At 41.2% G+C, this 942,206-nt stretch overlaps 2 protein-coding genes across 3 annotated transcripts in view; one reads left to right on the forward strand and one right to left on the reverse strand.

Moving 5' to 3' along the window:
* The first annotated feature begins 13,558 nt into the window (after positions 1–13,558).
* ESR1 (estrogen receptor 1) lies at positions 13,559–536,152 on the forward strand. 2 transcript variants are annotated; one of them, XM_073627828.1, is made up of 9 exons: positions 13,559–13,725; positions 161,752–162,267; positions 328,456–328,646; positions 361,620–361,736; positions 433,767–434,093; positions 497,120–497,258; positions 509,469–509,602; positions 517,721–517,904; positions 525,477–536,152. In XM_073627828.1, the coding sequence occupies exons 2-9, from the start codon at positions 161,837–161,839 to the stop codon at positions 525,703–525,705; spliced, it is 1,752 nt and encodes a 583-aa protein (XP_073483929.1). In that variant the 5' UTR covers positions 13,559–13,725; positions 161,752–161,836; the 3' UTR covers positions 525,706–536,152. The 2 variants fall into 2 exon arrangements, with proteins under 2 accessions (XP_073483929.1, XP_073483930.1); XM_073627829.1 differs by lacking the exons at positions 13,559–13,725; positions 161,752–162,267 and adding an exon at positions 320,851–320,975.
* A 24,185-nt stretch (positions 536,153–560,337) lies between these two features.
* Positions 560,338–942,206, reverse strand: part of SYNE1 (spectrin repeat containing nuclear envelope protein 1) — a 513,156-nt gene continuing 131,287 nt past the window's right edge. The window contains 130 exon segments of the mRNA XM_073627830.1: positions 560,338–561,257; positions 570,690–570,748; positions 571,553–571,645; positions 574,415–574,627; positions 576,104–576,232; positions 580,004–580,204; positions 582,547–582,758; positions 583,950–584,076; positions 588,665–588,807; positions 591,287–591,355; positions 594,432–594,756; positions 595,627–595,818; positions 597,884–598,021; positions 598,512–598,694; positions 608,940–609,090; positions 613,529–613,716; positions 620,013–620,175; positions 630,647–630,813; positions 633,158–633,316; positions 640,249–640,404; positions 640,529–640,654; positions 644,616–644,810; positions 647,072–647,306; positions 649,674–649,768; positions 651,622–651,769; positions 658,292–658,446; positions 659,611–659,757; positions 661,507–661,689; positions 663,153–663,357; positions 666,558–666,691; positions 667,297–667,467; positions 670,785–670,940; positions 673,379–673,534; positions 675,998–676,174; positions 678,600–678,749; positions 680,084–680,266; positions 683,605–683,737; positions 684,772–684,968; positions 686,439–686,570; positions 691,911–692,084; positions 693,842–694,042; positions 699,711–699,830; positions 707,972–708,073; positions 711,588–711,797; positions 714,011–714,166; positions 716,358–716,489; positions 717,080–717,236; positions 718,083–718,189; positions 720,855–720,986; positions 726,676–726,867; positions 730,358–730,531; positions 732,199–732,393; positions 735,146–735,307; positions 736,369–736,536; positions 742,159–742,299; positions 745,374–745,568; positions 751,078–751,221; positions 752,161–752,343; positions 753,119–753,241; positions 753,524–753,709; positions 756,453–756,590; positions 757,463–757,645; positions 760,567–760,719; positions 762,368–762,523; positions 768,610–768,775; positions 770,757–771,022; positions 771,219–771,437; positions 773,840–773,984; positions 774,287–774,624; positions 777,337–779,497; positions 783,227–783,492; positions 785,772–785,948; positions 790,464–790,589; positions 790,751–790,897; positions 792,458–792,634; positions 795,243–795,410; positions 796,463–796,572; positions 796,575–796,614; positions 797,474–797,800; positions 798,332–798,502; positions 798,807–798,962; positions 799,470–799,787; positions 802,077–802,241; positions 802,727–802,870; positions 805,129–805,282; positions 805,384–805,556; positions 807,437–807,601; positions 811,919–812,074; positions 812,636–812,779; positions 814,313–814,495; positions 815,458–815,635; positions 817,136–817,272; positions 822,269–822,625; positions 825,505–825,669; positions 829,069–829,378; positions 829,865–830,037; positions 830,872–831,163; positions 832,565–832,720; positions 840,155–840,360; positions 842,196–842,308; positions 846,600–846,807; positions 848,393–848,596; positions 853,123–853,224; positions 855,019–855,201; positions 863,783–863,941; positions 866,414–866,564; positions 867,520–867,699; positions 869,680–870,308; positions 871,204–871,357; positions 871,514–871,677; positions 877,468–877,591; positions 877,823–878,010; positions 883,277–883,375; positions 883,820–884,047; positions 884,596–884,746; positions 891,264–891,424; positions 894,455–894,595; positions 895,770–895,946; positions 896,939–897,106; positions 898,687–898,851; positions 903,766–903,874; positions 908,256–908,464; positions 911,540–911,698; positions 915,454–915,588; positions 921,565–921,729; positions 929,393–929,551; positions 933,108–933,281; positions 934,143–934,286; positions 935,979–936,131; positions 939,134–939,298. Coding sequence (XP_073483931.1) covers positions 561,017–561,257; positions 570,690–570,748; positions 571,553–571,645; positions 574,415–574,627; positions 576,104–576,232; positions 580,004–580,204; positions 582,547–582,758; positions 583,950–584,076; positions 588,665–588,807; positions 591,287–591,355; positions 594,432–594,756; positions 595,627–595,818; positions 597,884–598,021; positions 598,512–598,694; positions 608,940–609,090; positions 613,529–613,716; positions 620,013–620,175; positions 630,647–630,813; positions 633,158–633,316; positions 640,249–640,404; positions 640,529–640,654; positions 644,616–644,810; positions 647,072–647,306; positions 649,674–649,768; positions 651,622–651,769; positions 658,292–658,446; positions 659,611–659,757; positions 661,507–661,689; positions 663,153–663,357; positions 666,558–666,691; positions 667,297–667,467; positions 670,785–670,940; positions 673,379–673,534; positions 675,998–676,174; positions 678,600–678,749; positions 680,084–680,266; positions 683,605–683,737; positions 684,772–684,968; positions 686,439–686,570; positions 691,911–692,084; positions 693,842–694,042; positions 699,711–699,830; positions 707,972–708,073; positions 711,588–711,797; positions 714,011–714,166; positions 716,358–716,489; positions 717,080–717,236; positions 718,083–718,189; positions 720,855–720,986; positions 726,676–726,867; positions 730,358–730,531; positions 732,199–732,393; positions 735,146–735,307; positions 736,369–736,536; positions 742,159–742,299; positions 745,374–745,568; positions 751,078–751,221; positions 752,161–752,343; positions 753,119–753,241; positions 753,524–753,709; positions 756,453–756,590; positions 757,463–757,645; positions 760,567–760,719; positions 762,368–762,523; positions 768,610–768,775; positions 770,757–771,022; positions 771,219–771,437; positions 773,840–773,984; positions 774,287–774,624; positions 777,337–779,497; positions 783,227–783,492; positions 785,772–785,948; positions 790,464–790,589; positions 790,751–790,897; positions 792,458–792,634; positions 795,243–795,410; positions 796,463–796,572; positions 796,575–796,614; positions 797,474–797,800; positions 798,332–798,502; positions 798,807–798,962; positions 799,470–799,787; positions 802,077–802,241; positions 802,727–802,870; positions 805,129–805,282; positions 805,384–805,556; positions 807,437–807,601; positions 811,919–812,074; positions 812,636–812,779; positions 814,313–814,495; positions 815,458–815,635; positions 817,136–817,272; positions 822,269–822,625; positions 825,505–825,669; positions 829,069–829,378; positions 829,865–830,037; positions 830,872–831,163; positions 832,565–832,720; positions 840,155–840,360; positions 842,196–842,308; positions 846,600–846,807; positions 848,393–848,596; positions 853,123–853,224; positions 855,019–855,201; positions 863,783–863,941; positions 866,414–866,564; positions 867,520–867,699; positions 869,680–870,308; positions 871,204–871,357; positions 871,514–871,677; positions 877,468–877,591; positions 877,823–878,010; positions 883,277–883,375; positions 883,820–884,047; positions 884,596–884,746; positions 891,264–891,424; positions 894,455–894,595; positions 895,770–895,946; positions 896,939–897,106; positions 898,687–898,851; positions 903,766–903,874; positions 908,256–908,464; positions 911,540–911,698; positions 915,454–915,588; positions 921,565–921,729; positions 929,393–929,551; positions 933,108–933,281; positions 934,143–934,286; positions 935,979–936,131; positions 939,134–939,298 — 24,528 coding nt within the window. The 3' untranslated portion in view covers positions 560,338–561,016.

Consider the following 942,206-nt stretch of genomic DNA (forward strand, 5'->3'; position numbering starts at 1 on the left):
AAATCACCGTGATTGTTGTATCCATTATATAACCCATGAGTATCAGGTATCTACCTTCTGGGTCTTTAATTTCTGATGATAAGGTGAATGGTGTGGATCGGTGAAATGCAATTAGAGTTCCCCTTTGCTTGGTACAGGCAGAAGCCGTGTAAATTTGTTGATAAAAAGGAGAAATATATTTTGGAGTAGAATCTTTGGTGAAGTGTGTTTCTTGGAGGCATACTATGTGAGCCTTCTTGTTATGGAAAGTACGGAAGGCTTTGGTCCTTTTTTGAGGGACATTTATTCCCTGAACATTCAGGGAAAGTATATTCAGTGGTGCCATGGCAATAGATCAAATAGTTTTGACTTACTTTTTGTTATGCAGTGCTGACTGCGCAGATCAACCTGTGTGGACTGAAGAGATGAATAGATAGAAAAGAAACCAGTGAATTCTGGAGTAAAGAGTAAACAAAAAACATATGAGATTAGATGATACATTGTATAAATTATTTTTTGCAAGTAATCACAATTTACCCGTGAAAGAGAATAAATATCTCTCTCAGGGGAATAAGTGCCTTCGTCACACTCCCACATAATATGGTTGGGAGAATGAGGAGGGCTAATGGGGGTACACGGATCTTCCGCTTACAGGAGAGAAGTGCTATGTCAAAAGACATCAAAATGATGTTTCATTAATTGGAGTGCAGAATATAGTTTTTGTTGAAATTATTTATTCCAGGGTGGTTGTATATGGTTAGTCTTGCCCTAGGCTAAATAATTCAGTTAGAAAGGTACTGTTAATAACTTTGGTATTGATGAAGATAGTTTGAATTATTTTGGGATTTTAACCCTTTTAGAGTAAACAATTACATATTTTATTCATATGTAACTGTTTAGATATGTTAACTCATAAAATTGAGGTTGTATTGCTTCAGATTAGAATAAACAAAAACATAATTCTAGGAACTAGTTAGGTAATAATATATTTGTTTTAAGAAAAGAAAGAAAAAGCTTCCATTACTTCTGGATTATTGAACATATTTGTCCTAAAAAGTAATAAATCTATTGTTATTACCTGATAATATATAACTGAACAAGAATTTCCTTATTTCACTTATATATTCTAAGGCTATATGAATCAGAAGTAATAAGAAATATAACTGGAATGTAACATGATACCACACAGTGTGTGACTATCAGAATGCAGTTACATTCAGTTATAAATATAGGTTTTTTATAGAGAACCATCTCTTAGTATAATAAATGAAGAGATATCAGGAATTAGGATGTCAGTCCATTGAATCTTCTTGGTCCATGGATGATGTGGCATAACGGCCTCTTTTGTGAGAATGATGATTCCCATTTTGTTCTGAAATTTTCTGGGTGCTGCCTGAAGGTGAAGATGACGCCATTCTTCTGCATGTGGGAGTGCTGCTGCTTGTGGGTTCTGTCAGATTTAATTTTAAAAGGGTTTGTTGTAGTTCATCTGCTGATCTGCTTCTGTAAATTGTACCTTGGTAGTTAAATCTGACTGAAAAGGGGAAGCCCCATTGATACATAATGTTGTGGCGTTGCAGTTCCATTAGTTGGGGTTTCATGGATCGTCTTTTAGTAATAGTAAGTTGGGATAGGTCAGCAAAAATTTGATAATTGTGTCCTTGAAAATTAAGTTCTTTTTTTTCTCTTGCAGCAATTAGTATTTGTTCTTTCGTTCTGTAATAATGAAATTTTGTGATTATATCACGTGGGGGTCCATCTTTCTTTTTGGCTGTGAGGGCTCTGTGTACTCTGTCCAGTTCTAAACGTTCAATAGGGATATCTGGCTTTAGTTCTTGTAATAGAGCAGTAATAGTAGACTGCAGGTCTGTCACAGTTTCAGGTATTCCCCTTATGCGCAAGTTTGAACGTCTGGCTCTATTTTCGTAATCTTCGAGCTTAGTTTGAAGTATTAAATTCTCTTTTTTTAATTGTTCCAATTCTGTTATATTTTCTTGGGTTGTAATTTCAATTTCATCCATTTTTATTTCTAAGGCTGCGGTGCGGTTTCCCAGCTCTCTTATTTCTTTGGTTAGGCTTTTTGTTATTTGGTCTGAGGTTTGTTTTAAAGCCTTATGAAGCATCTTTTCAAATTGTAATAATATTACTGGGGATACTGAGGAGGCTTGTGGAGAAGTTTGTGAGAGGATTTGTTCTGTATCTGACTCAAATGGAGAGTCTTGCTGTGACATTTTCTGTCTGTGAGAGCGCCCTGATGCTGTATCTTGTGAGGTGACTGGAGCTGCTTCAGCTGCAGTGAGTGCCTGTGAGCTCTTTGTGAGGTGATTTTTATTTCTGCCACGGTTTCCTCCCAGTACCATATTTCCTGCCCAAACTTTCACAGTTTGTTCCCTGGGGCAAAAAGGTTCAAATGGATACCTTTTGAGCCTGCAGGCTCCGCTTTGTCCTTCTCTTCTCTCCTCAGCGGTGTGGAGCTCTAACAATGCATGTCTGCTCTGCTAGGCTCCGCCTCCTGCCCCTCAAAAATCCTTTTTCCAAAAGGGCCACCATTTTTTAAAACTCTGTTGCAGATGACCTTACCAGTAACACACTTTCTTCCTGAGGTGACAACTCACACTTACTGCACTGTATTTATGGAGAAGCAGTGTTGTCATCTTAGGATAGTAAATGGTTTAGGAGTGCGAAACACCTCCCCCCTTCTAATCTCCATAAAATCAGTGGGTGTTTTTAGTCCACAAATAGAACTAGGCAGAGATGATATCATTGTTTAGGATAACACTGCAGAGTGTACTACGACTTATTGAATTTCTGCTGGGACTAGTAGTTTATTGCACTTATCAAACAGATATTAAAAATTATTTCAATTGTATATTTAACAGATCAACATGGCACAAAGAAGTTTATCATTGGGGTTTACATATACCTCAATGCAGCCATATTCCCCATAAAGTTTCACATTTGGAAGCTTGGTGCTGATTTCATAAAAAGATTAATATTCACCACAATCGTTTTTATAAAGGGGGAGTTCCCTGTGTGATGCAGTTGCTGGATCCAACTTCTATTACAGCTATTATGTAAAAAAAAAAATACAAAAAAAGCTATTTTATGTAGCTCTTTTAGAGGGTAGTTATAATATATGTTAATTATAGTAAGTATTGTTGTGTTGCTATAGTTATTGTTGTGAGAGCGTAACAATACAAATCAATGTGAACGTATGACTTTTCATAACTGATGCCCTTTAAAAAAATGCCCACCAGTGTTCCTCTAGCATTAAAATCACCATTGTAATGTGTGCTCCTATGGGGAGTGAAAAAGTAAAAAATGACTGTTGAAACAAGACAGAGAGGTGGACACACATATTGTTGGGTTATAGAAATGACAAATATTATTTTGTAGCACTGACCCAATATATCCAAAAAAGGTTGGTGGAGTTATTTTAAAGATTCATGAAATACCTATTAATGAACTGACATGCTAGATGGAATGGTAAGACATACACTATATTGCCAAAAGTATTGGGACACCCCTCCAAATCATTGGTTTCGAATGTTCCAATCACCTCCATGGCCACAGATGTATAAAATCAAGCACCTAGGCATGCAGACTACATTTATAAAAGTTTGGGTCACTCTCAGGTGCTCAATGAATTCATGTGTGGTACCCTGATAGGTTGCCACCTGTGCAATAAGTCCATCTGTGAAGTTTCCTTGCTACTAAATATTTCACGGTCAACTGTTAGTGGTATTATAGTGGGGTCAGCGCATGCTGAAGCTCAGAGTGCGCAGAAGTCGCCAACTGTCTGCAGAGACAATAGCTACGGACCTCAAAACTTTGTGTGACCTTCAGATTAGCACAACAGTGCGTAAAAAGCTTCATGGAATGGGTTTCCATGGTCGAGCAGCTGCATCCAAGCCTTAAATCACCAAGTGCAATGCAAAGCGTTGGATGCAGTAGTGTAAAGCACGCCACCACTGGACACTCCAGAGCAGTGGAGATGTGTTCTCTGGAGTGAGGAATCACGCTTCTCTGTTTGGCAATCCGATTGATGTGTCTGGGTTTGGTGGTCGCTAGGAGAACGGTACTTACCTGACTGCATTGTGCCAAGTGTAAAGTTTGGCGGAGTGGGGATTATAGTGTGATGTTGTTTTTCAAGGTTTGGGCTTGGCCCCTTAGTTCCAGTGAAGGCATCAGCATACCAAGACATTTTGGACAATTTTATGCACCCAACTTTCTGGGAACAGTTTGGGGATGGCCCCTTCCTGTTCCAACATGACTGCGCACCAGTGCACAAAGCAAGGTCCATAAACACATGAATGAGTGAGTTTGGGGTGGAGGAACTTGACTGGCCTGCACCTCAACCCGATAGAATACCTTTGGGTTGAATTAGAGCGGAGACTGCAAGCCAGGCCTTCTCGTCCAACATCAGTGCCTGACCTCACAAATGTGCTTCTGGAAGAAGGGTCAAACATTCCCATAGATACCCTCCTAAACCTTGTGAACTGCCTTCCCAGAAGAGTTGAAGCTGTTATAGCTGCAAAGGGTGGAACAACTCAATATTGAACCCTACAGACTAAGACTGGGATACCAATAAAGTTAATGTGCGTGTAAAGGGCGGTTTCCCAATACTTTCGGAAATATAGCGCATATACATACCTCTCAACATAACAGCTACAAGACACCATATTTTCTGAGTCACTGACCTGGAACATGTCAGGAAAGCCAGAGTAAATTCAGGAGTACTTTTTTGCATACTGGTTCCAGGTAAATGACACAAACTGGCTGATTTACTAAGGGGGTAAAGTGTGTTTAATTTGCTAATTACATTTTTATTTTTGCAGTAGAATTTTTACTTGGTTACGTTATTTCTGGTTCCCCTGGCAGTTGGGCTCTTCAACATGTTTGGGTTATGGGTGGGCCCTTTGTTCTCATGTGCATGCTTTACTCCTTAACCACTTGCCGCCCGTCCTATTACCAAATGACGGCGGCAAAGTGGTTTGATATTCCTGACCGGATGTCATATGACGTGATCAGGAATATCGAGCCGCTGCGCGCCCCCGGGGGCGTGCATCGCGGCGATCGTTGTTGCGGGGTGTCAGTCTGGCACCCTGCAACACTGATCTAGGTAAAGTGTCTCTGACAGAGACTCTTTACCACGTGATCAGCCGTGTCCAATCACGGCTGATCACGATGTAAATAGAAAGAGCCGGTGATCGGCTTTTCCTCACTCGCGTCTGACAGACGCGAGTAGAGGAGAGACGATCAGCTGCTCTCCTGACAGAGGGGTCTGTGCTGATTGTTTATCAGCACAGCCCCCCGCGGATTCCGCCCAGGACCACCAGGGAGGCCGCCCAGGACCACCAGGGAAGCCAGCCACACTGGACAACCAGGTATGCCCCTAGACCCCCAGGGAAATACCACTATGTGCCCAGGCAGCTGCCAATCTGTGCCCAGGCAGCTGCCAATCAGTGCCCACTCCAATGCCTACCACTGCCAGTGCCACCAGGGATGCCCATCAGTGCCTCATATCAGTGCCGCGTATCAGTGCCCATCAGTGCCACGTATCAGTGCCCAGCAGTGCCGCCTATCATTGCCCAGCAGTGCCGCCTATCAGTGCCACCCTATCAGTGCCCAGCAGTGCCCAGCAGTGCCTCCTTTCAGTGCCCATCAGTGTCGCCTATCAGTGCCCATCAGTGCCAACCAGTGCCACCCATAAGTGCCCATCAGTGCCGCCTATCAATGCCCATCAGTGCTGCATATCAGTGCCACCCATCAGTGCTGCCTACCAGTGCCCATCAGTGCCACATTTCAGTGCCCATCGTCAGTGACCGTCAGTGCCCGCTCATTGGTGCCACCTCATCGGTGCCGCCGTATCAGTGCCTGTCAGTGCCGCCTTATCAGTGCCCATAAGTGAAAGAGAAAACTTACTTATTTATAAATTTTTTTAACAGAAACAAAAGCAAAACTTTTATTTTTTCCAAAATTTTCGGTCTTTTTTTATTTGTTTAGCAAAAAATAAAAACCGCAGAGGTGATCAAATACCACCAAAAGAAAGCTCTATTTGTGGGAACAAAATTATAAAAATTTAGTTTGTGTACATTGTTGTATGACCGCGCAATTGTCATTCAAACTGCGAGAGCGCTGAAAGCTGAAAATTGGTCTGGACAGGAAGGTGTCTAAGTGCCCTGTATTGAAGTGGTTAATTGACATTAAAGCATGAGGGTCATCAACACAACCAGGTAACTAGCATGCACAGAACAAAAAATAACAATGGCCTTCATAAGATACAATAGTGTACAACAGTGTCACAATACAATACTGTCAGAGAGCTACAACCAGTCAGACAGGGAAGATGAGTGGCTTCAGGGAACCAGTCTTAAAGCGGGGGTCCACCTATCTATCGTTTTTTTTTTTTTAGTTCATTCACAAACTTTTCTTCTCAGCATTACATACTCACATATTGTGTGTAATATGTCCGCCTGTGTCAGATTTCGTCGGAAAGAATAACTTATATTATTCACTGCAGGCGGTTTCCATCTTCATTGTGGGCATTTGAAGCCCACAAGCATTTATTTCCTGGATGTGGTGAATGCTGTGCTCCCAGCATTCACCGCTCGTTCCCGCACATGCTCAGTGGCATCCTGGGAAGCCTGAGACTAGCTCCCAGGAGTCTGGGAGAGGCTAGAAACACGCCTACTCCCACGGGAGGAGAACCAGGAAGTGCAAAGAAGAATAGAAAAATTAAAGGTAATTACGGCGATTTAAATTTTTTTAAACGGCATGTCAGCATCTAGGCAAGGAAGAGAATACATACAGATATTGTTCAAAATTTGGGTGGAACTCCGCTTTAAAGAGAGGAAACCTGAAGATGCAAGGAATAAGGTATTACTGTTCATTCCTATCTCCCATAGACAAAACAAGCGTTTACCCTGGCATTAAGGGGAAGCCCTACTGCAAGGATAATCTTTCTGCTTTCTAGAGTTTGGCTTTAGCATCCATCTCTAGTGACATCTTTTGTTTGTTGTTTTTGTATAGAGAGGGAAATTATAAAAATCTATCTCTTTCGTTGTTTTTTCATTTTGTCTGTGATTCCATTGGGGTGATTTCTAACCCCAAGGAAATATAACAGGGCAGTGAGTGATGCAGCCTGCCTTCAGTGAATAGGGGCATATAGAGGCAACAGAACAAAAGTCTTCTGACAACTGGTTTCCTGTTCTTTTCTAGCTTTGAGGTTTATAAAAGTTTATGAGCTAATCTAAAAGCATTTTAATATTCGATCTTGGTGGTATAGAAATGCAATAACTAGATACATAAGGACCATCTGCTTTCGATTTATCTTTTATAGCAGATACAATAACCAGCATCTAAAATGTTATACCAATCCATTGTAGTAGTTCTTAGTTTTATTCAGTAAGATGTTGGAAACCGAAAACAGTCAAAATGAAACAATCTGCAAAGTATTCCAACTGGTTTTCAATAACTGTAAAATTCTTTAGGAACTGTGAATTCCAATTTGTTTCTTCTTTCAGACACTGCCCTCGATTTTTAGCAAATTGACAAGTTAAATGGACCCACTTTTTTTCCCCCAGAACAGATGCAATTGTTACAGTGGTAACATTAAATTATTTTACAAAAGCTCTAGTAAAAGGCTATTTGGTTTTTCCTTTGTTATTTATGTTTTAACTGTTTTCAATCAATTTCAAAATACGAGCTCCCAATATAAGACCCGAGCACAGATATCCACAGATTTCTACAATGAGCCATGAGGCTAATGCAGTCTTTAGTTAAATGCTTTGTTGATAACTAATAAAGAGGGCCTGTTATTAATATTCCAGTGATTCAGTTGGGTTCAGAAATATCAAATTAATTTTTCGTTTGAGTAAAAATGTCTCATGCTTGTCATGAATAAAAAAAGAAAATTGCTGTCAGCTATGCTGGTTTCTGCTTGCTAAAAGCATTGTGAGTAATTCAAATCCTTAAAGAAGAACATTGCAAAAAGAATGAGATGATAATAGGTATAGATTGCAACATGACTATTCTGCTCAAAAAAACCCTTTCCTCCAAGATATGTCTTTTACAGTGTACACAGTCCCAGCCCATTCCTGGTGTCTGTAAGTTGGTGAGAGTAGAGCCAGGATGATGTGAGTCCTGGTATGCCAGGATCCACCCAATGGCCAAAGAATAGGGATGCGAACGTGAAAAAAGCATTAGGGAAGATGGCTGCGGCAAGGGACAGCAAAAGAAAGTTCTGAACTGTCTGCACTACTGTAGGGTAAGAAAACAGGTAAGTCTGCCATAACGTGCATGTATGACTTGCATACTTATATATTACGGCAAGAGCAGCCAACGCTACAGTTTTGCTTTAAAGCCAGCACAAAGTCTATTGTTCTCAATTAGTATGTGGAATAGGAGGTTCAGCAGAAAGTACAGCCTGGCTATGTAATGACTACCATGCACAGCTGCACCAGATTTTGCACTCTCCAGTATTAGTAAATCAACCCCAATGTGATTAGATTAGACTATGCACACACAAGGTGCATACAGAGGGCATTCCGGCATATCCTCCAGGAACGATAGGGGAGAGGACTGGCTGTAAATTTATAGTGGTTGAATTTTAAGATGGTTGAATACCAGCATTGTAATTACCTGAATTTGGCTTAGTATCAACCACTTGAAGTCCCAGTACAGCAGAGTTATACTGGGAGAGGAAGAAGCAACAAGCAAAGAGGAGTTTTTGCTATAAAATTATATTTTAAGCAATAGTCAGCATGGATTCACAAGGCAGAATTACGTTTTGCCAAAGCATTTGACACAGTTTCCCACATGCGGCTAATCTGTAAATGAAAGTCTCTGGACTGCGTTTCAACAGAGAAAAGATATACTCGAGCACAGGTATATTTTTTCTCTGTTGAAACGCAGCTGGGGCCATGTAACCATTGGACTTGGTATTTGTTTTTTAAATAGAAATTTGCAGAGGCAGCCAGACAAGTGAACAGAGTGTGGAGTTTACAAGTGACTCTTCAATTTAAACCCCGAGCTTATTTGCCAAACACGAGAGTGAATGGCAACGGCATCTGGTGAAGCTGTTTCTTAAGGGGGTGATCTCCCATTTATCACTGTGCTGGAGGAATTGGTGTTAATTCACATTAATATTTTGCACATCTCAAAGAGGACTGTTTTTCATATGTGTTGAATTGCAAGATGTTTTCACTATTTATTTATGGACATTGACACATTATTTTTGGACACTTATTGATTATTTTTGGACACTATTTAATTATTGTTCAATCATTTTTTCTTGAGTGCTAATGTGGAAATATCAAAAGTTGATATTGTATTATCTAAGTAGCAGCACTTATTATTTATATTTTTGGTCCCACAAGCACAGTGCGCAGTCATTTAATTATGTATAAATATATATAGTAGGTGGTCCATATAGTGAACTTGGTGGAGAGTTATACATTTTCAGGTCATTACAAAGGACAAGTGGGCACTCCTTACGCTTGGAGGAAAAGAGATTTAACCTTCACATACGGAAAAGCTTCTTCACAGTAAGAACTGTGAAAATGTGGAATAGACTCCCGCAGGGACTAATTCTGGCCAACTGAGTAGATTGTTTTAAAAAAGCCAATGCACAAAGTATATCTAGATATTATTTTTAGAGGTGATAAATCCAGAGGAGTTGATTCAGGGAATATCCGATTGCCTCCTGGGGGATCAGGAAGGTATTTTTTTCCCCCCACTGAAGCAAATTAGTTAATGCTTGATTGTTTTTTTTTTTTTTTTTTTTGCCTTTCTCTGGATCAAATGTTTACATATAATAGTGCCTATGGAGGTTTTCATTTCATTTTTTTATTGGTTGAACTAGATGGACTAGTGTCTTTTTACAACTTTGTAACAACTCATAATTTATCGAAGAACAGGCTGATAGAGAGGTGAAGAAAGAGTAGAGTGATAGAGAGAATAGCTCATCAGTGTGCTGATTCCCCTTTCACTGTCAAGTCACAGACTAGGGAAGGAACAATTGTTATTTACCTGCGGCAGAGAAAAAATGTGTGTCCTGCCATACCAAACATGGCTGTATTGTGTGTCAGAGCTATGTTGTCTCAGAATTGGATAGACAGAAATACAAATCCTTTGGCAGTTAACATAGTTCATCTGTGTATTAAGATGTTTACCTGGAGTTCAGCTTTAAAGTCACATCATTATTCTATATATCTGCAACATCTACAGTATATACTGATTTTAAATCTCGTGAGTTTGTATTGTTTAGCTTGCCTGCAGAATCTTTTAACTCCTTAAAGTGTTACTAAACCCAGAACCTGCATTCACTATATCTGGTCTCACACAGTACACAGAATATGGAAATACAATAGTTTTAGCAAATATAAACTGATAAATTAATTTTTTTCATCAGCTGTATATAGCAATTAGAGCAATCTTGTGGCTTGTATCAGTGTGTGCAGATTGTAGGAGGAGTTTTCATTTCTCCCACGATTGTCCCATCAGGTTTCAAGACCCCTGACCCTGTGTCTGGACATGTCTGGACAGTGCTGATTGGCCCTGTGCCGATCACATGCACCCTCCTAAGAAAAAAAACTCTTGAGCAATACACACCAAACTGAAAACTCCATAGACTGTAAATATCAGGTTATATTTTGGAGTCTGTAGAAGAAGGGGAGGATCAGAGAAGACAGGATCAAACAGCCTTTTTACACAATGCGCAGGATTAACCCCTTAGGTTCCACACTAAGGGGTATAACAAGCATGCTTTACTATCATATAAAGACTGATTTTACTGTTGTGGGTTTAGTAACACTTTAATCATTCACGGGGAGTGGCTTCTTTATTGTTAACATTATTAAAATGTGGAACACTGTTCCATATTTTAATAAGCCCCGTCCACAGACTACATTTCCGGCCATGACACATTTGTGGGGAAGAGACCCTTGGGGGGGGGGGGGGAGAATTACAGGTGGTAGGGTGTTAGCAAGGCAGCAGTAGGGTGCCAGGTGTGATGAGGATGACAGGAGGTAGGGTGTTAGCAAGGTGGCATTGGGGTACCAGGTGTGATGAGGATGACAGGGGTAGAGTGTCATCAAGGTTGCAGTGAGGTGCCAGGTATGATGAACATGAGGATGAGGATGACAGGGGGTAGAGTGTTAGCAAGGTTGCAGTGGGGGGGCCAGGTGTGATGAAGATAAGGATGAGGATGACAGGAGGTAGGTTGTTAGCAAGGTGGCATTGGGGTGCCAGGTGTGATGAGGATGACAGGGGTAGAGTGTTATCAAGGTTGCAGTGAGGTGCCAGGTATGATGAACATGAGGATGAGGATGACAGGGGGTAGAGTGTTAGCAAGGTTGCAGTGGGGGGCCAGGTGTGATGAAGATAAGGATGAGGATGACAGGAGGTAGGGTGTTAGCAAGGTGGCATTGGGGTGCCAGGTGTGATGAGGATGACAGGAGGTAGGGTGTTAGCAAGGTGGCATTGGGGTGCCAGGTGTGATGAGGATGACAGGGGGTAGTGTGTTAGGAAGGTTGCCAGGTGTGATGAACATGAGAATGAGGATGACAGGGGGTAGGGTGTTAACAAGGTTGCAGTGGGGTACCAGATGTAATGAGGATGACAGGGGGTAGGTTGTTAGTTAGGGTGCCAGGTGTGATGAGGATAAGGATGATAGGGGGGAGGATGTTAGCAAGTTTGCAGTGGGGTACCAGGTGTGATGAGGATAACAGGGGGTAGGTTGTTAGCGAGGTTGCAGTGGGATGCTAGGTGTGATGAACACTAGGATGAGGATGACAGGGGATAGGGTGTTAACAAGGTTGCAGTGTGGTACCAGATGTAATGAGGATGACAGGGGGTAGGTTGTTAGTTAGGGTGCCAGGTGTGATGAGGATAAGGATGATAGGGGGGAGGATGTTAGCAAGTTTGCAGTGGGGTACCAGGTGTGATGAGGATAACAGGGGGTAGGTTGTTAGTGAGATTGCAGTGGGATGCTAGGTGTGATGAACATTAGGATGAGGATGACAGGGGATAGGGTGTTAGCAAGGTTGCAGTGGGGTCCCGGGTGGGAGAAGGATGAGGATGACAGGGGGTAGTGTGTTAAAAAGGTTGCAGTGGATTGCCAGGTGGGATGAGGATGAGGATGACAGGGGGTAGTGTGTTAGCAAGGTGGTAATAAGGTGTCAGGTGGTAGGAGGATGAGGATGACAGGGGATGGGTAATGTGTTAGCGAGGTGGCAGTGGGGTGCCAATTGGGATGAGGATGACAGGGGAGAAAGAGGAAAGAAGGATCACAAATATGAAAAAAGACAACATAACACATTTTTGGCACAATCTGTATTTTTTAGGAATTTAGAAATTGGGAAATAAATAGATTTTTTACAGTTTAGAAATATCTATTCCCTCATATGCACGTCTGCAGGCTGTAGCTGATGCTTGGAGAGGTTAAAAAAAAAGTGCAGTAGCATGTACAGTGGTGTTATCTTGTTTATGGGAATCACTTCTCTTTTGAAATCCACTACAACCTGTGTCCTCATGCTGTTACAGAAGGCAGAGCATCCATCAATCAAGATGTGACATCCCATCCACTGTGTTCTTTTTTCGTTATTGGGCATGGAGGAGGAGGGAGGGACTAGACTGTCATTCAGGATCTGTATACACTTCCAAATGTGTGATCTCAATACCCTGTGACCTGAACAGCTCAACTAAAACAGGAAATATTCTCTACAGCAATAGAGACAAAACTGAGCTTGTGCAGCAGGACAACTCTGACCGCGACTTATCTGGACTTGTCCAGAGTGACCCTGTAGGGGGGAGAATCTGTGCAGACAGGATCAAAGAGCCTTTTCACACAATGCAGAGGATTAATCACTAAAGTTCCACATTGAGTATAACAAGCATGCAATTCTGCATACACAGACAGATTTTACTGTTGTGGGTTTAGTAACACTTTAAGGCTGGCCATACATTACACAATTTTCTTTTACAATTCCCCTTTAAATTGACCAAAATCATATAATATGAGGTCAAATCTAAACACTTTCGGTTTGTATGAAATCAGGCAGGCCCTTGCATTACATAGCTGAAGGTAAATCTAAAGAAAATTGAACAAGAAAACTGTATAATGTATGGCCAGCTTAACACTATCTCCTAGCAGCCCTATAATTGGGCTATAAAGGAGGCAGCACAGCTTCTGTATCATTTAGCCACTATAATTGGTGCTCCTATCGGTCACATGATCCGCTGGCCCCTGTTCAGAAGCCTTGACAAAGTGCTGTTGGTGACAGCTTAGCAAGTGCATTTTGCACGCTCTCAGCACACAACCTCCTGCCGCTGTTGACACATACTGTATGTGCGGTGGCGTGGCAGTAAAGCCCACCTTTCCTGTTGCTACACATATGCGTTATGCAGTCAGCAAGAGGTTAAAAATATTTATTGCTTGCTATGTAAGTATGATTATTTCATATATGCGTGATGTGACACATTTGCTACTCCTCCTTATTTATTTTCCCATAACTCACATATCAAATCACACACACACACACACACATACACACACACACACCTCTCAGCTGACTGTCTCCTCTGTCTGGCTCATACCAAGGAGTCCTTATTTTCTCCCTGTGACATCAGCCTGTTGCTGTGGGAATGGCAGATATTTCATAAGCAGAGAATAAAAGCAGAAGAAGAAGAACAAAGGCGTATTAATGGAGAGACTTAGAATGTACCCTCTAATAACACAGACAGGTAATCTTAAATTATATGATAGTTAATGTTTGCATTAATGTTTCTCTCCTAAAACAGAATGCTCAAATTAAGGACACGGCTACCTAAAGATAAAGTGTTGCAATATTTAAAAATACCCTCATACCAAGAACAGTTTATTTTGTGTGATACTTTAGGCATAAGTTTTTTTTTTTTCCTTGTCAAAATATTTTATTATAGAGTTCAGTATAGAAGTAACATTATACAAGTAACATATTGTAGTAATAATACAGCCTCGTAGAAGATGTTCAATTACATTTACATAAATATTCTAATAATATATCCTTAAAAGATAGTAATGTCAAGAACAACCTAAAATAGTGTTGATAATACATAAGAAGATTCAAGGTAATGTGTATTCATATAAAAGTAATAGTCATTATTAAGTTTTTTTTTTTCATACGAAAAAAACTACGTTTTACGCTCACTAAATGCAATTATTTAGTGTCTGTTTATATTATTTACCTTAATTTTAATATTTAGTGATCAAAAATATGCTTAAATCTAATATTCACATTTGCTTTCTGAAAGATTAGGAGGAAGATGTTAATATTTTCCTAATCAGAACTATTCAAAATACTGCCTAATGCATTCTTCATGTATAGCTCTGCATCTGGTCTGTAGTTTTATTAGTATGTGCTGTGCTGTCTTCTCGGCTAATAGTTTAATTTATAAATGTTTGTGTTTGTTTAAGTAGTACAGAATGTTCATTCAGCTACAATAAAGTGGACGTTTACTTTGCAAAGTGCATGTTCACTGAACTTAGTAAAAAAAGATGAAGTTGCAATCACTTTGAATATTCATTTATGTACAAGGGAAATACAGAAGATTGTTTTCTTGCACGTCTGGATGATTGCAGTGAACACAGCTATACATTATTTGCAAAGCTCAGTGAAAATTCAATTTGCAAAGTACAGAATAGTCACTATTTTACTAAATTTATGCCTATGGGCCTGATTTATTTACAAAAAATTGCTCAAGAGCAAATGTGTGAAAAAGTACTGCAGTCATGTGCATATTGATGGTATGCACGAGCGGGCACACGTTTGTGCACTCAAAGAATGCAAACTACTTTACTTATCTGCTAAAGAGTGTAGTTTTGATAAATATGTTAGGTGCAATAGCTGCTTGCATTTTGCATTGGACATTCTCTATGTTTTGGTTTATATGCATGCAGAGAGGAATGTATGTGTTTGCATACATCTATTTGTAGTCAGAGACTTCGAGTGAGAAAGTGATACTCCTAAGCACCAAGGCCTGAGGTGTGCCTTGGCCTGACCGGTCAGTATGCCTGAAAAGAGGGCATACCCTGAATGTAAGAAAAAGTAATATGAGTATGTATGAAGATTGGGGGAAACGGGTGGGTGGGAACCCAGAAACGCAGACGAGCCCTGGCCTGACAGAGGAGGAGGATTAAATAGCCTTGTCAGACGCCTCCCACAAATACAGGCTAGCCTCCGGCTAGCCTTTACACTTGTAGTCAAAGTCTTTGAGTGAGAAAGTGATACTCCTAAGCACCAAGGCCTGAGGTGTGCATTGGCCTGACTGGTCAGTATACCTGAAAAGAGACACAAATTTAGGTGAAGAAAGGAAGGTAACAATCCATCAAGTGGAGTAGCGCGTGCCTGGATGGCAACAGTATATATCCGATAAGTGTCCGCTATGACAGAAGAAACCCCCCCGACTCCTGACTTGGTGATGAGACAGAACCCCCTATAGAACCTGCAAAGCTACCCAGAGCACAACTAAATGTCCCGTGAACGATTGGACAGTGCCTGAAGCCCGAGACGACCCAGACATGAGAATGAACTGCTTGTGAAAGAGAGGATGCGTGGAGGAAGGGGAGCAATGGCTGTCCCGAGGAGCCCCTGCAAAATGATAGCCGCGAAGATCGTAACTTCAACCGGACACCAGTGAAGTGCTCAGTGAAACCCCCCCAAGCCCTGGCCTACTGGTACGGGGAAGTGCGAGGGTGAGTGCCAAAGGACAACTGGCAGGAGTTCAAAATGCTAAATACCTGAAGGATGTGATGGAGTAGGTGGATGAGGCCCATGCACTATGGCAATAAGCATTGACAACATGAAAAATCATGCCAGGCACAGAGTACTTGTCCCACCTGATTCGATATGGTCATGCTTCAGCCTGTGACCTGGCAACCGAGTCTGAATCCTGAACCTAGGAAGGAGGGCCAGACTCCACCCTGGGGAAATAAGTCCCATGGCATGAAACAGTCATACCCAAAGTGACTGAAACCCCCCTACCTGGAACCGGCTGGGGAACAGAAAAGATGACTGGACTGAAGTCCCTGAGCAGTCTTCCAGGCCACATCCTAGACAAGAGATCAGGGCCGAGAGTGGAATCCAGAATCATGACAACGTTTGCCCAAACCTGCCACTTAAGGACCAACAAGGGGATGATGAATGCCAATGCAGCCCAACCTGAGAACATGAACAAGAGAAATGACAGACAGCAAGACATGAGAACAACAACGCCCCTCTGTGCCTACCTAAGTGTGAGAACATGAGCAGAAATGTCAAGACCACTGCGCATGAATGAACCTGATGACGGACCCCCCCCCCCCGTGTAAGTAGTGAGTGAGCCCGAGTAACCTGCCGCGCAAAGACAGGTAATTAACTGAAAACTCAGGGCTGGTGTACCCACGGACCATGGTGGGTAATCGTACAGGTGTGGTGAATGAACGTGCATTATATGATGTATGTTATACGGGCGAGAAGATTGCAGTCAACAATCATTAACAAATGAAACCTCCCTCAGCCCGTATGGATCTGTAGATGTGACAGATCCTGACATGTGAACCCTAGCTACCTGACGCAGGTACAAACATGAACAAAACGATGAGACATGTGACAAACAACGAAGATGAAACAGCTACCGGAGTATATGCCGTGACTGAACAACAATGCCCCTCTGAGAAATGCTGAGGCTGAACACTGAAGCAGAAACGTTGTGACAGAAATCTTGGGGCAGAAACACAAGGACAACAATGCTATGACAGAAAATGCTATGACAGAAATGCTGAACTAAATGCTGAGACAGAAAACGTGATGAAAGAAAAACCTGGGGCAGAAATGCCATGACAGAAAATGCTGGGGTAGAAAATGCTCTGACAGAACGCAGAGGCAGAAACGCGATGACAGAAATCCTGGGGCGGAAATGCTGAGGCAGAAATGCCATGACCGAAACGCAATGACAGAAACGCTGAGACTGAAATACTGATGGCAGAAATGAAAGACAGAATCCTGGGGCAGAAACGCTATGACGGAAATGCCGAGACAGAAAAAATTGAGACTGAACGCTGAGCCAGCAATGCTGGGGCAGAACACTATGAAAAATGCCATGACCGAATAAAGAAAAATGCCATGACAGAAATCCTGGGGCAGAGAAGCCATGACAGAAATCCTGAGCCAGAAACGCTATGACAGAAATCCTGGTCAAAAATGCTATGACAGAACCCTGGGGCAGACCCACTATGATAGAAATGCCGAGACTGTATGCCGAGACAGAAATGCCTGGGCAGAAGGCTATGACAGAAAAGCTAGGGCAGAACGCTGAGACGGAAATGCTAGGGCAGAACGCTGAGACGGAAATGCTAGGGCAGAACGTTGAGACGGAAATGCTAGGGCAGAACGGTGAGACGGAAATGCTGAACGCTTATGACAGCAATGCTAGGGCAGAACTCAGAGAGAAATGCTGAACGCTATGACAGAAATGCTGGGCAGAATGTTAAGCCAGAAATGCTGAACGCTATGACAGAAATGCTGAACGCTATGAGAGAAATGCAGAACGCTATGACAGAAATGCAGAACGCTTATGACCGCAATGCTGGGCAGACTGCTATGACAGAAATGCTAAACGCTATGACAGAAATGCTGGGCAGAATGCTATGACAGAAATGCTGAACGCTATGACAGATGTTGAACGCTACGACAAAAATGCTGAACGCTACGACAAAAATGCTAAACGCTATGACAGAAATACTGGGCAGAACGTTTCAGACAGAAATGATGAACGCTACGACAAATGCTGAACGCTACGACAGAAACACAGAACGCTACGACAGAAATGCTGAATGCTATGACAGAAAAGCTAAGCGCTACGACAGAAAAGCTAAGCGCTACGACAGAACTGCTGAACGCTACAACAGAACTGCTGAACGCTACGACAGAACTGCTGAACGCTACGACAGAACTTCAGAACTCTACGACAGAACTGCTGGGGCAGAAACACCATGACAGAAATAATAGGGCCAAACGCCATGACAGAAATGCTGGGGCAGAATGCAACAACAGAAATGCTGAGGCAGGAAAAGCTATGACAGAAAAAATGCCATGACAGAAAAACAAGCGCTGAGACTAAATGCCTGAACAGAAACGCTATGACAGAAAACCTGTGCCGAAATGCCACGATATGAACACTTGTGACTGAAGCGGTGGATGCCCGGGAGGCGTGCGGGGATCCCCCCACATGATGCCCCTCGTGAATACCAGGAGGTGAGCGGTCGAGTAAGCACCCCCCGCCATGAGAACTGGGAGACATGCGGGCATCCCCTCCACGATGCATGGCGTGGTACCAGGGAGGTGAACTGGCGGGCGAGTGGCAAGTGGGTGGGTGGAGGATGGACGTATGGACGGATGCACCCCCTCCCCCTGGCATGAGAGGCGGGAGAAGTGGGCGGGCAGCACCCCGGACAGATGGGGCTGTGGGGAAAGTGGGTGCTTGGAGGATGGATGACCGGACAGACAGCCCCCCTCCCCCATGGCGTGAGTGGTGGGAGAAGTGGGCGGTCGCCCCTGCCCCCTGGCGCTGTCCGGAACAGAGGGATAAAAGGAAGAAGCGAGCGGTGGCCCCCCTGACTATGCGGGATTGTGCCCAGCTATGGAGATGGATGGATGGATTGATGGATAGATGGCCCCCCCATGGGAGCCGGGAGAAGCCGGCGGGCAGGCAGCATGCTGACCAGATGGAGCATGGATGATGGATGGACCCCCCCGCTCCCCCCGGCATGAGCGCCGGGAGAAGCGGTCGGCCCCTACAGCTCTGGCAGGCACCTGGATGAAAGGTAGAAGCGGGCGGCAGCTACGTTAATGGACGGATGCGCCCCCCTGCACAAGCGCCCGGAGAAGCAGGCGGCCCCGACAGCTCCAGCAGGCACCTGGATGAGAGATGAAGGGAGAGGCGGGCGGCGGCGGAGGTAATGTACGGACGCCCCCCTGCTTCCCCCCTGCACGAGCGCTGGGAGAAGCAGGCGGGCAGCCGAGGGGAAGGAAGGAGGGTGGGTGGAGGACGAATGGATGGACGGCCCCCCTCCCTTCCCCCGGCATAATCGCCAGGAGAAGCGGGCGGGCTGCACCTGACTAGCTGCAGCCGAGGGGAAGGAGAGTGGGTGGAGGATGGAAGGATGGATGGCCCCCCATGGCGACGTATGCAGTGGAGCAGGCAGCTGGCTGGACATCCCCCCCTCAACACCCGGAGAAGCGGGCGGGCAGCTCCCCCCTGGAGCAAGCTGGTAAGGGGAGAGAGGAGCTGGCTAGCAAACGGCTCCCTCTTGGAGCTGAATTACATAGGGAGAGGAGTCGGTGGGCGGGCGATCACCCCCCTTGCTGAAACACCGGGAGAAGCGGGGACCCGTAAATGTGGGTGCCGAGGTGGGACCAGGTGGGTGGACAGGCGAACTCCCCGGTGAGCACCAAGAGAGGCACCGCCACCATCTTGCACCCGACCTGGAAGTGACGTGTAGGCCCCACCCCCTACTGAACCCAGAAATGCCAACGAGCCCTGGCCTGACAGAGGAGGAGGCTTAAATAGCCCTCTCAGACTCCTCCTACAAATACAGGCTAGCCTCTGGCTAGCCTTTACACGTGTCTTCTCCAACTGGTCCAGAAGGAACACAGCCTAATGCCCTGTACACACGGTCGGACATTGATTGGACATTCCGACAACAAAATCCATGGATTATTTCCGACGGATGTTTGCTCAAACTTGTCTTGCATACACACGGTCACACAAAGTTGTCGGAAAATCCGATCATTCTAACGCAGTGACGTAAAACACGTACGTCGGGACTATAAATGGGGCAGTAGCCAATAGCTTTCGTCTCTTAATTTATTCTGAGCATGCGTGGCACTTTGTGCGTCGGATTTGTGTACACACGATCGGAATTTCTGACAACGGATTTTGTTGTCGGAAAATTTTATAGCAAGCTCTCAAACTTTGTGTGTGTCGGAAATTCCAATGGAAAATGTGTGATGGAGCCCACACACGGTCGGAATTTCCGACAACAAGGTCCTATCACACATTTTCCGTCGGAAAATCCAACCGTGTGTACAGGACATAACATGTTCTTTTGTTAAAGTGTATCTCTAGACAAAACTATTTTTTTTGTTTTGGTTGGAGTGGGTGATTTAGACCCTCTGTCAAGTTTTTTCAACTGGAGACATTACCCCTTCTGTTTATACTGATGTCTTTTATCACCAAGAAAGAAAGGGAGAGGAAATCCAAAGTTTTAGAGTTGTCCCCAGAGGAAGAGGAGGGGGAACTCTTCCAATGGGCATACCCATTCCAGGGAAAACAATTCCCCTTGCTTTGGGATATTTTCTGTAACCTTGCTGTTGCACTTCTGGGACAAAGAATGAAGAGACCTTTTCCTGATATTATACATAGAGCAAAAAAATAAAAAAATAATAAATAAACTGGCAGAGGTTAAGATCTAAGATCTTATTTCTGTATAGTGTGCATCTGGGATATTCTACCCACAGCTGAAAGACATTCACTTAAAAGTGAAGTTAAAGTGCACCTTCTAAGTTGTTATTGGTTCACGTTGCTCCCAATGGGTTTCATTCACAAAGCAGTATCTGACCACATCTGAGTATACGGTAAGAAACCTAAAAGTTTTTTGACATTCACTAAAAAAACTACTAAAATACCAGGAGTTATTTTATGAAGGAGTGGCAGCCGCTAGCGTCCTTAACAACCAGTAACTATCATGGTTGTTAGGGAGCGGGTGGCTGCTGCATCCCTAACAAACGATGAGTCTTATATGTTGATGGGGACAAGGGCCTCTTCCCCACAACCCTGGCCGGTGTTTGTGGGGATCTGCTGGCGGGGGGTTATCGGAATCTTGAAGCCCAACAAGCGGGTCCCCAGAACTTGCCCCCAGAACTTGCCTCCCCCTATGTAAATGAGTATGGGGTACTATGTACCCCTACTCATTCACAAAAAAAGGTGTTGCGTAAAAAAAAAAAAAAGAAAAGGTAGACAGTTTTTGAAAACTCCTTTATTAAAAAAAAAAAAAAAGTCCCTCGGAGTAGACCCATTGTCAATCACAATACCCGTCACCACTGCCAACCTTAAAAAAGAAAAATAGAGGTCCACTCCCACCATTGTGATTGAAGATGGATCTACATCAGGGGGACTTTTTTTTAATTTTTGTTTTTCAAATAAAGGACTTGTCAAAAACTGCTTACTGTCTGTTTTTACACTACACTTTTTTTTTTTGTAAAATCTTTATTCAACAACATTTTAGTAGAAAACTACATACATTTTAGAAATGCGAAATAAAACACATATAAAACTTGTCCAAATACCAGCTAGTGCAAATAAATATATCGGACCCACAGTGGCAGCACAACCATTAATCTATAATAAACACCCTGAGTCAGGATGAACATGTGGCAGTATGCTGGCCTAAACCAGCCACAGCCCCATTCGAAGTGCTAAGTGATCAGGAGAGCCAACGTGTGAGCACCTTCCTGCCAACAGTCCGGACAGAGGGGGGTAATATACCTCCAACAACCTCGTCCGTCCCGCCATACCCAGGAAGGGCACATTCCCCATACCCTCCACCAACCAGAGGCGGAAAATAAAAAGGACCACCCCGGTGTGGAGGGACTGCTCTCCCCTTTGCTACCTGGCGCCACCTGTGTCCGAGTAGTGCAACATCTAGCATCTTATGACAACAGCCTGGTAACTGGTAGCCAGTATGCAGTCAAAAAAGTAAAAATAGAAAGGAAGAGAAAGAGAGGTAAAGGTTAAAATCAAGGGAGAACAGGTAGGAAAGGATGTGGGGGAGGGGAAAGGGTAGGAGGGAAGGGGGAATGGTGTGGAGCATACCTCATAGTCTGAGAAGGTCTTGTAGATCTGCGCCGAGCGAGTTCCGCCAAAGACAGGTTATCTTTATAGTAGGTATCTATGAAAAATGTCTATCGATGGGCCTTATTACTTTTGTCCAGGCGGGATCTCAGGGTTGGTTCTGCTAATTCTAGTAGAGCCAGATCTAGGCTCGAGGGTATGAGATTCGGGTCAAACATAAAGTCTCTCCACGGTCCCCATATGACTTCAAAACGTTCCAACTTTCCTTTACAGGATGCTATCCAATGTTCAGCTTCTCTAATATCATTGACTTTTTTAATCCAGTCTTCCCTAGAAGGGACCCTGGATTGTTTCCAATAAATTGGGAGGAGGCGTCTAGGTGTGGTAGAACGCTTTTTCTGTATCTGCTAATCGGCATCTGAGGGACATGCAGGAGGAAGTAGGCTGGAATCAAAGGAACATCTAAGTCTAAAATTTCTTTTATTAGAGATTTGATATCTGCCCAGTATGGCTTTATCAAAGGACACTCCCACCAAATGTGAAGGAGTGTACCTCTCTGTCCACATTTCCTCCAGCATTGATCCGATACCGAAGGGTAGATACGAGCTAAATCGGCTGGTACCCTGTACCAGCGTCACAAAAGCTTGTAATTTGTTTCTTGGGTTCTAGATTCAATAGAGCTCGAGTGAGTGAGCTGATAGAGGTGTGTTAGCTGGGACGTGGAGAAGTCAAGTTGTAGGTCTCTCTCCCATGCCCGTATATAGGCCGGTCTAAGATTGTCAGTAGTGACACTTAATAAGCGATACATTTCAGATATCAAATGTGGAATTGGGTCTTCCTCTACAAAAAGTTGTTCGAAGGGAGTAAGAGTGGAGATGTCTCTTATAGATTGTCCATGGATTTCAAAAAAGTGATGGAGCTGTCTATACCGCCAGAAGTTCATTTTGGAGCCCCTGTGTCTATTCTGTAGGGATTCAAAACTCATCAGCCTACCATTGCTCATCAATTTCCCACAGCTGGCGTTACCGTCATCCACCCAAGGGCCGAAAAAGGCCATTTGCTCACCTGGCAAGAACCAAAGAAATCCCCCTAATGGGGCTAGCGGGGACATGGGTGGAGATAAGTTTAAGATCGAATTCAATTTGTCCCAAGTGGAGAGAGCATGTCTCGTCAGTGGGGATGTTGAGTCTGACAGCCCGCGATATTCACGTGGCAGCCAGGGAGCAAAGGCCAAATTCCTGCCAGCTAGCCATTTCTCGAGAGAGACCCATATTTTGGACTGGGTGTGGAAGCGCCAGTTGAGGATCCTCTGAAGAGCAATTGCTTTATGATATTTCAATATATCTGGGATCCCTAGTCCACCCGCTAGTTTTGAGCGTTTCATTGTCCCCATGGCTATTCTAGGGTTCCGCGCATTCCACACAAATCCCGTTAAAGTGCTATTAATCTGGGAAAAGAATGTGATAGGTAAGGGGATTGGTATCATTTGAAGAAAAAAGAGTATGCGGGGCAGAATATTCATTTTTATTATGTTAATACGGCCCATCCATGTGAACGCAGTCTTAGTCCAGAGGGAAAGATCTTTTTTAATTGTAATAAGTAAGGGGGGAAAATTTGCGGCATAGAGGGTATTAAAACTGTCTGTCAATTGAATCCCTTGGTACCGAATGGAGGATTTGGCCCAGGTGAAGGGAAAGGAGGCTTGTAAGTTGCTTGTCAGAGCAGGGGTTAAGTGAATAGGTACAATTTCAGATTTGGAATAATTAATTTTGAAATTTGAAAGTGATCCGAATAGTTTCAGTTCCTTCATCAGGACTGGCAATGATATCAGGGGTTCTGAGAGGTGGAATAACACGTCATCAGCGTAGGTGGATAGTTTGTGTTCAGTGTTTCCTACTCGCAAACCCCTTATGTCTGCATTCGCTCTAACCGTGCATAGCAATGGTTCAAGAACTAGAGCGAAGAGAAGGGGCGATAGGGGGCACCCCTGTCTCGTGCCATTCCGAATCAGAAATCTAGAGGAGAGCACTCCGTTCACCTTGACCTGCGCACAGGGAGTAGAGTAAAGAGCCAAAATAGAGGTCAACATGCGCATTTTCAGCCCTAGAGCCTCCAACACCGCTTTGAAGTTACGACCAGTCAACCCGGTCGAAAGCCTTTTCAGCATCTGTGGAAAGGATAATGTAAGGTTTGGGATCAGGACTGGTACGGGCCCAATGAATAAGTTGTATGGCCCTAATGGAATTGTCTCTCGCTTCCCTCCCTTTAATAAACCCAGTTTGGTCAGGATGAACTATATTGGGCAGGGAATTCCCGAGCCTGTTCGCTAAAATCTTGGCTAGTATCTTAACGTCAACGTTGAGGAGGGAAATAGGGCGGTAGCTTTGGGGAAGCGTCGGATCTTTACCCACTTTTGGTAACACTGTAATGTGTGCCAAAAGTGCCCCTGAGGGTATGGGAGTCCCTTCTGCTATGGAATTAAAGTAAATGCACATGTGGGGTATAAGGGGGGGTAGAAAGGTTTTGTAGTATAACCCTGTATAGCCATCCGGTCCCGGGCTCTTCCCTGTGGGAAGGGATTTCACTATCAGTTCGATCTCCCCAGGGGAAATCAGAAGTTCAAGGTCAGTACATTGATCTGCACTCAATGCTGGAACGCCAGCTGCGGCTAAATAGTCTCGAATGGCAGTGGACCTGGATTGTTGGGTATCTAAAGGGCAGTCAGGATGTAAATTATAAAGGCGCGCGTAATAATCTTGAAACCCTGAGGCAATTTTGGAGGACCGAATCGAGACTTCGCCAGAAGAGGAACAAAGTTTTTGTATGTAAGCCTGCGCGTGCTTCTTGCGAATAGCTCTAGCAAGCATACGACCACACTTGTTGCCGTGTTCATAATATTTGTGCGATAAGTGTCTGGCTTGTTTGCGAGTCTGCCGATCAAGCAGGCGTAAAAACAAGTCTCTTAAGTCAGTTAACCTCCGCAATGCCCCAGGGCCCCCATTTTGTTTATGTTTGAGTTCAGCATCCTGTAGGGCGGCCAGCACCCTATCAAAGTCCGCCTGAAGCATCTTTTTAAGTTTAGCCCCCTGGGATATTAACTCTCCTCTGACTACTGCTTTGTGGCCCTCCCACACTATGCCCATGCTGATATCATCCGCTACATTTTCATTGAAATAATTTGTGATGGTCTCTGATACTTTGGCAACTGCCGCTGTATCATCCAACAAGTTTTCATTCAGTCTCCACGTCCAGGCTCCACGGGAACTGGAAGGGAGTGTTAGGGTCACCCCCACTGGTGCGTGATCGGATAGTGTAATGTTCCCAATGAACGCGGATTGCACGAGCTCTAGTGTGGAGCGGTCCACATAGACTTGATCTATGCGAGTGTATACATCATGGACTGCCGAGTGATAGCTGAAGTCTCTCTCCTTTGGATGGAGGACCCTCCAGCTATCAAGTAGCAAGTGAGATTGAAAAGACTTTCGGAAGTGTTTTAAGAAAGCATAAGAATGTGAATGACTAGAGCTGGAGGTGTCCAGCAGAGGGTCCGGGCTAACATTGAAGTCCCCTCCTAAGATGACAAAGCCTTCCTTAAAGTCTGCTAGTAGGTCGAGAGCACTGTCAATAAAAGTAATTTGGTTAGAGTTGGGCGCATAGATCGAGGCGAGTGTATATTTTCGTCCCGCTATGACACCTTTCAGAAATACATAACGGCCTAGTGGATCTATTTTGCTATCCGAAAGCTGGAAGGGGCAATTCCTGTGAATCGCAATCGTATTGCCTTTAGATTTGGACGTGGGGGAGGTGCTGTGGAACCATTGGTTGAATAAATGGGTAGGTAATCTAGGCAAGGAATGATGGGTAAAATGGGTTTCCTGTATGAAAACCACGTGAGCTTTTAGTTTCTTAAGTTCCCACCAAAGTTTGTTTCTTTTCCCGGGGGAGCAAAGGCCTCTTATGTTATAAGATATTACCTTAAGAGTAGACATGCCAGAGTAGATGGTAGGAAGAATGTCGAATAGTCTCACTCGCCCGGCGCAGCATCTGAAATCTTGGATTGCTCCTAGGAAAGAAGGAAGGGGGAGGACAGAGAGGGGGGGGGGGAGAAAAGTGAATGGAAAAAAGGACAAAGAAAATGAACTGTTAAAGTAACATAAACATTGCGACAAAGCATTAGCAGAGTCCGTAAACAGTACATCTGTAGGTGGGAGGTCTCCCTCGAAAAGAGGAAGGGGGCCTCAGACCTTACCTAGTGCCCCAAATAGGGACTGTACCCAATATAGGGTGGCCTACGTGGGGGAACGTGAGCCTAAGCACAGGGCGGAGAAAGGGGGCCCCATCTCCAAACACCGCATCTTAAAAGGTGTTAGGGGTTGGGAAGGGGGATACGCGACTGTAGTAAATTCGGAAGTTCACATTTTCCCACCCACTACCAAGGCAGAAAAAAAAATATATAAAGAAAAAAATTTTTTTCTTTTCTTTCTTTTTTTCCCTTTTCTCCCCTCCCTTTTGATTATTAGTCGTGTCTCTTGAGTGGTCTGCAATCACAACCAACCGGATTTCAGAGACCAAAATAAGGCCAACATTGAAAGGTCTAGATTCCAATAAGGCCATACTCATAGTACCGTCTGAAAAAAAAAAAAAGGGGAAAAAAATCTTTCCTCTCCCCGGTCAGTGTGGCATAAGGGGGCAGTCGGTTTTTCGTATCTTAACAACAGGGAATGTCCATGATCACTGTATGAGTCCGGAGGGACTACCTCTTCAATCACGGGTAGTGGAGGGGCCAGGAGGGGGGTCTTGATTCTGACGCTGTCTGTCCCTTCTACGGTTCCTACGGGTAGCAGTTGACCATTGTGGGGGGACATGGATCCCAGAAATGACAGATAAATTTCTCCAATCCGGGAAGTCCACTGGGTCTAGGCCAAGGGAGGACAGAAACTGTGGGAGATCATCTTTGCTACGCAGCGTGACTTGTCTTCCATCTTTAGTCGCCTGTAGGAAAAAAGGAAAACCCCAGCGGTATGATAGGCCAGCTTCCTGGATCGCCGTCAAGAGGGGCTTTAGAGCTCTGCGCTGCATAAGAGTGCATCTGGATATGTTTTGATAAAAGAATAAACGTGCACCATCAAAATCGTAGAAGGGTTTGTTGCGCATTTTTTGCATGATGCTGTCCTTTAGGGTGAATTTATGGAGTTTGCAGATTATGTCTCTGGGGTTGTCCACCTCCTGAGAGGGGGGTCTTAGTGCCCTGTGAGCTCGATCAATTTCTATAGGAGTCGAGGCAGGTAGGCCCAATATGTCTCTGAAAATATCAGTCAGCGTGGGGATTATATCCCTCGGGGCTGTGGCTTCTGGGAAACCCCGAATCCTAATGTTCGCTCTTCTGCTGCGATTTTCTGCATCATCTAGCTGACATAATATGGCTTCAATCTGCTGGTCTTACTGCTGACATTTAGATTGCAGTAGAGCAATAGTGGGGAGAACCTCCTCCAGCTTCTCTTCTAAAGATTCTACCCTGTTACCCAGGTGGGAAGTGTCAGCCTTTAGTTGAGCAATGTCCTCTGTGAAAGCTTTCTCTACCCTGCTTGTAAATCATTCAAGGTCCTCTTTAGTGGGTAAAGACATAATATGGCGCCTGATATCCTCATCACAGAGGTAGTCAGATACTTCAGAGCGGCCATCAAACGAGGCAGGGGAAGCACAGGGGGCCGAATTACTCACCGACCCTGGGGATGGCACCAGAGATGCTGCTGAGGCTGAAGCTGTCCCCTTCAGGGTCCGGGCTGTGGCTGCTGCTGGCTGGGAGGATTTTGTGGCTTTCTGGGCCTTCCCGGTCGGCGCCATCTTGGAGGCTTCACGGCCTTGTCCTCGGGCCCCAGAGAAGTAAGAATCCAGCTGCCCCTGCCGCGATCTGTCGGTCCTGGTCGGTTGGGAGCACTGTCGTGAGCGTTGTGACATGGGGGGATCTTATAAAAGTGAGTATCCCCCTATTCAATGCTGATTGTGTACGGCGGTGTAGCGGAGCTGAGGCAAAGCACGTCCTCACTCCTCCATGTCCAGGACACGCCCCCACTACACTTTTTTTTTAATGGTGACTATGTACCCAGTACTCGTTTACATGGGGGGGCCGGGATCTGGGGGCCCCCTTGTTAAAGCGGGATTCCAGATTCGGATAAGCCCCCCGCCCACAGACCCCCACAACCCTGGCTGGTGGAAGAGACCCTTGTCCCCATGATGCCCCCTGCCTCAAAGAAACCCCCCATGTTGAGGGCATGTGGCCTGGTGTGGTGCAGGAGGCTGCTCGCTCGTCCCCTCCCTTACCTGACCTGCCAGGCCGCATGCTTGGATAAGCGTCTGGTATAGATTTTAGGGTGGACCCTACGCCATAAAAAAAAAATTTGGCTTGGGGGTTTCCCTCAAAATCCATACCAGGCCCTTCGGGGGAGGGGCCCACGCTGCTTTTTTTTCTTATTTTCTAATTGCCAGCAATCCTTTTTTTACATTCAGCTGAGGACTCATCAGTTGTTAAGGATGAGGCGGCCACCTGCTCCTTAACAACCATGTTGTTAATTGGTGGTTAAGGATGCTGGCGGCTGCCGGTTCATTAAACATCGCATGCCGGGACCACTACTTATTTATTGCATGCATTTTTTTTCTTTTTGTGAAATTACATTTACTCCTATTTTATGCGGTATTTATCAAGTGTTTATGCTTTATACTGCATAAAGCAATAGGTATTTGACATTTTCAGGATTAAATGCGGTATTTGGGAAAACACCTAAATAACGCATACAATCTGGTGAATGGAGCCCCATATGAGATAATACTTCTACCCCAGTTTTTTCACTCACTTTTTTAATAAATGATCAGGTTCAAAATTATACAGCGGGGAAAATAATTATTTGATCCCCTGCAGATTTTGTAAGTTTGCCCACTTACAAAGAATTGAAGGGTCTATAATATTTATCATAGGTGTATTTGAAATTATAGAGATAGAATACCAAACAAAAATCCAGAAAAAAAACATATGGTACAAATGTTATGAATTAGTTGCAGTTCAGTAAGTCAAATAAGTGATCCCCTACCAACCAGCAATAATTCTGGCTCCCACAGACTGGCTACGGTATTTGCTCATGTGGTACACAGATTAGTCCTGTCAATTTAGAAGTTGCTCCTAACGACAGCTCATTATGTGTATAAAACGACACCTGTCCACAGCAGTCACACATGAGTTGATTTTTTAAAAATAAATAGACTGTGCACTTTGCAAGTGCAGTTGCACTAATTTTGCCCAAAGTTTAGTGCATCTAGTGAAGCTCTGGTGATTTCCATCACCCAATCATGTGCAATCACAGATGCTGTTTTTGATTTCTCTTGCACCTGATTGGGTATGCTTTACAGAGTAAAGTTTTACCACATTCACTAAGGAGAAAATGAGTGCAACTGCAAAGTGCACAGTCTATTTGCCTTTAGTGTGCTATGGCTATAATTAAACCCTTGTTTATCATTTATGTTCTTTTAAAATAACAATAGTTTACATAAATGAAAGTGAGATTGAATCATAAAAAGTAAATGACCACAAATGGCTTATTTCACTAAGTTGGGAGACCTTGGGGTTTATTTACTAAAGCTGGCGAATGCTAAATCAGGCTCACTTCTGCAGAGAAACCAATCAGCTTCCAGGTTTTATTGCCAAAGCTTAATTGAACAAGTTGAAGTTAGAAGCTGATTGGCCACCATGCACAGCTGCATCAGTTTCTGAGTGCATCAGTTTTAGTAAATCAACCCCACTGCATGATTTACAGTGATTTAGCTGCTGTAGTATATCTAACACCCAGAGCAGATAATTTTTTAACACCCCAACAATACATCAAAAATGATCATTAGTAATAATCATTAAATTAAACATCATGCATGTTGGGGGCAGGAGCAAATATCGATCTGTGAAGGGAACACAGCAACAGCATTTTTAAGACCCCTTTCACACTGGGACCGCGGCCATGTTATCACTAAAGCATTGCACTTTAGCGCTGTTTAAGCAGCACTTTTCGGCCGCTATCGGGGCGTTTTCAATCCTACAGGAGGGGTTAAAAACACCCGTCTTGCGGCGCTTCGGAAGCACTTTTCAGGTGCTTCAGAAGCACTGCCCATTCATTCCAATGGTCAGGGCATTTTGGGAGCGCTCAATACAGCTCTCTCAAACCGCCCCAAAGATGCTGCAGGACTTTTCAGGATGTCCCGCAAGCGCATCGCCCTAGTGTGAAAAGTCACACTTGCATGAATGGGAGGTGGTTTTCAGGTGCTTAGCAGAGGCTATTTCCAGCACTAAAGCACCTGAAAACCGCTCCAGTGTGAAGGGGATCTAAAGGCTAAATCCACCTTTTACAAAAAAAAAAAAAATGCACAAAAGCACATACAGTATATTTGCAGGAAAAAAAATGTTCATCTTTCCACTTGTGTTCCATTGAGAACTTCAATCTGTCTGCCACTGTGGCAGACAGGACTTGTAGTTTATTAATTCACAGATCTATGTTGGGGCTTTTTCAAGTGAAATAAATACACATTACTGTTGATTTTTAAATTAAAATCTGGCTGGTGTAGATCCCGTTAAACAAGTAGATTTGTGAAAGTGTGATTGTAGTCGTATTAGTGCACTTACAACAGAAACAATTGAGTACTGTCCGTGATACTTTTTTTATTTGCACTAACATACAATTTTTCAGGACAAGCTTGGTGGTGTGGATCCTGTTGAAGAAGTTCACTTGTGAAAATAATTAAAGCATTTGCTTGTAGTCACTTCAATATTTTTTGGGGCTTTTTAAGCTAAAAAAGAAATATACTCTATATTTCAATCTGTTTTCAGTCTATTTATTAGGGTTATTTTAAAAGAGTTACAAACATATACCATTTGCACATTGAAAAATATAATTATGACTGTAAAATTCTGCTTTATCTCCAGTGTACATTCTAGTTCATTATAGAAAGCAATCCTAAAGACATAGACTGACATGCTATTCTGTCTTCCAATTATGATCACATACAAAAAATAGAGGGAAAGAAAAAAAAGACATGCACATAAGCATATCATAAGCATATCATCTTTTCAGTAAAGGAAGCTGTCCTGTTGAAAAAGCAAACAGTGAAAGTGTTTAGATACTGTGTAGTTTTTCCAGCAAAATAAATACACTTGAATGTTGATTTATTGACTAAAATAGTGTGCCTGTAATTAATACAATATTTTGGGGGATTTTTTTAAGTGACCTTAATTCCCTCCAGTGTTGATTTATGGATAAATAGCAGCCTAGTGTCTATCAAGCTCAAAATGTTGCCTAGTAGTAGTTCTTAAATTCTGTGCATGGGATCACTGCAATATTTTGCTGTAATTTTTCAGTGAAATAAAAGCATTTCTAAGTAGATATTTATATTAAAATCTGTCTGGTGTCTGATTTGTTCAAAATTTGGCCTGTAAAATGTGCCTGAATATGGTTTTATTAAGCCTGCGATATTTTTGGCTTATTTATGGCTTTTTTTTTATTTGCATGTCAAAGCAAAATATAACGTTGACATTAAAATTCAGCTTTGTCTCATGTGTATTACATTATAACCTTATTTCTTTGAAAATGGCAAGATATAACACTGCTTCTAATTGGTATTCAATTAGAAATCTTCTGTTTCTTTATACAAAGCAGTTCTAGGGATATAGAATGACATGCCATTCTGTTTTCCAATTACGATAATATAAATAAAAAGAAAATGCATACCTAAATAGGACAAAAAATTCTGCATAAAAGAAAGAAAGAAAAAAGAGATACAAGAGAATAACGACGGATTCATTCCTCTAGGGCCCACAAATCCAGTGATGAGTATCCAATGCTAATGTTGATTTCTTCAATAAAAGCTGTCTGGTTTCTGTTAAAGTAGGCAAAACATTTTTTTTTTTTTTTTTTTTTTTACATTTTGAATAGAGTAAGTGAGGGTCATAACCCCTGTCAGTTTATTTTTCTTGCCATCTATGTGCCATTGGGGAAATTTCCCTTCACTTCCTGTCACATAGCCAAAACAGAAAATCTCGGCAAATGAAGGGAATCTAAAAACCAAAGAAAACCGAACTGGATGCTCCAAAAAAAAAAAAAAAAAAAATATATATATATATATATATATATATATATATATATATATATATATATATATATATATATATATATATATAGTCCAGTGGGTCGAAACGTGTCGGCTTTGCTAGTCCAGCGCTTCACATTGCACTTGAAACTCTTTGACCTGTGATCACATTTTATCTGTACACATCTCCAAGATGTTTGTACTGTTTTTTAAATAAATCCATACTTTTGACCTACACCGTGCAGAGGCATTTTTTCTTTTTATGACCCCCATGTTTGAACATCCAGTGGATGGGATCATTGTATGCATTGCCAGGATATTCGGTGATCTGCATTTGAGTTCCCGTTCCCTACAGCTAAGCTTGGCTGACTCACTGCCGCTGGCAGGTGGGTCCACAGTTTCTGGTAAGAGTATTCATCCCTTACCCCAGATGGAGGATGCACTATCCTGGGTGATCTGACATCAACCTTGGTTCTCTATTTGCTTTTGGTTCCAGACTTTTATCCCTTTCTTATCAGCTTGGCTTACAGTGTGGACTATTCAGCAGATCACATTGGGGTCTTTGAACTTTTTCTCCTAATTACTATATTTTGTTGCACATATGCGTTCGTGTTGTCTTTTGGATTCAGTTTGCACATAATTGTTTGCACTTATGCACTTTATTAATGAGTCACTCTTTATATACTATTGCTGTTTATGAGTTATTGTTGACTTCTATATGCAGTCTACCTTTCATATTGTTTTTTTGCTTTAGTCTTTATGCACTCAGTATGTCATAACAAACACTTTATACCTGTCATACAGATATACAATTTTTTGGTTACCTAGCGCTGCACTTTCTTTTCAATGTGTTTATTAAAGTTTTCACAATTACATAGCTAAAAGTGCTTTTAGTCATATACTGTCATACAGTGATGCACAAAAATGGAAAATCGTTCAACTATAAACTCATAATATAGTAAACAAACAATCTGAGGTGAAAAATGTAATTATTTGCGAATCTTAGGATAAGGTGTGTCATTCCCCCCGCCCAAACAACCCATTTGGGATCAAGCTGCGTTCGGGAGGAAGACGACACAACCCATCCCTGAACCTCTTTCAAGATGTCTATCTGATATATTCAATTATGAAGAAAAAACAAAAATGGATGTGTTGATCACTGCCACGTTACATCCGCATGTCTAGGAACAGTGAAACAAGCATTTATCATTAAAGTTAGTAAAAATATTTCCTGAGTATGCTCTGAGCCTGAAGGTAAATAACACAGCTCAAGGAGGCAGGCTTAATACCCAGGATATTGTAAGAGTGAAGAGATAATTACACCCACTAGGTTATCAGAAAAAACAATGAGTAGCCTAACCTCGAACACCCTCAGGAAATTGTGGAAGAGGCTTTGTAGGATGCGTTCCTAGGTTAAGTAGTGGATCTCACCAGACTGTGAGCTCGAGAAGAAAGTGTGAGATGAAAGGAATGAAGAGTAGAAAAGTAGGAAGAAAGAGGAATGGAGAAATAGAAAAGTTAAGAGGTAGGGTTCCTTCTCCCTCCTCGCCAACCCCTAGGACCCCCACTCTTTTAAACATGCCTATAGATCACCTGGGTCTACAAACGTAGGTGGCCCAAGGTTCCCAAATGGACTCAAATTTTGCTTCAGCGTCCTTTAGGGAGCTAACCATTTTTTCTTGAGCCATTATCCAAAAGTCTTTTCTCTTGACTGCAGATAAAGATACGCTAGTCTGTTTCCATGCCTTAGCAATGGTTAATTTAGTGCCTAAGAAGATGAAGAAGATCAGTGATTGCGTAGCTTTGGAGACATTAGGTACACGGCCATTTAATAGGGCAATGGAGGGGTCTTTTGGAATTTGTCAACCCGTGACCTTGCGGATCATATAAAAGACGTTATTCCAAAATCCCCTGATGTTCGGGCATTCCCACCAGGTGTGTATCATGGAACCATATAGATTGCAACCTCTAAAACACAAGGGTGAGGAGGAGGGGAACATTGTGGCTAATCTCGCTGGAACCAGGTACCATCTGGTTATGAGTTTGAGATTTGCTTCAATCAAGACTATGTTACTTATGTTCCTATAGAACCGAAAGACATTGTTATGCCAGGTGTCTATGCTCCAGTTAATCTGGGTTTCTTTCTCCCAGGACAACATATATGGAAGTTTGGAATCGTCCGAGGCCAGTGACAGGTAAATTACAGATATGCCCCCCTCTGCTCTGTGGCTTGGCCACACCATTGTCCGTAAGCTGTTATGGGCGGAGGTAATGGTTTGTTGCGCCACTGCGCGTTTAAGAAGTGGAAGATTTGTAAAAAAATTTTTCAGAATCGGGCATCTCAAGCTTGCTCTTACAGAAGCTAAGCGAAAGTGGGCCCCCAGGGTGTTAAATGTTGTCCAATGCGGTATAGTCCTTTATTTAACCACCAGCGGAAGGCTGTGATGTTCATGCCCTGTGGGAATTTGGGGTTGTGAAAAATATGTGCTAGCGGTGTCATCTCCGATGTCAGCGTGGGGTGTTATTTTAGGTTGTCCCACAGGGAGATGGAATTAGAGAGTATGGGGGACATAATAGGAGGGCGATCCTTTGCAGGGCACCTTAGAAGGAAGTCTAATGTATGAGTTGGAACGGCTTGCCTCTCAATCTGCACCCAATCAGGTTGTTCTACACGTACATAGATAATTGACAATTGTGCTAATCTAGCCGCATGGTAATACCACAGGAGGTTTGGGGCCCCCAACCCTCCCCGCATCCTAGGTCTATACAGTACCCGTATTTTGGGCAGGGTCCACTGTCTAGTCAAGGGTGTCAGTTTGGCTGCGAGCATGGGGCCCATCCTGTCTCGTTGATGATAAAATTTAGCTCTGCTCCATCTTAAATGCTTTTCAGCTTTTGATGTGAGGGCTTGGTTAAGGGATAGTCGCGCGGCATCCAAGTCTGCTACAGGAACCAGTTTGGGATCTCGTTTATGTAGGTTGCGCAAACTGTAAAAATCTTTTTCTAACTTTTCTATATCAATAGCGCGTTCCTTTTTCACCCGGGTAGAAATTTGGATCAATTTACCCCTTATCGTAGCCTTGTGTGCTGCCCAAAGGGTCTCCACCGAGACCCCCTCTGTTGTGTTCAGCAGGAAGTATTCCTCGATAGCTTTCTCGATTTCAGCTGCCCTCGCTGGGTCACTGAGTAAGGATTCATTCAGTCTCCAATGTAGGAGTGAGGGGCGGTTGGAGCTTCTTCTAAGGGTTAGAAATACTATGGAGTGGTCAGACCATACCGTATCTCTTATAAAGGATTTGATCAAATCTGGGGTTTTGGATGTAGAGACAAATATGTGGTCTATTCTAGCATAAGACTGGTGTGGGTGGGAGAAGTGCGTATAGTCCCTCTTAGTGGGGTTAAGTTCTCTCCAGGCATCAGCTAGATCATAATGATGTAGTAACTTAGCAATTTTAAAGCTTCTCCTGGGTGGGCGAATGAGCTGTGTTCCCGGCAGCCTGGTTTTGTCCAGAGCTTGGTCTAGGGCAGTATTGGAATCACTCCCATAAATGACTGTCCCGCCCAATAAGGATCCTAGAGTTTTGAATATTGTCTGAAAATAGGTAGCTTGTCCCTGATTGGGTGCATAATATGAGGTGATTGAATAAAGGTGGTCGTCTATCCTGCCCTTAATAAGGATATATCTACCCTCCGGATCTCTATGTTCCAGTTGTGTTATAAACCTACAATTTTTAGATATCAGAATGGCTACTCCCCTGGTCTTGTCCTCAGCATTTGCTAGGAAAAACAAGAGGAATTTTGCATGGAGAAAGGATGGATTATACCGCCTTGGCAAATTAGTCTGCTGGAGGAGGACTATGTCAATTTTGTGAGAATGCATGGATTGCAAGATTTACCTGCGTTTAACCGGGGAGTTCATCCCCTGCACATTGTGAGAAACAAAACGCAGGGGAGGAGAGGGCGTGAAGGTGTCAGCCATCGAGCAGAGATGAATGGCCCGCAATTGTTGTCCCGTCACCTACCTCAGGAATGTCCATCGTTCTGGTCCCTTGTTCAATCCAGTATGGCTTATGTTCCCAGTCAGTATCAGTCTCAATAGGCGGTTCCCGGATGCTGGCAGGGCGGGAAGAAGAAAAAGAGAAAAGGTTAGAAAAAGAAAAGAGAAAAAGAATAGGCAAGAGAAGGATGGGTGAACCCTCTAGGGGTTCTACTGGGCTTGAACAGCTTCCTAACTCGCTGTCCAAACAAAATGCAGTGGAGTCAGTCTCCACTAGAGAGACCGAAGTCCCACCAAATGGACTCAGGAAATCCAGAGCCATAGGGTAGGTGGAGTGCACAAGCTTAACACCCCGGCCAAGGCACACCAAAACAATCATAAAACTTTCGAACTAATTACCACAAACTTAAAGTCCGACCATGACTGGTCCGAAGTGACATAGAGGGAGCGTTGTACTAGCTAAATATTAAGTGCGGGGGTATATATAATGCACGGAAGTCCTTGCATCAGTTGCAAAGCGGGTCTGGGGGAAAGTCTCCAGAAAGGACCTGACTGGAGGGTAACCTACTTATAGACCTTGAGATAGTAAATTGGAGCAGTCTTGCATACTTTAGTTCTTAGTAGAACAGAGCGCGCTCCATGCAGTCTTGCGGAAATGAAAAATATTCAAGTACAAAATTAACTTGCGATACTGACACCTAACGTGGTACAGGGAGTAACAACCAAAATATAACACTGCAAACGCGTAATTTTGTTCTCACAGGAGGTGCTATGAAAATGCGTTGCTCAACTGAGGAATGTCCAAATCCTTGGTTGGTTTGGAAAGAAGAGTAGAGACCGTATAGACCTCATTCTGCGTAAGGGGGGTCATCCTTCCTTGGAGCGCTTGAAGTTGGAGTTGTTCCACACCGGTGAGAAGGGGCTGGAAGGAGTTTGGCATTTCGTGGCTTCCGGTTGGGAGTTCAGTGGGGTTTGTGGAGGGCAAAGGATATTAGTCGCAGTCCCAATAAAATTTTTTCTCCTTCCTGTAGATTGGTGAAGGAGTATGTTCTAGATTTGAAGGTGAATTTGAGAGTGAATGGAAAATTCCACCAATATTTTATCTCCTTCTGTGAGAGGACCGTGAGTAGGGGTTTTAATGCCCTTCTCCTCTGGATTGTCGATGGTGATATGTCAGCAAAAATTTGGATTGGATGGGTCTTAAAAAGGAGAGGTGTTTGCTTGTGGGATCTTTTCATGATCTCCTCCTTCAATGTGGCTTCACCACAGCATCTTTGGGGGCTCCATCCTAGGGCCCTGTGAGCTCTGTCAAGTTCTAGTTTATGAGGTGGAATGTCCGGGATGAGGCCTTTAATGAAGTCCTGAAAGGCTGCCATGACGTCTGTGACGGACTCCGGGAGCCCCCTCAAACTGAAATTATACCTTCGAGATCTGTTCTCAAGATCTTCGATTTTGCACAGCGCAGTGTCCAGTTGTTCTTGTGTAACTTGAATGTTGGCATCATTTTGATTGGCCCTGGCTACTGTGGTGTCTAACTTGTTTTCAATGGCTTCTATGCGATCACCAAGGTTTTGGAAAACAGCCTTAATGTCCCCTGTGATCTTAGCAGCTATTGTGGTCAGCCCCCTGTCTAGTAATTCAGACAGTTTGTTAAAGAGATCCGCTGTGTTTATGAGGGAGTCTGAGCTGGCTTGTGTGAGGTGATGCGGGGGGGGGGGGCGAATAGGTCTCAGCCCGTCTCAGGGGGGATATCAGGTAATCCTCCTTTGTGTGGCTGATGAGGGATTCCGTGGAAGCAAGAGAGGGTGTTGTGGCTGGTCAGGTACTCACTGTGTGTCCCGGGGGGGTTTATGGAGGGTCGTGGGCCTGCAGCCCTGTGTCTTCTTCCTCCATGTCAGTACAGGAGTGTGCTGCGGCCGCCATCTTGGTTCGGGATCGGGCTGAACTGAGGCCTGAGATTCCTTTTGGCCAAGCCCCGGGGCATGGAGAGGTTCTCAGGCGGTTCCCCCAGCTGCTGGTGCAGTCCTGAGCTGATTCGCTGGCCGAAGTCGGTGGCTCTGCGTGCCGTTAGGCCGGGGTGTCACAGAGCTCCAGGCTCAAGCGGCCATCTTGGAGTCCTCTGTGCGTGCGCTTTCCCTATCGCTGCTCTTTATACACTTACTAATACAAAGCATACATACAATTAAGCACAAAAGTGCAGCATTTATAAACTACATGCATATGATATGAGTGTTATACAGTGCTAGCATAAAAAATATGAAGGGAATCCCTTGGGGACCCCTGTGTCACCAGAACTAAAGTGTCCCCATTGGAAGATTTCCCCTCTGTTACATTTCTGGGGACAACCCCAAATTTGGGATATTCTTTTACTTTAACTTTCAATGAAAATGGCTATAAATAATAAAAAAAGGGGTTTTAAAAAATATAAAAATGAAGGAGCGTTATCATCGTTTAAATGTTACAAAGAATATAACAGAATATGTAAAAAGGAAATCAAGGATGCAATAATTCAAAAATTCTTCAAATTTATTAATAGTAAAAAGGTCAGGTCTGAGCATGTAGGCCCTGCTAAATAATCTAGAGTGGGTGACTGTGGACAAAGAGAAGGCAAATTTATTAAATACTTTCTTCAGCTCTGTGTATACAAAGGAGCATGGGGGAGCTCATATCCATAATGGGGGTGGTATTGACACAGCCCCGAATGATCCACAATGGCTCAAAAGTGATATGGTCCAGAAATATTTAGACAGAATAAAGGTGGATAGAGCACCTGGACCAGATGGCATCCACCCAAGGATCCTAAAAGAATTGAGCATTGTCATTTTAAGGCCATTTTTTCTAATATTTAGGGACTCGTTAATGACTGGAATGGTACCACTGGATTGGCGTAGGGCCAATGTGGTGCCCGTATTTAAAAAGGGATCAAAGTCTTTACCAAGTAACTAAAGACCTGTTAGTTTAACTTTTATAGTCAGGAAGACACTGGAGAGTTTAATTTCCCTGGCGGTGTGATTATGTCAGATTTTTGCGTCTCAAAGCGGTACAATTGTTTTGCATAGAAATTTGGCGTTTTATATTGTAGGCCTGTAATTCTTAGCAATAACACACTTAAATCTGTCCAAACAAGAGTCTAGTAGACATCCCGGGTACGATAAAGTTTGAAATGCAAAATCGTAAATTATAATATAATAAATAACTATAAATAATTAAAAAAAAAATAATATAATAATAATAAAATTAATTTCCTCACGATTCACTATCGCTCAATTCTGCAAGTGTTCTAATTTACTACTGCTGTTTTCTAGCTGGTCTAAAACCACTTTTGACGTAAAGGGACACTTTTTAGTTGCTATGGACAATATCAAGTTCCCAGTCAGAAAGAACAGTATTTATTATATAAAACTGCATGCAGGGCATTGGACAAACCACTAGGGACAAAAAGGATGTGAAATGATTTCATACAGTAATGTAATCTGTAAGATTACAGTGTACTGTATGTGTTATGAGTTTTCTATTTTTTTAATTTGCCGCCAGGCTCCACCCCTGTGAGTCACGATGCTTGCAGGGAACGTAGCCCGACACACAGAGGCATTAGGCAGAGGACACAGCCCACACACACAGCGGGGGGGACATCGCAGGATCCTGGGGACAAGGTAAGCACCAGGATCCTGCAATGCAATCCCGAGTGTGGCTCGGGGGTTACCGCTAATGGTACTGAAATTTAACGAGCCACACTTGGGACAACCGCCAGGGAGGTTAATAAAAGACCACATAGACAAGTTCTTGCTGGAAAAAAAATATTTTAAGTACTAGACAGCATGGATACATGAAAGACAGAAATTGTCAAACAAACCTGATTTATTTTTGTGAGGAGGTAAGTAAAACCTTGGACAGAGGGGTGGCTGTGGACATGGTATACTTGGATTTTGCAAAAGCATTTGACACAGTTCCCCACACATGTCTAATGTGTAAGGTAAAGTCTACAGGCTTGGATAGATCAATTTGTAAATGGATAGAAAACTGGCTAAAAGACAGAATTCAGAGAGTAGTGGTTAATGACTCTTATAGGGCGTACACACGGTCGGACTTTGTTCGGACATTCCGACAACAAAATCCATGGATTTTTTCCGACGGATGTTGGCTCAAACTTGTCTTGCATACACACGGTCACACAAAGTTGTCGGAAAATCCGATCGTTCTGAACGCGGTGACGTAAAACACGTACGTCGGGACTATAAACAGGGCAGTGGCCAATAGCTTTCATCTCTTTATTTATTCTGAGCATGCGTGGCACTTTGTCCGTCGGATTTGTGTACACACGATCGGAATTTCCGACAACGGATTTTGTTGTCGGAAAATTTTATTTCCTGCTCTCAAACTTTGTGTGTCGGAAAATCCGATGGAAAATGTCCGATGGAGCCCACACACGGTCGGAATTTCCGACAACACGCTCCGATCGGACATTTTCCATCGGAAAATCCGACCGTGTGTACGGGGCATTACTCTGAATGGTCTAAGGTTATCAGTGGTGCACTCCTAGGTTCAGTGTTGAGACCCTTACATTTTAATACCTTTATAAATGATATAGGGTCTGGGATTAAAAGTAACATTTCTGTTTTTGCAGATGACACTAAGCTATGCAGTGGAATAACGTCCTTACAGGATGTCTTCAATTTACAAGCTGACCTCAATGCACTGTCTAATTGGGCAACTAAGTGGCAAAGGTTTAATGTTGATAAATGTAAAGTTATGCACTTGGGGGCTAAAAATACGCATGCATCATACATATTAGGGGGAGTACAACTGGGGGAATCAATGGTGGAGAAGGACCTGGGGGTTTTGGTAGAGCATAAGCTTAATAATAGCATGCAATGCCAAGCTGCAGTTTCCAGAGCGAGCAAAGTCCTTTCTTGTATTAAGAGAGGTATGGACTTCAGATAGAGAGAGATATCATTTTGCCCCTGTTCAAATCATTAGTAAGACCCCATCTGGAATATGCAGTTCAGTTTTGGGCACCAGTTCTTAAAAAGGATATCGGGGAACTGGAGAAAGTGAAGACAAGGGCAACCAAACTAATAAGAGGCATGGAGGAGCTCATCTATGAGGAAAGATTAGAGCAACTGAATCTATTCCCTCTTAAGAAGAGGTGATTAAAGAGGGATATGATCAACATGTACAAATACATAAGTGGTCCAAATAGTGAACTTAGTGTTGAGTTATTCACTTTAAGGTCATCACAGAGAACAAGGGAACACTCTTTATGTCTAGAGGAAAAAAGATTTAATCTCCAAATACGGAAAGGTTTCTTCACAGTAAGAGCTGTGAAAATGTTAAATAGACTCCCTCCCGAGGTGGTTCTGGCAAGCTCAGTAGATTGCTTTAAAAAAGGCCTGGATTATTTCCTAAATGTACAGAATATAACTGGGTACTAACATTTATAGGTAAAGTTGATCCAGGGAAAATCCGATTGCCTCTCGGGGGATCAGGAAGGAATTTTTTCCCCTACTGTAGCAAATTGGAGGATGCTTTGCTGGGGTTTTTTGCCTTCCTCTGGATCAACTGTGGGTATAGGTTTGTGGATATGGGATTGTATTATTATTATTTTTTTTATTTCGACTTTTTTTCAACCTGACCAACTATGTAACTATGTAACACCACTACTATGGACTGATCATAGCGCAGTTATTACATTACTAGCTTCCCTGTTTCCAAAATCAAAGGACGTGCCCTGTTTGCACACCCTGCCCACAGCACAGATATTTAAATATCCATAAAAAATATGATACATATAGTGACATAGTAGGTGAGGTCGAAAAAAGTCACAAGTTCATCAAGTCTAACCTATGTGTATGATTATATGTCAGTATTGCCTTGTATATCCCTGTATGTTGTGGTCGTTCAGTGCTTAACCCCCCTGGTGGTATTCCCGAGTGTGGCTCGGGGTGAGATTTCAGTACCATTAGCGATAACCCTGAGCCACACTAGGGATCGCATCGCTGGATCCTGGAAGAGGTTACTTAACTTGTCCCCAGGATCCCGCGATGTACTCCCACTGTGTATGGCGGCTGGATCTTCCGCATCTTCCGCCCGATGCATTGTGTGCCCTGGCTTCCGTTCCCTGCGAGCGTCGCGACGCAGGGGGTGGAGCCAGTGGTAAATTCAAAATGTATAAAACACAAACACACTGATACATTGTAATCCTATTGGATTACATTACTAAACAATTTAAAATTGACCTTCGTTTGCCCCCCAGTGCTTTATCCAGTGCCCCTGCCTGCAGTTTTACTGTACTTTCTGTCTGGAAACTGCAGAACGACCATGGCATCAAAAAAGCGCGCCTCTACTTCAAAAGCAGCATATGACCTGCTGGAAAACAGCGACAGCGATACAGAATCGCTTGCAGAAGTGAATGATAGGGATTTGTGGGGAAGTTCGTCATCAGGCACGGAAAGCGATTTCAGCGATGATCCTGCAACTGTGCCTAGTAATGTGCAGACTTGGTGCTCAATTGACTGCGGTACGGAGCACGAAGATCCCCCAAGATTCTCGTTTACCGAAGCACCCGGTATCAAAAGTGGAGTTTGAAGATGACAACCTCTTGGGATACCTCCAACTCTTTTTGACTGATGAGGTTATACAAAAAATTGTTACGGAGACAAATCGGTACCAGGAGCAACAAGCTGCTATACCTCAGAGGTTTTTAAGGAGCAGAAAGTGGGAACCAGTGACCAAAGAGGACATGGAAGTTTCTGGGCCTAATTATTCTTCTGGGAGTGGTGGGAAAACCCCTGCAGAAGGGGTACTGGACAACCAACAAATTACTAGCCACTCCTTTTTTTGGCATCGTCATGTCTGAGTACAAATTTTCTCTCATAATTAAATATCTGCACTTCTCATCCAGCTCCAAAACCGAAAAAGATTTGGGAGGTATATCAAATTATTCAGAAAAATTTCCAGCAGACCTATGTACCAGATAGAGACGTCAGTATCGCCGAAAGTCTAATGGCCTACAAAGGAAGACTCAGCTGAATACAGTATATCGCGTCTAAGAGAGCACAATTTGGCATAAAATAATTCATGCTCTGTGAATCCAGCACTGGTTACATATGGAATTCAGTCCTTTACACAAATTCAACAAAAGATTCAGTAATTATGGAATGGCAACCGCTTCCGTTTTTACTTTGATTGAGCCATTGCTGAATCAGGCCTACTGTGCAACCACAGATAATTTTTACACTTCTCGGGAACTCTCGGAGTTCCTTCTACAGCACAAGATGGATGCATATGGGACTGTTAGAGCTAACCGACGTGACATGCCGCCAACCTTTGGCAATAAAAAGCTCAAGGCAGGAGAAATAGTTGCCTGGCAGAAAGGCAAAATTATGGTACTGAGATGGCGCGACAAAAAAGGTGTGTGCCTAATGAGTACCATTCACAACACCTCTACTGTCATGGTACACACAAAAGGTGGAAAAGACGTAATGAAACCACAAGTCGTAACGGACTACAACAACACCATGGGAGGTGTTGACAGAGCTGACCAGGCCATGACTTTTTATCCTGCTATGCGAAAGCAACAACAAAAAAATTACAAAAAAATCTTCAGGCATCTTCTTGAACAGTGCCTATGGAATGCGTTCATTCTTCTAAAAAAAAAGAGTGACAGGCCTGTGGTTCATGGGGACTTTGGAAAGTTGCCAAACTTATATTTCTCAAGCACCAAACACCAACCACTGTAAATAGATCTGGACGTCGTGCTGCTGGCGTTGTGAACCCGGAATGCCTGACTGGTCACCACTTTATGGACCACATTCCACCAACGGAAAAGAAGTCAGAAAAGAAACCCAGTTCTACTGTCCTGACTGTGATGCTGGACTTTGTGCTGTACCATGCTTTAAAATTTTCCATACGGAAAAGAAGTCAGAAAAGAAACCCAGTTCTACTGTCCTGACTGTGACGTTGGACTTTGTGCTGTACCATGCTTTAAAATGTTCCATACCCGGGACGTTTACTGAAGCAATATGACTACTAATATTGCACTCTTGTTTGGCCAAGAAAAATGTCAGAGTTTTTGATTATATTATTTACTAAAATTTATTGAATAAAAAGTATTATTACTATTATATTATTATTTGTTATTATTTATAGTTATTTATTATATTATAATTTAAGATTTTGTGTTTCAAACTTTATCATACCCAGGATGTCTACTAGACTCTTGTTTGGACAGATTTCAGTGAGTTATTCCTAAGAATTACAGGCCTATAATATAAAACGCCAAATTTCCATGCAAAATAATGGTACCGCTTTCAGCACCTAAAATCTGAAATAATCATACCGCCAGGGAGGTTAATAGTTTCTTGAAACTATCAATGCCTCTCGCTGAGACCACTGCCTGTGGAAGGGAATTCCACATCCTTGCCGCTCTTATGCCCCGTACACACGGTCGGATTTTCCGATGGAAAATGTGTGATAGGACATTGTTGTAGGAAATTCCGACCGTGTGTAGGCTCCATCACACATTTTCCATCGGATTTTCTGACACACAAAGTTTGAGAGCAGGCTATAAAATTTTCTGACAACAAAATCCATTGTCGGAATTTCCGATTGTGTGTACACAAATCCGACGCACAAAGTGCCACGCATGCTCAGAATTAAAAAAAAGAGATGAAAGCTATTGGCTACTGCCCTGTTTATAGTCCCGACGTACGTGTTTTATGTCACCGCGTTCAGAATGATCAGATTTTCCGACAACTTTATGTGACCGTGTGTATGCAAGACAAGTTTGAGCCAACATCCGTCGGAAAAAATCCTAGGATTTTGTTGTCGGAATGTCCGATCAATGTCCGACCGTGTGTACGGGGCATTACAGTAAAGAACCCTCTATGTAGTTTAAGGTTAAACCTCTTTTCTTCTCATTTTCATGAGTGGCCATGAGTCTTGTTAAAATCCCTTCTGCAAAAAAGTTGTATCCCTATTGTGGGGTCACCAGTACGGTATTTGTAAATTGAGATCATATCCCCTCTCAAGCGTCTCTTCTCCAGAGAGAAGTTCAGTGCTCGCAACCTTTCCTCATAACTAATATCCTCCAGACCCTTAATTAGCTTTGTTGCCCTTCTTTGTACTCGTTCCATTTCCAGCACATCCTTCCTGAGGACTGGTGCCCAGAACTGGACAGATACCTTTAATACCATGCTTGAGATTTCCCCTTTTACACTCTGGGAGGTGCCGCAGCTTCTGTATCAGGATTGCCTCTCAACTTAAGAATGAAAAGCATATTCTTCACCAGAAACTTGATACGGATTTCCACACTCACTATGCCTCAATCCTACCCTACTCCAGCTAACAAGCTTCTCTTAGAGAAGGCTTGCATAGAATTTGCTCTGTTCCTGACAGAGTAAGCGGAAAAATAGTTTTGCAGATCAAAACACAAGTATTTCAATAAAGCTAATAAAACGCACACATCAACATGGGGACAAGTTGCTTTGGGGAAGGGTGGCAGAGCCTGCCAGGCTGCATGCTTGGATAAGGGTCTGGTATGGATTTTTAGGGGGGGCGGACCAACGCCATTTTTTCAAGAATTTTTTTTAATCTATTTATACATTTTGGCCAGGGGTTCCCCTTAAATTCCCCTTTTTATTGCCAGCATTGTTTTTTTTTTTTTAATTTCAATCAGCTGTCAGCAGGGAAGCCTGTTGACTCATCCATTGTTATGGAAGCCACGGCCGGTTTCCCGGCCTGTATCTTAACGGCCAGCTATTTACTGTGCCCTGACTGGGCAAAGCTTTGCCAAATCAGGGCTTAGAATGCACTGTGCAGCACGCAGTGCAATGTGGTGGGCGAGCATCCCGCCGAGCACCTGGCAAATCCTAGTGTTCACCCACCCAGCACAGCCAGGCGAACCTTTGCTCAACTCGAACTGTTCGCCCAACTCTAATCATCATGATGATTTTTCTTCTTCTGGGTTTATTATTACTCAGTTGTATACTTGTATTTCTTTTCTGCGATGTAACCTTTGCTTTTTCATTGTTGTTCAAATTAACAAATTAATACAAATTTTGAATCAGAAAAATAATAAAGATTTGAGTTTAAAACATTTATTTGATATTAATTATGTATTTTTCCTTCGTATATTGAAAGCTGTTTTTGTGACCAGCAGCAGAGACTAGAAGCTCCTCCCAAAGATTTTTCCAGCAGATGGGCTGGGAAATATCTGGGTCAGGAGATAGCTGTATATCGATTATAAAAATAAGTACTCAGATTTTTTTTTTTATGAAAATAAATATAGTGCCATCATCCATATACATAAATAGAAGGGACAATGAAAATTAAATGAAAATTAAACAGTGTTTAGAGTCACTAAAAAAGACAGTCGCTTCCAGCGCTAAGGGGTTTTCTAAAGTGAAGAGCAATCATATCCCAAGACTGGGTGAATCCTGCCTTCATCAGATAGTTACATAGTTAGTAAGGTTGAATAAAGACACCAGTCTATCCTGAGTGAGCGTGGGTGCGTGTCCACAATTATCCCTATTTATATAAGGTACCCATATAGTGCTGTCAATTTACGCAGTGCTCCACACATACATTGCACACTCACATCAGTCCCTACCCTCAAGGAGCCCACAATCCAAGGTCCCCAACTCATATTCATATACTAGGGCCAATTTTGGACAGAAACCAATTAACCTACCAGCATGTCTTTGGGGTGTAGGAGGAAACCCACGCAGGCACAGGGAGAACATGCAAACTCCAGGCAGGTAGTGTTGTGGTTGGGATTCAAACCAGCGACCCTGTTTACTGCTAGGCGAGAGTGCTACCCACTACACCATTGTGCCACCCTAATGATGGGGTGATCCGATGCAAACTACAAAAAAGACAAAAATGGAAGGCGCGCACATCCCCTTCCTCTGAGGAAACGCATCAGGTTATACCCAGTGATGGTGTATAGCACATGATTCTACACTGTGATTTTATGGCTTATAGGAGTTGCTGTTTGTGAGTACCCACCTTTTATGAATTGTATCATTTGTTAAATGTCATTGGTAATGCACTAGGTGTGTGTGCCTTCCATTTTTAGTGTTTAGAATCACTTTAAGTTCCCTCTTCACCTATGGCTGCAGGGAAATAGATCCAGCCATTTGTGATAAGTGTGCCCGACAAAGTTTGTTTTGCTGAATGTTCACTGAGAGCTTCAAAAAATCTGCAAACTGTGAAGACAGCGCCCAAATCCTATTGAAGTTGATGGGAGCATGAGTAGCTGGGAACTTCCATGGAGGAAATGCACAAATGCAAACATTTTTTTCTACTGTTTAGCTGGGAGCATGTCTTATAATGTGGCCTAAAGGGCAAAATAAAAACACACAAATCTTGCTTGTGGAATGCCTTGGGGTAGTAACTTGCTTAGGAAATGCCCTAAACCTGCATGTGAAATGGTGAATCTGTAGCATGTACTCCCACAAACATGACACTTAAAAAAAAACAACCACTGCTAAATTACAATTTATCCCTTGCTTGCAAACAAAGCTTCCCTTGTTTGTAAACAAATTGTTAGAAAATCCCGGGGGAAACCACTGACCAAATACAGTCATGACCATATATGGTCAATGATGTCAGCCAGGGAGGGGAGAGCAAGGAATTGGCTTTTGCAACAGGAGTAGTGGTGGGAGAGGATACTCGTGGCATGGATGTCATGTCCACAGGTTGTCGAAGCTTCGCTCATCGTCACAGATGATGAATCTACATGTTGCTGGACAACATGATTGACAATGGATTTACATCAGTGGACCAATTTTTTTAAACTTTTTTTAACCACTTGCCTACCACTGCACGCAGCTGTACGTCAGCACAATGGCAGCGGCGGGCAAATGGGTGTACCTGTACGTCCCCTTTAATTGGTGGGGCTAGCGCATGCGCGCGCCGCGTACAACGTGCCCGTGGGTCCCACGGACTCGATGTCCGCCGGGGGCCTGCGATCGTGTCACAGAGCCGCAGAACGGGGAGATGCCCCGTAAACAAGGCATTTCCCCGTTCTGCCTAGTGACATGACAGAGATCACTGCTCTCTGTCATTGGGAGCAGTGATTGCTGTCATATCAGTAGTAGCCCACCCCCCCACAGTTAGAATCACTCCCTAGGACACACTTAACCCCTTGATCGCCCCCTAGTGTTTAACCCCTTCCCTGCCAGTGTCATTTACACAGTAATCAGTGCATTTTTATAGCACTGATCGCTGTATAAATGACAATGGTCCCAAAATAGTGTCAAAAGTGTCCGATGTGTCCTCCATAATGTTGACGTCATGATAAAGATCACAGATCATGTGCTGAGAGGTCGGATGGCCTTGGAGACAGAACAGTGGGCCGTGAGTGTGATTCCCTTGGACTGGAAATACCATCACAAAGCATCATTGTGGAACCGATTACATTCACGAGATCAGGGCCTACTGCCAACATCATTCGTACCAGGGCCAGGCTGACAGATACCTTCTGTCGCCCATCGGTACCACTAAGCTGAGGTTGTGGGGATCCCTGTAATTTCCCTGTGCCATTTTTGACTGCTGTAATAGCGGTCAATGGGATCTGGTAAGCACATCTGATATACCACCTTGGGTGTGAGGAACCACAGAAGATTTTTCCCACTGCACCTTCATTTTTGTTGTGGCCCTTTCTGGCACTTTTTCTTGATTTATCACGGACTTTTTCTTTGGTTTTGGACTATGCATTTATTTATTTTGGACTCTATACACATTTATTTTCAATATTTGTCTTTAATTAATTAATTTTGGGGTATTAGAGTATAATATTGTTTATACTCACTTTGTACTATTAGCCTTGATTATTTTATTAATTTATTTCACAGGTTCATAATATGTTTTAGCGCCGCATCTCTTTTGTATTATCAAAGATCACAGATCGCCACCGTTACTAATAAAAAAAAGTTAATAATAAAAATGCCATAAAACTATCCCCTATTTTGTAGATGCTATAACTTTTTCGCAAACCAAACAATATACGCTTATTGCTTTTTTTTTTACCAAAAATATATAGAAGAATACAAAAAGTAAAAATATTGCTTTTTTTTCAAAATTGTCAATTTTTTTTTTATTGCGCAAAAAATAAAAACCGCAGAGGTGATCAAATACCACCAAAAGAAAGCTTTATTTGTGGGAAAAAAAGGACGTCAATGTTGTTTTGGTGTAACATCGCACTGCCGCGCAATTGTCAGTTAAATCGACGCAGTGCCGAATCGCAAAAAGTGCTCTGGTCAGGAAGGGGGTAAAATCTTCCAGGGCTGCAAGCGGTTAATAAAGTTCTTTTTCAACAGTGTCTATGTGTTTATTTACTTTTTCAATTTTTTGGCCACTGGGCCTGGGATGTTTTGATAAAGACCCTTTGGCAAGGTATCCTCCCAATATTGAGGGCATGTGGCCTGGTATAATTTGAGAGGGGGGGGGTACACACTCACAGTCCCTCCCTTTCCTGGCCAGCCATATTGCGTGCTTGTATAAGGGTCTGTTGGATTTTAGGAAGAACCCCTTGCCTTTTTTATTTTTGTTTTTTATTGCCCAGGGTCCCCCTCAAAATCCATACCATCCAAATCCAGACCCTTAACAAGGATTTTGTGGTCTGGTATTGATTTTTAGGGGGACTTTAAGTGTGTTTTTTTCTTTTTTTTTTTTTTTTTTTTTTTTTAGGGGGACCTCAAGCTGTTTTTGGTCTGGGGTCCCACTTAAAATCCCTACCAGACCCTTATAAGGGTCTGATATGGATTTTGAGGGGAACCTCACTCCAAAAACAATAAAAAACAGCATGATGTCGCCTAAAAAAACACTTAAGGCCCCCCTCAAAGTCTATACCCGACCAAGTGCATCCCCAACTTACCTCATTAGACCCATGACCATCAGGTCTATCACTATGTTTCACCCTGCTCACATGTCAAGTTACTTTCCTAACCTTCCTTTTATTTAAGCTCTTTCCCATCAGCATTGAAAATGGCTAGAATTGGTTTTCCAAATTCACTCCCCACTTTGCAAAGGGTTTGATGAATGGCCCACGACCCAAACCCAAGCACACTCCAGTCCTATGCCAATATTGTTCTGCTGTCTACAGTTTATGGCAAATTGATTCTTATAGGCTAGGAGTTTTTGCATGTGTCTTTTCACAGTGTAAAGTTAGCCTCATATTAGGTCAGGTCCTTGGTGGTTTGTAAAAACTGTCCTGAAGATATGTAAAACTTCTTGCTTTCGAAGAACAATGGGAAAAAATTAGGGAATATTTTTATAATATTGAACAGTTTCAAAACACATGTACCCTCCTAATGGCCAAGAGCAACTGTATCATCAACACAATTATGACCAGTTCATGAATACGTAAATGATGTGCAATGCCAGTATACACATAAAACTGGTGACTGGATTTCCAACATTATTATTATTATTATACAGGATTTATATAGCGCCAACAGTTTTACGCAGCGCTTTACAATATAAAAGGGAGACAATACAGTTATAATACAATAAAATACAAGAGGATTAAGAGGGCCCTGCTCAGAAGAGCTTACAATCTAATAGCACATTAGGTCACGATTACCATTTTCTGCAGGTTCTAGAATTTATAATGATTTTCAGAGTGGCCAGCTATGTACAGTGGGTATAAAAAAAAATGACCGCCTTCAAAATAATCACATTTTGTTTCTTTGCAACCTAAAATGAAGACAGACACAGTTTTCGTTTTATCCACCCGTATTTACTTGCAATGTATAACATCCAAGTGAAAGACATAACACCAACATGTAAAAAAATAAAACAAATTCAAAAACAGAATTACTGAGTTGGAAAAAGGATCACCCCCTTGTGTCAGTATTTTGTTGAACCACCTTTTCCTTTAATTACAGCCATTAATCTGTTGGGATATGTCCCTGCTAACTCTGCACATCTAGACTTTGCAATATTTGACCATCCGTCTTTGCAGAGCTGCTTAAGTTCAGTTAAATTTAATGGTGATCGTTTCTGGACTGCAGTCTTCAAGTCCTTCCACAGATTTTCAATAGGGTTCAAGTCTGGACTCGGCCATGCAAGGACATTCACTTTCTCTCCTTCAACCACTGTGTGGTAATTTTCTGCTGTGTGCTTTGGGTCATTGTCATGTTGGAAGGTAAACCTTCTTCCCATTGACAACTTTCTGGCAGAAGGCAGCAGATTTTGCTCAAGAATGTGAAGGTATTTTCCCCCATCCATTTTCCTTCTATCCTGACAAGTACTCCAGTCCCTGCTGCAGAGAAACCCCCACGAAAACAGGATATTACCTTCATGCTTTACTGTAGGAATGGTGTTATTTATATGGTGAGCTGTACTGAATTTCTGCCAGATATATTGTTTGGTGTTGAGGCCAGATAATTCAATTTTAGTCTCATCTGACCATAACACCTTTTTCCATTTGGCCTCAGAGGGGTCAAGGTGCATTTTAGCAAAGCTCAGTTGTGATTGCATGTGGCCTTTCTTGAGGAGTGTCCTTTTTCTTGCAACACTCCTATACAAGCCACATTTGTGCAGAATTTGTAATACTGTTGTCACATGGACAAAATAACCACTCATAAATTCCTGCAACTGCTTCAGAGTTGCTGTAGGCCTCTTGGTAGCCTCTCTGACCAGTTTCCTCCTGGCTCTTTCATCCAGTTTAGAGCAACGTCCTGATCCAGAGAGGGTCTGTGTTGTACCAAATACCTTCCACTTCTTAATAATAGACTTTACTGTGCTTCTAGGCATTGATAAAGCCTTTGAAATATTTTTTGTATCCATCTCCTAACTTGTGTCTGTCCACAACTTTATCCCGGAGATCTTTTGACATTGGCTTGCCACCCATAGTTGACTGTTTGCTTCAGTTGTACTACCAGGGACTGAAATGCTCTAGGAAATCTCTTTTCAGGCTGAGCTAATCAAAATGCCACAGCTTCTTTCAACACTGTTGAAAGAAGGTGAAGGTGATTAGCTACACCTGTCTGAGTTTACAAGTCATTTTTAGGTGGCGAGTGATCCTTTTTCCAAATCAGAGATTCTGTTTTTTATTTTTTTATTTTTTTCTTCTGACATGTTGGTGTTTTATCTTTCACTTGGATGTTATAAGTTACACTGAGTAAAACAGCTGGATAAAACAAAAACTGTGTCTGTCTTCATTTCTGGCTGCAAAACAACAAAATGGTATTATTTTAAAGGGGGGGGGGGTGATTCTTTTCTATACACTCTGTAAATGCTAGACCTCTTCTACGTTTTCACATTTGTCTACCACCAAGTTTACTAGGTATACTATAAATTATCATTAAAATGTTATGTATTTTAATTCTTTATGATATACATGTAAATATCAATCTGAATTTTATATTTGATGCACTCCAAGCTGAACCAGGTTATCTTATTTCTAGTCCAGATACCCTATATAAGATGAAATATGATTGAAATTGTATATCGTGATTCTCGTGCAGGTATCCAGTTTTGGACACCATACATGCCATAGGGGAATATATTTTTTTATACTGTTAGGCCACATGCCCACGGACAATTTTACAGCCGCTTTTAGAAGCGTTTCTCACAGCTTAAAAACGCCTCTCCATATTAGCCTATGGCCTCAAGCCCACTAAGGCGTTTGGGAGCTGTAAGTGGAATAGGCGTTTTTAAGCTCCAAAAAAACCCCAGGACCAGCGCGTGCTGAGTCTCTAGCGCTAGAGCTGTAAAAACTCCAGACGCCTGTAAAAGGTGTTAAACGCAATTTAATGTGGCTTAACGCTGTATACACAGCACTAAGCTTCGTCTGGCATTTCTGTCTCTATTCAAAATCAATGGTTCCCTATGGGAGCCCATTGATTTGAATAGAAGTTGCACCAGAAGTCGAATCAAGATGATCTGACTTGTGGTGTGAATCGTGTACTGAGAATCTTGAAGGGGAACCCTGACAAAATTTTGTGTGAGGTTCCCCCCCAAGATCCATACCAGACCCTTATCCAAGCACGCAGCCCGGCAGGTCAGGAAAGGGGGATGAGTTAGCGCCCCCCCTCCTGGACCATACCAGGCCACATGCTCTCAACAGGGGGGGGTGGGTGCTTCGGGGCAGGGGGGCCCTGCGCCCCCCACCCCAAAGCACCTTGTCCCCATGTTGATGAGGACAAGGGCCTCTTCCCGACAACCCTTGCTCGGGTGTTGTCGGGGTCTGCGGGCGGGGACTTATTGGAATCTGGAAGCACCCTTTTACAAGGGGGCCCCCAGATCCCGGCCCCACTCTAGGTGAATGAGTATGGGGTACATTGTACCCCTACCCATTCACCTAAAAAAAAGAGTAAAAACGCACTACACAGGTTTTTAAAGTATTTTATTAAGGCAGCTCTATGTTTTCTCCCTCTTCTGATGACGTCTTCTCTCTCTGCCGGTCCTTCTCCCTCTGCCGGTCCTTCCCCCCTCTCCGGTCCTTCTCCCTTCTCCGGTTCTTCTCCTCTCTGCGCTGGCCTCTCTCTCTGATATTTTCTTGCTCGTTTGCAGGGTCTTCTCGCTCTTTTTCTGGGTATTCTCTCTCTGTTCTTCTTTCGATGTTGACTCAATGCGATCTCCCGGTGTAATGCTGGGTTCGCCGTGTGCAATAACTTATATTGGCATGGGGCCACCCGATGACATAAGAGTTGGAGGCCGCGTCCCTTGTGACGTCATCGCCCCATCATGCCCCAGGCGGTGATGTCTCAAGGGGGCGTGGCCTCGAACTTAATAAACAAACAGACAAAACAAAACACAACAAGACATCATACACATTGGATCTACAGTATATATTAATGCAATTTCAAGATCCAGTCACTTTGCATAGCAACTATCAATTCTAAATAAAGATTCAAAATAGAAACGATATAAAAATTAACAAAAGAGTATTTTGTCTAGGCTTAAATCTAAGCCATCCCATTTGTCCACTTAGGTGTCAAAGAAAAGAAGAAGGAAAAAAAAGAAGAGGTAAACATCAATCCCTTCTATCCCCAGTGGCCCCAAGCATCCCTATTTTAGGATCACCTATATCTCAGTTAATTGCGCCCATGAACATTAGATGCCATATATGCTTTGTCCAGCCACTTTGCCCAGACTTTGTCGTACTTACTCGGATAATCCCTATTCATATAGGTGTCTCTATACAATGGAAGATTATTATTTATCAATTGTTTCCAGTATAGAAGCGTAGGAGAACATGGTTTCTACCAATGCAGAGCAATGGCTTTTCTTGCATAAAATAATGTTGTTTTAGCAAACACTCACTCAGACACTGTAGGAAGAATAGCCTCTACCAGACCCAACAAACAAACAGACATTGAGACCAGTAGAGGAGCAGAAGTAATAGAATTCAATAGATCCACTACATCCACCCAAAATATAGCCATATGTGGGCATGTCCAGAAAATGTGTGCGAAATCCCCCTGAGCTGCTCCACACCGCCAACATTCAGATGAGCATACAGGATTTATCTTTTTAAGTCTGTGTGGTGTAATATATGCTCTATGTACCGATTTAAATTGGATCATGCGGTCTCTCAAGGAAACCAGAGATCGCAGAGGGAAATCCCACACACCCCTCCAATCCTCTATATCCAGATCTGGTATATCTTGCATCCACCTAGCACTAAGACCCTCTAATGGGAAAATGGAGATTGAGATAAGATGGGAATACAGTCTCGAAGTGGGCTTATCCAGACACTCAGACCTAAGTACTGATTCTACAGTGGAATGTAAAATTATTAAACTATCCTGTGGAAACTGGGCATGAATAGTATGAAAAAGCTGGAAATAGCTAAATAAATGGGAACTAGGTAAATTAAAATTGAGGTAAGTGTAGAGAAAGTAGATAGTTTCTGATCAGTGATCACTTGAGAAAGTAATTTATTACATTTAGTCCATACAAAAGGCTCTGGTAGTTTAAAAAATTGAGAAAGAGTAGGATTAAACCATAGAGGGGCACTTGGAGAGATTGCGCCTTTAGGATAATGCTCACATCTAGCTCGAATAGTATTGAGCATTAAAGCAGTCAACTAGTAGGGTGCCCTGCAGCCCCTGAATAAAAGTACCTTAAGAGCTTCTATAGAGCCTACCACTGCTGCCTCCAGAAGAGTAGAGGAATTGTATAAGTCTGGTTTTAGCCACCATGGCCAACTGAGTAGCTGAAAGGTACTTAAATGAATCCGGAAAAGCTAAACCACCCTGTTCGCAAGGGTGCATCAGGGTGGTTAATCTATACCTAGGGTTCGCTGATCCCCATAAACAAGATGAAAAAAGTTGATTTAATCTGGTAAAAAAGGATACAGGGAACCACTGAGGAGAGTGTCTAAACAGATATATAAATTTTGTTATAATTTTCATTTTGAAAAGATTAATACATCCCAGTAAAGACAATGGTAGAGACATCAATTTTTGCCCCACATCTCCTAGGATTGGTGTCAAATTCAGGGAAATAAATTCAGAAGCTTGGCGAGAAATTGCAACTCTTAAATACTTGAAATTCTCTCCCAACTGCAATGGGATATCATTCAAAGCCATACTTCGAGCCTCAATATCTATTGGGAACAACAGGGGCTTGGTCCAATTTACCTTCAGCCCTGTAACCGTTGAAAAATAGTCCAATATCTTTAAGGCCCCTTGAAGAGAGGGTCCAGGTTCATTCAAAAATAATAAGAGGTTGTCTGAAAAAAATTTCATTTTTGGTGAGATTCTCCCAATAGGAGCACGTCTAAATGGATGCAGGCCCATCAGCTTTCCTTATTAGTGCCCTGCAGGTGCACAGCTGAATGATAATTGGGAAACCACTCACATTAGATTCACTTTCCCACATGGGCACAGAGAAACACATAGGGATTTCTTCAGAATAACAGAAGGTAGAAATCTGCAGCAAAGCTTGTTAAAATCCCTGCAATGTACACAGATCACCCAGAGGGAAATGTTTTTTCTCAACAAAATTGGAGTTACGCTTTAAGTAGCCTGCTGTCAGGGCTGGGCTCAGCCCTTCCTTCTCTGAGCTGGTCGCTCAGCTGTCGGCTAATTGCCAGCTCCTATCTCTCCACAGTTACTCAGCTATTGTTCATATCCTGCTCATCAGTCCTGCCTACTTAAGCCGTCCAGTCCAGAGGGTCTCTGCCTTCGCCTTGGTCAACATCACAAGAAACATCTCCTGCGTTCCTGTTTAAAGACTGGCTTTGCCGACATCCCTTTTGGCTCCAGATCCAGCATGCTGTTCCACTACTTTGATCCCTGACTTCTGGCTTGGCTGACTATCCATTCCGGTTACTGAACTCTGGCTATGTTTTGACTATTGACTTTGTTCTTTTTACTTTTAATATTAAACAAGCGTGATTTAACTGTACTTCTGTCTCGGCCTGATTTCATGGTTTCTGACACCTGCATTTTAATAGCGGTTGTAAATCTCTAAAATGAACATAACAAATCCTTCTGTTGTATGTATGTATGTACAAAAAGGTTTGCCTATTAGAGTGTGTGTGTGTGTCCATCCATTCCTTCCACTTAGGTCTCAGATTACATTCAGCTTCCTGCTCTATGCTGTGCAGTGTGTGGTGCCAGATTCCCACCCCCTGCCTTTTGTCGGTTAGAAATGCTGTATAAATTGTATAATGTGAAAAGCTTTGAGCAGAGCAGAGAGGGCTGCAGGTACAGCTGCAACTTCTGTAGGAAGATTTGTTTAATCTCTGTGTATCACTTGAGGCTAGTCACTTCAATGGTTATATGTAAGGGTTTACAACCACTTTAGGGCCTGTAAACTTCTTGGAAGTTGCAGAATTCTCAGTGCAGAAAAGAGTTGAGCTCAAATGCCCACTACTGATGGTGATTAAATTAATATGAATATCAATTTATTAAATCATTGTTTCCAGGGACACTTTGGTGCTGGACAGTTTTTGTAAAAGTACATCATGTACTTCGCACTCTTGGCAGAAGTTAGTGCAATCATTGTTTTTGTCAATACTGGATACACATGCTTTAGTAAATATTGGTTAACAAAGTCCAGAAAATAGTCACAGTAAAATCTGCATCTTAGTATCTGTGCTATTTTCCAGTGATTTGGTTTACATATTTGGCTGCAGGGGCACAAACATATAAATTTCATTTAATAATTTCATTTTCTTTGGATTCAAATGGAAGCAGATATATATCTTCTGTTTTAAAGGGAATGTATATATATATATATACAGTATCTCACAAAAGTGAGTACACCCCTTACAGTTTTGTAAATATTTTATTATATCTTTTCATGTGACAACACTGAAGAAATGACACTTTGCTTCAATGTAAAGTAGTGAGTGTACAGCTTGTATAACAGTGTAAATTTGCTGTCCTCTCAAAATAACTCAACACACAGTCAATAATGTCTAAACTGTTGGCAACAAAAGTGAGTACACCCCCTAAGTGAAAATGTTCAAATTGGGTCCAATTAGCCATTTTCCCTCCCCAGTGTCATGTGACTCGTTAGTGTTACAAGGTCTCAGGTGTGAATGGGGAGCAGGTGTGTTAAAATTGGTGCTATTGTTCTCACTCTCTCATACTGGTCACTGGAAGTTCAACATGGCACTTCATGGCAAAGAACTCTCTGAGGATCTGAAAAAAAGAATTGTAACTATCATATAAGTGCTGCCAGCTTTGCTGTAGAGGTTAAAGGGGTGGGGGGTCAGCCTGTCAGTGCTCAGACCATACACCGCACACTGCATCAAATTGTTCTACATGGCTGTCATCCCAGAAGGAAGCCTCTTCTAAAGACGATGCACAAGAAAGCCAAAGTTTGCTGAAGACAAGCAGACCAAGGACATGGATTACTGGAACCATGTCCTGTGGTCTGATGAGACCAAGATAAACTTATTTGGTTCAGATGGTGTCAAGCGTGTGTGGCAGCAACCAGATGAGGAGTACAAAGACAAGTGTGTCTTGCCTACATTCAAGCATAGTAGTGGGAGTGTCATGGTCTGGGGCTGCATGAGTGCTTTCAGCACTGCGGGGCTACAGTTCATTGAGGGAACCATGAATGCCAACATGTACTGTGACATACTGAAGCAGAGCATGAACCCCTCCCTTTGGAGACTGGGCCGCAGGACAGAATTCCATCATGATAACGACCCCAAACCCACCTCCAAGACAACCACTGCCTCGCTAAAGAAGCTGAGGCCAGAGGGGGTGGACTGGCCAAGCATGTCTCCAGACCTAAACCCTATTGAGCATCTGTTGGGCATCCTCAAACGAAAGGTGGAGGAGCGCAAGGCCTCTAACATCCACTAGCTCTGTGATGTCATCATGGAGGAGTGGAAGAGGACTCAAGTGGCAACCTGTGAAGCTCTGGTGAACTCCATGCCCAAGTGGGTTAAGGCAGTGCTGGAAAATAATGGTGGACACACAAAATATTGACACTTTGGGCCAATTTTGGAGATTTTCACTTAAGGGGGCAATCACTTTTGTTGCCAGCGGTTTAGACATTAATGACTGTTTGTTGAGTTATTTTGAGGAGACAGCAAATTTACACTGTTATACAAGCTGTACACTCACTACTTTACATTGTAGCAAAGTGTAATTTCTTCAGTGTGGTCACATGAAAAGATATAATAAAATATTTACAAAAATGTGAGGGGTGTACTCACTTTTGTGATATACTGTATATACTGTGTATATAAATATATATACACACACTATATTGTCAAAAGTATCGGGCCTTTATGCGCACATGAACTTTAATGGCAACCCAGTCTTAGTCCGTAGGGTTCAATATTGAGTGTGCCCCCTTTTACAGCTTCAACTCTTCTGGGAAGGCTGTCCACGATGTTTAGGAGTGTGTCTATGGGAATGTTTGACCATTCTTCCAGAAGCGCATTTGTGAGGTCAGGCAATGATGTTGGACGAGAAGGCCTGGCTCTCAGTCTCCGCTCTAATTCAGCCCAAAGGTGTTCTATCAAGTTGCAGCCTAGTCATGTTCATCTACCCCAAATGTGCTCTTGCAGGTCCTCATGGACCTTGCTTTGTGCATGTTGGAACAGGAGGGAGCCATCCCCAAACTGTTCCCACAAAGTTGGGAGTATGAAATTGTCCAAAAGGTCTTGCTATGCTGACGCCTTAACAGTTGCCTTTACTGAAACTAAGGGACTAAGCCCAACCCCTGAAAAACAACCCCACAACATAATCCCCCTCCACAAAATGATTTGGACCTGTGCACAACGCAAGGTCCATAAAGACATGGATGAGAGGGTTTGGGGTGAAGGAACTTGACTGGCCTCCACAGGGTCCTGACATCAACCCAATAGAACACCTTTGGGATGAATTAGATGAGTTAGAGGGGAGACTGCAAGCCAGGCCTTCTCGTCCAACATCATAGATATGGCAAAAAAACTGAATTATCTAAATTTTTCATAATTCATATTTATGATATCAAGCTAATGGGAGATGTTCTAGACTCCAATGCATTGCTTGCCAAACCAATGCTATTTGCTGTTCTAAAAGCCTGTTTAGAGGATAAAATAGCTGAAGCTTTTAAAAGTCAAGACAGCACAATGTATACAGTGCCTTGAAAAAGTATTCACACCCCTCAAAATTTTCCACATTTTGTCATGTTACAACCAAAACGTAAATTTATTTTATTGGGATTTTATGTGATAGACCAACACAAAGTGTCTCATAATTGTGAAGTGGAAGGTAAATGATAAATGGTTTTCAAAATTTTTTTTACAAATAAATATCTGAAAAGTGTGGCGTGCATTTTTATTCAGCCCCACGAGTCAATACTTTGTAGAACCTCCTTTCGCTGCAATTACAGCTGTAAGTCTTTTTGGGTATGTCTCTATCAGCTTTACACATCTAGAGAGTGACATCTTTGCCCATTCTTCTTTGCAAAATAGCTTAAGCTCTGACAGATTGGATGGAGAGCGTCTGTGAACAGCAATTTTGAAGTCTTGCCATAGATTCTCAATTGGATTTAGGTCTGGACTTTGACTGGGCCATTCTAAAACATGAATATGATTTGATCTAAACCATTCCATTGTAGCTCTGGCTGTATGTTGAGGGTCGTTGTCCTGCTGGAAGGTGAACCTCTGCCCCAGTCTCAAGTCTTTTGCAGACTCTAATAGGTTTTCTTCTAAGATTGCCCTGTATTTGGCTCCATCCATCTTCCCATCAACTCTGACCAGCTTCCCTGCCCTTGCTGAAGAAAAGCATCCCCACAACATGATGCTGCCACCACCAAGTTTCACGGTGGGGATGGTGTGTTCAGAGTGACGTGCAGTGTTAGTTTTCCATCACACATAGTGTTTTGCTTTTAGGCCACAAAGTTAAATTTTGGTCTCATCTGACCAGAGGACCTTCTTCCACATTTTTGCTGTGTCCCCCACATGGCTTCACGGAAACTGCAAACAGGACTTCTTATCAGTGCCATCTTAAGAGCATTATAGGCCCCCGGGCAATACAGTGCACTGGGGCCCTGTCTACACAATCACACACGAGAAGGGGGGGTGAGGGCTGCCGGATTACACAGAGCAGGGATCTCCTACTTACCCGGTGGCCGCTGTCATACGAAGTACCACCTCCTGGATGGGCTCCTATGATAGACTGCACACAGTGGCTGTGCCATGTAAGCAGGAGATATTTGTAATCTGGCAGTGTTGGGGACTTCTGGTCACCTTAAGCTAGTGGCCAGCAGGACCCACAGGTCAGTGGCCAGCAGGGCCCACAGGTCAGTGGCCAGCTCCCAGCAGGACCCACAAGCTGCGGACCTGTGGGTCCTGCTGGCCACTGACCTATGGGTCCTGGTGGGAGCTGGCTGCGGACCTGTGCGTCCTGCTGACCACTGACCTGTGGGTCCTGCTGGGAATGGACAATTGCCTATGGGTCCTGCTGGGAGCCGACCATGGCATGTGGGTCCGGCTGACCACTACACTACACACTGACCATTACACTACACACTGACCACTACACACTGACCACTATACACTGACCATTACACACTGACCACTACACACTGACCACTACATTATACTACACACCACTACACTACACACTGACCACTACACTACACATTGACCACTACACTACACACTGACCACTACACTACACACTGACCACTACACTACACACCACTACACTACACACTGACCACTACACTACACACTGACCACTACACACTGGCCACTACACACTGACCACTACACTACACACCACTAAACTATACACTGACCACTACACTACACACTGACCACTACACACTGACCACTACACTACACACTGACCACTACACACCGACCACTACACTACACTACACACCACTACACTACACACTGACCACTACACTACACACCACTACACTACACACTGACCACTACACTACGCACTAACCACTACACACTGACCACTACACACTGACCACTACACACAAAACACTACACAATACGCTACACTACACAATACACTATCCACTGGCTTTCTGGCTGCTCCCTCTCCCCAGACCATATCTACTCCCCCGGGCCAGCAACAAAACTTACGAGGGAGTCTCTTACCTTATCTTCTTTCATCTGCTCTGCCTCTGCGCCGCCTGTCACACTGCCAGACTGCCTACCCCCGATGGGGACATGATTTAGAATCCGAGGAGGAGACAGCGGCTACAGCTCCTTTGGCCTTCGGGCCAGCCCCACTCACCCGCGATTGAAAACAGGCCAGCCCCGTCTGCCGCACATGACCCCTTTCGCCCAATCACAGGGCACCAGGGGCCGGCCTGAGACTTAACATGGTGGCCAGAGCATTGGGTCACAGGAAATGGAAATTAGGAAGATGGAGACGAGGGTGACACATACACAGACGCAGGATTTCGCCCCCCAAATGTTGCGCCCGGTGCCCCAGCCCCCCTTGCACCCCCCTCGCTACGCCACTGGTCAGACAGTACTTAACATGGGGGGGGCACACAGTAAAACACACAGTAAAATGCTTGGCTGGGGTCGCTGGGCAGGTGGGGCCCCCCAGGCAAGTGGGGCCCCCGAGCAACTGCCCAGCTAGCCCATGTGAAAAGACGGCCCTGCTTCTATGGCTTTCTTTCAACAATGGCTTTCTTCTTGCCACTTTTCCATAAAGGCCAGATTTGTGAAACACACAACTTATAGTTTCTTGCAGCTTCTCCAGAGTTACCATGGGCCTCTTGGCTGCTTCTCTGATTAATGCTCTCCTTGTCCAGCCTGTCAGTTTAAGTGGACGGCCATATCTTGGTAGTTTTGCAGTTGTGCCATTCTCTTTATATTTTCAGATGATGAATTGAACAGAGCTCCGTGAGATGTTCAAAGCTTGGGATATTTTTTTCATAACCTAACCCTGCTTTACATGTCTCTACAACTTTATCCCTGAAAAAAGAAGGAAAAGTGGGACTTTAGATGAGATAGATGACTTTGTGGAAGCAGATTTAAAAAAATTGCAAATTTTATTAATAAAGAACATTATATGAAATATGGCAATGTTAAAACCACAAATACAGTAAATATACTAATTCATGTTGACTCCACCCACACATAACATACAGGTGTGGCATGGGTAAAAATTACATAGGTATAGTAATTCTAAAACTATTTATTGTATTACATAGGATAAATTCATATATATACATGTATCATAACATATAGACAGCACTAGCAGCAAAAGTATAAATGTGTAAAATAGGACTGTAACTCTACATTAAATCAAAATAGGTAGTCTAATGCAGACCAGGATCGATATGTCCATTACAAACATAGGTCAGCATCACATATTCCCGACGCGTTTCATGTAGAGACACTCTTCAGGGGCGGATGCTCAAATATTTCTACAGAGTGTTAAGAAATGGTAACATTAGTCTAGTTCTAAATAGTAATATGAAGGAAAGGCGAATTAGCCCATCCTAAGTACTCACAAAGGTTCCAATGCGGTAAAATGCTGCAACTGTGCAATCAAGGTCCCAAGATAGTCTTCCCCAGGACCTGAGGTAATTAAAGCCATGTGCAGAAGGGCGCATACAACAAAACCTCCCAATGGCCCAAGACACAAATTGCTGGTGCGTGGGTAAAAAGCCACGGTGACCCGTAATGGCAACCTGGAGTGATCTGAAAAAGGTGTACGTAGGACGGTGTGTGAATAAATGGATGGAAAAATAAATAAATAAATCAATGTGATCATAGCTCAAGTGACATAGGAAGGGTGCAAATGTGATAAATGGTTGGGGCAAAAAATAAAACCAAATGGTGAAAAAGGCAATGACAAACGGGAGAAAAAGTGTATGTAGACCTAGGGAATAACTCACGTGTTGGGACAAAAACAAAGTAGAGTGCTGAACTGCGATGTGGTGTCTGGAAAGTGTGACAGCAAAATTGTGTCAGGGGAGGCCGTTTATAGGGCCCCACACATGTGCACGCCGGCTTATACCAGTGTCAGTTGTTTGTTACAACTTTATCCCTGACCTGTCCGGTGTGTTGTTTGGCCTTCATGATGCTGTTTGTTCACTAAGGTTCTCTAACAAACATCTGAGGGCTTCACAGAACAGCTGTATTTATACTGGGATTAAACTACACACAGGTGGACTCTATTTACTAATTAGGTGACTTCTGAAGGCAATTGGTTCCACCAGATTTTAGTTATGGGTATCAGAGTAAAGGGGGCTGAATACTAATGCACGCCACACTTTTCAGATATTATTTGTAAAAAAAATTGAAAACCATTTATCATTTTCCTTCCACTTCACAACTATGTGGCACTTTGTGTTGGTCTATCACATAAAATCACAATAAAATACATTTACGTTTGTGGTTGTAACATGACAAAATGTGGAAAATTTCAAGGGGTATGAATACTTTTCCAAGGCACTGTATAATTTTCAGATTGGTAGATGGTGATGGCGAGTTTATTTCTATCATCTTTTTTTGTATTAGATTATTCTCTGGTCTTTATGCACTGGATGGTGTTAAAGCAAAGTTACAAATACTGCAGCTGATGACTTTTAAAATAAGGACACTTACCTGTCCAGGGCGATGTCCTCACCTGAAGCTGACCCATCCCTTGGTGGAGGTGGCGGCATCTTAAGTAAGGGAGTCAGGAAGTGAAGCCTCGTGGCTTCACAGCCTGTTTCCCTACTGTGCATGTGCGAGTCGCGCTGCGCATTCTTACTGGTCCCTGCTGTCTTCTGGGACCTCTGTGTCTCCCAGAAGACAGCGGGGGGGGTGGAGGAGGGGCTGGACATGGCGTAGATTGCCGCAGATACTGTGGCGATCTTCAAATACCTGTATTACACAAGTATCTGCTCCCCCCTTAAAGGTGGCAAATGTGACACTGGAGGGGAGAGGAACCGGATAGGCAGAAGTTCCAATTCTGGGTGGAACTTTGCTTTAAGTTTGTTTAAAAAATGTTCTTAGTACTTCATATGATACTATCAACTAGTTTATAGTATAGGGGCAAGGTGACTGGTAGAGAAGTTCTGATGCCAATGTCAGGTTTCACCTCCAGTGCATGTTTCAAGCCATGGGACCATTGCAAATGGTAATATGTATTTCTTTAATCGTACATCACGGGACACAGAGCCATAAGAGTTACTATGTGGGTTATAGGCCACCTTCAGGTGCTGGACACTGGCACATCCTAAACAGGAAGTTGCCTCCCTATATAACCCCTCCAATACTGGGAGTACCTCAGTTTTTTCGCCAGTGTCTAGGGTGTTGGTCATGAGTAAAGATGTGCTGTGCTGAGCTCCACTGGAGCAATCCTTGCTGGGGCTAGCTATGCAGCCAGATCCATTCAAAGTGTCTTTTAGGCCGAATCAAATGGCACCTGGGCCTCGTGTCTGAAGAAACAAGGTTTTGCCTGTAACGCTTCTCTTTTTCGAGGGCAGGACCCCGGGATCCAGTACTTTGGTATTTTCAGCCATAAAGTTTTACTGACTGGGTGCTATTACAAGTCCAGGAGTGTGGGTTCCCCGAGGGTCCCTGGTTCCTGAAGGTTTGTTAATGGAACCCACCGTGAAGGGTGAAGATTGGGTCTGTTGGTTTTTACCACAGTAAACCCTGCGGCAGGAAAGGTAAGTGGAGTTTTTCTAAGGAATTTTAAATTTTCTTATGAAATGTCTCCTTTAAAAAATAAAAAAAAAAGTAAATGTTGTCATGCCTAAGAGTCACCACTGGGGGCTGTATAAAGCATGTACCTTCTCATGCTTTCCTCAGAGATCACGCTGTGTCAGGAAGCAGCAGGCTTTTTTCATCCAGCTAGCAGGCAGACCTCCAGTAAGTTTTGGGGGGGTTTCTCCACCAGACACCCCCCACCTGGACAAAGCTCTCCCCCTCTGCCTGGAAAGGGGAAAGCTAAAAAACGAACGGCATGCCGCTCCATTTTTCCTATCGCCCCTGCACGGCGGCTTGTCTAGATCTCCTTCTCGTCATCCCTCCCTCACGCACAAGCTCGAATCAGAGGCCCGCGCTCACGCGGGAGAACTCTCTTTTGAAAGAGAGAGGAGGGGGGCGTGATGCGATGGAGGGGGCAGGGCTTAGCGCGGAGTTGGCATCCGCCAACGTTCAGCACAGGAGTGTGTTTTAAAGAACTCTATTTTTGCTGCTGCATGTTGTCAGAGGGACACAAGAGCAAAGAGGGGCATGTAAAAGGTTTGGTGACACAGGCATTTCTATTGACACATTTACTATTCGCATCAGGCTGAGCGTTAATAGTAGCGGCAGTGGCTGGACTATTGCTCAAAGCAGTGGATGCAATTCTTCTGGTAGTACCTCTGCATTTATGCATCGGGCAATGGTCAGAAGGGGAGGTAGAAACACCCCAAAAGAGGGCTAAAAGGATCTCCCTCAAGCTCTGAAAGCCTAAAACTCATCTCTACAATGGCATCCTCCCCTGAGAGGGGGTGGCTGGTCAGAGTGAGCCTTTAGGGGCCATGGAATGTTTGCAACTGTTTACAACACTGCAGCCCCTGCCTATATTTCTAAAAAAGTATTTTTCCTCAGCCATGATAGCATGGGAAAAAGGTTAGTGGTTTTAATTGCATCCCAGATTGGGATAGAATGCAACAGGTTCCATTCCATTACCCAAGAACCCTCAAACTGAGGATCTGGGGGCGGGAGAAGATGTATTCTCTCAGGCGACCGTGAACAGGCTGATGACTCTTCTTCTGAGGGGTCATATGCGGAAGGTTCAGCTTCTCATTGTGTGTGCAATTTCTTACTGAAGTTGGTCCGCTCCACTTTTTATGCTACATTTAACTGAGTGTACACTTCTTATTTTGTGTTCACTAAAGCCTTCTCAAAGCTGTGTATGCCTTTCCTGTCCATTTATTGTTGGGAAAGTTTATGTATTCTGAGTGGGATCACCCAGATAAGCATTTTTTCCCTCCTAAATAGTTTTTACATTTTATCCTATGGAGGAAAAAACTTATTGAAGGTGGAAGATACCAGCAATTGATGCTGCTATATCTTCTGATTAAAAGTTTGACTTGTCCGGCAGACAATGCTGAAATACTTAAGGATCCAACGGATAAAGAGTTGGAATTTCTATTAAAGAAAAAAACATATATTGTTTTCCTGACAAGTTGAGTGTCTCGGCCTGTGCTGACAGTAATTAGTATATGTCAAAATCCTTGAGGGACCAGTTTAAACAGGTGCTCAAAGTTATCCCTGTTCAGCAGGTCCAGGATCTGGCAAGCTCCTAGTAGCTTTATGTTGGCAATAGACGCTATAAGAGATTCTATCTTCAGCCCTCAAGCCTTTAGCTGGGCTGGTACATACGTATAGAATACTATGGTTGAAAAATTGGTCAGCCAAAGCGTCATAAAAAAAAAAAAAACAACTCCTGGCTGGTTTTCCTTTTTGCGGTGAATGGCTGTTTGGATATCTTGGATAATTCATCCAAAGAATTTCTATTGGAAAGGTACCCCTTTGCCATTTAAGAAAAGGAGTAAATGTATTTCATTTAAACAAGCTCCTTCTCCAGTGCCAGGGGCATCAGCCTCCAAGCAGTCACAACGGCTTCTGTCGTCAAGTTCAAAAGGTAATCCTCAGGGTCAAGCCCAGGGACAAAAGAAACCTACAAACAAGAGACTAAAGCCTCCTTAGGAGAGGGTGCCCCCGGCAGAAAGAATGTCAAGACAGATGGGTGGCTTCTTTAATAGCTCTAGAGTACAATCTGGGGTTTTCAAGAGTTCCCGTCTCCTCGTTTTCTCAGATCAAACGTTCTTAAAGATCCAGAGAAAAAGAAGTCTCTCTTTCTAGCATTGGACCATCCTTTGGCAAAGAGTGGTCATGCTGGTCCCCATGAAAGAGCTGGGGTTGAGGTTTTATTCAAACCTTTTTTCACGGCAAAATCGAATGGAGATGTCAAACCCATTCTGGATCTCAAGAATCAAAACCGTTTCCTGGATATCCGCTCTTTTTCGCATGGAGTCAATCCAATCAGTTGTCTCCATCCTACAAGGAGGAGAAATTTTTTACATCAATGGACTTCAAGGGTGCATACCTCCATGGGCATATTTCCCCGCTCACCAGTATTATCCACTTCAAGGTAGAAAATCTTCATTTTCAGTTTGTAGCCCTGCCTTTCGGTCTAGCTACTGCACCTTAAGTGTTTACAGAGATTCTGGCCCCTCCTCTTGCCAGATTAAGGGCCAAAGGTATAACGACTAGAGTTTACCTAGGCGATCAGCTCTTGATAGACCAGTCGGTAGCCCGCTTAGACTGAAGTATGGTCACCACATTCAACTACCTGGGATACCTAGGTTGGATTCTCAACCTAGAGAAATCTTCCTTAAAACCATTAAGGAGGTTATGGGTCTGTTCACAGATACACCCAGAAAAGGGTATTCTTGCCCCAGGCAAAGATCGGTGCCATAAAGAAACTAATTAAGATAAACGAATCAAGATGAATCCTTCTAATCAGCTTGCATTAGGAAAAGATGATGGTTTCATTTAAAGCTGTCCCTTATGCTCAGTTTCATAAGAGACTGCTGCAAAACAGTATCCTATTGGCACAAGAGGGTTCAAGCTCTAGTTTTTCCAATGTGTCTGACTCCAAAGGTGCGCCGGTGCCTCAGCTTATAGTTAATAACCAAAAATCTGCAAAGGGGAAAATCCTTCCTATAGTTACCTGGGAAGTGGTCACAACATACGCCAACCTTTTTTAGGTTGGGGAGCAGTCCAGATCAGAAATGACCTTGCCCATTAACATTCTACAGATTCGGGCAGAGCGCTTGGTCCTGAGGGCCTGGACATTTAATTTACATGGCTATCCTGTCAGGATCCAATCCGACAATACCACAGCAGTGGTCTATATCAATCACCAAGGGTGCACAAGAAGTTGTGTGACCCAGAGAAAGGTGAATCATATCCTATCTTGGGCAGAAAACAATGTACTTTGCCTATTGGCAGTTTTTCATTCTAGGGATAGAAATTTGGCAGGCGGTCTATTTTGTGTCGCCAGAAGTTGTTCCCGGGGAATGGTAGCTTCACCCCGATATCTTTCTGACAATAGGCCAAAGATGGGGGATCCCAGATGTAGATCTGTTTGCATCCAGGTTCAACATAGAGCTCAACATTATTATGTTAAGAACAAAGGATCCGCTAACATGCGGAACAGGTGCCTTGGTGTTCCCATGGAATCAGCTTTACTGATTTATGCATTCCCTCCTTTTCTGCGTGCGTCCACGGCTTCTTCGCAGGATCAAGCAGGAAGGGAAGTTGGTGATTCTTGTGACCCTGGTGTGGTCCAGAAGATCTTGGTATGCAGAGATCATAAGGCTGGCGGTAGGGGTCCCATGGACTCTACCACCACGTCCAGACCTTCTCTCGCAAAGGTCCGGTATTCCATCTTACCCTACAAATGCTAAATTTAACGGTTTGGCTATTGAGGCCCACACTCTGAAGAAGCGTGGGCTGTCAGGTTCAGTGGTATCTACCTTGGTTAAATGCAAGGAAGCCGGCCTCCATAATTATATATTATGGAGTCTGGGAAGCATATGTCTCCTGGTGTGAAACCAGGGGTTGGCACCCCAGGAAATAGGTCATAGGTAGAATCTTTGACTTTCTGCAGATGGGGTAAGATATAAAGCTGGCCTTGAGTACTGTCTAAGGACAGGTCTCGACCTTATCGGCATTATTAACGACCACTTGCTTTGCATTCTTTGGTTCTTAACTTTATTCAGGGGGTAACATGGCTTAATCTCCGGTTAGGGCACCCCTGAACCCTTGGGACTTGAATTTAGTTTTGTCGGCATTACAAAAACAGCCTTTTTTGAGCCAATATGACATATTCCCTTAGTCCTTTTTGACAAGGAATCTATTTTTTCTGGTAACCATATCTGCTGCATGAAGCGTATCAGAATTGGCTGCTCTTTTTTGTAAAGAGCCATATTATTATTATTTACAAGGATAAGGTAGTATTGCGTCCTCATCCTAACTTTTTACCTTCATTTTTTCCAGAACCCTGTTCTATGGAAGAAAAATCACCACATTCCCTTGATGTGGTGAGAGCAGTCAAAGTCTACTTAAAGACGACTGATCAGATTTGAAAACGGATGTTTTGTTCGTATTGCCTGAAGGTCCTAAAAGAGGACAGACAGTATCGAAATCTACTATTTCTAAATGGATTTGACAAGTAATCGTTCAAGCTTATTGTTTAAAGAGGTAGATTCCACCCTCTCAAATCAAAACGCACTCCTCTAGGGCTGGTAGTGCCCCGTGGGCAGTGCATCACTAAGCTTCCATGGCTCAAATCTGCAAGGCCGCAACTTGGTCTTCAATCCATACATTTACCAGATTCTATCAGGTAGATGTAAAAAGGCATGAGGATACCGCCTTTGGGGCATAGTGTACTGCAGGCAGCATTATAGCTCCTCTAGTCTCCTGTTGCCCTAATTCTGTTGTGTCTCCCTCCCCTCAGTTGGAATTGCTATGGGACATCCCGCATAGTAACTACTATGGCTCTGTGTCCAGTGATGTACGATTAAAGAAAATAGGATTTTTATAACAGCTTATCTTTAAAATCCTTTTCTTTTGAAGTACATCATGGGACACAGAGGTCCCGCCTCTCTTTCTAGTATACACGTGCATTGCTTTGCTACAAAACTGAGGTACTCCCGGTATGGGAGGGGTTATATAGGGAGGCAACTTCCTGTTTAGGGTGTGCCAGTGTCCAGCACCTGAAGGTGGCCTATAACCTGCATAGTAACTACTATGGCTCTCCGTCCTGTGATGTACTTCAAAAGAAAAGGATTTTACAGGTAAGCTGTTATAAATATCCTATTTTTATTTTATGTGATGCAATTATTATGGCCCATAAGAACTGTTAACCAGCTCAGGACACACAATTTAGTGCCTGATACATGAAGATTGCTGACTCCAGAACAATAATGTAAATGAAAAGGTACCTTGATGGGTCAGGATTGCAAAAATGTTCAAAGAAATGTATAAATAAAAGAAACCTTTTAAAATTTTGAGCTAGATGTGAAACGCTTAATTCTCAGAAAATTTTCACCTTAGTCAAAATGCCAAAAAAAAAAAATCTGCCTGTGACCTTTATATCATATTTCCACTTTTTACAGGTGGATTTGAGAAAACCTCACTATATATTTATTATGTGTTCCCATTCATACAGCATGCCTATTTTTTTTTATATATATATATATATATATTTCTTATCTTTTAGATGTTTCTCAGGAGAAGGTGTCATGGCTGACTGCAAGGTTCTGTGAACAATGTTAGAGTAAGCCTGACCCAAGTCTGTTCTCATTGACATACAATGCAAGAAGCCAAGCCTGTGCACCTTTAATCCAATAAATTCTGCTGCAACTTAACCTAAAAAATAATAATCTGCATGTAAAATTTTTGATTAGAGTGGTATTACATCCCAAAGCAAACATTTATTGTATTGCAGATTACCAATTCTTAGATATGATGGCTGTATTCTATTTTTCTCTGGTGATCCAGCCAACAAGTCTTATGTTTTTCAAAAGTACAAGCTCTCCAGCAGAATGCATCAGCTTACATGGATGAGATTAACCAGTTAACACTGGCAGGGGCGATTTAAATGATCAACGTTTATTTATTCATGTAAACCTTCATCCCAAAAGGAAATAAAGTTGTTTGCTGAAACTGATTAGAAAGTGTGAGCTTGAGTTTGGCTTTAATTTATTAGTGTATTTACATCTGCTAATACATTTAACACTACCCTCCCCCCAGACTGTGAATGATGCTGTCCGCTGTGCCTCCTGTGCTCACACATCCAGAGTGGTGTCTCACTAACACAGGAGGTGTGTTACTGGCCAGTGCCCCTGGTGAGGATGGGTGCTGCAATGGGTCTGACCCGAGGAGTCCCTGGCCTTCTGGCCTAGATTGGGGTAGTTATAGCTCCGGTCAGTTTTTCGGGAGAGAACACCGGCTCCTCCTTGGGGGGGGGGTGGTTAGTATCACCTGAATGTAATTAGGTAGGAGTGATGGGGGCGAGGGTTGGGTCTTTATATATATATATCCCAGGAAGAGAGTTCAGGGCTCAGACTTGGTGACAGCTGACACGCAAAGTTTGAGAGCTTGCTATAAAATTTTCCGACAACAAAATCCGTTGTCGGAAATTCCGATCGTGTGTACACAAATCCGACACACAAAGTGCCACGCATGCTCAGAATAATTTAAGAGATGAAAGCTATTGGCTACTGCCCCGTTTATAGTCCCGACATAAGTGTTTTACGTCACCATGTTCAGGGCGATCGGATTTTCCGACATCTTTGCGTGACCGTGTGTATGCAAGACAAGTTTGAGCCAACATCCATCGGAAAAAATCCATGGATTTTGTTGTCGGAATGTCCAATCAATGTCCGACCGTGTGTACGGGGCATATGGCTGCAGGTGGCAGCCTGTGCGTGCACGTCCGTAGCAGGCAGTGATGGGGGCGAGGGTTGGGTCTTTATATAGGGCTCTCCCCTAGCTGCCATAACTTCAGGCCTTCCTGGCTGGGGTGGGGGCTGCTCTGGTCTGGGCTGTTGGTCAGGGTTGTAACGAAAAGCCTGTGGTGAATGTGCCCCTGAAGTGGCAGTTCAGGGGTGCCAGACGATCACTGTGAGTGAGTGTCACATTGATTTATGGCACCACACTTCACTTCACCACACACACTTTTTTTTTACACCTGCCTCTAGGGCCGAGCCTTTTGGCTAGGACCAGGAGAATTTTTTTAATCCTGGACGAAGGCCCTGGCCATTGTATTGCACAATGGTCACTCTTTCACTTCTCCCACTTCCTTCTCCCCACTTTCTTATTTATTGTGACCCCATGTTTGTCACTTTTTTGTATTTCTTTGATGTTGCACATTTGTCACTGTGTGATTAGTAGGGTGTGGGTCCTTGGGCCTATCCTGAACGTCTTGGGAGGGGGGTGGACATAGGCCTTTTGGCTTGGTTCACCCTCTCTCATGGGGTCTCCTTTCGGGGGAGTCCCACCGAGTACTTGGGTGGGTCTGTTTCAACAGACCCTCCAGAGAAAGGGGGTCTATCTCGTTTCGGCCAGACAGGCCCAAGTGAAATACCTCAGTCCCCGTCTGGAGCCTAACGCTCTGGTGGATCAGGGTAAAGGTCCTTCCTAGGGAGGACTAGTGTAACACTTGTTGCACGTTTTGTGTTTTACTCTTTATGTGTATGCACTTTTTTTGGCACCGGGTGGAGTTTTTGGGTGTGTTTCACACGCCACAGGCTTTAAAAAAAAAAAAAAAGATTGGTAAGCTGCAATATAATACATCTTTGGTTTCGGGTTTAACACCACTTTGATATTCTCTAAGATAGATCTATAAATCCCATGACTTTAAAAAGATATCTGATTTGTGACAAACACCTCTCTAGTGCCTTCATGCACTATACGGAGGAATAGGTTACAGATAATTGATAGTGGAAGAGCAAAATAATGTTTAGCAAAAGGATTGCATTTGTTAAATGTCAAGGAAACCGCATACAAAAAAGAAAAGCAGCAGCTTTACCAGAAACATGATACCAATAGCCAGCCATACTAATGTTTTTATTGTACTTTAGAGGTAAAGATGTTACTATATTTTTTCACTATAAATGATAGAGAGAATAAACATTACTTAAACCTTAAACGGTAAGAAGTTCCCTTCAAGCATTGGATTAGAGTTTCACATTTTGTACAGTATTGACTTCTGTGTTCTAGAATATTATATGAACTATCTATTTGTATATACCCAAAACTAAAACATTATACTACACGTATTATGTGAAAATGCTTCTAACATACATAAAAAATTTACAATATATATAATGTATTTATCGGCATTTAACACGCACAGGCGTATAACAGGCACCTTCATTTTAGGAGGGAAATTTCAGGAAAAAAACTCAAATTTTAAATAAAGAACTTTGAACAAAATAAGGGTCAGCGACCAATAATGCAGCCTCACCATTGCCCATCTGCAGCCTGATCAATGCCATCTGCAGTCTCACAATTGCCCATCAATGCAGCTTGATCAATGTCCATCTGCAGCCTCACAATTGCCCATCAATGCAGCCTGATCAATGCCCATCTGCAAGCTGATTAATGCCCATATGCAGCCTCACCATTACCATGAATGCAGCCTGATCAATGCAACCTCACCTCAGATTACTGCTGCCTTGGAGGGGACAGGGAGGGGGGCGGGACAAGCGCTGTCAGATTACATACAGCGAGAATCTCCTGTTTACTCGGTGGCCTCTTTAATACAAAGTCCCGCCTCCTAGACCGGCTTCTATGATAGACATAACACTGGTCCAATGTCGACCCAGGAGACGGGACTTCCTATTACAGAGGCCGCTGAGTAAACAGGAGATTCTCGCTGTATGTAATCTGATGGCGCTACTCCAATAAATACAGTATATATTGTGGAGATGCGACCCTGTGTCACAGTTTATATTGGCAGGTTATGCCTGATTTTGGTAGGCTTGCTAATTGCACACCTGTGGGCTGGCTTCATAATCCCCCCAGGAAGGGAGCTCAGGCAATTGAAATAACGGATGGTGGAATCGTTTGATGCAGTTTTTGGTGTTAATGTGGAAATTTTCCTTGGTGTGCTGGATTGCTTCATACAGAGGTTGTGTATGAGAAGCAATTTGGAGCATTGTTGGACAGGTCAGAGGTATCAAATACCAGCGGTAACAGAAATTGTAAAAGGGAGTGGTGAAAACATTTTTTATTGAAAAAAGTGTGTTGCAAGAACAGTTGCTGATGGAGTGTTTGTCAACAGGGAGCGATGTGAAACTGGGAAGGTCCCATAAGGAGTAACTGCTTGCCTGTATGTGGTCCCTCCTCAGACACTGTCCTAGCGAGTAACACTGTTACAAGTGTTCTCAATGTTTTTGACAATGCTGAGGTGTATATTTCTGAGAGGTCGGTTGCCAATGGTAACCCCACAGGTAGCAGCGAACCTGAAACACAGATGGTGCTGGTTGAGTCAGGTGGTGAGAGAGGTGTGATAGAAGTAGGCCCCCTACAGTCCTGGAAGAGGAGGTCTGCAGGAGGTGAAGATAAAGGTAGATCAGTGGGACCCCAAAGGTCAGGAAGAAGTACTGCTGGAAGCACACCTGGAAAAAGATGTGGGTAGCGTGCCCCTTTAAAAGTCAGTCAGGGATGGGCCCTTGTAGGTGAGAGCTGGCACAGAGGTGCCAAGTTGAGGAGGATAGCTTGGTGTGTTATGCCCCCTCTGGGGTCTAAACAGAGGGAGGATATGTGGAGATGGTACCCCGTGTCATGGTGTATATTGGCAGGTTACGCCTGATTTTGAAAGGCTTGCTAATTGCAGACCTGTGGGCTGGCTTCATAATCCTCCCAGGAAGAGAGTTCAGGGCTCAGACTTGGTGACAGCACCGCCCGGCAGACAGGAAGTCTGGCCTAGGATGTCGGGAGGGTCTCGTTAGGAGACAGCTCCAGGAGAAAGAGACAAGAAGTCTCGGAGTCTAATGCCCTGTACACACGATAGGATTTTCCGATGGAAAATGTGTGATAGGACCTTGTTGTCGGAAATTCCGACTGTGTGTTGGCTCCATCACACATTTTCCATTGGAATTTCCGACACACAAAGTTTGAGAGCTTGCTATATAATTTTCCGACAACAAAATCCGTTGTCGGAAATTCCAATCGTGTGTACACAAATCCGACACACAAAGTGCCATGCATGCTCAGAATAATTTAAGAGATGAAAGCTATTGGCTACTGCCCCATTTATAGTCCCGACATAAGTGTTTTACATCACCACGTTCAGGGCGATCGGATTTTCCGACATCTTTGTGTGACCGTGTGTATGCAAGACAAGTTTGAGCCAACATCCATCAGAAAAAATCCATGGATTTTGTTGTCGGAATGTCCAATCAATGTCCGACCGTGTGTACGGGGCATATGGCTGCAGGTGGCAGCCTGTGTGTGCGCACGTCCGTAGCAGGCAGATGTGGCCCGTGACCGAACAGCATGAAGCTGACAGTGAGTAAGCCAGGAGACTGAAGTGTGTGTTTATACAGTGATGGTGGAACCCCCTTCGAGGGAACATTACTGTTTGTTTGAACTTTTGTTTCCTTTAAATAAAAGTGGGCTGCCATGCCCTAAAAACGCAGTCTGGAGTGGCACTGTATATATACAGTGTCTTACAAAAGTGTCTTACAAAAGTGAGTACACCCCTCACATTTTTTTTACTATTTTATTATATCTTGTCATGTGACAACACTGAAGAAATGACACTTTGCTACATTGTAAAGTAGTGAGTGTACAGCTTGCATAACAGTGTAAATCTCCCGCTGTCCCCTCAAAATAAATCAACACATAGCCATTAATGTCTAAACCACTGGCAACAAAAGTGAGTACACCCCTAAGTAAAAATGTCCAATATGGGCCCAATTAGCCATTCCCCCCCCCTGGTGTCATGTGGCTCGTTTGTGTTACAAGGTCTCAGGTGTGAATGGGGAGCAGGTGTGTTAAATTTGGTGTTATCGCTCTCACTCTCTCATACTAGTCACTGGAAGTTTACAATGGCACCCCATGGCAAACAACTTTCTGAGGATCTGAAAAAATGAATTGTTGCTCTGCATAAAGATGGCCTAGGCTATAAGAAGATTGCCAAGACCCTGAAACTAAGCTGCAGCACAGTGGCCAAAACCATACAGCAGTTTAACAGGACAGGTTCCACGCAGAACAGGCCTCGCCATGGTCAACCAAAGGAATTGAGTGCACATGCTCAGCATCATATCCAGAGGTTGTCTTTGGAAAATAGACGTATGAGTGCTGCCAGCATTGCTGCAAAGGTTGAAGAGGTGGGGGGATCAGCCTGTCAGTGCTCAGACCATACGCCACACACTGCATCAAATTGGTCTGCATGGCTGTCCTCCCAGAAGGAAGCTTCTTCTAAAGATGATGCACAAGAAATCTCGCAAACAATTTGCTGAAGACAAGCAGAGTAAAGGCATAGATTACTGGAACCATGTCCTGTGGTCTGATGAGGCCAAGATAAACTTATTTGGTTCAGATGGTGTCAAGCATGTGTGGCGGCAACCAGGTGTGGAGTACAAAGACAAGTGTGTCTTGCCTACAGTCAAGCATTGCAGTAGGAGTGTCATGGTCTGGGGCTGCATGAGTTCTGCCAGCACTGAGGAGCTAAAGTTCATTGAGGGAACCATAAATGCCAACATGTACTGTGACATACTGAAGCAGAGCATGATCCCCTCCCTTCGGAGACTGGGCGGCAGGGCAGTATTGCAACATGATAACGACCCCAATCACATCTCCAAGACAACCACTGCCTTGCTAAAAAAGCTGAGGGTAAAGTTGATGGACTGGCCAAGCATGTCTCCAGACCTAAACCTTATTGAGCATCTGTGGGGCATCCTCAAATGAAAGGTAGAGGAGCGCAGGGTCTCTAACATCCACCAACCCGGTGATGTTGTCATGGAGGAGTGGAAGAGGACTCCAGTGGCAACCTGTGAAGCTCTGGTGAACTCCATGCCCAAGATGGTTAAGGCAGTTCTGGAAAATAATGGTGGCCACACAAAATATTGAGACTTTGGCCCAATTTGGACATTTTCACTTAGGGGTGTACTCACTTGTTGCCAGTGGTTTAGACATTAATGGCTGTGTGTTGAGTTATTTTGAGGGGACAGCAAATTTACACTGTTATACAAGCTGTACACTCACTACTTTATATTATAGCAAAGTGTCATTTCTTCAGTGTTGTCACATGAAAAGATAAAATAAAATATTTATAAAAATGTGAGGCGTGTACTGACTTATGTGACATACTGTATATATATATATATTATACACAGTATCTCACAAAAGTGAGTACACCCTTCATTTCTGTAAACATTTTATCTTTTCATGGGACAACACTGAAGAAATGACACTTTGCTACAATGTAAAGTAGTGAGTGTACAGCTTGTATAACTGTGTAAATTTGATGCCCCCTCCAAATAACAAAACAAACAGCCATTAATGTTTAAACTGCTGGCAACAAAAGTGAGTACACCCCGAAGTGGAAATGTCCAAATTGGGCCCAATTACCCATTTTCCCTCCCCGATGCCATGTGACTCGTTAGTGTTGAATGGGGAGCAGGTGTGTTAAATTTGGTGTTATCGCTCTCACTCTCTCATACTGGTTACTGGAAGTTCAACATGGCACCTCATGGCAAAGAACTCTCTGGGGATCTGAAATAAAGAATTGTTGCTCTACATAAAGATGACCTAGGCTATAAGAAGATTGCCAAGACCCTGAAACTGAGCTGCAGCACGGTGGCCAATACAGCAGTTTAACAGGACAGGTTTCACTCAGAACAAGCCTCGCCATGGTCGACCAAAGGAGTTGAGTGCACATGCTTAGAGTCATATCCAGAGGTAGTCTTTGGGAAATAGACATATGAGTGCTGCCAGCATTGCTGCAGAGGTTGAAGGGGGGTAAGCCTGTCAGTGCTCAGACCATACGCCGAACACTGCATCAAATTGGTCTGCATGGCTGTCATCCCAGAAGGAAGCCTCCTCTAAAGATGAGGCACAAGAAAGCCTGCAAACAGTTTGCTGAAGACAAGCAGACTAAGGGCATGGATTACTGGAACCATGTACTGTGGTCTGATGAGACCAAGATAAACTCATTTGGTTCAGATGGTGTCAAGCGTGTGTGGCGGCAACCAGGTGTGGAGTGCAAAGACAAGTATGTCTTGCCTACAGTCAAGCATGGTGAGGGAGTGTCATGGTCTGGGACTGCATGAGTGCTGCCGACACTGGGGAGCTACAGTTCATTTAGGGAACCATGAATACCAACATGCACATACTGAAGCAGAGCATGATCCTCTCCCTTCAGAGACTGGGCCGCAGGGCAGTATTCCAACATAACCCCAAACACACCGCCAAGATGACCAATGCCTTGCTAAAGAAAGCGAGGGTAAAGGTGATGGACTGGCCAAACATGTCTCCTGACATAAACCCTATTGAGCATCTGTGGTGCATTCCTCAAATGGAAAGTTGAAGAGTGCAAGGTCTCTTACATCCACCATCATGGAGGAGTGGAAGAGTACTCCAGTCGCAACCTGTGAAGCTCTGGTGAACTCCATGCCCAAGAGGGATAAGGCAGTGCTGGAAAAAAATGGTGGCCACACAAAATATTGGCACTTTGGGCTCAACTTGAACATTTTCGCTTAGGGGTGTACTCACTTTTGTTGCCAGTGGTTTAGACGTTAATAGCTGGGTGTTGGACTTCCGGTTCCGGCGCCGCATGCAGTAGCTGCTCCTCTCCTCGGCTCCCGCACAACGACCCCAAATCGGCCTGAAAAATCGGCCTGAGCTGCCCCAAACCTCCACAGGCTCCTCCAGGTGACTGCCGCATACATATGGACCGGTTTGTGGAGAAAACCGGCGCCCAATCGCACACGGCCCTGACGGTGCCGCCAGCCCAGCTGCAAATCGAGGCCCCGGCTTTGGCCCACAGAGCTTCCTGTAGAATCACAACAGGCCTGAAATGGAGGTATACGGCTGCTCGGCCCCTCAAGCCTCCCTGCATGCCTCATCCCCACACACCTCCGCTCCACATGCCATCTCTCCACAGGCCTCTACTCCACAAATCACAGGAGACAATAGCACGGAACGCATAGCTCAGGCTGTGGCTGCTCTGTTATCCCCCATGATTGCTGCCTCTGTGGAGAAAGCAGTGAACGCGGGGATGAAACAAATCAAGGCCCAGCTAGGAGAGCATACCACCAGATTAAATGATTTAGAGCACCATTTATCTGGCGTGGAAGACGAGCTTTACCAGGCTCAGGCCACTGAACAATTGCAGGATAAGACCATCCAAAAATTGGACAATTTAGAGAATAGGTCCAGAAGGAGCAACCTGCGATTCATGGGTGTCCCAGAATCGCTCCAAACGCAGGTTTTCTCTGAGTTCTGCGCCAGGCGCATCCCTGAAGCATTAGGCCTTCCAGGCCCCTGCACAGTGGAACGGGCCCATCGCATGGGATCTTTTAACACTGAACGCAAATCACTCTGGCCAATAATTGCTAAATATCTGAACTATTCAGACAAAGCCCTCACCCTACAAAAGTTCAGACAAATCCGCTCTCTCCAAATTGACAGAATAAGGGTCCTGATATTTGCTGATTACTTAATTGAGGTATCTAAGAAACGGAAAGCATTCCAGCAGGTGTGCACAGAACTCTATAAACAGCAAATAAAATTCACACGGGCGTTCCCGGCCACCCTCCTCCTCAAGACCCCAAATGGAGAGCAATTATCTTTCCAAGGCCCCTCTGACGCGGAAGCATTCTTGCGGTCTCTGCGTGCAGACTTGCACCCCCACACCCCTCCCAAGGCTGCTCCTCTCAACCGCTCCCTGGACCAAAGAAGCCCGCGAAAGGACTCCCCTAAACGCTTCAGGCCCTCTGTCCCAGAACACCACCGCGTCACCCCTCGTTGAAAGGGAGTCACATAATATGTCTTTGTCAATCTCTCCTTCAAGGGCACATATACTGCAGCACCGCACAGTCGGACGTTATCAGTTTTTTCTTCGTGTCTTACGTCTCAAAGGCACTCCTTTTTTATTCTTTTTTTTTTCTACCAGCTCTATCTGTTCTGTAACCACCATTTTGTTTCTAGGTGACCGTATAATAACTACTATGTTTCATGTTATGATGTTAAGCAAATAATAATCTTTCCGTTATAAACTGCTTTTGCTTGCTCTACCTCTCCTCCTGGCCACACTGTTTACCCCCTCCCATTTTTGCCTTCCCCCTATACATGACCCAAGGCAGCCGAGCATACTTTTCTCATTAAATTGGGTGCTCATATGCCATTTTAATAGGGTCTTGTATTTGGAGCTGATCTACACAGTGTCCCCATGCGGAAAAAAGAGAAGTTCACACGATTGATTGTTATGTTCTTTTTTTCCCCCTCCTACCTCTACTCCCCCCCTTCTCCAAAAGTTCCGGGGCCCATGCACTACCCCAGACTACCCTCCACTACACTACTACCATGAGACCAGAACCTATCCTCCTGACATACAAACTACTTCACATGACCACCTACACAGTGATAAATCTACAACAGCGGCCCAAATCCCTCTCACCGCCCCCCCAATATGAAAATAGTCTCCTGGAATTTAAAAGGCCTTAGATCCCCCAACAAGAGAATGAAGATCCTCAGACATCTTAAAAGACTTAAAACTGACATTGCCCTACTCCAGGAATCTCACTTATTATCCCAAGACTTCCATCGTATGAAAAAGCTATGGATGGGCACGGTCATAGGCTCAGATGCTGTTGGGCGTAAAGCAGTTCTTCTGCTGATACACAAAAATCTCCCCTGTACAGTCCTCTCCGTAAAAGCAGACACCCAGGGACGTCTTCTATCAGCACATATCCAAATAGGTTCTAAGGACCTAGTAATTTCTAATGTTTACGCCCCCAATAATCCCAACAAACAGTTATGTAGCGAACTTTCTACATGGCTACTTAGCAACACACACCTTCCACACTTAATTGGAGGAGACTTCAATGACATTCTCCATCAGACCGACGACAGATCACCACCCAAACGCTCCAGGGCAGGATCCATTCCTACCACCCCTACGCATTTCACATCCTCTATGGAATCCCTTCACCTCCAAGACCTTTGGCGTCTCTCACACCCAGTTGACAAAGAATTCACCTTTTATTCTAATCCCCACCAGGTCCTCACCAGGATCGACTACTTCTTTGGTTCCGACAACCTGATACCTATGCTGTCCGGGGCAACCATACATGACATTGCCATCTCTGACCATGCTCCAATCGAGGTGACCCTCGATAACCTAGATTTACCTCCCCACCCCAAAATCTGGCGCTTCCCTTCCTACCTACACAACAACACTGATTTCCAACAGTTCATGGAGAAAGCTTGGTTTGAATACTCCACGGCCAACGCACCCCACATTAGTGATCCGAATCTCTTCTGGGATGCCGGAAAAGCATACCTTGGGGACGGATCATCTCCTATGCCACCTCCTTTAAACGAAACACTTTAACAAACTATAAATTAGCCAGCGCACGACTACATCAGGCACAATGCTCCCTGATCACCAAGGACTCCTCTGACAGTAGAAACGAATGGCAGGCAGCCAAGAGGGCTTTCGATTCATGGGCAGACACCCTTGAATTAACTAAAAAAGCACACTTGGATGCCACTCTTCATAAATTCGGAAATAAAATGGGCAAACTTTTAGCCAGACTCTGCAAGGGCCCCTTCCGCCCGACCCATATCACCTCTCTACGAGACACCACCGGCAATATACACTCCACACCGCAAACAATAAACAATACCATGCTCAAATACTACTCAGCTTTATACGCCCCTGATCCCATAGATACACAAATAGCACATTCCTTTCTACAGAAAATTGACATGCCCAAAATAACTCCCTTACAACTAGAAACCCTCAGTGCTCCCATCTTTCCCTCCGAAATCTCATCCACCATCCGCAACCTAACTCCCTCCAAGGCCCCTGGCCCTGACGGATTCACTAGTGAATTCTACAAAACCCTACAAAACATCATAGAACCCACTCTTCACACGGTATGCAACGGTATTTGGTCTGGCGGATCATACCTTCAAACGGGAAATCATTATTAAACTAGAAAAGGTACAATTTCTGGGGAAATTGTGAAAGTGTTCTTGCCTCTACAACTGGAGTGGGCGGAGTAACTGGGTGGGGTGGAGTGGCTTGAGTAACTGTGAAAAGTGTTAAAAAGCTTAATATTTTAAAAAGTATAAATAGTAGTAAAAAAGTTCCATCATTCGCTGAAAGAGCTGAACATTTTTTTCAAAAGTAATTTTTTTTTTCAAAAATGAATTTTTTTTAATCAAAAATGATTTTTTTTTTCTTCAAAAATGATTTTTTTTTTCAAAAGTAATTTTTTTTTTCAAAGGTAATTTTTTTTTTCAAAAATGAATTTTTTTATTTCAAAAATAATTTTTTTTTCGAAATTATTATTTTTTTTAAAGTAATTTTTTTTTCAAAAATAATTTTTTTTTTTCAAAAATATTTTTTTTTTTCAAATATATTTTTTTTTCAAAAATAATTTTTTTTTTAAAAGAAATTTTTTTTTCAAAAATATTTTTTTTTTCAAAAATAATTTTTTTTTTTTCAAAAATATTTTTTTTTTCAAAAATATTTTTTTTTTTTTTTCAAAAATGATTTTTTTTTTTTTTCAAAAATGATTTTTTTACTTTTTTCAAAAATATATTTTTTTTTTCAAAAATATTTTTTTTTTTACATAGGGCGGTCATAATGTTTTGGCTGATCATTGGGTGGTCATAATGTTTTGGCTGATCATGGGGTTGTCAGCTTTTGTCACTTCCCACTCTAGTTTTGAACATTTCGCCATTCATTCCTATGGGACCAATTTCGCCGCAAAAACGTCATTTCGTGGACCATTCGGCAAAACATTCCACAAAGTAATAACACACCAATCGGGAACAATCCGCTCGTTTCGGTATATTATTTGTCTCTGTAGTGTGAAAACTGTGGGAGGAGTCTACAAGCATTATCAAGTCTAGCAGATGAAGTCACATGCATTTGGAGTGTCTCAGCATCTTGTGTTTACAACCACTGTTTCCTAGCAACGCTCATGCCCTGTTTATGCTTCCCAAATACTGCTTCATCAAAACTGCCCCATCAGAATTACCCCATCAAACCTGCCCCATCATATTCCTCTATTATAAATCAGTACATGGTGTGTCTGTCCCCTCCCCCGGGCTCTGTAATCAGCTGAGATGCTCCAGCCACCTCCCCCCTGTGTATAACAGAAGCTTTGGTAACCATGGCAACAAAACAAACACTAACAGTACACTCTGATTAATGGCTAAAATTTCCTGAAATGACCTCTAAACAAATGGCCGTATTTTAAAAACTATACATCCTACAGCGAAGATCTTTATATTGTGAGAATCACAAGACCCAGACCTAGATTTTGATGTATAGTATGTCTCTGAAATATTAAAAATGAAGGCACAGTCGCAGTTTAGAAATTGCCCTTCAAATTTGGAGGGGGCTAGAGTGTAGTTTCAATGAATGTCAATGGACGGCGTGAGTTGCAAACAAATGGTCATATTGTGAAAACTATCAGGACTATGGCTTAGCCGTGGACATGTTTAGTGGCAGCAGGGATAGCTGAACGTTTTGATATAAGATTTGTGTAGGTGGGCTTGAAAATGAGGGAGTGGCGGCAGTTTAGAAATCATGTTCTGATTTTCCAGCTTTTGTCATCTCCCACTCTAGTTTCCCCATTCATTCCTATGGGACCAATTTCGCTGCAAAAACGACGATATTTCGTGAACCATTCGGCGAAACGTTCCACAAAGTAATAGCACACCATTCGGGAACAATCCGCACGTTTCGGTATATTACTTGTCTATGTAGTGTAAAAACTGTGGGAGGAGTTAGGGTGGTAAATTTGGCTATAATAATAAGAATAATATATATGTGAGATAACAGTAAGTGGTCTTGCTATGCAAGAACACTTAATTACTCTCTAAGAAAGGTAAAGACCCCCCAGGACCCAGGCTCCTATAGACCTATTTCACTGCTGAATCTGGATGTCAAAATCTTATCTAAGATCATTGCCACTAGACTCGCTGCTCTCATTCCCTCACTGATTCACCCTGCCCAATCTGGCTTCGTAAAAGGCAGGACCACCACCCTGAACATATGCAAAGTCATGTTGGCCCTAGAACACGCTAAACATAACCCAAGTGGAGACTACGCCATCATCACGTTAGATCCGGAGAAAGCCTTCGATAATGTCAGCTTCGATTTGCTCTCTTTGGCCATGTCAAAAATGGGATTCACAGGCCCCTTCTGCCATCTCATTAACACCGTGTATACAGCCCCTGCAGCTAAACTGGTGGCGGCAGGCCTACTCACAGAGAACATCCGCCTCCACAAAGGTACGCGGCAAGGCTGTCCACTGTCCCCGCTCCTTTTCAACATTGCACTTGAACCTTTATTCAGATATCTAGCTCAATCAGCCCCACTACGTGGCATCAAAATTGGTAAACACGACCTACGCTCCTCCCTCTTCGCGGATGATGTCCTTATATTTTCATCCGACCCCTCCTCCGACATGCCCACTATCAAAAAGATTTTCGATGAATTTAGATCCTGCTCGGGCCTATGTATCACTTATAGCAAGAGCGAAATCCTTCCTATAGGCACCCTCTCCAATCCACCTTGGAACCAGCATTCCATCTTTTCAGTAGCCAAATCCCACATCAACTATCTAGGAATCAAAATAGGGAAACTACCCTCTTCTTTATACCACCTCAACTACCCCCCACTGATCACTAAAATATCTCAAAAACTAGCTAAGTGGATGGATCTGCCCCTCTCGCTCCTGGGAAGATGTCACTTAGTAAAAATGGTTAGTTTTGCTAGATTGCTTTACCCGATGTTAACTATTCCTCTACTTTTACAACACAAAGATATCAAACTTCTAAATTTACGTATAGCCTTAAAAACATTGCATCTTCCCAGACGCGAAGGGGGAATTAGTCTCCCAAAAGTTAGGACTTATAACTTGGCATGCTTATTAAGAACTAGCCTGGACTGGATAACACGTTCCTCCCGCTATTCCAACTATCATATGGAAACTGAAATGGCTTTCCCCTACTCTTTAGTGGCCCTCCTCCACTGCAAATGGAAATCAGTCCCCCCTCCATACCATTACAACCTCCTCCTGAGAGACACAGCTATAGCCTGGAGGGAAGTCCGGAAACTCCTCAAGCTGTCTCCTTTCATGTCTAGCCACATACCAATTCAAGGGAATCCTAGCTTCCCCCTGGACTGAATCACAAACCCTTCATCGTCTGGCAGGAAAAAGCCCTCACAAAATTTTCTTCCCTATGTGACAAAACAACAGGACATCCTCTTCCCTTCTCAACTATTGCGGAATCTTTTTCTCTTCCCCAAGCCCATACTTTCCATTATGGTCAATGCATCGCATTCTAAAAGGCCGCATGCAAAGAGAAAAACAAGAGGTTTAACCCTAACATTACGGACCGAATGCTCCTGGTCGGCTCCTATAAAATTTCTGACATCTACCAACCTCTTCTACGAGAGACCATTCCCCCTTTGACTTCCTCATCTGTAGCCAACTGGAAAAAAGACTTCCCGGATCCGGACTTGGTGTACAAAATTCTACAAGGCCTTAACAAAGTACAACAGCTGTCCCCCAATGAAATATGGAGAGAAACTCAACTAAAGATCACTCATCGAGCCTACATACCATTCTTATCCTCCAAAACAGAACAGAGCAAAGCCTTCTGCCCCCTCTGCCACCAACCGAGGCCGTCGCTGACACATCGCTTCTGGTCTTGCTACTTCATATCCATCTTCTGGGACCAGGTCCTATCATACATTTTTGAAGTTACCCTACTAGAGTTACCTAAGGCCCTGCTGCTGCTCATCTTTGGTCACTGGGACCCCCAACTGCTGCCATGGTCTCAAACTACCAATACGAATACCAGTGGAATCTCCAATGAGCCCCCCTCTCAAAAGGACTGGTCTTTGATCTGTCTCCTAATTGCACGGAGAACTATATTGAAACACTGGACTTAATCTCATTCTCCTACCATCGCTCAAATCAAACGAGAGCTCCTTCTCCTATTAATTAAGGATAGACTCAACACCGATTTCAAACATGACAAATCTTGCTCTTGCTTCTTTTCCAGATGGCAAACCTTCATGCTTTCAGCACTCTCTCCAGAAGAACTAGCCAACCTCAATCAATTCACGTTCTCATACTACAGAACTCTATCCTCAGATCTAGGGAACACGAAACCTCCCAATGGAAAACCCACAACCAATGGTCGTTAGCTCCATTCAGACTCGGCCTGCAACACGAGTCTCTCCACAAGCTATCTAACCGACCACTTCATTTATCTCTACTATCAGTGTGAAGAAACCCACCTCAAACTGCCCCCCATTTCGGTCATGGACCCCCCCCCATATTACTTTAAAGATGAAGTTAATACTACCTATTATACCTCCCTCTCCTTTTACTCTATCCCAACCACCCCTCCCACTTCCAGTTGTTCCCCCTCGCTTCCTCCTGAAAACATAGGGGTTTACTGTAAACATGTAAGGTAAGCAGATCCATCCAGGTATCTCCTTTTGTTGATAACTTTTACCCGGTTGTGCTCTGTACATCTCCTTTAGATATCTCACCCTGGTATGTATGTCTATAACCCCTAGACTGTTACCTTGCTCACAAATTATTTTGTAAAATGTCCTTACAAATGTTCTTTTTTGTCAATATGTTTGTTTTTTATATCTCAATAAAAACTTTTTGAAAAAAAAAAATAGCTGTGTGTTGAGTTATTTTGAGGGAACAGTAAATTTACACTGTTATACAACCTGTACACTCACTACTTTACATTGTAGCAAAGTGTCATTTCTTCAGTGTTGTCACATGAAAAGGCAATAAAATATTTACAAAAATGTGAGGGGTCTACTCACTTTTGTGAGATACTGAATGAATGAATGAATGATTTGTAAAGCGCTACAAATGCGAACTGAATCGCCTCAAGGCGCTGGATCCATTCTGTGTTGTCAGCTTCTTAGAAGAGGTAGGTCTTGAGTTTTTTCCTGAAGGCCTGATGGTTTTCTTCCATGCGGATGTAAGTCGGAAGACCGTTCCATAGCCATGGTCCTTGGACTGTGAATCTTTGTTCTCCCTTTGATTTGTAGCTGTATTTGGGAATGAGGAGGAGGTTTTGGTTAGATGATCGAAGACTGCGATTGGGTGTGTAGTGTTTTTATTCTCTCTCGAAGGTATTGAGGAGTGTTTCCTTGTATGCATTTGTGGGTGAGGCAGAGGGTCTTAAATGTGATCCAATTCTTTATGGTTAGGCTCCTCAGGGATGGGTATATACAGTCTAGTATATATGAATGTACATATCCCATTGCAGAAATTATGATCTTTTATATTTATGTTATCTTATTGTGCAACTTGTTGGTCTATATTATCTGCCATCGTAGGTAAAAGGAGGACACACATGCCATTTGATTTTTCTTAAATTGGGTTACAGGACATAAAATCAGCTGTGTCATAGCAAATATCATCCACTGTTATACCACATTCATTTTAAAAGCCATCTGTAGATCATGTCTTGAAACTTTTACTTATTTAGCCAGAAAAGAAAACTCTTTTACCAACATTAATTTTAGAAAATTATTTGCACAGAAATTCCTTTTTCAGCCTAAACTTAAAATAGTTGTGAGTACAAAAGAAGCAAGGGCAGAATTGTTGAGGAAGGATTTCAAATTCAATATCCGCTAAAATATTTTTGTACTGAATAAGTAATAAATGAATAGTATATAATAACCAATTTGAGCTTCTGAACCTTGAATGAAATTACATTTCTGTAAATGTTCTTTAACCACTTCAACCCCGGAAGAATTTACCCCCTTCCTGACCAAAGCACTTTTTGCGATTTGGCACCGCGCCGCTTTAACTGACAATTGCGCGGTCAAGCGACGTTGCACCCAAACAAAATTGATATCCTTTTTTTCCCACAAATAGAGCTTTCTTTTGCTGGTATTTGATCGCCTCTGCGTTTTTTATTTTTTGCGCTATAAACAAAAAAAGAGCATCAATTTTGAAAAAAAAAACGCATTATTTTTTACTTTTTGCTATAATAAATATCCACCAAAAATATATAAAAAAACAATTTTTTTCCTCAGTTTCGGCCGATATGTATTCTTCTACATATTTTTGGTAAAAAAAATATTGCAATAAGCGTATATTGATTGGTTTGCGCAAAAGTTATAGCGTCTACAAAATAGGTGATAGATTTATAGCATTTTTATTTATTTATTTATTTTTACTAGTAATGGCGGCGATCTGTGATTTTTATCTTGACTGCGACATTATGGCGGACACATCAGACAATTTTGACACATTTTTGGAACCATTGGCATTAATACAGCGATCAGTGCGATTAAAAATGCATTGATTACTGTAAAAATGTCATTGGCAGTGAAGGGGTTAACACTAGGGGGCGGTGAATGGGTTAACTATGTTCCCTGGGAGGTCATTCTAACTGAAGGAGGAGGGACTAACTACAGGAATTGACAGTGACTCCTGTCAGAACAGAACAGGGAAGTGTGTGTTTACACACACTCGTCCCTGTTCTGTCTCTCCTCTTCACGATTGCTTGTGGCCGGTGGTCATCGCGACCGTCGGCCACGAGTACCGGCACCACCACTGTGCAGCGGGCGTGCATGCGCCTGCTATCTGGACCCTGCGAGCCCACGTACAGTAAAGTGGTTTCGTGTAGGGGAGCCAACCTGCCGCAGTAAAACTGGTAGAACCGGTGGAAAGTAGTGAAATCAAAAAGGGAAGGAAAAAGAACAAAGAGACATGAGGGGAGAATTGAGTGAGGTGAATAACCAAAAACCAAACAACTCCACCTGTGAACATCTTGCTAGTGGATGTGAAGCAAAAACATAGAGTGTGAACCAGAAAACCAGCCATAAAAAACACACATATGTGAAGTGAAATAAGTGGACAGCTGAGCAACCAAAAATTGTGAATGAGGATGGTGAAAGCAGGGAATAAGAAAACTGGCATATTCATGACTTAGGTAACTGCCACAACAGGTGGAGTTGTTTGGTTTTTGGTTATTCACCTCACTCAATTCTCCCCTCATGTTTCTTTGTTCTTTTTCCTTCCCTTTTTGATTTCTCTACTTTCCACCGGTTCTACGGACTGGTCTTGCTTTACTTTTGTTTTCTGTGTTTTTTCTTTCATACCTCATTTTCTCTTCCTTTCCCCATCTTTCTCATCCCCTTCCACCCCCACCCCCTTTCCTATTCTATCCTCTACCTTGGTGTCAATTTCCCACAAGCTGGTATGTGCCTCCCAGCACTGCTGTGGTGTCCTTCCATTATCTTACTATATACTACTGACACTTACGTTGATCTTTTGATTACTTACTTTATACTATTTTACTTATAATCTAGCCGGTGTCATATATCCCCTTCCCAGTCGCCGGGGGAGGCTTGGCCGGGCGGCCTTGTTGCTACACACCTTCTGAAGCTCGGGTAAGTCCTATCACCCTATTTCACTCTCCCCGGTCTATAATTATGTAAAAATCCCCTACATGGTATTTATCTGTGTATTCTTCTGTGTATTCTCCGAATTTATGCTCGGGCCGACCGTTCGCCCATCCCTATTGCCTATATACAAAATCATAGAAAATCTGCATTACCGAAACCTGATGATCTCTGCGCTAATGTTCTGTAATGTTCTGCGCCATGTCCCTGTTTCTCCTGAGGATAATTTCTGACAAAATGCATAGGTAGGGGCACATAATCTGATATCACTGGGAAGGCACATTGTACGATGGGATACAATGTGCTCTTTGTTCACTGTGGTTTTGTGAGTATATCACCTTGCTTAAAAGACCAGGATCATCTTACGATATTATGCTAATAAATTACAGTGTGTCATTTGAATATACTGGAGTTTAAGGAGGAAGAGTTTGAGTTCTGAAGAATCCATTACCAGCTACTATTTACCCTGTGTCATGGGGGCAAATTGTCACATACCTTGTGCAGAGCCTGACATGTAGAGGGATGCTTCAGGGATCACTGATGTTGTGACAGTGGCTGCGAGAGCACGGTGAGTGCCTGTATGATCTTCTGCCAGTCGCAGAGGTGTATTAACAGAGTTGGGCCAGATAGCTGGAACAGCAGATGGCAGCAGACCCCAGGCTGGGTTGGCAGCAGATGGCAGTTCCTTGACAGACAGCAGCTGGAGGACTAGCAGCACACAGCAAGTGCAGAACCAGCGGAAGCCAAGCAGTGGGCAGAGCAGAACAGATGAATGACTGGATGCCAGGTCAGCAATGGACGGTCAGATGTAGGCATAGATGGCAGGAAGAGAATGGTCAGGATACAGACAGAGGTCAGCAATACAAGATCATGCCGAAGAGTAGGAGCTAAGCAAAGTCTAGAGGCAAGCCAAGGTTAGGGCAGGTAGCGTTCAAACGTAGTCAGGACAAGCTGTGTCAATCACAGAAGTCAAGACAAGACCGGCCATGCCTGTGCATTTGGGTGCGCCTCAGAGCTTCAGTTGCACCTGACACAAATGCAGTTGATAAGGGGTCTCTTTTTTTTGTAAGCGGTACATGGTTTTGCGGTGGCAGTGAAGGAGAGTCACATTGTGTTCGAGGAATTTAATATTTACAAAGTTTTTCATAAACCTTTTTTGTGGACTTTTATTTGATAATATTTGCACTGTGGTTTTCAGTGAATTTTTATTTATTTTTCTTATGATATTTTCTACATATTTAAAGTGATAGCACTACACCTTTTTATACACATAAATAACCTGCGTGCCAATATAAAGTTCACCACCATTTAGGTCCAAAATATGGAAAGTAGCTTAGTCATTACATATGAACCTCAGGTTTGGCTCAACCACATGTTTTTTTTGCAAATAGCTGCCAAACTATATGGGGTGTTCATCGGAGCCTAACCCCATGCACCCACATGGATGTCACATTAGGAGCAGTGGCTGTGTCTGTGGAGGTGCTGCATCCCAATTGACAGCAATGAGACTGCCTGCACAGGAATGCATGGGTGTGGGTAAACACGGCCCTCACGTGAGATGTGGATTTATACACATCATGAATAAGGCCTAACGGTCTAGTATAGATGAAAATAATCCCTTGCTATTTGTTTACAAACTATTGGACTTGGCCAGAATCTGTCATTTACTGGCAATTTACAGGGTATTTTTCTCTTTTGTAAATGTCACTTTTGCTGTAGTAGGCAGGACCTCTGTCCTTTCCCAGGGCCAGTACTAAGGGACACTTCATCCTGTTGCTATGAGTGAATCTGTTTCTGCTGCCTCCCAACATAATACCAGGCTGTGACTATGTTTGGCCACTTTCCACTCTCCAGACTGACAATCTAGTTTTAATTCAGCACATATTGACATATTTTGACCGTCTGTCTGTAAGATCAATTATCTTTGGAACAGATGCAGCTTACTGCAGATCCAGAAAGGCCTAAAGCAAAACCTCCAAAACAAGAAGTACCCATTTGTCTTTGCCAGTCTACCGGAACAAAGCACTTTCATCACTCCACCCGCAGAAAATTAGAAATGTGGTCAGTCGTTTTCAAATTAGAGTCAGTACATCTATGGACAATGATAGCCTGTTAAAATTGTGCTTATAACTTTAGGAAAATCTCCCATCAGTACTATATCATCTATAGCGATTGTCGTAATTTTGAAACCCAGCAGCTATAAACATTTTCAAGGACTTATGTATACTTGATCATTTTTCTACAGTAAAACACATAAAATTAACTGTGTGAAAGTGCACAGAGCCCCAGGCCCCTTCTAACAATTGGGACCCGAAAGGACCGATTATGGGTCATCTGATCGCTGTGGTAGCCTCTGATTGGCTACCACAGTGATCCGTCACTGTATAGCCCACCCCTGTGTTTGTCCCTCTCTGTGAATGAAGAGAAAACATACAATGTATCTTTCTCTCTCCTTGCAGAGAGAAAAAAGTGTGTAAAATAAATACATTTAAAGAAAAATAAAGAAAAATACCTAGATCAAGGTTTGATCTAGGTCAGTGCCAGGGTTAGTGTGTGGGTCAAGTTAGGGTCAAAGGTCAAGGTCAGGGTCAAATGCGAACATTGCTTCTGGGCTGTACTACAGGCATAAACAACAAATAACATACACATATGTGGCATCGTCAGGAGCAGGAGAATTTATTTTGTGTTGTTTTTTGGTGATAGGTTATGGTTGTAAGGTTATGGTAGTAACAAGAAATATACAGCTACATTTTTTTTTTCTATTTTGGGGCAGGTTTCCTTTGATAATAAAAATAAATCAGGAGATATCCAAAACTATTTACTACCAATTGAAAGCCCAATTTGTCCTGAAAAAAAGTGGAATGATCCAGCTGGATGTTCAAAATAGTTGTGGTGATATATAATATATAATATATAATATATATAATGCAAAATTGTGCTTAGGCATTAAGATTTATTTTACCCTTAGGTGTGAAGGGGTTATGTTTCCCATTCTTTCCTTTGTTGTGTATTTAAATCTATAAGCTACAGCTTAGTGTGATTTAACAGGGAAACTTTAAAGGCCAAAAATTATACCTATGCATATGCATGTGCATTGCAACATGTGTTCATAGGTGTAAAAGGGACCTAAATCTGTTGAATTTTCAGATTTGCAAACATTTACTGCATGTTATTTGTCAAATGTACCAACTAATACTTATTTCGTAATCTGTATTCCAAACAGTCCTGTAGAGTGCAAATTCAATATGAGTTACTAAACATTGATATATTTTTTAAGCAAATCAAGGTCTGAATTGAGAGCAGGAAACAAGTCTGGAGAACAAACCTTAAAGCGCTATTGAACCTAAAACCAAAAATGTAGTATTTTACAGCACACCAATCATTGGTGGGGTGGTTACATCAGTTTTCTATTCTTTGGCTTTTTCCTTCTGTTTTCACCTGGTGATCTGGCCAATATCACACTCCCTATATTTTGAGACACCACTCTGAATGAATGAGAACAGGAGGCACGGCAGACAGCAGCATTGCCAGTCTGGGGGGAGGGTAGTGTTAAATGTATTAGCAGATGTAAATACGAAGAAACTGAAGCCAAACTCCAGCTCATCCTTTATAACCAGTTACAGAAAACAGTTATTTCCTTTTGAGATAACATTTTACATGAATAAATAAAAGCTGATCATTTAAAAACCCGTGTCAGTGTTAAGCACTTGATGACCATGCCTTTTTCTGACATTTTGTTATTTACAAGTAAAAATCAGCATATTTTGCTAGAAAATTACTTAGAATCCCCAAACATTAGATTTTTTTTTTATTATATTATATTCTTTTAGCAGAGACCATAGAGAATAAAATAGCAGTCATTGCAAAACATTGTATTTGCGCAGCAGTCTTTCAAACGCAATGTAAAATAATATATATATACAGTTTGATGAAATAAAAAAAAAAACAAAAACAGTAAAGTTAGCCCAATTTTTTGGGATAATGTGAAAGACGATGTTACACGAAGTAAATAGATACCTAAGATGTCATGCTTTAAAATTGCACACGCTTGTGGAATAGCGACAAAATACGATACTTAACATTTTTAAAACGTCACCTATGAAGATTTTTAACAGATTACCTATTTAGAGTTACAGAGGAGGTCTTGCACTAAAATTATGGCTCTTGCTCTAAGGATTGCTACAATACCTCACATGTGTGGTTTGAACACGGTTTACATATGCGGGCGTGACTTACGTATGCATTCACTTCTGCGTGCGAGCTTGGAGGGATGGGGCGGTTAAATTCTTTTTTTTTCCCTATTTATTTTACTATTCATTTTTACACTGTCCCTTTTATTTTCATTTTTTTTTATCACTTTTATTCCTATTACAAGGAATGTAAACATCCCTTGTAATAGAAATAAGCATGACAGGTCCTTTTTATTGAGAGATTTGGGGTCAAAAAGACCCCAGATCTCTCATTTACCTTTAAAAGCAAAAAAAAAATTTCAGTTTGACTTTAAGAAGAAAAAAAAAATCTCTTGAAGCCCGAGAGGCGGAAGTAACGTCAGACATCTCTCCGGTCCTCCAAAAGCATAGAGCTGAGTGGGGGCTATCTTGTCCTCACACTGCTTCCTGCCGAGGCATCTCAGGGATCTGTTCAGCTCCGGCTTACTGACGGCTCTAGTAAGCTCGGAGATGACCAGGAAGCGTCAGGAGGAGGCAGGGGGCACCTCTCCTGCTGCCTATAAAAGTGTGATATCAGCACAGTATATAAACACAGTATATTTCATTGCACTACTGCAAGTTTAACGCCGTATATTTCAGTGTGTTATGTGCCATTTAATGCAGTACATTTCTGTGCATTACTGCAAGTTTATTGCCATATATTTCAGTGTATTATCTTCTTTTTAAGACAGTACAGTTTTACTGCAGTATAATTTAGTGTATCAGTGTAATGTGTCTGTAGTAGTGAATACTTAAGTTAAAGTGCACCAAACACCACTTTCCATTGATTGAAGTACAGCCACGTACACATTTCCAAATCTATATTACAATGTGTTAATAAGCACCCCCCTCCCGCCATCATGTCTGGGAAGACAACAAGGAGAGGCAGACGTTCCCATTGCACTGTGAGGGGGCCAGCAACGTATGTGTCCACAGGCAAAGGTGGACGTGGTTAGTCCTCAGGCAGGGCATCATTTCCTCTCTTTAGTGATGTTGCCTGTGCTATCCGACCACAGCATGCAGAGGAAGTGGTAGACTGGTTTACTAAACCCTCCTCATCCTCCGCAACCCAAGCAGAGACTGGTGTACAGTCCACTGCAGATGCCAGAGTGGCTAAACCTTCCTCCTTGTCCATAACTATTTCTGCCATAGCCCCAGCATCATGCTTGGAGGAGTCAGCTGAGGTATTTGAACACAGAGTCAGCCACTTGCCCCTTGACGATGAACAGCCATTACTTGATTCAGATGTTGGTTCTGAGGTTGAGATGGAGGAAGGCAGGAACATGAGCCTACAGAGGGGAGAACACTGGTACACAAATTGGCAGTAATGTTCATCCAGCCACAGCGTATTGCCAAGTTGTCTCCAGTGGTAATGAGGATGGAGGAGATGATGATGTCACTGCCGCAACTTGGGTGCCAGATAGAGCAGAGGAGGAAAGTGAGGGTGAGGAACAACTCCAACGAGGCAGCCATCATGGAAGAGTAGAGAGCAGCCACCCTATTCCATCACATTGTGGAGCTGTTATCTCCCGGCCCACTTCCCACAGCTCAGCTGTCTGGGCCTTTTTTAGCTTATGTGTAGCTGATCACACTGTTGTAATTTGCAAACTTTGTCTCAAGCACATCAAGCGTGGCAAAAACACCAGCCATTTTGGTACCACATGCTTGACAAGGCATTTAACCTCCCCCCACTCAGCCCATTGGCAAGAGCACCTGAAAGCCACACAAAAGGGGCACAGATCTTTTCCTCCTCTTTACTCACCTTAGTCTGCCCCTGCTATACCTCATGACCTCTCAGCAGCCTCCACTGACAGGGTTGATGGTATATCGCAGGGTGCCCCAGGTCCTTGCAGCACATCTGCCAGCAGCACACCACCAGCTGTAGACTATAGCCGACAAATTTCTCTGCCCCATCTGCTGCAGCAAAAAAAAAAAATACAGTCGCTGCCACCCACATGCCCAGTGTCTAAATGCAAGCTTGTCAAAGCTGCTGCCTCTACAACTTCTGCCTTTCCGTCTGGTGAATTCTGCCCCTTCTATGAATTTGCAGAATGTTCTGTACCACAATGGCAGGTTCCCAGTCATGATTTCTTTTCACGTAAGGCCATTCCAGCTCTGAACCATAATGTGGAAGGCAATGTTGTAGTATCGTTTTAGCAAGGCCTTCAGCCGCAAAGTCCATGTTACTGCTGACACGTGGTCCAGCAAGCATGGTCAGGGAAGATATATTTTATTCACAGCACACTGGGTAACTCTGCTTGCAAGTCCAAAAGATGCAGGACAGGGCTCAGTGTTGCAGCTTGTTGTGCCCCCATGTCACCATACAGCTAGTGGTGATGATGCCAGATTTGTCAGTGCTACCCCCTCCTCCTCCACCTCCTCCTCTGCCTCCATGCCCGCCTCTGCTGAATTGTCCTATGAACCACAAGTACCCCCTAAGTGTTCAAGGGGTTATTCAATGTGTCAGGCTAAAAGGTGCCATGCAGTGCTTCAGCTGATGTGTCTAGGGAACAGGAACCACACCAGAGCAGAAATTCTTGCAGCTCTGCAGGGGCAGGCCCAGGGGTGGTTCAGGCCATGCCAGCTGGAGCCAGAAATGGTGGTGTGTGACAATGGCACAAACCTCCTGTCTGCCCTTAGACAGGCAAAATTGACCTGGCACATGTTCTCAATTTGGTGGTGCAGCTTTTCCTAAATAGATACCCAGGGTTGGAACATCTGCTAAAGCAGGCCAGTAGAGTCTGTAGCCATTTCAGGCGGTCATACACAGCCACTGATCGGTTGGTTGAAATTCAGTGGGAGGAAGAGGTGGAGGATTCTGGCAGTTTTGGAGGCATTGAAGCAGAGGAAGACATAAGAGTAACAGATGGTTTTCCATCCGCAGAACTCTTGGGAGTAGTATGTGGCTGGGAGGCGGCAGTTCCAGATACTATAATCCTCAGTGACCCCGAGGAGTCTGCTTCTCATGCCTCAGCAAATTTGAGGCTCCCTCATGCTTCAAAGAATGCAAAAGGACCCAATAATACATGCAGTAAAGGAGAAGGATCACTATTGGTTGGCAACCCTCCTTGACCACCGTTACAAGGGGAATGTCTCAGAACTGAATGCAGAAGATGAAATCTCCTGAGGACACCTTAAAGAGTGTCCTGGAAAACATAGTTTTGAGGCTTCTGTTGGTCAAGATAGGAGCGGTGGAGAAGGTGGCCACCTAAGTGATGCATTTCACAATTTTTTTAGTCCTCGCCTCGGGCTGTCAGCTTTCACATCCCATTGGCAGCGTCTGCATCACACGGTGGACGATTATCTAGGGGCAAAAACAGAGATGGAAAGCTTTCCAGTCTACAATCCACTGGCTTACCGGGTCATGAGAATAGACCACTGGCCAGAACTTGCCCAGTATGGAATTGAGCTGCTGGGTTACCCTGCATCCAGCGTGCTTTCCGAACAGACATTCAGTTCTACTGGAGGTTTTGTTCCTAATAATAGAATGTAGATCTGTACACAGACTCGGCGGACCATCTGACATTTATTAAAATGAATCAGTCCTGGATTACCAGCAGCTATGAAGCCCCTGATGCCAGTGTCACTGATTAAGTGTTTTTGGGATGTGGAATCTCTGCAGGACTTCTAGGCTGCCTAGCGTTGTGGGTGTTGATTTCACCTGGAAGAATTTTTTTGTGTAGGTTTCATGGTAACAATTAACACCCAAAGAAAGACCAATTTTTCTGCACCTGTTTGACAGGTGCATTTCATTTTAATTTTTGACAGCAAGGCCAATTCTTGCTTTCATCAAGAGTACCTCTATAGGGTTAGGGTGTGAAGGCGCCAGCGACACCCAAAGACCAATTTTTCCACACCTGTTTGACAGGTGCATATAATTGCAATATTTGATAGCAAGGTCAATTCTTGCTTTTATCAAGAGTATCTCTATAAGGTTACGATGTGAAGGCACCACCGACACCCAAAGACCAATTTTTCCACACCTGTTACTTCTATCTAAAGTCTGTGGAAGAGACACCAGAATTTATCCAAAAGCTCTCTAATTTTGTTCCCCTGATGTCAACACAGAGCGTCCTCCGGAGCGGGAAGACGTAACATGTAGGGAGGGCAAGGACGCTGACGTCATCACGCTTTCCAGATTCGCATTCACGGCTCGCATACGAACTTCAGCAGCCGGAGGCAATTTGGAACACACCAATGCTTGTAATCCCTAGTGTCGGGTCTGACACTTTTAAAATGTGAGTGCAACCTATTTTATTGTGTTTGAATAAACTTTTTAATAAGCGTTATCACACTATTGGAGCCTTCTTCCTTTCCTTATGTATGTGGGGACCGCGGCCATTTTTTGGAGAGGACTTTGTGCATTGTTAACAGTACCTTGGATTTAAGCATTGATTGCTGCTGGTTTATAATCTTACCAGCCATTGGATCTGGTGAGTCAGTTTGGTACGTCTGGTGGAGGATCACATTGGGTGCTGTTATCACATTGGATCGGTGATATATTATATATATATTATCACCTATACAAGATATCACTGATTGCCACCATTATATATATTTTATTGATGAACTATTATTTTTCACGTTTATGAATTCTCTGATACACATATATATGGTATTTTTTGGAGCACTGCTATGAGGGACTTTGTCATTGGTATGATTATTATGTGTATATACATATTTTGAACACTTTGCACTTTTTTGATTTGCACACATATTAGCAATGCACTATATGTTTGGGGTTTATTTTTGTTTTTTATCCATGATAATATTATTCACAGTGTAGTTAATGATCTATAGGATATTATAGTATTTAGATCCGCGCTGCTTGCCTTTCGTTTTTTAGTTCCTCTTTACAGGTAGACTAAGGGGACCCCCCAGGCATTATATTAAACGATTTTTTTAATTTTTATGCTTTCACTTTAAGCATCACTAAATCACTGCTCATTTAAAAATGACTTTTTTTTACAAACTTATTTTTCACTGATACATGTCCTCCAGGGCAGTACCCAGACCCTCATAACCATTGTATGTCCAATTACTTGCATATAAGCCTTCAAAATGGGCACTTTTGATTTTTCACGTTCGGGTCCCATAGACTTCATTGGGGTTCGTTATTCTGTTCTGAACTTTTGCGATGTACGAAAGTTCTGGTGCGAACCGAACTGGGGGTCGTTCGGCCCATCTCTACTGGTGTCCCTTCTGCAAGTGAAATTACCTCTATCCTAACCCTAGCCATAACCTTAACCCTAGCCAAAACCCTAACACTAGCCATAACCCTAACCCTAGCCTAGCCCTAGCTATCACAGTGGCAGGAAAAGGAATTGTGTCACACAATGTATGTTATAATTGGTCAAAGCGAAAGTCACACTCATCCAAACTCGCATTAAAAATCGCATCAAAATCGAACTGTAAAGTTACAATCGAAATTTTGAAGTCGTACAAGCAGGGCTTTTTTTCAACTGGAACTTGGTGGAACTTAGTTCCACCACCTCTGGCTCAGACCCTCTGCTTCCTGCTCAACATTATCACATGTTAACACAGAAGTTTGGCTTCTGTCCTTACAAGTGACAGCTTGTCTCCCAATAGCTCCCACAGATCTGATCTCCTGAGCGGCTCCCACTGAGTGCATGATGGAGACAAGGGAGGTGCAGGTGCTGACACCCCCACTAAATGATCTCCCTGCAAATGAGAGAGGCAAAGCCACCTACAGTGCGTGGGTAGGTACTAGAGCCCCCTGGGTGCTTCAGCCTAATACTGCAACATAATTAAGACAAGTGGACGATGGTGGAGCTTTTAATGAGGAAGAAGATAGGGGCAGAGGAAGGGGGGTTGAATGCAGAGGTCAGAGCTGAAGAAAGATGAAAGTGAGATGTAAATAGGGGATGCAGAGGTGGGCAGATGTTGAAGAAGGCTAAACCATGCACTCTGTGAAGTGCAGCACACCCCTGAACTCTGCACTCCGTGTAACAACCCCCAAACTCTGCATTCTGTACATAATGCACTCCTGGTATTTAATGTCCCTTTAAGACACTTCAACTGTTAGTGAAATTTGACCACATCCACTATTTGATGTGGTTTGGAAGATGTGTGTGGGGAGGAGGTTTTTGGGGGGGGGTCGTGGTTGAGTTCCTGCACCAATTTTCTGAGAAAAAAAGGACTGCGTACAAGTGTGAATGGAGTCTAATACCATTTTAAAACCAAAACTTTACTCAACAATGAGCAACCTGACTCAGGAGTCCAATAATAGATCAGAAGCAAATGGAAAGTAGAAAGCTAGTAGAAAGAGACAAGAATTGAGACGGTATCACAGACACTTAAGCAGGATGGGGATGTAGAGCCTTCAACTGCCCAACAAATGCACAACTTGCAGCTGAGCCATACAGCTGCATCATAAACAAGTGACCAACCTATTAGTGACTGTTGAATAGAAAGTGGAGAACAAAAGTATCCAGCCACAGAATATGGCTACAAAAGTGAGACCAGAATGTATTTGGGATTTTAAACCAGTAGAGTTGCCCTCCTAGCTGTAAGAAGAGCCTATGCAAAGTGGTGTCACCATGTGTAAGATGTGGAGCTGCTGAGTTCAAAAATTCATCTTTTTTTATTGCATTCAAAAAAGTCACCTCATCCAGCTGACCAAGTCACAAGGAAATTTCACATCTAGGTGATCAGATGTTTCATCTATTCTGTGTATCATGTTGTGTGCTTCAGCAACTTGGGAGATGCATTCTCACCTAGTAAATTGAATGTGCTAAATGCAGTCATTCAAAAGGTTTACCTCAGTTCTTTGCAATGCAAAAACAGTTTATATGCAATCAAGGACTAAAAAAACATAAACATTTTGTGGCTGTGATTGTTGCCCCAATAAAATGTCCTGATTGAAAATGTCATGTATATGTAAAGATATAGGGATACATTATGTACTGTATGTAAACAGAGTTTTTCCGGTTTAGACCTGCTCCTCTACTGTGATAGTCTAAGGCAGGTGTCTCCAAACTATGGCCCTCCTTTTGTTGCCTAGTCATGTCTGTGAATGTCAGAGTTTTACAATGCTTCATGTGACGTGTAGTTCTGCAACAGCTGGAGGACCATAGTTTGGATATCCTTGGTCTAAGGAGCAGAGGTAGATATTATTGGACAGTTATTGAGATAAGTGCCTCTCTAGTAAGGATGAGCTCAGGCGTGTTCACAAACAGCATGTGCAGAGCCCGCCCGGAAGTAGGCAGTGCACAGCACTAATCACAGGCAGTGAGACATTTTCCGATCTCTGCGGCCGCGCATCGGGACTATGTCTCACTGCTTGTGATTAGCGCTCCGCAGTGCCAACTTCCTGGCAGGCTCTGCACGTGCTGTTTGTGAATACGCCTGAGCTCATCCTTACTCTCTAGGTAATAACGAGGGGCAGGATGTGTAAGTGGGCAGGGTCAGAGTAAACTAAGGTAATTAGTCCCACATTAAAGTATAACTAATAGTAAAAACCTTTTTTTTTTTTTTTTTTTTTTAGTTCTGTATAGAGTGCGAGGGATTAGAATGCTTGTTCATTTTTATTGCTGTCTGTGCCTCTGTTAGGGAGATTCACCCTTTCTATTCGTCCTGTTTATAATGCTGTATCTTGGCCTAGGCTGACAAGGCCCAGGCCTAGGGTGGTACTTTGCAGCGGGGCAGCACAAAAAGAGTGCCCACCGGCTTGCTCTATACTTTTAGTACAGTCTTATGGGGCAGACTGGGCCAGGAGACAAATCGTTCTGGCACCCCCATGAATCGGCTGGCACTGTTGACGGTATAAAATACAAGCAAGGGAGCCATTGCGGGGGACAGCCCATACATATGTAGGGGGCCCCAGCGGCAGACCCCAAACAATGAGTTGTTATGCAGGCAGCCAGCATTCTGCAACTGTGGGGGGGAGCGCCACTTATAGTTTTAACTATCCTGTTATGACAGATGTCCTATCACCTGAGTTCTCAGGTACAGAGACACAGATGCTATGTCGGAAAGGCTGAAACTGTCTGTAGGAGAAAGTCAGCTGACAGGCGCGGGCCAGTAGAATGAAGAGGGAGGAGCACTGTGTGAGGAGACCCCATGTCGGGAGAGGTGCAGTGGGGACACATGAAGGGAACCAGGCAGGCTGTAAGTACCCAGGCTGAAAGAAAAACCACATCAGTTGAGTGGAAATTGCAGGACAACTACCTAGCTGCCATGGGGCTTCTAATCTGGGTAGTAGGGATGGTGCAGATGCAAGAGAGACTGAGATGGTAGGAGGTAGGTAGTAAGACTTTCCTGCAAACCTTTGGGTGATCATAATCTAATATATATATATATATATATATATATATATATATATATATATATATATATATATATATACTAGAAACCCCTGTGGGCTTTCAAGCTCGCAATGATGCATATGGCAGTTAAATATTAGGAAATCTTATTATTATTTATTTGCCTTTGACAGAGGAGTTGCTATATATTATAGTGACTTACCATAGATATCCGCTACTAATAATCTATATAGGAGGTAGGTGTTAATGTTTATACAGTAGCTGACTAGATTATATAGCATGGGGTACCCAGGGTAGAAGGAAAGCTACACTATTTGGGTGAAACTTGCATGGCACTTACCTATCTGCCAACGGGCTTTAAATTTTAGGGATGGTGCAGACACAAGGGACACTGACATGGCCACCTATACCTGGCAGGTAGGTAGTAGGACTCTTCTGCAATCCTTTGCTTGTGTCAGTTGTACATATTAAGGAATCTTAATTTTATTTCTGTTGATTGCTGATGAGCAAAAAATTGTTTCTGCCCCCAATCCTTCCTTTGCTCAAGGCCTGGACCACATACCTTCATCACTGTGCTATGTTTTCCGCTGCACCACTGCCATGGTTATATCCTCTTAATCCTCTCCATAAATTTAGAACTATAGGCAACACTTTTTTTTCCCATTTTGGATAGAGTAAGGGAGGGTTATAGCCCCAGGAATTGAGAGGAAATGTCTGCAAATGAAGGGAATCTATTGTGCCCCCACCCCATAAGGCCCTCAGAACTAGTGTCCCCACTAGAAATTTTCAGGGCGGGTCGTAAACAGGAAGGGGTGTGGCCTTGACAGGAAGGGGTGGGTCATATTTAAATTAGGAGTGCATGAGTATAGTCAGGCCTAGGGCAGCACAAACCCTAAATACACCACTGTCCACCATTATCATTGAAAGTGAACGTAAAAGAAAATCACAAATTTTGGGTTATCTCCAGAAAAGTAATAGAGGTGAAATCTTCCAATGGGGACACTAGTTCTGGGGACCCGAGGATCCCCAAGGAATTCCTTTAATTTGCAGGGATTTCCTCTCACTTCCTGTTTGGAATGGGGCAGGAAATAAAAGGAAATCTACACAATTGGACACAGATGGCAGGGGTTATAACCCCCCCCCCCGCTCTATCCAAAATTAAGATAAAAGTTTTGCCTATACTTTTTCTTTAAACCACAGATCTCTCTGAGGCATTCAGAAGGAAAATGGCATACAGGCACCTTGAGATGCTTTTTATGGCATATTACTAGCAATTTAGCAATTTTTTTTGGCTACAGATATGTTTTAAGTTCTGATCTGTTCATCTAGACCAGAGGTAGGCAATCTTAAAGGGGTGGAGATCTACCTGAACAACACAGAAGAAGTCAAAGATCACCAGACACAATGTCACCTCCTCACATCTGATTTAACTTCTGAGGGCTAGTTTACACTTGCTTCAAAACATGGCTTTGGACATGCTTTGTTAAAGCTCTCTGAATGCCAGTCAAAGTTCCTGTCACTAAATAAAATGGTTAGCTTACAGTCCTGTTGACACCTTGCTTTTGCTTGGTGCTTCAATGAGGCTTTGGTGGAGTTTCGATGAGCCTTTGGTGGGGCTTCGATGGGGCTTCAAGCGAGCTTTGCCATAGAATTCTATAGAGGCTTTGAAGACGCTTTGAAGCACCACTAAAGCTATATGGGGTATAATTTTTGAAATAAAGCTGAAGAAAAGCAAAAGCAAGGTGTAAACAGGACTGTAAGCTAACCATTTTATTTAGTGACAGGAGCTATGACTAGCGTTCAGAGAGTTTTAACAAAGCCTATCCAAAGCCTTGTTTTGAAGCAAGTGTAAACTAGCTGTTATTGTGTGTTGAAGCCGAAGCAAGTGTAAATGAGCCCTAAGTGCTGTACTACCGTGAAGCAATTGAGTGCATTGCACGGCATTCATGTTTTTTGTTTAATCAGGTGGTGAAGAAGCAACATGTCGCCTCCTCACCACCTGTCAACACACACACACTCAGATCACTTTTCAGAGGAGTAGCAGTGCCTGCTGAACTTGTGAATGAGCCCTTAGTTGCATTCGGCAACGGCACCCTAAGGGCTCATTCACACTAAAGTTGAGGGATGATAAAACAGCAGGATATTATAGAAGTCTCTGGCTAAATGCTGCAAACCCGTAGAAAAGCTGCTGGTACACTGCACCCATTTTGTGGTTAAACCATAGTGCATCAGTGTAAAAGCAGGCCTATACTATTATGCCCAGTGTATTGCTTCACACTGACATGAAGATCTCGTCTTTCTTGCTGCCGGCACCATTCTGGAGACCACTAACCAGGATAAAAGGTGGAGTGCAGTTGGTATCACTCCGCATGGGACAGGAGACAGCACTACAGAGGAGACATTGTCTTATGCAGCTCTTGCTCCCTACTACAGAACCAACTTTACAAGTAATCCCTCTGCATTGCACTCTGTTTGATGCTCTGGGGTGGCGGGACAGCAAGACCAGACCAAGATCTACCAGTCACTTGTCTGTGATCTACTGGTAGATCGCAATCTACAGGTTGCTAACCCCCGATCTAGACTATGGTCATGAAGAAACTGCTCCTTAACATTATTTTGTTTTAGTTAATCTGTCCTACCGAGAAACCTCTCCTTATATTTGTACAAGAATAAAGATTACTAAAAGTTTTACATTTCTGTTGTTGAAATAACTAGTAGAATGTGACAAAACCTTAAGCCTGGGTTCACACATGTGCGGTGCGAATTGAAGCTCAGGTTTCAGTTGTTCAGAGGTTCCTCTGCGTTTTAGCTGCGGATCAGTAAGCAGGAAGGGGGGGGAGAGGGGGAAGTGTAGTGAGGAGAAGGAGAAAATCCATGTTCAGAATGCAATGCATCTGCGAATCACATGCATTCCCATAGCAGATAATGGGCTTGTAATTCGCACCACAATGCCCAGAAAAGGCACACATTTTTTGTGCAATGCGCAGTGTGAATGCAACGCACATATGTGAACCAGATGCATTCATATGAATGTATTTTAAAATGTCCTGCGAATTGGATGCGATGAAAGCCGCATCTAATTCGCATAGGTGTGAACGGGGGCTTAAACTTGCTGCTGGTACCAAGACTGATGATTTACTTTTGCTTGCGATAGAGAGGGAAGAACATAAGTCCAGCACTATTTAGGTTTGTTAGGCTTCTTCTCTGAGTGTTCATGTCATGTTTGATCAAACTTGGAGGTGCCTGCTCAGCAGAGATCCCTCACAATACATTTAAAACTACTCATATAGGTCCTATCGGCTTAATCTTCTAGCTACCTTTTCAGTATTTAAAATGAATTTGAGGCATAAACATGGACTGGCATTCACAGGACTTCTTTACCTAATCACACACAGGAATACAGCACCATAGATGCTAAAGAAATACATAGCTCTACCAGAAATATACACAAGTGAACATACCAGTATTTACAATGCTTTTCCCTACTGGATGGAGAGCAGTATAACTCACTAATACTTAACACTACCTGTTACCTCAGCATAACAAATTTCATAAAATTCATTCCACCAGCAATTTAATTCACCAGTTGGATATTCACTATCTGACTGGGGAGAAGAGAACTATTCTAGTTAGGAGCCCCTCATTGCTAACCAGCACAATAGGGATTCCATTTTGTTGGCACAGAGGTGTACTCTAATGCCCCGTACACACGGTCGGACATTGATCGGACATTCCGACAACAAAATCCTAGGATTTTTTCCGACGGATGTTGGCTCAAACTTGTTTTGCGTACACACGGTCGCACAAAGTTGTCGGAATTTCCGATCACCAACAACGCGGTGACGTCAACCACGTACGACGAGACTAGAAAAGGCCAGTTCAGAACCAAGCGCGGCACCCTTTGGGCACCTTTTGCTAATCTCGTGTTAATAAAAGTTTAGTGAGAGACGATTCACGCTTTTTCAGACTTGTGGCTTTCAGATCGTTTTCTGCGGTTCAGTTTGTGCTTGTGGGTTTGTATCTGCTCTTCAGTGCGTGCAAGCAAGCTACGCGTGACTTTGTCATTGTGTTCTTGTTCGTTCGTTACTGTTTTTCAGGTCGCTCTTCACAGGCCTTGCTGTTCTTCAGTGCGTTCTGTTACTTCGTTCTGAGCAGCCGACCGTTTTCTAGCCATGTTGCGTATACGTACTCCTCGTAGAGTTCGTGCTGTGCGGGGGCTGGGTGTTGGGGTCCTGACCTTGACACAAGTCCAGTCCATGAACAGGGTGGGGAGGAGTTCATGGACCAAGAATTGGTTGCTTCAGCGTAACCAGTTCTCTCATATGCCTTTGCTCCGTGAGATCCGTGAGAATAATCCTGATGATTTCAGGAACTTTCTCAGGATGACGGACCCCGTATTTCACCGTTTGTTGGCTTCGCTCACCCCCTATATCAACAGGCAGGATACCTGCATGAGGCAAGCCATCACTCTGGAGCAGAGGCTCGTCGCTACCCTGCGGTACTTGGCGACAGGGAGAAGCCTGCAGGACTTGAAGTTCTCAACAGGCATCTCCCCCCAGGCTCTGGGGATCATTATCCCAGAGACCTGTTCTGGCATCATCCAGGTCCCGCAGAAGGAGTATATAAAGGTAAGATTTATCCTTTAATATCACATTTTATTGTATTGAATGTTTGCTAACATATTGTATTTCTTTCCTCATTCACTAATTACCATGATTGGAATATGCTGTGAATGTCCCCTTTGTTCTCATGCATGCTGGATTTTTATGTAATTATTTTTTTAGTCCTTCATACATAGTTGCCTTCACTTACCTCCCCAGCATGGTCTCCTGGCCCTATATTCACCTCATGTAGTCACTTAACAATGTATTTTATCAGCTCCATAGTAGTGCTTTACCCCAAACACCCCCTAAAATGTTTAGAAATCTGATTTGTGCTTTAAATTCAGGCAGAGTGCCAGAGGCTTTTTTTGGGGGGTTCCCAAATCATTTGGAACCCTCCCTCCCCCCAACTGCTAATTCAGCTGATACCAATTCTCTATCTATCCTCAATCATCTATCTGCTGACTTTGCCAAGCCCATACACACTATACCCATCTCTTTAGTGGTCAGATTTATGGAAGAATTCCCCAAAGCATGTAGTGCAAGGGCCTGCCTGTATACTTTCAAATGGTACTGTTTAAAGTTTTTGTATCCTATTATTATCTTGATAAGTAATAGCATGTCCAAATGTGCTCAAATGTGTACAGTGTGTATTTATATCTTTGTATTCTGACACTTCTTACCTGTCCAGTGGGCTGCCAATAGTGTAACTAAGGAGGGGCTGTTCCAAGTAATACCCTGTATTTAGGCATTCATCTCTCAATGAAGTGAAGAGGGTTACCTGTCCAAGATTCCCCCCCCATAATGTTAGAAATGGCCCATGAGAGGGGGGAGGGGGAATATGATAGGTGTACCTTATACTTTGGTGTTGTAAAATTCCCCTTAATAAATGTTATCTGGATGTTGGCCAAGAATGTTTGTGTCTAATCTGCTTTCCATGTTTATGTGCAAAAATACTAAGTTTTTTTGGTTTTCCTCAACAGTTTCCTTCCACGCCACAGGAATGGCAGACTGTGGCCTCCCACTTTGCCCAGCGGTGGGACTTTCCTAACTGCGGAGGGGCAATTGATGGGAAACACATCCACATCATCCCACCACCCAAATTGGGGTTGTACTATTATAATTACAAGGGGTTCAATAGTATTGTGATGTTGGCGGTGGTGTCGGCTAATTACGACTTCCTGTATGTGGACGTGGGGAAGAGTGGCCGGATGTTCGATGGTGGAGTCATCGCCCAGACTGAGTTTTACAGGTGTCTCCAGAATGGCAGCTTGGACTTGCCACCTCCAGAAGAGAATGTGGAAGGACTCCCATTCGTCTTCGTTGCGGATGAAGCATTTGCGCTGGGGGACCATCTTATGCGGCCATTCCCGATGAGGACCCTCACCCCAGAACAGAGGGTTTTTAATTACCGGCTGGCCAGAGCCAGAAGAGTGGTGGAGAACACATTTGGAATCATGGCCAGCCGGTTCCGCCTATTTCTGACACCCATCCGGAGTATAAACTTAATCATATAATCCTGGCGTGCTGTGTTCTACATAACTTTTTACGGCAACATTCTGCCAACTATGCTGGCTCAGTTGGGCCTGAGGCCGGAATTCTAAATGAAACAACTCTGACGGCGCTTGAAAGTGGCCGTCCTGGCTTGCCCTCCCTGAGTGCCCGTGATTGATGTCCGGTTAAGATACCTTGAGTTCTTTGCGGGTAGGGGGGCCATCAATATGCCAGACAATTTGTGAAGCCTTTATCAAATAAAAACAAAAAAAAGCAAATCTTTGGTGACATTTACTGCTTGTGTTTGTTTTAGCTGACCCTGACAGAAATGTGGGGGGTCCTGAAAATGGCGTGATTGTGTAACCTTATACAAAGCACTGTTGGGTGTTATTTACTAAAGGCAAAGACACTTTGCACTACAAGTGCACTTGAAACTGCACTGAAACTGCACTTGTAGTGCAAAGAGGATTTGCCCTTAGGAAATAACCCCCATTTTCACAGAAAGCAGCAATTACATCACCACAAAAGTGTTGTAGCGTTGAGACAATAATCCACACATTCTTGATTAACAATCTTTTTAATACCTGCACAATCACATGTGCATTTAGAAAAGGTTTTCAAAACAAACCAACATGTTTGTTGTATAACAATTTTTGGGGTTGCATTATAAAAAATAGAAATGTCCATTTAAGATAAAACAGGCATGTGTAAAACCAACAAGAAAGACACAAATCTTGAACTTACAAAGTTCACATTTGGTAGAACTTGAAGGCAATATCAGACATGAGTATTTAGGAACTGTGTTTGATATTGCGTTCAGATGGGGTGAAGTCACCCCAGGAAAAGCCAAATTTGGAAGATGCACACAAATTTTCCAATGTCAACATGTGCTAGCTGCCATCACGGGGGATCAAGGGACGTGTTTTGGGGGAGAAACCCCTTCCTCTCAGCTACTTTATTATTGAGGAAGGGGTTGCACCCCCAAAACGCGTCCATTGATCTCCCGTGATGGCAGATAGCACATGTTGGCACACTGTGTGCATCCTCCAAATTTTGCTTTTCTAAAAATTGCTAAAACATTTAGAACTTTGTAGCACACAAAAGAAGAAAGTGATTTGGAGGGGTTTTAAACTCGCCCCAAAACATTATTATTAATATTATTATACAGGATTTATATAGCGCCGACAGTTTACGCAGCGCTTTACAACAACATTAGGGCAGACAGTACAAGTACAATACAATTCAATACAGGAGGAATCAGAGGGCACTGCTCGTTAGAGCTTACAATCTAGGAGGGAGGGTCAAGTTATACAAAAGGGTAATAGCTGTGGGGGATGAGCTAATGGAGAAAATAATGCAGTTGTTAGATGGAGGCAGGATAGGCTTCTCTGAAGAGGAAAGTCTTCAGGGATCGCCTAAAAGTGGATAAATTTGGAGACAGTCTGACAGATTGGGGTAGGGAATTCCAGAGGATGGGCGAGGCTCGGGAGAAGTCCTGGAGGCGGATATGGGAGGAGGTGATGAGGGAGCTAGAGAGCAGGAGATCTTGGGAGGAACGGAGATGGCGTTTAGGTTGGTATTTTGAGACTAGGTTAGTGATGTAGCTGGGGGCACAGTTGTGGATGGCTTTGTAACTTATTGTTAGTATTTTGAATTTAATTCGTTGGGCGAGTGGCAGCCAATGGAGGGATTGGCAGAGAGGGGTAGCAGACACTGATCGGTTTGTAAGGTGGATGAGTCAATCAATGATGTTTTTATTTCTTTGAATAACATCATTGATGTTTTTCTTGAGGTTTTCCAATTCTAAATTACACCCCATGATCTCCCCGATCAGGATCTGGGCACTTTCTGATGTGAAAAGTGGATCCACAACATCACAATCACCTAAAAAGAGAGAAACCAAACAAAAACAGGTATCAAAAATATGCCGGCATCCATCTCTTACCTGAGCCTGTGGTCGCAGACACTCACCTGTTGTGGTGACAATTTCCACCACATCTTCTTCCTCTTCCTGCTCTTCTTGTGTTGGGGGTATTTCCCCTTCTTCCCGAGGTGGGGGGTCTGTTGTCTCCTAGGATGAGGGGTGTTCTCCGAGTCTTTTCTCCCCTGTGTAAAACAAAAATGGTATACTTAGCACACAGATATTTGATGGCAGAACTATAAATAGGAAACATTGCTTGGAAGTGGGGTACAATTGTCTATTTTGGCAGAGTTCCAAAATGTAGCATTTTCAGTGTCCTTTGTCAAGCTGCAATACTTTACCTGTTTGGTACAAGCTTCACAGATGGAGTCACCCCTATAGTATATACACTGGAGCACCTGTGTGGCCCCCCTAATAAAAATGGTGTTCTGGGGTCCCACACTAGTGCTCCAGTGTCCAGATGTGAAAACAGCTGCTCAGTGTCCTCTCCTTACACAGAATCTAGTTTGCATTTCATTCTAGTAACAAACACATCTACACAACCAAATTAGTTTCATACAAGTAGGGCATAAAAAAATGTGGCCAAATGCATATGGCCAAAACAATGGTGTTTTATAGGCCGAAAGAAAAATGTTTGATACGAACGAATAATGTGCCCATGAACATGAAAGTTGCCATTTTAAAATGTACACTTTTAAGAAAAGCACATGGAGCAGCACGAACGTAATAAACACAAAAAGAATAGGAACACAGCACAACAACTTACTTTTTTGCAGCACTCTCCGGACTTTCTGTACTGCTTGTGTTCTCGTAATTTGAGGTCCGACCACCGCTTCCTGAGCTGATCTTTCGATCGATGTACCCCGAAATTCCGGTGCAGACTCTTGACCACTTTCGCCATGATCTTGGCCTTTCTGACATTGGGGTTGGGGTAAGGTCCATACTTCCTGTCATAGTCGGCCTTCTTTAGGATGTCGACCATCTCCAACATCTCCCCAAAGGACATATTTGAGGCCTTAAATCTCCTTCTGGATCGGGACGTCTCCGGATCCGGGCTTTCCTCCTTCTCGTTCCTGTAATTAGCACGCACCTGCTTTGTATCCGCCATGTGCTCTTCCCCCACTGCGCAGAACGAAAAGGGGCGGGGAATAGACTAGAAAGAACGTCAGGGGCGGGCGGAGTTACACGCATGCGCAGTGTGTATAAAGCGTAACACACGTGCGTATTACGTACGATCTGTGAGCGGAGGAAGGAGCATCGGAGGCGCCGATCGTGATAACGAAGGTAAGATCTAAACTTGGCCCTATACTGCTTCGAAATTGAAGCCTATATTGTAACAAGATTAGGAGAGTTTGGCCTGACCTTAGGGTTTGTCTTGTGTTGTGTCTTGCAGAGACAATGGATGGCTTCAATGACCACAACTTCCTCCCCCTGTTCATAGACAAATACAGGGAGCTGCCCTGTCTGTGGCAGGTGAGACATCCCCATTATAATAATAAACAAAAGAGGCAGGCAGCGCTGGTGAAACTGCTGGAGTTGGTGAAGCCAGTGGTCCCCACGGCAACCATCCCTTATTTAACCACTTGAGCCCCGGACCATTATGCTGCCTAAAGACCAGAGGTCTTTTTCCAATTTGGCACTGCGTCGCTTTAACTGCTAATTGCGCGGTCATGCAATGCTGTACCCAAACGAAATTTGCGTCCTTTTCTTCCCACAAATAGAGCTTTCTTTTGATGGTATTTGATCACCTCTGCAGTTTTTATTTTTTGCGCTATAAACGGAAAAAGACCGAAAATTTTGAAAAAAAATGATATTTTCTACTTTTTGTTATAAAAAAAATCCAATAAACTAAATTTTAGTCATACATTTAGGCCAAAATGTATTCGGCCACATGTCTTTGGTAAAAAAAATGTCAATAAGCATATATTTATTGGTTTGCGCAAAAGTTATAGCGTCTACAAACTAGGGTACATTTTCTGTAATTTACACAGCTTTTAGTTTATGACTGCCTATGTCATTTCTTGAGGTGCTAAAATGGCAGGGCAGTACAAACCCCCCCCAAATGACCCCATTTTGGAAAGTAGACACCCCAAGGAAATTGCTGAGAGGCATGTTGAACCCATTGAATATTTATTTTTTTTGTCCCAAGTGATTGCGGGAAAGTGACACTTTTTTTTTTTTTTTTGCACAAAGTTGTCACTAAATGATATATTGCTCACACAGGCCATGGGCATATGTGGAATTGCACCCCAAAATACATTTAGCTGCTTCTCCTGAGTATGGAGATACCACATGTGTGGGACTTTTTGGGAGCCTAGCCGCGTACGGGGCCCCGAAAACCAAGCACCGCCTTCAGGATTTCTAAGGGTGAAAATTTTTGATTTCACTCTTCACTGCCTATCACAGTTTCGGAGGCCATGGAATGCCCAGGTGGCACAAAACCCCCCCAAATGACCCCATTTTGGAAAGTAGACACCCCAAGCTATTTGCTGAGAGGCATGGTGAGTATTTTGCAGCTCTCATTTGTTTTTGAAAATGAAGAAAGACAAGAAAAAACTTTTTTTTTTTTTCTTTTTTCAATTTTCAAAACTTTGTGTCAAAAAGTGAGGTCTGCAAAATACTCACTATACCTCTCAGCAAATAGCTTTGGGTGTCTACTTTCCAAAATGGGGTCATTTGGGGGGGTTTTGTGCCACCTGGGCTTTCCATGGCCTCCGAAACTGTGATAGGCAGTGAAGAGTGAAATCAAAAATTCACGCCCTTAGAAAGCCTGAAGGCGGTGCTTGGTTTTCGGGGTCCAGTACGCGGCTAGGCTCCCAAAAAGTCTCACACATGTGGTATCCCCGTACTCAGGAGAAGCAGCAGAATGTATTTTGGGGTGTAATTTCACATATTCCCATGGCATGTTTGAGCAATATATCATTTAGTGACAACTTTGTGCAAAAAAAAAAAAAAAAAAATTTGTCTCTTTCCCGCAACTTGTGTCGCAATATAAAATATTCCATGGACTCGACATGCCTCTCAGCAAATAGCTTGGGGTGTCTACTTTCCAAAATGGGGTCATTTGGGGGGGTTTTGAACTGTCCTGGCATTTTATGCACAACATTTAGAAGCTTATGTCACACATCACCAACTCTTCTAACCACTTGAAGACAAAGCCCTTTCTGACACTCATTGTTTACATGAAAAAGTTATTTTTTTTTGCAAAAAAATTACTTTGAACCCCCAAACATTATATATTTTTTTAAAGCAAATGCCCTACAGATTAAAATGGTGGGTGTTTCATTTTTTTTTTTCACACAGTATTTGCGCAGCGATTTTTCAAACGCATTTTTTGGGGAAAAAACACACTTTTTTAAATTTTAATGCACTAAAACACACTATATTGCCCAAATGTTTGATGAAATAAAAAAGATGATCTTAGGCCGAGTACATGGATACCAAACATGACATGCTTTAAAATTGCGCACAAACGTGCAGTGGCAACAAAATAAATACATTTTTAAAAGCCTTTAAAAGCCTTTACAGGTTACCACTTTAGATTTACAGAGAAGGTCTACTGCAAAAATTACTGCCCTCGATCTGACCTTCGCGGCGATACCTCACATGCATGGTGCAATTGCTGTTTACGTTTGACGACAGACCGCCACTTGCGTTCGCCTTAGCGCGAGAGCAGGGGGCGACAGGGGTGCTTTTTTTTTTTTTTTTTTTACTTTATTATTTTTTTGCTTTTTTATCTTATTTTTAAACTGTTCCTTTTCATTTTTTTTTTTTTTAATCATTTTTATTGTTATCTCGGGGAATGTAAATATCCCCTATGATAGCAATAGGTAGTGACAGGTACTCTTTTTTGAAAAAATTGGGGTCTATTAGACCCTAGATCTCTCCTCTGCCCTCAAAGCATCTGATGACACCAAGATCGGTGTGATAAAATGCTTCCCCAATTTCCCAATGGCGCTATTTACATCCGGCGAAATCTAAGTCATAAAATGCTCGTAGCTTCCGGTTTCTTAGGCCATAGAGATGTTTGGAGCCACTCTGGTCTCTGATCAGCTCTATGGTCAGCTGGCTGAATCACTGGCTGCATTCTCAGGTTCCCTGTTGAGACAGGAGAGCCAGAGAAAAACACGGAAGACGGTGGGGGGGGGGGCATTCCCTCCCACGGCTTGTAAAAGCAGTCTAGAGGCTAATTAGCCACTAGGATTGCTTTTACATGAAAGCCGACCGCTGGCTGAAAAGAATGATACCAAGATGATACCTAAACCTGCAGGCATCATTCTGGTATAACCATTCAAAGTCGTGAATGGCGTACCTGAAGACAAAAAAATGGTTAACAATAAAGCACAGTAAACGGTAAAGTATAAAAAATTGCATACCTGAAAAGCAAACATGATAAAACATAATAACAATAAAACATTGCAGAATAGAATACAGTAAAAAAGAGCAGAACAAGAGAGAGAGAATAGAGAGAGAGAGAGAACAATAAAACGACAACTATTTTTTTTTATTTTATATATATTTTTTTTTTTTACACTTTTTTTGTAACTAACTTTTATAACGGTAACCGGTTCCAGGTTCGGGTCTCTCAAAATGCGATGGCATCTTGGGAGACCCTGTGAAAGTGTGCCTAGTCTGTGCAATGCTGTACCCTACGCTAATACTCAACTAATGAATGGTAGCGTTCAAAACATTCACCAATGCAAAGACCAGGATTGTCAGGACAGGAGGGACAATAATAGAGGGTGTCACGCCTATATTCGCGCTTGCTGCAGACACGACATCTTTTTTGGGGGGGTTCGTTGGGTAGGGGTACTCGGGAGGACATAAAGAAAATGCCTCTCATGCAGCCGACTGCATTTGGTTGGGGATGTGAATGGGGGAAGTACGGGCGCTGCAGAAGCGGTGGGTTCCCAATTAGGATTGACGAATGCAGCAGGAAGGGCACTATGGGCACGATGGGCCTGTGTTTGTCTTCTTGGTGGCAGCGGGACACTACTTGTGCTTGCCACCTCACCAGCTTGAACTGCACTTATGGGACTCGCCACGTCACTAAGTGTTACTGCAGTGCTGGTTTGACTACGACTGGGGTGTACTAGGCCGCTGGCGCTTGCCAGTTCAATAAAAAGCTACCAAAAAAACTGTTAGCGATCGCAGGGATCAGGCCTGACTCTGCGAATGCTGCAGTTATGCGTTAAGTGTTTTGTAAGTGACAGTGATCGATCGATACTGCACTTGGGTGGGCTGGGCCGGGCGGAGGGGCAAAACGCAGGTGCTAGCAGGTATCTGGGCTGATCCCGCTAACACTGCGTTTTTGGGAACCCTAAACTGCTGGGGACGCTAGTATAGATCTGATCGGATCAGATATTGATTCGATCAGATACTATACCACTAAGGGAGCTGTATGGTGCGTGCGTGGGTGTTAGCGCTACTGGCGCTAACCTGACGCTGCCTGGGGCTGGTGCTTGCCAGTTCACCAAAATGCTACCAAAAAAACTGTTAGCGATTGCAGGGATCAGGCCTGACTCTGCGAACGCTGCAGTTATGCGTTTAGTGTTTTGTAAGTGACAGTGATCGATCGATACTGCACTTGGGCTGGGCCGGGCGGAGGGGCAAAACGCAGGTGCTACCAGGTATCTGGGCTGATCCCGCTAACACTGTGTTTTTGGGAACCCTAAACTGCTGGGGACGCTAGTATAGATCTGATCGGATCAGATATTGATCCGATCAGATACTATACCACTAAGGGAGGCGTATGCTGCGTGCGTGGGTGTTAGCAGTACTGGCGCTAATCTGACGCTGCCTGGGGCGACGCATATCACCGCCGGGCGATCAGGGGGCTAAACCTTTATTCGGTAATAAACGGCGGGTGCCCTGACACTATAAAAAATAAACAAACTAACCAGCGTCACCCGTAACAGTTATACGGTGATCAGTGGTGAAAGGGTTAACTAGGGGGCCATCAAGGGGTTAAAACATTTATTCGGTAGTATATGGGGGTCCCTGTCGCTATAAAACGCTGACGGCGAACCTAAATATTTAGGTCCCTAACTAGCGTCACCAGCGACACTAATACAGCGATCAGAAAAATGATCGCTTAGCGACACTGGTGACAGGGGGTGATCAAGGGGTTAAAACTTTATTAGGGGGGGTTAGGGGGGTATCCTAGACCTACAGGGGGGTAATACTAACTGTCCCAACACTGTAACTGTCACAAACTGACACCAATGCAGTAATCAGAAAAAAAAAAAAAAAAAAACTGCTGGTGTCAGTTTGTGACGGGGGGGGGGGGTGATTGGGGGGGGGATCGGGGGGCGATCGGGGGGGGGATCGGGGTGTTTAGTGTGCCTGGCATGTTCTACTGTGTTGTGTAGTGTTGGTGCACTCACATACCTGTCTTCTCTCCTCGGGCCGGAACGGAAATTACCGAGCCGAGGAGAGATGACATCATTTCCTTTGCTGCTGTTTAGCATACAGCAGCAAAGGAATGATGTGATTGGCCGGCGGCGATCGCGAGGGGGGGGCCAGGAACGGATGGCCTCCCCCTCATCTCCGATCGCCGTGGGACAAAAGACGACCGCCTCGGGCACCGGGGGGGGTCCGATCGGACCCCCCACCCGCGGAAGGCAAATCACGTATATGTACGTGATTTTGCCTGTCCGTGCCACCTTGCCGACGTAAATCGGCGTGAGGCGGTCGTCAAGTGGTTAAAAAACAAAATTGGTGTCCTGAGGAGCACTTATCTTAGGGAGCGCAAGAAGGTCACGGATTCCCAGAGATCTGGAGCTGCAGCAGATGACGTTTATGTCCCCAGGCTGTGGTACTATGAGAGACTGCGATTTCTGTCAGATCACACTGAAGTCAGGGAATCCCTCTCCACTCTTCCTTCCACTCTTCCTTCCACCCCAGCTGAGGCTTCCGATGTCCAACCTGGGCCTTCCAGCCAATGGTACATTTGGCATTGTACTACAAGTATATTTGCATTTGATTATTAAAACATTTATATAATAATGACATATGCAATATCTGTAACAGTGACGTCCCTCATTCAAAGTCCCACTAATTTCCTTATACACCGTGGTGTAGTGGATAGCACTCTCGCCTAGCAGTAAGAAGGGTCACTGGTTCGAATCCCGACCATGACATTACCTGCCTGGAGTTTGCATGTTCTCCCTGTGTCTGCGTGGGTTTCCTCCGGGTACTCCGGTTTCCTCCCACACTCCAAAGACATGCTGGTAGGTTAATTGGATCCTGTCTAAACTGTCCCTAGTATGTATGAATGTGAGTTAGGGACATTAGATTGTAAGCTCCTTGAGGGTGTAGGGACTGATGTGAATGTATAATGTATATGTAAAGCGCTGCGTAAATTGACGGCGCTATATAAGTACCTGAAATAAATAAATAAAAAATAAATAAATATATATATAATAGGGATGGAGGTTCTGTCACTGTGGTGTTTGGCAGGTCATATCTCTTTTTTTCACTACTTCTGGGTGGAAGACACCTGTTTCTATATAGAGACCTGCCAACACCTTTATACCATTTGATACCACGCCCATTTGATCTAATTACAATTAACCTACATACCAAAATATTTTTCTACTGGGCCTCTGCTGTTCTATATGACTCTATCCACACTGAGGCTGGTCTGGGTTGGGGGTGGGGGACACCCGTTCCTTGTCTTGATTCCGGAGCTGCGATGCGTAGCAGTGCTTCCCTTCTGTGTCTCTTTTGAGATATTGGCAGGGGGCCCTCCTACGCATTGGCGTCATGTTTGTGGTGTCTTTTGATGCCTTGATGCAGGGACGTTCTCAGTCCATCTCAAGCCGGAGATGGGGTTGATGAATGGCATATAGCCATGAAACGCGTCAAGTTTTCATGGGGTGCTCAGTCATGTCTGGCTCATTACCTATTCACTGGCCCTTATATACTTTTTATACATTAAAAGTTCATTGAGTGCTATGTAATTATTAATGTGTATGTGTATCTTCCTCTGTTTTTACAGCAGCTCTGTTGAATATGGTGTACCAATGCCTGTTAATAGGAAATATATTGTACTATATTTACAATTAATCATGCTCAAGATTGATATAATTCATCTTGTTGCGAAAATGCAGTTTCTCTGACATGTGTACATATATGTATTTATACCATTTTACTAACATTAGTTAATCTCATGTGCTGCCAAGCTGACATATATGTATCGATGTATCCATTATGTTCATGCCGTGTGTGCATGTGTGCATATATATATGAAATTACTTTTTTACTTGTTTCATACTGTTGTCACAAATAAACAACCAATCGCTCTACCTCCACAAATCAATTGCCTCATTCAAAGTCTGACATTCCTTTCTTGTTTACCTGAATCAGGGATGGAGGTACATTCATTGTGCCTCATTTAAGTCCCAAAACTCCCCCCTTTCATGTTTTGCTGTCTGAGCCCCTGTTCAGAAGATTTCACCTGACTTTCTGTCCCAATGACAATTGGATTTTGAAAATTTTGGGTTGTTGTGGAAACAAGCCTTGGTGATAAAGCATCAGTGGAGACACCTTTTTTCCCATAATAACTCTTACAGAAGTGAATATCCCTTCCTAGGGGTAGATTTCCTCTCACTTCCTGTTGTCTCCCTCCGTTTGTAAGTAGGAGTCGTTTGTAAGTCAGATGTTTGTAACTAGGGGACAGCCTGTATTATGTTTTGAACCAAATTTCACATAAATCATACAATATTTTTTTAAAGTGACTTTTTTTTTAAAGTGTCAAACTAAAAAAATGACTAAAACATAGCATTTACCCCAAATCATCTGCACAAAATTCATGTTTTAGCTCTTTAAAGGCTAAGTTCACCTTTTCCAGAAAACAGTCTATGCAGTCAAGGAGCCCCAGTAGATATACAAATTTGTGTATGCTGGGTCAGTGACAAGGGAGTGGTGCCACCAGTTGACGTCACCAGGTGGCCCCGCCCCTTACCTATTTAATAACTGTCACACAGCAGAGCAAGCAGATGGCAGTAGTCATGAGCTTTTTTCTTTTGTTTTTCGGGTCCGGCGGTGGGCCTTGTGATTGATGATAGATCTACAACAGGAGACATTGTTTTTTTATTTTGAAATGCTTCCGGACCGCCCACCGCATATATACTGTGGCAGGGCGGCCCAGCTGTGCAAAATCACGTACCTGTACATGATTTTATGCTCGCAATCTAGGGGGCACGTGCGCGCCGCTGGAGTGCTGCTCCAGCTGTGATTAGACACAGTGAGAGCCAATCAGCGGGTTAAAAATTTTATACTCCCGATGATGCGGGGTGTGCGTGAAACAGCTGTAGAGGTTTACTACTATACAACGCCTGAGGTCCTAGCCGCCACTCTGCTTTAGATGGGCAGCGCTTCATGTAAGTGCAAGCTTGCTATTTCACACATGATGTTTTGCATTTAAGGTCCTGCCACCATTATCCCTGGTTGGATTTTTTATGTAAGTTTTTTATGTAAGTGCTATAGACATAATTGTTTTATATGTTTGTTTTTATGCTGGTTCACCAATAAATACTGCACCATGAGATTTTTTTCTTCTTTGTATTTGGTGACTTATTGCTATGGTTGGGATATGCTGAGCTGTTTTTACCATGAGAAATAAAACTTCCAGGTCATGATCCATGCACTTGGTATATTCTGAAGAGGGTCTTGTGATTCGGATACAGGCGATAAGTGCCAGCTAATGATGACTACATACTTCTGATGACCTGGATCTTATCATATGCGATTTTTGCTGTTCTATTCATTAGACAGCAACTATATCTATCTGATGAGTGTGTTTTTTTGACATTGGTGGAGGTCACACTGGGTGATTGAAGCACTGGAGGAGGGAGATCACCTGAATCATATCACTTGATGTTTCTTCATAAGAACTATTCTATGTTTAATACTTTTGAATATGAACTCACTATCGTAACACTTCAGGTGTTTTGGGTTTTTTTGATATTGTGCTGAACGCTGCAATTTTTCTTTGTTATTTTTATCACAGTGTTTTGTATATCTACACTAATTGCTAACAGCTATATACCATAAAGCGCTGACACCATTTTTTCTTTAATTCAGTAAGCTGCACAGAGTTTGTTTTTGTCTGTATGTGGATAGAACATGGTTTTACAATATTCCAGTTAAGGGTAGAGGTGTGCACGCTATAGTGGAGTAAAAAAATTACTGTATCCGTATGGTCTAGCTCTATTTTTGGACTTTGTATGAAGTTACAGTATACAGTAATTGGACAATTGAAACCCCTAGTTTTTTAAATGGTTTTAGTTTTTTCCCTAGCTGTTGGCTAGCCATGTAATCCCACGTTTAAGTCAGAGTTCTGGGTGTGAAATAGAGATGAATTGAAAGAGTGCATAATTTTCCAAAATAGGGATGTAGAGGTTTATAGCTGGGATATTCAATATGTACATCACTATATTTTGAGTCTCTGAATCGGTGTTGGTGTAGTTTTACAGTCATATCAAAAGTCATGACACAGAGAGGGTCATGGGGTGTAGGTGCCCTGCCAACGATAAAGGTGAACTTATTGGCTCAGAAGATTGGAACACCGCACCAAAACGAGTCCAAAATTAGGTATGTATTCCAAACACAAAAATAAGCGCAACTGCCAATGTGTTTTGGGGGTCACACTTTGCTTCCTTCATCAGCAAAGCAATGGATATAAAAATTTAAAAATCATTAGGATGCAAATATATACAATAATTGATAATTAACAATTAAAGGTTACAATCATATATTTTATACAAATCTAATCTTTGTCATAATCTTCATGATCTACCTCTTTCAGAGATATTAGGGCTATTACGGTACCAAAGGGATGTAAACAAAACTTTTAGAAAAAATTTTTGTTTTATTTAAAGGTAACATTTAAAAAGTCCTACAAAGGACACAAGATATAAACCATAACAAATTAACACAATCATAAATTAATTGTTACAGCAATGTTGACACTCAATTTGTAAAGGTAATGCCCACACAAACGCATGGAGGCAGGTTATATGGTACTTGCAGACGTGACCTCTACAGTTTCGCGGTCACAGCCGCTTCTTCAGGAGGCGTCTATTAGTACATATTCTACAAAGTGAAGAAAATACAAAATCAACATTACAATCAAAAGAATACATATAACATAGGAAGCACACAGTTGATATTGGAGAGGGTAATTCAAGTTAAATGTTGCACTCACCAACCTGTACCCACAAGGGGTTTGGAGTGATACTGTGAGACGCCCTCAAGAGGCGTTCCCCCGGGGGCGAGCCAGGGAGGCAATTTAAGATGATACTATTGTAAAAAAATTAAGGTATAAAAATTTATAATTTGTAAACTGCGGGTTCTGCTAAATACAAAAAACACCCGGGTGTGTAGGGTCAGGGTGAAAGGAGTGGTGGATAAAGGAAAGGGAGAGAAAGAGAGGGATAAACAGAGAAAAGGAAAAGGGAAAAATGTGAAATGGAAAAGGGGGGGAAAAAGCAGAAAAGGAGAAAAGGAGGGGGGGAGGGAAAACATGGGGGAAAAAAGAGGGGGAGGGAAAAAGTGGGGGGGGGGGAGAGGGGGAGAAAAAGTGGGGGGGAAAGGAAGGGGAGGGAAAAGGGGGGAAAAAAAAGGGGGGGGGGGATGGGGGGGGGGAGAAAAAGGGGGGGGAGAGGAGGAAGAGAGGGGAAGAAAAAGGGGAGAGAGAACCTACCACCTAATCAGGGTAATCAACAGGAAGGAGCTTTTTAAAAACAGAGGGTTTTTACATTAATTAGGTATACCCACCGTTGCTGTATTATTAAAAGCTAGACTCGATAGCCATTTGTACCCAGGGTAAAGGAATGATGGAACTGATGGCCATAAAGGCCGGGCCGCAATGCCGTAGGGAGCCGCTGGGAAAGAAGTGGATGCATAGATGAAGGATATTTGTATATACAGTTATAGCAATATGCTAAACATTTATACCAGAGGGAGGAATGCTTGCAGGGCAAGAGAGAGAAATGGTATAAAGTAGTACAGTGGTATCCCCCACCCTTCCCAGAGAACATATGGCAGGTACTTACAAAGACTCCAAGCGGCGCTAGTGAACTGCTGGGTGTGTGCCTGTCAGGGCTTGCAGATGAGTCTGAGCGTCTTAAATGCCTCCAACCTGGAAGTCAGGCAGCGCTGAAAACAACAGCTGCCATCTCTTCCGGGTCCGATCCCCCTCTGCTGCGCAAGCGCAGGGAAATTATCCAGCGCAGGCGCACAGCTCCACAGTGGTTGACGCCGAGGCGTCAATCAGGAGGAGCAGCAGCTGGGCTCCCTGGAGCCCCGCCTACTGCCGGGGGAACGCAAGCCCGCAGTACGGGGGAGAATTAACTCCTCACATCCCTCCAAAAGGAAGCAAGTGCAAATTAATATAATCAAATGGGTAAATAGAGTTTAACAATGAATAAACCAGGGGCAGAGATGCCAGATCACTGGCAACGGGAACAAAAATGACCCATGGCCAGGGATGTGTACCTCTCAGCCCAGTACAAAAATTAACACAAATCAATGTACATGACAATTGTTGCAAAGCATGTATTATACAGAGTACTTGTAGTAAGCCAAATAGACAAAATGAATATTAATAAACACATAGTACAAGAGACTATGTGTGAAGAGTCCACTTACAGACAATCTTGGGATATACCTGGTTATGCAGAAAAAAGGGAAGGGGAGGGGGGGAGAAGAAAGGGAACACAGGTGATAATTATAGATATGATGCAATATGATACCAAATATGCTGTAATGTGGACGAGACAAAAAATGCTAAACATGCAAGAGAGTTTTTACATGCCCTCTCTTGCCCTGCAAGCGTTCCTCCCTCTGGTATAAATGTTTAGCATATTGCTATAACTGTATATACAAATATCCTTCATCTATGCATCCACTTCTTTCCCAGCGGCTCCCTACGGCATTGCGGCCCGGCCTTTATGGCCATCAGTTCCATCATTCCTTTACCCTGAGTGCAAATGGCTATTGAGTCTAGCTTTTAATAATACAGCAACGGTGGGTATACCTAATTAATATAAAAACCCTCCGTTTTTAAAAAGCTCCTTCCTGTTGATTACCCTGATTAGGTGGTAGGTTCTCTCTCCCCTTTTTCTTCCCCTCTCTTCCTCCTGTCCCCCCCATTTCCCCCCCTTTTTTCCCCCTTTTCCCTCCCCTTCCTTTCCCTCCCCTTCCCCCCCCCCCTTTTTTTCCCCCTCTTCCCCCCCCCCCTCCCCCCCACACTTTTTCCCTCCCCCTCTTTTTTCCCCCATGTTTTCCCTCCCCCCTCCTTTTCTCCTTTTCTCCTTTTTCCCCCCTTTTCCTTTTCACATTTTTCCCTTTTCCTTTTCTCTGTTTATCCCTCTCTTTCTCTCCCTTTCCTTTATCCACCACTCCTTTCACCCTGACCCTACACACCCGGGTGGTTTTTGTATTTAGCAGAACCCGCAGTTTACAAATTATACATTTTTATACCTTAATTTTTTTACAATAGTATCATCTTAAATTGCCTCCCTGGCTCGCCCCCGGGGGAACGCCTCTTGAGGGCGTCTCACAGTATCGCTCCAAACCCCTTGTGGGTACAGGTTGGTGAATGCAACATTTAACTTGAATTACCCTCTCCAATACCAACTGTGTGCTTCCTATGTTATATGTATTCTTTTGATTGTAATGTTGATTTTGTATTTTCTTCACTTTGTAAAATATGTACTAATAGACGCCTCCTGAAGAAGCGGCTGTGACCGCAAAACTGTAGAGGTCACGTCTGCAAGTACCATATAACCTGCCTCCATGCGTTTGTGTGGGCATTACCTTTACAAATTGAGTGTCAACATTGCTGTAACAATTAATTTATGATTGTGTTAATTTGTTATGGTTTATATCTTGTGTCCTTTGTAGGACTTTTTAAATGTTACCTTTAAATAAAACAAAAAATTTTTCTAAAAGTTTTGTTTACATCCCTTTGGTACCGTAATAGTCCTAATATCTCTGAAAGAGGCAGGACCCAATTGGAGAGGTCCTTGCTTTCTTTGCTCTTTCAACCCCATTTTGCTCTATTCACGTAAAGGATGATGGTACCTATTAACGATATTATATCCCTTCTTCCTAACCATGTGGCACACTTCTGAACTATAATCTTCATGATATCATTTAAAATAGGCAGAAAAATGTCGATGCTAAAAAAGATATACTATCAGTGGCGGTGCGTCCATAAGGGCACACGAGTGCCGCCCCCTCTCTCCAGCCACCCCCTCTATCACCAATTGATAGATTCATACATTGCATGAATCTATCCACGACCGCCGCTGCCACCCCCTATTCAGGCACCCGGCCCCTTTTCGGGCACCAGGCACCTGAATTACAGCAGCGGGGGGTGTTTTTGAAGCACCTGATTAGAGTCATAGGCTCTAATAGGCGTCAAAAAAGGGAATTCTACTTACAAACTAGGGGAGTGGCCATGGGGGCTCGCTTCGCTCCCAGTGTGGCTAATATATTTATGGCCCACTGGGAGGAAGAAGCTGTATTCCATAATCGTCCCCCTGAACTTGTTTGTTATCAGAGATTTATTGATGATCTCATCTTGATCTGGAATGGTGAAAGATCGAAGCTGGAGGATTTTATTGAATCTCTGAATGACAACCGAAAAAATATATCTTTGACATGGACCATTAACCCAGAAAAGGTTGTATTCCTTCATTTGACTATTAGTATCACTAACGATCATTTTACATTTCCCAATTATTTCAAGCCCACCGATCGTAACTCCTATATTCCCCTGGGGAGTTGTCATCACAGCTCTTGGTTGTGCAATATCCCCAGGGGACAGTTCATAAGGTTACGCCTTAATTGTACTACTGAGGATGATTTCGTTAGCCAGTCTCAAGTCCTCACCTCTAGGTTTGAGCAAAAAAGCTACAATCGAGCTGTCCTAGAGGAAGAAGTAACAAGAGTTAGATCATTGGATAGAAATACATTGATTTCCAACTTAATTAAACATCCCAATGGAGAGAACCATAATTTCAAAATGGTATTGGATTACAATGTACAATATCGTAAATTTGAGAGGATCATACAAAAAAATTGGTCTATCCTGAAGCAGGATAAGGTTCTAGGCCCTGTGTTACCAGACCGACCTCAATTTATTTATAAAAAAGCTCCCTCACTAAGGGACCGTTTAGCTCCTGGCGTCTTAAATCCTCCAGTTCCTACTTCTGATAGGTTATTTTCTTTTTTGGGGGGTTTTTATGCATGCGGAAGATGTGTCCCATGTAGGCACTCCAAAGGAAATATCAAAAAACTGAAAAAAATTCTTGCATCAGTTACCAACAAGGAGTATATCAGGCAATTAATTACTTGCGACACTGTAGGTGTTGTCTATATGCTGGAGTGCGACTGCGGGCTCCAGTAAATTGGCAGAACTTCTAGACCCCTACATGTAAGGTTGGCTGAACATGTTAATAATATTAAGAAAGGCCTCAAGACCCGTAATGTGTCCAGACATTTCAAATTATTCCACCAACAGAAACCCAAGAGTTTGAAATTCTGGGGAATTGAAAGGGTTACGAAGCACTGGAGGGGGGGGGGAATTTTATCAGACAATTAAGTAAAAGGGAGTTTTACTGGATATATGAAACCAGAGTTCTCTGCCCTAACGGTTTAAATGTAGATTTTGATACCAATTGTTTTATTTCTGATCGTTAATGTATTTTTATTTTTGATTGCTAATGTATCAAGTGATACCAATTGTTTTATTTCTGATCACTAATGTATTTTTATTTCTGATCGCTAATGTATTTTATTGGAGCAATCGATGGCCGCGGATGATGTACTTATTGGTGTCTTTATTTCCCCATTTTTTATAATTTTAATTAATATCTTTATACATTACGGGGATTATTTCATTATTTCATATACATTTTTCTATAGTGCATATGTTCCTGAGGAATGATGCATCCCATTAACACATTGTTGGTAATTTTATTTCATTACATTTATATTTGTAATATCGGTGCACACAGATTTGCTTCCGTTTGTCCAGTTTACTTTGTAAGGGGACACTTCCGGAATAGATTTCCTGTTCTGGTGTGCGCCGTCTAAGGTTTGTTTACCATCGCTATGGTTACTCACCTTGTATAAAGCGCAGGTGCCCATGTTGTATATCTATCTGCTGAAGAAGTCCCCACCCACTGGGATGCAACGCGTCCAGAACGAGGATACGTCGTGACATCACCCGCGGCTATCGCGCATCCTCATCAGCTGTGTGTATACACTATCGTGTCTTGCTTTTATACTTGCACCGGAGAAGTGCTGCACTTGTAAGTGAATTATTTTAATCTATTCAATAAACTACACAATACAGAGAGCACTATTCTGTTCCCTTTTTGTTTCATATGCCATCACTTATCTCGAGAGTATCCTGATCTTCAACACCCTATCATTTGACGGACGTCTTGTATGCTGATCTGCTGTGCTACATCCTTATATGACCCATATGGGATTGCCTATATCCCTCTGTGATTAAAGGGTCCTGGTTGCCAGGTGAGAGGCCACTCTTATTAATGGTGGAGGGCACATCGATTAGTCACTTATACCGGCATGCTGTTTCATCACACTTAATGGGTTGAATTTCACTGGATGATTCAATGGACTTTTGTCGTTGCTTTTTGGAACTTTAATTAGTTTATTGCATATACGGTCTGCGGATACTGTTATAGAGTATTCATCATTTTATCTGTATGCAGTTGCACTGCATTTTGTGCCAGTTTTTCAATATTATATATGTTTATTTATTGCTTGTTTGATTTAGCGCTGCACCTTCTATATACTTATTCATTTCAGGGATTTGATTGTTTGACCCTAGTGTTCAGTTGCTCATTATTCTATATACATATTCGCGTTGATTTATACATTTTTATAGTAAAAAAAGGTAAACAGCGAGCGCCATGCTTGGCGCTTGCAGTTCACCCAGCTGTGTTAGAAAAGCGAATGAATATTCGCTTTCCTAACACTGAACCGCCACTCCGCCAATCAGGTGCTCGGGTCTGTTACCCATCACCTGATTGGCTGAAATGACAGGCTCTGTGATTGGATGCCTATCAGGCGTCCAATCATAGGAGAGGACGGGAGAATAAGACATTGAGGATATTGCTCGCTGCCTGCCGTCACCATCACCCGCTGCCCTACTGAGACAGTGTAAGTGCTGGGCAGACGGTGGGCGGGGGGGCACAGTGGCAGCATTCGATAGGCACAGTGGGAGATTTGATGGCACAGTGGGAGCATTTAATGGGGCACAGTGGGAGCGTTTGATGCCACAGTTCAAGCATTTGATGGCACAGTGGCAGCATTTGATGGGCACAGTGGCGGCATTTGATGGACACAGTGGCTGCATTTGATGGCACAGTGGCTGCATTTGATGGGCACAGTGGCTGCGCTTGATGGGCACAGTGGCTGCATTTGATGGGCACAGTGGCTGCGTTTTATTGCACAGTGGCTGTGTTTGATGGTACAGTGGCTGCATTTGATGCCACTGTGGCTGCATTTGATGGCACAGTGGCTGCGTTTGATGGGCACAGTGAAGCTGCAATTGATGTTTTTTTTTCAGAATTTTTCAGTTTGTTTGCACCCCCCCAAAAATTTTGAGCACCAGCCGCCACTGTATACTATTTAAAATTGCCAAAAGGAATACGTGCCACGATATATACTCGAAATAACACAACACATCACTTTGCCAATTTAAAGTGGGCGAGAAACAAATAGCATAACAATACTAAGAAATGCAGTGTAAAAATACTATGAAATATGTATACAAAACTCTTATTTTAAGGATATAGCTGGTAAGGACTGTAGAAAAAAACTCTGAACAATTATTAAATAAACTCAATGATAATATTATGAGCAGTGCTAAATGTTTGCTCTGATATATAAATGTTGTACTATTGATAGATACTTACAAAATATCAAAGTTACCTGGTATTGTTCAGCAGCTGGCCAGTGTTACAACCTGACCAGCTGGTGTTCTGAGTTTTAAAGGGTTACTGGTGCCAAAAGAAGTACAAGAACTTCTAGGGGAGCATCACTACCAACACAAAAATTGAGTAGATGTAAAAGCTATATAACTATAGTGGAATGTTGGGAGGTAAGATTAAAAAGATACTGAGCAGTATGGGAATTATGGGACCTGAGTGAAGATTGGGACCAGGATACAGGGGAAAAAGTGCAAGTGGACTGGAATTAGGACTGCTATAATTGAAATGATTGGTGTAATTATCACTTGCAAGTGTGTAAGCAAAATTGGGATGACAAATTGGGATGACAGCCGCTGTCAGTTGTCGTTGTTGGCATCTGATAGTGGAAATTTATTGCAGCACTAAGTGGAGGGAAATAAAGGGGTGGAGGGCAGACTGGGATGCCTGAATTTTGAATGCCATTCTGAGTTGGATATGTAGAATTTATAGCTGTATGGTTAGGGTGAAATAGCCTTGAGTTAATGTAGTAAAGATAGAATCATGCAGAGGAGTTTGGGTCTTTTTGTCCCCCCCCCCCCCCATATAGCAAATTGCTTATTAGTTTCATAGCTACAGTAGGTTGAAAAAAGACACAAGTCCATCAAGTCCACCCTATGTGTGTGACTATGTCATTATTGCATTGTATATCCCTGTATGTTGTGGTCGTTCAGGTGCTTATCTAATAGTTTTTTCTTTGTACTCGCTCCATTTCCAGTACATCCTTCCTGAGGACTGGTGCCCAGAACTGGACAGCATACTCTAGGTGCGGCCGGACCAGAGTCTTGTAGAGCGGGAGAATTATCGTTTTATCTCTGGAGTTGATCCCCTTTTTAATGCATGACAATATTCTGTTTGCTTTGTCAGCAGCAGCTTGGCATTGCATGCTATTGCTGAGACTATCATCTACTAGAACCCCCAGGTCCTTTTCCATCCTAGATTCCTCAGAGGTTGCCCCCAGTGTATAGATTGCATTCATAATTTTGCCACCCAAATGCATTATTTTAAATTTTTCTACATTATACCTCATTTGCCATGTAGTTGCCCACCCCATTAATTTGTTCAGATCTTTTTGCAGGGTTTAGACATCCTGCAGAGAAGTTATTGCCCTGCTTAGCTTAGTATTGTCTGCAAATACAGAGACTGAACTGTTTACCCCATCCGCCAGGTCATTTATGAACAAATTAAATAGGATTAGTGCCAGCACAGAACCCTGGGGGACCCCACTACCCACCCCTGACCATTCAGAGTACTCCCCATTTATCATCACCCTCTGAACTCGCCCTTGTAGCCAGTTTTCAATCCATGTACTCACCCTATGGTCCATGCCAACGGACCTTGTTTTGTACAGTAAACGTTTATGGGGAACTGTGTGAAATACTTTTGTAAAATCCAGATACACCACGTCTACGGGCCTTCCTTTATCTAGATGGCAACTCACCACCTCATAGAAGGTTAATAGATTGGTTTGGCGAGAACGATTCTTCATGAATCCATGCTGATTACTGCTAATGATAACGTTCTCATTACTAAAATCTTGTATATAGTCCCTTATCATCCCTTCCAAGAGCTTGCATACTATTGATGTTAGGCTAACTGGTCTGTAATTCTCAGGGATGTATTTTGGGCCCTTTTTAAATATTGGTGCTACATTGGCTTTTCTCCAATCAGCTGGTACCATTCCAGTCAGTAGATTGTCAGTAAAAATTAGGAACAAAGGTCTGGCAATTACTTGACTGAGTTCCCTAAGTACCCTTGGGTGCAAGCCATCTGGTCCCGGTGATTTATTAATGTTAAGTTTCCCAAGCCTAATTTTAATTCTGTCCTCTGTTAACCATGGAGGTGCTTCCTGTGATGTGTCATGAGGATAAACACTGCAGTTTTGATTACTGAAGCCCCCCAATTCCCTCATGAAGACTGAGGAGAAGAATAAATTCAATACCTTCGCCATCTCCACATCTTTTGTAACCAGATGTCCTTCCTCATTCTTTATGGGGCCAATATGGTCTGTCCTCCCTTTACATACTTAAAGAATTTCTTGGGATTTTTCTTTTGCTCTCCTCCGCTATGTGTCTTTCGTGTTCTATTTTAGCCCCCCTAATTGCACCCTTATGCCGCGTACACACGGTCACATTTTCCGACGGGAAATGTTCGATGGGAGATTGTTCGATGGGAAATTCCGACCGTGTGTAGGCTCCATCGGACATTTTCCGTCAGAATTTCCAACAAACAAAATTTAAGATCTGGATCTCAAATGTTCTGACAACAAAATCTGTTGTCAGAAATTCCAATCGTGTGTACACAATTCCAATGCACAAAATTCCATGCATGCTCGGAATCAAGCAGAAGAGCCGCACGGGCTATTAAACTTAATTTTTGTGACCTTGTGTATGCAAGACAAGTTTGAGTCAACATCCATCGAAAAAAAAAACATGGATTTTGTTGTCGGAATGTGCGATCGTGTGTACGCGGCATTACTTTTCTTGTTGCATTCTTTATAAGGTCTGAATGCTGCTGATGATCCCTCAGCCTTGTATTTTTTGAAGGCCTTTTACTTTGCTTTTATATGCATTTTTACATTGGAGTTAAGCCATCCAGGACTTTTGTTAGATCTTTTAAATGTATTACTCAATGGGATGCATTGGCTAATGCCCTTATTTAATATGCTCTTAAAGCAAACCCATCTCTCCTCAGTGTTCTTTGTTCCTAATATTTTATCCCAATTTATGCCTTCTAGCAAGGTTTGTAGTTTAGGGAAGTTGTCTCTTTTGAAATTCAGTGTCTTTGTATCCCCCTTATGTTTCCTATTAGTGTGATTTATACTGAAGCCAATTGACCTGTGATCGCTGTTTCTTAAATTGCCCCATATTTCCACATCTGTGATCAGGTCTGTATTGTTGGTAATCAGTCGATCCAGTAACGCTTTATTTCTAGTTGGTGCGTCTACCATCTGAACCGTGAAATTGTCCTGCAAGACATTTAGACATTTGGCGAGCCTTAGACGAGTGCGTGGTTCCCTCCGCCCAGTCTATGTCTGGATAACTAAAATCCCCCATTATGAAGGCTTCCAGTATTTTAAAGTTTTTTTAGGAGAAGGTAAATTGGGGAGTGTCATTAAATATACAATATTTTGGGGAGAAGTATTATTTCAAATAAAGTGGTTGTAAACCTTTGAAGTGAAAAGGGAACAAAGCATATCCTTCCATAATGTGTACTTGGCTCTATCCAAAACACCTTGTGTGATTTCTGTCTGCTCTGCCTTTCCTCTGCTATCTGCATAAGTCACGTCTGACTTTCTATGCCACTACTAAACAATCCCCACCCCTCTCCAGAACACAGTAGGTGATTGACAGCCTCAACCATGCATGTTTCCCTATGAGACTGTGCAGGTGGTGTGTGTCCTTTTCCTCCACTCAGGTCTCCAATTTTACAATAGCTCTGAGGGTGTGACATCAGATCCCTGCCCCCTGCCTTCTAAAGTACAGAACTGCTGTGTAAAATGTGTGCTTTAGAAGGCTGTAGAGGAGAGAGGGCTGCACATAAACTTATACAACTTATGTAAGAGGATTTGTTTCATCTCTGTGTATCAGCTGAGGCAGATTAAATGGGAGACACTGAGCATGCACCTTTAGGGACAGTGACATAATTCATGGTGCATGCGCAGTGCCACAACTGAAGCTGCCAGGGAGCAGGGCTGAATCCCACTCGGCAGTCAGACAGGCAAGAGGAGGGAACAAAGAAAGAGGAAAGAATCCCCATCACTTCCACCATTTAAGAGATCGCATGCTCACCCAACGAGACACCAGGTGACATCATTCATTGGCCGACGGGCTGACTGGGGGTGCCTGGGTTGGAGCGGATTTAAGGAGTCACATTTCACTCCCAGCTTGTTGTGGTGGTGGGCATTCACATTCTGGCACCCTTTTTCAGGTACACATTATGCAACTGTGAGCTTTATTTTGGCTACCTACACCCAGTTTGTGCAGCATCTGCCTATAGGTGTTCTATATGCTTCTAATGTTTCTTCGGGCTTGCTCTCCAATTGCCTCTCCCGCTGTGATCATGGGTTGGGGTGTTTGATCCTTCCTTTGAGCCTCCCATTTAATCTGTCCTTATTAATTAAGTAAGATTAAAATGCTTTACCAATGCCAACTGCTTAAAAGTATTTTTACTCAATGCATTATTTATACATCCTTTTAGATGCCACTATACCCTTAGGTATATAAATGCCAATTTTTGGAACAACTTGTTACAACAACTTGGCCATCCAATTGATTTACTGCTTAAATTGCTACCTGTGGTGTCTATCTATTGGTACTCAGTATTGTCCCATCTGACTTTCCTTAATTTGGAACTAGTATCTGCCTGGTATGTATGTTTTTCTTTGGATTGTTATCTATTTTGATAACAATGTTATGGGGACCTGGTCATAGATTACTTACTAATGGCTACAATTATTGATGCTATATGAAGTATAGGTACTTTATGGTGTACAAATCTGCTCCCATGCTCTCCCAGTGAAGATTGGTCTGGTGCCTCTATGTGGTTTTTGAACGTAACCAATATGAATTTATCCGAAGTTACGAATTATCCGAAATAACAAATACCATATCTAAACGAATGGAATGGAACAAATTAATAATAATAAATAACAATAATAATAAAAACTTTTAATTATTATTATTTATTATTAATTAATTCCATTCCATTTGTTTAGATGCGGCATTCGTTATTTCCGATATTACTAACTTTGGATAAATTTGTTACATTGACTAGCAGCAAAATTTTTAAGAAAATTCCAATATCTATAATTTAGTAGTTAGTTATTATTTCAAATTTTCCTATTTTCTTTCTTATTTTTGGGTTTCCAAATTTCCGGATTTTCTAATTCTAAGAGGAAATGCCTATTTATGTTTTTTTTTTTTTTTTTTTTTTTAATCAAAAAGTCCTTTTATTATGTTATTTGTAATAATACAATTTACATGTTTTTAATCCATTATTTGGTGTAAAATCTTTTTTGGTACCAAGCAAAATCCTGCTACCCCGTTACCTTTACCCAATAGATTCATGTTTTAGGATGCAGGTACCGTAATACTGGGTTAAGACCCATTAGCATTGAGCACTTGTCTTTTGTATAATGCATGAAATGTGGTATAATTGTGCTACCAAAACTGGTATTTGCTGACATATTTAAACATAACATTTTTAGGGCAAAATGCTTTGGAAGTTTTGCAAATGGCAATTATTTGCCAATTCAGATACTAAGTACAAATTGAAGCAGTGTAGTTTTATTTGAATATTCACCAATGGATATGGATTGTGGCTGACCTACACAACATAAAGAATCCCTAAAAAGGGAGAATAGCAATGAAAATATTTCTAAAAGGGTAAATAATGTGGCATGTAGAGCAGAATGCTAGGTACTATTTTCACGTTAAAAGACTGTCATGAGAAAGACCAAACAATCTAAAGCTCTAACTATATCGTTGACACCTGCCATGCAAACCCAACTTCTTCACTCACTACCATTCACCTGGTCTACAATGTTTATCTTCTACTTGGGTGTTAACTTTACAGCCAACCCTCTGGAGCTCTATGCAACAAATTACCCACCTATGCTTTCACAACTTGATAAACTTCTCAATAATAACAACAACCATACCATTGGCCTGGTTAGGAAGAATTACATTGATAAAAATGTCCATCCTCCCAAAACTCTTATATCTTTTTCGAGTACTCCCTATATCTATGCTATCACACTTCTTCTTTTCAAACTTTTTTATTGAGAGTAAGACATAAGGTTTAACAGGCAATACATATGTCACATAGTTGGATTTGTCATTATACATAAATACCCTAGTGGGGATTGTGTTATAACAATTTTCAGGAATAAATTATACGGTACGGTCCAGTGACAAGTTTTTCACAGAGTTGAGTGAGAACAAAATATAACGGTTTCCTGTTACGTCTAGATGACAAAACAGGGTTTATATCAAGAAAAATTAAAAAAAATAAAATAGTAAGATTAATGTCAAGAGTAAGGTGATAGCATTTAAATATGGATAGTAAGTCTGCGAACATATAAAGGCTCAAAGTTGGTAGACTTTATATAATCTTCAATAAAGTTACCTGTAAAAAGAGCGCAAGAAGAAGGAGAGAGTAAAGAGAGGGAAATCGGAAAGAAAAGAAGGATAGGGAAGATAGAGAAAGATTAGAGAAGGATAGAGAGAGGGAGGAGGGGGGGTCGGGGGGAGCGCACGAGAGTCTGGCTCACCACCAGGTCCATCTATTGTGATATTAGGTCATTAGGGGTTAAGGAGGTTCTTATCAAAGTCTGGGGGTAGAAAATGTTCAGTCCAGGGATTCCAAATTTTCAGATGTTGAGGGATCCTATCAAGTATCGTGGCTTCTATTTTACTATGGATCATAGCCTGGGTGACCCTATTTTTGGCCTCAGCTAGGGAAAGTTTCGGGGTTTTCCAGGCCCTAGCTATCGTCTGTTTAGCTGCTGTTGTGAGCTGAAGAAGGAGGCGGGTCTGAGATCTGGTGAAGTCCGAGGGGATTAGGTTCAGCAACGCTATAGCTGGATCTGGTTCAATTGGATGTTGAAATAAGGTAGAGGCTATTTGAAAGATCGCAGCCCAAAATTCCTGTGCTATAGAGCATGACCACCATATATGCGCGTGGGTTCCTTGCTCGTTACAGCCACGGAAACATTTGGCTGAGTAATTTGGGAGAAATTTGGCAATCCTGGCAGGAACCAGATACCATCTCATAAGTACTTTATAATTTGCCTCTTGTGCAATTATGTTTTGAGAGGATATTTTCGTATTGGACCAAATGTCAGACCAGTCCTCTGTATCAAGGTGTAATGCAAAATCCGCAGACCACTGTGCAGTATATGGAGGGAGGTTGTTTGGGGGAGAGGTCAGGTGAGCATATAAAAGAGATATTAGACCAGGGGCGTGAGGGTCAGAGTTGCAAATTCCTTCAAAAAGAGATAAGTCGTGTAGTGACGTATGTGTACCAATCGTCGTTCGGATAAAATGGGATATCTGTAAGAATCGAAAGATTTCTGTGTTGGGAATATCAGTTAGGTTTTGTAGAGAGGCAAACGTCTTTATACCTGATCCTGAGACAAAATCGCGTATGCGACATAATCCTGCCCTGTGCCAGATTTGAAACGAGTTCGGACTGACTTGGGCTGGGTAGAAGTTCGGATGGTCTAGAAAAGAAAGAAGTGGGGAGTGTGGGGATTGTAATTTAAAGGGACCTCGGAGTTTGTCCCACAGCTTAAGAGAATGCCCCGTTATGGGGTTACTAATTGGGCCACGAGTTGTGGGGGGCAACCATAGTAGGTTAGATATGTTGAGCGGGTATAGATCAATAGCTTCCAAACTGACCCAAAGTGGTATCTCATTCTGTGCATGAAATAAAGTAATCTGGGCCAGTTGGGCGGCGTGATAATATCCCATGAAATTAGGTAGACCCAACCCGCCCTTGGTTTTACTACGGAGGAGTACCGTTTTGGAGACTCTGGGTCTAATTGGGCCCCATATGTATTTGGATACTCGCGTTTGAATGATTCGATGGTAATATGGGGGGATTGGGATCGGAAGGACTCTATATAGGTAAAGCAGTTTTGGAAGTAGGGACATCTTTACAGCCGCTATCCGGCCTAGCCAAGAGGTACATATTGGGCGCCACGCTTCCAATAAGGCTGTTAGGTGTTTTAACATGGGGAGATAGTTGGTTTTAAAAAGCTGGTCTGGGTCACTGGTTAGTTTAATACCAAGATAAGGAATAGAAGCTGGGGCCCAAATGAAAGGGAAGAATTCCTTTATGTGTACCAATTCAGGTTGTGGTATGGATACGTTGAGAGCTTTTGATTTAGACTGATTAACTTCCAGGCCTGATATTCGGGCAAATTTGTCAAGGAGATGAAGTAGGTTGGGGAGTGTAGTTCTAGGTGATGTGACAAATAGCAGCGCGTCATCTGCAAATAAGCATAACTTATGTGATGTAGAAGCTATATCAAGGCCTTTGATATTTGGGTTTGCCCTTATGAGGGCTGCAAGGGGTTCTATCGCCAGTGCGAATATAAGGGGAGAGAGGGGGCATCCTTGTCTAGTACCTCGTAAAATTTGGAAACAGTCCGAACGGTATCCTGAGTATTTGACATAAGCTTGTGGTTGATGATATAGGGAGTTAACCCATTGCAAAAAATTTGGTCCAAATCCCCATCTCTGGAGTACATAGTTAATATAGGGCCATAAGACTGTGTCGAACGCCTTACGAATATCAAGAGAGAGTAGGTGCATGGGGATCTGGCGTGTTCGGGCTAGGTGTTGGAGCAGAATGACGCGTCGAATATTGTCACTGGCTTGACGTTTAGGTATGAAGCCAACTTGGTCTTTGTGAATTAGGCTACCTATGATTGGATTGAGGCGTAATGCCATAATCTTGGCTAATATCTTTATATCCAAGTTAAGTAAGGATATAGGCCTATAATTGGACCATAAGGCGTTGTCTGTGTTAGGCTTGGGTATCATGGAAATAATAGCTGTCAACGTATCTCGACCAAAGGAATATTGTTTAAGGAGAGAGTTAAAAGTATTAGTAAGAAGGGGGGCTAAAGTGGGGGCAAATTTTTTAAAATAAGAGCTTGATAAACCGTCGGGGCCTGGTCTTTTATGGGGTTTAAGAGATTTTATGGCAAGAAGGACTTCCTCAGACGTAATGGGGCATTCCATAGACTCTCTGTGGGCCTCTGATAGATTTGGTAGAGTGATATTTTGAAATAGTGACTCCGCTTGCGTTGTCGAGAATGTGCGTGTCGGGGTATATAATTCAGCTAACTTCTTACGGAATTCTGCAAGAACTTTAACAGGATTACTCGTGAAGTTATCTTTGGCCAGTTTGAGTCTGATAGGATTATGCGCCCTTTCCGGTCGGCGAAGTCTTAGTGCCAGGAAGGAATCAGGTTTATTGGCTTTTGTGTAGATTGTATGATTGAATCTTCGAATGGTTTTATCTGCTGATTCTGCTAAGATTAAATCTAGCTCAGTTTTCGTTTTTTCAAGTAAGATCCTATGGGGTTCAGTTGGGGTGGATTGGAATTGGAGGAAGAGACGATGATATTCAGCTTCTAGTTGTTGTGTTTTAAGTTTTTTATCTCTTTTGAGATGGGTGGATGTAGATATACAAGTCCCTCTAATCACGGGTTTGTGGGCTTCCCATAACAGGATAGGCGAGATGCCGGGTGTGGCATTATGTTGTATGTATTCTTTAAGGGCTAGTTGTATGTCAAAACAATAGGATTGATTGGTCAAATGCGCCTCATTAATGCACCATGTACGGTCTTTAGATTGGGGGATCAGGGAGGAGACTGTTGTTACTACTGCGCAGTGGTCTGACCAAGTGATTGGATGTATGTTTGAATGGAGCAGGGTTGGGGAGGATGAAACTGGTATAAAAATATGGTCAATCCTTGAGAAGGATTTATGTGGGTAGGAGTAGAAGGTATAGTTTTTCTTAGCTGGATTGCATTCTCTCCAAGTATCTAGTAGGGAGGCTTGTTGGAACAGTTTGCGAAAAGATAGAGAAGGGGAATATTGTTCTGGGGCGTAGGGAGATTTGTCTAGGTGTGGGTGTAGTACTTGATTTGAGTCGCCGCATAGAAAGAGGGTACCTTTACAATGTGCTCGTATAATTTGTAGGAGGTGAGAGAAAAAGGGGTTGGGATTAGTATTGGGGGCATAATAAGAGACAACAGTAGTTGTCACATCTTGTACATGCCCAACTAAAATAATATAACGGCCTTCAGGATCTTTAATTTCATTAGTTAAGATAAACGGAAGTGTGTGGTGGAACGCAACAAGGACACCCCGTTGCTTAGTAGCTGCAGATGCAGTAAACACTTGGGGGTATTTGGAGCTAAAATATTTAGGTGTTGCTTGATTAGAAAAGTGAGTTTCTTGTAGAGCTATAATACTAGCTTTCAGGGATGCAAAAGTACGGAAGGCCTTAACCCTCTTGTTAGGAGAGTTAAGTCCCTTTACGTTAAGGGAAAGTATGTTCAAAGGGGCCATTTAAGCAATTTGGGAGGACAACTACTGGGAAGATATGTATGGATCGTGCAATCCCCCCGACCCAGTGAGAAACAATCAGGAAAGGAGAGGTGGAGAGAAAAGTGAAGAAAAGAAGAGAGAAAGAAAATAAGAAACAGAGAGAAAGTTTTGTAGAAGGAGAAGGTAAGTGTCAAAACACTTGGTGTGTTGGACTTCTCAGTACAACAGGTAGATGTCCGTACTCCCAAACCAGCCGGCTGGGCCGGAAGCACGTGCATCTTGTAGGGGGGAGCAGTGACAGTTCCCCACCGCAGACTGGGGAAAAAATAGAAACAACATAAATCTCAAACAGTCCAAACAGCTCGTATTAGAGAATTACCGGTATATATAAAGAGAACAAATATAACATTTAGGTAACGTACCCACTTAGTGGGAGAACTCAATGTCGCAATTCTGGTAAAAAGGCAGAGACATGAGGGGAGGGGGGGGAATGGGTGGGGGGGGGGAAGAGGGGGAGAAAAAAAAAAAAAAAAAAAATTAAAGGGGAAAGGGAAGCAGGGAAAGGGAAGAGGGGAGGAAAGTAAAAGGGGCAGAGATGGCACCGTTAAACTGAAGATTACCAGTACTTTTGCAGAAATGTAGAGGAGGACCTCTTATCAAAATTCTTTAAATTCTCTAAGTTTCAGTAGCTATCACCTCCTAAATCCTATCTAAAAGATAAGGAAAAAATAAATAATAAGCAAAGTATAATACAACATTTAAAGGTTAATAACACCAGTGCCTAAGATTACAGGGAATGGGATGTGCAAACCAAAAGAGGGGAGGGGGGGGGAAACAAAATTGAGTGGGGTATATTAAAAAGGATATATCCCAAGGTTTTGATAAAAAAAAAAATAAAAAAAAAAAAATGCAAAAATATGAAAAATAATAAAGAGTATATAAAAGTAAAAGTAAGGGGGGCGTATTCAAAGCGTCTCAGATTGGCAAGAGTTCTCACAGGTATAAGATCACCTAATAAGGTAAAACCACATCTGTGTCCGGTCAATATATTAGTACCAATATGACCAGAAGTTCACTTGTGGTGTGAAAGATGATCCGAGATTAGTCAAAAATCAATCAACGTGATGTATGAGACTTTGGGTCAAACAGGTTTGCTTGGCGAGATGGAGTTCCTTTGCGAATCGAGGATGGGCCTTGCTGGTTCCGCTTCGGTGTGGTGGTATAAGGGTGATATGATGAGCGTGCTGGGGTGTGTGGTAAAGCAGTCTCAGATTGGTGTTGAGGAGAGGACAGGTGAAGCGTTTCAAGGAGGCGTTGCAGCGATTCTGGAGTGGTGGAGGAGTGTTGCTGCCCCTGGTATGTGAATTGAAGGGAGAAAGGGAAACGCCAGGTGTATTTTATTTGATGCTGTATCAGAATTTGTAGTTGTGGTTTCATGGCTCGTCGCTTAGCTATAGTAAGGGGTGCCAGATCAGAGAAAAGCTGGTAATTATGGTCTTGGAACTGGAGAGCGTCCTTGTTACGAGCAGCAGTGAGGAGTTGTTCCTTAGTGCGGAAAAAGTGTAATTTAATTATTATATCTCGTGGAGGGCCGTCTTGCTGGCGACGAGTAAGCGCTCTGTGAATTCTATCGAATTCTAGACGTTCGATGGGAATAGAAGGGCAGAGTTCTTGGAAGAGAGCTGTGGCGAAAGATTGTATGTCCTCAACCACTTCAGGGATACCCCTGAGGCGTAAGTTGGACCTACGCGAACGGTTTTCTGCGTCTTCCAGACGTGAAAGTAATGTGGCATTTTCTTCGCGGAGGGCTGCCTGTTCCTGGGCATGCTCTTGGAGAGTAAGCTCTATGTCATCTACCCTTGTTTCCAAATCTGCAGTGCGCTGTCCTAGTTCCCTTATCTCACGTGATAGTCTGTTAGTGATTTGGTCGGAGGTGACTTTCAGGGCCTTATTAAGCATCTTTTCCATGTGTTTCAAAAAGTCAGGCTGTGACATACCTGGTTGTGAGGGGGTGGGAGAACCGCTGTATGCTGGATGTGTGTCCTCATCCTCCTCACTGTACGCTCGATCAGATCTGGCTGGAGATGCAGCGTGTTGTGCGGCGAGAGCTTTCGCCGCCATCTTGGACGAGGCGCGGGCCAGGGCCTCCTTAATCGGTTTGGACTTGTTTTTGCCCCTGTGTCCCGTTAAAACCATCCCGATTGTATCTCGGGACTTGCGGGAGAGGATCGCTTGATAGCTGGAGCGTCTAGACGGTCCGAGAGCGGTGTAGGGTCTCGAGTCTGCGGCGGGGAGTGCGGAGCTCTAAGAGGAAGCGTCCTCCATGTTAAGCCTCGCGCATGCGCCCCCGCTATCACACTTCTTACGCATCGTACAATGTAAAACCTTACATTTTATCTGGGACTAAGACAAAACCTTGAATTCCTAAACATACCCTATATGCTCCTATAATTCAGGGTGGTCTGGGTGTCCCAGATTTTACAAAATATTATTATGCAGCCCAATTATCACAACTTTCCAAATACCACGATAAGACGGAAATCCCACTTTGGGTAGCGGTAGAATCGGTCGATTGTGACCCTCTATCCATCGCAAATCTTCTTTGGCTAAACCCAATGCAACGTCGAACAGTAACAAATCCCATTACCAAACACATCCTATCCATTTGAGATAGGTTAAAAACCCGATTTGGCCTACAATCTAGACATAATCCTCTTCTCTCCTTCCTCCATAAGCCCTCATTCTACCCGGCTTGGTCCTCCCCAAACTCATTCTCGGCATGGTCAAGAGCTGGTTTGTCCTGCGCTCATCATTTCTATAAATCTTCTCTAATCACACCATTTCCTACTCTTCATGAAAACTATGATCTCCCACATACAGAAACGTTCAGATATCTTCAAATAAAAAACTTTTTCCACAACAATGCACCCTCTGATACGAAATCACCAAGCTTCACTGTATTTGAACAAGCCTGTAAATCAGATCTACATAAACGTGGTCTCATTTCCAAGCTATACACTCGTTTACCATCACAAATTACCTCTATGCCCCCAACCTATACTACCAAATGGGAAAAAGATCTTCAATTACAATCTGCAGACATAAATTGGTCTCAAATCTGGAAAAACAACAAAGTCTGCCTCCCCAAATGTAGAGGCTCTCGAAACCGATTATAAGGTACTCACAAGATGGTACTTAGTCCCAGCCAGAATTTCTAAATTCTCTCCACAATATCCTTCCCATTGCTTTCATGGCTGCTCTACTCTGGGTACTCAGGTACATATCTGGTGGGAATGTAATATTGTCAGATCCTTTTGATCAGAAGTATTTAATATTCTTTCCACAATGTTCAAAGTTATACTACTGTCTGACGCACCTATTGCACTCTTGAATAGTAAACCACATGCCTTGTCAAACCGCCAATTTAAACTCATGCTCTTTGTAACAACAGCAGCAAAACAGGTCATAGTGAAGGCTTGGACAACAGATTCACTTGATATATCATTAGTCAAACAAAGAGCTACCCAATCCCTAATCCATGCTAAAACAGAAGCTATCTATCTTGATAATATATCTAAATTCGAAGCCCTGTGGACACAATGGATTGAACATTTCCTATCACCTGGCTTTGACACCTCTTTACTACTTCCTTAATGGCTTAAGATCTATAATCTATTATGTGATTTAATGCATTCATTCATTTTTTTCCTCCCGAGTCTACTGACCCCCTCTGGTGACATACCCCATTTCATATCCCAATATCTCTTCATTATAACATTATCTAAGCTTCCCCTTCTCTTTACACTAGTTATTTTTACTCTAATAGGAGTCTTGCGGGATAATATGAAATATTACTCATATTTCCAGATAATGCCAAGCCAATTTGCAGGAACTTGGCCCTGCATATCTATTTCTCTTGATTGCCCTGTAACACGCCTAATGCACCATCTCATACATATTTTAACTACCTGGCTCTTCACTCAAAACCATAGGTACAATATACTATTGAATTATTTCTATTCTCCATACTCATTCCTGAAATAAGATGTTTCCTAATTTCAGTCATATATGTTACAAGTAACTTTGTATCATCTACTAATTTTTAACCTTATAGCTTATTTTAATGTTTATTACTAATGAAACTTAATTTCTATTATTTTCTATTCTGTCAAATATTGTATTTCCACATATGATTTTACTGTACATCTGTTGTTTAAATTTATGAAAACATAATAAAAATGTTTAAAACGGAGAAAGACCAAACAAAACTGCAAGTATAAAGTTCAGGCACATGAAAATGCATGCACATACTTGCAGCAACCTCCAACTTCCTATTATGGTGGATGTGGGGCCATTCTAACCGGTAAGCTTTAGCTCTTTCTAATAATGTTGAAACTTGTCTGCTTCTTCCAACCTCCTTCACATTTCTTTTAGCCAGTGAGGCTGTCTATCATAATGATGAGACCCTAAAAATGTATGAGTGGGGCGGAGCCAAGCAGAGCGGACATGCCTGCCTGAAGCTCTGCTCTCAGAGGGAGGTAAAAGCCATTTAATAGCAGCGGTCCACAAGACACCCGCACTTAAATAATATTTACCTGTGCCCATAGAGTTCTGGGACCCGGCAGAGAGTCCATAAGTAATCCTCGGTGGGATATGAGCAAAAACACACCGACCCATTCTTTGGCTAAAATGGCACCGCCACCATTCTCCTCAGCTACCTCATGCAGCGCTATGAGCGCCTTAAAGGCAAACACACAGGAACTGACTAATTCAGATGAAAAAGATTGGGATACTGTGTGCAGGGAAGAGTCCTCACAGAGAGAACATATATCCCCAGCAAGGTTAAACCAAATTGGGAAAATGTTTCAAAAGGCCTTAAAGCACACCTCTAAACACATAACCAACAACCTCACAAAAGAAGTCAGGGAGGTGGGCCATCGCCTGTCAGAACTTGAAACACGTGTTGATGATATGAAAAACTATACTTTGAACTATACAGTGGAGATTGAAAATCTCAAAGATGAAACTTGAATGCTGCAGACCTGTTTGGAGGACTGTGAAAACCGGGCAAGATGCTCAAATTTACGTATAAGAGGTATTCCTGAATCTGTGATAGATTTACAGGCTACAATGTTAGCACTATTCCAGGAATATTCCAGTTGAACGCCTTGAAATGGACAGAGTCCATAGAGCTTCGACTCCAAAAAAACTTGAGGGCCCTCCTCGGGATATCATCACTAAATTTCATTTTTATCGCACAAAGGAACCGCTTCTGACGGGAGCAAGAGGAAAAGAGTCTCTAATCTTTCAAGGACATAATTATCAACTCTTTGCTGACCAGTCTCAGTTAACCATCAACAAAGGATGGGCCTTGAAACCTCTGCTCCAAGTACTACAACGAAACCAAATAACCTACCAATGGGGCTTCCCCTTTTCAGTATGGTTCTCATATCATGGTTCCAAATATAATTCTCGATCTGCAAGTGAACTACAAAACATCCTTCAAGACATACATCTAATGGATCGATTACAGAACACAGAAAATTCATGTAGTAGACCTCCTACATGCAAGTTGTCTACCCCATCAGGATAGAATGAACGTCAAAGCTTTTATAAAAGACGTTGCTTTAGATCAACCAGATCCAGTGCCGATCCTGCTGACTCAATGGATTGATAGCCTCATTAGGATGTGGTCTTTTTTTTCCCCCAACGGTTAGTTGAATCTGCCAACCCATATTGGTTATCTGTTTTCTGGCCTTATGAAAGCCCTTATCTATCATTCAAGTTGTTTTTCTTTTTGTGAATTGTTTATTTCACTTTACAGATGAAAAGAGGTAGTTACGAAGATTTTTTCAACGCATTTTCTCAATCTATTTTCTTGATTTTTCAAATAATTTATAATTCAGTTTCCACAATGTTACTGTTTCTCAATTATGAACATTCATTATATTTCAGTTTGGAATCTTACTTAATAATCTCACCCTGCATTATTAGGATTCACAGTTCCTGTTTGGGCTAATATATTCTTGTTTTATCTTATATCCTTTGCAATGTTATGGTAACTGGCTTTCCTTATCCTCTGGGATAGCTCCTTGCGTTCCCCACTTGCTACCCTCAGTTAGTTCATGCTAATAGTGGGCATCTGATAGTAGCCAATGTATCCTTGGAGGGTGATTTTCTCTCCCCCCAACGACCAGGTTATAAGATTAATCGAATGTATTTAATACCTATGATCCTTACTTCCCTCATGATCTTGCCATTTTCCTTCTATTTATCTTTCTCTAACCCCCTTTCCCCGAAGGCAGGTTCTTCCAAATATTGCTCTGGACTATCAGATATTATATCTCACAAAGTTACAATCCCATGGCCCCCTTAAATATATTATCCCTGAATGTACAGGGACTCAATATCCCACAAAAATGCACCAAAGCTTTCTGATCCTTTTCTGCCAGGAAGGCACATATTTTATGCCTTCAGGAAACATTTTATAGCTCAATCCACTCCTAAATTCTTTAGTGCACTATATCCACAAGTATTTACTTCCTCTGTTTAAACCAAACAAGGTGGTGTACTTGTTGCTTTTTACCGCAGTATGCCTTTTACAAATTTAAAAGCGATTAAGGACCCAGAGGGTAGATACTTGATCCTTGCAGATAATTTAGCAGATTCTGCTGTCACAATAGTATCATATTATGCCCCTAATAAAAGACCCACATCATTTATTTCACATTTTTTACAGGTGGTGGAAACACACAAAATAGGCACAAAAATTATCTGTGGATATTCGAATCAGATCCTCTTACCCTTTGTAGACAAATCCCCAATATCCCAATCGAGCGCTCCTAATAAACATTCCTTTTCGCAACTGATTGCAAAACACAATCTGGTAGGCTTATGGTGGAAATTGAACCCGATCAAACTACAATATACACACTATTTGTATCCACACAATTCATTTTCACGAATTGATCGCGTATTCTTAACCATAGGTATGGTGCCTGAGATCCTGGTATCCAAGATCACACTGGTTACATGGTCAAATCATAATTATGTTTTTTTTATGGTTATAGCCTCTATGATTCCTAAAGCTCATGATCCCACATGGTATCTCAAATACTCCCTTCTTAAAAAACAAAACATAAAATAGCTATTTAATCAGCTCTTAAGGAATATCTCGTATATAAATCCACCCCTGACATATCTGACATATCTCCAATTACTCTATAGGAGGCACACAAATTTTGTGGGATCTGCTTAAAGAGGAACCACAGTCTGCTCACATAATTTGTAATAAAAACATCTTTGCCATTTGAAGCTTCCCTCCAACCACTTTGCATATTATTTTATATATACTGTGATTATGTACTTGCCAAATATGCTGCAGAAATCTTCCTCCACTAAGTCTGGCTGCATCCATTCTAACTGTGGGCAGCTGAAGCTGCTGCCTGTTCACTTCCTGGATTTACACAGACACACAGAGGCACACCTTCAGCTCTGCAGCCCTGCAGCTCTCATTGGCCCTCTTATGACTCATTCTCCCTCCCTTCCTGGCAAACTCTCAAGAGTGTGAGAGAGCTGTGCATGATGTCATAAGCCTGGGCTTATTACAAGACAAGAAACAGGACATGGGCTGTATAAGGTATTTACTAGCAGAAAAAAAAATTACTATCCAAATTTAAAGCAACGAGGGCAGAAGATTTATTAGAGGGAAAGTTGAAAAAATTACTGAAGGTCCGCTTTAAGACAAGCTGCACCCTTTAATTATACAATCGTTATACAATCAACTTAAGGTATGTATTAAATATGTGGGCTACTAATCAGATTCATTCAATATATTAAGGGGCACAAGACAAGGGTACCTTCTTTCTCTTCTATTTGCCCTGCTAATTGAACCATTGGCTCTGGGAATTAGGGCTAAACCTTCTATTACAGGTATAGAACTAGGTGGATATCATCACAAGTTATGTTTATTTGCGGTTGATATTCTTCTATTCTTATCTTCCCCACAGATCTCTATCCCCAATAGGGATGAGCCAAACATCCCCTGGTTCAGTTCGCACCAGAACATGCGAACAGACTAAAAATTTGTGCGAACATGCGAACACCGGTAAAGTCTATGGGATACAAACGTGAAAAATCAAAACAAAAGTGTTAATTTTAAAGGCTTATATGCAAGTTATTGCCATAAAAAGTGTATGGGGACCCGAGTACTGCCCCAGGGGACATGTATCAATGCAAAAAAAAGTTTTTAAAACTTTTTTTCAGGAGCAGTGATTTTAATAATGCATAAAGGCAGACAATAAAAATGAAATATTCCTTTAAATATCATGCCTGGGAGTCCCCTTAGTCTGCCTGTAAAGTAGGGCATCTTTCCCATGTTTATAACAGTACCGCAGCAAAATGACATTTCTAAAGGAAAAAATGTACCGTATTTTTCGCTCCATAAGACACACTTTTTCCCTCCCAAAAAATGGGGGGAAATGTCTGTACGCCTTATGGAGCGAATATTGACCAGCAGAGCCGCTGATAGGGGGAGTGTTTCAGTGGCATAGCGATGCCCTGTGCAGCTTTCTACCCCAGCTAAATCCTGTTTCTTCCCTGCCTTCAGCTGCTAGAGAGAGAGAAACAAAAGGTATCGTTCTTTAATTAACCCCCAAAGGATCAGCATTCACATGTAAAATGCGCGGGCATTCTTATGTAAATGAGGTCGGCCGCCATGATTTATATGCAAATCACGCCCTCTCCTCTGCATGCCGCCCACCTGGAGGATGTAAAGAGCATACAAGTGAGCATAGGGGGCATGTAGAGGTAATCAAAGAGGGGGTCTTGAGGTGCAGAGGTGAGCAGAGGAGGTGTGCAGAGGTGTAGAGTTGAATGGGAAGGAGGGGTTGGAGTGCAGAGGTTATTAGATGAGGGGTTTAGGGGACAGAGGTTAGCAGATGATGAGTTAGAGGGGCAGAGTTGTACTGAGAGGGAGATAAGAATGCAGAGATTAGTAGAGAGATTACTGAGGGTTACTGTAAATACACCTGTTACATGGCTGGTCAGTGTAAATGTCTCAATTACATTGGTGGTTGATGTAAATACTCCTGTTGTGTTGGGGTCAGTGTAAATGTCCCAGTTACATTGGGGATCAGTGTAGGGTGACCCCTTACATTTTATATTATATTATTCTTATATACTGTATTAAATATTTTAGTACACCATTTGGTTCAGAATATTTTTTTTCATATTTTCCTCCTCTAAAACCTAGGTGCACTTTATGGTCAGGTGCGTCTTATGGAGCGAAAAATATGGTAATTAAAAATTGCTTGCGGCTGCAATGTAATGCCGAATCCCAGCAATATACATGAAAAATCATTGAAAAAAACAGCGTGGGTTCCCCCCAGTCCATTACCAGGCCCTTCGGGTCTGGTATGGATATTAAGGGAACTCCACACCAAAATTTAAAAAAAAATGGAGTGGGGGTCCCCCAAAGTCCATACCAGACCCTTATCCGAGCATGCAACCTGGCAGGCCGCAGGAAAAGGGGGGGCAAGACAGAGTGCCCCCCATCCTGAATCATACCAGGCCACATGCCCTCAACACGTGGAGGATGCTTTGGGGTCCGCCCCAAAGCACCTTGTCTCCATGTTGATGGGGACAAGGGCCTCTTCCTGACAACTGTTGCTATTGGTTGTCAGGGTCTGCGGGCAGGGGGCTTATCAGGATCTGGAAGCCCCCCTTTAACAAAGGGGCCCCCAGATCCGGCCCCCCATGTGAATGGGTATCAGGTACATTGTACCTTCACAAACAATGAGAAATAAACAGAAACAAAGTATTTCTCCCTCAGCGCTCATGCAAAAAAAATATGATAAATAAAAATATATAGCTGCTACTATAAAAATGTAGAAGAACAAAAATTGGAAAATCCCCAAGGGTTTTTTTTAGAGGCAATTATGATGTATTCATAGAAGAAATATAGTAAAAGTATAGTAAAATCATTTATTGTGCAAACCACAACTTGCAAGTCATTTATCAAAATTGTTATACAAATACAAAACTCTGGTTACGGACATATCTCAGAGTATTCCATCCGAGTTTGGTACAATTCATTTAAAACACAAAGTCAATTCATTAATAGATATCCATATGAATACCCCAACGCGTTTCAACCTGTGCTGTTGCGGTCTTCTTCAGGGGATGGTATTCTGGTGAAATATATCAAGAATTTCAATATAGCCACACCTTGCATAATATTAGAAACTGTATGTGTATATGTAATATTGTTATATTTACCACTCAAAGGGTGAGTTTGAACAAAAAGTCACATATCCAGAGGTTTCCAAAAAGAAAACACTGATCCAAGGATCCTCATGCGTCGATCCCCACCCCTCCAGGTGGGCACCAGCATCAAAGAGGCTTGCAAGAAGTCACACCCCGTTGGGACAACATGGGGGGGGGGGTGGACGACACCTGAGATATATTGTAGTAGTTAGTCGAGTGTTTAAGTATTTAATAGTAATGTCCTAGCACCCAGTGAGCTGTATCCCCACCTATATATGCAAGTATTTGTATTCTTGACCCAATATATGTAAAGACTGCAGAGGGTTGAACTATGCTAAATTGCTAATGCTGTATCTAAATTGTCTTATTGCAGTTTCCTAACCCTGGGGAGGATGCAAAAAGGAAAATGAGAAAAGTATTGTTTGTCAAATGACATGTTTGATATTAATATATGTGAATGAAATGAGTGAGTGCATGTGTTCAAAGGGTAAACAGAAAAGGTGTTGGGTATATGAGTGAAAAAGCATTAAATGTTTGGAGGTGATGAGTGAGTATGTGAGAATGTGTGTATGGGCAGCTGAAAAAATAGAGGAAAAAGAAAAAACAACAAACGAACTACAAAACAAAACAAACAAAGTAACAGAAAGAAAAATGTGCTTAAAAAACTGATGTGATCCAATTGATAATAGGTGGTAGTTGTATTGATACCATATACCTAAGGTGTATGGCCTACATGGTGTGGTCTCTAAATTAAATATGAAGTGATCAAAATTAGAAACGATACTAAAAAATGGTGTTGTTATATTAGTGCCATAATGTCAGTGATGTACGACACTGATAACAGGCTTAAAATGAATATGAGGTAAAAAAAGATACTGAATGAAACATGAAAATGTTTTAGTGTATTGAGGTTGTGTGGTGTACACTCGTATGTGTATATTTGCAGATGAAAAGTAGTATAGTATGCTGAAGGTTGTACTTACATTTGTGGGGAGTTCTCCTGGGATCACAACAAGATCCCCAGGGAATGGCTGCTTAAATGGTAGTTAGACTAATTAGTTACAGGTGTCATTTCCAAACATCCCACCCCCTCCTGGCCCTCACTGCAATGGTGGTCACGGTGTGACTCCCTAGGCGTTCCTGTGAGCCGAAGCTCCGGCCGTCGCCGTCTCCTCTGTCGCAAAAGCGTGACGTCACGATGCCGCGTGCACCAGGAGCCGCAGCCTCCAGTGCACGCTGCATCATAGGAGTCCAGTGGAGATCAAGGGACGCCGCCGGCACGGCGATGCTCCCTCTGGTGGGTGAAAAGATTATCGTCCCACCATATGGGAGCATAAAAAAGGGGAGAACCGTGGAGAGTCTCCATGTCTCCCCACCGTGCCGGGAAGCCTGAAATGAAACCGACGCTCACCAAAAGGAGGGAGGGGAGTGAAGGGCTAAAAGGAGACCAAATGGATGAGTGTGAAAATGCAAAAAATGGATATAACTTATATAGTAGTAACATATTGGAGCTTAGTATTAAGTTTTATATTGTCGAAGCTGTAAACATTAAGGAGTGTACTATTCCTATCTTAAAGCCATATTGGATATATTATTATGTTATTACTGGATATATTATTGAGTTTATTGGACCAGAACTTGTCTTTCTGGGCCCATAACAGACAAACCTTTCGGAGTGGGAGCATACAGAATGAGTCCCGGGTAACCATGATTCAAATACCAATCCATCCGTTGTAGATGGAAATTGGTACTGGAGGTGTATTTTAAAGTCGGGTAATTTTCAATACTTATAATAATAGACACTTATTGCTTTGTTATTGACATAAGGACAGTGAATGGCCGTGTGGTGTCATGAGTAAAGATACAAGCATGAAAGGGTCAATTACCGGTCGTTAATACATGTATAAAAGCTGGGAGCTGTGCTGTGTGGTCACGCCCTCTGACGAAAGCATTGAGGAAACGCGCGTCAGGCCATGATCATACAGCTACCACGCCGTTGATACCTTACCCGGGAATACCGCTCTCAGCAGTAATAAGGTATATCGGGACTCAACGATCTTTGATACATGCCTATATTATTTTAAAACATTATGGAAGTATGCAGAGTGCGCTGACAGCTATCCAAATATCCATTCACGGATCCAGTCCAATTTGAGTGAACTAAGTCCGTCGATATTAAACCAGTGAAAGGCACCCTGTTAACCCATCACCTTCTGGTAAGTGAATTACCTATAGGGGATTCCTATAAAAGCAATGTGGTGAAGGATTTATCTGGGATTTTGATCAGCAGAGAGTTGGTGTTCAACATTCTTTATAAACGGATCAGCTACCACCCCACACCCTGCTGTACACAATTAAGACACAAGTGGAACTTTTCATCTTTATTTATATTTTATTTCACATATGAACTTCTTAAGCGCTGCTAATGTTTAAAAGACTTTGTTTTTTTTAACATATTTTTTGATACAGGTACATTGTACCCCAACCCATTCACAAAAAAGTGTCAAAAAGTAAAACCACAACAGACGATTTTTGACAAATCTTTTATTAACCACTTCACTACCAAGCCAAAATCACCAGGGTATTTAAACTTTTGATCAGGGTAATTTGGGTAGTTTCTGTTGCCATTATGATTTAAAAAGAGTAAACACAGTTGACTGATAATAAATGGCTTCAGCCAAACACTAACCATGAGTGAAAGAAAAGTTTCTATATCAATCATATTCTCTGAAAAATGGCCAAGAAAAGATAAATTCTGCCAGGGTATGTAAACTTATGAGCACAACTGTATATGTGTATGTAATATATATATATATATATATATATATATATATATATATTAGACTGACTAGACTGTATATATATCAAATACACTTCCTGCATACCCGATGTTCGAGTCGAACGCTCATCCCTAATCCCCAATCCCCAATCTTATGAAAATTCTTAACAGGTTTTCAGCTATTTCAGGTCTTAAAGTTAATATTCAGAAATCAACAGCACTTAACATTTCGTTATCTGATAAGGAAATGTGTACCGTTAAGGAGGCATTTCCTTTCAAATGGGCTACACACAGTCTCACACAGTCTACCTTACCAGGTATCCAGCTCACCGCAAATTCCACAGATCTATTTTCTGACAATTATCCAGCCTTATTGAAACAAACCATGAGTTTATTGTCAAGATGGTCATCTATCCCACTTTCCTGTTTCGGGAAAATGTATTTGATCATAATGACTATTCTTCCGAAATGTTTATATTTATTTAGATTTCTCCCAATATCCATTCTGGCTCATTTCCTAAGAATTATAAAGCAGAGAGCGATACGATTCACTTGGGGACAAATTAAACCAAGACTGCCTAAAGAAACCTTATATCTTCGCAAACTGTGAGGTGGTTTGGGTTTTCCAAATTTCATGACATATTATAAGGTTGCTCAATTGGCACAACTGTCAAAATATCAAGTTAATAGAGACCCCTCTTTGGGTTGCAATAGAAGCAGTGGACTGCGACCCTTTCCCGATATCAAATATACTATGGTTATGTCCAATGGATCGTAAGACCCTTTGAATCCGATCACTAAACATTCTTTCTCCATCTGGGATAAACATAGGACTATATACCGTTCACTACATGACCCACTCCTTTCATTTCACTAAAATCCGGCCTTTTTGGACTTCCCCCATGACCTTCCCAGCTTAATCAAAGGCTTTTATTTCACGCCTACAAAATTATGGTTTCTGATACATCAATTTTACCCTTTCCAGATTTATGTAAGTCCCATGGGCTCCCCCAATCGGAATTATTTTATTATTTACAAATTAAAATATTTTACACCCCCTTTCTAAACACAAAGATTGTTCTGACAAAACTATCATTATTATCATTAACTATCATATGTGTTTGAACGATCCACATAGTAGGGGAAGGATTTTAACACTCCCAATTTCTCACTAAACCAGATGCACTCCCCACTCTCATAGTTTATGTGGTCAAATGGGAAAAGGATTTGGGTCGCACTGTTGATACAGCAGAATGGTCTGAGATATGGTCAATTACAAAATCTTCTTCACCGAATGTAACAGCAGTTGAGACTGCATACAAAGTACTCACACGCTTGTACTTTCCTCTACCTAGTTCCAGCTGGAATCTCTAAAAACCACTCGGTTTCTTGTTTTTGCAGCTGTTCAGAGCTGGGTACACATTTACACATTTGGTGAAATGTACAGTGGTGCAAGAATTTTGGAAATCTATTCCTACTCTGAATTTAGCCGAAACCAAACATAGAATGAACTCTGTTACATGCAAAGCAGGGGCGTAACTATAGAGGGTGCAGCAGTCGCGACCGCGACCGGGCCCTGTGCTGCAGGGGGTAGGGTTGCCACCTCATCCTTTTAAATCTGAACACATATTACTAACACAGGTTCTGAGGCTAATTTAATGCAGATAAGGCACCAAGTGAGTTTAATTACCACCTTAATCAGGCATAGAACCTGTGTAATTTATATGTGTTTGGGTTTAAAGGGATGAGGTGGCAACCCTAGCAGGGGGCCTGTGCGGCCCCCCCGGTGGCAGCATAGGCGGTTAGGAGTACCATTGCACTGTGCGCATGGGTGGCTGGAGGTAGGGGGTGACTAGCAGAGCTCCATGCTCGACTACCGCACTGGTTGCTCTTTAATTGTGCATTCCCCGCATGAACTGTGTCCTTGGCCGGCTCCACAGGGTCCCCCTCTCCTGCTCCATGCAGCGCCGCTCAGTCCGGTGTCTGTCCTTCCCCAGCCAGAGTCCCGCCCCCTGAGTCTGGCTCACATTGCACTGCATGCTTCTCCCGGACAAACAAACTTTAAGCACACAGATGCAGTGCAGCCCTATGAGAGCCGGCTCCCCGGAGGACACCGCAGGCTTGTCTACCAGTCCCCCGCCACCCCCATCATACACAGATGATGAGAGGTCTTTCTGGGAGATATGCTGATCGCCCGTCCAGCACGCTGGAGGGAGCCCAGGTCACCATAGATGAGTGCCAACCTGCAGCTTGGTCATGGTAAGTGAAATGACCCCATTCCCCATACACCATCACATACCCCCTCCATCTTCCTTTGGGACAGGGACCCCTTCTCACGTGGGGACAGGGACCCCTTCTTCCCTGGGGACAGGGACCCCTTCTCATGTGGGGACATGGACCCCATCTCCCCTAAGGACAGGGACACCTTCTCCCCTGGGGACAGGGACCCCTTCTCACCTGGGAACAGGGCCCCCTTCACCTCTGGGGACAGGGACCCATTCTCAAGTGGGGACAGGGACCCCTTCTCCGCTGGGGACAGGGACCCCTTCTCACGTGGGGACAGGGATCCCATCTCCCCTAAGGACAGGGACCCCTTCTCCCCTGGGGACAGGGACCCCTTCTCACCTGGGAACAGGGCCCCCTTCTCACCTTGGCACAGAGACCCCTTCTCTCCTGGGGACAGGGACCCCTTCTCCCCTGGGGCAGGGATCCCATCTCCCCTGGGCACTGGGTCCCCTTCTCCCCTGGGCCCCCTTCTCCCCTGGGGACAGGGACCCCTTCTCCCCTGGGGACAAAGACCCCTTCTCACCTGGGGATGGGGACCCCATTCTGCCTAGGGACAGGAACCCCATCTCCCCTGGCAACTGGGACTCCATCTTACCAAGGGATCCCATCTTTCCTGGGGACTAGGACCCCACCCTAAGAACATGAACCCCATCTACAGACCATGCTGGCTGGCATGGCTGGTGTCAGCCACCCTAGGGTGCCAGGATGCAGGAGGGGGCAGAACACACAGAGTAAATCTGAATCCCCAGCCATTTGCGGGGTGTACCATCAGGGATCACCCGGGGAGGGGGGAGGTACAGCAGTACAAGAGTGGGGAGGTTGAAGGACAGACAGGGGTCTAGCAGTACCAGTGTGGGGTGACTGGAGGATGGGGGAGTACAGCAGTACCAGCGTGGGGTCACTGGAGTTTGGGGTCGGTACAGCAGTACCAGCAAGGTGTGCTCTCCAACTCCTGTGTGCTCTTTCCCGGACCCCCTCATCAGCTCTGCCAGGTTCCCCCATCCCCTCTCCTGCTGGCTGCTGCTGGGGATCTGTCAGGACGGAGAGTGGGAAAATGGGCCGGTGAATGTGTAATTTACCGGCCCCCTTTTTTTTCTGAATTGAGAGTAAGTGATCTGTACCGGTAACTGACTCTGTCCATTCATAACTGTGGCATATACTAAACTTTACTGAGTTTACTATGCTTCAGTTTATGGATGGACAGGAAGCTCTGTACAGAGCTATTCCTGTTCATTCATTATATGTAGCTGAGGCTGCAGAGAAGGAGATTGGGGGCTGTTTCCTCAGTCTTCCTCTTTGTCTCAAAAGGTGGAACATCAGAGGTCTGTTTAGACCTCTGATATCTCACCAAAGTTCCCCAACGGGGCTCCTAAAAAATTGTAAAATTAAAAAAACTACTGATACCGGTGGCAGAACTACAGGGCTCACAAAGGTGACCATGCCCTGGAGTTCCACCACCGAACTCGGAGTGAAGGGCCCTGGCTGGGGTTCAGGGGGGGCCCTTCATGGTTTCTTGCACCAGGGCACTGAAGGTTCTAGTTACGCCACTGATGCAAAGATGAAAGCTTTAGATAAAAACAGCTTAAACAAGTTTAATAATCTATGGAAACCATGGAGTAAACATTGCTTAGCAAACACCGCACTGCCGGGCGCTGTGCAGGGTTTGCTCCCCAAGCCTCGTTCTGATCCCAAACACACCACCGTGTTTCTCTCCACACTACAGAGGCGGAACGAACATTGTGGAGACGCGGCGCGGCCAGCCAGAGGCACTGGCGTCTGTCCTCCCCCACTCACCCTATATTTGTCTGATGGACTCTGCTCTATCCCACTGTGATATGAATAAGCCTGTATAAGCCTGGACCGCTGAAGGAGACCATGCTGTGCTCAGCCATCCCACCCTTTCATGCCTGGATTTGATGTGGTGCCAGCCTCATAGGATCTCTTCAGCCCAGCAAACGGACCTGAATGCAACTCCTCTTTCCTCCATGTGAGTGGATGTTGTTGTTTAAATATATTGTTATATGATATATACTCAGAGGCGCCCCTCTCCTTGTTGTTAAACACTGCTTACCACCAGACTTTGAAGACTAAGAACTTTCACCATGGTAGATAATGACCTAATGGGTAGATGTACCAATACCCTCTGGGAGTAACCTTACCTTTGGGGACCCCCTATCCCTTCTTTTTACTTTCTTTCTTTCCCTTCCTTTCTGTAAACCCCCCGCCCCCGCCTCTTTTATCCATGTTATCTTTTTAATTCAGGTAGCCTTCACTATATTTAGTTGATATACCATAATACTATGCTGTTGACAGACTCCACATCAGCAGTATATTAAACATTTTGCTCTACTATTGAAAGAGCACCAGATATACTAGCGACTTTACATAATTGATATACCATATTTATTGGCGTATAACACGCACCCTTAAGTTTAGGAGGGAATTTTAAGGAAAAAAACTTCTTAAGGAAAAAAACTTACATTTAGTGTCAGTGTCATTTGCATCCTTGTCAGTTTCCATCTGCAGCCTTGTCAGTGTCATTTGCAGCCTTGTCAGTGTCATCTGCAGCCTTGTCAGATCATTTGCAGCCTTGTCAGATCATTTGCAGCCTTGTCAGATCATTTGCAGCTTTGCCATTGTCCATCTGCAGCCTTGTCAGATCATTTGCAGCCTTGCCATTGTCCATCTGCAGCCTTGTCAGATCATTTGCAGCCTTGCCATTGTCCATCTGCAGCCTTGTCAGATCATTTGCACCGCCGCCGAGATACACAGAGCCGGTCCGGTGTATCTTGGCTCTTCTCAGCTCCTCTCGCAGTCCTGCCCAGTCACGCCCTATGATGGACATATCACAGGTCCAATGGTGGGACTGGGTGTGACTGTGAGCGGAGCCGAGCGCCGCCGATATACATAAATAGCTGAGTGTACTCGGCTAGCTCCGCTCACAGTCACACCCAGTCCCTGTGTTATGTCCATCATAGGGCGTGACTGGGCGTGACTGTGAGCCTAGCCAAGTACACTTGGCAATGTATGTATAGCGGCGGTCGGCGCTCGCTCCTCCGCTCACAATCAGCGGGGGATCAGCGGGGGGGATCGGCGGGGATCGGCGTATAACATGCACCCATGATTTTCCCCTGATTTTAACACTGATAAATAAGGTATATAAGGTAGACTCTTGTTTAGACTGAAAAGTATTAATTTACTGCATGGAGTTGTTGTAATTTAAATCTTAACTAAACAGTTTTATGAATTAAAATGTCACATTCGACTAGTAATATACTTTCCTGTAATAAGATTATTTTAACGGATGTAAAAATGTTTTTTCTTTATAAATTACACTCAATGTATTCTGCTAATCTTTAATAATCTTTAATAAAATACTTGAACAAGAAAAATGCATGAAAGGTAGTGAAAACGCTGACATTACCCAGAGGTGTTAAAGTTTAGTCTGTGAGAACAGGCTCAAGATTGGCTGAGATAGCAGGGTTCGGGAGGCTGCTGCAAGTATGTGCAGGCACCTGTAGGAAAAAGGGAGAAACAGCATTCATCTTTTAATTAGTGCTATGTTTCTTGCATTTTGCTGTCAGTCAAAAGATGTACATGCTTTTTGGAAAGAAGTGCATAGGGAAGATCTTATCATTGGGTGGGTGTACATATATAGCTCAACAGATTGCGAAAAAAAGGTATGTCTGGGCCAGGATATATTGTTCACTGCCATATGTCTGCATGGAGTTTATGATCTGGCTGTGCTGGCTGCCAGGACATGCTGAAAACAATTACAAATCAGGTCAAATAGTTCACATATATGTATTCAGTCAAATTTGCATGTTCAACAACATACACAAAAAAATAGTTGGATAGTAGGTTTCTATATACTGTATGTGGGGTTTAAGATGTATCTTGAAAACAATAGCAGGCATTTTATAACTTGTTGGAAAGAATTGCCTAAACTGGCCATACATGGATTGAAATTTGTCTAGTTCAGCAGGGACCGGCTGAATTTCATTCCATCTTTGGCCACTCCAGCACAAAAGAAGTTACCCTAACGATTGACTTCTGTCATAACAGTCTTTTCAATGTCAGAATACAATGTCCCAGCATGAGGAGGGTTTCTCCATCCACCTTGCTTGTGTAGAGGAATCTGTTTTTGTTTTGTTTTTTCGCTCATCCTGCTGGCTGAAAGAAAAATAATGATCTGTCTCGGGCCAGCCTTACTGCATCCAGGGCTCCTCAGTGAAAACACCTGTTTTATGCAAAAAATAAAAGCGCTTGATAGTGTAGTAAAGTTTGAACAATTTGTTGAACACAAGTAAAACAAACCCTGATGCAGGGTACTCACATATAAAAAGTGCGTCTAGTGCACCACTCTATTGATAGCAATAATCACTGAAATAAGATACTGCAAAGGTATGGGGGTGAGGTGCGTCTCCTCCTAAAGCATGGAGACTGCTTCTCATGCTGTCCTGTCCCCTCCCTGACGCGTATTGGATACAGGGAATAACGTATCTACTTCCCCTGAGGTTCAAATGCGTGTTTAGACTGAGCTTAATTGCAAAGTCGCACGCTCCAAGGTGATCGTTCACTACCTAGGGGATCACTGAAAGGAGGACACCTTGGCACATTTGATCACCTACCAAGCTGTTTTTGTGATTGCATGGACTACTCAGTGTATTGATTAGAAGCACAGCAGGACACTTTGTCTGCACATGAACACTTTAATATTTGCTATTTTTTATATATATTTTTTTCACATACAATTTATGGACTTTTATGTATTTTACGATTCTATATGTTTTTTCACATGAGCACTATATACTTACTGCGATTTGATTTTCCACTCCCTTATTTATTTGTTGGCACTTCACTTTTTTTTTCAATATTTGTGTGTTTTTATGTTACGCATTTGTTATCTTATTACTGGGTGTAGTGCATAATATCTAGCACAGCACTTTCCTCATTTAATGAATTATTATGATTTTAGCTGCTGTATTTTATATTGATCCAATACCGTTTTTATCTATTTACATGATGAGATCATTTGTATAGCGCAGTGTAGTATTTACTCATTTATGTTTGCACGATTTCTGAGACGTGTTTAACGCCAGCAGCTTTTTCTTTCTTTTTATTTTTTTCTCTTATATTTACTGGGCATCTGGTTCTTGGTGGCTCGCAGGATTCTTTGTGTTTTTTAGCATGTACACACTGTGTTGCTTCTTAATGCTTTATTGTGTTACTCTTGTTACTTGAGTTTTACCAAAATTGGCTGCGTCCCCACTGTTTCATAAGAATGCTGTACAACCTCCATCCCCCCCTCTACACAGGGGACAACCTCTTTATTGCTTCCTTACCATGTAACCTTTGTTCTTTATTCTTTAAAAAAAATTTGAACAAGAAAATTAATGTGTGTAAATTCTATGCTATTTCAACACAATAAAATAACTACCTAAATCAGATTTTCCTGTAAAGCTATGTGTAGTGCCACCCCCGAAGGAGCCGCTTGGTAATTTTGGGTTCTCTGTTCTTCTGTTCTGCACCTCAACTCCAAGAACAGCCTCACCCGCTTAGGCACACCTGGTTGAACAATACCACTGCGAGCACAAATTACAACACAGGTGAGCTATACCTTTCGTCTGCCTGTGAGGTATTGCCAATTGCCAATAAACAAGCACACACCTGTCTTGTGGTAAATATGCTTAATCTATTAATACAGATTAACATAAGTAATCAATTTAAACAACATTTCACACAGCAGACAAATTTGAACAAATGCTGCTAAACAGGGTAAAAACAAAAATAAACTATACCCAAATAGAAATGAAAGAAATACGGATATATATATATATATATATATATATATATATATATATATATATATTAGCCAGAACACAGCAAGGATGAATATAATCCTACACTATGTTTTGAGTGTGTGAACCCACCCCAGTAAGAGATGGTCACACTCTCTTGTCATGCGAATTAGATGTGGAGAAAACCTCATCCAATTTGCATAAATGTGAACCCAGCCTGAATGTTGAAATACACACATTTGTTTTGGATTCAATGTGATAACTGTTTACCTACTCTGTGCTAATTTAGGATGTAAAACATTGGCTGATCTAACCCCCCCCCCCCCCACTACACTGTGATGGTATATGAAAGAAATATTTGGCCCTGTATGTTATACACATTGTAGCATTGCAGACTTGTTCTGTGATTTTCAAAATGTTTAAGAAAATATGATCCAAGCCTACTCTCTCTTGGCTGGATCATAGCAAGTATGGTGAACAGGGTATTTCCCTTGTAGAACATTATTTGATGGTATGGATTACTCTTCTTACGAATATTCCTTTACCATAGTGCTAAAGGAGATTTGCCAAAGCTTGGTTGTGTGTTATTTAATCTTTTCAGTAAAGCAGTTGTCATTAAATAGCAAGGCAGTTAATTTTGTAGAAACTCTATACATTTTGCATACATATGGTTGCCAGGAGTCAACGTCAACTTGATGGCGCTTAAAGCAGTGTTCCAGCCGCAAAAAAATTTGTTTTTGCAAACACTGTAGCTGCTGACTTTTAATAAGGATACTTACCTGTCCAGGGAGCCCGCAATGTCGGCCCCCCCGAGGCTAATCCGTCCATCAGATCAGGTGCAGGCACCACCATTGTAACTAAGGGAAACCGGCAGCGGAGCCTTCAGGCTTCAAACCGGTTTCCTACTGCACATGCGCGAGTCGCGCGGTGCTTTCTGAATGGCCCCGTCATCTTCTGGGACACACATGGGTTCCAGAAGGCAGCGGGGGAGAAGGAGGAAATGACGCACTGGGCCACGGCCTAGCTAGACTATGTACTTCAGAAAATGTAAGAAAGAAAAAAAAATAGTTATCCAAAAACAAGGGGTGAAGGGGTGGTCTTTCCTTTAAGACCAAGTTGTAAAAGTGGGTGGAACTCTGCTTTAATAATGAAAAAAAATGGATAAAAAAGAGAATGGAAAAAAGCTTAAACATTTGTCTGGACTAAATTGTTGTCTGCAGTGTACCCCTATAGGGGAGATGCTATCTCACTTCCTGTCCAAATGACTTTCTATGTAATCATGTTCTGTCTAAGGTACATGAAGTGAGGAGAAATGTTCTGAATAGTAAGACATAAAGCTCTAAAACCCTAATGCAGTTTATTTTAGATATGAAAGAAGTGAAACATAGAAGGAACTATTACATACAGCAAGTATTGGGGTGGGAGTATTGTCTGTGCCTTAGTTTACATCTGCATGTAGACAAAGCACTCAGTCTGTATAGTTTACATTTTTTTAAGGGATAATCATTTTGTAGTTTCGATTTCCAGCATAGAAGTGATATCTATTTTTTTTTTTTTTTTTTTTAAGGAAATTAATATACGCAGTACAGATCATGGAGTTTAACCACAAACTGAAATCTGTATATAACCTAGGTGAGGACATTCTCTCTCTGTCCCTTTTTTAAGCTTCTCATTGTTTATATCAGTTTTACGTTAAATATTTCTCGTCTAAAGATTCTCAGCTCTCAAGGGCATGCCAAGCTCAAGATAATTTACAATCTGCATGCAACAAGTTGCTATTTACCATGTGTGTTTTAGAAATAAATCTTTAGGCAGTCAGCAGGCATAATCTTTTATGAGAAATATTTTATAGACATTTTGCAGAAGGCATTAAACCGAAAGACAAGGAGGCCAGAGCAAACACATTCAAGGCCACTGTAGGAAAAGATAGCATGTATGGTATTGTATATTACACAGACACAAGTTCTTCTTTCTTACAACCAAAACACAGTCATGGTCAGACTACAGTGTTTTTCTTTACATATTGCATTAGACATGATAAGCCATGCTGAAAATCTAGCTTTGTTTTTCAAAATGACAGCTGCATGATTAGTAGTAAGCATGTACAGTCTATAGCATGGTATGTATAGTACTCTAGCCATTGAATCAAAAGAGATTCCGGTTGTGACGTGATAATGTTTAAATAATGACACATAAATACAGAAGCATTTGGTGCCTTGCCAGTAATGCTGTGTGTATTAAGTTCAACAAGAATGACTGTAGGATAGATAAAGCAAGAATCAGTTAGAAAGAGGGAGGACGGATTTTTTTTTTTTTGTGGTGTGTTCTGCTCTGAATTGTACCCTCCTCCTCTCCAGAGCTTGCTGAATACCTGTGCAGTGCTGAGCTCCAGTATGATTCCTGATCAGACTAACATCAGGTTGTGTTCTGTTCTCAGGTGTCTGTCCATGTACTAACTCTCAAGCCTTTGCAAGTAGACGGTCAACAGCCATGCAACATTTTCGCTGTCAATAGTTACGACCATGCCCCTGCACAGCAAATCCCCAGGAATAACTTTGTTGCATCAGATTCAAGGAACTGAACTGGAGACATTAAGCAGACCACCTCTGAAGTTACCTCTTGAAAGACCCTTTGGCGAAATGTACGTTGATAGCAATAGGACAGGAATTTTTAACTACCCAGAGGGCACCACGTATGACTTTACTGCTGCTACTGCACCAGTCTACAGCTCTGCCAGCCTCAGCTATGCCACCAGTTCTGAGTCTTTTGGATCAAGTAGCCTAACTGGGCTTCATTCTTTGAACAACGTGCCACCGAGTCCAGTGGTTTTTCTACAAACAGCACCACAGATTTCCCCCTTTATCCACCACCATGGCCAGCAGGTGCCCTACTATTTGGAGAGTGAGCAAGGCTCTTTCGGAGCAAGAGAAGCTGCTCCTGCTACATTTTACAGGTAATTTTTACAATGTGCAGTAAAATATGCTTTTACAAGCTTTCCAGGATCTCCTGCATTACAACTCCAGAGCCACAAATCCTTATTCAACTCTTTATCCATTTGTTTTTTCACATCATAATGCAAGCTGTTTTGATAGGTTGAAATTTTATTGTTTCATCTAAAAATCTTGTTTAACAAGACACAGTGCAAGAGTAAACCTCATGTGCACAGTGCATTGATCTAAAGTGACCAATCAGACTGCATTTAATTATGAGAAAACATTTTAGTCTAAACGATTGCTGTTGGTAACTAAGTAACTATAATTTACACATTATTTTGACTTTTTAAAATAAGATTTTTAGGCCCTTTCTGTAGAGCTTTAAGTGCTGACAGGCAGCCAGATCCCATTTTCATCATTTTTAAATAGTTGGATACTTTTGTGGTTAATTCTTTGTATTTAAAAAAAAAATATTAGATGACTTGTAAAATAAATTCTGATTTTTATATTTTTAAACAATCTGCTGTACCTTCTGGAAAAGTAAGCAATTACCAAGGGTTACAGCTGCCTGTCTAGCACCACAATATACACAATTTAAAAAAATTTATATTAGTGGCAAAGAGGTCCTAATAAAAGGAGATAACTGGAGATAACTGCCATTCTGACATTGTTAGGTGCATTGAAGTCAAACCTTTTTCTTATATAAAGTCTAGTACTGTACTGCAAGACAGATAACATGCAGATAGAAATATTCTATCTAGGTACCTACAGAAAATATTTGTCTCTCCCCTACTCTTCTCTCTCTCCCTGTTAGGAAAAAGTGGAAACACTTGAGATACAGTATAACACCTAATACAGTTAGCACTTTTATTGGAATATAAAAAAAAAAAATAGTACTAATAATACTTCTTTTAGCCTTATGGTTCCAAAAATACTTTTGCTCATGTTCTGATTTTCTGCATTTTACATGAAAAATAACATTTGACAGCAAGCTAAAATTAAGCAGCTACCATTACCAATATTACCATGTTTATGTTTGTTGCTATCATTGGTTAGAGTCTTGAAGACATTTGTAGTAAATAACTGTAAATTTCCTAAAAATGCTTGCTTAATTGTTTAATAATCTTGCAAGTTGTAGGAGCTGGCAACAAAGAGAATTTAACAATGGGCAGCAAAATCCGTGCTTTTCCTTTTTTTCCCTATATAGTTGGCTTTTAATTTGGCCTCTTTTCTCTTATTAACCAATATGCCTTTGAGTAAAACATTAATTTTCAATAATATGGACTAAAAAGTGATATTTTGGCTAAAAAGCAAAGTAGTAATTGTTAACACAACCTGTTTCCTAGTCATTTCTATTTTACATTCAGCAATTTAAAAATACTAATTATAATTTTTTGGAAAACAAAAACACATTAAACACTGTGTCTGATAACACCCAAGAATATTTAGTTAATTTTAATATTGTTTTTTTAGCTGTTAGCTAAGTTGTTATTATGGGACATAAAGGCATTTCTTCTTTTGCCACAAAATAGTCAACCTGAAAAGTTTTATGTTTTTGAAATGCCTTGATTATTTACAGAGTAAACAGGAGGCTGGACTGAGGTTTATAGGCTTTCTGTCACTTTCTGTAGTAATAAATTTGTTTAATGCGCATGGTGTGTGCACCTACCAGATGGCACCAGGTCATTGTGACAAACCGAACTGTGATTCACATGTTGGAATTAACCCCTTTCAATGTACTCTGCAGCTTACGTTGAATTATTCTACGATCTCTCTGCTGTCATTGTAGCAAGCAACAAAAATTAGTTATGCCGACACAAATCTAATTTCCTCAAAATCATCAATGTTTGTAATGCTGTTAAAAGATAGGCATGCCATGTATGGCATGAACCAATATCCACGTGTTTAGCAAATGCTTTATTCTGTAGTGGAATGTAAATGGCAACTGTACAGTCCATGCAAATATGGATGTCAGATGCTTAATGACTTATATTACAATTTATAGCTTAAAAAACACTAAATCGTGTTTATTGTTCACTAATAGTTTTATTTATTTATTTATTTATTTTTAGAAATGCCTCATTCAATGATAACACTAGCTTTTATTATGGGAGATGTACATGATTTTGTGTATGGTGTGTGACTTTAACTTTGTGGCATATAAATGAAATACGTATGTCTTATAGGACCTGTTGTTGGCAGGACGTGTATTTATGGGTAGTAGATTTTGTTCTTTTCCAGAAAAAGACATCTCTTTACATGTTGATATTTTATAGTTCAAATTACTAATATTTATTGTGCAACTAGTTACATTGTTGGCTTAAAAATGACACATTATCATGGAATTCTACAAAAAAATGGAAATCCTAACCACAGAGCTGTTCCAGGAGAATGTAAAAGAAAAAACTTTGTAAAGCAAGGTTCAATTAACTTCAATAGGGAAACAAATCCTTAATTGTTCTTAAAGTCCTAAAGGTAAACTCCCCGGATCGACATTGTAAAATAATATTTTTTACAAATATTAATAGCCATTTAAATTCATGCCACATCCAGCTTGTTTCACAAATTATACTGGGCTTGATTGGAACCCTTTTTGGTAAGCTAAGATTAAACCTATTTTCCTCCAGTTGCAAAAGTGTTTTCATATTTATTTAGACCACAAGTGCACATCTACGTTGTAGTTGGTGATCACTTCAAATGGTGTTCTAAATTCAGTTTTTGTCATATATTGTTTGGTGATGTCACATGTTTCTGGTGTTTATTAAGATGCATAACACAGAAACACGGTATCTAATAACTGGTATATATATGTAAGCCTTGCTGTGACTTTTGGCACAGCATTGAACCTTTGCTGTTTCCAACCCGCATTGGCTGTTTTAGTGTTTTGGTTTGTCTGGCAGACATTTAGCTAAAGTAGATCTTCCTAATAATATATATATATATATATATATATATATATATATATATATATATATATATATATATATATATCACCACTGCTGTTTGCAAGACTAGATGCGTTTATAAAAATATGCAAAGTTTGTTATCCTAAACATATTTTAAACATATCTTTATAAACTGAAACAATATCATTAATAATAATATCAGGCTTACTTTACTAAGTGCAAAGAGCTAAGATTGCTGTGGATCTACTGTCACCCATAACAACCAATCAGAATCTTTTTTATCAATGACAAGTCTATGAAACATCGACAGTTTGCATACTGTCCTTTGCTTTATTGCATAATCCTGAACGTATCTTTGGAAACATTGTTCTGCAGGATGTATACCTAGAATTATGCCCCGTACACACGGTCGGACTTTGTTCGGACATTCCGACAACAAAATCCTAGGATTTTTTCAGACAGATGTTGGCTCAAACTTGTCTTGCATACACACGGTCACACAAAGTTGTCTGAAAATCCGATCGTTCTGAACGCGGTGACGTATAACACGTACGTCGGGACTATAAACGGGGCAGTGGCCAATAGCTTTCATCTCTTTATTTATTCTGAGCATGCGTGGCACTTTGTCCGTTGGATTTGTGTACACACGATCGGAATTTCCGACAACAGATTTTGTTGTCGGAAAATTTTATCTCCTGCTCTCCAACTTTGTGTGTCAGAAAATCCGATGGAAAATGTCCGATGGAGCCCACACACGGTCGGAATTTCCGACAACACGCTCTGATCGGACATTTTCCATCGGAAAATCCGACCGTGTGTACGGGGCATAACTGTGAAATGATGTTTGCAAAATTTCCTTTGACTAATGGTTATGGTAGGGGACCAAATAGAAACAAAACACTCTCTACTCTGTGAAACACAGCAATGCATTCTCAAAAGGGCAAAGTGTTGTTTTCTGCTATTTATATGTGGCCAATGTTCCTAAACCCTGTAATGAATATGTACATTTTTAGATACCTGTATTTATTATGTTTCTCAAGATTCTTTGTAGAATACCAGCATTAAAAAATAGAGAAGCAAATTTACTTTGCAGGCATCAAAAAACCTATACATTTTTGTTTTGACCCCCTAACGTGATATCTATGTGTCAATTTTACTTTTGGTCCTTTCCCCATAATTAGCCAGGAAAAAGTCAGCATCATACACATGGGATTCCTTGTGCAGCCCCAGCAGCTTGCTGTTACATTATACATGCTCTGTAGTTACAGCACCTGTTTAACCTCTTCTTTCAACTTTGGGACACCATTATGGAACAACGTAGGCTGTTGCTCCAAATGTAACCATCGCACCATGCACCGTTGCAAACCTTTTATTCCTGTCTGATCTCAGGCGCTCTGTTAAACATTTTGTCTTTCTGTGCTCACAAGAGTGAGCACAGAAGCCTAAAAGCCTATAGCCTAAAATTGGGGGAAGGACAGAAAGTCACATTAGAGCAGTTAGAAACTCTGCATTTAAAAAAAATAAAAAAATAAAAAAATCTGTTGCTTTGAAATAGATAATACCACATTTTCAGTGCTGCTGACAGTGTAAAGAATCCTATGTAATATGATGAATACGGGTGCTTTAAAAATAATGCTTGAACATATTAATAACATCATTCACTTTATGTATATATGGAGAGAGAGAGAGATGTTTGTTGCTATAAATGCCCTTTATGTGTGCTATCAACCAGCATTTTAATATTGCTATTTAGTTACTAGGGTATAAAAGAATTCTCTGTAAGGCTCTACCTACTGTTCTTGTATGTAGAATAATTCACATGTTTTTTGGATTTGAAATGAAAGTGATTACATTTTAATATCCTTTTTCATAAAGCTATTCTATACTTAACATGTTCCATTTTCCCATTCCTGTCTTGCCTGTTCTTGTAAAACAGGTGGCAATATGTCAACACTATATATCGATAAAATTACAGTGATTCATGTACGGACAATTTTACTCTATATGCCAAATTTGTAACTTGTGCCAGGGTACAATCTGAAAAATTCACAAAGTTATTCTGAGCAGTGTTCTGTAGAGTGTTTCTGTAGAGTACAGAAATTGCCTATGGTATTGTTAAGCTTCATAATTATTTTTTTTCTATTTTTAATAATCAATGGCTGTGCTTTTTTGCTCACTTGCATTTTATATGCATTGTTGTGAATTCATTTCAACTGGATTCTCAACCCACAGCCATGTATCAAAAAATGCTCAAAACTCAATTTTTTTTATCACACCTCAATGCAGGGCAGGTGAGTCAGGGTCAACTGTGTATTTTGAACGTACATTGAGGACCCCATAGAAATGCCTGAACACACCCCTAGTATGCATGTACAGTGGAAGTGAGCAACATGTTTAGATATCTATTACAACTGGGTCCACATGCAGTAATGCTAAAACGGAGATATAATCTGACATTAAACAGTCATTTGTATGATATGTTATTTTTAAGTGCTTGAAACCCAGCTCCAGGCCTTTCAGCATCAAGATTTTAGTGCCTAAAGCAAATATAAATTTGACTGTTATCACCCCATAGTCCTTTCAGCGTTCACTTATCCCTAACATGCATCACCTTAATATTGGTACTACACAGTAGTTATTGGCTATTTTAACAAATTAAACCAGCATATTGAGAAATTGATTGCACAGATCAAGGCAGCCTGCCACCAACAGTGTATATACATGTATGTTTATGCAGATAGTTGCCTTGATCCCTTTCATTGTTTCTGTGATCACATGCTGATTAAAAGTTGTTGAAATTGCTAAAGCATTGCCATGAAAAAGTACACCGTTACTCTGCCATATTGTCAACTCTTCAGCCAGGATTTCAGAGTTGTCAACTGGTATTTCATGATAGTCCCAGGCAAAGGGAGCACCACCCTGTTGCTGAGCAGAGTCCAACAGCTGTTTGTAGGCGATCTCCAACTCCCATTCCTGAACAGCCAGAAACTCCAAATCTTCCAGTGCCCAGTGCACTTCTGAGACATTCAGTCTCCGCTCTCTGTGCTCCATTATTTCCTCCAAATACCACTCCCGATCACTTCCAAAGTTAGGGTCCCTGGACAGCCTCCAGTATAACAATCCCAGGCCATCGTAGTCAAAGCCTTCCGTGGGGCTGTCATTCACTGTCCACGGGCACACTTGGGCTACATACCACTGGAGGGCTCTGTAGCTCTCGTCCAACCGCATTTCTGCCCGGATCAGCCTGCTTAACTCGGCTGTCCAATCCTGGTTCGGCTGTTCCCCCAAAAACAGCATTCGCACTTCATACTGCGACCAGTACCTCACATGGATGGAGGGGAGAACTTTTCCCTGGTGTCGCTGCTCACGGGCTAGCGCTTCCTTCCAGAGTTCACAGTGGATAGAATCAAACCATCCTAGCAGGACCTGCTCTGATACTGGTCCTCTGTGCTGTATCTCCTTCTCTCGCAACCTCCTTCTGAATTCCTCATCCATGGTGGCTGGTATCTCTCCTCTCCTGCTATCCTGCTACCTTGGATCCGGGTGATGGTTTGGATGTGTTCACGGCAAGGAAGTACGATCCCACCATTCCCTCCACGGGTCTCAAGTAAGTCTTTCAGCGTGGCTCTCCTGCAGGCTGGTTTGGAGTGTCCCAGTAACTGGAGAGCAAATCCCACGCCTGCCAACCAATGTAACGAGCCCCTTGCTCGCTCGGTTTCACTCTCCCGACACTCCTCTGCAGCTATAGAATCAGATTGCAACGTCTAATGGTTCGGTCATCCAATGCTCCGGGATTAGAACTTCAGCTATGTGCCGTTCTAACCCAGTTGTGATAGCTCAGAACAAACACCAGGTAGGCTGTATGTAAGTTCAAACAGGAATCTCTCTTTATTGACAAAATACAGGCGTTTATACACTCAACGTGGAGGTGCAGACTTCCTGCTCATATTACTCTAACAATACAGCTGTAACCTAATTAACCTAATTAACATGAGCTAATTAACTAATCCCTTTAGACAGCCTAGATAACTCAGACATGACCATTAGGCCAGACTGGCCGTCTTGTAGTTCAGAAAATCCAATCAACATTATCACAATCAACATAGACTCTTCTTCACACAATAGTGGAGTTAATTAACACAAATAACAATGGGGATCTAATGACTCTTAGATCCCATAGTAGACTTATTTACAATACACATTTAGCAGACAATAAACAGACAGGTGTTGGAATTTACATCAGCATTTCCTAACAGTATCTGTCCCAGCATTATGAATCAGCCACTATTCCAATATGGCAAATCCAGGGTCCCCAGACATACAGCTCACAAAGAGCACTGTTCCCCCAAATGCAAGGGCCCCCGATCGGTCAGCAAGAGGCTTGCATACAGTCCCCTCCAAAAGTCTCTTTCCCGGCTAGGTCTGTCACAGTTGCCTTGATCCCTTTCATTGTTTCTGTGATCACATGCTGATTAAAAGTTGTTGAAATTGCTAAAGCATTGCCATGAGTATGACCAGAATTGAACTAAACTTCTCTCTCGCTCTAACCTTAAAACTAAACCCACTAACCCTAACTCATGAAATAAAGCCCAACTCTGGTCACAGTTCTTTTCAAATCTTACAGATCAATTAAAGTCCTATATATCTTTAGTGAAGTTAGTAAAAGCCTTCTTTCCTGCAGATTTACTAAAAAGACTCCTTGCTGCCACATTTGTGCCTTGCAAAGCACAGGGGGGCAGGGACGCAACCGTCCTCATCTGTTAGAGCAGCTTTGCTGGTGTCAGTGATTGGCATGAAGTATGTCCAGCGGAGAGGTAGGTGGAAGTTTTTCAGCAAGTCTGCAAAAGGAAGACTTTATGTAACTGCATTGAAAATATAAAGAAATACAAGGCACCCGAGTAGTACGAAAAGGATAATGCTGGAAGTTGGGCTTTAAAACTTAACCTACTTCTAACCCTACCCCTCCCCCAATCTTAGCTTTTAAACTTAACCCACAAACTCCGAAGCTTAAAGTAAATATCTAGGCTAAACCTTAAAAATGCTCTCTTCCACCTCCAAATACCTGTGCTGATTAACCTGTGTAAGAAAGATGTATATACTTACCTATTTTCAGGCTAGTCTGTCACGTGATCCAACTTCCCAGTTGCAGTCAGCAACAGCTGCAGGGGAGAGGAAGAAGCGCCGTCATCGCTCCCAGGCATTCCCAACTGTTGTCTCTCTTCTCCCCTGCAGCTGCTGCTTGCTGACACAGGGAATGACTTGACCGGACCAGGGCAGGCTGAAAATAAGTACAGTACATATATCTTTCTTACATGGTTAGTCAGCATGGGTGTTAGGAGTGGGGAGGGAGCATTTTTAAGACTTGTTAGGTTATTTAGGTTAGGTTTTGCCTGGAATTCTACTTTCACTGTCTCTGTGGGAAATTCAGTGGATGCTGGTTCAGTAGGCTCCACAGAGGGAGCATAGACATGAGCTGGGCAACCAGTAGGCTGTGCAATACTGTCTGGATCCATGGCTTCTCCTGGGGGTCTTGGAGTTATTGGTGGAAGAGCAGGAGGCAGCCACAGTCATTCCTCTAGTGGCTGGGACACTTTTGGCTCATGATTTCAACGTGGTTTTGAATGGTTAGAGTCTAGTTGCTTCTCTCAGGATATCATAGACCAACACATCTGGAATAGGCTTTCGTAGGATAACTCCAGGAGCTTCTTCAAACAGGGTTTTGCAATTTTCCATGTTGGTGTGCACCTCTGCCTTGTACTAGCACTCAGTCAAAGTCTGACATTCATTACTCTCCTTGCTCCACCCATGAACAGCCTTTCATAAACTGTTGGACTTCGGGCATGTCTTGTTTTCTTTCTAAATCAAGCTTGAAGCTGAAGTGTGGTCACATTCTTCTGGGGTCTGGGGGCCCTGGAAGGTTTGGCCAAACATAACATGATAAGGTGATCGAGTTGTTGCAGAATGCATCACATGTGCAATTTCCAGGTAACAAGGCCAAATAATGGATTATTTTCTCATGAGCTTAGCCTCTCAGCAGTTGTATCAGGGTGCATTTAAATCGCTCATATGCCCCATTGCCTTGTCAAAGGTGCAGCACCATTGTAAAGACAAAAGTTTTTTTATCTTAATGCATTCTATGCATTAAGATAAAAAATCTTCTGTGTGTAGCAGGCCCCCCAGCAACCCCCCCAAACACTTACGCTGAACCCCTTCTCTATCCAGCAATGTCCACGATTCCCTCGGCTGCCCGGGACTCTCCTCCTGATTGGATAGGGCACGACCACAGTGCCAGTGGCTCCCGCGGTTGTCAATCAAGTCAGTTAGCCAATCAGGGGACAGGGGGGTGGGGCGAAACGGCAGCTGTGTGTCTGAATGGACATACAGGGCTGCAGCTCGGCTGCCCTCATAGCAAACTGCTGGTGTATGGGGACACTCCTCAGGAGGGAGGAGCCAGGAGCAGCGATGAGGGACCCAAGAAGAGGAGGATCCGGGCTGCTCTGTGCAAAACCAACTGCACAGAGGAGGTAAGTATAACATGTTTGTTGTTTTTTTTTTGTTTGTTTATGTAAAGGAACAAATATCCCCCAAATAAATGATAGGACTTTTCAGGCAACAAGGAAAAAGGGGGTCTGATTAAAAGTTGAATTTTACTGATATATAAGAGAAAATATAAAATTATTCAGGTGCAAACACCACCGAAGAACAGGTAGGCTAAAAACAATAACAAGTATACAAAAATTATATTGTTAATGCGTGGTAATTGTAGACATTCAGCCCGACGCGCTTCAGGGCGCTTAGGGTCCCTTCATCAGGGTCGTTCAAGGTGAGGCAGAGTTACCATAGCATGTTCTAAAAATGTAAACAGAAAAATAGAAGAATAATAATATTGAAAAAAAAGGGGGGGGACACACACTATATACATCATGGGCAAAGTGCAAGAGGCAGGAGCATCGTTGATACCAGGATTGGGAGACCACCTACCGATTAGATGAACTTGATAGTATGTACACCTCCAAATAGCGTGACAGCTGCTGCCGTACGGTCGTTGGATAGCAAAAGAGGCCATAGAGTAGTATGAAGATCACTGCTTGGCTATGTGGAACCAAGGAGTCTGCGTGGTTAAGTGCAAGTTGGTATCATACTATCAAGTTCATCTAATCAGGAGGTGGTCTCCCAATCCTGGTCTCAACGATGCTCCTGCCTCCTGCCCTTTGCCCATGATGTATATAGTGTGTGTTTCCCCCCCTTTTTTTTTCCAATATTATTATCCTTCTATTTTTCTGTTTACATTTTTAGAACATGCTATGGTAACTCTGCCTCACCTTGAACGCCCCTGATGAAGGGATCCTAAGCGTCCTGAAACGCATCGGACTGAATGTCTACAATTACCACGCATTAACGATATAGTTTTTGTATACTTGTTATTGTTTTTAACCTACCTGTTCTTCGGTGGTGTTTGCACCTGAATAATTTTATGTTTTCTCTTATATATCAATAAAATTTAACTTTTAATCAGACCCCCTTTTTCCTTGTTGCCTGAAAAGTCCTATCATTTATTTGGGGGATATTTGTTCCTTTACATATTGCATCTGGGATTGGCAACTTTTAGCCCCCCTTTTTCTCGGTGGATCTCTTTAATCATCTTTTTTTTTTTTTTTTAAAGCAAGACTTTACAATCACTTTAAAAGAACCCACTTTAAAGAAGGGTCCTTGGTGTAAATGTATCTACTGCGGGCACCCATATGGGAGGCAGAAGTGCTTCCACATCATCTGATAGCAGATCAGTACTGGCACCACAAAATTGGAAAAGTGGTCCACCATAACTAGACAATAATGGTATCTATTTTCTGACATGTTGCATGTAAGAAAGTCAGTTCTTCCAGTGGGGCAGACATTTGCAAGGTAAGAAGATGGAATCCGGGCCTTAGCCCCCTCCATTACTGAACAGACCCACATGGATAGCTTGTCCTCTGAATTAGGTGAATGTTTTCTGTACACCCCAGTGTCCAGCTTCCACGTGTATTCTTTCTTTCACATAGAGGGACCGGGCCCTTGATAACATAACCTGGCAGGTCACTAAGGAGCCATGGGAGGGGGGGGACATTATTTTGTGGCAAAGTGTACTTTACCTCAGATTGAGATGGGACCTTTCACTCGGCAGTTTCTTGGTGTTTGGTAATACTTTTGATTCTTCTGTGGGACTTGACCACTGCTTTAACTGTATCACCTTTATTTTGGGGCAATCACTGGATCATCTCTCTGTCTCTCTGCCCAGTTATACTATTCCAATGTGTCCAGAGCATGCAAAAATTGTCCAATTCAGCATCTAAGCCCTCAGTCCCAGTGTAGCATTCATGCCCAACATTACCTGCACTTACCCCCTCTCAGAGGTGCATCTGATCACTATGCCCCTCTGGCCAAAGTCCTGCCCTTCACAGCTCAACTTTCATTGAGGTCATCCCAGCTATTTCTGTGAGGAGCTAATTATCGGCTGTCAATAATTCCTGGTGTGTTGGGGGTCATCTTCCTCTTAGCATCACTTGAACTCTGGTTCTGGCAGGGCAATAACTTGTGGGCTGGTATCAAAAAGACACATCTCATCGCCCTCAAAGCATCCATGCTCACCAGTAAAGTTGACAACCATATCTTTGTCCTTGGATTCGGGAGGTTTGTTCCACTTTAGTGTCCCATAGCTTGATTCCTGGCAGTGGGGTATTCTAGTTTAGGGGCTTCCTCTGTGTATGATTGTGGCAATCTCTCTGGAGATGGCCCAATTTGAGAGAACCAGCCCAGGGATGGTGACCTTGTCTGTCTTGGCCACCTCCAAAGCATTGTTTACTATCCCAACAAGGGGGCATCCACTCCTTGCCCCTCATTTAATCTACTCGCCATTACCGAAACCTGGCTTCATGAATCCGATACTGCGTCTTCTGCTGCCCTATCCTCTGGTGGTCTTCTTTGGACTCACTCCCCCAGACCCAGTGGATGCAAAGGAGGGGGTGTTGAAATCCTTTTAGCCCCACATAGCACCTTTCAGGTACTTCACCCACCGCCCTCTCTGTCACTCTCCTCATTTGAGGCACACTGCATACGTCTCTTCTCCCCAGTTTCTCTAAGGATAGCTGTGATCTACTGGCCCCCTGGACCAGTATCAACCATTCTTGATGACTTCTCTGCCTGGCTATCCTATATTCTCTCTTCAACATCCCTACTAAAACTAACACTCCTGCTAATTCCAAACGTCTCAGTCTAACCTCCTCGTTTGACCTGAAGCTATCCTGATGGATACATGCTTCTACTCACTCTGACGGCAATACCCTCGACCTTGTTTTCTCCCACCTATGCACTCCGTTCAACCTCTCCAACTATCCTTACCCTCTCTCTGATCACTACCTTATTAGTTTCACTCTCTCCCTCTCCTCCACCTTCTCTCCCTCCAACCACCTAACAGTTACCCATAGAAACCTACGCTATCTCAACCCTTCTCTTCTCTACTCTGCTACTGACCACCTCTATGACAAAATAGCACCCCTGTCCTGCACCAACCTGACCACTTCTATCTACAACACTTCACTTCTAGCCTCGCTGGACACACTGGCCCCCCTCCCTACACACAGAATCAGGCCCCGTCCCCTTCAACCTTGGCAAACAGATGACACTAGAAGTCTGAAAAAACACAGCCATGCTCTTGAGTGCCTGTGGTGCAAGACGAAGCCTCAGAAAGATTTCAACCAGTATAAATCTGCCTTCCAAAAATACAATTCCTGCCTCCTCACTGCCAAGCAGAACTATTTTTTTCTCTCTCATTAATACCTTATCATCCCATCCCCGTCAAATCTTCTCTACCTTCAACTCTCTGCTTTGTCCTCCACTGCCTCCACCCACCAACTCACTCACTGCTCAGGAGATCGCCAATCACTTCAAACAGAAGATTGATACAATTTGCGAGTAGATCTCTACTGTTTAAATACCCTTCATGCTTTATACTTCGTACCCAAAGGTACAATCATTACTTCCATCTTTAAACCCCACCACTATAGACGAGGTTTCTAAACTAATTGCTAATGTCCATCTTACCACCTGCCCTCTGGATCCTGTTCCCTTGCAAATGCTATGTTCACCCTCTGGCTCTATTCTTCACTCTCTAACCCACATCTTCAATTTCTCTCTCTCTTCTAGCATCTTCCCCAACTCTCTAAAACATGCACTTGTCAGCCCCATACTTAAAAAGCCCTCACTGGACCCATCCAATCTCCTGTTCTCAACACTCCACAGAAACTGCTCTCCTAAAACTAACAAATGAGCTACTAAAGGGAAAAACTAATGGACACTATTCTGTACTCTTACTCCTGGACCCCTCTGCTGCCCTTGATACGGTTGACCACCTCCTCCTATAAAAACTCCATGTCTTTGGTCTTTGTGACTGTACTCTTTGCTGGTTCTCATTGTACTTATCCAACCGCACCGTTAGCATTATGTACAATTCTACTTCCTTCTCTCCTCTTCCTTTCTCTGTTGGGTTCCCCCAAGGTTCTGTTCTTGGACCTCTCCTATTTTCAATCTACACCTCCTCCCTGTATCAGCCGATAGCCTCCCATAGCTTCCAATACCACCTCTACGCTGACGACACCCAAATCTTTTTCTCTACCCCTCAGCTCACTCCACATGTATCAATAATTTACTATCAAATATATCAGTCTGGATGTCACACCACTTCCTCAAACTTAATCTATCCAAAACTGAACGTATCATTTTTCCTCCCCCGCATGCCATCACTAATGGAGCAAGGGTGGAGGTGGAATCCTTATGGGTAGAGCTACAAAAGGAGGAAGCTAAGGAGAAAGTAATACTGGGCGTATGCTATAGACCCCTTAACCAGAGGGAGGCAGGGCCGGACTGGCCTACCGGGATACCGGGAGATTTCCCGGTAGGCCGCTTGAGTTGCGGCTGCAGTGCTCCCCTCCTGCTCCTGTGTGTCACGGAGCTGGCTGGATATGTGTTCGGCGGCCGCGCTGTAACACGGTCCCGCCCCCCTAGACCGGCTTGTGTGATAGTGGATAGAATCAGTGTTCCGCCTATCACACGAGCCGGTCTAGGGGGGCGGGACCATGTTACAGCGCGGCCGCCAAACACATATCCAGCCAGCTCCGTGACACACAGGAGCAGGAGAGAGGGATCCAGTAGATGGCCGCCCGTACAGTCCGCCCTGTGTGCCTGTATAGGAGGATCGGCAGAGGGGGCGCATATAGAGGAAATTAGCTTTCTATATTCCTCCATGCAGCCGCTGAATACTTGCAGGAGGGAGAGGAGGAGAATCAAGCATTCAGCGGCTGCATGGAGGAATATAGAAAGCTAATTTCCTCTATATGCGCCCCCCCGCCGATCCTCCTATCCAACTTCTTTTACTGCCCCCCCCAGTTCTCCTTGTGCTCCCTGGCTCCCCCCCATGCTCTCCTCCCCTCACCACACTCTCCAGCCCCCCCCCTCACAGTTGTCTCCACCCGTGTTTTTTCTGCACCCCCTGCTCTCCAGCTCTCCCCATCCTACTCTAGCCACCATCCCAGTGCTCTTCACTCCCCCAGTGCTCTCCACCCATGTTCTTTCTCCCCCCCAGGGCTCTTCAGCTCTCCCCATCACTCTCCAGCCCCCACCCCAGTGCTCTCCGCCCCCCACAGTGCTCTCCAGCCCCCCATTCTCCGCACCCCTGTTTTTGGTCCCCCCTGGTGCTCTCAAGCTCCACCCATCGCTCTCCAGCCCCCCTCCCGTGCTCTTTGCCCCCGTGCTCTCCACCCCTGTTTTTTTTTGGCTCCCCCTCCAGTGCTCTCAAGCTTCCCCCCCAGCACTCTCCTCTCCCCACCCCTGTACTCTCCACTCCCCCCTGCATTTTGCCCCCACCCATGTGCTCTCCAACCCCCGCCAGTGCTCTCCAGTCCCCTGTGCTTTCCACCCCTGTTCTTTCTGGCCCCCACTGGTGCTTTCAAGCTCCCCCCATTGCTCTCCACTCCCCCCTGCTCTTTGTACCCCCCAGTGCTCTCCACCCCTGTTTTTCTGCCCCTCCCCCACTGGTGCTTTCAAGCTCCCCCCATTGCTCTCCACTCCCCCCTGCTCTTTGTATCCCCCAGTGCTCTCCACCCCTGTTTTTCTGCCCCTCCCCCAGTGCTCTTCGCCACTCCACACTCTTAGCCCCCACAGTGCTCTCCACCTCTGTTCTTTTTGGACCCCCAGTGCTCTCAAGTCCCCCCCCAGCGCTCTCCGCTCCCCATCCCTGTGATCTCCACTCCCCCCTGCTCTTTGCCCCCACCCATGTGCTCTCCAACCCCGCCAGTACTCTCTGCTCCCCCTTCTTTCCAGCTCCCACCCAGTGCTCTCCACTTCCCCAGGACCAGAGGACAGGCTGACTGGGGCCGGAAAATGAGGATGGCTGAAGGTGCAGGTGGCCAGGGACCACTCCATCTCACAGCAAACAGATCCTCTGGAAGGAGCACTGTCCCCATCCAAAACGAGAACAGACCCTGCCTGCTGTTGGCAATCATGGATATCCTGCTGGCATGCAAGGTACCGTACCGAGCATCAACAACACACCTTCCCACAGACAGGGACTGCTGACTGGGCCATGGGGCACAGGAGGGGCTGCAATGATGGGCACAGTGAAGCTGCATTCCTGGGCACAGTGAGACTGCATTTGATGGGCACAGTGAGACTGCATTTGATGGGCACAGTGAGGCTGCATTGATGGGCACAGTGAGGCTGCATTGATGGGCACAGTGAGGCTGCAATGATGGGCACAGTGAGGCTGCATTGATGGGCACAGTGAGGCTGCATTTGATTGGTACTGATGAGGCTGCATTTGATGGGCTCTGGTGAGGCTGCATTTGATGGGCACTGGTGAGGCTGCATTGAGCTCCTGTATCATGTCTGCAGTCTCTGACCATCTCCTGTATCATGTCTGCAGTCTCTGAGGGAGTCTGCAGAGGAGTCAAGAGTGGGAGCACCGCCGGGACGGTGCACCTGAGAGGAGGTCAGTGACAGCACCGCTAGGCCAGTCTGAAGGGGGGGTCACTGATGTAAGGGGGAGTGAATACGATAATGTAAGGGGGCACCGATATAAAGCACAGCCTTATATCAGTAACCCACCCCCCCTTACCTTAGTGTATTCTTTCTGCGGAAGGTGGTTTCCCCCCCCCTCCCACGTTCTGAGTTCCTGGGGTCCCCCTTGATGATTGATCACTTACCACTTTTACCTGGAATTTGCTTATATATATATATATATATATATATATATATATATATATATATATACATATATATATATAAAGCCCTATGTGATTTCATATCTGTCTTATCTATATATAATACACTCTTCAAATGTGCATTTTATGGTTTTCCCTTTCATGAACAAGAAATCAATGACGTTATGCTGTTGCGGTGGTATAATAATGCTGTGGGGCTGGTATGAAATTTTTTCCAGGGCTGGATGTTATTCCCAGTCCGGCCCTGGAGGGAGGAGGGGGAGGTGGACTTCCTATCACAATATGGATTACCGGCAAGGGTGGGAAGTGTCATTATAATGGGGGATTTTAATAATCCAGATATAGACTGGGCGGAAGCTCGCGATTTCCTAAATGTCTTGCATGACAATTTCATGGGTCAGATGGTAAATGCACGAACAAGAAACAAAGCGTTATTAGACCTACTGATTACCAACAATACAGACCTGATCACGAGGAAATACGATCACAGGTCAATTAGTTTCAGTATAAATCACACAAATAGGAAACATAAGGGGAATACAAAGACACTGAATTTCAAAAGAGCCAACTTCCCTAAACTACAATCCTTGCTAGAAGATACTAAAAGGGGTAAAAATCTTAGGAACAAAGAACACGAAGGAAAAAATGGGTATGCTTTAAGAGCATATTAAATAAGGGTATTAGCCAGTGCATCCCAATGGGAACTATATTTAAAAGAGCTAATAAAAGAACTGGGTGGCTTAACTCCAATGTAAAAATGCAGTAATCAGCATGGATTCATGAAGAATCTTTCTTGCCAAACCAACCTATTAACCTTCTATGAGGAGGTGAGCTGCCATCTAGATAAAGGAAGGCCCGTAGGCGTGGTGTATCTGGATTTTGCAAAGGCATTTGATACAGTTCCCCATAAACGTTCACTGTACAAACTAAGGTCTGTCGGCATGGACCATAGGGTGAATACATGGATTGAAAACTGACAACAGGGGCGAGTTCAGTGGCGGCTGATGCTCAAAATTTTTTGGGGGGGCGCAAACAAACTGAAAAATTCATCAACTCCCGCCACTATACCATCAAAACGCAGCCACTGTGCCCATCAATTGCCGCCACTGTGCCATCAAACGCAGCCACTGTGCCAAACGCAGCCACTGTGCCCATCAATTGCCGCTACTGTGCCATCAAACGCAGCCACTGTGCCATCAAACGCAGCCACTGTGCCCATCAAACGCAGCCACTGTGCCATATCAAATGCTCCCACTGTGCCATCAAATGTTGCCACTGTGCCATATCATATGCTCCCACTGTGCCATCAAATGCTGGCACTGTGCCCCATCAAATGCTCCCACTGTGCCCCATCAAATGCTCCCACTGTGTCATATCAAATGCTCCTACTGTGCCATATCAAATGCTGCCAGTGTGCCCCCGCCTGCCATCTGCACTTACCCTATCTCAGTGGGACAGCTCCTTGATGCTTCTCAATGTCTTCTCCTGTCCTCTCTTCCCATCCTCTGCTATGATTGGATGCCTGATAGGCGTCCAATCACAGCGCCTGTCGTTTCAGCCAATCAGTTGACAGGTAACAGATCCGAGCACCTGATTGGCGGAGAGGCGGTTTAGTGTTAGGAAAGTAAATATTCATTCGCTTTTCTAACACAGCTGAGTGACCTGCGAGCGCCCAGCATGGCACTCGCAGGTCACCTTTTTGACGCCTATTAGAGCCTATGGCTCTACTCAGGTGCTTCAAAAACACCCCCCCGCCGCTGTAATAGGGGGTGGTAGCGGTGGCCATAGATAGATTTATGCATGTGTGAATCTATCTATTGGTGCTAGAGGGGGTGGCAGGATAGAGGGGGCAGCACCCATGCGCCCTTATGGACGCACTGCCACTGGGTGATAAATGGGGGGGTACTCGGATTGGGCCAGTGTGGAAAGTGAGGTCCCCCCAGGGTTCTGTCCTGGGACCAATCACATTTAATTCATTCATAAAAAACCTGGAGGATGGGATAAACAGCTCAATCTCAGTATTTGCGGACAATACTAAGCTAAGCAGGGCAATAATTTCTTAGCAGGACGTGGAAACCTTGCAAGAAGGTGTGGTAGGCAACTACATGGCACATGAGATTTAATGTAGAAAAATGTAAAATAATGCATTTGGGTGGCAAAAATATGAATGTAATCTACTCACTAGGGGAGAACCTCTGAGGAATCTAGGATGGAAAGGGACCTGAGGATCCTAATGGATGATAGGTTCGGCAGTGGCACGCAATGCCAAGCAGCTGCAAGCAAAGCAAACAGAATATTGGCATGCATTATAAAGGGGATTAACTCCAGAGATAAAACAATAATTCTCCCACTCTATGAGACACTGGTCCGGCCGCACCTGGAGTATGCGGTCCAGTTCTGGGCACCAGTCCTCAGGAAAGATGTGCTGGAACAGGAGAGAGTCCAGAGAAGGGCAACAAAGCTAATAAAAGGATTGGAGGACCTTAGTTATGAGGAAAGGTTACAAGCACTGAACTTATTCTCTCTGGAGAAGAGACACTTGAGAGGGGATATCATTTCAATGTACAAATACTGTACTGGTGACCCCACAATAGGGATAAATCTTTTCTACACAAGGGAATTTAAAAAGACACACGGCCATTCATTAAAATTAGAAGATAAGCAGTTAAACCTTAAACTGCGTAGAGGGTTTCTGTACTGTGAGAGCGGTAAGGATGTGGAATTCTCTTCCACAGGCAGTGGTTTCAGCGGGGAGCATCGATAATTTTAAAAAACTATTAGATAGGCACCTGAACGACCACAACATACAGGGATATACAATGCAATACTAACATAAAAGCACAGACACAGGTTAGACCTGCACCTACTATGTAACTATGTGCCACTTCCCCTGATATCTCCATCTGTCAAAATCGATGACACAACTATAAGTCCATCCCTGAATGTCAAGGTCCTAGGTGTAGTCCTGAACTCTGAACTCTCCTTTAAGCCCCACGTCCAATCACTGTCCAAATCTTGCCGCCTCAACCTCCGCAACATCTCCAAAATACGCCCCTTTCTAACCGATGACACAACAAAGCTCTTAATTCACTCCCTGGTCATCTCTCGCCTCGACGACTGCAACTCCCTGCTCATTGGCTTACCGCTACATAGTCTATCCCCCCTTTAATCCATCAAGAATGCTGCTGCCAAACTCATCCACCTTACCAATCACTCTGTGTCTGTTACTCCTCTCTGTCAATCCCTCCACTGGCTTCCACTCACCCAACAACCTAAATTCAAAATACTAACAACTACTTACAAGCAATCCACAACTCTGCCCCCAGCTACATCACTGACCAAGTCTCAAAATGCTAACCTAATTGTTCTATGCGTTCATCTCAAGACCTCCGCCTCTCTAGTTCCCTCAGCACCTCCTCCCATGTTTACCTCCAGGACTTTTACAGAGCCTCTCCAATCCTATGGAACTCCTTACCCCAATCTGTCCGATTATCTCCTACTCTATTAGCTTTTAGACGATCCCTAAAAACCCTCCTCTTCAGAGAAGCCTATCCTACCCAAACCTAACTGTATTTTCATTTTCTCCATCTGATCATCCTCCACAGTTATTACCTTTTGTTCCACTTGATCCTCCCTTCTAGATTGTAAGCTCTAACAAGCAGGGCCCTCTGATCCCTCCTTTATTGCATTGTATTGTAACTGTACTGTCTGCCCCCATGTTGTAAAACACTGCGCAAACTGTTGGCACTATATAAGTCCTGTATAATAATTTCTGTCTGTTCTAACATGCATAACTCTGTCTGGAGCTGAGCCATCCTTTCTGTCTTTTTCTGAATAATCACCTCCCATGGGGTTGTCTGTTCAGTTGCAGGTGATCCATCAGTTTCTTGCCTACTATGGCCATGGGTGCATCCAGACCCTTACATTCCTACTCCTGACGTGCCATGGCTGCCTCTAACAGTTTGTGGAAGTTTAAATTGGGGTTGCTCCTATCTTTCTCCGACCTGGTCACAGATAGAGAGGATTGACCATTTTCTTTTCTGGTTTCACCTTGTTATAGTTCTCATCTATATTTCTACCTCCTACCCTGTCTGCTACCCATTGCTAATTATCAACTGCCTGCTGCCAAGCCTTATATGAACAAACACTGGATGTCTTGACAACTGATATTCCACAGACTTTACAACCACTTATAAATTGAATACTTAGCTTGGTCTTCTGTTTCCAAAGTCACCAGTGAGGAAACCTGTGGGCTGCAACCTTGAAGTTATGCAGTAAAACCATTGCCAAACATGTGGGTGTTCCTAACGCGGGATGAACACTCAGAATCTCTGGATCCAAGTGACAAAGGTGGTCCCCCTATTTCTGTGACACTTAAATTGGAACTATAGTCTTTAGATTCAGGCAGGCCCCTTTTGCAGGTATAGCTATGGAAAACATTAAACAGTAATAAACCCAAAACCCGAAAATGTAATATATTGCAGCTTACCAATCCTTAGATGTGGTGGCTACATTTGTTTTATTTATTTTTTTAGTTTTTTTCCCTCTGTTTTCACCTGGTGATCTGGCCAGAAACACATCTACTGTAGATCTACAGTATAAACACATCTACTCTACTATACTGAATGAAGGAACACAGTGGTACATTTGGACAGCAGATTTGTTAATCTGGGGGATGGGGTCTTAGATGCACTAGCAGATTTAGTTACACTAACAAATTGAACCAAAACTCCAGCTCACATTGGAATTACACAAGCAGTTACAGTCACAGTTTTTTTTTTTCTTTTGGGAAAAAGGTTTTATATGAATAAATAAAAGCGGATCATTGTAGGCACCTCTGCCAGTAACAAATGGTTTGTCTTTAACCACTACATTTGCAGGACAACTTCTTTTGTTGAAAACCAACTTACTAGCTGGTTTATCAGATGAAAATAAAAGAAAGAAAGCCTAAAAAAGAAAATTAATTCAGCGACCACATCTAAGCATTGGTAAGCTGCAATATAGTGATGTTTGCGTTTGGGTTTAATAGTGCTTTAAAAATGCGTGTCTGCTGTATTCTGTTTAAGATCCAGTAATGCACTGTCTCACCCTACTCTGCACATACTCAGTTGCTCTCTATTCTCGACACTGTGCCTATAATCAGCTGACAGCTTTAAGATTTACTGTTGGTGAAGGGAGAAGAAAGCAACAGGAATAAAACAGGGAGGGAGGAAAAAAAGCAGAGAAAGAGAGAGAGGTGACAGGACAAACTCTGCTGCCAGAGAGACAGAAAAGAGTTAAATTACAAGGATAGTGTCTTATCTTAACCCTCTGATATGCTCTCTCTTTTCTCTCTCATTGCCAGCCTGTGAACTTCAGCACTTTAAAGCTTCTGTTAGCCTTCCTCTCTTGCTAAGCCAAGACATTCAATCAAGGCTGGAAATGTACATATTTTAATTACAGAAAGGGACATACAGTATAGTTTTTTGAGACCAAGGACAGGGGGAGACTTTCCAATAAGGAAGTGACTGCTCTGGGCTTCAAGAAAATGGTGACCTCGAGCAAGAAGAAACAGGAGCAACGCTGGAGGCAATTTATAGCACGCACTAATTTTGTTAGCAAAATTATTCATGTGAAATGTATGTTCTATTGTTAATGAACATTCATTGTTATTAAACTGCTGTGGGTAAAATTCTGCTTTAAGAAACTAAGATTAGGAAAATCTTTGCAGTTGAAGAAATGGGAAATTAGCTGTGGGGAAAAATAGAGATGTTTGTTTCTTATTATTCCTAGATTCTCAGAAACCTTTCTAAAACCAGTGCATCACTAGGGGGTGCAAAATCTCCAGCGATCAAAGGCCTAAAGTGGATGCTCTAATTTTTTGGTGCAGATAGTATGCCTTGTGCCACAGATCATGGAAATAGGGAACTAAAAATGTGTTAATATATGAATAAAACAAAAGAAAGATGATTTGATTGTCCTATGGAAAACTAAACAATTTTAATTATATTAGAAGTGAGATGTGGCTTGAGCCCATACGTTTATTCAGATCAGGTGCCAATGGTCAACCTCTTCCTAGCATTTTCTAACCTAAAGGTAAGAAAAGAGAGCTAAGATAGAGGGATAATTGGCATGCTCTATAGATGAGATTAAACTTTGCACTGCAAGAAATATATAATAAATTAGCATGGATAACCCAGTGTTACCCCTTACTGGGATTTGGTGACATGGTTATTTGCTATCTTGGCACTTTTTCTGGAGCACAAATATTCCCTTATCTGTGTTATCAGGTTTGGCTTGAGTGTGGACTTACTTTTTAGGATAACAGGGATATTATAAACATACAATGAATTTACAATTATTCATCTACTACCAACCAACTTTATACTTCAATATAGGATTGCCACTGCTGGGTTGGATCTTGCTGTATTTTTGGTGCAGGATTGTTAAGTTTCTGGGCCAATCATTTCAGAGCACGTAGGAAAAGCATCAGCCCGATAGAGTATCTAAATCTGAGAACAGAAACATAATATATTGCAACTTATTATCAGTCCTTTAACATGGAGGCTATATTGCTTTTCTTTTTTTTTAACCAGTGGTCATGCCAGTAACACTTTTGCTATCTTTGACTGGCAATGCTCACTCATTATATTGGATCTATGGAGGTGCATCGTTGTCACTCTACTCATCTTTATATGGTTTAATGATGTAATCAGCTAGGAGAGGGTTATATTGTAGAAGGTGTTTTAGTGCAGGAAATATCACTTTAGGGTTGAACAACAATTTAAAAGTCTCTAAACCACAGTCATTGCAGTGGATTATTAGGGTAGATGCTTTCCTGTACAATCTTAGGTACTGAAGGATTGTGGGACCATATTTTCTTTCTTTTTTTCAAATACATTTATATTTAGCAATTACCTTTTTGATAAACTTCAAATCAATTAAATGTAGAAAAGAAAAACACAGGGAAAATTTTTCTTACAAGTATTCTTATCCGTCTCTTATACATTATTACCCTCTTGTTTTGTAATCTATATTGTTTTCTTTATTTTAAAATAGATTCACATTTAGCAATTACCCTTTTAATTGACCTCAAAGCATTTAAATGTAAGAAAAATCACAGGGACATTTTTGTGTCTTTAAAGTATTCTTATCCATCTTTGATACACTATTAACTTATTGTTTTGTAATGTTCTTATCATATCCTTTCTCTGTTCAAGTGTGTTTTATCATTTTTGGCAATACAATTTGGAAAATACTACAGTAAATTAAGAGTCTCTTTTCAAAGTTATATAATTATGATTGTTCCTGTGTTTGTAAGCCATGGAAAAGCCTAAATGTGATGGACAAGCAGTAATCTAAGTTTATTAAATGCAGATTTTTATCCAATATTTATATACTTATCTGTGGCTATCTATATTTAGATGTCTAAGTTGTCAAGCAGCGCAGTTTAGAATGCTTCCTTTCTTAAGCCTCATGCACACTTGAGCTACTTTTACAGGCATTTTGAGCTTTTTTTTTTTTTTTTTTACAGTAGGCTTTTACAGGAGTTTGAAGGCGGGGCATTTAGAGGCAGAAAAAACCCATCAAAATCGCGATCAGGAAAGAAGCTTTTGAGCATGGAAATGCTCAATGCCACCCCCCTCAAATCATTCCCCGCATCTATTACCTTTTGTTCCACTTCCTCCCTCCCTTTAGAATGTAAGCTCTACGAGCAGGGCCCTCCTGTCCCTTCTGTATTGAACTGTACTGTAATTGTGCTGTCCCCCCTCTACATTGTAAAGCGCTGCATAAACTGTTGGCAATATATAAATTATATGTAATAATAATAATAACAATGAAAATCACCTGACATGCCTAAATACACCTAAGCTTTAGGCACGTTTATCGTTTGTGAGTTTTTTCATTTCAATGGTTAGAACAAATTATTATTCTGACCAATTACATAAATGCCCAAGCGCAAAACGCACCTAAACATGCCTAAAGGCGTTTGCAAAGACGCAGCCTAGAAGCATTTTTGAAGCTACTTTCCTCCTGCCAGGAGAAAAGCATTCATAAACTTCCCAGTGTGCATGAAGCCTTACTGGGACAGGACCCCCAACAGTTCCTCCTGTTTCGCCGGTTCCTCTTCCAGAGAGCAGTACATCACTCTCTTTTTGAGCATTTTGAACCCTGCTCCACAGTTTGTTTTTTCTTATGGTACTTAAACATTGATCGATGTCTACACAACTGCAATTACACATTTTCTTTACTGAAATATTATTCAGTGCAAAATGATAACCAATAATTCTCTAATTCTATGATGATCTCACACCATGATCGTAGCTTCCAAAGGATTACATTCTCATTTGAGTCTTCATCTCAACTCCACAGAGGAGAACCAGCGACATGCGGGAGAGTACAGCCACTGAAGCCATACACCCCTGGATTGAAGGAACTACCATATGCATGGTGACTTTTCATCAGTGGCGGCTGGAGGGTTCTTCTTTTGGAGGGGCGGCAAAAAAACAACATGCGGCGTGGCTCAGCTCTGACAGCACACCCCCGGCAGCACGGTCCGGCTCTGACAGCATCCAGCCCCCCCCCAGTGCGGTCCGGCACTTACCAGCTTGTGTAGTGGGGCTGTGGTGTCCTCTCCTCCTCTCCTGGAGTGCGGGCAGTGGCGGCTTAGGTGTATGCTCCTCCAGCTTCCTCTGCCGTTTGTCTCCTCTTCCGCCAACCGCTAGGCATCCAATAGGACTGCTGACTCTTTGGCCAATCGGGAAACAGGTTTCACGACCTGCCTCATGATTGGCGGGGAGGATCTTTAGTGTGAAATTAGCAAAAATTAATTCGCTATCATCACACAACTGGGTGGGCTCAAAAAAAGGCTCTGGCTCTAATCAGGTGCTTCAAAAAAACACCCTCCCCGCATTGAAATCCATAGTCTGGTGCCCTGATATGTAGGGGGCCGGATGCATGGGTAGGGGAGGTGGCGCCTGTGCGCCCTCTATGGATGGGCCGCCACTGCTTCTCATTCACCCAACCTGTGGAAAGCCAAAACATCTGGGGAGTCCTCTTGCCTTCCAGGTTTCCCCATAACTAAGCCACACTGTGCAAACCAACCTTCTGAAACTCACCAATCACAGAGGGGGCAACTGTAGTATTATAGCAGATCAATTGCATTACTGATCTATGTCACTTGTAATAATTAACATTTAAACTGCTTCTAAAGAAGCATTACCTGCATTAAGATAAAAAAAACCTTCCACGATTTGCTCCCCCTACCCTCCTCCCTAAATACTTACCTGAGTCCTGTATCGATCCAGCACTGTGCTTGTCTACAGCAGAACTGGTTATCACTCTCCCCTGTCACAGGCAGCGAGAGCCATCAAATGCTTTGAGGAGGGATCAGGGGGCGGAGCTGATCTGCACTCTGTGTGTCAAAAGACACACACACAGCACTTCTCAGGAGCAAGCTTGCAGGTGCACCCCATAGAAAGTGGCTTCCTATGGGGGCGCACCGAGAAGAGAAGGAGTAAGAGCACCAGCAGAGGACCCCAAAAGAGGAGATTTGGGGCCACTCTGTGCAATACCATTGCACAGAGCAGGTAGATATAAGATGTTTTACAATCACTTTAATAATACATCTTGTCTCCTTCTTTGCCTTCTCACTGGCTCCTGAAATATTGGATATATACTGTTAGCAAAACTGTTGCCCTCAGTCATCCTATACATGGCAGCACCAATCTCTCTGACAGTACTGCCTTTAGCAGCCAATTGGATTCCATCTGACATTTTTGTCTGCTGTCCAGAAAGTTAAAGCAAAAACCTTCACTTTTTCCTTCTTGCAGTCTTAAGGTGTCAGGTTTTCATTGCTATCTGTCACCATGAAAAGAAGTTAGAAGACACACATCAATGCAGAGCTGAAATGGAAACAGGAAGATGGCAATCACGTAAGGTACATGCACTGAGGACCAGAGGGGTATAGAGGATGTTGTGAATTGGTTCACCCTTTAATTTTTTGTAAGAAGGAGAACAAACATTTTAAACGTCTAATATCTGTGTATAGTCCCATTATTAAATGCCAGTCCATCAGAGTAATGCCCTGTACACACAGTCGGACATTGATCGGACATTCTGACAACAAAATCTATGGATTTTTTCCGACGGATGTTGGCTCAAACTTGTCTTGCATACACATGATCACACAAAATGGTCAGAAAATCCAATCGTTCTGATCGCGGTGACGTAAAACACGTACTTCGGGACTTTAAACGGGGCAGTAGCCAATAGCTTTCATCTCTTAATTTATTCTGAGCATGCGTGGCACTTTGTGCGTCGGATTTGTGTACACACGATCGGAATTTCCGACAACGGATTTTGTTGTCGGAAAATTTTATAGCAAGCTCTCAAACTTTGTGTGTCGGAAATTCCGATGGAAAATGTGTGATGGAGCCCACACACGGTCGGAATTTCCGACAACAAGGTCCTATCACACATTTTCCGTCGGAAAATCCGACCGTGTGTACAGGGCATTAGAGAATGGAGATTGTAAGCTCTTAAAAGCAGGGCCCTCTGATTCCTCTTGTATTGAATTGTATTGTAACTGTACTGTCTCCCTCCATTTTGAAAAGTGCTGCACAAAATGTTAGCGCTATAAAAAATCTTGTGTAACAATAATAATAATATCTATAATAATGTAGTGAACCCAGGGAAGGAATAGCATGTGATCTCTTGTCAACTGTTTGTTGATTAAGGAAAATCAGTCAACAAAACAAAATAATAAGCTAGTGCACATCTATAGCGCGGGCACCTAGGGGTATATTTACATAAACTATATTGCCAAAAGTATTGGGACACCCCTCCAAATCATTGAATTCAAGTGTTACAATCACCTCCATGGCCACAGGTGTATAAAATCAAGCACCTAGGCATGCAGACTGCTTCTACAAACATTCGTGAAAGAATGGGTCACTCTCAGGATCTCAGTGAATTCAAGCGTGGTACCATGATAGGTTGCCACCTGTGCGATAAGTCCATCCATGAAATGTACTCGCTATTAAATATTCCATGTCAACTTTTAGTAGTATTATAACAAAGTGGAAGCATCTGGGAATAACAGCACCTCAGCCATGAAGAGGTAGGCCACTTAAAATGATAGAGCTGGGTCAGCGCATGCTGAACCTCAGAGTGCGCAGAAGTCGCCAACTGTCTGCAGAGTCGATAGCTACAGACCTCCAAACTTCATGTGGCCTTCAGATTAGCACAACAACAGTGCATAGGGAGCTTCATGGAATGGGATTCCATGGCCGAGCAGCTGCATCCAAACCTTACATCACCAAGTGCAATGAAAAGCGCTGGATGCAGTGCTATAAAGCACGCCGCCACTGGACTCTAGAGCAGTGGAGATGTGTTCTCTGGAGTGACCAATCACACTTCTTTGTCTGGCAATCCGATGGAAGTGTCTGGGTTTAACGGTTGCCAGGAGAAAACGACTTTCCTGACTGCATTGTGCCCAGTGTAAAGTTTATTGAAGGGGAGATTATGGTGTGGGGTTGTTTTTCAGGGGTTGGGCTTGGCCCCTTAGTTCCAGTGAAGAGTACTCTTAAAGCATCAACATACCAAGACATTTTGGACAATTTCATTCTCCTAACTGTAGCACAACCCCTGTAGGAGCCGCTGGTGAATATGGGTATCTCCCACCCTGCACAGCCAGGCACACAAATTTTCCACACACTCTGGAGATAGGAATCAGTCCTTTTGTTTTTGTATTTTATTAGGGGGATTGAACTTAGATGGGGATGGGGTTTTAATGGGATGCCCACTTCAGCAACAAAGAAATCTTCAGGGACACAAACTATCTACATCCAGTATATACACTTCTCCTCTTCTACCTCCAGCACAAACTTTTTTGTAGAACTACATCTCCCAGGACCAGCTAACACTGACAATTTGATCAAACACATACTCGGTCAGATCCAGAGAGAGATCCAAATGAACATTGCAGGCAGGGACCATGGGGCCCTTTGGTAGTGTAGCACAAAAATAAGTCTTTAGTGCTTAGCTGTCCTATTCCTGTGGCTACTGATCCCAGTATCACCTCTTCAGACACTGCCAGCCCACCTGGCTGCAGCTGCCTTTTTCACTAGCCCTCCTGGCTACTTCTCCACAGTCCTCCCAGACTGACTCTGCATCCATCCCAGACTGCTTGCACCCAGTTCCTTCAGGCATGCCTCTCAGTCTTCTGACACATTTGCCCGGCAATGTTCGACTGCTGTTCTCTCCTTGCTCCCATGCCTCCTGTGTCATGAGAAGGGGTCCCTTCCGCATCCGAGCCCAGGCCTCAGTTCACCCCCCCCCAGACCGGGGAGTACTCTCAAAGTCCTCCGACAGTCCAATACTCCATCTCCATCTTCCATCCGGACTCCACACTCTGCCCCCAGCTGGGCTGACCCTGAGTATTTGAGGGGGCCCACCCCCTGCCAAACTATCTGTTGGGATTGGTCAGGGTCATCAGAATACTCCAGACAGCTCCTCCTAGACCCCTCCCAGTTGCTTCTGGAATCTTCTCCAAGTTTCCAGCAAGCAGGGGGAGTCACCAGAAATGCTGCTGCTGAGTCATCCAGCCTCCCTGAGTCACTCAACCCTGACCCAGAAAAACACATAGGCTTGGCTACTAGCCAAGCACCACAATTGACCTACTCTAACACAAAAATCCTAACTCTAGCACTCTAGCAATGCTAGGGGGTGCTAAACTACTTTGTGGGAACAGTTTGGGGATGACCCCTTCCTGTTCTAACATGACTGCACACCAGTGCACAAAGCAAGGTCAATAAAGACTTGGATTAAAGTGGTTGTTAACCCAATTGCCCACAATTAATCAGGCACACAGCACATGGTTCCTTATGCATTGCAGCATCTTCTTTTTAATTTTTTGTGTAAATACCTTTTATTAGCCTTTTTTAGCTCTGTCAATTGTTCTATTTCATCTCTATATCCGAGCCGAGGGAGCTGAATAGGAGGGACACAGATTCCTTCTGATGTATGCAATATATGTCAGAAGAGGAATCTCTTATCTTCCTCCCTGTGGCCATCAATGCAGTGCGTATGGGAGGGGAAGGGGCAGTAGAGGAGAGGAGAGGGGCGTGGCTGGGAGTGTAGGAGATCGTCTTTCTCACCCCAGACTACATGTTGACAGGAAGAGGGAGGGGGAGGAGGGGGGAGCTGAAAACAGGCAGAGAGAAGAGAGGAGACCTGCGGATGACACAGACACGCATTTAGAACACGGTGTCTTGGCTCAGCGGCCATGATAATCGTGGTCTGTTCTCAGGGGGGAAGACAGGAGCTGGCAGGATCAAACATGTATTGTAAGAGATACAGAGAAGTAATGCAAAAAGCAAAAACACCAAGCTGCAGCTTGCACGTTAAAGGGACAGGAGCAGCATTTTTTGGGGGGTTAACAAACGCTTTAATGAGTTTGGTGTGGAGGAACTTGACAGAGTCCTGACCTCAACCCGATAGAACACATTTGGGATGAATTAGAGCGGAGACTGCGAGCCAGGCCTTCTCGTCCAACATTAGTGCCTGACCGCCTAAACCTTGTGGACAGTCTTCCTAGAAGAGTTGAAGCTGTTATAGCTGCAAAGGATGCATCAGTATTGAACCCTACGGACTAAGACTGGGATGCTATTAAAGTTCATGTGTGTGTAAAGGCAGGCGTCCCAATACTTTTTGCAATATAGTGTACCTAAGGAAAAAGAAACAACCGCGCTGAAAGTTATGCTCAATTAAATACATATACACCCTAAGCCAGCAGCAGCATGAAGTGAGATACACACAAGGGATAACTTAGAATAGAAAAACTGCTCTGCAAAAGTTTTGATCGATCAATCAAATCAAAACATGCAAAATATAAAAAAGACCATATTAAATCACTTCAGCTTCTTGATTTTACCACAGTGTAATCCAACACAGACAAGAGAGTGCCCAACCACCGTAATGTAAATCTGCTTACCAGATGGCAAGCATAAAGGGCAGGTGGCTATAACCCAGCCGCGGCCTTTAGCTTGCAGATGTCAACACCGGTATCAGCAGACCGGATCATGCAGATCGCTGACTCTCTCCCACTATGGAGTCCGTCTCTGCCCATCACCGGAAACACCCCCTGGTCCTCCATGAACGACGAGGTATAATGTACCTGCAGTGCTCTCTAATTAAATGCTTTTACTGCTGACTGTGGGGCAGTTCTGGAAGGCAAAGTTCAGCCTCTGACACTTCTGGGTGGTGTTGGAACGTGTCTCCTGCTCCCCCACATTCCTATTGGCCCATAACTATGGTGGGCTGCCTCACTAGCCAATACGTTCCATCCGTATCAGGAAGTGCTGAAGCTCTGTATATCAGAATGGACCAGCATAATGACATAAATGCAGCAAATTAAAGACTGCTGCAGGTATGTGCAGGCACCTACTGTATAAACACCTGCACAAGCTTTTTTTTTTTTTTTTTTTTTTTTTTTTTTTTAAGACAGATATTCTTTAGTTCAAATAAACTATTAGGTATATTTGCTATTTAAAATAATGGTTTCACTAAAATTTGGGCAGCTTATGATTTCCAGGAATAAAAAAAAATGTGAAGTTTAGGTTTACTACAGCATTTATCTGCCTGTCATGGTTCCAAGAATACTGGTGAATCCTCGTGTGACCTTGTTACTTGCAGCCACATATTTATTGAGTGACTAGTCATTTGTTTGACCTTGCTAGATGCTTCTTTGCTCAGTGACTTTTAGGATACATAAAAAGAGCAGATACAAATGATTATATTCATTATAAAAAATCTCTTATTACTTAGACCTTGACATTTTGCTATGTTAGCTGTTGTGCTTGCAGTATAATCTAACTAAAATTTAGGCTGAAATCTCCTCAGTGCTACAGAAAGGAAAACTTTAATATCTGATATTCCTTATTACTATTTTGTGTGGTATTCCCGCTATGCAAGGAGTACAGCTCTCCCAGGCCCAGGGAGGGACTCTTAAATTCTTCAGATTAAAAAAAAAAAAAAAGAAAAAAAAAGAAAGCCTCAACCACAAAGTTCCATGGGAAGCTTTGATACCGAAAGGCATTTATGAGTCAAATGATATTATAGCTAAATTCTGGGCAAACAACTGAATATGCAGATAAGGTACATATAAGGGAGCTACTTTACCTGTCAGAGGATTTGTATTTCTGCCTATACATTCCTGAGATTTACACAGTTCTGCCACACAGTACAAGCAGCCAAATGACACCACTTTCTTTGTTACAGCTTTAGACAGTAGGTGGCATACAGTGGAATTCATGACAAAGGGAAAGAAGAGAAAGCGCCATCTAAGTGCAGCATATTGTTATTATTATTATTATTATTATTATACACAATTTATATAGCGCCAACAGTTTGCGCAGCGCTTTACAATGTAGAGGGGGGACAGCACAATTACAGTACAGTTCAATACAGAAGGGACAGGAGGGCCCTGCTTGTAGAGCTTACATTCTAAATGGAGGAGGTGGTGGTACAAAAGGTAATAGATGCAGGGAATGATTTGATGGGGGTGGCTCGGGGACAGTTGTTAGGTGGGTGTGGGATAGGCTTCCCTGAATAAGTGAGTTTTCAGGGATCTCTGGACACTGGATCTCGGCTACCCTCGCCTGGTATGACTGCTCCATCGTTTGGCACAGTGGTTCTTGTGGGACGGAATGTTCGCTATAGTGTTCAATCCTGATGAGCTTTTGCTTGTACAGATTCTGTGAGTTTTTAATAACCATTGTTAAATTAAAGTAATAGTCATATGCTGCACTTAGATGGTGCTTTCTCTTCTTTACCCTTGTCTTTGATCCATTAGAGCTGGCTTACTCTGCAGAAGGATGCCACTGCCTCTTGCATACAGTTTCTGAACTTTTATGATCTTTTCTGGCTTTAACAGATGTTTCAAGGACTCTTTCCACCCTACTTTCTGCGCCCAAATTACCTACTGCCTACAGTGGAATTTAGAGAAAACTGTCACCGATTTGTGAGACAAATGTTGCTACTTGCAACAGATTCGCAACTTGACAGCAGTTGCTGAGCAGCAATGTAGACTTCACACTACACCACAACACAGCCTGCTTTGGTGCATAGAAATTATTATTAATATTATTATACAGGATGTATATAGTGCTAAAAGTTTCCGCAGCGCTTTATAATATAAAGGGAGACAATGCAGTAACAGCACAATTCAAAACAAGAGGGTTAGAAGGGCCCTGCTCCTGCAATCTTACAATCCAAGAGGGAAGGGCTGGTGAAACAAAAAGGTAGTGACTGTGAGGGATGAACTGATGAGGGAAATAGAAGATTTGGATGTTAGCTGAAGGCAGCAGAGGCCTCCCTGAAGAGATGGGTTTTCAGAGATTGCCTGAAAGTGGACAGGGTAGGAGATAACCGGACAGATTGGGGTAGTGAATTCCAGAAGATGGGAGAGTCTCTGAAGGAGTCCTGGAGACGGGCATGGGAGGAGAGACAAGGGAGCTAGAGAGCATAAGGTCTTGGGAGGGGCAGGGGAGAATGGTTTGGGTGATATTTGGAGATAAGATTGGTGGACAGATTCCTGGGAGGGGCTGGGGAAGACCTGGCTGTCATGGTGCACGTTGGCACCAATGACAAAGTCAGAGGCATTTTAGGGACTTAGGAGCTAAATTGAGGAAAAGGACCCCCAAGGTAATATTCTCAGAAATACTACCGGTACCTCAAGCCACATCAGAAAGGCAAAGGGAGATTAGGGAAGTAAACAAGTGGCTGAGGAGGGGTAGTAAGGAGGGGTTTGGGTTCTTGAAGAACAGGGATGACTTCTCTGTTCTATAGAAGGTGACAGACTGCACCTATATGAAGAGGGTGCAGATCTGCTGGGATTGAAGATGGGCGAGAAGTTAGGGGGGCTTTTAAACTAGGCGACGGGGGGAGGGTCCAGAGGTAGAGATAGTCAGCGCAAAACATATTCCAGAGGGTAGTATTGGGGGCATTAGTGGTAGGTTGACTAAAGCACATAAACCCGAGGCAAGTATAGTAACAAGTCCTATTTGCAATCTCGGAACACCCAATAAGAGGACAGTATGTGACCGGTCTAAACTACGTGGCATGTTCACCAATGCCAGGAGCCTGGCGGACAAGATGGAAGAACTAGAGATACTGTTATGAGGAGGATTTAGATTTTGTCTGAATTTCAGAGACTTGGTTCAACAGCTCTCATGATTGGCTGGCAACCATTAAAGTGTATTCCCTGTATCGCAGGGATAGAGAGGCTATAAAAATGGTGGGGGTGGGGGGGTGGCTGTATATTAAGAATAATGTACAAGTGAATGTGAGAGATGACATCACTAAGGGAGCTAGGGAGGATGTGGAATCCTTATGGGTAGAGCTCCAAGGGGATGAAACTAAGGGCAAAATAATACTGGGAGTATGCTATAGGCCCCCTAACCTGAGGGAGGAGGGGGAGACAGACCTCCTATCATAATTTGGATTAGCAGCAAGCATGGAAAGTGTCATCATAATGGGGGATTTTACTTATCCAGACATAAACTCGGCGGAAGGAACCGCGCATTTGTCTAAGACTTGCCAGTTCCTAAAAGTCTTGCAGAACAATTTCATGGGTCAGATGGTAGACGCACCAACTAGAAACAAAGCTTTACTAGACCTACTGATTACCAACAATACAGACCTGATCACGGATGTGGAAATAAGGGGCAATTAAGGAAACAGCGATCACATGTCAGTTAGCTTCAGTATAAATCACACAAATAGGAAACACAAGGGGAATACAAAGACATTGAATTTCAAAAGAGCAAACTTCCCTAAACTACGAACCTTGCTAGATGATATAAATTGGGATAAAATCTTGGGAACAAAGAACACGGAGGAGAGATGGGTTTGGTTTAGGAGAATATTAAATAAGGGTATTAGCCAGTGCATCCCATTGGGAAATAAATTTAAAAGAGCGAACAAGTCCTGGATGGCTTAACTCCAATGTAAAAATGCATATAAAAGCAAAGGTGAAGGCCTTCAAAAAATTCAAGGCTGAGGGATCAGCATTCAGACTTTACAAAGAATGCAACAAAAAGTAAGGGTGCAATTAGGGTGGTTAAGATACACATAAAGACAAGAAAGACACATAGTGAAGGAGAGCAAAAAAAATTCCAAGACATTCTTTAAGTATTTAAACAGTAAAAAGGGAGGACAGACTATATTGGCCCCATAAAGAATGATGAAGAAAGTCTGGTTACAAAGGATGGGGAGATGGCAAAGGTATTGAATTTATTCTTCTCCTCAGTCTTCACAAGGGGATCGGCTAACAGAGGACAGAATTAGAAATAGAATTGGGAAACTTAACATTAATAAGTCACTGGGACCAGATGGCTTGCACCCGAGGGTCCTTAGGGAACTCAGTCAAGTAATTGCCAGACCATTGTTCCTAATTTTTACTGACAGTCTACTGACTGGAATGGTACCAGCTGATTGGAGAAAAGCCTATGTAGCACCAATATTTTAAAAAAGGGCGAAAATACATCCCTGGGAATTACAGATCAGTTAGCCTAACATCAATAGTATGTAAGCTCTTGGAGGGGACGATAAGGGACTATATACAAGATTTTAGTAATGAAAACAGTATCATTAGTAGTAATCAGCATGAATTCATGAAGAATCGTTCTTGCCAAACCAATCTATTAACATTCTATGAGGAGGTGAGCTGCCATCTAGATAAAGGAAGGCCCGTAGACGTGGTGTATCTGGATTTTGCAAAAGCATTTGACACAGTTCCCCTTAAATGTTTACTGTACAAAGTAAGGTCCGTTGGTATGGACCATAGAGTGAGTACATGGATAAAAAACTGGCTACAAGGGCAATGAAGGATGTACTGGAAATGAAGCGAGTACAGAGAAGGGCAACAAAGCTAATAAAGGGACTGGAGGATATTAGTTATGAGGAAAGGTTACGAGCACTGAACTTATTCTCTCTGGAGAAGAGACGCTTGAGAGGGGATATGATTTCAATTTACAAATACCATACTGGTGACCCCACAATAAGGATAAAACTTTTCCGTGGAAGGGAGTTTAATAAGACACGTGGGCACTCATTAAGATTAGAAGAAAAGAGGTTTAACCTTAGACTGCGTAGAGAGTTCTTTACTGTAAGAGCGGCAAGGATGTGGAATTCCCTTCCACAGGTGGTGGTTTCAGCACGGAGCATCAATAGTTTCAAAAAACTATTAGATAAGCACCTGAACGACCGCAACATACAGGGATATACAATGTAATACTGACATATAATCACACACATAGGTTGGACTTGATGGACGTCTGTCTTTTTTCAACCTCACCTACTATGTAACTATGTGATGTAGGTTGGGGCAGAATTGTAAATGGCTTTGTATGTTATGCCCCGTACACACGATCGGACATTGATCGGACATTCCGACAAAATAATCCATGGATTTTTTCCGACGGATGTTGGCTCAAACTTGTTTTGCATACACACGGTCGCACAAAGTTGTTGGAATTTCTGATCGCCAAGAACGCGATCACGTACGACGAGACTAGAAAAGGGCAGGTCCGAACCAAGTGCGGCACTCTTTGGGCTCCTTTTGCTAATCTCGTGTTAGTAAAAGTTTGGTGAGAGACGATTCGCGCTTTTTCAGACTCGTGGTTTTCATATCGTTTTCTGACATTAGGGTTTGTCTTGTGTTGTGTCTTGTAGTTAAAATGGATATCTTGAAGGATCATGACTTTATGCCAATCTTCATAGATATGTTCAGGGAGCTGCCCTGTCTGTGGCAGATAAACCACCCTGAATATAAGAACCAAACAAAGAGGAAGGCAGCGCTGGATAATTTTCTGCAATTTGTGAAGACGGTGATCCCCACGGCAGACATCACCTATTTGAAGATCCTAATTTGTGGCCCGAGGAGCATTTATCTAAGGGAGCGCAAGAAGGTCCAGGATTCCCAGAGATCCGGAGCTGCAGATGACATTTATCTCCCCAGGCTGTGGTACTACGATAGGCTGCATTTTCTGGCAGGTCAGACTGAACCCAGGCCAGCACTCTCCAGTCTTCCTTCCACGCTTCCTTCCCCCCCAGCTGAGGCTTCTGACGCCCAACCTGGACCTTCCAGGCAGCAACATGTGGAGGAGCCCAGCTTGAGCCAGGTATAGCATTCTTCTAAATATTTCTGGTTGTCCAATCAATGATGTTAAATAGATGTTAGTTTGGATTACTAATTTCTGATTGTGATTGATGAAGCAAAAACTAAAACCATGTCCCTTTTTCATACACAGGGAAGTCTCAGCCAGGAGGTGGCTGGGCCAAGCAGGCTGCCTGATATCCAGGTCCCTCCCCTCCACCTTCAAAGAAAAAGTGGCAAGAAGAGGAGTAACCTGGAGGAGGCTGCCATAGGCCTATTTTGGAAGGCTACTGAGGCCCTCAGAACACCCCACAGTGTGGAGGAGGACTTTTCTGGCCTAACTGCATGCAAAATGATGCAGATGGAGGAGGGCCAATGACTCCTATGTGAGTTTCTAATTTTGGAAGCTCTAAATAAGGGGTTGAGGGGCCAACTCACATGTGCAACCCACATTTGTCACCTCACCCATAGTCCTCCTCCTCCTCCTCCAGGTCCTCCTCCTCCTCCTCCTCTAGGTCCTACTCCTCCTCCTGCCACACCTCCAACACCAGAGCCACAGCTGGGAAGGAAGCATGGAAGGAAGACCAGAGAGTGATGGCCCTGGGCTCAGTCTGGTCTGACAAAATATGCAGCCTCTTGTAGTACCATAGCCTGGGGACATACATGTCATCTGCTGCTTTCAGGATCTCTGGGACTTCTGGACCAGACTGCACTCCCTTGGATATGGACTCCTCGGGCCACCAATTTTGCTGTAAAATAATTGATGTGTGCCCTGGGGGTCAAAGGCTTCGCCAATTTATGATGTTTATCCAGCGTTGTCTCCCTCTTTGGTTCTGAGCCCTTAAGGAATTTTTGGTTCAATTATACTCGCCTATGTGTGTTTTCCTTCAAAAAGGACAGTTTGTTAGTGAGAAGGCAGGTACATTTAAAAAATACCATGTGAAATTAACAAGGGACACTAACACCAAACAATCTCCTTGAGATTAAATAATACAAGATAATAATGGTGTTGTGGTAACTTGACACACAAAACACACAAAAAAAAAAAAAAATAAGAAAATCAGGCTTGAAAAAAAAAAAAAAAAAAAAAAAAAAAAAAAATATATATATATATATATATATATATATATATATATATATATATATATATATATATATATATATATATATATAGATTTTTGGTCAGATGTGACAAATCAAAATATATTGAGGGAATCATGTGAAATAATAAAGAAAGAAGTCTGTGAGAAGTCTGTGTGAATATGAGCACCAAAACTACTTCATTCTTCTAGCATTATAAAGAAGAAGAGAGTGCGCTGTATTAAACAATTTTAAACATTGCAGCCTGACGAAAGTGCTCTATCCATTCCGAACGCTAATTTTACCAGATCTAGCTGTTCCATCTCGGAATTTCTTCTGAGCATGTGTGGCACTTTGTGCGTCGGAATTGTCCACACACGGTCGGAATTGACGCAATCGGATTTTGTTGTCGGAAAATTTTATAGCCTGCTCTCAAACTTTGTGTTTCGGAAAATCCAATGGAAAATGTCCGATGGAGCCCACACACGGTCAGAATTTCCGACAACAAGCTCCAATTGCACATTTTCCTTCGGAAAATCTGACCGTGTGTACAGGGCATTATTGTTTTGAATTTTATTCATTGGGCAATGGGAAGCCAGTGTAGGGATTTGGCGAAGAGGGGTGGTAGACACTGAGCAGTTGGTAATGTAGAGGAGTTTGGCTGCAGCATTCATGATAGACTGAAGAGGGGATAGCCTATGGAAAGGTAGGCCAACGAGGAGGGAGTCACAACAGTCAAGGCGAGAGATAACAAGGGAGTGAATAAGTTGCTTATTGGTGTCAACAGTTAGAAAGAAGCGTATTTTGGGGATGTTTTGGACATGAAGTCTGCATGATTTGGACAAAATGAATGAGATGCTATTTTGTGACATTTCAAAAAATGATTTTAACCATTAAATACATTAAGTGTGGTAATAAGGTTTAGGAGGGCAGTATTTTCAATATGAAGCTAAGATAAAGAATAAGTTAACACACACTTCAAACTAGCAGGAGGAAAGTTCAAAACTAATGTTAGAATGTAATATTTTACAAAAAGAGTGGTTGATGCTTGGAATAAACTTCCAGTAAAGGTAGCAAGTCAGTCAACAGTAAGTGATCTATACTCAGACATAAAAGTTTAAAAAAAACAAAAACACATACACATATACATAAGAATGCATCCCACCGACATTATGCAGCGCACACCAGTGGATGCACATTATATTGAGTATAACACACAGCTGTTGGTGCTAATGGGCTCTATAATTGGAAGGTATTGAAATAACTGTTGAGAACTGAGAATACCAGGGGTATAATCACAATTGCCAGCTGGTAGTGCTTCTAAGAGTAATTGCTTCCGATTTAAAAGACAGAACTTTTTCTTAATGCAAAAAAAGATAATTGAAAAGTTTCTTTATAGCCATATATGAAAAAATCATCAAGATTGAATGTTTTACATTTCTAAACAATGCTATGCAAAAAAAAACCTATAGCCCCTTACTCCATGCTACAAGGAAAAAAAGTAAAAAGAAACAAAAAACTAAATGTTACCTTCCAATGATTAATAGATTTAAGAAATGAATGAGTGACTAAAACAAATGCACATGAAAAAACTCATGAAAAAAATTGTGAAAAAATACCTAAAGTGTTACTAAACCCAGGACCCTGCATTCACTATATCTGGTCTCTCACTCTACAAAGGACATAGAAATGAAATTATTTTAGTAAATATAGACTGCTAAATGCCTTTTCCTATCAGCAGTATATAGCAGTCTTGTGACTTCTATCAGTGTCCAGCTGAACACTAAACACTAACTCCTACTAAAGCTTGTAGGAGGAGTTTTCATTCTCCTCTGACTGTCTTATGAGGCTGCATGACCCCTGACACTCTGTCTGAACAGTGCTGATTGGCCCTGTGCTGATCACATGTACCCTCCCAAGGAAAAAAAACCTCTCTAGCAATACATACCAAACTGAGCATGTGCAAAGTGACTCCAAAAGCTCTTTACTATCAGGAGATAGACAGGGGATTGTGGAAGAAGGGGAGAATCAGAGAAGGCAGGGTCAAATAGCCTTTTTACACAAGGCAGAGGATTAACCGCTTAGGTTCCACAGTGACTATAATAAGAATGCTTTACTGCATATACAGACTGATTTTACTTTTGTGGGTTTAGTAACACTTTAAACATGAAAAAACAACTACTTGTTGTGGTCTGATTACACTATTTCTAAATTAATATCCCCTTAAACAAAATTAAAATAAATACATAAATATACTCAGGAAGGTTCCGGCTGTCTCTCTGCATAACTATACGCTCAGATATTACTGTGTGACTACAGCCTTATGGAGCTCAGATAGGAGTAGCAATTTTTATTTGTCTGTCAACTCTAAACCCTCACCAAGCACTAAGCTGGAATATTCATCTTCCCTCCACTGTCACATTATCTAGCAGTGGGACTGGATTGTATTTGACTGTAGGGTGAGGGGTGAGGGGGAAGAGAAATAGTCCAGGGCCTGCTGGGAGACTTGTGCTGCAACAATGTCTCAAATTTGGAGTGTAAACCATATTAAGGCCACTTGCACGTGATACTCTTGTTTGAGCATCAAGTTTTTTCAGACTTTTTTGTTATATGTATTTGTGTGTATTTGTGCACATTTTTGCGTATATGCGCAAAAACTTATTCTCACGGTTTTGTTCTTCGCAATATATGAATGGGCATTTGCGCGCATGTGAGGCATAAATTGCTGACCAAAAAAGCTGATTTTTCTATCAATTTTTTTACTGAAGAATGCACAGCGCTTGTTTACGCGAAAACTGTACGTTTCGAGTGCTGTCCAGATCAGTGGCAGCTGGTGCTCCATCGGTCAGGGGGGGGGCGGCAGACGGACTTGACCACAGACCCCCCCCATCGCCAGGTTACTTACCCTGTGCTGACAGGTGGAGGCAGCAGCTTCATCCCCCAGGCTCCTCCGTGTCCAGTGGGGATAGAGACAAGCAGGATGGCAGTATGTTGGCTGGAGAGGAATGTGAGTCAGTGAGAGTAAAGTAAGGCAACCAGGGAGCAACATGCTTGTCTATCAGTGAGGTATCGGGCAGCAGCGGCTTCATCCCTCAGGCTCCTCCGCATCCTGGTGGCAGCAGCTTCCCATGGGTCTCCTCGGCCATACATCTCCTCCCTTCTCCTTCTTATAGGCCAATAGGATGGCTTCTCCTTTCGGCCAATCGGGAAACAGGTCTCACGATCCGCATCCTGATTGGCCTAGAGGAGGATCAGTGTGGCAATAGCAAATATTCATTCGCTATTGTCACACAACTGGGTGGGCTCTGAGCGCAGTGCTCTGCACCCCGAGCCCACCCTTTTTTAAAGCTTATTAGAGCCTCTGGCTCTAATCACATGTTTCTAAAAAAAAAAAAAAAACACCCTTCCCCATTGGAATCCATGCATCCGACGCCCTGCATGTAGACCAGGGGGCCGGACACATGGATGGGGGGGCGGTGCTCATGCGCCCCTAATGGATGAGCCGCAAATGGACTAGATTATTTTCTCTCTAGTGGTAGAATGAGGGTGGGTTCTTCATCTTCATCCATCATCCATACATGCATTTATTCTTAATCTGCCGTGAGGGGAGGGGGACACATTTTTTTTTTCTACTCAGTTTAGAGTTAGGTTTTGGTATTATCAATAGTTTTTAGAAAGCTTCGGCATAGAAATACAGGGGCAGAAATCTAGTACCTTATTTTAAATGCATACTTGTGTATATTGGCTCTGCTACGCTAGAATAAGGATAAAGGCTCATGCACACTGGACAATTTTTCTGCTGCTCCTAGGGGCATTTGACATTTTTCTCCTGCCTATAAATGCCTCTGCATGTTAGTCTATGTATCCATGCACACATAGGCATTTAGAAGAGTTTAGAGGCAAAAAAAAAAGTGTGTCCAGGAAGCAGCAGATTTTGGCAGAAAAAATGCTTGACGTGCTTAAACGCGTGTAAATGTGTCTAAGTGCATCTAAGCACTAGGGCATGTTTAGTGCATGAGTGTTAATTTCAATGGCCAGAAAAAATGATTACTCTGGCCAATGAAATTATTTCATGTCCAAGCACTTTACATGCCTAAACGCGCCTAAATGCGTTACACAAGTTTGCAAGCGTCCAATGTTTTTTAGTGCCAAAACTCTGCTGCCAGGAGGAAAGGAGTCTAGGAAAGTTAGCAAAACCTCCAGTGTGCATGAAGCCTAAAAAATACATTGTACAGCAGTTTTTGTGTATACTCCTGAACATTTTGTTGCACTGCCTGCCAGCATTTAGTAATGTAAGTCATAGGCTTCTCAGTTTCCTTCAGTGTCATTTAAAATGCAGAACTGCATGCTTTCTTTGCACATCATCACTTGATATGTAATGTGGACAGTGTCATGAATGAGGCAGTAATGGGAAAGAACATGACATAGGCAGTTTCACATTCTGATTTAAAATTGCTGGTTGGGCAATAATCTTCTTCGGTATTATTACTGTTGTTTCTTGCATGATGCTTACAATTCGTTCACCATAAAAACCACATTTATTGGCTAGTGTTTTATCTGTTCATAAAATAGCATCTTTCAAAACAATAGTAAATCAGGTCCGAATGAGTCTCGAATAGTTTCTACATCTTTCTTGTATTAAAGTGACTCTAGGGCTAACTAAGTAAGATTATAATAATCAAATAAAAGAAGCTAGGTTTGTACTTTGGTATGTGTCCAAAGAGTGGTAAATTAAAACTTTGCTGTCCTTCACAGCGTACTGTGTTTTCTCCTGGTGACTCCTATGTCACATCTGTGTCATGTAGTTATGTATGGTCAATGGGAGGAACCATAGTGCCCAGTAAGGTTTTTGAAATATTTCCACCAGGATTTCAGGTCACGCCTTTCTGAGGCATTTGTTGTTTGTTTAACACCAGGTAGTGATCGTCACTTTTGAAATTGACGGAGGTGGAGAACTCTAAAATGTGTTGGCTGTATTTGTACATGCACTGACCAGTAGAAACAGGATATCTTTGTATACATGGCAAATGACCAGAAGTTTTAAGAGCTTTATTGTAGTGCTCCTTACCTTGCGCAACTGTCTTACTTCTGAAGGCACTACCCGCTCAGGGTTTGTTGAGCCCTCACAGAACTTCTGTTCCCACAAGGCCCAGTGCTACCTCATACATCAATCTGGCTGAAAGAAGTTTGATTACTACTCCAATTTTATAGAAAGAACAGTAAAAAAAAAAAACGCATTTCAGAGCCACCTGCTCCATTTAAAAGTGCAGTTAGATGCCTGGGTTTTGAAGATCCTTTGGGATAAATTCAACAACCATCTTCATCTTCCCTATGTGAAAGAAAACAATATATGCCTGCTTGTTCAGGTACATAATACTATGTTTTCCCAGCCAATTTAGGCAAGCACCTTCCAATAATGTGATATCAAATAAAACAGAAAAATAAGTGTAGCGCTAAAAGTTCAATATGAAAACAATGTCCAATCAATGATGAAAAATATCGAAGAAAAGCTTAGAAGAAAGTCCTCCATGTATATAAGACACATAAAATAATTGATGTAAATTCAGTGACTTCATGTGGGGCACATATTAGATGTGTGACATCTGGAGTGAACACAGAGTAGACACACCACCACCAACAATAGGGAGGCTTACCAGATTACGTGGACCCAAGGGGGCATACACCCAACTGGGTCACATCAAGCTTGGGTGGTGGGTGATGGTAGATGTTCCGGAGGAGTGGTAAGGATGGAAATCAAAGAGCAAACCGGATGCTGGTAGGTCCCTCAGGATGATGTTAGGAAACGGATAGCAGTATTGTGTAGCAGGAAGGAAAAAGGCCACATAGTGTAATTCCATAAAACAGGTACAAAATTTATGCCGCCATACTTTTACAGCGCTGATTTTACGAATTTCATGTGAGTGTATCTCTTTTTTTTAAATACATTTTGTACCTGTTTTACGGAATTACACTATGTGGCCTTTTTCCTTCCTGCTACACAATACTGCTATCCGTTTCCCAACATCATCCTGAGGGACCTACTAGCATCCGGTTTGCTCTTTGATTTCCATCCTTACCACTCCTCCGGAACATCTACCATCACCCACCACCCAAGCTTGATGTGACCCAGTTGGGCGTATGCCCCCTTGGGTCCACGTAATCTGGTAAGCCTCCCTATTGTTGGTGTGTCTACTATGTGTTCACTCCAGATGTCACACATCTAATATGTGCTCCACATGAAGTAACTGAATTTACATCAATTATTTTATGTGTCTTATATACATGGAGGACTTTCTTCTAAGCTTTTCTTCAATATTTTTCATCATTGATTGGACATTGTTTTCATATTGAACTTTTAGCGCTACACTTATTTTTCTGTTTTATTGTCATATGCCCATATCCTATTGGCTGTGTTAGCTGCTTATTTTTCTTTTTTGGCAGCGCAGAATTATTTGTTATCCTTCTCTAATGTGATATCAAATGCTTACCCACTCTGGGTAAGTAAGATTCATGGGACTGTACAACCCCACAAACAACCTCCCTGATTCCACCTACCCCATAACCATCTGACCAATCATGATAATAAATAAAACCAGGAAACCAAAATGTTGAACTTATGGCCGCGGCCCCTTTGTTTGTTTTTTAAAACAGAATACGAATAACCTTGAACCTTTAATTTTACCAAACCATTAACACTGAACACACACAGACCAATACCACCTTTAAACTTTCACTAAACTACCTGCTCAGTCTTTCAATACTCGAGCACCCAAAATCTGTACCAACCACCAGGTACCACCATGAACACTGTCCACCCACACCTGTGGGGATGACATTACCCCGCTCAGTCTTTTAGGACTCGAGCACTAAATAACCACCACCATAAACTGTGTATTCTCACACCTGTGGAGCAACATTACCTCAATAAAGTTAGAGCCACGGCAAAGGGAGGGAGGGAGGGGAGATAACAGTTTGATTGAAGATTCAGACTGTTGTGCCAGACCACAGATGCTGGCACCTATAAAGGAACAGACTTTGTCCCCATTGGTTGCTTGCTTTACTTTCAACCTTCTCTCTAGGCATTTTTTATTTATTTATTTATGTTTTCAGGATCAAAGCAGAGATGATCTTTTGGCAATAGCTGTCTTCTGTGTCTTTTTATCAGTGACCAGGATGCGAGGGGCGAGGGGCGAGGGGGGGGGGGAGACGTCAGAAAGCCAGCAGAAGGATTCTGTACCTTTTATTGTGCTAATTAAATTAAAGCTGTGAACCATGACAGAACAATACATGAAGGAAAAGAAGAGATGGTTGTAGGGGATGACAAGTCCCATGGGGACATTGGTTAGCCAAGTGTCCCTAGCAGGAGATTTTCTCTAAAATTCTAATGGGACAGGAATGTAAAGATAAAGGGGGTTTCAAGGTACCCCTAACTCTTTTTCCATATGGGATTGGAGCAGCTTGAGGGTTTCAAGGCTCCCCTCAGAACCCCTCACTCAGGGACATGGGGGAGCCTTGTAACTGACAGGTTGGAGAAGCCTTGAAACCATAGGTCACATGTTAAGAAAGTTCCAGAACCAGGGGGAAACCTTATAAAAAGGGGGTTCCATCAAGGGTTAGTTGCCAGTCACCACAAGAGGTCATCAGCGGCAAAGCTCCCCTCCCTCCCTCTCTGTTCTGTCATGGGCCTTATTTATGTGGTTGGGTCACCTCTTATCAAAAAAGGGGGACAAGTTATTATTGGATTTTATGGCTGGTTTAATACAACTCGAGTTACAAAAGCTGAGTTTTTTTTGTTGAATAGTTGTATTTATGCTTGGTGAAAAGTTATTTATGGATTTTTGAAGTTATTTATGAATTCTGTAATATAATATTTTATTATAATTAAACCACTAAATAAAGGCCATGGCCAATTATTAAAGTGATTGTAAAGTCTCATTTTTTTTTTTTCTATAAAAATAACAAACATGTTATCCTTACCTGCTCTGTGTAATGGTTTTGCACAGGGCAGCCCAGATCCTCCTCTTTTCGGGTCCCTCTTCAGCTCTCCCTGCCCCTCCCTCCTGCCCAGTGCCTCCACAGCAAACAGCTTGCTATGGGGGCACCCGAGCCAAGCTAAGCCACTGCCCTGTGTGTCCATTCAGACACGGGGTTGCATCTCTGCCCCACCCTCTCTCTCTCCCTCTCTCCTCATTGGCGAACTGAATTTGATTGACAGCAGCGGGAGTCAATGGCTCTGCTGCTGCATCTCAGCCAGTCAGGAGGGAAAGTCCCAGATGGCCAAGGTACTCGTGGACATCACTCGATAGAGATGGGGCTCAGGTAAGTATTAGTAGGGGGTGCTGGGGCGGCTGCAGCACACAGAAGGCTTTTTATCTTATTGCATGGAATGCATAAAGATAAAAAAACCTTCTGCCTTTACAATCTGTTTAAGCCAAGTCTATTGTTTTCAGTGTATTTTTTGTATGTCTGGAACTAGCAGCTTGCAATCCCATTGATGGCAATTTTTTTTTCTAGTGGGAACACAACCTGCAAGTAATAGGAAAGTGATAGCACCCCTGTTAGGTTTGTATTTGTAGTCTCCATTTGGCAGATTTCCTTTCGATTTCTAGAACTGGTAATGATGGGCAATGTTTCCAGTGGAGATTACCTTTTCTGTCCCAATGACAAGTGCTTCCCTCATTTATTGTCCTGCTGTCACAGGTACAGAAAGTAAAATAAAAACTCTCTGGGTTTATAGACTGTAATCATAACTTTACAGAAGTGTTCACTCTTTCCAAGTCTATCTAACCAAAAAACGTAAAATATGATTGCAATCTATACACTGGGGGACAACCTCTGGGGGAATCTAGGATGGAAAAGGACCTGGGGGTCCTAGTAGATGATAGGCTCAGCAATGGCATGCAATTCCAAGCTGCTGCTAACAAAGCAAACAGAATATTGGCATGCATTAAAAAGGGGACCAACTCCAGAGATAAAACAATAATTCTCCCGCTCTACAAGACTCTGGTCCGGTTGCACCTAGAGTATGCTGGCCAGTTCTGGGCACCAGTCCTCTGGAAGGATGTACTGGAAATGGAGCGAGTACAAAGAAGGGCAACAAAGCTAATAAAGGGTCTGGAGGATCTTAGTTATGAGGAAAGGTTGCGAGCACTGAACTTATTCTCTCTGGAGAAGAGACGCTTGAGAGGGTATATGATTTCAATATACAAATACCATACGGGTGACCCCACAATAGGGATAAAACTTTTTCACGGAAAGGAGTTTAACAAGACTCGTGGCCACTCATTAAAATTAGAAGAAAAGAGGTTTAACCTTAGACCACGTAGAGTGTTTTTTACTGTAAGTGTGGCAAGGATGTGGAATTCCCTTCCACAGGCGGTGGTCTCAGCGAGGGGCATTGATCGTCTCAAGAAACTATTAGATGAGCACCTGAACGACAGCAACATACAAGTATATACAATGTAATACTGACATATAATCACACACATAGGTTGGACTTGATGGACTTGTGTCTTTTTTTCAACCTCACCTACTATGTAACTATGTAACTATGATAGGGTTGGGCTTTAAAAGAAAATATTATTGGTGTAAAAGGATGGGTCCAGTACACCTTCTAGAACACCTATTTCTCTTAAACGGTTGGTCTGGAAGAGCTTTTGTTCTTTTGATTTAATTCTATCTGAAGCTCCTTATCAACTAAAGCAAGCTCATCATCTATTGTCTCATTAGAATATCATACTGAAATGTTTCCATTCCTTTTCTTATGGAGATCCTCATCTTTTGTAGTGAGATCATGGTTTGTTATTACCTGTACCGTTCTTGATATGGATTTTTTTTAAAAAGCAGTCTTTGAGCTGATGAAATTATAATTAAAAAAAACAACTTTTTGGTTATAATTTTATGGTTTTGTATTGGTTTAAAAAGCTCCCATGCTCCATTTTCCTTGTTTCTTTAAAATCTGCTTTTAGTCATTGATTGCTTAATTGCAGGTAAATATATTTTTGCAAAACCTGACAACATATATGCTTACAAACTATTTGAAAATAATTTGTATGTATGTAAAAATATGTCTATTGTATACAAACCTTAACATACATTCTTTCTTGGTATGAACAACATTAGCTCACTTTTTTATTGATGGCTTAAAAAAAGACATTTTCAGCAGGCGATTCTGATCCTTGTGAAGTGTGGTCCCATTTTCTATGCATTAAAGTGGTTGTAAACTTCAGACATTAAATATGAACAAAGCATATCCCTCCATAGTGTGTACTTATCTCAATCCAGAGCACTAAGCGTCATTTCTCTCTGCTGCCTCATTCCTCTGCTATCAGCATGAGCCAATTCTGACAGGTTTTCCTGACACCAAGTGGTAAAAAGGTGACGGTGAGGGGGCTCCAGCACACAGCCTATGATTGACAGCCTCAGATCTGTTCCTATGTGCTGTGTGATTGGGGGTATGTCCCTTCTTTCCAGTCAGCTCTCCTCACTGAGCTTTGCAGAATATAACTTCAGATCCCCACCCCCTTTCTGAAAACTCAGACAAGCGCTGTAAAAATTCTGTACTTTGAACAACTGTAGAGAAAATATGACTGCAGATAGGCAGGTACAACTTATGTAGGAGGATTTGTTTCATCTCTGTGTATCACTGAAGGCCACACACTTCGCTGGATAAATGTTAAGGTTTACAACCACTTTAAAGAGCAACTTTATTGAAAAATATTGTTTTATAGTTACTGTATGAGGTCAATACCTATAATGATGGTATTCAATACATTCATTTCTTTTTTATTTCACATGCCTTTATTTTTATGCACATGTACATGCAGTCCAAGGAGACCAGTAAAAGTGAAAGTTACAGAAGTTGTTAGAAAGCATATAAACACTGCTGCATGTGCTTACAACCTTTTTTTATATAGCCTAAATCTTTTTTTGCTATAATTGTTAAAAAGTAATAGCTAGGCTTTATTTGATTGTCGCTTACTTAAAGAGGAACTGCAGTCTGCTCACATAATTTATAATAAAAACATCTTTGCCATTCTGAAGCTTCCCTCCACCCACTTTGCATGTTATTTTATATATACTGTGATTCTGTACTTGCCAAACATGCTGCAAAAATCTCCCTCCACTGAGTCTGGCTGCAATCATTTTAACTGTGGGCAGCTGAAGCTGCTGCCTGTTCACTTCCTGGATTTACACAGACACACAGAGGCACACCTCCAGCCCTGCAGCTCTCATTGGCCCTCTTATGACTCATCTCCCCTCCCTTCCTGTCAAACTCTCACGAGAGTTAGAGAGACAGCTGTGCATGATGTTATAAGCTTAGGCTAATGACCAGACAAGAAAGGAAAGGAATTGGGCTGTATAAGGTATTTACTGGAAGAAAAAAAAATGTTTTACTATCCAAAGTTAAAACAACAAGGGCAGAAGATTTAATAGATGGAAAGATAAAAAAAATGACTGAAGTTCAATAAAATCTTCTTGTCCTTCTAAGACTGTATTGTTAAAGAAAGTGGAAAAATATCAGTCTACTGAAAGAATCAACAGGTAATGCATCTGTGTTACAGGGTGGCTCAGAAAAGCAAAAACAGCTGTGGCAATGCTATTAACAGATTTCATCCTATATGTCATTTTTACATATATGATGGTTCTATTTTAATGGTTCAGGCCACGATAGGGCTTCTGCTGCCTCAATAGGGGTAAGGACATTTGCTGCCCCAACAACATGTCTCTGCATACTATTTTGAATTTGAATGTAGTTCATACCCTATAACCATCAGCCATGTAGTTTAGCACTTAAACCATTCATGTGCGTTACCAAAGATTGGGAAAGAATTGTTTTCCTGAAACCTATTAACCAACTTAGACTGCAGTACGCATGATACTATGCTGATATTTGAGTTTCCTTTATTTCATTTTATAAACTGGATATGGGAACTTCCCCAGACATATCCATTTATAGATGCTAACTTTTGCTGAGAATACTAATAGCCAGTGAAGTTCTTTAACCGTTTGGTAATGGAACCGTAAATCTTATTCTGAATAAACTTCCACATGTTGAAATCAGAATTTATACATGGAACAGAAAAGGTTGCTCTTTCAGCACTAGCTTAACTACAAACCAATAGATAATGTCCAAAATGCAGATTACTGCCAGGAAATATTGTTTCACTCTATGACATACCTACAAGTCTAGATCTGTTTTATCCATACATCATATGTGTTTACTGAATCAAAGTGTAATAATTATGGAGTTTCTGTGAGAAAATAAGCTTACGGGGTTTAAAGCAAAAGCTTTGGTCAATCTCTGACCGAAACTGAAGCATATGCAAATGTTTTTGTTTTTTTTTTATATATATATTGGTACCATATGTGATTGTAATGTGTACATGGCTTTCATTTCAATATGTTTATTGAGTTTTTTTGAGTAAACAAGATAAATATAAAAAGCTCGTTGTTCGCCCACGCAGGGGCTAGAGACATGTAAAAATTACCAAAGATCAATATCGTTCACAACTATCCTGTAACATAGTGAAAATAGGGGATGGTATAAAAAAATGACTACTGCATAAAGTGCCCTGTCCCCAAATTCGTCGCCGAAGGGAAGGCTCTTCTCCAGCAACCCCCCTCCATACGAGGCAACGGTAGGAGTCAGAATAGTGAGAAACCAGAAAGATAGCGAGAAGAGCAAAAAAACAGAGAGAAGGGGGTCATAGATAGGAGAGGGGGAAAGGGAATGGGAGATCTCAGACGTGGCGACTCACAGAAGGGAGAAATTTGGCGTGTGAATCATTCACAATACTGGACATTCGTAACATAGCAGTCATGCGTGTCCTCACCCCTTGGAAAGTTGCTTGTTGGGTCTTCCAGGATTGATCTATAGTTCGTTTAGCCGCTATAAAGAGATTAGTGGCCAGCTTCTGCTGAGGAGCGAGCAAACCAGGTATTGGACAATGTAATAGGGCTAGCCTAGCATCCCTTCGGACTGTTAGATGGAAAGTGTCTGCAGTATGCCAAAAACTCTAGACCAAAACCCCACCAGTCTTGGGCAGGACCACCAGGTGTGTATGACGGTGTACATGGCTTTAAAGCAGGAGTAGGCAACCTGGGGCCCTCCAGCTACAATTACTCCCAGAGGCACAATGGGACTTGTAGTTCTGCAACAGCTGGAGGGCCCCAGGTTGCCTACCCCTGCTTTAAAGTAACTGTTCTTGCGTGTATTATGGCATTATGTAATTTGTGAACTCTTTCTGGAGAACACAACAAAAAAGAATATCCGATCTTTCTAATTTACCCCGCTCACTAATATCTGCAGACATAACTGCAAAATCCTCTTTTCTGGGCTTGGTATACGAGGCTCATGAAGATTGTAAGTGACTTTCTCAACCACAAGAACTATATTTTACTTGCAGGGAGTGGCTAATGAGCTTGTGTGTTCTTACTCTTTGAACTAAACAAAAGGCGACTAAAAACTGGGATGAAATATGGATAATAGCTTGCCATTTTATTATTATTTGCTGTACAACAGTTGACAAAATATTCTGATTTAACAACAATATAGACAGTAGAACAGAAGCACCAAATGCTATCTAATTAATATATATGAATATAAATATCCATGACACAGAAATAGAGGAAGCAAAGCTGCTCTTGTAGGGCCCATAGGGTCTTCCTAACCATATCAAAATCCACTCTCCATTGTCATTATCATGAGCTGGTATGTAGCTAGACCGCTTTTTCTGGAGGAGGATGGACATGTTGTTCAAGATGGAGAGGTTAGCAGAGATGGGGAAGATGTTAGATGCAAATAAGGAGATCTGATGGGGAGTCATAAGGATTGGTAGTATTACGTAAGCAGAGATGATGCCATTGAAGCTTTGGGGCCTTTCTTTCTTTCTTTCTTCCTTTTTCCATCCTTTTCTGTCCCTTCCACTTAACATTATTTTACTCACTTCAATAGTCCAGTATTATAACATGCTTGAAGAAAGATATTACCATATATACTCGAGTATAAGTTGACCCGAATATAAGCCGAGACACCTAATTTTACCACAAAAAACTGGGAAAACTTATTGACTCGAGTATAAGCCATGGGTGGGAAATGCAGCAGCTACTGGGTAAACAATGCCTATTTGCAGCAACATTGTGAACATTTGCAGCCTCACTGTGCCCATCTGCAGCCTCACTGTGCCCACCTGTATCATCAGTGCCCATCTGCAGCCTCACTGTGCCCATCTGCAGCCTCATTGTGCCCATCTGCAGCCTCACTGTGCCCATCTGTAGCTGTACCTTTGATAACCAAAACAGTGGGTGTCTCCCGTTGTGTCATGCAGTCTGTTTGGCGGCTGTCCACTGTAACAAAGCTCCGCCTCCTCCTCGTCCGTGATAGACGGAACACTGATTCAGTTTCCCAGCATTGTATCAGTGTTTACTTTACTGTATTCTCCTAATTACAAACATAGCTAATACTGGCCGTGGTGTTCATTTTCCACTTACATCTGTCTTAAATGTGTAAATTAAGTTAAAATTCAAAGTCAAACTCTTTTGTTTTTTGTAAAATCTCAAGGCATCTTAAAAATTTGAAAGTTCTTCAGAACGATACATCATCCGGTGACATTTTCACTGGGATAAATGTCCTTGTAGCAGATAGTCACAATTAAAACCAAAGTTCTTTTTACTTCGCCTTGAAGCAAACCGGTACTAAAGTATTGAAACTTTCTTTGCTGACTTTGCTTTCTAAAAATGCTAGTTGCCTGGTTGTCATGCTGTGTCAATGGCTTCAGTACTTTTTGTGTTCTTCCATGATAAAGGGCCAGTTTGCACCGCCTGCACACTAAAGTGATCCAGCTCTCCATTCTGGCTGCAGTGAGTGAGCTATAGGGGGTGGTGTGATGCATGTTTCTGAGCATTACACAATTCCGCTTTTTTTAAGTCAACTTTATTTGAAGTGCACAAAGTAACACTAATTCATGTCACTGCTAGTGCGACTTCAGGTGCGACTTGGAATACTTCTGTGTGACTTCATGCACTGATGTCTATGCAAGTCACACCTGAACTTGCAAAAAGTAGAGCCGGAACTACTGTCAAAATTGGTGCAACTCCAATAGAGTCGGAGTAGCCATTTGACTGCTTCAATTGTGGACAATAGGGCGCAACTTGTCATGCGATTTGAAACAATCAAATCGCATGACAAGTAGCATTGTTGTGACCGGGGAGGATTTGACTTCAGCTGACTTTCTGGCCTGCATATTTGTGTCTCAGAAAGCAATGTAGCCAGAAACAGCAATTGAAAAAGCAATTGCATTACACAGTATAATAATATACGATTGCTATTATTATTATTTTCCATGTTGACTCCTATTGACCACATGCATAATGTTTCTCCAGAATAATATGTTCTCTGTTTCGTAACAACACGCTCATAATTTCTGTTATGGTATCCATTGCTGGTCATCCTATTTGTCTGCATACTAGTTCTCCCTAAACGGTAGCTATTTTAAAACATCTAGAACTATCTGTAGAATTTTTACTCCCACTTACCATCAAGCCTGAAACAGTGGGGGTTATTTACGAAAGGCAAATCCACTTTGCACTACAAGTGCACTTGGAAGAGCAGTCGCTTTAAATCTGAGGGGTAGATCTGAAAAGAGGGGAAGCTCTGCTGATTTTATCATCCAATCATGTACAAGAAAAAATGCTGTTTTTTATTTTCCTTGCATGTCCTTCTCGGATCTACAGTGACTGCACTTCCAAGTGCACTTGTAGTGCAAAGTGGATTTGCCTTTAGTAAATAACCCCCCACTGAAACTGGTGCATTTTCTGTGGTACTCTCACTGGCAACAGTCCGGCCCCCTTAAAGGGGTTGTAAACCCTTGTGAAAGTCTGGAGACCCCTGTACTAGACTATTTCATGGACTGCATCTGCCTTGAAGCACAAATGTAAAGCCAGAAAATGTATTTATAGGGTGCACTAACTGCAACACAGTGACAAGCGTTTGTTGATAACTTGATTTAGGAGTTTGGCTTATTCAAAATGCAGATATAGTGCTGCTGACTATCCCAGGAAACCTGGAAGTCATCCACTATTTGAGACCCTCATGGGAGGCTGGGAGAGTATCCTCAGACTGTGGGGGAATCCAAAATTTCCTGGAGGAATTCACAGCACTGCCATGGTATCCAATCAAATAATAGCTTTTCATCACACATCAAATATTTTTCTTTTCATGATTTACAGCAATACAAACGTCCAAATTAAAACTTCTTATGAATCATTTAAAGTGGTTGTAAACTCTGTTACAGCACTTTTACCTACAGGTAAGCCTATAATAAGGCTTTCCTGTAGATACTGTGAATATCTCCTAAACTTGCACAGTTGAGGAAATATTCACTGTATCCGCATGTGCCGACATCATCGGCATATGCGCACTTTAGAAACGGCCCACTCGTGCTGTTTCTTCGGTAGCCATGCTGTGACCAGCAGCTCCCACGCAGGAGTGATGTAATCGCGGCTCCGGCCAGTCACAGCGCCAAAGCCTGTGAACCCGGAAATAACTCCGGGAGACATGTCGTCAGTCACAGCAGTGTGCGGGGACTCCTGCAACAGCTTCGATCTAAGATGAGTATTTCATAATGAGCTAGTATGCAATACTAGCTCATTATGCCTTTGTCTTGCAGGTTTTTTTGGAGTTTACAACCACTTTAAAGTGGTTGTAAAGGCATAAGGTTTTTTTTATCTTAATGAATTCTATCCATATCCAAGATAAAAAGCCTTATTTATGCAGCAGCCCCCCTCAGCCCCTCTAATACTTACCTGAGGTCCATCTAGTTCCAGCGATGTCCATGAATGTCTCAGCCGTCCGAGATTCTAATTGGCTGAGACACTGCAGCGGCACCATTGGCTCCCAGTGCTGTCAATCAAAGTCAGTTAGTCAATCAGGAGAGAGGGGGTGGGGCCGAACTGCGGCTCTGTATCTGAATGACACGGCTCGGGTGCCCCATAGCAAGCTGTTTGCTGTGGGGGCAGTCAACAGGAGGGAGGGGCCAGGAGAGCTGAAGAGGGACCTGAGAAGAAGAGGATCGGGGCTGCTCTGTGCAAAACCACTGCACAGAGCAGGTAAGTATAACATATTTGTTATTTTTATAGGAAAAAATTAGCCTTTACAATCACTTTAAAGCCTAAGTGCAGCCAAAATAATAATTAAAAAAAAAACTGAAAAATTAGCACAGGGGACATAACTTACAGAGAGCAGGATTTGCCCCTTGTGCTGATGGTTCTACTCTGGACAGTGCAGCTTGCTAATGTCGCGTTTACAGTGATACCGGAAGCACAGGTTTATTGCCAACAAGAAAGATTACAGTTGGTGTATATGTCTCTTATTGGATGTAAGTGCAACTTTTAATTGCTTTAATAAACTAGTAATCGACTTTACACTATTGGAGCATCTTTTTTCCTTTATACATTCGTCCATGGGAAATGATGTGACTGGTAATGGGGCAAAAATGTCTATGTGTTCCCGCAAGGGGACTACATGAAGGGGTGTATGTGAAATAAAACCAAGTAAGTGGAGAAAAAACAATACAAAAAACATACCAAAAGTGGATGGCTGATCTCCCAGCAAAGATGATAGCCTGTGTGTGGGATCAGAATGTGCTTCCCTGTGATTGAATCAAGCAAATGAACCACCAGCTGCTCCAAGGCTACTATATACTCCCATTCCCAGGGAGGGGCCCGTTAACGTCATGCCTGATTGGCCAGTCCGCCCCATTACCTTTACACTTTTATACATTTAACTAATCCCTTTTTGACACTTTTTTTTAGGAACACCATACACTTTTGGTGTACACATAGTCTATTGGATCATGCTGTGACCACTATGTTGGGCTCCAGACGCTGTTCTCCATCCTTGGAGGGTTCCCCCGTTTCAACCCCCGGGGAGACATCATGCCTCCTACCCCCGTCTTCCTTGGCTGATACCAGACTTGGCCTTGAGGCTGTTAGTAAGTATCCCAATCTATCTCCACCTTGTTGGGACATAATTCCTCTGTCCTCCCTTATTCTAAGGGCATTATCACTAACCCCTATTCTTTCTTTCCTAGTACATTACTTCATAACACTCCTGATGAATGGCTGTAATGCCAGGAAACGCGTAGAGTGCCACTAGATGCCAACAGTTACTTGTCTTTAATACATTTGTCTATTAATCGATCTATTATACCATGTATATTTGCCATGTCTACTTTTTATTTGTATTGCATGCTATAAGCAGCATATTTAGTGTGGTGACTACCTATCTATTTGATACAAAATATCAGCTATGTATTCTAGATTGTAATAAATAAATCATGTACTGTAATTTCATTTTTATGTTGTCGTTTTCTCTTAACATGGTGTACCCTCATTTAAAGTCCCACTAAATTCCTCCTTTCAATCTACCAAATCAGGGATGGAGGCCGCCATGTGTTTCATATAGTGTGTGTCAGGTCACGTACATTTCTTGTGGATAGCTGTCAGCTCTACAGCTGATCGCGGGTGCAGCACCGCCACACTGCAAATGGTATGATGTGAGGTCCACCGCTGAGGGATGGGACCTGGGAGAGCTGGACGATCTGACTGGAGCCACGCGCACAGGATGACGTGAGCATCGCACCAGAAGTAAAGGTGAACAGGATGTCAGTCAGTCACGGTGGACCGCAAGCTCTGGGTTTCCGTGACTACCGTGGCTTTCATGTTTCGCACGCATGCGCTTTTTCAAAGTAACAGGATAAGCGCCAACAGCGGAATTTTAAGCACATTGGGAGGGATGGGGAGGGGGGTGGAGATAACGAGCATGGAGTGAGATGGTAATCCCTCACTCAACCCTGTAACTTAGACAAAACATGCAGAATGCTTATAAAGCTACTTGATGAATCAAATAAGCTGATAATAGCATATGAGAAATACATAAATAGAACCGAATCAATAAATTGATGGAAAGAAATAAACAATAAATAAAATAGTTATTGATATGATAACCAATAATAATTAATTGCTGTAAAATACCACAAAAATACATGGTTAGATAAAATGTGACAATAATAAAAGAATATATATAAAAAAATAAGAATTTAAATGGGAAAATAATGAATGAAAAATAGTGAATGAAAAAATAATGTAAAAATAGAAATTAATAAAAACTAATAACACTATAGACCAAAATAACAATTAAATTAAATAACCATAGACAAAAAAAACTCTGAACATGATCATGTGACAACTACTCCAGATAAAGCCCACACATGACCATGCTCTGTAAAAATGACCGAAGATTGTTAAAAAAAACAATTGTGTAGTGGAGGAAAGAGAGCGGAAGACTACATGTATCAACACATACACACGAATCATGTCTTCACGTGTACATGTTCATGCATATAGCCATCAATTGACAATTATATTGGTGTGGTGCTATACTGTTATCAGTATAGTCAAAAAAGTCACAAAATAGAGAGGCTTACAATATCATATGGAACAATATATGGTAAACGTTCCGCGCTACCCCCAGTGATGATAAAACAATGTGAAAAAATAGGTTGGTGAAAATCTATTTAAAAATACATAAACACACAAATATGCAAATATATGAAATGTTAATAGTCCCGAGTGCTGCAACTAAAAAACCTTGAAGATGAAGCTTACACAATATAAAAGAAAAATTCAGTGCGCTACCCAGATTTAAACAAAATTAGTATTGTGAATATAGGTGGATATGAATGTATAGTTCATATGGGAATTTGTGGTATCATAAACCGGAGGAGTAATTCCCCATTATATCTTCATTAAATCTTCTCTGAATCTTCTAAGCCAGTGTAAAAATAGGAAAAAGGGGGCTGCTTACCAGAATTGATGGATCCCTATTACAGAGATCGTACGAGCTTGAACAGATTCCCTTCGGTGTCAGGAACAGCTGGTCTTTGAGTAGAGACGGACTTCCCTCCACGTCAGATAGTTCAAATTTCTGAGGAGGCAATCAGGAACAATCTCCTCTGTTCACTGTTCCAACAAGACCGCTCGTAGCAGGAGATAGTGTATTTTAAAAGAAAAAGAGGCGCTTCATTGTGCAGTAGTTTAAAATGCTTTAATCCATGAACAGACAACTGACATCAAAGCATTGAATGATATAATGGGGAATTACACCTCCGGTTTATGATACCACCAATTCCCATATGAACTAAACATTCATATCCACCTATATTCACAATACTAATTTTGTTTAAATCTGGGTAGCGCACTTAATTTTTCTTTTACAATATCATATGACTTAATACTAAGAACATCAAGTTCCTCATTGAGGCTCTTGGGCGAGAGGAAACCCAGCAAATAAATCAAAAAGTTTCCCTCCTACGTAGGAGGGAAAACCTCTCGTTGTCGTTAAGTGTACCTTTAGGAATGGCCTCAATCGCAAAAACATCCAGGCATCTAAAATCTTTATTATGCACCTGGAGGAAATGGAGTAGGACACTATGTTTAACACAACCCTTTTTAATAAACCTGCTGTGCTCACCCAATCTCGTGCGAAGGGTACGTAAAGTAAGACCCACATACAGGAGACTGCATGGGCACCGCAAAACAGATGACAAATTCAGTTGAACATGTAATAAACTGCTTAATGTGCAACAAATTGCCTTTGTTAGTGACAATCTTTGAACATCCATGAGGAATAAATTGACAAGTCAGACAGCCTCTCTTTCGACAGGCAGACACCTGTCCTGTCATCAAAATAGGCCCTGATTTCGAGCAGAGGTCTTTTATTCGATTTTTCTAACTTGCTTGAAGCAATTATGTTTTTTATAGTGCACGATTTTTTAAAAGTTATTTGAGGCTTGGGAGGAAGCAAAGGAGCTAAATATTGATCTAATTTTAAAATGTTATAATGTTTGTGAATTATTTTTGATATAGCCCTATATTTAGTGTTAAAAGTTGACACAAATATAGCTGTATTTTCCATTTCTTTGATGGTATTGTCTTTATTTTTAGATTGTTTATTCTTATTTAAAAGGAAAGCATTCAGGACCAGGTCTCTAGGGTACCCCTTTTCCTCAAACTTTCTCTGCATATGCTCGCCCTGTGTGGTATAATCTCAGCAAAAAAGACCTCTTACAATCTTAGTGTAGCTAAACGTCAGGCCCTCAAAGATCTAACATCCAATAAAAACATTACAGTGAGACAGGCAGACAAAGGAGGCAGCCTGGTTGTTCAAAAAAAAATCAGACTACCTCCGAGAGGCTTATCAACTATTAGCCGATACCGATACTTACTTAAAACTTTTCTCTGATCCCCTTCCCCAATATCAGCTGGAGATTATTACTTTGGTCGAAGCAGCCTGTAGGGAGGGTGTGTTAAACAAGAAAGAGAAGCGTTTCTCCCAAGCCTCAAATAACTTTTAAAAAATCGCGCACTATAAAAAACATAATTGCTCAGAGCAAGTTGGAAAAATCGAATAAAAGACCTCTGCTCAACATCAGGGCCTATTTTGATGACAGGACAGGTGTCTTTCAATGTCCAAAGATAGGCTGTCTGACTTGTCAATTTATTCCTCATGGATGTTCAAAGATTGTCACCAACAAAGGCAATTTGTTTCACATTAAACAATTTATTACATGTTCAACTGAATTTGTCATCTGTTTTGCGGTACCCATGCAGTCTCCTGTATGTGGGTTGTACTATACGTACCCTTCACACAAGAGTGGGTGAGCACCGCAAGTTTATTAAAAAGGGTTGTGTTAAACATAGTGTCCTACTCCATTTCCTCCAGGTGCATAATAAAGATTTTAGATGCCTGGAGGATTTTGCGATTGAGGCCATTCCTAAAGGTACACTTAACGACAACGAGAGGTTTTCCCTCCTGTGTAGGAGGGAAACTTTTTGGATTTATTTGCTGGGTTCCCTCTCGCCCAAGGGCCTCAATGAAGAACTTGATGTTCTTAGTATTATGTGATATGATATTGTAAGCCTCTCTATTTTATGGCTTTTTTGACTATGCTGATAACAGTATAGCACCACACCAATATAATATGTCAATTGATGGCTATATGTATGAACATGTACACGTGAAGGCATGATTTGTGTGCATGTGTTCATACATGTAGTCTTTCTCTCTCTTTCCTCCACTACACAATTGTTTTTTTTAACAATCTTGGGTCATTTTTACAGAGCATGGTCATGTGTGGACTTTATCTGGAGTAGTTGTCACATGATCATGTTCAGAGTTTTATTGTCTATGGTTATTTAATTTAATTTTTATTTTGGTCTATAGTGTTATTAGTTTTTATTAATTTCTACTTTTACATTATTTTTTCATTCATTATTTTTCATTAATTATTTTCCCATTTAAATTCTTATTTTTTTTATATTCTTTTATTATTGTCACATTTTATCTAACCATGTATTTTTGTGGTATTTTACAGCAATTAATTATATTGGTTATCATATCAATAACTATTTTATTTATTGTTTATTTCTTTCCATTAATTTATTGATTCAGTTCTATTTATGTATTTCTCATATGCGATTATCAGCTTATTTCATTCATCAAGTAGATTTATAAGCATTCTGCATGTTTTATCTAAGTTACAGGGTTGAGTGAGGGTTTAACATCTCACTCCATGCTCGTTATCTCCACACCCTCCCCATCCCTCCCAATGTGCTTAAAATCCCGCTGTTGCCGCTTATCCCGTTACTTTGAAAAAGCGCATGTACACGAAACATGTAAGCCACGGTAGTCATGGTAACCCAGAGCTTGCGGTCCACCGTGACTGACTGACTTCCTGTTCTCCTTTACCTCCTTTACTTGCGACGCTCACGTCATCCTGTGCGCCCGGCTTAAGTCAGCTCGTCCAGCTCTCCAAGGTTCCATCCCTCAGCGGTGGACCTCACATCATACTGTCTACAGCAGGCATGTCCAAAGTCTTGGACTTGGATTGGCCCACGGTCCGGTTTCGGATGGCCCGCCTAGTAATTTTGACATATATATCTTTTGTGGCCCCCAACGAATTCCCGAGCTCCGGGGGCCACAAAAGATAGATATGCTGGATGCCTTGGAGGGGGCGGGAGGAGTGCCGTACAGGATACAGGAGAATTTCCTGTTTACACGGCGTCCTGTGTAAAAAGGAAGTCCCGTCTCCTGCGCTGCCATTGGACAATTGTTTTGTCCGTCATAGGAGGCGGGACTTTCAATTAAAGAGGCTGCCGATAAAAACAGGAGTTTCTCCTGTATGTCTGTTGGCGCTCTTCCCGCCCCCTCCCTGTCTCCTCCAAGGCTGCAGATGGACATGAATCAGGCTGCACTGACGGCAATGGTGGGTGCATTCATGTCAACACGGTGGAGGCTGCATTCATGTCAATACGGTGGAGGCTGCATTCATGTCAACACGGTGGGGGCTACATTCATGTCAATACGGTGGGGGCTGCATTCATGTCAATACGGTGGGGGCTGCATTCATGTCAATACAGTGGGGGCTACATTCATGTCAATATGGTGGGGGCTGCATTCATGTCAATGTGGGGGCTGCATTCATGTCAATCGGTGGGGGCTGCATTCATGGCAATACGGTGGGGGCTGCATTCATGTCAATGTGGGGGCTGCATTCATATCAATACGGTGGGGGCTGCATTCATGTCAATACAGTGGTGGCTGCATTCATGTCAATATGGTGGGGGCTACATTCATGTCAATACGGTGGGGGCTGCATTCATGTCAGTGTGGGGGCTGCATTCATGTCAATACGGTGGGGGCTGCATTCATGGCAATACGGTGGAGGCTGCATTCATGTCAATACGGTGGGGGCTGCATTCATGTCAATACGGTGGGGGCTGCATTCATGTCAATACGGTGGGGGCTGCATTCATGTCAATACGGTGGGGGCTGCATTCATGTCAATACGGTGGGGGCTGCATTCATGTCAATACGGTGGGGGCTGCATTCATGTCAATACAGTGGGGGCTACATTCATGTCAATACGGTGGGGGCTGCATTCATGTCAATACGGTGGGGGCTGCATTCATGTCAATACGGAGGGGGCTGCATTCATGCCAATAAGGTGGGGGCTGCATTCATGGCAATGGAGTGGGGGCTGCAGAAGGGCACTGATTAGGCTGCATTGATGGGCACTGACCCTTATTTTGCTTCACAGTTATTTATTTAAAATTTAAGATTTCTTTCCTGAAACTTCCTTTTTAAAGTGAAGGTGTGTGTTATAAGCCGATTAAATACGGTATATATTTAAATAACACGCCCGAGCTCATCTATTCACCACGCACAACACAAAGGCAAGAGAATTCATGTTGGGCTGTGTATTAGCGCTCGGACGGACACACTTAGACCAAATTTTAATGGTTTAAAGAATGTCAGGCAAAATGGTCGGCCCTCAAGCATGTTCTCTTCATCAAATCTGGCCCTCTTTGAAAAAAGTTTAGATACCCCTGGTCTACAGTGTGGCGGGGCTGCACCCACGATCAGCTATAAAGCTGACAGCTATACACAAGAGCTCCCCCGCCATTCTTATGCTTCACCCATAGAGCGCTGCTTCTTTGTTTTTATATCAGGAATATGAAATGCTGGGTTTACATATTCTTTAAAGTCAATGCTGGTCAAGCATGCACTGGTGTAAATGGCACTAGGAGTGATAGGAAATCCTTGCTGCAAACAGTGTTTGATGATGTTTATAGTACCCGCCTTTCCAACTGGAAGCTTGCGGAAGTAGTCCTGGGGAACAAGGAAGATGTGGCTCATCAGAATTCAAAAAGTAAGTGACTGGGGACAAATTTATTAGGCATTCTCCTATTAACAAATAGGAGGGTTTAATAATACTTTAAGTGATAGTTGGATACCTGCAATGTACATTGATCACCCAGAGGGGGTTGTCTTTTTCTCAACAAGGGTGGAGTTATTCTTTAAGCCTCAGGTGAAATATGTTACTGCTGAGATGGGAAAGCATCAGGGATATACGGTACTTAAAATTATTATTTTATTTATTCATGCATGTGTCAGGGATCATTGTGTGCAGAACTTCTCCCTGGTTCTGATGAGATGGATGGTGAAAGCATGTAATATTAGCTTATCATTAATTAACTCGGTTTCGGTCATCTGTACGTGGTTTTGCTCTATATCCAGCGATAGCAATGTTTTATCAGCAACTTTAGCTGACTACTATGTTTTGTTTGCTTTTTTTATGGATTTGTGCCCTAAAAGATGTGCCTGGCTGACAGCAATAAGTCTCAAAGTCCATGTTCAGCATGATAGTGCTGTGATGTGATGTGATCACAGAATGTGCAGTTACTGCAGTCTCTCTGTCCTTCTGCACTATTGTACATCAACCTTGTCTATCCTCCACTTTTTATCTCCTGATCATTTTTTTTCTTTCTATCTTGTATTGTCACTAGATATAGCTGCCAGTATTTTCTACATTGACCTTCTATGTCTCTACAAATACATTAATATAAAATGTATCACTATATACAATATATATATATATATATATATATATATATATATATATATATATATATAAAATATTTACTGTGTATAGTAAGATACAGTGGGCAGTGGGGCAAAAAAGTATTTAGTCAGCCACCAATTGTGCAAGTTCTTCCACTTAAATAGAAGAGAGAGGCCCGTAATTGTCATCATAGGTATACCTCAACTATGAAAGACAAAATGAGAGACAAAATGTGGAAACAAAGCCAGACAATCACATTGTCTGATTTGGAAAGAATTTATTTGCAAATTATAGTGGAAAATAAGTATTTTGTCAATATCAAAAGTTCATCTCAATACTTTGTTATATATCCTTTGTTGGCAATGACAGAGGTCAAACGTTTTCTGTAAGTCTTCACAAGGTTGTCACACACTGTTGCTGGTATGTTGGCCCATTCCTCCATGCAGATCTCCTCTAGAGCAGTGTTGTTTTGGGGCTCTCCCTGGGCAACACGGACTTTCAACTCCCTCCAAAGGTTTTCTATGGGGTTGAGATCTGGAGACTGGCTAGGCCACTCCAGGACCTTGAAATGTTTCTTACGAAGCCACTCCTTCGTTGCCCGGGCAGTGTGTTTGGGATCATTGTCATGCTGAAAGACCCAGCCACGTTTCATCTTCAATGCCCTTGCTGATGGGATAAGGTTTGCACTCAAAATCTCACGATACATGGCCCCATTCATTCTTTCATGTACATGGATCATTCGTCCTGTTCCCTTTGCAGAGAAACAGCCCCAAAGCATGATGTTGCCACCCCCATGCTTCACAGTAGGTATGGTGTTCTTTGGTTGCAACTCAGCATTCTCTCTCCTCCAAACACGACAAGTTGTGTTTCTACCAAACAGTTCTACTTTGGTTTCATCTGACCATATGACATTCTCCCAATCCTCTTCTGGATCATCCAAATGCTCTCTAGCAAACCTCAGATGGGCCCGGACATGTACTGGCTTAAGCAGGGGGACACGTCTGGCACTGCAAGATCTGAGTCCCTGGCGGCGTAGTGTGTTACTGATGGTAGCCTTTGTTGCGTTGGTCCCAGCTCTCTGCAAGTCATTCACTGGGCCCCCCGTGTGGTTCTGGGATTTTTGCTCACCGTTCTTGTGATTATTTTGACCGCTCGGGGTGAGATCTTGCGTGGAGCCCCAGATCGAGGGAGATTATCAGTGGTCTTGTATGTCTTTCATTTTCTAATTATTGCTCCCACAGTTGATTTCTTCACACCAAGCTGCTTGCCTATTGCAGATTCAGTATTCCCAGCCTGGTGCAGGTCTACAATTTTGTTTCTGGTGTTCTTCGACAGCTCTTTGGTCTTCACCATAGTGGAGTTTGGAGTGTGAATGTTTGAAGTTGTGGACAGGTGTCTTTTATACTGATAACAAGTTCAAACAGGTGCCATTAATACAGGTAATGAGTGGAGGACAGAGGAGCCTCTTAAAGAAGAAGATACAGGTCTGTGAGAGCCAGAAATCTTGCTTGTTTGTAGGTGACCAAATACTTATTTTCCACCATAATTTGCAAATACATTCTTTCAAAAATGAGACAATGTGATTGTCTGGATTTGTTTCCACATTTTGTCTCTCATAGTTGAGGTATACCTATGATGACAATTACAGGCCTCTCTCATCTTTTTAAGTGGGAGAACTGCACAATTGGTGACTGACTAAATAATTTTTTGCCCCACTGTATATACAGTAGATACAATAGTAGAGGATCAGCCTTAAATGGAAAGTTTTTTTTAACAAATCAAGGTCTTTTAGGACTTTCTGCCCTCCTTTATTCATCATTAGAAAACCCAGGTAAATTCCATCTCAATCTGTTCAGTCTGTCTTTCCACAGTCACTCATTATTGCTTACATCATACATACATCAAGAAAACTCTTATCCATTCCAGGAACAGACAAGAACCAGGCACTGGCTCCTAGCATGTTCTGCTTAACCCTCTGCATGAACAGCAATGACTTGCACCTTCATGTCACATCCATGCCCATTCAGTTTATACAGAGCGGATACGGACAGGCCCCGCTGAGCTCTATGGGCGATGGGTGTAAAGAGACTGTTGTCCATTTACATCAAACTACCTTCAATCTGGTCTGCCAAGACTTGATCCAGTCGAACCCGCAAGTAGGAGGATGTTAAAGGACACAAGTCCATTTATACTCACCTGTCCATAGGGCTCCATAGACCTTCCAATCAGGTCTGCCTGAAAAACTGACTGGTAAACATGATCTCAATGCCTATGTGAAAAAAGCCTAATGCCGCGTACACACGGGTGGACTTTTCGATGGACTAGGTCCAGTGGACTTTTCGATGGACTTTCCGATGGACTTTCCGATGGACTTTCCGATGGACTTTCGAATGAACGGACTTGCCCACACACGATCAACCAAAGTCCAACGGATTTGTACGTGATGACGTACGACTGGACTAAAATAAGGGAGTTCACAGCCAGTAGCCAATAGCTGCCCTGGCGTAGGTTTTTGTCCGTCAGACTAGCATACAGACGAGTGGACTTTTCGACCGGACTCGAGTCCTTCGGAAAGATTTGAAACATGTTTAATTTCTAGGTCCGTCGAACTTTTGGGGAAAAAAAGTCAGCTGGAGCTCATACACGATCGAATTATCAGACGGAGTCCGGTCCACTGGATCAAGTCTGCCGTAAAGTCCGCTCGTGTGTACGCGGCATAATGCCATGTACACACGGGGATGGACTAGGTCCGGTGGACTTTGACGGACTTTACGATGGACTTTCCAACGGACTTTTGAATGAACGGACTTTCCTACACACGATCAACCAAAGTCTGACGGATTCGTATGTGATGGCGTACGACCAGACTAAACTAAGGAAGGTCACAGCCAGTAGCCAATAGCTGCCCTAGCGTCGGTTTTTGTCCGTCGGACTAGCATACAGACGAGCGGACTTTTCGACCGGACTCGAGTCCGTCGGAAAGATTTGAAACATGTTTCATCTCTAGGTCCGTCGAACTTTTGGGGAAAAAAAGTCCGCTGGAGCCCATACACGATCGAATTATCCAACGGAGTCCAGTCTGCCGGACCAAGTCTGCCGTAAAGTCCGCTCGCGTGTACGCGGCATAACACTACTCTTCTTCCAGATTGACAATGCTGCTGTCTAAATGTGTCTCTGTTGCGCCTTCATCCAGCGCTTAGGCATTCTAGTACAAGAGGTGTGTTACTGTCCAGATCACCAGATGAAATCGGAGATAAAAAAAGCTAATGCAGCCACCACATCTAAAGCTAAGCTGCAATATATTACATTTTTGGTCTTGGGTTTAATACTGCTTTAATGTCAAGTTAGAGATATATACAGTACATAACATGTTATCATGTTTACTCTAAGATAGCAAATACTCTTGCCACACTATATACAGGATATGAAAAAAAAAGCAAAGATGGTAGCCGCTTACAGTAGCTGCACAAGGACAGGGCAATATAGTACACAGAAGAAAGCATAAATGTCCCAACACACACTGCAGCTAGTTAGCACAATAAATCAAATTAAACTATTTCAACATTTTAGATGAAAGGAATTGTAAAGTCAGAAGATTTTTTTATTGTAATGCATTCTATCCATTGAGACAAAAAGCCTTCTGTACGCAGCAGCTGCCCCAGCACCCCTAATACATGCAATGGAAATTAGCCGTTTATTGAATCACCAAAGTGACATCAAAGGACACCAGAAATAGTCTTGTAGTCACACAGTACAATTGTGCTTAATCATTACCTAATTACCCTAATGATTAAGCACAATTGTACTGTGTGAAATGCTTCTACAAGACTGTATTTCTGGTGTCCTTCGATGTCACTTTGGTGATTCAATAAATGGTTAATTGGACTTTCTTCGACGTGCAGCCATTTCTTTTCCATTGCATATAATCACGGAGGCGGGCCAGGGCTAGCACTTGATTTAAGTTCTTATCAGGCACAGCTTATTCACCTGGAGCGATGATTTCTTCATTTCTACCCCTAATACTTACCTGAGCCCCATCTCTGTCCAGTGATGTCCACAAGTGTCTCGCCTGTCCGAGACTCTCCCTCCTGATTGGCTGAGACAAAGCAGTGGCGCTATTGGCTCCAGCTGCTGTCAATAAAAGTCAGGAGAGAGAGGGGGTGGGCCACAGCTCCGTGTATGAATGGACACAGGGAGCTGTGACTCAGCTCCGGTGCCCCATAGCCAGCTGCTTGCTGTGGGGGCACTCGACAGGTGGGAGGGGCCAGGTGCACAGAAGAAGGAGTGAAGAAGAGGAGGATCCGGGCTACACTGCACAAATCCACTACAACAGAGCAGGTAAGTATGACATGTCTGTTATTTTTATTGAGAAAAATGGAATTTACAATCACTTTAAAGACAGAGATTTTTTCACATGTTTTTAAATTCATATGAAACCACACTGCTGCATTACTGCAGTTAAACTTACTAACCTGGGACACATTTAAAGCAATACATAAATAAAGAGTAGTATCACATACTTTGGTTGGAGGCTGAAGTGACAATAGGGCTTTCCTTGTGGCTCTGGTCCGAGCACACCTGAGTATGGAGACAGATGTACAATACACAAAGTTGAATGGGTGTCGGAACTGGGTGGTTGGTGGTTGCCAATGGAAGTAGTGTCAGTGTTGTAGACAGGAGTCTTAGAGATAAGAGAAAAAGGTCCCGGTATCTCTACCGGGATCAAAAAGTGGCTACTTAGGCAACAAAAAGTCTACACCTGGGTATGTATCTATAAAATTACTAAATTTATTTCATCCATATTGAAAACATTCTACAAAAATCATTAAAATGCATCTATTATTAATGAAAACAGCTTCACACTGCAGGCTTCTCAAGGTGCTCCCTCGTGTGGTCACCCAAGGAAGCAAAATATGGTGAACACATTCAGAACAAAAAGGAAAAACACACACATAAACACATTATACAAAAAACATGAAAACACCCACAACACAGAAGGGCCGGACAGCAGTCTGCCCAGAGGAAGCTACGCTAATTGGTTAGCGAAACGCGTTGACGTCACAGCAGTCATGTGACGCCAGCCACCGATACGCCCCGTATCTACTGCACCACGAGATAGGAGACGCGGGCTTCATCACCACTCGGCTTGCACATTACAGCTCACCATCATCACAAGTCCCGTACACCCAGCGGCTCCGCTCTGACAAGGAGGGATCGTCCCATCATGCGTGAGCCGCTGAGAGGTCACTGATGTGAGGAGACCCTGATCTGTACATGGATGGAACGGGAAGCTTATATCAGCTACGAGGGTGGTAACGTACTGAAGCCCCATTTATCTATCTCTCCTTCTCCTATCTCATTTCAATTGAAGTGGCTATCAGCAACTGTCGAAATAGTATGTGCCATAAACCAACGGCTTGACTGTCCAAATGAAAAGATTGCCACAAACGTCATTTGATTTAATGAGCGGAATTTTGTAGTGACAGCCCTTGGTGGTTATATAATTCCATTTTATTATTTAGATACAACTATGCAAGCTTGCAGGATTGGATTTGAATACACTGTCAGCTATATGATTTGCAGGACATTTGTGAATTAGCAGTAATATAACTCCAACTAGAGGATGCCTGGAGTGCCTTACTGAAGGAACTTTCTAGTAACTTGTTCATATATCAAGTGATGCAATACAATTCAAAGGCAAAATGAAAGGGGGTACTCTAGTCAGTGATGAACATTAATTATGAAGCTAGATTTACTCATCCACCCCTATTGCACATCAATCCATTAGCCATTTGTTGATATTATGCTATAGGAGCCCCCGGGGGGGCCACTCACAGTAAAATTGGTAGAAATCCCTTCGGGGACAATTGAATCTGGGATTATTCCCATTTTCTCCCTTTTATACATGTCGTGTACATCTACGCGAGCCAACCACATATTAATTTCACTGTGAATGGCAGACTGGTGTCCGGACTTTCTGTGTTGTGGGTGTTTTCATGTTTTTTGTATAATGTGTTTATGTGTGTGTTTTTCCTTTTTGTTCTGAATGTGTTCACAATATTTTGCTTCCTTGTGTGACCACACATGGGAGCACCTTGAGAAGCCTGCAGTGTGAAGCTGCTTTCATCAATAATAGATGCATTGTAATGATTTTTGTAGCACGTTTTCAATATGGATGAAATACATTTTGTAATTTTATAGATATATACCCAGGTGTAGACTTTTTGTTTCCTAAGTAGCCGCTTTTTGATCCCGGTAGAGATACCGGGACCTTTTTCTCTTATATGCTTAATTCTTGCTACAGCAACAATGCCATATTTAGGTAAGCCTGATTAGGGTATATGTAAATTACCCGTTACCATGGGTTATGTCCCAGTAGGATCCGGTTTTCCTTTTTTCTTCTTTTAGTTAGGAGTCTTAGAGACACTGCAGGAGGAACTGTGGCTGACAGTCTGTATGCCCATGGTAGGGCAGGGCAGAACCCATGAGGCAGTTCTTGGATGCAGCAGTGTGGAGACTATACCTCCATTAGGGAGAACAGCCATTTGTCCAGAAGCCAAGCTGGGGTGAAGCACAGGTAAGCAGTAAGGATGAGAGATATGGTCAGGAGACAAGCCAGGGTCATGCACAAGTAAGCAACCAGGATGAGAGATGAGGCCAGGAGATATGCTGTGGTCATACATGGGTAGCAGCTGGAACATAGTCAGTAGCTGAGCCAAGGTCATACACAGATCAGAAAGAAGCATGGTCAAACATTAAGCTAAGGTCATGATCAGGAGTTCAGCACAAGGTCATGATCAGGAATTCAGCAGAGAGTAGTCAGGAGCAAGCCAAGTCAGCAACAGGTAATCGTAACAAGGAATCAGGAAGAAAGGAGCAAGGATCATGGGTAGCTAAAGATCAACCAGCAATCCACCACTCTTACCCTTTACTAGGCTGTTTGGCAGTTCTGAGATTGGACAAGCATGGACATGCGCAGATTCATGCACAGGTTCGTGCAATGCGCTCACGCAGGTTACTGGCAGGGACTCTTCATCTGCACGCTGGCTCCTATACACCCTTTTCTGGTTAATGTCCTGACAAGCAGGCTTACCTTAGAGGTAGCCCCATCCTCCTTACAGTAGAACTGTGGCCAGGATCGGGGAATTTAAGTATTATTCATATCAAGCAGTAAATGATCCTTAAAATTTGCTCTAACTAAACCTCAGTAGCTACAGCCACTATGAAGCAAGTCTTCTTAAACAAGGTACTTTACAGGCTACCAAGTCACTGGTGGCAGGGGAAGCTAAACTCACATGAGAAAGTGAAAATAAAACTGAGAAGCTTCAGCTGCACAAATACAATAGCCAGCAGTGCATATTCCTCCATCCACGCTGTTTTCATTCAGCCCCTAAGCTAAACAAGAGAAATCTAAGCAAGCATGGCTATCCTTAGTATTTATGCTGTAGAGTTGAACGGTTGAGTGGTTTAGTAAAGGGCAACACCACTCAGTCCACAAAAAAGCTCTGTGTTGTCAGCCCACAACTATACAAACTGAGGCATTTCTGGAAGATCGGCAGCTATTTGTATATGCAGGATATTTCAAGGAATAAAACATAGGAAAATGTGCATGTATTGTAGACATGCACTGCATATTTTTGTTTCCTTTTTTTGCTTTGACAGATGCTTATTTAATGCTTCCTAAGAATTGCCACAATTTTCGTTTAAAGCAACATACCAAAAATCCAGACTCAATCTAAGTAGTTGAAGACTGGCATTGCATGTTTGCTTCAAATCCAACAAAGTAAATTAGGTATACTTTAATATAAGAAGCTGACACTTCTCTTTGTTGGATACGGCTTACATGCTTATACATACCTCCCAACTGTCCCTGATTTCGAGGGACTGTCCCTGATTTGGAGCAATGTCCCTCTGTCCCTCTTTCCTCCTCATTTGTCCCTCATTTTGGTCTGATCTATATAGTTATATATAAAATGCACTTGTTATCTTTCAAAAAGTGTTTCCCAGTGCTAAACCTTTCATTCAATTTTTAAATTGCTGCATTTGTACATTTTAAAAGCCAATATAAAGGAAAAGTAGTGGTAAAAAAAGCACTTGTGAATTTAATTAACCTTTTCTTTGGGTTAATTCTCCTTTAAGGGGGTGTGGCAGGGGGTGTGTCCTATGCCTACATACATTTGCTAGTAGGTGTCCCTTATTCCTATCTCAAAATGTTTGGAGGTATGCTTACAAATTTATATTTCTTTACATTCTTATAAATGTTCTCTCCCATTTGTAATATTAAATTAGCTCTCTGTCTTGATAATGTGTTATATCAACCCAATATATATCCACACTCCAGCTTGGAAGCAACAACAGGACCCCTTATTGTCTTGGAGATATAAAGTGATTGTTACTGTTCAATTTGCTATCCAATCTACAGTTTTTTTTGTTGTGCATGGAGGATGTTTATTGCCTTTTCCCCCATGTCTCAGCTCTCTCTAGAAAATAGGGATGAGCTAAGGTTCATCCCAAACCTGCAAGAAACTGTCACATGACAACAGTCTGCTGGCCTAATCAGTTGCATCCATGAAATTCTCTGCCCCACAGCCAAACATAACAAAGGGGTGGTGGTGCCAGTGACACCATTGATAATGGCTATATTTGGTCAATGATGTCACCAGCATCCCTGTCCCCATGGCTTGTTGTCGTGTGACAGTTTCCCATCGGTTTGGGTCAAACTGAGTTTGGTCCAAACCTTAACTCATCCTTACCAGAAATCCATAGAAAGCAGCTATGAAACACTGTGAAAACATTGACTTTACTTTCAGAAGTCAGCTTTAATATAATGACTTTATCTCTCTATTCCCAACTGGTTAGAATTATTTTTTTTTTCTATTGGACAGCAGCTATGACATAAAACTGTCTGACAATAGGGAAAAAAATGAATAAATCCAGCCAATCTAAAGAAGGTATGTTATCACTGTAACCAGAAATACTACACATGAAAGTTATGCTGCTGTGGACATCTACAGTAACTTCCGATAGTAAAGGTGAATTTTACATCTATGCATCGGTCTTGTGCGTATAAGAGCTTTTATAGGACAACTATAAATATAAACAGACATACCACAATGCTGGTTTTAGTTATATTCTACATATTTAAAAAATGACTATACTTTCTAAATAGGACTTACCGTATATACTCGAGTATAAGTCGAATTTTTCAGCCCTTTTTTTTGGGCTGAAAGTTTCCCTTCGACTTATACTCGAGTCCCCGCCGTCTGTCTGCATGATCAGCGTGTCATGCAGGCAGACGGTGGCCGGCGTGTGATGATAATGCTCGGAGGCTATTCCAGCTTTCAAAAGCCGCGCCTCCTGCTCTTCTGTGATAGGCTGTACACTGACAGCTGTTCAGCCTATCACGGACATTCTCTCATCCTCGTCCGTGGTATGAGAATGAGAGAATGTTCGTGATAGGCAGTCAGCGGTCAGCCTATCACAGACGAGGAGGAGGCGCGGCTTTTGAACTGTGGAATGGCCGCCGAACAGTATCATCACACGGCCGCCGTCTGAGGATGGAGATCGCCACAGGAAGGCTACACATGCACACAGGACACACATGCACACAGGACACACATGCACACAGGACACACATGTACAGGACACATATACAGGGTACAGGTAGGCTGCACAGGACACAGGGAGGCATGCAGCTGCAGATGGACATTATTGACCCTCTGCATTTCTCACCCTCGTCTTATACTCGGGTCAATAAGTTTTTCCCAGTTTTTTGTGGTAAATTAGGGGCCTCGACTTATACTTATACTCGGAACGACTTATACTCGAGTATATACGGTAGTTACAACTTAAATGTGCAGCAACACAAGTGGATAAGTGGGATTGTTTTCAAAGACTTTATAAATGAGTCACATGCATCTACATTTACCTTTATTTACTTTTTGAAGGACTGTTCAAACTAATTCGAACTCTATAGTAAACTAGGCTGTAGAGTATTTAGAATATTAACAAGTTATGGCAGATACCACAGTAAGTACATCAAGTCACACTTTGGAATAGTTATTTTCTCTTATTTAAGAGTCAGCTCTTCTTTCTCAAAGACATGCTGTTACATCGCCTATGCTTAATTCTAAATGCAATAGTGGCTAAGCTTGATATTAAAATGTCTACTGGACATATCCCTAACAAACAGAAAATTAGCTTTAAAGTGTAACTGCACACTTATACTATAGTTTTGCTTGCCCTTAGTCCACACTGCCAATCTTACATTTACCTGTCATGGATTCAGTGAGATATCACTAAAGATGTTGCATAGCTTCTTATCAAGATCCCCTGTGCTGGGCCCATACATGTGCTGAACACTAACTATTCAGTCCTATAGGAAGTTTGTACTCCACTGGATCAAGAAGTACAAATTCTCCAAGAGTGAGGATATTGATGAACTGAATGTGCCAGGTTCGAATTCAGGTGCATTTCCTCAAACGTAGCTGAAGTTTTGATCCAAACTCCATTGAAATCAATGGAAGCAGAATTTTCTAAATCAACCTGGCCCATTTTCAAGACTAATGGGCAGGGTTTGTCAAAAAAGGGCATCAGTAGCAGGGCACTAGTCTGGGGATGTTGGGGGGACATGCCAATACCAATGCAAGAAAAAAAATTAGATACTGTTCAGTGGGGAGCAGCATTTATAAAAATGACTAAAGAAGAGCATTACAACTCCAACATTCCTTGAAATAACAAGCCCGAGGGGTGCCTTAAGCCTGTTTGTACAGGGAAGGAGTTACTGCAGCAAAAATTACATTTAAAAAGAAAAAAAGTTGTTTAAATAATAATTGAAATTACCTAGCTGGCTTTGTATGCATTTTGAAGCCTAACTCCATGCAGCAGGATGGAGACTTCCATCCTGTTCCAGGAACAAAATCTAACCAGGCTGAGCACCGCTCAGCCACTCATAGAAAGCCTTGTATTTTTATGGATAAATACAAGGCTTCCTCTGATTGGCTGCAGCGGAGAGATGGGTGGATGACATCACAATCTCCCCCTTTGCCAATCAGAGGAAACCTTGTATTCATTCATAAAATACAAAGCTTCCTGTGAATGCAAAGCAGCACTCAGCCTGCCTCAATTTTGTTCAAGGAATAGGAATGGAAGTCTTCATCCCACTTCTGGAACACGGTACTAGTGTTAATAAAGGAAATATTTTGTTTGGACTAGCTTAGCCCAAACTAATTATTTTATGTAATCATAAACTTGGAGTTAGGATTCAAGTGGAACCTAATTTAAAAAAAAAAAAATCAAAATCAAAATGTGTAGTGCGCCCACCCCCCCTAAATCTATTACAAGACCCATAAGCACCAGCCTAGCAGGCCAGGAAAGGGCGGGACAAGCATGCCCCATACCTAAATGAAACCAGGCCACATGCCTTCAACATTGGGAAACTGCCTTGCCAAATGGTCGCCCTTGGCAAAGCTTTTTGTCCCCATAATATCTTCCCCACAACTCTGGGCCAGGGGTTGTGGGTGTGTTCGGGGGGGGTAACTTATCAAAATCTGGAAGCACACTTTAAAATGCATAGTACCCCTAGTTACTTGTAAGCCTGAAAAACACCCTGTGGATGAATAGTGGCGCTATATGCCTAATGAATAAAATTAAAGGGCCAATCAATACAATCTTGCTAAAGAGTGCAGAACTGGTTTAAAAGAGTCCAGTTTACCTATAACCATATATTACTCTGGTGTATACAGTGATGAACCACAATACACTTCCCCAGTGTGGTGTAACCTCCACTTGGGACACTGTGAATCTAAAGTGCTATAAATGTATGTACAGCAAATTATCAAAAAATAAATAACATTAAATAATGCATTTTACACGATCATATTACACAGTGACAATCATTAACATGGTGAAAAAATGATCAGCATTAGTGAATAAGCTCCAACATATTAAAAACGAAAAGCCAGAAAAAAATAATAATAAAAAAATGTGATATACATAAAAAATGTTGGTGAAAAGTCCAATGTATTCGTGCCAAACAACGCAAAAGAGAAGAGATTCCAAGAAGTGAGTGTCTATTTCATAATCCTGTGCCGCACTGTCCACCACACCTCAGTGACATATATCCACACCCTTACGGATGGCAAACTCACCAGCTGTTGAGGCCTTACACTCGCGTGTTTGGCCGGACAAGGCTTTAACCCACTAACATGGGGGTTACCATGTGAGCACAGTCATCCACTGCTCAATGTGCCGAACACCATTCATGGGATAAGGATTCCACATAAAGAATAGAAGAATTGCTCCAGATAGTGTATTAACGTTTTAAAAGATTTAATTACAAACTGAAACTAAAACCAATACACTCACATGATCCATAAAAATACAGGGCATGAAAACTCCACAGCAAATCACAGCAGGCAGGTAAATGTAGTCACAACGCTTCACAGCAAACATGATGTAACACATGCAGCGGAACTTGAAAGACACTATAACCACTTAAACGGTCACGGCGGACCCAGGGAGTGTGGAGCCTGAAGACCTGCGGGTCACCTCACCGGTTCTCTGCTATCGCTTCCTGGCTGCTCACAAACAAACTCCGCTCACTCCGCCGACTCTCCTCACTCAAATGTTAGTAAGGGATTTTTTTTTTTTTTTTTTGATTTTTGGATTTTTTCATTTATTTATTTTTTATTTTTTTATATATATATATTTTTATTTTTTATTATTTATTTTCTTTATTTTTTATTTTTCATCTTTTATTTTATTTTTCATTTTATTTTTTATGTTTTATTTTCTATTTTCTATTTATTTATCTTTATTATACTTTATTATTTTTCTGTATTATTTTTTCTTCCTTTAATATATATTTTTTTCTCTTTTTTTTCTCTATATTTATTTTTATTTATTTTTATTATTGCTCTCTTTATTTTTCTTCTTTCTTTGTCTCTTGTTTCTTGCTTTGTTCACCTTAGCACATTATACGTTATTTTGGGGAATTATACTACTAAGATTCATCATTTATAATCACTATAAATGCATTGGGTTCTCGAGATGTGTATTTATGAGGAGTCCTGCTGTCGTTTTATGTATAAGGGGACACAGGAAGTGTGGAGAAGCCGAGAGATTGGCGCCCGCCCACGTGTCTAACTATTTGCATAAAGGAGTGATTGCCATGCTGTGTAGCCAACCCCATGACTAAGTCCGTATGACGAAACATGTCTGGGCGTGGCTACGCGGCAATCCCTTACTAACATTTGAGTGAGGAGAGTCGGCGGAGTGAGCGGAGTTTGTTTGTGAGCAGCCAGGAAGCAATAGCAGAGAACCGGTGAGGTGACCCGCAGGTCTTCAGGCTCCACACTCCCTGGGTCCGCCGTGACCGTTTAAGTGGTTATAGTGTCTTTCAAGTTCCGCTGCATGTGTTACATCATCCTGTTTGCTGTGAAGTGTTGTGACTACATTTACCTGCCTGCTGTGATTTGCTGTGGAGTTTTCATGTCCTGTATTTTTATGGATCATGTGAGTGTATTGGTTTTAGTTTCAGTTTGTAATTAAATCTTTTAAAACGTTAATACACTATCTGGAGCAATTCTTCTATTCTTTATGTGGAATCCTTATCCCATGAATGGTGTTCGGCACATTGAGCAGTGGATGACTGTGCTCACATGGTAACCCCCATGTTAGTGGGTTAAAGCCTTGTCCGGCCAAACACGCGAGTGTAAGGCCTCAACAGCTGGTGAGTTTGCCATCCGTAAGGGTGTGGATATATGTCACTGAGGTGTGGTGGACAGTGCGGCACAGGATTATGAAATAGAGACACTCACTTCTTGGAATCTTTTCTCTTTTGCGTTGTTTGGCACGAATACATTGGACTTTTCACCAACATTTATGTATATCACATTTTTTTATTATTATTTTTTTCTGGCTTTTCGTTTTTAATATGTTGGAGCTTATTCACTAATGCTGATCATTTTTTCACCATGTTAATGATTGTCACTGTGTAATATGATCGTGTAAAATGCATTATTTAATGTTATTTATTTTTTGATAATTTGCTGTACATACATTTATAGCACTTTAGATTCACAGTGTCCCAAGTGGAGGTTACACCACACTAGGGAAGTGTATTGTGGTTCATCACTGTATACACCAGAGTAATATATGGTTATAGGTAAACTGGACTCTTTTAAACCAGTTCTGCACTCTTTAGCAAGATTGTATTGATTGGCCCTTTAATTTTATTCATTAGGCATATAGCGCCACTATTCATCCACAGGGTGTTTTTCAGGCTTACAAGTATCTTCAGTTTAAGTGGCAGCTTACAGGTGTTTTTAACTATCCTAGGCGCAGTGGTGGAAGGACAGGTGTGGGCACCAATTTACATTTTCTCCTGGTCATCCTCAGTTTTCAGTACCCCTAGTTACTCACTCACAAACAAAAAAACACTGAAAAGTAAATAAATCCAAGCACACCTTAGAAAATGTGCTTTATTGAAAAAAAAAAGCACACATACATACACAAACAAAAGTCCCCCCTCTTAGATCTATCATTAATCATGTCTTTCAGTGATGCAGATCTATGTGAAACATGATGTAAGATGCCCTACAAAACAAAAAAACATGCTGACCTGTTCACCGAATACCGCTTGTTAATGATCAGCTTCCCAAGCGGTCATCTGAAATGTACACAAAGTCACCTGCTGCTTCCTTAACAGCCATTCACTGTGCAATAGGAAGCTGGTGACATATAGTAGCAGTAGAAACACTCTACTATAAATGAAGTTAAGCTTCCACCAAACAGGCTAAAACTTTGGCATGTGGATGACTGCCCAAACAAGCCAAGTTCAGTCTAAATCAGGGTTCAGACCAAACGGAGGGCTCATCCCTGAGGATAAATTTAGTAGGCAGAACTTTTCACCTTTCACCACTTTCACCAGCTCAGTTCATCCTACACCCCCCTCCTAGTAGTGACTTGACAGCCTCTCAGCCACGGATTTCTAAAGTGAAAACAGACCTGGTGCACAGGGAGAGATGGAAAGCAGAGCGCTCAGATGATTTAAACAACTCCATTGCTTCTATTGCAAAATGTAAAGTCCAACTCCAGGCAGATAAAAAGTTAACCCCTACAATGGGGCTTTGCTCACACTGCAAGAGTTAGTTGTTTGTCTCTGTCTAAGGGAGAAATAAAATATTTTCGCAGCTTGACCAGTCCCTACAGTTTCTGCACCTCTGCGCTCTAGTGGTCTGGGGTCCTGACGTCATCAAGGCCAGAGCAGGATCCATAATCCTGCTCTGGACAGAGAAGAGCCATCTGCTGGGGTAGCTTCAGGTACATAAAACTGTTTTTCCCCTCCCCTGGACAAGACAAGGCATTAACCCTTACAGTGTGAGCACAGTCACACTGCAAAGGATATTTTTTTTGCTGCCTGGAATTGGGCTTTAATAATAAGGCTTCACAGTGCCTGCAGCTACAGAGGCAATTGAAGGTTTGTTTTAAATTTCATGTACTTCTTGCTAAGAATATGTTATTTGAACGTACATTTTTGCTGTTATTATTATTACTATATCATCCTAAAATTTGAATTACAAGCAATGGGGAGGAGAGGTTGTTTGCAAGTTACTTAAACAACATGAAAGCATATGTAACCTCTCACAACGAATGTTGCTTATTTGTTTCTTCTTTGTCTGTTAACCACTTCAGCCCCGGAAGATTTGGCTGCTCAATGACCAGGCCATTTTTTGCAATACTGCACTGCGTCGATTTAACTGACAATTGCGTGGTCGTACGACGCTGTACCCAAACAAAATTGATGTCCTTTTTTTCTCACAAATAGATCTTTCCTTTGGTGGTATTTGATTACCTCTGCATTTTTATTTTTTTTTGCGCTATAAACAAAAGAAGAGCGACAAGTTTGAAAAAAAAAACACAATATCTTTTACTTTTTTCTATAATAAATATCCCACATTTAAAAAGAAAAAAGTAATACTATTAACTAATAGTAATACTAATTTGTTTCCTCAGTTTAGGCTGATATGTATTCTTCTACATATTTTTGGTAAAAAAAAAAATAAAATAAATCACAATAAGCGTATATTGATTGGTTTGCACAAAATTATAGCGTCTACAAAATAGGGGATACATTTATGGCATTTTTATTATTTTTTTTGTTACTAGTAATGGTGGCGATCTGCGATTTTTATCGGGACTGCGATACTGCGACAGACAAATTGGACACTTTTGACACATTTTTGGGACCGTTGACAATTATTCAGCGATCAGTGCTATAAAAATGCACTGATTACTGTATAAATGTCACTGGCAGGGAAGGGGTTAACATTAGGGGGCGATTAAGGGATTAACTGTGTTCCCTAACTGTGTTCTAACTGTAGAGGGATGGGACTGTCTAGAAGGAGAGAGATCGGTGTTCATACTTAGTATGAACACACGATCTGTCTCTACTCCCCTGAAAGAACCGGGACTTGTGTGTTTACACACACACAGATCACGGTTCTCGCTCTGTCACGAGTGATTGCAGATGTCCGGCGGGCATTGCACACGCTGCTGGTGCCCCTAGTGGCCAAAAGGAAAAGAGACTTAAGGTAACGTCGATTTGCCCAGCGGAGCCAACCTGCTGCAGTAAAACTGCGGCGGCTGGTCCGGAAGTGGTTAAATACAGTAAAAGCATTTTGTTATATCTTTTCAATAAGTGTTGATCCTGCCATAAATCCATTAACCCCTTCCCGCCACCGCCTCCTGACCCTTTAAGAGCTTCTAGATACCGGGAGGTGGAGACAGGCACTCGGGTCATGTGACCACTGTGATTGGCTCTCACAGCAATCATATGATCCCAAGTATGCATGGGGAGCTGTCCGGTCCCCACTGGTAACTGTTTGAAGTGGAAGAAAAATGATAAATGATTTTCAAATTTTTTTACAAATAAATACCTGAAAAGTTTGGCATGCATTTGTATTCAGCCCTCCTGAGTCAATACTTTGTAGAACCACCTTTCACTGCAATTACAGCTGCAAGTCTTTTTGGGTACGTCTCTACCAGCTTTGCTCATCTAGAGAGTGAAATTTTTGCCCATTCTTCTTTGAAAAATAGCTCAAGCTCTGTCAGATTGGATGGTGAGCTTCAATGAACAGCAATTTTCAAGTCTTGCCACAGATTCTCAATTGGATTTAGGTCTGGACTTTGACTGGTCCATTCTAACACATGAATATGCTTTGATCTAAACCATTTCATTGTAGCTCTGGCTGTATGTTTAGGGTCATTGTCTTGCTGGAAGGCGAACCTCCGCCCCAGTCTCAAGTCTTTTGCAGACTCTAACAGGTTTTCTTCTAAGGTTGCCCTGTAGTTGGCTCCATCCATCTTCCCAGCAACTCTGACCAGCTTCCCTGTCCCTACTAAACAAATGCATCCCCACAACATGATGCTGTCACCACCACGTTTCACGGTGGGGATGGTGTTTTCAGGGTGATGTGCAGTGTTAGTTTTCTGCCACACATTGCGTTTTGCTTTTAGGCCAAAAAGTTCAATTTTGGTATCATCTGACCGGAGCACTTTCTTCCACAGGTTTGCCATGTCCCCCACATGGCTTCTCGTAAACTGCAAATGGGACTTTTTATGGCTTTCTTTTAACAATGGCTTTCTTCTTGCCACTTTTCAGTGCATGATTGATAATTGTCCTGTGGACAGATTCTCCCACCTGAGCTGTGGACCTCTGCACATCCTTCAGAGTTACCATGGGCCTCATGGCTGCTTCCCTGATTAATGCCCTCCTTGTCCGGCCTGTCAGTTTAAGTAGACGGCCATGTCATGGTAGGTTTGCAGTTGTGCCATTCGCTTTCCATTTTCGGATGATGGATTGAACAGTGCTCCGTGAGATGTTCAAAGCTTGGGATATTTTTTTATAACCTAACCCTGCTTTAAACTTCTCCACAACTGTATCCCTGACCTGTGTGGTGCTTTCTTGGCCTTCATGATGCTGTTTGTACACTAAGGTTCTCTAACAAACCTCTGAGGGCTTCTCAGAACAGCTGTATTTATAATGAGATTAAATTACACACAGGTGGACTCTATTTACAAAGTCGTGACTTCTGAAGGCAATTTGTTCCACTAGATTTTAGTTAGGGGTATCAGAGTAAAGGGGGCTGAATACAATTGCATGCCACACTTTTCAGATATTTATGTAGCAAGGTCCCGGGGCCCCAGAGGCCTAATGGTAACTTTGAGGGTTAGGGAGAGCTGACATCCTTCCTTGTAGAGTGGGTTGACAGGCATGGTGGGTGTGATGCAAGAGAAATGATGGGCGCCGGTCATTTTTGGAAGTGAACAAGAGATTTATTGTCTCTTAACAGAACTGTGGGAGAGAGGGTTAGGGCCAGGACACCCTTGAGTAGATGCAATGATAATTGGCAGACTCCGAGACTTCTATAGGTAGACAGCTATACAGTGGAAGGCCTCCAGCTGGATAACACTTCTGTATAGGTAGGACCGCTGTCACCTATGGCAACTAATCTTGTAACAGTCACTAACCGTAGTTGTACATAACTCTGGGTAACACAGAACAGTCCTTTACTTATCTTACATTATCCCACCTCAAGCATCACCCTGCTATCCTGCTGGGTCCCTGACTTGGCACTTGCTGATGCTTTCCCACTTCTTCACCGTCCCCGGTTGGTGAGAAGACTGCTCAGGTACTTGCTTCAGCTTACTCACAGTAGTCTCCGGTAACAAGGTGGATGGTCCCTTAGTGTTGACAGCTTCCCCTCTACCTCTTACCACAGCTGGTTCCCCTTCCAGGTGAACCTTTGCAACTTGGTTGGACTCCAATCCTGCAGTCCCAACCCTATGCTGCTTCTCCTGCTCCTGGATAGGCCTCAGGCAGCCTAGAAGCCAGGTGTCCCCGGGATAGGCCTCAGGCTTTCCGGCCTAGCAGCCTGGGGCAGCATAACACACGTCCACCCAGACAGCCATCATCTGACTCACCCAAATAAATAGGCTCTCCCAGCAGGCCAAGGGACTTAAAGAAACCCTTGCCTATTGGCCGAGACACCCCATCCATTCATGATCTGTCCTTGCTATGCCCTTACCTAATGTCACCAGCTACAATGCCACCTAGTGACAGAAGAGAGAAGTGCATCAATTCCAGAATTAGGGGGAAATCAGTGGATATCCTAACAATTAGCCAGGAAAATTACTACCTGGCAAACTAAATTTGTTAGCAACCCTGCCTAAACTCCAGGGTGCTACATTTATTTGTAAAAAAAAATGAAAACCATTTATCATTTTCCCTCCACTTCACAAATATGTGCCACTTTGTGTTTGGCCTATTACATAAAACCCCAATAAAATACATTTACGTTTTTGGTTGTAATATGACAAAATGTGGAAAATTTCAATGGGTATGAATACTTTTTCAAGGCACTGTATATGCATGTGGCCAGCGGAAATAGGTTAAGGTCATTGCATTCAGTACACTCTGCCTGTGCTGCACTGTTATCGGATAGCTATAGTCATCTCAGCGGACTGGAGAACACACCCTCCCTATGTTACAGAGAGGGGGAGAAAAGGGGATCTGTGGTCTTGTCCTAGGTGTTCCATTGCTGCTCCTTCATAGATACAGTATAGCAAGCGTTGCCACCCTAGGACAAGAACGTGTTACTGGCATGAGGAAGGAGCACCCATGCTCTGAATGCAAACTGCTACAACCACGCCCACTGCTGGTTCCCTGTCTGTCTGGTAATGCTTGGTCCCCTCTCCCACCCACTACCCCGGAGCTCTGGACACCACCGGCACTGCCAGCTATGTGAGACGCCGCAGATCCCAGCTCCTCACCTGAATGGACCCACCTGATGTGGCTGATATTATATGCTGTTTTTATTCTGCTATCCTGTAAGTGCACCATTATTAAAGCGTGACCATTTTTACTCTAATACTGCACTTAGATTGGCGCTGCTTTTTCCCGCTTTCCTACCCACAGAGCTCCTTCTTACTCTGACAAGCTGGCTGCCTATCTATAATAATCCTCCTACATGGACTTCTCCCTTGGACTTACCATCATGTACACACGTGATATATAATTTTATGTACACAGATGTATGCCATTTATCCTGCTCACTTGCCTTTGTGCCACTCATCAGCCGCTGACCTATATATAGCGCTCAACACATCTATATATTATTCTGTCTGGGATAGTTCCTGCAAAGAGACTCAGCACTATTGATAGAGACCACTCATGGAGAAAAAATAAAGCATCCTCCTGTAACAAATCAGAGAATCTGGAGTATCCCATATTACCCTTCACCTCATCCAAGTTCTTCAGCAATGAAAAATCCTAAAAGACACCCCTAGACTCATTTATGGGCTAGAATTAGTGAAATTTGCTGTGTGCCTGGCTGCATCTGCACCGGAAAAACTGGTTAAAATATTGTGGCTCCCCAGGGGGTTATATAGTGCCAGGTTGGCTCGGCTGGGCAAATCGACGTTACCTTACGTCTCTTTTCCTTTTGGCCACTAGAGGCACCTGCAGCATGTGCCCGGCGGGCATGATGCTCACCGGGCACCCGCAATCGCTCGTGACAGAGCGAGAACCAGGATCGGTGTGTGTAAACACCCCCCCTTGGCTTTTTACCTATCTTCTTACATTATAGCCTTTAGTTCAATTTTTTTTTAATCTAAATTATATGTGATGGATCAGAACACAATAGTCTAAGTTGGCGAAGTAAAATTAGAAAAATATATACATAAAACAATTTTTCAGAGACAAAAAACTGATAATTGGCATGAGCGTATGTATTCATCCCCTTTGTTATGAAGCCCATAAAAAGCTCTGGTGCAACCAATTACCTTCAGAAGTCACATAATTAGTGAAAAGATGTCCACCTGTGTGCAATCTAAGTGTCACATGATCTGTCATTACACATACACACCTTTTTGAAAGGCCCCAGAGGCTGCAACACCTAAGCAAGAGGCACCACTAACCAAACACTGCCATGAAGACCAAGGAACTACCCAAACAAGTAAGGGACAATGTTGTTGAGAAGTACAAGTCAGGGTTGGGTTATAAAAAAAATCCAAATATTTGATGATCCCTAGGTGCACCATCAAATCTATCATAACCAAATGGAAATAACATGGCACAACAGCAAACCTGCCAAGAGACGGTCGCACACCAAAACTCACAGGAGGAGGGCATTAATCAGAGAGACAGCACAGAGACCTAAGGTAACCCTGGAGGAGCTGCAGAGTTCCACAGCAGAGACTGGAGTATCTGTACATAGGACGACAATAAGCCGTACACGCCATAGAGTTAGGCTTTATGGCAGAGTGGCCAGAAGAAAGCCATTACTTTCAGCAAAAAACAAAATGGCACATTTTGAGTTTGCGAAAAGGCATGTGGGAGACTCCCAAAATGTATGGAGGAAGGTGCTCTGGTCTGTTGAGAATAAAATTGAACTTTTTGGCCATCAAAGAAAACGCTATGTCTGGCGCAAACCCAACACATCACATCACCCAAAGAACACCATCCCCACAGTGAAACATGGTGGTGGCAGTATCATGCTGTGGGGATGTTTTTCAGTAGTCGGGACTGGGAAACTGGTCAGAGTTGAGGGAAAGATGGATGGTGCTAAATACAGGGATGTTCTTGAGCAAAACCTGTACCTCTGTGTGTGATTTGAGGCTAGGACGGAGGTTCACCTTCTAGCAGGACAGTGACCCCAAACATAAGGCTAAAGCAACACTTGAGTGGTTTAAGGGGAAACATGTAAATGTGTTGGAATGGCCTAGTCAAAGCCCAGACCTCAATCCAATAGAAAATCTGTGGTCAGACTTAAAGATTGCTGTTCACAAGCGCAAACCATCCAACTTGAAGGAGCTGGAGCAGTTTTGCAAGGAGGAATGGGCAAAAATCCCAGTGTTAAGATGTGACAAGCTCATAGAGACTTATCCAAAGTGACTTGGAGCTGTGATGGCCGCAAAAGGTGGCTCTACAAAGTATTGACTTTAGGGGGGTGAATAGTTATGCACATTGACTGTTTCGGTTATTTTGTCCTATTTGTTGTGTGCTTCACAATAAAATACAATCTTCAAAATTGTGGTCATGTTCTGTAAATTAAATGATGTAAATCCTCAAACAATCCATATTAATTCCAGGCTGTGAGGCAACACGAAAAATGCCAAGGGGGTGAATATTTTTGCAAGGCATATATATATATATATATATATGTATATATATATATATATATATATATGTATATATTTGTCAGGGGTTAGCTCAAAGGGGAAAAGGGGATCACCTTCCCTGGGAAAAAAGGTAGTCCAAACTGCAGTTTTCTTAATCAAATCAATACCGGGCACTTATAACCTCTTCCTTCCCAGACCAATTTTCAGCTTTCAGCGCTCTCGCACTTTCAATGACAATTGTGCGGTCATGCAATGCTGTACCCAAATGAATTTTTTATAATTTTGTTCACACAAATAGAGCTTTCTTTTGGTGGTATTTATTCACAACGTTTTTTATTCTTTGCGATATAAGCGAAAAAAAACGATATTTTCTTCTTTCCATTTTAAAAGAAATCCAAGAAAATTTAATTTTGTCATAAATTTAAGCCATTTAAATGTATTCCGCTACATAAAATCCTGTTAATTATATAATAATTGGTTCGTGTGATCACGTACATATGTGTGCAGATAATCCTTGGGACATGTGATTTTACTGTTACATATGTGGGGACAGGTGTTTTTACTATGTGGGGACATGTGTTTTGGGGACATGTGTGTTAACTTTGTGTGTTTACACTGTGGGGACACTAGACTGGTGATCAGTGAGTAAAAAGCTGTAAAAGCTGTAAAAAACAGCTCATAATTAGGGATGAGCTTCGTGTTCGAGTCGAACCCATGTTCGACTCAAACATCGGCTGTTCGATCGTTCGCCGAATTGCGAACGATATGGGCCGTTCGCGCCAAATTCGTGTGGCGCGTCACGGCCCATAATTCACTGCGGCATCGCAGTGCATTGCTTGCTGATGATTGGCCAAGCATGCACTATGACCCGCATGCTTGGCCAATCACAGCGCCGCCTTAACAGAGAGCCATAATTGGCCAAAGCCAAGGAGGCTTTGGCCAATTATGGCTCAGGGGATTTAGTACACGCCCCACACTATATAAGGCCGCCTGCACGGCGGCCCTGTGCAGTGTGTTCCGGTGTGCTTAGAGAGAGAGAGAGACAGTGTCATTTCATTTGAGTTAGCTAGATTAGGCAGGACAGTCAGTCAGTTAGCTGCACTTAAAGTGTATTGTGTATATATATGCATCCCAGGTGTTGCATATATATATATATATACACTGTATTCAGTTTAGCTAGATCCGTTCCTGTTATCTTCTAGACTATTTACATTTAGTGCAGTGCGTCCTGCTCACAGTGTTCAGCTAGATCCGTTCCTGTTATATTCCTACTGACAGGCAGGCTTGTCTTGTTACAGTATTTTGAAGAAAATTACTGGTGTTCTTTTGATCCTATTAGTACCACAGTCAGGCAGCTAGACTATTTACATTTAGTGCAGTGCGTCCTGCTCACAGTGTTCACAACGTGTTGCTGAGGCTTCGGTCAGTCAAAGAAGGAGTGGTGGAGAAGGTGGCCGTCTGACCGATGCGTTCAGACAATTTTTTGGTCCGCAGCCCCAAGGTATGATCGGTTCCAGCAACCATCGCCAGCGTCTGTTTTACATGGTGCAGGAATACCTAGGGGCAAGATCAGACTTGGACACCTTTCCCACCGAAAATCCTCTTGGAGTCTTGGATCACCACCAGCTACCAAGCACCTGATGCTGATGTAACCGAATAATTTTTTTTGAAATCTCAGATCCCTTCAAAGACTGCCTATGCTGATGCTGAGTGACTATCCCTGAGTAATTATCCTCTTCCTCCTCAATCATCACGCTGATAGCTTGTAAGAACATTTTTGGTTCTGGGTGCCACCACCAGTGCCTAAGGCACAATTTTTCAGCCCCTGTTTAACAGGGGCGTGTAATTACGATTTTTGATGTAATACTTTGCAGCAGGGCTCGTTCCTGCATTCCAACTAGAGTGTCTGTGAGGGGTTGCAGTGTTGTGGCACCAGCACCAGTGCCTAAGGCCCAATTTTTCAGCCCTTGTTTAACAGGGGCGTGTAATTACAATTTTTGATGCAATACTTTGCAGCAGGGCTCGTTCCTGCATTCCAACTAGAGTGTCTGTGAGGGGTTGCAGTGTTGTGGCACCAGCACCAGTGCCTAAGGCCTAATTTTTCAGCTCCTGTTCAACAGGGGCATGTAATTACAATTCTTGATCTAATATTTCACAGCAGAGCCCTGTGAGGGCTTACAGTGTTGTGGCCACAGCAACACCTAAGGCCCAAATTTCTGCTGAGTATATAGGGCAGGACCCTACTTTCAAACAACTAACTTACAAACGACTCCTACTTGCAAACGGAAGGAGACAACAGGAAGTGAGAATAAATCTACCCCTAGGAAGGGAAATTCTCTCCTGTAAGAGTTAATATGGGAAAAACATTTCTCCTTTCCACTGATGCTTTCCAATCCATTGGGACAAAAAGTGAGGTGAAATCTTCTGAAGAGGAGGAAAGACAGCAAAACAAATGTCACAGGGGTGATAACCCTTCCCTATGTTTTCCAAAAAGCTTAAAAAAGATTTTTTGGCTGGAGCTAAACACGTTAAAAATGTACCCGTTCAAAATTACAAAGAGATTCTACTTAACAACAAACCTACAGCCTGTATACTGCTGTTCAGAGTATATAGGGCCTGGTGGCCCCACACCTTTCCTTATTTTAATTTGGGTGCGGGGTTCCCCTTAATATCCATACAAGACCCAAAGGGCCTGGTAATGGACTGGGGGGTACCCATGCCGTTTGTCTCACTGATTTTCATCCATATTGCCAGGACCCGACATTACATTAAACCCGCAAGCAGTTTTAAATGAGATTTTTTTCCTTTAAAAATGACATTTGGTGCAGGGACTGTTCTAAACACGGGAAACACGCGTCACTTTACAGGCATACTATAGACACCCCTCAGGTACGATATTTAAAGGAATATTTCACTTTTTTTTTTTTTACTTTAAGCATCATTAAAATCACTGCTCCCGAAAAAACGGCCGTTTTTAAAAGTTTTTTTTTTGCATTGATACATGTCCCCTGGGGTAGAACCCGGGTCCCCAAACCCTTTTTAGGACAATACCATGCAAATTAGCCTTTAAAATGAGCACTTTTGATTTCGAACGTTCGAGTCCCATAGACGTCAATGGGGTTCTAACGTTCGTGCGAACTTTCGGTCCGTTCGCAGGTTCTGGTGCGAACCGAACCGGGGGGTGTTCGGCTCATCCCTACTCATAATCACTGATCACCAGCCGGCTGCAGCAATCCGCTCTCCTCACTGACAACTTCTGTGTGAGGAGAGGAGAGCGGATTGCCTAGCAACCGGCTCTGTATTTACATCACATGACGGCTGTGATTGGACACGGACGTCATGTGATCAGGAGGGCCAATCACAGAGCTGCGCGGGCACACGCGTGCGTGATCCCGCTCCTTCTGAGGGACGTTCCTGAACATCCACTCAGAAGAAGAGTGCGCCCACCTGTTTATGTACAGTGGCCGGGTGGGAAGTAGTTAAAATCCGAATTGTAGACAGTTTTATTTAAAAGGTTGCATGAAAATAACACAAACAAAAACAGAAAATAAATCCATACCAACCAGGCACTAACTGAACATTGCAGGTTTCTAACTCAACAAGTAAAGAGCTTCTCCCAGTCACCCACAAAACAAAGATAATGCAAACCTTTTCTCTTATGCCCCGCACACACGATCAGAAATTCTGCCAGCAAAAGTCAGATGTGAGCTTTTGGTCAGAAATTTCGACCGTGTGTATGCCACATCGGACCTTTGCTGGCAGAATTCCAGCCAGCAAAAGATTGAGAGCAGGTTCTCTATTTTTCGGTCGGAAGAAGTTCCTATCCGAAAATGCATTCGTCTGTATGCAATTCGGACACGCAAAAAATCACGCATGCTCGGAAACAATTCGACGCATGCTCGGAAGCATTGCACTTCATTTACTCGGCTCGTTGTAGTGTTGTATGTCACCGTGTTCTTGACGGTCGAAAGTTCAGAGAACTTTGTGTGACCGTGTGTATGCAAGGCAAGCTTGAGCGGAATTCCGTCGGAAAAACATCCAAGTTTTTTCTGACGGAATTTCTGATTGTGTGTATGGGGCATTACAAAGCAAACTTCACATAAGCAGCCCTCTCAGGTTTTTTTGGCTTCCTGAGTCTCAAGCCAAGAGCAATCCTTCCCTCTGGTCCTGCTTAATTTATACCACCTGTTGGTGGACACAACCGGACCGCAAAATCTGGTCCCTAATCAACCCTGCCAAAGTGTCTGGTAAAACCCAGACCGGATTCTACCTTTATTCTCAGCAAATGAATGCATGCAAGGTGAAACATAATGTCCATCAATCACTTCACCTTTCATAAGTGATTTATGTCAGTCAACACTACAGTTTTAGGACATGGCAGCCCATTTTTATGAAAAGGCAAATGGAAAGTCCATAACATATGAGGTTTCCCACACGGGTTCTTCTCCAGTAAATAAGAATAAACAGAAAATGCTAGCCCACATGGCTCTTAAGCTCCCACTCAGATTTAGTTGCAGTACCTCTAATCCTTATGCGGGAACCCAAACCATAGGTTCTTCAGTGCAGGCGGCTTCACTCTAGCGCCCACATCTCCGCTCTGGACAAAGTACTCAGGCCGTTGCCTGTCTCTTGCAGACACACACATGCTCTTGCTGCCCCCTGCAGCCTCTCTGACTCCTGGAGAGGATTGGGGTCCCTCCTGACTCCCATGCACAGACCTCCTGTCTGTTGGGTGGAGTAGTCTCCAATTGGGAGCACTGAGGTATTCCTATACCTCCATTATAAGGCCTGTGTGCACCTGAGCACACAACCTGCTGGTCCTCCACAAAACCTGGACATTTGGTTGGAGATTTCGTCCTACCCAAGATACTATGGAATCTCCCAACTACAGAGCCCCATCCAGGTTTACCAAAACCTGGAGAAAGATGTAAAAGCAGTTTTCTTCAATCCACATCTATGCTCTGTAGTCCTGCACTCAGCCAGTGTGCACACCCTGTATCCTTTAAATTACCAATTTCACAGTAACAGCATCTCATACTGTCACATACCCCCCCCCCCCCCTTGTTTCGACCCATTAGAAGACAGAACACAACAGCCCAAATTCTTGATTAGGGCACCTCTGTGCACCCCTGTGCCATCTGTACCTAGGCCAATCTTTTTTTTGGGTGTGTTTCCAGGCATGCCCTAGACTAAATCACAATGGGGTCCTGCAGTTCTGTATCCTCAGCCTTCTCCCTCTATCCTTGGGGTTCCTGAGCTCACATTTCTTTTTCCGGGATCCTCTGTCTTTTCTAACACTTCTCCCCAACTCCCTGTCCTGAAGGTTTAGGGATCTGACTTTGCTTAATGAAGAATAACTGCTGTTTGCTGGTCCATGCTCAGGCCTTTCATCTTATGAGGTTTGTCCAGTGGTGCAATACACGAGCCCTTCACTGATACCAAAAACTGATCAGGACAACCCTGGACCACAACAGCAGAAAGGCTTTCTTTCTGACTGTTATATGAAGGGACCGCTGACATTTTTGACTTATCTTTTCCTAATAAACTTGGTAACACATCATTACTTAATGCCATATTCCACACTGGTTTACACCATTAGCAGAAGGATCCATCACCGCAGCAGGCAGGGAGAGACCTCTGATGTTTCCAACAGCTCTCCAGAGCTCCTACCATAATAACCAGTCACTGGAAGCACTCTCACAAGGAACGGTTGGATCACTTGCCACACTGATAAAAAGCACCGTACCACCCAGTTCCACTGGTGATTAATGTTACCCAGCACCCCTTGTATTACCTGGTTCCACCCATTGGTACTACACAGTACCACCTTATCCAACTGCGGTGGAAACACTCAAATGTACAGCAAATGAATGCACTTTTATCAGTTTCAGCAGTTCCAATAGCATACTTGTCATTTCAATGCACTCCACATCACTATGCAAAACCTTTTAGATACATTTTCCTTATCAAAGATGTGGAGGGGCTCATTCATTGCAGTTTGAGAGACATTTAAAGGGGCCTCCTCCTCACTGGAGGTACCCATCATCATGACCCCGTGCTCCCCAGTTCTGCCAGACGCATGTCTCCTACTCATCCCTTCTAACTCAACCACAAGCCTCTGCAAGTCAATATTAATTACATGGTCACCTTGACACTTGACATTATTCAGCTGTTGGGCTGTGAACACTACATCTGCCATGCATGCGCCCTTATTCTGTCCTCCTGATTGGAGGGGAGCAACGTTCACAGGGGCCACCGTGCCCTCAACTACTGGCTGCTCTACGATCCTCCTGCTTAGCATAGCAGTTTCTGTGCCAAGCCCTTGTCTAGCATGGCCAGCAACTGTTTGGCCCAACTGTCCCAATCCATTGTGCTTCCATTATGAGTGCTCCTTAGAACCTCATCACCTGTTCTAGGAGGCACCTGGGACTCTGCAGCACAAACAGTACCATTGTCAGTTCTATATGTGCCCCCACACACTCTCCCAGCATGGTCTCCGGCTCCAACATATGGAGACCCCCGGAGACTTCCTTGGACAACCCTGTGGCTCTGCCTCTGCACTCATATTTCTATTTCCCAAAGACAACCTCTGGATATGATTCTGAGCACATGCACTCAACTTCTTTGGTCAACCATGGCGAGGCCTGGTCTGAGTGGAACCTGTCCTGTTAAACTGCTGTACAGTCTTGGCCACCGTGCTGCCATCTTTATCTAGAGCAATAATTTTTTTTTCAGATCCTCAGTTCTTTGCAATGGCGTCCCTGGGGGGGGGGGCAGAGGGGGCCCTGACCCCCTCCAACATTATGCTGTGCCCCACCATGGGGCCCCCCCATAAAAATTTTTTTTTTTTTTTTTTTTTACAAAAAATCAATGTCTAAGAGGGAGAGTGTCCCCAGTCAGCTCCTGCGGGTGATTCCTCCCCCCTCCCTGACACTGCATAATGCAAGCACTCACACAACCACGGCCGCCCGATCTGCTCCTTCCTCTGCATCCTCATTGGCAGGGAGAAGAGCGAGTTGCAGGAAGGACAGACTGATTTCTCCCATCCTTAGGACAGGAGAACCAGCCTGTAAATTCCAAGAGATGCCAGACCAGCACTGTCAATAGCAGGGGCAGGACAGCAAGAGGAGGCTGGGGAACCCCACGGTGGCAGAACACCAGGGCCTGGAGGCAAGACAACCTTTGCAACCCCTATATTTTCTTGGTATGCTGGTGACATATATCTCTTGTTTTCTGCCACCCTGGGGGACCCCAATACAGTAGGAAGGGAGCTCACTGCAGAACATGTGAAAGGGCCGTTGTGGGGTCGTAGTAAAGGGTCCCAGTATATATTTATATATCTATATCTATATATATATATCTATATATATAGATATATATATATAGATATATATATATAGATATATATATATATATATCTATATATCTATATATATATAGATATATATATATATGCATTTTATAGTTGCCCCCCTACTTTTGTCCCTGTCCCCCATGTGCCCCCCCTAAATATGAAAGCTGGAGATGCCACTGGTTCTTTGCCATGAGGTGCCATGTTGAACTTCCAGTGACCAGTATGAGAGAGTGGGAGTGATGACACCAAATTTAAAGAAGAAAAATATTACAGCGCACACATGCAAAAAAACACACAAACACCAAATTTAACACACGTGCTCCCCATTCACACCTGAGACCTTGTAACACGAGTTACATGACACCAGAGAGGGAAAGTGGCTAATTGGGCCCAATTTGGACATTTTTACTTAGAGGTGTACTCACTTTTGTTGCCAGCGGTTTAGACATTAATGGCTGTGTCTTGAGTTATTTTGAGGGGACAGCAAATTTACATTCTTATACAAGCTGTACACTAACTACTTTACATTGTAGCAAAGTGACATTTCTTCAGTGTTGTTACATGAAAAGATATAATAAAATATTTACAAAAATGTGAGGGGTGTACTCATTTTTGTGAGATACTGTGTATATATATATATATATATATATATATATATATATATATATATATATAGTACATACATCTCAAATTGCTGTTGTCTGTGTGATCTGCCACTGTGTAAAGATGCAGATAATAACAGTACTCAGAGTGGGGTGTGTCTGTATTTGGAAGCTGTTCTTTATGTGACAGCTTCCCGCACAGGGCTCTATCCATGGCCCCATTCAGCTGTTGGCTAGGAGATTCCCAAGGCAAAAGCTTAAAGCGGAGTTCCACACAAAAATGGAACTTCCGCTTTTCGGAACCCTCCCCCCCTCCGGTGTCACATTTGGCACCTTTCAGGGGGGAGGGGGGTGCAGATACCTGTGTAAGACAGGTATTTGCACCCACTTCCGGCATAGACTCCCATGGGAGTCTACGCCTCTTCCCATCCCCACCGCGCTGTCTCCTGGGAACACACAGCTCCCAGGAGAAAGCGGGGACCACTTGGGACGCGCAGCTCGACTCGCGCATGCGCAGTAGGGAACCGGGAAGTGAAGCCGCAACGCTTCACTTCCTGATTCTCTCACCTAGGATGACGACGGCAGCTGCCGAGAACCGAGCGGGTTCTCGGCGTCCCCTGCTGACATCGCTGGACCCTGGGACAGGTAAGTGGCCATGTATTAAAAGTCAGCAGCTGCAGTATTTGTAGCTGCTGGCTTTTAATATTTTTTTTTTTTGGCGGTGTGGGTGAACCCCCGCTTTAATGTAAACAAAGAAGGCTGGGGCAGTAGTGATGTTATTACCCAAATATTAAAATGCTCATATTTGGGAAATTACTTGAGTCATTAGGTGGGCAGAGACAGATGGGGATTTAAAACTAGTTCTCCATTAGGTCGCAGACAGGTACAAGAATCAGGCACAAGCACCGACAATTCCAATGCTGCAGCCTGATGAAATTCTAAAGGGAGCCCATGACACTCTTTATAAATTACTCCTATGAGTCATAATGCTGTCCCTCCCTCTCCAAGTCTCTGAGTACTGACATTTCAAAAATATTTCATGTTTTTAATAAATAGAATTCAGGGACTTAAATAGAGCTTAAATAGAAGTGGTGTAATATGTCTCATAAAAACAATATGTGCTATATGTAAGTCTACATATTTTTATCATGAAGCCTACACACATCAGCAGGCACTGTCCTTCAGCATCTGGTATGTAGACAACAAGGTTTCTCAAGAACACTTCTAGGAAAAAGATTCCACAATACAAAGTTCCTGTAGAGGCAAATACCCAGCGTGGCTGCATAGAGACAGAAAAAGCCTGCAGTTCTGGAAATGCTTTTTCTCATGGGTGGTATAATATTCAGTTGTAATTTTTTTGTTCTTGACATCTGGAGATATTCAGAACACAGAAGACAAACTGCAATGTCAAACTCTATATTCAGCACCAGACGGGAATAACAGACCAAGACCTCATCCTAAACCAACAGCTAACAATATAACATTATATGACATTGACATTTCAGTGATGCAACCTGGTGTTAACAACAATATCTTTAATCTCCCTTCTTTCAAAGTACATAAACATGCAAAGGCATGAACCAAAACATGATGCTAGTTTATAACTCAAGACTATGTAATGACATGACTAGCTTACCAGATTTTGTAATTTGCATGTTGCTGTTTTTGTGTGACCCTTCATCAGTGATTGTAGAATCTGTTTTTGCTTCTGGTGCCACTTGTAGATCTGGTGTATACTCTGCATTGTCTTTTCAGCACTGCATTGTCCTCATCTGTTCCATCTGAAATCGGTTATGTGTTTGTTTTGATCATTGCTATGTTGGCTTGAGGAAGGGACCCCTGCAAGGCCCTACATCTTGGTATTTTTGACTCATGTGATGCTGTCTTCACAACAAATATGTGATATATATTTACTTGGAGTGCTTGTAACTTTGGATTTTCTCATTCAGTTCCATTTCAATCACTTTGAGCACCCACCAATCATTTAAAGGTCAAGTACTGTGAGGAGTGCAGCTTCAAATTTGGACTTCATTATTTTGATCATCTGTCTTCTATAGACACCAGCATCTTCAGTTTGCTACAGGTAAAGGTGGGATTTTGTAGCTTAGATTACTACCACGTTCCTCTAGGTCTTTGGGTCATGATGTGATCTCCCTCCTCTGAAGCTGTTAATGACCTTGCAATCCTATTGCAGTACATAGCTTGCATTTGTTGTTAAATATGCTATTGTTTTCTGACTAGGACGGGTGAAATTACTTATGGCTGTTTATGGTTACTTGTCAAACAAGGAGAGCACAACTACAGACTCAATGTTATCTGAGCTAGTCATCAATGTTTGTGTACTACAGCGTGGCAATATATTAATCTCTTTATTTGGGTTGCTTTTGAGTACTATTGTTTGGCAAAGTTTGAAAAGTGTTCTTAATTTGTCTATTTCACTGTGGATTGTTAGGACTTGAGGCTTCATTCTGAAAAGCAATAGCTTTATTAAACCTTTCAAATTCTTTTGAAGCAAAAAGAACATAGCCTTCTGGAATTTTATATCTGGAAAAACAAATACTTTTCTAGAGATACTACATTTCAATACATTTTAAAGGTTCAATTTGAAAAATCTTCTGTAATAGTCTACTAGCAGAATATAATTTGCATTATCTGGCACATAGTCTGACCCAGTCTTTTCCCATGGTCATGAGGGCATTACCCATGGAACCATAAGTTCTCTTGGGTTTGAAGTACAATGTTAAAATCATAGTGGGCATTTGATCACCAATTCCTCTATTCAGTTCTCATGAATTTAAAACAAATCAATATTCTAGCTTTGTAGATTGGATTGTCATTAATAACCATTTCTTTATAAAAATTCAAACACCTGGCATTTAGTATGAAATTTCCACTGTGATCAGTTTAGGGTCATTATCTTTGTGTTTTCAGTTGTCCATTTTATTAATTAAAATTAGTAAGCTGGACATGGTCTTTGATAGCAATCTTCGCTAAAGCTATAAGCAACATGACTCATATTGCCAAGTTTGTACTGTGTGTCACTACAATGTCATATTTTTAAGGCATAACATCATATTTTGCATCTTCGCTTCTGCACATGCAAGACTTAATTTTTTCCAAGGTTTTGAGATCTGATTCCATGGGCATTTGTAACCTGTATTTGTAATGATAAAAAAATGAATGGCTAAACATGACATACTAATCCTTTGTATTTATAGACAGCTGATTTCTGTCTCTATTTGAGTCATAAAGGCCAAAACAACAACTTTTTCTTGTTGCAGCAGCATGGTATCAAACACCTGTTTGGATGTATCAACATGAATCTTCTGACAAATCAGAAACCTTGTTTCTGTTGAGATTCCCAGGATTGTGCTTAATCAAGAACTGTACTGAGTGGAGGTTCGTAGGCTACAATGCTTGACACTTTTAAAAAAATAATAGTTGCCTGGCCATCATATTTTTTCAATGGCTTTAATACTTTTTGAGTAACAGTGGCTCAGAAGTTTTAACTATAGTCTATTTTTCTATTCTGCAACTTTAATCCATGTCAGATACTCAAAAATATAAGACGAGCAATGGTAGTCTACATAGTTCTTTCAGTTTAGATATTCTTTAAGAGGTCCTCTCAGAGTTGATTAAACATCAGTAATGTGTGGAATAAGTTTTGCCAGGTGACTGGCTATCCCTAGAACGCTTGCATGCTTTGAAAGTTTTTCAGGTGGTCTTATGTCAGAAATTGTTACATTTTATCTGGATATGGTATATATGACTTCTAATTACACTACATGGCCAATATACTCCACTCATTTGAGCACTTCACTTGCTTGTATGATGCATTTTTGTGCACACCACTGCTGATGTTTTTCAGTGGCTTTTGCAAGCAACCCAGGTTCAGAATAAACTTTCTGTGTTCGGTCAGTGGAACTTTACCCATAATAGTTTGATAACAACGAGTTATTTAACAAAAGAACATACATTCCACATTATATAATAATAATTATGCTGCCAAAATGAGTGTGTGATGTAAATTGCCCCCCAGGATTGTTTCGGTTTCTTCTTGTTGGAGACGCCCATTTTGTTGAAGCCCAGAGCAGTCACTTCCTTATAGGAACCTTTCCCCCTCTCCTTGGCATCAAAATCTATATGTCACTTTCTGTAATTAAAATATGTACATTTCAAGCCTTGATTGTATTTCTTGGCTAAGATAGAGGCGAAGGCTGACAGAAGCTTTACAGTGCTGAAGTTCACAGGCTGTCAATGAAGGAGAAAGAAGATAATATCAGGGAGATAAAATAAGACACTATACAATACTTGTAAAGGCTGTCATACATGGTTCGAAATTCAGCCAGTTCAGCAGGAACTTGACAAATTTTGATTCATGTATGGGCAGGCTGGTTGTACAGAAGCCAATCTACCAATCAACTTCTGTACAACCAGCCATCGTGTTTTTACCAAACTATCAATGCTGCAGGCTATATCCGGCAGTACTGATCAGTGTTTTCTGACTGTGGGGAAGTCTCCCCGCCATCAGAACATAAAAGCACAAAGGGAGGGATTCCCCTATCCACCTCAAATCATTTTTTTTTTTTATTCAACCGGCAGGTGCATGGCCAGCTTAAGTTTAACTCTTTTGTGTCTCCCTGGGAGCAGAATTTGTTCTGCCACCTCTCCTGTTTTTCTTTCCCCTCTTCCTAATCTGCGTTTTCTCCACACAGTGTCATTCCTGGTGCTTTCTTCCTCCTCCAGCAACAGTAAATCTTAAAGCTGTCAGCTAATCAGTCTCTAAATTTAAAAACAATGCTGAGAATAGAGAGCAACTGAGCATGTGCAGAGTAGGGTGAGACCGTGCAATCTTGGATTTCAATGTTTTACATAGCTCACTTTATACTGGCCCCTTTTCCAGGTATAGCTATCAGGACCTAATTCTCTGACTAAAGTTCCACTTTAAATCCAAATATGCACATTCAGCAGGAATTGCAGACCTGAACATTCCATAATGCTTTACAAAAAGCCATCATTGGCCAAAGACTTACATGTGACCCTTGGCCAAATCCCAGCCCACACATTTTAAAAGACTAATTTCTCAGCAGTGCTTTGTCAATGTGTTAGAGCTTAGCGAGGGAGAGGGACAGATGACAGTACTGCAGGAAGAGAGAGGTTTATGGTGCAGTGTTCTACCACAGACCTATGTAGTGTGGTATATACAGTATGATATTCCTTGCTGCTGTATATTCCTGATGATTCTTTGCAGTGAATTGTAGTTTGTGGGGCTAGAGAAAGTGGAGTGTAAGTCCTCTTGCATTCCTTGTGATTTCATAAAACCTAACAGTAGACATGTGCTATTCGTTTCGTAACGAATCGAAATTCGGCCGAATTTTGCATCTTTCGGATATTCGGATGCATCTGGATGTCCAATTAAAAAAATAACAAATTTCTATTTCTAACTAATAGGAAAGAAATTATAGCGAATATAACAAATTAATTCGACATGATTCTGTAATTCGTTAAAGATCTAATGAAACAAAAGGTCAACTCAAAGTAAATCTTACAGTCCAATCAGCTGATTCATTTTGTGCTGGAGGTTGGATTACTGGCAAAGTGCATTCCTGAGAACTGAGTGAGAAGGGTGTTGTATTGTATTTGAGCAGAGGAAAGGAGATATTGCCATTGCGTGCGTTAATAGATTCAATAAATAAATGACTTTCCAAACTACGAATCATTATTACCAAAATATATACATACATAAATATTGAATTTCAACTAATACAAAGAAATTATAGCGTGTATAACAAATTAATTCGACATGATTCGAGATTCAGTATAACGAATATCAACACTCTACGAATAATGGCGAATTATCCGAAAATGAATTAAGGTAACATAACAAATATAACAGAACGAAATTATGTATTTTACGAATGACAACGAACTGAAACTAAAAGAAATTTCCCATTGTGCACAAGTCTACCCAACAGTCCTTTTCTATCTGGGACTGTGTATTTCCGCAATCGTGACTACAAAAACCTATTCTCCTTTGTTATCATTGTTTCCGGTTATTGTACTGTATCTATATACTTCACACTATACAGTATACAGTGTATGTTAACCTATCCTTTAATTGCAGAACGGCGTTTGATATCCCCACATTTGACAATCAAATTTGCATCATTAATTACATTTTACTACATATTCTTATTGCTAATCATTTAAATAACATCATTATTTATAAAAATATAATCTATAAGTTGTATAGTATGTTGATATAAACAGCTATGTAGAGGAAAAAGTTTTAAAATTTCTTACAAACTATATGTGTTAAAAAATTTATCTACTGTATATCTTTAAAATTTCATATGCCTATACAAACATAAAAAATTAAAAAAAATATATATATATATATAGATATATATATAGATATATATCTATATATATATCTATATATCTATATATATAAAAATACACATTCTTTAATTATTATTCCTTTATATGTTGCTATGTCTCTAACGTTAAAGATGTTATTTTTTTAACTATGCCCCATGTCCCCTCTGCCCCCCCCCCCCCCCCCCCTGTATTTGTTTTATACACAAGGTAGTGATATATCTAACATTTTTCAAAGCTTTTGATTGTATGGTCTATGGTAACATGGTTGCTCTGAATTTATATATATATATATATATATATATATGTATATATATATATATATATATATAAGATATCAGTAGCACGAAAGTGTCACTGATCCCAGCGCTCACATGGAAAAGTAAAGTCAATGCACTAAAAGCTGCTATTATATGAATAAAACAAATGATACAATTATGCAAGGATAAAAAAAACAGGAAATTATCCCAGCATTAACCATTTGCCGACCGCCGCACACATATATACGTCGGCAGAATACGTCGGCAAATGGGCGTACCTGTACGTCCCTTTGAATTTTCCGCCTTGTGGGTGCACGCACGTGGCGGAGCGTGCATGTGGGTCACACGAACTCAATGTTTGCCAGCGGCCCGCGAACGTGAGATGGAGAGGCAGAATGGGGAGATGCCTGTGCAAACAAGGCACTTCCCTGTTCTACCTAGTGACATGACAGGGAGCTACTGCTCCCTGTCATCGGGAGCAGTGATCGCTGTCATGTTGTAGTGAGCCCACCCCCCCACAGTTAGAATCACTCCCTAGGACACACTTAACCCCTTGATCGCCCCCTAGTGTTTAACCCCTTCCCTGCCAGTGTCATTTATACAGTAATCAGTGGCTATTTATAGCACCGATCACTGTATAAATGACAATGGTCCCAAAATAGTGTCAAAAGTGTCTGATGTATCTGTCATAATATCGCAGTCCCGATAAAAATCGCAGATCGCCGCCATTACTAGTAAAAAAAAAATAATAATAAAAATGCCATAAATCTATCCCCTATTTTGTAGACGCTATAACCTTTGCCTAAACCAATCAATATACGCTTATTTCCATTTTTTTTTTTTTACCAAAAATATGTAGAAGAATACATATCGGCCTAAACTGAGGAAAAAAATATATTTTTTATATTTTTTGGGGATATTTATTATAGCAAAAAGTAAAAAATATTGCTTTTTTTTTTTTCAAAATTTACGCTCTTTTTTTGTTTATAGCGCAAAAAATAAAAACTGCAGAGGTGATCAAATACCACCAAAAAAAAGCTCTATTTGTGGGAAAAAAAGACGTCAATTTTGTTTGGGTACAACATTGCACAACCGCGTAATTGTCAGCTAAAGCGATTCAGTGCTGAATCGCAAAAAATTCTCTGGTCAGGAAGGGGGTAAATCCTTCCGGGGCTAAAGTGGTTGATATGTGTTTCCTCCAGACCAACGGGAACCATCAGATGTTTGTTGTTTGACATGAATCTTTCAGGCGGATGTGCTAGTGGCAGGGGCCACCTTATCGCACCAATTTTTTTTTATGGCATATAGACTGGGTACCTAGAGAAAAAAAATAATTTCGGACGACAGCTGTGTACTCATCTGTGCTGATCCATGAAGGATCAGATCCCAGTTTAGGAATCTATTCAATGGTGTATGGAGATACAAGGCTCATTTATCGCCGGTGTGGTGAGTACATTACCAACGAGGCTCATTTGTGCACGAGGTGATTTTCCAGTGATGGTATGCTGGCTTTGAAGGATTTCTCTTAGTTCTGATGGGTCACAGAGCAACTCTTCTATTATAAAGACCTTTTGTGGATATTTCCACACATGGACATATGCTTTGTGTATGATTTGTGTAGCAATAACTCACGGTGGAGCTGCTGGTTTAAAGCGGGCTGTTACCGTCACCTGTGTAACCTCAATTTCACCAGAACCGGGTCTAGGGTCCCGTTGAGCTTAATACCAAACAGTGTAAGCACCAGACACTTGAGTATCTTTTCCAATGCTTTAATAAAGAGTAACTGAAGGAAGTAGCAGGAAAGAGGTAGAAGAAGAGTTGCAGGGAAGTTCAAGTACCTTTACTTGATGTAGTATTAAGAATTGGAATCTTGTAGATGAATGTACTTTCCTTTTAGAGTTGAATCTTTGCCCGCCTGAATAGGTTTCTCTCACTAACCTAGCAGCCGGTACGCAGCACGAACAAAAGTCTCTGCCACAGACTTGAATGAAATAGAAACCCGTACGATCCTCTGCCACAGGATGTAATGGTTTACGATGAATAGCAAACACAGCACTAGAACCTTTAAGCCGACCTGGCAGTACTATGTGGTAGGTTAACTTTAGGATGCGTCCTCCAACTGAGTCACCAGGCCCCTCTCCAGACCAGCACTCTGCATGATCCTTCCATGAGAGGTCCTCCCCTGGGATTTTCTCAGTTGTCCAGCTTCTTCCCGTAGGACAGACAGCACAGGACCATTCCCTCGCCACTGTGGTAGGCCCCAGACAGGCTTCTGGGCCCACCCACACGCTGCAGCAACGTGGTCCTCCCGATTGGAGGAACATGCGGTAGTACTCCTAACACATACCTGATGGACAGGAGGGCCAGCAGGTGGAACGAAAGACCCCTAAAACATGGCGTCTGCCCATAAATACCCTCTCCCAGAATGCAACTCGGAGGACCACCTCCACCGAGTTATCTCCGGGACAGAGGAGCACTCATACGCTTTAACATGTTGCCTTTCCAACACTGACCCATGGCGACAATGACACCCACAGGCACAGTGTGAAACTACATGCAACACAGCCAAACTGGAACATAGGCAAATCTGACTATGTATAAAACAGCCCACTAAATTTACCTATAAACGGTAGATTGAAAATCTACCAGCGCTACATTTGTTTATCCTGTATATGTATTGCACTGTATACTTTCAGGTATATTGCTAGCGCTATTAATGCTGGGATAATTTCCTCCGTTTTTTATCCTTGCATAATTTTATCATTCATATATATATATATATATATATATATATATATATATATATACGCGTGTGTAAAAATCACATATGCCTTTATTTGTATCCTATTTATGATTGCATTTTTATACAACTCTAAGCAAGTTGAATGTTAAACATTTTATAAAAACACATTACAAAATATTTCTTTAATTGGAAAAAAAGGTTGTTTAAGGCTTTTTAAAATTGTGAAGTAGCATATTTTTTTACAAGGTGTTAGACAATGTGTCTGGAATATGACGAGGCACATATTTTTCTAAAGTGGCTGGAACATGAGTCAATTGTGTTGCTTTGTGCAGTAAGAATTTAAGCGATGCAGAAGCCTGGTCTGGAATAAAATGAAGCACAAATGTTAATGTTAAAGTTTGACTGAATTTGTGACACATATAATAATTTTGTAGCACTACCCTGGCTCCTATGGGAATGTAAGGTACTACCAGAAACAGAGTGAGCTTGCATTTTCCCAGGACTGAAAATGAAGGATGTATATATTGATTTAGAAAACTGTTCTAGACTTATAAACTCCATCTTTAAGGCTGTTACAGGTAAAAGGGCCTGAAACAAGCAACCTGTACCAGTTCCAGAAGTAGAAGCTTCTCTAGTAGCAACAATCACCTCAGTGGTCCTCCTGATGAGTTCCCAGCCTTTCCGTGAGTTTTTTGTCATCAGAATCTCCAGTGCTTCAGATCCCAGGCTTTTTCACCAAGCACATGCAAAGGCCTCCTAGGCCCCAGACCTAGCTAAAACAGCTGCATTTCATACATCCTTGAACGCTTAAAAGGTCAATCCCAAATATTTATGCTCTCACCAGCATGCACCACAGGCTATAAACTTCCCAGCAATTGGCTAGGGGGAACATAAATATGAATAACCCAGCGTTACTTTGGCCTCTCACTTGATCTTCATCAGTGAGGTACCAGTGAAACCTATTGCCAATAGGGAGAAACAACAGTAATACCGCGTACACACGAGCGGAATTTCCGTCTGAAAAATCTTGTAATGATTTTTCCGACGGAATTCCGCTCAAGCTTCCCTTGCATACACACGGCCACACAAAAGTTCTCTGAACTTTCAACCGTCAAGAACGCAGTGACATACAACACTACGACAAGCTGAGAAAATGAAGTTCAATGCTTCCGAGCATGCGTCCAATTGTTTCAGAGCATGCATGATTTTTCCAATGGAATTCCGCTCAAGCTTGCCTTGCATACAAACGGTCACACAAAAGTTCTCTGAACTTTCAACCGTCAAGAACGCAGTGACATACAACACTACGACGAGCTGAGAAAATGAAGTTCAATGCTTCCGAGCATGCGTCCAATTGTTTCAAAGCATGCGTGATTTTTTGCGCATCCGAATTACATACAGACGAACACATTTTCGGATAGGAACTTTTTCCGACCGAAAAATAGAGAACTTGCTCTCAGTCTTTTGCTGCCTGGAATTCTGCCAGCAAAAGTCCGATGGAGCATACACACGGTCGGAATTTCTGACCAAAAGCTCACATCCGACTTTTGCTGGCAGAATTTCTGAGTATGGGGCATTACACTGAGCTTAGGGGAAGACCAGATGATGAACCAGACTACAAATCAGCTTGAGCTGTCTACTGCTCTGCAAGACTAAATTTGGTAATCACACCTGCTTAGGGCAGGGTGGCTATACTTTATTGTAACTAGCATAACAGTAATATAATACTGAGATATGGTGAGGCATACCTTTTTGGTAATAATGGAATATGAGTCTTGAATGAATCTAGTGATGTGTTAATACTATTGTGGCTATTGGCACATTCAAAGTAAACCTATCTCACTGTCAAGAGCTTTTCTTTTATTTTGAGATGATTCCTGTATATACATCTTTAAACTGGCTTTCTGGATGAACCTTTTATGTACTTGGAAGGGATTCTGAATGTCTTATGGTGGAGGTTTCTGGGTGAATTATAACATACCTTTATTGTAGGTGGTCTTACGTATTTGGTGAATACCTGTCCAACTAGCTGTGGGATTATATCACAAAGCATTTATCGCACCTGGAGGTGGGCTTTTTTCCTCTTGAATAGAAGAGGACTGCTTTGTGGACTGCTTTTTGTTAATTTATTGTGGCTGACTTTTTTGACTTTTTCAATATTTTTTGCTGGTTTTGGGATCAATATTTTTCCTACTTTTACCTGCATGTATTTTTAGGTTCATGTAATTTTGAAACAGTTAAATTTTTGTATCCATTGTGTATAAAGCTCTACCAATATAGAATGAAAACAAATTTTAACCTGTTCAATTACAATTTCCCTGAAAAGGCTTCAAATACCACCCAGTCAGGCAAGTGTCATCCCTTGTTTATTGTTAGATACTTTTAGACCATTAATTTAATAATTATCATTATTATACAAGATTTATGTAGTGGCAAACTGTTTATGCAGTGCTTTACAAAATAGAGGGAGACAATCAGTGGCGGCTGGTGCTCAAAATTTTTGGGGGGGCACAAAAATTTTTTGAAAAAAAATCATCAATTGCTGCCACTGTGCCCATCAAATGCTGTCACTGTGCCCATCAAACGTTGCCACTATGCCCTCAAATGCTGCCACTGTGCCATCAATTGCAGCCACTGTACCATCAAACGCTGCCACTGTGCCATAAAATGCTGCCACTGTGCCATAAAACGCTGCCACTGTGCCCTCAAACGCTGCCACTGTGCCATCATTTGCATCCACTGTGCCCATTCAACGCTGCCACTGTGCCATCAAATGCTGCCACTGTGCCCATCAAATGCAGCCACTGTGCCAAACGCTGCCACTGTGCCCATCAAACGCTGCCACTGTGCCATCAAACGCTGCCAGTGTGCCCATCAAATGCTGCCAGTGTGCCCTTGAATGCCCTCAGTGTGACCTCCGCCCGCTCGCCATCTGCCCGGCACTTTCCTGTCTTGGTGGGGCAGCGGGGCAGCGGGTGGGGGTGACAAGCGGGGTCCTCCATGCATCTTCTGCCATCCTCATCTCCCGACCTCTGCTCTTGATAGGCATCCAATAGCGGCGCCTGTCGTTTCAGCCAATCAGGTGACAGGTAACAGACCCGAGCACCTGATAGGTGGAAAGGTGGTTTAATGTTAGGAAAGCGATTAGTCAGTCGCTTTTTTAACACAGCTGAGTGACCTGTGAGCGCCCAGCATGGTGCTCGCATGTCACGTTTTTGACGCCTATTAAAGCCTATGGCTTTATTCAGGTGCTTCAAAAACACGCACCCCCCCTGCCGCTGCAATTCAGGTGCCCAGCGCCCGAAAATAGACCGGGCGCCTGAATAGGGGGTGGTAGCAGCAGCCATAGAGAGATTCATGCAATGCATGAATCTATCTATTGGTGATAGAGGGGGTGGCAGTAGAGAGGGGGCGGCGCTCGTGCGCCCTTAATGCACAGGCCGCCACTAGAGACAGTACAGTTACAATAAAATTAAATATAAGAGGGATCAGAGGGCCCTGCTCATTAGGGCTTAATATGAAGTGATGTTAAATGTTTGGGGTGTTGTAAGCAATAATTGAAAAAATATACCCAGACATGTCCTTTTTGCATTTTATTATCTACACTAACAAAGCAGATTTTTTTTTTTTACACTTGTATTAAGTATTAAAAATTTGGCAGCAATTTAGCAATTATGCCTTCAGCCATGGAAACAAAGAGTACCAGATTAATTCGTAAGTTCTGTAGTACTAATGCCATTTGTCAATTATACATTGTGTTCTTGGTTGTATTATGTGGTGACATTATTTAAACAATCAGATCATATTATCTAATTTTCTTCATTTAGATTTTTAATTGAAATAATGTTTGCTGTGAAAAAAAGCAAATGTAACTGAAGTTAATTTAATGTAGATTACAGAAAATAACTTGTTATGCAATAAGAATGGTTTACATTTTACAATAAGTTTTTGTAGTTAAATACTAACTAGTGACTAGGGTGTAACTAAAGTTGTGTATATAGTCCACCTAATTATTCTCCAGCTAGGTGTGCGCATTACATTAAAGTGGATGTAAACCCGATTCATGAAATTTAAGCTGGGCACAAATATCTGCAGTGTTTTCTTATCTCTCTTCAAAGTCCCATGGCTTTCTCCTGCTCCGTTCTTCTGCTATCAGCCTGATAACGTATGACAAGTTCTCAGTCAACTGAGATAAAAGCATCCAGAGTTTTGTGTTGGGGAGGGAGCTATAAATAGATTAGCAGAAAGCTGAACTATGCAATGAACAGTTCTGAAAGTCTCTACCTATGTGGAGAGGGGTGTGTGCCTTTCCTCCAATCAGCTGTCTTGGTTGTATACCCAGGCTTCACTGCAGTGCTGCACAGAAAGAGAAAATCTCCTAACATGATCTGAACTTTCTAAAGAATATATAAAGCTTAAGACAGCAGATATGCAAGCAAAACTTATGTAGGGAGAATTGTTTCATCCCTGTGTATCATCTGAGGCTGTTCACTTCACTGGGTATATGTGGGGGGTTGCATCCACTTTAAAGCGTTATTAAACTCATTCTTTTTTTACATATACAGTATCAGTAATGGATGTCCAGGTTTACATAGAATGCTGCTAAAAAATGCCTTATTTTGCCTTTTCAGCCTGTTTGTGAATTCTCAATATTATTGGTATGTATACACTACCAATGCCCCTGCATCATGTAGAGATAGCCCTCATCATCAGTCATATCGATGTGTAATTTGACTTGTTTATTTCATATGTAGCCGGGTGCTGGCTAGTCTGCCTGTGTTATCGTGGGACATTCTTTAGCAAAGGCTGCCTTGAGTTTGTTTCCCTCTAGTGTTCAGCCTAGCCATTGTGACATAATTTCCAGAAAGCAGAGAGATAGAGACCACTGAAAGCAGGGGATCGTGGGACATGCGATCCAGAGAGCCAGTGCTGCTGCAAACTACAAGTTCCAGCCACCTGGAGTGAGAAGAATGCTGGGAGAGGACATAAATAGCCTGGCCTGGGGAGAAATTCTTCTTGCGACAATGGCCTTCAGCTAAGAGCAGAAACCCGGCCGCTCTGGGGAATGAGAGCAGGTGCCATGGCCCAGACAGTGTGGAGAGTCTTCACAGAGTGAGCCATATACCTGCAGGCAAATCCACCATTGCCAGTTCCCTGTTGGCTGCGTGACTGTCGGGGGTCACTCCCATTGTCAACCTTACAAATGCAGCCGAATCCCAGTGTCGCCAAGCGCACGGCCAGGCACCCTTCACTGGTTGCAGATTCTTCAAGAGCCTGTTTCGGGACATCATATTCCCTTGAACCTTGGCATCATCAGGATTGATGACTACAAAAGACACTGCATGCAGACACCTTTACCCTGAGCTTTAGTTATGTTCTGTGAACCCGCCTTGAACCAAAATCAGGTACATTCAACTCACCCCTAGTTTTTCAATATGGATGAGTATATCTGAATGCTAATTTCTATGTATTCACATCACTTCCAATAGAGTATTTCCTCTGGTTCATGTATATAAAGTATTATAGTGTCAGGAACCATTAATCAGACTGAGACAGAAGTGCAGTAAACATCACACTGTTTAATAATAATAATGGTAAAAGGTAAATAGCTCTAACGTTGGCAAAACATATGCAGAGTTCGGTAACCGGAATGGATAGTCAGACAAGCCAGGAAGTCAGGAAGTCAGGGAGCCAGGTATCAGCGTACTTCAGAACAGGCCAGGAAATCAGGAAACCGGAGAATCCGAGTAGTGGAACAGCAAGCAGGATCAGGAACCAGAAGGGACATTAGCCAAGCAAGCCTTAACAGGAACACAGGAGAGAGTCTCTTGATATGTTGACCAAGGTGAAGGCAGAGAGGATCTTGACTGAACTGGACTGAACAGCTTAAGTAGCCAGCAGGCCTGATGAGCAGGATATCATCCCCAGGTTAGTCACTGTAGAAAGATTAAAGCTGGCAAGTAACCTGACAGCTGAGCGGCCTGCTCTGAGAAGGAAAGGCTGAGCCCAGCCCTGACAGCACCCTCTCCTCAACGACCCCTCCCCCTCAGAGGACCACCAGGTTTGAGGGGAAAACATCTATGGAAAGTACGGAGGATTACAGGGGCATATACGTCCGAGGATGAGACCCAAGAGCGTTCCTCCGGACCGTACCCTTTCCAATGAACCAGGTACTGTATGCGCCCACGAAACCTACGGGAGTCAACAATGGACTGTACTTCATACTCCTCGTGGTTCTCAACCTGTACTGGGTGAGGATGTGGCACCGAGGTGGTGAATCGGTTGCAGACCAAAGGTTTTAATAAGGTGGTATGAAATACATTTGAGATACACATATTCGAAGGAAGGTCTAAAGCGTAAGCCACTGGGTTAATCCTGCGGATAATGCGGAAAGGCCCAATAAACTGAGGTGCCAACTTCAGTGAGGGAACATGGAGTTGGAGGTTGCTAGATGACAGCCAAACCTTGTCCCCAACCTGGTAGGAAGGCGCAGGCAGATGTCTGCAGTCAGCATGGAGTCTATACCTATCATTGGCATGTCGCAAGGACTCCTGGACTTGTACCCAAGTGGAACAAAGACCACGGAGATGCTCTTCTAACACAGGATTGCTCTGAGGAGCAAATAAGTCAGGCAACATGGATGGTTGGAAACCATAGTTCGCCATAAACGGGGACAATCGGGAAGCAGAACTCATGGCATTATTGTGAGCAAACCCTGCCCAAGGTAAGAGGTCTGACCAGTTGTTATGATGGTCAGAAATATAGCAATGTAGAAACTGCTCCAAGGACCGGTTGGCTCGTTCTGTGGCCCCATTAGACTGAGGGTGATATGTAGAGGAGAAAGAAAGCTGAATTCCCAACTGTGCACAAAAGGCTCACCATAACTGAGACACAAACTGACTACCCCTGTCCGAGACGATCACCTTGGGTAGCCCATGTAAGCGAAAGATCTTCCGAGCAAAAATGGAAGCCAGTTCCTTAAATGTGGGCAACTTCTTAAGTGGAATACAATGAGACATTTTCCAGAACCGGTCAAACATCATAAGGATAACTGTGTTGCCCTGAGAGTTGGGTAACTCCACAATGAAATCCATAGACAGGTGGGTCCAAGGCCTCTCTCCATTGGGTATGGGTTGTAGGAGGCCCACTGGAAGGTTTTGTGGTGTCTTACTCTGAGCACACATGGAACAAGCAGCTACGAAGGTGGCTACATCAGCACGTAGACTAGGCCACCAGAATTGTTGGGAAATGGCCCAAAAAAGTTGATTCTTCCCTGGATGGCCAGCAGCCTTGGGAGAATGGTAAGTCTGGAGCATGGCAGTACAGAGACTTTCAGGGACAAAGCAGCGGTCAGAAGGTTTCTCAGGAGGAGCATGGATCTGAGCGGCAAGAATTTTTATCACCTAAAGGAGAAGTGAGACTGGTGCGAACCGTAGCCAGAATACGATCAAGAGGAATCATAGGAACCAATTCCATCTCCATGTAATTGAAACTTGACAAGAAAAGAGCCTATTGCGCCCTTCTGGGGAGAAGCGTTTGGCCGCAGACAAGAATGTGAGATTCTTATGGTCAGTCAGAATGAGAACCGGCACAGTGGTACCTTTGAGGAGATGCCTCCATTCTTTAAGGGCCAAAATGATCGCTAACAACTCTCTGTCCCCAATCTCATAATTGCATTCCGCAGGAGACAATTTCTTGGAAAAGTAGTCACAAGGATGCATAGCGCTCTCAGAGGTAGGACATTGAGACAGAAGGGTGCCAACTCTAGTCTCAGAAGCATCAACCTCAAGGATAAAGGGTAATGTAGGATCAGGATGTGCCAACACAGGAGTTGAAACAAAGGCAGCCTTGAGACTCTCAAAGGCCTTAATGGATTCCGGAGACCAACTCTGTGGGCTACCATCCTTTCTGATCATATCAGTCAGGGGCTTGACCAAAGACGAGAAGTTACAATTAAACTTCTGATAATAATTGGCAAAGCCAAGAAAACGTTGCTGAGGGCGTAAACCCATGACATAACCCAGGAATTTAACCTGTTCATGATGGAACTCGCACTTCTCCAATTTACAATACAGATTGTTTTCTCTCGGCCTCTGAAGCACATGACAATCATCTGTGTGGTGGCTCTCTAGGGATTTGGAAAATATGAGGATATCGTCAAGATAAAGTACCACACATAGCTGCAACAAATCTTGAAGAACATCGTTGATAATTTCCTGGAAAACTGCCGGAGCGTTGCAAAGGCCAAATGGCATTACGAGGTACTCATAATGGCCTGTTATGGTCTTAAACGCAGTTTTCCATTCATCGCCCTCCTTGATCCTCACAAGATTGTATGCCCCTCTCAAATCAAGCTTTCTGAAAACTGTTGCTCCCTTGAGGCGGTCAAATAACTCGGATATTGGATAAGCATTTTTAATCGTGAAACGAATTTGAGCCCTATAATTAATACAAGGTCTCAGTTCACCACTCTTCGGATGAATCTTTGAGAAAGTGCGTATACAACATACTCCTTCATGGCCTTGTCCTCTGAGGCCGACAAAGGGTAAACCCTGCTATGAGGGAGTATGGCACCAGGTTAAAGGTCAATTGCGCAATCATACGACCGGTGTGGAGGAAAACTACCGGCTTGACCTTTGTCAAAGACATCGCTAAACTCGCGGTACTCATCCGGCAGGGAGGAAAGGGAAGAGGTGCACAGGACCTTAGCCACATTTTGAAAACATGTCTTGCGGCATAGTGGCGACCAGGAAATAACCTCAGCACGAAGCCAATCAAAAGAGGGGTTGTGCCTCTGTAACCAAGGATAACCAATAACTACCGGAAACTTAGGTGAAGAAATTACTTGGAATTGGATTATCTCAAGGTGAAGAGCCCCTATGGTCATGGAAAATGGAGCAGTCTCATGAGTCACCTGGGCAGGCTGTAGAGGTCTCCCATCAAGAGCCTCAATGGCAAGTAGAGTGGCACAAAGCTGCAGCGGAATTGAGTGCTTAGATACAAAAGCAGCATCAATGAACAGGCCTGCAGCCCCAGAGTCGATTAGAGCCTGTATCTTGACAGACGAATCAGACCAACAAAGGGTAAAAAGTAGCCTGCCTGGCCACAATAAAGGCACAATCTCTCCCTCCTCCAAAGGGTCCTCTCATCTGCAGAGGGACGTGTGAAGCCCACCTGAATGGGTTTCACTTCACTGACAGACTCGGTACCAGGAGGGATGGGAGGTGAGGGAGGCAAGGGTGGGGCTGCAAAGCTTGGAGTCAGGAGGCTTCCGCAAGCGCTCCTTAAAAGAGAGTCTTTCTCTGAGTCTGAAGACAATGAGGATGCCAAACGTAATCAACTTCTCCAGCTCAGTAGGTATATCTCGGGCTGCTATCTCATCTTTGATGGTATACGAGAGACAATGAGAAAAGGCAGCCACGAGAGCCTCATTGTTCCAAGCAACCTCTGCTGTTAGAGTACGGAATTCAATGGCGTAATCGGCAACAGTTCTCGTTCTCTGTTTGATGGGCATGAGGCTCTTGGAAGCAGAAGCGGAACGTGTGGGAACGTCAAATACCCTTTTGAAGAAAGCCACAAATTCTGGGTAACTCAGGACAATGGGTTTTTGCGTCCCCCATAAAGGGTTTGCCCGTGCCAAGGCTCTCTCAGAAAGCAAAGATATCACAAAACCTACTTTGCTTCTGTCCGTGGGAAATGCCTGGGGCAGCATCTCAAAGTATATCTCAACCTGGTTGAGAAACCCTCTGTATTGGACTGGATCGTCCTCAAATTGCTGGGGAAGCATAGCGGAACCAGACATACCTCTTCAACAGGTGATACTCGAGGCGGGTGCCTGCACAGAGACTGGAGCAGCATTAGGGACAGCCTGCAACACAGGTTGTACCGGAGCAGCCACAGTGGCAGATTCCAGGTGAGCCGTGCGACTCAAGAGCGTATGTAATGCTATGGCAAACTGATCTATGCAGTGATCCTGCTCATCCAATCTTGAAGAAATATTACAAACAAGTGGAATAACTGCATCTTCTGAATTCATGGCCTTCGCCTACTGTCAGGAACTATGAATCAGACTGAGACAGAAGTGCAGTAAAAATCACACTGTATAATAATAATAATAATAATAATGGTAAAAGGTAAATAGAGCAAATGTGGTCAAAACATAGCCAGTTTGGTAACCGGAACGTATAGTCAGACAAGCCAGGATTTCAGGGAGCCAGGGATCAGAGTACTTCAGAACAGGCCAGGAAATCAGGAAACCGGAGAATCAGAGTAGTGGAACAGCAAGCAAGATAAGGAACCAGAATGGATGTCAGCCAAGCAAGTCTTAACAGGAACACAAGAAAGAGTCTCCTGGTATGTTGACCAAGGCAAAGGCAGAGAGGATCTGGACTGAGCAGCTTAAGGCCCCTTTCACACGAACGATCCGTTAAGGTCTGCCTGTCAATTTTTTAGGCGGACCTGAATGGACCCTCCATAGATCTCCATGGAGCATCGGATGTCAGCGGTGACATGTCCGCTGACATCCGACCCGAAAAAGTGTAACGGAGGAAAAACCTACTTTTCCATCCGTTTTCCGATCGGATCGGGTGACGACGGACTCTACAGTCCGTCATCATCCGATCCCCCATAGGGGAGAGCAGCACTCTGACAGGTCTGTCGCTGCACACTGTGCAGCGACGGACCTGTCATCTTCCTGCTCAGCAGGGATCGGTGGATCGATCCCCGCTGAGCAAGCGGATGTTCACGGGGTGGATCATCATGGATCAGTCCCGCGTGAAAGAGCCCTAAGTAGCCAGCAGGACTGACAAGTAGGATATCATCACCAGGTGAGTCACTGTGGAAAGGTTAGAGCTGGCAATTAACTGACAGCTGAGCGGCCTGCTCTGAGAAGGAAGGGCTGAGCCCAGCCCTGACATATACTCCTGATTACAAGTAGTCTTATGCTTAGAGTATCTTGATAGACAGCTGCTTTGGGTGAACTGGTAGGCTGCATGTAGTGGGAGAGAAGTTCCCAGCCAGGGAAAGCTGCCTGCCTTCCTGGCTGAATTGCCAAAGGCCCACCCTGCTCCTCAGGATCCCAGCCCAGGCTGAGAGGGCCTGCTGCCTGCTCAGCCACAAACCCTTTCAGGGATTCAAGGGGGGTGCTACTGAAAACCTGCCTTGGGAATACACAGGGAGAGACAGTCTGCTGGAATCAGAATTACATTCTATGCTGGAAGGACACTATGAGTACTGACCCAAAGGGGGAAAGAATTTTAGTGACTCTTTTCTTTTACCACCCCTGCTGCACTAAGTACAAGGCTTTCCTAGCCTGGGTCATTGCTATCGGTGCCCCAGAGCTGTCATCTTAAGGTCCCACTGCCTAAGGGACTGTTCAGCAGAGCTACTACAAGGAAGAATGTCCTTATTGGTCCAGTTAGTAAGTTAGTAATGTAAAGTTAGTAATGTGGAGTATCCCACAGTTCCCAAAACCCATCCAAGTTAATGCTACAATAAAACTTCAAAAAGACAACCCTTATGGACTGTATTTTCTGAATCAGTGTGTGAAGTTGCTGTTTGCCTGGCTGCTGCACTAGTGGGAATAGAACCTGGACTTTAAAACAGTGGCCCTAGCCAAGGGTAGAGCTACATTTGCCTTGGGACCTCACACTATTGAGATACTGTACATGCATCCCAGTACAGAATTCCAGCATTTGGTGACCCACTTAAAACTTTGCCTAAATATATACTATGATTACTTGTAAGAAATGTAAAGGCCAACTGTACCTTTAGTGTGCTTGTCCTTTAATTATTGCCCCACCAACCTAAATGCAACTTGTCATGTAAAACTCATCCCAAACTCAACTCACAACCATCTGCTTCTCAGAAATATTCATTGTACAGTTCCACATAGACTTTGATCAGAAAATATTCCTGCCTGGTCCTCTTCACACTGTACATGTGTGCCATAGCCCCATTCATTCTAAAGGGTGAGACATACTCCTAGCAGTCTAGCAGAGCTTGACTCACCTATAGGAATGAATGGGGCAGGGCCCCACAGTGAATATAACTGGAATGGGGAAGGGAAGAATTTTACACAGCAGGCTGAACTCAGGAAGGGTTAGGCCATTGTAACGAGCCCCTTGCTTGCTCGGTTCCACTCTCCCGACACTCCTCTGCAGCTATTGAATCAGATTGCAACGTCTGATGGTTCGGTCATCCAATGCTCCAGGATTAGAACTTCAGCTATGTGCCATTCTAACCCAGTTGTGATAGCTCAGAACAAACACCAGGCAGGCTGTATGTAAGTTCAAACAAGAATCTCTCTTTATTGCAAAATACAGGCTTTTATACACTAAAAGTGGAGGTGCAGACCTCCTGCTCATATTACTCTAACAATACAGCTGTAACCTAATTAACCTAATTAACATGAGCTAATTAACTAATCCCTTTAGGCAGCCTAGATGACTCAGACATGACATTTAGGCCAGACTGGCCGTCTTGTAGTTCAGAAAATCCAATCAACATTATCACAACCAACATAGACTCTTCTTCACACAATAGCAGAGTTAATTAACACAAATAACGATGGGGATCTAATGACTCTTAGATCCCATACTAAAGACTTATTTACAATACACATTTTAGCAGACAACAGACAGACAGGTGCTGGAATTTACATCAGCATCTCCTAACAGTATCTGTCCCAGCATTATGAATCAGCCACTATTCCAATATGGCAAATCCAGTGTCCCCAGAGTCTGTGTGTCCTGGGGGACCAGGACCCGAATCCACAGTAATACCACCTCAAGGGTCCCCAGGCATACAGCTCACAAAGAGCACCGTTCCCCCAAATGCAAGGGCCCCCGATCGATCGGCAAGAGGCTAGCATACAGTCCCCTCCAAAAGTCTCTCTCCTGGCTAGGTCTGTCACAGCCATCAATATGATTTGAGATAAATTAATCCAATTATTATTATAAACCAGAGAAGCTTTAAAAGAACAACTAAAGGTCCTTTAAAAAATGTACAGCAGCACTACAATGTTGGCACATGTTATGCTTTACAATTGTTGCAGTCAGTCCATTAATTATGATTGTGTCTGAAAACAATTACAAACCCCAGTGATACATTGTCAGTGTGCAGAGTGGCCGATTAGGCTTAATGTACACGGGACGTTTTGAAACCTCTCCTTACATAGTTACATAGTAGGTGAGGTTGAAAAAAGATAAAAGTCCATCAAGTCCAACCTGAATGATTTAACTTTACAGATAGTCACCAACGTTTAAAAAACTCTGTTTTTTTGGGGGGTTGTACGAGAGATGGTGGGCGTGACCGGAGGTTGAGGGGAAGGGGAGGGCGTTGCTGACCCGGACCAAGCTGCTCCTCTCTATGTCCACGCTGGAAGCATGAACGCCGGAGCGACACTTCCATGCCTGTGACGGCCTGATCCCGAGGAGATAAGGAGTCTTTTGCGGAGCGGCATATCGAAAGATTTGACCGGCGCCTCGGTGTTCGCTACATGTATGCCCTATAGGATCCCTCTTCAGAGCGCCTGCTTAAAACAAACAGGAAGCAGCTGGAGGACGCTGCTGAGTAGAACAGCTGACTGAACGGTGGGGGTAAGGAAGACTGCACAGGTACGCTTTATGCTATGCTCTATGTGTCCTGGGAATGCTTGATTGAATAGCCCCCTGGATGAGACTTTCTGGAAACTTCTCCCGAAGGCACCCCTTGGCGAACTCCTATTGTTTTTTTTTTTTTTGAAAAGCGGTGCTCCTGTGGGTCTATTAAACAGAATCTCAAACCACCGGGGAGGAAACATAGCAGGACTGTATAATTTTTTTTGTTCTCTAAGTCCCAAGGGGTGAGGGAGGACAGGATGACCAAAAAAAAGGGGTCAGAGGAGACCGCAGCACAAGAAGGAGCTGGGGCGCACAATTTGCGCGGCCCCAAGGATAAAGCCAGTCAGGGGGCGGCAGCAAAGCTGGAACGCTTTGCTCATACACCAAATTATACACCTAAAAAAAGTAGCCAGATGGGGGGTGTGCAACATCAAGGTGCGCAGGCCAATCATTCTGTGGGAAGGAAAAGTCAAGGCCCAGCCCAAGTTTGCGCACCTACAGTCACCATACCAGCGTCGCAGATGCACTTAGGTAGGGAGAGTGGTCTGGGCAATGAAATAATAGAGGACAAGGGGACACCAGAGCAGGAACCATCTCTAAAGGAAATTCTCCTAGCAACCAATGCCTGTAAGACCGCGCTGTCGGATTTAGCGGATCAGCTCAGAGGCATTAGAGACGATTTAGCTACGCTAAAAAGGGATACGCAGGAGGTATGTGCTCGGACCACCGTTCTTGAGGAGAGACTCAGTCAGGTGGAAGACGATGTGAATCCACTGAGACAAGAGATTAAAAAGATGAAGGTACAACTAGATTCATGCCTAAGAAAAATGGATGAATATGAGAACAGGGCACGCAGGAAGAACGTGAGGGTTCTGGGTCTCCCCGAAAGAAGCGAGGGTAACAATCCGGCAGAATTCATGGAGGGATGGTTCAGGGATATGTTTGGCAAAGACGCATTTTCCAACCTGTTCGCTGTTGAACGAGCGCATAGAATCGCACCTAGGATTCCATCTTTAGGGGGACAGCCAAGGCCTCTTATAGTTAAAATTCTGTTTTTTAGAGACAAAATTACTATTCTTCAGAAAGCAAGGGAGATGAAGAATATTCTGTATAATGGTGCAAGAATATCCCTGTATCCAGATTTCTCCCCTGAGCTGCAGAGACAGAGGGCAAAATTTGCGGAGTGCAAGCGGAGTCTACAACAGCGTAAAATAGGCTATGCGCTGTTATACCCAGCCCGTTTACGGGTAACAACAAATGGGGAGGTACAGTTTTTTAATGCCCCCGCGGAAGTGTTCCCATGGCTGGAGAAGAATGAGGGAAGATCTCGGTCGGGAGAAAGGCCTTAGAAGGAGAGAGAGGGGGAGGTGGAGGACAAAATCTGGGGCATTTTGCCCAGCGAGCAGATGTATATTTGGGGACGTGACTTTTTTTTTTTTTTTTCTTTTTTTCAAAAAAAGCTTATTGACATTTTTCTCGGTTCTCTTCCCTCCCCCTTTTTCATGGTTATACTTGTAGAGGGGTGGGAATAGGGAGGTAGTGGATAAAAATCCTTTACACGTTGGTTATGTTGGGGGTAATCCCCCTCTTATATATATATATAGGTTTGGGTTGCAATGCAAAAGGGGGAAGGAGGTGTATCCATGGTTTGTGGGTTAACACGGTCACTTTAGAAGCTCGGAGGGATGGGCCCAAGGTTGGGCCGGTGGGGGAGGGGGGAGGGGGGGATGGGGCGGGGGGAGGGAGGGAGGAAGGGGGGGATGGGATGGGGAGGGAGGAGGGCTGGGAGGGATGGGGGAGGGAGATGGGTATATGGGGGTATGGGGGGAGGGAAGGGAGTAAGAGGGTAGAGTGGTGTGAAGTAGGAAGTATGGTAGAAGCACAAAAAGTGAAAACACTAAGATTTCAATTATTAATTTCGAAAGTTTTGGGAATAGAATATTATGTTGAGTTAAGACAGAAATAGGTGCGAAGAAACACAAAAAGTAAAAGCACTAAGATTTCAATTATTAATCACAAAAATTTTGGGAATAGAATATTATGTTGAGTCAAGACACAGGAATAGGTGAATGGTAGGCACTAAAATAGATAAGAGGGTGAATTTAGGTAAATCTAAATATATGAAGATATGTTCTTGGAATGTAAGGGGGGTGAAAGATGTATGTAAGAAACAAGCTATTTTTTCTATGGCCAGAACAAGGGATGTCAGGATACTCTGTCTCCAGGAGACCCACCTAGATAAAGATACAGTGAATACTCTGAGGAACAGGAACTATCAAGAGCAGTATCACTCAACTCATACCTCGTATTCAAGGGGAGTGAGTGTGCTGATAAATACTGGGTTGGTTTTCTCCTGCAGACAGAGTAAACTGGATAAGTACGGTCGATATGTTTTTCTCTACTGTAATATTGAGGGGCGGGATTGTGTTCTTGCAAGTGTGTATATTCCTCCACCATTCAAAACAGAAATACTTAGCGAATTGATAAGCTTCATAGCGGACAAACCTGGGGTATCGGTTATAGTGACGGGGGACTTTAATACGGTTATGGACAACTGTGTGGACAGATTCCCGACAAAGGGGACCCCTGGAGGGTCATCTAAGGGCCCACTCTCCCAATTCTGTGAGGAAGTGGGATGGGTGGATACCTGGAGGAAGTGGCATCCGAGCGAGAGGCAATATTCATGCCACTCGAGGACGCATGCAACTTTATCCAGGATTGATTTAGTGCTCTGTAATGAGGAAGCCCTGAGGATAATGGGAGGGATAGATTACGAGCCAAGGGGGCTCTCAGACCACTCTCCACTGGTTTTTTCAGTTAGAATGGGGCTGAGCGCTAGAAGGGGGGAGTGGAGACTGAACCCCTTTTGGCTTGAAATAATTGAGGATGATGAGGCGATAGCCGGTTGTTTGGAAGAATTTATAAATATGAACTCAGGATCTGCTTTGCTTGGTATAACCTGGGACGCCTTGAAGGCGTTCCTTAGAGGGGTCTTCATTCAGAAAATCTCCTATGCCAAAAAGAAAACACGGGTCAAGGAACATTGAATAAGAGAAAAGGTGAGGGTGGCAGAAGGGAGGTATCTAGAGGAGCCAACTATAGCTAGGTATGAGGCTTGGGTAGAAGGCCAGGAAGAATACAAGAAATTAGTACTAGAGAAAGAAGAAAGGAGCAGAATGTTTCAGAAACAGAAATTTTTTTGTGAAGGGGAATTAGTGGGTAGAACTTTGGCACTGATAGCTAGGGCAAATGGCCCCTCATCCACTATAGCAGAAATATGGGATAAGGACGGGAACACCATTAGAACTACCCCTGGTATAGTGGTAGTGTTTAAAGACTACTATGAAGGTCTGTATGGGGCCCCACAGTCGGATGTAGAGGGGGAGATGTGGGAGTTCTTTGAGAAAATGAAAATAACCCCGTTATCCAGTGAGGAAAGAGATGCTCTGGAAGCTCCATTGACGCTGGTGGAGTTGCAGGGAGTGGTAAAGGAAATGGCGAATCAAAAATCGCCAGGACCGGACGGTTTGCCCATAGAAACTTATAAGAGATACGGGGATGTCTTGCTGCCAAAACTACTGGAAGTTTTGAACGGAGCCGTTGTGGAGGGTAGATTGCCTATGTCTATGACAGAAGCCACTATTGTAATCTTGTTAAAGGAAGGGAAGAACCCGTTAGATGTAGCCTCATATAGACCTATCTCACTTCTATGCACAGATATTAAGATTCTGGCAAAAACCCTAGCAAACAGGTTAAAAAAGATAATTGCGAAAGTAATCCACCCAGACCAAACCGGCTTTATACCGGACAGATCGGTGAGTATGAATATTAGAAGATTGTACAGTAATATACAAGTACCTACGGAGAAAGAAGGGAATAGAGCTATACTATCACTAGATGCGGTCAAGGCATTTGATTGCCTTGAGTGGCATTATTTGTGGAAAGTACTGGCAGAGTTCAAATTTGGTCCTAATTTTGTGAACTGGTTGAGTCTTTTATATGACAAACCAAGAGCCAGGGTTAGGGTTAACGGTGAGTGCTCCGGGTGGTTTCAGCTAGGGAGGGGGACGAGACAGGGGTGCCCACTGTCACCCCTGCTCTTCGCCCTTGCATTGGAACCTCTGGCGGTCTCCCTAAGAATCTCGCAAGAAGTGCAGGGTTTTAAAAGAAAGGGCGCAGAGGAGAAAGTCGCAATGTATGCGGATGACATTCTGCTGTTCCTGGAAGATACACAAGCTTCCCTGCTAGGGGCTATGAAACTGATTAAAGAATTCGGGCGCTTCTCGGGTTTAAGAATTAACTGGGAAAAATCGGCTCTCTTACCGATAGACCCCCTGGTTAACCCGTTCCCAGGACAGGTGAATACCCTAAAAATCGTAAATCAAATGAGATACTTGGGGGTAAACATAACCAAAGACCCAGGGCAGTATATAACTGGCAATGTGGTACCATTAATGGCAAAGTTAAAACAAAAGAGCCGGGTGTGGGGCAGCCTTCCTCTCTCGGTCGCCAGCAGATGCAATCTTATTAAAATGATATGGATGCCGCAAATTTTGTTTGTATTACACAATTCTCCTGTCTGGATCCCGAAGCACTGGTTTGGGAGGCTGGATAGTTTGTTTAGGGAATTAATTTGGAAGAATGGAGTGGCAAGAATTGGTTTGAGAGCGCTGCAGCGGTCGAGAGAGGAGGGAGGCCTGGCGCTACCGGACCCCTGGAGTTACTTTCTGGCAGCCCAAATCCAGTTTATGAGAGGCAGCAATCTGGCGGAAGAAAGGGTAGGAGGAAAGAGTGTATGGTTGTACAATAGCAGTCATGATACAGAGGTGAAGGCAGTGGAGGCTGAACTTTTTGGATATAGCTGCCCAACAACTCAGCTAATGATTAAATGCTGGAAGTCGGTAAAGGCGGTACTGGGATATACAGGGTACTCCGAGTTTTCCCCGATATGGAATAATAAAAATCTGAAGGAGTTCAGGGTGATGGGGAGAATAGAAGAATGGGATAGGAGGGGTATTCATTGTTTGGTGCAACTGTACAGGGTAGGAAGGTTGAAAACGTTTCAAGAGATAAAAGAGAAATTTGCAGTGCCCAACAGATTATTTTTTAGTTACTTGCAAGTAAGGCACGCCCTTGAGGTACAATTCAGTGGCAAGATGATAGAGTGGAGCGAAATACCCTTGCTAAGGAATCTGGTAAATACTAAGGGGTCTAAAGGGCTGATCTCACAAATGTACAAAAGTATAAATAAGGCGGGGCGAGAAGGGGGGGGTGGAGCCCAGGAAGAGAGCTAAATGGGAGGAAGAGGTTGGCACAATAACGGAGGAACAATGGAAATTTATTTTGGCATTGGGGCCAAGGATATCTCTATCACTGTCACAGGGAGTCTCTTATTTATTTTTGATCTACAGACTCTATTACACACCAGAGAAATTATTTAGGTTTGGTAAGAGGCAGGATGCGAAATGTCAGTGGTGCGGAGAGGAAAAAGGAGACCTCGTGCATATGTTTTGGCGATGTCCCAAGTTATACAGATATTGGGAAAAACTAGTGGAGGAAATCAACGCAATATTTGGGTCCTCATTAGAAATGGAGGGAAGAATCTGTCTGTTGAGTTTGCTGGAGGAAAATGACATGCCGAGGGACACCCAGACCGCCATTATAAGATGCCTGTTTCAGGCAAGGAAAATTATAGCACGAAAGTGGCAGGCAAAAGAACCCCCAACAGTAGGAGAATGGAGAAAAGAGGTCAAGGACTTGATTACGAAAGAGGAATAATGGTATAGAAAAAGAGGCACTTTAATGAAATATATGGAAGTTATGGCTCGAGCATGAATGGGTTGGATAGATGTAAGAATATGAGGTGGAATGGGTGGTGTGCGTAGGGGATAAGAGGAGGGTGGAGGGGAATAGAGGGATGGGGGGGGGGGGTATGAGGGGAAAATGGAGGTTTTAAAGGCTTGGGGATATTACTAAAAGATTGTATATCTATATGTGGTCTCTATATGATCTGCTCGCTTGGAGGAAAATTGTGCTTTACTTTTAACTATGAAGTTTAGGATTAAATAAAAATAAACAATATATTAGCCACAATGATGTGAAAAAAAAAGAGACAGGAAAAATTTTGATTTTCAAAGTTGATACGACTTCTCTTAAAATAAATTTCGCTGAAGTGGCAAAAAAAAAAAAAAAAAAAAAAAGTCTGTTTTGCCGTGTTCACATGCTGTGTTTAGCCGTGTTTAATCGCGTTTGCGTTTAGGACCAATGAAGTACATGAAGTGTTTCTTATACAGGAACATGAAGTGTTGTGGCATCAAGTACCTTAAATAAATCAGGCCAATCTGCTCTTCAAACACTACCTTTCTTCACTATGCGTTTAGGCTGGAGCATGGAGCTATCCATTTTTTCCATATTTTTCCAAACACGTTTTTCAAGCATAACATGTTTATCCATTTCCCAGGTCCAATCGCCCAGGGTAGGAGAGTTGGGAAAAACCCAACAAGAGGCTATCAACTTACGGGCCATAAAACGTGATCTTATAATGGCCACTATCTGATTATGTTTCAAGTTTTTGGGATATATACCATAATAGACATAGAACAAAATTTAAAATGAACACAGAAACAGAGTTTATCACATTACAACCATGCCAATACCAGTGCAATTTTGAACATTTCCAAAGCAAGTGAATAAAAGTGCCATGAGACTGGGCACATCTTGAACATTCAGGTTTATCCTTCCTACCTATATCCAATGCAACAATTCTGGGGTTCGATCTATGCAAGATGAAGAGTTGAGTAACTCTATGAGTTGGAGACAGCGAGACCAACTGAACGTTATTCATTATTTGATCCCATATGCTCCTAGAGCCAATTGAACTAACAACTCCCATTTCTCAAATGCTTGTGTAGATGGCTGGGCTCTGTTGCGTCTCACCGGCCAGAAATTATGTCATCACCCGCAGATATGTTATGCGTTTCGTCTCTCCCACGAGACGTTATCAAAGGTTATCCTTTGATTACGACTTGTGGATGGGATGAAACGCGTCAGCGATTGCGGGTGGTGACGTTATTTCCAGCCGGTGAGATACAAGTTGATGGCTACTTCCGGTTCCCGTTTTTTACACTTGTCACAGCGTTTTTAACATGTGAGTGGATATTGTTTGTTTTTATGGTTAAATAATCAGAATTATGCTATATCGCTTTCTCTGACATTCATTTACATCGTATAATGGTATACTGAGAACAATCTATGCTACAATCTGAGACACAGCCCATGGAACAACAGAGCCCAGCCATCTACACAAGCGTTTGTGACTTCAGTCATGGGAGTCCATTATATCTGGTGAGTGAGAGGGCATAGAAAGGGGAGCACGGACTGCACAGAATTTTTAGTTTTTTTAGCACTTGGCACTTTATACTGCACAATGGAAATCTGATGCTGCAATTGAAGATTGTGAAACCTATGATCTATATAGGGATTTATGAACTTTATATGGACTTCTAATAGATTAGTTATCTATCTATTGTAGATAGAACGAATACACAATAAAGGAACTTGCAGATGCAATTGCCTGTTTTAATATAACAAGAATAAAGATAGCCTGGTTGCAATATAGATCTTATAGCCACAACATTCAAAATTCAATTCAAGTGCAAATGTAGCTACAGTACTTGACTTTAGTCGAATATTCTATTGTGAGCAAACCTATAGTACATTCTCAGTCTTGTTAGAGCCAGATAAAGCTTTATCTACTATTGTGAACTGTAGGAAGGGAAGAGAAGGAAGAAAGATGAGAAATGATGATCATGGAGGGTTAGCAATAAATAACTGTTAGTCCTTTAGATATTGTCATCTGTGTGGATATGAGACAGAGCCTAGAAGGTGTCTGGAATATCACTAGAAGGCATGTTAGCTATGTAATCTGGGGTGACAGAATGTCTTCGTATGCTGAGGAGTATTTGAAGGAGAGCCAAGGTTGCCATGTTTTATGAAATCTTTCAACCCTATCGCTAGCCTGCGCTAAAGTCTCCTCCATTTCATAAATGTCTGAGACTTTACAAAGCAAGTCTACTATGGAAGGAACCCAGGTGGAGTTCAAGTGTAGAGGAATTAGAGACTTAGCCGCGTTAAGCAGATGTTTAGATAAGGAATGTTTGTATTTCTTAAATGAGAAATAAGGTACATGCAGTAAACAACATGCTGCATTCAGAGTGAGTTTTGTCTTCGTTATTGTTTGATCAGGATTTTGACCTTGTCCCAATATGGTACAAGCTCCGGGCAATGCCACCAGATACGAGATAATGTGCCTATCTCTTTTTGACATCTTCAGCAAGATGCAGGTGTCTGTGGGTTCCACCTATGCAGCTTAGCCGGGGTATTGTACCAGTGTGTCAAAAGCTTGAATGCTGTTTCTTGCATTTTTGTACTAATGGAGCATTTGTGGGTAAGAATGCAGGCGTACCTCTATCGGTTTTCAGTGATCTCCATCTGCAGTTCCTCCGACCATTTCCTCCTGAGTCCGTCCATATTGATGGGTTTTGAGTCTTGTAGCCAAGAATAAGCAGTAGAAGTGGCCTTGGTGAACTGGGTGTCCCTATGACAAACTGACTCTAAGTTTGTAAGGGGTCTATGAACATTCTCTTTGCCGGTCTTCCCCCCTAGATAACTGCATAGTTGTAGATAGGCCCAGAAGGGCATATGTGGTAGATTTTTCCCCTCCTTTAGTGAGGTCCATTCTTTAATTTTGCCTTTATGGAAACAGGTTCCTGCTATAAGGGCTTTTGTTTGTTGATTAGGTTGAAACACCGGGTTACCTAGGCCAGGTGTGAAGTCAGGGTTGTCTTTTACCAATGTCAGTGGGCTAAGTAAGGCGGTGAAGTCTGAGCGGGTTGTCAATTTATGAAAAACTTCAAGAGTGTTTCCCATTAGAGGATGCCATCTTAGACTAAGAGGGTAGCTCACCCATGGAATTCATGGTGAATATTGTAGTGGGATTGGGTTCAGGTCCGTTTCCAGTAAGACCCAGTCCTTCACATCCCCATGACAATGCCAGTCAATTATTCTGGTTAGGTGGGAGGCATGGTAATAGTTTCCGAATTCGGGTAAGCCCATCCCACCTTGTTCTTTAGGTCTTGTTAATAGATTGAATCTAATTCTGTGTTTCTGAAAAATTAGAGGGGACTTTGATGGGTAGTGTGTGCATAAGGTAAAGCAACTTAGGTAGGATAGTCATTTTGACCATATCTGCTCGGCTGAACCATGAGAAATATACTGACTGACATCGCTTTAAATCCTTTTCAATACTTTTGAAGAAAGGGGGGAAATTCTGCACATAGGTAGAGCATAATTGGGGCATAAGTCAAACTCCAAGGTATTTCAGTGCCCGTGGGTACCATTTAAAGAGGGAGTTTTCTTTGGTTCAAGCTAGGGTCTGTGCAGGGAGAGACACATTCATGGCTTCAGATTTTGAGTAGTTTATCTTTAGGTTGGAGATGTAGTTGTAGTGGGCAAATTCCTGTATTAAATTGGTCAGGGTAATCACTGGGTTCGTCAGAAAGAATAATAAGTCATCCGCTTAGGCAGCTGTCTTCTACTCTCTGCCCTGAACCCCAAATCCTGTAATGGCAGTATTAGCTTTGATCATCCTAATGAATGGTTCTAGGGAGAGTATAAAGAGGAAGGGGGATAGCGGGCATCCCTGTCTAATGCCGTTGTTTATGTGAACCTTAGCGGACAAAGTACCATTAATTTTTAAATTTGTAGAGGGGTTTTGGTATAAAGCTGAGATCCTGGCTATCATATGGGGCCCTAATCCTATCCAGTTACATACAGCCAGCATGAAGTCCCAGGCAACGTGGCTCCTTTCCAGTCGGGCCAATTGGAATTCCGAGTACCAGTCCGGTAGAGCTATTTGGCCTAGATTCAGAGCTTCACAAAAATCTGGCAGCTCATCTGGTGTGCGAAGGACATGTTGCTGACCATTCCAGGACACGGTCAGAGCAAAGGAAACCTCCAGGTATACTTCAGATCTTTTTCCCTCAATTTCTCCAGCAGAGGGCGAAGTGTCCTACGATTTTTCAAAGTGATTTGGGAAAGGTCTTGGAACAACATTATATTTTCCCCATTAAATACAATGTGGTCATTTCTCCTGGCTTTGCGCATGATTAAGTTCTGCAAGCAGCAAATTATATCCCTTGGTAGGGCAGTATCTGGGCCTTGTGGTCGGTGTGCTCTGTGAGCCCTCACAAAATCATTCCCCATGTCTTCCTGTCTCTCCAGCAAGCTGTTAAAGACCCATTGCAGAACAGGGTGATTTGATCTGGCTCCACAGATTCTGGGATCCCCCGCACTCTTATGTTGTTCCTTCTGCCTCTATTGTCCAGGTCCTCTATATGCCTGTTCATCTCAATGAAGTGGTGGGCTTGTGTAACAGTGCCCCCTTCCAATCTGTAGATGGCCTTATCCCTGTGTTTCCCTGCTGCCTCTGCGGAGGCCATTTTTTCAGTTAGCACTAGAAAGTTTGTTTTCAAGTCAGTAATGGCCGCAGAGAAGGCAGATTTAATGTCCGCTGCAAAGACTGACATGTCAGCATAAGGGCCGCTGGCAGGGCTTTGAACAGGTCAGAGATGTCTCTGGCTGGATAAGCCACTGATCCTCATCTCGGGCGAGAGTGCGGGGTGGTGTAGAGCCATTTGCCCAGCATCTAAGAGTGAAAGGTCAGGTGTCAGGCAGGAAAAGGCTGTGTGTGTGCCGGAGCTCTCTCAATGTGTGCCCAGCCATGCCCCCTAGTTAGTTATTGTTATGCATTTATTATTATTATTAATATTATCATCATGTTATTCATTTATTGTACAATGTTAATGATGTGTTAGCACTTTAGTATCGGGTAGCGCTCTTACATTGTTCCTCACATTTAAAAGCACATTCACCTTTGAGAGTGGCAACCCATTTATTGAATTTAATTTAAGTATTTGTTTACACATTTTTCACCTATCCATTAGAGCAGGAGTATATACTTTTGTGTCACACACACATCTATATACCCACCAACTTATTGTAACTCCCATTTCCACCTATGTAGTATAGGAAACGTAATAAGCAAATTTGATAGCAATCACGTGTAAACTTTAGAAAGTAGGCCCTTTGTGTTATTAGCTTGGACTATACTGTCCAAGTTGAAAGATACAAAAAAAGAGGCATTCAGGACCAAACTGTGAAATTTCAAAGCATGTCTTAGTTGTAGGTACTAGAAAAAACACCTCCAATACAGACTGTAGTCCATACAGAGCCGCTGATAGGTTTTCAGCACTCTAACGGAGTACAACTGTACTAGAGTATCAATCCCAGCGCGTTCCCACCTGAAAAAAACTTCCAGCCGGGGAACCTCAGGGAGTGCTCTGTTTGACCGTAATGGTGTAAATCTGGTATACCCTATAATACCCAGCATTTTTTTAATGGATTGCCAGACCTTATAAATCAAATAGAATGTAGGATAATTATGTTGATTAAAAGGTGGAGTAGATGAATCCAAGGCCAACAAAGGGCTGCCTTTGTGAAATAGAGAATATTATAAGAGAATATATGAAGAGTGGACACCACCTTTTTCCCAGCCTGCAAGATGTTGGAGTTTTTAATTATTTAATTTCAGGTCACGAACAATCGTACCAAGTTTCTTAAAATATTTCTACAGAATCCAGCTTAGCTTTTTGATATTAAATGATATATAAATTATACTTCTCATAAATAGGTCTATATAATTTACTGTGGTTGCAGAAAACAATATGTTATTGGGGCAACTAGAAAGTTCAAAGTAACAAATGATACTAAATCATGACATCTAAGATTTAAAACCCCATCTTTCTATTACTGGCACAGAGATGGCTGCTTGTCCCCCAGAAAATGCAGTTATAATACAGGGAGTTTTATTATTGATTTATTGGCAGACTATGCCTTGATCAATACAAAATCATAAACTTTTTTAACAAGTTATGTTTCTTCGCTTTTTTCACAGCTGGAGCCAAAAAACCTTATTTTTTTTCCCTAATGCACATCACAGAGTGTTTTGACATGTAGCATGTTGTAGCTCTTGTTCTACACTGTAGCATGTTCCATTTTCATCCAGAACACATTTACACAGCTCAGTGGTGTGAACTGGGCTATTGGAAAAAGTGAATTTTGTTTTGCCATTGTGTTGGGTTCGCGTTAAGCAACACAACCCATTGCAACCCAATCTGGTGTGAATCACCTCCCCACCTTGATTGGAATTGACCTTTACCCTTTCACTGCCACCACCAAAACTATTACAACAGTGGCAGTACTGCAGGTGAACACTTCCTCACCATATATACATTTTTAAAATACATTTTGATTGGAGTTTGCGTTTGACTTTTTTGCTGCTGCCGCCATAACTGTTATGCCGCGTACACACGGTCGGACTTTTCGTCTACAAAAGTCCAACGGACGCTGACGGACTAAAGCTGGCTGGTAATCCGATCGTGTGTGGGCTTCTCCGGACTTTCAACGGACTTTTTCAGCCTCAAATCCGACGGACTTTAGATTTGAAACATGCTTCAAATCTTTCCGACGGACTCGAGTCCGGTCGAAAAATCCGCTCGTCTGTATGCTAGTCTGACGGACAAAAACCCACGCTAGGGCAGCTATTGGCTACTGGCTATCAACTTCCTTATTTTAGTCCGGTGTACGTCATCACGTAAGAATTCGACGGACTTTTGTGTGATCGTGTGTAGGCAAGTCTGTTCGTTAGAAAGTCCGCCGCAAGTCCGTCGAAAGTCCGTCGAAAGTCTGTCGGACAGGCTGTCGGACTTTTGTAGCTGAAAAGTCCGACCGTGTGTACGCCCCATTACAGTTACAAACACCTGGCTGCTATAGAATCTGGGAGTTTTTATTTCTGGCTGCCATCCTTCTAGTGGAAGTGTTGTGAAGTCACCTTTTTACACTGCTTAGAATGGGCTACATCCTTTCACATGCTGCTCCACACCATGTGTCTTTTGATGTCTCTCCTATGTGCCTGGGACCACAATGGTGAGAATGGGGTAGTGGAGAGAGGTTAGCAAACACTATTCCTGAAAATTTTTGTCAATGGGCTTGTGCGTAGTGCACAGTGCCAAAACATATGTAGCGGTTTCAGCATGTGGCAAAATAGTGCCAATGGTTGAATTGAAAAGTTTATTAGTGGTGCTTATACTGTCTTGGAAAAAAGTGCCCCATACCCCAGTGGTGTCAATGTAAAAAGGTTTTTCCCCACCACACACCCCCTCTCCTGCTGTAGGAAGGAAAGAGCAGAATTCCTCCCCCAGCAGCTATCCTAGTCCCTGTTCGACTTGACAGGATTGACACTGTAGTCACATCTGGAAAGCTGGTAAACTAAGCAAAAATCCTGCATTTCCAGGCAAAGGCTAGCAGGTTCCCATGTATGGTAAACGCATATATGAAAATTGTTGTGCCACACATATTAGGTATCATTGAGCAATAATGTCTGGGCCATTACTCAGCTCTAAACTTGATGACCTGAAAAAGCTTTAAGAGCCTGTGGCCAATTTTGGATACCCTAATTTCTGTCTGTTTCATGGAAGTGCGCAGTATTGAGGCTTGACATATTTGTTATCTATTTACTTAACACAACCTCATCTTTTGTATTTTACCAATAGGGATTTTATTGTTTGTGTGCACTAAATTTCAGTGTATATTTTTAAGTGAAAATATATATACAATATCTCACAAAAGTGAGTACACCCCTCACATTTTTGTAAATATTTTATTATATCTTTTCTTGTGACAACACTGAAGAAATTACACTTTGCTACAATGTAAAGTAGTGAGTATACAGCTTGTATAACAGTGTCAATTTGCTGTCCCCTCAAAATAACTCAACACAGAGCCATTAATCTCTAAACCGCTGGCAACAAAAGTGGGCACACCCCTAAGTGAAAATGTCCAAATTGGGCCCAATTAGCCATTTTCCCTCCCCGGTGTCATGTGACTCATTTGTGTTACAAGGTCTCAGGTGTGAATGGGGTGCAGGTGTGTTAAATTTGGTGTTATCGCTCTCACTCACTCATACTGGTCACTGGAAGTTCAACATGGCACCTCATGACAAAGCACTCTCTGAGGATCTGAAAAAAAGAATTGTTGCATTACATAAAGATGGCCTAGGCTATAAGAAGATTGTCAATACATTGAAACCTAGCTGCAGCATGGTGGCCAAGACCATACAGCGGTTTAACAGAACAGGTTCCACTCAAAAAAGGCCTCGCCATGGTCGACCAAAGAAGTTGAGTGCACACGCTCAATGTCATATTCAGAGATTGTCTTTGGGAGATAGACGTATGAGTGCTGTCAGAATTGCTGCAGAGGTTTAAGGGGTGGGGGGGTTCAGCCTGTCAGTGCTCAGACCATACGCCGCACACTGCATCACATTGATCTGCATGTCTGTCATCCCAGAAGGAAGCCTCTTATAAAGATGATGCACAAGAAAGCCTGCAAACAGTTTTCCGAAGACAAGCAGACTAAGGACATGGATTATTGGAACCATGTCCTGTGGTCTGATGAGACCAAGATAAATGTATTTGTTTCAGATGGTGTCAAGCATGTGTGGCGGCAACCAGGTGAGGAGTACAAAGACAAGTGTGTCCTGCCTACAGTCAAGCATGATGGTGGGAGTCTCATGGTCTAGGGCTGCGTGAGTGCTACCGCCACTGGGGAGCTACAGTTCATTGAGGGAACCATGAATGCCAACATGTACTGTGACATACTGAAGCAGACAATGATATCCCTCCTTTCAGACACTGGGCCGCAGGGCAGTATTCCGAACATTATAACGACCCCAAACACACCTCCAAGATGACCACTGCCTTGCTAAAGAGGCTGAGGGTAAAGGTGATGGCATGGCCAAGCATGTCTCCAGACGTAAACCCTATTGTGCATCTGTGGGGCATCCTCAAACGGAAGGTGGAGGAGCGCAAGGTCTCTAATGCCGCGTACACACGGTCGGACTTTTCAGCTACAAAAGTCCGACAGCCTGTCCGACATACTTCCGGCGTACCTTCGGCGGACTTGCGGCAGACTTTCTAACGAACGGACTTGCCTACACACGACCACACAAAAGTACGACAGCCTAGTACGCGGTGACGTACACCAAGTCCGACGAGACTATAAAACGGAAGTTCAATAGCCCGTACGACACCCTTTGGGCTCCTTCTGCTAATCTCGTGTTTATCTCGTGTTAGTAGAAGTTTGGTGAGAGACGATTCGCGCTTGTGAGACTCGTATTTTTCAGTTCGTTTTAACTGTTGTTCAGTCTGTGCTTGTGAGGTTTGTATCTGCTTTTCAGTGCGTTTGGTCAGTTGGCATTGAGAAATCTTTGTTTTATTGTCCGCTCGTTCCTGATTTTCAGGTCGTTCTTCACAGGCCTTGCTGTTCTTCAGTGCGTTCTGTTAAGTGCGTTCTGACCAGCCGACCGTTTTGAAGCCATGTTACCTGTACGTACTCGTCGTCGAGCTCGTGCATTGTATGTGCTTGGTGCTGTAGTTTATTCTTCAGACCAAGACCAGTCCATGAACAGGGCGAGGAGGAGTTCATGGACCAAGAATTGGTTGCTCCAGCGTGACCAGTTCTGTCACATGCCATTGCTCCGTGAGATCCGTGAGAATAATCCTGAGGATTTCAGGAACTTTCTCCGGATGACGGACCCCGTTTTTGACCGTTTGTTGGCTTTGCTGACCCCCTATATCAGCAGGCAGGATACCTGCATGAGGCAAGCCATCACTCCGGAGCAGAGGCTAGTTGCCACGTTGCGGTACTTGGCGACAGGGAGAAGCCTGCAGGACCTCAAGTTCTCGACAGGCATCTCCCCCCAGGCTCTGGGGATCATTATCCCAGAGACCTGTTCTGCCATCATCCAGGTCCTGCAGAAGGACTATATTAAGGTAAGATATTTTTCTTTTATTAGCATCACATGTTCTTTTATGTAATCTTTGATAATGTAATGTATTTCTTGCTTCAAACACTACTTACCATCATTGCAATATAGTGTGAATGTCCCCTTTTTATCCTCACACATGCTGGATTTTTTTCCTGTTATTTTTTGTCATGCATGTATATTTTCCTTCAATAACCTCCCCAGCATGCAATGATGGGAACATATCCACCTAGTCTACTCATTTTGAATGTATTTTGTTTGAGTGTATTTAGTGTGCTTATAATTAGCAATTAGCTAGATTTACCAACCCCCCCCCTAAACTCACTCCAAATAGTGTGCTGATAATTAGCAATTAGCTTGATTTCCCAACCCCCCCCCCCACCCTCGTAAAAATTTGCTTGAATGTTCTGTGGTGTTGATTTGTCTAAAGCAAATATATGTTGCACTTTGCAAAATGCATGTGCACTCTACAAGTGCATTTGTTCCAGTGCTTTAGTAAATGAGCAGAAGCTCTGCTGATTTCCATCATCAAATCATATGCAAGCCACAAAGTGTTTTCATTAATTGCCCTTGCATGTGATTGTGTACTCCTTGCAACATGAATGCCTTTTTACCTTACCTCATTTACTGTAAGTTGGTTAGCAACTGCACCTGCAGAGTGCGACAACTGCAGTCTTGTAGCCTTTTTAGTCCCTAAATTCCTGCGTGTCCTAAAAGTAATCTTTTTTAGGGATTTCACAACCCCCTAAAATGTCATCAATGTTCCATCAAAGGGGGTGAGCAATCTGATAAGTGTGCCTTTCCATATTAGTTATTCCAGAAGAATTAAATTATTTAATGTTATACTGATGCTGGGGAATAATGTTTTTAATTGTATAATTTTCTTGCAATGTTAGCTTCAAAATTAATGATTTTGGTTTTCTTGTTTGATTCCCCAGTTTCCTTCAACGCCACAGGAATGGCAGACTGTGGCATCCCATTTTGCCAGCCGTTGGGACTTTCCCAATTGTGGAGGGGCTATAGATGGGAAACATGTCCACATCGTGCCACCACCCCATTCGGGGTCATACTATTTTAATTATAAGGGGTTCCACAGTATTGTTTTAATGGCGGTGGTGTCGGCACACTATGAATTTTTATATGTGGACGTGGGGAAGAATGGCCGGGTGTCGGATGGAGGAGTATTTGCCCAGACGGAGTTCTGCCAGCGTCTCCAGAGTGGTGGCCTGGGATTGCCACCTGATGCGGATAACGTGGAAGGACTCCCCTTTGTCTTCATTGCCGATGAAACCTTCGCTCTCAGCAAGCACCTCATGAGGCCATTCCCCCAAAGAACCCTCACCCCGGAGAGGAGGGTTTTTAATTTCCGGCTGGCCAGAGCTAGAAGAGTGGTTGAGAATGCGTTTGGAATTCTGGCCAGCCGGTTCCGCCTGTTTCAAACATCCATTAATTTGGCGGAATACAAACTTAATTTTATCATTTTATCGTGCTGCATTCTGCACAACTTTTTACACAAACATTCTGTAAATTATATAGGAACAGTTGGGCCTGAGGCCGGACTTATAGATGACAACCTTACGGGCCTGGATACTGTCCGTACTGGCTTGGCCCCCCCAAAGTGCCCGTCAAGTTAGACAGCAATATGTTAATTATTTTATGGGTAGGGGGGCCATTGCAATGGGCCAGGATATTTAATTTTTTAAAATAAAAAAAAATTGATGAAATCTGGAATTATATTTATTGCTTGCCTTTCTTTTGGGCTTTCTCCTAGGTTATGGTCGAGCAGTTGTAGTGCCAACTGTATTTTCCTTTTAAATGTCTAAATAAGCTCCATTGCCACTGTAAACAACTTTTTTACAATTATAACCAAACTGATACTGAGCATTGAAATAACAAACCACACATTTATTTAATTCCTATAAGGAGATGTTTTTATTAATCGTTGTTATGCATTCAGTTATGCATTTAGTAGAAAATGTTCATAGACAAAAATATAATGATATCTTAATAATTAGCAAAAATATTATTATATTTAAATATTTCTACATAATCCACAAAAAAATTTTTTTGCCTTTTTGATTTTCGCAAACAGGCTTTTTTTTATTTATTTTTTTTTTGTTTTTTTGGAAAATCAAGTTTTTTAATTTTTTTATTTTTTTTTTGAAAATCAATATTTTTTTTGTTTTTTTTTTAAAATCAAGTTTTATCTTTTTTTTGTTTTTTTTTAAATCAAGTTTTATCTTTTTTTGTTTTTTTTTAAATCAAGTTTTATCTTTTTTTGTTTTTTTTTAAATCAAGTTTTATCTTTTTTTTGGTTTTTTTAAAATCAAATTTTTTTTTATTTTTTTGTTTTTTTTAAAATCAAGTTTTATCTTTTTTTTGGTTTTTTTAAAATCAAATTTTTTATTTTTGTGGATTTTGTAGGTATTTTCTAGAAACAGCCCTCCTTTTTTAAATTATGTTAAACAGCCATATATGTTCAGCCAAAAAAAAAAAGAGAAGGCCCAGAATGGGGTCAGCAAAACAGGAAATGAAGGACATGATCGATGTTTTGGGCTTTCAAAAAGGGCATTTAGATTCTACCCAAAACATCAATCATGTCCTTCATTTCCTGCTGCATACGATCCAGCCGATTACGCATTTCATCGATCTCCCTGTTCCAGGCCATTATTTGACCAATTAGCCGTTGGGCACTGTCTGAGGTGAAATAGTCACTTCTTGTACCTAAAGTGGAATGAAACCAAAAAATGTGTTTAGAAATATGCACACATACATAGTTTACCTTACCATAATAAAGCTGTTGTCTCAGACACTGACCTGGTGGGGTGCCCATGTAGCATAATTCCTCCACATCCTCGGGGGTGGCACTGTTGCTTGAATCAAGCACAACCAGATCCCCTAAAATAGAGTAGAAAAATTACATTAAAGAAAAGACAGCCATGCATAGATTACCGTAAGCTGGTGTGTCAGACACTCACCTGGTGGGGTGCCCATGTCGCCCACCTCTCCTTCCTCCACATCCTCAGTGGGACTTGGGCTGATTTCCCAATCATGTTGTTTGGCTTGGGGTGGACTGTCTTCTTGTTGGCTGAGTGATTTTTCCCCTATGTGAAACAAAAAATTAGTAATCTACTTAGCACACAGATATTTTAGTACATAGTAATTTTCAAACATTTGGAGTGAAGTGGTTTGTGTAGAGTTCCTATTTTACCTCAATATTAAAAATTATAAAGACATATCGAATAGATAGATATCTAGATATCAATATCTCAAAATATAGTTAATAATCTTTTGATCTCTCTCTCTCTCTCTCTCTCTCTCTCTCTCTCTCTATATCTGGAACAAAATCTAAATATATAACTAAATGTAAAGAAAAAAAAAAGATAACTTAAAATATTACAAAAGAATGTTTTACATTTCTATATCTATCTATCTATCTATCTATCTATCTATCTATCTATCTATCTATCTATCTATCTATCTATCTCTATCTCTCTCTCTCTCTCTCTCTATATATATATATATATCTATATCTATCTCTATCTATCTATCTATCTATCTATCTATCTATCTATCTATCTATCTATCTATCTATCTATCTATCTATCTCTCTCTCTCTCTCTCTCTCTCTCTCTCTCTCTCTCTCTCTCTCTCTCTCTCTATATATATATATATATATATATATATATATATATATATCTATATCTATCTATATCTATCTATCTATCTATCTATCTATCTATCTATCTATCTATCTATCTATCTATCTATCTATCTATAGATAGATAGATAGATAGATAGATAGATAGATAGATATAGATATAGATATAGATATAGATAGATAGATAGATATAGATATAGATATAGATATAGATATAGATATAGATAGATAGATAGATAGATAGATAGATAGATAGATAGATAGATAGATAGATAGATAGATAGATAGATAGATATATATATAGATATATATATATATATATATATATATATATATATATATATAGATAGATAGATATATCTATAGATAGATATATCTATAGATATGTAACGAGGTTTATTAAAAGATCGTTTGAAACGATGAGCAAAAAAATCGTATAGGAAGGAAAAGCACATGGAGCAGTATACAAGGTAATAAACACAAGAGAAAAACACGACAAGTACTTACTTTTTTCAGCACTTTAAGGATCCGTCTGTATTGATCCGGCTCCCTGAGCTTGAGGTCAGACCATCTTTTGCGAAGTTGATCCTTGGAGCGCTGGACCCCAAAAGAAGCCTGCAAAGTGTCCACCACCTTCGCCATTATTTTGGCCTTGCGCAAATTTGGCCGTGCGTACGGCCCATACTTCCCATCATAGTCCTTTTTTTGAAGAATGGCCACCATCTCCACCATCTCTTCAAAACTCATAATAGAGGCCTTAAATCTAGGCCTCACAGATCTGGTTGACGTTCCAGCCTCCGGGCTTTTTTCGCTACCTGAGGTAGATAACATGTCAGGTGTCTCCGCCATTATTTACCCCACTACGCGCCGTAACTAAAAATGGGCGGAGAACATGAGTTAAAATCGAACGTCAGGGGCGGGCGACGCAGGCGGAGTTTCACACATGCGTAGTGTATAAAGAGGGGCCTTGCGCACGTGTCGTATGTACGTTCTGTGCGTCGAATTAGGGGGCGGAGAACATGAGTTAATTTTGAACGTCAGGGGCGGGCGACGCAGGCGGAGTTTCACACATGCGTAGTGTATAAAGAGGGCCCTTGCGCACGTGTCGTACGTACGTTCTGTGCGTCGAATTAGGGGGCGTAGAACATGAGTTAATTTTGAACGTCAGGGGCGGGCGACGCAGGCGGAGTTTCACACATGCGTAGTGTATAAAGAGGGCCCTTGCGCACGTGTCGTACGTACGTTCTGTGCGTCGAATTAGGGGGCGGAGAACATGAGTTAATTTTGAACGTCAGGGGCGGGCGACGCAGGCGGAGTTTCACACATGCGTAGTGTATAAAGAGGGCCCTTGCGCACGTGTCGTACGTACGTTCTGTGCGTAGGTGATAGTGGACCAGGACGTTACAAAACGAAGGTAATTTTAAATAATTTTTTTTTTTGGTTTTAGGTCATGACTTTGTAGCAAGCGGCCTATATGGCTTGATAGATTGATGAGGCCTACATAGGGAGAAGATGATGAGGGGTTAGCAGAAACCTAATAATAAGTGTTTTTTGTCTTGTGACTTTATCTTTTCCAGATATAATGAATCCCCTATTTAAGGATCCAGAGTTCCTTACAGCTTTCATAGCTAAATATCGAGAGATGAGGAATTTGTGGGAGGTGAAACACCCTCAGTATTATGCAAAGCATGTGAGGAAGTCAACGCTGGAGAGACTTCTGTCCTTTGTCCAGGCGACCATCCCGGAAGCAACAATGGAGACATTGCTCAAGAAAATTGGGGTCTTGAGGAATATGTATAAGAGGGAGCATAAGAAGATCCAGGAATCAATGAGATCAGGAGCATCAGCAGATGATGTTTATGTACCCAGGCTGTGGTACTACAATCAACTCCGTTTTCTTGATGACCAGAATGAAGCTAGGACATCACTTTCAACCCTTCCCTCCACCCTTCCCTCCACCCTTCCCTCCACCCCAGCAGAGGCTGATGAGGAGCAAGCTGGGTCTTCCATCCTGGATGAACCGGATATGACCATCTGGAGTCAGGTAAATTATATTAACAAATATTTACTGTACTAATATTAATGATGTTAACTGGATGTTATAATTGTCTAAAATAATTTTGGCCTCAAAATTGTGTATACATATCAATTGACAGGAGTGGCTAAATATGTTTGGCACCTGCTATAAAAAATTAGGGTGTCTGATTAGACTCTTTTATTAAAGAGATGTATTCACATTGAATTTGCTAGTCATGAGAAGCAAATTGTGTGTCATTGATGAACCCCAAATAAATAAATAAAACTATGTCCTTTTTTTATACACAGGATGAGTCCATCCAGGAGGAATGTGTGGAAAGTGGCAGGCAGGAGGAGACCGGGCCCATGGACAGCCTGGAGGAGGGCGGATTCTCCATCATCCTGGAGGAGGCTGGGCCCAGTGTCAGGCAGGAGGTGGCTGGTCCCAGTGAGGTGGCTGGGCCAAGTGAGGTGGCTGGGCCAAGTGAGGTGGCTGGGCCCAGTAGGAGCATGACCCAATCACAAGTGCTTCCCCTCCACCTTCCCAAAAAAAGGGCCAGGAAGGGGACGGTCACACAGGAGGCATCCCTGCGCCTCATGCAAGAGGCCACCCGTTTTTTGAAGAGCCCCCCCCGAAGCGGAAGAGTCCTATGGCTGCTACTTAGCCAGCAGGCTTCTTCAAATGGATTTTGAGCAGCGCCTCATTTGTGAGCGACTATTTGGGGAAACAATCCAGAAGGGGCTGCAGGGCAAGCTAACACGAAACACCCAACTACATGAGGCAGCCCCCCCTCCTTCTCCTCCTCCTCCTCCTCCTCCTGCCACAACTGAAACACCAGAGCCACAGCCTCCAAAGAAGGCTACAGGGAAGGCTGCAGGGAAGGCTGCAGGGCAGCGTGGAGGAAAGGCTGCAGGGAAGAGAAGAAAGTGATGACTTGGGTTCAGTCTGGTCTGACAGAAGACGCAGGCTGTTGTAGTACCACAGTCTGGGGACATCTATATCATCTGCTGGTGCTGTTGATCTCTGGGATTCTTGGACCAGATTGTGCTCCCTCTTATATGGACTCCTCAAGATCCCCATTTTCTTGTACACATACTTTTTCCAGCGTTGACTTCCTCTTTATTTTATTTAGACCATAAATAAATGGATCTTTTTTGAGTTTAGGTTTTTTATTTTAAATCATAGATTTTAGACACAATGTTTTAAATTAACAAGGGACAACAATCTCATTGATTTTGCAAAAACACACCAAAAATAGATTAAAATAATGTTAATAATGTTCGAGTGGTAAGTATTTAAAAAAAAAAAAGATACATAACCAAAAACGGTTCTTTGGGTTAACTTTATATAAAAAAAATAACAAATCACTATAAAAACAAAAATTATAAAGGGTTCTTTGTGGTAACTTTACAAACATTAAAAAAATTTTAAAAAATATATATAAAAATGGGTTCCCTGTGGTAACTTTACAAAAAAATTTATAGATAAACAGAAAAAAAGTTCCACAACAATCATAAAATAAATATCTGGATAAAAATTACAAAAAAAGATGACTCCACCAAAAAAAAAAAAAGTTTAAAAAGTATTATTAGTATGGAAACATTGTTTTGAAAAAGCATACCATGTCATTCATGAGATCAAAGAGAAAAAGAATCCAGAAATCTGTTTGGGAGAACTCTGTTTGAATATGAACAGCAAAACATCTTCGTTCTTTATAGCATTCGTAAAGAAGACATTAAATGCGCTGCATTCAACGATCACAGATTTTGCAGCGTGAGGAATGTGCTACCTACAATACGAACACTAGTTTTACTAGACCGAGTGCTTCCGTTTAGTTTTTGCTTATGAGCATGCGTCGTTTTTTTGTCCGTCGGACTAGCATACAGACGAGCGGACTTCGGGGTCCGTCGTAGTTACGACGTAAAGATTTGAAGCATGTTTCAAATCTAAAGTCCGTCGGATTTGAGGCTAAAAAAGTCAGTTGAAAGTCCGGAGAAGCCCACACACGATCGGATTACCAGCCAGCTTTAGTCCGTCAGCGTCCGTTGGACTTTTGTAGACGAAAAGTCCGACCGTGTGTACGCGGCATAACATCTACCAGCTCTGTGATGTCCTCATGGAGGAGTGGAAGAGGACTCCAGTGGCAACCTGTGAAGCTCAGGTAAACTCCATGCCCTAGAGGGTTAAGGCAGTGCTGGAAAATTATGGTGGCCACATAAAATATTGACACTTTGGGGTGTTCTCACTTTTGTTGCCAGCAATTTAGACATTAATGGCTGTGTGTTGAGTTATTTTGAGGGGACAGCAAATTTACACTGTTATACAAGCTATACACTCACTACTTTACATTGTAGCAAAGTGTCATTTCTTCAGTGTTGTCACTAGAGGTCGACCATTATGGGTTTTTCTCTGGCCAATGCCGTTATTTAGAAATCGCGGTAGCTGATGGCCGATATATGATGCCTTTTTTTGGGGCCGATATATTTGGCCGATTTTTTTTTCTTCTTTTTTTTTTTCCCTTCATCTCATAAAAGCTAACAGTTAGACCCCTTTCACACTGGGGCGTTTTTCAGGCGCTTTTGGGCTAAAAATAGCACCTGTAAAGTGCCTGCAGAACGGCTCCCCTGCAGTCACTCGGGCTTTCACACTGAGGCAATGCGTGCAGGATGTTAAAAAAAAGTCCTGCAAGCGGCATCTTTGGAGCGGTGTATACTAGGGGTGCGCATCTTCACTGGCCTCACGATTCGATTACGATTATCAAGTCAACGATTCGATTCGATTCGATTCCGCGATGCATCACGATGCATCACGATTACAGCGCAAGTCCGCAGGTGCTCATGGTTTTCATCAGAGACTGCAGACAGACATGCTACAGAAGATGATCAGAGACTGCAGACATGCTACAGGAGATGATCAGAGACTGCGAACATGCTACAGGAGATGATCAGAGACTGCGGACATGCTACAGGAGATGATCAGAGACTGCGGACATGCTACAGGAGATGATCAGAGACTGCGGACATGCTACAGGAGATGATCGGAGACTGCAGACAGACATGCAACAGGAGATGATCGGAGACTGCAGACAGACATGCTACTGGAGATGATCAGAGACTGCAGACAGACATGCTACAGGAGATGATCAGAGACTGCAGACATGCTACAGGAGATGATCAGAGACTGCGGACATGCTACAGGAGATGATCAGAGACTGCGGACATGCTACAGGAGATGGTCAGAGACTGCGGACATGCTACAGGAGATGGTCAGAGACTGCGGACATGCTACAGGAGATGGTAGGAGATGGTCAGAGACTGCGGACATGCTACAGGAGATGGTCACAGACTGCGGACATGGCACAGGAGATGGTCACAGACTGCGGACATGGCACAGGAGATGGTCACAGACTGCGGACATGGCACAGGAGATGGTCACAGACTGCGGACATGGCACAGGAGATGGTCACAGACTGCGGACATGGCACAGGAGATGGTCACAGACTGCGGACATGGCACAGGAGATGGTCACAGACTGCGGACATGGCACAGGAGATGGTCACAGACTGCGGACATGGCACAGGAGATGGTCACAGACTGCGGACATGGCACAGGAGATGGTCACAGACTGCGGACATGGCACAAGAGATGGTCACAGACTGCGGACATGGCACAGGAGATGGTCAGACACTGCGGACATGGCACAGGAGATGGTCAGACACTGGGGACATGGCACAGGAGATGGTCAGACACTGGGGACATGGCACAGGAGATGGTCAGACACTGCGGACATGGCACAGGAGATGGTCAGACTCTGCGGACAAGGCACAGGAGATGGTCACAGACGGCGGACATGGCACAGGAGATGGTCAGACACTGGGACATGGCACAGGAGATGGTCAGACACTGGGACATGGCACAGGAGATGGTCAGACACTGGGACATGGCACAGGAGATGGTCAGACACTGGGACATGGCACAGGAGATGGTCAGACACTGGGACATGGCACAGGAGATGGTCACAGACTGTGGACAATAATGCAGAGTTGTGGTGTGATGAAGGCACATAGAAGACAATTCTATGATATGGACTTGTGTCACAGCGCCCACCCCCCCCTCCCCCTCTGTACTTACATGCTGCTCTGCCGGTGGCAGCCTGTAATGAGCAGGGCGATCTGCCTGCTCACCATCTCCCCCCGATCTCCATTCGTGCGGCCGGTGTTCCGCCGGTTGTCACATCTCAGGTCAGCAGTGAATTCTCCCGGGAGAGCGCTCCGTGCATAAAGTTGTTATTAATGTGTGTATATTCCGGTCATGTGACTCTCAGCCGCGCCTCCCTCCTCTCACGTCTCTCCTGATGTCAGCCCCGCCCGCCTCTCTTCTGACCTGATAGCTCCAGTCAGTGGGCGGAGCTGACACCAAGAGAGACTGAGAGGAGGGAGGCGCGGCTGAGAATCACATGACCGGAATATACACACACTAATAACAACTTTATGCACGGAGCACTCTCCCGGGAGGGGGCGGGGCCAGACATCGATTTTTTGGGTCGCATGCATCGATGCCGCATCGGGGACACCCGAATCGCGATGCATCGATGCTGCGATTAATTTCAGCAGCCCTAGTGTATACCGCTGCTCCACCACTCCTGCCCATTGCAATGAATGCGCACCGCTGTCGAAGCGCCTGCAAAGCGTTTCGGCAGCGGCGCTTCAGGGACGCATTTAACCCCTTCCTCGGCCGCTAGCTGGGTTATAAGCACCCTGCTAACAGCCGAATAGCGCCGCTAAAATTACGGTAAAGCGTCGCTAAAGCTAGCAGCGTTTTACCGTCAACGCCCGCCTGCTCCAGTGTGGGAGCAACCTTAAGTAATAAGTGATACAGAAAATTTCTTACATTTATTAAACAAAACAAACCTCCAATCAGTTCACTTGTATGTATAATTTAGAGAACAAAAAAAACTATATCTTAAATATTAAAAACAGGTAATCAAAACTTTTGGACAAAAAAAAACATGGGCTAATTTTACTGCTTAGTTTTTTTTTAATTCATTAGTGTATTTTTTTTTTTAAAATTGCGTTTGAAAGACCACTGCGCAAATACCGTGTGACATAAAATATTGCAACAACCGCTATTTTATTCCCTAGGGTCTCTGCTAAAAAAATATATATATATAATGTTTGGGGGTTCTAAGTGATTTTCTAGCAGAAAATACAGGATTTTTACCTGTAAGCAACAAGCGTCAGAAAAGATTTAGTCAGAAAAGATTGAGAACTCCCACACACGGAGTTCAGCTCATTGATAAAAGAACCAAGAAGAGATACAATGTTTCTTCTTATTAGATCTGGCAGGCTGCACAGAGGAGGAGAGAAGAAAACTTCAGTCAACTTGCATTGACTTCTATTACAGGAGTCATTTGCAAGTCACGCTGAAGTTATATTTGCCTTTTTTATCAGCACAATCGGCCGATGCCGATTAAGTAAAAAAACGCCAAATATCGGCCGATATATCGGTCGACCTCTAGTTGTCACGTGAAAAGATATAATAAAATATTTACAAAAATGTAAGGGGTGTACTCACTTTTGTGAGATACTGTATTGACATTAATTGACATTAAAATTGCAGACACCACCATTTTGTTTTGCATGGTCTCTGCTTTCAAGAGAATATATAATGTTTTGGTTTAAGTGCATTTTCATGTAAAAAGATTTGAATAGGAATGTAGTAGGGTTAGACCCCTTGTTAGGTTTTATTGCTGACATTATACTTGCTAGGAAGATTCGCCCTCTCTATTATTTCCTAGGGTGAAGTCTTCCATTAAAGATACCTTTTCCAGTGACAACTCTAACAGGGGATCTCTGTATGGGGAGATTGACACTTACTTCCTGCTGGGCCTTTGGGACAGAAAGTGGAGAAAACTCTCTTAAATGGGACACCCAGACATTCCCTACTCTATCCAAAACTAAAAAGTATTGGTTTTACATGTACTGTAAGGTATAATTGAATTTCTTAATTTGAACAGCACGTAATAAGTACATACATGACTTCCTTTTAGAGCACTCAAATTATAGGTGTGTGTGTGTGTGTGGGGGGGGGGGTTAACCCCATAACCCCTGGGCTTTAGGAGTGGGATGAGAGCTTATGCTCTCTTTGAGTGCATGCTCTGTTTTTGGACCCATTGTATAATAGACCCCTTTCACACTGGGGCCGAGGCTGCGTCAGCGGTAAAGCACTGCTCGTTTTAGCTCCATTTTACCACTGTTTAGGCAGCGCTTTTCGGCCGCTAGCGGGAAGCTTTTAATCCCCAAGAAGGTGTTAAGGGGTTAAAAGCACCCGTGTTGCGGCGTTTCCAAAATGCTTTTCAGGCGCTTCGGAATCGCTGCCAATGCATTCCAATGGGCAGGGGTGGTTTAGGAGCGATGTATACAGCGCTCCCAAACCTCCCCAAAGATGCTGTTTGCAGGACTTTTCCTAACATCCTGCAAGTGCACCGCCCCAGTGTGAAAGCACTCGGGCTTTCACACTTGGGAGGCATGGAAGGCAATTTTCAGGCGCATTACATCCGCTATTTCTAGGTTAGCGCCAAAACGTCTGAAAACTGCCGCAGTGTGAAAGGACTCTTATGGATATAATGGAACTGGTAAAGTGGTCGAAAATACTACTAGGCAAAACAGTGGTGCTGATTTTCTTTAATTTACTCATATCCAATACTCCAATACTTATTTATTTTATTTTATTTATTTATTTAATTTCGAATCGCAAACAGTGATGTGAAAGAGTAATGCCACGTACACACGAGCGGACTTTACGGCAGACTTTGCCCGGCGGACTTTACGACAGACTTTCTGAATGAACGGACTTGCCTACACACAATCAACCAAAGTCAGTTGAATTTGTACGTGATGACGTACACCGGACTAAAATAAGGAAGTTCATAGCCAGTAGCCAATAGCTGCCCTAGCGTGGCTTTTTGTCCGTCGGACTAGCATACAGACGAGCGGACTTTTCGACCGGACTCGAGTCCGTCGGATAGATTTGAAACATGTTTCAAATCTAAGTCCGTCCAACTTTTGAGAAAACAAAGTCCGCTGTAGTCCACACACGATCGAATTGTCCGATGAAATCCCGTCCGCCGGGCAAAGTCTGCCATAAAGTCCGCTCATGTGTACGCGGCATTAGGATACCCCTCAGAAATTTTGTCTTCTTCAAAATATTTAAACTGAAAAACATTATACCTTTATTCAAATAGTGCTGACAAAGCTGATATACTTGAACAAGTGACAGATAGAATTTACATGTTGTATTCATTCTGATAATCTGAATTTAAAAAAATGCAATTTTGCCACATAGAAAAAGTATACACCTTCACTTAACCTCCTGCCCAGCTATTTTATATATATATATCCCACTCTAGTCGTGCGCACGCACCCTGTGACATGGGTCATGCAATGCTGACCACTCGTACAGAGGTGACCATTACAGTACATTGGGGTTGATTTACTAAAATTGGAGCGTGCAAAACCTCGTCCAGCTGTGCACAGTAGCCAATCAGCTTCTAACTTCAGCTTGTTCAGTTAAGCTTAAACAAAAAAACTGGAAGCTGATCGGTTTCTATGCAGAGCTGCACCAGATTTTGCACTCTCCAGTATTAGTAAATCAACCCAATTGGTTTCTATACAGTGTTGTTTTTTGTGATACACAAAATGCAATGTCATACATAATCGGTCAAAATATTGAAAAGGTCTTACACATGTGGTATCCCCATGCTCAGAAGGAGTAGCAGAACTTGTTTTTGAGTATAATTCTAAGTATGTCCATTCTGTGTGTTGACAACTTTGTGTTAAAAATGTATGAATGTTAATTTTCTTTCCATATTTTCCAAAAATTTGTGGCAAAAAATTACATTTCCGAAAAGCTCATTATGCCTCATAGAAAATACCCTGAGATGCTTTCTTTACCAAATGTGGTAATTTTGTGGGAGTTTCCACTGTCCCGGTACTCCAGGACCTCAAAAATTGTGATAGATAGTTAGGAAATTAGATGTGTAATTTATTACCCTAGAAAGTCTCCTTGGATTTTGGGCTTCTCTATGTGGCTAGGGTGTGTAAAAGTCTCACACATGTGGTATCCCCATACTGCCAATGCTGTATATTAGAAATGTCTTAATTGAACCCTTGCATAATAAAATACAATTTCATTTTGATAGGCGGTCAGGAAATTAGGTGCATATGCCCCTAGAAATCCTGAGGGTGCTCTTTTAGATTTCAGGCCTCTCAATGTGGCTAGGCTGTGAAAAAGTCTCACATATGTGGCATCCCTATACTTGGTGTGTAACTGTAAGCATGTCTATGCTGTGTGTGAAAAATAACTCCTTGCAGGAGAGACAGATGTAAACAAGCAAAAACAGCTTGAACTTTTGCTAGCCTGTGTATTCGCACTGCTGCTAATAAACTGCAAAGAGGAGACAATATTATACTATGTGGAGTCTTTTTGTCTCTATATACTCCGGCTCTGAGGCTTTTTTATAACACCACGCTCTGATCAGCTGTGAAGTTCCTGGTGTGTATCTTCTGAGGCTACTGGAGAGAGACGTCAGGACATCTTTTCTGTGAATCACAGATCCAACAAAACGCTTTGTGACCTCCCTGAATAGGGGGGGCCACTGGCTTTCTGGTAAGCTTTCATTTTATTTGTGGTGATGAGTATCACGATGCCAAGCATTTGATCATCATTTTCAATACACCCCCCTCCTCATGGGACTCCTTCTGATGAAAATCAGCTACATATGAACTTTTTATTTTTTTTTCTGTTTGCACATTGTTTGCACTTGGGATATTATGTTGCACACATGTTATGATTTATTTCATTTTAAACTGTATCAATTATTGCACAATTGCATTTTATTATACCATTTTTGGATGTATGCACATCACATGTGTTGTGTGATTCACATAAATTGCACTTTTTGCCCTAGCACTGCACTTTTATTTAAACATTTTTCTTTGTGCCTGATATCTGGGTTACAGTGCTCAGCTGCTGGCTATTTTATGTACTAAGCACAGATAGCTCTCTTTCTATATATAGAGGCGGTAGAGTCTGATTATATGTCTTGTACGTTGTAGTGTTCATAACTGTATTGCTACCATGTACATTATGCCCTCATTTTTATGTGTTTCTCTGTTAATTTGTGCATTTATATTCAAGTTTGTTATAATCTCCTTAGTAAAATTCAAGTAAAAAGATATTCGATAATTACTATCATCTTTCTATTCTACAGGGTCAGGTAATGTTCTGGGGGTTGCAAGTATATTTAAAGCAAAAAATACAGAGATTAATGTGTGCAAAAAAAAAATATAAAAAGGGGGAAAAAAGTTAAAGGGTTCCATCCCCAAGTACAAATGTATATAAAAATACACTTACTAGTTCCTTGGCTGTGATCCTGTTGTCACTCTTATGTGAATCTTCAGCACTCAGGACACTTTCAGGTGTGTTGGGTGTCTAGTTTTCAACAATTCTACCTGCTAACCGCTATGTCTCTAATGTGTCCTGTAATGACATAGTAGCTAGCAGTTGAATCCACAGTTCTTTACAGCTGTTTTAGATTGGAGTTGGGCGAACCGTTTGGGCTGAGCCTATTCGGCAAACATCCAAATTTGCAGGGCACTTGGTGGGCATTAGCTTCACCAAATGCCCTGCAACGCACTGCGCGCTGCACAGCTTTGCCCAATTAGGGTGCAGTGAATAGCTGGTTGTTAAGGAGTGGGACTGGGAAGCCGGCCGCGACGTCCTTAAGAACTTATGAGTCATCAGCTGTCAATGGGCTTCCCCACTGACAGTTGAATAAAAAAAAACATTGATGGCAATATAAAACTGAAAAAAAAAAACAATGTGGAAGTCCCCCCAATCCATACCAGGACCAACCACAGCCCAGGATTGTGGGGATGAGCCCTTGTCCCCATCACCATAGGGACAAGGTGCTTTGGGATGTGGGGCAGAGCCCCCCTGCCCCAAAGCACCCACCCCCATGTTGAGGGCATGTGGCCTGGTATTCAGGAGGGGGGGGCGCTTACTTGCCCCCCCTTACCTGACCTGCCAGGCTGCATGCTCAGGTAAGGGTCTGCTATGGATTTTTGGGGAGGGGGTGGAGTTTCCCTTCAAGGTTTTTTAAAACATTTTTTTATTGCTGGTAATGGTATTGTATTTCCGGCAATTTAAATGCCCTTTGATTCATTGTTTTTTTTCTGTAGAAATGTCAGCTTTGCTGCAGTAGGTTCTATCCATGGTACAGATGCACCACTTTACAGGCAGACTAAGGGGACCCCCAGGCACTATATTTAAAGGAATTCTTTATTTTTATTGTTGCACTTTAAGCATCATTAAAATTACTGCTCCTGTAAAAAAAATCTTTTTATTTTTTTTTTGCATATTTTAAAATTTTTATACATGCCCCACATGTCCCCCAGGGCAGCATGTGTCCCCCAGGGCAGTACGCAGGCCCCCATACCCTTTTTATGGTCAATTACTTGCATATAACCTTTTAAAATGGGGACTTTTGATTTTTCAAGTTCGGATCCCATAGACTTCAATAGGTTTTGCCGTTTGGGTCAGAACTTCTGGTGGGAACCGAACAGGCGGGTGTTCGGTCCATCTCTATTTTAGATATCTTCTTAACAACTACAATTTTTTCATATTCTGCACACAACTGACCATCTGTTCTGTAGTCAAAGTGAGCTCATTTCATTTGTATTGCTAAAATTTACTGCCTTAGTATATTTATTTTATTACATGTTAGAAATAAACTATAAATGTCTGTTTTGTATATGCTCATGTCATCCAACATATACAGCAGAACTCCCATTAATAAATAACATTTTAAGTACCACAAATGTATAAGGATACACTTGATTTATAGGTCTGTACCTCGGTCAGTGTAGGATTTTTTTAAGGTTTTCCCATGAAGGCAAATTTCATTCTTAGATGTCAATAAAAAGAAAAGTCTGAACTTGCAAAGAGAACTTCCTGACTTTAAGCAGTAACTCAATTTTTCTGTGTAAACTTTTATGCATCATTAAAAATTTGGCAGAAATGCAATATCTGAGCATATTGTTTGCATTATGCTTTTTGACTAGAAGATGCCTAACTATAAAAAAATAAAATAAAATAACATGCAACTCTAACTTGGCAAAAAACACTTAAAACAGAGCTGACAGGAGACTAGTGAGTACAGTGCTTTCAAGCTATTGGATCAAAGCAAGAGGGCCTACCTGGCATACTATACAGTAATTAGTGCTCTTGGATGGAGGTATTTACAAGTTAAATTTCATATAGCTACCTTCACCTGGATTGAAAAGCTGATTCATAACATGCACCCGATTTATTATAAAGACAGTTTTCTTTATATATTTTTTTCTTTATAATGCTGTAGAACTCTTCCTGATAGGGAGGTCTGTGGAAAAAAATGTTTGCAGGGTCCTTTATCTCTAATGGGTTAGTGGAGTTGGGCAAACAGTTCGGCCCAAGCATCAGTTCGGGCCAAACATTGGCTGTTCACCCCGTTTGGGAAACACCCAAATTTGTAGGGTGTTCGGCAAGTGTTAGCCCTGCAAAACGCCCTGCAATGCACTGCGTGCTGCACAGTGCATTTTGAGCCCTGATTGGGCAAAGCTTTGCTTTGTTGGATGGTAGACGTTGGTGGACAGCCATTTTTAGGTCTCTCTAGAGATGCTCAATTGGGTTTAAGTCAGGGCTCTGGCTGGGCCATTCAAGAACAGTCACAAAGTTGTTGTGAAGCCACTCCTTCGTTATTTTAGCTGTGTGCTTAGGGTCATTGTCTTGTTGGAAGGTAAATCTTCCTGAGAGGTCCTGAGCACTCTGGAGAAGGTTTTCATCTAGGATATCCCTGTACTTGGCCGCATTCATCTTTCCCTCGATTGCAACCAGTCATCCTGTGCCTGCAGCTGAATAACACTCCCACAGCATGATGCTGCCACCACCATGCTTCACTGTTGGGACTGTATTGGACAGGTGATGAGCAGTACCTGGTTTTCTCCACACATACCGCTTAGAATTAAGGCCAAAAAGTTCTATCTTGGTCTAATCAGACCAAAGAATTGTATTTCTCACCATCTTGGAGTCCTTCAGGTGTTTTTTTAGCAAACTCCATGCGGGCTTTCATGTGTCTTGCACTGAGGAGAGGCTTCCGTTGGGCCACTCTGTCATAAAGCCCCGACTGGTGGAGGTTTGCAGTGATGGTTGACTTTCTACAACTTTCTCCCATCTCCCGACTGCATCTCTGGAGTTCAGCCACAGTGATCTTTGGGTTCTTCTTTACCTCTCTCACCAAGGCTCTTCTCCCCCGATAGCTCAGTTTGGCCAGACGGCCCGCTCTAGAAAGGGTTCTGGTCATCCCAAACGTCTTCCATTTAAGGATTATGGAGGCCACTGTGCTCATAGGAACCTTAAGTGCAGCAGAAATTTTTTGTAACCTTGGCCAGATCTGTGTCTTGCCACAATTCTGTCTCTGAGCTCTTCAGGCAGTTCCTTTTGACCTCATGATTCTCATTTGCTCTGACATGCACTGTGAGCTGTAAGGTCTTATATAGACAGGTGTGTGGCTTTCCTAATCAAGTCCAATCAGTATAATCAAACACAGCTGGACTCAAATGAAGGTGTAGAACCATCTCAAGGATGATCAGAAGAATGATCAGAAGAAATGGACAGCACCTGAGTTAAATATATGAGTGTCACAGCAAAGAGTCTGAATACTTAGGACCATATGATATTTCAGTTTTTCTTTTTTAATAAATCTGCAAAAATATCAACAATTCTGTGTTTTTCTGTCAATATGGGGTGCTGTGTGTACATTAATGAGGAAAAAAATGAACTTAAATGATTTTAGCAAATGGCTGCAATATAACAAAGAGTGAAAAATTTAAGGGGGTCTGAATACTTTCCGTCCCCACTGTATATGCCCATATAAAAAAAATCTCTAATCAATATTCTTCAATATACTCGTGAGACTTTATCTCCAAACTCCAGTGTGCCACAATATACTCCATGAAACCACTTTTTCCACCTCTGTGACACATATGCCCTCACCATATCAATTCGACATACACATCGACATCTCACAAAAGTGAGTACACCCCTTACGTTTTTATAAATATTTTATTATATCTTTTCATGTGACAACACTGAATAAATGATGCTTTGCTACAATGTAAAGTGTGAGTGTCAGCTTGTTCAACAGTGTAAATTTGCTGTCCCCTCAAAATAACTCAACACACAGCCATTAATGTCTAATCCGCTGGCAACAAAAGTGAGTACACCCCTAAGTGAAAATGTCCAAACTGGGCCCAATTAGCCATTTTCCCTCCCCGGTGTCATGTGACTCAATAATGTTACAAGGTCTCAGGTGTGAATGGGGAGGAGGTGTGTTAAATTTGGTGTTATCGCTCTCACTTTCTCATACTGGTAAATAAGAGCTGCAATAGTGTAGTACTTAAAAACAATGCCACCACTTTTTAAGAAAATAAGTAATACACTCACATAAATGCATATGAACTAGTGCATTATAATTGTACCAAGTCTGGATAAAATGCAGGTAATCATTGGCTCTTCCGATTTCCTGGTCTAACATCACCCGGCTCTGCCCAAAGCTTTGAAACACTTAGTTTACATGTTGCTAAGGTTATAGCCTAGTTTGCATTTTCAATCCGGAATATACGTTATCTAAAAACTTCAATAGAAAAAATTTATCAATCACAATATATCCCATAAAAATAACTAATTTCATATAAACTGCAATTTAAAATTAATTTGATTGCTAAAAATATTGCATGATCAAAAAATCAAAAGCATAATCATTTAAAATCATTTCCCGGAGAAATAGAGTACAATTCATACCATATAAGCAATTCACATCATATTTTACATTGAGACCTCTAGGTGTAAGATTTGGATTCACAGGAAGATTTGGCTCAGTATTCTGATCGTATTGCTGCCTCTCTAGTGTCTGTCTCTTATAGGTTTCTCCCCCCAAAAACAACAGTGAAGAGAGATCCTTATTGTGATACATTGAATAGTGTTTGGATAAATTATGTTTCTTACTGCTTTTTACTATGTGTTGAATATGTTTTGTGTTCTTATACATAATGGTCTTTTTGGCCTTCCCATATATTGCAGGCCACATGGGCACTGCAATCCATAAACTACACCTTCAGTGTTACATGAAATAAAATCTTTTACTTCATAATGCCTAACTGTAGATGTGACTACAAAATTAGTCTTCTTTTTGTAGATATTTTTCGTCCTTCTACATACATAACACCTTTCCATGGTAGCAACCCCTTTCCATCAAAGAAGGTCCACTGTTTTCCTCTGGGACGGTCAACTACATTCTGAACAGTTCTATCCTTTATTAGCGGGGCTTTCTTGTACATAAACTTTGGTTGTATTCTGATCTTATTGCTCTGCCTCTCTAGTGTCTGTCTCTTATAGGTCCCCCCCAAAACAACAGTGAAGAGGGATCCTTATTGTGATACATTGAATAGTGTTTGGATAAATGATGTTTCTTACTGCCTTTTACTATGTTTTGAATATGCTTTATGTTCTTATACATAATGGTCTTTATGGCCTTTCCATATATTGCAGGCCACAGGGGCACTACAATACATAAACTACACCTTCAGTGTTACATTAAATTAATTATTTTACTTCATAATGCCTAACTGTAGATGTGGCTACAAATTTAGTCTTCTTTTTGTTGATTTTTTTCATCGTTCTACATCCATATAACACCTTTTACATGGCAGCAACCATTTTCCATCAAAGAAGGTCCACTGTTTGCCTCTGAGACAGTGAACTGCTTCCTGAACATTTCTTTCCTTTATTAGCGGGGCTTTCTTGTACATAAACTTTGGTCTATCTAGCAACATTTGTTTCAAATCCCTGTCGACTCTGAATTTGGCCCAATATTTCTTAATTATCTGTTCCACTTTTCTATGTTGGACATTATAGTTTAAGACTATAGATAAACCCATTTCATCTTCTTCCTGCTATTCCTTTCTTCATTTAGTTTTCCTCATATTCCCCACTTCCCAGATCTTATCTTCAATAAATTTCCTTTTATATCTTTTTTTAAATAAAGCTTTGGCTAATTCTTCCCGATTGTTCCTCAAAATCTTATTTCTTAGTACTGTTTCTCCTCAGTCTTATTATCTTGTCTTTAGGGATTTTTAATAGCCAGGGATCATAGTGGCAACTATCACTGGGTATGTAACTATTCGGTCTGTAGACTTGAAAAATGTTTTAGTACATATACTGTTATCGTCTACACCAGTGACTGCAAACCTTGGCACCCCAGATGTTTTGTAACTATATTTCCCATGATGCTCATGCACTCTGCAGTGTAGTTGAGTATCATGGGAAACATCTGGGGTGCCAAGGTTTGCCATCACCAGTCTATACTATTCTCCTGATCCAGATAATTAATTCTTCTTTTGTTGAATTCCCACCAGAGTCGTGTGCTCTTGCCATTATTATGTATTACCAAAGTGAAATATCATAAACGCTCTTCATCACCCTCCCGAAGGATGATTACATTATCAATGATCTTCGGTGCAATTTTATTTGGGTAGGCCTGATCTGGTAAATGATATCTTCTTCTCACTGGAACATAAATTTGCAACACTGGGTGCAAATTTTACACCATTAGCTATAATTGCATTCTGTTGATAAAAGTCCTGATCACACCAGAAATAGTTGTGCTTAAAGGATACGTTCACCATTACAAAAAAAGTAATAAATGCACATTTTTTGCATGTAATAAAATATGCATTTATTTTTTTGTAATGGACCTGTAAAGCATTGCACCCACAGTCAGCAGATCGTAGGTGTGATGCCATTGTTCTGCAGACTGTCTGTGTATCAGTCTGGTCATATCTATAATAAGGCCTGGCAGTTACACTTTGACAGGAAGCATGAATGAACTACCACAGTTCTCAACAGTGCCATGGTAGTTCACTGAGAACTACAAACCAAAAGCTGTCAGACCTTGTAGTTTTCCCAATCACAGAGCACTGTGTCAAATACGTTTGTTGCAGATTGTAACAGCTAGCGGGGGGGAGAAGATCCCCCACTAGATGTCAGAATGGGGGATCGGGGGGAGTGGGGTCGGTGCATCTGTAACATTTTATAAGATACTTCCTCTCACTGGATTTTAAGTCACTGTTTCTCATTTAATGGCTTCCATGGCCATGGTGATGATGATTGATCATCGTATAAAGAGTCGCTACCTCAGCTGTATAATTCCATCCGTTTTTAACTCCACCCTCTCCAGCAACTGTATTAAGCGTTTAGTATCTTGAAGATAGGAATTGGTCTTTTGCATAATTAGTTAACGGTATCAATCTTCATATTTCCCCAATATAGCCCCCACTGACTCTATACCATTTACTACAGGTCGGCTGGGGGGGTTTTCTTGTCTTAATGTATTCTGGGTAAGATATATATTATGGGCACCCTACATGAGTCTGGGACTGGGAATCTTGCTTCCTTGGTGTTCAATAACTGTTTCTTCATTCCTCTTCTTACCACTCTTTCTAAATCTTTCTTATATGCAATAGTGGGGTAGCCAGATAACTTCTGATATGTGTAGGTATCATCAAGTAATCTTCTTATTTCTTTATGATAAGCTTCCTTTGATGGAACCTCTATTCCACCCCCCTTGTCTGCCGGTCAGACTACAATATAATTTATTTGTTCCAGGCTTCTAATCCCATTTCTTAAATACACGGGATCCCTCACTTTTTTTACTTTCAAATTCTCCAAATCTTCTGTAACCATCCTTTGAAACACTTCTATATTTTTGTTATTATTCACAGGAGGATTAAACAGTGATATTTCTCAATGTACCATGCTGGATACCAGCCTTTTACTTTTCCTTAAAGTATTGTAAAGTAAATTTTTATTTGCTTTAAAAATAACAAATATGTTATACTTACCCGCCCTTTGCAGTTGTTTTTTCACAGAGCAACCCAGATCCTCCTCTTCTCAGGTCCCTCTTTGGTGCTCTTGGTCCCTCCCTCCTGTTGCGTGCCCCCACAGCAAGCAGCTTGCTATGGGGGTACCCGAGCCAAGCCACAGCTCCATATGTCCATTCAGACATGGAGCCGTGCCCCGCCCCCTTTCTCTCCTGATTGGCTGAATGATTTTGACTGACAGCAGCAGGAGCCAATGGTGCCGCTCTGCTGTCTCAGCCAATGAGGAGGGGAGTCCCAGGCAGTCGAGACACTTGTACAACATCGCTGGATAGAGATGGGGCTCAGGTAAGTATTAGGGGGGCTGAGGGGGGCTGCTGCACACAGAAGGCTTTTTATCTTCATGCATAGAATGCATGAAGATAAAAAACCTTTTGCCTTTACAACCACTTTAATACTGTAGAAGGCTTCCTGATAGGGAGGTCTGCTGAAATTTTTTTGCAGGGTTCTTATCATTAATGGATTAGTTCATCTTTACAATAAAATCACCCTTGCATTCCAGCATCCCCAGTACATTAAAATACTTTGCTTAGGTTCAATGTCATACTTGAACGAAATGTGCAGCCTCACCCCCTGTTCCCAGCCCTGCTTAGATTGCAGGATGCACCAGACGTTGGTAGCCCATTCAAAACACACATTTGTGCAATGCCCTTTTGACATCCGGTGCCCAACACTAAGCTCAGAGGCTGCTGTGGTACAGGATGAAAGAGCTTGTTGTGCATGCCCAGATTTTGAATGGGTCAAACAGCTCATTCTTGTAAAGCTGTGGGCACATGCCCAATATCAGGCACTTCCTATATCTAAGCAAGACAGAGGTTTGCCTACCTAGGAGTTTTTCACACAGGCTTGGAATTGGCCATGCACAGTCTACAGGTGTGACTTTGAATATGACTGGGTATGAACTGCAGCTGGAAATTATTGGTCTCCACCACTGCAAGAAATGCTATGGCGGATCATGTGCCAGGAGACTTGGGTAAGTACAAAAGTAAATAAATAGATCTTTTGCTTATGAACAATCAACCGATACCACCATTTAAAGTGGTAGTAAACTGACGATGATTTAAATTTTTTTTTTTAACCTGCAAGGTTAAGCCATAATGTGCTAGTATGCCTAGCATACTAGCACATTATGTGAAAATTACCTCGGAATGAAGCCCTTCCAGCGGGGAGCTGTTACCGCTGACACGGCTTCCATCTTCACTCATCTGCCTTCCGGGTTCATGGACTCCAGCTGTGTGAGTGACCGGAGCCGTGACATCACTCCCGCTCATGCCGCTGCCATTTATGGCACAGGATTCTGAAGGAATGGCCCAGGTGGACGTTCCTTTAGAGCTAAAATGCCGGTGATGTCACCAGCTGCATATACAGTAAATATCTCCTAAACAGTGCACGTTTAGGAGATATTTACAGTGCCTATAGATAAGCCCTATTATAGTATATATAGTAAAAGTCATGTATGAGAGTTTACTCCCACTTTAAGTCCTCAGATGACAATAGATTAATTCAGAGATTGGTCTGGGAAATAACTTTCTTTTCTTGTTTCTGCAAACTTTAATTTTAACTTCTCTGACTCTCCCATCCTTACTTGAAAGAGTTTTGGTGACAAGGCCTAGAGGCCACTCATATCTTTGAGACTTTCAGTTTTTTACAAGAACAATGTCATCAGGTTTTAAATTAGGTTTATAATTTTCCCACTTGATAAAGGGATGGAAAGTGAGGATGTTCGATATTCAAACAGATATGCATTTCCCTGGCTGCACCAACAAAGTTAGTGTCTCTGTTTGAGTGGGTATGTTTTACAGGGCCCCAGATATAAATGAAATGTCAAAGGGTATTTACGAAGCTGGAAGTATTTCTAGACTCAATAACCTCATTGCGGACAGCTCTAATGCTCATGTAGGTGAATATGACTAAACAAAACAAACCACAGAGTACGCTGGCCTTGTGAAATACACAGTTCACTTTGTGGTTTCATTTATTTGTGCACAATACCAGATTGCCATATCTATCATGGTATGCTGCAGTATAAGAATATAGAAGAACAGCTTCACACATGTCTGCAAAATACACCAGTTCAACTAATTTGCTTGGACCTGAAGCACTTTGGATTTTAATGAAGGGGAATATAGATGCCCAGGGCTTGCTGTTTGCATGACCCCCTCTCTGTGTGGTCACAGACCGAGAAGCCAAAGACATCAAGGCCAGGGTCTGAATTGTGTCTATTAGCTAGACGATTGGCCATCTTTTGTAAAACATTTGAGGACAGCTTTTAGCTCTGAATATCCACAAGCCAGTAGCTCAAAAAGCTCCTTTTGTAAAGAGTCCTTGATTGATTTGATAATGAGCATTCAGCACAATCAAAGGGATGTGATAATAGCAAGAAAGTTTTATAGGCTTTTTCTTAGCTGGCTCCCAGTGCTGTCAATAAAAGCCAGTGAAGTGGGAGTGGGGGCCGGGGTTGAGTCCCATTGTCTGTGTGGCCGGGAGACTGCCGGGGACATACAGCCTCCCGTCCCCCCAAAGCCCTACACATTAGGAGAGACTGTCTGCTCCACCTTTCCTCTCCCCCTGCCCCTTATGTCAGAGGCGGGGAGGAGGAGTGTGTCGATGTGCTTTGCACATGGGGGTGTCTATCCTCTGATACGATCAATCGCATGCTGCTCAGTATAACCACTTGATGTAAGCAGAGACTGCTTTACTCCTTTTCTACATTGAGTGTGACTACTTTTTGGGTCTCCAGCACTCTCTTCTTCCATACCCCCTTACAATGTTATCCAATGTTTAGTCTCCATCAGCCATCTGCTCTGGTATGTATGGTTCTGGCTGATACATGGAGTAATGACCCATAAATTCATTTTTTTTTTTGCTATTATCTATGTTACTCTTTATACACTCATTTAACTCTTAGATACGTGATGGGTTCTTCTTCCCTTTTTTTTTTTTTTTGTCGGTCCTTGTAGGCACCGGCGCTATGGCAGTGCAGGCATCGACTACCGCTTCCCTTTCTCACCCCACCTCGCCTTAACATCCCCGTTCCCTATTTCCCACTGGTCGATACAAGGCGGTGGGGCACATCCAGGGGATACCTGCTATACTGTTAAACACAGTTGCACATTGTGAGTATGATATATATGCTATGATGTATTTTTCTTGCACCTGCATTACATACCTGTTGTAAAACATTGAATATTATGTGTACTTAAGTTTGTACTATTGTACTTTTAGATTATTGCACCCTGCTCTTATTCTCCCCTTAAAGCGGCGTTCCGCCTGCAAAATAAAAATTAAAAGTCAGCAGCTACAAATACTGCAGCTGCTGACTTTTAAAATAAGAACACTTACCTGTCCAGATCGCCCGCGATGTCCTCACCCGAAACCGACCCGTCCCTTGGCTCCGGGTGGAGGCACCGGCACCTTAAGTAAGGGAATCAGGAAGTGAATCCTTGCGGCTTCACAGCCTGTTTCCCTACTGCGCATGCGTGAGTCATGCTGCATGTTCTGGCTGGTCCCTGCTGTCTTCTGGGACCTGTGTGTCTCCCAGAAGACAGTGGGGGGGACAGAGGAGGTACCGGACATGGTGTAGATGGCCACGGATACTGCGGTGATCTTTTGCCGGAAGTGAGAGCAAACACCTGTATTGGACATGTACTGTACCTCAAAGGTGCCAAAAGTGACACTGGAGGGGGAAAGGAACCCTATAAGTTCCATTTCTGGGTGGAACTCCATTTTAAGAAGGAATTGCTATATATTCCGAAACATGTTCCAGGTGTAAGATCTTCAGGATTGATTAGCAAAGTATGGTTGTCAATTTGACTTTAAACCTACCTAACGTAATTGTAACTTGTTGGATCACGCTTTTATTGTCTGTGAATAAAGTTTACTGATTTTACCTCACTTCACATTGATACTGTCTCAGAATTTTCTATAAAATCCCAATGGGGTTATTCTTTTGTTTTGTAGCTGTCTGTGTCAATGGACGCGACAGTGGGGCTCGGGAGCGAGAATGCACAAAGCTGCTTCCCATGGGGGCACTGGACAGAGAGGAGGGGCCAGGAGCGCCGGTGGGAAGAGGAGGTTCGCGGCTGCTCTGTGCAATTCTATTTCACAGAGCAGGTAAGTATAGACAAGTTTGTTTTTCTTTTTTTTATTTATTTACCTTTACAATTGCTTTAAGCTATCCTAACAACTAAAATTGTAGCACAAAGTTCTTGTCTGGGTATAGTATCCTTAGGATTTGTAGCTAGTTTTGCTTTTCCCTTAACAAATCCTACAAATCCTTCTTGTCTTTGCACTTTTGTAGAGAGGAAAGATGCCTTTTAAGAGTATCTGGTTTAAGATGGCCTGTCATACCACTCAAGCATGGATGCTGATCCTGTAGAATAATTTGCAGACTTGGGAAGCCTGTCATAAGGGGAGTCACTTTGCTTGGGGATCTCTTGCTACATAGTTACATAGTTACATAGTAGGTGAGGTTGAAAAAAGGCACAAGCCCATCCGGTCCAACCTATGTGTGTGATTATATGGCAGTATTACATTGTATATCCCTGTATGTTGCTGTCGTTCATGTGCTTATCTAATAGTTTTTTGAAACTATCAATGCCCCCTGCTAAAACCACCGCCTGTGGAAGGGAATTCCACATCCTTGCCGCTCTTACAGTAAAGAACCCTCTACGCAGTTTAAGGTTAAACCTCTTTTCTTCTAATTTTAGTGAGTGGCCACGTGTCTTATTAAACTCCCTTCTGCAAAAAAAGTTTTATCCCTATTGTGGGGTCACCAGTATGGTATTTGTAAATTTAAATCATATACCCTGTCAAGCGTCTCTTCTCCAGAGAGAATAAGTTCAGTGCTCGCAACCTTTCTTTATAACTAATATACTCCAGACCCTTTATTAGCTTTGTTGCCCTTCTTTGTACTCACTCCATTCCCAGTACATCCTTCCTGAGGACTGGTGCCCAGAACTGGACAGCAGACTCCAGGTGAGGCCGGACCAAAGTCTTGTAGAGTGGGAGAATTATTGCTTTAGCCCTGGAGTTAATCCCCTTTTTAATGCATGCCAATATTCTGTTTGCTTTGTTAGCAGCAGCTTGGCATTGCATGCTAATGCTTAGTCTATCATCTACTAGGACCCCCAGGTCCTTTTCCATCCTAGATTCCCCCAGAGGTTCTCCCCCAGTGTATAGATTGTATTCATATTTTTGCCACCCAAATGCATAATTTTACATTTTTCTACATTGAACCTCATTTGCCATGTAGTTGCGCACCCCATTAATTTGTTCAGATCTTTTTGCAAGGTTTCCACATCCTGCGGAGAACTTATTGCCCTGCTTAGCTTAGTATCATCCGCAAATACAGAGATTGAACTGTTTACCCAATCCTCCAGATCGTTTATAATCAAATTAAATAGGATTGGTCCCAGCACAGAACCCCGGAGGACCCCACTTCCCATCCCTGACCATTCCGAGTATTCTTCATTTATCACCACCCTCTTAACTCGCCCTTGTAGCCAGTTTTCAATCCATGTACTCACCCTATGGTCCATGCCAAGGACCTTACTTGGTACAGTAAACATTTATGGGGAACGGTGTCAAATGCTTTTGCAAAATCCAGGTCTATGGGCCTTCCTTTATCTAGATGGCAGCTCACCTCCTCATAGAAGGTTTGGTTTGGCAAGAACAATTCTTCATGAATTCATACTGATTACTGCTAATGATACTGTTTTCATTACTAAAATCTTGTATATAGTCCCTTATCATCCCCTCCAAGAGCTTGCATACTATTGGTGTTAGGCTAACTGGTCTGTAATTCCCAGAGATGTATTTTGGCCCTTTTTTAAATATTGGTGCTACATTAGCTTTGCTCCAATCAGCTGGTACCATTCCAGTCAGTAGACTGTCAGTAAAAATTAGGAACAATGGTCTGGCAATTACTTGACTGAGTTCCCTAAATACCCTCAGGTGCAAGACATCTGGTACCAGTGATTTATTAATGTTAAGTTTCCCAAGTCTATTTCTAATTCTATCCTCTGTTAGCCATGAGGTTGCTTCCTGTGATGTGTCATGAGGACAAACACTGCAGTTTTGGTTACTGAAGCCCCCCAAATCCCTCATGAAGACTGAGGAGAAGTATGTATTCAATACCTTCGCCATATCCCCATCCTTTGTGACTAGATGTCCAGATGTCCTTGTTTGCAGACTTTAGGCTTGTCACTAATTCGCAGTGGTGCCATGCAGCATCTTTGGCTTGTCACCACAAGGTCATATTGTATCATCTCTTCTTGAGGGTTGCTACTTAGCTTTTAGAGTTGATAAATATTCTCTGAAATCTGTTGCAGAGCCCCTTGGGCTTAAAGCTCTGGGCCAGGAGCAATACATGCGCTGAGTCCACTGGCAGTATATTAAGTGGGTTCTGGTGAATTTGCTTCAGCTATGGCAGCTGCAAGTCTTTCTTGGGATGCTTCTAAGAGTGCTTTCTGGTGTATTTTCTTAGCCAGTAAGTGTGATTTCTACATTTTCATAGATGCCTCTTGCTGCACCTTCTCAGCTTCTAAGCATGCTTTCCGAGTTCCAAAGCATCATTTCTTAGCCTCTAAGGGTGGCCATACATTATACAATATTCTTGTACAATTTTCCTTCAGATTTACCGAAACCATATAATATGAGGTCAGACCATAACACTTTCAATTTGTATGCATTCAGGTGGGCCCAACATACTGTAGTTGAAGGTATAGCTAAAGGAAATTGAACAAGAAACATGTATAATGTATGACAAGTTTAGTGTGCTTTTTTTGCATTTCTAAGGACACCTTGTGCTGTGCCCTCTCAACCTCTAGCTATTCTTTTTCCATTTCTCATCTGCATTACTTGCTTAGCATAGGCTGCACAACCTTTCGAAACTGGCTTGTGCATTTCTTGTGGTTGAGGATTTGAAGGAACTGAAGACTCGGGACATTGTTTTCTAAGACAATGCCAGAATCTGCTACTTTTCTTTGTGGAGGTGCTTTACCAAGAAAGGAACGCTGTATTGGAATATGCAGTTGACTGAACTGACAGGGCAGCAAACCACTATGTAGTCGCTGTCCTGTATCTGCTGGGTAGCCACTGTTTCACTGTTCTGTCCTTGCTACACATTACCCTGTGACAGTGTATAGCTTGACATGCAATTACACCCGTCTCTCCTTTTATAAACCAGATTGTGTAAACAACTCTTAAAGCTTTATTGAAAAGGTTCATACAGTAAGCATACATAAATCAATTCAACATTAAAGTGGTTGTAAAGGTAAACTTTTACCCTAATGCATTATCTGCATTAAAGGTAAAACATTTTTCGAGACCGATCTCGATCCAACGCTGTGCCCATATGCAGTAGCTCTTCTTCCATTTTCCCCATTCTCACTGAAAATTTGGCAGCTCCTGCTGCTGTCAGTTGAAGCCTGTGAGGAGAGAGCAGGGGGCAAGGATGAGCAGACGTTGTGTGTGTCTATAGACGTACACAACCCAGCTCAGGATTAAGCCAACACAAACGCGAAGAGGAGGAGCCAAGAGCACCTGCGAGGGACCTCCAGAAAAGGATGTTCAGGGCCACTCTGGTAAATATACCATGTTTGTTACTAAAACAAAAAACAAAATACAAAACAACAAAAACAAAAAACAAAACCTTTACAATCACTTTATTTCAATGTCTTCCACTACTAAAGTGTGTGGCAGATGCTGTGTACAAGTAAGTTTTACTCCTTGCCTGTTATGCTACCACTACAGAATGAGATGTTCCTCAAGGCCTTACATAGTTTTTGGCTTCTTCTGAGCGCTTCTTTTATCTGAGAGTCCTCAAAATTTACACTGGTTTCCCAGGATGCACCTGTTTCCCTTTCCTGTAGAGAAGGTCATTGGGAAGTATGGAGGCCCTATAGAAGTCATACACTGCTAAAACAGGCTGTTGATTGAAGTGCTATTTAACCACTAGATGGAACACAACACAAAGTCAATAGGAATAACAATAATTTGACAGGATCTTTATGCTGGAAAACTCAGTTTGAAATGGCAATGGTTTTAATTCTAGCAAAGAAACATTTTTGCTTTATTGCCTCATCCTCTAGCTTAATATACCTACCATACCTACCTACCATACCTACTTTTCCCTTGTTACAATGCCGCTCCTTTTTGGGAGCCTAATGAAATTTCTGTTATGTAGGAGCATGTAATGCATAACATGAGACAGCTCTGTCATCAGTGTTTATGGGGAGACCAAAGCCACATTTATGCTATAGTTTGAATGTAAATAGTCCTTTGCCCTACTATGTAAATAAAATATATAAATAAATAAACAAAATATGTTGAAGGGGAAACAGCTGCAAAGCCTAAATGAGTTCACAGTAACACGTGCATAAATGAATAATGTATGTGATCTTGTGCTATTCCTTCATCTATACATAGATGCCATATATACCAATAATCATAATAAATAATAGTAGTGATGAGTGAAAAAATAAATATATATAACAGTCCAATAGTAGTAGAAAGATAAGTGTTCCACTACAATCAGTGATTAATCCTTGAATAACCAAAAAACATGAGCCTTGGGATAAAATCCAAAACGGGTAAACTGATCCTTCCCCCCGAATTCCCATCTGCAACTTCTCAGTCAAAGATTACATTACACATGTGGGGGTGAAGTAGACAAACAAGCCTCCAATAGTGTATTAATGTACCACAAACCATTTATTAAAAAACAGCATCTGCTTACATCAAAATTCCCCTGAGGAAGTCACGTGATGTACCGTGTAGTGTGTGGCTGGAGGACACACTGGACTGGAAGTCATGTGAGAGGCAGGAAAACGCTGATGTTTTTATCAATCTTAGCACTTTTTGCTGAATTTTGATGTAAGCAGATGTGGTTTTCTAATAAATGGTTTGTGGTACGGTAATACACTATTGGAGGCTTGCTTGTCTACTTCACCCCCACATATGAAACGTGATATTTGACTGAGAAGTTGCGGAGGGGACTCCGGGTGGAAGGATCAGTTTACCCGTATTGGATTTGATCCCAAGGCTCATATTTTGTGGTTATGAGGTGAGAGTCCTGTGAGCACTGAGGTGTTGGTGGCAGTGTATAGACTCTCTGGGGACTATCTATCCAAGGATTAATCACCGATTGTACTGGAACACTTATCTTTCTACTACTATTCCCATCAATGCTATAACTATGGTGGCTGATAGCATACACTGGGTTTTCCTTTCCCTGCTGGTGGCTAAACAGTGCAGTAAGGGATTGAAAGGAAAATAAGTATATGAAACTGGGGAGGGAGGCATTAAAGTGAACCTGTTGATATGCCCTGCATGGGAAAAACACAAATTCACTTTAAAGTGTTTGTAAAGGCTAAGGATTTTTAACCTAATGTATTCTTTGCATTAGGGTGAAAAACCTTTTATGTTTTGCCCCCCCCACTTTACTTGAGCCTGTTCTTGATCTAGCATTGTGCCCAAGAGCAGCAGAGCTGCTGTCTCTCACGTTCATTACCGGTTCTGAGACATCAGTGCTGCTGTCAATCATAGCCTGTGAGGAGAGAGCAGAGGGTGGGGCTGAGCCTCACTGTCTGTGTCTATAGACACAGACAACTTGGCTCCAGATCAAGCCTACAGGTGTGCCACAATGGGAAACGGCTTCTTATGGTGGCACACTGAGAAGAGGAGGAGCCAGGAGCCAGGACCCGAGAAGAAGATGATTGGGAATACTCTGTGCAAAACCATTGTACAGAGCAGGTAAGTATAAACCTGTTAGTTATTTTAAAAAATAACCTTTACAATAACTTTAATGCCCCGTACACACGGTCGGACATTGATCGGACATTCCAACAACAAAATCCATGGATTTTTTCCGACAGATGTTGGCTCAAACTTGTCTTGCATACACACGGTCACACAAAGTTGTCGGAAAATCCGATCGCTCTGAACGTGGTGACGTAAAACACGTACGTCAGGACTATAAACGGGGCAGTAGCCAAAAGCTTTAGTTTCTTAATTTATTCTGAGCATGTGTGGCACTTTGTGCGTCAGATTTGTGTACACACGATCGGAATTTCCAACAACGGATTTTGTCGTTGGAAAATTTTATAGCAAGCTCTCAAACTTTGTGTGTCGGAAATTCCTATGGAAAATGTGTGATAGAGACTACACACGGTCGGAATTTCCGACAACAAGGTCCTGTCACACATTTTCCATCAGAAAATCCTATCGTGTGTACAGGGCATAAGAGTTTAATTTACTAAAGGCAAATAGGATGTATACTTTGTAAGGGAATTTTAGATTGCACCCAATCATGTGCAAGGAGAATAAAAAACAGTATTTTTGCTTCCACATGATTGTATGTTGGAAGTTAGCAGAGCTCCAATATATAAACCAAACAATTCAATAAAACTGTGGCTTCTATGAAATGAAATAACATAAACATAAAGACAGATTAAAGATGATTATTTTTACTAAATGTAATGATTATGTGACTGGATTGAAGTGTGAATTTTGGATATCTGTGAAGAGACAGTTTTCTAAAAGACAACTTGGCCAGTCTAATAGAGAATCTTTAATCTGTATGCATTACCTAGATATTGTTTCAGCCCTTTGCAAATGTGTGATCTCTTAAAAGGTTCCAAAGCTCTGAAAACCTACAGCTCTGGCATTTGTGGCACCTTTGTGGTCTCTGGGCATGTACAGTTTCATATGAGGTCACCCATTCAGCATACTCATTTGAAAATGGAAGAAGTCAAATGTCACTGGGGCAGTGATATAGTTTTTAAAGTCCCCATGGTTACAGAGTACTCCAGTCTTTTACAGCTAGAAATATGATAGACCAGTCCCTATTTACTGCTCACATTCTCACAAATTGCCAGCTAGTTCCTTAACATATTCCTGTTTTCTTTAACTCAGTGGGGCACAGGAACCATTTTTTGCAACATGGCACTTTACACATCCATTTGGGTAAGATGTTTCTTTTTCATCCTTTAGATTTTATGGACCACACCTTGGATATCTGGCCCATCCTCCATCCCTCTCCTTGACTTGGTGGGGTTATTCCGCCACATCCCCGGGATAGACATTTGTCCCGCACATATGTCCCCCTTCTAGATGCTGGGTTCGCTCCCAAAATGAGCTCACATATACTTTCTTGCGATCCATGAAACGCATAGAGTCTTAGGATGCCAAGATATGAATACGACTCATGCTAACCTTTTTTTTAATGTATATACTATCCTTTACTAGAACAATTTTATTTATCTCATCAGGAATTTATATGTGGGCTCTTCATTTTTAATACATGTCTTTATTATAATGGAAACTGTTATTATGTAATGTTTGACTATGATCCTTTAATAAATTGATTACTTTTTGTACTTTATGTAATTCTACAGTGCCTTGCCTCATTCAAAGTCCCATGACCATTGCCATTTTTTCTTGTATGTATAATTAGGGATGGAGGCATGCCCCAACGGATGCTTCAGGTCACAATTCGTTTGTTGCCTATACATAATTTGAATACTCTTTTTTTATATCTACCGGCCTAAAACTGTTATTTCTGAAAAAAAATTACATTTTATGCTTCCAGATCAGGTTCAGACAGCAGACGCCAGAATGGAAGAGATCGTATAACTGGAACTAATGATAAAGGAACACCAACGATGGAATCCAGTAAAGAGACACGTTACTGTGCAGTGTGTAGCGACTATGCATCTGGGTATCATTATGGAGTCTGGTCATGTGAGGGCTGTAAGGCTTTCTTCAAAAGAAGTATACAAGGTAACATATACATCAATTAAATGTTTAATATATTATTATATGGATATCTAAAACTTTCAAAGCATTTCTCATTTATGTCATTTTATTTGCATATTAGGGAAACACGTATAGCAATAACCTTGGCACACAGTATTAAACATTTCAGCATTCTCACCTTTCAGCAATCTCAAATTAGAACAAAAGCATACCAGTAATTCTACACCTAATTGTCAGTTTTAGGAATTGTTATCCACTTTTATTGCCCTTGTCCTATAATTACTAAAAGGCCTTCAATTACCTCAACTGAAGCCTTTCACCTTCTCCCATCAGTGGCCCTCAAGAAACCAAAAACACTGAAACAAAATCCACTCCTAACTAACAAACCCAGCTGTTCACTGTGATTCATAGCTGTTCAGTTTGGGTTGCAATCTTATTCTCCTGACTGCTCCTTCCCATCTCAGCCAAAGGCAGGGCTTCCAGTTTCAGGACTGCTACACCCAAAGCTGAGACAGCGAGGATTTCAAATCAGCCTTCCTGGCTACTTCAGACACCCCTGCCAGACCTCTTAGCCATGTCTTGATCATTTATTTATCTTCACTGCAGTCAAAGCAATATAATCTGGTCAAGTGACCAAGACTGTGATTGGATGTAAAAGACAAGCAGCACACTGAGGAAATCACCTACCTCTGTGCTCTCTGTGCTTCATTTGCTAGACTTTCAGAACTGTACAATGCCGAAAACCTGTACTGGCTTACAGTGCTCCCTCTTCCACCCACAGCAAAACCAGAAACACAAAACCTTTCCCTAAAGACATTTCCTGAAAAATGCTCATTGTCTTGCTTCACTGCTTTTAGTTACTGACCCAAAAATCAAAGTACTGAAAGTTGTAACTCAGCTTACTAGTCAAACAACCACCAGCAATGGTTGCATCTGTATTTTAAAGTGTATGTAAAGCCAAGTTCTTATTTTGTTTATAGTTTTGACTAGAGTAGAAAAAAGTAAAAACTGTATCTAAACCCGAAAGTAAAAATGTAATATATTACAGCTTTCCACTCTTTAAGGTTACATACATGCCATAACTTTTAGCAGATGTGCACAAAATTGAGCAATTTTGCATTTGTTTCTGATATGCATGAAAAATGCATGCCACACTTGTGGTGCCATTTAGTGGCACCTTGAATGCTGCGAGGAGATGTGTCGTTTTTCACACAGAAAAATGCTTGACAAATGTGTCAAAATGTGTGCTTAAAGCGGACTTCCACACAAAAATGGAACTTCCGCTTTTCGGAACCCTCCCCCCCTCCGGTGTCACATTTGGCACCTTTCAGGGGGGAGGGGGGTGCAGATACCTGTCTAAGACAGGTATTTGCACCCACTTCCGGCATAGACTCCCATGGGAGTCTACGCCTCTTCCCATCCCCACTGCGCTGTCTCCTGGGAACACACAGCTCCCAGGAGAGAGCGGGAACCACTTGGGACGCGCAGCGCGACTCACGCATGCGCAGTAGGGAACCGGGAAGTGAAGCCGCAACGCTTCACTTCCTGATTCCCTCACCTAGGATGGCGGCGGCAGCTGCCGAGAACCGAGCGGGTTCTCGGCGTCCCCTGCTGACATCGCTGGACCCTGGGACAGGTAAGTGGCCATGTATTAAAAGTCAGCAGCTGCAGTATTTGTAGCTGCTGGCTTTTAATATTTTTTTTTTTTGGCGGTGTGGGTGAACCCCCGCTTTAAAAAACATGCAAAGCCTAACACTCAAAAAGCTACACGAGCTACTATGATGCACTGGTCGCACATAGAGCAGTCCATTAAAATTAATGGGATGCCCTATATGTGTAGCCTGACAATGTGCAAAAAAAAAAAATATATAAATGTGCAAAAACGCATCACCTGCCATCACGAGCCATAGTTTGGGGCCTAAAAGTGATGGTTGCATAGTTATCGTTTCCTTTGGCTTTTTTCCTGTTGATCCTGCCAGTAAGTCTGTTATTTTTAACAGCCTAAACTCTCCAGCAAAAAGTGGCAGTTAGAGAGTTGAGACAAACCATTTACTATAACTGAAGGGTGTCATATAATAATATAATATGTAAAACCTTTACCCCAAAGAGAAAAAATGCACTGTAGCTGTGGCTCCTTAACCACTTGCCGACTGGGCCGAAAGACGGCTACAGCGTGGTCAGCTTATTTTGGGAGAGCATCCACGGGGCGCGCACCCGGGAATATGCGTGACCACTGGGTGACAGCAGCCGTTTACCACGGATCACTTGTAAACAAACCGGCGCCATACTCAGGAGGAGTAGCGGACAATGTTTTGGGGTGTAATTTTTGCCATGTACATGCTATGTGTTAGAAATATTGTATAAATGGACAACTTTGTATAAAAAAAACAAAAGCGTTCTCATTTTCTTTCCACATTTTCCAAAAACTTTTAGAAAAAAATGAAATGTTCAAAAGACTCGACATGCCTCAGATTATACGTTGGGGTGTTTTCTTTCCATAATGGGGTAATTTTTTGGGCGTTTTTATTGTCCTGGTGCTCCAGGGCCTTCAAAATGCAAGAGGTAGTCAAGAAATTGGATGTGTAATTTATGCTCCTAGAATGCCTGAAGGTGCTCCCTGCATGTTGGGCCCCTGTATGTGGCCACGGTGTGTAAAAGTCTCACACATGTGGTATCAACATACTCAGGAGGAGTAGTAGAATGTATTTTGGGGTGTAATTTGTGGTATGCATATGCTGTGTGTGAGAAATAACCTGATAATATGACACTTTTGTGAAAAAAGAAAAAAAAATCTTGATATTGCAAAGAATTGTGGGAAAGAATTACACCTTCAGAAAACTCACCATGCCTCTTTCTAAATACCTTTGAATGTCTACTTTCCAAAAAGGGGTCATTTGGGGCGTATTTGTACTTTCCTGGGTTGTTAGGGTCTCAAGAAATGAGCAAGGCTTCAGTACTGCAGGTGTGATCAATTTTCAGTGATTGGCACCATAGCTTGTAGACTCTATAACTTTCACACAGACCAAATAATATACACCGATTTGGATTATTTTTTACCAAAGATATGTAGCATTATAAAATTTTCCTAAAATTTATTATGAAAAAATACTAATTTGGTACATTTTATAACAGAAACAAAGAAAAAAAAATTTACAGAATTTTCTGTCTTTTTTCATTTATAGCGCAAAAAATAAAAAAATCCAGTGGTGATTAAATACCACCAAAAGAAAGCTCCATTTGTGTGAAAAAAAGGACAAAAATTTCATATGGGTACAGTGTTGCATGAATAATTGTCATTCAAAGTGTGAGAGCACTGAAAGCTGAAAATTGGTCTGGTTAGGAGGGGGGTTTAAGTGCCCAGTGGTCAAGTGGTTAAAATGTATTATGTGGAGTTTGGTTTCAATTTGTTAGTCAAGTCCATCTAAATTTATTAGGGCATCTACTGTACCACTACCCTTTCCCCAAATTGACAATGCTGCTGTCCAAGGGTGTCTCTGTTGCTCCTCCATACAGTGAGACCACTTAAGACAAGAAGTGTGTTACTGGCCAGATCACCAGCTGAGAATTAAAAAAAGGCTAAAGAGAAAACTAAGGAAGCCAACAAATTTAAGGATTGGTAAACTGCAATATATTCATTTTTTGTTTTTGGGTTTAGATACACTTTTGGACACCTGTTTTGTTTTCCTGTTTGTGTCCTGACAGGAAAAAATTCCTTCACTTCTTGTCTTGTCTTGTCTCTTGTCTTGTCTTGTTATGAGAGTTTGCCAGGATGGGAGGGGGGATGAGTCATAACAGGGCCAATGAGAGCTGCAGAGATCTGTAGTTGTGTCTGTGTAAATCCAGTTAGTAAACAGGCAGCAGCTTCAGCTGCCCACAGTTAAAATGGCTGCAGCCAGACTTAGTAGGGGGAGATTGCAGCATATATGGCAAGTACAGAATCACAGTATATATAAAATAATATGCAAAGTGGTGGTTGGAGGGAAGCTTCAGAATGGCAAAGATGTTTTTATTACAAATGATGTGAGCAGACTGCAGTTTCTCTTTAATAGGTGAATAGAGAGATAACATAATTTCCAGAGGACTAAAAATCTTTAAAGCAAAAAACATTTTACTTGTGAGCTGTTTTACAAGGTGATTTTTTTTAAAGTCAGCTGCATTCTGGAGTTAAGGAAAGACTGATTTAAAAAAAAAGTCACCATTCATCAGAATTACATAGAAGCACGTTTTAGCTCCCACCTCTCCGTTCCAGCATTGAAATCATAAAACCTTCTTAGTGGTGGTAATCAAATACAAATAATCTTTGATTCTCTTGTTTATTGAAATGCAGATTTAAATGTTCTGCAGAGAACTACACAATTCAGGATGCCAGGCAACCATTTGTCATAAATTATACAATTCTCTGCATTGAATGAACTTTTTTTGCATATATGCAGCTGAATAAAAAAAACTTGTTCATTCAGATTTGCAAATTAATTTTCTCATTATTACTTTTTAGCAACATTTGATAATTTAAGAGTCCCAGCAGTCTATAGTTTGTCAGTAGATTAAGCAACTACTTTGAAAGAAGCAAACCTAAAAGGATATTAAGTACTCACGCTGGTAGAATTTGCCAGGTTATTAGACACAATTCTTAAAATCTGGGAACTGTAGTTATGCAGGATATAATTTAATATTCTCTTAAAGGAAATATTAATACTATCTACGGGACAGCTAAAGGTGTGTATGCCATTAAAATATAAGGAGGACTATTTGGAAATGATATAATCAAGCTTATCAATTTTGAGCATTTTATCCAACAAAGGACTAAGGTTTAAGAGATCTTTTCTGGACCCATTTTGTAAGCACTGTATAGGCACTATACATATGTACACTAAAAACTGTAACACTAGCATCCTAACATTTTTTCCTTTCCACTGTAAATCTGCTCCCTTATAATTATGGATTTTTCATCCTTCTTAGTGTTCAATGTTAGTTTAGGAGCTTTTATTTTTAAATTGACTTCTTCAGATTTGTAGAAGAGCTTTAGCCCTGTATAATCTTATTTATGGTATTAATTCTAAAAGTGGAAGTGTGATTTAATGGGCAAATTGATCTTAAGTTTTGCTATATAGTAATAAAGATGGATATAAATTTGTAGCATTGGTTTGCCTCATATTTTAACAAAAATTGAATCAACTTGATAAAACAAATGGCACATTTTCAAATATCGTTGCATTTGAACTTTTAAGTAGCATTTTTATATGCCCACAATATAATGACATAGAAAAATAAACCTGCTGACTTGTTTTGAAATATAAGATCCTTCTTGTTCTGGATTGTGGCTCATACCTTCAACATTCTATTACTATAGCTTCTACATCTAAGTCTGTTATATAAAGTAGTTTTTCCTTCTCTGGTTTTAAAGTCTTGGTCATTTGATCTGTTTCATCAAAGTTTTAGGTACTGGCTATAATGAACTGATTTAATTGAAGATGAGGATGAGCAATAGATGATTGTAAAAGGCTCTCTGTGGCTGTCTTTTTAAATGAGGGTATGTTAATAAAGCGGAACTTCGCTTTGCTTGTTTGCATCCTCCCCTCTTCCACTAACACATTTTTCACTTTTTGGGGGGGGTGGGGGGAGCGGCTATCTGGTTTTGACAGCTACCCACTCTTGCTTTTGGTCAGATGCACAGCATCGATCTGACCCAGAAGTTCCCCTCTTTCTCCTTCTACTGTAGTTTTCTGGGATACATCACAGATCCAAGAAGACTATGGGACCATTCACGAGGCTTGGCTTGGCTCGCACATGCACAGTAGGAAACTGGATGTGAAGCCATAAGACTTCACTGCCTGTTTCCCTTACTTGAGATGCCAGCACCTCCACCTGAAGCCGATTGAAAAATCGGTTCATGTAAGGACATCACTGGATCCCTGGACAGGTAAGTGGCCTTATATTAAAAGTCAGCAGCTTCAGTATTTGTAGCTGCTGACTTCTATTTTTTGGGGGGGAGCCTGGAGCTCCCCCCCAAAGTTTTGGCTTCTTTTAAAAAGGTATTTGATGTTCCCGCACGCTCCACTTCTGCTGCCAAGTGCCTCATGTCCATCAAACAGAGTACGAGAACTGTTGCTGATTACGCCATTGAATTCTGTACTCTGGCAGCAGAGGTTGCTTGGAACAATGAGCCCCTCGTGGCTGCTTTTTTCTCATGGTCTCTCGGATACCAGCAAGGATGAGATAGCAGACTGAGATATACCCACTGAGCTGGAGAAGTTGATCACGTTTGCCATCTTCATTGACTCCAGACTCAGAGAAAGACTCTCTTTTAGGGAGCGCTTGCGGAAGCCTCCTGTACATTTGTCTCCGAGCTTTGCAGTCCCATCCTTGCCTCCCTCACCTCCCATGCCTCCTGATACCAAGTCAGTCAGTGAAGATGAACCCATGCAATTGGGCTTCACGTGTTTCTCTGCAGATGAAAGACCCCTTAGGAGGAGGGAGAGATTGTGCCTCTATTGTGGCCAGGCAGGTCACTTTTTGAAGTCTTGTCCTACCCATCCAGGGAACGCCCGAACCTTGAGGTACTGTCACAGACAGACCTTAGGTGGCGTTGTTTCGTCCCCAGTTATCCAGAAGGATAAGCCCCTAGTTTTGGTTACCCTTTCTTGGGCTGAGTCATCCTTCAAGATACAGCTGCAGGCTTGTTCATTCATGCTGCCTTTGTATCGAAGCACTCGATTCTGCTACAGCTGCGTGACATTCCACTTGCCATTGAGGCTCTTGACAGGAGACCTCTACAGCCTGCCCATGTGACTCATGAGACTGTTCTGTTGTCCATGGCTGTAGGGGCTTTTCACCATGAGATAATCCAATTCCAAGTTATTTCCTCACTCACATTTCCGCTGTTTTATTGGTTATCCATGCTGAGGTTCTCTCCTGGTCACCACAATGCAGTAAGACATGCTTCCAGAAGGTAGCCAAGGTCCTGTGCACCTCTTCACTCTCTTCCCTGCCGGAGGAGTACCGCAATTTTAGCGATGTCTTTGACAAAGCCGGTAGTTTGCCTCCACACCCATCGTATGATTGCGCAGTTGACCTTCAACCTGATGCTATACCCCTTGTGGCCAGGTTTACCCATTGTCGGTCTTGGAGGATAAGGCCATGGAGGAGTGTGTTGCAGATGCACTTTCTCAAGGTTTCATCCACAAATCCTCATCTCCTGCTGGTTTCTTCTTTGTGAAGAAGAGTGGTGAACTGAGACCTTGTATTGTATTGGGGTCTCAATTGTTTCATGATTAAGAATGCCTTTCCGATTCCATTGATTACAGAGTGTTTTGACCGCCTTAAGGGAGCAATGGTTTTCACAAAGCTTGATTTGAGAGGGTCATACAATCTCATGAGGATTAAGGAGGACGATGAGTGGAAAACTGCAGAATATACGGTAATTCCTCAATCTAAAAAATAACCAAAAATAGGGGTGGGTACCATCATCCTTGGACTTGGAATGATGGGTACATTTGTTGTCGTGGGGCAATTTTTGGAGTGGAAAACTGTGTTTAAAACCAGAACATGCCATTATGAGTACCCCGTAATGCCTTTTGACCTTTGTAATGCCCCGGCAGTTTTCCAGGTATTTATTAACGATATCCTCCGAGATTTGTTGCAGTTATGTGTGGTGGTTTATCTCAATGATATCCTCATATTTTCCAAGTCCCTGGAGAGCCACCACACAGATGTCTGTGGTGTGCTTCAGAAACTAAGAGAGAACAATCTCTATTGTAAATTGGAGAAGTGCGAATTCCATCGTGAACAGGTTAAATGCCTGGGTTATGTCATTTCCACTGCTGGTTTTTCGATGGACCCCAGAGAAACTTTCAGGAGTCCTCTAGTGGCCCTGACCCGTGGGTTTACGTTCTTTGCAGCGTTTTCTTGGCTTTGCCAACTATTATCGGAAGTTTATGCGTAATGTCCCGTCTCTGGTCAAGCCTCTGACTTATATGACCAGAAAGGACGGTAACCCACAGAGTTGGTCTCCGGAGTCCATTAAAGCCCTTGAGAGTCTCAAGGCTGCCTTTGTTTCTGCTCCTGTGTTGACACATGCTGATCCTACGTTAGCTTTTATCCTTGAAGTTGATGCTTCTGAGACTGGAGTTGGCACCCTTCTGTCTCAACGTCCTACCGCTTTGCATCCTTGTGGCTTCTTTTCCAAGAAATTGTCACCTGCTGTGTGCAATTACGAGATTGGTGACAGAGCTGTTAGCAATCATTTTAGCCCTGAAAGAATGGAGACATCTCCTCGAAGGTACCACTGTGCCAGTTCTCATTCTGACTGACCATAAGAATCTCACACTCTTATTTGAGGCCAATCGCCTCTCTCCCAGAAGGACGTGATGGGCATGTGATTCAGTTAGCTGCAGTGTATTTAATATAAATATATATATAAATATATATATATATATATATATATATATATATATATATATATACAGTATACAGTCATTCTTGTATATATATATATATCCACTGTATCCAGTTTAGCTAGATCTGACTGCAGTCCATTCCTGGTGTTCTGTTCTAATATACTTCAGGCAGGCAGGCGATTCAGTTAGCTGCAGTGTATTTAATATATATATACAGTCAGTCTCGTGTACGTATGTATACGCGTTTCGTCCCCAACGGGTCTTCTTCAGAGGATGCAGCGTACAGAGAGCACTGAATATGGTCCAATACACCACGATTGGTAAATATACGAAAGTGTTTATTATTGTTTGTTCTTTCCCTCTCCTTTTTCTTTATTAATCAAAAACTACAATATATGTTAACGTTTTTACAGTTTACATAATCCTCTGAAGAAGACCCGTTGGGGTCAAAATGCGTCAGTATTCTAATAAAAGATATACATATTACTTTTCTCTATGGTGTTTGACCATGATGCATCTTCACTGTATATTGTCATGTTAATGATATTGCTTTTTATATATGTACCACAGCTCATGTTTTGACTATATACATTTTAAACAGCTACTGTTTTGATACTTTGTTATAATAAAAATAAAGTATTCCAACTATTACATAATTCCTTGATACTATTTTCATTCCATGCTGCCTAAAAAAAACCCCTGGGGGACAGCCTCCTTTTTTGACTACTTCTATGGGGTGTGCAGCCGTTGTGTCTTTTCCCCTATGAGTGTCTTCCATTACATGTCTATATATATATATATATATATATATATATATATATATATATATATATATATATGCACTGCATACAGTTTAGCTAGTTCTCACTGCAGGCTGTTCCTGGTGTACTCTTTCTAATATAATTCAGGCAGTGTACACAGTACCGTGCACCCCTAGTGCAGTTGCTACTTTTCTGGTGGTGTACACAATACAGTACACCAATAGTTGTTTTTACACTTCTATTTGTGTACACAGTACCGTGCACCCATAGTGCAGTTGCTACTACTTTTCTGGTGGTGTACACAGTACACAATACATACAGTGCACCCATAGTTGCTATTAGACTTCTGGTGGTGTACACAATACTGTGCACCCATAGTGCAGTTGCTACTACTTTTCTGGTGGTGTACACAATACAGTACACCCATAGTTGTTATTACACTTCTGTTGGTGTACACAGTACCGTACACCCATAGTGCAGTTGCTACTACTTCTCTGGTGGTGTACACAGTACACAATACATACAGTGCACCCATAGTTGTTATTAGACTTCTGGTGGTGTACACAATACCGTGTACCCATAGTGCAGTTGCTACTACTTTTCTGGTGGTGTACACTGTACACAATACAGTGTAGTGTGGTGTTGCAAAACAAAATCCCCATCATGTCCGGAAGGCCACCAAGGAGAGGCAGACGCTCACAGGCCACTAAAAGAGGGCAAGCAGGCTCTGTGTCTACAGTCCACAGTGCTGGTCATAGACATGGTTCATCTTCTGCAGGTGGCCGTGGGGCACGCTTGTCCTTTTTTCTGCTTCTGGGACAGGGGCAGAAAAATTGGGCCTTTGGTGGTGGTGGTGCCACAACACTGTAACCCCTCACAGATACTCTTGTTGGGCACAGGAATGGGCCCTGCTGTGAAATATTAGATCCGAAATTGTAATTATATGCCCCTGTTAAACAGGGACAGAAAAATTGGGCCTTAGGCAGTGGTGGTGGTGCCCTAAACCAAAAATATTGTTGGAAGCTAGCATCATCAAGATTGAGGAGGAATACTGTAGAATAGTCACTCAGCATAGGCAGTCTTCAAGGGATCCCACATCCATAGAAAATTCAAACAGTTACATCAGCATCAGGTGCTTGATAGCTGCTGCTGATCCAAGACTGATTCATTTTTATGAATGTGAGCCTGTCAAGGGTATCTGTGGACAGGAGCACTCTATGATCCGTTACAAACCCTCCAGCAGCACTGAATGTGCGTTCAGGAAGAACGCTGGATGCAGGACAGGCCAGTAGATCAATTGCATATTGAGAAAATTCTGGCCAGTGGTCCATCTTCAAGACCCAGTAACCCAGTGGATGCTCTGTTGGAAAGGTCTCCAAGTCTGCTCTTGCCCCTAGATATTCCTGCACCATGTAATGCAGGCGCTGGCGATGGTTGCTTGAACCGATCAGACCTTGGTGCTGAGGACTGAAAAATTGTCTAAAGGCATTGGTCAGCCGTCCACCTTCTCCACTGCTCTTCCTCTGACTGAACGAATCTATCATGGTTATGCAGTAATCTTTGTCTGTCAGCTTACCTCTCCTCCATGTGTTCACCTTTAGAGGCCAGCCACTCTCACCTGGCTACTTAAATAATCTCTCCTCAAAGCATGGCTCCACCCCAGCCCCTATAAGGGACCTGTATATTAATCTGTGTGCTGCAAGCCTGCCTTGCTGATCAACATTTGTGTGTTTAGCTTCCGTGTGCATCTTGCTGTGTCCTCTACGTATGATTCCAGTTACTGATCTTGGCTTGTTCCCGACAATCCCTGCCTGCTTGTGACCCTGACCTTTGGCGTGTTCTATGTTTATCCTTGTCTGCTGGTCGCCCCGACCTATGGCTTATTCACTTACTATCTCTGTCCTCCTGTAGCCTACTGTGGGCGTGAGCTGGGAGACCCTGAGGGTCTCGACCTGGAGCCAGTTGCAGCCCAGTCCATTCTCACCACAAGAGGCTCTGGTGAACACCTGCTGGCTCTTAGACTCCGCGTCCTGGGGAATCTTATGCTCTAGCCCCTGTGGGATCCATGTTGGTGTTCCAGCGGACCTGCCTTCTTTAACCACCTAGACTTTGATCAGCAGCAGTCAGCCGTAGGGTCCACTACCTTTGCGGTGCACTTCTGACCCCAATGGTGTGCATCTGTTACCTGGCCTCAGGTGACCTGAAAGAAGCCTCAGCAACAAGTTGTCAGCACCAGGAAATTGTAACCTCACAGGATCTGGAAATGCATTGCACAAACCTATCTTCAAGGCCTCCTGAAGATGTTTCATCCTCTGCTCCCTCTGCGAAGGCAGGATGAGTTTTGCAACCTTACCATTGTAACGTGGATCAAGAAGGGTTGCCAGCCAGTAATGATTCCTTCTTTTTGATACCACGAATCCTAGGGTCCTTACGCTGCATGGCCTACCTGATTCTGCAAAGCCTGAAAAAGTTTGCAGAGGCATTCGATTCGAGTCCTCTGGGTCACTAAGGATCACATAATCTGTAACAACCTCCTCTCAGCCACGTACAACTCCTTGGGTTTCTGGGGACTGAAAACCATCCCTTAAAGACTGCTGCTGGGTGTTATCCTCCACGTCCATGCTGACACAATCCTCCTCCTCCTCTTTTTCCTGTGTGTTTGGTGGGCCTGCAGGAATAATATTTGGATAAAGGGGGCCTTGAGAGGTAAGGAAGTCCTCCTCTTCCTCACACTGTTCTGCCTCAAGTGCCCTGTCCATTATTCCATGAAGCGTGTGCTCCAACAGGAAGACAATAGGGACATTATCATTGATGCACGGATTGTCACTGCTCACCATCCTTGTGGCCTCATCAAATGGTGACAGGACAGTGCATGCATCCTTGATCAGTAGCCACTGGCGTGGCAAAAAAAGCCAAGCTCCTGTCTGGTGCCATACTCACACAGGTACTCATTGATGGCCCTCTGCTGTGTGTACAGCCGCTGCAGCATTGCCAACGTTGACTTCCACCTGGTGGACATGTCACAAATGAGGTGGTTGGTGGGCAGGTTGCATTCCCTTTGAATGTCAGCCAGCCGAGCACTGGCATTGTATGATCATTGGAAATGACCACAGACTTTTCTGGCCTGCCTCAGGAGATCTTGTAAGCCTGGGTACCTGCTCAAAAACCGATGCGCCACCAAATTCAGGATGTGTGCCAAACATGGAACATGGGTCAAGTGTCCCTGTCTGAGGATGGAGAGAAGGTTGGTGCCATTGTCACATACAACCATTCCTGGCTGAAGCTGGCAAGGCGTCAACCACCTCTGAGCCTGCCCCTGCAGAGCTGACAGAATCTCTGCCCGTGTGGCTCCTGTCCCCTAAGCAGTGGTTTAACCTTAAACTACGTAGAGGGTTCTTTACTGTAAGAGCGGCAAGAATGTGGAATTCTCTTCCACAGGCGGTGGTCTCAGCGGGAGGCATCAATAGTTTCAAGAAACTATTAGGTAAGCACCTGAAAGACTGCAACATATATACAATGTAATACTGACATATAATCACACACATAGGTTGGACTTGATGGACTTGTGTCTTTTTTCAACCTCACCTACTATGTAACTATGTAACTCATGCACCGAGTGCTTGTGTAGCCCTTTGAACGTTTACGGAGCACCGCTGGTTCAGAGAACAAATCTTCAGAAGAGGCCATAGAGGAAGAAGAAGAGGAGAGGGTGGAGGAGAGAGCTGTGGCAAAATCACCACTAGCAATTTGGAGGTGTGGTGGCGGAACAAGCTCCAAAAATACTGAACCCTGTCCTGCATCCTTCCCAGCTGCCAGCAGAGTTACCCAGTGCACCGTGAAGGAAAGGTAACATCCCTGCCCATGCCTGCTAGACCATGAGTCTGTGGTAATATACACCTTACTGCTGACCGCCCTGTGCAACAAGACAAAAACATTGCCTTCCACATGCCGGTAAAGAGCTGGAATGGCCTTCCATGAAAAGAAATGGTGTTTTGAAACCTGCAACTGAGGTACAGCACTTTCCACAAATTCACAAAAGGGGCAGAGTCTACCAGCTGAAAAGGCAGTAGTTGCAGTGCTAGCAATTTGGCCAAGCTGGCATTCAAGCTAGCATTCAGACTGTGAGCATGTGGATGGCTGGGACTGAATTTCTTTTTACGGTTTAGCAACTGGGGTAGGAAAATTTGCCTGCTAAAATCAGATGGTGGTGTACTGCTAGCAGATTGGCTGCAAGTACTTAGGACACCTATTGCTATACCTTCATTCCTCCCAGTGCAGGTTTTCGAGAGGACTGGAGTAGGTTTGGAGATCCCAGGTGAGGAGCAAGGATAAGTCTGCCTTTTTCTTTGATGTGGGTATTTCAAATGCTGTTGCCAGGGATATTGTAAATAGGAATACATTTAATTAATATTTAATTTATTTGTATTTAATGAATATATTTAAGTTAGCTTTTATCTATGTAGGGCGGAACATATTATCTTCACAGAAATCTCTGGTAGACCAGACAAGTCGGTGCCTAGGCTTGTGTATACAAACAATGGGATCCAAACCTCATTGTTTTACACATACTTCAAAGGATCCCATACTGGGATATGCAATGAAGGGAGGCCAACCCGTAATAAATACTTAACTTCCCGGGAAAATTCAAGTTAAGCTCCTGCTCAGAATAGTCACAAGGATTTGCAATAAAGGGGGCTGACTTATGCAAAGTATAGGAATTGGAAATGTAGCCAGTCCTTAACCAGGAATAGGGAAGCTCACCAATCAGAGCCATGCTATGCCAACCAATGATGCATCAGCATGTGATGATATACACAGACTAGATGGGAGGGAAACACACACTTTTATGGGAGAGCAACCATCAGAATGGAACCTTGGTGCAAAGGTAATTATGGGAAAGGTTTGCATTTTACTTGTAACTAAATATGTTTGCAGATTAATGTTTTCAGGAATATACTTTGTATTTCTTCATGTAATTCTCCCTTTTTAAGCTAATGTTTTCTTCCTTGGTGTAGACTATAGATAGATGGTTGTGTATTAGACTTTCAACTACTCACCAATAAATGTTGTTATTGTGTTAAAGCTTTCACTCATGGTCAAAGAACTCCCATTTAATCCAAATCATATCTGAGGGATATTAAATCTCAAATATAGTATACGGGAAAAAGACTGCATTGAAGGTCATCATATGTCTGGTCAAGCATGTGGTGCCCAGGTGGCCGCTGTTGTGGCCACGCTTGATCAGCTTCTTACATATGTTGCAAACAGCAACGGTGCAATCTGCTGCACACGTGTCCAAAAAGGCCCACACCAAGGAACTTTTCAAAATCAGCGGGGAGTCGGCAGTGCCCTGCACCTGCGAAGCTCTGCGGTGTGATGCAGTAGGGTGGCTGCCCTTAAGCTGCCCTCTAGAGGACACCCTGCCTCGTTGGAGTTGTGCCTCATTTCCCTTGAGAAAGTCACGTGACCTGTGACACAACGCGAGCATTTGAACCACGGGAAATCCATAAGCTCATCGGAGTGAGGATCCATGATCTGGAGAGTTTTATTTGACTCAGGTTTTTTGTTTTATCTATTCTCTGAAGGTGAATAGGAACTTTACCTCCAGGTGGTGGTTCATCTCTATTGGGATTTTCTTTTCACACTTTGTATCGTATTTATCATTACTGTATGTATATTTGGATTATATTTCTTTTCACAGAGGAAGGAGCGCTAGCAATTGTTTATGTAGCACATTTTTTGGATTATTGGTTGTCACATTGTTGTGCGATACCCATTATTATGTTTAGTTAGGTTTAAGCGCACTATTATTTTTATTTTATTATTTTGCATGTGGCAACAGTGCACATTTAAATAGCTGTAGCTGAATCAGTTTTTCACATTAGTAATTGGGTCCATATCAGCGCTCTAGTAACTTTTTCTTATCAATAGCCTATTACTTTTGTCCTGTAATCTGCTTTACATGTGTGGATACAGCTACTGTCTGCCACTATCCTTCTGTAATGCTTTAAGTACATAGTCCAGTGATATAAAATACATATCACAGATAGATATAGAAATGCAATTTATTCTGTGAAGCCAATTTGCAAAAAAGACTGCACGTTTTATTACAGATACACTGTTGGTTACTGTTGGTTGAATTTAGAAATTTGTTTTGTTTTGATTAGTTATTTACATACATTTGTTTAATTAAATTAGTTTAATCCATTTCATTTGTTTTTGGAGTTTGTTTTGTTTATTCCTATTCAAATCTCTTCTAATTTTCTGAATTTGAATAGATTCAAATAGTTTTCAAATCAATTCAAATGGTTTTCTAATCAATTTTGAATAGTTTTTGAATTTGAATAGTTTTCAAATTTGAAAAGTTTTTGAATTCTAATAGTTTTCGATTTGTTTTCCAATTTCCAAAGAGAATAAAATATAGAATATAATAGAGTAAAACTGAATAAAATAGAATGGAAAATAAAAAAACAGAATAGAATAGAAACGAATAGAATAGAATAGAATAGAATAGAATAGAATAGAATAAAAACAGAATAGAAAAAAATAGAAAGAATATAAACATATTCTGAGATTCTAATAGAAAAGAATAGAATAAAAAAAATAGAATTAAAAAAACAATAAAATAGAAATAATATAACCATTTCCCAAAATTCTAATATAATCACTTCACATTTGGATGGAATAGAAAAGAATAGATTAGAATAGAATAGAAAATAACAAAATAGTATAGAAAAGAAATAAAATAGAATAGAAAGAATATAACCACCTTCCTATTCTAATCTATTCTTTTCTATTCTATTCAAATTCAAATTGATTCTATTGGAATTTTGGAAAATGGTTATATTCTTTCTATTGTATTGTTTTTTTTAATGCTATTCTTTTCTATTCTATTATAGTCTATTCTATCCTTTTTTTCTATTCTATTCTTCTATATTCTAGTCTTTTCTTATGTATTCAAATTTATTCTATTTGAAATTCAAATTTCAGAAGATGGTTATATACTATTTTATTCTATTCTTTTTTTATTCTATTCTATTCGTTTCTATTCTATTCTTTTATTTTCTGCTACTTTCTATTCTATTCTATTTTTTTCTATTCTATTCCTTTTTTTTTTCAATTCTATTTTATTCTGTTTGGAAATTGGAAAACAAATCAAAAAAGTTTTTGAATATGAAAACTATTCTAATTCGAAAAATATTCAAATTCTAATTCGAAAACTATTCAAATCTGAAAACTATCTGAATCGATTTGAATTTTGTCTGAAATTTTTTTTTAGTTATTTCAGATTCATATAAATTCGGTACTATTGTAATACGGAAATTCAGATACATCTGAATTTTCGAAAAAAGAAAATTTGTTCGAACTTCAATTCAGAACGAAACTAACTTCACATGTCTAGTTGAATTTATCAACCGTTATGTGCCAACATACGTAGATATTCCTTGTACTTTTACAAATATGTCATATTATATTGTGTTTGTATTTCTTGTTAAAATTTCAATAAACTTGTTGAAACAGTAAAGAAAACAAGAAAAAAATGGGCCATACAACACTGCCAATATTCAAATAATTAAAACATATACAGATTTAATTACTGTGCCAACTGTAGTATCCCATATAAACTTCTAAAAACTTTTAAAAGTATCCTGAGTATAATCATAACCCTCCTACAGAAGATTTTTTATGACTGTACGTATAAACAAAAATATTAAATCACTCAGTGGGAACTAAGTGCACTCAGCTTTATTAAAAATGCCATATGTCATATGCAACAGAATATAACACATAAGGAATGAATAAGTAACCATAAGTGTATCTGTATTCAATCAACAATAGTTTATAGTTGCTAAAACTGCAATATTATAACAGGTGAATAAGCACAACATTCCATATACTAAAAAAAAGTAATCAAATGCTAACAATAGTTTTTATGAAGAGAAAGCAGGCTGAAGTCTCCTACAGTATAAGATGCATTTTCAGAGAAAAGTCAATGTAAATCAAAATAAACACTATATTTATTTTAGCTATGCTAGAATGCACTGGTTCCCCAAACTTTTAACTATTAATATTGATATTATTATACAGGATTTATATAGCGCCAACAGTTTGTGCAGCACTTTACAACATAAAGTACAATATAAAGTACAGTTATAATACAATAAAATACAAGAGGGTTAAATGGGCTGCCTTTTTACTATGAGATAGAAAATGTTACCTTTTAATGCTATGGTTGTATAGTAGCAATGTGGACACTGAATGGCCTTAGTATAATTGATTCTACATTCTTATAGATACAGTGGAACTTTGGATTGAGAATAACACGGTTTACGAGCGTTTCGCAATACGAGCTATTTTTTTTTTTTTTAAATCCTGACTCGTTTTGCGAGCGCTGTCTCGCAAGACGAGCAGGATTCAAGCCGCTGGGCTGTGCAGTACCGCATTTGGCCAGAGGTGGGGGGGCGCCGATGATGTTTGGAGACACTCAGAAACACTCCATTACTGAGTGTCTCTGGCGCCCCTGCACCTCTGGCCACATGCAGTTCTGCATAAACAAGCAGTGGCTGTCTAACGGATTATCTGAGTTTTCATTATTTCCTATGGGGAAACTCGCTTTAATATACGAGTGCTTTGTATTACAAGCATTCTTCTGGAACGAATTATGCTCGTAATCCAATCTATTACTGTACATGTTTAATCAATGTAATTGTATTCTTTGGACTCTAGCTGATCTCAATCTGCCATAAATGACTTTTGCAAGTGGTTTATGTTATATTTACATTTTGTTTAATGTTTTTTATGACGTAGGGTTGTCATATTCAAAGTTCAGTTCACCCAAACATTATATTTCAGTTTTTGGTGGATACTAAAATGTTAAACCCATAACGATATCTTACATCTTTGCACTTGAGTTCCTTAGTCTGCATACCAGCATTAAACATTATGAGGTGTTCCTACTTTGCCTGATGGATTTTTGAAGTGTATCTAAACCCAAAAACAAAAATGTGATGTATTGCTGCTTACTTATCATGTTACACATGCATTGTTGTTTCTGTGCCTTTAAATAATTTTGTCCTTTCCCCACTCCATAGCTAGGGGATGCTCTATGGCACTATGTAGTTAGTCCCACCCTTCTTCTTCATGCTTTAGTCTCCATTCATCACATGTGCTATATTCTGCTGGAACTACACATACTGTGATTTTTTTGAGCTGATGTTCATCTGGGAAGATCTGCACAAGTTTGAATTTAAAGCTTTCTATGATCTGCAGGATGTCATTTGGATCGAGTCACTAAGTGATGAAAGATAAAGTGCTCAGAAGAAAAAATGCTGGCAACACCCTCACCCTTACTAATTGGTATCCAGAAGGATGTGGTTGGTCCCTGCTCCAAAACAATCACCAATGCTTCAAACGGTGTAGCGTCAATGGGGTCTTGAAAAGTTACAGCACATTTCACAACATCCATGAAGCTACGGAAGAGGAGCGACAGAGGAGGAAATCTTCAGGGAATACGCTGGAGCACTTACTTGGCTCTCATATAATCATTTTCATTGTCCTCTGAAAGATCTGGATCATCAGCAGCTTTTCACATTAGCAGTACATAGCAGTATATAGTAGTCTTATGACTTCTATCAGTGTCTGGTTAAAGGAGACACCTCCTTTGACTCCTTTAACCAGACACTGATAGAAGTCACAAGATTGCTATATACTGCTAATGAGAAAAGATGCTGATGATCCAGATCTTTCAGAGGACAATGAAAATGATTATATGAGAGCCAAGTAAATGCTCCAGCGTATTTCCTGAAGATCTCCTCCTCTGCCACTCCTCTTCCGTAGCTTTATGGATGTTGTGGAATGTGCTGTAACTTTTCAAGACCCCATTGACGCTACACCGTGTGAAGCATTGATGATCGTTTTGGAGCAGGGACCAACCGCATCCTTCTGGATACCAATTACAAGCTAATCACAACTTGAGAGGTATAAGCCTCTTCAGGTCTGTGAGTCCCGGTAAGCCTCATTCCTAAGGGTGGTGGTGTTGCCAGCATTTTTTCTTCTGAGCACTTTATCTTTCATCACTTGGATACACTAAGCAGATATCTGCCTTTTGTATGGTCTCTTTTTGGATTTTCCAATGTCCTAAATTGATATTGCCCATGCAAGATTCACATCATCACTGTTTAAAAGACATTTTAGATACATATATATTTATGTCATTTATGACTATTCTATTGTTTATTTTACGTGAGTTCTTGATATAGATCTCACTCATATATATATATATATATATATATATATATATGTAATTTGAGCGCAGCATCTTTTACATTTATTTCTTTGCTGTTTGTCTTTTGGCAATGTTTGCTGCTTTATTTATATGTTTTTAGTCACAGCGCAGTATATACCCACATTTTTCCATTTGGATCGAGTCACTACCTGCCAAGCTACTAGACTTTAAGTTAAGCTACCTCACCACAACTGGGTCATTTATAGAGATCACACTTCCAGTACTTAAATTGCAGAAGTGGAACACCAGTATTTAGATGTAGTGGCTATGTTATTTTTCCTTTTGTTCAGGCTTTTCCTTTCATTTTCACCTGGTAATCCTGCCAATAACACACTTCCTGTCCCTGAGTGGCTACGCTTGATCCTCCACTGTATCTATGGAGGGAGCCATAGTTGCCACCCAGTCTAAACATGTCTGCCTTATTCATCTTCATTACATGGTAGGTGATGGAATTAGTAGTTTACAAAAGAACAATAACAAGGGCACTTCATTTTTGCCAAGATCAACAGGTATTTTCTGTGCATGTTAAAAAAGTTCTACAAAATGAAAACTAACATCTAAGCCATTAAAAAAAGCTACTAACATCTAAGCCATAACAGCCATTACATCTAAGGAGTGATAAATTGCTATATTATATATTTTTGTTTATGGGTTTAGTTGTACTTTCATTTTTTATGTAATGGGGAATACAACAAGAGGAACTGAAACATGTGCATGGGAGCACCCAAACTCCCAAGACACAATAAGAAATTGAAGGCTGATTTAGCTGTATATCTAAAATTTGTTTTTGGGTTCTTGATATGTATACTTGTGTGTGACTTTTTTTTTGTTTTTGTTTTTTGTTTTTTCCATTTTTTCTTTACGTTTCTTCCTGCCATCCAGGGGATAGTGAATACTCTTTGGCATTCGAACATGTAAGGATGAACTAGCTGTTAAACTAAATGAATTACATTAGGCTCCTTGTGCCAAATCATTTAAATCAAGTCTTTAGTAGAACCAACAATTAAATCTATTTAGTATACTAAGAAAAGGAAAAACATTGTAACTGGGTAATACAAAAAGCCTAGTACAAGCTGTACACTGTAATGAGTTGGCATAACATGTGAGTTTTTCCATCATTTATCTGTTTTCGTTTAAAAAAAAAAAAAAAAAAGGTTTAATCTTTTCTGGGGGAGATTTTGAATACAAAGACAGGTTATTTCTTTTTTTTTAACTTTCAAGATTCAGGCCCAAAGTCCTCCTCCATGGCCTTTAATTATTTACTGCTGTGTCTAATAAAAATGGAAACCCGAAGTTACAAAGTGATTACAATTCATATCTGTAATCTTTCAAGCTGCAAACTCTAAATTAGGATGTTGGACTTTGTGGATTTTTTTACATAATTGTCCAAGCAGGTGCATACAAAGGGCAAAATGGACACCACCCTACTCACCCTCAATGTCAATAATGCACATTTCAAGTAAACAAGAAAAAATAACGAAAGACACTAATGTCACAAAAGTATAAGATGCAAAGTCAAAGCAGTATATGTTCTTCAGTAGTTTTCAAGTTGCTACTTTTTTACAAAATATGGGCAACCCCAAATATGTAATTAAAAAAGAAGTGGTAAAAAGTTAGAACACAAGACCCTAGTGTAGATAAGTATTCCAGTCCAGTGTGTGTCAGTGCAAAATACAAAATGTATGCAGTATATCTCTGCAATACATGCACATTGTCACATTTTATTCCTTTAAAGACACTGCAAGTACAGAAAAATACCTGTTGATCTGCTAAAAGGCACCAAGGGGTTTGTTTACTAAAGCTAGAGAGTGCAAAATTAGTCACAATTCTGCAGAGAAACCAACCAGCTTCCAGGATTTATTGCTAAAGCTTAATTAAACAAAATAGGTAAGCTGATTTCTCCGCAGGTTTCTCTGCAGAACTGTGATTAATGTTGCACTCTTTAACTTTAGTACATAAACCCCTAAGCTTTTAAGTCCTGTTGTGGGCTGACAACATGCAGCAATTTTGTGAATGATAATGTATCAGCCCTGTTCAGTTGCCTTTTGCTAAACTATTCAACCCACCAACTCTCTCATTCATTTATCTGTAACCCCAAGATAACACCTATCAGGCTAATTAAATGCTTAAGGACTGCCCCACATACATATACTGTGGCAGGGAGGCCCTTAACCACTTCAGCCCCGGAAGGATTTACCCCCTTCCTGACCAAAGCACTTTTTATGATACAGCACTGTGTCGCTTTAACTGACAATTGGGTGGTCCTGCGACGTTGCACCCAAACAAAATTGATGTCCTTTTTTTCCCCCACAAGTAGAGCTTTCTTTTGGTGGTATGTGATCACCTCTGCGTTTTTTATTTTTTGCGCTATAAACAAAAAAGGCCGACATTTTTTAAAAAAACTATATTTTTTACTTTTTGCTATAATAAATATCCCCACATTTTAAAAAAAAAAAAGAATTTCTTCCTCAGTTTAGGCCGAAATGTATTCTTCTACATATTTTTGGTAAAAAAAATCACAATAAGTGTATTGATTGGTTTGCGCAAAAGTTATAGTGTCTACAAAACAGGGGATAGATTTATGGCATTTTTATTATTAATTTTTTTAATTAGTAATGGCGGCAATCTGCAAATTTTATCATGACTGCAACATTATGGCGGACACATCGGACACTTTTGACACTATTTTGGGACCATTGTCATTTATACAGCGATCAGTGCTATAAAAATGCACTGACTACTGTGTAAAAAGGCATATCCCCGTTCTGCCGCTCCGTGACATGATCGCGGGCCCCTGGTGGACATTGAGTCCGCGGGACCCGTGGGCACAGTCACGGAGTATGCGGCGGGCACAAGCACGCCCACATCACCGCGATTTAAAGGGGATGTACCTGTATGCCCATTTGCCCAGCCATGCCATTGTGCTGATGTATATCGTTGCGCGCTCGTCGGCATGTGGTTAAGCACAAAATCATGTACTTGTACGTGATTCTTTTCTTTGGCTCTGGGGCACACGCACATGCACGCGCCACTGCTAAGCAGGAACACAGATCTCTATCTTTCCTCAATTAAGCCATCCCCCAAATAGTAAGAAAGCACTCCCAGGGAACACAGTTAACCTTTTGATTGCCCCTTGTGTTAACCCCTTCCCTGCCCGTGTCATTAGTACAGTGAGAGTGCATTTTTTAGCACTGATCACTGTATTGGTGTCACTGGTCCCCAAAAGTGTCACTTAGTGTCAGATTTGTCCACTGAAATCTTGCTAAAAATTGTAAAAACAAAAAAAAAATGAAAATGTCCATAAATCTATCCCATAGTTTGTAGACGCTATAACTTTTACGGAAACCAATCAATATACGCTTATTGGGAGGAGGAGCCTTTGACGCTCTCAGCAGTGTCAGCAGTGTCTGTGTGTGTACACTGGGGGTGAATGAGGAGGTTTCAGCTCGTAGCTGAGTACAGCTGACCATTTATTTCTATGCGATCAATATGAACGGGGACATGTGAGTGAGATTACTCTTATTAGATTTTATCACTCTAGTTTAATCCCTTGCGCAATGCTTCTGTTTCCCATTCTTGTTTTTCATACCGTGGATGGCCGTTAAGGGCTGGGAATTTTACCATTCAGTACCGGCAGGTGAACGGTATCATTGAACTTGCTGTCATTTTATTCAAGCTTGCTTCACAAGGTTCCGGTTTCTTATTAAGAGGATCCCTGCTTGTTTCACAGTAGTGGACTATATATTTATCTACATATTTATTTATCCACTTTATTTATTCACAGGAGGTCTATTTATTTATGTATTATACAAACTCACCCGTTTTTAATTTTGCATTGTGTTTTATGTCATTTATGAATCTCAGCACCTAGTGTGATATTAATTGGTTAATTGTTTTTTTAACCAAAAAATCATATAGCAGAGTACATATTGGTCTAAATGGATGAAGAAATTTGATTTTTTAAATTTTTTTTCCTGGATGTATTTGTTTTTTGATAGCAGAAAGTAAAAAATATTGTTTTTTTTTGATTATAGCGCAAAAAATAAAAAATGCAGAGGTGATGAAATGAACAGAACAGATATAACAAAACGCTTTCAAATATATATTTAGCAGACCAATAGGGAGCAAATAGGGAGCAAATAATGTTTCAAGTGCAGAAACAGCCCTGTTATTGACAGTCTAGACAAGCTTTTCATTACAGTAATTATTTAAAAACAGCCAACACATTACAGGGGTTCCAAGAGAGGGATTTAATCCCTGAAATGTGTTGCTGTAGGGTACTTTTTAGAGTTATCTGTACCACAATCAGAAGCCATGAAACTGAACCAATCATCTTCTGTGGTTAATGCTTGACTGGTGGTCCCATCACTCAAACTCTCTAGAACTGCTTATCCTAATCAAATCTTAAGATTTGTTAAAGTCCTGCATGGTTTTTAATGTAGTAGATGTAAATGGCTACTTCATACCATATCTTGCTCTTATATATTGTGGAAAGTGAACTTGTCAGCCCTCAAACTTTTAAAAGTAAAATTCCTTACCAAGATCAGAAATAAAAAATATGCCTCCCATTAACTTAGACAGAAAAACCTTTTTCTGTGTACCACTGTTAAACTAGGTTTGCTTTGTTGTTATAATTTCCATTTTCCTGACTTCTGGGAAAAGCTCTTTCCCCGAGGCTAAGCCTAGTCCAGACACCTATCCCTTTTCCAATGAGGGCATTCTTTGTGGCCACTGGGAAGTGCTTTCAGACAGGGGATTGGCAGGTGGAATACGATTTGCCCAAAATGTATAAGGATTATAGCCTTAAAGGCAGTAACAAGTTAAAAACAGTATCAACAGGATCCTCTTTATTTTACAAATGTAATAGCATGCTCTTTGGGATCACTTTCAAGCAAGGCTAGAAGACTCAATTTAAATAAAGGCCCAAATAAAATAGAAAGAACTGTTATAAGTGAATTCAAGTATATAGACAGACTTTACTGACCACCTTCTGACTATGCTAGTTACCTACCTTTTCTGCTTTCAATACTCTGTGACCTGGAACAAGTAAAAGAAATCAAAGCACCTGACCTCCATATTTATAAAGTACTATAAAAAAGGCCTATAAAGTACTGAGATTAGGAGACTATTACGACAGTTGGGCAATAAGCATTTGCAGAGCAATCACAGCTTACAAATTTCTCTCAACAGGTTTCCATTATATATATTTTAGCACATCCTTCAATTGTGTGTTTATTCTGCCTTATTCTCCCCTTGGTCATTCTATGAACCTTTGCAGGTGCATTAAAACATGAAAACAAAAGGTGTTCAATGGCTTACAGCCCACTTTCTTTCTAAAGTGGTCACAGACTGAGTATAAAGCCTGTCCCCTGCCAGCATGCTGCAGAATGGGACTCTTGCTCACTGTCAGGAAGCAGCAAATTTATTGCAGTGGTCTGTCTCAGTCATGCTCACAGCTCTTCAATCAGCAAAGCTTATACTTATTCTGATTGGAGAGTTTTGGTTCTAATTTAGCAGGGGTCCAACTCTGAAGCATGCTGATGGGGGGACAGGTATTTCAACCAGCTGTGGCTGTTTTTTAAAGACAACAAACTGTAAGACTTTATGCACCTTTTTGTGTCAATGTACAATCTATATGCTAAAGATGGTTTGCACCTAAATTGAAGGGGACCTGCTGTGCTGGGGAGAGGTTTATGGTAATGCTGGAGGAGTATTTAAACTGGGATTGAGGGGGGAGGGTGAACTAGATTATAATGGGGCAGACAGGTCAGACAGGGGTCAGTCCCTTTTAGTGGGTGGAATGGGGAAAGATTGGGGGAGGGCTATAGCAGGTGATAAGAAGGTTCCCATGTTATAAACAACCATTGGAAATGGTACTATTTATACTAAAAGTAAAAAATGTGCAAAATACGTGTGCAGAATGTGACAACGTATTAAAGTGTTTGTTCAACAATGCCAGAAGTCTCCCAAGCAAAAAAGGGGATTTAATTTATTTGATATATTGATTTAATTGGTATTTCTGAATCTTGGCTTCATTCTGCACATGACTGGGCTTTTAATATTCCTGGCTATGCTGTCTTTCGCAGCGACAGGGTAAAACTGAAAGGTGCTGGTGTCTGTCTCTATGTGAGAAGTGATCTCAAAGAGAGTGTGAAAGAGGACCTAGTTGATGGAGAGTGTGATAAGGCTGAAGCATTATGGGTGGAACTGCATCTCGGTGTGCTTAGTTTAATGTTAATCATTGGAATTTGTTACAGGCCACCCAGTGTTAATGACGAGGTGGAGACTTAGCTCATTGCACAGAGCATGAATAATGCATCATTAGGAAGCTACTGAAGCTAGCTTCCTGATGACGCATTATTCGTGCGAAATGCGTTGAGGCATAGTGGTGTGACGCATATGTCACTTCCTGCCCTTGGTTAACATCACATCCGAGACGTGATACGAACACCGGTTCCCATGCACGGAACGGCTTGTGAGCCATTGATACAGATCACTGGATAGACTTAGTGCCGGTCAGAGGCACTTTTCAATGTGAGCTGGCAATTGTAAACTGGGTGTTTTATGCAAAAATAATAAATATGTTGCGCAATGATAGTATTTCTCTTATTTCCGAGCTGAGTGCGAGGTGAATCCCATTTCAGTGGACATAGGATCCCTGGTGGATTGGATGATCATGCTTATATTAACCACTTAAGGACTGGAAGATTTTCCCCCTTGATTACCAGGCCATTTTTTGCAATACGGCACTGCGTCGCTTTAACTGACAATTGCGCGATCGTGCGACACTGTACCCAAACAAAATTGACGTCCTTTTTTTCCCACAAATAGAGCTTTCTTTTGCTGGTATTTGATCACCTCTGCGGTTTTTATTTTTTGAGCTATAAAACAAAAAAAACGACAATTTAAAAAAAAACTATATTTTTTACTTTTTGCTATAATAAATATCCTCAAATTAAAAAAAAAAATGAATTTCTTCATCAGTTTAGGCCAACATGTATTCTTCTACATATCTTTGGTAAAAAATCGCAATAAGTGTATATTGATTGGTTTGCGCAAAAGTTATAGCGTTTACAAAATAGGGGATAGATTTAAGGCATTTTTATGGCATTTTTTATGATTATTTTTCTTTTTTACTAGTAATGGTGGCGATCTGTGATTTTTAGCGGGACTGTGACATTACAGCGGACAGATCGGACACTTTTGACACTTTTTTGGGACCATTGACATTTATACAGTGATCAGAGCTAAAAAAATGTGCAAAAAATGACTGTGTAAATGTCACTGGCAGGGGAGGGGTTAACATTAGGGGTCGATCAAGGGGTTAAATGTTTTCCCTCATGAATGTTTCTAACTGTGGGGGGATGGGACTGACTGGAGGAGGAGACATATCACTGTTCGTAATTACTATAAACAGCAGATCTGTCTCTTCACTCCTGTCAGAACGAGGATTTGTGTGTTTACATACACAAATCCCCGTTCTGGCTCTCGTCCCCGTGATCACAGGTGGCTGGCGGACACGCGTATCTGGTCCCCCGCTTTGCAGCGGGCTATGGCTCTTAAAGGAGCCGATGTATGGGTACGTTGATTTGCGGGAACTAACCACTTTGCCAACATATATGTGCGTGAGCCAGTCAGCAAGTGGTTAAATGGCAATTTGGTAAGAAATTTGGATGGTGGAGCATTTTGCACAGGATTGGTGGTGAATAGCATGCACAACAAGGAACTGGACACTATCAATAATTTGAGGAGAGTAAAATAGTATCACAATTCACTTTTGATGGAAACTTTCTTGATGATTTGATATCCACTTTTGATGGACATTTTCTTGATAATTTGATTTCAATACTGAATGCTTAAACATTTGGGCACTAGTACGCAGTGGTGTTGGTACATATATGTTTTTTTACACTAATTTTTTACTTGTATTTTTTACTTTTATTATTATTATTATTGTAGTTAAAGTGGCTAATTTTTTATCAATGTAGAGCACATTTCACATTGTGAAGGGACTATAGCTGCAGCAGACCCCATAGATATTTTGTATTTCATTTTGTAGTTTGGATTTTGCGCCGGTGACACATTTTTATTATTCATTTCATGGCATAATTCATAGAGGCTCCAAATAGAAATTATGCTCTGCTGGACCTGGTAATCTCAAACCATGCAGAGCTAATTACTAATGTTCATATAAAAAAATCTGGGTAGCAGTGATCATGACATGATTTAATTTAATATTAACTGTAAGCAACAAACACATACTGGAGAGATAAAAGCATTTAACTTTAAGGCCCCTTTCACACAGGGCGGATCCGCTCATCAGAGTCAGCCAGCTCAGTGGGAGATTGCTCTGTTGATCTCCACTGAGCCGGCGGATGACAGGTCCGTCTTTGCTCACTGAGCAGGGAGGGACCTGTCAGAGCCCCGCTCCTTCCTATGGGGAGATCGGATGAAAACGGACAGCATTTCTCACTCACCAATAATCCTTTAAGAGCCATAGCCTGCTGCACAGCGGGGGACCCGATGCATGTGGCCCCAGCCACCTGTGATCGTGGGCACGAGAGCCAGAATGGGGATTTGTGTATGTAAACACACAAATCCTCGTTCTGACAGGAGAGAAGAGACAGATCTGCTGTTCATAGTAATTACAATCAGTGATATGTCTCCTCCTCCAATCAGTCCCATCCCCCCTACAGTTAGAAACACTCACGAGGGAACACATTTAACCCCTTGATCGACCCCTAGTGTTAACCTCTTCCCTGCCAGTGACATTTACACAGTACATCCAGTAAGTCCAGTCCAGGAACAGGAGGAGGATTTCTTGGACCAAAAATTGGTTGCTTTATTAACCGTGACCAATTATGTCATATGCCTTTGCTGCAGTAGCTCCAGGAGAATAATCCAGATGATTTTTGGAATTATCCCTGCATGACGAACCCCTGCTTTCACCAACTCTTGGCATTGTTAACCCCCTATATTAAGAAGTAGGACACATGCATGAGGCATTTATTTTATTTTTTGGTTGAATAATAATGATTTGATTTGGTATATTTTCTATATTTTTGGATGCATAGAATGCACTTTTTGGTTAAGTTCTATTGGCAGATAGCATGTCTAATTTTATTTGTTTTCTTTTTTTAATGCATAATAAAAAAAATGTGGAGAATAATACTTGGCTATGTGTTTTACTTCAAATGACAGTTTGGGAGTAGGCAGTTACATTTTTAAAAAATGCAATGTAAAATTGACAAAGGACACCAACATAATATCTTTGATCTTAAAAACTACGGGATAATGATGTTATGGTAACTTGCCCCAATAAAAAAAAAAAAAAAAGCATAATAATATTATTCTTGATATCACTAGAAAAAAAAGGCTTTGAAAATGTGTTTGCAATAACTCCATCAGTATCACCAGCAAAGCAGCTTCATTATTCTCCCTTTAAAGAAGAAGAGAATGTGCACTGCATTTTGAGATTTCATAATTTGCCGCGTCACGAATGTTAATTCTCCATTATAAACTCTAGTTTACAAGATCGACCGCTTCTGGCTCATAGTTGCTTCTGAGCATGCATGTTTGTACTTTTGTCCGACGGACTTGTGTACACATGCTCGGAAAATCTAACAACAGACATTTGTCCGCAGAAAATGCTGAAACCTGCTATCCAACATTTGTCCATGGAAAATCCAACAACAATTGTCCGATGGAGCATACAAATGGTCGGATTTTCCGCCAAAAGCCTGTCATCACACATTTCCCGTCGGAAAATCCGATTGTGTGTACGAGGCTTTAGACAAACCCAAAGAAATTCTTCAAATATATTAACAGTAAAAAGGTCAAGTCTGAGCAAACAAAATAATCTAGAGTGGGTAACTGGGGACAAAGAGAAGGCAAATTTATTAAATACTGTCCTCAGCTTTTTGTATACAAAGGAGCATGGGGGGAGCTCATGTCCATAATGGGGATGATTTTGACACAGCCCCAAATGATCCACTATGGCTCAAAATTGATATGGTCCAGAAATATTTAGACAGAATAAAGGTCAATAAGGCACTTGAACCAGGTTAATTACAAGCCATTGTTTCTCATTTTTAGGGACTCTTTAATGACTGGAATAGTACCACTGGATTGGCAAAAGGCCTATATTTAAAAAGAGATCAAAGTCTTTACCAAGTAACTATAGACCTGTTAGTTTAACTTCTATAGTTGGGACGATACTGGAGAGTTTAATAAAAGACCACATAGATGAATTTTTGCTAGACAGAAAAAAACGTTTTAAGCAAAAGTCAGCATGGATTCATGAAAGACAGAAGTTGTCAAACAAATCTGATTTCTTTTTATGAGGAGGGAGTAAAACCTTAGACAGAGGGGTGGCTGTGGATGTGGTATACTTCCATTTTGTCTACAGGCTTGGAAAAAAACAGTCTGTAAATGGATAGAAAATTGGCCATATTCAGAGTTAGTGGCTAATGATTCATACTCTGAATGGTCTAAGGTTATCAGTGGTGTACCCCAAGGTTCAGTGTTGGGACCCTTCATTTTTAATATAGTTATAAATGATATAGGGTCTGGGATTAAAAGTACCATTTCCAACTTACAAGCTGACCTCAATGCACTGTTTAGTCAGACAACTGTGTGGCAAATGAGGTTTAATGTTAATAAATGGAAAGTATGCACTTGGGGGCTAGAAATATGCATGCATCATACATACTAGGGGAAGTACAACCGAGAGAGTCCATGGTGGAGAAGGATCTGGGTGTTCTGGTAGATCATAGGCTTAATAATAGCATGCAATGCCAAGCTGCAGTTTACAAATTGAGCAAAAATCCCTTTGTGTATTTCAAGAGGTATGGACTGCAGAGAGAGAGACATAGTTTTGCCCCTGTACAAATAATTAGTAGGAAGAGCAACCAAACTGATAAGAGGCATGGCAGAGCTCAGCTATGAGGACAGATTAGCTGAACTGCATTTATTCTCAGTAGAGAAGAGGAAAATAGGGGGGATATGATCAACATGTATAAATACATAAATGGTCCATATAGTGAACTCAGTGTAGAGTTATTCACAGAGGATAGTGGGTCATCACAGAGGACAAGGGGGCACTCTTTACATATGGAGGAAAAGAGATTAAATCTCCAAATAAGGAAAGGCTTCTTCACAGTTATGCCCTGTACACACGGTCGGACATTGATCAGACATTCCAACAACAAAATCCATGGATTTTTTCCAACGGATGTTGGCTCAAATTTGTCTTGCATACACACGGTCACACAAAGTTGTCGGAAAATCTGATCGTTCTGAACACGGTGACGTAAAACGCGTACGTCGGGACTATAAATAGGGCAGTAGGCAATAGCTTTCGTCTCTTAATTTATTCTGAGCATGCGTGGCACTTTGTGCGTCGGATTTGTGTACACACGATCGGAATTTTCGACAACGGATTCAAACTTTGTGTGTCGGAAATTCCGATGGAAAATGTGTGATGGAGCCTACACACGGTCGGAATTTCCGACAACAAGGTCCTATCACACATTTTCTGTCAGAAAATCCGACCGTGTGTACGGGGCATAAGAGTTGTGAAAATGTGGAATAGACTCCCACAAGAGCTGGCTCTGGCCAGCTCAGTAGATTGCTTTAAAAAAAGACCTGAATTGTTTCCTAAATGTACATAATGTAACTGGATACTAATATTTATCGGTAAAGTTGATCCAGGGAATATCCAATCTCTGTTGGGGGATCAGGAAGGATTTTTTTCCCCCACTGGAGCAAATTGGATCATGATTGATTGTTTTTTTTTTGCCTTCCTCTCGATCAACTGTGGGTATAGGCTTGTATATATATAGGTTTTCTATTTGTGTGTGTGTTTTCTTTTTTTTCTGTGTTGGTTGAACTGGATGGACTGGATGTTTTTTTTAAGCAGAATAACTATGTAACTATAAATGTATTTAGCTAATTTATACTAATTGTTCAGTTGTGCTTTAGGTAGTTTACAGTACAATGCACATTCATATTACCTTCAGAAAAGAACCAGTTAAGTTTTACTACAAGCAGGCGTAGCATTGATCTAATGCCAGCCTCTTAAAAGTATTGTGATTTATAAAATCAGATAAAAAGGAGAAGAGAAATTTCTTGTACTTGCCAAACTGGAAAACTGATTAAAATCAGCCTCGTGACTGTGGGTGGACTTTTAATCTATTTTATTTTTTTTTAAATTGCAACTGGTAGAAAAGAACACACAAATGATTGCAGCATTTAGAACATTACATGTAAAATATTGTAAAACAATAGTTTTTACCTTGTGTTGATTTTCTAATTATTTAGAATTGTCCTCTGGGAGTATATCCACATTGAAACAAGTTGCAGAAAAACCATAGCTAAAAAGCTACTTTCAGACTGGGGCGTTGTGGGCGTCGGCGTCATTTTCGTGGCGCTATTCGGCCGCTAGCAGGGCAGTTTTAACCCCCACTAGCGGCCGAAAAAGGGTTACAACCGCCCTCAAAGCACCGCTGCAGCGGCGCTTTGCCGGTGGGTTTGCGGCGCTGCCCCATTGTTTTTAATGGGAAGGGGCGCTTTACGAGTGGTGAATACATTTGTAGCCCACAAATATGCTGATGATGTTCCTATTAATATTTCAAGTAAGATATCTGTGAGGGGTAGCTGTAACCTTGCTTGATTTTCATAATGGAGAGAGCTGGGAATAGATAGACTGAAATTCAGTCGGTTTAGCAGGGACCTAGCAAATTTCGATCTGTGCGTGGCCCTCTTTCTTCAACAGGAGTTAATCATGAAATCAACTTCTGTTGAACAGACAATTTGGAAAACTTTTGTCAATCAGTGGCTGCAGCCAATCATCTTCAGCCACTGATCAGTTTATAGATAGGGCTTTTCTGTCATTAAAATCCTACCTGTTAGCATTTTTAAAACATTTCTTTTAGCTTATTGTTCTTTTAATATGTGAAGAAATCATATAAAACCACTAAAAGTTCATGTAAAAACTACAACTAACCAGAATTGACCAATTTTAGACCTTGGGGAAAAATAAAGAAAGGAAGACAACTTTGGTTACAAACCAAGTAGAACACTATACATTTCTAATTTTTCTTCTCAATGCTTTTTCTTCTTCTTCTTTTTTTTAAAATAATGCCTTACAGCATGTGAATTTGATAAAAGTAAAACATATCTTTGTGAAGTCAATGTTTGGAAAAACATCTGATACCAAACTTTTTCAAGGTTATGAAGGTCAATAAAACATTTCATTTGTCCTCCAGCTGATTTTCAAAAAAGTCCATCTTTTTCTTTACATGCCATGGTAAATGTTAATACTGTTTGTATTCTTACAAAAAATTATTTTATTTTGGTTTATAGTTCTCAGTGTAGAAATGTTAACCTTTTTGTCAAGGCTTAATTGCCACTGGTTGTTTTATATTTCTATGTTTAAGTGAAATTTATAGCTTTCACTATCAAACCCTCTCCAGGACAAAAGCTCATCGGGGTCATTAATGCACTTCAATTGTCTTCCAGCCTATTTTTACAAAGACCCTTATTTTCTTTACAGGCCATAATGACTACATGTGTCCCGCAACCAATCAGTGTACCATCGACAAAAACAGGAGAAAGAGCTGTCAAGCCTGCCGACTCAGAAAATGCTATGAAGTGGGGATGATGAAAGGGGGTATGTACTGAGTGCATTCAATGAAGAAGCCACCAAATGTGAAAAATATCCCACTTTGTTTTACTCAAAGAAACCTAGGTTAAATCTATTACACAGCTCAATTTGTACATGAGTGCTTACAACCAGCATGATTTCCGAACAGTCAGTGTTTGCAAAAGTCCATTTAGGCTCAAAATAGTATAACTGAGAAGTAATGCTCCTGTACAATCAAATGTTCAGGATTACATGCACCAAAAAAGATGAGTATGTGTAAGCTTTATGCTGGCGATACAGTACATACAACAATAAAATGGTTGGGCATTGATTTGCTTGGTTTAAACATTCATTTCCTAGATAAACATCATCAAACACAGCACATGAAAATAAAGATTTGGTTAAATTTGACTGGATTCCTCATCTAGACCATTACTTGATCTTATTCGGGGCGGCCCATTGCTTGCCCTTATTCTGCCCTTGGGACACTTTTTCTACAGCTGACACCAATGATGGGGCACTTTTCCTTCCACTAATACCAATTATGGGGCACTTTTCCTTCCACTAATACCAATTACGGGGCACTATTTCTTCCACTGACACTAATGATGGGGCACTATTCATTCCACTAATACAAATGATGGGGCACTATTCCTTCCACTGATACCAATGATGGGGCACTATTCCTCCCACTTGCAATAATGATGGGGCACTATTCATTCCACTAATACCAATTATGGGGCACTATTCCTCCCACTGACACTAATCATGGGATACTATTCCTCACACTCATACCAATAATGAAATAATAAGACACTATTCCTCCCACTAAAACCAATGACGAGGCATAGTTGACTTCCACTGTTGCTGGGGCATTTTCTACTCCAACTGGCCACAGTCCGACCCCCCTGAAGTCTGAAGGACAGTAAACTGGCCCTTTGTTTGGAAAGTTTGGAGACCCCTGATCTTGGCATAAAATTGCCAATGAGCACTTTATTTTTATGAAAATGCACATTAAAATTAATCTTGCACTAACAGGCAAGCTCTCCTATCCAAAGATAAACTGCTGCGTAAAAGTAAAGAAACTGTGGGGAAAAGGATAGAAACTATACTTACCATACCCCAGCTTTCAGCACTGCAGGTGGTGATGTAACAGTACTTTCAGTGAGATCCCGGGGAATACTGAATATCCAAAATCACATGAGAATACACATTGCAAAAGTATCTTTTTGTGAGACCTGGAATATTCAGCATTCCCTGGGGTCTTACTAAAAGGAGTATGACATCAACTTCATCTAGACACTGCAGGCAGAAGCCAAGGGTATAGTATGTATAAGTCCAATTTTTTTTCCACCCAGCTGTTTTTCAAGCTGTGAATTTTATTATTTTTTTGAGGGGATTTATTAAGCAGGCTTTGTTTTTTCTACTTTCAATAATTTTATTGAAAAATTTAAATCAGACAAAGAGAAAATGCCGTTAGCGTTACAACAACCAGGGCTCTGACACAAGCTTTACAAATACAGTGAAAGTTAAACATCTCTCCAAAACTAGAACAATTGTTATAGATGAAGAAAAGCAAAATTAACACTGTGAAGCTGAGTAGCTTCGCGCCATGCCCGTCATGATAGTAGGCAGGATAGAGCATCCAGAAAAATCGTTATACAATTTATATAAAGGACTACAGGGAGAATCTTCTCAATTCATTATGCAAAAAGCATGCAAAAAAAGGACCCATGAGTGCCAACTATAACCATTGTAAAAGAGAAGAAGTCCCCAACAGGAGGAAGCTGAGATGTGACAGAAAAGAATGGAGTAAAGACAAAAGAAGGGGAAATGGAAAAGAGTAGGGAGAGAAACCCAGAGAGGAAAACAAGAACCAAAGCTCCCAAGGGGATAACTGAATTTGTTCAGTTCCCCTACAGCTTCACATGAACATAATCAGCCCAGAGGCTCCAGATGGCCTCAAATCGCTCAGTAGTATCTTCGACCACACTGGCAATTTGTTTGTTGAGCATTATCCAAAACAGCTTTCGCCTATATAGTGAGTTACACATCAAAGTATTTTTCCAGGAATGGGCTATAGAAAGTTTTGCAGCCCAAGAGCATAAAGAAGATCAGTCGCTGGTTGCAGTGGATAAGACGCTCAACTGGTTCATTTAACAAAGTGATACGGGGTTGTTGGGGGACCGGGATTTCTGAAACCTTCCGTATCAAAGCAAATACCTTATATCAGAAACCCCATAATCTTGGACACTCCCATCATATATGATACATAGTGCCAAGTGCATGGTATCCTCGAAAATATAGGGGTGAAAAAGACGGATAAAGCCTTGACAAATGGAAAGGTACCATGTACCACCTAGTCAGTACTTTGACATTGGCTTCCACTAGGGAAACATTCAAAATACCCTTATAAGCCTAATGAAAGGAAGAGTGGCAACGTTCCATATCACTTTCAGAGGCTAGATCCGAATCCCACGCCTGCATGTAGGGAAATTTGTCAGGGGACTCAAGAAGCAGCCCATAGATGTTAGATATACCTCCCTTGTGCCCTGCTTCCTGGGTACTCGATGTCTCATAGGGGGTCACCTTAGAATCCTTAGTCACCGACAGGCCTAGAGAATGCAAGAAATGGGAAACTTGAAGAAATCGAAACATTTCTGACAAGGGCATTTTTAATTTGGATCGACAATGGGCTAGTGAAAACAGGCCGCCAGGGGACACAAAGTGCCCAATTCTGTATAGGCCCTTATGGAGCTACCAGTGGAAAGTCTCAGGTTCCTGACTGGGGGGGGGGGGGGGGCGGAATTGTTAAACAGATGGTTTAGAGTGGTCATCAACCCTGTCCTCAGGGCCCACTAACAGGCCAGGTCTGCAAGATAACTGAAATATCACTGACATCACAGGTTAATTAATTAATTACTTAAATAATAATTTGCTGCTCAGTGATTGCAGTATTCTAGTCTGCATCTCCCCAAGGTAATACATAAAACCTGGCCTGTTAGTGGGCCCTGAGGACAGGGTTGATGACCACTGGTTTAGAGGGTGAAAGACCTTGTTTTTTTAATGCAAAAACAGTCATCTTTAAGTACAAAAGATATGTTTCTTTTCTTTTTTTTTTCTTTTTAAGCAATTGTAGTTTTGAATGATCTGTTGTTTTGTGGGTCATAGGCTGGACAAACACTGTACTATGTACTGTGAGATCTTTTAACATGCAAAGAAGCTTCTATAGTCCAATGTAATATATCAGTGGTAATTTAAAAAATATATTGGATTCCTTGAACATTTACAATGTGGCGCTATAGCTGCTAATGATTTAGATATTACGATAATTCAATTTTAGCATGATGTAGGTTTACCTGTTACTGGCACTTATTGAGATTAGCAAATTTTTTACTGTGAATGAATAAATCATGTAAAGTGTTTGCACTAGCTAATGTCAGTCTTGCTCTTAGAAAGCATGTCAGTTCACACTTGGCAATTCCTACAGGAAATGTCTCCTTAATCAAATATGATTTAATAGGCATTTGTAGTAGATTATTGAACAGATCATTTAACAAATCAAAAAAAGACCAAAAAGAATACAAAAATGCACTGGGTGACTGTTCCCTGGTCTTCTTAGACTCTGTGATTGTGATATACTGTATAGTTTTTACGCAAACTATTTTCCAATTTTAACTGGGCTGTGTACACACACATTTGTGTGCTGAAATGCCAGAAAGTGATAAAGTCAAATAAAAACAGGGAATAGGGAGGATGATTGCTACCATTTGATTGATTGTAGCCGCAGAATGCAGTTGTTGTGGAGCCAAGTAAGAGTAGCTTGCATTACCTTTCAAATTAGGAAAATAATATAAACTAAAATAAAAGTGGGAACCCCAACAACTGACAAATATGTAAAGATGTTTCAAAAATGATAAACATGTATTCAAGTTTAATGTTTAAAATTTTGCTCAGCAAAGAACATATGGCAACCCCCTTAAAGTGGCATTAAACCCATAAGAAAACATTTTTTATATTGCAGCTTACAAATTTTTAGACGTGATGTCTGCATTAAATTTCTTTTTTAGGTAATCTTTCCTATATTTTCACCTGGTGATTCAGCCAGTAAGTAAGTAAGTTTTTTTTTTTTCAAAAGAACCAGCTGTCTTTCAGATTGCATCAGTTACAGGGATGGGACACACAATTAAACACGGACAGGGTGCTTACAATTATCAGCTTGTATTTTCTTATGTAAAAACTTTATTGCAAAAGGAAAAGAAAACTGTTTGCTGTATTGCTTATGTAGTGTTAGCTGGCCTTTGGCTTCAATTTGGCAGCGTATTTAAATCTGCTAGTAAATCTAACACTCCCCTTCCCCCAGATTGACAATACTGCTGTCCAAATCTGCCCCCTGTGCTCATTCATGTGAGGCATTCAAATACAGGCGTTGTGTTACTGGTCAGATTCCCAGGTGAAAACAGAGGGGAAAAATCGAATCTAAATCTAATGATTGGTAACCTGCAATATATTACATGTTTTGGTTTTGAGTTTAATACCATTTTAAGTTACATTTCTATTTAGAAGATTACTAAAATATTGTGCTGGAAAAATGGGAAAAAAATCACCAATGATCTAGCCTAAACTTCTATAAAAGACTCAATCTCGCTTGTCAGCAGCTTATGCCGCGTACACACGACCAGACTTTCTGTCAGAATAGACTCCGACGGTCTTTCCAACGGAGTTCCGCTGAAACGGACTTGCCTACACATGAGCACACCAAAGTCCAATCATTTAGAACGCGATGACGTACGATGGGACTAGAAAAAGGAAGTTCACTAGCCAGTAGCCAATAGCTGCCCTTGCGCCATTTTTGGTCGGTCATAATAGCATACAGACGAGCGGTTTTCCCGATAGGAACTGATTCCGTCGGAAAGATTTGAAACATCTTCTATTTCTAGGTCCGTCAGAATTTTAGAAAGAAAAAGTCCGATGAAGCCCACACACGATCGGAATGTCTGATGGAATGATTCCGCCGGACCTTTTCTGCCGGCATAAGTATTACTTAAGCTGGGCATACATGGGTCAGTTTTTTCGATCAGCCAGCAGATTGTTAAAGAAAATTGAACGGATTCCCACATCCACTCAAACAAGGTGCATGGAGGAATCTTTCCCACTGTGATATTCTGATGGAACAAATATTTTCCAACAAGCCTAGATTGACTTCTCATGAATGGGAACAACCATAGACATTCAAAATCCGGCTGGTCCCTGCTGAACCAGCCAAATTTCAAACCATCTATGGCCAGCTTTACTTACAGCATGGGAAACTGAGCTGTCTCATTTTCAAACTTAAAAACCCACTTTACCACCTGAAACTTATTGAAGAATCAACCTCAAATTCTTTGCACTTGCATTTTGAGAACACATAAAAATATTTTGTGACATTTTCGGAGTGATAAAGATTTAGTGAATTGGATTTGGATGAAGAAAGTCCTAGGCTGAACAGTGCTTGGTATCAATTGCAGTAGAATGTTAGCCCATAATCCTTTGCACCAGACCTCCTCTGGATTCTTTCTGAACATTTTATTTTGCTGACCCATAACTAGTTCAGCTTTTTACCCTATATACCCTTTATGGAACAGAGCAATTTTAAGATTTCTGTTATTGGCCTGTTAGTCAGCGATAACATTGTCACTACTTAGGCTAACAAAACATTACATTAAGACCCCATTCACACAGGGGCAACATGACTTGCAGGTCGCCTCAGCGAGGTGACCTGCAAACGACTGCCCGGGCGACTTGCAAAACGACTTCTGTATAGAAGTCTATGCAAGTCGCCCCAAGTTGCCCCCAAAGTCGCACAGGAACCTTTTTCTAAGTTGGAGCGACTTGCGTCGCTCCCCTTAGAACGGTTCCATAGCACAGAACGGGAGGCGACTTGTCAGGCGACTAGGTCGCCTGACAAGTCGTCCCTGTGTGAATGGGCTCTTATTATTTTTTTTTTGTTTTTGTTTTAAGATGAACAGGGTTTTTTTTTTGGTAATATTGTCTAGCAAAAACAATTTTATATTTTATACAACCTATAGACAAAAAAATAGCAAAAGTTAAAAAGCACACTTTTTTTACTTTTATTGTATTCGTTTTTTAAAAGAACAACTCAAACCGTAGATGAAAAGTATATATTTTATCTAAAAATTGTCCCAATTACAATGACATTAAAATTATAATTCTGGTAAAAAGCACTGCAAAATTATTTAAAAATAAGATAAAGGCTTACATATTTTTAATGTGACAATAGAAAAAAATAGCAATCAAAAAGAAAAAAATGAAAGAAACATTAAATATAAGAGGTTAAAAAATAGACATAAACAATAAATCATCAGACAAATATTAGTTAAGGTAAGAAGGCGTTACTTTACTTAGAGATGGTTAGTATTAACAAAGGGTTAAAAAGTAAATAGAAAAAACATTTTATAAAAAAAAGGTTACTTGTAAAGGTTGCTTTAATTGGCGTCATATGCAGATCAAAGGTCATTCCTTTGTTCTCAAGATAAAATGAGTAAATGCAGCTTAAAATAAAGTTACATTGTATCTCTGAATAACACTACTGAACGGTGTTTACAATAATTAATCAGGAGCTCTGTTTTGATAGCAGCAGCTCTAATCGTTGCTGCAATACACAACAAGTCCCACCTGTCATTTTGACAGCTAGGAATATCCTGCAAATATAACAGGGGAAGGGGCAAAAGAGGGAGGGGGGCAGGGTGTACTAAGTATGCCCTGTGAACCTTGATATCTTGACAATTGGTTCAATTGTTTTGAATTTTTTTATACACCTTCACTATTGCAATTTGTAGATTAGAGTTTTTTTCTGACCAGAGAGGACATTAATGTATTTTATTTTCAGGCATTGTCTGACTCTTTACAAGAAGAACATATTTTATATTATATTATACATATATTTTATACTTGGTACAAACACAGGGTGTTCTGTCACAATCCATATTGGTAAAAGTAGGGCTATTTAACCCTGAATGGCAGATATAAAAATATATTTATTAAAGCAAAAATGGCAACTGCTTAGATGAATTTATAACTACTAAAAGGAACGTGCGCCTGGGCAAGAAAATATAGCAAGTAATATAAAAACTCTCCAGCACACTCCTCAGCTCGTCGGTGCTAAAAGCCCTTTTTTAACTGCTTCAATGTTTTAGGTTAAAAACATTTTAAATAGGCTTTTTGTGCTGACTAGTTGGAGAGGGTGCTGGGAAGATTTTGTATTGCTTTGAACAAAACATTTATCAACTTTCTCCATTAAACCATATTTAGAAAATTTGCAGTGGTAAAGTGGTTTAGCTAGTGGTAAAGACATTTTATATAGGTGAACAAACAAGAATGGAGCACAGCCTTGCAGGAAATGTGCAGCAAGTACTTTCAGAAATAATAGTTAATAAGAATACAGAGAAAGAGACAACACAGCATGTTATAAATACCATATGGCTTTTACATTGAACATTATTCTCTCTTCTGCAAACTGTTAAAGGAAGGGAGGGCTATTGCTCCAAGCCTTGTGTTTTTTTTTTACTGTGTACTGGAAAGGAAACCAAAGTGGTTCCTGGGTATAAAATCACTTGGGTTGTCCGTGTTATCTTTAGGTAAGATCAATGAGAAGAAAGTTTATTTCACAACATACGCTTAATGTGGACTTATGCTTTTCCCATGCAAAGTGCTAGATTCACTAAATTTTCACCCTTACCAGCTTCACATGCTCAGCTTCCTTTCATTCCCCCACCACTCTGTTCAGCCATCAAGACTGAGGAGAAGATGCCTGTGAGCTTAACCAGGGCTGAGGCTCTCTCCTTGTCTCAATGTGATAGTTATTAGTGTCTGAGCAGCTAATAATGCTATCAAATGGAAGGAAGGGAATTGAGTCACATGCTCCACCATTCTTAGCATGCCACTTCCATCCTGGTTAGTGAAAGGAGTTGTAGGAATACAAAGGAATGAAAAGTATGTGAAACTCAAAGGGTAGCAGTTCAGAGAACTCAATGGCTTTCTCTGCATGGAAAGACAAAGGATTGGAATCTTGAGTGTGAATATGAATGCATTTGGCAAAAGTTTGCTGTATGTAAGAAACCTAGGGCAAATCATTAGGAAAATTATCAAAAAAATAATTATGTATGTCATCTCTGCATACACATTTCAAATGTTTGTCTCCTTAAAGTATTACTAAACCTATGACAGTGAAATCAGTTGGTATATGCAGTAAAGCATGCTTGTTATACTCACTGTGAAACCTAAGGGATTATTACTCCACATTGTGTAAAAAGGCTGTTTGATCCTGTCTTTTTCTGATCCTCCATTTTCTTCCACTGTTCCCAATCTATCTCCTGATAAGACAGAGCCTTTGGAGGCATTCTGCACATGCTCAGTTTGGTGTGTTTTGATAGAGAGGTTTCATGGGAGGGTGCATGTGATCAGCACAGGGCCAATCAGCACTGTCCAGACAGAGGATCAGGGGTCCTGAAGCCTCATAGAACAGTCAAAGTAGAATTAAAACTCCTCCTACAAGCTTTAACCAGACACTGATAGAAGTTACAAGACTGCTATATACTGCTGATGAGAAAAGGTAGCAGTTTATAATTACTAAAATAATTGCATTTCCATGTTCTGTGTACTGTGGGAGACCAGATATAGTGAATGCGGGCTCCTAGGTTTAGTAACACTTAAAATTTACTGCAAGTACAGAAAAATCCACGTTGGCCTGCCAGTAATGCAGTGTACTTTTTAATTTCTGATGGAGCTGACAACTAGGAATGGTCCCAATGTTCGAGTCGAACGTAAGTTTGACTCGAACATTGGGTTTTCATTTTTTCACAGAACAAACAAACATATGGGGCGTTTGTGGCAAATTCGAGCTTCCACAGTGCATAGACAGTTGCTGATTGGCCAAATCATGCACCTGACCTGCATGCTTTGGCCAATTACGCGCGCTCTGCTGTGAGTGCCATGGTTGGCCAAAGGCATGTCCCACACTATATAAGGCAGCTTACACAGCGGCTGTATATAGTGTTATACAGTTGTGCTCAAAATTTTGCATACCCTGGCAGAAATTGTGAAATTTTGGCATTAATATTGAAAATATGACTGATCATGCCAAAAACGGTCTTTTATTTAAGGATAGCAATCACCTGAAGCCATTTATTATCACATAGTTTTTTTGTTTTTTTTCAAATCATAGTGATAACAGAAATCATTCAAATGGCCCTAATAAAAAGTTTACATACCCTGGAATGATTGGCCTTGGTACAGACACAGAAGGTGGCACACACAGGTTAAAATAACAATTAAAGGTTAATTTCCCACATTTGTGGCTTTTTAAATCACAATTAATGTCTGTGTATAAATAGTCAATGAGTTTGTTAGCTCTCACATGGATGCATTAAGCAGGCTAGACACTGAGCCATGAGGAGGTAGAAAAGAACAGTCAAAAGACCTGCGTAACAAGGTAATGAAACTTTACAAAGATGGAAAAGGATATAAAAAGATATCCAAAGCCTTGAATATGCCAGTCAGTACTGTTCAATCACTTAATAAGAAGTGGAAAATTTGGGGATCTCTTGATACCAAGTCAAGGTCAGGTAGATCAAGAAAGATTTAAGCGGTTAAAGGAATATTTCATTTTTATTGTTTCGCTTTAAGCATTATTAAAATCACTGCTCCTGAAAAAAACTGGTTTTAAAAACTTTTTTTGCATTGATGTCCCCTGGGGAAGAACCTGGGTCCCTATACACTTTTTATGGCAATAACTTGCATAGAAGCCTTTAAAATGAGCACCTTTGATTTTTCAAGTTCGTGTCTCATGGACTTTAATAGTGTTCACATGTGCGATCAAACTTTTTGCCTGCTCGCATGTTCCAGTGCGAACCGAACAGGGAGGGGGGGGCGTCTTGGGCTCATCCCTACTTACAACACATTGCCTGTGTTACATTGAAATCCCAATAAGCGTTATCAGCCTTACCCACTTATTTTCTTGGACTACATAATACTTCCTACATATTTAAAGGAGATGAGTAGCGGGAGGGGTGTTCTGTAGTCCAGGAAAAAAACACATGAATGTTGTCATCTCAATAGCTAGGCCCTTGCACTACATAGGCTGATCTGAAGGAGATTGCACAGTCAAATTTTAAAATGTGTAGCGAGCTTTAGGGTGTTTCACTTCAGGATTCACTTGTGAATGTATCCCACCTGCGATTAGCTGCAAGCAGGCAGCTCCATTGAAAGAAATAGGAGGCTTCCTGCTCTTACAGCGAATCGCACCCATTCGCATGTAATCACTCATGCAGCAATCAGGCTGCCTGTGTCCAGGGCCAATCACTCCAATGTAAATGCTGTATGGGAGATATGAGAGATATACCAGTCGGGTTGACTCTGCAGTTAGTCCATAGTTCCAGTCCTCTAATGCCTGTACCCACACAGTACCCCAAACCAATTGTTCCAAACAGAGCATTACTCACCCAGCCAACCTCTGCCTCTCTCATAGAACATACCCGCTGCTGGGGGGAAGTGTGGACTGGTCCTTCCCCTGGAGTCCTTTAGCCGTAGGAGAGAAGAAAGGGTGGCTGGGCTAAGTCCGTCGTGCTGTTGGGCATCTGGGCCGACTGCCCGGCATCCCTGGGGTATACAGGTGGAGACTGAAGTCCCATCCACCTTTACAGGAAATCAGACCTCTGTTAGTTGAAGGCAGAGGCCAGCAGCACTCTGACTTGTTGCCAGCCCTTCTGCTGGAAACCCCACACCATCTGCTCTGGCTACCTGTTGGGGAGGGAGGCCAACTGCCCGGCTCCCTGGAACTCTGTAGTTGTTGCCGGTTCTGAGCAGAGGTTGGTAGCACTCTGCCTGCTTGCCAGCACTTCTGCTGGGTTTATGTTAGTGGAGACAGCAGGCCCATCCACTGACACCAGATCGAGCTGCAGTTGTGAGGTGCCGATTGCATTCTCTCCTTGGGTCCTGATCTGCTGCTCGGGAGTGACCGCCTCCTCTTCACCCTGGGCCTCCAGAACTGCCGCAGGTGTGGGGCAGAGGTCTTGGACCCTCTGTCCGGTTGCCAGCACTTCAGCTGGGTTGATGTCATCCTTCTGGGGCACCGTCTACTGTTGGAACTCCCTTTCACTGGTATTGTCTCCCAGATACACGAACCCTTGTTGGGGAGGCTGCTTCTCCTCCCTGCATCGCTGAAATCTACTGGGAAAGAGGAACCATCACCTTCTCATCTCGGACCTCCGAAACTGCCACGGGTGTGGAGCAGGGGTCTGCAGGATTCTGTCCTGCTGCCAGTACTTGAGCAGGTGATGCATAATCTATAACATCCTCTGATGAACAGTCCATTAAGTCCATACATTCTGTAATCTGTGGCTGGAGAGATGAGCCAACTGCCCCAGCTCCCTGGAACTCCACAGTTATTGCCGGTGCAGGGCGGAGTTTGGTAGCACTCTGCCATGTTGCCAGCACTTCTTCTGGGGACTCCACATCATCTGCTTTGGCTAACAGTTGGGGCAGGAGGCTGGATTACTCCACTCCCAAGCTGTGTAGCTGCCATTGGGGAGGTGAGCTGGCTGCTTCCTTTTCCGTTCCCTCATCTGGCTGCTGGGACGATATGTCTATGGTACTGTCTCCCAGGTGCACGGATCTTGGCTGGGGAGGAAAGACCGCTTTCTCCACCTTGGCCGACTGTTGGGGAGGGACAACGAACACCTCCTCTCCCTTCTTCCCCTGTATCTGCTGCTGGAAAGTGATCTCCACCTTCTCACCCTGAGCCTCCGGAACTGCCACAGGTGTGGGGCAGAGGTCTTGGACCCTCTGTCTGGTGACCAGCACTTCAGCTGGAGAAGTTCCTTGCAACTCCACAGATACTGCTGTTGGTGCTGGGTAGAGCACAGTGAAGTTTGGCCCTGATACCAGCTCTTCTGCTGGAGGCTCATCAAGTTGTTCTTCCTCAGCAGAAATGTCTATCAAATCCCCTGTCTCTGCAACTGGTGTCTGGGGATAGAGGTTCACCATCTCCTGTCCGTGGAACCCAGAAGATGCTATCGGTGCTGGGCAGAGGTTAGCAGAGCTCTGTCCTGTTGTCAGCACTTCAGCTTTGGGGATGGCAATCTCCAGAATTTCCACTGCTGATTCTCCGGCATGCTGCTGGACAGGCACATTCCTCCATCCAAGATCCTCCCATGCAGAAACAGGATCATCAAGGTCAGTCAGCACTTGCTGCATCCGCCATAAGACCTCTGTGTCCATAGCTGCGAGGGCAGGTTGGAAAAGAACACTGTTACTCTGCCACATTGCCAACTCTTCAGCCAGGATTTCAGAGTTGTCAACTAGTATTTGCTGATAGTCCCAGGCAAAGGGAGCCCAGCCCTGGCACTGAGCAGAGTCTAGCAGCCATCTGTAGGCGATCTCCAGCTCCTATTCCTGAACAGCCAGAAAATCTATATCTTCCAGGGCCCAGTGCACTTCCGAGACGTTCAGTAGCCATTCTCTGAAATCCACAATTTCATCATACCGCCACTCCAAATCACTCCCAAAGTTAGCTTCACATACAACAGTCCCAGGCCACCGTAGCCAAAGCCTTCCATTGGGCTGTCATCTGCTATCCAAGGGCATGCTTGGGATACATGCCACCGGAGGGCTCTGTAGCTCTCATCCAGTCGCATCTCTGCCCAGACCAGCCTGCTTAATTCAGCTGTCTGCTCCTTATGCGTTTTTTCTCCCAAAAACAGCACCCACAATCCATACTGCCACCAGTACCTTTCCTGGATGGAGGGGAGACCTTTTCTCTGGTGTTACTGCTCACGGGCTAGTGCTTCCTTCCAGGGTTTGCAGAGGAACTATCCCAGCAGGTCCTGCTCTGATACTGGTCCCCTGTGCTGTATCTGCATCTCTCGCAACCTCCTTCTGAATTCCTCATCCATGGTGGCTGGTATCTGTACCTCTCCTATCCTCTCCTGCTATCCGGACCTTGGATCCAGGTGTAAGTTTGGATGTCCCAGACTGCAGGAAGCGTCCAACTGCTTGCCACCAATGTAACAAAACGTCCCACACTCCGCTTGAGTGCTTTCGTCACATACCACTTCCTCCCAGTGTGAATATAGGTATCAGATATTCCAACCACCCACAAGCACAAAACAAGACGATACTTGTTTAGTTGCTGAACATGGACTCTTTAATAGAACCAAAATACAAGTCTTATATACAGTAGAAGAGGAGGTCCCCCCTCCTGCTCATATTAGTCTAACAATACACCAGAAACAGAATTAACATGAGCTAATTAACGAATCCCTTAAAGCAGCCGATGTGACTCTGTGCCCTCCTGAGCATTGTTATGAATAATCAGGATTTCACTACAGGTCAGACTTGTCACCGAGCTTTACACAGTACATTATATTGTGGATCAAAGTTATCCACAAATGGAGATAACTTGGAACAGCGGTGAACCTTCCCAGGAGTGGCCGGCCTACAAAAATTACTCCAAGAGCATGATGACGACTCATCCAGGAGGTCATAAAAGAACAACATCTAAAGAACTGCAGGCCTCACTTGCCTCAGGTAAGATCAGTGTTCATGATTCAACAATAAGAAAGAGACTGGGCAAAAATGGCATCCACGGGAGAGTTCCAAGGCCACTGCTGACCAAAAATAACACTCATAATGCTCATCTCACTTTTACCAAAAAACATCTTGATTATCCCCAAGACTTTTAGCCAAATATTCTGTGGACTGATGAGACAAAAATTTAACTTTTTGGAAGGTGTGCCTCCCGTTACATCTGGCAACAAACTAATACAGCATTTCATAACAAGAACATCATACCAACAGTCAGACATGGTGGTGGTAGCGTGATGGTCTGGGGCTGCTTTGGAACTTCAGGACCTGGACAGCTTACCATAATTGATGAACAATGAATTCTATGCTCTACCAGAAGGAGAATGTCCGGCCATCAGTTTGTGACTTCAAGCTCAAGTGCACTTGGGTTATGCAGCAGGACAATTATCCGAAACACAACAGCAAGTCCACCTCCAAATGGTTTAAACAAAGCAGAATTTAGGTTTTGGAGTGGCCTAGTCAAAGCCCGGACTTAAATCCAATTGAGATGCTGTATCATGACCTTACACAGGCCGTTCATGCTGGAAAACCCTCCTCTGTGGCTGAATTAAAACAGTTCTGCAAAGAAGTGGAGTGGGCCAAAATTGCTCCACAGCACTGTGAAAGACTCATTTTCAGTTATAGCAAACACTTGATTGCAGTTGTTGACACATAATTTAACCACTTGCTTACTGGGCACTTAAACCCCCCTCCTGCCCAGACCAATTTTCAGCTTTCAGTGCTCTCACACTTTGAATGACAATTACTCAGTCATGAATTACTGTATCCAAATGCATTTTTGTCCTTTTTTCAAACAAACAGAGCTTTCTTTTGGTGGTATTTGATAATTTAAAGACATTCCAAGGTATTTAGCAAGATGCATGGTGAGGTTTTTGATGTTGTAATTTTTTCCTACAATTCTTTGCAAAATTAGGATTTTTTTTTTTTTTTTAATTTTTTTCTACAAAATTGTCATTGTAATAGGTTATTTCTCTCACCTGGCATGTGTATACCACAAATGACACCCAAAAATAAATTCTGCTACTCCTCCTAAGTATAGCAAAACCACATGTGTGGGACTTTTTTACAGCCTAACCACATAGAGAGGCCCGACATGCAGGGAGCACCATCAGGTGTTCTAGGAGCATAAATTACACATCTAACTTGTTGACTACCTATTACACTTTTAAAGGCCCTGGAGCACCAGGACAATGGAAACGCCCCCAAAATGACCCCATTTTTGAAAGCTAACACCCCAATGTATAATCTATGAGGCATAATGAGTCTTTTGAATGATTCGTTTTTTTCCAGAAGTTTTTGGAAAATGTGGGAAAAAAATGAAAAGGCGTTTTTTTTACACAAAGTTGTCCATTTATAAGATATTTCCAACACATAGCATGTACATAGCAAAAATGACACCCCAACATTCTGCTACTCCTCCTGAGTATGGAGAGGCCCAATATGCAAGGATTACCGTCTGGCATTCTAGGAACATAAATTACACATCTCATTTCTCAACCACCTATTACACTTTTGAAGGCCCTGGAGTACCAGGACAATGGCCACATACAGAGGCCCAACATGCAAGGAACACCGTCAGGTGTTCTAGGGACACATAGCATGCACATACCAAGAATTACACCCCAAAATACATTCTGCTGAGTAAAGAGTAAACAAAAGATTACCTTTGGTTTTAGTAGTGCAGTTGTCCACAGGAGGATAGCACTGGTCCAGGCAGCAGGCAGGGACTTGGTTAGCAAAAGTGAACGCAATTGTCCAGGCAACAGGCATGAATACAGTCCATAGTCAGTAAAGGGCATCAGACTGTCCATATACAGTCCAGGGTCAGTGCAGGCAGAGATTGTCAGCAGTGGCAAAATATTGATCCTGGTAGTATGCAGGAGCATGGTCCATGTGGTGTGGTCAGTTCATGCAACCGGCAGAGGCATGATGGCAGAAGTCCTACAGGCAGCAGGCAGAAATAGGGCCTTGTTCAGGACAGAATGGGGACAGGGGTATAGGCTTCTCCCACCCAAATCTCTTTGAAGCCTCAGAGTCTCCAGACCCTAATCTAGGAATGAATAAACAAAAAAAAATCAATAGTTTGAAGAATGCTCTTTATATTTTTGGTCAATGGGTAGAATGTCCTATTTGTTAAGTGGTCAGTGACATAATGCCGCTTACATTTATGATCAGTGAATAGAATGACCCGTTACATTGATTATCAGTGGGAAAAGTGACAATTTACAGACAGCTGTAGAAATCATTAGTGACATAAGTAACCTATTTGAGAGATGAGAGAAAATACTGCATTGGTGGTGCTGGTTCTGCCAAGTGACATTAATTGAATTCCTGCTGTAGTAGTTTTGTACTTTCATTTTTAAAGCTTTGAAGTTCTGTTGTGTTGAAGAAGAGGAAGCCAAACACCTTTCCCTCTTTTTATAAAAAAAAAATGTCCTCTTCCACCGATATATTATTTGTATTCTGAATAAATTTGGGCAGGCTCTGAAGTAAAGAAGATCTTGTAAAAGTAAATTGATTATCTGTTTTCACAGACACTGTGTCATCCATCTCGTTTGCTCTAGGGAGGTTAAGTTTCACTCTGTTTTGCAAAGGCTTGGCAGGCCATTGTTGAGGATCTGGTGATGTGTTTCCTCAAGTAGCTTACATCAAAACAAATCAATGCTGAACAGTCAGTGTTTGTTCCATCAGAAGGGCTGTTCGGAGGATAATGCCCGAGGTGGCAATTTTTTTATGTCTAAAACTTTCTTTTCTTCAGTTATAAATAAAACCATCTCAGGTGTCATCTGCATGCCATTGGGCAGATTGCTGTTTACTTCCTGTCCTGTGGACCTAACAGAAAGTATGAGCAATTCGCCCCAGAGTAAACCAAATCCCTTTTGGATAGTTGTCACAGGAACAAGCATCCCCGTTGGAAAATATCCCCTCACCTTTTGTTGCAGTAACAACAGTGGCGGCCGCTTCATATGGGTGCAGGCGCACCACCCCACTTGATCCATGCGCCCGGCCCCTAATCTACATGCAGGGCGCGGGACGCATGGATTCCAGTGGGTTTTTTTTTTTTTTAGACGCACGTGATTAGAGCCAGGGGCTTTAATCAGCTTCAAAAAAGGGTGGGCTCGGGGCGCAGAGCACTGTGTGACAATAATGAATTAATATTCACTATTGTTTTCTTGATTCTTCTCCCGGCCAATCAGGAAGCGGCTCCTGAGACCCGATTGGCTGGGAGTCTTAGGAAAGGTCTTAGGACCTGACTCCTGTTCGGCCGGGAGGAGAAGCAATGCCCCGGCAGCAGTCTCTTCTTCCTACCCCAGATGCAACAGAGCATCTCTACCTCGTTCTCCTCCCCGCACCTCTACCACAGTAAGGTATGGCCATTGATTGTGTGCGGGGGGGTGTCGCTCGTGCAAGAGGATCGCGGTCGGGGGTGGTTTGTTTAATGCCAGTTGATCACCCCATTTTGATTGATTGATTGATCATGAGCGGGGGGGTGTGAGGTCTGCTTGCTGCCCCCCAAAAATTTGACCACCAGCCGCCACTGTGTAACAGCTTAAAATTTGGGACTTTTTTTTTTTTACCAAGATAAAATTTATTAAGTGAACAAACAAGAATAAAGAGATCACAACAGCATATGCGAGTTACAATATTACATTAGCAAAAACAAGTGGTAACAGCTAATAAAGTAGGTCATATATAAACCATTGATACATTCAATACAAAATGGAAAGAAATACTATTGGGTGTTACAATGGAAGGATGGCAAAACATCTTGAGGAGAAATCGTTCCACATGAAACTTAAATCTAACATTCGTTACCCATAAAAGTAAGACAGTTCAATAATTGTTCTGTTTTGTATAATGGAGTAAGGATACATGGATATTGTAATCTCTTTTTAATGTCGGTGGTTGATCCATATATCAGAGTCAGTGTAGTTTAGTAGTCTTGACTGTCATCTCATGGGAAGAAGTTTTTGGGTTCATTCATGTGCCATATAATATGACTTTTCCGTATCCAATTATACAAGGTTAGTAAATAACCGTGGACCTTTGCGCACTTATAAGTGCAGTAAGGTAAGGGGTTATGTCTTTCCGTTCCCTGGCACAGCCTTGGGATAACCGGATAGCATCTATTATCAGGTGCATAGGAATTGGCTTCCAGGTGTGGGAGTGTATTAGACCATAAACTGTCAGCTATAGGGATTTTGGTCTCATCCCTGTCTATGTGTGCGTATTGTCAAAGGACGGAGGGGGGGGGGGGGGGTGCAAGGGGAATACTGGGTTGATATATCATATCCCTGCCAATGTTCAATGCTCCTGTATATGATGGTAAAATTGCTTGGTCTCTATCAGAGTCCATACTCAGTGTTTGAGGGGAATTTTGAGTGTTGGAAAGGAATAGCAATTAGGTGGCTTACATCCAAGTGGGACTGGAGGGGAGGGCTGAGAGAATGGAGCCATAGTAGTATGTCTTCATCGCTGCCCCTAGCCCTCCTTTTTTTTTTTTATCTGATATTTCAAGGCTTCGAACGGAGAAGTTGGTTATATTTGGATGTTGTTTGGAAGTGTTGCCAGCAGGCCCAGGTGTCCCTATAAGTGGTGGCGGAGTCATGGGCCTGGTGTACAAGTTCTTCCATTGTAGCTATTTTGTTTACTCTCCTCATCCAGTCTGCTTTTGTAGGCGGGTTGGGAGATTTCCAGAGGACCGGGATCCATAGTTTTGCGGCGTTAAGGAGATGTAGGGCTAAAGACCGATGGTATGTTTTCATCAGTAATGTGGAGTGGTGGAGCAGCCCTTGGGCTGGGGAAAAGTCTAAGTGGAGCATTGTAATTTGGGAAATGAGTCGGAAGTTATCAGTCCAGAATGTTAGGATCGAGGGACCTTCCCATCAGATGTGAAGGAGCGAACCTCCCTTGGTATGGCATCTCCAGCAAGTGGGTGGGATCTCCGGTTGATTTTGTGTAATTTGAGGGGGGGTTTGTACCATCTGGAGAACAATTTAAAACCATTTTCTTGGGCTGTCACATTTATCGATCCTTTGTGTATGTGAGCATATATCTTGCCCCACTCTGTGTTTGAGAGGTTGATAGAGAGGTCTTTTTCCCATTGTGCGCTTGCAATATTCGATTTAGGATCACGTTCCTCAAAGAGGATGGAGTAGATGATGGAAATCAAATGGCGTTGAGGTTCAGTGTTGGTGCAGAGTAATTCAAATTGTGATTGTTTTCTCGAGAAAGCTGGACATGTCCAAGATTCAGTGAGGAAATGTCTAAGTTGCATATAAGACCATAAAGGGACCTGACGGTCTGTCCTGCATTCAGTGCGGATAGCGGTAAAAATATCTCCTCAGAGAAGAAGTCTCCCACTTTTGGGTTTGTGTAAGGCCCTAATTCTGGCAGAAAGGATCCATCAATACCCGATGAGAAATCAAGGTTGTGTCTAATTGGCGTGAGTGGGCCTGGGGAGGACGAGATTCGAAATTGGTGACACATTGCATTGAAAGTTTGCAACATGGTGCCAATTAGGGGGTGTTGTTTGGATTGTTGTGGAATGTGGCTTGTGTTGATCCAGGGTAAGTGTTTGAGCGGTAAATGTGAGAAGGCCTGTTCTATGGTAGTCCGCGCTTTGGTGTCTGCGTGAACATTCCAATCTACTATTCTGGTCAGTTGAAAAGCCCAATAGTATTTTCGAATGTCAGGCATACCCAGACCTCCTTTCAATTTGGGTAGAGTCAGTCTGTCAAAGCTCAGTCTAGCTCAAGCTCCACCCCAAATGAATTCCGTACAGGATTTGCAAAAGGAAGTAAAAAATGTTTGTGGTAATTTTACGGGGACCGCTTGGAGCAAATAGAGTAATTTTGGTAAGACGGTCATTTTAATGATAGAGGTTCTGCCAAACCAAGAAAACAATCCTGTTGACCAAGCTTTGAGATCTTTCTGAATATTTTGGAGAATTGGAATATAATTTCTAATGTATTCGTCCTTAGACAAAGGTTGTTCCAAGTTTGACACTTCTGCGTCTGAGATGGGCTTGGAGCCATGTTGGGCTAGAAAGTCTTTGATCAATTGTTGTCTATTTTCCGTGTCTTTCCGGGTGGGTGGAGCCTAATATTGTAAAGTTGTGTATAATATTGGACAAATTGGTCTGCTATCTGGTCATTGGAAGTTAGTTTGGTTCCCTCTGAGTTGTGAATAGAATGAATTATTGTAGTTGATTTTTTCGCCCGGAGTGCTCTGGCAAGTAATTTACTAGCTTTATTACCATACTCATAGAAATTTTTTGTGACAGTATATAGTTACGTTTCGTTTTCTTGTTCAGTTCATCTATCAATTCGGTTCTGGCTTGAGTGGGTTCTTGAAGGGTGGAGATTGCTTGGGTTTTTTTGTGTGCTTTTTCTAACTCGTGAATGCGATTGTCGAAGTTGGAAATGTGCGCTTGCCTCTCATGCCTTGGTTTGGAGGTGATCGCTATTAGCTCCCCTCGTATAGAGAACTTATGGGCCTCCCATTTCAGCATTGGGGAAATTTCAGGTGTGTCATTAGCATGGAAGTATTGTGTGATTCTATCTTGGATGGTGGATGCTATCAGAGTGTCCGTAAGCAGTGACGGGTCTAGTCACCATATCGGGGAATGAGACTGAGCTGTCGAGAATTCAATAGACATGATGATAGGATGATGATCTGAAATGTACATTGGTTCAATGGTGATTTTAAGGAGTATGGGGAGGTCTCTCTGTGATAGAAAAAGATAGTCAAGTCTGGAATAACTTCCATGAGGGTTAGAGTAAAAGGTGTAGTCTTTAGTCTGAGGATTTATTGTGCGCCAGGAGTCGTGTAATGTTAAATCTTGGAGACATTTCTTAATTGCACGTAACGCAGTAAAGGGTAATTTAGACGAGCCAGATTATGTGTCCTGGAGAGTGTTCAAAGGAACATTAAAATCACCCCCTACTATCAAGATACCCTCTTGAAACGAGGCGAGCCTTTGCAATGTGTGCCTAAAAAAGGGAACTTGTTTGACATTGAGTCATAAATGTTAGCTAGTGTTAGGCATTTACCAAATAATGAGTCTTTGATGAATAGGAAATGTACCTCTTTATCCAGGAGTGAGTCTGCCATTTGGAATGGACAATCTTTTGAAAAAAAAGATAGAGACCTCTTTTGCTTTGTAGCATGCAGTGCTGTTGGGTAATGTAGGTTTGAGAGTTTGGGTACATTGTCTGTTTTAAAATGTGTTTCTTGAATAAACACGATGTCTGCCTTAAGTTTGTGCATAAATAGAAGAACTTGTGAACATTTTTCGGGTGTGTTGAGGCCCCATGCATTTAGTGAGACTAACTTAGCAGCTGTTTTGTGGCTAGCCTGTGGACGTGTATCAGTCTTGTTAGGGGACATTGTGTAGTCTGGGAATTGCCTCTTGGTTTACTTGCCGGTCGTTACATAAAAACTGTCGGTATTGAGTTGGTATGATTTGAAAAAGTTATGTTAGAGTATTACGAAGGAGAGTGTAACAGGGATGGAATCCCTTAAAGGGGTACCAAATGGGACTTTAACTTGGGGGAGTAAGTGGTGGGATGTAGTGAGATATGAAAAGCTAAATACTGAGTAGGGATGAGGTTTGAATACGCTGGTCTCTGGTATGTGAAAGTGTTGGGTATCGGGAAGGACGGGGACTCGCGATGCCTGCTCGCTAGTCCGAGTTCGAATTGCACCTTGAGATAGGTGCAGCCGGATTGGGTCAGTGGTGTTCGGAGTAGGTTTTAATATATAATTCAGGGACTCAAATGAAACCACTGTGTTCGAGGGTAAGTTGACTCTGGTGTAGAAGATAACCTGTCAAAATGGATCATGTCCCGCTGACTTTGGGAACATAAAAAATGTGGAACATGAGGACTGTCTGTGTGTGGTTAAGAAACCCTATTAAGTGGGTGTTCACAGCCGATTCACTGTCCATGAATAAGAATTAGGTGGTCTAATGCCGCGTACACATGGTCGGAATTTCTGACAACAAATGTTCAATGTGAGCTTGTTGTCGGAAATTCCGACCGTGTGTAGGCTCCATCGGACATTTGTTGTCGGAATTTCCGACAACAAAAATTTGAGAGCTGGTTCTGAAATTTTCCGACAACAAAATCCGTTGTCGGAAATTCCGATCGTGTGTACACAATTCCAACGCACAATATTCCACGCATCTGTAAGCAAAAGTATAGTAACATACATTGATATACAAGGAATAGTTATATACTGAAACAGCGCTATTGTTGAGCAAAATTAAATAATTGTGTGGCCAACTACACACAGAACAATGTCCATACAGGTGATAAAGTAATAGAAGTGGTTCAGAGGTAGTTCAAGGCAGATCATAAAGTTGTCACAGCATGCACCATCCACCGATTAATCCACTCCACCAGGTGTGAACACACTCCCCTCAGGGGGTTAAACTCACCAGAGATAAGTAGATCACAAGCCTCCAAATAACAAATATCCTGGGATAAACCCATACGCTTTTCTCCAAGTGATGAATAGAAGGATTCCAAAACAATAAAAACAAAGGAGAGCGCACATAGCGTAATTCCATTTATTGTTAAAACAAATCCATCATAATAGATTCCCCCATCACTAACTACGTACTAGATAAATACAGTCAACAAGCAAAAGGATAACATCACCGTGCACCACAGCGTAGGAACTCCGGTCACCGCCTCAGCTCACAGAGAGAGGAGTCACTTCCTAGTTCCGGGTCCACTACGATGGAGCGCACGTGTCACTTCCGGCGTCGTGTAGGTCACGCCCTGACGCGTTTCGTCATATCCTGACTTCAACAGAGGGCGTCTATTATTTGGAGAAAAGCGTATGGGTTTATCCCAGGATATTTGTTATTTGGAGGCTTGTGATCTACTTATCTCTGGTGAGTTTAACCCCCTGAGGGGAGTGTGTTCACACCTGGTGGAGTGGATTAATCGGTGGATGGTGCATGCTGTGACAACTTTATGATCTGCCTTGAACTACCTCTGAACCACTTCTATTACTTTATCACCTGTATGGACATTGTTCTGTGTGTAGTTGGCCACACAATTATTTAATTTTGCTCAACAATAGCGCTGTTTCAGTATATAACTATTCCTTGTATATCAATGTATGTTACTATACTTTTGCTTACAGATGTTTTTTTGGTTTTAAACAGCTGCTTATACCACTACCTTTGAAGTGCTTATTTAGGGGTGTTGGTCGTTATTTATTTATTTATTTATTTACTTATTATTCATTTAATTTTTTATGTCATTTCTTATTTATGCTGTGATTGAGTTTTTTGAGTTCTCTAGCGCTGAGTGGTGTATTTAGGCCTTGGTATACACTGTTTGTTTTCTTAATATTCCACGCATGCTCGGAATCAAGCAGAAGAGCCACACTGGCTATTGAACTTCATTTTTCTCAGCTCGTCATACGCGTTGTACATCACCGCGTTCTTGACGTTCAGAATTTCCAACAACATTTGTGCGACCGTGTGTATGCAAGACAAGTTTGAGCCAACATTCGTCTGAAAGAAATGCAGGATTTCGTGTATATGCTGCATTAGAGTGTTTGCGGAGGTGTATAACTTTTGCGCATCTTAAAGGTTCGTAAGTTTATGGAATTGAATTAAGTATTTGGGTCTAGTATCTGATAACCTTCAGAGTGCTATAAGTGTAAGATTAGAACTATGCAACTAAAAGGTGTTACGAGGTGTGGCCATGATCAAAGGCACACATGGCAACTGGTAAATTTCTAAGAGCAGGTAAAGATGAACTATACATATAGGAAAAATTACGGAAAGAGAGGAAAATTCAATAGCACCACATCCCAAATATTCACTTTAAATGTAAGAGAGGGGCATTGAGGCCAATATATGGTCCTCAGGGACTTTTAACGGTGCTTGAGTAAGGTAATATATCCAACATATCATAAAATCATATTTTATTAAACAATCTTATAAAAGGAAACAGACATGATCAAGGACAATATACAATATAAAAAAGAGGGGGGGGGGGGGGGAAAGATAACCCTTTGATATACAAATTAATACCACTTTCTCAACATGTTTCGCTTGCATAAGCTTCTTCAGGAGATATATTTGTGATATTAAGGTCAACTATAAGAAATAGAAAGAATATCCATAAATCATACATATACATATCTGCTAATACCTCATGCAATCATAATATTAGAGTATAGACAATATACAAAATAAATCTAGTAATTAAATCTACATCTGTGTAAACATTATATATTAAAGAAAAAAAAAAAAAAAGGGGGGGAAGGGGGAGGGGGAAGAGAAAGGTAGGGGGATTTTTTGCATTATCATCATTCAGCTCAAAAGAGCTTACCTGCAGAAAGAAGTCTACAAATCACATGGACATTGTGTAATGGCAAAATGCTTCCTCCTTGATTCTCACCCCACTAGGGAGGCATGCAGAGAGAGATAAAAATCTTTAAATATAAGCTCTTCTTTGGAAGAGAAAAAAGAGAAAATGGAAAAAAGTAAGTCTAAGTGGTTTAAGTAATTAACGATGATAATTCTATATAAGTATAAAATAATTTCAATCCAGGAATACCTCAATAGAATCAATTCAGGATAAAAAGAAAGCTACATCCGAGAGATGGTAGATTGCAAAATTGCTAACAAATGTAGAAAGATGGTTCTAAAAACGCAGTGGAGTAGCAGACACAGAGGGGGGCGGTATACGTCCATACACAGCTGTTGGCTAAGCTGGACCTGGAGGTATTGCTGCAAACTGACCACAAAGAACCTAAAAGATATATATAAAGATATATTGGAAAAATGTCTCTGAGTATCATCGATATTTAAGAGTGCATAGTAAATGTAAAAAGCAAATAAACATAGACTTACTGGTTCTTATTGAATTGAATTAGAATAGCCCGTCCGGGAGGTATCTCTGCCCCATGTGTCAAACAGGAACTGACAGAGATTGGCGGGGAATGAAGCCCCGCTTTTAAAACCCTCCAGCGTGACGACGTCTGACTCGTCGTCACGCTGCGGACACAAAAAAGACGCTCGCGCATGCGCATACCTCCGACGCCCGTACATCGGATGGCGTGAGCGACGTCAAGTACTGGCAAATGGGCTCGCGGCCATCTTTGAAGATCCTACGTCCCAAGTATGGTTGTAAGGAGGCTCACATGGCTCAAAAGAGAGAAGGGGACAGCAATAAAGTTAAATTGTAATCGGTAAATGCAATTGAATTGAAGGTCACTAAAATAACATGGCTACAAAGTAGCCAAAATTGGGCATTATATAGAAATGGTCTAGACTTGAAAAAGCCCTCAAATTCACTGTCACTGATTAAATAAAATAAACAATACCGTTTGCACAGATCTATCGGAGGCAAAAAGGGAACCGCCGCGCAAGGCGTCTAGAAGACGGGCAACCGAGCAACCAAGACATTGATTAGGAAATGATTGACCAGGTGCCCGGGGTGCCCATACATGCCAAATAGTGTGGAAGGAGAAAACCAAGGAAGAAGCATGAGCTCATACCACATTTTTAAATCAATAATATTAATAATTGGGTTAATTAAACCGTCAAATAATATATATAATAAATAATGCAAAAAAAAAAAAAAAAAAGGAGAAAATATATTATATTTTTTTACATTAACAAAAATAAATTATAAAAAAGGTTTGTAACTCAAGGTATCATTTAGGCCTGGATGTTTTAGAGCATTGAGAGTAACAATCCATTTGGTTTCACGTTGTAGCAGGATTTTATCATAATTACCCCCTCTTTCATTTGGGGGAACGTGTTCCAAAGCATAAAAGTGCATCAGATGATCGTTAAATTGATGATGGAGGCCCATATGTCGACTTATAGGGGTCTCCATCCTCTTCTTACACACTAGAGAAACATGGTCTCTAATCCTATGGAAAAAGGGGCGTTTGGTTTTCCCCACATAGTATGCGTTGCATTCGCATATCATTATATAGACTACGCCTATGGACTGACATGTAGCTAAGAACTTAGGATTATATAACTGACCATTGGGAAGGGTAATGTTGCGAGATGAATAGATGTATCTGCAAAAGTCACATTTATGGCAGGGTCTAGTGCCTTTGTTTTTAATCTGTGTTGTAGATGGTGGAACATAGTGACTGTGAACCAAATGGTCTTTGATTGACCGGGATCTCAGGGTATTCTTTGAGGTGTTTAGATACCCTAGGGTCTCCCATCAGCAAATACCAGTGTTTTTGCAGCAACTCACGCATTTGTCGATGCTGACCAGAGAAGGTAGTGATCATTCTAAGGCCTGAGGTTGATTTTGATTTTGTAGGCCTATAGATTAGTTGGTGACGTTGGTTTCTTTTCGCTCTAAGATAGGCTCTTTTTAAACATTTGTTGCTATATCCCCTTGCTCTAAGACGTTCCCTCAATGCCCTGGCTTCGGACTCAAAATGAGTGTTCTCGCTGCAATTTCTCCTTAGTCTCAAATACTGTCCGTAGGGGACATTATCAATAAGTGGTTGGGGATGGGAGCTGGCCGCATGCAGGAGTGAATTTCCTGCAGATGCCTTGCGGAAGAGGGTAGTTCCAATCGATCTATCTGGATTGATGAAAAGAGTAACATCCAAGAATGTTAAGGTCGTTTGGCTTGCTTCCATGGTAAAAGTTAAATTATAGGGATTAGTCTTTAAGCTCTCAAAAAAAGATGAAAGGTCCTCTCTACTTCCTGTCCAGATTAGGAAAACATCATCAATATATCGTTTCCATATTGATATGTTTTTCGTCAGATATTCCAAATCTTCCCTGAAGAAAAGGTTCTGCTCCCACTCCCCCAGGTACAGGTTCGCATAAGTGGGGGCACATCTGGTCCCCATAGCGACTCCCTGCACCTGGAGGTAGTGGGAGCGAGCAAACAAAAAAATGTTATTCATAAGAATAAACTTCAGAAGATCCAAAATAAAGCAACCGTATGTCTTAGGTACATCTCCATTTTATGATATGTTGGATATACATATAGGAACAATGTAACCAAGAACAAAAAATTAATCTGGGAAACAGAGAGTTACGGAATTTCAGAGAATTAGAAAGCATTTCCTCATATCTTGTGCAACTTGAGATACCCCCATCAATAACAGTGAAGCTCGGTTCAATAGCAGCTGATATAAATATTATGTGTGTCTACTAGGTGTATATTTGAATTCCGGACTAGGTCTTAGGATGAGCATTGAGCAGGTAGATAGGTCTTACTGGATGCTTATTACCTTACGTTTGAGGGGCAGGACCTATGTACCTCAGCCGTGGAAGAGGGTCTCCACCTTAGGCGTCCCTGGGTATCTGAGGTGAGTGTGGTTTTCTGTTTTTCCAAGGTAATGGGCAGCCTTTTTAGTTGGACTGTGCCCAGTGTGTGTAAGGGTGCATTTCTCCTCCCAGATAACTGTACATTGACTGGCCAATGTGAGAGAGAACATTTCTCAGGATTGCGACATTGAGGGATTAATATGATGGCCATTTCATATTACTTTGTATATGCTGCCTGTGGTTATGGACATGTTCCGGTCTAAAAGAAGCCACTGGCTGACAAACAGGTTGTTTTATTTCCACTCATGTTATGTATAAGGGTGTAATATAGAGGTATTTTATTACGTCGCACAACTTTCTGTCAAGATTAGGCTGCTGTAGCCGAATCCCCTAAGCTACCAATATTATGGGTGCATCCTAATAAAAAGACAGGCGTCATATCCATCTGAGCTCTTTTTTCGCCCGGTATATCAGAATTGGCAGTCAGGGCTAAAGCACTGCCTAGGTCAACAACAGCATATGTAGATCATTGAGGGAGGGACTCAGATAACCACCCACTTATCAAAAAAGCTAAACTCAGAGGTTAGAACGACACAGTGCCCTGACTGAAGATATGTTCCTGCCTACTGGCAGGAATACTGTATTGCTTGATAACAGTTTTGAAGCAGTTCATGTCACTTCAGTCCCCGACCCTCCTCCCTCCCCTCACCATAAGTGGTGAGTGGTAGTTAAATGCGATGTTAATAGAAATGGGCTCAAGTGTTGCGTCATCCGAGTCCCTCTCCTCGTCATGACAGCAAATCCATTTACAGTCAATAACTCCTAATAGCACTGTTTCATGCACATAGTGTTATGTCACTTGACAGTTTAACATGCCTAGAATTACTATTGTGGTCTTTTTGGCCATCCGAAACATCGTTATTGTGCATAATGCAAAGGATACATCAGTGCCCGCTGGCATCTTACGGTCAATTAGCAAGAATAAGATTGTGGAGCATACATACCGTGTAAGAGTATATACCCTATACTATACCCTTATAAATGAAAAAAGTGACAAAGTTGTGCATTAGCACTGTGCAGGACATAGTCCAGTGAGGTCTAATAGCGTACATGAGGGTGCTCATTCCCCTACATCGATGGTGCGTGAGGGTCGGTTGATCCCGGTTAGTCTCATCATAACGGGGACACACAGCTAGTGAGACAAATTTAGAAAACTGAGGAAACCGAGCCTTAAGAAAAAATGCACGATAGGGGCAAAAACAAAAAACAAAAAAAAACAAAACCTTAACTGTCCGAGGAAAGCCTTCTGATATTGCTGTATGAGCTTCGGTCAGCTAACGATCCCTTCTGACTCTGTGAGTATGCGGAGGTTTCGTTGGGCTGTTTATTGAAGAAGACTGTGCACCGTGAGGTTGCGCTCTTGCTTCCAACGGTGAACGGTGCCTGCGTTAGCGGACATCTTGAGTCTACATTGGTTCGGTTCTGGAGTGTGACGTGGGCGCCAAAGAAGGGTGGAATTCCGCATACCATTCTGGGACCTCCGTGAGTGGGATGTCCAGAGTCTCACAAAAATGGTGGAGGTCTTCAGGGACTCTGAGAAGTGCAGAACGCCCTTGTGTAGTTGCCGCAAGACCGAAGGGAAATTTCCAGCGGTATGCGATGCCTTTAGTGCGGAGTACCACTAAAAGGGGCTTCAGTTCCCTCCTGCACTGTAAGGTGATGCTAGAGGGAGAAGCTCCGTACCATTGTGTAGTAATGGCGCCAGGGTGCTTTTCTCAGTAGTTCCCTTTTGAGGCAGTAATTCACGATGCAGCACACCACATCTCTATGCGGGTCGGTGTCCTTACCTTTCGGTCTTAGAGCACGATGGATTCATTCCATGGCATTTGGTGTTTCCCTGGGTCTGTTAAGCATGCTGTTGAAGATGTTAGTGACTTCATCCTGTAGATGTTCCACATCAAGGTGTTCTGGTAGACCTCTTAAACGAAGATTATGGTGCCTACCACGGTTGTCTAGGTCTTCTAAATGGCGATTCATATCTCTGAGTTGCCTGGTGTGGGTGTTCATATCTAGGTGGTTTCTGCGGATCGCTGTGGAATGCAGGGCAGTTGTTTTCTCTGCCGCCTGAACTCTGCCAGTAATAGCCTTTATATCGATCCTTAGATCCGTGATGGCCGTCGTCAAGGTAACTTTAATGTCCGCTGCTACGGACCTGAGGTCATTCAGGCTTGGCTGTTGGTGTGGAGTGAGAACAGTCCCTCCATTAGTAGTTTCGTTCTATGAGGAGGAAGAAGCGCCTCTGTTAGGGCCAGTCACTGCCGTGCCGTTGCTGAGGGCCTTGTGAGGTGGGAGTCGGCGCCATATTGCCCGCCTTGGTCCGAGTACATCTCCGGGATGTTTTGACCCGATCTTCCAGTCATATCGCCGGGTGAAGGCAATCAGGATGTCGAGGAGTTTCTGAAGGCTGTTCCCATAATTTTTTGGGTCAGTGGGAGATCGATAACCTTCCTTAATAGTCAGTAATCTATCCCTGTCAGCAGGAGCTCTGGAATTAGGCAGCCATCTTCTACAAGGTCAAGCCACGCCCCTAAAATTTGGGACTTTTAGTCACAATAGCAGTGGTCACCAGGACACAGAGAGTGAATATCCTAACCCAAACACAGATAGCGATAAAACGCTTTAACAATTTTAACTCTTCCCCACTCTATGCAAAAAATAAAACAGCACTTTGGCTATAGATATACTTTGTATTGCATCTTATAACTCAATCTCTGTGCTTGTATACTGTATATACTTTGACATTTTAGGCTTACTTATTTTTAATTAGACACTAATGCTGGCTTAGGAGAGCAAACTATGTGTGGGTCTGCAAGGATAAAAGAATGTTTCTATTTAAATTAAAATGATGTTTCATTGCCAGAGTATCTCATATTTGAAGGGTGAAGGTTGAATCACACAGCTAGAAATTACTTACAACAAAGCAGATGTTTAAATAGGAGAAAGAGGCATTCCAGACATACATTAAGAATATGTTCTAGTTTATTCGATTACATTTTTAAGTAACATTTTTCGCAGGATTTAGCAGCTGATTTTGTTTTTGTTGTTATTTTCCCAAGGGGAGCATACAGGAAGGATCTACATGAATAAAATGTTGGGAAACTGCAGCCTTGTTTTTGAATGTGAAACTAGTCATAATCTGAATGAGTTTTGATGACATCTACTGTCTTCGGTTATGTCTAAGATTTCCTTCCCACCATGCTTGACAGATATTTTTCTATTTGATGGATGCAAAGATGTAAGTCAGTCGCTCATCCCCTTGGCTGAAGGTTGTTAGACCTCAGCCAGCAATGTGTCTTCATGGGCCAATCAAAATATTGCTTACATCTTAGCTGAGAGATGAACAAGCACTCAATTGTCTTTTAATAAAGCTTAATATGTCTTTCTTGTGCAACCACACTTCATCACTTAAAGAAGAGAATGAGAAGCTGGTGCTGTTTCAAAATGCCAGTCCTACAGGGAGTTAACATTTGGCACTTGTATGCTCTTATCTAAATATGCCTAAACTGCTTTGTGTTATGCCTTTTACCTTTGAAGTTCATTGCCAGACTGTTTGGGGTTAAACAACAAAGCGTATGAGTGTTGGAAGCCAACAAGCACAAACTTATCAAATGCTTTCGACTAGTAGACATTATTTATACATACTACTGTTTTAAAAATAGTTCTCGTAGAAAAGAACTATATTGGGTAAACATGCTGATCATCTATTTACTGTTGCCCACCCAAGAAATCTAAATAAAATAGAGAACAGGATCCCACCAACAAAGAAAATAAAGCCTTGCATAAGACTATGTTTGTATCATAATCATTGTTCATTATCAGAACATAGCTAAAGCAAATTTTGCAGTTCTGTGGGTTTTTTCCCTATTTAGTAATAGTTACGCCTAAATACCAGCTCCTGCCAAAATGTTTTGTATAGAGTGTGAAGGATTACCAGTTATTTCCATTTTTTTCTCTCTGTGTCCCCATTTGGGCAATTTCTGCTCAATTCCTGTTTATTTGATGAGTGTCAGAACAAGAAGTGAGGAGAATACCATTATACAAGCACAAGCAGAAAATAAACACATTTGCTAACAAAATGAATAATGTTTGGATCCTCGGTAGGACTTTACTGCTACCATTGTAAACATGAAGGAGATTTCCACTTATTTCCTGTCAAGGTTACGGGTGCCACATACAAAAGGAAGAGAAGAGAAATCACTTCCTCAGGGACTTCGCAATTACAATTTCAAAGAAAAAAAAATCTTTTTCCCACACTGTACACAATTTTAAAAGTTTAGGTTGGATTTGGGATTCTAAGCTAAGTTATAAATTAAAAAAGAAGGTTGCTGTAAGGATTTTTTTCCCCACTGTTTTCATTGAAATCGCTGATTTCTGAGGTTTCGTAATAAATAAAAAAGTGGTCAATCACTTCTTGAAAGTCAGTCTGGAAAGGGAGGGACATTTTTTGCTGTATTTTATTTTAGTTATATTGTAAAACCTTTTTAATTTTGTATCCTAAATGTATGTGGGAATGTAATATAGGTGTAGTACCCTCCTAGATAGGTGCTAGTATAGTTAGATAATTGTTATGCCCCGTACACACGGTCGGATTTTCCGATGGACAATGTCCGATCGGAGCATGTTGTCGGAAATTCCGACCATGTGTGGGCGCCATCGGACATTTTCCATCGGATTTTCCGACACACAAAGTTGGAGAGCAGGAGATAAAATTTTCCGACAACAAAATCCGATCGCGTCAATTCCGACCGTGTGTGGCCTGTTCCGACGCACAAAGTGCCACGCATGCTCAGAAGAAATTCCGACACGGGACAGCTCGTTCTGGTAAACTTAGCGTTCGGAATGGATACAGCACTTTCGTCACGCTGCAATGTTAAAAATGGTTTAATACAACGCACTATCTTCTTCTTTATAATGTGACAAGAATGAAGTAGTTTTGCTGCTCATATTCACACACACTTCTCACAAACTTTTATTTGTGTTTTTTTAGTGGGATTCCCTGAATATATTGTTATTAGTTGTCACATCTGACAGTTTTATATTTTTTAATTTTTTTGGGGGGGGATTTTAAGCCTTTTTTTTCTTTAATGTTTGGATTTTTTCCAAGGCTGATCTTTGTTCAATGTTATTTTTATTTTTACTCCAGAATATTTTTGTGTGTGTCAAGTTACCCCAACACCATTGATATCTTTTATTATTTAATCTCCAGGAGATTGTTTGGTGTTGGTGTCCCTTGTTCATTTCACATTGTATATTTGAAATGTACCTGAATCCTCACAAACCAACTGTCATTTTTGAAGTAAAACACATAGGAGAGTATAATTCAAAACAAAAATCCTTTATTAAGGGATCAGAACCAAACAAAGAGGAAGGCAACACTGGATCAACAAGAGAAATTAGCGAAGCCTGGGACCCCCACGGCAGACATCAATTCTTCAACATCAAAATTGGTGGCCTGAGGAGTCCATATCTAAGGGAGGGCAGTCTGGTCCGGGATTCACAGAGACTCGGATAGCAGCAGATGACATCAGTGTCCCCAGGCTGTGGTACCACAAGAGGCTGCATCTTTTGGCCGACCAGACTGAACCCAGGGCAATCACTGTCTGGTCTTCCTTCCACGCTTCCTTCCGGGCTGTGGCTGTGCAGTTGGAGATGTGGCAGGAGGAGGAGTAGGACCTGGAGGAGGAGGAGGACTGGGGGGACCTGGAGAAGGACTGGGGGGACCTGGAGGAGGACTGGGGGGACCTGGAGGAGAGGGAGGAGGAGGATGAGGACCTGCAGGAGGAGGAGGAGGACCATCCCAAAGATGTGTGTGAGGTGTAATTTGGCCCCTCATACCTTTCTCCAGAGCCTCCGATATGAGGGCCTCACACATGGCTTTTTGGCCCTCCTCCATCCTCTGCATTTTATAGGCTATGAAGGCAGCAATGTTCTCCTGCATGGTGTGGGGTGCTCCCAGGACCTCTGTAGCCCTCCAAAAGAATGCTATAGCAGCCTCCTCTAGGGTACTCCTCCTACTGCCACTTTCTGTTTTCAGGGGGGGTGGAGGGACCTTGATATCAGCCAGCCGGCTCAGCCCGGCCACCTCCTGGCTGAGACTTCCCTGTGTATGAAAAAAGGGACATGGTTGTAATGTTTTGCTTCATCAATCACAATCCTAAATTAGTACTCCCAACTAACATCTAGTTAACATCATTGATTGGACAAGCAGAAATATTTAGAGGAATGCTATACCTGGCTCAATCTGGGCTCCTCCACATGCGGCCTGGAAGGCCCAGGTTGGGCATCAGAAGCCTCAGCCAGGGGGGAAGGAAGCGTGGAAGGAAGACTGGAGAGGGATGGCCTGGGTTCAGTCTGGCCTGCCAGAAAGTGCAGCCTGTCGTAGTACAACATCCTGGGGACATAGATGTCATCTGCTGCTCCGGATCTCTGTGAATCCAGGACCTTCTTGCGCTCCCTTAGATATGTGCTCCTCAGGCCACCAATGAAAATCTTTAAATAAGTGATGTCTGCCATGGGGATCACCTGCTTCACAATTTCACACAATTGCACCAGTGCTGCCTTCCTCTTTGCTTGGTTCTTGAAATGGGGGTGGGTAATCTCCCACAGACATGGCAGCTCACTTAGCATCTCTACGAATACTGACATGAAGTCATTGTCTTTCATTAAGATATCCATGTTCACTGCAAGACACAACACAAGACAAAGCCTAATGTCACACAAAACTCTCCTAATCTTGTTACAATATAGGCCTCAATCTAGAAGCAGTATAGGCACAAGTTTGTCTCTTACCTTCGTTCTTACGATCGGCGCGTCCAATGCTCCTTCCTCCGCTCACAGATCGTACGTAATACGCACGCGTGTTACGCTTTATACACACTGCGCATGCGTGTAACTCCGCCCGCCCCTGACGTTCTTTCTAGTCTATTCCCCGCCCCTTTTCGTTCGGCGCAGTGGGTGAAGAGCATGATGGCGGAGTTACAGCAGGTGCGTGCTAATTCTAGCAACGAGGAGGAGGAGGAGGAAAGCCCGGATCCAGGCACGTCCTGATCCAGAAGGAGACGTTTTAAGGCCACAAATATGTCGTTTGGGGAGATGTTGGAGATGGTCGACATCATGAGGAAGTCCGACTATGACGGAAAATATGGGCCTTACCCCAACCCCAACATCCGAAAGGCCAAAATCATGGCGAAAGTGGTCAGGAGTCTTGAGAGGAATTTCGGGGTACGAAGATCTAAAGATCAGCTCAGGAAGCAGTGGTCGGACCTGAAGTTGAGAGAGCCAGAGCAGTACCGAAAGATCCGGAGAGTGCTGCAAAAAAGTAAGTAGTTGTGCTGTGTTCCTATTCTTTCTGTCTTTATTACGTTCGTTCTGCTCCATATGCTTTTATTAATTGTAACGTTTAAAAAGGGCAACTTTAATGTTCATGGGCCCATTATTCGTTCGTATCAAACATTTTTCTTTCGGCCTCTAGAACACCATTGTTTAGGCCATATGCATTTTCACACATTTTTTGGGGCCTACTTGGATGCCAAATATTTGTTTGTGTAGATGGGTTTGTTACTAGAATGAAATGCAAACTAGATTGTGTGTAAGGAGAGGACACTGAGCAGCTGTTTTCACATCTGGACACTGGAGCACTAGTGTGGGACACAAGAACACCATTTTTATTAGGGGGGGGCCACACAGGTGCTCCAGTGTATACTATAGGGGGGGGCTACATCTGTGAAGCTTGTACAAAACAGGTAAAGTATTGCAGCTTGACAAAGGGCAATAAAAAATATACATCTTGGAACTCGGCTAAAATAGACAATTGTACCCCACTTCCAAGCAATGTGTCCTATTTCTAGTTCGGCCATCAAATATCTGTGTGCTAATTATACCATTTTTGTTTTACATAGGGGAGAAAAGACTCGGAGGACACCCCTCATCCCAGGAGACCAGAGACCCCCCACCTCTGAAAGAAGGGGAAATACCAACCCAAGAAGAAGAGCAGGAGGAAGAAGAAGATGTGGTGGAGATTGGCACCACAACAGGTGAGTGTCTGCGACCACAGGCTCAGGTAAAAGAGATGGATGGTGGCAGATTTTTGATACCTTTTTTTTTGTTCTTTATCTCTTTTTAGGTGATCGTGATGTGAGGGAGAGAGAACGCTTTACATCTGAAAGTGCCCAGATACTGATCGGGGAGATCATGGGGTGTAATCTCCAAATGCAAAACATCCAGCAACAAATCAGTGATGTTATTAAAAAAAATAATAACATCATTGATGTTTTGGGGCGAATTTAAACCCCACAAAATCACCTGTTTTATCGTGGTCCAATCTTACAAAAATTTTTTCAATGTTTAGAAAAGCCAAATTTGGAGGATGCACACAGTGTGCCAACATGTGCTATCTGCCATCACGGGAGATCAATGGACGCGTTTTGGGGGTGCAACCCCTTCCTCAATTATAAAGTCGCGTTGAGGAAGGGCTTGCTCCCCCAAAACACGTCCCTTGATCCCCCCTGATGGCAGATAGCACATGTTGACATTCGTAAATTAGTGTGCATCTTCCAAATTTGGCTTTTCCAGGGGTGATTTACCCCCATCTGAACGCTATATCAAACCCAGTTCCTAAATACTGATGTCTGATATAGCCTTCAGGTTTTACCTAATGTGAACTTTGTAAGTTCAAGTTTTTTGGCTTTCTTGTTGGTTTTACACAGGCCTGTTTTATCTGAAATGGATATTTCGATTTTTGATAATGCTACTGCAAACATTGTTATACAACAAACATGTTGGTTTGTTTTAAAAACCTTTGGTAAATGCACATGTGATTGTGCAGGTATAAAAAAGTGCCTTACTCAAGAATGTGTGGATTATTGTCTCAACACTACAACACTTTTGGGGTGATGTAATTGCTGTTTTATGCAAAAATGGGGGTTATTTCCTAAGGGCAAATACACTTTGCACTACAAGTGCAGGTTCAGTGCAGTTGCAAGTGCACTTGTAGTGAAATGTGTTTTTGCATGTAGGAAGTACCAGCCAACACTGTTTTTTATAAGGTTACCCAATCACGACATTTTCTGCACTCAACACATTTCTGTCAGGGTCAGCTAAAACAAACACAAGCAGTAAATGTCCACCAAGAATTTCTTTTGGTTGTTTTTTATTTGAAAAAGGTGTCATAGATTGTCTGGCATATTGATAGCCCCCCTACCCGCAAAGAACTCCAGGTATCGTAACCGGACATCACGGGCATTCAGGGAGAGCAAGCCAGGACGGCCACTTTCAAGCGCCGTCAGTGTTGATGGATTTGGGATTCCGGCCTCAGGCCCAACTGAGCCAGCATAGTTGGCTGAATGTTTTCTTAAAAAATTATGGAGAACACAGCAGGCAAGTATTATATGGTTCGGTTTATACTCCGCCATATGGATGGGTGTCAGAAATAATCGGAACCGGCTGGCCAGGATTCCAAATGTGTTCTCCACCACTCTTCGGGCTCTGGCCAGCCGGTAATTAAAAACCCTCTGTTCCGGGGTGAGGGTCCTCATCGGGAATGGCCGCATCAGGTGGTCCCCCAGCGCAAATGCTTCATCAGCAACGAACACAAATGGGAGACCTTCAACATTGTCCTCTGGAGCTGGCAAGTCCAAGCTGCCATTCTGGAGATGCCTGTAGAACTCCGTCTGGGCGATCAATCCACCATCGGACATCCGGCCATTCTTCCCCACGTCCACATACAAGAACTCGTAATTAGCCGACACCACCGCCAACATCACTATACTATTAAACCCCTTGTAATTATAATAGTACGACCCCGAGTTGGGTGGTGGGACGATGTGGACGTGTTTCCCATCAATTGCCCCTCAGCAGTTAGGATAGTCCCACCGCTGGGCAAAGTGGGAGGCCACAGTCTGCCATTCCTGTGGCGTGGAAGGAAACTGTTGAGGAAAAAACAATAAACATTACTATTTTTTCACAGATACATGGCAAGCAGATTATACACAAACATTATGGGGCAACCTCCAGATAGCATTTACTAAGGGGAATTTAACAACAACAAAGTATAAGGTACACCTATCATATTCCCCCTCCCCCCCTCTCATGCGCCATTTCTAACATTATAGGGGGGGGGGAACTCTTGGACAGGTAACCCTCTTCACTTCATTTAGAGATGAATGCCTAAATACAGGGTATTACTTGGAACAGCCCCTCCTTAGTTACACTATTGGCAGACCACTGGACAGGTAAGAAGTGTCATAATACAAAGATATAAATACACACTGTACACATTTGAGCACATTTGAACATTCTGCTATTACCTATCAAGATAATAATAGGATTCAAAAACTTTAAACAGTACCATTGGAAAGTATACAGGCAGGCACTACATGCTTTGGGGAATTCATCCATAAATCTGAGCACTAAAGAGGTGGGTATAGTGTGTATGGGTTTGGCAAAGTCAGCAGATAGATGATTGAGGATAGAGAATTGGGATCAGCTGACTTAGCAGTTGGGGGAGGGAGGGTTACAAAAAATTTGGGGACACCACAAAAAAAAGCCTCTGGCACTCTGCCTGAATTTAAATCAAAAATAACATTTCCAAACATTTTAGGAGGTGTTTGGGGTAAAGCACTACTATGGAGCTGATAAAATACATTGTTAAGTGACTACATGAGGTGAATATAGGGGCAGGAGACACCGTGCTGGAGAGGTTATTGAAGGGCAAATATGTATCAAGGACATAAAATAATAATTACATAAAAATCCAGCATGCATGAGGACAAAGGGGACATTCACAGCATATTACAATCATGGTAATTAGGGAATGAGGAAAGAAATACAATATATTAGCAAACATTCAATACAATAAAATGTGATATAAAAGGATAAAAATCTTACCTTCATATACTCCTTCTGCAGGACCTGGATGATGGCAGAACAGGTCTCTGGGATAATGATCCCCAGAGCCTGGGGGGAGATGCCTGTCGAGAACTTCAAGTCCTGCAGACTTCTCCCTGTGGCCAAATACCGCAAGGTAGCGACCAACCTCTGCTCCGGAGTGATGGCTTGCCTCATGCAGGTATCCTGCCTGCTAATATAGGGGGTCAGCGAAGCCAACAAACGGTGAAACACGGGGTCCGTCATCCTGAGAAAGTTCCTGAAATCATCAGGATTATTCTCACTGATCTCACGGAGCAAAGGCAAATGACAGAACTGGTCACGCTGAAGCAACCAATTCTTGGTCCATGAACTCCTCCTCACCCTGTTCATGGACTGGACTTGTGTCAAGGTCAGGACCCCAACACCAAGCCCCCGCACAGCACGAACTCTACGAGGAGTACGCATACGAAACATGGCTAGAAAATGGTCGGCTGCTCAGAACGAAGTAACAGAACGCACTGAAGAACAGCAAGGCCTGTGAAGAGCGACCTGAAAACCAGTAACGAACGAACAAGAATACAATGACTACTTAAAGTCACGCGGAACTTGCTTGCACGCACTGAAGAGCAGATATAAACCCACAAGCACAAACTGAACGGCAGAAAACGATCTGAAAGCCACGAGTCTGAAAAAGCGCGAATCGTCTCTCACCAAACTTTTACTAACACGAGATTAGCAAAAGGAGCCCAAAGGGTGCCGCGCTTGGTTCTGAACCGGCATTTTCTAGTCTCGTCGTACGTGGTGTACGTGACCGCTTGGTTGTCGATCGGAAATTCCGACAACTTTGTGCGACAGTGTGTAGGCAAAACAAGTTTGAGCCAACATCCGTCGGAAAAAATCCTAGGATTTTGTTGTCGGAATGTCCGAACAAAGTCTGACCGTGTGTACGGGGCATTAGAGCGTGTTTTTGATAGGTAAATTTAGTTGGCACACTGTAGGCAGTGTGGCTTTAAATGTTGGATAAGCATAAAAAGGGGGGAATTGGGGAATTTGGGACTTTGAATGAAGCCATGGCCGGGTATGGTCATGTGCCTCCATCCCTATCATTAGGAGGAAAATGAGAAAAAATGCAGCAAGAAAAGCAGAAAAAATGCAACAAAAAGGGTGGGACTTTATATGAAGCTCATGGTAACAAAATTAATAGAATGGTGGATAGTAAAGTATTTAATAATACATAGATACATGTTTACATACAGTCAATTTCATATACATAGAAATGCACACTTCCATAGTGCCAATTTCTGAAACAGTAATATCTGGTAATAGCATATTTATAAACATTAATCACATGATAAGAATAAGGAATCCACCAACATTCAAGATTTGATATACACATATTGTAGGATAGTTTGATGTGTTTCACAGCTTTAAGCCGCTCTTCAGGAGCAGACATGTGATACATCTGCAATGGGAGAATAAATTAACTAAGTAAACTAGCTTGTATCAATATAGGGGAGGATAGAGGGAAAACACCCCCCCCCCCTTTTATTTTAAACAAGATCACTTGCAAGTATATGTGCACATAATGGCGCAATGTCAGGGACCGTGAGCCACCCGAGTGCATCAGTATCGGAAGCTGAGGGGATATGTTCAGCGGTGGCACCCATCACAGACAGCACCCCAGGCGGATCTGGGCACACTGAGCACTCCTGGTGTAAACATAGGAAGCATCAGTGATGAGTGAGTCAATCAAGCGAACCAATAATGTGGCGATGTGAGTGAATTAATAATTAAAAGTGAGGGTGGACTGGATAATGAAGATGGTTTGTGCAAAAATGGAAACTAATACTGTGGCTAAGCAGGAGTGGAGGTGGAAGACCATGATAGAAGGTCACCACCAAGACACCCGAATGCAAATTGCAAAGGAGGGGAAAATGGAAGAGACAAGGGGAGGGAGTGACTCGTGAGGGTCTGATAAATACCTGGTGCTTAGGGGAAGGAGGGAAACCAGTCCAACGAAAAGCGTGAAGGCCAATGTGCAAGAGAGCTCAGATAACCCAGACCCCACCAGGGAGGCTGCCTATAAATGCATGCCGCCACAGACCAACCCCAACGTCACACACACGAGCATGGCGGGGGGAGGGGCGCCAGCACCTGGGTGGCGACTCATCTGGCAGTACCTCACCCAGGTACTCGTGGAGATGAAAAAGACCCACCGACAAGACAGCGTCACATGGATGCCGAATGTCCGGCGCATTGGTGTGATGTGGATGCGCAGTGACGGCGCATCCGCCCCCCGATCGTCAAGGAGGCGAGCGGGGGGGAGGAACGCCCGCAGTGCACTTTGCAGCTCCCGAACTGATTGGAATTCGGGCAACACCACGGTTCAATACACATGTTGCTATATGCACAATTATATCATAATACCTAGTAATATGTAAAAATAGATCACCAAAGTAGAAAAATATGAAAGATAATACTTAGTTAAGAGGGCAAGCAAATTGTCTTGGGAAAGCTATCATAGGACCATTGTTACTAAATGCAGGGCTAGTTATTGAAAAGGTAAGACCAGTTAGATGCTACCATGAGCTTCCATCCCTAAATTGATAATCATAAAAAGGGGGGAATTGGGGAATTTGGGACTTTGAATGAAGCCATGGCCGGGTATGGTCATGGGCCTCATCCATATCATTAAGAGGAAAAGGAGCAAAAATGCAGCAAGAAAAACAGCAAAAATGCAACAATAAGGGTGGGACTTTATATGAAGCTCATGGCAACAAAATAAATAGAATGGTGCATAGTAAAGTATTTAATAATATATAGATACATGTTTACATACATTAAATTGCATATACATAGAAATGCACACTTCCATAGTGCCAATTTCTGAAACAGTAATATCTGGTAATAACATATTTATAAACATTAATCACATGATAAGATTAGGGAATCCACCAACTTTTAAGATTGGATATAGCCATATTGCAAGATAGCATCTGTATGGTCTATGGTCTTTCTGATCGCTATCACAAAAACCATTGTATATATGAGCACATATCTTAAAGTGCATTTTTGCTCCTTTTCCTCTAAATGTTGGATAAGGTTAAAGCATAGTTTGGCTCACTTTATCCAGTGAGCTGTGACTATTTGGTTAGGCTTGATCTGTGTGTTCTGCTGTTGCTAGTCTGCTGGATAGCTCCCTCTGTATCCAGGCAACTTGGGAAGTTCCTGAATGATAGGTGTGGAGGTATGCAGACGGCAGCATGAATATTGATACAGCCCCCAGCCTATCCCAAAAAGGCAGACTCTGGTGGCATGCTGAGAGACTGTACTTATTCTGGGGGCACGCAGAGCTCTGGGTCTTGTCCCAGAATGGAGGAGTCCAGCCTTCGTGGGACACACTGCCTTCTTCAGGCACAGGCTGCCATGAGGAGGCCCTAGGAGGGAGGGCATCGCTTGGAATGTTGGAAGGCAGCATCCATTTGTCCTTGGGCCTTCTGAGTACAGACATTGAAAGATTGTGGGAACCTTGTGCTCTAGCTATCCCTCTGTTGCTTAGTTATAGTCAGCTGTGGGTCTATCAAAGGGGACACTGACTGGTGAAGATCTCTGTCTAGACACTTTGCTACTTAAAGGGACTTTAGTCTAGTGGCTCTACTACTACTTAAGCTGAAGTTTACTGTTTGTTACAAGCCTGGACTTCATCATAGCTTGTTTAGAAAGGAGAATCAAGTCCTTAGTTGTATATAGTTCTTATCTTTGGAGTATCCCATCACTTCTCTCATCCCTATCCAAGTTATCCAAAAATAAAAACAACATCCCTTAGACTGGTCTTTGGCGAAAAAGTGAATGATCCTGTTATGCATCTGGCTGCAGGGAAGAAGTTTGAAAGACCTGGACAAGTACTGTAATTACTGAGGCTCCTACGGGATTAGCACTAAATACGGTAACTGTTTTACATGCTTTACAAAGATGCAACATATAAAATCTTTCTTACGTGTGAGTAACTATAGAATAGGATATTATATTAAACACAAGGGGGGTCATTAAACACACTAAAACTGGAGAGTGCAAAATCTGATGCAGCTCTGCATAGAAGCCAGTAGGCTTCCAGATTTATTTTGTCAAAGCTTAAGGCTACCTTTACAGTGGGGCAGTGCCAGCGTTAGCAGTAAAATGTCACAAGTTTTAGCGGCGTTTTACCGCTGTTATAGGGACACTTTTCGGCTGCTGGCAGAATGCTTTTAACCCCCTGCTAGCGGCTGAAGAAAGGGTTAAAAGCGCCCTTGTTGCGGCGCTGCCGAAATGCTTTGCAGGCACTTCGGCAGCGCTGCCCATTCATTTCAATGGACAGTCACTGGACGTTTTTGGAGCGGTGTCCGCCCCAAAGATGCTGCTTGCAGGACTTTTTTTTCCTGTCCTACAAGCGCACCGCCCCAGTGTGAATGCACTCAGGCTTTCACACTGGGGTGGCTTTAGAGCCACTTTTCAGGCGCTTTACAGGTGCTATTTTCAGCTCTAAGATGCGCACCAGTGTAAAATGGGTCTAACTGAACAAGCTAAAGTTAGAAGCTGATTTGCTACTATGCATAGCTTCACCTGATGTTACACTCTCCATTTTAAGTAAATCAGTCCCATTGTGACTACAGCCAGACTTCTGTGGTGTATGCTGTGTCATTTTTGATCATCCAATGCCTTAACATGAAACTGGATGATCTCTCATCATTGAGAGGTACCCCTGACTTTTTGCACAGGCTTAGCGCAGAAGGGTTAAAGTATTCACAGCGCTTCACTTTTTCCACATTTTGTTATGTTACAGCCTTTTTCCAAAATTGATTAAATTCATTATTTTCCTCAAAATTCTGCAAACAATACCCCATAAAGTTTTTTTGAAATCTTTGCAAATTTTGTAAAAATAAAAAACGAAAAAAATCCCTTTTACAGAAGTATTCACAGCCTTTGCTCAATTTGAAAGAAGTCTTAATTTAACAGGGCTACCAGATTGGATTGGGCAATAATTAATTTCCCTGGGACCACAATAGCCAAATTAGTTGCAATACAGGTTGATCCTAATTTCACCCACACATGACTTCAACACACGGCAAGACCAATAACGTGGGACAATTACTAAATACTAAACTACCCTTCACACAGTACTTGTTAAGATTAAAATATAATCAGTAAAATATGATTCCTACAATTTTGGCAAGAAAAATGTGATCAATATTTATATGGTCAGTATCTCACCACTGTTTAAAGGAAAGGATGTATATTCGATTCGTCCTAATAGAAAAGTTCAACGAGATGGGGAGTGGTCACTTATTACCAAGCTTGTGTACGTCCAGAGAGTGAATGTCAGTGTGTGGATCTGTGGTCCTCGGTCCCTTGAATCATGTGTGTGTCTCTTTTTGTACGGTCCAAATTTTTGGATGGTTACCTCCCTCTCCTTATTTTTACCATCTCGTGATTGGTTGGTTCCAAATATGTGAGGTAACTGCCTTAATTCTCACCCGCCCATCTGTGATCAGGGTAAAGGTGTAATCTAAATATGATGTCTGGTGCTATTATGAAATGTATTTTAATATATTTCATGTTAATATAATATGGTGATTGCTTGCCTTAGATTGACAGAGATTTATTGAATCAAACAACACCACCTTTTAACCATAAAAGACTGGTGCCAAATCCTTGTCCAATACATGGATGACTATAGTACACATTGATACTTACAAAATGCATTGCAACATTGTAATTTAACATTATTTAACATTATATATATATATATATATATATATATATATAGTCCATATATCTAGATACACAATATATATATATATATATATATATATATATATATATATATATATATATATATATATATATATATATATATATATATATATATATACACATATACACACATATACTCTTGGTTTTGTTTCAACTTGTGATTGGTGTCCTTCTGGTGTATAATTAACTGGGCATCTTCTGCCATTGTCTGGGGAAAAGCTGAGTCAACACTGTGTGCTTATGAAGAGACAATCTCACCCTTTGAAGCAATAGGGTTATTTACCCTGGGTTTTCCTTAATTAAAGGTCTTGATATCCTGGTCTCTCAAGGCTGGCGGGGGGGAACGCTCCCCCTGGTATGACGACTCCTTGGCTGAGTGTTTCATGAATTATGAAAATTTTTATGTATCCCGGCCATGACAAATCCCCCTTTGCATTCCAGGTATGTAAGGAAAACATGCATGGAATTCACTCCATAACATGGCGATGATCAGATGTTTGTTTGTAGCCTCCACTGATAGGTGGCAACTTTGTAGGGATCCAGGGGCTACAGGGGATATCCTGTCAACAATGTTAAATGGACCTCTTCAGGACGGCAGGAATTTCCGTTCGTTTACCTGGTTCCTTGTGAAATTGTAGAGATATACCTTGTCCCCAATTTTGTCCACCACCTTCTTGGTGGTCTTAAGATCATAGTATGTCTTAGCGCTAGTTGCGGCTCTTTCAATATTTCGCTGGGCGAAGAAGAACCCATTTTGTAAGTGTTTCCATAAATCCTCTATGTATTGGTGAGTTGTGATGGCATTGACAAAATTATGTGTGTTGGGGCAGGACCAACCGCCTTCCGGTCATGAGTTCAAAGGGTGACATTTTAGTGACCATATTCGGGGTTGCCCTTAAGGCCATCAGGACTAAGGGAAGCGTTACATCCTAGTCCTTGCCTGTTTCCTTGACAAATTTCTTGAGTATGTTTACAATTGTCTGATTGTACTGTTCTACTCCACCACTAGAGGCAGGCCAATAGGCGATGTGTAATTTCCTTTTTACGCCCATTATTTTCCACAGTTTAGTCATTACTTTACTAGTGAAATGTGTACCTCTATCAGACTCTATTCTCTGGGGAAGGCCGAAGCGTGAAAAGATATGATTGATCAATAGAGTGGCACGTGTGTCGCAGCTGTTATTTGAATATTTTATTATTGTATTTATTATATTATTGAAGATTTACTTACAGGTCCAATTAAATCCATTTGAAGGTCTGACCAAGGCATGCAGATACCCCTTTTCGAAAGTAGTGCCCTTTGGGTGGGCGAAGCTGGTTGAAATGGAGGACAAATTAAGCAGCCTTGGCAGTATGCCTTCACATCACGCAGCACATGAGGCCAGTAGGCGTAATCCCGAAGGATCTCATAGGTGATCTCTTCCCTGCAGTGCCCGGACGTAGGGGCATCATGGAGATGCTGTAGAATGAAACCTGTGAATTTAAGTGGGAATACCCATTGTTGAGGTGTGGATCAACACTCCGTGATGCAGCATAAACTGGGATTTGGATTTCATTAATATACGTACGTCTTCCTTGCCGGTATAATTTTCTTGACTAAGGGGATTTTGGTCCGGGTGTTCTAAATGGTTATAAAATAAGCCAATCATTGGGTCTTCTTTTTGGAATGTGATTAAATCTTCACTGGGTTTTTCATGAAACCATTGCAATACATTTGAATCATGTCATCCTAGCTTGTTGTCTAGTGACAGCTTCTAACTGTATTGCACCTAATGCCGCGTACACACGAGCAGACTTTTCGACCGGACTGGTCCGACAGACCGAGTCCGGTGGACGATTCGACCGTGTGTGGGCTTCATAGGACCTGCAGCTTACTTTTTCGGTCGAAAATCTGACGGACTTTAGATTGGGAACATGTTTCAAACCTTTACGTCGGAACTCCATTGGACCCAGTTCCTATCGAAAAATCGAATCGTCTGTATGCTAGTCCGACGGACAAAAACCGATGCTAGGGCAGCTATTGGCTACTGGCTATCAACTTCCTTATTTTAGTCCGGTCGTACGTCATTACCTACGAATCCGTCAGACTTTGGTGTGATCGTGTGTAGGCAAGTCCGTTCGTTGGGAAAGTCCGTCGGGTAATCCGTCGGACCAGTCCGGTCGAAAAGTCCACTCGTGTGTACGCGGCATAAGAGATTATCTATGTCTAGCAACTCACCTGTTAGGGCCCCTTCTTTGGCTATGGAATCAGCCTGATCATTCCCTTCCTTTTCTTCACCTAGGACTTTGGAGTGGCCCTTGGTTTTCTTAAAATACAGAGTGATCTCATGTTCCCTTACCAAGTGGTCTGTTTGACAAAATAACTTACCATGTTTGACAGGTTTATGGTTACTTTTTACCATATCGTTCCTTTTCCATCGGGGAAGGTACTCAACAAAACTATTCCTGACATAATTTGAATCAGTGATGATGGCAAATTCTTTAACTTCCCTGGCGGTATGATTATTTCATATTTTTGATGCTGAAAGCGGTACAATTATTTTGCATGGAAATTTGGCGTTTTATATTGTAGGCCTGTAATTCTTAGGAACAACTCACTTAAATGTGTCCAAACAAGAGTCTAGTGGACATCCCGGGTATGATAAAGTTTGAAACACGAAATCATAAATTATAATATAATAAATAACTATAAATAATTGTACCAAATAATAATATAATAATAATACAAATTATTCAATAATGTAATCAAATCAAAAACACTGAAATTTGCTCAGTTGCTCAGTCCCCACAAATCACTATCGCTCAATTCTGCGAGTGATTCTAATTTATTATAACTGTTTTCAAGCTGATCTAAAACCACTTTTGATGTAAAGGGACGGTTTTGGTTGCAATGGACAATCTCCAGTTTCCTGGCAGAAAGAACAGTTTTTATAATATAAAACTGCATGCAGGGCATTGGAGAAACCACTAGGGACAAAAGGGAGGTGAAATAATTTCATACAGTAATGTAATCTGTAAGATTACAGTGTACTGTATGTATAGTGTGTGCTTCACTTTTTGAATTTGGTGCCGTTCTCCGTCCCCGTGCGCCGCAACGCTCACAGGGTATGGAGATCAGCTCCATGATGAATCGAGCGGAGGACGAGCCACTCACACTGCGGGGAGACATCGCAGGATCCAGTGGACAAGGTAAGTAAGCTCTTCCTGGATCCTGCGATGAGATCCCGAGTCTGGCTCGGGGTTACCGCTTTTGGTTCCTAAATTCTACCCCGAGTCAGACTCGGGAATACCGCCAGGGAGGTTAACGTGGTAGTCTATGGCCATCTCAACAGCTTTCAGGATTGCAGCAACTTGGCTGCTCTTTGGCCCAAGCTTGTGTCACACAGAGATTGGGGCTACACCTTGGGTCCATATAATCCTGATACCAGCCACTAGTTGGAGCTGTTCTTTGTCCTCATGATGATAGGCACAACCATCTACATATACACACGGCAACTGTTTACAGTATTCATCGTCATAAACCTTGTAGGGAGACAACAGTTGTTCTTCTAAAAAGTTTGTGGTTCCTGTGCAGGGATCGGGGCGGAACAATCATGCAGCTCAGCAAGGCCCTGGGCCACTGGATTTTTCTTCTGTTTGTATCAAATTTCTAGGGGCCACCCTTGCAAGGACAAAGTCCAAGCAGTGATGCACCTATTAGACACATTTCCATCCCTGATACGTTCACTCTGTAAATACTGTAAATGCTGGTGTGCATTCTCAACAATAATTCTTTCACCTTGAATATAACTGCAGAAATTCTGTAATGCCCAGACAGTGAACAATAATGCACTGTACACACGGTCGGACATTGATCGGACATTCCAGCAACAAAATCCATGTATTTTTTCCAACGGACGTTGGCTCAAACTTGTCTTGCATACACACGGTCACACAAAGTTGTCAGAAAATCCGATTGTTCTAAACGCGGTGACGTAAAAAACATGTACGTCGGGACTATAAACAGGGCAGTAGCCAATAGCTTTCATCTCTTAATTTATTCTGAGCATGCGTGGCACTTTGTGCGTCGGATTTGTGTACACACGATTTTGTTGTCGGAAAATTTTATAGTAAGCTCTCAAACTTTGTGTGTCAGAAATTCCGATGGAAAATGTGTGATGGAGCCAACACACAGTCGGAATTCCCAACAACAAGGTCCTATCACACATTTTCAGTTGGAAAATCCGACCGTGTGTACAGGGCATAAAGCTTATTTGCAGTCATAAAACTTCATCTCTACAGAGGACAATGTTTTACTGGCATAGGCGATAATATTACTGACATTCTCTTGTTTTTGGTAAAGAATGGAACTCATACTCACCTGCGTGTACCCTGTCTCAAGAAAAAAGGGTTTACCTCCTTCTGGATACGCAAGGGGGCCTGGGTGAGTCGTACCTTCAGTTCCTTAACAGCGTCTGCTTGTTCCTTTCCCCAATACCATTTGGTGTCTTTCTTCAGCAGATGTAGCAACAGTTTGCTAATCTTTGCATAATTGACGATGAACTTAAGCGAATAGTTAACCATTCCTAGAAACAATCTTAATTCTTTAAGATTAGTAGGGACCTTACAGTTGAGTACTGCCTCAACCCTTTTCTTCTGGGGATTTAAACCTTCTCAGGTGACTTCATGGCCTAAGAAATTTACCCGGGTGCGACACCACTGTGCTTTCTGAATGGATAACTTCACTCTGGCCTTCTTTAACTGGCCCAAGATATGTCAGTATCAGAGTTCAGTAAGGTGCTTGGTCATACCAGTACTTTTGATGAGGATGTCATTGACGTATGCCAATGTTCCTTGCTCTAAGGCATAGCCTTGTGCACAAAGACAGCAAATTTATGGCCAGAATTAATATAGCCGAAAGGCATACGCACCAGGCAGTACTGTTGATTCCCAAAACTGAAGGCTAGTTTATACTGATCTTCTTCACTGATCTTTATGGTCCAGTACCCCTGGGCACAGTCGAGGGCCGAGAATACCTGGGACCCTTGGAGTTGGGCAAGGCACTGGTCTATGTAGGGTATGGGCCATCCTGGCATGTAGACACGCTTATTGAGTTGTTGGAGATCAGCGCACAAGCACCACTGTCCATTGGGTTTAAAAATACCCAAGATGGGGTGATTGTACGAGCTGTGAATGGGCCTAATTATACCCCGTTTGTGTAACTTCCTAATGATCTCGGCTAGAGACTCATAGGAGGTTAGCGGAAGTCTATACTGCTTTACAAATACTGGTGGGGCCTGAGGGTCGGTCTGGATTCTGGCAATGTGGAGTTCAGTACTCCCACAATCGTAAGAATCCTGAGCAAAGATTTCTTGTTCAAAAAGAAGCTCGCGGAGCAATTGTCGCTCAAGATCATTGGTGCATGCATCGGCTAGAGCTATTATCTCCTCGACTATCTCTTTGAATCCAGGAAAGCTTTTAGGTTGCCCAATCTCATAGGCATCTTCAAGCCTGTTGGTCAGGTCATTGAGTATGTGATGTGTACTTCTCTCCCAGTCAGGTCCCTTGGGATACTCTTGTTCTTTTATTGGCTGATCAAAGACGAGAGACGTCTCTTAAATTCTACAGGTATTATCCTTAGAACTGAAGGGGTAAATGAACTCTATAGTGAACATACCCTCGGGTAAAGAACTGAACGATTGTTCAGTTAATTTCTCCTCAGAAAAATATTCATCTAGCATGAGTCCAATCACTTGGTTGGTGACTCCAAACGTATAATACCCCGTCTCTACTGCAAGGCCGATAAGGGTGCCCTTGGGTAGGTTAAGGTCCTGATTTGAGAGGTTGTGGATGTAGATGGATATTATAGACTGATGTGTGTTGATCAAAGGTGTGTGAGTAATTTTTATTCCCTCCTCCTGTATTCTCTGGGACAGGTATACTAATGTACCTGACCCCTTCAGTTTTTGTCCCTTTTTTACAGTTATAGGCAGTAGGAAATTTTTTATGCCCCTGGGTATGATAATTTCCTGAGCTACCTGAACTTTAACAGCATAAGGCATCTGTTGCTGGAATTTCAGGGCTGAGATCATATCCTGGTATGCCTCTGGGTTCCCTTTTAGTCAACTCCATAAGCAGTCATTTATCAGGTCAATTTGGGTGGCAAAACAATGCAGTATGTCATTGCTGAGGTATATTTGGGATTAGGGATTATCCAGCACTATGAACACGTGGGTGGTTGTCTTATTACCTATAGTGACATTTAAAAGGCATCTAGCAATTGAGTTATGGTCCTCAGAATCATGAAGGGGCATCTGACATTCAATGTCACTGAGGAGTGGAGAAATGGCTCACAAAGCTATGCTTTTGCTTTAAATCAATTTTGGAATATTTTGACCTATTAGACCATTTATCCGGATAGGGTTAAATAGGTCGCTGCTAACCCTTTCCACTTCTGTTAGGAACTGGGCATGATTTCCCCCTTTCTTAGTTTCATTTTCCTGGTGGAAGGATATGGTCAGTACGTTATCTTGGAGGGAGATCTCTTTTATTTTATCACGGGGAATTTTAAAAATATGGTCCTCATCTCCTACTACCAGGCAATGATTGTCAGGTTGGATAACTGTAACATTGGGGAACTGACTATTCATGAAATGGATTTCTAGGGAACCAGACCTTTCTTTCACCAGGTGGCAATGTCTCCAGGAATGGGGAGTTTTAAGTCTAAGTATTTAATTGGGGAGTTGACTTGTGACCACATTACTTGGTTTACACAGTCAACAATTGTGCTGAGCCTCTTAAGGAAATCCATTCCAATTATCATATGATGGTGTGGGAGATTTGCAATAATAATAGGGTGCCTAATTTCCTTATTACCCAATTTATGTTTAAGCCAGGCAGTACCCATGACTTGCAGTGGCTCTCCCCCCACCCCAATTAGCGAGTAATCAAAGCTCCTAAGGTGTGTTGGGCATTGAATTTACTACTTCATTAAATTGCTCCTGCAACAGGGTGGTGGCTTGGGATCCCCTGTCAATTAAACCTGAAATGGGGTGATCACTGGCTTCATGTACCTTTACTGTAGTGAAATAGCTTCCATCAGATTCAGTCAACTCAGTCATTAAATTAGCGTGGTTGAGGATCTGTGGGCTTCCAATCATTTACAGTTGGCACATATCTCACCGCATGTCACAGCTTCTTTGCACTTATGATTTCTGCGGGATAGCCTGCGGGGCTTACTCGAGACGGAAGCACAAGGAGTAGGAGGCATCATGCCTGATGCCATTTACGATGACTCCCAGCGGCTCAGCTACATTAGAGGGGTTAGAAGGATACTGAAAAATAGGAGCAGAATTAACAACCCAACACTGATTTCCCCTGGCCCTTTGATTGAGATCCATGTTTAGGGGAATGTTAGGTATATGGTATGTGTCTCCTGTCATCGCACCCAGGGTTGTCCCCTGCTGGGGGACTGTCTGGGGTTTTATGCATTCTGTGACCCTGGGTTGGTCACAGGAGTGGCCCCTAAAAAAGACAGGCTAGCAGATTGGTGGTTAATCAGGTGTGTCATTTGTTGGCACATTCGATTAATCTGGGTCTCTACCTGTTCAATTCGCCGACACATGGCACTTTGGCGATTTGCCCTTATTTTGCCTGACCCAGTTACGTTCAGGACGGGACTGCAGAAATGCATTAGACTTATCACCACTCCTCTGGTCTTGATGCTGCGGCCTTTCTCTCGGGAGTTCCCGTGGTTCCCTTTGATTTTGGGTAATTAGGGGAGCTACACCAACCCTGGGGTTATTTACGTGTTCCTGATTGGGAGGTGTCCTGCGATTATCAGGATTTTCATTAAAATTAGGGTCTCTTATGAAGTTAGGGTCTCGGTTAAAGCTGGGGTTTCTGTAATAACCAGGGTGCCCATGGAATTTGGGGTTTCTGTTAAAGTGGGGGTACCCCTGGAAGTTGGGGTCAATGTTAAAGCGTGGGTACCCCTGGAAGTTGGGGTCTCTGTTAAAATTAGGGTTTCTGTCAAAGTTAGGGTTCCTGTTAAAGTAGGGGTACCTATTAAAATTGGGATCTTGATTCAAATTTGAACGTTGGTTGTTCTGGGACCCCTGCGGATCTCCCCTCTGGCCATTTCTGTGCCTGTGGCCCCTTTCACCCTCACTACCATAACCTTGCAACCTCTGTCTGTCCCCCATCATCTGTTGTGACTGGGGCATAACTCCAGGAGGTCCCGTGGGTTTCCGGTCTCCAACTGCCTCAGCATATGATTTTCTCTCTGTTTGCAGACCGAGAATTTGAGGGGTCACAGTAGTGGCTGCTACGGTTTTAGGGTTGGGTTTGGCTTCTCTTTTCAACCCACCTTCACTAGATTGCTGGATTGAGTATAGGTGATCACTCTCTCTGACTAGCCAATCCATGGAACATCCCTATTTAAAAACCCTTGCCAGCCCCAATTTTATATAAGCAGGTAATGCTTCATAAAATAGAATCTTGAATTCTGGCTGGTCCGGATTGGGGTCCTTTTAGCCAGAAAGTAAGCGCTTCTCAATACGGCCAGAAATTCTGTGGGACCCTGATTAGGACCACATTTTAAATTGTAGGCCACGGCTTTGACAGTTTTGTAGGGTCCAAACTCCATTTGACACCTATATTTAATCTTCCTCCATGACTGACCATACAGGGACTGTAATGAATCAAAGAATTGTCTGTACTTTTCTTCAAATATCCATGGTAGTAACTAAATTTGGGTACGATCATCCTGAATGTCTAAGATTTTTAAGGTACATTCTTATGTTCCTAGATGGTCAGTGATGGTTGGGGATCCTTTCTTGGAAAAAACGGGAACAGTTTATTTTAAGAATTTTATCATTTTGGGGGTGTCATACCTTTTAACTGGGGTCCTAGGCTTCCCTTTCTCATTGTGACTTACCTGTGTCCCCTGGAAATATGAATATCTCCATCTTTCCTTTTCCAGTTCCTTTAAGTGACCTTGGCTCATGGATTCATAGTCTAACTGGGACGTTAATTTCTCTATCCGTTCCTCCATTACTCTCTGCTCTGATTTGAATCTCTCAATTTCTGCTTTATTCTCTTTATCTCCAGCAGCAGAGTTTGCTTCAATGGGACCTTTTCTCTCTTGCTTGTACTGTTCTATTTCTTGTTTGCATTTTTGATATTTCTCTTGCAGTTTTTTTAATAGGTGACGGGACTCTTCATATAAGGCCTGAGCATTTTGGATTTGGCATGCTAACTCTTCCTAAAATTCTCTAAAGAGTCTACTCTCAGTCTGTTGGAGCTCGATTGACAGGGATTCTATCTTCTCTTTTTTGTTATTTAAGGTAGTGCGGGTTTCCAGCAATTCTTTCTTTAAGGCTGGCATTTGTCCGATAACTTTATTACACAAAAACCACAAGATCGGCCAAAACCTCAGAATGAGCCGGTTTCGACTTTTTGTGTCTTTTGCACTAGCAAAAGCCATGATCAGTTGGTAAACCCTGCCACCTTCAATAAAAAAATTATCACTCAACCTCTGGGCCTGTTCTTTCTCCTCTTTGATAAACTTCTCTAAATTGCCTCCTAGGTCTAATCTCTTACGAATGTATTTGGTTATACCATAGTCGAGAACTCCACTTAAGTTTTCCTGAGGTTCAGTAGCCTTTTTCGGGTTTAAGGTAGCTACAGCTGGGGCGGTATTACCATCACGGCTGTTTCTAGATGAATTTGATTCGTTATTACTTCCTGCTATGTTACTATACAACAGATATCCTTCACAACGTATATGAAAATACAACCACCAGTATGTTTTGTAATGTGGTAAGGTTCTCTCTTACAAGATATCTCAGCAGTGCTTGACAATTTTATGTTGTGAGCGTGGTATGGAATCTTAATGATAATAAATACAGGGAATTTAATTTAAACAGTGTTTTGGCGAATGGTAAATTTTAAATACAAGGGTAGTGTCTGACTATCAGTACAGTTGATTTACAGTGCCTCCAGCCAGTTACAGCAATTGATAAAAAAAATGTGAACTTTGTTCAGACAATCAGTAACATACCACAATAATTTCCTGAGTTTGTTAATCTATGGGGAAAAGACTGGTGCCAAATCCTTGTCCAATACACAATATATATATAAATATATACATACACACATAAACTCCTGGTTTTATTTCCACTTGTGATTGGTGTTCTTCTGGGGTATAATTAACTGGGCGTCTTCTGCCATTGTCTGGGGAATAGCTGAGTCAACACTGGGTGCTTACTGAAGAGACAATCTCACCCTTTGAAACAATGGGGTTATTTACCCTGGCTTTTCCTTAATCAAAGGTCTTGATATCCTGGTCTCTCAAAATACCAGTCTGACAATTATCAGTTGGTTTCGTGTAAAGTGGCACTATTGTTCAGGTTATTCAACATAAGGTTTGTATATTGACCTTAATCCTCCATTGGAGGGGATAATCCACTCAACCTTTCCTCTGGTGGGGGGGAGGGGGTGCTCCCCCTGGTATGAGGACTCCTTGGATGAGTGTTTCATGAATTATGAAAATTTTTATGTATCCCGGCCATAACAGGTTCAAGTCTGTGTTTTGGTCGGGCCACTCAAGGACATTCACAGAGTTGTCCCGTAGCCACTCCTTTGTTATCCTGTCTGTGTGCTTAGGGTTGTTGTCCTATTGGAAGATGAACCCCCCCCCCGGTCTGAGGCCCAGAGCACTCAGGAGCAGGTTTTCATCAAGGATGTCTCTGTACATTGCTACATTCATTTTTCCCCTGATCCTAGTCTCCCAGTTCCTAAAAAACATCCCCACAGCAACGGGGGGCAGAAGGGGCGGACGCTCTTGGCAGCGCAATTTACTGAAAGATGGGGGGCGCAGCACAGGTGAAATGCTTGTGCTTCTAAAATCTGTGTGTGTGTGACTAACATATCGGGCAGGCGGGCAGGTTGCTGGCTGGTAATAGTTGTAATGATGTGACGACTGCGCTCCTACACCCAGCACAGCATTAACATAGCCCAGCCCTTCACTTCCCTGTCAGCGGAGATACTCCGCCTGACAGGCGCTCCGTAGTCCCGACCCAGGGTGACATCACTGAGAGGCCAGCTGCCAGCCAGAGGCAGGATTGGAGAGGACCCAGAGGAGAGGAGCACAGAGTGCTACTGCTGGAGCTGTGACCTAGAGGAGCCGCTGAGCCGAGGAGGATCCAAGCACTTTTAATCCCACAAGGAAGCAGATGGCCATCTGCATATGGAATTAACTCTTTGGATTGGGATGGTGGGGGGCTTAGGGGAGGTTAATTACCAATGGTATTTGTAATATGCAGCATAAGGGGGTTAATGTATTGCCACTGGTTACTGATGCGTTAGACCAGTGGCAGTAAATTAACCCCTTTGTGCTGCATTAGTGGCACCAGTGTTAATGTCAACACTGACACTGGTGCCATATTTCAGTACAAAGAGGTTCATTAACCGCTTCAGCCCCGGAAGATTTGGCTGCTGAATGACCAGGCCATTTTTTGCGATTCGGCACTGCGTTGCTTTAACTGACAAGTGCGCGGTTTTGTGACGTTGTAACCAAACAAAATTGACGTCCTTTTTTCCCACAAATAGAGCTTACTTTTGGTGATATTTGATCATTTCTGCGGTTTTTATTTTTTTGCGCTATTAACAAAAAAGAGCGACAATTTTGAAAAAAACACAATATTTTATACTTTTTTGCTATAATAAATATCCCCATTTTTTTTTTTTAAAGCAATTTTTTTCTCAGTTTATGGCGATATGTATTCTTCTACATATTTTTGGTAATAAAAATCGCAATAAGCATATATTGATTGGTTTGCACAAAAGTTATAGCATCTACAAAATAGGGGATAGATTTATAGCATTTTTATTATTATTTATTTTTTTTACTAGTAATGGCAGTGATCTGCGATTTTTATCATGACTGCGACATTGTGGTGGACAGATTGGACACTTTTGACACTATTTTGGGACCATTGACATTTATACAGCGATCAGAGCTACAAATAGCCACTGATTACTGTATAAATGACACTGGCAGGGAAGGGGTTAAACACTAGAGGGCGATCAAGGGGTTAAGTGAGTTCCCTGGATGTGTTCTAACTGTGGGGAGATGGGCTCACAACAACATGACAAAGATTACTGCTCCCGATGACAGGGAGCAGTAGAGTCCTGTCATATTGCTAGGCAGAACAGGGAAATGCCTTGTTTACATAGGCATCTCCCCGTTCTGCCTCTCCTCGCCACAATCGCGGGCCGCAGGTGAACTTCAAGTTCACTGGACCCGCGGGCACGCTCCCGCATGCCTGCTAGGTGGCAAATTCAGAGGGATGTACGGGTATGCCCTTTTGCCTGCCCGTGCCATTCTGCTGACGTAAATTGGCGTGCGGCAGTCAGCAAGTGGTTAATTGCCACTGGTCACTAATGCATCAGTGACCAGTGGCAATACATTAACCCCATCATGCTGCATATTACAAATACCATTAGGTTAATAACCATTTGCCAACCCGTCACAGTACACATACTGTGACAGGGTAGCAGCTACATGTGTACGTTGCTGCCTGTTTCAGGGTTTCGAGCATATGCCCCCACCCACCTACTCCCCTGTGATTTGACACAGCAGGAGACTGTCAGCAGATCGCAGCCAATGATTCATGGCCGGGACTTGCTGATCCGCTGTGTCAAATCACAGTCCAGGGCCCTGTGTTGACAATCAATACAGGGCTCTTTACAGAGGGAATGATCACTTTTTTTTCTTTTCCCTGCAAAGCAGGGAAAATAAACAGATCGATCTGTAGTAAAAAGCAGCACACATTACACATTGTTAGGCACACAATTGACCCCATGATTGTCCTTAGATGTTAACCCCTTCTCAGCCAGTGTCATTAATACAGTAATAGTGCATATCATTAGCACTGACCACTGTATTAGTGTCACTGGTGATGTGGCAGTTAGTCAGTTCCAGGGCCGGTACAAGGGCTGGGCCGGTAGGGCTTCTGCCCTGGGTGCAATGTGGAAGGGGGCGCTTGGTGGTGAGCTGAAAAATCTGTCCACAAAATCTAGCTGTGACACTTGTATGCCCCTGTTGCCTGCCTAAATCAATGATTATAAGCCCCTGCTCGCTGTTCTGCGGCAGCAGATACACCCCTTTCCAGTCTCCCTTATTGAGTTCCTGTGGGTCTACCCCCTCCCTAGATCGGAGCTGGTACAGTCCCAAAGACAGTACATGTGGGCGGAGCAGGAAGTGAACCTCACACTGCAGCATCGATCTTTGGTTTCCGCCCAGCACAGAGCAGAGACCTCCTCCAGAGCAGAGCGGAGATGTGTAAATCACGGATGGCAGACTTGATCTTCTTCTATTGTGAGTCCCGACTGCCCTGCATTCTTCACTGTGATGTAAATGTGCCGTGCACTTTTCACTGCAGGTTTATTGAAAGTGAAAGTAAAATTCTTGAACAGGTTAGGAATTAGTGAGACATGTCAGGTGCTACATGGATGTAATCCACATACACATTATATCTTCTAAAAAGAATTATTTTTAATAAGATATAATGTGTATGTGGATTACAGCTATGTAATGCCTGAAATGTCACACTAATTCCTAACCTGTTCTAGATATCATCACATATACAAGAAGAATAACCCTATATGGTCCAAAGTGGAGGCTGGAATGTCCCAGTAAGGGGGGATTCCCACATCCACCCCCCACTTGTGTGGATGGAGGAATCTGTCAGCCACTTGCTCTCTAGTGAACTGTTTGTTTATAGTGCACTTTATAGTACTTTGCACTGTGTGTTTGATTTGTAGCACCAAATTTTGTGCAAATGAACCAAAAGAATTTGACTAGAGTTATTTGAATATTATTTGGGAGTTATTCACATTATGTTACAGTATTTACATGTTTTATTTACAGCACCAGGAGTGTGGTCTTAACTCCCTCACAAAATGTTTTTGCAGCACAGGGATTTTGGTCCCACAAACATCTGATATGTAATTGAATATTTATGAGTTGTACGCATTATATGTTTTGGTATTCCACATACAGCACCAGGTGTCTGAGATTCGCTCTCTCACAATTTTGTTTGCAGCACTGGTATTTTGGTTCCATATTCATGTGATATATATATATATAATTCACTTGGTCATATTTGATAATGACACATACACTAAATTTGATATAATTTATAGGAGTACTGCTATGCTATGTCTCTGTACTCTGCAGTTTACCGCTCTTGACTCCTGCACATTGTACATTATCTTTGCTCCTAATTCTTGTACTTTGTAATTTATATAATTCTGACCTCTGCACTCTATATGTAGTTATAATGATCAGGTTTGTGTGTAAGATAATTGGTTGGGGGGGCACAGCTCGGCATGTTCGCCCTGGGCGCTGTTTTACCTTGTCCCAGCACTGGTCAGTTCCCACAAAGTGTCAGTTAAACCAGGTACACACGGGCCAAATGTTGGATGACAATGGGCAGTTAAAAAAAACTGGCTAACATTCGGCGCGTGTGTATGCCGGTCTGTCCAACAGAAGCCAGCCGGACGAGCATGCTAGAAAACTAGCAGCCGGCTGACTCCCGATCAGCGCTCTTAGCCAATGGCGTAGAGCACTGATCGGAGTGTTCTGGCAGGGGGGCGTCCCACTGTCAGAACACAACAGCTCAGCAGGGGAAATGGGGGGCTGCAGTTTGCCATCTTTGCCCTGGGCACTGGATGACCTTGTCCTGGCACTGATGCTGCCACCACCATGCTTCACTGTAAGGATGGTATTGGCCAGGTGATGAGCTGTGCCTGGTTTCCTCCAGAAACGATGCTTGCCATTCAGGCCAAAAGAGTTCAATCTTTGTTTCATCAGACCAGAGAATATTATTTCTCATGGTCTGAGAGTCCTTCAGGTGCCTTTTGGAAAACTCCAGGGGGGTGTCATATGCCTTTTAGGAGTGGCTTACATCTAGCCATTCTACCATACAGGCCTGATTGGTGGAGTGGCTTACATCTAGCCATTCTACCATACAGGCCTGATTGGTGGAGTGCTGCAGAGATGGTTGCTCTTCTGGAAGATTCTCCTCTATCCACAGAGGAACACTGGAGCTCTGTCAGAGTGACCATTAGTTCTTGGTCACCTCCCTGACTAGGGCCTTCTACCCCGATCACACAGTTTGGCCGGGCGGCCCACTCTAGGAAGAGTCCTGGTGGTTCCAAACTTCTTCCATTTACGGATGGTGGAGGCCACTGTGCTCATTGGGACCTCCAATGCTGCAGAAATGTTTCTGTACCCTTCCCCAGATCTGTGCCTCGATACAAACCTGTCTCAGAGGTCTACAGACAATTCCTTGGACTTCATGGCTTGGTTTGTGCTCTGACATGCACTGTTAAGTGTGGGATCTTATATAGATAGGTGTGTGCCTTTACAAATCATGTCCAATCAACTTAATTTACCACAGGTGGACTCCAATCAAGTTGTAGAAACATCTCATGGATGATCAATAGGAACAGGATGCACCTGAGCTCAATTTTGAGTGGCATGGCAAAGGCTGTAAATACTTATGTACATGTGATTTTTTTCATTTTTTACTTTTAATAAAATTGCAAAGATTTCAAACACACTTCTTTCACGTTGTCATTATGGGGTATTGTTTTTAGAATTTTGAGGAAAATAATGAATGTAATCCATTTTGGAATAAGGCTGTAACATAACAAAATGTGGAAAAAGTGAAGCGCTGTGAATACTTTCCGGATGCACTGTTATCCTTTAAAATGCCATAGATTTGTGGTGTCTGCAAATGCATGTGTTTTGTGTCTAAAACCACCTGTGTTACTCTTCAGATCTATTTTTATGTCCCTGATAAACTCCTTGGATCCCATACTTTTGCAATAAATTCATGTTGCCTATTGGGTACACCCAATATTTTGAAATGAGTACCTTGGTTGGTAAATATGTATTATGAATTTTTGTTAAAGGTCATGCTAGTTTAACTCTAGTTGCAGTATATATTGCTGTTAATCTTTCCAGGCAATTGTCTTGTTGACGTTCTTTTTTTATTTATTTTTTATTTTTGCCTATTTGGATTTTATTACGGTAAATTGTTTCATTATTAACTCATTTTGTTAGTTCTGGCTTCAAATATACTAAATGGCTGGAAAAATTATGAATAATGTGGTATTTATACAGATTACACTATTAAAAAGAAAGCTATAAACTATTGTTATTAATAAATCCCAAACAGAGGAAATTAGGCTGTAGCAAAACATTTATCACTTAATTTTGGCAAACAGTAGAGCAGAAAGGTTCATTACATGCTCCTATCCACAAAAACTAACAACTTGTATGCATCATTTTTGCAAAGTTATTCAGGCGAATCATTGGAGTGTATGGCTTTGTTTCAGTAAAGCAGAAAAGCACATAAAAAAAGTCTTCACCATTGTGTAATTAGTAAATAGCAACAGATCCAAGTGTTCTTTAACAGTTAACAGATTACCCTAGCTTGGTAAAGACTGAAACAGCTCACTTTTTTGACTTAGCAAGGGAATTTTCCCTTAGCTTAATGAATTAGGTGAAGCTCTGCTGACTTTCATATTCCAGTCATATGAAAGAAACCATACAGTTTAGTTTCGTTTTCCTTTAACATGATTGGGTATTCATGGCAAAGTGGATTGTCATCACATACACTAATCTAAGGAAAAATTTCCTTGCAAATTGAAAATTCTGTTGCAAGGTCATCAGCCTATTTGCCTATTTGGAAAATCAACCCCAAAATCTGAATTGAAACCAAAATTTCTATATGATGTTAGACCTTTAACCTGACTCACATTATTCACACGTTACCATATAGTTAATGCATTTAAAAGCCAAGATTACAAAATATATTAACAGAACTCGCATGTACCATTTTAAAAAAACAGGAATCTTATTGAGAAGGTAATCATTGTTCAAATTATTGTTCAAAAATGGGGTCAAGTGTTTCCAGACTTCCAGACTAAATCTTAAAAATAGAGAAGCAATCTTCGGTAATCAGGAAAAGTCAATAGCTACAAATGAATTTAAAAAAATCGTACAAAATCAAATTTACATGAAACACTATTTTTAATTTGAATTTAGCAAGCCATGAACACAACTTAATACAGTTTATTAGAAAGAGGTGCAAATTATGCCAAATTAGCTTAAAATTAATCTAAAACAGTTATTGCTGATGCAGTAAAATGTAGCATTATTGTGCTTCTCTAAAAAAAAAAATGTATATATATATATATATATATATATATATATATATATATATATATATATATATATGGGAGCTTTTACTATGGAAGTTGTCCTATAATTTCCCCCCAGCAAATATGATGTGGTATTATCAAAGCAGACAGCTAAGTGAACTCATCACAGGTCAGGATCACGCTCTTAATGACCTGCCACAATTTTTATATAACCCTTTGTTAGTGTTATTTCACATGACAAGTGCTTCTTACAGTGAACAGTTTTATGTATGATATTCACAGTATTATGTGATTGAGATCTAGATTAAGAAATCGTTTTGTGCTGTCCAGAGGTTCTAACTAGTGTCTGGAATTGGAGGAGGAGAATAGGTCTTCTTTCAAAATGATTCAATTTGTGATTTTTGATGATCAAGTCATTTTAAGAAATTGAGCAATCTTCTTTTATTTTTATCTCTTCCATTTCTGTAAGGCTTCTTATTTTCCTAACAATTTTTAGAGTGATGGTGGTATACTGTATGTATCATGGGAAACCAGCCTTAAAAGAGTAAAGCATGAGAACAGGCTGAAACACCATGTTACGACCACACAAATGTGTTAGTTTCAAGGTGCTCTTGCCCACTTTTTTTCCTTTTTCCAAGTGAAAAAAAAAATGCTCTTATGGGGGTACACAAACAGAAAAACAAGGTCTGCTTATCCTCTGTTCAGCAAACATGAAAACAATTGCATAGCCTACAGGTACAAAATTATTCAGCATCTTTTTCTACCCTTTTGCAGCACCTGCCTCCCTAGACAGATGCAAAACTGGCATCGACTGGTGGCCAGGGAACCAGTCCACTCTTTTTCAGCCAGGCTACAGAAGTCTTACTAGACAGGAGTCCATCTTTCTGCTATACACCAAAGCAGGCTATACCTTGGGCAGACTGGCATTGAACATTGAGGCCTCATGCACAATTGACGTTGAAAGTAGCATCCCTCTTTGCCTACAATTTGGTCAAGCAGAGTACAAGAAGAATTCTCGAAGAAGAAAATAACTACACCTTTAGTTTAGTTTTTGAGGTTTCATCGGTGGCATGGTAGACTATTGGGAATCTATGATTCAATTGTCTAGGAAGCAAGTTGCATTGAGAATGGATTTCCTGCAGAAAAGCTATTTATGTTTTCTGTTTGTGAAGTTCATGGAGGATTTGCCATCACTTTTCCAGGGTTTTAGGTCCTTTGATATTTGAAGAAAGTAACTTTACCTTGGTGAGGGAGAATGTTCAATTACAGCAGGACACTTCAATGAAAGTGTTCTCGTTTCAGTATTTTCCCACCCCTGTGGATATTACGCATAACAAGGCTTGAAAAGGAATCAGTAGGGCATGGATAATATTGCCCCTATCCAAATATATTCAACATTAAGCACACCACATATTGTGCTTCAGCGCATATAGGATGAAGATAGTAGTCTGGCCTCCTATTGTGAGAAGTACGCTGTCCAAAGAATATGCATGCATCAGATAATACAACACTTGGAAGTCCACAAAACTATTTGCCTTTTCACTCACTAGAATAAGACAGTCAAAAAAGTATGTACTACCCACATTTGGCAGATGTTGGTATAGTGCAGAATAGAGGGAGCCCCCTTTTGGTTGAGCCTGTGTGGCGTCTTTGTGGTGGGGGTCACACATCCAATTTCCCCCCATGGTGCTTGAAATAACAACGATGCATATGAACCACTCTGTTGTGCCAGAGCTCCTTGGCTTGCCACTTTTTACATATTTTAATACACCATTGATAGCTAAATGTTTTTTGAGTTTTCATTAATTTTGTACCAGTAACAATATTTTGGTGTCATGACAAACAGGACAAACCACTGAATAAACTTAGCACTTACAATATACAGTGGGGACGGAAAATATTCAGACCTCCTTAAATTTTTCACTCTTTGTTATATTGCAGCCATTTGCTAAAATAATTTAAGTTCATTTTTTTTCCTCATTAATGTACACACAGCACCCCATATTGACAGAAAAACACAGAATTGTTGACATTTTTGCAGATTTATTAAAAAAGAAAAACTGAAATATCACATGGTCCTAAGTATTAAGACCCTTTGCTCAGTATTTAGTAGAAGCACCCTTTTGATCTAATACAGCCATGAGTCTTTTTGGGAAAGATGCAACAAGTTTTTCCTGGATTTGGGGATCCTCTGCCATTTCTCCTTGCAGATCCTCTCCAGTTCTGTCAGGTTGGATGGTAAACGTTGGTGGACAGCCATTTTTAGGTCTCTCCAGAGATGCTCAATTGGGTTTAAGTCAGGGCTCTGGCTGGGCCATTCAAGAACAGTCACGGAGTTGTTGTGAAGCCACTCCTTCATTATTTTAGCTCTGTGCTTAGGGTCATTGCCTTGTTGGAAGGTTAACCTTCGGCCCAGTCTGAGGTCCTGAGCACTCTGGAGAAGGTTTTCGTCCAGGATATCCCTGTACTTGACCGCATTCATCTTTCCCTCGATTGCAACCAGTTGTCCTGTCCCTGCAGCTGAAAAACACCCCCACAGCATGGTGCTGCCACCACCATGCTTCACTGTTGGGACTGTATTGGACAGGTGATGAGCAGTGCCTGGTTTTCTCCACACATCCTGCTTAGAATTAAGGCCAAAAAGTTCTATCTTGGTCTCATCAGACGGGAGAATCTTATTTCTCACCATCTTAGAGTCCTTCAGGTGTTTTTTTAGCAAACTCCATGTGGGCTTTCATGTGTCTTGCACTGAGGAGAGGCTTCCGTCGAGCCACTCTGCCATAAAGCCCCGACTGGTGGAGGGCTGAAGTGATGGTTGACTTTCTATAACTTTCTCCCTTCTCTCGACTGCATCTCTGTAACTCAGCCACAGTGATCTTTGGGTTCTTCTTTACCTCTCTCACCAAGGCTCTTCTCCCCCGATAGCTCAGTTTGGCCGAACGGCCAGCTCTAGGAAGGGTTCTGGTCCTCCCAAACGTCTTCCATTTAAGAATTATGGAGGCCACTGCGCTTTTAGGAACCTTAAGTGCAACAGAAATTTTTCTGTAACCTTGGCCAGATCTGTGCCTTGCCACAATTCTGTCTTTGAGCTCTTCAGGCAGTTCCTTTGACCTCATGATTCTCATTTGCTCTGACATGCACTGTGAGGTATAAGGTCTTATATAGACAGGTGTGTGGCTTTCCTAATCAAGTCCAATCAGTATAATCAAACAGAGCTGGACTCAAATGAAGGTGTAGAACCATCTCAAGTATGATCAGAAGAAATGGACAGCACCTGAGTTAAAAATATAAGTGTCACAGCAAAAGGTCTAAATACTTAGGACCATGTGATATTTCAGTTTTTCTTTTTTAATAAATCTGCAAAAATGTCAACAATTCTGTGTTTTTCTGTCAATATGGGGTGCTGTGTGTACATTAATAGGGAAAAAAATAAACTTAAATGATTTTAGCAAATGGCTGCAATATAACAAAGAGTGAAAAATTTAAGGGGGTCTGAATATCTGAATACTTTCCGTCCCCACTGTATATATATATATATATATATATATATATATATATATATACACACACACACACACACACACACACACACACACACATATATATATATATATATATATATATATATATATATATATATATATATATATATATATATATATATATATATATATATATATATATATACACATATATATATATATATATATATATATATATATATATATATATATATATATATAAACACTTTTAATGTTTGCCAAGAGAGGTGCAAAAAAGGTCATTAATCTTGCATGTACTTTTCTAACCTACAAGCTGAGATAAAGTTTTTAAAGCCCAACCCTCATATATACAGTATTTAATGATTATCAATAGCATGATAAAACTGTTTTTTTAGGTAGGATATCTGTACTCAATTTTGTTTAATTTAAAAGCCATAGATCCCACTACTACCTCAAAATAACCTGCAATGCCAAAAAAGTCACTAAACACCCCTGTTTAGTCACCAACCCAAAAATACTAAAAAAAAATAATTGGTGCAACACTTTTTATAACCAAAAGCAAAAAGCTAGCACATACAGTATGTATGCACTTGCTTTTAGGTTATAAAAAGCGCTGCACCAATTATTTTTACTTAATCTTGTTTTAATTATTACAATTTTTAGTACCAGTCTCTAAGTTAAAAATCTCTACAATCATATTAAATTAAGAGACAACTTTCATGCCTCTTGACATGAAAGATGTATCCTTATTCAAGTCTGCCCGATCTAATCAAACTTATTAGAAATCCAAACAGATTTTGTAAGTTTTTAATCCTCAGTTCTCCACAATATACATCACTGTTCCAAAAAATGTCCATTTCATCCTTAATCAGCCAGCCATAAAATGAAAGTGGTTCTAAAGCTAACAAAAGTCTTGCCACTTGCTGTGCCCCCCTCCCAATACTTATATACTTTCTTGAGTCCCGTATCGATCCAGCACTGTGCCTGTGTGCTAGTCTTCTCTCCTCTCTTCTGCTCTCACAAGCTTGGCTTTGTCAGTCAAATTCTGAAGGCAGGGGGCAGGGCCGAGCTGCACTGTGTCAATGAACCCACACAGCCTAGCTCAGAAATGAGCACACACATCTGCCCCCATAGCAAGAGCTTACTATGGGGTCAGACACAGAAGACACCAAAAGCACTGGCAGGGGACCCAAGAAGAGGAGGTTCGGGGTTGCTCTGTGCAATACCATTTCACAGAGCTGGTTAGTATACAGTAACATGTTTATTTTTTTATTTAAAAAAAAAAATAGCTTTAGAAATGTTTTAAAGGCTAAATTCACCATTTAAACTGTCTCCCTCAAACAAAGGACCACACTAGTGAATCTCTTGATTCCCAGGTGCAGGTTAATGTTTAGAAAAATGTTTATGATTTTTGTATAGCAGTGATGTACCATTATACTGAACTGCTTTATGTCTATCTTAATTATGTAGTGGAGTAGTTTGCTTGAGGTTTAAAACTCTATTTGAAGAGCCGTTGACATCTGTCCACTTAGGGAAAAGGCACAATGCCTTCTAATATCATCCACTCAGGTACCCTCCAACAATATCTGGTGTGGATCAGTGAGGGAAACTTGCTGGGGGTGGAGGGTAACCTATCGGGAACCATTGTCACTTTTCCCTGAATGGGCAGTATTCCTAGTACCTGTAAGCGTGTCCTCAGTGACTCCGATTGTATTCCAGTGCATTCCAGTGCCCCCTTCTGCAAGCTTTCAGCCTTCCTGCATCTCTTTGACCTCCTGTGAGTTTCAGCCTACCATTTATTAGCATAATTTCTGCCTGCAGTCTACTTCAGTGTTTTCCTGTGTATTCCTAGTTTGGTTCATGTTCAGTGTCCCATGCATTTCTACCTGCCCCTAACAATTCCTGTTTGTCTACTTGGATTGCTACTCATGCCTAATTATCCTGTGTGTCTCCATTCACTTGTACTCCTTCTTAATATCTGTGTGTTTCTGTGCACACTTGCCAGCTCTGGCTGTGATCCCTATTCTCCAGAGCATAGGGATCAGCAGGGATGAGTCGCTGGTTGCTATGCTGTCAGCGTCTGCCGGCGGCTGCCGGATCCTCATCAACCGATGACTCATCCCTGCTGCTGACTGCTCACTAGTTGTTAGGACAAAGGTGGGTCCCTGCTCTTAACAACCAGAACAAATCACACACAAAAGTGCATCAAAAATGCAAGTAAATACAATTTTGATGCAGTTTCATTGTAGTCTATGGGCCACAAAATTGAACTGCATCGCTCCAAAGTAGCACATGACCCTTCCTCAAAGTCTCATTACAGCTGCGCTGCATTAATGACTGAGCACCATTGGAAGCAATATTGTTTCCACTATCAAGCGATTCAGTGTGACCCAAGTCAGAACTGAAATTTCATCAGTGTGAACCAGGCCTTAGACTGCTTCATGCTTCTTAGGCTGAGTATACCACATTTAGTTTATTATCAGCAGCCGCTGATTGATGAAAGTTTTCCAGCATGACTGTTCAACAGAAGTCGATCTAATGATTGACTTCTGTTGAAAAGGGAAGGCCACACACAGATCGAAATTCAGATTATCCTTGCTGAACCGGGTGAATTTCAGTCTCTCTGTACCCACCTTAAATCTTTCCTATGGTTTTGCCTGTTGTTAATGCATTTTCATAAAAACTTAAAGCAGCTACCTAGAGATACTTTCACGTGCTTTGTTTTAGTGTCCAGAGTGCCCTAAGCGCTTCCAAGCCTGCAGCACTCCACAGTCCATGGCAAACTTTAACTTAGAGGTACAAGCTATGCCACATGCTCCTTAGCGCTTCGACTAATAGAAAAGCACACATTTCAGGTCATCTTCCCAGCTGGAAAATCATTATTTACATAGTGAGCTAAAGGTTAAGGACTCCTGTGATGCTCTGAAGGATAAATCAAGCTCTTTGCAAGTACAGTACCTTTAGGAGCCCTACAATAAAGTCTCATGCCAGATGAAAAATGTTATCCAAATAACATGTTCACTTTAAATCCGTTATGTGTATATCATTATACAATGTAAACAGCTGTACATTTTAAGCTTCTGAATGGGGTTGGAACTGAGTGGGTAGAGAAGATAACATGGGTGGAAGGAATTTAGGTATGTCCCTGCAAATGAGTTTTTTGATAAAATTAGATATCATATCTGAAAACAGTTCAGTTCTGAAAACCTAATCAATCACACTAGGAGGATTGAAGGGGATGCCAAGAAAAAAAATAATCTATTTTCACTTATTTTTCAGTAGCTGCTAAACCACAAATATTTATTATATTAATCCATCAGGATCCAGTCTAACAAGTAACTGAAAATTATTTTGAAATTGATTTTACTTCCAGTGCCTTACATGGATAGGCTTATTTCCTCAAAAAACTAAAACAGACAATATTAATATTGCTTACCAAAACACATTGATTTACTAAAAGCGAAGAATGTTCGCTTAATGCAGAGAAGCTAGGTCCAATTGAGTGCAAATGAATTTCCTATCTTTTTAACTTTTTTTTATATGAACACACGTTCACTAGGTTAAGTAGACTTTCCACCCCTTCAGCAAATTAACCCCTTTGCATTTTATATAAAAGAAATGTGGTCATTTGGCAGAGAAAGGATACATTTTAGAGTATGATCATAGAGTTGACAAATGAGTGTGCTCTTTATCGTGACAGTAATTTTTTTAAACATTTTATAAAATGTTGCTGCATTTTACTGCTTCATTGTTTTAAACATTTCCTAAATGGTAATCCATGCTGCCTTCAAATTCCACCTTTAACTGCAACGGCTTCATTGTTTTAAACATGCTTAAATGGTAATCTATGCTGCCTTCAAATTCTTTACCTCTGTCCATATCACTGTGATGTTTGTTTTTGTTTTCTTATTGTCCATACCTAAATTATGAATTGATTTTATCCTTATAGCCATGATCCCCTGCTCTCTTGCTGTATCTTGTAGTCTGTCTTTGGTGTGAGAAGTTTGTTCTGTCAGCCATGTGTCCCTCCTATGCAATCCTGGCTGATTAATTGACAATAATACCCCCACCCAACTCAGTATAAATTTAGGCCTTCTCTAGGGGATGCCCAGGCAGGGGTTGCACAGGCAACTTTCATTTTGGATAAAGTATTACACTTCGGATCAGCACTTCAGGGAATGCACAAAGCAAAAATCTACAACAGACTATTGCAACACACTAAACAGACTACAGGTGTCCTGATTCCCCATAGAACATCTCTCATCCAGTCTGCTTCTCAATCTCACCACTCTGTATCATGCACTCCCTACTTTTCCTTATCACAGTTGCATCCTCTCCTTAAACTTTCTCCCCTTCACCCCTCTTCTCCACCCCACAGCTTATATATATCACCATTACTCCTGTCTTCGTCATATTACTGCACTCATCAGCTCCTGCTAATCTTGAACCCACATACCAGTAAAACCTCCAGAACACTGAAAAGTGTCCGTCCATATAAGTCACACTCCCATATCACCTCTATCACCCTTCTGCTTCTCCTAATGTCTGGAGATATTTCTCCAAATCCTGGACCGCCATCATTTACCTTTGGCCAACATACCCAGCACCCCCTATCCTCTGCCAGAAGCCGTAATCTACACAATCTAATTTCTATTCCTCTTCTGCCTAGAACCAGCCTTCAATTTTCCTTACCCCTTTGGAATGCCCACTCGGTTTGCAACAAACATACCACCGTCCATGACTTATTTATCACGAACTCCTTCAACCTACTTGCAAATTACGGAGATATGGCTTCAAGAATCTGACTTTCCTTCTCCTGCTGCCCTCTCACATGGTGGCCTCCTGTGGATTCACTCTCCCAGGCCTAGTGGACAGAATTGAGGTTGTGTTGGAATCCTCCTATCCCCTCAAAGAACTTTTCAGGTTTTTCATTCACCCCCCTCTCTGTCCCTCTCCTCATTTGAAGCTCACTGTACTTGTCTATTTTCTCCAGTTTTGTTGAGAATTGCTGTGATCTATTGGCCTCCTGGACTGGTATCAAGCTTCCTTGATGACTTCTCTGCCTGGCTACCTTACTTTCTCTCTTCTGAAATCATTCTTGGTGACTTCAAACATCCCTGTTAATCTTAACACTCCCGCTACTTCTAAATCTCTGTACCTAACCTCCTTTTTTGACCTGAAACAATGGGCAATCGCTTCTACTCACTCTGTTGGCAACTGCCTTGACCCCATATTCTCCTATCTATGCACTCCACGCAACTTCTCCAACATTCCTTTTCCTCTCCCTGATCACCACCTTATTAGTTTCACTCTCTCCTTGTCTTCCTCCTCTTTGCCTTCCAACTACCAAACAATTACCCTTAGAAACCTTCGCCATCTTAACCCTTCTCTTCTTTTTTCTGCTACAGATTGTCTCTATGCCAAAATCTCATCCTTGCCCTGCCCCAACCTGGCCACTTCTATCTACAACAGTTTGCTGTCATCCACCCTAGATTCCTTGGCCCCCCTCACTACGCACAGAATCAGGCCCCAACCGCTATAACCCTGGCAGACAGACATTACCAAAAGCCTCAAAAAACAGAGCCGTGCTCTTGAGCGTCTGTGACGTAAGACAAAGTCACAGTAAGATTTCAGCCAATATAAATCTGCCCTCCAAAAATACTATTCCTGTCTCCACGCTGCAAACAGACTTACTTTATCACTCTCATTAATACCCTCTCACGCAGTCCTCGTCAACTCTTTTCTACCTTTAATGCTCTACTTCGTCTGCCATTACCTCCACCCACTAACTCAATGCCCAGGAGATTGCTAATCACTTCAAAAATAAGATTGAGTCAATTCGTCTCGAGATCTCCTCCACTCTACAGATATCTCCCTCACTTTACACTCTTTGTCCTCCCGTACAATCAAAACTCTTGTTTGACCCAACTACTACAGAGGAAGTCAATAAACTTTTTTTCTAACGCCCACCTAACCTTCTGCCTGCTGCACCCCATTCCCCATTCTCAAATACTACAGTCACCCTCTGACTCTATCCTACACTCTTTAACTCATATCTTCAACCTCTCCCTCTCTACTGGCATCTTCCTCAACCCTCTGAAACATGCACTTGTCACTCCCATACCAAAAAAGGCCTCACTGGACCCCACCAATCTTAACCACCTAAGACCCAACTCTTTACTCCCTTTTGCCTTCAAACTCCTTGAACGTTTAGTCTACACCAGACTGAGCCACCATCTCACTGAGAATAACCTTCTTGATCCCCTTCAGTCTGGATTTTGTCCACAGCACTCCACAGAAACTGCTCTCCTAAAACTCACAAACGACTTACTAACAGCTAAAACCAATGGTCATTATTCCGTACTCTTACTCTTGGACCCCTCCGTTGCCTTTGATACAGTTGATCACCCCTCCTCAAAAAAAAACCTCAATTTGCTTGGTATCCATGGCTGTGCTCTCCATTGGTTAGAATCTTACATATCTCACCACACCTTTAGTGTCACTTACAACTCTACTTCCTCCTCTCCAACACCTCTTACCGTTGGGGTCCCCCCAGGTTCTGTCCTCGATCTACACATCCTCCCTGGGGCAGCTGATAGCCTCCCATGGCTTCCACTACCATTTATATGCCAATGACACCCAAATCTATCTCTCTACTCCTAAGCTCACCCCGTCTCCTCACACATCACTGATTTACTAACAGACATATCAGCCTGAATGTCACACCACTGAACTGAATCTAAAACCGAGCGCATAATATTTCCTCCACCGCAAGCTCCTTCCCCTGACTTCTCTGTCAAGATCAATGGCATAGCTATCAGTCTGTCCCCACATGCCAGGGTGCTAGGGGTAACCCTAGACTCTGAACTGTTTTTTCAGGCCCACATCTAATCCCTGTCCAGATCATGCCGTCTTAGCCTCCGCAACATCTCTAGAATATGCCCCTTTTTAACCAATGACACCACCAAGCTTCTAATTCACTCCCTGGTCATCTCTCACCTCAATTACTGCAACTCACTCCTCATTGGACTGCCTTTACATACACTGTACCCCCTTCAGTCCATAATGAATGCTGCTGCAAGACTCATCCACCTTACCAACTGTTCAGTGTCCTCCACCCCTCTCTGCCAATCCCTGCACTGTCTTCCACTCACTCAACGAATAAAATTCAAAGTACTAACAATAATTTACAAAGCCGTCCACAACTCTGCCCCCAGCTACATCACTAACCTAGTCCCAAAATAACAACCAAGCCGCTCTCTTCGGTCCTCTCAAGACCTCCTGCTGTCTAGCTCCCTTATCTCCTCCTCTCATGCTTGCCTACAGGATTTCTCCAAAGCTTCTCCCATCCTTTGGGACTCCCACCCCAATCTGTCCAACTGTCCCCTAACCTATCCATCTTTAGGCGATCCCTGAAAACCCTTCTCTTTAAAAAAGCAGATCCTGCTTCTAACTAATACACTGTTTTACTTTCTCCACCAGCTCATCCCCCACAGCTATACCTTTTGAATCAATTGACTCTCCCTCCTAGATTGTAAGCTCTAGTGAGCAGGGCCCTCTGAGTCCTCTTGTACCAAATTGTAATGTAACTGTAATGTCTGCCTTCATTGTGTTAAGCACTGAGCAAACTGTTGGCACTATATAAATTCTGTATAATAATAATAATAAAATATAATCTCTTTAAAGGTATCAGAAAGGATCGCAGGGGAGGACGTATGATGAAACACAAACGACAAAAAGAAGAGCAAGAGCAAAAGACTGAAGGCAATGCAACAGAGATAAGGGCAGCCTCCATCTGGGTGAACCCCTCTGTGAAAAGCATAAAGTTGAGCCCCGTATTGTCTTTAACAGCAGACCAGCTTATCAGTGCCTTAATGGAAGCAGAGCCTCCTATTGTTTATTCTGAGCATGACTCAACTAAACCACTCAGCGAGGCTTCCATGATGACCCTGCTAACAAACCTTGCAGATAAAGAACTGGTGCATATGATTAACTGGGCAAAAAGAGTGCCAGGTAATTACACACTTAATCTTTTTCTTATTTACATTGTTTAAAGATTTGTAGAAGTGCCCATACACAGGCTGGTTATCATAGCAGTTTTGGTTATGTTAGAATTAAAATGATAGTAAACATTTCTATCACAATGTACTTGAGACTTGTATGGACAGCTTGGTACACCTTCCTATGACCATAGGTCTTTGTGGCTGCTCAGCTCTATACACTTCACAAAACATGAATAGGAAAAGCCAAATCTATATGCAATAAAGCATTTCTGTGTCTGGAGAATTACATGAGAAAAATATTACATGAGATAATGAGAAAATAATAATCTACCTTCAACTTAAAAGTTAGGCTCCCTTAGGGGTCAGAAACATCTTGACAGGAAATGCTCCTGATTTTGATCATCGTTTATTAACCACTTCAGCCCCGGAGGATTTGCAGCTCAATGACCGGAGGACTTTTTACAATTTGGCACTGCGCTGATTTAACTGGTAATTGCGCGGCCATGCAATGTTGTACCCAAACAAAATTTGTGTCCTTTTTTTCCCACAAATAGAGCTTTCTTTTGATGGAATGTGATTGCCTCTGCAATTTTTTTTTTTTTGCGATATAAATGGAAAAAGACCGAAAATGTTGAAAAAAAAATGATATTTTCTACTTTTTGTTATAAAAAAATTTTAATAAACTAAATTTTAGTCATACATTTAGGCCAAAATGTATTCAGCCACATGTTTTTGGTAAAAATAATGTCAATAAGCGTATATTTATTTATTGGTTATAGCGTCTACAAACTAGGATACATTTTCTGGCATTTATGCAGCTTTTAGTTTATGACTGCCTACTGTATCTCATTTCTTGAGGTGCTAAAATGGCAGGGCAGTACAACCCCCCCCCCAAATGACCCCATTTTGGAAAGTAGACACCCCAAGGAAATTGCTGAGAGGCATGTTGAGCCCATTGAATATTTTATGTTTTTGTCACAAGTGATTGAAAAATGACAAAAAAAAAAATTACACAACGTTGTCACTAAATGATATATTGCTCACACATGGCATGGTTATATGTGGATTTACACCTCAAAATACATTCTACTGCTTCTCCTGAGTACAGGGATACCACATGTGTGAGACTTTTTGGGAGCCTAGCCGTGTACAGGACCCTGAAAACCAATCACCGCCTTCAGGCTTTCTAAGGGCGTAAAATTGTGATTTCACTTCCTCACTACTAGGGATGAGCCGAACACCCCCCTGTTCGGTTCGCACCAGAACATGCGAACAGGAAAAAAGTTCGTTCGAACACGCAAACACCGTTAAAGTCTATGGGACACAAAGATGAATAATCAAAAGTGCTAATTTTAAAGGCTTATATGCAAGTTATTGTCATAAAAAGTGTTTGGGGACCTGGGTCCTGCCCCAGGGGACATGGATCAATGCAAAAAAAAGTTTTAAAAACGGCCGTTTTTTCAGGAGCAGTGATTTTAATAATGCTTAAAGTCAAACAATAAAAGTGTAATATCCCTTTAAATTTTGTAGCTGGGGGGTGTCAATAGTATGCCTGTAAAGGGGCGCATGTTTCCCATGTTTAGAACAGTCTGACAGCAAAATTACATTTCAAAGGAAAAAAGTCATTTAAAACTACTCGCGGCTATTGCATTGCCGGTCAGACAATACACATAAAAGTTCATTGATAAAAACGGCATGGGAATTCCCCACAGAGGAACCCCGAACCATAATTTTAAAAAAAAATGACGTGGGGGTCCCCCTAAATTCCATACCAGGCCCTTCAGGTCTGGTATGGATATTAAGGGGAACCCCGGCCAAAATTTAAAAAAAAAATGATGTGGGGGTCCCCCTAAATTCCATACCAGACCCTTCAGGTCTGGTATGGATTTTAAGGGGAACCCCGCACCAAAATTTAAAAAAAAACGGCGTGGGGTCCCCCCAACAATCCATACCAGGCCCTTATCCGAGCACGCAACCTGGCAGGCAGCAGGAAAAGAGGGGGGACGAGAGAGCGCCCCCCTCCTGAACCGTACCAGGCCACATGCCCTCAACATTGGGAGGGTGCTTTGGGGTAGCCCCCCAAAACACCTTGTCCCCATGTTGATGAGGACAAGGGCCGGTGGTTGTGGGGGTCTGCGAGCGGGGGGCTTATCAGAATCTGGAAGCCCCCTTTAACAAGGGGACCCCCTGATCCTGGCCCCCCCTGTGTGAAAAGGTAAGGGGGTACAAAAGTACCCCTACCATTTCACTAAAAAACTGTCAAAAATGTTAAAAATGACAAGAGACAGTTTTCGACAATTCCTTTATTTAAATGCTTCTTCTTTCTTCTATCTTTCTTTATCTTCTTCTTCTTCTGGTTCTTCTGGCTCTTCTGGTTCTTCCTCCGGCGTTCTTGTCCAGCATCTCCTCCGCGGCGTCTTCTATCTTCTTCTCCTCGGGCCGCTCCGCACCCGCTCTTCTCTTCATCTTCTTTTCTTCTTCATCTTCTTCTTCATCTTCTTCTCTTCTTCATTTTCTTCTCCGGTCCGCTCCGCACCCGTGCTGGCATGGAGGGAGGCTCCCGCTGTGTGACGCGTCTCCTCTTCTAACGGTTCTTAAATAATGGGGGGCGGGGCCACCCGGTGACCCTGCCCCCTCTGACGCACGGTGACTTGACGGGACTTCCCTGTGACGTCACGGGGAATGCCACAGGGAAGTCCCGTCATGTCCCGTGCGTCAGAGGGGGCGGGGTTACCGGGTGGCCCCGCCCCCGTTATTTAAGAACCGTCAGAAGAGGAGACACGTCACACAGCGGGAGCCTCTCTCCATTCCAACATGGATGCGGAGCGGCCCGCAGAAGAAGATGAAGAAGAGAAGAAGAGAAGAAGAGAAGAAGATGAAGAGAAGAGCGGGAGCCTCCCCCCATGCCATGGGTGCAGAGCGGCCCGAGGAGAAGAAGATAGAAGACGCCACGGAGGAGATGCTGGACGAGAACGCCGGAGGAAGAACCAGAAGAGCCAGAAGAAGATGAAGGAAAATAGAAGAAACAAGAAGCATTTAAATAAAGGAATTGTCAAAAACTGTCTCTTGTCATTTTTAACATTTTTGACAGTTTTTTTTGTGAAATGGTAGGGGTACTTTTGTACCCCCTTACCATTTCACACGGGGGGGCCGGGATCTGGGGGTCCCCTTGTTAAAGGGGGCTTCCAGATTCGAATAATCCCCCCGCCCGCAGAGCCCCACAACCACCGGCCAGGGTTGTGGGGATGAGGCCCTTGTCCTCATCAACATGGGGACAAGGTGTTTTGGGGGCTACTCCAAAGGCACCCTCCCAATGTTGAGGGCATGTGGCCTGGTACGGTTCAGGAGGGGGGGCGCTCTCTCTCGTCCCCCCCTCTTTTCCTGCGGCCTGCCAAATTGCGTGCTCGGATAAGGGTCTGGTATGGATTTTTGGGGGGACCCCACGCCGTTTTTTTTTTAAATTTTGGCGCAGGGTTCCCCTTAAAAACCATATCAGACCTGAAGGGTCTGGTATGGAATTTAGGGGGACCCCCACATCATATTTTTTTTTTTTTATTTTGGCCGGGGTTCCCCTTAATATCCATACCAGACCTGAAGAGCCTGGTATGGAATTTAGGGGGACTCCCACGTCATTTTTTTTTTAAATTTTGGTTCGGGGTTCCATATTGTCGGACCGGCAATGCAATAGCCGTGAGTAGTTTTAAATGACTTTTTTCCTTTGAAATGTCATTTTGCTGTCAGACTGTTCTAAACATGGGAAACATGCGCCCCTTTACAGGCATACTATAGACACCCCCCAGCTACGAAATTTAAAGGGATATTACACTTTTATTGTTTGACACCCCAAATTGTTCGCTGTTCGGCGAACTTGCGAACAGCCAATGTTCGAGTCGAACCTGAGTTCGACTCGAACTCGAAGCTCATCCCTACTCACTACCTATCAATGACAAGATAACACAAACCCCCCCAAATTACCCCATTTTGGAAAGAAGACACTTCAAGCTATTTTCTGAGAGGCATGTTGAGTCCATGGAATATTTTATATTTTGCCACAAGTTTCGGGAAAATTACAATTTTTTTTTTTTTTACACAACATTGTCACTAAATGATATATTGTTCAAACATGGCATGGTTATATGTGGAATTACACCCCAAAATACATTCTACTGCTTCTCCTGAGTATGGGGATACCACATGTGTGGAACTTTATGGAAGTCTAACCACATACAGGACCCCGAAAACCAATCATCGGCTTCAGGCTTTCTAAGGGCGTACATTTTTTATTTCATTCCTCACTGCCTATCACAGTTTTGGAGGCCATGAAATGCCCAGATAGCACAAACCCCCCAAATGACCCCATTTTGGAAAGTAGACACCCCAAGCTATCTGCTGAGAGGCATGTTGATTATTTTGCAGATCTCACTTTTTGTCACAAAGTTTTGGAAATTTAAAAAAGAAAAAAAATATATTTTCTCACTTAATTTTCAAAAATAAATGACATCTGCAAAATACTCACTATGCCTCTTAGCAAATACCTGGTGTTTACTTTTCAAAATGGGGTCATTTGGGGGGGGGGGGTTGTGCTATCTGGACATTTCATGGCCTCGTAACTGTGATAGGTAGTGAGGAGTAAAATCACAATTTGACGCCTTTAGAAAGCCTGAAGGCGGTGCTTGGTTTTTGGGGTCCTGTACGTGGCTAGGCTCCCAAAAAGTCTCACACATGTGGTATCCCCATACTAAGGAGAAGCAGCAGAATGTATTTTGGGGTGTAATTCCACATATAACCAAACCATGTTTGAACAATATATCATTTAGTGACAACTTTGTGTAAAAAAAAAAAATTGTAACTTTCCCGAAATTTGTGGCAAAATATCAAATATTCCATGGACACAACATGCCTCTCAGTAAAAAGCTTGAAGTGTCTTCTTTCCAAAATGGGGTCATTTGGGGGGGGGGGATTTTGTACTATCTTGACATTTCAGGGCCTCCGAAACTGTGATAGGTAGTGAGGAAGTGAAATCACCATTTTACGCCCTTAGAAAGCCTGAAGGCGGTGATTGGTTTTCGGGGTCCTGTACACGGCTAGGCTCCCAAGAAATTCTCACACATGCTACTCAGGAGAAGCAGCAGAATGTATTTTGGGGTGTAATTTCACATATGCCCATGGCATGTTTGAGCAATAGATCATTTAGTGACAACTTTGTGTAAAAAAAAAAAATTGTAACTTTCCCGAAATATGTGGCAAAATATCAAATATTCCATGGACACAACATGCCTCTCAGTAAAAAGCTAGAAGTGTCTTCTTTCCAAAATGGGGTCATTTGGGGGGGGGGATTTTGTATTATCTTGACATTTCAGGGCCTCCGAAACTGTGATAGGTAGTGAGGAAGTGAAATCACCATTTTACGCCCTTAGAAAGCCTGAAGGCGGTGATTGGTTTTCGGGGTCCTGTACACGGCTAGGCTCCCAAAAAATTCTCACACATGCTACTCAGGAGAAGCAACAGAATGTATTTTGGGGTGTAATTTCACATATAACCATGCCATGTTTGAACAATATATCATTTAGTGACAACTTTGTGCAAAAAAAAAGAAGTGTAATTTTCCCGAAACTTGTGACAAAATATAAAATATTTCATGGACTCAACCTGCCTATCAGCAAATAGCTTGGGGAGTCTATTTTCCAAAATGGGGTCATTTGGGAGGGGGGTTGAACTGTCCTGGCATTTTATGCACAACATTTAGAAGCTTATTTCACACATCACCCACTCTTCTCACCACTTGAAGACAAAGCCCTTTCTGACACTTTTTGTTTACATGAAAAAATATTTTTTTTTGCAAGAAAATTACTTTGAACCCCCAAACATTATATATTTTTTTTAAAGCAAAAGCCCTACAGATTAAAATGGTGGGTGTTGCAATTTTTTTTTTCACACGGTATTTGCGCACCGATTTTTCAAACGCAATTTTTTGGAAAAAAACACACTTTTTTAAATTTTAATGGACTAAAACACACTATATTGCCCAAATGTTTGATGGAATAAAAAATATTATCTTATGCCAAGTACATGGATACCAAACACGATATGCTTTAAAATTGCACACAAACGTGCAGCGGCAACAAACTACATACATTTTTAAAAGCCTTTAAAAGCCTTTACAGGTTACCATTTTAGATTTACAGAGGACGTCTACTGCTAAAATTACTGCCCTCGATCTGACCTTCACGGTGATACCTCACATGCATTGTGCAATTGCTGTTTACATATGACACCAGACCGACGCTTGCGTTCGCCTTTGCGCTGTTCCTTTCATTTTTTTTTAATCATTTTTATTGTTATCTCAGGGAATGTAAATATCCCCTATGATAGCAATAGGTAGTGACAGGTAGAGGTCGACCGATATGGGTTTTTCTCTGGCCGATGCCGATGCCGATATTTAGAAATCGCGGTGGCCGATATGTGATGCCGATTTTTTTGGGCCGATATATTTGGCCGATTTTTTTTTTTCCTTTCTTTTTTCCCTTCATCTCATAAAATCTAACAGTTAGACCCCTTTCACACTGGGGCGTTTTTCAGGTGCTTTTGGGCTAAAAATAGCGCCTGTAAAGTGCCTGTAAAACGGCTCCCCTGCAGTCTCAGTGTGATATCCCGAGTGCTTTCACACTGAGGCGATGCGCTGGCAGGATGTAAAAAAAAAGTCCTGCAAACGGCATCTTTGGAGCGGTGTATACCGCTGCTCCACTACTCCTGCCCATTGAAATGAATGCGCACCGCTGCCGAAGCGCCTGCAAAGCGCCTGCAAAGCGTTTTGGCAGTGGTGCTTCAGGGGCGCATTTAACCCCTTCCTCGGCCGCTAGCTGGGTTATAAGCGCCCCGCTAGCAGCCGAATAGCGCCTCTAAAATGACGGTAAAGCGCCGCTAACACTAGCAGCGTTTTACCATCAACGCCTGCCTGCTCCAGTGTGAAAGCAGCCTTAAGTAATACAGAAATTTTTTTTTATTTAAACATTAAACAAAACAAACCTTCAATCAGTTCACTTGTATGTATAATTTAAAAAAAAAACAAAAACAAAAAAAACAAAAAAAAAACAAAAAAATATCTTAAATAATAAATACACAAAAACAGGTAATCAAAACTTTTGGACGAAAAAAAATGGGCTAACTTTACTGCTTAGTTTTTTTTTTTAATTCATTACTGTATTTTTTTTTTTTAAATTGCGTTTGAAAGACCGCTGCGCAAATACCGTGTGACATAAAATATTGCAACAATCACCATTTTATTCCCTAGGGTCTCTGCTAAAAAAATATATATAATGTTTGGGGGTTCTAAGTGATTTTCTAGCAGAAAATACAGGATTTTTACTTGTAAGCAACAAGTGTCAGAAAAGATTTAGTCTTTAAATGGTTAAACTGAGAGCTTCTACACACGGAGTTCAGTCTATTGATAAAAAGAACCTGAAAGATACAATGTTTCTTCTTATCAGACTTGGCAGGCTGCCCAGAGGAGGAGAGAATCCTCTCCACAGATAACCTCAGGAAACTTGCATTAACTTCTATTACAGAAGTCATTTGCAAGTCACGGCTGAAGTTATAATCGGCCTTTTTTTATCAGCACAATCGGCCGATGCCGATTAAGTAAAAAAACGCCAAATATCGGCCGATATATCGGTCGGCCGATATATCGGTCGACCTCTAGTGACAGGTACTCTTTTTTGAAAAAACAGGGGTCTATTAGACCCTAGATCTCTCCACTGCCCTCAAAGCATCTGACCACACCAAGATCGGTGTGATAAAATGCTTTGCCAATTTCCCAATGGCGCTGTTTATATCCGGCGAAACCTAAGTCATGAAATGCTCGTAGCTTCCGGTTTTGTAGGCCAAAGAGATGATTGGAGATGTTCTGGTCTCTGATCAGCTCTATGGTCAGCTGGCGGAACTACCGGCTGCATTCTCGGGTTGCCTGTTGGGACAGGAGAGCCCGAGAAAACCATGGAAGACGGTGGGGGACGTTCCCTCCCACTGCTTATAAGGGGGGGACGTTCCCTCCCACTGCTTATAAAAGCAGTCTAGAGGCTAATTAGCTAGGATTGCTTTTATATGAAATCCGACCACTCGCTGAAGAGAATGATACCAACATAATACCTAAACCTGCAGGCATCATTCTGGTATAACCACTCAAAATCCAGCAACATACCAGTACGTTGCTGGTCCTTGTTGGGCTTACATTGTAATGTTCTTTTTTTATGCAGCCTGTGGGCTGAACGAAAAAAAGATTGATCGGTGGGTATGCCCACCATTAGAATAACGGCCTTCATCCACCCACTTCTAATGATGAGCATACATGCACCATTTTTTTTTTAACTGTGATGGTGAAATCACCTCCGACAGCGCAGGAGTCACGGCTTTACGTATAGTGGGAGCAAACGCTGTTGCTGTCAAGATAAATGAACCTGCGCTGCAGCTGAATGGCATGCCTGTCAAGCAAATGATGATTAACAATAAAACAAACATTACAGTATAAAAGGAAGACTTACCATATCTGCACAGCAAATACAATAAAACACAATAAAAATAAAACATTACAATCTGTGCATAAAAAAATATATGCCGAAGCATGGGGGCAATCCGCCCCTAATGTTAGGAGCAAATTGCTCCTCCACCCCTGCCCCCATGTTTTGGCATATATGCTCTTTTTTTTTTTTTTTTTTTTAACTTTGGTGGTGAAATCACCTCCGACAGTGCTGGAGTCGCTTTATGTATTGTGGGAGCAAATGCTGTTGATGTCAAGATAAATAAACCTGGCTGCAGCTGAATGGCGTACCTGCTAAGCAAATGATGGTTAACAATAAAACAAGAATTACAGTATAACATACCATACCTGTAAAGCAAATACAATAAAACATAGTAAAAATAAAACAGAGAGAGCATGATAGATATAGAACAATAGTGAGCGAACAGTAGAGAGGACAGTAGAGAGCGAACATAAGAGAGAAAAATAGAGAGAGAGAAGAAAAATACAACCACAACTATTTTAGGATTTTTTATTTTATTTTTTTTTGTGTTTTTGTGTGTTTTTTGTTTTTTTTTTTCACTTTTTTCACTTTTATGAAAACTGTAAAAAACCTGTAAACTGAACGTTGCAGATTAGGGTCTCTCAAAATGTGATGGCCATCACATCTTTCGAGACCCTGAGAACCTGTGTTAGTGTGCCTAGGACTGTATGGTGCTGTACCCTACGCTAATACTCAACTAGTGTGTGGTAGCGTTCGAAACGGTCACCAATGCAAAGACCAGGTTGGTCAGGACAGGAGGCACAATAATAGTGGGTGTCATGCCTAAATCCACGTTTTCTGCAGACACGACATCTTCTTTGGGGAGTTCTTTGATTAGGGGTACCAGGGAGGACATGCGGAAAATGCCTCTCATGCAGCTGGCTCACTGCATTTGGATTGGGAAGTTGGGCAAGAGCACCGTCTGAAAACAGAAGGGCTCTGACAATCTCTTCCTGGAATTTAAGGAAGGATCCAGTCCGTCCTGAAGCTTTGTATAGCACAAAAGAGTTCAGCCAATTGAAATAAATAGACACTTTTTTGTACCAGGGTCTGGCCTTACGGGCAATTAGGTACGGCACCAACAACTGGCCGCTGAGGTCTACCCCTCCCATGTTAAGGTTGTATTCGTGGACACAGAGGGGTTTCTCCACAACACCAGTCACTGTAGGAATGCGTGAAGCGAGGACAGAACGAAAACATTCCATGAATCCCTCCACTTCACTGCTAACAAATTATTACACTTCAAGCAGGCTTTCTCCCCCTGTCTAAGTTGGGATTCTACAAGCCGTTGAGGCAAGCCCCGATGATTAGTTTACACGGTGCCACATGCGTCAATTTGATAATCAAACAAGTGACTAAAAAGTGGCACGCTCGTGTAATAATTGTCCACATACAAGTGAGACCCCTTTCCGAATAAGGGTGACACCAAATCCCACACTATCTTACCAGCGCTCCCTATGTAGTCTGGGCAGTTCTCCGGCTCTACGTGTCTATCTCTTCCCTCGTAAACCATAAAACTATATGTATAGCCTGTGGCCCTGTCACAGAGCTTATACATCTTGACCCCGTTTGCTGGGAATATACTGTTTTATAGACAAGCCTGCAGAAAACTTAACCAGAGACTCATCAACGCAGACAACTTGATCAGGAGTAAACAAACCTGCAAAACGTTGGTTCAAGTGGTTTATGAGGGGCCGAATTTTGTAGAGCCGATCAAATCCAGGGTCACCCCGAGGACGACAGAGTTCATTGTCATTGAAGTGCATGAACCGCAAGATCTGCTCGTATCGTGTCCTGGTCATGGAGGCAGAGAACAGGTCTTAAATTAGAAAACCGTAATTGGTTTCCAATGTCTGGCAAGAGTCAGCTGGGGATTAGCAGTGATGAATTGACCAGCATACAAATTGCTTTGGTCCACAATAGATCTATAGAGATCTTTGGTGAAAAACAGCAAATAAAAATCAAGTGACGTAAAATCAACTGTTTCCACCTGAATTCCAGGTTGGCCAGTGAATGGGGGAAGTATGGGTGCTGCAGAAGTGGTGGGCTCCCAATTAGGATTGGCGAATGCAGCAGGAAGGGCACTATGGGCTTGACGGGCCTGTGTTTGTCTTCTTGGTGGCAGCGGGACACTACTCGTGCTTGCAACCTCGCCAGCTTGAACTGCACTTATGGGACTCGCCACGTCACCAAGTGTTACTGCAGTGCTGGATGTATGATCAGGATGTACTAGGCCGCTGGTGATTGCCAGTTCACCAGAAGGAATAGCGACGCTAGTACTGGCTCTCTGCTCCATACGAGGGACCTGTGGTCCTTGCACCTCAATGACAGTAGAAGAAGATCAGGGTCTGGTACACCTGACCTTGGCAGGGACCTTAACTCCGTCGTCAGAGCTATCTGTCAGGGTGCCGCTGCTGTCTACAGGTTCGTATTCTGAGCCTGAATCTGACAGGTGAGTGACTTCCTCTTCACTATCTGCCATGCTCAGAAACGTGTAGGCCTCTTCACTAGTGTACTTTCGATTTGAATTTTGGTCTCTAAATTTACTGGTACACTAGTGAGACTCACAGGTAAAAAAGCTCCTGACTGTTAGCGACTGATTCAAACGCTACCAAAAAAACTGTTAGCGTTCACAGGAATCAGACCTGACTCTGCGAACGCTGAAGTTATGTGTTTAGTGTTTTGTAAGTGACAGTGATCGATTGATACTGCACTTGGGTGGGCTGGGCTGGGCTGGGCGGAGGGGCTAAATGCAGGTGCTAGCAAGTATCTGGGCTGATCCCGCTAACACTGCGTTTTTGAGAACCCTAAACTGCTGGGGACGCTAGTATAGATCTGATCAGATCAGATATCAATCCGTTCAGACACTATACTACTAAGGGAGCATATGGTGCGTGCGTGGGTGTTAGCGCTACTGGCACTAATCTGACGCTGCCTGGGGCGACACAGACCCTAACTGAAGCTAAAACATAACTTTGATCAGGGGGTTAAACCTTGATTGGGTAAAATACGGCAGGTGCCCTGACACTATAAAAAAAAAATCTAGCTAAACTGTGTCACCCGTGACACTTATACAGTGATCACAGGTGACAAGGGGTAATCAAGGGGTTAAACCTTTATTGGGGGGTAGGGGGGGTCCCTTGACCTATCTGGGCCTAATACTAATTGCCCTAACACTGATTAGTGTCACTAATGACACCAGTACAGCAATAAAAAAAAAATCTGAATACTGTACTGGGTGACACAGTGACAGGTGGTGAAAAGGTTAACTGGGGGGGGTGATCAGGGGTTAATTGTGTGCCTACATGACTTGGTGTCAGTGTAGTGTTGTGCAACTCACTCCGTGATGTCTTCTCTCCTCGGTCTGGAACGGAAAAGACCGACACGAGGAGAGATGATATCACTTCCCCTGTCAGTGTTTACACTTACACGACAGGGGAAGGATCTGATTCGTCAGGACCGATCACCAGGTCCAGGCCAGACATTATTGGCCTGGGCCTGGAAATTGATCAGTTCCTGATCGAACCCAATGGTCGCGGCCAGCGCGGGGGGGGGGGGGCGCGCGACGTATGGCTACGATGCTTCGCGCAGGACCAACCTGCTGCAGTATAACTGCGGCGGCTGGTCCGGAACGGGTTAATGATCACTTCCAACAGCTGGTGGCAGTTATCACACTGGGAAGCATTTTAACTGATTGGGGAATCCTCCTTGATTTAATCTAATCCTTTAATTTCCTATGGAAAAGTAGTTTAACCGATCTGTCTCATGAATCAGCCAAGGGTGATCAGATATCTCCCCACCTATTGATGCCTGCCTGTGGCCACCTTAACTTCTAGCTTATGCAGCTTTAAAGCAGTGTTAAACCCAAAGCCAAAATGTATTATATTGCAGCTTACAAGTCATTAGATGTAGAGGCTGCATCAGTTTTCTTTTCATTGCTTTTTTTCTCCCTGTTTTCATCTGGTATTCTGGCCAGTAAATCCAGCCACTGATGGATCAAATCTCAGTCGGTTCAGCAAGGACTTGCCAAGATTCAAACCATCTAAACCAGCTGATGTATCCAAGTCTATCCATCAATCGACTTGGGTGCAACCAGCCTTTCAGATTTTTTGCAAGCGGTTACTACCAGTGGCTACAACTGCTAGCAGTGATCATTGTGTTCTGGTGGCAGGGAATGCTCAATGCAGCAGGAGGGATTTCCCCATCAACACTGACTTTGTTGATGGGGGAATCAAGCAATTTCCTTTCCGTCCATCCGTGGTGGACAGAAAGAAAATTGCATAATCTATGGGCTGCTTTACACACCTCCTTTAATAGTGAGGCACAACTCTGGAGGAATGAGTCTGGGAGGAGGAGAGTGTTAAATGTATTAGCAGATTTAGGTACACTAACAAACTGATGCAAAACTCCAGCTCATACTTTAAAACTAGTTACAGCAAACAGTTATTTCTTTTTGGAATGAAGGTTTTGCATGAATAAATAAAAGCTGATCTTTTTAATCAGCCCTGCAAATGTTTAGTGGTTTGTCTCATCCATGTAAACTGATATATTTTAGTGGAGAGCTTGCACTTGTGAAACACAACTGACTTGCTGTCTGGATCAACAGATAAAAATAGAAGAAAAAAAGGTATAAAAAAGGAAACTAATACAGTCATCACATCTTAGAATTTGTAAGCTGCAATATAATAAATGTTTGCATTTGGGTGTAATACTGCTTTTATCTAGCCTGGAAGTAATATGATTAGCATCTTTGATCAAATGTATTAGTTTCTGCCTAATGCTGTAGGATCTGCCTAATATCCCTGTGTATGAGCACCTTCCTTTATTTATTCTTTTTGTGTTTAGTGTGGAGATATAATTTCAGGAAACAGGAGGTGCTGATGCAAGCAAAACAATTATTTCTTTTACTGTGTTTTTATTGAAACAGAACTTAAAGTATTACACATACATAATATGGTAGATTGCTTACAAAGTCTCAACCCTCGTCAGAATGGGTGATAGCATGAACACCAACATAATGGTTTATCTCCGAAATACAATGCAAATTATATATTATTCAGCAAGTGGTGGATGAGTAATCACTAAGACAGTGGGGCCTCAGTTTGTACGAACAACCTGGAAGTGGTTGGTTTATAAACAATCAAAGTAGTTTCACAAGAAAACCCATAAGTAAATCACTGTATTGAAACAAGGTAAAACTTACTCAAAGAGGTTTTTACACAGCTAACTGTGGGAGAAGAAGGACCACTTGTATGTTGGAGAACACAGCTGAGGGGAGAGGCTTTGGGGGAAAAAGAGAAGCTAAAATGCTAGAGGGAAGGAAAGAATCAGACAAGGCTGAGGGATAAAGGTAAGTATGGTGATGATGAAGAGGAAATAAAAGTACCCCAGAGACTCACGTAAACCAACGTTAATACCACAACAATATATTACAACTCAAAAAAATGGGTGGTCAGCTGTGATGATGGGAATAATTGAGCCAAGGCTGCCAATTGCATAAAAATGTATTATGTTTTTTATTGAGGACTGCCATTATTTTCTCGTTCATAAGCGTGCCAAGTACATGACTCTTTACCTCTTTGAAGCTAAGTGTCAGGAACTTCCACCCCCCCATCGCTATTGTCTGCTTCGTTGTGAGTGATACAGTATCTCACAAAAGTAATTACACCCCTCACATTTTTGTAAATATTTTATTATATCTTTTCATGTGACAACACTGAAGAAATTACACTTTGCTACAATGTAAAGTAGTGAGTGTACAGCTTTTATAACAGTGTAAATTTGCTGTCCCCTCAAAATAACTCAGCCATTAATGTCTAAACCGCTGGCAACAAAAATGAGTACACCCCTAAGTGAAAATGTCCAAATTGGGCCCAAAGTGTCAATATTTTGTGTGGCCACCATTTTTTTTCCAGCACTGCTTTAACCCTCTTGGGCATGGAGTTCACCAGAGCTTCACAGGTTGCCACTGGACTCCTCTTCCACTCCTCCATGATGACATCACAGAGCTGGGGGATGTTAGAGACATGAGCAGTCTTGAGCAAGGCAGTGGTCGTCTTGGAGGTGTGTTTGGGGTCATTATGTTGGAATACTGCCCTGAGGTCCAGTCTCCGAAGGGAGGGGATCATGTCACAGTACATGTTGGCATTCATGGTTTCCTGAGTGCCGGCTGCACTAATGCAGCCCCAGACCACGACACTCCCACCACCATGCTTGACTGTAGGCAAGACACACTTGTCTTTGTACTCCTCACCTGGTTGCTGCCACACACGCGTCACACCATCTGAACCAAATAAGTTTATCTTGGCCTCATCAGACCACAGGACATGGTTCCAGTAATCCATGTCCTTAGTCTGCTTGTCTTCAGCAAACTGTTTGTGGGCTTTCTTGTGCATTATCTTTAGAAGAGGCTTCCTTCTGGGACGACAGCCCTGCAGATCAGTTTGATGCAGTGTGCGACGTATGGTCTGAGCACTGACAGGCTGACCCCCCACCCCTTCAACCTCTGCAGTAATGCTGGCAGCACTCATACGTCTACTTCCCAAAGACAACATAATAATTCTAATCCTCTGGAGTTAAGGCAGGATCAAAGTCTAGTTCCCTTTTTGAGATATATGATGGGGCTTACATGTTGGTATTGCCTTGAATGGAGGAAGGCAGGGAGATGAGGCCCTGGGTTGTGAGGAATGAACCAAGTAACTAAAGACCTGTTAGTTTAACTTCTATAGTCGGGAAGATACTGGAGAGTTTAATAAAAGACCGCATAGACGAGTTCTTGCTGGAAAAAAATATTTTAAGCAATAGACAGCATGGATTCACGAAAGACAGCAGTTGTCAAACAAACCTGATTTCTTTTTATGAGGAGGTAAGTAAAACCTTGGACGGAGGGGTGGCTGTGGGCATGGTATACTTTTTTGCAAAAGCGTTTGACAGAGTTCCCCATACACCAATGGTGTCCTGGGACATTTGCCTCTCCGGCGCTCACTGGGGTGCTGGACTGGGAGCTGCTGGGTCAGGCTCACAGGCGCACACTGAGAGGCTGAGCCAGCCTCCGGTCAGGCATCTGGGCAGACCCCAGCATCATTGTTGGGATCCCTGCAGAGCCTGGAGTGGCTCTGTGACGTCATCCAACAGTGGACTTTAGCCCGCTGTCAGCTGAATCTCGGTCACAGGAGTGCAGAACTCCTGTGACCTACAAGAGAAGTATGGCCAAAAAAGCTTTGGCCATATCTGTTCTTTAATATAAAGATTATATATTTATCTAGCAATAAAATCTACCATGAATTCACAGAGCTAACTAAAGGGGAATCTCTACTCTTATGAATTTAAACGAAATAAAAAAATATAGAAAATAATGTTGTGATGAACCAAAAACTGATATTCTACTTACCTGTGCGATGTTAAATTCCAGTATATCAATACAACCTATTTTTTTCCCCATTATAGCAACATCTGCTTCAATAGAAAACTCACTCACCCCAGCTGGGCTGAAAACAAAAAAAAAAAGCATCAACGTAAAAAAAATAGCAATTTGTTGGACTAACACAATTGCATTCACAAATGTCCTTCTTTTGAATCATCTTGTCAATATACAGTCTCGGTTACACGCTAAAAGCTGTTTACATGACAAATATCTTGTCCTTCAGTTTTTCCAATGTTTCATAAGCAGAGTTTAGACAATAATATTGCCTTCCAAATGACAATCAGCACCCATTGTGGTTATGCTGCACAAATGACAAATCTCTTTCCTTTCAAGTCTCACACACAGCCCCATTCTATGAGAAAGTCAGTCCTCCAGCCTACAGATAAATTAAATGCACAGAAGTCCTTATTCAAGTCTTTTGCAGACAGTATACTTCAATTCCTCCATGGACAATTACATAAGATGGAGTCAACGTGTTGTACGTCACCACGTTCTGGATGGTCGGACTTTGGTGTGATCGTCTGTAGGCAAGATCGTTTCAGCGGTATTCCGGCAGGGTTCCGTCGGAGAAACCTTCGGAGTTTATTCCAACGGCAAAACCGGTCGTGTGTACAGGGCATAACAGTGCCCTGGTCAGTTATTAGAGTTTTGATGCAATATATGATTCCATGAATACATGTTGTAGCAAACATATTCTAAAAATGAACAAAGTAAAAGCATAATTGGTAAAGAGAAGTATGTTAAAAGGTCTGCCTTTTGATCCAGAATAATACATTACCTAGCTAATTGGTGATTACTGGTAACTTTCTTTTAGCGAAACATTATAGTTATATTACTTGTTTGCTTTAACACATTTAATACATATCCTGCTTGAACAAAACAGTGGTAGAATTAAAAACAATAATCTTTCCATCGTGGTATCATATACACTAATACCATTAGCCTGGCCATCACCTGGCCATCACCTGGTGTGATCAGATGGCTTAGAAGAGCCAATAATGGTCAGTTTTCTTTCTATTTTCTAGACACTCACTATAAAATGCAAGGTTCCCAGCAGCTATTTGTTGATGTGTGTTGGGGTAGATGGGATAGTAGGGTTAGATAGGAGTGCTATATAATACTCCATACAGTGTTATACAGTGTTTTATTGTGCTCTACTGTGCTATAAACAGTGCTGTATTATGCTACATTATTGTGAAGTGCTGGAGTGGAGGACAAATGTCCCCTAATCACCCCCATGGCCAGTGTCTCAATGGCAGCTTGGCAAAACTCCTGGCTTCACAGCTGGTAGATTTGGCCTTTGGCCCTGAAGACCATCTTAGTCCTCCACCAGCATGTTGCTAGTCTATGCTTTCAGTTGTAGAGTTCACATGACTACAGACACATTCTCCAGCAAGCATGGACAGGGATGATACATCTCCTTCGCAGCCCACTGGGTACATTTTCTGGTAGATGGAAAGGAGACAGGACAGGACACACTACAGGAAGGGTTCCACACTTTGGTGATGATGACAATGCAGTTACTCCCCTTCTCAATTACGTTATACTCTTGTTTCTCAGAATCACCAGACCGTAAGCGCCCCAGAGCCTATGCAACATCCCAGACAAAACTCTCCCATGCTGTTTTGTAGCTGGTATGCCTGATGGGATAGGAGCTACACTGGGTCAGAGATTCTGGCAGCATTTCATGGTCAGATGACTGACTCTGCACCACCTTTTGCCAGGCAAACACGTGTGTGTGATAGTGGCACCAACCTGCTGGTTGACCTTCAGCAGGGAATGTTCACACACATACTGTGCCTGGCACATATCCCGAACCTGGTGGTAAAGCAGTTCCTGGCTAGGTACCCTGGCTTTCAGGACACATGAGTGTGTGACACCTTTTGTCAGTCATACCCAGTAAGTGTTGATCTAGCCAAAATGTAGTGCAAACACAAACTCCCTGCCATCTGCCTAATATGTAATACACCTACACATTGGAACATGACATTGACTATGCAACAGCAGCTGCACCAGCCGCAGCGAGCCTTCAACATGTATCTGTGCAAGTATGGGACGAGGATTGGCTCAGAGGATCTAAGGTTCTTTTTACTATGCCCTTGGCTCCTGACTGAGTCAAGGCACATGCAACATCTTGTCACTTTTGTACAGGCAACCAGAACGATGAGCTGGGATGAGGGGATGATTAGCTAAAAAATCCCTTTGGTGTTCCTGCTGTGTGGTTTAATGGACCAGGCACTGAAGGCGCAGCAGCAGGAGGAATAGGAGAATTTCCTGCTGTCTCAGGGCCAGCATGATCTTTTGCTTATTGACTCAACCCTGTTAGTTAGGGACAGCAAGAAGCAGAGGTGGAGTACAAGGAGGAGAAGGAAAGTTGGCAGTGAAGAGAAGGAGGTAATAGGAAAGAATTCCAGGGGGACGTTTCACCCTTCCCAAGCACTGGAAATGGAGGGGGTTTAGACTGTTGGAGCCAATCACACTGGTCACATGACCAGAAAGTCTGTCCCTTCCTGTCTTCAGACCTAGTTAAAGGCCCATGGTGGGCAGAAGAGAAGATGTTAAACACAATTCACTGTAATTACCACCCATGACTTAGGATATCGGAAGTACTGTATCTCTTTAACAAACAGTTTGCAAATATCAACACTATGTTTGTATATATTGACATCCAGCAGCAGCTCATTCACCCACTCCTGTGGTTTTTTTTTCCATTTTGGATAGATCAAGGGAGGGTTATAACCCCTGTGTCCGATTGTGGATATTTCCCTTCACTTCCTGTCTCATAGCCATACAGGAAGTGAGAGGAAATCCCTGCAAATTAAGGGAATTCCTTGGGACCCTCCAAGTCACCAGAACTAGTGTCCCCATTGGAAGATTTCTCCTCTATTACTTTTCTGAGGGCAACCCAAAATTTGGGATTTTCTTTTACTTTCACTTTTAATGATAATGGTAAACAGGACAAATCGAGAGGGTAATCTCTTTGATGGGGACACAGACAATACAAACTGACAAGTGTTCTAATCCCTCTGCACTCTATCCAAAAAATAAATAAAATTGACCTTTAGTTATACTTTAACCTTTCACTGGAAACTTCAGACCTGCATTTCTGAAGGCATATAAATGTTTTTTTTGAATCATCAGTTCTCTAGGTGATCGGCTGGAACAGCAGCAATTGCTCCATGTTCCTTTTCCTCCTAGCTTTTTGGTCACTTTCAAGCTCCACAACAGCACAGCTAAACAAGACTTAATGCCGCGTACACACGAGCGGACTTTCCGGCGGACTAGGTCCGACGGGATTAGTCCAGCGGACAATTCGATCGTGTGTGGGCTCCAGCTGACTTTTTTCCCCAAAAGTCCAATGGACCTAGAAATAAAACATGTTTCAAATCTGTCCGACGGACTCAAGTCCGGTTGAAAAATCCACTCATCTGTATGCTAGTCCAACGGACTAAAACCGATGCTAGGGCAGCTATTGGCTACTGGCTATGATCGTCCTCATTTTAGTCCGGTCGTACGTCATCAAGTACGAATCCGTTGGACTTTGGTGTGATCGTGTGTAGGCAAGTCCGTTCATTTGAAAGTCTGGTGGACCTACGCTGCAAAGTCCGTCGGAAAGACTGTCGGACCTAGTCCGTCGAAAAGTCCACCCGTGTGTACGCGACATAAAGCTTCAAATCATCTGGGACTTCCCATGTCTCCTTCAGTATATTGAGCAGGAACTTAAAATTAGAGTTTCTGTTTCCTATCTGTGGTTAAGGAGCAAAGCCCATGTGGATTGTGCACTGTCTGTCTGTTCTGTAGGGCTATATACAGAACTTCTAACAGGTTATGAACCCAGGCATAGCCCGGGCACCTACCCAGAGAAGAGACCCAGTCATAGCCAGCTACAGCAGGGGAACCCTGCGCCAAAATTTTTTTAAAAATGGCATGGGGTCCCCCTAACAACCCATACCAGACCCTTATCCGATCACGCAACCTGGCAGGCTGCAGGAAAAGAGGGGGGGACGAGAGAGTGCCCCCCCTCCTGAACCGTACCAGGCCACATGCCCTCAACATTGGGAGGGTGCTTTGGGGTCCCCCCAAAAGCACCTTGTCCCCATGTTGATGGGGACAAGGGCCTCATGTACACAACTCTTGCCCGGTGGTTGTGGGGGTTTGCGGGCAGGGGGCTTATTGGAATCTGGAAACCCCCTTTAGCAAGGGGACCCCCAGATCCCGCCCCCCCGTGTGAAATGGTAAGGGGGGTACAAAAGTACCCCTACCATTTCACAAAAAAAGTGTCAAAAATGTTAAAAATTACAAGAGACAGTTTTTGACAATTCCTTTATTTAAAGTCTTCTTCTTTTCCATCTTCTTTCTTCTATCTTCTTTCTTCTATCTTCCCTCGGTTTCTTCCTCCATCTACTTCTTCCTCCGATCCTTTGCTTCTTGCTCCGTTGTCCTCGTCCGGCATCTTCCTCTGCGGCGTCTTCTTCCCTTCTTCATTCTTGGGCCACTCCGCATCCATGATGGGAGGCTCCCGCTGTGTGATGCTTCTCGTCTTCTGACGGTTCTTAAATAACGGAGGGCGGGGCCACCCTGTGACCCCGCCCCCCTCTGATTCACGGGGACTTGACGGGGACTTCCCTGTGGCATTCCCTGTGACATCAGAGGGGGCGGGGTCACCCGTTACGTAAAGACGCCGCGGAGGAAGATGCCGGACGAGAACACCGGAGCAAGAAGCAGAGGATCGGAGGAAGAAGAAGGTGGAGGAAGAAACCGAAGGAAGATAGAAGAAAGAAGATAGAAGAAAGAAGATAGAAGAAAGAAGATGGAAAAGAAGACTTTAAATAAAGGAATTGTCAAAAACCGTCTCTTTTAATTTTTAACATTCTTGACACTTTTTTGTGAAATGGTAGGGGTAGTTTTGTACCCCAAAGCACCCTACCAATGTTGAGGGTATGTGGCCTGGTACGGTTCAGGAGGGGGGGGGCGCTTTCTCGTCCCCCCTCTTTTCCTGTGGCCTGCCAGGTTGCGTGCTTGGATAAGAGTCTGGTATGGATTTTTAGGGGGACCCCACGCCATTTTTTTTTACATTTTGGCGCGGGGTTCCTCTTAAAATCCATACCTGACCTGAAGGGTCTGGTATGGATTTTGAGGGGGACCCCACGCCATTTTTTTTTTAAATTTTGGTGTGGGGTTCCCCTTAATATCCATACCAGATCTGAAGGGCCTGGTATGGAATTTAGGGGGACCCCCACGTCATTTTTTTTTAAATTTTGGTTCAGGGTTCCCCTGTGGGGAAATCCCATGCCATTTTTATCAATGAACTGTTATGTGTATTGTCGGACCGACAATTCATTAATAGCCGTGAGTAGTTTTAAATTACTTTTTTTCCTTTGAAATGTCATTTTGCTGTCAGACTGTTCTAAACATGGGAAACATGCGCCCCTTTACAGGCATACTATAGACACCCCCCAGATACAAAATTTAAAGGAATATTACACTTTTATTGTTTCACTTTAAGTCTTAAAATCACTGCTCCCGAAAAAACGGCCGTTTTTAAAACTTTTTTTTGCATTGATCCATGTCCCCTGGGGCAGGACCCAGGTCCCCAAACACTTTTTATGACAATACCATGCATATAAGCCTTTAAAATGAGCACTTTTGATTTCGAATGTTCGAGTCCCATAGACTTCAATGAGGTTCTAACGTTTGTGCGAATTTTCGGTCCGTTCGCAGGTTCTGGTGCGAACCGAACTGGGGGGTGTTCAGCTCATCCCTAGTCACAGCACATGAGGCACTTCCAGATGATGAATTGACATTGGAATATGTTAAGGGAAAGCTTGTGGATGAATATGAGCGTAAAACAGAAAGCATTAATAGTGAGAGTGCTTCTGTCACAGAGTTTGCTTTAAAGACGAAAAATAGGGATAAAAACAGTAACATGCGACAAGAAACACATGAATGGTTTGTGTGCAAGAAACAAAGTAATTTAAAAGCAGACTACAGAATCTGGAAAACTAGAATGCAAAAACAAACTAAATGACAAAAAGGCCAAAAGTGTAAAGGACTGATCTTGCTTCAGATAATGAATATGTTTTTCAATTCAAAAGTTGCACCTCATATTTGCAGGCATGGTGTGTTGATTCAAAAGCTACGAGTCACATGACAAATGGCAGACATTTCTTTATTCACCTTGACCAGTGTAAAACAGAAAAAAATCACCACAGCTAATGGGCAAATGATCAGAAGGAATCAAAAGGAATAGGAGACGGTTTTCTTTACTGTCCTATTTCCCAGAGTGTAATCTGAAAGATACTTGTGAAAAATGTCCTCTATGTCCCTACTCTTGAAATTAATCTTTTGTCAGTGAAGAAGCTCGTAAATCAAGGTGATGTAATTACCTTTCAAGATGACAGTTTTGCCATCACAAAAGGGAATATCTTACTTGCAAAGGCTAAAATTACAAATGACCTGTATCAGCTGAACTGCAATGAGGCGATTAATACTGCCAAAGAGGAAAAACAGTCAAACTGCATTCACACACCGCACAGATGACTTTGCCCAACGTACAGTTCTGACATACAGTGCCTTAAAAATGTATTCATTCCCCTTAAAATTTTCCACATTTTCTCATGTTACAACCAAACATGTAAATGTATTTTATTGGGATGTTATGTGATAAACCAACAAAAAGTGGCACATGATTGTGAAGTGGAAGGAAAATGATGAATAGTTTTCAAAATTTTCTTACAAATAAATATCTGAAAAGTGTGGCGTGCATTTGTATTAAGCCCCCGAGTCAATATTTTGTAGAGGCATGTTTTGCTGCAATTACAGCTGCAACTCCTTTTGGGGATGTCTCTACCAGCTTTGTACATCTAGAGAGTGACATTTTTGCCCATTCTTCTTTGCAAAATAGGTCAAGCTCTGTCAGATTGGATGGAGAGCATCTGTGAACAGCAATTTTCAAGTCTTGCCACGGATTATCAGTTGGATTTAGGTCTTGACTGGGCCATTCTGACACATGAATATGCATTGATCTAAATTTTTTCATTGTAGCTCTGGCTGTATATTTAGTGTTGTTGATCTGCTGGAAGGTAAACCTCCGCCCCAGTCTCAAGTCTTTTGCAGATTCTAGCAGGTTTTCTTCTAAGATTGTCCTGTATTTGACTCCATCCATCTTCCTGTCAACTCTGACCAGCTTCCCTGTTCCTGCTGAAGAAAATCATCCCCACAACATGATGCTGCCACTACCATGTTTCGCGGTGGTGATGGTGTGTTCAGGGTGATGTGCAATGTTAGTTTTCTCCCACACATGGCGTTTTGCTTTTAGGCCAAAAAGTTCAGTTTTGATCTCATCTGACCAGAGCACTTTCTTCCACATGTTTGCTATGTCCCCCACATGGCTTCTCAAAAACTGCAAACAGGACTTCTTATGGCTTTTTTTTCGACAAAGGCTTTTTTCTTGCCACTCTTCCATAAACGCCAGATTTGTGGAGCACACGACTAATATTTGTCCTGTGGATAGATTCTCCCTTCTGAGCTGTGGATCTCTTCAGCTCCTCCAGAGTTGCCATGGGCCTCTTGGCTGCTTCTCTGATTAATGCTCTTCTTGCCCAGTCTGTCAGTTTAGGTGGAAGGCCATGTCTTGGTAGATCTGCAGTTCTGTCATAATTTTTCATTTTTGGATGATGGATTGAACAGTGTGTTCAAAGAAATGTTGAAAGCTTGGGATATTTTCTTATAACCTAACCCTACTTTAAAATTCTCCACAACTTTATCCCTGACCTTTCTGATGTGTTCCTTGGCCTTCATTATGCTGTTTTTTCACTAAGGTTCTCTAACAAACCTTTTCACAGAAGAGCTGTATTTATACTGAGATTAAATTACACACAGGTAGACTCTATTTACTAATTAGATGACTTCTGAAGGCAATTGGTTCCACTAGATTTTAGTTAGGGTTATCAGAGTAAAGGGGGCTGAATACAAACGCACGCCACATTTTTAAAACCATTTATCATTTTCCTTCCTCTTCACAATTATGTGCCACTTTGTGTTGGTCTGTCACATAAAATCCTAATAAAGTACATTTACATTTTTGGTTGTGACATGACAAAATGTGGAAAATTTTGTTAGAGAAATAGCAGAAGCCAGACTTTCCAGTATCGGCACTTTCCCGTGTGCATACACGGTGGAATGGTGCTCCAGGTGCGCAATACAGTCTGACAGCGCGGGCGCATGCGCATTAAAGCGCACATAACGTGAAACCCCCTTGCTGTCCTATAAAAGGCTGCCCAAGCCCCTTGTCTAATTGCTGGTTTGTCTCTCAGCTTCCTGTGTTTCTGTCTCAAGTTCTGCTATCCTGTGATTACCTGTTGTGACCCGGATTGACCCTGACCTGCTCTGACCTTTTCCAGTACTTTGACCCTGGCTTGCCTAAGGACTCCTCTACTCTACCTGCCTCCTGTGTTTGACCTCGGCTTGTTTAAGGACTCTCTCTCCCACCTCACCTGCCTGACTTCCTGTGTATGACTCTGGCTTGTATTAAGGACTTGCTTCTGCTGGACTTCCTGTGTTTGACCCCCAGCCTTCTCCAAGGACTCATCCCCAGTCTCTACTTCCAGATCTGTTGGGTTAGAGTCCCAGCTGGGCTTCTTACTCCGGATTGGTACCAAGCCTACCACTGCACGGTGTACCAGCTCTACTGGAGATCTTCACTCAAGTCCCATCTACCTGCTGGTGACTCATGCCTCCTTGTGCCCTATACTCTCTGTACCACTTCCAGGGGTAAAGTGCGCTGCAAGGGCATGTCTCATATTCCCATCACACACATTCCTGGTATAAGCTCTCAAGGTTTGGATACTGCAGCAAAAACCAGCTGGATACTGGTTCAAGTCACAATGTAGATTTGTAGATTGTGACAGGCTAATGTAGATTGTGGAGGCTAATGTTGGTGCAGGGTTCACCTTAAAATCCATACCAGACCTGAAGGGCCTGTTATGGATTATGGGGGGACCCTTACACCATTTTTTTAAATTTGGTGCAGGGTTCCCCTTAATATCCATACCAGACCTGAGGAGCCTGGTATGGTTTTTGGGGGGACCCCCACACATTTTTTATTTTGATGCCGAGTTCCCCTTAATATTCATACCAGAAACAAAGGGCCTGATAATTGACTGGGGGGGAACCTATGCCATTTTTTTCAATGATTTTTATCAATAATGTCCGGGATCCGACAATTCATTACAGCCGCGAGCAGCTTTAAATGACTTTTTTTCCTTTAGAAATGTCATTTTGTTGTGGTACTGTTCTAAACAAGGGAAAGATGCGCTACTTTACAGGCATACTAAGATCACCCCCCAGGCACAATATTTAAAGGAATATTTAATTTTTATTGTTTCACTTTAAGCATTATTAAAATCACTACTCCTGAAAAAACTGGCATTTTAAAAACTTTCTTTTACATTGATACATGTCCCCTGGGTCAGGACCCAGGTCCCCATACACTTTTTATGGCAATAACTTGCATATAAGCCTTTAAAATTAGCACTTTTGATTTTTCATGTTCGTGTTCCATAGACTTTAACAGTGTTCGCTTTTTCGCACAAATTTTCTGCCTGTTCGCATGTTCTGGTGCGAACCGAAACGGGGGACGTTCAGCTCATCCCTAATTATTATTATTATCATACAGGATTTATATAGCACCAACAGTTTGTGCAGCGCTTAACAAAATGAAGGCAGACATTACTGTTACATTACAATTTGATACAAGAGGAATCAGAGGACCCTGCTCATTAGAGCTTACAATCTGAGGGAGTGTCAATTGATACAAAAGGTAATAGCTGTGCGGGATGAGCTGATGGAGAAAGTAAAACAGTGTATTAGTTAGAAGCAGGATAATCTTCTTTAAAGAAAAGGGTTTTTAGGGATCGTCTAAAGATGGATAGATTAGGGGACAGTCAGACAGATTGGGGTAGGGAGTTCCAAAGGATGGGAGAAGCTCTGGAGAAATCCTGGAGGCGAGCATGGGAGGAGGTGACAAGGAAGCTAGAGAGCAGGAGGTCTTGGGAGGACCGAAGAGAGCGGCTTGGTTGTTATTTTGGGACTAGATTAGTGATGTAGCTGGGGGCAGAGTTGTGGATGGCTTTGTAAATTATTGTTAGTACTTTGAATTTTATTCGTTGGGAAGCCAGTGCAGGGATTGACAGAGAGGGGTGGAGGACACTGAACAGTTGGTAAGGTGGATAAGTCTTGCAGCAGCATTCATTATGGACTGAAGGGGGATAGTTTATGTAAAGGTAATCCAATGAGGAGTGATTTGCAGTAGTCGAGGCGAGAGATAATCAGGCAGTGAATTAGAAGCTTGGTGGTGTCATTGGTTAAAAAGGGGCGTATTCTAGAGATGTTGCGGAGGCTAAGGTGGCATGATTTGGACAGGGATTGGATGTGGGCCTGAAAGGACAGTTCAGAGTCTAGGGTTACCCCTAGCACCCTGGCATGTGGGGACGGACTGATAGTTGTGCCATTGATCTTGACAGAGAAGTCAGGGGGAAAGGGCACGTGGGGGAGGAAAAATTATGAGCTCGGTTTTAGATAGATTCAGTTTGTGGAAGTGGTGTGACATCCAGGCTGATATGACTGTTAGTAAATCAGTGATGTGTGAGGAGACTGCTGGGGTGAGCTGAGGGGTAGATAGATAGATTTGGGTGTCATCAGCATCAGGGCCATAGATAATTCTTTGTTTTGGGGGAGTTCAGCAGCAGGTAAAAGTATTTTTTAATAAAACAAACTGCGCCATAAAGACTGGAAAAAGGAAAAACTAGGTGTTGCTCAGAATACGCAATCACAGCCTTAATTCTGTTTTCTCAGATCTTCTTGAAAATTGAGCCTGAATTCAGTTTTTCCATCTTCCAGTTTTTATGAAAGTTGCCCAGTGAGGTTGGCTATTGTCCAGTCTAAAGCTTGGTACACACTGTATGTTGGGCTAAATGAAAAAAAAAACACACGCAGTGTAAGTACAGCAATCTCCCTGCTGTGCTATAGTGTTATGACAGGGGGACTGCTGCCCCACACTCCCCCACCCCAACTAGAACGCAGCTGTCACTGCTCTCCTCTCAGCCATTGGACTGCCCAGGGTGGTGCACTGTAATAGCCAATCTTACGGGGCAGGTGCAAAGGGCACCATCTTGTGGAAGGCAGCACACTCACTGATTTTTTGTTAACCCAGCATACTAGACAATAGAAGTGGTACTGTGCAGAGTCTATACATACAGAATAAGAACAGATACCGAGAATTACACCCGGCATACAGGACAAGAGAAGTGGTAATTTGCAGAGTCCATACAGAGTCCATAGGAGATTTCAAGCTTTGAGCATCCCATAGAGCACTGTTCAATCCATCATCCAAAAATGGAAAGAGTATGGCACAACTGCAACCCTACCAAGACATGGCCATTCACCTAAAGTGACAGGCCGGGCAAGGAGAGAATTAATCAGAGAAGCAGCCAACAGGCCGGTGGAAGAGTTGCAAGAAAAAAGCCTTTGTTAAAAGAAAGCCATAAGAAGTCCTGTTTGCAGTTTTTGAGAAGCCATGTGGGGGACACAGCAAACATGTGGAAGAAAATGCTTTGGTCAGATGAGACCAAAATTGAACTTTTTGGCCTAAAAGCAAAATGCTATGTGTGGCAGAAAACTAACACTGCACATTACCCTTAACACACCATCCCCACCAGGAAACATGGTGGTGGCAGCATCATGTTGTGGTGATGCTTTTCTTCAGCAGGGACAGAGAAGCTGGTCAGAGTTGACGGGAAGATGGATGGAGCCCAATACAGGGCAATCTTAAAAGAAAATCTGTTATGCCGCGTACACACGGTCGGATTTTCCGACGGGAAATGTTCGATGGAAATTCTGACCGTGTGGGGGCTCCATCGGACATTTTCCATCGGAATTTCTGACAAACAAAATTTGGGATGTGGGTCTCAAATTTTCTGACAACAAAATTGTAAATTCTGATCGTGTGTACACGATCCAACACGTTCCGTCGCATAAAGTTCCACGCATGCTTGGAATCAAGCAGAAGAGCCGCACTGGCTATTGAACTTCATTTTTCTTGGCACCGCGTTCTTGACGTTAGGAATTTCCGACAAGATTTGTGTGACCGTGTGTATGCAAGACAAGTTTGAGCCAACATCCATGGGAAAAAAACATGGATTTTGTTGTCGGAATGTACGATCATTTGTACGCAGCATTAGAGTCTGCAAAAAGACTTGAGACTTGGGCGGAAGTTCACCTTCCAGCAGGACAACGACCCTAAACATACAGCCAGAGCTACAATGGAACAGTTTAGATCAAACCATACTCGTGTTAGAATTGCCCAGTCAAAGTCCAGACCTAAATCCAATTGAGAATCTGTGACAAGACTTGACAATTGCTGTTCACAGATGCTCTCCATCCAATCTGTCAGAACTTGAGCTATTTTGCAAAGAATAATGGGCAAAAATGTCACTCTCTAGATGTGCAAAGCTGGTAGAGACATCCCCAAAAAGACTTGCAGCTGTAATTGCAGCAAAAGGTGCCTCTACAAAATATTGACTTGGGGGGGTTGAATACAAATGCACGCCGCACTTTTCAGACATTTATTTGTAAAAAATTTTGAAAACCATTTATCATTTTCCTTTCCCTTTACAATTATGTGCCACTTTGTGTTGGTCTATCACAGATATCTCCAAACTACGGTCCTCCAGCTGTTGTGGAACTACACGTCCAATGAAGCATTGTAAAACTGACATTCACAGACATGATTAGGCATAATGGGAATTGTAGTTCCTGAACAACTGGAGGGCCATAGTTTGGAGACCCCTGGCCTATCACATAAAATCCCAATAAAATACATTTACATTTTTGGTTGTAACATGACAAAATGTGGAAAATTTCAAGGGGTATGAATACTTTTTCAAGGCACTGTATAGACAAGCATAACAAAAGAAATTCAAGTAAACAATGCAGCATTGAATCAATTTGTATTTGGAAAATAATGAATACAGTGAAATCAATGTATTCCGCTTCATCAGCATTTGTTTGCTTGTAAGTTTCAAGTGTTTATATGCCTGTGAAAGTTGGATCTTTCCTTCCTGCTCCCTCTTGTTGTAACCTTTTATGCTGGCTAGAAAACTCAGTTTTCTTTCTATCTCCACCAGGCTCAAAGGTATATCATAGTCCCCACAAAGTAGAAAGGCCAAAAATTGAAAAAATAAGGACATGTCCAGTTTATATGACACTTGGAGCTTACAAGAAGATTGGTCTTAATGAAGGGAGGCTATACCTCAGAAATGCATTGGCTATAACTTCAATTAATGTACAATTTTCCAAATAAAGTGGATTCAAGTACAATAGTATAGTCCAGGCATAATGTATTTTAGTGTTAACAGTCCAGAGACAAAAATGATACATTTTAAAATTATATTTAAAATTGAGCTTATACCAGCTCATGTGTTAAGTACTAGGTGCCTATATCAATGCCAAAGGAATCAGTTCAGTAATGCTTTTTGTTATCTACTGCAGAATGTCATGGGAACGTCCACCATAAAGGACATGCCATTAATTCTATTTTAAATAACTCACTATTCATCCAAGGTGTATCTCTAGGAGTTTTTGGACAACTGTATTTTACATATGTAATACAGACTGCGCCCACAATAATCCCAAAAGCGCTATAATTTTTCTAAAGAGAGAGCACAACAGCAGTTGTTTACTAACAGGCATGCTGTCTTTAATTAAAACCTTACACAAAAAGGAAAAGAAAGTGAGGAAATTGAGTCATTGCTTTGAACTCTTTCACTTGCATGTGTAAATTTTAGCTTGAGCTTTTAAACTCTGCAATCAGCCTTTTTTCAGCAGGAGGTAAGGACAAAACATGTGAAGTGGAGCCACGAGCTCTACCTGTTGATTGTCCAAGGAATTGCAAAATATTTATATGGAAGGTTTCATATTTACGTGACCTAAAATAAGATAAAAGATGACCATAAAAAGACAATAAAAAAGGAAATGTATACAAAACAACTGTGCAATTAATTTAATGGAGCTAATAATTAGTACATTTTATGAGAAAATGCAATGCTCACTGATGTTTCCTTTAGTGATCTCTTGATAGTACTATTTCTCTGACACTGAACTATAAATGATAAGTTGAATTATGTATGTCAGGCGTGGTGTTACAACCATCCTTCCTCCATTACTCCTCCTTTCCTGTTGATGAAACCAAAGCAGGGTATCCAGTGTCATCCTTTAATTTATTATAAATATTTATTTTGCAAAAAATCACAATGAAAATAACTGCACAAAAATTGTCAAGCGCTATTCCACTTGTTAACTTGTTACATTTTCCCAGATGGTAATGTATCTCCACTTTATGAGTTACAATGTCTTTCCTACACAGACTCTCAGCCTAACATGTCCTTTTGACTTTACTGATTCTGCTTCTCCCACACAAGAACTTGCATGTTCTTAATTTGTACTGGTCAGAGGAAATTGCTATTATTAATTTTGGACTGTATCCTTTGATGTGACATCATCCACAGTTTCATGAAAGTGGTCAAGCTTGGCTTTCTATTCACATTGACTCTGTAAAGAAAAGGAGGCGGGAAAACAAAAAAAGAATCTTTTTAATGTGTAGCAACGCGGCTGTGCTAATGTTGTAATTAAAACTGCTGTAATGACATCTCATTACTTTGATTACTTTCCCATCCTTATGGAAAGATCATTGACTACAGTAAAGCAGGCAGACACAAGATCAACATAATAATTTATATTCATTGCTAATTATTTTTACATGTCTTGCAGGAAGAAATAAACATTTAAAAAATGGAAGACATCTGAAGGTTTAAAATGTCTGCAGGTGTCTTCAGAGGAGATTAATTTTATTTTCTAATAGCGAAATGCAATAACCAGACCTTGAACTTCTTGGGCTAAGCTTCAGTCTTTGGGCAGAGTACATCATGTTCTAAAAAGTTTCTATTTGTAGACATGATGCTGTGTTAGTCTTGAAGTTAATTTTTCTACTTTCCCGGTACATTAACCACTTGCCGACTGGCTCACGCCGATATACGTCGACAGAAGGGCATGTACAGGCATATTAACGAACCTGTACGTTGCCCTTTAAGATGCGGCTTGTGGGCGCGTACGTGCCGCAAGCTCCATGAGTGTGATTGCGGGTCCCGCGGATTTGATGTCCGCGGGGATACCTGCGATCGTCTCACGGAGAGGAAGGACGGGGAAATGCTAATGTAAACAAGCATTTCCCCATTCTGCCTAGTGACAGGGCACTGATCACCGCTCTGTATAAATGTGAATGGTCCCAAAATAGCGCCAAAAGTGTCTGATCTGTCCGCCAGTCATGATGATCACCGCCATTACTAGTAAAAAAAAAAAATTATTAATAAAAATGCCATAAAACTATCCCCTATTTTGTAGACGCTATAACTTTTGCGCAAACCAATCAATAAACGCTTATTGCGATTTTTTTTACCAAAAATATGTAGAAGAATATGTAAGAAGAATATGTATCGGCCTAAACTGAGAAAGAAAAACATTTTTTTTAATTTTTTTTTTTTTTTGTGAATATTTATTATAGCAAAAAGTAAAAAATAATGCATTTTTTTCAAAATTGTCGCTCTTTTTTTGTTTATAGCGCAAAAAATAAAAACCGCAGAGGTGATCAAATACCACCAAAAGAAAGCTCTATTTGTAGGTAAAAAAAGATATCAATTTTGTTTGGGAGCCACGTCGCACGACCGCGCAGTTGTCAGTTATAGGGATGCAGTGCCGAATCGCAAAAAGTGCTCTGGTCTTTTGCCAGCCAAATGGTCTGGGGCTGAAGTGGTTAAAATACTTGTCGCTGTTCAGAAAGCACAGATTTGACCAAGTTATTCTGAGATTTGTGTCTGTAGATTTAATAAACCGTATGGAGCACGGTATGAAATCAAATTGGGTTACATTTCAACTCAAAAACAAATGTATATTTTAATAGGAAAAACAGAGATATAATAGATATATATTTCAGCATTGGGCTTTTCCTTTGTGAACTTTTATTTACCATGGATTAGTATTTTATTTGTCCACAGCCCATCATCCTTTGTGTCAAGTTATAAATGCATGCTTTTTTAACATTTCTAGCTTAAATACTTTACAAATTAACCCTATGCTTCAGTCTAACCCTTCATAAAAATCCTAGCTTCCTCCAAAAATGACCACAGATCACCTCAACTTGCATATCATTATGTTTATTTTATATGTATACTATGCCCTATGTAATATATATCTATAGATAGATATATATAGATATATATATCTATCTATAGATATATATATCTATATATATATCTATATCTATCTATCTATCTATCTATCTATCTATCTATCTATCTATCTATCTATCTATCTATCTATCTATCTATCTATCTATCTATCTATCTATCTATCTATCTATATATATAGATATATATATATATATATATATATATCTATATATATATATATATATGCAAATGCAATCTTTGTAATATTATATGACATATGCAGCTTGATGAAGGACATGGTTATGTCCGAAACTGTGCAGTCGCTTTTCTGCTTGTAATATGCATGAAGATTTCAAGTAAAAATAAATATTGCAAAGATTGAGATTGCATCTCTAATTTTGTGGATACATGTCTGGTGGAAAAGGGAGGAGAGCCACACTAGATGTAATCCTATAAGAAGGATATTGACTACACGGCAGAAGAATCCCACCTTGGTATAGTGTGTGTCTGTGTGTGTGTGTGTGTGTATATATATATATATATATATATATATATATATATATATATATATACAAAAGTATTGTGACACCTGCCTTTACATGCACATGAACTTTAATGACATCCCAGTCTTAGTCTGTAGGGTTCAATATCGAATTGGCCCACCCTTTGCAGCTATAACAGCTTCAACTTTTCTGGAAGTGTGTCTATGGGAGTGTTTGATCATTCTTCCAGAAGCACATTTCTGAGGTCAGGCACTGATGTGGATGAGAAGGCCTGGTATGCAGTCTCTGCTGTAATTCATGCCAAAGGTGTTCTATCAGGTTGAGGTCATGACTCTGTGCAGGCCAGTCAAGTTCCTCCACCCCAAACTCGCTCATCCATGTCTTTATGGACCTTGCTTTGTGCACTGGTCCTAATCATTTGTTGAAGGGGTGATTATGGTGTGGGGTTGTTTTTCAGGGGTTGGGCTTGGCCCTTTAGTTCCAGTGAAAGGAAGTCTTAAGGCGTCATCATACCAAGACATTTTGGACAATTTCATGCTCCCAACTTTGTATGAACAGTTTTGGGATGGCCCATTCCTGTTCCAACATGACTACGCACCAGTGCACAAAGCAAGGTCCATAAAGATATGGATGAGCAAGTTTACAGTGGAGGAACTTGACTGACCTGCACAGAGTCCTGACCTCAACCTAATAGAACACTTTCGGGATGAATTATGCCCTGTACACATTGTCGGACATTGATCGGACATTCCGACAACAAAATCCATGGATGTTGGCTCAAACTTGTCTTGCATACACACGGTCGCACAAAGTTGTCGGAAAATCCGATCGTTCTGAACGCGGTGATGTAAAACACGTACGTCGAGACTATAAACGGGGCAACAGCCAATAGCTTTCGTCTCTTAATTTATTCTAAGCATGCGTGGCACTTTGTGTGTCGGATCTGGATTTGTGTACACACGATCAGAATTTCCGCCAACAGATTTTGTTGTCGGAAAATTTTATAGCAAGCTCTCAAAGTTTGTGTGTCGGATTTTCCGACGGAAAATGTGTGATAGGACCTTGTTGTCGGAAATTCCGACCGTGTGTAGGCTCCATCACACATTTTCCATCGGAATTTCCGACACACAAAGTTTGAGAGCTTGCTATAAAATTTTCCGACAACAAAATCCGTTGTCGGAAATTCCAATCGTGTGTACACAAATCCAAAGCACAAAGTGCCACACATGCTCAGAATAAATTAAGAGACGAAAGCTATTGGCTACTGCCCCGTTTATAGTCCCGACGTACGTGTTTTACGTCACCGCGTTTAGAACGATCGGATTTCCGACAACTTTGTGTGACCGTGTGTATGCAAGAAAAGTTTGAGCCAACATCTGTCAGAAAAAATCCATGGATTTTGTTGTCGGAATGTCCGATCAATGTCTGACCGTGTGTACAGGGGACATTAAAATTCATGTGCGTGTAAAGTCGTCCGCCCCAACACTTTTGGTAATATAGCGTATATATACTTTTATACTTCCATTCACATAGATATTGTATTAACTTCATTTATTGTGTGTAATATAGTCGCAGCCATATGGGCGAGTTTTATAGAAAATAAGTCAACTTTGTCACCTAGACCATCTATATGGGATTAATTTTACCCACCACAGTTATTGACAGTTTAGACTAAGTAGTCGTTTTAGTCTTTAGCTCCCTATTCAATGCTAAAAAGTGCAATTGTTCATAGAGTTATTCAAGAGTTAGGCCTAGTACACACTGGCCAAATGTCGGACGGCATTAGCTGGTTCAATAGAAACCAGCCAACATTCAACCTTCAGTTTTCTCCTTAATTGGATTTCTAAGCATCTCCTGACCCTGTCTCCTCCTAATGCATTTATTTGCACACCTTTTTCCTTTCTTGTTTTAGACTTTATTTGACTAATCTCCTTAATGAGAAGGTCCCTGAGATATGCTTTAGCAGTGTATCATGCTGTAAACAAACTTGTTAAATCCACATTCATTTCTAGAAAGCTATTCAATTCAATAATCAACTAAATATGCATTTTAAGTGCGATGCATTTTAAAGCGAGCCTCTACCAATGTATTTTTTAATGTTGATCATTTTTAGCATCTATCTGATCAAAGCATACCACTATACCAATAATGGGGAAATGATCAAGTGGCCTTTTTGAGATATATATTGAGCTTTCTTAAATGGGTTGTGAAGGTTTTTTTTTTTTTAAATAACAAACATGTTATACTTAAGTCCTCTGTGCAAGCGTTTTGCACAGAGTGGCCCCAATCCTCCTCTTATGGGGTACACCAGCGGTGCTCCTGGCTCCTCGCCAAATCGAGTGCCCCCTCGGAGAACTGCTTTCCAAAGGGGGCACTCAGGAACCAATGGCTGCGCTGCTATCAATCTATGCAATGAGGACCCATCGATGGAACGATCGGGGTTCAGGTAAGTAAAAGGGGGGCTCTGGGGGGCTGCTGCACTACAAAAGGTTTTTCACCTTAATGCATATAATGCATTAAGGTGAAAAACCTTGAGGGTTTACAACCCTTTTAATATATAATAAATCACCATGGTTACTACCTGCAAAGTCACTTCTAAAGAGTCAGATATGATGCTGAAAGCCAGAGCATTTAATTTTATGGTCATATATCTTCCCATTCAATTTGCTGAATAGAAAGCCTCTGAAACCAGCAATGGGACATCTACTGTAATCTAGATAAACAAAGGATTGTAAGGAATCCATTTGAGAAGGGAGCATGTATACAGTAAATACTGCTATTGTAGTATATATGAGATAGATTTCCAATCTAAAAATACAATGTGGCCATTTTGGTTAAAAGGAAAATTTAACCACTTCAATGCTGGGTAATTCTAGCCCTTTCCTGCCCAGGCCAATTTTCAACTTTCAGCGCTGAATGACAATTGCACGGTCATACAAAACTGAACCCATATTAAATTTTTATCATTTTTTTTCACACGAATAGAGATTTCTTTTGGTGGTATTTAATCACCACTGGGTTTTTTTTATTCATGAATAAATACTTGTTTTCTTTTCATTTCTGACTGTATACTGCTACATTTCTTTAGTGAAAATAGCCCAAATCAGTGTTTATTATTTAGTTTGTAGGAAAGTTATAGGGTCTACAAACCTTGGTATACAGTATATAACTGAAAATGTATCAATCCTGATGTACTGATGGCCTATCTAATTTCTTGAGGCCTGAAAACACCGGGACAGTACAAATATCCCCCAAACTAAACCATTTTGGAAAATAGACAGTCCGAGGTATTTAGTAAGAGGCATGGCATTTTTTTTTAATTGTACAGTTTAGTCACAATTTTTTGGTAAATGAAAAAAATGTAAACTTTTCTTTACATACTGCCACCAGTGCAAAACAGTGTCATCATATAAAAAGGGAAAAAAGAACAGAGGGTGCACCAGCCTTGCACATTACCTTTGCAATACTTTAACATATTAAAAATAAGAATGCATACTCACAAACGAGTAATAAATTCAAGCAATTGTATAAAGTCCATCATTGGCATCATACAGCGAGATCTGCTGGCCAGTAACAGGGGTGGGGGCATGTAGAGTCTAACTCAAACTGACGTGTTTCGAGGAGTGTCTCTTCTTCTTTAGAGCTAAGTTTAGAATGCAGGTAGATGGTCTTTTATCACGATCATTATCATTATTATTACTCGTTTGTGAGTATGCATTCTTATTTTTAATATATTAAAGTGTCTCAAAGGTAATGTGCAAGACTGGTGCGTTCTCTGTTCTGTTTTCCCTTTTAAAATTTCTTCTGGGTTCCCCCTGACCTGTTGCGAGTGGCAGCACAGCTCATGTGGTCGCTTGATTAGTAAAGACCAATTATTTCCAATCAACTGCACAGCAATCTCTTGAGCACAAGAATATTTGTTTTTTCTTCATATTGACAGTGTTATCATATAACTGGTGTGGCGGTGATCTGGGACACTCACTGGTGACAGTATGCAAAAAAAGAAAAGCAAAAAAAAAAATTATTTTTTATCATTTTTTAAAATGTTTTCCTTTTTTATGATTATTTTTAACACACTGTGACCAGAGCAATGCAGTGTAACCACAGTAACATTGTACTACTCTAGGGAAGTGATCAGGATTATTTTTTTTTACACATTATAATTGCTTACACCACTGAATGTCATTGGTTTAGGCAACCATTTTTACTAAATGAAATCAGTTAATTCAGTGTTTACTATTGTGGTTAGCTGCAATTGGCCACAGCTAATCACATGGTACATATGGGCTGTGATTGGCCCTGTCTGTACCTTGTGATCACTGTGACCATTCACAGAGATCAACACAACAGTACACAATAGATGGCATGAATGAAAGCCATCCATTCTGTACAATTGCCATGTGATCTGCTGTGGCTGGTCTATCACTAGGTATAAGAGAATCAGTACCTTCGCTAAGTGGAAGAATGGGTTTGATAAAAAAAATTGGCAGTGCCTCCACCCATGGACAGGGCCTCTGTGAACAAAGGTGATTTCCTTCCTGAGAAAATAACCAGTAATAAAAGTAATTGAAAGCAGAAGAACTACTGCAACAAGCATGCAACATTAATCATAAGCATATAGATGAACACCAGTATAGAAATAATACAAGCTTTATATCAGAGGAGATGAGTAATAGTACATACATGTGCAAACAGATATCAGCAAAGGTACCGATAGGAGTTCTGGTGGAATTGTGCACATACTCTATACTGGGGTATATATAGTTTTTTTTATAGAGATAACTCAAGATGAATGTTGCAGCAAAGTACCATTGCAGGGGCCCCTGAGGATGATGCGCCGTTTGTCTTTGTATTAGAAACCTGAACACAAGATCTGTGGTGATGAGGAGTCCCTCAGTCGTTACCTAACCAGTCTGGATACAGTCCTAATCATCTTGCACTTTGCAGGTGAGATAATAATAGAACAGAGATACTCTATTTGTCACTAGGATTCAGTAATCACAGCTATGGACAGCTGCAGTTAAACTATTAGAACATAAAGAAATACTTGCATAATTGTTTCTCCTGATCTAGTATTAGTAGCATTTACAGGACATGTGGCTGAGACCTTCTCTCTCTGCTTCGTTCTGACTGCAAAATTGCTTTTTGTCCACTAGTATGGGTACTGGTATCCAAATATTCCCAGTACATCTAATTTTTACTATATCCAGGAACATGGGCAGCAAGTAAAAATAATTACAGTTCTGAAAAAGTATTAGAGCAATCATAATGGTAAGGTTCTTAGAATTAGAAACCTTTAAAAGGCAGTGAATGTAAAGCACTTACATAACACAAGCAGCACAATGTCAACTATTTGCTTGTCAAAAAAATAAGTTATTGTAAATATTTAAGTGTGCTTTAAAAAATAAAAAAAGAACAAGCATCTATGCCTGGCTACCATGACATATTCGGCCTTGCACACATATGGTAAGCAGTATGTTCTGTGCGATTTTCAGCCTCTCTAGCTTCTAAAAGAATATTTATTTCTATCTAGCCAATGAGCGGCCTCTTGAGGATTTTAAAAGAAATACATCACTCCCTGCGTCACTATTTTCGACTTGGCAGGGTACATTTATGAGTAGGATAAAAAATATCAATTGTAGCTTTTCTTTTTTTTGTATTGCTTGCCATTTAATTATTAATTTATTTGGAGAAATTCAGAAAAAGGGAAATTTTCTCCCCATGTCATTTTCTATCATTTCTAAATGTCTGTAATTTAAGGATCTGGCCAGAACAGGGCTGGGTATATTCCTTATGCCGCGTACACACGATCGGAATTTTCGTCGGAAAAACCTTGGATGGTTTTTCCGACGGAATTCCGCTCAAGCTTGGCTTGCATACACACGGTCACACAAAAGTTCTGTGAACTTTCGACCGTCAAGAACGCGGTTACGTACAACATGTACGACGGCAATAGAAAAGGAAGGTTCCATACGAAGCGTGCCACCCTTTGGGCTCCTTCTGCTAATCTCGTGTTCATTTCGTGTTAGTAGAAGTTTGGTGATAGACAATTCGCGCTTTTCAGCCTCATGCTTTTCAGCCTTGTGCTTTTCAGCCTTGTGCTTTTCAGATCATTACTGCTCTTCAGTTTGTGCTTGTGGGTTCGTATCTGTTCTTCAGTGCGTGTAGTCAGTTCGCATCTGGGTTTCAGTGCATATTATTATAGTACGTATTTTTTTTCCAGTGCATTCTTGTCCGCTCGTTTCCGATTTTCAGCTTGCTCTTCTCAGGCCTTTTTGTTTTTCATTTTTTTCTGTTAGTTCATTCTGACCAGCCAACCGTTTTGAAGCCATGTTGCGGTTACGTACTCGTCGTAGAGTCGGTGCTGTGTGGGGGCTTGGTGTTGGGGTTCTTGCTTTGACCCAAGCCCAGTCCATGAACAGGGTGGGGAGGAGTTCATGGACCAAGAACTGGTTGCTCCCGTGTGACCAATTCTGTCATATGCCTTTGTTGCGGGAGATCCAGGAGAATAATCACGATGATTTCAGGAATTTTCTCCGGATGACGGACCCTGTTTTTCACCGTCTGTTGGCTTTGCTGTCCCCTTATATTATGAAGCAGGACACCTGCATGCGGTAAGCCATCACTCCTGAACAGAGGCTCGTCGCCACGTTGCGGTACTTGGCGACAGGGAGAAGTCTGCAGGACCTCAAGTTCTCAACAGGCATCTCCCTCCAGGCTCTGGGAATCATTATTCCAGAGACCTGTTCTGCCATTATACAGGACCTGTAGAAGGACTATATTAAGGTAATTTTTCTCCTTTAACATCACATTCTATGTATTTAATGTTTGCTAATGTATTGTATTTCTTTCATCATTCCCTAATTACCATGATTTAATATGCTGTGAATGTTCCCTTTGTCCTCATGCATGATGTAAGCTTTTAATGCTCCTTTTTTGTCCTTCATGCATATTTGCCTTCACTAACCTCCCCAGCATGCTATCCTGGACCCATACACACCTAGCCTAGTCAGTTAACAATGTATTTTGTCAGCTCCCTCAGTGTTATGAGTAAAAGTAGTAATTTTATTTTTTCTGGTTTGACTCCACAGTTTCCTTCAATGCCACAGGAATGGCAGACTGTGGCCTCCCACAGAGATACTATTTTAACTATAAGGGTTTCATAGTATCGTGTTGTTGGCAGTGGCGTCGGCGACCTATGAGTTTTTATATGTGGACGTGGTGAAGAATGGGCAGATGTCGGATGGTGGAGTTCTACCAACGTCTCCAGAGTGGTGGCTTGGGATTGCCACCTGCTGAAAAGAACGTGGAAGGATTCCCATTTGTGTTTGTCGCAGATGAAGCATTTGGTCTGGGTGAACATCTGATGAGGCCATTCCCCCAGAGGACCCTCACCCTGGAGAAGAAGGTTTTTTTTAATTACTGGCTGGCCAGAGCCAGAAGAGTGGTGGAGAATGCGTTTGGTATAATGGCAATTCAGGACGTAAATCCAATGACGGCCCTGGAAGCTGGCCATCCTGGCTTGCCCCCCCAAAGCGCCCGTGATGTGCGGCAAAAGTATCTGGACTATTTTACGGGTAGGTGGTCCATTGCTATGCCAGCAAATTTTTGATTCTTTTCTAAAATTAAAAATTATTTTGATCTGAAATCATCTTGATTTGATTTACTGCTTGTGTTTCTTTTAGCTGTCTCCTCGGTTCTCCTGGTGCACCTGTAGTGCCAAGTGGATTTTGCTTTATTAAGTAAACCCCATTGTTACTGTAAACACAAACTTAATACAAAAACTGGTATTGAGCATTGAAAGAAGAAGCCACACATTGTTGAGTATAAAAACGTTTACTTCGTGCACATTCACATGTGCGTTGTAAAACATTTTTCCACCAAAAATACATCTTTGTTTAATTAAGTTTGACATTTTTAGTTTTATATTTTGCTCTAACAGGCATGTTTCAAACCATAACATACACAACTCTGGAACTTACAACGTTCAAAGTACAAAAAGTAAAGGCAATATCAGACATGAGTATGTCAAAACTGTGTTGATCTGGCCTTCAACAGATGGGGTGATGTCACCCCTGTAAAAGCCAAATTTTGAAGATGCCCAAAAATTGGGATTCAAAAAGGGGATTTTCCTCCTGATCCCATGCCTAATGTCAACATGTGCTAGCTCCCATCATGGGGGATCAAAGGACATGTTTTGGGGGTGCAACTTCTTCCTCTCACCTACTTGAGTTGCGAGGAAGGGGTTGCACCCACAAAACACGTACATTGATATCCCATGATGGCAGATAGCACATGTTGACTGTTACCCTGAAAAATCTATATTTAAGATTTTTCATATCTCATAGATATGATGTGGGTTAAATAAGAGTTCTTTTCGACCAAGAGTGAAAGCTTCAAATATAATAACATTTATTAGGAAGCAGTTGAAAGTCTAGCTAATACACAATCATCTATCTATCGTCTTACACCAAGGAAGAAAATATTAGGTTGAAATAAAGTATTTACATGAAGGAATACAGGGTATATTCCTCAATACAGTAATATGCACACATATTTAGTTACAAGTAAAAGTGCATTCCTTTCCCATAATTACCCATCCTTACCAAAGTTCCTTTCAGCTTTCTGGTCTATCAGAACGAGAGCGATACCTCCCCCTTGGCTCTGAGTATATCAAACCAGGCTGATGTCTCATTGGTTGGCCTAGCTTGGATCATGATTGGAGGGCTTACTCCATAAGTCGGCCCCCTTTCATGCAAATCCTTGTGACTATGTTGGCCAAGTGTGTTAATTGCATTTCCACAGGAAGTTGGGTCCAATGCATATCCCAGCATGGCACCCTTTTAAAGGAGTAGGTATAAAACAATGGATTTGGCTCTCCATTGTTTGCATATACAAGCCTTGGCCCACATTCTCTGCTCTTAGCAAAAGCTTAAAGCGGGGGTCCATCTATCTATCGTTTTTTTTTTTTTTTGGAGTTCATTCACAAACTTTTCTTCTCATGATTATCTACTCACATGTTCTGTGTAATAAGTCCGCCTGTGTCCGATTTCGTTGTAAAGAATAACTTATAAAATTCACTGAAGGCGGTTTCCATCTTCATTGTGGGCATTTGAAGCCCACAAGCATGTATTTCCTGGATGCGGTGAATGCTGTGCTCCCAGCATTCACCGAGATGTTGTGATGACGCTGTTGCACAATGCATGCTGGGAAGCCTGAGACTAGCTCCCAGGGGACTGTGGGAGGCTAGAAACACGCCTACTCCCATAGGAGGAAAACCAGGAAGTGCTAAGATTAGAAAAAAAAAGGTAATTACGGCGATTTAAATTTTTTTACACAGCATGTCAGCATCTAGGCAAGGAAGAGAATGCATAGAGATAATGTTCAAAATTTGGGTGGAACCCCGCTTTAAATGAAACCCTTTTTGCCTGGCTTTCATAGATGCCAGCTAAATGAAATATATTCATTATTACAATATTTTACAGTTATTTATGGAGATTTCACATAAACTCATAAGGCAACATTGACACACTGTGTGCATCTTCCAATTTTGGCTTTTAAAATGTATTAAAACTTTAGTAAATATTTCCAAAAACTTCTAAAATGGTGTAATTGTGTTGTTATTCAGATTCTCCCTAATACATCAATCATGTTCTTCATTTTTTGTTCAACATCATTGTTTTTTTGCTTTATGATGTCTAAATCCCGACTACAAACCAATATGTCCTGGATTAGCATTTGTGCACTTGATATGAGGAGATTGTTCTTCCACAACATGCACATCACCTAAAATCAAAAAACACACCATGTACTATAAATATGCAGGCATACATCTATTACCTGAAGCTGTGGTCTCAGACACTCACCTGTTGTGGTCAATATTTCAACCACGTCATCCACCTCTCCTTCCTTCACATCCTCAGGTTGTGGTGTGCTGAGTTCCACTTCTTTATGAGGTTGGGGGTTCCTGGTGTCCTCAGACATCCCGAGTCTTTTCTCCCCTATGAGAATTAAACAAAAGGTATACTTAGCACACAGATATTTGAGGCCGGAAATAGGAATATGAAACATTGTTTGGAAGTGTCGTGTCTGTTTAGGCAGAGTTCCAAGCTGAATACATGATCTTTTCCCTTACCAAAGCTGTAATAATTACCTTTTTTGGACAATAGTCACACATGGAGTCACCCCTAGTATCCCCTGGAGCACCTGTGTGGGACACCCTAAAAAGTTTGTTCTGGTGTCCCACACTAGTGCTCCTGAGTCCAGATGTGTAAACAGCTGCTGAGTGTCCTCTCCTTACATTACACTGAATCAAGTTTGCATTTCATTCTAGTTACAAACACATCCAGAAAACAATGTACTAAACTTATTTTAATACAAATAGGCATGACCAAATGTAGTTAACCCTGTATTATGCAAAAAACATCGTATTATTAGTGGGCGAATGAACAATGTTTACTATGACGGATTACTGTGCCCACGTGCCTGAAAGTTGCCATTTAAAACTGTACAACAGTAAAGAAAAGCACATGGAGCAGCATGCAAGTATGAATAATAACAGGAACACCGGACAAACACAATAATAATAGGAACACAGGACAAATACTTACTTTTTATAAGCAGTTTCTTGATCCTTCTGTACTGATCCTGCTTCCTCAATTTCAGGTCTGATCAGCGTTTCCTCAATTGCTCCTTGGATCGCCATACCCCAAAATTCCTGTGCAGACTTCTCACAACTTTAGACATGATCTTGGCCTTATTCACATTTGGGTTTAGGTAAGGTCCATACTTCCCGTCATAGTCGGCCCTCTTCAAGATCATCACCATCTCCACCATCTCTACACAGGACATATTTGAGGCCTTATATCTCCTCCGGGACGTTTCTGGCTCCGGGCTTTCCTCGTCGTTACTGGAATTACGCACCTGCTGTGTCTCCACCATGTCCTCTCCCACTGCGCCGAAAGAGAAGGGGCGGGGAATATCTAGAGGTGGGGTGGGTGACGCAGGTGGATTTTCACGCATGCGCACTGTACAGAAAGCGTAACGCGCGTGCGTCGGATGTAAGATCTGTGAGTGGAGGAAGTGCCGATCGTGAGAACAAAGGTAACATTTTAACTTGGGGCATCAGTGGCCTATACTACTTTTAGATTCAGGTCTATATTGTGATAAGATTATTAGAGTTTAGCCTGATATTAGTATTTTTCTCTTGTTTTTTGTCTTGCAGAAATAATGAATCCATTCAAAGAGCCTGAGTTTATGAGCCAGTTTATTGATAGGTACAGGGAGCTGCCCAGATTGTGGCAAGTCAAATATAATTTATATCATAACAGACCAGCTAGGAAGGCAGCGATGGAGAAACTGCTGGAATTTGTGAAGACGGAGGTCATCACCTTCCACACTTCCTTCCCCCACATCTGAGGCTTCTGAGGACCAACCTGGGCCTTCCATCCAGGAAGAAGTGGAGGAGCCCAGCTTGAGGCAGGTATAGTATTTTTCTACATATTTCTTGTCTTAAAATTAATGATGTTAACTAGATGTTATTATTGATAAGAAATTAATGATTGAACAAAAAGTGTTTTACAGATCAATAGACAGTAGTGGCTAAAAATTATTGGGACAAGAATGAAAAATGCTGGGGTCAGAATGATAGTCTTTTCTATTTATTGACATTCAATTTGCAACAGTCATGAGCTGAAAATTGTGTGTGATTGATGAAGAAAAACTAACACTATGTCCCTTTTTTATACACAGGAAAGCCTCAGCCAGGATGAGGGTCTGGAATGTGGCAGCCAGGAGGTGGCAGGGGGAAGTGGCAGCCAGGAGGTGGGCGGGACCAGTGGACTGACCAATCTCAGGTCCCTCCCCTCCGCCTTCCACCCAAAAGGCCCAGGAAGGGGAGGAACATGGAGGAGGCAGCACTTGCCCTCATTCAGGATGCTCATGGGACCCTGAGAGACCCCCCAGCATTCAAGAGGGCTATGGCTGCATAGTAGCAGCGAAAATGCAGGAAATGGAGGAGGGCCAATGCCTCATCTGTGAGAAAATCATTTTACAGACCCTAAATAACGGGTTGAGTGGCCAACGGACAGAAAATACACACCTTTCTGATTTTGTCCATCCTCCTCCACCTCCTCCACCTTCTGCCAAAACTCGATGAACAAAGCCACAACGTGCAGGGAAGCGTGCAAGTAGAACAAGAGTGTGATGGCCTGGGTTCAGTCTGGTCTGACAGAAGATGCAGGCTGTGGTAGTACCACAGCCTGGGGACATATATGTGATCTGCTGCTGTTCCTGATCTCTCAAAGTCCTGGACCAGATTTCTGCAGTTTCTCCAGCGTTGCCTCCCCTCTTTCTTTTGTTATGACCCAGAATAAATGGTAATTTTGTTTTCAGCAAATACTTGCCTATGTGTTTTTATTAACCACTTCAGCCCCGGAAGGATTTACCCCCTTCCTGACCAGAGCACTTTTTACAATTTGGCACTGCGTCGCTTTAACTGCTAATTGCGCGGTCCTGCAATGCTGTACCCAAACGAAATTTGCATCCTTTTCTTCCCACAAATAGAGCTTTTTTTTGATGGTATTTGATCACCTCTGCCGTTTTTATTTTTTGCGCTATAAACGGAAAAAGACAGAAAATTTTGAAAAAAAATTATATTTTCTACTTTTTGTTATATAAAAAATCCAATAAACTCAATTTTAGTCATACATTTAGGCCAAAATGTATTCGGCCACATGTTTTGGTAAAAAAAATGTCAATAAGTGTATATTTATTGGTTTGCGCAAAAGTTATAGCGTCTACAAACTAGGGTACATTTTCTGGAATTTACACAGCTTTTAGTTTATTACTGCCTATGTCATTTCTTGAGGTGCTAAAGTGGCAGGGCAGTACAAAACCCCCCAAATGACCCCATTTTGGAAAGAAGACACCCCAAGGAAATTGCTGAGAGGCATGTTGAGCCCATTGAATATTTATTTTTTTTGTCCCAAGTGATTGAATAATGACAAAAAAAAAAAAAATTTACAAAAAGTTGTCACTAAATGATATATTGCTCACACAGGCCATGGGCATATGTGGAATTGCACCCAAAAATACTCACTATACCTCACAGCAAATAGCTTTGGGTGTCTATTTTCCAAAATGGGGTCATTTGGGGGGGGTTTGTGCCATCTGGGCATTCCATGGCCTCCGAAACTGTGATAGGCAGTGAAGAGTGAAATCAAAAATTTACGCCCTTAGAAAGCCTGAAGGCGGTGCTTGGTTTTCGGGGTCCCGTACGCGGCTAGGCTCCCAAAAAGTCTCACACATGTGGTATCCCCGTACTCAGGAGAAGCAACAGAATGTATTTTGGGGTGTAATTTTACATATTCCCATGGCATGTTTGAGCAATATATCATTTAGTGACAACTTTGTGCAAAAAAAAAAAATTGTCTCTTTCCCGCAACTTGTGTCACAATATAAAATATTCCATGGACTCGACATGCCTCTCAGCAAATAGCTTGGGGTGTCTACTTTCCAAAATGGGGTCATTTGAGGGGGGTTTGAACTGTCCTGGCATTTTATGCACAACATTTAGAAGCTTATGTCACACATCACCCACTCTTCTAACCACTTGAAGACAAAGCCCTTTCTGACACTTTTTGTTTACATGAAAAAATTATTTTTTTTGCAAGAAAATTACTTTGAACCCCCAAACATTATATATTTTTTTAAAGAAAATGCCCTACAGATTAAAATGGTGGGTGTTTCATTTTTTTTTTTCACACAGTATTTGTGCAGCGATTTTTCAAATACATTTTTTGGGGAAAAAACACACTTTTTAAAATTTTAATGGACTAAAACACACTATATTGCCCAAATGTTTGATGAAATAAAAAAGATGATCTTAGGCCGAGTACATGGATACCAAACATGGTATGCTTTAAAATTGCGCACAAACGTGCAGTGGCGACAAACTAAATACATTTTTAAAAGCCTTTAAAAGCCTTTACAGGTTACCACTTTAGATTTACAGAGGAGGTCTACTGCTAAAATTACTGCCCTCGATCTGACCTTCACGGTGATACCTCACATGCATGGTGCACTTGCTGTTTACATTTGACGCCAGACCGACGCTTGCGTTCGCCTTTGTGCAAGAGCAGGGGGGGACAGGGGTGCTTTTTTTTTTTTTTTTTTTTTTTCTTTATTATTTTTTTGCTTTTTTATCTTATTTTTAAACTGTTCCTTTCATTTTTATTGTTATGTAAATATCCCCTATGATAGCAATAGGTAGTGACAGGTACTCTTTCTTGAAAAAATTGGGGTCTATTAGACCCTAGATCTCTCCTCTGCCCTCAAAGCATCTGACCACACCAAGATCGGTGTGATAAAATGCTTTCCCAATTTCCCAATGGCGCTGTTTACATCCGGCGAAATCTAAGTCATGAAATGCTCGTAGCTTCCAGCTTCTTAGGCCATAGAGATGTTTGGAGCCATTCTGGTCTCTGATCAGCTCTATGGTCAGCTGGCTGAATCACCGGCTGCATTCTCAGGTTCCCTGTTGGGACAGGAGAGCCAGAGAAAAACATGGAAGACAGTGGGGGGGGGCATTCCCTCCCACTGCTTGTAAAAGCAGTCTAGAGGCTAATTAGCCACTAGGATTGCTTTTACATGAAAGCCGACCGCTGGCTGAAAAGAATGATACCAAGATGATAGCTAAACCTGCAGGCATCATTCTGGTATAACCACTCAAAGTCCAGCAACATACCAGTACGTTGCTGGTCCTTGTTGGGCATATATTGTAAACTTTTTTTTCATGCAGCCTGTGGGCTGAACGAAAAAAAGATATTGATCGGTGGGTATGCCCACCATTAGAATACCTCCCTTCATCCACCCACGTCTAATGATGGGCATACATGCACTGTATATATATGCCGAAGCATGGGGGCATCCTCCCGCAAAAGTTAGGAGCAAATCGCTCCTCCGCCCTCTGCTGCCCCCATGCTTCGGCATATATGCTGAAGTATGTAACTGTGGTGGTGAAATCACCTCCGACAGCGCTGGAGTCACGGCTTTATGTATCGTGGGAGCAAACGCTGTTGCTGTCAAGATAAATAAATCCGCGCTGCCACTGAATGGCGTACCTGCTAAGCAAATGATGGTTAACAATAAAACAAAGTAACATTACAGTATAACAGTAATACTTACCATACCTGCAAAGCAAATACAAAAAAAAACATAGTAAAAAATAAAACATTTAACGCAACCTGTGCCTACCTAAAATATATATATGCCGAAGCATGGGGGCATCCTCCCGCAAAAGTTAGGAGCAAATCGCTCCTCCACCCACTGCTGCCCCCACGCTTCGGCATATATGCTGAAGTATGTAACTGTGGTGGTGAAATCACCACCACAGTGCTGGAGTCACGGCTTTATGTATCGTGGGAGCAAACGCTGTTGCTGTCAAGATAAATAAATCCGCGCTGCAACTGAATGGCGTACCTGCTAAGCAAATGATGGTTAACAAAAAAACAAAGTAACATTACAGTATAACAGTAATACTTACCATACCTGCAAAGCAAATACAAAAAAAAACATAGTAAAAAATAAAACATTTAACGCAACCTGTGCCTACCTAAAATATATATATGCCGAAGCATGGGGGCATCCTCCCGCAAAAGTTAGGAGTAAATCGCTCCTCCACCCACTGCTGCCCACACGCTTCGGCATATATGCTGAAGTATGTAACTGTGGTGGTGAAATCACCACCACAGTGCTGGAGTCACGGCTTTATGTATCGTGGGAGCAAACGCTGTTGCTGTCAAGATAAATAAATCCGCGCTGCAACTGAATGGTGTACCTGCTAAGCAAATGATGGTTAACAAAAAAAACAAAGTAACATTACAGTATAACAGTAATACTTACCGTACCTGCAAAGCGAAATACAAAAAAAACATAGTAAAAAATAAAACATTTAACGCAACCTGTGCCTACCTAAAATATATATATGCCGAAGCATGGGGGCATCCTCCCGCAAAAGGCAGGAGCAAATCGCTCCTCCACCCACTGCTGCCCCCACGCTTCGGCATATATGCTGAAGTATGTAACTGTGGTGGTGAAATCACCTCCAACAGCGCTGGAGTCACGGCTTTATTTATCGTGAGAGCAAACGCTGTTGCTGTCAGGATAAATAAATCCGCTCTGCAGCTGAATGGCGTACCTGAAAACAAAAAAGTGGTTAACAATAAAAAAAAAGTATAAAAAAATTGCATACCTATAAAGCAAACATGATAAAAACATAACAATAAAACATTGCAGTATAGAATACAATAAAAAAAGAGCAGAACAATAGAGAGAGAATAGAGAGAGAACAATAAAACAACAACTATTTTTGTTTTTTTTATTTTATATATTTTTTTGTGTTTTTTTTTGTTTTTTTAACTTTTTTCTTGTTTGTTTTTTTTTTACACTTTTTTTTGTAACTTTAACTTTTTTAACTGGTACCAGGTTTGGGTCTTTCAAAATGCGACAGCATCTTGGGAGACCCTGTGAAAGTGTGTCCTAGTCTGTGCAGTGCTGTACCCTACGCTAATACTCCACTAGTGTATGGTAGCGTTCAAAACATTCACCAATGCAAAGACCAGGATTGCCAGGACAGAAGGGACAATAATACCGGGTGTCACGCCTAAATCCGCGCTTGCTGCAGACACGACATCTTTTTTGGGGGGCTCGTTGGGTAGGGGTACTCGGGAGGACATAAATAAAATGCCTCTCATGCAGCCGGCTTTCTGCATTTGGTTGGGGATGGTGAGGTGGAGCACCGTCTGGATACAGAAGGGCTCTGACGATCTCTTCCTGGAATTTAAGGAAGGATCCAGTCTGTCCTGAAGCTCTGTATAGCACATGAGCGTTCAGCAAAGCCAATTGAAATAAATAAACAGACACTTTTTTGTACCAGCGTCTGGCCTTACGGGCAATTAGGTACGGCGCCAACAACTGGTCGTTGAGGTCCACCCCTCCCATATTTTGGTTATATTCGTGGACACAGAGGGGTTTCTCCACAACACCAATCGCTGTAGTAATTTGGACCGTCATGTCCAGAAGTTGTGGGTACCCAATTCGGATTGGCGAATGCAGCAGGAAGGGCACTATGGGCACGACGGGCCTGTGTTCGTCTTCTTGGTGGCAGCGGGACACTACTAGTGCTTGCCACCTCACCAGCTTGAACTGCACTTATGGGACTCGCCACGTCACCACGTGACACTGCAGTGCTGGATGTACGACCAGGGTGTACTAGGCCGCTGGTGCTTGCCAGTTAACCAGAAGGAATAGCGGCACTAGTACTTCTCTGCTCCATACGAGGGACCTGCGGTTCCTGCACTTCAAGGACAGAAGAAGATTGGGGTCTGGTACGCCTGACCTTAGCAGGGACCACAACTCCATTGTCAGAGCTATCTGTCATGGAGCCGCTGTCCTCTACAGGATCGTATTCTGAGCCTGAATCTGACAGATGAGTGACTTCCTCTTCACTATCTGTCATGCTCAGAAACCTGTAGGCCTTTTCACTAGTGTACCTTCGATTTGCCATTTTGGGCTCTAAATTTAGGGGTACACTAGTGAGACTCACAGGCAAAAAAGCTCCTGACTGTTAGCGACTGTTTCAAAACGCTACCAAAAAACTGTTAGCGATCGCAGGGATCAGGCCTGACCCTGCGAACGCTGCAGTTATGTGTGCTTAGTGTTTTGTAAGTGTCAGTGATCGATCGATACTGCACTTGGGTGGGCTGGGCTGGGCCGAGGGGCAAAACGCAGGTGCTAGCAGGTATCTGGGCTGATCCCGCTAACACTGTGTTTTTGGGGACCCTAAACTGCTGGGGAGTATAGATCTGATCGGATCTGATCGAACCTGACACTGCCTGGGGCGATGCAGACCTTATCTGATCCTAAAAGCGTAACTTATATCACCGCCGGGCAATTAGGGGGTTAAACCTTTATAAGGTAATAAACGGCGGGTGCCCTAAAACTATAATAAACTATAATAAACAAACCAACTAACCAGCGTCACCCGTAACACTTATACGGTGATCGCTGGTGAAAGGGTTAACTAGGGGGCAATCAGGGGGTTAAAACCTTTAGCAGGTAGTATATGGGGGGTCCCTGTCGCTATAAAACACTGACAGCGAACCTATATACTTACCTCCCTAACTAGCGTCACCTGTGTCACTAATACAGCGATCAGAAAAACGATCGCTTAGCGACACTGGTGATGGGGGGTGATCAAGGGGTTAACCTTTATTAGGGGGGTTGGGGGGTACCCTGGACCTAAAGGGGGGTACCCTAGACCTAAAGGGGGCTAACCTAACTGCCCTAACACTTATAACTGTCACAAACTGACACAATGCAAAAAAAAAAACTGCTATTGGTGTTAGTGTGACAGAGGGTACAGGGGGGTGATCGGGGGGTGATCAGGGGGTGAAGGGGGGTGACAAGTGTGCCTGGAGTGTTCTACTGACCGTGTAGTGTTGGTGCAACTTACTTGGATGTCTTCTCTCCTCGGCGCCAGATCGAAAAGACCGGCTCGAGGAGGGATGACATCACTTCCTCTCCCTCTGTTTACATTACAGAGGGAGAGGAAGCATTTCATTCGCTGGGAGCGATCGGGAGGGGGTGGCCATCAATGGATGGCCTCCCCCTCACCTCTCATCGCCCGCGAACAAGAGCCGACCGCCTATGGCACCGGGGGGGTCCGATTGGACCCCCCGCCCGTGGGAAGGCAGTCACGTACCAGGTACGTGATTTTGCCTGCCCGTGCCATTCTGCCGCAGTATATCTGCGTTAGGCGGTCGGCAAGTGGTTAAAAAAGGACAGTTTGTGAGTAGGCAGGTACATGTAAAAAATACAATGTCAAATTAACAAGGGACACCAACCTCCTTGAGGTTAAAAAAAATACAAGATAATGTTGTGGTAACTTGACACAAAAAAAATATGGTGATCACTAGAAAATAATTTTAAAATAATCAAAAAAAAAGGATCTTGATTTAAAAAAAAGAGGAAAAAAATCACTATAAAAAAGAATTCTAAACATTATTATGGAGATCTGGCTTTAAAAAATAAAAATATTATTAAGGAGATCACAAGAAATAATAAAGAAATAAGTTTGTCAGAACTCTGTGTGAATATCAGCAGCAAAACAACTTCATTCTTCTAGCATTAGAAAGAACAAAAGAATGTGCTGCATTAAAAGATCCAAAAATTTACAGCGTGACGAATGTGCTATCTCCATTACGAATGCTAGTTTTACCAGACTGAGTGCTTCCGTCTCATACTTGATTCTGAGCATGCATGTTTTTTTGAGCGTCAGAATTACATACAGATGAATGGAATTTCCAATAGGAACTTTTTTCGATGGAAAAATAGAGAACCTGCTCTCAATCTTTTGCTGGCTGGAAATTCCGCAAGCAAAAGTCCGATGGTGCATACACACGGTCGGAAATTCCGGCCAAAAGCTCACATCGGACTTTTGCTGGCGGAATTTCCGATTGTGTTTACGCTGCATTAGAGGGGTGGTTCATTCAAAATTTGAAGGGCTTGCTTAGCAGCAGGTAGGAAGTTAATATACATCTTCCTGCCAATTACATTTAATAGCTATTGCAAATTTATTAGTTTCACTTATATTGCATGTCCAGTTTTGGAACTTGTAAATTTGTAAAAGTTTTGTGTTTAATATGAGCACTGACTGAAATATTAGTTTAACCACTAAGGGCCGAGCCTCTTTTTTACACTTGTTATTTACAAGTTAAAATCATTTTGTTTGCTAGAAAATTACTTAGATACCACAAACATTGTATATATTTTTTTCTAACACCCTAGAGAATAAAATGGCGGTCATTGCAATACTTTCTGTCACACCGTATTTGCGCAGTGGTCTTACAAGCGCACTTTTTTGGGAAAGAAAACACTTTTTGAATTAAAAAATAAGACAACAGTAAAGTTACCCCATTTTTTTTTATATTGTGAAAGATAATGTTATGCCGAGTAAATTGATACCCAACATGTCACGCTTCAAAATTGCGACCGCTCGTGGAATGGCAAAAATTTTTACCCTAAACTTTTCTACAGGTTACAAGTTTTGAGTTACAGAGGAGGTCTATAACTCCTTGCTCTATGTTCTAGAATGCATTAAGGTGAAAAACCTTGAGGGTTTACAACCCCTTTAACTAAGGGGCCCTCTGCAGGGTTGAACCACCAGAGTGGTGAATGAGGAGATATTGGGGACAGACAGAGAAAACTTGACACCTCCTGACTCTCGTTTAGCATGTCCTGTCCTGTGGCTTGATTTAGAGTGGCTCCTAGGCCTATGGAGGATCTCATTTATGTGTGAGAAAGAACCCCTGAGTGAGTAACACCTATTGCTGGAGTGACTGTAACATCTTGGGAAAATGGCCTTTTTTTGGAAGACTTTTAAGTGTTCTACACTTGTGTGACCACTGCACAGCACGTTATTAAAGGAAGGAGACCTTTAGTGAGACTTATACTGTGAACTTTGCTGCAAAGTGCCTGTAACTAAAGAATTGTGCTGGAGTGATGTTAGTGCAGTGAAGCATTGAAAATGCAACTCGTCTTAACATTTGTTTATCCTGGGTAACAGACCTCAGTCCGGGAATATGTGTGTAAGTGGGCTTCAGGCCAGGAGAATGTAAGGAGTTAATCTAAAGCAACAGGCGGGTGACTGTCCTATGCAAGACAAAACGGGGTGAGTCCAGAGTTCGCTAATAGCCAACCAATGAAAGGACCCCTTACATGCTTCTGCAGTAACATTAGCCCTCGTCAGCTGAAGGCACAATTAAGGCTGGACCCGGGGAGCTAATCTACTGTAGGTTTCTGTGCCAGAAATCCAGCTTTGCTGCTTTATCATCAAATAAGCAGTTGACTATACTTTCCATTATGAATGCAAATTACTGATAACAAATTAAGGAATATCCCTTTTTTTTATGCCCTGTACACACGATCGGACATTGATCGGACATTCCGACAACAAAATCCATGGATTTTTTCCGACGGATTTTGGCTCAAACTTGTCTTGCACACACACGGTCGCACAAAGTTGTCGGAAATTCCAGTCTTTCTGAACGCGGTGACATAAAACACGTACGTTGAGACTATAAACGGGGCAGTAGCCAATAGCTGTCATCTCTTAATTTATTCTGAGCATGCATGGCGCTTTATGCGTCGGATTTGTGTACACACGATCGGAATTTAACCGATTAGATTTTGTTGTCGGAAAATTTTATAGCCTGCTCTCTAACTTTGTGTGTCGGAAATTCCGATGGAAAAAGTCCGATGGAGCCCACACACGATCGGAATTTCCGACAACACAATCCGATCGCACTTTTTCCGTCGGAAAATCCGACCGTTTGTACATGGCATTAGTATAGCCTTGAGGCTTTTATTTTCCATTTGCTTATTTTACTATGCACAGGGGCAAACCCAAAAATCACAAGGCCCTAGAGGAAAACACCATTGTACAAAATCCTTATTGAGATGGCAGGTGACATTGTTGAGTTATTTTGCGGGGACAGCAAATTTACACTGTTATACAAGCTGTACACTCACTACTTTACATTGTAGAAAAGTGTCATTTCTTCAGTGTTGTCACATGAAAAGATAGAATAAAATATTTACAAAAATGTGAGGGGTGTACTCACTTTTGTGAGATACTGTAAGTATTTTAGTGATGTATTGTGGATTCATACATATGGCAGCATGCTTCCCATTACAAGTTATATATCACAGAAGTGTCATTTTCCTGCACTTTCTCAATAGTAGGATATTTATTTATTTATTACAGGTATTTATATATATATTTGATATTTCTAAGGTTGAGCAACACAGTTGCTTTAACCCTTTCATGCCTAAGCGTATTTCTGACATTTGTTACTTACAAGTTAAAATCAGTATTTTTTGCTAAAAGATTACTTAGAACCCCCAGACATTATATATATATTTTTGTTATCAGAGACCCTAGAGAATAAAATGACGATCATTGGAATATTTTATGTCCCACAGTGTTTGCGCAGTGGTCTTTCAAAAGCAATTTTTGGGGAAAAAAGACACTTTCCAGAATTAAAAAAATACTAAACAGTAAAGTTAGCCCAATTTTTTTGTATAATGTGAAAGATGATGTTACGCTGAGTAAATAGATACCTAACATGTCATGCTTTCAAATTGTGCACACTCATGGAATGGTGACAAACTACGGTACCTAAAAATCTCCATAGGCCACGCTTAAAAAATTGAACAGTTACCAGTTTAGAGTTACAGAGGAGAGATGAGCAAAGGGCAATGTGCTGACATAGGTAATGTCGATGTGTTGTTTAGTAGTTGAGATGCAAACTTCACACACTGGGCTGACAACACTGCTTACTAGGGATGAGCTGAACACCCCCCAGTTCGGTTCGCACCAGAACCTGCGAACGGACCGAAACTTCGCACGAACATTAGAACCCCATTGAAGTCTATGGGACTCGAACGTTCGAAATCAAAAGTGCTAATTTTAAAGGCTAATTTGCATGGTATTGCCCTAAAAAGGGTTTGGGGACCCGGATCCTGCCCCAGGGAACATGTATCAATGCAAAAAAAAGTTTTAAAAACGGCTGTTTTTTCGGGAGCAGTGATTTTAATGATGCTTAAAGTGAAAAAAAGTGAAATATTCCTTTAAATATCGTACCTGGGGGGTGTCTATAATATGACTGTAAAGTGGCGTGTGTTTCCCATGCTTAGAACAGTCCCTGCACAAAATTACATTTTTAAAGGAATAAAAGGCATTTAAAACTGCTTACAGCTTTAATGTAATGTCGGGTCCCAGTAATATGGATGAAAATCAGTGAGAAAACGGCATGGGTACCCCCCCAGTCCATTACCAGGCCCTTTGGGTCTTGTATGGATATTAAGGGGAACCCCGCACCCAAATTAAAAAAAAGGAAAGGTGTGGGGCCCCGGGTCCTCTGAACAGCAGTATACAGGTGGTGCAAACAAGACAGGGACTGTAGGTTTGTTGTAAAGTAGAATCTGTTTGTAATGTACATTTTTAAAGTGTTTAGCTCCAGCCAAAAAATCTATTTTAAGCTTTTTGGAAAACATAGGGAAGGGTTATCACCCCTGTGACATTTGTTTTGCTGTCTGTGCTCCTCTTCAGAAGATTTCACCTCACTTTCTGTCCCAATGACAAATGTTTTTTGAAAATTTTGGGTTTTTAGTGAAACAAGGATTGGTGATAAAGCATCAGTGGAAAGGAGAAACGTTTTTCCCATATTAACTCTTACAGGAGAGAATTTCCCTTCCTTTTTCATCTCACTTCCTGTTGTCTCCTTCCGTTTGCAAGTAGGAGTCGTTTGTAAGTTGGATGTTTGAAAGTGGGGGCCTGCCCTATATACTGTAAACACTGTAAGTCATCACAGGGCCCTGCTGTGAAATATTAGATCAAGAATTGTAATTACCGTATATACTCGAGTATAGGTCGAGTTTTTCAGCACATTTTTTTGTGCTGAAAGTGCCCCCCCTCGACTTATACTCGAGTCAAGCACTTTTCTGCAGCAAAAAAATTCATTTTCCGAACCGACTTTGGGGCCCCGTACCACGTTGTGCTAGGAACCCCAAATTTGGTGTGCAAACCCAGTGGAACTGGTACCATAACATATCCAAAGCTGGGGTTCCTAGCACTAAGAGGCCCCGAGATACGGGGCCCCAAAATCGCTTCGGAAAATGTCATTCTCTGCTGCAGAAAAGTGCTTGACATTTTCTGAACAGACTTTGGGGCCCTGTATCTCAGGGCCACTTGGAGCTAGGAACCCCAGCTAGTTATGGAGCTAGTTCCACTGGGTTTGCACACCAAATTTGGGGTTCCTAACACTAAGTGGCCCCAAGATACGGGGCCCCAAAGTCGGTCAACTGTGTCCATCTGCAGCAATGTCATTTCAGGACCCTTTAGGTTCAGAGACCCCAAATTTTGGCTGCAGCTAGGGGGCATCTAGGAACCCTTAACTACTGAGTTTGAAGTTCGGGGGCCCTATGGCTGCAAATGGGCACAGTGAGGCTGCAAATGGGCATTGTTGACCCTCTTTTCCACTTACAGTAGCTGTGCATTTCTCACCCTCGTCTTATACTCGGGTCACTAAGTTTTTCCCATTTTTTTGTGGTAAATTAGGGCCTCGACTTATACTCGGAACGACTTATACTCGAGTATATACGGTACATGCCCCTGTTGAACAGGGTCAGACAAATTGGGCCTTTGGTGATGGTGGTGGTGGTGCTGGTGCCACAACACTGTAAGTCCTCACAGTTACTCTTGGTGGGCGCAGAAACGGGCCCTGTTGTGAAATATTAGATCAAGAATTGTAATTACATGTCCCTGTTGAACAGGGGCAGAAAAATTGTAACTTAGGCAATGGTGCCACAACACTACAACCCCTCACCATTACTGTAGTTGGAGTGCAGAAACGAGCCCTGCTGCAAAGTATTGCATCAAAAATTGTAATTACACGCCCCTGTTAAACAGGGGCTGAAAAAATTGGGCCTTAGGAACTGGTGCTGGTGCCACAACACTGCAACCCCTCACAGATACTCTAGTTGGAGCGCAGGAACGAGCCCTGCTGCAAAGTATTGCATCAAAAATTGTAATTACACGCCCCTGTTAAACAGGGGCTGAAAAATTGGGCCTTAGGCACTGGTGCTGGTGCCACAACACTGCAACTCCTCACAGATACTCTAGTTGGAGCACAGGAATGAACCCTGCTGCAAAGTATGGCAACAAAAATTGTAATTACAGGCCCCTGTTAAACAGGGACAGAAAAATTGGGCCTTAGCCACTGGTGGCGGCACCCAGAACCAAAAATATTCTTACAAGCTATCAGCATGATCATTGAGGAGGAAGAGGATAGTCACTCAGCATAACAGGATAGTCACTCAGCATCAGCATAGGCAGTCTTAAAGGAATCTGACATTTCAAAAAAATTATTCGGTTACATCAGCATCAGGTGCTTGGTATCTGGTGGTGATCCAAGACTGATTAATTTTTATGAAGGTCAGTCGATCGACCAAGTCTGTGGACAGGCGCACCCTGTGATCGGTTACAAAGCCTCCAGCAGCACTAAATGTGCGTTCTGAAAGAACGCTGGATGCAGGATAGGCCAGTAGCTCAATTGCATACTGTGCAAGCTCTGGCCAGTGATCCATCCTCAAGACCCAGTAACCCAGAGGATTTTCAGTGGAAAAGGTGTCCAAGTCAGATCTTGCCCCTTGGTATTCCTGCACCATGTAAAACAGACGCTGGTGATGGTTGCTGGAACCGATCATACCTTGGGGCTGCGGACTAAAAATTTGTCTGAATGCATCGGTCAGACGGCCACCTTTTCCACCGCTCCTTCTTTGACTGACCGAAGCCTCAGCAACATGTCTAGGAACAGGAGTTTGTAACCTCCCAGACTCTGGGAATGCGTTGCACAGACCTTTCTGCAAGGCCTCCCGAAGATGTTTCATCCTCTGCTCCCTCTGCGATAGCAAGATAATGTCTGCAACCTTACCCTTGTAACGTTGATCAAGGAGGGTTGCCAGCCAGTAATGATCCCTCTCCTTGATACTACGAATGCAAGGATCCTTCCACAGGCTTTGCAGGATCAGGGAGGCCATGTAGCGTATGTTTGCTGAGGCATTCGGTCCGGAGTCCTCTGGGTCACTAAGGATGACATGATCCGCAGCCACCTCCTCCCAGCCACGTACAAGTCCATGGGTTTCTTGGGACTGTAAATGATCCCTTAAAGACTGCTGCTGATGCTGAGTGCCAGGCTCCACCTCAGTGCTGACACAATCCTCCTCCTCCTCTTCCTGTGTGATCGGTGGGCACGCAGGAACACTGTCTGGATAAAGGGGGCCTCTTCCTGCCTCTGTTCTGCCTCAAGTGTCCTGTCCATTATTCCACACAGCATGTGCTCCAACAGGTGGACAAGGGGGACAGTGTCACTGATGCATGCACTGTCACTGCTCACCATCCTCGTGGCCTCCTCAAATGGTGACAGGACAGTGCATGCATCCCTGATCATGGCCCACTGGCATGGGGAAAAATAAACAAGCTCCCCTGACCCTGTCCTGGTGCCATAGTCGCACAGGTACTCATTGATGGCCCTCTGCTGCGTGTGCAGCCACTGCAGCATGGCCAACATTGAGTTCCACCTGGTGGGCATGTCACAGATTAGGCGGTTCTTGGGCAGGTTAAATTCCTTTTGGAGGTCAGCCAGCCAAGCACTGGCATTATAAGACCAGCGGAAATGCACACAGACTTTCCTGGCCTGCCTCAGGACATCCTGTAAGCCTGGGTACCTGCCCAAGAACCGCTGCACCACCAAGTTAAGGACGTGAGCCAAACAGGGCACATGGGTCAGTTGTCCCTGTCAGAGGGTGGAGAGGAGGTTGGTGCCATTGTCGCAAACCACCATTCCTAGCTTAAGCTGGCATGGCGTCAACCACCTCTGAACCTGCCTCTGCAGAGCTGACAGAATCTCTGCCCCAGTGTGGCTCCTGTCCCCCAAGCACACCAGCTCAAGCACCGCATGGCATCTTTTGGCCTGCGTACTTGCGTAGCCCCTTGAACGCCTACGGAGCACCACTGGTTCCAAGGGCAAAGCACAGGAAGAGGCCATGGAGGAAGAAGAAGAGGAGGGGGTGGAGGAGAGAGGTGTGTCAGAATCACCAGTAGTAGCATTTTTGGGGTGTGGTGGTGGAACAACCTCCAACACTACTGCACCTTGTCCTGCATCCTTCCCAGCTGCCAGCAGAGTCACCTAATGTGCCGTGAAACTTAGGTAACGTCCCTGTCCATGCCTGCTGGACCATGAGTCAGCGGTAATATGCACCTTACCGCTGACCCAGTCCAGCAAAGCCAAGACATTGCCTTCCACATGCCGATAGAGAACCGGAATCGTCTTTTGTGAGAAAAAGTGGCGTTTGGGAACCTGCCACTGAGGAACCGCACATTCCACAAACTCACTGAAGGGGCAGAGTCTACCAACTGAAAAGGTAGCAGTTGAAGTGCTAGCAATTTAGCCAAGCTAGCATTCAACCGCTGGGCATGTGGATGGCTGGGAGCAAACTTCTTTCTGCGGTGCAGCAGCTGGGGCAGGGAAATTTGCCTGGTACAATCTGACGTTGGTGTACCGATAGCAGATTGCCCGCAAGTACTTGGCTGTGACACACCTAATTCTACACCTTCATTCCTCTCAGTGCAGGTCTCAGAGAGGACTGAAGGTATAGTAGGGTTGGAGATCCCAGCTGATGAGGAGCAAGGAGAGGTCCTCTTTGTTCTTTGGTGTGGGTCTTTTAGGTACCCTTGCCAACGACTGCATGGTAGGTCAACATATGTCTGGTCAAGCATGTGGTGCCCAAGCGGGAGATGTTTTGGCCATGCGAGATACGCTTGAGACATATGTTGCAAATAGCAGCGGTGCGATCTGATGCACTCATCTCAAAAAAGGCCCACACCAAAGAACTTTTGGAATAACGCGCAGAGACAGCAGCGCCCTGCACATGCGGAGCTCTGCGGTGTGATGCAGTCAGTGTGCTGCCCTTAAGCTGGCCCCTGGAGGGCTTCCTGCCTCGTTGGTGATGTGCCTCCTCCTCCTCCCCCTCTCTCCTATCAGGCACCCACATGGAGTCAGTGACCTCATCATCCCCTCCCTCCTCATCACTGGAGCAAACCTGGCAGTATGCTGCAGCAGGGTGAACATGACTGCCAGATTGCTGTCCTTCTTGGGCACCCCCTCTGTCTGGGCTCATGTTATTGCCTTCCTCTAGCAGAGTACATTCACCGGAGCCTTCAAAACACTGGGCATCCTCCTGGAGCATGTACCCGACACTGTGGTCAAACAGTTCAGGGGACTCCTCAGGAGGACATGATGGGGCTAGGGAAGGAGTGACTGATGCAATTGAGCTGAGGGAAAAGGCAGCGTTGGCAGCTGCTTTGCCAGACAAAGTACCCTGAGCCTGGGTGAGAGGGGGTAAGGAGGATGAGGACGGCTTGACACGGCCAGCTGCCGAAAAAAAGGCCAAGTATGTCCCACCGCTACGTGCTGATGAGGATGCACCATGTCCACGACCAGCACTGTTGCCTCTAGACACAGAGCCTGCTTGCCCTCTTTTATTGGCTTGTGACTGTCTGCCTCTCCTTGTTGGCCTTCCAGACATACTAATGGCCTGCAGTGAGATGTAGCTGCACAAAACTGGGATGTATATATATATACCGATTATACTGCAGCTAGCAGAATCAACTGCCTGCCTGTAGTATTATTAGTATGAGAACACCTGCACTTGTCTTCAGGTAGCTATACTGTAGGTGCAACTGTGCAGGGTACACAGTACACTAACTGTAAATACTTCAAGAGCCTGCCTGTGCTATTAATAGGATCAGAAGAAGCACACAAGCACCTGTCTTCAGGTAGCTATACTGTAGGTGCAACTGTGCAAGGTACACAGTACACTAACTGTAAATACTTCAAGAGCCTGTATGTGCTATTAATAGGATCAGAAGAAGCACACAAACACTTGGCTTCAGGTAGCTATACTGTAGGTGCAACTGTGCAGGGTTACACAGTACACTAACTGTAAATACTTCAAGAGCCTGTCTGTGCTATTAATAGAATCAGAAGAAGCACACAAGCACCTGGCTTCAGGTAGCTATACTGTAGGTGCAACTGTGCAGGGTACACAATACACTAACTGGAAATACTTCAAGAGCCTGCCTGTGCTATTAATAGGATCACAAGAAGCACACAAGCACTTGTCTTCAGGTAGCTATACTGTAGGTGCAACTGTGCAGGGCACACAGTACACTAACTGGAAATACTTCAAGAGCCTGCCTGTGCTATTAATAGGATCAGAAGAAACACACAAGCACTTGGCTTCAGGTAGCTATACTGTAGGTGCAACTGTGCAGGGTTGCACAGTACACTAACTGGAAATACTGTAAAAACACCTGCCTGCCTCAGTATATTAGGAAGAGAATAACAGGGACGGATCTAGCTAAACTGAATACAGTGTATATATATATATATATATATATATATATACATATATATATATGTATATATATATATATACACAACACCTGGGATGCATATATATACACAATACACTGTAAGTGCAGCTAACTGACTCGACCTGCCTACTCTATCTAACTTATATCAAATGACACTGTCTCTCTATCTATCTCTCTCCACCGCAACACACTACACAAGGCCACCACACAGATGGCCTTATATAGTGTGGGGCGTGTACTAAACCCTCTGAGGCATAATTGGCCAGACCTCCGTGGCTTTGGCCAATTATGGCTCTCTGTACACATGGCGCTGGGTCATAGTGCATGCTTGGCCAATCATCAGCTAGCAATGCACTGCGGTGCCGCAGTTAATTATGGGCTGTGACATGCCACTCGAATTTGGCACGAACGGCCCATAACGTTCGTAATTCAGCGAACGGCCGAACACACAATGTTCGAGTCGAACATGCGTTTAACTCGAACACGAAGCTCATCCCTACTGCTTACCATTTAAATGAAAAAGTGTCAGTGTTGTAAGCCTATGGAAGGAAGGAAGGGAGAGCTTGCATTTCTGGCAGAATCACAAGACATCATCTATTGTTAAAGTAGTAGTAAACGTTCCAAGTTTTTTGAATGATTGCTTTGTAACCAACCAGGGAAACATTCCCCAGTTCAATATTTACTATTCCTGCAGTCACTGATACCCATCAGAGGAATAGTCCTCTTCTAGTCAGACTTCTTCATCAATCACTGTGGCAGTGATGAAGAAGAAGGGACAGATGGTATGATATTATTATTTTAATTGAGATTCTTTGTTGGATGTGATTTTGGATCAAAAATGTTCAACATATGCATTGAGAGCATTTTTTTTTCTTGTATTCTACAAAAAATATCTTATAAGGTCATTGTAGAAAAATGTGATTGGCAAACACATTAACAGGGTGTGCAGGATGAATGATTGGTAAAGACAACTTTAATATTTAGTTTTAAGTCAACACATACAACAAATGAAATCTGATATATTGATATAATTAACACAATTTTACAAAATAAGGTATACTGGAAGAATACTCCGTAAAGACAACTTTAACCTCTAGCTTTAAATCAATACACAAAACAAATGGAATCCGATAAAATGTTATAGCTAATGCTAATAGTTATAGCTATTATTAGCTAATAACTAACTAGTTATTAATGTAAATTCTTTTTGTTGCAGGTTTTGTGGACTTAACACTTCATGACCAAGTACATCTCTTGGAATGCGCTTGGCTTGAAATCCTCATGGTGGGTTTAATCTGGCGCTCTGTGGATTATCCAGGAAAACTTTCATTTGCTCCAAATCTCCTTTTGGACAAGTAGGTCTTTTTTTTGTTTAGTAGGAACAAATAAAACATAGAAACAAAATAATCTGCATAAAAATAAAAATAATAATGCAGAACATTTAAACAGGATTAATGCAGAATTTAGGGTCAATGAGACTTGCAGATTCTTATTGATGCATAACATAACGCATATCCAATTACAAAATATAGCTGGGTTGAAATCCGCCATGTGTAAATTATAGACATGTTTTAAGTGAAAAGTTTAGTGACTTTATATATTATATTTAAACTAAATATTAGGTCTGTTTCTATAGATCCAACTCATATTATGATTTTTTTTTTCTATAGAGCTGTTCAAATTCCAACTTACACTTACTTAACAATCTTTAGAGATTTTGCTTGAACTTCTTTTTCTGCTGCCATGCTACAAAAGATGATTGCCATAAATAGACTGTCACATTATAGAAATATAGATGGTATAGACATATTGGAGTTTTAGGGAAGGTCTGGGGTAGCATGTTGCTTTAGTGATTAGTCCTCTTGCTTTGCAGTACTAGAGTCATTGATTCAAATCCCAGCCATGACATCACCATGTTCTTCCAGTGCTTGCATGGGTTTCCTCCCACACTCCAAAGATTTTCCGGTAGGTTAATTGTGCATGTAAGCAAATGAGGACCTTAGATCGTAAGCTCGTTGAGGGCAGGGACTGATGTCAATGTACAATATGTAAAAGAGCTGCAAAAATTGTCAGCACTATAAAAATAAATACATTTGCAGAGTTACACAACATACAGAGCTATAGAGAGACTGTCATGGTACAAAGGTTTCGGAGAGACTGCCATGAGAGCATGTTGTTAGTTCAAGTAATGAATTAAGTTATCCATTCCTGTGCTAGGCAATGAGATTTTTGATGTCATAAAGTCCAAAAAAAAAAGCAAGCAGTTGAGAAATCATCAATCAACTCAGAGGTGTTTGTCTTAACCCCCCGTACTCTCTGCATTCGAGTTAACATTGGTGGTTGTATCTACATTCATACATAGAAAATAAATATCTTCTTAGGAGGACATTAATAGAAATAAAAAAACGTTTTATTAGAAGAGCAAGAAAGGAATACTACTTTAAACAAGGTTTTATTGCTGTTGGTGTCCCCATGTAGACGTTTTTCTTCTTTTCTTGTCCCACTGACTGGTGCCACCCACGGATAGAACACCAGAGAGAATGCCTCAAGTAGAGACATAGCAGAAAGAACCTATTCTTCACCACCTTTCCAAAAACAAGTTTTGAGTATACCTCTACACTAAGATAAATGGTCTGCAATGAAAACCATGGTCGAATTTCTACACAAGCTGTGTACTAAGGTGCAAGGACCTCTGGGACGGCTCCAAGCTACCTTCATACATGATGTTGAATAGAAAATGGTCACATATATTAAAATTGTTCCAGCTTGCCATCCCACTTACTTTGGGTTATCCGGCTTTATTGTTGTTGTCCCTGTGCAGTTTTAATTGCATAGTTTCCAACAAAATTGCACAAATCCTATTAGGAGCATGGCCAATACAGTGGGTGTGGTTAATAAAATGGATGTGACTTGATGCCATATAGCTGGTATGTTGCACTGTTCCCTCTAGTTTGCTATGTTTAAGATAAAATAAGGCCTCTGAATACACTGAAAAGACAGCAGGCATAAAAAGGGCCCATCATTGGTGTTGATGGGGGTAAAAGAAATAATATTCTTAGTGTTAGTGCAATAAATTAAGTCCCATCATTGGTATCGGTGTAAATATGTCCCTTGATGGGGTTGATGAAAGAAAGAAAGAGACTGGGTGAGGCATAGAACCAAAGAAAATAAGAAAAAAAATAGATATCTGCGCTTGGGATAAATGTAACAAAAGCTGCTGTACACCATACCTCTGATACTAGGCACATATAAAACAAAAAGTACAGTGCATAAAAACAAATTATACATGAAAATTCATATTCAAGCTCTATAAAGAGATATACATCAAATGCGAAATGATAAACGTAAAGAATATTGTCCATAGAGATCAAAAAAGTACACAGTGGAATGTATTAGTGTTTATACTGTAAATGTGAAAGAGTGTATAAAAAAATTGCATTTAAATCTGCGTTTTAAATGGGCAGAGCCAGGCACACACGCTACCACACATGTGTGGCCGAGTTTCGGCCATTTTGCTTATTGAAGGAAGACCTACCTTTAAATCTGGCTTTTCTGTACGTGCTGTTTGCAAGCTACATGGCTGTAAGTGCATTACTTTTTAATAAACTCTTATGCTTTTAAATATGACACTATGTTGAGCCTTTGTTTTGCATATTCTGAGATCCAGTGAGAGCAACCCAAGATTCCTCTTAATTGTTTGACATCCCTGCTCCTGCTATCGCAAACATCTTCATTGTATAGCTGAGCATTTTCTGACTACCCTGAACAAGGGGGTCACTGGCATTCTGGTAAGCCTACAGTATCATTAGTTTTTTGGGTGTTATGTTGACTATCCCTGGATTCCTTTCCAACTGAGCAAGGAGTTTTCAATGGGACTTTTTTGTACACTCTTTCATGTTTACAGTATATACTAGTACATTTCACTGTGTACTTTTTTGATCTTTATGGACAATATTTTTAAATTTATCATTTCACATTTGATGCATTTTGCTTTATTGATCGTGAATATGAATTTTCACGTATAATTTGTTTTTATGTGCTGCACTTTTTGTTTTGTAGGCATAGAGCCAGGTATGTAACGTATGGTACAACATACAGAATGAGGCATTGTGGAATAAAGAATGTACAGCCCAGTGTACAGAATTAGGCAGTGGGGGATTGGGAATATACAGCCCAGCATACAGATTGAGATTAGAGTTCAATGTAAGCTATGCTATTCACATGTGTATGGAATCACTGTGTATATATACATGCTGGACTTACGTGCGTGTTTGCATTTGCACGTGAACATGGGGGGACAGGATTGCTTTACATTTTTTTTATTTATATTTGTTTCATTTAACTTTATTGGGATAACTAGGGGTGACCAGGGCCCCTTGTGCTAGCTTCGGACAGGGACAGGTAGTTTTTATGGAGACATCAGGGGTCCATTAGACCTTGGATGCCTCCACTGCCCCCCAAGGCAGTTGACCATTTATAAAGGCAACAGATAAATGCCTTAAAACCTCATAGAGGAATATGAATCAAAATATAAACGATAATCAATGTGCAAAATAAATTGGTGATTATCAATATAAAAAACAGATCTTATGAAACGCAGATAATGACCATATAATCTGTGTACAGTGAACAGTGATGTGATGTGATAAAGGCAACAAATGAATGCCTTAAAACCTCATGAAGGAATATAAATCAAAATAAAAACAATAATCAATGTGCAAAATGAATTGGTGATAATCAATACTATAAACCAAATCTTATAAAGCACAGATAATGTCCATATAATCTGTGCACAATGAACAGTGATTGATTAAAGTCTATATATTGTGTATAGCAAAAAAAGAAAACCAAACATAAAGACCAAAAAAAAGGACCAAAAAAGAAATATCCCCAAGTGACAGGTGAAAAAATAATTTTGCTGCAGTGAATGGGGTGCGTAGATGAAACCTCCACCTTCAAAAACTGCTGCCTCTTACCAGAGAGCGTTGGTCCCTTAATTATAGGAGACCTCACTGGGCAGATGGCTGTAACCCCAGCCCGGGATCTGAGAAACAGGCACTAGATATCATCCGGTCCACAGGAACCCTCTCAACAGACCGCAGCAGGATGGATTATATGTGTCAGCATGAAAAAGATAGCATAAAATCTTCACATTTATTGAGTAAAATAAAGCCAAAGATGCACTTACAAACAGCAGTTGTATATTGGCATAAAGAGAAAGCCTCCAGAACAGCTCTCTTTATGCCAATATACAACTGCTGTTTGTAAGTGCATCTTTGGCTTTATTTTTTAGTAGCTCGCAGCTTATACAAATTTTTTTTTTGTTTGTTAGCGCAGTATTTTATTTTTTCCAGTTGACCATTTATAGATCCTTACTACTGTAAAGTCTCCAGAATCACTTTTATATTAAAGGCAATCATCAGCATTAAAAAATAGTACCAGGATCCTGGTATAAACACTTGCTCTTCAGGATGTTTATATACATAGGTTGGATGGCAAGTGGTTAAAGTGGAACTGTAATTGAAGTTAAATGGCTGAAGTCATAAGGCAGCTAGGCCCAATTTAGTTAATGTTTATTGCCAGAAGTCAGAAGGCAACCTTAGGCTGCATTATGGAGAAAAACATCTCCGTCTATAAGCACCATTATGACTCAAATAAGGGAATTAATCTACATCAACAACATTGGAAGAAAGTCCTGCTGTTTCCTACAATTGGATTGTGGAAAGTAGGGTATGCCTTCTTGCTATTGCACAGATGGGGGCTGAAGCAAGGAAACAACTTTTTAATTAAAGTGGAACCTTTTTTTAAATCATCACAATGGAAGAAATACATTTTGCCCTAAATCATTTTAGTTTTGCTTTACTTTTTTGGATTAATTATAGGATTTCTTAACAGAAACAATGTATCTGTTTAAGATTTATATTTTCTTTGTAGCATACAGTAGATGTTGGGAAATGTCCAATAAAGGGGGGTTAAGAAACATGGTGAGGTGCTTTATAGATTTCATTTATGCCAGAATAACTGTTATTTTGAAATCTACATTTTATAGCAGAAAGGTTGGTCACAGTAAATGAACTATAACAATGCTTCTTGGAGCAGAAAACATACCCCCTGCCTGAACAGACTTCTGTAATGGTCAATTACTGGACTGGGAAAATAATGTTTCTCACCTACTAACATCTATTTCTAAGTAGGGTAAATGAAAAAAAGATTAATATGCAAGTCTTTATGTAAAATAATTCATAGTGAAGGACCATAGATTTGACATGGCACTAAGATCTATGTAGGCAAGCATAAGGACCAACAAGTCAAGCAGGAAGTAATCAAGTATATTAAACTGTTATATGTCGGCACTGGAGGACCAAGACACCAGACGGTGGTATTGCAGATTTTACTACTTTCTTTTAAAGTCTGTCAAATGTCCCATTTCAAAGTTCAGGTCCATTATCACTGTTCTTGAATTCTAGATTATATAGATTTCTATGTCTAAAGCCAAATCGTTTTCTTCCATTTTGTAAAGAGTAGAGAATAGTTAAAATCCTACCAGATGGTAGACACAACAGTACGTGAGAGCAAATCTTTCCAAAGTGCCTTAAATCCCCTTTTGGATTGACTTAGATGTCACTGGGTTAAATGCCTCATTAAAAAGACTTCCCCTCTATTTATTTTCTAGTGACAAAATTTTAGATTTTCCCATTCCAGTGGCAATGGTCACCAAAACAAATAGAGAGGGTGAATCTCCCCAGCAAGGACACAGACATAAAAAAAAAAATTAGACATGACTTTTAATCCCCCATCCCTCTATCCAAAAAATCTTTTGTCTTTTCACACACTGTATTCTAGGGATGAGCTGAACACCCCCGGTTCGGTTTGCACTAGAACCTGCGAACAGGCAAAAAATTTGTACGAACACCGTTAAAGTCTATGTGACACGAACATGAAGAATCAAAAGTGCTCATTTTAAAGGCTTATATGCAAGTTATTGTGATATAAAGTGTTTGGGGACCTGGGTCCTGCCCAAGGGGACATGTATCAATCCAAAAAAAAGTTTTAAAAACGGCCGTTTTTTCGGGAGCAGTGATTTTACTAATGCTTAACATAAAACAATGAAAATGAAATATTCCTTTAAATATTGTGGCTGGGGGATTCCTGCGCATGCCTGTAAAGTAGCACATCCTTCATGTGTTTATAACAGTACCACTGCAAAATGACATTTCTAAAGGAAAAATGTCTCTCGCGGCTGTAATGTGTTGTCGGGTCCCAGGAACATAGATAAAAGTCATTGGCAAAAATGGCATGGGTTCCCCCCCAGTCCATTACCAGGCCCTTTGTGTCTGGTATGGATATTAAGGGGAACCCCGTACCCAAATAAAAAAATTGCGTGGGGGTCCCCCCAAAATCCATACCAGGCCCTTCAGGTCTGGTATGGATATTAGGGGAAACCCTGTGCCAAAACTAAAAAAAAAAATAGTGTAGGGGCCCCCCCAAAATCCATACCAGACCCTTATCCGAGCACGTAACCTGGCAGGCCACAGGAATAGAGGGGGGACAAGAGAGCACCCCCCCTAAACTGTAACAGGCCACATGCCCTCAACATGGAGAGGATGCTTTGGGGTCCCCCCAAAGCACCTTGTCCTCATGTTGATGGGGATGTCACGCAATGTCAGACGGGGGCGGGGTCACCCGTTTACATCATTGGGTGGTCCCACCCTCTGCTATATAACAGCTGTCATCGCAAAGAGGCTTCAGTCAGCAGTTTTCTTGTTTTTTTTTTATCCGGTCGTTGGAGAGCTGTGATCAAAGGTGAATAGACATCGCGGGAAAGTTTTTTTTTTAAATAAAGGACTTGTCCCAAATTGTCTACTGTCAATTTAAACATTTTTACACTTTTTTTGGTGAATGAGTAGGGGTACAATGTACCCAATACCCATTCACATAAGGGGGCCAGGATCTGGGGGTCCCCTTGGTAAAGGCGGCTTCCAGATTCTGATAAGCCCTCTGCCCACAGACCCCCACAACCACAGAGCAAGGGTTGTGGGGATGAGGCCCTTGTCCCCATCAACATGGGGACAAAGCGCTTTGGGGGGACCCCAAAGCATCCTCCCCATGTTGAGGGCATGTGACCTGGTACGGTTCAGGGGGGCCGCTCTCTCATCCCCCTCTTTTCCTGCAGCCTGCCAGGTTGCATGCTCGGATAAGGGTCTGGCATGGATTTTGGGGGGACCCCTACGCCTTTTTTTTTCAATCGGCGCATGGTTCCCCTTAATATCAATGCCAGACCTGAAGGGCCTGGTGTGGATTTTGGGGGGACCCCCATGCAATTTTTTTTTAAATTTGGGTGGGAGGTTATACTTAATATCCATACCAGACCCAAAGGGCCTTTAAAGGAATTTAAAGCAATATTTCATTTTTATTGTTTCACTTTAAGCATTATTAAAATCACTGCTCCTGAAAAAACCGCCTTCAGTTTTTCTTTTTAGTTTGTTTTATATCTGCATTTTTACCATATGTTTTACAAATAAACATATAATACATGGCAATTACCAGAGCAGCAAAGAGACAGTACAGCAGACACTGCCTACTTTCCTAACTCCATATTTATGATTGAAACGTTTATGAGCAGTTTCATAAACGATGATTGATCTGCTCTTTTTGGTGGGCTACCATTTAAAATATCAGGCTTTTTTAACAAGACATCAGGCAAAAAGCATTTTTAGTCCACATATTTCACTCAATAGAAAGAGGTATAAGCCCCATCAATACAAATGGTCTGAAAGTTGTGGGGGTACCATCATTCTAATAATAGTACATAAAGAGATCCTAGGAGCGACCCCTGCGAGCCCCCAGTGGAAAAGTTAATGGGTCTCAGTACCCAAATATTAAACAGTTAAAATATGAAAAAATTAATTTTATTTATACAAAAGATATTAAAAGGTCATAGATTCACAATTTAGATCAAACAGCAATTGATGATAACATAATCAGGTAATACAATATACAAACTGTTCTAGCTGTTAGCATTATATCTACAGACATACACTAAGGAAGGAAGAACAAATGAATTCTCGAATTACTGTATATCCTCTCCATGTTTCATGGCAGTAGCCACTTGAATTATAATGAGGCGAGGATAGCCACTGATTTGCTTACCCAAGAAGAACCAGCACTAGAGCTATATATATATATATATATATATATATATATATATATATATATATATAATTTTTTTTTTTTTTTTTCACTCAATTTAGTTTTCACCTAATCTCTTGGCCGCCAAAGATGCATACCATCATCATGGCTGTACCTCTTATAGAAAGCCACTGATGTATAGTACACATCATGGCAGTCATAAGGGTAAAAACGAGATTGTTGCCTCCTATTGAGAAAATGATATTGTTTAAATTTACTCTGCCAGTTCTGTTCAGTGTGTAGAAGTGATTAGGGCAGCTTTCCAGCCACCCCAATAACTTTTACAATGTAGAGAAGGTGCTCCTTTCTTCCTACCACTGCTACCACTGCTTTATAAATGCCTGAGATCATACCAGTGTCCATCTTGTTTACCCAATTTGACAAGCAGGGAAGATGGCATATGACATGTCCCACAGCCCCCCTCTTCTTGCAACTTTAAATGAACCAGGGACTGCACAATCCTGGGCAATCCCAGGTTCATGCTCAGTAGGGATGAGTCCGATGTTCGGGTTGAACATTGGGTGTTCGCCCGTTTGCCGAAGTTAGAACATTATGGGGCGTTCGCAGGAAATTTGAGCGCCCGCGGAGCGCCCCATAATGCACTGCAAGATCGACAATGCACTGCGAGATCGCAGTGCATTGATGGTTACTGATTGGCCAAAGCATACACCTGACCTGCATGCTTTGGCCAATCACAGCGCGCTGTGAGAGCCATGATTGGCCAAAGGCAGGGTGCCTTTGGCCAATCATGGCTCAGGGGGCTAAGTCCACACCCCACACTATGTAAGGCTGCTTACATAGTGGCCATACATAGTGTAATGAATGAGAGCAGCAAAATTACATTTCTAAAGGAAAAAATGTCATTTAAAACTGCTTGCGTCTGTAATGTATTGCCAGATCCTGGTAATATACATAAAAATCATTGAAAAAAATGGCATGAGTTCCCCTCCAGTCCATTACCAGGCCCTTTGGGTCTGGTATGGATATTAAGGGGAACCCTGTGCCAAATTTTTTTAAAAAATGGCGTAGGGGTCCCCCCTAAAATCCATACCAGGCCCTTAAGGTCTGGTATGTATTTTAAGGGGAACCCTGTGCATCATGAAAAAAAATGTGTGGGGGTGCCCCAAAATCCACACCAGGCCCTTCAGGTCTGGTATGGATTTTAAGGGGAACCCCATGCCAAAATAAAAAAAAGGCATGGGGGTCCCCCCAAAATCCATACCAACCACTTATCCGAGCATGCAACCTGGCAGGCCACAGGAAAAGGGGGGGACAAGACAGTGACCCCCTCCTGAACCGTACCAGGCCACATGCCCTCAACATGGGGAGGATGCTTTGGGGTCCCCCCAAAAACACCTTGTCCCCATGTTGATAGGGAAAATAGCCCCTTCCCCACAACCCTTGCCTATGTGAATGGGTATTGAGTACATTGTACCCCTACCCATTCACCAAAAAAAGTGTCAAAAAAGTAAGAATGACAGGAGACAGTTTTGGAAAATTCCTTTACTAAAAAATGTTTAAAAATTGTTGAGGGCATATGGCCTAGTATGGTTCAGGGGGAGGGGGTGCTCTCTCATCCCCCCATTTTCCTGTGGCCTGCCAGGTTGCGTGCTTGGATAAGGATCTGGTATGGATTTTGGGGGGGACCCCACACCATTTTTTTTATTTTGGCACGGGGTTCCCCTTAAAATCCATACCAGACCTGAAGGGCCTGGTATGTATTCTGGGGAGACCCCCACATCATTCTTTTTATTTTGGCATGGGGTTCCCCTTAACATCCATACCAGACGTGAAGGACATGGTAATGGACTGGGGGGGAACCCACGCCGTTTTTTTCCAATGATTTTTATCTATATTGCCAGGATCCGACAATACATTACAGCCGCGACCAGTTTTAAATGAAGTGTTTTCCTTTTGAAATGTCATTTTGCTGTGGTACTGTTATGAACATGGGAAAGATGCGCTACTTTACAGGTAGACTAAGGAGACCCGATATTTAAAGGAATATTTAATTTTTATTGTTTCACTTTAAGCATTATCAAAATCACTACTCCTGAAAAAATGGCCATTTTTAAACTTTTTTTTGCATTGATACATGTCCCCTGGGGCAGGACCCAGGTCCCCAAACACTTTTTATGGCAATAACTTGCATATAAGCCTTTAAAATGAGCACTTTTGATTTTTCACGTTCATGTCCCATGGATTTTTAACAGTGTTCGCGTGTTCACACAAATTTTTTCCCTGTTCGCATGTATTGCTGCAAACCGAACCGGGGGGTGTTCGGCTCATCCCTAATGCTCAGTATAGTGCTGGAAACTGGGTAGAAAGGAGGTCAGGGACACTGTGCCCCGATATACTTCTCCAGAATACAGGTCTATTTAGACCCCTGATGTTTCTGTGGAGAGAGCATGTCATCAGGGAGTGTCATCTGTGCACTCATACACATACTCTTGCAGTTTTGTATATTTAGGCCCATTTACATTTCATTGTTAATAACTGGCAAAACACATATTACCACAAAGCACGGCACACACACATTAAAGGTTTATGCAACAAGTGTGAATGAGGTCCTAGGCTGACTTTACACCTTTACATTGTGTTGAGGTGACTTTCCACAGCACGCATTGCAGCTCATTTCATTTTGAATGGCGCCCAATGTACTAAGGAATCTGACCTGCATTGCAGTGCACCACAACAGGTGGTAACACATTTGTGTTGGATTGTGGGGCATCAGAAAAAAAGCTCAGATTCAGTTTTGGTTGGTGGCTCCACTAGCAGCTAATGAATGGACTGCCTTAGTACAATATACAGTAATGCATGGCATATCCCTTTTTTATGTGTATGCAGTAACACAACGCAGTGCACTGCAATGTTGAGAAGGAGACTTTCAGAATAATTCAAGGGCCATCATTTTACTTAATGCTCAATACATTATGTAAAAGTTTTTAGTGTAAGTCACATAAATATAGTTTTGGGACAAGCGATTTTCATTGTTTCACAAAAACACACAATAATAAATGTATTCATGTGTTATAAAGTTACCTCATTGCAGTTTTATCTTTTTTCTAATTATATTGTATGAGTGTGAACCGATAATGATTTTAGGGTATCTATTTAAAAAATATTTCCTTAATAAACATTTCGCAAAATATGGTAGGATGTTAAAATTTAACAAAACAATGCTATAAGTTCTGCTCTTTCAGAAAATATATGGTTTGCTGGGGCTGTAGTGTATAGGTATAAAAATAATAAAAAGATCAAGCTACGTGGAGGTACATAAGGTGACCTAATGCCCAGCAGCAAAAAGACCAAAGATGTTGTTATAGCTTGTTATAGGAATTACAACAGTTTGTATATGTGCCTCCCACTTTTTAAGGGACCAAAAGTAATGGGACAGATTAACAATAATCCATCAAACTTTCACTTTTTAATACTTGCTTGCAAATCCTTTGCAGTCAATTACAGCCTGAAGTCTGGAACCCATAGACATCACCAGACACTGGGTTTCATCCCTGGTGATGCTCTGCCAGGCCTCTACTGCAACTGTCTTCAGTTCCTGCTTGTTCTTGGGGCATTTTCCCTTCAGTTTTGTCTTCAGCAAGTGAAATGCATGCTCAATCCGATTCAGGTCAGGTGATTGGTCATTGCATAACATTCCACTTCTGTCCCTTAAAAAACTCTTTGGTTGCTTTTGCAGTATGTTTCAGGTAATTGTCCATCTGCACTGTGAAGCGCTGTCCAATGAGTTCTGAAGCATTTTGCTGAATATGAGCAAATAATATTGCCTGAAACACTTCAGAATTCATCCTGCTGCTTTTGTCAGCAGTCACATCATCAATAAATTCAAGAGAACCAGTTCCATTGGCAGCCATACATGCCCACGCCATGACACTACTACCACCATGCTTCACTGATGAGGTGGTATGCTTTGGATCATGAGGAGTTCCTTTCCTTCTCCATATTCTTCTCTTCCCATCACTCTGGTATAAGTTGATCTTGGTCTCATCTGTCCAAAGGATGTTGTTCCAGAACTGTGAAGGCTTTTTTAGATGTTGTTTGGCAAACTCTAATCTGGCCTTCCTGTTTTTGAGGCTCACCAATGGTTTACATCTTGTGGTGAACCCTCTTTATTCACTCTGGTGAAGTCTTCTCTTGATTGTTGACTTTGACACACATACACCTACCTCCTGGAGAGTGTTCTTGATCTGGCCAACTGTTGTGAAGGGTGTTTTCTTCACCATGGAATCATATGTATCTAAATTCAACACTATATGTATGACCACACACAATTTAGCACCTAGTTTTGTAGGTAACACAGGTTGGAAGAAATATATATGTCCAGCACAAATTAAGTTTCTGATTATACTTTTATGCAGGAACCAGGGACGTTGTGTGGAAGGCTTGGTTGAGATTTTTGATATGCTGGTCACTACAGCTACACGTTTCCGAATGATGGGGCTCTGTGGGGAGGAGTTTATCTGTTTGAAATCTATCATTCTTCTCAATTCTGGTAAGTATGACAATGTCATTATAGATCAGCCCAAATCTTCCACTCTTCTCAGTTATTGTTTCCGTTGGTCATATAACATCCCTTGTGCCAGCTTTTTGTGTATTCAGATTAGCTGTTGTGCTTCCACTTCAACCTAAGTTTACATTGTAATCTAGTTGGGTCCCCCCCAAAATCATTTGTCCATAAATTGAATTTATGTGTGACAAAATGCTCATACCAACTGTAGGCTGAAATAAATGACTCTGAATTTAGTCTGTATTTGAGCTATGCACAAGTTGTTCTGGATTCACATTCAAAGTGCAAATAAACCACCCTATCGAAGATACCATCTTTGCCTCTGTTTACTCTACAACTGCCATGATGCTGCACATGTGATCAGTTATGACACCAGCCATTGGATGGTTTGACAGTTTGGTTGAGAACACAACCAATGGGAGTGTTACATTTCTGGCACGTGCCAGAAATGAAACTGTTTTATGGATGGATTTATTTCAGCTTTAAATACAAGAACATTTAGGAATGACTTGCATAGCTATACTCACTATCCTAAAATGAGGAATAAACCCCTTGTTTTTTATTTGTTGTTGACATTTGAATACCATTTTCTTCTGACCTTCTCTAAAAATTTTAGTTTGCTGTTTGCTATGCAGAGTCATTGACCTCAATACATTCTAAGATACAAACCTGGAGCAAGTATGGTATTCTAATTAGGAAATTCACAGTATAGTCAGATGTTCTTATCTGTGAGTTTCAAGTCATTAGTTTAATGTATGATCAGCATAACTCTATACAGTCCCAACTAAGGAGCTACACTCTTCACAGTACTCCACCTTGTAATGATGGGTGCCCAAAGTGAATGCCACAGATGGTGACATGCCAGAACAGAATACAAAGAAGCAAAGTCATCAGAACTCCAAATAGATGCATTTCGTGTATTTTTTGTGAAGAGAGCATCACACAAGGCATATCAAACTGACGCTTCATGGCCCCAAAACATCAATTTATTGTGCTTTATCTGAAGCAGTCATCTATCGTCACAATAATGTAAATGCATCTATTTGGAGAGCTGATGATTTCACATCTTTGTGATCAGTATAACAGTCAAGCAGCAAGCATTTATAGGACAAATAGTTAGCAATAGCCTCCCCATGTTTACTGTACTTTCCATTGTTTTCATGGAAAGCCTTTTGACCCACCTCACCCTAAGCTGACAAGCTTTCTTACATATAATCTAGAATTAACTTTATAAAATGAACCTTGGCAAAGAAGATCAAGGTTGCCCTATTTCACTGCAGGTTGTTTTGAGCATGAAGGTGCCAAATGTCGGCAATTTTTAATCAGAGGTTTTCGTTTTTGAGATCATTTATAAATAGTTTGCTCAGAAAGCATTACTCGCACTGGGCATAACTCAGAGACTACATAACTCTTATTTTTAAACCTTTTTTTTTTTTTACTTTCTTGACATGTTTTTTGTATGCCAAGTATTTCTAAACAATAATCGTTAACCAATAAGTATAATAGAACTTCCTTAGTAATTATATGTTAGCAGTTTATTCTTGGATATGACGCCATTTCATGTTTTGTTACAATAGCTAAAATTTGACATTAACAAAATTATGCATTTTGTTTTAAGTGCAGCCACAATTAGAGTCCATTAAAATATGCTTTGTTATAGCTGTTAATTCATGATTTATAGTCTGAAACTACACTTAGATAATAATCATAATCATTTTTATTGTTATGTTTGTGAACAGCAGAAGCATATAAAAAAGAATTGTTAACAGAATGAAGACGTATTTCAATGTTGGCCTGTTTAATGCACATTTTTATATTAAAGTCCAATTGAACCCTTGTTATTTATTATAGGGCGTACACACGGTCGGACTTTGTTCGGACATTCCGACAACAAAATCCTAGGATTTTTTCAGACGGATGTTGGCTCAAACTTGTCTTGCATACACACGGTCACACAAAGTTGTCGGAAAATCCGATCGTTCTAAACGCGGTGACGTAAAACATGTACGTCGGGACTATAAACGGGGGAGTGGCCAATAGCTTTGATCTCTTTATTTATTCTGAGCATGCGTGGCACTTTGTCCGTCGGATTTGTGTACACACGATCGGAATTTCCAACAACGGATTTTGTTGTCGGAAAATTTTATCTCCTGCTCACCAACTTTGTGTGTCAGAAAATCCGATGGAAAATGTCCGATGGAGCCCACACACGGTCGGAATTTCCGACAACACGCTCCGATCGGACATTTTCCATCGGAAAATCCAACCGTGTGTACGGGGCATTACTGTAATGCAGTCAGGCTGGCAGCACATTGAAGAATTGGACCGAATTTTACATGTTATTTTTTTGTGTATTATGTTTAGAGCTTGAAAACATATTTAGAAATTGAAAGCATATGCAGATGATGGCTACAAAACTAACTAGTTTGCTGCCTGGTATGCAATGTGATTGGTTCTTTCAGATGTATGTACCACACATGTAATACATTTTGATCCAATGATTAAAAATAGCGCTGAATTAAACTGTCTAGCTTCCATGCATAAGCCATTTCTCAAATTCATTGTCAATTCTGGAAATTGCTTATTGTAAAGCTAATTTTTTTTTAAATAGAATAAAAAAAACATGTTATACTTACCTACTCTATGCACTGGTACTGCACAGAGCGGCCCCGAACCTTCTCTTCTGGGGTCCTCTGCCAGTGATCTTGGCTCCTCCTCTTCTTCGAGTGCCCTCATAGTAAGCTGCTTGCTATGGGTGCATTCGCCCAGGCACGCTCCTGAGTTGCGCTGTGTGCATCCATAGAAATACACAGCACAGCTTGGCCCTGCCCCCTGCTCTCTCCTCACAGCAGTAGGAGCCAATGGATTCCACTGTTCTCAAAAAAGCCCATGAATGCAGGAAGAGAGCAGAGTCAAGAGTGGAGTTAGGTGAGTGTTTAGAAAGAAGGGGGTAAAAAAGACAGTGGAATGTTTATTTACTTTAATGCAGAGAATGCATGAAAGGATAAGTTCACCTTTTGGAATTTGTTACACATTCCACCCGTTATAAGGGTGGCGCACGTAACATGTTCCGCTCTTGCAGCTCCCCGATCCCCCCCCATGACCGCAGGCCAGGGATTTTCCCCAGTACCCACTCTTACTATTTGAAAAGAGCACAGCCCGGTAGGTCTCCGCTTACACAGCCACATCACTCATTCAGAGAGTTCTGTGGATGAGTCAACTACAAGTACTTACAGCCTTTGTGGCTGACAGCTTATAGTTCTCAATAAACTACCAGGGTGCTGTTGAGAGCTCTAGGTAGTTAATTGATTCTTCCTGTCATTGTGTAACTGCCTGCTCATACAAGGTACAAGTACACAGCTTACACTGACAGTCTGCAGGAGCCCTGCATTGCACCCACGATCTGCTGATCATAGGTGCAATGCTTTTCAGGCTCCTACAAATAAAACAGTAAATGCACATTTTTTTTACCTGAAAAAAAATGTGCATTTATTATTATTTTTTTTTAAGAGGTGAACTTATCCTTTAAGGTAAAAAACCTTCTCACTCTAGAACCAATTGAATCCAAAACTCATTAAAGTCAATAGGGGATAAGTCCTGAAAATAAATTGTGGACATTTTCAAGGATAATAGGCAAATGATTGTCAAACGAAGGGCATGTGGAGCTGGGCACCAACATTAGAGAAAATGTACTAATCCAAAAATGTTTGAAAAATACCAATCGACAGGGAGTGGGTCCTTCTTTTTAACTTCAAGGGCCATATGACAAAAACACCATTCCTTTTTAACATACACTAGGAAGATAGCTTTTAGTCATGTTATGAAACAATATATACACATAATTGATACGTGTAATTGATTTTTCAAATTATACATTTAGTGTGAGATAAATATAGCAGCAGCACTTCAATCTGATTAATTTTCATGTGAAAAAAAATGACTTGACAAGTAGTTTTGGTTGTGACATCTGTTTTTTTTTTTTAATCTAGCAGTAAGAGGCCAGAATTGAGTGATAAAAGTAACAGTCACAACATATCCAAAAGCTATAGGAACGTTTAGTCTTCAAAAAAAAAAAATATAGCTAAGGCCCTCATTTTCTTACTAATTACAAACCCAGAGGCAAAACTGTTTCATAGCTTGTGGTACCCTTTGTTGCAGTACCATGCTATATTGTCTTAAAAGTTTAATTACTGTAAATGTCAAAATAGAGTGCAGGGAAACATTTCAAAACCAAAAACTTACCATTCAAAGATAAGGGAGCTGTTACGTTGAAATAAAAATTACAGTAGCATATTTCGGAGACAATAGCCATAGTATAGTGGCTGGAGAGTATGTAAGCAGCTTGGCTAGGCTGAAATTTAAGAGAGAGATGAAGCAGTTTTTTTCATAAAAATTTGAACATATTATTTTAGACCCCACAGCTAGAAATATTTTGCAGGCTTGCTGCACCTTGTGTAAGTAGTTTTGCTAGGCTGCATTTGGAGAGGGAGAGACAAAGCAGGTTTTAAAATAAAATTAAAAGTATAGTATATTATTTAAGAGACAAAAGCTAGAACTATTGTACAGATTTTCTGCACATTATGTAGGCAGTTCAATTATGCCCCAATTGAAGAGGGAGCGAAGAGAAGCCATGACATGCACACTCTGTCTGACTTTTTTTGCATGGCGTGCTTGGTTCACAGGTAGTCCACAGCTGCCCTGGACCCCATGTAATCGGAAATCATGTGGGTGGTTTACGCATTCTTAAGAACAACTTTAAAGCATCACTATAGCACATTTCAGCAACCTGAGGATCTAAGGCGTATTGGCCATGAAAGGGGATGCTGCCATTCTCTTGTAAGAGACCAAGAGGTTCTTCTGCAGAACCTCTTTGAAATAGTGCATGCTTTGTCTTCTCAGTAATGGCAGTATAAGATCTACTATTTTCTGCTTGTAAAGGTCTCTCTACTTTATACCCAAACCCTGGGGTGTTTGTGCAGGCACTGCAGCATAAATAAGCCTATTCACCAGAAAATTCATGTAGCAGAGGTCCCTGAGTCCTTGGTGTCACTGAAGACAATGATGTCCCAAACAGTCTCACCCTACCCAGGTACAACTCCCAGGCTTTGATAGGGGTGAAATGTACCCCTGAAGCCTGCCCCATATCCACCTTCTCCCCACTGACAGCACCCCAATCTTCCTTCATCCTTGTACCTTTACTGTGTTTGCTGCTGCTTCCCAGGGATGGAGCATGTTGTAAAAGGATCCTTCAGGACTGTAGATACCAGGAAGTCCCCCTCTTCCTTCTGATGCTGTGTCTCTAGTGCACATGTGTGCTCCAGCAGGAACAGTACAAGGATCTTCGCTGACCCTAGCTTGGTTGCAGCTAACTGTTCTGGTCACCTCTTTGATGGTAGCAAGATGGTACATGCATGCTGCATCACAAACCATTGTCATGGTGAAAGAAACCCAAAGAAACCCAAGATCCCCAGAGCCTGTCGCCATCCTGTACTCACATAAATACTAATTGATGGCCCACTGCTGCAGGTGGAAGCAAGATGGTACATGTATGCTGCATCACAAACCATTGTCATGGTGAAAGAAACCCAAGATCCCCAGAGCCTGTTGCCATCCTGTACTCACATAAATACTAATTGATGGCCCACTGCTGCAGGTGCAGCCACTGTACCTTTGCCAACCCCAAGTTCAAGCAGAAACCGGGGTACCTAACCAGGAACCTCTGCACCACTGGTTTGAGTTGATATGTTGTGCATGTTTGAACCTCTCCTGCTGAAGGGCAGGCTGGTGCCACTGTCACATATGACCCTGCATGGCTCAAGATGGCATGTGGTCAGCTACGTCATACACTGCCCCTGAGGAACTGCCATTATCTCTGGCACAGTGTGGCTCCTGTCCCTGAGGTATACCAACTGCAAAACAGTGTGGCAGCAATTTGCCTGGGCCATTGCATAGGCTCTTGGTCACTTGGGGGACCCTGGTAATTCATGACAAGTCACCAGATGAGGCTATTGAGGAGGAGGGGCTAGAGGTGATTGAGCTGTCACTGTCACTAAGGTGCAGGACATGGGGTAGCACCAGTTTTGTCCTGCAACCTTCTGAACCACCAGCAATTTTTTCCAGTTTGTAATAAAAGAGATGTGCCATGCTTTATGGACTATGTGTCTGTCGTCACTGACCATGTGATCCAGGAGACATTAACTTCCACTTCCTGGTAGTGAGAAGGGATGACCTTCTGGGCAAAAATATTTCCACTATGGTGCAGCACAGGCCACAAAGTTGCATAATGGGGCAGAGCTGGAACTGGAATAGCTGTAAAGCCAAACATTTTGCCACGCTGGCATCGAGACACTGAACATGAGGTTAATTGAGTTCAATTTTTTTCTTCTGCTCCAGCAGTTGGGGAAGAGACACCTGCCTGATCAAAGATGCTGCTAGAAGCAATGGGGTGGGATTAGGCGACTCACAGTGAGGTTCATGTCTACTCTTGTCCCTACTCGGCATGGTACCATGATAACCCTCTTTCCCGCTTGATTTAAATTAAGGTAAGCCTCTCAAATCCCTTGTCAAACTTCCATCTCTATCTCTTGAGACCACAGATGTTGCAGCATCTATGATTCCAACACATGCGATAACATGAAATCTTGAGCATCCTCCTTCAGCAAGTTACTCATTACACATATGCTGAAATAATCCAGCTGACTTCCTCCAAGCCAGGTTGTGGGGCAATGGCAAAAATAGCTGTGATGGAGAAGGGTGTATTCACAATTAATGGAAATGTGCTGCCTTCTACCTAGGAGGAGGAAGGCTTTGTTAGCCACTCCACAACCTCCTGCACATGCTTTGGCAGTGTAGCATGCCCACTGCCAGAAGAAAAGGTAGATGTGTCCTGCCTCTCAAAGGTGTGGTTCAACCACTGCTTTGTCCTATGATGCAGAACCTGTTTGCCACCTTCTAGCTGTGCATGAAGAACCTCAAAGGTGTGGTTCAACCACTGCTTTGTCCTATGATGCAGAACCTGTTCGCCACCTTCTAGCTGTGCATGAAGAACCTCTGGGGTTGAATTACTAAATACAAATAGACTGTGCACTTTGCAAAGTGCAGTTGCACTCTGCAAGAGCAGTTGCTCCAGAGCTTAGTAAATGAGCAGAACCTCTGCTGACTTGCATCATCCACTCATGTTCAAGCAAAAACATTTTTTTTTATTTTCCTTGCATGTGATTGGGTACTGTTTGCAAAGTGGAGCTTCATCTCATTTACTAAGCCCACGAGCAACTGCACTTGCAGAGGGCAATTGCACTTTGCAGAGGGCAACTGCACTTTGCAAAGTGCACAGTCTATTTACCTATAGTAAATCAACCCCTGTGCCTCCCCCTTTAGGCTACCCTGACATGATAAATACAGGGGATTGCAGAATTATTGCACTGCCATCTTTCATTTTATGCCATGGGGAGCCAGCTGTCTTCTCCTGGTTCTTGACCTTGGCCCTCTATGATGCGGCAACAAATCTCTCACATGCACAAAGAGAAATCTGGTGCCACATCTGTTTACATGTTGTTCTATTGAATGGAGGAAAGTAATGTCTCCTGAACAACATGTGTTGTGCATTGAGTGACTTAATGTTGTCTATAACAACTTGTTGCAAGGATTTTACTTTTGCTCATAAAATCACTGTTACAATAGCAAGGTAGTACTAAAGGAGTACTTCAGGTCAAGTGAATGTGTTTATCCCTGACTCCAGGGTGAGGGCATAGCAGAATTCTTATTATGCACACATTAATATTTTAGACATTGATGCCATAAAATTTGGGATACAATTAATTTTGAAAGTGTCAGGATTTATTGAGTTTAGTGACTTGCACAAGCATCTATCCTTACTAATTAAGTTGTTTTAATTATTATTATTTAGCAGGGATTCTGAAGGTGTTATTAGCATTATGCAAAAAAATATATATTTTAAAATATGATTGTATAGGAAGAATTTTGGTATGCATGTTTATGTTTTGTATTTGATTTGTTTACTCTATAATATATATTTGCATATGTTAGAAATGTGTACAGTCGATATTTACTATTATTTAATTGTCTTTCTTTTTATACTCACAGGTGTATATACCTTTCTGTCTAGTACCTTAGAATCTTTAGAAGACACAGACCAAATTCATTTAATTTTGGACAAGATCATAGACACATTGGTGCATTTTATGGCTAAAACTGGACTATCCCTTCAACAGCAGCAAAGACGACTGGCTCAACTGCTTCTGATACTTTCACATATTAGGCATATGAGGTAAGAAGCCATCTAATCATTTTTCTTTAAAGGAAATAACATTGCTGAGTAAACATGTTTTTTCAGCTATATAGTATAATCAGAGATTCCTTAATTACTGCTAATAATCTTAAAGACAGAATATACACTGTTATACTCTGTATACTATATACAATATATTGTTATATATGTATGTGAACTGTCCTATCTGTCCAACAGCTTAACAAAATTTGAAATAATATATCAGCCACACAGATGCATTATTTTTGATAGGTTTGTTTTACCAAAGGAGTAGTGAATATGGTTAAGTCATGTTAACTTTGCAAAGGAAATGAAAAAGCCAGGATTTTTACTGGCACCTGATTGGATGATTGAAGTAGCTTCCTCATATTTCCTAAGCTAAGTGAACATTCACTTTTCAACATGAATATTTCCTGCCATATTTATAAATTAAAAAACAGTTTCGTTAGATGACTCATACACTTCCATGTAGAAAAAAAGAACAACCACTCTGTAGTACTACAATGCAAGAAGCAGAACCTGTGTTTAGAATTATATAAATATATATAAATGTACATAAATCACACATTATTCAAAGAAGCAAAGTTCCAAAAACGAATCAAATACTGAAAAGAGCTTTTACATGTTAATTTCGTTGACGAAAATATTTTCGTCATAGTTTGTCAGCTGCATGTTTTCAGTGACGAAAACTAAACGAAAATAAAATTCAGTTTCAATTCAGATCACTAAAATACGACTAAAACTAAAATGGGATTTTAGTCAAAAGTCTAAATTTAAATTTGACATCAAAATCAACAGTGGTCAAAAAGCAATATTCTTGTTTGTTTATGAAATTTGGTTTTATTTATAAAGATGTTGCTTTGTACTTGTTTTCATTATTAACAGAAAACTTAAAGTTTTAATATTCAGGTAATATGTTCAATGAAATTACAGCCAAAAGAGTTTACAGTTTACGCCAGAATAACTATGCTGATTAACTCAATCACAATGTAAATGTGACAATAAATGAAAAAATAAATAAATAAACGTCCATATGATCAGTAAAATTGATATGAGTATCCACAAAGGTATTCAATATAAACTTCAATAGTCCAAATGCATATAGAAGTGAAGGAAAAGTAGCTGATGTGTCCACTCCAGTGCACAAAAAGTAATCAGTAGTCTCAAGTAGTCACTACTGAGTGAAATGCAAACTCACCGGAACAAATGGCTGCCGTTACAGCAAACATAGAAATCTCTCTGGATGTAACACAGCACTTTCCTTGTGCTGACCACTCTAAACGATGTCCAACTGGGAATAAAGAAAGCTCACCAGGAGACCAGATATTCCTTAGTAGTGTTTATTACTCCAATGGTATAAAACAGCATAAAATGGAAGGTAAAATCACATACACACATATTTTATGCTGTTTTATACCATTGGATCAATAATATTAATATCAATTTCACTGGTTATATGGATTTTTTTTACTTTTATTGTCACATTTACCTTATGATTGAGTTAATTATCACAGTTATTCTGGTGCTACACTTTTTATATTTGAGGTTTGTTTACTGCCTTTTGTGTTAGCTGCCTATATTGATTTAGCACAGCGCAGATTTTTGTTACTGTTTTTGGCCGTTTTTTTTTTTTTTGGTTTTTTTTTGCACTTCTGTTTATCAAAAAACAATCTTTTTGTTTGTTTATGATACTAGAGATTTTAGTTGATTAAAATGTACTGGAGATTTTAGTCGACTAACATACGACTAAAACTAAAACAATTCAGATGACTAAATCTAAAATGGCATTTTAGTCAAAAAACTATGACTAAAACAAAATCAAAATTTGACATTAAAATTAACACAGTTTTACATCAAGCTTATCTTGTTCACTTTTGCACACTATATGGTTAAAAGTATATGGATATCTGACTACCACACCTATATGAGCTTGTTGGAGATCACATTCTAAAACTATGGATATTAATATGGAGTTTGTCCCCCCTCCCTATCTTTGCAGCTATAACAGCCTCCAATTTTCTGGGAAGGCTGTCTAGGCTGTCTGTGTAATGAGTCAAAACAGCATTTGTAAGGTTAGATGCTGATTTTGGGCGAGAGCACCTAGCTCAAAATTGGTATTTTAGTGAATCTCAAAGATGTGCAGGCCACTTAAATTCCTCAACACTAAACTTATCAAACCATGTCTTTATACACCTAGCTTTATGCACAGGGACACAGTCCTGCTGGAACAGAAAAAGAAGCCTTCCCAAAACTGATGCCACAAAGCTGGAAGACCACAATTGTCTAAAATGTATTTGTATGCTGTAGCCTTCACAATACAGTTCATTGGAAAGCCCTGAAATCAATCATTGTGAGGGGTGTAAAAATACTTTTGGCCTTATAGTGTATATCTAAAATGGTCTCTACATCAGTTAAACTATACATTAAATTAATTTAAAGATGGAGTTTTGGTATGGCAATTTTGCAGTTACATTGGTATAGCTTGGATCAATGTAAGTATGTATGTGCCATACCTGTAGTATCTCTGTGAAAGCTGGAAATCACAGTAGTAGGCACAGCTACTAAAGTGAGCTCCACAAGCATCTGGGTCCTGTTCTGAGCTGCTGCTTTGCTGCATTGTGAACACAGCAGGCCACTCCCTCAGCATGGGCGTCATTCCTGGAACACTTTGCATTTTCTCAAAGAATGCAAAGAATTCTCTGGACAAGGTGGAGAGGTGAGGCGGTGTCATCACTATCTCTATCTCATCCAATCAGAGAATGATTTGCATTCTTTGAGAAAATACAAAGTGTTCTATGAATGGCGCCCATGCCAAACAAGTGACCTCCTGTGTTCAGTAAGCCGCAGGGCAGCTGCTCGGCATGGGACCCAAAAGCTAGTGGAGATCACTGTAGTAGCAGTGCCTACTACAGTGATTTCCAGCTTGCATGGGGTATGACATACACATACTCAGCTTGGACCAACGTAACTGTATAAAAACTGCCACACCTACACTTCAGCTTTAAATAAATTAGAATCTATCTATTTAAAAAGATCTACTACACCCTCCAAAAATTCTCCCTTTTTGACCATCAGGCATAGGCACATTCTCTAAATTAGCCCCCACTCTCTCAAGCTCACTACCTGATTAAATAATCATATCCTGAATATAGGATAAGCAGGCACATCATTTTCTACATGGCAAATGAGAGTAAATAGGAATCCCTATTCCTCTGTGGAGAACTTTAAGATAAATAACTGTACTATATGTACCACAGTTTTGGCCCCAAGGAAGAAAAGGAGTTTATAAATATTTGTGCATATAGAAAAAAATAAATATCAGTTTTCACTCATTATTTTACTATATTTTTAAAGTGTAAAGAGAAAAAACAAACCCATTCCCACTGCAAGGGTTATATGCTCATATTGGTGGGGCTTTTAAAAGGCTACATCCCAGAACCGTTTATCCTGCATCGTACAAGATGACATCAGAAAGGCCATGACCGGATGAGTGGCAAAAAAAAAAAGCTTTGAGCTCTGTTTGTGTGGCAGGGAGTATTGCTTAACATTCTGCCCCTAGACAAAATGAGCAATGCAAGGGTAAATGGTCATTTTTTTTCTGGAGTTCCACTTTAAGAAATCTATTTTTTTAGCGTTAGGGTTCTGAGAAGTAAATAATAGGATGTACTTGGCTAAGAAATCTATGTACCGTGCATTAATACTTGGCTGTACCTAATGTCATAAATCTTTTGATTAAATGAAGAACTCCTCTCTGAAACATTACAGCTCTAAAAGGCTTCCAAAACATACAAGATTGTATATATGATAAGACATTAATATTTATTGAGCATTAAACTAAATAACCAGAAGAACACAATATTTTCTTTTTTATGTTTAGGTATTAAGTCTTGTAAAAAGTTATTAACAGCTTTGATTTTATTGAAAAAGAGAGACAGTGTGATTATATACACTACAGGTCATATTTAATAACCACATGCAAATAGCTTTGAGTCTTCAAATTAAGTTTAATTTATATTAATGACTAGTTGTTATGGATTTTGCCACATCACTGCTATTTGTGCCATATTAGTTTGTAATACCCTAACATTGACCATGGCCTTAAGAAACAACAATCTCAGGTCTATAGACACAAAAGACACCCTTGATCAAAGCTGTAGCTGATACCCTCATCTGAAAAAGACTTAAGCTTGGTACACACTACTAGTTTCATTTTCGTTCAACCTAGCAGGCTAGTACAGCGATCTCCCCTGCTGTTCTATTGTGTTATGAGGAAGACGCCCCCCCACCAGAACACTACGGTCAGCTCTCTCAGCCATTGGCTTAGAGTGTTGATCGGCAGTCAATTGGGAGACCTTTTTCGGTCATGCCCCTTTGACAGAAGCTGGCTGATGTCGGACTGGCTGTAGTACACACAGGCCAAATGTCAGCCGGTTTCAATTGATGCAGCAGATGCTGCCCGACATTCGACCCTGTGTGTACTAGGCTTTAAGATACATTCCCACCAGTGCATTTAGCTGACTCTGAACACAGCAAACTATCTGTCCCTTGCCTCCTGCATGAATTTAAGCCTATTGAGCATGCTGACCTCCATCTGAGGTCTGTGGTCACCGCAGCCTCCCTGACGGTATTCCCGGGTGTAGCTCGGGGTTAAATCTCAGCACCATTAGCTGTAACTCCGAGCCACACTCGGGATTACATCTCAGGATCCTGGTGCAGGTTACTTACCTTGTCCCCAGGATCCTGCGACGTCCCCCCGTGCTGTCTGCGGGCTCCGTCCTCTGCCCGAAGCCTCTCTGTGCCAGGCTCAGTTCCCTGCGAGCGTTGTGACGCATGGGGCGGAGCCTGGTGGCAAATTCAAAAGAATGTAAAAATCATAACACATGCAGTACTGTAATCTTACAGATTACAGTACTGTATGACATCATTTCACTTCCCTTTTGCCCCCAGTGCTTTGGCCCATGCCCTGCATGCAGTTTTATATTATATATACTGTTCTTTCTGCCTGGAAACTTGAGATTGTCCATAGCAACCAAAAAGTGTCCCTTTATGTCAAAAGTGGCTTTAGACCAGCTAGAAAACAGCGATAGTAAATTAGAACACTTGCAGAATTGAGCGATAGTGAATCGTGGGGAAATTTATTTTATTATTATTATTATATATATATATTTTTTTATTATTTATATTTATTTATTATATTATAATTTATGATTTTGTGTTTCAAACGTCATCATACCCTGGATATCTACTAGACTCTTGGTAGACAGATCTAAGTGTGTTATTGCTAAGAATTACAGACCTACAATATAAAACGCCAAATTTCTATGCAAAAAATTGTACCGCTTTGAGACGCAAAAATCTGAGATAATCATACCGCCAGGGAGGTTAAAGCTTTCATTTAAATATATTCATCAATAGCCACAAAGGCCATAAATACATTTTGTTGTAGCAAATGCCTTTGGAAAACCAGATAATACCTTATAAAAATAGCAGTAACATTATCACTGTGTTATACATAGCTTGTCTATAGAGGAGGGCTGTGGGTGGGAACCATCAGGTCCACCTACTACAGGCAGCCTGGAGAACACTACAGGGTGGCCGATATAAGACCAAGAAATTACACAGAGGTAAAGTGTAGAAGTTGATTTATGCTGGAATGCTGCACAGATATAAATGATTTGCACAAAAGGACACTAATAAAAATTGTATATATACATATATATATATATATATATATATATATATATATATATATATATATATATTGCTGTGCGAATGTTACATAGTTACATTTTTTCCAGCAGGAACTCGTTTATGTGGTCACATAGTAGGTGAGGTTGAAAAAAGACAAAAATTCATCAAATCCAACCTATGTGTGTGATTATATGTCAGTATTATATTGTATAACACTGTATGTTGTGGTCGTTCAGGTGCGTATCTAATAGTTTTTTAAAACTATCGATGCTCCCTGCTGATACCACTGCCCGTGGAAGGGAATTCCACATCCTTGCCGTGTCTCAAACATTCACATAGCTGTCTTGAATAACGTGTGTAATATGTACACTTCCTATGATCATAAGCTCCATCTAGTGACCATAATGTAGTATTTTTCTGAAATACCTCAATCAGGAAAATACCACATTATGGCCACCAGATAGAGCTGACAAGTAAACATATTACACAAATTGCAGCAATTATTTGTGACAGCTGTGCAAATGATTAATACATTCGTACAGCAAATTGTTTATAAACACATCCCTAAGATGCAAGTAAGAATAAACATACCTCTTGTATTCAGATAAGGGGAGACTTGAAGACCAAAGACCCAGGTGCAAAGTTTTGAGAGTAACCTTAAAAAACTTCATCATGGCCCTATGGACAAAGTGTGCTGGCCTGCCCCCTCATCCCATTTCCCTTCTGTCTGGCATTCTCCATGAGCAGAAGGGATGGAGCCATCATGTGTCCCGCAACTGAAGGCTGCTGGATAACTTGATGAAGGCTGATGCTAAGACCAGGGTGACAACTTGGAGCAGGGCAATGTGCTTAAGATAGCCATTGCACACCCAAATGGGTCACAGAGGCTGTGTTAATTTCTTCTTACCGTGTGAAAAGTAGTGAATGCTATGCTCATGGATGTGACAAACCATTTAAAGTGGCCCATGTTAGGAAGTGGCGGCAACAAACTAATTAAAAGTAATGCAGCACCCCAGAAACATACTGCTCCTGGCCTGAGGTATTCTTGCTGCCCAAGGCAGTGGTCCGGTGTCCAGGGATTACACTCAGATGGGGTGGGGGATGAGGTGTTAGTGGGGCAGGCGGGGAACTACACAGGGAAGGGAGAAAAGCCCTGAACTCACCACAACAACCACTTTCCAGGGGAGGACCCATCACGTGGGCATATCCTCTCCTCAATAGAGAGTGTTTTCATGGACTGGGAATACAAGGACTCAGATTGCCACTGCCCTGGATCTGTAGAGCACTTTGCATCTGCTGTACCAAGCTGCACTGCTGTACCAAGGGTGAGTGGGAAACACAAAGTCCAGTGCTAAAGTCAAAGTTACAGGCCAGCCCACATCTTTATATATGACAAGATTTGGGTACAGTTCCCTGAGGCGCTGCTGATGGGCGACCAATCTGGAAGCTGCAAATGCAGTGGCATTGAGGCAGCCAGAAGGAAAAGGATTTCACCCTGTGAAGAACTAAGCATAGTCTTCAATCTTTCAGAAATATAGGGATGACAAGTCAGAACCTGATCTCAGCAGAGAGAGATCATTCCTCACCTAACACTAGAAAAAAAACTGAGGATTGCTGAGATTGGGGTGGCCTATCTGGGCTGTCCTAAAAACTTTGTTAGCCATTGTCCTCACCTGAAGGTAACAGCATATACTGTAACTCATGGTCAAGGCTGTTTTAAAGCTTATTTGCTGCTTGTTAAGAATATGTAAATGTTTGAATGCTCATAGCCTGGCCACAGGTTTACTTTAGGAGACCAGACAACATTCCTGTTTACTCATAATGAAGAACTTATATACCTTTTTATGCATTACATTTAAAATGTTGCATTTGTTTTTACAGCAATAAAGGGATGGAGCACCTGTATAGCATGAAGTGCAAAAATGTTGTGCCGCTATACGATTTGCTGTTGGAGATGCTGGATGCACATCGCATGCATACACCCAAAGATAAATGTGTAACTCAAGAGGAAGACAGCCGCAGCCCACAGACTGAAGCCCCGACTACTTCACCCTGTGTACAGCCTTTTTATGTAAATAGGGAGGAAACAAGTTTGCAAAACACATTATGAAAGAATTCTGTTTTTAATTTGATTTTCTTTTTTTTTAATTGATTGGTCTTAAGTGGCCATGCAGTTCCCAACAATATACTACCTACTACGTATAGTCTGCGCACAAATTTAGCTGAATAATGCTGCATATGTAAACACACTCCGGCACGCATCTTTTCAATGATTTCTAGTGCAGGGTTTCGTCATCTCTTTGCGACATATCAAAGTGGAAGAGGAGCCATTGGGCTGAAGGACTCTCTCCATTAAAATCAGCGCTTTCTGTGATTTTATTTTTGTACGCTATTTCATGTAACTCTGTGCTGCCAAGGAGCACAACTACATTTCTACAGCTTTCAATAAAATAGTTTGGATAGTATTAAAGTAGCATGGACTATGACTGATGCAAAATCAGTATATACTGTAGTTTCACATGTGCAAGTTTTTATCTAGCACCAATTTACAAAATATCATTTATATAAACATTTTATCTACAGTTATGTTAGTGTATCTAGTTTTCAGTGTTACTGTAGATCCCACTAATGACATTTCACTTACTACTTTATATAGTTCATCCCATCATACTCCTATTCATTATTCATGTTCTTAACCGTTTATCAATGGTTTCTCTGACTATTAATCAATCTGACAAGGGAGCGAATTGAATATATGTGTAGTGTCAAAAGTCTATTGGGCACAATTGTTTTACAGTTAAGTGGTACTCGTTAAGATGACATTAGCCTTGACTTTTGGCATAAGAATGTGGTTTTCCAAACAGGTTCCACCAATTCTTAAGTCATACTATATGTGTAAGAGCTTATCTTCATTTGTGTTCTCTATGATTATTAAGCCTACAGATGTAGGATTTTTAAAGGCACTAAATTATGATAATGTTTTTGATAATTTAATAATGAAATAAGATAAAGGTGGCCTGAACTGTAACTAAACCACCTCAGTAAACAGATGGCCTTTGTTTTGTTCAATTAACTTGCAATGTTAAAAATGATCTATGGGTATAGCTAGAATTATGTACCCTATAATATACATATCTTAAAAATACCTTCCCAATATGATATAGTATGAGAATATTTCAAATCACTTATTATTGATTTGACAACATTATTCTAGGTTGCCTAACATGCCATGAGCCATAGCATAGGTAACATTTTGTTTGCACTATAACAAATGACACTTTGAATTAGACTGGCTGCTATGGGCTGCAGCCAGAACCAGTAGACCACAAGAATAAAACTTTTAACAGCAAATTCCCTGCCTTTCATTTGCCTTTGGGTTTTATTAAATAATTTTCCTGTTAGCACAAACTGGACCATGCTTTATAAAGGTTTATTTCCTCTGAGTTTAGGATTCTGTGAATGTATTTTTTTTTTTCAAGCATAAATATGTAGCCTCAAATCCTGGGGAGTTCTAATATGCAAATTTTTACACTTCTTTGCACTGATAGAAGCTTGCTTATTCTTTCTTGATCCCTTACCTTCCAATTGGCCTGCGTTATATTTGCTTACCAGTATGATACTGTGCCACTTTTTGGCCAACAGGAAGGTGCGATAGGGATTAAAGAGTTTAAAGAAATTGCTAAGGAATGGTCCTGAGACCAGTTCAATAAGATTATAGCACTGACAAGTGTACTTTAATCACATTTACTATAAAGAACCCTCTCCTATACTAATAGTAAAATCATTTTATTACTGTAAATGTACAATTCATGTCACCTAGAGTTTTGCACAAAACACACGGTTCTTTAGAAAGATATTTATATTGTCCTGTATGTACATTCTAACTAGATCATCTAAGTTGTCTTTTTTAGTTCGCTAAGGCTGGGTTCACACCATCATGAATTGGATGTGGGTTTCTCTGCATCCAGTTCGCATGTCAGGAGATTGTGACCGGCTCATAATGGAGCTGGTTCACACATCACCGAAGCGGCTCCGGTGCGAATTGCGCAGGAGTCCTGTGAGTTTTCTGGTCCATTTCAGGTTAAATTCAGCCAAAACTTTGAGCTCAAATTGGATCTGAAATGATGAAACGATAAATGCAGATGCACCAGACCCACTGCTGTGAGCCGCTCTGTTCCTCAGTGTGAACCCAGTCTCATACTTTTCATTTATTTGGCACCAACATATACTACATTCCTTGCCAATTCAGGAAGAACAAACAAAATAAGGAAGAACACGTAACAAACAAAACAAAAGAAGCACTTTTTCTAAGTCTGTTGGTGTCATTAGGAGCCTTGCACAGCTTTGTGCAAAAGTGTTTAACTAATGCAAACATGTTTAAACAGAAGTATGGCCAAAGCCTTTTTAGCCATACCTCTCTTCTGGTTCACAGGAGGGCACTTACTTTTGCACTCCTATGATCAAGAATCAGCTAAAGCCTGCTGTTGGCTAATGTGACAGAGTCGGCCAAGGCTCTGTAAAGATCCCAACAATAATGATGAATGATGCTTGATTGGCAACTGGCTCAGCCTCTCATTGCACCATTGAGAGCCTGAGCCAGCTGCTCCAACCCCTTTCCCAGCCTGGTGCTCCAGTGAGTGATTGACAGTCACCTCTTTCTGCTCAGAACAAACTGAGAACTGGGCTGGCATGTGATCGCTCAGTCCTCAAGATTAGAGCCTGCGGAGAACAACTGCAGATGAGTATGATTGTTTGATTTTTTTTATTCCTACATTTTTCCAAGTAATTGACACCCTTATGCTCTGGTTTTCCAGTTTTGATTACTCAATAAAAACAGTATAAATTTAACAAAAAAAACATTTTTAATTAGGCTGCTCTACAACACATGCAGAGTAGATTAAAAGTAGAATCCATACATGGATTTAAATTAATTCGGTTCATCAGGCACTGAACAAATTTTGATCCATGTATAGGCAGGTTGATTGTACCCAAGACGCGATCCATCAATCAACTTGGGTACAACTAGCCTGTTGGATTTTTCCATATATGCATATAGCCATGGGCAGTAACCATTGTATTCTGCCGGTCGGGAATGCTCTCAGGGTTCCCCGCTGGCAGAATACAATAGCGCAGTGGGAGGCATTCCCACATCAACACTGACTGTGTTGATGGGGGAATCGAGCAATCGTACCATTGTACCATCTATGGCCTGCTTCACTGTCCCACCACTTACACTGTTGATCACTAGAGTGCTGAATGCCAGTCCCCCCACTTCATACTTTTCTTTTTTCCACCTACAAATGTAAATTAGAAAAAAAAGCTAGCATTTTCAAAAGCAGATTAGTTTAATTAGTCCTCAGATTTTGTTTAGGCTAGATTGGCTATAGACACAGATGACTAGAAAAGTATGTATCAGTGCAACCATCTCCTTCCCTGTAGAAATGACCATATAACTTTATTTTGTTCATTAAAAAAAAGTAGATTATAGTAAACACTTGAAAGTACAGCTGCTCAGATTTCCTTTGTTTTAATACAGCACATGCATTCAAAAAAGAAAAAAGATTTAACTTCACTTCATGTCTGAACTGTAATATTACAATCAACTTGGTAAAAAAAATGCAAACTCTCACAAAGATGATTGCAGAAAAATCAATGAGTGACATAGTTTGATTGACTATTTTATATACAATTGTATGCAAAAGTTTAGGAACCCCTGACAATTTCCATAATTGCCATTTATAAATATTTGGGTGTTTGGGGATCAGCAATTTCATTTTGATCTATCAAATAACTGAAGGACACAGTAATATTTCAGTAGTGAAATGAGGTTTATTGGATTAACAGAAAATGCGCAATATGCATCAAAACGAAATTAGACAGGTGCCTAAATTTGGGCACCCCAACAGAAAACTCACATCAATATTTAGTAGAGCCTCCTTTAGCAGAAATAACAGCCTCTAGACGCGTCCTATAGCCTATAATGAGTGTCTGGATTCTGGATGAATGTATTTTTGACCATTCCTCCTTACAAAATATCTCCAGTTCAGTTAGGTCTGATGGTTGCCAAGCATGGACAGCTTGCTTCAAATCATCCCACAGATGTTCAATGATATTCAGGTCTGGGGACTGGGATGGCCATTCCAGAACATTGTACTTGTTCCTCTGCATAAATGCCCAAGTAGATTTTGAGCAGTGTTTTGGGTTGTTGTCTTGTTGAAATATCCAGCCCCGGCGTAACTTCAACTTTCTGACTGATTCCTCAACATTATTCTCAAGAATCTGCTGATATTGAGTGGAATCCATGCGACCCTCAACTTTAACCAGATTCCCAGTACCGGCACTGGCCACACAGCCCCACAGCATGATGGAACCTCCACCAAATTTTACTGTGGGTAGCAAGTGTTTTTCTTGGAATGCTGTGTTCTTTTGCCGCCATGCATAACGCCCCTTGTTATGACCAAATAACTCAATCTTTGTTTCATCAGTCCACAGCACCTTATTCCAAAATAAAGATGGCTTGTCCAAATGTGCGTTTGCATACCTCAAGCGACTCCATTTGTGGCGTGTGTGCAGAAAAGGCTTCCTTCGCATCACTATCCCATACAGCTTCTCCCTATGCAAAGTGCGCTGAATTGTTGAAGGTTGCCATGTCACACATCTGCAGCAAGTTGATGTTGTAGGTCTTTGGAGGTGGTCCGTGGGCTGTTTTTGACTGTTCTCACCATCCTTCGCCTTTGCCTCTCCAATATTTAATGTGGCCTGCCACTTCTGGCCTTAACAAGAACTGTGCCTGTGGTTTTCCATTTCCTCACTATGTTCCTCACAGTGGAAACTGACAGCTTATATCTCTGCGATAACTTTTTGTAGCCTTCCCCTAAACCATAATGTAGAACAATCTTTGTTTTCAGGTCATTTGAGAGTAGTTTTGAGGCCCCCATGTTGCCACTCTTCAGAGGAGAGTCAAAGAGAACAACAACTTGCAATTGGCCACCATAAATACCTTTTCTCATAATTGGATGCACCTGTGTCTATGAAGTTCAAGGTTTAATGAGCTCACCAAACCAATTGTGTGTCCCAATTAATCAGTGCTAAGTAGTTACAGGTATTCAAATCAACAAAATGACAAGGGTGCCCAAATTTATGCACCTGTCTAATTTCGTTTTGATGCATATTGCACATTTTATGTTAATCCAATAATCCTCATTTCACTACTGAAATATTACTGTGTCCTTCAGTTATTTGATAGATCAAAATGAAATTGCTGATCCAAACACCCAAATATTTATAAATGACAATCATGGAAATTGTCAGGGGTTTCTAAACTTTTGCATACAACTGTATTTTTATTAGTAATATTTGTATTAATATCAAGTACAATAACTTTTGATCCAGCAAATTGGGCTTTAGGTGGCATAAGGAGCTTTACGTTTATTGTATACAGTATCTATTTAAGCACCAATGTTTCTGTTTCGGGCAACTACTGAAAACTTGTGCCTAGTTTTACCATTTTTCAGAGGGGAAAACTGAAAAATGTCGGTTTCAGACTCACATATTGCCTTAAGATTTATGTGATATATTTTCCCTGCAGAAATGGTGCAGCATGGATACCTTGTATGCCTTCAGATACAGCAGATAACAGGTCAGCATATAACTTCATAAGAGAGCACTATAGTTCCAATTGATTTACTACGGTAGGAGAGATTTTTTTACTTTGTAAAAATAAAGCTAACTTTACTTCAATCATCCAAACAAGATATTATGCATATGATTGGGTGCTCAAAGTGAACATAACTTCACCTGGATCACTAAACTAAATAATCATTCTCTACTTTTTTAGTACATCAATGAGTAATTAAATATTAAAATATATTGAATTTTGGTTAGAGTAGTGCACAGTTACAACTCCTGTTTGATTTTTTTTTTGCTTTCTGTGTCCACCTTTGAGAGCTTTCACTTCACTTCCTGTACCTGGATAGAAAAGGAAGTGGAAGGAAATCTCTACAATATAACGGGAAATCATGCATTTGTTGTCAACAGAACAGGCATCATCCATAGACATAAATGCCCATGTAAACGTTCATCATAAAATGAAAAGTTATTTTATGCAAGATGCAGATGGTTTTGTTATCCTTTTACTGTTTTGTTTGTACTGTTAAATATATACATCCCTGAAAAAATGTTTGCGCTCTATAAATGAAAAAAAAAAAGAATTGTGCTTCAGCAACAGTTTATCTATGTATTTCAACATCCTCTGTCCAATATTGGCTTGATGTGATTTTACAACCATTTATTAGGAATCCTAGCTGCTGCAATAACACATGTAATTCATAGTCTGTCAGAACAGAAGTCAGTTATTTCTAGAAGGTAAACCTATGATGATTATTTGAACAAACAGCAACAGCAGCTCACCCGCCATCCTATAGATTCATGTCCAGTCCCAGGTGTTTGGACAGCGTTCCCCTCTCTTATCCAAAAATAAGTAAGAGGATGGTCACCACTCCAGGATCATTAGCAGGCCAGAAAATAAGCAATCACTAAAGCATGCAATTGCAACAAGTTTCATGCTAACTGACCTTTCTCAAGTGATAATAAAACAACTCATCTTTGTCTTTAAACACAAGTGGCGTCTGGCCCTAAAGTAGCCTATGGAAAACTCCGCCTGGATAACCTATTATTTATGAAAAAAATATAAGTATATATGACATTATAACAACAATAGCCCTTTAAAATTGCAGTGATAAAATGAATTTATTGTATGTACCTAGTTGATATTTGTTATTTGCCTTGTTCAAAATATGTCATTCATATCCCCATATGCACATCTAAAAAAAATCATCATTTATTCATGAGGCAAATAATTTTTTTATCACAGTGGTATATTGTAACATTAAGGTAACATTTCTTCCTGAATTAAAGGCAAGAATGCCCCCAAGTATATTTATACCTCATTTATAAATTGGAACATTTCTCTGAATTAAATGACAGGATGCCCCCAAGTATATCTATATCCCATTTTTAATTTGTAACATTAGCGTAACATTTTTCTGAATTAAATGCCAACATGCCCCCAAGTATATTAATATTCCATTTGCAATTTGTGCTATTAGGGTAACATATCTCTGAACTAAAAAAATACAGACTGCCTCTTATTTAACATTATTTAACATATCTCTGAACTAAAAAAATCCAGACTGCCTCTTATTTAACATTTTCTTAAAGTGTATGTAAGGGCAAAACCTTTTTTAGTTTTGGATGGGTGAAGTAATGGTTAGGATCCCTGTTAAATTGTGGAATTGTGGAATTTCCCTTTACTTCCTATTGGAGAAAATCAGAAGAAAGTAAGAGGAGATCTCAGTCCAGGGGTCCCCACTGGAAGATTTCTTCTCACCTCCAGTTCCTGTGACAGTGAAAACATTTTGGGTTTCCCTTCACTTTCTGTACTGGAGACATTGGTCAGCAGAACCAATTGTGAAAGTCAGTGCCTGCAGTGGGGACACAGAGAGTAATACAACCAGACAGGAGTAAGTTTGTGCTTTACATATTCTTTAAGATCACATCCTCTGACTTCCCTCTATTCCCACTTGCACAGACAAAAAATGTACAAATGAAACATTGAACTGATTGCATGTTTTTGATTGCTGGAGTCACATCTATGTTCTGAAATCCTCCTCATCAATGGACATGTAGTCCAAACTACGTATTGGAATGCAGACCATCTTCTTTATGATTGCTAGAACCTTTGCACTACTGTATTACCAATACAGCACACGTGTCGATCACATCAAAAAAAAAAATCTAAAGGCTGCTTTCTTACTTTGTAGGAGGCACACACAAAGCCCAATTGAACCTTCAGTTTAAATCAGCTAAATACCGTACATTCCAAATGCATCAAAACAAAATGTGTGCTAAGTCTTAGTTTATTGTTATAGCAGCTACAGTCCACATACTAAGCCTGTCTCCTTTCAGCAGCTGTAGAGAAGGACCCATACTCTCTGTGGGGAAGCAGTAGTCTCCCTATAGAGGTCTGATACACCCCCTACAGCAGAGCTTATGCTCCCTGCTGATTTAAGAGCTTTTGTTCTGACTTAAGCCCTGTACACACGGGCTGAATGTCGGATGGCATTGGTTGGTTCAATAGAAACCGGGCGACATTTGGCCCATGTGTCCTGCAGCTGGTCCAACAGAAGCCAGCTGAAGAGGCATGACCGAAAAAGGTCTGCCAAATGGCTCCCAATCCCAATGGCTGGGAACACTGACCGGAGTGTTCTGGCAGGGGGGAGGCCTTACCCCTGTCAGAACACAATAGAACAGCAGGGGGGATCCCTGTACTAACATCGGGTTGTGAGTACAGCAGCTCCAACCTGAGCTGTCAGTTTGTTTTTCCTTCAGCCCGCAGGGTTGAAGTAAAAAAAAAAAAAATGGCCGTGTGTACTAGGCTTTAGTAGGCGATGAACCTCTGAAAAGAGAACACTGTTTGCCCATGGAATGCAATTATCCAACTTTGCAGCTGTGGACAGGAGACAGCCTTTTTTCTCAGGCTGTGGCGGCTTTTTAAAGCAAATAAATTGGAAGGTTGAGCACATCATTTGCTTTGGTGCACCTCAACACAAATACATGACATTACATTCATATAAATATGTCTAGCACTCGATTTCCCATATAACATAATATAACGTAATATTCAAATATGTATGTTTTCACTGGATGATTTTATTATCTAAAAATTGCACTATAGCTGAATGTAAGATTAGCACTAAATTGGGTTTAAAATCCCAGAAATGCACTCTAGAATGGACCAAAATAAACTTTTTAATCAAGTCAACTGTATATCATTCAACTGTAACAATTAAACTATAAACAGGTATTTCATGTTTTTCTTTTTGCATTAATGTTACAGTTGTGTAAATAAAACCTTAAAAAAAACAAATGATTTGATCACAAAATAAGCTGAGTGTTATACAAAAGAATGATCTTTTATGCACACGAGTCGGGTATAGTCGGGTAGGATTATAAAAATTTTTGGGATAACAACACTTGCAATTATAAGTTGTCACGGGATATTCATTTACATTTTTTTATGGTCCCCAGATCTGGCTATCAATTATATATCTGAACTTCTTATTGGTCAAAGATACCACTGACCTAAATTCTTAAGTCTGCTTTAATAGACATAGACAAAGACATTAGAAAAATAGAATTGGGGCACTAAAATCAGGAGAAAATTACCTGTCAGACAAAAATGTGTCTGGGCAGGGTTCTGATCTCAGCTAAGTCTTCAAATAAAGGCATTGAAGACTCTGCTGACACTGATACCCAACATGGAGAGCGGCTGCAGGTCTTGTGACAACTTCAGATCATGTAGTCCAGATCCAGAGCACCACAGGACCTGCTTTTCACAGCCAATTTCATAAGCCAGTTTCTGATTAAATTACTGCTCCTACTTAACCGCTCCTACATCTAGTACAGCAGACCTTACTTTAGGTTTATTTAATAAAATGACACACAAAAAATCTGCCACTAAAATGCAAAGTTCAGTAAACAGCCAATTAGAATCAATCTTCTGCTGGTTTGTTATGAACCAGATGTAGATTGATGGCAATTGCACTTTGCAGTTTGCTCCTTGCACTATTCAATAAATAAGAATATTTTTTGGTACTAATTGTTAGACAGGCCTAATAGACCTCCGTAGATGTAATATTCTTCTAGAAATGCATTAAAGCCTAACTATACATTGTATCAGTTCTTACGTGCCTATGTATATTGACTGCTGCATTTAGAAAAAAATAAAAAATAATAATGGTCACCTTAATTATTTAAGAAAATATTTTTAAAAATATTCTTTTGGGCACTTTGTTACTTTGCTGCAGCAACGCTACTGTTGCAGTATATTTCTTTTGTAGCATGCTACAATACTATAACTCTATTCAGTGAGCACCTACATGTCTTAGTGTAGGCATCCATATTGTGGACCAGGGGTAAGCAACCCCCGGCACTAGTGCCGCAAGTGGCACGCAAAGCCTCTTTTGCTGGCACTCGACTCCCTCCCCATCAGCAGAGCAGCGCAGGGAAGTGTCAGTGAGACACAAATGCATTCCAATTTCAGAATTCCCTACACTGCAACTGCACTGAGGGGGAGGCACTGTGCCCCCACACATTGTAAAAGATGGGAAACATTGTTTGGTTAACTTTGCTGTAGTCGGCTTTTGTGATGGGGAAGAGATTGGGTGCAGTTCTACTGGGGGGGGTGCTCCCTGTTTCCAGGATGAAGACTGTCTTGGCCACTGCTAAAGTAATCACAGTCCTACTAGCCCCATCCACCATCTGGAGGAAGATAACTCTCTTGGTTGCCACTACCAATCTCAGAAAGAAGGGATTTCACTGATTGAGAAAACCACAATCAGGTGACAGTTTGTGGAATTCTGAGAAGGGGGTTCAGCAGTGGGACAGAAGAGCAGGGGATACAGTGATGGGCCAGGTGAGCAGGGAGAGTTCGGTGTTGGGCCAGATGAGCAGGGGGGTTCAGTGTTGGAGCAGAAAAGCAAGGGGGTAGAGCAGTGGGGCAGATGTGAAAGAAGGTGTATTGGTGGGGCAGATCAGCAGGGGGTTACATTGGTGGGGCAGGAGAGCAGGGGGAACCATGGTGGGGCAGGAGAGCGGGGGGAACAGAGGTGAGGCAGAATTGCAGGGGGTACAGAGGTGAGACAGATGTACAGGAGGCACATTGTTGGGGCAGATGAGAAAGCTGGTTACAGTGGTGTGGCAGATGAGCAGATGGGTTCAATGTTAGGACAGATGAGAAGGTGATTCAGTAGTGAGACAAAAGAGCATGGGGATACAGCGGTGGAGCAGATGTGCAGGGAGGTACATTGGTGGGGCAGATAAGAAAAGGGGTACATTGATGGGGTAGATGAGCAGGTAGGTTACAGTGGTGGGACAGAAGAGCAAGGGGGTACAGTGATGGGACAGATGTGCAGGAGGTACAGTGGTGGGAGTGATGAGAAGGGGGTTCAGCAGTGGCACAGAAAAGCAGGGGGTACAGTGATGGGGCAGATGAGCAGGGGGTTACAGTGGTGGGACAGATGAGCAGGGGGGTTTAGTGTTGGGGCAGAGGAGAAAGGAGGTACATTGGTGGGGCAGATGAGCAGGGTGGTACAGTGGTGGGACAAATGTACAGGGGGTTACAGTGGTGGAGCAGATGAGCAGGTGGGTACAGCGGTGGGGCAGATGTACAGTGGCAGAGCAGATGAGCAGGGGGGTACAGTGTGGGGCAGATGAGCAGGGGGTACAGTAGTGGGGCAGATGAGCAGGGGGTTACAGTGGTGGGGCAGATGTGCAGGGGCTTACAGTAGTAGGGCAGATGTGCAGGGGGGTACAGTGGTGGGACAGATGTGCAGGGGGGTACAGTGGTGGGGCAGATGTACAGGGGGTTACAGTGGTGGGGCAGATGTGCAGGGGGACAGTGATCTGAGGTGTGAAGGTGCATGAATTGAGGCTCATCTAAGGTGTGAAGTTGCAGGAATTGGGGCTAATCTGAGGCTTAAGAGTGCAGGATGTTAATTTCTCACTACTAAAGTAGTTTACAGCATTTACTTTATAAAAAATTATTTTCGTGATTGAGAGTGTGAAGTTGACATTTTTTTGTTATAAAATCGGCACGCTTAGTTTCTTTGAAAACATTTTTCTACACACCATGCTCAATAGGTTGCCTTCCCCTGTTGTGGACTATACTAACACATGCTTAACTGTTACAAGAAAACACTGGCATTAATTGGTGGAGGTGTTTATTATTTGTGCCTGTCTTATCTATGACTGATGTACTGTATTTCTAGTACAATTACAGCCTTATTTGTATATGTTTGAGATCTATTTTAGAGATCTCCTGTTACCATAATAAAGTCAACCACTTTGAAACCTGAACCTGTATTCACTACAATTTGCCATTTGGTTAGAGTCTGGAAGGGTTACAACTTTTGTCAGGTTTTTACTGTTATTTCTGATCTGTCCTTTGACAATGATTTCACCATACAAAGTGAGGTTGAATCTCCAGCAGAAAAAGAGACAATATATATATATATATATATATATATATATATATATATATATATATATATATATATATATATATATAACTCTTTTTCTGGTAAAAGTGTTGCCACCAGGAAAAAAGTGGGACAAAATTTTGAATGGTGTCTCAGATAGCGGTAAAAAAAAAACAACAGCGTTTCCAAGCTTTCCCAACTCTATAAAAAAAAATATTTTGTGTGGACTTACACTTTCATGTACAGAGATCTGCAAACTAAAGTCTTCTATCTTTAGGTATACAAAAATGGGTGGGTGCACTTTGATTAGACTGTACTTAAAAGAGCAGGCTACCAAAACTATTTTAGCTTTGAATAGATGCCAATGGTTTGAACTACTCACCAGATACCTAAAGTTTTCAAGGTCTTCAATGGCGATATAGTCGCTCATCTACTGTAAACACTACAAGGGGTTCTCACAGCCTTTTGCTGCAATTTTTTTTTTAATTTTTTTTATTCTGAGAATGTAGCAGGAAGAGACAAACACCTTAAGTTGTAGCAACACCTTCCAAGAAAACAGAAATTTTGTTTTGTGGGTCCTGGAAAGCCAATATGTAATTTAGCCCTTTATCATCCACTCATTAAAGCCTAATTAAGCTTTGAGTTCAAAATCAGTTGAGTATAATCCAACTGCATCAAAACAAAACAATTTGTTTCCTTTAAGCTGGCTACACACTATACAATTTTTATATAAGTTTCTTGTACACATTTCCTTTAGATTTACCAAAACCAAATAATATGAGGTCAAACCTAAACACTTTCAAATTGTATGCAATCAAGCAGGCCCTTGCGCTACGCTACATAGTTGAAGGTAAATCTAAAGGGAATCGAACAAAAAAAAAATTGTATATTGAGTAGCCAGCTTTAGAAAAGCACCACAGGCTGCATATAAAATCCTATGCCCAGCCAGCAAGCTGTAGAGATGAACCTCTGTTCTTTGTGTGAAAGCAGTAATCTCTCTGCAGGGGTCTGACACACCCTTAGTGTGTTAGAGCTAGAGCTATCCAATCAGCAAAGCTCATGTTTTCTGCTGGCCGAGGAGCTGTAGCTCTGACCCAACAGGGGGCTTGCCAAACCTCTGCAGGGAGAACACTGTTTCCGCACAGAGAGCAAGTTCATCTCTGCAGAATGCTGGCAGTGGACATGCCAAAGTAAATGAACTTTAAATAATTTGTATTTGTTTTGGTGCACCTGGGATGATTTAAACCAAAAGTTTGCTTGAGCTCGATATGCGTTGGATGGACCCTTAAAGTTATTACACTGCAAAAATGTGTTGATTGAAAAAAAAAAAAAGATGTTGCCATCAAGTTTATAGAATAATATAAACTTTTTTTTGACTGCAACAATATTATTTGGACCTACTCAGATTTTACATTTAAAATTAATATATTTGTCTATGGTTTTGTTTTGTATGGAATGTAATGTAGTTTATGTGATTTGTATGCATTTCTTTCAAAAACACAGTTTCCTGTGCATGTGAGGAATAGCACCTTATATATCAGAGATGTCTACAAAGTCTCTGAGAGTGACATTGGACTGTTGAATGTATTTCTAATAATGTGTCAGACTGTTTCAAAATGCCAACATTTTAAATCTTGACTAAAAATTGCATGTGCAATTAATTATGCCTTTGTCTTTATTTTGTTTAATAAGCTCTCACTTAAATGTACCAATTAAAATGACCATTACTATGACAATATTCTGCTGATGTCTGTTTTATTTCCTGATGCTAATGGCATTATTGGTTCAGCTTTGGTTCCTTACTACTGTTGAATGCAATTAGCTGCTATGTGTGATATAGCACCTTAAAGTACCGTATTTATCGGCATATAACACGCGCCGGCGTATAACACGCACCCCAAGTTTAGGAGAGAATTTTAAGGAAAAAAACTTTTAGGAGGGAAGTTTAAGGAAAAGAAACTTACATTAAAATGCCCATCAATGCAGCCTCATCAGTGTTCATCTGCAGCCTTGTTAGTGTCATTGCAGCCTTTTCAGTGTCAGTGCAGCCTTATCAGTGCAGCTTTGCCCCAGTGCAGCCTTGTCAGTGCAGCTTTGCCCCAGTGCAGCCTTGTCAGTGCAGCCTTGCCCCAGTGCAGCCTTGTCAGTGCAGTCTTGTCAGTGCAGCTTTGCCCCAGTGCAGCCTTGCCTCCAGTGCAGCCTTGTCCCCAGTGCAGCCTTGTCCCCAGTGCAGCCTTGTCCCCAGTGTCCATGCCTGCTGCCGCCGCCGACATACACATCCATGTAGCTTTAAATATGGCGCCGCGGAGTTCGGAGGGACTCGGAGCCGGCGGAACTGAACGAACGACGCCGAGATACACATAGTCGAGTGTATTCGGCTCTTTCCGACGCCGCTCACAGTCCCGCTCAGTCCCGCCCTATGATGGACATAACACAGGTCCAATGGCGGGACTGGGCGTGATTGTGAGCGGCGCCGGAAAGAGCTGAATACACTCGACTATGTGTATCTCGGCTCGTTCAGCTCCGCCGAGTCCCTCCGAACTCTGCGGCGCCATATTTAAAACTACTCGCTATGTGAATGTCGGCGGCGATAGCTCACAATCAGCGGGGATCGGCGTATAACACGCACCCACGACTTTCCCCTGATTTTAAGGGGAAAAAAAGTGCGTGTTATATGCCGATAAATACGGTATGTTTCTACTTTTGCAGTGGAAAACCCCACTATATGTTTGTGATGTGTTCCCCTTTACACCTAAAAAATGTTACTTACCTTTTAGGTATTTCTAAGGAGAAGATGTCATGGCTAATTCTAAGAATTTCTGGACAGTCTAACATTGGAGTTGATTTACTAAAACTGCAGAGTGTAAAATCTGGTGCAGCTGTGCATTGTAGCCAGTCGGCTTCTAACTTCAGCTTTTTCAATTAAGCTTGACAATAAAACCTGGAAGCTGATTGGTTTCTATGCAGAGCTGCACCAGATTTTGCACTCTACAGTTTTCGTAAATCAACCCCTTTGTCTTTGTCCCCACAACAAACTGAGCTATCCCTCTTTAACATATAATGCAGGAGGACGGTTTCAAATCTAGATTTCAGCTGATAATGAAAAACTGTGGGGAAAGCATGTAAGGATTTTTAAGCAAGTAAAAAAAAGGTAGCAAGCAATTTTTTGAAGTTATGCTATGTTAATGGGAACATGTAACAAATATAAGTGTTATCCCAAGTTGGCTGCAAAAGTTGGAAATACATTTTAAATTGCATGTATGTGTAGATAGATAGATAATCACTTCAATGTACTTGATTACAAGAGTGGCTAACATAGCACTTTAGCACAAACAACAAAACAAATATATATGACAGCTCATCCACGAGAAAGAGCCAACCAAACATAGAAAAGGGAGGGAAAGAAAGGCGTCAAGCAGCCACTGGTGTAGCATGGTTTAATGTGGAAAATCTCAATCTAAATCTCAAATAAAATACATTCACAATAAAGTATAGGGCAACAGGCGGTCTAATGTTAGATGTGGCCTCTCGCTGAATGTCCAATGAGCAATGAGCACAGCTGCCGTGGTTACAATGCTGGATTCCGAACAACCCTGCCAGTGGATGCCACAGAGAGCTGTCAAACTGGGAGAGCGATCTGCCAGCCCACGATGCTGGATGGCCAATCGGGACGCGTTTTGGAAGCAAGCCACACCTCTCTCCTCAGGCAGTCAAATCCATTAACCTCCATGATTTTACTTGATTACAAGGGTGGCAAACATAGTACCAAACAAGCACTTTATCACAAACAACAAAACAAATACACATGACAGCTGATCTATGAGAATGAGCCAATCAAACATATATTTGAAAAGAAAAACATTTAAATCCGTAAAACTTAGGATATGGTTACACTGGCAATTACATTTTTTGTTGCTCAACCTTAATAGCTACCAGCTGACACCGACAATTGTGGTCCCCAGCAACAATTGGGAACCAATCAGAAAGCTATGAAAGCTATGAAGGCTTCATTGACTAAAATATAGTTTTAGCTTGCATAAGTCAGTGCAGACTGTAGACAGCAGTGTGTCTCTTTTTTAACATTGTAATTGTTTGATACAATTGTAGTATTAAAAACAAATACCAAAAACATGTAAAAAAATACATATTTAACCATCATACACTGATGCTACTATAATTCATCTGAGCATCTAGGCTTCAATAAACTCTGGAAATGAAAAACAAAAGTTATCATCAAACAGCCATGCTATAGGGTAGATTTACTAAAGGCAAAAAGACTGTGCACTTTGAAAGTGCAGTTACACTCATTTTTCCCAGAGTTTAGTGAATGTGGTAAAATTCTGCTAATTTCTATCACTGAATCACGTGCAAGCAAAAAAGCTGTTTTTTTTTTCATTTAATTTTCCTCGTACCTGATTGGGTATTCTTTACAAAGTGAAGCCTTACCACATTCATATGCGCTGAGGAAAATGAGGGTGCAGGGTGCACTTCCAAAGTCCACAGTCTATTTGCCTTTAGTAAATCTACCCCAATGATTATTTTAACATAACCATTTAAGGCTTCAAGGGATTTTACCTAGCTGTGTTATTCTACAGAAAGAAAACAATTACAGATATGTGTTTTCAGAATTTAGAGAAAATCTCCACTTTTGTTAAAAAAAAAAAAAATATATAACATATCATTGTAATACAACCCATCTATATTTAAGAAAAATACCTTCACATATTACTTTCTAAAACGTTTTCCTTGCAATATGGCAGCATTAAAACATTCTATACATTCAGAAAACTCATTCCAACTTTGATTTGCTGTTTCATTTTACCAGGAGTTTACACAGTGTTAAAAGTTAGATTGCAGGTATCCCCTGCAACAGGAGTTTTTTCAAAGATTTCATAATACAATATAACAAATGATCTATACAATAATATAGCAATATTAAAGTGTGTATTTGAGGGGAATAATAATCTCACATGGCACAAGATTGAAGAGAGAAAGGGTTTTCCACCATGGCCTCCCTGTTGGAAGAGATTCATCAATTAGAGTTGAAACATAAACAAAACCTAGAGGCCTCCACCTTTCAGTCCCTTTAACGGACGAGATCTGAATTGTATTCCTTGCTTGATCAGGCCTTTGTGAAACATAAGGAATGCGCGCAATATGTTCTCTATGAATATGGAAATAAGTGTAGTAAAGCCCTTGCACGCTCAATTTCCAAGAAACAATCCAGATGTTATATCCCTAAGGTGCGTTGCCCCCAGCGGGGCCTAATACGTGGTGCTGAACAAATACCTTCTACTTTTTATGATTACAATTCCTCATTACACAATTTAAAGGATTCTAGCATATTAACACCAGATAGTTTTAGCTGTCCTCAACTTTATGAGTATATCCGACGAAGAGCCTCCTGGTCCCTTTCTCAGTTTCAGAAGTCACGGAGGCCATCAAATCTTTGAAACCAGGTAAAAGCCCAGGGCCTGTTGGATTTCTAGGTATATTTTATAAATAATTTGGAGATATCATTAGTCCAGCCCTGTGTAATTTATATAATGAAATCAAATCAGATTGTCCATTTACTAAACAGGCACAGGAGGCACATATCACTCTCATAGCAAAACCAGAAAAGGACCCTACACAGTGTTCTAGTCACCGGCCCATTTCTTTGATAAATGTGGATTTAAAAATGTATGCTAAATTATTGGCCATGTGTCTACAAACCGTGATTCCATCTCTAATAGGGTTAGATCAGGTGGGATTTGTAACAAATAGGGAAGCTCTGGATAATATCCTAAAGACAAGGTTTCTGATACATTATGCATGGAGATCAAATAGCCCGCAGAATATAATGGCCCTATATAGTGCACCATCAGCGAGCTTAAAGGTTAATGGGACATTATCTTCGCCCGTTAAAATCTCTAATGGGACATGCCAGGGTTGCCCACTATCACCATATCTGTATATTTTGGCTATGGAACACCTGGCGGTTGCTTTACTGTCAAATCCCTCAATTCAAGGAGTCCAGGTGGGCAATAATTCACATAAACTAAATATCTTTGCAGAAGACTTACTTATTTATACGTATCCAATCTAAAAATAGCCTTTCCAAATATCCTTTATGAATTGGAACAATTCAGTTTATACAGCAATTTTAAAGTAAATGCCGCAAAATCTTGCTGTCTCAATATAACATTATCAATAATGGAAAAAGAAATGCTAGAAAATCATTTCCGTTTTCAATGGGAATTACAATCTCTTAAATACTTAGGGGTGAATATTGCACCCCTGGAGGAAAAAATCTATGAATTGAATTATCTTCCCCTACTTAATTCTACAATTACTAGATTACAGTATATGGCTAAAGGGAAACAATCCTGGTTTGGTAGAATGGCAATATATAATATGGATATCTTACCTCGCTTTTTGTACTTATATCAAACAGTGCCCACAGCTCTTCCTCTGACCTTTTTTTCATAACTTCGTTATGATATCTTGGTAAAGCAGAAGATAGAGGGGGGAGCAGGTCTACTGCAAATGGAAGTTTATTATATAGCTTTGGTATTGACTAGAATATTAGACTGGTTCCATCATGGTAGAATAAAACAATGGGTAGCCATTGAATAGCAAATAATAGGGGTCCCCTTGACCTCACTCCCTTGGATTGCATCTAAACTACGCCTACCTAGACAAACACTCCCACCCTTGACCCAGTCTTTGTTAAAAGTCTGTGACCGGACTGTTCAAATGTGGGGTGGCTCCTCAGTACCAGGCCTATTAACACCGATAATGGGGAATCCAGAATTCTTGCCTGGCATGTCGCCAGATAGGTTTTTATGATGGATATGGCCAAATCCTTCCCCTAATACACAAGCTTTGTCATCAAAAGGACTTCAGGCACTTAATATGATAATGACTACTGAACGCAATTATGCGGGTCAGTGATATCAGTACCTCCAGCTTCAAAATTATTACAGATATTTATCCAAAATTACCTCACTCCATAGGGACTTAACTCCGTTTGAGTCCTTCTGCAGTGGACTTACTGGGTGCTCTAATACTATCTCAACATTATATGGTATACTTATATCTCATGCATTTCCTTTAAGGCCATATTACATCAGAGACTGGGAGAGAGAATTGGGCCACTTGATATCTGTAGATGAATGTAAGAAAGCTTTATGGTTTACATTTAAATCAAGCTCTTCAATCTACATACAAGAAAAGAATTATAAAATATTAATTAGATGGTACAGATGCCCGGAGAGGTTACATAGAATTTACCCTAAGGAGTGTTGGCGATGTGGAAGAGATGTAGGTACAATGATTTATATATGGTGGACCTGTCCATAGCTTAAAGAATTCTGGGAGTCTATATTCCAAATTTGCACCTCTGTTACTAGCATACCTTATCAGAAATTCCCAGAAATAGCTTTACTATCTATATATCCAGGCTCTACGCGAGAGGTCACAAAAGGATTGCTTTCTTATCTAATCTCCGCTGTGCGAATAATTATTCCCAGAAACTGGAACATAAGCGCTATCCCCACTATTAAGGAGTGGGTTGCTGAACTCAATCAATTAAAGAGAATGGAGGAAATAACTGCAAGCATACATGGACGCCACCATAAGTTTATGGAATTGTGGTCACCTTGGATTGAATTCTTGAGCTCGGAAATGTTGAGATCCTATCTTTGAAATTATAAGTATTCATGAACTGGACTTGGATTTTGCTTGGGTGACTAGCCTGATGGTCAGAAGAAGGGGCTCCCCAGAAGTTTTTGTAGGTATGTCCATGTCTGTGTGGGTGTGTGTGAATGGATGTCTTTTTTTTCTCTTTTTTTCCTTTGCTTTTCTCTTTTCTACTTTTTTACTTTTCACTCTCTATGGGGCAGACACAAAATTGCTATATGGAATAATAGGTAAAAAATACCTAAATATATGGATTGTATTTTTTAATTTTTCTCTTGTTTTTCCCTTTTTTAACCTAGTTTATATGAGTAGCCCTAAAGGAAGAATCTCAGCTATGGATTAATAATAAAAGTATAAAGGTATATGGGAATATGATATATATGTGCTGTGAGTGGAACTTGTGTAAAGACAAAATACTTAATAAAATATGATTGTTTAAAAAAAAATTGTTGGTACAAACAGTTACTTTCGGTTGCAAATGGATAAAAGTTAGATAATAGTGATATAGTGACTGGTTATTTCCATAAACCCAAGCTGAAATTTTGATGATTACAGACATTTCAGTAAAGCATAACTGAAAATGATAGACTGTTTGCCCTGATATTTTAGTTTGCCCTAAAAATGAACTTGCTGTGATGGAGTACACATACTCAACGTATGCAGAAGAAACGAGAGGAGATAGCAACAGGAAGCATATCTAAATTCTGGTTATGGCCAGGTTCAGGACAACCGCATAACCTAGACAGAAAATCTAATATCGCAAAAGGCAAGGCTCAAGAACATCCAAAGACGATGTTGTAGTCAATGTACTATTTTAGATTACCACAATAGCATGAATGTCAGCCTCCTTGGTGTATTTATTATGCTATAAAACTAATATTTTTTCATGTGCATGACCTCTAAGTAGTGTATATGTTAAAAACCTACAGGTATTTATTACCACACACAGTAGTGTTGCTAGGTCTACAAAAGATCTGGGGCTACAGCCCATAGCAGCAAAGTAAAGCAAGTCATATGCTTGGGCAAGCAGGGGAGATGCTAGGTATACAGAGAGGGGAGAGGCTGGGTATAGAGAGAGTGGAGATGCTGAGTATACAGAGAGGGGAGATGCTGGGTATACATAGAGGGGAGATGCTGGGTATACAGAGAGAGAAGATGTTGGTTATACAGAGAGAGGAGATGTTGGTTATACAGAGAAGGGAGATGCTGGTTATACAGAGAGGGGAGAGGCTGGGTATACAGAGAGGAGAGATGCTGGGTATACAGAGAGGAGAGAGGCTGGGTATACAGGGAGGGGAGAGGCTGGGTATACAGAGAGGGAAGAGGCTGGGTATACAGAGAGGGGAGAGGCTGGGTATACAGAGAGGGGAGAGGCTGGGTATACAGAGAGGGGAGAGGCTGGGTATACAGAGAGGGGAGATGCTGGGTATACAGAGAGCGGAGAGGCTGGGTATACAGAGAGGGGAGAGGCTGGGTATACAGAGAGGGGAGAGGCTGGGTATACAGAGAGGGGAGAGGCTGGGTATACAGAGTTTCCCCCCTCCATCTCGGTCTGCACTCACCTGCTCTGTGTGAGAAAGTTCCTCCTGAGTCCCGACTCTATGATACGGGCGGAGCAAGGGAGGAGACTCACTCTTACACTGATCTCCCTTCTCTGGCTGTCACTGTCAGTGAACCACCAAGTGCAAAGTACTCAGTGAGAGTGCCGCGGCTGTGCGGGAAGTGCTGTGTCAGACAGCCCGGGCCACTCTCACTGTAGGGCCGGCCCTGGACTCGGGGCTATGGGCCCCAGATTCAGGGCTCCAGCCTCAATAGCCACCTCTTAATGATGCCACTGCCACACAGAGTTCTGAGTACTCCCCCAGACAATGTCTTCATTTGCTTTTTTGGTGCGGCAAGGATGGCACCATCTTTGCTATTAGATATTATGCAACATCAGCATCTATCAGTGTTGCCAACCTACCATATTGAAATTTACTGACACAACACCCAAAATTTACTGGCTCAGCCAAGTTTTTACTGCCTTTTCCAAAAGTTACAAAATTACAGTTTTAGGTGTAAATTTCAGGCTAGAAAGAAGTACAATATGCAATTAGCAATGTAATTTAAAATAGATAATAAGGCAAAAAAAACATATTTCTTATTTTAGTTTCGATATAGTAAGTAAGTAGCACAGGGACAGGACTCTGGAGATCAAGAAATTAGAATGGATGCACACACAGATGAACTTGACTCCTCAAAGTGATACTGACAGCAGTGTGCAGCAGCACAGATGATGATGAACCCTCGCTGACACGACACGTCCCCTCCTGAGTCACACTGACAGTCTCTCTCCACGCTAGGTGGTCCCTTCAGTCCACTCCAATCCCAACAGCACTGACAGTCTCGTTTCCGGCTTGCCTTACTCCTGTCCCGCAGACCAGCACACAAGGCTTCGCCCGCTCCACCTGACTTCCTTGCACCATGACATCACACGACACGCTCAGGCACCGCCCTTGCCAGACCCACCCTCTGCGGCGCTGCCTGAACACACTGTAGCAGGCAATCGGATAGTCTCAGCTAGCCCTGGACCAGAACTGCGCATGCACCCCAGTACAAATCATTAGTAAGACCTCATCTGGAATATGCAGTTCAGTTTTGGGCGCAATTCACAAAAAAGATATTGGGGAACTGGAGAAAGTGCAGAGAAGGGCAACCAAACTGATAACAGGTATGGAGGAGCTCAGCTATGAGGAAAGATTAGAGGAACTGAATTTATTTTCTGTTGAGAAGGATATTAAGGGGGGGATATGATCAACATGTACAAAAACATAAGGGCTCCATATAGTGAACTTGATGTTGAGTTATTATTGTGATGATCTATTTTGAGATCATCACAGAGGACAAAGGGGTGCTCTTTACGTCTGGAGGAAAAGAGATTTAATCTCCAAATATGGAAAGGTTTCTTCACAGTAAGAGCTGTGAAAATGTAGAATAGACTCCCCCAAGAGCTGGTTCTGGTCAGCTCAAAAGATTGCTTTGAAAAAGGCCTGGATTATTTCCTAAATGTACATAATATAACTAGATACTAACATTTATAGGTAAAGTTGATTCAGGGAATATCTGATTGCCTCTTGGGGGATCAGGAAGGAATTTTTTACTGTTGTAGCAAATTGGATCATGCTTTGCTGTTTTTTTTTTGTTTGCCTTCCTCTAGATCAACTGTGGGTATAGGATTGTGTATATGGGATTGTATAGGTTGAACTAGATGGACTTGTGTCTTTTTCAACCTTACTATGTAACTATGTCACAGTCATATTGTTTACTAGCAACCTTTTCCTGTCACTGGTATTTACTGGCAGGAGAAAATGCCAGATGGCATCTATTTCCTGCACTGAGATACCAGTTTAGAGATAACGCAATTACATAAATGCTAGTGCCTGTGCATTTCATGTGTGTGTTAACAAATGTCAGACACAATCAGTCCCTTCTGTGGCCTCACACTTTGTGATGCATTACTAGGTAACAATGTTGCCATCTGATCACTGCTGGAGTGGAGGCAGAGGAAATGTTTTCTTCAGCCTGCAGCAGAATGATATAACATTAGGGCTGACTTGCTAAAAGAGTAGACAATCTTCACACAATAAACTGGGCAAATATTATTTTTCCAATCATGTGAAAAGCATAGCAGATCAGCAGGATAATTATCTGATTTGAATAAGTCTTTCTCGATTTTTCATCCATAATATTGCTCACATATAAAATATGCAATATCAGCATTTTTTTCCTCTACAAAAGCTTTCAGTATCCTTTTCAATGTGAACTTTTTACCATATCATCAGTTCCTGTTTTGTGAAGACAGGTCAGACTGTTGAGACCGAATAATTCTGCCACATCTCTAGAAACATTTGTCAAACTGTATGTCAAGTCTACTGACCCAGCTAAAAAAGCTGTCATAAAAAAGGGGAAAAAATGACAAAAAAAAAGATTTTGCTTCACAGAAAAAAAAAAATTGTTTCATACTGTCATAAAAAAACAGTAATATTTTTGAAAACCACATACAAACATACCTTGGCCCTTGTTATAGAGTTAGGCTTAATGTACACGGGATGTTTTACAACCTCTCCTGAACGATTTAACTTGACAGATAGTAACCCACATTTAAAAACTTCAGTTTTGCCACATTTACATGCCGTGTTTAACTGTGTTTGCGTTTAGAAGCATTTTTTTTTCAAATAGTCAAAAATGAAAAACACCTGTAAATGAAACTTGGCTAAATGCGAGTTATCGTGTTTACACACATTTACAAGCTGTTACAGGCATTTGGCGTTTGTAATGCCTCCGAACATCCGTCCTGAACGAATTTTTGTTTGCTTTCCAAAAAATGCTTCTAAACTCAACTGCCTAGAAACAACTATAAACGACCCTGTGTACATGTACTGATAGGATAACATAGAGGAGAGTTCAGGGCCAGCTTATGCGATATCCACTGGGGTTGGGGTGGATACAGTGGAGAAAAGTTAGAGCCCCTGTCAGTTTTTGTTTACTAATAAAGAGGTAAAATGGTTTAATACAAAATAAAAAAGGTGACTAGACTACCAGTCAAAGGGAAGCTGCTTTCACAGGGCACACATGGTGTATCAATAGTAACTAAGTTCAATTAAGTAAATACAAAATATCTTTATAAATATCAAATATTAAATGAAAATAGTATTAAAAAATCATATATATATATATATATATATATATATATATATATATATATATATATATATATATATATATATATGCCCTTCTTCTCCAACATTTTATTGGTGGAAGAAGGGTATTTATATATGTGTGTCATTTTTGATACTATTTTCTTTAAAAATTTGACATTTATAAAGATATATATATATAGTTTTTATTTACTTAAAGTATAACTAATTCTGTATAGGGTGAGAGGTATTAGGTGTTTATGGTTGTCTGTGCCCTCATTAGGGAGATTCACTCTTTCTATTTTTCCTGTTTACCATTATCATTGAAAGTGAAATTAAAAGCAGATCCCAAACTTTGGGCTGTCCCAAGAAAAGTAATAGAGGGGAAATCTTCCAATAGGGACAATTGTTCTGGTGATCTGGGGGACCAAAGGATTTCCATAATTTTCAGGGATTTCCTTACTTCCTGTTTTGGTAATGGGGCAGGAAGTGAAGGTAAATCTCCCCATAGGGACACAGGTTGCAAAAAACAAAAAAATGGAAGAAAAAAACGCACCAGATACGTAAATGAGCAACAAAATACAAAAGCAAAAAAAAAAATAACACTCTTACTCTATCCGAAATTAAAAAGAAAGTTTTGCCTTTAGTTATTTAGTTACACTTTTAGGCAGCCTTTATCAAGCGTTTCAACACAGAGGAAACCTTGATGTATTTTTCCAGTCTCAAGAAACCCCTGCTAAAAATTACTATATCTACAACTCATGATACTTTACTGTGATGGTCACTGGGAAGAATTACTCCCTTACAGATAGCTAAAAGATCAATTATGTCTGCGGGAACCTGTCAGTGAGAAGATATCTAAAAATAATTGCAAAAAAGTAAAGTATCCCCACTACATATGAAATACACTATATTACCAAAAGTATTGAGAGGCCTGTCTTTACACGCACATGAACTTTAATGGCATCCCAGTCTTAGTCTGTAGGGTTCAATATTGAGTTGGCCCACCCTCTGTAGCTATGACAGCTTCAACTCTTATGAGAAGGCTGTCCACAAGGGTTAGGAGTTTGTCTATAGGACTGTTTGACCATTCTTCCCGAACTGCATTTGTAAGGTCAGGCACTCATGTGGACGAGAAGGCCTGGCTCGCAGTCTCCACACTAATTCATCCCAAAGGCATTTTATCGGGTTGAGGTCGGGACTCTGTGCAGGCCAGTCAAGTTTCTCCACCCCAAACTCGCTCATCCATTGCTTTATGGACCTTGTTTGTGCACTGGTGCGCAGTCATGTTGGAACAGGAAGGGGCCATTCCCAAACTGTTCCCACAAAGTTGAGAGCATGAAATTGTCCAAAATGTCTTGGTATGCCTTAAGAGTTCCCTTCACTGGAACTAAGGGGCCAAGCCCAACCCCTGAAAAACAACCCCACACCATAATTCCCCCTCCACCAAATGATCTAGACCAGGGCACAAAGCAAGGTCCATAAAGACATGGATGAGCGAGTTTGTGGTGGAGGAACATGACTGGCCTGTAGAGTCCTGATCTCAACCCGATAGAACACCTTTCGGGTGAATTAGAGTGGTAATGTATGTTTGAACAAGAGATTGGATCATTGTGATATGCATGTACAGTGCATTATATTATGTTTGGAGTGATTGGGAGTTTTTTTGCAGCAAATGATGTATATGCTTGTTTATTCACAAAAAAAAATCTCTATGGCGAAATGACAGGAGAAAATACGTATATTTTACTTCATGTAATGGGGTGGATTTCCTAAAGGCACATAGGCTGAGTACTTTGCAAGTTAAGTTGCTCCAGAGCTTATTAAATGGGGGGGGGGCTCTGCTGACTTCCATCATCTAATCATGTGCAAGCAAAAATGCTGTTTCTTTTCTTGTTCTTGCATGTGGTTGGGTGTTCTTTGTAAAATGAAGCTTTACCGCATTTACTAAGCTCTGGAGCACCTTGCAAAGTGCACAGTCTATTTACCCTTAAGTCATAGGCGTGCGCAGGGTTGGCAACCTGTCAATGGTGGGCAGGTGACAGGTAAACCGCAATCCTTTCTTGCCGATCCTCAGAACCTGGACAGGAGAGGCAGCAGGGGTGGAATTTTGTGGAACTGATCTGTATTTTCCTCCTGCAGCAGCTGAAAGTAGGCTTCTCCTCCTCTCCCTTTTGTCAACATTCAGCTGCCACAGGAGGAAAATATAGGGGATCGGTATTTATATATGCCACCCCTCCTTTCCCTGTTCCTCTTCCTTCTGTTGCCCGGGTCCCCCATGTGCTCCCTTGCTCCCCCTTCCTCCCATTGTTTCAGGATGGAGAGCGGGGAAAAGGCCAGTAAATATGTCAAACACATATGTGTTGGAGCTTTGGGGTGCACACCCTAATGCAATAGGCTGCGCACACCTATGCCTTAAGTAGATCTATAGGCGAAACGTTTTTTTATTTCATTTTGGATAGAGTAAGGTAAGGTTATAACCCCATCAGTTTTGTTTAATTTTGCCATCTGTATCCTCATTTCCCCTCTATTACTTTTCTGGGGATGACCCAAAATTTGATTTTCTTTTACTTTCACTTTCAATGAAAATGGTAAACAGGCCAAAGAGGGTGAATCAGCCCCAGTGATTTGCATATTTCCATAGTTAGGGTTCTATGCATTACTGTTGAGAGAATTGATCCAAAAAAGGCAGAGACTACTCAAAATTGGCGATGATATTTTTCCAATAAAAATATTATTTTCCAATAAAAAATATCTCCTCACAAAAACCCTTGGCCCTGATGCAAACAGTGGACTGACCCTTGGGAGTCATGCAAATATCAAAATGCCTTTATGGGTGTGTACCTGCCTTGAGGAATCAGAAAAACTAAAAAAGCCTGTTCGGCTTTAACTATTATTAGGCCTCATGCCCACAGGCGTTTTTACAGCCGCTTTTAGGAGTATTTTTTGCAGCTTAAAAACGCCTCTCCATATTAGCCTATGGCCTCATGCCCACCAAGGCGTTTTTGAGTTGTAAATGACATAGGCGTTTTTAAGTTCCAAAAAAACCCCACAACCAGCACGAGGCGCGGCGCTAGCTTAACGTTGTACACAACGTTAAGCTGCATTTTTGCGCATCAGCGTTTTTAAGTTGTAAAAATTTGATAGGTCACTGTAATGTCTGGAAAAACAGGAAATTCCTGTCTGGACATTACCCAAGAGACCTTTGCACAGTGATTGTGGGTAGTACATAGGAGAGAGAAGATGGCCAGTGCTGTGTCTCAGGTGGACCTCATTAGTGCAGTTGAGGCCCATCCTGACCTTTGGGATCTGGCTCATCCACTGCATGGAGACCATATTAAAAAAGTGAAAACATGGGTGGATATCAGTGCAGCAATAACCCCTGGTTGGGAACAGATGACTAATGGAGCCAGAAATGAGACAAGTAAGTCTATTTTCATTTAATGCATGATCTTTTTGTTGTGTAATGTAAATGAAGAATGCATATTAAATTATTAACCCTTCTTTTCCACTTTTCTTTAGGCAGAAATTTGCAGCACAGGTGGAAATCCCTCTTTTATCAAGTAAGGAGGGATCTGACAGAGGAGGAGGCAGCACGTAGTGGAGCACCAGCCCCTACAAAAAAAAAACCACATATACCACAACAATTTGGCTTTCTTGCGCTAAAACATGATAAATAGCAGCAGGCAGTAAGTTTTTTTTTTTGTGTTATTTTTTTATCATATATTTCCCTATTTGCATTGCTTTGCAGACAGTTTACATTTTCCAGGGATATTGTTTAACTTTTTAAATTGTATTCTCTGCAGGACAACATCTAAGGGAGGAGGCTTTGGAAGAGGCACATGTGGACAGACCCACCAGTCCCATAGAGAGCACTGGCAACACATTACCCCATGACAGCAGTGTGGCAAGTGTCATAGCTGAGTCTCGACATAAGGTAATTGTCCGTCCGTTATGTCTGCTTGTCTATCCCGTTGTCTGTCTATCTACATGTCAATCTAAACATTTTCGTTCTTTTGCAGGAATCCATTGTTTTGGAGTTGTCGGCTGGCAGGCAAGAACATGGGAAGGTGCGCAGTCATGGCGGTGGGTGTCAGAGGAGGGACGGCTGCAATATTGAGGCAGAGGACAGTGTGCTAGCAATGCTGCAGAAAGTGCGGCAGGAGAGGCGCAGTGTGGATGCATTTTTGTATACCAGCAACCCGCGCACCTGCTTCTGACGCAGCTTATATCACATCCTGGAGGACATTGGGGAGACCAAGAGAAGCATTGTATGGATCGCATGTATGCTATTTCTATGCAATACATACATGCCAAATTAAGTGGTGGGCCACCATCATGTTATCCATATAATGCTTCCCGTGATCTCCCAATGGCCCCTGGGACCTCAGCAGCGCTAGTACCCCCTCTCAATACCAGCCCCCTCCTCAACCCAGCCACCAACTCTTCTATACCAGACCAAATTTTCCGCTCCACACTCCTACGGTCAATTTGTATCTAACATCTAAGCCCAAAAAGGGCTAGCATACCCTTGCCTCAGGCACAGTGAAAAGGATTTGTTGAATAATCGACGAAAAATAGAAAGAAATAACATGAATTTGAAAAGCTTTATTCAAAGAAAAATACAATAAAACAGAGTTCATTAATGATGTATGCAATTTTTTTTTTTTCTTTTACACAAAATCATTTTGCCATGACACCTCTCCATCAAGTGATACAAAAATTCGGCAAATTTATTTCGGATGGTCATGACACGTTGACCGCAAGTCCATAAATTGTACTCTCTAAGCTTGGATACTGGACTCCAGTTCAACATTACTTCTGTCATTATCCCACAGAAAGTTCTGCAGAATGCAGCATACCAGGACCACTTTAATTGCATTCTCAACATCCAGCTGCATACAGGACAGCAAAACTCGCCATTTGGCCATGCATACACCAAAAGCACATTCGACAACACGTGCATGGCTGAGCCTATAATTATAGATTTTTTGCTGAAGGCTGAAACTATAGCCACTGTATGGCCTCATGAGATTTTCGGCCAGTCCAAAGGCCTCGTCTGCCACCATGACCAATGCAAAGCTGGGTTCCTCAGTGCAGGGTAGAGACCTACTGGGAGGAATATTGGGCCGTCCTTCGTGTAGACGATGTCCGAAGAACGACTCACGGAATATGTGGGCGTCACCTTGGCTGCCATGTGCTCCCACATCCACAGCAAGGAATTTCAGATGTGCATCAGCTATTGCCAGGAGGACAACTGAAAAATATTTTTTATATTTGAAATACAATGATCCAGAGTGGGGAGGCTTCTTCACCCTGATGTGTTTCTCATCAAGGACACCAATACAATTGGGGAACTGCGTTTTCTCCCAAAAGGTGTCAACAACTGATTCCAAGATGTTTTCTGTGGGCTCCGACATTACAACTTCATGTAACTCCTCCCATATTGCCACACATGTTTCTCTCGTCACTTTGGCCACTGTTGTGAGGCCAAGGAGGAAGTAGTGATGCAACAAGACATAGCTTTGTCCTGTGGCAAGGAACCTAACATAACATAAAAATGTAACATATTGAAAAAAAAAACTGCATACAAATAAGTAGTGCTACCCCTAATCCCCTATGCCCTAACCCCTACCCCTAACCCCAACCCCTACCCCTATCCCCTAACTCCTAACCCCTATCCCTAACTCCTATCCCCTTACCCCTAACCCTTTCCCCAAACCCCTATACCCTAACCCCTAACCCCTAACCCCAACCTCTACCCCCTTACTGCTAACCCCTACCTCTAACCCCAACCCCTAAACCCCAACACCTACCACTAACCCTATCCCCAAACCCTAACCCATAGACACTGACGGAATACCATCTCCTCCTCCACCTGTCTCCTTCTTCACAGCCTCCGCAAGACAATCAGCAGGATTGCCTCGTCTATCTTCTGGATGACAGGATCCATACTAACAACTCAGAACAATCACTACAATGCAAAAAACTCCAACAAACTCTCAAATGCTCTATCCTCTCTCTCTCCTACCAAAATGGCACAGACACATGCTCTCTAAAATATTTAATTTATTTTCAGTGGCTTTGTGGGTAATTTGGGAGTGGAAAATAGAAGAGGGATGTCTGTTTTAAAACAAAACGCTGCTTAGCACTAATGCGTAAAAACGCATCTAAACACACATTAACGCCAATGCAAAACACGGATAAAATCGCATTTTTAATGCCACTGTTTTCCTGGCGTCGGTACTGGCTTTACATCTCGTTTTTTAAAATGCCTGTGGGCATGAGGCCTTATAGGCAGTAAATCATTATTTAAAATGCAGCAATGGACATAATGATGAGCACCTAAATGAGGAGGGTGCAGATCTGCTGGGATTGAAGATGGCTGAAAAGTTAGAGGGGTTTTTAAACTAGGTGATGGGGGGGAAGGTCCAGAGGTAGAGATAGTCAGCAATGAACATATTCCAGAGGGTAGTATTGGGGCCATTAGTGGTAGATTGACTAAAGCACATAAACCCAAGGTAAGTATAGTAGCAAGTCCTATTTGCAATCTCGGAACACCCAATAAGAGGATAGTATGCGACCAGTCTAAACTACATGGCATGTTCACCAATGCCAGGAGCCTGGCAGACAAGATGGGTGAACTAGAGATACTGTTGAACAAGGAGGATTTAGATTTTGTGGGAATTTCAGAGACCTGGTTCAACAGCTCTCATGATTGGCTGGCAACCATTCAAGGATATTCCCTTTATCACAGGGATAGAGGGTAAAAAAGGGGGAGGGCTATGCCTATATAGCAAGAATAATGTACAAGTGAATGTGAGAGATGACCTCAATAGGGAGCTAGGGAGGAGGTGGAATCCTTATGGGCAGAGCTCCAAAGGGATGAAGCTAAGGGGAAAATAATACTGGGAGTATGCTATAGGCCCCCTAACCTGAGGGAGGAGGGGGAGATGGACCTCCTATCACAATTTGGATTAGCAGCAAGGATGGGAAGTGTTATCATAATGGGGGACTTTAATTATCCAGACATAGACTGGGTGGAGGGAACCAAGCATTTGTCTAAGGCTCGCCAGTTCCTAAATGTCTTGCAGGACAATTTCATGGGTCAGATGGTAAATGCACCAACTAGAAACAAGCGTTACTAGATCTACTGATTACCAACAATACAGACCGGATCATGGATGTGGAAATATGGGTCAATTTAGGAAACAGCGATCACAGGTCAATTGGCTTCAGTATAAATCACACAAATAGGAAACACACGGGAAACACAAAGACACTGAATTTCAAAAGAGCCAACTTCCCTAAACTATGAACCTTGCTAGAAAACATAAATTGGGATAAAATCTTTGAAACAAAGAACACGTAGTCTGTACATCGGGGAGACTGAGACATGTGATTCTAAACCCTTATACTATTACAGCATCAAAATAACAAGACACACCATTAGCCATTTATTACATGTGAAACCCTTTAATAATAAGAGCAATAAATACCTTTTTACACCTTCTACAATCTGGGATCACATGTCCTGTGGTGTCACCAGACCATCCCCAGGCCATGTAAACCCAGAGCTAAGCTGTCAGTCAAGTATCTGATCCACCCTCCAATGCCTTTGGACAGAGAAGATCCTTGAGTGACAGTTTACACAGCCTGGGGGGGGGGCTTGGTGATGTTACAGGACATGTGACCTGCTCTGGATTAGCCCTGCCCCCAGTTCGGCCATAGTGACAGAGAGCTCCTGAATAGTAAACAATGTGGATACAAGGCTTACTTTACTTAAAGCGGAACTTCAGTAATTTTTTCATTTTTCCATCTATTAAATCTTCTGCCTTTGTTGTTTTAACTTTGGATAGTAAAACATTTTTTTTTCTACCAGTAAAAACCTTATACAGCCCACTTCCTGTTTCTTGTCTGGAAAAAAAACCTAGGCTTATGACATCATGCACAGCTCTCACTCTTGTGAAAGTTTGCCAGGAAGGGAAGGGGGGATGAGTCATAAGAGGGCCAATGAGAGCTGCAGAGCTGGAGGTGTGCCTCTGTGTGTCTGTGTAAATGCAGGAAGTGAACAGGCAGCAGCTTCAGCTGCCCACAGTTAAAATGGATGCAGCCAGACTTAATGGAGGAAGATTTCTGCAGAATATTTGGCAAGTACAGAATCACAGTATATATAAAATAGTATGCAAAGTGGTTGAACGGAAGCTTCAGAATGGCAAAGATGTTTTTATTACATATTATGTAAGCAGACTGCAGTTTCTCTTTAAAGAAATGGGGTATGCACAGTGTGTTGGCAATGGTGCAGATGCTCCATGAGCCTGCAGTTTGTTGGCACCATGAACAAAGAACATAGGTTACTGCCTATAGCTGACAAGCAGTGTAAACCTAGTTACAGATTTCTGGCCTAAACAAACATCACAGAAAGATTATAATACTTGTTAGGAAGGGTTCCCTTTTTTATATATAGTTTAGTGACACGTTAACACCATGAAGGAAAAGTTGAATGTATTCATCGATAAGAAGACTGTTATTAGCTAATAAATCATCATTTGTGTACCCCTCTGAAAGTGTTTTCACTTTATTGCAAGGGGCCTGAATCTTCCAACTTAAGAGTTGAGGGCTGCCAACTTCCATTCCCCAGTCCAACAAGAGTGCCCTTAATAACCACAGGAGTACTTTCATTGGACAGGACAGCTAATTTCAGAACTAATTTCAGAGATTCATACAAAGGAGGGTTTTACATCTAAGAAAGGTGATAGCGAGCAACTTATGGTGTCTGCTCTCAGGCAGGACTTTTTACGAATTTAAAACAGCTTAAAAAAATATTGAGGCCGAGGAAAGGGGAATCCTTCCAGAAATGTGTTATGTTATGTGGACATGCCATCAGATGATGACATCCCAGAGGGTGGGCTTTACTATTGTCAGCTTCAGATCTAATGCCTGTCAGCATCTTCCAGCAGGAGAGCGATATGACTGACTCTTCAGCCCAGCCGGGCAGTATATCATTGGGCTCAATTGGATTACTCAGGCAGTCCGGGAGGTGCAATGGGACACTGCCTTTCTACACCCCCAGCTTATGCATTGGTTCCTTTGTGAGTGCATCTGCTTTTTATTAATTTATGAATAAATATTGTTTTTACTACACTTAGATCCCCTGGGGCTGGTCTCCCTTGTTTTTTCTTTTGCTAAAAAAAAAATATGCCACCAAAATTTTGAGTAGCAGTCTTTGGTACAACTGTGCTTGCTTAAGGAGCTATACAATCCAGTATTACAAAGCTCCATAGTCTGGCATTTCCATCAGAAACCTCAAAGGGCATCTGATTAGGATGTTTAGATTACCTTGTGTTATACCCAGAGGGTAGCTCTTCCCATTATCATTACTGGCACCTCTGTCCAAGCGGGGTGTCTCCATGTCAGAGTTTTGGCAGATAGGCTGGCATAGACCGCAAGACGAATCTAGCACTCAATTGCTCCTGGTGGCCAGAGTCTATTCCTGATAATCTGAAGCAAAATGTGCTTATCCATTTTCACTATTTTTATTGGTGGACACTTGTTTGCCACATTCTTGGTGTTAGGTATTAAGTAAAATACCACCGAATTACTTTCAATAAAGGTTGTTAAATAGTGTGTAGTCCTTTCATGTTTGAGCCTTAAGAAGTGGATTCATTCTACAAAATGCATTGCCTGTTTGGTTGTAAAATGGAATATCTGCAATATGTCAATATGTATAATATATGAAATATATATAACACAAGCTGAAGTGGTCAGTGGTCATGAGTCATTAGGGTTTGGGTCAAATGTCATTGACCAAATATGATCATATGGCCATATTATGTCAATACACCAGCATCCCCTCCCCCTTTTTACGTGCAACTGCAGGGAGGGGATTTCCTTGACCACAGCTGGTTGGGCTGGCAGCCTGCTATCATGTGACAGCTTCCTGTGGGTTCAGCCAAACTAGGTTTGGCCTGAACGTTAGTTCATCACTTGTGGTCAGATGTGTGCAATCTATACCTATGAAATTTCTATTGTTTTCAACCTATTTAAATGCATATATATGTCTATTTTGTACAAATAAATTATGATTTTTGAATCTTTATAAATACCTATGTAATTTGAATTCTTGAGTGCTATAAAGTCCCCTATTATATTTTTCTTGGCATATGTTTTTGGGATGATAGCACTGAAAGATAATGAAGTACCCAAGTCCACAGTTTTGATATAAATAATCTCTCATTACTGATGGATCTGTCCAAGTAGAGACTCTTTATAAGAAGAAATATGTATATTGGAATGTCAAAAAGACAAAGTGTTATCGTTAACCAAAAAATGCAGACAACAAAATTATTTTACAATATCTATAATTGCAAGAAATCAATACAAACAAACTTTGCTTAGCAAACTGTACATACATAAATAATATTTTCTATTTCTTTACTTGACATTTCATAGATTGTTTTCTGTCGAGCTCAGGACTTCATTTCTTACATCCAGTTTCATAGCTTAAAAAAGTGCTTCTCATTTGTATATCTGCCATACTTAATACAGAGTTTATAGTTAGTTCATGCTCCCCCACCAAATCCCCACACAGAAAGCCCATCAACCAAAAATGCCACAGAGAAAAGTAAAAAAAAAAAAAAATATTGGTTGTTGAAGCTCTTTAAAATTTTATATTACAAGCATTTAAAATAGCATCATAATTGCATCTTGTCAAATACTGATAATACTCACATTGGGGATCAATTGACTCATTAGAGTTTTCTTTGACAAAAAAAAATATTAATCTTGACTATGCATAGTTAATTTTTTTAGAAGGTCACATGATTTAAGGTTAATAGGTTGTATTTTCTGAGCTGAAATTGGTGATTGTATTTTGAAGCACAATAATGTACTCAATACTGTAGGGGCTCTAACAGAGCTGTAATTTTATATGTTTATTAAGGGAAATAAAGCTGCCACATTAAGTGCAAATAAAAGCTGGCAACAGCTTATATATCTTCTAGACAAGGTACTGCCAGAGTTTTCATATAGGGGGTGGTCCGTTGGTATAACGGAGCATTGGGTGGAAGGATCTTGCAAAATTATTGGACAGAGTACAACTGTAGTCTTCTTCGGACATTGGTACAAGACAAGCAAGACCAATTAAAAGCAGCAGAAGAAGTTGAAGTGGTAACGCAGCTCGGAGAACTCGTAGGAAGAATGACTGGTGTCTTTGAGCTAAATTAGCTTCAGAAGGGTAAGAACCTGAGCCATCGTCTTTGGACCTAATAAACAGAATTGATAAAGGTAAGTTTACAAAAAAATACATTTTACTGTAGCTTCCATATCTACTCAGTCTTTGTGAGAACTCTGAGCACTCAATACACTGTGCAGTTCTAGCACATAAATGTAACTTTTTTCACAAGGAAAGTAGGTCAATGAATGATATTCTGATGTGGAAATCAGAAAACAGCTTTTAAACTTAGCTCTGTGTGCAATATTTTACCTACATTTCAAACATTATCTTAGGATAATAATTAAAAAAAATGCCTCAGAACAGAGTAATATGTGAAAAACCACTGAAACAGATCACTGTGGACAGTTAGGATGAAGAGAATGCTGTAGTATCTCTCTATCTCTCTAAAAAAAAAAAAAAATATATATATATATATATATATATATATATATATATATATATATATATAATTATTTAAATTTTATATATATATATATAGATATATAGATATATATCTATATATCTATATATATATATATATATATAGATATATATATTTAAAGTATATATATATCAATATATATATATATCTATATATATAGATATATATATATATAGATAGATATATATATATATATATATATATATATATGTATATATGTAAAGTATATATGTATATTGTGCACTTTAGTTAGGACGGACTGTTTTGAACTTCCAGCCATCCAAAGTAGTTCATTTGATATAATTTCACTGCCATATCACTGCACGGAGATATATTTTCAATTTCTGCTCCAGCACCATCCCAGTTGTAAAAGCTCCCATACACATCAAGGGAGGAATGAAGGTCATGCATTTTGCACCTTCTCCCTAATTTGTACAGAAGAAGTAGACAGTTGGGGGCCACAAGCCATTGTTTTTTCTATATACCCAAGTTACGTATTCACTCCTCCAAAACAGAAGACATTCACTTTGGCTCTGCTTTATTTAAATATGACATTTTAGTGCATTCCCCAGTCTATGTTGCCAGTAATTTTATATATAAGTTTAATAACCCAGCAGGCCTTTGGCTCTTTTAAAAACAAGGCAAACACATCCGTACTACAGAGAACTACTATATTTACTTTTTTTTTTCTAAAACGTAATTCAAAATAATACTTCTTGTACAATCCAATTGTTATGTGAACAATACTAGGCTTGGTGTGGTAGAAGATTTGGCGGATTTCCATCAGAACCAGGATACTGTGCTATCTTTTCAATCATTATACTATCCCATCACAAATAGTATATTTTCTCATTTGCAGAATGATGAGGGAGCTAAAAGTATGACCATGATGTAGCAGTTATAGGACAGTGCAACAATCCATAAGATTGCTTCTGCATTACGAGTCTGGACATTGTAACAGTGGATACTATCTGTAATCCCACAGATTATAACATTATTAATAAAATATGTAGCTGAAAGTTAAAAGGAATGTGAACTCTAAAAATGAGCACCTCTTCTTTAGTCCCCTTTGGCCTGTTAAATATACCAAAGTGCATTTTTATATTCGTTTTTTGTTTTATATTTGTAGATGCAATAATTGTTGATCTTGCCAGGAATCATGTGAGCTGATGACTTCCTGTGCTCTGTGCTGACTCTTGTCAATATATTGTTCTATAGACTCTCTATGGACTACAGAGCCAAGCCTCCCAATGTTATATAGGAGGTGAGAGGCAGATTTCTGTAGTTCAATCCTGCATCTGTTTCCCTGATACAGTATGGTGAGCGTTGTCACCCTTAAACAGAAAATGTTTTACTAACAGAATCACTAGGTGAAAATAAAGGAAAAAATACTGAAAGGGGAAAATTAATGCAACCACCACATCTACTGACTGATAAGCTGTAATATGTTACAAATTTGTTTTTGAGTTTACAAAACTTCTAAAGTCCCTGGACATTTTTTTTTCCAAAAAACAGATTTGTGCAATTTTTATAAAAAAAAAAAAAAAAAAAAAAATCAGCGCAGACACCTTTCAGCTTACTTTCCCATTAGCTTTGTAGGTCTGGTTGCTTAAAAAATAAATTGGAAAATTAGAAAAAAAAAATATTTTAATAGGATTATATTAATAAAATATTAAATAAACGCTATAGAAAATTTAATGAAAGCAATGAATGATATACAGTATGTGTTCACAATTTTGAACATGCATCCAAATATTACAGATTAAGTTTAACATGTAAAATTTGATGCATGTGTTGCCTGCTTTTGATTTGGGAAAGGTTGTGATGGTGGATTACAAGCAAGCAAGATTTGGAGCAAAGACAATTGGGATGATTTACTAATATGAATATTTACATAATTATCCACTCATGTGAAAAGCACTCCTGGCTCCTCCTCTTCTCTGAGTGCCCCATAGCAAGCTGCTTACTTTGGGGGGCACTTATGCATGCTCGCTCCTGAGCCCCACACTGCGTGTCCATAAGACACATAGAATGGGGCTCAGGCCCACCCTCTAGTCCCACCTAACTGTGATTGACAGCACAGGAGGCTGCGGGGGAAGCTTCACACTGAAGGTTTTTTACCTTCATGCGTAAAAAACCTTCAGCCTTTAGAACTACTTTAAAGCTGAGTTAAATCATAACCAAAATGTAATATATTGCAGCTTACCAATTACTAGATGTGGTAGCTGCATTTGTTTTCTTTTTTCTTAGCCTTTTTTCCCTCTGTTGTCCCCTGGTGATCTGGCCAGTAACATACCCCCTGTATTAGGGTGCTCTCTTTCTAGATGAAGAAGAACAGCGGGCACATTTGGACAGCAGCATTTTTGCTGGGGGGGGGGGGGTAGTGTTCGACGTAGCAGATTTAGATACACCAACAAACTGAAACGAAACCCCAGCTCACACTTTACAGCAAATAGTTTTATTTTTACTTTTGGGATAAAGATTTTAGATAAATAAATAAAAGCTGATCATTTTAAGCACCCCTGCCAGTAAATGGTTTGTCCCATCTCTGTAACTGATACATCTGCAAGAGAGCTTGTTCTTTTGAAAAACAACAGACTTACTGGCTGGATCACCGGATGAAAAGAGAAGAACAAAGCCTATAAAAGAAAACTAAGATAGCCATCACATTTAAGAATTGATAAGCTGCTATATAGTAAATGTTTGCTTTTGGGTTTAATACTGTTTTAATAACTGCCAGCATGTTTGATAGTTGCCTTTATCTAATTACAGTTGTTGTTAACCCACGATAATACGATCATGCCATCCTCTCTATTATAAAATTGACATGGGCCCCTGTGCCTGTGCTGTATAGAAAAAAATGCCCATTATACCGTATATATGAGAGCAGCTCCCGGCGCTCACGTGACTCCTCTGCTCTCTCCTCTCTCCAGCTGACAGCTAGAGTGGGCAGGGCCGAGCACTGCAGATGATGTCAGCTGGGGAGGAGAGAGATCTTTTAAGGGAACAGGATCCATTTTTTTTTAGGTTAACAAACACTTTAACTAATCTGGTTGGATCCCACTTGTTCTAGTGGAAAGGGGAGGTGGTGTGTCCCTCTTCTGAGTTAGCTGAGTGTGTAATCTGAATAGGCTATGCAGGCAATTCATAACATAGCAGGAAGTCAGCCTATTTTAAAGGTGGTGCCACCACCTGCTAGCTGCATTATTAAATACAATTTTCATATGCAATATTTCATACCTAACAATAAATATTTTTTCCTAAATATATGCTTTATTCCTAACCATAATACTAATGACTTCATTAAAAAAAATACTAAGTCTTTGCACTAAACATGTAATGATGTTACTGCTATATGAAGCAAAACTTCACTAGACTTCCCAAACTTTCTAATATGGACACAGCAATATTAAATGCTAATAATGTACCAATATGTAGAAACAGTCACATTCAATATTAGCAGAGCAAATAACTAAGTCACAAAAATCCATAGAGGTCAAAAGTTATTTGATGTTTTTCTGTTTGCTACAATTACTTTGCCTCCAGGTTGATGTGCTTCTTATTAAAATACACTTTGCATTTCCTTTTACAAAGCTGTAATTAATGGCCCATAAGAATTCTTTGTAAAAATTTTACTTTGGATTGTATTATTCCGTAATCATGAAATCAGCTTTTGCTTAGACTAAAGGAGAAAAGCCTTCTTTTCAAAATGTTTACCTGCTGGTTACAGGTGTTTAAAAATAGAAAATTGGTGAGAGGGGCATTAGCAATCTCAGATTTGATTTTTTACTTTTCAACCAAGCTTTAACAGAAAAAAAAAAAAATTTTTATCTAAATATACAGAAAAACCCACTTTTACCTTCTTTGTTTATAATTGTTCTCAGAGTAATCTATATTGTCTTTATTTTATTCTGACATGTTTTAACCACTTTTAACCAACCGCTCCGGAAGGTTTTACCCCCTTCGTGACCAGGCTATATTCGCTATTTAGCACTGCGCTACTAAACAAATTTTTTTATAGAGCTTTCTTTTGGTGGTATTTGATCACCACTGGGTCTTTTTATTTTTTATTATATAAACAAAAAGAGACCAACATTTTTTTTACTTTCTGCTATAAAACGTATCCAATTTTTTTTCTATAAATTTAGGCCAAAATGTATTCTGCTACATGTCTTTGGTAAACAAAATCCCAATAAGTGTATATTACCTAGTTTGTGCGAAAGTTATAGCATCTACAAACTATGGTATACATACTGGAATTTTTTTTTATACTAGTAATGGCGGTGATCTGCGGCTTATAATGGGGCTGTAATAACTGACACTGGGTAGGAACTGAGTAACTGACACTGACTTTGCCAGGGCCACTAATACATTGATCAGTGATAGTACTATACACTGTCACTGTACTAATGACACTGGCTGGGAAGGGTTAAAAACTGGGGCTAATCAAGGGGATAAGTGTGTGCCTAACAAGTGTTATTGCGTGCTGCTTTTTGCCTAAAATCTCTTTGTTCCTTCACCCTGAAAGAGATTGTTCCCTCTGTACAAGAGCCCTGTGCTGTCTGTCAACACAGGGCTCTGGGCTGTGATTGGACACAGCCAATTAGCAGGTCCCAGCCATGAATCATTGGCCAGGACCTGCTGACAAAACCTGCTGTGTCTAACAGCGAGAAAGGGGGGTGGCACGTGAACCCTGTACCCAGAAGTGGCCAGCGACATACAGGTACATTGCTGTGCCTGTAGGAGCCTCCCATCTGCAGTACAATGCAGGCAAGCAGTCCTAAAAATGTTAACCTTTCTCCGTCCTGTGACAATCAGTGTAAGAATATAATAAAAAAACCAAAGCACTGTCAGTGGAAACAGAATGTCAAAATAATTAGGTCCAGATTGGTGATGAGCGAATCATCTCGGGTCTGATTCATCAAATATTTTCTTAGGTAGTTTTGGCTGTGACACCTACATTTTTATTAATCAGCAATAGGTCTAAATTGGTAATACAAGACCCATGGTGGCACTGCCAGCTCCATCAGTGTGCCTCGTTCTACCTCCATCCCAGTGCCATAGGAATGACTCAGTGTGCAGTGTCCCTGCCCATGCTTACTAGGACACATGTCTGTGGTCATGTGTGTCCTACCACTGACAGCATGGTCCAATGACACAGACAAATTATGCTCCACATGTTAGTGGAGAGCAGGAATGGCTTTCTGGACAAAATAATGATGGCCAGGTACCTGTCAATGAACATAACAGTGATATCGGCAGCAGATGATAAAAAAAGGCCTCGCATGCACAGCTCAGTGTACATTCTAAAAGACTGCAAACAGATAGGTAAGTTTGTTTTATTGATTGTCTTTTTCGGCAATAAAAAGCCTGCCTGCTTGTTTTTTTTTAATTTTATTTCTGCTTTAAACTGTAGAAACTTAATGGAGAGGTAGTCCACACTCAACATGAGTAGTGGGTATTCCTGTTGGCTTCAGGTGTTGAACAGAAAGGTGGAGCAGCATAGAAAAATTGAAATGCTGCCAGGGATGGGGGAAATAAAATAAACCTGTTGCTCTTCTCTGAATGGGCAAAGATTACGTTTGCTTTAAATATATATTTTATTAGGGGGCCGACAAAGTTCTGTAATTAGTGTACAACATACAAAATAAAACTAAAAAGCTCTTTGCCTGCATTAATTGCACAAACAGCCCACAAACTATTTATGAAATGCTTCAGTGTCATTAAAAATCTTGTAAAACTGCTTTATTTTATTTTGTTTGCCCTTAAACCGTAGTCTATCAATGTTTACTGATCCAGTGCAAGATCACACACAAAGTACTCTGATCAGAGGCATTTAAAATAATAAGGAACACAGTGACAGCCTGTTCTGTGTTATCAGTTAGTACTGTAGCTGACATCAAACACAACCTGTCTGACTTGTGCTTTTGATTAAGCTCTCCATTCAGTTGAAACTCGTTTGTATTCCATGCTTGCCTGAATGACAAATTGAATATTGTGCTGTACTGCAAAAAGATGTGTTAATCAACAGTGCCAGTGGAAAGAAAGAGTGCTGCGGCTGAGATGTTATGAGGAAGTGGGCTCCACTGCAAGCTGCAAAGCTGTTAAGACGTACGCTGGGCCAGATGTTTGGCAATGGAAGATGTCAGCCGGAAAGGTGATGAGAGCTTGAAATTTTATTATCACTTTAGATTAAATAGAACATGCTCATCAGCTTATAAGCGAACCTGCTGGCTACTAATGAAGTCTTTATATTACACAATCTGACAAGTTGAAAAAAGGAGTCTGCTCTCTAAGAATTTGTTTTTTAATCAATTTTTATCTATTTATTTTTCACTGAAATCTGATAAACATAGGTGTATGATCAAGGTTATTGATTTGCCATGACCTCACATCAAAAATATACAGTATATGAGGCCATTTACAAATGCAGGTATGTAGATACCCGTAGCAAATAATTAAAAGAGAAGCATTGTTTTTTTACAAAATAAACATTTATACTCACCTAGGTGGATGCAGCATCAGTTCGATGCTGCAGCTGTCCCCCGCTGCTTCTAAGACTCTCTCTCTTTGCTCTGCCCCTCTAGCGCTCACTGGAGCGCTGGGGTGTGCAGGGGTTGGAGCACCCTGTTCAGGCTCTCAGTGGCTCATTGAGAGCCTGAGCCAGCTGGCGGGCCAGGCATCTGGCTGGATCCCGATTGTAAATTCGGGATCTTTCTCAAGCCTGGAAAGGCTAAGTGATGTCAGCCGACTATGGGCTATGTTGGCTGAAAAGGGGTCACAGGAGTGCAGAACAAACTGCACTCCCGTGATCCCCAGGAGAAGTGCAGGCAAAATAGCTTTGGCTATACTTCTTTAAATATTTGCTCCTACAGGTCTAAATTAGGATGTAGACAAGAAGATCACTGAACCAAATTAGTTTTGAGCAGTTTCACCTACACCTAATTTGGCCTTCAACAGCAATGGCAAAATCAAACAATGGTTGGTAGCTATACTTAAAGCCCTTAAAATATAAACAGTTGTGCAAGAACCACATATGCAGACCAATGCAGTTCTGGTATAACTTATTATTTTCCATTGACTGTTCAATATCTGACCAGTTATATGTGAAAGTCAGATGTGGCTCAAACAACCTATCTTGACCAATAAATGGCCAGGGTATGGGCAATTTTACAGGTTACTGTACTGTAGCATGTTCTTCTACCATACACAGTAGAAGCAACAATGGACAACTTTAAGAATAAGGCATGTTTTAGCACCCTGTTAAGTGAAACACTACTGAAGGTTAGTGTTGTCCATGAGCATAAAGAACAAGTTTAAAGTATTTGTTTTTTTTGCAACAACATTTTTTACATGAAAAAGTAACATGTAGCAAAGGCTGCCCTATGTCTAATATAGATGACTGAATTGGGTGGCAATCCTCATGTGCCAGAAGACACCTCAAACACTTCATAACCAAGCATGCAAAAACAGCAATAGGCTATGGCATATATTTTTATCCATTTGCCAGTATACCTGCTAAGTTAAGCTGGTGCTGGAGGAGTTTGGCTCTGCTACCACAATTTGCCTACACTGAAATAAAGATAAGCACTCAAAAATATGCATATTTTGGCAGTTAGGTTGCAGGCTCTTAATAGTCTATATAGTAGACACGGGCAACCAGTACAACCTGCAAAGAAAAAAGTTGTTGCATAAAAAATATTATTGGATAGTGAATGTGCCTTATTTACATACTTACCTGATTTATATATAGATAGCAACAGGAAAGATGGATTTCCAGGGCAATTGAATTCCTCTTTTTGGCTGAGATTGATTTGTATAGCTATAATAGTATTGACCCCACTTCCCAGAGTCCACTACCAAACCACATTAGGACCATGTCCCATTGTTTTCATGCCTTCATAATGTGGAGTACTGGAGGCCAAACAGTAAAAAAAAGTGTTCCACAATGGAAACCATTGAATTTTATGGGCAGATTGTACCAGCAGAAGGAGGTCTACAAGTAAAATCCGCAATTGCAGATTTGTCTCCAGAAAATATAAGAATCAAAGGATGGGTGGAACTCCTACATTTTACTATATGGAGAGATCCTGTATAAGTTTGAAATGTTTTTAGGTTTACCATATAAATGTAGTCAATTTCATTGGTGTTTAATAATCACTGATATGGCCATGTGATATTTACCGTACTTAAATAATACTACAGTTAATACCAGGATTTACTGTAAAGAGTGCACAGTAAATGTCCTATCATCTATGTGCACCTTTCAGATGGTTCATCTGTAGTGATCATTGTTACATTTTACTAGAGATTTCTTTGTCAATGGTCGAATGAATATGAAGTTACCTTTTCATTTTTAAATCTATTTTTAATAGACATGTGGTCTTGTTGACTTTACTACTAAATGTTTATTATGTCCTAAAATTTGTGACAGCAAGGATGCTTGGGATATTTAGGACAAATAGGGAAAGTAGACTCATGAAAAAATAAAAATGACTGAAGCACACAAAACAACAGCAACCAAAATGCGCAAGCCTTTCTTTACAGAAATATGTAAATTTTACCCAAATAATAGAGAAAAAAAGAAAAGCAGAAAGCTTCATGTCTGCACTCTTGTGGTCAGAAAAACATGGGCTACATTTATGTGCAAGTATACTGACAATCGTGTTAGTAAGGGTTAGTGAGGTTAGCGAATAGTGATGGCGCCACCAATTCCATGGACCAATCTGACAATGAAGAGTTCAGAGGAGGCAAACGCCCACAAAATGGACTGTATGTAACAAGACCTCATATCCATTTTGATGGCTGGCAAGTTCCAAAGATGAATGGAGTAGAGCCTGACTTTAACTGCAGTCTAGAAAATGAGAGGATGATGAACGTATGTGCCATAAAGATTGATTTTATGCCCTTGAAAGGCTCAGCATGGTGTATAATGAGATTTCAGTAAATTTTGTAGAACAAGATTGACCTTCTTGCTGGACATATTCTATCATCCTCTGTGTTCTAGAGTAGAACTTGGAAACCAGGAGAATAAGGTACCTGCTAGGTGGGTTGTTGACAGAGGGTCCAGGCTGTGAGACACTACATTTGCCCCGTGGCTGTTTGCAATGAACAGGGGGTAAAGAAAGAAGAATGTTCAGTCCAGGCAAAAAAAGACAAGCTACCGATGAAAGAAAAATCAACAAAATGAAAAGTGCAGCAAAAGAAAATAAAATCACATGAGGTGACCAATACCCAGGAGGGAAGGAAAACTGGCTTTCGATTTTGTTTTCTGTAGTCTATATTAATAAACATGCAGTATAATACATACTATCACTAAATAATGTACTAGTTTCATCCAATAAATATTTTTCTTTTATTTTCGCAAAATAAAATTTATTCATGTATAATTGTATTTATAACTATAATTCATGTAACTGATTATTATGATTAACTTTCATCATGAATATATAATATAATTGATGAGTTTTGTTAAAACTTTCGAAAAGCCAGTATTCCCGTACATTATACCACTAGGACCTATAGGAGACTAATGAATGTGAAAAATCAATTAAGGAGATCAAATAGTTCATAGGGATAGAATTTATAGGTGTTATTTAACTAAAGTGCAAATGAAATTCATAGTTCCAAAACCACAGAAAACTGATTAAAATATAATTAAACAGAATGATAAAAGGATAGGCCAACATAACCCCAGCTTCATTAAAAAGTATCATTTACCCAACTGTTTGTGCAGAAGTGAAATGTCAGGGGGTCAGAACAGTGGAAAATTTTACTGTGTCCAGCTAATGGAAATATGGATGTGCTTCTGGGCCTACCTAGTAGGTGTGTATCACAAGCGCTGCCTGTCTGTTTCTCAAATCTTTCTGAACTCTGTTTATTTTAAACCATGTGTGCTTTACCGTTCTCTGCCTGCTGGGGGTGCTCCTGCCAGACACGGGACTAAGGGATCCAGAGGTGTCTAACTCATCTGCAGAAGACCATGATGATAATTCCTGTGCGTACAAATAAAATACATACGTAAATAAAAGATACATTGCCTGTAAATAATAACAAGAAACTCTGCTTTCTCAAGCTGTGGTATGTGGTATGTTATGCCTACCAATATCTGGCTTTATGTACTATAAGGGACATATCTGGTAAAATAGCTATTCAGGAGAAAATAAATTGAAAATTTTAAGACTTAGAAAAAGTACAAAACTCTGCACTTTTGTATTCAGAACTTTTCTAGAATAGTTTACAGAATAAGCAAAAGCGTGTTTTATTTATTATGTACCATTTCATATTAAACTGTGTACACTTAAAGTAAACTACTATATAATTGCATTTTTTTTTGTTTTATTCTGTTATTTTTTGTGTTCCAGAGGTAACAATGACGGGCTAGTACACTATAACATCTGGAAGGCAAGTTGGAGTAGCCTCCTCTAGTGGTACCCCTATTTATTTATTTTAAATTTTTGCTGCATCAGGATTAGCAGCAGCATCAGAAGAATGCCCTCTGAGAAAGTCTTCTGCAGTGAAAGCTTGTCTGGGCATGTGGCATTTCAACTGGGCCCATAGTTATATCCCAGATTATAAAAGGCAAAAAAGAAATCCTACATTATTGGTTAGTGAACCATAGAGGTAAGCTGACCCACCAATTTGCCCTTAGGGCAGTATATCTCCCAGAAAGAGTGCAGCTTAGGACATAAAAAGAAAGGGGGAGTACACGTTCAAGTGTACGAAACGCGTAGACGGAGGGTAGTGCTAACATGCCCCCACATATCTCGATGACCCCCAAGTCCGAGCGATAAGGCAGAATTGCCTACCATTCACGCTGGAGGTTTGGACTGATTAAACGGCTCATCTTACATTCACTTGATATCCACCTGATATCCACCTGGAGGCTATCTGGTCTATCCAAGCCGTACTCCACAGACACTATCTCTGCACGTGTCCTGCACTAGGCCTGGGATGATTGAATCCTCTCGCTAAAAACCAGCAGTTTTAGGCATATCTCTTTATGATACAACGGCTACAATTGCGGACACTAACCGAATCATTACTATAGCCTAAAATCATCAACTGATCCAAAGGACATCTCAGCAAATTGAATCTGGAAATCCATCCTGGACATACAGAGACCTGTAACTGCGATACAACCAGGGTAAGATACCCATACACGGGCCAATATTGTTCAATTACATTCCCGTTTTGATGTATGCAGCTGGTTTATACCCCTATAATGCTCATGCTTAATGTATTCTAGTAACGGTATGCTGTAAACTAAGGTCCGTTTTCTATTTTTGCAGTATTATTTTCTTACTTTTGTAAGTCCCAGCAGGCCGCCTCTATATATATATCTTTTAAAAAGTAATTACCTTTTTCAGGAGCTGCCCCATCTTACTTCCCCCATCAAAACTGCCCCATCATACTGCCCCTATCAAAATGCCCCATCATACTGCCACCATCAAAACTGCCCTATCAAATTGCCCCATCAAAATTGCCCCCATCAAAACTACCACCATCAAAATTGCCCCCATCAAGACATCATGGCAACAAAAGCCTGGTTTCCCTATTTTAAAATGGCGCTGCCCGCCGCCTTGCATCGCATCATTTCCGGTTTGCAAATAACTCGATGCTACAGCCCAGCGATGCCTATTGCCTCCTGAGATTGATGACACACATCTCCCAGGAGGCATTGCAAACCGGAAATGACGCGTGTGGCCGCGGCCAGGGAGGAGGAAGTGAAAAATTAATACAGCATATACACAGTAGGTGCTGAAAAACATAAATATCCAATTTGTTTACAGTGCACAGATTAGTGAGGGATGCTGAGGAGTTGAAAATGTGGGTGGAACTCCACTTTAAGGTTGGCAGACCCACCAGGCTTATGTTCTAAATGGTTCACCATCAGTATACAGACAGCACAAGGAGGAAAGAAACTATAAGAGAACTTTGAAAAAAGGTGAAATATGTTGAATTGGATAGCTTCTTCAGAGGCAATGTGTGAAATGTCTTATGTAGTTAATAAAGCACTGTGTGATATACATTATAAGGGTGATGTTCATGTATTACTGATATTGGGGTCTGATGTTACTATGATGTTAATATTACTATGATTTGTTTTACAATGTTTTACATATATTTTGTACACTTTACCCAATGTGTACGATACTTTTATATGCTTTCTTATTTTGAAAACTCAATAAAATAAAATTAAACATATGGATCTATTCACATCAGCCGCTGTGTTACAATGTAGCAGCTGGTGTGTGATGCGACTGGGCTGTATAACTGCAGTGTTGGTGCACCAATCATGGTGCATTGCACTGTTCTCTTTATTTAGCCTAACTTTATTGAAATATCACACAGCGACAATTCATTAAGTTTTGTTGGCTATTGTGTGGAGGTTGATTGCCTTGCACGCCACTGCGCTGGAAAAAAGTACAGCATACCTTTTTCAGCACACACCACCTGCACAACATGGTTGTGTTAACCAGGCACACAGGAGACAAGGCAATTTTGCAGTGTAATAGCCACCCAATGCAGTCCCACTGCATCTGGTGTGAATGGGCCCTTACTGCTTCACAAATAAGATAAATAAACATAAAATACACAGAATTGTGTATGCTAAACAGCAGCCTGACACCCTTGGCATAATGTCACTCTTTGCTTATGAATTTTTTTCTTACTTTCTGATACAAGCTCATTAAAAGAAAAAAATGTTAAAATATATTTTTAAGTTCTTTGTTATTCATATCCACTCATACTGCAAAACTTACCAGCTGATTGCTTGAAATGTCTAATATTTTCTCTATTTCTTTGATATGACGGGTTACTTCCTTCAAGAGCACTTTGAGCCTGTTCCCAATGACATGTACCTTTTCTTTGGCTTCAAGGCAATCCTTGCCCTCTGCATTGACCAGCAAATGACAGGACATGTCTTGCAGTAATGCCACCTTCAGCTGTGACTCGAGCAGTTCACGCTTGATTTGCTGTTATGCAAGCATAAGGTCAGTCTTGTTTATACCAAATGTACCAAATGTCTAAAACCTGAAATGTTTTAGTACTAATGACTTACATTATTCAAGTTAGTCTAATATTATAGAATGAGCTATGTAAAATTTTACCTAAACTAAAGCAGCCAATGCGCTAGGGGTACAGAAATGGCTTTGACAATGCAGTGCAGTACCTACCTTTGGGTTACTGCTCCAGTGCCAGGGGAACCTTAAAATCCTAATATGGTCCATAGATCAGGAAGTGTTGCAGATTCCAGTCTACAGTAGGCCTGACTTTAGGGTTCCCTTGGCAGCAGAGCAGTCATTTAAAGGAATTTAGGCTTTAGGTTATGTGTCTGCACTGTAGTTCCCAACTCTGTTTAGTATCATCACAGTACTTATGAGTTTACTGTTCTGTTTGTGAACCAGAAGCAAAGAAAAATACCTGGTATTTCAAAAACAGGGGAGTATGTGCTTGGTGATCGGTTGCTCAGACACCAAGCATTGTTGCATGGGGGTTTATTTACTACAGCTGGAGAGTGCAAAATCAGGCTCACTTCTGCATGGAAACCAATCAGCTTCCACGTTTTATTGCCAAAGCTTAATTGAACAAGCTGAGGTTAGAAGCTGATTGGCTATCATGCACATCTGCACCAAATTCTGAGTGCAACCAGCTTTAGTAAATCTATACCATGGAGGCAAAGAGAGAGCCCTCAGCCCTGTGTTAGCTCCAAGCCACAGGTTCACTTTATAATAGCTTTCATTATCTAATGACTAAAACGGAACAAACCACAAAGGCTTACATACCTACCTGACATATTTGATGTTCTTTTTTACATTTCTTATGCAATTTTAAACTTTTTAACTATCTAATTTCAAAAGTATTTTTTGTCGTATTTACAAACCGCACACTCACACACACAATTGGGGACATTTATCAAAACTGGAGTAGGCAGAATCTGGAGTAGCTGTGCATGGCAACCAATCAGCTACTATCTTCAGTTTTTTTCCGTTAAGCTTTGAAAAATTAAATACAGAAACTGATTGGTTGCCATGCATAACTGCTCCAGATTCTGCCTGCTCTAGTTTGGAGAAATGCACTTGAATGTGTTAACAGTAACAAGCCAACATGTGTCAATGAATGGAAGAACAAGGAAAAGAAAGCATTCAAAAGTAAATGAACCCACAATGTAAAAAGCCACCTGCAATTATTTACCTTAACTTGTTATTACGCACTAATAGAAAACAAAATTCTTGATATATAGAAAGACCTAGCTTTTTACAAATTAAACTGTAAATTATTATTTACTTCGTCTAGAACTCCTAACCTAATAGGGTCTATGGTAAAATTCGATGTGTATTCCATTTTGCAGTAAACGTGAGCATTACAGTGCCATAATATTTTATCTGTGAATATAAGAACTACAGACATGACTGATATCCCTATGGAAATAAAAAAGGTCAAATTAGTACCGTTAACAGCTTGAGATGGTCGTGAAGAGTGTCACTGTCAAGGCTGGGATTGATAGGAAGCAGTTCACCTCTTCTTCGGTCAATGTTTTCTAGCCAAAGCAGTAACCCATGACTCATTTCATGGAAGTCCTATCATATACATACACATACAAAATAATCTAAGTATTACAACTGTAACATGTGCACTCTAATTATGTGTATACTTCAGCCTTAAAGTGACTCACCACAGGGTCACTTTTACCCAAAAGGCCATCTGTTAAAGAAGTGTGAACATGCTTTCCCTTTCAAAGGTCAGTGTATGAAAATGCTACAAGATCTCCGCTTCCCAGCTCCCTCAATTATTCGATTACTAGATGACCTACAAGTTGGTGGAAGGAACCACAGTGGCTGACAAAGGAGGGACAAGTAGTCTATACACTGTTGTAATATGTTGGCCGATTTATGTATAATGTTGTATTGGAGTGCCATGTTGACCAGAAATTCAGTTGACTTGTCCAAGTCAACTGAATTTCTGGTCAACATGGCACTCCAACACAACATTATACATAAATCGGCCAACATATTACAACACACACTAGTGTAGAATACTTGCTGCTGGAAAGGTAAATATATTTACAATTCTTTTACAGGTGATCTTTTGGGTTTTGTAACCCCCTTAAATACGATAACCCTCTGTTGTTTACCGTAACAATTATGCGAAATTAAAGAATAGCTTGTAAATATTTAGCATTTGATTTACTGTAAAAAAAATAATAACTATTTAACACATTTAAAGACTGAAAAAGCTGCAAGATGATATGGAACCTTTTAACTGCAAAATAATTGAAGACATAATAGTTTAGGCCCCAGTCACATGAAACTCTTAGTACTTGCACATGGTACTGATGTTTGAACATCAGTATTCCTGGCCAAAATTTCTTGAATTTATTTTGCACGGATTTGTGCGTATTGTTTACATGCCTGTGTATACAGTCACACCGAAAACAATGGACAGCATTCAGATCAGTAAAAAATACCGGTATGCCTAAAAATGCTAAGTTTTTAGGCAGCAGTGTGCAAAAGGCCTAAAACTGGCTGGGAACAGCTAGGGGGGAGCAAGAGAGCTGCATCTGCTGAGAAAATGCCAATGCCAAGAATTCAATGGGAAATAAACTACAAAGGAGGTAAAACATTAATCATTATATACTGATTTAATGAGCTATGCTGTTTTACAGCAATCCCTCAGTGAAAAGACCTATACAAATGTTAATGCTTTCAACATAATTAATGTTTTTTTTTTACCTTTAGTAAATTAACTCCAATAACTCTGGATTATAATTAATTTTAAAAATAAATATAAAAACATACAAAAGCGTAGGAACACGTGGAACACGTGGTGCTCAACAATATATATATATATATATATATATATATATATATATATATATATATATATATATATATATATATATATTCTGGACTCTATCATCTTACTATCATCTTATTCAGATTAATAACTACAAGTACAAAAACATTTTCCCTATCAAAGCTTAACAATAAAAATGTTACCTTATATATATACAGGCCTAGATGCATGAAAAATCAATATGTTTCATATGACATTTCTCATAGCCAGTGTTTTTTCCACCACATTTAGATTATAAATTTTTTTCCACACAACTATATTTATTTTTTATTTATATTTACAGAAAAGATTCAGTGCAAATGTCAGTCTTATTCATTCATTCCTTTTGACAAAGGCTACTTGTAATGCAAAAAAAAAAAAAAAAAAGATTTTGTGTGCAGACGTATAGCTAGAATTGTAAAGGTCCAGTTCCACATCTAATATGTTTCAATGGTAGTGCTGGACTGTCGCCCTAAGCCATTCACGCTGCATTACCTGCTGGCACAAACATTTGATGCTATATCTCTAAGTGCGTCCAAGCATTGCTGAAGTACGTAACTCACTGGTTATGATGAAAGGGAAGTGTGTGAACCCCCAAAATACTTTGAGTTTCCTATGTTGATATTTTAATAATAAAAAAAACAATTCTGGACTCTATCATCTTACTATCATCTTATTGAGATTAATAACTACAAGTACAAAAACATTTTCCCTATCAAAGCTTAACAATAAAAATGTTGCCTTCAAAAAGCACCCCCTCTTCCTACAAGCTAGTGTCAGCATGCTGGGGGGGTAAAGGCTGCTAGCACTCCACCTTTAAGGTTAATAGCTTCTATTTTTGTCCTGCTGGGATGACTTAGGAGAAGAGGTGCAAATTGTGTTTTTGATGTAAAAAAAAAAATCATATAATAAATCTGGATCCCACTAATACTTCTTCCGTACAGTATATGATCAGTACATTGGACAGCTTTTAAGATATTCCTTAAAATTTCATTTGATTATACAGTGGACTGGGTCACTCCATTGGCTACACTACAGCTGAGCAGAAAAAGTTATCGTTATTAGTAATAATGATAATAATGTACAGAAAGTAATATTCCACAAGCTCAGCATGACTGTTTTTTTGTTTTACAGCCTGAGCTAATCTTTAAAGTATACAAAACTAAGATTTTAGACGTAGATGGTGGAGAACTAAATGACCTGACAGCTGTGATTACAGTGGTTGTAAACCTCAGACATGAAATATGAACAAAGTATATTCCTCTATAGTGTGTACTTTTCTCAATCAAGGAGCACTAAAGCTGGCCATAAACGATACGATATCTTGGCAGATTCAGCAGGACCAGCCAAGTTTCAAACCATGTATGGGCAGGCTAATTTTACCCAAGGTGATCAATCGACTGATCAACTTGATTTTTCATGCGATTATTGCCAGCAGCCATAGCCACTAACAATAATCACTGTGTGTTCTCCTGGCTGGGATGGCTCCCTGCACAACCCGTGGTTGCAGGACAGAAAATTGCACCATCTATGGCTAGCTTAAGTGTCATTTCTGTCTGCTGCCTCGTTCCTCTGCTATCAACAGTCAAGTCACTTCTAAAAGAAAATGGTGACAGGGGAGGGATCTCCAGAACACAGTCTGTGATTTACAGCCTCAGCTCTGTTCCTGTGTGTTGTGTTAAGGAGGGGGGGGGGGGTCTCCTTTCCCTCCAATCAGCTTTTACAGCTCTCCTTACTGAGCTCAGCAGTGTGTAATTTCAGCTCTCCACTTCTTTTTTTGACAGCTCAGACAAGCTTTATAAATTATGGACTTTGAGGGATGTAGAGAAGGGAAGACCGCAGATAAACAGCTGCAACTAATGTAGGAGGATTTGTTTAATCTCTGTGTATCACCTGAGGCCAGTCACTTCACTGGGTATATGGAAGGGTTTCCAACCACTTTAAATCCCTCTGAGACTACCCGGTAGGCAAGCCCAGAGACAGGGGTATCTTGCTCTTTGAGTATCCATAATATATAAAAAAACAAAGATTGACTCAACCTATCAGACTCCACTAAAATACCAACACTTTGACATGCTGAATAGATGTGTCTATCTATAGCTGGAATATTATCAGACAGCTTTGTAACACACATATTTATAAAGCAGTGAAAGTAACTTTCACCAAACATTCGCTGGTAGTGAATCAATCACTGTTATTACAAATACATGCACCAAGGGAGATTCACCTGCAGTTAATGCTTAGTAAGTGTCAGATTCACCCTAAATATTCCCTACGGTATTATTATGATCCCTAATATTTATGTAATGACAAATGGTAGTCTATGGATATAATGTAACTGCAATTATAAAACTAAAATCTATGTTGCTGTATTTTGGAATCAGTTTTTTTTTTTAACATAATAAAATAGTGATATTAATGTGTTCTATATTTTGTAGAAAGCACTGAGTAAACCTGCTTTACACACAAAAAATTACCACTTGACAAGTTTGTAAATAATGGAGTCTGTTACAAACCTGGCACTGCATTAAAGCATCCTGTAGTGAACAGCGCCAGTCTTCTAATGTGCTGCCCACACGGTCCCATCTTAGGTTCATTTGGCTCAGGCGCTCTTGAAGATCCTTGCTCTCTTGAGTATCTGCCTGAGTGAACTCGGAGCTGCAGAGATTAATGGACAGCACAATAGCTTTCCGACTGTCTACAGCCTTCTGAAGTTCCTGAAATAAGCAAGTGGAAGAAGAAAAAGATATTTGTTATTATCAGTTGCAGACATGCCTAATTCTAGAAGTGCATAGAAAAAAATATCTGAATAGTGCCACTTTAGTTTCTACATTAGTTACATATAGATGTAAAGTAGACCAAATGGGGCTTTCTGATTTTCTCTTGTAATGGTTTTCCTTTTATTTTCACGCCAATATCAGGAAACAAGACTACTGTTTTTAAACTAAAGGAACAGCATAAAGTGCAGGAGCTCATCACAAAACTCTCATTTTCTAGTAATTCATGAAAAAAATGATCTTACCAATTAACCTCAACAGTAATATTCGCAGACACATTTTTTTAATTTCATGTGACAAGCAACACAATTGATACAATATAGTTAGGCTGGCCATACACTAGAAGATTTTTTAATCAACGTCATACTAATATTCATGTGATAAACCTCATTGTATTCAATAACTTGATGAAAGTCGTTCGAAAGTACCATATTTATCTGCGTATAACATGCACTTTTTTCCCATTAAAATCAGGGGAAAATCGTGGGTGTATGTTATACACTGATCACTGCTGTCTCTGAGGGAAGAGGAGCGAGCACTGCTGAATTACATAAAGCCCCGATCTCCTGTGTAAGCGGCGCTCTGTCACTCACGGCCACGCCTCCTGGCCCCCGCATTGGGCCATTGTTCTGTCTATCATATGAGCAGGGCCGGGAGGCGTGGCTGTGAGTGACGGAGTGCCGGGTACACAGGAGATCGCGGCTCTGTGTAATTCAGCGACGCTCGCTCCTCCTCTTACCTCGGAGACAACACTGGTGAGGCTGGAATGATGGGAAAGGTGAGGATGCAGATGGGCACTGAACAGGGTGCATTGTTGGTCAATTTAATGGCTGCAGATGGGCACTGAACAGGCTGCATTGTTGGTCAATTTATAGGCTGCAGATGGGCACTGAGCAGGGTGCATTGATGGGCAATTGAGAAGCTGCAGATGGGCACTGAGCAGGGTGCATTGATAAGCTGTGACCCTAATTTTGCTTCAAAGTTCTTTATTTAAAATGTACGTTTTTTCCCTAAACTTCCCTCTTAAAATTGGGGTGCGTGTTTTACGCCTGTGTGTGTTATACACCGATAAGTACTTCAAAATTAAATTTGCTCTTAATAACATTCGATTTTGGAATGAATGAACGTTTCCAAAACAAAAAAAAAACATTGCTAAAAATGTAATTGTTCGTGAAAAAATTTCCATTCTGCTCCTTCAAATTTTCTTTTCACTGCGGATAAAAAAGGAACGTCAACTTGACCCCCCTAACAACTAGAAAATTGTTCTTAAAATAAAACATTTTGAACACAATTCTACTAGTGTATACAGCTGTATTGTATGTGATTGGACAAGAGGGATAAACAAAGGATTAACAATTCTTGTATCAACTCTTTAATTGTCTGTCACGCCACTTTTCATTTTCAAAGACATTTACAGTTGTACCAAGAAGTGGCAAATCGCAAATTGGGATCCTTTTTTTTATCTAGGTCTTAGGCAGCCCATGCATTAGTCTTTTTTTTTTTCCTTCAATCACTGAGTTAAACAAAAAAAAAATTACTCAATTCCCCCATCCACAAATTCAAGATGGGTGGAGGAATCACTCCCACTGAGCTATTGTGTTCTGATGGTGGCTACAATAGGTGGTGTCGATTGTGTAGACATTTTCCAACAGGCTGGTTGTACAGAAGTTGCCTGTAGCTGCATTCGTTTTCTTTTTTTTTTTTTGCCCCCCCCCCTCTGTTTTAACCTGGTGATCTAGCCAGTAACACACCTCCTGTATTATGGTGCCCACACTCTGGATGAAGGACCACAGGGGCACCTTTAGACAACAGAATTCCCAGTTTGGGGGGTGGGGAATGATAGATGGACTAGCAGATTTAGATACACTAAACAAATTGAAGCCAAACTCCAGCTTATACTTTATAAGCAGTTACAGCAAAAAGTTATTCTTCTCTTTTGGGATAAAGGTTTTACATAAATAAATAAAAGGTGATCATTGTAAGCACCCCCTGTCAGTTTTAAATAGTTTGTCTCATCCCTATAAAACTGATATATCTGGAAGAGAGCGTGTTCTTTTGAAAAACAGTAGACTTACTGGCTGAATCACCAGATGAAAATAGAAGAAAGAAAGCCTAGAAAAGAAAATAATGCAGCCATCACATCTAAGCATCGATTAAACTTCAATAAAATAAATGTTTGCTTTAAATGAAACCAGTAAATGTTTGTTTTCCCCCTTTTTCATTACCTTTTTTTTTCTTGCTCTGCATGCACATTGTAATGTAATATTGGGGAAATAACTTACTTTTAGCTTTTTGATTCTTTGTTCTATAATTTGGATATCTGTGCTGACATCAAGCTGGCGAAGCTGTTCAAGCTCCTCCTCTGTTTCTCCCAACCAATCCATGATGTTGCTCAGATCTGACATAAACTGCTGCCATTGCTGGAGTTTCTGTTTCATTCGAAGTTCCTTGTTTAAGGCCTGTGCATGAATTAATTCCCATCGCTCGATAACACCTGGGACAGCAATGATATCAAGACAAAAATGAAGCAAAACTGAAGTTCCTATTGAAAAGCTGAAAATACTTCAAGAGTCAGTCCTTCTATTTCAGTGGCAGACTTGGTACAATTTGGGATGCCCGTGGAGATCTGTGCAGGTCCAGCCAACTGTCATTGATTTGAACAGGCTGCCTGCATTTCCCTGCATGGAACACCTGTCCATCCCAGGCAGCTAAAGACAGCATAAGTGTATTGATCAGCATGCCCATGTGAATGAGGCCTTTAAACACAGGTTCAGCACTTTCTATCCTCAACCATTGCGTTTCAGTAAAAAAAATGAAATTATTCCACATTTTATGAATCTTATTTACAGCATAAGAGAATATCAGATGATTGTTATAGGGAAGGTAGAAATTGCTATTTTAAAAGGCTATCTATCTCCTTTTGAAGAACATATGTTGTTAAATGTCAGGAAAGCAGTTTTCGCTGGTTAAATGTTACGCGAATGTCCACTAAGTTTGCTTTAAAAGTAAGATGAATGTTGCTCAAAGAATACTGAGCACATTTTAAATAAATGACAGGTGAATTTGCCATCAAATTGTTTATAAATGGACCTCTAAGTTATCATATGTTTGACTAGTCCATTGTATCTTACCACACAATAATTACTATTTATTGGTTACGTCGGAATAATTATACGTATATTTAAAAGGGCTGTAAGGTCTCATGCTTTCTGACCTTAATGTATTATGCAGCAGCTGCCCCCAGATCCACCCCCTTTTTTTCTTACCTGAACCTGATCATTCCAGTGATGTACACAAGCCCAGCGACTCCAGCCGCTGTCTTGGATCCTTATTGGATAGTATGATAGCAGCAGGAGCCATTTGCTCCCACCGGTGTCAATCAAATCCAGTGACACGGGTGTCGGGGGCGGGGCCGAGCCCTGCTATCTGTGTCAATGGACGCAGCAGCATGACTCGTGAGCGTGCCCACATGGGTGCCCCCAGGGAAAGCGGTTCTCCGTGGGGGCACCCAATGAAGAGGAGGAGCCAGGAGGGCCGCCAGGGCACCCCAGAAAAAAGGGTTTGGGGCTGCTCTTTGCAAACCCCTTGACATGTATGCATGACATGTCTGTTATTTAAAAAAAAAAAACTTTTACAACCACTTTAAGTTTTAATGGGTAAGTGTAAACCCTTACATACTACTCACCAGCAGATTGCGTCTCTGTGCTGTTTAGGTTAATGAAACCTGAGAGTTTCTCTTCTTCCTCTTTTAATTTCTCACTTACTTTTCTCACAGTGTCTATGCTACCCCGACACTCTCCAAGAAGCCTCATCTAAAGAACAACAACATAGAAAAAATTAAACAGAATAAGCTAGTGGAAGCAATATGCTTTTGGTGGTTCTTTGCCCTTTTTTGTTATATGTTTGACAAGTAGCTGGAACAAAGACATAGAAAATGTGACATAGAATCATTAAACTGTCAAGTCTACATCAAAAAATGATATTTTAGTTATAGGTGGAAAATGATGGGCTGACTCAGCCCTGTACACCAACAGAAAGTTTTGCTTGTCATAGTTCCCGACTCTGTTCCTGTTGGAGATTTTGTTGCTCGCATCCACCTTTGTGTGTTCTATTTTCTCCTGTTTTGTTCTATAAACTATAAAGTTAATCACAAAGGCGTTGAGAATCCCTCAAAATCACCACTGCAGGTGTGCAGATCCAGGAATGCAAGAACAGACATTTGCCCAATAGAGTGGTTGAGTTATATAAGAAACTGTCAGATGTTTACCTCTTTAACATCTACCAAAAACTGACACTTTGAAAATAAGGAAGAATTTTTGCAGTGTGTTGATCAAAAAATCAAAAAGAGTCCTAGAGTCCTAGAGCAACAAGTAAACCATCTACAAAATGAATTCTGTTAATCAACATCCATCTATGGAAAGGTTAACATATACAGTGGGGACAGAAAGTTTTCAGACCCCCTTAAATTTTCCACTCTTTGCTAAAATCATTTAAGTTTTTTTCCTCATTAATGTACACACAGCACCCCATATTGACAGAAAAACACAGAATTGTTGACATTTTTGCAGTGTTTATTAAAAAAGAAAAACTGAAATATCACATGGTCCTAAGTATTCAGACCCTTTGCTCAGTATTTAGTAGAAGCACCCTTTTGATCTACTAAAGCCATGAGTCTTTTTGGGAAAGATGCAACAAGTTTTTCACACCTGAATTTGGGGATCCTCTGCCATTCCTCCTTGCAGATCCTCTCCAGTTCTGTCAGGTTGGATGGTAAATGTTGGTGGACAGCCATTTTTAGGTCTTTCCAGAGATGCTCAATTGGGTTTAAGTCAGGGCTTTGGCTGGGTCATTCAAGAACAGTCACGGAGTTGTCGTGAAGGCACTCCTTCATTATTTTAGCTGTGTGCTTAGGGTCATTGTCTTGTTGGAAGGTAAACCTTCGGCCCAGTCTGAGGTCCTGAGCACTCTGGAGAAGGTTTTCGTCCAGGACATCCCTGTACTTGGCCGCATACATCTTTCCCTCAATTGCAACCAGTCGTCCTGTCCCTGCAGCTGAAAAACACCCCCAAAGCATGATGCTGCCACCACCATGCCTTACTGTTGGGACTGTATTGGACAGGTGATGAGCAGTGTGTCACGAAGATCCTGCCAGTAACCGGCGTCCCAGGCGCACGGGAACTCGGCCACGGGTCCCATTGCGCATGCGCGCGCGTTCACGGGTGCGGTCACGCACGGGCACGCGCGCGCGCACTCCCGCTGGTGTCAGGCGGGCTATTTAAACCTGCCTGTCACACTCCATCCCCGCTGTCTGCTCTACAGCGTTCTGTGAGTGTTACCTGATCTGATCTGTGTTTCCTGTTATCTGACCCGGCTTCCTGTTTGACGATCCTGCTATCTGCCTGCACCAGACCCTCTTGGCTTGCCTGACCATCTCTCTGCATTACCCCTGGTACCTCTGCTGTCCGAACGTTACTGACCACCGGCTTGTTGACCCTCCGCTGTGTTCATCAGCTTCCAGTCTGCTATTACCTGCTGTTGTTCCTGGTTCCAGTCCAGCTTCCAGTCTGCTATTACCTGCTGTTGTTCCTGGTTCCAGTCCAGCGTTCCAGGCTACCTTCTGCTGTGTTCCAGCCCAGCGTTCCAGGCTATCTTCTGCTGTGTACCAGTCCAGCGTTCCAGGCTATCTTCTGCTGTGTACCAGTCCAGCGTTCCAGTCTATTACCTGCTGTTGTTCCTGGTTCCAGTCCAGCGTTCCAGGCTACCTTCTGCTGTGTTCCAGTCCAGCGTTCCAGTATATTACCTGCTGTTGTTCCTGGTTCCAGTCCAATGTTCCAGGCTATCTTCTGCTGTTGTTCCAGTCCAGCTTCCAGTCTGCTATTACCTGCTGTTGTTCCTGGTTCCAGTCCTACATTCCAGTCTCTGTCCTCAGTCTACTCCTCAGACTACTGACTCCAGAGGGTGCCACCACTACTGGACTTTCAGCAACTGTTGATCCTGCCAGGCACCCATACCACTCTTCACTCCTGGCCCTCTGTCTCCATTCCAGGGGAACGGGAGCTGTAAGGGAGGTCTTTTCCTGCACTTCAGGCTCACAACCTACCAGGTACGTGACACAGTGACTGGTTTTCTCCACACATACCGCTTAGAATTAAGGCCAAAAAGTTCTATGTTGGTCTCATCAGACCAAGGAATCTTATTTCTCACCATCCTGGAGTCCTTCAGGTGTTTTTTAGCAAACTCCATGCTGGCTTTCATTGGCCTTGCACTGAGGAGAGGCTTCCGTCGGGCCACTCTGCCATAAAGCCCCCACTGGTGGAGGGCTGCAGTGATAGTTGACTTTCTACAACTTTCCATCTCCCGACTGCATCTCTGGAGCTCAGCCACAGTGATGTTTGGGTTCTTCTTTACCTCTCTCACCAAGGCTCTTCTACCCCGATAGCTCAGTTTGGCCAGATGGCCAGCTCTAGGAAGGGTTCTGGGCATCCCAAACGTCTTCCATTTAAAGGATTATGGAGGCCACTGTGCTCTTAGGAACCTTAAGTGCAGCAGAAATTTTTTTGTAACCTTGGCCAGATCTGTGCCTTGCCACAATTCTGTCTCTGAGCTCTCCAGGCAGTTCCTTTGACCTCATGATTCTCATTTGCTCTGACATGCACTGTGAGCTGTAAGGTCTTATATTGACAGGTGTGTGGCTTTCCTAATCTAGTCCAATCAGTATAATCAAACACAGCTGGACTCAAATGAAGGTGTAGAACCATCTCAAGGATGATCAGAAGAAATGGACAGCACCTGAGTTAAATATATGAGTGTCACAGCAAAGGGTCTGAATACTTAGGACCATGTGATATTTCAGTTTTTCTTTTTTTAATAAATCTGCAAAAATGTCAACAATTCTGTGTTTTTCTGTTAATATAGGGTGCTGTGTGTACATTAATGAGGAAAAAAAATGAACTTAAATGATTTTGGCAAATGGCTGCAATATAACCAAGAGTGAAAAATTTAAGGGGGTCTGAATACTTTCCGTCCCCACTGTATATAAAGTTGTGGCATGCAAAACAAGATCCATAAAGACATAATAGTGTTATACGTTTGGTGTGGAGGAACTGCACTGTACACTGATCTCAACCCTATTGAACACATTTGGGATGAAATGAAAAGCCAGTCTTCTCGTTCTTCTTGTAAAACTGTGAGTGTCAGGTGACCACAAACCTTTTGCTATATAATGCAAATTCTTACCAGAAACTTTAAAAAGATGTCACAAAAAGTTGAGCAGGCATCCATAACAACCAATCAGGTTACTTGCTTGACTTAAAGATGAGCCATGCTTAGGTGCTTTGGAAAACTCTTGTTTGTGTAAATCAGTACAACATGTATGAATTGCTTTTTCTACCAATACTGCTAGAACAATCATCACAACAATCATTCCAGATAGATGGCTGCCCTGGGCACTGTGGTATCATGTGAGGTAGGAGGGCACCATGAAGAGATTGGAGGAGATTTGTGTTGGTAGGGGGGTTTGGGGGGGGGGGGCAGGCGGTAAGAATTGTTCTAGGAGGGGAAATTTGTGTGTGTGTGTGCTTGAGGGGGGTCCGTGTTTGGAGGCGGGTGGCTAGAAGAGGATTTGTGCTAGGAGGGGGATTGAGGGGTCTTGTACTAGAAGAGGTGATATTTGGGGGGGGGGGGGGTTGTGCTGCACAGTTTGGTATGTTTGCTATGGGCTCTAGATGACCTTGTCCGGGCACTGTTCATATGCAGCAACACTTCTGCCATGGTTGGTCTTCGCTACTAACATCTAAAATAGTATAATAGCAAACCTCTGGTCTGATTTTCATAAATGCCCCTCACTATGTAATGGTACTTTTTTACTGCTCCTGCACATCATATACCAACCTGACTAAATCTATAGCTATAGCCTAAAATATCCCTGACATTTGATGAAAGACATTAGAGCAGAATCAATCTGTTAAAGAAGAAGAGGAATGTTCACCTTTCCCACAGGTAACAAAGGATTTTTTTTTCTTTCTTTATTTACTCCAGCCGCTACTGTTATGCAACACTTCCATGAGTATTAGATAATGCGTCACTTACTGTGAACTGTGGTTTATTATACACCGACCCTTATGCCACTACAGGACAACCAAAGCTCATGAAGAGGGCAAAGATTTCCCTTCCCATCCCCCATGGAAAGGTCAGTATTCCTGTCCTTTTTACAGGGTGTTTCTGTTGTAACATCATCCAGCTGGTGACAGGGTCACTTTAAAAACAATGACTTTGGAACAGAATTTTTTTTTTTTTTTCTTGGTTGGCATGGAAGTCATTAATGATGTAGGCACACCACTCTGACATTTCAGAGTCATCCATATAGAATAAACAGTTGGATTCCCCATTGTCAATACTTACATATCCTGTGTAACTTGAATCTAGTTCAGGTCCAGTGGGGGTTCTGCTGCGAATGACATTCTCTGTCTGCTGTAAATGGAAGCGGCTGGTATCCAGTGCTTTGTCTAGCTGACGGATCTGTGATTCTAACAAACCAGACTCTCCTTATGCAAAATAAAAAACAATAATTCTGAGCTGAGCAGTCTCAAAATTTGTACATGGGTTAAGCATATAGAATAACTAATGTAGCAAGCATGCAGAGAATAACAGAAGTAATAACTGTTGGGTGTGTCAGTAGGTGACTTAGATAGCCAGGCAAGTAATGTTTGTACTGTATAAAAATTAATAAACAGAAGTAATAAAGAATGAATAAGAACAGGAACTCTGACTCCTTTCCTATCCTAAATGAAAGAAGCTGAAATGAGTTCATTGTATGTTAACTTTGACTACATCTCTACAGATTGCTCAAAAATAGCATTGTCATGCACCACTTCCAAAGGGAAGCAAGAGAAGGAAGCCAATATGAACATTGCAATTTGTAGAGGAAGTCAAATTTGTTCTAAGAACAGATGCAGGACTGCTGGTAAAGGTCTGTAAGCCATTCAGAAGATTCAAGTCTCTGATGGATAATGTTAGCTATGAGTTATCGTAAGGGGTGAACCAAGTTGTCACTTGTACCAGATCAACTGGAAACACGCAAAGATGATACCCATAGCTAAAATTTTTCTACAAAAAAAATTGTGCTGGTTGCTACTAATGCACCTCCATGTTAATCTTTTGTAGAGTAGAAAAAAAAAATAAACCTCAGTGTATTTTTACCAATGCATTTAACTTGTTGTATATCAAGTAAATGATCTTTGATTAATAGTAATTGTTCATATTAATTTGAAGCTGCATCTCCCATAATAAAGGTTTCTTAGAGTTTTGGCAAGTCACAGCTGACTTATTGTTGCTGTTTACAAAGAGTATCTAAACCTAAGAACAAAAATGTAATATATTATAGCTTACCATTCCTTACATCAAGTGGCTACATCCTCGTTCATTTTTCCCCTTAAGCTGACCATACTTTAACGATCTTTTTTTGTTCAATTAGTGCATTGAACGAAAAAAAAAAGACCTGATTCCCCCATCCACACACTTGGTGCTATTGTATTTTGACAGCAGGGAGCCTTCCTCTCCATCAGAGCACACTAATCACTGTGAGACACTGGACCTGTATATCATCACCTTGAGTGGCATTATACGCTTTTACACAGCAGTATTGGCTGTTTGTACAGAACTCAATTGGTAGATCAAATTCTGTACAACCAGCCTGCCCATACATAGATAGCAACTCAACTGATCTTTGCTGAAACGGCTAAATTTCAATCCATGTATGGCTGCCTTTATTTTCACCAGGTGATCTGGCCATTAACACACTTACTGTCCTAGGGTTGAGGAGTTGTCACCCTAAGCTGCTCTCCTGATTTGGATTACAAATACCTCCCCTTCTCCATTACACAAGGGGGCATTTTGTTGTAGTGGATTTCTGCCAGCATAAAAAGGTATTTTTCTATGCTTGATTAAACTGTTCTTAAAAAAATTAAACTACTGCTGGCATTACATCCAAGTACTGGCAGACTGCAGAATAATACCTTTGTGTTTTTGGGTTTAGATCCTTTAATTTTATACAACCCCATACTGATTTTTACCATAAAGGTTTTTTAAATTGTGGATTACCACTAAATAAATAAAATAAATAAATAATTTTTACAGTCTTTCCTATTGGCTTACACCACATACACATCAGTATGTTTACTAAGTTGAGCATTAAACAAATGTAGGAAATATTAAATATAAATTGCAGGGTTCATTTACCATCATCTTAAGTCTTTGGGTGGCCTTATCAAGTCAATTAATATGTATATTATTTTATTAATAAAGGTGTATTTTAGGAATAATACAAGCCTTTCATTGAACTTTATGGATAACAGCAGTCCCCTCTATGTTCAGAGATATGTACAAAAGTACAAAGCATTTATCCTAGTACTTTTATAGGTTTACAGAAACAAACCATGTACTCTTTAGTGAGGCACATGTTACACAACATAGTGGGGTTGATTTACTAAAGTCAAATAGACTGTGCACTCTGCAAGTGAATTGCACTAAAGCTTAGTAAATTAGGTAAAGCTTCACTTTTACTAAGAATACCCAATCATATGCAAGGAAAATTAAAAAAAAAATATGTTTTTGCTTGCACATGATTGGATGATGGAAATCATCAGAGCTTCCTCTCATTTACTAAGCTCTGGCGCAACTGCCCTTGCAAAGGGCAGAGTCTATTTGCTTTTAGTAAATCAACCCCAGTATATGCACCAGTCCAGCACATGTTCCTAGGGGATGCAATGCTTTTTCATTGATATTTTTGATACTGCATAATAATATAGGTCATGAAGCAATACCTGATTAACAATGTTATAGTTTTGCGCCTTTGGTGTTAAATAAAAAAAAGTTAGGTTAATAGTCACTGTTATACATGCAGAATGGGGTGTAACATAGGAGAGGTTAGAAAAAGTGACATGATTTAAAGCTGTGACATGATGTTCAGACTAACTGTGAAAGTTATACATAGAGTTTTTTTTTTAATCTCGGCACTCAGCCTACCAGTGGACTTTCTCAGAAAATTTTCAGTAAGTTTAATATAGGCTTCAGGACTTTCAGGGATTTCTACATCTGTAAAGACAAAGGACAGGCTGTGTATGTTGAAGGGGTCCAGATTTGTTGGATCCTTTGGATAAATGTGACTGACACCACCTATAGATCAGCGGTTACTACACAGTCCAGTTTGTCCCTAATACATCAGTCACAGTGAAGCTATCTGTAACAAAGTTCGATATGCCATGCTCGTTCAAAAATTACAAGCCATAAGATGGTTTTCCAGATTTCTATAGTTTCTAAAGGGCTGAATGGCATTGATCACTCAACTGCAGTCTTTAGCAGTCAAATATCCACAAGAAAATTAAAGCAATTATCTGATATGAATGTTATTAGGGCCCTTTCACACGTGCGGATCGTTCAGATGTCAATTTTTTCAGGTGGACCTGAACGGCCCCTCCATACATCTCTATGGAGTGACGGATGTCAGCGGTGACATGTCTGCTGACATCCAATCTGCCCCGATCCGCTTAATCCAGACGGATGGATGTCCTATTTTTCATCCGTCTGGCGGATCCGATGAAAACGGACAGGTGGTCCGTAATCATCCGATCCCCCCCTTGGAAGAGAGCGCAGATCTGACAGGTCCGTCCCTGCACAGTGTGCAGAGGCAGACTTGTCATCCTCCGGCTCAGCGGGGATCAGTGGATCGATCCCTGTTGAGCAAGCGGATGTCTGAAAACGGATCCACACATGTGAAAGGGCCTGAGGTGTAGGACACTTCCACTTTTTTCCTACTCTTTACATAAACAAAATGCTGCATGTGTAAACTGCAACCACTTCCAGTTAAGAATAATGATTTTTAAATATCTCAGAGACCTTTTAATGTCTAACCCCAATTGGCTCTCACATGTTTTATATATAATTGCTTTAAATCAAAGTCAGCTGCTACCACAGGCCACCTTGTATGGGAAAGCATGAAACAAACTTCTTACTTCCTCTCCTGGCCCCCCATTACCTTCTCTGCTCCTGTACACATTAAGGTGAAACAGCAAAAAATTGTGTTACTGACACTCAAAGCCTTACTTGGACAGTCTGGAATCACTTCCGTTACTCCTCCAATTTTGCCTCCTTTATCTACAATAAGGTTTATGAGGGATAATACCTCCGGGATCTAGTCATGAGAATTGGGGAGCCCCTGCCACCCCCCCCATGTACACACTTTCATCTCCCCCCTCTTTTTTCTTTTTTTAGCTGTATTATTAGTGGCTACTGCATAGAGAAGGTCCCAAGGTCCCAACTACAATTTGCTCATGGGAGCATTTGGCATCTTATCAGATATAGCTGGGAATTCTATTATCACCCATCTGGTTTCTATGCATCTACTCAACTAGTATGACTCTACATATGCCATAAGTTAGGGTTTGTTGTTCCTCCTATGTACCTTGACTATGATGTGTTGATATGTGAATGTTAACATTATATGTGGCTTTTATGTACTTTAATGTGTTAAAACTTAATAAACTTAATAAAATGAGATTAAACAAACAAAAAAAAAATAGTGTGACCCCTTCTCCAATGTGTGCAGCATTGGGGTCACCTATACCTATTAGTGGACCTCAATGACAGTACTACCAATTAACCAAACAATCAAAACAATCAAAACAACTGTAATGCAAACTTTGAATAAGGTATGAAAAAATATTGAACAAATAATAGTAGTTTTAACATAATATACAAACAGTTCAAACACCCGTATTAAGTAAAAACTACAAGACAATTTCAGATATCATGAGATTTTTCAAGGTTTGGATTTGTAAACTTGCACTGTTCATCACATAAAAATGTACATACTGCCAGATGTACATTTAAAGTACATTTGTAGAACTGGCTAAACTGGTGTGAAATATTAAAGCAGGTACCCTCAGATGCTGGTTTGTATCCTCTGCACAGAGTATTTTAATATAAATATCTCAACATCAACAAAGGCAGCTTTCTATTGGTTTTCCAATGCAAGTTCAGCCTCAATGACCAAATGAGTTACAGGAGGTGGTGGGCCAGTCCTAGGCATTCTCTGTAATAGTTAAGATCTGCATAGTTAAGGTTTGTGCCCACAGTGTAGGTTACCAGATTTTAAATAATGAGAATAGTTAAAGTGCGACTAAACCCACAACAGTAAAACCAGTCTGCATATGCAGAATAGCATGCTTGTTATACTAACTGTGGAACTTAAGGGGTTAATCCTCTGTGTTGTGTAAAACAGCTCTTTGATCCTGTATGGACAGATCCTCCCCCTCCTGCAAGGTCTTTCTTGGCAAGGCCAGATAAGACACAGTGAGGGTAGTAAAACTGCACATGCTCAGTTTGGTCTTTATTGCTGGAGAGAACATTTCCTGGTTGATCAGAGCTTTGCAGATCACATGATTTTGACATCACACATTTGGGTTTGTATAAAGATCCTAAATGACAGCCCAGTCCCTCCCTCTTCCTCCATGCCCAGTAACTAAAAAAAGAACACAGTGGGTGGGATGTCACATCTTGATTTATGGATGATTCGCCTCCCATAAAAGCATGAGGACACAGGCTGTAGTGGAAATCCCCTCCCACTTAAATACTCAGATGCACTCAGGCAGACCTTGCAGGTTATATCATGACCATGGTATACGGATCAACCAAAAAGGCATATAGTGGCAGTATTTTAATGTAAAAAGAAGATTTATAAGCTGTGGGCACTGGGGGGGGGGGGGTTGGAGGATGAACTATTTTACATTACTGGGTTTAGTAACACTTTAAGGTTGTTTTACACAGTGACAGATGTAAACCCAATCTTCTGATTTAAGCACCAATAAAACATCAGATGCCGATTGGCTGCTGGTTTTCCTGCATGCCATTTGAACGATAGGTCAGCTTCTATTGGACAGCTGCTGTACACACTGGCTGAATGTTGGTCGGCTTCTGTTGAACTGGCTGATACCAGCTGATAATTGGAGAGTGTGCACCAGCCTTAAGCAAGGCCACACAAACAAATTATAGAAAAATCTGCCTTGTGTCAATGTCCCGTCACTCTCAACAATAGCAGTCTGTTGAGAACCATTTCAAAGCTTTATAACCTTTTACATCTAATCATGAACATGTAAAAGATAGAGTATTTTACCAGTTAAACCAGTTGCTCCTTGAAGAAAATAACTTTTGTCATCTTCATCATCTGAGTGCAATGCTTGGGAAACTGCAGTTTCTAAATCCCGGCTGAGGTCATAATCATGATCCCACTCCAGTGGTATGGAATCCACACTAGCTGGTGTATCACGACCCGATCTTTCACTCCTCATTGGAACAATTAAGGACAGTGAGTGGTTTGAAGAAGGCAGAGGTGAGAGGATGCCACCTGAATTTTTTGTGTGCCACTGCAGATCAGACAGATCCATTGTCTCATCTCCATCCACCTCTCGGTCAGAGAAGTCATGTTCATCGTCTGTCAACTAGAAATAATAGGCAGAAAAAAAACAGAAAGGTGAAATTCAAGGTTAGGAAACTATCATGATGTTTTCAATGTAGCACAGAGGCACCTACAGAATGAAGGACCGTTTATTTATATGCCCAAAGCAGCATGGAGCTGCCTGAAGACAATTTATTTTAGTCAATGGAGCTGCAATAACTGTAAGGACTCACTTGCACATCTGAGTTTTAAGGTACATAATGAGAGATGCACAGCCCTGAACATTATTTGGATGTATCTGTATAAGTGTATGTAGAAGTGCTCCATATAGTGAACTCGGTGTAGAGTTATTCATCTTAAGGTCATTACTGAGGACAAGGGGGCACTCTTTACGTCTGGAGGAAAAGAGATTTAATCTCCAAATATGAAAAGGCTTCTTCACAGTAAGAGCTGTGAAAATGTGGAATAGACTCCCTCAAGAGCTGTTTCTGGCCAGCTCAGTAGATTGCTTTATAAAAGGATTCTTTCCTAAATGTACATAATATAATTGAATACTAATATTTCTCTGGATCAACTGTGGGTATAGGATAGTGTATATGGAGGTTTTCTTTTTGTGTGTGTGGTTTTTTTTTCTCTGTTGGTTGAACTGGGTGGACGTGTCTTTTTTTCAATCAGATTAACTATGTAACTATGTCAGCTTTTCACCTGCTTCTGGATGCATTATTTCTGACACTCCATTGATAACCTTCCTCCATTTGTGGCTAAATACTGAATAATATCAAGGGAGAAATTTAGCAGTTATATTTAACTGGAAGAAAGATAGATATACTACTAAAACTGATCTCTGAGTATTGATGAAATAATGATATCATGCAATTATTATAGTTTTCAATAATATCAACTGTAGACATACCGGAAGACGGATGAGCTTTTTGTGATAACGTTCAACGCGACCAAAGACTTCCACGCAATACCTCCGCAGTTCATCCAGTTCTTCTTCAATAACAGCGGCATCGAGAGGTTCACTCTTTTCTAATAGTTGTTCTCCCTGAGTAATAATTTGATCAATCTTGTAGTTGTTCAAAGCTATCTCTTGCTGGAAGGCCTTAGGGAAAAGTAATACTGTGGTCATATGAAGGTTTATTAACCAGTTCAGTTCTCATACTTGTACATCCACTTTAGTAGTTTTTTTCTTTTCTGTTATGAACCTTTTTATTCAGCAATAACTTTGCCATTGCTTCAAATAAATTAATTTAAAGTAATTGTAAAGCTTTGATTTTTTACAATTAAAATAACAAACATGTCATACTTACCTGCTCTGTGCAATGGTTTTCCAAAGAGTGACCCCGATCCTCCTCTTCTGGGGTCCCCCACTCAACCTTGTCCACCGCTCTCTGCTCACAGGTTTTGACTCAGATTAGTAGTAGCCAATGGCTCCCGCAGCTCTCAGTCAAGCCTGTCACAGCAAGGAGAGAGGGGAAGAGCTGCTACAGCTGTGCACAGATTAGGCTCAGGTAAGTATTGGAGGAGGCTGCATTAAAAGGTCTTTTATCCTAATGCAGAGAATGCATTAAGGTAAAAAAAATGTTCACCTTTACAGCTACTTTAAGACAAACAATGCTTTCTTTTGGTGAAAATGTCTAAAAAATCATTTCATTTTTTTCCATCCATAGACAGAAAAAAATTTAAATATTGAATAGCGCTAGTTTAATAAAAAATGTTACTGTGGATAAAATAGTAATTGCAATCCATGCATCCAGCGCCCTGCATGTAGATTAGGGGCCGGACGCATGGATTGGGGGGGGGCGGTGCCCATGCACCCCTAATGGAGTGGCCACCACTGAAAATAAACAAAAAAACTATCAAGTAAATAAATAGTTAAGGGGAAAATAGGAAGAAGAAGTTCATTAGGGCTGATTAAGGTAAACAAAGGTTTAATCAGGCCTTAAATAGAAACACATTTTTTCTTTTAACTTGTCGAGTTGCTTTAACATCATACACAGACTGAAGTTTATCTTTTTAATCTGCAGATGAATAAATGTAATAAAAGTAACAATGTGTATCTTAACAGTATTTCTAAACACTGCGTCAGATGGTCCATTTTTTTTACAGCAGCAGCTTCTACTGCTGTATTTACACAGCATCACCCATTTATCATTTTGAAAGCTGGCAGCGGCTGATAAGTGAGAAGTGGGGAACGGCAGCAGGCCAGATGAGCATGGCATACTACAGACATCCTCTGTACTTTCATGAAGTTTTAACCACAACTGGTTAATATGTAAAGATATATATTTTCATCACTAATTCTGCTAAAATCTCTATACTTACCTGTTTTGTGGGTTTCTTTGGTCCAGTCCAGTGACATCACAAGTCATCTTAGTCATCTTTCTATGGCAGTGACTGTATCCTAAATGCTGCAGAGAGCAGTGCCACGAAATTATATGGTGCCACTGTCTGCAGCATTCTCATGTGAGTCCAAAGGGGCAAAACCTTGACATAATGGGATAACAGGAAGTGGATCAACTCAGAAAACAAGCATTGCTGGATCAGTAACCAGGTGAATCTTCAAGGTACAGTCCCAAAGAGTGGGTGAGTATAATAGTTGGTGCGGCTTTTCAATTCTAATGCTGCCCAAACTGAATTTGGGCTTTACAGCAAACTCACTTTAGAGCACAGGCCCCCAGCAAAACCTACATACCTTTTGTTTGCTCCCCCGTCCTCTCTGTCTGCCATGGAAAGTTAAGGAAATACCTGTTACTTTTGGGTATGAAGATCCATATTAATTCCATATGACAGTGCTTGGTGATTGCTCAGCATTGTCATATGGGAATGGTGAGACAATAACCTTTTGTAAACTCTAACTGAAGTTCCAAATTGGGATTACACAAGGCTGTCTTTCTTAACTCAAGAGGGCTGAATGGAGAGGCAGAAAGGCAAGAACAGGCAAAATACAGGTCTGATTTATATGCCTTAGATTAGAATATCAAGTCTGCTAATTTTAATATTATGTTTACTGACGATATATTTCTAGACTGCATTTCTTATTTGGGTCAATTCTTATCCTCTTCAACGCTTACCAATGCTAGGCAGAGTCCCTTAAGCTGGTAATTATAGTATAAGTAGGTTTTTAATAACATCCTGTCTTTCACACAGAAAAAACAATGGCTCACCTTAAGCTGTTTGATTTTTGCCTGAACATCACACTCAGAGAAATGTTCAATGTTTGTTAACTGAAGGTCCATTTCGGTAAGCCAAACCAAGATGCTGTCTCGTGCAGTCTCAAATTCTTCTCGCTGGCCAATAAAATGCTGTAATTAAGTAAATCAGAAATTAAAGAGATAACTGAAATTATTTCTTTGTCTGGAATGAATAAATAATTTGAGTTAAAAGAACATGTATAAAGTATCTATCTATTTACTCAATATAATTCAATGTTTAAAATTCAGAGTGCATAATGCTGGTATACTTATGACATTCTTTGATGGTGATAAACGTCCAAGCTGCATGCTTCCTTGCATTTCAAAAATGTTATTCACAAGAAGAAAATAGATGTATAATGTATGTTAGATTAAAAAGTGCATCTGATTCACATTGATTTGCAGTCCTGAGCTGGGTTTCACAGTAAACTACTAGGAAGTGTGGAGCTGTGGCTATCAGAATGGTCTGGCATTCAGGTAAAGCAGGGGAGCCTGGAAGCAGCTCAGAATGTCTGCATTATATAGATGTTTTTTGCTTTCTTAATGTGACCGTGTCTCCTTACCCTGCATTAACTCAAAGAGAGCATTTAATAAAACAAACCTTCAGCCTCCTGAGAATAGATGTAACTCTTTTTTGCAGGTTATCCCACCGTTGGTTGCCTTCATGGACCATTTGTTTTAGTTTACATGCTGAATCAGTGCGGTTCTCCCGAGCCAGGCGGCGATACTGTTTGTTTATGAGTTCCAGCTGAGTAAGGCTCTCATGAACTTGTCTTTGGAAAGCCTAAAATATAGATACATTTAAATGAAATAGTGAGACACTAGTATGCACCATATATCACTGCCCTATATTGTAAAAAAGATAGGAGATGATATGAGTGTTGGAACATTTTTGGGTATATGGAAGAAAATGATCTGTGGCTTCTTAAACTCAGCATTAACAAAAAAGAAAGTGGGGGACAACCTTAGTTCTGCTTGGCACAGGAAAAGAAAGCATCAAATCCAAATTAAAGTCAAGGAAATAATATTGACCAAAGATAACATCTTGTTTTGTGGGACACTAAGGAGTTGGCCAAAGCAAATGTATTCTCTTTCCTGTCATAAAATAAGCTTTGTTCCTATTAATAAATGCACTTCTTAACTAAAACATTTAATTGGTCTCAAAAATAAACTACATAATAAAATCTGGAGACAAGTTACTCCATATTTGTAAGAATTAAAGTCAAAGAATCAAAGGTTGTTGTAAGTCTAACCAAAATCAATTGTTATAGTTTCTTGAATACACAGTAATGCTATATGGTAGAGTGTTTGTGTTCTTTTTATATTGTAATTATTGTAAATCTTGTGGAGAATGGGGGTCAATTGATTGAGAAATTGTATGTTATAAAGTTGATCTACTGAGTAACCTGGTATTCATTGGTGATTATGAGTTGTGGAATACTTTTATTTGTTGTTGAATAATTTGATGAGCCTCTCTGTTTTTTTAAGAATCCCCCATGCGCAGTGCTCTTGGAATCGATTTCCGATTGTTGTATAGTAAGGGTAATATGTGTAACAAGCGATAGAAGCTGGAGGTCCCTGCCGCTCAGTCACCCCCTTGATAAAGTCTGATATAACAACACACATGGAGGCATGACTGGGCAGCAAGAGTTGTTTAATATTGGCCCGGATGGCTGTGGGTTGGCGATGCCTTACAATGAAACCTTGTTTGCTTACCATTTACTTTCATTACAATTTGCTTATTCACATACCTTTGTGAGTGAATTTCCCTTCACTGCTGGAGTGCATTTTGTTTCTTTTAAAGTGTTATGGGGGACGTATGTGCGGCAAAGGAGTAGCGGAAGAGAGCACAGACGACCCCGTGGGATTGAGCTATCTACATATAAAGCTTTACATGCCAATCCGTAAGAAGAGGGGCAAGTCATTATGGTGAGTGTCTGTCTGTTGGGGAGTGCTTACACATGACCACTTGTGTGACACGTTGGAAAATGGGTGCACACAGCAATATGCTGGAAGATCATTGAACACAGTGGAGTGATTTCCTTTGGTGATTTCCTTTTTCTTTGGGACTTTTTTTGCCAGCCATACAAGGCACAAACCTCGGTAGGTTCAGCAGAAACCGGACGAGAATTCAAGCCGTTAATGAGCAGGCTGAATGTACCAAGTTGTTCAATGGATCAACTTGGGTACAAGATCAACCTGGGTACAACTAGCCTGCCGGATTCTCTTGCAATTATCTCTAGCAGCTGTTACAGCCAGCCACTAGTGATAATCACTGTCTTCTCCCAGCTGGGGTGGCTTCCCCCTGCCCACTCCCGCCCCTGCCGGGAGAAGACAATTGCTGATTTCCCTGTCAGCCCTGTCTGTGTTGATGGGGGAATCATGTGTATTTCTTTCCTGCAACCTGTGGTTGCAGGAAAGAAATTAGCACTGTGTATGGCCGGCCTAAGCTGGACATTTTAATTGCACTTGTTATTCGAACACTTGATGATATATGTAGTTTTGTTTATATAGTTAGTTGTAACAAATTGAGTTAAAGTGTTTGTAAACCCAAAAATCGAATTTAATAAATACATCCCTTTCTGTATTGCATATGTGCTTTTTATATAAAGTGCTTATGTTGTGCTGTCATTCCTTTTAAATTACCTGGTTGATCCTGCCAGTTCCCCCCTTCATGGTTGAAAACTGACTACACTAACACAAATGCTTACTAGTGTTAGTGTAGACAGTCTGCACGCCCCATCATTATGTTCCAAGATACAGGTAAGCTGTGCTACAGCACAGTTTTCCTACATCTTTCATGGTCAGTGCAGCCACACACCCCCTCACCCCACCTATCCTTCCTCTGAGAGCGACTTCCCAAATCAGCCTTGAGGGGAAGCTGCAGAGTCAGCAGTGACATGAGCAGAGACAGACGCGCCCACCCGCAGGCCGGTGATGTGCTTGGCAAGGAAGAGCAATCAAGTGACCTACATTTGAGTGCATCAGAAAAGGTACTATACCAGGTTTTTTTTTTTAAACATATAAATATTATTATTGTATACATTACATTTTTAACTGTTTACATTTGAAAGAAGACTGAATAACATTTACAATCACTTTAATTTAATTTGTGGCACAATAATCACAGAGCTACATTTAGATGTTACATATATTTCATTAGGTTAATATTCGCTTATGAGATTATTTGGGGTGCATAATCAGCGGGACCAGTGATATGGAAAGATTGTTGAAATACACGTAAGGAAAGAGTTTCCTTGTAGAAGCACATATATTGTTTAGCACGGAATAGGAGGGAGATTTTAAAAAGAAGGTTTTCTTTTAGTTACACTTTAATTACTGAATCCCAGAGATTGTCAGGGGAATACAGTAAAGCATTATCACCATTTTTTTGGTGGTATGTCCCTTTAAAAGGTCCTGTGTCAGTTTAAAAAAACCCTACCTCCAGTTTTGGTAGCTTTACCAAAATGTGCAGCAGAGTCAGATAGTTCTTAATTGTGCCGCTTTTACAAATTGGCACTATTACTGCATCAAATTGAAAAATAATAATTTTCTGTGTGTAGATAACAATACTGGAAGTAATTACCCTCCATAATAAAGGAGAGCCGGGAACGTACCCGGCAGGTGCCGGCAGGGGCCAGCACAGAGGCGGGTGGAGAGAAAGAGGTACAGGCACTAGAAAAGAGTAGATGAGTGACAGTCTGGAAGAATAGAGGGGAAAGTGCCAGGGAGGTCGATCCAGGGCTGGAGCATCCCAATAAGTACGCTCCATTGAGTGACATTGGTGAAACCAGTCAGGGACCAGCACTGCTGGAGCTGAGGGACTCTCCTAGCTTCCAGGGGAAGAACTCCTCCAGTGAGAGTGGGGGGGAAGCGAAGGGAAATAATAGACAGATTCTGGTGGTAGGGGACTCAATTCTTAAAATATAGACCTGAAGACCTAAAGCACCTAACTGTATGCTGTCTACCGGGCGCTTGGGTTCGCACATCACGGATCTGGTGGATAGATTACTGGTAGGGGCTGGGGAGGACCCGGCTGTCATGGTGCACGTTGGCACCAATGACAAAGTCAGAGGCAGATGGAGTGTCCTAAAGAATGATTTTAGGGACTTGGGAGCTAAATTGAGGAAATGGACTTCCAAGGTAGTATTCTCAGGAATAGTACCGGTACCTCGAGCCACACCAAAAACGCAGAGTAAGATTAGGGAAGTAAACAAGTGGCTGAGGAGCTGGTGTAGTAAGGAGGGGTTTGGGTTCCTGGAAGACTGGGCCAACTTCTCAGTCAGTCACCAGTACTATAGAAGGGACGGACTACACCTAAATGAGGAGGGTGCAGATCTGCTGGGAGTAAAGATGGCCAAAAAGTTAGAGGGGTTTTAAACTTGGCGCGGAACATATTCCAGAGGGTAGTATTGGGGGAATTAGTGGTAGGTTGACTAAAGCACATAAACCCAAAGTAAGTATAGTAACAAGTCCTAGTTGCAATCTCGGAACACCCAATAAGAGGATAGTATGCGACTGGTCTAAACTAAGTGGCATGTTCACCAATGCCAGGAGCCTGGCGGAAAAAGATGGGTGAACTAGAGATACTGTTGTACGAGGAGGATTTTGTGGGAATTTCAGAGACCTGGTTTAACAGCTCTCATTATTGGCTGGCAAGCATTCATGAGTATTCCCTTTATAGCAGGGATAGAGAGGGTAAAAATGGGGAGGGGTATGTCTATATATCAAGAATAATGTACAAGTGAATGTGAGGGATGACATCAATAGGGAGCTAGGGAGGAGGTGGAAACCTTATGGGTAGAGCTCCAAAGGGATGAAGCTAAGGGGAAAATAATACTGGGAGTATGCTATAAGCCCACTAACCTAACCTGAGGGAGGAGGCGGAGGTGGACCTCCTATCACAATTTGGATTAGCAGCAAGGAAGGGAAGTGTTATCATAATGGGGGATTTTAATTATCGAGACATAGACTGGGCGAAGGGAACCACGCCTTCATCTAAGGCTCGCAAGTTCCTAAATGTCTTGCAGGACAATTTCATGGGTCAGATGGTAGACGCACCAACTAGAAATAAAGCATTACTAGATCTACTGATTACCAACAATACAGACATGATCACGGATGTGGAAATATGGGGCAATTTAGGAAACAGAGATCACAGGTCAATTGGCTTCAGTATAAATCACATAATTAGGAAAAAAATAAGGGGAATACAAAAACACTAAATTTCAAAAGAGCCAACTTCCCTAAACTACGAATCTTGCTAGAAGATATCAATTGGAATAAAATCTTAGGAACAAAGAACACGGAGGAGAGATGGGTTCGCTTTAAGAGCATATTAAATAAGGGCATTAGCCAGTGCATCCCATTGGGTAATAAATTTAAAAGAGCAAACAAAAGTCCTGGGTGGCTTAACTCTAATGTAAAAATGCATGTAAAAGTAAAGGAGAAGGCCTTCAAAAAATACAAGGCTGAGGGATCATCATCAGCATTCAGACTTTATAAAGGATGCAACAAGAAATGTAAGGGTGCAATTAGGGCGGCTAAGATAGAACTCAAAAGACATATAGCAGAGGAGATAAAAAAAAAATTCCAAGAAATTCTTTAAGTATATAAACAGTAAAAAAGGGAGGACAGACCATATTGGCCCTCATAAAGAATGATAAAGGACATCTGGTTAGAAAGGATGGGTAGATGGCGAAGGTATTGAATTTATTCTTCTCCTCAGTCTTCACGAGGGAATCGGGGGGTTTTAGTAACCAAAATTGCAGTGCTTATCCTCATGACACGTCACAGGTAGCACCCTCATGGCTAACAGAGGATAGAATTACAATTAGACCTGGGAAACTTAACATTAATAAATCACCGGGACCAGATGGCTTGCACCTGAGGGTACTTAGGGAACTCAGTCAAGTAATTGCCAGACCATTGTTCCTAATTTTTACTGACAGTCTACTGACTGGAATGGTACCAGCAGATTGGAAAAAAACCAAAGTAGCACCAATATTTAAAAAGGGCCCAAAATACATCTCTGGGAATTACAGAGCAGTTAGCCTAACATCAATAATATGCAAGCTCTTGGAGGGGATGATAAGGGACTAGATACAAGATTTTAGTAAAGATTTTGTAAAGTTTAGTGAAAACGGTATCATTAGCAGTAATCAGCATGGATTCATGTAGAATTGTTCTTGCCAAACCAATCTATTAACATTCTATGAGGAATTGAGTTGCCATCTAGATAAAGGAAGGCCCGTAGACATGGTGTATCTGGACTTTGAAAAAGCATTTGACACAGTTCCCCATAAACGTTTACTGTACAAAATAAGGTCCGTTGGCATGGACCATAGGGTGAGTACATGGATTGAAAACTGGCTATAAGGGAGAGTTCAGAGGGTGGTTATGAATGGGAAATACTCGGAATGATCAGGGGTGGGTAGAGGGGTCCCATAGGGTTCTGTGCTAGGACCAATCCTATTTATTTTATTCATAAATGATCTGGTGGATGGGGCAAACAGTTCAATCTCTGTATTTGCGGATGATACTAAGATAAGCAGGGCAATAACTTCTCCGCATTATGTGGAAACCTTGCAAGAAGATCTGAACAAATGAATGGGGTGGACAACTACATGGCAAATGAGGTTTAATGTGCAAAAATGTAAAATAATGCATTTGGGTGGCTGCTAGCAATGCAAACAGAATATTGGCGTGCATTAAAAAAGGGATTAACGCCAGGGAAAAAGCGATAATTCCCCCACCCTACAAGACTCTGGTCTGGCCGTACCTAGAGTATACTGTCCAGTTCTGGGCATCAGTCCTCAGGAAGGATGTACTGGAAATGGAGCGAGTACAAAGAAGGGTAACAAAACTAATAAATGTTCTGGAGGATAATAGTTATGAAGAAAGGTTGCGAGCACTGAACTTGTTCTCTCTGGAGAAGAGACACTTGAGAGGGGATATGATTTAAATTTACTAATACCGCACTGGTGACCCCACAATAGGGATAAAACTTTTTCGTGGAAGGGAGTTTAACATGACACATGGCCACTCACTGAAATTAGAAAAAAAGAGGTTTAACTATAAACTACATAGAGGATTCTTTACTGTAAGAGCGGCCAGGATGTGGAATTCCCTTCCACAGGCGGTGGTCTCAGTGGGGGGGCATCGCTAGTTTCAAAAAACGATTAGATAAGCATCTTAACGACCGCAACATACAGGGATATACAATGTAATACTTACTTATAATCACACACATAGGTTGGACTTGATGGACTTGTGTCTTTTTTTCAACGTCACCAACTATGTAACTACTATGTAACAATGTAAGATTTTTGAATCTCAAAGCAGTACATTGTTTTGCATAGAAATTTGGTGTTTTATATATATATATATATATATATATATATATGGTCTAAAATTACTTTTGACGTAAAGGAGCACTTTTTGGTTGCCATGGATAATCTCAAGTTTCCAGGCAGAAAGAACAGTACTGTATATATATATTATAAAAGTGCATGCAGGGCACTGGACAAAGCACTAGGGACAAAAGGGATGTGAAATGATTTCATACAGTAATGTAATCTGTAAGATTACAGTGTACTGTATGTGTTATGTTTTGTGTATTTCTTGAACTTGCATTGGGTTCCGCCCCCATGCGCCACAACGCTTGTAGGGAACGAAGCCCGGAACACAGGACATCGGGCAGATGGTCCAGCGGAGGACACAGCGGGGGGGGGGGGGGGGGCATCGCAGGATCCTGGTGACAAAGTAAGTATACTGCACCAGGAATCTGCAATGCAATCCTGAGTGTGGCTCAGGGTTACCGCTAATGGTACTGAAATTTAACCCCGAGCCACACTCGGGAATACCGCTAGGAGGGTTGAATTAAATTTTTTCCTTTAGAAATGTCATTTTGTTGTGAGACTGTAAAACACATCAGAAAGATGCGCTACTTTACAGGTAGACTAAGGGAACACCCCAAGCATGATATTTAAAGGAATATTTCATTTTATTGTTTTACTTTAAGCATTCTTAAAATCACTGCTCCTGGAAAAAACTGTAGTTTTTAAAACTTTTTTTGATACATGTCCCCTGGGGCAGTACCCGGGTCCCCATACACTTTTTATGGCAATAACTTGCATATAAGCCTTTAAAATGAGCACATTTGATATTTCGTGTTCGTGTCCCATAGACTTTAACGGAGTTCGCATACATTTTTCACCTGTTCGCATGTTCCGGTGTGAACCGAACTGGGGGGGGGGGGTGTTCGGCTCATCCCTAGTGTACAGAGACAAGTATAGTGCCTGTCTCTGTATGCTGTCTAGCAGCACGGTTTACTGCTGCTACCTCCTCCTCTGTCCACCTATTATTGGTTATTTAACAGTTGACAGCCTCCTGTGTGACATTGACAGTTGGGGGAGCCTGATGAGGAGACACTGCTTCTGGATCAGGTCCACTTTCTACATGTAACAGACAGCAAGCAATGGGTGGATTCTATAGCCAATAGCAAGCTATTATTTGGCAATGGTTCTGCCCAATGCCTGCTGGCAATCACAAAGGGAGCGAACCTGATGGGGAACAAGTATCATTTAATTCCCACCCGACTGCGCCCACCAAGCCCCAAAATCCTTGGCTGATGTGCTATCTATGTGACAGCTGTGGTGGTGAGAGGGAGCTCAGTTGCACCGAGGACAGAGTATGGATATTCCTGGATTAGAGCACCTCTGCACCTGGTGCTTGCCCCAAACTGACATAACTGTTCCCGGCAGGTACATAAATCTTTTGCCTGCACCAACATTTGTTGTGTAGAGGCACAATATACAGTAGTACTAAGACGTGGCGTAGACACTCTTTACGAATTCCCCATTTTGTGTATTTTGTTATTAGAATGACAAGATCTCCGATTATCTAAGACTTTTCAAGAAATATCTGTATCAATGACTGAGCCATTACACGTTTTAATTCTGAATGGCTATACATCAGTATCTAATAAAAAGACATGTATTGACTTATCTATATTACATCTATGATGACTTTGAGTGAAAACAAATTTGTACCCTTCATCTCAGCTGTTATTGCAGTAGGGGGGAAGTATGAGAAGCCAACAGGTGCATGTATAGAGGACAGCTGGGGACGGTACTGACAGCTGTGATGTAGAAATGTGCTGCATATTCAATGACTCATATCACAGACACTGATGGCCATTAGACAGTCACACATATGTAAGTGTGCTTTCTTTCTTTCTTTCAGTTACAGACTGTCACAACTTTGTTCTGCTGTGGCTGGTTCCATTCTCTGTGTGACAGTTTCCAAATGATTCAAAACAAATGTAAGTCACAAATTTGTGTAAGTGATAAAATCCTTTTACCATGCCACATCTAAATATTCTGTATTTCTCACACTATCGCTAAAACAGAACTCTTCCTGATGCTGTACCAATTTTGATTTATTTGATATAGGACAAATATAGTACTGGGGGGATTTACCATTTATTTAAAACGAATATGTATTTAGATAATATTTATGTAATCTACAGTCATACCACAAGATATGCTATGATATAATAGTCACAAGATAATTATACTAAAACTTTCTATTTTATTATATTCCCTTTAATTGATTTCCAGCTATTTGGAAGAACAAACTTCCTTTCTCAGTTATATTATTTATATCACTTTTTATAGAAACGTAATATTCTTTATTTGGGACTGTATAAATATCACCTTACCAGGACAAATAACAGCTTAAAGGAGAAGTCCAGCCTGAGCTCATTCGGCTGCACTTCTATGGGTCACGGGAGTGCAATTCGTTTTGCAATCCTGTGACCCGTTTTCAGCAGAGAGTGGTCTGAAGTCTGCTCTCTGCTGATGTCACTGGAATCAGTCCAGGCACCGCATCATCCTGACGCTGGAAGTCTGGATCCACCAGGTGCCTGGACTGATAGGCGTCCCCGCTCCTCCATGGCTCAGCGCTCCAATGTGCGTGGAGGAGCAAAGCAGGAGAGCTGCTGACTGACAGGCAGCAGCTCTCTGCTTGGGAAGGTGGGAGAACCGAGCCGTCGGCGGTATTCGGAGGCTCGGTTCTCTGTGAAGAGGCGGTGGGGGACAGATGCAGCAGCATCGGAACGATGCTGCATCCACCTAGGTAAGTATGAATATGGGATAAAAAAAATTGCCATAGAAACAGGGTAACCAAAAAACAACAAATAATTCTCAATTTTTGGTCGAGTAGATCTCCTTTTGAATGACATTGGATTTTGCATACAACTTTATACCCAAGCCTTGACAGAGGGACATAGAGGGGGTGGATGTGGAACTTATGGGAATCCGTATGTGCATGGGGGTTCCCCAGGACCCTTGGGGGACTCGCCTCCTTAGATCCCTTCTTCCTCTCTCCCTTTTTCACCTCCTCTCCCCTTCCCCCTCCCCCTTGCACCCTTTTTCCCTTTCCCTTTGTGTGGGAGAATCCTAATGCAATGGGCAGTGATAGAACTACTAAGCAACTTCTTAAAATGTTAATACTGATAAGTTGTTATTTTGTCTATATTATTATTATATTAACTCTTTTTCTCCACAAGTTAAAGTGGTTGTATTGCTAAAATTTTTTATTAAGATAAAAAACCTTTTAAAAGTAGCCCCACCTAAACACTCATCTGAGCTTGATCTTGATCCAGCACTGTGCACATGTGCAGCAGCTCTTCTCCCTTCTCCCCAACTCACAGACTTGAGAGAGAGAGAGCAGCAGGAACCATTGGCTTCTGCTGCTGTTGGACAAAACCTGCAGAGTGGGGAGTTGGGGGGCCAAGCTGTGCTGTGTGTCTGAATAGATGTGAACAGCCCAGCTTGGGCTTGAGCACACATGATTTATATCTATCTATTTATAGACAGATATATAGATCTAGATATATATCTATATATATAGTATATTCACTAGGCATGGATGGCTTTTTATCCAAATCCTAATCTTCTAATTATGGCATTTTTTAATCAAACACATGCATCTTACATAAAAGTGAAATACGTTTTCAAATAACCTCAAATTTTTTCAGTTCTTCCTTTGCCACTGTATAAAGCACACAAGAAGAACTAGGGAAGGCAGCTGTCTGTTCTGAAATTTTCAGCCAGTCTTCAAAGCGAGAAAAGTCCTCCAGAAATTTCTGCCAAAGGCGCCATGTCTCTTCGATCCTAGAAGTAAAGGGAAAAATCTTTTATTATGACACATTGCTTAACCTATACTAGAGGCCAATACCCTACATTGCCTAGTGATAACTGGTCTCTGCTACGGAATGATTTACAAGCAACAACTGTGGCATTAAAAAAAAAAAAAATGGTGGCGGCTAGCCAGGTCATGACATTTAAACTTGATCGATGTGCAACTGCTTCTGCTGGATCAAACCAGTTGCTTTCTAGTTGAACCTCTGCAGCAAGGACTGAACAAAGGAACATTGTAAACATGCTGGAGCTGGTAGAACATGCTGAATGAATGAGACAGGTATGAATGCATTCTCCCAAACTAGGACACACGTAAACTAATGAAGAAAGTGACAGCTGGCTTACCTTGGAGCCGTATTAATTGTGCAGCAACACACCAGAATTCCAGACTAGCTGAAAGCTGCTGAGGTCACCCAGTATGAAACAAAAACCTCTGTTTTAATCTAAATGTTAGAATCCCTTAAAGTGTTACTAAACCCAGGACCTTGCATTTACTATAACGGGTCTCCCACACTACACAGGACTTGGAAATTAAATTATTTTAGTAAATGTAAACTGCTAAATATCTTTTCTCATCAACAGTATATAGTAGTCTTGTGACTTCTATCAGTGTCTGGTTAAAGCTTGTAGGAGGATCTTTCATTCTACTCTGGCTGTCCTATGAGGCTGCATAACCCCTGACCCTCTTTCTGGACAGTGCTGATTGGCCCTGTGCTGATCACATGCACCCTCCCAAAAGAAAAAAAAATCTCTCTAGAAATACACACCAAACTGAGCATGTGACTCCAAAGGCTCTGTCTTATCAGAAGATGGATTGGGGACAGGGGAAGAAGGGGAGGATCTGAGAGAACACAGGATCAAACAGTCTTTTCATGTAATGAGGAGGATTAAACCCTTAGGTTACACAGTGAGTATAACAAGCATGCTTTACTGCATATGCCGTACTTTTTTACTGTTGTAGGTTTAGTAACACTTCAAGTATTCTGTGCTAATTAGTTGGATCAAGTACTAGAGGTTTTTATACTGCTTAGGCTATTTCTCCAACCACATGCACCTTTACTTTGCTAGTTATAAATTGAAGAGGGTGACTAAAGTTTTTTGGTTTAAGCCTTTTTCACAAAGGTTACATAGTTACATAGTTAGTAAGGTTGAATAAAGACACCAGTCCATCCAGTTCAACCTGAGTGAGTGTGCGTGTCTACAATTATCCCTATCCCTGTACATTGCATCTCATTAAGATGCTCATCTATTATATTATTATTTATTTATTTAAGGTACCCATATAGCGCCGTCAATTTACACATACATCGCACACTCACATCGGTCCCTACCCTCAAGGAGCCCACAATCCAAAGTCCCCAACTCACATTCTTATACTAGGGCCAATTTTGGACAGAAGCCAATTAACCTACCAGCATGTCTTTGGGGTGTAGGAGGAAACCCACGCAGGCACAGGGAGAACATGCAAACTCCAGGCAGGTAGTGTCGTGGTTGGGATTTGAACCAGCGACCCTTTTTACTGTTAGGCGAGAGTGCTATCCACTACACCACTGTACCGCCCCAAAGGTGATGAAGCCAATATACCGTGTACTGACCATTTATTGCAATGTGTCTAGACTCCAGGTGCTGCATGCCAGCAGTCTAATGAAATCTATTAGGAAGCAGAATGGACACAGTGACTCAACCTAATAAGACAAGCATGCGAGTGAGTGGACCCAAACCACAGCAGTGTGGCTTCACATATAAATACAAATGTGTGTAGCAAAAAACTTTGTGTTAGAAGCAATTTAGTTTTGTTTTTTGCTAATTAGACTGAGCGCTGGAAGATGTATTGTTTAGTGTATCGTCCTACCCATGTGTACCTTTCCTTTGATAGTTACAGTATAAACTGATCTGAGCGGCTGACATGTTTACACATTTTTTACTCATTGTTACCTTTAGCCTATATTTGGCTCAGCATTCACCAGAATTAGTAAGCTTTATGTTTAGATACAGCTAAATTCCAAATCTTAACCCTATACAAGTTTCTTCACAGCTATCTTTATAATAGCTACAGTGCCTTGCAAAAGTATTCACCCCCTTCGCTTTTTACCTATTTTGCTACACTACAGCCTTTAGTTCAATGTTTTTTTAATCTGAATTATATGTGATGGACCAGAACACAATAGTCTAAGTTGGTGAAATAAAATTAGAAAAATATACACATAAAACTATTTTTCAGAAATAAAAAAATGATAATCGGCATGTGCGTATGTATTCACCCCCTTTTGTTAAGAAGCCCATATAAAGCACCGTGCAACCAATTACCTTCAGAAGTCACATAATTAGTGAAATGATGTTCACCTGTGTGTAATCTAAGTGTCACATGATCTGTCATTACATACACACACCTTTTTGAAAGGCCCCAGATGCTAAAACAACTAAGCAAGAGGCACCACTAACCAAACACTGCCATGAAGACCAAGGAACTCTCCAAACAAATAAGGGACAATGTTGTTGAGAAGTACAAGTCAGGGTTAGGTTATAAAAAAATATCCAAATCTTTGATAATCCCTAGCAGCATCATCAAATCTATCATAACCAAATGGAAAGAACGTGGCACAACAGCAAACCTGCCAAGAGACGGCCGCACACCAAGACTCACGGACTGCAAGGAGGGCATTAATCAGAGAGGCAGCACAGAGACCTAAGGTAACCCTGGAGGAGCTGCAGAGTTCCACAGCAGAGACTGGAGTATTTGAACACAGGACGACAATAAGCCGTACACTCTATAGAGTTGGGCTTTATGGCAGAGTGGCCAGAAGAATGCCATTACTTTCAGCAAAAAACAAAATGGCACGTTTTGAGTTTTGGGAAAAGGCATGTGGGAGACTCCCAAAATGTATGGAGGAAGGTGCTCTGGTCTGTTGAGACTAAAATTGAACTTTTTGGCCATCAAAGAAAACGTTATGTCTGGCACAAACCCAACACATCACTCAAAGAACACCATCCCCACAGTGAAACATGGTGGTGGCAGCATCATGCTGTGGGGATGTTTTTCAGCAGGGAACTGGGAAACTGGTCAGAGTTGAGGGAAAGATGGATGGTGCTAAATACAGGGATATTCTTGCACAAAACCTGTACCACTCTGTGTGTGATTTGAGGCTAGGATGGAGGTTCACCTTCCAGCAGGGCAATGACCCCAAACACACTGCTAAAGCAAAACTTGAGTGGTTTAAGGGTAAACATGTAAATGTGTTGGAATGGCCTAGTCAAAGCCCAGACCTCAATCCAATAGAAAATCTGTCTGTGGTCAGACTTAAAGATTGCTGTACACAAGCGCAAACCATCCAACTTGAAGGAGCTGGAGCAGTTTTGCAAGAAGGGATGGGCAAAAATCTCAGTGGTAAGATGTGGCAAGCTCATAGAGATTTATCTAAAGCGACTTGGAGCTGTGATAGCTGCAAAAGGTGGCTCTACAAAGTATTGACTTTAGGGGGGTGAATAGTTATTGACATTAACATTGACCTTTTGTGTTATTTTGTCCTATTTGTTGTTTGCTTCACAATAAAAAAAAAATAGCTTCAAAGTTGTGGGCATGTTCTGTAAATTAAATGATGCAAATCCTAAAACAATCCGTGTAAATTCCAGGTTGTGAGGCAACAAAACACAAAAAATGCCAAGGGGGTGAATACTTTTGCAAGGCACTGTATTCCAAATTTTAATTTATCATGATGGTGGCTTGTGGAAGTTCTATGTTGGAGCAGGTTCTGGTCTGCTACTCATTAATGTTGTAAACTACATTTTAGTGTTCACTGTTTGTTGAACAGTATGCTTAAAGAAACCTCCCAGCCAAAATCTTTTCTCTAGATTTATGCAGTGTGTGAGTAATAGAACCTTTGTCAGGTTTAATCATTGCCTGTTCCTCATTACGGAAATTCACACTCGCTATTTGCCATGGTGGCCAAAAGTTATCACCAGAATGAATAGTGATGAAAAATTAAAATATTTTCAACCAGAACAGAAATAGAGGAGGTATATTCCCATGTAACACTCGTTTTTGGTGATACTTGTCAAAGATGGAATTCCCCATATTAATTGGGGGGTTACCCGTTGACTTCCTATTAGGGTTTCAAGAAAATTTTCCTGACCAGGGAACAGGCAACAAAAAAAAACATTGCAGAGGTTCCTTCCTAGCGTTCAATGCACTTTTACTTAAAAAAATAAAATAAAAAATAGTAATAAAATAAAATCTGGTTGGTCTATTACAGTCTAGGATATCTCAATTTTTATTTTACTTCTTTGATAACTGTAACTAATTGTCTGAGCAACTGGTTAGTATTTTGGTAAAGAAAAGGAGCATATTTGTGTTTAAATCACACCATGATTTCCTAACCTGTTTTGCCCTGGACCCACATGTTTAAAAACTTACTTGAGTCTCCTCTCCATAGACATGGCACAGATGTTCCTCCACCTGCGGTCAAGACTGCGGGTGGCCTGCTGAATGGAATCACATTCGCTGTCATTGGCACAAGCATCGCAGTCATGCAGAAGTACTTCACAGAGATTTAGAACCGATGCAACTCCGGTACTGTGCTTCTCTATGTCTCTTTGGAGTTCCTGAAATAAATGCCTCAAAATGACACGGTGTCACGTAGCACATTTGTATTCTTCCAATACACGCAAAACAGGATTTTTATTTAGTACTGAACCTGTGCCTATAAAGATATAAAAACACACTATACTAGACTGTAAACTGGATGCAGATTTATTGAAGTATACAAGCTGTAAGCAAAGATTAGATACATTTAGGCTGATCTTCTAAAGGCAAATAGGCTGATAAATAGGCTGTTCTTTTTGCCAGGGAATGTTCCCTTAGTGTATTGAATAATGTGAAGCTCTGCTGATTGTTATCATCCAATCATGTGCAACCAAAATTCAATTTTTTTCCTTGCATGAGATTGGGTATTCTTTGCAAATTGAATTTTCACCACATTCACTAAGCTAAGGGAAAATTCCCTTCCAAAGTGAATAGTATGTTACCCTTTGGTAAATCAACCCCAATGTATCAAAATAATATATACTTTTGTGTAAGGCTTAATTTAGATGTGATTGAGGGGTGTTGCCCGCCAACCGCCCCCCTTAAGTTGCAATAGGCAGCGGACAGTGGTGTTTACATGTCGAGATTTCGATGCTTCACGCTCGCAGCAAAGTCTACCCGACATGTAGTGATCAGCAGATGGCAAGCCTGCCAAATGTGGCACGTTCATACAGACAGGGAAGTGCCACAAATACCCCGTAGCTGGGTGCAGGGTTGCGGTGTGTTTTTTTGTAAAAACGGGGTTAAAAAGTAGGTCAGAGGACTCCATGTAACTTTCCCACTGCCAGTCAGTTGTCTCTGAAGTGCGATCTGAATGTGGATCATGCCTCAGAAGAAAGTTAGAATTAGACGCAAGTCTAAATCTACCTTAACATTTCCCGTCCTGCTCATCAGTAGCAGAATGTGGTACACATGGTCTTCCCAATCTAGTATCTTGCCCAATGATGTTTTCATTTCCTAACTTGCACTAAAAAAGTGAATGCTGAAATCTTAACAGTGACTTACACAATATATTTCAGCTGAGTTTGCAATAATGGCAGTGTGTCAAACAATATCCATCATTGCTGAATACAATAGAGTACATCTTCTATACTCTTTATGGAGAACGATAATCCAATTGTATATGCAAAAAATTACAGAAATAGAGGCTGCCATTGATAACCTTCTCCTGCAAATGCCAATTGCCCGGCTGTCTCTGTGTTCAGTACTTTCTGAAGACACTGACAAGGAACAAGCATTTAGTCAATGGGGTATGAAATCACTTGTTCCTGGTCACTGATTTAGATGGTATAAAAGACACCAAAAAAAAAAGCATAAACAGAGGGACAGATTAACTTTAGAGGTAGGGAAATGTGCTTAAAACATACAAAACAGTCCTAAACAGTAATTTACTCAATGCATTGGGGTTGATTTACTAAAGGTAAATCCAATTTGCACTGCAAGTGCATTGCAAGTGCACTTGGATGAGCAGTCACTGTAGATCTGAGAGGAAGATCTGAAACGAGGGGAAGCTTTGCTGATTTTATCATCCAATCATGTACAAGCAAAAATGCTGTATTTTATTTTCCTTGCATGTCCCCCTCAGATCTACAGCGACTGCACTTCCAAGTGTACTTGCAGTGCACTTGTAGTGCAAAGTGGATTTGCCTTTAGTAAATAAACCCCATTGTCTTACAAGCAGTTCAAATCCACATAATGACTGGATTTGAGCACATATGAATCTAGTATATTCTGAGAAGTACTTCCACCCAAAATGTTCAACAACATGTTTGAAACTGTCAAGCTCTGTACTTCAGAATCATTTTTTAACAGAAACTTGGCTTCTGCCAATGTTTACTTGATTATGACTTAGGTACCCCCAAGATTCCTTCAGTACTGTTCAAGAAACTTTATTTTTACCAAGTTTTTACCAAGTCAATACAAAACGGATTTATTTTTTTAAAAGTACTGCACTCTAACAATTATTATATTGATAATATATTAGAGCTTTTACATCTTTAAAGCTACTGTAACTATAATGTGAATCACATTTCTCTAACATTGCAAAATATGTGTACAGCGCTTACCCCTACTATGTGACAACAAAATAACTACGGTAAATCAATATGTATAAAATATACAAATAAAGATCAAGTAAATCCATTAAGATGCCATAAAAAGTAGATCTATATAGATCTATTGATTTATTTATTTTTTGCTATCAGAAAGGGGTGATCCCTGTACATATTTTCTTCTATAAATCAAAAGTGATATTGAACTCCCCTGCAAGCTGGCAATGAGAGTTTGCAGCCATAGTCATGGCATTCCTTCCAAATAACAGTCATGATTTGTATTCATTCCTTTCCAGGCAATTACAGGTATTACACTTTTCTACTGCAATTATTCAATTTGTATTTAAATACTGTATGCTAGACCAAGGGGAATCCAGTCAAAGCATTCTATAAAAATACCTGACAGGGTATCTTAATTCTTAAATCCCACAAAGGTATTTGAATGAATCAGCTGTGGGAAATTCAAGCGTTGTATGGACATGGCCTTTACAATACATCATTTAACTAATGGGCATCTGTGACACTTCATAGATACACTTTGTAAACAGTTATTCGCCCATTTTCCTACTACCCCTTTTCCATGGAGTGGATTCCATTGAGATCAGCAGGGGATCAGCTCACAGATCCCCTGCTGATCAGAGCACAGCGGGCAGCCATGATTAAACAGACTCCTCAGTCCATTTATACCCGACTACATTCTGATCAGATCCACCTAAACGGAAGAGGGTGGACCCACTTCCATATTTTACCCAGAGGTAGGCAGGTGCCATCTGTCTATAGGAATGCTTGGACCTTCCGATCAGGTCAGCCAGAAAAACTGACAGGCAGACCTGATCAGATCGCCCATATGAAAGGAGCTTAAGCTAAATCTTTATGAACAGCTTTTAAAAATGATACATTGTGAACTCTGAAACAGTTTACAGAACAGTAGCATATTCTGTAATGCTTAGTTATAAAGGATGTGGGAAGAAGAAATACATTTAATATTCTTAATATACTTGTAGAGCTTTAACAGTCAGTCAAAGAGTAACAACAACCTCATTCACTGTTATTAGGTGTGAATCCTAATAACTGTACTATACATGCTATTAGTGCTTATGAACTAGATATATAAGCCACACAGATATCATGCATTTATTCCATGTCATTTTATATTTTGCAAACATCTGTAAACTTGTATGCTCCTATTGCAGTGAAAGTCAATAAACCAACATATACAGTTATATATGCAGTTTATATACAGTTAATTAATTTGTGAATCCACAGTCCACAAAAGTGTTACTAAGGGTACATTCAAACCAGCCGCTGGATTGCAACACAATGGCTGGTGTGCATTGCAGTGAAGGCAGTGCTGATGCTCTGATCTCGGCACGTACCACTTTTCACTTTTTTTTTTATACAAACTTTATTGAACTGTCACATAGTGACATTTCATAAAGTTCCGTGCAGTGACTGCACTGAAAAAAAGTACTGAACGCAGTCATTTTTGTCAGTGCACACTGCCCACACACCACCACCACACAGTGGTGTAAACCATCCACACCAGAGACAAGGCATTGTCTTTTGCTGGGGGTATGGTGGGACTGGGCTGGAATAGCCACCCAGTGTAGTCCCACCACACGTATGAATCTTCTCTTAAGGTCATTACAAGCAGCCGGCTGTAGTTAGTGCATAAATTATTGGAAAATTGCGAATTACTATTTTCCGTTAAGTGCAGTAATTACTACATTTCACACAATGATAAATTCAGTTGCTAAAAGGACCTTTCGTTAGTCATGGATAGGTACTTCTATTGGTATGTGTTTCATTTGGAGTTACTGAACAGAAAAAGGACCCATGTACTGAACTCCCTGTAATTCAAAGGGGTAAAGTCAAATGAGGAACCAAAATAACAAGTGGGTGTTTTTATTGAGCAACTTTTTTAAGTTCTAATGCAAATGATGGCTGAAATGATGCATATAAGCAGAGCCAGGACTAGGGGTGGGCAGAAGGGGAATCTGCCCTGGGCACGGTGGTACCATATGAGGGGGGAACCCTGTGAAGAGTTGCTGCAACTACAATCTGAGAGAAGTATTGACAGCAGCTTTACTACTACTGTTAGCATTGAGCGGGAAGTAACAAAGCCCAATGTGGAGAGGAGGAGAGAGCTGGGAGGAGGTCCGCGCTGTGCTCTCTCCCCTCCAGGTTTTTCCTCCTGTCACTGCCGCACTCCTCAATTGGGACTGTCACATCGGACTGAGCAGGGTTTATGGGTAAACAAACCCTGCTCAGTCCTGATCTGACAGCTACTGCAATCTCTATTGTGAGTCTCCGCGGTTGCAACCCCATACCCCCGCACCTTTTCCTGCCGACTGCCTATCAAAAGTTTTAAAGCAGCTTCCCCCCAGGTTCCTCCTGAACTGTGAAGTGTCAAGAAGAGGAGGTGCCTGGGAGGAAGAGCATCCCACAGACATCTGCAGCATTGTAGGTGAGGTCTGTATGTAAGGGAGGGGGAATTAAACTGGATACACAACTGGGGGGGGGGGGGGGAGAGTAGCAAATATTCATACTGGAGATGACAGTATTTGTGCTAGGGGAGAGAGGTAGAAGTTGATTAGTGATAGGAGGTGGGGTTTGGGGGGGAATATGTGGTAGGACGGGGAACTGGAAGAGGGGTAAAGGGGCAAATTTGTGCTATTAGAGGGGGATTGGTGAAGAGGATTTATCCAGGGAGGTGTGGAATTTGGGGGGCGGTGTGGGGGGTAAGATTTTTCTAGCAGAAAAAATTGGGGGGAAGAGGATTTGTGCTGTGGGGAGATTTGGGGGGGGGCAGAGCTGGGAGGGGAGATTTGTACTGGGAGGTGTTTTATGGGGGGGTTAGACTAGAAGGGGTGATTTGAGAGGGGAGCATTTGTGCTAGGAGGTAAAACTCTGGGGTCCCTTCATGTCTGTGAGAGACAAGGGCGGTGCTGAGGGCCTGATAACGCATTTCAGAGGTTACAGACGTTAAAAATGCAATACTGTGCCCTCAGCACTGCCCCCACTTTTCACAGACACCAAGGGGCTGCCACAAGGCTGACTGCTCTTGTGCAGAACACCGACAATTGGAAAGATTTATGCAGGGTTGGGGATTGCATTGGGGGATGAAATTTGTACTGAGAAGAGGGGGAATTTTTATTTGGGAGGCCTTGGCTTTTAAAGGGAATTGATGTTTAGGAGATAAGCATACGGATTAGTGCTCAAATCGTTTTTTTTTGGGGGGGGGGGGTGGACAGTTTTTGCTGACACATAATGCTCATAAATCTTGGAGGGAGGGGGGATGCCGTTTGGCATCTTCACCCTGGGCGCTAGGTGGCCTTGTCCCAGCACTGCATATAAGCTTTACTTGGACTTCCCATCCCTTCTTTTCTAAACGTTTAAAGATGTGTTAAAGTTTATCAGGCTGTGTTCTTCAGAGTCTCTGTAATGTTACAGACACCATCAGCCAGAATAAAATGCTGTAGTAGATATACTGCTGCAGCAGTATGCTAAAAAGGTTATAGATTTCTTTATTACAGTTCTCTATTGCACCAATAATGAAGATCTGTTGATTGTCATACATAGTTCTCCTCATATTTATAAATTAATTTGGTGACTTCATTATGAGTAGGATCACCTATGGCACAAGAGCTACGTACAAAGGCCTCTAATTCTGACATGAAGTGGTCTCAAAGCAATTGCTTCAGTGATACCACAGTCAGCAGAAAGATTGCCTAGGTTCCAGAGTAAGTGCCTTTGTGCCTCGTGTTTCCACCATTACAGGTTTTAATTCAATTATCTTTTTGTATTTAAAAATTGCATGCCCTGATCAACATCAATCTATCTATCATCTGTCAATAGATGTTAGCAGAGGACTGGAGTTTGCCTGGAAAGATAGCTGGTGGTAAAAAAAAAAAAGACGGTTACACTTCAAAACTATAAACATGAACAACATTTATTCCACTCTTAGTGTCTTTAAAAAGCTCAGAAAATCATTAAAAAAAATGACTATTTTAGCAGCCTCAGGCACCATGCATTTTAAAACATCAGCGTTGCACAGTCTGCTTTATCCATTGCAGCAGTGTAACTATGGTAACATACCTGATAAAATGAAGACCATTGAGCTGCTTTTTCTAGTTCCATCGCTGGTGCATTGACAGCCAAGTGTGCTTGTGCACTTGGACTTCCCACGATGTGGTGCCAATGCTATTTAAGCTTTTGCTCCTGTTACCGACAGGAGTGGTGTACCATACTTATTTAGGGTTTACCTGCTGCTCATTTAGTTTCCTTTGTATCTCTTCAGAATCACTGGTTTCATACACGATAGGTTTGGACAACTCTGATTCTATGTGACCCAGCCATGATCTTAGGCTGCTCATGTTCTTATCCAACTGCTGTACTGCAACCAAGGTCTCCTTTAGTTTCTTCACTCTGCCAGGTAATGATAAAATAAATCAATTTATTACTGCTGTCAATAGAATATTGTTAGACCAGTCCTTTAGTTTATCAGCTGCAAAAACATGTAACTATAGCAATGGTAAACCATGTGACTGCTGTGGGATCCAAACACATAATACAGAACAGGCAGATTGATAATGATCTCTCTGAGCAGAAAAAAATGTATGAAAAATAAAGACAGACACAAAGCTCAAGCCCCTATCAGTGTCATTACTTACCTCGTTTGAGTCATGTGTAGAACACTGGAGGCTACTGCTTCCTCCTGGCATTGTTAATGGCCAGACAATGGACCAGCGAGTATAATGCGTGGGCAGAATACTGGATCCGGGAACAGTAGGTAATCCTCTGGCAGACGTACATATTCTAGTCAATGTAGAAGATTTTTGGATACTGAAGTGGGATGCCACAGGACCAAGATACCTGACATTTCTTTTACTAAGCTTATCTGCCATAAAGTTCATTTAGTATGATCGAAAATTCTTGCATATTGTTTGGAGCTGTTCATTCCACTACTATTATGAATTAAAAGTCATTAGTTGTGTATCAAAGCAGATAACAATATGTACACTGTGTAACCTAAAAATGGCAGTGGGAATGTGTTTTTTTTTAACTCCAATAAAACCTCAAGGATGCACTAAGTGACCAAAATATGGAAGACTGTAGATAACAAGTTACATCATTGTAAGTTTTACTGGAGGAGAAGGGTGCATTGACATGATAACTATAAATGATACTTTTCCTGTCTTATCTGTAAGTTATTTGAATTTCTACTGAAGAACTGTGATATGCTATGATATGTGTATATGCAAGATTAATGCTTTTGTGCTCTGATTCTGCACACAGTATACCAAGACGACAAGGGAAATTTGTCCAATTAGTCTTGGATGTCAAAGCTTCTCTTACGCAGTAGCTGTCCACTGAGATCATGGTAAACTATATCAACAATTTGTGGAACACGCGCACAAATGTCAGTTTTAGCCTCATGTGCAATTAGAATTCATACATGAAGATGTAATGTGACTAACACAATTTAGCATGTGCCATAAGAAGTATATAAAGCAGCAGGATATGTGCTCTTCTGCGGAGGCTGGAAGAATTCCCAGAGGACACTGTACTGCTCTAGAAGGCATCATTATCAGTTTAGCACAAAGTTTGGAACAATACATGTTTCACATCTCTAAAGTGCCAGTTTATATTTAGATCCCTTCAGACAAAACTCACATCATATTGGGCTTGCAGATTAGAGCTGCTAAGAGCTAGCAGTACAGACTGTACACAAGATATGTTAAATCAAACCTTCAACGCTATTACTTTGCACAATTGTTTAAAAACCCAACGGCATTGTGTACTCAATTTCTTTCTCTACACTTCACTAAGACACAATGCTGCAGCAGTATAAAAAATGCACAGAACACTCACACATCTTCTGTTACATTCTATCATTTCTACATTTTAGTACAAATCTCATTTATTCTTATTTGGAATATATTCTTATTTGAAAATGCATTTGTGCAATCAGCAGCAGGTAAGGTATGATTCACGCTGCGTTATAAATCATAACATGGACTTCATGTAAGGCATTGAACAGTTTATTACTTACAGCTCAATGCAAATAAAATTAGTACAGGTTTGTTGTTTCTAGATATATTATACTGAATAGGCATTATCATATTGTATAATATAATAATAAAACAACTCTTCTATCAGAAAATGAAAGTTGCAGCACTAAAGAGCTCCATTAAGCACACTGGATACACAGCAATGTTGGCTTTCCAGCAGGACCGTTTGACACAAGCTGTTCTGATGGCTTCTGTAGAACAGAGAGTGATACACAGAGATCGAAATTCAGCTGGCTCCTCCTGAACCGGATAATTTTGATATGTATATACCCTACTTAACAATCAAGCACGTGAACAATTAAAAATAAGAACTTGTACTTGCCACTTCTTGTCATTACTATATGTTAGTTCAGTAGTAATAAACCAGAAAAGCTAAGCTACAGTGTTAGAAGCTTTTCCTGTTTAGTCTATGTAAGCTTTGCCAAAACAGGCTAATATGGAGATGGAATTGGGGTCACAAACACAACTCTAAGACACTGGGCTGCATGGTTGTCGCTCTGCACTGCACAATGGAAGCAATATTGTTAGCTGTCTGTATCTAGTGATTTAATTGGCTGCTGAGTTCCTTAGGGCAACTTACTAAAGGAAGAGAATTTTCACTTAGCAAAGTTAATGCTTACTTAGCTTAGTAAATCAGATCATGCTGTGTTCACTTCTCTTGTCTAATCAAATGCAAGAAAAAAAAAACTTTTTTCATTTTCCCATGTGCATGGATAGTTGTTTAAAGTGAGCTTACTGTATTCTCTATACAAGTAAACATTCTTTATTAGTAAAACATCCTCCTTTACCTAAAATATCTATACAAATCCTTGGACTGATGGTGGCGAGTAAAATAGATGTGGCAAGTAAACCTACATTTTCCACTTATATTAAGCTTACACTGGCCACTTGTAACCAATGTAAAGCAAAGAAAAAAATGTGTCATAAATGAACACAGAAATATTTATATGGTCGATAGCTAAGGACTTAGATAACATCCTTCTTTATACCATTCCAAATATACACACTGGGGGTTATTTACTAAAGGCAAATCCACTTTGCACAAGAAGTGCAAACTACAAGTGCAAAGTGCACTTGAAATTGCACTGAAAGTGCACTTGGAAGTACAGTCGCTGTAGATCCGAGAGGGACATGCAAGGAAAATAAAAAACAGCATTTTAGCTTGCACATGATGGGATAATAAAATCAGCAGAGCTTCCCCTCATTTCAGATCTACTCCTCAGATTTACAGCGACTGCACTTTCAGTGCAATTTCAAGTGCACTTTGCACTTGTAGTTTGCACTTGTAGTGCAAAGTGAATTTGCCTTTCGTAAATAACCCCCTATATAGAGCATTTGTTCAAATGTCTGTGTGTGAAAGAAGGTTTATTCTAATCTGGTGCCCAGAAGACCAATTTTATTACACGCCACTAGCATCTTGTCTGGTAACATCACCAACATACACTACAAGCAACTTCTAGTTGCTTCACATTAATGCCAAATGTTTAAAGCTAGAAACTTGAACATGCATATTTATGAATTAAATTAGTATATTTCTTTACATAAAGGTAATGTAGGCTATCTGGTCCTCTAAACATCAGTCTGATATTGTTAAATCTATAGCATGCGAGAAATCAAACATCTGTTTCTTGCCTTGAGACATCACAGTCGCAGTCAGGAAGTTCAGAATCCTCGATGCTGTCCTCTGCCATCTTATGTACGCCTAAATCAGCAATGGCTGCCGCAAGGACCATGAACGTACTCATCAGTAGAAGCAAAACCATGAGCAATTAATGCTCACTGGAAGATAAAAAACCTTTTCACTTCTGTGGGGAACACAGAAATGAGGGCAGCACACAGGCACAACAAACTTTTGTGAGATCTTGGCGTGCAACATGAGACCAAGTGTTTGGACAACTGCTCATGCTTCTATAAAAAGACCCCACTCAAAAGAATGTAAGGGATTTGTGACCAGCAATGATGTCTGCAAACAGAATATGTCCTTGTAGTACTTTGCAGGTCTGTGGGACGTTCACTACATAGAGAGCCTGCACAGGACAAATGCTTATTATATCATACTTCCTATATTTGTAGGCAGTAGAGCAAGTAATCCAGAAATTAGACTGCAAACACACAATAATCTGCAGGGGGATTTAAAAACAATTGGTAGTTCTGCCACACAAAATTGTTGGAGGCAAGTTTTCTTAAGACTGGATTTACACTTTTGCTTTTTTGCTTGATGCATGGTCCATTGAAAACAATGAAAACACATCAAAGCATGTGTTAACAAGGCACGTCAATGGAGCATGATGTGCATCCAAGAAAAATACAAAGAGCATTGCAGCGTGTGTTAAAAATGTGCACCAATGCATGTTAATGCACTAGAATGTAAGTTGTTACTTTTCCATTATTTCAATAGAAAACACATCAGAAGAAAAAGTACAGAGGTGTAATTAGGCCCCAAAGGTGCATTCAGATCCATGTGCGCATATAACCATTTATCATAAGACCTTCTTCAGAACCTAAACTGCTGAGTGGCTAACTGCTGTAATTGTGTTCTTCTTTACATTAGTAAAAGGTATGAATGCAAATAATTTACAAGTGATTCTTATTACAGCAGTATGTCTAATAAAACCCTGCAGTTGTTACTAGTTAGCACAAGCTGCATTGCTGGTGAATTATGCATGCAGAGCAGTTCAATACACTTCACAAAACATTATTTATTTTCATGACTACTGTTCTGCTGCAATTAGCAGATTTGCTCTGCACATTTTTTTTTATTCAACAGAACATTTTTTTCCCAAGATATCTGCTTCTTGCAATGACATTAGCTCAAAATCGTAAATTCTGGCTTTCACATGCCCAATGTTTCTTACCTTTTTACATATAAAGCATTTTCTAGACTATTATAGAATAATTTGGACAATGTACTGCTGATGAAACTAAAATGTAGGGATAAATCTAAAACTCCATGTAGACAGTGAAAATCAAACAGTACCATGCCAGCAAAGGGTAGAATGATGAAAAGCTCTATTTGCATAATTTAATATACCATGAAAACAGGCACTGTTTTAGAAACATTCTTTAAAGTTGAACTCCCCATGAATAGCTAAATAAACATCTGAAATACATATGTGAACTGTTCATTTGTGATTTTTGCAATTTTAGTAAGCCAGGTACTCCCACTACAAAGTATAGTTAGGTCTAGAATCTCACTTTTCTGGAGGTAATAGTGGGGCTTGGTACAGGTCCCACCCCAGCCTACTGATTGGACAGTACATAGCCATTAGTACACAATAAGATTTGTCCTATGCTCACTCATCTTTTAAGCATGTTTAGGCATGATTGTTGAAAGAATTGCACAGCAGGTCTCAGATTGGCTAAGATTGGGAGAAGAAGGGGCTGATGTCTAAACTCTGCTTTGCAGCCATTTCAATAATTCATCAAAAATTTCAGCCTCAGTTGACCTCAGAAATAGAACACGACTTGCATAACATCAAGTCTTTACAGGAGCAACAGTATTGCACTGAGCCAGCACAACCATCACTACTCACAAAGAGTTCCAAAAGCTACATGTCATATCCTAGTGGCATTAAAGAAGCGAACTGAATGACTAGCATGCTCCTGTATCACTGAAATACTTGGTGACTTAGTGCTAATGTTGTGTGCGCATTATGTTACAGGTCTAATGATCCAGCGGCCATGTGGTATTTCGTACAATGCACTTATAAATATATATATATATATATATATATATATATATATATATATATACAGTGGGGACGGAAAGTATTCAGACTTAAACTTCAGACCCCTTAAATTTTTCACTCTTTGTTATATTGCAGCCATTTGCTAAAATCATTTATGTTCATTTCTTTTCCTCATTAATGTACACACAGCACCCCATATTGACAGAAAAACACAGAATTGTTGCCATTTTTGCAGATTTATTAAAAAAGAAAAACTGAAATATCACATGGTCCTAAGTATTCAGACCCTTTGCTCAGTATTTAGTAGAAGCACCCTTTTGATCTAATACAGCCATGAATCTTTTTGGGAAAGATGCAACAAGTTTTTCACACCTGGATTTGGGGATTCTCTGCCATTCCACCTTGCAGATTCTCTCCAGTTCTGTCAGGTTGGATGGTAAACGTTGGTGGACAGCCATTTTTAGGTCTCTCCAGAGATGCTCAATTGGGTTTAAGTCAGGGCTCTGGCTGGGCCATTCAAGAACAGTCACAGTGTTGTTGTGAAGCCACTCCTTCGTTATTTTAGCTGTGTGCTTAGGGTCATTGTCTTGTTGGAAGGTAAACCTTCGGCCCAGTCTGAGGTCCTGAGCACTCTGGAGAAGGTTTTCATCCAGGATATCCCTGTACTTGGCCGCATTCATTTTTCCCTCGATCTCAACCAGTCGTCCTGTCCCTGCAGCTGAAAAACACCCCCACAGCATGATGCTGCCACCACCATGCTTCACTGTTGGGACTGTATTGGAAAGGTGATGAGCAGTGCCTGGTTTTCTCCACACATACCGCTTAGAATTAAGGCCAAAAAGTTCCATCTTGGTCTCATCAGACCAAAGAATCTTATTTCTCACCATCTTGGAGTCCTTCAGGTGTTTTTTTTAGCAAACTCCATGCGGGCTTTCATGTGTCTTGCACTGAGGAGAGGCTTCCATCGGGCCACTTTGCCATAAAGCCCCGACTGGTGGAGGACTGTAGTGATGGTTGACTTTCTACAACTTTCTCCCATCTCCCGACTGCATCTCTGGAGCTCAGCCACAGGGATCTTTGGGTTCTTCTTTACCTCTCTCACCAAGGCTCTTCTCCCCCGATAGCTCAGTTTGGCCTGACGGCCAGCTCTAGGAAGGGTTCTGGTCGTCCCAAACATCTTCCATTTAAGGAATATGGAGGCCACTGTGCTCTTAGGAACCTTAAGTGCCGCAAAAATTTATTGTAACCTTGGCCAGATCTGTGCCTTGCCACAATTCTGTCTCTGAGCTCTTCAGACATTTCCTTTGACCTCATGATTCTCATTTGCTCTGACATGCACTGTGAGCTGTAAGGTCTTATATAGACAGGTGTGTGGCTTTCCCAATCAAGTCCAATCAGTATAATCAAACACAGCTGCACTCAAATGAAGGTGTAGAACCATCTCAAGGATGATCAGAAGAAATGGACAGAGTTAAATATATGAGTGTCACAGCAAAGGGTCTGAATACTTAGGACCATGTGATATTTCAGTTTTTCTTTTTTAATAAATCTGCAAAAATGTCAACAATTCTACAAGTCTGTGTTTTTCTGTCAATATGGGGTGCTGAGTGTACATTAATGAACAAAAAAATGAACTTAAATGATTTTAGAAAATGGCTGCAATATAACAAACAGTGAAAAATGTAAGGGGGTCTGAATACTTTCCGTCCCCACTGTATATCTATATATATATATATATATATATATATATATATATATATATATATTGTACATACACTGTATATACAGTATAATAGAATACAAAGGGGTTACAGCACAGCACAGCACAGTGAGCATAACTTATTGCCCCATCAAAAAATAATACAGCAACTTCAGTCACCTGTGGAAAAATTAAAAGTCAGCAGCTACAAAAACTGTAAAAAACAGACACTTACCTTTCCAGGGATCCCACGCTGTCCTCACTGGCCAGTTTCTTCACTGGCCTTCAGTCCCCAGTGGCGGCATATTGTCCTAGGGGCTGTGACTGCTTGCGACTTTACTTCCGGCTGCTCACTGCGCATGTGCGAGCCGCACTGCGCTGTTCTAATGGTCCCACAGTCTTCGGGGACCTGTGACATGTCCCAGAAGGCTGCAGGCAGAGAGGGGGAGTAGAACTTCCACATGGATCACCTAGGCGATCTGAGTGGAAGTGGGAGTGGGTACCTGGTTTCCCCCTCAAACAATTTTATGTGCCAAATGTGAAAGGGTTGGGGGGGTGGAAGAGGCGGAAGAGAAGGCGGAAGAGAGGAACTTCCCCTTCACTTATTAACCCTTACATACTCATAGCAAACTCTTGCATATAAAGAGGGGGATTCTTAGATCACATATATTGCAATACATGTTTAAGCTGGCCAACTGAGTCATCGTGATCCCACTCTGGCCAGTCCCTACTCTATCTTGGAGATTGCCAACCTCTTGCTAAAATATCATACTCTTAGGAACGTGAACATATAGTGGTTGATTTACTAAAACTGGAGAGTGCAAAACGGCTTCCAGGTTTTATTGTCAAAGCCTAATTGAATAAGTTAATTGGCTACCATGCACAGCTGCATCAGATTTTGCACTCCCCAGTTTTAGTAAATCAACCCCATAGTGGCAATATGGGGCAAACAGACACAGCTGGAGATGAAATGAGCTATAGACCAAAATTCAGCAATGCAAGTCCACAATGAAAAAATACACCAAGTTTAGGAGGGTGGGTGGGGGGATTATGATAGGAATGATATACATAAAACAATTATACAAAGCATTACACAAGTGTGGAGGTCAAAGGAATTGGGAGTTTATAATGGAGCATTTTCTATTTTGTCTATAAGGAATATTGTTTTGGGAAAATGCATCTATACACAAAATTGTATCTATATAAAGGGAATAAATGATCGCGCTTACGGATCTGTCTTGGTATGCTGCCTCCCCTAATGTAGGCCCCCAAGGGGGTCTATAACCACAGATTATACGAATGAAGAGGGGTGGTGGCGCTTCCTAGTTTGGGTAAAGGTGCCAGGTGTGAGAAAAAATGAAAATTATTTTTTATATTAATGCTCAGTGAACTATGAATACGTGACTAATAAACAGGCTGTTATTCAGTTAGCGAAATGATCCTGCCAAAAACATGACTCATCTTTAATCAGTGAGTGTTTCCTACTGGTAAATATACCTTAATGTGCAAGTCTCTAAGTGTATGCTAGATTACTAGCTCCAAGTTACCCGTCCTATGTATTAATACTGGTATAGACCTTAATAAAGCACATACCCTCAATTATAAATCATAAAAGAATATATATACAGTGAAAACATGTGCAATAAAGAATATATATAAACAAATATTTTTATGAGTGCATAAAGACTTAGTGATAGTCCATAATTATATGTAGAACCCCCCTCAGGGTTAACATCCCAAATTAGTGGGTGCGAATATTCCAACAGATCTTGCTGCGTGTAGCTAATAGTTCATCAAGTAAATTGAATTTCCATTCATAATAGTTGACATAAACACGGTGACTGTGAGTGTTCAAAAAATTCGGTGACTGTAAGTGTTCGAAAAATTCCACTTGTGACTTCGTGCTCCCCCTCAAGTGTCCCCACTCACCAGATCCCCTCGCCCCCACGGGGGCAATACGCTTATCTTTAGGCCCACCACGGTTGCTCCACCGATCTCATCCAAAGGTCTGGGGTAATTCACCTTCCTGTAGATGTTATCTCTATGGTTGGCTCCTCATAGAGGAAAAAAGATATAGGCTCCCATAGTGTAGTAAAAACGCTGGGTTTTATTTAAGACACAACAACTTGATCCAAACGATAACAGCTTTTTAAAAATAAGTGTAAAAATATATATTTTAAAATCCTGGATAGCCTAAATGTAGCTCACAAGCTGCACACAGTGCCACTAGTATTAATGGGCAACTGGTACAGAGTGTGTCGGTTAACACAGCAAAGGACGCTGAATGAGTGATTGTGGAATCAGCAGCAGCGCGCTGCGTTCCACCTGCGTTCCAGCTGCCTCTACCAGGAAGTGACGTAGTGTGCTTGGCGCCGTCGTACGCGTTTCGTCATTGACGTCCTCAGCGATGTCGCTGATTCCACAATCACTCATTCAGCGTCCTTTGCTGTGTTAGCCGACACACTCTGTACCAGTTGCCCATTAATACTAGTGGCACTGTGTGCAGCTTGTGAGCTACATTTAGGCTATCCAGGATTTTAAAATATATATTTTTACACTTATTTTTAAAAAGCTGTTATCGTTTGGATCAAGTTGTTGTGTCTTAAATAAAACCCAGTGTTTTTACTACACTATGGGAGCCTATATCTTTTTTCCTCTATGAGGAGCCAACCATAGAGATAACATCTACAGGAAGGTGAATTACCCCAGACCTTTGGATGAGATCGGTGGAGCAACCATGGTGGGCCTAAAGATAAGCGCATTGCCCCCGTGGGGGCGAGGGGATCTGGTGAGTGGGGACACTTGAGGGGGAGCACGAAGTCACAAGTGGAATTTTTCGAACACTTACAGTCACCAAATTTTTTGAACACTCACAGTCACCGTGTTTATGTCAACTATTATGAATGGAAATTCAATTTACTTGATGAACTATTAGCTACACGCAGCAAGATCTGTTGGAATATTCGCACCCACTAATTTGGGATGTTAACCCCGAGGGGGGTTCTACATATAATTATGGACTATCACTAAGTCTTTATGCACTCATAAAAATATTTGTTTATATATATTCTTTATTGCACATGTTTTCACTGTATATATATTCTTTTATGATTTATAATTGAGGGTATGTGCTTTATTAAGGTCTATAACAGTATTAATACATAGGACAGGTAACTTGGAGCTAGTAATCTAGCATACACTTAGAGACTTGCACATTAAGGTATATTTACCAGTAGGAAACACTCACTGATTAAAGATGAGTCATGTTTTTGGCAGGATCATTTCAGCCTGTTTATTAGTCACGTATTCATAGTTCACTGAGCATTAATATAAAAAATAATTTTCCTTTTTTCTCACACCTGGCACCTTTACCCAAAATTGTATCTATAGCCCAAACATTTTTTATAGAGTAGAGAAGGGCTAAAACATGAATATACCTTGCACCAATAAGGTCCAGTAGATGCTGCCATCTGTCATTAACTTTGCTCAGCTTGTACTCGATCTCTGATGCCTTGCTTTCGTGGCTGGCTTTAGCCAGTCTCTCTCCCATTTGCTGCAGCTGGATTTTGTTTTCCCGAAAAACTGCAATTTCCTCCTGGTAGTCCTATACAGCACAGACAAAATGTATCAGTGTCAGAAAAAACAGCTACTTGTCTAAATAACAACCAGATTCTTTCCTTAATTTTCTTAGTCGAGAGAGATTTCTGCAGCATATTTGACAAGTACAGAATCACAGTATATATAAAATAATGTGCAAAGTGGTTGGAGGGAAGCTTCAGAATGGCAGAAATGTTTTTATTACATATTATGTAAGCAGACTGCAGTTTCTCTTTAAAGAAATGGGGCATGCACAGTGTGTTGGCAATGGTGCAGATGCTCCATGAGCCTGCAGTTTGTTGGCACATTATGTGAGCAGACCGCAGTTCCTCTTTAAGGTGTCCGTTTATGAAACTGTGAACAGTGGTGATCCCTAGGATCGCCACTTATCATAGTCCATAAACGGTTTATGAAACCGAGATGATCAGGGGATAACGTGTTTGAACATGTTCTCCTGCCGACGATCTCCGCACAGAGAATTCTCATTGACGGACACAAAAACAACCAGTTTATGAAGCTGTGATCTCAGCACTTCACTTGCAATCTGAGTCAGAATTCACACTCCCCGATTCATCAGCTCAGAGGTGGAGAATCGGGGAGTGAAGAGAGAATCTGTTGGGATCCGAGGAGGAAGAAGGAAGATTATTAACTTCCTTCTTCCTCGAACAGAACCCCCAAGACAGTAACCATGCCCCCATTATATTTATGTGTATACATAAATATACATATATATATATATATATATATATATATATATATATATAATGTGTGCCTATATATGTATATATAGTGTGTGTGTATATATTATGTAGCGGGACTCTTTATTTTATTAGCATTAACCACGCCGTCTGTCCATGTACTGAGCAGTGATAATTTATTACTGCTTAATAAACTGACAACTCGGTGTTTCAGTGAATTTCTGGTACTGTCATTTCATAAAGTCTCATGAGATTCCAGTATCAGGGGCCGTTCTCCACTGTTTGAAGCATTTGTAGATCGCTTTACTCCTCCAAAGGAGAAGAGATCTACAAAGCTTCATAAACTGGCATCCAGAGGAGAACGATCTCCTCTGAGAATGCCAGAGAACGAAGCAGTGAAATTTTTTCACTGCTTCATAAACGGACACCTAAGTAACAACAAGGAAGGAAGGAATGTTTCCCTGTTGGAAATCTCTGAATCATGAATCAACTGTGGGTTTAGAGTTCTGTGTATGCAGGTTTTGCTTGATTGACGGCATGTCTGTTTTCTAATGCGATGAGGTGATCAGCCCTTAGTCACATGGTCACTTTAAAGTAACAGTAAACAAACAGTGGGTGTGCCAGCCTAGTGCATTATCTTTTTATACCATTTATTAGTAAAAATTGAAGTACGTATTATACTCACAAACCAACATGTGTAAGCTCATCAAAGCAAATCCAGGAACAGAACACCAGAACTCATGCATATCATCTCATCACATCACAAAATACAACTGCACAGGTCAGAAAGGCTGATGCGTTTCGAGGGACATACCCACTTCCTCAGTGCCAAGAGACCTGCCACTTCAAGCTAAACTTAAATGCCATTTGTGATATCACAGCTTGAACCAGACCTGTGCAGATCTACCTTGTGATGAGATGATATGCAGGAGTTCTGGTGTTCTGTTCCTGGATTTGCTAAACCGCTTGGACAGAGAAATCTCCACTGCCTACTTTTGTATTCAAACAGCCGCAGCACCTGCAGCTGCCTGGATATTTAAGCAGTGACTGCATCTGGAAGCAGTCACTGTTTTGGCAAAAAATTTTTCCCAGCACATGCTTTTTAAATCTACTTTTGCTGAGCTGGGTCGTGCTGACAGGGCCACCTCAGGCTCAAAGTTCATAGAAAAGAGAAATTTACCAGCTACTTGCACTTCAGTACTGCAGAACTGTTCTTACCTCTTAGGCCAGGAAATCTACAATTTATTGCAAAGCTACATCTCCTAGTATTTGAGCAGCATTACACAAGGTAAATCATTAGAAAGCCAGCTGAATAAAGTAATAGTCACAGTTATATTTTAGGTTGTCCAAGATCACATAAGTAAATGCACCGTGATTTTTAAAAAAGGGCCCCACACAGGCTCAATTTCATGTACTCAAATACCTCTAGCTGATTTGTTTTAAAGGCAAATAATACATTACCAAAGCCTTTGGCTATTTTTAAGCTGCACCTACAAAAAGAGTGCCTTAGGCACATGCCTAATTTGCCCTAATAGAGAACTGTTCATATGGAACATAAACAATAGAGCAATATAAAAATATACATTCAATAATGATTGTGTACAACCCTGTATCGAATTAAAAAAGTTTTCCAATTAAAAGAAATGTGAGTACCTTTCTTAGCTTGTCAATCATCTCTTCAATGCTAATGTCCCCATTCTGAGAGACCTTGCTTTCCATCTGGGTCAGCCACTCACACAGCTCTTTGTTCTTTTCATTAAAAATTGCCCACTCATTAAGCCTCTCACTGACTTGCTGCCGACGTAAAGAGACCTGTAATTACAGAATACAGCCATTATTGATCCTAATGCCTGGTAAACACAATGAGATTATCGGACAAATGATCATTCGTTTATTTTTTTTTTTGCATGCTAATCTCATATCGAAAATAAAGAGTTTACTAAAATTACGAAAATTCTCGTAAAATTCAGAAGTGATGTAATGTGTTGTAGTGTATTTGTATTATATTTTCAAACGACAACTGTACTGATTAAACAAAACATTTCCGTGCTTGTCCCATTAGATAATTTTGCATGAATTGTCGTGATTGGGCCTCAAAAGCTAACGATCAGATAATCGTACAATCACTTGCATGATTTTCTGAACGTGTGTACAGACCTTAAGACCTAAAATACCAAGGCCTCATGCACACTTGCAGAAAAAAACACAGCTCTTAGAGGCATTTTTTATGCCTCTGAACAGAGCTCTATTTCAGTCCATGGGGGGATTTACAAAAACTGGAGCACACAGAATCCAGTGGAGCTATGCATAGTAACCAATCAGCTGTTATTTTTTATTGTTAAAGCTTAATTGAACAAGATGAAGTTAGTAGCTGATTGGTTACTATGCACAGCTGAACCAGATTCTGTGTGTTTCAGTTTTAGTGAATCCCCTCCCAATGTATCTATGCATAAAAAAATTAAAAAAAATACATACCATACAAAGATGCCCTAAACCTGTGTTCAGATTTATTCTAGATAAATAAAAAATCTTTAGCTCATCTTACCAAAAGCAATCTACCAACAGGGGCGTTCAAAGTGTTAACCAACTTTTCAAAAGTATGCAAAAATAAAGACATTACACACGCTATAATACCCTTATACCCTAATCAATCTAATAAGTGCAAAATCAACCTCTAATGTTGTACATGTGCAAACATGTTAAAACTTAAGTAATTACACATCAAAATACTTCTGTCAGAAACATTTAGAGTAGATGGGAATATTTTCATACGCCCGTGTGCATGTACTTGCAAACCCTAATTTTAGGGCTTGCTCACACCGATCTCTGCAAGGGCACACAGAGAACAATTGTTTTCCATATACCCCATTTATGTAACAGAGTTCCTGGGTGCCGAGAAGTGAGGTGCAAAAAAAAAAATGCATTTGTCTGCAATTGACTGGCTCTCACCTGAAGGCTCTATGTACTGTCCATTTCTAAATGGTTTAGAGAATCAGATGACATGTTATGCTGACATTTCGATAAAGTTAGAAGAAAAAAAAAAAGTACACAGTGTCCTGTGCTGAAATACGTACCGTACCACCCCCCCGGACCTCACACTGACAGCTGTCCACACAGTAAAACCACCCGTTTTACCATATGGGCCAGTGTGAACGGGTCCTCAATCTAAACCTGCACTAGAAAATGTGTAAATGCTTCACCCTGTAGTCTAAGATTAAACAGCACAGGTTACAACATGAATGTAAACCAGAGAGAACTCAGGTATTAATAAACAACACATAAAATATTGCATAGCAACACACTAATACTGCGAACAATACTTACACATTACTTTGCCATGAACAGTAATAAAGCTATTAGTGGAGTAGTTATTCATACTTCTAAGTTTGCAGCATGAACAGAATTTCTGTGAAGAGCTCTGTTTGATTTTGAAGCTAGAAATGGTACATTTCCTGTTGGTCTCACCTCAGAAAACGAGCAGAGGAAATAACTGTGATATGCTTTGCTTATTGTCACATCCGGGGGACTTTAGGCATTTGTGCAATTTTATACATCTGTCTTTTCGTATAACACCAACAACATGTACACATGCAATTGAAAGTTGCGCAGGAAGTTTTTATATCATATTTTACATGGAACTGTGATCATTGGCAGCTACATTTTGCTAGATCAGTTGATTATTGCTATTACTATTACTATCACACTGCAATTTTTAAGTGATGTTTTAAGTGATGTATTCCAAAGTGTAAAGCATATCTAAACGCAAAAATAAAAACTAAAATACTGCTGTAAATGTCAATAGGTAAAATGCTGCCAAACATTGTAAGTTCTTTATAAATAACTGTAATAATTTAATAAACAGCAGCCTATTAGTCCCTAGATGTGTTGGCTACATTTGTTTGACTTTTACCCTTTATTTTCACCTGGTTATCCACCTGTGATCTTCTGCTGCAAATTCCAGGACCCACTGTCCTAAAGCTGCAGCTGAAATACCAGATCTTGACGTTGCAGAGGCAATACCTGGCTGCTTCTGCCTAAGCAGAACACATCATCAGTTGCAACATTAGGACAGAATTTGAAGAGAATAAATAGACTGTTTGGGCCCAGAAAAAAAAAGGGTTGCAAGTATTTTTTAGGATTTACAGATTGTAGGCAGCATGAGGATAAGTGGGTCTACAGTATGTTTCTTTTCTTTTTTTGATCAGATACATTTTTATTGGGATTTGTCATGGTTTACAAACAAAACCTACACCCCCCTCTTCCCCGCCAAACCATATCACTATCCACCCATCCCAACAAAAAACATATAAAAGCTGCAGCACATATGTAAAAACACCTAAGAACCTTGGTCTGTGAAAAGCAAATTTAGAGACAATAAGGAATTCTTATACCCATGTAGCGACAATGAGTCATAGAGGTGGGTGGGGGGGTTGTTAATCAAATATGTTACTGATAACTTAATTGATCTCAGTAGTTGCAAAAAGAGGTCGGGGAATGACTGTGTCATAATATTTTAAGTAAACTTTGGAAGAGTCAGAGTGAAGTAATGCTGAGATTTAAGGGGCGAGTCGATTCTGAAATCTGTTTCTGACTCTAGATCCACTTTTATTTTTCAGTACCACTCTAAAAATACAAGCTAGTAAAAAAAACTGTGAGAAGTAATGTCTGCAAGCTTGTCTGGTTTAACTGGATACATTAAACAAGATATTGTATTTGTAAAAATGCACATGAATTTAAAATTTTGTTAAGTAGTGAAGTACTTGCTATCACCCTCTAGGGCAGACCTGAAACAGTTATTGAATGGAAGAGGTATTAGGCAGTTTATAGCGATCCTTATCCACCAGAATCCCAAGTCAGAGGCGCTCTATACAAAAATACTAACTTATTCAACAGGTTGCCATTGTAAACAGAGCCCCTAGCTTAATAAATTCCTACCACCTCCTGACAGCCTTTTAAGTAGATGAGAGAGCCAGAAGGTGGAGGAAGTGTCACAATCACACGATCACTGTAATTGCCTTTCACAGTGGTCATAAGATCAGGAATCCATCCTGTTGGCTCCCAATCACAGAGACTTAGTCATTGTGCTGGGAGGTCACAGTGAGCATGCTCTCAGCACGCAAACTTGGACCCCCTTTGATGCATATGTGCGACAGCTGGGTGTCACTCTGCATTATCCCAGATCTTTACATGGATACCCCCTACTTCCTTGGGGTTGTTTTTTGTATGTGCCTTGGTGTCCGTGGGTCTGCAACACCACAGCTCCCGGGACAGACACTTCCAGCAGCACTCATCATCTAGTACTGCACTGTTTGTACCCAGAGCCGATTTGTAAGTATTCAGGGATGGACTTTGTTTCCTTCCTATAATACCCTTTTCCAACCTCCCCCCTTCCTTTTGTCAGTTGGGGTAACCAGTATAATAAAATTGGCATTTATACACCTTTTTGTAGATATGTGTCATGCATTCGCTCTTGAGGAAGCAAGTCCGCGAAACGCGTTGTGCCATTTGGATACAGTGATGTTTTCAATCCACGTTTCTAAATGTTTTTTAAGTATAGATTTTCTTATGTTTTTTTACAGCAATAACTATATGACATGGATTGCCAATCAGCTCCTAATGCATTATGCTAAACATTTGTGCGTATGTACACATTATGGACTGTGTTATGCCACATGCTATCTAAAGTATCTCACAAAAGTGAGTACACCCCTCACATTTTTATAAATATTTATTATATTTTTCATATGACAACACTAAAGAAATGACACTTTGCTACAATGTAAAATAGTGAGTGTACAGTTTAAATAAAGTGTAAATTTGCTGTCCCCTCAAAAAAACTCAACACACAGCCATTAATGTCTAAACCACTGGTAACAAAAGTGAGTAAAACCCTAAGTGAAATGACGGAATTGGGCCCAAAGTGTCAATATTTTGTGTGGCCACCATTATTTTCCAGCACTGCCTTAACCCTCTTGGGAATGGAGTTCACCAGAGCTTCATAGGTTGCCACTGGAGTCCTCTTCCACTTCTCCATGATGACATCACGGACATGGTGGATTTTAGAGACCTTGCATTTGAGGATGCCCCACAGATGCTTAATAGGGTTTAAGTCTAGAGACATGCTTGGCCAGTCCATCACCTTTGCCCTCAGTTTCTTTAGCAAGGCAGTGGCCATTTTGGAGGCGTGTTTGGGTTCGTTATCATGTTGGAATACTGCCCTGCGGCCCAGTCTCCGAAGGGAGGGGATCATGCTCTGCTTCAGTATGTCACAGTACATGTTGGGATTCATGGTTCTCTCAATGAACTGTAGCTCCCCAGTACCGGCAGCATTCATGCAGCCCCAGACCATGACACTCCCACCACCATGCTTGACTGTAGGCAAGACACACTTGTCTTTGTACTCCTTACCTGGTTGCCGCCACACACACTTGACACCATCTGAACCAATTACGTTTATCTTGGTCTCATCAGACCACAGGACATGGTTTCATTAATCCATGTCCTTAATCTGCTTGTCTTCAACAAACTGTTTGTGGGGTTTCTTGCGCCTCATCTTTAAAAGAGGCTTCCTTCTGGGATGACAGCCATGCAGACCAAATGGATGCAGTGTGCGGCGTATGGTCTGAGCACTGACAGGCTGACCCCCCACCCCTTCAACCTCTGCAGCAATGCTGACAGCACTCATACATCTATTTCCCAAAGACAACCTCTGGATATGATGCTGAGCATGTGCACTCAACTTCTTTGGTGAACCATGGCGAGGCCTGCTCTGAGTGTAACCTGTCCTGTTAAACCACTGTATGGTCTTGGCCACTGTGCTGCAGCTCAGTTTCAGGGTCTTTGCAATCTTCTTTTAGCCTAGGCCATCTTTATGTAGAGTAACAATTTTTTTTTTTATCCTCAGAGAGTTCTTTGCCATGAGGTGCCATGTTGCACTTTCAGTGACCAGTATGAGAGAGTGAGAGCGATAACACCAAATTTAACACACCTGCTCCCCAGTCACACCTGAGACCTTGCAACACTAATGAGGGAAAATGGCTAATTGGGCCCAATTTGGACATTTTTACTAATGAATGTACTCACTTTTGTTGCCAGCGGTTTGGACAATAATGACTGTGTTGAGTTATTTTGAGGGGACAGCAAATTTACACTGTTATACCAGCTGCACACTCACTACTTTACATTGTAGCAAAGTATAATTTCTTCAGTGTTGTCACATGAAAAGATATATAATAAAATATTTACAAAAATGCGAGGGGTGTACTCACTTTTGTGAGATACTGTATGTGTATACATATATATATATATATATATATATATATATATATATATATATATATATATATATATGAATTTTCCATGTGCTTAAGAATTGCAATGTGTTATAGTATCTATTTTTTATATCAAATAAACATGACCATTTTTTACCAACCATATTTCATGTGCCTCATGTAAACTCCTACCCTTCTCTCTTTTGTTTCGGGTGTTAAGATCCACCTGCCCTTTTGCTGTATATACATGTCAAGGCGGCAGGGGGAAGTAAAGGGCTCCTACAATATTCTAAGGACTAAAATGAAGCATCTGCAGGGCCCTTTGGATGCCTCATTTTAGGGTCTCCTTTCAAATGCATAACTATATCCAAGTGGAAGGTTTACATTAAATTGTAATTTAAATGCTGAAACTATAAAAACAAAAGTTCCAAACCTTGAACATTCCCCAGAAACCAGGAACACTTGGTAAGCATAAGTAAATCAGATTGGGCTTTTATTTATGGAGAAAAGCTTGGCACCGGTAAATATCTATTACATCAGGAGATCATAAACCAGAATTGTAACTCTGGGTCTATTAGGACTGACTTAACAGTCTTGGATGGCTTATCTCTGAATCCTTGAGATTTGGCTAAAAATAAACATAATCAAATCTATTAAACATTCTCTTGCCTGAGGATTAAATTGAGCAGAAACTTTGTGACTCAATCACAGTGCTAATAGAAATACATAAAATCAGAGCTCCTGGCAGATATAAAAGACACACATGAATACAACTCTGTATTTATTTATAAATCATTAAATGTATTTTTGAAATGCAAGCAGTTTAAAGTGGTTGTAAACCCGTACAGGCCACTTTTTGCTACAGGTAAGCCTATAATAAGGCTTACCTGTAGCTACCCAGGATATCTCCTAAACCTGCACGGTATAGGAGATATCCCCTGTATCTGCATGTGCCGACGTCATCGACACGTGCGCACTGAAGCAATGGCACGTACATGCCGTTTGCTTCAGTAAGTGTGTGCCGTTACCGTAGGCTCCCGCGTGCATGCACGGTAGTGACGTCATTGCAGCTCCGGCCAATTACAGCGCCGGAGCCACGATACCCGGAAGTAACACCCGGGAGTGATGTCGCTGGCCGGTGCTGTGTATGGGCACCGCAGCGAGGGCTTCAATCTCAGGCGAGTATTATATAATGAGCTAGTATGCTATGCTACTAGCTCATTATGCCTTTGTCTTGCAGGTGTCTTTTGCAGATAAAATTGATCTCACATATATATTTCATTAGTAAAGTTAGCTGTTTGTTCGAAGTTCAAAAATGTTTTTTTTTTTTTTCTTTAAATATAGATGCAATGAAAATGGTGTTACCTGGTCTATAGAGTTTTCACAGAGCATAATGACAACACGGAGTTAGGTACAGTATCAAGTGTGTGTTTATATCAGTCATTTTCATTAGTATCCCCCTGATTAAATTACCTGATGACACAGTTCCTCCCACTGTCTCTGCAGCAGTTCAATGCGCTCATTAAGAATAGAAATATCATCTGCACTGATATATGGTAAAAAGGTGTCCTTCAGTTCCGTCAGATGAGCAAGATCCTCCACCCATCCTTCCACTGCATTTCCAAGTTCCTGTAAGAGGAGAATCATTGTATGTATAATTTACAAATACAAATTGAAAACTCTAATATATAAAATAGTCCTTCATACAACTGCATTCTAGATTCAGTTATCGGCGGGGTCATCTGCTGCTTACCTTGCATCTGATCTGTTCTGAATGGAGTTCATCATGGTGGACAGGCAAAGGCTGAGTGAGGTTTTTCCTGAATGTTCTTAGCTTTTCCAAGGAATCTGCTATTCCTTTTTCACATTTCTCCCAGTCCTAAAAATTATATATTTCCAAAGTGTTACAAGGTACTATATAAGTAACAAAGAACATAACAAAGAAAAATCTATATTTGTGCAGCACAGGATGCACTGCAGAGCAATATATGTCAGGATTACCCATTCAAGGTAAAGCCTGCAAAGTCAGGGATTTGTTTCATGTCTGAAAAAGCAAGCCCCACAATACTCCGCATTAAATCATCTTACAGCTATAGGAAGTGCTGTCTTTAAATGATAATAAAAATATAATACAAAAAATGGCACAAGTGATTTGTACTAAGTGCATCTAAAATTTAAATAATTGAAACGCTAATTATCAGCAACAGTTCCTGCAATATACAGATAGCACATCATTTGAAACACAGTCCAGTCATTTACCTGCAACCTTGAGCTACTTATAATAAAAAGCTGCAGCAGGACCAAATGCAAACATTTTAGTCTTTTGGTCCTTTCACAATGACATCATCTATTCCAATCAGTGGGAGATCTATGAACAGATCCCATGCTGAATTGGAGTAAAACGGATGTTATTTTTGTGATATCCATGTTTATCAAATTTTTAAATCCATCTTCTGATGGAGGAGTTTAACAGACCTATGTTAGGTCTATGGGCGGGTGGATGTAAATAGCCATGCATCTGTTCACCTCCTTTTACCTCTGTTCCATCCTATTTAAGTCTGGAGAACAGTAATGCCGCGTACACACCAGCAGACTTTCCGGCAGACTTGGTCTGGCGGACCAGACTCGGTCAGACAATTCAATTGTGTGTGGGCTCCAGCAGACTTTTTTTCCCCAAAAGTCAGACGGACCTATAAATAAAACATGTTTCAAATCTTTCCGACGGACTCAAGTCCGGTCGAAAAATCTGCTCGTCTGTATGCTAGTCCGACAGACTAAAACCGACGCTAGGGCAGCTATTGGCTACTGGATATCAACTTCCTTCTTTTAGTCCGGTCGTACGTCATCACGTACGAATCCGTCAGACTTTGGTGTGATCGTGTGTAGGCAAGTCCGTTCGTTAGGAAAGTCCGTCGGAAGTCCGCCGAAAGTCCGTTGGATAGACTGTCGGACCAGTCCGGTCGAAAAGTCCACTCGTGTGTACGCGGCATAAGAAGTTGCAATAGGGTTCATTTACTAAAATTGGGGAGTGAAAAATCTGGTGAAGCTGTGCATGGTGGCCAATCAGCTTCTAACTTCAGCTTGTTCAATTAAGCTTTGACAAAAAAAAAAACCTGGAAATTGAATGGTTTCTAACTTTCTATGCAGAGCTGCACCAGGTTTTGCACTCTCCAGTTTTAGTAAATCCACCCCAAAACCTTTTCCACTTTTTTAACCTTGATGCACTTGGAGGTAGTCAGATGTAAACAGAAGCATGTCTGTTTAGATTTGCCTACCCATAGAATAACACTGATCTTTAATTCATATCCACCTGAAACATTGGCAGGTGGATATGATCTAAACGGACATGTGAATGGGGAGATAAAGTCCTTAACCGCTTGCCGACCACCGAATACAGATGTACATCGGCAGAATGGCACAGGCAGGCAAATGGGCGTACAGGTACGTCCCTTTAAATTTGCCACCTTTCAGGCACGTGCCCAGAGCACACCTCAGGAGCGTGCCCACGGGTCCCGGGAACTCAATGTTCTCCAGCGGCCTGTGATTGCGGTGTGGAGTAGTAGAATGGGGAGATGCCTATGAAAACAAGGCATTTCCCCGTTCTGCCTTGTGTCATGACAGATATCTACTGCTCTCTGCGATCGGGAGCAGTGATCGCTGTCATGTCCTAGGTAGCCCCTCCCCCCTTCAGTTAGAATCACTCCCTAGGACACACTTAACCCCTTCGTCGCCCCTTAGTGGTTAACCCCTTCCTTGCCAGTGTCATTTACACAGTAATCAGTGCATTTTTATAGCACTGATCGCTGTATAAATGACAATGGTCCCAAAATAGTGTCAAAAGTGTCCGATGTGTCCGCCATAATGTTGCAGTCACGATCAAAATCGCAGATCGCTGCCAATTTTTTAAATATATTTTTGGGGGATATTTATTATAGCAAAAAGTAAAAAATACTTTTTTTTTTCAAAACTGTCGCTTTTTTTTGTTTATAGCGCAAAAAAAAAATAAAACACAGAGGTGATCAAATACCACCAAAAGAAAGCTCTATTTGTGGGGAAAAAGGACATCAATTTTGTTTGGGTACACCATCGCACGACCGCGCGATTGTCAGTTAAAGCGACGCAGTGTCGAATTGCAAAAAGTGCTCTGATCAATAAGGGGGTACAATCTTCCAGGGCTGAAGTGGTTAAAGTGCCACTAAACCCACATCATAAAAAAACTATCAATAAATGCTGTATTACATGCTGTTCCTTCTCACTCTGAGATTCGTTTTTTGTATTCTGCAAAAAACATGGTTGATCCTGCTGTTCTCTGTCTCTCCCTTCTGTCCATGTCCCCAATTCATTTGGGGATTTTGCAGAGCAGTGTTGGCAGCTCTGCACATGCTCAGTTTTTAGTGAGTTTTTAGTGAGTTTCTATGCTGAGCATTTCCTCTCTATTACATCTGAGCAGCCCATGTGACTACAGAATCACGCATGTGGGCGTATACACAGTGGTAAATGACAGCCCACTTCCTCCCTCCTTCTCCATGCCCCTTAACCAGCTAAACACAATGGGGGCGGGATATTACATGTACAGTAGATTAATGGAGGAATCACCTTCCTCTATAAATATAAATAATAAAGATTTGATTTTCAAATATATATTTGTATGACAATTTAAAACAGTTTATTGATTTTAATTATTTGTTTTTACTCTGTATTCCAAAGGCTGTGTTTCATTTTTTATTTTTTTTTAACATGTGACCAGCAGTAGAGGACTAGAAACGCCTCCTGATGTTTCCCAGCAGACAGGCTGGAAAGATCTGGGTTATATGACAGCTGTATATCGATTAGAAAAAGGTTACTTGGATTTTTTTTTCTAATAAAAATAATTACAGTGCCATCATCCATTTAAGAAATAGAAAGGGCAATGTAAATTAAACAGTGTGTGTTTAGTATCACTTTAATTGCAGCAAGTTTGATGTCTAGCAAGTGCATACAGTGGAGGAACATATGATTATGAGAGTGCCAGGTCCTCCATAGAAAGCAATATGTGAATCATTGAATTATATCAATGATTCTACTCTGAATGGCAAATGCTACAAACTTGATTTGGTCCAGCAGATGTATCAGTTAATGTATTATAAATATGGTGAATATTACCAAGACCTGGATTTCTTAGTGAAGAATAAGAAGTCCAGGTAAGCACTGACTGCAGCTCAATCCAGTGATTGAAGCAAATGTGCTTTATAACTTAGGAATCAATGGCAAAAAACCCAACGGGTGAAAGGTGGTGCATGATCAATGAACCTATAATTCTCACCCAGTGTCAGTTCAAATCCTTGCCAACTGAACCATTGTTACTTACAATATCTTACCTTTACTATATGTTGGCTATATCAGGTTATCGGGTCATCATAGCTCTATAGAGAAATCTGATATATACCTATATGCCAGTAGGACAGATGTTTCCAAATTTGATCTCAATGGGGTAGTAGATCAGATAACTGTTAACAAAAAAGGTGAGTCTGACCTATAGACCCTACTCCCCTGCCTAACATATGAACATGCAGTTGTCCTTTAAATAAGCCCCACATATATTGAAACACATGGAAAATTCTTTACATATATCTTATGAATTAAACAGAAAAGCATCAATAACGTTATTCAGATTTCTCCAACTATATTACTGCAGGGGTTGTGTGCATGCTGTAAATATCCTGAACATTACTGTTATTGTAAAATCTAACATGATGGGAGCTAGCCAGTGACAGCATTTACTACATCTGCTTAGTTTATGACATTATCCACATACTAAAGCTAATTTCTATAGGAATGAGTATAAAGAAGGCGGCACATACTTTCAATAGGAATGCAAGCTGTTTCTTCTGTTCCTCCAGTCTCAGTGTGGTGGCCTTCCATCGCTCTTGAATGTCAATGAGCTCTGCCTGCAAGGAAGCCTCCGCCCCACTGTCAGCAGAGAGAAGCAGCTGCTTCCCAGCCTCCACAGTCAGGATGTAGCTCCCTTGCTGTCTGTGAAGTACTCTGTCTCTTAGCTGTAACACCAAAACAACAATGTATCTTGTTTCAGTAACATACATGCAGAATAAGCTAACACAGAGAATGCAACTATGCAGATCACATATAAGGGCTGATTTATTAAATCCGATAAAAGGAAACGTGCTTGTGTGCGTGTGTTATGTAACATGACCTACACCTTTGTTGCAACTACCAGTGCCATTAGCATGCAAATCATCTCCCCTGAACTAGGAAGTACTGCAAGGACAAATACTGCAAAATATAATGGACACTATGGTCATGCCTACAATGCCTACTATCCTTGCACCTTGAATATACCATTGTACATAAACCTTGCTATATGTAGCTAATACAAATTTTCACCCTGTGGACATATAGTTCACGATTTTAAGAATGAATGACTCCTGTAATTTTTTTCTCTGGGTCCCTGCAATGAAATAAGTGACCATGACATCCCTAGTGTATTCCTGCACTACTGCATCCGCAAAGTGTACAGTGCCTTGCAAAAGTATTCACCCCCTTGGCTTTTTACCTACCTTCTTACATTACAGCCTTTAGTTCAATGTTTTTTTAATCTGAATTATATGTGAGGGATCAGAACACAATAGTCTAAGTTGGTGAAGTAAAATTAGAAAAATATATACATAAAACTATTTTTTAGAAATAAAAAAATGATAATTGGCATGTGCATATGTATTCACCCCCTTTGTTATGAAGCCCATAAAAAGCTCTGGTGCAACAAATTACCTTCAGAAGTCACATAATTAATGAAATGATGTTCACCTGTGTGTAATCTAAGTGTCACATGATCTGTCATTACATATACACACCTTTTTGAAAGGCCCCAGAGGCTGCAACACCTAAGCAAGAGGCACCACTAACCAAACACTGCCATGAAGACCAAGAATTCTCCAAACAAGTAAGGGACAATGTTGTTGAGAAGTACAAGTCAGGGTTAGGTTATAAAAAATATCCAAATCTTTGATGATCCCTAGGAGCACCATCAAATCTATCATTGCCAAATGGAAATAACATGGCCCAACAGCAAACCTGCCAAGAGACGGCCGCACACCAAAACTCACGGACCGGGCAAGGAGGGCATTATTCAGAGAGGCAGCACAGAGACCTAAGGTAACCCTGGACGAGCTGCAGAGTTCCACAGCAGAGACTAGAGTATCTGTACAAGGGACAACAATAAGTTGTACGCTCCATAGAGTTGGGCTTTATGGCAGAGTGGCCAGAAGAAAGCCATTACTTTCAGAAAAAAACAAAATGGCACGTTTTGAGTTTGCGAAAAGGCATGTGGGAGACTCCCAAAATGTATGGAGGAAGGTGCTCTGGTCTGATGAGACTAAAATGTAACTTTTTGGCCATCAAAGAAAACGCTATGTCTGGCGCAAACCCAACACATCACATCACCCAAAGAACACCATCCCCACGGTGAAACATGGTGATGACAGCATCATGCTGTGGGGTTGTTTTTCAGCAGTTGGGACTGGGAAACTGGTCAGAGTTGAGGGGAAGATGGATGGTGCTAAATACAGGGATATTCTTGAGCAAAACCTGTACCACTCTATGTGTGATTTGAGGCTAAGATGGAGGTTCACCTTCCAGCAGGACAATGACCCCAAACACACTTCTAAAGCAACACTTGAGTGGTTTAAGGGGAAACATGTAAATGTGTTGGAATGGCCTAGTCAAAGCCCAGACCTCAATCCAATGGAAAATCTGTGGTCAGACTTAAAGATTGCTGTTCACAAGCGCAAACCATCCAACTTGAAGGAGCTGGAGCAGTTTTGCAATGAGGAATGGGCAAAAATCCCAGTGGTAAGATGTGGCAAGCTCATAGAGACTTATCCAAAGCAACTCAGAGCTGTGATAGCTGCAAAAGGTGGCTCTACAAAGTATTGACTTTAGGGGGGTGAATAGTTATGCACATTTACTTTTTCTGTTATTTTGTCCTATTTGTTGTTTGCTTCACAATAAAAAAACAAAAAAACAAACAAAAAAAAATCTTTCAAGTTGTGGGCATGTTCTGTAAATTAAATGATGCAAACAATCCATGTTAATTCCAGGTTGTGAGGCAACAAAACACGAAAAATGGGGTGAATACTTTTGCAAGGCACTGTACATTGATTAATATCTGTTGAATGTCACTTGCAAAATAATAACAATTCTTGAGATAGAAAATCCATTTTAAACCAGCAATTATATGCACGTCAAAATAAACTACAATATGCGAGATAAGTTCAACAACAACAACTAAGTTAATGTATACCTGGACTTCATCCAGAAGATTCCTGGCTTGCTGCAGTGGTATCGGAAAGTTCCCCAGGCCTGTCACTGGTTGATAGGACATCTCCACCAGCCACTTGCGCAACTTCTCTGCCATTTCTCTGTAGCGTTGCCACTGATGTATCTGACTGTCGATTATGCCCCTCCTTTGTTGAGCCCGACGGATTACTCCTTGCCATTGGTTACTCAGCAAGGCAAGTTTAAGGTTAAACTCATCCCTAAGAAATATAGGTGAGCTGATTAAATCAAGAGATGATATGGGAAATTTATGGCCAATGACAAATACTCACAAAATGAAAGCGAAACTGAAGGGAAAACTTTCTTTTTTCCAGATAGATTGGAGAGGGATTAAAACACCTGTCAGTTTTTATTGTTGTCTGTTCCCCTGTTAGGGAGATTCACCCTCTCTATTTGTCCTGTTCACCTTTAGACCCCTTTCACACTGGAGGCGTTTTTCAGACGCTTTAGTGCTAAAAATAGCGCCTGAAAAGCACCAGAAAAATGTCTCACCTGCAATCCCAGTGTGAAAGCCCGAGTGCTTTCATACTGGAACGGTGCGCTGGCAGAACGGCAAGAAAAGTCCTGCAAGCCGCATCTTTGAGGCACTTTAGGAGCGTGTATACACCACTCCTAAAGCGCCCCATGCTATTGAAATCAATAGGCAGCGCCGCCTAAGCGCCTGCAAAGTGCCTCGGCAGTGGAACTTTGCGGGCGCTTTTAACCCTTTATTCGGCCGCTAGCAGGGCTTAAAAGTGCCCCACTAGCGGCCAAAAAAAGCCTATAAAATGCCGACACCCCCAACCCCCCCCCCCCCCCCCCCGCGGTGTCAGTGTGAAAGGGCTCTTAACATCAAAAGTAAAAGAAAATGCCAAATTTTGGGTTGGCACCTGAACAGTAATAGAGGAGAAATCTTCCAATGGGGACATTTTGGTGACACCCCGGGATTCCCTCACTTTGGAGGGATTTCCTATCACTTTCTGTTTTAGCTATGAGACAGGAAGCGAAGAGAAATTGCCCGAATGGAACACAGAAGGCAATAAAAACTGACAGGGGTTATAACCTCCCTTATTTTACCCAAATTTTTTTTTAAGTTTTGCCTTTAGTTCTACTGTAAAGGATGCTAAAGAAGTACTACATCAGCAATTTTCAACGTTTTTATAATTGAAATAATTTTACATAAATATTAGAAAGTATTTTTTGAAAAGGTTAAATTAAAAAGAACATTACGAACCAATAAAGAAAAACAATTCTCTTTCAGCTTGCAGGTCCTCAAGGTTTAGGATGTCTACAAGGTATTGGACCATGTGTCAAAGCCTAAGAGAATTAAACTGCTCTATTTGCAACAGTGCTTAGGAAAAAAAAAACTTAAACTATATTTTTTCAGTGCAGTCACTATAAGATGATAAATTGACTGCAAGGATTTTTTTTTTTTATAATAAGCCTTATGGAAATTAAAGCCATACTGCAGTGCACAGTAGTTAGCACATCAAAGAGTGTGCACAACAGTACAAATGGCTCCATAGCTGAAAATGGGGATACAAAATTGCAAAATGGCTAAGGCTTCTCATCAGCGACACTTAAAGTGTTACTAAACCCAGGACCCTGCATTCACTATATCTGATCTTCCACAGTACACGGGACATGGAAATGCAATTGTTTTAGTAAAATATAAACTGCTAAATACCTTTTTTCATCAGCAGTTAGAGCAGTCTTGTGACTTATATCAGTGTCTGGTTAAAGCTTGTAGGAAGAGTTTTCATTGTGCTCTGCTGGTCCTATAAGCCTGAAGGACCCCTGACACTCTGTCAGGACAGCACTCATTGGCCCTGTGCCGATCATATGCATTCTCCCAAGAAAAAAAAAAACTCTGTTGCAATACACACCAAACTAAGCATGTGCAACTTGTCCCCTAGCCTCTGTTCTATCAGCAGTTGGATTGGGGACAGTGGAAGAATGGGAGGATCAGAGAAGACGGGATCAAGCAGCATTTTTACACAATGCACAAGATGAATCCCTTAGGTTCCACAGTGAGTATGACAAGCATGCTTAACTGCATATACAGACTGATTTTACGGTTGTGGGTTTAGTAACACTTTAAACGTGAATATTTAGGGCCAGTTCACACCATAGAAACGCAGTCTGGATGCGCTCCAGATGCTTTTTTGCATGCGCATTTTCGATGCGTTCCAGTGTGTTTTTGGTGCATTTTTGATGCAGTCCAGTGCATATTTTTCCCCCCTTTTTTTCCTTAACCCTAAATAAGAACATGGGTGTTCCAGTGCATTTTTGGTGTGTTCCAGTGTGTTCCCGTGAGTCTTTGATGCTTTTTAGAGCGTTCCAGTACAGTCCAGTGCAGGAAAAATGCAGCATGTTCTACTTTTTTTTCTGGAACTGGAATGCACTTGAACTGCAAACACTGGTGTGAACTGTGCCATTGAAAACCATATAACCTACTTTCTATGCATTTTTGATGCAGAAAAAAAAAACGCACTGTGGTGTGAACTGGCCCTAATAATAATCTTTATCCTCTAACATAGTTATAACATCAATCTAAAGCATATAACTGCAATCAGTGATATCTTTACCTATCATCCACTTGTCCCTGCTCAAGGAGCCGTTGTCCATCAATGATTATAGAGTGCAAAATCTGCTGGCGACTGAACATTTCTGCTTGAAATAGCTGGAGAAAAAAATACAATTTACTTTAGAAGTTTGGTAGAAACATTTGGTAAAGTAACCCTATCATCACCAGAAATACATTACGGAAATAGTCGAAAGAGGCTTTGCATGTACCTGGCGGGCGGTGCTATCTGGGTGCATCGTGTCACCAGATGGGTGCTTTGGTTGCTCTCACCAATGTCAGTGTCACTACTGTGTCCTGTAGTGACATATGGATCAGCAGGAGGGATCACAGCACCTAGACACATTATATCCCCCACACCCGAAAGTGTCAGATAGTATGTCCCCAGCTAGTCACTGGGATCAGATGCAAATGTCTCTACCAAAATGAAGTTAGCGTATTGGCTGAATTAGTAATATAGGGTTAAAATCTACTTTGTTTCCTAGGCAATACAGAACTTTGTCCTCTACCACTTCACCGCTTACACGCTCCACACTCATGGTATGGGACTCAATGTGCAAAAGGAATAAATGGCCTTACAATTCTCCGCTTATACCATTGACCGGCCACAACTACTTCCCACCAGGGAATATAGATTCCGGGATCCATGTTTGGAATCTTGGGCCTTCGGCTCAATTACATCAGGTAATCACCCCATCGGGGATTGTGCCATTGACCATGTTATTACACAGCACCACATCGACGTTAATGGATCAATGGAGATATTGCCAACTTACTGCTTTTGTGCAATCTCGCCCAAAACCTCTGAGGTTACTCGCAGATCTGACACCCATAGAATCTGCTTTATCGGAGGACCAACCTGTGGAGAAACCTGTCTCTCACTTTTACAGAGTTTTGCAGTCATTAACCAACATAAAGGAATATCAACATCCCAAAGATCCATCATCCTCACAATGGCTCACACCTCCTCTGGAGCTTCTAAAATGGCAGAAGTTAACTACAAATTGTTGGTGAGATGGCACTACACCCCTGTAGTGCTTCATAAGTCCTTCCCACAAGCATCACCATTGTGCTGCAGGGGTTGTGGAGACCAAGCAACACATGCCCACGTCTGGTGGTTTTGCCCACTTATACGCCCATATTGGCTGTCTATTCTATACTGGGCAAAAGAGATTCAAGGCTATGAGATACCTAATGACTCATGGATTGTAATGCTACATTGTACAGGCGAACCAGTGGGAACATATAAAAAATCTATAACACCACACCTTCTTAATGCTGCAAAAGCTCTCATCCCTCAATATTGAAAGCAAACGACTATTCCAACCCTACGCCAATGGCTACTGAATGTAGATTACATGTATTATATGGAAGATCTTACCCTCACCCTTAGAATTAAATCAGACCTAGCAAAGAAAATATGGTCCTGCTGGTTCACCTTTAAGTACACCTCTGCTTATGCGGAAATTATGTCTCAACCTATAAACTTTGCTGTTAAATAACTCAATATGACTGAAATTGGCCCGAGGCGGAATCTCCCCCTCCCCCCTTTCCTTTCCCCTCCTTTCCATACCCTTCTTGTCTTTCATTCTATTCTTACTTTCTCTTTTCCCTTTTACTTACATTCTGTTCTCTCACGGTTTTATGTAAAAGGCTTTTACGGAGTAGATTCTAGCGTCTTTACCCTGTGTTTTGGGTTAACACTTTGATTTATGACAAGTAGGTAAGATTTGAACGCACTGGGCCTCGATATCTGCCACAGACACCCTTGGAATATGAATATCCATGTATTGTTCTGCACATCTGGGTATCTAACTGTCCACTTTTTCCAAGGTTCACTTGTCAACTAGTTGTAATCTCCTCTGTTTTTGTATAATGTACATTGTTCACTATACATGCTATTCTATAATAAAAACTAATTAAACAAAAAAAAAATCTGCTTTGTAACTTGCCTCGTGAGCTCTCTGCTGTTCTAGTAGGCTTTGATAGTTTCCCGGTATCTCTACTGCCAGCTTCTGCTCAGTCTGAATTAGGAACTCCATCCAAGTCTCACATTTTTCTAGGAAGGTCTGATGGTGTAGCAAGAAGGACTGTAACTTACTAAAAGAAGAAAAAACAGGTACTGTTAATAAAATCAGATATTGTCTAACACTTTTTAAATGCTGTCAGCACAAAAGAAAATAATACAGGCACCAGTGCCAAGAGAAGGTCCTCTAGCACCCAAGGTGAAGGTGCAAATATGCTGAGATGAATGGAGATGCATAACCACATGTACAGTGACTGGTCTGGTACAATGGGCAGAATGACAGGCCTAAGATTACCACCATTGAAAAGTGAAGGGGACAGGGGGAGGAGTTGAACTAATGCAATTAGGTCATAATAAGCATGGAGCCAGGATTGTATTATTATGACAAAATTCATTCTGTCTGAGAACTAAAGTAACTTTCAATTCAAACTGCAAATTTATTCTGCCATTATTTAAAGAGCACAAAGATTTTGTTTTTGGCAAAAAGCTTTTTTTAAAAAAAAACAAACAAATAAAACATTTTCAAATTTATGGAAAAAAAGAGGGGCTGAAGGGGTTAACCAGGACCAGGGAACCTATAGGCTAATGTGAATGAAGCTTTTAGGCTTCAAGGTCTTTGTTAACCACTTCAGACCTGGAAGGTTTTACCCCTTAATGACCAGGCCATTTTTTGCGATACGCCACTATGTTATTTTAACTGACAATTACACGGTCGTGCGACACTGTACCCAAATGCAATTGATGTCCTTTTTTCCCACAAATAGAGCTTTCTTTTGGTGGTATTTGATCACCTCTGCAGTTTTTATTTTTTGCCCTATAAATAAAATATGAACGACAATTTTGAAAAAAGAAAAACAATATTTTTTTTTTTACTTTCTGTTATACATGCATATCCAATAACATTTTTTTAAAAATCTAGTTTCTTCATCAATTTAGGCCAATATGTATTCTGCTACATATTTTTGGTATAAAAAATCCCATAAGCGTATATTGATTGGTTTGCACAAAAGTTATAGCGTCTACAATATAGGGGATATTTTAATGGCATTTTAATTTAAAACATTTTTTTTTTACTTGTAATGGCGGTGATCAGTGATATTTAGCGGGATTGCGACATTACGGCGGACAGATCGGACACCTAGCTGACACTTTTGACACTTTTTAGGGAACCAGTGACATTATTAAGCCCCATACACACGATAGGACTTTGTACAAACTTTCCCTTGGATTTTTGTACAAAGGGCGTTGGCCAGAAGTTTGTCTTACAGACGACAGGACTTTTCCAGCCAACTTTCACCAAATCACGTGGTATTTCAGCTCTTTACCAGCACCCTTTGGTCAACTTCTGTATTGTTGTCTGATATTGTGTTAATCTCGCCACTTTTATTGGCGAGATTGACACCTTGCGAGCCGGGTTCACACTGGTGCGGGGAGCCAACTTGGATCCCCGCCAATGCCAGGCACTGTGTTTGGTATGAATCTCGAGGGGGAACTCCACGCCAAATTTTAAATAAAAAAACGGCATGGGTTCCCCTCCAGGGGCATACCAGGCCCTTAGGTCTGGTATGGATTTTAAGGGGAATCCCCTACGCCTAAAAAACGGCATGAGGGTCCCCCCCAAAATCCATACCAGACCCTTATCCGAGCACGCAGCCCGGCCGGTCAGGAGAGGGGGTGGGGACGAGCGAGCGCCCCCCCCCCCCTCCTGAGCCGTACCAGGCTGCATGCCCTCGACATGGGGGGTGGGTGCTTGTCCCCATGTTGATGAGGACAAGGGCCTCTTCCCGACAACCCTGGCCGTTGGTCGTCGGGGTCTGCGGGCAGGGGGCTTATCGGAATCCGGGAGCCCCCTTTAATAAGGGGGCCCCCAGATCCCGGCCCCCCACCCTATGTAAATGACTATGGGGTACAGCGTGCCCCTACCCATTCACCTAGGGAAAAAAAGTGTCAATAAATAAAACACACTACACAGGTTTTAAAATTAATTTATTAGGCAGCTCCGGGGTCTTCTTCCGACTTCTGGGGTCTTCTTCCAACTTCGGGGGTCTCTCCAGCGTCTTCTCCCTCTCTCTGGTGTCGTCTCTGCGCTCTCTGGTTCTTCTCCGGTGCCTTCATCCTTCTGCCGGGCTCCTCCGATATATCTTCTGCTCTTTTGCCGCTCTTTTGCTAGCAGAGGAGCCCGGACATCTGGCTCGTCTTCTTCCCTCTGTTGACACGACGCTCTCTCCAGCTGTAACGTTGTCTGTGCGCTCTGCTATGACTTATATAGGCGGTGACCCCGCCCCCTATGACATCACAGTCCTGGGGCATGCTGGGACTGTGAGGTCATAAGGGGATGTGGTCATAGGATGACATGACCCCCTTTGACGGAGACTCTTTACCACGTGATCAGCCATATCCAATCACGGCTGATCACGATGTAAATAGGAAGAGCCGGTGATCAGCTTTTCCTCACTCACCCTGACAGGGGGGGTCTGTGCTCATTGTTTATCAGCACAACCCCCCCTCGGATCCCACCCAGGACCACTATCATGCCACCCAGGACCACCAGGATGGCCATCCACACTGGACCACCAGGTATGCCCTCCCTAGCCCCCCAATGAAATACTAATCTGTGCCCAGACAGCTGCCAATCAATGCCCAGGCAGCTGCCAATCAGTGCCCACTCACAATGCCTACCACTGCCAGTGCCACCAGGGATGCCTATCAGTGCCTCATATCAGTGCTGCGTATCAGTGCCCATCAGTGCCACGTATCAATGCCCATCAGTGCCCAGCAGTGCCGCCTATCAGTGCCCGTCAGTGCCCAGCAGTGCTGCCTATCAGTGCCCACCAGTGCCCAGCAGTGCTGCCTATCAGTGCCACCCATAAGAACCCATCTTTGTAGCCTTTTAGTGCCCATCAGTGTCACCTATCAGTGCCCATCAGTGCCCACCAGTGCCACCCATGAGTGCCCATCAGTGCCGCCTATCAATGCCCATCAGTTCTGCATATCAGTGCCACCCATCAGTGCTGCCTACCAGTGCCCATCAGTGCCGCATATCAGTGCCCATCGTCAGTGCCCGTCAGTGCCCGCTCATTGGTGCCACCTCATCGGTGGCCGTCCTGTCAATGCCACCTTATCAGTGCCCAATCAAAAGAGAAAACTTACTTATTTACAAAATTTTATAACAGAAACAAAAGCAAAAATTTTTCTTTTCAAAATTTTTGGTCTTTCTTTATTTGTTTAGCAAAAAATAAAAACCACAGAGGTGATCAAATACCACCAAAAGAAAGCTCTATTTGTGGGAACAAAATGATAAAAATTTAGTTTGGGTACAGTGATGGATGACTGTGCAATTGTCATTCAAACTGCGACAGCACTGAAAGTTGAACATTGGTCTGGGCAGGAAGGTGTATAAGTGCCCTGTATTGAAGTGGTTAATGACACCCCCAGATTGGTTCATAGATTGCAGGGCGAACTGTGAACTCGCACAGGAATCAAATGCGATCCGATTCTATTGCGGGGAAAAACAAGTCCCTGCATCTTTTTTTTTTTTAATCCAATGCTGTATGGCTGAACTCGCATTGCTCAGACATAGCCTGTGGAGCAGGTGCGAATCACATGCGATGTCAGAGGTCACACTAGGCTAATATCTGGCTCAATGTTCTGACAAATGTTTTAGCAGGGATTGTCAGTTTAGTTACTTTAGACCCAAATGAGCTCTTAGCTACAATTTTCTAGGTTCCAAATGAACCCTTCGGCCTGTCTTTTATAGCATGCGTGGACAATGAAGCTACGCGGTGCGAGTTTCTGTGTCCTGTCCTATCTTTGTGGTCACACTAGAAAAGTTTTAGAAACATGTTCTACAATTTTCTGCATGGATACATTGTACACATCATGATTAACCTAATACTGCAGTTACCTTAGTTATGTCAAAATGTTTGTCTCAAAACTATTTCACAGCTTATATTATGTAACATAAACGCATCTCCATGTCACAAAGACAAGATTGTATAATTTAAGTTAAAAAACACACTTAATGTAAAAAATATTCACATACACTGTATTAATAAATATTTGCCAGAAAGTAGGGCAACATTAGATTTAAAGAGTACTGAGTGTGTACAGTGTAATGGACCATTGAAACGAAACAATCAACCTCAAGAAAACAAAGCCCATTCCTCACTATGGAATGGTGACAGTACCCTTGTGTTTAAACATCCACTCATTGGCAAATTGAAGGGTCGGGCCACTGTAGACCAATGCACTGCTTCTTAACCACTTACGGACCGCCGCACGCCAATATACGTGTGGTTGATTTGCGGCGAGATCACTTTTATCGGCGGCGGGAGAGGGCCCCCCTCCCGCCGCGCTCCGTTGCCCTCCGTCGCTTACCGGAGCCATTGGCAGCGACGGGGGCGATCGGATGTTACTCCTTGCTAGGTATGGAGACGAGTGAGGGGAAGATGGCCCCCACCCGTCTCCATAACACTGCAGGGCGGAAGCAACATCAAAACGTCACTTCCGCCCATAGCTCTTAAAGGGCCATTTCTTTTTTTTTTTTTTTTTTTTTAAATGACAAAATTATTTTTTATATTGCATTTTAGTGTAAATATGAGATCTGAGGTCTTTTTGACCCCAAATCTCATATGTAGCCTCCCTGACGGTAATCCTGAGTGTGGCTCAGGGTTAAATTTCAGTCCCATTAGCGGTAACCCCGAGCCACACTCGGGATTACATTGCAGGATCCTGGTGCGGCTTTACTTACCTTGTCCCCAGGATCCTGCGATGTCCCCCACAGCTCTGTCTCCTCCGAAGCCTCTCTGTGCCAGGCTCCGTTCCCTGCGAGCAGCGCAACGCACAGGGGCGGAGCCTGGCGGCAAATTCAAAAAATGTAAAAATCATAACACATACAGTACTGTAATCTTACAGATTACAGTACTGTGTGAAATCATTTCACATCCCTTTTGTCCCCAGTGCTTTGGCCCATGCCCTGCATGCATTTTTTTATCATATATACGGTTCTTTCTGCCTGGAAACTGGAGATTGTCCATAGCAACCAAAAAGTGTCCCTTTATGTCAAAAGTGGCTTTAGATCAGCTAGAAAACAGCGATAGTAAATTAGAACACTTGAAGAATTGAGCGATAGTGAATCATGGGGAAATTTATTTTATTATTATTATATTATTATTTTTTAAACTATTTATATTTATTTATTATATTATAATTTATGTTTTTGTGTTTCAAACTTCATCATACCCAGGATATCTACTAGACTCTTGTTTGGACAGATTTAAGTGTGTTATTGTTAAGAATTACAGGCCTACAATATAAAAGGCCAAATTTCCATGCAAAATAATTGTACCGCTTTCAGCACCTAAAATCCGAAATAATCATACCGCCAGGGAGGTTAAGAGGTCCTGTCACGCTTTTTTCTATTACAAGAGTTGTTTACATTCCTTGTAATAGGAATAAAAGTGACACAATTTTATTTTTTTTTTAAAACTGTGTAAAAATAAAAAATAAAAGGTAAAATAGATAAGTTAAAAAAAAAAAAAGTTTAAACGCGCCCCGTCCCACTGAGCTCGCATGCAGAAGCGAACACATACGTGAGTAGCGCCCGCATATGAAAACCGTGTTCAAACCACACATGTGAGGTATCGCCGCGGTCGATAGAGCGAGAGCAATAATTCTAGCCCTAGACCTCCTCTGTAACTCAAAACATGCAACCTGTAGAATTTTTTAAACGTCGCCTATGGAGATTTTTAAGGGTAAAAGTTTGTTGCCATTCTACGAGCGGGCGCAATTTTGGAGCGTGATATGTTGGGTATCAATTTACTCAGTGTAACATTATCTTTCACAATATAAAAAAAGATTGGGCTAACTTTACTGTTGTCTTATTTTTTTGTTCAAAAAAGTGTATTTTTTACAAAAAAAGTGCGCTTGTAAGACCGCTGCGTAAATATGGTGTGACAGAAAGTATTGCAACGACCGCCATTTTATTCTCTAGGGTGTTAGAAAAAAATGTATAATATTTGGGGGTTCTAAATAATTTTCTAGCAAAAAAAAACTTTTTAAGAGGCTCAGTCCTTAAGCTTCACAAGCCTGTATTATTATTTTTGAAATATATTGAAAGTGGCACAATTAAACATACAGCTGAAAGATCGCCAGATTTGTTTTACTATGCAGCCAGTTTTGTGACTTACACAAGCCACAGCCATACAAGTGACAGATTCAACTTCCTGTGTCACCCGTTTAATTCCAGCCTTTTCATTGGACAGTGAATAAGCCTCATTAATACCTATGTGCAGTAAGCAGGGAACATACCCAAGAGGCATCAAGCTGACCAAGAAAAGTAATATTAAACTGGAAAATAGCAGACAAGTAACATTACAAATCCTTTGCAAGTAAAATAATAAACATACAAGTATTTCAACCATGTATTAAGCTGTTTGTTTGAAGTGCCAGTTTTTTGGTTTATCCAGCTGAGTGTCCACCATCATAAGCATATAGTACAGGTTACAGCTTATGTCTCTCTTTGTTTTGCAGTGACACAGTGCTTAATTATTCAGTGGCCGTAACTCATAAAGCAGTCATTATAATGTTGACCTTACCTGAATCTTTCTGTTGACTGAGATGACACCATTGTCCAGTCTCTATTCAAACACTGCATCCGTTTGATTTCCTTGTCATTTAGTGGTAATCTGTACCCTAACTCATTAAGACGGTCCAAGTCTGGGGCCATGCTACTAAACTGCAACATTTGCCTCTGCAAAACAGATGTTAAAATCATTTCTAACAGCTGGCAAGTATTTTAGGTTATATATTTATTCACAATTTTTGAGTTCTTATGAGGTTCACATTATTTCACTTAGTTCAGCTATATCCTGGCCTGGATTTCTGCATAGGCAACATACAGTAGGTTACAGCTGAGGGCAGCAGGGCTACCTGGGACAGCACCCAACTATTATTTTGCAGACACGAACACATTTAACTGCATGGTAAAACATTTTAGACAATCCCCTGCATGCCGGGTTCATCCCGCTATGTTCTTTTTGTTGCTGCCCTTTTTTATTGATGGATTTTGTGGGATTAATAGCATGCTCTATATGTAACATTCACACACTCTGGGGTTGATTTACTAAAGGAAAATCCACTTTGCAAGTGCACTTGGAAGTGCAGTCACTTTAGATCTGAGGGGAAGATCTGAAATGAGGGGAAGCTCTGCTGATTTTATCGTCCAATCATGTACAAGCCAAAATGCTGTTTATTTTCCTTGCATGTCCCCCTCAGATCTTCCAAGTGCACTTGTAGTGCAAAGTGGATTTGCCTTTAGTAAATAAACCCCTCTGTCTCTTCATACTGAGACTCTGGGGTTTATTTACTAAATGCAAATAGACTGTTCACTGTGCAAGTGCAGTTGCACTCAGTAAGGGAATTATCCCCGGAGCTTGAACCTCTGCTAACGTCCATCATCCAATCATGTGTCAGCAAAAATGCTGTTTTTTTTTTTTTAATTTCCTTGCACGTTATTGGGTATTCTTTGCAAAGTGGAGTTTCACCGGATTCACTAAGCTTTAGGTGAAAATTCCCCTTGCAACTTTATTTTCAAAGTAAACAGTGTATTTGCCTTTAGTAAATCAACTCCTCTAGAACTGAACTGGGAGAAGGTCTGCCCTACTCTGCAGATATCAATTTTTGGTACACTTAGAGCAGGCAGTCTCATGTTCACAGCTCCCTGGCTCAGTATATTGGGTGTGCCCTGTGATTTCTAGTTTTGTTAGTGTGATACTAAGGCTAGACATTCAAATAGGGTAGGAGGGAAACGGCAACCGACAACTGGCCATAAGTGTCAGGGAGTATAAATCTAGCCTTGTCAGTACCCTATACGTATTCTATTTGACAGTTCAGGTGTCATAAAAGAGTTACTTACTTTTAGTTCTTCCATTCTCTCTTGAATTATGGAAAGGTCTGATGAGCGATTAGGGTCCTGGCCATTTAACACCTCCCCTGCAGCCACAATCCAGGCCTCCAGGTTTTCCAGACTATTCACAAATGTTTCATAATCTAACACTCCAGCCTGAAACAAAAAAAAAAAAAAAAACAGTTCTTTGTACTACTACAAGACCTGCCACCTTCATACATCAACACATTAACATCAAAAACAGTGAAGTGAAGTACTGTATAACATTATAAACCACGTAAGGTGCTCAGAAACAGAGATGTTTTAGGAGCATATCACACAGCACCGAAATGCTCCAGAGTTGCCCCTGGAAGACATCCTGTTAAACGAATAGTGCAAAAGGCAGAGTTTAGCGGTGATGCCTGCCCAGAGCATTGACGGTGCTGTGTGAAATGCTGTTAATACTTCTCTGTTAGTACCTTACTTTATTTATTATTAAATACATTTTATACAGTACTTCACTATGGGATATCCTTGCTCTTTCCTTGGTATGTAATTGTGGTGGTGAGACCGGTGCATGGGAAGCGATCCAGTGACTCTGGGGCATACCATATAGTTGGCTGTGTGAGGAAGTGAGCTACAGCCATGCATCCATCCATTCATGTAGGATCTGTTACCATCTAAATACTGATTAAGAACTCTTAAGATGTGGGGTCTAAATATCTGGTAAGCGGCTTTATAATCAAATGGTGGTTGGTGCACGCTGTATATATGAATATTTTTACACTTACAGTGGACTTTATGAATTGAATTAATAACTGGACTTTATTGCTGATCGAAATATTTGCACTATAGATTGCACTTACTGATTTTGTTTGACAGCGCAACACTATTTTTGAATTGATGTGGTCAGTTCTGCAGGGAACCTGGGGCATCATTTTCTTTTTTGGAGGGAAAACTTTTTAGGTTGTGCTATCACTCTTTATTAAGTCAGCTAAGCAAAATTTTTACCAACGTTTTATGTTAACATTCAAATAAAAGTGCCAGGAGCAGAGAAAAAAAAATAACGGAAGCTACAATACGGAAAGAACCATAAAAAAATGGCATCATCTGTATGGATATCCAGTATTGCAGGTGTATGTGTGCATCACATTATTAGTCAAACAGAAGTAACAATATGTCAGGTTAAAGAACAGGTTTTCATGAGCTATAAGCCATAATCATCACAATTATGACAAATCACGGCTTGAACTATCTTGCTTTGCATGTAATGAGTCAATCTCATTTATTAGTTTCACCTTTTAAGTTGCATTCGTGAAATAAATTAACTTTTGCACGATATTCTAATTTTTCGAGTATCACCTGTATGTATTTCAATTGCACGTAAGCTATTTACCTGTAGGAATCAAACCTCTTACTTTCTAGTTCTGGATTCTGGAAAACTGCAGAATGAATACAAAATGTAATAGAAGTTTCTGCAGTCTTTCAGTATGTTCTACACTGTTACAAGTTTTCTTTGAGGATAGAATAAGTCAGGCTCTCTTAAATGTTAAGGCTGGTTCCCTAATTGCAACATTTACCATTCATTTTTTTTTTATTACTGTAATTAACAGATGTGTCTTATTCATATTCTCAGAGGATTAAAGCAGAACTAAAGGTAAAAATCTGCTATAAAATAAACGTACCTTCCTGTCTGCTGGCATCTTCACAAAGAACACTGAGTTGCACATGCCCAACTCATGTTACATACTCGGCATGGTGCCTGTGTACCAGGATGAACGAGCTCATCTGAGGGACCTCACAGACTTGGGATTTTTGGTTAGGAGGTAAGAATTTGCCATTTTATTCCTCACTTTAATGGCAACATTAGGGCTTACCAAATAAGTAAAGTTGATAATATAAATAAAGTGTTAAGTAGTTCAATACCTGGAGGATGGCCTGTTGTCTTTGGAGAGCCTGCTCCAATACTGACAAACGCTGGCACAGCGATAAGTGATCAGATAAGATGGTTGCAGCTGCAGATGAATCCACTTGCTGTTTAAGCTCCTCTCCAATTTCACAAAGACCAGCCAATGAGATTTTTGCTGTGTCCAGATTTTTCAAAAGAACCTGTTTAATTAAGCAGACAGATAAAACGTTATAATGTACTACCAATGTCCTAACCCCTCCTTCACAGTCAGTAAATGAGGTGTATATGGAAGGAAACTGCACTTGATATTTTTTGCCACAGAGGTGTTTGGGAGTTTTGCAGCTGTGTTTTCCATGTGGTCCCCAGTGAACCTAGTGGTTTCTTTCATATCAGCCTCCCATATTATTGCCACTATGGGTAACCTGAACCAAAATGAAAACTACAAGGGATCTGCCTAGTACAGGTTATTTTATTAAGTATATACTTCCATCCATCCATTAAAAAGTAACAATATGGATAAGGGGGATAGTTAAACTGTAAGCACATAAAATGTACCTCCACAATCCTCCCTCTATTTCCTCCAATAATTATTTATTAATGGCTGCTGTTTGCATAAGCATACCCATGTGAAAATGCAGGGTCTTTCCATTAGGTCTGTTTTAACACTCATTGATATATATATATAGTGTGAGAGTGCAATGCCCTGCTACTGTGTAAATGGTTGCAAAAAAAGACACAAAAGGGTTTACATGCATGCAGAGTGCAGGACTCGGGAGAAAACAGTTTTTACAACTTTCTTGGATTTTATTATTCCTGGATTTGGCTCCATATTTTGGAGATTTCAAAGTGCTTTTGGAGGGAAGAAATCTCCAAACCAATGTCCAGGTCTTGTTGAAGCCCGGCAGGGTGTGTGTCCAGGTGCACACAGCTCTTATAGGGAAGGCATGGGCTCAGAGCTTCAGCCAGAAGGGAGGTTTGCTCCCATTTGAAGACAGGTGTGTGTTCCTGTCTGGAGATGGAGGTCCTCTATCTGAGAGAGTGCATTCTATGTTGGAAGGGTTCTATGTTCATCGGGCTGAGAGAGCTGAGGCAACTACGCAAGTCCGCGGGACTGAGGCAATCTGGAAGTCTTAGGGGAGTAAGAGAGCCCTGAGCGACACAAGAGGTCTGTGACTATAGGCTGAGTAGGTCAGGAGAGAGTTCAGAGAACCATAAGACCGGGCAACATGGTCTAAGGGACCAGGGATAAGAGCAGCGGTGCTGAAGAAAGAGCCAGGCGGTTTGGTATTTTTGGGAACCTGATTTGCTGTGTAAAACTGAAACCCCTGTGGGCAAGTTTTATGGATTTTTACTTTCGTTGTGTTTAATAAAGGTGGGCCGGCAAACCCTACAACGAACTTCAGACTGGCATGGTGTCACTTACAAAATGCTACTACTACTGAGCTAATAATTCCCCATATCATTATATATATATATATATATATATATATATATATATATACACACAATATATAAAGGTTATAGATCCCCTTTCGCAAATTTGTTCTCTGAAAACTTCAGCATAGCAAGAGATAAGCATCATTTTCTAACTAGTATATTCAGTGTGTTTGTTTTATCTCACTGAATCAAGAAGAGAGCCTTCTGAAAGCCTTTGTGTACATACACTGCAGTCCTGTATCCAGGTTGCAATCTCATCATCTCCTATGTCCTTGTTGGTTGCAGTCTTCAGTAACTGATTGGTGCGGTCTTCTTGCTGCTGCACAGTGGCAGAACACTGAGTACAGAAATCTTTGTACTTCTTCCATAGCTGGAGCAAAGTCTTGCTTGAGTGCAGCTGCTCTGAAATGTCTTCCAATAAACTATTCCACCTGTTAAAGTAATAACCCAAAGCATTTGTTCAAAATATGATATAATATAATTTTTAAAGTTAAATCAAAGACTTGACCAGACTATTCTTGTGTTTCAGAAGTGTCACACACCTATACCGCTTAAGGTATAGAGTCCAAATCGTGAAGATATGTGTATAGCTTGCCCAATGGGTTGTGGGCAGGAGATTCCCCACCCTCCAGCTGCACCAATAAAAAGGGGTAGGGATGCTTATGACATCATTGACCTAATATGACCACATGACCAGGACAATGATATAGTCCTAATATGGCCATATTAGTTAATAATATCATCTCCTGCCCGCAGCTCAATGCACTGGTGGGGAGATGATCATGTGACAGCTTCCCATTGGTTCTAAACGAGTTCAGATCCAATCCCAGCTCATCCCTACTCTTATGATATCTCAAAAGAGACAAACATATAACCTCAGCCATAGCAGATTATATGTTCCAGCTACCTAGGGCATCCAAAATCATCGTACAGTTTAACAATTACTCAAGGAAGCAACACAGAAAACATTGGGATAAAAAGAAAGTATGTCCAGTGCAGAGACCTCCATGAAATTGTTATAAAAGCAGTTATTATTCTGCAATCTTACTGCTTCAGGTTCCTAAATTGCATTGCCTTTAAACGAACATATGCTTTGTGCATGCAGAGCAAAAAACTGCTGCTCTCCCCAGCTACACATTCTCATGTTCCCTTCATTTCCCCGCTTTTACATTCAGCTGCTGGGAATAAAAGTATATGCTAGGTACTTCCAGCATATGATTCAAGGCTTCTTACATGACAGCAATGGTGTTTGAAGACTGGCTACTCATGCACCTAGTGCTGTCACATAAGGATGCAGAGTGAATCCTCAACTCTGTGTTACAACTTGGAGCATACAAAGGGCTTTCTCACTTTGATCAAGACAGAAAATCTGGGGAGCAAAAGGAAGGTGAATATGTACAGAAGTGAAAGTTTAAACTAACAAAAGATCCCGTGGTAACCTCCACAGGCTCAACAGTGCTCATCATACCAGCCATCTGTAAAAGCTGCCCAAGTATGTCATAAGATGGACTGTGAAATATAACACATTGAATGTAACAGGTAGTCAATAGTATCATAAATGTATAAAAATAAAAAAGGAGAGAAAAGCACCACTACCTAAGTGTAGCTTTTATTAAAACATAATGGTAAAATGAAAAACGATAAATATGCACTCCAGATGGTCAATGGTGAGCTAGCCCCTCCACGTGGATGTAATGTAAGGCACTTGGAACCAGGAAGTTGACCAGGGGAACACCAGGAAGAGCCAGCAGAAGCAGTAGACTGAGTGTGTATATCAAATGGATACGAACAACTGTGTACCGCTGGGAAGTGTGGAAGGCCCGCAAAATGGTTGTGATGATGTCATGTGTGATAATGATGAGCGTGGCTATGCATTTCAGGGTGTGCCCCCCTTTGTCAAACCCTTTGTGGTTGATAAAATGGTGTGTCCTTTTTTTTTTCTTTTTTTTTTTATCAGTTGCATCAGTGTCCCCCTTTGTTTGCGCTGGGTATGTTTAGGGTGTAAATGCCCTTTACAAATCTCTTTCTAGTTACAATAGCATCATAAATGAACCTGAGAACACACAGGTGTATGGGTAGCCCAACATCAATTAGGAAAAGTCTGATCTCGCTAAGAATGGAATGCTGCTGGGTGGTCTTTCCATCTACTGTAAAAAAAGGAGAGACTAGACACAGCACAGAAACTGCAAAGTGTAGTAAGTAAAATCAGGAAAAAGCAGGGCTGCGGAAATTAACGATTAATTCCTCGATTAATCGTTAATTTTTTTGATCAATCAAAATTTTTTTGTTCGGTAGGCTGCCTGCCCTGGGGCCACTTTGGGATAAGCTGTGGCTGCAGCTCAGCGCTCCGCTCCCTCCTCCTCCACTATATGTCATACACAGTCTGCGGGCATCTCCCGCTGTGTGTCTCTGAGCTGAGTGTGAAAACTTTGGCCGCGCTGTGAGAAAAGTCCCGCCCTCCTCCTAGATCAGCTCATGTGATAGACTCAGTGTTCTGTCTATCACATGAGCTGATCTAGGAGGAGCGCGGGCAAAGTTTTCACACTCAGCTCCGAGACACACAGCGGGAGATGCCCGCAGACTGTGTAATCCAGGCACAGGCAGCGACTACAGTGAGGCTGCGATTATGGGCACGGTGAGACTGCATTATGGGCATGGTGAGACTGCATTATGGGCTCGGTGAGGCTGCCATTCTAGGCACAGCGGGGCTGCGATTATGGGCACGATGAGACAGCATTATGGGCATGGTGAGACAGCATTATGGGCACGGTGAGGCTGCGATTATAGGCATGGTGAGGCTACAATTATGGGCACGGTGAGACAACATTATGGGCACGGTGAGGCTGCGATTATGGGCACAGTGAGACTGCATTATGGGAACAGTGAGGCTGCGATTATGGGCAAGGTGAGACTGCATTATGGGCATGGTAAGGCTGCGATTATGGGCACGGTGATGCTGCGATTATGGGCATGGTAAGGCTGAGATTATGGGCACGGTAAGGCTGAGTTTATGAAGTGTGATGTCCTAGCCATGCCCCGCTATGTCTGGCTTCGGCCGTTGCCATAACAATGGTGCTAAATCAGCTAAAAGTAGTTGGATCTGTATGTGCATTATAGTTAATCGAAATTAGTCGATTAATCGATTTAAAAAAGTCGATCAATCGAACAGGAAAATTTTCATCAGTAACAGCCCTAGGAAAAAGTATTAAAAACTGTAGAAAATGCACTCACAAGGGTTAAAATGAAAGATGAATGGTGGAACACTGCTGGGTCATTGCAGTGAGGATACTTTCAATCTCTGATGAGCACCTGGTCCTAAAATAATTTTGGCCTGTTTATAGTAAGATACATCTAGAAGCATGTGCACCTTTGATACGATGCATGACCCCAAAAAAGCACTATGATTACGTTTCGCAAAGCCATTATGCCAAGATTTGAGTTATCCTGTTGAAATGTTTACAAAAAAGCTTAGTGGCTTACGATAGTTGGCATGGCCTGGTGTTCTTCTCCGTGTCTAAAGTGGTATAGTGAGATCAATACAGACCCTAATGTTTGGATTGAGGATTTCAAGTGTTTGAATGGAACAACAAGAATGCGCCTATATGTGATTTAGATAAAATTAGCTTTTTACCTTGAGGTAACCTCTTTTAAAGTGCTCTTCAGTGCTTCTGTCACAGTCGGGTAACATTCATTCTGGAGCTTGTTTGATACACAGGCAAACTTGTTTAAAACTATCTCCTGTTTGTCCAGCTCTTCCTGTAGACTCTGTAAGTAAAAACCATTACATGAAGAAGTCAACTCTAGATTATTTAGAAGCAGAACATGATAGATGACTAACTAAATACCTAAAATATTGTGTTAGCTATGGCATTCTGGGAAAAAGAAAAATGTTTTGTGGTTCTAAACAAAGTATAGAATAAAACTATCATCATAACTTCAAGCCAATGTGATGAATCTTAACTTTTCTTGCCACAGATTGAAAATTGTACAAATTTTAGTGTCTGCCCACAAAAACTCAGGTTCTTCCATGGAAATTCTTTGGTCAATTAACCCTATAATGTACTGTGTCTGTCCTGGAGCCTTTTCTCAGTTGAATATGTCCTGTCCAAAAGGAACCAAACAGTGAGCATATATAAAACGCTTGTGTAGAACCTACATGATAAGCAGTTTAGTCATTTGGGAACAGAGATAACAATCCTACAAATTTTACTTCTAATATCTGGAATAATTAAAACAAGAGAACAACTTTGCTATATAGTTACACCTGAAGTTATAATAAAATATTTTTTTAATTACTATAACATGGGTCTAATCATGATAATTCCTCAACGGCAAGATCATTCATTAAATCATATTAAATTGTCTCTCACCTGCAGATTGTCCACTTGGACTTTCACAGCTTCCATGGATCCTGTCAGGAGCCGGAAGCGGGACAAGGAATACCTGGCTTCCATCAAATAACTGTTCAGATCTTCGTACACTTCCTTGTAAATGCTCCACTGATCAAGTACTGACTGTAACAATATCTTTAGCTGACACACCTAAGAAAAACAATAGAAACATAAAATAAGTTTGACTTTCTTCTGCCTTCTCTTTTCTTTGTCCATAGCTTCAAATGAGCAGATTAACAAAAGGCTCCATAGTTTTAGTAGCAGTCAGCTATTCAGACTTCAATACCTTGTTCTAAGTTATTTACACTGTTGCACCAGCCACAAAGGAGAGATGGCTGGTCAAACTATATCATACTTCTGAAGTGATTAGTTGGCAATAATCTGTCTTACAATGGAAAGCTAATGAGATTTATGAACTCCAGGGAACAGCACAAGTGTGGTTAAAGTGTTTGTATTACCAAAACATTTTTTTTTTGTTTTTGATAGGGACGTATTGGAACCTCTCAAAGTTTTCCTGATGTTAATGCTGGGGAGATTCACTCTCTGTTTGTCCTCATGAGCAATGTGACCAGGAGAGAATTTGAAGAAAATTCCAAACATTAAGAGTTGTCACCAAGGTGAAAGTAAATCTTCCAATGAGGACACATGCACCAGTGACATCTGCCTAAAAGGGGATTTCCCTGACGGGATCTTCCTCTCATTTCCTATTGTGTCTCCAGACACAAGAAGGAAAAAAATACACTGACGGGGCTTTTTAACCTTCCCTACTCTTTCCAGAACCAAGCCCATTCACTCAATCAAACAAGGAATACAGCATTTTCTTCTTTTATTTATTAATTGTTAATAAATTAATAATTATAAATAATGTAATTATTATTAATTATGTGGATTTGCTGATTTTGCATTGCAACATAAAGGTTTGCTATAATTTGTATGTGAAAGTCACAAAGATTATCAAATATGTTTTCTCTAAAACACTGCAGATTGACTATAATTATGAGGTTCTATCAAGTGTCTATAGGGGAAGAGAGCAGCAAAAGGACATATTTGAGTTGGCAATAAAATAATGGTTATGATTTATACCAAAAAATATTCATGAGAAAAACACTTATTTACTTGAATGCAAAAAAAAAAATACACACATATGCAATACTTTTGTATCTACAATTACCATGTTGATTAGATAAAATAGCAAACACAGTTAAAAAAAACTCTCACATCTTAGTGAACTGACCCTTTTGTAGGTCAGTGTTTTAAATGTACAGTACGCTAGGTACATTAGGATTAGTTCACACTATCTGCACCATAAAATTCCACGTATCGTGCAGGAAGTGTCTGTGCTTTTTACTTTTTTTCTTTACTTCATTTATTTCTATGCACTGCAGCTAAACTGCAAAATTTTGAAACATTAACAAAAACTGAGCTGTGGGTGAGCTGCAGTGTGGGATGGATTTTGCAGATTTCTGTACTGCGCCACAGCTCACCTGAAGGTGGTGTTTAAATGTGAACAGGGTTCACAGAAAACAATAATAAACTAGAAAAACCCCACTCCCCGGATACGTGTGAATGAGCCCTTAGTTTCACATTACTGAACAGATCTTTTTATTTATTTTTTTTCTCTTAAAAAAAAAATTAGTTTAAAGTGAGGGAAAATATTACTTTCTAGTTATGGAACAATGACACCCAGTGGCCAGTTCTGATAACAAAAATAGAGCATCACTTTCTTTACCTAGTCCTAGTTTATTTGATGCGTGTGGTTAACACAGTTGGTGCAAACAAAATGAGTAACTATACCATGGCCTTTTCAAATATCCACAAGAAGCCGTGCAATAGCTTTATTTTTTATAAGATTTTTTATAAGATCACACGCTTGCTTCCAATTCTGACAAGCAGTAAATCGGATTAAAACAATGCATCATGTTAGTAGCTGAAATGACCATGGAGGTTTGGAATTTGGTGGACAGTTCAACAAAAACAAAAAATGACTACTTTCAATAGACACAACAAAACTGCTATTTACACAAGGAAAAACATCTGCAACAAAAGTCTATCTCCAGACAAAATAATTTTTTTATGTTTTGGGTAAGCATTAGAACCTCTGTCGGTTTTTATAGCCGTGACCTTCTTCGAGAGATTTCCCCCACCTCTTGACTGATGTCTGTCAGACAGAACAAGAAATAAGAAGAAATCTTTCCAATGGGGAAACAGCAATAAAAACATTTATGTTATTAAAGAAAGGGATAGAACCTCTATTAAGAGGTTCCACACTATCCAAAACTAAAGAAAAACTTTTGGTTGGAGGTGAACCTTAATACCATAGGTCTCTGAATACTAGCATCATAAAGGAAACTGATTATTTTGCATACTTATTCTTACCATGCTGTGTAAGAAAAAATAGAAAAACCTCTTTTGCGCGAGTAGTCTGATCAGGTCTACCTGTCCGTTTTTCAGGTGGAGCCGATCAGACCCTCCACTCTCCTCTATGGGCAGTCAGATGTCTGTTTACACTGGACTACCTCTAATCCGATCTGGCAAAAACAAATGGAAGGGGATCAGTTTCCCTCTGCCTGGCTGGATCGGAGGGCAGTTGAGTGTAAACAGACACCCAATCCATTTACATCCAACTGCCCATTAAGCAGAGAGGGTTGTGTACGTGCATAGCTCCCAACTGTCCCTGATTTCGAGGGACTGTCCCTGATTTGGAACAAAGTCCCTCTGTCCCTCCTTCCTCCTCATTTGTCCCTCATTTTGATCTGATCTATATAGTTGTATATAAAATGCACTTTTTATCTTTCAAAAAGTGTTTCACAGTGCTAAACTTTTTATCAAAATTCAAAATGTCTGCATTTGTAAGCTTCAACAAAAAGTTTTAATAATTTTTTTCATGTAATTCTCCTTTAAGGGGGAGTGGCAAGGGGTGTGTCCTATGCCTACCTACTTTTGCTAATAGGTGTCCCTCGTTCCCATCTCAAAAGGTTGGGAGGTGTGTACGTGTCCATTCTGCATAAACGGAGCAGACACAGACCTGTCATCTGGCTGCTCAGCTCAGCAGGGGATCAGCAGATGGATCTCCTGCTGAGAAAACCGGATTTGCCTCGTGTGAAAGGAGCCTAAGGAGTCCATTTATGAAGCAATGGATGTGATGTCCACCAAACATTCACTGGTGGTGAATCAATCACTGTCATTTAAAACACATACACCAGGAATATTCACTTGAATGTCAGATTCACTTCTTTATAAATATGCCCCTAGGATGTAACACGCACACAAGACCCCGTATAATATGTAGTATAACTAAACCATATTGAAGAAAAAGAAGAGTGGTCGCACACCATGGAAAGAAGAACTTCTGTAGAATAGTTACTTTACTGTCAAGGTGCCAAAGGACATAGACAGGACGTTATAGGAACATTGGTAGACCGGTTTCACACGGATAACTTGTGCTTGTTCACAACTAAACCATATACCTTGCAATCCAGATTAGCCCAGGACTGGTGAAGTTCACCAAGGTTGTCCATAATAATTGCACTGACTTTTTCTTTTTTGTTATGAATTAAGGAAAGCCCAGTCTGTCCAACTTTCTCCACATCTTTTTCTTTAGCCTTAATAAGTTCTTCCAGTTCCTGATGGAGGGAAACAATTTGACAAATGTTAATGAAAAGTCTTTGAAAACTGTTGCTAATATGAACAAGTTGTCCCAGTTAACTTTTCTACATAGCAAGGAACATCTTCTTTGTCTTAGCTGAGTAATAATTCAGAGATAGCAAAAATATTTTTTGTTGGTTCAATGGAAACATCACATCAGTACAACCTTAAATGCATACTGTAGGACATCAAATTAAATACAAAACATATATTGAAAGAAAGGTAGACAGTCATTAATGCGTTGTGGCCCATACAGCGGGAATCAGCCTTTTTCTTATTATTTAGGTGGAGCGATTTTTAAGGCTGTCTGTATTTAGGGCCACTAACTGGCCCCTGCACATCTGTCAGATTAGGGATGAACGGCTATGTCTGTGCAGCCAGTGCACCTCCATAGAGTAACATAGGCTGCTGCGGGCTCCTGGAGGCTCCAGCTGTGTAAACAAATAGCTGATTCACGCTGTACGAGCCATAATGCCAGTGTAAATGTGACCACATTCGCAATGTGACCTTACTTTATCTGTCATTATTGTCATTTCAGTGAAATTTGCCATTTGGATTCAATATTATTCCACTGGGAAAAAAATGTCAGTTAAAGCCTCATTCGCGCAGGATTTGTGTCACAGCTGTGGCAAAACTCCAACTTACACCTGTGGCTAGATTGACAGGTGGATGCAGATAGCTTGTATAAAGCAATGACAGGCTGACAACACCCACAGCTGTCTGCGGGTATTCACATGTATCTGCATATAGAGCAATTGTCTGTGGTTAGGGACAGATGGACACAAAGTGAGTCCCTAACCACAGGCAAGCATCTTTTTATAACCACAGGTAAGCGTCCATGTGCATTTACATCTGAACATCCGTAGGCAGCTGTGAACAGCTGCAAACACTCTGGGGGAGATTTACTAAAATGATAGCATGCAAAATCCGGTGCAGCTCTGCAAAGAAACCAATCAGTTTCCAGATTTTATTTGCAAAACTTAATTGAATGAGCTGAAATTAAAAGCTAATTGACTGCTATTTACAGCTGCACTAGATTCTGAGAGCTCCAGTTTTAGCAAACCAACCCCACTGTCAGTCTGTCATAGTTTTGTATAGGCTGGCAACTTTTTGCTTCGACCTGTGCATCCAACCACAGGCACTGTATATGTTAAATTCTTGCTACAGCTGTGTTAAAATTCCTATGCTAATGCCACTTATAGTGGTTCTAAAGTTTAAAAGTTTTTTTATCTTAATGCATTCTCTGCAAAAGGCCCCTTTCACATCCATTTGGCGGACTTCGCTTGCTCAGCTGGGGATCGCTCTGCTGATTCCCGCTGAGCAGGGGCACACGCACCGGGTCTCGAGGAACGCGGCGGGCGCGCGCGCGCCCCCTAGACGGCCGGGAATCCCAGGACGTCATATGACGTCCACCCAGGATGGGAGATCCCATCTGTGGACGTCATATGACTATGGGCGGGTAGGGAAGTGGTTAAAGTTTTTACTAAACCCAAAACAGTAAAATCTGTCTGTATATGCAGAATAGCATGCTTGTTATACTCACTGTGGAACTTAAATGGTTAATTCTCTGCATTGTGTAAAAAGGCTCTTTGACACTATATGGACAGATCCTTCCCTCTTGCACTGTCTATCTTGGCAAGGCCATATAATACAATGAGGGTAGCCATCATGCACATGCTCAGTTTAGTCTCTATTGCTGGAGAGAACATTTCCTGTTTCAGTTGAACTGTTCAGGTCACATGATATTGACATCACACATGTGGGCGTGTATACAGGCTGTAGTGGAAATCTCCTCCTACCTGAAAACTCAGCACTGGACAAACTGTGCAGTTTATCATGTGACCATGGTATACAAATCAGCAAAAAAGGTATATAGTGGCAGTATTTTAATGTAAAAAGAAGATTTATAAGCTGTGGGCATTGTGGGGGGGGGGGCAGAGGAACTATTTTCATATTACTGGGTTTAGTAACACTTTAAGCACTGTTGATTGGAGCAGTATTTAGAGGGACAAGTCAAACCACTGGAGACCCAGGCTGCTGCTTGTGTGAGAGGAGTGGTCCATTTTCTGCTGCACTGCGATGTGTGACAGCATGCGTGTTAACATGCAGTATTGTGAGCATTCATTTTGACTCAGCATTTTTTTAACACAGCACACCACAACGTACAGATGGTTTACAACTGAATGGCACCAAATTGCACTACAGTGAGTTTCATTTGTCTCCCCAATGCAATAGTGTGAAAAGAGCACAAATGTAAGAGCAGCCCTTGATATGTAAACACTGTTACATATTAATAATTTTGTATATCAGGTGCAGACACAAGCAACGTTCTAATGCTGTACATTTGTAAGGGTCCCTTAATATGCATCTTATAATTGATAGTTAATATACAAAAAGATAACATATAATAGCTGACCTGGCAATCTTTTAAGCTGTTCTGGACTGAAGCTTGATCTCCGATGCTCTGATATTTATGCAGTTTCTTTTCTTGTTTCTCAAACCAAGATTTTAGACTCTGCACGTTGAACCTATATTCTGTCCAAGATTCCAGCAATCCCTCTAGCAGCTGAATCTGTAGAGAAATACAAATATGAACACTGTGGGCAGTAATCATAACATATGGCATTACAATTTTCTTTGAAGAATTGAAGAAGACCATGACATATTATGAACAACTGCATTTAAAACTGAACTACGGGCAGTTTAAAAAAAAACAAAACATTTCATGCAGTTGAGTATTCCTATTATAATAATAATAATAAAGTTCCATCATAATAATAAATAATAATAATAAAGTACCATAATAATTTAGTCTCTACCATCCCCTGCAAAGAAGCTCTTAGAATGGAAAAGTAAGAGGTAGTACTAGGTGCCAATCAGGCTCTGTTGTATGCACATGTGCAGACAGGGAACATGCTGAGTGAAAGAGAAATCAGACAAATGATGCTCCCATTGTGCTCCAAGTGTATTTCAGCTGGATATTCAGCTGTTCACCTGTAGTCCAGTTTTTGTTAACCCAGAGTGATGTTAGTTAGTTGTAACATTAAAAAAGCTCATATTTTAACATGCATATTTAGCCATTTCACTGGTCTGTTAAAGATAAACTCTACAACGTAATACTATTTGTGTGTAAAAGGTAATTAGGTTATCTAGAGTAAGAGTAAGGTAAGGAACACGGAGAACTCCTACTGACTAATAAAATACATATCAAAGGACTTTGAAACAGCCGCATCTATAGAATGTCTGTACGATTTGCACCTAGACTCTTATGTGGAATTAGTCATTGAAGAAGGTATTTAAGAAAAGGATGGAAATGATAATCGTATGCTAAGGCTTTACTGTGCTGCACCCCGCACTGAAATGAAGCCGAAATTGTCAGAAGGAGTGATTTATCAGGACTGCCACTGACTACCAATAAATCCAAGGTGGGGGGTAAAATAACACTGTCACTGGTCATTAATGCAGGGAGGGGGGTTACTAGATTTGCCACTGACCAATAATGAAGAGTTTACATAGTACTATTACTGACCACCAATGTTGGGTGCATTATTGCAGTTAAAATATACAAAATAGCGCTAGTGAAATGATTGATCAATTAAACAAGTGATGAGAAAACTAAAGCAAAGTCCCATTGAAATTCAAGTCCATAAATAAAAAGGTGTTAACACCCATCCATGTGAGTAAAGATGATAGGTTGTAATGAAGAAAATCGTGAAAAGATCCTTCATATAAAGTGCGTCCAGCTCCACACCAAGGGGAGTAAATAATCTGCTTACCAGATCGCCGTGACCACTTAATCAGTAGTCTCACCTGGGTGCGGAGCTGGACGCACTTTATATGAAGGATCTTTTCAAGATTTTCTTCACTACAACCTATCACCTTTACTCACATGGATGGGTGTTAACCCCTTTTTATCTATGGACTTGAATTTCAATGGGACAATTCGTTTCCTCATCACTTGTTTAATCGATCAATTATTTCACTAGCGCTGCATCTATTTTGTACATGTTATCTGTTTGAGTTTTGGTATTAGACTTAAGGTGCTGGCAGCTGTGTATTTTTATTCACATATATTAATTTCCTTTTAATTTTTTTTTTTTTTTTAGCACAACATTGGCCCTTGGGCTCCTTTTTTACACGCATTATTGAAGTTACCGGCACCAATGCTAGGGGTAAATTTAGCAGTCACTCACACCAATGCTGAGGTTATTACTGTGGCCACTGACACCAATGCTGGGAGTTGCTAGTACTGTCACTGACACCAAGTGGGGCGAAATGTATTACCTCTTTCTCTTTAGTGTGCTTTGTAGTTAAAAGTACAGCAGGACCAAACATTTCAGGTGTTGAGATACATTGCAGCTCATTTATTTTAAATGGGCTTCCTAGCTCAACACAATGCATTTCAACACATGAAAATTAGCTGCCATTTTGCCATCCTCTGAAAGTGTCAGTGGCCTCACTAGAGCCCCTCTATAATTTTAAAATAGACCACTACTGACAACTATTTTATATTACCATGATGAAAATAGATAATAAACACCTTTTACATTTCAGTTTAAGTTAATAGCAAATCTTCGCTCTCTCAATCAACATTAACTATTTTAATCCTTATGCTTCTAGCATTAGTAAATAGATAGGAGAGTATATCATATTTACTTGTTTTAAACTTTTGTTTTACATTTCTTCAGTTACTTCCTGGATTACAGGCCTAGGAAATGATGTTATATATCCAAGGAGTCTTCAGGAGAGGAGGAGGGGTTTCCCCGACTAAGCACGCCCTCCTGTCTGCATGCCTGAGCTAAGGACAGATAGATTCCAGGAAGTAAATGCTACATTAATCATCTGCACTTACTCATGGTGGCCATGGTAAGAAATGCTAGGGGGGTGTTTTTCAAAGTGATTTCTCAGCAAAATAAAGTATGGAGACATGGATGAATGGGTGAATTTCCAATAAAAAAATGAATTAAATAGTGTTCTTGGTTTGTGGTGCTCAGATCAAGTGTAGTTCCACTTTAAGTATGTATGTTATTAGTACCTTTTCTGTTATCAATCCTTGAAGGATCTGCCAGCGTCTGTTCATGGCTCCCAGCTTCTCAGCAAAATCTGTTTTGTCACTCCTCTTACTTTCCACATCCTGGCTGCTGATCTGGAGAACGGACTGATTCACAAAGTCCACCGTCAGCTGCTTACAATTGATGTCAATCTTAAATCCCTGCAAAAAAATACAAATGATATCCTGAATTGTTGAATGTAGGTAATACAGTGTTTACCTTGGCATAAACGTATATATTTTCTTTATTTACATAGTGCTAACCTGCACTAGCGTCTACTGTATAAACAGTTTTTACCATCTCCTGACTCAAAGGACATTATGTTATTTCTTTTCTAAATGGAAATCCAATGCCCCTTCCCGACCAAGTTGCTATGCAGCACAACACACAGCAACACACTAATATGTGTTGTGGTGCAATGCACTGCTAGAAAAGACGTGCCTCCAACGTATTCATTTTAAATGGACTGTGTAACGTAGTGCACATTAACATACAAAAAATATGCATGCTTTAAAACAACACATCTCAGCAGTTTAATGTGAATCTAGCCTAATTGCGCGTACACACGACCGGACTTTTCGACAGCAAAGGTCCGACGGAACGAATCCGCCGGACAATCCGATAGTGTGTGGGCTTGATCGGACCTTTACTGTAGAAAAATCAGACGGACTTTAGATTTGGAACATGTTTCAAATCTTTCCGACGGACCCGAGTTCGGTCGAAAAATCCGTTTGTCTGTATGCTAGTCCGACGGACTAAAACTGACGCTAGGGCAGCTATTGGCTACTGGCTATGAACTTCCTTATTTTAGACCGGTCGTACATCATCACGTTCGAAACGATCGGACTTTGGTGTGGTCGTGTGTAGGCAAGTCCGTTGCGTTGGAACTCCGTCGAAAGTCTATCAAAAAGTCCTTCGGAGTTCAGTCTGTCGAAAGTCCGCTCGTGTGTACACGGCATTGAAAAGTGATATTACTTCTTGTTCAGAATATGTAAATATGATATGCTCTGTACACACGGTCGGATTTTCCGATGGAAAATGTGTGATAGGACCTTGTTGTCGGAAATTCTGACCGTGTGTAGGCTCCATCACACATTTTCCATCGGATTTTCCGACACACAAAGTTTGAGAGCAGGATATAAAATTTTCCTACAACAAAATCCGTTGTCGGAAATTCCGATCGTGTGTACACAAATCCGACGGGCAAAGTGCCACGCATGCTCAGAATAAATAAAGAGATGAAAGCTATTGGCCACTGCCCCGTTTATAGTCCCGACATAGGTGTTTTACGTCATCGCGTTTGGAACGATCGGATTTTCCAACAACTTTGTGTGACCGTGTGTATGCAAGACAAGTTTGAGCCAACATCCGTCAGAAAAAATCCTAGGATTTCATTGTTGGAATGTCCGAACAAAGTCCGACCGTGTGTATGGGGCATTAGAGTGTATAATCTGATGTGCATGATGTGTTAGTTAAAATACATTTTTACATGGAACTAGCATATGTAACTGAATCTGTGTTGGTATCAGCCTCATGTAATGAATGACCTGCACAGCAGAAGGAAGACCAGTGCTCTCAAAAAGGGCTATATTACTTGCACAATGTAGTCAGTGAACATGCATTATGGAGAGAAAAACATATGGATGATCTCTCCCATTGTCAAATCACTGGCTGAATTGGGAGAAGGGACTATGCAACTAAAACATCCATTTTATTTTCTTATAGTGACCCCATTATTTGGCTGGGTTTGGTTAAAATAGTTTCAATAAGAGAAGGTCTATGCACCTAGAAGATCTATGCACCTAGAGAATGCTTGCAGATATAAGAGTAAGGCATAGCTCCCAATTGTCCCTGATTTTGAGGGACTGTCCCTGATTTCGAACAAAGTCCCTATGCCCCTCTTTCCTCCCCATTTTTCCCTCATTTTGTTCTGATCTATATAGTTGTATATAAAATGCACTTATCTTTCAAAAAAGTGTTTCCCAGTGCTAAACCTTTCATCCAGTTTCTAAACTGCTGCATTTGTAAATTTCAAAAGCCAGTATAAAGAAATATAGTTGGGTTAAAACAAATCATTTTTTATGCATATTTCTCCTTTCAGGGGGCATGGCAGTGCATGTGTCTTATGCCTAAATACTGTACTTTTGCTAGTAGGTGTCTCTTATTCCCATCTCAAAAACTTGGGAGGTATGGAGTGAGGTAGGGAATGTATGCAGGTCCTATCACTGACTATAAATATTGTCTGGAGTTCTATTGTAATACTTGAGCCATGTGCGGGTTTCATATAAAACAAAGGAAATTACAAAACAAGGTGACCAGGTGCAAACAGGAAATGATTGCACTAACAAACAGTGATTTATTTGAAACAAGAATTATTGTGAAAATTCCAATAACAGTTGCCTTTGTATTTGAGATGATTTACCAACATTGTAGGACAATTTTGACTTCTCAAGGAACAAAGTATAAAGATATTATTCTTTCAATATTATCCATTTAGTGAGAATAAATAATGCCACTCAATATAACGATTAGTAACACGGTTCAGTGGAAAAGTGTTTTGATGCCCCCTCTGTGTTTTAACATTACCTTGTATTTCAGCAGATATTCCTGAATAGCTTCACATCCTACAACATTCCTGATGTTCTGTTCATCTTCCTTAATTACATTTTCCATCAGGGAAATCCAAGTCATGACTTCAGTAATGGCATGGCGTGAAGGAAGCTTGTCCATCTGCAGCTAAAAATTAAAAAAAGTTTCGACATCACATAACATATAATGGCAGATTGGACATAGAATAATTGTGGAACTGTAAAGGAAAAAAGGGAGGAACAAATGAAAAAGGAAGTTAGGGGAAAGAAGAGAAGGAAGGAAACATGAGAGAAAAGGCTAAGGAAAAAGCGGGAAAGGAAGGCAAAAGAAAAAGGAACAGGAAAGAAAATGATTACATTAACACAGCATTTCCAAGTTTACCTCTATCATCACTTCTAGGTTGGCCTCTATAGAGCATACATTCATTTACAGTATGTTTACTGACATATACTGTATATAATTACAAGCCTTCATGTTTAAAAAGATTGTATTCACTCACATAATTACACATAATAATGTATTTTCAAAAAGTAAAATGATTCACTGAATGTCATCCTTTCCTCTGGGCATGCAGGAATGGGAGAAAACTGACAAGGCCATAGCATGCAATAAACTGATGTGGGCACAATGGGGTGGATTTACTAAAGGCAAGTAGGCTGTGCACTTTGTAAGTGCAGTTGCTCCACAGCTTAGTAAATAAGACAAAGCTTCACTTTGCAAAGAATACCCAATCACATGCAAGGAAAATGAGAAAAAAAAAAAAAAATTTTTCCTCGCACATGTTTGGATGATGGAAGTCAACAGAGTTTCCACTCATTTACTAAGTTCTGGATTTACTGCACTAGAAAAGTGTAACTACACTTGCAAAGTGCATAGTCTATTTGCCTTTAATAAACCCACCCCTCTATTTATGTGGCAGCTGGGGCCTGTGAACGCTGTGTACCGTTTCTCAGCACAGGCTTCCTTAAAACAACCCTTTCCTTTGTGCACCCATAGCTAATTAGGAAGGTCTATCATCACCCTCCAACAGCATATGCTCATCATATTCTTGCTACCCCCCCACACACACTCTGTTCAGACACTTGGAACAAAGTTAAATACCCAGCAGGTACAGGTCTGGATATTGAGTTATAGGTGAGCATGTGACTCACTACCTTCCCCTTCTTCCTTGTGACAGCACTGGTGCCTTGTGATTGGCCCAGCATTGTGACAGCACTGGTGCCTTGTGATTGGCCCAGCATTATCATATGAGTGTGGGGAAGAAGTTCATAGCCCTGTGTAAATTGATTTGAAGGTTAGATGAGGCACTCTTTCCCCATTCCCAGAAGCCATAGGAGTGGCGTGGGAGCAAAGAAAGGAAGTGAGGAATATTAGATGACCCCCTTACTCAGTCCTGCTTGGACAAAGGAAAGGGTCACTTTAAAGCCAGGAAAATGTAATAATTTATTATTTAGTGACATCATCACACTGTCCTATCTTACCTGATGAAGCTTTTCTTGTACTACGGGGATATGAGTGAGGAGCTCTGTCCACTGATTATCTATCTTTGCCAGTTCAGAACGAAGTGCTGCTGTATCCACTTTCTTCAGACGAAGCAGCTGGTTTCCAGTGCTCAGCACTGATGACTTCAGAGAAGATTTGGCATCAACCTCTTTGGAGAATTCCTAAGACAATGTAAAACGTATGTCAAGATGAGATCATTTACTTCCTTCATATCAAAGTTCAATTCCTAAACTACTTATGAAGATGTTAACAATTAAAGGAAACCTAAAGAATAAGAAGACGTCTATAGTAGACCCCTTTCTGAAAATACTAGTTGCCAGGTTATCATAATGATCCAATTTCTTAGGTACTTTCTGGATCATTGACCATGAAGCATGCAAATCAGGAGTTCTCATTTTAGTTGCTGCATGCTTGTTCTGGGGCAGCCAGGTAGTTAGCATTTTTTTGACGCTTCTCATGTTAACAAAGGCAGTACATCTCTGCAATACATGTACATTTTCCCAAACTTCATCCCTTTGAAGACTCTGTAAAATAACTACAATACCCGTTGACCAGTCAAAATGCTACTAATCTCTTGTTTTTCAGAAAATACACAAGAATTTATGGACCGAAAGCACAAGAAATGGTGTCAGTCCTGCTCAGTTGTCTTTTGCTACACTAATGAGTCCCACCCTTCTGTCCTCATCTCTACAACATAGAGAGTAAGTGCTCTGTAGTCCAAAGTAGGAACTAGGATGACTGATTAGGCTCCTTGAGATAACACAGGAAGACCGAACAAGACACAAGGCTTATGACCAGCAGGCTTTAATTTTTTGTTTTTGCAATGTCTGTGAAAAAAATTTGTATATGGCAGTGTAGAGACAGTATTGATTTTTTTAAATGCTCATATAATCTTGTGTGTCAGCATTTTTTTAAAGCATTTATAATCATGTGTGTCAGCACAATAAAGGTATTCAAAAAATGATCTGTCCACAAACTTGGATAATTCTATCTGGTTCTGTTATTTAATGCTTGGATCTGCATGAAAATATTCGGTATACAAATATTAGGGCTGAAATTAGTTCACTAACAGCTTCGCAAATCATGTTTCAAATTTGCATTTGCTCATTTGTGGTGAAGTCTGTGGGGTGAATTTGGTTATTCAATTCTGATTATTTGTAGGGCTATAAGGCAAGCTATTGCAAACAATAGGTATGGGAAGCTGGGCACCACTATGGGTTACATTTACCAATGCGAACATGAATATAAATAAATATACAAACAGAAATGACAAAATGTCTATGTTCCCTACACAGAAAAACAGCTTCCACACACTATGATAACATGGCTGCCGTGAGCCCACTCTTTTATAGTAAGGGGGTTGGTTATGCAACACTTCAAATCATTGGCTCTTTTGACTTGCAAACCCATACTAACAGTGAACCCAAATTTCATTCCCAACCACTGTAGCTGGGTATCATGTAATGGTACCTTTTCACTGCTACAAAAAACACATTAGGTCCCAATTCACATTATGAATCGCACAGGAACGCACTGCATGTTTCTGTTCGATTCACATTCCATTCAGTGCGGTGCGATTTGAGACTATTCATTTTGAATGAGCTTGAATTGCACTGCTTTACACAAAAGTAGTGCATGCACTACTTTTGGAATCGCACTGCAACTGGATCCGATGCAGGAAAAGGCACTATGTTTGCTACCTGCCTTTGGGGTGTCATTAACTTTGACACCTGCAGCAGATCGCTACAGCAATGCGTTTTGAACGTGGTGCGGGAAATGTGCACATATCGTGGGTTTCCAGGAACCACATTCTAGTTTAAATCTAGCCTTAAGCCCCTTCACACCCGCGGACCGTTCATTTCAGCAGTTCAGTCACATTTTTTCAAAGAAAAAATGGATGAAGTTTACATCACCTTCTTATCAGTGTCTCATCAGCTGCTCATTAGTTGCTCACCAGTTTCTCATCAGTTTTTTTACATCCACTACCAATGCAAAAAAGGATGCAAAAACGGACGATCTGTTTTTTTAATGGAACAAAAATAGGGCTTTGATCAGTTTAAAAAAACAGATGTTCACTGATCCAGATGTAAACTGATGTAAATGGCTAATGATCCGTTTACATCCACGTGTGTGAAAGGGGCCTTAGAGCTCACAAAGTTCCATGGAGTACCTTGTATCCATTTACTCCATATTTTCAGTATGAGAAACATTTACTCCCTATCTTCAGTATGAAATCCCTACATAAGTGTTAACTTAAAGCAGTATTAAACCCGAAACCAAAAAATGCAATATATTGCAGGTTACCAATCCTTAGATGTGGTGGATACATCAATTTTCTTTTCTTAGGCATCCTTTCCCTCTGTTGTCATCTGGTGATCTGGCCAGTAAACCAATCCTTATATTAAAGTGCCTACACTCTGGATAAATGAGCACAGGGGGCACCTTTGGACAGCAACATTGTCAGTCTGGAGGGAGGGGAGTGTTAGATGTACTAGGGGGTTTAAATACACTAACAAATTGAAGCCAAACTCCAGATCACATTTTATAATCAGTTACAGCAAAACATTTTTTTCCTTTTGGGATACATGTTTTACATAAATAAATAAAAGCCGATCATTGTAAGCACCCCTGCTAGTGGTAAATTATTTGTCTCATCTCTGTAATTAACACTTTTTACTGGAAAGCTTAATCTTTTGAAATAAACAGAATTACTGGCTAGATCACCAGATGCAAATAAAATAAATAAAAGCCTAAAATGAATGCAGCTATCACATCTAAGAAATGGCGAGCTGCAATATAAATGTTTGCTTTTGGGTTTAATAACACTATAATCTATGTATAAGGGAAGAATCAGAGTTCAGAATGGCTCAACCTCCCATTTTATCCATTCCAAAAAGTAAACCAGTAAATTAATAGTTTGATTGTAGCTTCTATACTGATCATAGGATTAAAAGAGAAGTATGTTTTTTTGTTTCTAGGTAGACGCAGCATTAGACTGATGCTGCATCTGTCCCCTGCCACCTCTGCACTGAGAACCGAGCCATCGAACACCGCTGATGGCTCGGTTCTCTCACCTCCCTGAGCGGAGAGCTGGTGGCTGTCAGTCAGCATCTCTCCTGCTCTGCTCCTCCATGCTCATTGGATTGCTGAGCTGTGGAGTGGTAGGGAGCGGCCGTCTCAGCCTCTCAGCTGCTCGCTGAGAGGCTGAGACTGCCATCAGTCCAAGCAGCTGGTGGATCCAGACTTCCTAAGTCGGGATGACACGCTGCCTCGACTGATTGCAGTGACGTCACTGGAGAGCAGACTGTAGACCACGCTCCACTGAAAACGGGTCACAGGAGTGCAAAACGAATTGCACTCCTGTGTAAAAAGCTCAGGCTGGACTTCTCCTTTAAACAGCTGTCACACAGGATTTTGGGGTCCCACATGACTCAAAATAGGGTAGACATGCATGCAGGCGCTTTTACGTGAGTTCCTTAACCATCTTATTTATATTTACCAAGAAAGCACTTAGATGATCTCTGACTGTCTCCAGCTCTTGAGGCACAGTAACAGATTGTTCAGTCCAAAAGTCCAGTCTATCCATTGCAGAGTGCAACCAGTGAACAAGTTCGGCTGACTCGTTTTTATATCTAGAAGGAGAAATTAAATATTATGGTTAATGTAGTTCTTTTATACAAGTATTTTAAATTACGTGGAAAATGTATTTATAAATTACTGAGATTTGATTTGAGATATTTACTGAAAAACATCAGAACATATAGTAAATGTACTATTGCATTGCATTTGGCAGCAACATGCTTGTTTAGCTAATTAGTTGAAGTGTCATTCAACTCTGGTTTAAAAAAAGAAAATTCTTTTCATGTATGTATTCCTAACTCAGAAAAGTATCTTCCATTGCTCCAGCCTAATCCAAACCTCCGGTAGGAGTGTAACCACCCTCTCTTCCCAACTCCTGAGATAGACTGGAGACAATTGACTATGGGTAGTGTGGATAGAGGTGGTTCTTTGTGCTGGAAAAAGAATTAGAAGGCACAGAGTCCTTGATCTCCTTTTCCCCTAGCATTGTCCTGAACTCAGAAGTGCTCATGAATACAGCACTTCCAATTCATTTTTACTTTTCAGGAGATCAGTAAAAATTTGAGTAAAGGTCTCCCTGTTTTCCATCCTGAAAAAAATGTAAACAGTGCTGCAGTGGCTAATGAGAAATGTAGAAAACTTTATGAATGGATGTGATGACATCATAAAGTTTTCTATGCCCCCCTATGTGGCTACAGCCATTTGCTGGCCACTGTGGTTTTGTTTACACTCCAGGAAAGTGTTGCAAATTGTATGAATGAATGTAATGAGCAGCTTTTTGGCAAGCAATCTCGAGCACCATATGTCTGTCAGTATTTGGTCACTGAAGCAGCCATAAATGTACAGCCTTTGAAAACACAGTGGACATAAGGGTTACTAAGTTGGCCTAATTCAAGTAGTTCTGTTCTGACCTAACCTTTACATCCATGGCAATAAAACAGTTAGAGTAGAGCTTCAGACTAATTTTCATATTTTTAATCCATATGCATTGGGAAAATCTGTTCCTTAAAATAATACAAATGTGTCACTAATAATCATTTCGTTTTGGTGCTAGGTCCTATTGGGCATCCCAGTAATCTTGTGATACCTTGTCCAGTGTTTGAGGATATTCTCCAGTCGGTTCAATTCCCTGGAAACCTTGCTGGTGCTGTTCAGCCATTGCTCTCCTAGCTGATTCAATGAGCTCTCTAGCTCTGAGCAATTGATTGACATCAGCAATCTCTTCCCATCTTCCAAGACCTGGTAAAGTCCTGGTTGGTACTCTGCCAAGCTGGACTTAAAGCACTGTAAAGAACAATCAATGAGAACTGGTTAGTTAGCTAACTAACAATTGTCAAAATCAAAACAGATCAGTAACAACCACTATTGGACCGTGAGCCCCATTTAGATGCTGTATTTTTAACACAAATGACAAACAAAATAAATCAATGATGACATTAATGTTAAACACTGAGGTGAAATACCATTAAATAGGTGTAAAGTGCAGGACCCTTGTTCAAAAGCAATCAGACTAATAAGAGAAAGTGGTGCAAGCCACAGGGTTCTCAAGCCACCAACTGGGGAGCTTTAGTCCTGGAACTACAAAATCTGCATATGTAGGTAGGCGCGCCTAGAAAAATGGCCATCTTGCTAAGAAATTTATTTATGATCTTTATTGAACAAGAACATCAGATACAGTCAATGCGTTTGGGGATCGTCGATTAAAAAACATTTTGTTGAAGTATCACAACAAAATTCATTATGAACACAAGATTAAGGCTGAAAAGGTGCTGAAAAGACAGTCAGAGCAGCCCTGACTGTGGTAAAGCTACACTGACATTTTCGGCTCCATTTTAGCCTTCTCTTAGGCCTCATTCACACGAGTGTACACATCTGTACACCATGTGATGGGCCGCCTTCACCCGGATGGGATGCACAGGTGTTCTGTGCAACTGCGTGCAGTCTGCCTGTTCAAATCAAAGACAGGTGGTCAGCTGCATTGACCTGTATGTATCTTCAAGAACGTCCTGGATTGTACATCAGCGTGGGCCCAAAGCATGGATCAGATTTTAGTCTGTCTGGTGAGGTCGCCTGTTATTGATTTGAACAGACTGCCTACGTGCATTTGCATGGAACACCTGTGCATCCTGCACGGGTGAAGATGGCCTTTCACACGGGTGCATGGATCAGTCTGCCCCTGTGAATGAGGCCTTACACCAACCCCTTATTTGACACCAGAACAAATTCTCAAGGCTATTGGTCCGGAGCTAAGCATCCAGGATGCCGCTCACCGACCCTATGACTTAGGTGGAATGAAGCGTGGCATAGGGCGTAGTTAGTGCTGGCTGAGTAGCGCTGGCTAAGGCCACCTAACACTAAACATGTATCGGATCAGGAGGGTAGTGTCCTGGATGTTTAATATCATTACTGCTGGATAAGTTTGTTTGGACGCCAACACCCCCACATCCGAGGACCAGGGGGAGAAAACGTTTCCTCTTTCTTGGAGTGGCACTACAAGCTTTTTTATTGGTCCGGAGCTACCACATATCTTTCAGAGGCTCCGCAACTACAAGAGGCAGCTTATCCAGATGTGTTCTTTATACTATGTTATCAACAAAACAACACCAGGCTTGGAGAATATATGAAAATGAATATTAAAAGGTAGATCATAACCAAAGAAACAGAGAGATTGTGAAAAAAGAGGCAACCTGAATTAAATGTGATTCATTTTATACATTTAATTACTTGGTGATGATAAAATATATTTCACAGTACCTGATACAACTGAATTCTTTCTTTTAGTCTTTCTTCTGATTCTTCCACAAGCCCCACAATAGGTATGTTGCTCTCAATTGTCTCCAGCTGCCTGCTTAGGTCTTGATATTTTTCATCCAATTGCATCCATGTCTAGAGATTTTTGCAATACAGAAAACACCATATAACACATACAGTTTAAAACAATTAAAGTAAATAACCTGACATAGTCACAGTTATGAAAGGGAATAACACACCTAAGTGTTATAAAAAATGTATCATTGACAGAAAAAAAAAAACAGGTATCTATGTTCCCTAAGTAAATAAATACTTGATCAATTTGGAGACATGTCCATTGCCGATATGGTTTATGCCTACTATTCTAAGAGAATTGACATTCAGGTAGAGCTGGCCAGTCAGCGGCTCAACCTAAACAGTGATTCTCCCTATCAGCAGAGATCCAATGACTAATGCCTCAGCAATGATTACATGATCGACATTAAATGAATCCCAAATTCCCATCCTCTCCTCAAAAGATACACTTTCAGGAATCTTATTTACCATATCTCAATGTTATGCAGATAAATTCTTAAAATAAAAAAAGTTTTATATTTAAGTAAAGACCCATAGAAAGTCTGTACCAAAAGCAAACATTAGGACATAAGTCAAGACACAAACTTTTTATCCTAGTTCTAAATAGTGTAGGGAATGATTAGAAGGCTTTTTGGCTTTTTACTGATGGCGTGAGTCCAATGGGAAGGATTTTCTCACACTTCCTGACGTGCTGATAATAGTTTTACCCGGGGTTTTCTTTCTCAGAGAATAGGTGCAGGAACTCCCCCCATCTGAGTCACCCATGGTCTCCGCCCCCTACCCACCGCTGACCACCGTCCCTTTATTCCACCCCCTACCCACCTACCAGTACTGCCCCTTTTAGAGAATACAGAACCAAGTATCGTTTTGTGGTGCTAAATCATTTATATGGAACATGCTGATGATAAAAAGAAAAGCAGTAAAATAGATCCCCTGCAGTCAGCAACAATAGAATCCCAGCAATAGATCCCCCCCGCAGCAACAACAGATCTTCCAACAGCCAGCATCAATAGATCCTCCAGTAGCCAGTAAAAATAGACCTCTCCCTCAACAGTAGATCCCTTCCAGCAACATAAGACCCCCCAGCAACAATAGATTCCCCATCAGCAACAATAGATCCTCACACAAAATCAGATCCCCACCACAATAGATCCCCCAGCAGCCAACATCAATAGACCCTCCAGCACACCCCACACTCCATGCTATTACATACATTCAGTGCTGGTGGTGCCGGAACTGCGTTCCCCCGCGTTCCCGCTGAAAAAAAGCCCTGGTTTTACCAAACAGGAAGTGACAGGAAGCCGTCCTCCACTCTCCTAAAGAAAAGCATTTTAATTTCTCCCTGTGATGTTGGAGAGTAAAGCTGGATAGACATTATACAATTCTCTGTAGATTTTTTCCTTCAGATTTACCAAAACCATATAATATGAGGTGAAACCTTAAGAGTTTCAATCTGTATGCAATCAGGCAGGCCCTTGCACTACATGGTTTTTGGTAAATCTAAAGGAAATCTGACAACAAAAGTTGGATAGTGTGTATGGGGTCTTACGCTCACTTCCACTCTGGTAAAACTTGACATCAGGATAAAAAGAGAGGACCCTAATGAGTGCCCCCTCTCCAAGCCTCCATACCCCAGGGAGACTTGGTCTCCGGGACGCCCCACCCCCATTGGTAATGATAGGAAAACGTTTCCATAGCGGGATTACGGTCCCTTATCTTGTGTAAATGTAAGAATGTTTCTCTCTACCTTCATATGAACATTTTGTATAATGTTTTCATTATGTTATTCCATGAAAACAAAACAATACAAATAATTAAAAGAGAAGCGAGGGGAAATCTCTCTAATGATACCCCTATTAGAATTTAAATAGTAACAGGGGTTAACACTTTCACAACTCTAAAAACCCCCAAAACTAAGAAAAAATGGCTGAACATATATGGTTTAAGAGCTGACTCCAGAAGGAAAAAACAGAATCAATGGGTTTTATTTTGTACATTTACTTTTGTACATTTTAGAGTACCTTGGTATGTCCCAAATCACGTGAATCAATATGCCAAGACTGTTTCTAGCTATGTGGTTGACGCTCTACCACACAGTTAAAGTGTAACTTCACTCTCTCAATCAAGTATTTTTAATCCTTATGCTGCTAGCATTAGTAAATAGATGGGAAAATACATGTACTTGCTTTAAATGTTTTTTTTTTTTTTTAAACATTTCTTCAGCTACTTCCTGGTTTCCATGCCTAGGTAAATAATATCATACATCCCATGAGTCTTTAGGAGGGGTTTTCTTAGCTAAGCACACCCTCCTGCCTGCGTGCTTGAGCTAAGTGCAGATGGATTCCAAGAAGTAAATACTACATGAATTATCTGCCCTTACTCAAGATGGCCATGGTCAGAGATGCTAGGGAAGTGTTTTTCAAAGTGATTTCTCAGCAAAATAAAGCATGGAGACATTGATAGACGGGGGAGTTTACTTTGAATATTAAAACCACATTAATATTGATTTGGGATGGGGAAGTTTGCTTTGAATAATAAAACCACATTATTTTTGCTTTGTGGTGCTCAGATACAGCGTGGTTCCACTTTAAAGTACATCTGTAATCAGTAATTTCCTAAAATACAATCAAAAATATTTTAGGAAAAACCTGTAATGAGGGTAACATGGAGGCTTCTACTGCTTACTGCTTCACATTTGCCTGGCTATGTTTCTTACCCTCTTCTTACAGTACATTGACTTGCTGATTCAGAACAAACACGTCTTAGTGATTTAGAAGGCACCAATGTTAGTGAGGCAACAAAAAGCTGGGCAAAAAGCATTTTCAGTATGGAGCAAGCAATGGCAATCCTGTGATTACTCAAAAAAGGTTTCCAGAGCTTAATTAAACTTTCTGTTCAGCTAAATACATTTTCAACAGTCAGGCAGCCCATGCTGTTAGTACTAGAGCTCTACAATCAGCAGGGATCATGAAATCTGTAGATTTCAGAGGTATAGGTCTGACCCAGAAAGGGACGTGTCGGACCTCTGCAAAGAGACCATTGCTTCTGCACAGACAGCAAGGGTGCATCTTTACAGCATGCTGGTAGGGAACAGGCTTTTCCATTTAGGCTGTGGCTGTTTTGTTTTTTTTTCTTTTTAAAGAAAACCAACTGTAATGCCGCGTACACACAAGCGGACTTTACGGCAGACTTTGCCCGATGGACGGGATTTCGTCGGACAATTCGATCGTGTGTGGACTCCAGCGGACTTTGTTTTCTCAAAAGTTGGACGGACTTAGATTTGAAACAGGTTTCAAATCTATCCGATGGACTCGAGTCCGGTTGAAAAGTCCGCTCGTCTGTATGCTAGTTTGACGGACAAAAAGCCACGCTAGGGCAGCTATTGGCTACTGGCTATGAACTTCCTTATTTTAGTCCGGTCGTACGTCATCACGTACGAATTTGACGGACTTTGGTTGTTTGTGTGTAGGCAAGTCCGTTCATTCAGAAAGTCTGTCGTAAAGTCTGTTGAAAAGTCCGCCGGGCAAAGTCTGCCGTAAAGTCCGCTCATGTGTACGCGGCATCAGACGTTGCACACATTTTGATGCAGCAGAAATGTATTTAGCTGATTTAAACTAAAAGTTCAGCTTGTCCTTAGGTCATAATTTTGTACAGTAAGTACTGTATAATAATAAAAAAGAAAAAACAAAGATTTCCCATTATATTTCCTCATGCTGATAAGCTAGAAAGCCTAACAATGACCTTGAATGTTTTGCCTTTAGTTAACTGAATGTAACAAGGGAAAACGGTCAGTGCCAAGGAGGGAATATAGATACAGTTTTGTTGGCACTATTTGCAAATCCCAGTTTAGCCCAGATTACCAACATTATGCACATAATTTAAATATGAATGTTCCTCATTCGGAATTGCCTTAGAAAAGTATGCATGACTTCTGGGCATGAAAGTAGCAGATGGGTGCAATTCATGGAGTATTAAACCATTAATAATACTTAATTTTGCTTTTACTAAAAGCAATCTAAAGTTAGTACATTGACTGCAAAAATACAGTTGTATACTGAGAATTGAGCCTTGTGATGTTTAATATCTGTAGGAACAACTGCCCTTGTTGCCAATTAATGTTACTATTGTTATATTATAGGAAGTATAGATAACAGAAAGTATGAATCGGACTAAATGATATGACAATTTTAATTTTGCAGACACTCTTAGTCATGAAGCTTTTTCTTGTGTTCTCTTTAGAGTTTAACATATCCATTTTTTTTTGAGAAAGCATAACTAAACTCATAACGTCATTTTCCAAATGGATGGAGTGAGAGCAAGTTCTAATCCACCCACTAAGTCTTTACCAGCACCCTGGTAGGGAGATCTCCTTCACCTTCCAGCATTGTACCGCTGTCACTGGAAGTTGTGAGCTCTCTGTATATTCCTACGGGGAATCTGCTAAACAGTGAATGATCTATATCAACATAATGCACTCTCTGCTGGACTAGCCACAACAACACACAGAGCACACACTTCATTTAATGACTCCAGAAGCTTAACTCAATAGCAAAGCAAAAGAGTGTACAATAATGCCAGGGGTGGGTGCTGCTTTCTTTATCATGGTCTTGTTTTTAATACCCACTGGTGGATTAAACTCTGATCCACTCTACCAAAAACAAAACAGTACTTCAGTACTTATTACACCCATGCAAGTCTATGGAAATGAAATATCACACATCCTTATGCCCTGTACACACGGTTGGATTTTCCGACGGAAAATGTGTGATAGGACCTTGTTGTCGGAAATTCCGACCGCGTGTAGGCTCCATCACACATTTTCCATCGGAATTTCCGAAACACAAAGTTTGAGAGCAGGCTATAAAATTTTCCGACAACAAAATCTGTTGTCGGAAATTCCGATCGTGTGTACACAAATCCAACGCACAAAGTGCCACGCATGCTCAGTATAAATTAAGAGACGAAAGCTATTGGCTACTGCCCCGTTTATAGTCCCGACGTACGTGTTTTACGTCACCACGTTCAGAACAATTGGATTTTCCAACAACTTTGTGTGACCGTGTGTATGCAAGACAAGTTTGAGCCAACATCCGTCAGAAAAAATCCATGGGTTTTGTTGTCGGAATGTCCGATCAATGTCCGATCGTGTGTACAGGGCATAAGTCATTGGCACTTGAAAACACAGAGAAAGTTAAAACAGGACAATTTTGTATTTAAAATATTTATGTCTAATATCCATGTAGTTTGGTGATCAATAGATATTTTGTAATCAATACATATGCACATATCCCTTTTACTGTTTTGTGAGGTCAGTCAAATAACATAATAACAATCGAAGTTGCTAAGTACTGTGTGCTATATACATATGAATCATTCATGTAGAAAGGGTTTTAGCCTTACCTCTAGTATGTATTCCAGCTCTACTCCTCTCTTGTGAGCTTGTTTCAGTACAGCAGATGCTCTCGCCATCAAATCTGAGTGTTGCTGAGTCTCCCTAGGAGAAGTATAGCTGCTGATTTTCCGGAAAAGTGTTTCAGTGAGGATCATGTGTGACTCCAAGCCTTGGAAATACTCCTGGAAAATATTCCATGTATTCGTAATGAATATAAAAGTGATCTTTCCATTTGCAAATGATATTTGGCCCAAACTCATATGTTTGACAATATTATTATTCATCCACAATAAAACAGTGTTATCGTTAGCGGACTCTGAAGTTGTTAGGCATTGCAGGAACTGTATTTGATCTTGCAGCAGACCTTCCTACCTTTGTTGATTACAAATGTGCACAGATGTTCAGACTTAGTTTTACTATAAAAAAATCATATTGAACAAAAATATATTAGCTGAAGAAAACTACAACCCTGACTGATATTTGTAGAGCCAGCCAGCCAGCCTGTCATTGATTTGTATAGGTTGCACCCACAATAATCCTGATCTGGATAGTGTATGGCCCTAATCTGCCATGTCCACGAACCCTTTCTTTTAATATTCTTACTAGACACTTCACCAGTATTTATGGAGATGTATTTAAAGCAAGGCAAATACAGTAAAACATCAATCAAACATCAAATCTGAATTCCTAAAGTGCAACTTTATCAGGCTGTGGACAGTCAAATATTTATATATTCTAAAAAGCAATAAGGGAATATGGGAGCCTTAAAATAAGCCCACACCGATCTCTATAGCTGCAGACACTGTGGAGCAATTCATCCTTTGATTCCCAGAAGAATCACTGAAGTTCTAATCTAAGGTCTCATTCACTTTTTTTCTTTCTTTCTTTTTTTTTCTCTTTTATTTTTATAATTACATAATTATTTTTCAAATTTTGCTTGGGACTTTGATGCACCTGAGCAGGTATATCATTTTTTGCTTTATGAACTATAACTTATTGCCTTTTTCAAATTTCTCTTTTAATCTTCTTATATAAGGAGTATTCTATTGCTGCTAGGCATATCACGGACCGAACAGGCTTTTTTTTCTTTTTATATTCTATAAAGAACCTGTTTTATACATTATTTGTTGAATTCTATTTGGTACACTTTTCAGACCTGCACTGGGTTAGTATTGTTATATGAGCAGCGGGAGGATTTATTCCCCTCCTACCTCGTCGCCTATAATACTTGTGGGTTTTTTTTTTAATGCACTGGCTTTTTCACTCTGTTAATGTCTTTGTAATTTTTGATATAATCTAAAAAAATATATTGCTAAGGCCTCATTCACATTGGCACTCCTGCATTTAGCTTTTCTAAATGTAGGAGATATTTTCTGGGAAGTTTAAACAATTTGAATGCTTTCCAGATCATTTGTTTTTAGATGTTCCTGTTTCAAAGTAGATTCAATTGTGTTTAGACATATTTAGTTGTGTCTACATGCTAGATGAACAGAATTCTATTTTCTATAAATGCAGCTAAACTGACTGCACCTAAACCAGGTGTTATTGGGACCTTTTACAGTGTATATACATTTAAAACAGTCCTCTAAATGCATGTAAATGCAGGCTTGGCAGTGCCAGTGTGCATAATGCCTAAGCCAGCTTAGTACCCTCTGCTCCCTCCCTCCTAGCAGTGTGCTGACAGCCTTCCAGTCTTCTAATCTCTAATGTAAACCCAGCGCCTGAGAAAGTGACTGGAGTTGTGTAACAATTTTCTCTGTTTCTATTTCTGATCACCAGCTATCTGGGTCTATACCATTTCACTTCACATATGCAATGTGGTAATTCTACCATTATCAGGATTTAGCTTTACATGGGTGCAGATCTACTTACAATTCAAGCAGAGGAACTTGAGTAATGCAAGCCTTATATCTGTACTTGGCAATTTACATACACTTACCTTGTGCTTCTGAAGCATATTGTGGACCTCTTCTCTAGAGGAGACAATGCATTTCTGTCCTCCAGACATCTTCTCCTCTCCTGTTTCAATCAAGTCAGACAGGTCTTGCAGAGCTCTTTCATACTGACTCTTTAGAGCTAGGTTCTGATTTAGCCCACCTCTTCTTGAGTTGATTATCATCATCAATTCATCATACGTGTCCTACAACAAGGAAATAGAAAACAAGATCTATCAATTTAACAAAGACCGCTAATTACGACTTGTTGAGCACTGGCTGGGCAGTTTGTGTAGCTAATGCCGCGTACACACGGTCGGACTTTCCGGCATACTTGGTCCGGCGGACCAGAGTGTGCCGGACAATCCGCCCGTGTGTAGGCGCCGGCGGACTTTTCCGGCGGACTTTTTCCCAAAAGCCCGCCGGACCTAGATTTGAAAAAAGTTTTAAATCTTTCCGCCGGACTCAGTTTCGGGCGGAAAGTCCGCTCGTGTGTGTGCTGGTCCGACGGAAAGCCCGCTCGTGTGTATGCTGGTCCGACGGACCAGATACGACACGAGGGCAGGGTATTGCATCTCGCGCTCGCTGCAATAGGAAAAACACATTTTCCTATTGCGGCGAGCGCGGGGCATACCAGGCCCTTAGGTCTGGTATGGATTATAAAGGGAACCCCCTACGCCGAAAAAACGGCGTGGGGTCCCCCCTAAAATCCATACCAGACCCCGATCCGAGCACGCAGCCTGGCCGGTCAGGAAAGGGGGTGGGGACGAGCGAGCGCCCCCCCCCTCCTGAACCGTACCAGGCCGCATGCCCTCAACATGGGGGGGTGGGTGCTTTGGGGGAGGGGGGCGCCCTGCGGGGCCCCCCACCCCAAAGCACCTTGTCCCCATGTTGATGAGGACAAGGGCCTCTTCCCGACAACCCTGGCCGTTGGTTGTCGGGGTCTGCGGGCGGGGGCTTATCGGAATCTGGGAGCCCCCTTTAATAAGGGGGCCCCCAGATCCCGGCCCCCCACCCTATGTGAATGAGTATGGGGTACATGGTACCCCTACCCATTCACCTAGGGAAAAAGTGTAATAAAACACACTACACAGGTTTTTAAAATATTTTATTAAACAGCTCCGGGGGGGGAGATCTTCCTCCGGCTTCGGGGGTCTTCTTCCGGCTTCGGGGGTCCCTGCGCTTCATCTTCTCCCGGCGTCCGGTTGGTTCTTCTCCCGGTGTTCCAGTTCTTCGGCCGGCTCCTCTGCTGTCTTCAGGTAGCTCTCTTGCCAGCAGAGGTCCGGACTTCTGGGCTTCTGGGCTTCTGGGCTTCTTCTCTTCTCCTCTCTTCTCCAGATGTTGACACGACGCTCTCTCCGGCTGGACTGCTCTCCGAGGGCTGCGTTGTGACTTATATAGGCGGAGACCCCGCCCCCTTTTGATGTCACAGTCCCTGGGCATGCTGGGACTGTGACGTTTTAGGGGGCGTGGTCAACATCACCCAGTGACCACGCCCCCTAAAACGTCACAGTCCCAGCATGCCCAGGGACTGTGACATCAAAAGGGGGCGGGGTCTCCGCCTATATAAGTCACAACGCAGCCCTCGGAGAGCAGTCCAGCCGGAGAGAGCGTCGTGTCAACATCTGGAGAAGAGAAGAGAAGAGAAGAAGCCCAGAAGCCCAGAAGCCCAGAAGCCCAGGAGTCCGGACCTCTGCTGGCAAGAGAGCTACCTGAAGACAGCAGAGGAGCCGGCCGAAGAACTGGAACACCGGGAGAAGAACCAACCGGACGCCGGGAGAAGATGAAGCGCAGGGACCCCCGAAGCCGGAAGAAGACCCCCGAAGCCGGAGGAAGATCTCCCCCCCCGGAGCTGTTTAATAAAATATTTTAAAAACCTGTGTAGTGTGTTTTATTACACTTTTTCCCTAGGTGAATGGGTAGGGGTACCATGTACCCCATACTCATTCACATAGGGTGGGGGGCCGGGATCTGGGGGCCCCCTTATTAAAGGGGGCTCCCAGATTCCGATAAGCCCCCGCCCGCAGACCCCGACAACCAACGGCCAGGGTTGTCGGGAAGAGGCCCTTGTCCTCATCAACATGGGGACAAGGTGCTTTGGGGTGTGGGGCCCCGCAGGGCGTCCCCCTCCCCCAAAGCACCCACCCGCCCATGTTGAGGGCATGCGGCCTGGTACGGTTCAGGAGGGGGGGGGCGCTCGCTCGTCCCCACCCCCTTTCCTGACCGGCCAGGCTGCGTGCTCGGATCGGGGTCTGGTATGGATTTTAGGGGGGACCCCACGCCGTTTTTTCGGCGTAGGGGGTTCCCTTTATAATCCATACCAGACCTAAGGGCCTGGTATGCCCCGCGACGGGGCTCGCAAGGTGTCAATCTCGCCGATAAAAGCGGCAAGATTGACATCCTTTTCTAGTCCCGTCGCACCTGAGTCACGTTCAAAATGAACGGACTTGTCCGTGTGTGGGCAAGTCCGTTCATTCTGAAAGTCCGCCGTAACTCCGGCGAAAGTCCGTCGGAAAGACGGGCGGACTTAGCCCGCCGGAAAGTCCGGTCGTGTGTGGGCAAGTCCGTCTGTTTTAAAGTCCGGCGCACCTGGCGGACAAAGTCCGTCGGAAAGTGTGCCGGACCAAGTAGGATAGAAAGTTCGACCGTGTGTACGCGGCATAAGATGTAACTAAAGGCAAAACTATTTTTGATTTGGATGGAGTGAAGAAGGTTAAGAACACCTGTCAGTTTTCTATTGCTGTCTGTGCCCCAATTAGGGAGATTCATCCTCTTTATTTGTCTCGTTTACTGTTATCACCGAGAGTGAAAGTGAAAGAAAACCCCAAATTTTAGGTTGTCACCAGAACAGTAATAGAGGGGAAATCTTTCAATAGGAACACTAGTTCTAGTGAAAACAGCTTTTTCTTCCCTTTGAAGGTATTTCCTCTCACTTCCTGTTTTGGCTATTGGACAGCAAATAAAAGGAAATCTCCTCAATGGCAAAAAATTGACAGGGGTTATAACTTAGTCTATCCAAAATTTAAAAAAAGCTTGCGTTTAGATCTAGTTTATATAACTGTGGTACTACAATCATATGCATACACATAATGCAAACATTAAAAGAACATTTTTAAGGATAACATATTATAACAACTTTTGCCTTCTATTTACGAATAATTCATTACAGTTTAGTTTACTCTTATGAAACCAAAATGTAAACCACCCCAATGTATAACTAGCTTTAAAAGTAAGGAGCACATGCAAGGGCTTTGCACAGCCTAAACAAAGTACATGTTTTCCCAGCACACTTACCAACTATGGTTAGTGCCATTCTTTACCTGACATGGGAAAGTGACATCTAACGAGTGCAAAGTGTACGAAAAGCTGCCAGGTGCGAGGAAAGGAGTTCCAGGAAGTGAGGTGAGCACTGCTGACCCTTACTACCTCACAGAAGAATTTTTTTTTTTTTTTAAGCGCTTCTAAACGCAAACGCAGCATGTAAATGCGGCAAACGGACGTTTTAAACTTGGGTTACTATCTGTCAAGTTAAATCGTTCAGGAGAGTTTGCAAAAACGTCCCGTGTACATGAAGCCTTACCCACATTCCTCAAAACTGGTTTCCGTGCACCACAGTGTCCCCAATATATTGAAATGCTGTCCCCCATTCCCCAAACAAATGCTCACCTCTTCAGTTGCTAAAACAATTGTTATCCCCAATCCACCCTGTAGATAGAGGGTAGGATGTACCCAAGCCAGATGCGCAGCCCCAAAAATCCATGAATAAGTACATGCGACCTCCCTCCCCACCCACACATGCACAGTACTCTCTCCTTTACTCGCAAAATTGCTGAGCTGCAGAAGTGCACAGACTGCACATGTACTACAGTGGGGAGGAAAATTGGCATGCTCATTTGTGGATTTCCAGGGCACTGGATTTGCCTGTTGCATCCTGGATGCATCCTGCCATCTTTAGGACAAATTGGGGCAATGGTGTCAACAGCTGAAGAGGTGGGCATTTGTTTGGGGATCAGAGGACATCATTATAACATATTGGGGACACTATGGTGCATGATGACCTTGTAGCCTCCCTGGCTGTATGATTATGTCAGATTTTTGAATCTCAAAGCAGTACATTGTTTCGCATGGATATTAGGCCTTTTATATTGTAGTCCTGTAATTCTTAGGAATAACTCACTTAAATCTGTCCAAACAAGTGTCTAGTAGACATCCCGGGTATGATAAAGTTTGAAACACAAAATCATAAATTATAATATAATAAATAACTATAAATAATTATAGAAAATAATAATATAATAATAATAAAATAAATTTCCCCACAATTCACTATCTCTCAATTCTGCAAGTGTTCTAATTTACTATCGCTGTTTTGTAGCTGGTCTAAAACCACTTTTGACGTAAAAGGGACACTTTTTGGTTGCTATGGACAATCTCAAGTTTCCAGGCAGAAAGAACAGTATATATAATATAAAAATGCAGGGAGGGCACTGGACAAAGCACTAGGGACAAAAGGGAGGTGAAATAATTTGACACAGTAATGTAATCTGTAAAATTACAGTGTGCTGTATGTGTTATGTTTTTTGTACTTTTTGAATTTGCCGCCGGGCTTTGCCCCAATGCGTCGCGCCGCTCGCAGGGAACAGAGCCCAGAACACAGGACATTGGGCAGATAATCAGGTGGAGGACACAGCGGGGGGACATCGCAGGATCCTGTTGACAAGGTAAGTATGTTGTACCAGGATTCTGCAAAGCAATCCCGAGTGTGGCTCGGGGTTACCGCTAATGGTACTGAAATTTAATCCCGAGTCACACTTGGGAATACCGCCAGAAGGGTTAAGAAACGTGTAATGGTCAACTTACCCTTTATTCTGCCAGCAGGTATAAAATGCAGACTACCTGCAACAGCTCTCATTCCTTTCTGCCATGGCTGAATACCATATTATTCTGAAGAGGGACTAACAGGAATTTGTATCTGTGTGTGTTGGGGGGAAGGGGGCAAGGGAGCTGTAAGTTCCAACACAAATGAGAATTATTGAAGATTTGCCTGTTCATACCTGCCTGGCATTCAGGCATTGTGTAGAATAATTACACTTTACAACAGCTAGGGCTTTTTTTTTAATAAGCTACAAGAGTCTATTTGAAAGACATAGAACATTGATTCATTAAAGCTAAACTCCAGGCAGATACAAAAGGCATGCATAAATGCAGCTCTGTAATCACATTATATATGTTTAATTATAAATATTTAAATGCAAGTAGGATAAGCACTTGAATTTGACTTGGTATAAACAGTACAGCACAGCTCAGAGAGGGGGGGGGGGAAAGCAGCACCAGGAGCCAATCAGGAACGCTGCAGTGCAACTAGTGTGCTAAAAGAAGAAGAAAATAGCATGAAAGAGAGATGAGCTCATCAGCATGCTGTTTCTTTCACTGTCCAGTCACAGGATGGGGGTGGGGAGGAGACCTGTAAGTAAAAGTGAAGCTGCAGCAGAGAAAGATTTGGCCCCCTGACCTGCCAGGCCGTACTGTGTTATCTGGCAAAACTGTGAAAATCTCAGAACTGCAAGAAATATAAATCTATCGGTAGGTAAAAATGTGTTATATACAGTATATGTATTTCATCTGTGTGTTTGTCTGGAGTTCAGCTTTCAAGGGAGCATACCACCAAGTGTGATTATATGCCACACTTCCAGCAGAGGGCACCCGATGATAAGGTAAAAGGTCTGAATTGGTAACCCACAATTTCAAAAGTGTGAAACAAATAAATGTCCACTACTCCCCTGTATTTATTTTTGCTCTTCCTACTATAAGTGTTACCATATTTAAAATTCAAGCACCTGCTAAAATCGAAATATTTTATCTTTTCCCCCTTACCTGAAGCTTTGACAATTCTTGCACTGATTGCTGGTCCACCTGTAGTTGATCGCCACATTTTTTCAACTCAGTAATTTCTATATCCAGTTCTTTTAAACTATCTTCTGCTTGTAATATAGCCTAAACACAGAAAAATAATAAAAATAAAAAAATAATTAATAATAAGAATTAATTAGTAATTAAAACTATAGTATAATAATATAAGTTGGAATTTTGAGGATAAAGGAGTTCTGTAACCACAATCTGTAACCTGCTGGTTTAAGTAGCAATGCTTTATATATGATAGATGCAAAATGGTCTCTTATCGTTTCTTAGTTATCATCTTAAATAGGAGGATAAGTAAAAGCTGTTACCTTAAAACATATATACCCCCCCCCCATGGTATTGTCTTATAAGATCATAAAATGTAAAATAGGGAAAGGATATATGTATATATATATATATATATATATATATATATATATATATATATATATATATATATATATATATATATATATATATATGGAATCCATGAGAAGAGGAGATCAGAGGTGTTAATCCTTTAAGTGGAGGTAAATTTTACCAACTGTGACACAGACACTAATAAAGACCAGAAAGAGTTTTTCACCTTTCCTTCTATGTATAAAGAATATTGATCTCTATGCTCAAAGTGATACACTGGCAGCAGTTTTGGTATAATTAGCATCTGTGTTTAGTACCCTTTATGTGAGTTCATTTATTTTGGCCAGCTTAGATTAAATTTAGAATATATTTTTTGTAGTTTCGAACCTATACTTTATTACCACATATTATACTGTATCAAAACACTACGGCTGCTTTCACACTGGGGCGTTGCCGCCCGTTTTAGTGGCGCTTTACACTGTTATACCACTTTTTGGGCGGTAGCGGGGCTTTTTTAACCCCCAAGCAGGGGTTAAATATGGGGTTAAAAGTGGCCGTGATGCGGCGCTTCGGGAGCGCTTTTCAGGAGCTTCGGAATCGCTTTTCAGCTGCTTCGTAAGCGGTGCCCATTCATTCCAATAGGCAGGGGCGGTGGAGGAGCGGTGTATACACCGCTCCAAAGATGCTACTTGCAGGACTTTTTTTTCCCATCCTGCAAGCACTCAGGCTTTCACACTGGGGAGGCTTGAGAGGCAGTTTTCAGGCGCTTTACAGGTGCTATTTTTAGTGCTAAGACACCTGAAATCTGCCTCAGTGTGAAAGGAGTCTACAGAAATCTACTTTAGACTGAGCATACTCTCATACAGTTGTACAGGGATAGCCTGCAAGAGGAAAAGTATCCAGCCAGCTATAACCTTAGCTATGGTGGCCTAAATCAATGGCACAGACTTGACTGGATTGTACTCTAGTGTTGGCACATAAAGGGTGTTAAGCTGGGTATACTCGAAATTCGGCGGGTTCGGCAGAAATTGGCCAAATTTCAGTCTGTGTGTACCTATCTCTGTTCAACAGAAGCTGGTCATCAGATCGGGTTTCTGTTGATCGGTCCTGCTGGATAACCAGCATTCGATCAATGCATGCAACCTGTGGCTGCAGTGCTGACCTGTGTATTCTGACGGAGTGGGAGGGAGTCCCCACTGTCAGAACACAATAGCACAATGATCTACATCACATCACATGCGGGAATCTGTGATTTTTTTCAACCCTTTGGTTGAACAAAAAAAAAAAACTCTGCATGTATATCCTGCTTTTATACTATAATTACCAGATACCATTAAATTACATAGGGCTTTTAGATGAGTATTTATTACTGCTGTTCTAATAATTGGAGATATAATCCAGTAACTCTGGATTGTTTTATTAGGCAAATAGAAGAACCTATATTGTGTTCATATGGATCTACAACTCTATTATTTGGATGAGAGCCCATTCATAACTATACATTTAATGCATGCACTTTAATACACAACACAAGGGCACTTGTTTAAATAGTGATTGTTCACCCATAAGATGCTTTTTAAAGCATCTACACACATTCAAGGCCTATTGATGATAATAGCAGTGCATTAAAATGGTGCTGCATGTCTCTCTTCTATTGAACCCAAAACGCACACTGGCTCATTATTACAAGTTTTTAATAACTTACTACCCTATTTAGGCACTTTCATAGACAGCCAGTCATAAAGGCAGATTCAGCCATTTTGCACCTGTTCCGTGGATAACGTACCTGTAAAGGCTAATATTACCTACCCACTGTCATAATATTCTTGATAGTGATCTTTGTAGAACTGATTAAATTGTTTCTAGCATGCTCTGAAAGGGTATTTTTAACGACTTATGCACACTTGTGCTTAGTAAGTCCAAGCCCTGCTGTCATCAGACTTTGTTTAGAGCTGGACTGACATTGCTATAGGTTCCATATATTCTATGTCCAGCCCAACTGCTGTGTACTTACGCACCTTTTTTTTATTAGCATACGTGATTAAGCTAAATGTAACCTCATTTTAACTATTTCCACTCAAAACGGTGGATAATTAGGTGACTGACAAATACTTTAGAGTAAAAAAACAAAAATATAAGAATTATTTCTACATTTACTGGTTCATTTTAATACGCTCAGCTGTTTAAATAATGTCTCAAGTAATATTCCACTATCCCTATAATGCTATAGGTTGAGTTTAAAAAGTAAGGCTTGTTTAATTATATACTGTTGAGTAAAAACAAATATATATGTTTCTTATGAAGTCAAACAAGACTGGTTTACCAGTAAGTCTGCTGAGTATAACACATGACCTTATGTAGGCAGGCTGTATGCTTTCATAGAGGCAGTTTTGGGGATTAATATATAAGAGAGGGTTTTTCTGAACATCATGATTTCCTGCTTACTTTTTAGGATTCACTTTTCATACAAGCCTAAAATATAATTAGGAGAGGTAATTCAACTGTCCCCTTCATCTGGCTGCAGATGACATTACTGCTGTCATTTTTCATATTTGCTTCTATTCTAGCACACAAACTTACCATGATCACAGGCCCAGCAATGAGATTTGATTTCTTAGATACTAGTATAGAATGGTATGTAGTTCCATTATAGTTTTACTATCTACATTGGCAATGTTGACTAGGGTATTTTAATGCTTCTAATTTATAAACAGTCTACATTTAACTTCATACAAGGTTAGACTTAGACTAAAGACAGCCATGCACGGATCAAAATTTGGCCAGTTCAGCAGGGATCAGCCAAATTCTGATCCATGTATGGGCACCCTGTTTGTACACAAGTCGATCAATCGATTGACTTGTGTACAACCAGCCTGTCAGGTTTTTCCTGAATGATTAGCGTCCCTGGCTATAGCTGGCAACATCAATCATTGTGTTCTGTTGGTAGGGAAGTCGCCCCGCGGGCAGAACACAATAGTGCCGTGGGAGCAATTCCCCCATCCACACATCTTCCCTAGGGATGAATGGTACCAAGGTAGTAACTTTATCCACAGCAGAGCATGCAACTGCTATGTGGACCAAAAAAGAAAGGAGGGCTAAAATGTTCTAGCTACATAATTGTTTATGCAGTTAGCAATAGCATTTGGCAAATACATTTGGATAAAATGACTGTACATAAAGGTTGGGAATGGCACACTGCTAGCAGCAGTATCATGCAGAACAGGCTTTACCTTGCCTGTATGGAATTGTGTCCTTACTAGTTTGCGATGCTGCTAAATCTACCTTGCTAGCAAGGGAGAGACATCTTGCTGGTTTAGCTAGCGAGGGAGTGACTCCATTCAAATAGATAATTGGTTTCTTAGTGATCCTATCACTGATGAGTTGTCTTGTGTGAATGGCCCTTATTGGCTAGAGAAATTGGGAGGCTCTTAATTGGTTTTGCTACAGCACTCCATTACACATAGTTATGGCCCTGAATATTTAAAATATACCACTCTGCAATGCATGAAAAACTTAGCTGTGTGTGTAAAGTCTTAAACTTTTTCGTTTGGTTAATATAAATTTGGGTTACATGTATGAAAGCATATCTAACAAAAACCACGTGCCAAGAGCAAACTGTAGGATTGCTCTTTTTATTTTCATTTGACAACTAAGTTCTGGCTGCTGTGGACAAAATTTAGTTCTTGGAAACTCTTAAAATGCAAGTTAAATGCATTACTGAAACACTGTCTTTATAAATCCTAAAAGGAAGCATTGGCAATATGCTGACATCAAAATCAAGATATGTATATATAAACAAACAACCTAATTCTCTTTTTTTCAGCTCAATCCTTGAATTTATGCCTCAAGGTCTATTGGATAAATATAGGAACTTAAATTGGTTCTAAAGCCTAAACATAGTTACAAAGTTACATAGTAGGCGAGAGTGAAAAAAGACACAAGTCCATCAAGTCCAACCTATGTGTGTGATTATATGTCAGTATTACATTGTATATCCCTGTATGTTGTGGTCATTCAGGTGCTTATCTAATAGTTTCTTGAAACTATCAATGCCCCCCGCTGAGACCACTGTCTGTGGAAGGGGATTCCACATCCTTGCGGCTCTTACAGTAAAGAACCCTCTACGTAGTTTAAGGTTAAACCTCTTTTCTTCTAATTGTAATGAGTGGCCACGAGTCTTGTTAAACTCCCTTCTGCGAAAAAGTTTTATCCCTATTGTGGGGTCACCAGTATGGTATTTATATATTGAAATCATATCCCCTCTCAAGCGTCTCTTCTCCAGAGAGAATAAGTTCAGTGCTCGCAACCTTTCTTCATAACTAATATCCTCCAGACCCTTTATTAGCTTTGTTGCCCTTCTTTGTACTCACTCCATTTCCAGTACATCCTTCCTGAGGACTGGTGCCCAGAACTGGACAGCATACTCTAGGTGCGGCCAAACCAGAGTCTTGTAGAGCGGGAGAATTATCGTTTTATCTCTTGAATCAATCCCCTTTTTAATGCATGCCAATATTCTGTTTGCTTTGTTAGCAGCAGCTTGGCATTGCATGCCATTGCTGAGCCTATCATCTACTAGGACCCCCAGGTCCTTTTCCATCCTAGATTCCCCAAGAGGTTCTCCCCCCAGTGTATAGATTGCATTAAGGTAAAAAATGTTTAGGCATTAGCATCTCCCCTCACCCCCTTCCCCCCATTTACTTACCTGAGCACTCATTCGATCCAGCACTGTGCACTTCTGCAGCTCTTCTCTCCTTTGCTGGGGCACTGGGAGGCACTGGCTCCCAGTGCTGTCAATCAAAGCCAGTGAATAGGGATGGGGCGGGGCCAAGTGCCGCTGTCTGTGTCAACGAACACAGCAGGGGCCAGGAGTGCCGGCGGGGGGGACCTACGAAGGTGAGGTTCACAAAGGCTCTGTGCAATTCCATTGCACAGAGCAGGTAAATATAAACATGTTTGTGATTTTTTTTTTTTACCTTTACAATCTCTTTAAGCTGGATACACACTGTCTGAAAATCAGCCAGTTCAGCAGGAACCGGCCAACTTTTGGTAAGTGTGTATAGGAGTCTGTCCAACAGAAGCCATTCTAAAAACTGGCTTTTGTCGAAGGGATATGCTGGAAAATCAGCATCCGCCAATGACTGCGAGTGCTGATCAGTATATTCTGGCAGGGGAAGTCCCCCTGTCAGAATACAATAGCACAGCAGGAGAGATCGCCACACCATCGCTTGGGTTGGTATGGTGATCTGTCAGGTTTTTTTTTTCTTCAACCTGCTGGTTGAACAAAAAAGAACTTGCAGTGTGTACCAGGCTTTTAAAGAAAACCAGTATTAATTTTCCTTCTTTCAACTGAAGCCACCTATGGATTAGTTATGTTCTTTTTACACTTAGTATCATGAAATTATCTATATATACATTGCTACAATAATAAACAAGAAGGGTGAAATTGTATAGGCACCACCAGCATGTAGTTCTCTTTAGCCAGCTTTGGAGGAGAATGAGTCCATTAGTATGATCTTTACTATAAAGTCTCTAGCAGGGAAGGGTTCAACGTTTGACTTTGCCCAATCCTGACTTGCAGAGAGTCTCAAAAAGCACACTGACAATGAATGCAAAAAAGATGATGTCTTTTGGTAAGTTCTCATTATCTTCTGATAGGATATATGATTAGCTTTATTCTTTTGATCTTAGTACAGATAAATTATGAATCATGGCATCATAATGATTTTGGACAGACAATATGAATAGGATAACTGCAGAGTTAATTTTGATTATTCAAGCTAACTATGTAATGCTTGGCAAATGTGGATTGCTAATGGATTTATGATGTACCATACATTAAAGTATATCATACTTGTTTGTAAAGGTGTATCAAACTAAACCAATGTGACATCTTCTTCATACTGCCACACTGCAAATATGTAATGACAAATTGCTAGTTGATGTGCTTTGACACTTCATTATATTTTGTATTTATTTCCTCTGCCCTCTGTACTTCTATTTATGCCGCAATATAATAAACCCATCCCTAGTGTCAGTTTTGTCATTATAAAAATTACACTCTATTAAAACTGAGATCACATATAATTAGGAATGGTTTGCTTGGCCTACTTCCATCCCACGAAATAGCTAATGCATATTTGGAAAAAAGACAGGTACATTTTATTTGTAAGCATTTATTTCAAAAATACATGAACAAAACTTTATTTACAGAATTTCTGTAATAAAATCCACAGCGTTATAAAATGCCAGCAGTCTTTCCTATGAGACATGTCACAAACACTATGCTTTTTAATTTGGTACATCTTGTAGTGGGCATTAGACCTTAGTTCATTAATTGTCAGGCTACAGTTATTTGAAATTAGCAAACGAACAAAGAGGACAGAATGGCAAAGCAGAGAAGGAGATTTACAGTGGATGAGCAGTATTGAAATGATGATACACAAACACATCAAAAGGTTTCATAATATTCCGCTAAGTAAAGTTAGCGGTATCTCGGTATGTGACCCATCTGGTACAGGGTTCCTGTAGATTCAACAAAAGGGGAGAATCCCTGGAAATATGAAATGCAGAAGAAATAGGATTTCAAGACAGATGAAAACATGTAACGGAGGTGAAAGCAAAGTATGAAACAAAATCAGAGTAGCTTTGGTTGGTCTTTGTTCATAGGCCTCTGACCAAAATTAAATGAGCGTAGGTAGACAGACTATATATGCAAATCACAGTTTTTTCCACAGGCCCAATATTGGTACAAGTATGAACTCTCTTTAAACTTACTGAGTTCAAGGACCAGGCTTCTAGTCTGCTCATACAATAGTATTGATGAAGGTGAGGCAATAACTAGAGGAATTTCAGCTTTTGTATCTAGGGGTCAGGTTCAAAAAGTAAGCTTAACTTGAAGGTATGGTTTGCTAAATATTTCTTATAAAAGCTCAATTATTAAAATCAGGTCACTTAAAAGTGCCAAAGACTCTCCAACAAAACACACTCAAATTTTAGGCAGAAGCTAGTGAATTATACCACCCACAGTTTTTTGGACTTGATTTGGAAGCCTTACTGCAAGATCTGGGAGTGATGCAGTAAAATACATTTTCTGTCTTCAATATTTACTGGTGCTCTCCAATGCACTGGGTTTCTTATTATTATGGTAAGTAAAAGCAACCTTTTAAATTCCCTATTTAGTCTGCTTCTCTTTGGGCACCTCTGAAATTCTTTTAGCTTTAGTGGTTCAACCAAGATCTCTGTATGTAAAATCTTTGGGCCCTTTTCTGTTGATTGTGCTCTACTGCTGAAGACACCCGCTGAGGGGTGAAGACAGATAAACATCTCCTTAAGCTTTCATGTTGGTAACCCTCTCCACCTGGAAGCTATTAAAATGTAAGTAGCCAGGTCACCCATCTATTACATTATATACTATACTGCTCTCATTTCTTCTGTCTTTTTTACCATTTTGTCTCAGCTTCAAGGGATTCGCTTAGGGGAATTGGCTAGGAACGTATTTAGATGACGCTTTAGGTCAGCTTTATTAGCTACTGTATATAAAGTGGCCATTATGTATTCAAGCTGGCAGACTCTCTAAAGGCCAGTAAGTGGATGCTGCTGTGTATTACAGATATGTAAAAATAGTATCAAAATGTCTGGTGGGTTTACAAGAAAATGAATTTCTTTACAATGACCTGTATGAGAGTATGTGGCATCTTTCCTGGTGTATACCATGTTAATAAAGGTAATACCATGTCTATAACCCCTGCACTAGCCTCATGACATCTTTGACAATTGTCTGTTCAAATATGAGGTGAATATCCTCCAAGTATATGCCTTGGCATTGCTATATTAATAAGTTAGTATGATATGGCATAATGGCCATTCACATTAATTACCTGCATCTGTTCTTTTGCTGGTCGCTCTGCTGCTTCTGCCAGTCTGTGCAGTATGATGTATTTATTATCAGCCAAGGAAGTAAACAGCATCTTCAGATCATTCTGAGAGCACACAACATGTATACAAATCAAATGTTACATAAAAACTCAAAAACAGCACTTTCAAAATGTTTGCTTGGAGCACACTCTTTTGGCATGCTTCACACATATGTAGATAATGCATGCTGCATATTATTAAAAGAATTTGGATGATTTTGGTGGTATGATCAGAGATCAATAATGGGTATATGTGATGGGCCATGATGTACACTGATTATGACCTAAAGAAAAACATTTGGAGAACTTGGCCATCAGCAGATATACAACTTTCCAGACAACCAATTACAGTCAAAGGAACCAATGTTGCTTAGCTCGGAAAGGGACTGAGGGAGAAAAATAACCTCAATGCTGATCTGAGGTCAGACTTTTTAATGCACACAAGAAAAGGAAGGTGGATGCAAAATTTTAGGGCATGGTGTAATATAACATGATTTTAATTAATCCACATACAGATCTAACTTAAAGTGGCTGTAAACCTCAGAAATGAAATATGAACAAAGAATATCCCTCTATAGTGTGTACTTGTCTCAATCCAGAGCAGAAAGTGTCCATTCTGTTTACTGCCTATTATCTCTGCTATCGGTATGAATCTGACATGTTTTCCTGACACCAAGAGAAAAAAGGTGACAGGGAAGGAATCTCCAACTGATTGACAGCCTCAGTTATGTTCCTGTGTGCTGTGTGAAGGGGGGTGTGTCTCTTCCCTCCAATCAGCTCTCAGAGCTCTCCTTACTGAGCTCTGCAGAGTGTAACTTCAGTTCTCCGCCCCCCTTTTATCTGAACTCTCAGACAAGCTTTATAATTCTGCACTTTGAATGGCTTTAGAGAAGAGAAGACTGCAGATAAACATGTACAACTTATGTAGGAAGATTTGTTTCACCTGAGGCCAGTCATTTCACTGGGTATATCTAAGGGTTTACAACCACTTTAATGTGAGTTCCAAATTGGCTACCCTTAAATAAGCTTTATGTCCATATTTTTAAGAGCCAGCACCTCAGTAACTCTTGGGAATGAGGCTGATGACAAGTGCCAATTTCGTCTAAGCTGCTTGAGATTACGATGTCAAAGCGACGTAAAACCTAAAAATTTTATATAATGCAGTTGTCCAATCCTTACATGTGATGGCTTCATTATTTTTCTTTTTAGGCTTTTTTAAAATTACTTTCACCTGGTGATCTTGCCAGTAGCATGCTTCCTGTCTTAGGGCAGTGATGGCGAACCTTGGCACCCCAGATGTTTTGGAACTACATTTCCCATGATGCTCATGCACTCTGCAGTGTAGTTGAGTATCATGGGAAATGTAGTTCCAAAACATCTGGGGTGCCAAGGTTCGCCATCACTGTCTTTGGGTGTCTAGACTAGGAATAGAGGCGCAATGGAGACACTTTTGAACTGCAGCATTGTCATCTAAGGATCTAAGAATCTAAGGAGAGGGTAGTATTTGATGCAGTCGTAGGGTTAAATGGACTAACAGGTTAAAACCAAACTCCAGCTGACAGTTCTAAACAGTTACAGCAACAGTTTTTTTTCTTTTGGGATCAAGTTTTACATATATGAATACAAGCTGACCATTATAAGCGCCCCTGCCAGTGTTAAATGGTTTGTTTCAACCTTTTGAAATTTGTGTTGGACAGCTTGGTCCAAAAATAAAAGATATACTGGCTTGATCACCATCTGAAAATAAATGAAAAAAGTCTGAAAAAAGAAAGTCAATGAGATCACCACATCTAAGGATTGGTAAGTTGCAATTTAATATTTTTTGGGAGGGTTAATACTGCTTTAACTAACACACATTTCATTATAGAATAGCTTAATGTTTGATACTTAACTGACAAACACATCTATAATAAAAATGTTATTTTATGTTAAGCTGTCACCAATATTTACTAATATGTATGTAAAATATAGGCCAAAGTATCCATATCTAACCAAAGATACACTGTCCAGCAAGTATTGTTAAGCTAGGTGCCATTTTGGCTAAAGTAAGCCTAAAAGCTTTCATTATTGTCATTTTTGTAGGATGGCCATTTATAGTAAACCAATAAGAAACTGACCCTTAAAACCACAGCTAGATTAATATAGCCAGCAGAGAATAGAATTTGAACTGCAGGTCTGACTATGATTCATAGGAATTGATTTACTAAAGGCAAATACGCTGCTCACTTTGAAAGTGAAGTTGTACTTTATAAGCAAATTTTCTCCAGAGCTTAGTGAATGAGAAGAAGCTCTGTTGACTTCCATCATCCAGTCTTATGCAAGCATAGTTTCTTTTTATTTTCCTTGCATACGATTGACTATGCTTTGCAAAGTAGAATTTCACAACATTCACTAAATTCTGGGAAAAATTCCCTGACAAAGCGCAACTTCCCCTGCAAAACTGAACAACCTACTTGGCTTGAGTAAATCAAATCAATAGTATTCAGGTAATATCAAGGTTATGTATATCATGCAGCGGTGTGAGTTACTCATTTTATTGTCTATTTTGTTTAGCTGTAAGGAACATTAATAGCCATTGCCATGGAGGGTAATGATTACCTACTGTTTATAATCCATGTTTCACCTTTAATTGTCCACTAGATGGCATCTGTCTCATTAGCATGTCACATTATATGTTTGCTTGGCAGCATTCACAGTTGGTAATTAATGCCTTGGGCTTCTCTGACTTTGCTGAATAGGTTGTGAATAGCATCCAAGATGACCAATTTTGCTTTTAATTCTGGTTGTCTTAGCCAATAGCGGTGCTTCACGCCGTTTGGCTATTTAATGCGCATGCGCGTACGTAATTACGTACCCCTGATGACGTCAGTTGTGACTAAACGGCTGTAGGGTCACAACGTGAACTCGTATCGTGCATGCGCGATTCAATTTTAAACGGCGGTGAAGCCTTTTATATCTCTGTTCAGATTCTTGTTGGATTTTTTTACTCTATATTTGTGCTATTTGTGCAGCACTTATCTGCTACTTTTTAATAAATGATTTTGGCGATCTACACTATGGGAGTTCCCTTTTTTCTTTGATATGGTTTACCCCTGCTGGAGTGCCCGCTGTTTCAAGGTATCCTGTCACTACATTCTCTTGAGCGTTCCCTGCTGCCGTTAAGGATACATTTGGGAATGAGGAAGGAGATTCGAGGACCATCAGCTAGTACCCTACAGTGATTCCCGTGGTGATCTACTAAGCCTGTATTGACCCCCCTGATTAAGGGCGGTCGCAGGCGTTCTGGTAAGCCTCCATCTTTCTTTCACTTGGTGACGGGCAGCACTACTAAGTTGGAGCATCGTATTGGGATTTTCTAACACGTTCTTTATATATGCAATCATCTTTGGACTTTTTCTCTGGACTGTCACTATTTTTTTTAACCATTTCACTATTTTAGTTTGGTATTTCAAGAATATTTAATTGTATGAAGTGTTGATTTTTTCATCACTATTTCACTAGCACTTTATTAATTCATTTTGATAACAATTTTATTTGTCCAGCGCTGCACTTTATACTTATATACATATGATCATCATACCTGAAAGGTCAGAAGATCCTGTAACCTCTCTTTCATCTGATTACATCTGTGGTCTACAACAGATTCCAAAGAGTTCAGTCTTCCCAGAAGGCAATACAATGTGTCCTCTATGACCTCTTGGTGGTCTCCAGTGCTTGTGAGGGCTTGTAAAAAGATTTTTTTGTTCTTGTCCATCTCTTCACTCATTTCTTTAATGTCTTTAGCCAAAGTCTGTCAGTAAAAACAAAAGATTAAAGTGGTTCCAAAGGCAGAAGTTTTTTTTACCTTCATGCATTCTATGCACAAAGGTAAAAAAACTTCTGCATGCAGCTCTCCCCCCCCCCCCCCAATACTTACCTGAGCCCAATCACGATCCAGCTACCTGTAAGAAAGCCACTACTCTCCTGGGTCTCTGCCTCCTCATTGGCTGAGTTCAGAGCCAGGGTGGTGGGAGCGGGGGGTGGGACTGAACCACGCTCTGTGTGTCCCATAGATACACAGAGGTGGCTCAGGAGTGGGCACGCTTGAGTGCCCCCACAGCAAATGACTTGCTATGGGGGCACTTGGCAGGGAGGGGGAACCCAGAGAAAAGGAGGATCAAGGCTGCACAGAGCAGGTAAGTATAACAAGTTTGTTATTTGAGAAAAATAAAAATTGTAGGTTTAATATCACTTTAAACTACATTTTTGTTGCCCCCAACTGGGAGTGATTGGGGCAGGCAGATGGGTTTGTACACATCGCGACCACAATGCTTTGCTTAATGGCCACTTCACTACGTCTCATTTCGTGGGCAGCAGCACCGGTGAACGTGACCCATTCAACTAAATGTGGCTGTGTCACAATCATATGCACCCATTTCAAAAGAGTATCAAAGGCTACAGCTAGTGTAAACTTAGCCTTAAAGTTGGACTTACAACAGACACCTGTCTTTGCCCGCACATGAATGGCATAGAACCCCTTAGGGATGAATTAGAGCAGAGACTGCTAGCCAGGCCTTCTCGTCCAACATCAGTGCCTGACCTTACAAATGCGCTTCTGGAAGAATGGTCAAACATTCCCATAGACACCCTACTTAACCTTGTGGACAGCCTTCCCAGAAGAGTTAAAGCTATTATAGCTGCAAAGGGTGGACCAACTCAATATTGAACCCTACGGACTAAGACTGGTATGTCATTAAAGTTCATGTGCGTGTAAAGGCAGGTGTCTCAATACTTTTAGTAATATAGTGTATATAAGATACAAATGAATACAGTTTCATATGTACTAATACATTATTAAATCTACATTTTTAATGCAAGGAACGTATGTATTTGATTTGATATCAGCCTCTTGCAGTCCCTGTACATCTTAACTCACACTGGAAGAGGAAACAGCAACACACGGAGCCAATCAGTTGTGCTACACTGCTCCTAGGCTAACAAGAAACGTACTAATACGTGGAAAGAGCGGAGTGATAAAGAAATGAGCTCATCAGTCTGCTGCTTCTCCCTACATTGTCTGATTACAGGCTAAGGGAGGTTAAACACCTGTAATCTTACATCACTATAGTGAAATATCAGGTCTCCTGCCTTGCTAGATAGGGCTGTGTTGTGGTGCAAAGCTGTCTAAATCTCAGGATTAGATGGATTTAAATAAAAGCCCCTTTCAAGTAAAACAGCTCCCATATATGCATTTCATCTCTGTATTTAGCTTGAAGTTCAGCTTTAACAATAACAAATGCTCAGAGGTAGAGCTTGACCCTCTAAGCCTCAGAGCAAGACCAAAGTTGTAATATCGAAAACGTAGACTTTTTCAGCTATCATTTTAGCAAACTCCAATAATCTCTAGTCACAGTAAATTATGTAATATTGACAAAAAGAGTATTTTCATTAAAAAAAGACAACACAGATTAAAAGAGCTTTTTTGGGCTATACTTCTCCTATGGATCACAGAAGTGCAGTTCGTTCTGCACTCCTGTGACCCGTTTTCAGCCAACCATGAGCTAAAGCCTGCGGTCGGCTGATGTTACTCAGCCGATCCAGGCTGGGGAAAGATCCAGACTTTACAGTCGGGATCCACCCAGATGCCTGGACTAGCAGTTGGTTCAGCCTCCCAGCTGCTCCCTCCCCAGCTCAGCATTCCATTAAGCCCTGGAGGAGCAGAGAGCAAATAACTGACAGTCACTGATCTCTGCTCAGAGTGGAGGGGAAAACTGAGCAATCAGCAGTGTTTGATTGCTCAGTTCTCAGTGCAGAGGCAGCGGGGGACAGCTGCATCACCGGATCGATGCTGCATCAACCTAGATGAGTATACGTTTTGGTTTTTTTTTGACACCCTGTACTTCTCTTTTGAGGATCAAGGTTGTAGACAAAAGTAACATCAGAGTAATTTTAAATTGGGTCACCTGTTAATTTTTGCTAGACCCTTACCAAGACTGGTTTCACAAGTTAGTGAGAACAACATACCTCTTGGTGGTAAAGGCAGGATTCTGTCTCTTCTGGTTGAAGGGCAGGTTGTACAAAAAGTCGCTCCTCCACATCATCCAACCAGGTAGAAGTTGCTGAGACAGCATCATAGAGTTTTTTCTCTAATGGAAGAATCTTTTTTTCTCCAACTGTAGTCTAACAAAAATACATTGCATAGTATAAGGATCTAGATTAATTGGCGCAATTAAAGATCATGAAAAGTAAATTATAACTTGAAATATAATATATGTATAGGCCTCAGTAAGTCTATTATTTGAAAAAAATAAATAAAATAAAGATCAAAATAAGTTACAAACTGTCTAAAATTTTTTACATCGTATATGTGGAAACTTAAAATAAGATAGAGTATCTCACAAAAGTCAGTACACCCCACACATTTTTGTAAATATTTTATTATATCTTTTCATGTGACAACACTGAAGAAATTACACTTTGCTACAATGTAAAGTAGTGAGTGTACAGCTTGTATAACAGTGTAAATTTGCTGTACCCTCAAAATATCTCAACACACAGCCATTAATGTCTAAACCGCTGGCAACAAAATTGAGTACACCCCTAAGTGGCAATGTCCAAATTGGGCCCAATTAGCCATTTTCCCTCCCCGGTGTCATGTGACTTATTAGTGTTACAAGGTCTCGGGTGTGAATGGGGAGCAGGTGAGGGGTGTACTCACTTTTGTGAGATACTGTATATGCAGCAATAATACGTTTAGATGTAGTTTTCACAACAGCAAGCACATTATTAATTTTCAAAAAATAAAACATTTCATTTACTTTTTTAGTGTAAATGTTCTAACTGACACAATGGTAGGGCCACACAGGAGTTAAAAAATAAATAAATAAAGAACTATTTAATAAATAATGCTAACTTAGGCTCCTTTCACACGAGAGATACGAACAGGTCACGCTGTCTGTTTTTCAGCCAGACCCGATTGGACCCCCCATTCTTCTCTATGGAGCGCTGGATGTAAACTGACTTGTTTCCGTCTACACCCGGCTACCTTCAGGTCCGATACAGTAAAAATAAAGGAAGGGGATCCACCTTCCTGGCCGGATTGGATTGGAGGGCAGCCAGGTGTAAACATACAGCCAACCCATTTACATCCAGCTGCCCATAGCACAGAGTAGGCTGTGTCTGCATCCGCTCTGCATAAGCCGAGTGGGCAAGGACCATCTACCCATTCTGCTCAGCTCAGCAGGAGATCAGCGGAAGGATCCGTCCTGTGTGGGTCTAATATTAACTGATAAGCACTTAAGCTGGCCATATACCCTGAACAAAAGAAATCTGACAGATTCCTCCATCCAAGCAAACCATACGGACGGATGAATTACCGCTGCTGGGTTATTGTGTTCTGACATCTGAGTGACTGCAGGTGCTGTCTCGGTGACAGTTTTTGACCCAGCTACTTTGACAAAAGTCAATTAAATAATCGACTTTTGTCAATCCAGGAGAGCCACCCACTGTTATGTTTTAGGCCAACTGCTCTGAATCGTCTGAAATTCCAGCACTGTATGGACAGCTTTAATTCTTATTGGAACATACAGAAAGAAATAAAGCCCTGACAGAATTTTTAACTCTTATGCTATGTACACATGGGCGGACTTTTCGACCGGACTGGTCCAACGGACTTTTTAATGAACGGATTTGCCTACACACGATCACACCAAAGTCTGACGGATTCGTACGTGATGACGTACACCGGACTAAAATAAGGAAGTTGATAGCCAGTAGCCAATAGCTACCCTAGCGTCGGTTTTTGTCCGTTGGACTAGCATACAGACGTGCCGATTTCTGGGTCCGGTGAAGTTACGACATAAAAATTTGAAGCAAGTTCCAAATCTAATGTGCGTCAGACTTTCAACAGAAAAAGTCAGCTGAAGGTCCGATGAAGCCCACACATGATCGGATTGTCCGCCGGACTCGGTCCGTCGGACTAGTCCAATAGAAAAGTCCACTCGTGTGTACGCTGCATTATGAGCACTAAAACTCTTCCACAATGGCTTCAGTAAGGTTTTAAGTTTAAAAAAAGGGTAGGTAACAAGAAAAAAGGAACTAATATTAGACCGTCGAATGAATGTGATCTTGTTTGGATGTAAACTCAAACAATTTCATCCAGTGGTTTTCAGATGGACATTCTCCTGGTTTACAGCTGTATATTTTGCATGTCATAAAAAAGTGCCAGGCATACCTGGATGCAACAGATCTGTGCATACTCATACATTCCACTCCATTTTGTTTAGTCAAAAAAGTCTTGGAAAGGGTGGGCACCAACACAATATATTTTTGGAAGACACATCTTACATTACATGGAAGTAATAGTATGTACCTGAGATGATACATCTTGCAGTGCTTGGTTTAATCCATCCAAAATATTTACGACAGATGATTTGTCTTGTACTTGCTTGTCTCCTTTGTAAAAAGGCACCCCGGGTATAATTCTGTTTGTTGTGCTGAATATCTGGTAAGAAAGATACATACAAATAATAATTACAATTACACATCATAAGGGTTTGGGCCTCACTGGACGTTTGGCCATCTCTCCTAGGCGCCTTTCCTTCTGGCAGCAGCGTTTTGGCAGAAAAAACGATTGATGCTTGTAAACGCATGTGAAGAATTTAGACATGATTAGGCACATTTAGGTGTGTCAAGTGCTTGCCCGTTAATTCATTTAATTGAGCAGAATAATAATTCTACTCATTGAAATGCATTAATGCTCAAGCGCTAAATGCGGCTAGCATTAGAGACGCATACATTTAGACGTGTTTGCACGCATCAAGCATTTTTTCTGCAAAATGCTGGTGCTCTTGGACATGCTGGCAGTGTGTCTTTTTCTGCCTCTAAATGCCCCTGCCCCTAAACTTCTCCAAATACGAATGTATGCATGGACACATAGGTTAACTTGCAGGGGTATTCAGAGGCAAAAAAAAAAAAGGCCAGATGCCCCTAACAGCAGCGTTAAAAATGGCAAGTGTTTATGAGGCCTTATACTGCACACAACAAATTCCATACACTGCTCTGTGTGACATAACTATAATATAATACAATCACCGGTTGCTCTTGCTCCTGCTGTAAAGCACTGTGTATTAGCTTCTCTTTGGTGCTGAGCTCTTGGTGCAGACTCTCCCATCTCATTTTCATCTGATCCTGAGATTTTGGTTTTACTCCTTCCAAGCCCAACTCTCTAGACAGGGAATCTGGTCCATCACTATAGAAAACAGTAAGTTACACTTTGTGCCATATAATTTTAGGATTTAAGACCTGTACATATATATAGAGGTTGTATGAATATTGGAGGAAATAAAAAGTATTGCCATTTGAAATCAATCCAGTATTAACTTTCTTTCTGCAACAGCTAGATTGAATCTGTCTTTTTTGGGCAAATTGTTTTTCTAAAAGTGCTGCACAAACTGAAAAAAAAAACTTGCCAATACTGGGATTTTAGGTACACAAATAAAAGAGTAAAGTGATATACATGTTATCAATGTCTTTTAATTGTACATGTACAGTATATGGTACTCCTCTATAAAATATGTACTATATATATATATATATATATATATATATATATATATATATATATATATATATAATATATATATATATATATATATATATATATATACAGTATATATAATGTGTTATATATAATGTGTTTCCTGCTTTGCAGTGTTGTGAATACAAACAGTGGTTATACTTTTTACTGTTTTTTCTCATGCTGCAAATCTATGATTTGGCTGACTCATTGAAATCAATGGGGTGGATTTGCCGAAGGCAAATAGACTGTGAACTTTGCAAGTTCAGTTGCGCTCCTTTTTCCCAGAGCAGTGAATGTGGTAATGCCCGCTGATTTCCATCATCCAATCATGTGCAAGCAAAAATGCTGTTTTTTTTTATCTTCCTTGCACCTGTTTGGGTATTCTTTATAAAGTGAAGCTTGACCACATTCACAAAGCTCCGGGGAAAATTCACCATTTCATTACATTTTACATAAAATCCCTTTAAACCCAAAATCCAAACACACAAAATAGGGAGAACAGGAGAAGCTCTATACCTGACATTTGTCCGATCAATGGCTGTTTGCTGATTTATGATTTCACCTCCACGACTTGCAACAGATTGCAATAATTTCTTCTGCTCAGCAAGTTCCTGTTCCAGTTCCTAGTACATAAAAAAACACAGATTTCCTTTCTATTAACTATGCTTTCCACAATTAAGAAGTCTTAAAAAAAAGTCCTGCTAGTAACACACTTCCTGTCCTAAGGTGAAAACATTCACCCGCTGTACTGTATCTATGGAGGAGCAGTGTTGTCACCCTAGGACAAGAAATGTATTAGGACTTTAGAACACCCCGCTTTCTTTTTTCTTTCTATTTACCTGAGCCTGATCTCTTTTGAGCAGCATCGCTGCTCTCTTTTTCCTCATTGGTTTAGAGGCAATAGTTCACTGGCTCAGAGGCAACAGCTCAAATCCTGTGAGGAGGGATTGGGAGGCGGGGCCAAGCCACACTGTGTGTCTATAGACACACAAAGCTCAGGAGCAAGCCTGTGTGTCTGCCCCCATAGCAAGCACTTGTTATGGCGGCAGACACTGAAGAGCAGGAGAGGACAGTGCCAGTGGGGGACCTCAGAAGAAGAGGCTAGGGCTGCTCTGTGTAATACCAACAAAATGTTTTAATAGTATATCTAACAAAGTCAGGAAGGCAAAGAGGAAATTCATTGTTAGGATTTATTTACACTTAGAAATTAGGAAAAAAAGGTAACAACACTGGAAGGAAGTGAGGAAAGATCCCTATGATCCCCAAGATCTCTAATAAGAGTCCTATGGTGGTATGAGGGAGACGACCTCAGCCTGGGGTCCCCTTGACTAAGCTCTGAGGAGCAGAGTGAAACACATTGGGGACGTGGTCTGGTGGAAGCCCAGGTTTTCTCTCTCATACCACCACAGGACTCCGTGGATGTGCGGCACCAGGGATCTTTCCTCTCTTCCTTCCAGTGACTACAGGAGTAGTACTGCAGTGGTGGCAACATTACCCACACTACTCCCCATAGTGATCGAGCATGAGCGGCACACTAAACAAACCATGGGACACAAGGTAACAATACTTTAACCGCATGCCGACCAGCTGTTACAGTTATACTGTGGCAACATGGCTCAGCTGCGTGAATCACCATCATGGTCTCGGCTCGGCTCCCGCGATCGCTCAGGGCACGCAGAGAACCGGGATCTGTAAACACACAGTTTCCGGTTCTCTGAGGGAAGGACAGACAGATCGTCTGTTCATACAGAGTATGAACAGCGATCTGTAATGTCCCCTGCACAGTCCCCTCCCCCCTTCAGTTAGAACACGTACTAGGATACACTTAACCCCTTCACTGCCCCCTAGTGGTTAACCCCTTCACTGCCACTGACATTTTTACAGTAATCAATGCCATTTTATAGCATTGATTGCTGTAAAAATGGCAATGGTCCCAAAAATGTGTCAAAATTGTCCGACTTGCCCGCCATAATGTCGCAGTCCTGATAAAAATCGCAGATCGCCATTACTAGTAAAAAAAAAAATTAATAATAAAAAAGCCATAAAACTATCCCCAATTTTGTAGACGCTATAACTTTTGCGCAAATCAATCAATATATGCTTATTGCAATTTTTTTTTTACTAAAAATATGTAGAAGAATACATATCAGCCTAAATTGAGGAAAAAAAATATTCTTTTTTATATTTTTGGGGGATATTTATTATAGCAAAAAGTAAAAAATATAGCGTTTTTTTCAAAATGTCGCTCTTTTTTTGTTTATAGCGCAAAAAATAAAAAATGCAGAGGAGATCAAATACCACCAAAAGTAAGCTCCATTTGTGGGGAAAAAAGAATGTCAATTTTTTTTGGGTGCAACATTGCACGACCGCGCAATTGTCAGTTAAAGCGATGCAGTGCCGAATCGCAAAAAGTGCTCTGGTCTTTGGCAAGCCAAATGGTCCAGGGCTTAAGTGGTGGTAGAGTGAAGAGTGAGCTAAGTGTAGCAGTTTATAGCAACAGATTTCACCTTCCAGCAGTTTACAACAGTCACAATCAGCTCCCTTGTTTTCAATGCAACAGAAGGGGTCACTTTAGCATTAGATATAAATTTAGTGGTAAAGGGGGGCAAAGTTTACATAAAGACATTTTTGTCTTTTTTGTTTTTAAAAGAGCATAGAAGGGTCAGACCCTCTGTTAAGCTTTTACTGCTGTCTGTGCTCTGCTAGTGGAATCTCTCTATTTGCCCTGATAACCACTGCTGTTAAAACAAAAAGTGCAACATTTTAGAGTAGTCAATAAAGCAAGAGGTAAGGGGAAATCTTTCCGTGGGGACATCTATACCTGTGATACCTCTACAAGATGGGAATTTTGATTTCTTTGGAAAGCCTTCCTCTCATTTCTTATTGTGCCTCATGGAAAGGAAGTAAAGGTAAATCTCTCCAGCTGGACATAGGCAGCAAAATGAACCTTATAGAGGTTTTAGCCCTTTCCAAATCTCCAAAATTTCCAATCTCAAGCTAATGAAAAATGACTTTTCATAAACATTAAGGGTATGCTTTCACAATATATATATATATATATATATATATATATATACTATATATATAAATACTTTACATGTTATGGACACTTAGGGAGGCTGATAGGCTGATATATGTTTCACCACTTTTCAGTATGAATATTGTCTTACAACCCCAGTACAATAACACTGCCACAGTGTAGTGTCCCTTACTGGGTGCTACTTATATGTAATAAATTATAAAATGTATTACATTTAAATATAATAGACCAGTATTTTCAAAATTTACCTTCTGCTTCTGAAGACTGTTCTGCTTCTGCAGTGAGCGAGTTGTACGTGTTTGCGCCAACCATTCCTGGACACTGGGACTTTGTGACGATGACAGTTCTGCTTCTGATTCTTCCTTTTCATGAAATGTCCCCTGTAGGATGAAAAATGAAAAGACAACCCTAATGACTGGCTCTTCTCAAAACCACCACAAGAGAATTCACAACCTTTATATAAAATAGTTCACCAGGTCACAGTGGCCTACTTCTATCTACACTGCAGAGTCATCCTTTGATAACACAGTACAATGGGTACTGCTATACTGTCATTTTTTTAAGGTACAACACTCAGGATTATGGTTTTAAAGCAATCATTTTAAAAACTAACTGCATTATTAGTTTCATTGCCTTTTGACGATAAACACAGACACTTAATTACTCCAATCCAATTAGTATTGTGCTCTTCTAGTGAATGTGACATTCAGTATTATGTCTGACTTTTCCAGCAGGTCTCTGATAGTAAGCAAGGTAATCTCTAGCCTCTCATACCAGCGTCACATCAGATATCTGGTTTAGACTTTGTGACGTCAATGAAGCAGAGACAAAGTAGATCAGCTTTAATTAACTGTCACTCCTAGCATGTGAGGAGTGGTTCAAAAGGACTTATTGTCAAGTCAATAGTCAAGGGAGCAAAATAAAGGCTAGCAAAATAGTTGACTAGAGAAACACCTGGAACATAAAATTGTTAGGCTACAAAAATAAAATGTCAAAGTACAAAAAAATTCCCTTTAAATGTCAGGTCACATGATCCTGATTCCTATTTTAAAAGAGAAGTATGGTCAAAGCTGTTTGGCCATATTCCTCGTCTGGGTCACAGGAGTGCACTTACTTTTGCTTTCCTGTGACCCAGTCAGCTAAAAGTGGCCTATTGCTGCTTTCAGCTGATATCATAGATCTGCTCTTGGCTCTAGAAGAATTCTGACCATATTGCTGGGATCCATCCAGCTGCCTGATTGACACCAGGCTCCATTTCTCAGCTGAAGCAAGCTACACCCGCCCCCCTCACCAGCTCGGCGCTCAAGTGAGAACTGGAGGGGCAAAGCAAAAAGCAGTGACTGACAATCACTGCTCTGCACTCCAAGCTGAGCAATCAGTGGTCAGGAGCTCAATTCTCAGGCTTACAGCCAACAGCAGACAACAGCTGTAGCATTAGACCAATGTTGCAGCATACAGGTGTGTGTAGTTTTTTTTTTTTTTTATTCTACCCAAAAAATTCTTTAATAGGCAGCCTAGGAAGAAGGCTCATTGGAAAGGCTGAAGTTGGTTACATAGGATGTAGATTGTAGATTTAGATACAGATGGGCAGATTTCTTTCTGCAAAACACTCAGTAGGCATAATGCAAAAAAAGTAATGTGTTGCCAACTGCTTCTATGGGCAGAGACAGAGATGTTTGGTTTGCTAATTCTGAACCATTGTGGCACTTTATGCATTAGAATCAATACCATTACATTATTGTGCACCACCATAGCTAATGAGAACTGTTGCCCGTTTGAACTGAAAATTTAGCCATGATCAATCAATAATGCTGGATGTAGAGCAATAATGTAATCATATGGCACACTCATTAGGGCTATGGACTGCCTAGACTTCCACCTTAAATGTTTTTTGATTACATTTGATTAAGGAGTTGGCCTTTTGTTCAAGCGATCCAACAATGTAACTGTAACATCTGCAGTGGCAGTACAAAAGAAATTGCTTCCAGTCCAAGTTAAACAAGATGTCTTAAGCCAGATTTAGGTGACAACCTCAAACCTCCAGGCATTTCCAAACCCAATTCAAATGACTACTTCATGTTCTAACAGGAGCCAAACAAACAATTGCGAAAGCCTGGAAATCACCCACCCTTTTCTTTGCTGAAACTAAGTGTTGGATCAATTCAGTCATGCGCAGTGAAAGATTGGCACAATAGATAAATATTTGAACATCTGGCATCAGTGGACTACTTAATATCTTCCAGCAGAATGTAAACTAGTCCTTCTGGCCCTGTGAAAGGGAGTGCACTCATAGAATACATCTATGCTGCCCCCAACAACTCTCCCCTTCTGCCTTCACACCCCTAGTCTTCTTATTCTACATTGTTTTGCTATCTTAGCTGCTTTCCTGCCCTGGCCTGGACCTATCCTTCTAATGGCTCTAGGTCCCCCCAGGCCATCCCAAGCTAATCTCCTCCATTAACGACCCTACTTTTCCTTTGTATGCCTTTGAAACAACCTACTCTAAACTATGTCAATGTATGGTACCCTCCATGCACAAATTTACAAATTGTAAAACTTTATGCACAATACATCTTATTTACTCTTCAATATCTTTACAGCAACAGTACTAAAGCATTGTTGGTCTGTTAAAAAAAAATAAACATAATGAACAAAAAAATAAGTCGCTGATGATGCAAAATGACTGCAGACACCTAAGGGCAATAATGTTGGACAGCTAAATCACTGGCTTAAATATTATGTTTAATTTCTATTTACTCTCTACATTCATTGTCTGGACTTGCACAGTAAAATGTAAGGTGAACACCTTCCAGTGAATGCCCAGACTTTCAGGTTGGTATCAGTGGGCAGAATGCAGGGGAAACACAAGACAAAAGAAATAGTAGTTGAAGTCTGCTACAACTTAGTGCTAATTTAGTTTGGCTATTTTTGCATAGTTACATTGGTCGATGAATTTAACTATGCTTGCATACCTGGCCGATCCCAGTGGAAGCTGAAAATTACTGTAGTAGGCCCCAATAAAAGGAGTTGTAAAGGTAGCAGGTTTTTTGATCCTAATGCATTCTATGCAATAAAATAAAAAGCCTTCTGTGTGCAGCAGTCCCCCTTGCCCCCCTAACACTTACCTGAGATCCCTCTCTGTCGAGCGATGTCCACAAGTGTCTCAGCTGTCTGAGATTCTCCCTCCTGATTGGCTGAGACACAACAGCGACTCCATTGGCTGCTGTCAATCAAAGTCAGCTAGCCAATCAGGGGAGAGAGGGGGCAGGGCCGGGGCAGGGCTCTGTGTCTGAATGGACACAAGGAGCTGTGACTTGGCTCGGATGCCTCCACAGCAAGCTGCTTGCTGTGGGGGCACTGAACAGGAGGGAGGGGCCAGGAGCACAGAAGAGGGACCCGAGAAGAGGAGGATCCGGGCTGCTCTGTGCAAATCCACTGCAAGAGAGCAAGTAAATATGACATGTTTGTTATTTTTATAGGAAAATAAACAAGACTTTACAATCACCTTAATACAGTGATTGCTGCTAGCTTCCAGGTCCTGTGCCAAGCAGCTATAATGCTGCATAGTGAACACAGGAGGTCCCTCATTTGGCGCATGCGCCATTTAGAAAACACTTTGCATTTTTCCTATTGAATGTAAAGTGTTCTCTGATTTGACGAGGTGGAGAGGTAGGGCAGCAACATCATAATCACCACCTTATCCAATCAGAAAAAGCTTTGCATTCATTGAGGAAATGCGAAGTGTTCTGTGTTTGGCACCCGTCCAATATGAGCGACCTCCTGGGTACACTAAGCAGCATGGCAGATGATAGGCAAAGGAACCTGGAAGCTGGCACCAATGACTGTAATCCCAGTGTCTACTACCATGATTTCCAGCTTCCACGGGGATCAGTCAGACATGGAACATGCATAGTTACATTGGTCCAAGCTGGATCAATGCAAGTATGCAAAGATAATTGTACCTGGAATTCAGCTTCAAATAAACAGCACAATATACAATATATGGAACAACTGTTACCAACAGTCAGAAGTGTTATGTGTATAAAGTCAGAAAAATATAGAAGGTCATTAAACAGGTGTAATATATATATCATCTCATATGTGAAAAGCACCAGAACAGTTGTTTACCTAGCATATCATGTGGAATAGCTGTAAAGTAAAATACACAGAACCTGTGGCTTGCTAATAAGATATCAGTAATATACCAACTGCGGCAAGAGATAGTTTCCTGAGTGTCAATGAACTTTTAAAGTCCTCAAGTTGAAGACCCTAGAGAAGTAGTCCCAAAGGGGGAATGGAAGGAGCTAGTCAAGCCAGGGTAGGAGATAACCTTAGTGAGGTGTGCACACTTTCGATCCAACAGAACCATATTCTTCAACATCTTAGTTGGCTGGGTTTGCCTACGTAGGTATTTTTCTTAAATGAAAGCATGAGGTGCATTTTTGTGTTGACTGCTCAAATGAGAGTGTATAAGGAATGATCCATCTCCTAGCTATTACTTTCCTTGCCGTAAAATATGCTCTGGATATGACATCAACTTGAGAGTTGGATGTGTACTGTGTTAACTGTCCAGTCTGAGTCAGCATTCCAACAAGCAACGAAGAAAAGCTGCATCTGCATAGGCTTACAGGAGTATCACTACACAACACTATGCACTAACGATATAAACACTAAAGAGACAAATGAGCACTTAACACTTCTAATCAGTAAAGAAAATTCACTAAAATTATCTAGGTGCACATTTTATGCCAATCAAACAGCACTTAGATTTTTTTCTTTGTAATTTTAGCTAGACAATCAATTATGGTTTTAGCCAAAATACTTTATAATGCTAATAATAATGTATAAGGTTCAGCTAAAATCTGCAGCTGAGTGTGCTGGGCAGAACATGTCTTCAATAACCGTCACTCACAGGAAAAAAAAGTGCGTTTATAAAAAAGCAAAAGATCTTATGTAAGAATTAACCATCAAATGCTAATTAGGGATAGCTAAATGTATTATTTCATCTACTTAGGCCTCAGCTATAATGATCATTACTTGCCATAATGATGGATTTTTATCAATGACAGTCAAAGACAGTTGAAGAAAAAAAAAAAAAACACTAACATGATTGACAATAGCGATCAGTATGGCAGAGACGATATAGCTTTGCGGGTTGAGCCTTTAGATTACAATCTAACTAGTTTACTTTCAGAACAGAAATGCAATTATTTTAAAATATATTGATTTTTTTTAAATGAAAGGTATTCATTGAAAAAGCTTGATTTACTTAGAAAATAAATAGAAAGAGGGATCAAATCTTAAAAAAATATTGTTTGATAAACTGATATTTGATCGTAAATAGAACGGAGAGAATTTGGAAAAGACTGGGTTAATAACATTTCAGTTTGCACAGCACACCCCAAGAACAAGAAAAATCAAACAGCAAGCAGACCCCAAACCAGAAAAACAGACACATTACATGTTCTGCTTTCTTGTGTACTTTCATCTCGCCCCATGCTAGCTTAGCCTATGGAACAAACAAAACATAAGAGCACTGTTAAAGCAATACTGTAGATCTCTAACAGCATGGGAATACATATCATTTGATTGTACCACACTCACTGCAATGTACACTGTGCAGGTTAATGAACAATTATATAAATGAACTGTAAAGGGGTTACCAGCATCGTGTGACAGTTCTTAATTATATATGGTTACAACTAAATTATCAGTGGCTGATTTACTGTATCGTCTCACATGGAAATACTTAAAAGAAAAAATAAATCAATGCGCAATCCTTTATAGTTAACTAAAGTATCTTTTGCAATAACAAAAGCAGTGTAAGGGTTGTGAATTGATTCATCGCTGCTAAGTTGGCTAAACACAGTATTTGACTTAGAGTCAAGTCAATGAAAGCCAATAAAAGGATTACAAATCAGTCCAGAAATATCTTAAACCTGGCTAGAAGCATGACCACCATGCTTTTCTTAAGTAGGTAGCATAAGAAGAATATAATAAAACATCAGTGTATCAATTATTCCCATAATAAATAGTATACAATTAAATGCTACATTTAGTTTGAACTACCTGGATGCTTATCTGTTTGTCCTGGAGAACCCTCTGCAGTTCCAAGAGGCTCCCCTTCAAAGTCCTCAGTTTCATTGCCAACTGTTCGGCCTCCTCCTTAGTTTGGGTCTTCCCTTCCATGAGTAAGTTCTCACTGTGTACAGACAGTTCCGACAAAGCCACCACCTTCTGTTCTATTTCCAAAAGCATGTTCTGTAGCAGTGAAAACAAAGAACCAAATTCAAACATCTTATGAAATAAGGCATTTCGGCATCGCTGTTACATCAAGAGCAATGCCTTTGTTACAGGAGCAAGTCCACAGCAAACTGAGAGTCATTTTCACTTTCAAAAAGTAAAAAGAAACTTTTGAAAATTAAAAGCGAGGTTATCTCTTGAACCCAGTAAATGGCAAATCTATCTTAGAAATGGTTTTGCATGTGCCATTATTCTTCAGGTCTATGCATTATTAGACCCAAGCTCTTTGCTCTCCTTCTTGTTTTGTACAAATGAGCCATGTGCTATATGGATAAGCTTTTAGCTTCCAAGGTTTGTGAATGACTGAGTATATCTGCATAATCCTCTTTACAGATTGACCTGCATAAACACATCTTTACTGGGTATCCCTCTATGAACTGCTCCAGTAATGTGTAACTTCACAGGAAGTTTTAATTATAGAAGAAACCTAAATTGCCTTATTCAGGGGATCACATAAAGCAAGAACTGTAAACTGATACTTTCTAATGTAGCAATTTTTTAAATACAGAAATAAAACATTTTAGGCCTCATGCACACTAAGTTTATAAAAAACGCAATTAGCATTTTTTTTCAGCCTGTAAAAGCACCTCAATGTAAGCCTATGGGGTTGATTTACTAAAGGCAAGTAGACTGTGCACTTTGCAAAGTGAAGTTGCACCTAACAAGAGCAGTTGCTCCAGAGCTTAGTAAATGAGCAGAAGCTCTGCTGACTTCCATCATTCAGTCATGTGGAAGCAAAAATGCTGTTTTTTTTTTCCCTGGATGTGATTTGGTATTCTGCAAAGGGAATCTTTACGTCATTTACTAAGCTCTGGAGCAACTGCACTTGCCGAGGGCACCTGCACTTGCAAAGTGCACAGTCTATTTGCCTTTAGTAAATCAACCCCTATGTGTCCATGCACACATACATGCTTATAGGCATATTAGAAGAGGAGCCACTGATAATAGCTTACATGCTGAAGATACAAAAACACTGAAGGAGAAGAGCTGAAAAGCAGAAAAAATGCTGAAGATGTCTAAATGCGCCTAAACGCTAAATGTGTTTGGTGTTTGAGCATCAATGCATTCCAATGGCCAGAATAAAGTAATGGAATACATTGGGGTTTATTTACTAAAGGCAAATCCACTTTGCACTACAAGAGCACTTGGAAGTGCAGTCACTGTAGATCTAAAGGGGGACATGCAAGGAAAATAAAAAACAGCATTTTTGCTTGTATATGATTGGATGATAAAATCAGTAGAGCTTCCCCTCATTTCACATCTTCCCCTCAGATCTACAGCGACTGCACTTCCAAGTGCACTTGCAGGGCAAAGTGGATTTGCCTTTAGTAAATCAACCCAATGGGTTGATTTATAAAAGGCAAACCCCAATCAACCCCAACCCCAATCAACCCCAAGGCAAACATTTGATATGCCTAAATGTGCCTAAAGGCATATGCAATACATTGTTTTTACTGTGTTTTTTTTAAGCAGCTTTTCTCTTGCCAAGAGTTCTAGTGTTCAGAGGGGCTAAACAGACACCCTGTGTGTTTGAGGCCTTAGAGAAGTAAGACCAAAGCTTCCTTGGCCATACTTCTCTTCTGGCTCACAGGAGTGCACCTACATTTTCTCTCCTGTGAAAAAGAATCAGCTTACAGTGGGCTTTACCGCCCTGGAATCCACCCAGTTACCTTATCAGCAGATGATTCACCACCAGTAAATGTTTTGTAAAAATCACATTCACTGCCTTATAAATTTGCTCCTACAGCCTACGTGTAGTGAACATTTAAAAAAAAAAAAAACATGCAAAAATTAGCACAATGGACATTACTTATAGTCAGTAGAATATAATTCTCTAATGTGGCAGGAGTTAATAGTACTGAGGAAGCTGTGATACGCACTCATCAATAGTACTGAGGAAGCTGTGATACGCACTCATCAAGAATGTCTTTTCCATCCAGCTCCTCCATTCATAGAAAATGTACTACAGCTTCTAAAACATGAACTATGAAAGGAGGTGTGGACCTTTCCATCCTCCTCCATTCATAGATCATATTTAATTCATAGAAGCAGTAGTACACCGTCTATGAATGTATGAGATGGACAGAAAAGAGTGGGCATAGATGGGCACTTCTGATGAGCTCCCTCATTTCTATTAACCCCCACCACACTGGAAGACAACAGCAGCAGGGTAGAGGGGGAAAAGATTGCGGAAGACTTTAGCTAACAGATGTGACAGCAGCACAAAGTACACATTCAACTGCCCATAAGCAATGTCCATTGTGCTAATTTGTTTTACAAATACACTTAGGCTTTACATTGATTATGTTTAGCGAAAACAAATCGAAATAGTATGTTACTTAAGATAAAATACCAACATTTAATTTGCACTTTACTACATTTGGCATCGGAGCATATATGGCACCACTGCAGCATTACCCTACTCATCGCTGTAGCTGCATGGATTGCAACATTGCTTTATTAAGCTCCACCACACCACCTACTTTTCCAGTGAGCTGGAGTATAGGTAAATTGTGTATTCCAAATGTAGTTAAATGGTTACTCTACTTCTGGAGGAAGTGGAGCGGAGCGCCCCTTTAAACCCTCTTACTGACACCAATGGACAGAAGAGTGTTGTACAATAGTTCCTGTAATGAAATCACAGAGCCAAGAAGAGCATTACCTTCTCTCCCTGTATGAGTTAATTGAAAACAAGACATTCAGATGTCATTTACAGGAGGAATGGGAGGATATTGGGTAAAAAGGATAGCCGAAAGAGCTATAGCTATAGCCGAAAAAAAAATCCGAAAAATAAGGTCTCTGTGCTCCCTCCATTGTACTGTATAAATTATTATTAACTAGCAACAATGAGCAACTTTAACAGTGGAGAGAAAAGCAGAGAGGGGGTGGAGAAAGCTCTCTGAGTCGAATGTGTGCAAGAAGCCTCCAGTGCTTTACAGGAAACAGGGAATGCTCTATTTCTTTTATATTATATTGGATAATTAATTATGCATTCTGCATTTATGCATTCTATTATTTCTAATAAACAAATATACACATAAAGTACACTTCCAGGCCTGTGCAAGAATTTATTTACATCTCTCAAAATACAGAGTTCTGAACAATGTTATATCTGTGACAGTGCAGCACTCAGAAATTCTACATACATATAATAGCGTGCATAAATGAAATGCTTAAATTCATAATCATAAAATTAAACAAAAAATAATATCTTAACAAAAATAAACAATACAAATGTATTTTTGTTTATTTATGTTAAATGTGTTTATTTATATTACATTTTTTTTTTGGTTTAATTTGATGATTATGAATTACAGCTTTTCATTTATGCATTTATATGTATGTAGAATTTCCCAGCGCTGCACCTTACTTTGTGCTAGCTGCTTTTTTTTGTTTGTTTGGAGCGCTAACATTATTACACAAATGTTATATCTGTGATGCATTATACCTGGCAATCAATGAGTTGTGCCTCCATATCCATAGGCTCCTCAAAGGCCCGCAATACATTATCCAAAGTTGATCTGGCCCCCAGCAACCAGTGATCAAGTTCATCTGCTTCACTGCGGTATCTCTGCAGAGCTTGTTCATGACGTTGTTCTTCCAGCTGCTCGCTTAGTTTTTCCTAATAACATAATTTGTTTAGCTTTTCTGTCATTGTTAAGGCATGTGCGTAAAACATACAGTATTTCCACTGTTGAAAACTAGCATCATCAATGTAATCACGCACAATAAGCTTTTACCCCCACCCAATCTGCGTAAAATGCTGTTGGGATTATAATTATACGTATAGTTTTTAATTTATCTACCGTAGCTGAAAGGGCATAGCGATAAGGTTTCTTTGTACACTGTTCAGTAATGAAAATGCAGTATCTATAAATACAATTGCAATGCTTTGTAATATTTGTGAATTTAGTTCTGTCATTTAATCCAATTAAGTCTGCCAGCAACTGAACTTTTCAAAGTTTGTGAGTTGAACACATATTTACAGCTATTTCAGAATAGCTGAATTGTTGGCACACTGGAAAGCCTAAAAGTTGTACCTAAAAAAACACTGTTGATTTAATAGTCAATGAATGAACAGACATGGTGGCCAAAAAGACTAGGGGGTCATTTTTTTAAATAGCATACTACTTAAAAAAAACACATTTCTTAAGCACAGCGATATACTTTACAAATGTGTTCTGCACTCTGCTGACTACACACCACAGCCAGATTTTTATAAATAAGATGGGCCACATTGTGCATAATAAAGAGTGGATAGCGATATCTGCTCTCCATTATAAATGAGGACCCAGGTACAAGTCTGACTACAAAAATTACAGAATGTGAAAGTGTATCTAAACTCAAAAATAAAACATAATAAATTGTAAAATTAGGTGCCTCTCAGGTAGAGAAATAAAGTCCAAATAGATGGCTGCGAGTGCAGGCAGGGACAGGTTACTCATCCTAGCTCCAAGCTGCAGCAATGTCAAAGGAAAAAATCCATAAGCCGCACATCATGAAGCAGACCCATGTGCATGAAGTGAGAGGAATGGCAGCCTCAGCCCAGTTTATTTTCACCTGGAGATCCTGCAAATAACACACTTCCTGTCCCTTTGTGTTTACATTTGCTTCTCAACTGTACAGCATGTATGGGGGCGGTAGCCATGGTTGTCACACAGGTTGGACTTTAAACATGTTCCCTGCTTTATTCATCTCCATTAAATTGTGTTATTGATGGGACCAATAGCTTACACAGGAAATATAAGAATATTTTTGTTGTGCCTGTGTGTATAATGCATGATAATAAGTCCATAAGTCCAGAAGTAAAGTGCTAACACTTTGTCGATTTCAGAAAACTCTACGTCTGTTACACCTGTAAAAATGGTTTGCAGGGACCAAGAAGTCAAACATGATTCAGTAAAACCAATTTTAGTTACTAATTTATTTCACTTCTATATACAATTATAATGTCTATTTTGTTCACCTGTGTTGAGGAGTTGTATGAAAGCAATATTTGATCAAAATCTTTCAAATTTAATTTGTTTAATTTTGTTAAAATTTTATTTTATACAATGTTTAGGATGCAATAAATATGGAAAATTCAATTTCCATCAGTACTGTATATATTAGTTTTACAGAAATACAATGTACTATATATGCCAAAATGCTATAGTAGAAAATAATTAAGATAGTGTAAAGGCCTCTCCCCTAAGTATAAGCAGCTGACTGCATTATCAAAAGTGTAAAAGCTATATTTAGTAATAAGTGCACATAAACATATATAAACAACGTGAATGCTGCATGTACCTCCAAGAGTTGCCGTTTTCCTGAGGCCTTCATTCTGATGGTGGCCATTCTTTCAGCCAAGACAGTCAGTGTTGATTGCAGAGCTAACTGATCTGCGGCTTCTGAATCAAGAGATTCAGATACTAGCTCATCTGCAAAGGAAGCTTGCAACTTGCTGATCTCTTCCTGTAACATTAAAATCTCATCCATAAGAGCCTAGAGGGAAACATAAAAATGTATTACATATATCCACTTTTTTTTTTAATTATTACATTTTATTAAATTTGACATATCCATTAAAACCACCTTCATAACATATTTATATTTCTCTCAAAGAGTCAACACATCTTTAACCATTTCCCAATTCCCACCTTACAAGCTTTGGCATACAAAAAAATGGCAGATCTCCTATTTAGAACAGTGCATGAAAGATCTGGCCATTCTCACTGGAACTGTGTAATCATCAGTAATTTTATCATTAACTTGGTTAGCAAACATGCATGCCAGCACAGTTTTTGCATTTATTGCACACATGATAAAATTATAATTTTAAGCTTGAAAGTCAGGTAAACACCAGCGCAGCATATATTTTCTGAACAAAATGGTAGTAGTTCCATTTTTTTTTTGTCACATGATAGTAACACAATTCTTTATCAAACACACATTTTCAGTAAAAAAATCCATCAAAGTGGAGGTCCAGGCTCCTTCAGAAAAAACGTAGTCTTTTAATATTAGGACACTTACCTGTTCACGAATCCATCAGTGTCTTCACCCGAGCCGATTTTTCAATCGGCTTTCGGGTATTGCCAACGCCATCCTGGGTAAGGGAAACTGTGCATGTGTGAAGTGTGCTGTGCATGTGTAAAGTGCACTGCGCTTTGTGAATGGCCTGGCGATGGGGGGAAGAAGAAAGGGGTTGAACGTCCGGAAGATTTTGCCGTGGTGAAGTCAGCCGGAAGTGGGAGCGTGTACCTGTCAAAACCAGGTACCCGCTTGGCAACCAAAATGTTGCATTGCTCACACTTTAAAAGTTATTCTAGGTCATCAGTTTAGAGTTACCTGTGAATAATGACCCTAAGATTATTGCTGTCACTCTGGCATGTACAGCAATTTGTAACACATGTAGCACACTCAACCCTGATGTATACATTTAAATATGTATGTGCATGTACATAGGGCAGGTGGGCTATGTGATAGCATATTTATAGTGACAGGTGCTATTTAATAAGACATCAGGGTTATTTTAGACCCCTGATGTCTCCCCTCCACTCCGCTGAAGCTAATGGAGCCCGATAACCTTCATCAGGATAGGACAGTTGGCTTACAACATTTACACACACTGCTGCTGTAGCAGCCTGGAGTGTGTGTAAAATCCCCTGCTGCTGCCAACATATGGTATACATCAATGGCAGGCAAAGGGTTAATTCATAGAAAAGAGAACTATTGACAAATGGCAGCATAGATATTTCCCAACAAAGCAGAATACCCTTGCATGTGACAATATACACTTCTGAAGTTTGGAAGCTCCCATTCTAGTTCTCCATACTGATTGATCCCTGTGAGAAATAGTCCATAAGAGCTCAATTTGTTGATTAGATCAGCAGAACTTACCAACACATACAGTATATAGTGCAAAGACCCACCTAAATTATTTATTTAAATGATATCTAATCTGATAGATCATCTGACTATACAACTACTTATAAATGTAATTCAAATTCTGTTTATCTGATACACCAAACATGATACAACATCTGTCTGTGTGCAGTTTACATAGCATATATCAGTCAAACAGATTCCATATTTCTTTAATTAACAGAACGATAACATTTCATTTCTGATTGTTGGTTGGTGGTTGCTAAGGGTTACTACACTTTGTAGATTGCTGTAGTTTAAAGACCACACCACTATTAAAAATGAAATGAACCTACTAAATGTGTATTGAAATCTCAGACAATTAATCATTTAAAGTACAACTAAAGTCAAAACTTTTTTTAAGTTTTGGATAGAGTGAAGAGAGATTAGAACACATGTCAGATTTTATTGCTTTATTGCTGTCTGTGCCCCCGGTATGGAGATTCACCCTCTCTATTTGTCCTGTTTATTGTTATCATTGAAAGTGAAAGAAAATCCCAAATGTTGGGTTGTCCCCAGAAAACCTTCCAATGGGGACACTAGTTCTGGTGACCTGGGGGTCTCCAAGGGATTTCCTTAATTTGCAGGAATTCCTCTCAGTTCCTGTTTTGACTATGGGACAGGAAGTGAAGGGAAATCTCCCCAATGGGCAAAAAAAAAAAACCTGACAGGGGTTATAACCCTCCCTTACTCTATCCAAAATGAAAAAAAAAAGCTTGCCTATAGTTCTTTAAATTATGCTAGTTAACTAAAATAATTTTAATATAAACATACTAAGGAGTGAAAGAAGACTTTGTGGAAAGGCTACTCAGGACGTGGCCTAAGGCAGCAAAATATAATGGGGTAATTGGAATGACTTTTAATCATACCTTCATCAATTGTTTATTTAGAAAAAATAATGTATGAATTACAACCTAACTTAGTGTACGGGGTTTAAGAGTGAGGGCTGGGTTACAGTTAGTGTCTAGGGATTACAAATAAGTCTAGGTTTTAAGAGATATGCTGGGCTACATTGTTGTGGTAAAAAGATAATAAACATTTTTAGGATTACGTTAAAGTTATGGGTAGGTTTTGGAGTCTGGTTAAGTATTGAGAAGAGGGCAGTAAGATGTTAATGAACTCATTATGGGTTAGTTAATTTTTAGGGCCCTGGTGAGGAAGGAGTTATGTATTAGAGGTAGGTATAATAAACAGCACTAAGTAAAACAAGAAAAAAAATCCAATGTACCTTTATTTTATATATTTTGGTATGGCACCTTGTAACCACATAGCTCTGTAAGTATCAAGGATGGCACAGTAAGATATTATACATTTAATGAATACTACAGATTACCTGGTGTTCAGCCATCTGACTTTCAGGGGTCTTGCTGGGCTCCAAACTTTCATTTAATTTAACTTCAACAGCCTCCATTTTAGTGGAAATGGACTGAAGAGAATCTTGATATCTTTGTTGTCGTTCAAGAGCCTCATATAAAGTACGCTGCTTTTCGCTAATCTAAGAGACATATGAAGGCAAAATTTATAACATAAAAGATAGTAGCACATGTGACCATAGAATGCAGCATAATATTATTATAATACAGGATTTATATAGCGCCAGCAGTTTGCTCAGTGCTTTACATGAACATAAACAATTAGTAATGAATACAGGTAGGCTAGGTTCACATCTGTATGGGTGGTTCCCACTGCAGGTCTGCACTTGTTCCTGCAGCTGCAACCACCCGCACAGAAAAACGCACTGGATGCATGCGGATACCATTAATCCTAATGAGAGAGAGTGAAGTCACCAGAACACCAAAACCCACATATGCCTGTGTGACTTTGAAACGTTGCTATCTGCTGTAACGATATGATTGGAGATTAAAGCTTTGGACCCATATTTGAGATTTTGGTGTGCTGGTGACGTCACTCTCCCTGACTTCCCTGATTCCGGTGGTCGCTTCAGCACTCACTTACACATTCAGCCATCTCTACAGGAATGTGTGTGTTGAGAATAGTGCGTTGGAACCATTAATCCTAATGGCACGTCACATGCGCTGGTAATAGCACCCACACTGGGAACCACACTGCACTTGCGATTCCCATGCAGGCTGTAATTCCTAAAATGCTGCAGGGACCTTTTCCCTGCATTTCAGGAGGAACTACAGCCCATTCAAATGGACAGGCTGCCGTGCTCACACAAAATGCAGCTCACAGAGCTGAATCAATGTGAACCTAGCCTAATTTATGATTTATTCCCTAGGACTAACTCTAGCAATCCCATAAATGATACCCTGGTTCATAGTACTATGGCTTGCAGTTCAGAAAGATTTTTGCCTTTGTGAAGGCAACTGGAGCTATAATTTCACCTAGCAGGATGTAAGGAATTAAAATCCATAGTGAATTTCAAGAAAAATAATTCTTGTAAATGTTACATATTTTTGTTTTATTTCACTGGAGTGTTCATTGGAGTTGTAAAAATGTAATTTCAAATATTCTATCCCATGTAAGAGTTAGCTTTTGCTTTGAATTTCATATATTATACACATTTGGCTAAACATTAAGATGAAAACATACCACATTCTTCAGTGTCTCCCAGGAACGCTGTAGATCATCTAATTTTGCATTAGCAGCGCTCTCTATTCCCGGCTCATACATTTCTTGAGAAGAAACCGCGTTGGGCTGGATCTTGGCAGCATCTGTCTGCAACTGTTCAGCAGATAAGGCCTGGTAATAAGCAATGTCCTAAGAGCATGAAGGATAACACAGTACTTTCAACAGAAAAGGTAATAAAAGCATGCAAACTAGTTCCTGTAACTGCAATATATGTTAGCTTGAATAAAAAGAAACTAAGCATATGCTTTACTGATACCTGCAACTATTCTAAAGAAATATTGAAGTATAAAATCAGCTTGCATGAATGACTAAAGTATTACTATAAGTTTGTTTTGTTCTGTGCACTGGGATTGATGTTACTGGACCATAAGTAGCACGGTCTGATCTACATACAGTTACAAACTACAATGGTAAAAGGAATTATAATATAATTTTGCTGTGTTATAAAGGACCTGATTTTTTTATATCCTACTGTATCTAAGGGCCCATAGGGAGACACTGAGTCTGGCCAGGGAAGGAGTACGTGGGTTATCAGGCCACCACTACACTACAGATTTTGCTCTTGGTTGAGGGCCCAGATGCCCGATGGTGGAGGAGCTGTTAAAGTGCTAGTGATGGTGGCACTGAGGTTAAAGAATTTTTGTTTGAGCTTGTAGAACCCACTGTGAGGCATGGGTTCAATAATAAAAGTGGGTAAGGAAACTCCTGAAGGATATCCAAACCAAAAAACAAAAAATTATATATATTGCAGCTGAACAATCCTTAGATGTGGTGAAAGATGTTTTTCAACACGTACAGAAAATACATGTTGATCTTACCTGAAATGCTGCTTGTTACTTCCTGTGAGCTGAACTAAAAGTACAAACAATGTTACCTTCTTCCTATAAACTACTAATCCCCCCAATCCCCATGCAAGGGAGATGAAGAGAGGAAGTCCAGTCTGGTTGGCAACCACGGCTACCTCCACAGATACAGTGGAGTGAGTGTAGCCAACCTAGGATAGGAAGTGTGTTATTCAATGGATTATCAAGAAAAATAAAGGCAAAAACGCCTGAAAATTTGAAAATTTTTGTGGGCACCCCATCTAAGGCCTGGTAAGCTGCAAATATATAAAATATATTTTTTGGGGCTTTGGATACACTTTAAATGGAAATTGGCCTGTCGACCTAACGTGTTTTTGTCCCCAAGCATTTGCTTCAAATTTGTTTCATGCTAAGCACCCTAAATAATGTTCACAAAGCATTTTTTTAGATTGAAAGAAAGCAGAACCTATGTTGAAGACAGAACAGAGAAAGGTCATTAATCACTTCCATACCTCTTTGCTATGAACAAGACTCTAAATTCAGATGTCACGTAGAGAACGAATATACTGTAGGTGAAGCAGATACTGCCCTATACACACAGTTACACAATCTGCATGCTATTGGCTCTCAGAATCATATTCAGCTATTCAAATGTGTATGAAAGAAAGTAAAAACAGAAGGATGAGGATCCCACTGTTTCATTGAGTAGATGAGGAGCTCTCCATGGAATACAGAGAGCTTCGATACAAGTAGTTAAGTTTCCATACACCAAGAAACAATTTCCCTTTTTTTTTTTTTTGGGGGGCAAAAGAAAACTCCTGGTTATATTATCTCTGGTGAATAAAATGTTTACAGTATAAAGAAAAAGAAATTTACATTTTTGCCTTTCTGGTTATTGTGCCTTTCTGAATATTAGGGTTGTAGAAAAAAATACACAACCATACAGTATAAATTATTTACTCTACAACCGGTTTTCCTAATCTGTAACCCCTTCATGTCACCGGGTAAAACAAATCCTAACGCCTGAACATAGTTTTGCAACTTGGCATGTTTTAGTAAAACTGTACATATATAACAACTACTTAGTGTATCCAGGTGGATTATATTTTTTTTCAGGACAAATTGGGCTTTCATTTGGTGGTAAATGGTAATGGATATCTCATGATTTTTTTTTATTACCAAAGGAAAACTGGCATTAAATAGTAAAAAAAAAATGTTATCATTTTTAAAATGTAGCTGTATATTCTTGCTATTACCATAACCTAGCACCAAAAAAACCCCCAAAAAAAACAAAATAAATTCTCCTACTCCTGATGATCACAGAAATACTACATATGTGTATGTTATTTGCTGTTGTTCCCTTTAGTAGATCAAACTCTGAGCTACCTACTATTTCTTTTTTTACATACATTTGTTTTTGTTTTCATTTTTCTCCATTAGAAGGAGAAAAAAATACAATGTATGTCTTTCCCCATTCAAGAAGAGAAAAAAAAAACAAAGGGCGCTGCACAGTGACTGAGCACTGTGATAGCCAATCAGTGATCAGGTGTTACCCCAACATTTTGTGCCTGTTGTACTGCAGGGATTTGCTGCCCTCTACTGTTACCTGCTTCTATCACACTGGTATTTATAAATATGCATTTACACTTCCTGTCTCGGGGAAGGGCTAGGAAAGGAGGAGGTGGAGAGAGAGAGAGACAGAACTGAGCCACATGGCCTTATACACACAGGGGCCGCTACTGTTGCTGTATTTTCACCCAGATCAGACCATTATAAAAGTATTCCAATGTTCTATTAGTTTAACTGTAGCTGCCCATGAGTGTATATCTAATTCCATGTGACAGACTTATTCCTGTCCTATTTTTATTATCTCATATGCACAATGCCAGATAGCTAGGTCTGTGCTACTGTATGTATGTGCAGTATATTACCAGGTGAATCTGTTTATTGCAATATAGCTTGTATACAGCTCCTGTTTTCTAGGTAACCCCAGGTTTCGATAGCTAGATTTAGTTTAGAGCTTGATAACCAGCATAGGCTAGAGCCAGTTTAGTCACCCAATAGCCACTTTTGGTAGTTAGATGCCACAGTTCCTGCTGGTGAGAAGCTCAGTTCTAGGCTGGTTGAACAACAGTTCAAGAATCTCCCCATGGCTGCTGATCTTGTCTTAGAGGTATTTCTTTTAATAATTATATATACCCATGTATATGTTCACCATTCCACCGGGACTCTTACCAGGCCCCCTGCTGATACCTGTATGTACTGTTAATAATCTCTTCTATTATAAAGCTTGTATTATTTCTACACTGGTTATATACCATTGGTTAATGTTAAATGCTGGTAGCAGTAGTTTCTCTGCTCCCAATTACTTTTAGATTACTGATTAATCTCTCAGGAAGGTCCAGTTCACAGAGACTCTGCCAACTTTAACAGCGAAGGTTCTGGTTCTCTTATTCACCTACAGGTTCAGCACATCCTGTTTGGGGAGGACATTTATCAAACCCCTCCCCCCCAAAAGAGGACTACAGTACAATGTACTTGTGTTAAAACGTATCTTGTTCTCTTTGTAGTGTTTCCTTTATGTGAAATACCTGGTGTTCCTGCCAATCCCACTGCCTAAACTTAATAGTAAAGAGATTTGGAATGAAGAAAGGATAATATACTGTATAAAGGCCTGAGCCCGCTAGTACAATGTTCTGCCAAACAAGGTCAAAACTTTTAAGAAAAAATGTCTCCAAGACAGCTCACATGACAACGCAAAGTTAATCACATATATCCTCAGTCCACTGTGTAAGTGCCATAAGAAAAATGCCTCCTAAACACTACTGAGCAGACACCTCAGACCCTGACAACATGATTCTTTGTCCCAAAAGCACTTCATATCCACCTGTGTATCCAACTCAAATACCCTCGCTTCTAAACATCACTAAGCAGACACCTCTCTCCCCAGCTCCAAGTACCCTCACTCATAATAGCACTGAGTAGACACCTCTGTTTCTAGCTTTATGTCTCTCACTACTAATTAGCGCAGAGTAGGCACCTCTGTCTTCAACTCCAAGTCCCTTGTTCCCAGACAGCACTAAGTGGACACCTCTGTCTTCAACTCCATGACTAGCACAAAGAACATTACCTATTATGTTTGTTAATGGTCGGGAAATGTTAAAGACCAACTCTATAAAGTACTTTTTTTAGCTATGGGTAAAAAAGAAATAGGCCAGAACCATCTGATTGCTATCTGTTACCGTTGGTGTGATTGGCTTTCACTTTTTTCACCTGTGATACGTGAACAAAAAATGAGGGGAATCTTCCCCCAATTACAAATGACCCATTTTGCTGCTGTCTGTGCCTGCAAGTCTATTTCTATCCTTACTCTTACAATCCAAAATAATAAAATGTGTTTGTTGATTATATCAGAGCATGTTTTTCCCCCTATCCTGTCCATTTTATTCTACTACTGATAATTATATATGCCACAACCCTAACTAACTTTCTACCAGGATTGCCCACTTGCATCCCATTTGTTTATTCTGCACATGATAATGTACAAATCTTGACAGGAAAATTGGAAAGCAATGATGTTATGATGGATTGCCTTTTGGATATTAGCTTTATTTTTTTGTCTTTCCCCAAGATGGGGCCTATTCCCACTCTACTGATATTGTCTGTCAACATTTTTTTAAAGATTTTAGCAAATATATAATAGAAAACACTATTCGATTATGGTTTAGTATTATGTGTACACTAGCATAGCAAACTTCTGAGACTGATATATAAAGCAATATCTCTTGTCCCTAAGCATCAAATGGTGGAGAATGCTTGACAATGGATGGATACATTGGTTCTTCACCACTCAGAAAACAGAGGAAAAACAACAAATACAACAAGACAAAACATTTATTTCATGGTGAAGGGCAACACTCAGCTTTCTGTACCTAGTATCAATTTTGCTTTCAATACTTAATAACTATTGTGCCAACATGTAATTTAGTAGGGCATATACAAACAATAATTATTAGCTGCATAGTATAATTCAACATATGGTATAATTTCACCCTGTAAATTGGGGTCTTGCTATTATTTTGCAGCTTTTCATACATAACATGTTTAAAAAAAAAAAATTCAGGAAACAAGCTATATGTGTCTCACAGTGGTTTGTGTAGTCGCCAATGTACAAAGCCTGTTATTTAATAAGATTAAAAGCAATGAACTAAGTTCATAGCAGTCAGTCTGGCTAATTGGTATGACTGCCCTTAGGCAAAAAACTGTGTTATTAATTAAATACCATTGCTGCTGTGGGACATTTTGAGATGATTGCAATTTGTACTTCAGCACCTTTTTATCTCCATTAAGTTTTTTTGGGGATCAGCAAAGATCTGGGTACTTTTGATTAGGTGTTGCTCCAATGAACATTAAAATGAACGTAAACATTTCTAAAATTGAAAACTGCCTGCAAGTCCCTGTGTTAGTCTTCAAATCACTACACTACATAGAAGGCTGTACAGGGAGTCTTGACTACTGCCCAAGTCAAGAGTAATCCCTGCTTCCTCCCGAGTTTCAGTCCACCCCAATCTTTGCAATGGACAGTACTTTTTTTTTTTTTTTTTTTAGCATTATGCAGCTGAGTAACAGGGTGTGAACTTAGACCTGAAAGGCAGAAGAGTTTAATCTTGACTTGGGCAGAAGTCAAAGTCCCATGTACAGCCTGGAACGGATTCCAAGGGACACCACAGGGACGCAATTATTGATTTAAACACTACACGGGTACTTGCAGGCAATATATGTGTCTGCTTTTTAGAATCATTGTTATTTTAGACGTGTTAGGTCAGGTCAAGTTTACTAGTCTTTTTGTCCTTAATGATCAGTTCACACACTATTTATTGCACAAGAAGGTACAGAGAACTGAGTGCTACCTTTAATTTGGAAGGAGAAAAATACAGCACAGTGATACCTGATTAACAGAAGCATCTGTATTAGCCACTGGTGAAGGTGAACGACAGGGCGGTGGAGAGGAAATCTCACTGTTGGTACCCTCCTCCCCTGATTCCTCAGTGACAGGTGATAGGAGAGTGTGACAGCGACCAGCGGTCATCTGCCATTAAAGACCATCAGAAGAACCCCAGAAGGCAGCAAGTAGATCAGAGAAAGTAAGAGACAAGTGCACACACAAATCAACACACATCAAAAGACAACTAATCAGCATCAGTGTATTCACATAAGAAATATGATATATGTTATTTGAAAATTACATAAAACATAATTATTTCACAATAAAGATATTGTATGAATTGAGCTGCCTTTGCAGTCATACTAATAAATATGATGACAGATACCATATGGAAAACTGATTAGAAGTAAGAATGCGTATAAAGTAAACATAATGTATTTAAAACTATTTAAAGACTTGGACCTATCAATACTTGTATAAAATGCAGTCACAAAACTAGTGTAAAACACTTGTGACCCTATAAAATGGGCACCTTTATTATGCCTAACAAACGTAAAAGCATACATTATTCAATTGCTAACCTAGTAAAAGTTAGACACGTAAAAAGATTATGCTATTGCTTTCCACTATCAAACTTGTGAGGCAGGAAATACCAAAATATCTATCATGCCTAAAAAAGAACTTGTCACCAATAGGCATCTGTAATAGTATCAGTGACAAGTTCCAAATTATTATAAGAGCCCTTGCACACTGGGGCGGGGGGCGGCGTCGGTGGTAAAACGCCGCTATTATTAGCGGCGTTTTACCGTCGGTATGCGGCCGCTAGCGGGGCGGTTTTACCCCCCGCTAGCGACCGAGAAAGGGTTAAATACCACCGCAAAGCGCCTCTGCAGAGGCACATTGCCGGCGGTATAGCCGCGCCGTCCCATTGATTTCAATGGGCAGGAGCGGTAAAGGAGCGGTATACACACCGCTCCTTCACCGCTCCGAAGATGCTGCTGGCAGGACTTTTTTTACTGTCCTGCCAGCGCATCGCTCCAGTGTGCAAGCCCTCGGGGCTTTCACACTGGGATGACAGCAGCGGCACTTTCGGGGCGGTTTGCAGGCGCTATTATTAGCGCAATAGCGCCTGCAAACCGCCCCAGTGTGCAAGGGCTCTAACAGTGCAGTCTTACCTCTCAGAGGCTGTATTTTTTTTTTATTTACTTGTACTCTCTCCCTGCCAGGGAAGTAGTATCAGGATGTGAGGCTGTCCTATTTCCCAAGTGAGCTTAAGGCTAATTGCTGACACACTGTCACACAATGGTGCAAAAAGGACTTACTTAAAAGAAAAAAATGGGGTTGATTTACTAAAGGCTAATAGACTGCGCACTTTGCAATTGCCGTTGCACTCTGCAAGGGCATTTGCTCCAGAACTTAGTAAACAAAGTGAAGCTTCACTTTACAAAGAATACATAATCACAAGGAAAAAGTAAAAAAAAAAAAAAAAAAAAACATTTTTGCGTGCACATGATGCAAGTCAGCAGAGCTTCCCCTAATTTACAAAGCTCTGGAGAAAATGCCCTTGCAGAGTGCAACTGTGCTTGCAAAGCGCCCAGCCTATTTTCCCTTAGTAAATCAACCCCGTTATGTTTAGTTAATCAATGGTTGAAATTAAGGGAGTGTCAGTTATCAATTCCATAGATAGGGGATTTAACTGACACTTTTGCTTTGTCGGGAAGAGAATACAAGTGAATATCAACACATACCAGTACTTATGGTGTAAGCCTGCATTATTATAATAATTTTAAATTGTAGAATTAGACTCTTAGGAATATCCATTCTTGGTCAGTCTTCTTGGCTGCTTCTCTTTAATAAATGTAAACTTCAGTGTTTGTGATGTATGATTTTTATATAATTGCTGAATTATGTGAAAGATTCTGCACTTCACTCATTTACAATGGAAGATTGTGTGGAGCACATATGTGTCTGGAAACAAAAGCTCCCAATTTTTATATTATGACAAAAACATATTCATAGCTCCAGTTAAAATAAGTAGTTAGCGGTAAAGCTTTCCACCCTATTCAGTGGCGCTGTAACATAAACAACACGATACACAGAGCAGTGGTGGGCTGTAACCCATGGCATCCAATTCAAAATATTCTTTCCCAAGTTTACAGTGGGCAAATGAATGAAAAAAAGATTTTTGATTGCCCGCCTTGGATTACATACACCATTATAGGCATAGCCGAATAACTATGAAATGAATAAAAATGTAAACAAGAATATTTCTAAATGACTATAGTGGTCTATTAATGTTGAATGAAAAAATAAATATATATATATATATATATATATATATATATATATATATATATATATATATATATATATATTATAAATATATTATACATTAACCTTAAAAGATCATTTAATGTGTGTCCTACATGCCTTTTAAAAAAAAAGTGTAAAAACAATTATATACAACATTTTCAGAAAAATACTACTAAGGCCACTGCTTTAGTCATTTTATATCTGTGCAATAATTATCTGTGCAAACAGGTTAAGGCTGAAATTTTTTAATGTTGGGCCAAACAATGTAACCTGGCACCCTAAGGTGTCCCTCCTGCCGTTTCTTATTATGCAAGATGTCCCTGTTGCCTAGCAATATATTTCATTCATCAGTCCTTCATTTTTATACTGCATTACAAATTTTACTAGCTAATTTTTTTTTGTATGCAAATCTAAGAAAATGAAGATACTGAAAGTTGCTTCAATGAATAGGGATCGTTAGCTAGGAAATGAGAAAGTGACACTATGGAGTGAATGAATTTGGTGATGTCTGTACACAGAATGCTCACGGTCACATGCCTTGGCTAGTAAACAAATCACATGCAGGAAGGATGTGCTACACTAACAAAAGAGACAATTGTGTACAGCTTAACATTTTATAGAAACACAATAGGACTGTATAGAAAAAAGAAACAAACTATTTAAATGTATATGTTTATGGGAACGTTAGTGTAATCTTTTGACTAGGAATGAGCTGTTTTTTATGTAAGATTTAAGAAAGTCTAAGAACTGTAGTATGACAGAAATGTTACGTAGAAGCAATCGGAAATCTTTTTTTAATTCTGTGCGAGAAATCAGCCAACATCAGGAGCTTTGCTGGTGGCTTTGTTCCTGCCTACATGTAACGCAGCTCATACAATAGCAGCTAATGTGAGCAGAGGCCTTACCATAACAACTGACGGGTGAGCAGAGTGTGCAGGGAGGAGTTCAGCATCCAGTTCTTCCATTCCCTCTGTCAGTCCTTCCACTTCAGTCACAGTCAGTAACATCGTAGCATGTTTGGCTTTCATGGTTAACATCTTACATTTCGAATTCAGCGACGCTATCTGATCCTGATAGCCTTTGATTTTCTTTGCCAGCTCCTGCGAACACATTTTTTTTTTATTTAGGCAGGAAACATAGAGAAGAACGTGTAACAAAAAAAAAAAAAAATCAAGCTCTCATTGTGCTTCAGGCAGGCAAAATAGGCTGGGTGCGTCTGGCCAATAAAATCACAGCTCACTAGCCCTGCATCATCCATCAGCAGCGGCTAAGAGGCAGGATGTTGTTGACTGTGAAAATGAACTAAGCCAGGCTGCATCTCACAATACAGAGAAACCACAGAACAGAAGTAGAAAGCTGTAGCGAGAAGAGGAAATGGCCGTGCAGCTTTCAGAGCCAGATTTCAAACCCAGCAAACAAAAAGGTTCAGCAGACAGACGGAGAGGCCAAACTGGGCAAGATTCTAGTCACTTAATACAGAAAAGTATAAGCTGACCCCCAGATGGCTTATGTCTCGGGCTTTGTAATGAGGTCATGTGATGACTACCAGCATAAAATATGCAACACTCAGCTCTTAGCCAAGCTTAAAACAATGACAGGAGAAGTTCTGAACAACAGGGGGCAACAACTGTTAAAAATGTTACAGTCTAAGCCTGCATTCATACCTGAGAAAAGCATATTCCTGGTGATTAGAAACCCTTTTTCCAGGCGTTTTATGGACATTGTTTTGACATTTTTGCATGTGTATCAAGTTTCAGGAGTTTGTTTCCTAGACTGGATAAGGGAAGGAAAGCAGTTCTATAGGAGGAGAGGAATTCTTCAGGCATTAAAATGCGCGTATCACGCATTGACAGGAATTCTCATTAAAGTTTATAGGATCAAAAATGCCTGAATACATAGAAATAAGGTTCATGTAATTCTAAGGGTGCATGAACACTGGGCTTAAAGGATAAGTTCATCTTTCGCAACGTGTTACATGTTACACCCAGGGCTTTTTTTCTCAGAAAATAGGTGCAGGAACCCCCTCCTCCTGAATCACCCTTCGTCTATGCCCTCCTACCCACCTCTGAGCACCCCCTACCCACTTCCCAAAATTGTCCCTTTATTGCCCCGTACACACGGTCGGACTTTGTTCGGACATTCCGACAACAAAATCCTAGGATTTTTTCCGACGGATGTTGGCTCAAACTTGTCTTGCATACACATGGTCACACAAAGTTGTTGGAAAATCCGATCGTTCTAAACGCGGTGATGTAAAACACGTACGTCGGGACTATAAACAGGGCAGTAGCCAATAGCTTTCATCTCTTTATTTATTCTGAGCATGCGTGGCACTTTGTCCGTCGGATCTGTGTACACACGATCGGAATTTCCGACAACGGATTTTGTTGTCGGAAAATTTTATATCCTGCTCTCAAACTTTGTGTGTCGGAAAATCCGATGGAAAATGTGTGATGGAGCCTACACACGGTCAGAATTTCCGACAACATGGTCCTATCACACATTTTCCATCGGAAAATCCGACCGTGTGTACAGGGCATTAGAAAATACAAAACCAAGTATCATTTTGTGCTACTAAGTAATTTGTATGGAATTTGATATACCCCACCCCAGCAACAGTAGACCCTCCAGCAACAATAGATCTCCCACACAACAACAGAACCCCCCCCCCAGCAACAATGGGACCTCCCACAACAAAATACCACCCCAACAACAATAGACCCCACCAGCAACAACAGATCCTCCAGCAGCCAGCAACAGTAGACCTCTCCCTCAATAGTAGATTTTTCCCAGCAACAGTAGACCCCCTGCCAGCAACAATAGACCTGCCCAATAACAATAGGCCCCCACACAAAAATAGACTCCCAACAATGACAACAGATCCCCAGCAGCCAGCATCAATAGACCCTCCAGCACACCCCAGCAATCCTTGCCAAAAAATACATTCAGTTGTGGAGGTGCTGGAACTGCTTTCCCCTGCGTTCCCGCTGAAATAAAGCCCTGGTTACACCCATACCCAGATAGCAAGCAATTGTGCTGCAAGTTTGAAAACAATTTTCTAAGTTTTTGCTAGACTTGGCCTGGCTTCACAATTACAGCAAGTCCACACTTCATGACTCCAGATCAACTTTTTTTGCAAACATGCTGCAAGGTCTGCAACTTTGTTCTTGCTAGAGACTTGCCACACAAATTTGCTACAAATTGAAAAAGTGTCAATTAGAACTTGTGCTTCAAGTGCTCTGCAAATGTACAACTTGCCAGAGAAAATGTGCAGCAAGTTAACAGACTTACAATTCAACACTGTCACAAATTTGGGGCAAGGTATCCTTGCTATCTGGGTATTCAGGGTGTAACATGTAAGATATTACGAACAGACTGACCACCGCACACCGATCCTCGCTGTGACAGCTAACGGGGTTCTTTTCCCTCCCCGCTAGCTGTCACAATTTTATAGAAACGTGACTGAGCAGGACTTTGCCCGCCTGGCCGTGTCACTGATTGATAGGGCTCTGTGCATGGAAAACTACAACATCCAGCAGCCTTTGCAGCTATCCGCTTGTAGTTTTCTATGAAATACCACCCACCGTGGTAGTTTATTCATGCTTCCTGTCAGACTGTATCTTCTTACCCATACGGGATGTATGGGCAAGCAGATACACTGGCAGATCTGCTGGAGACCTGCCGGGGACCAGCGATCTGCTAATCCCTGGTGCAATGCTTTACAGGCTCCAAATAAATAAATAAATAAAAAATGTGCATGTATTACTTTTTTTCTAGAAAGTGAACTTATCCTTTAAAAAAGGCTGCTTCTACAGGAGTTTTGTGTTTTTTTTCTCCTGCCTGTAGAAGCAGCTCAGTGTTATCCACATTAGGCCATTTGGAGGCATATTTTAAGCTCAGCGTTTAGAGGTAGAAGAAAACTCCTTCTGGATCAGGTTTTAGAGAGGAGTTTTCTGACACTCATAAACGTGGTGTTTAGGAGCATTTGCATTTTCAAGTGTACACTTGTCCATAAAATCTCCTAGCACTTGTGAGCGGTGCTAGGAGGTTTTACCTAGTGAGATATGAGCTATTAAGAGCATTTTTAGGCCGCTTTTTTCTGCCAGAGGGTCTGGCATTTTTTCTGTTCCTAGTGTGCATGAACATAGCATAGGGCCTAGGGCATAGGGTGACTGAGCGTACAAGTGTGTATAGGCACAACTGGAAATAATAGTCAGGCATAGTAAGGGGTTATCAGGCATAGGGAAACAGCAAAAAAAAAAACACTGAAGTGTTAATGTGGGCTAAACCATGGGAACTGTACTGATACTACCTAAATAAATACAATGCAAAGAACACAGATTTCATTTATGCAGCTGAAATTGAGTCACAAATGTTCCTTAAGAAGCAATCACAAAAATGCTTTAATACAGCAAAGTCCAGCAATCAATTAGGATTCATTTTTCACTAATTAGAGTCCAGTAAATGGAAAACATATGGGTTGCTATGGGAAGCTGCACTTTGTACCTCATCACTGTTTTCTGTATTCTCTAGTAATACAGTATGTAATCTGTTCAGACGGTTGAACATTCTTCACATATCCATACCTATACAGCTGGCTAAGGTAACTCGTTGCTGTCTATACATTGCATGTGGACCTATAGTATACTGTATATCCTAGGTATTGCCAATTGTAATCAACATCAGCCAAATAAGAAGGAGTTCAATTTATATAAGAAACAAGCAGGTGATAAGACAAATGTTAATATTATACAGTAGAATAAAGCTCAGTAAAATTATTAAGTTGTTTGTTCAAACCAGTATTATTTACATATGATCATTTAAAGGGAAAATACTGTATGATGGTTTATAGTGGTGATATTTTCTTTAATATGATCAAGACTAAAAATACGATTGAAAAAAAAATGCATGCTTTTTGTCAGAAAAAAAGCAACAGAAATGCATACAGAGGCAAATAAAACTGATGGTGGGAAAAAAAAAAACACTGACTTCTTTAACATTCTTGTTTAATTATAGACCTATATTTATCTGAGACATATTTAAATTCTCTTACTCACTACGTTTCTGGAAGTCTGTTCCAATCATTCAAAATAACACTTTCTAACATTACTCTTGAACTTTCCTTCTGCTAGGTGAAGGCCATGTCCCTTTTTTCACATCTCAGCTTTATACTGAAAATGTAGCCCTCTCAGCTGAACCTTTCACAACATTCAAGCTGAAGTCTAGCTATGGCTATTTTTGCATAGATACATTGGTCCAGCTTGGACCACACTTGGCCAATCCCCATTAAAGCTGTAAACCACTGTAGTAGGCACTGCCAGTGCAGTGATCACCACTAGCTTCAAGGTCCTGTGCTGAACAGCTGGCTTGCTGCTTCGTGAACACAGGGAGTTGCTCGCTCAGGCACCATTCAGACAACATTGTGCATCTCAAAGAATGCAGAGTGTTCTCTGATTTGACAAAGTGGAGATCATGTCATCACTGCCTGGCCTCTTCACCTCGTAGAAATCTGGCCTTGCAAAAAATCTCTGCATGGAAGAGAACTTGTAATAAATTAACTTCTTTAACCACTTGCTGACCACCCTATAGCAGTTTTACTGTGCGCCAGATCACATACAGTATATCACGTATATATACACATGATCTGGCTCTTCCGGGTAGCAGGCATAAATGTGCACCGCCGGTGGCTCGTTAAAGTGATTATACACTTGTTATACTTGATGTCAGCTGGCACCCGCTGATCATCCTACAGAGACACAAAATGGAGGTCTGCCTATGTAAACAAGACAGATCGCTGTTCTGACAGGAGGGAAGGCATGGATCCTTTGTCTCTGCAATGCAGGAACTATGATCCATGTCTTCCCCTAGTAAAAGCACCTCCCACACTGTAATAAAATGCTATTTAGGCCACAGTTAACCCTTTGACCGCCCCTGATGTTAACCCCTTCCCAGCCAGTGTCATTAGTACAGTGACAGTGAACATTTTTTTAGCACTGATCACTGCATTAGTGTCACTGGCCCCCAAAAAGTGTCAAAAGTGTCAGTTAGTGCCCGAATGTCTGCCGCAATATTGCAGTCCCGCTATAAGTCGCTGATCGCCGCCATTACTAGTAAATAAATAAATAAAAATTAATAAAAATAAAACTAGAGTTTGTAGATGTTATACCTTTTGTGCAAACCAACAAATATAGGCTCATTGGGATTTTTTACCAAAAACATGTAGCAGAATGCATATTGGCCTAAATTTATGAAGAAATTAATTTTTTTCAATTTATTTATTGGATATATTTTAAAGCAGAAAGTAAAAAATATTGTTTTTTTTTTTTTGTTTTGTTTTTTTTAAATTAAAAGATAAAAGATAAAGATGCAGAGGTGATCAAATACCACCTAAAAGAAAGCTTTATTTGTGGGGAAAAAAGGGACATACGTTTTATTTGGATACGGCATCACACGACCACGCAATTGTCAGTTAAAATAATGCAGTGCCGTATCGCAAAAAATGGCCTGGTCATGAAGGGGGTAAATCTTCTGGAGTTGAAGTGGTTAAAAAGCAATACAATAAATCATACACAGAAAAGCACCACAAAAAATGATCTAGATGCAGAATACCTCATGGCGTTTGATTTGGATCTGTAGTTCTTGGATGTTGTTAGTTGTTACTTTTGCATCTTGTAATTCTCGATGTGCTTCCTCAATGAGATGCTGCAAATGTTTCATTTCCTGTTCATACTGTTCATACTGGACTACTGCCTCCTATGGGTTAAGGAAACAACTTTACCTGAAACTATGTACATGCAAAATTCAATTTATAAATCTTTACAAATGCCCAGTGTTAAAATAGGGGACAAAACTATAAACCAATTCACACTAGATAACAAAATCCATGCCCTGCCCCATTCAAAAGCAAACTTACAGCAACAAGGCTGATGGATACATTAGATTCCTAAGCATGTGCTGTTTTACGGAGTTTTCATAAAGTACTGTATTTATTGGCGTATAACATGCACTTTTTTACCATGAAAATCGGGTGCAACTAGCGTGTGCGTGTTATACGCCGATACTTCAATTTTAGCTGCCTCGGAGGGGACAGGGAGGGGGGCGGGACGAGCGCCGTCAGATTACATACAGTCAGAATCTCCTGTTTACTTGGTGGCATCTGTAATAGGAAGTCCTGTCTCCTGGGCCGCCATTGGACCACTGTTCTGTCTATCATAGGAGATTCTCACTGTATGTAATCTGTCAGCGCTCGTCCCACCCCCCTCCCTGTCCCCTCTAGGCTGCAGATGGGCATCGATCAGGCTGCACTGATGGCAATGTTGAGGATGCTGCATTGAAGGCAATGGTGAGGCTGCTGCATTGATGGCACTTGTGAGGCTGCTGCATTGAAGGCAATGGTGAGACTGCTGCATTGATGGCAATGGTGAGGCTGCTGCATTGATGGCAATGGTGAGGCTGCTTCATTGATGGCACTTATGAGGTTGCATTCATGTGGACTGATGAGGCTGCATTGATGGCACTTGTGAGGCTGCAGATAGGCATTGATCAGGCTGCATTGATGGCAATGGTGAGGCTGCAGATGGGAACTGACCCTTATTTTGCTTCAAAGTTCCTTATTTAAAATTTAAGTTTTTTCCAGAAACTTCCCTCTTAAAATGAATGTGCGTGTTATACGTCAATAAATACGGTACTTACCTGCATTATATTGCACTGTTGGATAGCTGTATGTTGAAGACGGCTGGTTTCTTCTAGCAGCCTGACAGCTGTACAGCATATAGGAAGGCTGGTGACTACCTCTTCGGGGATTCTTAAGGCACTCTGGCAAACCTGTACAGCTTGTACTTTTGGCTTCAGAGACTCCATTTTCAAAAGGAGATGCTGTAAAATATAACGATTATTATACAGAAGGTTTTAGTAAACATCCTAAACTGAGACAGAACAGTGGGCCGTTTGAATCAAGAGTGATTATTTATTAGGGTTAATGAGTTCTGACTACAATCCTAGAAGCTGCAAAGCATGTAGGGAATTGGAAAGAGATGGCCAGCAGAGGAAGACCTCATGACATAAAAGGAGATTTTTCAAACATTTTCTTCATGCCTGTGGATATCTGAGTTCCGGCCTGCCTGTTGTACCACATTTCCTGTGATTCCATTGGCTGTCATTTGTGTACACCTGCCTGAGGACATTGATCCAGAGTCCACTCAACTTTATACAAGCCTGTTTTACATGCAGAGCGTACACTCTAGCGTGTTCAAACGATCCGGTAAGCCTCCTCTACACCCCAGTGGCGGTTCTTTTCACAATTATATCCATCCACTGTTTGCAAGATTTTTTCTTATTCAGATTGGGAATTTATTCACATCTATTACCATTTATGGACATTTTCTTTGTTATTGTTATATCACTTAATTTTTCATATTATTCATTTATTGCATTTATGTTTCCAATTTAGTGCCATTTAGACTCATTTATGTATATTTCACTAGGCACTTCATTCTTAGCGCTACACTTTGTTGTTTTTGTTTTGTATACCATTCTTTCAATGTGGTGTGTTAGCTGCTGATTTTGTGAGCAGCGCAGAATTATTTGGTTTTATTTCTATAAACTGAAGCTGAACTAAAAACTTTTAGAAGTAAACTTAACACCATCTCACCTGTCGATGTGACAGTTGTTCCTTAAGACTCAAGCGTCCAAGCTCTGGAGAAGTTAGCGTAGATTGGGCTTGTGCCAGTGCTGTTTGTAAAGCTCTCGCTTCACTTTCAAACTTTTTCATATCCTGAAAAGATTAATTTAAATCAAGACAACATTAAATAATTGGGGAATTATTGATCATTTTGCAAAATAATACAAATTGAAGTAGTCACTTGAAAAGACAAAAACATAATATCTGAACTAGAATAAGTATGTACTCTTAGTTCAGACACTGCAAAAAAAAGATGGACATTCTTATTAGCGAGTTACAAACCAATACCAAAGCTTCTACTGGCCACTGAGCCCAATGTGCAGGAGACAATTATTTCCAAATGTTAAAGACCTTCTAATATAACAAGATTCTTACTTCTGCAGCATCATAAAGGCTCTGCAAACGTTGTTTGATAGTTTGTTGCAGTTCTTCAGTCTCTCGTCCAAGTTCCGATACTTGCTGACACAATCCTTCAGTGTGGTACACACTTGATAAGTAGTCTATCTTCTCATTCATAGCTTCCAGGTCATTGCGTATATCTCTAGACTCATCTAACATAGCCTATGAACAAAAAAACAAATGGACAGTTATTTCATGGAACGAGTTAAAGCATTTAGTAAGCCTAATGACTGGCTTCTTTCAAACGGACATGCTGAAAAACTAGCATACCACCGGCATCTGTTCATTGCTGGCAGCCAATGGTTATCAGCACAAATCAATGTGTTCTGACGGGGTGTGGGGGAGCCCCCCTGTCAGAACACAATAGCACAGCAGGGGGAGATCGCTGCACTAACATCGCTTATGGGTCAAATGGTAAAAAAACTTTTTGTGTGTACCCCGCATAAGTCACTGCCCCCCAATTTGCAGCCTACAGTGTGCACTCTATTATTTAGCCATTGGATTGCCTAAAAGGGTTTATCAGATAGAAAGCCCAATTGCCAACTAAAAGAGCTTGTACAGCAGGCTGATAGCTTGCTTCTACGGCAGCCTGTTCGTTAGTCAGTTTTTTCATTCAACCAGCAGTTAAATCCTCCCCGCTGAGCTATTGTATTCTGACAGTAGGGTGACCTCCCTGCCATCAGAATACACTGATCACCACTGCAGTCTAAAGCCTTCAGCGCTGATCGAGTGGGAGGTTGTACAGAAGTCGATCGCTAGAATATTCATTCAATTTCCTAAATATAAGTGAGGTTAAATTGATGTTTGTTTTCACCACAGAGAAAATTTGAAGGAGCAGGATGGAAATTTTTTCTCAAACGAACACATTTTTGTACAGTGTATGTGGTTTTCTTTCTGGAACTACATTAATTTTAAAACCGAATGTTAAGAGCAAGTGAAATTTTCCAATGACATTCCTCCACTCATCAAATGTACAAAGAGTTTTAATATGAATTTGCATATGAATATTCTTGCCTGAAAATTTACTAGTGTATGGCCAGCATTAGAATTTCCATTCACTTTAAGGTCTTGGCCAATAGTTATCCACCTAACATATTTTCCAAATCGTGACAGGTAAATCTACATCAATATGGGGCTTTAAAGAGAAATAAAATAGCATTCAATGAATTTCTGTGATAAAACTTGCAAAATGAAAAAACATACATACAGTATCTCACAAAAGTGAGTACACCCCTCACATTTTTGTAAATATTTTTTATGTGACAACACTGAAGAAATGACACTTTATTACAATGTAAAGTGGTGAGTGTACAGCTTGTATAACAGTTTAAATTTGCTGTCCCCTTAAAATAACTCAACACACAGCCATTAATGTCCAAACTGCTGGCAACAAAAGTGAGTACACCCCTAAGTCAAAATGTCCACATTGGGCCCAATTAGCCATTTTCCCTCCCCGGTGTCATGTGACTTGTTGGCGTTACAAGGTCTCAGGTGTGAATGGGGAGCAGGTGTGTTAAATTTGGTGTTATCGCTCTCACTCTCTCATACTGGTGACTGGAAGTTCACAATGGCACCTCATGGCAAAGAACTCTCTAAGGATCTGAAAAAAAGAATTGTTGCTCTACATTAAGATGGCTTAGGCTATAAGATTGCCAAGACCCTGAAACTAAGCTGCAGCACGGTGGCCAAGACCATACAGCGGTTTAACAGGACAGGTTCCACTCGGAACATGCCTCGCCGTGGTCGACCAAAGAAGTTGAGTGCACATGCTCAGTGTCATATCCAGAGGTTGTCTTTGGGAAATAGACGTATGAGTGCTGCCAGCATTGCTGCAGAGGTTGAAGTGGTGGGGGGGTCAGCCTGTCAGTGTTTAGACCATACGCCGCACACTGCATCAAATTGGTCTGCATGGCTGTCATCCCAGAAGAAAGCCTCTTCTAAAGATGATGCACAAGAAAGCCCGCAAACAGTTTGCTGAAGATAAGCAGACTAAGGACATGGATTACTGGAACCATGTCCTGTGGTCTGATGAGACCAAGATAAACTTATTTGGTTCAGATGGTGTCAAGCGTGTGTGGCAGCAACCAGGTGAGGAGTACAAAGACAAGAGTGTCTTGCCTACAGTCAAGCATGATGGTGGGAGTGTCATGGTCTGGGGCTGCATGAGTGCTGCCAGCACTGGGGAGCTACAGTTCATTGAGGGAATCATGAATGCCAACATGTACTGTGACATACTGAAGCAAAGCATGATCCCCTCCCTTCAGAAATGGGGCCGCAGGGAAGTATTCCAACATGATAATGACCCCAAACACACCTCCAAGGCGACCACTGACTTGCTAAAGAAGCTGAGGGTAAAGGTGATGGACTTGCCAAGCATATCACCAGACCTAAACCCTATTGAGTATCTGTGGGGCATCCTCAAACGGAAGGTGGAGGAGCGCAAGGTCTCTAACATCCACCAGCTCTGTGATGTCATCATGGAGGAGTGGAAGAGGACTCCAGTGGCAACCTGTGAAGCTCTGGTGAACTCCATGCCCAAGAGGGTTAAGGCAGTGCTGGAAAATGATGGTGGCCACACAAAGTATTGACACTTTGGGCCCAATGTGGACATTTTCACTTAAGGGTGTACTCACTTTTGTTGCCAGCTGTTTAGATATTAATGGCTCTGTGTTGAGTTATTTAGAGGGCACAGCAAATTTACACTGTTATACAAGCTGTACACTCACTACTTTACATTGTAGCAAATTGTCATTTCTTCAGTGTTGTCACATGAAAAGATATAATAAAATATTTACAAAAATGAGAGGGGTGTACTCACTTTAGTGAGATACTGTATATCCAAAGTAATCTATTTAACAGTGTAACACAAAAGTGGTAAATCACAGAAACTTCAGCTACAACTTACCTGGTGAGCCACTGCCTGATCACGAAGATGACTTGCTGAATTCCAGGTAATGAGAGCATGCACTAATATTTTTGCCTTCCCAATCCAACGCAGAATGAATTCTAGCATTTCATTGTATTCCTCCAGTTGAATTACAGCCTATAAAAAATTGAAGTTGGTGGCAAACATTGTATTATTATTCTACAGGATTTATATAGAGCCAACAGTTTGTGCAGTGCCTTGCAAAATAAAGGAAGAGGTGTGGTTATAACACAATACAGTGCAAGACGGTTAAGTGGACCCTGTTCATAAGAGCTTATAATCTAATAGGGTGGGGCAAGTGGTAAAAAAAGGTAATAACTGTGAGAGGCAAGCTGATGGAAGAATTAGGCTCCAAGCACACGGGCGGGACGTTAAAATAACGTTATAAAAACGGCAGTAGCTTTGCAGTGAGTCTTTCAATGTTTTTTTAACGTTTTCGCAATATCCTTTATTAGCGTTTTTTATCATTTTTTTTCAATGGTTAAAAAACGTTAAAAAACGCTGGTGAGCCACGTTTTTGAGCGTTTATCAATGTTTATCAGCGTTTATGAGCGTTTGGCTTTTTTGTGGTCAGAAAAACAACTCCTGAACACGATTTTATGGCGTTCAGAAAACAGCCCATAAAATCCACTGCTGACAAAAGTTCAAAAACGTCCATGTGTGCATGGACACATAGGATAACATAGAGTGGAGTTTATGGGCTGTTAAAAAAAAACGCCCAAACTCCTAAAAATGGCCTATTATGAGCTCCAGTGTGCATGGAGCCTAAAAGTTCAGTTGTTAGTCGGTGTCGCGATAGGCTTCCCAGAAGAGATGAGTTTTCAGGGATCACCTAAAGGTGGCCAGAGTAGGAGATAGCCGGACAGATTGGGGTAGAGCATTCCAGAGGATGGAAGAGGCTCTGGACAAGTCCTGGAGACAATCATAGGAGGAGGAGAAAGGGGAGCTAGAGAGCAGGAGGTCAAAAAAAATAATGTTCGTTTTTGTACCTGTTTTACTCTGCCTGTCTTGTATTCGGCCTCCTTGCTGGCTTGCTGCTGCACTTCTGTTAGTATGCCTACTTTGTCCACCAGCTGCTTTGCCAGTGTGGGGCTTTGCTCACTAAAGTCTTGCACAGCTGCATCCAGTTCCACAAGCTTTATGTTGCACTTGTCTAATTCCTCACATAAGATCTGTGAAAAGAAAGAATTGTAATCAGATACATTTACAATAGTCAAGATCATATAAATGCTATATGCAGTGTAGCAGCACCCCACGTGTGATCCCACTTTATAGTTTATCAAGTAGCCTCTCTATGCATAGAAAAGATCCACAGGGGTACCATACTGAACACATACAAATGTTGAGCACTTCATCTGAAATTACATTATAAAAATACTGGAAATGATTGGAAAAAAGCTATGATAAGCACAATGGGATTGATTAACTATAACTGGAGAGTGCAAAATCTAGTGACGCTGTGCATGGTAGCCAATCAGCTTCTAACGTCAGCTTATTCAATTAAGCTTTCACACAAATCCTGCGATCTGACTAACTTCTATGCAGATCTGCACTAGATTTTGCACTCTCCAGTTTTATTAAATCAACCTCAATGTTTGTTGCATAGTAAATGCTCATTCAGTGACACCCCTACATTTGCTAAATGGCAACATGTATATAAATCCTAACAATAAACATATTTTATTTGCTCCCTTTCGATCTGTTAAATATACTATTCAACACATTTTGTTATATCTGTTTGCTAAGTGCAATAAAAAAAGGTTAGTCTTGTCTAACATCTTGTGAGTTAATAACGTCCTGTATTCTCTGTCTGTACAGCATCAGTTACATTGTTCCCAATTCTCTTTGTGGATTTCAGAACACCTCCACCCATGTTATAAGGAAAAGGGGAGGAGAAGGTGTTCTGTTAAAGGATAAGTACGGACAATGAAATGTGATCTGTTTTTTCTTCATATCATTCACTCCCTTTTACACATATTTTTTATTTATTTTATTTTTTCACATTTCTTTATCCTCCAGCCAGTGCTTTGAGCACTGGCCATACTCCATATACCAAGGCTCACTCTTAGTGACACCAATATACCAAAAACTATTTTAGATTTTTTGTGTAGCATTAGACTTATTGCACTTAGTTTGACCTTATACTCATACACATTACAGTATAGTAGTGAGCCTTATACTCAGGTATATTTTTTTTACAGTTATTACTCCTTCCTCAGAGCTAGGCTAATCAGGACCACCAGGGGCAAGCACTTTTATAAGAAATGATAAGATTGAGAAAAATTACAAATAAACCCCACCCCCGGAAGAGGTTGGGGGGAAAATAAAAATAACAAATATATATTAACCACTTGCCGACCGCTGCACACACATATACGTTGGCAGAATGGCACAGGCAGGCAAATGGGCGTACCTGTACTTCCCTTTAAATTTGATGCCTGTCGGGCGCGCGCACCTGACGCGTGCCGTGGGTCCCGCAAACTCGATATTCGCCGGCTGCCCACGATTGCGGCGAGGAGAGGCAGAATGGGGAGATGTAAAAAAGGCATATCCCTGTTCTGTATAGCAACATGACAGGGATCTACTACTCCCTGTCATTGGGAGCAGTCATCTCTATCATGTTGTAGTGAGCCCATCCCCACAGTTAGATTCACTCCCTAGGACACACTTAACCCCTTGATTGCCCTCTAGCGTTTAACCCCTTCCCTGCCAGTGTCATTTATACAGTAATCAGTGGCTATTTGTAGCTCTGATCGCTGTATAAATGACAATGTTTCCAAAATAGTGTCAAAAGTGTCCGATGTGTCCACCATAATGTTGCAGTCCCAATAAAAATCTCAGATTGCTGCCATTATTAGTAAAAAAAAAAGATTAACAATAAAAATGCCATAAATCTATCCCCGATTTTGTAGACGCTATAACTTTTGCACAAACCAATCAATATACACTTATTGCGATTTTTTTTTTACCAAAAATATGTAGAAGAATACATATCGGCCTAAACTATGGAAGAAATTTGTTTTTTTTAATATATTTTTTGGGGATATTTATTAAAGCAAAAAGTAAAAAATATTGCTTTTTTCAAAATTGTCGCTCTTTTTTTGTTTATAGCGCAAAAAAAAAAACTGCAGAGGTGATCAAATACCACCAAAAGAAAGCTCTATTTGTGGGAAAAAAAGGACGTTAATTTTGTTTGGGTGCAACGTTGCACGACTGCGCAATTGTCAGCTAAAGCGACGCAGTGCTGAATCACATAAAATGTTTTGGTCAGGAAGGGGGTAAAGTCTTCCGGGGCTGAAGCGGTTAAGTATTAGATATTCGATATCCAAATATTCCATTATATGTACACACATATATATATATATATATATATATATATATATATATATATATATATGCCATTAAATAATGATATACTATATATAAATATAAATAGATAGATAGATAGATAGATAGATAGATAGATAGATAGATAGATAGATAGATAGATAGATAGATAGATAGATAGATAGATAGATAGATCTATATATATCATATATGTGTGTACATATAATGGAATATTTAGATATCTAATATTTAATATATATGTTTTTTTTTTCTCTTCCTCCTCGTCTCTTCCGGGAGTGGGGTTTATTTGTAATTTTTCTCAATCTTATCATTTCCTATAAAAACGCTTGCCCATGGTGGTCCTGATAAGCCTAGCTCTGAGGAAGGGGGTGCACCCCCGAAACGCATCAGCTTTACCCCATGTTATGGTCCTGTACGTGTCCATACACTGTGTGTTTTTAAAGCTTATTGAGAGTTGCACTTTGTGAGTACCCACTTTTATGAATTTTTTAACCATTAAATTATCATTGGTAATGCACTAGGTGTGCGCGCCTTCCATTTTTGTTTTTCTTGTAGAAACGAAATTAGAACCTAATTGGCTACCATGCACAGCTGCACCAGATTTTGCACTCTCCAGTTTTAGTAAATCAACCCCAAAGTATGATAATTGTCTCTCCTGATCAGAGAAGGGAGGAATGTTGGCACATACATGAGACATCATTTGCATTTGAGGTGCAAGTCAACACAGAATTCTGACCTTACATACCTTGTGATCTTTTTTAGCTTGAGCCACATCACTTGCTTTCCCTTTCAGTTTTTCCAAAATGATGTTCAACTCTTGCTCAATTTCTGTAGCTTGCTGACTCATCTCCTGATGCAGCACTTGATTCTGCTGTGCTTCTTTCTGCTTCATTTGAATCTAGAGGATGGACATTGCAAAAAAAGTATAGTGTATCGTTGAGCATTAATAATACTAAAGTGTTCATCTTAAAGTGACATTTATATGTCTTTTACAGATCATAAACGTATGCTTCCATATTGTTAGTGTGCTAAATGTAAAGATTTGAACATTAACCATAAGAGAGGGCTCAGAGTGGTCCACTACATTTACACTTCCCCTCTCTGCTAACTCCAATCATAACTTTTTATTTCATTTTGGACACAGCAAAGGCAGCTTAGAACATCTGACAGGTTTTTAGTGCCGTTTATGTCCTTTATTGGGGAGATTTCCTCTTCCTTCCTGACAATGCAGGAAATGCTCCAGAGACACAGACCAAAAACACATTTTAAATAAATGTGCCCCTATGTCTTGTATTGGAGCTATGTTAAAAAATACTTACCAGTGTACTATAGAATCAATAGAGTGCAGTAGTAGATTGTGTAGGGACCCTTGCTTATGATGTTGTCTCCCTAATTCCATTTAATTTGATTGCTGCTAGCCTAAACTATTGTCTACGTTTTCCTTTTCCTAAGCTCAGTAGGTTAAGTGCTTTTGCCTGTTAGGCAGGCCATAAATTATATGATTTTCTTTCCTGCAACAACGGGTTGCAAAAAAGAAAATTGCCTAATTCCCACCATCAAAACAGTCAGTGAGAGAATCCCTCCTGTGGAGCTATTGAGTTCTGCCAGCTGGAGGAGGGGGGGGGGGGGGGAGAGAGCCATCCCTGCCTGGAGAACATAGTGGGTATTGCTAGAAGATATAGCCACTGGCAATAATTGCCTGCTACAAATCCGACCTGCTGGTTGTACTCAAGTAGGTCAATGGATCCCCGAGATTGGACCCATCTATGCCAGCTCTACTGTAAAGGGGGCTCCAGTAATTAGAGTGTTAAATACAAACACTCATATTATGAATATGTATCTAACCCAACCAATCTCTGAGGTCCTTATTCAGATATAGGTAGAGGTATAGTTTTGGTATAATTTAGGTCACCTTTCCACGGTGCCCTTTCTACCACCCAGGTTTCTGTCTAGAGAGGATGTATGTTTAAGGCGTCTCTCCACTTGAGCCTTATCTCATCATGGGGCATATTCCAGGGGTCCAGGGAACTACCTGTTGGAGTGGATATCTGGATTTAGTTGGATTTATAGAGAATCTTTTTGGTAAACAGTATCACAGAGTAGCTGGGTAGAAGTTACTGTATGGACTTTTATCGCCCACCAATTGCTCTAAAGAGTCAGGAGCCAGATTTATTATAGATGAATCCACTGAAACTTAGGACAGACTGTGACAGCTCTTACAGGGTCAAAGGTCTGTCTAACTGCTCTCACAGGGCCAGCAATTACCAGGTGGCTGTCCCTAAAGGGCCTACTTCTTGTGCTACTACCAAAAACATATGATTTTGGGGACCCTTAAACCCTCTCTCCTAGAATTGAACTGAACAAAAAAAAAGGTAATAAAAACTAAAGTAACTGGCACCCAATTAATTTTTCTTCCTACCAAGGGCCAGACCCTGAGATGGGAATGTTAGCCTGCCATACTACTTAGGCACACCAAATTATATGAACCTCCATTAGTGAGAATGAAAAAATTGTATTGCGTTTAAAACACATAGCATATGACGTACCTCCTCATTTACATTTGCCAGTGCTAATGCCACTTCAGCAAGCAATAAAGAGAGTTCAGATGGTAGAATTGCATACATCTCCAAATATTTGTTCTGTTGCTCTTCAGACAATTTCTCGACTTTGTGACGATGTGAATTTAATTCTTTCTGCAAACTCTGAGAAAAATGAAAATTTGAATATTTTATAATGCAATAATGTTATTCTTTAAATATATAAAAGTGTTTATCACAATCTGAAAGTAGAACCTTTTGGGTCATACAGGGATGCAGACTTGCTATGCACATAGTTTGTTTCAATATCTTACAAATTCAAAGAATTGTCAATATTTATAAAAGGAAATGAAAACCGCATAGATATCACATTAAGGTTCTATTCATATATGGGTGATTTGGAATCCTGGACAGTCGCTGTGATTTTACTCATGATTCCAAATCGTGTCAGAAAATGGACAGGCAAATGCAACACAATTTAGCTTCAACTGTGACGTGACAAAACGAGCAAGAATCCTGGTAAAGCGTGAGTGTGAAATCGATCCTGGCTCAGGGCCAAAACTTGATCTCTGAAACTCTTTGGAGTGACAAACGCACATAGGGCAGCCCATCCAAGTGAATGGGCTACCCTATGCATGATACACACATTTCTGTATGTGAATCGCACTTTTTAAAACGCTAGTGGGAACCCACGTTCCCACTAAGCAATATGTGAATGGGGCCTAAATGTTTAATCAAACGTAATTAAATGTGATTGTCTATATTCATATGTACAAGCTAAAAATATTTAGATTGACATAATATTTATATATAACAAACTACTTGCTAATGGCTTGCATTCAGGAAATAGAAAAGTAGACAGACTAAACATTAAGAGAGCCAAGCACCAAAGCACCAAAACCATCAAATTTATAACAAAAACTGTCAGCTAACAGCTTAGTTTGGATTTAAAAAAAAGCCAAAACCATGTGTATATATATATATATATATATATATATATATATATATATATATACTAAACATACACTACTAAAGCACATATAATATTCCCTGGAAGAACCTTTAGTCTAGATTACAGTTTGGAAGATCACCAACTATAACTCACTGAAGTGCCCTTCCCCCACCTTCCTCATAGGTAACTGAAGTTTCTGGAGAACCTTTTTTAACGCTATCCTTAGATTCATCATACTCTACAAAATGTTCACCTATCTGGGAAAACAAATCAGAAAGCCACCAGTTTTCATGTTCACATGGTATAGACTTAATTGACATGTACTTAATGGGATGAGTTCATTTCTCCCCTCCTTTACACATATATAGTCTCCCTCGTGTTTGGGTGTAACATTGGACCATATCGTTTTATTTATGCTTTTTTACAGGCATTGGTGCACTTGCCCCTGATGTGGTAGGAAACCACAAAACGTGCGTCGGGCCAATTTTGATGCACCATTTTCTTTTTAGGTTTTATTTCATTCACTCCCAAGTTACCCCACCATTTTGCTTTTCAAGCAATTGTTTATGATGAACAAATGTCTTATACCTCAATATGTAATCTCTAAGTTGCTATGATTGTTTTTTATGAATATCCGGTTAATAATATGTGATTTATATGCTTGTTTACCATGCATGTACTTATTTTGCTATGTCATGAATAAAACATGTCTTCTTACATTGACTCATCTTTTAGCCATGCTAGACCTACCTCATTTAAAGTCCCAAACCCTCTTTTTCTTGCATATTACTGCACTTAGAAGCACCTTCTTCTCTGCTTTGTTTTTCCTATAGAGTCTGCTTCCCTCTTCTGAAGTGCTGCTGTGGTGCATTAATCACCTTTCAAGAGCCAGTCATGTACTGTTTGTTAAATTCTCCTTGTTATCCAGAGCGCCCTATTCTCCACACCCTCTTCCACACCCTCGTGTTTGGGTGTAACATTGGACCATATCTTTTTATTTATGCTTTTTTACAGGCATTGGTGCACTTGCCCCTGATGTGGTATGAAACCACAAAACGTGCGTCGGGCCAATTTTGATGCACCATTTTCTTTTTAGGTTTTATTTCATTCACTCCCAAGTTACCCCACCATGTTGCTTTTCAAGCAATTGTTTATGATGAACAACTGTCTTATACCTCAATATCTCATCTCTAAGTTGCTATGATTGTTTTTTATGAATAGCCGGTTAATATGTGATTTATATGCTTGTTTACCATGCATGTACTTATTTTGCTATGTCATGTTTTTTTTAATGTAATGAATAAAACATGTCTTCTTACATTGACTCATCTTTTAGCCATGCTAGACCTACCTCATTTAAAGTCCCAAACCCTCTTTTTCTTGCATATTACTGCACTTAGAAGCACCTTCTTCTCTGCTTTGTTTTTCCTATAGAGTCTGCCTCCCTCTTCTGAAGTGCTGCTGTGGTGCATTAATCACCTTTCAAGAGCCAGTCATGTACTGTTTGCTAAATTCTCCTTGTTATCCAGAGCGCCCTATTCTCCACACTCCTTCTTCCCATGGTGCATCCTGGTGCCATCCCTTCCCCAGGTAAACGACACATGCACATCTGTCCATCCACATTATGTAAAAGAATATATGATTTCATTTCATCTGACCAGACCACCTAATTCCATTGATCAGGCTCACATGCCTAGTGTTTTAGCTGCGGACACAGATCAGCATGTATATTAAGAGGGTGGTGGCTGCGCTGTGATAGAAAAGGAAAGGGAAGGGGGTGGGGGTAGGTAAGGGGAGGGGGGCTATACTAGATGGATCAAATGACCTCCGTTATAAATAAATGATGTGGAAACGAGATCACAAATGCAAATGTATGAACAAATAAAATAAAAAATAAGCACAAGCAAATATCAAGGGATAATATATCCCAAATTCCTGTGATCAAATCTAAATGAAAATACAAATAAATGTATATCAGCAACGTATGTGCAAGGGTATGTGAATCTGCTAGAGAAGGAGCATAAATCCGAAATCTATTGTGATAACATGAAAAGGTGCTCCAATGACATTACTAGGACCATGTGTATAAAAATAGAATATAATATACAACTAATAGTTAGGTCCACACGTGAATAATAGACAATGTGAATACAAAGTGGATATAGGTGTCCATAAAAATAGTCCCAGTGATTGGTGTTGGTGTCCCGCCAACACTTGGCGAAAAAATACCATAAAAATAAAAGATGATAATAATAAAGATGACAACAGTCCCACCACCAGATGTAACAATCCTGGATATAGATAAGGTGTTGATGAATCAGGGGGAAGGAAAAAACCAATGTGCTGACAGGTGGGGGCACCTTCGTGTTCCCAGGCCCCTTACCTTACAGCTGTAAGGTATACAGCATATGCCGAGGAGGCCCCTCAGGCGGGGGAGTCCAGCAATCCAGCAGATGACGTTGGTTGGTGATGCCGTGTATCATATATAAAAAACAAAAAACGAGTGGTATATGGTATGATACCGTTTGATGTAAAGACACAGGTGGGAGAGAGGGAGAGGGGGGGTTGCACTCACTTTTGGACAATGAGCGCACGCCTCAACCCACGAACGCCGAGCTCGTATAATCCCAGGCTCTGAATCTTCTGAGGGACTCTCCCCGCTTCCAAATCCACCACCCGTTGTGCAGAGTTGTTTAGTGCGGTATATAGGAAACAAAAACCGCACATAGCATAATCCCGTATGTCATATACTTTATTAAAACATTCCTAAAATTCGTACACTTACATTTAAAAACAGCTGGGGGGTAAAACATCCATGATCGCCGAGCTCGTCACATCCAGCTAGTGTGTGGCAGCGTCCTGTGCTCCTGACGCGTATCGTCACGTCACGTGACTTCTTCAGAGGACTTCTGCCACACACTAGCTGGATGTGACGAGCTCGGCGCTCGTGGATGTTTTACCCCCCAGCTGTTTTTAAATGTAAGTGTACGAATTTTAGGAATGTTTTAATAAAGTATATGACATACGGGATTATGCTATGTGCGGTTTTTGTTTCCTATATACCGCACTAAACAACTCTGCACAACGGGTGGTGGATTTGGAAGCGGGGAGAGTCCCTCAGAAGATTCAGAGCCTGGGATTATACGAGCTCGGCGTTCGTGGGTTGAGGCGTGCGCTCATTGTCCAAAAGTGAGTGCAACCCCCCCTCTCCCTCTCTCCCACCTGTGTCTTTACATCAAACGGTATCATACCATATACCACTCGTTTTTTGTTTTTTATATATGATACACGGCATCACCAACCAACGTCATCTGCTGGATTGCTGGACTCCCCCGCCTGTGGGGCCTCCTCGGCATATGCTGTATACCTTACAGCTGTAAGGTAAGGGGCCTGGGAACACGAAGGTGCCCCCACCTGTCAGCACATTGTTTTTTTCCTTCCCCCTGATTCATCAACACCTTATCTATATCCAGGATTGTTACATCTGGTGGTGGGACTGTTGTCATCTTTATTATTATCATTTTTTATTTTTATGGTATTTTTTCGCCAAGTGTTGGCGGGACACCAACACCAATCACTGGGACTATTTTTATGGACACCTATATCCACTTTGTATTCACATTGTCTATTATTCACGTGTGGACCTAACTATTAGTTGTATATTATATTCTATTTTTATACACATGGTTCTAGTAATGTCATTGGAGCACCTTTTCATGTTATCACGATAGATTTCGGATTTATGCTCCTTCTCTAGCAGATTCACATACCCTTGCACATACGTTGCTGATATACATTTATTTGTATTTTCATTTAGATTTGATCACAGGAATTTGGGATATATTATTCCTTGATATTTGCTTGTGCTTATTTTTTATTTTATTTGTTCATACATTTGCATTTGTGATCTCGTTTCCACATCATTTATTTATAACGGAGGTCATTTGATCCATCTAGTATAGCCCCCCCCCCCCCCTCCCCTTACCTACCCCCACCCCCTTCCCTTTCCTTTTCTATCACAGCGCAGCCACCACCCTCTTAATATATTTATTGTTTTATCTGTTTTGGAGCAGTTTTGTGTGTTGCAGCAGTGTCCCCTTAGTATAGGATTCCTTTGACAGCGCAGGAGTCTTCTGCACAGCACAGATCAGCATGGGCACCCTGACCAGTCTGCATCTACACAGCCTCATATGCAACAAACTGCGATACACTGTGTGTTCTGACACCATTCTATAGGAACCAGCATTAACTTTTTCAGCAATTAACGTTACAGTAGCTCTTCTATTAGATCATACTACACAGGCTAACTTTCACTCCCGTGTGCATCAATGAGCCTTGGACGCCCATGATACTGTTAACTGTTTTCCGTATTTGGACCATTATTGGTAGGACCACTGCAAACTGGGAACTTCCCACAAGAGCTGCAGCTTTGGAGTTGCTCTGACTCATTCCTCTAACCATTACCAATAGGCCCTTGTTAAAGTCATTCAAATCCTTACGCTTGACCATTTTTTCAGCTTTCAACACATCAACTTTAAGGACAACATGTTCACTTGCTGCTAAATATATCCCACCCACTTCCAGGTGCCAGTGTAATGAGATAATCGTTGGTATTCACTTTACCTGCCAGTGGTAATAGCATTACGGCTGATCACATAAATCAGCCTTACCTTTAGTCTTGCACAGTTGTACTGAGAAATTCTTAGTCCAATTTCACTGTACAATGTAAACTTCCCACAATGTGCAATAAAAGCTACAGGAAGTCAGATAAAGCCTGCCTTATTTCCTGGCAGGAGGACATCTAGAACCACCTAGCCCTTTTCTTTCCAGTTTTAATGTCTCTGGTCCATCCCTTTCATTCATTTGAGTTCAGTTATTTCAATCCTAGAAGCTCAGCATCACAAGTGGGTGTTACTTAGAACGGTCTGATTGCAAATACAGCCTTTCTAGGACCCACTCATTCAGACTCACATTCACCCATCAAGGCATTGATATTTATATAACATCTCCCAAATGCCATCCCATTGCTTGCACCAGGAATGGGGTATTGACAGGCAAACTGAGGCAAGGTGATGTTTTCAGGAAAAACTGTACTGCACCCTGCAGCCCCTCTCACCAGCCCTGAAACTCACATAAAGAACCACAAAGACCCAGTTATAGCATTACTTGGCTTTAAATGAAATGTGTACTGAAAAGGAACTATTTTACATCATTAGCGTGTTCATGTGGATAAAGAAACCAGAGAAGGCAAAATATAAGAGATTTAAACTTCAGCATTCATTTTCCCACAATAAGATACCTGCCAGTCTTCTATCTGCATGTCCATTTCTGATGCAGGGTTCAGTAGATTGGCCTTAGTGTCCTTGATCCAGGCTTTAACTGCATTCAGCTCTTTCTCCACATCCTCCCGCTCCTTCAGTTCTTGCTCTACAAGCTTCTTGCTCTTCTTTACTTTCTGTTGCATACTTAAAGAAACCATCATCAATGAAAAGCATGAAATATGATTTATGTACAATTTCCTTTTTCACAATTGTGTATACGCTGTTAAAATAGCTATTTGAAACCCAAATAGGAAACCAGTGATTAAGCTGGGGGTTATTTTTGACCTGAGGATGTACCAGATTTGTGGAAAGTCCACATAGGCTGAAGTCTAGTGTGACTGCACTTCAGGTGGTGCTCTCTCTTGATTTATTAGCAATTTATTCCCTTGTTAGCGTACAAGTATAAATTATAAGATCTTTAGCTATTTAAATGATATAAAATGAGTCTCTAAAATTTCAGGTTATAGAAAAGTCACAATAAGGGCTCATTCAAATGAAATAAGACATTCAAATGAAATAAGCCTACATGCAGTAGGTTTTGTTTCCTTTAAGTTGTATTAACTTGCAGTTCCTCAAGGATTTACTTTGAGCTGCATCTGATCTGCTTCCACTTGCTTTTTGCATTCACATTAACCTGTGTGGCCACAAAACATTCAAACAAAAGCCCGTGTATATGAGCCTTACAAAAGCGGACCCAAAAACTGAACACAAATTAACTTCAGTCCTGCGTGTATGCATGGCACAAATACTTTATATGTATGCTTAAAGCGGACTTCCACCCAAAAGTGGAACTTCTACTTATATGCTTCCTCCCTCCCACCGGTGTCACATTTGGCACTTTTCAGGGGGGAGGGGGGAATGGGGACCCGTTTATGACACGTCCCCTTCCCCACTTCCGGCTGTGGTCCGATCTCCCAGAAGTTCGCCCCCCCTCCTTCCCCTGCCTCCGGGCCAACTGGAAAGCGCAGCATGCTTCACGCTTCGCGCATGGGCAGTGGGGGACCAGGAATGAAGCTAAAAGGCTTCACTGCCTGGTTCCCTTACCAGGAATGTCGGTGGCAACACACGGGAGTCGATTCGAAGATTGGCTGGGGTGCCCACATTGCTCCCTGGACAGGTAAGTGCCCTAATATTAAAATTCAGCAGCTACAGTATTTGTAGCTGCTGACTTTTACTCTTTTTTTTGGCTAGACATCCTCTTTAAAGTGGACCTTGCATTAAAAAGCTAGATATGCTTTTATTATCAAGGCTCCATCCCCTTTTAAAAAAAATCACCCCTGTTAGTAGTTCCAAAATGTACTTGTACAGAAAAACACTGGATTTATATTTACTTTCCCCCTGTCTTCCACCAGGGTCACCTAAGCAAGAAAGACATTACAATTCTTCTGGCTACCTCCTGGGAAACACTGAACAGCCCAAATCGTGCAAGAAGAATCTAACCAGAATCTGCCCACAGGAGCCTTACCAGAAGGACACTGATATCATGCAGTGATGCAGAAGTGGAGAGTAATGTAAGTACAAATCTATTTTTTTTTTTTTTGACTGGTACATTTTGAAACAATAGGTAATTTTTAAAGCGGAAGGGGGTCTGGGTATTATATTAAGACCTTCCATTGTGCTGCAAGGTCAGCTTTAGGATTTTTGTAGTTGATTTTAAAAAACTTCTGTAAAAAGGGGTTATTGCATATAACAAACTATTTTTATAAATGATCCTGCCATGTTCGCTTCGATGCTAAAAATGCGGCATGCATGTTCTCCAGCATCAGCTTCCATATAGTATAACTTCCAGATAGTTTCAACTGCAGAACATGTTGAAGTAATGTGCGTTGGCACAGCTGCTTATAGTCTCCACCAGAGGTGCACATGACATTGTGACACGCGGGATGACAGCTGGGGAACAGGAATAGTGTCGTCACCCTATCACAGGACATGTCTGAAAAGCTGCTTTATGCCAGGATTGCTATGTATCACTGGAAGTATTTTAACGAAAGCTGCATATTTAAAAAGACTGATTTTTTTTTTAAATTACATGTTAAGGATTTTATGAGATTTAACTGAGTTAATATCTACTTTAACCTCAAATGAATATGTGCTATAACCACAATTCCCAGTACATATTTCTTACTTTGAACATCTGTCAAGCATGGCTTTAATTTCTTGAATAACTGGCAGGTCTTCAAAGGCAGCAGGTTCAGATACAACATCTCGCAAGATGCTATTTAGCGCATGTTGTCTAAGCCGGTTGACTGCTGAGAACTCTTGCTCCAACTCGCGAGAGAAGGTTTCATGGTTCTCCAGTAGCTCGATCAGTTCAGCTTTCGAGGCCTTTTCTGTGCAGCTCTCTGGTAGGCGTTCCTGAAGCTGATCAATTGCCAAGGTGGATTCCAGTATCTGAAAATACAAACCAGACTGCCTAAACATCCTGCTTACACCTCTTCCTGAAGACACCCAAATCAAAAATCTGTCCACCATCAGAAGTATAAGTAATGGATTGTGTACCTGCCAAAAACAGTTTCATGTTATTATGTTAAAGTAATTTTTAATTATAAAGTTACAGTTACACAGCTTCCATACCAACAGCTGGTACCTTATCACTGAGCTTCTTCCACTCCTGTACAGCCTCGTCCAGTATCTTCTCCTGCTCACGGGCTGTACAGCGGAGCCTGGTCCATCTCTGCCACACTGTTGTCATTGACTTGCTGATAGTTGCTTTGCTTGCATTATCCCCTAGTTTTTCCATTGCTGATGCCTTCTCCTCGAGAGATGTGATTTTCTCATGGAAGGAATTCACCAGTGTTACCAAAGTCTAGAAAGTTAATGGTTAAAAGTTAATTAATGGTGGACCCACTTAGAAAAGAAAAATGTTAAAACATAATTTTCTCACTTTCTTTTTAGGTTGTAACATATCTTTGAGATTGTGCTCATTATAATCACCAAAGGTTCACATAGATCCCTTTTTTCCAGACATCTTCATGAATTTGGGTAGGGCAAACATGCTACATGGTGCTAGGGAGGACTGATGATCTCCTAGACTGTATTTTTTTGTGCAGCTTTTATTCTTCCCTCTAAGATATAGTTAACGATGGGATGTGTGAACATTCCTAATCTTTTTTGGATAGATATTAGCGTGTATGTTAATTGAATGATCATATCAAAAAGTGTTCAGCAGTCAGGTGATATCTACACTATTTGGTTTTGCTTTCTCATCTCCTTTCATTACTTTTCTTAGGGACCCAAAAGGATATTAATGATCAAGGCAAAAGAGAGTAGGAGTATGCTTTTTCCCATCATCTAGACCAGCCTTTCTCAACCTTTTCAACCCAGAAGAACCCTTGAAATAATGTTCCAGTCTCAGGGAATTCTAGCAAATAATGACAATATCTACAACCAGGACTGCTGTTAGAAATCATGGGGGCCGTACAGCCAACTTTCCCTGAGGTGAACAGTTTACAGCACCTAAGCGATGTCCAATAGTGTCTAGGTCAGTGAGCCAAATCACATTGGATTTCCTTGATGAAGTGGGACCATCTGTTCTGGGGAACTAGACTAAGCACCAGGTATTGGGACACAATTGCAAGTGGAGTCCCTCCCCAGAAACCATTTAACCTAAGAGAAAGAGGGGTCATGTCAGGAACTTCTTGGTCCATAAGGACTTTTTTGATGTCTCACCCTCGAGTCGAAGCCCACAGGAATAGAGAGAGAAGTTGAATGGGAACAAGAATCAAAGAGAGGGGGAGATTAGGTTTGGAGGGTATTCCCTCTAATACTCTACAAGCCCCTAAAGAGAGATTAGAGGGAATGTCCCTGACAGTTAAGGAAGGGTCCCATAACCCACAGGATGCAGACTTCTTTAGGGAGGGTTTGAGCTGAACTGCCTTGTTCATTGGAGACCAATTACCAACACTAGACACCCATGATGCTCTATTCGGTCAAAGCTTGCAGTTATTAGAGTCTTTAGAATAAGTTCAGAAAGCTGACTCGCTTCAGGGAAGGAAGTCTGAGTATTTAACAATGGGGATACCAGGAAAAGTCACTAGAGTGGACATACGGAAAACCATCATACAGCACTCCACCTAGCGGATGATGTCAACACATGGTCCGGCAGCCCTAAGCCTTACCACTGTAAAGGAGGCAATAGTGGGAATTTTGAAAAAGGCATTCAGCTGTGCTAATAGTGAGGTTGCTCCCAGGTTCTTTGGCACAACCAGCCTCACTCACCGAGTCACTAGGTTTTCTGAGGGGCACACTTTTGGCTGTGCTATGGCTTTGAACCTGGAAAACACTTAGCTGCTAATTATGCTGAAAATATCAGAACAACTTCTGCATTAGGCTAAAATCCTTTTTCACTACATTGAATAAATGACAAATGTGTGCACTTAAGAGCAAAACTGACGCATCCTTCATGTGAATCAGTGATGAATGTTTCAGTTATAAATGGTACCAATCAATCACTGTGTTCATTCAGAAAGGAAAGGGGCTGGTAAATGACATATTTACTGGCCCTTCCCAGCTTTCCATCCTGAAATTATTCCCTGCAGCAGATGGAGGAAGAGGAGTGTAGCTGGCAGTACATAGAAGGGTTGATTCAGATTTTTCTTGGTTGATCTATTGATTAGACCTCCTGCTGAGCTCTGCTCCCTTAATGAGCTCCTAGCTTCCCCACAGTTTAAATGTACACATCCTCTGACAAACTTCACCCCTTCTCCTTCACTGCCATTATGAAACAAGCTTCCATATTCCCTAATTTTAAGAAGGGAGAATAATCTGGATCCCTGGCCTTCTGTTACTGTGGAGCCCCACAAAACAAGAGAACTGCACTGTGTGTATCTCAACTCATTGCACTAATGGAGCAACCGCCCCCCCCCCCCCGAACTAGAGGCCCCAATGTTGGTGTTGCAGCTAAAGTGCAATGAGAGTATGCCGCATACTGGGATTTGGATTGTATTGCCCCCCTATCCTGGCACCCTAAGGTGGTTGCCAAAGCAGCCTTATGCCGGCGCTGGCCTTGTTTTTCTCCTTCTTGGAGGAAGTATGCAATTTTAATTTCAAATCAGGATCACTAACTTGTGGTTGGTGGTTATACATTTGGAAACTCTTTTGAAATATTTGAACATATTAAAATCTGCTTTATTGTATGTGTCTTCTTTTGTTGAAGCTCATCATGAACTCAGTAACCAAGAAGAAACGAGAAGCACTTATGCCACTTACCTTGTGTGCCAGAAGCTTTTCCTCAGCTTTGGGACATGAAGCATCTTTAGTCACAGAAAATCTAGACAACTTTTTCTCAGCTTCATTTAAAGACATAATAACCTGGTATCTTTCCTCTTGGTATAAATTCCACTGGACAGTGCATCTATAATCAACAAATTCACATTACATATGAGGTGCATAGCAATATCATAAATCTCATTAACCTTTTAAATTTTACATTAAAAATGCATCAACTTTCTTCAAATTTCAGAACATAAATCAGATTTCACTTGTTCTTTGTATGTGTGGTCCTTGCCAGGTTAATTAACCTCGGTATTGATTGATTTGGGTAAAGTTGCAGTTTATCTCAACTGTAGAAATTTAGCAGTTATGGAGTCATTTTAAATTTAAAATTGTTATGAAAAACAACACTCTAATCACATACAAGAATAATAGCTATAATACCTTCTCAGCAATTCTAACTGAAGTTGGGCTTGCTCTTTGGTTTCTTTTCCTTTCTTTTTCAGGGAAGCTACAGCTTGCTTCAAATAATCTTGTCCAGCTTTTTGCAGACAAACTTCAAGCTCCGATACCAGAGTCCGCAGTTCATCTAAAAGTCCATTGAATTTGCTTTCTGTGCTAAAGAACTCTGTGTAAACCTTAAGACTTTCTTCAGCTACCTCAATATCCACACCGTTTTCATTTTGATGGAGTAGCTCCTGTGCTTCTTCAAGCCAGTCAGATGCAGACTGCACTGCTTGGTGGTACCGGTGACTCGCAATGTACATCTTGTCAAGAGTCATCTAAAAACAGAAAAAAAAAAAAACCCTAATGCTAATAATATGATGCAGAAAAAAAATAGTTTATCAATGTACTATCCACAATTATACTTGTATTTTGTGTCTCTGTATTTGCCTTAATATAGTACAGAAAATAACATAAATATTTTACCACCCACAGCCTTTCAGTAATAGATGTCTCTGATCCATCTTTCCTAATATTAGAAAATACATGATCTGCATGTACAATGAATAGAGTGAAATTTTTGTTTCCTTAACACATTCCAACTAAAATTCATTTGCATGTCTGTATGAAAACAGAGACAAGTTCATCATGATTAAGCAGAGCTATTGATAAATACATATAAAATATATCTCCTCTCTACATAAAACACTGCTGCATAGCATTCTGCATTTACTGTTTTTACTGTTACTGTATTTACTGTGTTGTTTACTGTATTTACTGTGTTTACTGTTGTTAAAAAAATGCAAATAAAAAGCATGCTCTACTAAAGGGCCAAGCACTGTCATATCACAGAGGGAGTGATGTCACTGTTGCCTCTAGCATCTGACATCAGTCTCAACACCGGGGTTTTAATGCCAGTTGCAATAGAGGAAGGAGCAGCAGTGGAAGTGGTGCAAACAAAGTATCAGTGGATAGGGCTGTTTGCAGGGAAAATGTGACTTTGCCCCTAATGGGCAAGGTGGAAGAGTCTCTTTAAGTGTAATAATTGTATTTCAGAATTCCAAGAGGCATGTGCTAGAAGAAATCATTCTAATTATGCACACAGCCAAGCAACATACCAAAAACAGTATGGTATTTGTAGGCCTCAGAGAGAGATATTTGTATTGAAGGAACATGCCTAAAATGTGCCAAGAAGCCATTATAAGGGGCTGCTGAATTAGGATGCCTTTGGATAATGTAGCTGCCAGATAAAGATGAATTTATCACATAGGCAAGAAGAATGCTTACAGGAAGAGATGATGTCATTAACATTATGTGGCTCCTTCACTGTCCAATCAGAGTAGAGAGTAGAGGTAACTAATAAAGCAGCACCTCAGTAGCTAGATTTCCTTATAGTCATTCATCAGATTGATGCGTACTATCAGCATGATTTAAGAGAGGGAAGCATCGACCTGTGCACATAGAGGAGGCTTAGCTACTGTATAAGTGCAAGGTAAGGTTTTTAATAGAGTGTGGAATGTTTAACCACTTCAGCTCTGGAAGGTTCACCCCCCACTTCATGAGCAGGCCATTTTTTGCGTTACGGCACTGCCTTAAGTTAACTGAGAATTGCGCAGGCGTGCAACGCTGTACCCCCAAAAAAATGTGTGTTCTTTTTTTTCCACAAACAGAGCTTTATTTTGATGGTATTTGATCACCTCTGCAGTTGTTATTTTTTGCGCTATATACAAAAAAGGTTTCCAATTTTGAAAAAAAAAAATATATTTTTTTACTTTCTGTTATAAAACATTCCCAATAAAAAAAGTAAAAATTCAAATTTCTTCATCAATTTAGGCCAATATGTATTCTGCTACAAAAAAAAAATCCCAATACGTGTATACTGATTGGTTTGGGCAAAAGTTACAGCGTCTACAAACTATGGTATATTTTTATTTATTTTTTTGATTGCTAAGTGTGGGGAGGGGTGCTTTGACTGAAGGTATGTAAAGATCTGTGTTCTTGCTTAGCAGGAACACAAGATCAGCACATTCCCCTCTCACAGAATGGCGGCTTACATAGGCAGACCACCATTCTGCCTTTCTCACAAACGAATGATGGGTCTCACTGATTGGCTCCTGCTGTGTCCAATCACAGCGGGAGTGGGTTACCGGTGGCGTGCACGCATGCCCCAGACCCAGAACTGTCAGATCAGATCACGTACCAGGATCTGGCGCAGAGCGGTCACCCTGTCGCAGTAAATCAATGGTGGGCGGTCGCTAAGTGGTTAAAAGAGAAGTTCAGGAATTAAAAAAACAAACAGCCATACCCACCACCTAGGTGGATTCAGCATCAGTCCGATGCTGCATCTGTCCCCCACTGCCTCTAAAACTGGGAACTGAGCGATCAAAGACTGCTGATTGCTCAGTTCTCGGTTTTTAATGAGCAGAGAGCCGGTGACTGTCAGTCATTGGCTCTCTGCGCTGCCCCTCCAGCGCTCATTGGAATGCGAGCTGTGGAGTGGGCGCAAGAGACATGCTTGCTCTCAGCTGTGTGCTGATCTGGGTAAATCCCAACATTAAAGTCAGGATCTCTCCAGAGCCTGGACCGACAGAGTGATGTCAGGCGACAGTGGACACACTGTGGGTCACAGGAGTACAGAACTGAGTACACTTCTGTGTCCCACAGGAGAAGCAGGGCCAAAAGAGCTTTACTTCTGCTTTAAAATGTCTGTCAGTTTTCTTTTTTCTGTCATCTGTGTCCCATTGGAGAGATTTCCTTTTACTTCCTGTTCTGTAAACAAAACAGGAAAGTGCAGAAAGATTCCCAAATGTGAGTTCTGTTCAGTCCTGGTGAAAGTGGTCACCAGGAAAATTGAGAGGATAATTCTTTACAGCAGAAACACAAAGAGAAAAAACAAATTTATGGATCAACTGTATCCAAAACTAAAAAAAAAAAATTAAAAAGTTTTGGCGCTACATACACTTTAACAATATGACAATAATTTACAGATTTTACATTTTCCGTTAATAAAATATTTAATAAAAGAACTAAGAATAAAAATAAGCACAAACCTGCTTTCCAGTAATTCCTTCATTAATTTCCTTTTCAAGTTCAGACAGCTCAGCCATACAGTTTTCCAGATCAGCTGGAACAAACTCTTTTGCCTTCAGATACTTCTGTTTTTCTCTGAGACATAGTGCATTTATTATTCTTAAACTTGACTCAAATTCCTCTTGTTGAATTTGTAACTTTCTGATTTCTTCTTGGATGTTTTCAAGTTTTCCATCCAATAGCAAGGGTTCATTTAGCTCCACCTTCATTTGTCTTAGCCACTCTAAAATACGACTGATCTCAGTATGAAAGTCTATACTCTGTATAAATCTGTTTTCACTTTCTCCCATTCTCTCCTTTACTAGTGAGTTCCATAACTTTAACTTCTCACGCCACTGTTGTACTTGCATTTCGGCAGATTCACATGCTGAAACTTCAATCATTGGGGACGTTTCCTCTAACTGTTCTGTAATGCGCCTAAGCAGAGTTCCGGAATTCTGTAGGTTGGCTGCCAATGTACGGTAACTTTTCAGCTTATCCTCAGCTGGAAGCGTCTCCACATTAACTTGTTCTAGCTCCTTACTTAGTGCTTCAAACCTTATATTCAGCTTGGAACAAAGGTCTTCATACTTTCTATAGGCATGTGTTGTGTCTGCCAATTGGCTAACTTTCTGCTCTATCATTCTTTTTAACTTATGATACTGACTTACAACTTGCAGCATTTCTTCAGGAAGCCACGGTTGTCCGGTGCTACGGAAAATTTCTTTCTTCTGATTGAGTTCGTTAACTGCTGTGCCAAGAGTCACAACTTCATTTAAAAGAGAAGAATAGTCTTGCTGAAGTGCCAATGCTTCTTCAGATAAAAGATTGGAAGGAACTTTGTTCATCAGTAGAAAATGATCTTCCAATTCTTTTAAAGCTTTGCTTGTCAAATCAATTAGGGAAATGTATTCTTTACGCATAAAGATTGCTTCCTGGACCTTACCAAGCTTTTCTCTGGCTAATTTAACAACATAATTACATTGCTGTGGCAAAGAATTCAATTTCTCATCTAGGTAGGAATGATCAACCTCATTCAGTGACGGGAGAATCTCCTGGCCATTTTGTTGCAAAGAAAGTAAAAGATTTTCATACTCTGGTGCCTGCTCGAGTATTTGTTGGTATTTGGACAGCTGTGCGTAAAGCTCAGAATCATCATTCATTAAATTGATTTCAGGAAATGTAAGAACATCTGCCTGCTTAATCCAGTGACAAGCCTTATCTAAATCTTCCTTAAAATGTTTTCTTGAAACTAGGCTCTTTTCAAGTTCGATAAGCCTCTGTCCACATTTTTGAAGCACACTGTCAAAGACATTTTGAAGCTCTTGTAATTTTCCTAAAACCTCAGTCTTCTCTTGCTCTGTGGCCTCCTTCATCAACTCCCTGCCCTGATTCCACAGGCAGTTAATATCAACCTGATACGCCTTCAAGCCAGCTTGGGCATTTTTGCAAGTTCTGATTTGCTTGCTTACATCATCAGGATGGAGACATATATATTCTTGAAACATAACTTTTTTTTCATGCTGCTGAATTTGGTTCAAGGCCTGATAAGCTGCCATTAAAAACTGGGCTCTTTCAGACAAAGCCTTGTTCAGATGTCTCTTACGCTGGTTGACCAAGTCACTGAGATAATCTACATGTTTCTGTGAATCTGCTAGAGCTTTCTGAAGCTGTTGCCTTTCGTTCAGTCCTAAATTGCCCATAATTTTATCAGCATCTTTTATCAGGTTTTTCAGCAACATTTGTTTGGTCTCTACTTCACTGCAGATAGTCAAGTGCTCCATGAGCAAGTTCTGAGCAAGTTCAGGTGGTGGACTTTGTTTTAAAGCCTCTGAGATGCCAGGCTGTTGATCTTCAGCCCACTCTGTTAAATCTTGCAGACGGGAATGGACTAAGCTTAACTGTTCCAAAGTTGTAGCACAGGTCTGGATTTTATTTTTCACTAGATCTTCAAGCTGAGTCCAGCGCTGCTCAAAGTGATTGGTTTGCTCTTTCACTAATTCTTTGTCATCTGAATTCAGATGTTCAGTTACTTTTTGCTTTTGTTCCTTGAGGTCTTCAAGTGCAAACCTTCTCTCTTGAAGAATACTGGCCAGTGTTTTCAGGGCTTCAAGATGCACAGCTGTACTCTCAGTATCAGACCTGTTAAAAAAAAAAAATCAGAAATATAACTATATATGTATTATAATTTTTTTTTTTCAGCCATTACTGTTCTTTTTTAGAGAGCCTAGTGGTTTGGCTGTTAAAGGAAACAATTTCTGAGTAGTAAAGGCAGAAGGTTTTTTTATCTGAATGCATTCTAAACTGAGCCCCATCTCTCTCCAGCGATGTCCATGAATGTCTTAGCTGTCCGGGACTCTCCTCCTGACTGGCTGAGATACAGCAGCGGTGCCATTGGCTCCCACGGTTGGCAATCAAAGTCAGTTAGCCAATCAGGGGAGAGAGGGGCGGGGTCGGGGCGGGGCTCCGTGTCTGAATGAACACAGGGAGCTGTGACTCGGCTTGGGTGCCCCCATAGAAAGCTCCTTGCTGTGGGGGCACTCGACAGGAGGGAGAGGCCAGGAGTAGCGAAGAGGGAGCCAAGAAGAGGGGGATCCAGGCTGCTCTGTGCAAATCCAACTGCACAGAGGAGGTAAGTGTAACATGTTTCTTATTTTTTTTTTAAACGAGACTTTACAATCACTTGAAGTCCTTTCTTCTCCTCTATCTGCAAATGCAAATTTTCCTTGCTGTCATTTTTTCCCCCTTTTGCTTCTATACTTTGGGGTTGATTTACTAAAACAGGAGTGCAAAATCTGGTGCAGCTCTGCATAGAAATCATTGAACTTCCATTTTTTTTTGTCAAAGCCTAATAATTGAACAAGCTGCATCAGATTTTGCACTTTCCAGTTCTAGTAAATCAACCCCTTTGTCTCAAATACCTGGAACAAGTATACAAATAAAGATGAATTTACTTTTACTTTATAGATGTGCATACCTGTTCCAGGTCAGTGACTAAGGCTAGGTTCAGATCTATGCATATGTGGTTGATGTGTTTTTGTTGTGTATTTTCTGGCATGCTTTGCATTTTTTTTTCCATGTGCATTGATGCATTTTTAATTTCTTTTTTCTTTTGGCCAACTGCAAGCTATTGGTTGCTAGGAGCGGGTGTGATGTTGCTAGGGGGAGATGTCTGTTGTCATGCAGGAAAACACAGCAATATGTGGTAAAAACGCATGCATATGTGTTTTCCGATGAAATTCCATTCAAGTCCACGGAGCCAAAAATGCACCGTGCTGCACGTATAAAAAGTCCTGTTACCTTTCCAAAAAAAACACATTGCAGGGTACTGTATAGATGTGAAAGGAAATAAGGTTAAATGGATTGTAGTGCTTTTCTGCAGCTCTGCAAATGCAAACAACGCATAGATGTGAACCTAGTCTTAAGCCTGCTACACACTATTCGTTTTTTTTTTTGTTCAACCTAGTGGGCTGAATGTCAAAAAACTGAAGAGTTCAGGAGGCTATCCAATGTTAGTGCAGTGATCTCCCCTGCTGAGCTATTGTGTTCTGACAGGGGGACTGCCCCCCCTCCCATGCCACTGTCCCCCCACCAGAACACACTGGTCAGTGTTCCCAGCCATTGCCTGAGAGTGCTGATCAAATGCTGATCTCTAGACCTTTTTCAGTCATGCCCCTTTGACAGAAGGCTTCTGTCGGACCAGCCGCCGTAGACATGGGCCAAATGTTGGACGGTTTGTATTGAACTGGCCGGCTGACCAATTGGTCCTGTATACTAGGCTTTAGGTAAAACTAAAGGCAAAACTTTTTACAAATTTTGGATAGAGTAAGGGAGGGTTATAAAACCTGTAAATCTTTTTTTTTGGCCATCTGTGTCCTTTTAGAGAGATCTTTACTCATTTCCTATCCCATAGCCAAATCAAAAAGTAAGAGGAAATCTCTCCAAAGTGAGGGAATCCTTGGTTGCCACCAGAGTCAGTGCCCCCACTGGAATATTTCCCCTCTATTCCTGTTCTGGTGACAAATAAAATTTGTGATTTTCTTTAACTTTCGCTATCAGTGAAAAAGGGAGTGAATCTCCCTAATGGGGACACAGCAATTAAAACCTGACAGATGTTCTAATCCCTCTCTTTCCAAAACTAAAAAAAATGTTTGTCCTTAGTTATACATTAAAACCTGAGGAACCCACTACTGTCAATTAAACTTCTGTGAGGAGGTAGCAGGAACATGGCTTACCGGCGCTATGTGTGCCCCCTTTAGCACACAGCTTGCTGAGGAATAAGGAGGAGTGGACAGTGCCGGTTTTCTCCAAAAGAGGAGGCAAGGGACTGCTCTGTGCACTCATTGCACAGAGCAGGTAAGTATAACATCTGGCTGACGCACGTCTGCCAGCCCCCGCCACCCACACTTTGTTTGGACATGGATCTAAGGCCCCTTTCACAGTGGGGCGGTAGGGGGTGTCGGCGGTATTCAGCCGCTAGCGGTGCGGTTTTAACCCCCCGCTGGCGGCCGAAAAAGGGTTAAAACCACTCGTATAGCGCGGCTATAGCCGCGGTATTGCCGCGGTATAGCAGCGCTGTCCCATTGATTTCAATGGGCAGGAGCAGTTTAGGAGCGGTGAATACACAGCTCCTTCACCGCTCCAAAGATGCGGCTGACAGGAGATTTTTTCTTCTCCTGGCAGCGCACCGCTTCAGTGTGAAAGCCCTCGGAGCCCGCGGAGGCTGTTTTGGGGCGGTTTGCAGGCGGTATTTTTAGCGCAATAACGCCTGCAAACTGCCCCAGTGTGAAAGGGGCCTAACAGGTACTCTAGCAGCAAAACAAATGTGTTTTTTTTAAACAGAATATAATAAGGTCAGAAACTGTTACTGTTAACTGGGTTCCTGTTACTTCCCCTCACTTCCTTGCAAAGGCAATGTTGTCACTGGGACAGCAAGTAAGGGGACATTTTTGCAACATTTTTGAGGCTGGCCATACATTATACAATTCTCTAGCACAATTTTCCTTTATAATTTACAAAAAACATATAATTTGAGGTCAAACCTAAACACTTTCAATTTGTATGCAATCAAGTAGGCCCTTGCACTAAAAAGTTGCAGGTAAATCTAAAGGAAATTGAATAAGAAATTTGTATAATGTAAGGCCAGCTTAACGCCAATAAATATCTGACAAAAGCTCCCACTACTCTGTCCAAAACAAAATAAAATTTAACTTGAGATCTGATTTGCAGTGACTCTGTTAGCACAGGTTCCCTTGTATCCAAAAGCACAGCTGTAAAAAGAAGATGGAATACACTTACCTTTCCAGCAACCGTTTCTTTAAAAAGTAAGGCCCATTATGGCTCCCCAGGCACTGCAAATTCCAGGTGTGTGGAACATGTGCTCCCCTGCCATATGCTGTGGTACCTCCCACCAGCTTGTACATCACTATAGGAAGTACAGGTTTACTGATGCACCTACTAAGTGCATGAGGGGTATCATCCGAATAGTTGAATAATTTCAGTGGCCAGGGAGCAGAAAAGCTGTGGCGTTTCAAGATACAAGCCACAGGAAAGATAAATATATTCCCTCTTCTTTTAGTAGTCATGCTTTTAGATACAATTGATCCCGTGCTGACAAAAAGCTAAAGCAAAAGTGTGTTTCTTGACATAAATCCAAAAAGAAGAAATGTGATTGGACAACAACCCCACAAATAGCCCAGCCTGCTTTGCTCAGGTTTTATAAATCAGCCTTCAACAGCTGTACAATAACATTACAACACATTTTGGTTAAAGCTGTGAGAAAAATGCAATCGCAATGTTGCTTTAGTTTGTACACTATAAAAAGGAATTTTCGCAAAGAAAATCAAAGAAACATGACTTTTAATAAATTACCTGGCTAAATTATCCCATTCAGTGGTGAGCTTTTCCAGAAAAACATCCACCAAGTTGAGACGATCATGATAATCACGTGTTCTCTGCAAGTCCTCCTCCCTCTGCTGAAGTAGATTGTTAATTTGAAAGCAGAAGTCCAACCAACGGCTACTTAAGTGTCCAATGTCTGCATGCTCTGGGGACTCCTGCCCATTGGTAAGCTGGTTGACTTTCTCTGTAAAACTGGTAATCTTATCTTGCTGAGACTGAAGCTTCTGACAGAATCCCTAGCACACAGAGAAAATAGGATGAGATGGGAGAGTAGGAAAGGTTTTAAGCCCAGTCCTAAATTTTCTAAAACAAATGATTGCAGATATTTTTATAAATTCAATGAAAGATTTTGAGAACAATTTTATTAGTAATGATCACTGGAGCTCCAATATTTTACTTGAGAATGAAGTTGCTTCAGTGCGTTCATTGTTGCTTGATGTTGTTCACTAACTTACCAACTGCAAGATTAAAGCAATCCTAAAGGCAGGACATTTTTTACCTTAATGCATTCCTTGTATTAAGGTAAAAAAACGTCTCAACGATTACATCGCCCCTCATCTCCCTAAATACTTAGGCTGAGCCTCTGTGTGTGTGGAAATAGGCGCACAACTGCCTGGCTTGGGAGCTTGCCTGAAGATGTTCCCGCTTAGGAAGCAGCTTTCTATAGTGGCACAGGGAGAAGAGGAGGAGCCAAGAGTGTCCACATGGGACCCGAGAAGAGGAGATTCAAGCTGCTTTGTGCAATACCATTTCACAGAGCAGGTAGGTATAATATGTTTATTATTTTAATTAAAAAATGAAAGCTTTACAATCACTTTAACGATCCTCAAATATTTTGCATCACTTGCAAGTTTCAAAAAATGGCCATAGGTTGTGTGTGCATTATTCTGTCTAACTGTCACTGCAGGATAAACAGAATTCAGCTAGAGGTGCTCACTTAGTGCTAAGAGTATTGCCTGGAATCTATTAGTTCACAGCAGAATAACACAAAACATCCAACGCATTTCAGAAGCCCAACAACAACTCCCCCTTCTTCATTTTTCAAATACTTATATAAATCACAATACCACAAAAGGCGAGTCCAGGTTATCTCTGTAACCCTGTGTAAACAATAACATTACAGATACATTGGAATGATACATTCAAAAATCAGGATTATAAATTAAATCAGACATGACATTCTCAGCGTATAATCTGTGTGGGTATATTCCATGCACTGTAGCAACTAAGGGGTAAACCCGTTGTCACATGTCCTGAGCTCACCTAAACTATTTTCCGATTTCTAAATTACAGTAGAGAGAAGAGAAGAAAAGATAACCGAAAAAAAGCATAAAGGGGAGAAAGGAGAGGGGGTGGGCAAGGAAAGAAGGGGGGAAGGAGGGGGGGGGGTTCTGGGTTGGAATGGGCGCCAAGCCATCCAGCATCTCTGCATGTTTACAGCTGTTCTACATTCATGAGCCAAGAAGGTTTAAACCCTCTTCAAAGAGGACAAACAGATTCCATAATCTCCACATCTCTGAATATTTTTCTTGTTTATTTTGTGCTGAAAGTGTGAAATCCTCTATTTTATCGATCTCTTACACTTTATGAAGCCAGCCTCCGACAGTGGGAGGTGCTGAGTAACTCACCCTTCTTCAGGGAAAGTGTTCAAAAACATTTTTCTGACACAAAGATTGCAGGTTTTCTGTAACTTTTATACACTAAATATTCCTGGTGAGTTTGCCATCTTAGAGTCCAATTACAGTACCAGAAATACACTTTTATTGACTTTTGACACTTTCCCTGAAGAAGGGGTTTTGGACTCTTGAACCTTTGTTTGGCATTCTCATTAGGCTGTATATACATAGATTCTCAACTCTGGTTCCCCTTTTTGCATGGATGTTCCTGTTTTGTGAAGAGCAGCCACACTGGAGCCATTCTGTGCTGTTATAATCTGACTGATATGCCAAAAATTTGTTTTCAGCACCTCGTCTTCACCTGAGCATACTAACAGAAACTGGGGGAAAATGTTCTAATTTTTGGCTTTAAAAACACTTTGATTTATTTTTTTGACCAGAAGCATTAAAATAAAACCTATGTTTAATTTTTCCATAAAATGACAGGTGAGACCTGGCTGTTTGCTTTTGGCAACACCTCTACTTTGAGACTCTTTCCTTCGGTCTTGCCATGCAACAGCCCCACTATTTGAAATTGTATCTACAAATACCATGGTATGTAGAAAGCACCTTCTTTAAATTTCTACTATTTACAAATAAAAGGAATTTAGATTTCCCTGTACACTTCATATTTTGGATTGCAGTACCGGACACAGTCTGAGTATTCCCATCACCTGAAGGTAGTAGCCTATAACCCAGGGTCTATGAATACTCAGCCTGTGTCCTGTACTGTACAATTAATTAGAGCTTTATTTCTCTTCTGTCAGTTCTTAAAAAGCACATATACCCCAAGCTGAAAAGTCTTGATTTTCACACCATAACATAGAAACATAAACATAGAAGGCACAAGCTCCCAGTACCTTAAGCTGTGATACCATGTTCTGTGCCAGTTTAATCTCCAGCTCTGCTCGTCTTCTCTTCATGTTTTGAATCTGCTGACCTGCCTCCTGGAAATATGCTTGAAGTTCCGCCTTTAGATGTTTAACTTCTTCCCACCCGTTCGCCAGATCCTGAGACACCACCATTCTCTGCTCAATCTGGAAAAGGAAATATTGTCAACCAAGTCAGACTTTGTCATTTTAGATTCAAATTCATAGCTTTCCTTCACGAATCACCTAATCCATATAAGCTAATATCACACTATACAGGTGCATCTCATAAAATTAGAATGGCATCAAAAAGTTAATTTATTTCAGTAATTCAATTTAAAAAGTGAAACTTATATAATTTATATAGATGTATTACACACAGAGTGATATATTTCAAGCATTTCTTTCTTTTAATTTTGATGATTGTGGCTTACAGCTAGTGGAAACCCACAATTCAGTATCTCAGAAATCTAGAATTATACATAAGACCAATAAAAAAAAAAAAAAAGGATTTTTAATACAGAAATGTTGGCTTACTGAAAAGTATGTCCATGTACAGTATAGTATGCATGCAATACTTGGTTGTGGCTCCTTTTGCATGAATTACTGCATCAGGCGACCAGCCTGTGGCACTGCTGAGGTGTTATGGAAGCCCAGGTTGCTTTGATAGCAGCCTTTAGCTCACCTGCACTGTTGGGTTTGGTGTCTCTCATCTTCCTCTTGACAATACCCCACAGATTCTCTGTGGGGTTTAGGTCAGGCGAGTTTGCTGGCCAATCAAGCACAGTGATACCATGATCATTAAACCAGGTATTGGTACTTTTGGCAGTGTGGGCATTTGTGCCAAGTCCTGCTGGAAAATTAATTCAGCATCTCCATAAAGCTGGTCAGCAGAAACAAGCATGACATGCTCTAGAATTACCTGGTAAAGTGCTGCACTGACTTCGGACTTGATAAAACACAATGGACCAACACCAGCAGATGACATGGCTCCCCAAATCATCACTGAATGTGGAAAAAGGTGCATTTCAAGAGAAGAGTGGAGAGGCACAGAATCCAAGTTGCATAAGGTCCAGTGTGAAGTTTTCACAGTTAGTGATGATTTGGGGAGCCATGTCAACTGCTGGTGTTGGTCCACTGTGTTTTATCAAGTCCAAAGTCAGCGCAGCCCTCTACCATGAAATTCCAGAGCACTTCATCCTTCCCTCTGCTGACCAGCTTTATGAAGAAGCTGATTTCATTTTCCAGCAGGACTTGGCACCTGTCCACACTGCCAAAAGTATCAATACCTGGTTTAATGCTCGTGGTATCGCTGTGCTTGATTGGCCAGCAAACTCACCTGACCTAAACCCCATAGAGAATCTGTGGGGTATTGTCAAGAGGAAGATGATAGACACATGGCCCAACAATCCAGATGAGCTGAAGGCTGCTATCAAAGCAACCTGGGCTTCCATAACCCCTCAGCAGTGTTACAGGCTGATCGCCTCCATGCCACACCATATTGATGCAGTAATTAATGCAAAAGGAGTCACGACTAAGTATTGAGTGCATATTATACTGTACATGGACATACTTTTCACTAAGCCAACATTTCTGTATTAAAAATCCTTTTTTTTTATTGCTCTTATGTAATATTCAAATTTTCTGAGATACTGCACTTTGGGTTTTTACTAGCTGTAAGCCATAATCATCAAAATTAAAAGAAAGAAATGCTTGAAATATATCACTCTGTGTATAACGCATCTACAGTATCTCACAAACGTGAGTACACCCCTCACATTTTTGTAAATATTTTATTATATCTTTTCATGAGACAACATTGAAGAAATTACACTTTGCTACAATGTAAAGTAGTGAGTGTACAGCTTGTATAACAGTGTAAATTTGCTGTCCCCTCAAAATAACTCAACACATGGCCATTAATGTCTAAACCGCTGGCAACAAAAGTGAGTACACCCTTAAGTGAAAATGTCCAAATTGGACCCAATTAGCCATTTTCCCTCCCCGTTGTCATGTGACTCATTACTGTTACAAGGTCTCAGGTGTGAATAGGGATCAGGTGTGTTAAATTTGGTGTTATCGCTCTCACTCTCTCATACTGGTCACTGGAAGTTTAACATGGCACCTCATGGTAAAGAACTCTCTGAGGATCTGAAAAAAAGAATTGTTGCTCTACATAAAGATGGCCTATGCTATAAGAAGATTGCCAAGACCCTGAAACTGAGCTGCAGCACAGTGGCCAAGGCCATATCAAAACTTTGCACTGGGAGATCATCCTTGTCACAGTTGAATCATTTCTCATTAATTCCAATTCTAGAGATACACTGTAAAATTTCCCATCACTTTCTGTCCATATGATCATGGTCATTAAACTAAACAAAGGGTGAGTCTACCCAGCAGAGACAGGATTGCAAAAAAAAACCCTAACAGAGGTTCTAACCCTTACCTACTCTTTCCAAACCTAAAAAGAATTTGGGTTTTGGATACACTTTAGGCAATCCATTCAGTATGTATCAAGTCAGGTAGTCTCTTGCACTACATAATTGTTGTTAGATCCAAAGTGTTTGTACAGTCAGGTTTTAACATGTATGGTCAGGTTAAAGTGCATGTCCAGCCAAAGATTCTTTCCTTTTGTATATGTAAAGGACCCTTTTTGAGTGGGAAAGGACTTGTAATGCTATCTGAGGATCTGTTAGCGAAATGTACCCTCACTTCCTGTCCTTCTGACATTTTATCAGACAAAAAGTGAGGGGGAACCCTTTAACAACAACAACAGGGAAAGAAATAAATTTGTATTTTTATGCTCTCTCCAAAATTGTATTGCTTATTGTTTAATGTTTAATCAGAGAAAGCTTTATACTCATTTATAAAATCCAAAGCTTCCTCTGAATGGCGGAGTGATGCTCAGCCTGACTCAATTTTAGGTGCAGGACAGGAAGCCCTCTTTGGAACACAGTGCTGTTTACTGTATGGAGCGAAGGCTCCATACAGTTCATACAGCACACACAGCCACTGCAGAGTGAAGTTTAATAAAACATGAGGGCTGTCTCACTGGAGCGGTGTGCTGGCAGGACACTAAAAAAAGTCCTGCAAGCAGCATCTTTGAGGCGCTTCAGTAGCAGTGTATACACCGCTCCTAAAGCGCCCCTGGCCCATTGCAATCAATGGGCAGCGTGCTTTGCGGGTGCTTTTAACCCTTTTTCAGCCACTAGCGGGGTTAAATGTGCTTTTTCTAGCGGCCAAAAAGCGCCACTACAACAACAGTAAATCGCTGCTAAAAATAGCAGCGCTTTACCGCCAACACCCCAGCGCCTCAGTGTGAAAGTGCCCTAACATAGCAGTACAACAGTTATAGCAGTACAAACTCAACAGTAATTCTAATCTTCCTTCAATCTATCCAAAACTAGAAAACATGTTTTTAGCATGAAATACATTTTAACTTTACATTTAAACAAGCACACTCGGCACAGGCAATTAGCATGACACTCATGCATTTGGACTATTTAGAACAAGCTAAAAAGATGGTTCACTTTTTCTTAACCTAAGAGGGTTATTAATAACATCATTCGTTTTCAGTCCTCATATCAACAAGTAGACCTTAGATCACCCTGACCACCACAAGCAGATTTTGGCCAATTCCTTTTGTGTCTAACATTTCCCATAATGTATTGCCTGTTATGCCCCGTACACACGGTCGGATTTTCCGATGGAAAATGTCCGATCGGATCGTGTTGTCGGAAATTCCGACCGTGTGTGGGCTCCATCGGACATTTTCCATCGGATTTTCCGACACACAAAGTTGGAGAGCATGAGATAAAATTTTCCGACAACAAAATCCGTTGTCGGAAATTCCGATCGTGTGTACACAAATCCGACGGACAAAGTGCCACGCATGCTCAGAATAAATAAAGAGATGAAAGCTATTGGCCACTGCCCCGTTTATAGTCCCGACGTACATGTTTTACGTCACCGCGTTTAAAACGAACGGATTTTCCGACAACTTTGTGTGACCGTGTGTATGCAAGACAAGTTTGAGCCAACATCCGTCGGAAAAAATCCTAGGATTTTGTTGTCGGAATGTCTGAACAAAATCCGACCGTGTGTACGGGGCATTAGAAGGATGCAAACTCAATCCTGATAGTCTGGTGAACCCTTTAAGTAAGCATTTTGTTTTAGCCAGGAGCCAATAATCTTAGCAGTATGTATTTAGTCTACAAGATGAAAATTTTTGAATACATAAACTAAATGCACATACCATTGTGTTAGAATTATATAAAGGACAGTGCGGTGCTCCACACTAACACACTGTGATTGCTGTCTTTTATAAGTAATTAAATCCCCTGTGGCAACAATACAAGACATAGTGGGCTTTATTTATGAAAGTGTGTGACACAACTGTCTGCATTACTTCATACTAATCAACCAGATGGAAACCTGTAATAGGTAATGACAGCGGTAGAAAGAAAGCATAAATATAAGTGTTTGCCATGGGATAACATCGACAGTTTTTACGTGAAGCACTTAGAGGTGGCCCATAGTTATTCCTTGGAGATAGAGCAGAGAAAAGTTTTCATCCAAGAAACGTGATCTTCATACTGCTATCAGTTTACTAGCATTTAGACAGCAACTAGTTGTTACCAGGCACACACAATCTTTTCTCTTATAGGGCAATGCAATTCTTACTGTTTGCTTTGTTTGCTGAACATTGATTGCTACATTCTTCACAGCACCATCAGACAAGTCACAAGCAGTACATAAGAGATCCAAGTACGTGTTGGCCTGCTCCTGCAGAGTCCTGAAATGCTTTGCCTGGATGGACACACATAATGCCATGATAAATTAGTACCTTTAAAATTAACAATATTTCATTACAGCAATGAATGTTAGTACTGGTGCTAGATAGCTTGGCAATGAAAATTAATATTAAAATTAAATGCTGCTCAAAATGGCTTTTTGACTTCTTAACTAACCTGCTTTGTTGCCTCTGCTAGACCGAGAGGAGCTTTGGTGCCAGGTTCTATGTCTTTCTGCACGGAGGCCAGCCAGGCCTGGCACTGCAACACTGTGTCTTGGTGACTGACATGCTTCTGGAGTTCATTCTCCAAACTTAAATAAACCTGTGGTTAAACACAATGATTTAAGTGTGCAACCAGTACTAAACAGATATATTTCTTCAAAAGACAAATAAATTCAAAAAGTAATGCCATGTACACACGGGCGGACTTTTCGACCAGACTGGTCCGACGGAACGAATCCGTAGGACAAGCCGACCGTGTGTGGGCTTCATCGGACCCGCAGCTGACTTTTTCGGTCGAAAATCAGATGGACTTTAGATTTGGAACATGTTTCAAATCTTTCCGACGGACTCGAGCCCGGTCGAAAAATCCGCTCGTCTGTATGCTAGTCCGATGGACGAAAACTGACGCTAGGGCAGCTATTGGCTACTGGCTATCAACTTCCTTATATAGTCCTGTCGTACGTCATCATGTACGAATCCGTCGGACTTTGGTGTGAGCGTGTGTAGGCAAGTCCGTTCGTTCGAAAGTCCGTCGGAAAGACCATCGGACCTTTGATGCCGAAAAGTGCGCCCGTGTGTACACGGCATAACTTGACATATAACAAATATCTATGGCTAATAAATGACACGTGCAAATACAAAGGTTTTAATAGTGTGCTATAAATGAAATATTTTGACCTTTTTATATTAAAAGGGGTGGACTTTACTATATACAGTTGCCTTCGTGTCTATTAATCCTAATAAGCACACTGTATGCAGCCTACCATTAGCCTGCCATTGCTCATTGGTCAATATGCTGTGCTTTTTGGAAACGTGTCAGCTTGCCAGCATAGTGGGGTGTTGTCAGAGTACATGTATGCTGCACTGTATGGCATCTTGTGGTTTTAACGCTCTTTGTGAGTATCCATTTTTACCAGTTTTATACCTTCCAATACATTTTTGGCTAATGCACTAGGTGCTTGCGCGTTCATGTCTGTTCTTTTTGTAGGGGACGCTCTAGAGACCAGCACTACAATTTACAAAGATCACACAGGCTGAGGCACTGCAGCGCTGAGTGAGCTTTCATTTTTATAAATGAGCAGTCAGTGCTGTTAAGCTGTGTCATACACTGGTCCTGATATTACAGATTATTTATTCATAAGATTGAATGATCACACAGTGCTGTGTGATCCATCTGCTAGGCTGTATATGTGCAAAAGATCACTCAGAACAGCAGCTCTCCGTAATGTATTTGCGGGTGCTTTTACTTCAAACAGGGCATCGGCAGATACTTTACACAGAACTACAGCTTTAAGTGAACTTTTACTTTTATGAATGAATATGCAGCACTGATTGTTCATTCATAATAGTGACAGAGCACTCAGCATAAACAGGGGGCGGGACTCTGTGATGGCTGTACTTCCCCCCACAGGAATTCTCATAATTTGGGGTTCAAAAGGTGGGGGAAGATACAGCCAGCATATAGAGGTGTGTTTTGGGGACAACGGGGCCACCAATAGGAACAGGACCACGTGCTATATGCAATCTGCTAATTCTGCACTCTAAGTAAACACCGACCCAAAACTACAGCCCCTGCCCCATACCAGCAAAGTGAGGGCAGTTTTCAGGTATGAAGTCAATCTCAACTCCTTGTATACACATTGGGTTTACCAATACTTACTCGCTGGACAGTGCTACAAATGGCAGAGTAACTGTCCCTTGTCCCTTGCAAATGGGCATGGATATTTTGCTTGAATTTTCCCTGCAGGTGCTCGGCACAATGAAGAACCAAAGTCTCTCCCTTTAGTTTAAGACTGTTTAGACGTTCTTCAAAACCAGCAATGTCCTCCATCATTGCCTGCAGAAGTCATTGGTACATTATTAAGTTGGTACATTATTAAGTTCCTGCTTTTACTGGTTGATTTGCAAAGATGACAACAGTTATACAATAAACAGTTTAGGCAAGAAAATGAATAAAAGTGTAAACTAACAAAATTTGTTCTGCATTGTTTCACACTGACCCTCAACATGGTAATCATACTATTCACATGCTTTTTATACAATATTTACCAGCATTTCTATTTTTGGCTTCTTCAACCAATTTGTTACTCACAGACACTTGCTTTTTAATGATGCCTACACACAGGGATGGTTATACTTCCCCAGTTCTAACAGAGAAACCACTGGGGTTGATTTACACTTGAGAACGAAAACAAAGGAAAGATGTATTAATAACCAGAGGAATTTAAAAAACAAAGTGTATAGGGAAAAAACTGCGCTAAACCAAAAATAAAAATGAAGCTGCTAACACTCGAACAAAGTCTAGATAAATGTGTAAACAATTAGTGTAGCGCTAAATGGTGAAATACCTCTGTGTGCAAAAAAATTACTAATGAGTAAGTGATAATATGACATCCACTGTAGGTACATGTGCAAAAGTGCTAACATATGACAAATCAAAAATAATAAACCATAATAAAATTATTCACAAAAAATAAATGCACTGGAATGCATAAAAGGAAAAAGTTCACTGTAGGACAGCAAAACAACACATATTGTGCGTATCCAAAATATAAACACCAAAAATGCAGAAAGTGCTGTCAGTGCAAAATCCACTTGCGCAGACAATGAATAGCTGAGATTTCAAACGTAATGACTCAGATATATGTGGAAACTTCAGAAACAGTTGTCAAATGGAAAAGATGGAATACTCTTACCAGATGTGGTGGACACACATACCATACGGCAGTGAGTCTAATGGGCTCTGAGCGCTGATTCCTAACGCTCTAGTGTAGTGAAGATGGAGAGGCCGAACGAGACCAAACGATAAATCCCTGGGCTCCAAACCATACGACCGGGTAACATCAATGAGCCAGCCGGTGGGTCAATCCAGAGGATAGCCATGGGGATAGACATTCTCAACAGGGGCCATATATACAGAACAAATGTAAAAAAGAGTGGCTCCCAATGGTGCAGGTCAATCAATAAGATTTATTAAGATCATACATCAGGAACAGATGCAGAGACGATAAAAATTGTGATCACAAAAATGAGTAGTATAAAAGCAATGTGGAAGGCATATGATAAGCCTTCCACATTGGGAGCCACTCTTTTTTACATTTTTTCTTTATATATTGCCCCTGTTGAGAACGTCTATCTCCACGGCTATACTCTGGACTGACCCACCGGCTGGTTCATTGATGTTACCCGGTCGTATGGTTTGGAGTCCAGGGATTTATGGTTTGGTCTCATTCGGCCTCTCCATTTTCACTACACTAGAGCGCTAGGAATCAGCGCTCAGAGCCCATTAGACTCACTGCTGTATGGTATGTGTGTCCACAACATCTGGGAAGAATATTCCATCTTTTCCATTTGACAACTGTTTCTGAAGTTTCCACATATATCTGAGTCATTACGTTTGAAATCTCAGCTATTCATTGTCTGCGCAAGTGGATTTTGCACTGACAGCACTTTCACCATTTAGCGTTACAAATTTAAAAAACAGGATTTTGTATTGCAAATTGGATGACCTAAAGCGAGCACAGCTTGCTTAGGAGACCCTGTCCCCGTACTTTTAATATCTGCAACAATCTTTCCAAAAAATAATATATGAGATCACTTTGTTTTGTGCATTTTATCTCCCTGTAATTGATGATATTATGATACTGAATAGGCCTGCAACTTCTGCTGGGCATTTCCATCTTGGATGTGACAGCAGCCCCAGGCAAACTCAGACCTGCCACTCAAATGACACTCTGTAGTATTCACTTGCTCACACTTATTGATGTTTTAAGATCACTGAACAGCCTATCATTTGTCTGATGACAGAGAGGCTGATAATAAGAGCTTGCACGCAGAAGACACTCAATAATGCCAGCAGTGACACATCCTCCACTTAGAAAATAGTACAATCAGCTCCATCTTTGTTTACATTTTTGCTCCAACTGGTACTTCTATTTAATTACTTTATGGGTGCACAGATAATAAATTGATGACCTTGCCTAAAATCCTACCATTTGCTTACAAGTAGCTGTGCAGGCTCCTGCTGCCTGCATACAAAGTAGCAGGGGCAGGGGCGGGAGCAGAGGCCAGCACAGACAGGAATTGAATTTTCTAAAATGTGATCAGATTCCAACTAAATGTATTTGTTAAAAAAAAAAATAAACATGCAAGCTCTTATTAATTCATTTAAATGTAAGGTCTGGTGACAGAGTCTCTCCTTTAGAAAAATACCCCCATTGTATCTATGATCTATAAATTTCAAGTAACCATGTTATTTTCAACACCACAGTCATGTCAAGACAGCACAACAACATGAAAAATTAAACTATTTCACCATAATAAGACTTCATGTACACGGGACGTTGTTTAACCTCTCCTGAAGGATTTACAGCTAGAAACCGGCGTCTAAAAATGGCCGTTTAGCTGCGTTTACATGAGCTTATTTATAACCTATGATACAATACCTTGTGGTTTGCCAGCTGTTGAGTAATGGTCTCTAGATTGTTGCTTTCCATTAGATCTGGGGTCACAAGTCTGCTAGACATATGAAGCAGCCACTTCTCCACTTCCTGCAGCTCAGAGTTGTAGGCCTCGTGCTCCTTTACTTTTTCTTCCAAATCTACTAAACTTGTCTATTTGCAGGTAAAAAAAAAAGATGAGTGTAGTTAGTTATTTCAGTTCCAGTACTATAAACTCTTTAAAACCCCATATAGCTAAATTTTAATATTTTGCCTTCCCTGGCTAGCTACAAACCCCCGCCCCCCTTTCCCCAGTCACCATGGTAATTACATTTTTAAATAAAACCATTCCATTTTCAGTGCCTTATTTTAGATGCAGTGGCATCATCACTGAGCCTTTGTGCTTCTATATACTATATAGGCAGATCATGGTTACTGGAAGGGGCTGTCAGTGTACTGTCCATAGATTTCTTAAAACATCACAGCACCGTGCATTTTGGGAGGAAATATGCAAACATTAAAATGCCTTGATGGATGGGTGTCTGTCTGGAGCAGTGGTCATTCCTAGGAAGTCCACATTTACATGCAGACTGCCCACACATATGATGATGAGCCTTCATAATTGACATAACTAAAATCCAATAAATGAAACGGACAGGCCAGGGCAGTTAGGCTGGGGATTAAAAGGCTAGATGATGCTGGACATCCTCTTGCCAAGAAATGAGATGATCTCTATCTGACTTGCTGTGGGTTCTAATGCACAATGTGAGAAGCTCACAGTATGCACTAAACAATTTAAGTGCAGGGCAACAGCATGTTCAACTGTACAAGGCTAAAGGTAAGGCTGGCATTTATCTTTAACTCCCAGAGCTTCAGGGATAGGTGTCATGACTAATAACTATACGCTTCAACAACACTGCCTACTTGTTCCGGTTAGATGACTCACAAAGCATGGTAGCCAGGTAACTAGCATTTTCAGAATGGGTTAGAAATGACAGCCCCATATTTCTCATTATATATATATATATATATATATATATATATATATATATATATATATATATATATATATATATATATATATATATATATATATGCACATATTTGATACTAAATACTTCTAAATTGTCTGACAATAACTTGCATTTTATTTATTATCATCATTGATCATATAAAACATCAGACGTCTGTAAGTTAATTTTTTCTTTAATAAAACTTTCTCTCACCTTTGCCATGTGGCACAGTCCTTGATAGTCTTTTTGCAATTTCTGAATTTTGTCTCCCATAGAAGCATCATGGGTCATGCTAAACAAAGCTTCTCCTTTTTCAATGACTAGCTGATAGAAGGCTCATGGGAGAGAACAGTCTGCTGGATAGACTGCACGCAAAGAAACAATTACATTATTAACATTTTGTCTGCAGATAAAGTACAAGAATCCTGTACTTTTTGTATATTATTTAAGACCATGGCAAAAACTGAAACTCCCATACAGTGGAAAATGATCCAGTATCAGGATTCCCAGACCTGGCATTACAGTATTCATGTTGGCTGCTATGAGTAAAGTGAATGGACTACCGGAACACATTGTAACAACACTCAGGGGGAACTATCAATGTAGCAGTTTATCCAATGATAAGCTAATGCATCTCTGTCAGCTATGTTTGCAAGAGCGTGCCCTGCTCTAAAATTTCTCTAGCTTGGAGCTAATTGGATTGGTTGTCCGCACATCCAACAGCTTTCTGAGGTCTATGACTTTATGGTATTTAACTCCAGGCCTTATTTTGTTAAAACAGCAATATCTTCCATCTCCTTCCAATGAAATTTGTAGTTCGTGTGTTAATTCAAAGTGTTTTGGAACTTACAAACTCAGTTGGGCTTTAAGATTCTGATACATATGGGAATCTGATCTTTCAGTGACACGCAGATCCTCACAAATGCTTCTTTTTACCTGTCACACACGTTCATTATTCAGTGCATGTTCTTGTGCTATGAAGCCAAATATCAGAAGAAAAGTTATATTTAACTTATCACTAATGACGCTGCTTAATCCTGTGGTCTGCAGAGAAGACTGTTTATCATGACCCATATATTAAAAATGTACTTTACTCGTACAGCAGATCCAATCTCATGTGTTTGTATGGCAACAAACTTGGATAGGAATTTCCCTTGGATAGGAAGACTGCATTTAGCCTGCATATGACAGTTCTCCTACCGCTGAACAGAAAGTATAGGTTACCTTGTATTTAGCTAGCTGTGCCTTCTTTTCATATAGTTCAGTTTTGGGATCCACATCAGCTTGCAGAACTGACTGATATTCTGCTAGCCATTGGGCTTGCACTTTGTACTTGTCCGAGAACTCCTTAGCCAAATGAAGACCCTTCTCCAAGGCTGTGTGTTCCTTCCTAATTGAACTTGTCAGGTCCTCTGTATTCTCCACGTGGCTGTGTATGTCTTTCTCTAGCTGCTCTGCTTCAGCTCCTGCTAAGTATTTTAGAACTCTTTCTCCTTTCTCGCGAGCTGATTTTAGCAATCGATGACCCATATCCATATCACTTAATAAAAGCTGGAGGGGGAAGAAAATAATTGGCAACATTATAAATCAGAAGAAAATAATTGTTAAAAATCTACATATACTTTCCATGGTCTTCTGTAAAAACATATACACTTGCCAAATATGTAGTTTATGCTCAATACAAATAGCGACTAAAACTACTGTAAGTCTTACCTTAGACCTCCTGACTAATGTTCCTTTGTGAAATGTATAACTATGTAAGTTTGTATATCCTACATAACGTACACACAATGTGTTTCTCATTGTGTGTTTCTTTTCCCTGTGCTGACCTTCAATAACAAAAAAACTACTGTAAGTCCAAAAATACAACTTCCAAGTTTTACTGAGGTTTTTCTGTATTGTAATTTGGAAGACACCTTTCCTTTCAGACTGGGATTTAGATAAGAGTATTATAACATATAATAACAGAAGTGAAACAAACCCACTTTTTCATGAAGAATAATGCCCCCACTGTATTCACCCATTCAGAAGTGAACAAATAGGCATATTTTCTAGTCAGACAATAGCTTATGGTTGAATTACCTCAAGTTTCTTAATTTTCCTCTCCAGACCTGACTTATCCATGACTCCCATGTCTGATGTAACATTTTTAAAGTTGTTTTGTGCTTCTCCAAACCAGTCAGTATATGATTTAATGGCAATGTCTGACTCCTCTATGCTTTTTATTTCCTCCTCAAGCAACTGGGTTTGTTCCTAAATCAAAGAAGGCAAGCAAACTATTAATTATGTTAAATTGTTGACAAAATATTATTATCCTAACATACTGTTACATTAGCATGACTCATTCCATCATCAAAATGTTGCTTAATTAAAGTGTTGCCTAGTTGTAAAGCAAAGCAAGGGTCTTGACAGCTATGACTTAGTTAAGGTCTTGATATCTATGGCTTAGTTACCTGTGTCATAAACTACATTGATGAAACACATAAATAGTAGGCATTGTAGTTGTGCATTTTCAATAAAACAAAAAAATCAACATTTTTTAAAAGAAAGCATTTACCAAGATGTATAATCTGACAGCTTGATAACGAGATGCGAGCAGGGTGGCCATGCTACTCATTCTGCTGCTACTTCGGCCTTCCTCCAACACTTGCTGAGCCAATGACCCAACCTCTTCAACCTCCTCCTTGTAAACTAACACTTCTTCATGCCACTTCTACAAGATGAAGAAAAGATTTAGACACTTTCCATTATATAAAATTAAAAACATCAGTAATAAAATTATAATAAAGTAAAAAACTGTAAGACTGATCATTTGGAGTTTTTCCAAATGTGTGACTTTATAGTAAATATCCATGAAGGAAATAGTGGCCTTAGGGAATGATAAAAGAAAATCACTATAAGTATTGCAGAATACATTAAAAATGATTCCTAAAGATTTATAAACTGGGTAACTGTATCCTTTCTGCAGCTTCACACAGTATGGTCTTTAGGATTTTTTTCATGCTTTATACATTTGATGAAAAAGAAAGTGATATAATCTTGACTACTATTAGCAAATTCTTACTCTCGGATTATGATTACATAACCATAAAAACATAAGCACGTTCTAGAACACATAATACAACTAAATACTTCAAGTCAGGTCACTGAAAGAGAATCAATTTTAAACTACCTAACACAAATATTAATTATTTGGAATTATTGTTTCCGATGGCTTTACCTTCATTTGTTGCAGCTGTATCTCCTTTGTCGCTCTGTCTGACTGGCGTCCTGTTCTAATATTCACTTTCCCCTCCACGGAGGTCAACCATTCATCAGTCTTCTGGAACTTTCTTTCCATCACTTTCAATTTACTTAGAACAGCATTAATCTGTCCTCTGGTCTCTGTGAGTCTTTGCTGATACACTTGCCAGTCCTGTCGTAATGATTCTAATTCCCTATCTTCAATGTGAGGAATGCCCCATTGCATAACATCTTCCCGTGTATGCAGTGCAGAGTTTAATAAAGCCTGACCTTCTGCACACCTCATCTGAAGTTCCTGAAAAGAAGAAAATGTAACACATTTGGTATGATGTAAGAACCCACCAAACTCTCTTCAAACGGCACACTACTGAATATAAAGACATTAAACTTGTAAATCTAGAACCTGCACAAGCTGGGCTTTGGTATGGTAGGGGGTATTTTAGCTTTTAACCTGTCAGCCGGAATTACTTAATATGCACATTCACAACCTAGTTGCATTTCTATGGTGCAATTACAAAGGAACATTGCATATTTTGCTTTTGTTGTACATTACATGCTGTCCTCGAGCTACAAACACCCGACTTACAAACGACTCATACTTAGAAACGGAGGGAGACAACAGGAAGTGAGAGGAAATCTACCCCTAGGAAGGGAAATTCACTTCTGTAATAGTTATAATGGGAAAAAGGTGTTTCCAATGAAGCTTTATCACCAATCGTTCTTTCCACAACAACCCAAAATGTTCTAAACCCTATAGCCACAGGGACAGAAAGTGAGGTGAAATCTTCTGAACAGGGGCACAGACAGCAAAACAAATGTTACAGGGGTGTTAACATGTCTCTATGCTATCCACAAAAATTTAAAAAAAAACAGGCCCACCCATGAAAAGAATTTCAGCCAATTCAGCAGGAATCGGCTGAAATGTGATTCATGTAGTGCCAGCTTAACCGTATTTGTTATTATCTGTATACTTCCATACTTCTAAGTAATTATTTTTTGGATGCAGTTAGCTTAAGTAGGTTGATTACTTGAGTCGAGCAGGCCAAAGACATCTGAGGATGGCTTTATGTGGGAACACAATCTAACCATCTGCAGATCTGTATGAGCAAACATCCAGCTGAAATTGGTCAGATCACTCTTAGGCCCCTTTCACACAGACGGATAGAATTGTGCTTTTAGCTGTGTGTTCTACCGCAGTTAAACGCACACAATGCTTTCCTATAGCCCCATTCACACACTGTGTTTAGCTGCATTTTCATTACATGCGGTTTGGTGTGGATAGAAGAAACAGAATTGACTGCATCCAGGAGCGATTTAGTGCAGCTATCTGCACATAATCGCAGGTAATCGCAGTGCACTGTGTCAGCTGCGGATAGCAGCGCCGAGCTGGCTCGCTCATCGGGAAAGGAAAAATGTTTTTTCCTTTCCCAATTAGCGACAAGCACGGGGATCCGACTTGGATCCCCGCCAATGCCAGGCACTGTTTGGTATGAATCTTGAGGGGGAACTCCAAGCCAAATTTTAAATAAAAAACCGGCATGGGTTCCCCTCCAAGAGCATACCAGGCCCTTCGGTCTGGTATAGATTTTAAGGGGAATCCCTAAGCCGAAAAACGGCGTGGGGGTCCCCCTCAAAATCCATACCAGACCCTTATCCGAGCACGCAGCCCGCTCGGTCAGGAAAGGGGGTGGGGACGAGTGAGCGCCCCCCTCCTGAACCGTACCAGGCCGCATGCCCTCAACATGGGGGGTTTGTGCTTTGGGGCAAGGGGGCGCCCTGCGGGCCCCCCACCCCTAAGCACCTCATCCCCATGTTGATGAGGACAGGGACCTCTTCCTGACAACCCTGGCCATTGGTTGTCGGGGTCTGCGGGTGGGGGGCTTATCGGAATCCAGGAGCCTCCAACCCCCCCATGTTGAGGGCATGCGGCCTGGTATGGTTCGGGGGGGGCGCTCGCTCGTCCCCACCCCCTTTCCTGACCGACCGGCTGCGTGCTCAGATAAGGGTCTGGTATGGATTTTGAGGGGGACCCCACGCCGTTTTTCGGCTTAGGGGTTCCCCTTAAAATCCATACCAGACCGAAGGGCCTGGTATGCTCTTGGAGGGGAACCCATGCCGTTTTTTAATTTAAAATTTGACGTGGAGTTCCCCCTCAAGATTCATACCAAACTGTGCCTGACACTGGCGGGGATCCAAGTCGGATCCCCGTTCAATACGAGTCGGTGCCCTGTAGGGTTGCTATGGAAATGGCAAACCACAGCTAAATGCAACCGTGTGTAAACGCAGCTAATCGCACTGTACAAATGCAGCTGATCGCAGTGCCTGGAGTCTTGAATTTCACAGAAAAAAAACATGCTTTTAACTGCGGCAGAATAGCCGTCCGTGTGAAAGGCGCCTTAGGTTTATGAGCACTATCAGTACCATATATTTATAAGTTATACAAGTGAAGTACCTAATATTGTCTTAAATAGATATACTGTAGCATAGTTGGCATATGTGTACAAAGTCGTCTTTATTGGTTCACATATTGACTGCATTGATGTAGTTGCTATGTAAAAATGTTATGTTCAATTTTTAAGTTTACCTGAAGTTCCCGAAGTGTGCTTTCATACATCTCAATATTGCCATCCAGCAACTCCAGACAATCCAGCTTCTCAATCTCTTGCTGTAACCAATCATCAAATGTTCGAAGACCCTTTTGATAATCTTGATGATCTGAGACAATTTTATCTGCTTTGGAAATGGCCTCCTACAACAGAATATATCTGTGTTAAACAAGTGATTTAATAGTCTCAAAAGCAACAGAAATTGCAACTGCTAATAGGTCCATGGGCAACCAGAGTCTAAAGTGATATCACACCATTTTCCAGCTTTAGAAGCATTATCATGACATGTTTATCAGCTATCTCACGAAGCATTCCAAATGTTCATTTTTCATCTTAATGAGAATATGTTCTTGGGACCTGAGTAATACTTTGCAAGACCTTCCAATGGTATTTAGCAACATACCTATGTATTACTGAAAAACAAAGTTTGAGCACCAAAGGAAAGTTATCAACACCAGTACAGTATGTGTACATATAATCACATACACTGATTTTCATTACACTGGACAATTGTTGACAAAGCAGGTCTAAAATTGCTAAATTTGCAGCAGTTACTTACTATTATTTTAATATAATTTAGGGAAAATTCTCCAACAAATGTAAAATTAATTTCACAACTGCTTGATACCTTGGTCTTTTTTTGTAGTGCGCTGTATCGCTCCTGCAGATCCTGGAGTTCCAACTGTGTAACATAATGTTCAGTCATACTGGACCCCTTCTTTTCTATGGTGTCCAACAAAGATCCATGACTTACAACCTCTTCATTCAGTAACTGAAAGAAATAATGAAGTGGTGGTAGAGTGTTTCTGTATTGTTCCAGACTCTGTAATCATTTGCAAATATTAACTGCACAGTTTCTTGGTGAAAAAACTCAAGATAAGTTTTTGTCTAATGCTGTCTCCCAGTAAAATGTGTTTTTCTTCCATTAATAAACCTATTCCAAGGCTCTATTATCCTTTACTGTAAATGTACCTAGCCCACTGACATTACTGGCCTTTTAAACATTATCAAGCCAAGGTAGAGTGGTCATAAACACATTATGGCTCCCCATGATTTCTAATGTTCTCAGCATAGCATAAAAACAAAGAATTCTGCGTGCTTAGCATATCTGCTCATTTGTTGTACATTACAGTAGAACCCCAGTTTAAGAAAAAAGGAAAACAAAAAAAATAAAAAAAATAAAAGGTTTTATTTTGAAATTTAAATATAATATACATTTTTGCCTTATGCCCCGTACACACGGTCGGACTTTGTTCGGACATTCCGACAACAAAATCCATGGATTTTTTCCTATGGATGTTGGCTCAAACTTGTCTTGCATACACACGGTCACACAAAGTTGTCGGAAAATCCGATCGTTCTAAACGCGGTGACGTAAAACACGTATGTCGGGACTATAAACGGGGCAGTGGCCAATAGCTTTCATCTCTTTATTTATTCTGAGCATGCGTGGCACTTTGTGCATCGCATTTGTGTACACACGATCGGAATTTCAGACAACGGATTTTGTTGTCGGAAAATTTTATATCCTGCTCTCAAACTTTGTGTGTCGGAAAATCCGATGGAAAATGTGTGATGGAGCCTACACACAGTCGGAATTTCCGACAACAAGGTCCTATCACACATTTTCCGTCGGAAAATCCGACCGTGTGTATGGGGCATTACAGTGGTAAAGGCAGAAGTTTTTTTTTTATCTTAATGCATTCTATGCATTAAGATAAAAAGAAAACCTTCTGTGTGCAGCAGCCTCTCTCAGCCCACCTAATACTTACCTAAGCCCCATCTCGATCCAACGAGAGACTCGGCTGTCTGGGACTCTCCCTCCTGTATGGCTGAGAAACATAGTGGGTGTCATTTGCTCCCGCTGCTGTCAACCAAAGTCAGTGAGCCAATGAGGAGAGAGAGGACGAGCCACGGCTCCGTGTCTGAATGGACACAGAGAGCAGCAACTCAGGTGCCCACATAGCAAGCTTCTTGCTGTGGGGGGCAAGAGGGAGGGCCAGGAGCACCGGAGAGGGACCCTAGAAGAGTTTGTGTTTTTTACCAAAAAAAAAAGACTTTAGTATCACTTTAGGTCTTACTATTTTAGGTCTCATGCACACAGGACATTTATTTAACTCTCCTAGAAGCCAGCAGCATTTTTGCAGAAAAAATGCCTAACGCTTGTAAAAGTGTTTAAAGCTTTTACAAGCTTTTAGGTGTTTTTACAGGCATCAAGCTCTTGGGAATTAATATATTTCATTGGCAGAACAATAATTTATTCTAACCATTGAAATGAAATAATGCTCAAACAATAAACGCGCCTAGCGTTTAGGTGCATTAAGCAGCTTTTAGTAGCGTCAAGCATTTTTTTCTGCCCAAACTCTGTTGCTCCTGGATGCACTGGCAGTGTTTTTTTTCCTGCCTCTAAAATCCCTGGCTACTAAACGCTGCTAAAAGCCTATGTGTGCATGGACACATAGGCTAACATGCAGGAGAGTTTAGAGCCAGGAAAAAAAAACACCAGACGCCCCTAAGAGCAGCAGTAAAAACATCTAGTGTGAATGAAGCCTTAAAGTGGAAGTCCAGTCTATTCCTAACTAAGCTTAAATCTGCTCCCACCCCCTTCTAAACCTTATTCTTTCTACCCTGTGACAGGAAGATGTGTATACTTACCTTTTCTGAGAGTGAGCAGCTGTCAGTGCAGCTTCACTGTAAAGGAGAGACAACCAACAATGGATGCCTCATAGTAAGCCTATGGGTGACGTCACAGCACAGGCATTCCATCCGTTGTCGTGATCTCTCCCCTTCATTGAAGGCGGCGGCTTGGGAGATCATGTGACAGCACCAGATTCCTTTCAGAATAGGTAAGTATACACATCTTCCTTTCACTTAGTAGATAGACTAGGGTTTTGAAGGGGCTGGGCGTGGGTTTAAGCTGAGTTAGGATTAGACTGGACTTCCACTTTAGGCTATTCTTTCATTGCTAATTTGTTAGATGCTTATAGACACATTTAGTAAATTACTGTAAATGAATAAATATATACTTACTTTAGCTTTGCTCTGTGCAGCAATTTTGTCTCTCAGTTCATTGTACTGCCTTTCGGCTTCATTTAGTCTTTCCTCAATGCCATCCATCCAACTGGAGAACTGTCGCACATCATCCTGATAGCCTGTCCACTTAGACAGAGCCCCTTCAAGTTGGCTGTAATAATAAAAGACAATAACATACACTTACTTATTCAAAGGTGAAACAAAAGAAGCAAATTTAAGTAGAGAAACATGCAATGCATCTATAAAGTTTACCTTTTACAATGTATACAGGAGGATAACAGAGAGGCCCAGGAGTCCTTCAGGTCTTGAAGCTGATCCTGGATGGCAGGGGCTCCTTCTGGAGATGTGTTTCTTAGAACAGATTCTCCTCGGGTTGATGTCATCTTCATCTGTATTTCCTTCTCCTGCTTCACCATTAACAGAGCCTATACCAAAAGAATTGTCATTATGATAATAGCTAGCACCCACTCAGTACTAATGTTTTAACTTGGAAAAAGGCTAACAAACAGAATCAGCCACCAGCCCCTTACATCAGTGTAGGCTTGTAATAAGGTTGTCCCACTCCTGATTAGCAAATCAATTTGCCTATGTCTACTACTTTGTACTGTAATAGGCTATATGAAGAGTCCATTTTTTTACCTAATTCTTCAACACCAGGAAAAGAAAGCAAAGTGATAGTATCACTCACGACAATTCATTTGGTTTTACTTTACAGTTTCAAATTTGACTTATTTATATGGATAGTACCTCCACCATTCTTGACATGCATTTCTATGGAATACCTCTGACAGTACAGTTTTCAGTGAAAATCAAAGGGAAAGAAGATATTTACTAAGCCAATGAGATCAATACAAGCTTACACAACAGATGTTTCATACTAGTGTGCAGAAAACCCTACAGCAATTGTCATTTAGATATCCAAGTAGCTGCAAGAATGCATTAATTAGTGGCATTTTAAAGGAACTCTGCTAATTATTTAACCTATGAGAATAGAAGCACACACAGGCTGACATCAGACTAGTGATACAAACAACATTTGTTACAGTTTAAATGCTGCACTTCTACATAAACCAGACATGGCATAAACATCTGTCAGACAGCCTAAATTCATGTTGAGAAACCAGGGTAATATGCATATCAACTCCTGAAGAAGTTACATGATGAAACGGGATGAGTGAGCAGGGAGATGCTGAAGACATTACACAATTTGAAAGTGCTGTGAGAAAGGCTCATAGACTGAATATTTGGTGCTGTTATAGTACATGTCTTTATGAGTGTGTTTTACTTTACATAGTTACATAGTTAATATGGTTGAAAAAAGACACACGTCCATCCAGTTCAACCAACATAGAAAAAAAAGAAAAAAGAAAAACCTCCATTTGTATAATCCTATACCCATAGTTGATCCAGAGGAAGGCAGACTTTGTCTAATGTAGTAAAATCCTTGTGGTTTTACACAATAGAGAGGTTCTGTTTTCTCTATGTATATGTTAACTTGAGTGGAATTTGGAATGTAAATCTGTGGTGAAAGAAAGTCAATCAAAAGGGAAAGTTATGAACTGATTCCATCAAGTGTTACTCTGATCTCTATCATATTTATTGAGTCCATTTACTTCAGGCGGAGCAAAAGAGCGATGGGCATAACTGGATAAATGTATGTTTGGAACACATTTAGGCACTTTTTTACACTCTATTTTATATGCTTTACTGAATCCACCACTGAAGCGGAGTAAATTTTATTGAATTATAGTCATTAATGATATGCTAGTATAGCACTCTTCACTGTGAGTGTGATTCTTATTGTTTGGTTGTTTGTTTAACACTCTGGAAACTTTTAATTCCTTTGCATTAATATCCTACCGCGAGAGATCCCAGGTGGTGGCATGGTGAAGAGAGACAGTCTACTAAACAGTGTGGCTAGAAGATAACAAGCGCATATTGACCATTAATTATAGTGGTCCACGGCATTTGGTGAGCATATCCATTTCAGGGGGAGACCTCAGTTAATGCATGCATATTCATTTTTGGAGCAACTTTTTGCAGGGTTTAGCACTTTTTAACTGCAAAGCACTGATATAATATGATTGGACACTGATAACTGGGAACATTTAATTATTGAGATTATTGATACAACTTTTAAGGACTTTTATTCCTTATTGTCATTTTATTTGTGTTATTTAGCTAGTTTTATTTTATGAGCAGAGTGCACATTAGGATTAGTAAACTATAAGGATTACTCATGAAATACAATGTTTGCTGAATGAATATAAGATAAAAATAAATGAAATGTTTGTAACATATTTACCTCCAGTTTAGACATTCTACTGTCAAGGACACTTTTATCTGCTGTCGGGTGACAGTAGGACTGCAGCAGGTGAATAGCATCCTTTGTCCAGTCCTGAAGCTCATTCAAGGCTTGAGAAAACTGCTGATGTTCTGCAACAATTCGGTCCATCCTTGACATTTTTTCCTACAGAATAATTAGGTGCAATATTGGAAATTTGGAACAATGCTGAGTCTCCGAAAGCTGAACAATATATTTGTGACTGTGTCCTTTTCTCTTTTTGCATTGACATTGATTGTGTAGTGATACCTAAGGCTAGGTTCACATCTACTATATGTGGGTGTGGGTCTGCGTGTAATCCTTATGTATTTGCGCGCCCGCAGAAAGAACAGGCTGCTGTTTAGCAGACATGCAGGGGTGTCATTAATGCTTAATGGAACCGTAACACATTGGAAACTGTTGCATGTTTTCCCATGCGCAGAAATGCATAGCACCAATTGGTTTCCAAGGGGTTGTGTATTTAGAAAACATTAAGAGACCTTTTTCATGCATTTCCTGCAGGTACAGCAGCCCATTCAAATGAATGGGCTGCTGTGCCCTTGAAAACGTAGCCACAGGGAAACCGCACAAGTGTGAACCTAGCCTAAGAAATAATGCTACCTTTTGATGTAACACATAATTCCACATCGTAATTACTGGACAGACCCTAGAACAGATCACAGGACACATTAGCAGCATTAGTCTTCACAGAAACATTGGTTGGGTACCAAGCCAGCAGCTACTACTATGAGCTGAGTGGCACATTCAGCACCTTGCTATTAGCTTTCAGTAATAACATTTTTTATCCAGCAGTGGCACACCATGGCATGCTCCTATCAAACTGCAATAGTAGTGATCCACTAAATAGATGCTGGCCAGAAATTGTTCTTTTTCAGGATTCGTGTGCAGGCCTGTAAGTGTCATTATTAGTGGTGGCTAACTCACATTAGTTTTGGAAGTCGCAAATGAATATGCACAAAAAAAAAACACACAGATCAATACACACAGAATAAATAATTATTACATGCTGAACAGAATAAGCAGCATCACACTGATGATGCTTTGATAAGCAATTAAAATGATATATGAATGCAATGTAAATCTCTATCAACGTGTTTGCAGGGAAAGAAGTGCAGACTGTATAAAACTCTTCTGCAGAATAAAGCAAAAAGAACCCCCTTGGTATTTCCTTCAAAGATTGTGCCTAGATTGTCTTGGTAGCTTTGCCAGATCACTAAGAAATTGTGGTTCTGTAGTTGCTCAGACTGCAATGTAGTGTCTCTGCGGGGGAAATCTTTTCATGAGTGTCCAAGTCTCCATACTACATGGAAAGTGTAAAGCATGACTTCCCTAATACTGTGTTCTGATCCTGGCAGCTTAACTAATGCAACAAATGATGGAGCAAAGGTTAAAAGAATCTTTTAGTGAAATACAACCTAAAGAAAGCAAGAAATCTAAAAGTTCTTCTACAGAGATATTTAATTATAGGATAATACCTATCAATCAACAGAATAGTAATTGTAGTGCATATATACAGTACTGTGCAAAAGTTATAGGCAGGTGTGAAAAAATGCTGTCATTTAAGAATGCTTTCAGAACAGAAACGTACCCTTGCACAGTTTTTGAAGGAACTCGGCAGGTAGGTTGTTCCAAACATCTTGGAGAATTAACCACAGATCTTCTGTGGATGTAGATAACCTCAAACCCCTCTGTCTCTTTATGTAATCCCAGACAGACTCGATGATGTTGAAATCAGGGCTCTGCGAGCGGCAAACCATCACTTTTAGGACTCCTTGTTCTTCTTTACCCAATTCAATACTGGCCACTTTCACTCCCTTCCTGCCCATGCCAATTTTCAGTGTTCAATGCTTTCGCACTTTGAATGACAATTGTGTGGTCATGCAACACTGTACCCATATAGCATTTTTATTATTTGTTTCCACACAAATAGAGCTCTCTTTTGGTGGTATTTAATCATCATGGGGTTTTTGCTAAACAAATGAAAAAAAACCTGAACATTTAGAATTTTTTTTTCTTAGTGTCTGTTATAAAATTTTGCAAATAAGTAATTTTTATTTTTCACTGATCTGCACTAAGAAGACTGCACTGATGAAGCTGCACTGGTGGGCACTGGTGAGGGTGCACTAATAAGCAATGGTGAGGCTGAACTGATGTGCACTGATGAGGCAGCACTGATGGCCACTGATGAGTCGGCACTGATGGCCACAGATAAGCTGCACTGATGGGCACTGACAAGGCTGCACTGATAGGCCCTCATAGGCGGCACTGATAGCCAGCACTAATGGACACTGATAAGCTACACTGACGGGCACTGATGGGGCTGCACTGATCATCAGGGCACTGGTGATCAGTGCCTGGTTATCAGTGTAAATGTCCCCTGTCGCACTTGTTGTTTACCAGCTCTCTTTTCCTCATGTTGTGACAGCGCGTGAGGAAAGGAATGCTGATAACTGGCAAGTTTGTTTAAATGTGGTCAGCTCTGATTGGACACAGCTGATCACATGGTAAAGGGCCGCTGTGATTGGCCCTTTATCTCGATCTGTGATCAGCTGTGTCCAAGATGTGTACCTAGAAGAATTGAAGAATTGGTGCTGTTTTGACGGCAAAGGGTGGTCACACCAAATATTGATATGATTTGGATTTCTCTTATGTTCATTTCTTTACATTTTATTAATTGAGAAAAATGAACTCTGAAGACTTCTATTTCTGAAAGCATTCTTAATTTACAGCATTTTTTTTCATACCTGCCTAAGACTTTGGCACAGTACTATAATTAGAGACTCCGCTGCTCTCATTTGGTTTCTAATTTTTGTTTTTCCCTTTAGCTGTGTGTGTAAAGCAGCCTTTTTTTTAATCCATTCAAATTCCAAGAACAACCAGCGTTAGTAATTTGCCAAACGATCTCCACAGGTTTTTCTTAAAAAACTGCGAAGATCATTTGGGTACAAAAACTGTGAAGGTCATTTGGGTACAAAAACTGTGGAGATCATTTGGCGAATAAACGGTTGTTCTCGGACTTGATGAAAAGAAGCTGTTGCACACAAAGCAAAAAGGGAAATAAATCAAAACCAGATGAAATGTCTCCTAAGACTTCCTTCATCCTCTTTCTCTCATTTTCTTCCTTCCAGTACACCAGTACAGTACTGATATTGGCTATGAGGTCAGTGCACAGTACACTCAAATAGAGAGCTCAATTGGCACTTTCCAATACATTCTAACTCCCAGCATTAGAAAAGTGTATTGAGCTAGATTATTTCATTACATACAAGCTCTCAGTGAGGTGTCAGATACACATACTGTACTGCATTTATGACTGCTGTCATCACCATTCATTTTTTTCTGTTCCCCTGGACTGACCCCACTGCCTTGGGGAAGCATTTAAGTTGTATGGCAATTTTTATATTTACGTCAGTGACTCTCATTAACTACTGGAGTACCATCTTCTCATTCCTATGCCCTGCAGTTGTGTGGATTGGTGATGATGATGTGTATTAAGTTACGCTTACAGTCTCTGAGCTTAATGTGGAACTTCAGTCAGAAAATTCCTGCTAGATCACTTCAGGCTAGCCCCTTTTACAGATATAGCTAAACTATAAAAATAAGTGTCTATGTTGTTTAAAATGCAGTAGTACAGCGTCTCACCCTGCTCTGCACATGCTTAGTTGCTCTCCATTTTTAGGCACTGAGTTTGTAGAGGCTGATCTGCTGACAGCCTTGAAGTGGAATTAAACCTTCCTATCTTTACAGCCAAGAAGGCTGCTTCGGTTTGATCTGCAACTGCCATGGTGCTGCACATGTGATCAGTTATGGCTCCAGCCATTTAATGGTTTGACAGTTTGGTTGAGGACACAAGAAAATATGTGACAGTTTGCAATCCCGACATTCCAGGAATGTAACTGATTTTTGAAAACGTTAAACTGATGGGTTTAGTTGCACTTTATGATTTATTGCTGTTCAGGTGCTCTAGGCTTCAGCAAAATGGCAGCCTCCAGCACGAAGAAACAGAACCAGTGCTGGAGGCAGTTTACAGCACGCACTAATTTTGGTAGCATAATTACTAATGTAGAATGTATACTCCTTGCTAAAGAACATTATTTTTTATCAAGTTGTTATGAGTAAAGTTCCGCTTTAACCTCCAAGTGTTCTTTTACAATGTATAACAGACGGGGGGGTAAAAGACCAGACTTACCTTCAAAACTTTAAATAAAGTCTTCACGGCTTCCTTGCAACAGCATAGTGCCAAACCTTCCCTAGCCTCCTTCTCTTAAGCTTATTTCTGCTACAATGTTTTTTAAGGCCTATCAAATTAGTTGTACATATTATACATGTTACTGTTCAGGCAGTTAAAACAATCCATGCTTTGTACATAGCATCAGGTGCAGCAATAAAGATAACACATCAAGAGTAACACACAGGCAGCAAGCACAAACAGTGAAACATTACCTTGGTTAGATTGTTTAAAGCTAGATATTGAGCAGACAGCTGAGACACCCTGTGCACACAGGTTTTGCTGGCAGACTGTCCTTCCCTCAACTGCTGAGCTTTTTCTTTTAGTCTGGTGATCTGTGGTTCATGACAGGCTATTTCTTCCAGGATAGACTAGAGAGCACAAGCACATTTCAAACAGAGCAGAAAACAATGGCATACAGACATTAGTAGAAGCTGGGTGCAACACGTTAGACAATAGGCCGTCTCTACCCAAAATATACTTTTCAGCTCAAAAACTGAATCACATGTTGGCTTTTTAAAGCTCTCCAGTGTTGAAATACCTCCCAAAATTCTAAAAGCTACCCAAATGAACCAATGCCAAGCAAAATGGGGGTGCCACTTCTCCTGCTGAATTCACTATAAGTAAAATACACAAATAATTGAGAAGTCCAACTCCACCATCCTCATGATGGCCTTGTGGGAAACAGAGAAGATATAAACTGGGGAAATTTCACAACTGGAGTCTGAAACAGCAGCCAGCAGGTTAGTCATGCTATATGAGTACCAATCAGTTTTGGGTAAAGCTGGCCTTTAAGCTGAGAACAGTATGTTAGATTATTACTAGGTAAGCTTATGACTGGAGGAAATAATTTAGACTATGTTGGTATAACATCCTAAATGTTATAGCCTAGGGAGGCTATGGACACACACAGGAATAAGGCTTGAAGTTACCTGCAGCTTCTGCTGTTCCTTTCTTTTAGAGGGCAGGTCATGGAGGCGATTATTACTGTCTTGGACTAATCGTTCAGTATTGCTGAGCCACTCCTGAACTGGCTGAGCACTTGATTCAAAGTCTCTCATTTGTACCTTTAGATTCTATAATAAATGCAACAAATTAACGTACAGTATTTATAGCTACTAACACATGCTGAATCAATGAATCCTGGAAAGCTAAAAAGTAGAAAAAATCAAGCGTAAACATATACATAGTCAGTAGTTAAAAGAATAAGTTGTAACAGTAAAAAAAAAACAAAAAAAACATAAAAAGAAATATTGGGTAATTCAATAAAATAAAAAAGTATGCCTTTACAGTACACTATTCACACCTATGCAGTTTTATTTACTTTATATTTGCAGTAAAAGGCATATAAGCAAGCCAAAATCAGTTAATCCTAAGTAAACCTGTTTGCACTTTCATAATTGTTGAGACTCTGTTCCCACCATTGTATGGCAGTACACACACTGAGAAGGGTTTCTTTCTGCCATCCTTTAATACAGAGAATGGTCATTTATCAAAACTACACAATGGTATACACTTGAAGACTATGTTAGGTCTGTCAAAAAGATAGTTGCTGAGAGATCTGTCTGTTTCGTAAAAATCATGTGCCACTGGGTCGGCTTAACCACTGCTTGAAGCAACATTTACAGTAGATGCAGAACATATATAGTGCTGATACAGTTAGTTGCCCTTTATTTAAAAAAAAAGATGTTTACTTAAAATCACTGATATTGGAACTTAATATTGTATCGGGCTTAACTAAACTAACTTAAAGCGGGGTTCCACCCAAATTTTGAACATTATCTCTATGCATTCTCTTCCTTGCCTAGATGCTGACATGCTGTGTAAAAAATTTTAAATCGCCGTAATTACCTTTTTTTTTCTAATCTTCTTAGCACTTCCTGGTTTTCCTCCCATGGGAGTAGGCGTGTTTCTAGCCTCTCCCAGACCTCCCACAGTCCCCTGGGAGCTAGTCTCAGGCTTCCCAGCATGCATTGTGCAACAGCGTCATCACAACATCTCGGTGAATGCTGGAAGCACAGCATTCACCACATCCAGGAAATACATGCTTGTGGGCTTCAAATGCCCACAATGAAGATGGAAACCGCCTTCAGTGAATTTTATAAGTTATTCTTTACAACGAAATCGGACACAGGCGGACTTATTACACAGAACATGTGAGTAGATAATCATGAGAAGAAAAGTTTGTGAATGAACTCCAAAAAAAAAAAAACGATAGATAGGTGGACCCCCGCTTTAACTAATACCATAAGACTAATCAGGATCGCAATGAACATAAGAGTGTCATCTCATACACCATCTTCTCAAGTGCACTCCAGGTTTTTACAAACACGCCAATACTTTAAAAATACCATGCTTATTGTCCAGCCCTTTTTGTGATGTAAAATTCGGGACAGTCCTACCAAAATCAAGAACTGGGTGACCTAAGCAGTGCAACTGTATGTCATCAAGATATACTATTAATCAGAATTTCAGTTTATAGTCCATTTATGCAAAAAGAAAACATGCTGGATTGCCTACTGCTCACATAAACAAGCATGGTGTTATCACACCACCAGTTATATCGTATTTACATATTATACATTACTAAGTATAAAATAAAAATCAACCTCTAAAGCAGATTCCTTTTGATGAAGAGATGAAATGAAGCTCTTCCAATCATTTTTTGCTGTCTGGACCTTCTGCTGGATAGTTTTAATTTTCTCCTCAGGCATAATACTACACAAAAGTTCACCTCTAGATGTTACTATTTGTAGTTTTTGTTGACCACTCTCACTTTCCGAAAGGCACTCCTAGAAAAAAGTTCAAAAAGCTGAAAAAACATAACAATACACTTGTGATACACTATGCACAGAACCAGGGTGTACATACAGGGGTCACAGGGGTCACAATTGCAACCTGGCCCCATGCTCCTGGGGGGCCTGTGTGGCCCCCTATACACCTGGATAGGAGGGGCAATATATAGAGGAACTGATACCTTCTATTTTCCACCTGCAGCTTTTGAGTGGCTGCAGGAGAAAAATGGAGGGGATTGGTTCCTCTACATGCCGCACCTCCTATCCACCTCCTGCTGCCCCAAGCTCCTGTGAACCCCCCCCCCCCCCAATCCCCTGCGGCACTTCCGGCTTCCCACCTCTCCTCTGGGGATCTGTCAGGATGGAGAGCGGGGAAGGGATCGGTAAATGTGTCATTTACTGACCCCTTCCTTGATCAGTCGGTACCAATCACTAACTCTGTCCATTAGTAAGTGAGGCATAGTAAACTGTGTGTACTATACGTCCGTTTGTGAATTAATGGGAAGCTCTGTACAGAGCTATTCCCGTCCATTCATTTTGTGCTACTGGGGCTGCAGAGATGGAGATTGAGAGCTGTGTCCTCAATCTCCTTTCTCCGTCCTAAAGGTGAAACATCAGAGGTCAGTTTAGACCCCTGATATTTCACCAAAGCCCCCAACAGGGCTGCTAAATAAATGTAAAAAATAATAAAAATTGTAATTGTAAAATAAATTTAAAAAAATGGTAAAAAAATAATAAAAAATAAAAAAGCAAAAATAAAAAAATACTGGCACCAGTGGCGGAAGTACCAAGGTTGCACTTGCGACTGGGCCCTGGCTGGTGGTCAGGGGGGCCCTTTATGATTGCTTGCACCAGTGCCCTGAAGGTTCTAGTTATGCCTCTGCACAGTACGCAATACAAAGGAGAGAATACTCCTTAACAATATATACTACAACCTCATAAACAGCATATCATCTTACTTGAATTCTCTCTAGACTGGCTGATGCTTCCGTAATACTTTCATGAACATTGAAACACTTGGCGGTCATCACTTTTGCGTTTACCAGCCACTGCTGAAAGTCCCGGAAGCCTGTGCGGAATCTCTGCTGTAATGTTTGCTCTTTATTTTGACAGGCTTTTGAGGCTTGCAAGCAAAGTCTTCATAGATAAAAAGACAAAACAAATATATGACTGTAAGGTATGCCAAAATCTTGCTGTAGTTTACTGAACTTCTGACCAAATTTATAAAGCTGTTATAGCATTTAGGGTATGCTAAATTGGTTAACTTTAAATGTGATTACTTGAGAAGCCATTTTAGAATCCCTTGAATGCTATCATAGTGTGATAAATCAGACTAGGGTAGGTAATAGGTAAAACCCCCAGGCCATTTCTTTTCTTTTTCCTGTCTGTGTCTGTTTGAAGATATTATCCTTCACTTTCTGTCTGGAGGCACAACAGGACATGAGAAAGGATATATCCAAAGTAAGAGAAAACAACTCACTGTGGAACCTAGGGGGTCAATCCTCTGCATTCTTCTATTGTCCCCAATCCATCTCCTGACAGTACAGAGCCTTTGGGGCACTCTGCACATGCTCAATTTGGTATGTATTACTAGAGACTTTTTTTTGGGAGGGTGCATGTGATTAGCATAGGGCCAATCAGCACTGTCTAGACAGATGGTTAGGAGTCCTGCAGCCTCACAAGACACTCAGAGTAGAATGAAAACTCCTCCTATAAACTTTAACCAGACACTGATAGAAGTTAAAAGACTGCTATATACTGCTGATGAGAAAAACTATTTGGCAGTTTCTATTTACTAAAATATTTGCATTCCCATGTTCTGTGTACTGTGGGAGACCAGAAATAGTGAATATAGGGTCCTGGATTTAGTAACACTTTAAGACAGGTGTCAGTGCAACAAGTGTTCCCATTGGTTATTTTCACTCTATCCCACTCACATATTTCTGCCAGTGGCAACCTAAAATTTTTTATTTTATTCTGACTATTAGTCCTGGTAACAAAGATGGTGATTCTCCCTAGTTGAGACACAAACAGCATAAAACATGTGACAGAGGTTTTAACCCTTATAGACTCCAGTTAAAAAAGTGAAACATATTAAAGCAGAACTTCACTGTCTCAATGAAAATTGACTATTATTCATCCTTATGCTGCCAGCATTAGTAAATAGGTAGGAACATATATCCTTTTTACATGTTTTTTTTTTTTTTACATTTCTTCAGGTACTTTCTGTTTTCCAAGCCTAGACAAACAATGCCATCCACAGTAGGAGTCTTCAGGAGAGGTTCTCTCAGCATACTACACCCTCCTGCCTGCATGCCTGGGCCTAGGGCAGAAGACAGGAAGTAAATGCTACATTACTCATCTGCCATTATTCACGATGGCCATGGCCAGAAATGCCAGGAGGTGTTTTTTAAAAGTGATTTTTTAGCAAAATAAAGCCTAAAAACATGGGTGGATGGGTGGGTTTGTTTTGAATATTAAAAATAAATAAAATTATGTTTTTTTTGGGGTTGTGGTGCTCAGATAAGTTGTAGTTCTGCTTTAAGATACACGAGTGGCCTTATTTCATTGCTAGTTTTTGAGTTTAGTCTCTGGAAGTATCTTGCTATTATTATGCACATTCTAGAAGAAATATACCTGTTGTATTCCTTAATAAGAGCAGACACTTTGGAAGAGTAGACACTTAAGTCTTTTGTAAATCTGCAAAGGTCATTAAGTTGAGTTTTCAAGTCATCTGTGATATGTTCAGCTTCAGCGAGGGCGTTGAGCGCATCCTAAAAATAAATATAATACAAGCTGAATAATACTTAACAAAAACAACTTGCTTAGGTTCTATAACTAGGTCTTATCTCAGTTTGTATTCTCCCTAGTTCCAGTGTTATGAGCCAAATGCACAGGTGCCAATAGGGAACAATTTTTTTCCCTTGTTTTGGAGAGAATGTCAGTCTTTTTTAGGCCTTCATTGTTGTCTGTATATTAATTAAGGAGATGCTGATTTCCTGTCCTGAAAACATAACATGAAGTAGGAAGAAATCTCTCCAAAGTGACAGTTGACACCAGAACAGGTGTCCCTATTAGAGATTTCCTTGTATTTTTCCTCTGTTGACTACTGTTTTAAGCTTTACCATATTTTCTGTCCTGAGAAAACAAAGTGAATCGAGGTTCCAATTACCTATCCTATCCTATAAAAGCCAAACCTGGAGTTTAAATTTAAACAGAGCATAGGTTTCATCTTGTTATTCATTGCAACAAATGAATGCTGCCTGCAGCATCTGAAATTTTTGACTCTGTTGACCCCATGAATGTTAATGGTCCCTCAAGTGTTACAACACATGAAGAGATTCTATTAGTTGGGAGGATTGTGGTCTCATAAGGACACTAGGAACTCTTATGAATCCTAAATTTCTGTATGAGCCCTTAGTGATTTTAATTGAGGGAAGAAAAAAAAAGCAACCAAAAATATGTCATTTGGGCCACTTTATGTAGACTAAATAAGATCTAAGCCAAAAGTGATATGACATCGTTATCAGTAATATGACTATCATCTCATACAGAAGTTTCTCTCGAGTCTGTTCTACAGTCTTTGGTGTGGGCTTTGCATTTAAATAGCCTCCAGTTTCCTAGCTTAATATTTATATACAGTAGCTATTTAACGCAAATTGCCATATTCAATTCAAACAGCTACAGGGGCCCACAGAATTAGCTATAAGCAAATTTTCACCAAGTAATTTTTTTTTCAAAATAGGTCAAAGAGACTGTCAACGCAGTACTTTACTGTCCTTGTATGTATATACCATATATGCTTGAGTATAAGCCGACCCGAATATAAGCCAAGGCACCTAATTTTACCACAAAAAACGGGAAAACTTATTGACTCGAGTATAAGCCTAGGGTGAGAAATGCGCAGCTACTGTAAGTGGAAAAGAGGGTCAACAATGCCCATTTGCAGCCTCACTGTGCCCATTTGCATGCCTCACTGTGCCCATTTGCAGCCATAGGTCCCCCGAACTTTTAAACTTGGTAGTTAAGGGTTCCTAGATGCCCCCTAGCAGCAGCCAAAATTTGGGGTCTCTGGACCCAAAGGGTCCCGAAATGACATTGCTGCAGGTGGACACAGTTGACCAACTTTAGGGCCCTGTATCCTGGGGCCACTTGGTGCTAGAAACCCAAGTGAACCCCAGTGCACACAATATGGTGTGCAAAGCCAGTGGAACTAGCACTACAACATATCCAAAGCTGGGGTTCCTAGCACCAAAAGGCCCCAAGATACATGGCCCCAAATTTGGTTTGGAAAATGTCAAGCACTTTTCTGCAGCAGAGAATGACATTTTCTGAACCGACTTTAGGGCCCCGTATCTCGGGGGCCACTTGATGCTAGGAACCCCAGCTTTGGATATGTTGTAGTGCTAGTTCCACTGGGTTTGCACAAGATACGGGGCCCCAAATTCGGTTCGGAAAATGTCATTCTTTGCTGCAGAAATGTGCTTGACTCAAGTATAAACCGAGGGGGGCATTTTCAGCACAAAAAAATGTGCTGAAACACTCGGCTTATATATATATATATATATATATATATATATATATATATATATATATATATTACTGTATGTGACTTTAAAGTTATGAATGTATTCTTTGTATGCTAGCCTGTCTCCTAACTTTCTTCATATGTTTTTAATCAGTGTAGCATAAAGCCAAGTTCCTGGCAACACAAAGTCTTCCCTCCTGTAGAAGCAGAGTTTGTACATGTGAATGAAAGAGTGTAAATTTTTCCCAGGGTCCCAGAGTTCGAAAGCTACTCCAGTTTCTATGTAAACTGAGGTCATGCCAGGGCAGATTTAGGCAGATCCATAATTTGAACTTTATTTGATGAGAATAATCAGATTTTGGATCTCCTATATGTATCATTTTATACAGACAATACTGTTTACTGCCTTTATTGCATATACTGTATATAGGCATAATTGAATCAGCAACTTTATGGATTTATTACTTTGTCATTATCTGTGTGTAGATCTGTGTAATCTGTAGAAAAGTGGTTTAGTAATGCAGGCAATTTATGATTACTGATTGGGTAACTACACATACATAAATGTAGAAAAATTAAAAGTGCACTGTTTGCATTGGTTTCTTTTGCTCGTCATTCTATAAAGTTCCCAGTGCAGTCTATGTGGATTTTTAAAACAGTGTATTTTATTTTCTGTAAAATTATATCGCTATAGGTTTGTCTGGTTGAGAAGCAAAGTGCTTATTTTGTGCTGTTGCACTCAGGCCTAAAGAACCAACAGAACTACTCAGGGAAATATGGCTGGATCCACTAGGCAGGGAATTTGGAGTCAGAATACAGAAGATCTCTCCCTTTTTTCAACCAGGGTACTTTTGTTGAAAGATGAAAAACCACATGGTTGTTTTGGGAATTGCGGCTTGTTAGTGGACTTTGTGATACCAGACTCAATATACTACAAGTGGCTTCCTGGCAACCTGAATAGATGGTATAACATCAGTGACAGTGACATGTTAAAATTATTCCCAGGGATCTTCTGTTACTGACCAGGTTTTTCTAAATCTGTCACATGCAATAGGGTTTACTTACTAAAGGTGAATAGGCTGTTCATTTTGCAATGGAATTTTCCCTAACGTCTGGTACACTGTAGTTTGTTTTGTTCAACCCAGCGGGCTGAATGAAAAAAAAGCTAAGCAGCTCGGGAGGAGCCACTGTACTAACTATCCAAAGTAAGTACATCGATCTCCCCCCCGCTAAGCTATTGTGTCCTGACTGAGGGACCCCCCCCCCTCCCTGGGCCACCCCTGCCAGAACACTCCGGTCAGCGCTCTCATTTGCTGAGAACACTGATCGGATGCCAATCCGCAGACCTTTTTCTGTCATGCCCCTTCCACAGAAGCTGGCCAAAAGGCCGGACCAGCTGCAGTACACACAGATTGCCGAAGCAGCCCAACATTTGGCTTGTGTGTGCTAGACTTTAGTGAATGAGGTGAAGCTCTTTTGACTTTTATCATCCAATCATGTGCAAGCAAAATGTTTCTGTTTCTTTTTTCTTTATTATTTTCCTTGCATGCAATTGGGAATTATTTGCTAAGTCAATTTTCACCACATTCACTAAGCTAAAGGAAATTTCCTTGCAAAGTGAACAGCCTATTTGCCTTTAGTAAATCAACCCCAATATCTGTAGAGAACAGTGAAACATGTCCTTCCTATGCTGCAGCGAGCATGCACTAGGTTATCTAGGTTACCTATAACCGAGTTATGTGAAAGTGTACATTTAAAGCTAAACTTGTTGAAAGTTAAAATACCCCCCTGCAGTGGGGCTTCCCCTTGAACTGCAAGGGTTATATTAAATGCTCATTTAGGTCTATAGAAAAAAGAAAAGCTCTCCAAGTTACCTGATCCTCCACTTTTGCAGTCTCCTCCGAGCTGCAAGTCTGGTCCCTTTTCCCCTATGCTCTGGCTGTCAGTTGCCCTCTGACATCATCAAGACTGATGCAGGCATTTGCCCTGTATTTGACATGAGAAGGCCAAGGGACAGTCCACTGCTGGAGCATAGGAGAGTGTAGTTTGATGGAGGAGGAGTGAAAAATTGGGAAAGTAAAGCAGGTACCTGATCGAGAGGCATTGATCTAAATGATCGACTCCTCTCAAACAAGACTGTTGGTATTTTTTTACTTGATTGGCGCTTGTAGCCAATTAGCTGCAGTGTTGATCAGTGTATTCTGACAGCGAAGGAGTTCTCAAATATGTGGATTATTCCATTTGTTTTGTTTTTTTGGGGTTTTTTTATGATCAGCCAGCTGACTGATCAAAAATCCATCTCTGGCTAGCTTTAAGTGGAACAATACTCACCTCAGCTCCAGCGCTGTGGCGTCCCCAAGCTGACATCTTCAGGCGGCCGGCTTCTGAGTCTCAATTACTGGTTGCTGTCATTAGCTGGGCGGGGATGATGTCACTCCCAGGCATGAGCAGGAGTTCAGTCAGATTCAGCATTGCCGAATTTGTACAGTAAGCTGCGTGTGTGCGGCTCACTGTACAAGGGCGGACAGGCAGGTAAGTAGCTTTAATGCAGAACAGACAAAGCATGTCTCTTCTGCATTAAAACACCTTCCTGTCTGCCAACTTAAGTTTTCCCAGCATAAAGTTCCACTTTAATTGCTTTTCCCGTCCCCTAGATATAAATAAGCATTTAACCCTTTACAGTGCATGGGGCAGCCTCACTGCAAGGAAGGACCTTTACTTTTTCTGGAGTAGGGCTTTAATGTCTAACTTTTCTTTTAAGCCACCCTGCTTGCCTTCCACAGTAAGGCCTTGTTATGCCGCGTACACACGAGCGGACTTGCCAACGGGCTAAACTCCGTCGGCATTTCCGATGGAAAGATTTAGAACATGTTCTATAAAAAAGTATGATGGGGCATACACACGGTCGGAATCTCCGACCAAAAGCTCCAATCGGACTTTTTCTGTCGGGAAGTCTGGCCGTGTGTACGCGGCATAAGACATCCTTTTCTTTTGTAGTAAAGATATGTGAAGGATGGGATATCAGGGCTGGCTAAAAGTTAGTCTAAAAGAGGGATGACGATGCTTGTATCTGTGAATATAGGAACAATGCAGTTCATGCTCTTCAAATACAGCTCATTTTCAGAAGACTTTTGTAGCATGAAATGAATTGATTTAACAGACTTTAACTGCTTAAAGGCTCAGAGTATATGTTCCTCTATATGTGACGCGCTCATACAGGCCAAAATGATTTAAAGCCTCACCTTCTGCCTTTGCCAGTGTTCCACTATTTCTCTGTCCGTATTCTTGCCTTCCGCTTGCATCAGCTTCTGAGCCCACTTTTCCAGAAAAACACTGAAGTCTTGGACTGCATCTTCCAGCTTCGAGACCTGGGATGTGAATTCCTGTTCCGAGATCGCCATTTGATTTAAAAGCGTTTCCAAAGTGTTTTCACTTTGACTGACACTCTCCTCCCACTGCTTCCAGTCTGTTTGCAGGCCTTGGATCTCTGCGTCTATCTGTTCACATCCACTAGATGTGGCGTTCTTCTTCACTGCGGGAGCCAGAGTTTCAATTTTGCTTAGGCGTTCAGCTCCGGTCTGTCTGGAATCCATCAGCTCCTGCAATGGAAAAAGTCGTTGTTATAGCAACCAAAGTTGTTTGCGGCCCTAGAATAGGAGTTAAGCCTGACAAAGTTTACAAAGTTGTGCAGGAAGCCTTTACAGCAGTCCTCCCGTCCTGGGAAATGAGACAGCTCACATGCTATGTAGTTGCTAATTAATTCCAAACACTGATGTTTCAGTTGTTGAAAGTGAATACATAATGCTAGTGACGCACACAAAACAAACACTCTTTTTCCCTGTATAATCAATTTAATCTCTTATTTGATAAATAATAATAATACAGAGTTAGCGCCAGCAGGAATATATTTTTGTCATTTGCAAAATTAGTAAAATTAAGCTAAGTTAGAAAAAATTAAACTAAATTGAATTCCTATGAAAGACTAATGTGTTCTTGTATGAAAATTTGTAAAAAAAATGGGTTAGACATTACCCATGTCAGCCAATCACAATCCAGCTGTCAATTTTCTGTTGCAGCTTAGAGAGAAAACCCCTGCAGAAATGGGTTGCTATGGGCAAAGTGTAAAACTGAGCAATGGGGTTGATTTACTAAAACTGGAGAGTGCAAAATCTGGTGCAGCTCTGCATGGGAGCCAATCAGCTTCTAATTTAACCACTTGCCGACAGCTGCACGCCGATATACGTTGGCACAATGGCAGCGGTGGGCAAATGGGTGTACCTGTACGTCCCCTATAATTGCAGGGCTAGAGGGCGCGCGCCCGCCACGTTCAGCATAACCGTGCCCGCAGTTCCCGCCAACTCGATGTCCACCGGTGTCCCGCGATCGTGTCATGGAGCCACAGAACAGGGAGAGGCCTATGTAAACAAGGCATTTTCCCATTCTGCCTAGTGACATGACAGGGATCTACTGCTCTCTTCCGTCATTGGGAGCAGTGATCGCTGTCATGTCAGTTGTGGCCCATCCCCCCACAGTTAGAATCACTCCCTAGGATACACTTAACCCCTTGATCGCCCCCTAGTGTTTAATCCCTTCCCTGCCAGTGTCATTTACACAGTAATCAGTGCATTTTTTATAGCACTGATCACTGTATAAATGACAATTGTCGCAAAATAGTGTCATAAGTGTCCAAAGCTTGCTTGTGATAGATACCAACATAATCAGCAACTCTCTACCAGCGTCATTAACAGTAACCAAACGCATCACCTGGCTAAATTTCTGTATTTGCATTTTTTTAAGCTGTCAGATTTGCTCATGCATTTCCAACATGCTGACACCTCTGGAAGTGGAAACATTACTTTGCCACCATTGTATAACTTTCTAGCATTGTGCAAAAAACAAATACAAAAATTTATTTCAGAGATTGCTATGGGTTCCTGGAGCTGTGGCTGATTTGATGGTGCCTGCAATGCCACTCGACAAAGCCAATGTCAGGATACCAGTGATCTTTTAGCTGTTTGTAAGGGTAGTCTTGTGACCACCAATGTAGGATTGGCATTTTGACCTAAACTTATTTTAAGGATTCCTCTAAGGTAAAAAAAAAGATTGAAAAAAGCTGGGTTATATTTGTAGAAATGCAATGCGTATGCAAGTCTATGCTACAGGAAAGTGCTATTACATTTTTGTACTAAACTTAAAGTGGGAGTAAACTCCCATGTATGAATTTTACCTATAAGCCTATAATAAGGCTTACCTATAGGTACTGTAAATATCTACTAAACGTGCACCGTTTAAGAGGAATTTACTGTAGATACAGCATACCCGTGCCATAAACGGCGGCTGCCGCTGGCATGTGCAGGAGTGACGTCATCGCGGATCCGGCCACTCACATAGTGGGAGTCCGCAAACCTGGAAGGAAGACCGGTTGAAAATGGAAGCACGCTGCTGGAGGGCTTTGTTCTAAGGTAATTTTCACATAATGTGCTAGTATGCAATGCATACTAGCACATTATGACATTGCCTTGCAGGTTTAAGAAAAAAAAAAAGCCAGCGGTTTACTACCGATTTAATGTTTGAACAGGAAGTGCCCCTTTAAAAAGGGAAAATATTTATTTTTGAATCTGCAAGGGAAAAGTATCATATAGTTATAAGTCTGTTGCTATATTTTTACAGTAGTGTCCTGAAAACCATTCTACACAGGAAGTTCTCTTTCATCTACCTTCTGTTAATTTAAGTAGAACTAAAGAAAAAACTTTTCTTTTTATTTTGGATATAGTAAGGGAGGGGTTTCTTTTGCCATCTATGTCCCACTGGGTGGATTTCCCTTCACTTGCTGTCCCATAGCCAAAACAGGAAAGCGAGAGAAAGTCTCTCCAAAGTGAGGGAGTCCCTGGTTGTCAACAGAACTAGTGTCCCCACTGGAAGCTTTCCCCTCTATTACTGTTCTGGGGACAACCCAAAATGTGGGATTTTATTTCACTTTCACTATAGTTGATAACTATAAAAGATCAATTTACTAAAACTGGAGAGTACAAAATATGATGCAGCTGTGCATGGTAGCCAATCAGCTTCTAACTTCAGCTTGTTCAATTAGACTTTGACAAAAAAAACTGGAAGCTGATTTTGCACTCTCCAGTTTTAGTAAATAAATGGTCAGGGGGCCATCCACGCTGGCTTAAAAAAAAATGCTGCTCCTAGAGAAATTTAGCAGTTTGCCTGTAGAAGCAACTAATGTTATCCTATGTGTTTGTGCACATTAGGTAGAGGCACATTTTAGCCTCAGCATTTAGAGGCAGGAAAAACAATCTTCTGTTTTGCGTTTTTGATAGCAGTTTTCTGGCAGGAAAAAAATGCTAAATGCTCCTAATCGCTGCTAAAATCTCCTAAATGCTAGTACAAAAATGCTCAAAATTAGCATTTTTTTCTGCCAAGAGCACTGGTGTTACTTGCCCCCTTACAAAGGTTTAGTCCAGAAACACACCTTAACTTTTGTGGTTTTCTTTTGGATGGCGGCAGAATCTCCTGAGGCATCAGACCAACGATGAAGTTCTTCTTTTGCTGAGTGCAGCCAATCCGTGAATTCATGTACTGCATCCAGGTAGAGTAGATGATCTTTCACTATGTCCTCAATGTTCCTCATCTTTTCCTAAACACAAAATGTAATGTTTCTTTATTAGTCAATGCCTATTTAGATTTAACAAAATGCATATTAAGCAATCTCCTAGGTTTTTTAATCTTAATTTTTATGTAGCATGAAGCTCTGTATCACTGTATATATTAACGATAAATTTATAGTAGACAGCCATGGCTTATGGACATGCATGACCAGATTTACCATTAGACACAATATGCTTGATTTAGAGGCAAACATGAAGCGTTTTCCCTGTATATTTATTGTCCACACCAATTTTTCTATCATCACCAGTAGAAATATATCGATCTCATTTATAAATCTCTACAATATACTAAGCCAGATTAGGGCCAATAATACAGAAAGGTTCTGTAAAAAAAAGATCATAGGAGAGGCATGTTGTTTTGGGCGCCAAAGATTGTGGGTCTACAGGTTCCAGTGATGGAAATCTGGTCTTGGGAAGAAGGTTTGTACAGGCTGTAAGTGAATCCTGACTCCTGAGGTGCCCATAGGGCCTACCTAGCTATATCCAAATGCCCGTCTATCACTATCATCTTGAAGAGTTATGCAGCTAAATTGCTTTTCTTACAGTAGGTAATATAGTAGGCAGGTTTGATGCAGAGGAAAGTAATAGGGTTTAAGGATGTTACGTCTGGAGCAGTAGGTAGATGACTCCAGCCCAGGTCTGCAGATCTCAGGTCTTGGCTGAAATCTTCCACCTTGTATTATTTGCATGAAATTGCAAACATATTTTGCGATTAAGTTGGAACAATAGGCATATCTCTATGCACTCTCTCTACTGATAAAGCCACCATTGTGGCAAAATATGTTCACACATGTTCTGATTTTGGGTGGAGGACTATGCATTTGATTAGTGATAAGGGGCTTGTGCAATATGGGTAGATGAGTGAGAATACTTAAATAAGAAAGGATACCAATGATTTTACAGAGAACAAATTACAGTATCTCACAAAAGTGAGTACACCCCTCACATTTTTGTAAATATTTTATTATATCTTTTCATGTGAAAACACTGAAGAAATTACACTTTGCTACAATCTAAAGTAGTGAGTGTACAGCTTGTATAACAGTGTAAATCTGCCATCCCCTCAAAATAACTCAACACACAGCCATTACTGTCTAAACCACTGGCAACAAAAGTGAGTACACCCCTAAGTGAAAATGTCCAAATTGGGCCCAAAGTGTCAATATTTTGTGTGGCCACAATTATTTTCCAGCACTGCCTTAACCCTCTGGGGCATAGAGTTCACCAGAGCTTCACAGGTTGCCACTGGAGTCCTCTTCCACTCCTCCATGATGACATCACGGAGCTGGTGGATGTTAGAGACCTTGCTCTCCTCCACCTTCCATTTGAGGATGCCCCACAGATGCTCAACAGGGTTTAGGTCTGGAGACATGCTTGGCTAGTCCATCACCTTTACCCTCAGCTTCTTTAGCAAGGTAGTGGTCATCTTGGAGGTGTGTTTGGGGTCGTTATCATGTTGGAATACTGCCCTGTGGCCCAGTCTCCAAAGGGAGGGGATCATGCTCTGCTTCAGTATGTCACAGTACATGTTGGCATTCATGGTTCCCTCAATGAACTGTAGCTCCCCGGTGCCGGCAGCACTCATGCAGCCCCAGATTATGACACTCCCACCACCATCTTTGACTGTAGGCAAGACACACTTGTCTTTGTACTCCTCACCTGGTTGCAGCCACACATGCTTGACACAATCTGAACCAAATAAGTTTATCTTGGTCTCGTCAGACCACAGGACATGGTTCCAGTAATCCATATCTTTAGTCTGCTTGTCTTCGGCAAACTGTTTGCAGGCTTTCTTGTGCATCATCTTTAGACAAGGCTTCCATCTGGGATGACAGCCATGCAGACCAATTCGATGCAGTGTGTGGCATATGGTCTGCAGCAATGCTGGTAGCACTCATATGTCTATTTCCCAAAGACAACTTTGGATATGATGCTGAGCATGTCCACTCAACTACTTTAGTTGACCATGGCGAGGCCCATAGGCGTGCACAGGGGGTGTGCCAGGTGTGCCTGGGCACACCCTAATCAATACATGTGGTGCAGATTCCCACTACTGCCTGGGTTACCCCCCCTTCCCCGTGTTGCCCCCACCCGCCCCATAGTGATGCTGGCTTTCCTCCTCTACTCCCACATGCTGCAGGGAATGTTTCAGAATGGAGATGGGGGGAAGGGGGTAGTAAATATGTCATTTACCGGCCCTTCCACTTCTAAATGAACACAGTGAACATACTCACTGTGTCCATTCATGACTGACGCATAGTAAACTGTGTTTACTATGCTTCAGTTTGTGAATGAACAGGAAGCCATTCAGCGCAGAGTACTTCCCATTCGTTCACTGTCTAGTGCAGCTGAGGCTGCAGAGAAAGGCATGTGTGTTTGAGGTTTTGGGTGCACACCTTAATGCAATGGGCTGGGCACACCTATGGCGAGGCCTGTTCTGAGGGGAACCTGTCCTGTTAAAACACTGTATGGTCTTGGCCACCGTGCTGCAGCTCAGTTTCTGGGTCTTGGCAATCTTCTTATAGCCTAGGCCATCTTCATGTAGAGCAACAATTATTTTTTTCAGATCCTCAGAGAGTTCTTTGCCATAAGGTGCCATGTTGAACTTTCAGTGACCAGTGTGAGAGAGTGATAACACAAAATTTAACACACCTGCTCCCCATTCACACCTGAGACCTCGTAACACTAACGAGTCACATGACACCGGGGGAGGGAAAATGGCTAATTGGGCCCAATTAGGACATTTTCACTTAGGGGTGTACTCACTTTTGTTGCCAGCGGTTTAGACATTAATGGATGTGTGTTGAGTTATTTTAAGGAGGCAGTAAATTTACACTGTTATACATACTGTACACTCACTACTTTACATTAAAGGAAAGTGTCATTTCTTCAGTGTTGTCACATGAAAAGATATAATAAAATATTTACAAAAATGTGAGGGGTGTACTCACTTTTGTGAGATACTGTATGTAAATGTAAAGGCAGAAGCTATAGTATTTGGGAGATAGTAAATATATCTAAATCTCTTTAAAGAGGGAGCATGATATACATGATATGTTTACAACATTTTACAAAATAGTTCACATCCGACATTTTGTTTTCATGAAAATTAAGGTCTCATCTCTGACATCAAATTTTTTTATAATCTACAATACACATTTAATAATCTTACCCATATTTTCACCACTGAACTTTATCCAAATCCAAATTCATTTAGGGTGAAAATGCTGCATGCAATATTTGCACTTTGCTGCCCTTTGCATTGAAAGAAATCTGCTGCTATTGCACCAAAAATTGCAGGTCAGCTCTTACCCACATTTTTTTTATTCAATAAAATACAAATTTTGAGCAATAGAGGAATATCTTACTTTGGCAACAGTCAAGATGTCATTGAAATGCATTTTCAGATCACTCTGGACGATGTCAGAGAAGGAAGGGTCCTCGGTTTTCTGGTGTAATTCCTTTGTCTTTTCAATGAGATGATGTAGCGTTGTGGAATGATCTTCTACATCAGATAAGATGGCTTGAATGTGATCTAGTACAGCAAATTTTTCCTTCAGGCCATTCTGAGGCTGAAGAGGTTGTTCCAATTTATGATCAACGGACTCCAGCCACTGTTCCATTTGATTTTTCCTCTCAGTGTGCTCATTCCATTGATTGATCACGGCCTTTAAAACGCTGCATTTACAACATAAAGGAAAATTACAAGCCAATTCTGCTACTAAATGTAAAAAAACACAAGGCAGAATAACAATCATCGTAAATGATCCCTACATACTGTATAGTAATTTTTGCAAAATTGTGGTAAAGAACAAAAGCAAAATTTATGTTAGTGTACACATAAGACGCCAAAGATTTCAAATGCCTGGAGTTTGCATGTTCTCCCTGTTCCTGCGTGGGTTTCATCCAGGTACTCTGGTTTCCTCCCACACACCAAAAACATGCTGGCAGGTTAATTGGCTCCTGTCTTAATTGGCCCTAGTATGTGTATGTATGAATGTGAGTTAGGGACCTTAGATTATAAGCTCATTGAGGGCAGGGACTGAAGTGAATGTACAATATGCAGTATATGTAAAGTGCTGCTTAAGTTGACGGCGCTATAAAAGTACCAATGATAAATAAAATATAATAAATGCAAAAAAAAAAAAAAGAAGAGGTTCCTACCTGAGACATCTAGTGGCTGTACTGTTGACAGTCCCCCATACATCCTTCAATGTCTGCAGCTGCATTTGGATTACCATCTGTCCATCCATGTTACTGCTCTTAAGTGCCTGTTCACCTTTCCCGATAGCTAAGTTCAATTTGACCTCACCTTCACCTTTAGTTAGTAAGATTTCCTAGAAAAAGCAGAAAATAAATGTTTTAGGGGGAATAAAAAAACAACTATTGTTGCCTACACAATTTGCAAGTGGATTGTATAATGTTAAAAAAAATGCACAAAATTGTCAATGTGTTTTTGGTTGCATAAGTATCAAATAATTAGATCCAAACATATAATCTGCATTATGCAAAACTACAGTGCTGGCTAATATGTTTAATAGGGTTGAGGACCAAGTCTGTTAGGCCAGTCAAGGTCCTTCACCCAAACTCATGAAATTGTGCATTTATGGAGCACAGTCATGCTGATATGGAAAGGGGCCTTTCCCAAAACCGTTGCCACAAGGTAGCAAATGGACAATACTCTAAAATATCTTTGTATATTGCAGCCTTACCATACCCGTTACTGGAAAAATCTGAATATTTTGAAGGGGTGTTCACATACTGCATATAGTAGGTGTCATGGTCAGATGGCCACAAACATTTGGCCATATAGCGTATATAGGTCATGCTGTGATTTAAAGGAACCTGTGTATCCTTGTATCCAACACCCAACCATGTACAGGGAATTTAGAAATAAAAACGTTTCCTCCATATGACTGAAGTCAATACACATTCACTTCATACATCAGTGAATATGGCCTGGTTTCTGAGTGCTTGGGTGGGGGTGCAGTTATTCGCAATTATGGGCACAGTTCAAACAAACGTAGGTTACCCCTTTCTTACACTCATTCAGCATAGAATATCTTAATATTTGAATATCAATGTTCTTGATTCTGCTACATGTGTATATTTAGTAATGAGTATTGCTTAGTATGTGACAAGGGGAGCTGTGGTCACCAGGAAGCAGTTACCTGAACTTGCTGTTGACGTTTTTCAAGTGTGCTTTTACTTCCCACTGTACCCTCTATAGTAGAGAGCTTGTCTTGGATATCTTTCAGCCATAACCAAGTGGTTTGCAATGCTTCTTCAAAAATTTGATGCTCTTGTACAGCCACCTGGCAGACACGAAGCTTTTCCTTGATTATTTTCACGAGGTTTTGATAGGTTGTGAGAAGCTGGTTTGACTGACGAACTTCTTGCCCATCACCACGGCCATCTTCATGAAGGGCCTGAGCTCGCTGGCAAAGTTTCTCAAATGAATCCCTACAACACAGAGTTTAAGGCAAAACTACTAATATAATCCTCACATATCCAGTAACATTATCATAACAATTCTTCTAGTAAACTTGACCTTCCTGAGTAAAGTTAGAGGTTCCTATGTTCATACTTGTTTTGGTCAGTTACTCAAGCAACAGAAGGAAGAGGGTCAGCTTGGCATCCAGACAATCAATATTTTCTGAAGGAAAATTGTGGCCTGGATAGGTTCACTTTCAGCTACAAACAGTAATGTCTGCAAAGTTGTAAGGGGCGTTTACAAAATGTGGCATTATTCACCCCACTGTAGTATAACAACAGAGGTTCTATTCTCTATAGTTGGTGGAAATCTTCCTCTATTTAGGAGAAAGAGCACCAATTGCTAAGTGATAAATGTTTATCTGTCAGACAAAGAAGTTCCTTCTCTGTGTGGAGTGAGGCAACTGGCCCTACCATATGAATGTTCAGTGAGGTTATCTAGCCTGATAGAAATACATTGCAAGGACTATGTTCCCCGGGGATTTTCTGTACCTTGGGATTCATTGAAAAGGACTGCCAGATAGCACCAGGTGAACCAACTAGCAGTAACTGCTATTAATAAAGTGAGTTCCTGATGGTTAAGATGTTATTCCGCACTTGAGAAAACTTCAGTAAAAGTTCCTAAAATTTCAAATAATCTGTGATGTGGGAAGTGAAGTGAGTACTTGTTGGGAGTTGGAAGGTGGGCCAAGGTGTTTAGCAGCCACACAAAAGTGATTACACTGAAAGAAGTCATTTTTGTGGCTTTCTGATCTTGAGCCCTGTTTGTGGAGTCAGAATGTAGTGAACTCCAGGGGATAATGTGCTAGGCCTCCCAAAATGAGCAGCGAGACCAATGGATGAAAGCTGATCCATATTTACAGAGAATGGGCCATGTTTCAGATAATCCTGCATTGAGAACCCACTAAATGTTGCAAGATTGTAACCTAGGGTGTGATAAATAGTTCATGAGCTTCACCGGACATATGGCTTTACCAGCTCAACATAAAAAAGGCCCACTCTCCAGGAAAGGTGTCTTAAGGACCTGAATTGTCAGTAACATTGTCCTTCCCTCTCAAATTTCCACTGTTATTCATGGGATAGTGCCAATTCAACACAAAAACATTACAACAATATTATGGATATATTTCCTGATTTATATTTTAAATATACCGGTATTTAAAATGCATAATCTACATGACATGAGTTCCTGGGTTTAGTTCCCTATCAGGGGCACTCCTATTGCTTTTTTGGGTTTCCTTCCACAAGCCAAGAACAGAGTAATTGCCTTCTTCCCGAGACAGGTACTGATGTGATATACTGTATATTCTCAGAAGTGCTGCGGAATTTACTAACACTAAATACATTTCTAAAATCTTTACTCATATTTACCGTGCAGCCAGCAACTCCTCCAAGAACATTTCCACTTTATGCATCTCACTTTTCTTTTCTGGAATGTGCTGCTTGCTCTCTCCAAGGGTTTCTGTCCTAATTCGTTCCTCCAGCTCATGAATCCACAAGCTTAATTTTTTATATTGATCCTCAAAGCTGAAAACATACATTTGGGTGTGTTACAGTCAGATATTTAGTAGAAAGATCATATCTTTGCAATGAATCCACTTTTACCACCATCCATGTATTTGACTGATATAACTATTTTCACATTCTTTCCAGGCAAAGAGAACCGAGTAAAGTGTAGTATCTAAAAATCTGATTTGTTGCTCTGTGTTCCAGCAGTTTGCCTCATTAAAGTGGATTATCAGCAAACACAGATTGCGAATAGAGGAGTCGAGGAGTTAAAAATCTTTACTAACAGTGCCCAATCATGATTAATATTCAACTAGAGAATCTAGTTATTGTGGGTGACAGCAGAAGTTTTGCTCCAGTTGAATGCACTACTTTGGTCCTATGTTTATTACATCACCAAAACAAATATAGGAAGCTCTCTGGATTTTGTGGATTCCAGATGTTCTTGTTTAGGTAAAGGAAATATATGGTTACAGCATACCCTTCCATTTTATAACATCAGTATTGTAATAACGATACAAAAAAAAGTTATTTTTGACAATAAGGCCCCATGCACCCTAGCTTAAAAAAATGCTGCTCCTAGAGTTTTTGCAGTTTGCCTGTAGAAGCAAGTAATGTTATCCAATGTGTCAATGCACATTAGGTAGTCTAGAGGTATCCATACTATCTTATTTAACAGACTGTCACTAATTGTGTTTTCCATTTTTATGGATTCCACCCCACTTAAGATAACTTAGCACCGGTACACAGCACATTACTAGACACGCACTCAAAATATGGGACTCATTGCACAAAAGGGAGGAATGGGGGTACAATTCACCCCTAATCCCACTCAAGGACTCTTATTTCGCACCGGGGAAGGAGGAGTGGTTTGGAAAATGGATATTGGAGGATAACGTCCCTTAAAGATTTAAAGACGTGATGAACCAGGAAAAAATCTGCACATTCCAGGAACTTAAAGACAGGGACAGCTTGCTCGTAATAGACCCATGGCGATATAACCAATTGTGCCACTTCATAGCTACACTCCCACAGCCAATTAGGTCGGTGGACAATTTACGTCTGCTGGAGAAAATCTGTTTGGATAAAAAGAGGAGGGGGGGTTCTCTAAGACCTATAAAGTTCTAATGGAGTTGGGGAACACGGATGTTCCATCATATATGAGGAAGTGGGAGGAGGAGTTGGACTGCAGGATCACAGACCCTGAAGCCTGACAGATCCTGAAGATTACAAGTGCTACGTCTGTTAACTCTAAAATTTTGGAGTTCAACTTCAAGTGTTTGGCGAGAATGTACATGACACCTGATCGTGAACATAAATGCCAGAAGGAAATCTCACAATTTTGCTGGAGGGGATGCAAAGAAATAGGGTCAACGGCGCACATTTGGTGGCAATGCCCAGAAATTAGAAAATTCTGGGGGGAAGTAAGGCTGATAATAAAAGAGATCACCAACAGGGTTATCCAGGACGACGCTTGGGAATGTTTATTTCATAAGAGCGAAACACGAAACAAGACATACCTGAACACGTAAGTACCACATCTCATCGATGCGGCTAAGAGTCTTAAACCTTTATACTGGTATAGGAAAGGAAGCCCAAAGATGAGAGACTGGTTCAACAAAATCAACGAACTCCACAGCCTAGAATATCTTAGGTTCAGCGAAGGGATGAAAATGGAGTCCTTTGAGTCGAAGTGGAGGGATTGGGTGGAGTTCAGAGACTCCCTAAGAGCGGCCAAGATATGGGTTTCTTAGTGCAGGGTGGAGGAACAGGTCAGATAGTGGTAAACGGTATAGAGGGTGATGAGGGTTTGCCGGGAAGACAGGAGGAGCAATGACAGGGAGTGGTAGAGGGGAAGGGAATACAGTAGGGGTGATAGGGGGTGGGGAGGGGGCAGTGCTGTTTCTTGGCCTAGGCCGACAAGGCCCAGGCCTAGGGCGGCACTTTGAGGGGGGCGGCAAAAACCGCCCCCCCCCCAGACCCATCTTTCCGAGCCTCGGCTCCCGCGGCCGCGTCCCGCACAAATACAGCGGCCGGCTTGCTATAGCGGGGCACGTGTAACTATTATGGGCAGTAAGTTTGCCGTGCTTGGCCGAGAGGGGGCGGGGGGCGCAACCTGACTGGCGGAGGTGGAGCCGGAGCCTTATGCTCCGCCCACCCTCCTCCGTGCAGCGTTCTACTCTGCGTCGTCTCCCAGGTCCGAGGTGGGGCCTATCGAAGAGGAGGCGGAGAATATCATCACCTCCCTAATCATCACTGGAAGGGTCGGGATGGCCCAGAATCGAGGAAGAGATCCAGAGATGGCTCATCCCACTGCAGGTAGTACAATGTTGAGCTCTCAGGATACCCCTCTGATCGGGTAAATGTATATCCATCCTCCCCCATACATAGAATGCTCTCCAAGTAGTCAGTGTTCCCCTATACATTAACCACCTCCTCCCCCCACACACACACACATATATATATTTGAAGCTCTCATATACCTCCCCTCCATGCAGTAATAGATTACCACCCCCCTCCATGCAGTCATACATTACCCCCACCCCCCTCCATGCAGTCATACATTACCCCCACCCCCCTCCATGCAGTCATACACTACCACCACCCCCCTCCATGCAGTCATACATTACCCCCACCCCCCTCCATGCAGTCATACATTACCCCCACCCCCCTCCATGCAGTCATACATTACCCCCACCCCCCTCCATGCAGTCATACATTACCCCCACCCCCCTCATGCAGTCATACATTACCCCCACCGCCCTCCATGCAGTCATACATTACCCCCACCGCCCTCCATGCAGTCATACATTACCCCCACCGCCCTCCATGCAGTCATACATTACCCCCACCGCCCTCCATGTAGTCATACATTACCCCCACCCCCCTCCATGCAGTCATACATTGCTCTTTGATTCATCTCACTCCTTGTGGTCACAAATCCCCCACACAGCCCCTGACTGCAAAACTGGCTGCTTGGCACACATTACAAATCACATATAAGTGCTTAATATGGAAATTAATATACAGATCTTGTTGCAATAAAGTGATCGGTGCTGAAAACTCAGTAAAGAGTCCTCATTCAGGGAAAGTTCAAGTACTGCAAAGTTTGCATTGATTATAGCATGCATGGAGCACTTTGCACATGCTGAAATCAATGCAAACTTTGCAGTACAGGAACTTTCACTGAATGAGGACTCTTTACTGAGTTTGCATTCATTTCAGCATTTGCAAAGTTCTCCATGCATGCTGAAATCAATGCATACTCATTAAAGAGGAGGTCCAACCCCCCCCCCATGAAAAAATTAAAAGTCAGCAGCTACAAATACTGTAGTTGCTGACTTTTAATATTAGGACACTTATTGGTCCAGGGAGACTGTGATGTCAGCACCCCAGCTGATTTTTGGATCAGCTCTCGGGTGCTGCCGCCACCGTACATGTTAAGGAAAACTGGCAGTGAAACTACATAGTTGATTCCATACTGCACATGTGCAAAGAAAGCTGCGCTTTCTGAATGGCCTGGCAGCAGAGGAAGGAGGAGGAGGGCCGAACTTCCAAGGGATGGCACGGTCTCCTGGAAGTAGGAAAGGGTACCTGTCAAAAACAGGTACCCAGTCCCCCCCTCCCCCCTGAAAGGTGCCAAATGTGGCACCGGAGGGGGGAGGAAGCAGATAAGCAGAGCTTCCATGTTTGGGTGTAACTCCGCTTTATGATATGATATGCTACACTGATGGGCACTGATAGGCTGCACTGGTGGCCCCGATGAGGCTGCACTGATGGCCACTGAGAAGCTGCACCATTGGGCTGGGCACTGATGAGGCAGTGCTGCACTGATGGGCACTGACAGCCACTAATGAGGCGACATTCTTAAGCTGCACTGATAAAAGGCACTGAAGGGGTATGGTTTACAGATGACAGGGCGGGTCTTAAACTGTAAGGGGTGTGGCCTTGACAGGAAGGGGTGTGTCTGATTTAAATTAGGGGGCGCCCGCATTTAGTCAGGCCTAGGGCAGCACAAAACCTAAATACACCACTGGGAGGGGGTGGGGACAGGGTGGGAGGTGGGGTGAGTTACCGGCAGGGAAGACCTCACTAAAAGGGTACTTCCTATGTTGTCAAAGTTTTTGCAAAATAAGGATAAAAGTTGCCACTATGATGTGAAGAAGTGAAGGGACAATGTTTGAAAGTTAAAAATGAAACATGATTCCCGGAGAAATATTTCGCTGACGTGGCAACAAAAAAAAGAAAAAAAAAAAAAGGTACTCTAGAGGTGTCTTAGTGCCTAGAGGCAGAAAAAGAAACCCTTCAGTTTTGCGTTTTTGAGAGCTTTTTTGGCAGAAAAAAAAGCTAAACGCTTCTAAACAAAGAACACTCAAAATTAGCGTTTTTTTTCTGCCAAGAGCACTGGTGTTTTTTTTAAGCTAGTATACATGGAACCTAAAAGTTTACTTGAAAATCTTCTTTCAAGTGGTGGGTGCTGTATGTCTGCTGACCATCTCTTTCCACATCTTAATGGATTCCCTGCATGCTTTGCAGCTTTTTCTCTGCTGTTTACTTTCACTTTATAAGGACTACATGCCCCATGGTACCTTGCTGTCTGCAAGTAGTGATGCCTGTACTGACTCCACCTCCTGAAACTCCTCCTCTTAGAAGAAGGCTGGCTGTGTGAAATGTATTACACAGCAGTGCCTTCCCACAGGGCATAGTAAATATGTGTCACAGAATTCCAGGAAGTAAATGTGTGGGATCGTCACAAAGTAAGTTTACAGATTTCAAAAACCTTCAGAATAATAACAGTAGACTAGAAATAATTGAAATTTTATGTAGAAATAAATATATGAAGTTACATTTTGACTACGGATGTTTTAAGCTTTGAAAAAAAAAGTTAGAAGCTGGTTGGTTGCCATGTATTCCACTCCAAAACAACATACTCAAAGAGGCCCAGGGAACTTTTAGACTTGCACATGTATTCAGATAAAGGAAAACTTCAAACAAGCTCAATAGCTCTGTTAAAGTGTCTCTTGCACAGCAAGGCTTCCCTCAAAGGGCACAAGGCAAGAGCTCAAATCAATGAAATACAGAAAGGAGCACCAGGTCAAAACAGGAGGAAAGAGTCTAATGCGTTTTGGGGGCAGAACTACTCCCCCATCAGTGGCGGAACTATAGGGGTCGCTGCAGTCGCACTTGCGACTGGGCCCTGCCATTCTGACGCTGTGGGGGGGCCCAAGACCCGGCATCTCCCCCTGCACCTCTGGCTTGCCGTTTAGAATGCAGTGGGGGGAGGTGGAAGGCAGCGATCGGCAGCTCTATTGCACCTGTGGGTTGTGGGATCTCCCTGGAGCTTATAGTTCTCTCTTCCCGAGTGTCAATGTATACAGTGGAGAGAAGAGGGGAGGGGCCTCTGACCCGGACAGGTATCAGTTTCACTTTCAGTGAGTCGCTCTGCTTGTACACTGCTGCTAATACATGCCCGGGTCGGAGGCCCCTCCCCTCTCCACTGTATACACTCAGGAGAAGAACTACAAGCCTCATGGAGATTCCCTGCCTGTGGACACCATAGAGCTGCCGATCGCCACCTCCCACCTCCACCAGCCAGGTACATGGGGAACCTCTTGAAGGGGGGGGGGTCAGCTGTCTGGGGACCCTGATGTAGGGGGTGCTTTCTGGGGACATTAATGTAAGGAAGGGGCCATCTGGGGTCCCTGATGTAAGGAGGGGCTCTCTGGGGACCATGATGTATGGGGGGGCTCTCTGGGGACCCTGATGTATGGGGGGCTCTCTCGAGGACCCTGATGTATGGGGGGGCTCTCTGGGGACCCTGATGTATGGGGGGGCTCTCTGGGGACCCTGATGTTAGGGGGGCTCTCTGGGGACCCTGATGTTAGGGGGGCTCTCTAGGGACCCTGATGTAAGGAAAGGGGTCTCTGGGGACACTGATGTAAGGAAAGGGTTCTCTGGGGACCCTGATGTAAGGAAAGGGGTCTCTGGGGACACTGATGTAAGGAAAGGGGTCTCTGGGGACCCTGATGTAAGGAGGGGACTCTCTGAGGACCCTGATGTAAGGGAGGCTCTCTGGGGACCCTAATGTAGGGGGGCTCTCTGGGAACCCTGATGTAAGTGGGGCTCTCTGGGTACCCTAATGTAAGGGGGGATCCCTGGGGACCCTGATGTAAGGATGGAGGCTCTCTGGGGACCCTAATATAGGGGGAGGCTCTCTAAGGACCCTGATGTAAGGGGAGGCTCTCTAGGGACCCTAATGTAGGGGGGCTCTCTGGGGACCCTGATGTAAGGACGGCTCCCTGGGAACCCTGATGTAAGTGGGGCTCTTTGGGTACCCTGATGTAAGGGGGGGATCCCTGGGGACCCTGATGTAAGGAGATAGGCTCTCGGGGACCCTAATATAGGGGGAGGCTCTCTAAGGACCCTGATGTAAGGGGAGGCTCTCTAGGGGACCCTGATGTAAGGAGGACTCCCTGGGGACCCTGATGTAAGGGGGGTTCTCTGGGGACCCTGATGTAAGGGGAGGCTCTCTGGGTACCCTGATGTAAGGGTAGGATCTCTGGGGACCCTAATGTAGGGGGAGGCTCTCTGGGGACCCTTATGTAAGGGTAAGCTTTCTAGGGACCCTAATGTAGGGGGAGGCTCTCTGGGGACCTTGATGTTAAGGGGAGCTCTCTGGGGACCCGAATATAAGTAGGGAGGCTCTCTTGGGACCCTGATGTAAGGGGAGGCTCTCTAGGGACCCTAATGTAGGGGGGGCTCCTGGGGACCCTGATGTAAGGGGAGGCTCTCTGGGGAGCCTGATGTAAGGGGAGGATCTCTGGGGACCATAATATAGGGGGAGGCTCTCTAAGGACCCTGATGTAAGGAGAGGCTCTCTGGGGACCCTGATGTAAGGAGGGGATCCCTGGGGACCCTAATGTAAGGAGGGAGGCTCTCTGGGGACCCTAATAGGGGAAGGCTCTCTAAGGACCCTGATGTAAGGGGGGCTCTCTGGAGACCCTGATGTAGGTGGTGGATCCCTGGGGACCCTGATGTGAGTGGGGGATCTGCATTCAGATATGTAACTATATATATATATATATATATATATATATATATATATATATATATATATATATATACACATACACATACACATACACACACACATATATATTATATACATGTGTATGCCCGCCAAAGTGTATGACTTTCCTTACTTAGCTGCTATGGGCTCAAGCCCGAGATCTTTTGTAGACCTAGCAACGCCCCTGGTGGTTTCTTGCACTGGGGACCTGAAGATTCTAGTTACGCCTCTGTCCCCCATCATCAGAATTCAATAAAGGATAAAACTTTTATGGACTCTGTGACTTCACAGATCTGTTTTAGAATCAATATTGAACTCTCCTCATGAAGCAACAGCTTGACAGCAGGGGAGTGATGTGTTTGATATATCTGGGTACAACCACTCACCTTCCAAGCTCAGAGACACAATCCTCAAGAGCCTGCTTGTCCTTCAGACAGTTCTTCTTGAAACCCTGGAACTCTTTTTCTGCTTTTGATATTTTCTCCTGAATACTGAGCACAAGTGGCTTTGGAAAACAGTAGTAAAGTTTCTCTCCTTCGTCTGTTGCCTTATCCAATTTACTTTGGCCTTCACTGACTGAGTCCAATACAGCCTGTGTTAAAATATATAGAAAATAAATGTGTACATTTGTTGGGAATTAGAAAAACACATTATAAAATTGGGTGTCCACTGGTTTACAGAAAAAAAAACTCACAGTAGGTTGTGGAGGTGAAGAAAAAAAGAATGCTACCCGTACCAAACCTCACTGTGGAATCTCACACTATTCACAGGTAGTGCATTTACTTGGCAAATTCCCCACATTTATTTAAATGTCTTTTCATGTTTTTTTTAGATGAAAGGCTAAGGTCACACGGGCAGCTGGGTGGCAGTAAAAACAGGCTCTCCTTACTGAGCTTTCCAGAGTGTAACTTCATCTCTCCGCCCCCTGCTTTCCAGAAGCTCAGACAAGCTATATAACATCTGCACTTTGAACGGATGCAGAGATGAAATGGCTGCAGATAAACAGGTACAGGAGGAGGATTTGCTTCCCCTCTGTGTATCACCTGAGGCCAGTCACTTCATTGGACTTATGTAATGGTTTACAACCACTTTGACCTATCCCCTCCGTCTGCATATATGCATCCATGGGAAATGTATTTCTCTGCTGGGAGCATGCTTACTGCGTGTTCCCAACGCAGTAGGTAAAATGTCATAGAAAGCTCCCGATGCACACTTGCAATTGGGAGCTTCCGATTACGTGACCGATGTGACAACCACAGTGGTCACATGATTGGAATGCTAGCCGGGGGTAAGCGGAGGAAAGGAGTTTAATGTAAAATCCCCTTGGGAAATAAACAGGCATACGAAAGGTGACAGCAACTCCTCCTGAACATCTTTAAACCACCTCTGAAAAAGTGATCCACCGCAAATTGTTTTTCAGAGGGGTAGTAGAGCCCAAAAGAGGCCTAAAAGAGATCTGTTTGATGTTAATAATTTTATCAAAATGTGGTCATGTTTTAAAAAGCTTGCTTCTATATATAGTCTCTAATATATGTGCTTAGAGGAAGCAATATTTTGCTTTCTGCTTTACTGTGGTTGTATTTTACTGCTTTTTCCCAAATGAAAGTTTATGTATAACACAGTATTCAAAGTGCACCAGTCTGCGGTATGTAGTGTATAGGATAAGAAAATCCGGATGGCAGCACTCCCTGAGATCCAAAAAGCCTTTATTCAATGATACAAAAAATGTATAAAAAGCACACAGATGTAGAGGCAGGGGAGGGCGATTAATGCATTTCACACGAGACTGTGCACAACCTCACGTGAAACTCTTTAACCCCCCCCCCCCCTTCCCTGCCTCTACATCTGTGTGCTTTTTATACATTTTTTGTATCATTGAATAAAGGCCTTTTTGGATCTCAGGGAGTGCTGCCATCCGGATTTCCTTTTCCTTGAGTGCTGCAGCTGCGACTAGGCGAGCACCCCTCATTACGGAGATCAGACGTTTGTCACAGCTCACCCTTGAGCACCATGAGTATGTGTTAGTGTATTGGATAGTGTATAGAAGCTATGATCCAGGGAATGTAATACAGATCAGCATACAGTATGCAGTCGCCAAGAATATGCAATGTACACTACTTTGTACAAAGTGTAGTGGGCCAGAATATGTCATGTAGAGCAGTGTGCAGCACCCTGGAGTAAGTAACATGTAGCACAGTGTGTATAATATGGATGTCCTGTAACAAATATTGCTGCCAAAGTACTTTATTAAACTGTCCATAGATTCCAGTTGTCGTTGACTGCAATAGGTAGCACTGCCGTTTTGCTTTCCTTGATTCATTTTAAATTTGTCATTCAAAATCAAAAGTCAATATATGTAAGTGTTTACAAAATATCACAAACATATGTAAAAGTGCACAAAAAAAATACATTTGCTTATATGTTCACCTGTAAATGTTGTATTTTGGCTTCCAAAGTTTTGCTGTCTCCAGACCAGTCTGATGAGCCTTGAATACCCCTTTTTACTGTTTCAAACCATTCCTCAAATTCATACATAGCATCTATATTGAAACAAAACATCAAGTATATGTTATTTTTTATTTTTAATTATGGCAAAAAATTACTTATCATATAAAAAAATACTGTTTGCGTCAGGGCTTTTTTTCTCAGGGAATAGGTGCAGGAACTCCCCCCTTCCGAGTCGCACTTCATCTATGCCCCCTACCTGTCTCAAGGCACCATCCCTTGGTTCCACCCCCAACCCACCTCCCAGTACAGCATCTTTCAGAGAATGCAGAACCAAGTATTTTGTGCTACTCAGTAATTTCTATGAAAATTGTTAATGAAAACAAGAAAGATAGTAAAACAGGTCCCTTGCAATGAGCAACAATAGACCCCAGCAACAATAGACTCCACCCCAGAAACAATAGACCCCCTGCAGCAACAATAGATCCCCCAGAAACAATAGCTCCCCCACACAAGAAAATACTTTCCCCCCGCAACAATGGACCCCCGACACAACAAAAGACCCCCCCAGCAACAAAGGACCCCCCCCCCCACACAACAAAAGACTTTCCCCCAGCAACAATGGACCCCCCACAACAAAATACCACCCCAGCAACAATAGACCCCTAGCAGAAACAACAGATATCAGCAGCCAGCATCAATAGACTCTCTAGCAGCCAGCAACAATAGACCTCTCCCTCAACAGTAGATCCCACCCAGCAATATAAGACCTCCCCCCACCAGCAACAGTAGACTTACCCAGCAACAATAGACCCCCATCCCAAAACAGATCCCCACCGGCAACAATAAATATCCCAGCAGCCAGCATCAATAGACCCTGCAGCAGCCCTTGCTAGTACATACATTCAGTGCTGGAGGTGCCGAAACTGCGTTCCCCCGCGTTCCAGCTGAAAAAAAGCCCTGGTTTGCGTGCCTATAATAGCCTACAATAAAGAAATTTGAACTGGTTTAGAAAGTATAGATAAGTGATATTGGGAAGCTCTCACTATATGGCTGTGCACTGTATTAAACAATAATAAGATAAATATTGTCTTATGTTGATCCCTACAGGAGAATATGCATTTCTTGTATAGGCCCCAACTTGCAGAAAAGTCACATTTATTCATTATAAAAGCTGAACTCCAGGCACATATAAAAAGAACAAATGACTGCAACTCTGTAATCATCAGTACATAATTAAATGTATTTTAACTTAAAGTGGTTGTAAACATAGTTACACCACTTTTACCTACAGGTAAGCCTATAGTAAGGCTTACCTATAGGTACTGGAAATATCTCCTAAACCAGAACGGTTTAGGAGATATTTACCATATATGCTTGCCTTGACATCATCAGCGTATGCGCACTGAAGAAAGGGCACAATTGTGTCATTTCTAAAGGGCCTGTCACGTGACTTTGGCCAGTCACAGAGCCAAAGTCCACGGCCCCAGAAAGAAGAGGGGTGAAGATGGATGCAGCCACCAGCGGAGACAACGGGGACATCGCAGGTGAGTGCAACATAATGGGCTAGTATGCGACGCAAACTAGCCCATTATGCGTTTATTTGCAGGGGAAAGAAGAGGAAGTAAAACCCATCAGGGTTTACTTCCTTTTTAAAGTAGACCTATAGGCTTGCTCATTTTTGATAGAGCAAGGGAGCTGCTGTCAGATTTCTTTTTTTCGCAATCTGTGTCCCATTGCAGAGATTTACTTTCACTTCTTGTCACATAGCCAAACAGGAAGTGAGAGGAAATCCCCACATATTAAGGGAATTCATTGGGGATCCCCAGGTCACCAGAATTAGTGTCTAAATTGGAAGATTTCCCCTCTCTTACTTTACTGGGGACAACCCAAAATTATGAATTTTCCTTTACTTTCACTTTCAATAAAAATGGTAAACAGGACAAATAGAGAATGTGAATCTCCTAAGCTGAGACACAGACAGCAATAAAAACATTACAAACATTCTAATTCTTCTGCACTCTATCCAAAACTAAAAAAAAAGTTATAGTTATACTTTGAGGCCCTGTCCACAACGCTTTTGCTGTGCTAAAATGCACCTTTCCAGCGCAACAAAAGCCCTTTAAAAATTGTCAGCTTTAAATCCTCTTTAAGTTCTCATTCATACCAATGCGATTTGTAATGCGATTGTGAAATGTCAAATCAGATGACAAATTGCCGGGGCTTTTTTTCCTCTGAGAATAGGTGCAGGAACTCCCCCCCGTCTGAGTCACCTCTTGTCTCTGCCCCCTACCCACCTCTGACCACCGTGCCTTTATTCAACCCCCTACCCACCTACCAGTACTGCCCCTTTTAGAAAATACAGAACCAAGTATCATTTTGTGGTGCTAAATCATTTGTATGGAACATGTTTATGATAAAAAGAAAAGCAGTAAAATAGATCCCCTGCAGCCAGCAACAATAGACTATAGAATCCCAGCAATAGATACCCACACAACAATAGACTCCCCCAGCAACAATGGACCCACCCCAACAACATTAGATTACCTGCAGCAACAGTGAACCACCCACAACAAAATATCACACCCAGTAACAAAATATTCACCCAAGCAACATTAGACCCCCCCAGCAGCAACAACAGATCTCCCATCAGCCAGCATCAATAGATCCTCCAGCAGCCAGTAAAAATAGACCTCTCCCTCAACAGTAGATCGATTCCAGCAACATAAGACCCCCCCCAGCAACAATAGATTCCCCATCAGCAACAATAGACCCTCACACAAAATCAGATCCCCACCAGTGACAATAGATCCCCCAGCATCCAATCTCAATAGACCCTCCAGCACACCCCACACCTCATGCTATTACATACATTTAGTGCTGGCGGTGCCGGAACTGCGTTCCCCCGTGTTCCCGCTGAAAAAAATCCCTGCAAATTGTACTCTATTTTCCGCAATGGAACCGTTCAAATCATTGCAACAAGTGTTTGAAAAAGGTTACTGCACTACTTTTCTGCAATTTTATTGTGACTTGCATTGACTGTTAAATGAAGTTGGAAGTTGCAATGAAATCACTGATCGGTGGCTTTGAAATTGCACTGTAGATAGCTCGATTTCAAAGCTGCACTGGTGTGAACCAAGGTTAACTGTTCACTTCACTGCCTTCCCTGCAGGTGTGCTGTGTTTTGCACAGTTCTGCATGCTACATCATTGTTGCCATGTTTCACAAACACACCAAAAATGCACCTTCTATTATAGTAAATGGAACACACACCAAAAGTGCAGCATGGTGTGTTTTTGGTGCATTTTTTGAGTCACATGTCACTTTTTTCTCAGGTGACCAGGGATGAAAAGGCACACAAACTGCACACAAAACACATCTAAGATGCATATGTGTTGCATTCAATTTTAACGCAATGCATTAAAAGCACAATATGAATTTTGAAAAAACCCATACCATGTTTTTAGGCACACCAGTCTAAACTGGCCCTAAATGTCACTAGTTTAAGTTCCTTAGTTGACTTTGGATTGATCTCTTGCAGTCTGTACAATAGAACTCAGACTGGGGAAGGGAGAAGCAGCACACAAAGCCAATCTGATCTTCTGCAGTGCAAGAAGCATGCTGATAGAAGAAGAGAGCAGAGTGACAAAGTGATGAGCTCACCGCTCTGCTGCTTCTCCTTTCATTCTCCAGTCACAGGGTGGCAAAGGGGACAAGAGCTGTAGGTAAAAGTGAAACTGCAGTAGAGAAACAGCACAAAAAATGCTGTGTAAATCTCAGAACTGGATAGACAATAACAAATCCTTTGGCAGGTAAAACAGTTCTCATGTATGTTAGCTGTTTGCCTAGGGTTCTGCTTTAAAAAATAAGAAATAAATAATCAAATAGAAAAAGCATATTAGGTGTATAAAAACTGTATGATCTGTGATCACAGAGTGTGGCACAGCAAAACTGGCCTAAGAGCACATCATTAAAACGATGTCCCTGCTAATGCGTTGACCATTAAATTATGTCCAGTGTGACTATCCATATGTGGCCAAACTGGACAATGATTCCATATTTGTACATCTGGTAAACTGTCAGCATTATTGTATAATGTCAATTTAAAGAAGAACCACTGGATTATGCTGCCCGATCCAGTCCTCAGTTTATATTTAGATTTTTCTAAACCAGCAAGGTGGATCACCTAATCAGGATCTATATGTGTAGGGGCTCTATCTAGCAGAGTAGTCTAAAAAATGTATGGAAATCACAAAACTGGCTGCACACAATTAGAAATCTTTAGACAGGTAAAGCAGAAAACATATATGAATTTCAAATGTACATTTAGCTGTTTGCCTGGATATCTCCATTACGTAAACTTTAATTGATTATAAAATATCTTACCATTAAATTGTTTTTCCAGTGTTTCTTGCAGAGTAGCTTGTGTTTTAAGGCAGAGCTGGTTGGTGGCTTCATATTTCTTGATCAGTACAGTGAGAGCCGTTCCAACAGCCTCAAGCTCAGCAGATCTGTAACGTCTGCAAAGAGTGTTCAGATTCTCCTGTGTTGTGTCAATGCTGCTTTGCTGGGCCTGAAACTCTTTCTGCAGCTCCTGGATTGTAATACATTGAATTACTATTTTGTAACAAACTTTACTTTTGCATTACTAAGCCCATATTTTTAAATAGGAGATATGCTTGTGGTGATTGTAGCTGTGTTAGTACACTTGTTAAAAAACAATTGAGTACTGTCCATGAGCCTATTTTATTTGCACTAACATCCACATTTTCAGGACAAGCTTTCGGGGTATAACCCCTCCTTCAAGGTCCAAGTAGTACTGATACACAAAGAACGTTAAACATATTTTTTTTTTACACCAAGATATTTTTTGTGGCACGTTTGCACATATGCTCAGCACCGTTGATTACCTCAGTATACATGCGGATGTTATGCTTCATTTATATTATGGTTCTATTTTTTTATTGTTTGTTTTAATGGAATTTTGCACTGAATGAATAGTGTCCACACAGGTTATGTTTACAGGGGGTTGGTTTAATTTATCTATCATTATAAGCATAACATTACAGTGGTTTTGACAACACTGGTATCTCACATATAGTTTACATACCCCCCTTAAGGGAGCGCCATTCACCCCATTCTTTATTTATTTAAATGTGGACATTAGTTTTCTAAATCACCCGCCCAACAGTTTTACAACCTCTCTTACCTCTGTGATTCTTCCTTCCTCCCATTCCTCAGCTCTCTCCCTGCCTTATATCACTAACTATAAGTTTAATTACCATTGTTCTGTATGTTTGTGTGTTTTTTTCCTCTCAGAGATTGTCTTATTAACATTCTTCTAAAATGTTGTGTATTAGTATTGCTTGGACCTTGTTCTTGATATTCAGATATTTAACTCTATGACATCCACCAAAAATTGAAATATGTGGGTGGACTGACAACTTAAATAAAATAAGTAAGATCCCCCTATATGCCATTATGGGACTTCAAGGAGCAGAGTGAACACATCTCACAGAAATGTATCCCTTAGTAGCCTTATTACAATGTTTGCTTGCTTTGAATGTAAAAGACTCTTATTGATATTGTTTTTTACTTCAATGGAGGAAGTGATATTAATTAAAGCTGATTTTATACATATATTAGTAGCCCTTATTGGGTACCTATTTCTTTTTCTTGGGTCAAATCAGGTGTTGGACATTTACTTTACTCAGACCCTTCACAAATTCACTGACAGTGGTATCAAATTAACTTACACAATGAGGACAAGTAAGCTGCACTAAAAATTCCCCAAAAAACCAAATCCTCCCTGAGAGTACCTTGGGTAAGGAAAAGCCCAATGCACATTAGTAACGGGTTGGTGTTTTTTTGGAACCCCCATCATAAGGCACTTGTCACATGCAATAGAACATATGGGCTGATAATATCGTATTTAACATACGTTTTCAATAGCAAGCCATTATCAAATCATTTGGTTGACTTTTAGTCAACAATTGAATGAAGGCTACTATACAACTGTCAGTCTATTTTGCAAACATAGTCCAAAAGTTAAGATTTGAATAACATTTTACCTCTTTATGTTGGTATCCATTCATCACACAAATAATGCATTTAATAAAATGTGATAATCCATAGATAATAGGTTAGCTGTGAGCCAAGTAGCCACAAAAATGATATACCTTAAGTTTTTTCAGGTCTTCAGGTTCCTGGCTGTTTGTATATTTTAAAACTGATTCTTCAACTTTATTAAGCCAGTTAGTCATCTGGTCGATGAATGTCTCTAGCTGCATCTTCTGAAGACTGAAGTCATTTAATGTCCCCTTGGCCACTTGGGAAATTTCTTTGGCATGCTCCAGTTTCTGCCTTAAATCTGCTTCCATGAACTAGATCACAAAATAAAAAATTACACAATTGTAATCTGTCAAAATGATTAAGGAAAATGTTATCAATAATAAAATAAGCCACAGTTACTATAATTCTCTTACATGAGACAATAAGCATAGAAATTACTAGGTGTTGTGTTTCCCTCTATTGGTGTAATTTATGCTACAGAAATATTTCTCAAGCTAGTCTTACTCATATGAGGACATACTGACATAACAGTGGAATGGTCTGTACTTCTTAGCTTTTTAAAAGTCAATTATTAAAGAGAAACTAAGTCTTAAAAATGACAGGAGGTCTCTCCAGCCAAAAAAAAATTGCCCTCTATTTTCTAGCATGTTTTTCCTTTTGTACACTGCCTATAACAAAAAAATATATATATAACATAATCAAAACTTCTATCTGTAAGAGATGTTTATGTTTTTTTTACCAGCATCCAAAGCATGGTTGTCACACAGAGCAAAGTGAAGAACTGATGACCCGGATGGATGGGAATGTTTAAATGTGCATCCTTTATGCTGATGGATACAAAAAATTCTCTGCTAAAAAGTCTCTGTAATGAATGGAGGTACTAACTGACTGAATAGTTTACATCCAAAACTTTTTAGGATGAACAAAGGCATTGAGAATCTTTAGACCCAAGCTAAAATGAATGCCTCTATCGGGTTCCAGAAGTGTAAAAGTGCTTGAAGGAAACCCTAAATATTTTGGATGGAGGAACAGAAATGATAACCCTAATGCCGCGTACACACAATCACTTATTCCGACAACAAAATCCATGTTTTTTTCCGACAGATGTTGGCTCAAACTTGTCTTGCATACACACGGTCACACAAATCTTGTCGGAAATTCCGAACGTCAAGAACGCGGTGACGTACAACGCGTACGACGAGCCGAGAAAAAGTTCAATAGCCAGTGCGGCTCTTCTACTTGATTCCGAGCATGCGTGGAACTTTGTGCGTTGGAATCGTGTACACACGATCGGAATTTATGACAACGGATTTTGTTGTTGGAAAATTTGAGATCCAGATCTCAAATTTTGTTTGTCGGAAATTCCGACAGAAAAATGTCCGATGGAGCCTACACACAGTCGGCATTTCCGACAACAAGCTCCCATCGAACATTTCCCGTCGGAAAATCTGACCGTGTGTATGTGGCATTAGGCTTAACAATTCATGAATGGCTAAAAGAATGTCAGTCCAAGGTTGCTGAGATATGGGATTTGTATGGAGTGTGTCAACACCAGCAGTTGCTGAATCTCTACATAGCCTCCAGTCTGCTAAACTCTGGGAGAGAGGTGAGCATAGGTTGAAGGGCAGATCCCACCAAGTAGATAGATGTAGAAATTGCTTCCAATGTCTTGTTAGTAGGGTCCTTAAAGAATGGAACATCTTCTATTGGAAAAATCAGAAAGAGGCACTGGTGGGTTGACTGTGAAGTAAGCATTCCATTTCATGACAAAATCCTCCACAAAGGGATAGGATCATTAAAACCAATTAGGAGCAGAGAATTGTTTGTCTGGGTGCTTTCAATCGTTGTAGATAAAATCTTTGAATAGGGGAGCATGAGTAAAAACTTTGATGGAACATTTAGGTCTACAAGAACATAGCCCAGACATTGTGGTACAGAAGGGAACAGTGGAATCTTCTCTTAAAGTGGAACACACATACCCAATTAGAAAAGAAGAAGTTGTTTTCTGTTTTGAAGAAAAAAAAAAACACTTCATGAAATTCAGCTGATGGGGTCTCCTGCCTTAATGAAAGGAGGGACTCGGTATCTGACAACAAATCTTCTGAAGGGTCCCTGACAGTGTCAGAAATATTAGGCATCTCAAGCATTAGATGCTAGGGAAGGTGGCTGTTTAAACCTTTGCAATCAGGGCAGCAACAATAATAAAAAATGGATAAAAAATACTGCGCCGATCAGAAAACATGAACAGCAGCCAACACTACAATAAGACCAAATTGTGCAAAATACGTAAATGTAAACAGTGTAGCGCTAAAGTACAAACATTTATGTGAAGAATTGAAGAGAAAAAAAGTTATTCCACAATAAAGTAAAGAATAACCATATCTAGTCTCAAGACTACATAAATTAGAAAAATGAATTCCAAATGTGTAGTCTAATGGCATATAAAACGCTCATTCATCAGTGATAAGAGAGACATAAACAGTCTCGAAAATAACAATATAAATAGTGAAAAAATATATGTGATGGTGACAAATACAGTGAAAATTTAATATATCCGCATTTCTGGTGAAAATGAGATATAAATAGCAAACTTAGTGATGATAAAAAATGTCCAAAATTCAAGTAGGAGGTGTGGCCACCATATGAAGTCTGAAAATGATCTAGTCCCAATGGTATATCATGCAGATAAAGTAAATTCAATACAATGCAGAAACTACATCAATAGCTCCTCCGTAATAATCCGAATCAGCATAAGGGATAAGGTACTCTTACCAACTTTGGTGGACTCACAGGCCGTTGGCGGTGAGTCAAAAGGGCTTGCACTTGTCTTTAAGATGGATGACAGTATAGGAGTGGACCATGTGCTGGTAAGCCTCTTCCTTCAAATGGGGGACCAGGATCCTGCCCGGATGGTCTTAAGCGATCACCGTCCTTGTCAGCATTGGTAAACCACCAGCTGAAGTCTCTTCAGACGAAACGCGTCGGATTTCCTTGCTGTACCCAGCCACCAACACCACGCTTGTTTTCTTTTACTATTGGAATCGATTCTACTATATCTTTTTTATATATTTTTATGGATTGTTTGATGATCATGACGGAGCAAATAAATGCCAATTGAATTTTTGGATTTACACCATGAGGAGGCTCCCTGTTTCTTTCTTTATACATGGTTTACCAATGCTGACAAGGACGGTGATCGCTTAAGACCATCCGGGCAGGATCCTGGTCCCCCATTTGAAGGAAGAGGCTTACCAGCACATGGTCCACTCCTATACTGTCATCCATCTTAAAGACAGTGCAAGCCCTTTTGACTCACCGCCAACGGCCTGTGAGTCCACCAAAGTCGGTAAGAGTACCTTATCCCTTATGCTGATTCGGATTATTACGGAGGAGCTATTGATGTAGTTTCTGCATTGTATTGAATTTACTTTATCTGCATGATATACCATTGGGACTAGATCATTTTTGGACTTCATATGGTGGCCACACCTCCTACTTGAATTTTGGACACTTTTTATCATCACTAAGTTTGCTATTTATATCTCATTTTCACCAGAAATGCGGATATATTAAATTTTCACTGTATTTGTCACCATCACATATATTTTTTCACTATTTATATTGTTATTTTCGAGACTGTTTATGTCTCTCTTATCACTGATGAATGAGCGTTTTATATGCCATTAGACTACACATTTGGAATTCATTTTTCTAATTTATGTAGTCTTGAGACTAGATATGGTTATTCTTTACTTTATTGTGGAGCAACAATAATAATCTAAGTTGTAAATAACAACCGATGTAGGCAGTTTCACCTGGGAATTGTTAGAAATGAAAAAAGAATAGTATTTTCCCATGCCTAGATCAACCTTGGACATGGTGCAAAGAAGATGCCAAAAATGTCCTGACTAGAAGATTCACCCAGAGCCTCATAGTAACCTCCATCCCTTTGGTGCAAACATGATGTTTCCAGCCAAAAAGAAGAAGCTACCCAACCCACAGGAATATCCACAGATCTAAGCTGAACACATTCTCCAGTAAATTTTGTCAGCAAGGTCCTGGCCAAAGAAAAAATGATGAGAAGTTTAATATGGTGGTTAGGGTGGTTGCCCAGCTACCAAACACCAACATTACACATACTAACATAGCAAAAATAAAAAGGAGGATCCCAAAGGCCCAATACACTGCCCAATGTGTCATTATAGACAAAGAATATAAAGTACATAGGCAGCCCAGACAGAAGGGAGACATTTACAACCTCTTCACATATTACCCAGTCGGGAGATACACACACACAAACACAGCCCTATGTACAGAAAATAGAAAAAATTCTCAGCACAATAACCAACCTGCTAGTCACTTACAACAGTGAGTCTTCAGAAATGGGCTACATTCACTAAGAAATAACAATCATTATTATAGGAGAGACGAAAATAGCAATCACATTGCTGAAACTAGAGAGCAATATGGCAAATAACAAAGGTGTTGTACCTGATTGAATCAACACTACAATCTCTTAAATGTTTTTTTCCCAGCAATCAGGATTCATATTTTTCTTCTAGGGTATAAATATTGGCTAATATAAATGACTGCACTGTATTTATCATTATTTCTGTTAGCACTGAAAATTAAAAACATCTTACGATCATTCCCATTGCCTGCAGATGTTAAGAACTTCAACCAATGTAATGCTGCAGAGGTTTTTGAACCAGCAAGATGTTGTTACCATTATGCCCCATCTATTTTCAGAGCTGGGCTTGTCACACAGCAGAACACAAACTGCAGTATGTGGTTTTAAAAAAAGAGTTCTAATATCAGTATAGAACAGAATACTGACCTGCAGTTCTGGAGGGGGCTCCTGGCTCTTGGTCAGCTCTTTGAGTTCATAAACCTTGGAATGAAACTCGTCCAGTTTCTGTCCCTTGTTTGTTACTTCAGTCTGTATCAATGCATTGAAGAAAATGGCATTAAAAAAAAGAGCGCAAAGTTAAGTCTTTTTTTCCAGCAATCCCTTGATTCCAGGCCAAGCAAAATTCCCCAGTTTAGAGTACGTAGATGAGTAAGAATGTTTCCAGTGTGTTAAATTTGGTGTCCTTATGTTTAATGAGAAAAGAAAACATAGTATTCCTGCTACGGTACTGCTAAGGTACTTAAGGAGACACAGACATTCTTAAAGGAAACCAGTCATCACTGGGCTTTTGCAAGAATATAAACAATAATTTTTAAAGTGTAACTAAAGCCAACATTTTTTTTTAGTTTTGGATAGAGTGGGGAGGGATTAGAACATCTGTCAGTTTTCATTGCTGTCTGTGCCCTGCTTTAGGGAGATTCACCCTCTTCTATTTGTCTTGTTTACCATTATCATCGAAAGTAAAAAGTAAAATCCCAAATTTTGGGCTGACATTAGAACAGAAATAGGGGGGAAATCTTCTAACAGGCACACTAGTTCTGGTGACCCTGGAGGCACACCGGATTTCCCTGACTTTGGAGGGATTTCCTTACTTCCTGTTTTGTCCATGGGACAGGAAATGAAGAGAAATCCCCCCTATGGGACACTGAAAATGGCTATTACTTGATCAAAAATGATAAAAATAAGTTTCCTCTTTATTTACACTTTCAATTATTATTAGTTCTGATAGCTTACTTTTGAAATATTTATAGTTATACCTTATCCCCCTTGTTATCCCCCTTGTTTGTCAACTCTTGGAGTTGGAAATTAGATGTGAGAGGGCCCTGAAGTCAAACAGCTGCTTCTCCTATTACCTGCCAGAATGGGTAAAGGGGTCTATTTATAAAATATTTGCTCTGTGGATGAGATAAACATTTGCGCAATCAGGGCAAAGATTATCGTACTTCCTCTTTTATATGTGCCTCTTATATTGTCTGTACCACCTAGTGTCTATAATGCATTTATTTTCCAAAAATACCTCAATCAGGAAAAAAAAAGATATCATGGCCAACAGATGGCACTGATGATATTAGAACCACACATAATGGAAAAAGTTCAGCAATTGTGCCCCGATTGTGCAAATGTTTAGTAACAAACATTTTATGCATGTAGAAATTGTTAAATAAAATACAAAGCCCTGTAGCTAATGCATTTCTTTTTTTTACAGGGCTTTGCTAAGTAATACTCTTTTGCACACTTAAGAGACAAGTGTATTATCAGCATATGGTCAGATAGTTAGCTGACCAGACACTGGCAGAATTTGGGTACATATATAAGTGTATAAAGTAGCAGTATGGTTATAATGCAGCCTTATCAATGGTTACATAAAAAAAGCACATTTATAAGTATGAAGCCCAATTGAATGTACTTAATGGTAAAAAAAAGGGCAGTGGGGAGGAACAGCAGGTCACATGACCTGTCAAAGTCAGATGACCAGGACCTCATCCTTTTATGGAGTGTTCTCAGAAGCATTATGCAGGAAAAATTCTGTAGGACACTGCAGGTAAGACACAAAAACCTGCATTTTATGAATGACTTGTAAAATCAGGTGCAGGGGGGTAAACACTGTGGTGTCCTGTACAGAGCAGATAATAGTATCTATCTGTTGTTTAAATAAACCCCTTAACACATTGTCTGACAGGTTAAGTTGACAGGAAGCCATTCTTTGAAAATTTCTAACTGAAGGTGGAATATTGATGACTTTGAAGGTACTCTTGGACCCCTCTAAGAAATTAATTATGGCACAGTTAAGTTACATCAAGGAACCTATATTTTAACACAAACCTGAAAATCTAAAAGACAAGATTTCAGTTGCTGACTGCTGTTTAAGTTGGTAATACTCTCATTCAGTTGTGAAATGGAGTTGGTAGACCACCCGTCAATTTCATCATTTATGCTCAATACATCTTCCCATAAGGCCAGGCTCACAATTAGTCTTTCCATGTTCTCATCTATTCTTTCCGAAATCTGTAAAAAATAATTATCAAAATGAGCACAGTATATTAGCTATTATTATTCTTGGTTACAACTTAAAGCTTTGTAATATAAAGGTGAAGCTCAGCTACTATCAAGTGATCAATGTAATGCTGATAAGAATGAGAATATTGAAGGTAAACATTTTCCTTCTTCTTTAGGGCTTTCTAATTCTGCCTTCCCACATCTTGTTTATATAGTGACATAGGAGTATCATGAGGTAAGGTTTTACAAACACATCTATTATCCTAGGAACAGATAGAGCTGTGGAATCAAGTAATCTACAGACCAGTCACAAATGGGAAAATGTAACAGTCTTAATATCAACTCTTGAATTGTTTTAATGCAGCCTTTGCTTTCATGGTTTACTTGATTATTGACTAATTTTATTATTTTCTAGTCAGAAACAAAAAAGTCAGGCTCCCCAGACTAAATGCCCATTATTAGCCCTGAGCTCTGGCAGGTAAGAGGTCAGCCTCATTGGAGGCCTTACAACCTGACAGGGAGAGGATAGATATGAAAAACAGCACACATAGCTATCTCTGAATGGTAGATCTGTACTATAAGAAAAAAGCATAGATTTGAATTCTTTAAAAAGTTTATTCCTAACAACGTTTCTTTAAAACTCATCACCAAGTTTTGCATTGTTTTTCTTGCATTTCTTAAGCTTGTTAAAACGCTACAGGAGGCAAGACAAAACTCTTTCCCTTAAAGACCAGCCATGGTGGCAGGAGTCTAGGAGTTGAGACCTATTGAAATAGGAGGCAGTAATTACTATTTAAATAGTGCTATCATACAGTGCATATGTACAGTGAAGTAACACAGCCCACACTATATTGCAGCTAGATTCTATATATTCAGTGGTGTATGAAAGAAGAGACTGTCCAAATGAAAGAAGTTCAATTCCCACTTTCTACTTTGCTCCTTATCCCCATCCCGGGAGAGAGCGCTCATCACCCGGGATGGGGATACGGAGCAATTTCAGGCTTTTTTTGCCGAAATCTTGGTTTGCATACCCTTGGGGGGGGCAATGAAACACCCCCCCCCATATAATTCCAACAGCTTATTACTGCGTGATCCAAATCTCCTGGTGCAGCTGTCCTAGGTGATTGGAAAGAGAGAGAGACCAGGTCTACAATGTTCATGCTTTTGACCCAGTTGAATCTGCTGGTAAGAGTTTAATTTGAAGGGGGATGTGTGTACCCCCCGCTTCTTTACGCGTGGAGTGTGGAGGTGTTAGTGACGGCCTATCATCTTGAAAGTGGAAATTGAACATCTTTCATCTGTACAGTCTCTTCTTTCATACACCACGGAATATAGAGAGAATCTAGCTGCAATATAATGTGGACTGTGTTTCTTCACTGTACATATGCACTGTATGATAGCATTATTTAAATAGTAATTACTGCTTCCTATTTCAATAGGTCTCAACTCCTAGACTCCTGCCACCATGGCTGGTCTAAGATGTTAAGGGAAAGAGTTTTGTCTTGCCTCGTATAGAGTTTAAACAAGCTTAAGAAAAGCAAGAAAAACAATGCAAAACTTGGTGATGAGTTTTAAAGAGACGTTGTTAGGAATAAACTGATAGCACTATTTAAATATTTGTAGTGTGTCATTTTAATCTGTAGTGCTGCCTTTTGTGCTGGCTTTTATGGTAGCTGCTTCAGCCTTAATTGGCTATAATATATACCTATTTCGGAACCTGATACTTCACCAAATTCAGAAGCGCTTGTTTTAGTAGGAAGAGGCACATTTTCTTAATTTATATTTTCTCTAGTAATTACTCTTACCTTTTTCATATAACACTAAAGCACATGTGTCAAACACAAGGCTCGATCCGACCCGCCAGGCCATTTCATGTGGCCCTCGCACCCATAGCTTTATTTCAGCCAAACTGTGTCAGGACTCCATTCTGCCACCTTTGGCTCTCACCCTCCACTCCCTGCTCACCACTGTCACTTGTAAACACAGAAGCCTTCTGTGGAGGTACTAGATTTGCTTCCTTGTGCTCCTTGCTGCAAAGGCCAGTGAGATGTGGACAGCCTGTAAAAGAGAGCTGAACCCTGCACACTGTGCATAGCACACCCTTTAGCCCTGAAATAAAGCAGAGGTGGGTGCTGCTATCCAATAAGGAGGGGACCCCTTAATCCTGCACTCTGTATGTATAACACTATTTAACCTTACACTCTCTACATGCACCCCTGAACCTGCACTCAGTACATAGCACACCCACAAACAATGCACTATGTACATAACATACCCCTGAACTCTGCACTCTGTACCTGCATCCCTGAACATAATGCACTCATGGTATTTATTGCCTCTTTAAGATCCCGCCACTGTGTGGCAATTTGGCCACACTCACTGTTTGATGCAGTCCGGTAGGGGGTGGGGTTGAGTTCCTGCACCTATTCTCTGAGAAGAAAAAGCCCTGCAAAAATGTATATATTCTACCAGGTACAACTAGCCCTTTGAGGGCAATTATAATGCTGATGTGGCCCACGATGACATTGTGTTTGATGACCCTGCACTAAAGGCTCATGTACATAAGAGCTGTATTCCAGTGTTTGACATGCATTTAAAATGCGGGTCAAACTCAGGTTAGCAGATTTTTACTAACATCTAACATCAAAGGAGTAACATAGATAATTCAGAGGCTGCAACTGACCTGCTTTGCACCGTTTCTTTTTAAGCAGCGTGTTTTATTGAGGTCAAATGCAGTGTTTTCTTGTCAAACATGACATGCATGCATCTGAGCAGAATAGAAAGAAATAGTTGTGTTTGACAAGAACACTAGATGGGCACTAAAACCTTTACAATGCAGGGAAAAGGAAAAAGGTGGCTTCCTATCTTCCCAATGTTATTCCTACATGCCAATCTGATGAGTGATTCACCTCTCTGGATTGTAATCAGATAAGATGAATGAAACAAATCATGAAAAATAATTTTTCAAAAATGTAACCAAAAAAAATCAGCCAGTAACTTACAAATACCATCATCCTTTGGCATTTGACATGAAAAGCCTTCCAGATATTAATACTATGTTTGACCTATTTACAAGGCTGTTTTTTATTTTTAGTGTCTTTTATGATGAAGAATGTCACCACACTCCTAAACATATGTTTTCATCTGCTATGTGCAGCACATAAAACATTTAACCACTTTACTAAATATGGAAGAAAAGTTACTTTTGCCTTTTAGAAGTGATGTATTTGCTTTATGGTATTATTACAACAATGAAAAATACAACTATCCAGTGATCCACTCTTCTGCACAATGTAGAAAATCATTATACACATGATTACTTTTAGAATTAACTATCTGTTGGGGAAGATACAATAAACAGGAACTTGTTTGCTAGTTTGTACAGTTTGTGTATAATAATGGCCGCAAGGCACATGCTGCCATTTTTTGATATCTGTTAACAATTGTCTGATTATTTTATATGTGTGTCATATTCACAATAAACAGGAAAAAAAATAACTCTATAATTGCTACATTATACTGTATGTTTCCATATCATAAGGTGTGACACAAATCTGTTCTTGAAGAATACTGCTCTGCACTGAGAAATAAAGGAAAAGCATGGACACATACAAACACATACCTCATGCTGCATGATTGTTGTGATGCTGCAGCTGTCCCATGTTGGCTCACATCACTGCTGTTCACTCAGTTCTTGGACTTCATAGAGCTCTGCTTCTCCAATACTCACTAGAGCCCTGGGCAGGGGAGGGGGCAAGCATGGCTGGGATTGGCTCTCAGCTGTGCACTGAAAGGCAGAGCCAACCACCAATCAGACAGCCAGGGGGATCCATTGGGATCCATCTAGAGCCTGGTGTGGCTCTGCCACATAAGCTAATAGTGGCCATAGCCCAAAATAAGCTGACTCTAGGTCACAAGAGACCTGTGACCCACAAGAGAGGTATAGCTAAAAAAAGCTATTAATATCTCAGTTAAATTCTGCATGCACTTTTTTTTTCTTTCAGAAAAGTAGACATTTGTTTTAGAGCTAAATAAAATATAACAATATTTGTTGCCAAACGCTCTGCTCATAAAACAACAGATCTGTATAAAATGAAGTATAATATATTTATTTGTCTCATATCTCTCGATTACATACAATGCCTTATATGTTTGTCTCTTAATATGGTTTCCCGATGTTACTGTAATGCCGCGTACACACGGTCGGACTTTCCAACGGGAAATGTTGGATGTGAGTTTGTTGGCTGAAAGTCCGACCGTGTGTATGCTCCATCGAACATTTTTTTTGTCGGACTTTCCTGCCAGCAAATGTTGGCTAGCAGGTTCTCAAATTTTCCGCCAACAAAACTTTGTTGTCTGACTTTCCGATCGTGTGTACACAAGTCTGTCGCACAAAATGTTCACACATGCTCGGAATCAAGTACGAGCCAGAAGTGCTCGGTCTTGTAAAACTAGCACTCGTGATGGAGATATCACATGACTGTTGAACTTCCTTTTTATCGGCTCGTTGTACGTCTTGTACGTCACCACGTTCCCAAGTTCGTAATTGTTGGCCAACATTTGTGTGACCGTGTGTATGCAAGACAAGTTGGAGCCAACAACCTTCGAACAAAAATCCACAGTTTTGTTGTCGGAAAGTCCGATCGTGTGTACAAGGCATATTGGTCCTGCACCTATCCTTCTTGCATGATGAAGTTGGGCTTTCAGCTGTCACACATGTCACAATTTGATTACAAAATCTACCAAGGATAGGTTGAACTTTAAATATCAAATATCAAATATAAAAATACTTTACAATCAAGATGCTAGAAAAATGCTTGTAAAAAAATCGCAGTGCTGAACTGGTAAAAAACATTGGAGAAGTGGGCACATCTCAGTGATCTCATCTCAGGGATTGTGGCGGCCACAAGAATAATAAAAAAAAAAAAATAATTGTTACTTTATATTTAAATCCTGAACGTACATGTCACAGGTATAGGCGGGAAAAAAAATGTGTTTTGGGGGGCTATATAAGGACACCGCATGAAGGCTCCTGTCACAGTTGACCCCTCCATCCCACCCTGTCGCAGCGCCTGTTATGTGGTTTGTCACCCTTGATCCAAGGGGGGACTTTTGCTGAATGTATTATTTGATGCTATTCGCTCGAGTTCTATGACTAAGCGGTTTATAGATATGTATATATTATATATTTTTAAAGTTTTTAAATATTTATTATCTATGAATCTAATAAAATGGGATTGCTTTATTTTACATACCAATAAAGGTGCCACGGCCATTTTACAATGTACAATCAGAGCATTACACTACATAGTTGTAAACCTAAGGGACAATATACAGTGGGGCAAAAAAGTATTTAGTCAGCCACCAATTGTGCAAGTTCTCCCACTTAAAAAGATGAGAGAGGCCTGTAATTGTCATCATAGGTATACCTCAACTATGAGAGACAAAATGTGGAAACAAATCCAGACAATTACATTGTCTGATTTTTGAAAGAATTTATTTGCAAATGATGGTGGAAAATATAATATTTTGTCAATATCAAAATTTCATCTCAATACTTTGTTATATATCCTTTGTTGGCAATGACAGAGGTCAAACTTTTTCTGTAAGTCTTCACAAGGTTGTCACACACTGTTGCTGGTATGTTGGCCCATATGACATTCTCCCAATCCTCTTCTAGATCATCCAAATGCTCTCTAGCAAACCTTAGACGGGCTCGGACATGTACTGGCTTAAGCAGGGGGACACGTCTGGCACTGCAGGATCTGAGTCCCTGGCGGCGTAGTGTGTTACTGATGGTAGCCTTTGTTACGTTGGTCCCAGTTCTCTGCAGGTCATTCACTAGGTCCCCCCGTGCGGTTCTGGAATTTTTGCTCACTGTTCTTGTGATCATTTTGACACCACGGGGCGAGATCTTGCGTGGAGCCCCAGATCGAGGGAGATTATCAGTGGTCTTGTATGTCTTCCATTTTCTAATTATTGCTCCCGCAGTTGATTTCTTCACACCAAGCTGCTTGCCTATTGCAGATTCAGTCTTCCCAGCCTGGTGCAGGTCTACAATTTTGTTTCTGGTGTCCTTCGACAGCTCTTTGGTCTTCGCCATAGTGGAGTTTGGAGTGTGACTGTTTGAGGTTGTGGACAGGTGTCTTTTATACTGATAACAAGTTCAAACAGGCGCCATTAATACAGGTAATGAGTGGAGGACAGAGGAGCCTCTTAAAGAAGAAGATACAGGTCTGTGAGAGCCAGAAATCTTGCTTGTTTGTAGGTGACCAAATACTTATTTTCCACCATAAGTTGCAAATAAATTCTTTCAAAAATCAGACAATGTGATTGTCTGGATTTGTTTCCACATTTTGTCTCTCATAGTTGAGGTATACCTATGATGACAATTACAGGCCTCTCTCATCTTTTTAAGTGGGAGAACTTGCACAATTGGTGGCTGACTAAATACTTTTTTGCCCCACTGTACATATCAGATTGTATATATTGTGTGGGTAGTTGTAAAATCTGCTTATCCAACAACGGTTTTATACAATAAATGTTTCATACAATGTTATCCAAAATGTATGAATACATTGGACCTTCTTTTAGCCCACGCGTCTTTAGATTTAAATACAATTCTATCTTACCCTATGTTCACATGTGGTTGCAGATGATGCGGTTTTCTGGCACGTTTTGTGGTGCGTTTTATGTTTTTGAACCTGCAATTTTGATGCACTTTTACATGCAGTTTTCATGCTTTTTTTTTCTTTTTAATAAACTGTGATTAGCTGGTTGTTAAGGAGCAGGCCAAGAAGCCGGCCACCACATCCAACAACCGATGAGTCATCAGCTGACAGCTGAATGTAAAAAAAAAAATTGCAGACAATACAAAAATAAGGAAAAAAATGGCATGGGGTCCCCCCAATTTATATTAGGCCGCATGTTGAGGGCATGTAGTCTGGTATGGTTCAGCAGGGGGGGAGGGCACTCACTTGTCCCCTCCCTTTCCTCACCTGCCGGGCTGCATGCTCGGATAAGGGTCTGGCATGGATTTTTTAGCAAGCCATTTTTTTTACATTTTGGTGTGGAGTTCCCCTCAAAATCCAGACCAGATCCAAAGGGCATCAGTTGTGAAGGACGTGGCGGCCGGCTTCTCGGCTCGATCCTCCACAACCAGCTATTCACAGTTTTTTAAAGAGAAAAAAAAACACATGTTAAAATGCATGTTGAAATGCACCAAAAACGTAACACATGCATTTTTGATGTGGGTTCATTGAAATAATACATGCAAAATGCAATCTGCTGTGGGGAAAAAAGTTCTTGACCCTTTCCAAAAACGCACTGGCTGAAAAACGCATAGATGCGAACGTGTACCATAGGATACCATTATAAATGGACTGTAGTGCATTTCTGCAAACTACAAAATGCACTAAAAAACGCATAGGTGTGAACCTAGTGTTAGTGGACTGTGAAATCCAGTCAGAGGTGGTGTCATCTGTATAATAGTAGTTGGAGTGTCGTCTAGCGAATGAGAATTTATCAGCTGAAGATAAAGGTTTTGTCAGATGGTCAACAAGGTTAATTAGGTGAGAGAAGAGAAATTTGTTGAAAAACAAATGAGGTTTCATCAGAGTTAGGAAAAAATTTTATTATATAAAAGGTGAACTTTCTTTAGATGTAGTATGAGAATTAATCATATAATAGATTTTATTTCATCAGATGTAGGATGAACATTTATTATATATAGGGTGAGGTTTTAGCAAATGTAGGACAATTTATGCAGAATAGAATGAGGTTTCATTGTATGTAGGATTAAAGTTCATTAGATGCAAGATGACTTTGGTAAGAGGGTGATGTTTCATCAGATGTAGGATAATTATTTTGAAGGCTAGGATGAGCTTTCATTGTATGCAGGTTTAGAATTAATTGGATGCAAGTCCAATTGGACACAGGACACTGTTGCATCAAATACAAGGTGAGATTGTATTGGATAGAGGATGATGTTGTAAAATTGTATATACAACAGACATCAACAATGCTTAATTGACTAAATTTGTTGAATCCCTGATGTATATAAAAAAACTCAATGTTTACCATTACTACTTTTCTAGAACTGTGTGCACTGGCCATCATAGGTCAACATATGATTTAGACAATCTCAGTACTTTCTGTCATTGTTAAGCCCCATACACACAGGCTAAATATCAGCCGAAATCAGCCGGTGCAGTAGAAACCATACAACATTCGGCCTGTGTGTACAGGTCCTTGTCTTGCAGAACGTGAGCTCACGACTGGCTTCTGTCAAACAAGCATGCTGGAAAACCAGCAGCTGATCGGTATCTGATCAGCATTGGCATGGCAGCCAATGACTGCGAGCGCTGATCAGTGTAACCTGGGGGGGTGTCCTTCTGTCAGAAAACAATAGCTCAGAGGGGAGATCGCTGTACGAACATTGTATAGTTAGTACAACAAGTTCCTCTCAAGCTCTTCAGTTATTTTCATTCAGTCTGCTGGGTTGAACGAATAAAAAAAAAAGAGCAGGCTTTAAATAGCACAGAGAAAGAAAAGATTAGAAGACTTTAATATATCAGCAGAGTTATCTTACATCAAGCCATTGGTCCACAAAGTAGTCCATATCTTTTTTCACTGGTCTTGCATCACAGCCATGAATTCTCTTAAGTTCCACCAATAAACGTTTTCCTTTGTTGGTGAACTCGTCAAGTTCTTTCTGGTTCTCCGTGATTTCATTCTTGGCTGATTCATGCTAAGTAAACAATGTTGTCTAAAATTAGCGAACATAATCACAAAAGCAACAATAACAGAGTGCTACGACTGAGTTGGGGGAAGGATGAAGAGTTACAATTTGTACGTTTTAGTTTTGTAGTCTGATAGAAATATATTTTAAAGTAAGCTTGTTGGGCCGTAGCCAGTGATGGACTGCAAGTTTGAAGTAACCCCTTCTTCATATACAACTACAAGCTGCAGTTAACTTCCTTCACTAAACTTTAGAAAAAAAATCTTATTTGAAAAAGAAGCCATTGCACAGCCAGGAACACTCTTTTACTTTATTTTTCAGTTATGTTGTTGCCCTGTACAGATATACTGTTTCCTGCATCACATCCCTGATAAATGGACACTGATGATGACGCAGACTCATTGTGGAATAGCCAAGCTAGAGGCAAGGCACTAAAGGAAGCACAACAGGAAAAGGTTGATGTTAAGGGAACCCTGTTACAACCTTCATGATATATACAAACCTGTCACTTCTGAAGGAACAATGCGCTTTTAGGTAGTTAATGTCTGACTGGGCCATGTCATTACAGATATTGAAAATGTGTCTCTTCTGTGCCTATTGCATTCCTTATCAAAGTTAATCAAAAAGACAAGGAGGGTACAAAGCTACTACAGTACCTAGCCTAGGATCCCATTTGGCCTTAATCCATCTTTGTGAATAGGTGACATTAGATGCTTTTTTGCTGAACCAGGAAATAGGTACATTATGTAGCTTGCCTGGCTTTGCAACGTAACAATTATGAGCAAATCACAAGGCTGTACAGAATTACAAATCCGTTTGCTTTTAAACATACTGTATATGTATGTAAACCATGTATTTAGTTTTGCCTGGAGTTTTTCTCTAATCTTTTTTTTAAGTAATTAACTTAGAATTTTGCTTTTGGACTTTCCACTAATTATTAGTACAACCATACAAACCTGAAACAAAATTTTAGAGTGACTATAAAAAGGAAATATGACAATCTGAGTTAAAGAGATTGTGAAGTCTTTTTTTTCCTCTAAAATAACAAACATGTTATACACACCATGTTATACACAACGGTATTGCACAGAGTGGCCTCAAACCTCCTCTTGTGGGGTCCCCTGCCAGCACTCTCGTTCCTCCTCTTCTCTGGGCACCACCATAGGAAGCCACTTCCTTTGGGGGTGTACCGGGCTATGTGCATCCATAGACACACAAACAGTGCAGCATGGCTTGGCCCCTTACTCCTCAGAGGATTTGACCCACAGCAGCAGGAGCCAATGGCTTTTGCTGCTCTTGGCTAAGCCTCTGAGAGTGAGGAGAAGGGAGAGAGCAGATGCAGCCAGGCGCAACGCTGAATCGATAGGGGACTATGATAGGCACTTAGCTAGGGGGAGTGCACAGAAAGTGGTAGAATGTTTTTTAATTTTACTCCATTTTTATTGGAGAATCGTGAGATGATTACAACAAAGAAGGTTTATGGTATAGAGCAGCAGTACATAGCATTGCAAAAGGAGAAGGTATATATGGACACCAAAACAAAAGTCACATAAAGTGAAAACACCAATAATCAGCTGACCAGATCCAACATTGAGGCTAGGTGTTCAAGGGAGCATTTGCCGAGTATATATTGAGTAATGCTTAAACAAGAAAACCGGTACCTTATAGAGAGGGCACTAGGAGCCAAAAAAAGATACAAAAAGGGGAGGTGAGGGGGACAGGCCTAACCCCGCTTCCAGGAGGGGGGAGCAGAAGGCTCTGACAGCAAGCATGAGTCCTGTCACGGGGCTGGGAACCCCTGACCCTGTTCCTTAAAACATGTAGCCTAGTAAAGTGGTAGAATGTTTTTTACCCTAATGCAGGCTGAAGACACCGTACCAAGTAACATGACCCATAGCAACTCTTGACTGAAGATCCTGCTGGTATCAGTGTCCTGCTGAAATGTACCTTAGCTTCAGGCCACGAGATCCAAAATGCTGCATGATCACCTTCTAGGCTCTGGCAGGTAAGTGTCTTCTGATTGTGTTGTTCCTACACTGCCTCTTTAATGCCTGGCCCATCTATCTAAGCAAATTTAAAGCGGAGCTCCAGTCATTTTTGTCCTTATTAAAAGTCAGCAATTACAAAAACTAACATGCCAAATGTGGCAGGGGAGGAGGGGAGGAGTACCTAAAGCAGAACTTCCCCTTTTGGGTGGAGCTCCGCTTTAACTAGTTGTAATGATTGAAGTAGAATAGTCACAGATTCATCAATTTTGGATTCTCTTGAATACTTCCACGTAGATCACTCTGATCTGTGGAGAATTACAATTTAGAAGTTCAGGCAGTAGATGTTCATGGATTGTATCATTCTCTGCAGAGTGGATTCACCTTCAAACCATTTTATTAAAAAATACTAGAAACTGGGAGCAGTTTAAAATGTATTATATATGACGTAGAATACTAAAATAGAAATAACATTACATTAAAGATATTTTCTTACTTTTGCTATGGTGCGGCGGATTTCCTCCTGATCTTTTAAAGTGGATTTGATTGTGATCATATTTTCCACAGTTTCTAAAACCTTCATTATAAAGGATTTTACATGTTCATACTCTTTCATTAGTTCAATAAGTGCCAGACACTGCTCTTGACTGAAATAAGAGAAACAAATATAGTTCACTGAATTGGAGGAACATTCAAAAACTTTTTATGAATTTCTAAAGGAACGTACCATTACATTATCATTGATCTGGATCTGAGATTTCAAATACTATACTGACATATTTATTGGTGATCAGGTACTCCACTTCATTTTTATTAAAGTGGTAAGGCTTATATCTTGGGAGATAAGTACCTCTTGAAAAAGAAAGTCTGATTGGACGAAACACATAGGGCCTGGAAGCATTGTGAATATGAGATGCAATCTCACAGTATATCTCTTATTTATTTTTTTTGTTTTAAAACAATCTACTGGCCACATGATTTAGGTTCCCTATGTTTTCTAATGCTTAATGCTAATTGGAGAGGATGGTTTATTGATTGATAGGAGAAGGGTGTTGCGTAGACCAAAAAACAGCATATTAAGTCTACACTGGCCTTCTTCTGCTGGAGGTCAAAATATACAGCAAGTTGCTGGTTTGTATGTATGGGTTACATCATGGACACTTTGTATATGTATCTAAAGTTTTTTTTCCATTTAATGATATCTAATGGATTACTAAAGTTTGTTGTTTGGACACTATGGGGTGGTTGATTTACTAAAACTGGAGAGTGCAAATTCTGGTGCAGCTCTGCAAAGAACCAATCAGCTTCTAGGTTTTAATGTCATAGCTCAATTGAACAAGCTGAAGTTAGAAGCTGATTGCAGGCTTGATATATAGCAAAAATCCAAAGCAGGGGCTGCACCATACATGTGATTTATTAAACATCCATCAACAAAAGAAATTTACAAACTGCCAATTTGTAATATTTATGTTGATGGACTTTTAATACATTTTATGTATGCTGTAGCCCTTGTTTTGGACTTGTGAGATATAGAATATAATATACTGTATATATTTATATATAATATGCTGCAGATTACCATGTCAATAATGTATTTCGTACCTCTCACTGATAAGCCTCTTAGTATCTTCCCAAGTAATGTTCAGTCCATTCAATTCTTTGTCTGCTTCAGCTGCCAGAGATAAATCCTTCTGAGCAATCTGCTTTGCTTTGTCCATCAGCCACTGTCTTTCATGCTGATATGAATTAATTTCCTCCTCCAGTTCATTAAAAAATGTTAACCTGTATTCATTTTGAATAAAAAAAGTATATTTTATTAAATGCATAAATAGGATATAAATAAATGCCACTTTGAAATTAATACAACAACTACAGTACACAAATGTACATAAGAGTAGCACTAGCACTTGAAACAGAAACATCCACGCACTAGTAAATGTCCAACAACACATTTTGAAGAAGCGGTTAGCATTTATTTCATACAGTGCTTGGGTTTAAGTTCAATTTCATTACAGTGTATACATGTAGAACCCATAATTGTCATTTGACGCCATGCACATTGTAGGCATTTTACAGTATCTACACAGACTGAGCACACAGGCAAGGAGACTATATACTGCTGATGAGAAAAGGTATTTAGCAGTTTCTATTCACTAAAATAATTGCACTTCTTTGTTGTGTGTACTGTGGGAGACCAGATATAGTGAATGCAGGCTCCTGGGTTTAGTAACACTTTAACACGAGTCACCGTGTTTGGAGGAAGAAAAATGCTGACTATGACCCTAAGAACACCATTCCTACAGTCAAGCACGGAGGTGGAAACATTATGCTTTGGGTCTGTTTCTCTGCTAAAGGTACTTTGCTGCACTGAGAGGCCAATGGACGGGGACACATATTGTAAAATCTTGGATGAGAACCTTCTTCCCTCAGCCAGAACACTGAAGATGGGTCATGGATGGGTCTCCCAACATGACAATGACCCAAAACAAAACACCAAGGAAACAAAGGAGTGGCTCAAGATGAAGCTTTTTACCTCTGTGCTTGCCAACAAAGGTTTCTCCACCAAGTACTAAGTCATATTTTGCTTAGGGATCAAATACTTATTTTACTCACTGAACTGCAACTCAATGTATAACATTTGTATCATGTGTTTTTTCTGGATTTTTTGTTGATATTCTGTCTCTATCATTTAAAATACACCTATGATAATTATAGACCCTTCATTTCTTTGTAAGTGGACAAACTTACAAAACCTACAGGAGATCACTGTATATACACAAATGTTTTAAATTCCATTTTTACTTTAAACTGAATGGGTTGTTTTACATCATGATGGTTAACATATACTTTAACAACAGAACTTACAAGCAGGCACATGGGTTTTTTCAATGCTATCGGGGCAACATTTAGATCTTGTGGTGTTCTGTTTTACAATCACATTATGTCCAAACACATGAGCCAGTCATTTAACAAACAGGTTTTTTCATTGAGAACATGTGTCTGCGATGGCCATTAATCTCAAAAGAGACTCTTATTGGGCATGGACTTGGAATATTGCATTATGGAGCATAGGGTGCTGCATATTGGACATCTGATGGAGGGTTTACAGGATTTTGTTCATAACAGTAAAGTTCTAACTTAAAACTCACCCACAGAGTATTTAAAACTTAACATAATATTTGATACAAGGGGAATTTATTATTATTTCTTAAGGGGTAGGCTCACATTTAAATGCACTGGATCTGGATTATTCTATTAAGCTCTGTAGTAGCTTTGATTTATGAAGAAGATGGAATATACATTGCCCAACTTGTTTCAAGTTTCCAGTTTTGTCCGTGATCTGACACTTGCACCAGAGGACACCATAAATGGATGATGTCCCAAATGTATTTGCTGAGCTGGAGACATGGATATCCATTTTACTCTACGATGCCTCCCAGCATAATTTAAAGCAGCACTAGGAGTGTAAGAGGCCTGATACCTTGTCCATGCACTTGGTAGAATGACCTGTATAGAATGCATACTATATGCTTTCAAGAGAATGAAATATATTTAGAAACATGCTAAGAAAGGGTTAAAGTCATGACAAGAATCTGGATTGGAGTGCAATTATGCTGTACAAATTACAACTAAAAGGTAAACAAGTCAATAGTAAAAAAGGTACTGCATGTACTACTGTAAGTTTTGTTTAGTTGAACAGAATGTTATTTTAAAAAACTCTTCTTGAAGAGGCAAGAAAAAGTTAATTTATTTGTTTGTTACCTTTTCTGAAATGCTTGTAGGGCTGGCTCTTTCATCTCCTCGCTGTCTGCTTTTTCTTCAATGTCTTCAATAGTTTTGAGAAGCCTCTCTCTGCAATCAATAAATGATTTCCACAGAGCTTCAAGAACCTCTGCTTCACTTAGCTTTGTTCCAAGTAATGTCTGTACTTTTTCTAATTCTAGACTTAGATTGTCAGACAGTGCTCTACAAGAAGTTCTCTGCTCAGAAATAGAGTTCTTTAGGTTATACTGTGCTTTGGTAAGTGCAGTATCTAAAGCTGCAGACACGCCTGCTATCTTGTCAATGTCCTGTGAAACAACATTTATGTCTTTTTCAAGGGCATCTGATTTGTCTTTATCCAAGCTGACTGCTCCCACTACTGTCTCTTTTAAGGTTTGAAGGACTCCTAGAGTGTCTGCATAAATTCTTAAGAAGTCTCCTAATTTGGATAGGGATTCTTGACGTCTTTCTGTGACTTGAGCTGCTTCTTCATATAGCTGTACACAGTCATTGACTCTTTGTTGTAGAAGGGAATGATCCTCTGAAACTGTGAAGGTGCATAACTTGGCAAATTGTTCTTTCAGGTGACTGATTTCTTCTTGCTGTTTTTTCATCTCTGCTATATGTTTCTGTGGGATAAAGAAGTATGCAATTACTCACAAAATAATTGTACTTTGCAGGCGAAGTCCATCTGTAAATTGAAAGTGATATTTTACTTTATAGGTCAAGTCTGATAGGTGTTTCCCCCTCTTTGGCTTTGTATACCACTTCAGCAACAAGATGTCCTAACCATAGTTCCTTTCCTGGCATTTAAAATGTTCTGCCCACCAGTGGGTATTGCCATTATTCCTGTTGCATATTTCAAAATAAAAACAAAATTAAAAATCTGAAAGCGAAAATTGGATCTCCACCAAAATAGTCATGGAATCCAAAACAAATATGAAAGGGTAGGCAGTTTTAACTGTTCAGCATCTACCAAAACTAAACTATTAGTTGTGGTTGACAGATTTAAAGTAAAGCCTAAAGCCGCGTACACACGAGCGGACTTTCCGGCAGACTTGGTCTGGCGGACCGGACTCCGTCGGACAATTCAATCGTGTGTGGGCTCCAGCGGACCAAAAGTCCGACGGACCTAGAAATAAAACATGTTTCAAATCTTTCTGACGGACTCGAGTCCGATCGAAAAATCCGCTTGTCTGTATGCTAGTCCGACGGACTAAAACCGACGCTAGGGCAGCTATTGGGTACTGGCTATCAACTTCCTTATTTTAGTCCGGTCGTACGTCATCACGTACGAATCCGTCGGACTTTGGTGTGGTCGTGTGTGTCCAAGCCGTTCGTTTGAAAGTCCGTCGGACCTACGCTGCAAAGTCCGTCGGAAAGACTGTCGGACCTAGTCCGTTGAAAAGTCTGCCCGTGTGTACGCGGCATAGCACATAATGCAACATTACTATGAGAATACAGTACATGTGTACAATTGGCTTGATGTGCAAATATTTCAAGTGTATTAGAAAAGAAGAATACCTCATTTAAAGTCACAGCAGCATCTTGTTTAGAGGTAATGATTTCAGCAGCTTCTTGAAGTTCTCGAAGAAACTGTGTAACCCAGAGGGATGATTCCAGCAACATGTCATCAAATTTCTGATGCTCACTTAGGACAGACTCCAAAACACAGATCCTAAAAAAAGGTGATATAAACAGTAATGGTGAAGCAACAATGTATTGTAGAAAGTATAACACAAAAGCATTTTGGCTAGTGGGCATATTTTCCAATTTCTTTACATACAGATACTCTGCTAGTAATTGTGCAATAAACAAGAGGGAAATTACAAACCTTTTGGAAACAGCATTGGGTAAACTATTCCATCTTTGGGACAAATCCTCTAGACGACTCCTCATTGACTCTATGCCACTTTCAGTGGAGGTTGGATACAAAGATGCGGACAACTGAACCAGAACAGTGTACCTCTGTGATTGTGCTAACTCATCATGAAGAGCCTGGTAAATCCAAAATATCAGAAGTTACTTCACCATCAGCCATATACATTATTTTTAAAACAACCTTGAGAAAACTGTCTAGTATATTCTGCATTATTTATGTTCAATATGTGATCATCTTTTCAGATGTTTGATAAGTAATAACTGTTTAAAATGATAACGATTATTAGTATACCCCATCTTTAAAATAAACTGACTACACAGTCGCTGCTTAATCCATAATAAAAGATTTATGCAATGTTCTGATGAAACAGCAATCATATGTTGTATTAAAATGAATTTGTAGTCTTTTCATTTTTGCATGGAAATGACCAGCTTCCATGTTTCTTAAGGTTGTTTACTGCACTATGTAAGCTATGCTATACATTACATTCTCCAGAATGCTGAACTCTGTACACTCTATCATCCATTCATACCACCAGCCAGTTTTTCAGGAATACAAGATTTCCTTCTGTTCAATGAACAAGCACACTTTTATTAGCGTTGTATTAAAGTAAATGATACATTTTTTAATATGTTTGTGAGAGATCAGCTTGATGTATCTAGAAGCCCAGCTAACACATTTGAGCTCAAGTGGAGGTAAATACCTGACATCATCATTGATGAGCTTTAGATTTACAAATGTACTTTATCTGTTACACCAAACAGCAGCTCTGTTTATTTGTTATAATACATGTGTTCTAAATGTATATTTCTTCTTATTTTCACCCACCCTTTTCTTCCTACCGTAGCTACATGTCAAACTGCACAAAGGTCACTGGGTAACTTGCAGTAAGGACAGAACAAGACAAAATGACTCTATAAAAATAATTTTTCTAAATATTAGAAACATTATATACTTGTAGGTCTGTTTTATTCAGTGCCATACATTTGTTTTTATTGCTTTTTTTTTTTTTATATATTTTGAATGTTCTAAATGACAGACAACAACAATAAGTCATTGGCAGTTGTAGAGAAATGTTATTCAAGATCATTAGACAATGGGATATTCTCATTGTCTAATTTCTATAATTATAAATGCATTAATCAAATAAAAAAAAAATATTAATGGTCATAGGATTTATATGACAATAGTCATAACAAGTGTTATGTTAAAATACCTATATAAGTGGCATGAAAAGATGTATCAAGTTGTCAATATAATTACCTTCATTGATTGACCCTGTGTGTACTTGATGATAATAAATCCAAGCAAGAATTTGAGTGTGGTCTAGCATCTTGTTGAGAAACCAGCAAATGGGTAGCACAGTGGCTAAGTGATTATCACTTCTGCCTAGCAGTGCTAGTGTCGTTGGTTTCAATCCCAAACAAAGCACTACCTGCTTGTATAACTGTGTAAATTTGCTGTCCCTTCAAAATAACTCAACACACAGCCATTAATGTCTAAACAGCTGGCGAAAAAAGTCAGTAGACCTCTAATTGAACATTTCCAAATTGTGCCCAATTAGCCATTTTCCCTTCCCGGTGTCATGTGACTTGTTAGTGTTACAAAGTCTCAGGTGTTAATGGGGAGCAGGTGTGTTAAATTTGGTGTTATTGCTCTCACTCTCTCATACTGGTCACTGGAAGTTCAACATGGCACCTCATGGCAAAGAACTATCTAAAGATCTGAAAAAAAGAATTGTTGTTCTACATAAAGATGGCCTAGGCTATAAGAAGATTGCCCAGACCCTGAAACTGAGCTGCAACAGGTTGGCCAAGACCATACAGTGGTTTTACAGGACAGGTTCCACTCAGGACAGACCTCGCCATGGTCGACCAAAGAAGTTGAGTGCACGTGCTCAGCATCATATTCAGAGGTTGTCTTTGGGAAATAGATGTATGAGTGCTGCCAGCATTGCTGCAGAGGTTGAATGGGTGGGGGGTTAGCCTGTCAGTGCTCAGACCATACACCGCACATTGCATCAAATTGGTCTGCATGGCGGTCGTCCCAGAAGGAAGCCTCTTCTAAAGATGATGCACAAGAAAGCCCGCAAACAGCTTGCTGAAAGCAAGCAGACTAAGGACATGGGTTACTGGAACCATGTTCTGTGGTCTAGTGAGACCAAGATAAACTTATTTGGTTCAGATGGTGTCAAGCATGTGTGGCTGCAACCAGGTGAGGAGTACAAAGACAAGTATCTCTTGCCTACAGTCAAGCATGGTGGTGGGAGTGTCATGGTCTGGGGCTACATGAGTGCTGCTGACACTGGGAAGCTACAGTTTATCAAGGGAACCATGAAGGCCAACATGTACTGTGACATACTGAAGCAGAGCATGATCCCCTCCCTTCGGAAACTGGGCTGCAGGGCAGTATTCCAACATGATAACGACCACAAACACACCTCCAAGATAACCACTGCCTTACTAAAGAAGCTGAGGGTAGAGGTGATGGACTGGCCAACCAGGTCTCCAGACCTAAACCCTATTGAGCATCTGTGGGGCAACCTCAAATGGAAGGTGGAGGAGCACAAGGTTTCTAACATCCACCAGCTCCGTGATGTCATCATGGAGAAGTGGAAAAGAACTCCAGTGGCAACCTGTGAAGCTCTGGTGAACTCCATGCGCAAGAGGGTTAAGGCAGTGCTGGAAAATAATGGTGGCCACACAAAACATTGACACTTTGGGCTCAATTTGGACATTTTCACTTAGGGGCGTACTCACTTTTGTTGCTAGCGGTTTAGACATTAATGGCTGTGTGTTGAGTTATTTTGAGGGGGCAGCTAATTTAAACTGATATACAAGCTGTACACTCACTACTTTACATTATAACAAAGTGTAATTTCTTCAGTGTTGTCACATGGAAGAATATAATAAAATATTTACAAAAAATGTGAGGGGTGTACTCACTTTTGTGAGATTATATATATATATATATATATATATATATATATATATATATATATAGTCAGGTCCATAAATATTGGGACATCAACACAATTCTAATCTTTTTGGCTCTATACACCACCACAATGGATTTAAAATGAAACGAACAAGATGAGCTTCAACTGCAGACCTTCAGCTTTACTTTGAGGGTATTTACATCAAAATCAGGTGAACGGTGTAGGAATTACAACAGTTTGAATATGTGCCTCCCACTTTTTAAGGGACCAAAAGTAAAGGGACAGATTAACAATCACCCATCAAACTTTCACTTTTTAATACTTGGTTGCAAATCCTTTGCAGTCAATTACAGCCTGAAGTCTGGAATGCATAGACATCACCAGATGCTGGGTTTCATCCCTGGTGATGCTCTGCCAGGCCACTACTGCAACTGTCTTCAGTTCCTGTTTCTTCTTGGGGCATTTTCCCTCCAGTTTTGTCTTCAGCAAGTGAAACGCATGCTCAATCAGATTCAAGTCAGGTGATTGACTTGGCCATTGCATAACATTCCACTTCTTTCCCTTAAAAAACTCTTTGGTTGCTTTTGCAGTATGCTTCGGGTCATTGTCCATCTGCACTGTGAAACGCTGTCCAATGAGTTCTGAAGCATTTTGCTGAATATGAGCAGATAATATTGCCCGAAACACTTCAGAATTCATCCTGCTGCTTTTGTCAGCAGTCACATCATCAATAAATACAAGAGAACCAGTTCCATTGGCAGCCATACATGCCCACGCCATGACACTAACACCACCATGCTTCACTGATGAGGTGGTATGCTTTGGATTATGAGCAGTTCCTTTCCTTCTCCATACTCTTCTCTTCCCATCACTCTGGTACAAGTTGATCTTGGTCTCATCTGTCCATAGGATGTTGTTCCAGAATTGTGAAGGCTTTTTTAGATGTTGTTTGGCAAACTCTAATCTGGCCTTCCTGTTTTTGAGGCTCCCCAATGGTTTACATCTTGTGGTGAACCCTCTGTATTCACTCTGGTGAAGTCTTCTCTTGATTGTTGACTTTGACACACATACACCTACCTCCTGGAGAGTGTTCTTGATCTGGCCAACTGTTGTGAAGGGTGTTTTCTTCACCAGGGAAAGAATTCCCTCGGTCATCCACCACAGTTGTTTTTCATGGTCTTCCGGGTCTTTTGGTGTTGCTGAGCTCACCGGTGCGTTCTTTCTTTTTAAGGATGTTCCAAACAGTTGATTTGGCCACACATAATGTTTTTGCTATCTCTCTGATGGGTTTGTTTTGATTGATCTCAAATTGAGAGTTGACAGCAACAGATTCCAAATGCAAATAGCACACTTGAAATGAACTCTGAACCTTTTATCTGCTCCTTGTGAATGGGATGAGGGAATAACACACATCTGGCCATGGAACAGCTGAGCAGCTAATTGTCCCATTGTTTTTAGACCCTTAAAAAGTAGGAGGCACATATACAAACTGTTGTAATTCCTACACTGTTCACCTGATTTGGATATATATACCCTCAAATTAAAGCTGAAAGTCCGAAGTTAAAGCACATCTTGTTTGTTTCATTTCAAATCCATTATGGTGGTGTATAGAGCCAAAAAGATTAGAATTGTGTCAATGTCCCAATATTTATGGACCTGACCGTATATATATGTGTGTGTGTGTGTGTAAAATGCTGCATAAATTCACAGTTCTAAATAAGTACCTGAAATAAATAATAAAATACATTTACATCCACACTAATATAAAAAACACACTTTTGAGGAAAAAATGAACCCATTGAAGACTACGCACTCCTGTGTGATTATTTTATCTTAACAACTGTTAAAGGAAGCTGTTCCTTAGAAAAAAATACATGCCACTATAGACCTCTCTTTTGGAAAATGCTACTTGCCGAACTGCCATGCTTGTTTTAGTACCCTGAGTTATTAACCCAAAGCAATTACGGTATGCAGTTAAGGACTTCTGACTTCTGATATGCCAAATCTGTGACTCAGAAACAACTGAAGCCACAGTTAGCATACCAATAGTCATGTTCAGAAGGAGACAGACAACAAGAATCCCTCTCGTTCTATTAGAAAAATTGTAATGAAAGAAACATTGGGGACATTGGATAATCATTGGATAATCCACAACTCTCTATTCTTAATACAATAAAGAAAATAAGGAAGATAAATAATCTGAAGATAAGAAAATTACAGTCAAAATTACTTCAAAACAGAAAATGAAGTGTCTCCACATTTTATCTTTTTATAGGCCTATGCCTCTGCATGTTATGATATGTGATTGGAGACACCTTACAGTAAAGTACCATTTTGTGCCAGTGAAAATACTGCTACACTTGCTCTTCAGTGCATTGTGCTGACAATGACGAGCCGAACTCTTAATCACAAGTGTCCTCACAGAGACTTGTACTGATGAAGAAGAGGAGTGTGACAGACCATGCCATTAGTTATGTGATGATAACTAAATGCAAAAGGTGCCTTCTGGACTGTACAGTCATATTTAGACACCCTGCCCAACAGCTGGAAGGGGAAAATGGAGGTAACACCATGAAAATGTTGTTGCTAGTACGATATCCGGCAGCATATCTGTTTTTGTGACTTTGACTGTACTTCAAGGAAAACACTAAAATAACTAAAAATCTGAGCTTTCTAGAAAAAAATGTACATTCTCTTTAAACATGTTCAACAATGAGATGTACCATCTTGTTTCACTACTTTGTGTCTACAAAGAACTCTATTTTTCTAAATAAAAAAATGACTATGACAGTACCCGTGGAATGGTAGAATGGCAAAAAAAAAAGGATGGCAGCAGTGATGAGGTGCATTGTTAATATTACCTTTGAATGAAAATCTCCATAAAATAACTTGTATAATGCCAGATGTCAAGCTTTAGATCATTATTGCATACCTATGCATACCCACTGGTTATGACGCATACACATACCTGGGCTGCCTGCATTTCAGCTTCGATTTTTGTCTTGTCTGCAGGGAATAGGTTTTGTGGAGGACTGACCAATGCTTCATTTCTCTCAATCCAGATAATAAAAGCAGAAAACTCCTTTTCTTGCCTAAAAACATAAGCAATCATTACAGAGTGCTCTCATCACATTGCTGTGACGTTAGATTCCAAAATACTAGACAGTTACCACAAAAAAAAAAGCGTTAACAAGATTTTTTTAAATGAGCTGTTGAGATTCCATGCAATGCACAATATCTATGTACTGTAATTTTTACACAATACAAATTACTACATGTCATGTAACAGATAATTATAAGATTATTATTGGGTTGGATTATACCTCTGCCAATGTGCTAGCAATTGTTCCAGCAAGGAGTGCCTCTCTTTAGCTTGCGTCCAGGCAGTTTCGATTCGTTGTTGAAGGTTTGAGGTCTGCTGCACTGCTTTATCCTTATTTGTGAGATTACGAGCACCAGCAGTCAGGGAATGAATTTTGGTTTTCAAGGTTTCAACATCATGGCAAATATCCTGTGGGTAAGACCAAACACATTTTATACAATACTCTAATGATTAAGCAAGGGAAACCAAAAAGAGGTAAGGAGAGAAATAGTGAGGAGTGAGTGTGACTTCTGATTATCACTTTCCTCTGCAACTTTGCTCTGCTGATTTATACAGCTGGTAAAATAAGTATTGAACATGTCACCATTTTTCTAGGTAAATATATTTCTAAAGGTGTGATTGATATGACATTTTCACCACATGTTGGTAACAACCCATGCAATCCATACATACTGTACAAAGAAACCAAAGCAAATAACTTCAGAAATGAAGTTATGTGTAATAAAATGGAATGACACAGGGAAAAAGTAATGAACATGCTAACTGAAATGTATTTAATACCTGGTACATAATCCTTTGTTGTTAATGACAGTTCCTGTATGGAGAAACTAGTCACATGCATTGCTCAGGTGTGGTTTTGGCCCATTCTTCCACACAAACCGTCTTCAAATCTTGAAGGTTCCATGGACCTCTTCTATGAACTCTGATCTTTAGTTCTTTCCAAAGATTTTCTATTTGATTTAAGTCAGGTGAACGACTGGGCCATTCTAGCAGCTTTATTTTCTTCCTTTGAAACCAATTGAAAGTTTCCTTGGCTTTGTGTTTGGGATCATTGTCTTACTGAAATGTCCACCCTCATTTCATCTTCATCATCCTGGTAGATGGCAGCAGATTTTTGGTACGTTTTTCCATTCATCCTTTCAATGTAATGAAGTATGCCAGTACCACATGCTGAAAAACAGCCCCACACCATGATGTTCCCACTAGGGATGAGTCCGCGGTTCGAGTCGAACGTAAGTTTGAATCGAACATCGGGTGTTGGTTTGTTCTAAAATGAACCGAACATATGGGGTGTTCGCAGGAAATTCGATATATATATATTCTGCATTCAGTGTAGCCTATATATCCAGTGTATACTCTATATTCAGTCAGTGCAGGCAGTGCAGTTTATATAACACAGTGTATTGAAGTAGTTAAGGGGAAACCTTAAAAAAAGAAAAATGCCGTGGGGGGGCACCCCAAAATCCATACCAGACCCTTATCTGAGCATGCAACCTGGCGGGCCGCAGGAAAAGGGGGGGACGAGAGAGCACCCCCCCTTCTGAACTGTACCAGGCCACATGCCCTCAACATGCCCCCATATCCCAGCCCCCCCATGTGAATGGGTAGGGGTACATCGTACCCTTATCCATTCACCAAGAAAGTGTAAAAAAGTAAAAACGACAGGTTTTTGAAATTTCCTTTATTAAAAAAAGTGCCCCGCGATGTACATCCATCTTCAATCACGGCGCCGACGGTCCAGAGAAAAAAAAAAAACACAGAAAAACTCCATTGACTGTAGTCACCGGGTGGCCCCACCCTTGGCTATATAACAGCTGTCATCCCAAAAAACACTGCAGACGGCGAGTCGCCTCCCATGAAGGCGGAATTTTTCCTTTTTTTTTCTCGGGGCCGTCAGTGCCATGATTGCCAATGGATTTACATCGTGGGACACTTTTTTTTTAATAATAAAGGAATTGTCAAAAACTGTCTCCTGTCATTTTTACTTTTTTAACACTTTTTTGGTGAATGGGTAGGGGTACAATGTACCCGATACCCATTCACATAGGGGGGGCCAGGATCTGGGAGCCCCCTTGTTAAAGGGGGCTTCCAAATTCCGATAAGCCCCATCCACAGTCCCCCCACAAACACCGGGCAAGGGTTGTGGGGATGAGACCCTTGTCCCCATCATGTTGATGGCATGAGGCCTGGTATGGTTCAGGAGGGGGGTGGACGCTCTCTCGTCCCCCCCGCTTTTCCTGCGGCCTGCCAGTTTTCATGCTTGAATAAGGGTTTGTTATGGATTTTTGGGGGGACTCCCACACCATTTTTTATTTACATTTTGGTGCGGGGTTCCCCTTAAAATCCATACCCGACCCGAAGGGCCTGGTAATGGACTGGGGGGAACCCACGCCATTTTTTTCAATGATTTTACAAAACAATCTAATACAGCCACAAGCAATTTTAAATTACATTTTTTCCTTTAGAAATGTCATTTTGCTGCGGTACTGTTATAAACAAGAGAAAGATGGGCTACTTTACAGGCAGACTAAGGGGACTCCACAGGCACGATACAGTCAGATCCATAAATATTGGGACATTGACACAATTCTAATCTTTTTGGCTCTATACACCACCACAATGGATTTGAAATGAGACGAACAAGATGTGCTTTAACTGCAGACTTTCAGCTCTAATTTGAGGGTATTTACATCCAAATCAGGTGAACGGTGTAGGAATTACAACAGTTTGTATATGTCCCTCCCACTTTTTAAGGGACCAAAAGTAATGGGACAGATTAACAATCATCCATCAAACTTTCACTTTTTAATACTTGGTTGCAAATCCTTTGCAGTCAATTACAGCCTGAAGTCTTGAATGCACAGACATCACCAGACGCTGGGTTTCATCCCTGGTGATGCTCTGCCAGGTCTCTACTGGAACTGTCTTCAGATCCTGCTTGTTCTTGGGGCATTTTCCCTCCAGTTTTGTCTTCAGCAAGTGAAATGCATGCTCAGTCGGATTCAGGTCAGGTGATTGACTTGGCCATTGCATAACATTCCACTTCCTTCCCTTAAAAAACTCTTTGGTTGCGTTCGCAGTATGCTTCGGGTCATTGTCCATCTGCACTGTAAAGCGCCGTTCAATGAGTTCTGAAGCCTTTTGCTGAATATGAGCAGATAATATTGCCCGAAACACTTCAGAATTCATTCTGCTGCTTTTGTCAGCAGTCACATCATCAATAAATACAAGAGAACCAGTTCCATTGGCAGCCATACATGCCCACGCCATGACACTACCACCACCATGCTTCACTGATGAGGTGGTATGCTTTGGATCATGAGCAGTTCCTTTCCTTCTTCATACTATTCTCTTCCCATCACTCTGGTACAAATTGATCTTGGTCTCATCTGTCCATAGGATGTTGTTCCAGAACTGTAAAGGCTTTTTTAGATGTTGTTTGGCAATAATCTGGCCTTCCTGTTTTTGAGGCTCCCCAATGGTTTACATCTTGTGGTGAACCCTCTGTATTCACTCTGGTGAAGTCTTCTCTTGATTGTTGACTTTGACACACATACACCTACCTACTGGAGAGTGTTCTTGATCTGGCTAACTGTTGTGAAGGGTGTTTTCTTCACCAGGGAAAGAATTCTTCGGTCATCCACCACAGTTGTTCTCTGTGGTCTTCCGGGTCTTTTGATGTTGCTGAGCTCACCGGTGCGTTCTTTCTTTTTAAGGATGTTCCAAACAGTTGATTTGACCACACCTAATGTTTTTGCTATCTCTCTGATGGGTTTGTTTTGTTTTTTCAGCCTAATGATGGCTTGCTTCGCTGATAGTGACAGCTCTTTGGATCTCATATTGGGAGTTGACAGCAACAGATTCCAAATGTAAATAGCACACTTGAAATGAACTCTGGACCTTTTATCTGCTCCTTGTAAATGGGATAATGAGGAAATAACACACACCTGCCCATGGAACAGCTGAGCAGCCAATTGTCCCATTACTTTTGGTCCCTTAAAAAGTGGGAGGCACATATACAAACTGTTGTAATTCCTACACCGTTCACCTGATTTGGATGTATATACCCTCAAATTAAAGCTGAAAGTCTGCAGTTAAAGCACATCTTGTTCATTTCATTTCAAATCCATTGTGGTGGTGTATAGAACCAAAAAGATTACAATTGTGTCAATGTCCCAATATTTATAGACCTGACTGTATTTATAGGAATATTTCATTTTTATTGTTTCACTTTAAGCATTATTAAAATCACTGCTCCTGAAAAAACGGCCACATTAATACATGTCCCCTGGGGCAGTACCCAGGTTCCCATACACTTTTTATGGCAATAACTTGCATATAAGCCTTTAAAATGAACACTTTTGATTTTTCACGTTCATGTCCCATAGGCTTTAATGGTGTTCGCACACATTTTTTGTCTGTTCGCATGTTCTGGTGTGGGATTTGTTAGGCTCATGCCTAGTTCCCACCTTTAAAATTCACTGTTGGTATGGTGTTTTGGGGTGATCTACAAACATCGGATGTATTATGGCATCCAAAAAATTCAATTTTGTTCTTATCTGACCAGACTATAGTCTCCCAGTAATTCACAGGCTTGTCTAAATGTTGTGAAGCAAACTTTAACATGCTTTTTTCTTCAGTAATGGAGTCTTGCATGGTGAATGTGCATACAGGCCATGGTGGTTGAGTGCATTACCAATTTTTTTTTTTTTTAAACAATTGTACCTGCTAATTCTAGGTCTTTCCGAAGCTCTCCACAAGTGGTCCGTGGCTCTTGGACAACTCTTCTGATAATTCTTTTCACTCTTCTGTCAGAAATTTTTCGAGGAGCACCTGGTTGTGGCCAGTTTATGGTGAAATGATGTTCTTTCTGCTTCCACATTATGGCCCAAACAGTGCTCACTGGACCATTCAGAAGTTTAGAAATCCTTCTGTAATGTCATCAGTATGTTTTGCAACAATAAGGTTGCAAAGGTCTTGAGAGAGCGCTTTGCTTTTACCCATCATGAGATGTTTCCTGTGTGACGCCTTGGTAATGAAATACCTTTTTATAGGCCATCAGTTGAGACTGAATCAGCTGATATTAATTTGCACTAACAAGGTGCAGGATTGCTTTCTAATTACTGATAGATTTCAGCTGGTGTCTTGGCTTTCCATGCCTTTTTGCACCTCCCTTTCTTCATGTGTTCTATACTTTTTCCCTGTGTCGTTCCATTTTATTACAAATAATATAATTTCTGAACTTATTTGTTTTGGTTTATTTGTATGTATAGATTGGATGGGTTTTTACCGACATGTGGTGAACATTTTATGTCACTAGCACTTTTAGAAATATCAAAATCAGAGAGAAGTGCAGCGCAAAGAAAACCAATTAAAATTCCATAAACAAAAAAGCAAAAGTCTGTAAATCCAATGAGGTGAACCACAAAGCCCAGACAGCAACAGCAAGGATCATCCACATGTTGAAATGGATCCAGAAACATTGGTAATGCATAACAATCCCTCCACCTCCAAGATACTTGCTTCGCTCACCTTAATTAATGGACCAAATTCAACTAACAAATTCCTAAACTCTGGGGTGGTACTTTGGATTTTTAAGACAGTTAAAATGATGTGCAATTAGTGTAAAACATGAACAAAGCTTATTAATATTCTTATGGAAAAATAAAGTTACCCGGTGTGAATTCAGCACTTTGTAAGTCTCTGCTGCAGAAGAACAGTTCTTAACTGGACATGCAAGAGAAGCTTCAATGTTCTCCAAAGAATTTTGAACCTGTAGAACAAATAATAGCAACTTTAGGACTGACCTATGTTTAGAGCAATGCTTACTGCACATTCTGCAATCAGGTTTTTAAGCACAATCACAGGACCACAAGATCATGCTATAAATGCTGAAAATACACAAAGGTAACAAAAATAAATCCATCCAAAGGCTCAGCAATAATCAGCATGACCACTTCAAACATACTGCCTGCAAAATTTAAATTTCTTATTTTCAAGTATACTCATAGCTAACACTTATGAGAAAGGTGTCAAAATGTTCTCATTCAAAAATGTTTTCTCTTGTTTGTATTGCTGTTCTCAAATACTACAAGATTTTACATGAAAATATCACACATGATCTTTAACTGCTGTCATATTAATTGAGAACTGTACAAACCTACGGACTACATTTTGTGACTGATATTTTGATAGTGAATGTGCGCCTTCTTTCTACCTGTTTAAAAGCTCCATCAAATTTTTGTTGCTGTTCGGCATGCCCCAGGATGCTTTCTTTCAGTCGTTGAGCATGTTCTTTGAGTCCATCCCAGTCCTTGACCATCTGTGACAGTCTGGCTCTTTGCTGAGCCATCTCAGGTGAGCTTACAAATTCAGCAAAAGATTGGCTGTTGGCTTCCAGATCTGCTGTTGCACTACTTTTCCCTTGCAGTTCCTTCAGTATTTCCTGTAATAAAAAAAACAAATACTTAATTTTTTTAATAATACTCTTTCAATGGCACTACCTTCAACTTACATAAGTATTCATTTATTCATTTTTTAAAAAGCAATGTAAAGAAAGTGGCCCTTGTGAATCATACAGGTTCCAGCTTTTGGTATTAATAAAAGCTACGAGATTAAAACAAATATACTTTACAACTGCTTTTGATTTTGCTTGTTTTCAGTATTTCGTTGTCTGTCCTATCCCAACAAACCTTCAGCCACAGATTATAGTATTGATCAGTCACAATATGCATTTACCTTAAGGGTTAGTCCATCAAAACGTATATCCATATAGACATAAAAGCAGGGTGACTTTCCCTTCATTTTATGGAGCTTTATTATATTATCACAATAAAAAGAATGATGTGACCACAGAGTGAAGGAACTTTTTTTACGTTAGATAAAACAAACACGAAGTACATTTACTAAAATGTGCCTTGGAGTGTACCCTGTAAAATATTTAAACCTATTTTCAATGTTTATTATATATCAGTTATTATTATAATAATTTACCTTGATTTGTCTGACTTGCATGTCTGCTGAAATATTTGACAGTTCAAGGTCACCTAGTTCCTTTTCTTTATCTGAAATCCATGTGGAATGCATCTCAAAATCACGATCAAACTTCTGCCACCTATCTTTCACCATTTCCATTTTGGTAATGCTTGAAATGAATATAAAAACAAATAATATTTTAATATATTAATACCCCAATAACATCTTAACCACTTAAGGACCAGCCTTGTTTTGGATTTTAGGTGTTTACATGTTTAAAACAGGTTTTTTTTGCTAGAAAATTACTTAGAACCCCCAAAAATTATATATAGTTTTTTTCTAACACCCTAGAGAATAAAATGGCAGTCATTGCAATACTTTTTTTGCACCGTATTTGCGCAGCGGTCTTATAAGCGCACTTTTTTGGAAAAAATTAACTTTTTTGAATAAAAAAATAAAACAACAGTAAAGTTAGCCCAATTTTTTTTAATATTGTGGAATATAATGTTACATGAAGTAAATTGATACCCAACATGTCACGCTTCAAAATTGCGCCCGCTCGTGGAATGGTGTCAAACTTTTACCCTTAAAAATCTCTATAGGCGACGTTTAAAAAATTCTACAGGTTGCATGTTTTGCGTTACAGAGGAGGTCTAGGGCTAGAATTATTGCTCTCACTCTACCGGTCGCAGGGAGCGGGAGAGTGGCAGGAGGGGGGTGGCACCTCTCCCGCCGCCGATAACGGTGATTTCGCGGTGAACCCACTGCAGAGACCACCATTATCTTGTACAGAACCGCCGGCCTTAAAGATGGATACCTCGGTTATGGCAGCAGCTGCTTCCATTACCGAGATATCCATCTTCAAAGTAATGACATATAAATACAGTGGCCGTAAACAGCCAAATTCTATGATTCAGAAACTTACCAATCTCACTAAATCATTACAACAGTACGTTTTTGCTTACTTCCTACACTGGATCGCCTAATGGGTTTGTGTCAATGGGCTTTGGGCTTAGATTGATGGAATCAGTTTAATATCAGTTTAAGATGCTTTCAATATCAATTTTTCATAGGTCTGACCTGCAGTTGACCTCCTCTGACCTGCATTGACCTGCTTCAAGTGGCTTTTGCATTACCATAGATTTGCAAGGGAATTAAAATTTTTGTACGGCAAGCTAAAGCCATTAACACAGGCCCAAACCGTGTCATGTGTGGGAATCTTCTTTAACAATATCAACATTTGACTTAATTTTTGTCAAAGTCAAAGATCTGAAAAATAGGATTTTTCCATCATACTTACCTGTAAAATCCTTTTCTTTGAGTACATCATGGGACACAGAGTCAGACTAATATTCATTACCTACTGGGTTATACTCCATCATCAGACGAATGGACACTGATAGACCAAAGGTCTTCAGACAGGATTTGATCCCCTATATAACCCCTCCCACATAGGAAGCACTTCAGTTTTGTAGCAAGCACTGAATCCTCAAAAAAAAAGAGGGGAGCAATCTCTGTATCCCATGACATACTCAAAAAAAATGATTTTACAGTTAAGTATGAAGAAAAAATCCTATTTTCTTTTTCATACATCATGGGACACAGAGTCAAGCTAATATTCATTACCTACTGGGATGTCCCAGAGCAATAGCCTTGAGGGGAGGGAGACACCCTGCCAAACAATAGCCATCAGAACTTATACGGCAGCCCGCAGTACACTGCAACAGAAAGCCGAATCCTCTGCTGCTCGAACATCCACTTGATGAAATTTTGTGAACGTATGCACTGAAGACCAGGTGGCAGCCTTACAAATCTGAGCCACAGATACCTGATGGTGAAAACCCCAGGAGGTTCCTACACCCCTGGTAGAATGAGCTCTCACCCTAAAGGGAGGAGCTTTACGTTTCAGACCATAGGCCTGAATGACCAATTGATGGACCAAATTGGCAATGGAAGCTTTGGAAGCTGCCTGTCCTTTCTTGGGTCCTTTTGGTAAAACAAAAAAGGAGTCTGATCCTCGGATCTCAGCAGATCTAGACAAATAAACCTTGACTGCTGGACAACGTCCTAAGAATGCAGTTGCCTCTCTTCCGCCGAATGAGGCTGAGACAAGAAGAAAGAAGGCAAAATAATGTCCTGACTTAAATGAAAGACCGACACCACTTTTGGCAAAAAGGATGTAACAGGTCGTAAGGATCAAGTATGGTTCCCTCCATGAAAGGGCCACCAACTCCGACACCCTTCTAGCCCCAGTGACACATGGGTGACTTAATGGGGAGAAGCAAGCGAGTTACCCCCTGCATAAATTTTTGGATCAGTGAATGGGAGGCTAAAGGCCTTTGGAAGAATACTGATAGGGCCGAAACCTGACCTCTGATTGTACTCAAAGCCAATTTGATTTCCACGGCTGACTGTAGAAAAGAGAGAATTCTCCCAATCACATATTTCAGAGGATGCCATTTTCTGGCTTCACACCAAGCAATATAAGTCTTCCAGACCTTATGATAAATGTTCCTAGTGACAGCTCTTCTAGCATTCACTAGGGTAGACAGTACTGGTCCCGAGATGTCCCATGCCGTCAAATTCAGAGAGTGTAAATTGGGGTGGAATATGGGACTTTGAGACAGTAGATCAGGGCAACGTGGAAGCGTCCATGGCCCGTCTATTGTCAGTCTCACAATGTCCGGGAACCAGGGCCTCCTGGGCCAGGCTGGTGCCACCAGAATGACTGAAACCCCTCTTTACGAATCCTGCGCAATAAATGTGGAAGGAGAGGGATCGGAGGGAAAGCATAAACCAGGAAGTACTGTCTCCATGGAACTATGAGAGCATCTGCTCCGATTGTCAGAGGATCCCTTGTTCGGGACACAAATTGCTGTAGCTTGTTGTTGAATCTGGATGCCAATAGGTCGACTTCAGAACATCCCCAAAGCTGGCAAATTTCCTGGAACACCCCTGGGTGTAGGGACCATTCCCACAGGCAAATTTGCTGGCAGCTGAGATAATCTGCCTTCCGGTTCTCTACTCCCGGGATTTGGACTGCCGATATAATCGGCACATGTCCCTCTGCCCAGGCTAGTAAGGCTAGTATGTGGTTCACCTCCTTCAGAGCTGAACGACTCCTGGTACTGCCTTGGTAGTTTATAAAGGCCACTGTAGTGGCATTGTCAGACTGAACCCTGATAGGGCAGTCCTGAAGCTCTACCGTCCAGGACCGTAGGGCCAAACCAACTGCCCATAATTCCAGGACATTGATGGACAGGATCTGTTCTGTCTCTGACCATTTCCCTGAGCTGTGAGCCCTTTTAGGGTTGCTCCCCAGCCTGGGAGACAGGCATCTGTAGTCAGTACTCTCCAAGTTACCGGGAGAAAGGATTTTCCCTTTCGCAGGTTCTGATCCTGCAACCACCAGTTTAGGCTTAAGCGTGCCAGAGGAGATAAGCACATTGGATAATAGGGCTTTTCCTCCTCTGGTCCAAGCCAACAAGATGTCTTGTTGTAAAGGCCTGGAATGGAACTGGGCATAGGGCACTGCCTCGAAGGAGGATACCATCCTCCCTAGCAGACTCATACAGAGCCGAATAGAGAGTTGTCTGGTGCCCCTTATCTGATGCAACTGAACCTTCAGGGCACAGATCTGTACGGGTGGCAAGAATATTCTTGCTTGAACCGTATCTAGGATCAGACCTAAATACTTTAGACTTTGAGCTGGTTTCAAGGCTGACTTTTTGGTATTTATGGTCCAGCCTAAGCTTTTCAAATACCGCACTATACATATTATGCTCTGTTCTAGAGCCTGTAATGAGTGATCTCTGAGAAGGAGGTCGTCCAGATACCCGAGCACCAGGATCCGTTGGGCCGTTAAAAGACCCAGTACTGGTGATAGGACCTTTATGAACACCCGGGGAGCTGTAGCCAGCCCGAAGGGTAGAGCCACAAACTGACAATGACGTTCCTCTACTGCAAAAACTAGGAATCTCTGATGAGGCTGAAAGATAGGTATGTGTAAATACGCATCTTTTATATTGATGGAGGCTAGAAAGTCTCCCCTCTGGAGTGAGGCTACTACTAAGTAGACAGACTCCATTTGAAAGGTTTTTGAACTGTAAACAGGTTTGAGTAAAACCCTGTGCCCCTATCAGATACCGGAACGTCTACAATCACTCCTTGATGTACTAGATGATGTAGTGCCTGAAGCAATAAGTTTCTTTTTGGAGGATCCGAAGGAACGCTGGATCTTGAAAACCTCTGAGGGGGAACCCCAAGCAACTCTAGCTTGTAACCACGAGACATAATTGAGGTGACCAACTCATCCTGAATTATTGTTCTCCAAATGTCCGCAAAGTGCAACAGCCTTCCCCCCACTCGATGGAGTGAGGTGTCCCCTTAAAAGGAGGGCTTGATGCTGGGTTTAGAAGAATCCTGGATCCAGGGCATTTTCTTGCCCTGGCCCTGCGGCTTGCCCCTGGCCCTAGCGCCCTGTTGGCGGTGGAACCGCCTTGACGCTGAGACATTGGAGGAAGCAGTCCCTGAGGTTTTAAAATGAGGGACATCTGGTGGTTTTCTTCACAGGCAGTAGAGAACTCTTCCCTCCGGAGATCTTTTGGATATATTTCAAACGATCACCAAATAAACATTCCCCATGCTCGGCAGATCAGTTATTAAGCCATAAGAGTATGCGCATATGTACAGATGAGAGAGGCAAACGAAACCTGCTGTATTGAATCCTTTAAGGCAGGAATCTTCAAACTACGGCCCTCCAGCTGTCGCAGAACTACACATCCCATGAGGCATTGTAAAACTCTGACATTCACAGACATGACTAGGCATGATGGGAATTGTAGTTCCTGAACAACTGGAGGGCTGTAGTTTGAAGACCCCTGCTTTAAGGCGTCAATAGCAAAACACAGCACTCGAGAAATATCTGTCTTACTTTCAGGCAGATCATCCTCCTGGTTAGACCCATCAGGCCATTTGACCTGATCCTTTACGGACTGGCAGATACCAATTGCTGCAACAGCTGGCTGAATGGCTGAATAGCTGAACTGGCCAAAGAAAAGGAAGCCTTTAATAATGACTCCAATTTCTTGTCAACAGGGTCTTTCAAGCCCTGTGCGTTATCTACCGGACAAGTTAATTTCTTGTTTAAGGAAGAGACTGCTGCATCTATTGTTGGCATGCTCCATTTTTTAACTAACTTTTCATCCCTGGGATATAAAAGGGAAAACTTCTTAGGAGAAACAAAAATCCTGTCAGGATATCCCCAATCAGCATACACCGCCTGTTCCAACAGGGGGTGTAGGGGGAAAGCCTGTGTGGCCTGAAGAGGCCTCAGGGATCCCAAAGAGGATCAGGGGAGCTCAGTTACCTCTGCAAGAGGCAACTTAAAGGCAGAACGAACCATTTCAGTATGAGTCAGGATCAAAAGCCTCTGTGACTGAGAGGCAGACATCAACTGGAAATCTTCTTGTCCAGATTGCTCGGAAGCAGACTCATCTGCCGGGCTCTCCACTGAGTCCTGAGCTTTAAGCTCTTCCCCATCCTCAACCCATACCTGCTCCAAACTAAGAGTCTCTGGGGAGGGGGATCTCTCACGCTTCCTTCTACCCTGTGCGATGGAGGCAATCATGCCAGCAATCCTGTGCTCTAACCCGGCTAGGGCCGGGGACAGTCCATCCTTAGTGAAAGAGGGTGAAGCAGCAGCGTTGACTGTAGGCACAATACCAGATAGGCGCAGCAGCTCAGATTACCCGGAAGCCTATGGTCTTTCAGGTGATACAACACTAGGGATACGACTAGGTTCATAAGGAACTACTGACAACATCGGTGTGCCCTTCCCTGTAGTGTTAGTCCCGCTCCTCTTTTTTGAAGACATTTACTAGCCACAAAAAGAGAGTACTTGGGTGTAGTATTAAAACACCTCAGAAGGGAGACCCTTTAATAGGGCTCACCAAGTCCCTATGTAACAATCCTGCTAAGCACCTTTAGCCTGCCAAGCAACACTTGGTGACTCACGTGACCCGGGTAAGGAAAAAATGAACCACTGGATAAACCACTACTTGCCTCCACATTTTGACAAATCCTTAATGCTCCCATAAGCCTCCCTACCTTAACATTAGCCTCTTAGCTCAGTAAGACCAGATTGCGACTTATCCCTGGGATACCCTCTCTCCCTCCTTTTCTTGCTTTCTCCTTTTTCATTGCATTTATCATCATCTTCTTTATTCTTCATACTTGGATGCTACACTTCGATGAGCTTACACAGTTACATGTTGCCCCATCTGCCCCACCATTCTGCTATACCTACTCGCACACCCATAACAAGGATATTCCTATGCTGAAGTGAATATGGAGCCCCATTAACCCACTGTGATGTTTTGGCTTCTTTTCAGTACATCTGGCTGTCCGTCCTCCTTATGGGTCAAATTAAATTTTTATTGTATACTCTTATTTTCTGTATATGCTTCCCTATTTGAGAAACTCCAGTTTGTATTGGTTCTAAGTGTTTATTTCTTTGAAACCAATATAATCTTGAACAGGAAATCCAATGATCCACAAATAAAGAAGCAGCACCATGTTGTGATAAAGCAAATAAATGCAAAAAAAATGCAGATAATGAGAGGACTCTCATTTTCCTGTAATATCAGATACCAGAAACAAGAAAGGGTCCCGCTTTGTGCACTTACTTCTCAGACAGGCACTTTTTAACCTGCTTCACATTTTCATCAACAGCCTTAGTTTTCTCCAGTAGGTGGTGTTTGCTTTTTTCTCCAAGCTTTATGTCACTTGACTTCTTCACCAGATTCTCAGCCTGAACTGAGAGATCATCACTTTTTTTACATAGCTCCTGTTAGGATAAAAAGATTCTGGTCATTAGACCACCCATACACATTACATAGTATTCTGAAAAGAGATTTTAAGAAGGAAGTTTTTTGCATCTAAAAAGATTAGTTCATACAAATAATTTGTAAAAAAAATGTATTTTTCCATCTGAAAACAGAAATTCAATCTATAAAGTGAGGTACTGCTGATTTTCTCCCTCTCTCCAGCCTGTAACTGAGCTGCAGGATTTTTGGAGGGAGGAAGGTGGGGCACCATTTTGTATTAGTACTTGCTACCACTTCCACAATGCTCACGTAGGTGAGGAAGCAGCGCTAGGCAGAGAATTCTGGAGCCCCCCCCCCTGAAAAAAAAGAAGATACCCAACATGTAAAACCTTAAATTTGTGTGTGCCGTGAAATGCCAACATACTTCAGTACCCTATATTTTCTATAGGTCATCAGTTTCATGTTATGGGGAGGTCTTGTGCTAGAATTATTACTCTCACTCAGGCGTGTGCGGCGATATGTAACATGTGTATGACAAGTGTATGACAATCAACGTTTTGATGTGTAGGCACCCCCAACACGTGCGTTTATGTTCGTACGTGTGTATATGTGGGGTGGAAGGTTTAAAAAAAATTTGGGGGGGGGGATTTTATGTGCTTGGATGTAATTTTGATTAGCTTTGTGATGAATTTTAGGTGACAGGTTAACCGCTTCCCAACATACATTTACTGTGACAGGGCGACCCAGGTGCGCAAAATCACGTACCTGTACGCGGTTTAGGGGCCACTGGCACACTGCTCCCGCTTTGATTGGGCCAATGTAAACAAAGCACACCGCTAATCTGTCAGGGAGGAAAAGTGAGAGATCGTGTTTCAGCTAAGCTGAATCACAATCTCTCTTTTCCTCCAGTGAATCCACTCCCCCCCCACAGTTAGAAACACCTCCCAGGGAACACATTTAACCACTTGATCGCCCCTAGTGTTAACCCCTTCCCTGCCAGTGTCATTTATACAGGGATCAGTGCATTTTTTAGCTGCCATTACCAGTAAAAAAAATTACAATAAATAAAAGTCCCTAAATATATCCCGTAGTTTGTAGACGCTATAACTTTTGCTCAAACCAATCAATATACGCTTATTGGGATTTTGTTTACCAAAAATATGTAGCAAAATACATATTGGCCTAAATTGATGAAGAGATTCGTTTTTTTACATTTTTTTTTTTTTGGATATGTATTATAGCAGAAAATAAAAAAATATAGTTTTTTTCTCAAAATTTTGTTTATAGCTCAAAGATAAAAACCGCAGAGGTGATCAAATACCACCAAAAGAAAGCTCTATTTGTGGGAAAAAAAAGACATCAACTTTATTTGGGTACAGTGTCGCATGGGCGCGTAATTGTCAGTTAAAGGGATGCAGTGCCGTATCGTAAAAAATGGCCTGGACAGGAAGTGGGTAAAACCTTCTGGGGGTGAAGTGGTTAACCCCTGGATGAGATCTCCCATCCTGGGCGGATGTCATATGACGTCCTCGGCTTCCCGCGTCACAGAGGAGCCGATGCGCGTGCCCGGCAGCCGCGATGTCCGCTGGGCACCCACGATCGCTCATGACAGAGCAGGAACGTGGATCTGTGTGTATAAACACACAGATCCATGTCCTGTTAGGGGAGAGGAGACTGATCGTGTGTCCCTAGTATATAGGAACACCAATTGGTCTCCTTCCCTAGTCAGTCCCATCCCACAGATAGAATCACTCCCTGGGTAACACATTTAACCCCTTGATTGCTCCCTAGTGGTAACTCCTTCCCTGCCAGTGACATTTATACAGTAATCAGTGGTCAATGGTCCGAAAATAGTGTCAAAAGTGTCTGATCTTCCTGCCGCAATGTCACAGTCACGATAAAAATCGCAGATCGCCGTCATTACTAGTAAAAAAAAAAATAAAAATAAAAAATGCCATAAATCAATAACCTATTTTGTAGATGCTATAACTTTTGCGCAAACCAATCAATATATGCTTATTGCGATCTTATTGTACATTATTTTCCAACTCTGCTAGCTGGGGAAAGTGACAGTGCGTCCCAGAAGTGACCTCATACACGTCGCTTTCCGGGTCGCCAACAAGAAAAGGAAGAGAGCAGACGCGTGTCCACTGTTCTCCCTCCCCTCCACCCACTGGCACCCGCCATGTTGCTTCCTGTGCCCGCAGATGTGCAAGCGGAGCCCAGAATACATGGCGGGGACATGCGTGCCCGGCGGGTTGCCAGTACCAGGGGTCTGCAGCTACCGGGTTGTGTGTGAAACCCCCCGCTGTCAAAAAATAAATAAATAAAAACTCACACTGATGAGCACCCCTCTAGAAAAGGCATTTGTAGGAACCAGTCTCCCTGCACTAGACAATCTTGTGCATGTGGAGTGGGAAGCCGACTGTGGTAGTCGGAAGTCACAGCCAGCTCCCAAATCCATGAATCTGCTGCGGGAAGACAGTACTGGAAACTATGGACTGGTAAGTACCTGATTGCTAATAGTCAGCAGCTACAGTATTTAAAGATGCTGACTTTTAATTTTTAACATTGTTAGTTCCTTTACCTGTTCTCATAAGCACACAAAATGTCTTTATTTCCTGTGTGTGGAAACAACATGTAGCACTGTCAGGTGTGCCTTTTACAAACAAAACTATGATGATGTATGACCATACAGGTTATGGTAAAAAGGGTGGTAGGAAGTGTTTAAAGCATTCTCAAAGCCCTCACTTTAAACAGGGCATACATTTTATTCCATCACATATCCCAAAAACTAGCGAAATATTCCTCATTTTGGGTACAGTGGGAGGAACCAAGCAAATCATTGCTTTTTGTGCCTCCGGCCAGTTGGACATCCACGACTGCTGGGGTATAGAACAAAGTTAACACGTGAATACTTTCTGTTTTAGGAAAACTTTGCTTCTGTTAAGCACTGTTTAGAATCGTATTTTTGTGTGCAGCCAAGACATATCACACTTTATTCACATACTATTGTAAAAACAACTGTTTATAGACAAATATAATGCAACCTTTGCCTGCTGAAGTTCTAATGATATATTTTCCAGTGTTCCAAAGTTCAAGGGTCGTTCAAGTGTAGGTCCTATCTGCTTCAAATGCTGAGCAATGGACTCTTTTCCATTTTCTATTGTCTCCCAATTATGGATTGTGTCCTTCAAAGAGAAAAAATAAATCGTATAAACATATTTTTAAACATGTGCTTTGAAACACCCTTTTTTGTATTACATAAAAAAAATTCATAGAACAGTATAGGTCTGGGAAAATTTGGCCTGGGGGGGATTTTTTTAGTGGCTTAAAGAAAGTGTAAAACACTAAATATTTCATGGTGAAGTTTTTGGTGGGCTTGGTGAAAGGTGGTTGCAAGATTAGTTGATGGTTGAAGACCCTGTCAAAAGCGATGATCACAGGTCTCAGTGGGGAGCAGGTAGCTATATTATGTCCCCCATATATCACTGACTGAGGGACCCACTCTGATCGATTTCTTTACTTAGTGCCACCAGCCCAACATACCTTATCAGTACTGGTCCAAGACAGCTGTGGAAAATGCCTGTTGCTTTCTCCATAATTGAAAATTATTAAAATTCAACAGGGAGTTTGAGACTCCTTCATAATAGTCACAGCAGATATGCAGGCCAAAAAAAATGATATTGCAGTTATTACTGCACACTACAGGTTTCTTAACAGATACAAAGATATAAGAAGCTGTCAGATGTTTTAATTCCCTCACACCTAACAAACCCTAAAAAAATCAGTTGTATGTGGATCGACCCTTTTACTGGTTGCCTTGATTAGCTTTTTAAATTCAGAAAAGTTTAAATAATTAGAGCACTATTTTTTGCCAATAATTTATTGCATATGTATGTATTAAGCCTCCTTCTCACAGTAGCTGAGTCGTATACATCGGATTCCAGTGGCAAGAATCAGCAGATTATTGTGGCTGGAATGACAGGTGCATGTAAATAGCAGTAGCAACTCTTAGCATGTAGCCGCAGGTGGTTACCCGCGGGTAGGAACGGGTGTCCAAGCTTGGAGGCAGTCGGATCTGAACTCCAGTTACTGGAAGAATCAGTTGCTACCCCTCATGCTACTGCAGTCTTCTGGAACCTGAGAGGATGCTTCCATTGGACAGCTAATGGGAAGTTTCCACATTACAAAGGCAGAGACACAGCACCTCAAAAAAAACCCTCCCACTCTGCTTTCCAGAAGACTTGGGATCCAGTGCATCACGCGACCACAAAGTTAGGTAAGTAAAAAGAGCCCTTTAGATAATTTATTTTAGGCCACTAATTTAGGCAATTAGCTTGAGGGTGGTGTGTGTGTGTATACCTTTAATTCTTCTTCTTGTTGCACCATTGCTGCCTCTACATTTTCCATTTCAACTTCCATCTTCACCAACTCATCCTGGACATCTCTGGACAATCCCTTCTCAGTCTGTATCTCTTTGGCACGAGTAATCTGGAGCTGAACATCCTGTTTCTCTAAACGTATTTTCTTTATATTTTTCTGCAAGGACCAGAGTATATGGTACATTATATAATGACAGAGAGCATAGGATTACTATATAACAGGGTAGTATTCTTGCAGGTATTATAATTTGTGCTGTGATAACAAGTAATTAATACACAGGCTAGGACACCATCTAACATACTTTGCTGAACAGACATTAACATCAGGAAACAGACATACCTGAGACATACTACCTAGAGTAACTCAGGTTTATACTCAGATTAGTATCAAGCCAAATGCACACAACTTAAGACAAACATTTGGGCCGATGGTTATCCAAAACCTGAGAGATTTTGGCCAAAGTGGGTGATTTGTCACAATGTCAGGTTGGGCATGGCTTTAATATGGCTTGGGGAACCCAGATTTCCACAGTGAGACAGCATAAATAGTATTTTCTGACTAATATAAGATCATGCAAATTTTATTACAGGTAAATTAGTAGAGAATTTGTCACACTTAGCTCTTAGGCTCCATTCACACTAGCGCGTTTTTTGATGCATTTTGCATTTTGCAGAAATGCATGGGAATTTTTTAACATGGGTTCCTATGGAACATGTTCACATCAATGCTTTTTTGTATCTCTGCGTTTTTGGAAAGGGTCGGAGACTTTTTTTCATGCAAAAAGCAGCGTTTTGCATGTAATGGATTTCAATGGACAAGCATCAAAAACGCAAGTGCACCGTTTTTGCAGTGTTTTTGCAGCGTTTTTGGTGCGTTTTTGGTGCGTTTTTGCCGTTTTTTTTTTTTTTGTAATTTTTTTTTAAGACTGTAAAAAAAATGAAAAAAAAAAAAAAAAAACGCAAAACGCAAACCGCGGCAAAAACGCCGCAAAAACGCCGCAAAAACGCTACAAAAACGCTGCTCAAAAACGTGCCAAGCATGAAAAGAAAACCTCCAAAAACGCTCAAAAGCAACATGCATAGGTGTGAATCGAGCCTTACAAACATTCACATTAGATGTATATTTGGATTATCATAAAATATTAATACCTCATAATGAAGAAGTAGTTCCTTAGCCTCCTCAAGGCTTTCTGTGTTCAAAATCTTCTCAGCTTGTGATTGAATATCCTTAGAGCTTGTCACTAACTTACTGAGCTTATTCTTTACTGCCTCCTTGCACTCTACACAATCTCCAACAGTGCTTAAAATCTTCTCAGTCTATTGGGAAACAGCAAAAATGTGAGCTTTTTATGTCTATGGGGTCTATTTATCAATGTTTTCATCCAAGATTCATCATTTTTTTAATGTAATGTTATATGAGAAATAGGTTACGGTAATCTTCAGTGAACATTGTGTGAATCTTGGGTGAAAACATGGGTTAATAGACTTCTACATTTTTAATCATTTTCATGCAAGGCCCTCCTATTCCTATTTAAATCCTGTATACTAATAATAATAACATATGCCAATGTAATGATAAAGGGATACAATGACTCCACCCAGGCCTACCCAATTCCATAACATAGCAGCTAGCCTTAGCTATGCGTGACCTGTTAAGTATATTAAGGCACCATCCTCCAGGGGGAACACGTAGTGGGGCTTTTACTGTTATTGACCATTTATTAAAGATAATTCTATCAAATACAGTAGAGATATTTCTACTAATTTCCTCTGTTTGAAAAATCAATTTTCTGGCCTAGAAAACTATAATTTATATGATAGCAAGAATGTAAAATGCAAAAAGGGATTCAAGGCGGCAAGGAAGAGTTTACTAAACGGTGGTAAAAAGTGTGTAGGAGTACCTTTATTCACAAGAGAAGTTAGGGATGTCATACTAAATGTTTTCAGAAAGTGCTATTTAACCTAAGGTCAGCCCTGCATAACATAGTTGGTCTTCAAAAAAAGAGTAAAATAGCAAAGCTAACGTACAGCAGACCAAGAAGGTACACAGTAGTGTTTCAGTGCAGACTGCAGACATTTTAAATGTAAAACATACAATGTTTACATGAGTTTGGTCCTTAGATGATAACTTTTAAAGCACAGGAAAAAGGCAAGAGGAGAAAAATGACAATATGTTTGTAAAAATGTTGTGGTATTCCAGGAAATAAGGAAAGAATGCATGTGTTTTAAGGCTTCATGCACACGGGACGTTTTAAAATCTCTCCTGAATGATTCAACTTGACAGATAGTAACCGACGTTTAAAAACGTCCGTTGTGCCCTGTTTACATGCCACGTTTGCGTTTAGAAGTGTTTTTTACATTGAAAATAGACAAAAATGTTTCTCCATTAAAAAAGTCTGTAAACGAAATGTGACTAAATGCAAGTTATTGCGTTTACATGCGTTTACAAGCTGTTACAGGCATTTGGAGTTTCAAATGTCTCATCCGTCCTGAATGCATTTTTTGAATTTCAAAAAATGCTTCTAAACTCAACTGCTTAGAAGCAACTATAAATAACCCTGTTTACATGTACTGATAGGATAACATAGAGGAAAGGTTAGGGGCAGCTGAAAAAAACGCCCAACTGCTTCTAAATGTCAATTTACAAGCAGCAGTATACATTAGGCCTAAAAGTAAATGGAAAAAAGAATAATTTAAAAAAAAACAGACTCATTTCACGTATTATTCACTGTACTAGGACAAATTTTGTTCATTTTGTGATGGCGACAGGTTGTTGCTTTGGTTTTTCTCAAACTAGTACAAAGCACACTTCTAGTATCAGTGCAGGCAAAAATAAATAGAACTTATAATGATATGAGGGCTGTCCATGTAGCAGTGAAAATGCTAACACTATGTACCTCATTTAGCGAGTCCAGGAAGAGTTTTAGGCTGTCAGAAAGTCTTGCTAGATCACTGTTTTGCCTTCTTACTTCCTTCTCCACCGAAACCTCAGTAAGTGCAGCCAGTCTGTCTTTCAGATACCTGACATTATCCTCTTGTTTAGTCACATCTTGTCTAATTTCCTGTAACAATACAATTCTCCACATTAGTACGAATAGCATTATCTATATGAATATTAATAGACATAAGAAATGGGAAAGGAAGTACATGAAAGACAGGTATCCTGCCCCCCCGTAAGAGGTGACAATTGTGGCACCGGAGCGGGAGAGGAGACAAATGAGCGGAGGTTCCACTTTTGGGTGGAACTCCGCTTTAAGGAGCTGGTGACATACTATGCTGGCTACACCAGTCCCATAGTGAATTTTCTATAAGATGAAGAATTACTCCAAAAAGAAGAAATGTATTGTGAACCTTGCATTAAAATGCAAGATCTACTTATTTTGAAGACCTCAAACCCTCACAAATTAAAAAAGGACAGTCAAATTAATGAAAAATAGCAGAAAAAAAGTAAAAAAAATCTTACACCCCAAATTCCAGTGAACTTGCTAAGGCAAGGTTGGCATCAATGGGAAAGCTGATGTTGAAGAAAAGAAAATGTTCCCGCAAACTGCTGGAGTGCCTTGCCCTGAGATTTGGTAATCTGAATTTTTCCAGGAAACTCAGAGAAGGCCCAGTGACATCACTGGCAAATACAGGAATTGCCTGGAATTGTGCATTACTTTCTTGGAGGGTTGGGGTTTTACAAGATAAATGGGCCTTGAATTTTGATGTAAGATCCTCTTAAGATATACAGCCAAGCTGCTACTGTTCCAGTATAACTGGCAGTAAAGGAAAACATTCTCACTGGGGTAACAAACAATAATAATACAATGAATGGAGACTCCTTTAAAGTACTTGGAAAGTAATTTTATAGTCTATATATAATTTCAAACTTTACACTTTCACCTAATTTTTGCTTACTTAGGCACATAGAGAATAAAATAGTGTTTTAATACAAAAATATTTTATTAAATATATGGTATAAAAAAGTATGAATCATGAATCATGTAACATAGGGGATGCATGTATGGCATTTACATCAATATAAATACAATAGTACAAAATACTCTTGCACCCAAAGCGTTTTGGAGTACACGTATCTCCTTCCTCAGGGGTAAGTATTAGCAGGAGAATTTTTTATTGTATTTGTAATGAGTTGCTGACTTAGCATTCCATACTATTCTGGTTAAAAACAACAGAGATTCAGGACAGGTATGCCAGGTAGATTATTGGCTCCAAAGGCTCTTAGTGTAATTATTTTAAAGGACGTTTTACATCCATGCCCAATCAAAAAAAATGTTCAAAAAGTGTAGCAATAATAAGAGGGAGAGACAAAAAGATACTCCCCCCCCCACACACACACAGAAAAACCGCATGAGCAGGGTATGGTCTGAGGATTCACTGGGGCCAATTGGCAGGTCCTGAGAGTAGCCGTTGAGGAGTCAGCAGGCAAATGATGCTTACAATATATGAGTAGCTGATCGTAGCTTTACAACAAACAGCTCTTAAAATCTTGACAGCCCAAATCGGCATTCGAAACTTAATGCGTGTAAATGCCATACATGCATTCCCTATGTTACATGATTCATGATTCATACTTTTTTATACCATATATTAAATAAAATATTTTTGCATTAAAACACAATTTTATTCTCTATGTGCCTAAAAAGTCCACCACTAGGGGTTTTCGTTTTTTAGCTTTAATACTGGATGTAGCATAAAAAAATGCATTAAATTGCAGTTCTATTTAAATTTTTTTAAATTTTTGTTTATTGTGCATTTCAGACAATTTTTGTAAGTAACGGACTATTCGCTGATGACACTCCTTGCTTTATATAATCTCTTACTATGCTTTTTTAGTTGTACCATGCACTGCAGATGTTTAAATATTCAGGCACTCTGTATTGCTTCAAACACTTTGTGCCAGTTCACACTTGTGCGATGTCAGACATCGCATGTGATTCGCACCACACTGCTGTGCAGATCACATTCGATGTCTGGGCGATGTAAATTCAGCCATCCAGATTGTATGGCTGTATTTGCATCGCATTCAAACCAAAACTGCGCAGGACCCTTTTTTTTTGTCTGCATCAGAATCAGATCGCATGGGTGTTCACACCCATGCGATCCGATTCCTGTCCAAATTCACAGTTCGCACTGCGAAATGCAAACCGATCTGGGGGTATTATTAACGTTCTATTGACACCCACAATGGTTTGCATAGGGCAGTGTGAACCATCTGTGAGTTCTATGCGATGCAGGAACCGGCACTGGAATCGCGCTGGTTCCCGCATCGCACTAGTGTGAACCGAGCCTTAAAACAATAAAAAGGAAAGGAATGAAGAAAAATAAAATGAATCTATGTTACACCCTGGCTTCCCTCCAGGGTGCCTTAGTGAGGGTAATATCACAGAACTTCCAGTGAAATCCTGAGAATGCTGAGAATCCCTAATCTAGTGAAAAGATGCTCCTGCCCTGTTACAGTATGTGCATGCTGATGCAAGGTCAGCAGTATATAATTACAATAAAGCATATAGAGTGCAGGAGTCAGGAGTTCATAATGTATAGACTGTGATGGTTAGGGTTATGTAATGCACAGTCCAGAATACAGCGGCCATAAGTATATCTGACACAACAGTATGAGGTATGTACCACACAGCACAGCATAGAGCGTATGGTCAGGGTAATGTAAAGTGCAAGGTATGTTACATAATCCTGACTACTGAAATGTGTATGCAGTGTCATATATTGCATACTTCTGACCCCTACCCCTTTATACCATGCTATACATTATATAATCCTGACCTCTGCTCTCTTTACACTAGGCTGTATATAACATACTCTGACCACTGCACTCTGTCAGCTTACATTATCCTAACTGCTGAACTCTGTATATTGTAGCGTATGTTGCACACTCCTAACTACTGCACTCCCACCATACCGAGAGGTCAGGACTATGTAACTTACATGAAACAAAAAAAGCCGCTCCAGGTCAGTGAATCTCCAATTAATCCCCACACACACTAGTCAGGTGTTGTATAAATTAAGGAAATAATCCTGGATGGCTGCCCTTCCAATAATCCTTTTTATTGAAGCTTCATATGACAAGTGGTTGACAGATGGAGCAGGGGACAAAGAGGTAGATGTGTTTCACGCAAATGTTAGCACTTAATCAATACCTATTGGAACTAATCACCACAATCACCTATATACTGCTCTAATGTGTCATCATTAGGTTACAGGTGAACTAACCAATTAAAAACAGCACTAAGCTGGTACCACAAAGAAAACTCAGCTGCAGTACACAGTACACATACTCAAATCTTTTGTGAAGATTTCAGTCCAGATCCACTGCCAGAAAAAATCAGATACACCAATTGAACTCGGAGCAAAATCGATACATCATTCTAAATCATTGTATAGTTGCAAAAACATATACAAACTAATAGAAAAAAACATGTGTGTATATATACAGTCAGGTCCATAAATATTGGGACATCTACACAATTCTAATCTTTTTGGCTCTAAACACCACCACAATGGATTTGAAATGAAACAAACAAGATGTGCTTTAACTGCAGACTTTCAGCTTTAATTTGAGGATATTTACATCCAAATCAGGTGAACAGTGTAGTAATTACAACAGTTTTTATATGTGCCTCCCACTTTTTAAGGGACCAAAAGTAATGGGACAATTGGCTGCTCAGCTGTTTCATGGCCAGGTGTGTGTTATTCCCTCATTATCCCATTTACAAGGAGCAGATAAAAGGTCCAGAGTTCATTTCAAGTGTGCTTTTAGCAAAATACCCATCCAATGATCACCGCTGCACATCTCTTTCACTGCTTACCTCTGAGCCCTGCATACACAACTCCACTCTCTGTTCCCTGTCACAGCTCACCTGTACACCCCCTGTCCCCGGCTCACCACTGCCCTTGTCCACAGCTTACTTCTGCGTCCCGCATGCACAGCTCACCTCTGCACCCCCCCCCATCCACAGATCATCTCTGTGCCCCTGTCCACAGCTTACCTATGCACCCTTCATCCACAGCTTACCTATGCGCCCTGCATCCACAGCTCACCTTTGCACCGCACTTGCAAGGCTTATCTTTGCCCCACCTTTCACATTTCACCCTCATCTCTCAACTCAAGCCCCCCCACACACACACACACAAAATCTCTCATCTCTACATCCAGATACCCCTCATTAACAGCTCTCACCTCAGCACACCAACCTCTCTGTCCACAGTTTTCACCTCTGCACGTGGCCACCCTCCACAGCTCTCACCTCTGTACCCCCTTTTATCCACAGATATCATCTCCACACTTCCCCCTCACCTCTGTCCACAGATCTCACCTTTGCACCTCCTCCTCACCTCCATTCACAGATTTCACCTGGCTTTACAGTGGCTGCAGCACAGCTATATTAGACGGGCAAGGCTTTTTTCAATACAGTGCACTGACTAATGGCTTTGCCTCTCCAGTGAGCAGCTCTTCCAGTCAGACCTGTAGCACAGAGCTGAGGAGAAGTTATGGAGTACTTTCCTCAGCTCTATTCTCCAGGCTTGACTGGCAGTAGGTGGGCTGGCAGGTGCAGACAGAAACCAGCAGCTGTCAAACCTGCACATAAATTAAAGGACAAAAAGTGGGCATTTGTAGTGTTGGGAGTTGGGAGTGGACCCCAGTGAATTTACAAATAGATGTGGGGCATGTGCCCCTGGGGAGCATGATGTCTAAATACAGCCCTGTTTGTATGTTGCCAAAATCTCCAACCAAAAGAAACTAGGTGATGATGGGTCTATAGCCCATCCAGCAAGAGAGGTAAAGCCATTGTAGATCTGTAGCCATTAGAGTCTCCAAAATAGTTACCATTCTTGTCTTAGCTGATTGTTATACACAGTGTATAGAGGTCAAGAACAGTATAAAATAAAGTAATCCTTCAAGATCTTATATCAATGCTGCCTCAAGCATAAACAAATCAGGTCGGAAAACTTGTTACCTGCACTGAATATTTTAATTGTTCATATTTCGTAATATCTTTAGTCCCGCCTTTAATTTGTATTAACTCTTTGTCCTTTGCTGCCAGCCAATCAGACACTTCTTTTAATCTGTAAAGTTGAAGAGGGCCAGTCAGTAACAGTAGGACAATAAGGAACAGTAACAAAAAATCAGTTTTCAAAATGTGTACAGTGTAGAAACCAATACGTAAAAGAATGTTTCTGGGTAAAAATGTATAGTCCCTCATCCATGGCCAATCCAAATGCCAAATTATTTTGCCTACATCTGACTGTAGAATAATTAATCACGTTTACATTTGATGCCAAAAGGAAAATTCTCCACTTAAATGGTTATGCGATGCAGCACAAGTCAGTTTACTAGGAGAAACAACAAGAATGATTCTAAGGAAGCCAGTGTTATTTAGGCAGGTTGCAATTTTTAATAACTTAAAAACAAAATTGTGTTTTTTATCAGTGCATGATATTCTAAATATCTGAAAAGCTGTGAAGGTGGCAGTATAGAGAAGAATACTGCCATGGGCACTGGATAGGCGAGGACTGGGCAGTGGCAGGCCGTGCATTGTGGACGCATGGGCGCCGCCTCCCCATCCCTGCCGCCACCCCCCTATCCATGCGCCCAGCCTCTTTCATTATGCCGGACGCATACATTTCCTATGGTGGGGGTGTTTTTTTTAAGCACGTGATTAGAGCCAGAGGCTCTAATAGGCTTTAAAAAAGGTGGGCTCAGGGCACAGAGAGTGCGCCCCGATCCCACCCAATTGTGTGACCATAGCGAATGAATTTTCGCTATTTTCACTCTACAGTGCATTCCCGCCAACCAGGAGGCAGGTCGGTGAGACCTGTTTCCCGATTTCCCAGCGCTTTGGAAGAGGAGATACACGCTGGTGCCGAACCTCCTGTGCACGGGGGGGCTAGCAGCTGTCAGTGCCTTGAGACCCCGGCTGCCCCTGGTGTGGGGGGGGGTGCATCCACGCCACCAGCCGCTACTGTAGGGGAACATCTAAAAGCCTAAGATCCACTAGTCCCTGCTTGAGGAGGAATATAGAAGGGGGGACATCTAGAAGCTAGGGATCTGCCAGTCCCTGCTAAAGGAGGCATCTAGTACCTAACTGCCAGTCCCCGCTAAAGGAGGCATCTAGTACCAAGAGACTCGACATGCCTCACTGGAGGAGGAATATAGAAGCTTGGAATCCACTAGAGGGGGCATCTAGAATCTAGGGGTCTACCAGTCCCTGTTGGAGGACATCTAGAAATTAGGGATCTATCTGACCTGCTAAAAGAGGAATGTAGGAGCTGAGGGATCCACCAGTCTTTATCGAAGAAAGTATCTAGAACCTCCAGTCACCAGTCCCTGCTGGAGGAGGCATCCAGCTAATGGGAAAAGCTGAAAAGATCCGCAGGAACAGGCAGGCTCCTACATCCTGTTTATGGGCAAGAACAAAGGTCTGCAGGATCAGCAAAGTTTATGGGGGACTACAGAGCCTGCTTTGCCCTGCAGAGTGGAGATTTCACTATCCTCTGTAGCCTGTGCACTAACATGGTATGCAAGAGTCAGCTGTCAGGGAACTATAAATCCCAGGCTGGCCTGGGGATGAGACTGCAGTCACACTGACAGCTTTCTCTGCATAGCTGGGAAGGTTACCATGAAGTTGTTGAGGAACGACAAGCCTCAGTGTGGTCATGCTCTCGTGAAGTTAGCAGGCTCAGTGACATCTTCAGCAGTCTATCTCTGCAAAGAGAGCCCTGGAGCTAAGGACAGGAGAGAAATGGGCGCAGGGACAGCATGACAGTGCTGGACAGCACAGTTGCCGTTTTAAGAGCGTTGTTCCCCTTTTTTAGAACAGGGGGAGGGGCTGGGTGAGGGCGGCACTCGAGCTTGAGAGAGGAAGGGAGAGGGGGAAGTGATGTCAGTTGTTGAGCGGAGAAGGAAGCGATTCCCACCCACCCGCTCTGAGTTGGTTAAATAGGGGGTAAGGGACAGGTCAAGATGACCAGCAGTGCTGGGTCGCTGGAGAAAGAGAAGATAGAGGTTACATGTATGGAACATGTTGTACCCATCCATGGGATGGGGGTTGTTTCTGGTACCCATCCATGAAAGGATGGAGGTTGTTTCTGGTACCCATCCATGGGATGGGGGTTGCTTCTGGTACCCATCCATGAAAGGATGGGGGTTGTTTCTGGTACCCATCCATGAAAGGATGGGGGTTTGTTTATGGTACTTTCAGGTTACAAGGGGTTAACCTGGAAGGGTTAAAAAGGGTAGGTTACTGCGAAGGTTGGGTACCGCCTCCGAGTCAGGCGTTTCCGACTGGACGCCTAAAGTTTAAAAGAAGTTGTTCGCAGTGACCAGTGGTATGTTGTTTCCCTCTATGATACTAAAAAAGTATATTAAAGTTTAATGGTTATTTATGAAGATGTTATTTATTTAATTTTATAAGTAAATAAAAGGCCGTCAAGGCCATTTACTCCAAAACCTGGTCAAGTCATTTGTGAAGGGTTTGGAGGGGGGGGGAGATTTTGGGGATATAAGGTGTGATCAGGAAACTGGGCTTAAGTCCTACAAATGTCATGTCCCTGCTATGCTAAATTTGAAGGTTTAGGCCAGCACTGCCTGTTCAGCTGCTGGAGCACTACAAATCCCAGTGAGTTCAGCTGCTGGAGCAGTAGAAATCCCAGTGACTCCTGCTGGTGCTTGTGATCATAGAAGCATTTTTAAACTTTCTGCTCCCCTTTAATATAATTCATTCTTATATGTCTTCTCTATCTTTCCATCTTTTGTCTATAATTTTAATGCCCCCCTCCCTTTATTTAATAAGATCTATCTATCTATCTATCTATCTATCTATCTATCTATCTATCTATCTATCTATCTATCTATCATCTATCAAAAATGTTTACCTGTTTCTCTATTGCTGATGAAGGGTTATGCTAAACCAAGCTGGCCGTTCTTGTGTGGTTCCGTATTGATTTTGCCCTGTTCTGTTTGACCATTGCATTGTGCATTGCCTGAACTATATACCCTGATCTGTGAGGCTGAGCTATATACCCAGATCTGTGAGGCTGAGCTATATACCCGGATCTGTGAGGCTGAGCTATATAACCTGATCTGTGAGGCTGAGCTGTATACCCTGATCTGTATGGCTGAGCTATAGACCCTGATCTGTGAGGCTGAGCTATATACTCTGTCCTGTGAGGCTGAGCTATATACTCTGTCCTGTGAGGCTGAGCTATATACTCTGTCCTGTGAGGCTGAGCGTGGTCGACGCCCCCCCATCCTAAAACGTTACCAGCCGCCACTGGGACTGGAGAACAGGGAGGCACTGCCATTTAGGAAAAAACACACTTCACCATGTCCACCAGTCAATGTAGAACCATGGCACACTTTTAGTCCACATAAATCTGTCACTACTATGGCTGTCTTTGCCCCCTCAGGCCAAATGTTCTCAGTTCTCCCCTGGCCCAAGACAATCGCATCAGCTGAACGGGATATAATGCAATGCCTTCGCTAAACATTTTCCTGTGAGTGATCACTATTACCTGACATTGCATTCGCACCCACTTTCCTGCTCCAGTTACTAATTGTGTGTTGCCCATGCAATGTCTGGACAACTGGCACAACAATGACACGGATACATTTCAGTAGGATAGGGCTCATGTTCCTACATGGTAAATGAGGTTTTATGTAGAAAAATGTAAAATAATGCATTTGGGTGGCAAAAATATGAATGCAATCTACTCACTGGGAGGAGAACCTCAGGGGGAATCTAGGATATAAAAGGACCTGGAAGTCCTAGTAGATGACAGGCTCAGCAATGACATGCAATGCCAAGCTGCTGAAAGCAAAGCAAACAGAATATTGGCATGCATTAAAAAGGGGATCAACTCCAGAGATAAAACGATAATTCTCCCACTAACAAGACTCTGGTCTGGCCACACCTGCACTATGCTGTCCAGTTCTGGGCACCAGTCCTCAGGAAAGATGTGCTGGAACTGGAGAGAGTCCAGAGAAGGGCAACAAAACGAATAAAGGGACTGGAGAACATTAGTTATGAGGAAAGGTTACGAGCAATGAACTTGTTCTTTCTGAAGAGAAGCTTGAGAGGGGATATGAGTTAATTGTACAAATACCGTACTGGTGACCCCACAATAGGGATAAAACCTTTCCACGAAAGGGAATTTAATAAGACACGCGGCCAGTCACTAAAATTATAAGAAAGGCGGTTTAACCTTAAACTGTGTAGAGAGTTCTTTACTGTAAGCGTGTTAAGGATGTGGAATTCTCTTCCACAGGCAGTGGTTTCAGCAGGGGGGCATTGATAATTTCAAAAAACTATTAGATAAGCACCTGAACGACCACAACATACAGGGATATAATATGTAATACTGACATAAAATTACACACATAGGTTGGACTTGATGGACTTGTGTCTTTTTTTAACCTCGCCTACTATGTAACTATGTAAAACAGTACCTGATCCTGAAATCCTTCCACTTGTCTGGATGCTCCATGAGTTTTAGATGTGTAGTATCAATCTGAGTTTTCATGTCTTTTAGTACCATTCTACTGTTTTCATAAACTCCTTTAATAGGGTCTCTCTCCTGCAGTTTTAAACACAACTCTTCTATTAGCCGCAGCCTCTTCTCACATAGCTGGTAGCACCCTTTCTCACCAAAGAAAGCCTATAATAAAACAGTCATAAAAGCAAGAAATAGAGAGAGGTCAACAAAGCCTGATGAATGCATTAATTAAATATCATGTCTATTGTTTATTAGCCGAGCTGAGCAACTTAACCACTTGCCGACCAGGCTTTTTTTGGCACTTTTTGTTTACAAGTTTTTACTAGAAAATTAATTATAACCCCCAAACATTATATATTTTTTTTAGCTGAGACCCTAGGGAATAAAATGGCGTTTGTTGCAATTTTTTATGTCACACGGTATTTGTGCAGTGATTTTGCAAACAAAATTTTTTGGGAAAAAATACACTTTAATGAATTTAAAAAAAAAAAACAATGTTTATCCAATTTTTTTGTATAATGAAAAATTATGTTATGCTGAGTAAATAGATACCTAACATGTCATGCTTTAAAATTGTGCGCGCTCGTGAAACAGCGACAAATTGCGGTACTTAAAAATCTCCACAGGCGCCGCTTCAAAGCCTTTACAGGTTACCTGTTTAGAGTTACAGAGGAGGTCTAGCATTAGAATTATTGTTCTCGCTCTAATGTTCGCTGCAATACCTCACATGTGTGGTGCGAATACCGTTTACATATGCGTGCTCAACTTGCGTGAACATCCCTTGTAATAGAAGTTACATTGCTCCGGTCCTCCAAGGCCACAGAGGCGATCAGAGTATCTACTCTTTGATCGCCTATGGGAGAAGCAGGCCGCGCCGTCGGATTGTTTCTCGGACGAATCGGCAGAAACAGTAAGACCAAGAAACAGCAGCGAGCAGCGGGAGGGGTGGAATGTCCCCTCCCACTGCTTCGTAAAATGTTTCAATGGCTCATGAGCCGCTTGAAAAGGTTTCATGAGAAAGCCAGCCGCCAACTGTAAAAAATGATACTGGGGTCAGGGCTGATATATTCATCCATAATCCCAGTAAACCACTTCAAAGCAGTAATGTATATATACGTATTGTGGTCGGCAAGTGGTTGCAATAAAACTTATAGTCAGCCTGTGCTTTGCCCATTCAGCCTACATCACAGGCTATCTTAGTTAGTCACTTGTGTCACAGAAATCTGCAGAAAAATCATACAGCTTAACTACAGAGACAAGTACCAAGCTTGAATAATTAATGCTAATGCTCAATGCATAATCAGTGAGCAAAGTCAAGTAAATACATAATTTTCATCATACCCCTTCTGGCTTTGGAGCTTAAGTCAGCTACCCTAACATGGGCCTAAGATAGGCTTAGGGCTAGTTGATTGTAAAATGTCTTAGCTATACTGCATTATGTTCATACAGGAACTTTAATCTTTATACTCGTGAATCAAAGTAGTTTATGAACATGGCGGACATACCATTTGTGCTGAGGTCATTTCCACTAGATGTGGGTCAGGGCAGATAAGAAGCAGAAGGCCTTTCAGCATGATGCCCCAAATGTGCTTCTAGTACTGGAAACTAAGGAGGTGGGACTTTGGGGGCACATGGGTATTTAAACTATGAAAACGTAAAAAATGGTTTTTAAATTTTATTAATTTTTACAAAAAGACATATTGGTATAAAAACAATACAACATACATGTAACAACCTTATTACATATACCAGGTGGATCCTACCCTGCATTTAACATTAAGAGCCCTTGCCCATAGTACATATAATTCAACATTCAATTAAACAAGGAAAAGAACCTTCCCCAAGAGGTAGTAGTTATGAATGTAGGACTAGAATTGGGTAAATATGTATGGAAAAGAAAATCACAATAAAGGCATGTACATAGTATAACAAAACATCAACATAAGATAAACATAGCCATATATAATTTGCATATATTTTCTATTAATTCTACCTTTCTTATGCCCCTGTATACACCTGCTTTACTTGTAGTGTTTGACGAGCACAGCAATGTGAAATGAGATTGGGTAAAACTAAATTCTATACCCTTTATGGGAATAATAACGGCTATTTACAACTCTGTACTCTTTAATACGCAATCTACCATGTATATGGGAAACTTCTTTTTCTCTTTATACCTATATAGGCATCGCATGTGTTACTTTAATGGCTTCCCCAAACCACCGGTTGTACCATCTGTCCCCGGGAGACCACTCTCCTTTATGGGGCTTTGTCCATGTACCACCACAAGGGGTTGAAACTTTATTATATTTTGTTTATTTTATCTATGTTTATCTTATGTTGATGTTTTGTTATACTATGTACATGCCTTTATTGTGATATTCTTTTCCATACATATTTAACAGAACCTTTAACTCCTGAAGAAGCGTTCTACAACGTGAAACATGTTGAGCATATAGAGAGCATTCAAAGTGGACCACCATACCTGCAATTCAACCCAACTCTAGTCCTACATTCATAACTACAACCTCTTGGGGAAGGTTCTTTTCCTTGTTTAATTGAATGTTGGATTATATGTACTATGGGCAAGGGCTCTTAATGTTAAATGCAGGGTAGGATCCACCTGGTATATGTAATAAGGTTGTTACATGTATGTTGTATTGTTTTTAAACCAATATGTCTTTTTGTAAAAATTAATAAAATTTAAAAACAATTTTTTACGTTTTCATAGTTTAAATACCCATGTGCCCACAAAGTCCCACCTCCTTAGTTTCCAATTTGTTGCATTCAACGTTGGCACATTTTTTGCAAGTACCTACAGTGTCACCCTGTTCTAAGGTACTAAATCAACTAGGACCCTCTCTTTGTGCTTCTAGTATGTAATATTACAGTGGTGTCCAGCAGAAGGCAGCTTCATAACTCCCTGCCTGTCCAACAATGAGACATGCAGAATACTGTCCCAATTTCCTTTTGACACTATGCTGGATGGAAGTAAGGGGGGGTATTTATTGTAAGACCCAAGTTACATATTATAGACTGAAAGGGAGCTCAGGGTATCACAAATGTTTCTATTTATCTCTATCTATCTATCTATCTATCTATCTATCTATCTATCTATCTATCTATCTATCTATCTATCTATCTATCTATCTATCTATCTATCTATCTATCTATCTATCAATCCTGTTGATGACACTACATTGCTGAGGGAGACAGTAAGTTTTAATGTATACCTACCCTGTGTTCTTTTACAATTTTCTCACTGCCATCTACTGGAAGCATTTTGTTCTCCCGAGCCAACTCTGCTCTGCAGTCTTCCACTGAGGCTAAAATCCTACTCCTCTCCAGCTCAATTTTCAGATGTAATAAGTGGTAGGGAGCTTCACTCTGATAATCCTATAAAGCAAACAAAGAACCGTGAAAATAAGGTTTAGAAGAAAATATTTCTTTAATGTCACACTCACCGGTCAAGGCAGCTGTTGTGATGTTAGATATAGGCCATCCACATTTCTGGACCAGCTCAGGACAAAATGAATATAAAGTATATATTTTTTTTCTTTCCCTGGTTCAGCAACAATAACTTTCACCGAGGATCATCTATACAAGATATCTAAACCACTTTAAATGGTCTCTTAGCAAGAATGAGCAGCAGTTAAAACAGCTCATGAATGCAATAATGAAAACCCTTAACAACCTTAATCCTTTTACAAACATGCAAAGAAAGTGAAAAAGAGAAAGAATTTATCTGCGCTTAGAACCTAAATCAGCGGCTAAGCACTGTAACTGAGATACTAGGCACTAGGGATGAGCCGAACACCCCCCTGTTCGGTTCGCACCAGAACATGCGAACAGGAAAAAAGTTTGTTTGAACAAGCGAACACTGTTAAAGTCTATGGGACACGAACATGAATAATCAAAAGTGCTAATTTTAAAGGCTTATATGCAAGTTATTGTCATAAAAAGTGTTTGGGGACCTGGGTCCTGCCCCAGGGGACATGGATCAATGCAAAAAAAAGTTTTAAAAACGTCAGTTTTTTCGAGAGCAGTGATTTTAATAATGCCTAAAGTGAAACAATAAAAGTGTAATATCCCTTTAAATTTCATACCTGGGGGGTGTCTATAGTATGCCTGTAAAGGGGCCATGTTTCCCGTGTCTGACAGTCTGACAGCAAAATGACATTTCAAAGGAAAAAAAGTCATTTAAAACTACTCGTGGCTATTAATGCATTGCCGGTCCGACAATACACATAGAAGTTCATTGATAAAAACGGCATGGGGATTCCCCACAGGGGAACCCCGAACCAAAATTTAAAAAAAAAAATGACGTGGGGGGTCCCCCTAAATTCCATACCAGGCCCTTCAGGTCTGGTATGGATATTAAGGGGAACCCCGGCCAAAATTTAAAAAAAAATGACGTGGGGGTCCCCCCCGGTGACCCCGCCCCCTCTGACGCACGGTGACTTGACGGGACTTCCCTGTGGCGTCACGGGGAATGCCACAGGTAAGTCCCGTCATGTCCCCGTGCGTCAGAGGGGGCGGGGTCACCGGGTGGCCCCCCCCCCCGTTATTTAAGAACCGTCAGAAGAGGAGAAGCGTCACACAGCGGGAGCCTTCCTCCATGCCAGCATGCATGCGGAGCGGCCCGGAGAAGAAGATGAAGAAGAGAAGAAGATGAAGAAGAGAAGAAGATGAAGAGAAGAGCGGGAGCCTCCCTCCATGCCATGGATGCGGAGCGGCCCGAGGAGAAGAAGGGAAGAAGACGCCGCGGAGGAGATGCTGGACGAGAACACTGGAGGAAGAACCAGAAGAGCCAGAAGAACCAGAAGAAGAAGATGAAGGAAGATAGAAGAAAGAAGAAAGAAGAAGCATTTAAATAGAGGAATTGTCAAAAACTGTCTCTTGTCATTTTTAACATTTTTGACAGTTTTTTAGTGAAATGGTAGGGGTACTTTTACCATTTCACACAGGGGGGAGGGTCGGGATCTGGGGGTCCCCTTGTTAAAGGGGGCTTCCAGATTCCGATAAGCCCCCGCCCACAGACCCCCACAACCACCGGCCAGGGTTGTGGGGATGAGGCCCTTGTCCTCATCAACATGGGGACAAGGTGTTTTGGGGGGCTACCCCAAAGCACCCTCCCAATGTTGAGGGCATGTGGCCTGGTACGGTTAAGGAGGGGGGGCGCTCTCTCGTCCCCCTCTTTTCCTGCAGCCTGCCAGGTTGCGTGCTCAGATAAGGGTGTGGTATGGATTTTTGGGAGGACCCCACACCGTTTTTTTTTTTTTTAATTTTGGCGCGGGGTTCCCCTTAATATCCATACCAGACCTGAAGGGCCTGGTATGGAATTTAGGGGGACCCCCACGTCATTTTTTTTTTTTTATTTTGGTTCGGGGTTCCCCTGTGGGGAATTCCCATGCCGTTTTTATCAATGAACTTCTATGTGTATTGTCGGACCGGCAATGCATTAATAGCCACGAGTAGTTTTAAATGACTTTTTTTCCTTTGAAATGTCATTTTGCTGTCAGACTGTTCTAAACACGGGAAACATGCGCCCCTTTACAGGCATACTATAGACACCTCCCCGGTGTGAAATTTAAAGGTATATTACACTTTTATTGTTTCACTTTAAGCATTATTAAAATCACTGCTCCCGAAAAAACATCCCTTTTTAAAACTTTTTTTTGCATTGATACATGTCCCCTGGGGCAGGACCCAGGTCCCCAAACACTTTTATGACAATGCCATGCATATAAGCCTTTAAAATTAGCACTTTTGATTTCTCCCATAGACTTTTAAAGGGTGTTCCGCGGCATTCGAATTTGCCGCGAACACCCCAAATTGTTCGCTGTTCGGCGAACTTGCGAACAGCCGATGTTCGAGTCGAACATGAGTTCGACTCGAACTCAAAGCTCATCCCTACTAGGCACAATAGCAATAGATAAACAAAGTGCAGAGCTATACATATACTGTAATAAGTGCATATATTAGCAGTAAATGAACAAAGTGCAGCACTATACATATATTAAATGCATAAATCAATAAACTATACAGAAATTGTGTAAGTCAAAAGAAGCCATAGAGAGAAAGTCCCCTAGTAAAATCCATGTTGAATAGAGAAGTCCAGAAATCGCAACCGTGTCACACACAGCAAGTTCACACTTGAGGCTTGAGAACCAGCGACCACCCTTACTCAGGGAGATTGGTAAACACCAGTTGTGGCCCATCCATGCATCCGGCCCCTGATCTACATGCAGGGTTTTTTTTTTTAAGCACGTGATTAGAGTCAGAGGCTCAAATAGGCTTCAAAAAAGAGTGGGCTTGGGACGCAGAGCATTGCGCCCCAAGCCCACCCAGTTTTGTGACAATAGCGAATTAATATTCGCAATCGTAACACTGATTCTCTTCCCAGCCAATCAGGAAGCGGGTTGCAAGACCCATCACCCGATTGGCCAAAAAGGAGATCCGATCAGATTGGCCGCAAGGAGGAGGGAGGAGATGCAGGGGAAGTGAGAAAAGCACCCAGAGAACGGTCCAGAGAGAAATCGATGCTGCCTGGAGTGCTGCCCACGAGATGTTGTAAGTGCGGGACCCCGACTACGTGACCTGACCGACCGGGGGGGGGAATAGGGGTGGTCTCATTTGCCATACCCGTCCCCCCCCCCACCCCCCCGCACCCAGAGAAAACCACCAGCCACCACTGCACCACTGGTAAGCACTCAATCAGTCCTTAGATCCAGAGGGCTCAGGTTAGAGCTCAGGTGTCCTCTCAGATGGCCCCAGATGGTAGGTATAAGGATAGATTCAAAGACAATCCAGGAAGCAGCAGGAAACCAAATATCAGCTGAGACAAATAAATGTACTTGTGTATAGAAGAGAGGAATAAACTGTCTGTTTATGGCTCACAGCAGTGCCATGAAAGGTCCCATGGATCCCAGAGGCCAGCACAAGGGATAAATCTGCAGAAGGAAAATGAGGGGTTCCTCCACGTGGTAGGGAGGGTCCTATCTTCTATCCTGATGATTTAACCAGTCAGAGACCCAATATTCCTAGTAGTGCTGGATATTGGCACCAAAAGCCTTTTTTTCTTAGATTACAGAAGCCTAATTTGTTTAAAGATATAAAGTGGAATCCTAAACATAAACTAAATTACAAACCTTCCATTGTTTATGTAATTTCCTGACGGTTTCTTGAAGTGGCTGCTGGTCTTGCTCTGGCAGGATATCTGTCAGTTCATCACAAGCTTTCAGGAAAGCATTAAGAACCTTCAGATCTAACTGTCCAAAAAAGTCCTGCATGCAAAAAAAAAATGTTATAGAGTTTCCAACAAAGCACATTTTTTTCAAATTAAAGTGTTACTAAACCCACAACAGAAAAATCAGTCTGTATATGCAGTAAAGCATGCTTGTTATACTCACTGTGGAACCTAAGGAGTTAATCCACCGCATTGTGTAAAAAGACTATTTGATCCTGTCTTCTCTGATCCTCCCACAGTCCCCAATCTATCTCCTGACAGTACAGAGCCTTGGGGGGAACTCTGCACATGCTTAGTTTGATGTGTATTGCTAGAGAGTTTTTTTTTTCTTGGCAGGGTGCATGTAATCGGCACAGGGCCAATCAGCACTGTCCAGAGGGTCAAGGGTCATGCAGCCTCATAAGACAATCAGAGGAGGATAAAAATCTCTCCTACAAGCTTTAACCAGTGCTCGGCTGGACACTGATAGAAGTCACAAGACTGCTATATACTACTAATGAGAAAAGTTATTGAGCAATATATATTTACTAAAAGAACTGCATTTCCATGTTCTGTGTACCATGGAAGACCAGATATAGTGAATGCAGGCTCCTGGGTTTAGTAACACCTCCAGTGCACTATATCATGTTGTTTGTTGTAAATGTGTAGCCTGCTAGTGTAGTGCAATTCAATTATCTTTAGAGAAACTAACCCTTCAAGCATGAAAAAAGAAAAAACATGCATCTCTGCAATGCATGCATGTTTCACCATGTTTTATCATCTTAAATACCTGCAAGTACAGAAACATACATGTTGATCTGCAAAAAATGCACTCCACAAGTCCAGTTGAGGGCCAATAACAAACAGCAATATGTGGACTGAGTGGTATCAGCTCTGCCAAGTTGTATTTTCCTATCTCCCTATCCATAACCTTATCCTGGTGGTAAACCGCAGAAATGAAATGTGAAAAAGCACATCCTTCTATACTGTGTACTTGTCTCTCTCCAAAGCTCTGAGTGTCATTTCTCTCTGGTGCCTTGTTCTTCAATTATCATAAGGAGTCACTTCTGGCAGCTTTTCCCAACACCAAGAGTTATAAAAGATGATGGAGAGGGAGCTGACCCACATATTCACAGCTGTGCTTGTTCTCCATACTTTGTGAAGGGGAATGTGTCCCTTCCCTGAAATCACAGCACAGAGCTGTCGACTCTGTGAAGACTTCAGATCCCCACCCCCTGCTCCTAGATCAAAGAAGAAATCCTTTTCCGGTTTGTGTTTTCAGAATGATCTACAGAAGAAATTGTTGCTGATACACAGCTAAAACTTATACAGGAGAATTTGTTTCATCTCTGTCTATCACCTAATTGTGGTCACTTCCTTGGGTATATGTATGGGTTTACAACCACTTTAAGATAACAAAGGTGCTTAGGGCAGCTCTGAATTCATGACACGATTAATGTGTATTTCTGCAATTTTTGAACAGGTATATAAAACACTTTAAATAGTTTATTGAAAAGCCTGAAATGTAGCAACTAAGAGAAGTTCAATGTAAAAATATTGTATTTTTCACAATCATAGATGTTCTACTGTGCTGCTAAATATAATCTATTGGTATTGGTTATTTTAGACTGATCTGAAATGTTCAAATAGCTTAGATATCTTACATGTCAATACATACATGAAGCCTGAACTTATATACCACATACAGTATCTCACAAAAGTGAGTACACCCCTTACATTTCTGTAAATATTTTATTATATCTTTTCATGTGACAACACTGAAGAAATGACACTTTGCTACAATGTAAAGCAGTGAGTGTACAGCTTGTATAACAGTGTAAATTTGCTGTCCCGTCAAAATAACTCAACACACAGCCATTAATGTCTAAACCGCTGGCAACAAAAGTGAGTACACCCCTAAGTGAAAATGACCAAATTGGGCCCAATTAGCAATTTTGCCTCCCCGGTGTCATGTGACTCATTAGTATTACAAGGTCTCAGGTGTGAATGGGGAGCAGGTGTGTTAAATTTGATGTTATCGCTTTAACTCTCTCATACTGGTCACTGGAAGTTCAACATGGCACCTCATGGCAAAAAAACTGAGGATCTGAAAAAAAGAATTGGTGCTCTACATAAAGATGGTCTAGGCCAGTGATGGTGAACATTGGCACCCCAGATGTTTTGGAACTACAGTTCCCATGATGCTCAACTACCCTGCAGAGTGCATGAACTTAAGGGGAAATGAAGTTCCAAAACATCTGTGGTGCCAAGTTCGCCATCACTGGCCTAGGCTATAAAAAGATTGCCAAGACCCTGAAAATGAGCTGCAACACGGTGGCCAAGACCATACAGCGGTTAAACAGCGGTTAAACAGGACAGGTTCCACTCAGAACAGGAAGTTGAGTGCACATGCTCAGTATCATATCCAGAGGTTGTCTTTGGGAAATAGGCGTGGGCTGCCAGCATTGCTGCAGAGGTTGAAGGGGTGGGGGGTAGTGTTTAGATCATACGCCGCACACTGCATCAGATTGGTCTGCATGGCTTTCGTCCCAGAAGGAAGCCTCTTCTAAAGATGATGCGCAATAAAGCCTGCAAACAGTTTGCTGAAAGCAAGCAGACTAAGGACATGGATTACTGGAACCATGTTCTGTGGTCTGGTGAGACCAAGATAAAATTATTTGGTTCAGATGGTGTCAAGCGTGTGTGGCTGCAACCAGGTGAGGAGTACAAAGACAAGTTTGTCTTGCTTACAGTCAAGCATGGTGGTGGGAGTGTCATGGTCTGGGGCTACATGAGTGCTGCTGACACTGGGAAGCTACAGTTTATCGAGGGAACCATGAAGGCCAACATGTACTGTGACCTACTGATGCAGAGCATGATCCCCTCCCTCCGGAGACTGGGCCGCAGGGCGGTATTCCAACATGATAACGACCCCAAACACATCTCCAAGACAACCACTGCCTTGCTAAAGAAGCTGAGGGTAAAGATGATGGACTGGCCAAGCATGTCTCCAGACCTAAACCCTATTGAGCATCTGTGGGGCATCCTCAAACGAAAGGTGGAGGAGGGCAAGGTCTCTAACATCCACCAGCTCCATGATGTCGTCATGGAGGAGTGGAAGAGGACTCCAGTGACAACCTGTGAAGCTCTGGTGAACTCCATGCCCAAGGGGGTTAAAGCAGTGCTGGAAAATAATGGTGGCCACACAAAATGTTGACACTTTGGGCCCAATTTCGACATTTTCACTTAGGGGTGTACTCACTTGTTGCCAGCGGTTTAGACATTAATGGCTGTGTGTTGAGTTATTTTGAGGGGACAGCAAATTTACATGGTTATACAAGCTGTACACTTACTACTTTACATTGTAGCAAAGTGTAATTTCTTCAGTGTTGTCACATGAAAACATATAATTTAGTTTATAGAATTCACCTCCGTAACATCTCTAAAATTCGCCCCTTTTTAACAAATGAATCCACCAAGCTCCTCATTCACTCCCTTGTTATCTCTCGCCTTGACTATTGCAACTCCCTTCTCATTGGCCTGCCTCTCCATAGGCTATCCTCGCTTCAGTCTATCATGAATGCTGCTGCCAGATTTATCCACCTTACCAACCACTCAGTGTCTGCCAACCCTCTCCTCCAATCCCTACACTGGCTCCCAATCACCCAGCGAATTAAATTCAAAATACTAACCACAACATACAAAGCCATTCACAACTCTGCCCTGAGCTACATCACCAATCTTGTCTCCAAATATCACCCAAATCATCCTCTCCTCTCTTCTCAACACCTCCTACTCTCAAGCTCTCTCGTCTCCTGCTCTCATGCTCGTCTCCAGGATTTCTCCAGAGCCTCTCCCATCCTCTGGAACTCGCTACCTCCACCTGTCCGGCTATCCCCTACTCTTGCTACCTTCAGGTGATCCCTGAAAACTCATCTCTTCAGGAAAGCTTATAACGTCTCTAACTAATCTTTTACCACTTCCATCAGCTTATTCCCCACAGTTACAACCTTTTGTACCACCTGCCCCACCCTATTAGATTGTAAGCTCTTCTGAGCAGGGCCCTCTTAATCCTCCTGTATCTTATTGTATTATAACTGTATTGTCTCCCTTTTATATTGTAAAGTGCTGCGTAAACTGTTGGCGCTATATAAATCCTGTATTATAATAATAATAATAATATAATAAAATATTTACAAAAATGTGAGAGGTGTACTCACTTTTGTGAGATACTGTATATACGACTAATTGTGAAACTAACCAAAACTCTGGACTGAGTAGCGATGGGTTAAAACTTGTTTTTTTTCTTCTGTCTGTGTCCCACTGGGGAAATTTACCTTCACTTCCTCTCCCAAAAACACAACAGAAAGCTAGAGGATATCTCTACAAAGTGAGGAAAGTCCTCTCTTAGTCATCTAGAACAAGGCTACCAACTGGAAGACTTCCCCTCTTTTACTGTTCAGGTGACAACTCAAAGCATTGTCTGCTCCATTGATAATGGGCAAATAAATGGGTAAATAAAAAATGTGAATCTGCCCAGCATGGACATGAACCAGACTGAGGTTCTAACCCTTTCCAACTATAAACTAAAGTAAAATAAAAGTTTGGGCTTTAAAGTACCTGAATTTGACTCGGTATCAGCCTCCTGCAGTCTGCTGTACAGTGGAGTTCAGGGGGGAAGCAGCACAAGGAGCCAATCAGCTGTGCTGCAGCGCAAAAGAAGCAGTTATAAAGAAGAGAGTAGAGTGGCAGAAAGATGAGTTCATCAGCATGCTGCCTCTCCTTTTCCTGATTGACCACAAAGTTAGGTGCGTGAAAGTGGAAATACTGTCCTATGTCAGACAGGACTGTGCAGTGTAACATAAATCTCATATATGTGTTTTAACATTGTATTTAGCTGTTGCACTGAGCTCTGCTTTAACTAGAAAATGCTCCTATTTGGGTTTTGTGGGACAATAAGTTCTGGTTGGAAAATTTCCTGCCCCTCAAAATGGGAAATGCTATATATATAGTACGTCAGCCTTTAGTGGATTTCCTCTATGAACACATAGCAAGCTCCTAGAACAGTCACAGAATGAGCTCAGCCAAAATGTTCAGCCTGGCATTGTTTTCGTGATATCATGGTTTCAAACAACAGTCAAGATCCAGTGGTGATGGTACTGTTGCATTATACACAAAATAGATGAATCTGATTGCATGAAATTGATCTTTTTCCCCATCCATTTTGTGTAAAAATTAGTAACAAAAAAACAATAAGGGAAGTTATGCTTATAATGTCTCCTGTCTGCTAAAATAAAGTTAATGGATTGTTGAAAAGTTTTGCCTTCATGTCTTTGGGAAGAAGATTACTGACTGTAGCAATGCTTTGAACAAGTAAAGAGAATTTCTGTTGTAAAGTTAGAACCCCCTAACTTAGAAAAACTGACAAACTGATCACAGGACATGATCTCAAGGCCATCCAAAGTTTGGATCCACCTAGCTTGCCCCTTTGTTATACGACAGGCCACCATTGAGTAAAATTAACCGTTTTTGAATGCTCTCCAATGGGGCTTCTAGCTGGAGAATCCATGAATACGTTGCAAGACAATGATCTAAATATGGTTTTTCAATGCCACCTATTAATTTGCAGTTACCACTACTGTATATACCTTATTTAGACTTACACAACAAATTAAGGATCTTTATTTTTCACAGAACGTCTTCTCTTTTTATTATGTTTCACTACACTATATAAAACCTCTATTTTGCTTTAGTTAGTACAGGGAACTGTAATTCTAGAAGAAGAATTGCTGGGAATATCCACACCATAGAAATACGGTACCATCGCACTATTTTTAATCTAAATAATCATTTTGGATTCAGGTTAATCAGCATACCCTGAAACCCTTTGTATGGATTTTCAGGAGAAAACAACTCCAAGAGTTCACCTTTCCCACTTTAGTGGTTGTCTATAATTTCTAACACCTAAATGGGAGGGCTAGAGGAACCTCAAGTCAAAAGTCACAAAAATTATCATATGGCAAAATCTACTTACAGTGTGCTTCTTTAGTAATTCCTCTGGGTTTCCCTTCTCTTTTAAGTATGTTTCTGCTGTTTTCAAGACCTTCTCAAGTTCCGCTCTGGACTCTTCAAACTTCTTCATCAGGCTGCTATTGGACTCTATCTTTTTTTTCCACTCCGATATTTTCTTTACCATGGTCTTAATTTAAAAAGAAAAATGGCACATACATATTTTATATATATGGCTAGTGGAAAGTAGAATATCAGTGGCAGAATAAATTATTTTGTAACGTGTATTTACTTTTGGACAAGTTATGAAAAAATGCCAAGTTTTAATTTAGGATCCTCAAGTTCTAGAACTGCATTTAAAATAGGTGTATGAGATTTTAAATATTATTTTTTTCTCAGTTTGATCGCTCCATTTGTCAGTTCCTCTCAAATCTCAAATTCTGATAGACTGGGATGTTCAATAGTATTGATGTTTTTTTCCCTTGGGTTTCTACACATTGAAAAAAAGGGACTAGAAGAGCAGACAAACATCAATATTGAACTGAAAAAAAAAAGAATAAAAAATGGATGCATATAAGCTTGCGTTAGGAATTTGATGAAAAGCACATATGGCCAGATTTATTAATCAACATCAGCCAAAATGTATTTCATTTTGAATATGATACGTGAGGGTTACAGCCTCCAATGAAGTGATGGGAAATCTCTTCAACAAGTTCACAGACAAAATAAATAACACATTTTTAGTGGGGAAGGATTAGAACTTCTGACAATATTTTTATTACTGTCTGTGCCTACTTGTCTCAGTGACAGCCGAATGCCCATTGAAATTTCTTCAAAGCGGCCACAGGCAAAAATAACTAGACAGAAATTTGAACATTTCCATACACTACCCAAAACTAAATGCAATGGCTGGAGTTTGACTTAAAGTGAAACTTCACTCTACCAATCAACATTGATTATTTTTAATCCTCATGCTGATAGCATTAGTAAGTAGATAGAAAAGTATATCATATACTTGTTTTAAACTTGCTTCTTACATTTCTTCAGTTACTTCCTGGTTTCTTCACTTTGTAAACTATCTCATACATCTCAGGAGTCTTCTGGAAGGGAGGAGGTGGGGACAGACGTAGTTCAAATGTTCCAGGCACTGCTGGCACCATCTTATCTCAAGGTAAACAATAGCAACTGGAAAAAAGTTTTTAACTTTCCAAAACACTGCTTCCCCTCAACTCTTCAACCAGAATTGTCTGTCATAGAAATTAGACAGAAAACGGCCAACCAGGTTTGATGACTGTCCTGTCACATAAAGGGGCCTTCCCACGCCTATGCAATTTTAGTAATCTGGTTATACACCTATTCATGTATGTATGGACTATTAAAATGTGATTAACAATGTTTTTGTACATCTTAAATTAATGTGTGTTCGTGTATTACTTAAGAAAATTCAAGAATATAGATTTTTCATTGGGCAGATTGTTTTAAAATGCAACAAAAAGCCACCAATATTTGGACATGTGAAAGTGGCCTAAAGTCACATTACTCGCTCTTGCTGACTCTTCCCCACCTTTCACTTTTCTGTCTAGTGAAGGGACTACTGTTATTTCCAGCACTGTTAAATGCTGGGAGTGCTGAAGAAACCCCTAGTCCACCGTGCAATGGCGCAAGAACAGGAGACAACAAATATGAAGCTCCACTAGGAATAGTAACATTAGCTCTAATTTCCCAAAATATGCACTTTGCCCTGGTTACTGCTCAACAACCTCCCTAATGTGAATACAGACCTCAGATGCAGACAAATTCATCTTCACACTGACTTGTCTATTCCAGACAAGAGCCCCCTGCATCTTCTGAAATGTTGCAATCCATGTAGAACAATGGGCATGTCAATCTACAGCTTGGCACATGCACTTTGGAAAGCTATTATTCTCAATGAACATGTCTTTTGTCACATGACACTACAGACGATGCCAGGAATATTGCACATTTCAAACATCACACAGGACCATGGCAAACAGTAATGAAACAGAGTACACGTGACCCTGGGCAAATGCACTTATCGTTAAAGCTGTTTTGTTTTTTCACTTTCAGCTGTGTGACTTGGCTGCACAGGCAACTGTGTCATACTTAATATCCAGGCATAAAGTAAAGGGGTTTACAGTAACCATGCATAACCGATTGTAATGCAGCTTTCACTAGAATGCTCCCTCATAGCTGCTGGCTCCTGCTTACTATGAATAACAATGTGTTTTCTTTGAACTGTTATTAAATAAACCAAAGGGTTTCTGAAGTAAACATATTTTAAACACAATGGGCATAGTATTGCATGTTATAAGCTTAGCATAAAAGTGTTTATGAGAAAGCTTTAACAATTGTGGGGAAAACTGGCTTTATTACCAAGAAATTAAACCATGATAACAGAGAACCACAAAACCTGCTTGAGTGTGCTATATCTTGGAAATATAAAATGTGCAGGAAAACAATTCCTATCAGGATCTGTTTTCTAATAAGCTTCTCTGCTTTTAGTTGTTAACAACTGTACAAAGGCCGGCCAAAGACAGAACAAATGTCTTTCCTGCAACCACGAGTTGCAGGAAAGAAATTCACTATATTCCCCCATCAACACAGACAGTATTGACAGGGAAATCCCTCCCAGGGAGCCATTGTGTCCTCCTGGCGGGTGAACGGGGGAAGCCATCCCTGCTGGGAGAACACCGTGAATATTGCTAGCAGCTATAACAGCCACTGGAAATAATCACATGTAAAATCCGACAGGCTGGTTGTACCCAATTTGATTGACCGATCTGTGCTTTATGCACTTCTGCTACTGCTTAAGCATTCCTCCATTGGTCTTAAGACTAGCCATCAAGGGGCAACTTTGATACGAGAAAGCAAAGCTTTGCGCCGGTCACCCCCACACAGAGCCAGAACAAGACATGGTGGGGAAGGTTTACTAAAACTGGAGCGCTCAGAATCTGGTGCAACTGTGCATGGCAGCCAATCAGCTTCTAACTTCAGCTTGTTCAATTAAGTCTTGACAATAAAACCTGGAAGCTGATTGGTTTCTAAGCAGTGCTGCACCAGATTTTGCACTTTCCAGTCTTAGTAAACCAAGCCCACAAAGTCAGAAATGAGGAAAAATTACTAGTCTGTTTTCCTCTTCTTCTGCCTTTTTCTCCTTTTTTAGGTTCCGCTTTATTGATCCCAAATTATCTCAATGGAGGAAATACATGCTAATTACAAACCTATCACTTGATTAATGTTTGAGACTTCTTGTTTCCAAAGGACAAAATTGGGTCCAGTTAGAAACAGCTGAATTCAGTTACTCAGAATGAAGCTGATTCATTCAGCACTAATTGGTTAGCTAAATATATTACAAAGGAGACAAAGTGACAAATTTAGCAACAAATAGACAAAAGTATATAGGTTTTTCCTGCTCGCCTGCAATCAGTGCGTTGTAACATTTAAATGATGGCGTAAGACATGAAGAACAACTGCCAAATTAAAACAAAGTATGAGACACAGTGCAGAACACAGCATTAGGGATTGTTAAAGTAAAATGATTTCACTTAAAAACAAGCGTCATAAAACCCACCAAAACAGCACATAAAACATAATACATAACATAAAAAGTAGGAAATCGACATCTTGGATCCCAAGAAATGTGTTAATACTTCAGTGTGATGAATATTTCTTGATGATAATGGCATGCCAAGTCTACAGGCTCTCATTAAACAGTTCATTATTTTTTAGTTTAAAAGAGTAATAGTGGTTGGCTCAAAGGCATACTGACCCTTCATTGCTGCTTTAAAAAACACATTTTATAATTATGTAGGCCTTAAGAAGCATTGAGACTTTATTTGAGGCCCCCAATATTATAGCTATTTGCCCACAACTGGCTTAGAGAACTGCATGTCTCAGTAAGTCATCTCCTGCATGTTGAGATGGATTCTTCAGGGCAGATGACCAAATTGATATCTGACTAGAAAGAGGTTGAAGTAGAAAACCATATGGAAACAGTGTGATATTTCCAGTTTAATAATTTGTTTCTTTTTAAATTTTTAGGATAAGGATTAAGTGAAAAATATGTTAAAGATAGCTCAGAATTCAAGAGAAATGTTCTAGTCTAGTTTTCCCAGTGAAAATTATACATCACACTAAACCTCACTTAGAATTGATTAGTAAATAAACCCCATTGTGTACTTAAAAGTGGGGTATGCATGTATATTATAAACATGTCATGAGGATTTCAGCTATTGGAGAACGTCTTTTACACTTTACGGGTAAATCAGGTTTGATGCGATACCTGTTTACCACATAGTATATTTTTATTGTCACTCCCATTGATGGGTAAAAAATACACTATCGTTGTTGGAAGTAGTTATTTTTGTAAATCTATTTAAATTATTCAAATATTTCTGTAGGTACAAAACTACAGCTGTACCTACAGGTATTAAATGTGGTTTAACTCATTTTTTTTAGTAAATGGACAGTTTATAGTGTGAATGATCAGAACAAATAAGCATTGTGTGTTATAGATGAGGGAAAGGGTAAGTGACACAGACAGAACATCTCTGACCACTTATTATTTACTATGAAAATAACTATCTGCACTTGCAACTATATGATAAGTACCGGTACTTAAAAGATCATTTGATGGTAAGTTTCTTTGTTAATTAATGGTAATCACAAAATCTCATGATTACTACAAGGTATAGCTCTGTTGTGATTTATTTGCCTATTTGCAGGTTAATAGTGTCCATAAATAAATGGGTCTTGTCTATATTTTACTAATTAATCTATTTATTCTGTATATAGGGTTAGAATGATTTTCCTTTCACTGTTGAAATTAAAAACATTCCCACCGCTAAATATATAAAACAAATTTTTTTTTTCATTTGATTCATGTTTATATATAGATGGGAAAATTTTAATCAAAATGTGCAGGACATTCCATTTATATTTGTTCCAGACAGTATCCATTTCAATATATATTTAGCCCAGGATTATATTTCCCATCAAAATGATGTGCATTAGGCTCATATGTGTTTTCTTTAATTGCGAAGAAACACACTAGTTAGGTGGTAATTTCATCTACTAAGCTGTTCGCTGTCAGAGCTATCGGGTAATGTGAAAGAATTGTAGACATATGACAGTAAAAAAAGAAATGAAGAGATGACCACTGACATAATATGAAAAGAAGACAAACTTCGCGCCAATACAAATAGATTAAATAACTATATAGCTGCTCCCCAAATATTGTAGACAAGCTACTGTGCAATATGAAAGTTATAATAGGGAACGCTAGATATGTGACACTAAATTATATGTACTAACAATACAAAAAAAGGACCATGTGACATAGAATAAAGTGAAATGACAAATATTGAGAATAAAAGTATAAACAAAGTGTCTATTAGACCCCCCCTTCACACTGGAGGCGTTTTTCAGGTGCTTTAGCGCTAAAAATAGCGCCTGAAAAAAGCCTCAGCTGCAATCCCAGTGTGAAAGCCTGAGTGCTTTCACACTGGGGCGCTGCGCTGGCAGGGCATCACAAAAAGTCCTGCAAGCAGCTTCTTTGCAGCGCTGTAGGAGCGGTGAATACATCGCTCCTAAAGTGCACCTGCCCATTGAGATCAATGGGCAGCGCCACCGCACCAATGGCAAAGCGCTGCTGCAGCAGCGTTTTGTGGGTGGTTTTAACCCTTTTTCGGCCGCTAGCAGGGGTAAAAAAATAGCGGCGCTTTACCGCCGAAGCCCAGGCACTTTCATTGTGAAAAAAGTCCATAAACCTTCAGTGAAAAAACTTGATGAATCAAATCAAAAATGTGCCAAAAGTCCTTCACCACTTGACAAGAGATCCAAATCACACCCAATGTGCTCAAATTAAAAACCTGCTCACCATGTAACCAGGAACCAATAGCGTGATACTGCTTTATTTTAGAAAACTGTTAAAACATACAAATACCTGCTTACATTGTTTAGTGCCTTGTCCTGGTACTAGGGATGACTCACACAAATGCTGATGGGAACCGCACACCACTCGGCTCACGCTGTGGGATCGGCGTGCGTTCCACTGCCACTGGGAGACAAACTGTAAGCTTGGACCCGGAAGTGATGTGACCGGAAAGTACCTCGCCGTACGTTTCGTAATACTACGTTATCAGGAAGCATCTGTATGTTTTAACAATTTTTTAAATAAAGCAGTATCACGCTGTTGGTTCCCCTGTTGTCTTTCATCCAATATGGGCAACCGTGGTGGAGAGGAGATTAAAGTCCAGAAGTTCCCTGATTCATCCCCAGCCTACTTGCTCCTGGATTCTTCCAATCTGAGCATTCCCAGACCTTCTTTTTAATTAAAGAGGTCATGGTTATCTGGTGAGCAGGTTTTTCATTCAAGCACATTGGGTGTGATTGGGATCTCTTGTCAAGTGGTGAAGGACATTTGGCACATTTTTGATTTGATTCATCAAGTTTTTTTACCCTGAAGATTTATGGACTTTTAATAGACACTTTGTTTATACTTTTATTCTCAATATTTGTCATTTCACTTTATTCCATGTCACATAGTACGAAAATTGTATTGTTAGTACATATAATTTAGTGCCACATATCTAGCACCCCCTGTTATGACTTTCACATTGAAATAATATGCAGTAAATGTGTTATTGATTTCCAGGATAAGAAAAAAATGTGTTAGCCCTAAAAGAGAAAAAAAAACATGTAGCACTCCTATAGATGCTTGCAAATAAATGAGTATCTTTGGTAATTTAGGACTTAAGAATACATGTATAAAAAGGATGGAGCTGCTTTGGACAATACAAAGGCTTTTCTTTCAAAAAGCTCTGCACCCAGTAAGAAGATAGAAGTTCCAGAATGAGCCAAGAGCTGGCCACTATTGATGAATTATCCAAAAAGAGATAAAGGCACAACATTTTTTTTTCATTTTGGATAGAGTAAGGGAGGGTTATGATCCTGTCAGTGTTTTTGCCATCTGTGTACCAGTGGGGAGATTTCCATTAATTTCCAGTCCCATGGCCAAAACAAGAAGTGAAATCCCTCCAATGTGACAGCATCTCTAGTTGTCATCCGGGTTACAAGCACCCGTGTCTCCATTGGAAAATTTCTCTTCTTTCCCTATTCTGCTGACAACCCAAATAGGACTTTCTTTTACTTTCACTCTTGGTGCTAATGGTAAAAAAAGGCTTATAGAGTGGATGAATCTCATTTACGGGGGAATGAAATGCAATAACATTACAGGTATTCTAATTGCTCTCCATTCTATCCAAAACATTAAAAAAAGTTTTCTCTTTAGTTATACTTTAACTGTAATTATGTGTTAAAAAGAACCCTAGGAGAAAAATAAATTTTCCTTTCCAGTAGTAGTCAATTTGTCATAAATATACATCTAAAAAAAAACGAATTTGTATTTTGCATGGGTATACAAAATTATAATTGTAAGATAATTACTTTTTTGTTTTTTAATAAACTTTTGCTTGCCAATAAAGGGGGAAATGTGATGACTATTATGTTTACAGCTATATAATGCTTCAAATTTCACAGATTATGATCAAAATAAAGAAAGAGATACATTGAAAAGAGGCACACAAAGTTTGTAGAAAAAAATCTTTAATAGTAAGCACAGCTTATTCAGGTTCCCACAAATATGTTATGAAAATTCCCTTATTGCTTTACATTCTGCACTGTGTCTTATATTCATCATTACTTGTGTAGAACACAGGAGGCTGAGGATAAAAAGTACTCAGAGGTGGAAAAACCAGTAGGAAAAAACAAGAGTAAGAATCTGCAAAGTGACAGTTGGGGAGTCAGAAATGAAGTCATCAACCAAAAATCACCTGAAAAGCGGACTGAGCATCTGTTATTTTCTTCTGCAGAGGAGATCGGTCAAAATGTTGCATCGATTTGCTGATTGTCAGTGCTTTGTGTACAGCTTGGCCATTCTTTTCAATGATGACTAAGGCTTTTTTACAGCTCTCTTGATATGTTATTAGCTCCTACAATATAAAAAGTCAAGTGGCTTTATAAATATGCAGTGTGTGTTTTGTGCTTTGTTTTATTCAAGAAAATCAAATTAGCAAAGTGAATTTTCATTAGGCAAACTGGGCAAAGTTAACATGTGCTTCCATTCAATACCCAGTCGTGTTCAGAAGAATTAAAAAAAAAAAACTTGAATATGTCTTGCACATGATTGGATGATTAACGTGGAGAATAAGGCTAATACTGACTATTCTTAAAAAATCCCTCACCTACCTATCCTCCACACTCTGTATAAAAAGATCTATGTACTTACCTATTTTTAACCCACCCCAGATCAGTCACATGATCTAGCAGCTCTGGCTTCCCTGTGTCAGTGAGCAGCTGCTGCAGGGAAAAAGAGAGAGCACTGACAACAGCTGGGTTATGGGTGCCAATGGGCATTCTCAGCCGTTGTCAAGCACCCTCTAACACAGGGGAGCTGGAGTTGCAGTATTACATGACTGGACCGGAACAGACTGAAAAAAAGGATAAGTACACAGATCATTTTAATACAGGGTATGTAGGATAGGTAGGAGAGCCCCACAGCACCCACCCCCCTTTTGAGGGCATGTGGCCTGGTATGGTTCGGTGGGGGGGGCGCTCACTTCTCCCCCCTTTCCTGAAGCGCCAGGCTGTATGCCTGGATAAGAGTCTGGTATGGATTTTGGGGGATCTCATGCTGTTTTATTTTTTTAATTTTGGCATCTTTTTTTTATTTTTCATTCAGCTGTCAGCAGGGAAACCCACTGACAGCTGATGACTCATCGGTTGTTAAGGAGCTTCCTGGCCCCGCTCCCTAACAACCAGCTTATACTGCGCCCTGATTGGGCAAAGCTTTGCTCAATCAGGGCGCAAAATGCACTGTGTGGCTGCAAATTCGGGTGTTGGACGAATGGCCAAACAGCCAATGTTCGGCCTGAACTCATGCTCGGGCCGAACCGTTCGCCCAACACTAATCACAAATACTGTTAAACATTTACCAGCCCAGAACTGGTGGGATTATCTATGTACTGCAGATATATAGGGCTTAAACTGGTGGAGCAAATTGCAGTGATGGTGATCTGACCACAGTAATATCAAACATGATTGTTTGCTAGGAGTGACTGCTGCTTTATTATCATCATTACTTTCTACTCTGGCTTAGTTAATAAGTGATGTTAAAAAAATAAAAAACTTTACAGACATTTATTTTTTTATTTATTTATTTCAGGTACTTATATAGCGCCGTCAATTTACGCAGCGCTTTACATATATATATATTATACATTCACATCAGTCCCTATACCCTCAAGGAGCTTACAATCTAAGGTCCCTAACTCACATTCATACTTATACTAGGGCCGATTTTAGACAGGATCCAATTAACCTACCAGCATGTCTTTGGAGTGTGGGAGGAAACCGGAGTACCCGGAGGAAACCCACGCAGACACAGGGAGAACATGCAAACTCCAGGCAGGTAGTGTCGTGGTCGGGATTCGAACCAGCGACCCTTCTTACTGCTAGGCGAGAGTGCTACCCACTGCGCCACAGACATTGATACATCGAATAAAAATATAGATTTATGCGATTTGTTTGCCACTGCACACAGAGAAGGGAGAATGGATGCATAGCTACAGAACTAATTGGTCTCAGCTCACTAAGGTAAATGATATTATATCAGTTCTATTTGTAATTTAACCGGTTCCAGACCAGCCACCACAGTTATACTGTGGCAGGTTGGTCCGGCTGCACGAAGCATCGTAGCTTTACGTCGCGCACGCGTGCACCCCCCCACCGGCTGCTACGATTAGATTCAATCCAGAACCAATCAATCTCCAGGCCCAGGCCAATAAAATCTGGCCTGGACCTGGTGATCGGTCCTGGCAAATGAGATCCTTCCCCTGTCTGTGTAACTGTAAACACTGAGAGGGGAAATTATGTCATCTCTCCTCGTGTCGGTCTTTTCCGTTCCAGTCTGAGAGAGAACATCTAACAGTAAGTGCACCAACACCACAATGACACCAGTTCACGTAGGTACACTTGCCACCCCCCGATCACTCCCCCAGTTAACCCCTTCACCACCTGTCACTGTGTCATCCAATGCAGCATTCAGTTTTTTTTTATCGCTGTACTGGTGTCATTAGTGACAAAAATCTGCGTTAGGGTAATTAGTCTTAGGCCCAGATAGGTCTAGGGACCCCCCCTAATAAAAATGTAACCCCTTGATCACCTCCTGTCACCAATGATCACTGTATAAGTGTCACGTGTAAACTAGGTTAGCTAGTTTATTTTTTATAGCATCGGGGCACCCGCCGTATTTTACCTAAACAAAGGTTTAATCCCCTGATCACCCAACGGGTGATCAAAGTTAGGTTTTAGCGTCGCCCCAGGCAGTGTCAGATTAGTGCCAGTAGCGGTAACACCCATGCACACACCATACACCTCCATTAGTAGTATAGTGTCTGAACAGATCGATATCTGATCTGATGAGACTCAACAAGCCTATCAGCAAATAGCTTGGGGTGTCTACTTTACAAAATGGGGTCATTTGGGGGGTTTTGTGCTATCTTGGCTATCTTGAAACTGTGATAGGTAGTGAGGAGTGAAATCAAAAAATTACACCCTTAGAAATCCTGATGGCGGTGCTTGGTTTTCGGGATCCGGTACACGGCTAGGCTCGCAAAAAGTCTCACACATGTGGTATCCCCGTACTCAGGAGAAGCAGCAGAATGTATTTTTGGGGTGTAATTCCACATATAACCATGGCATGTGTGCGCAATATATCATTTAGTGACAACTTTGTGTAATTTTTTATTTCTTTTGTCATTTTTCAATCACTTGTGACAAAAAAATAAAATATTAAATGGGCTCAACATCAACTCAGAAATTTCCTTGGGGTGTCTACTTTCCAAAATGCGGTCATTTGGGGGGGGGGCTGTACTGCCCTGCCATTTTAGCACCTCAAGAAATGAGATAGGCAGTCATAAACTAAAAGCTGCGTGAATTCCAGAAAATGTACCCTAGTTTGTAGACGTTATAACTTTTGCGCAATAAATATACGCTTATTGACATTTTTTTTACCAAAGACATGTGGCTGTATACATTTTGGCCTAAATGTATGAATAAAATTGAGTTTAATTTTTTTTAATAACAAAAAGTAGAAAATATCATTTTTTTTCAAAATTTTCGGTCTTTTTACGTTTATATCGCAAAAAATAAAAATCGCAGAGGCAATCAAATACCATCAAAAGAAAGCTCTATTTGTGGGGAAAAAAATACGCAAATTTCATTCGGGTACAACATTGCATGACCATGCAATTAGCAGTTAAAGCAGCACAGTGCCAAATTGTAAAAAGTGCTCCAGTCATTGAGCATCAAAATCCTCCGGGGCTGAAGTGGTTAAAGCATATCTACTGCCAAATCTGGCTTTTTTTCAATTGCAAAGAAGCAAATAGCATATGATGATGAAAACATTGTGCTTTTGTGAACTAACCTGATTGTTGCATTATACATTGCAGTATGTAGCAGTAGTATATACTACCCTATGATACATACCCGCTGCTTCTGTTTAAGAACTGAGGTGGATTGTAACTCCATGTCTGACATTGAGATAATTCCTGTTAGTTTCTCGAGAGTCTCATAAAAAATGGTCATGTGATTCTCGAATTCTCCAAGTGGCATAAGGAGTTGTTGCGATTCATACAATAGTGGAGGATATCTCTCCCTTATCTGAGAATAATAATAAAAAAGAAAAGTTATAACATTCTTCTTATGGAATAGTAAATGACTTAGATACACCAAAACCACGTTTTTCATGTTTTTCATGTTTTCAGCATATCATAATGGCTACTTTACAGCAGTTCTATCTTTAGGTTGCCAAATTTCTTAAGTCTGTGCAAATACAGGCATACCCCACTTTTAAGTACGCAATGGGGTTTATTTACTAAAGCTGGAAAGTGCAAAATCAGGCTCACTTCTGCATAGAAACCAATCAGCTTCCAGGTTTTATTACCAAAGCTTAATTGAACAAGCTGGGGTTAGAAGCTCATTGGTTTCTATGCAGTAGGGAGCCTGATTTTGCACTTTCCACCTTTAGTAAATAAACCCCATTGTGTACTTAAAAGTGGGGTATGCCTGTATTTAATTAAGTTAAATTATAAAAATACCCTACATGACAATCTTGTCAATAAAGTAAATGACATCCACAATCTGGAAAAGCAAGGCACAGAAAGAGATATGAGGACACATAAAAATTGCAATGGCCCTGTTTTCATAGTGTTACATTCACATTCCCATTGGATGTGCAGGGTGTTTCAATATGATTGTGCAGTCCAATAAGCAAAAGAGTTAGACCCAGTACTTTCAGTAATCAACTCTCAGTAACAGAACTGGCCCAACACATCCCCTATCTTTCTGTGCAATACAAGGACACTTGTGGCTAATACTCAGCTCTGCTAGCACTGAGCACTGGAGTATGAGATAGGATATTTTAAGGCATCTCTAAGCAAATATCAGTTGGCAATCATAGAATGTGGGGGTACAGGACTGTATATGTATGCGTAGAATAATAGGACTGTCAAATGAAATTACTCGATTTAGTTGGTCCTTGATTCTTGCTACAGCTGCCAGCATCTCATTGGCTTCGGATGGTGGAGATTCCTTTGTAAGAAGCTGAGCCATCCTTGTCACTGACTTATACTGGGCTTCTATGATTGGCATTTTCTGTTTAATATCCTGTGATAAATAGAAAGTAATTGCAAAATGGTTAGTTTTTTTTTTTCTGGCAAATCATGACTAAGCACATGACTAGAACTGACTGTCCTTTCCCAAATACATATGATACAAAAAAAAACAAAAAACATCTAAAGCAACTGCTGTTAAGTGAATTTAAATCTCAGGTAGAAAATGAAACTTCAGTCCCCCTACCTGCAGTTGCTTCTTGCAGACATTACAGATATGTGACTAGGGCTTGTGTTTTTCAGAGAAGGAAGCACAATTTTGTGACTCCCTTCCCCCATGAAACCCACCAACCTTGGTCCAACCAAGAAGAAAGCTGGCTGCACTTAAAAAAAAAAAATCAAACACTGATACTCTTTACCAATATGGACAGAAAGAACAGAGAGTCTACAACTAAGCCCAGGCCAGTGGGTGAAATGCATCAGAGGAGAAGGTCAGTGTCTGAATCTTTCAGACTGCAGCCGGCTTCCTTCTTCTTTGGATTTTTGCAGTGTGTGTGGGGCAGAGGTCGAGCCCCTGCTGGTGTTCTTCACCTGGCCTTGTGGGAGAGTGACCCAAGTACAGTCTTGGGAACAGTGGATTTCAAGTTTGATTTGTAATTGATATTTCTAGGGCTGGAACCAATATTGGGCTCTAAAAGCTAATTAGTGCTACCTGTTATCCTTTTTTTCCTTCATCTACTGAATAAAACAAAAAAAACAAAAAACAAAAGAAAATCCGCATTTCAGCAGATATAAAGCTTAGGGTGGATATACTAGTAAAGAAAAAAAAAGGATCCTGGTGCATAAACAGTTGGTGTTCAGAAGATCTTTGCCCAAGAGATGAGTATTGAAAGAAATGACGAAGTTTACCTTAGGCAGGCCATACACGGTGCAAATTTCTTTCTTGCAACCAATGGTTGCAGGAAGAAAATTTGTACGATTCCCCCATCATCACAGTGCTGACAGGGCAATCAGCTATTGTCTTCTCCCAGCGGGGAGGGCGGGGGGGAGCCATCCTCACCAGGAGAAGATAGTGATTATCACTAGTGGCTATAGCAGCCGCCAGCAATAATCGCAAGAGAATTTGGCAGGCTGGTTTACCCAAGTTGATTGACCGATCAACTTGGTACATTCAGCCTGCCCATTAACGTGTTTATGTGTATTAGTGACAGTGAGAGTTAGATTTGTCAGGTAGGTAGGGCTCGTTTACAATTGCTTCAAAATGTGGCATTGGACATGCTTTTTTTAAGCATTCTAAATGCCAATCAAAGCCCTGGTTACTAAATAAAATAGTTAGCTTACAGTCCTGTCCACACATTGCGTTTGCTTTGCTTCAAAAATTATACCTCATGTTGCTTTCATGGAACTTCAAAGCATCTTCAAAACCTCCATAGAAGTCTATGACAAAGCCCGCGTACAGCACCTGCAGCTTTTGAAAGGCTTTTATTCAGCTTTAGCTTCTCTTTGTTTTGGAGGTATTGCAGGTAAATTATTAGACTACTTTAAAATAAAAACTGCCTGATAACTGCAAAAAGCATTTGATTGCATTTGCAAGAAAAAGAATGGGTATACATCTATATAAACTAACATTAACCCCCTCTCCTCCTAACAAAGCAAATTTTCACTGAGTTTAGATGATGCACACTACTACATTCACCACATCACAAAAAAGAAAGAAAAACAACATTTAAAGATAAAAAAAACATGCCTCTAAATCTTGAACAAACATCTTGACATTTAGAAAGGACACTTCCAGCGGGATGGAAATTCTTTCATTGCCTCCTTCTGCAAATGCTGCCAGTGCTATCAAACCCTCCGCATATTCCTTCTTTGCCCGCTCAAAATCATCTGCTCTAGCATACTACAGAAATAGACAGCAAAGCATTAGATCATTTTTAAGAACACACAGAGGCTATATACATTTGGTACAAAGATGCATACAGTACAGTACAGTACAGTGTAGTGGAAACACCAGCTCTAACTTGCTACTTATTGCAGCCCAAAAAAAAGTGTTAACTTCTAGTGAATATTCATTTGTGTTAAACCATTTAAAGCCAATGAGGTCAAAGTGAAATGGGTTCCACCCTGCACTCAGCTAAAACTGATTGGAAGTAGAACAAAAATGAAACCATGTTTACAGGTAGGACTTTGGTTAAAGTGTATCTAAAGGCAAAATCAAACAATTTAATATATTGCAGCTTACTAGTTCATGGCGGGGTGGCTGCATACATTTTGATTTCTCAAGCTTTTTTTGCTTTATTTTCACCCCGAGCTGTTGCAAATAACACACTTTCTATCCCTAGGTGACTGCCCCACTCCACTTTGTCAATGGAAGAAGCCATGGTTGTCACCCTAGGCTGCTCTCCTGATATGGACTACAAATACGTATGTCTGTATCTCTTCATCTCCATTACATGGGGGGCAGGGTAATTGGTAGTTTACAGAAGATAACTAAAAAGGAAGATATTATCAGGAAGTGACAAGCACACTATTCTCTTCGACCGCACTATGATACTAGTGACAAATGTTGACGTTTTATTTCTGATAATTCCACACTTTTGGACCTCTTAAATTCTCACTCAGAAACGTACTAATTTTATACTAGAGTTTTTAAGCAGGAACGATTTGTGATGATTTTGTTTCACCATGGTGCAATGGTGAGCAACCTCTCAACACACATGGCCCAACATAAGAGGGTAAAATCAGCAGGCCAGAACGCAGTTCCGTTCATTTTCGTGCTCTTTTGTTTCTGCACTAAAAATGTATGCACAGTGTGCAGAAACGGACCGGAAACTGACTGCATGGTGTGAACTAGAGCCATTGGAATACATGGAAAACACTGTGCATGCATTTTGTGCAGAAAAAAAGCGGACAGAACTGAACGGAACTGTGTTTGGTGTGAACTAGCACTTAAAAAAAAAGTGCACATTTTGGACAGTTGGTTCACTTACATATAATGCTATTTTAATATCTCTATCTCAGTGGTTTGACAACAACTCATAACTTCAACCATGTAACTGGAACAATATATACCGGACTTGTGCTTCATGGCACAATGTTGATTGAATTATGTGTTTAGGACAGAGTGTTTTAACAACCTTTCGCACGTCCAATCATTTACATGGACAAGCAACATCTGTCTTTTCACATTCAATGGTGATTAGATTGATGTAATTGAGTTAGCCATGTAGGTGCTTATCATAACTGAAGAAGCTGCTTGGATAAGCAGCAAAACATCTTCAACATTACAGTACAAGTCCAGTTAAATGTAACAAATTTTAAGCCTGGTACACACATGTAGTTCATTTATTCATCCAATGGGCTGAACAAAAAAAAACTGGGGAGCTCACATGGAGATCACTGTACTAACTATGCCATGTTAGTATAGCGATCTCCCCACCAAGCTATTGTGTTCCGACAGGGGGACCGCTCCCCACTACCCATTCCCTGCCAGAATACACCAGTCAGTGCTCACAGCCATTGGTTGTGAGCGCTGATCGGATGCTGGGCGGCTGCTGGTTTTCCAGCATGCCCGTTCATTAGAAGCTGGGCTGCTGTACACACGGGCTGAATGACAGGCGGTTTCTGCTGAACCAGCCGATGTAGGACAATATTCTGCACTTTTGTACCAGCCTTTAGTTACACCAAGACCTGCATAACTGAGGACCTTCACATGTCACCTGACCAATGTTGCTTTACATTTTTTGTCATTTTTTACTATGGTTATAAAAAAGAGAAATGGAAAGCACATAATTAAACAGTTAAAATGTAATAGTCCAATAAATTAAAAAAGTAATCTCTGTGATCTAATTATTGTAAAGCAATACAATTATTACTGCAATATTTTTGTATAAAAGCCTATACTCAGCTCTTATTGATTTTATTCTGTGCTTTTTGATTTTCTCCTCTGCTTTTGAATTCATGTGCACTTGCATATCAACACTAGCTCTTAGATATCATTAGCAATTTAATTAAAGTATTTATAACATCATTCTGAAAATAACTAAGACATGTGCACTGCAAACATCTTCAAATCTACTATGAATCTGCAAAGGTCAATAAAAAGGAAAAATGCAAATTGAACAAAAAAGTAGAATTCTGGGATGTACCTATTTTAAAAATGCTCCCCCCTTCCTCCTAACACCTATGCTAACTAATCTGTGGATGAAAGATCTGTATACTTACCTATTTTTAGACTGCTCTGGTCAGGTCTTGTGATCCAACCCAGCCAGCATGTCAGCCAGTGGAGGCTGCAGGGAAATGGAGGGAGCACCAACAACCATTGGGCCATAGTGAGACTATGGGTTACGTCACCGCTCCCAGGCATTGCCAGCTGTTAAGCACTCTCCCCTGGAGCTGGTGCTGGCTGACACAGGGAGATCACGTAATCAGACCAGAGCACCTGAAAATGGGTAAGTATACACAGGTTAGGTCAAAATAGGTGTTAGGAGTGAGGAGGAGACATTTTATAAGATTAGTTAGGTATATTCTGGAATATCCTGGAATTCTACGTTTCCACCCAAAAATCATATATTAGTTATTCTAACTTCATTGCTTTTCTCATCCTCCAGGTAGATTTCAATATTTCTGCCCACCTTTGTGTGATCCAGCACCCTCTGTAACATTCTTTATAATATATAAATTATATAAAGTCTACCAGGGGGTGTAAGAACCCCCATAGAGGCCAATGAAAACATGCAGATATAGAAAGTCAAGCTCAGAGATCTCAACCCAACACAAACCTGAGAGGTATAAGAAAATGTTAGGTGGTTTAACTCTTCGGCATTTACCAGAAAATTAAGTATCAGTTTTGGGTGAATTGACCCTTTAAAAAATATATAGAATTCACTGATATTAACATACATGCTTAACTTCCATGAACAAGTCTCTCCAACGACCATTCAGCAATAGAAGTTGTTGCTTGATGTCCTTAGACACTGTGTCATCACAAGTTTCAATCAGGAAATTACCAGAGTCGTTCATTGTTGTGTGCTGCTGGATCATGTGAGGCAAATGGCGAAAAAACTCCTAAAGCAAGGCAGAGAAATTAAGGTGTTAAGGAGTAAAAAATAGGGTTTTAAGTGAGGACATTTTTGTATCAAATGCAACTGTTAAGATTATGCAAACATGAGGGTGACAGTACAACATTATCATTCATCAGAGTCGCACAGTTGTATGATTTGGTGCCTAATGAACTACCAACATAAGAACCTCATGCAAAAACGATAATTAAACATGTCCATATGGCCTGCAACAGATAAGCTCCAATAATATGACAATGCTAGCAAACCAAAGATTACTATATGAATACAGTCATCATACTGTTACATTGTCACTCTTTATATTTCCAAAGCCCCACATCCGTAACTCTATATACATGCTTGCGACATGATACCTGTCTATGACATCATCTTTCTACAGTCTTATGTGTGTTGCTAATGCATTGTGTAACAATTGCTAACAACCTTCATGTTTATGAGAACTGATTATCACTTTCTTGTTAAAAATTGTTTGTATGTTTTGTTAGGTGGAGGTTTTTCCTTTGGAACTCACACTACAATTTGGAGATTAGCAGTGTACCGTGGGATTGTTTTTTACATCACTGTATGGACTTTCTGTTTGCAGTATCGCTGTTTCATTTATCTGTCACAATTTTTAGCGCAACTATATTTTTTGATTAATGCTGTTGACAGACTGCATCATACCTGTCATGTATTTTCGTTTTTTCTCAGAGTTACACAATTAGTGATACATTAGGTTTAGTTAGGTACATTGGCTAACCCACACCTAGGCTTTGAAATCAGTGAAATAGAGGTATGGGGCTGAATGATATATACACTCCCCACTGCTATTTTATTCTATTTTACTGGGCCTTTCATTGCTTGATATTTCAGTGTGGGGGCAGTACAATCTATTAATAAAATTAAAGCACAATGGATAACCTAACAGTTCTAGAATTAACTCTCTAGTTTCATTGTTGGTAAGTCTGTGTTTCCATGGCAATATTACAAGTGAATGCAGTTAGGCTATCCAGAATGTTAGAGTCAACTAATATGCCTAAATAGATGCACAGAACATGATAAATATGTCCTGTGTTATACCACCATGGTACAAAGATTAACAGGCCATTAACAGACTTAATCTAGAATAATTTCATTTTAATTTTCAGTATAGGACTACAGTACATGTAACTGTAGCTCCAGTGTCTTCACAAATGCTCCAGTTCTGATTGTTTTAAAGTCCAAATCAAGCCAGAACTGTTGTTTCATTTTGTTTTGCATGACCACTTAAGAGGTATAGACAATAGTTTTACATACTTTTGGGGGTAAATATAAGAAAAACATGCATCAGGGGTCCTTGAAAAACACTGGATGTTATGAAGGGGTACAGATCGCCAATGACAGATGAAAACTCATTAAAGATCACAGCTTTTGGTGTGCCATCACTTGCTAATGAAGATCAAAGCAACAGATTTACTTTACTCCTTCCCTCCAAAACTACACATACTTAATTACCTTCCAATATGCTCACCACTCTGCTTTGGATATAGGGACCAATGAAAAATACCTGTTACTACCGGGTATGGGGAGAATGCGACTTAGTCCCCTTCCTCTTATGTCAGAGTATTTATTGATTGCTTGCTCAGGCACCAAGCACATTTAAAGAAAAGTGGGTATAGAGTTATCAGCCCTGTGTAAGTCATGATGCTTGGTGTCTTTATCGAATCGAAATTCGGACAAATTTTTCATTATTCGGAAATAAGTATGCATCCGAATTTACAAATTACAAAAGTAACTAATTTAAATGAATCCAAAAAAAACTAACGAATTTGAAAACAAATTAGAGTCGAATTCGAAAACAAATTCGATTCGACTTCGAAAACAAATTTGAAAACAAATTCGAATCGAATTCGAAAAAAATAGAAAACGTTTTTCTAAAAAATACAATATAATAGAATATAAAATAATAAAGCAATAGAATATATATTCAGTCTATATATATATATAGTATTTTTTTTATTATTCTGTTCTATTGTTTTTCTATGCTTTTCTTTTCTATTTTTTTTTCTATTCTATAAGTCTTTTCTATTCAAATTCGAATTCATTCTATATGAAATTCGAATTTCGGAACATGGCTTCTGAAGTTCGAATTTCGTATAGAATGAATTCGAATTTGAATAGAAAAAATTAGAATAGAAAATAATAGACTAGAACGACAATAGAACAGAATAAAATATAATATATATATAATATTTTTTTCTATTCTGTTCCATTGTTTTTTTACGCTATTCTTTTCTATTCTATTCTAAACTTTTCTATACGAATTTCAGAAGATGGCTTCTGAAATTCGAATTTCGTATAGAATGAATTCGAACTTGAATAGAAAAGATTAGAATAGAAAATAATAGAAAAGAATATACTAGAAAAACAATAGAACAGAACAGAATATAATATATATATGTTATTCTATTCTGTTCTATTGTTTGTCTAGTCTAATCTTTTCTACACTATTCTAAAGTTTTCTATTCAAATTCGAATTCATTTTATATGAAATTCGAATTTCGGAAGATGTGTATATATATATATATATATATATATATATATATATATATATATATATATATATATATATATATATGTATAATTATTTTTCTGTTCTATTGTTTTTCTATTCTATTGTAATCTTTTCTATTTGAATTAAAATTCATTCTATTCGAATTTTGGAAGATGTTACATATATATGTATTATATTTTTTCTATGCTGGTCTATTGTTTTTCTATGCTATTATTCTCTATTATTTTCTATTTTATTCTAATCTTTTCTATTTGAATGCAAATTCAATCTATACGAAATTCGAATTTCGGAAAATGGTTATATAGAAATAGAATGAAATTGAATTCTAATAGAAAAGACTAGACTAGAAAAAACAATAAAA

The sequence above is a fragment of the Aquarana catesbeiana genome, linkage group LG04 (genome assembly GCF_042186555.1).
Source record: "Aquarana catesbeiana isolate 2022-GZ linkage group LG04, ASM4218655v1, whole genome shotgun sequence".
Taxonomy (NCBI): Eukaryota; Metazoa; Chordata; class Amphibia; order Anura; family Ranidae; genus Aquarana; species Aquarana catesbeiana.

What these genes read in the sequence shown, in the direction of transcription:
- ESR1 (XM_073627828.1), top strand. Translation starts at nt 161,837, where the DNA reads ATGCCCCTGCACAGCAAATCCCCAGGAATAACTTTGTTGCATCAGATT. An exon ending in TATCATTCTTCTCAATTCTG is followed by an intron (nt 509,603 to 517,720) that starts GTAAGTATGACA and finishes TTATACTCACAG; the next exon opens with GTGTATATACCTTTCTGTCT. An exon ending in TCACATATTAGGCATATGAG is followed by an intron (nt 517,905 to 525,476) that starts GTAAGAAGCCAT and finishes TTGTTTTTACAG; the next exon opens with CAATAAAGGGATGGAGCACC.